A 1,084,605-nucleotide genomic window follows, 5' to 3' on the forward strand; every position below is an offset into this window, starting at 1 on the left:
CAATTGCCCAGTTATACTGATTAGTCTGAAAGAAACCTGTATTAGTCTGCCCTGGCTGCCAGAACAAAATCTCACAGGTTGGGTGGTTTAATCAAAGAAATGTATTTTCTTAAATTCAGGAGGTTGGGAGTACCAGATCATGGTCCAGAGTAATTGGTTTCTAGTGAGAGCTCTCTTCGTGGTTTATAGACAACCACCTTCTTGGTGTGCCGTCTCTTGGCCTTTCTGCTGACCAGGTGTGGGTGTGCACCTACAAGAAAGAGAGAAAGAGAGAGATAGAGGGATTGAAGAGAACCCTCTAGTGTCTCCTCCTCTTATAAGGACATGGATCCCATCAGTTCAAGATCCTCACCCATGACCTCATCTAACCATCACATTCTAACTATGTGCTGATTATCTAATTAATGAAACTTTCGCATATGCTAATACAGTAGTATTCATAAACCCACATCAGCATTTACTGGTAATTAATCTAAACTAAGGTTTTTTGAATAGTTCAATGAAAAGAAAATAAACTGATTTCTGACAGATCATATGACAGGATTGAAAAAAAATATCCTTCTGCATATTTTGGGTTCCACATCAGATATGTTTGAGTAAAATTGAGAGAGAATTGGAATTACATCAGACTAAAAGGCTTCATAACAGCAAAAGAAAAAATCAACAAAATGAAAAGGCAACCTACAGAATGGGAGAGGGTGTTTGTAAGCCATCTATCTGACAATACTCAAAATATATTAAGGATTTCATACAACTCAATAGTAAAAAAAACAAAAACTAAAACAACACAAATGATTGAAAAATTAGACCTGAATAGACATTTTTCCAAAAAAGACATATGAATGGCCGAAAGGTACATGAGAAGGTACTTAATGTCACCAATGATTAGGCAAATGCAAATCAAAACCACCATGAGATATCACCTCATACCTGTTAGGATGGCTATTACCAAAAAGACAAGTGATAGCAAATGTTGGTAGGGGTGTGGAGAAAAGGAATCCCTTGTGCACTACTGGTGAGAATGTAAATTGGTAGAGTCACTGTGGAAATTTGTATGGATGTTCCTCAGAAAATTAAAAATGGAAATACCGTATGACCAGCAATTCCACTCTAGGTACAGATGCAAGGGAAAGAAAATCAGGGTCTCAAAGAGATATCTGTATTCCCATGTTTATTGTAGCATTATATACCAAGATATGGAACAGCCAAGATATGGAAACAACCAAAGTATCCACTGATGGACAAATGGGTAAAGAAATAGGTATGTATGTGTGTGTATAATGTGTTTATATAATGGAGCATTATTCAGTCATAAAAAAAGAAGGAAATCCTGCCATTTGTGACAATATGGATGAATCTGGAGAATATTATACTGAGTAAAATCAGCCAGACACCGAAAAGCAAATATTGCATTATCTCACTTCTATGTGGAATCTAGAAAAGTCAAGCTCATAGAACTGGACAAGAGAATGGCGGTTGGCAGGGGCTAAAGAGTAAGGAAATGGGGAGATATTGGTCAAAGGGCATAAACTTTCAGCGATAAGTTAAATAAGTTCTGAAGATCTAATGTGGAGCACATTGACTATAGTTAGTATTACGCATTTGAAATTTCCTACGAGGGTAGATCTTAAGCGTTCTCATCAAATCACAAAGAAAAGTAACTGTGAGTTGGTGGATGGATTGATTAACTTGATTGTAATGATCATCTCACAATATGTAGAGACTAAATCATCATGTTGTTCACCTTAAACAATTTTTATTTGTCAATACCTCAGAAAGTTGGAGTAAAAAAATAAGACAAAGAAGGTAGTTTCATAAGTATCATTACTTTTGAATTTTTTAAATAAATGTCAGTCCTGCATGACTGCTATTTAGGAAGCTATCAAAAATATCTACTCTTGTTCCATATTTTTTATGTGAAAGTATATACATTCTTAGTTGTTTTGTACATTGCTCATTGTTCAGAATTGTAGTCAATGTGTTCTTATTTTGCTTTTAAAATGATGGGCAATGAAAATGACCATTTGCAGTTTCCATGTCTTGTGGAAAACATAGTATTTGCAAATATAAATCACATCTGATATGGAGAAAATGTCAACTCAATTGCTGCTTGATAATCAAGATAAACTGGCTTTAGTGAACTTGCCACCAATATTCTGAAATATCTGTTTATGCATGCACTTTCCTTTTTTCAGCAAATTTAGACCACTTACTATTTACAGAACTTCTGGTGATATTTTGATTTTTGAATATGATGTGGATGCATGAAATTTCAGGCTGAAATTTGTACTATTAACAGCAAATCATTATTTACATAGTAACCTTGTATGACCACATTTTAAATTTTTGCAGTCTTTTAACCTGATGGCAGCTTTTATTCAACAAGTGACCTCTATTATTCAACAGGGGATCTAGCAAATAATGGGATACATGTCAGTACCGGTGTGGTATTCTTAGAGCAGACTTGCATTTATCTAATTTTTAAAATAAAAAATAAGTTATCATTAAAGCATAACCTTGGGTCTGAGGTTTCTTCCTAACTTCTGACTTTGGACGAGTAACTTGTCTTCTTTAGGTTTCAGACGCAAAATAATGGAGTTTACCCAAATGATTTATAATATCCTTTTTAGATAAGACATTCTAGGATCATCAGGTGAAATTAGAAAGTAATTTTCTTCAGGCAACAATCATTTTAATCAGAGTCAGATTAAAAAAAAGTCTATTTAGTCTCATTAGTGACAGAAAAGGGATTTTTAATTCACCCCTCTTTCAGAAAAATTCATAAACACAATCACTTACGGCACGCATATACTGGATCTAATAAAAACGTCAGTCTAAAACAAACAAAAAAGGGTAAGAGCCGGTCGGCAACACACTCGCGAGGCCTCTGTCCTGGCTCCTCCGGTGTGCGCGGGACCTGGGAGGCGCGAGGCCCGGGGCTCCACCGTCCGCGGCCTCGGGGAGGGGCCCGGGTGCTGGGGAGACTGCTCTTGTTTGGCAGCTGCAGATAGATATTTTTATGTAAGTGTATTTTTACATGGGATCCTGCCTAAATGCGGTGGGAAGAAAGGGCGGGCGGTCTTGGTCCCGAGGAGGCGCCGCCACGACCGCCGGGAACTGCGCTTAGAGCAGGGCGGGTCAGGCACCCCCACTCGCCGCACCGGGTCCTCGTCCCGCAGCCCCTGTCGCGGTGGGACCGGCTCTCCGCCCAGCACCCAGCCAGCGGCGGCCGTCGCCGTCCCCGCAACTCCGCGCGACTCCCGGGCCACCAGGGCAGCGAGCCCACCCGCTGTGCACGCACCCCCCCCCCCCCCCCTTGCCCCTCTGCGCAGGCTCCTGCCCCACAGGCCGCCCCCATCCGGCCCCCAGGTCCCGCCCCCAGGCCCCTCCCCGAGGCCCAGCCCCCAGATGCCCCCAGATCCCCCCAGGTTCCGCCCCCAGGCCCAGCCCCCAGATGCCCCCAGATCCCCCCCCAGGTCCCGCCCCCAGGCCCAGTCCCCAGATCCCCCCCAGGTCCCGCCCCCAGGCCCAGCCCCCAGATGCCCCCAGATCCCCCCCCAGGTCCCGCCCCCCAGGTCCCGCCCCCAGGCCCAGCCCCCAGATGCCCCCAGATCCGCCCCCAGGTCCCGCCCCCCAGGTCCCGCCCCCAGGTCCCGCCCCCAGATACCCTCCAGGTCCCGCGTGCACAGCACTGGGGTGGGAGGGAAGGGGGTCCCGCGTCCCTGCAGGGGAGGGTCCAGCCCGCCGCCAGCCTCTAGCCCGGGGCGGAGACCAGGGGTCCTCCCGCGGCCCGTGCGCCTTCTCACCTGCAGAAACCGAAACACGTCGCTAAAGGATTCCTGTTGGTTTAAGCCACGAAATCTTGGGACAAGTAGCTCTACGGAAAAAGACGACTAATACAACCGATTTTATTTTCTAAAGTGATGAAACTTTCAAAGCAGACAGTTCCCCACCCCACCAACACCGCTGCTACTTACTAAATGTCGACTGGTTTGAATCAGAGCTATTTTCATTTCCCAAGCACAGGTGAGGGTTTCCTCCATGCCCCGTGACCAGATAAAATTCTTGCTCTAATACTGGGTCCCAAAAGGGGGCATAAACACAAGCGCAACATAATAAGACAACTAACGTCATGATATAAACGTCTTATATTTTTGTCAAATGTCAGTGGAAACACATTTTATAAAAATCCTATTTTTATGTAAATTGTAATTGGCGCAAAAAGTATTCTAATACACACGGTACATTTCTTCTATTATTTTGGAGAGGGGGGCCGTCCTCACTGAGCCTCAACCAGTAACCACCTGAGATCACACAGAACATAGTGGGATCCCCTTTATAGCAGAGGAGGTGCAGGAATAGGGCCATTCCCATGGGATTGACCAGGTTTATCATATTGCTCACCCCAGAGGGGACTGGTCAGATGGACTGATGGAATGGCTTGGTAGAGGACCAGTTGGAGTGTCAGCTCCGAGGTGGTAGGTCCCAAGGATGGGTGCCGTTTTCCTAGGACATGGTCCAGACTTCCAGGCAAAGGCTTTTATGTAGTGCTGTGTTCCTGGGAAGAAGAAAACATGGGTCAGGAATCAAGGAGTGAAAACGGGAGACTTGGCTTACAAATTTCGCTTTCTGTCCCTGTAATGCTGGGCTCTTCAGGTTTCAAAGACCTGGTCCCAAAGAGGGAACACTTCCACCAGGAGCCACAGCCAGTTGGAACGGTCTCCAGGCTCTTTGGGGACGAGGGGAAATGTATTAATTTCCTCACTTTGCCATGACAAATTACCGAATACTGAGTGGCTTTAAAACAACTGAAAGGTAGCCTCTCACAATTCTGGAGTCTAGATGGGTGTGATCGTGGTGTCAGTAAGGCCTTGCTCCTCTAAAGGCTCTAGGGAAGAATCTCCCCTTGCCTCTCCCAGCTTCTGATGGCTCCACGCAATCCTCAGCTTGTACCTCACTGACTTCTGCCTCTGTCTTCTCGTGGCCTTACTCCTTGTGCATGTCTGGATGTCCTTTCCTCTTATAAGGGTGACAGCCATTGGATTTAGAACCCACCCTAACCCAGTCTGACCTCACCTTAATTAAATGCTTGCAAAGGCTCTATTTCCAAATAAAGTCACATTCTGAACTTCCAGATAGATGTGAATGCTTGGGGGATACTGTTCACCCACTACAAGGAGTCACTATTTTGGCAGCAGCTACTGACTTTGATCATTAGGAGAGTTAGCAGGTGTGACATAGACTGAAACCAGGAGTAAAATCATAAATGTTAGAAAATCCCTAAATATGTAAGCTGTAGTTTTGTTACTATTTTGTTAATGGTGATATTTTCTTGATTATATTTACCTCCATTTTTTCTATTAAGATATAACTTACACTCAGTAAATTAATTTTGGGGGTACAGATCTATGAGTTTTCACACAGTCATTGGAAAAATTTGTTAGCTCAAAGGAAAATCTAACTTCCAGGATTACATAGGAGCACAATTCTGTCCTAAATCATCTTGTTGACCCATATGGTGTTTACTCTGGCGGCACATAATATTTCAAGGAAGGAGGCTCATATTTCATATTGGTGAAGACTGCAAAAGCCATTTTCCAAATTAGAGGGAATTGGTGTTAAAAACTGCATCCAGACATGGGGTCAGGCCTCCAGATAATATGGCCTACAAGATAAGGGATAGCATTACAAGTTACCCTCCTACATTATCAGAACGATGAGTTTGGGTGTCATAAATACACTCCCCTTTGCTCACAGACGGGAACTTTGTCAACAAGTTCCCTGACCCCAATATCTTCAAAATAATGTGCTTATACTCTGGTACTGGTCATATTAGTGAAGTGTCCACAGTCTTCAATGTGGCCTGGAGACAAACCCCTTCCAATGCAAAGCACTAGAACCAATTCACCTACAAGTTAGTCTTACAGGTAGATAGTTTTATAAGCCGCCCTTTGCTTAGCCATGGTCTAAGCAGTATGATTATTCATAGGGGCCAGATATAAGTAAGGTTTAAAGAATGAAGTTTATTTAAAACAATTTTGTAGGGAATCCCTGAGTGGCTCAGCAGTTCAGCACCTGCCTTTGGCCTAGGGCGTGATCCTGGAGTCCCGGGATCGAGTCCTATATCAGGCTCCCGGCATGGAGCTTCTCCCTCTGCCTGTGTCTCTGCCTCTCTCTCCCTTTCTTTCTCTCTCTCTCTCTCTCTCTCTCTCTCTGTCTATCATAAATAAATAAATAAAGTCTGAAAAAAAATTTGTAGAAAAAATTTGAGAGAATGTTACTAGAGAAGTCCTAGGCTTTCCCCCCCCCTCTTTCAACTCTGAACACCCAGAGTTTTATCTTTCAAGCCCAAAAGAAAAAAGAAACATAATAATACCAAAAAAAAAAGGTCATGTTTCAAAGTCCTGCTTACCTTGAAGTGGGAAATCTACCACCTATATGTCTAATTACCCTGAATGTTCTTACCCTTGCTCCCAACAATGCTGTAAGACATTAATGCAACACTGTACACAAATTCCTCATTACCCTCACTCAACCCTCATTACCCTCACTCAACCTAGACAGGTTATCATTGCAGTCAGGGATTTTGCTAGTTTCCAGGAACACAACATAAGTATATGGAACATATTGCTAAGACTCTTAAATGCAGAGATGCCTGCGTGGCTCAGTGGTGAGCATCTTGCCTTTGGCTCAGGTCATGATCTCCAGGTCCTAGGATCCAGCCCTGCACTGGTTCCCTGCAGAAAGCCTGCTTCTCCCTCTGCCTAAGTCTCTGCCTCTCTCTGTGTCTCTCATGAATAGATAAATAAAATCTTTTAAAAAAAACTTAAATGCATATATTTAAATATTAATTAACATGTTTAATTTATTAAAATTTAGTATTTACCTGAAGACAGCAAGAAACTTTTTCAAGAAAGGGAAAATAGAACTTTGTCCTGGATCCTAAGGAAATGGGAGTATTGGCTCAGACAACCCAATCAGGAGGAGTTGATCAAGTTGAGGAAAAACAAAGAGAAATGATAACAAATGACAGGAAAAATTGTGACCCTGTCATGCAAAATCTGATGAGAATCTTACACAGAACATCATACTTTATGGCAAAAATTTTGAAGTATTGAAATCCAGTGCAGTGATATTTAAAGGATGTATCCGAATTCAAAAGGGAAGACACCAAACTGTGATTATTTGTTCACAATACAATTGACTACTTAGAAAGTCCAAAGGAAAGATCCACAAGCAGCTATTAGAACTAATTAGAGAATTTAGGCAGGCTGCTGCTTCATGCTGTTACTGTGTGATCCGTGGCTGTTGGTAACATTCTCTTTTCTAATTTGGATCCTCCCTTGGTTCACTGTCTTCCCTCCTCAGCACATTACCTGATCACTAAAAGCTCAATTTTCCCCTATAGAGTTCTATTTGGATAGCACCATTACTCTAACTTTCTGTACATCGCGTAACCATTTCTGAGATTTATGAATCCATTTTTCTCTTACATAAAAGTGAAATTACCATGCCCCAAATTATAAAGATATGTGCGTCATTACTTGACTTTCCCAACAGTTTCTTCCTTGTCTCTTGTGCCAAATAGCATTTGTTAATGGGGGTTCTCATTAGAAACCATTGCTCTGCAAAATTCTGTGTTTCACTGCAAATGGAGAAGGAAACACATTAAGTCAAGATTCAGTTTGACAGAACTGAAGCAGGTATCCACTTCCCATTGGGCAGTGCTATCCCACTCCCAGAAGAATCTGTTCTAAATCTCACAGGTTTAGGGAGCATCTGCCTTCGGCTCAGGGCGTGATCCCTGGGTCCTAGGATCTAGTCCCACATCAGGCTCCCCGCAGGGAGCCTGCTTCTCTTTCTGCCTATGTCTCTGCTCCTCTCTCTCTGTCTCTCACAAGTAAATAAAATCTTTTTAAAACTCAATCTATCCCATGGATTTATCTGAATGTTTCAATTGGGTGAATGGAGAATGAGTTTCAAAATAATCCATATGGAGAATGTTCTTACATAAAAAAATCACATCCAGTATCCACCATCCAGAGACGCCCAGCCTTGTTTCAGGGGTCCCAAACTGTGCTGTGCATGAGGTTCTGAATCCCTTGTTCTTTAAGGTTTAGTGAACCATGACAGAGAGAACATAATTAGATCTTCATACAATAAATTCTCAAATATACTGTATTAATTTCCTAGGGCTGTCACCACCAATACTACAGACTGGGTGACTTAAACAACAGGTATGTATTTCCTCATAGTTCTGGAAGCTGGAAGTCCGAGATCAAGATGTCAGCAGGGTTATGTTCTTCTGAGACCTCTCTCCCTGGTTTGTAGATGTTCATCTTCTCCCTGTGTCTTCACGTGGTGTGTTCCCTCTGTGTATGTCTGTGTTCTAATCCTCTCTTCTTATAAGGGCACCACTCATATTGAATTAGGACCCACCTTAATAGCCTCATTTTAACTTCAATTAACTCTTTAAAGATCCTATGTCCAAATGCAGCCACATTCTGATGTCCTGGGTTTAGGACTTCAGCATATGAATTTGCAGGGTTAGGGGGTGTAGAAAAATTCAGTCCATACCAAACATCAAGCAAGCATCCCCCAAAGGTCTTGTATTGTACATGACCTTGTCATAGACTGTCATCATGTTGACTGATTCCTACACATTCTGTACACTTCATTTTCCAATCTGCTGGATGTTTCTAGGTGTGTTTTGCTCATGATCTCTGGAAGAGAATGAACAGTGATTGCTTATTAGACCAATCCCGAACCTATTCCCAAGGTACGATGAATATATCATAAATATTTTGCATTGAAGATGGTCCTCAATGACCATTCAGCACTGTCCATCCAGAATAGCTAAATTGAATTTGTTTTCAAGTTTCAAAGTTTGGTGTTTTGGAGACATTTTAATTCAGATGAATCACCATAAGAATTTGGTATGTTTTTATATCAATATTTACTTATCCTGACAAGAAATTAAAGCAATGAAATGAAAGTGGTCTTAATGCTGATTTGCCACATCCCCAGGGTGATGCAGTATTGGCTGATACCACCTGCACACACAGGAACTTCAAAATTATGGAACTCAGAACATAGCTGGCTATCCTACCACATCTTTCCACAAAGAGAGAGAGAGAGACCCTGGTGTTAGAATGTAAATAGTCTCTACGGAGAAGAGGAGAAAGTCTCTAACTTGGAATGTAAGCAAATGGCTCTGGGACAATACATCATCTATAACTTCTGAATCATGTTTTCCACTCAACCACCCTTTATGCCAGGTTGCCAGTAACTTTTGTTCAGAAAGTCTTGGTTGTGCAGAAATATGTAAAGATTCTTGGAGAATTGCTTCCCAGTGGCAATGTTTCCCCGTGTTACCTCAGCCACAGACAGTGATTGGAAAAATCTTAAGTTCCCAAAGGAGCATCACCACCTTAGCGAAACCATAGCATGATTCCAGCACTGTTGCTGCCACTTCTACTTTGCACCCAGTGTATTCAGTTTACTTTAGTTTTTTTTCCCCTCAGAAGGAAGAGTTTCAAGCTCTAATCTACTGTTACAACACAAGAAATAGAGGAAACATGGCCACTCTCTTAGTCAGCTTGGGCTACTATAGCAAATTACTATAGTTTAGAGACCTTAAAAATAACTTTATTTTTCCCACTTCTTTAGTCTGGAAATCCAGGATTCAAGGTGCTAGCATGTTTGTGTTCCTTGTAAGTATCCTCTTCCTGATTTATAGATGACTGTCGTCTCACTGTGTCGTCACATGGCAGAAAGAGAGCTAGCTAGATCTCTGGCTTCTCCTTAGGAGGACACTAATCCCATTCAGAGGGGTAAAATCCGAAACTTGCCCCCATGCATGGAAGGTTGGGAAAAAACAAAGAAACAGGCAGACCACTCCAGCTTGGTGGGTGGTAGGTTTAACAAGCAAAGGAACTTACATATGATGCCTGGCTCAAGGGCTGCAAGAGGAATAGATCTCCACACTTGCCCATCAGAATCTTATAAGCTTATATAGAAGCCTTAGCTGTGCTTGGTTGTGTATTTAGTCCATATGGGTCACAATAACATGTTTTCTTCAGGCTGCATCCTTGAAATAGCTCTTAGTGTGGGAACAGTGGGCAGAGCTTACAATGCAAAGCAGTCGAGAAGATGAGGAGCCCAGTCCAGCTCATGGGCTAACCAGTGGCCACCTCATCTCAGTGACCTCCCCCTTTCCATGACCTAAGTCATATTCTTTATCTCACCTTTGGCTGCCACAGTGGCTTTCTTGCCACTTTTTTGTGGCAAGATTTTATTTATTTATTTGAGAGAGAGAGAGCACAAGAACGCATGCATGGGGGAAGGAGCGAAGCAGATTCCCGGCTGAGCAGGGAGCCCAACACGGGCTCCCTCCCAGGGCCCTGAGATCATGAACTGAGCCGAAGTCAGAGGCTTACCCAACTGAGCCCCCCAGGCACCCCTTGCTATTCTTTATATTTGCTATGAGCCCTCTTCTTAAGCCTTTACTATTACTGTGCCCTTGCTTCTAGGAAGATACACATGTCCTGATACAAAGTTTTTACTCTCACTGTAGTCAAATCTGCATTCAAATGTCACCCGCTAAAAGTGTCTCCTGAATACTCCTTCAAAAGCAGTACTCTTTTCATCTTTAGCACCGTTTCCTTCCATATTTTTCCTCAAACACCTTATCACTTACAAACTGGTCATATCATACCAAAAAGTGGATTTCTGTGTTAACTGTCCTCTCCCTCCAATATATCCATTCTGTGAAGAAACTAATATTGATGTATCCTCAGTTTCTAAAACATGGCCTGTCACTGAACTGGCATTTAGTAACTATCTGATGAGCTGGTGAATGAATGAATGAATGAATGGTCCAAAAAAATAAAATTGGAGAGTGATGGCTGAGAGACAACATAGCCTACTGAGTGTCACTGCCAGCAATTGGTGGGTGGTAGCCAAGTTGAACAAAACCAGAATTAGTAGAAGAGAGCTTTCTTTAGAAACTCAGAGGTGAATGCACTAAAAATAGATGAAGGAACTATGGTGTTTGGTATATTAGGCAAACAGAATCAAAATTTAAAATCTAGGCTGAAATGCTTTTTAATGAATTAAGGAAATTCCAATGAAATTTTATTCAGAAATACAAAGTTTCTAAGTAAGATTTAATGACCTCCCATAAATTTTGCTAAAGGCTTTAAAAGATTTTAGCTTTAAATAAAGTGGATTGAATTATGGGGTACCCATCACTTGGACATCCAAGTCTTGATTTAGGCTCAGGTCACGATCTCAGGGTTGGGGGATGGAGCTTCCCATTGGGCTCCACAGCAAGTGCAGAACCTGCTCAGATTCTCCCTCTCCCTCTCCTTCTTCCCTGCCCTTGACTCGTACTCTTTCTAAATGAGTAAATGAATAAATAAATAAATGAAATCTTTAAAATATATAATCGACTGAATTAAATGACTATTAGCAGAATTTGGTCGAATATTCCTGTTATAGAACAATAAGCTACTGTGGATCTTTTTTATTTATTTAAAAGCTACTGTGGATCTTTTTATTTATTTATTTATTTTAAGATTTTATTTATTTATTTGAAAGAGAGAGTGTTTGCATGAGCAGAGGGAGGGGCAGAGGGAGAGGGAAAAGCAGACTCCCCATTGATCAGGGAGCCTGATGCAGGGCTAGATGCCAGGACCCCAAGATCATGACCTGAGCTGAAAGCAAACACTTAACTGACTTAGCCACCCAGGTGTCCCTGTAGAATTATTTATTAAAGTTGATAAAGCTTAAGGTTTTTTTAAAGATCTTATTTGTTTATTTGGTAGAGAGAGACAGAGCACAAGCAGAGGGAGAAGGAGAAGCAGGCTCCCCACTGATCAGGGAACCCAATGCAGGACTTGATTCCAGGAACCTGGAATCACCACCTGAGCCAAAGGACTGATACTTAACTGACTGACCCATTCAGGAACCCCAAAACTTAAGTTTTTTTTCCAACAATTTAGTATATTGATAGTTAAACAATACTGATAAACAAAAGTAATTTATGCTTAATGAAGAAGCATCAAATACACTGAAAAGACTGAGAATTATAAAATTTAATGTATACATGTCAACCTGAAAAGCCTCTTAAAATTGATATAAATGAATGAATTTTAAAAATAACATTAAAACTAATTTAACAATAATGATATAGGAAGGTTTTATTGTATTAAGCTGAAAATTACAAAGGAGTACACAGAATTATGAAAGGGTGACAATTAATGAGAAGCAAAATCACCAGCAAGCTTGAATTTTAGGCGTCAGACAGGGATGACAGTGCTGAGAGTCACCAGGAAGATGACTCTACACAGGGCTCAGGGTCATGTCAGAGGTCTGATGGGCACCAGAGACTGTAATTGGTGCTTAATTTCATGTTCAACGATACTAAGTTAGCTTTCCATGAAGTGGTGAATTAGATTAGCTAGAGTCACTGACACTCATCTCTGAATAGGCTAGTGGCCGCTTCCAATAGTTAGGAATCTAATCTTCCCTTGAAGGCACTGGAAGGACAATTTCACTACAGATCGAATGGGACCGGAAGCAGTTGGTTCCATGAACACTTATAGTCTAAGGACTGAGAACAGTCATGACAGCCCTCTTGTAGGGGATCCCTGGGCAGGATCTGTGGCCTCTCAAGCAAGAAACTAATTCATGCCATTGTTTTAACCTAAGGAAAGAACTTCGTGTTTCTCTACACTGACTTTCACTTTGTTAATTTTAGAATACTGTGTTCATGATCTGCAATATGTTTTTAGACGTCCTGCTTTACCTTCTGGTTCTCTGACTTTTTTCCCTTGCATGGCCAACCCGATATTATGCTTTCTGTGGCTTCATTTAAATTTGTCAGCTTCAAGTATCAAACAAGGCAAGGCCACTTACAAATCATTAAGAGGCCTCTTTTCAGGTTGGCTTCTATACACTAAACAACCCTACAAATCCATTTCACAGCAAAATCATCCTGCTCGGTATTTTTCATACTTTTTTTTGTCTGGAAGTGCTTTGCGAAACATTTTATTATATATATATGTCCTGTAAAGAGAAAGGTAGAAAGCCCCTAAGGAAGCTTCCTCATCTCTGCTGGTGCAAGGACTCTGTGACAAAAGGAGATAGGTATCATGATTTTGTGTGTGCGTGTATGTGTTTGTGTGTGTGTGCACGTGTGTGTAGCATGGAAGAGGAGGCACTCGAGTAATCTATATAGATAAGCTCTTGCTGGGATATGACTAAAAGGTCAGAGGTCAGGGTCATTCAGTATGGGGCAGGAAGCAGTTCCTCATGAGATACCTGAGGCGATCATGGCATCTTAATGCATTCACATTTATATTATCACTCTGGGTTCTCAAAAGATTTAATTGTGTTTCCCATGCTCTGCTTAATAAAAAGAAAATATGGCTTTCCAAAATTTTGCATAACATAGATGAAGTTTGGAATGTCTTTCAGAATCTTGACGTATATTGCAAACTAACCACTAAAAATGTTATAATATGCAGTTCATTTGCATTTCTCCACCTTAATACCTACATTGACTAGTAAGTGAAGAGGACTTAGGAAATTTGATAGGGGAATATCGGCTTTGCAAAGTTGTTTTGATTTTTATGTATATCATAATAAAATTCATTTTATGATTATATTTTCATATTTTATATATTTTACATATTTATATATTGGTATCATAAAGATTATATAACCATATACATAATCAATTTTAAGATTACATCAATAGACAGCTTATTCATAAGTTAAGAAGAATAAAGTAACAAACGTGCACCTATCCACCATTCAGTTTACGAATTGAAACCTGAGAAAAAGCCATAGGAGCTCCATGGGTAAACCAGTAGGTCCCACCTGGGATTCTTTTATTACTGGCGATAACACGATGACTTTCCTAGGGCACCATTCAGTTTAAGGATGCCACTTTCCCTAAAATCAATTTACATAAATGCTTTTTTCCCCTAAAATTTATATCCCCTGCAACATGACTGTGATATAAGAAGGGATTTTCTTTCTCTGAACCCTTTCCAAATTTCCTCCTTCACCAATCTTACAACAAAAGGTATATATCACTCATTCAATATTTTTATCATTATGAAAATTTCCCCCTATATCTCAGCAAATTCTTTCTCTTGAAGTTTTTTTTTAATCTTGTATTAATATAAACATTCTAGCATTCTTTTACTTACCTTTGGCATGATAGATCTCTTTCCATGCTTTAATTTTGGTCTATTTGTGTCTTTGCATTTAGCCTCCAGTAGTCTAAACACCTAATGTGGTTTTTATTATTATATTCTGAAAATTTCCAATAATATCTTAAGGAGACACTGAGTTACATTATTTTTCCTCAAAAAGAATTGAGTTTTATGTTGGCAGACAGTAAAGTACCAAAGGAATACATTGATCTGTCAAGTCTTGTTTTAGGCTTTCTTTGAAGAAAGCTATTACAGTTTTGTTTTGTTTTGGTTCCCTGTATATCTAGGTTGTAGCATTAACCCTAAAGTGTGGCTAGCTTTTTGAATTAGTTTGCTAGAGCTGCCACACAAAATCCCACAGACTGGGCAGCCTAAGCCCAGAATTTTTTTTCCTTACAGTTTTAGAGGCTGGAAGTCCAAGATCATGGTCTCAGAAGGGTAGGTTTCTCTCCTTGGTTTGCAGATGGCCATCTTCTCACTGTGTCCTCACACAGCCGTTGTTCTGTGTGCATACATGCCTGGTGACCTTTTCTCTTCCTATAAGGACCCTAGTCCTATTGGATTAGGGCCCCATCCATATGACTGCATTTAACCACAAAGATTTCTTTAAAGGATCTATCTTTAAATACAGTCACACTGAGGGTTAGAATTTCAACATATAAATTTTGATGGAACACAGCTTAATCTACACAGTCTTGCCAGATAGCTTTTCTGAGACCTCAACTCAGTCTTTGACTTGTTCATAAAGGTTCTCCACCGTGGTTGGACCTGACCACCAAACTCTCCATAGCACTGAGTACATTCCAGAATTGCTCAGCTCCCTGCTTCCCAGTAGTTGTTCTCTGCCTTGTTTCTTGTTTCCATCTTTGTGGAGACTCTAGGGAAATCTCTAGGTAAACTGGATTTCCCTCTCCATGGCTCTTTCTCCTCTAGTACCTTCTACCCTAAGTCACAGTCACCTTAGTAACCCCAAACCCTAATCTCTTCCTTCTCAGTCGAATAAAACTACTGCTCTTTCTTGCATTCTATATAAATATATCACATCCCAGAATATGTTCCCAAGAGAAAGCCCACATAAGCATAGGCATCCTTTGTGTGCCTCCTCTTTCTCAAGGATAGTAGCCTTACATTGGATGCTGTCCAAAGGCTCCAACTTGTGTTTCCTATATTTTGTACATGGCATGATAGATTTCATAGATATTTTAAAAACTTTTTCAGTTGTATGTCTCAAGTTTTGATATGTATCATTTATGTGAAAACAACTTTCTTAGATTTATTTTGAAATAATATAGATTAAGTTCCTAACAGAATGACTTTTCTATTTCTTTTTAGTTATTTATTATTGTTATTATTTTTTTAGAGATGGGGGGGAGGGGAGGGGCAGAGGGAGAAAGAGAATCTTAAGCATGCTCCATGCCCAGCCTGCAGTTCAATGTGGGGCTCAAGGCCACAGCCCTGAGATCATGACCTTAGCTGAAATCAAGAGTCGGATGCTTAACCGACTGAGTCACTCAGGAGTCCTTAGTTATTCATTTCTGATTTAATTCCACTGTTGTCTGAGAATTTACTCTCAATGACTCTAATCATTTCAAACTTGCTATGGCGTGCTTTATAATCCAGCATATGGTTGGCTTTGTCAAATGCTACCTGTGCACTCAATATTTTGTGTGTAACAGATTATGTGAAACTTATTCTTAAAATTAACTTCAGTCATATTTTTTAAATCTATAATTCCAAGTGGATTATTTCTCATAGATTCCAATTTTCAGGTGAATTTCTCTAGCCACTTAAGTTTTTACCCTATGCCCTCCTACATTCTTATACTCTCTTGAACATATGATTATTACTTTAAATTTGTAAAGCATATGCTAATTCCAATGTCTGAATTACCTGTGGGTCTATTTCTATTATATATTTATTGGTTAGCTATTGGTCATTTGTTCTTATCCCCACGTAACAAATTTTATGTTGGGCCCTGTACATTAACAAATTGTGGAAGTTTGCCTGAAGAGGTTCACTTTTTCCTGTTAGGTACATAGATGACTAGGTAGGTCACATTTAATCTAATCAAAGACTTAGCTGAATTGAACTGAAGCAATAGTATTGACAAATGTCCATCTATCTCTTTTTCCCCAGCTCTTAGGGAACAAGCTTCTAGGGATTTTAACTGAGAACCTGATGGGTTACCCAAGGCCGCTATCTCAGGAAAGTCTTGAATGCAAATGCTTTTCTTCTCTGTAAAGCAAGACTATTAAAATTATATTCTGATTTTCAGAGGCCTTTTACTTAGCATTTTAGCCCTGTGTAGCTTCAGAAATTAGCAAAATTTTGAAAGGAAAACCAGCCATGTGTGTCAGCTTCAATTCTCTGCTCCTCCCTTCTCACTGGGATCTTGCTCAGTTTCAATTTGAAGCCCTATGAGACCAACAAAACCTCTACTGGCATCTGTGTCTCAAACAGTGGCCCTCTGCCCAGGAAAAAGAGTCAAAACTCAGCCTCTTTCACTGCATCGAAAATTGGCAAAGATTCTCGGGGAAAGAGGAGATATACAATGTCAGTTCAAAGCCCACATCCTTTTCTGCCTGGAATCTTGGCTCCTCTAGTCCTTTTTGCTTCAGCAGATTTCTGATATTTTTGAGGAATATTTTTGTTCTTTGTTCAAGAATTCTATTTATTTTTAGCAGAAGCATGGGGCTGCCACAAACTATCCCATTCTACCCAGAAATAAGAGTCTGGTTTATTTTTCAATTGAGATATTTATAATGTCAAATAATTTGAGAAAATAATCTCCACTAAACCTTTATCTATCATGGGAGAAATTTTGTAATAATGGCCAAAATGTATAACATGGAAAATTGGCTGTATAAAGAATGATCTAACCTTAGAGTAGGAACATATAGTCATGAAAGATGGAATGGAAAAATTACAGAAATATAATTTTAACTGAATAAGAGGATGTTTACTTGTGGATTACATTTAAAGCAAACTGTTTTGGTCCTGGTGCTGAGATTATAATTTTTAAATAATTCTGCATTTTCTAATTTATAATTGAGAATTTATTACTTTTACAATAGCAAAACTAAATGTTCATCCATATATTTATACAAACATAATCAATTATTTGGAAAGTTCCTTAAGAAGTCCTCATTCCTGACCCTATTGAAAATATGAAAATAAAATGAATGTGAATGCAAGAAACACAAAATATAGCTAGTCATGTACATGTTCCATGTGCATGGAAAAAATCAGATATAAGAATTATTGGATAACATTATTATCAACAGATAAACCAAATTGATAAATTGTACAGAACAGCCATACAAGGTAAACAGCACACTTTATAAAACAGTATGCTTTACAAAGCCGTAAAGAAATACACCATCATGAAATACAACAGAAAGGAAAGCCACTTGACGTGGTGTGGATGATATGCATCTGTGAACTCCCAAAAACTCAGTGAAAACAGTAATCACAACCAGTGTACAAAATGAAGATCAGTGTAAACTCCTGTCACTAGTCTGTAAGATATAATTATTTGCATATGAAAGTAATTCGTTGATGCTGCTTAGGAAAAAATGAATACGAAAAGTATTCATCAGCAATGTGGTATTGCCTCTGTGTCTTGATGAGCAAGTAAGATATGTGCAATCAGATCACACGAGTTCCTCGGTATAGCAGGAAAGTCAAAACAGCAGAAGTAAGAGGGCATTTTAATGTCATAACTAATATTAACCGTAAATTGTGAATTGCTCACTATGTGCCAGGCATGATGCCTTTTTTTTAAACCACCGATTGATTCACTATTTCTCACAACAATTTGAGAGGAAAGACTTTGCTTATTTTATAGGTAAGAAATGGGAAATTTAAGAATTTTGTTGAGAAAATTGATGTCAGAAAATGTGCTCTATACACCTTGAGAGTAACATTAAACTGAATGCAAAGGAGTTATTCACCTTTGGAGATAGTATAAAAAGTCATTCAGTCACATAGGGAGAACTCAAAGCTTTGAACTGACTTCATTTATCAGTAATGATACAAGTCTCATCTTATACCATTCACTGATATATCTTCTAGCATATGTGATTTGAGCATACTCATGTACTCATTTCAATAAAAAAATAAATTTCATAGAATATATATTGTGAGGGAAATAAAGTGACACAGCTCTAGTGAGCGGAGGGGAGCGATTACAGAAAATGTTAAGTGTCAGAGATTGTGTTCGGCTGCACGTAATAGAAACCAGCTACTAAGGCTTGACAAATAAAGGCTTATTTTTATCCCAAATAAGCTCAGGAAGCACAAGTCCCAAGCTGTTGGTTGTGTGGTTCTAGGAAACTTTCAGCATCCTGGGCTTTTTCTATCTTAGGCTCAGCCTCCTTTTATGTGTGGCTCTTCTCATGGAGAGTTCCTAGTTGTAATGTGGCAGGTCCAAGTCCAGCCTGCAGTGTGCATTTCAGAGTAGAGGAAGAAGGAAGGAAGCAGTAGTCGAGAGCACCCCATTCACAAAAGCAAACCATTCTCTAAAACCTTCATCAGACCCTTATGTTTGTCTGACAGATTACACATAGCAGCAAGAGAGGCTGGGTAGTGTTTTACAGCTGGTCACGTGCTGCTTGGAACAAAATTTGGGTCATGTACAACAGGAAGAGAGGGGAGGATAGACACTGGAATGGCAATCAGTGGTGATTTGGCCCTTAATCAAAACATTTCAGCTTAATCAGAAGAGTGAATTGAGGAAGTAGTGGATAAATGAATCTAAAAAGCAAAAAATCAAAGTTCTACAGTAAAACAACACAATAGGATGGTGATGTGGACAAATATTTAGAATTAAGGGAAGAAGCTCAATCTGAGTTTGTAAGACTGAGGAAATAATCAGCATTAATTTGTAGATTCATCCTATGTGTGCAGACGGATTTTGAGACCTGTGCATGTGATTATTATTTTTTACAAGCTACCTGATTCTAAAGAGTTGGTGATAGGAGCAAAGTTTTGTTAATAAATCGTTTTTCTTCTTGGAGCCACAGTATAAGTGATCATAACATATGCTATTGATTTTCTTAAGTGAATCATTTATGTACTTCATTCTTAAAGCTACTGACACCCAATGCCCCACTTTTATAACAAATATCATGTAATGCCCACTTTGCTATCCTAAGACGTTTAACTGGTTTTTAAGGACCTATACTATACCTAACCTAAATGTAAAGAAGAAATAAAAGGAAAATTAGTTGAAATAAAATATTATGTTTTCTTTGTGTAAATGCTTAGACACAACTGGGTTGGATAAAGCTAACCTTGCCCCTGTATGTAGCATCACTCTGATGGTAATGACTATAATCATAGACTGACACAGGAATGTTTTTTTCATGAACTGTTGCTCTGAATTTTGTGAACTCAAAATCGGTCAATTTCTGATCAAAACAATGTTAAACCTTTCTGAAATTTATATCATGGGCATTTCCACACAAAAATACTTATTGTAAACATGCAAAATGTTGTAAAGTTGAAGGCTTACATACTTCTGAAGAGGTTCTTAACACCTGTGGATGACTGTGGCACCCTTTAAAGTCATGAAGGATACAGGCAATTCTTCCTTCTGGAGGATGGTCTCATAATGCAGAATGTTTAGAATGCGTGGCTCACGGCCACCAAATGTTAATGACAATAAAAATATGCCCTTTCACACATTTCTAAAACACTTTCTAAGGAGGCTGTAATGATTCCATTAAGAATCATTAACCTAGATGCCTGGTGTAAAAACTTGAAGTTTTGTTGATGAATTTAATACTAAATCAGCTCTATCTGAAAACATACCTAGAAAGACTGGATGCATTTGATAAGAACTCCCCTGTTCCATTCTTTGGATCTCATTTTATGCAGTTGTTTCTTCCTATTTCTGTCTATAGGCCTCAAGCTGGTCAATCTGGAAAGTCAGTTTCTTCATTCACTAGAATAAGCTCATTAAATCTATAAACATTGCCAATGATAGCATAAAATGTATTCCTCCTTGCTGCTAATATTTGTTATCAAGATTCTGTGCCCAGCTCCATCATTCAATGTCTTCTTCCTGCATATGCAATTTGTCAATGCCTGTCGACTTAGACTTCTGGATCCACTGTCCATTAATGATCAATAATGCTTGACCTTCTCGTGCCTGACCAGTCTACATCGGACTTCGATGTTTTGGTACAGCTTGTGACTTTTGATACAGGTAGGGGCCTTCAGCGGACACCTCATGGTCTATGAATCTTTCATTCATTCTGACTCCTGCTTCCATTATATCTACAAGAACTCTAGCTTTCACCAAACACACTCTCTATATCCCTCTCATTGGTCTGCTTCAGTGTTTAGAGTCTTCCCCTCATGATGCTACCTCTGTCCTGGCATAAAAAACAAAATCCCTTGAAGAGGCAAAAAACAATGAGAAAACATTGAAGAAAAGGAATTGAACAAAAAATCATCAATGCCCTAAAGCATATAAGCAATTGGAAAGAAATAACTGTATTTGGTGGTTGTTGCTTCCTAATTGTGCTTCCTTTTATCTCTTATCCCATGACCCTGAATTATGAACAAGGACAGGGATCTGTCTTATTGTTTGCTATTGAGTCTCCAAATTTTGCCCAGTGTCTGAACCACAACAGACATTCAAACATCTGCTGATAAATGAAATGAATGAATAATATCATCACGAGTAGCAGTACCAAAAAGTAGTCTGTATGAGAGTGTGAAGCTGCAAATCAAGCTGTGAAATGATCCAGACATCGATCTTAACTAGAGTGGTTAAATCAAATCAGTTAACTATTTTGAAAGCCTTTAAAACCAGAATACCTTTGTCCGGTAACAAATGTGTATCTTTCATGATCAGCAATAAGCAGTGTTTACTAGCCCTACAAATATGTATATATAACGTATATAATGACGCTACTTCTAAAATTCTAAAGAAATTTCCATTTGTTTATCAATGGGTAATTCACTTAAAAAATACAGGAATATTATCTTTCTATTGAAGCCTCAACAACAAATTATAGTGCTATATTTAAATTGCTTTGACTCAAACATTGCAGTCTCATAAGATTAGCATATTTTAGACTATAAAATACAATATGTGCCTTTATAAAAATATTTTGAATTATTGGGTTTCATGCTTAGCAATTAATTAAGTAAAAGTTCCATATGAAAACATATTTGTATCAAATTTTGAAAAGTGATTTGAAAAATCAAGAGATATAGGTATGATTTCTGTATCTTATAGCTCTTTTGATACATAAACAGAAAAAAAACACAATAAATATCTCATTTAGTGTTGGGTGCTGTAATTTGAAAATAATAAACTAGTAATTTTCTGGTCTCCTAGTGAATTAGGGGATTTGGAACGTTCCTTTTACAGGAACTTTCAGAAGCAAGAGGCAAAAGATGGCAGCAGTGAGTCGTTTGAAGATCTAACACTACACATGATTGTTTTACTTTATATTTCAGTATTATCTAATTGTGCATTTAATAATATCTTCAGTTACAAATTATTTTAGATGAATAGAAATCATAATGTTCCAATGAAGTTGGGCACAGAGCAAGTCAAAGTAGTTCAGGGCATCACTGCCGTTCCTAAATACCCACCTCACCCATGCTCTACAGAAGTTTATAGGGACTGCCTATGGGTTATTTCCAAGGATTACAGCTAGTAAATAGGATTTTCCATTGCTCATTTCAAAAATAACTCTAAATAACTTTAGAAAATTATTTTCTTAGTTCTATATAGGCATAAAATATATTTCCCATGGATAATAGCAATGCACATACTTTAAATTTAATCCAAAGTGTTACTAACCTCCCCTCAACACTTCCCTCCCATGACTTCCTGAATTACAGGATATGAAGAGGAAGAGGAGTACAGGTAAACAAACAAACGAACGAAAACACCTTTTTTCCCCCAAAAAAGTCTGACCAGGCAAAGGTGAGACCAGAGCATTTTTTAAAATACAGTGTGGCCTAGTGGATATAGTGCTGCTAATTTGTCTTATACCAAGTACTCCACAGTAATTGAACGGCCTGAGGACTAAAATAAAAAAATAAAGTGCTGAAAAAGGGCCCTGCAGTGTCTTCTCTCACAGAGATCGGGAGTATTTAATACGGAGCCGGAGCCGGAGCCGGAGCCGGCTTAACGCTTGAAGCCAGGCCAGAGCACTGCTTTTGGAGGTGAGACCAAGACTGTAGATGCATCTCCGGCCCTGGGGTAGGAGGATTAAAAAGGAACATTTGCACTGTTGTCAAAAGTCCTTGTCTTAATAAGCTACTCCTTGCATTTATTTCTACCTATTTAACCTAAAACTTTTTTCCTTTGCGTTTACCTCAAATTATAGTTTAACATACTTCAAAGTATAACAGAGAATAGCTCCGGATAAATATGCAAGTCATTTGACTTTCTTGGATAATCTCTTCTGACACAAAAGAGGGAGAATCCTAAGCCCCCCAAATCCCTCTGATTACAATTTTATGTGTTCTTTCATGCTTAGCTGCGTGTCAGAAACCAGTTCTGGGGCGGCGGGGGCGGGGGGGGGGGGAGCGGACAGCACCGTGTCCGCTCCTCTGGGGTGTAACAGGGCAGGGATGGGGAGCTGGGGCATAACCAGGAGCATTTGCCCCTGGCCCCGGGCAGGCCGGGCTCCTCCGAATGCCGGGGGAGAGCCCGTCAGGATTCCTGAAACGGGGGCTGGGTGGGCGCAGGTGAAGGCCCAGGGGACTTCCTGGGCACCTGGCAAGGGTCTTGTTTTCTGACGAGTCTTCCACGGCTCACTACGGGGATTCCACTCGCGTTCTCTCACAGCAGGGGAGGCACAAAGGCTCTCCGGGGAGTCCATGAGCGGTTAAACCATGTGGAGACACAGAAAGCCGGTGTGAAAGTGAAGACGGCCACGCAGGACGTGCGGGGAAAGTGTGCAGAGGAACAGGTGGAGGTTTCCATTTTAGCCTGAGAACGGGGGAGGAGAAGCGAGAGCGGGTGCCCAAGTGCTGAAGCAGGAGACACAGCGGGGGCAAGGGGAGGAGCTCGCGCCCTCTACTCAAGTTCCAGACCGGACCAAGGTCCTTCCCGCAGGAAGTTCGTAGACCTTCCCGATTCTGTTTAGGAAGAAAGTCTTTCCATCTGTGGAAAATGTGTTCTAAGTGCTGGAGGGGGCGAGACTGGACTGGCGCTGTGGGGAGGTGCGCAGACGGGCGCCCTGCCTTGTCTGCTCTAGAACAGGGGGTCCCCCACATCCAGCTGCACCCGGGAGCCGGCGCAGGCCCCGCGCCCCGAGGCCCCCGCGCACAGCGCAGCTAGTCTAGAACCCGTCGGCCCGGGCCTCTGTGTGCAGGCTGCCATCTGCCCTCCGCAGTAAGCTGCCCATGCACGGGGACGCGGGAACCAGGCCAACCCGGGGCTCAGGCCTGCCCCGGGTCCCCTCCGGCTTTCGCCCGCTTGCGAGCCTCCGCCCAGGCCGAGGCCAGGCAGTGCGTTCGCGAGGATGCTCGGCCCTCTCCCAGCCCGCGGCCTCCGCCCCTCTCCCCTGCTGCTGCTGCTGCTGCTGCTCCTGCTGCCGCGAAAACCAGGAGAAGTGGAATGCGCACGGCGAAGCGCAGCGCGGCCGCGGCGGCACTGGGCATGCTCCGCGCCCAGGGCAGGTTTGGGCGGCGCGGCGGACGCTTCCTCACTAGCCGGGCGCCCGAGCCGGCCGCCGAGGCATAGGTGGAGGCTGAGGCTGCCGCGCGCCGCGGGAGGAGCCTCGCCCTCGGCGGCGGCGGCGGCGGCGGCACAGGTGGCGCGGGGCGCAGCACGGGAGCGCTCGGCGCCGGGCGCCGCGGCGGCCCCAGGCTCGCGCCCGCGGCGGCAGGCGGCCGAGCGGAGCGGCGGGCGCGGCGGGCGCGGCGGCGGCGGCGGCGGCGGCGGCGGCGGCGCCCGGAGCCCCGAGGAGCCTGGAGGAGCCACAGCGCGCGGAGCCCGCGGAGCGCGCGGAGCCGGGCAGGGGGCGCTGCGCTCGCCGCGCTCGGAGGGGCCGCCGGGCCGGGCGCCGCGCACTCGCGTCGGGAGCCGCCTCTCCCCCGCGGCGCTCGCCCCTGCGCCCCGCCAGCATCGCCCGTCCCGCGGCCGCGCTCAGACAACAAAAGCGGAAGATGCTGCAGTTGGGCAAGGTCAGGACCTTGCCTTGAAGCCGGGCGGCGGCGCGCTCGCCTTTTCCCGGACTGAGGAGCTGTCGCCGGTGGCGGGTGCATGTTCTCCAGGAAGCAGTCGGGCGCCGCGCCGTTCGGTGAGTTGCTCTCGCTGGGCTGCCGGGGCCGGGCGCATCCTCCTCCTCGGCGCCGGGCGGGGGGGGGGGGGGTTGGTCCCGTGCTCCGGGCCGGCGGCTGCCGCGCGGTCCCGCCAGCCGGGGGAGGATCACGATCGCGCCCGGTCCGCGCTCGGGAGACGGCTCTGCCTGGCGCGGGGGCCGGGGCTAGTGCCTTTCTCGCAGCGGTTAGCGAGGGCTCCGGCGAGCTCCCCTCCCCGCCGCCCCTCTCCCCGGAGGAGCCGTATGTAGGGCAGCACCGACAATACTGCTCCCCGCCACCTTCAAGAACATACCCGTTGCCTTCATGACGTCCCTGGTACACGGAGAGGACGGGGTGGGGGCGGGGAGGACTTCGCTCTAGTCTTTTGCCCTTATGTTCAATGTCATTACGATGTTTGGCTAGAACAAAATGGAAATACTTAGTCATATGCGTCCATGGCCGTTTCTTCGGTCTCCTGCGGCTCGCCAGACCCAGAGCCCCTTTGGTCTATATTTAGCGGTTTCAGAGGAAGCCTTTTCCGCCGGATTCACAGGTTTCGGGGGCTTCTGCGCCCTGACAATAGCTAGCGAGGCTCTGGGAAGCGCCGCCTGAAACCCAGGTCTGGAACGCTGTGCATGAGTGTGGGAGATTGCGACGCGATATTTGGGTGATCGGTAATTAATGGCTGAAAGCAAAGCTGCTTTTCCTTTTCACCGACCTTCCTCCTATTCTGGTGTGTAATGTGTTTGCATCGATTGCTGCTCAGCTGGTTGGAGCCACTACGTTCAGAATTAAGTCACTAGAGAGGTGATGCAGCTTCCCAGGTCGTGTGGTAGGGAAACAGTCTTAGGGATTTTGGGTGTGTGTGTGTGTGTGTGTGTGTGTGTGTGTCCAACAAAGAACAGCTACTTCCAGAATGCCTAAAGTTGTGTTGAGATGTACATGGAGGGAAGCGAAGGGTGTGGAAACACAGAAAAAGAGGAGCAGGTTGTGATTCCAAGCTGTTTTGTTCCCCTTGTGTGCTTGGGTTGATCTGATCTGATTTGCTTTGGCCCTGAAAGGTGTTGTTAACATGCATGCCTAATGTCATCAAGCAAATATGTTGGTGGAGAAAAGGGATATGTTACAAGCATACTGTTGGGCCTGACATGCATAGATTTTCACTTTTCGGAACTATATGACCAATATTTAAGATGCTTGCAATTTTCTGCACCGACCTCGATGAAAATAGGGAGCTGGTCACACTACCCAGGAGTTGTCTCATTGTGCATCTTTCCATCAGCTCGGCTGCGTCCGGTGGTAGACCAGTTCCTCTCTTGGCAGTTAGTAATTCACCTCCAGGATTAAAAGGCTTTCAGGCTGCACCACTTCTAAAATCCCACGGAGGAGTGTTTGATAAGACTCAAGTTGAATTACAGGGATGAACCTGGGCATGACATGGGGAGCTCGGTCCCTGAGAAGTATGACACGTAGGGGCGGGCATCCTCCAGTGTGGACTGGATGCTTTAAACTGCCCTAAATGCTCTTTGCCACATGCAGAATCCATCTTTAATGTTTTGGGGAAAATGTTAAGTGGCATCCTTACTGCCCTGTGGGTCACAGGATCTCAGGACTTGGATGAAGATGCTTGCATGTGGAGTTAGATGGTGAGATTTGGGAGGCCTGTAATTACACAACTAGCAAGTCTCAGTGTTGCAGGAAGGCTAGCAAGCTCCATACGGCTTGAGTTAACTGAACAGTGTGATTGATTAGCTCTACCTATATTGTGTTAGTTTCAGCTTATTCACATCTAGAAAACTTTCCAAGAGCACTTTGAACACACTGTTGTGCTCGCTGCCTTGTTTTAATATAAAATTTCTTTCAAAAAGAAGCAATAAATGGGGTAGACGTTCATTTTTCTTTATTCCTTTTGAGTCTACTGTTGAGTTTTAAACGTGATACTTAAAGGACTAGTAGACACTGTTCTGTGCTTATGTGTGTATGCAGAGAGCAGCTGATGAGCATGAGCAGCACTATATGTGTTGTATATGTGAGTTTTATGTCATATTGTGGATTGAAAATGATAGTACCTGATTGAATGGCAATTGTAGTAAGTACATGAGGTTGTTGCCCTAATAAAATTGTCATAGTCTTGCAGAAAGGAGTTATTTAATTTGGTGAATGTTTGTGTAGTTGTACAACCTAATCATTATAGATGTCACTAATGTTTTCATTGTTTGTAATAAAAGTCATGCACTGTCAAATTACAATATTTCCATCAACTTCACATCTTCCACAGTAGAATACAAGCCAAGTCTTTCTCCCAGTGAAATGGTTCATCAGGGAGGAAATGAAATTCAAATGAAATTAGTTGGAAAATGCAATTTATAGTTTTGATAAATAATTTCTAAGGATAATGTCACTTTCATAATGACCTTTAAAATTAAAAATGAAGTTACCATATTCTCAAATATAACATTACTTTTGACATATAATTATAAAGGTAGTGCTCTCCTGAGCATAAGCTTTGTCATAAGTGTTATGTGAATGTAGGTGAAAAGTTAATTTGAGTGGGAGCAGTTCATGATACTTGTTGCTGGCTTCAAGTTTATCTGATTATATGCCAGAGCAACAGCTTTTTGTATTAATGTAAAATGTTAAATGTGTCATAGATAAATAGTTTCTATCCCATTGTCTGCCAATCTAGCCTACTGATTAATAAACTGCCTGGTTGGGTTTAATGAATCTAATTATGTTCAAAAACAGTACCTCAATTGAACACCAATAAAAAATAAATTTATTATTAAAAAAAACAGTACCTCTTAACACAGGAAAGTCACAGAAGTATTTTATCCTACTGTGCTTTTAGTTCATTAAAAATGTGAAGACTCATAACAAAAATGTGTAGTTATGACACTTCCAGTTGTTTATCTTTTGATCACTGAGCTGTTAAGTATGATCTCAAGCTCCATATCTTGGATAACTGTTTTGTAGGAAATGTCTTAGCTATATTAGGATATTGAAATTATATTCTGTATCAATTAGTTTTTGACAAATTACAAACAGTGCTTCCTAGAAGCTTTTCATCTTAGAAACATATTCACATGTATCCCTTGGTGAGGTTCCTGAAAGTTATCTGTAAAATGAATTACATCTATTGAAACTTATTATTTCATTAATTGTCATTTCCTGTCAGAAATATATTTCTAGAGAAAAAAGTTGGGTTCTGACCCACAATGAATATATATATATATATATATATATATATATATATATATATATATGTGTGTGTTTGTGTGTGTGTGTGTGTGGTATATATATATGTGTGTGTGTGTTGTGTGTGTGTGTGTGTGGTATATATATATGTGTGTGTGTGTGTGTTTGTATATCCATATCCTATCCTATATATTATATATAAAATACGTATGTAAAATGAGATATGTTTATATCATAGCACGATACTATTTGGGATTCTGCTTTGTGTAGGTGCAGACAGAGATATGGAGAGAGTGCTGGCTTTGGGTGGATCCCAGCTCTGTCTCTTCTTTAGCTGTGACGTTGGCCATTTATGTGTTACTTAGACCTTAGTTTTTTGTTGGTTGGTTGGTTGGTTGGTTGGTTTTTAGCAGTAAAATGGGTACAAAAGGATAGAATATCTGAGGAGATTTATTTCAGGATTAATTGAAAGTGTAAGTGGCTTGTAAATTATAAACATTTGCGTAGACACAAGAGATCTGTATCTGCATGTTAAGACGGGTACTTATCATTTATTTATTTATTTATTTTTATAAACTTATTTTTATTGGTGTTCAATTTGCCAACATATAGAATAGCACCCGGTGCTCATCCCATCAAGTGCCCCCCTCAGTGTCCGTCACCCAGTCACCCCCAGACTTCCCACCTCCCCTTCCACCACCTCTAGTTCGTTTCCCACAGATAGGAGTCTCTCATGTTCTGCCTCCCTTTCTGATATTTCCCACTCATTTTTTCTCCTTTCCCCTTTATTCCCTTTCACTATTTTTTATATTCCCCAAATTAATGAGACCATATAATGTTTGTCCTTCTCTGATTGACTTATTTCACTCAGCATAATACCCTCCAGTTCCATCCACGTTGAGGCAAATGGTGGGTATTTGTCGTTTCTAATGGCTGAGTAATATTCCATTGTATACATAGACCACATCTTCTTTATCCATTCATCTTTCGATGGACACCGAGGCTCCTTCCACAGTTTGGCTATTGTGGACATTGCTGCTATAAACGTCGGGGTGCAGGTGTCCTGGCGTTTCATTGCAAGATGGGTACTTATGCTTCATTTGTGTATTATTAAATATGTTATATAGGCCTCTCTCTAACAAAGGCTATTAAATGTATATATTCTCTCCCTACTCCTGTTGTAATGTTACTTTATTGTGCAGATTTGCATATGAGGTATATTAAGTTTTCTAGTCTACAACATACCAGTCCTTTACATATTAAAATATATATTAGTTAAGCTAAAAGAGAAGTAAATTATATCTCCCGGCACCATTATTTTTAAAAAAGATGCCAATCAAAGAGTCAGAAATTATAAAATTTTGATATTCTCTATTAGTGTTGTGTTCTATTCACCTGGTTAATATCAAGTTTTCTACAAGATTCATACAAAGAATATTATAGATAGTTGAAGAAACACGGCCTCCCTTTCTGTGAGGTCACATATTAAACCTGTGCTCTGTTTGGAACCACAGGGCATGAATCCCAGCATAACAGCAATGTAACAAAAAGGAAAGAAACCTTAAAAGGTTGAATTTATTCTTTAAAAAGAAGACCCACTCCCTCCATTAAAAATCAACTTTTTGAAGTGAAAGTGTGTGTACTGGTACCTTTTTGACAATAAATTGTAATTTTCACTTGTTATCTTACTCTGGGTACCTTCAGTAAAGAGCTCAGCTCCTGTGGGTTTGATTATGCCCAGCTCCTACAAGGAAAAACCATGATCTTTAGCAACATAATTTTTATAATAATAATGTTTGGATATATCTTAAAATTTGTTATGGAATGTGACCTGTGTAACAAGAGACTAATTTATCTTAAGTCAAAAAAACATTTTGACAATAAATACAGTTATTTATATTCAAATTTATGTGTTGTTGTGGGAACTCTAATTGTAAGTTACCAGAGTAAAATACGTGTTATAATAAGACCTTCCTGTTTTTTGGCTCAACGTAAGCAGTGATCCAAGTATGTTTGGTTAAATGTAAGTCTCAAAATTTCCACAAGTTTTGTATGATACAGATATATTACTAAGTGAGATGCTTAATTTCTAGCATTAGATGATGAAGAATAGTATAATTTAATTCTGTCATCGCAGGACCTTGGCCTTCCTCTCTTCCTGCAGGACAGAGCTGATCTGAGCCCTAGAGCCTAGCCTCGTCTCTCTGTAGGCAGAAAGATCTCTAGAGGAAGAAGCAAGGAACTAGCCAAGGTGCTTCCTTTATTTTTCAGAAACAGAGAAAGTGAAGGGTTGGAGGGAGGCCAGAATATCACATGAATTAAGTTCCCTTTACCTGGAAAAAAATATCAGAAGTAGGCAAGAAGTGTGCCTCATTGACATGGTTTATAAAGAATTCTGGTTGTAGAATTCTTAATATAATAGCTTCCATAGTATTTTGCTTAGAAGTTGAGCTCTTTAAATATTTTATGGTATTTTGACACTGTATCAGAAATTATCAGGGGAGTGTCTAATGCCTTGGCTGATTTATAGAGAGTACGGTCCATGAAATTCAGCTGATTTATGTATTGCCAACTTTAAAATAACTCATTCTCAGTGTTTCCTCCCTACTCTCCATGTTAGACTTTGACTGCCAATAATTGGATGGCCTTGTAAGTGGTAGGAATTGGGTATAAAAGGGACAGTGTCAAAATCTGACTTCCCAAACTATATATAAATAATGATCCATGCGAACTGTTATCTATAAGGTACTTTCTATCCCAGTGTAGATAATTTGAGTTTGGTTGGCATTTAATGTTTTAACTTTTAATAGGAGCAATAATGGACTCTGTCAAGAAAGAAGAAAAAAGTGAATTTCTAAGTTTTATTTGAATCCGAGCATGACTACTCAGCCTTAAAAAAGCTCACTTTTTAAAATAAATTTTATTCTTCTTTCTCAAATATTTTGTTTGGACTTTCAAACATTAGAGTAACCTAGCAGTCATTACTTTCAGTAATGCAATAATTTAATTTCCAAGAAGAGCAACTTTTTTGGCAGCAAACCAACTCTCCCAAATACAAAAAAGCCAAAATTCAGTCTCTTGTCTCTAACACCGCCCTCATTGGTGCTGATTCTGGTGTGGATTTTTTGTTTTGTTTTGAGTCACTGTATAAGGAGGTAGAGATTTCCAGAAAAGCAGAAAGGTGAAATGGGCATCATCTGAAAAGTCTCAGAGACAGTAGAAATCATGTCATGTTTACCCAGGTCATGGAAGGTGTCGCAGGAAGCCTGGGGCTTGTAGTGTGTGGATCAGACTGTTTGGCTTGAGTTGGGTTCCAAAAGAGTAATAATGTTAAATCCACCATAAATGCATAAATATATTATGACACCTCTATCCAAAGGAACATGATAACAGTTAGGAATTATCTCTTCCAAGAAACTGGGGAGTGTTTTTAACACTAAGGGTTAAGAAGAAAAGCAAGGCAGTGAATTATATTGAATATGATACCCAGCACACATACCCGTATATGCACCTATACAAACACAACATAGCGCTTATGACAGGGTTTCAAGTGTTTTGCTCTTTGTATATTATCTGCCCACCAAATATATAATAGTTTGTTATGTATTACATCATTACACAGAAAAAAGAAAAGCATGCCTTTAAATTTTGAGAAGAATATTATATTTTTGCTTTGGGATAAATTTCATTAATTAGTTGCTTGACTGAAATCAACAACATGCATCCTTTATTGAGTGTCTATTACATATATCCTCTTCAGTGCTACAGCTAGATTTTCTCCATTCTTAAATTCAAGAGATGTATTGAGTAGTTTTAGCAAGTTGGTGTCTTCTTGAGAATGTGCAGCATATTAATGAAATATTTTTCTCTTTTCTGAATATTGTTTTCTTTTATTGTTTTCAAAAGTAATGCATGATCATAAAAAATTGAAAATGCAGGAGTGATGAAAGGAAGTTAAAGTTCATGCATGATGTGAAGCCACAGAAATGACTCTGTTTTTAGTAGAAATGCTGATCCATATACATTTTTAAATTTAGAAGAGTCCTCATATTCTGTCTTGTTACTGTTTAACATGTAAGGCGGCCTTTTTCATATAATTTGTATTCATTTTTAGTGTCTGTTTTCCATACCTTTATGTAACATCATTTACTTAAATAACTTCCTATTTTGGGACATTGGTGGCATTTTCATTTTTTAGTAGTATATATAGTACTGTGATTAAAGCTAAATAGTTTTCATCAGGCTGTTTTCTGTAGATGACTTCATAGAACTGAGTGTTTTCAAGGCTGTTGATATATGTTGTCAATTTGTCCTGCAGAAAGGTTATATAATTTACATTTCCTTTGGCAAGAGAGAAGAGTGCCAGTTTTCCCATGATTTTAGCAACTGAGTATTATAATTAAAGACAAAACAAACAAACAAACAAAAACAACCCCCCAAAACAACAAAACAAAAACCCAGGCGACACATTCCAATTAGGGGGAAAATTGTGTTTTCCTGTGATTTAATTTTCTTTGCTGTGACTATGGCTGAGGTTAAATATTACATAAGTTTATGATGCATTTGTAATTCTACTGTAAATTGTCTTTTTGTATCTTTTGCATATTTCTCAACTGGTTTATGCTCCATTTCATATTAATTTATATTATTTTTCTAAAGTAGTTATATTACGCTTTGCCATATTTTATCAGTTTATTCCTCATTTTATTCTTACTTTTAAAGAATAATTCTAAAACTTAATAGTTAAATCTATTCCCTTTTTCTCTTTAAGGGAGCATTCTCTTGGTCGCTGATTTTGTGGGTTTCAGTAGTAACTATGGCAATGGAGCAAATGGTGGAGGGAGTATTTAATAGTCGTATCCTGACTTGACTGGGTTCATATCTCAACTTTTCTTTTTTTTTTTTTTTTAGCAAGTGGTTATGTTACTGTTGAGTGCCAGTGTTGATAGAGGGGAGATAATCCCTGTGTTTTCAGGTTGTTTTGAAGGCAGATTAAGAGACTGTGGACCTCGGGGTATCCAGGTAGCTCAGTCAGTTAAGCCTCCAACTCTTGGTTTCAGCTCAGACCGTGATCTCAGGATCGTGAGACTGAGCCCTGTGTCAGGCTCCATGCTTCATGCAGCGTCAGCTTGATATTCTTTCCCTCTCCCTCCACTTCCACCCCTTCCCCCACTTGCATGGGTGTGCGCTTGCCCTCTCTCGCATAAATAAAACCTTAAAAAAAAAAAGAAACTATGGACCTCATATACGTAGCAGAGAACCTAGTATATTTGTGAACCTCCAACATCTTAGCAATCTCTACTGTTAAATAATAAATATAACATATTTTTTCTCTAATTCTGGCCTTTGCTTTCTCCCCATGAAGCATAATTACACACCTGTAACTGTCTCAGGACGTATGTGCGACAGGTCAGGTGTTTGCCGCAGCTGGGGCTCACAGGTGGAAGCTCTGCATATGTGCCATAGTCATCCTCTGTGTGGCTGCTGAAGCAGTGTTTCAGAATGTTTGGGAAAAGCAAGTTAGGATGCCATTCTTAAGCAAATATATGATTTTCTACCTCACAGATCTGATATATATATATATATTTTTTTTTTCTAAAGATTTATTTTAAAGAGAGAGCAAGTGGGGGGTGTGGTCAGAGGGAGAGGAGAGACAATTCTCAGGCAGACTCTGCGCTGAGCATGGAGCTCCATGGGGACTGGATCCCAGGACCCTGAGATCACGACCTGAGTCGAAGTCAAGTCAGATGGCTAACCGACTGAGCCCCCCAGCTGTCCCCATACATGTATTACTGTATCATATTCTGTGTGTACCCACTGGGTACATGTACCTTTTCTCTCTGGTCACCTAGGACTGTGTATCTCTCCACCCCCACTCCATACTGGTCATCTGTCTTTTTATCATTGATTCTCAAATCCTAGGACCAATAATTGGCACATAGTAAATACTCCATTAATCATGATGGGCTATGTGTAGTCTTGTTCTCATTGTCAAAAGTGTGGTTCATGAACTAGGATTGGTTTGGTTGCTTTTTGTGGATTTTGGGTACTGGGCACTTCTGAAGGGAATACTGAATTAGGATTCTGGATTCTGGGATCCACATAATGAAATTGTTTGCTTTCTCCTGTGACCTTGCATTTGTCCCTATTTTGTCATTTGCTCATTAGGATCAACATTTACAGTATTTTCATGATTGTGATATGATAATAAATGTAAAAATGCTTTGGGAAGCATTATCATGACAAGCAGTTCAGAATAAAATGTATTCCCTGAAATTTGTGATGTACTTCAAAAGCAGGGTTTTGGTTTTCTTTTTTTGATGAGCTGGAGTCAAAAGATTTTCTTGTCTGTAAAACTAAATGTCTGACCTCCATTATTAATATGATTATGAAATGCTCATTCCCCTACTGATTGTAAAGATACTGCTATATTCCATGCCATTGGGTATCACTTAGAGGATACCATCACTGGAAGTAATTCCTGTTATTTCTTTATATCACTTCAAAAATTGTATCATATCAAATTGGCTCCAAAAAAAGTTCTATTTTTTTCTTTTTGCAAAGATATGTGCTGCTTAAAAGAGTAGTAAAAACGAAGCCCTATTGTTCCTCATGGATTGAAGTCTGTAGAAATGTCCCCAGAATATTATTTTTTCTCATAGTGGGCTGCTGAGTCTGGCGCCTGGAAGGCTTTATCAGAACAGTTTTAGAAGTGTGAACTGTAGCTGGCTTCCATTTTTTGAACATATTTCCTTAAATACTTTGAAGAAGATTTCAGAGAATTCTTATCACTCTAACTGTAGGCTTCCAATAGGATGAAGTCGTGTGTAAAGTTATGAAAAAAACTTTAATTTGTCCCCTATTCTCAAAACTTTTGAAGGAAGTTCAGAAGGCAAGTTCATATCCTCTCAGTGGGTATGTTATTTAGTGAGTAGTGAAGTTTTAGGTACTCAAGTGGATATGCTAATCATGGTTTTGCTTGTGCTTGTAGCACTTTCAGAGACAGCCCCCTTTTTTTTTTTTATTTAGCTGGAAGATTGTGTGATGAATTATATAGTGATTCTGTGTTTCTCATTGCAACAGTTGAGCGGTTCCTGGGGTGCTGGTAGCTTGTACATGTGAATCCCCCAAAACAAAGAGAGTGTAAGAGGTTATGGGGCAAAAGGAAATTGACCTTTGGGGAATATGGATGGTAGAGACAGAAGACTGTGTTCTGGTGACCTCTGATAGAGGGCTGAGGGGCTTGTAACACCCGAGAAGTGTGGAAATTTTAAGAAGTGAGAGGGAACAGGAAGCTTAAACTAGTTTTGGCAACACAATTTTTTGATGTGCTGGTCAATTTTTCATTGATCAGTCCATTCAGTCAACAAACTAGGCTGAGGATGAATTTTGAAGAAGCAATATAAAGAGTAGCAAATGACAGGATATTCCAGAACCAGATCATCTGCCCCCCCTCTGAGTGGTTGAGCCATTTTCTCTAGTTGAAGAGTAGCTGTATCTGTCCTGTCCAAACTTGGATTTCAAGCTCAGGGTGCCATGCTACTTTACTTCAAGTCACTTATATGAAATCCTTCCTTTCCTTCCATGTGCCAACTCTGTTAAAATACATTCTATGATTGTGACTAAGACTCAAGATCTTCCAGTACTAAACATAAACACTTTACAGGTACACAGTTAAATCATATGAGTTTATGTGGTTTCCTAGTGGCTTGTCAGAATATGCATTTTTTGAGATTTATTTATTCATGAGACACACAGAGAGAGGCAGAGACACAGGCAGAGGGAGAAGCAGGCTCCCTTCGGGGAGCCCAATGCAGGACTTGATCCCGGGACCCCGGGGTCACGCCCTGAGCTGAAGGCAGGTGCTCAACCACTGAGCCACCCAGGCATCTCAGAATATGCATTTTCTGCCAGTGGTTACCCCTCCAGGATGGCAGGTGATAGAGCTGCAGGTGGGAGAGAGATGGGTGACAGCCTGATGAAGTTCTGTCTTGAGTTGAACAGGGTGTAGGAGGAGATACAAGCAAAGCTATTCCTTTGAGCTTTATAGCATCTTAGTCATTACAAGTGCTTCCCCATATTTTATCTTTTGAAAGTGAGGATGAGAGTTTTGAAAACAATTGAACAGATTTTTGAACCAATAGTAGATGTTGTCATTTTTGCTTGTTCTCTGAAGCTCCTTGGCTGATATTCCTCGGAGTTTGAATATACATGTTGTTCCTTGTAAGTATTCATCATTTGAGCTAAATGAATGTGGCGGATACAGCATTTGTTGACTATAGAAATTTTAAAAATTATTTATTTATTTATCTATCTTTTAGCTCTGACCCAAAGAAGATGCTTTTGAACTCAGAGTTATTTTCAGTTTCTCTCTCTGTCCTTTGTGCTTACACAGCTTGTGTTTGGTGCCCTTGTTTTTTCTTCTTACTTTCTAGAAGGAATCGCTTTGTGGACTGGGAGGGATTATTCTGTTTCCTATTTGTTGTACCTTATTAGTTTTCAATATGCATGCCCACGATTTACATTAAAAAGCTGCCTGTGTACTGTAGGAGTAATGTCAGATTTTCTGCTTGGTAGTTTTCCTGTAGACAGAGCATTGTTACCTGTGTGTTTACCGCTCATGTATCTTTGAAGATGGATATCATTAGGCATTTGGGAAAAGGTAGAACTGCTTGTACACCTGTTATAAGGCAGGACGGTGCAGGCAGGTGGGTTGTCCTGCTGTATGCCTGTGGTGCCCAACACTTTGCAGTGATCCTGGCAGCATGTGGAAAAGTTTGCCATCAAACTTTTGATGTGAAACTTCATCATGTGAAGAAGCTAAGCGGCACGTGCATAATAAGCTAAAAAATACAGATACAGTGTGAGGTTTCAGGTGTTGTGATATGCAGATGTACGGTAGTGTGATGTCGGAATTTGCGGAGCTGTTTGTGCTTTACCAGGGGAAGATGGTAGAACATTTTGACAGCTGGTCTTGTAGGGTACTGTGAGGCACTGAGTAGGTAATCAGGTGCCGTGCTCAGTGGCACAAATATTCCTAAATCCAAATGTAAGAACATGCCATGATCCCCTCAGTCACGGAAATGAGGGAATGCCTGGTGGCTTGTGTGTTGTGCTGTTGGAAGTACTTCACTAAATGAAAACACTGCATGGGAGTCTTAGCTCAGGCTGCCATAACAGAATACCAGGGACATTTATTTATTTCTCACAGTTCTGGGGGCTGGGGTGTCCAAGATCAAGATGCCTGCTGATTCAGTTCCTGCGAGAGCTCTCTTCCTGGCTTGCAGATGACCGCGGTCTTTCTGTGTTTTCACATGGCATTTACTTGTGCATGTATCTTTCTCTCTTCCTCTTCTTTTTTATTTTATTTTCAAATATTTTATTTATTTATTTGAGAGAGCGAGCACACGAGCAGAGGGGAGAGACAGAGAGAGAAGCAAAATCCCTGCTGAGCAGGGAGCCCAACGCAGGGGCTCTATCCAAGGACGCTGAGATCATGACCGTGAGTCAAAGGTAGATGCTTAACTACCTGAGTAACCCAGTGTCCTCTCTCTTCCTCTTCTAAGATCTCTAATCCCCTCATGAGGACTTCATCTCATGACCTAATCTAACCCTAATTACCTCCAAAGCCCCCACTCCAAATACCATCATGTTAAAGGAGGTAGGGCTTCAACACATGCAACTTATGGGGATCCAAACCTTACATCCATAACAGAGACCACAGGTTAAAACCAGCAAGGTCCCAATGCCCAGGAAGGCCCACTCTGGTGGCAGATTTGGGGTGTTTGGTATTGCAGTGGTCCTTAAGGGAATGGGAATCACTGATTATAATCTGGGTCATTATTTAAGGTATTTAAAATTACTTTTTAGTTTACTTTAAACGATTTGCTTTGATTTATAAAAGAGAATGTGACACACAAAGCAATATGATAGAATACCTAGGTACAGATTTCCATATTTATTAACATCTGGTATTCCAAAATTCTTTTTTATAATAGTTAAAAAAAATTACATGGATGCTCCTCATCTTGATTGAACCTTTCACTTCTTAAAACCCTCACTCTTAAAAATACTGATCCGAGCCCCCATCACCTCTCACCAAGATTTCTGTAGCAGGCTCCTAGCCAGCCAGCCTGCCTTTCCTGAGCTTCTTTGAAGTTTATCTCCACAGCAGCCAGAGAGCTCTCTCTGTATCCACTCATATCTTTCCTTTATTTAGGACCCTGACAATGACACAAAGAAAAAAATTCAACTCCTCCCTGTCTTATCTCAACTGCACCCTCTCCCACCGATTTATTAGGTGGCAGCCACTTTGGCCATCTTGTCTCTTGTACACATCTCCCTAAAGTTGATCCTCTCTTGGTTTTTCACCTAATAATTACTCCTTGTTCTATTTTCCTCACAACATGTGAAAGAACTGGAAATCATCTAATTTATTTATTGCTTTGCAAGCTTATTTTCCTGTCTTCCCCCAATAGAATGCAACCCCTTTGAAGGCTGGTCATTAAAAAGACTTTAAAATACCTGTTCTGATGTAGAAAAAGTAGGAATGCACAAGAATGAATGCCTACCTGGCTTCAAGTAAATATCTTATACAGGATAATTTTTAATATGTACTAACCATTGAATCATATCACAGATATATGTTGAAATGGGAAGATAGAAAACAGATCATCTATCACTGAATGAATGTCAGAGACCAATATGATGATTAGTTAGGAAGAGCTGATGCGTTGCCACATGCAGATCTAATATAATGCTTTTACCTACCAGGTCAGCTGTCATGTATTTCCCGGCATTCTCAAGTATTGCAGGCTGTTTTTCAAGGGGAGATTATCTTATAGTAAATAGAATATAAATATGCCAGGAATTTTGTGGCAGGAGGACATTAAACTTACTTTTAGAACAAAAAATTAGAACTGTACAAAGTTTACTTTTTCATGGAACAATATGCATCATCTTAAAGAAAGCAGGGAATATGAAACACTGGGAGATATTGATTTAGAGAACTTTCAGGATATTCGTTTGTCAAGACATTATCTTAAGAGAAAGTATTGATGAATGTTGGCAAATATAGGAAATATGATCATATGTGATTTTCAGAAGTAGGTTTGTTTTGTCAAAGTGAATTTATATTATGTTCTCTGTTATATTTAAATTGAAGATACCATCTATGTTTTGGAATATTGTCAACTGAAAGGAAAATAAATTATTTTAAATTAGAGCAGTATTATCTAGATGTTACTCTTGGCATAAGTCCTTGAATGATATATGTTGGAAATTTTGTGACTTGTTTATAAAGAATGCATGTTAATGTGTCAGGGATATGAATTTTTTTTAAACTGCTACATATTAAAATATCAGAAGCCAATTTATGTGACTTCTAGGTGATATTTTCATAATGGCATATTTACTTTCATTTCATCTCATACAGTAAATATCTGTAACTTGGAATTAATATTAACAGAAAAATAAGTTTTTGCTTATAAACTTTTACATCTCACATTTGGACTCTGCTATCACAAAATCCCCTTTGGGATTTAAATTAGCTATGCCTTTAGTCAAATGACATCTTTGAAAAATATAAAGCCTCCGTGTAGAAAATTAGCTTAAAGCTATTAAACTAGGGGAGCCTGGGAGGCTCAGTTGGTTGGGTGTCTGCCTTCAGCTCAGGTCATGATCTCGGGTTCTCGGGGATCCAGCCCTGCATCCGGATCCCTGCTCAGCAGGGAGTCTGCTTCTCCCTCTGCCTCTGCCACTCCCCTACTTGTGTTCTCTCTCTCTCTCTCTCAAATAAATAAATAAAATCTTTAAAAAAGTTATTTAACTAGTGTCACTAGATTGAGGAGGTTTCCTTTTAACTATCAGGAGTATTTTAAGTTATTTTTTTTTTTTTGATGTTTAACTTGTTGCTACACTTAAGCAAAAATGTGGATTAAAATGTTTCTCTCCTGTTGTATTGGCTACATATATGTGCACCTTTAGGTTTTGAATCTGTCTGTAAATCGTGTCTGACAATAAGTGACACAGTTTAGTTTTGGAGAGCAGTTTGGGAGTTTGTAACGGAATAGGTGTCATCTGCCTTCTTGCCCAGATGCTGGTCTCCTCAGGAGCTGAGTGGAAGCGGCATTCTGGTTCCTTCTCACTGTTTAACTGTTGACATTCAGCATGCTAACAATTTCAGCTTTTGGTTTTGAGTCTTATTCAAGGAGAGAAATGGTACCTTCATCTAATTGTTTACCAAGGGCAGTACATGCCTTGGGAAGGTTTTTATTTATGAGTCATTCTGGGAAATCCAGGCCTCCATTGCTGTATCCTTGAGAGTGTTAGGTAGAACCATGTGAAATTGCTGACATGCAACTTCCTTTAACCTACAAAAATGTCAGTTTAAACCTAATCATTAATCTCATTAATCGAGCTAATTAGTAATCACAAAATAACATGTATACTTTTTTCCAATGCAGTTCACCATTTAGTAGTTTAATAACAAATATGAGATTCAAATTCTCTTGTGCTTTCAAGTACAAAGGGAGATGTGCCAACTCTTGGGTCATGGGGGAAACCACTGATTGGATTAAGGTTGGCCGAGCTGGAAAGAATTAACTTAAATCCCTGAGAAACCCAGAGACCTGTCAGCTGGTGTGTTGGCCCTGGGGAGTGGGATGCAGGCTGTCACTTTCTGCCATAGACAGTTACTGTTATCTTCATCAATGATTCTATCTCCTTTGTTTTGTATTGTTGTTGCTGTTTTTTGTTGTTGTTTTGTTTTGTTTACCCTAGCTCTAAGCTTGTAATTTTGGTTTTTAAGCTATATAGAATTTATTTATTTATTATTTATTTATTTAAAGGACAATATAAATTAATGTTCTAATGTTTTCATGAGACTCTTTTCTAAGTTTTAATTGATTTTTTGTTCTTGCACTTTAAAATGTCATATGATCATTCTAAATGATGTTAGAATTCATATAAAAATGCCATTGATTTATATAATTGAAACTCCTGAGTCTTGTCCAAATGTTTACTTCAAACTGGATAGGCTGGTAATACTAAATTGAGGGCATTAAAATATAATTTAGTTTCCAAGAATGTAAGTAAGCAATTTATAAAAATTGTCAATTAAAAAAATCCATCTTATATGATAGGTTGAAAATGGCACTTGACTTTTGTGACTTCTTCCCTAAAACCTATAGTCTCAGTCTAATCCTAGGAAAAATATCAGGGAAATCCCAAGTGAGGGACATTGTACAAAATATCTAGTTCAGTATTCCTTAGAACTTTCAAGGTCGTCAAAAACAGGAAAAATCTGAGATCCAGTCGGAGCCAAGAGGAGCCCAAGGAGACATTAAGACTAAATTTGGTATGATGTCTTAGATAGGATCCTGGAATAGTAAAAGGACATTAGGGAAAAATTAGGTAAATCTGAATAAAGTATGGCCTTTAGTTAATGATAATATATCAGTACTGGTTCATTAGTTGTAACAAATATACTAATGTAAGATGTTCATAAAAGGGGAAACCAGGTGTGGGATCTATGGTAATTCTCTCTACCATCTTTGCAATCTTTCTGTAATCCTAAAATGATCCTAAAATATAATGGTTGCTTTTCAAATCTCATTTTTAACACTGTAAGTTTTTAAAATGCCTGCTCAAAGATTCCAGTAAGGAATTCAGTAAAGGAAACGATGTTTTTATTTGATTTTAATAGGCTTGGATGATGTCCTAATATTTTGAAATTGTTCTTCAAATTGACTTATTAATTATTCACTAGCAAATCAGCATAAAATATTTTTTATAATCTATGTTGTGGATTTATGGTAAGGTGAGGGAAGGGAGGGAATTTCTCAAAATTACATTAAAAAACAAGAAAAAAGAAAACTGATGACTTACAGTTATAAGATACAGATAATACAAAATTGGCAAAACTTCTCGCTTAACCTATTTTGTTTAGTTTATGTCTTTTATAGAAGCAAAGGGCATTGTTATCATTTGTTTAGAACATAATTTAACAAATGAAGATATTTTAACAAGTATTTTAGTATGGAATATTTACTTCTTTCCTTTACAAAACCAGAAACATGTAATTAGTATTCATTTTGTGAATTGTCTTACTGATAACTTTAATGCCTTGTCCCTGGCCCTCTTATACAACCTATATAATACCCGGGAAATACCTATGAATCCAGAGTTAGAGTTGCCAGATTAGCAAGTAAAAATACAGGATGCCTAGTAAAATATGAATTGCAGATAATCAATAGTTCTCCTTTTTTTTTTTTTTTTTTTTTTTTTTTTAGTATAAGCATCTCCTAAATATTGCATGGTACACACTTATACTAAAAAAAAAAAAAAAAATAGTTTTTTCTACAATTCAGATTCCACTAGACCCCACATGCAGAATCTGCTGGGTATGATAACATTTGCAATTCTCTTTAATAATATTAACAATAAGAATTCTAATAGTTGAGCCTTTAGTATATGTTTCAGACTCTAACCCTTTCCTTGTGATAGAAGACCTTCTTTTGGGTTTACTAATTCTTCAATGTCACTGTCTTTTTTTTTTTTTTTTTTTTTTGAGAGAGCAAGAGAGAGAGAGCTTGTACCCACAAGTTGAGTGGAGGGGCATAGGGAGAGGGAGAGAGAGAGAACCCTAAGCGGGCTCCATGCTCAGCGTAGAGCCTGACATGGGACTGGATCTCCAGATCCTCAATCATGACCTGAGCTGAACTCAACAGTTGGATGCTTAACTGACTGAGCCACCCAGGCATCCTTCTGTGTTACTATCTTAAATCCACTTTCTAGTGCTAAGACTTTTAGTCTTAACCTCAACCCAAAGTGAGCTCTTACAGAATTTTTGTTTTTCATTTACTATGGAATGTTTCATATTTTGTTTTTTATGGTAATCACCAGCTATGGTCTTGTCACATCATAATCTTGAAGAGAGAATCTCTCATAATCCTCTGCACACCTCATACAAATGAGCATAATGTGTTGAAATTTTTATGATTGAATAAGAAGTTTGTGTATTCATTGGGATAAATTCAGTTATGCTGCTTAAACAAATAGCACCCCCATTTCAGCAGCTTAAAAAGAGTGAGAGTTGGCACATCTTTAGCATGGGGTTGGCAAAAGGTGGGAACAGAGGCTCGGGCAATTCTAGGCGTTTGGGGAGCCAGGCCAATGGACCTGGCACGGTAGTGAATTCCTCATGGTCATTGAGGTGGGGAAAGAAGAGTGAAAAGTTGAGTCATGTGTCACTCAGTCCTGCATCATCAGGCACGGTGAGTTACGTGGACATGCTCAACTTTAAATGCTGAAGGAGGGATCCCTGGGTGGTGCAGCGGTTTAGCACCTGCCTTTGGCCCAGGGCGTGATCCTGGAGACCCGGGATCGAACCCCACGTCAGGCTCCCAGTGCATGGAGCCTGCTTCTCCCTCTGCCTGTGTCTCTGCCCCTCTCTCTCTCTCTGTGTGACTATCATAAATAAATAAAAATTTAAAAAAAAAAAAAATAAATGCTGAAGGAAGCCAGTCTTACCACATGTCTTGGGGTCAGGGAGAGCCAAGATACTGGTGAGCAGCCTTAAATACAGAATAGAAAAAGAATATTGGTGGAGTCTTTGAAGGAGAGTTGGACAGCTTAGAAATATTATAACTTTAGGAGGTATTTGTGAGCCTATAGCTTTTATTAATAAAACAAAATTTTCTTTGGAATTCTTGTAAATAAAACAAAAATTGAGGAATTTGAATAAAAGTAAGAAAAAAATAAATGTCAAAGCCTCATGAAGGGCCCAGAACAGGGCATGAGTCATGATTGGGAGTCAATATTATGATAATGTGCTCCAGTGAAATGGTAGCACACTCCAGAGTGGCCTTGCTTTTTCAAGATTTCCATGAAAATGAACTTTTCTGGAAATGCTATTCCCAGGTGTTAAGAGAAGGCAGATCGGACTTTTCCTGTATATACGGACATGCACATGCGTGTATGTGTGCACATATGTACCTATATGTGTATGTATGCATATATAGTTTTTAAAAAATAAACTCGCAGACCTGATTTTTACGTTTCATTTTGGTGGGAACGTCAGAGACACTTGGCAGTTCTAATGCCTCTCATTCTCATCTCAGGTTGTTTTCTGCTTTGCACCCGCCCTGTCGTCTCCGGGCCCTCCTGTCCTGGCTGGCGCGTCTGTGTGTCCCGGGGACCCCAGGGACCCAGGAGCGGGCGGTGCTGCTTCCCTGTGGTGCCCCCTCTGCGCGCCCCGTCGCCGTGGAAACCGCAGGCTGCAGGCGCCGGTGACTGGGGGGCGGCCGGGGGTGCGGGGCCGGGCTGCGGGGCGGGGCGGGGGTGGTGGTGGCTGTGGGACTGCTGCGGGGTGCAGGGCGCGGCTGCGGGGGGGGGATGCTGGGGGGATGCTGCGGGACTGCTGCGGGGGGGCTGCTGCGGGGGGGTGCGGGGCGGCTGCGGGCTGGCAGCTGCCAGGGGGTGTGGGCTGCTGCGGGGGCATGGGGGCTGCTGCGGGGGTGCGTGCGGGGCTGCTGAGGGGGGATGCGGAGCCGCTGCTTGGGGGGCGAGGGGTGTGGGGCTGTCTCGGGCGGGCGGCTGCGGGGGTTGCGGGCTGCTGCAGGGGGAGGGGATGTGGGGCTGCTGCGGGGGGTTCGGGGCTGCTGGGGGTGCCGCTGGGGGGTGCAGGGCAGCAGGAGCTGGCAGAGACAAAGAGCGAGGCGGCCTTGAGCTCTGGAAGAAGCTTCCAGTGTAATTGCGGAGACAGGACCGACAATGTTCTTAATTTGAGACAGCCGGGCTCGTGGCCGAGCGCCCAGGGCGCGTCTGTGCTCCCACCTCGTGGAGCCCTGTGTGGGGGCCACGGAGATTTGAGGGGGACTGAGGAGGGCTCCAGGGCAGGGCAGCAGCTCCCGCGGAGCACCCCGTGGTTTGGGAGGATGTGGCCACCGACCTTCCCGGGCAGCGCTGGCCAGGCTGCGGCTCGGGGCCCTGGGGTCAGTGTCGCCACGTCTGCAGGTGTCTGCAGGTGTCTGCAGGTGTCGACGCCGCGGCGCGGGGTGGGCTTCCGGGCCCACGGTACCGCGTGAGATGCGGGCGGTAGAACAGTGCCAACGGCGGCCGCTTCTGTCTTCTCTGAGCATTGCTCTGCCCTGAAGATGGGAGGTAAGCAGAAGCACTAATACCGTCTGTGTCTTGGGTGGCAATGAATCCTGCCTTACTTGGACCTGACCTTTTCTCAGGGAGCTCATCCCAGAGACAAATGGGCGACCTTTTACAAGAAACACACGTAGTGGTGAGGAGACAGAACACAGAAGCCAGAGAGGGAATTCTTGATGGAAGAGAACTGAGGAAAATATGTAATATAATTTTTATAACGCTCTTACACCATGTTTATTAATATACACTGATGTAGTTTTTCAAGTATAAAATGCAAAACAATTCAGAAAAAATATAATTGCATTTTCAAGTGTCTCTTATTGCTTCCAAAATTTGTTCCTTTGTGTGTGCCTCTGTGTGTGTATAAAATCGTTAAGCTATTCTGTAAGGCACTCTTAAAAGAAGAAAGCTTGGATAGAAGTTAATTTTCTTTTCTTATATGCAAGATTCATTTATTTGATTCCACCATTCAGAAAGACTCAAGTTTACGTGCTGCTCTTTGGTGCTTACATATCTTTAGTTATTAGGTGGATTTATATGTAGTTTTACTCGAATTTGATGTTTGTAATTTGTAATTGTATATTTTTTCTTGCCTTTTGTTATAGCATTTTCCCCCCAAATGCATTAGTCTTTCTCATTTGATTCTCTTGTCTTTGTCTTAAAGATCAATGATACTTTTAAGAGAATATAATGATAATAATAATGATGAAGATCATTATTATTGAAAGTGAGAATTTTTTTCCCAAACCTTTTATTTTCCAGCTATAGATTGAGCAGTAATACGAAATAAAAGCTTCTCAATAATAGATACTTTAAATATTGGAGATTAGCTACAAATGTATTCAAATATTGGTGATACAGTTTAAAAGCTATTTCTTCCTCTTTTGAAATCTGCTTCTTATACAAATTAAATACGATTTATTTCTTATATGCATGATTTATAATGATAATTCAACATTATTTTCAAATGTTAACATTGAGACATCATAATAAATTGCAGAAAATGTAACTGGATGCCAATTAAAACAGCAAATAGCGAAATTCAAAGTGTGTAGCTAGTGTAGCACATGCATTTAATGCATTTATTAGAAAAGAAGAGTAATTGATAATTAATGAGCTAAGTGTTCATCTTAAAGGCAACAGAATAAAATGAAAGAAAGCAGATAAAAGCCAGCTATTGTAGAAGTTTGTACTACAGTCATTCCTAAGTATGCTTTAATGTTAAGAATTTGTTTTATCAGTTACGCACCACTTCTGTATTTACAACAGAGGGGATTTAATATAGGAGAATAGTTACAAATTTGAAAGAAAAGCTAAGAGTCAAGCAAGGAGGCAGAGAAACAACTCAGAGATTAGCTTCAAGGAGATGACTCCCATTAGCCCAGATCAGTGGTTCTCAACCAGGGCCTGTGTGGTCCCTCTCTCCCCTACCAGAAGACAGGTAGCAGTCTTTGGAGACTGGGTGGGAGGTGCTAGTGGAATCTAGTATAGAGAGTCCAGGAATGCTGCTAAACATTCTCTGATGCACAAGCCAGCCCACATAACAAAGAACAATCTATCTGGTCCCAAAAAGTCAGTAGTACTCAGATGGAGAACCAGTGGTCTTGAGAGAGAGGAGAAGGCAGTACCACCGGAATCCAAGGCCTGGATTTCCCAGGGGGAGACGATGATCCAGCAGGATGTAGAGCCATGGGGGTGGGGAGAGGGGGAAATGCAGTCACTTTCAGAAAGGCTACTGGAGGCCAAGAGGAAGGAAGAGTGATATTCTGTATCTTCCCTCCTTCCTTCCATCCAGCCTCTTGGCAGGGCCTCCCTGTTGTGAAACTTAGCTGGAAGCCTTCTGTTACAGGTGCACAGAACACTGGCTGCAGGGCAGCCCGGTGATGCTGAATGGAATCAGGAAGGTAGAGGGGTGATTCTGAGGGGAGGCACCAGCCAGGAATTATTGTAATCCCCAATATCAACAGATGGAGGAGAGGCTTGGGATTATTTTAATCAATCTTAAAGAAGTACCACATTCCAAAACTAGGTTGTAATTAATAATTTGTAGTACGCTAAGAATTTGTGAATATTCTTAATCTAATACTGAAATCCTAGATTGATGGTATCATCTAGGTTGTAATTAATAATTTGTAATTAAATTACAAATTATTGTAATTAATGTTGTAAATTACAATTATTGTAAATTAATGTAATTAATTAAAAATTTGCTAAGAATTTGTGAATATTCTTAATCTAACTAATACTGAAATCCTAGATTGATGGTATCATTTTAATCACAAAAACCAAAAGCATATTTGCTCTCACCATTTCTTAGACCGCAGATATCGCAATAAGACAAGAAAAGACAACAGCATGGGAAAAGAAGAGGAAACATTTAAAAATTATTTGCAGATAATACAAATGTTTACATACAAAATCCAAAGGAATCCGAGAATTAACTATCAAAACTACTAAGAGATTTCAGCAAGGTTTCTGGGTAAAAAATATCAGCATGTTAAATATAGCTTATTTCTTTCATGCTTGATTTATAGTGATGATTCAGATTACCTTTAAAAGCTAACATTGAGACATCATAATAAACCTTAGAAAATGTTTGTACCTCAGTGCCAATTAAAATGGCAGAAGTGCCCGGTAAACCAGTGGAGCTTTGAACACTTGTTCAATCCATAGCATTATTAAATGCTCATTGAATGCATGGTGTGTTTTTAAGCTAACCTTTTAACCAAATCAGGCTTTTGGACTATTTCTCTTGGTTTTACTTTCTATGCAAAGTTATCTTTCTATTTTGTTTAAGTATTTATATGCATTTTAATATATATATATGTGTGTATGTATGTACATACACATGCACACATGGTTTGTTGAAGGAGTATGATTATATTGATTTCAGCTCTATGACTAAACGTTAACCTTTTAAATGGAATTCTTCCCTATGAAATGCATTTGTAATCCATGTTACCTTGTTGAAAGATTATGTATGCAATCTATAATTTCATAAATCCATATAATTATACATGTGACATAGTCTTCCTATTCTTTCAGGGGAATGGCAATAGTAAACTCTTGTCTATCTTGTTTTCTATTTCTTTATATATGAATAGTACCTGGTTAAATATTTTATATAATGTTATTCATGATATGGCTGTTATTAAAAAATGGAGAGTTTCTATACTTTAAGATTTGGTCTGTTTGGGGATCCCTGGGTGGCTCAGTGGTTTGGCGCCTGCCTTTGGCCCAGGGCGCGATCCTGGAGCCCCGGACCGAGTCCCGAGTCGGGCTCCCAGCATGGAGCCTGCTTCTCCCTCTGCCTGTGTCTCTGCCTCTCTCTCTCTCTCTCTCTCTCTCTCTGTGTGTCTATCATGAATAAATAAATAAAATATTTTTAAAAAATTTGGTCTGTTTAATTTTTGATCAAGTATGCCCCTTTAAGACTGTTGTGGAAGCAAAAACATACCTGATGGAGAGCCGGCATTTGGCTTTGATGATCTTGATTGCTTTCTTGCTAATGTTCATGTATCAGAAACTATGTGTTAGTGATCCTAGTAAAACCCAGAGTCTATTCAGTTCACTAATCCGAAGTGCTGAGGTGCTTTTGCAGCAGTTTTTCTTTGCGAAGCTTTGAGGATTTTTGATTGAGTTATGTATTCCTAGAGTAACAGACAAAAGAAGCAGTGCCCTTGCACAAATTCAGTAGTGAATTAGGGGGTTAGGAAGTGAAAATTGAGGCTTCAGGGGAAAGGGGATATTTGTGAAGACTGAGAACTGGATACAACAATAGGCTAATAGCTAGTGTCTATCGAATGTTTGAAACTCAGTAGAACATAATTTTCTATGAGAATGATTTAACAGTGTAGAAACTTGTTCCTTAATGGGTAAGGACTTAGCGGCTCTATAGGAAAATTATTTCCAAGTTACTGAAATGAAAGATAAAGTCATGGATAGTGTAAGAGGTTAACAGTATTTTGTTTTCCACTTATGCAAACCTCTTTGGGATTGGATAATTTATAATTTTTTCAAATTTGTTTGAAAGTATCTACTTAAAACATCAATGCATATGTATTTTTTCATGTCTAACTTAAAAGGTATCTGGGTTATACTTTCCTTTGAAAATTAATGATGGGGTTTACCTTGGTTTAGTACAGGTTATCTGGGTGAGGAGTCATGATGCTAATTTCACTGACTCAATGACATTGATATTAATGCCATGTTTCTGTGCATTGCTGAGGTTATGATAAGTTTATCACAAACTGGTCATAAAAATGAGAGAATTTTAACATTAAAGGTTGTTGTATTAACTTAGAAATAGGATAAGGCTTCAGTGTATGGTTAATGAATTCCAAAGTTTGTTTCCCTTCCTATCCACTTAAAGCAAGTCTATATCAGTGCTCAACATTGTATTCACCACTGACTAGTAGAGCTTGAAAATCTATGTCAGTCATGATATGACTGTCGTGAAAATGGATAATTTATACCTTTGTACACAAAGTGACAGGTTAACCAAACTTGTGGTACTTTTCCCACAAGGAGGGAAAAAATACCAAAGTTCTCTTTGGGACCCAGATATTGTCAGCAAAAATGAAAATGCAAGAAGTCTGTTTTTTTATTTTTAGAAGAAAATACCACTGTCAGAGGAAATGAGAAATGTGGGATCTTTTATGTCATTCTTAAATGTTGGCTATGAAATTGTTTCCCTGCAAAGAGAAGAGTCTTGTGTCGTCACAAAATGATGGGGAGTGCAGAGGAAGGGTAGGATATAAGATAACCAACCTGGATAACAGTATGCACCTTGGATGTTAGCAAAAATGAAGCTAATAGCTTATAAAAAAACACGTGAGATATAGAAAAAATAATTTTGTATACATCATAATTTAACACAATTAATGCATTAAATTCCTGTTTAATAATTTAATCTGAACAACAAATTTAACACTAGTTAAGACTATCAAATTTAAGACTAGTTACTATTACCTGAATATGAAATTTAACCTGAATATCAAATTTAAGACCAGTTACTTTTACCATATTTTTTCCTACATATAACACACACAGTCTTAAAAATAACATAACACATTTATATTCTTAAATCTAAATTAGTGAAATATTCTCTAGAAATATACAAGTGAGTAGCTTTAAAAAAGAAAGAATAGTTTTTTTTACATTTGTTTTTATTTAAGTTCAATTTGCCTACATATAGTATAACACCCAGTGCTCATCCCGTCAAGTGCCCCCCTCAGTGCCCGTCTTCCAGTCACCCCAAACCCCTGCCCACCTCCCCTTCCATTACCCCTTGTGTGTTTCCCAGTTAGGAGTCTCTCATGGTTTGTCTTCCTCTCTGATTTTTCCCACTCAGTTCCCCTCCTTTCCCTTATGGTCCCTTTCACTATTTCTTATATTCTCCATATGAGTGACACCATATGATGATTGTCCTTCTCCATTTCACTTATTTCACTCAGCATAACCTCCAGTTCCATCCACGTTGAAGCAAATGGTGGGTATCCGTCCTTTTTTTTTTTTTTTCAAAGACAGATGTTTTTTTTTTTTTTAAGATTTTTAAAATTCATGAGAGAGAGAGAGAGAGAGATAGGCAGAGACATGGGCAGAGGGAGAAGAAGGCTTTATGGAAGGAGCCTGATATGGGACTCGATCCTGGGACTCCAGGATCACGCCCTGGGCTGAAGGCAGGCACTAAACCACTGAGCACCCAGGCGCCCTTATCCGTTCTTTCTGATGGCTGAGTATTATTCCATTGTATATATAGACCACATCTTCTTTATCCATTCATCTGTCGATGGACACCGAGGCTCCTTCCACAGTTTGGCTATTGTGGACATTGCTGCTATAAATATTGGGGTGCAGGTGTCCCGGCGTTTCACTGCATCTGTATCTTTGGGGTAAATCCCCGGCAGTGCAATTGCTGGGTCGTAGGGCAGGTCTATTTTTAACTCCTTGAGGAACCTCACACAGTTTTCCAGAGTGGCTGAACCAGTTCACATTCCCACCTATAGGGCAAGAGGGTTCCCCTTTCTCCACATCCTCTCCAACATTTGTGGTTTTCTGTCTTGTTAATTTTCCCCATTCTCACTGGTGTGAGGTGGTATCTCATTGTGGTTTTGACTTGTATTTCCCTGATGGAAAGGATGCGGAGCATTTTCTCATGTGCTTGTTGGCCATGTCTATGTCTTCCTCTGTGAGATTTCTGTTCATTTCTTCTGTTCATTTCATGATTGGATTTTTTGTTTCTTGGGTGTTGACTTTGACAATTTAAAAAAGAAAGAGTATCTTAAATCTATGTTAGTTTTCCTGTCTCCTACACTTCCTGGAGGCAGTAATGGTAGATGTTCTATATGGGCACTCTACTGTCTGTACTTCTTCCCTTGCTACCAGTGGGGGCATCTCACGTGCTGTTTATATTCCAAGGGTGGAACAAGTTTGTTGAAGGTAAGTCCTCCACAGAAGGCTGCTGTCAAACTGCTCATGTTCTCCTTCTCCTCACCTTCTTCTTGAGCAGATGTCACAGGGTTAGCCCCTCTTACAGGTCCTTGCCCAGTTGCTGGAAGTTGTGGAGTGGCTTGTGAGGCCTCCAATCCAGGCTGACAGGTCATCTCTGGCAGCAGTGAAGCAGGGGCTATATTTTTAATTCAGTCCAGTTTTTCTTAATTAGTTCACAATAGAGAAGTGACTTATTTGCAACCTGTTTATGTTGATTTTAACTTTATGATAAAGTGGTAAATTCATATGTAGTCAGTAAAATCTCCTGTAACCCAATTTGCCTTGAAAGATAAATAGATAGGCACTAGTGAGAGGAAGCCTCAGCCCTCACCCAGGGTACATCTTTGTCTATGCCTTGGCAGTGGGAGCAGATACACTGTAGTTCAACTCCTGCTGGCTGCTCATTTGTTTGGTTTAGAAAAGATGGCCACTTTTTAGAGTGAGTGTTTCTATCTTAAAGTGTCAATTCAGGGCATTTCAGGTGGTACCATGACACTGATTAAGTTTTAATAGTTGTACATGAGTGTCCTCAGCTTCAGACACTGTTAACATCTTAAAACTACCTTTTGCTTTTTTGTTGTTGTTGTTACTGCCTAGGGGTTTTGGACAGATATGCGAGACTGTTGATTCGAATAACTATTTGGGAATGAATAGGTTTCTGCAGGAAATATCCAGAGATTATCAAATCAGACTGTACTGCTTCCCACCCTCCCCCAAAATGTTTGATAATTTCTCCTTCCCAATAATAGAATGGTAATTTTCCAGCGAAAACTCTTACTTAGCATAATTGTCTCCTATTTTTAGCTAATCTTAGTGCTCAAAATGAATTGTGAAGACTTGCTTCATTTTAAATTATTAAGATGTTAACAAGAAAGAACCACATTGTCTGTGAAGATCATGTAGACACACAAGTAAAGCCTCTAGAGGGTGCCAGAAAGTCTGTCTTTGGTACAGTTTATAAGATAAACTGCCAGTTAAATATCTAAAGATTGCACCATCTTTCCCTTTTTTTGTTAAAAAAAATACAGCTAGTTGTAAATCTGATAGTTCTGAAAGAAATGAAACAGTAAACAGAAAGAAGGGAATCCATGAAATGAGACCATAGTGAATGCGTTTTGTGTAGGTTTTCTTCAAAGTGATAAAGGGAATGAGCTACTTGGAGATTTTGCATGTAAATGTCACAGTCATGAAACCAACACTACAGTCAAATGACTAACTTAGTCTAGTCCTAATTACTTTACAGTGTCACATCCACTTTCCTTGTGGGATTGAGAATAAAGGCTGTTATTTGGCCATAAAACTTTAGAGATATTTATTTGACATTGACAAGTTTAGTTAATTATTTCAAGTTACTGTGGGCTTAACTCTCTTTGTATATTACACACACTGTTAATATTTTTGATGCAGAGTGAAGAACATTTTTAATGTTAAAATATTTCTTTCCCCCAGGTTTTCAAATATTCTTTTTCTTCTTGGCAAGAACACTTTGAATGTGGTGTTGAATGTTCAGTTTCTGGCTACCCAACATTTTCATTTTAATATTGGCTACAAAGAATCTGTGGGTACTTGCACATCCCATTCAAGTTTTTTGGGCCTCACATGCCTTTTCTCTAAAATAGTGCTGTTGGCTGCCTCTAACATTAAGTGATATTCAATCTTTATTGTGTTATTACAAATGTAGGACTTTTGATATGCCAGGCATTATTTGTAGTCATTTACATAATTAACTTCTTGAATCCTCTCAATAGGCACTATTTTTATCCATTGTACAGATGAAGAACGTGAGGCACGGGCCATAGAAACACAAGAGGTTTTGTTTCAGTTTGAGCTGCTATGACAAACCACCATGGACTCTCACAGTTCTGGAGGCTGGGAGGTCGAAGGTCCGGGCGCCAGCCGATCCAGTGCGTGAGAAGAGCCAGTTCCCTGGCTCACAGATGGCTGACTTTTGCTGTGTCCTCACCTGGCAGAAGGTGAGGGAGCTCTCTGGGGTTTCTTTATAAGCCTCCTCTAGGAGGGCTCCACCTTTATGGCCTAGTCACCTCCCAAAGGCCCCACCTCCAAATAACATTACTTTGAGGGTGCAGGTTTCAATATATGCATTTTGTGGGGGGACACAGACTTTCAGGGCATTGTTGGTGATTTAGATAGAAACCTCTTTCTTGAGTCTCCTTCGAGGGTTAATTTCCCACTAATTGATGTTAGAAGTTCTGTCTTGATCAGCCAATAGTAAATCCTACCTGTGTACCTGACTTGGAATTTGTGGGCTTCCCTCTTAGCACCAAGTGCCGTTTCTGGGCAGCTCTGGAGTGTGGCCTGGGGCCAGCTCTGCATGACTGCATTGAGTCAGCACGGCGGTGTGCAGCAACAGGCAGGGAACAGCATCCTCTGCTCCTCCACAGACATGGAGGTGACAGATTTTTCTTGCTTTGCCTTGTGAAGCAAGCACTTCACACATTTTTAGCACTTCCTTTTTTACAGGGAATTGAGCTATGGGAACTTTTTGTTTATCATCAAGTTTATTTAAGTCAGGGACCTTTGCAAAAGCCCGTTCCTGGTTAGCAGCTCTGGGGCTCCAGCATTGTTGTGTGCATACGTGGGTCATGAGCAGCGCTCTCTTTCCATCTTCGTGGAGAGAAATGGGCACCAAGGAGGGGCAGCTTTCCTGTGAGGGGGTGTCCCTGCCTCAGTGCCGTTGTTGCCGTGAGCTGGGTAGCTAGCTCTTCGTTGGGTGGGCTGTCCTGGGCCCTGCAGGACCTTAGCAACAGCCTAACCTCTACCTGCTAGATGCAGTAGCACCCCACCCCGCATCTGTGACCAACGGTACTACCTCTGGGGATTGCTGAATGTCTTCAGGGGTGGACGCTCCACCCAAGAGGAGAGCCAAGGTGCCAATTAATGGGGCTCCCATGGGCCCATCCCCGCAGGAGCCCATGCTCTCCCCCTGGCCCTCGCCAGCAGGCTTGCAGAGTGGCTGCAGCAGATTCCAGAGTTCTGTTGGCTTTTCCCGTCACAGCCCCCCACCCCATTGGCCAGGTGGTGTTTGTGGGCCATCAGGGCCTCCCCAGTGTCCTCATACCGCTGCCATCTTGAGGTTCACATCCCGAAAATGGTTACCTGTTCTGCCAGAGAATCAAACCAGTTTCCTGCTTCCTTATTATTATTGTTTTTTCTCATTTTGTTCCTCATACCCCCACACCCGTGTTAAGGCCCTAGAAGAGGGAACATGCTTGTATTTGGCCCAAATTGCTTTGTCACTTCAGCTGCCGGTATACCTGGGGCAAGATACTTTATAAAAATACTTTTTTATTGTGGCAAAATATATGTAATATAAAATCTTTCTTTTTAAGAAAAGATTCTATGTATTTAATTGTCAGAGAGTGTGCACAAGCCAGGGGAGTAGCAGAGGGAGAGGCAGGCTCCTCACTGAACAGGGAGCCTCACGTGGGGCTCGGTCCCAGGACTCTGGGATCATGACCTGCACCGAAGGCAGTCGCCCAATCGACTGAGCCACCCAGGCGCCCCTAAAATCTACCTTTTCAACTCTTTTTAAGTGTATATGTAGTTCAGTGGCATCATGTCTATTCACAATGTTGTAGGATTATCGTAACTATCCATTTCTGGAACTTTTCATCCTTCCAAGTGGAAGCCGTGTACCCATTAAACTAACATAACTCTCTCTGCCCTCCCCCTACTTCCCTCTCCCTGCCAACCACAGGCAGTCATCATTCAACTTTTGGTCTCCAGTTTGGCTATTCTGGATACCTCATGTAAGTGGAATCATACACTGTCCTATTGCATCTGACTTATTTCATTTCACATGATGCTTTACAGGTTCATCCATGTTGTGGCATGCATCAGAAATCCAGGCCTTAGTGTAGGTGAATAATATCCCGTTGTGCATACAGATCACATTTTGTTTATGCCTTCATGTGTGGATGGACACTTGAGTTGTTCTCAGCTTTTGGCTGTTAGGAATAATGCTAATGAACATGGATATCTCTTCTTGAGTCCTTGCTTTTAATTACTTTGGATATATACCAGGGGTGGAATTGCTGGATCACAAAACAATTTTAACTTTTTGAGGAACTGCTGTACTGCTTAACGTCATAGCTGTACCATTTTACAATCACGTCAGTATTGTATGAGAATTACAATTCTCACCAGCACTTATTTCTCGTGTTTTAAAATTATAGCCATCTTAATGGATATGAAGTGGTATCTCATTGTGGTTTTGATTTGCATTTCCCTAATAACTAATGATGTTGACCATCTTTTCATGTGCTTATTGGCCATTTGTATATCTTCTTTTAGAGAAATGTTTGTTCAAGTCTTTTCCCATCTTTGGATTTTGTTGTCATTTTTATTAGATTGAGTACTTTTAAGAACAGATAAATTCCATGATCTTTTTCTGAGTATATAGTCATTTACCATTAGAGGCCATTAGTTTGCTTCATTTAGTTTATGTGGATTTCATCTTGTATTGGAAGGTATCATAACACTCAGACTGGTAGCTCTGTCCCATTGTTAGTGTTTCCCACCTGAGGCTGTTCTGAGGTGGGAATCCCCACCAAAACCAGATCATGGTGGGACATGCGAGGGCCTGACAAGCAGCCCAGTTTGAGGTCTTAGTGGTGGCCAACGTGATCATAAAGCAGCACTGCAGAGAGAGTGGCTACAGGCCAGGGACACCTGCTGCTCATACTTCACTTCTTACTATGGCTGCAGTTGGCATCTGGACTTCGTTTAAGAGTGAGGAGTGTATGCCTACATTCCCACACCCCTTGAACCCAGTTATCTGTGATGGTGTACACAACAGCATGGTAAATCTTGGTATGAATCATACTTTCCATTTTATAGTGAAAACTGAACTAAAATAGGAGTCACCCTCATCATTTCTCATAAATGTGAGGGTGGCAGGGTTTTCAAATGTAGGAACCCATAAAACTGAGAATCCTGTGAGAATGGAGGCAGCCCTTACGCTATTGATGAGAAGAAAAGGATAATGATGGCAAAGAGACTCATGAGAGGTCACATGTGATTGTGAGTCTCAGAACCAGTCCCCACGTTGGGACTGTGTGTGTGCTGCTCCTTCTTCTACCTGGCTGGTTTTTCTGGGTTGATTATAGATGGCACTGAGGCCCTGTGTATGGCAGCCAGTCCATGGTGGTTGGGCAAAGAATCTGATTAGGGTAGATCATGAAATGAGAAATTTTAGATGTCTAGCACTGTGTAGATTCAACCTCTGTTTTTAATATTTTCTTAACTTTATAAAGGGTAGGTTATCTTCTGTAGCCACAATATAAGTTGGCATTTTAATGGGTATATTGATTGATCTGTGAAAGTTCATGTCTTAAGATCATAGCTCTGCTGCTGACTTGCTGGGGCATTTGGGGGTCTGTGCCTGACTCTTTGAGACCTGTGCAGGTACTATTGTTGAGTGAATGAATATATGAGGAGTCTTTCTGTTTGTCACTAAGTGGGAAGGTGATTGGTCTTTCAAGTTACCCTCAGCTCTAATACATAGTAATTCTAAAAGTAATGATTGTTCATCTATCTAGACAGTAACCTTCATGTTTCTGCCAGTGTGACAGAGCATCCTGTTAATGGAACGGAATTGGCATCTCCATGAAGGAGAGAGAGAAGATCTTCTTTTATTTTTTAAAGATTTATTTGAGAGAGCAAGAGCATGAGCAAGGGGAGGGATGGAAGGAGACAGAGAGAGAGAATGCAGATTCCTCAGTGAGTGCAGAGTTTAACACAGACAGGGCTTGATCTCATGACCCTGAGATTATGACTGGAGCCAAAACTAAGAGTTGGATGCTCAAACAACTGAGCCACCCAGGCACCCTGGAGAGATTGAAAATCTTAAACAACTCATTAAAGTTCTGATTGGCTGATTATAATAATCTGAGATGTTCTTCTTCATCTTGAATGTTTTCTCTGATTTTGTATTTTCTTTCCCCAAATAAAAACAAAAACAGCAATTAATTCTTGCCTCAAATAATTATTGGACTTTTTCCTGAAATCAGTACTAAGTCTGAGCAAAGGGCAGTTTTCCTGGCTAGAATCAACATGATATAAAATTAGCACTACAGTCTCTAGCAAGTTCATTCTTCTCCAGAATAACTCAATTTGTTGAAACTATCCCTGGCCTTGCAATATATTTTACATGAGCCAACCAGCTGGATATTCTAGGCAAAGTCATTATGCCTTGGCAGTCCAGAAGGCATTAAAATGAGAGCTTGAATCTGAATCATGTGATATTACATACTAACTTGTGATATTAAAACGAAGCTGGATAGAGAAAATATAATGCCATATCATCCATTTGTCACAATGATAGATGGCGCTTGCAGATATCCAGAAAAATTGTTACAGCTTATCTACTGCTCCTGATAAGGTGTCAGGGAGGCAGAGACTCGGAGTGAGTTCATGATGACTGGAATCATGTATTGATTGGGACCACACAGAATAGCACGCAGTTATTGATCATCCTAAAGATTTTAAGAGAGACCTAACGGCACGTGATTTCTCTCTCTCCCTGTGCATTTTTCATGAGTGGTAGTATAACTTGCAATTAGGCCAACACAGGAAATACTATTCCATTTTGGCAAAAGCTTTTCTATTTGTCCACAGGGAAAACACAGTAGAATGTCCACAGTAAACGTGTATTTAGCACTTGGGATGTGCCAAGTACTGTGCTGGACACTTATATACAACACCTCCTTAAATTTTCCCAATGGGTCTCTGAGATGGTTTTGTTTTTTAATTTCATGTGTCATAGAGGTCAGCTAGGGCCTCCTGATTCTCATCTCTGATTACCTTTGGTCCATAGCCCCATTTATACAGCCTTTGAGACATAGGCATCTTCCACTGTACAGTTTCTGTAGATTCCTAATAGGTCACTGGCTCAGGCATCCCTGTAAGCCAAGCCCGGTGTCCTGTGCTGTATCCCTTACAGCTGTTAGTTTTCTGTTGCTCTTGTAGCAAATTACTGTAACTTTAGTGGCTTAATGCAACACAAATCCATTCTCCTATAGTTCCAGAGGTTAGAAGTCCGACGTGGGTCTCACTGGGCTAAAACGAAGGTGTCAGCAGGGCTTTGTTTCTTTCTGGAGGCTCTAGGGGAGAATCCGTTCCTTGCTTCTCCTGGCTTTTCAAGGCCGCCCACATTCCTTGGCTCACGGCCTTTGCTCCAGCCTCAGAGCCAGCGACAGCAGGCTGAGTCCTCACGACACAAACCTTCCTCTTCCTTTGCTGCTGTGTTGTTCCTTTTTCAGCACCCGTGTGATCACTTTGAGGTGATCCTGGATAATTGCTTTATTTCAAGGTCAGCTGATTAGCAAACTTAATTCTGTCTTTAACCTTAACTCTTCTTTGCATGCGACATAGAATATTCGCAGGTTCCAGGATGTATACGTTTCTGAGGGATATGGTTCTATCTCTCACAGTGATTTAACCTGTTAGTGAAAATTGGACTCCTTTGCTGATCTCTATTAATAAGCCATCTATCTTAAGTATATCAGGAGTTTATTCAGTTTGTTGAAGGCTAAAGAAGTTGATGATTATACTCCTTCTTTAACTCTTTCTCTCTTTTCCCTTTCTGGTTTTATTGATAAATTTCCCTCCTTTTTCAAACCTGATAGTTCTTCCCATCTCAGCTCCTGGAAATCTCTTTCTCCTAGTAGCCGATGAGCTACCTCAAAAAAATCAATCAATAAAAAAGGAAGTTCAGAACAATAGAGAATCTGTCTTGACAAAAACATTATGAATATGTTTTTTGCCATCTCATATTCACCCATTTTTCAGATTAACAACAACAACTGGGACTGGAAAGATTAGTGATGCACCGTAGACCATTGGTTCTCATCTGGGGATGATTTTGCCCCCAGGGAATACTTGGTACTGACTGGAGACATTTTGCTTGTCACAACTAGGGGAAGTGGGTGGTCTGATTTGTAGAGTCAAGGGATGCTACTAGATCTTTCAACCCACAGGAGAGCCACTCAACAGAGAGTTATCTGATCCATAATGTTAGCAGTCCTGTGGTCGAGAAACTCTGCTGGAGACTATATGGCTACATGGTGGATCTGGGTAAGGCCCCTCCAGTGCCAGTCAGTCCCAGGTCTGACAGGTAGCTGTGGTTCCAGAGAAGAAAGAGGACACTGTGTAAACTTTTAACTTTTCTTAGTTGTAAGATTATTGTATTTATTTGAAATGAATTGTGTTCAGGAGATTTGTAAATATCCAGAATGCAATGTTTTGCCCATGTTTGGTGTGACTTCCAGATTTCTTGGTAGTACAATGATTATTTCTATGAAATAGCTGCAATACATGTTTCTTAGAAGAGCAGCATAATTTGTCTGCCTTTAAGATTAAATGACTATTTGCCTCTCTGAATTAAACCTTTTTTCCTTGAATTGGAGGTCAATGAAGGCCCTCACTGGTGGTCTCCCTGAGTCAGCTCTTGGAGCCATACCTCTCATTTGGGAGGAGTGTCTTTCTGGAAATGATGAAGACAAATGAAGTCAAGGAATAATTAGGAAGCGGGAATGCTGACCTGAACAGTGCAATAAAAAATAGCCAATATTCATGATCCATTTATAGTGAACCAGAGGGAAGGCCCAAAGCATGGAAAGAACTGAGGATTGTTTTAGTTGGGTCATAGAGTAAACCTTAGGTAAGTAGATATTAGCTGTAGGTGTACTTCTGCTGATTTCAAATACCTTTCATACCTATTCTGAAGAGAATGTTGAAGGGAAGTCTAGAATTTAGAGGTGTAAGACCATCCCTTTGTCTCAGACAAGCATAAATCTCACTATCCTTAATTGTGTATTAACTTTTATATAATATACTACACTTCAAAAATGCGATTATGATATTCTCATACTTAGTTCAGACAGAAGTGGTGCTTTGATAGAAGCAAAGTGTGGATGAGATTATGATTTTATGCTGATTATGTATTTACAGCACATTAGTATTTACCTAGCAATTGGTGAGTGCTTAGATTTTGTTATTTTTCTAAAAATCATCACTAAAAAGAAAAAGCCTTTCTTTCCTCCTGCTTTGCCCATGTAACACATACACAAGCACCTATTGTCCTAATAATTGAATTTACTGCTGGAAGTTATTAATGATTTCATTGTCTTAGTAGCATCCTTCCATGTCATGTTCTTACCAATCAAAAATAATTGGTTTGGAAGCTAGGGAAGCTATTGTGTGGGGGATCCTGTTGTGTGATATATCTGGCCCCATAATCTGATTTATTCCCATTGAGTAAAATCCTTTGAGATCTATAATACACAAGTTGTGAAAGAGAATGTTTTCCAAGATATATTATTAATGCTAGGAAACAGCAGTTGTTTAGCAATCAGGAGTTTTATTGAATGTCTCTTTGCATAACAATGTGCTGAGTACTTTAGAGAACATGTGTGAACATCAGTATATGATTTGTTCTCTTTAAGAGAATGTTTTCAACTCTAGGAAGACATTTAAACATGAACATTTTCATATAAGTTTAAGGGTTAAATTAAATATGAGAAAATAGTTGTGATCAGGTCTCATTGCTGGGCACTCGGAGTCTCCCAGTCACATCTGAGCTGTCCCACAGAGTCTCAAAGTCCTACTAGTTTTTATGCTTTATTTTAGCCCTAATCTTCTATTGAATGGATACAGAGGACCTTTTACTTTTATCTTACACATATTAACTCTATGTCATTTGTATTTCATTTTGTTATTCTATACTGCCCTTGCTTGTATCACCTTATATTTATTCAAAAATGAATTGCCAGTAAGTAGAAAGGAGTTTGAGAATCATCACAAAGTAAAAAGTGAAAGAGTTGGTTACATGTCAAAGGAAATAGGTTGAAGTATAAACAAGATACAGAGTTCTAATGATCATGATAAAATGAAGAATCCTTTTTGAGGGAAGGATGGGGAGTGAGAAAGAAGAGGAGGTAGCAGTAACATGATTATTATATTTTTAGTGACTCTTCAAAATGTCAGCTTTTTAGGATTAAAAGGTAGCATGCCAGAACTTCTCTTTTGTGCCAGTTTTTTAAAGATTTATTTATTGAGAAAGAGTGACAGGTGGGGGAAGGAGCAGAGGAAGATGGAGAAGCAGGCTCTCCATAGAGCAGGGAGCCTCATGTGGGGCTTGATCCCAGGACCCAGGTCAACCAGACTCCCCACTGAGCAGGGGGGCCAGTGTGGCCGGATCCCAGGACCTGAGATCATGACCTGAGCTGAAGTTAGATGCTTAACTGACTGAGCCACCCAGGCGCCCCTCTTCTGTACTAATGTTCAGAAATTTCTTCAGTTTTCTAATGCCCTACTTTACCAATGTGCTTTTGGGGTGAGCTCTTTGAAGAGATGGAATATAAGTGTATTTCAAAACTATAGTGCCTTCAAAGTAGGAAAAGGTCACATTAGTGAATACTTGCTCAGATTCCATTATTTGACAGGAAACTTCTTCGGAATGTAACCAACTGTCCTTAAAATACCATAGCAGGTATGAATTACCATAGCAAATATTAAATACCTTCATCTTTACTAGTTTTTATTGACTAAAATAGAACAGTCTTTGAGAAAAGTTTTATGACAATTGGTCCATAGTTTTATGTTATAAATGTGGGTATTGGGTTATATCAGCAGTTAGAAAAAAATCTTAATTTTTATTTTCTGTTTAATCCCATTTCACCTAATTATAGAAAGTGATAAATGCTATGAAAAAGTAAAGCATGACAAAAGGGATTGGGTATTAAAAGATAGGGTGCATTGCCTGAAATTCTAAATGGGGTAGTCAAGGCAGGCTGCATTAAGAAGGTATCATTTGATTTTAAGTTTCAGGAATGTGGGGAGATTGGCCTTGTGGATATCAGGGGGCATGGAAATCAGGGAGACAGTTCATGAGGTCCCGAGGTGTAAGAATGCCTAATATACTCAAAGAATAAGAAGGAGGCCAACTGTGGCTACAGACAGAAAGGATAAATCATAGGAAGTGTAGTTATGATATCAAATGGCAAAAGGAGGATAAATCCAGCAATTTTATAAACCACCATGAGTATGCTTTGGCTTCCACACTGCTGAGGTTTGAGAAGAGAAGTAACATGATTCAACTCACATTTAAAAAGAATTTTCTTTTTTTTTTAAGTATTTTTTGTATATATATATATTTTTTATTGGAGTTCAATATAAAAAGAATTCTCTGATTGCCCTGCAATCTTGTCTGTGGGATTCAGACAAGAGATGTTGATTTGGACAATGATGTAGAAATGGTGAGAGAAGTGATCATATTTGGGATATCTTCTGAAGGTCAGAGGATTTGGGGATCAATTGGACAAGGATATAAAAAACAGAAGGATAGAAGATGCCACAGTAACTGGAAGGATAGGTAGAGTTGCCATCCCGTGAGAGGGGAGAAGGTGAAATTGGCAGGCGGGAATGTCAGTAGATCACTATTGTTATGTTATTGTGTTGTGTTATGACATGTTGTGTGGCAGCAATTTATCAGACATCTAGGTGGAGGTATCCAGAAGGGAGTAGATAATAGGTGTCTGTTGTGGAGCATGAAAGTCTAAGAAGGAACCTAACATAAAGCATGAAAGCATATAGTTGGTAATTATATTTTTTAGATACAGATGTGGACTGCATGTGTCTTGAGAGAGAGAGAGAGAGAGAGAGAGAGAGGTTTTCTGTTTAAGTAGTTTTCTGTGGTTTAGAGCTTACAGGGTGGTAACACTAAGAAAGTTCCAGTACCTTTTAGAATACTGTCTTTTAACAGTGCTAGTTAGATTGTGATTTGCAATAGAGAGATTTCTGAAGAATCTTTATTCTTTAGCAACAAAAAGAATCCTCATGCTTTTTTGAGAGAAAAATTCTACTGTAGTAGTAAAATATAAATGGAAATTTAGGCAGACTCATTGCCATGCCCTATACTTAAATACTTATAGAGATGTCATGTTTTCTGTGAGATCTTGGATTAGTGGGGATTTGCCACTCTTCCTCAAGAACCATGCATTTAAATGCCACATCATAGTAACTGAGGTCACTACTTGAACTAAAATAAATTAAAACTTCTAATTGGTTTCTAAATTACTTGGTTTAACCTCTTTATAAATGTATTATAAAATAAATTATAGCACTTGTTAAAAATAAATAAATAACCAAGCAACCTCTGACTTCCATAGGATGCTATTGTTAAGAGCAGTCAAGTTATGTATATGCTTTTTTGCTTTTTCCTGTTTTGTAACTAGAACACATCTTATGTGCCTTATGGAATTTTAGATGCAATTGCTAGAAATCCAATTAAGATGCTAGAACAGTAAAATTTACAGATGAGCTTAAAAGTACTTAGCTCTAATAGGGAATTAGTTATAAACCTCTGTGTTAATCATTACTGATCATGTATCTTTTGAAATGTTACCAAGTATGGTATTAAAACCATAGAATTCACAATTGAGCTCTAAAAGTTACTAACAAGGGAGTTATCCAACAAATGTGATTACAGAATTGACTAGCTGTTGAAATATTAGTAAACCTGCAAAAAATAGTTTCACAGCAGGAAGTACGAGTGTTCTTTTGCTTAGAACCTGTAATACTTCATACCAGAAGAATTGAACATGAGTTTAAAATAGTTGTATAGCCAGTAAGTCTTGGTTACAAACCAATTGTATTTTAAAAAGTCTTTGTGTATTGTTACAAATACACCATCTATACATTTATGTTCACTAAGGATTCAAAAGCATCACCACACTCTATAATACTTAATGAAATCCTTTGCTAGTTAATTCCACTGTGAGTGAGCAAGTACAATAGGGTAAGAACACTCTTAAAAAAAAAAAAAAAAAAAAAAAAGGTTATAGAGCCAGAATTGGTAGTGGGAGGTAGCATTTTTTTTTTTTTCATTCTCGGTACGTCTGCAATTTCTATTTTCATGAGAAATTGAAGTGGAAATGGTAAGATGCTGATACAATCATTGTTGCTCTGGCATTTCCCGGCAGATTAGAAACCCAGGACATACAAAGCAGAGCCGAGGTTTTGAACTTCAAATTTACTGTCTGATGAAATTGTTGGGTTTTTACATCTTTTATTGTAGCATAATCTGATTGTACCATAAATATTTTTAGAGACTTCACTTGGTTGATTGTGATTTATATGATGAACTAATGTATGATTGATATTTGTGTAAACAATTTAAACTAGATTTTTTCCTCCTTACTGTGATGGTTCCTTGTATATATGGCAAATAAAGGACTTGGGGAAGATCTATTTCTGGTAATCTCTACACTGTGCTTACAGTGTGGTAAGAGTAGGTATTGAGGACAGGGTGCTTAATACAAAATACATACACTGCCTGCCCTCATAGTACTTAGTAGGAGGAGGCAGATGTGCTGCTGAGAAAAAAGCTGAGTGGGGAAAGAAGCAGGATGAACATAATCATCAAGGGTAAGGCAGGGTTGGAGATTTCTAGAAAGAGCATGTGCTAAGACTTTAAGAGGAAGCTTGGACTCTATCCTGAATTGGAAGAAGGCCAGTGAGGAGCAAGAAGGTGACCAGCAGAGCCCTCCAGGGTAGTGTAGAGAGCCAGGAGGGCCAGGTCATGCCACACCCCCCTAAGAGCCAGGAATTTACTCTTCCTACAGTATCTTCATAATCTGGGTCTGGTGGTGGAAGCAACAATGTTTTAATTATTATTGGCATTGTTAGTATATCTTGTTTTCTGTTTTTCCAGACTTCTTGCTGTCTGGAGGTCTGTGTGTAGAACTTGGCTGGTGTGGGGTTAGTGTGAATGGCAGTACCAGGCACGATGTGTTAAGTGTGGCACCTGTGGCACAGAAATGAAGTGTGTCAGTCATTTGCAGGAATGAGAAGTCAACAGTAAAGGAAGAGGAAGATTCCATATAGGGAAGGAGCTCAGGCTGTGTCTTCGCAGACGGTCTTGGAAGAGGTGCTACTGCAGTGGTTCCGAGTCTGAGCCTAGGGTCACATTGGATTCCCAGCCTGCTAGCTTTGCAACCTTGGAGGCATCCTTCACTGTGAAACATCACAGAGCCTATTTTATTAGGTTTTTCTAATAAATGAGATAATACATGTAAAGCACTTAACCCCGGGGTGGCATACCTAAGCTTACTGAAATTATTAGCTCTCATTGTTGCTCCTATTACTTTTATTATTTGATTAAATTGGTAACAAGGGTGGACAGGCACAGAATAATTAATGTCTTGGAGATAAGAATATGCATTCATGATAAATAGATCAGTAAGTGGGATACAGGATTCATGTAGAGCAATATTAGTAGATAAGACTAGAAAAATAGGATGAATAGAGGGTTTTTTTTTTTCCATTTAAGACAGAGAGTATTTTATTCAAACCCATCAGAGAAATGGACAGCTTGGGTCTGTAACAAAGCGTTGTGTTTTAAAGCACAGATCAGTAATTGTATATGAGAGTATACTCTGCTACATACAAATTAACTGATCAGAGCACAAATTTTCAATGTTCAAAACAGAATAAGTTGCCCTGTAAAAGCAGCACCTTTGTGACATTTTTAACTTTAGCATTCCTCTCCTTCTTCACCTTCTCCTTCAACAGAACCCACACCAGCCTCCTTATAATCCTTCTCCAGGGCAGCCAGGTCCTCATGGGCATCAGAAAACTCTCCTTCCTCCATGCCCTCACCCACATACCAGTGAACAAAGGCATGCTTGGTGTACATCAGGTCAAACTTGCGGTCCAGGTGAGCCCAGGCCTTAGTGATGCCTGTCTGCGTGCACACAGTTCGCTGTACTTTGGCCAGGTCTCCACCAGGTACCGCAGTGGGGGACTGGTAATTAATGCCCACTTTGAAGCCAATACACTTGGACGGTACACTTGATCTTGATGGTGGCAATGGCAGCATTGACATCTTTGGGAACCGTGTCACCACAGTATGGCAGGCAGCAAGCCATGTATTTACCATGGTGAGGGTCATACTTCTCCATCTGGTTGGCTGGCTCAAAGCATGTGTTGGTGATCTCAGCTACAGAAAGCTGTTCATGGTAGACTTTCTCAGCAGAGATGACAGCAGCATGTGTGGCCAGAGGGAAATGGATGTGGGGATAGGGTACAAGCTTGGTCTGGAATTCTGTGAGATCAACATCAAATCTGAGGGAAGCAGTGATGGAGGACACAATTGGACCTATCAACCTATTTAGATTAGTGTAGGTTGGGCATTCAGTATTGAGGTTGCTATGACAGATGTCATAGATGGCCTCATTTTCTATCATGAAGGCACAGTCAGTGCTCCAGGGTGGTATAGGGAGTGAGGATGGAGTTGTAGGGCTCAGATGCAGCTCTGGAAACCCAGAGGGGGGAGGTTTGGGTAAATGAAGAACTCCAGCTTGGACTTCTTGCCATACTCGAGAGATGTTCTATCAGCAGGGAGGTGAACCCAGAACCAGTTCCCCCTCCAAAGCTGTGGAAAACCAAGAAGCCCTGAAGACCTGTGCAGTGGTCAGTGTTTCCGAATTCAGTCCAAGACAAGGTCAGTGATCTCCTTGCCAGTGATGTAGTGCCCTCGGGCATAGTTATTGGCAGCATCTTCCTTGCCTGTGATGAGCTGCTCAGGGTGGAAGAGCTGGCAGTAGGTGCCAGTGCGAAGTTCATTGATGACTGTGGGTTCCAGGTCAGACACTGCCCTGGGTACATGCTCGCCAGCACCCATCTCACTGAAGGGGGTGTTGAAGGAGTCATCTCCTCCCCCAGTGGTCTTGTCACTTGGTATCTGGCCACCGGGCTGAATGCCGTGTTCCAGGCAACAGAGCTCCCAGCAGGCATTGCTGATCTAGACATCAGCCTGGCCAATGTGGATAGAGGTACATTCACACATAGTTGCTGCTTTGCTGCTGCTGAGCAGATGGTGGAGAGGAGGAAGAGAGGTTGTTGCTTCTCATAGCGCAACTGTTAGGGGGTCAATTAAGAGAACCTAAATATTGATATTTTATTGCTTATATCACAACCTGACATGTGCAAATAGCAATTCTGGGTTTACTCACTCAACAAACACTTCAAGTTCTCAATGCCACCCAACCCCCTGCCCTCTGTCCCCACTTCCATCAGCTGGGCATTTAACTGTCTGCAAAATTGTGGGGAATCCTTTGTGTGTATCTTTAATGACATCCTCATAAGGAGGGATTCAGTAGAACCAATTATGCCACCTGCTTATATTGTTATTAGAGTTGAGAGTCATTCTCAAAAATGTCTACAAAGGTGTTTGAGGGATGCATTGGTAGCTAAGATGATTAAAGTACACATGGAGGGGCACCCAGGTGGCTCAGCGGTTGAGTGTTTGCCTTCAGCTCAGGTCGTGTTCCCGGGGTCCTGGGATCGAGTTCCACAACGGGCTCTGGGCAGGGAGCCTGCTTCTCCCTCTGCCTATGTCTCTGTCTCTCTCTGTGTCTCTCATGAATAAATAAATAAAATCTTAAAACACACACACACATACATGGAAACAAGCGTGAGAAACAAGCATGAGCAGGTCTAGTATTAAGCTGAGTTAGAGCCACATTGTCTGTGATTTCACTCCATCACAGTTCTTTGGAGGGAATAAGTCCAGCCACCAGCCATATGCTGTAAGGGGTCCTGGCTTGCTGTGGGCCCCTAACACCAGTGCTCCCAAAGAACCCACAGTGTACATTTCCAGCAGGAAAGCTCTCTCTCCCTTTCAGCACTGTGCTGACTGTGAGCAAGGCCCTGTCAGCCTCTGTGGCTCATGGTTGGTAGATTTGTGTTGAAATCATAATACTGCATGTTTCTCCTTTTCCTGTGTGCTCATGTTCTATCTCAAAACACAGAAGAGAGCAGACAGGCATAATTTCTCTTAGATAGTATTTTTTTCTATAACAGCATAGGTAGTGATTAAATATGCACATTGGTAGCTAGCTCAAATTTATTAAATATGACACTAAGTAGGTTAACCCATACTTAATGTATATTAGCTCTTCTACCGATCGACCCTAAAGATCAAAGATACCCTTATGAGTCAAGAGCTTTTCACATTACTCTGGGTCCAGATGACAAGATTTGCATTATTCATTACAATATAAGTGTAAACTCGTTGGCAGAGGGTAGTCAGATTATTCTGCTTACCACCCTCCCTGGAAATGTGTGTACTAGGAAAAGCATCTTCACCATGGTCTACAAGGACACAGCCCCTGTGACAACTGTTTCCCAGCCACACTTGGCATTTCCTTGTTTCTCACGCAGACCAGGTGTGCCTCAGTGCCTTTGAGTGTGCCACATGTTTGCCCACAAACAACTTTGACAGAGTCAAATACCTGGATATGGCTGGCTTGTCTTATCATCTTGGGCTCTGTGCCATCAGAATGCTCATTTCTGTATCTATTTCCTGTACAAAATTTCATCATACGAGAGTAGAGAACATTGACAGGAAAACTGATGCTTTTGATATTTAGAACGAGCTTTGTATTTAGAAATTTAGCCCCAATGTCAATAGTATTGGGGAGGTGGTTATAAGTATAATTCTCAAATGGAGGATGTGAAATTTTAAAAATCCATATTCTCAGATCAACTAATTGGACATCAGTGTATCTTGACTCAAAGACTAACTTCAGCTCTATAAGCAGATTGGGAATTTGATAAATTTGAGAATAAATAGTCTTACCTGATATGAAAGGGATTTCCATAATCATGTTTTCTTTCAATTTGACCCTTTAAAATGCTGTGATTTTGGTTTTGTGCCTTGTTACTGGCGTAACTTAACCATACTGCAGTCCAGGCATTCCTTCTATGTTTACACGTAGCTCAGCTTCAGCCGCATTATCAGTAAATGCATCATATCCCATGCCGCAGACGTGGTAAAGGGAGATGTATTTTGGGGGGACCTCTTTCAATCTGAGACTATATTTGACTCACCCAGTAATTCAATCTGCAGGTCTTCTATGTTCTATCCCTACTATGCTTTGCAGTTTTTTCTCCTATTGCATGGTCCTCCCCTCTCTTTTCTGTGTAGTTACCTGCTCTTCCAGTTTCTCTTTGGCCTCCTTCCTGAGATTGAGATTGCTGCTAGCTCTCATCCAGAGCCCGGTGTGGGGGATATAGAGAAACATGGCCTTTCTCAAAACCTCAATAACTGTACAGAGAAGGTAATAAAGGCTAGTTCCTCAGGGTGACACTCAAATCCCAATTACCTGTCCAGCCTCCTCCCCAACAGCATCCCTTGTTACCTCCTTTCCACCGCCATACATGACCAGCTGCTGCTGTTATCATTCCTTGTGTGCTTATTTTCCAGAATGGGGCTCACTTTTTACTTATTTGTCACAGCAGGAGCTACATGTGGCTTTGTATTCTTCTTAGGCTTTCTGGGTCTGAATACCTCATAATATTACAAGCTCCCAGGGGTTGAGATCCGTGTTTTATCCTTTCTGTCTCTCCTGGTTCATAGCATGGTGGCCGACACATAGTTATTGTGGGGTAGATCTCTGTGAGTTGAAGATTTTGTGTGCTGCCAAACCAGTGAATGCTGTATTCACTCACTGTTTTCTAAAGATAATTTCTTGCAACCAAACTCTATCAGTTCATCACTTAGCTAAAGCATTGAAGAGTCAAGTTTGATTCTCCTTCACTATCTTTTCTCTCTCAGGAGGTGATGGCTGAAGGCAGTGGTTTTCTGACTTTGGCTCATGCCCCTATCATCTGGGGGCTTGCTAGAATTCAGATTGCTGGGTCCCAGACCCACAGTTTTCTGACTCAGTTGGTCTGGGCTGAGGCCCAAGGATGTACATGTCTATCATGTTACCAGGTGATGAGTTATCTCTGTGCTGAAGCTATTGAGTCAGAGAACGCTCTCTCTGGAAAACCTCAGCATTGGAGTTTAACATTAACATTGAGTAGTGTATATTCCATAGACATATTTGCCTTTAGATTTTGCCTTCCCACCTAATGAGAGAAGGTGCTCCCCTTCTGCCTCTCCACTGGCCTTCACTTCCTTGGCAGGGAAAATGCTAAAATGCTTTACTCTGCTGGATGCATATATTGAACTGTGTTTTGTTTGTGTATGCGAGGTTGCCCAAAAGAATTTCTGGTGAGCACAGTTTGTCTAAGTGCCTCCCAGGTAGTAGCTCTTCTAATCTTGTCTTATATTACCCATACAGGGAGGTTAGGCAATTGGTGTGAACTCATACTTAGTAAAGGTGGGTGAACCAGGGCTTGAACCCTCTGGTCTCTCTCTAAGTAAAAAACAAAAGACAAAAAACAAAACAAAACAAAGCAAAACAAAACAAAACAAAAAACTGCTGGTTGTCTTTGTTTCAACCTGTGGTTTGATGCCTTCTGCACAAATCCTTTTGGCATCTCCAGTTAGTCCCTGGTTTAAGACTGCCTTCTGGGCATCAGAGGATTTTTACGCTTGAATGGGAAAACCTTAGTAACCATCACTCTTTAAGGGCTTGTATCTTAATCAGATTTATTTTGGTCTGTGAGTGCAGCTGCACATTACAATTATGGTATATTTTTATCACTTAACTTTATAAAAAATGACAGCACACAGCAATGGTCCAGTTCAGAAGGAAATAATGGGTCCTATCCTCTTATCATATGATCTTGCACTTCTGATTTTATAGTTTTACATTCATCATCATATTTGGTTTTAAGCATAAAAGCAACAACAAAAAACCATGAAACATCCTGATTTCATGGAGAAGGAACTGAAGGAACTCCCTCCTCAGGGAGGTCAAAGAAATTCTTCCAGACCAAATTGCAAGACTGGGATCCAGGCTCAGCTTTGGGTTTTTAATTCTTAGTTCAGTGTCGATTTTACTACATATTAGGAATTTATATTAAATTAAATCTATGTGAAATTTTGTAAACTTTAGGTGAGATTTGGCAAGTATTGAGTACAGCATTTAGGTTAGATTTTTGAGTGTTCATTTATTCAGTGAGTGTTTACTGAGCCTCCTCTTTGAGCCAGGCATTCTTCTAGGTGCATAGAATTTATTAGCAAACAAAACACAGAGACAGTTTTGTTACTGTGGTGTTTACACCATGCTGGTGGGAGACAACAATAAGCAGTGAACATAAATCAGTAAATTATATTGTATGTTAGAAGCTGACAAGTGCTATGGAAAACAGAAGAAAAGAGCAAAGCAAGGAAGAAAGGAGAGCTGGAAGAGGATGTCATAGAAATTTTAGTAGTTGAGTAGTTAAGCAGAGGGGCAGTTAAGCGAGAAGTAGAGGTGGTGAGGGAGTTACCCATGGACCTGGCTGGGAGAAGACTGGTCCAGGTGCAGAGAGCTGTTGGGGAACAAAGGGCCACAAATAGTGGGTTTTTGGAATGGCAGGAAGAACGACGTAGCCATGGGGATGATAACAGGGGAATACTTTAGAGAACTGATGCTCACCCAGATTTCCTAGGGTCCCATATGCCGTTGAAGGTGTTGAGCTAAGGACTGGCCTGATCTGACTTAGACTTCATCTACTCATCAATTGAAAATAGACTGTAGGGAAGCTACGATACAGACTGTTTCATCAATCTGAGTGAGTGAAGTTAGAGGCTCACACTAGGGAGAGAGAACAGTGGAGGTGTGAGAGGGGACCAAGTGCTAGATATAGCTGGGAGGTTGAGGCAACTGGATTACCTGATGGATTGGGTGTGAGGTGGGAGAGAAAAAGCTGAGTCAAGAGTGATTCCCAAGACTTGACCTGCACAGCAGTGAAGGATGGAGTTGACATCAAATGAGAAGCAGAAGAATGTGGATGGAGTAGGTTTGAGGGGCAGATAAGCTTAAGAGATCAATTTTGAGTTCCCTGTGGGTGCCTTTTGGCATCCAGATGTTAGTGTTGAGAAGACAGGAGGAAATAGGTGCAGGGTCTTGGCTGGATATGGTGACTTGAGATTCATCAGCATCTGGAAGCATCTGTTGCTATTTAAAGCCACCAGGATGAGATTCCCAAGGAGGTGGGTATAATAGAGAAGAGGGTGTAAGACCACTGAGCTCTGGTGCAGGTGTTATTAGGGGGTCAGGGAGAGGAGGTAATGAATGTCAATGAAGTAGGAGGAATACCAGCAGAGTGTGATGTCCATGAAGTCAGACAAGATTAGTCAAGACTTTGGTGGTAAAGAAACCTGAAAATGCTGTAGGTAGCTAAAGAAGGCAGTCCTGAGAATTGCCATGAGTTTAGCAAGGGGATGGTCTTTGGGAAATCCTACCAAAGCAGTTTTAGTGGAGTGACAGGAGCAAGAACTGCATGAGGTATCTCTTATAAAATGGAGGACTCTGGGAAAGGTTGGAGAGCAAGGGGATCCTTTAAGAAGTTGACTTAGTTTCTCACTTTTGAGATGTTTTGATTAAGTTTCCTAGGTTGGAAAGTGATTTATGTTCAGTAGGGAAACAAGTTCAAAAAGGAGACGGTTCAAGAAGAAAAAAAAGACATTGCAAGTAAGACAGAGGAACAGATGAGACAAAGACACTCAGAAAGAAAAGAAAGGAGAGACATGGTGATGACTCTCAGGTCATGAGGACTTTCATCGGTGAGAGTGTACAAGTTTAGGGCAGGCACAGTATCAAATCAGTTTTTTGTTCATTTCCAGCTGCCTTTTTTTCTTTCTGATGAGTAATTAATTGGGTCTTCTGAGAACAAGTAATCACAGTACATGTTGTGTAGCCCCCCATCACATTTCCTACCTACCTGTGGTTCAGAGAAACCCCCCAGCTATTTCCAGAGAGGGTCAGTGCAATTCCAAGATCTAGGAAAGATGGTTTTCAAACTCTATTCCAGCAAAAGTTTTGAAGGCTTTAAAATCTAAATGTACAATATCTTTTCACTAAGTGTACATTTTTTACTTTGATGGTGTTTGTGTCACCCCAGGGCTTTAGAGCTTCTCCTGTAGCCTCTCTGAGCTGTGATATCATTGCAGGCTTTTTCAGGACAAGGGGCTCTTGTCATTTTCTTTGCATGATGCTGTGTATGTGGAAATGCCCTATGTTTACTCAAGTGTCTCACATGGTCTTCTCAGTAACCTGTTGATTTTTTTTATTGTTCTTTATTGCCATTAGACCATCACTTAGTGTCAAGGAAGAAAAATAGTGGTTCAGAATTCTACAGATTAAGTGTTGTCTATTACTGTTCAGTGACAATTCTATTATTTTTTTCTAAGTCGAAGAATGCACTTTTCTTTTTAATGCCTTTTGGACCTTTAGAATCATAATCACCTTTGATTATAATGAATGGCTTTACTGGGAGCATATTGAGGTTAGTTGCTGGGTGACATTCTTGGGCTGAGCCCAGGGCCATTGCCCTTGGTCAGCACCGTGAAATATGTAGTTAGTAACTGAAAGCTAATGAATCAAAAAGGTAAAGGAAAGGGGGAACAGACAATGAATAAACGTTGGCTGTAGTTAAGGGAGAGAGCAAGGTCAAGGTATGCAAGCTAATTCTTACTGTGGAGAGGGAGAACAGACGATGGTGGTGGGGGGTGGGGGGGAGGAAGCTTATGGCTGACTTGAGGTGGGAGAAAACATGCTATGGCTGTGACTAGAAATCATACTCACTCAAAATATTTACTTGTAAAAAAATATATATATTTACTTGTCCTCTCTGGAAATCGTGGAATGCATTCACGGGCCCTCTGGCCTAACCAGTTATGTACCACTGATTAAAATGTAAATAGCTTGTTCTGGTTAGGCTTTTGGGTATCAAGACTTAGATTTTTGAGATTACTTTATGATCAGCACCCTATGAAACATACTGTGTTTACCAAAATCACAAATGGAGTTGTCCACTGCCAAAAGGAAGACTTGGCAGCAACACGTAGGCCAAGCAAACTCCAAGAAATATAAACACGATTGCTGGTTGATTCACTACTACAAGCAGAATACAGCACTTCTGTGAGAAGGTCCTGGTTCGACTCTGTTGAATGACTTTGAAAGTGGGATCAGCACACAAGGCTCTGTGTTGATTAACAAAGCAGCAGAAAGCCAACTGCTCCTGTTGACTGTGGATGGATGAAACCAATTACCATCAGGCCCCAGAGTACAGTTAGGAAATCCCTTTAAGAAATAACTAAAGCTGGGGAAACAGAGCACCATTTCTTTCAATCATGTAAATACTTTTCTTCTCCTGAAAGGTAGAGTTTAAGCCACGATCTTCTTTTTGTTTTTGTTTTTGTTTTTTTAAAGATTTAATTTATTTACTCATGAGAAACAGAGAGAGAGAGAGAGAGAGAGAGAGAGAGAGGCAGAGACACAGGTAGAGGGAGAGGCAGGCTCCCTGAGGGGAGCCTGATGCGGGACTTGATCCCAGGACCCCTGGATCATGACCTGAGCCAAAGGCAGATGCTCAACCACTGAGCCACCCAGGTGCGCAAAGCCAAGATCTTCTTGATAACATTTAAATATTGTAATAAATCTGCTCCATGATAAACCATGTGTACAGATATTTTTTATATTTTATCCTTAAAGATGGACATTGTATTAGTGAGGGTTCTTCTGAGAAATAAAAAATACACACACACATACAGACACACAGAATTGACCCTTGAACAACATGGGGGTTAGAAGCACTGACCACCTTGCAGTCAGAGATTCCTATAGTGTGATGATGTGGATGGTACTTTATTTTCCTAAACAGTATTATCAAACACACTGTACTGATGCTATTAATTTGAATTTTATTTATTTTTTTAAGATTTTATTTATTTATTCATGAGAGAGACACAGAGAGAGAGAGGCAGAGACACAGGCAGAGGGAGAAGCAGGCTCCATGCAGGGAGCCTGACTTGGGACTGGATCCTGGGTCTCCTGGATGAGGCCCTGGGCTGAAGGTGGCGCTAAACCGCTGAGCCACCCGGGCTGCCCTTACCATTCATTTTTGACCAAAAGAAATCCTAGTAGAAAAATCAGAAATATGTTGTAAGTTGTCAGCTTGAGGAAAAAGAAAACACAAGCACAATGACATTTTTAACATTTCAAAGAACTATTTATCAAATTTTTGCCTCCTGCTGTGCAGAAAGCAAGTTGCTGTCTTTAAGGAACAATCAGAAATAAACAATGGGGAAAAAGTTACTGAAGGTTTTAAATGAAAAGCATAACTATGCCAACATATTCAAAGATACCTTCCCAAGAATTACTTGTGCATTACACTGTCAGGTGATATAAAACAACTTTCAATAATAATATTAATTACATTAAAAGTGAACCACTGTGAAGAGTTCCATTATTAAATGCTTATCTTTAGTATATTTTAAGACAGCAAGGAGAATTTAAAATTCTTCCAGTGATAAGGACCTTTCCATACTTCTACACATAATTTTCACAGATTTTTCTACTAAAAATCACAGTCATTTTTAATGACTGACATATACTTTATTAAAAAAAATCACACAACATTCTCCAAGTAGAAATGGTAAAAGAAATAGTTGCTTTTTACATAAACCTATTTCCAGTTTAGTTTTTAGCATTTTATTGAGCATGTTCACATACTTGCCACTGTATTTTAAATTATACTTCTCTCTCTCTCTCTGTGTTACTATCATAAATAACTAAAAATTAAAAAAAAATTATACTTCTGTTGGCCATTCATTCATTCATTCATTAAACAAATCATTATGGCTTATGGCTATAATGTTGCTAGGCTGTATTTTAGGTACTGGGGAATGTGTCAGTGTACAAAATGAAGTTTAGTTTTTCAGAAGGCTTTATGTTTTAGATGTCCTCATTTAATTTAGTTGATCATCTGTTTATGCTTACATAAATATAGACTAAATGCAATTTTTAGGGATCTAAATGTTGAATATAAACACCCCTTAAATTTTTTCTTAGCTTTCATATTCTATTAAACTTATTCATATTTAAATTTTCCATAGTTTCAAGTCATAGGTTGTCTTGGTTACTATATTAGTTTGTATTCCTATCACAGGGCTGCTGTAACAATTATGTAGGTAGGGTGGTTTAAATAACAAATGTACTATCTCACACTTCTGGAGGCTAGAAGTCTGAGATCCAGGTGTTCTACTGATGGCTATGAGGGAGAATCTGTTCCTTACCTCTAACTGCTGTGGTTGCTGGCAATCTTTGGCTTTCCTTTGCTTATACTGTATCACCCCTTATTTGCCTTTGCTGTCACATGATGTTCTCTGTGTATGCATGTCTTTTTTTTTTTTTTTTTTTTTAAAAAAAAGGCCTTTTCTATTGGCCTGCCTTTTTGGAGGACACCAGTCACATTGCATTAGAGCCTCACCTTATTCCAGTATGACCTCATCCTAACTAATTACATCTGCAATGACCCTACTTCCATGTAAGATCACATTCTGAGGTCCTGGGAAGGCGACGCATGATTTCATCTTTAGCAGTCACCATGGAGTGGGTTGAGAGCTTTTTTTTTTTTAATATAATTTTTTAAAGATTTTATTTATTCATGAGACACACAGAAAGAGAGAGAGAAAGAGAGAGAGAGAGGCAGAGACCTGGGCAGAGGGAAAAGTAGGCTCCATGCAGGGAACCCGATGTGGGACTTGATCCTGGGTCTTCAGGATCAGGCCCTGGGCTGAAAGCGGCGCTAAACCACTGAGCCACCCGGGCTGCCCAAGAGCTTTTTATTTATCAAACAAATATTTATTATGTACCTACTAAATTGTAGCATTGTTCTGTGGATAAGTGATGCAGAAGTTATTATTTTTTTAAAAGACATGTTAAGGCTCTGATTTTATAAAGCTGACTGGCAGGTCGTACTTAGAGTAGTGGTAAGACCAGTGTCAACATCCCTGGTTATTTCATGTCGTAGAAGTTGGAACAGAAAACTGGTTTCCATCTTGGAGCTGTTCTCCTAACACAGCAGTGACTCCCTTGTCAATTCTTAGCCATCAAGCCATCAGAGTCAGGTCTTACCCAGTTCTGGGCATATCCAAACTCCAGTTTGCCAAAGATGATAGTTCTCTGGGCACTCAAGTCAGATATGGGATAGCTTCCTTATTTCACCTGCCTGCTCTTACTTACAGTAAGGCTGTAACATGCATATTGGACTTAGATACTTCCCGTGCAGCTTGAGTGAGACACTAGTAAGACTTACCATATGTGAGGTTTGGTGGTGAAAAAGTAATTTCCCAGGTGAATATAATGATTAATAAGAAGATGGACTTAGTTCTTGAGATTTTTTTTTATTTTATTTTTTTGAGATTTTTTTTAAACCATCAATGCATCAAAAAGCTGGCAACAGGATAAACATGAGATCTTTAAAATAGCTGAGATTAAAGTAAACAACAGGTGCTCCATGAATCCATCAGTTCTACATTTAAAAACAAAGTGATATAGACATTCTGGATTATGCTACTTTATGCTAAAACAGATTACCAATTTTCAGAATGAGTGAAATAATTATAGCTGGGAGATTGCTGTCATTTTAATGGGAATCTGCAAATGCAAATCCTAATTTGCTTCAGAAGTTGCATTATTAGACTTCAGAATCTGGCAAAGAATGTTGTGTGTGTATGTGTGTGTTCCAGTCTATCCATTCCTTAGGAGGATTCATAATGCATTCAAGATAGATGGCTTTATAAATTTTAAAAAATCTTTGGGGAACTGTTACACATCCTTCATAAAAATATGTATTAAAATATGTATTAAAAATATCACCTAGGTTTTATTTGGATAAATGTGGGTTTTCTTTGGTTAAATAGGAAGTCTTATTTTTCCCCTCTCCGTTTATGTAGAAATATGGAAAGTTAGAGCCAAGAGGAGAAGGGCAGTATAACAGCAATGTCCTCATTAAGCTCTAAGCAAATGAAGATCTCAATAATTTGACCTTGATGAGAACTAGAACTCAAACAGAATTCTCTAGATTCTAAATCTAGATGAGGCAGCACTATATGAACCACTTTGGGATATAGATCTATCATAACTCGAAGATAGATCAGACTACTCTTCAGATTCTCTGTGTTAGCTCAAATAATATATTCCTTTATTTTCCCTTCAAAAACCTGGTTCTATTAAAACCAAGTAAACAACCCTTGAAAAAATTTACTTTGGAGATTTCATTGGTCCACATATCGTCACAGTTCATCTCTTAGGACCATAAATGATAATTTAGCATTTTTAAGGGGCATTTAGAAGATGGACTACTTAGAACTAGTAAAATGAGAGCCCAAATTTTGTAGCTTACATTGGAATCAAGATCAGGTAGTTATTTTCTGGGCTATTATCCTCAATAGCATAATGGTGAGATAGATATTTTTTGCTAAACTTTGTTGTCAGTCTTGATTATATGTTGTTGGGATCAGTATTATGGACACAGAGAAGCTTCACTTACTTATTTTTTCCTTCTGCAATACTGAAGCAGGCTGGCTGGATAGCTTGACAGTCTCAACGTGGCAATATTTGTTCTAATAGATGAAGTGTAATTTGTCCATGAGGACATTTAGCAAGGGTAAGTGGCATCTTCAGGAAGTTGTTCATCTGCAATCAGGGATGTCAGTGCTTCTGCTCATGCTATTGCCTGCCTGGACTTCCACCCCACCAATCATTCTCTAAAGAGAAAATAAAATGAATTGCTATAATTTTTCTCTGGAGAAAAAGAGAGAATGTATCGGGAACTGCTCATGAAACAATGCCCTGTGATAGGTAGTTAAGTTTTCTTGTTTCTTTTTCATCGCCATATTTTCAGATTATTTTGTGAGACAAGAAATGCAACCTTTTTGTGACTCTCAGATTCAGTGATGAATCTGCAGGAGTGATGACATTCCCTACTGGGCATTTGAGAAAACGAGAGAGTCTTTGCTTGCTCTTGATCATAAAACAACATTAAGATCTGACTGTAATCCTTGGTTTCAGAGTGAGCCAAGTTAATTTTTCTCCCATACAGTGGTGCTCCACATTTTGAAAAGAGCTACCTGCCTACCCTCGGTGTCTCTAAAGTAGTACTGTCCAGTAGAAATAAAATGGGAGCCACATGGGCTATTTAAAATTTTCCAGGAGCTGTGTTTAAAAATGCAAATAGAAACAGTTAAAATTAATTCTAGATTTGAGTTAAACCAACACAGCTAACATAGTACTTCAACGTATTAAATATAAACAACTATTAAAGAGATACTTCAAAATATTTTTTTTTACTAAGTTTTTGCAGTCAGGGTTTTTTTTTATACTTACAGAACATATGAATTCAGACTAGCTTCATTTTTTCTTAAAGATCTTATTTATTTATTAGAGATAGAGAACAAGCAAGGGGAGAGGCAGGCAGTGGGAGAGAAAGAAGCAGGCTCCCAGCTGAGCAGGGAGCCATATGTGGGGCTCCATCCCAGGACCCTGGGATCACAACCTGAACCGAAGGCAGACTGAGTGAGCCACCCAGGTGCCCCTGGACTAGCTTCATTTAAGTGCTGAATACTTATATGTCACTAGCTAATGGCTGCTGTGTAATGGATAGTACATTTTGAACATTTTGAACATTTAGTACATTCCTAGGGCCTTTGAATAATTTTGATAGTTTTAGAGGTTTGAGTGTGTCCTCTGCCATGATCTAACTGATCTACTTGTTATTATTATTATTATTATTATTCATATTATTAATGGTATTCCTATATTATAGGTATGGTTTCTCTAGGCTAGGCTAGAGACTCACTTGGTCTGGCCTGGTTCAGAGCCTATGGTGGTGCATGCAGAATCACATGGGAATCTTTTTAATCTCCAGAGTCTGGTTGTGAGCATCTGGAGTGGATCCCAAGAGTCTGCATTTCTAACCAGCTACCAGGTGTCCTGATGTAGCAAGTTCAGAGACTACCCTTTAAGTAGCAAGAGCTCTGAGTGTTTGGAGGAACCTGTTATTATAGGTTAATCCAACTTACACACTTATTGCTAAAATTTGTAAGGAGATCTTCTTTGTGTATATTGCTACCAATCTTCTTAATGCCATTCTTTTTTACTTGGTTTGCTAGTAATTAGTATAGAATTTTGCCTTTGTACCAGTACATTTTACTAGATTCAGTCCATTAAACTAGGTTTAGGAGGTCTCTGTGGATCCTGGTTCTTCAACTGATACATTCAGAATCACCTCCTCCTTTTATATAATCCCAGCTCCTGATACCATTTACTCAGTATCAGCCTTCATGTGTGTATTTTTTTTTATTTTTTTAAATATATATATATATTTATTTATTTTTATTTATTTATGATAGACCTAGAGAAAGAGAGAGGCAGAGACACAGGCAGAGGGAGAAGCAGGCTCTACGCCGGGAGCCCGATGTGGGACTCGATCCCGGGACTCCAGGATCACGCCCTGGGCCAAAGGCAGGTGCGAAACCGCTGAGCCACCCAGAGATCCCCCCTTCATGTGTTTAAAAACAACAACAACAACAATAAAGTCAGGGTCTGCATTGAAATTGATTTCATGAATTGATGTTTTTCAAATTATAAGAATTTGGGGCAGTAAATAGTTTACCAAATTAGATATCTCTATCTGCTTAACAAGATAAGCCAATGTGGAATTCTGAAAATTCCTTGATGGTATTCAGAAATATTGTGTCTATGGTGTTTCTTCAATAAATGATGCTGAGAAAACTGGATAGTCATATGCAAAACAATGAAACTGGACCACTGTCTTACAGTATACACAAAAATTGACTCAAAGTGTATTGAAGACTTGAATGTAAGCTGGAAACAATAAAACTCTTAGAAGAAAACACAGGTGGTAATAAGCTCCCTGATATCAGTCATAGCAATGATTTTTTTTTTAATTTGACTCCAAAAGCAAAGGCAACAAAAACAAAAATAAACACATGGGAAACACTAAAAATGCTTCTGGCAGCAAAGAAATTGGTGAACAAAATGAAAAGACAACCTACTGAATGGGAGAAAATATTTGCAAATTACATATCTGATGAGGGTTTAATATCCAAAATATGTAAAGAACTCCTATAAATCAACAGCAAAAAAGCCTCAAGAAGTACAATTTAACAATGTACAGAAGATCTGAATCGACATTTTTCCAAAGAAGAATACAAATGGCTGGCAGGTACATGAGAAGATGCTCAGCATCACTAATCTTTGGGGAAAGGCAAATCAAAACTACAGTGATATCTCATCTCACACGTTCAAACAGCTAGTATCAAAAAGATACAAAATAACGAGTCCCTTCAAGGATGTGCAGAAGATGGAACCCTGTGCACTGATGGTGGGAGTATAAATTGGTATAGCCACTGTGGAAAATGTTATGGAAGTTTTTTAAAAAATTAAAAAGATAACTACCATATGATCTAGTAATTCACTACTGGGTATTTACCCAAAGGAAATAAAAACACTGATTTGAAAAGATACATGCACCCCTACATTTATTGCAGCATTATCTATAATAACCAAGATAGGAACAACCTAAGTGTCTGTTGATGGATGCATGGATAAAGAAAATGTGGTATCTATAGATCATGGAACATTATTGAGCCATAAAATTGAAAATTTGATATTTGTGACAGTATGAGTGAACCTTCATCATGCTAAGTGAAACAGCGGAAGACAAATACTGTATAATCTCACTTATATATGGAATCTAAAAAAAAAAAAAAAACCCACCCCCAAAGCCAAGCTTGTAGGTACTGAGAACAGATTGATGGTTGCCAGAAGTGGGGGGGATTGGAGGTGGGTAAAATGAGTGAAGGGGGTCACAAAGTATAAGCTTCAAGTTATAAGATAAGTAGGTCATGGGATGTAAAAAAAAGAAGAAGAAGAAGGAGAAGGAGAAGGAGAAAGAGAAGGAGAGAAGGAAGAAGAAGAAAGAAGAAGAAGAAGAAGGAGGAGGAGGAGGAGGAGGAGGAGGAGGAGGAGGAAAGAAGAAGAAAAGAAGAAGAAGAAGAAGGAGGAGGAGGAGGAGGAGGAGGAGGAATATTGTGTCTATTGCAGAGGAGTATTTACTATTTAAACAGTCTTCATAGATTAAAAGAGAGCAGACCTTGCCTCTAGAGGGGAAGATTCATAAAGGAATGCGACACCGTGATAGATTGACACCTTGGTCCCGCTGGAATCAGAGGGTCTTTAGATTAGCCAGTGGTGTAAACTCTTCACTGTAAGGCTCACTTCTGAATAAAACATCTCCAAGTCATAGAATGTCAAAGTTTGAAGGTCCATTAAATGCCCTTCTAGTCCAATCCCTAACTTTATACATGAGGAAACTAGACCTACAGAAGGTATGTAATTTGTCCAGGGAAAGCAGGCCAGTTTTAAGTCAAGCCATAATGTATAATGTCACCTCTGCTGAAATATCACCACCCCAAGGAGGCCTCTCCTGCCAGAGTCTCGACTCAACTTGCCCTGCTTCATTTCCTTTTTTTTTTTTTTTTCATTTCCTTTTTTAACCACTGGGATTTGACTTTGCTATTTGTTCTGCCTATCTGAACCTCTAGAATGGAAGCTCCAAGAGAACAGGCATTTGTTGGTATTAGCTCTTCTGTCCTGGAGTGAGCCACAGTGTGTGATCAGTAAATATTTTACTGATCTAATCAATTCAGTGCTTAAAGTTAGTGATCTATATTCCAAGTTTAATTAGTTCTTTCACTGAAGTAGCTTGTAAGGCTGGTGGGTGGGGGTGTATCAGTAGTTTCTTGTTGTTATTTTGTCTGGGATTAATTAATGCCAGTCTGGGAGTCAGATGTCTTGTAAGGCTGTTGGTCATGTTGAATCTGATAAGGACCTGACCTGAGAATAGAGGGGTTTCTAAAACAAACCAGCAAGAAAGGAGAGGGTAAAAGTCATGTGTCAGAAGGGTATTTTGCATTTTCTTTCATTATTGTTTGTTGTGAGGCTCTGAAATGATTCCATGAGCATTTGTAAAAACTTGGGTGATTTCTGGAGGTTTCTCAGCTCTAAAATTGAGTGGGTGACATTGGCCTTGAAGGTTTGTAGTGAGAATTCAACGAAATCATGTATTTCATGCATTCAGGTTGATGCTTAAAATAAGGTTGATTTTATTAATGCCATTAACATATCCTAATATCTTAATTTAAATATTAATATCTTAATTTAAGTATTTAATATTTAAATAGTTCTCTATGATGGTGAAAACATTTTTAAAGTTTATCAGTGGCTGCCTATTGGGATATGTACATACATTTAAAAAGTGAAGTTTCTGAATCACTTTTATCCATAGCACATGGACAAACAGATTTTGGGTGTTTTTGTTTTAAAGTTGAATATATTTTTTGCTGACGTTATTTCCCATTGTGCCCAATTCTTACTGAAAATTAACCTCAAAATAAATACTACTTCTGAAGACTCCTTACCCAAAACGACATGGCTTCCAACGCACAGACGCCCATGATTCTTAAATAAGATGGAGTGACACAGAATTACTTCAGTGGGTCCAGTTTACGCATTTGAATCCACATGTTCGCACGTCTTTAAAACTGAGTCCAAGTTAGAGAATCATCTGACCACTTAATGTTTGTTTCATTGAAAAATATCAAGCATGTAGAACATATTTCTTGTTTTGATTATTTAACTAAGTAGGCCTCACATTTCTCTGGATGCAGAAATAAAATCATCCAGTAACCTGAGACCATTACTGTCAAGGGACACATCTCCTTTCATAATGCATTATAAAAATGATCTTCAACACATGGTAGTAAACATGAATATTTCATAAAGAAACATTATGATTTTTAAGCAACTTTGTTGAGAGATTTTTGTATTGATTCAGTTGGTGTTTAGGAAAGACATGCATTGTATATCTGTGAGTTGTTGGTTTTTTTTCTTAGGTTGTTTAGAGTTTTTTGTCTCAGCAGAATACTAACATGTAGTTATGATTTTTTCCTACTAATTGAAAATATTGGAGTAACTTTTATATATTTTTAAGAATAATATCAGGGGGGCACTTGATGGTATGAGCACTGGGTGTTATTCTATATGTTGGCAAATTGAACACCAATAAACAATAAATTTATTTAAAAAAAAGAATAAAAATACCAGATTTTTCAGTGATTAATTTTCCTGGTAGAGATTATTTAAAGTGGAGTACTTGACTATACTATTCAGAGAATGATAACTTATATTTAAAATTCCTTTCTTTCCCAAATGTTTATCAACCGAAGATGTGGTATATATACACAATGAAATATTACTCAGCCATCAAAAAGAATGAAATCTTGCCATTTGCAATGACACGGATGGAGCTAGAATGTATTATGCGAAGCAAAACAAGTTAGAGATAAATACCATATGATTTCACTCATATGTAGAATTTAAGAAACAAATGAACAGGTAAACATAGGGGAAGGGAGAAAAAAAAGAGAGGAAGGAACACCATAAGAGACTCACCTACAGATAATAAACTGGGTGGCTGGAGGGGAGGTGGGCAGAGGATGGGCTAGATGGGTGATGGGGATTAAGGAGAACACTTGTGATGAGCACTGGGTGTTATATGTAAGTGACGAATAACTAAATTCTACTCCTGAAACCAGTATTACACTATACATTAATCAGAATTTAAATAAAAACTTGAAACAAACATAAATAAGTAAAATCCTTCTCTTTGTGGCAGTTTTATTTTTATTTTATTATTTTTTAAAGATTTATTTATTTACTCATAAGAGATAGAGAGAGAGAGGCAGAGACACAGGCAGAGGGAGAAGCAGGTTCCCTGTGGGGAGCCCGACGTGGGACTCGATCCCGGATTCTGGGATCATACCCTGGGCCGAAGGCAGATGCTCAGCCGCTGAGCACCCAGGCGTCCCTTTGTGGCAGTTTTAAAACTTATCCATCAATTTAATTATCTTTCCCTTGAATAAAGACTGGCATTAGTGCCTCAAGTCTAACAAATACATTGCAGCAGACTCGTCACTACCTGGGTTAGGTCATAAAGAGCTTATTAGTACCTTGCATAGGCTCTTTGTGTGTCTCTCTCTTTCTCCCTGGAGACACCCACCTCTGAGGCCCCGAGCCTTCATTGTTAGAAATCTGACTACCCTGAAGACAGCATCTTGGAGAGACCTCATGAACAGGCCACATAGAGAGGTGCCCAAGAAATCCAAATGTCCCAGCTCCCAGCTGTCCCTGTCTTCCCATCCCAGGCATCAGATTTGTGAGAGGCCTCTAGACACAGTCACTCAAGATCTGACTGCAACCCTGGAAAGAAGCTGAATAAGTCCTACCTCGTTGAGCCCAAGTAACCCTGGGAGCCATGATAGATAGTAATAATTTTAAAAAAATCACTGATTTATATCACCTAGTCTGGAATAGTTTGTTACACAGAAATAGATGACTCTGGAATACTATTTTCTGAAAGGTTCTCATGATGAACCTTAGTTTGGTGACCACAAGGCAAGAAATCCAAAAGTAGAATGCGGTCCAACTTTCACACTTCCATGGCTTCTAACAAACCACATTGACTCTTGGAAAGACTTCACTTCTCCAGGTGATTAGATACTATATCACCATGGTATCAGTTCTTCTTTTATACTTTTTTATGTAAATATTCTGGACTGAATTAAATCAATCATTTTATTTTTAAAACAATTTTTAAAAAGATTTTATGTATTTATTCATTAGAGACACAGAGAGAGGCAGAGACAAAGGCAGAGGGAGAAGCAGGCTCCTCTCAGGGAGCTCAATGCGGGACTTGATCCCAGGACCCCAGGATCATTCCCTGAGCCAAAGGCTGATGATGCTCAACTGCTGAGCCACTCAGGTGCCCCCAAATCAATAATTTTAATATTGTATCATTCTACTACTTTCTTTTTTTTAAAAAAAATTTTATGTATTTGAGAGAAAGCATGAGAGAGAGAGTGTGTACACAAGCACGGAGGAGGGACAAAGGGAGAGGGAGAAGCAGACTTGCTGCTGAGCAGGGAGCCCAAGTTGGGGCTCAATCCCAGGACCCTGGGATCATGACGTGAGCTGAAGGCAGACGCTTAACTGACTGAGCCACCCAGGTGCCCCTCATTCTACTACCTTATTTCTATGATATTAATTGAATTGTAATGTTTAACTTTGCATTAGAGTAAGATTTTCTTATTTTTAAATTTTAATTTTAAGATGTACTATTAGGTGGTAATGTGAAAGAAAAGATGCTGAGAAACATTTTTAAAATGAAGATTTGAAGACATAATCCCATGTCAAAGACAATAAAATGTGAGAAAATATATCTCATAAGTGGATGCAATATAATATTTAATATTGATACTCTCATTCTAGCAAAGAATATGAAAGATAAAATTTCAAGATAAGCTCAGGAAATGGGGCATGATTTGGGTCAGTCTGTTCCAGGACCTGACTTTTATTCTACAACATCGGACTTAAGTAGTCATTTACTCTCAACTTTCTGAGGCAGCTGAATCATAGTGCCCGAAATCCATAGCTCTCTCTGTCAAATGTCCACATGTATCAGAGTCTTTGCTGGAGGAGCTAATGAATCATTAAGACGTTCCTGTAGAGGGCCTGGTGGTGGTGGCCCGGGCTGAAGGCAGTGGGGTCACAGACGGTGGCCATTGTAATGCAAAAGAGGAATGGGCCTGGAAATAGGAATAAGAGCAAAAGTATATACATTTGACTGTTTTCAGAATTGATCTCTTCTCAGAATATGACCGGAAATGCATTTGACTGTTTTCAGAATTGATCTCTTCTCAGAGAGAAGAAGATAGAAGAGAATATGACCGGAAATGCCAGTAACCAACTGGAGTTTGAGAATAATCATGACAAGAAATTGTGCACCTTACTTTTCACACTAGAACATATTCTTGATTGAGTCTTTTAGCTGAAAAAAAAAAAAGATTCAAGAAAAGATGAAGAATTCTTTGAGAAAAACAAACAAAAACTTCCTACTACTTCTCCAAAGGGTCTGATTGGTCCCCAGAGATCCCTGTACTAAAAAAAAGCTGAGGAAACACGGGCAGATCCAGTTATGTAAAACCCAACATCTAGGTCAGTGGCATAACTATTCAGCTATGCGCTGAGATTCCAGATTGCCACCTTCTGGAGTCACGGTCTTCCCTGCCTTCCCATCTGCCGGTTAAAACAAAAACTAAATAACCTAATTTGCTAAAAATTCCATAAAAGCAGTAAGGTCATGAGCTGGTATCAGTTTTGTTCCTCAAATATTGATCACTGGAAAAAAAATGTCCTTACTGCATATTTACAATTTAAAGAGCATTTTAGAAGGAAGCCAGCCTTAGAAGGTCAACCTGTTGTTTGGCCCCATTTATGTGGTATTTAGGGGAGGATAGAGCTGTGACAAAGAACAGATCAGTGGGCTCCAGTGGGTAAGGATGAGGGAGAAGGGGAGTTACTGGGTGTTGGGTATGCTGTTTGTCTTTATTGTGTGTGGTGGTGGCCACAAACTTATCCATGTGTTAGGATTTATAGAGCTGTATGCAAAAAGTTAATTTTACTGCCTGTTGATTCTTAAAAAATGTGAAACCTAAAAGGGAGAAGTAGGACCAATGGCAAACGACATGCAAAACCTTTGTCTACGGAGGGCGCAGGGAGCCTTGGGGGAAACCCACAGCAGTGAATCTCCAGACCTCTCTGGACTTAGCAAACCAGCGTGCTCTGTGTACATGCGTGTAGAGTACGGACGTGATTACACACATGTGCCCATGTGCTCCTGGCTGAGCCACAGCGGATAAAGATGGCCCGTGACTCATGAAAGGAAACTGGTACAGTGTCCTCTCGAGAAACATCCGCCAACCTTTCTGACTGGTCCGTGCTCCACGAATAGAAGCGGTTCCGAGGGGTTTTGTAAGGATGACTGTGTGGCAGGAGGGGCGCCGAATCCTGTGCCCCACGATCTTAGGAGACTTCGCCGATTCCGAGGGACCCTGCCAGGAGGCAGCGCCGCAGCACTTTCGCAGCCGCTTTGGCGTTTGCTTCCACGGGAGCACTTCAGGCATCCTCGCTGGTTTGTCCTGGGCGTTGGATGGACTTGATTCAATTTAAATGAGCCCCTGTTAGATGTTCTGTCAGAACGACTGGCTGGAAATGAACCATCTTAAGCAGGTGAACTGACGTATCCTCCCGTGGCGCCCTGGTGTGTTCATCTGCGTTCCCACTCTGAGCCGCCCTTCGCTGTGCTCAGGTGCGCCGCGGCGGGCGGGCGGTCGCCGAGCGAGGTGGCCTGACGGGGACCTGACGGGGACCTGATGGAGACCTCATGGGGCCTGACGGGGACCTGATGGGGGGGGCTGACGAGGGCCTGACGGGGACCTGATGGGGGGCTGACAGGGACCTCATGAGGACCTGATGGGGGGGCTGACAGGGACCTCATGAGGACCTGATGGGGGGGGGCTGACAGGGACCTCATGAGGACCTGATGGGGGGGCTGACAGGGACCTCATGAGGACCTGATGGGGGGGCTGACAGGGACCTCATGAGGACCTGATGGGGGGGGGGCTGACAGGGACCTCATGAGGACCTGATGCGGGGGGGGCTGACAGGGACCTCATGAGGACCTGATGGGGGGGGCTGACAGGGACCTCACGGGGACCTCACGGGGACCTCACGGGGCCTGACGGGGCCTCACGGGGACCTCACGGGGCCTGACGGGGACCTCACGGGGGCCTGACGGGGACCTCACGGGGCCTGAAGGGGGGCTCACTAGGACCTCACGGGGGCCAGACGGGGCCTGCGGCGCGGCCCGCACGCCCCGTTCGCTTGCTCTCCGCCGCGCTCATCCGCGCGTGGCCCCGCGCCCCACCGGGGAGCTCACCTGGAAAGCGGGCAGGTGAAAGGCCTGTGAGGTGCGGAGCCTCGGCCGGCCCTGCCGCCCCGCCCGCATCTGTCGTTCTGATGTCGGGCGGGGGAGCCCGGGGGCTGTTCCGCGTGGTGACAACGGGTCGCTCCCGGCGCCCGGCCCGCAGCCCCGCAGCCCCGCAGCCCCGCAGGCTCCACGCAGGCTCCGCGCAGGCTCCGCAGCTCGTGCAGCCGCGTCAGCCAGGCCCGGCGGGGACGTGTGGCCCGGTTTCCGGGGGTGACGCCGCACAGCCGGCGGCTCGGGCCTCGCGCGTCCCGGGGCGGCAGGTGGAGCGCGCGGCAGGGCCCGGCTCCGGAAGGCGGAAGGCGGTGGTGCCGCGGCGCGTCGCTGAGGCGCGTCTGGGCCTCGGCGCGGGCCCTGGGCCGGTGCCGGCTGGGGCGGTCCGGCGTCGCTGTACCCCAGGCCTCCCTGCCCTCGGTCTTCCCTCCTCGCCCGCCCGCCCCCCCGGCCCCCTCAGCCTGGCGTGTAGGAGCCTCGCGCCGCGAGACCTTCTGTGGCCGCGGCCCGCGCTGAGCGGGGCCGACGCAGGGCAGACGCCGGACTCGCGCCCCCTTGGTCCCTCGTCGGCGGCTTCGGGGCTGGGGCGCCGCCGCCATGGTGGGCCGTGGTGGGGACCGTGGCCGCGAATGTCCGTTGCCACCCGCTGTCGCGTCTTGGGCAGACCGAGGCCAGGAGCGGGATTCGGGGATCGCATGCGTGTGTTTGGATTTTTTTTGAAGCCACGAGACTGGCAGCGTTGCCGTGCACGTGTCGCTTCCCGCCTCGGCTGCGGAGGCCTCGGCCGGCCCGTCCTGCGCAGCCCCCGCGGCTTCAGCGCGTTCCTGTTCCGTCCGCTGTAGTAGGTCCCGAGTGGCGGGGACTGCGCCGCGGCGGGTGTCGGTTCGGGGTTCGCCGCCGCGCTGCTCGGCCCCGCATGGGAGCTGCTGCCTCCCGGGTACCAGCTTCCCTCAGTTACGCATTTGGGCGACAGCTGCTCCCGACCCGGGGCTTGTCCCTTCAGTTTCTCGACGGTGTATCTCAGAGGGAAACATTCATATTTTAATGATGTTCTGTTTTTTTCGATTTTTCTCCTCACTGACTCATTCATACCTTTTGTGTCATTTGTGTGAGATCTTTGCCCGACTCAGGGCTATGAAGACTTTCTCTCATATTTTCTTCTAGGACTTTTACGCTGTAAGTTTTACAGTGGATGTCTGATCCCTTTAAGTCCATGTTTTGTATATGATGTGAGATTCTTCTTATGCTTATGTTTAATATGTCTGGTTTCAGGATTATCCGTTGTTGAGAAGATTTTCCTGTGGCCACTGAATGATGCCTGCACAGTTGTCAAAAAGCAACGGACCCACATATATGAGTGGACGTATTTCTGAATTCTCTTCTACTCACTCATCCTCTGTTTCACTTCCTAGGTCCGAAAGACAGGGTCTCGATTACTCTAGCTTCACCCCAGGTGTTGAATGAGGTAGTGTAAGTCCTCCAACTTTACTCTTCTTTTTCAAAAAAATGTTTTTAGTAATCTTAGTCCTACCCTTTACCATGCAAAATTTAGCGTTAACCTGTCAATTTCTACAGCCATGCTGTAGAACGTTTAATGCTGAAATTGCATTACATTTATTTATTTATTTTTATTTTTTGAATTTAAAGATTAATTTGGAGATGTGTAATTTGTGTCTTCCAATCCTTGAAAAAAACTATACCTTTTAAAAAATTTCCCATGTTATTACTTTATAATTTTTACTGCATAAATGTTAAAACTATTTTTATGACATTTATCCCCACATATTTAATATGTTTTGCTATTATGAATGGAATTTTAAATTTCAATTTGCAATTGTTAATTGCAAATAAACATATATATATATTTTTTTTCTGTATTAAGCAGAGTCCTGCTCTTTTTATAAGGCAACTTACTAGTTCTAGTAAGTTTTATGGAGTTTCTTTGGGAATCAGTACATAACCAGTTGTGCTGTCTGTGAATTATTACTGTTTCATTTCTGTCTTTTGGAACAATGTATCCTTTATTTATTTTCCTTCTTTATTTTACTAGCTAGACTGTCCAGCACTATGTTAAATAAAAGTGGCAAGACTGTACATTCTTACTGTACATTCACTCTTAGGAGAAATCATCAAGTGGTTAATTATTAAGACCGATTTTAGCTGTAAGCTATTTCTAGATCATCTTTGTCAGATTGAGATTGTTCCCCTCTATTACTAGTCTGCAGAAGGTTTTTATTAATGATGTTGAATTTGGTCAAATGCTTTTTCATCATCTGCTTCGTGCAGATGGTAGGATAGAGGGTTATCTCTTCTCCTCCTCCTCAAGAGAGACACTTTTTGTTTCTACTACTGCCACCTGTCACCCTCCCATCCAACCTGGAGCGAAAGCATTTGCTCACCTTCCTGCAGTGCTTTTGCTTCCTGTGTTTTTCACAGGAGTGACGCTGAGGGCTGCGTTGTATGCCTATTGACTGAATTTTTAACTGTGGTGCTAAGGACATTTATGGAGTGACTTCCCATTGACAGAAGCAGTATTTATGTATAACTCATTTCCATTTGAGTCTGGATGGATCCCGAGGGACCTGGTGACAAGAGCATCTATCTAAAAATATTTTTAATTTAAAAAAATTGTATCAATATTTATAAATAGATTTTACGAAATTCCAGAGATAAGTTTTCTAGAATTCTCTGTCTCTATATAATTGTGACATTATACATACCTTGTAAGACTATTAAAACTGACAGTGAAATGTATTTACCATCTGAGCACCCCCCCTTTCCCCTGTGTAGGGGGGCAGCATAACTTCTTCCTTGAAGTAACATAGCTGCTTTCCCTTCTTTATCTGTTCTGAACCCTCCACCAAGCTAACCTGACACATTTTATACTTCCCTGATGCAGCAGCTATAAATATCTTTCCTGCACTTCTCTATCAACAAAATCAGTGTTTTAAAAATTCATCATTTGAAGAATTATTTAAACCATTTAGTCCTACGTGCTGTACTTAGAGATAATAATTATAACTTCCAATTAATTATCTAAAGCAGGCAGACAGTCAAACAATACAAACAAAAAAACTCACTAATGCCTTTCTGTCAATGTGTCAAATAGAAGGACTCTGCATTTAGCTTGTTCTGCTGAGTATCCAGGTTGGAACAAAAATGCTTGATGGCTCAGTAATTTTCTTTTTGATGATACCAAAATTTATTTAAATTGCTAGTACTATTTTTATTATTTTGCTATTGATGTTATTGTGAAAAATGCTTAAGAGTACAAAACTGGCTTTATTCCATTTTGTTTAACTTTACGCTCATGTGTATCCATACTCATAAAGATAACTGTGATGAGGATGCTGGTGACAGAGTGTAGCAATATAATCTTTGGAATTTAGTGTTTAGAAGTGCCTCACATGGTGTATTACATTTTCCATATAAGCATTTCCCTGGATGTCATTCCTAATTTCTACCAAAGATTTTATTTTTGAAGTAGCGTCATATAGTATGGCACTGAAGTGGTACCAAGTAGCCTTAGAAACCTTTTTATCCTTTATCATGAATTATGCCTTCATCCAGATTTATCACTGGTACGAAAGTGCTCTTCTACCTTACAAAATTTTTATCATGTAAATATATAACTTTAATTTGGTTAATGAAGATGAATCGTATGACAGAAAAAAAAAGTGCAGTGGTTTTACAATGGCTGATATTTACACTTTCATTTTTATTCTCCTCAGATATGGAAGTATCCTCGTGATTAATAATTTGGGTAGGCTACTTGTGTTTCCATAACCATGGCTGAAATGCTTTAGAAATAAGCTAAAAAATAAATAATGAGATACTTTCTTTGAAAATATTTGAGAACAAAGTTAAGTCAATAGAATTCCTGACTGGCTATAGTAATCTTCCTAATGTAACTCACCCTGAACTAAAAAATTCAGTAATTGGGGAAAATTGCATGCTTCATTAGTGGTTTTCCTTAATTTGATCTTTTCATCTTCCTTTTGGAGGACACTAAGCACCAGAGTTTGAAATCTTCACCATGTGTGGCTCTTTGATCCTTCTCTTATTAGTTAGTGTTTTACTTCTGAACATAATCCCCATTAATTTAGTTAAATATATATTTGAATTGTTGATATAAGTATTAAAATTATGCTCAGGATATGGATTCAAGGAAATTAAAATTAAATATAATTATCAGTAGTTAGAATAATTGAATTATTTTAACAGTAATATTGTATGTATCATTATTTGTTGTTTTATAACAAAATGTAAAACTTAGAAGCTTACAGCAGTATACATTCATCATCTTCTAGTTTCTATGGGTAAGAAATTGGGCATGGCTCAGATGGGCCCTCTGTTTCATAGTCTTTCACAAGGCCCGAATCATGATCTGTGGTCTCATCTGAAGGGTTGAGTGGGGAAGAATACAACACATCCATTCTCAATCAGTAGGTCTTCATAGCATGGAGTTCCTTGCCAGTATCAAACTGAGGTTTTCATATCCTCATTGGCTTTTGGCCAGTGACTTCCCTTAGTTTCTTGCCATGTTGGCCTCTTCAGTATGGCAGCTTGCTTCATCACTGTGTGCAAGCAAAGAAACAATAGAGAGTCTACTAGCAATACAAGTTCACAATCTTTAGCCTACTCATGGAAATGACATCCTATCCATGTTGCCAGGTTTTTTTTTTAATTAATTAATTAATGAGAGGTAGAGCATGAACAGGGGAAAGGGCAGAGGAAGAGGGAGAAGCAGATTCCCTGTTGAGCAGGGCTTAATCCCAGGACCCTGGATCATGACCCAAGCTGAAGGCAGATGCTTAACTGCTGAGCCACCCAGGCACCTCATGTTGCTGGTTGTTACTTAAGAGGGAAGTTATTCATAGGGAAGGAATGAATACTAGGGTGTGGAGCCCATCATAGAGGCCACATACTAGTTGAAATTAATCATTTGTTACACAAACCAGGTATTGTATGAATCTTTTGTTAGATTATAATTTTTTATCCTAAAATAAGTTGCTTTGAAGAATATGAAAATCATACACTATTTATCTTTTTTTATCACATCACCAGAATTTGTTCTCAGCCAAATTTCTTTTTATTTCAAATTGTATCATAATTTATGACCTCCTCCCCAAACATGGTGTTAGAAATACAGACCTAGACTGTTATTAGGAACTTAATGGAAGAGGTATCACATAGAGGTCAAGGTATGATTTTATTCATAATCTCTTTCTACCGATTGCTACACATCTCTGAGACTCATTCCTTCTCTTTCAAATGGAGATTGCAGTGCCATCCTATTTGCTAGTTTTGGAGGTTTACATAAAATGATAAATTTAAAGCATTTAATATAGTACTGGTATGCATTAGGTACTACATGAGTGGGCTTTATCAGTAATATGTATATCATTACTTAAAGAATGAGAAATCCTTCCTACTGAGGAAAAACTATTAGTTCACTCTTAGTAAACTTGAGTTGTTGTTTTCTTATTGGGGGTTACTTGGCTTGTTTAAAGTTGTATTTAAGTGAAAATAGAATTTAACTGACTCTTTGCTACTGAATTGGGATCTATAAAGGAGCCATGATTTATGGAAAAGCTTCCATAGATCAATCACTGTGATTAAATTAATATTGTTAAATGTCCACATTATCCAAAGTGATGTACAGTTTCAGTGCAGTCTCTATAAAAATCCCAGTAGCATTTTTGCAAACACAGGGAAAAAAATCTTGAAATTTGTGTAGGACCACAAAAGATTCTGAACAGCCAAAGCAATCTTGAGAAAGAAGACAAAAGAAGGAGGTATCACATTACCTGATTTCAAACTTTATTACAAAACTATAGTAATCAGAACAGTATGGAACTGTCATAGAAACAAATAGAGCAATGGAACAAAATAGCCCAGAAATAAACTGACACTTAGAAAGTCAACTGTCTCTGACAAAAGTGTCAGGAATACACAATGGGCAAAGGGTAGTCTCTTCAATAACAGGTGATGGGAAAATTGAATCTCTGTATGAAAAAGAATGAAATTTAACCTTGTCTTATACCCTATGAAAAGATCAATTCAAATGGATTAAAGACTTGAATTTAAAACCTGAAACTGGGGATCCCTGGGTGGCTCAGTGGTTTGGTGCTTGCCTTCGGCCCATGGCATGATCCTGGAGTCCTGGGATGGAGTCCCGTGTCGGGCTCCCCGCATGGAGCCTGCTCCTCCTCTGCCTGTGTCTCTGCCTCTCTCTCTTTCTCTCTCTCTCTGTGTCTCTCATGAATAAATAAATAAAATCTTTAAAAAAAAAAAACTGTAAAACTCCTAGGAGAAAACATAGGGAAGAAGCTTTTTTTTTTTTTTTAAGATTTTATTTATTTATTCATGAGAGACAGAGAGAAACAGAGACATAGGCAGAGGGAGAAGCAGGCTCCATGCAGGGAGCCCGATGTGGGACTCGATCCTGGGACTCTGGAATCATGCCCTGAGCCGAAGGCAGGCGCTCAGCCGCTGAGCCACCCAGGTGTCCCAGGAAAGAAGCTTTTTGATGTTGATTTGGCAATAACTTATTGCATGTGACACCAAAAACACATGCAACAAAAGTAAAAATAAACATGTGGGACAGTGTCACTATCTAAAAGGTTTCTGCCCAACAAAGGAAACCATTAACGAATGAATTTTAGGCCTTTAGTTTATATGTTACATGTTTTTAAAAAAATCAATAGAAAATAATAGAGACAGTATTTTGACAACTAGCCAAAATTATATTACCCAGAAAAAAATTCATAGGAATTAAAGGTACAAGTAGAAATTTTTATTTTTGTAACCTGTGGGGGAATAAACATTGTTAGAGACTATCACAGACATTAGTATTTTGCTCAATAAATGGTGGTTAACTGTAAATCCCTCTGAAAGCTTAATTTACCATGGAGGATAATTTCTGTTACTGTGATAGTCCTGAGGCTGTCAGTTATTGCCAAATAGCTTGTGAATGAACTGAACCTGGCATTTAGTGCAAGTTCAGAGAGTGAACATCTTTTAAAACCCACTTCATACAATGCCTGAAGTTTTGAGTATTGACTTGATTGATAGAAATCCAACAACTATCTTAGTGAATGCCCCATTCACAGAACGCTTTATATCAGAGGAGTACATTGATTTACAGGCCATATAGAAAAAAATACAAATAGGAGCAGTTCTGTAAATTGAGAAAGTAAATTCCATATCTAGAGTAGAAGACCAAGAGAATTTTATTTGAATATCTGAAACCCTTTATGAGCACATCTTATTTGGGATTGGTGTCCTTATATTAATTTACCACAGTGTTTGTAAGTATAGGCTGTGCTGTCAATTTTGAGAGAGAAGTGAATGTCATATATATAATATTTTGCAAATACAAAAGTTGTTTAATTTCTTTAACTTTTTTTTTTTATTTGGGGGGAGGAAGGTCATAGGGAGAGGAAGAGAGAGAATCTTAATTAAGCACACAGTGCTCAGTCTCCCGACCTGTGAGATCACAACCTCAGGTGAAATAAGAAGTCAGATGTTTTTTTTTTTTTAATTTTTATTTATTTATGATAGTCACACAGAGAGAGAGAGAGAGAGAGAGAGAGAGAGAGGCAGAGACATAGGCAGAGGGAGAAGCAGGCTCCATGCAGGGAGCTCGACATGGGATTCGATCCTGGGTCTCCAGGATCGCGCCCTGGGCCAAAGACAGGCACTAAACCGCTGTGCCACCCAGGGATCCCCAAGAAGTCAGATGCTTAACTGACTGAGCCCACCAGGCTCCCCAATGCATTTTAATTTCTACCTGTAGACTTGTTCCATTCCACTATTTTCCCTCTGGTTGGGCCATAAGATTTATAGTTCCAGGGAAGGAGATACTAGATGTCACCCAGCATGGAGAGTCTGTTTTGATTTTCGAGTTGGCTTTCTTGACCTTCTAGCATGACAGAGCCATGAATGCCATGGCATGCATAGATATAAAAGGGTTTTCCATGTTTTTAATCCCCTGTGACATATCAATAACCAGGACAGACAGATTAGACTATAGAGTTTCATATCTGTGTCTAGATCAGATGAGAAGGTGGGAGCTCACAATCCTGCCTCTGTGGGTGTAGGAAAGAGGTGAGGCAAAAATAGGGGGAGCGAGCAGCCAGACATGTGGCCCTGTGTCTCCTCTTCCTACCATAAGTTCTGAAAGAGAACACATATTAGAAAAATGAAGGAGAAAGCCAAAGGCTGAGGCCTACTGAGGCTTCTTTATTTAGCAATAAAAGAAGCACTGCATGCTACCCAGAACAGTCTCGTCAAAGTAAATTGTGAGGATTTTTTCAGAGTGCAGCCTTATTTATAGCTCTCCCATGCCACTGTGAGATCCCCAGAGCAGGGCGCAAGTCCGAAACTGCCACGACAGAGCCCAGGAGTCTGTTGAGACTCTTCCTAGACAGTTTGCTGAAGACGATGCCAAGGCCAGGCAAAAGGGGCTGGACAATCCAGGAGGCAGCAGAGATTGTTCTGTTCTGGATCCAGACCTCAAGAGGATTAGACACCTGTTGACTCACTTGAGTCTGCAGGGAAGCTGATTTGACCCTTCCTATGAAGACTGAGAAGACACTGTGAGGTGTCCCCAGGCTCCAGCTTCTGGAGCAAGCCTTGACAGGATGCCGAGGGAGAGCACCAGCAGTCCTGCAGCCCTCCAGCTGTGGAACAGTCCAGAACAGGGACTGCCAGAGCATTCCAAGAGTCCATGTCCCTGTCATTGCACTCGGCTCACATACCAATTGGGCAGCACCTTGAGGAGGAAGAGAGGAAGGCCAGACCCTGAAAATTCTGAGCATTGATTCATAGGCATACGGGTAAAGACTGCATTCAGCTGTTTAAATTATTTAATCTGGCTAGAGTTACCTCATTACCATAAAATTTAATTTTCCACCAACTGATGGCTCCAGCTTGGGATAATAAAGCTAGTTGTAGGGAAATAGGAGATATATATATATATATATATCTCCTATTATATATATATATATATATATATATATATATTTTTTTTTTTTTTTTTTGCTGGCATGTGTGGGCACATCTGAGACCTCATTCTAATATTTTTCTTTGTCGTTTTTATAGTTAAATTATTCAAAATATATTTATTGTATTGTGATAAAAACTGTGGCCAGTAGGTTACATGGATACACCCAAAGTCCCTAAGAAACAAGGAGAATCCTTGGAATTTTTTTAAGGATTTATTTATTTATTTGAGAGAGAGAGTGTGCGTGCATGAGCAGGGGGGACAGACAGGAGGTAGGGAGAGTGAGAAAGAGGGAGAGAGAAACAGACTCCCTGCTGAGTACAGAGCCCAAAGCAGGACCTGAGATCATGACCTGAGCTGAAATCAAGAGTTGGGCACTTAACCAGCTGAGCCACCAAGACACCCTTCCTTTTGAATTCTTTGCTTCACCTCTCCCCACGCCTCAGTACATCTTCAGGAAGACTTTAATGGAGAAGAACACAGTAAACATTTATTAGTTGCTGCCTCACAGCTACAGAACTCTGAACACTCCTGGTTGGTGAGCAGAAGTATCAGGAAAGGAAAGTACTTGAGGTTTTGCAGTTATTTTTCTTCCATTAAGAAAATAGAGACAGATTTTGGTTTCTTTTAAAATCTATATTCCTTTTTTTCCTCTCTCTCCTATTCACAAAGCCTGGTTTAGCACTTTGAATTAAATATTTATTGAACTCCTATTGTACAGACATTGAAGTAGGATCTCAGAGAAATGCGCAGCCCTTCCCCACAAGGAACCGATAGTCTATGAGGAAAGAAAAAAACTTATTAAGCTTATTTATAAGCCTCTGAAAAGGTTCTAAAAAGAAAAATAGGTCTTGGAAGCAAATTGTATCTCCTTCCCTCTGCTTATATCCTCATCTACAGTTACCTGCTTTATCAAGTACCTGGCACCTTCATTTGTAAGTTGACTCATAGTTGAGGCTTAGTTTCAGTTGGCTCATATGAGCTTTCTTTTTCTAATGCCTGTGACACACACACATGCACACACATTCTTTGGTACATTCTTATTTTCTTAGACTTGCTTATTCCAGTACAACCTGTTGCCAGTACCTTATTGCTACTTCAACCTAACAGACTTAGAGGTTAGGAATGCAGACACTGCAGCCAGTTGGCTTGCTTCAGATGAGATTCCCGCCCTGTGCCCCCTTTCTGGCTGTGGGAATTAAACACTGGCTCATGGACTCATACATAGTTGAAGGAATTAATACATTTAGTTAGTGAATTAATGAATTCATAGGCATCCCTGTATTAATGCTGAAGCCCTTGCCATAATGTCTAGACCCATCATAAACAATACATTTCCTTATTTTCATCTATCCATTCTTCCCTCCCTCCTGCCTTTTCATCATTAATTGATTTCCATGTTTAATTAGCCAGCATGTGTTTAAGAACCATGATCACCCAGCAAACTCATGATGTTCTTATCCTCTGGAAGGAAATGTAATGTATGGTTTTGATACCGGATGAAGGAGAAGTGGAAAAAAGAAAGTCCCATAATATATACCTTCCCTTAATCAAATTTTGAAACTCTCCCGAAATTTTTTTTTAATGAAGTTTTAGTTTAGTCTGTTGTCCTCAATTTCTGAGTTCAGATTATGTGCTTCTTTCCAACATTAATATTCTTATTTTGTAGTAGTATTTTTAAGCATAAAGAACATCTTTCCTCTGCTGTGCTACATAAGGCCCTAGTCCTGTTTGAGCTGAATCATAGTATCCTCTGAAGTGAACGTGCCCACATCCCCAAGGTCAGGGCGAGTGCCTTCGATAGCCTCTGCCTTCCAGCAGGTCCTGTGGAATCCCCTAACGTTTCCGTGGAGACCTAGCAGTCTCCACTCCTGGTCTCTTTCAGATAGAGAAGCTGTCTGATTTTAATAACCACACACAATTTTCATGCTCCAAGTCCAGCTTGATTCTGAATTTCCATCATAGCTACAGGTCAAAGCTGCCCCCACCCTGACCAGTGGGATGGAGTTGTGTTGGTGAATCAGCAGCCTAGCTGGCTGTCTGCTGTCCTCACTTTGTGCTCTCGGCTTCTGCTGAGCCACTTAGGGGCAGAGTGGTTGTACTAATTCAGCCAGCTGTGGGGCTCTAATATGGCAGGTCCCAAATGCTAGTTGTGCATGAACCCCTGATCCCTGTAGCTTTCATGGGTGACACACTCATAAACTCCTGAAATTCTCTCCTGTCTTTAAGCTGGTCCTGTGCACAGAAGACCCCTGACCATATCTTGTTTCTGTAATCTCCTTGCCTCAGCGCTCTACCCTATGGGGCAAGGATGCCACCGAAAGGCTCAGGCTAACTTTTGTTTTCTCCAGGTAGCTGATGGGAACTTCACACTTACTTTTCTTAGCAAAGAAAGGATGACCAGACTTAATCTCTCCTTGCCCTCTTTCCTTACCCTGCCCATGATGGCTGCCCCATGCTGTATATGTTTTCAGATTTCTTCAGACATGTGCCAGCCCCCAGGTCCAGGGACACTAGACAGGCCCTCAGAGCACTCTGTATGTGAGTACCAGGGTGGACTCAGGGTCTTGCAGCTCAACTGGCCAACAGGTGCAATGAGAAGCTATCCCTCTTCCTCCCAGACACTCCCTTGTATCTCAATGGCTATCTTGGAGACCCCATCAGTGGCCTGGGGGGTCGGAGAGGAGACTTCTTCTCTGCTCTCCCAAAGTTAGGACCAGACACCTCACCTCTTAGCTAGTCTTGGAGGAGGCTGATGGCAGCTCTTTTCAGCTGCTCTCCTTAGAAGACCTGCTTTTGCTGAAATGCCCAGGGAGCATTATAGTATACATGTATGTATACTATATAATTATATATACATATATGTATATATAATTATATATACATACATACATAATTATATGTATGTATACATAGTATACATACATATAGTTACAGTATTACAATACTGTGTAAGTATTAACAGATTGCTGGCACAAGCCCTGTTACCTGAATGGCATATTTGATTTGGTTTTAATTAATATTTAATGTTAATTTTGATTCATAGGTACAGAAACTTCACATTTTTTATGGTTTTGAATTAAATTTCTTTTTCATTTTCATTTTGTTCATGGCAGTGTTCATGTCATTTCTACATCTGGCTGTATGTCACTCCTTAATGATGTCTGCCCTGTCTTAATGAACGTTCGTTTTGTAGGGATTTGGGTTTTTATATATAACTTGCAGGCATAATTCCTTTAGCAAGTAGGATCTTGGCATCCACAAAATTCTCATTAATGAAAATCCTACAAAATGAGAGAAGAGCTTAAAAGTAAGTTCTCAAATAGTATTTACTTGTTATAATCTAAATCTGCTGTTAAATCTGCCCTGGTCAATTATAGCTTAGCTCTAGTTGATCTCAATAATGGAAATACCAACTCACTTACCTTGTTTAGAAATCTTAAATCTCAATCTCCATTGTAATCTTACAACCAAAATTATAGTAATATTGCTACTATACTTTCATTTGATATTTTATTTTATTTTGATCAAGTAGAGAAAACTCTATATTTGGGCTGCATTGCAGAGTCCTCTTTAGAATGAGACCTGGGGATTTCTAGCAAGATCCTTGACATTTGCCCATTAAAACTGCATCTTGGATATGATTCAAAGTAGCTTAGCCTCAACCAGCAATAGCTCATCATTTGCTGTGTAGCTTCCTCTTTCCACCTGGCCAGGTGCCATTCATTTTGCTTTTTCACATGTACGATGTAGTTCTCCATCCCATGAGCCTAGGTGCTGTCACTACTGCTTGCAAACTTTAAGATAAATTTTAGAAGGATCTGCCTGTCATAGAACTATTTACATTAGCCATCCATTATAGTGTTACTACATCTATCAGCAATATCTCACCATGTGGACTTGAACTACCGTTGTCTACCATGTCTTTTTTATTTACTTTAAAGATTTTATTTATTTATTAATGAGAGACACAGAGGCAGAGACACAGGCAGAGGGAGAAGCAGGCTCCATGCAGGGAGCCTGATGTGGGACTTGATCCCGGGACTCCAGGATCAAGCCCTGAGCCGAAGGCAGGCGCCCAACCGCTGAGCTACCCAGCGTCCCTACCACGTCTTTTAATTAAATGCATGTCCACTGGGAACTCAAGTGTTCTGCAATGTCAAGATGTCTTTGCTCCTATGTATGAAATTTCTGGTTGTTCTCTGTAGATACACAGAAATGCATTCTGTTTCAACGTATAGACACATTTTACACATTTTACTCACATTTTAAAATTTGCATTGGCATAATTTTATTTTATTTTATTTTTTTCATTGGCACAATTTTAAATGTTTTAGATAGCACCTAATTGAACTTTGAAATATTTGACTTTCATCAGTGTTAAAATGGCATATGCTGGGATTGTAGATACACAAGATAAATAAAATACATAGGTGATGCGAATATATGTCAGGTACATAGCAAGCATAAATTTTAAAAAATCTAAAAATTATAAAAATAGCACAAATAGCCATTTTGTCATAGCTGTAATAGATTATACTTCTCAAATAATTATTCAAATTATTATGGGATTTACCTGGAGCAGTGAATAAGTGTGCCCATCAGTGACATGCAGGAAAGCGTGCAAATTACAGCTTCATTTGAAAGCCTTCTTAACATTTTGATTAAAACACTTATTTAAATGTTTGCTTTAAAACACATGTGGACTGTTCTACAAAGTGGATGCTGACATAAGATGAGGTTTATGTACCACCAAAAATATCAGTTGCTAGGGAAGTATTTGAAAATGCATGCCAGTTCATACAAGACCCAATTAATAGTAGAAATAGTTGAATAGACTTCCATAACAAGTGGTAGTGGATGAGAGTTATTCAGGCTATTAAAATGATAAATTAAAGAAGATACTTCAGATTGTAATGACATTCCAGGGTTTGGGTGGCTAAGGCAGAGCTATGCTATTTCATTTTATTCTAGAAGAATGTAGTACAAATGAGATTTTGGATTTCAGGAGTAAGACTTTTTGTCAACCTTGACTTCTCTTTGGATATGGAGAAAGCAAAAGGCAAAAAGGGCTCCACAAAGTGGGGGGGAGGGGGACTATCTGGCTGGCCAATCCCAACCTGTATTGGAAGAAGCCAAAGAGAAACAGCAGGCGTATGGTGAACCAAAGTTACCAGGAACCTCAGCAAGTGGGACCAAACGGAAGAGATCTATAAAAGAAGGCAAAGCTTCCTGTTCAGAAAAGACGGAACAAGAGAGTACAAGAGTAAGAATTCGAAAGAAATCCCAGTTCCTCCATTACCTTTGAAACTACCACCAGCCAACTTGCTTCACCAAGACATCCTGTGGGCCTGGTGCCAAGAACTCCAGCTGAGCACCAAAGGCCAGAAATTAGATGTATATAAGCGAACCTGCGAATATGCTTACCCAGATCAAAAGAAGAACTTTCCTGTCACCTCAGAGGAGCCCAAGATTCTCACCCAGACACAAAGAAGGTTGATGATGGACAAGGGGGAAATGTCTCTGGAAAGTCCTGGAACAAAGATACCTTCTGATGGAACCTACCCTCCTGAAGTGGCTGCCCCTCCTGAGGGGTCTGATGCTCTCCTGGAGGTGGTCAATACTGTTGTTGTGACCACTTTGGCCCCAGATTCCATGTTTGCCTCCTGGTCCAGAATTGCAGCCAGGGCTGGGAAGATGGAGACAGTGGCATCGCCACAGGAGGCCCATGGTGCCAAGTGGTGTGTGGTCCATGGGAGAAGTATGCCTGCAGGCACAGAAGGTTGGGTTCACCTGCAATTTCATGCAGGACAAACCTGGGTGCCTGAAAAGCGGGGGAGAGTATGCGCCCTCTTCTTGCTCCCCGCTTGTAACTTTCCACCCCCACAGCTGGAGGACAATATGCTGTGTCCCAAATGTGTTCGCAGGAATAAGGTGTTAATGAAAAGCCTCCAATGAGCTTTCAATAGCAGGAAAAGGGACACAGCTGTGATTATAATCAATGGTACAAAGAGAACTACAGTCAACTCCGTGGTGACACTGATGGCCGGACTGTAGGCTGCTCACACCCTCCATGCTGCCTGCTTACAGGGACACAGGCTAGTGCATTACAGATGTTACCCTCCAACCTCCACTGGGGCCTGTGGCTTCATGGGTTGAGATGCAGGAGCTCTTAGATTTTAAATTGGAAGAGCATTTCAGAAATTACCATTTCTTCTATTTAATAAGAAGAAAAAGTCATTCATGCTACCAAACGTTTACCCTTCTGAAATAGAAGTGACCTTAACTTCTTTTAAAGTGGGAACCTGAGCCTCGCCTAGCAGAGGGTTTGGGGGTGGGGGGTGGAGTGGAAAGTACAGGTGTGCTTCCACACTGGATTTCTCTGCAATTCCAACTCCTCCAGAGACCGCTACACCTTCTTAGGTTCGTGACTTCAGGCTGTTGAGTATTTTAAACCAAAGGGAAAGCTGTTATTCTTTCCCACTCCCAAAAACATACTCTTAATATAGAAAACATTTTTTGATGTTTTCTTAATAACCTGAGACCTCTATGGTGTCTCTGGGATAATAATATGGAACACTTTGCGGGTATTATTTTTACTTGTAACTATCATGTGTGTTTCTACTGCTTAAAAATATTTAAGGGTACTTCTGAATCATAAATTCATAATGTATTGGATTTTAAATTGTATATAAAATCATCTATTGTATATAGGAGGCCATATGCATTGTGGGCAAATTCTTAATATTCTTAACTCAGAATTAAGCTAAAAATCATGGTTTTCTTTGGCATGATTCTTTTTTTAAAACCACTCAAATGAAGTATGAGTAACATTAAAAAAAAGCTATACGTTTAATGTATATAATTTGATGAGTTTGATTCATTTATAATTTTTTGTGTCCTTCCTAAATTTATAGTCCTGCAGTTCTTAGAAAAGATTTTTTTTTCACTCGTGTTCTTATGGCAGTTTCCAACATTGTTTTATTGTTGTGGATTTGGAGATTATGAAAAATTTTTCCCCCTCTCTAATGTACTGGAAGGAGTAGTAGAGTTAGAAAGTTTGTAACCATTAGGATATGGACAGATTTGGGCAGGAATCCTCAATAAATGTTAAAAATGTTAAAAAAAATAAATTCTGAAAAAGCCCAATTGTAGGGTTTTATTAAAGCCCATATCTGAGTGTGTATGTACTTTTAAGTGTTTTGTTTTGTTTTGTTTTTGTGTGTGTGTGTGTTTTGCTTTGTTTTGTTTTGTTTTGCGGTGGGGAGATGACAGATCAGGTTGCTTTGGCCCTATAAAGCAGGAAAAAAATTCCACTCAGAATTGAGTGATCATAGCAATTTATTGTTTGACTTATTTGAAAAGTCTGCAGGTATTGTGGGCTTCAAGCATGGTTTGATCAGGGTTCTATGACTTGTCTATGTGATTGCCTTCACTTTTCCTCTTTAAGAGGAAGCTTGATTCCAGGCATCTTCCATTATCATAAAACAAAGATTGCAACAATTCTGAATGTCACATTTCCAAGTACATCTACTGCAGAAAGGAACCTTCTTTTTCTTGTCACCAAACAGAAATACTCAGGTTTGCCTTTATTTGTCTATCTTAGGTTTTGCCCACATGTGTATTGTTCACTGAGGTCAATGAAATGACCTGCTTGGATTAGCTGAGACCTGGGTTGCTGACCATTTACTACCCTAGGTTTTGTCACAGTGTGGTGTTTAAGTCAATTCAACACAAAAGCCATGGCCCCTGAAAAATGGACTAGGAAAGGAATAAATGATGGAGAGATCCCTACAGTGTCTGCTCAGTGGGGGAATGTGAACTAGGAACCTAGAAAAATAAATAGGGGCCCTGTCATGTCAGCCTCAGCATAGTTTCCGGGCTTGTAGTTATGGGAGGACAGAAGGGATTTGGTCTATTTCCAAATTGACCTCTAAACTAAAGAACACATTTTTTACAGAATTAAGAAACATTCTAATAGTCCTAAGACTTGAAATAGAGCTGGAATTGCAAGGATTGCAAACATGGAGTAATGATAATGACCTGCAGTTCTAATTAATGTAATTAATTTGATTCCTGCCCCTCAGGTGCTGTCTCATCCTTATTCAGATGCCGGTGATCTCAGGGAAGACATCTTGATCCACTCCATTTAAGAAAGCAGCATCTCACCCAGCAATTCCAATTCACTTTCTCTGCTTGGTTTCTCCAACACAGCTGGACATTTCTAAAGTACTAGTTTATTTCAGTGTGTAGTGTTCATTTCTCTCTTGTAGAATATACGCTCCACAAGGGCAGGGACATTAGACTGTTTTGAACATTTGATTGTAGTAATGCTTTCATTGTCTAATAAATGCCTCAAGTAGAGATACATTACCACGTATCCTTTTATTACATTACAATAGCACTTTAAGTTTATAGGGATAGCCATTTTACTAAAGATTTTTAAGGAAGATAATGGAACAGAAAAGCATGCACATATCTTTCTGAGGATGTCACTGTCTGATGCTGTTCCTAATCTAAGACACTGCCAATTTCTTCTCTTCATCCAAGGGCAGTGTGTTAGTTGACTCTGGCTGCTGTAACAAAATACCGCAAACTGGAGGGCTTAAACAACAGAAATTTATTTTTTTGAGTTCTGGAGGCTGGAAGATCAAGGTTCTGGTCAAATCAGTTCCTGGTGAGGACTTTCTTCCTGACTAGCAGATGGCCACCTTCTTGCTTTGTCCGCACATAGTATTTCTTCAGTGCATGGGAGCGGAGAGAGAGAGGAGGCACGCACATGCAAGCTACCTGTCTGATGTCTCTTCCATTAAGGACACTGATCCTTTCAGTCAGGGCCCCATCCTTAGGACCTCATTTAACCTTACCTACCTCTTTCTTTCCTCCAAATACAGCTACCCTGGGTTAGGGGTCAACATATGAATTTGGAGTGGAGAGTTGGGAGATACAAACAGTCCATAACAGGCAGTTTACCTGTAGATCCAGTGTCTAGAAAGAAGTTGGGCTATCAAGCCTTAATTTTTAAAAAAAGATTTTATTTACTTATTCATAAGAGACACACAGAGAGAGAGAGAGAGAGAGAGAGAGAGGCAGAGACATAGGCAGAGGGAGAGGCAGGGTCGCTGGGGGGAGCCTGATGCGGGACTCAATCCCAGGACCCTGGGATCACAACCTGAGCCAAAGGCAGATGCTCAACCACTGAACCACCCAGGTGCCCCTCAAGCCTTAAACTCTATGTGATTTTACTAATCAGATCCTCTCATTATTGAAATGGGAGAGTTCATGAATACTTATTCCCCTTTATCTTTAAATGCCAAAATGAAAATAGATCAGAAGCTTAATTGACTTTTTAGCACTTAAGCAATGCATAATATAAACCTAGGACTCGACCCTGTCTAATGCAAATTGAAATTGGGTGGATCTAGCTTTTAAATGCACAAAATGGAAGCATTTGCTACTTTACGTATTGACTTATGTGAAGAGAACTTCTGATAGCCTATTACATTTATTTGTCATTAATCATCTTATTTCATGACAGCCTTTTAGAAAAATCTAGTTTAGGATCAGTCCATTGTGCTACATATGTGCACTCATATGTGCAATCAAGAGGGCAATGAAATAACCAAATCCTATCAGCAATTCTGCTGACCCATTAAACTGAGCGCTGGAGATGGTGTTTAAGTTCCCCAAGCAGTATTTAACTATCTTCTCTGTAGTTAATACTGTCTACCCAGATCTCAATTAAGCAGCTTTGTTGTGTGGTGGAGAGAGCATGGCATTTGGAATTGGAAGGCCAAGGTCAGATTTTAGCTCCTCTGTAAACTATGTGAGGAAGTGGTTCAGTTTCCTCCATGCCTCAGATCCCAGTTGGTTCCTAGGAAACCCAACAAGTATTTGTTGGCTGAATGTAAAATCCTCATATATTTCTAGTAATGTCTTTTAAATGTAAACTTTTCATTTTTAGGATGCTTTCTTATGGCTTAATGTATAATCAGTACATCTAACTCAACATAAACTATGGTAAAGTTCATATGATCCATACAAAATATGTTATGGATACAAATAGAAGAGCCATTTTCACCACTGCATGTCACAAAGTATGTCTTTCTTTAAAAATAGATCCTTAAGTACTGATTCCAGGTGTTGGCTAATTTATCCTAGGATTTTAGGCTCACATTTAAAGTAGTATGACGACATTTAATTAGCTGATTTAAGAGGTTCATCGCTTTTCATTTTAATCAATAGCATACCTGCATACATACATACACCCACATGCACACACCAGTAATTTGGTCGCTCTCCAAATTACAATCATGCCTTATAATAAGCGTTAGAAACGAAGTTGTTTTTTGAGTTAATGGTTTTTCTGACACAACACAATTGATGTAATTGCAAATTATATTTTATAGTAGATGAAAAAATGCTCATTTTAATTTAGAAATCAACATTTGTTAAAAGTAGTAATCCACATTTAAAAATTTAACGCAATGCACATTTAATTTTCAAAACATTGCTCCAGGCAGTGGCTTGACATTTCTTATAATTTATCAGATTGCTTTTCAAAATTAAGCTAAAAATTAATTTACTATAGTAAATCCTTGAAAACACTATGAGTATCATCCCAAATGCCAACCGTCCTTAATAAACGCCTTTCTTCTTTTTCATCATCAGTGTCATACTTATTCTTAATTGCTTTTTAAGCTTATGTCATAATCTTAGCAGTTTAACTCAAATTAACATGATGGCTCAGATGGCAGCTTTAGCAAATGCTCAGAAAATGTACATAATACCATTTAAAACTACTGTGCTAGATACTAGATTTGGATTTTCTGTATAAAATATAATGTATTATATGCAAATATATTTCACATAGTAAAAAATATGAAGTTCCACTTGAGTGCATATGGTGTTACATTCAGTTCTTACATTTAGGATGCCAAGTTTTTCTGGGCACGTGATTTTCTCAATATTTAAAAAGTAGGGTACTGTAAGTCTCCATGCTTTTTGCTTCAGGGACTGATTCTTTGATTCATTGACTGGATCATTAATGCCAGTGTTTATAGCTGGTATTGTTTCTTAAGTTCTACTGTACCATTGAGAACTCATGCAAGTTCTCCCTTCCGTATGACAGTGACTTCCCTCATACCCTGAGCTCTTCAACCGTTATGGATTGTACCATGTATTTGACAAAATATGCCATTAATTGTTTATAGTTGTTTTTTTTGGTTGTCCCCGACTAAATTGTGAGCCTTTAGTGAGCTGTGACCCGTTCCTGTATGTTGGTATAGAACAGAGCTTTACTTTATCCTTGTGTACACCTGGTGATAAGTCAGTATTTGGTGGTGATGATGGAATGTTACTTGCAGTTGGAGGCCTGATTCTACCCTGACTTAGTACTTTTGCCTCTTTTCCCTGGCATTAGATAGGCATTTCTACCATGGCTTATTTCTTTATCATTTGTTAGATTCATGCTTTCAGGATATCCAAAGAGGTTGAGTCAGTTCAGAGTTAGGTAATGACATTAGGAATGTGTTTCTTGATTTTTGAAATAACCTTCCCAGTATAGAGTCTAAGAAAAGATGACTATGTTTGAATCTTGCCAGTTTATTGTGACACACATATACTTTCAGAATTTAGACTGTCCTGAAGATTCATCTTTTATGTTTGATTGTGTGACTTTACATCACTTTGAAAGTGATATGATTCCATGGAATGCTAGAATAAGTGGAGAGCCCATTTAGAATTCAGTTGTATTAAGAGGCTTAAAATAAGGTTGCCATAGTTAAAAATCTGATCATGGAAATATCCAGATTTTCCATCATATCACAGAAAGTTTGTGCTGTCGCAGTTTGCATAAACATTCAAATATTAGCTCAGTTCTCAACCTGTATCACTCCCAGGGAGTTAAGTTCTAGGAATCTTCCTTCCATGAAAACCACAGATTGAAGTGTTCCCAAGCAGTCTCAGTGGTGATAATTCTGACACCTTTCCCTTCTTAGTGGATGGACTTGGGCCATTATGGCTCGAGTTAATTCCCTCTGAATCATTTTGGATGTTTTATTGGTAGTCGTCAGTACTCTCCTTTCCACTTTCAATGTCTTTTGTAGTAAATACACATAATGAAGTTTGAAACCGCTGAGCTTCTGGTCATGTAAACATTGTAATGAAAGTACCCTTTGTATTTCAGTACAGATCAGTTCTGCTGAAATCTTTATAAACTGTAGTCCAATGGATCCATGTTCCAGTGGGATGGAGTAAATAACTGAAGAAGGATGAAATCATTTTAAGAGATCTTGGTATCAGATTTGGCATGTGTAGTTGATTGTTCAAGGGCTAGCTAGTCTGATGAGTGCAAGTTCTCAGTGCCTTACCTGTGATTTGGAGATGCATGAGACTCTGAAAACCAAAGGTTCTTTTATATGTTCATGGAAAAATCATTAGGGACCACATCTCACCTGGACTGATGCACAGTTAAATATAGTCCCTGTTCATCCCACTTAATGTGAATGCTCACATTTTGGCTTAGAAATATCAACAGGCTTGGTTATGAGTACTACTCCAGACCTTGCTGGGAGTGGTATGTAAAAATGGTCAATGCAGCATGTTTCTAAATTCAAGAGCAAATGAACATGGAAACACTTACAATTCCAAGGATACAGATAACCAACTGGGGAGCCTGTAAAATATGATAGTTAATAATTGGCTCTGCTAAGGAAATGATGGGGTTGTGATCAGGCTTGCGAAATGTTGCTGTGTTTTGGGAAGTGCAGAGATGTTGGTTCCTGTTGCTGACTTTGCTGTGAAGGGTGGTGGTTTATATTTTCCTTAGTGTGAGTGCCTGTGATAGAGGGATGAAAGAAAGCAGGTGAGGCCAAAGTGGTGGACAGGCCAGCCAGGAGGGGGAAACAGTAAGGAAGAATGTCTAGTTGTAGCGGAAATCAACTTCTGGTAGCTCTGGAAAGCGCCACAGAACAGTTGGCATGAAACTTATTTGAAGGCCCAGAGCCTCAGAAAGGTCCTGAGGGGATCCGGTTCTAAATTAAAGAATTCCCAGTGAAAGTTAGGGTTAGTTTAAGCAGTGATTGATCTTAGTACTTACTGTGCTGCATTGTGACTGCTGTTTCTATCTCTGCGCCCCGCTGGACCGTAAACTCTGATGAGCATCGCAGTTTTCCATCTCTGTGTTTGGGGGAGGGGTGCTCAGCTCCTGGCACAGGACCTGCCAGGTGGCGGGTGTTCAGTAAATGCTTGGGAATAAGTGAATCAAGCATGTTTTGCTATGCTCCAATAACTGTAAGTCTGCACATTTTGTTTTAAATGTATGATGTTTAATGTGGTGCCATAGAGTAGGAAAAGGAAGAAGAGTGGCCACATGTTTCTAGAATCCCTTTGGACAGAGGAGTGGGATTGATTTTCAGACTGCGGTGCTTATGCTGTCCCATCTCAATGTTAATATAGCGTGGTACCCTATATCTGATGAGAATATCTGTTGTGAGGAACAACTATTACTAATGGAATATTTCCTGTTTTTCTTTTGTACCAAAGTGGAATGTAAGGGAGAGAACCATTGTAGAAAGCAGCATATAACCTACTCAGACACAATCATGAATAATACAAGTTAATTTATAGGCTTAGCAGTTCTAATAATAATGGCTGTGTTAATATATATTTGATAGAAAAAACATGGCATGCGTTTCCTTCTGGTTAAGTAAGCCCATGGGAACGTGCAGACGATGCTCATATGCCTTTGTTCCTGGGTCTTGATGCATGCAATTTGTAGACTGAGTCTCAAGGGGAAACATTTGGCTTTGCACACACAAATCTATAATGATCACATGGCTAACAATTCTAAAGCTATATTAAAGAATATGTCTGCATTTTCCTGCATTTCCAATCAATTCTCTGTGTTGATCATGGTTCTGAATTGGATGTTGTATATCCTCATTCCGTGGGACTTGGTAACCTCAGTACCATATCTGTTGAAGTAATTCTGGGGACCATTGATGGCAGTTTTTTTTAGCACTTCTTTGTTTTCTGGTGCTGCAAGATGCTCCAGGCTCATCTTGTACTGTCCCTGCCACCGTTCTGGGGATCAGCCATGTTTCCAGAGAGCCCTGGTTCCTTTTATTGGAGAATGGGGTGTACTCCTTGCTCCTGGGGTATCCATGTGTTAGACCCTTTCTGGTGACTGGGCAAGGAGTACTTGTGTGGGTACTGAGTATATACACCTATCTATAAATGTTTCCATACGTAGCCATCTGTATCTATATGAAACTACATACTACAACTCTACTCCCTTTTAGCACATGGATCATTCTACTTCCTCCCTGTGTAACTTCCGACTCTAAATATGAGAAATCCTCCCACCCATCTGCCATCCATTTACTTTAGTGTTCAATTACAGTTTACATTTACAGGAGGAGCAGAATTGTTAACCTGTAGCCCTGTGGAAAACAAACTAGATTACAGTGCTTCAAGACAATTGGTTTTCCTTTAGTCCCACAGTCTGCACTCACTTCCAAAGTTACCTAGGTCACTCTGTCTTTGCCCCCCCTACTGCCTTCAGCGAGATGATTCCATGTTTGTAACACTGGCAGATTTCTTTGTCACATTCTGCATTCCACTCTTAGATTCCCCCATCTCCTAAATGAGTTTTAAACTTTGCATACACTAAGTATCCCTCTTGTGCTGTAAAGTTCTGTGGGTTTTGAAAAATGCATATTATCACGTCTCCACCATTACAGTTCAATGGAGAAACAGCTTTAAAATATCCCCTGGGTTGCACTGGTCATCTTTGTTTTCCTTCCTCAAAACCCTTGGCAACCACTGATTCATTTACCATCCCTATAGTTTTCCTTTTTTTTGAATATCAAATACAGATCTTCCTCAATTTGTGATGGGGTCACATCCCGATAAAAAAAATCATAAAAATTCAAGATATTCTAAGTTGAAAATGCATTTAATACGCCTCATGTACCCAACACCACAACTTAGCCTATCCTACTTTAAACATGCACAGAATACTTACATTACCCTTCCGTTGGGCAAGACCATTGAACATAAAGCCTATGTTATAATCAAGTTTTGACTATCTCATGTAATTTACTGAATGCTCCACTAAAAGTGAAAAGGAGAATGTTTGATTGGGTACAGATGGTTATCAACGTATTAGGTGTTGACCTTTGTGATCACCTGACTGGCTCACTGCCACTGCCCAGCATCATGTTAGCTTGGGAAAAGATCGGAATGCAAACTTCAAAGGTTTCTACTGAATCCGTACTGCTTTTGCATCATTGTAAGTTGAACCATCATAAGTTGGGATTGTCAGTATTTAGAGTCATACAGTCTGTAGCCTTTTCAGACTGGCTTTTTTCCTATAATAATAGGCATTTAAGATTCATCCATGTCTTTTCATGTCATGGTAGCTCATTTCTTTTTATTGCAGAATAATAGTTCATTCTGTGGATACCCCCAGTTTATTTATTTTTTCACCTACTGCAGGAAACTTTGCTTGCTTCCATTTTGGGTAGCAGTGAATGAGGCTGCTGTAAACATTCACATGGGGGTTCCCCCAGCTTTACTGAGATATAGCTCACATGTAACCTCCTATAAATTTAACATATACAGTGTGATGGTTAGACATGTTTTCAAGTACTTTGCATAGGTAACTAGGAGTGTAATTGCTGGATAGTATATGAAGACTGTATTTAGCTGACAAATTGTCTTCCACAGTGGCAGAACTGTTTCACATTCCCATCACCAATGAGAGTTAGGTTGTTCTGTATCTTTAACAGCAATTGGATTATCAAGGTTATTTATTAAATTTTTTAGCTGTTCTAATAGAAGTATAGCAACATTTAATTCTTGTTTTAATTTGTGGTGTATTTTTAAAAAGGAGCAATGGCTTTTACTTGAAATAGCATCTATCTAGAAGTCCCTGAGTCAAAGTCTTGGCCAGTCTTAACCCAGAAAGTATGAAGATTTTGAAAAAGTGGAGAACTCATAAGAATCCTCGGCATAAAAATTAGCAGTTAAAATATAGTACACTTTTCCAATCAGATTGGAGCAGAAAAAAATGTGTAAGAAAAGAAAAAAAACAACCAACAGCAATATAGCAGGATCAGATATGGGGAAGAGTAGACACTGACTGTAAAACATTGAATCCTAGGAGGACTGGTATAACATTGTATGAGTCCTGAGATCTCTGTTTGAAACAGTAGCAGAAACAGGTTGTAGAATGGGAAATAAACTTCCTTCCTCTCATATTGGAAGACACTGGACAATGACAGCCAGCAACATACTGGAAAATGAGCTATGGGAATCACATGGAACAGAAAGGGTTATTTCCATAATGTTTCATTAGCCTTTAGTTGGGTGGCTCTTTCTCTCACTCCTCAACCATTGAGCAGAAGCCCTGCTGAGCCCACCTCTGAAGTATCACTCAGCACCCAGTCAGCAGCTGGATGATGGCAATAGCTTATTTACTCAGTCTTGTACTTTGTAGGTCTTTTTCCCCATTGAAACCAAAATGCCCTTTCAAAAACACAGAGTTAAATTGCTCAGTGGCTCTTCGTTCTGTGAATGTTGAGATATCTTAATTAAATCTTGTGTCAAATGCATAGCCTTCTCTCTTTTTTTTAAGATTTTATTTATTCATGAGAGAGAGAGAGAGAGAGAGAGAGAGAGGCAGAGACACAGGCAGAGGCATGATGTCGGACTCGATCCTGGGACTCCAGGATCACGCCCCGGGCCGAAGGCAGGCGCTAAACCGCTGAGCCACCCAGGGATCCCCTACAGAGCCTTCTTTATAAACCTTTCGTATATCAGAATTCCATCTTCTTTCCCTTTATGTTCTAAAAATCTTGAAATGTGTCCAGGTCCCTCATATTTGGTGCTTCAGGGCAAATCAGGGCCACTACACTGTAAGTCTTTGAGAGCAAAGATTGTGTTTGTTATGCAGTTGCCCGTATCAAGGACTCAAAGCTTGCTAGTTGAATGAATATATATTTGATAAAGTGATATTCATTATAATACAATTAATAAGTAGAATTATCCGAATAAGTAATAATACATAAGTTAGGATAGAGCCATATAGGGGACTGCTATGTACTATTAAAATCATGTTTGGGTTGTATCCAACCTGGTAAAGTATATGCACTTTAACAAATAATAAATAAAGCTATTTATATAGTATTCCAGGATCAGAGAGATATGGATGCAGAGATGAGTTTGGAAAAAAAAGTGTTAAAACATCAACATATTCACATCTCCTGAATGTCAGAATTATTTTCCTTTTTGGGCTTTTTCTGTATTTTCCAAATATTCTATAATTAATTATGGAGTTGCTTATTTTTTCAAAGTTTGTTATAAAATATATTTTCATTATTTAGAACACTATGTTCAGCTCAAAATAACTGATTATTGTTTAGTAATTTGGTATCATAGGATTGCTTTTAACTTTGACAATAGGGAAGTGCTAGTTTAGAATAAAAGTGAAACTTCTAAATATACAATATGGTTAAGGGTATATAAGCAGATGTGAAAACCATAAAGCCAAAAAATAATTGCTGCCTATGGAGATACCCAATTATATACCTGGAATGTGCCAGCGGTTCTCATTTCAAGCACTTTTAGATACAATGTCCCCCCAGAAGCCTTGCAAAAATGGAAACTCTAATTGCTGAATTATCATAGGTGCAGCTAGCACTGAATGTAGACATCTCTGTACCTGCTCAAATTACATTGTTCACAACTGAGCAGAGGCCCAGGTTTTGTTATTAAATACAGAGCCAAAAACAGATGTGAGATTTAAAAGATCTGAAAGCAACTGTATCATCGATTCAATGCTTTGTACTTAGTAAACGCAGTTATCTTTGTTCCTCACCCTAGGTGAGTACGAGTTTGCTCATTATTACATTTGTTCTGTATTGGCTCAGAAAATAAAACCACTGTGCAAACTTACCAAGAGCTCCGTGCTTAACTGGTACCTATCAGCTACCAAGACATTTTGCCAGTATGCTGTTTAACTCTGGGAACAACAACAATGGAAGAATGTGTTCATTGCAGAAGATAAAATAGTAAAAGATAATTATGTAAGAACACCCTTGGAAGGGTCTAAACCAAAAATTATTCCTGTAGGAAATTAGCTTCTTAAATACTTCTTTCTTTTAGCACTGGTAGATACAAAGGACACCTCATGAAAAAGTCAGGAAACACTCTATGTTCTTCCTCATTAGTTAATTAGAATGTTACTGCTAGTCGACAGGACATTTTCTGAAAGTCGGAAGGTGCAAAAAGGGAATTCCAAAATGTGTTTTATGATTCATAAATACTGTAGAGGCTCTCCTACTTTATCTTTGAGCTTTAAATATAATACTCAGGTTTAAATAAGAACGATCAGGCTTCCTCTCAGCTGAGAGTATTATGACAACGCTACTCTGCCTGTTTATCTTACTTTATTTCATTTTTGTCACTTGTTTCATATATTGAAGAAGAGTCAGAGGAAAATACTGTTTTAAAAGCTTCTTTAGCTGACTGAAAGGCATGCCATTGTTTCCCACTGTAACCTGGATACACAGCAGAGTGTCTGGTATACAGTAGGACCGTAACGAGTGTCTGCTTCATGGACAAATCAGTCAAGGAAATTATGCTGGTTAGTTCTGCTAATTAGATCATGATGCTCAATAGTGCCCTTGGTATGTGTTCTGTGATTTCATGAATACAGTTCTTAGGATGTCATACCTAGACTGAGTTTTGAAGTGTATGTCTCCAGGTGTTTTATGTTATTAAGAATCACACAGATAGTATCCGATATTAGGAGCTCAGATGTCTTCATGCCATACTGTTATTGAATCATCTTGGCCTTCAGCTCCTGTCAAGAATTCCATATATGCTAGTAAGTGGCTACATAGGGAAAGCCCAAAATAGTACTCTGTAATGTAATTATTTAAAGATTTTAGTTCCATTCAACATTTACTCAACATCTATTATGTATCAGGCTTTTCTCATATGCTTTGTCATTAAGTCATCTCAATAGCCCATGAAGTTGATATTATTAATCAAATTTTGGGGAACATATTACTGAGGATAAGAATTCAGTTGACTCACTAAGTAGCTGAGTGTACCACCAATCCAACAAGATTCTTTAATCAAAATCTACCACTCCGGGCTGTCCCTTTTAGAAATAATTTAAGATGGAGTTTGGGGTAGTAAAAAAAAATCTATGCGGTGTTTTGATATGAGTCTGAATCTCTGTTTTGCTGTTCATTCTATAACTTTGCATAAATTACATAAACTTTCTCAGCCTCGTTTTTTGCATCTGCAAACCATACCTTGACCCACATAATTTAAGTGTCACGTAAGTAGCTTCTGTTGCTATTTAAGCTGTTAGGACATTGTTTCATGATAAAGTATCATTAGCACTTAAACAACATTGAAAAGCCTCTTCTCTGTCCAAGTTGAGATTTGGACAGCAAAGGGGGGGATGTTTTATAGTAGCGATACAGTAACACCTCATGTCTTCTCCCATTAAATTCTATATAGGTGTCCATAATTTGCCTGAAAGAAAATAAGTGCATTGAAAATAATTAACTTAATAGGGGGACTAAAAATTTATAAAAATAAGTACTTGATGATTAAATGTCTTGAAAACACATACATACTTCAAAGGGGGGCAACAGTAAAAGTGTACAGGTTAAGCTATGAAATTCGGTCACAAGACAAAGACATAGATACCAGTAAAGAATCCACATCTTTACTACAAGAGGTAAAACATGAACAGAGCAGGGCACCTTGCTGGCTCAGTCAGAGGAGCATGCGACTCTTGATCTTGGGGTTGTGAGTTCTAGTCCCACATTGAGTGTAGAGACATTACTTAAATAAATAAACCTTAATAAAACTAAAAAAAAAAAAAAAAGAATAAAGCCTGTGGTAAACAAAACCAATATGAGATTAAAAACATCACCTGTGAAATAAAACTACTGTAGAAATTAAAGATAGAAGGGTGCCCAGGTGGCTCAGTCGGTTAAGCATCTGCCTGTGGCTCAGGTCATGACCCTGGGCCCTAGAATGGATATACTGGTTTCCAAAGTGACAGAACATATGCCACATACTAACTTGCTAAATATTTCCAAGGTGAAAAGGGTAATTGAGTTTTCAGTTGGAGAGACATTATAGAGTCCTAAGAAAAAAAGTAAAAGCACAAACCAGTGCAAAGAGGATTACTCATAAAATTTACAAACACTAGGAGAATATTAGTATATGGCATAAATTAAAAAGTGTGCAGTGTGCATAAGGCAACTATTTTGATTGTTTTTCCTACTAAATGAAAGGTATGATTTTATATATATATATATATGTATATATATGTATATATGTTATATGTATATATATGTATTATGTATTTCACTAAGTAATGTATATGTATATGAGTAAGAGTATCTATAAGATGACTATACGTATGTACATATACACAAATATATACATTCCAATATTATTTTACTGAAATAATAGTGTTATAAAAATGAAGAATTTACCTAAATGTTTCTCCACAGATTCAGGACCATTTTATTCTTTTTTTTTTTTTTTTTTTTTTTAAGATTTTAGCTATTTATTTTTGAGAGAGAGAGCACAACAAGCAGGCAGGGAATAGCAGAGGAAGGAGAAGCAGGCTCCATGCAGAGCAGGGAGCCAGATGCGGGACCTATCCCAGCACCCTGGGATCATGACCCAAGCTGAAGGCAGATGCTTAAGCAAGCGAGCCACCCAGGCGCCCCAGGACTACTTTTAATCTTGAGCAGAAAGCTGTGGTATGACTGTGGAAATAGAGGAAAGGTACCAGTTGGTGATCTGGCCTGCTTTTACAAAGACACCATTGATTATAAAGCATCTGGGCGAACAAGTGAAATTCTTAACAAAACCAAGCCATAATTTAGCAATATTGTAAGTGTTATTGCTCAACAGTAAGTCAGTCTCATCATGAGGACAAAAAAAAGGTGAACATTCAACATGCTACCCTCACGGACTGAATGTTTGTGTCCTCCCCAAATGCCTGCGTTGGAACCCTGTTTCCCCAGGGTGTTGGTATTTGGACGTGGGGCCTTTGGGCAGTGCTTATGATGAGGTGGGGTCTTGGGGCAGAGCCCTCCTGAAAGTGGTTGGTGCCTTCGTAAGAGTCGTGAAAGCTCTTGTTGCTCCTTGCTCTCTATGTGTGAGGAAACAGCAGAACATAAAAGCCAGGAAGCAGACTTCTTCTGGACACTGGATCTGCTGGCTCCTACATCTGGGACTTCTACGTTCTAGAACTGAGACGTAAATGTTTCTTTAAACCGTTGTGTCTGATATTTTGCTACAGCAGACCAGACTGACTATGACAGTCACTGGAAGGGATTTCCTAATGGCATAAAACAAGCATGCGATTTCTGCATGATCAACCAAGAAATCATGTGGTGACTCAGTAGAGGTATTGTCTGTGAAGGAAGGACAACTCGTTCACAGTGACAAACATATGAAGTAATTGGTAATAAGCCTTAATCCAGTGGGACATGTGATCTACCTGAAGAAAACTAAGAAATTTCACTTGAAAATATGTGTATTCTTTTATTTTATTTTATTTTATTTTATTTTATTTTATTTTGTTTTATTTTATTATTTTATTTTATTTATTTTTTTGCTTTTCCGGTGATCATACCATTTGTTCTTGTACCCAGATATACTGTACTCCTGTGCTTTGGAGAAAAGCTATAATGGTGGCTCAGGAAATATTTCTTGACTGCATGAATAAAGGTTCTGAGGCAAGACCCATCTCTCCTGTGGATAACATTTCTGTTCCAAACTATGTTCATTCATCTCTGAATTCCTTGGAACACATTTACTTGTAGCACACACTAAGTTAATTCAAGAACTAGTTACTGTAGTTGCTATTAAAGTATTCTCATTAATAATAATGATAAAATTATAAGTACCTCTGTTTAGGAAAGTGAAACAAAATGGAGATGTCACATATTTAAATCTTAAAACATGAATTGCATTGAAACCTAGGCTTGCTTTTTAGGGACGAATTGCATCTTTATTATTAATATAATCACCTTGAAATGTGCAATAATAGTTTGAATGTGTATAGTGCTAAGTTCCTTAGGGAACAGTGATAAAAGTAAAATGCATGAGGGGAAGCTAACAAACTCAAATTTGAATGCTGCTATTAATATTTTAGGAGAAAGTTTGTTTTCAGTGGTTTAATAATACATCAGTTTAAAAAAAAAACTTTTTTGAGGGTGAGCTTATTTTTCTGTGGCAATGCATTTCTAAAATAAAAGCAAGTTTGAAGAGATGTTGTCTGACTTTCCAGAAATATCTACCATAAATTGAAGACTAGTCCTGTTGGCTTTTATTTAAGAAAGGTATGTTTTTAATTATTTTCTTCTTAAAATTTTTAAAAAATTTTAATCCCAATGTAGCTGACATATATTGTTACACTACTTTCAGATGTACAGTATAGTGATGTACAGCAGTTTCATATATTACTCAGTGCTTATCATGATAAGTGTATAGTTTTTAAAATATTTATTTATTCTTTTCGTGAGTGAGATGTGAGCAAGGCAGAGGCAGAGAGAGAGAATCCTGAAGCAGACTTCACCCTGAGCGTGGAGTCTGATGGGGGGCTCGATCCTAGGACCCTGAGACCATGAACTGAGCCAAAACCGAGTCAGACCCTCCCAACTGTGCCAGCCAGGTGCCCTGTGATAAGTGTACTCTTAATCCCCTTCAGCAATTTCACTCATCACCCCCCCACTCACCTCCCTTCTGGCATCCATCTGATTGTTCTCTATAGTTAAGAGTCTATTTTTTGGTTTGTCTCTCTCTCTTTTTTCTCTTTTGTTTTTTGGTTTCTTAAATTCCACATATGGGCAAGATTATTATGGTATTTGTCTTTCTCTGACTGGCTTATTTCACTTAGCATTATACTCTCAAGCTCCATCTATGTTGCTGGAAACAGCAAGTTTCATTTTTTATGGCTGAATAATGGTCTTATATATATTATATATGTATATAATATTTACCACATCTTCTTTATCCATTCATCTATTGATGGACACTTGGGCTACTTCCATTGTTTGGCTATCATTGATAATCCTGCAGTAAACAAAGGGGTGCATCTATTTCTTCTAATTAGTGCTTTCATATTCTTTGGGTAAATACCCAGTAGAGCAATTACTGGATCATAGGGTAGTTCTATCTTTAGTTTTTTGAGAAACCTCCATTTTGTCTTCCACAGTGACTACACAAGTTTGTATTCCTACCAGCAATGCAAGAGAGTTCCTTTTCCTCCACATCCTTGCCATTGCTTGTTGTTTCTTGAGTTTTTGATTTTAGGTAATTCTGACAGGTATGACATGGTATTTCATTGTGGTTTTGATTTGTATTTCCCTGATGATAAGGGGTGTTGAACATCTTTTTATGTGTCTGTTAGCTATCTGTATGTCTTCTTAGGAGACATGTCTGCTCATGCTTTTTGCCCATTTTAATAGGATTATTTGTATTTTGAGTGTTGAGTTATATAAGTTCTTTGTATATTTTGGATACTAACCCCTTATAGAATATGTGATTTGTAAATATCTTCTCCCATTCAGTAGGTTGTCTTCTAGTTTTCTTGATTGTTTCCTTTGCTGTGCAGAAGCTTTTTATTTTGATGTAGTCTCAGCAGTTTATTTTATTTTTTAAAAGATTTTATTGGGGGATCCCTGGGTGGCTCAGTGGTTTGGCGCCTGCCTTTGGCCCAGGGCGTGATCCTTGAGTCCCGGGATCGAGTCCTGCATCAGGCTCCCAGCGTGGAGCCTGCTTCTCCCTCCTCCTGTGTCTCTGCCTCTCTCTCTCTCTCTCTCTCTCTCTCTATGTCTATCATAAATAAATAAATCTTTAAAAAAATAAAAATAAAAATAAAAGATTTTATTTATTTATTTTTAAAAAGAATTTATTTGTTTGTTTGTTTGTTTGTTTGTTTGTTTGTTTGAATGGGGAGGGGCAGAAGGGGAGGGAGAGAGAATCCTAAGTTGATTCCACACTGAGTGCAGAGCCTGACAGGGGACTGGATCTCATGACCTTGAGATCAGGATCTGAGCTGAAACCAAGAGTCAGATGCTTAACCAAATGAGCCACCCAAGCCCCCCACCCAATAGTTTATTATTGCTTTTGATTCCCTTGCCTCAGGAATCCTATCTAGAAAGATGTTGCTAACTGCCAATGTCAGAGAAATTCATGCCTGTTCTCTCTTCTAGGATTTTATGGTTTTAGGTTTCACCTTTAGGACTTTAATACATTTTGAGATGTGTGTGTGTGTGTGTGTGTATGTGTGTTTTGTAAAAAAGTAGTCCAGTTTCATTCTTTTGCATGTAGCTGTCCAGTATTCCCTACACCATTTATTGAAGAAGCTGTCTTTCTCCCATTGCATATTCTTGCCTCCTTTGTCAAAGAGTATCATGTAACATGTAACATGTAACTGATCATGTAACTGTGAGGTTATTTCTGGGCACTCTATTCTGTTCCATTGATCTATGTGTCTATTTATGTGCCAGTACCACACTGTTTTGATGACTACAGTTTTGTAATCTAGCTTGATGTGCAAAATTGTGATGCTTCCAGCTTTGCTTTTCTTTTTCAATATTGTTTTGACTATTAAGGGTCTTTTGTGGTTCTATAAAAATTTTTGAGGTGGTGTTTTTTTCTAGTTCTGTGAAAAATGCTATTGGTATTTTGATAGGGATTGCCTTAAATCTGTAGATTGTTTTGGGTACTATAGACATTTTAATAATGTTTGTTCTTCAAATCCATGGACATTAACTTACTTAACACTCAGCAAGGAAAAAAATACTGGAAAAGCAAGAATCAACCTCAGATATTTCAGATTTTTGAGATAGCATTCTTATCTATGACTGAAACTGCCTGTTACCTCCTTCAAATTCTGCAGGTTAAAATAACAATCATTTATGTCAGGTATGAATATATCTGCCTATGACTCATACTATATTTTATATATTGCATTGCATGTTTTAATGTGAAACCTTTTAAAGCAAAACTTTTCTGCTGAATAGTTACTGCCAAAAGATGTTTACAACCATATAAATCCTCTATATTGGTAGAAAACGTAATTAAAATAGGCGGTATGAGTTTACACATACACACGCACACACACACAGACTAGTGGTTTTCTCAGGAATAGAAGGATTCTAACATACAAGAAAATAGTTCTCAGGAAAATAACATTTAAAATATTTAAAGAGGGCAGCCCGGTGGCCCAGTGGTTTAGCGCCGCCTTCAGCCCAGGGCATGATCCTAGAGACCTGGGACCAAGTCCCACATCAGGCTCCCTGCATGGAGCCTGCTTCTCCCTCTGCCTGTGTCTCCCTCTCCCTCTCTCTCTCTCTCTCTCTCTCTCTGTCTCATGAATAAATAAATAAAATATTTTTTAAAAATATTTAAAGAAGTAAGTTGATAATCTGCGTTATTTTCAGGAAGCTCTAGTGGGGAATGCAGTTCTCTGCCTTTTCAGCTCATCTGATTTTTGGAGACGGATACAATGTAACCCATATCCAATATTGTGTATGAAACAAGAGTCAGGAAGAGTCTGGTTTTTCAGACTGGGCATCTAGAAGAATGGAATTTGCCATTCGTATGAAAGGAGAGACTGAGAGAAGCAGGTGGATGGGGAAAATCAGATCTGGGGCCTTGTGAAGATAGATTTTGATGAGTCCTTCTGAAGAGTGTATGTTTAGAGTGCGGATCGGGGTCCCCTACACCAATAAAACAAGAAATCACAAAATTGTTATCTAATTCTCTATCTCTGGAAATGTTTATCAGTAACTCATTGTGTGGAAAAAATATATCGATTGCATAAAATAATTTTGAACTATCCAAAGCATTTAAAGTTTTTTTTTTCTTAAAATGCATCATGGGTTAATCATGATATGTATTAAAGAGTTCTGCAAATGTGGACTTCTTTTTTGCTCCCTAAATAAATGTAGCTTGTGCATTTTTTCCCCTGAGTTAGTTTATCATTTCAAGTCTTGCTTGGCAAGAGTTTACTGGCTGTGAATGGGATCTGGCCAGGAAGCTTTCCTTAGGGAATGAGGAAATGGAAGCACAAAAGAAGCATTGTGTACTGCTAGAATATTCTTCTTTGAAGAGGACATTGCTGTTTTATTGGTGGAAGTAACCATGGAATTTGATAATTAAAAGAAAGAATAAGTAAAATTCCAGGCAACAAGAAGTGAGAATTTTATAAAAAGCCATGTCAAGCATGAATAATATCTTGAATACTCAATTCATTGGCTTTGATATGCTTCCTCTTAGACCCCTGCTGTAATTATATTTAAATTTCTGAAAGCTTTCACGCTTGTACAAAAATACCCAGGGAAGAAGTGTCTCAGGACTTTTTTTCTCTTATAGTCGCATACCATGTGATAATAAAATATTCATGTTTTCATTGAGTTAACCAATATTTTTTAATTATTTGAAAATGGAAAGCAAAATACATGCTAGGACTAATTTGATAGTACCAGGTTTGTGCTAATAATCATTATGATGGATTTTTTAATGGATACATGTTTGGTCAATTAAAAAATATATGCATATATGTTTTAAAGAAAATTGAATCTTGGTAATTAAATTAATTGGCATTGTCCTACAATTTTTGAGGGTAGAACAGTGCAATAATTATTATCAGTTCTTCCTAACTCTGCAATTAGAGCATTGAGTTTGGCAGGAGTTCTCTCATTTAAATTGATTATCATTGGAGAATAAAAACTTTGAGACCACATGGTCCAGAGAAAACTGATGGTGAGAAATTCTGGTTTCATTCCCAGGTTTAGAATTGCTCCATCATATGACTTGGGGAGCAAGTCAATTAATTCTATTTGTAGAACATTAAATGCAGTCACCCACTTTCTTGGCATGCAGTTCACATATCTGATTCCATTTGACCAGAGTGAAACAAGCATGACTTCATTTTGCTTCTCTAGAGTATCCAATCAGATATACTAACAATTTTTCTTTCATCATCAATTATAAAATAGGGAATGATGAAGAAGTTGAAATTCTGAAGGATGAGATTGACAGTATATAAGAAATTACGGACCAGAAAGTTTAGCAGTAATGAATTGATAGGACAATTTGGAGTTACAAGGCAAGAGAGTCTCAGGGCTTGAGAGGCTTTTTCATGAACCATTTTTGTGGCAAAATTATATTGGAGATTATGATCTGTTTAGGGTTACTGGGCCCCAAGAAGTTGTGTTTCTTTAATATTTGTTGAACACATTATCAAATATATTCTAGCCATTACAATTGTACCTGTTACCCAGTGAATTAATGAGCATCTGATATAATTGTAGTTACTCTTGATTACAGTTCAACATTATGACATAAATGGCTGTATTCTGTGCCCCCTCCTAGTCATTTCCTGTTTTGCTCTGCTTGATGCATAGTTCAGATCATGTTCCTTTTTTTTGTCCTAGCTCAGATAACATTGGACTTAAAATCAACATTTTCTTGTTGCTGGTGCTGTGCCATCTTCCTCTTGGTTATTCCGTTGACAGCTTGAATCTCCAAGTCATTCCCTGATTCTTATCTGCAAGACACCCCTGGGGTGCCATTATAGAATAACCACAACTACGTGGCTTAAAACAATGAAAATTTGTTACCTTAGAGTTCTGCAGTCTGGAAGTCTGTAATCAAGGTTTTGGCAAAAGCTTCCTCTGAAGTTCTCAAGAAGGATCCTTTCTTATCTCTCCCAGCTTCTGGTAGCTCCAAGTGTTCCTTGGCTTGTAGATGCATCACTCTAGACTCTGCCTCTGTCATCACCTGGTGTTCTTGCATATGCCAGTGTGTTCACATCCTCTTTCCTCTTATAAGGACACCAGTCATACTGGATTAGGAGCCCCCACTACTCTAGTGTGACCTTATCTTAGCTAATTATATCTGCAAATATCCTATTTGTAAATACAGCCACATTCACAAGTACAGGGAGGGATAGGTTCTCAACATATTTTTTGGGGGGTGGGGGTGAGGTCACAGTTCAACCCAGAACAGTTGCCTACTTGGGCTGTTGGCTCTGCCACATGGTTTTCATTCTGTCCACTGATCAAGGATCCGAATCTATTTTCTGACACCAATTTATTCTCATAAGACTACCAGGGAACTTTCTTTTATTAGTGATATTTGTGCATTTCCTGTGTCAACTCTATGCATCACTTGAGAAGCAAAGATCAAGACTGACATATTCAAAGAAAAATGTCTATTTATGTCTATATTCATCAAAAAAAAACAGGACCATCATTATTTATAGAAAACCTTGTATATATCAGGTACTCTGTGAGCATTAACTTATTCAGCCCTTATAACAGCATGCAGAATAGTTATATCCATCCACTTTACAGAGGAGACATGGGTCTCAATTCACATAGTAATAGACCATATCAGATCTGACTCAAAAAAATGGTGCTTATTCTGCGACTGTGTGAAATTGCCATTCAAACCAGAGAGTTTCAGGACTGCATATTAAAATGTTCTTTAAACAGGCCAGTGATAAGCATATGGTGAGCTCTAAGTGAGTGAAACGTAATCTGGGTGGGGGAGAATGGGAAGGCTGACAACTCAGTAACAGTGTAACTTGAGTTGGTTAACCTGAGAAAGATGTATTTTAAAAATTTAATTTTATATTATTAAGCAGTACCAGACCCCAATACCCACACCAGAAATGGAAAACAGTAAATGAAATTAGAGTTCAGCTTTACTTTTAAGCATTCGAGCAAAAATCCTAAATAAAATTCTATCACGTAAGTCTAAAATAATCATACAAAAATGAGTTTTATTTCAGATATGCAAGGATGGCTTAACATTAAAAAACTAATTAATGAAATCTAGTATATTAATATTAATCCCAAGAAAAGCCTATAGACATCTCCACAGATGTCCAAAATATACTTGAAAAAGTACCCAGGCATAGTTAAAAGAGAATTCTCTTATAGCTTTCAATTTTGGAATGAATACATTATAGGAATAAAAGGCACAACCTAGGGAGTATAGTCAATGACATGGTAAAAGCATCATATGAGGACAGATGGTAGCTTCATCTGTGATGGGTATAGCATACCATATAGAGATGTTGAATCCCTATGTGTACACCTGAAACCAGTATAACATTTGTGTCACCTATGCTTAAATAAAAAAAAATTAAAAATAAACATAAATTTCTAAAAAAAAAAATCTCTTAGCAGAACATAGAAGAGACAGACATGCTTTTAATTTCTCAAGGAGTTACCACTCAGAAATATCATATTTAGGAGTGTAATATTATAAACACTTCCATTAAAATTTGTAATTTTATGTCTTATTTGACCTCTAATATTCAAAATTATACTTAAGATATTAGGCTATCCTAAACCTAGGGGATAAAAGATGGGGGAAAACAAGAGACAGGCTATTATTTGTAGACTTCACAGTTATACACCCAAAATACCCACAGGAATAATTAACAAGCTGTTACAATTCTTAAAGTGAGTCCATTAAGATATCCAGATCCAATCTCAAAACACAAAAGTCCATAGTTTTCCTATTTACCAGCCATAAATTATAAGAAAATATAAAAGGAAATGCAATCCCATCTACAAAAACAATGAAATGATACATAAAGTAAAATTCTAAAAAAACATGCAAAATATTTTGGGAGAAAAATACTGAATTTTATACAAGCTCAAAATGGTCAGAGGAAAAAGACCTGTATTGAGCTCATGAATGTTCTCATGGCTCACTATGAATGGCTCACTATTGAAGCCTTTCATATTAAGGAGAGAATGCCTCCCAATATGCGTATTTAATGCTCCTGCATTCAAAAACTTAACGATTTTTCAGAAGTAGCAAAAAACGATTCAGAAAATCACATGTAAATATGAATAAACAATGCAAGACAATTAACGTTTATTATAATAACAATATGACAAAGCATACACAAGCAGTATGCTGGTTTTTTTTTAATATGAATTACCTTAAGTTCTTAAGGTAAACAATAGTATAAGAGTTCAGCTTTACTTTTAAGCATTGGAGCAAAAATCCTAAATTCAATCACATGAGTCTAAAATAATCATACAAAAATGAGTTTTATTTCAGATATGCAAGGATGGCTTAACATTAAAAAAATAATGAAATCTAGTATATTAATATTAATCACAAGAAAAGCCTATAGACATCTCCACAGATGTCCAAAATATACTTGAAAAAGTACCAAGGCATAATTAAAAGAGAATTCTCTTACAGCTTTCAATTTTGGAATGAATACGTATAAACAATAGTATAAGGGCAAGAAATAGACTCCTGCATGTATAAGAATTTCATATTTGGGAGGGATAGATAGAAGAGACTTCAGTTAGTGCTGTTAGTCTGAATGTTATATCACTGACTATCTATATGAAAAAATGAAGTAAAATTAAATTTCTGTCTGCACACTATAAACAAATTCTAAGTTGAGTAAGAGTCTACATGTTTTAAGAAAATAAAAATTAGGTAAAGTTATTGGAATATTTATTAACTTTGAATATTTAATGTATTTATGGGCAACAAAATAAAGTTTGAGAAATTTAGCAATACTGTTCCTTCAGCCTTCTGGAGAAAAAGAGTCTTATAGCTATGCTTAAAAATCAAGGAGTAGGGATGCCTGGTTGTCTCAGTTGTTAAGGGTCTGGCCTTTGGTTCAGGGTGTGATCCTGGAGTTCTGGGATCAAGTTCCATATCGGGCTCCTGCGAGGAGTCTGCCTCTCCCTTTGCTTGTGTCTCTTCCTTCGCCTTCCCTTTGTGTCTCTCATGAATAAGTCAATAAATCTTTTTAAAAAGTCAAGGGACATGAAAATTAAAGCAACAGTGAGATACCACTACACATCAATTAGAATGGCCAAAATAGGGGATCCCTGGGTGGCGCAGTGGTTTGGCGCCTGCCTTTGGCCCAGGGTGCGATCCTGGAGACCCGGGATCGAATCCCACATCGGGCTCCCAGTGCATGGAGCCTGCTTCTCCCTCTGCCTATGTCTCCGCCTCTCTCTCTCTCTCTCTCTGTGACTATCATAAATAAATAAAAAAATTAAAAAAAAAAAAAAAAGAATGGCCAAAATAGAGAATATGTTAACATTCCAATTGTGATGAAGATATAGAACAGGTACTCTTCTTTTACTGCTGATGGGAATGCAAAATGGTCCAGCCACTTTCGCAGATGGTTTGGTGGTTTCTTACAAAACTCATCATGCTCTTATCTTAACTATACGATCCAACAACTGTGCTCCTTAATGTTTACACGAAGGACTGGAAAATTTATGTCCACACAAAAACCTGCACATAGTTGTTTTTAGCAGTTTCATTCATAATTGCCCAAACTTGGAAGTATCCAAGATGTCCGTCAATAGGTGAATGGATAAACTCTGGTCCATCCAGACAATGGAACATTATTCTTCACTAAAAAGAAATGAGCTGTTGAGACATAAAAAGACATGGAGTTAAGTGTAAGTGCATATTGCTAAGTGGAAGAAGTCAATCTGAAGAGGCAACATACTGTATGATTCCAACTATATGATGTTATGGAAAAGGCAGACTATAGAGACAGTAAAAAAAAATCATGATGAGGGAGGAATGAATAAGGGAACATTGAGGACTCAAAGAGCAATGAAAATACTCTGTAGGATATCATAATAATGAGTATATATAATTACATATTTGTCCAAATCCAATGAATGTATAACCCCAGGAGTGAACTGTAAGGTCAACTATGGACTTTGGGTGATTATGGTGTGTCAATCTAGATTCAACCATTGTAACAAATGTACTACTTTGGTGGTCTACATTGATAATGGGAAGATATGCTTGTATAGGGCAGGGAATATATGGGAAATCTCTACTGGTTTTTTTTTTACTGTGAAATTAAAACTGCTCTAGCAAAGTAAATTTTTAATAAAAAAGCTAATGGGAATACATACTTAATAAAAGCAAAGAATATGAATATGTAACAAACGCCCATGAATGAATTTTCAAAAGTTACATATACTAATCAAACATCATAAACTATGAAGAGGAAAGGAAAAACAAATGGACAGTACACACAAGAAGAGATGTTAAACCTTGCTTACATTCAAAAAGTACAAATTAGTAGGATATACAGTTTTCCAGGCATTGAATTGGCATTAATAAATGTTGGATAACGTAGAGATTAGCTATAACTGTGGAAACACTGGGACTCAAAGTACAGAATAGCCTTTTGGAAGGGCACTCGGGCAATGTTATTTTAAATTTGGCATTTTCAGGGGTGCCTGGATGGTGCAGTTTGTTGAGCATGGGACTTCTCATTTTGGATCAGGTTGTGATCTCGGGGTTGTGAGATGAAGCCCTGTGTTGGGCTTTTCATGCAGTACGGAGTTTGCTTAGGACTCTGTCTCCCTCTCTGCCCCTTCCCTCCCTACTCTGTCTTTCTAAAATAAATGTATCTTTTAAAAAAGTAAATTTGATATTTGTGTTGCTCATCCTGCAACATTTTCCTAGATCAGTGGTTTTAAAAGTGTATCTCCATTCTGGTAGCATCATTATCGCCTAGGACTATGTTAGAAATGTAAAGTTTCAGGCTTTTAGCAGGTCTTCCAGGTGATCCAGATGCTAAAATTTGACAATCACTGTTATGATGATTATTAGGGAAATAATGGAAGGGATGATAGAAGCATGTGATGGAACACTATGCTACAATTAAGAATATATGGGATAGATCTATATGTCTTGCCACACCAAGATATATTATTGTCAACAAGCAGGCTACAGAGCAGTGCATGGAGATCAGCCATTAAGTGGTTCATATAAGACTTCAGGCTTACCTGAAATGATTCCATTTGTTACAGAGGAGAAAGTATTACATATGACATATGCACATTAAAATGAACAAGTACAAAAGGCCTTATTGAGAATGACTAGCCAGTGCAGACCAAATAGAACCTTATTGCCAAATGATCTATGTCTGGCATGATTTCCAAATTGGAGTATGCCCATGCTATAAAGTGCATGTTGGGCTTTTGGAGAATATATTAGCTATACTGCTAAAATGTGCAGTTTTTACACTCCAAAACCAGAAAAAAAAGAATTTTATTATTTTTAATTTTGGACTGACACAGGGGTTTTTGCTTGTTCTATACATCAGATGGACATATGAAATTAGTAGTGCACATATAAACTGAAGGAGTTGGAATTCTATAATGCAGTGATGTGCCTCAGTGATTGTTCATTGCCTCCGATTTATTCAGTTTGAATGGTGTTAAAAACATGTTCTTTTAATACTGTTGAAACTTGATGGTACTTTGTAATGGCTACTTAAGTTAAAAAAATATTTCAGATAAATAAACAGGTTGAACTATCACTAATGGAAAAAGTTGCCAACTTCAAATTTATGGAATAAAAAGGTTTCAGATTTTCCTCAATTTCCTATAATGACAGATGACTCTCCACTATATGCTATGTATTTAAAAACATATTTGAAAAGAAAACATATTTTAAAAAGCTGCCTTTAAAAGTGAAGAGCAAGTTAACTGCTTTTAGAAATGAATTATGCCACAAAAGAACATTTTGAATTTTTTTAAAGACTTTATTTAATTGAGACACAGATAGAGAGAGAGAGAGAGAGAGAGAGAGAGAGAGAGAGACATAGGCAAAGGGAGAAGCAGGCTCCATGCGGGGAGCCTGACATGGGACTCAATCCTGGGCCTCCAGGATCACACCCCAGGCCGAAGGTGATGCTAAACCACTGGGCCACCAGGGCTGCCCCATTTGAATGTTTTAAAGAGCTTGAAATATGTGATTAATTATTATGTGATTTTGTTGCTAAAATCATGTAAGCCATTGTGTATTTTTTCCATATTTGCTTACTTAACAAATCTTGAAAAAAATCAATGTTCTAAACACTTTTGATTACTCAAACAATCTTATTGGAATTTGGACCCATATGCTTCAAAATATTAACATGAAACAACTGGACAATTGATGACAATAGTGGAAATAAAAATACTACCTCAAGTTCAGCAAAATATTCCTTAATAATAATTAACTTTCATTAATTACAAATGTAATTTATCAAGCATATGCAAAAGGTAGTGTTCATCTTTGACTGCTGTTCCTCCTTTTTTGCTGTTTACCTCTCTATCTGCTACCCTCTTTGAAGCTAAGCCCTATAACTCTGTATTTAGTGTTCCAAATGCTGCCTTTTACTCTCCTTACCTATCTTACTCACGTATCTATCCTTTTGGATGACTTTATGAGTTGTAGAAAGGGCAAGATGAACAAAATCTAATTCCCTCCAAGGACTGGTGACTAGGGAGAAACCAGTTAATGCAAAACAGTAAACAAGTGATGGGTAGAGCCTGGGACTGGCTTATCTGACCAGCCAGAAGGAGAAAGGAATTAAGGAAAGTTTTCAGCGGACGTAATATTGGCCAGGAAGAAACAGAAGACATTCTAGGAACGAGCAAAGGCAGGGAAATGTAAAACAATATAGTTTTGAGGGAAAATTACTACATTTTGCTTTGCTATGTTAGAAATCTTGTCAGCAGCTGATGAAGCCTCTTGGTGTTAGGAAATTTTTTATTACTAGATTATGAATTTATGGTTCTCAGCCCTGGCTATACATCAAAATTGTCTGGGACCCAACCCCAAGACTACTAAATCAGTACTTCAGGTTGGGAGCTCAGGCATTGGACTTTTTTTTTTTTTTTTTTTACAAGATTAGTTAATTTTGAGGAGCTGAAAAATTTGTGTATAAAACGTCTATATTTAATATTCTTTTGATGTTGCAGGCCCTTTCTATGGTGATGTTTATTTCAGTAGGTATCTGCTCCATGGAAAGCAAATACTCTTACAGATTTTGAGCAAAGTACTAAGGGTTTTAGCATTGTCTTTAGCATAAAGTTATGAGGCTAATTTAATGTGGATGAATAACATCAATAACCAGATCATGAAAATTCTGAATACCATGCTGTTATTTAAAAATTAAATTGGTTAAAAAGGTAGATGCTCACTGAAAAAAAACAACTACAGTTAAAAATTAGATGTGTTCCATGGAACATTCTCCTTGATAGATCACACGTTAGGCCAGAAAACAAGTCTCAATACATTATAAAATGTTGAGCATTTTCATAACATTCTAACTCTAATGTTATGAAACTAGTAATCAGTTACATGAAGAAAACTGGAAAAACCACAAATACATGGATATTAAATACCGTGCTACTGAACAACAACTGAATTATTGAAGAAATCAAATGAGAAATTAAAAACAAAATACCCAGAGAAAATTGAAAACAGAAATCCAACATGATGGAATCTGTGGGATGCCACAGAATTGGTTCTTGGATGTTCTTAGCAATACAGGCCTACCTCCAAACTAAGAAAAATCTCAAAAATCCTAACTTTACACCTGAGGAAACTAATAAAAGAACAAAAATGACGCTTAAAGTTAGTAGAAGGAAGGAAATAATAAAGATTAGAATGGAAATAAATGAACCAAGACTATAAAAAGACAATAGAAAAGATCAGCGAGACTCAGAACTGTTTTTTTCAAAAGAAAAACAAAATTGACACAATCTTAGCTAGATTCACCAAAGAAAAAAGAGAGAAGATTCAAATAGATAAAATCAGGAAAGAAGGAGAAGTTACAACTGATACCACAGAATATACAAAGGATTTTAAAAGACTAATAGGAACAATTATATGCCAACAATTGGAAAATCTAGAAGAAATGGATAAATTCCTAAATATGAACAATCTGTAGAAGAATGAATCATGAAGAAATAGAAAGTATGAATAGGCTGATTACTACTAAGGAGATTGAATCAGTAATCAAAAACCTACCAACAAACAAAAGTCCAGAACCAGATGGCTTCATTGGTGAATTCTACCAAACATTCAAAGAAGATTTAGCACCTGTACTCAGGCTATTCCAAAAAGTTGAAGAGGAGGGAAACTTAACTAATTTTATGAGTCCAGTTTTAACCCTGATACTGAAACAACAAAAACACCACACACAAAGAAGGAAAATTATAGGCCAATATCCTTGATTAACATAGATATAAAAATCTTCAACAAAATACTAGCAAACTGAATTCAGCAATATATTAAAAGGATTGTATACACCACGATTAAGTGGGATTTATATCAGGGATGGAAGGATGGTTTATTTCTGCACATCAATGTGTAATACAGAACATTAACAAAATGAAGAACAAAAATCATATGATCATCTCAATAGATACAGAAAAAGCATTTAACAATATTTGAAATCCATTTATGATAAAAACTCTCAACAAAATAGATACAGAGGGAAGGTACCCTCAACATAATAAAAACCATATATGAAAAACCCACAGCTAATATTGTACTCAAGGGTGAAAAGTTGAAAGCGTTTCCTCTATGATCAAGAATAAGACAAGGATGCCCACTCTCTTCACTTTTTTTCTGTTGTAAGTCCTAGGCACAACAATTAGGCAAGAAAAAGAAGTAAAAAACATTCACTTTGGAAAGGAAGAGGTAAAACCATCCCTATTTACAGAAGGCATGTTACTGTGTATAGAAAACCCTGAAGACTATCAAAAGACTGTTAGAACTGATAAATGAATTCAATAAAGTTGTAGGATACAAAATTAATATGTAAAAATTTGTTGTGTTCCTATAAATCAATAACAAAATATCATATAGAGAAATCGAAGAAACAATACCATATACAAATGCATCAAAGGAATAAAGTACCTAGGATAAATTTAACCAAGAAGGTAAAAGACTTATACACTGAAAACTAAGAGACATTGATGAAAGTAATTGAAGAAGATACAAATAAATGGAAAGATACTCCTAGCTCATGGATTGGAAAATTAATACTGTTAAGACGTCTTTACTACCCAAAGCAATCTACAGATTCAAAGAAATCCCTATCAAACTTCCAATGGCATTTTTCACAGAATAGAACAAATATATCTAAAGTTTGCAAAAAGCCAAAAAGATGCCAAATAGAAAAAGCAATCTTGAGAAAGAAGAACAAAATTAGAGGAACCATGCTCTCAGATTTCTTTTTTCTTTTTTCAGATTTCAAATTAGGCTACAAAGCTGTAGTAATCAAAAGGAGTATGGTATTGCATTGATACAGACACATTGATCAGTGGAACAGAATAAAAAGGCTAGAAATAAGCCCACAAATAGGTGCTTGATTAGTTGTGATAAAGAAGCCAAAAATATTCAATGAGAGAGAACAATCTCTTCAATAAATGGTGCTGAGAAAATTGGACAGCTGCAAGGAAAAGAATGAAACTGATCATGATCTTATACCACCTACAAAAATTAACTTAAAATTTGTTTTTCCAGTGCACGGGCATGAAATAATTTTCCATTTCTTTGTGTTACCTTCATTTTTTTTCATCAGTGTTTTATAGTCAATTAATATTTGACAAAGCATGAAAGAATATCCAATGGGGAAAAGACAATCTCTTAAAAATGGTGTTGGGAAAACTGGACAGCAACATGCAAAAGAATTAAGCTGGACCACGTTCTTTTTTTTTTTTTTTTTTAAAGATTTTATTTATTCATGAAAGATGGAGAGAGAGAGAGGCAGAGACCTAGGCAGAGGGAGAAGCAGGCTCCATGCAGGAAACCCAATGTGGGACTCGATCCTGGGATTCCAGGATCACGCCCCGAGCCAAAGGCAAATGCTCAACCGCTGAGCCACCCAGGTGTCCGTGGACCACATTCTTATTCCAAACACAAAAATAAATTCAAAATGGATTAAAGACCTAATGTGAAACTTGAAATCATAAAAATCCTAGAGGAGAACACAGTATAGTAACCTCTTTGACATCACTGTAGAAACTTCTTTTTACATAGATCTCCTGAGTCAAAGGAAACAAAAGTAAAGATAAACTTTTGGGACTTCATCAAAATAAAAGTCTGCACAGTGGAGGAAACAATCAATAAAACTAAAAACTACCCTATGGAATGGGAGAAGATATTTGCAAGTGATATATCTGATAAAGGGTTAGTATCCAAAATCTATAAAGAACTTCTCAGACTCAACAGCCAAAAAATGAATAATCCAGTTAAAAATAAGACATGAATAGACATTTTTCCAGAGAAGATATCCAGATGGGTAACAGAGACATGAAAAGATACTCACATCATTCATCCTCTGAAATAAAAATCAAAACTACAATGAACTATCACCTCACACCTGTCAGAATGGCTAAAATGAACAACACAAGAAACAACAAGTGTTGGTGAGCATGTGGAAGAGGGAAACCTTCTTGCAGTGTTGGTGGGAATGCAAGCTGGTGCAGCCACTTTAGAACACAGTATGGAGGCTCCTCAATTACTTAATTCTACACCCGAAACTAATACACACTGTATATTGACTAACTGGAATATAATTGAAAATTTAAAGAAAAATGAAAAAATAAAACCGCCTAAAAATAGAACCGTTGTATGCACCAGCAATCTCACTCCTGGGTATCTATTAAGAAAAATGAAAATGCTAATTCAAAAAGATTTATGCACCTCTATGGTAATTGCAACATTATTTATAATAGCTAAGACATGGAAACCACGTGAGTGTTCATGGATGGATGAATAGATAAAGAAGAGGTGGTATATATACAGTGGAATATTACTCAGCCATCAGAAAGAATGAAATATTGCCATTTGCAACAACATAGTTGGATCTAAAGGGTATTTTGCTAAGTGAAATCAAGTCAGAGAAAGACAAATAATGCATGATTTCACTTATATTTGGAATCTAAAAAACAAAGAAAACCCAGACTCGGATAAGAAGAATAGATTGTTGACACCCAGAACAGAGGTGAACAGGGAAATGGGGGGTGAGTAAAGCAGAGTACGAAGTCCAAGCCTCTAGTTATAATATAAGCCAAGGGGATGTAATGTATAGCATGGGAAATACAATCAATAATAATGTATTAACTTTGTGCAGTGACCGATGGTAACTAGACTTACTGAAGGGATCATTTCACAATGTATACTAAGGTCGAATCATTATGTTGTACACTTAGAACTAATCTAATAATGTTTGTCAACTATACTTCAATTAAAAATAATTAGATGTGGCCATCAGGTAATGACTGCAGCTTTGGGATCTTCTGAAGAATACTTTTAAATATGGCTTGAACAAGAGAAATATCACTGGATTTTCATATCTTCTTCAAAAGCAGTGAACCTGAAGTTGTACAGATGAGCATCTACTGTGTATTTCTTGGGAAATCAGTCATTAATCAGGGCCCTGTAAATACATATTAATTCTTTATAGTTCAGTGTAAAAATACATTAGGAGGAATGGGAAGTGGCAATATTCCCCCAACGAAATACAATTGCATTTTAGGATTTACTTTAAATTTTTTTTTTTTTTTTACTGAAACTCAAAAGATTGCCGCATAAAATAATCTTCCTCAAAATAATCTTTCCTAACTCATCTTAAAACTAGAGTCTTTATTGTTCAGGTGTGCAGATGTACTCACACATGTGCACACACTCTGAGCGCCTTTATTAAGTGATGGGAATTTGTGCTAAATCCAATAATTGCTAATATAAACAGTCAAAAATTTTAAATGGAGTTTCCATAATCCTTTCTGTTAATTAAAAATCTTAAAAGGCCCCAAATCCAACCTACTAAGAAATAAAAAGTAAACTTCACAAATGGTCTGCATAATTAGATCGATTACAGATGAGATTAGAAATGTCATAACTGGGGAGCCTTTTTCTTGGTGTGGCTGTAGTGGCTAAATGGTGGCATATAAATGAATCCCTCGAAAAGTGGCTGAAATGAATGAGGAAATAGTGTTTAATAAATCATGAATTGTGGTTATTAGTATTGTTCCACTTATTTTACTTATGATACATGTTCATCCTCCAGTCTTTTTCTGAGTTGGTATTATATAGCTGGAAACATTTAGCATGTCTTCCTTATGGACAGACCTTTTAATCTAGGTGTACATATGCATAACAATTTTGCTTTGTTCAATTTAGCCAGAACAGTGTATAAAGATATATTGTCTAAGTTAAGAAAAATTAATAGTATTAATAAAGACTTGCATTTCTAAAAAATTTCAAGGTCTTTAATAACTTGCCTATTGTTCCATAGTCCAAAAGTTCTGTATCAGGTCCATAGGATTATTCCATCCATAGCAATCCATAATTTGATATCTGATTTCAGCTCTGGAGAACATCTATGTTTTTGCTCTGATATGACTTTATTGTTTAATCTGTTTTGCATCTTTGTGGCAGCCAAGTATTAAGAGGGTCAAGATTCTTTTCCTCTGGCATTTTCATGATCTGACTTCTGGCACCTGACTATGTTCTAATACTTAAAATAAGAATTAGAGAAAATGACACTCTTGTACAATGATAAACTAAATATGTGGGGAAAACCCTAAAAATATCCCTGAAAGTCCCAAGCTCAGCATATTAGTTAGCACACTGTGAGAACTTTGGACAATTAAAGATAAATGTTCAGGCATGCAAATTATCAAGGAAAATATGCCTGACTTAGAAGGAGAGAGATTTTGAGGAAGAGTTCTTCATTTTTTACTTTAGTCCAAAATAAACTAAGTTTCCTTAATGGTACTAGGATTGTATTATTTTCATTTATTAAGCACCTAAAAATTGTTATTTTTACATGATTTTTTACACATTTTCCATTTCTGTTATTTTTCCATTGTCTTTGACTTCTGTGAATGTTTGTTTGATGTTCTGTATGTTTCTGAGTGTGTCACCTCTTTTGAGTGTTTCTTTTATTTCCAGTTAGTTAACATACGGTGTTATATTCATTTCAGGTGTATGATACAGTGATTCAGTACTTCCATACATCACCCGGTGCTCATTGTGACAAGTGTGCTCCCTAAACCCCATCACCCATTTCCCCTAACCCCCCACCCATTTCCCCTCTGGTGACTGTCACTTCTCTATAGTTAAGAATCTATTCCTTGGTTTGCCTCCACTCTGGTTTTGTTTTGTTTTTGTTCTTTTTATGCCTCCACTCCATTTTGCTTCTTCTGTGTATAAGTGAAATCATATGGTATTTGTCTTTCTCTGACTGACTGACTTTACTTAGCATTATGCTCTTTAGCTCCATCCGTGTCATTGTAAATGGCAAGATTTCATTCTCTTTATGGCTGAGTAATATTCCATTGTAGCTATGTAAATCATATCTTCCTTATCCACTCATCAGTCAATGAGCACTTGGGCTGTTTCCATAATTTGGCTATTGCAGATAATGTTGCTATAAACATGGGGTGCACATATCCCTTTGAATTAGCATTTTTGTATCCTTTGGTTAAATACCCAGTAGTGCCATTGCTGGATTATCAGGTAGCTCTATTTTTAATTTTTTGAGGAACCTCCATACTGTTTTCCAGAGTGGCTGCACCAGTTTGCATTCTGACCAATAGTGCAAAAGAGTTTCCCTCTTCTTCTATATCCTCACCAACACCTGTTTTTTCTGGTGTTGTTGATTTTAGCCATTCTGACAGGTGTGAGGTGATAGTTCATTGTAGTTTTGATTTGTACTTCCCAGATGATGAATGATGTGAGCATCTTTTTATGTGTTTGTTGCCCATCTGGATGTCTTCTTGGAAAGATGTCTATTCATGCCTTCTTCCCATTGTTGACTTTTGTCATCATTCTGTTATAGGTTGTGTCATTTTCACCAAGGCAACAATCAGTGTTATAGGGCAGCCCTGGGTGGCTCAGCGGTTTAGCACTGCCTTTAGCCCAGGGCGTGATCCTGGAGACCCAGGATAGAATCCCACGTCAGGCTTCCGGCATGGAGCCTGCTTCTCCCTCTGCCTATGTCTCTGCCTCTCTTTCTCTCTCTGTGTCTCTCATGAATAAATAAATAAAATCTTAAAAAAAAAAAAAAACAATCAGTGTTATAGTATCAAGTCTGTATTTGTCCACTGATCCCAAAAGAAAGTCTACATGTTTCAAAGCTGTGGTCATCAAGACAGTGTGGTACTGGCACAAAAACAGACACATAGATCAGTGGAACAGAATAGAGAATCCAGAAGTGGACCCTGAACTTTATGGGCAACTAATATTCGATAAAGGAGGAAAGACTATCCATTGGAAGAAAGACAGTCTCTTCAATAAATGGTGCTGGGAAAATTGGACATCCACATGCAGAAGAATGAAACTAGACCACTCTCTTTCACCATACACAAAGATAAACTCAAAATGGATGAAAGATCTAAATGTGAGACAAGATTCCATCAAAATCCTAGAGAAGAACACAGGCAACACCCTTTTTGAACTCGGCCATAGTAACTTCTTGCAAGATACATCCACGAAGGCAAAAGAAACAAAAGCAAAAATGAACTATTGGGACTTCATCAAGATAAGAAGCTTTTGCACAGCAAAGGATACAGTCAACAAAACTCAAAGACAACCTACAGAATGGGAGAAGATATTTGCAAATGACATATCAGATAAAGGGCTAGTTTCCAAGATCTATAAAGAACTTATTAAACTCAACACCAAAGAAACAAACAATCCAATCATGAAATGGGCAAAAGACATGAACAGAAATCTCACAGAAGAAGACATAGACATGGCCAACATGCACATGAGAAAATGCTCTGCATCACTTGCCATCAGGGAAATACAAATCTCAATGATTTTTGTAAGCTGTTTTTGTTTTTGTTTTTGTTTCTGTTTTGTTTTGTTTTGTTTTACAGCAGCTTTATGGATGTGGTATGTAGTCCATCTAGTGAACAGGGTTGTGATGCCCTGCTAAGGGGCTTTGCATGCCTCCCTCCTTGTTCTTCCAGCTTCTCTGCTGAAGTAGTCACTCCTCCAGGGTGCTATGGAGAAGTCCCAGGAAGTCCTGGGACTGAGTTACAATACTGGTTCTCAGGGCCTTCCCTCCCCCTGGTGGCCCTGGGAAGGAAACTAGGGATCCCCTGAGCAGTACAACAGGATAGTGTTGTTGTTTTTTTTTTTCCCAGAAATAGAGCAGAAGATATAATTCCAGGTGGCAAATGAGAAGAGCTGCCAAGATGAACTAATAGTGAATATTTGGCAGTTACTAGTGGAGATCATGACCTGGTCAGCAGTACACTTAATATGTGTACGCAGTGGGGGAGAAACTTCTTTGCCTGGCTTTCTCTGGCCACAGGGAGGCATATCAACTAGAGAAATCCTACTTCTCTCACCTACCTCTTTTATCTCCCTTTGGTTGATTGGGGAGCCTGGGAGAAGGAACTGAGAATGTATGGTCCTACATCTCTCTCTTTGGGATCTGCCTCTCTATTGCTTTGCTTCATAATTCATTAAGTTGGCCCAGAGCAGCCTCATTTGGTCTGGCTGTGTGTGTGCTTCAGGATTAGCATTCCTCCTGGCCTACAGCTATGAACTGCATTCTCCAAAGTCCACTAAACAAGCACTAAGTGAATTTTTTACATCCATTTTCCAGAATCTTGCTTGAATCCATTCCTTGGTTCTAAATGTAAGCACTAAACAGCAGCATGATTTACTCAGCCATCTAAAATACTAATATCATCAGTGTTGGGGAATTGGGTATAAGCAGAAGAAGGATTAGGATATAGAAATATACTCCTAATATCATAATGGAATATGGTAACAAAATATGTGAAGATACTGAGCTTTTCATGGTGAACCTGGATAGTCCAGAAATGAAAAGGGTTAAATTAGGCCCATGTAAATGATTCTTTTTGAAATGTCACGGGTGATATGTAACCATTCTTAAAATAGTCCAGCAGTAGGTAATAAATTATGAAATTTTACATGAAAAACATATACGTATGCTTGATTTTATGTCTCCATGTGGAGATAGGGTATGCCTGATAGAGAGTTTAGATGACTCTGCCATAGTCCCTTATTTACCTCATGAGTGGATGAGTTAGGTTTTGTCTTCCCTACCATTTTTTAAAAGATTTTATTTATTTTTTCATGAGAGACACAATGAGAGAGAGAGAGAGAGAGAGAGAGAGAGGCAGAGACACAGGCAGAGGGAGAAGCAGGCTCCATGCTGGGAGCCTGATGCTGGACTTGATCCCAGGACCTGGGATTACGCTCTAAGCTGAAGGCAGACGCTCAACCGCTGAGCCACCCAGGCATCCCATTTCACTGCCATTTCTTAAAAAGGATATTCTAAATATAGTAAGTTTACAAATTTTTTTTCAGAATTACTGATATCCTAATGTGGCATCCACAATGCCTGTGCCAGTCCCTTTACTTCATCTCATCATGTAGGCATTTTACCATCATACATCATCACAAGAAAACTCACGAGTGCAGTACAATAGGTATTTTGAGAGAGAGAGAGAGATTGCAAGCACAGTCATATAACGTGTATTACAGTAGATCATTGTAATTGTTCTATTTTATTATTCTTGTTAATTTCTTCTGTGCCTAACTTATAAATTGTTATTGTAGCTTGTCTGTATAGGAAAAAAAACATAGCATGTATAGGGAGGGTGTGGTACTGTCATGGTTTCAGACGTCCACTGGGGTCTTGGAACATAACCCTCATGGATAAGGGGGAACCACTGTAGTACATTCTACTGAATAATAAGCATTTAAAAATAGAGATGTGAGTACCAATTCTATGCTGTATGGTCATGTGTGATCATTGTGATGCATTGTGCCTGTCATTCAGTGTGGAGAAATTCAGAGGGAAAAAATTGCGATTTTTTTTTTTAAAGAACAGATGAGAAATCCATTGTAAACCTGTGGAAATTATCTATTGTGTAAATTATCTGTTAAATAGATTTCAGAGAAAAGCAGATTTTGGCTCTTCTATGGCTTTCTTCATTTCAAAACCCATCTTAACATAGATGATGTTCAGAAAGCACCCTGCAATTCTATCAAATATTCCTCAAATTGTAAAAAATACTGCAAAAAGAGAAAGTGCAATAAAAAGCAAAGCTGCAACCTTGGAGAAGAGGGATTCTCAGCAGCAGATTATAAACTCCTTGAGGGCTGCACTGGTGTCCTTCATTTCTCTGCAGTACTTGGTGGTGGCTTTGGTTAAACCACCAGTACTTAGGAATTTATCATGAAGTAGGGAATTTGTAGCTTAGAATGGTTTCGTGGAAAAGGGCAGCCTGGAACTGTAAAGGCCTAGATTTCTTATACTCAGATGGTCTGGAGTTCAACAGTGGTTCTACTCAGCTCCCTGCCCTGTAAATGGGGTTAGTGTTCTTTGTCTTGCCTGCTTGCTGGGGAAGTTGAGATAATGTTCACAAGACACCTAGTGACTGTGATAACAGATATGTATTGATGTACTTCTCTTCTTCCACTCCTGTATTGAAAACAGTTATCAGTGTATTTAGTAAAAAAACAACAACAACAACAACAACAACAACAACAGCAAACACACGAAGTAGTTGGTTCGCCATGAGATTAAGGAGGTTATAACATTTAACTTTGAAGGAAATGGTGAGCCCTTTATTGGTTAAATTCTTGTAGAAATCCACAGCCCCAGTAACCTTATTGTCCTTGATCTCCACCTAGTGGGAAGTGACTGGCCACCTTGCGTCATTGGTGACACCAATGTCTCGTCTTCTTGAAGTGCTGGCTTTGGTGAAGTTACAGGGAAGGAAGGCACCATCTGTTTCAAACATCTCTGGCTTCAGCTTTTTGTACCCCCTTCACTGCTCCATAGAAAAGCCCATGCTGGCCTCTCCCACCTTCCTCGTTCCTTCTCTCGTTGGATACATTGGTAGATTGTGTGTATAACTGGAGGAGGTGTGCTAGGTGGGGTCTTCTCTGAACTTGGGGATGGGGATCCATGGGTCTACTTACATTCTACCTTCACAGGCTTGCTAGCTGTGAGCTATCGTGGAGAGGTGAGGAGAGGTGCTATTTCACAGAGTGGTCATCATAGCCTCAGCACCGCCCAGGTCAGAGGGCAGAGGGAGGATGCATACTGGCTTTTGGGGGCAGAGCAGTGTGAGCAGAGGCAATCCCTCCTGTCTTCTGTAGGCAGAGGGTAACCTAAGGGGAGACTGGGAGGGTATTCCTTTCTGAAATCATGACAATCACTGGCACAGTTGGGGAATATCAGTTTCCTTCTCTAGGCTTGCTGAAGGGGACTATGAGGAAGAAGCATGGTGGATGGCTGGCATTGCATTGAAGTTTTGGTTTCTAGGGTATATGAAAGATAGGTCTAGCTTGTGCCTGGGAGCTCCTAATTATGCTACAGGGGGTAGATGAGGTGGGAGCTCTCAGCTCCCCAGGAGACCCTGTGGTGTGGTTTTCCCAGGCATGTGACTTGAAGATCTAGAGGATGTCTTCTGGAAGACTTGGCCCTGACCCCAAGGGTCTACTGATGCTGAAGGGAGCTGCTCTGGTCTGAGCACCTCTCATCTGGCATAGGAGAGCTTTGTCTTTCCCAGAGCTTAATGAATGGGGGCCCCTTACAGGAAGGAGATGTCATACTCAATAGGGAAAGTCACATGAAGACCTCTCCCCTTTTCTTTATCCGTTCTTTCCCAAATCCTAGAAGAGGAAAAGAGAAATGAGATAGGTTATAGGGTGTAGCCTCTACCCTTTATATACTCCCTTGAGAATGATGTTGGAGCCTTAAAATCAACATGTATTAAGTCCTATTAAGTGAAAACAGAGTGTTTTATTAACCAAAAATCACTAAAAATTTAATGAATTTAGACTAAGTTATTTTTAAGGAAATCAGCTACCCAGCCGGAATGGGAAGATTGACAAATCACAGCAGGTAGAAGTTACTAGAAAAAATGAAACCATTAGATATTGAAGCAGCAACAAGTGGTGATTCCTCATATAATGGAAGATATTTTGAGTCCAGGAGAAGCTGTGATAATAGCTGACCTCTATCTAAGTGACTTTTCAGGTCTACCAACTCATAACTGATGTTGTAACCCATATTATTGTGGGCTGATGCCAGCTGCTTCCTAGTTGCTGATTTTCTACAAGGCTGCCCATGATTCTCCCCCAAGGGTTTGTTTGTGCCTGTTGTGTTACCATGAGTAGGTAATTTAGCTAAACAGCATATAAACCAGTGGAACGGGAGGGCAACGTGAAAGCTGTTGTTATCATGATATGCTGGAAAGTGAGAATAAAAGGATATTCCATTAATGCTGGAAGGTGAGAATAAAAAGATAACTGTTGGATTAGAGTGTGTGAGAGGACAATACAAAGTATGGTTAAAAAAAATCCTAGAAGTCTAGAATTGGTCTGCACTCAATCTCTTTCACAGCTTTGATGTTTAATTCCCCTCACCTCTTAAAATTAACTAAAATGTGAGCTCATAGAGGATGTAGCAAGCATCAGGGATCATATGTGAAGATGATGTTGCCTTCTTTTTTATTAAAAAGTTATTTATTTTAGAGGGAGAGAGAGCAAAGGGAGAGAGAGGGAGAGAATCTTCAGCAGACTCCCGCATTGAGTGCAGAGCCTGATGCGGGGCTCCATCTCGAGCCCTGAGATCATGACCTTAGCCAAAGTCAAGAGTCAGATGCTTAATTGATTCAGCCACCCTGGTGCGCCAATCAATAATGTTGGCTTTTGATCCGAGGTCCAGACTCCAAAAGGGCCTTTCCTTGAAAAGATGGGAGGTTGAGTGTGTATCATATTGTAGGCTTAAAAGAGAATTAATGAGTGTATCAAAACCAGTCAATTTTTTTTGCTTTAACTGATTTTTTAGCTTTTTTTCTAGTAAACTTTCTTATTTTAGAACACTTTTAGATTTACAGAACTGTGAGAAAACAGTACAGAGTTTGCATATGGTCCACACTCAATTTTCCCTGTTATTAACATCTTACATTCCTATATTTCATTTGTCACAGTCAATGAACCAATATTGGTACAATATTGCTAACTAAAGTCCATGATTTATTCAGATTTCTTCAGTTTTTCCTAATGTGTTTTTATTCTGGGATCCCATCCAGGATACCATATTACATATAGTAGTTCTGTTTCCCCGTCTCCTCTTGGCAGTACAGTTTCTTTGACTTTCCTTACTTTTGATGACCTTTGTTGACTTTGACAGTAGGGAGTGCTTGTCAGGTATTTTTTAGAATATCCCTCCGTTGGGGTTTATCTGAAGTTTTTATCATGATTCGACTGAAGCTATTGGGTTTGGAAGGAAGACCACAGATAAAGTGCCATTTCCATTAGGGTTACTTCCTGTCAACATGATTTATCCCTATTGATATTGACTTTGATTCCCTGGCTGGAGTTGCTGCTCAGAATCACTGGAGAATTTACTGACCATTCACAGTCTTGGGCCTGGAGATTTTTTTTTTAAAGGTTTGTTTATTTGAGAGAGAGAGAGAGAGAGAACATGAGAAAGTGAGAGGGCACAGGGGGAGGGGCAGGGACAGGGAGAGAGAGACTCCCCACTGAGTGCAGAGCCTAATGTGGGGCTCGATCTCACAACCCTGAGATCATGACCTGAGCTAAAACCAAGAGTCAGACGCTTCACCAACTGAGCCACCCAGGCACTTCTGGGCCTGGAGATTTTGATCCCAAAATTAAAAGAGACATTTGACATTTGATTGGTTAAAATCATACAGGGAGTGGCATAGGTAGTAAACACCATTAAGGCCTTTGAACTTTGAAATTCTTTTATTCTAGGACTTCCTTAAAACCAAATATCGGGTGCTGAAACCTACATTATGGGGTGGACCAGTAGTTTTCAATTTTTTAGGTATATCAGAATAAGAATCATATGGAAGAGCTAATAAAGAGTACATGAGGGCCTAGGATCATTGAAAGAGAGCCAGGGCCTGTTTTTTACTGAGATTTTCAGGTGAATTCTGACACAACTGCCATTTGAGAACTAGAATAAAAATGTTGGACATAGGATGCTTTTGCTATAGAGGATGCCTGTTGTTCTTTTTTCTTACCAAGGATCCAGTTCTGTATTTCAGGCATAGTCCATAATATGTGTTAGAGAAGCCTACTCTTCCTCAGTTTTATGATTGTTCCTGTCTCAGATTCAGTGGTGAAGCTTTGACTCAACCCTGGCCTGAACCACCTCCATTTTCCTGGCCTCAGAACTTGATCCAAGGCTCAAAAGTGAACCAAGTTAATCTTATTAACTGAAGAGAAGCAAATGAATGGGAAATATGAATATAACCATGACATCTAACAAATGCAGTGTTTTGAACATTGATGAATGAAACGCCAAGATCAACTTGACTTAAGAAGTGTTTTGTAATCAAGTCAATGAACTGATTATCTAGTTATGGGCAAAATGCCATCTTTGGCTTAATGATAGATGGCTATTGTTAAAGTAGTTGTGTACAAAGACCCTGTTTATTGAAGAGAAAGGTGATTCATGTATAGCTGAGAGGCATATTCATATGCCAAGAGGTGTTTCTTGACATTTTGCTCATGTGACGGTCAATTATGGTAATTTATTTAAACAATTCATTGAGTATATTAAAACAAAGTAATTGAAAGTAAAGATGTGTTTATACAATTAACTTTTTGGAGCAAAATTATGCCACACCTGTATATGTCATGAGTATTACATATTTATTGAGACTTACTTAATGAAGGGGAATGCTCCTTAACAAATAATCATCCCTAGATTATCCTTTTTGACAATGTAGATTTTATATACTGTTTTTGTTGGAAGCACCAATAGCTAGTAATATAACTTACCTAATTTTTTTTATTATGGAACGCCTTCTAGTTCTCAATTATTCAATCATTTTGATCATTATCATTAAGGACTTATAACCAGAAGGTTAAAAATAAAATATTTCTATCATCTGGTATTCAAGATTATGCCCCCCTCCCTTTTTAAAGGAACATGCAATTTTTTTTTCTACATGAGTACCTTGAGAACATCTTCCTGGGATAAAACATTATGTTATAGCTACAATCAGGGATATTTTGTGGGGAAATCCCAGATCAGTCTCTCATCAGCTGTTAGTGAGGTTGTGTGTTAACCAATCTTTCTAAGTCACAATCTTCCCATCTATGCAGTGATTGGGATTTTTGATATTACATTTCTGATTCTGTGGATAAAAATAATATATGAATAAGCCTGTCATATAGTACATGAGCAAATTTTGCTAGCTGTTTTAGAGTCTCATAGACTGCATCTTTTACTTTTCTTCATCTCTGTTTCTACAGAAACATTTGCATGCTCAGCAGAGGCTTATGATTAGGAATTAAATTAACAGAAAATATTCTCTAAAATACATTGTCAGTAGAATAGAAGGTGACAATTTTGAGTCTCAGTGTTTTCAACAGCCTTTTTTCTTGCTAACTGGCTGATTAGGGGCTGATTGGGGGAAGTCTTCCCTCTGTGCGTTGCCCTGCATCTTCATGACCACAGCAAAACCAAGATTTGGGTGCCTTTCCCACTACCCTGCTATATTTGTTTCCTAAGGTTGCTGTGTAAAAATGATCACAAACTGAGTGTCTTAAAGTGATAGAAATTTATTGTCTCTCAGTTCTGTAGGCTAGAAGTCCTAAAGGAACATGTCAGAAGGGCTAGGCATTCTCCCTCCAAAGGCTCTAGGGGAGACTCCTTCCTTGACCCTTTTACCTTCAGTTGGGTGCTGGTAATCCTTGGCATTTTTGGCTTGTGGCAGCATACCACAATCTCTACCTCCATCATCATATGGCTTTCTTCTCTCTATGTGTGTCTGTGTCCAAATTTTCCTTTTATTAAGGAATCTGTCATTTGATTAGCTCATACCCCAATCCAATATGACCTCACTGAAACTTGATTATATATGCGGAGACCTGGAGTGCCTGGGTGGCTCCAGTCAATTAAGTGTCCAACTCTTGATTTCAGCTCAGATCATGATCTCAGGGTCATGACGTCAAGCCCGGCATCCGGCTCCATTCTCAATGGGGAGTCTGTTTGAAATTCTCTCTCCCTCTCCCTTTGCTCCTTTCCCTGCTCTCTCTCTCTCTCTCTCTTGCTCTCTGTCTTTCTCTTTCAAAATAAATACATCTCTAAAAGAAGCCCCTTTTTATACATGTCACATCCACAGGTGCCAGGATGACATGACTTTTGGAGGATGCTACTCAAGACAGTACATCAAGGATTCAGACACATGCTCCATCTCTCATCCCTTCTGGAAACCAGGGCTTCTCATGTGAGAACAACCTATAGCCCTCCATGACATTCTGTAGAAATGGAAAAGGTTGAGCTCTACTTTTCAGATCAACTTCTTGGGTAAATTATCACAAACTGTTAATCTTCCATGGGGAAATGTTCTCCATGAGAGAGTGATATCAAATAGGAAGAGAATTGGGGAAAATGTAATGAAGGGACACTAATCACAGGTGTTGAGCGTTAACTGGTATGATGATTATCTATGCCCTCCTGTGCTTATCTCACCTCATCTCAGGATAGTGCTTGGTGTTCTCTAAACTTTACAGATAGGAAATGAATGCTTAATTTACATGACTTCTCTAAGGTCCTACTGCTAATACATAGCATAGTAGAATTTTATGTCCAATTTTCTCCAGCACAGATGTCTAAGTTCCTTCCTGTTTGACACAGATTTAGGATATATCTTTTTTTCTCTTTTAATTGCCCACTGAATTTCTATTATCTTTTCTTATATGAAATCAAAATGGTGGAATAATTCCTCAAAATGACATTTTTTTTCCAACTTTTAAAGTGGTTTTTGGTACTCACAGGTGTCTGCTTCATCCTCTTTATTTTGTGGTCCTTGATTTTAACTCTTCTACCAGCCAAAGCCAGACAAGTTAAGCATCTGCCTTCAGCTCAGGTCATGGTCCTGGGGTCCTAGGATCAAGTCCCGTGTTAGACTCCCTGCTCAGTTAGGGGTCTGCTTCTCACTCTCTCTCTGCCCTCCCGGTGCTCATGCTCTGTCTCTCCCTCTCACTCACTTTCTCAAATAAATAAATAAATAAATAAATAAATAAATAAATAAAATCTTTTTAAACAGTTAAAAAAAAAAAAAGAAATGAGGTAGTGACTGTATTTCCAGCTAAAGAGTGTTGTAGTCAGAAAAGCACCAGTGTTTGAAGTTAGTTGTTAGGGACAGTCTCTTCTATATTCAGAAAAAAGATCATAAGGTAACAAAATAGAGTAGCACTCTAAAGCTGAAAAACTATATTCCTTCAATCAAGACTGAGATATGTATTATTTCCACTTTGTAAATGACAATATAAGTGACTACTCTTTAGTATGGCCAGCATATAAGCCAGTGATTTGGGCAAAAGCTGACATTGTTTTGTTCTCTATCTACAAATGAGCAAAAATATTTAAATTGAAATATATTCCAATGAACTGTTCTATATATTTATTGAATAATAAATGACACAGTATCATTAAGGTTTATTCAGTTGTTTTTTCTTTTTAAAATCAATACTTAAATGTCCTACTGCTCAATAGTTTTGATGACCAGTTTCAATCCCACAGATTAATGTACTATCTTTTCTTGCTTGACAACATATTCGGTACTTTATCTCCTCTAACAAATTGCTTACAACGGGAAATGCAAAACTGAAAAGATAATGCCTATGGATGAATCCTATTGTTCATTCTCTTAGTATTAAAAAAAAAGAATTTAATGGCTTCTGCATAATGATTTCCTTTTAAAATTGATTGGGTATAAATTTGCATGTTTCTCCTCTGGTCCTTTATTGATCCTCATATGTGAAAACTAGCAAAACAAAATTGTTAGAGCTCTGACCTTAAATAGTATCTAGGGTTAAGACTAAGCTTGGAATAACTAATCCTGCATTGCAATAGTCTTTAAATAACTTGGCTACATTATTCATTAAATAAAAATGAACTGGTGTTATTAGTAGGGCACAAAATAGGAAACCTAAAAAGAACTGAATTTTATTGCTTGAAGAAATCTTCATATTTGTGTGGACTTACAGACATATTTAAATTTACATGTGGATGCCTATTACATTCTAAAATGGGTGTGTGAACTCTAGCAGATTATTGAGAGAAGGGGGGTGGTGTTCAGTGGCCGCCATTGCTATTTGAAGTTGATTTTATGGTGGGCAGTCACTGTTGAGCACAGAAGCTCCCTCTGTGATACTGTCAACCCAACTTGGTACTAATGCCAGGGAGCCTGATGGAGGAGGATGCCTAGGGTCATCTTATATTCAGCTCTTTGAGGCAAGGGTGCATCTTCCTTAACTGGTCCACTACATAATTTATTTCAGTTTCTGTAACCACGGTAAATTTGAGTTATGATAAATCATTCTGAGACTAATTAAAGAGATAGAAGATGAATTCATTATATATATATTTTGCCCCCTTGAACCATATTCTAATAAAATATTTTAAAATTCTGCTGCAGATTTCTAGATGCTCCAATTCCTGATTTAACAGAACTTTGCTGTTATCTGTTGGGCTTTGTGGGACATTTCATTTAAACAAAGGCTTTAGAGGCCAAAAGATCAGAAAACTATATCTGTTCTTCTGAAATTAAAAGGAATTTACCACTTTTTAAATGAAAAGGAGTATGGTGTGTTTAATCTATATTTTACTCTTTAAGGCAAATTTCTTTGCCATATAGTTTTATATACCTCTTTGAGAATTTTATGTAAGTTTGAGACTTCTTAGTAAGATTTACAAAGGCATAGGAATGCAACTTTTCAGAGACAATTTAAAATATTCAAGGTTTATTGTAAGCCCTTGAACCCCAAGTTAAGAACTCTTATCTAAATTTTATGTTGTTGTTGTTATTATTAATTCTACCACAAGAAAACTGAGACAGAAAGCTCTACCACTTGAATTTATATTCTTCACCAAAATGAATTCAATAGACATATAATCTTAACTCTAAAAACTACTGTAGAAATAATTAGGAGAATGTAAGTATTTATAGACATATAATTTTAAGTCTAAAAACTACTGTAGAAATAATTAGGGGAATGTAAGTATTTATAGAATATTGGAAAATTAAAGGCAGACATCAAAGAGTCAAAGATTGAATAAAGATTAAAACTTCAAATTTCTAAACAGCAAAATCATTGTGAAATGAACTAGGATAGGAAAAAAATAAATACATAAATATGCTAGTTAGAAAGTTCATCTTTCTCCTATATAAGGATTAATCTACAAGAAAACAACTGTCATGATGGTAGGAAAATGAGGAAAGACCATGAACGTGCAAATTATAAAATGAGAAATAACAATGATCAAAAAAATGTTCGTTTTCCCTGCTAATTAAAACATAATGTAGCTGTTTGTTCTTTAGATCAGCAGACTTAACCAAAAAACTTGGAACCCAGCATGGCATTCTGATATACCTACTGAGCCCAACCTGCAATCGAACAACTTGCCTAGAATGAAATTTTTCAGTATGTTTCAAAAGCCCTGAAATAGTACATGGCTTGAGGCAGTAATCTCATCTCAAAGAATTTAAGAAAGTAGATAAAAAACAAAGATTCCTCTTTTGATAGTGGAAAATTGGAGACAAATACGCAATAAAGCAGATGGAGTAGGTAATGATAATACATCAGCTAATTAGATATGATTGAGTCATTACAGTGACACTGCTTAAAATGATTACTAATATAGAAGGGGATCAGGACAAGATCCTGATTGAAGACTGTATATTACAAAGTAACTACAGAATTTTGTATGTAGTTGTAAACAGTATCATATATATCAACATATTAATATATTAATATTGGTTTTCTTTAAATGGTGTAATTTTCAGTATTTTAACTCTGCTCCTTTCAAAATTACCTTGTTTATTTGTATTTTCTCTTTTCTGTTGTCCTGCACTAATGGGAGTATTTTTAAAGTTTAATTTTAAATTTAATTTGAGATCTAAAATATAATGCTGAAGATGTGGAGGTATGAAAAATGTAGTTACTTCCAAGATGATCAGAAGTTCAGACCCGGGCAGCCTGGGTGGCTCAGCAGTTTAGCGCTGCCTTCAGCCCAGAGCCTGATCCTGGAGGCCCAGGATCGAGTCCCACGTTGGGCTCCCTGCATGGAGCCTGCTTCTCCCTCTGCCTGTGTCTCTGCCTCTCTCTCTCTCTCTCTCTCTGTGTCTCTCATCAATCAATAAATAAAATCTTTTTTTAAAAAAAGTTGACTCTTTTCCTTTTTATATTGTAATGCTTTTAATTACATATATAGGTGAAATACATATACTCATATATTTTTTCATATATGTGATTCCATATAATTACATATGTATTATTTTGATATATAGTGATTTTATGAATATATTAGTATGGATATTTGAAAAGAATCCAGCTCATAGACATTTCTTGAAAGAACAGGTTCTTGTTTTGTTTTATGAGGAGAGAGCTGGGTCTCCCATTACCCAAGAGGAGGAATATGACTTTTTCAGGAAACAAATGAAACTAGTCGCTTCTCTGCTCCTTTTTTAGTACTTGCCATGTTCTTTCTCTCTTATTCTTTCTCTCTCTTTCTGTCCCCACCGCCCCATCTTTCTCTGTATCTCTCTGCCTTTCTGATCTACACGATGGGAAATTCAAGCACTCAGTACTCTCAATCTGTACAATCTTAGAGCTGTGGTCATTGGAGAAAGGTTGGGTAACCCCCTGGGCACCACATCCATAATCTCGGGTCAGGCTGTGTCTGGCAGCATGGGTCAGATGCCTGTGGCCAGATGGTTGACTCTAGGGAAGGGATGCAGCATGAAATGGGAAGAGCGTGTCAACCCCCTCCTCTCCGCTATGGATCACAGCATACACAGGAGTAGTTCCTTGATTATTGGGAAAAAATCAACCAAATTAAAAATGGGTATCCACCATAATGAGCGATCTTATTATTATTTATTTACGTTTTTGGGGAACACCTGACAAACTAGATCTGAATCTTCACTAGGATTTCAAGATCTTTATATGTTCTAATGATGTTTTATTTCTCATAGTATCAGTTCAGTACTGAGCATTCAGATTAAGATTAGAATAATAAATTGCAATCAGATTCCACAAATACTAGTTCTGTGTTTTGAAAAATATGGAGACCAGGCTTCAGTACCTCTGTGTCCCCCTGAGTCTGGATGCTAGTGAGAATCTCCGAAGCTCCAGGCAGCCTGTTTCTTCCTGCCTAACAAAAGACTGTAGCTTCTCCACTCCAAAGACTTCGGCAACTCTGAAAGGCGAAGGTGTTCTGAACAATTTAACCTGTGGTGGTAGTTTACTTGAACAGTTCTTGCAGTCTGATTACATTCTGTAACATTTTAGCTATTTAGAATTTCATAATTTTCCCCAGAGTTCTAGCAGAATATCATCCTAAAAATATACAGAAAGTTATTAAACCTGGAATTAGACTGCCAACATATTTTCAAATCGAATGTTTAATTTCATAATTGGGAAATGATACATCTGCCTGGAGAAAATCAGTGGGGTTGGAAAACAAATTATGTGTCGACAGTGTTGGTACAGAGAAATGATACATATTTATGAGTGGCCAAATCATCTTATTACTGGAATTTGAAAATATAATTATCAGTCATTTATGAGGTAATGATTTCAACTGAATGCCTTATCCTGGGGCATGTATTTTACTTGTGTGTGAATTGACACATATATACCATTCATGTGCAGTATATCTAGGTACCATCTCATTTAATATTTAAATTTTTATTAATAGAATTCAGATTCTAGGGAATTAAGTATCTAGTTCAGTGTTACAGCAAATAGTATATGAAGTGATTAGCACAATTTCCATTTTAAGTTTTAGAAGAATGCTCTGCCTCACAGTATTTTAATATTTATGTGTATCATTCACTTTAAGTACATTGTGTGATTAGTTCAAAGACCATATTAAACTGAGATCCTTCAAGGATTTAGTTTTGCAATCGTAAATTTGAAAGGACTGCCTTCTGTTGATATGTTGTTACTGTGGTTCATTGCAAATATAAGTGTGTTATCCATGTCATTTTGTTTCAGTTTTATTGAGAGCAGATGACATCAGCCTGCAGAAAGATAATCTGTAGGCATCACCACTGCCCCTACAAAGTTGCTGTGAAGGCAGTCTCACTGCAGTTTCTGTGTCTGAGTTTTTAAAGGGAGGTGCAGGGCAAATGATTCCTTCAGTGGCCCAAGCTTGGATCCCTGAAGGAATTCCAGAATTTATAAATCTGATTTTTTGGTATATTGCTTAGAATTGTACATTTTTACCAAGGTCCCCTGTGACTCTGCTGCATATGGACATTCGAAACCTACTGACTTTATGCAGAGGGGAAATGCATTCATTATATAATATATGAAAGTGAAAGCATAGAAAATGCTCTTTCTTCCCCTTTAAGAGAAATTGACTTTATTATATTAACTGAGTGAGCGCTTTCCTGCAGAAGCACAAACCTGGACAGAGAAAGGACCAAGGCAGGATCCCAAAGAGAAGGGAATCAGGGCCTTTAGGGATAGTCTGTTTCTCTTGGGAGCATCTCAGTGATTCATCTCTGGCACTGGTTTGTCCTCAGAAATGATTGCAGATAGTTTTTGTCAATCAACTGGAGAGAGCGTGTGTTTGCAAGCTGCAGGGTGGTGCATGGTGCCGAGAACTCTAAATGCCTCATCAAGCAACCAGGATTTTGGATCTGGCTTAGTCATGCATTGCTTATATGAACTTTGGAAAGTCTTAGGACCCCAGATCCTTGGCTCTTTACTAACATTCTGATTGAAGGGGGCTCTTTGGGTTCTGGGTGGCCCTTACTGCCCATAAGTTAGTATAGTACATGCATAATATAGTATAGTTGTTGTCCGAAGGACAGTGGATTAATTGAGAGACCACAGAAATCCTAGTTCATTTAGTTTTGTGGAGCTTTATGCAAGAACTCTGTCATGCTTCATACTGTAATTAGGAAAAAAATTGGTGCGACAGATCATGTCATCCTCCATTTTGGGTTATTAGTAGAAATGAAGGAACCTGTCATCTCCACATAGAATTTTTTGTATTTTAGTTAAGAATTTAGTGAAACATTATTGTAATGTTCTTTTAATTGACCAATAAAACTATGGGTTTTTATGCATAGTATCTGTATTTGTTGCATACTTTTTCTCTTTTCTTAATTAGACAAATGTAATCCAAAGAATGCACAATGAAGTAGATGGGGGTATAGCCACAAAGACTGTGTCAATAGAACAGAGTATGGTTTATCGGATGTTTGCCAAGTATGCTTGCTTCACTCTGCCTTTGTCACGCCTACTGAGTGATCATCAGTGCCTGGTCAGTGGAGGACTCGTGCAGACTCAGGGAGAATTGTACTTTATGGCAGGCTGCCTTGATTTGCATCCTCTAGGAATCCATTTTCAGTATTACGTAAAGAGAGGCTAAAAACGTCTTGGAGGTTTACCAAAGACAGTAAGATAAAAACAGGCATTCATCTGACTCACTCTGCAGTGGGGACATAATTCTTATTTGTAGCTCACTTCTAAATCATCTCTTGAGTGTAGATATACTCAGTAGTCTTTTGTCTTAGAGGTGCTCAGGCACAAGCTCTGCGTTATTGGAAGTGGAATTGGAGAAATTCATTGGGTGTATGTGAACAGTGACCTAGACACAGCACACACACACACACACACACACACACACACACTCTCACACACCTGCAGTCTTACGGTATCATGGTTGAACAGACATTGTGTAGCCATTGGTTTTCCTGCCATCAAAGTAGTTTTTTTTTTTTTTTTCATCAAAGTAGTTTTGAAATATTCTGGTATCAGGGCTGCCATGCACAGCTGCACAGGATGTTCACTGTACAACTCTAGGGGATGCTGTTTATCTACGTCTGTCCTTCTCAGGTATGCTTATGATCTTGTTGCAGTGCTGATTCCATTCTGCTTCACATGATAGCTGGTGCTGCAGGAGTACTGACTACCTGAAGCACCCAGACAACAATGTGGCAATAACCGCCAGAGTTGTATGATGGGGCAGCTCTGGGGCTGAGCTAGGCTTGCAGTGAGACACTGCACTCCTGGTCACAGCTGCATGCTATAGAGATCGGTGAGTTTCTTGGTTCTTCTGACTGCTGGTGCATGTTACTGTGAACACTTCTGACTAACAAACACTGCCCTAAAATACAGGGTAGTTTTGAGATTTTATGTTACCATACTTTAAAAAGCAAGGAGAGGAGAAGTAGAATTTATAGTATATCAGTCCATGAGTGACAGGACTAAATAGCTTTCCTTTATGACTTTAGGTCTGAACTGAGGGTCAATTAAATGGCCCCCAGGCTTCCCAGTCTGATCATCCAGGGGCTCTGAGCCACTACTACCAGTATCAGCCTAACTTGTATTATCCATATGTAATGCTTTCCAGTACTCCTCCCTTTGAGATGTGCATTTGCTCAGCCAGCCAATGACATATTGAATACACAAGTATTTATAAATAATTTATTACTGGAAATGTGATTTAGTTATTCAAATAAGTGTCATGGAAAAATAAAAATCATTTATAAGTTAGGTTCTCATGGTAGGGGTGAAATAGTTAAAACGCCTGACATATATGTTGTGGAATTTCCCGAAATTGAATATTGTAGTGCTGGCTTCATGGTAGGTCTTTTTGAAAATCCAAGCCTTTGTTTCAGTCTTCTGTGATGACTCTAGTTATTAAGAAGTCATATAAAATCCACCAGGTATAATGGATCTATTCAGATATAGTGAATAGATAACACTTTACTATTTGAGCAATTGTTTTTAATTGAAATATTTAATAACTTACTATTAATAGATTATTCAGATCATAATCTGACCCTAGTTTCAACTCATTTTGAAAAAAACCCATGTCCTTCAAATGGGCTTCTTGGGGTCGATTCCTGGCATATCCCATCTTTCACCTTTTCTGCATCTCATGTGAACCCCCAATACACACAGATGACTGCAAGAGGCTTATAACTGGGCTCTGCCATAATCCTACACCTTTTTCCATAGCATAGAGTTTTCAAATGATTAGAATCTGACCTTGAGGGTCATTACCCAATACATCAGATCCTCTAATACATGGCCAGGTTCTTTATGATACTTGCAAAACACAAGCTCCTAATTGTGGACCCCAGCCCCTTTGTGGCCTGGACCTTCCTTTCTTTCTGGTCACATCTTCTAAGACTCTTTTCTTTGAGCCTTCATTCCACTTTTCTGATCACTTTGGCAGCTTGGAACTCTGCTGTATGGATGACTGCCCCAGAGCAGCATGCATGCTCCCCACGACTAGAGCTCCCTGCCCTCCACCCTCCCTCAGCCTGACTTCGGCCTTCCTGCAAGACTCAGCGTCGTGTTCCCCAGACATGCTCTTGACTTTGCCATCCTGCCGGGCCCTGTCAGGACATTTGTCTCACTGCAGCGGCCGTCTCTTTATTCAGTGGCCCCCACTTAGGGACCTTAGAACTCCAAGATCTCTTGACTTTGCTTCTCTGCATGCTATTATTCCCTGTGCTCAGTGCATACAGTAGGGACTTCATGAATACCTGCTGCATGAGTATATGGAAGGAAGGAAGGAAGGGAGGGAGGGAGGGAGGGAGGGAGGAAGAAAGAAAGGAGAGATGGAAAAAAGAAGGATGGGCAGACGGACAGACAGATGGATGCGCAGGCCCTACCTGAAGAGAGATTTGGTGACTCACTTCTCGAGGGTGGATCTTACAATATTCACAGTGACCAAAAGAATCTTGACAAGCTTCCAGTCTTAGTTTGTGCCAGTTAGATGATATTCCTTAGTTTTTATCAGGATATATTTTCCTCAGTATGAATAGAACTTTTATTCATTTGAGTTGGATCTGCAATATTGGCTACTAGATTGTAAGCATTTTATGTACAAACTGCTCTTCTTGTTGACTTCTTGACCCTCGGTGCCAGGACAGTGTCTGGCCCTGGGAAAATAAATTTGTCATAGCACAGTCGACCAATGGTATTGCTACAACCAGGGGAGGTAACTAGCTGACTGAATGAAATGTGTCAGATAGGATCATTGATTGCAAGTCAGAGAACGACTGATTTGCTGTGAGGAGAAAGAGGCATTTGTTGGAACTCTGTGAGATGCTCCTAAGAGGAAAGGGAACATCCAAAAGCCAGTGTTTAGGAACGTCTGGATCCAGTGACTTTGGAGTGTCCCCTGTGACTAAAATTCAACTGTTCTCTATCCTTGTTTCTACCCCAAGAGGAGCCCATTAGATTAGAGACATTCCCACAGTTGGCCAGAAAAGCATGTAGTATGTCAGGTTCCTAAGGCTGCTATAACAAATTGCCACAGAATTCATGGCTGAAAACAACACATAATTCTGGAGGTCAGGAGTCTAGAATGGTGGTGTGGATAGAGCCGCATTGCTTCTAGAGGCTCCCAGAGGATAATCCATTTCCTTGCTCTTTCTATGTCTAGAAGCTGCCCGCATCCCATGCCTTGTGGCTCCCTTCCATCCTCAAAGCCAACAGTCACACCATTCCATCTTTTTCTATTGTCACATCTCTTCTTTGACTCTTACCTTCCTGCCTCCCTCTTCCACTAATAAGGATCCTTGTGATTACATTGGCCTCACCAAGGTAATGCAGGGTAGTCTGCCCAAATCAAGGGCAGCTAAGTAGCAACCTGACATCTGTCTGCATGGATCCCTTTTGTCTCATAACGTAACATACAGATTCTGGGGAACTGGTATGTGGTCCACTCTGGGGGCCGTTATTGGATGGGAACCCAGGGAATTTCACGCAGCCTGCGATGGATAACTCCCTCCAGGAAAGTCAAGGTTCTATTAACAGAAGCAGAAAGAAGGGCTAACAAAACAAAGACAACAGATTTTCCCTGTACATGTTGAAGATCATTGTGTTCGTTTATTTTTAGTACTGAAAAGTACATCCTAAAGTTGTTTCTCCTTGCAGTGAGGATGCTTGAAGTTAGGTAAGTGAATTTGCCATTATGAAATGTTTGAAATAGCATTCAGGTAAGTCATTGCCCTCTTCTTTATTACTCACTTTGGAAGCTTTTGTAATGCCAATTGGCCAAGTTTGGCAGACAATTAAAGCTGAGTCAGCATTTCTTCTGTTTCTTCTACAAAAAAACTTGCCCTAGCCATTAGACCTATAGATTGTTGGGACATTAATAAGCCAAATAACTTGTACAGAATGGCCACCATCCTACAATGAGATGGCCTAAAGGATTTGTAATCAGTTTACTTGTTTTCAGAGGATGGCATTGGTTTGGGTATTAGGGCTAAATGTAAAAGCTCTGGAAAGTGTATTTCTTTCATTTCTGTTGCCTCTTATGAGCCTTTACTAACAGCCAGTGGAAAGAACTACTTTCTGTACCCTAGGTTAAGAACAGTTGTCCAGGCATGATTCAGTTGATGAATTCTCTTCCTTTTGCAAGTTCAAGTGTGTGAATTCAGATTCACAGATAAGCAGGAGAAAACAGCACAGGACAATGTTTAGAGTTGACTGGCCCAACAGAAGATGTCCACCTTAATGGAGTTGCTCCCGGTCATTCTAAGATGGCTGAACTTGTAATTTCTGATACCCTACGTGAAACTCATAAGGTCATTGCAAAGTACATGAATAAAAGCAAGCAAAGGAGAAATATATTTGAACACTGTCATGTATCTCAAAGTATGGTGTCATTTGGAAATAGTCATGCACCTTTCTTTTGTCTTTAATTTGCTTTTTGAAATAATTCTTTTTTGGATCATTTCGTGTCTTGGATAAACAAGTGTTTCAAATTACATTTAGGAGGCTTGTATAGTGCCAGGTACTTCCTTTTGGTTCATTGTGCAAGAGGGTAAGATTGGGAGCTCGCTCTAGACATTACAGTATGTATCTAATAGCCTAAACTTATGGTTTCATTCTCTGCTCTATTACAGTCCCAGGGTCTGACCTTGAAGATGTTACTTAATTCCTATATGCCTCATTACTCTCCCATTTATAAAATGTATCTGCAAAGAGTCCTTGTTCTCCCTTGGGCTGCTTCCTCAAAGGCTGCTCCTATGCTTCTCTGCTTTTTGCTGTGTGCCAAGAAGGAACATGTAGAATGGATGTCATTATTCCAGGGGGCTGTAGAATTGATCAAGTGAAATTGCGATTTCACCTAGCTATGCCAGCAAGTACAAGTATGCTTTTTTTTTTTTCATTTTTAAAGGTACAGTTTATCTTCCACATAATAAAATTAAACATAAAGAAGTCACATGTGCATACAGATAACACCATTTTTCCTATTATGAGATGACCAGTGCTCTCTTTGTGACTCAGGCCCTCAATTTTTCAGTTTCTACATTTTTCTAACCATGGTAGAGTCCAGTTTTCCAAATTTGCCTATTATGTTAAATCCTGTGGTCAATTTAAAATTTAAATTGGAGGATTTCTTGGTGACCAGTATAAACTACACTCTTTTAAGGGGAGGGGGTTACAAAATTGTAAATGTTGGAGACCTTGATTTTAGATCCTATACATATTTAAATGGCAACTTGATTAGGTCTTATTGAGCCAAAGCAGCTTCTTGGATTCAGACGAGGCTCATCCTCTATTCTGAGGTTGTTTGTTCCTAAATCATTATATCATGACTCTTATAACTTGAATTTAATGATGTATCTGTGCAGTATGATACAAATTTAAATATATAAAATTAAAATTCCATACTTTATTTTCAGTTTTCTCTAGTTACATACACAGTGATTAAAGCATGACTAGATATTATATAATCTTAAAAATAAAATTTGCAAGTTAATTTTTAATTAATGGTCTTCACCCTGTTTCGTTCAGTTCATTCAGTATATCAATGGATTTTAATCCTGTGTTCAAAGTTCAGAGACATTTTTTTAAACAGGTAATTGAGAGACATTTTTTTCTCAATTGTGCAAATTAGATGTGTGGTACACAAAAATTAGATAATGATTTTCCAATAAGATGATGTGTAGATTTGTTATTCTAAATTGAAATTCAGTCACTTGTATAATTTAAATTTAGCATCGTGCTTAGAGTACTTACTGTTTCATAAAAGCAGTCTATCAGACTGCATTGCCTCATGCAGATGCCATGAACAGACAAAGTCACAAGGCAACAGAGGCAGAACCCATGCGAAACAAAGGTTCTTTCAAAACCCGGCATCGTTTTCTTTGGTGGAATTACCGACATCAACAAGTCTCAGTGGCCACTTGTTTCTTAATTAAGTTAATAAATGACTAATTGATCTGGTAAGTAAATTATTCCAAAGCTCATACAACGTAAAGACCAGCTAAATAACCACATACTAGACAGAATAGGTTAAGAATGATCAATTCATTTACTACTCATTCATTCATTCATGCATTTACTCATTCAACAAATAAGTATGGAGACACTGGCCAGTAAAACATTTAATCAAGAGATTGAGGCCAATCAGTAAAGAGAAATTACTTTAAATAGGGAATCTTTTTATTAAAAAAAAAAAACACAACTATTTGTGGCTGTATTCATTTGGTTTCAATTTAATTGTACCAATGTTCACCAGCCTTATAGAACCTGGGTTATTGCTTTAAATATGGGTCTGCTCGTCAGAGTGCCAAAAAAAAAAAAAATGTGTGGAGCCCTTCCCAACCCTACTGTCTCCTCCTTGCATCCTCCATGATTTCCTCTTTCCATTTCTTTAAAGTAAGGAAGGAATCTAAAACATTTGTGAAGCATTTTGAAGAAAAAAATCGCCTATGTGTTTATAGTTTTTCCCTAGCTCTTTATAATAATCTCATTCATAATTAATTCCATAGCTTTTTAAAATGGGTTACCATAAAGGAGTTTCACCAAAGCATTTATAAAGAAACAAAAACTTATTATTGATGTGATTATATTTGTGTAGTTTACATATGTTTAATTTAATAAAGTAATTACAAGTCAATCTGGAATGGATGGATTTGGAGATAACATAGCTAGCCTCTGATGAGGGCAGGAGGGCCCCAGTCATAAGCTGGGCCTGGGAGTGGACAAGTGACCATAGATGCATGGGAGCCAGTCAGGTAGGGTTATAAATGGAGCCACTTAAAAAAGCTTCCAGAATGTTATTCTGTACATTACTCAGTGCTCTTACCACCATAAGAATAGTCATATCTGTTACCACACATGGTTATTACAATCTTCTTGACTGTATTCTCTATGCTGTACTTTTCATCTCTGTGATTTATTTATTTTGTAACCGGAAGTTTGTACCTCTTAATCCTCTTTATCTATTTCACTGATCCCTGCCCCCACCACCTCCCGTCTGGCGATCACCAGTTTGTTCTCTGTATTTGAGAGTCTGTTTTTTTTTTGTTGTATCTTTTTTCTTTGTTTGTTCATTTGTTTTGTTTCTTAAATTTCACATATGAGTGAAATCATATGGCATTTGTGTTTCTATGACTGATTTATTTCGTTTAGCATTATGCCCTCTAGGTCCATCCATGTTGTTATAAATGGCAAGATCTCACTCTTTTTATTTTTAAAGATTTTATTCATTTTTCATGAGAGACACAGAGAGAGGCAGAGACACAGGCAGAGGGCAATGCAGGCTCCCTTCAGGGAGTGGGATTCGGGACTTGATCCTGGGACGCCAGGATTACGCCCTGAGCCAAAGGCAGACCGCTCAACCACTGAGCCACCCAGCCATCCCACATGATATATATTCTTAAACAGTGTTTAGATAATAGAGATTTTTATTAAATACCATGTTGATTTATCTTTAACTATTACTTTCTTAAGACCGTTGAACATTTGTATAAAAAAAGATTCGATCTCAGGTCTTTTTATTGTGCTTTTAATAATCCCTATAGATTGTAAAGGGTTTTTATGGTTTTGTTTTGTTTTTGAATATTTTACTTATTTATTCAGGGAGTGAGCAGGGGACGAGGTGCAGAGCAAGAGGGAGAGATAGGATCTCAAAGGCCATGCACTGAGCACAGAGCCCAATATGTGCCTCCCTCTCAGGATCCTGAGATCATGACCTGAGCTGAAACCAACAGTTGGATGCTTAACTGACTGAGCCACTCAGGCTCCCAACTAATGTTTTTACATTAGATAGATCTTTAAAGTCTATTTTTTTAAAATTTTTTTTAAACTTTTATTCATTTATGATAGGCACACAGTGAGAGAGAGAGAGAGGCAGAGACACAGGCAGAGGGAGAAGCAGGCTCCATGCACCGGGAGCCTGACGTGGGATTCGATCCTGGATATCCAGGGCCGCGCCCTGGGCCAAAGGCAGGCGCCAAACCGCTGCGCCACCCAGGGATCCCACATTAGATAGATCTTTAAACCTTTTTCCCCCTTTTAGAAAAATAACATCCTTAATTAATTGAAGTTTTATCTTTTAGAGATCATGAAAATTCGTCAACAAAATAGAGACATAAAAAAGTAGATTATAATCCAGTTTACTTTTAGACCTCTCCCACAAGAAAGATAATAACAAACCAAAATATCAACACATAAAAAGTGCAAGCTTCCTACCTGATTCGCAGAAATTTTATTTTTCTTTTTGTAGGAGTTATGATTATTTTCTTTCAATTTATTTATATATTTGAACTCTTATAATTGACTAATTTTATAACTAAATATTAAAATGTTTTACTTCTCATTAAGGAACAACTTGTGTATTAGAGAGTGGTGCCTACTGATTGTGAGAGATGTAAATATTTAGAAAAAAGGAGAAAGAAGAAAGTGGGAGGTGGGAAGCCTTAATGTTAGAAACTTTTTATCAAACTTAGAATAATTTAATTGCGAAAGAAATTATTTTAAAAAATAAAGTAGAAAGATGGTACAAATGAACTTTAAAATGATAAATATTGTTTTTAGATTAGGAATATGATATTATAAACAGACCTATTTACTCATATCTGAGACTTAAAATATGTTATGATTGTATAGAATAACTGGAAACCGAGGAGTTTCTCTTCAAACAGCTTTGCTGAAAATTGCCTTTAAGGGAAGTATAACACTCACTTGACAAGTTATAGAGTGAAGATGACTTGTGTTTCTCTGTGGCTGGAATTAGCTTTTTGTTTGATGGACTCTGTAGTTTAAAATGTCATTTTATGGACGGAGGAGTTGAAGAGATATTTTTTCAAGGAAGACATACAAATGGCCAACAGGTACATGAAAAGGTGCCAACATCACTAGTCATCAGGGAAGTGCAGTCAAAACCTCACATCTCTTAGAATGGCCATCATCAAAAAGACAAGACATAACAAGTATTGGCAAAGGTGTGGAGAAAAAGGAACTGCTGTGTACTGTTGGTGGGAGTGTAAATTGGTGCAGCCACTATGGAAAACATTATGGAAAATTTTCAAAATATTAAAAATAGAACTACTATATGACCCAGCAATTCCACTTCTGAGTATATATTGAAAGAAGATGAAAATAGGATCTTGAAGAGAGATCACTCCCACATTATTTGCAGCATAAGATATGGATACTAAGTAGCTAAGATATGGAAACAGCCTATGTGTCCATCAATGGACACTTGGATGAATGGATAGAGAAAATGTGGGGAGTATGTGTGTGTATGTAAAATATTATTCAACCATGAGAAAGAAGGCAATCCTGCCATTTGTGACAACATGGATAAACCTCGAAGGCATCGTGTTAAGTGAAATAGGTCAAATACAATACAATATTATCACCTATATGTGGAATCGAAAAATGCTTAACTCACAGAAACTAGTACATGGAAAAGAAATTGGCAAAAAAGCAGAGTTAGGGATTGATAGTCACCTTTTCATAATATCCAGTCATTCATCTGTTTAAAATTATTTATTGATCACATGCCAAAATATTTGAACTCCCAACATGTATTTAATAAATATATATTCCAAAAAAATGAGAGATTCTTTGCTATGTAACCTTTACAAGTACAGTGAAACCTCTTTACACATAGGATTTAGATTTACTTTCTAAGCAAGGCTTTACCTTTTTCTTGATGTATGTGTTATAGTAAGCTAATTATATCACTTAAAATTTCAAAATTTCTCATGTATGCATAAAAATGTCAACATATTTTAGTAAGTATCAAAAATTATTATGGCTCCATTCAATTTTTGTTTTATGTATTTTTTCCTTTAAGACTTGTAGAGAGATTTATTTAAAATATTTCTAAGTCAGTGGTAGCAACTGAAGTTGTGTAGGTGTAGTTGAAACTGTTCTAGAATCAAATTTAAAACACTGATGGACAGTTTCCCTGCTTCGATGGATTAAACATGTTTTCTAAGGAGTGCAGATACTTCTTACAGTGCAAGATTTTGTTTTTGACTCTCCATTGATAGTTACTCTGGGGAAAAAATGTGTGGTAGAGGTCTAGTATCTTGCAAAATTGTCAAGTGGCAGATATGTATTTGGAATCAATATGAAGGGCAAATTGCCATAATTTGAATGGATACTTTGAAGTACTATGAAGTGAGAACATGTTGCCGGCCAGTGTGTGGCTGGCATTTGGGGACTTTCTGTTTAATAGATTGTGACAATCAGCGTTGGTAGTTCACAATAGTAAAATTGTTGTGGACTGGCTTTAGAGCATGATTTTTTTGGTACCAGATTTTTATCATGTCAATCTGTGATTAAGTAGGAGAACATGAAATGGAAAACTGTGTATTTGTTTAAAGTATTGTTAGGGAGAGTGTTTGAGGAGGCACACTGTTTTTCACTTGCTGGCTTAGACGCTGTTGTTCAGCATCTTGCAAAGACACAATGTCGGAGATGGTGGCGAATCTTTAGAGGCTATGTGAAGGGGGATGTCGGTGCCTGGGGCATTTGGCAGTGACAGTGTGTTCTGGGCAGTCACTGTGTGTGACCAGCTCTATATCGGGAGTGGTGCTAAGCATGCTTCTTTGAAGTTTCAGCCAGAAGAAGTCAGTCTACCGCTGAGCCTCTTTATTATTGAATGTTTTAGAACTTTTCCTCTATTCAGGGAGAGCCAACGTTAAAGGTATTGTGCCTGTTTCAATTTCTCTTCAGTTTACTGTTACCGTGATGGATCTGTAATTATAGAACCTTGGACTTCATTTCTCTGGCCTAAGGAGAAATGTCCCTCCAGCTTAGCAGACCCATGAAATTGGCTGGTGAGACGTCCTTGTCATGTTTGAGGGAGCGAGGATGGGTTATTGATTTCAGAAGTGGGTCAGTTTTTTACTGAAGTTGTGCCCTGAAACTTTAGCTTTTTAAAAATCATAATCATTAATTTCACTCAGATACATTCCCGCTGTACAAGTAGACAAAGGTGGATTGGTAGAAATATGTATGGGTTGGCTACTTTAATATTATATGCTACCCACAGTCATTAATTTGAATATTTCTAATTTCATCATTCCACACATGTATTTCTTCTTCTCTGCAGTCTTTTAAAACAATTCTACAATATCGGTCCCTTCCTCCGCACTGTTAGCTTAGCAATGTGAACCTTCCTCAAGCAGCGCATTTATCATGATGAGCTATAATGATCATACATCTTCTGGGATTTTAAAAATCTTTTAATGTTTTTGGAATTGGGATGTTTTTCAATATGACTGTTGATCCCCTTTTTCTTTAAGCCATTTGGGATGGATTTTTTGTCACTTGCAAATGAAAGCCTTACTAAGTCCCAACAGCATAGCAGCTAGCTGCAATCCACCCACACCTCCACTGTTTCCAGGCTCGCCTCTGATGCTCCCTGAATGCCAGCCCCAGTGCTGTCTTCCCTGCCCCTGTCATCTCACTTTATAGATTTATTCTGATCCTTTCCTCTCTACCAGTAACCATCTGCCTTTCCAGTGTCATCCTGTCAAGCCACTTCTTCTCTCAGCTTTTCCCTCCATTCAGGTTTGGGCACGCTGATCATGGTTGCAGAATCCGTGAGATCCCAGCATTAACATCTTACATGTGGGGATCTGACCTTACCTCCAGGTGGCCTAAGTACCTGCCTTTGGCCAGGTTATAAGTGTGGCTGGAGCCCGGAGGGGCAACAAGATCGATAAATTGTTGACATAACGTTACATTTAATGTCATAATGTCATAATTGAAAATGCCTGAGATGATGCTTTAGGAGACAGGACCATGAGACACCAAGAGAAGACCCCGTCCTGTCCTCACTGACCTTGTTTTGCTACAACTTGGCTGCTTATATATATGTCCCATGCATGAGTGCTGCAGTTCCTTCTTACTCTATAGTCTCCACAGAAGCTTCCTTTTGACTTTCAGACACAGTTTATATCACTAAGAATAATACTCAGGTGGCCTTAAGTCTGTGGTGATAGTTAAGTTGGTCCCATCCTCCTCAGTGATTAATGGCTCACGCAACGGCACAAAGTAAATTTCCTGAGCCTCCATGCTATGTTCCACTCCCACCGTTCCCACTTCTCTGAACACACAGGTAGAAGTCAGCCCCTTGTGTTCCACATGTGAATGTCACTCTGATCCCATGTCTCTCCCCTCTGTCATCATATCTTCCACGACAGCAACAAGGGACCTCGTGTCTCTGATTCTGTGATTAACATCCCATGCCTCACCCCCAAACTATCAGGTAGAATTGGACATTTCTCTACCTCCTGGCTTTGCCTGTAGTTGCATATTCTGAATATGTCTCGATACTTCTTCCTTGCAGGGTGCTTTCCATAAATATTGCCAGATTCTGTTTGTAAGTTGTGAGTTGCAAGCATCGAGTCCCAGAGGCCTCAGATCCTGCTTGATTGATGGCTCTACCTAAGAAGCCAGCAACCCAGGCTATCCCTTCTTTGGCATTCGACTGAGGCCAAGCCATACACTAGTACTAATAAGGTTTCAGAAAAGCAGCTTTCTTGAGTGGAAATTAAAAGGGTGTCATTTCAAATATCATTTAGAGAAATGCTCTAATGCAAAGCCCATTTTACTTATGTTACATGCTCTACTAAGCAACCATTATTAATTTTACACTAATACTTCAACAAATGTTTATTAACTGGCTGGTATATAGTCGATAGTGAGCCAGATGTGGGGAATTGGACATAGACCAAGAGAGATTGAGTTTTTGGTCTAATTATATTGAGTTTTGACAGCTATTAATTATTATACTGTGTATATTATTAGGATAAGCTCTAATTTTAAATTTCTCTTTAAAAAGAAGAAGCAAGGATGGATATATGTTTATGTGTCAGGAATGCATCTGAGAGAGGACACTGCTGTGCCTCCTTCTCTGCCTATTGTGTTGGGTTTTGATATTCATGACATCTTAGTTGCAAATACAGAATTGCAGTTTTAGTGACCAGAATGATTATACAAATGAGGTATCTTTCATGTTACTAATTTATATGAATCTACACAATCTCTGCAACCTAATATTAGTAATATGCTTATGTTTCTGTTTATTCTTGAGTTGTACATGATCATAATCTTACACATATTGCCTGTGGGGTGGAAGGTTATAAAAATCCCACGTGTTCAATTATATTCAATTTTAAAATATCAAGTTGGATACATAAATGTGTGTGTGACAAATGATAGTAATATTTGGAGTATTATAATGGCCAGTTTTGTTACTCCCTTGGGTGTAACCATAATAGAAAATTGTGAAAATTATGCCTAATGATGAGGTAAATCCAAAATTCTATTGCACTAATATACTTGTGTTTTAGAACATAGGATCAAGAACAGGGAGCATCACTGTCTTGAAGAGAGTGGACACATGAAGGAAGGAAATAATTTACTTTTATTTTGTTTTATTTTTTTAAAGATTTTATTTATTCATGAGAGACACATAGAAGTAGAGACGTAGCCAGAGGGAGAAGCAGGCTCCCTGCAGGGAGCCTGATGCAGGATTCAATCCCAGGACCCTAGATCATAACCGAAGGCAAAGGCAGATGCTCAACCACTGAGCAAGCCAGGCACCCCTGGAAATAACTTTAGATGTTGCCACACACATGTGGGGTTTGTTAGTTTGGTGTGAGATTCAAGGAAGTTAATGTCTGAGAGTCTTAAGTTGAAGCCATTGGCTAAAGCTAAACAAAGATGAGAAAAGTTCTAGAAGTTTCTAGCAACTCTAAAGTAAAAGATAAAAAGGGACCTGCCTAATGAAAAAGAAAAAGGGCGGGGGGAGAAATGTGATATATAGTGTTTAGAAGTCATCAATCTTCCATTGCCCAATTCATATCAGAGTGTAGCTTCTGACTTGAGCTGGTTTCAGCTGCTGAGATGTTAACAGCAAAGAAGAGTCACAGATAGATGTGTTTTGGGTTGTAAGTTTGCATGTTAGGTCACCTTCCATTGCCCGAAATATATTTTACCCACAGTGTCAACATTGTGACTAATGGCTAGTCACTCAAACCAAACCCTGGAATCATCTAGATTCTTCTCTCCTGGCCTCACTACCACATGCAGCCTATCAGTAATCCTGACAGTTCTCCCTTCGAAATATGTTTATATTCTGACCCCTTCTCCTGACTTACTGCCAAGGATTAAAACTACAGAAGAAAGATTACATCAAAGATTGACCATTGGGTATAGATCAGTAGAACTTTCTGCAATGATGACGTTCTTCTACATTTTTATTTTCTAGTACAATAGCCACTGGCCACATGTGGCTATTGAACACTTGAAATGTGAATAATGCAACTAATAAACTGGCTTTGTAATGTTATTGAGATTTTAATAGCCATATGTTGCTAGAAGATACCATATCAGACAGTGCAAGTCTAGCTAATGAAATATTTATTGAGTCCCACAATATGTAAGGGATTTGGAGATTCTGGAATTTTAAGTAGGTGGGACCTGGGAGAAGGAAGAAACAGGTCTCTGACAACATAGCGTGAGGGCCTGGGAGTGACAGAATGAGAAGACAGTTGAAAAGATTAAGAGGTCATGGGTTACAGATTGGGGGTGGGCAGTTCAACAGAAGCAAAGACCTCATCACAGCCAAAGGAGCTATCCCTGAATCAGAGAGGAGGAAATCAAGTAATGGTGGTCTAAGAATGCTAGATGGATCATTGAATTGGTTAATTGTGAGACACCAGAATCCATCAGTTAATTTTTTGAAGATGGCCATATCCGATGTCAATCTGTTGGTCTGCAAACTGGTCTCTATACTCAAGAGATTAGGGAGAGACTGAAAGACGATCACTCTAGATTGGTAGGCAGCAGGTTGAAGAGGCAAGTGAATTTATTTACAAGGCTCATCTTGGGTGGCTACAGGACAGGTAGATTTCTGCAGCCACTGGCCAGAATCTTTAAAGATTATGTAGGCCTTAACTGGATTCAGTCCCATACCTCGTGTGGATAACCTCAACACTACATTTCTACCTCAGGGATATATTCTTAGAACAGCTTCTGGGCATGGGGAAGGCAAGCAGACACACATCCCATACACAGAGGGGCAGTAGGGAGCCTCCAATTGCCTAGGTCCAACTCAAGGGTTAACTCATTGTCATGTCTTCATGATGACCTCTTCCAATAAAGTCATCAGTTGCTAGACAGAAGTGGCTAAAGAAAGAACAAATTTTGGGGTGCCTGGGTGGCTCAGCAGTTGAACATCTGCCTTCGGTTCAGGTCGTGATCCTGGGGTCCGGGATCGAGTCCTGCATTGGGCTCCCTGTGAGGAGCCTGCTTCTCCCTCTGCCTGTGTCTCTGTCTCTTTCTCTATGTCTCTCATGAATAAATTAATTAATTAATTAATTTAAAAAATAACAAGTTTCCATTATAAAATATACAATAAGAATTTTACTCTCTTTTGGGTGATGGAAGTCAATAAAATATAGCTTTGAATGCAGTCCTTGAATTAAGAGCAAGAGAGTTTGGCCTTTTAAAGTATACATAAGATTTTAACAGGTTACCAAGTATAATGTAAATTTATAGTGACTCATGTTTGGGAAATAAAAGTTTAGAGTATTTATTTGGATTTCATGAAATCTTATTACATAAGGGACATACGTTAAAGTTGAGAAGGACACTCTGTATATGAGGGCTACCTGCTTTTGCTCGTATTATCATCCAGCCAACTTTTCTGAATTTCTTATTATATCATCTTTGAAAGAAAGCATTTTTTTTTTTGCAGACCTACTTCACATAAATTGGGTACAACCATCTTCTAAGCTTTGATTTATCCAGGTTGCTTATTTGAAGCAGCGCATGCCTTTCTCTGACACTTGTAGTTTATCTTGGGTGAAGGTATTGACAGAGAGCTGTACATGATGGTGCCGCCCTGCTACCATCAATTCCCAGGCTCCCCCATACTCATCTCATGGGGGAAATAAGAGAAAGAAGCTGAGACCGATCCAGTCCTGCTTGTATTAGTCTTCCCCCACTACCATAAGATGCCACTGACAGAAGGGCTTAAACAGCAGAAGTGTATTTTCTCAGAGTTCTGGAGGCCAGAAGTCCAAGGTCAAAGTGCTGGCATGATATATGTTTGGTGAGAACACTCTTTCTGGCTTCTAGCTTCTCTCTATGTCCTCATAGATGGAGAGAAAGAGCTCCAGTCTTATACTCTTTTTGTAAAGACAACAATCCCACCTTTATAAACCCCACCCTCATGACTGCATTTAACCTTAAATACCCCCCCCCCCCAAAGGCCCCATGTCCAAATACAGTCACTTTGGGGATTAGGGCTTCAGCATGTGGATTTGGGACAGGGGTGGGATCATGGGTGGGGGTATGAGTGAACTCAGTTGAATCTGTAACACGGCTCATGCATGTGAGGGTGTAATACAGCATGACTTGTTTTGTATTTTCTGGACATAGAACTTCTTATTACCAAGTCTAAATTTCAGCTTAGATATTTGCAGATTAAGCATTCTGCTAGTGATAGAAAGACTTCTTACATAGTAGTTGTATAAAGGGAATGAAGAAGTGTTGTTATGTAGGATCAGTAAATCTGTTGGAAAATGTCCACTGTTCTCATTGCCAAAGAGAAACAAAATCAAAGGGATGAATTTTTCTATGTCACATTGGTAAAAGCAGGAGAGAGTAGTTAAGGCCAGTGTTGTTAACATTGTGGGGAAGGGACGTTCTCACAGCACTGCTGGTGGGCAGATAAGTTGAACCAGCCTGGCAGCAGGAAAATTTGTTTTGACTCTCAAAAGTCTGAAACATGTTCCAGCTCCTCATTCCATCAGTACCACATGTAGGAATTTATCTACTGAAAATGTCACATGTGTGAAAATGTCATAAAAATTAAAAAGATATGTAAATTATGATACATTATGAATACTATTCATTGCATTTTTAGTATACGTGCTGCCTAAGTGAGCACATCATTACGTTTATAAACCGTAGAATAATTTTTCCTAACATAAGAAATAGTTCATTATATGTTGCTGGACAAAAATTTTAAAAAACGCTATATTAGTAGTACTCTATTATATGTAAATCTCATTATACAGAGTGAGTTAAATCAGAAAAAAAAATTCTGTCAAAGAAACATACAAAAATACCAAAGTAAATATACTTATCTCAGATGCCAGAATTACTGAGGATTGCTCTTCCTTTGTTTTTTTTTTTTTTTTTTTTTTGTTTTTCTCTTGTCTCCTTACATTTTCTGGATTTCCTGGATTTAGTACAGATTAATTACTAATTTAGTGGATTAGTTCTAATTAAAACTAAAGTTCTTGGCCATTTACTGCAAAGTCAGAAGGCTTAAAGCTTTTTACACTTAACCATTAGGCAGCCCACGGCTTGGTCTTCATAGGGTCCTCCTCCTCTTGTGCTGTGAGCTAAGAGGATCGGCAGTTGAGGTTGGACAGTCTTAACCATTCATACACGGGGATGGTCAATGGTTGAATTAAGTCTGGATGTGAAAAGTTATGAGCCGTGGAAATTATTCCAAGTCATTTCCATTCAGGCATAGAGGTTGCCTTGGGTTGCAGTAGCTCTGTATGGTGGCTAAACCTTGAAGCTTTCTCTTTTGTTCTGTTATTGCTGCTCTAAGGAGAAATGGGGGTACATAAACAGACTTGGTTATTCCTTATAGTGTGTAGATCCAAGTTGTCTAGTGCCCAAGGATATGCCTTGATTCATTGCCTATTAAATCCCATATTTTACTGTGACAGGTTACTCTCATACTTTTAAGAGTAACATTTTATATATATAAAAAATTGATGTATAGACTAGTATTTATGAGACAGCCAGCAGAACAGGTTATGGAAAATAGGCCGCCACATTAAAGGACTCTAAAACAGGAATAAAAAGGGAGAAAATCTGAGTTCTAGGCCTGGTTATATAAATAACTTTGGGACCTTGGACAAGTTCTTTGTCAAAAAACAGGTTGGCAATAATACTAGTCCAGAACTGGATTCACATGGCCCCAATAAAATTTAGAAAACACAAAAGTGAAGATTTAAAACCTATAAGACGGGATGCCTGGGTGGCTCAGTGTTTGAGTGTCTGCCTTTGGCTGAGGTCATAATCCTGGAATTCTGGGATCTAGTCCTGCATCGGGCTCCCTGAAGGGAACCTGCTTCTCCCTCTGTCTGTGTCTCTGCCTCTCTCATGAATAAATAAATAAAATCTTAAAACATGCAAGACTTCTCCTTTCTCAGCTTCAGGCCCTTTGGAAGCCTCTGACATAGATAGAGTGATCTCCGCTGTACCTCTCCACTCCAGGGTCACAGAGAGGGGTGACTTTGCACACAAGAACTGCCATTTCCTTTCTTCTTGCTTTCTCCCCTTTTACCCATCTCTCAAACTTCCCTAATGAGAAAGGTTTGGTTTTCGGGCTATGTCACCTGGGGACAACATTTGTTGATCTGTTTATCCAAATCCTTATAATTATGAGGCTTGATCAGATAAGATGCTACATATGATAGCAAGATGAACACAAAACTATTTTCCTCTTGTCTTCCCAACCCCACCACTGTAATTATTTAAATCACTTCATTTCACCTAAAATACCTTCTGCTTTTTTAGCCAGGGTTGCATTTTGCTACACTAGGTTAAATTTGATATTTATCCTTTGCTCACATTCTGCTTATTAATATTATTTTCCCGAATCCTCCTATATATTCTGTTTGTAATGGATTTATCTTTCCAATACTATTCTAATTCTCATTGGTAATATTATTTTTAAAATTACTTAAAAATGAAAACAAAACTAAGTTGGAATGTCCAATGATAACATTAGATGACCAATCTTTTTATATATTTTAAGGACAGTTCTATAACAGAACCCTTTTTAGTGACCATAGCCCTAAATTATTAACTACTCACAATGCTAAGGTTCCTATGGAATTTATGTTTCCTACTGAAAAACCCAGTCTGCCTAGTTACACTATAATAGGAAATACATTTTAACATTCACATAATACTAGTTCTTGGAGGGACATGTAATAGGATAGCTTTAGGCAAGAAAGCAACCTTTATTTACTCCTAGGCTTTTATTTGAATATTGATTTTGTAGGGCTCTGGTAAAAATTGTCCTAGTTAATTATTTCCTCTGCTGATAAGCATTGCTAGGTAATATATGTAATAAATACTTTGGTCTTACTTGTTTGGGAAAGATAGTAAGAAAGAAACAACTGGGATGCTGTTGCTAAGCTGTCCATGTACATCCATTTATGAATTGGGTTCAAATAAAATGGTAGTTCAACTGTTTTTGTTGTTGTTGTTGTTGTTGTTAGACTCAGTATTTCATTTCTTTATTCTTTCTTGTTACCTTCCTTGCCTTTTGCTTCTTAGTATCTCTTCTTCCACTTACCTCAAATACAAAAACACCAAGTTGTGAGTGTGTCCTGGAATTTGTTTGGGGTGATACAGGAGAAATCATTCCATTTACCTGTATTATTTCCTGTTTGATGATGATGCTTTCTTTGTAGTCGTGTGCTCTCTTTGTAGTTTATAGTTTTCATTTTTCCAAAGAGTGCTGTTTAGTTGCCTGATAGTTGTGTCTGTATGCAGTGGCAACCTCCCATCATATTAAGCATGTCCTTTTGCATTGCAGGAGCTATGCCTGTTCCAGACCAGCCTTCTTCCACCTCAGAGAAGACCAGCTCCTTGAGCCCTGGCCTGACCACCTCCAACGGAGATGGCTCCGAGACGGAAACCACTTCTGCTATCCTCGCCTCGGTCAAAGAACAGGTAGCGACATCCCACTTTTGTGACATACTTAGGGGAACATATTAGAAACAGTTCCTTCAGATGAACAACGAGGACTGTTATGTTGGAAGAAAATCATGATTTTCACTTATCATAAAAATATTTTGACATGATTATAGTTGCTTTTGAATTTATGTTTTTATTCATGATTTAGGCTATTTTCCTTGAAAAAAAAATATTCCTTGGTAGGAGGAAACACTTTATAGGCAAAATTCCCTGTTGGTGAAGTCTTGGTAGATTTGGTGATGGACCAATACAGCGTAAAACTGTTATGTGCCTGAGGCCAAATAATTGGCCTTTAGAAAATATAAAGTCAAAAAAATATATATAAAGTCTAACCAACAATCAAAATATATCCGTAAGTATAAAAAATTAGTATAATGACAGCAGATGAATCCTGTGTTGGGTCAAGGCAAATTGGTCTCTCTGGTGTTTCTGGGCTGGATCAGGAAGAAAGTATCTTAGAATTTGCCCTGTAAAATGAATTAAAGTCTGCATGATTCTTCCTCCAGCATTACTTTGCTTTATAAATGGCTAATAAAATCTGAAGTCTTAGATTAAAAAAAAATTACTCCTTCAAAGTCATGTTTCTTATAAATAAAAGGTGATAAATAATCAAAGAAAGCTGGAAAATCAAGATTTTTTTCACTTCTTTTAGCATGTGGCAGGATATAAATCATAATTTTTTTAAATACTGAAAGCGTCCTGTGTTTGGGTATGATTCAAGGAGTGCTGAGTGAGCAACAGTAGTGGCGAAGCTCTCAGTAGAGTAGCTGAGAGAAGGTCCACTGAAGTAAGGGATTGGTGATGCTGTCAGTCAGACGTGCGTCACCAGGGAGGGAAGTGTGCTGCTAAGTAGTTACACAAAGGAAAGTTGAATAGATTAATTGGATCATCTGGGCTGTGAAAATGGTCAGTAAGCAAGGAATTGGGTTGAAGCACAGGCTGTATTACTAGATTAGTTTGCTTCCAAAGCCCTCTCATGAGATTGCTGATTATTTTTAAGGAGTAATAGAAGAAGGGAGCAAAGGTTCATATCAGTTCCCACACTCAGGATACTGCTTTGTTAAAGTTGGTTTATGTCATGGTATCTTATTCATATATCTAGAAGTCTTGCTGAACCACTAACTTTAGAGTATTGACAAAATACAAAGTAGGAGGAATAAATTTAACAAGGAAATGACAAGACCTGTCTGATGAAAACTATAACATTTTATTAAAAGACATGAAGTAATTAAGAATAAATGACAGGGTATATCCTGTGTAGAAAAGCCTAGTTATCATCATAATATTACTTTTCCTCAAATTAAGATATAAACTTAAGGCTATTGTAGTAATATCTTGTCACTGATTGTTTCTTTGGCAAACTGAATCAAACTATTTTAAAGATCATATGGGAATCATAAATGTATGAGAGTTACAAGGAAATTTTAATAGATTTTTATCTTACTAAACATTTTCATCACTGTCATGCCCAGTTGGTTCAAACTGGAAAGAATATTTTCTCTATAGGATGTAACTGAAGGGGGTAGCCCTGGTGGCCCAGCTGTTTAGCCCCTGCCTTCAGCCCAGGGCGTGATCCTGAAGACCCCGGGATTGTGTCCTGCGTCGGGCTTCCTGCATGGAACCTGCTTCTCCCTCTGCCTGTGTTTCTGCCTCTCTCTCTCTCTCTGTGTCTCTCATGAATAAATAAATAAAATCTTTTAAAAAAAAGTTTAAAAAAAATTTTTAAAAAGGATGTAACTGAGGGCTCAGAATCTCAAGGACATATTCAATCCAAAATAGTAGAAAAAATTGGATAAGAGAAAATGTGTGCCAAAAATATGACAAAGTATTGATATAATTAATATATTAGTGCTTCCTAATGTTAATGAGATAAAAAAATAAAATAACAGAATAGAAAACTAGGCAAAAAACATGAACAGCAGTTCATAGAAGAAAAATGCAAAAAGTTAATGACTATATGGAAATGCTTTCTACTCTACTAATCAGGGATATAAAAATCAAGATGAAAATATTTTCTTTAATCTACCAAATAGACAAACATTAAAAAATAGTATATTCTGTAATCTAGCTAAGGGTTAACGTTTGAGGAAATTCACATTTTTGTCACTCCATATGGGAATGTGCAATCCTGTAATCTTTGTTTAAAATGATATGTTGCTATGAAGTGGCATTTACAGTGTTCAATAGCCTTTGATTAGTCATACTTAGACATATGTAGTATAGAAATGGGTGATCTAGAACATAAGATTTTATGTATATTGGTGTTTATTGCAAAATTATCTGGGATAGTAAAAAAGTGGAGCAGTACTGATTGATGAAGAATTTAAAAAAGACCTATCTTCTATGTAAAATATTTTATACAAAAGCTATATCCTTCTTATGTAGTTATTAATTAAAATGAGTTGGAGTTATATATTACACCTTAGAAAAACTCCATGAGGATTTTAGAAATGAAATGTTTTAGCATTATATTATACTGTTTTTAAAAAATAATAATAAATATTTTGTGTTGTTTATAATATTTATGAACATCTGGAAAAGTGTAGGAGGAAATAAATCAAACTATAAACATTGGTTACTATATATGTTTACAATTAGTTGGAAGTAGGAATAGGCAGAAGATATAGAGGATAGGGAAGACAATCCAAATTGGGAGAAAGAACTGGGAGACTGGAATAGATATTCGTTGGATTTGGATAATAGGAAATGCCATTTGAGCTGAGATAGTGATGTCTGTAGTTGAGAGAGTGGATAAGCTGCTGACAGCAAAAATATATTATGGAAATAAAATGGCCTCTCCAAATCCTTGATGAGAATTTCATTAAAAAAACTTACTGTGAAGAGTTTTTTTCTAATAGTCAAAACAAGCCCATTGTCCATTTTTGTATGCAAAGATGAGATTCTTTGTGACCAGTAACTAATGTGAGCAGGCATGAAAGTCTGTCCTGGAAGCTGAGTAGAACAGCTTGAAGCACCTGCATCAGAGGCTCAGGCATCAGCTCCTATGGGCAGCAGCTGCCCATGTGAAGGCAAAATCCACAAGCAGCAAGGTCCCTGGACTTCCTTGGGGTAGCCTACTATAAGCAAACAATTTTTTTTTTGTCCTAAACTATTAAGGTTTCTGTGGTCTAGACTGTTATCTGTGGAGCTAAAGCTAAGTTAAATATATTGGGAAAAAATTAGCTGAGATGAAGGAAAAGCGACTTTAAAAGTTTATATCCTTTATGATTTTTAATAGTTACGTACATAACGTATTTGTAAATTTTTCACTTGAATATTGCTTTCCTGATCCTTCTTAGGTGCTAATATAAAATAGCTTTTTTACTAAAAATTATTTTTACTAAGTTAGAGGACCTCAGGGAAGAAATTTTATAGCATCACTCTTATGTGCTACTTTAAGCTTGTCTCCTTGAACATCAGCTCTGTGGGAAAGAAGTCATTCTTTTTTTTTTTAAGATTTTATTTATTTATTCATGAGATAGAGAGAGGGAGAGAGAGAGGCAGAGACACAGGCAGAGGGAGAAGCAGGCTCCACGCAGGGAGCCCAGGTCTCCAGGATCACTCCCGGGCCGAAGGCAGATGCCAAACCACTGAGCCACCCAGGGATCCCCGAGAAGTCATTCTTTATCATAGGAGGCATTAATTCTAAGCTAACTGGCAAACAATTGGTTGCATAATTTATTTACTCATTCATTAAATGTATTGAGCACTTTGTATATGCAAAGTACAATAAAGGGTAATAAAGTACATGCATAAAGAAAACTCATTTTGACAGTTTATTGGAAAAAAAGTGTTATTGAAATTGAGAACATAAGTTTTTAGGCAGGCAGTTAACATTGCACAGAAATAAATTCTGGTTTATAACCATAGAATGAACTTAAGTCATGACAAGCCCTAAGTCAACATGTCCGCATGACATGTATGGAGTGTTGAGATTTTGTAAACGAGTCCTAGAATCCTTCAACCCAGCAGGCATGGATTGCTCGATGAAAAGGTGTTCACTGACTTGTTTTTCTTTGTTCAAATTTCCCATCCTGATTGCTTTTTAACTGGTGGATTTTACACTTTTATATCAACAGAAATAGGACCAGGATTTATGTTATTACTCTATATGTAATTTTCTGTATCTCAGACATACCTGTTTCATTTCCAAGTAACCAGGTTTCACTATGGGGCATTAAGAAAGAGGAACCTAATTCCTATTTCCTCTCCTGTAAGTGAGTGTCCTTTACCAGAAGAGGAGTGGAGGATAGAGGTTGGGCATGTGATGACTCTGGTCATGTGATTTGGATAAATAACTAAGAGGGGTGATTGAAAACTATTCATTACAAATGGCAGCCCATAAAGTGTGGTGGCTTAAAGGAATGGAAACAGTGAAGGGATTTTATTTTAAGAATGGAAGGTATCCCTATGATGATAGCATTGACTCATAGAAAGAGAAATTTATGATGCTTGAGAGAAAGGGAATAATCTCAGAGGAAAAAATCGCTGGGTAGATGAGAGTGCATGGGGTCCATCTACCAGTAGAGAGAATGGCTTTTGGAACAGAGTTCAACCCTGAGGATGGGAAAGAATCGAGATATATGGTTTCAGGTCCTCCAGTGGCTTGGTGTTGGAAACTGTGGTAGGTCTTACCCTCTCATTAGATGGGCACAGTCAGCTTGTTTGAGCTGGACTTATGAGGACCAGTGGTGAGCTGGGCTGAGCAGAGGTGAAGGAGGGAGGCATTGGAGGTAAGGGACGCAAGACAGTGGTTATAATGATGGATCCTGGAATGGACATGGAATGGAAGCAGGTAAAAGAAAACTTGGTATGGGCAATATATTTGCAGTGAGTCTGTATGTGAGTATGAGTCAAGTGGTATCTTGAGAGTTGTGTGCTTAAATCCAGAATTTAAAAGTAATTATTGTTCATGTTGAGACCTAGGTTATGAATCTGGGAGATGAGATCAAAACGAGGAAAGAGAGAGAACCCTCGTTGACTCTGTGAAAGGTGGTGATGAGTGATGATGATTCCAGAACAGTGGTGAGGAACAGTGACAGTACTCCAGTCACCCTCAGTAGAGAGAGGACTGATATTGCTACATCTTGTGAGAAACCTGCTGATGGTGGCTTGTGGTTATATGGGTGTAGTCATCCCCATCTTCACCTGTGTGTTTTCACTGTTTTAACTGTGACAGTGTTGGTCTATACTATTAGACAAGAATTTACATTCTCTCACATAACATAACCTTTGTCTTTGTATTTTGTCTTAAGTCAACAAGGTGCTACTTTGCTCTTAAGAAAACCATGACTTTCCTAAAATATATATTTATTTCACAATAAGATTTCTTTCCCTTCAGTTGACCATTTGATCATCACACATTTCCAAAGTTGGCATCTTAAACAATCTTCTAATATTGGCTAGAAAAATTATGGGTTATTTTTAAAAACCTTTATGGCTCATATTGTTCACTGGTATTTGTAAATTATTATGACTTAGATTAATGTGTCTCTGTGTCATACATGCAAAGTAACTTCTCCACATAAATGTCTCTTCACTCTAAGTTACCCTGCTCCCAAAGTCACTACTCTGAAGCTTATCATGGTCCAAATAGAAGGAAAAATAGTGTCACCAGGACTGATTTATATATTTTATATATATATATATATATATATATATATATATATATATATTTTTTTTTTTTTTTTTAAGTGTCACAGCAGAAGGGAATGCAATTCCAAAGTGTAAGCCCTCAAGCAGCAGCATATGGTTTTGGGGGTTAATAATTCTACCAGAAAAGTATTTTAATAATGAATAGGTTAAATAGAAGTTTCTATGTATATAACAGCATTGCAAATGTTTTACTTCATTGTATTTTCAGTAGTGTTTATCAAATACCAGCTATGTGCATAGAACTGTGTTTCCTCTGGGTGGTAGATACACAGATTTGAAGTTTGCCTTCAACTATTTAGCAATGAAGTTAAAAAACTTATATAAAAGATATAAAATATTTTAAAGACTGTAGATGAAATTTCATGAAAACTCTCTAGTCATTTTACTTAAAAGCTCCAGGTGCTATATATTGATAAAAAACATTCTTCAGGTTAACAGTATTTATATCCCTGGACACTCTGTTGCTCCAATAACTTCTCTTGTTCTTTATATTTCACAAGAATTATAGTCATGTTCTTGATTTCAGAGGAAATTTTTAGTACATTATTTAAACTATCAATGATTTCTGGGTAGTAAAATAGAAGTTTTCTTGTTTTCAACCACTATTGTTATTATACTTAATAGAGGAAAATAAGAGTAAAGAGATATCTGAGCTCCCGCTATGGACAAAAACTAGTGCACAGAGTACTTTACATGTTATGTCTTATGAAGGCACTAGGAAAGAAAGCATTTTGAAAACTTCATCTTATATAAAATCTAAAGAAATCATGATATTTTACATCAACTCATGGTGAGGATTGCATACATTTATTTTTATTTAGCTTCTACATTTGTAATTGTTAGATTCCACTAGCTCTGTGTAAAATGAATATGATTGGGAAGGAGCACATTATAAAATACTCCTTTAACTGGTCTTCTTCCAGTGTCACATGTCATTGTCAAGTCTTTCAGCATTATTAGTGTTACTGTAATATGCAATAATAGCTTCTGATAACGCAATGTGGAAAATGACCTATAACTATTAATCACTTTCCAAACTGTATCTTGGAAAAGCATTTCATGAAAGTAATGACAAAATTATCAGCCATGAAAAAGAGGAAATTAAAACACCTTTAGGAAAGGTCGAGAAGATAGGAAAGGATTATCTGCAAAGACTATAGTGAACTTTATATTCATTTAGTCAGAGAAAAAAAGAATTATATATGCCATAGCACCACAAGTTGAGCTCTTTCCGTATATTAAAATTAAAATAACTGCTTGATTGATAACTTTTTATTGTATTTCTTGTTTCAAGTTAGATGTAGCTGGAAAATGAAAAGAAAAGCATATTTTTCTCGTTTTCATGTTAGAACATGAACTATGGTGGGAATTGTGATGGCCTTGTTTTCAAGAGGTGGACTGAGATATGAGGGTACAAGCTAGGATTCTGTAGAACTGGCTCCTGGTAGAAGGTGTGGTTTGGAACAAGGAAGGACAGATCTCGGAGTCAGCAGCCTTATGGATATCCTGGATACAGACAGGGTGCAGATAGACGGACCAAACTGTGTGTTTAGATTTGCAACAAGGCAAAGAAAGACACCAAGTAGTGTAAATAGAACTGGGCAGCTCCATGTAGGAAGGAAGGGGACTGGTCAGGTGGTAGCAGAATGATGGAACCTGCTGGATTTGAAGCTGGTCTGTTTCTTGTGGATTCTGGATCTTTTTCACCACAAAAATGATGGTTGAAGCTAGAGATACAGGAGCAACAAAGGTCCTAAACTACTTGTGGAAAACCTTGAAATTAGTACTAGGAGTTCTAGTCATGAGTGAATAATCCTAGAAGTGTGGATGAATCATCTCCCTCACTCCCTCCCCCTACCCACCATGCTCCTTTATGTGTATTCTGTTCTTGCCGTAAGTTATTTTGAATTTTTTCCTAAAACTTTATTTTCCCTTAAAATTTGACTTTGTAACCCTTCTCAAGTCACATTTATATTTACCTGCCTTTTTAATCACCCCAAACTCTATTCCAAGAATTAATTCTCTGGAATGCTGTCTGCTCTGATCCCTCTGAAGCTATTAGGAGTTGGGTGTTTTAGGGACTGGAGGCTATGATGGGAAAAATGGACTTAGTTTTTATATGTTAAATTAGAAGGTAAGCGTTTAATATGTGGGTTTTTTTTTTTTAATATGTGGGTTTTTTTTACTGTGACATTAGAGTGAATTTCTAACGCCTCTTTTATATTTAGCATTAGAATTTATTGCTAAATATTCATATATGAAATCATTTTTCTTTTAAATATGTAAAATATTAAATATACATGATATTAAAATATTCTTTAAAATATGGCATTTAAAAAATTTCAGTGGATTTTCCACTAAAAAGTAATTCATGCATACTGTGAAAAAGTTAAAAGCTCAGTAAGGAATGAAGATAAAAATTTTATTTGAAAATAATATTATAGCTAGTGGTTGTTGCAAATATTTGGGAAGAGTTTGTTCTAAGATTTTTATGTGAATATATAATTATCTGTACAAAATTTTTCTTTTCCTTTGTATATAAATATTTTATACTTCTTTGGACACTTAATATTACATCAGGAGCATTTTTTCATATCACTATTATATTAAAACTTTTTCTAATGGCTATATAAATGGATACATTGTGAGTTATTTAGTATTATAATTTTATTGAACTTTCCCATCTTTTTGATCTCTTAGGTTGATTCAATTTTCTCAGATGAAACAAAAATGACATGTCATACTGCCTTGTACATAAATCATTAGGTCTACTTTGACAGAAGTTGCCTGGAGCACAGTTTTGAAAAAGAGTTTAAAGACCTTTACAAACTCTCTGGGAAAATATATCATAATTAATTACTCATAAGATATACAGGCAGGATATAGGAAGCAGGAGCTCCAGGGATATAATAATCAGTGCCCTGTACAGGGTTTGCACAGAGTAGGAAATTGACAAGTAGAATATTCTAGAGGGAATAAATAGGGGAAACATGTATAGTATTCAGAACAACTGTACCAAATATGCTAAAGATAGTGAAGAGAAACATATGAAATATGATAGGACAAGGAAACATTATTAAATAGTACCTCAAAATAACAAAAATGTTTTTAAAAAGATTAGATATTATATTTCTTTAAAATATACATATTTTTATAAAATATACATGACATTTCTGTAAACTATATAACACTTATTTCATCAGATATATAATTAAGTAATAACATTTTCTCTAGTAATTATTTTGTTCAATATCTTCTGTTTATGACCAAAGAAACTCAAACTTCAAAAAATATGTACCTAAAGCCATGTAGGAAATTGCCATGGAATTTAAATGAGAAAATTAGTTTGTTTTATTCTGAATCCAGTACCCTTTTCACTCAGTTACATTCTCTCATAATTTAGGTATGATAGTGGGCTTCAATATATGCTCTAATAGTTTTCCCAAGAGGAACATTTCTCTATGACCAAGGTTTGCTGAGGCCAAGTTAAATGATGCACTGGCCTGTCTAGCTTTTACTTAACTAGAAAAAGAGAGGCAGAAAACTTCACATCATTTGATCTGCAATTTAACTTTGAAATCTAAAGGAATCATTAAAGACACTCTAAATAAAAAGAATTCCAGGAACTTACACACCTCATTGTTAGCTAATGTCTTCAGAGAAAATGTAGTAAGAAGAGGTGCTGTGAGCTGACTGCCACAGCATTGTTTTCATTGGATGTTCCTGTTTTCACGATCAGTGGTGTGGCTGGAAGTCCTCTCCAGCGTGCATCAACGACACAGGTAAATATGCCCGCAGCAGCCCATAGATCATGTTCAAGTGCCCTTACTCACTGCAGTCATTAAAGTAATGTGCAAGTTCATGCCCTGGGCTCTAAATGAACTGGCTCTATGGCCTGCTGCTGTAAAAAAAAAAAAAAAAAAAAAAAAAAAAGTGATGATCGGCATCCTCCTCTTTGACTAATGACGAGCTCTGACTTCCATTCTGCTCAGGGTCTCCAGAAGTAGCTGGACCACTTGCCTAATTACTAGAAGACAGAAAGACTCAATATTAACAAGACCAAAGTAAACAAACAAAAGTCACTTTGCACAGGTAATCCTCAGCATCTGGTCGCCAATTCACCATGTTGATAGATTTAGGTATTGGGGAGGGGAGTGCATTTTACAGTTTATACATCCTGGAAGATCTGCTAGGTGAAGAAGTTATGTTCAAAACTGAAACTAAGAATTTTATAAAATTCAGTTCAAGATTCTTTCATAATTGTAGGCAAGTCTGTTGTATTTTCGGAAGTAGAACTCTAAGGTGTTGACCAAGGGTGTTTAACCGTTTGAGTTGATTCAAAGTTTTGAAAGGATAGTTCCACCCTCATATCTACCACCTCTACCCAGACAAGAGATCAGCTTCATAAAGACACTCTTAATAAATGATACCACATCTTACAAATACTTGTCAGAGACCTGCAATTACCTGCTATAGACCTCCTGTCGGAAGTCAGAGGCAATATATTCTTAAAATTAATAATTTAGAATGTAAATTCTTTCTATTTTGGGAACTCTGCCTGTATCAGGATCAGCATTTCAGCCCTCCCTGGGAATGCCTTCCAGAAACATGGCTTTAATAATACTGCAGTGATATGATGACTCTGCCTTTATGGAGACCGAAGATAAGAAATTACCTGCTGGGAGCTTTTTGGAATTTCGTGGAAACCTGATATTGGAAACCTGTCTCACACTGTTGTTACTTGATTTAATGTAAATGAAATATTTTAGTACTACATGCATACTCCTACTATGACGAAAATAATAATAATAGTAGTAATATTATTAAAAAGTGCAATTATTTTTCCTAAGAAATGCTAATTAATTCATTTATGGAATAGGTTTGTGGCTGGATCTCCCTTCCTTACTGCTGCATTGCCGGCCCTCAGAGCAGTGCTAGATGTAGAGGACGAATTCAGAGTATTTGTGTTGAGGGTACGAGTTCACTAATGAACTTACTGTGTTTTTATGTTCCATTTTAGTTGAAAAGCGAATGATTTGCTTAATTGTAATAACAGACTTTAGTTGTGTGGCACAAAGGTCTCACCTCTGTTGTTGCATTGATCATATTCTTTGACCTTTATTTTAATGGCCATGTTGGATCTGCGTCTTCCCCTTTGAGCTACTTGCATATCATTTCAGAATTAGCCCATTTACTTTGATGAATCCCTGGGTTCCCAAATTGCAGTTTCCTCTCTAAACAGCCCAAATTGAAACTCATTTAATCAAGTGGAATGAGATATATTCAGTTTAAGATGAGGAATATTAACTTAAACCTATCCTTCATTAATAAAATATATAGGCTAATGTCTTTTTTTCCTTGAACTAGACTATGTTCCTTATTTTAGCCCAAAGGAAAGCAAAACAAAACATTCCATGTTAGTACATGAACCTGCAACTTCAAACATAAAAAAACACACAAATACCAGTTTCTTTTGTTTATATGCAGTTATCCCAAATTTATCATTTTAAAAAAAATATTTCTTCCAGTGATTTTTCCCCATTTCTTTCAATGATTTTTAATTGTCCTTTGAAAATATACTTTTCTCCAGAGTTTACAGCAGTTCAACCATGTGCTTATCATTACTTGCTTATCTTGGATTTCCTTTGTGTTTGGGAGATTTTTTTCACGTATTTGTACTTGGTGATTACAAGTGGATTTGCTTTGTGTTTGGGAGATTTTTTCACATTTTTGTACTTGGTGATTTGTACTTTTAATGTTGTAATGTTAAAAATCAAATTATTATGGATTTTGAAGTAAAATCCATAGTTGCTGTAGTTGCTGTTCATTTGTACATTTGTTTAATGGTGGGTGCCATATGTGTTTTATATTTGTGGTGGTGTTTTTGCTATAGTTAGCTTTTTTATATATTAGCAGAAGATAGATCTTGAGCATATTTACATGGAAGTTTCTGGACACACAACTTACTTCTCCATAAGTGCATAAAAGAATAATTCCAGCCTTACTAACATGTTACAGGAAATAGAGTCTTCATATAAAAATGTTATAAAGATTTCTGTTGGATAATTCTAAGTGCTTTTGTAGCAAATCCTTTATTATGTCCCTAGGTCATTTGAGAGTTTATTTAGCAGCATTTTCTTACGAGAAAGCTTTACAAAGTGAAGATAGTGTCTTAAAACAGCCTGTTAATGAAAGCTACTCCACTAAAACAGTATCTAAATACACTTTCATGTCAATGCAGGAAGTGAACAGGTGTTTTGTTAGAAATGTGGACGTAGTGTAAACATTTCTCCATGATGAATTGTAATGGGTGAATTTTAGCAATATATTTACCCTGATATTCACTGTGGCAGGTTGTATTGTAGAGAAGTGGCCACAGTGTTATTTCCAATTTCTTGTGACCTTCTTTCTTCTGATGTGAGTGTGACACTTCCCTGTTAATAAGTGGATTCTGTAATTCTCCCTTCCTTACTTGGGCTTGAGCCTGGGGAGGAAATGACATCATATGACTTTTGAGGCTTGGGTATGACAGACAGTTTTATCTTCTTATCTGGTTTCTTCCATACTCATTCTTAGAAACCAGCCACATAAAGTGAAGGTGGTAATGTGGAGAGACGCTCAGTCTCTGGGCACATAGCACCATCTGAACTCCCAGCTGACACCAGCATCAACTTGCCAGTTGAGCCATTGATGGTCCTCAGACAAGTAGCCCCAAATGATGCCGTATGGAGCAAAGGCAGTTGGTTCCCACTGATGTTTGGAGATTGATGACCAAGATAAATGACTGTTGTAGTTTTTTTTTTTTTAAGATTTATTTATTTATTCATGAGAGACACACAGAGAGAGAGAGAGAGAGAGAAAGAGAGAGAGAGAGAGAGGCAGAGACATAGGCAGAGGGAGAAGCAGGCTCCATGCAGGGAGCCTGATGTGGGACTCGATCCTGGGACTCCAGGACCACACCCTGGGCCAAAGGCAGGCACCAAACTGCTGAGCCACCAAGGGATCCCCCCTGTTGTAGTTTTAAGCCAGTAAGTTTTCAGGTGTTTTGCTACACAGCAGTAGTAACTGACTCACTTGTTTCACATGCTTATAAAAACTCAGTTGTCTTAGACCATTCCTATCTTAATCTTCTAAGTCATGTGATTCTATACATGCTGAAGTTACTCTAAAAATCAGCTTGTTGGGCAGCCCCGGTGGCTCAGCGGTTTGGCGCTGTCTTCAGCCCAGGGTGGGATCCTGGAGACCGGGGATCGAGTCCCATGTTGGGCTCCCTGCTATGGAGCCTGCTTCTCCCTCTGCCTGTGTCTCTGCCTCTTTCTCTCTCTCTCCCTCTATGTCTCTATGTCTCTCATGAATGAATAAATAAAATCTTTTAAAAGAAACTAAAATTATTAAAAAATAAAAATAAAAATCAGCTTGTTGAAATAGAATTCATGTGCTGTACAGTTCAACCATATCAGTGGTTTTCAGTATATTCAGAGTTGTGCAGCCATACCCACAACCTAATTTTGAAATATTTTGTCCCTTCAGAAAGAAATACTGTGCCCATAAAGAGTCATTTTGCATTTCCCCCAAACCTCACAGCCCTGGAAGACAACTAATCTACTTTCTGTCTCTATAGATTTTTCCATTCTGGCCATTTCACATAAACAAAATCATAAATAAATGTAGTGTCTTTTGTGAATAACTTCTTTCACTTACCATGTTTCAAGGTTCATCCTTGTTGCAGTATACATCATTATTTCATTCCTTTTTATTTCCAGGTGATATCCCATTGTATGGATGTGTCTCATTTCATTTATCTGTTCCTCTATTGGTGACCTTTGAGGTTGTTTCTGCTTTTTGGTTATTGGGAATAATGTTGCTATGACTAGTTGTATCTATTTTTGTGTTTTTATTTCACTTGGGTAAATACCTAGGGATGGAAATGCTAGGTCATATAATAACTCTAGGTTTACCATTCTAAGGAGCCGCCAAATTGTTTTTCAAAGAGCCTGCACCTGTTAGGGTTCCAATTTCTTCACATCCTTGTTCTTGTATGTCCTTTGTATTGCAGTTACCCTCATGGACTGTGGCAGCTTTTTTAAATGAACTGCTAAGCCAGAGCCTAATAACACATGCCAAACCATTCTATAGCAGATCGAGAATAAATTTTAGGGATGCCCGGGTGGCTCAGAGGTTTAGCGCCTGCCTTCGGCCCAGGGCGTGATCCTGGAGTCCTGGGATTGAGTCCCACATCAGGCTCCCTACATGGAGCCTGCTTCTCCCTCTGCCTATGTCTCTGTCTCTCTCCTTCTCTCTGTGTGTCTCTCATGAATAAATAAATAGAATCTTTTAAAAAAGATAATAAATTTTAAATACTATATTTTAAAATATTTAGCAGTGTATTTTTGGAATAGATAAAATAAGCTCCTCAACATAAGTTGTTGTAAGCCCCAGCATTCCCGGGACAGCATACCAATGCCTGTGAAGAGTCTAGAAGCTAAGTTATGTGTCAGGTGAAAGAGCTGTTGATGTTTGGTTTTTGGACTGTTGTGATAGGGTAGAATGGGAAGGAGGATGGGAAGAGCTGCCTTGAAATATTTGTTATGGAGAAGGAGAAAACCTCTATTAGTTAGGTATTACTCAACTGAGAAGAGAATTAGGATAAAGGATCAAAATTTGGGGGTGGCAAGTTTCAGTTTTGCATCAGACATGATTCTTCGTTTCAAAATTAGGCAACTTTAAACTGAAAAGGAATAACTCAGTGCCTTAACTAACTTGAAATATTGGGAAGGTCCAAAGAGTTAGACTTAAGGTTTATATCGCTAAGGTTAATGACCAGTTTTATTGCAAATCTACCTTGAGGATAGATTCAAAATGTGGAAATTTTTAAACGTGCAAGAATTGTTCTCAATTGACACTGACAAATGACAAATTTTGAAAAGTACCAGAAAGTACGAGTAAGTACTTTTTTCTGTCTCTTCAGGAAATTCAGTAACAATGATCAGTTGCAGACTTTTTGACCAGTGGGTGGCAGCACAGAAATATACCAGTGCTGCCTGTAAATGGAGTGGTATCTGATGGCTGCAGCCTTGGATGGGGTTGGGTGGGCCTTTTGCTGCCAGCTCCATTCATTGCCTTTCCATAGGATGCCCAAAATATATTATTATTTTTCTGACTAGTATATGAAACTAAGATATGACAATCCCAGGATACTAGGGTATGAAAAAGTTGGAAAGGCTATGTACTGTTAACATTGCCTAACAACAATAAAACAAAAGTAAAAATCAGAGCTGCCCAAAAATTCAAAGAAAGAAAGAGGAATCTTTAGTTATTAGAATTAAGGAGAATGTAAATGAATATCTGTTAGGGACTCACATTGGATAAAAAGTTTGACTAAATGAACTCAGGTCTCCTCCAAATGTTAAAGATCTTTGAAGTTTGTCATTCAACTTGTTAGCAAAAAAAATCTAATATTAATATTCCATCACTAAAGATAAATATTACAAATTATTTTTAATATTGGAATGTTTAAATATATGCAGATTTTTATACCTGCTAAGAATCTTTTTTTAGTTATCTGAGATTGTTAATAATTTCTAAATATTTGGTGTCTGTCAACAAACTATTATTATATAGCATTAGAAACTAATGCCTTCATGAGTCCAGTTAAAGACTTGAGCTAAGATATTTGATGAACCTTTGATAATTTGCCTTTGAAGAGGCAATAGGCATTACTGGGCTGAAAATATTTCTTCCAGGTGTAAGGACAAATTAACTTTTCAGTACTTCTGCAATGGAACAGGGTAAACTAGTAGTGACTCCTGAAGGTAAAGGGTGTCATTTTGTTTTAAGGATTTATTCATCAGTGGGTATGGAATTTGGGCCAATATTTAATATGGTGGAAAAAGTGATATGTTTGGCATCAGTACATTTGATTCAAATTCCTCCAGCATTTTCTTACTGAAAATCCTTGGTTAAGATATGTAACATCTTTTCAAAACTAAGTTTGATCATCTAGGAAAATGAAGAGGGTTACAGCTCAGAGTTATGATGGAATGTATGCAAATTATAACACAAATTATACAGACATGTTAGTTAATAAATTTATTATGATCCCATGGAAATCTGTGCTCCTTAATTAGTTTATAGCAACCTGATTAATTAGTTTATATCAACCAGTTCTTTGACACTTAACCATATATGCAATCTCAAACTTTGAATGAATTCATGAAACCCAAAGGTAAATCTGAGGGTTTCTATGGTTATTTATGAACTTTTCAGAGAAGAAGAGGATACTTGGCTGAGGAACAACAGGAACAAATAAACTTTTAGAGTTTTACTTATTGTCAGATTATTACATGTGATGTTATATAAATATGATGAAGAGAGTGTGAGAGGTGTTTTGAAGCTCCTGATTATACTTATGTTAAATTTCAACTTTTAGAAGAATATATAATCATTTTTTCTGTCATTTTTTTTCATTAAACTCTTTATAAAGCAATTCAGAAGAAACAAATGAGTCTAGAACCCTTGATAATCAGGTAGGTTGTATTTCTGTGCTTTAAAATCTGAAACCACAGGTATGTAGGCATGCCCCAGTACAGGCCAATGTCTGATATTAAGGAGTCTGGGTAAAATCAAAGAAAGCAAGTGTCTTTCTCATCTTGGTCTTCTCCTGGGTCAATTGTTGTAATTGAGAGAAGAGAGAGGTCTTTCCTACAGAAGCAGGAGCTCAGAGCCAATGATGACTGGAAGAACAGTAGGCCCCAGGGTTTGCATAAATCTTGGACTAGTTGGGATTCTCACAAAATTAGATAGGAGACTCCAGGTAATCCTAATTAAAATTCAAAGACATTAGCCACTATTTGAATTATATTATGGAAAGTGCTTCTGTGTCTCTTTGATGTATCCTTCTTTTGTATACTATAGGAAGGACCTTCCATAATGCTCGAATACTGAAGCTACTCTTTGTGCAGTGGTTACAATTTTAAAAATGACATTATTTAGTCAATTAAAAATATGACTTAACAATAGTAATAAATTTCATTCTTAACCACCACAGTTGAATTGATTGTATAAAATCCATTTCAGGAGTTCTGATGTTTATAGCTATTGGACTATTTTATGTAAGTGAAATAAACCCACCCATTTTATTCAAATTTTTGGAATATTTAAGAAAATGTTAATAGTTTAATGAAACTTACTTTATGCATTTTCCAAACATCTCTATTTGATAACAAAATTCCTACTATCATGGCTCCAGTACTTTCTAATTTCATAACTGTTGGTGATTTAACTTTAGTTTGAATGAATGAATGGATAGTTAAGTAAATAACGATGGCTGAGAATTGTATGTAGAGAGAAAATACAATCAAATTTAATATATTTAGTCAAAAATTGCAAGCTCATGATGTGAATATTTCAGTAGCAATAATACCTCACATTTAATTATAAGATACCTAACCCAGGTAAATTATCTTCTTTATTCACAATAATGTGATTTGTCTGGGTATTTGCTTGAATTTTACTTTATTATACTAGTACGCAAAGGAATGAGTGAGAAATTGCATTTTCACCTTGTTAACTTCCCTCATTTATGATTTCATTATTTAAACTAATTAGCTATGTGCACGACTAAATTGCTATTCTTTTTGTTGCTAGGATTTACATTTTTTAAGCATTATGACTTTGTAATGATGCAGTGTCACTTCAGGCCTGGTATAAAGGAATCTAGAAGTGTATGAAAAAAGATGAGACACCTTGGGGGTGCCTGCCAGGCTCACCCTAGGACCTCACTCTGTGTACAATCCTAGATACCCAGTGTTTGTGCTGTCCACAGAGGATTGACTTAAATGTGGACACGTCAGTACATTTCTCTGGGTCTTTTTTGTCTCAGCAATATATACTGAGTAGTCTGATGGTCTAACATATGAATTTTGAATAATTGGTGGCTTTGTTTATTGACCTGTGAAGAAAGCCAAAATGCTTGGTTCAATTTCTTGAAAAATTCAGTGAGATATTCCAGGATCATCCTAATAAATCACTTTTTTTTTTGTCCATTGTTTTTTTGCTTAAACTTGTTCAAATTGAGCTGCCACATACAACCAAATGAATCTGGCAAAATCATGTATTTGGGAATGGATGGGTAGACTTTTTTTTTTGCCGATTTTAAGATGGGTAGACTTTGTAAAGGCAGGCTTAAGGTTTTTTGTTTTTGTTTTTCTCTCTCATGACACATATAACATGGTTTTAAAAGACTATCAATGTATTGAAACACTCCAGAATGTTGACCTCCAAGAACTGAATTCCCAGTAAAAAGCAGGATAGATAAATCTGCTGTCCACATGCAGCTGTGATTTATACAACCCTCTGTAGTTCGCTAAAGGACCTTTTCCTTAGGTGAAAAGACATGATTAACCAACAGGAGACTTCTTGAATTGGCAGTTTGTCAGTTATTTGTGAATACTTGTAAAAAAGTCAACACAAGGAGCCAGTGAAGTTTTACTCACAGGAAACCATTACAGTATGCCTTGGTTTTTGCTTATTTTTCCCTTTTTAAAGTAGATTGCCATATGGAGAAGAGTAGTGATGATCTGAAGATGTAATGCTTCGTGATGTCAATAAAGCTTTTGACAGTCTCTTGTGATATTCTTGCGTAAAATGTCTGGGCATGACAGTACAACGCACATCTGTACTGGTCATCTTAATAAATTGTTGCCCAGAGAGGACTGGATATTAAATTGGGCCCTTTCTTTTTAAAAAAAGAAAAAGAAATCAGTCTTCCTGGGCTAATGGCAGTAGAGGGAAATTCAATCTAAGACAGAAATTCTGTCTCCCAAAAGATTATGGTATTTTATTTTTTACATAGCTACTATTGTTGCTCCTAATCATGATAATTATAATATTAATAGCTAAGACTTACCTGCCATGATTGATATTAGTGAGTTTTTATTCTTTATCTTCCTGAATCCTACAATTTACATGTGAGGAAGATGATATTATCAGCATGTTAAGATGAAGATGAGACCGTGCAACTTGTTCAGGGTCTATTATATTTCAGAGAGGGAATCAAACTAAATTGGCTTGCCTTTGAAGCAGGTTCATTTCCATACTGCCCTATAAATGTACATAAATGAAATAAGTGATCAAGACAACAAATGTTCTGCTTTGTGACTTGCCTGAGTGAGGTATTAGAGAAGAGAGAGAGAGAGAAATTCAGGCAAGGATCTTAGAAAAATTCAGAGATTTTCATTAAAAAAAGTAATTATTCCTAGGAAGATAAAAACACTTAAAGACTTGGGGACACCTTTGTCTTTTGTCTGGAAGATTGATTCCAGTCAGTTTTTGCTGGGGTTTCCTTTTCTCATATTCTATCAATTTTAGCACCACAAAGAATACTCCTCCAGTCAAGTCCATTCACTTTGTTTTCGGATATAATCACAAGAAAAATCTTTCAGATTCTCCTTTAAAAATAAACTAACCCATCACTCACAGCAAACATGACCTCCACACATAAGGAAATTAAACACAGAGGGTAATTTACAATTAAGCTAATATTTAACTTGCTGTCAGAGCTACAGCCGTGTTACAGACGGACGTATTTGAGTGGGTGTAGCTTGGGATGCCTACAGTGTCCTGGAGTCTCCCCTGCCCTCTGGGAGAACAGGTCAAGATGGCAAGTTTCAGTGTCACTGATTGAGTTTATTAAACCACTTATTTCAGTTGTAAAATCCATCCAAATTTTCTTGTAATCTGTACCCTAAGAAAAATGCAGAATTGTACTTCTCTGTTAAATTGTATTTCTCCCCATGGAAATGGAGCTAATTTCTAAATACTCCAGTGATACTGAGATTGTTGGTATAGAAGTCTCATCTTACTAATGGAAGTGGTAGGAGAACTGCTTTGTGTGTGTGAGCATTTGTATTACTTATGCCTTGAGATGTGAGATATTTCCCCCAAAGAATAAATAATTTGAAAGCCAACTTTTCTAGTAAACAGCAGTAATAATAATAACAACAACAAATGGTATTGGTGAAATTGCTCATTCTCATTCATTTCTCTCATCCAAATATGAGAAAATAAAATACTAACTATGTTTACTGTTTCTGTCTGGTCATAGCTACTATTATTTTTCATAGGAAGATACAAATATCTGAAGTTCTCATTTGTCTCTTCTATCCAATTAGTAACACTATGTACAAACCATTTTTGTAACAAATGGGATTATCACTTTACGATTCCTAGTACATATAGAAGAATTTGTTATCCAGAAATTACCCTACTTTTATATACTGCTGTTCACTACCATTTCCTCAGTTTCCCCATATAATTAATTAAAATTAATCTTATACAAACTTATATAAGTTTCTTATACAAACTTTCCTTCTCAAACTAATATTTTTGGGTTTTTTTTACAACCTATTTTAAGCCATTGAGTATAATAATTATGGGAAGTTCCCAAATTCCACTTTCCAGAATGAATGACTATTTGGTGTTATTTTATTCCTCTTGCTGTATATAAAAGCAATCCTTAGATCCAATAGTTATAAAAAATATTATTTAAGTTATACCCATTTACTCAACATCATTGGAAAATGAGTTTCAAATAAATAAGAGAATTTACATTTATTAGAGTTTGACCTTATTCACACTATAGTATTTTTATTTAAATTATCGTGATAAAGTTTTTTAAAAAGATTTAATTTATTTATTCATGAGAAACACAGAGAGAGAGGCAGAGCCATAGAAAGAGGGAGGAGCAGGCTCCCCACAGGAGCCCGATGTGGGACTTGGTCCTGGGCCCCAGGATCACACCCTAAGCCAAAGGCAGACACTCAACTACTGAGCCACCCAGGCGTCCCAAGTTTGTTTGTTTGTTTTAAGAGAGGGGTGGGAAGAGCAGAGAGAGAGGCAGAGAGAATATCCCAAGCAGGCTCCACGCTGAGTGTGGAGCCTGATGTGGGGCTCGGTCTCATGATCCTGAGATTATGACCTGAACTGAAATCAGTGGTCAGACACTTTAACTGACTGAGCCACCTAGGTAACCATATAAAGTTGTTTTTATTTAGCAAACTAAGATCAAACACTGAAAACTTTTCAATGTGTTGTTATTGGAGCACTAAATTTATTGATTTTCATCCATAATTATAGAGGCAGGGCTATGAAACTATGGAGAGATGGGTCTGTATCTCAAGAAAATCTCTGAGAGTTGCTTTTCTTTAAAAAATTATCTACTATTTTGCCACTAAAAATAGATTTATATAGGGGATCCCTGGGTGGCTCAGCAGTTTAGTGCCTGCCTTTGGCCCAGGGCGTGATCCTGGGGTCCCGGGATCGAGTCCCACATCAGGCTCCCAGCATGGAGCCTGCTTCTCCCTCTGCCTGTGTCTCTGCCTCTCTCTCTGTGTGTGTCTCTCATGAATAAATAAATAAAATCTTTAAAAAAATAGATTTATATAGTAAAAACATTTATGTGAGCTCTAGGTCCCTGAAACTTTCTGAAGAGGTTAATTGCAGAATAAAAGATCGAAGCAGTGTCCTCTCAGGTGATTTAATAAAAATGAAAGTTTCTCTGCATGTAGTTCTTTATAGTTTACTGACTACTTCTGCAAACATTGATTTGAGCTTGCACCACATGATGTGGTTGGCAGGGGACAGTTAGCTAATCTCACTCTATAGGTAAAGAAACTGGAGAGGCACAGGGCTTAAGTGTCTTCTCCAACGGTGTAGGAAATATAAACTCTAAATCCAAGATGAGAAGTCAGTGTTTGAATTTCTAGTAATAATAATACTAACTAAAAATCATGGAGGGCTTACCCAAAGCCAGGTAGGTACCTGTGCCACACACATTATCTTAGTCCTTTCCACAAGGAAGCATCTACAATGATAATGCCCATCTGACACATGAATAAACTGAGGTTTAATGAGATAAGTTAACTGGCCTAATGCCATGTGGCTAGTAGGTGGCAAAGTATGAATGCTTAAGATATAAAGGTTATCCATAACTGAATGTGTTGTAAAATATATGTTACATTAATTAAGCTCTCTGCTTCAGTTTCTATTAGAGTTAATAATACTGCCCACCTTATAGGGCTGTGAGAGTTTTGAAGTTAATATATGAAAAGACCTTGAAACAGTACATGATATGTAATAAACAGAAAATGAATATTACCTATTTTTTAAAGACTTTATTTGAGAGGGAGGAAGAGTGAGCACACAAGCAGAGGGGAAAGGTAGAGGGAGGGGGAGAGGGACAAGCAGACTCCCTGCTGAGCATGGAGCCTAATGCTGAGCTCCATACTGGGACCCCGGGATCATGACCTGAGCCAAAGGCAGATGCTTGGCAGGTAGACACTGACCTGGGATGAAACCAAGAGTCAGAGGCTTAAGCGGCTGAGCCACCCAGGCGCCCTGGTATTAGCTATTATTTTTGTGTGATATTAGCCTAAGAATATCTGTTCTTTTTTTAAGGCAATAGTGAAGCCTGAACAACTTAAATGTTATTGCTTGGTATTAAACCAATTGAAATCGACAGATACCTTTCCATATGTAAGCTGCATGTAGTAAAAGTATCCTACAAGTTAAAATTAGGACTTTGCCAATGAAACTAAAGCCAGTGTCATCAAATTAGGACTAGTCATTAGTAAGAAGAATGTGAATCCCAATGATACGTCTTTAGAGAACTAAGTAAGAAAGACATTGGAAGATAAAGAGTAACGTCTATACAGATAATGTGGGACAACAGGTGATCGAACCTTATTTTCCGTCAGATGTTTATTTAAAATTAAGAGACAAGGAGTTAGATTGCATTGTATTTTGTTTTTCTATGACAAAGAATCAAAGTAATTGAGGAAAACTTTAATGGTAATACCTAGCTCAAACCTAACCTTCGCCTATCCACTGATGGAGCTACTGTGGTGGTCTTGTCCAGAACTTCACCTCTAGTTACTGAAGGAGGGAGCAGGCTAAGGCATTTAGTGAAAAGATTAGACACACAGAGTTGAAGTTTTATGATTGATCTTCATCAGTTCCTCTTTCCCAGTTCTACCCTCGAGGAATTCTATTTATTTATTTATTTTTAAATATTTTATTTATTCATGAGAGAGAGAGAGGCAGAGACACAGGCAGAGGGAGAAGCAGGCTCCATGCAGGGAGCCTGACATGGGACTCGATCCCAGGTCTCCAGGATCATCACGCACTGGGCCACTAGGGCTACCCAAGGAATTCTATTTATAAGTCAATGAAGAAGAAGGTATAGATACCTTTCATTTTGTTTTTATTATATGTGAGATCACTTCACAGAAAAACTATTTTAGGCTTTTTCACAACTACTTAACCATCAACTCCATTTAAAAAATAACTTCCAAAAAAAATAATAATAACTTCCAAGAAGTATTTAGCTTTTGACATAGTCCTGGATTCATATCCCAAAGCTGGGGAATAAATTCTTTAGAACTATTGAAGACTCTACCCAGTTTATATTAGACTTAACTCCTATAATCTCTTCAGATTTATTGGACTAGGATTTTGAGAACATCAATTGAAGAGCTTTGTCAGAAATACATTAAATGAGATCATTTATATAACATAGGAAAAAGGATAGCTAGTTAAATCTCCAATAGGGTCTTGAGAAAATATATTAATATTTTTTTTCATTCAACAACATATAGATTCATCCAGTCAACAAACATGTATTGAGCTATTAGATGCCAGAACTGGAAGGATGAATGAAAAATTGTGCCTCCTTCAAGAAGTTTAGATAGTGGAGCAGGAAAGAATGTAATGACTGACAACACTGTGGGGTAAGAAACTCTGAGAAATGTGTTATATGACAGCATAGACAGGGGAATGTTAAGCCTAGCCTGGGAAGGTGGGGAGGAGAAGGTGTTGTCATGGACTCTGGGTCTTATAAGATGTAGTAGAAGCAAAAAAGTAAATGTAGACCAGGAACGAAGTAGCCCAGGTACGTCCCTAAGTTGTTTCCCCTCTCATCACCATACAGATCATAATGATTGGGGTTTCTTTTATATGGATGTGCTGAAATTAAAGAAATAATCCTAACAATATTGAGAGAAGGTTTATTACTTTTACCCGTAAGTGAACCTGTTACAACAATAAAGCCATACACGTCCCTGATGGATAATGCCCCCTTGAAGAATAATCGGTTGACTATGAAAGTTTCCCTAAATAACCCTCTCTTCTTGTCATTGTCTAGTCTTTAGGGTCACAGTGTCTGGTCTCCAGAATAGAGGCAGTGAAGCCAGCTCACCGACTGGCCATCTAAAGATAAAATCTGTAGCCTCTGGAGAGAAAGCTGTCCCTCTGAAGTTGCCAGCAGGAATGGTGGGGAGTTTGCTCTTGGCGTCAGGGATAGGTGATGCCACCATGGGACTGCACGGTGTCACAGCGGGCATGGGGACCAGGGAGATACAATTACCCAGGGATAGAGGGCTTGGGATCACCACTCATCCGTTTTTGTATCTTCGTTTTCTGTGTCATCTTCTCTATTGCTCCAACTTGAAAAAATTGGACTGCCTCCCTGGTAATAGTGAAAGGAAGTTAATTCAAACTGAAGGAGTTTTGATTTTGTTTTGTAGACAGTGAAAAATCACACTTAGAAGTGGTGATGTTGGTGATAGTGGCAGTCAATTGGATTTAAAGCAGGGAGATGCTGTATAATCAGATTATCCTTTAGGAAAACAGTGACCCCAGCAGCTTTGTTTGAGAATCATATCAAGAGGTTAAGAGCTTTCCCAAAGCTCCAGGAGAGAGAAAACAATAGCCTAACTCAAGGAGGTAGCCCAAGGGGATGGAAAGAAACATGAGAGCGCTGAAGGGATCAGGATTTGGTCACTGGTTGGTTGTGGACAGCAATAGGCAGAAGTTAGGGCATCCTTCTAGATTAAACCTTCATGTGATTTAGGAAGTGGAGACAAAGCAGAGCAGTTTGAGATCCAAATTAATTGTTCCTGGATCTGTAAAGTCTCCCTGAGGAAAAATCATCTCTCCTTTGCCTACACCCTCCTGGGACCCTTTGTACTATCTGACTGGTATTAGAGTAATCTGCGTCTCTTGCTCCTAACTAAAGTGAAAGATCCCTATGGTTTTAGCTTAATCCCTAAAATGAAAATGTTTTTATATTCCATATATCACAGAATACATAGCACTCTTGGATCTTGAGTGAAACACTACAGGCATTTTCATAAATAACCTCTTGGTAGATAATCTACCAATATGATTTTTTTGGTATCTCCACTTATTTTTATTGAAACGAGCATATTTTCTATTTTTAAAATATACTAGATGACAGTTTCACTATAGGATGTTTTAACTAACAGGACATGAATTAAAATATTAAAATATTGTTCTTTACAAAAATCTTTCTATATTAAAAAGAGCTCATCTTATTCTTACAATATTATTTGCATTCTTTTTACAGAATCTGAATCCTCTGTCTACCATCTCAAACATGATGGAAGCAGCTCTATGCTATGCTTTTTGCTTTTAACTTTGTACATTGTTTTTGCAGTTCACTGTTATGTTTTTAGTGAGCAGGAAAAAATAAATTAAAATCTCTCAGAAAGTGCTTGACATTACTGTGTACAATAATTTTAGAATGCAGTATTAGTTCATCATCTTATTTTAGATGCAACATTAGTTCATCATCTTATTTATTTGACGTTTTGACAAGTATCTTAGCAGATTTGAGAAAAGAGAGGATTTTACATGATTAAATTATACTAAGAAACACACACAGTATGTCACATTGTAGTTGAGAATTTTCCCAGAATTGGTCATCATTGAATAAGAGATAATTCACAGATCTGTATAACTGGGCCTGGGAGTTCTCTCTAGCTGCTAATGTCCTTAAAGAGTAATGTCTATAAAAGCACTTTGAACTTATAAAGTCTCTGCCAGACTCTGCAGATCATCCAATTTCAACCACCTTCTCCCTTCCCCGCTTCTGCTATAAAAACAAAAAAGCTGAATTTTACCTTTCAGCCTCTTCTATAGCCAGGTGTGCCATGGGGCACAGGTCTGCAAACGAAAAGCAAAAACCTATTAAGTTTTTTGAGACACTTCTTGCTTTCCTGAAAATGGCTGATGCCCAGCCCTTCCCCATTTTCGCCACCTCAAATATGGACCAATGCCTCGAACTACAGTAGCAGCTTATGGTCCTCAGTTGGCCAGCAACACGCACAAGATGAGGAAGCATCAAGAAAGATGGAGCCTGGGTCTTGAGCATCCTTGAACCACACTACAGAAGTCCTGGACCAAACACCTCCAGACTCACCATGCAAGAAAAATCAACCTCTAGCCATTAGACATCATTACTCAGATTATACAGATGGACACATCCTAGCAAATACAACAGTATGTAAAGAAGAGTCATGTGAGTGTTGTAATTATTAGAAATACTCAAATCTCTGGAATGTCTGAAGAGAGCCACAATTAAACCCTTGCAGCAGGATGTAATTTTTTCTTAAAGCCTTTCACTGTGGGAGACTTTTCTGCCTCCTTTGGTAATGTTTAATGGCTTTCTTTCCTTAATAAGCTGAGGCACATTTTATATTGTTCTAAAAATGAAATACAACTGATTATGTTCCTCTTGCTGTTTTTACATTTTACCACTGATGAATCGACATAGCTATTCCTTAGGTTAAACAAAAAAATCATTTTTTAAACATTTTTAATCCTGTTAATGTATTTCCTCTAGACATACATGAGTTATTATTTAGTGTCATAATTAATGTCCTACTAGCAAAATACAGAAGTCTAGAGTTAGAAAGCTCTTAGGAATATTTATTTCCCCTCCTTAATAGTTTATTGATTTTAAAGTACCTACACTTGTCTATTTCCCTTTTCTTGGAGAGTCAAGGCCAAAGTGGTCATAGGTGAATCATCTAATCACATAATGACTCATTTTCAATAAAAAATTAATTCATATTATAGAGATGTTGAGGATCCAAGAGTATTAGCTCTGAATTTAGAAATATTATATTATATTAAAACTCTAACTCACTTTTATTCATGTAGAACTGTTAATATAAAATATACACAATAAATTGTGATGTAGAAAAGGGGGAAAATTATTTTCTTTAATTATTTTGTACCAATATTTGCAACTTCCACACTTAGCAAAAGCATCAGGTGAGTTTTGTAATAAGCTTTGAAGTTTACAAAGTTCTTTCACATAAACTGAGCCATTGTCCTTACATTAGTCTTATATCCATTTTACAAATCAAAAACTGTGACTCAAACATATTAAATGATTTGCTCAAAAATAAATCACAGAACTCATAACTGACAGACTGAAATTCAGACTCCAATATCTGTACCTTTTTTTTTTAACAATGTTATCAGCTATGCTGTGTTTTATATTAGATCTTAGGCATTAGGTATTTGAAAATTTGTGTTCTTTTACCAACCTCTCTTTCTTCCACCTCCAAGCCTTTGGTCACTTTTACACTCTTTGATTCTATGAGTTAGAATTTTGTTTTTTTTTTTTAATTTTTATTTATTTATGATAGTCACACACAGAGAGAGAGAGAGAGGTAGAGACATAGGCAGAGGGAGAAGCAGGCTCCATGCACTAGGAGCCCGACGTGGGATTCGATCCCGGGTCTCCACGATTGCGCCCTGGGCCAAAGGCAGGCGCTAAACCACTGTGCCACCCAGGGATCCCATGAATTTTGGGTTTTTAAAACAATTCCACATATAAGTGATACCATGCAGTATTTGTCTGCCTTTGGCTTATTTCATGTAGTGTAATGCCCTGTAGATCCATGATGTTGTAAATGGCAGGATTTCCTTATTTCTTATGACTGAATAATATTCCATTGTGTGCACGTCCATGGATAGACACTTTCAACCCTGTAGTTCCACCCTTTAGCATATGCCTTCAACAAAGATAAGCTTCAAGTTGTTTTTCCACAGTGGAGATGAACTTGCTGATCTGGCCAGTTCTCTTGCCAAAGCTCCCTGGTCACAGCAGCTTATATCAAAGCATGGTGGCTACCACAGGGATGAGGCTCTGGGGCCTCTCCTACAAGTGGATGTAGATATGTTGAGAACATCTGCTACAACCTGTGCTGTAGGTCCACCGTCACCTGCTCTCACTTGCAGCTCCTGGAGTGCAACATCTGAGAACCAGTTCTGCAATCAGCCCTCACAAGTTTGGCTGGGAGGTGGTCATATTTTCATTTCTTAATCCCTGTCCTGCACAGGCCCAGGACTTTGTCACTCCAGTCAGCTCACAGGGTGGGGACCTTCAGCCAGCGAGAGCACAACTTGTGCCCTCCAGTGAGGTCCTGGGATGCGGATTCCGTGGCTCGGGCTCCTCACTGCACAGAGACAGGCTTGTAGAGAGCACCAGGCACCAAACCCATGAGCTGTCTTTTTACTCTTAAGGTGTAGAAATGGAGGCTCCAGGAGATTAATGAAAGTCAAACAGTGAGAGTTATCTACAATGATGGCATTTGAAGACCCTCACGGCTTTTTTTAAAAAAAGATTTTATTTATTCATTCACAATAGACAGAGAGAGAGAGGCAGAGACACAGGCAGAGGGAGAAGCAGGCTCCATGCCGGGAGCCTGACGCGGGATTGATCCGGGGACTCCAGGATCACGCCCTGGGCCAAAGGCAGGCACCAAACCGCTGAGCCACCCAGGGATCCCCCCTCATGGCTTTTATGAAGCTTTTCCTCTATTTCTTTTCTTTCTTCTTCTTTCTTTTCATTAGGGAGGTCCCTTTTTCAATTTATAGATTGTGATCCTAAGTTGTTGCCAGTTTAAAATAATGGCTTATAAATGAGATTCCATAATAGAACGAGTGGAAAGAGGACATTAAAATCTCTATTTAGGGCAGCCCAGGTGGCTCAGTGGTTTAGCGCTGCCTTCAGTCCAGGTCGTGATCCTGGAGACCCAGGGTGGAGTCCCACGTCGGGCTCCCTGCATGGAGCCTGCTTCTCCCTCTGCCTGTGTCTCTGCCTGTGTCTCTCATGAATAAATAAATAAAATCTTTAAAAAAAATACCTCTATTTATATTTAGGTTTAATCTTAAAAATAATTGAAGTTCCACCATTTAGTATATTCAGTGGCAGTCACCTGTCCTTTGTTCCTGGTCTGGGGCAGTTGCCCACATTTGAGGCAGACATAAAGGACGGAGAAAGGGATATCCTGCAGAGACTGGAATGGTAAAAATACATTTTCTAGATTCCTTTTCATTTAGACTTTGAATTTGTTTGAGATTTTTACCAGCTGGATTGCTTACTTAAGATTAAGAAGGCAGAAATGAGATAGGGGCCGTACTTCTACCTTTGTGTGGAGATGGGGAGATTTTCTGTAGGACATCGTTAGGTTTATGCACATCAAGAGGGGGTTGAGTCTAGCAGATCTGCTCTGTTTCTGAAGTCCTGAGTTGTCACAGGTGACAGGGATGGGGTGTCTACTTTTCACCTTCTTATTATAGTGGCATCCCTGGTGAGCAAGGTCAGAAATAAAAAGGAACTAGTTAGCAATCCATGCAACAACCGGATGAATCACAAAAGCGTTGTGGTACATGAAAGAAGATGCACATACAAGGCTACATAATACATGATTCCACTTATAAGACATTCTTAAAAAGACAAAACTATGGAAAAAAATCATATTATTGGATATCTGAAGGTCGGGAGGGACAGATGACAAAGGGGCCGGAAGATATGCTTTGGAGGAATAAAAATATTCTATATCTTGATTGTGGTGGTGTTTATACAGTTCTAGGTATTTGTCAAAAATTCTTAAATTTTATTCCTAAGAATGGTGAATTTTGTCAAAAATTTTTAAATTTTATACTAAGAAGGGTGAATTTTACTTAATGTAAATTTTACTTCAATAAACTTGACTTTTAAAAAATGTTTGGAGGGACACCAGGGTGGCTCAGTGGTTGAGCATGTCTACCTTTGACTCAGGTTGTGATCCCGGGGGTCCTGGGAACAAGTCCTGCATCAGGCTCCCTGGGAGGAGTCAGTTTCTCTCTCTGCCTATGGCTCTGCCTCTCTCTCTGTCTCTCATGAATAAATAAAATAAAATAAATAAAATAAAATAAATAAATAAAAATATTTGGAAAACACAGATCTTGAGAAATCCTTCTCATCCCTTTTCCCTGGCCTACCCATGTTCTATCACCATGAATCAAGTCACAGTAAGGGACATGGTTTTAGCATTTCATTTTTATTTTGTTTTTGATCACACACATGATTTCAGTTTTGGTGGGTCAGAAGTCCAGCCACAGCTTAGCGAGGTCCTCTCCTCAGGATTATACATGACTGCAATCAGAGTATGGGCTAAGCTAGGCTCTCATCTGAAGGTTCAACTGAGGAAGAACTTGCTTTTATATTCAGTCAGGTTATTAGCAGAATTCATTTCCATGTACCTGTGAGCCTTAGAGCCCAGGGTATTTACTGGTGAGGCTAGAGGCTGCTCTCAGCTCTTAGAGCCCACGCATGGTTCCTTGAGATTTCACACATTCCCTAGCCATGTGGGGCTCACTGGTTACCATAGAGGATCAGTTCTGAGCATGGTAGAAGTGGTTGGGAAGTAGGGGAAAGTGGGAGTGGTAGCTGGTTCAGGAGCAGGGAAGTGCTAAGCATGGGAGGATGAAGGATGGAGAGGGTAAAGTTTCAAGTTTGACACCACATTTCAGTATTTTCCTGGAGAGATGTCTACCCTCTCCAGAGACAAGCTCAGCTCAGATTTTTTTTATGGATGATATTTTAAGAGAATCAAAATGTACCCAGATTAAAAAAAAAAAGTAAAGATTAGAAGTTTCACATTTCTTCTTCTAGCTCACAACTCAGATATGCCCTGGTTAGATTTTCAGATGTCTCATCCCAGATATTACTGTATCTATATGGCTACATATACACATATTTTTATACAAATGGGATCTCGCTACATATGGTTTTGCATCTTATTGAGTAATTTTCTCATCTGCCTTTTGTTTTTTTCCATTTTATATTGCTTCATCTTTTCTTTTTCTAATAATTATTCTTCTTCTAATAGAGTCTGGCCCATGGTTAGCTCAAGAATGGCTCTGGGTGGTGGAAGTAATGTTGGCTAATATACTGCTCAGATACATTCTCCGTACACAATCTGTAGCATCTTTGGATGGGAGGCAAAGGAACCAACCATCGTGGCAGAGGGTTAGTGTGGTATTTGCTTCTCGCAGGCATTGATTGGCTATTTGGGGCTGATTTATTCCTATACCATTGACAAATGTAATCTCTCCAAGTGCTCACAGCTATTTTCTCTCTCCTCCACTTTGGCTTCATCTCCAGACAATTTCTCTAGTTTAATTGCAGAAAATGGATCATTCAGTGATACACTGAGGATTCTCTCACTTAATTCCAGAGAAATCTGCCTTTTACAGATATACAGAGCTCTGGAGAGAAACACGTTGACTTTGTGTATCTTCGGTTGCAGTTCATTAGGCTTGCATTTTTATGAAATTTTCCATTTTTATTATATGTGGTTGTATTGTTTTCCTTCCTTTTCAGCAGGTTTCACAGAAAAGGGGCCAAGTAAATAAATATACTTTTCTTTAAAGACTTTATTGTTTTTATTTGAGATAGGGAGAGAGAGAGAGAGAGAGAGAGAGAGAGAGAGAGAGAGAGAGCAAACATGAGCAGGGAGAGGGGCAAAGGGAGAGGGAGAAGCAGGCTGTCTGCTAAGCAGGGAGCCCAATGCAGGGCTTGATCCCAGGACCCTAGGATCATGACCTGAGTGGAAAGCAGACACTTTACTGACTGACCCACGCAGGCGCCCCTAAATATATTATTCTTAGGCAGCTTTTCCATTTTCCTAACTCTGAGCCTCAATTTAAACCATGACAGCAATATCATAGGCTGGACAGGTCACCAAAGGAACGAGCTGAATATATTTTCATTTCAGTGTGAGCGTTAAGTGCATTTGGGTTAAAGGTTAGGATGCATCCCTTAGAGCTGATATCAGCGGACTCCTCTAGAAGCGACACATTCAGTTCCAAACTTAAGTGACCTCCACTAATGTTGGCTGTCATCTGAGAATTGGAATTTGAGCTGCGTTGCTGATGCTCAGGGCCAAGATCCAGGGTCTCTGTGTGACTGAGGTACCTTCAACTCCCTACCGTGTGAGAACACAGAGGCACTTACTCCTGTCTTCCTTTGGGCATGGGTTCAAGTTCACCATCTGCTACTGTCTGTCATCTGTCTCTTGACCGAAGTGAAAAATGGTATGTGTCACTTTAGTTCTCACTTTAGTAGAGTAGGTATCTGTACTCTGAGAAGACTTCTTAATTAATCTTCATGAAGTGAATGTCAGACAAGGCCATGTATGGAATTATTCTGAAGTGTGAACTGTTTTCACACCTTTGTAGGTGGTCCTTTGAGGTCAAGCCCGAACAAGATTTATAGGAGGAGTGCTATTGAAGCTTCCTGGATAATTAATTTCAAAGGAGTTTGACTACATCTAGTCTTCTAGTCTTTACTATTAAAACACCATGTTCAAATTTCTCATTCCAAAGTCATTTCCTTTCTTCTTTTATATCTTCCTAACAAAAGATGCAAAAATTGTAGAGTTGTGGCCTAGGGATGCCTTGAGATGAAGAGTCCAGTACATGTACTAAGATACTATTTATTGTCTTTTAAGATTCCATGACAGCCCCTCACACAAGATATGATTCTTTTAATTTTCTCCCTTCAGGATAATATTCCTTTGCTGCTTCTGAACTATTTCAGTCACTAACTGGTTCTGAACAAAGACACTTGGCTCTGATGATCAACATATATTTTGCATATCTCTTCCAAATTCTTATTCTTTGACAAAAAATACAAGATATCCAGATAAATAATTGAATCCAACCTTTTAAAAAATTACCTGTATCAGACCTGAATGACTGAATGTCATATTTATTTATTTACTCAATACTTCCGTGAAATTATCTGTCTGCTCCCTGAGGGTAGAGATGATGTTTTATTCCACTCTATATCATTGCGACAATTAGAGCAATACCTTGAGTATAGCATTTGCTCTATAAACATTAGCATGAGAGTTAATATATTATTTCAAAATACATTTGATGTTGGTAGGAGGTGTCACTCTACAGTGACAACACAGATTTGCCTGTGTAGCCTATGAGTGCCTCTGGGTTATACTATGACTCTACAAAAATGCATTTAAGGGCAAGATGGTAGTGTGTGGCTCTCAGTAAATAGCACGATTCAAGTACCTCTTGGACTTCTGATTTTAAAGACCCTGTTTTCCCAATGGAAAAATGCACCGAATAAGTCAAACCTCTATGGTTGCCATCTCCTGAATCAAAATTACCAAAACTGTAGCCTAGATATATACTTTGTTTGGACCGTGTTAAGATTTTTTTTAAAAGTTAGTTGCCAACAACATATTTTTTCTATTTCTTTAGAAAATTTGTAAGGTTGAAACTACATTCTTCTTGGGAAGGATGTACTAGAACTTTGTAGTTCTTACCACGTTGGATGGAGCTTGCAAATTTTGTGTAACTTCAGCTCCAGCCAACCCCCTGCACTCACGTGCATTTGCCTACCTGATCCTGCAGAGATTTGCTGTTGTGTAAACTCTATCCTAGAGTTTCCCTGTACAGCTTTCTCTTATTGCCATGTTTTGGGGGGCAACATTGAAGCATCTGTGTGTCAGGGAGCTGGTTGCTAAAGTCAACATGATCAGGTACCCAGGCTCTTCTCCAAGTTAAGAAGGGCACTTGGCTCTCTGGCCCAGTGTGGGGTCCTGAAGTCAGGACTGGTTTGCATCTAGAGTTGAGAGTCAGGAGACATGGAAGAAACATCCCAGGAAAAGAGGGATCAGTACTTCTGAGTAGAGAACATCTGAGTTAACCACCTCATTGTTATGGAAGATGTTGAATGGAACACCACCATATAAAGAGATCGTATTTACATCTAGGCAAAAGAGCCAGACAAAGCCTTCCCCTCAGATATTTATTCCCAGAAGCCAAAATAACAGTCCCTGACCTTTGGAGATCCATTGGGAGATGGTGACATCCTCTCTTTGTCTTTGCAATTGTGGGCAGAAGGAGGAAGAGAAGAGGGCAATTTGAGTGAATTGGTAGCACTAGATGTTGTGGAAGGAGAGCAGTACTTGGTCAAGGAGAATGACTAGTCTTAACATGGCAGTCTGTTGGCATTAAACACAAGAAACAAGCACTCTTTGAATACTTGCTTCGTGCATTCCCTGTAGCTCTTGGGCTGTGAATGGGTGAAGCTGGCATGTATATGTGGGCTTGATACTGATTTTAAATACTGTTTATCAAAACGGAAATCAAGTAGGGACTATAGTCAGATATCAGGGGATTGATAGCTGTATTAGTTATCCCTTACCATAGTAACCCTATGTAACAGCAACTGCAAAACCTCAGTGATACACAACAAGAAGCATATATTGTCTAACTGCATGGGGGTGGCTCAGTTCTGCTGATTTGGACTATACTTATGTACATGCTGGATGCAGCTGGATGTCACCCAGGTCAACTTAGCACCGTGGTTCTACTTACTGTGCTTTATTCTTCCATAGGCTAGTCCTTGCTTATAGCAATCTGAGACTCGAGAGAAGACAAATCCAACAGTGGAAGTGCTTTTTAATCCTTTGTTTGTGTCATGTTTGCCAAGCCCAGAGATCCAGTGGGAGAGCCCTGCAAAATTAATTCTCATTAAACTCTTGCAGAGTTAAGCCATTAAAATTTTTAGGGTGTTTTTAATGCAGCATATCCCAATATAACCCTTTAATGATAAGATAATTAAATATTTTCTCAGCATTATTTTTGCATCATGGATGAAAAATTATACAGATGACAAGTACTTATGGTCATATATTTCTCCAGGATCTATAACGGAAATTCTATACTCATACCTTAGAGGGCTTATATACTTTAAAGAGGGCCATAATATTCCCTTCTCTCTTACAATTTCATTCTTATATACATGCATTTTTTATGAGCTTTAATACAGTGATTATATTACAGTAAATAAAGTGGGTAGAATTGTGTCCTCATATGTTGCATATATAATCACATGTGTATAAAACTTAGCAATAATAAATCTGTCTATCCTAATATACTTTCAACAGTTGAGGTCAAGGTTAAATATTATAAATATCAAATATACAGAAATTCTTTGAGATGTTTATATAATCACTTTGTACAAGGTGTCTACTAACTGATTTTAATATTATCATTAGGCTATCAATAAAGTTTAGTTTGGATTTATCTGTACTTTACAGACTTTGATCTTGAGCATTCAGCATCAGTTCCTGTGTGTCTCCAAGGGACTAGTTGAAATGCGGCCATTGTGTCTTCTATCCAGTGATGATGGAATTCTTTACACGGAAGTTCCCTAGTTTGTTGGTGTAATCCTGGGGGCTCTCTTAGTAGATTTCCCAATGGGCACTTAGGTCCCATTAAAGGAATGGAAACTCAGAAAATCTTCTGTACCTTTGCATAAATCTTGACCTGTGGCCCATGATCTTTTTAAAAGCCCCCTTTCACACTTTTAACAATTCTGTTAGACACCACAGAAAATTATTCAGTGCAGAATGGTCTCAGGTCATCACAGAATATTTAACCAAAATGAACATCTGTTTCGTAAAACAACTGCCATTTGGTAATGTATGACATCAGTGAAACAAAGATCTTTTTACAGGAATGCTGAATTTGCAGATTCTATTTTCACCAACCTCTTAAGTAATCTCTAAACAGAATAAGTTTACAATACAGTCCTCATCCTCTCATTTCAAGTATCTCATTTCTTTTAAATAGACCTTTCTCTCTCTCTTTAGCTCAGTTATTCAACTGGACTCTTATTTCAGGGTCTTCTTTTCTTTTTTTAATGGTACTGTACATTTTCTAGGAATTTTTGAGATTGGAGAAGTATTCAACTCAACCAGTACCTTTGTTGACTTTTGGCCCCAGTGAATGGATAGATAACAGAAAAAAGAATGTCAGCCCAAGAGGATGCCACAAAATGCAACTGTAGAGTGCATACTAACACCTCACAAATGTGCATCGCTGTGTGGTGGATTTTCACCGTGAGTTGTCTTCCCATAACAGTTAATAAACCAAATAGAGGTTTAGCTTTTTAGGTCATTCATTCCCTGAATGTCAGGGAACATCATTTTAATAATTAAATCTTTGTATCAAAACTTAATTTTCAGTACATATTGATGTTAAACATTCAAGCACACACATTTTAAAACCCAACAGATTAGTGATTTGGATTTGGACAAAGGCTCCAGGATTGGTAAAATGGAGTTTTTAGGGGATCCCTGGGTGGCTCGGTGGTTTAGCGCCTGCCTTTGGGCTAGGGCGTGGTCCTGGAGTCTCGGGATCGAGTCCCGCGTCGGGCTCCTGGCATGGAGCCTGCTTCTCCCTCTGCCTGTGTCTGTTCCCCACCCCTCACCATGTCTATCATGAATATATAAATTAAAAAAATCTTTTTAAAAAATGGAGTTTTTACAAAGCACTAACTCCCTCTGCTATAAAAGAATGAGGCTGTACCAAAAAGGGAAACCACTCTGTAGGAATTTGATTAAATTTACAGTCTGGTGTATTATACTCATTCCATGCTCACCCGTGTAATTTCTAACTTTGCAAAGAACTAATTAAAATTTTGCTTAAGCAAATATTTTCGTTTTGGAAAGAAACTTGTGGACTATACATATGTCCATGTGGTAAGAATTTAAAGAGATAGCAATAATAGGAAAAGAAAGTGGTCCAAAGTATTTTTTGGAGACTCCTCTTTTGATTTTTGTTCTTTAAATATTCCTTTCATCTGGCCCTTTTCTGTCCCTCTCATTGTATCTTTGAGGATTGGTACCCTTCCCCCTGTTTTCACTTACATTGCTGAAAATTTGCAGAAGCTTGGCCCAATGCTTCTTCAATGATTTAGACTTTTTCACGTAACTGCTCATGCCCCAAGAACATTCTAAACTTAGCACGCCTGTAACTAATCTCATTTCTCCCTTGCCCCCCAACCCCCCTTGTTGTACTCATTCTAAGTCCTTAGATGACTCAGACATCATCCCAATTCTCAAGCAAAAGGCCCAGGGCCGTGACACACTTGTTTGTTCATTGCACACAGCCAGTTAGTTACTGATTCTTCTTTCTTACTTCTTTAACATCGGGCCCCCTCCATCCCTAACTCTACTTAGTTCATGCTTCTGAGACTCCTTACTCTCTCCACTTTGTTTTTCATTGGGCTCTTGGCCTCCACTTTGATTTGTTCCAACCTATCCATAGAATGACAGTGATGTTTCTGAAACGTAAACCTGACCATATTGTCTTGATGCTTAACATGATTGAGTGTAGCAAGCTGTTCCACAGATACTTATTTGACAAATATTGACATAATTAGTGGCAACTTCTAAAAGATTGCTCCCTTTTTAAATGAATAATTATATACTTTTAAAGAATTCATGGGTCAAAGAAGAAATCTCAAGAGAAATTTTAAAATATTTTTAACTAAATGAAAATGAAGTACTGTACTTTATGGGATGCAGTAAAAGCAGTGCTTAGAGGGAAATTTATGGCATTGAATGTATATATTATGCCATATATGTCTGGCATAACATATATATATGTATACATATATATATGTATATTATGCATGTAATGATAGAAAATCAATAATCTAAGTTTCTGGCTTAGGAAAATATGAAAAAAAGAGCAAAATAAATTAAGCAAAAGAAAATAATAAGAAGAATTAGAACAGAAATCAATGAAATTAAAAACAGGAAATCGGGATCCTTGGGTGGCACAGCAGTTTGGCGCCTGCCTTTGGCCCAGGGCGCGATCCTGGAGACCCGGGATCGAATCCCACGTTGGGCTCCTGGTGCGTGGAGCCTGCTTCTCCCTCTGCCTATGTCTTTGCCTCTCTCTCTCTCTCTCTCTGTGTGACTATCATAAAAAATAATAATAATAAAATTTAAAAAAATAAAAACAGGAAATCGATAGAGAAAATCAGTGAACCAAAAACTAGTTCTTTGAACGACCAATAAAATTGATAAGCTTCTAGTCAGGCTAAGACAAAAAGAGGACACAAATTACTAATAACAGAAATAAAAGAAAGGACATCACTATAGATTCTGTGGAAATTGAAAGGTTTATAAAGGAATACTATGAATAACTTGATGCCTGCAAATTTTATAACCTGGCTGAAATATTACATAATCTGCCACAAGTCTCACAAGAAGAGAAAGGTGATCTGAATAGGCATATATCTGTTAAAGAGTTCAATCAATAACTTAGAACGTTTCAAAACAGAAAGTCCCAGGCCTCATGAGGGTTCACTGGTGAATTCAACCAAACACTTAAGGGAGACTTTATAGTAATTCTCTATAGTCTCTTCCAGAGGATAGAAGCAGATGAAATACTTTGTAATTCTTCTGTCAATCCAGCATTACCCAAATGCCATAATCAGACAAAGACATTCCAAGAAAACTACAGACCAGTATCCCTCATGAGCATAAATGCAAAAATCCTCAAAAAACTATTAGCAAAGAGAATCCTAAAAAGTGTATAAAGAATTATACACCATGACCAAGTATGCAAAGCTGGTTCAATATTTAAAAATTCATTAATGTAATTCATCATGTCAACAGGCTAAAAAAGAAAAGTTGCATGATAATATATGCAGAAAGGTGTGTGACAAAATCCAAAGCCTATTCATAGTAAGAACTGTCAGTAAATTAGGAATAGAAAAGAACTTTCTCAAATTGATAAAGACTATCTGCAAAAAAATCTACAGCTCACATCATACTTAATGGTGAGAAACTTGAAGCTTCCTTGTTCCTTATGGAAGGGGTGTCCTACTTGCCATGCATTTTCAATATCATATTGGAAGTTCTTGTTAATGCAATAAGTTAAGAAAAGGAATACAGATGGGGAGGAAAAGACAAAACTCTCTTTATTCAGGGATGACACAATCATCTATGCAGAAAATCCAGAGGAGTCTACAAAAACATTCTGAAACTAATGAGTGACTATAGGAAGTTTACAGTGTACAAAACTTAATATACAAAAGTCAGTTGCTTTCCTATCGACTAACAAACATGTGAACTTTGATATGGAAAACACAATACCATTTACATTAGCGCCTGGGAAAAAATACTCAGGTATACACCTAAGAAAATATGTACAAGATCTCTTAAAGAAAAACTACAACTGATGAACAAAATCAGAGGAGAATTAAATAAGTGGAGGGAAATTTCATGTCTAAGGACAGGAAAACTCGATATTAAAATATCAGTTCTTCCCAAATTGATGTATAGATTCAGTGCAATCCCCATCAAAATCCCAACAAGTTATTTTATGGATATCAGTAAACTGCTTCTAAAATTTTTATGGAGAGGCAAAAGATGGGAATAGCCAACACAATATTAAAGAACAAACTTAGACTGGCAGTACTTGACTTCAAGACTTACAATAAAAGTCAGTAATCAAGACGGTGTGGTATTGGTGAAAAAATAGACAGATCTATGGAACAAAATAGAGAGTCCATAAATACACCGTCATAATATAGGCAGTTGATCTTTGGCAAAGGAGTAAAAGCATCACAGTGGAGCAAAGACAGTCTCTTCAACAAATGGTGCTGGAACAATTGAACATCCACATGGAAAAAGAAGTATCTAGACACAAACCTTACACTCTTTATAAAAGTAACTTATAGTGTATTATAGACCTAAATATAAAATGCAAAACTATAATGCTAGAGGATAATATAAGAGAAATTCTAGATGACCTTGGGAATACAATGGCTTTCTAGAAACAAAACCAAAGATGTGATCCATGAAAGAAATAATTGATCAAGTGGACTTCATTAAAACTTAAAACTTTTGCTCTGCAAAAGACAATATCAAAAGAATTTGAAGACAAACTATAGACTGGGAGAAAATATTTACAAAAGACACATCTGATAAAGGATTGCTGTCCAAAATACATAAAGAACTCTTAAAACTTAACAATAAGAGAACAATCCAATTAAAAAAAATGCACCAAAGACCTTAACACACCTGTTTTTCATACAAAGAAGATATGTAGATGGCAAGTAGGCATTTGAAAAGATACTCCGCATCATATGCCATGAGAAAAATGCAAATTAAAATAATGAGATACTGCTACCCTCCAGTTAGAATGCCCCAGTTTTGGAATTCTGACAAAGCTGACAAGTCAGGATGTGAAACAACAGGAACTCTCAGACACTGGTTGGAATGCAAAATTTGGAATACATTTTGGTGTTTGCCTGCAAAATGAAACATACTCTTACCATAGGATCCAGCAGTCACACTCCCTGGTACTTATCCAAAGGAGTTGAAAACTTAAATCCTCCCCAAAAGGCTACATAAGTTATGAGTGAACTATGTAACATTCTGGAAAAAGTAAAACTATATAGACAGTAAAAAGATGAGGGGTTGTCTGGGCAGAGGTCAGAGAGAGTTAACTGATTAGAGCACAGAGGCTGTTTAGGGTAGTGAAAGTACTCTGTATAATAATGTTATAATGGATACTATAAGTTTTTCCAAACCTTTTAGAATGTACAACACCAAGATTGAACTAAAAAGTTCCATTTTGGCGAGTCATGTTGATAATGAAGGAGACTGTGCATGTATGGGGGGCAAAGGGTTTCTGGTAAATCTGTGTACTTCTCTATTTTGTTGTAAGCCTAAAGCTACTCTCAAAAAATAAAGTCTTAAATTAAAAATAAAAGAATAATTAGCTAGCTAGCTAGCAAGATACAATTATGTGCATGCATATTTTGTGTATACACACACACACAGTTAACTATAAACCATAAATTGTAATATATTTTAATCACATAATAGCACAGAATAATCCTGTGGCAAAAGATAAAAGATGGGAAATGTATCTATTGATATAAATTATGCTTGAATAATGATAACAATTACAGTTTAGAATAAATGATAGAATATATGTATAAATTCTCTAAAACTTTAGTTTTCCAAAAGTAAATAATCTGCATGATAGATTATATTTGACAGTTCTTATTTTAAACTTTATTGTGATACTAGCTCTGTTGTTTTTGTGGTGCTTTAAATAAATTTATGTATGGCTCAGTAGGATAAGAAAAAGAAATTTGTTCATATTAAAATCCTGTCCCTTATTTGTTTCCAGTGCTCTGTGGAGAGAGAGATGTAAGCCCAAGACAAAAAGGGAGTGTGTAATTTTGTTTAAAATAATGCATTACTTTAATATGAGAAATACAATTATTTCTCCTCACCATCAAGTAGATTTCATGGAGGGTTAGGTTGTGGAGCATTGCTTGGGAGGTTTTAAACTGTTTCTTAAACATGCTCTGGTGGTTTCTTTCTTCTCAGCATTTACCTTTGTTTAAACCCTTGTTTCTGATCATCAGCAACCCCTAGCTTACTTCACCTTTTACACTCTTGTCCCCAGCGCTCATTATCAATTTCTACATAGCAACCAGGGGTGTTTAAAAATAAAATCGGACCTGCTTTCAACTCTGCAGTGGATTTCCATTGCCTTAGAATAAAAGCCGAGCTCTTAACCATGGCTTTTCCATGTTCCAGATATATAGCTTCCCTTCTCTAGGAAAAGAGAAGTCTCCTTCCAGACTCAGGATGTCAGAAGAGCTCTGTTTGGTATGCTTGCCTTTTTTTTCATGGATGATTCCCACCTATCACGCTTCAGTTTAAATTGCCTGTGCTGGGACAGGCCTTCCATGGAAGGCCAGCGAGCAATCCACACTCCCCACCCCTAAATTTCTCCACCCTACTTGAAAGTACAGAGATTAAAAGCACATACTTTGGCTTCAAATTACCTGTGTTAAAACCCCAAATTACCACTTTAAAGTTGTATCATGTCAAGAAATTCTGTAATCCCTTTGCCCCTCAGTTTCCTCACTTGAAATTAGGGGATCATATCAGAGATGACTTACCTGATAAGGTGGAAGTTTTGAATGGGTTGATAAACCGTCATACATTGAGGACAGTGCCGGGCACCTAGAAGTCCTTGTGTTAGTGATTATTACGTACATTTTTAGTATCTTATAAAATAGAAAAGAATTTTTAATGCATTTTAAGTGCTTATTTTTTATTCCCTTTCCCTAATAGCAAGACCATATCTGCCTTTTTTCCACTACTATGTTCCCAGCTATTCCTGGCACATAGGAGAATATCGGCAAGTATTTATCAAAGAACTGTGAATTGGGATCAGACTCTCAGAAATTAAATTATACCATATTCCTGAGATTCAACTTTTTTTTTTCTTTTTCTTTTCCTTTTTTTCTAATTTTTTTTTTTTTTTTTGTAATGGTAGGCAGTGGCATGGCAGCTGCTAATGGTTAGAACTGGGTGAGACTTAGCCACTTCCTGACAACCTCTATAGAACAGCCTAAAGTGAAAGCAGTTCTCAGAACCAATACTGCTATGCCTGCAGACGTTCATGAGGCAAACACTGATCCTCAAGCAGATACAATATTCTGAGATCAGATACTACCTTTTCACGCAGGACTGATCTTTAGCTATTATGCACTGATACAACTGCATTGGTTGTTAAATACTAGTCCTTCCTGCTGGTTGGTGTATAATTCCTGTGCAGATTCCCAGAGTGCCTCTGACCTTCTTTGGGATCTGCAGGAGCTCAAACTGAATGCCCTCCGCCAAAAGGAAAGGTTACAAACTGGCTGTCAATACTACTAATTTTACCCATGAAACTCATTCTGATTCAAATTATGGAAAATAGCTGCTGGTAATCAGATATAAGGATAGTTCAAACTCTGGCAGTAGCCTCCCTCTAGAGGGAGTGGAGCTGACCAATCCTGGAGCGTGCGATCATCATCAGGGGACTATATTTGCAGTGTGGCTTATACTAGAAATCTGCAAACTGCAGCCCATGGGCCAAACGTAGCTACTCTCTGTTTTCCTGTGCCTTGTGGGTGGAGAATTACATTTTTAAGCGGTGGAGAAAAAAAAAAACCAAAAGAAGAATAATACTCTGTGACATGAAAATTTTGTAAAATTCAAAGTTTAGCATTTATCAATAAAGCTTTGTTGGAACACAGAATGTTCATGTTTGTGTACCATGTATCACAGCTTTGGCATTGCCATGGTGGAGATGGAGACCTTATGGCCCAGAAACCCAAAAATACTTTTATGGAGTTTGTTGATCCAGGCTTAACCTAACAAATGGGCTATACTTGCTCAATAGTTTAATATAAACTATAGTGATCTATAAAAAGTATAAAACTACTAGGAGCACTTGGGTGGCTCAGTTTGTTAAGCATCTGTCTCTTGATTTTGGCTCAGGTCATGATCTCAGGGTCCTGGGATCCAGCCCTGTGTTGGGCTCCCAGCTGAGTGGGGAGTCTGCTGGTCTCCCCTTCCTCTGCTCCACCCCCTGCTTGCGAGGCTGTCTCTCTCAAATAAATAAAACTTTAAAAAAGTATAAAAATATGTATTAAAAATATGGGAAAAGGTTGAATACTTCAGCCATTACAGGTAATATGAACTGTTTTTGGAAGATTGTTCAGTGACGCTGGACAATACTCAAGTACTAAATGTTTAAAAACAATGTAAAACTATATAATAACCCAATTTTAATATCTGATACATGTATATATAATATTACATGGGTTTATTATGAGAAAGAAATGGAGAAGATTAAGCGCTTATAGATAACAGTATTTTACTTCTCTGTATTTATTGCCTAAATAAGTCTATATTTATTCTAAATAAGTTTGCATCAGTTTTAAAATAACAAGACTGCAAAATAATATAGAACTTCAGACTGATGCCAAAGCTAAGTAAAAGGAAGTTTGCATAGTCATCTTCATTAGTGATATAAACATGAATGTGCCATAGTTAGAGAATGAAAATATTCCAATGGGAAAGCATTGCTAAGACAGTGTCTCTGAATCACTTGCCACCTACCCATTCCATTAGAAAAGAAGAAAAGAGAAGTGGTGGGTTCTCTATTCCTAGGTCTTAGTGATTTATAGAGAATAATTCTACTCTTTGAGCATCTAAGGAAGGAGAAGTCGTAAACTAATACTCAGGACACAGGGCTATCAAGATGAAAAAAAATTTTTCCCTCATTGCGTGCCACTGAACAATAGCTTGGGTAGATTATGATAGGGTATTAATTTCCTCTAAGGCCAGTTGCTAGACATTTGTCTTGAACAATAAGTAATGTGACAGGATTTGACAGACTTGACATTTTTAATAACATATTACTTAAGCCAACTGTGTGCGATCCCTCTTCTTCTGGGCTGCCTTTTCCTGATCTGACCATTTTATGATTATAATGTCCTATTGTCCCTGATTGAAACCAGTGATTTTCTATCAACTTTCTATCTACTCAACCTCATCTAACATATTTCTGTTTCTTCTAACTGTTCCACAACCTGATAACATTCATGGAAGGCCATGCCTTTGTAGGTAATGTCTTTCAAAATGACGTGCTGTATAGAGTATTTTTTGGATGACTACTCTACTAGATGTATTTAGGATGGTAAGAAGAGTTGTGATGTTCTTAGTCCTATTGAGTGTTTAGTTTCCACTGGACAAAAAATCCTTGAAATATACTCATTTTCCTATCTAGCAAGCAGCTATTGGGAAAAACAGTATTCAGGATACTGTTGAACAAATGGGAGGGGGAAAGGAGACAGAGATACAAAATTAGCGTAATCCTTACAGAAATATCTTATATTTCCTGTTAGATATACAGTCAGTCCTCATTACTTGCAGATTCCATATTTATGAATCTGTCTACTTGCAGAAGTTTATTGGTAACTCCCAAGTCAGTGTTCTTGTGTCTTTTGCAGTCATTCATGGAATTTGCGCACGGTGGGAGATAATTTTTGTTTCCTGACATGCGCGTTCCCAGCTGGGGTCAAACAAGGCAACACTTCTCTTTCCTGTTCTACTGTAAATAAGGGTAGGGTCCTTTTAGCAATCTAGTTAGTGCCTTTTTTTTCCACGTGTGTATGTGTGTGTGTGAGAGAGAGAGACAGAGAGAGAGAGAGAGAGAGAGAGCAGAGAGAGATTTGGCTGTTTAAAATGCCCCCCAGGCATACTGTTGAAGTGCTGATGTTCCTCAGAGCAAGAAGGCTATGATGTGCCTTATGGAGAAAACACATGTGTTAGAAAAGCTTCAGTCAGGCATGAGTTATGATGCTGTTGGCTGTTGAGTTCAAAGTTAATGAATTGACCATCCATATTAAATAAAGTGTTTTTAAACAGAAACGCACATAAAGTCATATATTGATAGGTTGATGAGGTGTGGCCAGAGGCGCACAGGTACCCCATATTTTCCTTCCCTAGGAGTAATGCTTCCTGTTTCACTAATTTAGCAATTATGTTGACTTTGTAGAACATAGCTAAGAGCATCTACTGCATCACATTTAGGCTGGTATTTAAGTTTAGAGAAAATTCTTAGAGTAATTGTTGATAATAACAATAGTCATTCATTCCACAGATGTTTACTGGGAATTTCTGGTGCTAAAGGTTCAGCAGTGATCAAAAGACACAAATATTCCTCCCCTCAGTGAACTTACATTGCAGTTTACACTTAATGATTTGTTAAGGCCTGTGCCACTCACTTCGTGTATTTCCCTTTAAGAATATTATGGACTGGGTATTTTAAGCCCCATCTTAAAGAAATGAAGCTGTAATTCAAATAATTTTAAATAACTTGTCTGAGATAAAATAGAGTATCTCCTTGAACAGGGTTTCAAACCCAAGCCGACTTGATCTACAGTCTTTTTACTTAAATACTGTGCTATTGTCATTATTTATTTTTAAATTAACTAGCAATGTATAATGAGAATATAGTCATAGAAAATCCACATGGCTATTGAATATTTATGTTTCACATGTTAAATGCTACAGAATAGCAGTTCTTCAGATTTAGTAATTTGGGTGAATATTACACCCTGCTACTAATTTTGTTTTGCTTTGTTAGATTCTCTGTCATCTTGTTTTTCTTTGGAAACTGGAGTTAACTTTTAAAAATGTTCTTGGTATCTGGATTCTTGTGAGTTTACATGTAGCATTATGTGAAAATGAGGAAGCCAGACATTTTTAGTATTAAACTTTGAAGAGGAAGAGTTTTTACTAAAGTTACAGGGCAAGATGAAGAAAGGATTTTATCAAGCATCTCACAGTTACATTCTGAAAATCTTGTTTCAACATCTGCCTAGTTTTCCCAATTTCACTAATAGCATTTGTCACCTCTGCTTCATTGTCTTTTGTCCCCGATGTCTCCCAGCCCCCCTTGAACCATTCCATATCCTTGGGACCACCCTTAGTCCTTATGGCCTTTTGCCAACGTTTGGTGTTGGCTACCTGGTAAGACAGGGTAGACAGATTTCAACAGAGCTCATGTGCATGACAGCAATCTCATTGTGCCCCCAGCTGGCTTCATTTTAGCACACTACACTTTACCAATTTCTTCCAGTTCGGATTTTACATTTTTTATTTGTTTATTAGAGAGAGAGAGAATGAGAGAGAGAGAGAGAGAGAGAGAAAGAGAGATAGCATAGGCAGGGGAAGGGGCAAAGGGAAAGGGAGAGAAAATCTCAAGCAAACTCCCTACAGAATGCAGAGCCCACCATGGGGCTCCATCTTATGACCCTGAGATCATGACCTGAGACGAAATCAAGAGTTGGACGCTTAACCAAGTAAGCCACGCAGACACACCTCAGGTTTTATGTTTTTAGGATGGTTTAGGGGGCAGCCTGGGTGGCTCGGCGGTTTATCGCTGCCTTTGGCCCAGGGCGTGATACTGGAGACCCAGGATCGAGTCCCACATCAGGCTCCCTGCATGGAGCCTGCTTCTCCCTCTGCCTGTGTCTCTGCGTGTCTCTCTCTCTCTCTCTCTCTGTGAATCTCATGGATAAATAAATAAAATCTTAAAAAAAAAGATGGTTTAGGAATTATATTTCCTTATTTTAAAAATAACCAGGATTTTGGTGGAAATTTTAGAAAGAAGATAAAGTAAGAGGGGAAAAGTTAAAATCTCTAGCAGTTACATGCTCAGTGTTAACCAAGATTAAAATTCAAAAAATATATTGCAGCCATGTTTCCAAATTATTAAATATTTGTCTGCTAAAACCTGTAGAGCAGAAAAATATATAGATGGTGCTTTTTGAAATATTAGGTTGAGTGAAGGTTTTTTGAACCAGAGTTTTACCATGTACTTTTGTTAAATTTTACTATTAGCTACATAAACTTTAGATTGTGGAGAAGCACTTTAAAGAAAATGTTAATGCAGAGTGTGTAAAAAGGGCATTGAGCACACTTAAAAAATACATTGCATGTTTGGGAACCAACATATTTCTTACCTTTTTTATTGTATACTCAAAGTTTCCTTCAAAAACAATAAAATTTGTATCTGAACTTGTATCTTTAAGAGGAAAGCCACTTTTCAAAACATTGATGCTTCAGTTGAGAGTTCATGTGTTTGGGGAGGCTGTACTTTTGAGAATTCATGCTAAATACCACATTCTGTGATGTGTTAGCTACAGATTTCTTTCCTGATATTTACGTTCTGCACACTTCTTTGTCCTTATCTCGTGGAGACCTCCAGTCCCATGAATCATAAAAAAAATATGGTCAGAATTCTTACATATTGTTAACTAAAGAGTGAGTACTTTTTCTTTCCAATGTATTTTCAGGTCAGTAAGCTGTGATTGTTCTGTGTGCAGTTATTAATTTCATATTAAGCCACAGTGCATGGAGCAGTGTCTTATATCACGATTATAAATAATCAAGCTCAGTATTTCAGAAAGGGAGTACAGAATTGAGGGCACTGATTTCTTAAGGCAGAGACCCTCTTGCTTGAGTGGGTTATTTGTGCTTCTGTACTATGTTTCATTGCTCAGTGTTACTATAAAAATGAAGCAGCACAGGAGGACCATGCAGTTTTCCATAAATGTGCTTCCTTATTCATTTGTAACATTGTTTGACAGATTTTTTTAAAATTTTGGTTGTACTTTTAAGCTGCTCTGTTGCTGCACAAATATTTGTCAACAGTTAAGCAATTTGGAGTTGACACATCAGATTCCATTCTCTTCCAGCTCACTCCTGGCACTGGTTTTTATTCCCCCATCAAAGTGCAATTTTCTTTGACTTTGTCATTTTCATTTAAGTCATTTTACAATTGAGGCAATTTGAAAATTGCCCAACTTGGAATGATAATCTTTTAAAACTTATACTCAGGTTATAAGTTTCCCCCTGATGTGTAAGTGGTGCTAAGTATTTTCACAATTTTGTGTGGGAAGGAAGAAAAATGGCGATTTGTTCACATTACATTGTTCATTTGCTACCCTAGACTCAAGCCAGGGATTGTCACAGTGCTGTGACAAAGTACCTTCACTGTACTACAGTATACACTGTTGGGAAGAGGTGACAGTCATCCTCATAGTAAGTTGGAGGAAATAAATTTCCTTCCTTTAGCTTTCTACATAATTTGATGTAAGTGTTCCTTTATTTCATTATGATCACAAACTCCTACAGCTTCTCCCTGTCGAATGTTACGATATCACCATAGTAAAAAATGTAGAAATGGTGTTTCCGAATAACATACCTGTTACGCTATTTTGGTAATACAGTGATTATTAGCTACATGAAATTGTAGCACATTATATGTGGGGAGAAAAATAAATCTCACTGTTTTCTACAATGACATTCATAAATTAATACTTACTTGAAAGCAACATTAAGATACGAATGGGAGTGGAGTATAGTTCTGATTTTAGGTGTTGATAGTTATTTAGATGGTAGAAAAAACTTTAATATATATTTTATAATAAACTAAAAACTTCGTAAAATGTCACATAATTTTTTTAAAAAGATTTTATTCAATTTTTATTCATTTTTAAGATTTTATTCTTTTTTAAAAAAGATTTTATTCATTTAAGGCAGGGGAGGAAGTGGGACAAACAGACTCCCCACTGAGTGAGGACCTTCCTAGGGGCTCTGATCACATGACCTGAGCTGAAATCAAGAGTCCGGAGTTCAACTGACTGAGCTGCCCAGGCGCCCAGATATCATGTAATTTTAAGACAACTCAATCCTCAAATATCCAGGGAGAGAGATTTCTGCTGACTCTCACCTTCACAGAACCCTCCATTGGTTTTCATTCCACCATATTATTCACCCTGTAACATCTTTAGCCTAGACATTGTCATCCCCACTCTGGGTCCAGGATTAAGATGAGTAGGCACATGCCTGGGTCTCAGCCGGAGTAGGTACCGCCCCTCCCGGAGCGGAGCTCAGCGGTCCTCAGTCGTGGGTGGGTGGTGGGTGCGGGCTGCTCTGCTTGACAACTGCGCAGCCCTGCCCCGCGGGTGTCACTAACGGATGGACATGCAAGAAAACGGGGGTTTGGAGAATAGACGCCTCCGGAAGGAACTATGGTGTAAATACCGTTAGTTCCAGTCCCTTGGCAGCTCCAGGCAGCATCTCGTTTTGTGCTCCTCACTGCCTCCATCATCAGGAGTGCCCCGGCCGCGGTTAGCGGCCCCCACCCTGTCTGCCTCCACTGTCGCCGCCTGCCCTTGGGGTCTTTCTGCCTCACCTCCGCTGCCCTCCCGCGGCCGTCCTGGGTCACCTCCGCTCCCCTCCCGCGGCCGACCTGGGTCACCTCCGCTGCCCTCCCACGGCCGTCCTGGGTCACCTCCGCTCCCCTCCCGCGGCCGTCCTGGGTCACCTCCGCTGCCCTCCCGCGGCCGACCTGGGTCACCTCCGCGGCCGTCCTGGGTCACCTCCGCTCCCCTCCCGCGGCCGTCCTGGGTCACCTCCGCTGCCCTCCCGCGGCCGACCTGGGTCACCTCCGCTCCCCTCCCGCGGCCGTCCTGGGTCACCTCCGCTGCCCTCCCGCGGCCGACCTGGGTCACCTCCGCTCCCCTCCCGCGGCCGTCCTGGGTCACCTCCGCGGCCGTCCTGGGTCACCTCCGCTCCCCTCCCGCGGCCGACCTGGGTCACCTCCGCTGCCCTCCCGCGGCCGACCTGGGTCACCTCCGCTCCCCTCCCGCGGCCGTCCTGGGTCACCTCCGCGGCCGTCCTGGGTCACCTCCGCTCCCCTCCCGCGGCCGTCCAGGGTCACCTCCGCTGCCCTCCCGCGGCCGTCCTGGGTCACCTCCGCTCCCCTCCCGCGGCCGTCCTGGGTCACCTCCGCTCCCCTCCCGGGGCCGTCCTGGGTCACCTCCGCTCCCCTCCCGCGGCCGTCCTGGGTCACCTCCGCTCCCCTCCCGCGGCCGTCCAGGGTCACCTCCGCTCCCCTCCCGCGGCCGTCCTGGGTCACCTCCGCTCCCCTCCCGGGGCCGTCCTGGGTCACCTCCACTCCCCTCCCGCGGCCGTCCTGGGTCACCTCCGCTGCCCTCCCGCGGCCGACCTGGGTCACCTCCGCTCCCCTCCCGCGGCCGTCCTGGGTCACCTCCGCTGCCCTCCCGCGGCCGACCTGGGTCACCTCCGCTCCCCTCCCGCGGCCGTCCTGGGTCACCTCCGCTGCCCTCCCGCGGCCGACCTGGGTCACCTCCGCTCACCTCCCGCGGCCGTCCTGGGTCACCTCCGCTGCCCTCCCGCGGCCGACCTGGGTCACCTCCGCTCCCCTCCCGCGGCCGTCCTGGGTCACCTCCGCGGCCGTCCTGGGTCACCTCCGCTCCCCTCCCGCGGCCGACCTGGGTCACCTCCGCTGCCCTCCCGCGGCCGACCTGGGTCACCTCCGCTCCCCTCCCGCGGCCGTCCAGGGTCACCTCCGCTGCCCTCCCGCGGCCGTCCTGGGTCACCTCCGCTCCCCTCCCGCGGCCGTCCAGGGTCACCTCCGCTCCCCTCCCGCGGCCGTCCTGGGTCACCTCCGCTCCCCTCCCGGGGCCGTCCTGGGTCACCTCCACTCCCCTCCCGCGGCCGTCCTGGGTCACCTCCGCTGCCCTCCCGCGGCCGTCCTGGGTCACCTCCGCTGCCCTCCCGCGGCCGTCCTGGGTCACCTCCGCTCCCCTCCCGGGGCCGTCCTGGGTCACCTCCACTCCCCTCCCGCGGCCGTCCTGGGTCACCTCCGCTGCCCTCCCGCGGCCGACCTGGGTCACCTCCGCTCCCCTCCCGGGGCCGTCCTGGGTCACCTCCACTCCCCTCCCGCGGCCGTCCTGGGTCACCTCCGCTGCCCTCCCGCGGCCGACCTGGGTCACCTCCGCTCCCCTCCCGGGGCCGTCCTGGGTCACCTCCACTCCCCTCCCGCGGCCGTCCTGGGTCACCTCCGCTGCCCTCCCGCGGCCGACCTGGGTCACCTCCGCTCCCCTCCCGCGGCCGTCCTGGGTCACCTCCGCGGCCGTCCTGGGTCACCTCCGCTCCCCTCCCGGGGCCGTCCTGGGTCACCTCCGCTGCCCTCCCGCGGCCGTCCAGGGTCACCTCCGCTCCCCTCCCGCGGCCGTCCTGGGTCACCTCCGCTCCCCTCCCGCGGCCGTCCAGGGTCACCTCCGCTCCCCTCCCGCGGCCGTCCTGGGTCACCTCCGCGGCCGTCCTGGGTCACCTCCGCTCCCCTCCCGCGGCCGTCCAGGGTCACCTCCGCGGCCGTCCTGGGTCACCTCCGCTCCCCTCCCGGGGCCGTCCTGGGTCACCTCCGCTGCCCTCCCGCGGCCGTCCAGGGTCACCTCCGCTCCCCTCCCGCGGCCGTCCTGGGTCACCTCCGCTCCCCTCCCGCGGCCGTCCAGGGTCACCTCCGCTCCCCTCCCGCGGCCGTCCTGGGTCACCTCCGCGGCCGTCCTGGGTCACCTCCGCTCCCCTCCCGCGGCCGTCCAGGGTCACCTCCGCGGCCGTCCTGGGTCACCTCCGCTCCCCTCCCGGGGCCGTCCTGGGTCACCTCCGCTGCCCTCCCGCGGCCGTCCAGGGTCACCTCCGCTCCCCTCCCGCGGCCGTCCTGGGTCACCTCCGCTCCCCTCCCGCGGCCGTCCAGGGTCACCTCCGCGGCCGTCCTGGGTCACCTCCGCTGCCCTCCCGGGGCCGCCCTGCCTTGACGCCCCCCCATGCACTCTGAGCTTCGGGGGCTATGCTGTTCCCCGCTGGCGGCTCCTCACGGGTCCTGCCTTCCTCAGTTACCACAATGGCCCTGCCATTCACTGCTTGTTTGGGGGGGGGGCCTCAATATTCCTGTTTGAAAAATAGCGATGCTTACATCGGAAAGGCACAGGGTTATTCTTGAGACAGGTTTAAATAATGCGTGCAAGAATTACGAAAATTAGAAAATGAAATAATTTTAGCAAAGTCGTCTAGTGTCTCTGAACCTCATTGCTAACATAGCTGAACATTCAAACCTGATGACCACAGAAGACTTAGGCTTATTTTCCATCTCTGTCTTCAGAATCTTGGAGAGTATCCTCACCTCACTGTGGCAGGGACACTTTTCACTGCTCTTCTTAAAGTGTGTAGCTTATGCTTCGTTTGTTTCTTGAAAATGAATTCATTATTTATTGAACATCCCCTGCATGCTTGTGCACACCCCACAAATCACTGGGGATGCTGAGATGAGTAGCCAGGCCTTGTTCTGCTGGGGAATTGGGAGGGTTGTGGCAGTAGAAGTGTCAGGGAGGAGGTTCAGATACCCGTGGGAGCAGAGACGACGGGCTTCCCTCCCAGCCTGGAAGATTGGGTTAGAATTTCCCAGAATGATGAAATGATAATACCTGGCAGTAGAGTAAAAACTGCCTCCCTAAGATGGCCCTCAAACCACAGCACGTGCTGCCTGACCACAGCCCTTCTCCTATTTCATTCTCACGCTCTCCCAGGCACACTGGGCCACAGACCCGCTGGTGTGCCTGCCAGTCCCCAAGCTTGCAGGCCTCATTCCTCCTCAGGGTCTTTGCTTTGCTCTCTTCTCTGCCCGAGCGCTCCTGCACAGACGTCCATGTGGCTCACCTACTTGTCTCCTTCATGTCTTCCATCCAAAGCCACTTTCTCCCTCTGGTCTTCCCCACCTGCTCTGCCTAAAATAACTTTCCTGGCTAACCCGGTTTTCATTGTCTTCATGGGACATTTTCCTTCCCACACACTATATATGTCAGTTCTTTAAAATTATCTATCTTCACTAGAATATGTGCTTTGTGCCCCCCACCCCCAACCCTGATGAGAGTAAACAGAATGAAGTATAACACACTCTTAGCTCCTCAGAAGAGGGACCTGCAGTATTTACAGTATATGACCTAGCACTGTGTGGACAGCGTTCCACACATTATCTTGTTTAATCCTTAGAGCTGAGCCGTGAGCTTGGTCTAGTTACCTCCTGCATCTTGCAGTAGAAACCGTGGCTCTCGGAGGCACTGAGGCTTGCCCACGCCTCTGCTGGGGAGTGGTAGAAGTAAGTTTTGAATCTCAGTAGTCTGCTGCTAGAGCTGTATGCTGAATCTCTACCCTTGCATCTAGACAGGAAAGAGAAGATGGCACATTTAGGGCACTGCTACAGCTCACCATGTTTGGGGTGGTGACTGGGTAGGCCGTGCCAGGAACTGAGGCTGGAGAAACAGCAGGAGGCCCTTTATTGCCCTCATGATGGAGCCTGGTGTTTATATGTGACAGTTATTGAAGGATGCTAAGTGAGAGGGTGATGCGATCACAGTTGTGTTTTAGGAAGATCACTCTGGCTACAGAATAAAGAATAAATCGGAAGGAATCCATGTTGTATTTGTAAGCCAGTTGGGAGGTTATCAGAGTAGGCCAGGCAAAAAAAAAAAAAAAAAAAAGATAAAAAACTGAAGCAGGTGAATAGCAGTGGAAATGGAGTGAGAGGTTGGAAGACAAAATGGATTACAACATGTAAAGAAGGTGTGGATGGCAGGCAAGAGAGAGTCTTGGATGGCACATTCTAGGATGAATGGGAGATGGAAGGCACCACTTTCTTACCTTCTATACTAAGTCTTCTGCTTTGCTCATATTAAACAAAAATCAAAAAGAGTGTTGTTATATGTTATATAATATTAAATATTTTATATATATAAATATATTTTATATATGTATATAAACATATTTTTTCCAATAACAAACTATGTGGTGAAATCTATGAGTATGCTAATATTTTGGAATGTATCACTCTCCCATAATACGCTAGCTATAGCTGTCTCTTGAGGAGGAGCGAGAGATTCGAGCTCCATGAATCCTGTCTGGAGCTCACAAATGCTCCTGAGAGAGCACTTTGAATATGGTGCCCATAAAAATAAATATCATTTATTCATTAGTGATGGTATCATCATTACTATTATACATTTAATAGCACACCCTCCTCCTCTGCCACCTGTCTGTGAATAACTCAACTCTCCCAAATACTGTTTTCCTAACTCTGTTTGGAAAAGAAAGACCTGTGAATATAAAGGCATGCTGTTGACAATAACCAGTGCAGTGGCCTGCTGTTGGCAGGTTCTTTTGCATTGCCTGGCAAAGTTACCCATGGTGTCATATTATATATATTATATTTTACAGAAGACTTTCCCAGAGTGCAGTCCTTCAGATAATTTAAAAAATGGTTTTAATTAAACTTATTTACATATGGAAATAATATTAAAGGGACTTCTTTTTAGGAAGGGTGACGATTTAAGGATAAACACTTCTGATCTTCATTGCCTCATCTCATCTTCAAACAAGGGGAAATACCCTGAGTGAAGGTTTGATGTGTAGGGATTACTTGAGATAATGTTTACAGTGTTTCTTGGAACAGAAATCAATAATATTGCAAGTGTTCCTCAAATAGCAGTTAGTAGTAATAGGACTGTTATTCATTAAAATGATTATTGTATTATTTATTGATGTAATTTAACCTAGAGAAACCTTTCAGGCTCTACATACAAAGCTAGCTGTCTTTAGAGTTTCTATATTAGGAAGTAAAAGGTTGAATTTAAGAACGTGATCTTTGTTTAGTCAATTAAGGCATAGTTAGAAGAATTTGTTTGAATAATCTAAAATTCAGAGTCTGTGTTGTGGCTGCTAGGAGGCCATTATGATCCTTATTTGATAGTTTACATGTGATCAAACATGACCTGGCACTCGAGTAACCAGAAAGCTCAAATAATTATAAATCTATTGTAAGAAAGTTAGGAGGGATGAGATTGTGAGCTATCCATGTGTTTATTAGGATAGCTGCCTTTTTTATTTCATTTTTTATGAAACTGAACCAGTTGGGGCTGACTATGCATTCCTCCAGTCACTTTCGTTCTGACTTTATGCACACATTTCATCAACTCCCTTTGTTTGAATATATGACTCCAGGATCAATGAAGAAAAATGTCTGAGGGGTCAGCGTGGTATTGATATTCCTATATACTATCCTCTGGTTTTTGTAATAATCTGCTTTTCTAAAAATAATCCACTTATGTGAAACCATGTGGAATTGCTGAACTAGACTGGTTTAGACCCACAGAATGGCACTTTTACTAGGTTCCATCACTAATAAGATGAAGGCAGTGAGTTACACACATTAGTCTAATGATGGTTTTAGGAAAGTTAGTCATCAGTTACCAGGGAAGAAGGAGGAAAGAGTAGGTCATTCTCTGTTCGTACTTGAACTGTGGATAGTAGCACATATTTGAAGAAAGGAAGTTCAAGGGGTTTCAAAAATGTGGAAAATCTTCCTGTCTGTAAGGTAGTTAAATAAGGAGACGATTCACATAAAACTCTCGAAAAGCACAGGTAAGGTGAGCACACAGTTAATAGAGGAACAGCCGATAGGTCGTGTTAAGAGTACTATAGTAAAAAAAGTACTGTGGTACCGTCACACTCTGCAACACCAAGCCTTCTTATAGCGCAACTTGATTGTATTTTGTTGTGACTTTTATAATAGCCTCACACATTGTTCCTTCCTTTTTGTCTTTATGTAGTTTCTAGTTGCCTACTCTGGGTTCTTCTCTGGTCTCCATTCTGTCCTTTGGTTCCAGCATCTCACTTCGCAAAATCAAAACTGTGAATGTATAAAAAAGTTGTTAGCCACTCCTTCTGTTTTCCTTGGTCAGAACAGTAATCATGAACTGTGGTTTTGGAAGTCACCTCGAAATTTATCATTAAAAAGGATCTTTCTGGAGGGAAGATAGTTCTACCTGTGGAAGCATTAAAGTTCTGTTGACATCTCGCACCGACTCTAAGGTAACAACTGTTCTCTGAAAGTGGGATTGCCAAGAAAAGCCCATCGCTCTCTGGGATGTATTCCTTAGGTGCCAAACACAGTTGTGTTCAGTGTGAAACAATCAAAGAAACAAAAACAAAGGCAATGTTCTTTGCCTGTTCTTTTCCCCAGAGGAGGCACAGCTGCAGAGACCCTTTCAGCAGAGTGTCTTTCTCTTCCTTGAAATCATGCAGTCCTAGCACTTTGACTGTCATAACATGTTAGACCCCCAAGAGCTCAGGGTTTATTTCCCCCAAAAAACCCTTCACAATACCGCTGAGGAAATGGAGACAGACATGAGAAGTAGGCACTGAGGCTTTCACTTAGAGTCACTCCGAGTCTGTAGCTCAGTCATTGTGATGGAAATACGCCATCATGCTGCCAGGAGCACGGTATGCTGTTTCTTCACAGGGTCTCAGCAGAGGTTTCTAGTTTTCCCTCCGTGATTTCAAGCTTTTCGAAGGAGAGAGATGGGAAACTCACTGCAGCTGGTCAGGGTGATCTGTCTCCACCGATTTAGCCATGACACTTCCATTTCCTGGCACATATTTACCTTCAATGAAAAATTCAAGACATACATTCACTCTGTCTTTGAGTACTCTATAAAGAACAGCCCTGTAGGAAAGAAAGAAAGAAAGAATAGTAATTATTGGCAAAGTATCACGTAAATGCAAAGGCAGTCTTCAATAATTTGAGGACCACTAACTTGGGTTGTGCTATATGGAACCATTAAAAAGATAAACATGGGTTTTGGGGGAAAAATCATTGTCTTCATCCTGGATTGTAAATATTCTATTGATGATTTTATGATGGATTATAAATCAAAATATAAATAGGTGACTAAGGAGAAAGTGGATCTCAGGAGTACACGAAGCCTGTTTATGTTCTGCTGCTTGATAAATAGTTTGTACAATGCTTGTAATATTTAAAATTGTTTCAGTGAATTTTTTGTCATCACTTTAGAGTTCACATTTTGACCTGAAAACTCGATATGCTATTTAATACACTGCACTTATTTTTTATCTTTTTAAAGATTTTATTTATTTGTTTGTTAGAGCAAAAGGGGTGGGAGAGGGAGAAGCAGGCTCCCTATGGAGCAGGGAGCCTGATGTGAGGCTCAATCCCAGGACCCTAGAACCTGAGCTGAATTTCCACAATGTGTCTGTAGATTTCTAAGTGATATACAGAGAAGGTTAAGTAAGGTATATTAGAAACTAGTTAGATGACTATAAGCACATGACAAATTAGCATTGCAAACTAACCCATAAGGAAATTCAGGTGATATTGTAAATCAAAGCACGATTGGCCAGCAAATCAATGATGTGGGAATGTATTTTAAATTGTGTATTCTGGTTTGAGAAATTTACTAGAACTCTTTATTTAATTATTATGTTTTCCACACATTACTTTGTAAATTTTAATTCCCCCACTCTCTTTTCCTCCTCATTTATAGGTGTTTATTTATGTGATATTTCAAGTTGGCACGGTTGTTTTGGTGGTTATTTTTAAATCCCATTCTGAACGTCAGACTATTTGCCAACATATTGAGCTTCTTAGTCTGGTTATTTGTTGCATTTCTATCCAAGAACAAGGACCCTTTTTATTACTTGCAGCTTACACAGTTCTGATGCCTTTTAGTTCAGTAATTTCAGTGGTGTCACTGAGTACCATAAATGTCCCCCTATGTTTATTATGAAATGTGTTAGGACTAACATACACCAAATTCATTGACCTTAATATAGGAAAAGGATTATCGAGAAAGAAATTAAAGGAGGACGAAAATCCTTCCAGTACACCTTCCATGGGATCTTTTTTGAACACTTTCACCAGCCAGAATAGATGTTCACACATCTTTATGGGTATATCCAGATGTCATTGGTATAATATGCAAGCGGTTCTGAGTAATTCATGTTTGGATCATCTGTGGAATATTGTGTGTTGTGGGGCAAGGGCAGCCCTGACACCTGGGCCTGTCTCTGTCATCTTTCCTCCATCTGTTGGTTCTCATAAATACTGTCCCCAGCCCAGTAGAAGCGCCCAGGGCTTCAGGTGCAGAGAGTAACTTTCATATGAAGGTCTGACTGTCTAGGAAGGATATACAAAACTGCCATACGCTAAACCAGAGTGCAGCCTCTGCATGTCTGCTCCACAGAAATCAGAATTCAGATGCCACATGACTTTGTGCTATGACTTAGTGGCAAGAAGTCACAGCTAGGCCCATGTGCTGTTCCCAGGTACCTGGGGGAGAACAAGCAGCGTACTTACCTGCACAGAAGGATAGCAAGCTGGTTCAGTCATTTCAGATGAAGACAGCTTGTCTGTTTCCTACTAAATTGTGATAATTACTTCAAACAGTGGCCATGGGAAGGCTGCTGAGAAAAATTAACCCCTTCCTGATAGGTCAGTAGATTTTCATAACAGGTAATTAGTACCCTTGCAGGTAGCTGGCAAGATCTGCCTTTCTGATGAGTGTAAGCTGACTTATTTTAAGGAATTATGCATCAAATTATAACATGTATCTATGTGGAATGGTCACTGGTAATTACCTTATGATAAATGACTCTATAATTATGATTACTGTGTAGTAATGAAAAATATTGGCTTGTGCAAATAAATTAGTCTTATGCTTCCTGATGCATTTATTCTTCCTTCATTAACTTTCCCTGTTGGAAATGGAAAGGGAATGTTTTGTTTCCTGAAGAGCCAAGATTGCTTAGAGAGTCCTTTAGCAGGTGCAGGTAGAAGCATGGTGGAACGGGTGGCCAGATCAGGTTTGTTTAAGAAGCCAAACTGGTACCGTATGATCTGACTTCTGCGTGGAATCTTAAAAAGCCAAATACATAGATATGGAGGCTGCGGTGGTGGTTGCCAGGGGCTGTGGGTTGGGGGAAAATTGGAGATGTTGATCCAAAGGCACAAACTTCCAACTCTAAGATGAGTAAGTTCTGGCGATCTATTGCACGGCATAGTAATTATAGTTAATAATACTGTACTGTATACTTGAAAGGTGCTCAGAGAGTAGATGTGAAGTGTTCTCATCACAAAAAGGAAATGGTAATTATGTGACGTGATGCAGATGTGAGCTAATGCTGTGAAGGTAATCATTTTACAATACATCAATGCATGGTACACCTTAAACTTACACAATGTTATGAGTCAGTTAAATCTCAGTCAAGTTAGGGGGAGTGGGAAAGAAGCCAAGCCAAGAAAGTAAAAGGTCACCCGAAAAGGCAGGACTCCTGTGTTAGTGCTTTTGATGCAAGCTTTTGACTAAAAAAAAAAAAAAAAAAAAAACTAAAGCACAGTTTTTATTAAGATCTGAAGTCTGAAAAAAAAAAAAAAAAAAAAAGATCTGAAGTCTGCAATCACTCAGATTCATTCATTTGAATACTTCTTGAGTGGCAGCTGTGAATATGTCTCTATTCTCATTTTACTTCATCTGCAGACTCGCATCTCTACTGTCGAAGACTCCATCCTTCCCAAAATACTTCCCTTGTTGTGTACAAGTTATTCTTTTTCTCTGGGTTTCCTCTTACCCCTTGGGCTCTTCTGTTTTCTTGCCTGGCTTATTCTTCCTTACCCAATGTTTAAATGTGGAATGAATTGCACATGGCTCAGATGGAGTCTTTCTTTGTACCTCATCCTGCCCTTCGGAGATGAGCTTATTTGTGTCCATCATGGACATTTCTCAATGGCATAAGCAGCCCAGCCTTTCCTACTTCCTTTAAATCTTTACTGTTGCACAGGCACCTCAAACTGAACGAGTCCAAAACTGAATGAATGTGTGGTTTTCTCTCTAAAACCTGGTCCTCCTTGAGTATTGGCCTTGTTGGTGAATGGTATCTCTCCCTCCCCAATTGCAAAAGCTAAAACATTGGGAGTCATTCTTGGAACCTTTTCTTTCCTCACTTCACATGGCCAATTATGAGCAAGGCTGTTGGTGTTAGCTCATGGCATCTCTTGCATATGCCCATGCTTACCACCTCCATAGCCACCACAGTCATCCATGCTATCTTGACCTGGGATTTGACATCCCTCCCTGCTGGACATCCTGCCATCCACTCTTGCTCTTGTGCTCATTTTCCTGGTAGGAGCTTCAGTGCTTTTGTTGTTTGAAGTGCATGTTGTACCTATTTTTAACCTGGTCTTCCTATTGTTTCAAGACAGGTCTTTTAACCTGAGCGCTATTGACCACATAGAAGCTAGACGACTCTGTTGTGGTACTGTCCTGTGCACTGTAGATGTTGGCGCCATCCCTGGTCTCTACCCACTAGATGTCAGTAGCGCCCCACCCCTACCCTTGTGACAACCCAAAATGTGTTAGGGCACCAAATGCCCTAAGGGCAAGGAGGGGTGGGGTGGGAGGAGTTGATGTAAAATCACTCTAGTTGAAAAAAGAATGCTCTAGGGATAAAGAGCAAAAAAGCCTAAACACAACCCTATGTTCTTGCAAATGTAATCCCAGCTTTGGCATCTCAAATTTATTTCATCCTACCCCTTCACGTTTCTCACTCTAACCTCCTCACCTTTGCTTGGGACACCATGGTCTTTAAGTCTCAGAATGTTTCCCTAGGCTGTCTCCTTTGTGTGGATCACTCTTCTCACTCTTCCACCCCCTTTCCCTTTGCCTTAGTAAATCCCATGTTTCCTTCATATCACACTTCAAACACTTCTTGCCCCTGGAAAATAAACTTTCTCTAATCTCCAGAATAAGTCATGTACAGGCTTACCTCATTTTATTGCACTTCACTTCCTTGTGTTTCGTAGGTAATTGTGTCTAGCAAGTCTGTTGATGCCGTTTTTCCAACAGCATTTGCTCACTTCATGTCTCTGCATCACATTTGGTAATCCTTGTGATATTTCACACCTATTCATTATTATCACATTGATTATGGTGATCTGTGATCAACCATTAGAAATGTACTGAAAGCTCACATAGTTTTAGCAATAAACTATTTTTTATTTAAGGTACATTTTTTTTAAAAGATGTAATGGTATTGCACAGTTAGTAGACTATAGTATAAACATAACTTTTATGGGAAACAAAAAGTCATTTGTCTCACTTTATTGTAATATTTGCTTTATTGCGTTGGTCTGGAACTGAACCCATGATATCTCCAAGGGATGCCTGTGCTTGGATTATACTCTTTTATGAATCCTGTAATTGTACTTAAGAACATTCATCACAATGTAATTAAATTGTTAATATATAGCTGTTGAATTTTTATTTCCCTCAGTAGAATGTGAGATCCATGAGGGCAGGACCCGGTCTTTCCTGTTTCACCAGGGCCCAGAACATCCTGTGTTATAAATACATAGGTAGAATTCAACAAATCATTATCAAGTGTGGGAGACTGAATAGCCATCCCTCTCCACAAGGGTATCCACATCCTCAGAACCATGAATATTATTTTTATATAGCAAAAGCACCTTTCTGGATGTGATTAAGGCTCTTGAGATAGGAGATTATCCTAGATAATCTGGAGTATCACAGAGTGTTTTGATGAGGGGGAAACGGGGGAGATGGCAGTGCTGGTGGAAAAAATACACTACACTGCTGGCCGTAGACAAAGGAAGGGCCATGTGCCAAGGGATGAAGATGACCTTTAGAAACAAGACAGGCAAGGAGATAGAGCTTCCTCTAGAGCCTTGAGGAACGAGCCCTGCTGATACTTTAACATTAGCTCACTATAACTGATTTTGGGCTTCCAACCTCCCACACTTAGAGTATGTTAAATCACTGTTGTAATTTATCACAGCAGCAATAGCAGATAATACATCAAGCAAGGCAAAAGTTCTAGCCATGACGTGATCTATAGAGAGAAGATAGTTTTTGGCATCAGGGACTTAATAATCTAAAAGTAAAAAAACATGCATAATTATAGGAAAAGATAAATGGGTCATAATTAAAGTACAAAGAATGTGCTGTTCTGGTGCAAAGGAAGGAATAGCAATATCCGATTAGAAAGATCAAAAAAGGCTTATTAGAATCTTTGCAGTTTAAAGGGGGCATAGAAGGACACATGGTGTTTGGATGCAGAGATGATTTGAGGGAAATTCAAGCAATAGAAACAGCTTGCATGAGGGAAGGATGACAGAAAGTATAAAGTGCATTTGGGAAAAAGCCTAGTTTACTGTGAGTGTTGAATGCACTGAAATTAATTGAAATTAACACAGTGATCTGAGTTTGGTAAGGTGGGATGGGACATATGACAAGAGGTCTTGACTGGCTGCTATGTTATTCACACTGTTCAGTAGCCCGTGAAGCATCACCATAGTTTTTGACCCGGGAATGAGATGATAGAGCTCTGCTTTGAAAGCGAACCTCTATGTATTGTTATAATGTGTAGTTGGTTATGTGTAGTTGGTTGGGGGCAGAAAAACAAAGTAGATATTTTATTGATCTTTAGGTTACAGATAACTAGACCATGAATAAGGGTGGTAGCAGAGGGAGAAAAAAATCAAAGGAACATCTTAGAGATATTTTGGAAGTAGGAGCCACAACAGTGTAATGGAAGGATAGAGTTTAAGGAGATAGTATGTGAGGGTCTTGAACAGATCTGGGTACACAAAGTAGAGAGGCTGATGAGTGTAGAGAAAGAAAGAGATCATCAGATTATCCTGTTTGTAGCCAATAAAACAATTATTTCAAAGCCTAGACCTAATGCTAATGTAGGGTTGTTGTTAAAGTTGTTAGCACCCGAGAGAGTGAGATCCCACCTGGATAGGAAGTCCTTGTCTTCATTACAGACTTTTTACAGAGACACCTGCTAATAATATAATCCAGGATAATGGACCTAAAGATGGTATGAAAATGCAACTGCAATTAATTATGGTTCTTTAATTGTGAAAAGAACACGAAGCAGTATTAGTTTAATTTCCGTGTTTCTGGCTTTGTAGGGCTTAGCAAAACCCAGGCCCATACTAAGTACTCAATAAATACCATCTAAATTGTTTGAAAAAATAATTTGTCTATAGTGGAAACAGTGTTTGGGCAGCCTCTTTGTGTAGTTCTATTCGGATGCTTAATTCCAGTCTTCAAGGGTATGGGGGTGACTCATGAGTAGCCAGTCGAGAACCTTGTCTCCCTGACTATAGTGTTTAGTTCCTGGATGGGCATCATTCCAGGAAAGGCCAATCAGAGCCCTCTGTGCAGAGCTCCTCCATGTAGTGTGGTATAAGGGTGATAAACAACCAAAGTCCATCTCCTACAGATGAAATACATAGTTAGTGTATTCTGCAAAATTTGTGTGTTGAAACCCAGTCCCCAATCTGATAATATTTGGAGGTTGAGCCTTTGGGAGGTAAGGAGGCCATGAGATGGAGCCCTCATGATTGGGGTTAGTGGCCCCAAACAGTCTCCACAGGGATGCCTTGCCCCTTCCAGCGTGTGAGAACCCAGTGAGGTGTCAGCCATGAAATAGGACAAGGGCTCTCACCAGAGCCTGGCCTTGCCAGCACCATGATCTTGGACCTCTCGGACTCCAGAACCATGAGAAATGAATTTGTGTTGTTGATAAGCCACCCAGTCTCTTCTTCTGGGATCTCAAAGTTTTAGAATGATGTAATCCCAGAATGACCAGTGAACATCTTGCCACTGTGTGGAATATAAGTGGAATATATGTATCTATCAGTGTGACCAAGCATAACGCAGTCAAGAAAAGAAATGGTAGGGAGGAATTGTGGGGAAAGAGGATCACACCCACATTACTTCTTTGCTCTTGCAGCCCACCCTGCCAGTAACTCATGTGCTCTGGACTTCCCATTTATGTGAACCAGTAAATTTTACTTTCCTCTTTCAATTAAGCTATAACTTAGGATGCCTGGGAGGCTCAGCAGTTGAGCATCTGCCTTTGGTTCAGGGCATGATCCCGGGATCCAGGATTTTTAAGCCCTGTTTCGGGCTCCTTGCAGGAAGCCCACTTCTCCCTCTGCCTGTGTCTCTGCCACTCTCTGTGTTCTAATGAATGAATAGATAAATAAAATCTTAAAGAAAAAAAAAAGCTATAACTTGCCACAAGCTTTTAAAATAGTGTTTGTTACTTTTTACCTTAACTCTTGGCATAATCTGTACAGTTTGCATTATTTTAGCTAGATTCCTTTGTGGGACAATTGCTAAGAACATGAAAGCTCATGTAAACATAATCCACTTGCTCATATCAGTGGTCAGTGGTGCTAGAGGGTTTTGCCTTAATAATATTTAAATTCCTAACCGAGACTGATGATTGTTAGAGCATTAACAAATCCTCCTTATTTCATTTGAAATCTTTCAAAGCCTACACCGTGTGCATTGTGGCTTCCTGAGTTGTCCAGATGAAGGATTGCTGGTTGGGGAGTTTTATTTTAACTCAGCTCAGTAGAGTTCCATAAGCTCTTGCCAATTCTATTATTGTAAAATACAGTTGTGAGGTTCTGAAGTCACCATGCAGAAAACCCAGTCTCCTCCTGATAGATAATGGATTTGTTAAGCTGCAACTATTTGATTAAGTAAGTGAATGCACATTCCTACCAGAATAGGAGGGGACTCCAAGTTGGCCTACAGAGGATTGATGGGGTACATCATTTTCTAAAATATCTATCCAGATTGTTTTCCTGATAGTAAAGGGAATTCTGACACTACAGATTGCCCCAGTAATGTATAAGTGCTTATTGTCAGAGTTCTGACATGGTATTTGTTACTCTCCATGAGTCTGTGGTAGAGTGGATGTTTTTCCTGCTATGACGAAGAAATCTTTCCCCTCTTTTTAGTTTACTGCCTATTTCTTAGATGTTGGACCAGAGCAGTATTTTGAAAGGGTTAGAAAATAAGGACAAAAATCCATTTTGAAAATCAGTAAGACCCCTGCAGTGTTCTGCTCAAAACTTCCTGGTTCAAATTAACTTGACCTTTGCCCCCAATCTGGACTTGTTGTTAGAAAGGTCATTAATGTCATTGGACAAGAACCTGTGAAATTTAGGTATTTTGCAAGGAAACTACATCTGTGATCAAAATAGAATTTACTTTATGTTCTCTTTCACGTTTTTGAACAACAGCAACAGAAGGAAAAAAACATACAAACTTGAATACATGGATTTGCATAAGACCATATGTACATTTTTTAATTGCCCACGTTTCTTAAATACATTATTATACAACAGAGTTTTAAATATTTCTACTGAAAACCATTTCTTTTCTTCTTAATATGTCTTCATATTGCTTCCAGGGAATGTCAATCACTATGTAGTCTGTCTCATGTTGCTTTACTGAAAATCCACTACAAACCAAAAAGTAAGCATGGTATCAGTCAGACAAGCTGGTAGAGAAATGAAGATTGGTTTACAATGGATGCAAATAATTGAGCACTAAGGTTTGAATTATCTTTTGGAGAAAAAGAGCTAATTTTGAGAAAGTGAAATATCTGGTAAGCTTAATATCATTTATTAGTTATATGCTAATTTACACAAAAGAGAACCAGATTCAGTATTAATCTGAGCAGCACATTTCATAAGATATGTTTTGGGATTAAGAATCAGAAGTCACAAAAGAGCAGAATAGTAGAAAATCAATAGAAAACTTATTAGTTGAAAACCTTGACAACATAAAATACAATTTATCTGTACCAATGAAGACTGGCTCAAGAGTCTTCTCATGCTGAGATGAAAGTTCTATGAAGGAATGATAAAATATGGCAGAGATTCATTTGGGATTAAACGTTTTTTCAAGTATTAAAAAACAGCTAGCTCGGAGAGACTGGAGAGACTTGAAAGATGTAGATCTCATTTTCTTTCACTTCTGTGAGCATCCCAGGACTATTTAGACCGTTTAGTGTTCTAATTGCTATCCTAAAACTTTACAGATTTACGTCACTTGTAAATACTCATCCATTCTTAGTTTGTGAGCTCCTCACTGCTGATCTAATCACAGCATTTCTTCCCACTCTCCTCCTGAACTCCTCTGTCCCTTAAATTGGACTCTAAACCCTCAGGATTGATGTTGCTGAGGATGTGCAAAACATTTATTTCACCTCCATACTTTATGACTCTCTAAGAATTCCTCACTTCTTTTCTCAGTAACTGTGACCCATTTAAGAGGCTCACAGCAACGGTGACAAATCGTGATGTACACTTCCTTGCCACATCTTATAAAGCCTAATCCTATAGAAAGCAAGCTGCTGTATAAAGCTGCTGTTATATCTGAAAGGGAATAGAGAAAAAAAGGGAAATCATATGGAAGCTGTTGGAAAATGTTATGTATATGTAGGATTTTCACTCCTTTAAAAGAAATTCATATTTAGTGGATTTATGAATATGTCGTTCACAGGGAGAAGTTTTTTTTCTTTTTATTTATTTATTTTTTAAATTTCATTTTATTGGAGTTCAATTTGCCAACATATAGCATAACACCTAGTGCTCATCCCATCAAGTGCCCTCCTCAGTGCCCATCACCCAGTCACCCCCACCCCCCGCCCACCTCCCTTTCCACTACCTCTTGTTTGTTTCCCAGAGTTAGGAGTCTCTCATGTTCTGTCTCCCTCTCTGATATTTCCCACTCATTTTCTCTCCTTTCCCCTTTATTCAGGGAGAAGTTTTCATTGTTGCTACATCAATAATTGTTTAAAAACCAATCTTAATAAAAATCTCTTCAGGGTCACCTCTGATTTGGACTGGCATATGCAAAATGTTAAGGGAGAAAGGAAGAAAAGAAATATAAAGAGTTAAAAATGGGAGAGGGTGTGGTTACACAGGGAATGAGATGAGAGGAAGATGGGGCTCTGGAGGAATAAGAAAGGGCATCTCTAGTTGGGCTCTGACCACTGGTTTCCCTCCCTTCCGTTCATCCCACTCCTGTGGATCCAGTGTGTACTTGCCTGGTGAACACAGGCTCTATTTAGATAAGTCTATCTTGGTCATGCCAGTGAATGCTTCCAAAATGGGATAACAGAATTAAAGCAGAGGCCGGGGTGGGTACTGTGAAAAGTTTCTATCCTGCTACACTTCATTTTACCTGATTGGTTTATTTCCCATCTCAAGTAGGAGTATAGCAGAGCAAGTGCTCCTCCTCCTCCTCCTTTTTTTAGTAAATGCTATATTTCCTTCAGTTCTCTGTACAGAATAGTTCCTTCTGCAGTCTTACTTTGAATATTTGAATCAACTCAAAAATTGTACTTTCCTTATAAAGAACTTGATGAAACTTGACCTATGTTGTATCAGATAGATCCTTTCTAAAAACTCACTATGATCTTAGAAACTAATGGATTGTTTCATTAAGAAAAACAAGCTCTAGATATTATTTCACTTTAAAATCGACTGATGAATATATTTGGTACCAAAAGACACTCAGAGTCAACACCTAGACTAACCCAATTGTATAGTTGTTTGGGACTGAAAGAGTCACTTACTCATTTTAATATACAGATGACTTTTTGTGGTGATTGGATGCTTATATCTATTTCCAAAACCTCTGTGAATGAATGTGGAGTCACTTTTTTAATGGGGATGAATATGCTCAGATCTAGTCAATATGGTTTAAATTGAATTGCTCTTCCTCAGATCTTGAACTTACTTAGTCCTAATTATGATCTGGGGGCCATACATGAATCAAAAACCTCACTCTTGAGCCAATGCCTGGGGCACTTCACTTTTCCTTTCTGTGGTTCTGAGTTAGGGTCTGTGTTGATCAATGATAGAGCCTCCAACTAACATCAAATTATATGTGTATGTGTATTTTATATATTTTATAGATATGTATTATATATTTTCAGTTTTGTGTCTCATTATCTCTCTATCTGAAGTTATGAATAATGTTCTGCCTAAAGTATCACTTCACTTTTAATGTAAACATCAGCTAAATTCCTAATATTGAATAAGTAAATCAGCATGCTAATATCAAGTGGAATTCTTGATGCTTTTGGCTCAAGGCTATTACAAAAGTTCCAGAACAATAAAACCCAGCCTTCAGAATAAGATTTTAAAATATGAGAAAAAGAAGATTAGACTGAATTTCCAAATGTAAAGCAACAGCATTCCAAGTTAATTTTAACTCATAAAACGAAAGCATCTGCATAATAATTTACTGCTATTTGAAATAAGTCTTTGCTCAACATTGAAGCAGCTTTAAAAAAAAGGGGGGGGGGGAGACTGCAAAGTCACAAACATGCATTTGTAATACAGTGGCATTTATATCTGTATCTCTCTGTAAATAGTGAGAGCTATATCTATAAATAGAGAGATAAATATAGATAACTACAGGCAGTAAAGATCAACAGCAACTATCTTCTGCTCTCCTGCTGCTTCCTACCTCGGTGGGAAAATCAGATTGATCCTACCTATGGGCTGTGTAAATTCCAGACTTTCTGGAAAATTGGGAAGAAGTGAGGTGTTCCCAAAACAGAAGTCCTAGGTTTCCTGATTGTATAACCTATGATTATTGAAGTAATCAACTAAAACGTTAGAGAAAATTCAGCTTTCTTTGCATCCCAGATTTGTGGATTTATCAGTTTTATAGAAATCTGATTCTCTCAAATTGAAGAGAAGAAGAATTCATTCACTTTACATTACAAAAGAGTAGTTAAGACTTTCAGTGCTTTCCTCCTTTTGTAATGCAATAGCTGGCCCAGCAATAGTCTCTGTCTCTGCTGCTTAGATGCAAAAGAGAACAATTTCAATAATGAGCCACAATTAGCTCTATTTTATGATTGCATTACAGTGCACTTTTATTTTTACTCAAACATATTCCTCCAACTTAATCTGGGAAAAACTCTGTTTATTTTGTAATCTCTGACTATTGAAATAAATCCATCTCTGAAAATTCTTTATAAAACTTCCTCTCTGAAGGGTAGGGTGATCTTTCTCGGCAAAAGTAGTTCTTTTGTCCATTTCTTTAAAAAAGTTTGTCCTTTTCTTAAAGTACTTGTTCCATTCTATGCCTCTAAGGGACACCTTACCCTCTGGGCTGATAAAAGCCCATTGATTTCTAGAATGTTCTTCAAAGACAGCTGTAGACCGGGGTGCATAGGTAAGCCAGTATAGTGAGGATCAGATTTCAGTCTCTACCTCTCCCTCCATTTGCTTTTTTGGCAGTGCACAAACTGTGCAGCTGGACCTGGAGGCTATAATTTTATCTCGGATTGCAATTTGTGTACATGCCTGTGTCTCCCAAAACTTTAGGTTTGAGACCTACCTCTCATCTTTCATCTCCATCCTTCTATAGTACAAATTCAGTGTTTGAAGTAAATTTAATAATCATATGATCACTGCATACAGGTTTGGAGACGAGCTCAGATCTTTGGAGATTGTTTATATTTCTTTGCTCATGATACATGAGATTTTTAAGTAGTGATTATCTAAAAGAATATGCTACATTTTGTTTTCGTCTGACAAATTTCAGCTGTTACATCTTCAGCATGACATCCTATTTGTGAAACACTGGGGGTAACTGGTCCATTTGGAAGGACAGAGCAAAGGGATTCTACCAAGATCAGGCAGTGAGGTTGAGAGGTTGACTGCCAAGAGTCCTCTGGTCACTTAGCTGGTCCTTGAATACTCTTTTTACTCGGTTCTCAATTTCATATCAGTATTAAGATGGAGAAAAGAAAAAATTGATACTTTTTATTTAACATATGTATACTTATAAAAATCTTCCGTTATCGAATGTTAAAACTATCCAGGTAATAGCCATGTGATATCACATATAGCATTAAAATGTAAAACCGAATTACAACACCGGAAATGAAAGAAACCCCTTGGGACGCCTGGGTGGCTCAGGGGTTGAGCGCCTGCCTTGGGCCCAGGGCGTGATCCTGGAGTCCAGGGCTCAAGTCCCACATTGGGCTCCCTGCACGGAGCCTGCTTCTCCCCCTGCCTGTGTCTCTGCCTCTCTCTGTGTGTCTCTCATGAATAAATATAAAAGTCTTTTAAAAAGTAAAAAAGAAAGAAAGCCCTTATATCATTTAGTCTACTTTCCCCTCAAGTGAAATACCAAAAGATATCAACATTGTGTTTGTGAAAATGTAATAAGAATTACACACAGATCTCAGGAAATCTGTGTTTATTAAGTGACTGTCTTTATGCTATGCAGAGTAATCTCTATCAACGTATACAGTCATCTAGCTGTCATTATCCCAAGTCCAACAATGAAGTAACTTGGAATAGCTTGCTGACCATCTCATAGCAGCTGAGTGGTAAAGCTGAGATTCACAGGCTAAGGTCCCAGCCAGTCCACATACTCGTTATCATCTCTGTGAGCTACAGAATTTCACTATTGAGCCCTAGACTAAATTGCAATAGGCACGGTCAGATATGTAAACTCAAGGATGACATTAGTTATTCAGAGGAAATCTGGTTAAGGTTCTTAATTTCCAGTTCACCCTCACACTTATCATCTAAAGAGTCTTAGGAGATGTCAAACAGAAACATTTCAGTGATTTCTCATCCATGGGAACCATTCCTTTAACTGGGGTTTTTCCTTCAAAGCAAAGATTTCACAATGCAATTAATTTGCTTCCCACCCACAATTACATATTTAATCCTACAGTGAAGAACGACTTCATACTTCATTCCCTGAACAAGATCTTTGGAGCAGTTCATTCGGTGGAGAATGGGAAACCAAGTTGTCATTTCCAGTTTTGCCTGATAAGTGTCCATAGGGAGAAATAGCAAGTCAAGTGAATTAGAGCTGATAATTTGGTTGAGAATGATCTCAGCCATCTGAGACCAGGGAAATGGGCAAATGTTTTTCAGTGATAATTTTTTTAATTCATTCATGAGTTTATGTTATGAAATTTAAGGGATGTTATCCATTTTTATTTTTTAAATGTTTCCCTGACACAGTCAGTCCTGAGAATTCTTTTTTTTTAATTTTTCTCAAAGTATGACAAAGAAGTGATCATTTTTTCAAACACTGTTTTGATAATGATACATACATAAGTATTTGATAGACATATGACATTTCAAATAAAGATATTAATGTTAACAACCAATCTCTATTATTAAGGAAGAGCATTTTCATTAGCAGCTTCAACTGAGGCCAGATTTCAATGAATTTCAAGACTAAACATTTTTAATTAACTACTCTGTCTCTTTGAAATATGTTGGCAGCTAATGGAATTTGAAGAAGGAATGGCATCTGGTCTTGAGATGGTTTTTACCTTCTTGGCTCACTAAGAAATGCTTCTCTGGAGTGCTGCCAATCAAATCGTTTCTACCATCATTAAAATTAATTCCACAAACTAATATAATTCAAGGACATAATAACATTAAGTTATTTAATGTTATTAGCCATGAGTGTAGTGATAAAATAAAGAAAGAGTACTTTTACATATTATTGTTCTACATATCTAATATCTTATAATTATATTCTTATTCCTTGTTGGTCAAATTCTGACTCCTTTTTGGATTATTTTATTAGAAATAATCTTTGACTTATACAGATTCTTTGAATTGAGTATACATGTTTTAAGACATTGTACAACTTTAAAATTTGGCTTTTTTATTCTCCCACTTCTTTTTTTTTAATATTTTTTTTATTTATTCATGAAAGACACAGAGAGAGGCAGAGACATAGGGAGAGGGAGTAGCAGGCTCCCTGCAGGGAGCCCAATGTGGGACTCGATCCCAGGACCTCAGGATCACAACCTGAGCCAAAGACAGATGCTCAACTGCTGAGGCATCCCAGTTCTCCATTTCTAAATGTGACACTAGAATGTAATATTTGGGGATGATAATTAATTAAGAGGAATTTTTATCTTGTCTTAATTGAAAATACATTTTATGCATATACATATGTAATGTTAATCTGTGGTTTTAGGAGCACATCATATTTCAATGTTTTTTCTGATTGTCCTTGTAAAGAAAATGACTATTTTATTTTCCAGGGATATCTTCTGGTCATATTTTCACCCTACCTGTTAAGCAACTTATTTGTTAATTTCACTCTGTTTTCCATTGCATATATTGACAGGCTGTCCATATTAAAATATCAGTTGCAAATAGGAATGGAACTGCAAGTTCAAGTTGGATATTTTCACTTTACTGGGAAAATGTGATTCTCTTTTCATTATAGATTAATCCACAGAGTCTTAGGGTAGTGGAGAACACTAGAATAGCCTATTTTTTAACCTTATATATATTTCAAATCAATTATGTAGACACATTTTCTACAATGTCTGATATTTCATGATCAGAAAGTCCAAGTGCATGGAAGACCATGTTCAAGGACTTGGGGAGTAATGTGTTTGAGTCTTGCCTTAATTGAGAACCAGATTTGAGGCATTTCTTTAAGATGAAAATCTTAAAAATAGCTAAGTACCATTTGGTGCCTTCTTCACTCCTATAATTCCCTTTAACTCATGCCTTAATAAAATCTTGACATAATGCTCTTGAGTCTTCCTTCTCAAATGAGTCCAGACTGGAAATATTTTGGCTCATTTATTTGTTTGGTGATGGCTTTTATCTAAGCAATTGTCTAATAATCATGTTTAGGGTTGTAGAATGAATTAAAATAAAAGCCTTAATTTGCTTTTCTTGTTATCTACATCAGTTAGAAGGAGTTACTTTTTGCTCTGAACTTATTTCTGTCTCCAAAAGGTAATAAGAAGAAAAAGTATGGTTTTCTTTTCACCCTCTGAACTATAAATCTAAAATTCTATCTTATTTGGGTTTCTAATCAGAAGGAAGTAATTGCTTTCTAAAGAGGGGGAAACAGCTCTCTTTCCAGTTTTAGTATCCATAATGAATGACTTTCTTAATGGCCCAGCAAAGAAAAGTTTGCCGGCAAATTTAGATATATACTTTTATAAAACCCTCCTGTTTGTATAGTTTTCAAAACACGTAAAAATATTTTGAAGTGGGAAAGTTGGACCCGTGGTCCAAGATGGCCACACGGGAAGACCCTGAACTCCCCTCCACCATGGATATGCTAAATTTACAGCTACATATGGAATAGTTCCTGCTGAAAAATAGTTGAAAACTAGCTGAACAGCTTCCACAATAAGGGATAAAAAAGACCACATGAAGACAGGAGAAAAAGGGATGTGGTCTTGCCAAAACCCCCACCCCTATGCAGTGACACACAATAGAGAGGGATCTCATGAATCCTGAACTTCTCCTTAAAGAATGAAGGGTTTATACCCTACATCAGCCAGGTACCCCAGCTCTTGAGATATGCATGGGAGAGTTGAGGCCCCCAAAACATGTGTTTTTGGAAACCAATGGGGCTTACGTCCATGGGTTTTGGGGGTCTGTGGGGATCAGTGGTACTCCTTTTTAAGGGTGTTCATATGGACTCACTTTTCCCAGGACCCAGCACAAAGGCAGCAGTTTGAGAGGTGACTGGATTATATCTAAAGGATTTTCATTTACTAATCTGAAAACAGCTATGTGAGGGGCTTTCTTCAGAGAAAGAGGTGCTGGTGAGTGTCAGTTTTGCATTCTTCCTTCACCTTTCTAGCACATATGGGTGGGCATGGACAGAGACTTGCTGTCCCTCTCCCAACACTTTTCTACATGGCCAGAGCTGAGGAAGTACCCACCTCTAGTGTGCATCATGAGCCTTGCTAGGACAGGCTTCAGGTTTCCCACACATCCAGATGCTACTGAGGTACTCTAAAGAAATGTGGGCAGGGAGATGCCATGTTTGTGCTCTACCTTGGCCTCACCACGTTCACTGGTACCTCCCAGAAAGAGGTTTATACACTTGTCCAAAGCCCTGATTCTTGTTACTGTCTCCCAGGCTACACACGCAGATCTGGTCTGGCAGTCAGAAGCATCTGCAATTGAGGTTCCATAGGACTGGTTTTATTTACATACCTTAAAAGCTCCCACCTGAGGATCTGGCTTCCAGTCAGCCTGAAATTAGGTGCTGACTGAGGCCACTCACTTTGGAACGCTGACAGGTCCTTGCATACCCACAACAATTGAGCCCTATCAAACATAAATCAAACTACTTAGAGAGTCACAAAGATTGAAGAGAAAACCAAGAGCTAGGCCAAGGTAGAACAATAAGGTTCATCTCCTACACAAGGCCATTTCTTCAAGACTGGGAGAGGGAGCTATTTCACCTAATACACAAAGCAAACACAGAGTCAGACAAAATGAAGAAACAAAGGAATAGGTTTCAAATGAAAGAATAAGACAAAACTTATAAAAAGACCTTAATGAAACAGAGATAAGTAATCTACCTTTCAAAAAGTTCAAAGTAATGGTCAAAAGGTACTCACTGAACTCAAGAGAAGAATGGATTAAAAAATAGGGATAACTTCAGCAAGGAGATAAAAACTGTAAGAAAGTACCAAACAGAAGTCACAGAGATGAAAAGTGCAATAGCTACACAGAAAAAGAGACTAGCAGGGTTAAACAGCAGATTAGATAAAGCAGAAGAGTAGATCTGTGACCTGGAAGGCAGGGCAGTGGAACTCACCCAAGCAGAACAGCAAGAAGATAAAAATGATCATAAAAAGTGAAGATAGTTTAAGAGACCAAGAACAGACCAGCAGAGTAACGTTCTCATTCTAGGGGTTGCAGAAGAAGAGAGAGAGAAGGGAACCAGCAACTTATTTGAAGAAATATTGGTTTAAAACATTCTCATTCTGGGGAAGGAAACAGACATCCAGGTTTAGGAAGCACAAGTGAGTTCCAAATAAGATGAACCCAAACAGATCCACACTAAGATACTTTATAATTGTATGTATTATAATTAAAATGTCAAAATTTAAGTATGAAGATAAATTCTTGAAAAAAGCAAGAAGAGGAAAAACAACTTGTTATGTATAAGGGAAGCCCACTAAGAAGACTGGCAACTGATTTTTCAGCAGGAACTTTGCAGGCTAAAAAGGAGTGGCATGACATAGTCAAAATTCTGAAGGTAAAAAAGAAAAACAAAACAAAAACAAACTTCCAAACAAGAATACTCTACCTGGCAAAGCTGTTATTCAGAATTGAAGGAGAGTTAAAGAGTTTTCCATACGAGCAGAACCAAAAGCAGTTCATCACCCACTAAACTGGTCTTACAGGAAATGTTAAAAGGACTTTTTTTTTAAGCAGAAAAGAAAAGGTACTAACTGATAAACATGTAAAAATAAAAATCTCACTAGTAAAGCTGAATGTATAGTAGAGGTAGTAGATCAACCACTTATAAAGTTGGTATAAAGGTTAAACAGGAAAAGTAGTAAAATTGGCTACAATATTAGTTAAGTAATACACAAAAGTAATAGTGGCAAAATATGACATTAAAAGCAAACATGCTGGGAAGGGAGTAAAAAAAGTAGAGGTTTCAGAATTTATTCAAGTTTAAGCTGTTATCAGCTTAAACTCTTCTGTTTTAGATACATATTATAGGCTGTTATATGTAAACCTCATGGTAACCACAAAGCAGAAACTTATCACAAAAGGTGATGGGAAATGAAGCTAAGCATTATAGTAATGAAGGTCTTTAGGGACATCTGGGTGGCTCAGTGGTTGAGCTCTGCCTTTGGCTCAGGTCGTGATCCCAAGGTCCTGGGATCAAGTCCTGCATCGGGCTCCCCATAGGGAGCCTGCTTCTCCCTCTGCCTGTGCCTCTGCCTCTCTCTCTCTCTCTCTCTGTGTTTCTCATGAGTAAATAAATAAAATACTTTTAAAAATAAAGAAAGAAAAAAAAAATAAAGAAGATCATCAATCCACAAGGGAAGAGAGGAAGAGAAAAAGAAAAGAACAGAGAATCATTTATGTAGAACTAAACAAACAGGCAGAAAACACAAAATGGAAATAAGCACATACCTATTAATAACTACTTTAAATATAAGTAGACTATATTCTCCAGTCAAAAGACAGAGTGACCTAATGGATAGAAAATCAAGATCCATCTATATGTTGCCTACAAGTAACATAGTTCAGATCTAAGTATACACAAAGACTGAAGGTGAAGGGATGAAAAATGTTATTCCATGCAAATGGAAGCATACAGAAAGCCGGTATAGCTATTTGTGTGTGAAATAAAGTAGACTTTTGAACAAAGACTATAATAAAAGACAAAGACATTACGTAATCATAAAGGGGTCAATGCAAGAAGATAAGACATTTGTAAATATTTATGCATGCAACATAGGAATACCTAAATCTATAACACAAATTTTAACACAGTTAAAGAGAAATAGACAACAATACTATAATAATAGTAGGTGAATTTAACACCCAATTTACATCACTGGCTAAATCAGGCAGAAAATCAATAGGGAATATCTCCCTTAAGTGACACATTAAATGAGATGGACTTAAGAGATACATACAGAACATTCCATCCAAAAACAGTAGAATATGCATTCTTCTCAAGTGCACATGTAACATTCCAGGATAGATCATATGTTAGGCCACAAAACAAGTCTAAATACATTTAAGAAGATTGAAATGTTTTCAAGCCTCTTTTTCTTTTAACAAAATAGTGTGAAACTAGAAATTAATTACTAGAAGAAAACTGGAAACAGTCACAAATATGTGGAGATTAAACAATACACCATTGAACAACCAATGTGTCATGAAGGGATCAATGAGAAATTTAAAAATACCTTAAGAAAAAGGAAAATGGAAATACATTAATCTAAAATCTATAGGACACAGAGAAAAGCAGTTCTAAGAGGGAAGTTCATAGCTATACAGACCTACTTCAAGAATCAAGAAAAATCCCAAATGAACAATCTAGCTTTATACTTAAATGAACTACTAGTAAAAGAAAAACAAATGAAGCCCATAGTTAATAGAAGGAATGACAGAATAAATATCAGAATGGAAATAATAAAATAGAAATGAAAAAATAGTAGAAAAGACAATGAAATGAAGAGCCGGTTCTCTGAAAGTATAAAAAAATTGACAAACCTTTACTGCAACCCACCATTAAAAAAAAGAAAAAAGAAGAAGAAGAAGAAGACTCAAATAAGATATGAGTGGAGAATTTACAACTGATACTACAGAAATACAAATGATCATAAGAGGCTACTGTAAACAATTATATGCCAACAAACTGGATAACAGAAATAAATGGATAGATTCTGGAAACATAAAATCTTCCACAACTGAATCATGAAGAAATAGAAAATCTGAATAGTGCAAATACTAGGAAGGAGATTGATCTCTAATCAAAAATTTCCCAACAAACAAAAAATCTAGCACCAGGAGGCTTCACTGGTGAATCCCAGCAAATATTCAAAAAAACTTTATACCATCCTTCTCAAACCCTTCCAAAAAAATTAAAGAGTAGGTAATGCTCCCATACTCATTTTATGAGTCCAGCCTGATACCAAATGTAGAGGACACCGTTTGTGTACACATAAAAAAAATCACAAGCCAGTATACCTGATAACCATAGATGTAAAAATCCTAAACAAAATATTAGCAAACCAAATTCGACAATACTTCAAAAAGGATCATACACTGTGATCAAGTGAAATTTATAGCAGCAATCCAAGGATGGTTTGACATCAGCATCTATCAGTAATCTGCCACATTAACAAAATGAAGGATTAAAAAAAGTGATCATTTCAATAGATGCAGAAAAAAATATGTGACAAAATTTACCATCCATATATGATGAAAAGACATTCACCAAAGTGAGTATTGAAGGATCTCAGCATGACAAAGGCCATGCATAAGAACGCCACAGTGAACATCATAATCACTGGTGGTCAGGAACATAAAATCAAGAACAAGACAAGGATGCCACTGTTGACACTTTTTCAACACAGTATTGGAAGTCTTAGCCATGGCAATTAGACAAGAAACAAATAAAAGTCATCCAACTTGGAAAAAGAAAAAAGAAGTAGTAAAACTGCCAGTATTTGCAGATGGCATGATACTACATAGTCTGGAATACTTCTCAGATATAAAAAGGATGAAATCTCACTATTTGCAACAACATGGATGGACCTTGAGGGCATAATGCTAAATGAAATAGACAGGGAATGACAAATAACCATGTGATTTCACTTGTATGTGGAATCTAAAATTACAAAACAAATGACTAAATGAAACAAACAAAACTCATAGATAAAACAGTTTGTGGTTACATGATGATGGATGATAATTAGACTTCCGATGTTCACTTTGTAGTGTATACAAGTATTAAATTATGTCTAAGATGTCTCCCAAGTAATGCTTAGGATTTGTGTGGCTAATTAAAGATTTTCCTTGCCTTTTTCTAGTACTCTTTTCAGATCTGTTCATTTCTTACTCCTTGCTATAATTATAATCAATTTTTTAAAAACTATTGATTTCCTAATAACTTTTTAATTAAATTTTCTTTGGTTTAGGGGGGGAAATCCCAAGATGAGAATACTTGTATTTCTATCCCTAAGAGTTTGTATTTCAGATAAAATAGACTGATTTCTACGTTTACCTCTTGTTTATATATATGTATATATATATATATAAAATAAATTAACATATATATTATATATATAAAATAAATTAACATATATATTATATATATAAAATAAAATAACTTATATATATTATATATTTATATATAATATATATATAATAAAATATGTATATATGGTAAAAGTTGTCATTGTCAGCAAATAAAAGTTATTTAAATAATTCTTCAACCGTGATTATACATGTGATTCTGGAATTCTGCTTCTGGCCATAAAGAAGTAATTGGTAGAAGAGACGCTTATGGCATGAACACCTGTAACACTGAACAAGTATATGAGGCTGCAGTTTTCAGGCTTTGCACAGCATGCTCTGCAGGACTTGATTCTTGAAAGAAAAGAAGCATATGAGGTGAGATGCCTATTTGTCCCAGCTTTCTGCTGGTAGTTAGTAATAAATTTACCCATGCATCTACGATGTGGCCCAGTGATTCTATTCCTAGATATTTACCCAAGAGAAATGGAAACATATGTCTAAAAAGATAGTGACACTAATATGTCATAGTAACTTTATAATAATAGCCCCTGGTTGAAAATAAGAAAAATACCTCTGATAGATAAACACATAGTGGTAAAGCCATAGAATGGAGTATTGCCCATCAAATAAACATTAACATTCCTTTGAAACATAAAATGACATGAATGAATCTCAAAAAGTCATTTTGCTCAGCCAAAGATCATGGACCCAATTTATTTATAATTCCATTGTATAAAGTTTGAAAGGAAGCATAATTATACTGTAGTGACAGAAATTAGATAGTAGTTGAGGGTTGTATGCAAAGGAGCATGAGGTACTTCTAGAGATGATAGAAATGTTCTCTATCTTGATTCAAGTGTGAATTACGTAGTTGTATAAATTTAACAACTGATCGAATTGTATACTTACAATATGTGCATTTCATTTTAGGGAAATTTTATCTCAAATTTTCAAAGACAAATCTAGTTCAGTAAATTCAGTATGACCTGGAAAAAACAAGGAAATCATAAAAAATAACTTTGAACTCCCTTTCTCTGCATTTTTGTCTTACTCTTTTTGATTTTATTTCTCCGATTTAAATTTTGCCAGCCTTACAAGCCCACTTCAGATGGCCTCTCTGGGAATTACCTGAGATCTTGATGTGTGCATTCATGTAATTCAGAAATTATTGTCCCTTACAGCTGTTTGTGTGAGTGATATATTTGCAATTTATAAATGTACACTACTTAAGGCACATAATATACCTGTTCATTCAAGAAAAATAATTAAACCAAACATTGTACTCAGAGCTGTAGAAATTAAGAAGAAAAGATACTGTCTCAGTCTTTAAGGCTGTTTTCGTTTTGAATGAAATCTATTCAGTGAATGAATCTATTACTAGAATTTAATCCTCAATGTTTGTTTGACAAATATGGAAGTATTACCTATGATACTTAAAAAAATGTTCCTAGGCATTAAGAATAACAAAGGGGGCGACTGGGTGGCTCAGTGTTTGAGTGTCAGCCATCCGCTATAGGTCATGATTCTGGGGTCCTGGGATGGAGTCCCATATCAAGCTTCCCGTGGGAAGCCTGCTTCTCCCTCTGCTTATCTCCCTGCCTCTCATGTGTCTCTCATGTGTCTCTCATGAATAAATGAATAAAATAATTTTTTAAAAAAGAATAACAAAGAACTTACACATCTCAACACCCAAACTCCCAATTTGATTGAAAAGTGGGCAGGCGACCTGAATAGACATTTTTCCAAGGAAGACATACAGATGGCCAACATGCACATGAAAAGATGCTCAACATCACTAATCATCAGGGGAATGCAAATTAAAGCCACAATTAGATATTACCTCACTACCTATCAGAATGGCTAAAATCATAAAGACAAGAAACAAGTATTGGCAAGGATGTGGAGAAAAAGGAACCCTTGTGCTTTGTTTGTAAGAATGTAAATTGGTGCAGCCACTGTGAAAAACAGTGGAAGTTCTTAAAAAAATGAAAACTAGAAATCTCACGTGATCTAATAATTACACTACTAGGTATCTACTGAAAGAAAATAAAAACACTAATTCAAAAAGATATATGCACCTCTGTGTTTATTGCAGCATTATTTATGGTATTTACAATAGCTATGATATGGAGGCAACTCAAGTGTCCATCAATAGATAAATATATATCACATCTTTATACATTCATCTATTGATGAATTATAATGGAATTTTAATGGAGGATTATACAGCTGTAAAAGGTATGAGATCTTGTCATTTGCAACAACATGGAAGGACCTAGAGAGACTAAGTGAAATATGTCAGATAGCAAAAGACAAATACCATATGATTTACTTGCAAGTGGAATCTAAAAAACAAAACAAATGCATAAACAAACCAAAAGCAGAATCAGACCTATAAATACAGAGAACAAATTGGTGGTTGCTAGATAAAGAAGGAGTTAGGGATAGGTAAGATAGGTGACAGAGATGCAGGCTTCCACCTAGGAAATAAAAGGTTCATCAAGAGTAAAGTCAATGATATTGTAATAGGGTTATATGGTGACAGACTCTAGCTATGCTTGTGGTGAGCATAGTATAGAGATGTTGAATCACTATGTTGTACATCTGAATCTAATGTAACATTCTGTGTCAACTATACTCAAAAATTTTCTAAAAAGAATAACAATGATATCTAATAAAATATGACTCATGACTTTAAGGCTCTCAGAGATAATGTGCAAGTCAAACAACTAAATAAATAACTTATAAAATCTAGACAAGTATCAATTGCTACATAAGATTAAAAGCAGCAGAATGGGAGATTGTCCTGGTCCGGGTAGATGGGTGGGGGGCACCTTGTTTGAGCCCTTACAACCTTAATGCCCTTACAGTACTGCTGAGATTCCTTTGGAAATGATGAGCACTGGTGTTAATACTATATGTTGGCAAATTGAATTTAAATAAAAGAAAATAAAAAGTGTAAAAAAAATGATAACTGCAGATGGTTCAAGCTAATACCTGTGAGAAAAGTGTTTCTGGCTAGAGGACATATGGAAAGATCCCCAAGGAAAACAAAGTGTGATACATAAGAAATGGAAAATTTAGTTCAGTTCTAGTAAGGCTAAACCGTGGGGTGAGAGCTAAAATTGGAACAAAATACTGAGTCAAAATCAATGAGAATAAACAAACATTACAGAAAGAGACATATAGAAAAGTCCTAAAACTTCAAGCCCCTGCAGAAGAAATGATGGTCATAACCAAAACTTCATTTGGCCTTCACATGCCTTAAGCTTGATATCTTGGAGGGGCTACTACACCCATTTGGGGAGAATCTCCTGAACAGGCATCACAAGTCCTTTTTCTCTTTTTCCCTGATCTGGTTCTTGTTCTAGTCCTGGAGGGATTTACTAGCTGGTGCTCTGGGGTAATATACATGCTAACACTCGAAAGCTATAATGCACTAGCAAATTGGAGAATCGTACCTGGATATCTGTAGTCCACACCTAAGCTGCTTCTATGGGAATTAAGGATCCATTCTAATAGCATGTACTATATTAAGAATATTTGCAAAAAATAGCCTACTCTTTATGCTGAAATGAATTTTTAAAACATTTTATTAAAATGTTAAATGATTCCTAAATGCTCATCATTTCATATCTAATTATTATAAATCGCTAAGGTTTTTTTGCTTATCCTTATAAAGTAAATAAAATGTGACTTGTTTTTATTACACAAGACCTTTTATAAAATTTCAATTTTTATACTTGTTTTTGAAACACAGCATCCAATAATGCCAAATGTCAGGAAATATATTCATATGGCACAGTGTAAGATTTTAATTCACTAATTTGTCACTTCCTCCCGTCAGCAATCAGCCATCATTCATGGAGAGTTTACAAGCTAAGTGCATGAAGCCAGAGGGCTTAAGTGACTTCAAGACTTTGACTGTAATGTTTTTAGGAACTTGACCCAGATGAAGGATGTCAGGTTTTTTCAGTTTAGTGAATTTCCCACTGAATACATCAATACAGAATAGAATAGGGAGAGAGGAAATAAGGACTCTCCAATAATGGATTTTTTTTGTTGTTGATTGTCAGTAAGTTGACTTGACTCCTAATCCAGTCTAGAATGGCAAATGAATTCAGGATGTTTCATCACCGTCAAGCTACTGTAATATCCATGATGTTCAGACAAGCTTTTCTTTTTTATTTAAGATTTTATTTATTTATGAGAGACACAGAGAGACAGAGAGACAGAGAGAGAGAGAGAGAGAGAGAGAGAGAGAGGCAGAGACACAGGCAGAGGGAGAAGCAGGCTCCGTGCAGGGAGCCCGAGGTGGGACTTGATCCCGAGTCTCCAGGATCACGCCCAGGGCTGAAGGCGGGGCGAAAACGGCTGAGCCACCTGGGCTGCCCAGACAAGCTTTACCTAATGCATATTTATTTATTTCTTCTTTTTTGCTATTGATCTTGACCTTCACTTTGGCCATTATATTGTCATCTGTGGAAGGTTTGTTAGACCAATTTCATGTAGTGAAGACTTGTGTCAGTGTGAACACCCATAGCCAGACATACAAGATATTTTCAGTAAATATGTGTCATTTTCACTTGATGAAAAGAGTATAGTAAGTTTCATAATCTTTATAAAACTTGAGGAAAAAAAAACTTGAAGAGGAATGTTACTACAATTTGTGGCTATAGACCAGAAAATAAGGGATGGATAATGATTTTTTGAAAAAATAAAATTTTACTTTGATAAAAATAAACAACATTCTCCTGGATGATAATTCTGAGAAGATGATTTTCAACTACTTTAAAGAGAATTCTAAATATCTTTATAACACGTGTCATGGAGTTAATAAGAAACAACCCAGGTTTTTATGTCACTTAAAATATAAAGCATTAAATTTATGAGTATTTGAATTTTATGTGCAAGAAGCTTATCAGAGGACTTTTAAAAAATATTTTAACTAGTATGCGAATGAAAATAAAGGCATTTAAAATGTACTTGTGAAAAAATATACTAATCTGATAAATGGCTTTTTGTATTGTCAGCCTTTAGACTGTCACCGTGTGTGAATAAATGTCAGAATCACAAACACTATTTTAATTATTGCCAAAATCAGAGACAATTTAAAATTAAAACACACCATAATTTTATGTACCACTAAGAGAGGCAGGATGAAAGGAAGAAAGAAGGAAGGAAGAAGAAAAAGAAGGAAAGAGGGAAGTGGGATACGAGGGAGAGGGGAAGGAAAGTAGAAGAGAGAAAGAAAAGAAAGAAAGAAAAAGGAAAGAAAAAGAAAGAAAATAGACTAGGGCACAGAACTTTTTTGTTACTTTTCAAAATTTTATATCTATTGGAAAAATTCTCTTAGACTCATCTAGATACACATTTTTCATTATGTTGTGCAGTATTAAAAAAATGGAAGTTATTATTGCATATTCTTTAAAAAAAAGTCCAAGTTCAGTAAGTTGGTTAAATATTCCCAAAACTTTTCCACAATCTTTCTCCTCTGACTCACTTCTGATGCTGTGTCATCAGCATCTCTGCTTTGTGCATACTACTATCCTCAGTGACATAGAAGTAGTGAGGGCTCAGAATCTTTCTAAGAAGCATTTTTACAGTGCCCCTGTGATAGTCTTCTGAGCTGTTGTGACACATTCTGCAAGTTTTGTTTTCTTGATCTCACCAGAATATGTCACTGGAAGGTTTTCAGACAACAGCCAGAACTGCTGTTTCTTCCTCAAAATCCTTTAAGAGTGCATTTGAGTGAAACAGGGGGGCCACTTGCCAACATATGCAGGACTTGAGAATAGCACCATGACCACCATCTACGGAAAAGGGATTGTCAAGAAGCTACTGGCTATAAGATGCATTCTGATTTTGAAGATGTTAAAATGTGGAAAAGTGTGCATCTCAGAATTATTGGAATGAACTACTCATTTTTCTTTTTGTCACTATGATTATATATTTAAATTCGGAGATGGTCATAGTTCATCTTAGGAGGCTCTACTTTAACATTCTTCAGTAGGAGAGAGGTGGAAGGCTTTTCCATCTGTAGGTTTCCACAGTTCATAGGTCAATAGGAGTACAAATTATCTTTTGAAATGGGGAGCTGGTGACTTCATTGGCCATTAGAGCACAATGTAGGTTTGGAAAAACCTCTGTGGTGACTGAGACAGGGAATCCAGAAAACAAAACGACTTTAACAAGTACCCTGAAGACCAAAAATGGGATTATGTAGTGGCTCTCATCCACATTAGTATGGAAGATTTCTGTGGCAGTGCTCAGCAGAGTATAGAAGCAGAGATGATGTAGGGTTGACTAATCAAAGGTGGTGGTTTTAGCCAGCAAGGGTTGAAGGAAAGTCTGAAGTCCCACACTGCTCTTACTTTCTTGAATGTTTTATATACAGCAAACCGTAACATTCCAAACAGAATTATGGGAATAGTGGAGACATAAAACTACTTATTGATTATATTTCTGTGTAACATGTATATGGATTAACACTGAACAAGCATACATAAATATAGATTAAAAAGATCCAGATTCATCTTGCTTGAGGTGTTCGTCTTTTTTGACCATAATACTCTTCTGCCAATTTATAGATGTTTGTTTTTTCTGTAATTATACCTGTGTTTTAACATCCTGAAAAAGATTTGGAATGAAATGATTCAGAGACATTATAAAACTAAAATGATTTTTAAAAATTAAATCAAAGAGGAACCTGCTACAGGTACTAAACTTTCAATGCTGCTACAAAAAATAAGCAAAGATCATCGACTCAGTACCTCACATATTGAAAACCAAATGAATGTGTGTCATCATTGAAAGGAAGAAAAACACCAAAAAAACAGAAACTTAGAAACCTTGGAGCCACATTAGCAGCCATTTCAATGACTGAAACCACAAGTGTGTATAATGTTTACCTCCTGGGTAAACATACATGAAATGTATGTAAGCTACTTAGGGTTGCTTCTAGTTCATTTGGATTGATCCCATTTGATTCCTAAGCCCTCAATGAAAATAATCAATGGATATAGCAAAGCTTTCTGCCATTTGAATTGTGATTTATTTTAATAAAAAAATTTGTGACCTTGAGCTGAACGATGCATGTCTTTCTTAGAAGTGCCTATTAGTATAATTTATTATGAAATGCTTTTAAGTGAATTTGGAAGGATTGATCATGACAGATAAGAGGTATAAACCCTTCCTCACACTTCTTTTGTTTACAAGTATGAATTGTGCTTGAATAGTACGGCAAACAGAATTCTACTGGGTGATATGTAGCTGTTTTCTCAATTGAACAGGTAGTTCTATTTTGCAAGATGTAGGGGCGAATTATGGCATTCTTTCATAATCAAAAGTCCAGTAAGTGTCTGAATATAAGTGCCTAGTGTTTCATTAACATGTTAGACATTACCCACCTGAACACAAAAATGAAAACAAAAACAAAATAGCAGAAGCTGTCTTATCAGAGCCATCCTCACTGAAGTGGAAATTAAGATAGGTAGGTCTAATGCAGAATCTAGTTAAAACTGTTCAGGAAAAAAAAGATTGCTCAGGAATTGCCAACCAAAATGTTTTTAAATAACATAAAATGATAAATTTTGGATATTAAGAAACAAAATCTAGATGGATTTTCGTGACTTTCCTAAACAACCTAGGATAATCAGCTGGTAAACAATTGGGATTTATCTTTTTTCAACAGGATAGGAAGGTAATATACATAAACTAATGAATGCTCTCCTGTACACTAGTAATAACAAAATACAGATGGAATGAAAAACGTTCCCAGTCACAAATATCAGAGGTATATGAAGAGATAAAATATATTTTATCCATGATTTGGGCAATAGTTGAGAGCTTAGTCATCAAAAGTCATGGGTTCTGGAGCCAAGAGCATATGGTATAAATATCAGCTTTGCCACTCATCAGCTATATGATATGAAGTGACTTAATTTAAGGACACATTGCTGTGCCTTCATTCCCTATTTGTGAAATGGAGATAATAACAATAATGCCATTGACCTAAGGTCATGCTGAGAATGAAATTCATTAATATTTGTAAAGCATTCAAGTAGGTGCCTACAATGTAGTAAGTACTCTCTAAATATTAGTTATGGTAACTATCTAAAACTTTAAGGAAGAACATAAATAACTGGATAAAGAATAACTCTAATACTGAATAAGAAGACTTAGTATTCAACACCATCAGTTCTCCCTAAATAACTATGTTGATTTAATCTAAATCTGAGCCCAATTTCCATAAAAGTTTACACAAAAGAAGTGATGCACTGTAGTTATACAGGGTATATATATTAGAATCAGGTGACCTGGGTTCCTTATTTAATGATTCCAATTTTCATTCTCCTAATCTATAAAGCAAATGTAGTAATAAAATATACCTCATATAATTAAATGTGATTATTTGTGTCAGTAAAACCTTTGTCATAGTACCTGACCCATAAAAAGCAAGCTGTATGTAATAGTGAGCTATTGTTGCCAATATATTTGGGGAAAAAGTTTTACTGAAAAAATAATTGCACACGAGTAGCAAAGTGGTCTTTTTCTTTAATAAGAGGAAGCTGGGAAAGGTGTGATAACTCAGGGAGATTATTCTCCTAGACATGAAAATTTGTTAGCCTTCCACAGCAATTAGAACTGTGTGGCACAGATTCAACAATGAAAAGGTGAATGGAGCTGAAGATAAAAAACAGAAGACAGTAACATTGCTTTATATCAATACTCCTTTAAGCATTTTACATGTAAATTAACCCCCAAAAGATAGTGTTTGCCCCCGGAGTTACGGAGGCACTGGTGGGCTAAGTGACCTGCCTAAGGTGTATTGAGTGTCAGAGTGGAATTGGACCTGCACATCTGGTTCTGGAATCCACACTCTTCTCTAAGGCACTAGGAGATTTTACGATTTAGTAGAGTTGAAATTTTCAGTCATTGGAGAATATTTGAAGAGTTCAATAATTAGTGCTAGGATATACATATATATATATATATATATATATATATATATATATATTTGTTAGAATGTATATATGTATATATTTGTAGACTATAACTATATACATATAATGTAGCTATATATACTATTATATATGTACAATGTGACTATATATAGAACATAGCTATAGTTATATATAGCTTTATATATATAGTTATATTCTAGGAACATAAATTCCAGATCAATAAATTATTTGAGTATGCTTAAATACATCTAAATAAACTTGGGGGGTGATAATCATGGGGTAGACTTTTCAAAGTGTGGCAAGGTGTTAATTGAACCCAGATGGATCTGTAGATTCCCCTTCTTTGAGAAATGGATGGGTCAGTGGCTTCATAGGCATCAATTAGCAAGAGTTGATAACCTTGGAAAAATGACTTTTGAGGAAGATATCTGAGCAACCATCCCTAAAAAGTGACAGCTGAGACATGGAGATTAACAGGGCAGGTCAAACAACCTCACTTTGGTGGCCTATATTTAGAGAGAGAACCCAGGCAGAATTTAATCCCATTCCGTTCAGTTCATCTCAGTAATATGCACACCTGCTGTGTGCACTGTGCAGTGTTTTAAATACAATAGTGGAAAAAATTGGTGTTTTCTCTGTCCTCATGGGGCCAGTTTACAGTCAACTGATAGCGACCAAAAGTTGTATAAGACAGTATAATACAGCGTGCTGTTAGGAGAGAAGTCCAGGGTGCTATAGGGTAAGAAGGGTGCTTAATCTAGATTTTGTGCTTGTAGAAGGCTTCCCAGAGAAAACAATAGCTAGGATAAGATTAAGGGTTAAGTAAGAGGGATGCCTGGGTGGCATAGTTGGTTAAACATCTGACTCTTAATTTTGGCTCAGGTCCTGATCTCAGAATCCTGAAGTCCAGCCCTGTGTCGACCTCTGTACTCAGCATGAAGAGTGCTTGAGATTCTCTCTTCCTCTCCCTCTGTCCCTCCCACTCATGCTGTCTCTCTCTCTCTAAAATAAATAAATAATCTTTTTTAAAAAACCAAGAACATCTGCTCCTTTTCCTAGTTCTGTTTGTGAAAAGAACTCTATTTTCTCCAAGTATTGAAAATAGAGACCTGGATTTCTAAGGAAATAGGAAAATAAACAACTAGATATGTAGGCTGAGAATCAGGAGGAAGATCTTGACTGGACATGTGGAACTGAGGTATCAAGTAAGCAACTAGTGATGGGAAACATGAAAAAAGATTGTCAAGGGATAGAATGTAGAGTTAGCACAGGTCCTACTGCAGCGCCCTGCATATTACCAACAGTTAATGGGAGTTAAAACAAAAATTCAACTGAGAAAATTTTAAAGATCTTATTGGGCAGCATTCATGAATTGGGCAGTATCCTCCCTAAAACACACAAAGTAGCTCTGATGAGCTGAACAAAATGGAAGACTTTTATAGACAGTAGGAAGGGGGACAGGGAAGTTACTAGCACAGAGTGGATTGTTTCGGGCTAGGTGACCTTGCTTTGGGCAACCATGCGGGTTTGTCATGTGGTGACCAGGACATTCCAGACTGACTGATTAAGCTTATCTTCCTGGGAGAGGCTGACACTTTAAGTAAGTTAGGTATTGAGTCTCAGTTTGGTGATGTGGGCTTAGCACAAGTGACTCCATTTCAAATCTGCTGTTTCTTTTTCTTTTTTCAAAAAAGAAAAAAATCCATTTTTTTAGCACAAGTGACTCCATTTCAAATCTGCTGTTTCTGCTTTTCTTTTTTCAAATCTGCTGTATGGGATGGGGAAACCCAGACAGTGATGTGAGAAAGGGGAGAAATCATATTAGGAGAACACTGGAAGAGTGGGTGTCATGTAAAGCAGTGGAAGAGGACCTCACTTGTACAGGGCAGGTGACGTGAGATCGTCACAGACAAACAGCTGGCTGGTATGAAGGCTTTGTCAGCAGAGTGGTTTACAAGAGAGCCAGACTGCAGTGGCCAGAGTGACCAGTGGGCTGAGTGACTAGGGAAGTAGAAAGACAGTAGGCAGAGTTGGGGTTGGACTCCACACAGCATGCCTTCTCAGAATAGTAATCTGTTCAGTTGGACTATTTTTCCAGCAGAAATCATGTTGTTAGAACTCATACATGAAGTAGGCAGATAGCCTAATTGGATTTTTTGCCAGACTAGTAATAAAAGGAAAATTGACAACGGAGCTGGGGGTACTTGAGAAAGGCCAGCTGAGTTTTTTAATACAGCCTATGATCCAGCTAAGGAAGGACAAGTGTGAATAGCACTAGAGTTTGCTGGGTAAGCAGAAATGATGGTGGGACAGGGAGAGTAGTTATGGATCAAATGCCCCCTGAGTACAAGGATAATTTTATTAGACAGAATACTGGCAGTCCTGGAAGAGTAGAAGGCTGAAAGAGAACAGAAGACAGATAAAAGAGAAGGCTTTTTGTGAGAATCCTCTTGAGACTTTGTGGCCTGCACGAAGTCTGCTGCCTCATTGTCTTAGAAATATGAGGCTTATCTAGAGAGAGGAGGAAAGTACCGAGTGTATGTGAGGACTGGGGATTCCCCAAGTGTCAGCAGTTTTGTGAGCACTGAGATTCAGCACCCCAGAGCGGTTTGCACCTTTTGCATTTGGGGGTCGTGACTGCAGTTAGAGGCCAGGCAGCCTCAGGAGATTCATTGTTCTCAGATGTCCTCAGGGTGGCGGCATCAGAAGGCTGGGTCTTTGACATACCCAGGAAGCATGAGGTAGGGAAGAGGATTCTTCCTTAGAATAGGAACAAAAAGGCACCTTGAACAAAAATATCTTAAAATACTGTATAAACAATATTGGGTCCTAAGGAGTGGAATACTAGGAATTCCTTTTTTTTTTTTAATACTATTTATTTATTTATGAGAAACGCAGAGAGGAGAGAGAGAGAGAAGCAGAGACACAGGCAGAGGGAGAAGCAGGCTCCATGCAGGGAGCCTGACGTGGGGTTCGATCCTGGGTCTTCAGGATCATGCCCTGGACTGAAGGCGGCACTAAACCCCTGAGCCACCCGGGCTGCCTCGAATACTAGGACTTTCCATGTGTTTTTTGGTAGAATGTTAATTGAAGATAATTTGAAAGTATGAATCAGAATTTTTAAGTTAACATATGAGTAGAGCCATTGATGGGATCCTATTCTAAAGAAATGTTCAGACAAGAGTGCGGTGCTACATACCGAAGATGGTACATTTCCTCTAACTGTCACAGTGAGATGGTGAAGGGCTCTAGCTCTAGACACTGACCCTTTTGAACTTTGATCTCAGCCTTGCTATGATTCTTGATGACTTTGAGCAATTTCTTTAAACCTCATTTCAATGATCTGTCAAATGGATGTACTGATAATGATTATCTAGAAAGTTGTGAGGAGGGCTGTGATGATTCATGTAAAACTGAACACAGAAGCTTTACATAACATAGTAAGTGCTCAGTCCACTTTAATCATGCTAAAAAAGCTGAGAGGAGAGGAAATGAGAAAAACTAGGTAAGGACAAGAGGGGAGGAGAGTAAGATTCATCACAGCCAACTGGTGAAATAAAATACAGTCTATCTCTACAATGGGATACTGTGCAGCCCTTAAGAGTTGCGTTCTTGGGATGCCTGGGTGGCTCAGTGGTTGAGCATCTGTCTGCCTTCAGCTCAGGCCATGACCCCGGAGTTCCCGCATGGAGTCCCAAGTCGGGCTCCTGCGGGGAGCCTGCTTCTCCTCCCTCTGCCTGTGTCTCTGCCTCTCTCTATGTCTCTCATGAATAAATAAAAATAAAGTCTTTAAAAAAATGGCTTTAAGAGTTGCATTCTGTATTTATGCATACTGACTAGAACAACTATGGAAGATAGATTCTTTCCCCCATGATTTCAGTTTATTCATCATATAAATGCTGCTTTTATTTTGAAATTGCCTACCAACAGCAGTAATTTTTTGTATTTGTTTTTCTTTTTAAATTAAATTACTGAAGCATAGTTTACACACAGTAAAATGATATATTTTTATGCTGTTTCTTTACTTTTTTTAAAATTGAAGTATAATTGACATATAGCATTATGTTAGTTTCAGGTGTGCAGTGTAACGATTTGATGTTTATATATATTGCAAAATGATCACCACAATAAGCCTTGTTAACATCTATCACCACACATAGTTACAATTTCTTTTCTTGTAATGAGAACTTTGAGATCTTCTTTCTTAGCAACTTTCAAATATACAATACAGTTCTCTAAACTATAGTCACCATGCTGTACATTATTTCCCCATAACTTAATTTATTTTGTAGCTGGAAATTTTTACCTTTTACTCCCATTCTGCCCACCACCACACCCCTGTCTCTGACAAGAACCTGTCTGTCCTCTGTATCTCTGCACTTGTATTTTTGAGATTCCACATCTAAGTGAGATCATACTATTATCGTCTTTCTCTGTCTGACATATTTCATTTAGCATAATGCCCTCAGGTTCCACTTCTGTTGTTGCAAATGGCAAGACTTCATTCTTTAATAGTTGAATTATATTTCATTGTGTACGTGTATTTGAATATATATTCCAATATTATATATGAAATACCATTTACATATTCCATTATGCCCACATTCAGATTATATATGTATACATATATGACATGGGATATATATATGTCGTGTATATACACACAAACATTCAACACACGCAGACACATATACACAAACCTATCACATTTTATCCATTCATCCACCAGTGGGCATTTAGGTTGTTATCATGGCTTGGCTATTGTAAATAATACTGCAATGAAAATGGAGGGGGTGCTCTATATTTTCTACTTAGTGTTTTCATATTCTCCAGATAAATATATGGAAGTAGGTTTGCTGGATCATACAGTGGTTCTACTCTTAATTTTTTGAGCAGTCCCCATACTGTTTTCTATCGTAGTGGCACCAATTTATATTCCAGCAAATAGTGTAAAAGGGTCCCCTTTTCTCTACATCCTTGCCAATGCTTATCTCTTGTCTTGTTACTAGCCATTTGAACAGGTGTGAGGTGATAGCTCATGTGGTTTTGATTTACATTTCCCTGATGATTAATGAACACCTTTTTCATTAGTCGAACATTTTTTCATGTACCTGTTCTTTGAATATTTTCTTCTTTGGAAAAGTCTGTTCAGATCTTCTGCCTATTTTTAAATGGGCTATTGAATCTGCTATTGAACTGGATGAGTTCCTTATGTATTTTAGATATTAATCTCTTGTTAGAGTCCCATTTTGCTTAAAGGCTATAATGATTATTGGCATATTCTAATATCTAAATAATGGTTAATGTATGGATTGATTTATCATGAATAATTAACAAAATTATTTTAACATCTTTTCTGTTAAAAAGTGCTTTGACAGTGAACAACATTTCTAGTATAATAGTTTTGTGTTATATAGCTTGTTTTGTATTCCTTTAGGTCATTAATATAATAAATATGTGGAAGGAATCATTATAACTTAAAATTTTTATATCAGAAAAAATGAATAGTTTGCTACTTGATGATTTGAAAACACATCTTCTAGGTCCCCATCAAACAGAATTACTTCTCTTATGTTGTATTAAAAAATGTATCCTTTCAAATGTGTTTAATATTTATTCAGTTTGATTCATAGATGATGAGCACCAATTGTCTAATTTTATGCATGAAGGAGCAAAGTCATTGATCGTGTGATGGACAAACATGATTGATTGCCTCTGTCATTATGCTTTTGTAAAACCAGATTAAAAAAAATACATTGCTGGGTATCATTCACACAATTTAATTTTTACTGTAGTTAGAAATAACAATTACAATTGTTTGCCTAAAACAGTTCTAGCTACTGAAAGCAAGAAAACAGATCAGTTTATTGCCATAAATATAGATCGGGTGACAGTATGGTCCCTGTGTTCTGTGTCTGGCATGAGGGCTCCTATCAGGCTTCCACTCTCTGTTATCTATGCTGTTTTCACTTTTTTTTATTGATCCATTTATTGATTCAGCTATTAATGTAACTTTCCCACTGTGGCCAAAAGTAATGAAGTCAGCCTCTAGACTAAATGATTTTATTGTACTTCGTGCACTGAATGTTTAGGAAATGAAACCAAGGGCTTGCTTCCAGTCATTGGCCTACCTGGTGTATTTGACAACTGGAATGCATCATTTTTTAACATTCCCTTCTCTATGCAAAAAGTTATTTTCAATAATAATTATGAAATTCAAATGGATATAATGACCTGAAGAAGAAATGAAAATGAGATTTTCTTTGTACTTTATATGTATGTTTAGGTCGATAAAAATAAATATTACAGTTGAAAAAGGAAACAAGCAATAGCTCAGTATTTTTTAGCACATTAGAACAATTTTAGTAAAAAATTAGAGGGGCACCTCAGTGGCTCCCTCAGTTAACTGATTCTTGATCTCAGCTTAAGTCTTGATCTCAGCTCAAGTCTTGACCTTAGGGCCGTGAGTTCAAGCCTTGAGTTCAGCTCCATGCTGGGTGGGGAGCCTACTTTAAAAATAATAAAAATTAAAAGGTGTTCCATTAAAAAAATTACTTTTTGGTGTGCGACAGTAATGAGCAACATTACAGTTTAATAAGAAGTTACAATTACGTAAGAATAACAATTTAAGGAGCAGCGGGGTGGCGTAGTGGGTTAAGTGGCTGATTTCTGGTTTTATCTCAGGTTGTGATCTCAGGGTGGTGAGATCGAACTCAGTGTGCAGTCTGACTGAGCTGTTCTCCCTCTCCCTCTACCCCTCCCTCTTGTGGTCTCTCTCTCAAATAAATACATTTTTTAAAAAATTCAAACATTTTCTATCGTACAGTGGTTATTGAAAACAAAATAACACACGTATGAACTGAAATTTTCACACACGCACGAAACATTACAACTTGTGGTTTGCAATCTGTTATGCTCTTTTAAATTTGAATTACAAATAAAATACAAAGGGCTTCCGAATGTAACTCAAGAGCTGTTACCTTGCAGTATGGTAACTGTACCATCCTGACTGAATCTAAAGGCAGGATTCTGTGGCACCATAAGGTGTTGGAGACACAGCCTTCACCCAATGCAAGTTCAAATAATCTGGACCACTACAAACTTCCACCTGAAATGAAAGCATGTAGCTGAGCCCGCAGGTTCTAAGGCTTGACTGTATGGCAGGAAGTACATATGTTACAGATGATTAAGATTTTACTGTGACCACAACAGTTATTTAGAACTTAGACCAATAGAAAATTTAGGGGTTGAGTATTTTATGTGTGATGTTGTGTAGAGTTGCTGGCACATGGTGTAAAAGAAAGGGAGACTGAATTTCAGTTTTCATTAAGTTCTCATGGACAAATTGACCCTAACTGCCTGTGCCCACATGTTCTGCTCCAAGTGCCCAACCATGTGCGCCCTGCTTCCTCTTCCTTTAAAACTTGGCAGTGGCAGCTGGACTCCTGTCACCTCTTGGCCTGCAATTCCCAGCTGCTTTTCCTTGCTCACTGTACCTGATTCCACCACCTGCCCTGTGTAGACCAGTTTTGTTCTACCTCAGGGCCTTTGCACTGCTCCTTCCTCCTCCTGGAAAGCACATCCCTCAGAAGCCCACAAAGCTGGTTCCTTCACCTCTTTCAACTCCTTGCTCCTTGTCACCTTCCCAAGGACACCTACTTGGACCATCCTGCTTACATTTGCAACCCCACTGTCTCTTACATGCTACTATTCTTGTTAAAATACATGATTGGCAGCTTCCAAGAGAATATATAATTTGCTGATTTATTACAATGATTATTATTTATTTTCTGCCTCCTACTACTAGAATCCCAGTTCCACGAGGACACGGGGGTTTGTATGTTTTCATCACTGACGTAGTCCAAACAACTGGACCGTATCTGTCACATAATACATGCTGAGTCAGTATTTGTTGAGTGACTACCATGTTTTACTGTGTGGAGCTGGGGGATAATGCTGCTTCCAAAACTTTGTGTCCTTTTTTCACTTTTAAGAAACAATTTCCCTGATTTTCCATGTCAAGCCTGACAGGTACAATTTAATATTCACTGAGAACAACAAACCACAGTTATCACACTGAGCCTTATGGGAGAAAGATGTGATTATTTCTGCAGCATAAAGAAGAGGCTTTGGGGAATGCGATGTAATCAATGAACAGCATTATCACTTTTAAACATATAAATAGTTTAATATTACCTAAATGGGTTCTTTCAATAACCTTGTGAGCAAAGCAAGAATAAAGATTTCCTTTTGCTCTTGTTTTGACAAGGAGACAGATGCTGAACGAGATTATGTGCATTTCTGTGGGAGGGACAGGGACATTGACAGAATGGACAACACGGTGCTATTTTCCTTGTTCCTAGACCAGCAGTTTCCAATATGTGCATTTAACTCTCACGTCAACAAACATTAGAACAAAATGTCCAAGAGAACTAAAATGCACCTGTCTGATAATTCTGTGCTATTAGGGAAAGAAAACCATTCTAGAATTTCACATGATTATGAGAGGTGAGGATAGCTCACCTTTGCCCAAATCCTGCCCTCGGGGGAGAGGGGGGGTCTTGAATACATGCATGACAACCTTTAGAACAGCCTCTCCCCAACACCTGGAACTCACCATCGTGAGTTCATAGGAAACTCCTGAATTTTCTTTTTAGTTTTTTTGTTGTTGTTGGAGGTGGTGGTGGTGACGTTCTTCTTGAATGAACGCTACACTCAGTAAAATGTGGCTCTGGCATTTATCCATCGCTGATCAGCAGAATTGATTGGGCCCATTATTCCTGTATCACACCATTGATTGGCAGAGGTGATTGGGCTCATTATTCCTTCAGAAGCTCTGTCCACGAGAATGACTTTGATAAACGGAAATGATTGTTTCTTACCCAATTGTGTCTTAGTTAGACAACCTTAAGAATGTAAATATTAAATAAAACAATAGTAACTGCTGGCAGAGCAGTGCCATATTATGTCCAAGGCCCTTTGCTCTGGTTTTCACGTGTCACATACCTGGTGTCACCTTCTGCACAGGTGTTTGAAGAGGAAGCCACAGCCCTTCCCAGCCTGGTGTGGGGGATGTGAGGCATGGGGAATTTGCAGGCCTTAAAGTAAGGGGGCTGAACCCAAATATGTGGGACTCCAAATCCTGACTCTTCACTGTTAAATTACCTGAGGAGGCTGCATTTCTTTCCTTGATAATGTAACACTGTGTCTATTTCTAGGTAACCGGTAATCAAGGGGAAGGGATTCGAACTCAGTCTGTCACAAGCCCAAGGATTGTTAATTGCTGAGGAGATGTTTGTGTCTTAGCAAAGCTGTCCACACCATGGCAATTCTATTCATTAAGTGAATCTTAAATAACTTTTAGTATAATTAGTGAGGAAAAGAGATGGTCTGTGACTCCGTATAACTTATGTGCATAATAAAGTCACCATTGACATTGAATTACTGATTTTTTTTCCTTCTGTTTCACAATTTGTCCCCAAAAGTAATGCTTAAAGGTTTTTTTTCTTATTGTATATTGCAGGAAGGGTTGCATCACTAAAGCAGGCAGATGATAGGAGGGAAGCATGTATTTTTCTTAATAAGATTTCTCAAGAGAATTTATCTTAAGGCTTGAGCTTTGTCCTTTCAGGACTCAACAGTGCCCAAGAGATTTTTCTGGGTTTCTCCTGCTTTTTGTATGTAAGAAATTCCCTCTGCAAGATTATATTGGGGCACGGACTTGTAACATTTTTCTCTTGTTGAGGTTCTACAGGATTCCAGCCAGACTGTCATCCTCAAAGCAGGCTGTGGGCTTTGCCTTTTGTTGAAGCCACACGTGTCTCAGGTAATAACTCATTCAAGACTCTCTTCTGCCCAAGGTCGCGAATCCGAGAAATCACCAAGGAGCCGACACCGATGCAAACACACGAGGTTTATTTACAAGCTGGAGCCTGGGTCCAAGTGCACCCGACACAGCAGAGCAGGGACTTGGACCCCGACACGAAGAGGCGCAGCAGCTTATAGGGGCCAGTGGCCCATGGGATACGCAGAAAGTTGCACAGTCATGCTGGTCCACTCGCAGGTGGCCAATTGAATTACATTTTACCCTAAAGTATCCATTTGAACTGGCCTATCACTGAGCCCGATTTCCGATTAGGGTGTGCCCTGGGCTTGACTAGGGCGGGGCAGTGCCCTAAGTAATAAGAAGGTCCGCACAAGGCGGTGCAGCCCAAAATAGAGTCAGTCCTGCTCTGCTTGTCCAGGGGTAGGGGATTTTGTTAAATTTCCTGGGTCCCACAACTCTTTTGAGAGAAGTCTGAACTCCTTACTAACTATGCTGAGAAAAGGAAAATGTGTTCTGTGAAAACTTAGACCTATTAAAGGCTCTGAGGAAAAAATAGATCCCGTAATTAAATTATTTGGAGAAATGGTATATATGATAGCCTTTTCTGGGAGATTCTTAAGGTGCATTATCCTATTAGAGGTTCCAGTGCAGATAAGTGTACCCTACATAGAATTTTCCATATTATTGTGCTGTGGATTTTTTTTTTTTTTTTTTTTTTTTTTTACATGTAACAGTGTAATATCGAATGGAACTGCTGGTAATAGAAATTTGAAGTAGAGACAGGATGCTGGAGTAGTGAGACTCTTACTGTTAGGGTATTCTTTCAGGCAATAAGACAGATGATATTTTTGAACACTTAAGGATTGTCTAGGCATTATGGTAATCTGTGCTTCTCAAATTTGATGGCCTACATGAATCACCTGTCCACCTTGGCATAGAGATTGATACCGTAGGTCTGTGATGGGGCTCAGGTTTCTACCAAACTCCTAGAGGAGGCCAAAGCTGTCAAAGACAGCAGTCTGAATGGCAAGATTCCGATGAGGGTTCTCACCTTAGCACTACTGATATTTTGGATAAGATAATATTCTGTTGTGCTTGGTGCCCTGTGTGTTGTAGGATGTTCAGTAGCATTACTGCCTTCTGACCATTTGATGACTGTGTGGCTACATAGCAGCTCCTCACTCCAGTTTTGGAAGCCAAAAATATCTCATAGACATTGCGAATGTCTCTTGGAGGCAGATTCACCTTTATTGCAAACCAGTAATTACAGTGGTTTCTATTGAGAGGTTCTGTCTCTTTGGTTTCTTGAGTATTCCTTCTCAGTTCTGGCCAAGACAGTAGGGTATTTAAATTATCATAGGTCAGGGAAATTTTTCCTTTTTCTTATAAAGCAATAGAGGAGACCCCTGGGTGGCTCAATGGTTGAGCACCTGCCTTTGGCTCAGGGCAGGATCCTGGGATTTTGGGATCGAGTTCTGCATCAGGCTCCTGTTTCTTCCTCTGCCTGTGTCTCTGCCTCTCTCTGTGTCTTTCCTGAATAAATAAATAAAACCTAAAATATAAAAAATAAACAAAGCAATAGGAAGCTATCCTTCTTCCAAAGTTGGAGCAGTCAGAACCCATGCTTCTATTCGATTATAGGGATGGTTAGTGTGCACTTGTTGACTTTTTCCTGGGAGCATATTTATGATTCAGAGGGACTTTCAAGAACCAGAGAATACAATGAGTGCCAGACAATTTAAGGGCTTGCGTAGAGCTAAGGAGAGAATTAAGATACCCAGTCTATTACTGGAGTAGCAGTGATTTCTTAGACTAATGCTAGTCCTTCTGGCTAATTTTTTTTTTAAGTGAAAGTAAAATTAAGGCATTAAAAAAAGATGAGCAAACATAAAATAAAATACATAAAATAAGTATTGCCAGCTTTCTGAGGAGCTCACTTTTCTAGTGCAGGAGCCCTGGGCAGAATGTTTGGGAACGGATCACTCAGTCTGGCGGCGTACACGTTATAGCTCCGCAGAGAAGAATGTGCTACAGCCAGGTCTGGATAGGAGCCATTAATCTCCCAGAGGGGCAGCTAGTAACAAGAAACCTGCACCCCTTCATCTGGCTCAGCTAATCTAAAGTTCTAAGAATGTTTTAACAAAACTTAAATAAATCTGAAACTAATTTCATTTGACCAAAAAAAAAAAAAACCCAAAAACAAAAAACAAAATTAAAAAAGAGATTATTATCTTTTCTCATTAAATTCAAAGACTTTGGAGAACAGTTCTTTACATTCATTACATTAGATTTTTACATTTGACTTGTTGTAAGGTATTACTTTTCTTGAGCAGATTAAGCCTATATCCAAGTTCCCAGTGGTCTTATCTATAAAGTGAGGCTGTAGGTGAGATGATCTGGAGGTCTCCCTCAGTTTCAAAGATATAACATATTTCAGTAATTCTGTAGTAGGTTTTGAATGAGGAAGGAGAGACTAAAGTGGATTTGAAAACTGAATCAAAAATAATAATTTAAAAAAACATAAATGTGTCACAGTTACTGTTTGGTGAACAGACTGGCCAGCTGGTTTTTGGGTATATCATTCTTTTATGTTGTTAAATATAAAAGTCATGATACTTTTCAGAATGAGGACTGAGACTTAGTGAGTTAGAAGTTGATACTGCAGAATGCTATGTGTGTGCCAACATCCTTCTCAATAACATTGTTCTCAGACTAAGGAGGTGGAATTGTAGACTAAGATATTTTGATAAACAAGCAATTCAAATAGGAGCAACTTGTTATATAAAATTTTTCAGGAAAGGTCATTGAGAAAAAAATTAAGTGTAAGGTATTGATTTGCATATTCTCAAGATGAAAATATTTCTAGAGTTTGAGCAAAAACCAACCTCCCAACTACTTTGGGGCATTTGTAATCATTTTTCCAAAGAAGCAATTACTAAGATGGTCTTTTAATAGATCTCTTTACTCATGACTTAAACGTTCTGTTAAAATGGTTCATTGACAAGAACTCTTTTTGTTTAATATACTTTCTATTAGTTATTTAAATAAAACTCAGCAGGCATTTAGAAATAGAATTAGGGGTGCCTGGGTGGCTTAATTGGTTGAGTGTCCTTGATTTCAACTTAGGTCATGATCTCATAGTCATGGGATCGAGCCCCATATCAGGCTCTGAGCTCAGTAGAGAATCTACTTCTCTTTCCCTCTTCCTTTGCCCCTCCCTTGGCTCACCCTCTCTCTAAAATAAATAAATCTTTTAAAAAAGAAATAAACAAAATTAGCTAAATGTTTTCCAAGGTCATGATTGCATTTCAAAAGTGTTATTTCTCTTTGAAAACTTCTCAGCCACTAAATGAAATGGCTTTCTTGCTATTCTGAAATTGCTACTTATTTGAGGTAGTAACTCCTTTTTCTGCTGGTCACCCTCTTACCCCCATGGTCTTCTGGATCGCCATATTATTTATCCCTATTCCAATCTACCTGTACCTTGGAACCCAGAAAAATAAATTCTAAATGCAGAGGAGCCCATGTGAAGAATTGCCTCCAACTTCCAAACGGAAGGTCATTGCTTGATATTTATGTGGTCTCCAGTGCTTTCTTCATGCTCCATTCAACACCAGCATGCACATCTTAAGCTTATTCTCTGCACATATTGAGAAATAGACCTGCTCCAAATGGTTGCACTCCAGCTGGTTGCCAAGATGACACACTTTATAATATTTCAGAAGTGTCTTCCAGACTTGAACATTGGACCTGATTTTCTTTGATTAACAGTGTTCCACTTTTTCAGGCAGTAGAGGTAGCTTGCCAAGTTGTACTCGAAGATGGGAAATAATCAAGAGGGAGTGGAAATACTCAAGGAAAGTTGCCTGCACTATCATCACGGCCTGTTATTGTTGCATGTTTGTCATTTGTACCACTTCTCCCATCCCTAGTCTATATTTGATTTTTAGTGAAAGGCTTATTTCTATAATTACTGAGGACTTCAAGTCTCTGCTATAACCAGGATTTGGATGGATATAGCAAAGCACTATACTCCATCACAAAATTCATCCCAGAACAGAAGGATGGGGAAGACAAAGCTGGTATTTTCTGTAGAAGAATCCTGGGGCAAGATTAGGTTTGAGATTGGCAGTAGTTACAACTATAATATATATATATGTATATATATATATATATATAATTAATATATATAATATTATATATATATTTTTAAAGTAGGCTCCATTTCCAACGTGGGACTTGAACTCCTGACCTTGAGATTAAGAGTCATGTATTCTACCAACTGAGTCAGCCAGGTTTCCCCGCTACAAAATATTATCTATCCAATTTATAAACACGTTAATTTTGTGTGTGTCTGTGTGAATGTGGTGTTTAGTTTTTATTGGAAGTATAATATACATGCTAAGTAGGTTAATTTCAAAGGATTATCTGTAGTGTTCATTGAAAAGGCAAGTTTTTCTCATTTTTCTTTCATCCACTAAAGTGACAATAGTCATGAATGAGTGGGGATTCAACTCCTAATGTTGGATGGGCTTCAGAACATGAGCAATTGAACCCATTCCTAGAAGACTACAAATTAATGTGAAAGCTTTGATTTATGATGTAAAGTAGAGGAAAGAGAAACTCAGATTCCATGCAGAAAGAAACTGGCATGGAGGAGCAGCGTGGGGCAGGGGCTGATCAGTTGGCGGAACCCAGAGAGGCTTCAGGCCCAGGCAGTGTGTCTGCAAGGCCAGACTGACAGGAGGCCTGAAATCAAGCAGTTTAAAACACAAAATAAAAAAACAAAAACAAAAACAAAAAAAGAAAGAAAAAACACACAAAGCAGCCAATCTACATTATGAGGAAAAAAAAAAAACAACCTGATCTTTTCTGTGAGAAATACAAGGGACTGAACTCCTACAGTACAATTATAAAAAAACAAACAATGAATGGTAGAAATAAGATGTACATATGGATTTTTGAGATGTGGCTGGGAAGTTGTGGCAATTCTGAAAAGAATCTGAATGAATTTGGAAAGCCATGGAAGTTAATAATAGAAATGTCTTATCCCTAACATGCCTTCAGAAATTATGGATTTCTAACCTTTCCAATCGCAGCTGATTTCCAAAAGCTCTCATGAAATTCCTTCAGGAAATAATGAACTCAATTCCTAGTGAGTTTTATTTCTCTCCTCTGTATCCTGCCTCCCTCGAGCTTCCTACCCCCAGCAACCCTCACGCTTGGGAGATGACTCTATGACTCAGTTCCTCACCCTTCTGTCCCATCGTCCAGCCTCTCAGCGATGGTGCTTTCGTCTCTCTAAAGATAACATTAACCACACTACCCCCTCCTCATGGATTTTAGTTCCATATTCTTGTGAGTCTTGCTTCATAACCCATTTTCCATCTCAAATTTCTAATGACTGTCTACCCCTTCTCCATATTATTTGCCTAGAAACATGCCCAAATCATTCCATCCACTTTAATTTTATAAGGGAAAAAAGTCTTTGCTTATTATTTTCCCTTTTCAAATGATCCCTTCCTTGCTATCACTGTTACAAGTCTTGAAAGGATGCTGGGTACTCTTCACCTCTAATTCATCATTTCCTATTGATCTTTTAACTTATTGGCTGTGTTGTCTGCCCACAATATGACATTAAAATTGCTGAAAAGGCTCATGAGCTCCAGGATCCCAAAATAATAGCCTTTTTGCTTCTTGACCTATTGACCTATTATTGAAAGCATCTGATACTGGGGGTTGCATACTTGGGAAACTGCTTTTCACCCTGGGTTTTCTAGCATCATTGATTTTATTCTCCCTTTCCCAACATTCCTCTCATTTCCATCATTAGCTCATTTTCTTCCAGTTTTTTCTTAAATATTAAAATGCCCTGTAATTCTGTGAACCTTCTTGTCACTTGTCACATGCTTTCAGGGCCATTTCATCTTATCTTCATCTTACTTAAAACGGTAAAATATTCAATTTCCTGATCTGTCTTTCAAACTTCAGCCTGAGATTGCATAAAAACAGCAGCCAATTGAGAACCCATAGGGATCCCTGGTTTTTCATCTCTCCTCTCTCCAGAGAAAGAGTTAGAGGAAGAACCGCACAGTGAGTACATAGGATTTGGAATGAGAAGAAACACAGGAGCCTGTCCATGCCCATTACATCTCCTGGGAATAAAAGGGAAAGATGCCTATCTGGTCTCAGTTCCCCAAAGTCCTGAAATGTGAATTCACAAGAGAATCAATTGTGAAGTTTATGAGTGCTTTCAAGAAGGGGAAGCAGCCAACCTGCTCTATGTCTGTGTGTGAGCCTGTGGTCCTGCTCCAATTCCACTGATGCTAAAGAGGCACATTGGAAATATATGGTGCTGTGTACACCCAGATTTTTCTTAAAAGGTAAAATTATCTCCTTCTAGTGAGTGTATGGTTTCTTTTTCTTTTTTTCTTTTTTTAAAGAATTTATTTATTCATAAGAGACACAGAGAGAGAGGCTGAGACATAGGCAGAGGAAGAAGCTGGCTCCTTGCAGGGAGCCTGATGCGGGACTCGATCCCAGGACTCCGGGATCACACCCTGGGCTGAAGGCAGATGCTCAACCACTGAGCTACCCAGGTGTCCCCATTACTCACTTTCAATGACAGCCTCATAAAGAAACACCTTTCTCTTCCCCTATGCGTGCTCAAGGAGAAAGATCAGGTATAAGATGGACTACAGGGGCGCCTGTGTGGCTCAGTTGGGTAAGTGTCCGACTCTTGACTTTGGCTCAGGTCATGATCTCAGGGTTGTGAGATCAAGCCCCAAGTCTGGCTCTGCACTGGGCATGGAGCCTGCTTGAGATTCTGTTTCCTTGTCACCCTCTGCCCCTTCCCCAACTTATGCTTGCATGCTCTCTCTTTCTCAAGTAAGTAAATAAGTAAATCTTAAAAAAAAAAAAAAAAAAAAAAAGAGAAGATGCACTACAGCTCTATCTACTGAAAGTCACAGAGCCTTAGAACCAGCACTCATTAAAGGACTGAAATTATTTGATTCCAAATGAAGATTTAAAAAAAAATGAACAGAACATTAATGGATGGAACTTAAGCTGAAAGACACCATTCTTAATAAGCTAACATAACTAGGTGGTTATACGCTCAGACTAAAATTCTTTAAGAAAGTCTGTAGCTAACAGGAAAGTGTTCGATAAGGAATTCCAGTGTTCGCCTTACATGCACGGGTTTGTGTCTGGACTTGCGGTTCTGTTCTGCTCTGTATTTCTCTGAGGTTAGTCTGTCCACTACTGTTAGTGGGATATTGAAGTCGTCAATTAGTATTGCTGACTCCTCTGTCAACCTTCAATCCTGTATTTTTCCTTTGCGGCTCTTAGGGATCCGTGGTTAGTGACATGTATTTTTGGAAATTTTCTATCTTCCTGGTGGATTGTCCCTTGGTCATTTGTTTCTGAGTATTCAGTCTACCATCTGGTGTAATTTCTTACTCTTAATAATGCTGTCTGCCTATTTCCTTCCATTGTGCTGTTTTTGTCAAATAGACTATATATGTCATATTAGCAATATTGCAATGATATACATATTGTTTTATGTAGCTACATAAAACTAAAAGAAGGGGGAAGAAAAAGGCATTCAAGGTTTCACAAGTACATAATTACCTTTAGTGGCACTCTTTATTTTTTTTCATTTTGATTTGAATTAATGTCCAGTGTCACCTATTTTCATCCTGAAGAATTTTCCTTAGTATTTCTTGCAAGGTGAGTGTGCTGGCAACAAATCTTTGCATTTTTGTTTATGTAAAAGTGTATTTCTTTCACTTTCAACTTTGAAAGATGGTTTTGCTCAATATGAGAAGTTACTTTTATTGGCATTTCCTTATAAATAGGGAGTCAGTTTTCTTTTGCTGTTTTTTTTTTTTTTTCTTTTGCTGTTTTTAAGGCTTCTACTGTCTTTCTCTTTTAACATTAGAACTGTGATGTGTCTGGGTGTGAATCTCTTTGGGTTTACCCTACTTGTTTATTGAACTTCTTGGATTTTTAGATTGTTTTCCATTGAATTTGAAAATTTTAAAATAATTATTTGTTTGATACTTTTTTCTATTTCATTTCATGTCTCCTGTCCTTCTGGTGCTCCCTTTACATGTATGGTGGAATGCATAATAAGGTTCCCCATTTCTCTGAGGCGCTGTTCATGTTTTTTTCATTCTTTCTTCTCCCAAATCTTGGATTGTGTCATTTTTATTGGTCTGTCTTCAAGTTTATTGCAGCTTGCTTCTACCAGCTCTCATCTACCACAGGGCACCTCTAGTGAATCTTTGATTTCAGCGATTGTACTTTTCAACCTAAGACTTTACATTTGGTTCTTTTTGATAATTTCTATCTATTGATATTCTGTGTTTGATAGGTCATTAGTCATACATTCCTTTTATTATTTTTTCAAGATTTTATTTATTTACTCATAAGAGGTACAGAGAGAGAGAGAGGCAGAGACACAGGCAGAGGGAGAAGCAGGCTCCATGCAGGGAGCCCGATGTGGGACTAGATCCCAGGTCTCCAGGATCACACCCTGGGCTGAAGGTGGCGCTAAACCGCTGGGCCACCGGGGCCGCTCTTCTTTTATTCTTTAAGCACGGTTTCCTTTAGTTCTTTGAACACATTTGTACCAGCTGCTTTGAAATCTTTGTCTGCAAAATCTACCATCTGGATTCCTTCAGCTGCAGTTTACCAATATCTGCTTTTTTTGTCCTTTGTATGGTTCACTGTTTCTTTATATGTCTCATAACTTTTCTGTTGAAAACTTGACATTTTAAGTAATATATTTCAGCAGTCCTGGATACTGCTCTCTCTCTCTCCACCCCCACACCTGGGTTTGGTGTTTCTTCTGTTTGTGTATTTCTTTAGTAACTTGGCTGGGCTATTTTGGTGAAGTTCGTTTTCCCTGTTTACATCTGATATTGCTCCTCAGAGGCAGCATCCTTAGGCATGTTGCACAGTTCATCCTCACATTTCAGTCGACTTTTCTTTGATCTCCCTAGACTTTGAGTTTTGCTCCAACCCCAGGAAATATCTTCATACCTGTCTCTTTCCTGGATTCTCTCTGGCAAACTTCTAGCTGGTCTGGAACTTTACTTATTGCAGTCATAGAACTGCCAACCTTCTCTTAATTGCTCACCACCAAGATCTTCATTGTTTTCAACAAACCCTTAGGCTTGAACTCTCCATGCTCTGTTTCAAATATAGTCAGTCCCTTTAGGGAGGACAGTCCCTTTAGGAAGCTCTCTTGTTCTTAAACCTGTCTCTCTGTTTGTGCAAAACATCTGCACTGAAGCTCTGAAGGTGGGAACCAGGAAAGTAGACCACTTCTGGAGTGATACTGCTACTCTCTGAGACGGGCCCTAAGCTGAGATGCTAATTCTTGGTCTTCTCAGCTTCCCTCTCCCAGGATGGAACCTCCTCCTTCCAAGAGAGCTGAGACAAGCCAGGCAGAGCCAAACATTGGCAGCTGGCTTCAGCTGGGATAGAGCTTCCACCTTACAAATTGAACTAGGTGGAGGAAGACTGCTCTAGACACCTCAGCCACATTTGCCTGAGATAGAGCTTCTGTAAGATAGAGGTGTAGGGATAAACAACACTGATATTTTCTCTTCCTAAGAAGAAACTATAGCTTTGGACTCGGAGGTGATGAGAGAGGAAGTCCTGTCTTTTTTCCTCAGGCATTCACAGTAGAGCTTCTATGAAACTTATCTGCAAGGAGAGGAGTGTGCTGTGGTTCAGATGCCCAGATTCTCTTTTAACCAAGATTTAGTTGATGATCTTGAGTGTTTCTCCATTTGTGATATGCCTTGAAGACAACTTCCAGAGATGTTAAATAGTTGTTGATTTTTTCAGATCATTCTTACCAGTTATGTTTGTTTCACTGAGGAATGGGCTCCTGGAGGTCTTCATTCCTCCATTCTTGGATGTGATTCTCTACCACAATCCATTTTAGAATCTCCGTTAACCTAAAAAGTTCCCTCATGTCTTTTTCTAGTTAATTCCTGTTCCTAACCTCAGTTTTAGGAAATTACTAATCTGCTTTCTGACTCTATAACTTTGCCTCTCCTAAACAGTTCATAAAAATGGCATCATACCATATGTTATCTTTTGCCTCTGGCTCTGTCATTTGTCGTAATACTTTTGAGAGTCATCCAAGTTTTAGCATATATCAGTAGTTCATTCCTTTTATTTGCTGACTAGTATTCCATTGTGTAAATATTCCACATTTTGTTTATCCATTTGCTGGTTAATGAACATTTATATTGTTTCCAGTTTGGGTTTATTATGATTAATGTTTCTATGAACATTTGCATGCACATCTTTGTGTAGACATAAATTTTCATTTTCCATGGGTATATTCATGGAAATGTAATTTCTGAGTATGGTGAGTTTATGTTTAATTTTTAAGAAACTACCAAACTGTTTTCCAAAATGACTGTATCATTTTACATTAGCAGTAGCAATGTATGAATGTTACAGTTTTTCTACATCTCAGGCAACATTGGTTATTATCTGTCTTTATCACAGCCATTCTGGGGAATGTGTAATGTTGCCTCATTTTAAAATTGTGATAATGAGGGCAGCCTCGGTGGCGCAGCGCTTTAGCGCTGCCTGCAGCCCAGGGCATGATCCTGGAGACCCTGGATCAAGTCCCACATCAGACTCTCTGTATGATGCCTGCTTCTCCCTCTGCCTGTGTCTCTGCCTCTCTCTCTGTCTCTATGAATAAATAAATAAAATCTTTTAAAAATAAAATAAATAAAAGAAAATTGTGATAATGAAATGGTTACTTCAATGCTCTTAAGTAACATCTTTTACATTTTTGAAAACTACAAGTAGATATCATCTGAAATATACGAAGAAGCTAAATTTGGTCTAAGGGGTATACTGGCATAATTATTTAATTTTGCCACTTTGATCTTAAGTGATATTACATATATTATTTAAATAACAATATAAACTAAAAATGCAGTACCATTCTCTTCGAGATCACATGAAGAAATATTTCAATTAAATTTTCTGTGATGTTTAGAGATAAGAGAGTATCTTTTTACCCTTACATAAAATTGATTATTAAGGACATATTTTGGCAATGACATTTTAGAAATACCAACTTTGTCTGATGAAGTATGTCTAATCCTTTTAGCTCATATTTTATTAAATTGCTCATATTCAGTCTTAAAACATATCATATTAGTAGATATTAATGTAACTTAAAATTTCACTGTCCTGTGTTGGTTATGCTTTTAATTTTTAAGTAACCTATTTTAGAATGAAGGATAGTTTTCTGTATCTTCAGTTGGTCTACATAAAATCTTATGTTTGAGACAAAGCATGAAGGTGAATGCATGAGGAAAGCCTACCTTCTAGGAAATTTATCTAGAAATAGAGACATGGAAATTACCTTTTCTCATTGAAATTTCTATTTGGGTGTTTTTTATAGGCTCATAAAACCTTTAGAACTTAAACAGACTTTCACCATCATCTTGTCCATTCCTTTTATTTTAGAAATGAGAAAACTGTGACTTGACATGAAATTTTAGTTGTAGGAAACCTTGAACCTCATAAAATTTCCTCTTGTATTAAAAATAAACGTTTAGGGGATCCCTGGGTGGCCCAGCGGTTTAGTGCCTGCCTTTGGCTCAAGGCGTAATCCTGGAGTCCCACGATCAAGTCCCACATTGAGCTCCCTGCATGGGGTCTGCTTCTCCCTCTCCCTGTGTCTCTGCCTCTCTCTCTCTCTCTCTGTGTGTGTGTGTCTCTCATGAGTAAATAGATAAAATCTTTAAAAAAAATAAATGTTTATGCTTCAGCATAAACATGGTGAACAGAGTCTTTATCCAAGGTAATATGTGGATATCTTTGTGGTAATCTAACAATGTGTTCCTTCATCTAGTTAGGATATTGTCAAGAACTTAATGATTCCATTGTAAATTATAGACTGGAATAATTTAAAATGAAGTATCTTACCTTCAATATATAATTAAAATAGTCAGGCCTGCGGCACCTGAGTGCTCAGTTGGCTAAGTCTGCCTTCGGCTCAGGTTGTGAACCCAGGGTCCTGGAATCAGGCCCCACATCAGGCTCCCTGCTCAGTGGGGATTTTGCTTCTCCCTCTCCCTCCCTCTCCTTGCTTGGGCTCTCTCTCTCTTGCTCACTCTCTTTCTTAAATAAATAAATAAATAATTTTTAAAAATAGTTAAGTTCTCTCCTTACCATATAATAACATCAACATCATAGTAATAAAATCCATGTATACTTGTTCTGGAAAATACAGACAAATCACTGCTGCAACGAATTCCAGAAAGATCTCCATGAATATATGTGACTTTGATATGTGATCAAAGTAGTATAACTTGGATGGAAACTTGGCTTACTATGAATAGAACACATAAAATTTCTGATGTTTTAAAGACTTAATTGTGAAAGAAAATCCCATAAAATTATAGAATAAAATGTTGGGGAATATTTTAATGATAGTGGGATAGGAAATGCTTTCTTGAACAACCTTTTTTCCTAAAAAAGCAAAAATAATTAGAGAAACAATTGACATTATAAGACTGTATCAGAATTAATACTTATTTTTTAAGACTGATTTATTTATTTTTGGATAGAAAGAGAGAGCAGGTGAATGGGGAGAGGCATACGGAGAGAATCTTTCAAGCATACTCCTTGCTGAATGAGGAGCCCAATTTGGAACTGGCTATGGGGCTCTATCCCACAACCCATGAGATCATGACCTGAGCCAAAACAAGAATTGGATGCTTAACCAACTGAGCCACTCAGGCACTCCCAGAATTAATATTTCTATTCAGTGAAGGACAATGTTGGAAAATTAAGAGATGTATGAAATAGGTGACTTAGAGAACACATGATTATTTACCAGAAGAGAATTAGTATCTAGAATATATAAGGAAACAATATAAATAAAATTCTAGATGGAAGAGTTTATTCTAGTAGAAAAATGGACAAAGCAAGTCTTCAGACAAGTTGCAGAGGTAGAAACTAGAAATCCTTGTTAATCATTTGTGTATATAACTTAAGAAAAAAGAAGCAAGGGGTCTGAACTAGATGAAATGTAGAATGTAGTCCTGATGTCACCAGTGTCCTGCACCCCACCTTGAAATACATTACCAAGAACATTCTCCTAGCTCACAAAGAGACATGCAGCAGGCACCTATCACAGAAGTATTTGGAGAGATTCCTGGGAATAGATTAGCCAAGTGTGAGACATAGAGAGCTTTGCATGAGCCCAGAGTAATGAATTAAATCTCTATACAAGCACAGGGACTCAGAAGCATAGTGTTCAGCATAGTGTTGGGTGAAAAAAAAGGGAAACCATTAAAATTAAAAGACAATATATATCTTTCTTAAAGATACATGTATAAGTAGATAACCACATGGAGAATGGATTAGAAGAACATATATTAAATATCCTTCTATGAGTTACTATGAGGAAACAAGGATTAAATTGAGAGGATGACAAGAGCAAACACACACAACAAACAAAAACAAACATACAAAAACGATTGACCTTTCATAGACCAACAGTAAGAGTATAATGGGGGGGGGGGGAATTGCACAGATGCATTTCTGTTTTTTTCTTCTATAAAAAAATGAGGTTAACTTTCGATTAAGTAGCTTTTTTCAACAATTAAGTTAACACATTGAATATTGTAGCCTGTTTGATTTGGAGACCAACTATATATTAAAACTTATAAAGTATATGTTAAAAGTTAAGTTATAAACAATGTATGCCTATAAATATGCCATTAAATGGATAATGCTATAAATGAGCAAAAACAGCTAATCAATACTGCTTTGGTACTTGGTCACCATGTTATGATCCCTCCTAATTGCTGCTAGTTTTTTGGGGTTTTTTTTAGCTGCTAGTTTTTATATGATAGGTTCAAACAGTTTTGTTTTAGAGGTGGAAATACTTATATTATTTCTAAATTAATACCATTATCACTTGTGATAATGTGATGTGAGTGCCTTGGAGAATTTTAACAAGATGAGGGAGGTTTCTGAACCACCTGGGGAGAACAGCTGCTAGATTGTGCACCCAGCAGATTCATCCCATTTCCTTCTGTGCCTTTATTGGCTTCAGGCTTGTTGACTCTCATATGAATTTTTCACTTTGAATTTTTCACTTTTCCAGGTTAGGCAGAGGTATAATGTTCAGTAATTCAAACCATGCTTGATATGCATTTTTCAAAAATTTTGACATCAAGTTTTCAAATCATAATTTTAGCATTTTCATTTATTCTGCTAACTAGCTCATTGGTAGCTATAGACTTACAGATACTGGGAAAGGAACTTTTTTAAAACAATTTTTATTTATTTATGATAGTCACAGAGAGAGAGAGAGAGAGAGAGAGGCAGAGACACAGGCAGAGGGAGAAGCAGGCTCCATGCACCGGAAGTCCGATGTGGGACTCGATCCCGGGTCTCCAGGATCGCGCCCTGGGCCAAAGGCAGGCGCCAAACCGCTGCACCACCCAGGGATCCTACTGGGAAAGGAACTTTGAGGTCACCTGTTCAAACTGCCAGCCTGGTCCATCCCCCTGAACTAGCATCATCCAGTCTCCAAATGAGCACTCTCCTGTGTAGAGGGGTTCTCCATCTGTCTGATTCTGGACGCTTGCAGTTGCTAAATAGTGATCCCCATCAGCTCTTGTTTCATCTTCTGGAGCCATGCAAAAAAGTAAAAGTCCAACCTGGAAATGACGGGTTCTCTGGACATTTCAAGATGGTGGCTGTATCCTCTCAAGTCTTCTTGAACATTGTAACCACTCTTTCCATTTGGGCCCTTTACCATCCCAGAGATGAAATTTGAACAATCATAATTTTATAAGAAGTACAAAAAGTGCAGCACCTGGGTGGCACAATCAGTTCAGTGTCTAATTCCTGATTTAGGCTCAGGTCATCCCAAGGTCAGGAGATCAAGCCCCACACTGGAGCATTGAGTCCCGTGGGGAGTCTGCTTGGGATTCTCTCTTTCCTAGTCCTTCTGCTCCACCCTCTAAAAAGAAGTACCTAAAGTGATGAAGAATAATGAGCCTCCTTAGCGTGGATATAACACATCTATTAAAGCAGCTTAAAGACTTAATAATATTTGGGGAGGGGTGGCTGGCCACATCTAGTCCTCTTTGAGAACCAGTATAGCATGTTGGTCGAGACCATGAGCTTTATGCCCAGAGAGTCAAGGATCTCACACTATGTCATTTTACATATTATTTGTGTTACCTTGGGCTGATTACTTAAGCCTTCCTGGTTTCAAGTGCCTCACCTTTTAATTGCAGATTCTGATATTGCTCTGTTCTGAGGGTTGAGCTAAGTGATACTCCTAAAGTGCTTAGCCTTTCGGCTGATGCAGATCAACTGCTCCATGAATATTTCCCATCAGTTGTGGTCTTCTCTTCAGGTTATGATATTAAGCTTCCATGTATTGATCCTGGACTGTAAAATATTTTTATCTAAAGCTATGCTTTTTTAGTTATCCTGATCAAATTTCATCTTTTAGGATTTAACTCATTGTTACAGCATGGTGAAAACTCATTGATTTCTTCTGTCATCCATGTAATACTCACCCCTGTAGAAACCTGAAATTAAATAAAGAAGTCAGTTGGTTCCTGTAAGTTAACTCTTTGTCATTTGAAATTGAAAATAGTATTTCCATGTTCTCATTAAGTATCTACCTATATCTATTGTTACCCAGAGTATACCTTTTTCATTTTGTAGGCAGGACTTCTTCTACAGCTTTCATCAAGTATTTGTTGATACTTTAATACCGGCCAAACATAATGTCATCTAATGGATCACATTCTAGTAGAGGAGGCTGGTGTTCAAACAAATTGTTAAAAGTCCTGTGATTCATACCTAATAAAAGGGTGTAGTAGAGAACATCTGTTCGATGGAACCACCAAACAGCTGCAGGTGCCTCTACCTGGATTAACTAGGGTCTGCTTTGCAGCATTGGTGACATCTGGATAGGTCTTGAGGAATAATTAAAATGATGAAAGTTAGAAAGGCATTCCAGGATCTACGAATAGTCCTCACAGATGCTTGACTAATGTCCAGAAGCATTGTTTTCACACAGTTCCCTAGTTTTTCCAGTGCTAATAAATCTATCAAAAATACAAAAGATCTGCCTTATGGGACTTGCTCTTCATGACCCATTTTTAGAGCCTAGTGATCGCCAGTAATTTTTCAAATGCTTTCCAGACACCTCTGCAAATTAACCCAAATTTTATTCACTGTCTCTCCACTACCTGGAAGCTAAAAATAGAAGAAAAAGGTTCCTAGCATAGCAGAAATACTGAAAGAGCCTGCAGCACATCAAATAAAGAGAAAAAAACAATTTGGCACAGTTTTTTTTAAAACTTAGGTGAAAGGACCAATGGGTCCTTCATTAGTGTGTGTGCATAAATGTTCTCATACTTCTAATTTCCTATTTCAGGAAAAACTTCCATACATAGTCTAGAGCAAATCAAGAGCACTCACCAGTATATTTTTGTAGGTGGTATACATGATGTCATAGCCTCCTATGTCTCAGGTACTGTTAATCTTACTGCCGTTGCTAGAAAGGAACATTAATTACACAGTGGCAGCCACAGAGACAAAGTCGGAAAGTCTAGCAAAACCAAAAACACATTCCAAGACCCAACCACTCAACAATTTGTTAAGCAACTTAAACACCCTGACTCTTCAATTTGTGTTGGTTGATGGAATATAATTTTGTAATTAGCAATGTGTACGTTCCTAATATGATAGTGTTTTATATAATCTCAAAGAATTATGTAAATGGCTTACCTGTAAGCTTACATTTTCGTTTTTACCTCATTACTAAATATCACACATGCTATGGTGTTCACTTTTAAGACAATGCAATTAAAAACTTTAAATGAGGTGATCAGGAGGCCACAAGCAATCAGCCTGAAATATGCAGTCAAGTGGAATAAGAGGTAAACACTGCTCAGTGTTTGGGGGAAGGTAGACAAGTTGGTATTGCCATATAGCATAGAACATGGGTGGAAGTGTCCCTTTGCTGTGCTTGTAATGGGAAGCTCCATAACCATTTTTAGATTTTAGTTGGGGTGCATTCTCATTATGAATAAACTCAAGGTTTATTTCATATTAGGTATCTGAGACACCACTACTTCGTATTCAGCCTTTTAAAGGGATAGGTAATATTCTATACTAATTAGCAGAATATTGAAAAAGCATTGCATCCTTTGGCTTCACATTGTTCTGTATTACAAGATTTTGACTTTTCACTCATACTTTTTTCTGACTTCGGACACCTGTGACCTGCATGAGGATGAGTCTAGCTGATTCCTAGGTAGTCAGCATGGTCGTATTCATCTCTTTCTTTACTATACTTGGACTATAAATCTGGGGCTAACTACTTCAAGGGGACTCGTTCCTAGTCCCCTAGTACTTTTATTTTTCCCTTGTATTCTCTGTTGCTGAAAGAAGCTGCATTACTTTTCATATTGCCCTCCTTAATTTGGCAGTGGTGGAATGTCAATGATTATGTCTGTATGCACACAAATGACAGTGTTTTACTCAGAATGTATTCAGCTGCATCCCTTATACTTCCCTGGAGTATGTATTTGGAGCAAAAAAATATGTTTTTAATTTTAAGTAAGGTTTAAAAAATTAATTTATAATCTGTATCTAAACTCTTAGCAAACATGCGATTAAAAATTTTTTGTTTGCTTTATTGAAGTGTAATTTACACATCATAAAACTGTCCGATTTTAAGAGTATAATTCCATGAGTTTTTAACTCATGCATTCAGTCATGTAACCACCACCACACACAGGCTGAATAGGAAATCTTGCCATCACTCTGAAAAGTTCCCTTGGTAATGAGTCCCCTCCGCCTTCACCCTCTCACCCCTGGCAACCATTGATCTGTTTTCTATCACTCTACTTGTGTCTTTCCTGGAATTTCATATACATGGACTCATATAGAGTATTTGGTCTTGTGTCTGATTTCTTTTAGTTGGCATAATACATCTATGTTACTGACTTGTATCAGTGCTGTATTCTTTTTCTTTTCTTTTTTTGATAGTATTTTATTGTATTTGTTTATCCAATCACCAGTTATGTCCATTTTTTGTGAATTATGAATAATGAAGATGTTATGAACATTTAAGTACAAGTTTTCATCCCCTTGGGTAGGTTCCTAGAGGTAGAGTGGCCGTGCCAATATGTTAAGTGTATCCTCCAAACTGATTTCTAAAGTGACTCTCCCTTCTTGTTTTCTCTCTGGCAGTCTGGGAGCTTCAATTGCTCCAAATCCTCACCAACACTTGGTTTTATCTAACTCTTCCTTTTTGAGCAATTCTAGAGATTTATTATGGTTTCTCACTGTGGTTTAAATTTGCATTTGTTTAGTGACTATGTTATGAATCTTTAAATATGCATATTTATCATCTGTATCTTTTATTTTTTAAAAGTACTCATTCAAATCATTTGCCCACTTTTTAAACCAACTTTCTTGTCTTAATATTTTTATTGAGTCATAAGAGTTCTTTATTTATTTTGGAGATAGGTCCTATATTAGATGTGTGTCCCACAAATATTTTTTTCCAGTCTGCAGCTCCCCTTTTCAATTTTCAAGTGTTTTCTGAAAAGCAAAAGTTTGTAATTTTAATGAATTTCAATATATGCATACTTTTATTGTATATTTCATGTGTATATGTCATTTTATTTTTTTTCTTTTTTAAAGACTTTTGTTTATTTATGAGAGGGAGAAAGAGAAAGAGCATGGAGGAACAGAGAGAGAGGAACAAGCAGACTACACACTGAGCATGGAGTCTGATGTGGGGCTCAATCTCAAGATCCTGAGATCATGACCTGAGCTGAAACTAAGTTTAATTGACTGAGCCACCCAGGCACCCCTGTATATGTCATTTTAAGGAATCTTTGTCTAACCCATAGTCACAAAGCTTTTCTCATATTTTCCTAGTTTTTTCAAAACTATAAAGTTTTGGTGTGTTTTTTTTTATTTTTTTATTTTTTTATTGGTGTTCAATTTACTAACATACAGAATAACACCCAGTGCCCGTCACCCATGGTGTTTTTTTTTTAATTTTTGGTTTTACATTAAGTCCATGATTCATTTCAAATTAACTTTTTTAAATGGTGTGAAATAAGGTAGAGATTTATTATTTTCCTTTTTTTATTTGTGAATATAGTTACTTAGTTGTTCTAGCACCATTTGTTGGAAACAGTATCCTTTCCCCAATTGAACCGGATTGATTCCTGTGTTGAGAATCAGTTGACCATATGTATGTGCTTTTCTAAGTTTTAGACTAACATGTTTTCCCCGATCATTCTAACAAGAAAGTTGGTAGAATGAATTTTTTGAGGACAAAGTCCCTTCCCTATAAAAACTAAAAGCAACATACACAGGACAAACTGATTCATAGCTGTTTTATAAAATGTCACTGATTCAATATTTTTATCTCCTTTTGTATTCTAACAATTTCAGCCATGTGGTTATTTCTCTGCATGCCAGTTACAATCCATTTTGCTAAAGTTTATTGTAATGTTATTTTTTTTTGTTTTTTTTTTCTATTATTGCTGATTTATTGTTTTTGTTTTACAGTTGGATGTTTCTAAAATATAAACCATAAGTTGTAGTATTTCATGCAGCTTCAAATATAACACCTGGAATATAGTAGACACTAAATAAGTATCTATTGAATTAATGCACAATTGGTAGATACAATTTTATTTTATTTTATTTTATTATTTTATCTTATTTATTTTATAAGTATTTTATTTATATATTCATGAGAGACACAGAGAGAGAGAGAGAGAGGCAGAGACATAGGCAGAGGGAGAAGCAGACTCCCTACAGGGAGCCCGATGGAGGACTCAATCCCAGGATTGGGGATCACACCATGAGCCTAAGGCTCAACTACTGAGCCACCCAAGTGCCCCCAAGAGATACAATTTAGTTACATCATCACATTTCACTTTGGAACTTTTTGGTAAAAATTTGAAACACTAAAAACTCAGGGGAGGCAAAAGATGTGTCATGAAATTCTTACCATTAATTTTCCTTAACTAGAAAAAATCATTATGTTTTTTTTCTAACATCCTATAACAAAAATCACAAAAAATACTTTAAAAATATTAATATTTTTTCTAAATATTGCTGTCCATTCAAGTCTCCTTTAAATTTGTTATTTGAAATTAAATCTGTTTAAGATTTTCACATCTGAAATTAAACCTCTTTAACAAAATACAACATATACAGTATATTTTGACTACTTATTATCCATGAATAAAATGATACCATTGTCATAGGATACCAAATATTAAAAGGAATTCTATGTTTTCTTAAGGAAATGAAAACAGCAGGATTATTCAATAGTTTTACTCTTCCCTAGAAAAACATTTCACATTTTTGCCTTTTCCTTCTCAATAAGCCAGCTGATGTGAACTATTTCTTTAGAATAAAGTAGATAATGAGGAACTGCCATTTGGTGAATGTTCAGTCTGGTAAAGACATTATCTTTTTTCTTAAGAATTAGTAACAAGGCATTCTAACATACCATTCCTATCTAATTGATCACAACATTATATTCCAAATATATATGCTTTTTGTTATTCCTTATTATATTTTCTTTCAGTCTCGTGAGCTCCAAGGGTTTTTTTTTTAAATTCATTCCTAATTTCAATTCCTATTATAAATCTCACCCATATTATCCCTGAGCACATGGGCACACACGTATGCATGCACACACACATGTGTACACAATTTTGCAGCAAGAGAACTAAGCCATCCACTTCTAAACTGATGGAAGTAAGGAATATATTTGCCCCTTCTCATCTTTTAAAACTCGGCTTAAATGCTAACTCCTAAAAAAACTTTGCTAGAATAAATTCCCTTGTTATACTGGATCACAGTGACTTAATGACTTTCTCCTTAAAGTTATTCAAATGTGTAATTTAAAAAGTATTTAATTGTTAATCTGCATCTTCCAATAAAATGTAAGCTTCCAGAAGGTAGGGACCATTTGTCTTTCTTGCTTTGTTATCCCCGTGATACAGAATTGTGCCAAACACATTTAGATGTTTAATAAGCATTAATGAAATTCAAAACAAAGACATGTAAACTTTCTGAATGTTAGCATCTTCGTCTGCAAAAGGGAAGAATGCTAGAGCCATTCTGAGGACCCAGGGGATCTTACCTAAAAGCCCTCAGCACTGTATCTACCATGTAGCAACTACTCAGTGCATGTAACTTCACATGCCCTTGTCACTGCTTTATAAGGAAATAAAAATAATCCAGTGCAAATTCATGAATGTATGCTTCCCCTAATTTGATATTTTCCCATATAAAATAAACAGCAGGCTGCCTAGAGATCCAAAGTCCCATTCACCATATGGAGGAAGAAATATTTTCTACTGGAAAATTTACAAAGACCAACAGGATAATTTAAGTTTTCTTATTCTCATTCATGGTGGGAACAGTTTACCAGGAAATATTCTCCTTATGATGCCAAAAATAAACCTGTCATTTTGTTAATGTTACTTTGAAGGATGTAATTGTAGTAGACCAAAAATATCAACAATGAGGAAAAAAAGGTTTTAAGAAGTGGAGATCTTACACGTTTTGGAGTAGAAAGCCTGTTTTAATTCTTCTGAAGCTAACATGAAAGATATCATTGTTATTATAAATATATTTATATAAATATATTATAAATATAAATAAAATCTTTTTTTAAAAGACTGTTGGATATTAAAGTATCTCTTTGAAAATTTTGAATTTGGTTTTATTTTTAAATGATGATGAATATTTCATTTTAAAAGGAGTATTTTTTGTTTGTAGACTATATGTGCAAGCCACAAAGCCTTTGGGATAAGGAACGGGAAGATGCTTAAAGGTGGTTATGGACCAAGCCAACTATGGCAGACAAAACTTCATACACATATATAGTCAACTCGAAATTTTTATGTAACAGATTTTTTTCCCACTGCCAAAAAATAGTTACCAGTAACTATCCACCAGTGTGTGTGTATGTATATGTATCTGTATCTGTATGTGTCTCTCTCTATATAAGAAAATTATTTTCTAAGAAGTGCAAACATGGTAGTCTGAAATCTGACATTTATTTTGTATAATTTCGTTTAAATTGATTTTTAAATGTTTGCATACAGTAGAATTAGTTTAGAAAGATACATGTGACTGCACATATATATGAATGTGTGTATGTATACACACATGCAAACATTCATCCATGGGGACTTGAATAAATGACAGTCAACCAGGGCCTAGAGCTGGCCTTGACCTCTGGCACGTGGCAGTGTCAAGTGGACCTATAGTATTGGCTAACACTCACGCTTTCTATAGCCATAAACAGCTACCTTGGGGCCATATTGGGATTAATATAGCTTGAGCCCCAAATGTAGGCTTTTGGCATCAGAAAATGCTAGCAGTTTGGTATCAGAGCCAGCAGGCTGCATGTCATCTGGTTCTAGGAAGAACAATTTCAAGATCCAGATACAGAAGGGCTGGGATGTCACAAGTTACAAACACAGGACTTGGGAACAGCTATGAAGGCAAGGACCCAGTGACCAATTGTTTTAAAATGTAAGTTTTATTATTATTCGGTTATGATGAGTTCAACAGATCAGGAGTTGCTTGTTATTCAGAAGATATTTTCTCACACTTTGGATAGTTTTTGAGGAGGAGGGTGGGTTCCACACCATGTAGGACCTTACAGGTAAAAGCCAGGAACTGTATGGAGCAGCTGGTACATGTGGGCAAGAGCCTTTGCTGGGGTTTCTGTGGTAAGGAACAGGGGAGTCAGGGTAAGCAGGTTTAGGATTGGCTAGCTTCTAGAATAATGTCAGGGGGCTTTGGGGTTTGGGGGCTGCCCCAAGTTGTCTGGTTTGTGGCTCTGGGGTGATTAAGGCAAAGGAGTTTCAAACCTGAATAAGAGAACCTAACAGATGAGTTGGTGGAGTAAGTGAACCCAGGATTAGTTAATTTTCATATGAAAGGCACACTCCAGTAAGAATCATTTAGTATCTCTAGGTTTTGGCTAGCCCTGGGAGAGGCCAGTCTTTTCAAGTTCTGAAATGCACCAAGGTGTCAAAGCATCAGAATTACGGAATCCAGTAATATACCCATGATACATACTACTAGCAAGAAGAATAACAATAATAACATAGACGCTAATATTTTCAAAGATTTTGACATTTATGAGATTTAAAAATATCTAGAAATGCAAAATACCACTGATTAAACTTTCTGTTGTTGACATTAAAGTGCATTTGATACATTATTTTAAACATTTCTTAAAAAATAAAATAAAATAAAATAAAATAAAATAAAATAAAATAAAACATTTCTTGAAAATGTATTTAAAAACAAATATAAAACTCAATCTTTGGCCTCAAGTTCAAATTAACATAAACCAAAAATGAGGTATGCCACCAAACAGAAGTGAAATGATTCACGCCTTGTCAGATAGTATAGAAATGTAAGATAGTTTAGAAGGATAGTATGGTGATAACTTCAAAATTCAAATATAAGATGAGTCATGTGATGTCTGTGCAATACCCAAATCAACACCAATTTGGATGTCCATTCCTTGAGTATCAACAGATGGCACCAGTAGTTAATGGAGAAGGATTATGACTAGCTAAGTGAAAGAATTAGAAGTTCCCAATTACTTGTACAGCATTAAGAAATGGGCATATTCTGAAAAGTGTCATTTTTATATACCTGCTTACACCTTCTGTTTGGAATGTTTATTTAAATATCTCTGCTGTCATGTAAATAAGTTCAGAAATAAAAATATGTTAATCGTGACCCACATCTGGAGTGCAAACAGATTCTGGTCAGCAGGGACTGGTACATGAGTTTAAGAAAGGCTAAATAATGAAGAGCCCACCAGGACCACAGATCACCTGTAGCTTCAGGCCACACATGAAGCAAGGCAAAGGAAGGAAATTACACTGAGAATATATCTTGAATTGTTTTCATTTTTCAGATTCTTAAGTTTGTAGTGCTTGTAAATATAAGCCATACCCGGAAAACTCCAGAAAGAAAATATTGGCTTTTTAAAAATGCTTGTCTATTAATTTTGCAAAATTCTTACTTGGATTCAAACATCTCCTGAAGTTACATATTTTACTAAGAAGAAATTAGAGGGAAGCCTAATATAGTTTGTAGTGAATCAGTAATATATTTACTAGAATTGATTTTACTTTTGGCAAACCTCCCTCCCCCCCCAAAAAAACAAACAACAAAACCAAAAAACAGTTGATTGGTAAAATAATATACTCATAAGATGAGGGTGCAAATGATTCCAAATATAAGTGGAGGCTTATCCAATTCCTGAACAGATGCTTGAGTGGTAGTCGTAATGCTCTTTTTAACTAGAACAGACTAGAATGATTTGATTATTAAGAAAACTAACCAGTTGTTCATTTTGCCACTGATCAAGATTTTTTTCTTGTTAACATCTCAGATGGTCAGAATATGGAAAAAGTGAGTGGCTTACGTAGTATTTCTACCAAGTTACATGTATTATCACTCAATTCCAAAATCTGTGAGTATAGAATATGGTGCATGCAGTACTGTGAAGATAATTCCAAGAAAAAATTTGCAGTATACTATTAGCAGGTGTTAAGGAGAAAAATGACTAAAAGCTTCTTTCTTTTTAAATCTAAACATGACCCGAACTAGCATGAGGCTGTGAATCCTGGTAGATGTGAGTGATTGCACATATCTTTGTGGGGACTTTAACGTGTTGATTCTGGGTGCTTCTCCTTGACCCCATAGTATATGTATAGTAGTAGTATCTTTGTATTCAAAAATTCTCAATTCAGAAACCTATCTAGATCTCAGAGTTTTGTATAAGGGATTGTTGAGCTGTAATTGGTGGAGAGCATGCTTTAACATTTTTCAAATGATATGAAATGAACATCAAAATCTAAGTATCTTGGGTAAGTCAGATATAAATGGGATAAAGAAAACCTGATAGGATGAAGAAGAGAGGGACAGGAAAGAAGATGGAGATATAGGGTAGGCTATTTAGGAGTCTAAATATATGCAAAACAAAGTAGAAAAAACTTAGCAGACTTAGAATTAGAAGGAGATAAATTAGCTCTCATTTTACAGTCTACATATACATTAGTTTTCCCATCCATAAAATGGGGACAGTAACACCTACTTTACCACTCTCAGTTGTTTCTAAGGTGCTAAGCATATAGATCCTTTACCTCTTTGGTTAGGTTTATTCCTAGGTATCTTATGCTTTTGGGTGCAATTGTAAATGGGATTGACTCCTTAATTTCTCTTTCTTCAGTCTCATTGTTAGTGTATAGAAATGCCATTGATTTCTGGGCATTGATTTTGTATCCTGCCACGCTACCAAACTGCTGTATGAGTTCTAGCAATCTTGGGGTGGAGGCTTTTGGGTTTTCCATGTAGAGTATCATGTCATCGGCGAAGAGGGAGAGTTTGACTTCTTCTTTGCCAATTTGAATGCCTTTAATGTCTTTTTGTTGTTTGATTGCTGAGGCTAGGACTTCCAGTACTATGTTGAACAGCAGTGGTGAGAGTGGACATCCCTGTCTTGTTCCTGATCTTAGGGGAAAGGCTCCCAGTGCTTCCCCATTGAGAATGATATTTGCTGTGGGCTTTTCGTAGATGGCTTTTAAGATGTTGAGGAATGTTCCTTCTATCCCTACACTCTGAAGAGTTTTGATCAGGAATGGATGCTGTATTTTGTCAAATGCTTTCTCTGCATCTAATGAGAGGATCATATGGTTCTTGGTTTTTCTCTTGCTGATATGATGAATCACATTGATTGTTTTACGATTGTTGAACCAGCCTTGTGTCCCGGGGATAAATCCTACTTGGTCATGGTGAATAATTTTCTTAATGTACTGTTGGATCCTATTGGCTAGTATCTTGTTGAGAATTTTTGCATCCATGTTCATCAGGGATATTGGTCTATAATTCTCCTTTTTGGTAGGGTCTTTGTCTGGTTTTGGAATTAAGGTGATGCTGGCCTCATAGAACGAATTTGGAAGTACTCCATCTCTTTCTATCTTTCCAAACAGCTTTAGGAGAATAGGTATGGTTTCTTCTTTAAACGTTTGATAGAATTCCCCTGGGAAGCCATCTGGCCCCGGACTCTTGTATCTTGGGAGGTTTTTGATGACTGCTTCAATTTCCTCCCTGGTTATTGGCCTGTTCAGGTTTTCTATTTCTTCCTGTTCCAGTTTTGGTAGTTTGTGGCTTTCCAGAAATGTGTCCATTTCTTCTACATTGCCTAATTTATTGGCGTATAGTTGTTCATAATATGTTTTTAAAATCGTTTGTATTTCCTTGGTGTTGTTAGTGATCTCTCCTTTCTCATTCATGATTTTATTAATTTGAGTCTTCTCTCTCATCTTTTTAATAAAGCTGGCTAATGGTTTATCTATCTTATTAATTCTTTCAAAGAACCAACTCCTGGTTTTGTTGATCTGTTCCACAGTTCTTCTGGTCTCGATTTCGTTGAGTTCTGCTCAAATCTTTATTAACTCTCTTCTTCTGCTGGATGTAGGATCTATTTGCTGTTTTTTTGTCTAGCTCCTTTATGTGTAAGGTTAGCTTTTGTATTTGAGTTCTTTCCAGTTTTTGAATGGATGCTTGTATTGCGATGTATTTCCCCCTTAGGACTGCTTTTGCTGTATCCCAAAGATTTTGAACAGTTGTATCTTCATTCTCATTAGTTTCCATGAATCTTTTTAATTCTTCCTTAATTTCCTGGTTGACCCTTTCATTTTCTGAAAGAAATTGAGGAAGACACAAAGAGATGGAAAAATATTCCATGCTCATGGATTAGGAGAATTAATATTGTGAAAATGTCAATGTTACCCAGGGCAATTTACATGTTTAATGCAATCCCTATCAAAATACCATGGACTTTCTTCAGAGAGTTAGAACAAATTATTTTAAGATTTCTGTGGAATCAGAAAAGACCCCGAATAGCCAGGGGAATTTTAAAAAAAGAAAACCATATCTGGGGGCATCAGAATGCCAGATTTCAGGTTGTACTACAAAGCTGTGGTCATCAAGACAGTGTGGTACTGGCACAAAAACAGACACATAGATCAATGGAACAGAATAGAGAACCCAGAAGTGGACCCTGAACTTTATGATCAACTAATATTCGATAAAGGAGGAAAGACTATCCATTGGAAGACAGACAGTCTCTTCAATAAATGGTGTGGGGAAAATTGGACATCCACATGCAGAAGAATGAAACTAGACCACTCTCTTTCACCATACACAAAGATAAACTCAAAATGGATGAAAGATCTAGATGTGACACAAGATTCCCTCAAAATCCTAGAGGAGAACACAGGCAACACCCTTTTTGAACTCAGCCACAGTAACTTCTTGCAAGATACATCCACGAAGGCAAAAGAAACAAAAGCAAAAATGAACTATTGGGACTTCATCAATATAAGAAGCTTTTGCACAGCAAAGGATACAGTCAACAAAACTAAAAGACAACCTACAGAATGGGAGAAGATATTTGCAAATGACGTATCAGGTAAAGGGCTAGTTTCCAAGATCTTATTAAACTCAACACCAAAGAAACAAACGGGACACCTGCACCCCGATGTTTATAGCAGCAATGTCCACAATAGCCAAATTGTGGAAGGAGCCTCAGTGTCCATCGAAGGGTGAATGGATAAAGAAGATGTGGTTTATGTATACAATGGAATATTCCTCAGCCATTAGAAACGACAAATACCCACCATTTGCTTCAACGTGGATGGAACTGGAGGGTATTATGCTGAGTGAAGTAAGTCAATCGGAGAAGGACAAACATTATATGTTCTCATTCATTTGGGGAATATAAATAATAGTGAAAGGGAATATAAGGGAAGGGAGAAGAAATGTGTGGGAAATATCAGAAAGGGAGACAGAACATAAAGACTCCTGACTCTGAGAAACAAACTAGGAGTGGTGGAAGGGGAGGAGGGTGGGGAGTGGGGGTGAATGGGTGACGGGCACTGAGGGGGACACTTGACGGGATGAGCACTGGGTGTTATTCTGTATGTTGGCAAATTGAACACCAATAAAAAATAAATTTATTATAAAAACAATAAGGTGCTAAGGGATAGAAACCTTTGTCTAGCATAATAAGTCAGTGGTTCTTTGCCTCACCTCCCTTTCTAGGAAATTTACAATGTCCATCAGCGTATTCATGGTCTGAGAATCATATAATGAAGACGTTTGTTTAACTTTGGGCCAATATATACCAGAATTATTTCCTCATACCACCTGTGGAAATACTATTCCCTAGCAGTTTGGAAAACGTGTCCTATTCCTCAGCACACACAAGAACTAAGGTCAGGTAATATTTTATTCATATTCATATTAATGTGCTCCTCGTCTTAAATAAAAACCAACCTTGCGTGACAGCTGCCCAGTAAATGTTAAGTGATCACATGAAACATATTCTCATCAAAGTATACATTTCAGTATACATGCTCAATAAACGATGAATGAATATTGGATGAGCTAAGAAATGACAACATAGACGGCAAAAGATGAATCAAGTTTAGGGACTGTGATGTAAAAACACCTTGTGGGTGTTACATGAGATGACAGTGAACTGCCACCAGGGATCCAGTTAGTGAGAAATGCCCAGGAATGTCTCTCAGGGTTGAGAAATAATGAAGATGGTGTCACTAGAGATAAAGGAAGGGTCATATTTGACAGACCCTCTTGAACTTGGAAATAAATGTATGAGGCAAATAAGCGAGAAGAATCAAAGCTAACATCACGGTTTTTAGCCTGGGTGACAAGAAGAATGTAATGTTATGTACCAAGATAGGAAAGATAGAAATAGGAGCACTTGTGTAAAGAAGAAGCATATTGCTATGGGCATGATTTTTAGTAAGCCCTTGGTTATCCATGGAGGTAGTATATGATAGGAATATATTCCTGGGATTTTATAGAAAATTTTGGGAACAGATAAAATAATAGAAAAAATTGTATGAAAAAAAAAAGAAAAAATTGTATGAAGAAGAATCAGTTCTTATAGGAAGGACCCAGAAGAATGCCTGTGTTTAAAGGAAGGCAAGAAGGGATAAGAAGATTAGCAAAAAGAAATAGCATAGAGGTAGGAATTAGGATAATTAAGATATTAATTTATATAATTAATATCAAGGCCGAGGTGTGTGAACTGTCTAGAAGGTTGAGTCATCAACAGTCAGATACTGCAGACATGAAATTAAGTGTCTAAGAAGACAGCCACACTTGGGAATCAGGAAACGACTGGTCTTATTCAACAAGGGGTTTCTGCAGAGTAGCAGTGGTAGAAATTTTGCAGTGGACTAAGACAGAGATGGATAAAAGGAATGAAAGGAGATATTTTGAGATGCTTGGCAAGAGTTTTAGTGGAAAGAGTTTTGACAAAAATTAAAGTTAATTGTGAAAAGTGAGCATTTTTATAGGGAGAGAAGGGTCCAATGGTGAGAATGCAATTAGAAATGAAAGAAAAGATAGAATGAGCTCAGTAAGCCAGGTCCTAGAGGAGGGCAGCAGAAATGTGAGCACAACCCAGAAAGAGGGAGGAAAAAGTCTTGGCTGTAGGAGGAAAGGAGGAGACTGTCTTAAGGCCCAGATGGAGGGGATCCCTGGGTGGCTCAGTGGTTTAGTGCTTGCCTTCGGCTCAGGTCGTGATCCTGGAGCCCCAGGATCGAGTCCCACATCAGGCTTCCTGCCTGGAGCCTGCTTCTCCCCCTGCCTGTATCTGCCTCCCTCTCTCTTTCTCTCTCTCTCTTCCTCTGTGTCTCTCATGAATAAATAAATAAATAAAATATTAAAAAAAAAAAACAACAAACAGACCCAGATGGATTTTGAAGTGCAGGTAAGTAAGAAATTACTGCTGAATTAATCATCTGTTGAAAGTAGAGGTGACTTTGGAGAGGGTAGAGGTTGGGGAGGCAGACCTCCAAGAGACTGGAGGTGCTCCTCAAACCCTACAAAAAAGTGTTCCACCTCAGGGTCTTTGGTAGGCTGGACTAGGTACCTAAGAAGTTCTTCCCGGAGATATCCACAAGGCTGTCTCCCTCCTCCAGGACATTGATACCTCTGCCTATCAATCCCATGGCATTCCATTATGGGAGAGGGGGTCAGTGGTCTCATGATTAGCTTGCACAGCTATTGTATTACCAGATATATTTATTTAAAATAAGTTTATGACCTAGGAGAAAGAAAACCAACTAGCAGTCAGAACATATGTTTTCCTGTTTCTGCCCTGTCCCCAACTCATGTGATTTTTAAAAATATTATTTGTTAATTTCTCTCGATCTCAGTTTTCCTTATTTACTCCAGTTTGGGATTTTAAAAATATATATCTGAAAAATATCTTCATCATTTCCAATTTCAATATTTAATATAAAAATTTATAATCTGTGTCACCTGAGTGGCTCAGTCAGTTAAGTGTTTGCCTTTGGCTTATGTCATGATCCTGGGGTCCTGGGATCCAGCCCTGCATAGGGCTCCCTGCTCAGTCCTGAGTCTACTTCTCTCTCTGCCTCTCCCGCTGCATGTGCTGTGCTCTCTCCTTCATATAAATAAGTAAAGTCTTCAAAAAAATTTTATAGTCATGCTAACATGCTTATTTGATGAGTGACTTCACATTACTTTTAAGAATACAGTATTTTAAATATTGATCTAATTAGGACTAGAACATATGTTATATTGAGTGCCTACGTGTTTTTTTTTAAGTGACTTAGGACAGATAAATATTGTCCTTCAGTGTTTAATAGCTGGTCTTATTCTTCCAGTTAAATAAATGTATATACAAACTATTTAATATGTTAAATATAACAAATATGCTGTGAGAAATAGATTTAATTTCTTCTACATGTGTTTAATGAATATAAACATTGTATATATTTGAATTCTTGTTCAGATCCTACTGTATTCTAGCAAATAGTTTAAATAGTGAGAGAAACACATACACATTTCCATTCTAATTGGTTGTGTATAGTTATATTCATTATATTCTCGCGATGACCCTATGAGCCAGGTATCATTATCCTCCCCCTAGAGATGAGGAAATGGAGAATAGAATTACAGAATTTTTCAAGGTGACACTGACCTGTTTGGCTCCCTCCTCTGAACTGTCAGCCTCACATTACTGTCACCCCACAAAATGATGAAACACAGATTTAGATACTTGTGTGCTGTGTCCAGCTGTACTTCATTGAATTCACTTCTCTTTGAATATTCCATGATGTAACAGTACCATAATCTCTCCAGTTTCTCTTGGTGAGCATTTGGGTTGTTTCTGAGTTTTTGCTATTATGAACAGTACTATCAGGAGCCGTGTTGTATATGTCTCTGGCTTTACATTTTTCCAAGAACTTTTCTTCATTCTATGTGCAAGAGTCAAAGTTCGTCTTAATAAGTTAATACCTAATTGTTTTCCAAAGTGGCTATATAAGTTGTATGCCTATCAGCAACAGAAGAGCTTCTTTTGATTCATATGTTCTGTATCCTTTGGGTTTCTTAATCTTGATAGACTGAAGTAGAAATAATTCATTAGATGAGGAAAAAGGGAAGCAATATTTGGTATAGAGGAAAGATAGAGCTTTAGCATGAACAGAATTTTCTGTTTGAGATCTTGGTCTTTCAGACTCACCGGAAGTCATAGCTTGTGCACAATTTTTAACCTTTCCGAATGTCATTATGTACTTTTGCAAATTAAAGATATTTTATTTAATCTGTTAAACATAGTCACTACATAATAGCAATCAGTATCAATTCACTAAAAATGTGAGTGGCATGCAAATAATCAGAAGGATAATCGTACACACAGTATGAAGGAATTTACCTTCAAAGTAATTACAGTGTCCTCTACAACAAACATAAGAAAAAAATACATCATTAAGCAAGAAATTAACTAAACTTTTTATTGATATAGTCAAACTTTTTCAATTGGCACGCCTTTTGTTTTTGCCTACATAAATTCCTGTGTATTTAAAGTATAGCCTGATGAGCTACTGTAGAGGCAATGATGAACAATACTCAAAGGAACTGATAAATCTAATAAAGTGAAAATGGGGGTTTTGTTGGTGAGTTAGAGATGGAGCAGCAAAAGTGTTGATAGCCTGAGTAGTTGGTGTTAAGTCAGACAGACACTAACTTTATGGAAACACAGGTTAAGGTCTAACCAAATCTTCTCATCTTCTCCAGGCTGTAGGTGTGGAAGAGGTGATGTGAACTAAGACTTTAGAGCTTGGTTCCCTGGGCTACTTACATATGGTTATCTCTGGGAAATGTGTGCATGCTAGTATCTAATTCAGTTCTGACACAATAAATTTCCTGAAGCAGAAAGATCAAATTTAATCCATAAAAATTAAATTTATGGTATTTTTGAATGCCCAAATTGGACCTCAAGTTTATCTAGCTACTTGGCTCCTAGCAATGCTTTTTCTCTCCTGGAATTTGTATACTATGGTGGTCCTGATGATGTTTCCTTATCATTTTAAAGGAAGCATCAGGGTTCAAACTAATTTTTTGTAGATGTCATTAAGCAATTTTAATAAGAAGGACTTTAAACGATTATTTTCATTTAAGATTCAATAAATGACATGGACATACACACATATGCAAATGTCTACACAGTTGTGTGAAAGAAGCAAGTTGATCCATGGTTTCATCTCTTATACAAGCTACTTTAAACAGGATTACTATGTGAATGCCATGTTGACATTTAAATAAAAAGTACTCCGAAACAAAATTGGATTTTGATTAAGAAAACTTGACATTGGCAAAAAGTTATTAAGAAATGTCACAAAGAAGCAGGTTGCTACCGCACTCCACATGTATCTCCTTGACAGAATCATTGAGTTCAGAGGGGAAAAGCTGTGCCCAGGAAACTGATGCCAGGATGGAAATTCTGTAACTGAAAATATGGGAATTAAAATAAGCTTTTGTTCATTGACCCTTAGAAAATGCTGAAAGTTTTTTTATATTTGTCTTTGTTTTTAGAAATAGGAAGAACCTTAGTCTTATTAAGCATTTTAACCTTTTTAAAGCCATGCTTTCTATGAATAGTTCCCCTTTACACTCAAATTAACTATATAGCATGTACCTTGAAGAAATAGTAATGTGAATAACTGGGATTCAGCCTATCTTGGCATAAATATGCTTTTTTTTAGGTCATTAGTAATTTAACTATATTTTAGGGATACTGAATTGTTTAATGTAATTTTTCAAAGATGGCTATTCTTTCCTGAAATTTTTGGTTTCTATACAGACAAGATTTCCAGTTCAGAAACACTGGTTAATAATATCCTGAAAGGTAAGATATATAGTCAAACAAAATGTTTTACTTTCAAGTGTTCATTTTATGAAAATCACATCACTTAATACCCAAGGTCAACACCATTTAAGGGATAGAATGCCCACTCTTTGGGCTTTGGAATTTCCTATCATGAGTGCTCTTATATACACATTGTTAGATCTAAAGCTCTTTATCTCCACCTTTTGTGACTTTCTCTTATAATCTAGGCTTGGAGAATGCCTAATATTGGGATCTATGTCAATAGGAATAAAAAGGCTATGTTTTTCTGTAAATGTCATATATTCCTTGATCACTTATTTATACTAAGAACACAACTAGGATTAAGATACGATTTGCCCTCAAAGAGCTCAGTTTGGAGAGGACTAGCAGCTAGAGACAAATGTTTATCATACAGTGAAGTGAGTGAGAGTCACAGTGGAACATCTGCCATGTGAGCCTGAGGCGATCCCTGTCCTTGGGAGGACCCAGGAAGGCTCCTTATGGTAGCTAACCTTTGAACTGGACAAGAGCTGAAGTTTTCCAAACTGGCAAGGAGAGTTCCTTGTTAAGGGGTTCCAGCTGAAGAACTGAATCCATAGAGGACTGCAAAGCAGGACTGGGTGTTCTTGTGAGTGATGTGTCATCACGGAGACATGCTAGGTACTCAGGGTCTGGGTGCTGAACAGGGCACAGGAAGAGAAGAGCTGGTTGAGATGTCTACCTCATCTGCTCTGGGTTTGAGAACACCTTTATCATTTCATCCTGATACACATTGTATAAAAGGGAGATGTTGTGGGATCATTGAGTGTGACCATCAGGAAAGAATTCTTGAGACATTTTATTAAGTTTATTTAAGTAGCACAAGGACAGCACCCATGGACAGAAGGAGCTGCATTTTTGCTGTATGAAGCTGGTGGTTATATGCTTAGTGCTCAAGCAGGGGAAGATATGGGGGGGGGGGGTGTATTAGATCATAAATATTTTCTTCAAATTTCTACTCCTAAAACTACTTTCATAAGATTTCTCTGGTGCTTATCATTCAGCCTGATACTGACTGTCGATGAGGTATAGAGGCAGTCGTGAGGCCTGTTAAGAACACAGCCACTAGCACATATTTGATGTTTATGGAAATAATGCAGGCTACAGGTTAGCCTTCTGGGCTAAAGGTGAACATTTTTCTGCTTCTCTCCCTCATGAGAGATACATCAATTCCATGGTTAAGTGTGGGCTAACAATATTAGTCCTAAATTTTGCTTATAATGAAACTTTGAAAGTAGTAGAATTGACTGATGTGATTGGTAGAGAGGATTCTCCTACCAACTCTAGAATCTCTAGATTTGTAGACTAACTCTTGGGTTCAAATTATAGTCTGCCTCTAATCTATTTGCCTGTCTCAGCAGACAGGAGCTTCCTTTAATGGCATGTAATAACGGTTTCTGAAAAAATGAATGCAGCTAAAACTCAACGAGGCAACAGTGTAGCCAGATCTATATTGTGTCATTCACATTAAAAATACGAATTCATCATACTTCTCTGAGATATATAGAATTCTCAATGATCAACATATTTTTTTGCTGATTGATTCAGGTAGCATTTATAATAGTAGTATTCCATGGCCCAAAAGTTATGGATCATTAGCTAGAATCCAAAGGGTTTGCTTTAATAAACAAAGGAAGGAAAGTACCTTACTGGGGGAATGGGTGCCCTGGGCCAAGAGTAAAAATCAGGGTAGCCCTCTGGCGTTAAGATTTAGTGGTTTATAAACCTGGGAAATATAACCTCTTTTGACATATTTCTCTTCTCTGCAATGGGAATGCTATTGGAATCCTAAGTGCTTTATGGAGTTGTGGTGAATATCACATTCGATGATCACCAACTTACCTTTTAAAGTACTTTGGAATGGTCAGCTATTCATATGAATAAAATTTTCAACCAATCTTCTTAACTAAACAGTTTGAAATCTTTAGTATTTTAAAATATACAAAATAAGATGAAGCTTTTGCATGTCATTTCCTTGAAACGTTTGTTCCTCCTAACCTAACCAAGGCATTGGGTTTTTGCTTCGGATCCATCCATGAAGGCTGTTACTTTCCCCCAGCTGGCTGGGCATTATTCAGTCCCCCTCCAGCGGAAATGGCCTAGCAACTTCAGTGCATGCATTTAGAGGTAACTCAGTGTATGGCGAGCTAATGTAGAACTTTGTGTCCAGAATTAGCCATAAAACTCTTTGTCATCAGCACTTCTATTGTTATCATAAATCAACATAACAAATACTAGGTCAAAAACCAAATTGCTGTCAAGTAAATCAGTTCTAAATTTCTCCTCATGTTTAAAGGAGGTCATTGTGTAGGTTAAAAGATTCTCAAAGTGATTTTGGTAGGAAGACATTATAATGATAAAAGGTTAGTAGAGTCTGGCCAAGGGTAGGAAATTTATTATGACTGTTTTGTGACGTCAAGATTCTAACCCTGGGGGTGAGGTTTCTCAGGTTCAGGCCTTGGAAGCTGTCGTCAAACTTAAGGACACCTGAGTCCAGGCCAGGCTTTATCTAGACACATCTTGCCAGGACTGGAACACAATCAGACCCACAGACAAGGCATTCCTTCCTTTCATTTCACTGGTCTTTGTGGAGCGTTATCAATCTCTGCTGGCTCAAAAGGTAAGTTTTGAAGACTATCATTCTTCCAAAAGTTCAAGAGATGGCATTCTCCTATTAGGATGTCATTGAGTGATTAATAATTCTTACTCAGGTAAGACTGACTGTCATAATGTCAGAGGGTCAACCAAAATCCACTGATTTGGAAGGAAATTCATCCTCTTAAAGAGCACACACTAGAAAAAAAATAGCTGTAACCTTAGGTCATTTGTTCATAATATTCAGAATATTCATCAAAAAGGAAAAACCCTTTATATTTCATGGGAAGTAAACAGAAACTAAATCATTATGACTTACTGGGGGAGACAATAAATATGCAGGCAAACACAATAACCAAAGATAAAAAATAAATATGTAATTTCAGGTCATGGTCTGTGGTATGAAGAAACTAAAATACATGGGACAGTGAAATCAAGAGTGAGCAGGGGACAGCTAGTCAAGAGTAGCTGAGGAGAGCCTTCTCTGGATAAACAACATCTGTGCTAAGGCTTGGAGGAAGAGCAGGAGGCAGCTAGGTGAGGGTCTGGGGAAAGAATGGTCCGCTAATGAAATGGCTTCACAGGTCTAAGGAAGAACAATGCCATATGTTTGGAGCTTGTAAGGGGGGGATAGTAGGAAGCAAAGAAATTGGGGAAGTAGACAAGTATCAAATCCAGGTCCTCTGTGAATGAAATGATCGTTGTGGTGATGATGATGATCATGAAAATTTCATGGGAAGACCATTTGAAAATTTTAAGCAAAGGAATGAAATGATGTGATTAAAAATTGGAAAAACTCTAGCTACTCTGGAAAATAAGATTCTGGAGGCAGTGGGGTAGGGGATGGGGCAAGAAGAGAAAGAGGGAAACCAAGAGAGATGCTGTTGCAGAAATGATGGACTGGGTAGCATCAGTAGGGATGATGTGAAGTGGAGGAGTGCAAGATATAGTGCAGGAGAAGATAACCAACAAAACCTCACTCGTATTTTCATGAGTACAGGGAAAAGAGACTAGTCCAGAGACCAGGGAAAAGAGATTGCTATATTTTTGTCTCCAGGGATTGGAATGATTATGGTCAAATTTACAGAGATGAGGAAAGGTTGGGAGTGAGGGGATGGAGATAATGGAAGAAATAAAAAAGCTCTCTTCTGGGTGTGTGAGCTTAGAGAAGCCTGGTAAATGAGTACTCAGTAAATATAGGAAGTAGGCAGTTGACTACATATGTCTAGAGCTCAGTGGCGAGGGCAGAGCTGGAGATGAAAGCATTGGGAATCATCAGCATATAGATGACATTTAATGCCTTAGGCCTGGGTGCGATAACACTGTATTAATTTTCTCTTTCCAGTCATGTTGTTTTCTGGGTTTTTATGAATCATAGTTTTTCAGAATTTAACGGCAACTTTTCAGAGCTCCCATTGCTCTGGGTAGGTTCACATTTTATTTAGCATAATACATTAAGCTGTAGCTTCTATTTCTAGGTTTGTTGCATATTCTTGATAAAATTCACAAATGCTATATTTTATGAGTATTTTTCCCTGAGTTCTTTTTTTATGGTTGTTAATGAGCTTGAGAATTTCTTATAATGCATGGTGTCAACTTTAAGCACATTTTTTGCATGGGACCTCATTACGTATAAATTTGCTTAGAAGGCATGCTCCTTTTCAAGTTGGAGGGGGTTTGATACCTGCTGTGTTCATAGACATTCAGCCCAAGTTTTGAGTTTCTTCCACTTGTGACATTGACAGTTTGACATTTTTAACAGGTTTAAGTTAAAGAAAACAGTATTTGAATAAATACAAAGGATATTATGGAGAAGTAGGTTCATAAGTAAAACTTTTGAGCACCTTTCTGTCCATAATTTTTCATGGAAGATTAATATTCAAATACTCCTAATTTGTGTCAATTGAATTGCAATCGATTTTAATATCTAATCAAAGAAACTTTAACTTCTAAGTGAATTTTATATGTTTCTTGGCTTTTAAAAAATGAAATAATTAAAATCGTATGATAACCAAAGCAATTATTATAATAGATTTTTTCCTTGACATATTTTTGTCTATATTATTTAAAATAGATGGTTTGGGCAGCCCCAGTGGCACAGCGGTTTAGCGCCGCCTGCAGCCCAGGGAGTGATCTGGAGACCCTGGATCGAGTCCCGCGTCGGGCTCCCTGCATGGAGCCTGCTTCTCCCTCTGCTTGTGTCTCTGCCTCTCTCTCTCTCTCTGCATCTCTATGAATAAATAAATAAAATCGTTAAGAAAAATAAATAAATAAATAAATAAAATCATTATTAAAAAAAATGGATGGTAGTATTATGTATGCCAGATATGGAAACCATATGGCACAAAGTATATCCGTACGGTTGCCTGGGGCCAACGTCACAGCATTGCATGTGTGAATTGGTTAGGGCTGCTATAGGAAAGGATCACAAACCGGGTGGCTTAAACAACAGAAATTTATTGTCTCTCAGTTCTGGAGGCTGAAAGTTGAAAATCAAGGTAGTGGTTCCTTTTGAGGCTGGGAGAGAGAACTTCTCTGCTTTCCCCTGTCTTCTGGTGTTTTGCCAGCAATCCTTGGTGTTCTCTGGTTTGAATCATCCTGATCTCTGCTTTGATCTTCAGTGATGTCCTCCTGCTGTGCATGTCTCTATAAAATTTCCCCTTTTTCTAAGGACAGCAGTCATTTTGGATTAGGGACTACCCTAGTGGCTTCTTTTTAACTTGGTTATATCTCTAAAGATTCTTTCTCTAGTCATGGTCACATTCATATGTGCTGGGAATTAGGGTGCCAGTGTACCTTGGGGGGGGATATATTTTAACCCATAAAAATATTTACCCCTATTTCCTTCCTAACATTCCTGATTTTCCTTGGACATTGTTCATAAGCAAATCCTGAAGATGTTTTGATTCTATCTGGATATATCCCTACACATGTAGCTCCATTTATGACATATTTAAGATGCTAGTTTGCATCTCTTGCCCTGACCACTTCTCTGAACTCCAGATTTGTATTTCTTCCTACCTTCTTGCCACCTCCAATTGGATGAATCATAGGTATCTCAAGCTTAAGATGTTCAAAACTATTGTTTTCTGTTCCCCTCCTCGTATGCTCTTACATCATTCTTTTCCCCCAAAGGAAATGATCTCTCCATTCCCCTTCTTTGTCTGAAGAGCTGAGTCACCCTTACATGTCCCTTTCTTTTTATTACCATCTAATATCTGTTCCATTGCTGTATAGAACTAAAGGCAAGGTGTCAGCAGGACTGCATTCCTTCCTGGAGATCCTGGGGGAGACTGCTTCCCAGTTTATTTAAATTGTTGGATAAATTCAGTTCCACATGGTTGTTTTAGAGTTGAGGTTTCCATTTCTTTGCTGCCTGGTAGGCACCAGTCAAGCTCAGCGTCCAGGGTCCACTTGTATTCCTTGGCTCCAGCTCTCTTCTTCTATCCTTGAAGCCAGCAATGGTACATTTGAATTTCTCTGACCTCCTTTTCTGCCTCATCTCTCAGACTCTATCCAGAGAAAATTCTGGGCTTTTAAGCGTTCATGTGATTAAGTTGAGCCAACCTGGATAATCCAGAATAGTCTTTATATTTTTGGGTCAACTCATGTAAACCTTAAGTCCATCTTCAACTTTCCTCCAAATTAGAAATTAGTTGAAGGTTTGATTGAATAATCAGGGCACAGGACTTGGAGGTGGGAGGCATCTAAACCCTGTCCCTACCATGTCACTATCTGTCACTGCCACCAAGTTCTGTTAGCTCCACTTAGGACACCTTTGCTCTTCCTCCTCCACCACTACCACCATATTCCCAGACCACTACTGTGTCTGCATTGTTACCATATTGTCCTCATTTGATACTCCACATGACTTGTATGGATCATGGTTTATCAGATCCAAACAGGATTATTTCTTTATAAATTGTGTTGTTCAAGGTAGTTTCACCTTAAATTTAGCATAATATATTCAATCTTTTCAGCATATTGTATTAAATCTTAAAAAAAAAAAAAAACCCTCTCAGATAAGGTCACTTACTCCAGTACCTTTCTTTAGAATCAAGTGCAAACCTTAAAGTCATCTTACAAGTCCCGGTTTATTGCTATGAAGGCCTGATCACTTCATCAGAAAATTTTATTTTATTCATAGCACTTGTCATTGTGAGAAGCAATTTTTTTAATTTATCGTGGATGTTAATAGTCTGTGACTCTTCATGAGAATGTAAGACCTAGCCCATTTTCTTCAGCATCCAATCTTCAGCTCCTAGAATAAATCAACATTGTGATCATTTTAAATGTTTCTATCCTCGTACAATTTAAATTGTTTTCTTATGTATACATTTATTCCATCATCGCATGTGCCTCTCTGTTCTGAGATTGTCACAATGCTTGGTACCTTCTTCTCTGAACAATGGGAAAAGCTCTTCCCAATGAGATCTTCCTCTAGACACCGTGAGGAATATATTAGACAAGGCCTCAATCCCCCAAAACTTGTAGCTTCAGTTTTATTGTATTTCTATAACCTTTCATAGAGCTACTATCTTATTCTAGTTTTATAAATAAAGGAATGTCATTTAAAACAAATTGAGTAACTTCCCTGGTGCTTAACTAGAACTCTGATTCCTTTCTGAATCATACCAGCATTGGAATTCATTCCAACTTTCTTGAAGCACAGGTAAATAAATTAATTGTTTAACATCTTCTTCCCAAAGTGAATACATATCATTTTCGTATTACTTGTTTAATGTTTCTCTTTGGCACTTTTACTGCCATCAGAAATTAAATTATATGGAGGAGCCTGAAACAACTGATCATGTGATGTCATGTGAAAGAAAACTTTTCCAGGGCAACAAAGAAGGGAGGTGAGAAAGAGGAGATGATGTGCTGGAGGGTTTAGGATCGGCACCTAAGCCCGCTCATTCCTTTCTCTTCTTCACTTAGGAACCTAAGAGGAAACAGAGATTCGTTTTTTTCTCCTTGGGACCCAAACCTGGCTGTGGCTCCTGCATTTTCCATTATACATTTCCTTATCCCTAGAGGAATGAATGTAGAACTCCAAGCTAAAAAACTAACAAACATGCTCATGAAAATCTCCCTGTCATCTCTCTACTGGGAGACATGGGATTATAAATGCCTCACTTCATTTCCCACTCCATGTGATAATACTGATATGACTGTTTTAATCAAGTACTTCCTAGGATTTGGTACATGAATGTTTCATTGGGGTCTAGGTAATATTAGAGCACTGCACCCTTCTGGAGAAGGTTAGCCCCAGGCTTTCTACGGGAGAGAAGAACAACTAAGATTTGGAAAGCCAGAGAATGTCAGAGCTGGGGTAGGGGAATAAAGACTGCCTTCCAAAGAAGTGAGGAGGCTTGTAAAACTGGGCCTAAGTACAGAGGAGGACTCAAAGCTTGAGCGCAGACTTATGTTCAGGCCCGTGTTCCACCATTCACCAGCCTGGTGCTGGCCACAGTCCCTCCCATTCTTGAATCTGCATTTAATTGCAGAGGTGAAAGTAGCTGTTGATAAAGGCAAAGAATTTTGCACAGTGTCTAGGTCATCGTTACTGTCCCACTCATGCTAACAACTAGAGCATTTGTAAATTCCCCAGGCCAGCGGGATGGCGGTGAAGACCTGGGGCACAAGTTCTGCAGCTGAATGCTGCATAAATGAATTACTGCTTTTACGTCAAAATCTGACTGAGCACAAATCACGTTTTAACAACTGACTTCAGTGGTAAAAGGAGAACCAGCCTATGAATGTGAATGCTCGCCAAACATGCAGTAGTAAATTTCTGTGTTTTCATTTCCACCCTCTATGTGAAATAGTAAATTAGCAAATAACTTTAAAGAAGTTTAAAGAACTTTAAAAGAAATAAAATCGCACTTTTGGAAGAAACAGGAACAGATACTTGATAAGATATTGAGCGGTTTTTATAATAATGATAGGCTATAAGCTAGGTGAGAGCAGGGGTATATCTATGTATCTACTGCCTCTCAGAATAGTGCTCAGAACAAAATAGCTATTTAATAACTATTCATTCAGTGAATGAATGACAAATGGATGAATGATAAGAGTGCTCAAATTCTTAATTTATTGGACTATGTAGTACACTTCTCTGCAGTATTATCTGCCATATGTTCAAACTGTATGTCTATGTTGCCTTTGACTTTTAGGGAGAATTGCCTTCTTGGGTTTTACATTTTACATTAAAATAGCATGATAATCAAGACAAATGCAGCTGCTCTGTAATTAGCCATTTACTCTGGACTCCTCTGGGGTGTCCAGTCCGTCCCAGCAGGTGTGTGGCAGGATAATTTTGGTTACTGAAGTCCACACAGGGTTTTTCAGGAGTCCTAGTGCTGCACAGGAAGTCCTGACAACAACACCAACAAAGGAGAGAAAAACTGAAGTGTACCATCTATTGCAACTCTAGTATTTAAAACTGTATGTGGGTAAGCTAATCATGTTTGTTTTGTGGTGTAGTTCGTGTTACATACATATGCTTAGACTCTATTTTGGAAACTAGACATGACAACTTTCATATTACAAAAGTAGGCAGCCTCCTTATTAATATACTAAATGCAGGTGAAAGTTTGTTCAGTAGATTTATGAAACTCTGGCATTTATGCTTATATGCCAATATAAGTATGCCTACAGTTCCTGGTAGGTTTTCAAGGTAAAGGCATAATAGGGTTAGCAATTTGTTGGATAGTTATTAAGATGCCTGTTGTGAAGTACCCTCTTTGAAATGCTTCTTTACTCCCTAATAGGGTAAAGAATACCCCAAGAAGCATCTTTATTTTTAAATTAACAAATGAGTAATTTATATCGTATTTATCAAAATATTTTAATAAGTCATCTCACTACTTTGTAATGTACTGGATTTCTCCCCTCATTGATCCTTAGGCTGCTGCTGGCATAGGAGAATTCTCGAAGGTTATACATTAATATTATTAGCTTGCAAAAGGAAAAGCAGTTTGCTAGACTGTTGATTTTGTTTTGTTATTGTTGTTAGTATTTAAAGAGAAAGAGATACTGTCTCTTGGCTTCTGTCTTTTTCAAACCTCAGTATTGTAACATTATTCCATCAGTGTCCCCACTGGCTCTGCACGTCCATCCAGACAAACACTGGATGAGATGCTCCCGTCTCTGTGGTCAGAGGGCAGTGCCCTCGTTTCTACCTGTGACTGCCAAGGAGGTGTTTGAATAGTGCTATCTAATGTCATCGTGTTTATTATGCATCCTGACACATGTCCACAGGGAACTTGGCTGAAAAGAAATATTCATTTGTGTGTCTTTGGATTCTCAACTCTTCCCAGACGACAGAAATCAGGGGGTTATTCTTGGTGTCAACAATGAAGAAAAATCTCTAATATATCTACCTATACTTTCCTAGTTGTGATAATATTAATATTAGAGTGGTGATGTAAGGTCTTGTTATGAGTCCTTTGCATTGTTAAAATTAAATTGTGATGGCATATTCTACGATAAGAAAATAGATCAAAATAAAATAAAATACTGTAAAGTAAATATTTTATAATAATAAAATGGATCAAAAAAGAAATTTTATCATTAATTTCCAGAGGAAGAGAAATTGAATCTCATGGTGCTTCCCTTTATTATTAAAGGAACTTAATTATTAGACCCTTAGAGGATAGTTTCTGCCTGCCTAAGCCTTAGGAACAAAGGAAAGCATGGAAGGGGTCACTTTTTGCCACTTGGCAAAACCTACTAGAAGGAAGGAAGTTAAACAGGTTCAGGTGAATGTTTTGAAACGTATCACTAAGTGCTTTCTTTAATGAGTAGGTACCTAAGTATATTTTAATATGTGCCTGAGCACTTTTTTGTAATTAGCTTGGTAACTTAACTTCCTAAATATGAACTTTGGTATAAATTAGCTTTCTGTTATTAAATTCACAATATCTTTCTGGTTTTAGATATTAATACCTAATTGAAAGGTTATTAAAATAAAAAATGATAATTTATGTAAAACCATTTTGTAGACTATAAGGCAATAGATGTTTATGTGGTTATCATTATGATATATTTTCTCATTAGGAGAGTATGAGTTATTAAAATCTTAATGAGTTGTGAGAAGTGAACAAATATTAACAATTAAATCTAATAAAATAATTTCAATAAACTTACAATGACTAAGAGTTTTCAAACAGACCAAATTAGAATTTGGAGATCTACATTTTATTTTTTTAATGAGCTATAGTAAATCTGTTCCAATTATTTATGGCTTACTATGATGCCTCTTCCTTTCAAGGACATTTTCTGCAGAAGAAAATAAGATTCATCTCTAGCAATATATCATTTTCTATAGTATTATAAGAAGGATTCTGTGCAAAAAGTTGAGGAGTCGATTCTCATAATGCCAATAGATCACAAACAGAAAAAAAAAAAGGTGAAAGTTATGCTATGGAAAAAAAAAAAAACAAAATATTTGTGATACTAGGGTCTCCTGTAGTGCTCAAATAGTATGTTGCTCAACATTATGTGCATGTGAGATGTATGCATGCGTGTTCTTCATGCATATATCAATACAGATACATATTCACATGTTCCTGATTCTTTCACGTCAGAGATGAGCTAATCTACAATATTTCTACATACCGTATTACCCTAGAGAAATGTCTTTGCTGCTTTACACAAATTGAATTGTAGTATTTGTTAGATTTAGAATTCTTTACGTTCTTTTCATTTACTTCAGCTGTTTATTTGTGAACTCTCAATGTCACCAGGAGACAGACGTTCATGGATGCCTTCACAGTGTTGTTCCTATTGCATTTTTATCACCAATACTCTCATTACCTTCGACTTCTGTGCTATTTCTGCTGAGTTAATTGCTGACATTTCCTTCCAGATCAAACCTTTCATTACCAACATCATTGTCTGGAAATGTTCTGCCCAATAATTTTGAAATACAATTTCCTGCGCTCGTCTTCATTTTAAAAGATATGCACATATATTGTTCCACATGTCGACATACTTTCTCAAGTCAGAAAAATAAAACACATAGTGTACTTAATAAATCTGCAGAAAATATTCAGTACTTTTATACATAGGTAGGGTTTTTTTTTTAAAGATTTTATCTATTTATTCTTGAGAGGCAGAGAGAGAGAGAGAGAGAGAGGCAGAGACACAGGCAGAGGGAGTTGCAGACTCCATGCAGGGAGCCTGATGCGGGATCCGATCCGGTACCCCAGGATCACACCCAGGGCCAAAGGCAGGCACTAAACTGCTGAGCCACCCAGGCTGCCCGGATTTTTTTTTTTAATAGTTTCAGAGTGCCTCAAACATTGCTTAGATTTTAGGTGGCAGCGAATGCTTTCACATGCTGATTTAAAACACACACACACACAACTATAGTGTGCCCACATACTGATTTATTTATTTTTAGAGAGAGAGTGAGAATGGGGATGAGGGCAAGGGGAGAGAAAGAATCCCAAGCAGACTCCATGCTGAGAGCAGACCCTGATGAGGGACTTGATCTCACAACCCTGAGATCATGACCTGAGCTGAAATCAAGAGCCAGGTGCTTACCTGACTGAGCCACCCAGGTGCCCCAAGCAGATAAAGAATTTTTAAATTTCTAGGGCAGCCTGGGTGGCTTAGCGGTTTAGCGCCACCTTCAGCCCGGGGTATGATCCTGGAGACCCGGGATTGAGTTCACATCTGGATCCCTGCATGGAGCCTGCTTCTCCCTCTTGCCTGTGTCTCTGCCTCTCTCCCTCTCTCTCTCATGAATAAATAAATAAAATCTTAAAAAAAAAAAGAATTTTTAAATTTCTGTATATAATAACCTTCATGACCTTTAAAATGATAGGCAAAACCATAGTTGGTGAAGGATTACTTAGTAGGTAGACTAAACTGGAAATAACTCTGGGATGCTGACTCCCCTAAGAATCTGGCTGATTTTTAGGAAACTGGTATTTCTCATCAGAACTTCCTTCCTTGGTGGGAAACCGGGGGGTTAGGTGGTCTGATTCTTCATTGCTGCACAAACCTTGTAAGAATATAATGGTGCTATGGCTTTTAAACAGAACTCCAGAAGATAAATTTAAAACCTTGTAAGGATAATAAGGATCTCTAGGGGATAAAAAAACAAATAAACAAATTATTTTTTTAAGATTTATTTATTCATTTCAGAGAGAGAGAGAGAGTGAATGGAGCAGGGCGAGGGGCAGAGAGAGAGGAAGAGAGAGGAGAGAGAGAAGCTGAGGAGCAGACTCCCTACCGAGCATAGAACCCTGTGCGGAGCTGGAACCCAGGACCCTGAGATCATGACCTGAGCTGAAATCAAGCGTGAGACACTTAACCGACAGAGCCACCCAGGTGCCTCAAGAACACGAGTTCCGAATTTAAAGGCTTACATTCAAATACAGGTTCTATTAAAATCTGTGTGATTTGGGACACATTACTTAATCTCTCTGAATCTCTCTTCTCATCTTTAAAATGAGACAACAACTTGCTCCATTTAACTGTCTATAAAAATAATGGCAAAATTCCACTCTATGCTTAAGCTGCCATTTTAGTACAACAAAAAAGCCAGCAGTTCCTTATCATATGAGCATATGGACAAAGGCAGTTTCAGGGGTGTTGAAAGTGAGTCCTCATTATCCATTGGTGATAAGAAGCCATCTCTTCTTATTCTCATTATTATTTTTTAATTTTCTGTGGATTGAGGGGAGCATATTTCTTGAGGCTAAATTTTGAACTTAGATCAAGAATGAGAAAACATAATGTAAACCTACAGAGCTAGGTGAGCCTCAGTTTTTCATCCAGTCCATCGGATGATATAAGAAGTTTTGAAAATGCCTGAGAATCACTTTATTCCAGATGGAACTGCCGTTATGAAGACCACAACCTTGGAATTTAGGAACTTTAAAGAACTGTAAGCAAACCTTATAGGCAACTTAGCAAACACTTATTTCAAAACATGAAGTATCAATTCTAGAACCAGGTGAAATTGTATCATACAGTCAAGGCCTCCATTTTTGGACACCAGGATTTGGGCATCACTCAGAAATATGGAGAGACATATTCAAAACATCTTGTAGAAAAGTCTAAGTAATTCTCAAAAGACAGTATATTATTTCAACAAATGATAAGATACTGATCCTATTGTGATTCACACCTGTTTAATAGACAATGTTACTATCTGCAAGCAAAGTCCTTTCAGCAAAGATCAGTTTGGATTTGCTTAGGGCGACTTCCTACCCTGCTCCACCCACTTCCAATCCCACCATAGGACAAAGACGGAATTTGGAGATTGTTCTTAGGCATTCATGAAGAAATGGAACATAAAATATACTACAATTCATTAAAGATTGCTGACCAAATATTGAAATGTTGCTCTCAGTTAAAAAAAAAAAAGTGCTGACAGGCCAACAAAAAGCACAAAGACGACACCAGCACCCTTGAGTTACAGGAATACTCATATGGAGCCTATATCTCCACATATAATTTCCATTTCCATGATAGCACCGCTGGCCTTTGTATCTTAAGGTTCCAAGATACAAGTTCAGTCTTAAATTAGAGGACGGGACGTTCCAGGCTAAAAGTAAGAAAGTGTGCTAATCCCCAGGGAGAATATATCCTACAGGGAATAATTATACCAAAATATTTATATAATTCTGGTTTGATCTATCAAAATGTATAGTTTCAGGAATTTTCTCATTTGTTTTCAATGTACCCCTTCAATTTTCTGAACCTTAGTTTATTTTATTTTTATTATTTTTTTTTTTTTTGCGAAGAATATTTTTTAAGTATTCTGTTTGGGTACTGTCTTAGCCTAACACATTGTGGGAAGAACTTAAAATGCTTAGTCATGCGCCTTTCTTGTTGATATTCCTTAGGCACCTCGGCCTAGGGCAATGACGTAATACCCACGTCCGCCCAAGAAACAGGGCCCACTCTGTTTTGACAGAGTATTATTCATGATCACCACTTACATAAATGTTAGAGAATATTGAATAAAGACGGAAGCTAATTATGCAAAAAATCGAAACCAGTACTCTTAATACTGGGAGATTAAGATACAATACTCCTAGCAGTCAGATAAATTGAGTTATTTCTTAGAAGATAGCTTTTTAAATATGTGCATGAGATATGGTAAAGAGTAAAACATGACAGATATTGTCTGTTCTGCCATAAAGAAACTCTTCTTTGTAATTTAAAATGTTGGATTCTGCCAAGAATGTGTGTGTGTGTGTGTGTGTGTGTGTGTGTGTCAGAGAAAAGAGACAAAATGCTTTAAAAATGGGAACTCTTGCATTTACAAATGAGAAATTTGTGTTTCTTCTTATCCCTATTACTTAGAAAGTGCATATATTCATAGGAAAAGTAACACATTGTGACATTTTAGGAGTATTCTATATAACAGATGTATTTCTACCTCTAATTAATTAATGTATTAAAAAATCATATTCTAAATTCATTCTATTGGAGTTGTTGCAGTTGTGCATTTGGTAACTGGGGATTCCTGTCTCCAAGCTTTGTTTATGCCAAAAATATAGATTCATATGGATTTCATGGATTCATAGTTGACAGCATTAGGAATGCCAAGGGGCTTGCTGAACCTTTACCTGATGGTCAACTGCACATCCTATTTGAGAAACCACGAGTGCTTTGAACATAGTGAAATTAATTTCATGGCAGGGTAGAGCGCCACCCCTGAAAATCCTCTGGTCTTCCTAATCCCTCATTGCATGAGCTCTAATTTAAGGCATAGAGTGAAGGAAGGCATGTGATTTGTTCAGTGTAAAAGGTCTAAATAAGAGGTTTATATCCCAGTAGGGTGAATAATCGCCACAATATTTTATTGAGGGGATTTAATATATATAGCCTACATTCCTAGTTACAGAGTTCAAATTTACACTGATTCGAGATCATGAGCTAGTGTGTGATGTCATGCATTTCCAGCCTTTTAGTACCCAGTGTCCTACTTCTGAGTGTGTCCCACACCAGGTAGCGATGGTTGAGCAGCAGCAGGCAGCGTGGGTTTTCAATTTTATCCAAGTAGCTGTCACTACCAGGGCCCTAGGCAAAAGTCCAGAATTGTTTGTTTGACTTGCTTCTTTTTTCTTTTCTCCTCTTTCCTCTAACATGGCCTGGAATACATTCTGGCCATGGGCAGCAGAGATAACTGCAGACTACAAATGAAAAAAGCTGAGCTGGCCCTAAAAATATTACTCCTTGCAACTATTTAATTGCAAAAGAATCTTTGTGCAAAAGCTTCACCATGCCCCTTGAAAGGCAAACTCAGTAATTTGGCTGTCAGTCATTTGTCATTTTATACCTTAGGGTCTGGAGGGATAATAAATAGAATTACAAGAGTTTTATACTGGAATGCTGATTCTGAGAAAATAAAAAACCAAAATTTCAGGAAAGAATCAAGATTTTTTTAAAAATCTCTTCTAAAGATTGTTTTATTAAAAGTATAAAACTATTCATATTACACTTACTTGGAAATCACTATAAAGTCTGTCACTTGTTTAGATTGTTAAAACTTTCCTATATTAATTAATGCTACTTATTCTTTTATCTTGCTCTCAGTGGTAGTAGGTAAAAGTGACCAGGACATTAAAATTCTTGGAGTATTTTAATGCAGTTTCTTTCTTTTTGGCCCAAGAAATTAGATCATTTGTGTAGAAGGGCACAACATAGTGAATTATTATAAACTGATGATGCCACACCAAATAGTGATTTCTTCTTCCTTATTTAGTTCTACTTTTATTTTGTAAGACTTAAAAAGTTTTAATTTTCATTTGAAATAAACTGATAAGAATATTCCTGGAAAACCTCTGAGGTTAAAATGGTATTTTTCTTTTTCTTTTTTTTGAATCTCAAGAACATTAGTAGGTAGATAATGTTCTGGGTTTCATTCATGCCTGTTATCTAGGATTGAAAATAATTGAGGACTTTATTTTTTCTGAATAATATGCATTCAGAAGAGTCCTTGTATCATGAGGTACAATTTGCTCAAGATCATGTGCGCAAGACTCAGCTGAACATGATGTTTGGTTATTGGTTTATTTTATTTTATTTTATTTTATTTTTTTATTATTTTATTTTATTTTATTTTTTATTATTTTATTTTATGTATTTTATTTTATTTTATTTTATTTATTTTATTTTATTATTTTATATTTATTTTCTGAGTAGTCTTTCATTGTGCATAGATACCATACTACATTTGTTCTTATTCCTGGGCATGTCAGGAGTATCTCGCTGGGGCTGATATGAATATTGCTGGTATGAGCATCATAGTGGATATCTTTTGGTGGACGTATGTGCACCTTTCTGTTGAGTATATACCTAGAAGTAGAATTTCTGAGACATAGATATGCACATGAAGAGCTGTAGCAGGGATTGAAATACATCAAATTACTTTTACCATTTTACAGTTTTACAGTCTCTGAAAGTTCTGATAACACCTGATATTTGTCAATATTTGGCATTTTGTCTCCTTTTTTTTAATTTTAATCATTCTAATAAGTATATATTGGCATCTCATGGAGGTCTTAAATTTGCCTATTCTTTTGGAGTCATAAAGTCAGTCATCTTTTCATCTGTTTATTGCCTATGTGGATAGCCCCTTCTGTGAAGTGCTTGTTTAGGTATTTTGACCTTCTTAATATCAGGTTGCCTATCATATACTGCATTTTGGACTTTTGTTGATCATACAAATATGTCGATATAGTTACATATACAGACACACCGAAAGAATGAGAATATTCTTTCTCACTGGTGCCCCTTCACTTTCTCAATGGTGTCTTGATAAGCAAGATTTCCCACTTTCACTTTGGCACAGTCTATACCTTTTTAATTCTTTTTATGGTGAGCACTTTTTGCATTCTGCTTAAGAAAGCCTTGGTTCCTTTAAGGCCATGCATGTGTTCTATATTTTACTCTCAAAGCTTTACTGTTTCATCTTTTATATCTCGACTGATGCTCTATATGGCACTAATTTTTGTATAATTTTTGAGATGGAGTGAAGGTTCATTTTTTCACCAGATAGATACCCAAGTGAAAGCACCATCTTCCCATTGTGTGGCAGTTCGATGGTTCTTACAAATTTGACATAAGTGTGGCTTGTTGTAATTCTCTCCTGATCCACTGTTTTGTTTGTTTCTTCTTATATGGATGCCCTGTGGTCTTAAGGACTGCTGCTTGTAATGTGCCCCTGATCTGTAGGTTCTGTCTCTAGATTTGTTTCCTTTCTTCAAGACCACTTGCTCTTCTTGGCCCTTTGCATTTTCATATAAATTTTAGAATCCACTGTCCATTATCCCAGCCACTCCCAGCCCAGAAAAACACAGCATGCCCAAGTTTGGATTAGAATATAATGTATTAAACCTATCAATTAATCCAAGGAAGTTGAAATCTTTACAGTGTTAAATCTGCCAACTATAGCATGGTGCATTTCTTTCTTTCCTATTTTATTTTATTATTTATTCATGAGAGACACAGAGAAAGGCAGAGACATAGGCAGAGGGAGAAGCAGGCTCCCTACAAGGAGCTGAACCACCCAGGTTGCCCCTAAGCCACCCAGGTGCCCCACCTGGTACATTTCTATCATACTATGATTTGTGTCAGCTTAAATTTCAGTAGCGTTGTGTAGTGGTTAGTGAGGAAGTCTTCTATCACCTTCACATGGATTTATTCTTAGGTATTGGAAGCTTTTCTTTGTTATCTATAAACATTGTTGTTTTAATTTCTTTATTGCTGATATACAGAAAGATAACTGATGTTTTTGTACATTGGCTTTTTGTTTTTGTTTTATTGCTGAAGATCTCCAGTGCAATGTTAAATGAAAGTGATAATAGCAGTGAATAACATTTCCTTTATCTCCAAGGAGAAGTTTTCAATATTTAACTCTGATTGTAATTTTTAGGTAGTTATTTTTCATATCAAACTGAAGGGATTGCCTAGTTTGCAAAGATTGCTTTTTTAAAAATTATGAATTACTGTTGAATTTTGTGAAAAACATGTATTTATGCTTCTTTAGGATTTAGTTTAAACTATTAATTATGGGGCACCCAGGTGACTCAGTGGTTGAACGTCTGCCTTTAGCTCAGGTCATGATCCTGGGGTCCTGGGATCGAGTCCTGCATCAGGCTCCCCAGAGGGAGCCTGCCCCTTCCTCTGCCTATATCTCTGCCTCTCTCTTTGTGTCTCTCATGAATAATTTTTTAAAATCTTTAAAAAAATAAACTATTAATTATGGATATGCCACAATGTTCAGTTTAATCTCTTTAGTTTCTGGAAACAATAAAATCAACCAAAAATGCAATAAATCAGTAATACAGTTCCATTTACAATAATACTAGGAATAGAATTGACCACAAACTCAAACAAAGATGCTACACATAGGTAAATATCACTTTTCAGATATCATACACTGTACAGATTTAATTTAAAAAAGAAGAAGAAGGAAGGATGGAAATATGGAAGGGTGGGAGAGAAGAACCAATGTCTGTGACTCAGAAACCTTCACTGAACACTGAGTTCTAAGGATATGAGGGGACACAGAGAAACAGGTAGCCCTGTGGAGAACAAGCTCCCACAAGAAAGAATCATGTCGAAATGGGAGATGTTTCAAGAACTGCATTTCTAACCTTCACTTCACTTATACTCAGCACCTCTCTGTCCTCCTCAATCTGTGATTAAACAAAAACTGAGCCAAGGTGAGGTTACTGTAACCACCAAGGAAGTTATAAACTGAAAAGTTTAAATATAAGACCATGGACTGACACTATCACAAAAAAGTAGGAAACGAAGAAATCAGAAACAGAAGAAAGTAACATCACAGGAATATAAAAAATGTAGAAAAAGTGTAACTGAAGAAAAATTAAATTACTCCCATGTAATATCTTTTTAATATCTTTTTTATAGCCTAAAGTAAGTTAGAATCATGAACAAAAATGAAATCAAAGAAATGATAAAACAAATCAGGAATGGAATAATAAAAACAGGCAACACTGATAGAAAAATAGGAAAAAATAAAGCCATCACTTAAAGGAAACCACATTCAAATCATGAGAAAGCTTAAATATTGCAGAAGTCAAGAGGACTGGTATGAGGAAACAAAACAGAAGAGAGAGAGAGAGGAAAAAAAAAGACAACAAAAGCAACCAAGAAGAAGATGATAGATATGGAAGAGAGAAAACCTGGAGCTAATGTGTGGTTCTTGCCACAGGAGAGCTCTTTTCTTAAGGGAGAGTAACATTGGCCTGCTTTTTAAATTCTCTTCTTCAGTTTTTAGTGTCTGAAGGAATCTGAATGATTTATTTGCCAAAATTGTATATGACTGAAGCAGAACCATGAGTTGTGCAACTCAGCATGTATCCTCATGGAAAATGAAGGGCAACTGTGCTTCTGGAGGCACCAGGAACAGCTAATTTTGGAAGAATGATGCCCCTAGAGGTTAAGGATATTTGTCTATGTTGCAGGCAACAGAAAGTCTTACCAAAAATGCACTGATAAAAAATACAGGCATCCACGAGCCACTCTTGCAAACTATTAGACAGTATTGAGTCAATCAAGACTTAGGTCAAGATGCATGAGGGGTGTAGACATACAAATATTTTAAAAGAGATTCGTGTGGAGAGGGCGTAGGATAAGAACTGCCCTTTATAAAAGTAGGTACTGCTTGAATTTTTAGTAAGAAGCTTATACTGTTTTAAAAATAATCAAAACCCAGTTTTTAGAAGTAACTTTGTTTAGTTCTTGTTTGAACTAACACCAAAACCTATCCTTTTGAAACGAGGGATCCCAGCGTTTCCTTTCAACAACACCAAGTATTATTCTAACAGTTATAATTGTATATTGTTTTGGAATTGAAGAAAGTACTTCTTCAATAGGATAACGTCTTGTTGATACAGGATCTCATTACATTGGGGTGCTGTCTCAGTTTTAAATAACTTGGCTTGGATCTTCTAATTATAAAATGTGAACTTAGGGTCCATTGAACACACAGTTAATAAAAAAGTGTTTAAAATATTGGAAATCATGGCTAGAGTTGAATCACAGAAAAGACTCCAAGGAGTTTTTGTGGTACTGTAATGGCTGGGAGTGGGTAGGAGTGGATATTAGCGTTATAAAATTGAGCTTTAAAGTTAGCATCCTGACAAGTTCTCTCTTCTGTAAGCCTTCGGGTTTGCTAGAGTTTGCCACATTTTATACTTCTTTTGAATTGCAATCTCATTTCAAAAATAAAATAATTTGAATAAACTTATGGTTTTCAAACTGTCCCTTTTGAAATAAAAACTAGACCAGCTTTGAATATGAACTCTAAGCAATCTTGAATCTATCTCTTGCCTTTGAATTCACCAAGGAAACAAAGTCTAGATTCAGTCTGGGACTAATTTTATGGTTCTGTGGGTTTTTCTTTCTCTCTTCTTTTCTCTTTCTTTTTCCTTTCTTTCTTTCTTTCTTTCTTTCTTTCTTTCTTTCTTTCTTTCTTTCTTTCTTTCTTTTCTTTCTTTCTTCTTTCTTCTTTTTCTCTCTTTTTTCTTCCTTTATTTTTTTTTAATGTTTGAGATTTAGATAGCTAAGGAGCCAGATACAGATTTAAGGCAAAGGAATGGAAGATCAGAAAACTAGAATTTGCTAGGCAGGCTAGTAGGAGGGTCCTTTTGTGATGAAATGTTGCATAAATAATGCCGATGGGGGTCTAAATTCACTGTTGCCATGGAGACCTTTGTGCCTGGCTGAACTCAATTCTTTTCTCTTTTACGACCGGCTACCACTAGGCTTGTGGTATTTCTGTTGCGTCTTGCTTTGCTTTCTCTTAAACTGTTTGGGAGTGAAAGAAGAAATTAAACTATGATAATTTGGCATCCTGACTTTTTGGAGACTGTTCTTCTACTCCATTCGTGATTTTTGAGCTCCTCTGGGGTTCCTTTTGACCCTGGTTCGGGGAGGGAAGAGCAGGTGGGAGAGTGCTGGAACCCCTGCTTGGCTGGCTGCTGGGAAGGAGGGAAAAGTAGCCCCTCATCTTTGTGACTAGTCCACTTGTTGTTGGCCTGGATTATACTTTTGAAGTATTTAAGGACCATTTGTTTCCAAAGGTAAAGGAGAAAAAAGTGAAAACTGAACGTTTGTTTTTTTAAATGTTTTCATTAATTGATGTTGTTTGTATGATGATTTTAGTTGAAGTTTTAAAACTGTTGAGAGTTATGTGTAGAAAACATAGGTAGAATTTATTTCTGGCCTCACGGTTGCCAGTTTCTTCAGTGTATTAATGTTGAAAACGTAAAAGCCAAATGACTGAATTAAACAGAATGCAGTTGTAAGGATCCATGTGCCATTTTTCTATCAGCTAACCATTGTAATTGTTTAATAATTGTTTTTAGTAAAACTTGGTGTGTCATAGATATATCTTTTAGATTTCTTGCAATTAATGATTAGCCATGTAAATACCCATTTATAATTGATAATTAAGTGATTAAATTTGACTTGGCAATTGTGAGCCGCTTTCTCCCACCTTTGGCACACAATTAAATGAAGAACCTCACTTGGAAAGAAATAAATCATTGAGAGTAAAAGCATAAAAATCACCCAGCCTGTGCACTATGTAAAGGAACTAAAAATTCATTATATTGGACTGCTAACCTGTTGCATTGCATTCCCTGTCTTACAGAGTATTCGGTTCTCAGTGATAAGCCTTATATTAGAACTGGAATACAATAATTGCATGTCTTGATCATTCTAAATGGTGTAAATGGGATGCACAAATTGCATAATTATAGAAAATTTTACCACACAGTGTTTCCAGATTGCTTTTATTCATGTAACTCATTGAGAGAATCATTGACCAAAATTTACAATGACTTCATAGATTTCACCTCTTCTGCCACTGGAGTTGGGAGTATATTTGTGTACATAACAGGTGAAAGAAATAAATTAATTTCTGAAAGCTGGGGGATTCAACAGGTGGCATTCTGTGGGAATTGTATGTTAGATTGCTATATATTTATGAGATAGGCATACATTGTAGATTTGTGAGTAAAGTGAAATGGAATGAGGATTCAAAATCTTTAGGTTTTTATCTTTAGTGTTTTCAAATGGATGGTAAGAGTCACAGAATGATTTCCAACTTAATTGTGGTAATCACAAGATAGAATTGCTACTTGATTAATACTATTTGAAATTTGAATGACTTTATAACTCAGATGCTGAGTTACAATGACCAAATTGGCATAAAGAAATTATTTATTTTTATTGGGAACATGTTATGGCACATGTTTTACTATTTTAGTTGACTCACATGGGTATGTTTCATTTTAGAGAAACTAACAAGGACTAGAAGACTTGAATATACTATGGGGGTACTTCTTAGTAAATATTTCATTTCAGTTAATTAAAGGTAAAAGTTTATTTTGATCATATTAAAGCTAAGAAATCTTTTCATTTTTATGTGATGTATGCAACCCTCAAGGGTATCCATTGAGAATAGCTACTGAAGAAAACTTTGACCTTTGAAAGTGTTTCCATGCCTTATTTAATAACACTGCCTAAATACAAAGGTAAATGACCATGAAGCTTCACTTTGGGCAAACAGTGTCTAGGCACTCACACTTTGTGGAAAATGGATGTAATGGATTCAAGAGACATTAAGTCTTCAAACTATAGGGGACAGAATATGAAAGTGACCCAAGTAGTTTTTAAACAAATAACAAGTTAACTAATTACATGGTGTGATTGCCCATTACCTTACATTGCTAAATATAAATAGTTTATATGAGAAGAAAATTTAAACTATTAAAAAATTTTTTTTAAATCCAGATGTTTATATGATGTGAATGCATCTGACAACATGCTAAATCAGGTCCTTCAGAGGCCATTCTGAAGCATAAGCAGAGATCAAACAAAATGTGATTTAAAAGAATTATGCATTTTGAGGATATTCAAAGGCCAAGTTGCAAAGTCTTTTCTGAGCTGTTTTACTTATAAATTTTATGCACATAATTAAGAAAAATAGTTTTGTGAAAAAATACACATACAGACAGACAATTCTAGGTTTGGCCTAACTCAGGATTTTATTGATAGGTAACAAAATTACAGCTAATCTATTTGATCAAAAATTCCAGTTAAAATGGTTTAGGAACAAAAATCTGTGTGTTTCTACAAGAAGCTATTAACATGTGAATTCTGATTTAGAGTTCTTTTGTATTTCTGATATCTTACAGTACCTCACACTTAGCAATTCCTTATTGAGGCCCCCTCTATCTACTGTCTGCTAAATATTGTACACCATGTACAAAATGGAAAGAAGTATTCCCTGGAGTCCATGAACTAAAAAATCTGGTGGGATTGCAGATGTGAGAACTCCTAATTGTACTGCAGTAAAACACCTACTTTAATGGAAGCATGGCTGAGGAGAGCGTGCAACAGCATTCCACTTTATACAGTATCTTAAAATATGGTTATTTGATCTTCCCAACCTGAGATGAAGAAAGATTAAGTGACCTGCACAGTAAAACTGTTAAAGAATGACTCCAAGGATAATTTCTAATTAGCAGCCACGGAAATCCTTTGACATCATAAATACTATCATGTCACTACTCTATGCAGAGTCAAAGTCAAAGGCCATGTAGTTGCTGAAGCCTCTTGGTGATGTGCTCCCTGTCACCCCATCTCTCCCACATTTCCTGAGTTTTCCCTCCTGCCCACTTTGCTCCAGCATAGAAAACTCTCTGCTTTGTGTAGAACGTGCTCCCAGTGCATGGCCCTTGCATTTGGTGTTTTTCTCTGCTGAAAACAGTGCATCCTTCCCCTCAGCCTGAATCCAGCCCAGCTGTACACATGCCCCCCCCTCCTCGTGTCTCTCCAGCAGAGGCCACCTTGTCAATGAGTCCGGTCTTGATGACCATATACAAGTTGCCTCCCCATCTTCTTTTCCTGCATTATTTTTCCTCCAATGCCTTTACCACAGGTGGTGCTCTAAGTAATCCACTGGTACAACTTATTCCATGTCCATTTTCTTCACCAGAATGTAGACTCTATGGAGGTAGGGGTTTTTATCTGAATTTTTTTTAATTGATGCATTCCCAGCACCTAGAGTCATGTTTGCCTTTCTTATTAAATGAAAAAATGAAGAACTGAATATAGATTTCCTGGTGCCAAATATACGGCATTCTACTTTGTTGTTGTTTTTGCAGATTTTAAAAATATAGTAGAAAAAAATCGAATTTATCACTGACAACCCATTATTGTAGCATAAGTGTGAGAGAAAGTGGCCAGATACAGGCAGTGGATTCGTAATTGCTCCTGTGCCAACACTCAGCCAAGTTACCTGTATCACAGAAGAGGGGTTGAGAATTTCCCTTCCAGTGTGTGGTCAATGGCAGCAGATGGATTCTTAGTGAGAAAGCCCAGTGTATTCTCTCCTCTTCCTTCCTCTGTCTGTGGAAGCTTGACTAGTACCTTCAGCTTTTGTAGCCATCCGTTGATGTGGCTGCTACTGTAATACTCCAGCTGTCTCTAAGGTTTGATTTATCTGCATATTTTCCAAAGTATTTTATAAGGAACACACAATTATACACAATCTCTAAAATATTATATATTTCTTTTTGTCTTCAATCAGTGGCCTAGATTATTTATATGATCATATTCAGTTAGCAGTTCTGTTAAATGAAGTTCTACTCAAAAATCAAAATAAATTTTTGGGATAAGAATTACCAATCAATATCATGTCCATAGCGGTATCTCACATAGTGACCATAATTAACGCTGGCTCATCTGGAAAGCATAACAACAGTGAGTATATGTTTGTCATTTGTGCATCCAATCACCTGCCTCTACCTCATCAAATTGCTGCTACATTTGACACATTTAATTAAACTTAGCACTTGTGGTTTTAAAAATAAACTTTGCAAGTTCTAATAATTTAATAAACAACTACAGTGTGGCTAATTACATAGTAACCTTCTCCAGTATGCAAATATGTTTCAAAGACGTGAGAATTACTTCCTGGAGGAGTAAGTGTTGAGTCAGTCTGTGGCTTCAATAGTACTGGCTTATTTAAAAAGAAGAAAACTAATTATAAGTGTTGGTCAATTGTCTCCTTGTTTCTGTATAAGGCAAATAGATGGTTAGAACCTTTCTGTATCCCTTAAGCCTCAGCTGTTTCCATGTCGGGTGTAACATTTGGCTACATATTCCTCCAATGAAAGTAATTCCAAATGTCATTATTTGTTGCCTGGCTTCCACATTATTCACACATCCCTTCTGTGTGAATTTCAGCTGTTTCAATTCATTTAATGTCCTCATGCTCTTCTGAACCAACTTCTGGTAATTTTCATCAGCATTAGTAGAATTTCTGTGAGAGATACTATACTCAGTGTTGAAATGGAATGGTAATTAAATGTGGGTGTTAAGACTGAGGCTTATCTACACCACATCACCATGTAGCACTTCTGCCAGAAATTAGAAACTATAAATATGGAGGTGAAGATGACAAAGAATTTATAGAAGGGCACTTTGAATGAGCTGTGGGGCTGTGTCTACATACATAGGCCATAGGGTTGTTGGCCATCGTGCTTCCTTGGTCCTGACATTAGTTGGTGGACTTTGGCATATTACAGCATATATTTGGCAAATGTAGTGTACGGATATTGGTCAAATGTCATGCATTTCCCTTTTAGGAACTTATTTAATCTCTAGGTATATGGGAATTAAATAGGAACTTTGAAGTCTTTCATTTAAAAATTTATAAAGTGACGCCTTGGTGGCTCAGTGGTTGAGCATCTGCCTTCGGCTCAGGTTGTGATCCCAGGGCCCTGGGATTGAGTTCCGCCTCGGGCTCCCTGCATGGAGCCTGCTTCTCCCTCTGCCTGTGTCTCTGCTTCTTTCTCTGTGTCTCTCATGAATAAATAAATAAAATCTTAAAAAATATGTATATAAATCTGGGCTGCTTGGGTAGCTCAGTCAGTTAAACATCTGACTCTTAATTTAGGCTCAAGTCATGATCTCAGGGTCATGAGGTTGAACTCATGGGGCTCTATGCTCAGCAGGGAGTCTGCTTGAGATGCTCTTCCCTTCTCTCTTCCTCTCCCCCTGTTCACAAGCTCTCTCTCAAATAAATAAATCTTTAAAAAAATAAAAATTTATAAATCCGGGGCACCAGGATGGCTCAGTTAGTTGAGTGTCCCACTGTTGGTTTTGGCTCAGATCATGATCTCAGGGTGCTGGGAGGGAGGCTGCATGGGGCTCTGCACTCAGCTGGGAGTCTCCTTGAGGATTCTCTCTCCCACTTCCTCTGACCCTTCCCCTACTTGTGTACGTTCTCTCTCTCTCAAATAAACAAATCTTGAGAAGTAAAAAATAAAAATTTATAAACCGACCCTTCCTTTTATTTGTTACTGCTTTGAAATAACAATTGATATATTTATTGTGCACAGCTAGTGTTTGCTTGTATCTCATTAAATCCTCACGAAGGCCCTGTACATTAGATATTTCCCTATACTATATAAGAAACATTAAGCGGATTATTTCATTATATGGTATATCTGAGGTCCAGAAAAAAAAAATACAAGATTTTGAAATCATTTCTGCTTAACCCTGCAACTCCCTGCCCTTTTGCCTTTTGTCCAATGGCACTGTTCGGTTTAAGCATCTCACTTAGATTGTGGAACCTATGTAGATTTTTGCCTGTTTGTAGATGCCCCCTGTCCTTGCATTGCATATCTCTCCTTGTTTTTGTTTACTATTTACCTCCATCCATGTGCTCCAGGCTGCTCTCTCTTTTACTATAAACTGTTGGACCCACCAAACTGCATGTTCCTATTTAGAATCCGGCAGGGCTAGGAGGTCAGGGATTGGTCATGCTGTGCTAGGTGCTCTACCAGAATAAGTTTGAACATGTGTTATAAATGCAGCTTCCTGACTCAGCGTCTCAGAGGCTGGATTGAACATATGCTTTTCTAAGAGGGTCCCTAGAGGACTATTGGGCCCAGGGACATTTGAGAACCACCTGTCTAATCTGACAGATGCACAAACTGGCTATGAATGAGGTGGGTGGGAGGACAAGTTCAAGGTTGAACTGAGAGTTTCTTTTTTCTTTCTTTTTTTTAAAAGATTTTACTTATTTATTCATGACAAACAGAGAGAGAGAGGCAGAGACACAGGCAGAGGGAGAAGCAGGCTCCATGCAGGGAGCCTAATGTGGGATTCGATCCCAGGTCTCTAGGATCACACCCCGGGCCAAAGGCAGTGCTAAACCGGTGGGCCACCGGGGCTGCCCTGAACTGAGAGTTTTCTGCACAGGACTGGGGGCAGGAGAAAGATCAGGACAGTCCCATCTGCCATAGTAGAAACTCTTGCAGGTTCAAAGCGATAAGAGATTGGAGGGGGTCACTGGTATCTGGTGGACCTCAATCTTGTATTTTTCCAGGCCTCCTCTCAGCCATGTGTATTTGTGCATACAACATAAGAGAAGGAGAGGGAGATAGGCAGACAGAGGGGAAAGCACCGTTAGCCTGATGTTGTGGTGTCCTCTCCATTCTGTGGTCTTCTTCTTCCTTCTCCCCTCACTACTTTCATTTGCAGCCTTTGCATGGCTTGGCTGATTGTGCAGCTTTGTGACTCTCTGTGATAAGTCTGTGGATACTAATATTTCTAAAGCATCTCCTAAGGATATTTTCAATTAAATGGCATAACATAGTTATTATTACAGTTCTATTTACTGGCCTTCTACCACTTGCCAGCTGCTGTCCTAAAGTCTAGGAAAAAGGAGTTACAAAGCCACTGCTTTCATGGAGCTGCCATTCTAGTAGGGACCAGAGGACAAATCAGTGACTGTTACTGCCTGCACTCCTCCTCCTTTCAAGAGAACTAAAGTGTGGGAATTGAGTTCCTTATAATGACGTAGAAGCTGTGCCCATCCTAATGAAACCTGATAAGTTTATCCCTGGCAGTGCTCCGTGAGACTTTTCTCTTTACTCTCATTTTTAAAAGGAAGCCAGGCCAACAACTTTCTTACCATCCATGTCTACAAGGAGACGTTGATATGTTGGGCTAACTTGAGAATATGTGTTTTCAGTGGAGACAAAATTTTAGTGTATTTAACCAGCTGTGATATAGGCCTCTCAGGTGTGGGGTAATGGGAAAAAACATGGGCCTGGAGGACAGAGGCTTAGTTCTATAAGCCGGCCCCAGTGCACTCCAGTTGTAGGATTCTGAGAAAATGTGGGCACACTCAGTTCAAAACTTTCCATCAGAATAGCGATCCTCTTATCCCTGTGGCACAGATGTGATGTAATGTCACTTACAAAGCGTGACTTCACATGGTGACTTCCCCTTCCATCTGTGGAACACCATGTTATTTACTGGCTCTGGGTTATGAGCGGGTATGTCTGTGCTGGAAGTGCTTATTCATGTTTTGGTGACGCGTTACTCATCGTGGAACAATGTGGATGTTCACAGCTTTGGAAGGCAGAACTCTCAAGGGCTTTCAAGGTAGGAGGTTACTCTGCTGCCCTGAGCCATGCCACCTTTGTGCAGAAAGTCCACCTCTAGTACTGCTTCACAGTGCTTGGTGCAGCCACCAGAGAGTCAGTCAGCCTGAATGCACTGCCAAAGCTTGTGTTAGGTGATTGCCACCCAGCTCCTTCTTTTGCTTTACTTTTTCTTTTCTCGCTTTCGGTTTTCAGCTTGTTTGGTTGTTTATTTATTTATTGGGATATATTTTGAGAAAGAACAACCCTGTGGAATCCATTCCAATTCCAGTATTAATTTTATTTCATTTTATTTTCTTCCCTGGTATGTCCCCAAAGGGCTTTGAAGCTGCTGCGTCTACTTCCTTAATCCCTCTGCACCTGATCTTCCTTACCTGCAAAATTAAAGGCTTCAACTCTGTGATCCCTTCCAAATGAATAGGATTTTATTATCTCTCCTACAGGGGCTTCCTGGTGCTGAGTCAGGGTACAACTTTTAGCTGTGGAGCAAAGAAGACTGGCTAAGGTGGGATCTCACCTGGAGCCCTAGCATGCCTCTGGTATGCCCTGTCTCTCACCCCGGGGTCTCTAACCTTTCCTAATTTCACTCCTCCAATTAGTAAGTCTCTTGAGCAAGAACAGCCATTATGTGTACATTTATTTGTACATGATATTAATGTACTACTGTACCAAAATGCAGATGTTAGACAAGAGGATAAAAATCTCATGTGAGAGCAGTAAGAACAGTCATTTAAAATAGAAGTTCACACCTGTACTTGCCCTGCCCCAAGGACTTGCCTCGGACTTGTATATGCCCACGTCAGAGAAGTGTTGCCATGACTGAGCTGCACAGCTCAACAGCGTCAGGAAAGTTATCAGATTCAAATTCAAAACAAAAAATAGGAACATTTGTTAAGTTTAGCCAACTATCCTTTTAAGACTCCCCTATCTTGATTATAACCACATTTGAGGTCAATAATAAAGACAATTGTACAGTCATGAATGATTGTTCCTAATTTGTAAATAAGCACATAATTACCTCCAGGCATTTTGCAGGTAGGGTGCCAATAAGACATTGTTGACATCACAGTGTGCTGCATCTAGGTACTGGAAAACAATCCAAGGTTATGTTGTTCTTCATATGCCAGTGACATGTATTAGGCATGTGCTTATAATATCCCTTTGGATACACTGTTTTGTGGATGGTTATCAACAGAAAAGGAGGCTGGTGGAAAAGCACTGAGCTATGTACTTTCTTTTCAAAACTATAATCAAAGAACTGAGCTAATGTCTTCAAAGCAAGCTTATAGAATCTGCAGGTTTCCAAGGCTATTAAAATATGCATACATTTGGTACAGAATCAGATTTCAAGTAAAGTCTAAAATCCTGAAAAAAATATGAGATAAAACACAAAGTTTAAAATTTGGGATACATGTCTAGCCTTGTCTTATAGGCTCAAAGATATCAAATGCAGAGATATATCATATAATGGAAGACGGTTTTGCAGCAGCTTAGGACAAAAGTACTAAAGGCTTAGTTGAATTCAGATTTCATATAAGGCAACTATTTGGCAAGGTTAAGAAAGCTAAAGTAGGGATCCCTGGGTGGCGCAGTGGTTTAGCGCCTGCCTTTGGCCCAGGGCGTGATCCTGGAGACCCGGGATCGAATCCCACGTCGGGCTCCCGGTGCATGGAGCCTGCCTCTCCCTGTGCCTATGTCTCTACCTCTCTCTCTGTGACTATCATAAATAAATAAAAAATTAAAAAAAAAAAAAGAAAGCTAAAGTAATCTTAGGTTATATTAGTGGAAGTTCAGTTTCATTGCTGTAAGTGGTGCTTTTTTAAATTTTTTTTTATAAGTGGTGCTTCTAAAGTACTTGACACTTTCAGACTGTGTGTGAAATAGCGTGTGGAATGGTGGGTGTTATGAATGAAGAGGGATGGAGATTGACAAACGAGAGACCATGCAGAGGTGTGGCCAGAATGGTGAGACCCCTAAAAACAGTGACGGGACCTCTGAACTGCTCCTGTTTAAATCAGAAGAAAAGATGTGCTTTTCAAATATTCAGATCTATGGTATCAATGAAAAAGTTAGTGTAATACTTTGGTGAATCAGAAGACAGAACTAGAACAGAGGTCAGAATCAGAATCAATCATTAGGTTCTTACAAGAAGGCATGTTATGGTTTTGACAACCCAGGCTGTCCTTCAGGGGGGTGGTGTGCATCTGAGTTTGAGCTGCTATCCCTGGTCGCTTTCAGGGAGCAACTATATGAGAGACAGACTCTTCAAGGATGACAGATGATGACGAGATGGCCTTCTAGATGCCATCCACATATGAAATCCTTAGTGACTTTTCAGACATTACATCTAGATTGATTAGAACCAAATGCAGTTTGGGTGTGTAAAAGTCTAGAGAACCTATAATGGTATGTATGGCACCTATGTTTCTGCATGCTAAGGTTTCTGGAGGTAGGAGGGAGAAGGTGAATTTTGAAAACATTGCCTAGGTGATTCATGGCAAGCTTAAGCTCAGCCGTCCATCCCTATAAGATCCCCTGTCTTGATTATAACCAGATTGGAGGTCAGTGATAACGGCGATCATACAGTCATGAATGATTGCTCATAATTTGTAAATAAGCACATAATTGAGACAGAACAAGAATAGGGAAGTTAGATTGTTCACTTAAGTATGTATTCTTCCTTGTGCATAAGACATAACTTAAATATATATAGAATGTCTATTCCCTTAACTTAGCAATCAGCTAACTACGGGCAACCTATATTCTTCTGTTTCTTCATCTGTGGAAGAGAAATAATAGTCTTTATAATAGTGGTATTTGTGTATTATTAGGAGTAGTATTTTCTAGATACCTCAGGAGTTTCACTGGAGTGGAAAGGGAAGGAGGAGGTTGCTTTGCTAGGAATACAATGGCCCAACTTTATCAAAATGGGAAGGTTTTTTATGTTGACTTTAGTAGGATACAATTCGTTTTTCTTGAATAAATACAAGTTCTACAGGTTTTATTAAATACATGTCTTATTGACTATTTAATTTCAAACTGGACTATTGCTTTTCCCACTTGAATACCAAGGGAAAAGTATCTGCGAGAAAATTGGCCTAATATGTACGAAACAGCTGCTGGCATCATAGCAGCTTGCTGCCCTGCTCTGCAGCCAGGGAGGCTGGTATTCATTAGCTTTGCCCTCTCTATCAGGTAAAAACTGCAGCTGATGGAAATTACAGTCCCCAGTTTCAGGGGACACAAGGATAATTTGGCTGCTCCTAAAAAGGCATAAACAAAATATTGGCTAAGCACAGACAGATGTTAAGGTTATACTCTGTACATGAATTCATGTACTTGAATTCACTTTAATGGAGTTGAGCTTATGGTGTAAGATCTTGCAGCTCATTATAACTAAGTTGTTATGGGCTGCTAATTTGCTAGAAGCTGCTGTATCATGAGCTAGCCCAACTGCCTTGATGGGTCTCCTGGTAGTTAATATGGATTAAATGTGAATCTTTTATTTTTTCCCCTGTGGTCTCACATAATGATATTAGCTTGTCTACAGTGTGACAAATTCAGTGTACCAGGAGCATCTGGTACACTATCCTTTATGACTGAAAATAAGCCTGCAAACTCTATAATGCACATCCATTAAGACACTTCTCCATATTGGGGAGATGTAGAAGGATGACGACCATGGAAGGGATTTATTGGTCACAGTTCATTTTGCTCCAGTGTATATAAACTATCTCAACAGTGGTACATTCATCAGTGCTACATTCCTACAAGTTTTTGCTTGATTACCAGGGTGCAAATATGGATATATTCCTTCTTAGACTGAACTTAATTTATTCCCAGCAAAGGAATTCAAAAAGGAAAAAAAAAATAAAGGGAAAAGAAACTAAATTTTCACAGCTTGAATATAGGTTTAAATTCAGTCCTTTGAAGTTGATCTGGGAATGGATCACACAGAAATGTTCAAGTCATGAAGCTACTTTAGTAAAGAGGGTATTTTTTTAAATTGAATGCGTAATGTTTTAAGAAATGAGAAGTGGAATCAGATCCTGTTGTACCATTTGGATTATGTTCATGGTTTAAATTTGTTACTACCTAAGCAGTGAGGAAATGTGAAACAAGAGAGGTGATATACATATTATGTAATTTATCAAGTATAGGGAAGGCCATTGGGCTAGATGTCGTGTGTTACTATCTCTGCTTTACCACTAGCTGAGTAACCTTGAATTATTCACTTAACCTCTCTCATTACTAGCTCCTTCCTCTTTACACAAAGGGGTTATATTTCCTATCCTATATTATTCATTGGGCCATTTGAAGAGAAAATAAATAGACTAACAATACGGTTGTTATTATACAAAGAGTAAAACCATTATACTATTGTATTAGGGTACAATTATAATAATAGCTCCCTCTTACCTGATGTCAGCCTTCTGGTAACCTCAAGTCAATGGTAGATGTGGCATTAGCAATTAAAAATGGTAGATGTGGCATTAGCAATTAAAAAACACTCTGGAGGCAATAAGGAATAGGAGCTCTGAAAGGTACACCAAAAAAAAAAAAAAAATCACCGGAAATGATTGTCAACAATATAAAATAAGCAGAAGAGAAATGAGACTATTTCTTTGGTTGTAGGAACCAATAGCTGTCTGTGGCCACCGTGCCAGAGGACTTTACTGTGTTGACCTAATTATGAAAAAACTCTGCAGGAGACAGGGACATTTAGGGACAGGCAAACTAACATCCTATCAGGGCAATGTCCTTGTAATGTAGCAGGAGATCCATGTTAACAAGAAAGACCTTACCATGTCAAAAACCAGTAAATGGTATTAATTATTTTCTTATCAAATGAGTTCAATAAAATTTCAAAGAGTGTCTTAGTTGGAGTATGGAAATAGATGAAGTGGTGCCTCACATTTAATGAATGAGGAAAATCAGGATCATTGTTGAATATTAACCTCTTACTGAAGTAAAAACTTCCAAGATAATTGGTCTGGTCCTATACTCCAGTCAAACTGCACTCTAATTACTTCCTGAAACACTTACATACACAGTCAATATTTGTCTAATTCTGTGCCTTAAATCATGCTGCTTCTTCCATTTATAATGCTTTTCCTTTACCTTTTCACATGCTCAAGTAGTAAACTCTCATTGTCCACCTCAGGTGCCACCTTATGCACATACCATTATCCTTGAATTCCTTCTCCCTACCCTCTCCCATCTTCCCTAAATCGATGTTGCCTTTGAAATTCATTCATATCTGCCTCATCACAATTTAGCATTTTACTTTGTATCTAGGTAGCGATGCACAGATTTCAACTCTCTTGCTAGACTTAAAGCCATCATCACCAAGATCTCTATTAGAGTTCTCAGAGAAACAAAAGCAATAGGATATATAGAGCTATATAGAGTGAGATTTATTATGAGGTCAGAATGAGGTGATTGTAGGAACTCAGAAGTCCCACAGTCTGCCATGTGCAAGCTGGAAGCCCATGAAAGCTGATGGTATAGTGGCAGTCCAAACTCAAAGCCCTGAGAATGAGAGCAGTCCATGGTGTAAGTTCTGGTGCAAGTCCAAAGGTCTAGACAAGTAGGAGTGCCAGTGTCTGAGGGCAAGAGAAGATAAATGTCCTAGCTCCTATAGAGAGAGCAAATTTGCCCTTCCTCTACCTCTTGTTCTATTTAAGCTCTCAATTGATTGGATGATGCCACAGCATTGGTAAAAGTGATCTTCTTAGTCTATAAGATTCAATGCCAAACTCATCCAGAATCACCTTTACAGATATCTCTATGGAATAATGTTTACCAGTGATCTGGGCATCCCTTAGCCCAGTTATGTTGACAAAGTTAACCATCACAGGATCCATACCCAAACTAATTTGGAATTTTCCTATCTTTGTTATCCAGCACCTTGCAGAATGCTTTGCCCATAAATATCAGCCTTCCTACTGTTACTTTATTCATTCATTCCATAAATAATTATTTGGCACCTACTGTGTGGGTGGCATTAGAGATTTGGATGAAAAAGGTAGCACTGTTTTTGCCTTGGAATTTAACATCATAAAAACAGTGACTCCAAAATAACTGGGGCTTGTGGTTTGCTGGCAGGCAAGTAAGTATTGACGGCTCAATCCCCATTTTTGGTTGCTGTTAGTGAGATGGCGGTATGTATTTTGCATTTCATTTATGTGCCACAGAAATCTGATATTGTAGTACTGACAAGATATTAACCAGCAGTGTCACTAGACTATTTGGGACAAATTTACATTTCCAGGATCTAATGAAAGAACTCTCTGGAACTTTGGGGCCATCGAAGAGACTTAAGATATCTCCTAGTCCTGAAATAGCAACAGGCACTCAGCTCAAAGAGCTACTGGTAAAATTTATTAGAGAATTTTATGTTAAGAAGATGGTAAATCATGGAAAAATTGATTATTCTACCATCCAAATGTTGGAGCATAATAGTATATGAAAATGCCAATTTTTAGAATCGAGAGTTTTGTTTAACATAAATTTTACAGTCTGGCAAGAGAACTTTGGGGGCTAAGTCAATAGAAAGCCATTATCTGGGATCCCTGGATGGCTCAGCGGGTTAGAGCCTGCCTTTGGCCCAGTGCGTGATCCTGGAGTCCCAGGATTGAGTCCCACATTGGGCTCCCTGCATGGAGACTGCTTCTGCTCTCTCTCTTCTCTCTCTCTCTCTCTCTCTCTCTCTGTGTGTGTGTCTCTCATGAATAGATAAAGTCTTTAAAATAAAATAAAATTATCAAATAAAAAAAAAAAGCCAGTATCTCCTGAAACTTTTCTCAGAATCAGAGAGTGTTCTTTCACGCTCTGAAAAGTACTACATTCTTTTCTTGGTGGCCAAGCAAAGGAATAATATCTTTGAATATGGGAGAAACTAGGTTGCAATTAGCATATAAATTGTTTAATTGTAATTAAGCACTAGTAAAATTCAGAACATAATGTGGTGAGAGGATTCAGTTTTTGTTAATTATTTTAGGCTATGTCTGTAATTTCAAATTAATAATACTATATTAACTTGGAAAAGTCTGTGTTTGTGTAAACAAAAAAATATGAATAGAGACCACCGGTTAGATTATCTCAACACATTCAATTCCTCAAATTAATATCAGGACTTAACAGAGATGTCATGATGCTTGTGGCAATAAATATTTCCTTTAATGTTATAGAATATTGAACCATTGAAAGGTTAAATGTTAGGAATTATTAATTTTTAGTCTTAGGAAATGAGTCACTGAAAGGTTCTAAGTACATAAAAACAGATCACATTTGTTAATTTTTTTAAGGATGACTTTTGGCTATATTATGGAGAACAAAATGAAAGCAGGAATGAATAAGAGCAGACACTCTAATTAGGAAAATGAGTTCAGGTCTCCAGGCAAGAGATATTGGTAGTTAGAATTGGAGTGGTGACAGTGGAGGTAATGGACAGATTGGAGAGGTGGAATTGGTGGTTACAACTCTGTCTCAACTCCAGTTGGGTTTTCCTCCCACACCAAGCAATTATCAGATACTACCTGGGTGTCCTACAATTCTGACACTGTCTATCTGGGGGTAGCATCAAATCCCACAAGGACTCAGTCCTACAGGATTGCCCCTCTCTCCTGCAACACACACACACACACACACACACACACACACACACACACTTCAGATGCCATTGGCAAGTCTGGGTTGTCACCTGTTCTTCTAACCAACATCCAGCTGTAGATTGGGTTCAATTATTTTCCTAGAGCTGCTCACAGATCTCAGAGAAGCTTTTACTTACTAGATTACTGGTTTATTATAAAAGGGTATAACTAAGGGACAGCCAGATTGAAGAAACACACAGGGTGAGGTATGGAGAAAAGGCTCAGAGCTTCCATGTTCTCTCTGAGTGCATTATTCTCCCCAAATCACCAACCTGGAAACTCTTTTACCCCATTATTTGGGGTTTTTATGGAAGTTTCATTACCTATGTATGATGATCAAATCATAGACGATTGATGATTAAACTCAATCTCCAGCCCCTATTCGCTTCCTGGAGACCTTGAGGTGTGGAATTGAAAGTTTCAACCCTCATATTACATTGTTGGTTCCCCTGGCGACCAACCCCCATCTTTTGGTGTGGTTCAAAAGTCATTTCATTAACATAGCAAAAACCATCACGTCATTCCTATCACTTAGGAAATGTCAAGGGTTTTAGGAGCTCTGTGACAGAAACGGGGTTGAAAAACACATATATATTTCTTATTATAAATTACAATATCACGTTGGTATGTAATGATTTCTTGTGTATATATGGAGAAGATAAAGTTTAGAATCATAAACACATTTGGGGATTAGGTAACGTGGGTAAATGATAGTACTATTGACTGAGACAAAAATAGCAGAGTGAGAACAAGTTTGCAGGTTGTCTATGATGTCAGTTTTAGACACGAACCTTTGTGTTTTCCAGAGTGGATGTCAGTGGCTGGTTGTATATACACCATTTTTGGTTATTGAAACTGTGGGGATTGATGAGATTATTTAGACAAAGTCTAAGAAAATAGAAATTTTTAAAAATCCCGATAAAAATAGTAGCTTAAGAGAATAGGAGACATCTATAGAAAATAAGGGCAGCCAGAGAGGTGGGAAGGAAAAGGAGAGGGGTGTATTGAAAACCACAAAAAGAATTTGATTCAGGAAGAAGGGGAGAAGCCAACAAAGTAAAATGCTAACAATGGGTAAATTAAAATACAGCATACGGTTAAGAGATCCTGTATTCCACTGGTATGAATATTTAGCTATTTAGATTTCCAAATGCTATTTAGAAGCATTGAGTGGGAAGGGATAAATATTGGCCTTTTGTCACTCAAACATTTCTGTTCTAAATAGAATTATTACTCTAAATCTCATTCTGTAGTTCAAGTTAGTTTTATAAAAGACATATGAGAGAGAGAATGTGAGAAATAGAGTAAGCACAATTCATGGGGAAAATATCATGGAAATTTTGCATTGGAAGTACCGCAAAAGTAATTTAACCTCATCTTTTGCATTTTATCAGATGCCTTAGTGAATTTGCTCTATGCATATACACCTTCTCATATTGACTCAAAGAGTATTTTTTGAGGTCATATATTAAGTCACCCATCCGTTCATCCATTCATCATTTATTGAATGTACTATATGTTAGGTGAGAGGAAGGTGATACTGGAAAGTCATGGCCCCTGCAATCAAGATATTGTATGTTTTAAGAGAGAAGACAAGCATGTAATTAAGTGGGTTCAATAAAGCATTGCTGTGCTATGGGAGTAGTGGTGAGTCCGAGAATGTACTAGTACAGAAGAGATGCTAATTAAATAAATCGGTGTTGAGATACAACACCATGAAACTGAAAGGCAAAAAGCATTTTTCCTAAACTTCAGCAACAGGGGAAGAGTAGGGAGGAGGAAATGGATATTTGGAGCAATGAGCACAGAGCCAGCACATGCAAAGTCCTTTGAGGAAATGCAAGTCATTGATCTTGGCAGAGCCTAGTGTTTTCGTACTTCTTTCACCCTTTGAACAGTGGAAGGCTGCCTTCTCCACTGTGGTGTAAACATAGGCAAGGATGTGGAGCATAACTTCTCACTATCATCATTACCCTCATTGGGTATATCTGAGTTTCACAATGGCTCTCTTAAAGTTAATGATCATTATTAGAAAGAAATACTTCAGTTGTAGTTTGAACTTGAACAGTACAGTGAATATAATTTTTCCAATGATTGGACATAAGAATTCCAATATTTCTAGGAAGGCAAGGAAAGCTAAAAAGAAACAGCATAAAATGGTAAGCTGTAGTCATTCCTCATTAATGAAGTTTGTGCTTTTATTTTGGCGTATTGTTACTGATTCTATAGCCTCCATTAAAACAGTGAGAACAAATAAGTCTACATTTTTGAGGCAATGGAGTTGTGCAGAGTTAGAGCTAGTCTCTGAGCTCTATTCCCATCTAATCTTTGAGGAAGCTACTTAACGTTTTTAAGGTTGAGATGTCTCAGACAATAAAATGCCTTATTGGATCAATGTGAGGAATGAATAATTAATGCATGTAAAGCACTTAACAGAGTATGATACATGCTAAGTAAATACTTAAAATATTGAGTGCTGTTTTTATGTGTTACTATCATAAATAGAATGGTTACTCCCAAGCAGATATAGGCATAAAAATCACTAGTAGAAACTATTCAAAATGTACATGTTAGGGCTTATTACGTATGAATTTTTATTCTGTAGCCTGAGTTATATACCAGGCATTTATAAAGTTCTAGGGGTCCCTGAGTGGCTCAGTTGGTAGATTAAGTGTCTGACTCTTGATTTCAGCTCAGGTTATGAGCTGGAGCCCCGTGTTGGGCTCTATGCTGAGTGTGGAACCTGCTTAAGATTCTCTCTCTCCCTCTCCCTCTGTCATCCCTTTCCCTCCCCCTGACACCCCTCCTCACTGCCCCCCACCCCCGGTCATGGGCACATGTTCACTCTCTTAAAAAAAAAAGGGGGCTGGATATTATCATGGTATAGTTAAGAGTCACCAAAATAATAGTATCACTAATTTTTTTTTATGAAACATAGTAGATTTTTACATAGTTTTAGCTACCAAGAACTATGGCCTTCTTTATTTCATGGAGCCCTGTCATTTAGATGAATTAAGTAAACTGCAGAAATATGCTTTACTTGGATAGCAAAGCATTTGGTGAAATAAAATGCCGGAACAAAGCAGACAGAATTCTATAGATTGAAAAAGTTGGTCAGAAAGAGGTGTTTCTTTATATTTTTATTTTATTGAAACCATTCTGGAAAGGTACCTGTGATTCTGCTTCAGGGTGCTGATTCCTGTCATCTGCTGTCTTGCTAGGTGACCCAGAATGACACTGTGGTTGTTTAAAAACATTAGTCTGTCAGTTTTGTAAACTTCCGTGGACAGCTCTTTGCCATAGTTTTTGACTCATCAGTGAGGTCTGTACAGCTTTACAGTTGACATTGATTTGTTCCATTCCATCCTGACATCATTGCTTTGTTCTTTCCAGATTTGTTGGACACTTTGCTATAGGCTTCCTATCATTACCCTGTCATTTGTGCCACCTTCCCTTCTATTTGGCTTCAGAAAGTGTTGCAGTGAGATGATATTAACATTGCCAGGAGTTTGTGGCTATGAAATCAACTCATTCGTGTGAAATGGGAATTAAAAGTGATGTGGGGAAAAAAGGTCACCTAAGATTATCTGATGATACAAATTCTTGATGCATGCAGAGATAGGGGACAGTGGGAAGTGAAAACTCATCTACACATTAGAAAACTGGTCTTTTATCCTTCTTGAAAAAGAACTCCAGGCATGCCTGGGTGGCTCAGTGGTTAAGTGTCTGCCTTTGGCTCAGGGGTGATCCTGGAATCCCTGGATCAAGTCCCACATTGGGCTCCCTGAATGGAGCCTGCTTCTCCCTCTGCCTGTGTCCCTGCCTCTCTCTCTGTGTCTCTCATGAATAAATAAATAAAACCTTTAAAAAAAAAAAAAGAAAAGAAAAAGAACTCCAGCCAGAGGACAGAGAAATACAGTCCTGGAAATTATTGTATCCTAGAGACCGAAGAGAGATAGCAGTGATCTTCCATTTTCTCAGTTTAGATAGAACGAGTATGATTGTGTTGGCATTGGTGCCTCTGAGAACCCAGTGCAGGATATGGTTATGCTTAGGGGAAAGTAGGAGGACCAACCTGTACAACTTATAATACTCTTGCTCAGGGCCTTCCACAGATGGTAGGTACAAAGGCCAGGGGCATTTTAGGCTCCCTCTTACTCTTGTTTGAACTCCTTTGCTCTGAGGTTTCTAATTTCTTTTAGAAAAGAACTGACACCTGAGTAAAGAAGGTAACTTTAATTTTTGTGTTAATATCTGCTCCCTTGCCAAAATGGCAATGAGACTTTTTTAAAGGGATAACCCTGTAGACCTAGAGAATGGGTAATTAAAGCATTGTATTTCAGCATGTTGGAGTGGCCATCAACTCAGAATTACTTCATGTACCGTTGAAGAAGGCAACAGTACTTCTGATTAAACTATAACATACTATCAAATGTAAGTCATCCCTATTTAAGAGAGTAAACCCAGAGGCATTAAAGTGTGAAAAATCTTAGAACTCATCAGTCTTAGAACTGACAAAATATGGTACATGGACAAAGTGATAAATAACTTATATATAAGAAGATGAGTTCTAAGCAGCAGGAGAAGATAAAAAGTATAAGCTAATTTATAAGTAAAGTCTTGCAAAGGTTTGTAGGAGTGGGAACATGGGGCATCAAATATAGCTATACGAACAGGAGATTGTTTGTGAATTTGTTTAATATCAGTTGACATCAGAACCCCTGACCCTACCATACACAGCTAGACAGATTGCTTCCCCCAACACTGGCAAAGACTAGAGGTGAATTACCTAGAGTTGATGAAGTTAGAGTCCTCTAACTCAGGGGCACAAGGAAGGGTATTAAAGTCGGTATTAAAAGTTACTTATTAATTTTGAGCCCTTCCACTTCACCTTGCCCCCAGCCTCCATGCCTACACAGTTTTCAGAACAGAGGTAGCCATGTGTTCATTTTTAGAGCTGGAGCTTGAGAGAGCCTTCTTTGGACGTTCTGCATGGACACCCCCACTGATTCTCCTGGAAGGGCAAAGCTAACCAGCTGTACTCACCAAGAGCCTGATCAGCTCTCTGAATTCCCACTCAAATAGAAGAAGTCTGCTGGAGAACTTGATATGTTTAAAAGCCTATAACATGAATGACAGACTCTAAAGCAAACTGAAAATCATTTTAAAATAGGAACTATGCAAAGAGAAGAAAACATAACACATCATGGAGAGAGAGAAAAAATGATTTCATATAAAATAATACTGGATGATAATTAATAGGAATACTCAGAGAACAAAAAAAGTAGGTCTTGGGAATTTAAAGTATAATAACATCAATGTACAAACCACTTTTTAGATACCTATATGATTAAATTGAGGAACCTTTCCAGAAAGTAAAAGTAAAACATAAAGAAAATGGGAAACTAGAAGAGAAATAGATTTAAAGAAGAAACCTAGACAACTGATACAGATTTTAACATCTGAAAAGTTTAAAAAAAAAAAAAAACCAGCAACAAGAAAAATCTTTTAAAAAGGGAGAAAAGCATGAAAATTTTTTCAATAGAATTATAGAATTGCCTAGAACTGAACAATGTAAGTTCCTGGATTGAAAGGTCCCACTAAAGGTCCTGAAAATGTCTAAAAATAGACTTATATCAAGACCATATCAATAGTATTTTAGAATGCTAGGGACCAAGAAAGGATACATTTTTTCTGGGAAGAAGTGAAAGCAGATTTCACACACAAAAAATAATAAAAATTCAGAATGTTTCACACTTTTCAACAGCAACACTGGAAGGCAGGAGATAATGATGCACTAGCTCAAAACTCTAAGGGAAAATTATTTCCAACCTAGAATTCTCTACTTCTATAACAGCCTTAGAACTAAGTTTAAGAGTAGAATAAAAACCTATCAGATATCCAAGGTCTCAAGAAAAAGCCTCCCACTCTCTCTTTCTCTCTGGGAAGGCATTTTTTACCAGAAAGGAAATAAAGTAGGAAAATGAAGAAAGCAGTAGGTCTAGAAAGAGGGAACCCACCATTAGAGAAGGACAAAGGAAATCCCCATCATGGAGATGAAGAGTGGGTCCCAGGGAGAGCTGTGTAAACAGGCCAGATTGGAGCAGGTTGGAAGGCACCAGAAGAGATTTCTTCAATGGACTGAATTGCTATAATCTTTCCTGTGTTTGGTTTATTGAAAGAAGTTTATATCAAGGGAATTTTTTGTTTGAATTCATGTTAAGTACATAGGCAGCCAAACAAACAAGAGTAACAGAAAAGACAAGCCATTCATTTAGAGAAAACAAAATGTTGTATATTGATGTTAAAGAAGTCGTGGTCTGAAGCATGTACCTTGTGATATGGTTCTACTGAACATGGAAGTTTAGCTGTATGGGGAACGAGAGGAAGATGGGAGAAGTGTCCATGCATGCTAGCAGATGGGGAAGTGGAGTGAAGCCCTCATCTTCCACTATGGGAAGTCAATTGATGTTGCCTCTAACTGAAAATTTAAGAAATAATAATATTAGAAAGTTAATGGAGATATGGATGTACAAATCAGAAAAAGGAGTTAAAAGTGCTTGCCTCTGAAGAAGAGAAAATGAGAAGGTAGGATTGCTGCTGTTTTTCAAATAAACTTGACAAGTATTTTGCCTATTTCAGTCTGTATATGTACAGATTGATTTAAAAACGGCAATGACAATTATTTTCACTTATCCAGCTAGGAATATAGATGGCAATTAGATTCTCTTTCTTTTAAATTTTTTTTTTAATTTTTATTTATTTGTGATAGTCACAGAGAGAGAGAGAGAGGCGGAGACACAGGCAGAGGGAGAAGCAGGCTCCATGCACCGGGATCCCGACGTGGGATTCAATCCTGGGTCTCCAGGATCGCGCCCTGGGCCAAAGGCAGGCGCTAAACCGCTGCGCCACCCAGGGATCCCCTAGATTCTCTTTCTATATATAATTTTTAATTTATGCATTATATAAAGCATAAATATATATTGTATATGTAATTATATATAACATTTATTATATATAAACATGTATAATTATATAGAATACATAAAGAAATATGTATTTTTATATATGATTTTATAATTTTATAAAATCAGAGAGGCACTTATAAAATCAGAGAGGAACTGATAAGGAAAAAAAAAGCAAAAGAAAGAAAATTTAAACTGAAGAAGCATCATCTAGATAAAACCTTTAACAGCTCTTTCAAGTAAGGATTGCACATTTTTATTACAATTGATGAGCCTACTGAATTCTAAAAATAACACTATGGTGAAGATATTTCATAGAACTGCTGATTTTTTTTGAAGCTCTATGGAGGTTTTCTCACATTTACTTGGGATCATGAAATACCTTCTTTGAAAAAAAATATTTTGTGATAAACAGTTTGGCCATTTCATTCCGGGAAGCTTGATACCAGGATCTTGGGTCATTTATTCATCAACATTTACCTAGTTCCAATTATATATCAGGTATTTTGCTCATAGATAAAATTATGACCTAGGACCTAGTCCCTTCCTTAAGGAATTCACAGTCTAGGAGGAACACAAATCCTTGAAGAGCTAATTGTAATAAAATACATAAAGTACGAAAACAAAAGAAAACAAAAGTAGAAACTGATTTTCACTGGATCGCAAGTAATAGCATTGTACATACTTGAGAAATGCAGATTAGAGCAACTGGCCACTAATGAAAGGTAGACCTTTTGCTCATTAGTAGGCTTTCCATTCTCATCTAGGTCGACCTAGCAGGCCTTCTTTGAAGCTTCCTTTAGAAAAACTCTGGAGCTTTCACTACCATGGTCAAACCTTTCAAATCCCATCACGTTTCTTCTACTCGCCTTCATGCCTACCACCATTCTGTTGCATACATAAGACTACACAGGACCGCTATTGTGTGTCTGGGTGGGTGCTGGTCCTCACTATTTTTTACTTCAACAGGAGAGGAGGTTGACCAAGAATTCTCGATGCCTGAGCATGTGTGGTCTACACAGTCTCAGGATATGTTCTGGGTCCATGTTCCCACTTCTTGTGGCTGGCATGGTAAATTTGAATCTTAAGTCATTGGATTATAGCAATCAGGTTTCCTCTGTAGAAAATGTCTTCCACTGCCCAGAAGCTCATCCATCTTCTCTATTCTCCACATCTGTCCCACCTCTTTTCCATCTTCCAGTATTAGTAAAATTAAGGCAAACTCATGTTTACTGAATTCACTATTCAGTCTAAATTTTTCCACTTCCTTAAACCCAGCTTGTATTGTCTCAACTGATGCTATGGCACGATGTTAAGTAAATTATTTATTGATGAAATTAATGAAACTATGAGTATGTGTTTTCTGATTTCAGTTTTTACACTAACTTAGCTAAGACCCCTCAAGAGGCTTTATATACCTTTATCCTTTTGAAAATACTTAATAAACTTCATTTAGTTAAGTTTAATTAATTATTAATTATTAATTTAGGCTTATTAGGAAAAAGTTATAAAAGTATAAGTTAATTTTTCTTACAATCCTAATATATTATGTGACTCAACCATGTGCTATTCTAGGAGTTAATATCCTTTAGATCTGGCTCTTAGTAAATTTTATTGAACTTTGGTATCATATATCTGCTACTTTTATAAAACTTTATCCCTAAAACAAGATAATTTACACATAATGGGAAGGTAATAGGTTTTCTAACACTGCTTTTTCTTTAAACTTCTGTTACCAAAGGAGGTCTCCTTTAATCCATACCCTATTGTTAATTCCCATGAAATCCCAATTTCTCTGGACAGTTTCTGAATACCATTTTTGGGTACAATTTTATTTAAGCATAATTGATATAAAAAGGTGCCTGTATTTAACATACATAATTTGATGAGTTTGAACATATGCATACACCCACGGTACCATCACCAAATTGAAGGTGATAAACATATCCATCACTTCCAAAAGTTTGTGTCCCTTTTACTTATTTATTCATTTTTTTTTTAGTGATAAGAACACTTACCATGAAATATACCATCGTAACAAATTTTTAGGTGCCCAACACTGAATTGTTAACTTTAGGCACCATGTTGCGTAGCAGACTGCTGGAACTTGTTCATATTGTATAACTGAAACACTATACCCATTGAACAATAGTTTTGTAATTGTACTTGATTGTTTATGATAGTGACAAGATTGTGTTCATTTTGAATGAACATGAACCTTTCTTAAATCGCCTCTGGTCTGCTGCTAAGTATCAGTGTTGTTCTGGGTGTGGTGAAAGCACGGACTCTGAAAGACTAGAAAGCCATAAAAATGCGGATATAAAATAATGAAAATGTATGTCCTGGGTTTGCTTCCTCATTAAGGAACCATTTGCTGTATATCCATTAAGTATCATTTTTCTCTGTTTCTTTTCTAAGGAATGTACCCCAGGTGGTGTGGACATGTGCATTTTTTATTTGTTTCATTCAGTTTTCCCTTGGCTTATCTGCATTGTCTGTTGCTCCTTCTCTGATCTGGAATGCCTTTCTCTGTCTTTTTTTTTCTCTCTCTCTAGCCTCTTAACTATCTATAATAAAGTGCTAAATTATAATACATGACATTCAATGCTAAAAACAAAACAAAACAAAAAAACAAAAAACACCAAACCACCTAGTATCTCCTTAGCTGGTTTATCTTCACTTCTGCATTCATCTGGTGTTTTGGTTAATCTAGCAATCAAGGACTTCATCTGCTTTCTGTTCAAGAGTTTCAAATGCTTGGCTCATGTTTTTGAAACTGGGAAACATAATAGTAGGAGACTGGTACAACAACTTTTCAGGGCTTGGAATGTTTGCAAATAAGTTTAGTTCTGGTGTGGCACAGTCAGAGACATTGAACAACAACTCCCTATTTCACCTTACTTCCTAGCCTCTGGCAACAACCACCATTCTGTTTTCTTCTTGTATAAGTTTGACTCTTGCACACACCTCATATAAATGGAGTCACGTGCTTTATGTTTATAACTGACTTCTTTGGCTTAGTAACTGACTTCTTGAACTTAGTATAATGTCTTCCATATCCATCCATGTTGTTGCAAATGGTGTAAATTTCTTCTTTTGTAGGTATCTACCATATTTTCTTTGTCTAGCTGTCTGTTGTACATTTAAGTGGTTTGCATGTGTTAGCAGTGAATAGTGCTGCAAAAACGGCGCATGGGTGACTCAGTTGGTTAAGTTTTCAACTCTTAATTTTCAAGTCATGGTCTCAGGGTTGTGGGATCGATTCCTGCATCAGGCTCCATCCTGGGTGTGGAGTCTGTTTGGGGTTCTCTCTCTCTCTCTCTCTCTCTCTGTACCCCCGCCACCTCTTCCTTTAAAAAAAAAAAAAAAGATAGTGCTGCAATCAATGTAAGAGTGCAAATATCTCTTCTGGATCCTGATTTTAGTTCATTTGGATATATACCCAGGAATGGGATTGCAAGATCATATGGTAGTTCTATTTTTAATAGTTTAAGGAACCTCCATACTGTTTGACATAGTGGCTGCACTATACATTCATACCAACAGCATATAAGCATTTGATTTCTCTATATCCTTGCCAATACTTGTTATCTTTTATTTTCTTAATAAAAGAAAACTTCACACCTGCCATTCTAACAGGTATGAAGTGATACCTCATTTTGGTTTTGATTTGTACTTCCTTGGTTAGTGATATTATGCACCTTTTTATATACTTGTTGGCCATTTGTATGTCTTGCTTGGAGAAATGTCAATTCAAGTACTTTGCCTTTTTTTTCTTTTTTTTTTTTCTTTTTATTTATTTATTCATGAGACATGAGAGAGAGAGAGAGAGAGAGGCAGAAGGAGAAGCAGGCTTCATGCAGAGAGCCCGACATGGGACTCGATCCCGGGTCTCCAAGATCAGGCCCTGGGCTGAAGGTGGCGTTAAACCACTGAGCCACCGGGGCTGCCCCTGCCATTTGTTTCCTACTGAGTTATATGCACTCCTTATGTATTTTGGAAATTAACCCTTTTAAATATTTTCTCCCATTCTGTTGGTTACCTTTCCATTCTGTTGACTGTTTTCTCTGCTAAAAGGAAAGGAAGCTTTTTACTTTGATGTAGTTCTGCTTGTCTGTTTTTGCTTTTGTTTGCTACTTTTGGTGTCATCACAGTTTAGAGCCTGATTTACATCACTACTTCTGCAGTGAAACTGCCCAGGAGAAGGCCATGCTAATGGTCTTTGTCCCACCATTATTCTTCTATTTATTTATTTATTTTGGCTTCTTTTGTTCTGTCTACACTCCATATCCAAGACCTTCAAAGATCTTTCTTCACTCTTATTTTTTTATTTTAAAAGATTTATTTGTTTATTTGAGAAAGAGAGAACACATGCGGAGAGGCAGGAGAGGGAGGGAGTGTCAAGGAGAATCCACACTGAGTATGGAGCCTGATGCGGGACTCAGTCTCATGACCCCAAGATCATGACCAGAGCTGAAACCAAGAGTTAGATTCCTAACCAACTGTGCCACCCAGGTGCCTCTTTCTTCACTCTTCTTATCTTTCCTTAACCTTACCTTCGCTGAATTGATTTAATACCACAAATTCACTTTCAACAAGTATTACAAATTTTGCTAAATATATCCACATGCTTTTATTTTTCCAATTGATTTCTTGTGTACCCACCTGGCCTTACTCTCAATATTTTTCTCATAAATGCTCTTCTACCTCAAAGTCTCTAAGAAACCCAGAGAGAATTATTCAATCCTGAGAGGTCTGTCATCCTAATGGCAAACTGAGTTAGAGCTGGAGAATGTCATCTTTCCAACCACACCACAGTTTAAGTATCCCCCATGGAGTGGAAGTTCATTCATTATTGTGATGAATGCCCTAGATGATACCATGGATGCCATTAGGCCATAGGAGTCTCTGAGTTTGACAACAGTTGCAGCTCTTCTAGTTCCCAATTCTAATATCAGTTTCCAATTCCAGGCATAAAATCCACACTAGACCCAACTAATGTCCTGAGAGTTCCCAACCCCAGTGATATGCTGTGGTGAGAACAGCCCTCCTGAGAAATGACTGTAATGTGAGCAAAAGGCAGAGGACATTTCAGAACTTGGTCTCTAGAGTTCAAAGAAATAAAAAAAAAATTTAAATAATGATTCTTAATATGAATATGAATGAAATTCATAGTTTATAGTTGTATCACATGACCTCTATATTAATGGACTGCTATGGCCTCAAACAAAATAATTGAAAATACAGGAAAGATTTACTCCATCTGATATTAATTAGCTTCTTCAGTGTTACCCTTTCTCTATGTCCAGATCTTTTGAATGTCATCCTTTTTCTCATTCTCTTTGCTGCTTTTGAAGGAAGAATTTCTTCTTGGCCAAGGCTAAGCTTTTTACCTTAATTAACATTTTTTTAAACTAAGAAAAACAACAACAGCAACAAAAGAACCTAGGAGACAGCAGTGTTATGATGTATACACAAGGTAATACGTGTAAAGCACTTAGCTCCCTGCAGACACATATATTTAACAGATATTTATTGAACACCTACTATGTACTAGGACTGCTGTAGACACTAGATACATTGGCGATACGGCAGGAAAAATTTCTGCCTTATATACGGTCCTAGAAATTAGGCACTCAATAGTAAGTGCTCAATAAAAAAAAGTTTCCAATTTTATTTTTGTTTTGTATTGTTATATTAATAAAGCAGGATTTTAGATGAAGACGAGAAACTTCCTTGCTCCTTGAGGACCTTGACATTTACTATGTATTCCTTAGCACAGCACAGGGGAAGATTCACTTAATTACTTTCTTGGTTCATATACAGGATGACAAAGCAAACATATATTGAATGGACATTTTAAAAAGTCAACATATTGATACCCATTTCCTTAATAAAGAAATGTCAGTTCAGTTTAAAAGTCATCATGTGAATAAAACAGACTAGTAACCCAGAAGTAGCTCTTTGTGAACAGTGAACAAACAACATAGAAGAAAACCTGTAAAAGCAAAAGTATTTGCCTGGTTAGTAGTAGTTCATTTAATATGAGTTTTTAAATATGGCAGAAAATATGCTTTTACAAATCAGTCACAGAGGAAAATTGTTAATTCTTAAAAACCTTCCCATTTTCAGCTAAGATAGAGTAACAGAGACTGGCATTACCTTCCCATCTGAAACAACAAACACACAGACAATATGAAGCTTTTGAGAGTCTGAACTTTAAGCAGTGAACAAAGGTGGTTCCTAAGAGACACAAAGGGTAAAGAAGATGAGCCTCTAATTTCCTCAGTTACAACAGCATAGAAAAGGGACCTGCAGAGTCCAGGGGACCCCTGAATTGGGGAGACAGTCCAGGAAGAATTTGTGGGGCAAAATAGAAGGTCAATCACTACTCAGAAGGAGAAACCTCAAGATCTATAGAGGGTCCTCTTCTGCTACTGAGTTCAGACCTGAGCAGCCTGTTTATATAAGGAAACCATCAGGGGGCAGGGAAAGAACCATCTGAAAGGATGGGAGGAAATAGTACCTGGTGCTCAACCAGGGCTAGGAATATGTGCCGACACCTACCAGCCAAACTGGGAAACTCATAATCCATTGGATGTTGAGTACTTAAAAAGAATCCATTTAGGTAAAGTAGAGTAATTAGCCCTGGACTAAATGCTCTTCTGTCTTCTCTAACAAATCTGAAATGCAAGACTCAAGTATATTAAATTGCATCCGGGTAACTGTGTCCCAGAACAGAGCTTAAAGTATCTATAGGAATATATGCCCAGAGCACAAGAAGGTAAAATTCAAAATGTTAAAAAAAAAAAAATTTGTGTTCAACCAAAGATCATCATACATGAAGATGAGCAGAAATAGGGCCTGCAATGAAAAGAAAAATCAGTCAATTGAAACATATGCGAGAATTAGCTAATCATGGCAACAGTTTCTATATGTGTATTCCCCATGTTCTTTTTTTTTATTCCCCATGTTCATAAAGTTAGAGACATGGAAGATATTAAAGAGACCCAAGTGAAACTTCTATGGGTGTTTAATTCATCAATGTCTGAGATAAAAATATACTCAGCAAAGTTATGGATAGATTAGACATTGCAGAGGAAAAGAATGATTACACCAATGGACACTATTCAAATGAAACAATGAGTGAGAAAAAGGTTTTTAAAAAGAAAAAAGAATCTATGAAGTGTGGGGCAGTTCCAAGTGGCCTAATATACATGTAATTGTAATCACTGAAGGAAGGATGTTAGTGGGGAAAGAGGAAAAAATTGTATTTTCCAGATTTAATGGAAACTAAATCCATAGACCAAGAAGCCTACTAAACCCCAAGTGTAAGAAACATTGAACCCCAAGTGTAAGAAACATGAGGAGAACTATAGCAAGGAATGTTATAATCAAGCTGTTCAGCGCCAGAGATAAAGAGAAAATCTTAAAAGGAGGCAGAGAAAAAAGACACTGTATAGACAAAGAAACAAATACATGAACACCATAGCTTTTTGTCAGAAACAATGCAAACGAGAGGACAAAATGTCTTTTGAAAATAAGGGCAAAATAGTGTTGTTAGTCTGTAAAGCTGAGAGAATTCATCACCAAAAAACATTAAAGGAAGTCTCTCAGACAGAAGAATGATGCCAGATGGAAATACAGATGCACACAAAGTGATACGCAGCACTGGAAATTGTGACTCTATGTTTGGAAGGCAACCACATGAGAAAGTGTCTCCTGTCACCAGGCTCCATGACTCTGATATGGAGGAAACATACGGTGAGGCCATGACCGTAAGCAAGCACACCCACGGGCAGTGTCTGTCCTAGCAGAAGCCTAAGGTTTGTGAATCCTGATTCAGTCTGTGCCTTATCTCATCGTATTGGGCTACTTAGAATGGGCGCAAATATGCAACTAATTAAAAATACTTCAGGTACTTACACGCAACGAATTTCCATCTACCTATGGGGAATTCCATATGATCTTTAAATATGTTTTTAAGGTGATACCAATACAGAGGTATAGCTTGGTTTTTCTGTTACACAGATTTGAGATAAAATATAAAGCCTGGAAATGAAAATCTTCTAGAACTTGCATATTTTTTGTGGAAAGGAACTGCCAAAAACAACAATAACAACAACAGCAACAACCAAAAAACAGTAGAACATGCTGGGAGAAGAAGTGATTAGGTGCACAAAATGCATTTGGGCAGAGGTCTTGGTATTTGTTCCTTACAAATAATCTTTGCTTCCCTTCAGAATATGTAAGAATAAAGATGTGAGCTCCCACAACATGCTTCCTGAGTTTTAGAACTCGAAAGGAAAAAGTTGAGCTTTCATTTGTAAAGTATTTCTTTTTTTGAAAAACATTTCCTTTATTTATTTGAGAGACAGAGAGAGAAAAAGAGAGAGAGAGTTCTTGTGTAGGAGCTGGGGTAGGAGTAGAGGGAGAGAACTCCACCCCAGGACCCCAGGATCATGGCCTGAGCCAAAGGCAGACATTTAACTGACTGAGCCACCCAGGCACCCCTTGTAAAATGTTTCTTACTTAGTTCCCCCAAAATAATGTTAACAGAAAAGAAATCTGCTCTTATGGAAAAGAGCAAGGAAATGTTTAATATATGTGGATGACACACCAGATTCTACTTTTTAAAGGTATCACTCAAGAGTGTCTCAGGCTAGCAAATAAAATAAACTCATCTTTTCTGGGAAGACAGATCTCTGCAATGTTGGGAGTTTTAATTCTCCAACACTGACCTGTATTTTCAGTATTTTCCACCATTTTTGTTTTCCCATACCCAAAATGTAAGTGTGCCGTTAATTCATTTTTTAAAGAGATTAAATGTGACAGTGTAACAACTTCTGGAAACTTAGTTAAAATACATGCTTTGCTATAATTATGTTTATTAAAAAATTAAGTGCATGAGAAAATAAAATACAAAGATTAAAATATGGTACAAAAATCATAAAATTGGAACAGCTAAGATGCTTGACATACTGATTGAATTATTTTTTATTAAATTGATCCTTAATAGTGGATTTCAGGCAGATTTGTAGAAGCATTCTTCATGGCATTAATTGTTTTTTTTTACGGCCATACAGCAAATATCTCGAAGCATATTCACATAATTAGGCTATAAAGGATCAGTATCATTCGCATTCTGTTGGAATTTCGAGCCTACAGAAGTGTAAGTTTAAGCGTTATTTCTCTTCAGTCTACCATATGTAATATTAGGATCGAATTAGTACAGAGAGGCAGCCAGAAGGCCAATATGGAATAATCACAGTATTCTGAATGATAGAAAAACGGTTTCTTTTAACATTTTACTGAATGTTACAATTTTATTTTAATATCTGTTGGATGCTGACCATCTGCCAAACAATAGCACAGACTAATTTTTCATGGTCAACGTCTTGCTGAATCCTCACACCAACTTTAGGAAAAAAGTATTGTCAACCCATTTTACAGATGGTGAAGCTGATATTTAGGAAGATTAAAGAACCCACCAAAGGCCCTGGGGCCAGCAAGTCCCAGAACTGTGATACATACTCACGTATGTCCTAACTGCAAATCCTTCTTTGATTTCCCAACAACATCCTCTGCTTCTCAAATTTGACATCTTGGCAAATTGCATTTTTTTCCCCTTAACCATCACATCATTTTGATATGAATTCCACTTTTCAAATAGATGATAGAATTAATCTTTTTTGGTGGTTTTATTTCAGGAATTACAGTTTGAGAGACTGACCCGAGAGCTGGAGGCAGAACGCCAGATCGTAGCCAGCCAACTGGAGCGATGCAAGCTTGGATCAGAGACGGGCAGCATGAGCAGCATCAGGTACTGGGCACACTGCCTCCTTACACTTCTGTGCTTTGAGCTGCCAGTGAAAGTAAATTGTGGTGTTTATCTTCTCCTTACAAACCTGGCAGTGGAATTGGAACATTCAGTGAGATATTGGAAGGGAGTTGTAACCAATCTGATTTAAGATGTTCAAAAGGTGTCCAAAGTGGCCTGATTTGTTCTTGAAACTCTTTAACAAAATTAACACTTGCCCCGAATGCAAATCATGTGTAATTTTATGCAAAGGAAGGCTTTGCATTTAGTCAGCTTGCTGGAAATCAGGAGATGCCATATGAGTCTCTCAGTTTGGTTCTTTTTTTCTAAATGATCCAGAGTTGCAGGTGTCTGAAATGAAAGAGCGAACATTTCAATGTAACCTGTATTGTTTGCTAATATACAATGCTAAGTTGCAAAATTGTACCTCAAGTGTCAGCCATGGATGCAATTCTCTTGTGTAAAAATATTTCTAATTCACAGATAGAATAATTATTCAATTAGGGGTTGGTTTGAGGTTCTGAAATGTTTAAAAACAAAACATAGTCATTTGACCACAAAATAAATTACCTACCCTAGCACCATGCTTTCATATTTAAAAATATGTGTGTATGTGTGTGTGAATATGAATATATAATGTGAGTGAAAGAAACAAAGTTCTATGACAACTTTCATTTCTCAGTAATGCATTGTAAAAAAAAAAAAAAAAAAAAAAGTAATGCATTGTACTTTCCTATTACCTTGTCATACATTATATTTTTGAGATTTTACATTTTTAGGGAGTTGTCTTAGTTAAGGAAACAATTGCTGTGGCAAGTCAACTCTGACATTATACTGACTTAATACAAAGCTGATTGTGTTTCATTCATGCAACAGAGGCAGTGGATGGTAGTCAGGGGCTGCTTCTCTGCTTTCCTTCCTACAGTTATTAAGGACCCAACTTCTCTCTTGAGAGCTCTACTACCCCCTGTGACCTCATTGTCAACTGCATCACTGTACCCACAATCCATTGGTGAGAACCAGTCACGTGTCCTCTTGCAGATGGAAGTAGGGTGGGGATTCCTAGACCTGGCATCTATAGCCACTCTGCTCAGAAACAGGAGCATGACTTTGGCGGTCCCTTAGCCACCTGGTGTGACAAAAGAATTAAAATGTACTTATATCTATTGCTCTAAAATATTTTATCATTGTAAGAGTAAATTTGTAGTCAGGATATTTCCAGTTTGAGTTCCTTGCCACCAGTCTTTTAATATTGTTCTCTTTTTTGACAATGGTAAATCTACATGGATATCATTGTATTCTTGTTAGAGTAGCTTACGTGGATGGAATATCATTTTCTATTGCAAAACTTCATTTTGGACATGTGGAAACATATCCACCTCCACTTACCTAGCTTATAAGTAGCTGCAAATAGGTACATTGTGATCCCTTAAACAGACTTGCCAAAAAAACAAATTAACCAAAGCAGAATGGGTAAGAAAAAAGAGAAGTGAGTTGTGTTTACTTGAAATTGTTTTCAGAAAGTTGACTGGTTGAAGATGGTGAGACGAAGGCAGGGAGAAAAACAATGTTTATGAATGTGCATTTGATTCAGTACATGCAGTTGTACATATTTGAAAAGGTTTTTGTTAAAGGTTGAGAAGCTAAGACTGTCAGGTTTCTAGGTCCATACACACCAATAAATTGACATCTATTTTGCTTTGAAATCCATTGTTTCACTATTGGTCAGATACCTTTTCAATTCATATTTCTATCATTCTGTGTATTTTTGCATACTGTACATGGTCCCCTGGTAGACACAGGTCTAGGGGACCATGTTGTATCCAGTGCCTTAATTACAAGCTTCTGCTTGGATCAGAAACAGGTAATCTGATTCATCCAGTGACTGATCTATAAGAAATAGGTCTTGCTCTTGAGGATGTGAAATAAGTGGCCCAGAACCTGTGACATCTGATAGTAGGCAGTAGGGGATGGTGGTTGTGTGGGTTCTGCGGATTATCTGTGGTGAGAGAAAGTAGTTCAACAGAGAGACCATGTTGTTCCTGAAAGTCAAACAAACAAGCCTGTTCACTTATCATTAGGACTGGCTGCATTTCAGAGGTTGTACCTATGAGACACCTGTGAATGAGGCATTTCAGAGGTTGTACCTTTTTTTTTTTTTAATCCTTAAAAACTTTCCCCCTTCCTCATTTGATTTGATTGAACTGATTTTTTTTTCCTTAGGCCCAAGGTATCTTGAATGGAACACATGTTAAAGTACCAAAGTAGACAGAAAAATTATCCCCTGACAACTTTTTGATTCTTTATACGATATCTTGTATCCCTAGCTCTCAGGCCGTGATACATAATCAATAATTCTGTGTAAAATACATATTAAATGATAGTGTTAAGTGCAGATGACACTACCTAATTATTTCTCCTTGCCAGATAGCTGTAAAATGTCAGTTTTCATTAAGCCTGATTGTTTTGTATATTGGAAATCTCTAATGTATGAATCTGCAGTTGAATAATACAAGCAATTTACTGATAATTCACTGGAGGAAAGTCTAATACATAGCTTCCACTGTTCTTTTTTTATCATAACCAAGTTGTTTGCTCAGCTTCAGAAAGGCACCTTTGGAAATTCAAGTCTTTATTAAGCGTGATAGACTAACCTAGTTAGCACATCAAAAAGGATATTTTTAAAAATCTTAAAAATAGAATATAAACAAGATTTGAGAAAGGAGAACAGGTAAAGAATTTGATGATTTAGATATTGTTTCATACTTCTTAAGGATACTAGGGAGGAGTAAGAGAGCTTCATAGAGGAAACAATATCAAGTATCTTTCTGACTTTTTATGAAAAATGACTAGTAAATATAGTTTGGGGTTTCTCTGCCTTTTATTGATGATAGGAAATTCTCCATCTGATTCCTAAGACCTTTTTCTTGGTCATCACATGGACAATTGAGACTTTTTGAAAAACTTGTATTAGTATGCATTTTTAACAGTCAGTTTCATAACAATCAAGGGATGAGTGAGAACACTGAGATGTTGGGGAAGGGGAAGCTGGAGCTAGCTGTTGCTGAAGCACATCAGCTCCTACTATATCCAGGCAGCCAGGCATAAGTAGCTGCAACTAGGAATATTGAGATCTCTTAAACTCTTCACAGACTTTTCTAAACGTCCACATGGATACTGAAGCTTCCAGAATTTAGATAAATGAGGGGTTAAGTATTATTATTTTTCTACAAGGGAATTATTGGCGCTTCTTCCTGAAACTACAGATCCACCATATACCTTATATCCTTCCTATCTTGGCTTTCCTCACTTTTTCTAGCCCAATCCTTTCGAAGCCATTGGAGCCTACTTCCTTTCTATGAGAGAGTTTGGTTGCATACCGTCTCTCTGATTTCCTCAGAACCAGCCAGACCTAAAAAAAAAAAAAAAAAAAAAAGAACCAGCCAGACCTGAGTCAGGAATATTATTTATACAGATGATGCCCTTTGTTTAGGGTATTGATCATATCCCCCTTGCTGGTAGCTCACTCTCGCCCCCTGGCCAGCTGGATTACTTGGCTCATGCCTGTTCCCCAGGCCAAGGCCTGTCAGTGATCTTGGTCTGGCAGCCCTGTGAGCCATCTATTCCCTCTGAGGCGAGGGGCCATGCATTGCTTTTCTGTTACCCATGGTCTGAGAACCTGCCTATGCCTATGCCCTTGTCACATTCTCCACAGACTGGTAACAACATTCTAGATCATCCTGCAATCTGCCCAAATCTATCCCTCCATGTGGGGTGAGATTGAGCTGCATAATACCTAGATCAGAATCATGTCCATGAAGGACTCTTTCCCACTTCCATAAACACACAGCTCTTTCCTGTCTCAGAGCTGTGACCATGCGATCTCTTCTATCTAGAATGTCTTCCTTCTTTCACTTGATTACCTCTGCCTGTGGATCCAGTTATCCAGCAGAGGGCTCACATCCTTCTGAATATCTTCTCGATCAGTCCAAATTGGACTAGGTGTCCCATACTTGGAGGTCATTAGAACTTATCGAAGCATTGGGGATGAGATTCTATTGATCCTTCTAGGAATTCCCTGCCACAGAAGGTTTAACCTTCACTCAAAGTATGTGTTGGGATTTTCTTGAGTGCTACTAAAAATTTAAGGACATCAAAGTCCCATGGGTAGCAAGAACACATATTCCTGATTCATGAATAGCAAGAACACAATGGGAGAGATATTTAGCTCAAATAAAAGAAACCTGACCCTTGGAAACCATGATGATGATCATCATGATGGTGATGGTGATGTATATAACGGTCTAGAGCTCAGAAACAAAGGAAGTCAAAAATCCAAAGCTAGAGAGATTTAACACTTAAGAAATTCTCCTTTGCTAACTTTAAAGTTGGAGGAGCTACGTGACTAGCAATGCACATGGCTTCAAGGTGCTGAGAATGATGCCTGCCTGACAGCTAGCAAGAAGAGGATCTCAGGACTATAACCAAAAGGAATTGAATTCAGCTAATAGACTGAATGAACTTGAAACAGATTATTCTGTAGAACCTCAACAGAGTAGCCAAGCAGAAACTCTGATAATAACCTTATAAGACCTTGAACAGAGAACCCAACCATGCCACACATGAATTTTACAAAACTTAAAAAACTATTAGCTAAAAAAATGGACGTTGTTTTAAGGTGCTCAGTTGGGAGTAATCGGTTATACAGTAATAGAAAAATGTATACAATACTTTTCAATTGGTTTTGCTAGATATATTACAATAAGCTGAACTGTGAATGTTTTTAGAAAAAATAAATCAATATTTCATTCAAAAGTTTAATGTGTATAACCCATTTTATTTTTATGCATATATGTATGTGTTTGGATTCGTATGTCAAAATAATGTATAGCTTTGATTCTAAGAAGTAGACATGTTTGAATGTGGAGTAGAGTCATTATTTATTGTGGAATAGAACTACCAAATAAAGCAATCATCTTAAGCCTCTCCATTTTTTTTTTATAACATAGATACCCAAGACTCTTATTGGAGTTATCTATATCATCTATATCTATATCTATATCTATATCTATATCTATATGGCTTGCTCCATATAAGATGCTCTTTCTTCCCTGTGAATGAATATTGAATTTCTTGCAAATGAGTTTCCATGAAAGCCTGCCATTTTTTGGAGAGTAAATGCAAAAGGAATTAATGTTGTACATGTTACCAAAGGTCATTCTCTTTATTAACTAACTTCTGTGAGCTGAAATGCCAACAGATCTATAAATGGAGTCTAAAAATCTTGTCCACACTTACAAAGAAGTCAGACTTATTTTAGAGAAAATACTGATTTCTGGTTAAAATAGTAAGAGGTGAAAAAAAAGTTAGTCAAGTACTCACATACTTTTTTGTCAGAATGAACTGTATTTATTTAAAAACATGATCACTGAACTTTCTTAGGAAATAAATCATGTATGAATATAATTATAAGTAAAATTATAAGTAAAACATGTTGTGCATTTTTTCATTAACCTGCAGGATATGATATTTAAACAAGTAGTTACATTTATTGTTTTAAGATAAGAAAGGAATACATTTACCAAAATATTTCATTTTGGAAACATAGCTCAGATAGTTAAATAATTACTTTGAAATTTTTTTCAAATGAATTTTTTATTATGTGGATATTTATACACATATACTCCCAAATGAAATCATTTAGCCAAAGGTAAAAGTCACTCAAAGCCATAGGATTTTAGATTCTTACCAATGATGGATACATGATTGCTAGCAAGGGGAAAAAATGATATCGAATCACTTTAAACTTTTTTTTCTAGAATTTTTTTATTAAATATCATTTTTATTAGTTTCCATATTAGGAAATAAGCATTTCTCACATGGCTGAAATACTACTCCTCAACAAAGTCTAGCCATTTATTTGAACAAGACATTTAATTTCTTGAGTTGGTAACCAGAATTAACATTGCAGGGGTCTTTTAGAATGTGTTCTTCATATAAAAACAGAAAAAAAAATACAAGGACTATAGATGTATTGTGGAGGTTTTTCTTTTTCATTGCCAATTTCTTTAAAAAAAAAAAAAAAAAAAAAAGTTTCTCTTTGTTTCCTTCCAAACTAAATTCCAGAGCAGAAATCTACCTCAGAAATTCTACCATTTTTTTCAAGTCCCTTTTTGAACCCTTGTTCTTTTCTTAATTCCTATACTACCATCTTCCCCCTTATTTATTTTTTCTCCCAATTTCCTAGCCTTGCCTTTTAATGCTAACATTATCCCTTTAGGGTTTCCTATTATAGTCTGTTTTTTGCTTACGTAAATTAAGAAGATTTTTCTAGACCACTTTCTGGGCCCTCAAGAATCATCTCTCCACATTTCCCAGCATCATCACATTTCTGCTCAGGTCTCTACTCCAGAAAAAGTGAGAACATTTATACTTGTAACTGGTTTAACAGGGAAGCACTTACCCCTCTTTTTCTCTTAGTTGGCAGGCCTTTGAGCCTTTCCCATCTTGCCTAGAGTCAAGTTCACTGTTTTGAGTCACCTCTAGATAGTACCCTAGCACCCTATGAATTCCTGATCCTGTAAGACTATTTACAGCATGCATTAAAGCTGCTACCTCCTCCTCGCCTGCATTGAGATTTTGCTGAGCCTTCTTAGCCTCTAGAATAGAAGTAGGTGCTATCCTTCCTCTTTCTTCCACTAGCCTCTAAGTAATTCCTACAGGGCAGGGACTAGAAGGATATGCCAAAGCCTTGGCCAGCATGTGCTAACAGGACTCTCAATACTGAATGAAGAAATGAATGAATGGATATGTAGTGTTTCTCTTACTGTTCTTATTTTCATTGCTCTTGTTTTGGAAAAAATCATCAGTCTTACTAATCTATATGGATTTCTATCTCTATATATTCCAGAATATATATCATTTCAAGTGGTTTATATTATTCTGACCTTACAGATCAGAATATCACGTTTGAATATGCATTCTAGTTAGCTTTCACATTAAAATAGTATGCCATATTCCAGGGACAGTTGGTTTGATGTACTTTCTGCAAAAAACTAATATTAACTTTACATCTAAAAAGAATATACCAGGAGTGCCTGGGTGGCTCAGTTGGTTAAGCATTTGCCTTCAGCTCAGGTCATGTTCCTGGGTTCCTGGGATGGAGCCCTGCATCTGGCTCCATGCTCAGTGGGGAGTCTGCTTCTCCATCTCCTCCTTCCCCTGCTTGTGTACTCGCTCTCTAGCTCTCTCGCTCAAATAAATAAATAAATAAATAAATAAATAAATAAATAAATAAAATTTTAAAACAAAAAACCCCCACAATATACCAAATTTTATTTAGAAGTTTTGCATTGTAAAAGATGTCTTGGGAAAACTAGCTCTAATTAACTTTAAAATTTAATGTTCTGATTGGTATGGTTTTGAAAATCTTTATAAATTTAGTCTAGAATATTCTTTGTATTTTCTGTCATCCTTAGCCTTTTTTTAACTCATGGATTTGAAGGGTGAAATTGGTAGTTTCAGAGTTTAGAGCTAAATTGTATCATTATATTTTAGATATTGCCTCAGCTTTCACTTTTTTTAAAAATCCACAATAGTAAGGATAATGCTTTCCTGTAATTTTGTGAAGGTTAAATGAGAAATATAAGTAAAGCACACATCACCTCACACACTGTTGCTAGCAAATCCTATAAATTTTTCCTTCTTGGTGAAGAAACAGATAATTTTTGGTTGAGTCTCATCCCTAATTTTTCTACAAAAGATGATAGGATGGTTCCTTTCACTATGGACTAAGGCAATGTGTCAGGGTAGCACATTTGTTTCCTTCATTTTACAGACTAGACAGCCACAGAGAATTGACATGATTGAATGGAAGAAACCTTTCACACGGCACACCTTAATATGCCTCTACACCTACTGCTGGATCTGGAGATGAGACTCTTGATATCGTGTGGTTGCAAAATGAAGAGCAATAATGTGTGTGACCGGAGATGTTCAATAAATTAAGATCTAGAAGCCAGTGACTCTGAATGGATGTTTTTCAGACAGCAAGCAGCAAGAGATTAATGATTGATCAAAATAGCCATTCTCCTTACTTTCTCTGGTTGTTTAAATGCGATGAGAGGTAGAAGTGCCTGTTGATGAGCCACTTGTGTATCCTTCTGCCTTTGCTCAGGTGCTGAGTGTTCAAGAGCTTTTACGAACTTTTTTGTATTTACCTTTGTCCATGCTCTTTTCAGAGGATTGGAAACCAGTGATATTTCAAGTGACAAGATAACAATGAGCATTCGATTCACTTAAGAAGAAAGAACTTCAGTGGTCACTGATGGGATGTCAGCAGCTTGCTGAACACCATGAGCATTGTGTGTGTAAATTATTATGGTGGAAAGGCATTGGAGAGATAGCAGAAAAAAATGTAGTGTTTGTGAGGAAATTGGTGGTCTTGACAGCAACACACTCAATAGGGAAGTCATTTGGGTCTTCTGAGCTTCTGTTTCCTCACCTGTAAAATAGGAAACATTGAGCTTGTTCTCTCTTGTGCTCCGCCATCTCATTGGCACCTCCCATTGTGAGCAGGAAGTCATGTCAGAATATTTTAAGATGGCAACATTATGCAAACTTGAATAACCAATCTAATTAAGTAATGAGGGTAGCAAGATGTGACCAAATAGATTTGATGCTTCAGTGAAAGGCAAATAGATGCCTATATATTCGTGTAAATGGTTTTCTTGTTATAAAAATCTCCAGTTAGGTCAAGGCATTGCTTTTATCCATGGGAAATCACAGTCTAAATGAAGTTGGTATGTATATAGTGTATAAACTGCTTTAGATACTCTCGATGTTTTCTAGTTTGGCTACAAAGTAGGGTGAAGATATGAAACTGAGAGATCATGGGGAGTGGGCCTTTTAAGAAATAATCATTGGTCTCATTAAAAGGATTCCTCTGAGGTAATTCTAAGGGCCTAACAGGTAAGTAAGAATGCCTTGTGCTTCAAATATGAATATGATGAGGCTCCTGGCATGTAACCCATAGTAAAATATGTTAATACTATGAAGAGAACAGGAAGTGACACTGGAGATAGTTTTACAGAGGAATAGTTGTGTGTGAAGGGTGTGAAATGTTGGCAGAAAAGAAAATGGAATAAAGGCACCGCTCAGAGGTAAAGTGCAAAGTGCAAAGGGGTGTAAACTTGGAATCCATGTGTTTGGAATATTGAGCCCATGGCATAGGCCATGGGTTGGCCATAGGATGAGGATGGAGACTGACATGACCATTCTGTGAGTGGTCATAGAGGTGAGGGTAGAGACTTTGGGTTTGTTGCATTGTCACTAGAACATGCAAGACAGCTTTATCCCAGGAAGTGATGGCATCATCTTTGGTTCTTCCAGCTGCATGGAGAAAGGACTGAAGTCCATCAAAGCCGGTGACAGCAGCATGAGGTAGAGATGACTTATCCAGGAGATAAGTCATAAAACTTAAACCAAGGCCATAGGCATTTATAGTGAGTTCAGAGTTGAGAGGGTCTGGGGACTCACTTGTGTCAAAGGACATGGAGTAGGATTGTGAAATTATTATTATTATTTTTAATGTAAACATTTGGTAGCCTAAGTCAACACTGAGCTTAGCTTCTATTGCAAACATTGCCCATTTTCAACAAGGAATCTTTGATTTTTTTTTTTACTTCGTGGAAGATGAATGTATTCTAATTCCCCTTTATCCAGGAGAAACTATCATAGAATTTTAAATTTAAGAGATTGCTGTGTTAGCAGCAGGCAGCAAAGATGTTGCCTGATTTGTTGACAGTAAAGCTGTATTCATAAGCCCCAGTCTTCTCAAACATCTGTGTATTTAGTACCTCAAGAGCTGAGGAAGTTTAAAAATTGTCACATATTGTTGCTTAGTCTTAGCACTTACTTGAGAATGTAACTCTCAGCAAGATTTTATTGAAAAGATCTGTCTAAGGAATTGACTTCCATTTTTACTCAAAATTTAGCAATTAACCTTTTCTCTCTAATGTGTGAATGATGGTATCCACCTGTTGAGACTCTGTCATTTTGGCATTCTTCATTTAGGGTAAAGAGTTTCATTCTGTCTTTTGAAACTCACATATTCCTGTCATATCATAAATGCCCAACAAACACTGAAGCTCTAATTTAGCAGGTGGCATAGGCTGGTGGCTCACACCATAGAGTTTGGAACCACTAAGTTTTGGATTTGGATCTCAACTCTGCATATTGCCACCTGTGTGACATTGGGAAATGTCCTCCAGAAGGTCCATTTATCTATATGTAAGGTGGGGAGAATAATACTTAGAAGTTTGTTGCAAGGATTAGATACAAAAATTTGTTTAAAGCAATAGCATAGTGCAGAAGTATTCAATATGTGAGGACTGATTCTCTTCTTAATAATTTATTAATTAGGGACGCCTGAATGGCTCAGCGGTTGAGCACCTCGCTTCAGCCCAGGGCGTGATCCTGGAGTCCTGGGATCGAGTCCCACATTGGGTTCCCAGCATGGAGCCTGCTTCTGTCTCTGCCTGTGTCTCTGCCTTTCTCTTTCTGTGTCTCTCATGAATAAATAAAATAAATAAAATCTTTAAAAATAGTAATAATAATAATTCATTAATTAATTTATATAAATACTGCAATTATGACTCCCTTGTCACACAAATAGGAAATGCCCTCGTTTTCCTAGAGAAATGTTGATTATTTATACCTTCTCTTCTTTTTCTTTTATTTAGAGGACAATTATGATGATATCGAATTACCTGAAAACAGTATCCTAACTATTGTCAATTTCTGCCAGGGAACACCATGGTAGTGATGTTCTTAAATGTGGGAGTGATGTGTATGTGATTATATGTGTATGTGTATGTGATTATATGGTCACGATGCACTGAAATATCATATGTTCAGCACACAGTCTCATCACTATTGGAAACTGTATTTGCCCTCAGGTGGCTAGTTGCTCAAGGTCACTATAATTTTGAGCACCTGTGTTCTGCTATTGATAAACTTTGGTTCATGCCTCTGTAACCTGGTGGAAGAAGAGAGGAGGTAAGAATAGAAAAGTCCTTGAAGTTACCTAAACACCAGAATTGTTAGCATTTTGTTAAAGCATCAAGGATTTTTAAGGGATTGTGGAAGCTAATGATGTCTCTCTGAGATATGTGTCTAAAAGCTGAAATCTACCTATCTGGTTTGCCAATTCAGAGCAGAATCGCACATGGCCATGTGGGTAGGTTGCTAAAGTCAACAAAACGAGGGTTAATGTATAGGGACATGAATTTGTGAGGTTGTATGTTAGGAAAGGAAGGAGTCTCATTCCATCCATCCATGCATTACATATAAATCATGGACCTAATATATAGCAAACAATTTAATAGACACTGAGAGTATAGCTCTGGATGAGGAAAGCAAATAGCCTGTTGTCAAATAGCCTACAATCTTCATGCTACCTTAAGGGTGTAGCTTTGCTTAGTAGAGATGATAACCAGATCATTCCTTGGTGAAAATTGCCCTCCTTGTTGTGTATAACAAAACATGTATCAAACTAACCTCTATGTGCAGTGATCTATCACTTAATACTAAGATAAAACAGCAAATGCAACACCCAAATTCAAGAGAGAGAATTAAATGTGCTCAATTCTATTTAAATTACTCTTTGGGTTGGGGATCCAAAGATGTATTTTAAGCTTAAACCTGACCATTTCAAACACTTATTATATTTGGATAATGAATTAGCATTCCAGAGGGAGAAAATTAATCAGAACTTAGTTTTGTGTGCAGCTCATGGAGTCAGAACAAAGGAATAATAAGCTGAGGAAGACAATAAAGCTCCATAGACTATTTGAAAGTTTTTAAATAAATATTAAAAATTTCAAAAAAGGGAATTTTAAGAAATAAGATATAAAAGAACTGGTAGTGTTTCTGTCAAGGGATTTGATTCGTCATTTTTCACAGAAGATTTAACTTGCATTATTATTCCCAGGAAGAATTCTTTCATTTTCAGTGAGAAAAATTGAAAAAAAACCCCAAAAAACTAAACTAAATAAAACTCTGAGATGCTAATTGAGCACAATGATAGGATACTTCCAAATAAAAGTATTCTAGTAAAATGGACTGATGGCCTATTTTTTAAAAGTTATCCTTTACTTTTTTTAAGGATTTATTTATTTATTTTAGAGAGAGAGAGAGTGCGAGCGCATGCATGCAACGAGGGGAGGAACAGAGGAAGAGAAAAAATTGTTGAGCGGACTCCCTGTTGAATGAGGAGCTCTGACTTGCTCCTAGGACCCTGGGATCATGACCTGAGCTGAAATCAAGAGTCAGGCACCCCAAAAGTTATCATCTTTTAACAGAACTTTAGTTAGAAAATGAATTTTTTGAGATTGTTATACAGATATAATTTTCAAAAACAAATCTTATATTTCAAGATAGTGGCATATACATGTATAATGAAATATATGATTTTACATACAATTGGAGACTATGTGATACTTTTATGCACATGATTTAAAAAATGCCACAACTGTCTGCTGAGGAAATAGAGACTGACCAATGGTTGGTGGAGACTCTTCTCACCCCTTCTTTTGTCACCTCTCTCACTATCTCAAAGAGAAACACTTGACTGCATTTTGTGTTTATTCATTCCCTTGGATTTCTTTATATTTTTCCACATGTATGCATCCAAATATGCAACCTATTATTTGGTTTGCTTGGTTTTTAATTCTTCCATAAGTATATTAAGTATTTTTTGCAACTTGCCTCTTTTCACTCAACCATTTGTTTTTCAGTTTTATCCATGTTGATATGAGTGCTTGTGGCTTATACACTGTTTTTACTGATGCTTCTTAATTCATCATGTGAATATGCCATAATTTATGTATCCTTTCTCTTGAGGAGAACATTTGCAGAGTTTGCAGGTTTAGCTTCTACAAATGTATGGCTTGGGACATAATTATATGGATTTCTAGTGTAGGGACACAAGTGTTTCTCCTGGGTGGTCCCAGAAAACAGTGGGTGGCTTGTAGGATTTGATCATCTTCAAATTCCTCTGTAATGCCAAAGAGCTTTGAGATGTAGCTGTGCCAATTTGCATTCCCATCAGCAACGAATTATCCATTGCTCCGTTTACTTAGCAAAACTTGCTATTTCCCAAGTTTTCCTGTGTGCCATTGTTGCAGATCTGGTGGGTTAGAAGTTTGCATCTTCCTGACTTCTGCACTGATAGATCTTTTTATACATTTATTAGATATCCATGTTTACTCTTCCATTAAATGTATATCCGTGTCTTTAGCACATTGTTCTATTGGTGATTTTCCTTTTTCTTAGTTATTTTATTTAATTTTTTGTTTCAAAGATTTTATTTATTTATGAGAGACAGAGATACAAGGTGAGGGAGGCAGAGACAGAGGGAGAAGCAGGCTGCCTGCAGAGCAGGGAGCTCAATGCAGGACTCAATTCCAGGACCGCAGACGTTTATCGGACTGAGCCACCCAGGCACTATTCTTAGTTATTTTAATTCTCAATATATTCAGATATTAATCTTCTGTTAGTTGAACGTGTTATAACCAAGCTCTCCTGGATTGTATTTTTTCACCTCTTTCTGGTGTCCTCTGGTGAACAGAAGGGCTTACTTAGTGTTGCTAGGTTGATCACTGTTTTCTTGAGAATTCATACTTTTTTGGAATCTTGCTTAAGGAATCTTACTTGCTAAAACAACATAAAAACAATTTCCTGTTTTATTTTGATAATTATAAAGTTATATGGTCTACTTCTCAGAAATCGTGGGAGAATTACAGCTTTATTATTTTTAGTCTTCCTGTCCGTGAATTTAATGTCAACCCATTTTATTTATCATCTTTCAATGACATTTATGCATGTCTTCTTAAAGGCCTCACACTGTTCTTTGTTTCCTTCATTCTTAGGCTCTTTGGAGTTATTGTCATTCTTAGAAATGTTATCTTTTTTATAGGGTGCATCTGCTAAGAGTTTCTTTCTTATATGGTAGTGCAGTTGATCGAATACTAAGAAAACTCACTAAATTCTTAAGTACCTCTATGATTTGTTTTTAGATTCTTTAAGGGTTTTTATATGAGTTATCTGTGAAGATAACTGTAATCTGTCTTCTTTTAAAATCTTTTAACTTTCACTTTGTTTTGCTTTTCTCTTTGTCTTGGTAAGAAGCAAGGGAGAGTAGGCAACCTTTTTTGTTTAATGGAATTCCTTTCATCTTTATCACTATAAGAATTGCTGCAGGGTTTTTAAAAAATAACTTTATTGAAATATAATCCATATACCATTCAGTTCACTCATTTGATGTGTAAGATTTAATGGCTTTAGTATATTTATGGACTTACAACCATTGCCACAATCAATTTTAGAATGTTTTCATCAACCCAAAAAGCTCCCCAGCTCTACTTATTTGCCTTTCTGGCCATGCCATATAAATGGAATCATGCAATATGAAATCTTTTATGACTGGCACTTTTAGTTAGCAGAATATTGTCAAAGTTCATCCATGCTGTACCATGCATCAGTACTTTGTTTTTTTTATTGCCCAATAAGAGTCAATTTTAAGGCTATAACACACTTTATTTATGCATTAATCAATTGTTAGATGTTTAGATTGCTTCTTATTTTGGGATATTATGAATGGTGCTGCTATGAGCATCATGTACAAGTTTTTATGTGCACCTATGTTTTTGAAATTTCTCTTGGGTATGTAACTATGAATGAAATTGCTGTGTTCTTCCATGTTTAATGTAATTTTTTAGTAGACTCATTTTATCTAAGGTCATTCCTTTTAATTCTTAATTTGCTAAGTGTTTCATTGTAAAGAACTTTTAATTTTACAGTTATCAATACTGCATTCCTTTTTGTTGCTAAGTATTATCCTTTTATATGACTACGTCACCATTTGTGTATTCTTTCACCTGTTGATGGACATTTGGATGTTTTCCAGTTTTTGCTATTTACAAATGAAGCTTCTATGAACAATACGTGTATACAAGTCTTTGTATGACATTTTCTTTCTTTTCATTTGGATAAATACACTTGGAATGTCTGGATTCTTTTTTTTTTTTTTTTTTGGAATGTCTGGATTCTATAGCAGGTGTATATTTTGCTTTTCAAGAGAATGCCAAACTATTTCCAAAGTAGTGGTACCATTTCTAATCCTATCAACAACATATGAAAATTCTATTAATCTATTTCAAATATACTAATTTAAGCTATATTATCACTTCTAGAAGTTCAGTTTGTTCTTATTCAGATTTGTCTTGGAATATTGGATGATCTCTTCTAAGTTTTAATTTCAAAGTCCCCTTTATATCTTAAAAAATAGTAAACATGCTTGTTTCTATATATTTTGTTTGTTTGTTTCTATATTTTGAATCTGACAATTCCATCGTTTTCATTCTTTGTGAATTTTATTCTGTTTCCAATGAATCGGGCTCACGGAACTTATTTTCTCTCGTGTTTGATTCTTCTGATTGTGGATTTATGTTCCTGGAAGCTCATGTGTAGAAATTATTTAAAGTCTGAGTTTAAAATGTGGTCTTCCGAGATCCCTGGGTGGCGCAGCGTTTTGGCGCCTGCCTTTGCCCGAGGGCGCGATCCTGGAGATCCGGGATCCAGTCCCACGTCGGGATCCCAGTGCATGGAGCCTGCTTCTCCCTCTGCCTGTGTCTCTGCCTCTCTCTCTCTCTCACTGTGTGCCTATCATAAGTAAATTAAAAAAATAAATAAAAATAAATAAATAAAATGTGGTCTTCCAAGGAAGATGTGTTGTTTCCTCTGCCAATTTTGGGAACCCCTATTGACTTAAGACCACCTCCGACTAAGTTATTGCACTGGGTTTGGAGAGAGCATCATACATAATAAAAACATGGCATTAAGGATGCTTTGTTTTTGTTTTGTAATGCTCATTGTTCTCCTTTATGTTTAGATGGAGCTGGTAAAGCCTGTGTGCCATACTTGTTTTCATTGCTTCATTCCAACTTGTGGCTTTAAATGGCGGTTGTTGACATCATCCGTCATTTTATCAGTGAACGAGTAAAACACAACAAAATAAAACAAAGCAAGATGGGACAATAGCAAATCCCAAACTATTTAGTTATTACAAACATGAATTGTACGAGTAATAGAGGGCTGGATTCAGGTTGTAAGTATTCAGTTAAAAGAAATATCTTCTGCCCTACACTCCACTGGACTGCTTTGTCTTCTTCACGTCAGAGAGTGCTTGTATGTGGAGAGCACTTACCTTGAATGGAAAGTACATCTTATCACCTTTCTCATCAACTCCTTTATATTTCAATATAAAGAAGCATTTTTGCAAGCCTGGAATGTGTGCAGACTTAATCTACATAGAAAACGAAAAGAGGACCCTGCCCATTTGGGACTTTCCCTAAGTAGTTTTCAAAGTCAGACCTGAAGAGAACTCAGTTGATTCTGACAGCAGTTGACTATATAGTCTCATTGGCAAAAGTTGATTCCACTTACTGGCTGTATCTGCTGGTAGCCACAGAGCACAGAGGAGGTATATACATATTTATGGAATTCTGCAGGTGCCAGACAATTATGGATCTTGCTTATCCTGAATTTTGATGTGAAAATCCAATGTTCATAAATGAGATTACTGGAATTCAGAATTGAAACACAGGGAGAGCCTGTGCCCCACCCCAAATGTTTTGCCTCTGTTTCCCATTGCTGTTGATTTTGCGAGACCCACATAAATCAGAGGTAGGATGATGCTTTCTTATATTCATTTTTAAAAAGATTTTATATATTTATTCATGAGAGACACACACACACAGAGGCAGAGATATAGGTAGAGGCAGAGACATAGGTAGAGCAGGCTCCCTGGAAGAGCCCGATGCGGGACTCCATCCTAGAACCCTGGGATCATAACCTGAGCTGAAGGCAGACGCTCAACCACTAAGCCACCCAGGTGCCCCGCTTTCTTATCTTCCTATATATAAGGCTTTGTGATAAGTCTGGAAGAGGCCTGGGATTTTGATTCACAAATATTTAAAGAGTAAAACTGGAAGGCATGTCTTTTGTAAGTTTATTGATAAATTGCCTCAGTTAAGAGTTGTATAGTGACTTTTTTATTTCTTTTGAAAGTATAATTATAAAAACTCGACGAAGGATTATGTACCTTCTTAAGGTTATTATTAAATACATAACCATTTCACTACCTTCCCATTATTTAAAGAAGGTAATGCACGCAAAAGCATTTTTAAATAGTAAAGGACAACGTAAATGAAAGTTGTTAGGGATAGTAATAAAACATTTTGCCTGGTTAGCGGCTATATGTCATCAACTTATGTTGGCAACTGTAACAATGAAATCATTTATCTTAAAACTAAATCAAATTAATGCTCAGAATTCTCATTCTGAGCATTTACTCAGAGAAGAAGCCAAAAATTCTGGAATAATAGTTAAAGGACATTTGAAATAATAAGTAGAGTTAATTATCCATCTATTTACTTGTCCCTCAGTTGAAGGTTGTTTTCACCGGGCAGTGAGTTTCTGCAGCACAATACAGGGCAAGGACTTAGAATTTGACACAATTCATTACTGGTTGGATTTACTGATTCTGAGACAGGAAAGTGTCTTCTTGGGTTTCCTCTGAAGCAGCCTTTGACAGCTCATGCTCTCTGCTTACAGTGCCATCGAAGCTACAACATGCATTCTTAACAGAGGAGCAAAAATGATTTTCTCTTGGGGAGGGCCAAAAAAAGGTAGATGTTGTAGTGGCTCATTGTCCTCCAAAGGTCAGAACATAAACAGTCATACAGTATATCTATGGTCTTAAAATTGCAGCGAATGGTTTGGAGGGACAGTTGGTGGAACTGTATAGACTTCATAGGGTATTGATTTTGGGGGGAAAAAAAGGACGGATATGGTTCATGATGATCTGGAGATTTGTCTCATATAAAACTCAACTGCTGAGTTCTGATATGTATTTAGGTTCGTGTACCCTGAGAAATGTTTACTGTAGTCAATTAATAGAAACAGCTGAGTGTAGGCAGCATCCAAACATTCCCTTATCCAAGGTAGGAAAACCATTCCCTGCTCCTTATTTGTAGCTCTTTGTAGAAAAGCATAAGCATGACTGTAATTTTCTACGGCTAGAAGCTAAGTTACACTTTTCCCCTGACCCCTAAATTCTTGGGATGAAGCTTCAGCCACTAAGTTTAATTTGGCAAATGTGTTCTATTCCTTGATGTCCTTTTATGGTGGTGGCCAAGGTTCGAGGAAATAAAAGACACATTAATGGTGATACTTTCCTGATAAGGCGTGACAACCTTGGGAAAGAACTTCTTCCCTGAATAACTTTCCTTTATGGTTATTTGCCATTATCCCTGATGACTGCAAACAATAGTCAAGTGTGGCCCGGGAGTGTTTTATGTTAGTGGTTCTCGGGCCTGGCTGCGCTATTAGAATCCCCTGAAAAGCTTTTAAAAACACTGATGCTCAGGCCCTGGCCTCAAGGAGTCTGACTTCACTGGTCTAGGAAGAAGTGTAGGGATCCATAGCTTAGGATGTGCTCCAACTGAATCCACATGCCGCCGGTGACATGGGCTCCTCCTCTTGTTCTAAAAGCAGCTTCACCCTGCATTGATGACAGGAACTGCTGTGCACACTGGGCTTCAGACCAGACCAGCAGCCTCCTGTTTTGTGATCAAGCCCTCCATATCTCTGTGAAAAGGCTGCCCCCTGGGTCTGCAAGAGACTCTCTGTAGCATTTGTTATTTTGAAATAATAGCAATAGCAACAACAACAATAATAATAATAGGAGCTGGTATCCACTCAACCCTTGCCTGTTCTGAGCACTTACTGTTAACTTATTTAATTCTCATACTAAACTATGAGGCAAGTATAAGGTATTATTTCCATTGCACGTAGCAGTACACCAGTAGGAAAGAACTATACATTGGGATTTAAACATGGGCATTATGACCACAGGTCTGGTTCATAATCGTTTTCTTCTCTTCTGAGATTCTCAGTGGCTCTTGCAAATAATTATAAAGCACTTACTTACAAAGAGCAAGGGGATTTGTAAGATACAAAGGTGAAGGAGAATGGCTGCAGCCCTAAGGGTAACCTATACTCCGCAGCCTAATGGTGAGGTATGTGTCCTGAAGAGCTAAGCAGGCAATTTAAAAGTGCTCTAAAGAGGGACTTTGGCCAAGGGAGAAATTTCTTGTACCTAAAATGAGATGCAGCTCTGCAGACATGGGAAGCAGTTCATTGTAAACTGGAGCCACGCTATATGGGGAGTAGATTTTGGGGAAATAGTAGGTCAAACATATGAAATTGCCATTAACCAACCACTTGACCTACAGCCATAGCAATTTCACATAGTTCAGTCTATGAGAGAGTGATCTCAGTAAAGAGAGGAGCGAGTCACAGAGCTGTGAAAGTCCCCACAGACATTACCTGGGTAGGATTGGCCGCAGAAGGACTGTGAATTCCACTGGCCACTGGCATCATCCATGGCTTGCCAAGTTTTTCGGCATTACAGGGAGGCAAGTCTTGCAACTGAATACTTGCTTGTCTAGACCTTGAATCTATACTGATGGTCCCCCAAACAGCAACAGCACAGAGTGACTCAGATGTCACTAAGCCACTTATAACTGACAAGTTAAAATTGGTGATCAGAAGAAGGTGGAGAGAGTGCTTCCTTAGGGCTAAGTGCCTGCTGCTTCTGGGACTGTAGGAAGGATTTAGAAAACTGAACCAGTAAGGGAGAACATGGGCTGGGCCCTGGGCCCAGATGCAGGCGAACTCTGTCCCAAAGTGCAGTCACCAGGAGCGGGTAAAGGGCTCAACCATGGGTGAGCCAAAGTAACAGCCAGCCAGAGTAACATCCATCGGACTAAAGTAGACATCTGCACTGAAGTATGCATCTAGGAAGCAACAATTAACGTTAATAACCATAATTTTAATTAATCTCAATAACTTTAGGATTTAAAAACGAGTGTCCATGCTACACATCATGTCTATATGAATTATTTATGACTTTTTGCTTCCATTTAGCTGACATTATAGACAGCCAGGTGAAAACCATGCTAGCTTCCTGGAAAACTATTGAGGATTGTTTATGAGAGCTTTGTCATTAAAGATAACATCTTGTGAATTTTTGGAGAGCTGTACAAAACAGAATGCACAGGCCTAAGTGTCCCCAGCCAGTCTGATTAGGAAAGACTTTTCACAAAAAGTAACTAACAAGATTCCAAGAAAGAGATTACTTACATTTCTCTTCATTAAGCATCTGTATCTCAAGTAGAATGTCACAGAGTAAAGATGGAATATATAGAATAATGTTGCTCAATTGCCACGTTACTGGTTTTCTTCACATCCACAAAGTGTTAGGGAAACAGCAGAAGCAGCACCATTACTAGTAGCGATTAATCTTTGAAATTAAGATCAGGAAAAAAAATATTATAATAAATCTCTTTGCCCTATTTATAGAGCATTCCTTCCTTTGATACACTAAGAATACTAATAAGGCTAGTGGCCTTTGGTGAAATGAGCAAACTATTAGGTTGATAAAAAGTGTTGAAAGGAGTTTAAGTTGGATGAGCATTGCTTGTCGATGGCAAATTACTACACAACAGGCATAATTTGTATGCTTTGCTGCGTGCCCTACAAACATCCAGTGCATTTTTATTCCTTTCCCTTACTATTATGTTAGATAAAAATCTTGACTTCTAAAAGATTCTAATATAATGGGAGACTAATTCTAATGCTTGTTAAATTCAAGGCTGTGGTCAGTCGGCTCATCCCAGGGAAGGAATCGGTGTCTGGACACGCTGCTGTTTGCTACATGGAATAAACCAGAACAGGAATGGGTAATCTGCTCTAAAATGGTTCTCATGTAGGAAGAGTTTCTTTGGATTCAGTTCAAATGGTAGATGGACTCTTAAGTTGCTTTAGAACATTCTAGGAACATTCTGATGAATATAGAGAATCTTAAATTGGCGATTAATGAGCTCAACAGTAGCACTTCTGATTCTACACTCTATAATATTATTTTCCAGGAGAATGTAATGAAGAAATATTTTTAAAGCTTATGAATACGTATTTTAAACAGTTTGCTTTTTCTTTATTTTTATATAAGATGTTAAGATACTTTTTCCATAATCCTGTTTACTAATGCTAATCCAATGCTTATAGTATATATCCCACCCTTATTCTTGCTCTTGGGAAGAGTACCTCCTTCTGAATCCCACCCTGTAGGGGAGTGTCCATTCCCCCAATCTAAGTGTGAATATCTTTATCACTTGGTCATTACTTTCCTTTTCCATGTCAAAACAGAATAAAAAGGAAATGACATTTTTAGGGTAACTATTTACTCTGTGTCTGTCTGTAGGATGCTAATGCCCTACTCAAAGGAATCATGAAATATCTGAGAATGAATAGATTTTCAACACCATGAGTTGTGCAGTGTATATTATATAAGTTCTATTCAACCCCATAATGTTTTTGGATTAAAATAAATTTTTAGTGCCAGTATTTGCTCTTAATTTTGTATGTAGTTATACCAAAAAGGACAATTTCAGCACTATTTTTAGATACTTATTAATCTAAGGACAAATTTTGTTTTACAATGCCTAAGTTTCATAAAAATTAGGAACTAACATCAGAGATAATTGGGTCATCCCTAAGTAGTGCTTTCTAGTTGTTAACCAGTCTTTCCCTCACCACCTCGAATTAACTAATGCCTAAAACAAAGCCAGAAAACCATTGGAACTTCATATCAATTAAAAAGGCAAATGATTTCTTCTGCCTCTATCCCAGTGGTCTGCAATTGAGACTGCATCAGAATGATCTGCAGAGCTCATTAAACACTGATTGCTCTACCCTCCCTTCAATTTCTGATTCAGTGGATCTCCGATCAGGTCCAAGAATTTGTATTTCTAAGTTTCCAGCTGATGCTAGTACTGTAGGTCTGGGAGCCACAGTTTGAGTACCCTCCTTGAAATTATTGAATGTGTTTTTGAAATAACAAGAGCTAATATTTATTATAAGAGCGTTTACTCTTGGTCAAGGGCTCTTTAAGCATTTTATATGTAGAATTGCATTTAATTCTTACAGCAGGGAAGCCCGGGTGGCTCAACGGTTTAGCGCCGCCTTCAGTCCAGGGCCTGATCCTGGAGACCTGGGATCGAGTCCCACGTCGGGCTCCCTGCATGGAGCCTGTTTCTCCCTCTGCCTGTGTCTCTGCCTCTCCCTCTCTCTGTGTGTGTGTGTGTGTCTCTCATGAATAAATAAATAAAAAGCTTAAAAAAAATGAAAGTTCAAGTTAAAAAAAATATATTACAGCAAGACCACCAGGAAGGTTCTGATTTAGCATCATTTTACATAAAGCTGGGGAAATGGAAGGTCACAGAGTGCAAGATGCTTTTCTAAGTCACCTAACCAGTAAGTAGCAAACCTGGCATTTGAACCTAGTAATGGAAGTCCAGAGCTCATGCTTGTAATACCTGGAGAAAAATGTCTTTTTAATTCAACCCTTTTATGTATTTTACTAATTGCATAATTTTCCCACTCCACATTTTTCATATTTCACCAGTTTCATTTCTCTGAGATGTATCACTCATGGAAATACCATTTTTATAATATTCTGTGAGATTACAAAGTAACACTTTCAGTTGTCTTTCAGTCTATAAATACTCAAGGATTAAACAAGAAAAAAAGCTTCTTCTCCCAAGATTACACATGTAGATAATGCTCATGTTATAATGGAGAATAAAGAAAGCAGAGCAAGAAATTTCACAGTCAGCATGATGCTACCTGTAGGGAAACAGACAAATGTGAGAAGAAAACGTACCATAATGCTGATGTACACACTAGAGAATGTTTTATGATATTTGGGGTACTTTGAAGCACATTTTATACCATGCAGTAGGCTGTTTCTTGGACAATGCACTATAGTTCAGTGAATCATTTTTATTAGAATTCCTTTTGCATTTTAAATTAGCACAAATTAATGTTCCATAAGCAGTAAACATGTTTGATGATGGTGATGATGATTATTATTATTATCTTCAGTAACAAAAGAGCACGAGAACAGGTTGTCACAGAAATCTTTGAGGAAAAGCTAACTTATGAGTTTCTTAGAATATTTAGCTCACAAGGCAATCCCTACACTTCAACTCATTTTATTCTGATAATGACCTTCTAAAGAGGGAGATACTGCTCCTGTGTTTGGACAAGGAGCCTGGGACTCAGATTTTAAAGGGGTGTTGTTAGAACTCATGGCAGGGAACCAGCCCTGGGATGTCTGCCTTCTATCCTATGAGATTCACTGTTACCCGAATCTGTCTAAAAGAATGGGATTCTAGTGCCTACAAAACCTGAGGAAACTGTGGATGCCCACAGTTATACGTGACCACCTTGGGATTTGCACTTTTTCTGTACTAATCGAATTAATTAAGGAAGGTGAAATGATTTGCAAACTAGAAACAATGGGAAAGGTGGTTTTTGTATTTCTGACATTTGAGAGAAAAGGGTAGATGTTGATTTGGAGCTGAGTGCTAAGGGAGAGGACTGTTAGGGTAAAATGATCCTGTAAAATTCACTGCTGTGCTGAAGCCAGTGTGCTGTGAATGCATTCGTTCTTGCTAACAGTATGAATTCGTGGAGTTCTCTATAATGATGTAATGATTTGTTGAGTTCTCATACTTCCCCTCTCTACAGTCTAGATTGCTAAACCCTGAGGTGCCAGGCCCAAGAAGATCATTCGCTGGGAGCTTGTTAGATTCATAGTCTCAAATCTGGGGTAATTTGAATACATATCAGAGATTGTGAGAAGCTGCCACTGATAACACTAATGCCTCCATGAAGCCAAAGTAGTAGAGCTGCCTTGGGTGAGGATATTGATGTTGGAAGGGGAGGCCTTTGCTCAGTAGAGGAAGTTCATGGTCACCAGAAAGAGGGGGAATTGTGCTGAGGATCAGGGCTTAGCTGGGGCTGTGCTGCTCTGTGCCTCCTGGCTCCAGGTGGACCTCTGCCCTGTGGTCAAGTCCAAAGAGTGCTCACTGCCTTAGGTCCTGCCAGCTTTTGCTCATGATTCCCAGTGGATCTGCTGGGGAAACATGTTCTCCCTGGGGCAGCTTTGGACTACTGAGTCCTACCCCAGGTGGAAGGAATCACTGAGGCCAAGTCCCATTGAGACCTACCCTAAGTATGCCTTATTTTATAAGGCCATTAACTAACGACGGAAATAGGAGCACCCCCTATCATGAGTTTCCTTTGAAAGATGCTTATCTTTGTAGGCATTAGAAGTCTTATATTAGATGCAAGACTTTGTGTAAATTCATTATTTTGAGAAAAGATAGGTGACCTCTTCTGCATGTGACTGTGAGCTCTTCTTGACTCCTCTTAGCTCCAAGTGTCTTTGTGAACTTGGATTTCCGCCTTTTCTCCTCTCAGCCTCCTGGGGCTGCCACTTCTTGTAAACACTAGTGGCTGGTGTTAAAGTTTCTACTAATTGCCTTATCGTTTCATAAAGAGGCATTAATTGCTAACATAATTTCCTCTTCTCTGAATTGCATACTCCTTTTATGCAAAATGACTACTTCAAATGCTTTTCCATCCCCCTTGTTTTTTTTTTTTTTTTTTTCCTTTCAGTGGAGAAAAAAAGTGAACCTTGGGTGGAGGGAGGAAATATTTTCCGTCAGCACCAGACTCTTGATAACCTAAAAATTCATTTTGTGAAATATTGCCTGAAATTTATTTCTTGAGCTAGACATCAATTTTCCTCAAGCCCCTTCTTGATTTTTTTTTACTATTGTGAGACTCTAGAAATTATTTGAAATGATAGAATGAAATATTTGTATACACAATTACTTTTTTTCCCATTTATTTCATCAGTTTCTTTTTTTCTTTTAAAGATATTTATTTATTTATTTATTTATTTATTTATTTATTTATTTATTCATAGACACACAGAGAGAGGGGCAGAGACACAGACAGAGGGAGAAGCAGGCTCCACGCAGGGAGCCCGATGCGGGACTCGATTGTGGGTCTCCAGGATCACACCCCAGGCTGCAGGCAGCACCAAACCGCTGCGCCACGGGGGCTGCCCTATTTCACCAGTTTCATACCATATCTTATATTGTTCTATTATCTGTAGACTGTTCACCTCAATTCACACATGCACAATATAACAACACACATGACATACCACACATATCACACCTCCACACCAGTAATCTCCATAGACTCTACAGATCAAGGGCTATGGCTGTTTTATTCATATATTTTTAGTACCTGTCAAGGTGGATTCTCTACAGTAGATGCTCAGTAGCTTAATAAAGGTTTATTTCTAGTTCAAAGGTCTTTAATTAAACCTTTTTGATTAAAAGTCTTTCAAAATTTTGAAATTGAAACTGTCTTATAGAATGTGATCTCAAAAACAGTTGGAAATTAAAAATCTTATTTTTCTAATAAATGCTGATCTTTCAGGTTGTGTTCCTTGGGAAGCTGACTCCAGGGTAAAGGGTAACATGCAAGAGGCATCCTGGGGGTGCTGTTGCGGTCAGCACTGCAACGGGGAAGGGATCAGAAGAGAAGGGGAAAGGCCTGGGCACAGGGAGAAACTGGCTGTGATACAGTCGTAACAAAGGCCCCAGTCAACCTAGAGGGAAGCTGTAGGGCTTACTTGGGCAAAAGGGCAGAACACTATATCCCTGTGGTCAACCCCATGGTTCTCCAAGAAGGGAGCTGGACTCTAGTTGAGCTGCTCCCTTGGGGGGCTAACAGCTGAGAGCTGCCTGGCAGCTGCATACCCAGCAGTTGGGGAAATAGAGTAGGCCCTTCCTTCATGAGGGGGATCTGGGCAGAGCATCACAGCACCCACCACAGTTCATTATGTTTTACAGTCACGTCACTGGACTTTATTTAGCAGACAAGCCAAATCAGTAACCAAAATCAGCCTTAAATGATATCATTGTAATCTTTGGTGAAAACAGAAGAATATAAATTTCTATGTGCACTATGTCAATTGTGTAAAATGTTCATAGAAAAAAAAAGACTGGAAAAGCATGTCTCAAATTGATAAATGTTGGGGTGACTGGCTGGCTCAGTCAGTAGAGCACATGACTGGTTATGAGTTTGAGCCTCACGTTGAGTGTGGAGATTACTTTTAAAAAACTGTTAAACAAACAAAAAAATTGTTAAACAAAATTATGAGTGCTGTCTTTAGGTGGTTTTTATTTTATTCTTTATTCTTTTCTGACTTATCCCAGTTTTGTGATTAATATTTACTACTATATGGTTAAAAAAAATCCACCATGGCAATGGCTCATCCTAACATTTTGGATTCACCCTGTAAATTATGGTCCCCTGTCATCCCCTGCTTCCTCATCCCTCCCTACATAGATTTAATTAGTTTATTTAGTCCCTTCTTGTTTCCTTGTTCCTGCACTTGACATGTTGCCATGGCCCAATTCCAATTTTCTGTGGCCACCTTGCTATTTTGGAGACACGTGTACCATGCACCCTAGCCTGACCCCCCCTGGATTAGACCTTTTCTATAAATGCAGAATGTGCAGTTCCAGCAAGGTGTCAACGTTTTCCATCACTTCTCCTCTGACTGCTGGAGTAAGCCAATAATGATGATTATGTCTGCAGGATGTTATTTTCATTGTTTGCAGGAGAGAATGCCGTGCCTTCTATTGTCCGTAGACCAATTTATTTTAAAGGTACTTCATTGTAAGCAGGGTGCTGAATGTGCGTGTTTGCAAGTTAACTTTATTTTTCACCCTAGGTTTAGGTAATTAGCAGTTGAGAACCCCAATCAGGAGTGCCTAATCTAGGAATGGTCACTGGCTTTTCAAATATGGGTATCAGGACCCGTACCAATGGGTTTTGCCAATGGAAAAGGGGTGCTGGAGACATGTCATGGATGAGATGAGCAAGGTCAAGATACAGCCACTACTGCTTTGTGACGGAGGTGTCATTCTGGAAAATCTTTCACTGTAGAACTTGGAATACAGTGAGATCTGAAGCCCTATAGATCCCACAACTCCCCAGCTCCTGAGATTCAGTTTCTTGAGCTCCCATGGAGAATGACTGTCCCTGCCATAGGATGCTGCATTGTCTTTCAGTGGACCTCTCTCTCGGAACTGACCCCAGGGCTTGAAAACCTAGAAGAGGACTCGCCCAAGCCACAAACATAGGCGGGGTGTGACTTTTGTGTTTGCTGGGCAATTGATGCTTGGACATGAGGCCAAATTTGGTCTAAAACTGAATTCTGTTAAACCACGTGATATATGTAGGGACAAGATTATTGATTCTAAACATCTGAGGATACTGATATTTATCAAATGAATCTTTCAGTCTTTCAATTGGTATATTCAGTATGTATTTAGATATTACGAGCCATTCTGGAATTCTCACCTCATGCTTCCTTCCAAGCTAGAATTATACCCACTGCTTTGATAAAGAAAACTTTGTGGTGGGCACTTAGGAAGTTAAAACTAACGGAATTATTGTATTCTAAGAGAATCTAGGATGCCCATTTAATAGAAACATTTTGGTATCTGAAACTAAGCTAACTACAGGGTGCAGTGCAGTTTAAAGTACAGCTTTAAAAAGGAGAATTATAGCAGATAGTATGTAATTTTCAAGATAAATTACTATTTCTAAATAATATAGGGATGATGGAGTTATCAGAACAAAAGGATTTTGATAATTATGTTCTAGATACCTAAGTGCATATTGTTCTGAGTAATTTCAAAGACAATAAACCAAAGCAAGATCTTTCAAATCCACAATTTTAGATTGTTTGAAAATTCCATTAATCCCTTTACAGCCTTTTTTTATGAAAATATTTCTAAATCTATTTGAAATTTTACTCTGAATAAAGCTTAGGCTATCTGCATAATCTTGGGTTAACTCAGAAGTCCCCATTCATATTCATGGTTTTGCTAAAGATCTAGTAAATCCATTGCATGCTTAGTATTTAGGAGACTACAAAACCAGCTTCCAAACTAAGCTTTATTTTATTATGCTCCCATGAGGATATTGCTTTTTATTGAATCATTTTTTTCTCTGTAAGTTTCACTTGAGCACCAAGGCAGAGTTAAAAATAGATCAGAGTTAGCTAGAATTATGTAGAACCATAGTGTGTATTTCTTATTTATGAACTATGGAAGAATTTCCCTTCTTTTTGGTCTCCTTTTTTGAATATCTACAAATAAAATACACTTCATTGAAAGAAGACTTTGGCTTTTACGGAGCATTTGATTTTTTTTAAAGATTTTTATTTATTTATTCATAAGAGACACAGACAGAGAGAGAGAGAGAGAAAGAGAGACAGAGACACAGGCAGGCTCCATACAGGGACTCCAAGGTGGGACTTGATCTTGGTCTCCAGGATCATGCCCTGAGCTAAAGGAGGCGCTAAACCACTGAGCCACCCAGGCTGCCCAGCATTTGATTTTTTTTAACAGAAATTAGATAGTCAGTTGACTACTATTCTCAAACATAACAATATTTCCTTTAAAAAGCAGTTTTTACACACCTAATAAAGCTAAGCATTGTTCCCTTATTGGGTGATGTGTACATAATTAACATTCCCACTTTCACTTGGGAAGGCCCAAGAATGAAAATGAATGGAAGTAAGTCAAGCCTTGATTTCTATCTGCTTTGGGATGGGGCAAAGCAACCCTCACTTCTCTGGATCTCACAGCCAGCAACTGCAGATATGGCCAGGCATCCTTATTTTCTGCATTGCCGCTTCCCATAAGCACTCATCTGCCCAGACTAGCACAGTGCGAGCCTGAGGCTTCTCTTCTCAAATATTTTCATCACTCCACTGATGTCAGCACAGGTCTGCTGCCTCCCTCTTGTCCGCGGGTCAGAAACCCAGTTGTGTCCCCAGAAGCCAAAGACATAAACTGCCAAACCCAGACAGCTCTGTTTGGTCCTAGCAGCCACTGCGACCACCTTGCTGCTGATAATAAGAAGTTTCCTAATGTCCCCACCAGTCTCAGGGTGGATCAGAATTAATACAAAGCAATGCCTGCCACACCTGTCATCTCCTATCGGGCAAGTGTGTCCCTACTCACTTCCTGTGTGGTTGTGGTTGAGACTGTGCCTCAGATTCTGGGTAGAAATGGCCATCTTGCCTGATGCAGGCTCGGGATGAGTTTGGCATCAGTGTGTAGCTGAACATTTGGGACAGAGGTCTTTGGGGACCCTGGCCCTTCTCAGAAGTCTCCATCACCAGCCATAGATCCTTCACCTCCTTTTTGATGGTTTCTGAGGGACCTTGATCTCCATGATAGTCTGGCTGTCCCACTCTCTCCAACATATTTTAATTACTTTGACTTTGTCTTTTTTCTTTTTTTTTTTTTAATTTTTTTTAATTTAAAGATTTTATTTATTTATTCATGAGAGACAGAGAGAGAGAGGCAGGCAGAGACATAGGCCGAGGGAGAAGCAGGCTCCATGCAGGGAGCCCAATGTGGGACTCGATCCGGGGACCGTGGGATCACGCCCTGAGCCAAAAGCAGATGTTCAACTGCTGAGCCACCCAGGCATCCCACTTAAAAAAAAAAAAAAAAAAAAAGATTTCATTTATTATTTATTGAGAAAGAGAGAGCATGAGGTAGAGAGAAGCAGAGGGGCAGAGGCAGAGGAAGAAGCAGACTCCCTGCTGAGGAGGGAGCCAAACAAGGGGCTTGATCCTAGGACCTTGGGATCATGACCTGAGCTGAAGGCAGATGGTTAACTGACTGAGCCACCCAGAAGCCCCTCAATTACTTCCACTTTCTAAAATCTCCAAACATGGACGACTAACTCCTGAATATATTTATTCAGAAATGTCATTTTTTAAGTGGACTATGGTGAATAACAACTCTCCATTTCATGGGTTGTGTTGTTTCACTTGATAAACCCAAAGTAAGGAAGGAAAAGCTGACAGGTCACTCTTTAAGAGCATGGCTCTGAGGCACCGAGAATAATCTACATAATCCAGAAAGCCTCTGCATACAGCCCCAGGCAGGCTCGGCTTAAATTTACCAAGATGCCTCCTTGATGGATGATGTTGTCATTTGACACTGACTACAATTGCAGGCGTAACAATACACTCATTCTTTCTGAGCCCTGGATGAGATGCCTGGGCTTAGAGACCAATTGTGAAAATGATAGTTATTGATAAATCCCCTGTGAGCTATTACACGTGTGCCTCTCTTTGTGTGTACGCCCATCCTGCATGGCTTTTCTTTCTTTTTTTTTTTTTTTAACCAAACCTGTTAATATTACTGGGTTTTGATATTATTCTAGCTTATTTACTTTTTAAGAGAAATCTGTTTACATCTATTTAGAAAAATGCATCTTGGTATCCAAGTCATACACTATTGCTGTTATCTACATGACACTCTAGGGTACCTGTTAGGAAGACATTCATAATGCAAATGTTTCTTGTGTGTTTCTATGTCCACTGTTCTTTAAGTGCAGAGGGAAGCATAAAGCACAAGATCACCCTTTCTTCTTTAAGAGAATACAGTGACATTTAATAGACAAGTGTATATAAAATGTTAAATATGGTGACATGGTAGCTTAGAAGAGTTTCATCAGTGACAGAGTTCTTGGTGAGAAACTCTAACCAATAGGACAAATTAGAATGTCCCACAGATGCATATTGGAATGTCATAGAAGGAGATGTTGGTGGACTGGCGATTAACTCCATCTGTGCTTCTATTGATCCTAAGTGAAATATCCAAGAAATAAAGGTGATCCTTAGAACCTGGAGATGTAGGGGATTTGCTGAAGTGAGACAAGTTCAGAGAGACATGGAGGTGGGTGGGAAGGAGGGCGAGAGCCAAGGGCAGGAGCCAAGGTCATACTTGCGGCATTCTTTTCAAGGTCTAATCAAGGCTGGGCAGATGTACCAGTGTGAGTTGTGGTCAGCCACACATGCCTTGCACAGGTCTGTCCTGCCACCAATACTGATGACAGACCTGGTGCAGCTGGCCGAGTCCTGCAGGTTTGTGGCTAAGAACATGGCCTCTGGCACCAGACTGCCTGAGCTCTAGGCCAGCCTCTGCCCTCTACAGACTCAATGACTTGAGCATAACAGTCTACCTCTTGGCACCTTAGTACTTGTCTGTCTTTTATTTTATTGCGGTAAAATATACATAACATAAAACTTGCCATCTTAAACATGTGAGACAGTACAGTTTTGGTTCAGTACATTCATGATGTTATCCAACCATCACCCTTACCCATTTCTAGAACATTCTTAGCTTGTAAGACTAAAGCTCTGTGCCCAGCAGGTTACAATTCCCCATTCCCCTCTCCCCCAGCCCATAGTAATCTCTATTCTACCTTCTATCTCTGTGAATTTGAGTCTTTAGGTACCTCATGTAAATGGAATCATATAGTATCTGTCCTTCTATGGCTGACTTACTTCACTTAGCATGATGTCCTCAAGGTTCATCCATGGTTGTAGATATATCAGAGTATCATTCATTTTTCAGCCTGAATAATATGCCATTGCATAAATAGACCACCTGTTGATGGATATTTGGGTTGTTTCCGCCTTTTGGCTACTGTGAATAATGTCACTGTGAACATGAGTCTACAAACATCAGCTGGAGTCTCTGCTTTCCTGTTGTTTTGTTTTTGTTTTTAATTTACTAGGAAGTGGAAATTGCTGGCTCAAGTGGTATTTCTTTTTCTTTAAAGATTTATTTTTTTGAGAGGAGAGAGAGAGAGAGAGAGAATGAGCAAGGAGAGGGACAGAAGGAGAGGGAAAGAGAAACACTAGCATGCTCTGCACCAAGTGCTGAGGCCGATGTGAGTTTTGATTCCATGACCCAAGCTGAAACCAAGAGAAGGTCACCCAGCTTACTGAGCCACCCAGGCACCCCTCAGATGGTATTTCTGTGTTTAACTTTGTACCTTAGTTTTCTTATGTATGAAACAGGGATAATCTTAGTTCCTGACGAGCAGGGCTGTTTTGAAAATTGAATGCTAGTGTATATGAAGTATTCAGCTCTGTCCAGAGAATTTAGAATACAGCAAGCTATAAGTAAGTGCTGGCCAGTTGATTTTACCTGAAGGTACAGCCTTGGGCTGCATGCATGGTGAGCATCTGCAGGGGAGGGGAGGTCTGAACATGAGCAAGTTTACCAACAAGGCAGCGTGCAGCTCCTGGTAGCTTTGGACCAACCTTTGGAAACATGTGGCTCCTGTCAGTACTGTTCTCCCTGTAGCTTTTGATATTTCTGGTCCCTCACAGCTGGGTGGTAGAATTTTGGATCACCTTTTCTCCAAAGCCCCGGGATCTTAAATCAAAATTTTTCAGTTAAACCTTTTGCTGAATTCTTTGGGAAAATCAAATAGGATTATATGCTTTTAATTTGAAAATGATACGCATCATACAAAGACAGTGTGTCCGTTTGTGCAGCCTGTAAATTTAACTCTGAAAGAGCACATGTGTTGGCAAGAGCCACCTAGTGAAGGGGGTTATCCAGAGAGGTAGTTTCCTGTTGGCAATTCAGCAGTTACTGAAACTGATCATCCAGTAACAAATTCATATTGGTAATTGTGCTTTAGGTGCTGTGACTGGGGCTGAGTTTGAGAAATCTCCTTTATTTTATTTATTTTTTTAAAGATTTTATTTATTCATGAGAGACAGAGAGAGAGAGGCAGAGACACAGGCAGAGGGAGAAGCAGGCTCCCTGCGGGGAGCCTGACGCAGGACTCGATCCTGGGTCCCCAGGATCAGGCCCTGGGCTGAAGGCGGCGCTAAACCACTGAGCCACCTGGGCTGCCTGAGAAATCTCCTTTAATACAAAATTCTATCTAGCCCCCTGGAGAGGGCTTTGTTGGAGAAAGACCCTTGCGCACAGGGTTCTCCGTATGTGCCAGGTCACTGTTGGCTCCCTCCCATTAAAGCTGCAAGGCCTGGAGTGTCCTTTCACTGGTCCTTCTAGACCCAGAACAACAATAAAAACACTGTTTGCTGATGCTTGAAATTCTGTGAGTCAGAGAACAAAAGCTCTTCATTCCACAATTTACAACAAGAATACTTTTCGTTTAATGTGTTAGTGTGATTGTGTTAAGTCAGGGTGTAATAAGTCAAGAAAACCATTACAATGGTTTGGTTTTGTGAGGAGGTGAAAAGGCAGGTGTTGTGATTGAGTTCCTGAACAAGAGGGGGGGTCAGGCACGGGGAGCGTGGGAAGGTGGAGATCAAGGGTGAGCTACGCGCCGCCGGGTGGGATGCCAGGGCAGGCAAGGAATTAGAGATCTCAGCACAAGGCTTTACAGCTTCTCCTGCCTGTCATCTTATCTTTATCTGAGATAGTTGCCAAAGGAGCTGGCCCTTCAAGGATTTAAAGTTTCTGCCCATCATGATTTCTGAGGATCACTTCTTAAACCTGGTTGAACTTGTATAACCAGGGAATTAATTTGCTGGAGAATCACTGTGACAATAACATAAAGAAACCAGGACTCAAGGGTGTGAGTGGAGGCCTGGGATGCCCCCAGATGGTACCTGGTGAGAAGGGAAATATGAAGTGCAGGCAACCTGTGCCCCTCCATTCACAACAAGGAGAGGTAATGTGTGCTGACTTTGTCCAACGACAATGGACCTGGAGCTGGAGTCTGTGAACTCAGCTATGAGAAGGAGGGAGGGAGGGGATTTGGATATGTGAAGAGGGAGCATTCCAGCCAGATGATGGAGAGAGAGAGAGAGAGAGAGACAGAGAGAGAGACAGAGGGAAGACGAAAGAGACCAGCAGACAGAAAGAAAGATAAAGATAGAGGGAAAGAGGAGAGAAAGGCCCACAGGGAGACAGAGAACAGGGTGGGGAGGGGGTGGAGAGAATGCAGATGCAGATGCAGATGCAAGAAGCCTTCCATACATTGGACCTTTAATGACACCAGTGAACGGACTGGTCCATTCTTCTCATTATATCCACTTGGTGGTGACCTGGGATTATCACTGGTTCCTCTCTCAAGCATGTGGACTCCAACCTGTGGCACTCTGCGCCTGAACCACGACATCTGTGAATAGCTGGGAAACACCCTTTTATAGGTTTGGAATTATCTTGAAATGCAATGTTAAAATATAAACAGAAGACTGAAATGTCCTGTTCTGGGCACTGAAATTTAGGATCATTAATTGTTGAAGAATTGATGGTTATGTAATTATAGTTCTGTACATGTACTATGCATTTGTGTCTCCTGGGAAATTATTTTTCAAAGGCATAGAAAAAACTCCAAAATAGAAACCATAAATAAGCCCCTTAAGAAATAATCTTACATGATTTGAAAATAACACTATTCAGATATTGTAGAATGATCTGATATAGAGCTGAAACAAGTCTTGGAGAAAACATGTTATCCTTCATAATTGTGTCATATATCGGTTTTGAACAGAGCCAATATTTGTGGATTAAGTGTGAAATTAGTACCAGTTGTAGAATTTTTTTAATCTACATATACATAGCAAGTGCCAGGGAGAAGCCAGATCACTGCATATCATCATGGCAAATAGCCCCACTGGAACTCTTTCATATCAGAAAGATTGGACAGTATACATTGAAAATGTCCAAGGTTTCCAAGAGAAACTTGACTTTAAAAGCAATTAAAATATATGTGTGTTTCTCCACAAAAATATATGTGAGTAGCTTACAGAGATAGTATTTATCATTCTGAATTCTTGTGTTGAGGAAATGCTCTCTGCACCTTTCTCATCCAAGAATGGTGCCTGTGTCTGCGGAGTAACAGGATTTAATTAGTCTGAATAATGCAGTCTGATACCTGCTCCGGCTCTGTCTGCCATCTTGTCATGAGTAGGTGATGATGAGAATGATCGGGAAATCCTGGCTTATGGTATCTTTGGACAGCAGGAGAGTCTCATTCACATGGAGAAGGAGTTGGCTGGCTGCAGTGAATCCTCATTGTGAGTGCTGATTTGATATTGTCTCCCTGCAGATAAAGCCTGGATAGAATGTTGAATTCTAAGATGGAAAAGACAGTTGATTGTAACCCGTGGCAGTGCTTCCAGAGGGTGATAGTAGCAAAACGGCAGACTGTAATGATGGGGTTATTATTGGAAACTTGGAGTTTTATAACTGGAAGGTAACTGACAGATTTCAGAAGAAAAATAATTCCTGGATATGAGGGGACTTGTCCAGATCCATGAGGTCAAGGCTATACAGGTGGGTTCCTAGAACTTTCTATCCAGGACCCTTTCCCTCAAACCACATAGTTCAGATATTGAATAATAAATTAATTCTCTCTCAGCCTGTCCTGCACATTTTACAGTCTTTATTCCAAAACACACAGAATCAAAAATCTGTTTGAGTGACAATATTAAAAGAGATTACTCTTTTTTTAACATTTACTTATCCGTCTAGCATTTAATATATTTTTTAATTTTCACAGTTTTGATGCCAGAATTACTAGCCAGCAGTCACACAGTGTCTCTGCTTGATTTGAGATGGATTTCTTCCTTCACTGTGCTTTAACATTGCCATGCGGAGCTCACCTCATACAGCTGGACAGACTACAGGTTACAGCAGCACCCTTTATACATGTAATCAGTTATAGGTAAAGGGCAAGAAAGGGGACTTTATAAATTATTCTTATTGGGAGTAGCTCCAGTATCACTTGTCGTTGTAATGGAATATGTAGCTTTCCGCATCATTTCCTAATGGATGTTTAACATTGGCTATGCACCATTCATTCAGTGAGATCCGTTGTTTGTTGCCCCTAACACTATGCCCTGCCTCAGAAGGAACGCAACATGATCTTTGTCTCAGTGGAACTACAAAAGGGGGTAAATCATGACCAACACTCAGTACATATCTACTGTATAATTTCTGCCATATACTGTCTCAACCAGAATATGAATAATGTGTGGCAGACTATTTTGATAGAAAATGCTAAGGAAGTTCATAGCAAGTATTAATTAAGTAGGTGTTGAATGGAGGTGCTTGGGTGGCTCAGTCAGTTAAGTGTCTGTCTTTGGCTCAGGTCATAATCCTGGGGTCCTGGGATGGAGCCCCACAATAGGCTCCCTGCTCACCTGGGAGTCAGCTTCTTGTTCACCCTCTGCCCTTACCCTCACTTGAACTCTCTCTCTTTCTCTGTCTCAAATAAATAATAAATAAAATATTTTAAAATATATTAAATCAATTATGTGTTGGATGGTGGGGCATCTGGGTGGCCACCACCATCCTCTGACTCGGTTTCATCTCTGGGTCATGGAATCGAGCCATGCATCCATCTCTGGGCTCAGTGTAGAGTCTGCTTGAGAGTCTCTCTCCCTCTGCCCTTCTGGCTCATGCTCTCTCTTCCTCTCACTCACTAAAATAAATAAATAAGTCTTAAAAAAAGAAGTACATGCTGAATGGTGATGGCAGAGGGGATAATGGTGACAGGCATGCATTGAGCATTTACTATGAGTTAAACACTATGCTAAATATCTTACCTGGATTATCTCATTCATCTTCAGAACAATCCTTACTCCTTTGTAAGAACAATGGGGAAGAAAAAAAAAAAAGAACAATGGGGAAGAAATAGAGGCTTAGCTAGATTAAATAAATTGCTCAATAATAATCAAGGAAGACTCAGAGAGAAGAGTCCTATGGTAGGCACCTTGATGTTAAGATAGGATTTATTTGACATTGGGATTGCTTGGGGGGGAGGTTGGAGGCAAAATAGAAAGTGCAATTGAAAGGTAATTAACACTAAAAAAGTGTATGACCATTTTAATTTTGAAAGAAAGCCTTTGGTTATGTCATTTTTCTGGAATGCACAATTTTCCTTTGACATAAATATTTATTGTATTTCAAAGTGGCAGTCAGTACATCCTCTGCTTGAACACTCAAAATAGCATAACTCTACTTCTCCATGAATTGAAATAGAAAATACAGAAAATTGGAAAACAATGAAAATTACATTAAGTAAACTATAAGCCAAATAGCACAAAGTTATAATTCCTCTTCCTTTATTTCCTTGGGTTTACATAATCACACTGCTCCTTTGTACATTGTTACCATCAATAGCATTTCTCCTAAACAGAAATCCTAGCTATATTAAGTATATTTATTGCACACTGCTAGGTGCTGAGCTCTGGCATATGGTAGATGAAATATCACAGCTTCCGCACCAAAGCTGCTAAGGATCAGCTGGAGATCAGGGCTGCCCATCTGACTCGGGAAAGCAGGAGGCACAGTGGTTGATGAGTTGGCATTGGATGAAGCCAGTCAAAACTAGAAGGGCCACAATTTAGGTCAGTTTACATGGCATCAGCCAGGACTGAAAGGAAATTAAGTAAGGCCTTGGAGAGTCCTCCGGGTGACAGGTTGCTGCAACTGAAACCAAGGGCCCATCCTACACTATAGGCTTCTCAGAAACACCTGTAAAAGGGATCCTGCTACTGTGAGCTTGATCACTTTCAGCCTAGTGCACCCCTCTCTCTGCCTCTGTGAATTTTGACATTCCTGGTTGATGAGAGAATTGTTAAATCCAGCATGATTTAGTTGTCCTGCAGAGGATTTATACTCATAGCAAGCTTCATGAAGTAACCTGGTCCTTCTCTTTAATTTCGGATAATCCTAGAATTCAGTAAGGGCAGGGTGATGATAATACTTGGAGCCAATACAATCCTTGTAGGCCAATCTAATTCTGATATAGATTGGCCTACAAAGTGGAATGCAATGGGATGCAAAGTGAGGACAGCCACCTAAATGTTCTCAGAAAAGGTAGTCCATGGTCACTCCTTACCCTGTCAGGTTAGTTTCCCCAAAAGAGGGGATTAAAGTTTATGCCTGCACCACACTCTCTCCCTTCCTTTCTTCCTTCCTGCCTTCCATTCATTCACCCATCCTTCCATCTAGAAAACACTTACTAAATACTCTAAATACTTTCTTTGTGACTCGTGGTGCTCATGTACTGGTGAGGGGAAACAATAAACCAGTAAGCAAGGAAATAAAATCATATAATTTCAAATCTGAAAGTACAGATGCAGAAGCCAAGGTGCCAGTGGTCTAGGACTATAGCACTCTAATATTTAGCAGCTGAGCATAAGGAGCCCACAAAAGAGAATGAAAAGTAAACCATACGAGCCTTTAAGTCATAAAACTGCTAAGAAGAGAGGATTTCAAGGAGGAAACTGTCAGGCATGTTCAATACCACTTTGAAGATGTGTAAGATAAAGCAAGACTAGTAACTGTTGGATGTGCTAACATGAAGGTCATTAGGACCTGGTCAAAATCAATTCAGTAAAATGAAGATCATGAAAGTCCAAGAATGGTACCCAAAGTAGTGGAACCTTTTAAAAAAGTTTTGCTATAGAAAGAAGCAGTAAGTGGTTGCCGTTAAGAACGGATTGTAATCAGGGCACCTGGGTGGCTCAGTCCTTTAAGTGTCTGCTCAGCTCAGGTCATGATCCTGGGGTCCTGGGATTGAGCCCTGCATTAGGCTCCTGGCTCAGTGGGGAGTTTCCTCTCCCTCTTTCTCTGCTCCCCCTACCCCCAATTTGTGCTCTCTCTATAGCTCACTCCCTCTTTCTCAAGTAAATAAAATCTTAAAAAAAAAAAAAAGAATGGACTAATCAGGTATGTGTTCTATAAAATTATGCTGAGCTGAATTCTGGCTCCCACTGTTTGCAAGCCGTGTTGCAATGGCCTGGTGGCCTAGCCTGACCGAGCCTCAGTTACTTCATCCATGCAATGATTTTAATAAGACCTATTAAAGAATGATGAATGGAGCTAAATATTTTCTTTTTTTTCTTTTAATTACATTTGCATGCGTGTTTGGAGGTAGAGAAGGGGGCACAGAACAACAACAACAAAAGCAAGAAGAAAAACCAGTAGATGTTTTGGAGGTGAAATTATATTACCTTAAAATTACTGAAGTAACACATAATTAGCATTACCCTATCCTAGAGAGAAGGAAGACTTTAGACCTCTTGAGAATTACCTTAACTTGATTTTATATGTGAATAATTTCCCTCAGTAAGGATGATATAAAGGCTTGACTTATTTATATTTCTTAAATTTATTAGTTAAGTATATATCTTAGAGTAGTTAAAGTAGGTGTAAAATTACAGAAGATCAAATTAAGCCAGTGATTTAAGGGCTGAGAGAATGATCTCATGATTTCAGTATATTTTGTGCTGGGAATTCAGCAGTGAGCGCCAGCCAGATCTCGTATGGAACATATACATGGTGTAAGTGTTGCATATTCAGAAACTACAACTTCCTGATATTTGGAATGTTGAAGTTCCTTTTGATATTGGAAGGTAATTATGGTAATGCACTTGCCCAAGAAATGTGTATTTCATATGAAAGATTCATTCTAGGTGGTAGGAACGATGTTAACGTGGCCCACTGCAATACTTATGACCGTTAACACCATTAGTTCCTGTGTGTATGGAAAGGGGCAATGCCATGAAGTAGATCATGTTTTAAATTCATATCTTTGGAGATAGGAATGGTAGAAGAAAATCCCTACTTTTCACATGGCAAAGTTAAGTTACGTGGTGTGATCGTTTGGTAGGAGGACAGATGATTAAAAGCAAGGCCCCCTGACGATCAGCATGGTATCTCCATCTCTGGTGAGGCATCTGCATAATTAGATTGATACCATGCAAGCAAGAAAATGTCAAACACAGCTCACAACATTGTGCAAGTAGTTAGTCTTCATTCTGAATGCTTCCTAATCACAGCCAAAACATCTCTGGCACAATTTACACAGTTTTTCAATGAGCAGAAAATGAGTATTTTAGCTCTAGCCATTCTTGCACGCCAAGGAGGAAGTGGTTCTGTGGCTGTAAAGATGATTTTTTAATAAGAGCTTTGTTGAGATTAAGTTCACATGCCATAAAATGTGCTTAAAAATGTATGTTTCGGTGAGTTTTAGTATATTCCCACAGTTGTGTAATTATCACCAGTAAAATTAGAACATTTTCATTAACTACCCCCAAAGAAATGCTGGACCTATTACTTAAGGCTCTTCATTCTCTTTTCCTCTCACCCTTGACACTCACCGAGCTACTTTGTGTCTCTATGTATTTGCCTCTCCTGGACCTTTCATAGAAATGGAATCATAGGATGTGTCATCTTTTGTAACCAGCTTCTTTAACTTAGCAAAATGTTTTCAAAGTTCATTTATTTTGTACACATATGAGTACTTCATTCCTGTTTATGACTGAATAATATTCCATTGGGTAGCTAGAATTTTTCTTGTTATCCATTCATCAGTTGATGGACATTTGGTTTGTTTCCACTTTTTGGCTATTCTGAGTATCCTCAAGTTTTATGTGGAGCTTTCATTTATCGTGGGGAGGGTGAGGAGTGAAACTGTTAGATCATATGCCAACTCTATATTTAATAATTCAAGGACCTGGCAAAGAGTTACCAAAGTGAAACCACCATTTTATATTCTAAGAAGCAACTAAGGAGGGTTCAAGTATTTCATCAGTCTTGCCAATGCTTGTTAGTATCTGCCTTTTTACTTTATTGCAGCCATTTTAGTAGGTATGAAGTATTTTATGGTGGTTTTGACTTGCGCTTCCTCAATGACTAGCAGTGTTGACGGACTCTCCATTTGCTTATTGGCCATTTATATATCTTTTCTGTAGAAATGTGGGATTTTGTTCTTAGCTTCATTTTCAAATCATCCATTGCTACTGTGTAGAAATGCAAATTATTTTTGTATATTGATCGCATGTTCTGCAACTTTCCTGAACTTAATTATCAGTTCTAAAAGTTGTTTTGTAGATTCTTAGGATTTTCTTTATACAAGGTTGTATCATCTGTGAACAGCAATAGTTTTACTTTTTCCTTTCTAATCTAAATACCTTTTATTTCTTTCTCTTGCCTAATTTCCCTGGCCATGATCTTCATTACCATGCTGAGTAGAAGCAGCAATCGTGGAAGTGTCCTGTTGCTAATTTTAGGGATGATTTTAGATGTGATTACTTCTAATGATATATATTGGTGGAGACTCTGAAAATTCAGTTACTCTTGCTCATTTTGTTTAATAATAATGAAATGATTGTACTTAATAAGTTAAGTAAATATTTTTTACTTGAATCAAACTATTAAGTTTTCTATAAACTAAACTAAAAGATTTCATTAGAGATTCTGTATTTTACAGCCTTTTGCTAAAAATTTAACCTTTGAATATTTAGATTTTCCATGTAATTTACACATGCACTTCTGCTGAAATTCAAACATGATTGTTATTTTAAAGCCCAAAGTGGTGCTGTGCTCATTAAAAGAAATATTTCATAATGCTATAAAAATTATGTAATTGCATAGTTGTGTTTTGTTTTATGTCCAGGATTACAAGATAAAAGAAAATCAAAGATATGGTATAGAATATCATATAACTCAGCCTAGTTTGTCCCTTGATAATAACGTCTTGAAACTTCTTAACCATCAGCTAAATAACTCCATACACTTCCATGTGCTACCTAGTGAAGTGGAGCCCCTACTGGTCAAGATGCATCATACACTGAATTTCCATTGGAGACTCTATTCCTCTCTTTTCTAATTTTTCACATTGCATTACTATGGTCTTGTCAGCAGAAAGAGGATAGTAGCTTCATTTTGTCTGCAGAGTTTCACATCATTAACCTTCTAGTGTCACTTTTATTATACAAGGAAAATAAATGGACTAATATTTGAGGAAAAGCACTGCAGTATTCCCCGTGCTGAGAAAACACACTGATTTCAGAGTGTGATGACCCTGATGCTTCTGCTCAGAAAAGCATCCTCCTTTCATTAGAGAATTGGTTTTGTTGGTGTGAATTAATGAGATGCATGATTTTGTTTGTTTGTTTGTTTGCCCTGCTTTTAAGGGAACTTGATTGATTTCATATTATGTGACACAAATATTAGTACACATTCTTTTCATTACTGCAGTGCAAAAAGTATTTGAATGCTATAGAATTTTCATCGCATGTGATTTTTTGAGGAGTGTGCATGTGCATTTGCAACTCATGCAGAAGGAAGGTCAGAGTCTAAGCAAATGGGTACTTTAGAGGTTTGTTTTAATATTTCCTGTGCATATGCCTAAAATGCCAACTTCTGTGCGTAACTGTCACTGTACATTTACGCAGCATTGCTTTTTGAGGTCACACTGTGACATTTAAAGATGAGGGATTTTTATATTATAGACAGTTGAAAGGACACAGTAAAATAAGCTTGACAGCTAATCATCCTTGAGATGTGTTATACAATTATATAGAGAGAAAACGATTTTTAAATATTTGTATTGTATTCATACTCTTAAACATGTTATTAACTCAAAATTCATCATGGGAATACAGCCAGCTGTCCGGGAAAGAGCATAAATAAGTTCTTAGCAGAACAAGACATATATCTATAACATAATTTTTAAAGGCTGAAATATCTTGCATGTATAGCCATGTAGTAGGTTTTATCTTCAATCTTTTCAGAGGTCTCAATCAAATCTATTATAGCTAAATACTAGTTCATTTCTTAAGTTATTTCTTTATTATCAATATATGCAAATGAAATTGCTGGCCCAATGACATATTTGTCTTTAGTGCGTTTGATACTTACATATACGTTCTGTTGTCTTACAATTTATTTGTTAATATATCACTTTCTCTCTTTTTTAGATTATTGAGTCATGTGTCTCTGGACCAAGGAAAATAGATGGTATAGACTTAATAAATGTCTGTCCAGTGAACAGTTCCATTTATAGTTAGGCACATTTGGAAATAAAGATATTCTCAACAAAAGTTTAAAAACTATAGAACTGGGGCACGTGGATGGCTCAATCAGTTAAGCGGCCTCTTGGTTTCAGCTCAGGTTGTGATCTCAGGGTCCTGGGATTGAGCCCTGGGTCAGGCTCCAGCCCCATGTCTGGCTCCGTGCTCAGTGGAGAGTCTGCTTGTGGATTCTCTCTCTCTGCCTCTCCCCCTGCTCATGCTCTCTCTCTTTTTCTCTCAAATAAGTAAATCTTAATAAATAAATAAATAAATAAATAAATAAATAAATAAATAAACTATAGAACTAAATTGCTAAAAAATCAAATCCAGAAAGATGTTTAAACCATCGATACCTATTTGGTGATCTTCCCTTACACATTTTTACTCATTTTCTGTCATTTCTCTAATAGAGATGGTTTCTGATTTAATTGTGAAAATTGTAACTTTGAAGTGAAATAGTGAGTTGCAGAAAAATTGAGTGCAGTTACGTATCTAAGATAGGAACCCAAGAATGTAAGTGCTAATCCTTTCTGCAACACACTGACCAAATGTTTTGCAGCCTATTTTCTGAAATAGATGTGAAAGATTTAGAAATAATCAGCACAGCCCATATTGTCAAGGATTTCACGGTTTGTTGTTAGTTGAGACCAGTTTGTAGAACACGCATGGTGTCAGGTCGTGAATCAGGTGCACACGTTGAGACCACTGGATCCTTACAGAGAGAAAGGGGATAGAAGGAGAGGACATTTTTGTGGACCATTCAGACCTGTAGCCATGGAAGAGATGAGGTGAGACATGCACACAGCTTGAGTGTAACCCAGTGGGCTAGATTCTCCTGATAGGCATCTGCATGTATCTTGTGTGCCCCCTCCTGGATGCCTGGCAATCAGGGTTCCTGTGCAGACCAGCAGTTCTGTGAAGAAAAGCAGCCATGAAAATGAAGCAGACCATGATAAGTGGATGAGTTATATAAGAAATAGTGAAAAGGACTATAAGGTAAAGGAGGGAAACTGAGGGGGAAAAATTAGAGAGGGAGACAAACCATGAGAGACTCCTAACTCTGGGAGACAAACAAAGGATTCCCCAAGGGGTGGTGGGCAGGAGGATGGGGTGACGGGGTGACAGTCACTGAGGGGGACACTTGATGGGATGAGCACTGGGTGTTATACTGTATGTTGGCAGATTGAATTTAAATTTAAAAAAAAAGAAAAAAAGAAGTGGATGTGCAACCTTTAGGGCATTCTGGAAAGGAGAATGTGAGAGAGTTTTGCAGTGCAAAGAAGAAATGAAGTCAAGAAGAGAAGAACTTGTATTTATGTGAAAGAGTAGCTTTATGTACTTGAGAAAACATGCGTTTTGGGGAGCATTTCTGTTTTTTCTCCCATTGCCTTGGGTGAAAGCTAACATAGTTAATGAACTGAACACCCATGTTGTCTCACACGTTCTCGTCATCATGCTACCAGAAGAAACCAAGAACTGGCAGAGATTTGTACTTCATCACCCTGTAAATCAGCTGGTAATCATGTCCCATGCCAAAACCTTTAACCAGGGTGCAGGGTGTAGGACCACCTGGAGAGGTGATGAAAGGCAAAGGAGAGCCGTACACCAGATCAGTAAAACTGAACCTTGAAGGATGAGTGAAGTGTGTCCAATACGGAAAGGAAGTGACTTTACGTCCATGTGATATTGACACAAACATGTGAAAGCCTGTATAGGAAGAGGTAAAGAAGCATGGGGATTTATGCCAGTGAACTCATGGCTGTCAAGGTCCAAAGACCTTTAATTTACCTTTACTCTTTGGGAAATTGATAGCAGAATTTTAGCCTTTAAAAACATAATAATGGAGATACTAGCTGCCTAGATTTGATTTAGGGAAATAATTCTAGCCAAAACGTATAGCGGCAGATTACGGGGAAGCAGGAATAAGGGCAGACTTTATAGAATTGGGGGTAGATTGCTGCATAACTCACAGGGCCCGATTCAAAATGAAAATGTGAGTATTGCTAAAAAAAATTATTGGGACTTTAAAGATGACAACAGCAGAGCAAGGGATTCTTCTAAATGCAGTATCCTGTGCACCTGCACAGGATCATGTGTCCTTGAAGCCAACCCTGGTTGGTGAAAAAGTGAGAGACGAGATAAATCCAGCATACTTCTGTGCTTATGTTTGAATGTAAGGCATCATTGTCTCGTTAAAAGGGAATTGAATTCAGAAAGAAAATCTGCTTCACAAGGATGTAAAATATATTTGCCTTGATGATTTCGAGCTGACTTCAAAAACATTCCTTGGTAATGTCCAGGGGCATTCAGAAGTATGAATATGAATGTCAGAAGTGAGGAGATATTTTAAAATTTAAAAGAGTTGAGTGTTAGCAACAGAGAGGTGATATATGAAACCCTCGTGAAAACCACATGGAATGAGAATAAATGTGACCAAGGGCAGAATCTTATGGGCCACCAGAGTTCTAAATAGGGGAGGAGATTTCTTAAGGTGTCTTTTTTTTTTTCTTCAGTATTCTAGCCTCTAGCTCAATTCTTAGTATGTAAAGGTGAAATTAATGGACAGAAGAAAAATGAAAGATGAAATTATTATTTGGGACCAAGATTCAGTTGTCCACTGCATTTCCAGAAATTAGATAATCCATCCATTAAATGTAAACAAATGGGCTTGTTCATCAACCCCTGAATTTGGAGGAAATTTAATGAAATGGGAAACCCTTGAAGCCAGGGATTTTATCTTAGCTCTCCACTCACATCCATCCTTGGTTCCATCACTCACCCTTGCCCGCCTACACTTCCTCGTTAAGACAACTTTGGCAGCGGTGTAGGATTCCTGCCATCTCTAATCTTCTCGCCAGGCATGGCTCTGGCTCAATTATTCTAATTTCCTGACACATCCTGGGTTAAAACTTTGGTTTTGATCTTTGCCTACTACAGATAGAAACCAAATAGAATGATATGTCCATGACTCATTAAATGTTAGATATTTTTTCTTTAAGAAAGTGAAATGACCTTTAGCATTTTCTGAGAAAACATGACAGAAAGGCTGAGAGTAATGACTCCTTTAAAGAATAACTCCAATCAGCTCTCAGCAAGACAACGTGAAATGCCACAGGGCTTTCACTGAGCAAGGCCTTATTATCATAAAGTTCAGATTCTTGGACATAGCACCATATTATCAAAGTTCCTTGTGTTGTCATGTAGAGAGTTTGCTACGTGTTCCTCTTTCATGATCCAATGATGAAAGCTGGAGACAGAATTTCTATTCAAATGCATTTTATGTGAGCCTATTTACTTTTTCTTTGAGTTCTGTTTCTTGCATAATTTTTAAGGCATATCACAAATATGTACAATATAAAGTCCTAGTAATAATTAATGAAAGAAAAGTACAAATGAAGAATACCCAATTACATAAACATAACCACAAGTAAAGTTGTCATAACTGACACCTAAACAAACACAATTCATCTCTTAGAACAGGTATTTAAACTCGTGCTTCATAAACTCAGGATCATAAGAGCCAAGGATCTTGCTAGATGCAGATTCGGAGTGAGTGGTCTGGGGATGGAACCCAAGATACAGCATTTTTAACTAGCTCTTTGGTGACTCCCATGTTCTCATCAAAGACTGCACTAAAGTAGCAAAGATTATGGTCTTAAGGCAAAATGCAGGATTTTTTATTATTATTCTTTTTTGTAACTTGTGAAGCATTGGTTCTTTTCCTAAAAATTATGATAAGCATTTCTGGTTTGATAGGAAGGGGAACCTTCTCTAGAGAAGGTGAAAAATGTAAACACACTCCCTAGTAATGCCTGTTTGGAATGATAGCTGTGTCTGAGCTGAAATTTAGATGTGTTTTTCCTAAATTAAGTGTAAAGGGATTATGAGATCTACTTTGGTGATTTTTTTCTTACTTCAGAGATTCTATATATGTCATACATTAAAAAAAAAAAACAATAGAACACTAATTCTTATGTTACAGGATAAACTGAGGCGTTTATAAAAATTTGAGTAAAAATCCATTCGCATAGGGCAGCACCAAACTGGAAGTGGTTAGTATCACTTCACTGACTTCAACCAGGAAGGAGGAAAAAAGGAAGGAAATCATCACTTGGCTGTAGCTTAAAGCTTTGTTGGTTGTTTGTGGTTGGTTGTCCTTAGCGTTTTGATTTCAGAACCTTGAGGCATTTGCAGGCATAGGTTTTGGCTGGCTTACATAAGCCGCCTTGGCATTCAAGTAGTCAAATGGCACCCAGTCTAATGGCTTCCTTGTTTAATTAACACCTATTTTTTACCCTTTATTTTATTTAGATATCTTTGTGTCCCCTTTTCTCTACTGTTCATTTTCTCCACCCTGTAATTATAAATATTCTCCTGCTTCCAAGCTCCTCTTACACCTTTTAAGCCTCATACTTTCATTATTTTTTTTCCCTTATTTACTTTCTTTTCTTTCTTTTCCCCAGAGTCTACTCTTCGATGGGAGGAACAAGGAAAAAGTAAAGCTGTTTTGAGCTAGATAAATGTTATAAAATATCCTATATTTTATAAGATGCCTTTTTAAATAGTTTTTTTTTATAGTTCCAAAATGTGTGTAATTTCTGGCATCCTCTGTCTGTTTTATGAGCACCTTTTATAAGTCTAAATGCCTGTATTTACAGAGAATTGTTCCCTTTAGCCAATAAAACTCAAATCTGTTCGCAGATGCAATGCCTTAAGGAAACCAACAGAATACCAGCTTTTCAGAGTTACTGGAAATGTGGTCTTTCTTATTAACACTTAGTTACTTGATCTTTATAGTGTTCTTTTGTATTTTAAAGCAGCCAATTGGTTTTTGTCTTTAAAAAAGTCAGAGAGGGGCGCCTGGGTGGCTCCTGATCCCAGGGTGCTGGGATCAAGCCCTCCATTGGGTTTCCTGCTCAGTGGGGAGTCTGCTTTTCTCTCTTCCTCTGTCCTTCCTCTGCTTGTGCTCTACCTCTCTTTCTCATGAATAAATAAAATCTTTTAAAAAAGGTAAAAGATATCACAGTTACCTATGTCAAAAGCCAATCTTGTAAATATCACATTAAAGTTACCCCCAACATGATATTTGTAGTGATTCTCTTCAATTCTAATACTATTACTTATTCTGTAGTTTCATGACAACTTGGAAACTGTGCTGCATCCTGGAGAAATTTTTTATTTTTTATTTTTTATTTTTTGCAACTCAAAGTTGTTTTTTTAAAATTTATGTGTGAATATTAAAACTTTTTCAAACGTAACATAAAAGACTTTTTTAATTTGATAATGTGTGGTGTTTGGGGCCATGTTAAAAAAAAAAAAAAAAGTTTTTTCCTTTGCATTATCATAGAGGAAGCAGAAGGGAAACAGCTACCTCTCCAGCTCTCCCATCTGTTTTCAGTCTGAAGTCCCAGGACCCTGGTGATTGTTAGCACACCAGACCATCAATGTAAGTGCAAGGAGAAAATTCGGGTCCCAGATCAGCCTAAATCTTTGTATTTAAATGCGTATGTGGAAGAGAGAACCTTAGCTACAAAATAGACACCTAGTTTTGTCCCTAAGAAAAGGAAAAATTTATAAGCATAGTTTTTCTGACCAGAGAAACCAGCTATTTCCAGTAGCAGAACTGTTTCCTTAGAATAACTCCTCAAAGACAGTAGAATATTATTTTACATAATTAAAATAATTCCAAATCCTAATAGGTCCTAAAATTGCGAACCTCAAGACAAAGAGATACAGTAAATAATATCACCTCCTCTGTAGCTAATGCTGACAAAATAAAATCCCCTGTGTTATATGTCCAAAGCATCCTGCCACTGAAGGCTTACCTAACCCTACTTGCTAGAGTTCAGCTCAGTCAGGTACCCAAGTATTGCTGAGCATTGCACCCGAGACCTCCCTGCCTGGCTGTGGACTGGGTCCTCCAGTGCTGGCCAGTGGACTTCTCTTGTCCTGAGTCCTCTGTTGCTGCTGATAATGCCCAGGAATGTGTCATCTGGGCAACTCCACGTTGTGGGCAGAGCCCTCACTATCAAGTTTCCACAGCATTGATTATTCTAAAGTCTTGGGACATCCCATGAGGAAAAGGCATACGTCTGCTCTCAGAATAGGGTTCTGGCTGGCTGGAAGGCCCTGCCAGGCTTCTCAGCAGCCTCATAGGGTTGGGGAGGGGGACTGTGTCTCTTTGCCACACCCCTAAACCTATGTAGCACCGCCTTTGTGCCAATAAGGAGGGAGGAATCCCTTCCCCCTCAAAAACTTAGTTTCTTTCCTGCCTCTAGTGGATGGAGGTAGGACATTGACTTCTCTGAGTGAATCCCCTGCCCACTCTACAAGGTACACTCTGGACGCTGTACCCTAATCAGGAGTGTCTCAGCCCCTTTGGGCTGCTGTAACAAAGCAACACAGACTGTGTGACTTATAGAACACAGAAATTCATTTCACAGTTCTGGAGGCTCAAAGTCCAAGATCAGAGCCATCACAGTTGGGTTCTGGCAAGAGACCTTTTCCTGGTTCACAGATGGCCAACTTCTTGTTTTATCATGGAGAGTGAGGAGGAGTGAGGACGTTTGGGGTCTCTTTATAAGAGCACTAATACCATTCAGGAGGACACCACTCTCATGATCTAATTCACCTCTCAGAGGCCCCACCTCCTTATACCATCACTTGGGGGTTAAGGTTTCAACATATGAACCTGAGAGAGAGATATAAACATTCAATCCATTGCAAAGACCATCACAATACTCAGAGGTATTTTCCATTTGGCTCATCTTTGTCTTAATTTCATGGGGCTCCAGCTATCTAATACAGTTCACGTGGACCAAACTCAGTCCAATTGCTCATCACAGGTTTTTGTTTAAGGAGAGGTCAGGAGAGGACCAGGCCACCTCTAGTAACACTCACTCTGTACCCCCCAACCAAGATTTTGTGAGAACTGTTTGGAGCAATTGTGGACATGTCAAACACACAGGCATAGAGTACTTTCATCCTATACATAAATATCACCCAACTAAAAATACACGCAGTCCATATTCCTAAATAACACAAAGTCCTGACTGAAGCACCTGCAAGATTCACACCTGTCTTCCATTTCCATGACCCAAACAGTTCTCCAAAGCGATGTCCCATTCAAAAAGGGAAGTTTACTGTGAAGTCAAATTCCATTTGTTGGTATAAAAACAGCACCATTCCAGGTTGGGATATTTTGAGACCTTTTCCCAACAGAACTTCCATCATGATTAGCTCAGGATGTTAGTCAGTCATAGTGGGAAAAGGACTGCATCTTCCACAGGTGTCCAGCATGTTTCCCAAATATGAATCAGCCGGTTGGGGATTCTGGAACAATTGTCAAGATATAGAATAAGCAGTTGTTTTTCAATTTGAAACAGAGTCATTTAGATGGAATCAAGCCCTTCATTTTCCAAGTACATTTTCCACAGACATTTAAGGCCTGATGAGTCTGTGCTGGGGATTTTAATAACAGCAGAAAATAAACATAGTTAAAATAAAAGTTGTTTTTACCCCATATGCACTCAAGTGTCTTGGTGGTGGAGAGTCAGATGATTAATGCACAACGAGGTGATGAATAATAAAATAAGGTGTACAATAAAGCATAGTGAGAAGAGCCAGAGAGTAGGTTGGAAATGGCTTTAGAAGACTATTGTGTGGGGCCACCTGGATGGCTCAGTTGGTTGGGCATCTGCCTTTATCTCAGGTCATAATCCCAGGGCCCTGGGTTCAAGCCCTGCATTAAGACTCCCTGCTCAGTGGTAAGCCTGCTTGTCTCTCTTTCCCTGCCTGCTGCTCTGCTCTCTTTCATTCTCTCTTTCTCTTTCTCAAATAAAGAAATAAAAATATTTTTTAAAAAGACTGTTGTGTGAATTGAGTGTTGAAAGGTCATAGTTCTCTGGCAGCACCATGTGGACTTCGTGGCATGTTGGTATCCATAAAGAGAATGGCTGGAAATGGAGACTCTATTCATCGTATATACATATATGTGTATCCACATGCTTTAATCATGTATTGAATTTTTTCTGAGCTATGGACACAAATGAAAGTTAGACCATTCTTCTGCAGGGATCTCTTTGGAGTGAGACTTTGGACACTTCTTTTCTACATGGCTTTGGCAAGCAAATAATCTAAGCATTGCTTACTTTTTTTTCTCGGAGTGGCTTTCTAAACCAATTGTCCCGTGTTGTATATGAAAGGGAGGCCATCGCCAAATACAGGCTGTTGATTTTCTCACCAGAGACTGATAGCAGGTTAACAGACTCCAGGCATCTGTGAAGAAAAGAATACCAAGTTCTGGGAGAGAATTTGGTCTCTGGAAATTTGAGTTGACACAGTTTGCTTGTGCTATGAGTGCAATATGTGGAGACAAGGGGTTATATCTAAAAGAAAAGTCAAATAAAACTGCCAGGTGGGCCACCTCTAGACTATGTACCTGAAGGACTTACACAGAGAGAAAGAAACTATCACAAACCCAGTAGTACTGAAAGTCATAAGACAGTGGATGTGCCAAATGGAGAAATGGAGGGACATAGACTAATTCTCTGCTAGGCACTGCTTCATGACTTTTGCCCATAATAGGAATATGTGAGTAATCTAGACCAAAGTGAGCCTAAGTCAAACTCAACGCAGGTCTGATCTTGATTTTTCAACAAAAGGTTTATTTAAATTACAATAAGTGTATAATACATAATACATGAGCCAGTGTTGGCTAACAACTTTTGGGGCCATTTCCTGCCACACATTTTACAACACCATTCAAAATACCATTACTCAAAAAGAAAAATAAACCACCAAAATACCATTACTCATAATTCATTTATATATAGTGGAATACATTCATACACTTATTCATCTATTGTTTAATCCATCCATCACTGTGTTAAGTAAAATCAAGATAGGTAAAATCTGCAATGAGAATGCAGTTTATTAGAAGAGGTAGATATGTCTGTGTAGCTATGTATCTCTTCATGTAGATATTTTTATATATGAATAAAAATAGGATTTTTATTAAACATGGAAAAATACATTTCTTACGATAATTGTGAGGTAATATCAAGGAAAGATGGAAGATGAAGCTCTTAATGCCAAACAAGTTTATTAGGGAGAACACCAGGAAAGTGACCCATCTTGAAATATGGTTAGGACTTTCATGGTCAAAAATGGAAACAAAGTCTATTCTATGCCAAGGGAACGCAATGACTGGAATACTGGAAATGTGGGAAGGTGCCACATGCAGGGCCTCACAGGTGCCTGCCTGCATTTGGGCGAGGTCAGATCATTCAGTGCTTAGAAGCCTGGATTTGATTCCTCAGTAGTTGCTGAAAGTTTCTGAACCATTTAAAGACATTATTATGTAGCAACATAATTGGCAACCGTATAAGGGAGTTTTAGAAGCAAAGGGGAACTATGTTGGGCCAGTACTCTACAAGGCAGTCCATGTACAATGTCCCAGTGAGGGACCAACTGCAGGGGTACAGATGAAAGATGATGAAGGGCCAAAGTAGGTCAGTGACTATGTGAAAATAAGGAACACAGCTTAGCTGTAAGATTTAATTTTTAGGTATTGTGGGGGAAATTGGGCAGGATTTGGCAACTGATTGGCTGTGAGGATTGTTTAGGAAGAAGAAAATGACTCAGAAATTGATTGCTGGTCTCAGTAACTAAAGCTGTGGTCATTTTATTCAGTGAAGTAGGGCACAGAGGAAGAGAAACACTTTTTGAATTGAAGATAATGGATTAAGTCTTGGCCAAATTAAAGGTGACATCAGTGAGGTGATATCTAACAAGCAGTTAAACAGAGCTACCATTTATGGAGTGTTTGCTTCAAGCTGGGCACTTTGTTAAGCCCTTGACATGCTTCGTATTATTTATAACATAATGTTTATCATTTTTTATCACCTTTGATATTTTGTTATTCACTTCTGGATCCTAGATAATAGAAAGGACTCTTATTGAGGTACTGTCTCTGAGCCATAGGACTTGCTAGCATTGGAGCCAAAGTCTGACCTTGCGGCCCACCCCCATTGGCCACTGCCCTATGCTCGCACCTAATATGTAGATTTGGAGCCTGGAGAGAAGTTAGGACCAACAATGTAGAATTGAAAGTTAGCCATTTATTCATAGCCTTTTTTGGGCCCCAGCCAGTGGCCACATGTGGTGCTCTGAGCTGCAGACACCCAAACACCACTGGTACCATCCTAAAAGTGTGAGTTGAAGTAACAGGAGTGAATCAAAGGAAGAGAAGAGGATAAATCAAAGCATCTTGGCAAGTTGGGCCAACAAAGACATCACTGAAGAAGGAAAACCTAATCCAGAAGCAGAGGAAACAAGAGAAAATGGTGAGCGTCTATCAGTACTCCAGAAAATAACTTGATGAAAGAAGATTCTGAGAGACCATTGAGTTTCTGTCTGGTGGTGTTTACCCTCTTGGACCCCAGCCGATAGTAACTTTTTGAGGGCTGGGAGATGCAAACGTAGAGACATGGTGGACTATCATACTTAAGAATTTGAGGTATGAGCAACAACAAAAAATACCGATACAGGGGGATGGCTTAAGGGAGAAGTCAAATTGAAAAGAGGATTTTGTTTTGTTTTCTGCCTCAGGTTTTTGTTTTATTTTGTTTTGATTTTGTTTTCTGTCTGTACAACCTGAGGGAGGGAGACAATATGGCAATGGAAGTGCCACCTGTTCTTACTAAGTCAAGAGTGTGGAGTAGATGGTCAGGCAACCGAAAAACTTGGTTCAAACAAAATCATAAATATGACATATGCAAACATTAAACATTTTATTTTAACATAAACTATGTAAATGTTCATAGTTTGTTTTGTTTTGTTTTGTTTTGTTTTTTGCTGAGGAGCCAGACCTTCACTTCTCATGTGGATCTGCTTTTTGCATTTCCTCACCACACATCCTTAGAAACTGCACCCCTGATACAGAATCTGCCCCTTCAGTTCTGCTTTCTTTAAAGAGAAGGACTTAGAGTTACTTGAATTCAGACACTTTCCTGACTTTTTGTTTTCATTCTTTCCATTTTCTGACATTCACTTTCTCACAAATAATTCAACAGGTCTTGATGATGCTCTTCCACAGCACTAGACCTAGTTTTCATTAGAACATCAACTCTCCTAAAGAATAGTTAATACTTTTTCTTCTCAAACTGTTCCAAAAAAAATAGACGAGGAAGGAAAACTTCCAAATTCATTCTATGAGGCCAGCGTTACCCTGAGAAATAAAGACACCATAAAAAAAGAGAGAGAGAATTACAGGCCAATATCTCTGAAAAATATAGATGCAAAAATCCTCAACAAAATACTAGCAAAGTGAATCCAACCATACGTTACAAAAGATCATTCACCACTATCACCTGGGATTTATTCCTAGGATGCAAGATGGTTCAATATTCCCAAATCAGTGGATGTAATACAATCGCATCAATAAGAGAAAGGACAAAAACCTTTGTTTTTATGATCATAAAAAATATAATCATTTCACTAGATGCAGAAAATGCACTTGAAAAAGTACAACATCAATTCATGATAAAAATATCAATAAAGTAAGTTTAGAAGGAACATATCTCAACATAATAAAGGCCATCTATGAAAAACCCACAATGTACATCATACTCAATGAAAAACTGAGAGCTTTTGCCATAAGGCCAAGAACAAGATAAGGATGTCCACTCTCACCACTTCTGTTCAACATAGTACTGGAAGTCTTAGCCATAGCAGTCACACAAGAAGAAGAACTAAAAGGCATCCAAATTGGTAAAGAAGAATTAAAACTTTTCATTATTTGCAGAGGACATGATAATATATATAGAAAACCTGAAAGACTCCACCAAAAAAACTAGTAGCACTTATAAATGGATTCAGTAAAGTTTTGGGATACAAAATCAATGTATAGAAATCTGTTGCATTTCTATACACTATAAGGCAGCAGAAAGAGAAATTAAGGAAACAATCCCATTTATGATTGCATCAAAAATAATAGAGTACCTAAGACTTAACCAAAGAGGTGAAAGATCTATTCTCTGAAAATTATTAAACACTGATGAAAGAAATTGAAGATGAAACAAAGAAATGGAAAAACATTCTATGTTAATGGATTAGAAGAACCAGTATTATTAAAATGTCTATACCACCCAAAGCAATCTACACATTTAATGCAACCCCTAACAAAATACCAACAGCGTTTTTCTCAGAACTGAAACAAAAAATCCTAAAGCTTGTATGGAACCACAAAAGACCCCAAATAGCCAAAGGAATCTTGAAGAAAAAAAATTGGAGGCATCACAATTCCAGACTTTAAGTTATGTTACAAAACTGTAGTAATCAAAACACTATGGTACTGGCACAAAAAATAGACATCTAGATCAATAGAACAGAATAATAAACCTAGAAATAAACCCACAATTATATGGTTAGTTAATCTTCAAGAAAGGAGACAAGAATATCCAATGGGAAAAAGATAGTTTCTTCAACAAATGGTGTGGGAAAAATTGGACAGCTGCATGTAAAAGAATGAAACTGGACCACTTTCTTACAACATACAAAAATATAAATTCAAAATGAATTAGAAACCTAAATGTGAGACCTGAAACCATAAAAATCCTAGAAGAGAGCAAAGATAGTGATGTCTCTGATATAGGATGTAGAAACATTTTTCTAGATATATCTTCTGAGACAAGGGAAACAAAGGCAAAAATAAACTATTGGGACTACATCAAAATAAAAAGCTTCTCCACAGCAAAGGAAACAATCAACAAAACTAAAAGGCAGCCTATGAAATGAGAGAAGATATCTGCATTGATATCTGCTCAAGGGTTAGTATCTAATATATTTAAAGAACTGATACAACTTAACACCCAATAAAACAAATAATCCAAGTAAAAAATGGGCAGAAGACTTGAATAGGCATTTTTCCAAAGAAGACATCCAGATGGCCAACAAACATATGAAAAAATCTCCAGCATCACTCATCATTAGGGAAATGCAAATCAAAACTACAATGAAATATCACCTGTTTAGAAGGGCTAAAGCAAAATACACAAGAAACAACAAGTGTTGGGTAAGTTGTAGAGAAATAGGAACCCTTACTGTTGGTGGAAATGCAAAGTTGTGCAGCCACTGTGGGAAATGGTATGGAGGTTCCTCAAAAAGTTAAAAATTGAAATACCCTATGATCCCATTATCATACTACTGAATATTTACCCCCAAAAATACAAAAACACTAATTCAAAGGGATATGTGCACCCAGTTTTTACGGCAGCATTATTTACAATAACCAAATTATGATAGCAAACTCAAGTGCTCATCAATAGATGAATGAATAAAGAAGGTGCAGTATATATATAAGCAATGGAATATTACTCAACCATAAAAAAGAATGAAATCTTGCTATTTGGAGTGACTTGGATGGAGCTAGAGAGCATAATGCTAAGGAAAACAGGTCAGTCAGAGAAAGACAAATACTATATAATTTCACTCATGTGAGATTTAAGAACCAAACAAATGAGCAAAGGGAAAAAAACAGAGAGGAAAGCAAACCAGGAAACAGACTCTGAACTATAAAGAACAAACTGATGCCTGCCAGAGGGGAGGGGCGGGGGAATGGGCAAAATAGGTGATGAGGTTTAAAAGTATGCTCATCATTATGAATATTGAGTAATGCATAGAATTATTGAATTACTGTATTGTATACTTAAACTAATAGGACACTGCATAGTAACTATACTGGAATTAAAATTTAAAATTAAAAATATAAATATAGAATGTAAAGAAAAAATAAAGAAGTTACTATATTGGCTCTGTTATGTGGACAATAAGATAGCCCACAGGATAGAAGTAGCAATGTGGCATTGGAAAGGAATCCAGAGCTGCTGTCTGGAGACCTCTAAGAAATTGCCCTCTTGCAGTTACATGGAGGCTGTACAGTGACGGCACCAGCAATGAAGATGACAGAGGAAGCCCAGTGCTTCATACTGAAGTTGCAGGTCCCGAACCTTGACCAGAGCAAGGACAATCAGAAGGAAATAATGCCAGCTGGTTTCAGCAGAAGAGGAACTATCATGCCACCAGTTTGTCACCAAAGATGGGCACGTTGATGAGCGAGATGAAAACGACAGAGAGAACGAGGAAATGGGACAGGAGGGTGGGTGATTTGAATTGATCTCATAAGAGTCACAGAAGGACGATCCCACAAATAGCTACAAAGTCATTGGGACTTTCTAGTCACCATCTTTGGCCCCATTAGACTCAATAATACTGAAAGAAAGCTCATTAGTCAGAAACAGTTGATAAATGACAAATTCAGGAAAATCTATTATGAATTATAGTTCCTAGTGATTTTCAAAGTTTGACCCAAACTGTGATGAAGATATTTCGAATAGCATCATTGCATGTGGTCCCCTCTTCTATCAAAAATAATTTAATGTGAACAAAGATTAGGGTTAGGGTAGGGAATTTAAAGGTTTTTTTTTTTTTTTAAGTTATCTGAATCATTCAGAGTAATCAAATCAATCATGGATTGATAGATAGTTGCCTCCTACCTTGTTGATAAATCCAGATTTTCTTCAGATCTTTGTCCTTCCATGTACTCATGGAAACAAGTAAACCACAGTGGGTTTATGGGTTTACTACAGTTAGGGTAATTCTATTCCCCCTCAGCATGTGACCCAATCCTGGTCTCTGAGACAGGAAGGAATTTTGGAAAGAGTTTTCCTTCCTAATTCAAAGATCACTAAAGGAAAGCCCTTCGTTGTCCAGACGCTGTGTATCTATATAAGATGCCTGGAACTGAGGTAGCCATCTGATAAAGAAGAGAATAGAGCCCTAAAAACCAAGTAAATATGCTCAACATAACATGCTAAAATTCCATCTTTTAGAGCCTGGGTCCTGAGTGGTTTTTGTGAGAATCATTCTGAAAATCTTTCTGCTTTAATAATACTAATCATATTTTTATTGGCTCTGTTATGATTACAACCATCTCAGTTAATAAACAGCAAACATACCTTTCACCAGTTTATAGGATGACTCAAAACCATCCCAGCCACCAGGTGGGAAACAGGCTAAGTGGCTCATGGTAGCAGAGTGGAGGGAGATGGGAGAGAAGGGGCTCATTGGACTACAGGGTAGAAAGAAGGCCAGATGTGGACTTCAAGGGTCTATTTGGAGAGGAAGCCCACTCAAGAGACCTGCTCAGGAGCAGGACACCTCAGCCAAGAAGGCCCACTGCAGGGGCACTGTCATGTTAATGCTGGGCTTGGGGGTGGATCTTAGTGGGGGATGAGAGGGGAGATGTTGCCCAGGTACTGCATCTCCACAGTGGCCATCTGATGATCCCTGAGGAACATCTCTCCCACAGGGGGAAGGGGATCAGCTTCCTTCCAACAGCCGTCCCCATGGGAAAGCACCAAGGCCGAGCCCCCCCACATTACTCTTCAGGTTAAACTCTACCCACTACATCGCTCACCCTCTCCCACCCTCATGAACTCTAAAGCCTGCAAGTTTGGGGTGTGAATGGAGAGAGATACAAGGCAAGGAAATCAGAGATGTCAAACATACCTCACTTTACCACAAGAGTCTCCACAACTGAGGTGGGTCTTCATTGGGGAAGGGACTTGATGAAAATTTTTTATATATATTTAGGGATTTAGATACTTTAAAGAGACTGGAGATTTTAATTGGTGAAATTATCTTGCCTTTATAATAACAGTGACCAAAATACTTTTAAAATTATTATTTGAGAAATCAACATAATAAGAAGAGGAAGAATAAGAAGCAGAAGAAGACAGAGGAGGAGGGAGGAGGGAGGAGGGAGGAGGGGGAGGAGGTGGAGGAAGAGGAGAAGGGAAGAGGCGATCTGCCAATGATTTTATCCAAGAAGTGGTTAAGGGGGTGGGGGTCGATGAAGAGTCAGATGTTCCATTTGCACTCTTTGTAGTTCTCTGAGTCACATGTACAAGTGACAAGTAGTACCCAAAATTTTGGTTCAGGTTCCAGAGAATGTCCATTATAAATATAATGGTTCTCTTTTCATTTGCATTCATATCTTTTATGCTTTGATAATTATTTTTTAGGATGAGGTAATAGTAAAGTCATTTAAATGGAAATACTGATTTAATTCAGGCAGAGTCTTTTCTCTGCGAGTGATTTCCATGTTGCATTACTCTCTGAATGGTAACCTGCTCCCAAGATCAGACACTGGAAAAGGAGCTATAGGAGAAAATACTTAGGTTTAGATATTTTTTTCCTGCCTCCTTTTCATTATAACATCCTTATTTGTTCTAAAAATAGTCGTTAAAAGGCAAATACAAGGCATTGTGGAGGGTGCAAGCACAGTTAAGCCAGTTTACAGAAACAAAAACAATGTCCAATCTAACTGCAAAAATACATTGAGATGGTGAATTCTCTCGAGCTTGCCTAGAGTTTGGGTGAATGCTTATAGTGTTTTCACCCTCATGACCAAAGCTGTCTTTTTGTGAGTTTAATAAACCTGCCCAGACCTGTTGCTTTTTTTTTTTTTAAGATTTTGTTTATTTATTCATGATAGAGAGAAGCACAGACATAGCCAGAGGGAGAAGCAGGGTCCCTCAGGCAGCCTAATGTGGGACTCAATCCCAGGACCCTGGGATCATGAGCTAAGCCAAAGGCAGACACTCAACCACTGAGCCCCCCAGGCATCCCAGACCTGTTGTTTTTGAATACAAACAGTATACAAACATATATACAAACATAAGTCATAGGTATCTCCTTACACCATTTGAATCCCTAATATGTTATTTTTTAAAAGATGCTGTTTATTTATTAGAGAGAGAGCGCACAAGCAGAGGGAAGGGGCAGAGAGAGAAGGGAAAGCAGACTCCCCGCTAGCAGGGAGCCCTGACAAGGGGGTCAAACTCAAGACCCTGCGATTATGACCTGAGCTGAAGGCAGATGCTTAACTGACTGACCCACCCAAGTGCCTCTGAATCCCTAATAAAGATGCATTTTTATTTGCTTATTTTTGAAAGCATATTACCACATGGTTGACAGCTTATGAAATTCACCCAAAATAAAAAGCAAAAGTTTAAAATAATAATATGAAAACCTCAAAGAAATCACCTGTAACATTTGGAGCCACCTAGGCAATTGAACTTTCAATTGATGCAGTATTCCCAAGCTAAGTATAATAGCCTAGAAGAATTAAAGAGCTTATAGTCTTTGTTTTTGTTGGAGTAGTATGTATCAAGAAACTAAAACCTACAATTCCTGTTAGACATGAAAATGTTTCTTACCTGATTCAGACACTTGATAGGACAGGAGTTACGTTAAGCTGCACTCTCCCTGCATGGCATATTCATTTGCAGGCTGTCTTAGCATAATTGCTGGAGGGACAGATGGCAATCTGAAGATGCTGAGGGGACAGATGCAAGCTGACCCCTAGGGAGTCATCAATACTCCCTGGCTGCAATTTTTAACCTTATTTCTACTGCCATATACAATTTCATTCATTGATACTATTTCTAATGTGAATGTAATAATCTAGATGGCAATTAAATTTTCATACCCTAACAATGGACATCCTGAAAACTTCCACTGAGCTCAGATTTGATATCAAAGTCCAAATCATATGCTTACATAGGCCTTTGCATTTCCAGTACCCCATTCATTTTATTTCCATGGTATGAAAAACTCCGTGTCAATTTCTGACCATAAAATCTCTACCTTTATTTCAAGGTTCTCTCCTTCATGATATTTTCTTTATCGCACTTTTTTGGGGTTTGAGGGCTTCCTTCTTCATCATTCCATGAATCTATAGTGGAGGTGAGCACAATGGAAGGGTTTCAGGAGTTGGCAGGTGTGGACGATTTAGTCAAGGCTCTACAGAGCCCCATGAGGATGATGATCTATTTGCTGGTGGGGGCTCAGAGTTTCTGGGCTTTTTGTGCTGACTGATGTGAATAGGGGTGGAAACACACAGAGGTTATCCTGAGGGTTTTCAAGATTGATGGTGGTAGTGAGGCAGGCAGTGCTGGTGTGGAGGGTATAGAAAGCAAGGATGGAGGTTCTTGTGTGTGTGTGTGTGTGTGTGTGTGTGTGTGTGTGTGTGTCTTATTGTATACACACATAATTTATTTATATGTCATATATTTATTATTTATAAGTAATTTGCAGACATGAATGGTCTTTGGCATTCACAATGGTGCCATTGCTTATATTCCCACAACTAGCACAGCTGACATTAAGTCCCTACACCTGTGTTCCATCTGCCAACTCAAAGCACCCATCAGCTAGAGCTAAACATGCATTATGGGTTTATAGTATTCCATTCTCCCTCCACCACTAGACTGAGTTTAGTAAAGTATTAGTTGGTTCAACACCAGAAAAAAAAATGGCAAGCACCAAAAAAAAAATGCCTGACCCATAGTAGCTGCATACTATTTGTTGAATTAGATTGAACCCATGAGTGTAATAGTGACTTCTAAATTATGCTATAAGGCCCTCTCAGGGTTTGGAGACAGGGCTTCAGTAGCTTCCACATTTGGCAAGGCTGGGTGGTCCTTAGTTAGGTAAGAGACTTGGCCGTCCCTTTCCATTGGCCAGGGATAGGAGCTCTTGTCAGGAGCACAGAAAGCACTAAAGTTTCATTCTCTCTGGGGCAGTAGGGGTTCTCTCTAGAGAGAATCAATCTTGGAAGCTCCCACCTTGTCCTTGGAGCTCATGAAACTCTGGGCCTTCTGCTCAGCTCTCAGGAATGGGTTGACGAAGGACTCAAAGAAACAAGTTTGTTAGGGGCAGGAGCTGTGTCTTTTCATGCTTTTCTCTAGTGTTTGCTGAGCTTGTGACTGTAGTGATTTTGCAAGTTGTTTAATGGAAGAGGATTTGTTTGAAGACATTGTTAATGTCTTCCTTAAGTGAGTGCTTAAGTCCCCCCCTTCTAGGAGTATCAAAATATGCTTGAGAGGCACAAAAAAGTAAACAACAACAACAATAACAACAAAACCCAACAACAAAAACAAGAAAATTCAAAAAAAGAGATGTAACGAGGCAGTTGTTGATTAATTGCAAATTAAGAGGCTCTGTTCAGTTCCACCTGCTGCCATTCTCACATCAGGGTTCCTTAGGGTTTGTCTCTTTTAAGTCATCATCATCATCATCACCATCACCATCTTTAATTTTCTCCCAGTAGCAAATTTTGACTGTTCCTGAGTACCAAAAAGAAACAAATCCTATTTATGAACTTCAGATAAATCATTATCTACTCTGAGATACATAACATCTCATACCTGACAGTTTGCTGTTCAAGACATGATTCAGAATATGTAGCTACTCGAATAATAAGCTCCAGTCAATATGTGTGATGACAGACTGGTGATAATTTCATAGAATATTCATTTTCCCTGCAACCATGAGATGTGAAATCAACTGAGATACTTACTTCATCTTGCTAAGCTTTATATTTGAGTCTTTGGCTTTTTGACCAGTTATTTTTGTTATTGTTGTTTGTTTGTGGTTACCTGTTTTTGAGTACCAGATACAAAATTCTCTAGAAGCTGAAATGGTCTGTGACAATGAATAGGAAAGAGAATTCTTATTCCTTTGCCAATACAGAAAATATCTTGGTTTATGTTGTAATGGGTTGTAGAGGATTTGTTTACCTTAATCCAGAAAGTGATTGTCTATTTTAATGACTGATGTACTATTATCTTGAGTCATAAATGAAATTTACTTCAATTTAGCTTCAATCAGTATTTAGGACCTTGCCATTTGTTAGAATTTGTGCTAGATGCTTCCAGGTATATTGTCTAGGTGCAGGATTTAGAATATGCTTTATTGCAGCCTACTTGCTATTTAGAAAAGGAACAAATGCTGGAAAAGGAGAGCCTCTTTATCAAAACAGGCTGGTATCTGAGAAGATAAATAAATCAATGGAATAAAGAAACAGCTCATATTACAGAAAAGATGAGGGAAGTTTGGATTGAAAGATAAAAATGTCTTCCATTGATCCTGCTTTCCATGGAATGAGGGGATTCTCACAGACTGTTGCTCTCTTTTTACATTAAACATAAAGAACAAAACAGAAAGATCACCTATCTCAAATTCTCCAATTTTAGGGCATCAAATGATGGAGGAACAAATTCACTGATAGTATAAGGGAATTATTACCCAAACCCAGAATATGGAAGATATTTCTTCTTCTGGAAAAAAACAAAAACAAAAACAAAAACTGAAAACCCTCCTTTTAAAAACAAATCAAATCAAAGACTGATTCAGGAAGGAAATGTTAAATAGAAGAGACTTTAGAGATATAACAAGCAAATTAAATATGCACATTTTTTGGATCCTGATTTGAACAAACCAACTGTAAAATCTTCAAGGTAAGAGAAATTTTAATATGGATTTTGTTGATGCAATGAAGGATTTTTACTAATTGGCCTGGAAATATCTGCTAATTAGAATAATGGCATATCCTTATCATGAAGGGACGTGCATTGCAGTTTTCATGGATGAAATAGAAGAACACCTTGGATTTATTTTAAAATACCTAAGCCAGGCAGCCCGGGTGGCTCAGTGGTTTAGTGCCTGCCTTCCGCCCAGTGTGTGATCCTGGAGACCCGTGATGGAGTCCCATCGGGCTCCCTACATGGAGCCTGCTTCTCCCTCTGCCTGTGTCACTGCCTCTCTCTGTCTCTCATGCATAAATAAATAAAATCTTTTTTAAAAATTAAGAAAAAATAAAATACCTAAGCCAAAAAAAGTGAGAGGGGGGAATAGATGAAACAGGGTGACAAAATATTGACAGTGATGGAGAACAGCATGATGGATATACTGAAGCCTTGTAAACTTCTCTTTAGATGCTTATGAAAGTTTGAAGTAAACCAGAAGCAAGTGAATAAACAGTAATCCTGCAGTAGCCCAGCCTTTCATCATGCATTCAGCCACCACTGAGCCTGCAGGGAAGTGGGCAATTAGATGGATAAGAGGGATACTGAGGCGGGGCAAGATGACGGAAGAGTAGGGTCCCCAAGTCACTTGTCCCCACCAGCTTACCTAGATAACTTTCAAATCATCCTGAAAACCTACGAATTCGGTCTGAGATTTAAAGAGAGAACAGCTGGAATGCAACAGTGAGAAGAGTTCACACTTCTATCAAGGTAGGAAGATGGGAAAAAAAAAAAAAGAAATAAAAAGCATCCAAGGGGGAGGGGCCCCCCAAAGAGCCGGGCTAAGGCCCCGCGGGGAAAGCCCAGGCCTGGAGAAGAGGGAGCTTCACCAACCTTCCCGGAGGGAAAGGCTCTCCCGGGGAGCTCGGGCAGGATCCCAGGAGGGCAGGGAAGCCCTCAGGCTCTCAGGGGCACTAACAGACACCTGCGCCCCGGGGAGAGCCCGCCACACCCTGCAGCCAAGCTCCCTAAAGGGCTGCAGGGAGCACCCAGTGGGGCCCCGGGAGCAGCTCGGAGGCGGCTGGGGCGGAGGGGGCTGCACGGCCGGGAGCGCAATTCCAGCGGTGCAGGCCCCGGAGCCCAGGGCGCCGGGGGACACAGCCCAGGATCTGGCGCTCCCCCCGGGACAGGCAGAGGCCGGGAAGACACAGGACAGCGAGGACGCTCCTGCCACTGGGCGCCGGGAGCTGTGCAGATCTGCGGTCCCCGCCCTCCGCCCCGCCCCCCGGCCCCCAGCATCCAGGCCGCTTCAGACTGGGAGCTGTGGTAGTTAACTGTGGGAGCTGACTCCAGGGCTGGAGAGCTGGCCGCTGCCACTGTTGTTGTTCCTCCTGGTGTCACCTGGTACCTGGGACTGAGCAGGGGCCTCACAGGACAAACAGCTCCCACTGAGCTGTGCACCTGGCAGGGGGCTGGGCAGCTCCCCTGGGTGCACACACCTGAGAATCTGCACAGCAGGCCCCTTCCCCAGAAGACCAGCCAGAAGGACAGGGGAAAAGGAAGTTACAACCAAGCAGCACTGGAAAGTCCCAGGGGAAGTCAAGGGATTTACATTATATAGAATCAGAGGATACTCCCCCTTGTTTTTTGTTTTCTGTTTGTCCACCTCCCCATTTTTTTTTCTTTTTTTCTTTTTTCTCCCTTTTTCTCCTTTTTCCAGTACAACTTGTTTTTGGCCACTCTGCACTGAGCAAAATGACTAGAAGGAAAAACTCACCACAAAAAAAAAAAAGAATCAAAAACAGTCCTCTCTCCCACAGAGTTACAAAATTTGGATTACAATTCAATGTCAGAAAGCCAATTCAGAAGCGCAATTATAAAGCTACTGGTGGTCTAGGAAAAAGCATAAAGGATTCAAGAGACTTCATGACTGCAGAATTTAGATCTAATCAGGCTGAAATTAAAAATCAATTAAATGAGATGCAATCCAAACTAGAGGTCCTAATGACGAGGGTTAACGAGGTAGAAGAATGAGTGAGTGACATAGAAGACAAGTGGATGGCAAGGAAGGAAACTGAGGCAAAGAGAGAAAAACAAAAGATCATGAAGATAGGTTAAGGGAAATAAATGACAGCCTCAGAAGGAAAAAATCTACGTTTAATTGGGGTTCCTGAGGGTGCCGAAAGGTCCAGAAAGTGTATTTGAACAAATCATAGCTGAGAACTTCCCTAATTTGGGAAGGGAAACAGGCATTCAGTTCCAGGAGATAGAGAGATCCCCCCCCTAAAATCAATAAAAACCGCTCAACACCTCGACATTTAATAGTGAAACTTGCAAATTCCAAAGATAAAGAGAAGATCCTTAAAGCAGCAAAAGACAAGAGATCACTAACCTGAAAATGAAAGGTTGGAGAACCATTTACTATTCAAATAGTCCTCAAAAGAAAGCAGGGGTAGCCATCCTTATATCAGATAAATTAAAGTTTATCCCAAAGATTGTAGTAAGAGATGAAGAGGGACACTATATCATACTTAAAGGATCTATCCAACAAGAGGACTTAACAATCCTCAATATATATGCCCCGAATGTGGGAGCTGCCAAGTATATCAATCAATTAATAACCAAAGTTAAGACATAGTTAGATAATAATACACTTATACTTGAATATAGCGCTTACTACAATCAACAGATCTTCTAAGCACAACATCTCCAAAGAAACAAGAACTTTAAATGATACACTGGACCAGATGGATTTCCCAAATATTTACAGAACTTTACATCCAAATGCAACTGAATACGCATTCTTCTCAAGTGCACATGGAACTTTCTCCAGAATAGACCACATACTGGGTCACAAATCAGGTCTCAACCAATACCAAAAGTTGGTATCGTCCTCTGCATATTTTCAGACCATAATGCTTTGAAACTAGAACCAAATCACAAGAAGTTTAGAAGGATTTCAAACACGTGGAGGTTAAGGACCATCCTTTTAAAAGATGAAAGGGTCAACCAGGAAATTAGGGAAGAATTAAAAAGGTTCATGGAAACTAATGAGAATGAAGATACAACCATTCAAAATCTTTGGGATGCAGCAAAAGCAGTCCTGAGGGGGAAATACATCGCAATAGAAGCATCCATCCAAAAACTGGAAAGAATTCAACTACAAAAGCTAACCTTGCACCTAAAGGAGCTAGAGAAAAAATAGCAAATAGATCCTACACCCAGCAGAAGAAGAAAATAAAGATTCAAGGAGAACTCAATGAAATAGAGACCAGAAGAACTGTGGAACAGATTAACAAAACCAGAAGTTGGTTCCTTGAAAGAATTAATAAGATAGATAAATCATTAGCCAGCCTTATTAAAAAGAAGACAGAAAAGACTCAAATTAATAAAATCATGAATGAGAACGGAGAGATCACCACCAAGGAAATACAGATTATTTAAAAAACTTATGAGCAGCTATACACCAATAAATTAGGCAATCTAGAAGAAATGGATGCATTTCTGGAAAACCACAAACTACCAAAAGTGGAACAGAAAGAAATGGAAAACTCGAACAGGCCAATAACCAGGGAGGAGATTGAAGCAGTCATCAAAAACCTCCCAAGACACAAAAGTCCGGGGCCAGATGGCTTCCCAGGGGAATTCTATCAAACGTTTAAAGAAGAAACCATACCTATTCTACTAAAGCTGCTTGGAAGTATAGAAAGAGATGGAGTACTTCCAAATTCGTTCTGTGAGGCCAGCATCACCTTAATTCCAAAACCAGACAAAGACCCCACCAAAAAGGAGAATTATAGACCAGTATCCCTGATGAGCATGAATGCAAAATTTCTCAACAAGATACTAGCCAATAGGATCCAACAGTACATTAAGAAGATGATTCACCATGACCAAGTGGGATTTACCCCTGGGATGCAAGGCTGGTTCAACACTCGTAAAGCAATCAATGTGATTAATCATATCAGCAAGAGAAAAAACGAGAACCATATGATCCTCTCAATAGATGCAGAGAAAGCATTTTACGAAATACAGCATCCATTCCTGATCAAAACTCTTCAGAGTGGAATAGAGGGAACATTCCTCAGCATCTTAAAAGCCATCTACGAAAGCCCACAGCAAATATTATTCTCAATGGGGAAACACTGGGAGTCTTTCCCCTAAGATCAGGAACAAGACAGGGATGTCCACTCTCACCACTGCTATTCAACATAGTACTGGAAGTCCTAGCCTCAGCAATCAGACAACAACAACAAAAAAATAAAAGGCATTCAAATTGGCACAGAAGAAGTCAAACTCTCCCTCTTCGCAGATGACATTATACTCTACATAGAAAACCCAAAAGCCTCCACCCCAAGATTGCTAGAACTCATACAGCAATTCAGCAGCGTGACAGGATACAAAATCAATACCCAGAAGTCAGTGGCATTTCTATACACTAACAATGAGACTGAAGAAAGAGAAATTAAGGAGTCAATCCCATTTACAATTGCACCCAAAAGCATAAGATACCTAGGAATAAACCTAACCAAAGAGGTAAAGGATCTATACCCTAAAAACTACAGAACACTTCTGAAAGAAATTGAGGAAGACACAACGAGATGGAAAAATATTCCATGCTCATGGATTGGAAGAATTAATATTGTGAAAATGTAAATGTTACCCAGGGCAACTTACACGTTTAATGCAATCCCTATCCAAATACCATGGACTTTCTTCAGAGAGTTGGAACAAATCATCTTAAGATTTGTGTGGAATCAGAAAAGACCCCGAATAGCCAGGGGAATATTAAAAAAGAAAACCGTAGCTGGGGGCATCACAATGCCAGATTTCAGGTTGTACTACAAAGCTGTGGTCATCAAGACAGTGTGGTACACACACATAGATCAATGGAACAGAATAGAGAATCCAGAAGTGGACCCTCAACTTTATGGCCAACTAATATTCGACAAAGGAGGAAAGACTATCCATTGGAAGAAAGACAGTCTCTTCAATAAATGGTGCTGAGAAAATTGGACATCCACATGCAGAAGAATGAAACTAGACCACTCTCTTGCACCATACACAAAGATAAACTCAAAATGGATGAAAGATCTAAATGTGAGACAAGAGTCCATCAAAATCCTAGAGGAGAACACAGGCAACACCCTTTTTGAACTCGGCCACAGTAACTTCTTGCAAGATACATCCACGAAGGCAAAAGAAACAAAAGCAAAAATGAACTATTGGGACTTCATCAAGGTAAGAAGCTTTTGCACAGCAAAGCTAAAAGTCAACAAAACTAAAAGACAACCTACAGAATGGGAGAAGATATTTGCAAATGACGTATCAGATAAAGGGCTAGTTTCCCAGATCTGTAAAGAACTTATTAAACTCAACACCAAAGAAACAAACAATCCAATCATGAAATGGGCAAAAGACATGAAGAGAAATCTCACAGAGGAAGACACAGACATGGCCAACACGCACAGAAGAAAATGCTCTGCATCACTTGCCATCAGGGAAATACAAATCAAAACCACAATGAGATCCCACCTCACACCAGTGAGAATGGGGAAAATTAACAAGGCAGGAAACCACAAATGTTGGAGAGGATGCGGAGAAAAGGGAACCCTCTTGCACTGTTGGTGGGAATGTGAACTGGTGCAGCCACTCTGGAAAGCTGTGTGGAGGTTCCTCAAACAGTTAAAGATAACTCTTTGACCAGAGTTAAAGAGTTAAAAATTGCCCTTCGACCCAGCAATTGCACTGCTGGGGATTTACCCCAAGATATAGGTGCAGTGCAACGCTGGGACACCTGCACCCCGATGTTTCTAGCAGCAATGTCCACAATAGCCAAACTGTGGAAGGAGCCTCGGTGTCCATCGAAAGATGAATGGATAAAGAAGATGTGGTCTATGTATACAATGGAATATTACTCAGCCATTAGAAAAGACAAATATCCACTATTTGCTTCGAGGTGGAGGAACTGGGAGGGTATTTTGCTGAGTGAAATAAGTCAATAGGAAAAGGACAAACATTATATGGTCTCATTCATTCGGGGAATGTAAAAATTAGTGAAATGTAATAAAGGGAAAGGAGAGAAAATGAGTGAAAATATCAGTGAAGGTGACAAAACATGAGAGACACCTAACTCTGGGAAATGAACAAGGAGTAGTGAAGGGGAAGTGGGCGGGGGTTGGGGTGACTGGGTTTTGGGCAATGAGGGAGGCACTTGGCAGGAGGAGCGCTGGGTGTTATGCTATATGTTGGCAAATTGAACTCCAATAAAAAAAATTAAAAAAAACTGTAAATAATCCAATTTAAAAATGAGTGAAAGGCATGAGGAGCATTTCAGTGAAGAGGATATACAGACAGCAAATGGACCATGGTATTGTTGACTGTGGGGTTTTTTAATCCTTATTTTTAAAGATCTAGACTGAAATAGTGAGGTAGGTAAAATAGTGTCATCCTTCTCTCACCCCCACAAAGATGTTTTAGTCCCTGAAAGCTGTAAACATTTTATGATACACAGCCTGGAGGAATCAAGATTGCTATCCACGGACTCTGAGATGGGGAGATTACCCTGGATTATCTGAGTGGGTCCAATATAATTCCAGGGATCCTTATAAGGGAGGCAAGAAGGTCAGTGTCAGAGCGACACAACATGAGAAAGACTTGAGCAGCCATTCCTGGCTACATTCAAGGAATGTGGGCAGCTTCTAGAAGTCAAAAAAGACAAGAAAATGGATTCTCCCATAGAGCCTCCAAAAAGGAATACAGCCCTGCATATACCTTGGGACCCATTTCGAGACTCTGACCTCTAGAACTATACAAAAATAAATGTGTTGTTTTAAATGGCAAAAAAAAAAAAAAAAAAAAGACAGGGATAATGATCCTCATCTGAAATGACGACAAGATCAGAGCTTTTATTCTGGAGACCATAGATGGGTTTCAGAATGATCTGTACTCCCTGTATGTACCAAATCATGTTTTGAAATTTTTTTCTAGGGAGATATTTCATAGATTTCACTAGATCCTTACAAATATTCATGACCCACAAAATTGGGGATACACAAGATTATAGGAGTTCTGAAGCCTGTGTCAGCTCTTATAAACCTGTCTATCTAAGAACAAGATATTTAATTGTGCTATTTTAAGAACTCCCTGCACAATAGAAAAGACTCTAGATTTCATGAAGTCTGCATTTTGATGTATTTAAAATTTTAGGATAAGGGAATGTTTAATGCTCATCAGGAGCATTAAAAAAAAAAATCACATGTAGGTCTTTAACACTGGTTGAACCATTAACACAATGGCCAAATCTATCAATGCAATTTTCTCTCTTTTAGATACCTTTCAATGTCATCCTGGAGTCTATGTAGTAAAACCTCCCTGTTAAAAGATCTGCTTAAAGAAAAACCCTTAAGAAGTGGGAAGCATTGTAGCAACATAAAAATCCCCCACCTATACACAAGGGAACGATGTAATCACTTTAAGTGCCAGCATCTTACTGGCTGTAAAGAAAGAAACGTGCTAGCAAAGTCTGAGATTTCCCTGAGCTGGAAGCTGAGATCATGTATGTGCTAGCTGCTTGGTGCATTTCTTTTATGCCATTGCATGTTATTGGTGTTCTATATTTTTTTAAATAAAATAATTTTGTTGTAAAATAATGGGTTTATCATAAAGCCTAGAGCAGTGTAGTGTGTAGCAGCAGCTTTGTTTAATTCAATTACAAAGTCGTGGCCTAACCAGCCATCATCCAGTGTTGTTAGCTTTAAGACCGTGATTCCCGTGCTCTGTAGGCTTCTAGCCGTTGCATTATTTGCCTGTTTCTTCCTGCTATTGTCAAGCCTGGTGAGGAGCCAGAGCAGAGCAAACTTGTACGTGCCCGTGTGCACGTGTGTGTGTCTGCAAGTGGGTATTGCCTGTTTGGTGTGGGGGGGGAGGTAGAGTATTAAAACTTTGTATTAGCTAATGCTGCGACAAAATTGCATAATAAACCAACCCCAGACCAATAGCCTATCACACCAAGTACTTATTTACACGCTCAGAGTTGTGCACATCACTCATGCAGCAGGGGTTGGCACCTCCTGGGTGGGTGGCCTTGATCATGCAGCACGCCAGCGGGGCTTCCCATAGGCCACAGAGAGGGCTTGGGTCAATTTGCTGTGCGGTCATTCCGGGCAGAGAAAGAAGGGGCCCGGACCACTCACGGTGGACAGCCAGGCCCTCCGATGCTCACGTAGCTTGCACTCCCTTCCAACTGGCTGCATCAGGTTGCCTGGCCAGGCCCCAAGTCTGTGGGGCACAGAAGCCCATTCAACCACAGTGGGGAGCAGGGGAGTGCAGAGTAGCTGAAAGATAATCCAACGTATCACAAAGCCATTTCCTTACAACACTACACAAGTGTGTTATTAATTTTCTTGCTCAATTTGTAGGTCCTTTCTGACTTAGAAACACTAGATTTATGGGTGAGTCTTGCATACAAATCAATCTTCATTGAATCCAGTGTGGGTCTCCTGTCTTTTGTTTTTTTAAAGATTTTATTTATTCATTCATGAGAGACACACAGAGAGGCAGAGACACAGGTAGAGGGAGAAGCAGGCTCCCTGCGGGGAACCCAAGGCAGGACTCCATCCCAGGACCTCCTGAGCCCAAGGCAGATTACTCCCAAAGTGGCCTTCACTGACTACCCAATCTCATATGGCCCCATTATGCTTGGAATACTCCACCCTTTTCCTTTGTAGCCTGTAACCATTTCTGTTTACATAGTTCTTTTGTGATCACACCCACCTTTCCCATTAGACCTAAAGTCATCTATGCAAAAGTGACATCTTTGTTCCCCATTGCCCTTGAAGCACCCAGCCTGGAATTCAGAAAGAGAGCTGTCACAGGAATGATTGAGAACAAAGTCCTGAAGCTAGGGAATCCTCTTTTCAAATGTACCGATTTTATAAGTTTAGAGACACACAAAACAGACCAGCGTGAGTGTGAACCTCAGCTAGAGTGGGGTTAGCTAGACCTGTGTCCTTCCCTACCAGACCTGAGCTCTTGGTACCTGAGCACATCACAGCACCCCTCATTCTGACCTCCTGTTTGAGGAGTAGTGGGGGGCTGCAGGCAGAGCTCCTGGCCCAGTGGGAAAGGCAGTCAAACCTGGGAACCCAAGAAGGAACCCCTGAGTGTGGAATGGGGACCATGCTCATCCCCTGTCCCCAGCATTGTAGGACCCCTGCCATTCCTCCTGCCTAGCGCATTCAAACAGTGAGTGCACTTAGGTGCCAGAGGAAAGCAGTATGATGAGAGGAATGTGGAATGAGTCGTGGATAACACCATTTCTATGGGAAAATGAATTCCGGATTTGAAGCTGGCCAGTAAAGGGCTTTGGGGAATTGAGTACATAAACAGAGGCTTTCATTCATGATGTGCTCCCTTTAGCGATCATAGTGAGGGAATTTCTGTGTCTTCCCCAGTGATGTGGTCCTCTCCTAAGTCTGTCAGGTAGGTATGCAGTATTGCATCCAAGTTCCTGACTTGGGGATCAGGACAGGAGGGGAGGGGAGAAAACACCTGACTGTGTTTTCTCAGGGGGTGCTGCAGAACCAGCAGCTGCTTGCCCCTGGGACAGGCCTGCTTTCTGCACCATGTGCCCAAAGAATAGCTCCTCCGATTGTCCTCATCCCAAGGAGAAATCTTACACATTGATCTGAATCAGTCCTAGGATAAAAACCAATGTGTTGTCAGTGTGACATTTCTTACCATGAACTATTTAATGACAGGGGCAGGGGTTGAGGGTTGGGGTAGGGTTGGTGGGGGGGTGCGGCGCACAGTATCTTCTATGTGTCTGACATAGAAGACAGCTACATCTGGCCTGGTGGTTCTGCATTCTCTTCATTCCCGATAGGCTTGAGGTTAACACATGTGTTTGCATGGTCCTGCCTCTTTTTTCATTCTTTACAGCAACAATAGATAAATAAATTTAAAACATAGCCTTCACAGAACATCCATAGTGCTTTTATCCAGGTAAGGAGGTGTAAATGGGCAGCATTCTGGGAAGTGCTTAATGTAGCTCTCTCCATGCAGAATAATCATGGTAAAGCATGTTGGGGAAGTAAGTTAATGAGGAAGAACCCCTGAGGCAGGATATGGGTGAGGAGAGGAGAAGAGTTATCACAGCATCATAGAAAATGGCTTGAAACACTACTGGCCTGTGGTGCCCTTGTTGGGGGAAGCATCTTTGGGCCACTGGGCCGTGGGAGCCATGGAGTAGGTATGGGAAATCAGGGAGCAAAGAAGGAGTTGGGGAATGGGCTCTGTGTGTGTCCCCTCAGTCACCTGTAAGGGACAGCAGAGTCAGGATGTGGGTAAGTGCCTGTTCCAAACTCACTTAAATCTCAGTTTCCGTAGTCCTTTGGATTAGTCTGTTGCTCTCAGAGCTGGACACTCTTCCTCTAAACTGCAGGTGCGTTTTGGAAACTATTTAAGGCTTTGGCATGTGAAGTGATCAACTTGAATAAATAATTATCTTAAAGGGATGGAAGAAATACTGTGAATATCAACCGTGCTCTTGAATGTCCCATAAGACGACTGTCCAGATTTTAAAGTGAAATAATTGGCATCTAGTCTACCACGATTAATATTTCAATCTGTTAAAATATTTTGATAAATAAAAGGTGATCATATGACTAAAAAAAAAAAGATTTCCAATTTCAAGTCAGAGTCAGTTAAATGAAGTTGTTAAAAAAGCATGGGGCCCACTCTTATTATAAATTATTGATCGGATAGCAACTGCAATTACTACAGTAGGTAAATTATTTTCTGAAGAGTGTCTGTTCCTTCAATCCAAAGGCAAATTAGTTTTGGGGGAATGAAAAAAATTTTAAAGAGCTATAAGAAAAGCAGAGAAGAGAAATTTGGCCCCTACTATATTTAGAGAGTGAAATTAGTAAAAAGTTACTCATATATAATCAATAATGAGATGGGACCTGAGACTAAATAAGGTGCTGAGACCAGTAGGTATAAAGAAGACATCTCTTCTGCTTCTTTGTTCAATATGATAAAAATTACTATTTATTGCCTCGATTGCTATCATAGGCATAGTATTAATTTTTCTGAATAAAACAGGAAACAGTACTCCATTTCTGAAATGGATCTTTTCTACTGCTATGTTAATGTTTGGGAAAATGAATCCATATCAGTGAGTCTCCCTGAAAGCTACCAAAGATAGGGAGCCATCCAAATAAGAAGTACGGACATAATGGAGTTGCTTCTGATCCTGGGATGTTCAGTCTTTGATTAAGCTTTTCTCATGACTGCTAGCTTTCAGGAATGAGTGTGGCTTCTTGGAAGAGCAACCAAAAGGTGGCAGCACCTCTATGAAAATTATTTATATTTTTATTTCATATCAACATTTTTCTTCAACTACCACTTTCATATAGTTGAGCCATGTTATATGGGCATTTATAGATCAGAACGCTCCCTTCATTTGCAAAAAAAAAGTAAATGCAGTAATAGCCATTGATAAAACAGAGCTTCAAAAAATGTTTGCTTCAAATGAAGACTTGTCCTTCTCTAACCAAAATGGTCCATCATTTGTGAATTATGTAGCAAAACATAATTCCCATTCCTTCTTCAAAGTCAGAAAATCTTCATGGAGTGACCTAATCATTAGCAATGACTGTGTTAATTATCCACTGGAAGGTTTAGAATCTTCCTTATCAGGATATTATGAAAACTAATATATCTTTAGAATCACAAATGGGTCTTTTATTCCTAAGGGATGGGCACTGAATGAACAATTCTTTAAATATTTTCCCTTAAGCACAAATTCTACCAGACTTTTTCATTAAAAAAAAACTGTGATATTGACACCCCCTCAATGTCAAGCTTAAAATTGTTTTTCAAAGGAATTCAGACATTCATAATTCTAAATTAACCCAGCTACAAATCTGTTTATCCTAGATTAACCTTTTTCAGATCCTTAACCTTTCTCATATACTGAAAACTGATAGACAAAATTAGCAAAGCCAAATACAAAATTTTTCTTAAAACAGCAGTTTGCTTTTCTGTAATAAGACATTATGTAAAACCTCATTGATTCACATAAAATAAAATCTGAGGATTAGCATTCTGTTTAATGGAATTTCATTACTCTTGAATGCTTATAGTAAACCTAAATTAAGCTAAGCAAGGCAACAGCCTGTCAAAGTCTTGCTTTGATATATAAGTTATAGATAGATGTTAGTGACTTTTAGACAATTGGATTGTCAGCTTTATTAAAGCAGCAATATTACACTTTCCTGTGTTTTGCGCAGATGTAGAGAGAGAAGATGCCATCCTCTATAAGATCACAATAAATTCTAACATCAGGGTGTCACTTTAAGGTATTAAATGACAGAAATGTATAGCTCCAAAGGGCCTTGAAGATCAGAGGTTTTCACTTCTGTTTAAAGATTAGAGATTTTCCCATATGTTTCCATATCAAATTTCTAGTGAAACCTTCAGAAGTCCAGTCTAAAACTCAGCCCAGAGAGGTAAAATTCCTGTAGTTTGCTAAGTGGGGACCTACTGTCTCACCCCTTCCCTCTGCATCCAGGTCACACTGAAACCTAAATGTGGGTCTCTGCAGACCTCAGCTCAGAGGCACTGACTAGCCTATCCCTTTGTTTTCCAAATGGCACATCAGGAGGCAAATGGTTCAAAGCCATGGACATCATTAATTAAAAACCCAGTCATTGTAAGAATAGTTGTGTGAATACAAGCGTATCTTTCATGTAATTGTACTATATTTTATGTTAATCCATTATCTTTTTTTAACAACAACAAAAAAAGGGCAAGTAGGAGAACATCTAGATATAGATACCTGAGAATCAATTCACAGAAGGTATATACTTAAGCATAGTTACATATACGTGTATGTATAATTACATAACCTTGCAAAGATGTGTAAAGCACACCTCCACCATCAGAGGAACTTTTCTAGCGCTGAGATTGTAAGTAATGAAGAATGGATGGCATTTTCTAAAGGAAGGAATACTAGTCTAGAAGCTAGTTGGAGGTAAATAGCCAAGTGGTATACCCAGTTTCCATTTCACACATAAAGATACTCAACAGCTTACTACATGATTCCTCACATTGCAAAGGTTATGATCATTTTTGACAGCTGTCCTTGTTCTTTTTGAAAATATTTTTGCTAAGCAAGTTCTCATGCATGAAATAGCAGTGTTTTGGTGACAGCAGAGTGTCTAGAGAGAACCAAATGTTCAATGGTAATTAGAAAGAGTGCATCACAAGTAGTTGCTGAGCTCCTGGATTCTGTCTCAAATATGTTATTTAAAACACTGGGTGACTGCTTGGAAATCAGACTTGTCGCTTTAGCATCTTTCCATTTTGGCATCAGCAACTGCTTCAAGGGTCCACCACTCTGTTGGAACCAGAGTGCTTGCAAAGAGGAGGGTGTTAATGTGAGGACGTTTCTAGAGAGCCTTGGGTCTTTCCAGAGCAGCCACTGGAGGAACAGCATCTGTTCCATCTAGGAAGAGGTTCTGCATTTCTGTCTTCTTGAGGAGCAGGACAGGGTGAAGATTGTGGACTCTGCAGCCAGACTGGGTTAGAATCCCAGATCTGCACCTCCCTCATTCTGTGAACCTGGTGAAGCTGTTAGATGTCTCTCTGTCTTAGCCTGCTCATCCACACACTGAGGCTGGTCTTAATAATGGTACCTACCTCCTAGTGTGTTGGAGAGGATTGAATGGCACAGTGTATGGAAAGCGCTCGGTAAGGTGCCTGATACACACTGTGTGCTATTTATCTACTTGCACTTATTATAATAAATGGTCCCTCCCATTGCACATTCCAAATCCTGCCATTTATATAAAAAATGGAGTCCTCGTAGTATCAGACTGGTGGGTTCTAGGTCGAAATCATTGTCATAATTGTGTAGTACTGTCAAACTTAAAAAGTTTTTAGGCTTTTAAAAAAACTCGCTTTTTCTGCCTTTTGAAAAATCAAGTAATTAATAATCACATTCATCTTACTTTTTTATTTCTTAATGGTCACAGTTTTCATCATAAGCAGTGTCTCTTTTTTTATGTGTTTTTTTGCATATTTTATTTCAAGGAGGGAATTTACTAGAAATTATTCAAGACTTGTGATTAATTGTGGTCATGTGTCCTGATATGTTTATTAATATTTAAGGATGTGAGGTTGCAGATTATCCAAACTATGAAATTTTTTTAAAAGATTTATTTATTTATTTATGATAGACATAGAGAAAGAGAGAGAGGCAGAGACACAGGAGGAGGGAGAAGCAGACTCCATGCGGGAGCCCGAGGTGGGACTCGATCCCAGGACTCCAGGATCACGCCCTGGGCCAAAGGCAGGCGCTAAACCGCTAAGCCACCCAGGGATCCCCTAAACTAGGAAATTTTTTAAAAAAATTCTGTGTGTGTGCATATGTGTGTGTGTCTCCATATATGTATGTGTTCTATTTTTGTTTGATTCTAAAGCTACCATTTGTTGTCAGGCACAAGGATTGGAATAGAAAATTCAAAATAAAAAGGCTTGAGTTATATAAGTATTCTTCACTAAATTTGTCTGGTATCTCATCGATCTTTTAGAACTTTTGGTTAGTACCTAGTCCATACTTGGCCCAAGAGTAAAGGTGCAATAAATGTATATTTAATTTCAAAAGCTAGGAAAGAAATGAAAGTGATGGAAGCTAAATCCATATTTTGTTTTAATGTTTATGTTTCATAAAGAGCACATAAAGGATAAAATTCCACATATTTCTCAAAATTATCACTTTTAATAGGTAAAGCACAATTGTGCATGATTTTCCCATTTTTTGTGAATATCTGGCCTCAAAAATGCATGTGCATCATTATTTTTTCATATGGGAATTTGGAAACTCTCATAGACTGGAGTTTTAAAAAATGCTGTTGCAAGTTCTATGTAGCAAAAAGTTAAATATTAGCACAATGAAGACAGGAAGGGAGACTCTAACCAGAGGTATAGGTTTTATTTTATATCTTGAGCTTCCTTGAACCACCACCAGCATGAATTCACATCAGGGATTTTATGCACCTTCAGTGTGGGCTGGGGTATCAGATACTGGGTTGGCTGGAGAGCACTTTCTAGAAAATCAATCTGAGCCATTACTGGAGCGGGTGGAGCCAGGAGGCATTGGCATAGACAGAGTAAACCAAGAGCGGGATTTGCAGAGACTGCCTTTTGTGTGTTCACTATGTTGTCGTTTCATACACAGCTGGGCCTGCTGATGATAAAAACGCTTTCCTAATAACAAATCTAGTATAAAAAACTATAGATGAAATGAATAACAATTGAATGTGTGTTAGGACACCTCCGTGAGCAAGCACAGAGAATAAATTTATGCGAATGTAAAAGTTGTGTGGGCAGCTGTGTGCCAATCACTGCATTATTACTCATTAACTTTGTTCTTCTTTGCATATTTGGTTACATTACCCGGAACGCATCTCCCAACACATTCTGTTTTCGTTTCACTCAACGGAAGTAAAACTGTGTGTTGAAAAGCTCCTCTATTCATATGTTTATCCCTATTCAATGATTTTCAGAGCACATTTATTGAATTTATAAAAGATGAGTTGACAGCATAAGAAATTCAAATGGATTGCCCAATCCAGTCATATTTTTATAGCCTATACATTTTATCTAGATAAATGGCCAAGAAGAAGAATCTGTAGAGTTTAAAGTAAAAAGGTACACAGGGGACTTAAATAGACACTCTACCCAAGAGGATGGAAGGATGGTAAATAATCACATGGGGGAACGTCCAACATCATTTACCATTGGGGGAGGAGGCAGTTGAAAACCATAATGAGATGCTACTGCACACTTACCAGAATGGCTAAAATTTAATAGCACTTTTTAAAAAAAATCTGGGAATACTAAGTTCTGGTGAGAATACAGAGGATCCTGAACTCTTAGACACTACAGAAAAGAATACAAAATGCTACAGACTCTGGAAAATGGCTTGTTAGTTTCTTATAAAGGTAAACATACACTTACCCTAAAACCCGTTAGCAAATTTCTGGGTATTTTCCCTAGAGAATTAAAAATGTATGTTTATACCAAAACTACATGTAAGTGTTAATACTAACTTTGTGAGAGTCAAAAGCTGGGGAAAACCCAGATGTCTCTAAGCGGGCAAATACTTAAACTTCAAGGAATGTAGTCCACACCACAGAATACTCCTAAGCAGTAAAAAAAAAAAAAAAAAAAAAAAACTGTTGATACGTGTAGTAATTTCAATGAATCCAAAGATACTACTGAGTTAAAGAAAGCCAGTTGGAAAAGGTTTTTAGGATGGTGGAGCTGTTCTGTATCCTGATTACATGGATCTACGTATCTGTTCAAATTCACAAAACTATACACCACAAGAAAAAAAATCTGAATTTTATTGTATAGTAATAAAAAACTATTTTGTAAGTAAGTTCCACCCCTGACGGGGGGCTTGAACTCATGACCTCAAGATCAAGAGTTGCATGTTCTACTGACTGAGCCAGCCAGGCACCCCTTCAAAAATATTTTTAAAACTCATGGTTAGCAATTTCTGTCTAAGCTGCTTAAGAAGCTAAAGTCAGGGATCCCTGGGTGGCTCAGCGGTTTAGCTCCTGCCTTCAGCCCAGGATGTGATCCTGGGGTCCCCAGATCGAGACCCATATCAGGCTCCCTGCATGGAACCTGCTTCTCTCTCTGCCTGTGTCTCTGCCTCTTTCTTTGTCTCTCATGAATAAATAAAATCTTAAAAAAATTTTTTTAAAAATTATATTTTTGGTTAACATGTTCTTTTTTTATTTAATTTCACTTAGCCAACATACAGTACATCATTAGTTTCAGATGTAGTGCTCAATAATTTATCAGTTGTAACATGTGCTTTATGGTCTTTGTGAAAGAGAAGTATCTACATCTCAAGCAGGGTTTTCTAGGTGATGGGAGTGAGGTGGTGCCATATGGTTGCAGGTGGCTCATGGATGAGCATTATCAGTTTAACAGTTATACATTTATCTCCATAGTTAAAGATGTAAGTAACATGTCAGATCCATAATTTCATGGATGGTGTGGCTTAAAAGTCGCTAAAATGTAAAAATGGCAGAATAATTGAAATCCAGTGTGTGTGTGTGTGTGTGTGTGTGTGTGTGTGTGTTCATTCAAAGAGAGCCAAGAAAATTGACTGAAATCTAAGAAATACTGAGCAGGTCTTTATTTTTTGATAACTAGCTTATTATTATTAGATCATTTGTAGTAAAAGAGAAGGCTATAAGGAAGTGGCCATATAATCAGGTTTTAAAGTTACAGGAAAATAGTACTTTGTTTCTGAAAAAAGAAGAAAATGTTATCCTGAGCACTTCTGTTGTTTAAAACCAATCGTGTCTGTGACAGCATGTGTTTTACATGCAAACTCTAAAGTGCCAAACAGGCAAGAAAAACCTACTTTTACATTTTACAAAATAAAAACTAATAATACAGGTAAGAAGGAATTTAAATAAATGTTTTGCCTCGGTTTTATCTATTTTAAATTATTTGTGATATAACCATTTGTATCTTCTATTCCGTGTTCGGTCATGGATATTTCAATAAAGAAAATAAACTCTTATTAACATACAAGTGAATAAAAGCATTTAACTGGTTTCATATTTTCACTGAACCAAGTAAAGAATTACTTTTATGGGAACATAAGTATGGACATTAAAATAATTGAGCAATTTTACATGTTATCCAAAGCTTCGGGTTATTACTATGTGTTTCAGTTGCTTCCAAATAAACCATGAGTCTTATAAACTATATTTAGAATTACTAATAACCAACAAGTAGGAAAAAATAGCTAACAAATTGTTGATTGTTTATGTTCAATTTTAAATTATTTGGTGCATAACTTTGGTAGGACTTTCTCAAATTAGAGATAACAAAAAGATACTTGCAAGGCGCCTGGGTGGTGCAGTGGGTTAAGCCTCAGACTTGTGATCTCAGCTCAGGTCTGTGATCTCAGAGTCCTGGGATCCAGCCTCAGTTGGGCTCCACACTCAGTGGGGAATCTGCTTGGGATTCGCCTCTCTCTCTCTCTCTCTCTCTCTCTCAAAAATAAATAAATCTTTAAAAGATAGTTTCACCTGGCAGTATTACTAGGAGACTATTTAGGTTTGGTATCACTGGGGAAGAACTGATGATGGTTGTTGAATTGCTGTTTTCTCAAGCATTCTCTCCTTTATCATGTCCCATCCTCTCTTTACCTCCTGGCTCCTCTGGCTTCTCATTTTCTCTCTTCTCTCTTTTCATCCTCTTTCCTTCTCTTCTGCCCCTCCCATGTTTCTTCCCTCCTTTTCCGTACCTTCTCTCTTTGCTTCCTAGACAAGGAATTTCCGTACCTTTTCTCTTTGCTTCCTAGACAAGGAATTTTGCTTCCTAGACAAGGAATTTGCTCCCATGTTTCTTCCCTCCTTTTCCGTACCTTCTCTCTTTGCTTCCTAGACAAGGAATACACACTTTTTTTTTCTTCAGTGTTTACTGACACAATTTCCTGCAAGGTTCTGCCAGCTTAACCCAATATTGTGTGAGTGCTTGCCCTCCGCCATGCTCATGAATGCTGGATATTATCGATCAAGGATACCTCATGCTTGGATAAACCTGCATTTCCCTGATCACTACCCAGACCAAGCATGTTTCCTTCTGTTTGTAAGGAATTTCTAATTCTTCTTCAGTGAGTTGCCTGTTGATATGTTTTGACCATTATTCTACTGGGCATATGTCTTTTGCTTCTTGATTGATTGGGTTTCTTTCTGCACTATTTTTATTAACTACTTAATAAGTACAATTACAATAAGTTAAGTACAATTACATACTTTGAGAAAAATTTTTAGTCTTTTGTATTTTATATTGTTTGTGGTATCCTTGGACTTAGCAAAATTTTAAGTTGATTTACTCTATAACTTCTGCCTTTGGCATTGTGCTTAGGAAGACCTAGCTCATAAGATTATAAAATAAAAGGAATGGGCTCATGTTTCTTCAACTACTTTCACAGTTATTTATTTTCTTATTTGGGGTTTTGTTTGTTTCAAATGTCAATCTATCTTGGATATATTTTCAATATCATATGAGAAAGGGATCCATGTTTCATTTTGTTTTTTTTTCCCAAAATGAGTATAAAAATGTTCCTAACATTCTGTTTACTAAGTAATATTATTTACTGAATGCTCACATGCTATGAGTTCTCTTGTTCACATGGTTGTGTCCCCATTAATATGTATGTCTACCTCTGTACTAGTAACAAGCTAAGCTACTTGAGTTGTCATTTGGAAGTATATTTTGATAAGTGATACAGCTTTTATTTCTTCTCCAAACCTGAATTTGCTGAGGTTTGCAGGTATTCTTTCAGATGAATTCAGACTTGGCTTTTCAAGTAAAGAAAGGGTCCAAATAGAGTTTTAGGAGATTGTATCGAACATACATATTCTGGTAAGAAGTGGCATTTAAAAAATATTATGTCTTTCCATTTAGGAATATAATTTGTTTTTTAATTGCATGAAATGTTTCCTTTTTGTTTTTTACTCCTTCATTGAAATTTTAGGATTTAACTATATATTTCTTACTCGTTCCTTTCTGTTACATCTATTTCTAGACATTTTATAATTTGATACTATGGTAAACTGCCCCCCCACACACACACACACCTAGTAATGTGCATTCAGTTGTGTTTTTGCCAACATACAGAAAATCTATTGATTTGGGATATATGTCATATAACCTACCATGAAGCTGACTTTTTCTCTTTTTGGAAAGATAGTTATTAAAGAGTTTTTTTAGCTGATATTTTCAACTTTCCTAGGTATATAATAAATTTATGTATAAACAGTGAAGATTTTGTATTTCGTATTTTTTTCTTGTTTAAAAACTTAATTCCAATATGGTTACTATATAGTGTTATATTTGTATTTTTCAATTACATCTCTTTTAGGAAGCGTTGGTAGACCCTCTATGAGAGGGTTAGATACCGCTGGTAAAGGTCAAGGTTGCTGACTGTGTGCACACTTTCGTTTACATAGTGCTTTTCATCTTATAAACTGCTCTATGTGGTTTGCTACTATTTGAACTAGAATCTTTGTTCTTGATAAGTAATTTTTATTTGTCTGGCTTTTATGAGTTCTTGCTTGCTCCATGCAATACATATGGAAACTCTTTATCATTCTCTATGCTCTGGAATAGTTAAAACAACAGAATATAATATGTAGAATTACAATGGATAAATAAAGTATCTGAGATAGGAAATTTCTCAGCAAACTGGGAGGTAATGGTTAAGAGCAAGCCTTCAGTCTGGAGGCAAATCAGGGCTTAAATCTCAAGTCTGCCATTGACTCCAATTTGACCTTGTACAGTTTACGTACTTACTCTCTGAGTATAGGTCTCTAACACAGAGATAACAATAATATATAATTTCTTGAACTGCTTTCATGTATCTCTTTGGTAACACATCCCCTAATACATGAATAGCCTGACCTGCTATTCCATATCCATCAGTTTTAATGTTCTGAATTACATTATAAGAATCTTGAGCATTTTATATTTATTTTGAGTCCCCTGAAACTTGTAACCTACAGAGGAGTACATTGTCTGATTAATTGAATTTCAGAACTGCCTTACTCTCTTTTTTTCCTCCTCACTAATTTCTCAGGTTATGATTCTTAATTTTGCTGGCACAGTACATTCTATTCATTTGCCAAACATCCTTAGACTCTGGGGAACTCTACTATACTAACCAAATCAGGAAGCTAATTTCTAAACCATAGCTCGCATTCTTTAAATGCCAACTAGAAATGGAGAGCATATTTGTCACCAAATTATTTCTCCTCCATCAAAGGTGATCATTTTACAGTGTCATGTAAGAAGAGTTAAATTGATAATCCAAGAATTGCTTTGTGAAGATGAAATTCAAAAACAAAGCCAAATCAAACATGGGCACAGGAAATAGTTGGTCTTAGGTGATGTCATCTTGGCATGTTAGGGATCCATGGACCACTGTCCCCAGGGTATAGATTCTGGCTTTCACAGTGAGTAAATGCCAGCTCCCTTGGGATACAGCACATTCATATGAAAGTCTGACCTTTCCTTATTTGTCAGCTCTCTGTTCCTAGATTCAGTCCTACATTAAATGCAACACACATTTCTAGCTTCTGCATAGGCTTCATACTCCGGCCTCAGGTATATGTAAGCTGAAAGACCCAGTGTCAACTCTGCATGACACCATCTGACAGATTTTGAAGGTTGTCAAGAGTGATGATGGGGCATGTTGCCACAGGGACACAATCCTGGTGGGAACTTCAAATACTGAGTGAGAGTTCACAAGTTAAACAGTAGAGGAAGTGAATGGAGAAGAACAAAGTCAAAGCCAAGGAGGTACAAAAGAACTTGGTGTGTCGGTGGAATATGGAGTGGACATTAGTTCAGCAATTAGGACATGCAGCGTGTGCTTGAGATGCAAAGGGAAAGTCTGTCTGGGGAGAGCCAGTTGGAGATGCCACCGTGTTGAAGCAAACTGATTCTGGTCTCTCATCCTATGTCCATTTGCAACTACCACTCTCAATTCCTCTGCCCTGAGTCACTTGTATTAACAATCTAGTTTTCCTTCCCCTAACTCAGCTATTTCCTTCCCCTAAGTCAGAAAGGTCCATTCTGGTACATTTCTTTCTTCTGAGACTGTTTCCTGCCTCTCTTACTGATCTTCCAGTGCACTCCTAGGACCTGACTTTCCTTTAACGTTTGTTGAGTACCTTCAATTTTCTGAATGAGAAATCACTCATTTGCCAGACATTTACTGAGATTTAACTCCATGCCACGAACATTCATTGCTGAACCCTAAGAGCAAGACCCCTACTCTTGAGGAGCATGATGGGGAACCACCGGCATCATGCATGAGTGAAGTAGGACAGGTATAAAGCAAAAGAGAGTGACGTTGAGCATGGAAAATCAAGGGTTACAAGCTCCATCTAATGGCACACAAATTCTCTTTTTAAAACACCAAATAGCACAATGAACGTCTTCCAGTTGGGTCCACTCCAACTTTAAATGCCATCTGCTCTCTGCCAACTGCCAAATATCTCTCTCCAGCTCAGATTCTCCCTTGAACTCCAAATAGCCCAGAGTTTTCTTTTGAACTCCACATTCCCTGAACTCCAACCTGCGAACTCTCATGGCTACTTGGATGTCTCCTAGACGCCTCAGCATTCTCAAAAGTGAACTTTTGATCTCTCCCATTGCAGACTGTTCTTCCTGCACCATCCTCTCCCAGTTAGAAAATGGCAATTCCATACTTCCAGCTGCTCAAAGATGAAAACTCAGGTGTTATTTTTGACTCTCACTTTTTATCACATCACGTATTTAATTTATTAGACCCGCTGGCTCTGACTTCAAAACTGATCTGGAATTCAGACCATTCTTTCTGCTTATTTACTGCCACCTTTGTGCCAGCCACCACTGTCCTCCATCTGTTTCCACCTTTGTCCCTGAGCAAACTCATTACACTAATAGCCAGAAGAGCCTATAAACATAAGTCAAACTATTTCACTCCCCTGGCCAGCACCTCTCTATGCTTTCTCATCTCAGAGAGCAGTCCATGACCTTAACAATGGTGTAAAGGATCCTCATACACAACCCTGCTCTCTCCCTCTGCCCATTACCATCTGACCTCCTCCATCACTCCTCCCTGGCTCTCCTCCATCCCCCCCTCTCCCTCCCTTACTTTGCTTCAGCACCTGGGTCTTCTTCAGATAATCCATCTTCCAGCCAGGCTCCAGCATCAGGACTTCACACTTGATAGAACTTTCTCCCCGACCCCTTAGTTTTCCACTCATCTTCTTCAAGTTCTTGTTTAAATGTCACCTTTTCAGTGAGACTTTTTTTTTTTTTTTATAACCTACCAACCTAAGATGATATTGGCCCACCCCGGGCTGTCTCTTCTCTGCCCCCCACTCCTGTTTCACTGTCCTCTCTGGCCCTTCTCTGTCTCTGTCTGCTGTAATGACATACCTGTTTATTGACAGTCTTTTTCCCACTGCAGGGTTAGCACCTTGAGGGCCAGGGTTTTGATCCTTATATTCACTGCTTCATTCACAGCACCTAGATCAGTGTCTGACACATAAAAGGCACTCGATTATTCTATGTTTAATGAATGAGTAAATGAATGCAGATGGGAAACTTTGTCTTCGTTGAATTGTAAATATTCTGGGGGAGTGTGCTCCGAATACTTTCTCATTCACATGTTGCGTGTGAGGGGGTGCATTTCACCAAAGGGTCTTCTTGCTCCTTATACTCCTATCCATAGAGACATAACATTGGTGGTAGAAACCCCAGACTGAGAAGCTGCCAGTGAGATGGGACCTACAACAGTATGCAGAGCAGGGGCTTTGGGAAACCACACAATGCTGATTCCTGCTGTATGGAGGACAGTGCCATAGAGGCCGGAGCATAACCAAGTTCATGAATGAGTCTAGGCTTCAGGGATGGGAAAGAGTCGACTCCATAATACCTTTTGAACTGGTACAAAGCCACATTCCTCAGACCCAGGGAACTGGAGGCAGGGAGTCAAGGCACTGCCCCCAGCCCTTGTGGCTGTGTGCTGCTCTTTACCCCTTTAGTCAAAAGACCCTGCAAAGGAATTCACAAATAAATGATATAATTAAAATCTTTCCAGACCGTGCATTCTGTGGCTTGCACAGGCTGCTTTACATCACTGATTCCAGCATCTGATTCTGGTCTCCCTTGGTCAGTTACTTGGCAGCTTGTCTGTGTATGACCACAGAAAGTAATACATTTTATCACCCAATCCTGTCCACACAAATGTGGCTGTTAAACAGAGAGAAGAGTCAAGCTTCCTATGTTGGAAGCACCCAGATAATTCATGTTTTATTCCATTTATTTTATTATTACTATCCTCTTAATTCTGGCTGGCAACCAGGATTAGGGTAAGATAGGTGAGGATCTACCCAAACTTGAGGTGCAAGGAGGCTAATGTCACAGTTAATCCAGGCAGATCCTATTTTAAGGCAGTATTTTTAAAAATCCAAATTAAGGTGGGGCTCCTGGTTGCTCAGTCAGTTAAGCATCTGACTCTTGATCTCGGCTCAGGGCTTGCTCTCAGAACCATGAGTTCAAGCCCCACATCAGGCTCCACACTGGATGTGGAGTCTATTAAAGGAAAAAAATCCAAATTAAGGCAACAGCCCATGATCAAAAACATATGGAGATTTTAAATAAAAACAGGCAGTTGCGTGTTTTACAGCCCTGCAATAGTGCACCTTTACGTTATTGTGTCCCCGGCAATCATGTCACTGCTGGTACGTTTATGAGAGTTGACAATGGCATGCAATTTTGGCAGCATGGGAACCTTGGAGTCATGCTTTTTCACTGTAAAACTTTTATTAACTTTTACCACTTGGTTCAGAATAAGAGTGTATCCTGATGAGTGGATACCAGGGGCACATTTCTCCTTTTGCCTCAGATTCTGGTATGACTCAGCACAGCACTGCTGCTTGACTTGTCTCTCCCTCTATTTCCCTCTCTATTAGTTGGAAAAAATAACAGCCCCAGTCTGTTGCCTGCCTTCCTTGGGTGTGTGGCTTCTGCCAGTGTGCACAGTGCACCTGACATCAACAGCTTCCCCTCCCACCAGCCTTCTAGCTGGCCTACAGCACACACATGCAGGGGCTATTCCACATCGTATTTTATATAATTAATCTATCTAACTCTACATACATATAGACACACACACACACACGCTTTTGAATCATAGAGAAGGCATATTTTATATTAGGCTTAGTTAACAGAAACATGTCTAAGTGGTTCCGTCAGAATGAAGAGCCATTACTTATCCAGCATTAGACATAATACACTGGGAGTCTAAAGGGAGTTATCTGAGCACCTGACTTACATCATGGGAGTAGCATGTGGGAGAAGAAAGCTCAATAATCAGCTCCTTGAAATGCTAGCAAGGAGATACAAACTTAATATGGTCTTTACTTTGCTGGTGGAAATCGTAAGCAATGAAGAGGTGATTGCCCTACCCAAGGTTGCTCAGAGCCTCACTGGTGAATTAAAATACCACATTTGTTTCCTGCTCTGGCATTTAGTGTAATAGAATATCCTCCAGTGTCTTTTAAATGCTGTCCCTGTTGAGTTTGTGATGACAACAGCGAGATTTGAAGTGAAGTAGATGTGGAATATAGGGTTTCCATCGGCATCTCCTAGCTGTGGATCTAACCATGCATGCCTTTCTTCATGTTCAGATTTCAGCTTAGCAGATCCACACTGTTCAGCAGTTCCATATTCACAATTAATCGCAGTAGTGATGATTGCCATTGCTTTCAGGGAGCTGGAATACTCAAAGGCCAGGGCAAATTTCACAGGACTATAGCATAAAAAGCGTGCTTATCATAGGCCAGTGGCAAGTTCAGCCTGTCAAGGGGGACACTGGCACAGACATTTGGGAAGTAATCAGGCAGCAGCAATGTGCCTGATTTAAGAAGATCTTAAAAGAAAAGCTGTTTTCTCTGGTTCAAATAAATGAACAGATGTGGCTGGTATGATGTGTTTTGACAAAGTGCTCCAAAGACACAGTGCATAAAAGGCTGAAGAGCAATGTTCCAGCAATTCCCATCTTCTAAGTGCCATGCTGCCAGATTTCACAGCTCTCACACAGGAAAGGAAAGCAGTCTGAGAAAGTGCAAGGGACATGGACGAGGCCAGAGTTGTAGGTGAAAAGCAGGCTCTTATATTCAGTCAGCTGTGTTCTGAGAAGTGCTTTGGTAAAATAGATATCAAATTCAGAGGTCCCCAAGCACAGCAAAGGCAGTGGGCCCGTGATAAAATGGATGCAGATTGATGAAAGAGGATGGGAGAAACTTAAAAGAAACCACAGTCTTCTAAGAAGGAAAAGAAAACAGAACCTGCACCTAGTGTGAAAGTCTAGGATGGGCAGGAAATGCAAAATAATTCTAGTAGACTTATTAAGGACAAACAAGTTCATTTTTACCGAAGTCATATTTGTTTTGTTGCCTGAGTTAGTCTGAGTCCATTCTACTACCTCAAACAGGTGATTGAATATAATGTCTCACTATTTGACATGCATCATATTTATTTGCTTGATGTAAATCCCCAGAAAATCAGATGGATAGCACAAGAGTACAGGTGCTACTTACCACTGGTTCTTTATCTCACTAGTGTTTTCTTTTTTGTTCCCGCCCAAATTTTCTAAGGAAAAGTGAAAGGGGTAACCTAATGAGGAGAATTTCCTCCTAGACCCTTGTCACCATAGTAGAAAGATAAACTTGGTATTGTCAAGATAGGTCATGTGTATTCAGATCATCAACATTTTTCCTTGGGTTGAGTCTACCTCCCGAATGTCTACACTAAGATTACCCTCTTCTACTTGTCAAATTGTTACACTAACAACACATGCCTTTCAAAGAACAGGTCCTGCAGGTGAGAGTGAAAAATGGTTCACAACAGTTAATTATCTTCATAATTGTGGTAGAAATCATGACCTGCTAATAAAACAATGAGATATAAAAGATCTGCTTGTAAAGCTGTGAGACCGAATCCACACAAAATTCATTCAACACAGTCTCATTCTTAACATTCAACTTACTCCAGTCAAGCCAGAAAAAAATCTCACTCAAGGCCAATTATCTCCTTAGCCAACTATTCTTAAATGTGACTCTCCCAATGTCCTTTGTTAGAATACCCTTACATAAAAAGAGGCAAGTTTCATTTCAGGCCATTCAGAGTTAACTAAGACCCATTCTGTTCCTGTACAATGTTATCATTTAGTTGGTAAGACAAGGCCAGCACAGAAATAACTAACAGTACAACTATTACTTCAACAGTACACAACTCTCTACTGTTATCTTTTTTTTTTCAAGTGTTAAAACCTTACTTTTATATAGCACTTTACGTCTCTGAAGTAAATCGGGTTTCCATTAATTTAATTCTAACAATGACCCTGTGAGTTTCATATAGATCTCTTGCTCTGCCCAGAAACAACGCCCTGTGGGCATATCCCTGTATAGGATAGGAAGTGGATGTTATTATTCACAGAGAAAGAAATTTGGGAGAAGCTGTGACTAGAAAGCTGGAAGTGTGGGGTTTTGAATATGTGAAGCTGAGTGAGAAAAATTAGAGATGGAGACAAACCGTGAGAGACTCCTAACTCTGGGAAACAAAGAGTTGCAGAAGGGGAGGTGAGCAGGGGAATGGAATGACTGAGTGATGGGCACTGAGGGGGGGCCCTTGATGGGATGAGCACTGGGTGTTATACTATATGGCAAATTGAATTTAAATTTTAAAAAATGTAAGAAAATGAATATGTGAAGGTGATATGGAATCAGCCTGGTTTGTATTTGTTTTTGTCTCCATCTGGCAATGAGATCTCTGGAGACTTTCCTTAGACATCTGAACCTTCCACTGGCTCGCCTGAGAAATAATCATAATACCTGCCTTGCATTATTGTTGAAAAGTTTGAGTACATTCGTGCATGTAACTCACATAGCATGTTGCCTGGCACCCAGTAAATTGTACAAGCAGTAACTCTCATTGGTAATTATAGCTGAGCATGGAATGGTCAAGTGGGAATTTAAAGATATCCTGAAACTCTGGAAAAGTCATTAATAATGTAAGACTATTGATAGAGTTACAAATCCTTAAGTAGATTTTCCAAGTTAATTAGTTTCCTGAATCATCTGGTTTGAGTCCATCCTGGTTGAGCAATATAAAGTCATCTATTTCTTTCCTTTATGTGAATATAGGACATAAGATGCCCAAAGCAATTCTGCATTTAAATATAGAAAGTGGAAGAAGAGAAAGGTTTCACTGTGCCAGTCTCTGCTTTTCCGTATCTGTTGACTCTGCACCATATTACAAATTCCACTACTCAGATTTCTGTGTCCCAGGTTCTCATTTTGTGTCGCTGGCATTGGGAAATCTTAACACATCAAAGTTTGGATGTTCCTTCTGTCTTGATTGAAGTTTACTCTTTATAGTGTGTTTCCTCTAAGTTCCTGAAAGTGAGACTCTAACCAAGCATTCCGCACACCCAAATGAGGCACGTAAGAAATGCCGTTGAACCCAAACTGGAGTTTGATATGCCATCAATTGTTTACTTTTAGGTAACTTTTAGGGCAGAGAGAAGGCAGTAAGAATAGGCATGCAGCTCCTTCAGTATCTGGAATTTAATTTCTGGCAATATGGTTTCTCCAGCAAGCTTTGACAAGTCATTTAGCCCCTTGTTCTTATGGAAACAAAAAACAAAAACAAAAAACAACTGTTGTCAATTCTAAGTTCTCACTTTCTGCCAATACACTGCCTGTATCCAGGCTGCATATGTGAGAGAGACAGAGCTCAGGGGGTAAACTTGTTTCTTTGCAGTGTGAAGGGAGAATGGTGGTAATACCTGAGACTTGTGTAATTTATAAACTCTACCTTAAAGACTTTCCATAGAACTCAGACTAGTGATTCAAAAAATTCTCTTTGTGGGGGATCCCTGGGTGGCTCAGCGGTTTGGCACCTGCCTTTGGCCCAGGGCGTGATCCTGGAGTCCTGGGATCAAGTCCCGTGTTGGGCTCCCGGCATGGAGCCTGCTTCTCCCTCTGCCTGTGTCTCTGCCTCTCTCTCTCTCTCTCTCTCTCTCTCCCTCTGTCTATCACGAATAAATAAATAATCTTTAAAAAAATTCTCTTTGTGGAGACAGCATAGCTTTGTTGATCACACCTCAGTATTGCTGGGCAAATGCAAAAATGGATGGCAGCAAGTTGGTACAGAAGTGTGGCTCTAGCAGGTGGAGCTGGTGAGAGACAGGTGTGCACAACCCAGGAATTGAGGACACTCCAAGGGTACTGTGGAAGGTAATTTGTAATAATGAGGACAAGACCTGGGAAACAGCCATAGGCAACTTGTTGAACTAGCAGAACTCAATCTCAGGGGCTCGGTTTGAACACATATAGTGACTTCAAGACCGAGAAATTGCCATTATCATGGTCTTCAAAGACATGTCATAAGGAAAAATTATTCTTCCATCCAATATTCACAGCAGTGCTTCAAACCACAGACATATGCCAGGGCACCTTCTGTGTTGGTGCCCTGTTTCTGATTCGCCGTCCAGGAAAACCTCTAGTTCCCACCTCTATTTTGAAAGCTACCCAGTGGCCAAGGCCAAGGTCAAGTACTTCCTTCTCCAAGGTGCTTTTCTGGTTCTCACATCTTCATCAGTTTCTGTCGTATTCTGCTTGGGCTACTATAACAAAGCACCATAGAGTGGGTGGCTTATAAACAAAAGAAATTTATTTCTTACAGTTCTAGAGGCTCTGAGATGAGGGTGTCAGAATGGTTTGATTCTGGTGACAGCCGTCGTCAGGGTTGCAGGGAAGGGGTTCAATATATGAATTTGAAGATGAACACAAGTTTTGAGTCCATAACATGCAAGCAAGTATTACCTTCTCTTCCTTCTGGGCTCTCCCAGTACCATTTTTGAAACTTGATTCTTGTTATAAAAAATATTTGCTTTGTTTTTAAAAGAATAAGTACTTTCACGTTCCTCCTGATAGATTGGAACATCTTTAGTAAATCTTACTCATTTGGGAGAGATGAGAGAGGAAGACATAATACCTTGCCCAGTGCACAGAGTAGGAGCTAATAATTGAATTCTTAAATAAATAAATAATAATTATCTAAACAAATAATCAATTGAGGTCTTAACCATACAAACCATGCTGTTTTTTTGTTGTTGTTATTGTTCTAATTTCACATGTAAAATTAGAAATTCCAATGTAAAAACCAGAATGTAAAACCCTACAGTTACAGAGATTTGGAGTTTTTCTATAGACAAATGACAGCATCAACCAATGATCTTATACCCATACTTTTGTGTTTCCTCACATCCAAGCAGTGTGTATGTGACTCTTTATGTTCTTCTTTGTTGCTTACCAAGGAAGAAAGGGCTCTTTGACTGCAGTCAGACTTGTCACATATGTATGCAGGATCTCAAAAATTTATGAGGGATCAGGGGTATGTTCACACCTGTCACTGCGCTAGGACCAACACAGCATGCCCACTGAAACAGCAGAGACACTTATGAAATACTTTGATTTCAGACCTTGTCCTGTTATTCACAATTCTCTTTGCTCACTTTCTCTTCACTTTGTGATTCAGTCATTGGTCTTCTCATGGTATGTTGACTGGGCAGATACCTACTGTGCCCTCTCCACTGTGCTCTAGGGCAGGTTTTTAATCGTCCTTGATATGAATGTCTTCCCTGGGACTGCCGATGAAGCCATCCACAGCCCTACCACCCCACATCCCGCCACTGACCCCCTCCACCTATGGTTGAGTGTGCCAGTGAACTCTTCTCAATGCAGTGAGAGCAAACTTGCGTGGGCTCCCTCCTTTGCTCTGGAAGCCACTGGCAGTGCTACTCCATCCAAAACTCGGTATCCCCTTCTCAAATGATAGGATGCCCTTGGGATGCCAGGTGTTGTTTGTATCTTTATTACTTGGCCTAAAGAAAGCTTATTACTTACAATAAACCATGTGGACATTCAATGCCAGAGTGAGCCAGAAGATGTTACAAGTCACATTTGCTTCTTATTGATTTTGCATTTGCTCTCTTCTCCCTCCCCTGACATTGGCTTGCTTCTGTTGGATGCCACAAAATCTTTGAGAATGTAACTGTCATCCCTTCCTAAATCCTATCCTCAAAAGATCTGGCTATAATATGAATCCCATTACCTTATATCTTGAGTTCTGGCAATCTGTTTTGTATTTTCTGCTGAAGCTTTTGACTTGCCACTAAATTTTCAGTATAGGTGACAGTGCTAAAACCTAAGCAGTAAAGGTCTCTTGTCTTTATTGAGACTAGGAAACATTTTGGCTTTATCCATTTCACTCTCTGTACTGAACTTGATGTCACATAATTGCTGGTCAGTCTAACACTTTCACATTGTACATGTTTCCAAATTAGAAAATAGACTATAATATAAAAATCAATAACAGCCCTAACTATCTGTAAGAAACTGTTAGAAAACTTAATGGTGTAAGATCTCAAATTCAGTAGAAGCAAAACTGTAGCATCCTTGGGAGTTATTTCAACCAAAAATGTTTGGAATCTAAATGCAGAAATTTATAAAAGCAATACACATGAACACTGAAAAGATGGAAGCTCTCCCAGAATACACTTATTGATTAATACAATTCCAGTTAAAGAAACAATTCAGTAGGGATGAGTCAAGAATACAGGAAGGAAAATTAAGGTTTATCTGGAAAAATGAATGGGTGAAACTAAAAATATTTAGGAAAAGAGTAATGAGAAGTAAAATTTCCCTTCATTTATAATGGCAAAAAGCTAAAATAATTAGAACTGTGTGGTACTAGTGCCAAGAATATTATACAAAGCAATGGCAAAACATGAGATAATTCTATTGAAAGATTAGCTGCTGGTTATCCCATCTATTGATAACTGCTGGTTATCCCATCTATTGTAGAGTAAGAATTAGCGTGTTAGTAAGGGTTCTGTTAAGTTCAGTGTTTTCCAACAATCATAAGGATTAAATGAGAATCTACCCTTAAAAATTAGGATAATTAAGTACTTATATAAAAGGAGAGCCTCACACAGTGACACTTTTTGCTTTGCACTTAATTTTAAAGGCAAGAAATTAAACAGGTTTTAGGGATTTTTTTTGGATGTTACAATATTTGCCTCTGAAAATAAATTAAAGGCTGATTTGTCTTACATATGGTAACAGGCAGGTTAAGTGCCTTTGCCAGCCTGTATTATGGACAAAACGTACCAGACATACAGACGTATTCACCTTAACAATTTTAATTTTTAAATAGTACAAAATTCCAGTATCTTGCAGCTTTACTCTGGAACCAATTCTATATTAAACCTAATTCTTATTCTTCTTGACAGTGATGTTTATTATTTTTGACATTGGTAACTCCTACTTGGAAATTAAGTCTTTACAATGACAGGAAGTTCCCATATCAATTTTTCTTAGAACGATTTTGGCACGATATTTAATGGACCAGTTTTTAGCCTTTATAGAATGAACTGCCTGAGCTTTTAAAAGTCACAGTCAATATGTGTCTGTCAGATAGAGAGGGACACACTAATTAGTAGCATGTGCTCTCGATTTGTTTAGCATTTACGTCAGTAAATACCTTTATCAAAAGCAATATTCTCTTCCTGGAATGTGTTATTTACAGACGTTGATAATATCACTAACTGTGTTTTAAAGACAGTAGGGAAGGACAGCATTCTAAGAATAATCAGTTTCTCCTTAAAGAAAAAAAAAGGAAGAAATTTTTTAATACAATAGACATTCTAATGTGTTTAATTTCATTTCTTAGACTAGAAAAATATATATTAAAATTTTATATGTATAAATTTTTATATAAAATGTTATAAAAAAGAAAAAAGAAAACTAAATCAAAGTTAGAAAGTGCATTAAAATAATTGATTTTGTACCAAGTGGTAGTTAAAATAAAAGGATAGTTACTGATCATTGAAGTAGACACCTCATAGTGTACTTTGTTTCTCCCCATAGTCCTAACAAGGGAATACAGTATAATAGTAGGAGGACAGGCTTCATCTTTAGACATCCTGGGATCAGGATGCCCTACCCTCCCACCCATTTATTAGCTGTACACATTTGGACAAGCTTTCAATTTTTGTCTATAAAATAAAAGGAATAAGCTTGGCTACTTTGTAATGCTACATGGAAGATGTGCATTAAATGTTAGGTGATTCTGTTGTTTTACTGTGCCTCATAAGATGAAGACACCATAGCTCTGATGGGTGATGGACCCTGCCAGTGGCCATGCATCTAGTCAGTGGTAAAGATTTAACTCAGATGTCTGAGGTCAAAATCCTTGTCATTTCCTCTCTGCATCTCACGTTTTCCAGGGTTCAGTGTTGCAGGAGAGTCAGGGTGCTTGAATTTGCAGTGAGTTAAACAACTAAAAGGCATAATTGGGAATAATCTACAGAGAGGTTGGATCTTGAAAGACAAGTATGGATATAAGGAAAGGGAAAACATAAGCCCTTTAACTATAACTTCTATATGTTTTTTTTATTAGACTTACATTGACTATGATGAATATTCATGAATGATTAGATAGATAACCCAGCAAACAAACTAGAATTCAATGTCAGACCTGGATTATTAAGGGAACTATGTATTTGGTAGTCTTGGCATCATGAGGCACAGTCTAGAAAATGATTAGTGTTGTGCAGGATGTTGAAAATTGGCTCACTACATAGGGAAAGATTAGTTTCATAGCAATATCAAGTCCTATAGTTTCATAATCTGGATAGTATATTGGTGACCATGAAGAAGATAAGTATTTCTCAAATAAGATACCAAAAGGCCAAACTATGAGTAGAGAATTTGATGTATTTGGCTTACATCAAAATAAAGGATTACTAGCTTCTGTAAGGACATCATAAGCAAAGGTGACAGCTGGGATAAGGTAAATTGCAACATGTAAAACTGATGGAAAGATTCACATCCAGAGTACCCAGAAAGAAATTTTGAACAGCCGCTATAAGGACAAAAAGTATACATACACAAAACAAGTTAAAAATGGACAAAGGATATGCTTAGACTGCTCACAATAGGAGGAAAATACATGCCAAAGACCTATAAAATAAGTTAGATCGTAGTAATTGTTGTGGTTGATTTTATGTGTCAACTTGACTGGCCATGGGGTAAGGGAACCCTCATACACCAAGAATCAGAAATACAAATTAAAACAAGAGGGATATACCACTTTTATAACTGTCAACATGGAGAATGTTCAAAAGTCAAATAATATCAAATCCTGTCAAGGATATGGGCAAAGAGGTAGTCACAGCCCTTGGAAACAGGTGCAGCCCTCTAGAGCCAGATTACAGAGAGCCCCAGCATCCAGTATATCCAGCTGTGGGCATATACAAGGGAGAACTTCCCCCACAGAACCATAAAGAGAGTCATGCCAGGCATTAATGCCAGCATTTGGTGTGGACTCAGTAGCTGGAAGCATTCTAGGCTCCATTATTTGAGTCATGGATAAAAGAAAATATAGTTGATGTACACCAGGGACTGTTAAGCAGCAGCCAGAAGTAATGCTCCCAAAACATAATGTTGTTTTTATAATGCTGTTTTAAGGATATTGTAGCATGCCTGTGTTTTTAAAATGGTATGTGCAAAAAATACCACCTTTTATCTAATAAAGAGAGAGAAGACGAATAGGATGATTATATGTTTAATATATTAGAGTGTGTGGGGTTTGGTGTGGCAGGGATGTATGTAGGGATAGGAGAAGGGAAAAAAATAAGATAGAATGAAACAAAAGAAGGACTTTGCAGAAAGCCTTCCTGGGTGTATGCCATGAACCAATGAGTTAAGTATACAGGTCAGTGCATCAGCAGTCCTGAGAAGGGGAAAAACCAAACACTGCCCTGGCTGTGGTCAAGGTCAACATCACCAGTGCTCAGTCGTGCGGATACCCATGATGTGATGTGATGAACTGGCCACTTTGCCTCCATGGCCTTCCTCCTCAAACTCATAGTCCCAGTCTTATTAGGAGAAAAAGTAAGACAAATCCTAATAATGGGACATTCTATAAAATGTTTGACTACCACTCAGAAACACTGTCAAAATCGTCAAAGACCAAAAAAAAAAAAAAAAAAAAAGAAGTCTGTGAAACTGCCTAAGAGAAGCTTAAGGAGATATGACAACTAACTGTAGAGTCCTGGTGGATAGGTTCCTGGGGTAGAAAAAAGGATATCACATAAAAACTAAAGAAATCTTGATAAATTATGGCTCTTAGTGGTAATATACCAATATTGGTTTAATAATTGTGATAAATATGACATACTAGCATAAAATGTTTATAAGAGGGGAAAAACTGAATATGGGGTATATAGGCACTCTCCATACTACTTTCCTAATTTTTCTGTAAAGCTAAAGTTATTCCAAAATACATAGTCTAATAAATTAGCGGGGGCAAGATTGGAGTAGGATAACATAGAATTATTATACACTGTACTAAGGAAGTAAGAATATATTTTGATTGTCCTTGGGAGGCTCTGAAGGGTTCAGTCGTAAAATATGAATTTTAGAAGGCCTCTGAAGGCTCATGTGCAGAAGGAGCAGTAGATCATGTAGGTGACTTTAGAAAGCTAGTTGAGATAAGGCTGAGTGCCTGAGCCAAGGCAATAGCAGGGAGAATGTGTAAGAGGCAGGAAGCAAGACCATAAAGCATTGGAATTAATAGCACTTAATCCCCGATTAAATGGGGTGGGTTGGTGGAAGGAGGGAAAAGTCTACCCTGGTGGTTTTCAAGTTGAAAATGGAATGTTGGGAGACGTTTACAAAAGAAAAGAAAATGGCCTAAGGAAGTGTTTACAACACTTAGGAAAATCATCTGATGAGGAAATTGTGTTTCGACTCTGCAAAGGTAGGAACATTTCACAGAACTGGACTATCCTGGGTAGCTGTGCATTTTCTGGTCTTCACCAGACGATGCTTAGAAGCTGCCTCTTGTCAGCCTCGGTGATGTGATCATTTCTGTCTGTAATGAGCAGTGCCAGTTGATTGATTGACTTCTCTGAAAATGCACCCAGGTTTCAATCCCCTGTTACTCGCATAAATGCAGTGGTTTTACACCTTTCTGTGCTGAGACTGAATTAAGAGGATCCTGGGTTCACTGTGCTTTTCTTCAATATTGATTTATCCAACTTCCAACAACAGGGCTGGCTGAGCTGATGTCGACTGGCCTTTCTGCATACTAGAGACTCTTAGAAATCATCAATAAAATATGACCAAAAAATTGATCTATAGCATATCTCCAAGGAAAGAAAGGGATATCTCCAAGCACCAGAAATGGAGAAATCAAGCCAGTGGAATTTAAAATCAAGGCTCTGAGTTTAAGATCCGAATATAAACTGAGAGGGAAGAGGACCAGATGCTACAGCCCCATTGCTATAGGCTGAATATGTGTGTCTCACCCTCCTGAATTCAGATGTTGAATGGCACTTAGAGGTGGGTCTTTGGGACATGATTAGGTCATGAGTGTGGAGCCTTATGAATGGGATTAGTGCCCTTATAAAAGAGACCCCAGAGAGCTCCCTCACCCCTTCTGCCAGGTGAGGCTACAATGAGGAGGTGACAGTCTTGCCAGCCAAGAAGATGGTTCTCACCAGAATCCAATCATGCTGGCACCCTGATCTCAGACTTCCCAGCCTTCAGAAGTGTGAGACAAAGTTTTCTGTTGTGTATAAGCCACCCAGTCTATACCACTTTATTATAGAAGTCCAAAGGTACCCACCCAGAGAGAAGGATGTAGTTTGAGCAGGGAGCTGGAACATCATCTCTGCACAGTGCCCAGAGCCTCAGCATCCAGCCTCATCTATAGAAAGAGCTAGCAACTCTCTGGCCACTGGTCAGAGGAGCCTGCCCATCCAGGGGACTTTGGGTGGGGAAAACACTCTCCCTTGAGAAACCCAGCCTCTAGACCCGTTTGAGGGTAGTGTCTGACTTTACACCCTGTGTGTCATGCAGAAACCTAAGCTGAAAAGATTAAACTGAAGAGCTTGTCCAGAGCCCTTAGGTCCCTGCACAGGCAGTATAACACTTCTCTGGAGGGCCCTTCCACAAAGCAGACCGTGCAAGATTCTCACAGGAAAAGAGGAGAAAGCGCTGTTAAACATGAGCTCAAAGTAAAAAATGTGAAGTGACAAGACAAATGAGTCATTGTGAAGGAATCAGGTATTTCAACAAACAGACTGACTAGCAACCGAGGAATTTGAGTTACTGAGCAAACTTAAAGAAACAAGATAAAAAAGTATAAAAAGTGAAAAGGACCAAATAGAATTTCTAGAAATGAGCAAGTATAGTCTCTAAAATGAAAGCCTCATAGGAGAGATCCCCGGTGGCTCGATGGTTGAGCTGAACGTCTGCCTTTGGCCCAGGGCGTGACCCCGGGGTCCTAGGATCGAGTCCCGCATTGGGCTCCCCGCATGGAGCCTGCTTCTCCCTCTGCCTATGTCTCTGCCTCTCTCTCTGTGTGTCTCTCATGAATAAATAAATAAAATCTTTAAGAAAAAGAAAGCCTCATAGGAATGTCTGATAAGCCCAGTATTGTCAATACACCCATTGGACATTTTAGAATAGTGGTCAAGGGCGTGACAGACATCTTGGAAACTGTCTGGACACTTACTGGAAAATTTGCTGGCTTTGGATGGGGTGCTGCTTCCTGTGGTTTACACCATGGAGCTAGCTGGTGAGATGGTTTCATTCTTTCCCCAGATTTTTATCATGAGTTTCTTTTGGTTGAAAAGTACCTTACAATCTCCTTATTCATTTATTTTTGTTGAATAGATCTGACATATAGCATTGTATAGGTTGAAAGTGTACTGGGTGTTACTTTGGTACATGTATAGATATTGTAACAAGATTGCCCACCTAGGGCTATTTATCACCGTACATTATTATAGTACAAAATTATTGTGTATATTAATTATACTGGGCACGAGGTCTCCATGGCTTGTTTACCACCTGTTACAAGTTTGTACACTTAATCACCATACTCTTATCCCCACCCCCCCAATTTCCCAGTAAAATCACCACCATTTTACTCTTTTTTTTACAGGTTTGCTTTTGATAGATTGCACATATAAATGCTATCATACAGTACTTGTCTTTCTCTGTCTTAGTTTTCTTACTTAGCATAATATGCTCAAGGTCCATCCATGCTGTCACACATGGAAGGATGTCTTCCTTTCTCATGCCTGACTAATATTCTATTCTGTGTGTGTACCACATCTTTTTTATCCATTCACCCATTGAGGGGCATCTGGGTTGTTGCCATATCTTGGCTAATGTGAAATAATGTGATAAACATAGGAATGCAGACACTTCGTTGGCATCCTGTTTTCATTTCCTCTGTGTACACAGCCAGGAGTGGGGTTGCTGGATCGTATGATAGATCTGTTTTTAATGTTGTGAGTAACCTCCATACTGCTTTCCATAGTTGGGTGAACTTACATTCCCCCCAACAAACTTTAAGGGTTCCGTTTTCACCACATGGTTGCCAGCTCCTGTCTAATCCTCCACCCCTTAAAAAAAAAGGGATTTTATTTATTTATTCATGAGAGACAGAGAGAGGCAGAGACACAGGCAGAGGGAGAAGCAGGCTCCCCACAGGAAGCCCAATGTGGGACTCAATCCCCGGACCCCGGATCATGACCTGAGACAAGGCAGATGCGCAACCACTGAGCCACCCAGGTGCCCTTAATCCGCCTTTTTAAACCCAAAGCATCATAAGTAGACTTACTGTCCATCTTAATGAATTTCCATTCCATGACTACACAGTGAAAAATCACTTTCCAACTCTCACCTTCTTCTCCATTGGCTAGAAGACCCGATTGACACTTAGGAACTCGGATTCCAAAGGATCCTATAACCGTCAGGTTGACATGACTCCCTCTTTTATGGACTGGGGTCCATCTTGATCCCTTGTACCTGGCACCCTGGAAATGTCACAGGATTAGTTTTCTTTTGTTACTAACTGTGCCGTGAGTCTTCTTTTCCCTGGTGCTTTTGCCATTTTTCGGTGTAGATTGGAATAATGATCCCAGCTTGGCATTTTACATGGAAACATTTTTTTTTTTAAGATTTTATTTATTTAGGGGATCCCTGGGTGGCGCAGCGGTTTTGCACCTGTCTTTGGCCCAGGGCGCGATCCTGGAGACCCGGGATCGAATCCCACGTCGGGCTCCCGGTGCATGGAGCCTGCTTCTCCCTCTGCCTATGTCTCTGCCTCTCTCTCTCTCTCTCTATCATAAATAAATAAATAAATTAATTAATTAATTAATTAATTAATTAAAAAAATTTTTTTAAAAAGATTTTATTTACTTATTTATGAGAGACACGAGAGAGGGAGGAAGGGAGAGAGAGAGACAGAGAGACAGAGAGACAGAGGGAAAAGCAGGATCCATGCAGGGAGCCTGATGTGGGACTCAATTCCCGGGTCTCCAGGATCAGGCCCTGGGCTGAAGGTGGTGCTAAACCGCTGAGTCAGCCAGGCTGCCCGGCAGAAACATTTTTAACCCTCTAATATGAATTAATAAAAAGAAGAAAAACCTAACAAATACTTTAATTAAAAGGGAAGAATAGCACAGTATGACTAAACAGTAACACTTTTTATCTTACTCTTTTTATAAACTAAATTTAAAGGCAGGTAGTACTTATTCACCTTTATGCTCCAAAAAAGTACAATGCATATGTTAGATGTTTAAAGACACTTATTAAAAGTTTGGAATACTTCTGCATACCTAAAAAAGGACCTTGAGCATATTATGCTAAGTAAGAAAACTATTAGTTGCACAATACAGCTAATTGGTCAGACTGTTTTAAGGGTTTCTACCCTTGATAATAAGATTAATCCCCAATAATTGCTGCTCAAACATTACCAGTATTTCTATAAGTAAAAAGATACTAGCAGGGGCCCAAACACATTTTGTTAAAAATCCATTAAAAAGTACTTGTTCAGTTAGTCTACCTACTTATTTTTATACATACATAACAGAGAAAACAAACTTATATTTCAAAATCCAGAGCATGTTAAAAAAATTTTTTAGGCTCATGAATATTTTGGGCCAAATCAGGCCTGAGCAATAGCTGCTCACTGCAGAGACATCACAAATGTCAGGACCTGGGACATGTACTAAGAAGAGTACCAACATGGAAGAAGGAGGGAGGGCTGTCTCAGGCCAGCTCATCCAAAAAAAGCCAAGCCAAGCAGAAATGACCAAGAAAGAGGAAAGTAGGAGATGAAGTAGGGGCGAGCAAGCCTGAGAGGCTAGTTCTCCTCACTCTCTTCTTGATGGAGTGCACAGCCTATGCTGGCTCCATGGACACTTCCTGCACATCTGGGCAATGGTGTGGTCACCAGCCTCCTGACTCAGCTTCCACCTGTGCTCTTGTGTGGCATCAGTGAGTCTCGTTATGAGCAGTACCATTCTTGGTCCTGGGCAGCAGGACGCTGTCCTGAGTTCTGTACTTTGGCTGTGTCCAGCCCCTGCTTCTAGACCACACTCAGGATATCTGGTACCCTGAAAAGATCCACATAGCACAGTTCTCTTTCATTGTTATTTCTGCTCCTATACATGCATGTGTGGAAACCTGGCCATGTGTAGAACATCATTTCCCCCAAAATGAGCTAGTCACAAAGAATCAATTATGTGGTAGGGGGAGGGCAAGGGGATGAGAAGGCATCACTAACTTTCGTACCGATGATTTTACAGAACTACCGCTAGCAGGGGCCTTGCAGGTGCTGTCGTCTCCTCAGAATCTCGAGAGTCCGAGGATAGGTATGCTCTTTAGCAAGTAATTTTTTATTGTCATTTTTAAAGCCTGACTTTTTTAAGTACTTCAAGTTAGGATGGAAAGAGGATAGCTAACAACATTTAAAACTTTGGAAAAGGCAAAGAGATAAGATTAAATTTTTTATTGTTCTTAGTATTTTTTTTACACTTGACTCTGTAGACTTTCCTCTACACGTGATGTGTCATAATCTAGTCTTGATTTGATTGTAGGATTTGGAAGACACTAGCTAGTATTGTTTTCCATATTTTCTTCATTTTTTCCCCAAAGACAGTAGATCCAAAGGAACTCAGTAAAGCAACAGATGAGTTTCAAGATATTGATAGAAGGTCCAGAACTCCACAGTAATCAGTACCTCTTCCGAATGAGCTACCTTCCAGCTGAATGGCTGTAGGAGAGAACAGTCTGTTTTGAAACATTGTTTTATGTTTTTAAATCAGAAAATTAAAGTTCCATAAAGTGGCCTTTTAGTTGTACTCCTCATCTGTTTCCATAAACTCTGCCGTGCAGGAAGCTTTTCCAGAAATGGCCATCTGCACCTGCAGATTGTCGTAGACTCCTGTTTCCAGCTGCTTTGTGCACGAGTAAGCCACCATGGACTGTGGCAGCACCCACATTTTTGTGACGAATTTCCAAGGAATAATAAAAAACTCCAGATGGATTTGGTCATCTTCTCGTATTTTTGGAGAGGCTAAACTGGACCAGCCTGCTAAATTTATTTAATCACCTTAATTGTTTTTAATATTTTTAGGGCCCAAACCATTTCAGAAGGAGAAACAGATGTTGCATGATGGCTATGAGTTTTTCAGGAGCTGCTGCAGAAATAATTAAGCATCAAGAACCGCACAAACATGATCTTCCATCAAGCCAGTTCGGAAAAAATAAAGATGACAGGAAACCTGTCTCACTTTTATCCACTTTGTTTCGAAATTGGGACACAGATCATGTGAGAATACCCAGGTGCAGAGCTGCTGCATTTATCATGTTTCAGATTTTTACCATTTGCTAAAACATGCATATTCATCTATAGTCATTGAGAGCAGCCTATTAACTGTGAAAGTAACAACGTGGACAGGAAGAGAATGCAAAAAAAAAAAAAAAAAAAAAACAGTCCAGTTTGGGTATTTCATATTACTTCAAGAAAAACTCTGAATGAGTGTACATAGTAAAAGACTGGGAAGTTTTGGAAAATATTTTTATACAATGGGAAAAGTTATGCATATTAATAACATTACTGTGAGCAGTAATTTTGTGAGACTATAAAATGCTTTCAGTTACTCTTAGCATAACTATTTAAGAAATATGTGGCTTTCAAAAGACAAAAAGCAGTTATGATGACCATGAAGTCTAAAGAAAAAGTCGGAGGAGGGGAAGAAGAGAGAAATATCCTGTCACCGCAGAGAAACAAGACATACGAGGAACGGTCCGGGGATGCCTGCCGGTGCTGCAGGTAAACGGGGAAGGAGCTTCCTCTTTCATGCTCTTCGGGCTGGTAGGGAATACGGCCCCAGTGACCCAATGCCCGTATCACAACCGTGCCAGAGTATTTGTAGCATTTTAGTTAAGAGGGTACGTGAGTCCATCCGAGCTCCTTTCCTCTCATGAGGAATGCTCACCAGCATTCAGCATTCACCCTATGCTACCCAGCAGTCAGGCCTGTCCCCTTACCTTCATCATCTAGCAGGATCATCCCCTTCTCATCACCTCCTTACCCAGCTGGCCCACTGCCCTGCCACGCCTCAGTCGTTGCCTTTTGGGGCACCTGTGGGGGCTCAGGGCGTGACCCCGGGGTCCTGGGGATCAATTCCTGCATCCGGCTCCCTGCAGGGAGCCTGCTTCTCCCTCTGCCGGTGTCTCTGCCTTGCTCTGTGTCTCTCCTGAATAAATAAATAACAAAAAAAAAAAAAAACGAATAGTTGCCCGTGCCCCATGACTGGCCTCCCAGCTTCAGCTTCTCAACGGTCCATTCTCAACACAAGTATCAATGTGATCTTTAAAAGCTTACATCAGATTGTTTCACTCCCTAGGTCAAGTACTTCCTGCTCTCAGGGCACTCAAAATAAACGTCAAAGCCCCTGTCATGACTGAGCTTACCTCCTGATGCTCAGCCATTCCTTAGGCTGGTGGCACACAGCCCTTGGGGTGTCATCTCCTCTGGGAGACATTGAAGATGCTCTTTCTTCTGCCCAGGACTCTTTCCCTATTTCATCACCTGTGCCCCCTTAACCTCTGCTTGGTGAAGACCTCCCAATACTTTATTTAGTATTACACTCATATCCCTGCTTCCTCTTTATCACCTTCCAACATACTATATATTTATATATGGTTATTTACTTATTTATTCCATCTAAGAGCTTCCTCTCAACTACAGAGTGGGAATTTTTGTCTGTTTGGTTAACTACTGAATTCCTTAAACATACCTAAAGAGGCCTAGGCACCTGTAGGGAATCAATAAATAGCTAGGGAAATAGCCGACGTATTTACAATTTAAATTTTTTAATCATACCATTTAGATGTAATCTCAAAAGTAAATCTTAGGTTTTTGTCACTACTAGCTAACAAAAGTTAAATCAACATAACTAATTAAAATTGCTTCTAAATGAACATATTTTGCCAGTCTCTATAGAGCTTGCCTCACTGATCATTTGAGAATGGAAAAGAAAGCCAGAAATCTGTCTCTCTCATTTACAAATAAAATCATTTTCTCAGCTGCCAAAGCTTAGCTCGACCTATGCCTCATAAACACTTGCCTCTCCTGCTAATTCATTAATAATAATAATGATAATAATAATAATAATAATAATAATAAGAAGAAGAAGAAGAAGAAGAAGAAGAAGAAGAAATAATAGAAATTGAAAAAAAAAGAAATTGAGTCAGTGTTTGCTTTTTGCATGACAAAGAAAAATGCTCCTGAAAATACATATATTTTATATTGAAAACACATCAGTTTTTGCTTTTTGGGGTATTGGTACAACTATGGCAGGGGGTTTGTGGTCTAACTGAACCCTGGCAAAGAGTCAGTCAAAAGTTGAGAAAGTGGAAAATGATACTGGGAAGTGCTTTCTTCTCTTACCATGCTAGGACTGTCACCACAAGTATTTCCTCAAAACACGTAACTGGAAATCAAGTTCCCGTTATGCACACATTCATAAGCCTGAAGTCTCTGGTGTAAATTTTTTATTAAAAACATGAGTGGCTCAGCGGTTTAGCGCCCGCCTTCAGCCCAGGGCGTGATCCTGGAGTCCTGGGATCGAGTCCCACTTCGGGCTCCCTGCATGGAGCCTGCTTCTCCCTCTGCCTGTGTCCCTGCCTCTCTCTCTCTCTGTATGTGTCTCTCATGAATAAATAAAAAAAAAATCTTAAAAAAAAAATGAGTGTTACAGGATGAACACTGGGTGCTATACTATATGTTGGCAAATAGAACTTCAATAAAAAATAATATATATATATATATAAACAAAAATAAAAACATGAGTGTTCTGCTGAGTGAAATGAGTCAATCAGAGACAGAAGATTATCATATGGTCTCACTCATATGTGGAATATAAGAAATAGTGAAAGGGACAATAAGGGAAGGAGGGAAACTGAGTGGGAAAAAATTAGAGAAGGAGACAAATCATGAGTGACTCTTGACTCTGGGAAACAAATGGTGGGTCATGGAAGGGGAGGAGGAGGGGGGGATAGGGTAACTGGGTGACGGGCACTAAGGAAGGCACGAAATGTGATGAGCACTGGGTTTTATACTATATGTTGGCAAATGAATTTAGACGTAAAAAAGAGAAAATACTAAAGTTGAAAAAAAAAACGCAAGTGAAAGAAAAAGAAAAATGGTCATACAAAAAGTCAAAACACCCAGAGAATAAATAATTAGTCTCCATGTGGATTTATGGGTATTTACTGCACAATTTAAGAGATGGATAGATAGATGGATGAGTAGATAGACAGATAGGTAGCTAGATTGTCTTACCTCAGTACACACTTCTAAATACATTTTCAGGTTTTGTGCATAATTACCATGAGAAATAGCACTAACAGTGTACCATATACCAAAAATAGGATTATTATTTGAATACATTTTCTAACTTGGCCAGAAGCAATATAATATAATTACAGTACACTTGAAATGAAATGTTGAAGCGGGAGCACTTAAATTGGCAAAGCTATTACGTTGGACTTGTGCGATTAATCTCTGAGAGGAATGGCAAACACATTTTTAATGAGTTTTAAATGTGGGACTAAGATTGATGGATAGTCCACATTTGGTATCAAGGCTGAGGGGTATGCAAATGCAGGGAAGGAGGGCATCCATGCACAGTCTGCCTGGGACAGAGGCAGGTTCTGGGTGGCTAGTTTTGTCGTCCTCTTGCTTGTTCCTTTACGCTATGGCTGTTGATTTGCTGTAGACCAAAGTTAGGAAATGTGTGGACTGGAATGGTAGCAGCTCATTTCTTTGTTGACATCTTTAATTATTTAAACAAAACACTGTACAACATAAGAGTCACTTTCCGAGACTACAATAAGAGTTTATTTCCCATTTATATTTGTGACTATTCTTCTTAATTTTTTTCAGGTTCAGTTTCTGTGTTGCTATTTTTCCTCATTGTAGTCTCTTTCAATCCAGTTTATTATTCTGAAGAAAAAAGGTCAGTAGACTATTTCTTCCACCCACGACAATCCTATAACTGAAGTCCAAGGTCATGAATGATGAACAGGTGTCCACTGCCACGGCAGGAGATGTACAGTGAGGAACAGGGACTCCAGGAGAGACCAGGCTAGGACTCAAGTTGAGAAGCAATGTTTGGTAGATACTAGTGCTTTTCAGTAGACCAAAGCCAAAGCCAATGCCAAGAAACCAAGCCATGCCTGAAAGATCGCTTGAGTCCTCTGCCTGTGAGGTCATTGAAAGTGAGGTATAAATAACCTGGACTTTAAAATTGCAACTGTGATCTCTCTAAACCTTAGCTCTTTGCTCTGGGCCAGGAATCAGGCCCTCTGGTTTGAGTGGGTACGTGCAACTTGCAGAAGTGAGTTTAGCTATCTTACTGGATTTTAGTGAAATCTTTTTCACTAAAGGGGCGTTTGTTCATCAGCAAGGTCAAATGCCAGTGATCTTTGGTGAAGACCTTGAAACCCCCTGCTATGATGTGAGTGTCTCCTCCTCCCCCAAATTCATATGTTGAAATTTTAACTCCCAGTGTGATGGGATGAGCAGGTGAGGCCTTTGAGAGGTGATTAGTTCACAAAGGTGGAGTCTTCATGACGGGATTAGTGCTCTTATGAGAGCTACAGAGGTCCCTCATCTGACTGTCGGCACCCTGACCACAGACTTCCAGCCTCCAGAACTGTGAGAATTAAATGTTTGTTGTTTATAAGCCACCCAGTCTGTGGTGTTTTGTTACAGCCACCCAAAGTCACCCCCTGGTGTGTCTCTCCTTCCTACTCTTAATTGCCTCTGTCACGTTTTGCTGGTTCAGTTCAGACCACAGGGCTCAATATAACCTGGGTATCAATTCCGTTCAATGTCATCAATTCAAAGAACAATGAAACAGTGATACTACTATCATTTTTTAATGTTAAAAAATGTTATTGTTTAGTTTTAAAGCTTTACCCAGAATTTACACAGGCGCTACACAGTATCTCCTGGAAGCAACGTGTTGGTCCTTATTTCTTCTTTCAACTCTAAAAATTATTTCCTGAAAAACAATTTTCCAAAACCTTGAGTGACATTTTTAAAAATGTCACCCTATCCTTTCTTTGTTTCTGAGGAGCTTTGGTTCATTAATCCATTCCAGCTTTGAAATTCATTGATTTTATAATGCTTGCTGTTCATTGGAGCTAGAACATTGGAACAAGATGAGTTAGGTCAGTCTTATTGAGGGGGCAGGTGTAACAGATACCCCAGTGACCTCGACCTGGTGTCTCTGGGCTTAGCCCATGCCAGGGAAAAGTCAGTCACAAACTTCTTGAAGCTAGACCAGCTAGAGATACCCCTAGTTGTAGTACCTGGGAGGTTTGTGAGAAATCTCTCACTTTGGGTCTTATTGGACCTGCTCCCCACCTGGCCTATTTCTCATTCCTTGGGTTGATTTTTACATTTAGCCTTGGTTTCCTGTAGAATGGCAAGGTTGGGGCTGAGGTTGGGGCTCTTGTGCCTGTGAACTCTGTGTAGATATCCAAGCACACAGAGGGGTCACCTTTGGGACCAGAACAGTAATCAATTAATGGGAACAGCATAGTGGAAAAACAACATAAGGTGCAGGTTTGGGGGTTTTATACACAAACAAACATCTCAATACTAAAATATGAGTGCAATCTCTTGTGTCAACATTCAAGTTGTTGCGATGTAAATCAAATTCAGAAATTGGTTGGACAATTAAGGAAAGTTAACAAATATTAGACATAAACTCAAAGCTTTGTTCTCTGCATATTTTCCCCCGAATTCCTTCCTTAGGTTGTCTGTTTTCTGTTCCTTCCTGGGGTTGTTGTTTCTGGGGGAGCCCTATGCTGTCAGTGAGGTGGGAGACCTTTAGGGTACCACGTGAGGAATGCCGTGGTCTCACCAATGTCGAGGCTTCCTCTGACCACATTTATAGCATAGACTGTTGGAGGCAGAATGTACCAGGAGCAGGACCATTAAATCTGTTGTCAAAGGGGCCCAAGAGCTCTGTCCATTCCAGTTGGGTGATCTTGTCAAAATGATGGATAAACATTGTTTGAGAACAGTTCGGCTTCATCAAAAGTCTAAGCATGAATTTTGCAACGTAAGAATAGTCACTTTGTCAGATTGCTTGAGGTGTGGACCATTGGACCTTTTGTTAGTACACAGACCACAAGGTCTGTGCAAGGCGAGGAAGGAATGCAGGGTCTGAATTCATCTGCAGGCCCGTGCAACGTGATACTGGCCTAAATGTACATGTACATATCTTTGTCTTTAATATATTGTAGTTGGTAAGGTGAACCAGTACCTTCCCCTCAACTGCTGCCTAGAGGAACTTACCTTTGTGGGGTTTTAGTACTTAAGATACTACTTCTAGAATTCTATATAAAGTGGGAAATTTAAGACTGACACACCTTTTATGGACATAATATTTAAATGACAATAGGACCCTGCTTGTCATATTTGAAGACAGAATCCTTGTTATCACCAGCAGCATTGTTTTACTAAATAGTTTAAACGTTGTAACTCTGTAACCTGTGTAGTGAAACAACAATAAAAACGAAACTTGAGATAGTGATGTTATCTGTGTCAAGTCCTCTGCTAAGCTTAGACCATGTAGTTTCATTTAATTTCCACCTTATTTATTTAAATCTTTGAGTTATATAGCATCATCATCTGTACTTTATAGATGAATAAAGTTAGATGGACCAGTTAGGGGGATTAGTCTCCTAGTCCCATATGGGTAAAGAGATAGATTTAGGAATCAGGGAGCCCCGAGTTTCCCATTGCGTATATGAATCACTCATCCCAAATGATCTCTCTGCAAAATTGAAGTTCCTAGAATTGTGTATTCTGGTAAATATTTTAACATAGTCTTATATCACATCTTTTACTTTATCTTCTCCACAGTGACAATCTCAAATCTGATCTCAGAGATTTGGGTGAAGATAAGATGAAAATAAGTAAAATTAGGAACAGAGGATCGGCATTAAACACACTGCTTTGCAGCAGGACTTCTAAGAAATTTCAATATGTTAAAGTACTTTATGAATCTCCAAGAGGAAAGCAGAACCTATCGTGTTTTCCAAATGCACATGGCCACACCAGGGAGCATGTCCTGCAGTACACTGTTTTTCCCCTTGGTCCCAGTCAGAGAAATAATGAACTAAAGAGGCAGGGTGTGCTTGGTCTCTGCTCCTCCCCAGTCTGTTCACCCGTTTCTGCTCGGATACTGGAAGTTTTCATTAGGGAGATTTCGCATTCACAGATCTGCCTGGAAATCCCACAGCCAGGATGCTTGTGTTGATGCACATTAGGACAGCTCATCCCTGCTCGTATTTTCTGGAATCACTGTGTTCCCAGTTTTCTTTTTCTTTTTCTTTTTTTTTTTTTTAAGATTTTTATTTATTTATTCATGAGAGACACACAGAGAAAGGCAGACACACAGAGAAAGGCAGACACACAGGCAGAGGGAGAAGCAGGCTCTCTGTGGGGAACCTGATGCGGGACTCAATCCCAGGACCCCAGGATCACACCTGAGCCAAAGGCAGATGCTCAACCGCTGAGCCACCCATGTACCCCGTTCCCAATTTTCTTGTATCACTCAGAGTCCAACAGCTATTTGGGATTTTGCTCCCATCCCTGTATGTGTAGATTCCATCTGTGCTTCCCTCTGTGCAACCACGTTGGGCTATGGGATAGCTCTGATAGGAGTTATCCAAAAGGTTTCCACAGAGACACTCTGCCATTCTCTCCAAAGCCCACAGTCACATGTTTGAGCTTTGAAGTCAGCAAATTCTCGGGGATTTTTTTTTTCGAGTTAAACACATTAGTGAAATCTGGAGAGAATGAAGGCCAAAAGTTGAAGGACTTAATGAGATGCTATTTATTAAGCCCTTAACGAATGTGTCAGATTGTTTGCCTTTTTACATGTATGAACTCATTTAACCTGAACAGCTCTTTGGGGACCATGCTTTTCCCACAAAGTGAAAACGTGCCCCACTAGTAAATTACAGAACTGGAACTGGGCTGAAGTCCAGGGGACAGATTCTAGAGCCCTGGCAAGTAACACTGTGCTGTTTTGTCTCTCACGAGTTAATGTGATTGTTGAGTTTGTAAGGGAGTTGGGAACGTAAGGGGTCACAGTCAGAGAGATAATCAGGGACTCCAGTGGGCAGCTGAAGTGGAATGAAAGCAGGCATGCCGGCAGTGGAGATGGACAAGGACCCATGTTTTGGGGTCTTAGAGTCAGCCAGAATAATGACAAGAATCTGGTAGGGATGCTATGAAGTCATATCCTGTGCGCGAATAGAAAAGCAGCCCAAGATGCCTACATTTTGGGAATAGTCAGGCACCACCCTTAGGAGATGCAGAGACAGTACCTCTTCTTTACCAGTGAGGAATCCGTGAGCATTCCATTTCTTAAGAAAACAGTGTGGAAAGAATGCCAACTGTGGAGTTAAGAGTCCTGGCACCACCACTGTCTCCGTGACCTTGAACAAATGTAGTCACCTCTTTTGATCTTAAAAATGTAGAGGATCCTACAGAGAGTGTCATGTTAATGTGATGACATGTCAATTGTCATGCAAATATAATGGTGGTGAATTAATGTTGTTTCTCCATTGTGTAGCTGATATATACAGCAATTCTGCCTCTAGAACACTTTGAGATTATTTGTATAAAATTGTTCCTAGACCTTTAACTTTGGATAATATTGTTGGAAAAGAATATTGCAATGACATTTTTTAAATAACAACATATTTGAAGCTGCCTTCCTAGGTACTGGGGTTGAAATGTACAGGTGTACAGCTAAGTGCATGAGGAGTGTTTTCTCTCTACTCCCATGTGATACAGCTCTCTGCTGAGTCAAATAGCACCTGTGTCTAGCCACTGGTGTAAGATTATAATCTGTGCAGATTAATTATAATTCCTGTTGCTATGAATAAAATACCCATAAAAACTTGAGGGTTTCACTAAAATGAGTCCTGGTTATATGGCCACCACACCCTATTTTGCATAGCAAGCATGCAGAGCAAACGGACTTTTACATATGGGTAAAAACAGCACTGTCTCCTTGATGCAGGGAGGAAAACCAAATACAATCCCTCCCTTGGGACACATCAAGAAGTTGCAGAACCCATTAAAATCTATTGCCCAGATGATTGAATTAGGTCCTAGATGAGTGATGGCCATCAGCATGCATTTGTCCAAGTGGATAAAGACAAATATGATTTGAAACCTTGTAGATGCTACTCTGGGCAAAGACTCATTCATAAGAGTAGATAAAAGTTCCGTTGCCTTTAATTGTATCAACTCAGTAGTATTTATTCCCTTGTAATATGAAAGATTCCATGTTTAATAAATAAATAGACAGCCATCTCATTGCCAATGGGGAAGAATTAGGTCAATAGAATGTAAGAGCCTAAGTAATCTTGTGTTGTTTCTCAGAGGTTCCTGAACAAGCTGTCTTGGTTTTAATTGAAGGCAAAATGTAAAAGTTCCTATTCTACGTCATCACTTTAATTCTGAAGAAACCAACCTTCCTTGGTGAGCATTGGTTAACCACTACTTAAAGTAAAAAGTCATCCCTTTTCATGCCCTTCTTTTCTCTCCTGCTAGAAATGTATGATCACTTCTTGCATGACAAAATGATTGATTTTTAAACCAACACATCAAAAACTGAAAGGCAAAAAGGAGGAAGGGGAGGAAATCAGTCCCACAGAACTTTCTAAGCTGTCTCAGAAAAGAGACTTTAAAGGTCACCTCCTGCCATTTAATTTGAAATTCCCAGTGGATGCTTGGAAATCTAAATCAAGATCAAGCTCATCGTGAGAAAATTAGGATGTACCAGCTCTATGGGAGTCATTGCGCATCACACAAATACATGGTGTTTGGATAAACTGTTTTCATGAACAGCAGGAGGACCATAGTTATAACATGTATACCCCACGATAAAGTAAACTAGAAAAAATTAGAAGAGGGTCCAGAAAACTGTTATTATCACTATTGCTGGCAAAACAAACAAGGTTTTTTGCATGGTGCTTCACGTTGGAAGAAAACAAATAATACTGATTTTTATCTCACAAACAAGGTTTTTTGCATAGTGCTTCACGTTGGAAGAAAACAAAGAATAATACTGATTTTTATCTCCATTCCCTTCTTCATCTCAGTAGAACAGCTTTAAAATCCACTTAAATTCATATTTTAGTCTGATACTTGGTGTTTATTACTACCAGTGTTTGAATAGTTCCTTTCTACCCTGTTTAGCCTAGACCTGAAACATGTTCAGTACTTCCAACCTCAATGTCATGATGCAAAATGAGAGTTAAATTATCTGCCAACATTCAGTTTCCTAATACAGATGGCCCCTGAATCACGATGGTTCAATTTACAATTTTCTGGTGGTGCGAAAGCAATATGCGTTCAGTTGAAACTATATTTTATATTTTGAATTTCTTTTTTGGATCTTTTCTTGGGCCCATGATATAGTCCGATCTCTCTTGTGATGCAGCCCCCAGTCAGCCATGCAGTCACAGAGATCAGTAATCTATATGCTGACAATCATCTGTCCCTGCACAGCCATTCTCTTTTTTCACTTTCAATAAATTACATGAAATAGTCACACTTTGTTATAAAAAAGAGCTTCCTGTTTGATGATTCTGCCCAGCTGTAGACTAATATAAGTGTTCTGAGCATGTTTAAGGTAGGAGAGGCTAACCCACAGTGTTCAGTAGGTTAAGTATATTAAAATGCAATTTCCAGTTATATCTTCTTCTTCAACTTCTTCAACTTACCATGGGTTTATCAGGGTGTCACCCCGTTGCAAATTGAGCAAGATCTGTACTCAGAAATTTTCCATTTGTAAGAGAGAATCCAAAAGATTACTCTTCTCAAAAAAAAAAAAAAAAAAAACACAGAAAAAGCCCATAAAACTTTCTGTTCCAGATATTGTTACATTGTATCTTGTGAATACATAGTGTGAAGAAATCAGAAGATTTTTGTAAACCAAGATAACATCACATATGAACATAAAGAAAATTGATTTAGAACACATAAAAGCAAAACAAATATTATGCTGATCACATTTTATTAGATTTTTATAAGTAGAATTGTAATGTCATCTAAGAAACATTACAGAGAATATGGGATAACCTATATGGGGAAGAACAGTAAATAACTTGCTACTAAATAGTTAATTGGGGGGGGCGCGCCTGGGTGGCTCAGTCAGTTAACTATCTGATTCTTGATTTCAGCTCAGGTCATGATCTCAGAGTCATAAGATGGAGACCACTGTCAGGCTTTGCACTGGGCATGAAGCCTGCTTAAGATTCTCTCGCTCTCCCTCTCCTGCTGCCTCTCCCCTCTACCCCATTCATGCCTGCTTACTCTCTCTAAAAATGATTTTTAAATAATCAATCAATTAATTAATTAAAAATGAATGAATAAACAGTTAATTTGGCCTATGGCTCATTTTCAGTGTGTGGAGCCTGTAAATTGTTAATGTTTTTTTTTAATTTTTATTTATTTATGATAGTCACACAGAGAGAGAGAGAGAGAGAGGCAGAGACATAGGCAGAGGGAGAAGCAGGATCCATGCACTGGGAGCCCAACGTGGGATTTGATCCCGAGTCTCCAGGATCGCGCCCTGGGCCAAAGGCAGGCGCCGAACCGCTGCGCCACCCAGGGATCCCAAATTGTTAATGTTGATAAGGTAAACTTCTATTTATGTAACAGTGCCCCAGAAGCACATGAGCCTCAATTTGCCATAAAACAATCCTATTTCTATTTATTAAAGCAAGTTGTATGTCATCCTATAGAAAATGACTTTCAAGCAGGGTAATATAAATCTAGCAGAAACCAATGCAGTTGGTCTTCAGAAGGAAGAAGACAAGTATACAAGGAAGAAAAAAAAAAAAGAATTGTGTTGTATCTTCACCTAATGAAAACAAAATGATTAAGCTACACTAGTGCAATTTTGAATTTTTTAAAAAGATTCTATTTATTTATTTGAGGGAGGGAGGGACAGAGAATGAGAGAGGGGGACAAAGAGAGCAGGAGTGGGAGGAGGGAAAGAGGGAGAGGGCTGAACGGGAATTCTAAGGCTGGGCTCCATCCAAGGAACCTGAGATCATGACCTGAGCCACCCCAGGTTCCCCTTGAATTTGTCTTTAATGAGGTGTTTCTCTTTGAGAGAAAGAGTAAATATACCATGGCTGGAAATACTGGATTATATATTCTTTCAGTGCTATACTAGAACCAGAATGCCTAGATGGAAAACTCTTCTACTTGTCATAAATAAGTCTTGTGCTCCCTGATATTCTGAGTCTAATCTTTTTGGTTCAAACTCCATATAATTTACAATAAGCAGTGACAAATTACCCAGTGATGAAAGTACTGCAGGACGACGGGAACGAAACTGCTGTCAGGTCTTGGTAAGCCTAGAAATGACATAGTTTCACCTTCTTCCAGTGTCCTTTCTCCAAGGAGAGCTCACGTTTTGCAAAACAACTGGGGTAGCCTATAGTGCTGAGGATGTTGATGCCATTCTTGATAAAACAGTTTTTAGTGTTAGAAATCATCCTTTGATATTATCTATCACAGACAATGGCACATTAATTTATGATGGTGTTGAAGGCTTATTAGTAGAATACTTGTGTCTATTGTAAATGAGAAGTGGCATTTTTAGGAGAGAGGCACAGTGCAGAGGGTACAAGTTTTGGTATCACTGGCGTCTTGATTTAAACTATAGCTTCCAGGGCATCTTGGTGGTTCAGTCAGTTAAGCTTCTGCCTTCAGCTCAGGTCATGATCCCAGGGTCCTGGGATTGAGCCCCACATCAGGCACCCTGCTCAGCAGGGAATCTGCTTATCCCTCAACCCCTCCCCTCCACTCATGCTCTCTGTCTCAAATAAATAAATAAAATCTTTTTTAAAAAATAAACTATAGCTTCCTTTGTTACTTTCTAGCTCTATAGCCTTTGGCAAGTCACTTCTGTTCCCTAGCCTGTGAAGTGGAAATGATGTCACCTGCTTTTCAGGGTAGTTGACAGAGTTCCAAATGCATATGTAAAAGCACCTGAAACAGGGACTTATCACTGCTGGCTGCTGATGAGTAGGATACAGTGATGCAAATTTTTCTCCAGGGATTTCTTTCTTCAACACAAAGTTGATCAATGTAATATACATATATTACGATGGAGTTCAAACATGTGCAGCTCAAACAAATCTATGCACATAGTCTGTGTGTTTCAAACTACAAAATTCTTCAGATTTTCATTTAAATGAGCTGTTTCAAAAGAAGTTTAGGTTTCTCCTTTGAGCTTTCTTTTTATCTTTCCTGAAACCAACTGATACTGCTGGACATTACTGGATACAGGTCAACATGCTTGTTGTTGCTAACATACTACAGAGATTGAAAAGATAGAAGGAATTGGACTGTGAATAATCTCATGTCATCATGAACATCTAGATATGAGTTGCTTTTAAAAAGAAAGGTATTGTTGTATCATGGTATTTATTACTGAAGCCCAGAATAAAGCCTTGAAGTTTCCTTAGATTTGAGCTGTAGAAAGTGTGTTTCCTGGGGGAAAGGAACAACCTAACGACAATTTCCCAGCTCCTCCCTGGGAAATACATACATAAATGTGTATATACATACATAAATATATGTATATACATACATACACAAATATATCTACATATTCATATATATATAAATATGAATTCCGGAGTAAATGTTAAAATTATATGACCTAAAAATAATTGCATTTCTGAAAAACTTGAGACTTCCTGGCATTTTTTAAAAGTTAGATTATATTAATTTTTTGTTTAGAGGATTGTTTTTTATAAAAATCATAACTTAAAAAAAGAAAAAGAAAAATCCTAACTTTTAAAAAAAATTGGGGATATATTTTTCCATAGCAACTCAATTTCCCTTTGTAGAGCATAAAATAAATGCATTTCTATTTACCAATATATTCTTTTCATTAATTCAGAGACTTGCAGTAAAACTGTATCAGCCATACTAGTTGAAAGACAAGGATTAAAAAAAAAGAGCAAATATTGAATTCTATTTGCTTTTTTTATTGACACTCTACAGCCTGGCCTTTCATCCTGTCTATGCCAGCATTGTGTGCATAGCCCAGAGGCATGCAATAGTTCTTATCCATGCAAACATGTAACATCACTAAAATAAGCTAATCCGTTAAAGTTTCTTCCTGAAGCATGCTTAGCCTTAGAATTTACAATTATGCCTGAAATTATCCTTGTAATCACCATGGAAAGTATTACTATTGGGACAAACAACAGAGGAGGGCAATCTTTGGAATGCTATGGTTGCCAGTTGTATTTATTTGCACATAAATAACTAAAGGATAATACTAAGTGGAAGGATATGCCATTACACTTATTTTTTTAATGAAAGAGTGTGTTGCTAACATGTATTATATAATCCGAATAAGTCTTAATCAATTTTCTGTTTCGAATTTAAAATAGGCATATTACGGGATTCAGGCAAACATATTAGATCTCTAATGTGAGAACTATAAAAATGAGTTGAAAATGCCTTTCATAAAAGATAATACACCATTAGAATTGAGAATTTTTGTCTGATACTATTGTAGTATTACCATCCCTAAGATAATTGTGATGGAAAATTTCCAAAGAATACACAGCCCGTATGTGTCTTTGACTTGCACAGTTGAGGGAGAAGAATACCCTATACTCAGATGTTTCTAAAGCTCTTGATTCTAGCAATAGCTCTGCAACAAAGGAGGGTGATGCTGGGAATATATAACACCTCTAGCCTTCAATTCTTATGTTAAATGTGGCTTTTGTATTAGATGAACAACAATGCCTTTTTTTTTATCAGGTTAAAAAGCTTATATACTTCAAAGCTATGGCTAATACGCTTAAGGTAGATTTCTAATCCAGAAATGGGTTGGTATCATGTGCACAAACCTAATCTGTATCATAAAAGAGACTCTGGTCCTAAAGTTAATATTTTGCCCTTTTTTTAAGTTTCTATAAACCCCAGAATTTTTGCAGCAATAGAATACTCCTTGTATTAATGACCACTTTTATACTTCCTTCTTATGTCTACCCTGTATGACTTTTTGTAGCAATGAGAATAGTCCATTAAGAGAGATGTTAGACATTTGAAGAAAAGAATAACGGATTATCAATATGCTTAATAAAGGAAGAATACTTATAATTAATTGTAGAAAAATACAAAAATCCTAATGGAAGCATGTGCAAAGGACAAGAACATGTAATCACCATGAAAAGAGTAAGTATTTACAAGAGAACTAAAAAGAGTCAAATTCGTAAAAATCAAAGAAACCTAAATTAAAAGAAGTATTATGGACTGAATGTTTGTGCTCCTCAAAACTCATCGATTGAAATCCTACTCCGGTGGGATGGTACCAAGAGGTAGAGCCTTTGGGAAATGATTAGGTCATGAAGAGGGAGTCGTCATAGATGGAAGCAGTGCCCTTATAAAAGGGACCTCAGAGCTCTCGCTCTCTATCAGGTAAGGCTAGGAGAGGACCAGGAGGAGAACCCTCACCAGAACCAGATCATGCTGGCACCCCAATTTTTTATTTCCAGTCTCCAAAACTGTGAAAAATAAATTTCTATTATCATACACCATCCACTTCTTGTCTCAAGAAATACCACTCTTACCTACAAAATTGAGAAATACATACTTTGAAATATGCAGTACTACCTTGGGTGCAGGCAAGAGAAAATTGTCCCAATTTTTCTTCTAAAAAAGTGGCACTATGTATACCACCCTTAAAAATGGTTATAACCATTTAATTCAGTTGCAGAAATCAAACTTGATTCAAAATTGATTTATATTTAAAGAATATATAAAGCCTTTCCTCTAATAAAAGGTGAATAGTTAAAAGATTGCAGTGCATGCATTGATTTGAGCATTATGCAACCATTGATTTTTAACGTGATGATATAGGAAAAAATGTTGACAATAATGTTAAGGAACAGTACTATATATGCCAACTATAATACACTCATGAAAAATAGGGTATCTCTACTTAGGTTGTGAATTAACATAATTTTATGTTTATATCTTTTACCTGTGAGATATGGCTAATTTTTATCTTTTTTATAAACTTATTCTTCCTAAAATGTCAATAACAACATACATGGATTTGATAATCTGAAGAAAGGACAAAGCCTGAACAAAATTCACTCTCTAATACTTATAAATGTTTGAACACATTTTTTTGCCCCTAAATGTGAAAGAACTTATCCATAAAATGGCTGCTTTGGAACATATTTCTAAGTCTGAATCAGTCTCTTTCCAGAAAGACATGTTTTGACATGAGGATTTGATAACACAAGGCCTGGTGAAGAAGCCCGCTGTGTACTGGGTGTTTAGTGGAGCAAACCAGAGGGTCTGCTGGCATCACTTCCCTGTACTAACATACTGGATGAATGGATGTGATAATTGACGATACGCCTCTCTCCAGCAGTGTCAGTTGTTTTTAAGAGCTTTAAATGTTGCCCATTGACACCACCACTGGAAGCATGACTGTTCTGTTCCAGAGCATGAAAGTACAGCCCAACATGTTAGTTCTAGAATATTTCAGGGCGAGAAACAAAATGACATCTTCTGTACATTTTATGATAGAACTTGCCAGTAGCACCTTTAACTGGTCCAGATGTATAGTGACCTAAGGAAAGAATCTTGCCAGTGGACTTCGTAATACATGTCACAGAAATGTAAGAAGCAACTCATTTCATAAAAATGGCATGTAGGTTGAGAGAGGTGTGGAAGCCAACATCTGCAGAAGGCAAGGAATAGGAGCATGTTGAGATGTACTGTTTGATATAGACAAACCAGCCCTTTGTTAAGTCCGAGAAGGGATTTTCTATCACTTAGTTTTTCTACTTCCATGAAATGAAGGACTCTTTCCAACTCTCTTGGAATAAAACTTTATGTCGTACTATCTAACAACTGTAAAAGTAATGAGTTCCTTGGAATGACATTATATTCAGTGGATCCAACAAAAGCTATCTTATGTTCAGTCAACATTTGCTGAGTGTCAATGTGCCAGATGGAGTGGTAGATATTGGGGATATGGCAATGAACAACATAGAAGCTATCATCACTCTCTTGATCAAAATAAAAAGCTTCTGCCCGGCAAAGGAAACAATCAAAAAAACTAAAAGGCAAACCTATGGAATGGGAGAAAATATTTGCAAATAACGAATCTGATAAAGGGTTAGTATCCTAAATATATAAAGAACTTATAAAACTCACCACCCAAAAAAATGAATAATTCAATTAAAAAATGGGCAGACAACACGAATAGCCATTTTTCCAAAGAAAATGGCCAACAGACACATGAAAAATGCCCAACATCACTGATCATCAGGGAAATACAAATTAGAACCACGATGAGATATCACCTCATGCCTATCAAAATGGCTAAAATCAACAACACAGCAGACAATAAGTATTACCAAGGATGTGCAAGGGGAACTCTCTTGCACCCTTGGCGGGAATGCAAGCTGGTGCAGCCACTCTGGAAAACAGCATGGATGTTCCTCAGAAAGTTAAAAATAGAACTACCCTACGACCCAGCAATTGCACTGCTAGGTATTTACCCCCCAAACTACAAAAATACGAATTCAAACGGATACATGCACCCCAGTGTGTATAGCAGCATTATCTACAATGGCCAAAGTATGGAAGTAGCCCAAATGTCCATCAACTGGTGAATGGATGTGGAAGAAATGGTGCATATATACTCAGCCATAAAAAAAGAATGAAATCTTGCCGTTTGCAACAACATGGATAGAGCTAGAGAGTATTATGCTAAGTGAAATAAGTCAGAGGGCAGCCCGGGTGGCTCAGCGGTTTAGCGCCGCCTTCAGCCCAGGGCCTGATCCTGGGGACCTGAGATCGAGTCCTACGTTGGGCTCCTTGCATGGAGCCTGCTTCTCCCTCTGCCGTGCTCTCTCTCTGTCTCTGTCATTAATAAATAAATAAAATCTTTAAAAAATATAAGTCAGAGAAAGACAAATACGATTTGATTTAACTCATATATAGAATTTGAGAAACAAAACACTAGCAAAGGGGAAAAAGAGAGAGGCAAACCATGAAACAGACTCTTAACTATGGAGAACAAACTGATGGATATGAGAGGGAGGTGGGCAGGGGGCATGGGGAATATAGATGATGGGGATGAAATAGATGATGGGGATGAAGGAGTGTACCTGTCGTGATGAGCACCGGGTGTTGTATGGAAGTGTTGAAGCAGTATATTGTACACCCGAAACTAATATTAGACTGTATGTTAACTAATTGGAATTTAAATAAAAACTTAAAAAAAGAAACTTACTCTTGAGGAAAATATGTTCTAGTAACAGTTACAGATAATAGGTAATCCAGCAATAAATAGTATAAATTATTATATGTAGTGTTATTAATGAAATAATGTAACTTCATATAGAACTAAGGAATATCTAAAGAGAATAATAATAACAACAGTACATCGGTTAGGATGCTTTCAGCTGCAAGTAACAGAGAAACCAACACAACAAATTAATTTAATATCTCACTCTCTTGAAGTGACCATCATGGCTGGTTGTGACTCAGTGGAGTCTTTAGGGACCAAGTGATTTCAGAGTCTGCCTTTCCGTATTCCCTGCTGTCTATCCTCCCAATGCACAACCCCCACCTCCACCCTGAAGTACTCAGATGGCTTCTAGCTACTACATGGCCACGTGCTCTCTACCCACATTAGATCAGAGAGACAAGCTTCCTGATGAGGGCTGATCCAAATCTTGTTGGCATCATGATGGCCAATAACAATGTGGTTTTGGCTGAATGCTATAGCCACATGTATTCAGTGACAAAGCCTAAGATGCTGAATTCTTCTGTGAATTCACTATTCATTTGAAACGGTTGATCAATTAGTTTGTTTTCAAAAACAGGGACAATGAAATGCTCATGACAAAAGCTTTGGTTTCTCTTGTAAGGAATCATAGTCTATCTGTAAATAACATAAAAATAAGCAAATGTATTTTTATGAGAGCATCAAAAACATTTATTTGACCTCACAATAGGCTATAGCAATGAATCGTTTGTGTTTTGATTAGAATTACTTTTCAATGAAAAGTTTAGATACCTAAACAATTGTGTTTTTCTTTTTTATTCTTTGGAATTTATTAGCATGAGAACCCAAGTTCTCTAGGATTAAAAATAATGTTTCAGACAAGATACAAGTGGGTGGACAAGCGTTTTTTACGTTTCAATGATGTGTTAGTATATGAAGTAATAACTTAAAAAAAACAGATTCTTTTCCTTGCATTTTTATAGTAGTACTTGTATCACTACCTAATTTTTTTACTTAACAAAAACAAAGCAAAATTAAACACACTAATAGAATGCAATAAAAGCAATAAAATCTGACCTCTTCTGAAGGGACTGAAATTCATAATATTGTCTTTTTTTTTCCTTGGTTCATGGCTAAAGATGAATCTGTTGCCTACTAATTTTTTAAAAATATGATTAAAATATTTAAAATATTAAATATTAATTTCAAATATTAAATTTTAAATATTTTAAAATTTTAAATATTAATATCTTTAATATTAAAAATATGATTTTAAAATAATTTTAACTAATCATTTAATAAACTCTACACATAAATCCATAAACTGACTATTGAAACTGATATTCCAGATCCTGTATCAGTCATTATTAGAGTTTTACATTATTGTTAGCTTTTATGAATCATTTGGTGTAAATAATTTTAACAGCAGTAACAAGTGAACAGCATGGCTAATTTCTGAATGTGCAGAGTTAGGAAAGGTCTACTATTTTGTGATTTCACACAGGGACTAATCCATCCCTTTTTTTTAAAGATTATTTTTATTAATTTACTTTAGAGAGAGTGCTTGGGGGGTGGGGAGAGGGAGGGAGAATCTCAAGCAGACACCCGCCGAGTGCAGAGCCTAAGGTGGGGCTCGATCTCACCATCCTGAGATCATGACCTGAATCAAGAGTCCGAAGCTTGGGACGCCTGGTGGCTCAGCGGCTGAGCATCCGCCTTCAGCCCGGGGCGTCGCCCGGGGTCCTGGGATCGAGCCCAGGTCGGGCTCCCTCTGCCTGTGTCTCAGCGTATCTCTGTGTCTCTCATGAATAAATCTTTAAAAAAAAAAAAAGTCAGAAGCTTGACCAACTGAGCCACTCAGGTGCCCGCCCTCACTTCTTCAGGCCGCGGAGAAGAGCCTGCCTCCTGCCCTGGCGTCGTCTGCAGGGAGACGGAGTGCGGTGCAGTCGTGTCCGTCAAGCGTCTAGGCGGCTCCCCTGGCTAGCACGAATCACCAGCGCACCGAACGGTCGGGGATGCGGCCACAAGCGGCGTTCTCTCGTTCTCCCGTCCTTTTAAACCGGATTCAGACGGAGAGCCCTCTCCCTGGGCCGTGCTCTGAAAGCGGCGCCCTTCCGAGGGGTCGGCAGCGCCCACAGGCTCCCGGGGCGTCGCCGAAACCCCCGCGGCGAGGAGGCGCAACCCGGGGCGGCCGGCGCCTGGCCTCAGCGACCCGGCCCAAGCCCCACTGCTTGGGGACCCTCTGGAATATTCGGGTAATAAGTGATTTTGAAAGTCACTTTAATTTTTTTTTAAACCCAGCCTCACTGGATACTTGCGACACTGACTCCCGTAGTCGAAACTTCATTTAAAACGACAGCTGCTAACTCTCCTCCGAGGCAAGGCGTCCCGCGGGAAGGGCTTTCTCCCGGCCCCTGGAAAGGGAGGTAGCGGCCCCGCAGAGGCCGTGCGTGCGTGCGTGTGCGTGCGTGTGCGTGCGCGTGCGTGCCTGTGCGTGTGCGTGCGCGTGCGTGCCTGTGCGTGTGCGTGCGCGTGCGTGCCTGCATGCGTCTGATTAAGGGAGGGAAAGCGGGAGGAAGGATCCAAAAGAGCCGAGGGGTGTTCCCAAGGCCCGCAGCGCCCCGCCGGGCGCCTGCACTCCCCTGCGGCAGGGGGCGCTCCGCTGCGCCCTCGCGCCTCGCGCCTCGCTGGAGTCCGCCCGTGCGCATGCTCGGCCCCTCACAACCCACGTCAACCCCCGGGAAGCCGCGTCTGCCGCGCAGCCAGCCCCGAAGGAGCCCGACTCCGCAAGCGGTCACCTCTGCTCTAGACCCCCGGTCCGCAGACGGGCGGCCGACCTCTTGCCCTCTTTAGCTTTCCCAGCTCAGAGCCGGCCCATGAGCCCCTTGCTGACCCGCGAAGAGTCTCGGCAGCCTCGAGGCAGGCAGAAGCACCCTCGGAGGACCGTGAGCCAGGCGAGCCGCTTCCTGTAGGCAACACCCCTCCCCCCGCCGTCGGCCCAAGGACCTGACCTGGCTGAGCTCAACCCTGTGGAGCGTGTGACATCCCGACCCCCGCCGCTCCGCGCCCCGCCGCGCCCCGTGGGCCCGAGGAGGACCGCAGTACTTGTCAGCATCATTAGCGACTGCAATCACAGCACTGGGGACATTCGAAACGTGCCCCCAAGTCTGCCCCTCGGTTGGGCATCGGATCCCTGCCATTTAATGTCCGCGTCCAGATGTCCCTTTAGGACATTAGCCCAAGTACTGCTGCCTTGGGCAGCCCCGGGGCTCCGCGGCTTAGCGCCGCCTTCAGCCCAGAGCGTGACCCGGGATCGAGTCCCCCGCCGGGCGCCCCCGCCGCCCCCCCTGCCTGCGTCTCTGCCGCTGTGTGTGTGTGTGTGTGTGTGTGCGCGCGCGCCTCGTGAATAAATAAGAAAACCTTTTAAAAAATAAATAAATACCGTTACATTTACATTTAATTATTGAACACGCATTTCAAACTGACATTTTATTTTAGATCATCGGTTTTCTTGTTTTTATTTATAGAATGGACTGCCTAACAAATAATCTAGAGTATTGTAGAGTACTCACTTTCTTGTTTCCAGTCCTGTCTTCAAGTCTGTCTTAGGCCACTCTGCGTGACCAGCCCTGTTTGATTACTTTGCCAAAATCTTCTCCCCAGACCTCAAGGGCCCCATAAGTAGGCCTTTACTAATATTGTGTGATTTTTTTTTAATTTTTATTTATTTATGATAGTCACACACACACAGAGAGAGAGGCAGAGACACAGGCAGAGGGAGAAGCAGGCTCCATGCACCGGGAGCCCGACGTGGGATTCGATCCCGGGTCTCCAGGATCGCGCCCTGGGCCAAAGGCAGGCGTTAAACTGCTGCGCCACCCAGGGATCCCCTATTGTGTGATTTTTTTCCTGTTCGTTCACTGAGGTTCAGTCCTATTATTTGGCCATCATCAGCATAGGGATCTTAGGAATGGATGAAGAAAAACAAACAGATCCTGTGTGGCAAAGCCAAGCTCCCTGTCCCTGCTCAGGCGCCAAAAAGAAGCCTCTTTGGGACTGCAGTGCTCTCACAGATGGAAGGGAAGGGAAGTCAGCCTGCTGCTTAGTTTCTGTAATGGATTCAGTTGTGTACCCCCCCCCCCCAAAAAAAATATGTTGAAGTCCTAACCCCCAGAAACTGTGTATCACCTTATCAGGAAATAGGATCTTTGCAGATGTCATCAAGTTAGGATGACATCATACTCCAATAGGGCAGAGCATAATCCAACATGCCTGATGTGTTCATGAGAAGAGGGACATTTGGACACACAGACACATGGGAGGCAGAGATTGGAGGGATGCTTCTCTAAGCCAGAGAATGCCAAGGATCACCAGCAACCAGCAGAAACTAGAGGAAGAAAAATAGGATCCCCTTCTCGAGTCTTCAGAGAGAAGCCAGTCCTTCTAACACCTTGACTAAGGACTTCTAGCCTCCAGAACTCTAGAAATACATTTCTATTGTTACAAGCTACCCAGTTTCTGATACTTTGTTACATGGAAGCTGGAAGCAGTTCCCTCTTAGCCCTATGGGGACCCTCACAACTCACTGGGAGTTGAATACGCTTCTGACCCTGAGTGCATCCCCACTGGGTAGTTCTTCACATAGTTGACACCACCCCCATCCCTGTCCCTGAGTCCCCGGGACCTCAGTGTAGATCAAGGCTTTGCGCATGCTTTGCTTTCCCCAGGTCCCAGATAATAAGAGCAACAGCCCTACAAGCTACCACATTCCCAGAGCTGGCCAATTACTTGTAACTGCTGTTCCTGATACATGGACTGGCCCCATCTTACACTTCCTTATTCCTCATTGCTCTCGGGACAGACCTTGGTGCCTTGGTGCAGCCAAATTTAGTATGTGCTGAGCATTTCATTGAGCAGGAGTTTAGAGAATCGCTTTGTCTATACGAGGATCCACAATTCTCTCCTGTTTTTTGCTTGAGTCATTTAAGGCAATTGTGGGGAAAAAATCCTATTTTTTTTGTGAACATTTTTCATTGTATATAGTTCTGAAGGAGAGACAATGTTTTGTGTATTCCTCACATCAATCCCAAAAGTTATCAGGTGATAATAGTTCTCCTATATTCCCCAGTAATTTATTTAGGACCCATATCACTTCCACAGTGCATTAAATCAGTTGTTGAGTTGTCTATTACCTCCTTGGAAGTGTGTTAATTCTCCTGAAGTCTGACATTAAGTCAATGTCGGGGTAGACCAGTTAGCTTTTTCTAGTTACGATTTCTGAGCTGAGTTAAGCAAAGCCAATATTCTGCACAGCAGTGAAGGAGAGTAATTAATCACTTTATTTATCCATATGTGTAAATGAAATCATGCCATTGTTAAGCAGCCAATAAACAGTTGGTGTCAGTGTGGAATAAATGAATTAAGTAGAAGGAAACTGATGTTTATACAATGCATACTTTTCATTATGCCCACCCAATAGGACTGATATTTATAATTGTCTCAGAAAAGAAATCCAAAACTCACAGGGTGTTTAAAAATCTTACTCGTGTTATTTCTTGCACTGTTGAGAAATAACAGATTGAATTTGAACCTGATTTTATGTGATTTCAAATGAAAAATGTTTCCTCTGGAGTAAAGTTTTCTCATTTAGAGTGTTGGTAAACATCATGTTTGGTTTAGTTTGTCTTAGAGTTAACAGCATACAACTTAAGTGAAGGTAAAGGCAAGTAACAAAATACAAATCAAAATAGAGAAGAAAATTCAGAAGAGAATTTTTAATTAGCAAGTCTTAATTATCTCCCTCCACCTGTTTATATAAAGATACATATACCTATATTTGGAGACTGAAGTCAAAGTCTGGACTTGTTTTAAAATGTAAGTGGCCTGCAGTGTACACCAGTACCCTAGTACTGGTGCATTTTTATTGGGTCACGTCCATGGCTTTTCCTCAGTTGTACTTTTGTGGGAAAATGTAGCTATAAACCAGTTTACTCCTTGGATATATATATATATTTCAGATGTATATTGTGATTGCAGTCCCATGAGCTGGAATGTAGTACCCTCACACTATCATGCTGATTCTTCTTTTAAACTTAAGGAATGAGTTAAGTTCAAAGCCAAGACACAACACACCAGATTTTACCCTATATGGACACTGAGAAAGCCTTCAGCAAAGAAAAACGTATTTCCCAAAACTACTCAGTGGACTCACAGTAGGGAAGTCTTTGAGTCTCTTCAAACTAACTCTTCCTTCTCCTACAGAGGATAGATGAATAATTTTTTATATTTTTAGTATGATATTCTTCTGCCTTATTTTATTTTGACTTTTTATGAATAATTTTTAGCTATCATATCATGTTTCCAATCAGTATTGACACAGTTGATTTTTTGTACTTATTTGTTCACTGTTAATTTTAATTGTGTTTTCATAATATTGAGCCTCTAAGCCAAATTTTCAACAAACTAATCATGTAACTCTTTTGTGTATGCACAAGGAATTCCAGTTTGTCAGTCTATCTGATATATACCTGTATCTTTATCTATATACTTAAAAAATGAATTAGAGAAAAAATGTCAGTGCCCAACTTTTTAATAACACACACACATTCTGTTTCTACATTGTAACAGAAGTACTGGTACCTGTATGAAATACATCTCTTTGGTAGACAAGTCCTACATTTTGCATGGTTGTTTTCTTGGAAGATATACTGAAGGATTCAATGAGTGTCTTTTCATGAATATAAAGAAAAATTGGGGCCCCTGGGTGGCTCAATTGTTTAAGCATCTGCCTTTGGCTCAGGTCATGATCTTAGGGTCCTGGGATCAAGCCCCGCATTAGGCCCCCTGCTCAGGGGGAGTCTGCTTCTCCCTCTCCCTCTGCCATTCCCAGTCCTGCTCACTTACTCTTTCTCTCTCTCTCTCCTTCTCTCAAATGAATAAATAAAAACATTTAAAAAAATAAATACAAAAAATAATAAATAAATAAATAAATACAAACAAAATAAAAGAAAGAAAAATTAGGCTATTGTTAAATAAAAGAATGGATTGATGGAGTTTTTACATTCCCATAAAATCTAGATTCAAATTTAAAATACTTGTATGTAATTGTAAGACCATAAGAGATTGAACACTTAATGGATCTATACCAAACGTTCACCTATAATAATTATTATAAAGAAGGGAACAATAGCCACTGAAAAATCTAGTTATTCTCTCTTGGTAAATTCAGCTGAATTTGATCAGAACAAAACAAAATAAGCCAATTATATATAAACATGCAGAGTTTTAATATTTGGGAGAATTGCTTTTATAATTCTCTTGAGGAAAATAGGGCTAACAAAAAGTAGATTTATTGTGTGATTTATAAAGGGCAGAATAGTTTTTCAACATTCTAATCGGTTTGAACTTAATCTATACATAATTTATTGTTATATTATTCATATATTCATGAAATTAGTAAGTTGATTTAAGAATTTCCAGTTTATATTTGACCATATAATTAAATCTTAATATTAAATTCAGATTTCTTTCAAAAAAATTTTTTTTAATTTTTATTTACTTATGGTAGTCACACAGAGAGAGAGAGAGAGAGAGAGAGAATCAGAGACACAGGCAGAGGGAGAAGCAGGCTCCATGCACTGGGAGCCCGACGTGGGATTCGATCCCGGGTCTCCAGGACCATGCCCTGGGCCAAAGGCAGGCGCTAAACTGCTGCGCCACCCAGGGATCCCTCAGATTTCTTTCAAAAGTTGTATGTGATTAATACTTGAACTTTTGCCAGACTAACTATAAACACTGTTTTTGAAAGGAATTCATAAAATTAATCAAGAATACTGAAATTGTTTGTCCTACAATATCACTTCTAGAAATCTGTTCAAAGACAATAATCACAATTTTATAAAGCTATTTATTACAGCTATATATATATATATATATATATAAAATGAATAACATTCATTAAAATAAACATATAACTGAGGCAGCCCAGGTGGCTCAGCGGTTTAGTGCCACCTTCAGCCCAGGGCCTGATCCTGGAGACCCGGGATCGAGTCCCACATCGGGCTCCCTGCATGGAGCCTGCTTCTCCCTCTGCCTGTGTCTCTGTCTCTGTCTCTCTCTCTCTCTCTGTGTCTCTCATGAATAAATAAATAAATAAAATCTTAAAAAAAAAAACACATATAACCGAAATAAATTGGAAATAAATTAAATGATCAAGATAAGGTAAATTTTAAATGTTATAGTATATCCACAGGGCTTGATATGTAACCATTATAAATTATTTCTTCAGGGAATAAAGACTGCAAGAAATGCTGACAAAAGTGGCAAGTAAAATAAAGCAGTATGATTTTAATTTTGAAAACTATAAAATAAAACAAATATATGGAAAATATAAAATTAAAAAATATACAAAATATAAAACAAAAACCAATAAAAAATAAAATATATAAAATAAAAAATAAATACATGCAATGAAATGTTCACAATGATTGCCTTTGACTTTATAGGACAAAAAGTGATTTTATTTTATTTTTTTTACCTTTACTGAACTTATAAATCTTTACCATACATGTGTAGTACTTTTATTTCTTTTTAAAAAACTAAGTAATCAAAAGAACCTGGATCAGAAGGTACCTAAAAAAATGTCATCCCTGACAAGTTTGGGATAAAACCAGATTAGAAAACCACATGGGCCTATTTGCTACTGCAATTTTTATGTCAGATATTTAAAGATGAAAAAAAGCATAAGGTAATTAGGGCCCAGAATTATGTTAATGGAAGCACATATTGGAGAAAATATCTTAATAGTCACATTAAGTGATGATTAAGGGAGAAGACAGTTTGAATTATGGACTTTCCTCCAGACAAGATAATGGAGCTGAGCTCTTGCCCAACAACATCCCTGAGGTCAGCTAGAGATGATTCTGATCCCCCATCAGAGATCTGAACAATTTTCCTTGTTTTAATTGTAAATATAATGAGCTCAGTAATAAAATGGCTCAATGAGTAGTTTTTACATTTGTATCAATTCTGTTCTACGCAACAGAAATTATACATTGCAAGCTTATCCATGGTTGTAAGAAAAATTCTAAAATGTCCCCAGTTTATTCATTATTAATGCTATGACAGATTTCAGTAACAAAACTAATTACCAGACATGATCCTAGTGTAATATTTTTTAAACTTTGCCTCCAAGCAAAATTATCATCCTTAAAAAAAGTCAATGTAATTATAATACGTTATGTTATCAGCTCTTGAGATGAACAAAAATATCCTTCTGAGTCCAAAACTCTGTGTTTCTGACAACTATTTAGATATTTTTAGATATTTATCTATTAGATATAGATATTTTCTATAAAGTTTATCTTTTCATGAAAAACAATTATGGACAAATATATATTCTCCCTTTACAAGATTATAAACACATTGTACTTGTTTGTATGTGGATGTGCTCTGTATGTAAAAGCTGAAATGTAGTTTGACAAGTTTGTAGATAATAGAGCTTCAAGAATAACTTTGTCCATACTATCCAGAAGTTAAATTTTAATTTTTGGAGGATATATCTGTGTATATGTTCCTAAGGTGTACTTTATCATTATTATACAACAATATACATATTGGCCCTCTAACATCGTTCTAACATTGAATATCAGTAGATGTATTTTATAACATTGGTATTGTGAGCATTTCCAAATACTAGTTGCAAATCAAAATACACTTTAGTGTTTCACTTTCTGATTACAAGGCTAGATTATTTCTCTGTTGTTCTCATTTGGGAATTCCCAAAAATTAGCATGTTCTTATCCAATAATAGTATAGAATTTGGAAAAACATTTATTTTCTTGCTCAGAGCTTTTCATAGGGGTTCCAATATTCTCAAGGTGTCTTTTTGATAGTTTCTAAAACCTGTACACTGGGTTGTAACATATCTCAGTTAAAGCCCTGTGGTGCCAGGTAACTAGGAAAGGAGAAATTGAGCTTGAGGAGAATAAAAATCTACACAATTTATTTTAAAGTTTGAGAGAAGTCACAGCGCTGATTGCAGAGAATTTTCCTGCAGCAAACAAAGCTTCTCCATCCACTAGAACAGTTGCAAAGTCACTATTTAGTATGCAATGAAATTAACGAAAGAATAAAAAAGAAGGGGAATATGTTAGATTGAGCAAATAGTCATCTAAACACTGTTTCTACTTGAACCTTAACAGTGGAATCTTTGAAGTGTTAGTTTGCTGAGAACAGTATGGTTTATGGCACCTGTCCCGGCATAAGTCTTGATAGATGCCCCCATTTAGTCTTTCTCTCTCAAAAAAATTCCCAGTTTGGACCATAAATTAAACTATTTATGGGGAATTATTCACTTTCACTTATATCTTCTTCCATGGAGCCTATGAACAAGATCTTAAGGGAATAAAAGGGGGAAAAATGTTTGACTTCTCCTTTTCGGCTAATGAGGGTGCCACAGAACTTCTGACTAACTCATGGACAGAACTCACAGACCCTCGCTGCAATTGGTACAGTCTGTGAGGATTCCCTACCCCAGCCATTCCCGAAGAGTCCTCTGTACAGTCTGCGACAGTCCCTATGAAATGATTTGATGCCAATTTGAGTATATTGGTCGGTGACTGGAATAAGCATCATATGGCTTCCCTTTGAGGTTCAACAGTTTAAAAATACGGAGCTGGCTGCAGAGACCCGAGAACCTGTGCCTTGCATCTCAGGCTTGGCTAGCAGAGGACTTGAGACTTCATTTGGGGCTGGTTGCTTTTTCTATCAGGTCAATTCCATGTGTGGAAAGGGCCTGTCTGCTCCAGTTGTAGATACACACCAACCGTACTGGTGTGACTTACATCTCAACATCAACATTAGGTATTTCATTCGAAACTATTTTAAGTCCTTGAATGTGTGTAATATTTAGGTGCAATCACTTTTTAGCAGTGATGTTCATTTCCTCTGGGGAAAGGAATCAACAATAAAGAGAAGAATTACGTGTAGATTAGACTTTCATAAAAGAGGCATATCCCTTAAGCAGGACCATGCGCTGTGTCTCTTATAAAGTTAAAATTGAATCATTTCTTTTGGGAAGAACTAAATCATGTTTTACTAGACACTGATTAAATCATCTGATCTCAACTGGGCAGTGTAGTCAGGACGTCAGAGATGCATCATTCATCTTGAATGTGAGACTTTCCAAACATTCTCCCTTTTGAAATGCTAGATCACTAAGATTAACTGTTGTGGTCATTCTTGGTAGTGACTTCTTCTCACATTCTTTAAACCATGTAACCCAGAATCCTTTATCAGGGGTGATTGTGAAGATAGGTACTACACATTTTTAGCTTAGGACCATATGTTTTTCTCAACAGCACGGGTAGTTCATATATGAGAACTTGGAAACTCCCGAACTCCTCCCGGACCCTCTCCCAGAAGCACACCCTGTCCCCCCGTGCCCACCCCGTATTCACTGGGGCACCACCTCGTATTTTCACTCCTGAACTCCCAGTCTCCAGAAGAGTACCTCATACCTTACGGACACCCATACCTATTTGTTGATTGATTGAATTAATTAATTAATTAATTAATTAATTAAATGGAAAAAACAACATAATTGAAAGTCCTTTTGCCATCGTACCGTCTCGATGAGAATCTGCCTTTACCAAACCGAGAGCCCGTTGAGAAGAGCCACCCAGTCTTGAACATCTGGTCCAGCTGGAGGCAGCTGGCTAGTTTCAGATCCTCTCAGTGTTCCGTCATGGCCCGTCCACAGGGTCTTCCTTTGTTGACACACAAGCCCTGGGGTCATGGACTTGAGGCCCTGCAGAACAACCTGTACTGAACCTGCAAGGAGCACACCAGTACTGGGTCTGACAAGGCCACGCTTGAGATGCTTTCGTGAAGATACTCATGGGACATTCTTGCCACCATCTTCTTTAATCAGGCCATTCTGTCACTCAGAAACCTCCAATGGCACCCAAGGTTTTCCAGAGCAAATGCCAAACATTGGCCCTTGGGGTCACTCACCAATTGGGTCCAATTATCATCTGGAACCATCTCCTACTAAACTCCTTCTTTTCCTTCTAGAAGGTACCTCCTTTACTCCAGGCTCACCAAGATATGGTCTTTGCTCCAGACCTATGCTTGGGTTCACACTCCTGTTTTATTTACCGTCAAACTCTCTTTCCCCCACTGCACCCAGTCCCAAAACCAAATCACCCTCCCACTATTCGTTTATCAAAATTGTCCTCAGCCTGTGTAGTCTGGTTCCCATGCTGTCTCTTCGGGTATTTCCGTGGTCTCCTCTGTCACACGCAGTCCTCTCCAACACTGTGCTTCTGATGACTTGGCACTCACAGCAAGCCTGTGCTCGCCACGGAGTCCAGTGCATCTTGAGGGCAGGACTGCTGGTTGTCCTCTCTCCAGTGCCTGGCACAGTGGTATGCACAGATGGGGCACACAGGTGAGGCCAGATGATCATGAATGTCTTAAGTCCACTTGATTTCTTTTGCAAAAAAATGAGAATTACTGTCATGAATACACAGGGCTCCTGAAACCGAGTTCAATAAGACAAAGCAGTTAATTGGCTCAGTATTCAAAGGGATAAAATACATAATAATTCAGGAAATTTTGCTCTTGCATACATTGACAAGGGCATTGTTGGGTTTTTAGAGTGCTTCAGTATTTCCAGTTGGCACGCCAGAACATTTCTTACAAAGTGGTGGGTTTGTTTCAAAATATTAGGAAAATACGTGGCTTCAAGCATGCATAGGTTTAGTATAGTAGGCCAACCCTTATTTTTAGATATCCATCATTTCCATTTGTAATTTAACATTTGAAGGCATGAGTAATGAGCTAAAATAAAATACAATGAAATTAATTGAGGTGCTGTAGGTATTTAATTTGTATTACATTTATCTTTCAATTTATAAGGAACTCAATACCAGGAAAACTAAAAGAGCTTAAAAGCAATCATTTGTGTCACTTTGAAAGTGCCCACAAAAAAATAATGGTTGAGATTTTGTCAAACTCCATTTTCTAAATAAAATAGCTTATGTTGTAACCTTTGATTTGCGATGAAGGGACAGAAGGTTTACAAATGTTTCATTCCTTTTTATAAACTCATCAAACGTAAGGAAAATTGAATGTACACTTTTGGAGAGGGATTGACCATTGCAGTCTTCTGAATTCTAAATAAAGGAAAAAAGGAGGTATAGGTAAAAAATATATATATATTTTAAAATAGTGTGCACACTGAGCCACAAAGTGTTGTTAGTAAGCATAATCTCTAAAATCTGTTATTTTCTCTCTTCCAATAACAAATTGCATTTGTCAGTTTTGACATTATACATCAGATTCAGGGCTTAGTCCTTCTAACTCAAGCTTTGCTCTCATAAACATGCCTGACTAGAGATTATTTGCTCTTCCTTGATTACTTCCAGGGTGGTGAGCTTCCTCTCTCTCTGGGAATAAAATTCAACTCATATAGCTCTAATTATAGAAAGATCTTTATAATGAGTGAATATCTCTGCTATTCACCTGTGGCCTTTTGGTCCTGTTCCTGCAAGTCGTCAGCAGCATTCGTTCCTGAAGGGTGGGCACTCTGTCTTGGAAGTGGTTGGTTCTCCTGCCTCACCAACACCCACAAGGAGCTCAAGAGAGAGAGCAGGTTTTCTCTCACCTGCACGGACCCGACCTTCACGTACTTGAAGGCACTCCACTCTCTCCTGCAGGCCTCTGTGTCCTACTCTGCTTCTCTCGACTCCCCTCCTGCTGTACACTCGTAACTGTCTGCTCACCCTCATCATTATGCACATACTAAAACCCCCCTTAGTAAGTAAGCACTCAGGAAGCCAGGAAATGTGAACATTTCACTCCCAGGGAATTTGAGAGCAAGACCTGCTCTCCCAAACAAATCTGGACCAGAAAAAAAAGTCCTATAAAAAAATTATTCTGTCCCTAAAATTATTTGAATTACAGGACTTGAGAAAATAAGGTTGATTGACATACTAGCTGAATGTATGATTGGAAACTAATATTCACACTCTAAATACTGTTAGATCTGTGATGTGGGGTTGCACAGTAACTCAACTATGAATACTCCTCAAGTAGAACAGGAGTTGGCAAATTGCATCCTGAGAGCCAAATCTGCCCTGCTGCCTGTTTTTGTAAATAAAGTTTTATGGAACACAGTCAGGCCTGTTGGTTCAGGTGTTGTCTAGAAGGGCTCCTGCACTAGAGTACCACAGGTGAGTAACTGCAGCAGAGACCTCATTGCCCACGAAGTCTAAAACAGCTGCCCTTTACAGAAAAAATTTGCCAACCCCTAAATTGAAGATCCACCAAAATAGACATTCCTCTCGTAACATCGGATAGTACAGATATTTCTGTAGTGAAATAAATATCTCATTTTAGATTAGTATTGGAGAAAGGCAAACTCTAGCATGTTATTAGTTATTGACTGTGTGTGTCTGTTACACCTGTACATGATATATTTTCTATAGTTATTCAGTTGGAGTAGATTATATACGTTCCTTAGGGAATTTGCTTTTTCCTTTCACACGCACAGACAACATTTTTGAACCAGGAATATGAAAATCATTATCTTCCCAATTGCTGATGCTGTAGGTAGCTGTTTTCTAGCATTTAATTATGAAAAAAATTAAACATATAAGGTGCCTGGGTGGCTCAGTAGGTTAAGTGTCCTACTTTTGATTTCAGCTCAGGTCATGATCTCAAGTCCTGAGATCAAGCCTGAGTCGGGCTCCATGCTGAGCTCCACACTGAGCATGGAACTTGCTTGAGATTTTCACTCTCTTTCAAAAAAAAGAAAAGAAAAAGAAGAAAGAAAAGTTGAATTTTACAGTGAACATCCATATGTCCACTACCTACCTCCTACTGCTAAGAGTTTGATATACTTGATTAATCACATGTGTTTATCTATGTGTCACATTATGTGTCAAATGCTATTTGTCATTTAACAAATATTACTTGTTGATTCATTTCAAAAAAATCACAGACATCAATGCACCTCCTTCCCAAATACTTCAGCATGTGTATCAATAACTAGAGTTTAATATTTATTTCTAGTTCCTATTTTTTTCCTTTTGAAGTATAACATGTACACAAGGAAATACACAAATTTTAAAGGCACCATTCAGCATGTTTAATAAAGGAACGAGATGGTAACCCAAACCTCTATCATGATACAGACATTGCCCATCGCCCCAGGAAGCTAATCATGCCTGTTCCCTGCAGACCTCACCCCTGCTCTCTCACAGACAACTACAGCTATTTGGGGTTTTTTTCTCCCATAAACTAGTTTTGCCTACTTGGGATTCCATATTAAATGGAACCAAGAGTATGTGTCATCTGCTGTCTTTTCTCATTGAACAGGAAGCTTTTGGATTAATCGTGCTGCTGAATATATGAATAGTGCTTTTCGTTCACTGTTTAGCAGCATCCCTTGTATAAATACAACACAGCTTACGTACCCACTCTCCTCTTGGTGAGCATTTGGGCTCTTTCCTGTTTGGGGCCATTATAAATAAAGCTGCCAAGAACATTCCTGTACAAGTCTTTTTGTATATGTATGTTTTGTATTTCTGGGGAAGAAAGGTATCTAAGATTGAAATCACTGGATCATTGAATAGGCGCGTGTTTAGTTTTATAAGAAGATGTCTGAGTCTCCAGGGCTGCATGCTCTTTCTGCTGAGCCAGCCAGGCAGCCCTCCCAGGATCTCCGTTTAGTTTAAATTGACCCCACCCTCATCCCTCCATTTCACACCACCACAGCAAGGGAAGAAGCATTTCTCTAGCTGAATTACATTCTGCAGAGCTTAGCTATAGTGTTGTCTAGAAATGTTTAGCTGACTTAAATAAGTTATTGATTTTTATTTTTCTTTCATCTTTAGCTCCTGTTAGACATTTGCTATGTCAATACTCCCGTGGGATTCGCCTCCATTTTCCTATTCAGTTCGCTCCCATCATTTCTTTCAAGATCAGGGTCAAATCACGTTTCTACCTAGATACCTTCCTTGGTGAAGTTCACTTTTTTTTTCTTTACAAAATATATGCCATCATAGGCCCAATGGTTGCCAGCTTATAATACTTTCTGTGGTACTTGCTATTAAGTTTTAGTTTTATACATCATTTCCATGGCAAACTGTATTTTTTCCCAAGGTAACAGGCCCTAAATATTTTACTTCTTTTTAAAGCTCACCTCCAAACTCATGGCTTGGAGCCTAGCTGGTGTGTATTCACTTTATTTCATTGAAGAATGAAATAAAATAGAAGATTAATTTACCCAGGATACAACAAAGCAGGTAGTAAACTAACCCTGTTTCTTTTACTTTTTTTTTTTTTTTCAAGATTATTTATTTTCGAGAGCATGCACAAGTGAGCTGGGGGAGGGACAGAGGGAGAGAAAGAATTTTGAAGCAGACTTTGTGCTGAAAGCAGAGAGCCCAATGCAGGGTTCTCTCCCAGGACCCCCAAATCATGGCCTGAACCCAAATCAAGAGCTGACCACTTAGCCGAGGGCACCATCCAGGCACCCCACCCTGTTTCTTTCTCTTCAAAACAAAATGCAGAAATATGTTACCCCTTTTAAATTTAAGAGTTAATCATTAGATTAGTTTCCTTTACTACTGTTGACTGACAAGAAGATTGCTGTGCTCTATATATTGTTAGGGTTTAACCTTTAACAAGCTAGCCTAAACTTTAGTGGCTCTAACATTAAATACCATCTTACCTACTACAGGTCAAGAATGGAGGCAGGGTTCATCTGGGTGGTTCTTCTGCTGCATGCAGCATTAACAGAGGTTATCTCCTGTACTATCTCGGCTCAGAAGGAAGGTTCAAGAAGTCTTTACTTCATGGCTAGCTCTGACTTCCACACAGCAGGGTTGTCACCAAGCAGTGAAACTTCTTATATAGAGGCAGACCTCCAAAAGGGAGCATTCTATCTGTGGGGATGTAGATGTCTTAAGACCCAGGCTAAAGAAGTTTGAAAGTTACAAAGAATCATTTTAATGATTTTGCTGCATTTTTTATGCTCTATGCAGATCATGGACAGTCCAGAATCAAGGGAAGGGATGTAAAGAGATCTCCCTTCTCAGTGGATGAAGTGCCTGAATTTGTGGCTGTGATCCCTCACATGCATTCCTGACATGTATATTTAGTTTAACTTGCTAGATTTGTTGAAGGATGATTAGCTGTTACATTGGCTCTGGAGGGTATTAGTCTTAGAGCTAGGGGCTCGCCCTCTCTGTAGACTTACAGTACTTTTTAGCCGAAGTCTCCTCTGAGAGCTCTTTGTCAGTTTTTACCTCAGCCTGCAGAGCGCAAGCTTGGGAGGCGTGAGCAATGCAATGTGTTCCACCAAAAGAGGGCTCAGGAAAAAAAGAAGAAATTTCATAAAAATCCTCTCCGAAATGACATAAGCTCAGTAAAGAAGAGCTAATACTCTTTTGTGTAATATAAAGTTGTTTCTACTCACCAATTCTCAATAGGTGGTGTATGTTTATTATCATTTTTTTCAAGTAATGATGATAACTTTCAAGGAGCCAGGCACATTAAACTGCTCAACCCCAGTGAAATAGGCAGCCCAAATTTATAGCATGACAGGATAGAGTTCTTGACTGAACCTCAGAAGGGGAGAAAATAAGTTTGACCCCATGCTTATTTTATTTTTCTAATTTTTATTTAAATTCTAGATAGTTAACATACAGTGCTATTTTAGCTTCAAGAGTACAGTATAGTATTTCAACATTCCCGTACATCACTGGGTGCTCATCACAAGTGCCCTCACTAGTTCCCATCACCTGTTTTCCCCACTGCCCCCCACCTCCCCTCTGATAACCATCAGTTTGTTCTCTGTAGTTAAGAGTCTGTTTCTTGATTTGTTTCTCTCTCTTCACTCTTTCCTCTACTTGTTTGTTTTTAAAATTCCATATATGAGTGAAATCATGTGGTATTTGTCTTTCTCTGACTTATTTTGCTTAGCATAATACTCTTTAGCTCCATCCATGTCATTACAAATGGCAAGATTTCTCCCTAAAATTTACATTTTCCTATGTTATTCCTAAGGTAAAATGTTGGCATTTCTGTTCTCCATTCTCTCCTCCTTTCACTTTTTAAAAAAGATTTTATTTATTTAAATGTTTCTTTATTTGAGAGAGCACACATGCATAATCAGGGGGAGGAAGAGGGAAAGAATCCCAAGCAGCCTCCATGCTGGCTGAATACTGGACTCAATATTACAACCCCAAGATCATGACCAAAACTGAAACCAAGAGTAGAATACCTAACCCACTGAGCCACCCAGGTGCCCCTCATCATGTCCCTTTTTAAATGCTTTTGGAAAAATCTATACAAAATGCCAAGGTCTAGTTTCTGTGTGGCATTTTCTGCGAGAGGAGCTCATTAGAATAATTTATCAGGGGCTCATATGCCTTAGAAATGGGTCCAATAGGAACTGAACCAACACCACCAACTCATTTCATTTACACCATTAAGCACATTAGGTGATGAAGATTTTGTCAGTTCCCCTCTTGCCAGACAAAACCAACAAATTAAAAGTGAAGGATGTCCTCACTGCCTATGAATTTCCTGAGCTTCTCCATCGAGGCTCCCTCTGGAGTCCTGATTTGCCCTATTGCCTTAAACCAACATGTGAGCATCAGAAGTAGACCAGGGACATGCTAATGACAACTGTCACTGATGAGTTCTGATTTATCTGTGTGTAATTGTCCCCAATTAGAAACCACTGGGAACACATCATAGGACGTTTATAAGTGAAAACAGTGTTTCATTTAACAGGAAGCTTGAGTGAATGAAATATGATCATGGGCTTAATTAAGAAGAGGAAAATTAGTTGCTCAAGTCTGTAGGATGAACAGAATTGAACAATTAAAAACAGATATTATTATATAGTGATGTAAGATGTAGTGCTATTTGAAAAAGAAAGATTTTCCATAGAAATGTCCATACCACATACTCATCCCTACCCCCCCCCAGAAGCATAATTTGGCCCACTGTGGCCTTTTTTGAATCAAGATACATACTGAACTTGGGGCACCTGGGTGGCTCAATCAGTTAAGCATCTGCTGTTGGCTCAAGGCATGATCCCAGGGTCCTGGAATTGAGCCCCACATTGGGCTCCCTGCCCAGTGGGGAGTCTGCTGCTCCCTCTGCTTGTGTTCTCTCCCTCACTCACTCTGTGTCTCAAATAAATAAATAAAATATTTTAAAAAAGATATATAGTGAACTTAAGAAAAAATGATAATATATAAATTTAGGCATATAAAAATATAATTAAAGCTTTATTGTTTGTATAAAAAAGATTTATCATCGTGCACCACTAAATAATACGTGCTTTGATAATTTTATATATAGGGTAATAGCTGATTAGTGATTGTTTTTATTCCAATTGAGGTTGTACAAAACAAAACACTCAGTAGATTACTTATTCCACTGATGTTTTATGATAGAAATATAATAAAAGAGTTCTAGTCCCTTATTGTCACAGTGCGATTTTAAAGAAGAGAAAATTCAGTGAAACAAATAAAAGGACACTTAGAATATGAAGTGGAAGTCCTGGCTTGAACTAACTGTGCTGATCTTCATTTATGAACAAATGTTTTATGAATGCCAGGCAAAGATCTTTATACTGTGGAATACAGAGATGAATTCTGTTTGGCTTCTTGTCCTCCAGGAGTCCACAGTCTAGCAAAGTATTAAAAACAAGTCATTGTAGGGACACCTGGGTGGCTCAGTGGTTGAACGTCTGCCTTGGCTCAGGGCGTTATCTGAGATGCTGGGATCGAGTCCCCCATCAGGCTTCCTGCATGGAGTCTGCTTCTCCCTCTGTCTGTGTCTCTGCCTCTCTCTGTGTGTCTCTCATGTACAAATAACTAAAATCTTTTTAAAAAAGTCATTGTAGTGTGTTTTGACGAGTAATAAGGCTGTTTTGGGGTCTCAGACGACACAGAGCCTCACTCAGCCTGGACATCTGAAGCAGGTGGCTGAGGCTGGGTCCTCAGGTGGGACAAGAGGATCCTCACAAACCAAGCAGGTGCTGCAAAGGAGCCTGGTTTCATCTCCTAGGCAATGGGAAAGCGCTGAAGGCTTCCGAATTAGGAGTTCCACGCCCAGCGTCCTGCTCCAGGACGCTGATTGCAGGGCCCAGCGGATACTTGACAGGAGCCAGAAGAGACTGCAGGCAGGGAGTAGAGCAGCTAGGGGTGGAGTGAGTTGGAGGGGAGGGAGGGAAGGGTTGGAGGATACCCTGTTTGTGTCTAGGACCTTCGCGTGTATTTCCATTTCACCCCCACCATAGCCATCTGTGGTAGCTCATGTTTAGAGTCAGCTGTATAATCTGCAACCATCAGTGCACAATGAAAACGCGGAGTTGTTGTTTAAAAAGCAGGGGGTGGGGATCCCTGGGTGGCGCAGCGGTTTGGCGCCTGCCTTTGGCCCAGGGCGCGATCCTGGAGACCCGGGATCGAATCCCATGTTGGGCTCCCGGTGCATGGAGCCTGCTTCTCCCTCTGCCTGTGTCTCTGCCCCCCCCCCCCGTGCCTATCATGAATAATAAATAAATAAATAAATAAATAAATAAATAAATAAATAAATAAATAAATAAAATAAAAAGCAGGGGGTGGAATGCCATTAAAGGTGCAACAGACACTAAAGCGTTTTCCTTTCTCCCACGTGCCCTGGCTCGCTCTCCTGCCTCTCGCGCTCGCTCTCCGCATCACGTCATCTCTAATTTACTATGTAATGCCATCCTAAGTAAAGAAAAATCAAAACTTTAAACTATTGGCACAAATTTTACCATGTATCTCGATACTGTGCGATGCCAGATTTAAATGCCAATACAGGAGCGCCTGAGTTGTGCGCAGAGTCGTGGACGTGATGCGGGTCGCCCTCAGAGCCCGCACCTGCGTGGAACTTCGTCCCGGCTGCGCGGCGGGGACCCTGCACGAATCCACCCTGCTGGGCGGATCCACCTTCTGCTTGCACCCGTCCTACCGGCGTGGCCTGACTGAAGAGTGAGGGAAGGCTAAAGAAAGCAGCAGTGCGGCTGCCTGGCTTTGCGCGGACCCCCAGGCCCAGGAAAGCGTGCGGGCGGCCGCCCCTGTTCTGGGTTCCTAGGGCCTCACCGCACCTGCCTTCCGAGCAAGCCCTGGCTCCGCGGGCCAGCGCGGTCTTCGCGGGCGGCGGCGCTCCCGGCCCTCGCGGCCACAGGCCCCCCGCCCGCCCCCCGCCTGGAGGCCTGCGCCCCCCCATCCCCATCCCGCCTGGAGGCCTGCAGGCCCCCCCCCCCGCCCGGAGCTCCCCCCGCCCCCGGCACGGCTGGGCCCAGGGGGGCACGGCGAGCGCCCCGGGTGGGGCAGCCGCTCGCTGCGGACTCGGCCTCCCGCATCCCGCCCGCTGGCAGAACACAGGCTCCGGGGGCCTCTGAGCTTGGGACAGGCCGTGACGTGAGGCCCGCCCTGCGCAGGTTATCCGGGCGCCCGGAGGGGACGGCGGTTGCCCAGGGACTGACCGCGCCCGGCCGCCTCGGGCTGTGCGGACCCCGTGGTGCCGCGAACCAAACGTCAGTCAGTGACCCTCTGAGGGAACAGCTGGGCCCCTGCGCTCCAGGTGGCGGCCGCCGCGGGCTGGCGCGGGGAGAAGGATGGCCCCGCGGCCACTGCTACAAGGGCAGGTGGAAATGTAAGGCCGAGGAGCAGGGAGGCCGGGCTCTGCGGACGGAAGGCTCCTCGGAGAAGCCTTCAGGAGCAGGGGGACGATCCTGGCTAAACTGACCCAGCGGGGCTCATGCGCAAGGCCGCCCGCTGGGAAAGGTGGGAAGGGAGACCCCAGCAGAGCGGGCGTCTCCGATCAAGCATGGGGATGCGGGGCAACTGACTTAGCAGGATTCCTGCGCAAACCGGACTCCGCAAGGGACCCGATGAGAGCCTGCAACCGCAGCTGGGCAGAAGGGGCGCTCACAGGAGCCTGACTGAAGTCTGACCACGGAGAGAATCTTCGTCCTGGGGAAGCCGCACCGGCCCCTCAGGCGCAGAGCTCCTTACAGCACCAGGAAAGAACACGAAAGCTCCAACTGTAGAAACCGTAAAGGGAGTGGGTGTCGAGGCACATTCATACCGGAGAATGGATAGGTAGATGCTAAGGGTCTCAGGAACGATGTGGGGGAAGATATTCTTAAATATCTTTAAATAATATTAGGAACATTAATAGATATTCTTTAAATATCTTTAAATAATATTAGGAACATTAATAGATATTTCGATTCATGGATTTTAAAATTGTTTTATACGTTTGGCAGGTGGCACAGTTGTTTAGTGAGATCTCACATTCAAAATGCTCAGTCTTTCTTAAAAAGGAGACTCAGGACAATTAAAGGCGCACCTTGTGTCGGTAAGACAGGGAGATGATGGGGATGCTGGTCCAGCTTTTCAGTTCCAGAAAGAAGGCAACTTTTAATGTATGATTTTTCCCTTACCACAACAAATAGGGAAAGCAACACACAGATGTAACCAAGGAAACCAATTTTCAGGAGTCGGGATGGTGGGTAGGGGGTTGTGGAAGCAGACTGGCACTGGGGTAGCTCCCCTGCGAATTAGCAGGAGGAGCAGGAGCCTGCCTGCCAGGTGCAAGCCTAACTTTAATGAATATGCTTCCAGAGAGCCAATGAGTTGTATCATGTGAGGTCTCTTGGACTCACGTAGAATGCATTAAGACTTGTATTTTGCTTCAGGACTGTAAGCCAAAGTACCATTTTTAATTTTCCCCAAAAGCATATGGCAATGGAAGTGAATACAGGGGCCTGATGAGCAGGGAGCTTAGATACAATGGATGAATTTTCATTCAGAAGCAGCCCAACTCCTTGCATCTGATTGGCAGTGGGCAGTATGATTGCTGTATTATGCTCCAGGGATAATGCCTTCATTCACAGAACAAAGCCCAGGGCAGAGTCACTAGAGTTCTGCCTACTGGGAATGAAGAACAAAAAGGGTAATCAGAAGTTCGCAGTGGTTTCTTCCCCTCCCCCCACCCCTGTTTCTTCCTTCTCTCTTTTGTTCCATCCTTCCATTTCCTTTACTCCACTCTTCCCAAGGTCCTTTTAATTCTAGTTTAATTATTATATGGGAATAAATGAATAGCATATTGCATGTAGAGAAAACAGGGAAAAGTGTACCAAACAGTACCCCACTATTTTTTAACCTTTTTATTTTGAAATGATTATAGATTCATGGGAAGTCACAAAATAAAATACAGAGACATATCTTACAATTCTCCCAGTTTCCATCAATGCAGCATCTCTGCTGTACCTGTGTACGACAATAGCACGACTGGGAAATTGCCATTGGTACACTCCCGGATCTCCCCAGTTTTACATGCACTCCTGTGTGTGTGTGTGTGTGTGTGTGTGTGTGTGTGTGTGTGTTTACTTTAGTTCAGTGGAGTCTTATCACATCAGAGCTTTGTGGGACTACCACCACAAGACGCAGGATGATTCCAGCACGCTACGGCCTCCTGCTTCCCCTTGGCCATCACATCAGAAGCCCTGGCAACCCCTGACTTCTCCAGGCCTGTAATTTTGTTATCTCAAGAATGTTATCTTTTTCACTCAGCGTGATTCCCTTGAGATCCCTCCAAACTGTCGTTTTGTACATCTATCAATAGTCCATTTCTTCTCATTGCTACATCCCTACTTCCCTCTCCTTGGTATGGATATATTAGCTTGTTTCACCATTCACCTGTTGCAGAACATTTGGTTGTTTCTAGTTTGGGGCATTTATGGATAAACTATCAACATTTGTGTACCCATTAAACATTGAACTGAAGTGAATTAACTTCAGTTAATCACAATGTTTAATGTTCAATTAAACATTGAAATGAAGTGAAGTTTTAAAAACTGCTACTGCTCATAAGGAAGTAAAGGTCTATAATACCAGGAGAGTTGTTCACAAACATTATAGGATTTCTGCCCTCTAAGGACACTGAAATTGAAACTTATTTTTAAAATCATCTGCTGCTACCCAAGGACAGAAAACAGAAGATTGAGACTTCTCTTTTCTGTGAAACAGGCATGGTTATTTGCATAAATTTCCATTAAATGTCTAAGAGGTGTTAGCTTCACTTATATTAATAAAATCATATCACTTTCCGTCAAATTCAGTACTCAGGGTTTGACTTTTCTGTAATAGACAACACACCCATGGAGCAAGAACAGGTGAAAGAATACCTGAAACGAACCAGTGCATTTATTTATTTATTTATTTTAGGATTTTATTTATTTATTTGACAGAGAGAGTGAGAGCACAAGCAAGGGGAGCACAGGCAGAGGGAGAGGGAGAAGCAGGCTCCTCGCTAAGCAGGGAGCCCGATGTGGGGCTCAATCCAAGGACCCCAAGATAATGACCTGAGCTGAAGGCAGACACTTAACCGACTGAGCCACCCAGGTCCCCCAAATCTGTGCATTTTAGAAAAACAGGAGTGAGGGACACTCCCCACACGATCTCACATATGATCCCAAGAAGCTAGGAAAACATAAAGTTGAGCCGTCTTTTGTCCAGAGACATCCCCACAGCTCAGGAGCTCCCTTCACTGAGAAGACCCTAACAACAGAGATCATTCTAGGGGAAAGACTGAAACTTGGAGCATCCGAGAACCTTCATATACGTACCACCTCCGTTGGCAAACAAACCCACTGCTCTTCTCTTTTCCTGCCTACGAAATCAGTTATTAATGATCAAATTGCAAAATGCACTCAAGATCCATGAGTGAAACCTTCAGATTCATCTAAGACCGAACCAGGAGTTGCAAGGAACACCCAAGGAGATTATTAACATAACAATGTATAATGCAGTAGTATACACTTAGTACACAAACTGCATAAACTATTCGGTTTCTGGTAGTCTGGAAGGCATTTCCAAATATTACAAGATCTCAGAGTCATTTAATTAACCATATCCCTAGTCATCTGCGATTACAATTTACTACATTCCAGTTTATGGAATGATCACAGACAAAAATATTACAATAACTTTATTGTATAAAATGGCTGGCATTCAGGGATTTTGCTTCAACTACTGCAAAATTCTGATGTGCTAGTATGAGCATTTAAAAAAATGCCTAGCTCAGGCGTGAGAAATCTCACAGAAAACTACAGAGGAAGATATATAACATGAGAATTTTCTAGTTTATAATTTACAAATTGTTCCTTCTTCTGGTATTGAATTTTATACACAGTGTGTCTCTTGTAATATAACTGCAATCAACTCCAAAACTAGAAAAGCATTCGAAGAAGAGAAACTTGAGAGTATGTCTTTCCCATGGTAAGAGCTTGACTTTGTGTAGATAGCACGTTGAGGGTGTTGAGCCGAGGGCTAATTATTTGTGGTTGCTAGAAACTGGAGTATGTATTTTGAAGGAATTAAAACAAAACAGAATTCATGTTAGTCCCCTGTTGTGTGGCTCTGGCTGGCCAGCGCACAAACCTGACATTGTCCTGATACCCTGTGATAAACACTGTGACCGTGTGTATCCAGGCTACGGCATGAGAGCCGCTACCACTCTGCCAATATCAGTTGTTTGGATAATTTGTCAGTCACCAGCTCCACCAAAATTAACTTAGGAATATGAATTTTCCCTGCCTCAAATAAAAAGAAACTAATAATAGTAATTTGGGTCTGATTTATTTTCTTCCAAGGTTTTGAAAATAACTAATGGACTTTATGGTTTTTGACTATGGCAAGAACAGTAGCAGGTGTCAGCAGAGGCTTCTGCGCAGGACTGATGGGAAAACCTATGGTTCAAAAGGGAATCATGTTTCTTTGGAAATCGCAGACCCCCTCTTTTTCTTCACAATGTTAGTGTAGAAAAACATAAAAGACGGACAATTTGAATCGTGCAAAGCTTATAGCATACGGGTGTGCTGGTATTTATTGGTCCCTAGCACGGACAACTAGAATTGCATATGGCACATCTATCGAACTTTCAGTTCTGAGTTGGCTGTGCTCTCTCAGCCTTCGGTTCTGCATGTGATAATGAGGGCTTACTTTGTTTTTTAATGCCTCCTATGCTCCTGCACTGTTCTGTGGTTTTACATACATAAGTTTTCATAATATCCCTATGGGAATTTCTAGTAAATCTCTAGTTTATAAACGGGGAAACTGAGGTTTAAATAGATTAAGTGGCATGCTCCAGGTCCTATGCACCTGTATGCAGTAGTGCCTTGGGCACACCTTTTCATGCAGTTCCCACACCCCTGTGGGACTGCAAAGTTCCAAGGAGCTGGCCCTGCGTCTCTTTGATCTGTATACGCAAAGCCACTGTGAGCGCTCACCAAGAATTTGTGGTGGCCCTATTTCCGTTTCTCCAGGACTCACTGTGACCAGCATCCTAGGCAGACACCACCGTGCCTGGGTATTGTCTTAATGCCCACTATTCTTATTTCCACAAGTCTGTTCCCCATTCTAACCCTCCCACAACAGCTGTAGTGGGCTTCAAAGGATAAAATAGAGTAAGCCATAACCTATAAGCCACAAAAACCATTTTAGCAATATATAATAGAATAAGAAGCAATTCCATATTTGCTCAAGACATGCCCAGGTTTTGATCACCTGATAAATAAACCACTTGATACAAACTAATTTATTCATTCTCAAAATGTCTCCACTTAGGCCCAGACAATTTTAGTACTTTGCCCAAAGTGTCCTAGACTGAAAGGAGCTGCACTGGATTCCAGGCTCAGGGAGTCTGGCTTGTGAGTCCACACACTTGGCCACTACACACAACAACGTCTTAGTTTGGGAGCTTTGTGGCCCCCTAACTATACATTGAAGCCCCATAAACATTTTTATAATGGCTGTAAAATCATATTTCTAACCAGAATAGGTAAAGCAGAAAGAGGATGTATGCTCTAATAATTAAAGAAAGAAACGTGCCAATGCATGGAGGAGAGATTAGAACATTCCCGTGGGAATATTCTACTGCTACGTATGGAGACCACAAGGCAGTAGACTGAAGGGAAATCTGTTCTGGGGGAAGCAGAGTTACTCACCAATCCTAATGAATACGGTCTGGGTGCAGTGCTTGAAGGTAGAAAGGCGCTGCCTATAGCACAGCTCCACAGGCGAGCACTTCTCAACATTTCTACTGAATATATTTCCATTATAATTGGGACTTTCGACTAAGGTTATTTTGTCTTGCAATCAGTGCCCCTTCTTGTGATGTGGCTGCATGCAAAACTGTATGCCAAAAAGTATTTTTTGGTAGAGTACAATTTTAGGTCATACAGACATCATAAATATAAGGCCCTTTGTTCTCATGGACAAAAATCAAACATTAGTTCTGAAGCCATTTGCTGCACGCTAGTTTCTCCAGCTTGTGTTTTAGGTACTTTGCTTAATTTGAAAGCAGACTGACAAAAAACTCATTGCTGCTTACCTTTATTTCATTTTGAATCATATTGTGAGCAGTAATACACCACATGATACAGCATAGGGATCGATGCTCTGAGCATCGGAGAGCTGGAAAAGAAAATAAGAAAAGATATTTGTGCGAGTTCATGACAGACAGAGTAGCTCTAGTAATGTTTTGCTTTGTGTCTTTTCTTTTCTTTTTTTTTTTAAAGATTTATTTATTTATTTATTTATGATAGTCAGAGAATGAGACAGGCAGAGACACAGGCAGAGGGAGAAGCAGGCTCCATGCAGGGAGCCCAATGTGGGACTCGATCCTGGGTCTCCAGGATCAGGCCCTGGACCGAAGGCAGCGCTAAACCGCTGAGCCACCCGGGCTGCCCTGCTTTGTGTCTTTTCCTGACATTAAACAAACTCTGAACTTTCATATATATATGAAAGTAGCCTGCAGGTAAGATAAGAAAGAAGACTATCATGCTGGAAATGAGGAGGGTGAAAATCACTTCCCAAGGGTCTCAAAGGATGTTCTTCAGTTTAAACTAGATTTTCCCCCCAACATCATGCCTGCAGAACTTGGAAGTTATTGGCTGCTTACTTGAAATGTTTAAGCTCATATCAAAACATAGGAAAAGTGATCCTGTCACTTTTTTTCACATGGAAAATGGAGACAAAAGTAATTATAGCTCTAAATCCATTATTTCCCTCCACTATTTGGACTTAGGCATTTCAGATTTTTTTGGCATTATTTGGATTTCAACTATGAGTGATTCTAACAATGATGGGGATATTGTGTAAAACTGAGTTACAAGGATTTACCTAAGCATTTAACTAAACATATTTCTGAATGTAAGAATCATGATGTTTTCCTATTCCCAGAATCTAAATTAATATTAACATTACCCCTCACTTTTCATGAAGTGAAATATTAAGGATAAAAGAGAAATTCCCTTTTTACCCTTTCTCAGGCATTTCTCTCTGTTCTTCCTCAGAGGCTACCACTGTCATGAATTTCGGTGCATTTTTAAATCTATGTTTATATGATTTTCCTCAATGGATAGATAGATAGTTGAAAAGCTAGTCTAAACCAAAGACTAACCTTTGTGTACATACATGTATTGATACACAATATTGTTTGGTCGGTGTTTTTTAAATTCACATAATCGGGATCATGTAATGCATATGTGAAATTTGCATTTTGAGAACCGCCACTCTATATTTTGCTTTTGAGAACCACCTATGTTGATACATTATGTATTTGGCTAATTTCTTTTAACTGCTGAATGGTGTTGATTCCATTTTTACATCCTATACGTAGGCAGTCATATTTGGCCATTCCCTATTACTGATCTCTCAGGTCATTGCCATTGTTTTGCTACTGCCAACAATAGGCATGAACACTCTTGTCCAGGTGTCCTGGGCAGAGGGGTGCAGGTTTCCCTGGAAGCTCTACCTACAAGCAGAATTACTGAGTGATGAGGCAACTGCATATAAAACATTACCAAGTATTGCCTCATTGCTCACCCAAGTGACTGATGTACTCTTTCCCGGGGCAGTGTATGAGAGTTCTTATTTCCCTACTTCCTCTCCAACACGTAATACGGTCAGACTTTCTAATTGTTTCACAGCCTGTGGCATATAAAGAATTGCCTTGTGTTTAGTTTATATTCTTTCAGTTGCTAATAGGTTTGAATCTCTTTTAATATGTTCAGTGACCACACACTCTTGATTTTTTTTCTTCAGTGCATCAGCTGTATGTATATTTATTGACCTCTCTTCTGTTTGACCTTTTAATCTTTATCTTAAAATGATTTGTAGGAGTTATTTTAATGTTCTGGAAGCTAACCCTGTGTAAGTTACATGCATCGCAAATGTCTTCTCCCAGGATGTGATTTGCTTTTTCAACTTGGTTTATGGTGTTATGTTACGTTTTTGTTTTTAATCATATAGGAGTTTAATTTTGCTGTTACCGAATGTGTGAATAGAATGGTGGTTTAGAATGCGGCCTCTAGAACAGGATACCCAGGGTCATAATCCTACCTCCAGTGCTACTAGATGTGGGGCCTCCAGCAAGTTCTTGAACATTTTTTACCTCAGTTTCATTATCTGTAAATTGGGAATACAGTACCTGTCTCAAAACTGCTGTCATGAAAGTTAAATGTAAATCAGAATACTGCCTGGTATAAAGCGAGAACTATGTAAGTGTTAGCTGTTAGAATTTGTGCTTTTAATACATTGTTTTAAAAATTCTTTCTTAGCACTACTGATTTATATATATGTTTAAAGGTTAAATGTAAGGTAGCCTTCGTTGTAATATGTATTTTTTGCATAAGAATTGGGTTCGGCGACTTGTACATAGTTATATTTAAATACTGACTAGTCTAAATTACATCTCTATTTTATTAAATTTAATTCTTTACAGGTTACTTCTATTTCAAGAAACAGCATTTTGGTAGTAAAGCAAACTTTATTTTCTTTTTTTTTTTTTTATTTATTTTTTTTTTGTTTATTTTTTTTTGTTTATTTATTTTTTTTTTTTACTGTTTATTTTTTTTTTTATTTTTTATTGGTGTTCAATTTACTAACATACAGAATAACACCCAGTGCCCGTCACCCATTCACTCCCACGCAAACTTTATTTTCCAAAATTTAACATGCTTAGAAATTCCAACTGCTTCAAAAATCACTTTTATATTATACTAAATTGAACAATAAAATTGGGAGAAAGTTCACCATGAGTAATTCCTAAACGGCTGAAATAATGTCTGAGACACAGGCATAATCTGTGTTTATCGGATGAATAGTTTGTTTGCTTTTTTAAAAAGCATCCACCCAAAAGCAGTTTTTAAGAGAAGGAATCAAGTGTATAAAATACACAATTGCATAGAATCTCTTGACAGAGCGAGTAAAGCATGCACTTAATGGAAATAAAATCCAAACCAGGTTTCTCTTGGGACTTCTATTTTCTATGATAGGTCATACTTTTTAATGCATTTTAACTGTGCTGAAGAAATCAGGAAACCTTTTAAATGATTAATGCTGTTTATCTGGCCAAAAGGAAGTTTCCTCTGCTTTGAGAGGATCGTTTCATATTCACTAGGAATGGTATTCTTTCAATTGTAATACAAAATGTCTCTTATTGTTTCTGTTACATCATAAAATGGAAACACTTTTGAAAGAAATGACCAAAAGGTAAATATTATATAAAACTGGCATGTGTAGTCTTACACATAAAATCACCCATTATTATTTTTTTTTAAATCACCCATTATTGTAGATGAGCAGATAGGTCTCACAGGATGAGTAAAAGCTGTCAGACCGCCTTATTTGTGTTAGAGTGACCCCAGACATTTTCTCCCAACGCTACACTGTGGAAATGGAAGACAGAGAAACAAGAAACACCTTGCAGCCTCAAATACTGCCACGTTTCTGTGTTACTCAGTGTGCCATTTAGTCTACAGAAACAAAGCCCCTCCAGCTCCAGAGTTCTCACACAACAGTGCTTTATTTCTCACTCATGCTGTGGCTTCTCTGGGCTGGCAGAAATCTTCTTCCCACCTACTCAGGGACCCATCTCAACAGGGACTAGGAGAGAAAGAGAGTGTGAGGATCTCATGCTGCCCTTCTGTGCTTGAGGCAGGAAGTGGCACTTGTCACTTCCCCTCACAGGCTTTTACGTGGCCCTCTCTGTACACCGTGGTGTAGGGTGTGCTCCTCGATGGCTGCAAGGAGAGCAGTAGCGAGTGCAGCCTCACCTTACTCTTACCGCTTCTGGTGGGAAGTCACTGGAGTGTGGTTCCCTTCATGACTTTTTATTGTGAGCTGGGAATATGAGCTTTGGAGTGGGACAAATTAGTTTGAATCACCGTTGAGCTCCTTATGATCCATGTGGTCGAGTTATTTAACAGCAATAACTCTTGATTGGCCATCTAATCAGAAGAGCATTGTGGTTGACGGGAATTAGCAGAGCCAAGGAAGACAGTAAGTACTTAGTAAGGGGCCTTACTGGTAAAAGGAATGCAGCGCCATAGAGATAGCAGTGAATCCGAGAGGGTGTAGCAAGAGGCCATTTTTATTATATCAGAAAAATATTGTATCATTTTCCTGGGGCTGCCATAACAAATTACCACAGCTGAGTGGCTTAAGACAAAAGAAATGCATTCTCTCACAGTTTCGGAAGCTGGAAGTTCAAAATCAAGGTATCAGAAGGGCTATGTTCCCTATGAAGGAGGGGGAAGAGGCAGGGAGATCATTCTTTACTTCTTCCGGGTTCTGATGGCTCCAGGAATTCTGTGATGGCTCCAGGCATCCTTTGGCTTGTAGATGCATAACTCCAATCTCTGCTTCCACTTTCATAAAAACTTCTCTTCTGTGTCTTTCTCCATTGCTATCTCTTAGAAGGACAGTTATCATGGGATTTAGGATGATCTCATCTGAAGATCTTTAACTTCATTACATCTGCAAAACTGCTTTTTTTCCAATAAGTAGCCATGTACAGTTTCTAGACATTTAAATGTGATCTTAGCTTTTGGGGGTGGGGGACACCATTCAGCTTACTACAAATATGAAAGCATCTTTTATTCCTATGTAGAATGCCACTTAGTAACTGAACATGCATGCAATTCTTAAAGCATTGACTTTAGGATTACATTTCTGTTTTAAGTGTGAAACTTTCTAGTTATATGTTACCACTATATAGCACATACCTTTTTGATACAAGAAAAAGTTGCATTGGATTAAATTTGTAAAGTTATCATTTCATGTATTATTTCTGCCTATAGTTTTCACCATTATGAAACCATTTTCCAGTTTACTAAAATGAATTGGTTGAGGAACAAGATACCCTGTAAAAGTCACATGTTTCTTGAAAGACTATCCTTGCATTCATGTATGTCAGCCATAGCTTTTTTGAACACTGATTTATACCAGAATTCCCTTTTCCTTGTCCCTCTGTAAATGCATTCAGAAGCCATCTCTGAGATACAGAGTAAAGGTCTAAAATCTAATTGCTGTTGTGCAACTGATGAGCTATTCACAGAAGCTGCTTGAGCAGAGTAAAGGTTTTAGTGAAATAAGTATAGAAAATCATTCTCAAAATGATACCTGTCAGTAATTAGCATCTAAATTTCATACCAATTATTGAAATATAAAAAAGGGGCATGTAGAAAGTATTTGCATTGATAATGAAAGAGTTATGCATATTCAGAAATTTTAAATTTATTTATCTATTTAATAAACCATTGAAAAGTAACCTATGTTGCCTCCATAGATGAATTCTGTACAATGTCTTTGGCATATCATGTATATGAACAACCTTTTCTACCTAGGTCATCTTATAAAATGTATTTTTGAAGTGAGAATTTGGAAACTGTATATTCAATCAGTGGTAAAGTGTTATACTTTTTAAATTACTTAATTTGAGCTAATAATCAGCTGAAAGGAACTGCTCATGTGATATGTCTGGAAGAGGGTATAGATTTATTGTATCTTTTTTATAATGAGAAAGGGGGTTATATCTTTCCTAGACTACCTTGTTACAAAGTCTGTATGAAACTAGTCACCCTCATATTTTAAAATAACTAAAATTGGGTAGAACTGCATCTACATAGAAGCTACTATAAGGGATGAGTATAATAGGTTGGGCTTTGCAAAAAAAAAAAAAAGGGAGCTATTCTCTGAAAATTACTGAACAATGTCCATTTATAACATGCTAGTACCTGTGATTCAAAAGATATACATCAAATGGATTAGAGTTAAGATTGCATCAGAACAGGATCTCTTTTCTCAGGAGAAGAAAAATAAAAGAAATGCCATGGAGCCACCATTACTACTCTAATGCACCTCTGGCTCTTATAGTTTAGGGTTCTTGTTTGCTAACCAGTGCATTATACCTGTATATTCTCTTTTTTTTTACAGTTCAGCAGAAGAGCAGTTTCACTGGCAATCACAAGGTATTGTGAAACTTAACATTTTTTTCTACATTTTGTCTTTTTTGATTAATTTTCTTGTGAACTTTAGAAAAAGACTGATAAAAATGAACATGATAGCACCTCGACACTAAAATTAAATGATGTTGTGATAGATCATGATTTCTTGAGAGTTAAATTCTCTCAATTCCTTAGAAATTTTTATCTTTTTCATGGATACATGGAATTGGCTCCCCTTGGCTTTTGATACTGGGTGACCAAGGATTACAATGTGAAATCTAATGAGAACTTCATGGAGGTAATGTCTTTGGTTAGGATACTTTTCATTATTAAAGAGTAGCCTAAAGTTTTAATCATAACAATATCATGTGTTTGTTCATCACTTGAAAATATTGTATTTCAGATGGTCAAAAAGACATCGAAGATGAACTTACAACAGGTCTTGAGCTGGTGGACTCCTGTATTAGATCACTTCAGGAATCAGGAATACTTGATCCACAGGATTATTCAACAGGTGAAAGTAAGTCAAATGACGATTATGCTTGAAGGCATTAAAATATAAGAGTATGCCTTATTCTCATATAATTAACATAATGAGTCATATCTACTAGAACTTCAGCCTGTGTCTATACTTTTATCCATGTTACTCCACTCTCCTCAATTTCTTCCCACATTATCCCACCCCAACTCAACAGTAGATTACAAGCTCTCTTAAATCAGTAATTGACGTCTAGATTTCTCACCAATTACTGACATAGTGGATTCTCACCAATATTCTGATATCCTTTTGGGGATCTATCTAGACTATCACATTGAACGAACTCACCATATATTTCTTTAATCAATACAGTGTCTGCTTTAAAATTAACTGTAAATCCATTACTCATATAAACCATTGCTTGTAGAGACCTCAAACAGTACTGCAATTATGTAACAAAATAGAAAAACTCAACATAATATATGTACTAACTACTTGGTATTATGCTATAGTACTATACGGTAACCTCTTACATTTCTATATGTAGCCATCTTGCATTGCATATTAACCTCAGCAGAATATTTAAAAATGTCCTCATCTCCTCCTAATTATATATTTTTCAACCAGAGTGGTTGAGGCTTAGGAATAAAAGTGCTATGAATTGAAACGAGCTTCACTTTAATAAATCATAAAATTCTCTTGACTTCGTTTAATAAAATCCCACAAAAAGCCAAAAATTAAATCATTAAAACAGATAGCACCCTGGTAATTTCTACTTCAGAAATCATTGGAGCATTTTATTTCTTAATTTAAAAAAATAAACTGTCCTTGCATACCCATGAAGGTTTGTTATTTGAAAGGAAGATATAAGAATAAGATAGCATTCTGATCTTGAAAGCATTAAACTTATACATTAGTTCACTTTCTCTACAATTTTTATTATACCTCTACTCTTAGGATAACATCATCATGAATATCTAGATTTATTTAAACCCTTAGGCATTCCCTCAATAAAACTCCTAAAATAAGATGCAGTATTTGTAGTATCATTGTCCTCTGTATTTTATATTTAAAAATATAGAATTATTACTTCTCTTTCCAAGTCAAGAATTGTATCTCCCTTAAAGGGGTAGTTGCAGTTAGAATTATATTTAATTAATATTTGAGACATATGTATTCATTTTGTTAGAGTAAAGAAAGCAGAGATAAAATAGTGTGTCTTGGGAGGGGGGTGATAATAGATATTACATTCTTCATATAATAATAGAGAGACATATTCTCTTGAGTTTAGCAGAGGGGATAACCTTCAATACCCAGAAGGTTCAGAAAAAAAGAAGGAGGAGTGAAATAAGAGGCAAAAAAGTTAAAATACTTAGCAGATGAATCAGGTATAACAACCTAGCACTATAGGTGGGCACATTGAATTCTTTGAAAAGAATAAAAATTCAAATTTGTAATAAACAAAGATATAATAATCTTTATATCTTATAAGGGACACACCTATATTAATTATAAATGTTGAAATTAAAGGAACAAAGTAGCAACAGCAAATACAACAAACAAAGTGAGATTGAGAAGAATTTGTGAGATGAAGTGGAATTTAATGAGAAGCACTGAGCTGGGTCAAGAGGAATTATCTAAGGGAAAATGTCTTTACTTACAAAGATACAATAAACCAATACTAACACAGTGAACATGCTGCACCAGACAAAATAGTGTCTGGGTATTAAAACAGAAATTATTAAGAATGAAAGGAAAAATTGATTTTTAAAAATACTATTGTGAACATTTCAATGCACATATCTCAGAATCATACAGAATACTAGAAGAAAAAGGCACATAAAATTGAAGTAAATAATTGACAAACCAATGTAATAAGTATATCTAAGAAGTGAAATCCATTGAATGATAACATATATTTGTTATATATGTCCAGGGAATATTTAACTGAATCAGCTTTTGGTCAGTAAAGAGAATCCTAAAAATTAAAAAGTGTAGAAAAGCCACATTCTTTAGTAATAATCCAGTAAAATTTAAAGTAAATAAAATAATAAAATATAAAAAAAGATAAAATATGTTTGCATTAAAATTAAGAAACATACATTTGGATCTACTGAATCAAAATAACAATAAAACAGAAAATTACATACTATTTAAAAAGCAAATAAAGTAGCAATATTTTATAATGAAAACATAGGGGTATGGGGAAAAACTGCACCCAGAGAAAATCTTAACTTTATTATAAACAAAGACGAGATAAAGGAATGTTGTACTTATTTTATGGAAATCTTAAAAAGAGCTAAATAAGCCAAAAGAAACTAGGAAGATGGGAATAATAAAAGTAATATGGAGATAAAGTAATACAAAACAAAATAGTAGAAGAGATAAAGTGATAGGAGTAAATCTATGAACTTTTAAATAACTTTAAATCACCTAACAGTCCTGAGCTTTCCTAAATGAGACACTCTGCTACACATGGGAGAAATGGAGTGAATTTTTAGCGTTCACTTTAGTTTTCCTATAATTCATGTTCAAAAATTATCTACAAAAGATGTTGTTACAGGAAGATTAAATACTCCAATAGGGTTTGTTTGTTTTTGTTTTTGTTTTTTAATGTATTTGGGAACTGCTGAATTTTTTCTTTCAGAAAGAGTAGTTACTTCACGTTATTATGTTCTGGATTGTCTTTTTGAAGACTCATAGGATTTTAATTGATTGTTTTTCTTGCATGCCCCCACTTCCTTCTTTGAGATAGGAAAAATAGTAAAGCAAAACAAACAATCAAACAAACAAAAACAGATGATAAAATCACGACCCGAAAGTTTTATGTCAAAGGATCTAAACCACAGTGAAATGAGGAATATTGTTATCCTTGCAATACATTTATTCTTAAAATGTTCAGTCATTTTGAGACTGAACTAATTGAGTAAGATTTAGGAATTAATTTAAAGATACTGAGTGGATAACCATCATTTTAGAGATCGATTATGGAGAATTTTAATTGTTTAGGGGGTCATAAAATAAAAGTCTCAATTCCTTTTGTATTTGTATCAGGATCCAGCTGGGAAAGAGATTCTACTCAAAAAGAGTTACACTGAAGAGAACTTAATTCTTGGACTATTTACAAAGGAGTGGGCACGATTGAGGGAATAAACAAATGTCTCCTGAGATACTCGGGTAGCAGCAACAGAGGGAAGCCCTTACCACCATCCCATCGGCCCTATAAGAAAAGTCCAGGGAATAGTACCGGCAGAGTCAAGAGGCAGGCAGGAGAAAAAGAATAAATAACCTAACCTATTTCTTCCTGCTTTCTGATGTCCTCACACCTACTATTGGCCAAATCCAATCATAGACCAAAGAGCAAGGGACCCCCATGAGACAGTCTACAAGGAGAAAAGGTCAGAGAATGACTGTGGGGAGCAAAGAGAATAATCAGCACAACATCCCATTAAGTCGTAGAACAGCATGCCAGGTTTATGTTCTTGTTTTGTAAACTAACACATAGATCTGTAGTGACTTTTTGACACATTTGATATAATTAGTGCAAGCCGATCTGATTTTGATAGTCCCTTGTTTTTGTGATTACTCATTGGATTCCTTACTGGAACAGACATGAAATAGCTAACGTTAAATTGGACCTGACACGCTGCCCTTGAGAGCCAGTCTCGTAGTCCTGGCTCAAAACAACACTATATACAGTCTAAAACCAGCTTGAAAATGTCCCCAAATGGCAACCAATCTCAATGCCAAAGCACACAGTATTTAATTTGCTGTGTTTAAAAGCTTTGTTATTTTTCCTTCCAAGGTCTGATTAAAATAAATTTGAATCCTAGTAAATCCATCCTCTTGACCCTAAGGCAAGCAATAGTTGCTCCCCTATTCTGACTATAGTGTCATATACTTATCAGTGTTTTCTAACACTTCGCATTTTTTAAAAAGTGCTATCCTAAACAGTATGTAAATCATGTGTACAACCTTTGCTACCCTGCCACTATTCCATGACTGCTGGCTGTGTAATTTCAATTCTAACAAATATGTGTCACAGAGTCCCTGGGAGAATTAATATGGCTTTACTGGGGCGGGGGGCGGGGCGGGGGGGAAGAAGTTACTGATAGAAGCTCGGGGCCATTAGCTTCTCACATAATGTACAGTTTGACCTGAACTGCGATGGACTGAGTACCTTATTTTTAATCCATGCATCTTTAGAGTTATAAACTCAGAAATAAGAGTTATTAAATCTTATTCCAAAAATTAACAAAAATATTTGCCAGTCAAAATAAAAAATAGAGCAGACAACTTGGGAGAAAATGACTTACATGTTTATAGACAATGTTAATTTGTTTAAATATCTGAAATAGTAATTACATCTATCTGTAAAATATTGACAAATTGAAATTCCACTGTGTTCTAGAAAATCCCAGCATTCAGGAGGAAAAAAAAAAAACTTAGGAGCTTAATATATTCTGAATGTTATGGTAAAAGAAAAAAAGAATGTTACTCTGAATTTTCAAATCAGAAAGTATTCAAAAAATCAAGAATCAGTCTTAAAGGTTACTGTTCTGAGCAGATAGAATCCAGATAGAATAATCATACGTAGCAGGACAGAGGTGAGTATATTATTTACTGTGTTTTTTTTTTTAATTTTTATTTATTTATGATAGTCACAGAGAGAGAAAGAGAGAGAGGCAGAGACACAGGCAGAGGGAGAAGCAGGCTCCATGCACTGGAAGCCCGATGTGGGATTCGATCCCGGGTCTCCAGGATCATGCCCTGGGCCAAAGGCAGGCGCCAAACCGCTGCGCCACCCAGGGATCCCAATTTACTGTTGATTAACACTGTCACTTTTATTTAATTGCTGTGATTATACTTGTTATATAGTAAGAAAATTGTTGAGGGATCAAGTTATTAAGATGCTGTAAAATATAACTCCAAATATTTTTATGCAGTAATAATAAGAAAGGTGAGAGACATCCCTATGATGCGAATGTTTTCATAATTCCTAGTAAGCATGGCACCAAAGGATACAGAAGTGGCTTAGGAATGTAAGGTTTTTATAGTAATTAAAATAATCAAAATGATAAATATATTGATCATGTGGCCTCATTGCTGATGTGCTCAGGGAAATGGTACTGGTCTGTTTTCTTTTCTGTTATTCTGGAAACTAGTCCATAGTTAGACCCAACAGAGAGCCTCTGGGTAGGGATACAAGGTAGGTCACCTGAACTCTGGAGTCATAAGACTTGGCCTTAAGTCCTGATGCTCTCCCCCCACCCCCCATTCTACCAGCAGTTGAGGACTGTCACCTGGACTCTGGAGACCCCAAGTCTTTTCCTAGAAATGCATGTATTCAAGTCAGTTGAGTTCATCCTTGGATTGCTCATTTCCTGTGAAATCACTTCATCATATGCCTTTGGTTTTTGAAATGCAAATGAGACAATCTCCTTTCCAGAAGTTTGTCATGATTCCAAGTCTAAAGTTGTCTTTAGATACAACATGCATGCATTTATTTCCTTTCAAAATTCATTCACTCTCACTTCCTCCACTACCTTTGGTGTTCTAGGGCCAATAGGAAGTTAACAGTAGCAGTAATGGAAGATGTGAGCAAAAGTCAAGGGAAATCACCCAGGTGGCACAAGGAACATAGTAATATCCTCCTAGAAGTTATGATTGATTTTCATTCCAGATGCTACATCTACCTGGTTTACAACTAATGTTCAATTTCTTTTTCTTTGATTTCCTTCTATCACATAGATGTTTAAAAGGCAGGTTGTATCTTTTCCAAAGAAGCAAACATAGGAAATGAAGGGATGGACAAAAGGATAAAGTACCAAGTGTTCCTTCTCCATCCCTGAAGCAAGAGAAACAATGATGCTAATTTCTCATTAAAAACATCATTCTCAGGGCACTTTAGTGTCTCAGTCAGTAAAGTGTTCAACTCTTGATTTCAGCTCAGGTCTTGATCTCAGAGTTGTAAGTTCAAGTTCTGCATTGGGCTCTGCACCATGTGTGGAGCTTACTTACATAAAACAAAACAAAACAAAACAAAAACCCCATCATCCTCAACTGTGTTAATAGGGTGTCCTGGGATCAGGCACAACGTTGAAAGCCTCCTGTGAATGTTTAATAAAAATATAAGTGGGTTTTGAAATTGTCAGGGCAACACAGGTGCCCAAGACAAAAAGGATTTAGCTGGTGAAAGTGATGAAGGTATCAGAACTCTCATGAATGTGAGAAAAAGTAGTGAGGCTGAAAGCTCCCAAGAGAAAGTCAGAGCAAGCACACTTTTCCTCAGGGGATAGTGGAAGGAAGGGCATCCTAGTAATACCTTGTGGAGACGTCTTCTGGGATTCCCCCAGAAGTGGAAACATTAGAACTACCCATGAACAAACAAGTCATTTCAACAGCAACTGATATAATCTACTCTTAATATGCTGGGTTTTTATTGCATCGCTACAGACACTGGTGGGCATTATAATCATTCATTTGTTAAATATATGTGTTAAATACCTATTAAAGGCAGCATAGAGAGTCCTGCCCTTGTGGAATTTACATGCTAGTCCGAAAAGGCTGAAATCAAGAAATCTGAATGCAAGATTAAGTAAATAATTGCTATAAGCATCAACAAAGTAAGAGGTGGAGTAGAATAGAGTTCTCAAAGTGTACTTGGGAATCCTGGAGGGTCCTGAGACCCTTTCAGGGGGCTTGCAAAGGCATCAATTTTCACAATAATCCTATGATGTTACTCGCCTTTTCATGCTAATCTTCACACATGAGAGTAAGAAAGTCTCACAGGAGCAAAAAGTCAGCGGAGCTTTCCAGAAGCTGCATGATGGCATCATTGCCAACTGTTTTTAAACATTTTTCAGTTTTAAAACAGTATTAGCATTCTATATCACCCATATAAATAAAAGCTCTCTTTGGTCCTCAGTGATTTTTTAAAAGCATGAAAGAGCTATGAAAACTCTAGTTTTGAGAGGATAATCAAAGGCGCCAGGAAGACCTCCATGTGAGAAGATACTGGGTCAGAGACCTGAACGAAATGTGCAGGCAAGCCATGCAGATTTCTAAGGAAAAGTCTGTGATCTGTGGCAAATGAAATGTTGGTTCTTTAAGTTAGTATAATCCTATAATAAATTAGTGTTTCCAGGATTTAGTTTTTAAATTTTGTTTTCTTCTAAACTGGTTTGTATTAATTTTCTATTTCTTTTCAAAATTATTGATATTAAGAAGTATGAATCTATTACCTTTAGACAATTAATTTATGAAGAAGTATGCATAATGCTTGTCCTCTCTGTGCTATATTAATTTTTTAAATGGTAAATAATCTGAAGATAAAACTTTACAAGCAAATAGTTGGAAATTGTAATGGGGTATATAAAAAATACCGTTCTGTGATTATAACATCTTGTAAAATCCCATGCATAATAAAATTCTTAAGCTACACATTTTACACTAAAGTTATGTATTTGAAGTTCATTTTGTGATAAATGTCATTTTGTTCATTTCCCTTTATTGTATACAGCCATAAAGAAACTGAGTTATTGCATAGTGTGAATGCTATAACGACCTTCTATGTGTCCATATACTATAGTCAAACTTGAAAAAGCCTAGTAATTAAGCCAGTAGCATTGGTTGAATCTAAATCAGTTTAAAAACTAAATGAGTACTTCTCTAATCCTGGGACCACTGGAGTTTTAATTTTCACTTGAAGCATTACACATTGAAAGCAGGTGACCAGACAAAATTGATATTCTGCAGAGAGACTTAGAAATGAAGTATAGAAACACACCTGCCCATAGAACAAACACATCACTCAGAGCTGCCTTGTATAACAATCCTCTTGAGCTTTTTCCCTCAGTTAATTTTAGGAATGGTGGTTGGACTTAGCCACTATTTTCAGCAAAATTCCTCACTGAAACGCCTACTTATGAGCTTTTAAATTTACTAATGAATATTAGAAGAAAATAACCAGTTTAACACTGCTAGTCAACTCTTATTTCAAGTAGGTTTAAACTAACAAATTTATCCAGAAACTATTAAGAAGAAATGGACACTGTAAATGAACATAGGTAGTAGTTCAGTTTAAAAGAAAGTTAAGGGGCAGCTTGGTGGCTCAGTGAATTAAGTAACTAACTCTTGGTTTCGGCTCAGATCCTGACCATATGGATTGTGATATTGAGCCCCATGTTGAGCTCCATGCTCAGTGGGGAGTCTGCTTGAAGATTCTTTCCTTCTACCCATTCCCCCACTTCCTGTTTCTCTCTCAAATAAATAAATATGTAAACAAAAGTTCATATTTTTACTCCTGCAGTTAGATATAACTAAAGTGCTTTGAGCTTATTAAAATCAATTTGGTAATCTTACAAGTAATAAACAACTTTTCTCATTGATTTTGTGATCTTTAACAGACCGTTTATATATGTATATATAATTTCCACCAACTACTTCCTTTATTCTAATGCATTATTTTTGATAAAAAAGATTTCCTGTTTATTTGATGTTGCTTTAAGAATTGACTCTCATTTAAAGCAAAATAATACTTAACTTTCAGATCATTTTTTTTAGAGAGACAACGCTAATGTGATGGTAGATAGAGAAAGGCAGAGAGGGAGGGAGAGAATCCCAAGTGGACTCCATGCCCAGTACAGAGCCCCACTCAGGGCTGGATCTCACGACCCTGTGATCATGACCTGAGCCAAAATCCACAATCAGATGCTTACCAACTGAGCCTCTCAGTTGCCCCAACCTTCAAATCATTCTTAACTTTCCACATAGCAAGAGCAGGGAAATGAATGCAGATTCTCTGTCAGTTATATAAATCTATGTGAATCTTGTTGGCATTATTTTTCATGGTCTACATAAAGATAAGTTTCTATATCATTTTGACAGAATCAATGTAACCTGAGAGTAAATATTTCTAAATTCCCTGACAAATGTAAATCTAAACAAAGCTGCCAGTCAGGTGTCCAGTCCTCAAAGTGTCTATCTCAGCTTGTGTGTTTATTATTCCTTTGATAATCCAGAATTAACAGCTTCAACAAAACATTCATGGAGTACCTGAGGCACTGCTTAATTCTAATAGTTTTTTTTTAGTGCATTCCTGTTAGGAGCACTTTTTTCTTTAATGGTAAAGATGATCCTTTGGAATTAAATCGATAACTTAATTACCCCTTAGAATCCCTATCTTATTCTTGCAGCTTCAGCTCCCACTATTGGTGACTTTAGTAGCTACCTCTGTCTTCACATTTCACTTACGTATAATCAAACTTTGATCTTGGAACTTATGTAAGACCTAGGAAGATTAAGTTCGTCAGGTGATGTTTGAGCCAGTATTAAAATCAAGCCCTTTCTAACTACTTAAATCCCCACCATGTCCTCCAACTCTGTAATTTAAAAATGAAGCCCATCCTTCCCCAAAATGTCAAGGGCACAGCACACACCAGTTTTTCTTCTTGGGAATGCCACATCACTGGGAGTTCCAGCTTTCCCATGCTCATTTGTGAATATTTGTTGTTTCCTACAATAAGTGCTCAAAGTGGACCAGATAGTAAATCACTCACAATAAATCACTTTAAAACTTGTAGGAAAGGAAGGCATATGCCTGATTATGACAGTGGAATACTGTGTGCTAGGTATTCTGGGGGACTTACCCTGCACTGTGGGAACCGCCCCAGCTCCCACTGCAGTGCTTGCAGTCAGCAGACAGTAGAGTCATTTGGGCTGGCCACTCCTACCCATTTAGTCACTAAGTCCCCATTAGCTTTTCTTTTAAAATGTCTCTTAACAAAAAAAATAAAAATAAAAAAATAAAATGTCTCTTAACTGTGCACCTTTTTCCCTCTTCCTAAAGTGGCCACCAGTTCAGATTTCCTCAATTACTGTGAATTTCCTTTCCCCGCACTACAGGAAATCCCTGGTCCTAGTCTCTCCAGTGTCCAAATAGAGTCCTGCCGCCTTCATTGTACATGTTCAGAATTCTGCTTCCATCCTATTACCCTCCCTCTGCAGAAACTGTTGCTGGGTAATACTGTACAAATCTCTGTTAAATAATTAAAATGCCTTGGAGTCTGGTCTGCTCAGAGGATTTAAAGCAGCATGGTGAGTACAAGGTGAATGTTCAGGCATCAAGGCAGGCTGCACAGAGGAGGTGAGATTTAAACAGCTCTTTAAGAATGAATTTTGACATTGACAGAGAAAGGAATTTCAGCCTGAAGGGACAGAGAGAACTTTTGCTTTCTCATCTCCTGGCTCTGATAACTAGATTCTGTTTGGTTTTGTTTTTCATTTCAAGCAGACCATTTTAATGATCTATGCCTTGAATGTGTCTCATTTGTAAAATGAAAGCTCACAAGGTGTTGAAAGAAAACATTAAGTGATATATGGGACCTTACTATAATAAGGTTTTCAGGACAAACAAATCCCAATCAAGGTTTTATTATGATCAAACCATGTGGCTATGTAATTAGATAATTAGATACTAATACTAAAAACTGACATTTGTAAAGCAGTTTATATTTTCCCAAGCACTTTCACATCCATTATCTCATTAGGTGCTCAAATTTGCTGAGATTAAAATTCGTAGAGACAGAGTAACCGAGTGTGGTTAAGAACACATGCTCTGAAGTCCGGCGCCTCGCTTGCACACAGCCCACTGTGTAGTCTCCATTGGTGCCATCCTCAGTCCCATTGACATAGGGAGGATGGTGGTACCTCCCTCACTGGGTCTTTGAGAAGATGTCATGAGCTAGCGGATGTCAGCTACTTTGGACAGTCCCTGGAACTTAGAAAGTATGCACTAAAAGTTCCCTGGGATTGCCTTCATGTCACTGACCTCATCGTGTCTGCTTTTGTAAACGTGGAGGTCTACTGAGTTCTAGTCCTGGATTATTGCCCCCCACCCCACCTCACCCTTTCGGCGTGCTTGTAACCTACAGAATGACTTAGGAATGCCACACGGTAGGCCTCTGGCCTTTTCTGAATTATTGCAAAGTATGTGGTTGAATTAAGGTTTACTGTTTTCTGGGACCGATATTTAGCGAAAGCATGCAAGAATTGGCAATTCCAGAAGAAATCTCTTTAAACTGGTGCAAACAGAATAAGTGGGTATCATCATGAAAACTCTAGAATTTCTAGCTCAGTTAATAAGAAACAGACGATCTATTTTGGTGTATACATTAATACGACCTTAAGTGAGTCTGAAATCTTATGTAGAAAATTAGCCTTTCAAAGTCTCCACCTGCTGAGATAGCCTGTCCCATTGATGGCAAACACCAAGCCTCCCCAGCCAATAGTGAGAGTCTCTAAGGAGAGGTTCATGGAAGAAGCACCCCAGTCTGAGGCATAAAGATTTCTCCTGCAAATAAATTAGCTTCTCATTAGGGGAGAATTTTTCAACTTTAAAGTATCAGTCTGTGTCTAGGACTTAATACTGCTTGGATGACAAATAGGATCTACTCCTGGTATAGAAGAGGAGGATCTGTGTCTCATCTTCATTTTCCAACCACTCAGCCTCTCTACACCTCTTTTTGCACCTCTGAGAAATCATGAAAAAGACTCAAGGACAATTATTTTCACAGGTTGCTATGTGGTCTCTAGTCAATTGATGAGTTTGAAGATACACTGAGGTATTAATGAGATGCTGGTGTTACACTCAAGATACCTTGCTTCAGGTATCTTTCTGGGACCAATGGCAGGTTGTATACCCCTCAACTCTAGTTTCCTTAGACTTACAGGTACCAGTACTCCTCCAGTACCTTCCTTAAACTCCCTTGGACCGAATCCTATTGGGCAGATCCCTGGGCTCAGCTTTGCAGACTATCCCATAATGGGGAAGGTCCAGAATGGGCAAAGAAGGCACAGTCATCACCCTGGTAGCATACACATCAGAGAGTAACTTGCTTTCTGTGACCTAATAGGACATTGTGATCCACTCTTGCTTATAGTTCAGGTTTCTTCTGGAACAATTAATTGCACTAAAGACAACATTCCATTTCCCTAGGTGGGATTTTAAAGCTCAGTGTCTTCCCTTCCCAGCCTAAGAAATCCTTTTACATCATCCTCATCCCCCAGCAGATATGCTTCATATCCTCACGACTGTGGTCTAATATTACCTCTAGCCCAAGTCTCTAGCCAAAACTTAATGGAAAGTCAAAAGTTCTGAAGGAAAAAAATGATCATAAGTTAAAGCCCAAGACTATAAATGCTTTCGAAACCTCTGGAAAATTTGTATTTTCTACCTCAATGCACAGTAATGTTAATAATCTAGTCAAGAGTTGGTTATATGTAAATTTTATTTCCATTATAAAGTAATTAAGGATTATCCTATAATTTTTTAACCTTTTTCATGTTCTCATGTAGCTTTGCTCTCTAAAATTGGGATGAATAAATGCTATTCATTTGAAAGCTAGTAAGCAATGGAAATCATTCTAAAGGCATGCGGTGTTTCGGCTGTTGTCCGGACTGTTTCGCCCTTGCCAGGTGATGTGTCAGTGCTGTAATATTATGATACATTGCTCATTGTTGCAATTACCTTTGTCAGAGTGCATCTAGGTTTCATGCTTGAGATGTGTGAACAAAGTAATGCGATAGAGAATCTCAGTTTGTTTTTGTTGAGTATTGATCAAATACATGACTGGTTCCATAAAAGATGAGCAGATCTGATTATTTCATGTTGTATATTTCAGGAACACATAAATCACATTTTTAATTGAAATTCCTTTGAAAAGGGACTTTATATTGCTACCTGAAGATCCTGCATGGAAAGCACTTGTAGGTTTCTGGTGATAATTCCAGGAAGCTACTCAGAATTTACAAAATTGTTTGGCTTGCTAATGACTGAGGCAAGAAAGTTCATCAGAGCAAAGTCATGCAGTCTTCTTAAAACACAGATAACCAGAACACATGGTTCTCTTGCTTTATAGATTACATCCAAATATTTACATGAAATGAAAGATTTTACTGGATTTAATTTCATTTTACGGACATTTCCAAAGGTCTGTGCCCTGTTGTATCTGTTTCAGCTTTCACTGCCCTGGGGGTGCACTCTCATGGGGGAAGGGGCATGGCCAGGGAAAGTCATTACCTCTGGGTAGAAAGGAGCCAAAAGAGGTCTCAGTGGGAAGCTGCCCATTGTCAGGTACATGGTGACCTTTGACTTTAAAAGGCCTTTACTCTTTCACCATACAAAGCTCACTGTCTTCCATTGAGCTGTGATCTTCAGTAAGGGGGTCACCAAGGGGAAAACTTCTGGCCACAGTTTGTTACTGCTCCCCCAGTACCTCCCTCTTCTTCCTCCTCTTTGCAGTCGGTACCAGTCTGCCCCTGCTCCCATCACCCGGGCTCCTCTTCTTCCACAGGTACTTGCATATCTCAGCCTGCCCCTTGCCTGGGCCTCTTGACTCTGTCTCTGTGCCTCGAAATTTCCACAGTAGCAGTGGGGACAATGTGTTCCTGGCATCCACAATGAAACTTTGACTGCACTCCCCATAGAGACATCGTATTTCGGGTGATTAGGCCTATAATACCATCAGTATGGATTAAACGATTTTTTGTAGGCTATTGCAAACTTCACCATCTGGTATATACTGTTTGCTTGAGACTCTGTTTTTCTAAATTACAAGAAACAGGATTACAATTGTACTTTTGTTATGCCCTTCATGATGAAATTGGGACTGGATGGGAACATTTTTATATCCTTGTTTGACTTTTTTCCAGATTTTAAAATACCCAGTCTTACCTATATTAGTTAATTGGCTTATTATTCAATATCCAGGGATGAGAAGGTGCATTTGCATTGTTCAGAAGTCTCACCAGGGAACTAGAGGGGAGATGGGGGAAATTCTTAAATGACAAGCATTATAGGAACCAATGCTTTTTAAGGAAGACATTATTTTTATACCAAAAAGAAAAGGCCTATTGCATGTTGAATCTGTGGTCTCATCTGAAAGAAAGCCACATTATAGTCTTGAAAAGAAAGAAGTGAGGAACTTGAAATTTGCCCACATTTATTAGAAATGATAGTATTTTCTAAAACAGCCAAAGAAGGAGATTAAGGATGGGATAATGATTATACCATAATCTATGTGTATATAATTATGCTCTTTCAAAAAAAAGTGACTTTGTGCTATGGTTAAGAGAGCATGAGAAAGCTTGGGTTCCCAAATCTTTCCCTCCCAGCTGCCTCTGCTTACGCCAAACGGCTCTCAAGCACACACAATGGAAAATAACAAGTGCATTTACACTCTTCCTACTTCTTTTAACTCCCAAAGTGAGTAGGAAATAAGATTAAAGAAATTTGCTTAAAAAGACAATGGGCAAACTCTTGCAAGGATCCCATCAAAACAGAATGGAAAGAAATCACAGTTTCTTATACAAAGTATAATAAAATAATAAGGCCAGAGACTGATCTCATTTCTCCATCACTTGTAATATCAGCCACCTCAGCAGCACCAATTTTTACACTGTATCTTCTCATTGTTCTCCTACTGTGCACTGCTCTGATGGCAAAGATAACCAGCCATCGGATATCATGGGAGATCAGGGTAAATTCTACTTGTTTGAAGACCTATTAATATTTTAAACACTGCCTGCCCTTCAGGCATGGAGGTATTACACCACTACACAATACAGTTTGCCACTGATTGGAAGGTTTCAAGTGCTTTAGCATCCTGATAATTAAGTAGGAGATATAATCATATTAGCACAATTAACATGAACCAAAAGGTAGGCTTTTAAATTATTTCAAATGTTTCTGATATTGTGTAATCCAAAAATAACTACGTGATTAACTAATTTGTCTCAAAAGAAATGTCTCTATGTAGGTCAGGATGAGATCATTTGAAAAAAAATCTACTCTTTTTGGGAACTTTTAAACCGCCAAAAAAAAAAAAAAATCTCATTTAAGAGCTGGAGTCAAATTATATGGTCATTTTAGTTCTCAGAATTCAAAGCATAGATGGCTGGAATCATGTGCGTGTGATAATTCTAGGCTACTCTCAATAAATAATACATGTCATTTCTGCTTCACTGAGGCTGTCACTTACTGCTCTAAATGACTTTCAATGCAGGGCCCAGCCTGCTCTCCCAGAGTGCACTTCAGCTCAATTCCAAACCTGAAGGGTCCTTCCAGTATCCGGCCAGCTACCATAGCAACCAGACCCTGGCCCTGGGTGAGACAGCCCCTTCGCAGCTCCCGGCCCGCGGCGCGCAAGCCCGAGGTGCAGGTGCGGGCCAGAGCTTCAGCCAGGTACGTGCGGGACGGGCATCCCTGCTGCGTCGGGCCCTGGGCTCCAAGGAACAGGTGGGAAGCAGGGCTGTGAGCCAGCGTGGTGTTCCCTCCTACCTTTTACATGCTTGCCCCAATGCTTAGGAGAGATGCTTCCGGGGCTGCAAGTGAGGGAAATGAATAATAAAATACGATTATCAAGTAACACTGAATTGTAGATATTTTCTTGAGGAATGTCTTGGAATCACTCACGCCATATCTACTTTGTCTATACTTATCTCTGGGAATGTGTGTCTAGTTACTATTTCTGTCTCTATAGGTGGTATAAATACGACATACATTCCGAGTTTCTTTTTTTTTTTTTTTTTTTTTTTTTAAATTTTTATTTATTTATGATAGTCACATAGAGAGAGAGAGAGAGAGAGAGAGAGAGAGAGAGAGGCAGAGACACAAGCAGAGGGAGAAGCAGGCTCCATGCACCGGGAGCCTGACGTGGGATTCGATCCCGGGTCTCCAGGATCACGCCCTGGGCCAAAGGCAGGCGCCAAACCGCTGCGCCACCCAGGGATCCCCACATTCCGAGTTTCTAAGTGCAACTGAAACAAAAATTTTTCTCCAAAAAAAAAAAAAAAGCACGAAATTATTCTTTGGGCTTTATCGTATAAAGGAACAAAGTATTAATGCATAATCAAGTATACAGAACTCTTGTGAAGATACGTGAGATTAGTTTAGGAGTAGTTACACTTGGTCAAGTGTGATTATGAAATGTGCCTGTAATTGTTTCTTTAAAGGGTGCACTTACTCCCATAGTCACAGCACAGATTTATCAGGGGCAGTTGAGATCAGCTCTTGGTAAAAAGAAGTAGCTAAAACCTGAATTTTTTTTTCAAGAAAGATGTAAATGTTGTAAATGTAAATGCTAATTTTGGGGTGCAGACTATATTTGATCAACCCACCAGAATTAATATATGGATTGGAGAACTGTCTTGTTTTAAGCTATTTTAAACTTACTTTAATCTCTGTGTGTTTTGCTCCTGGAACAAAGAACCCACAACCCCAAAAGCACCCATTTAGCTGATGACTAATTTCATACTTGCTGCATTCATGCACGGGACCTCTGCCAGGAACCCTTCTTGAGCCACTGGACCCATCATGGGCTCCTATAACAACCAGACCCTTCCATCTCTGTCACCAATTTATTGTTACTATGCATCCAAGAATCTTTCCAACTCAACTAAAAGCTATTTGAGGGCAGCACTGTTTTATCTTTTATCAGCAGCCCCTAGTCATCCCTGCAGCCCCCCAGAAATGTCTGCAGACAGGTAGGAGCCAAGGTGAGCTAGTATGGTACAGCACAGTCACCCTGAGATGCTTATTTTAGGAGACACGGATGCAAGTGAAGCAAAAACTGAAAAGTCTCAGTGCATTTCAATTATTGAGTTATTGCCTCAGCAATAGAACATGAGTAACTTTCTTCAGACAATTCTTGTTCATCAGTGGCTTTGTAGCTTTTACCTTCTTGTGATGGCAAGCTATAGAATATTTGAATAAAATAGAGTGGTAAATAAAACATTCCATGGAGAAGCATGGTCTGTTCCCGCATCGTGGTTCAGTGTGGACTCGGTTCAGGTAGTGCATCGATTTGGATGGAGAATGGAGGTGGGTGGGGCTTCAGAAGGATGGGCCCTAAGGTCACTGAGTGCAGGTAACATACACAGAGGCTAACCCTAGAACTCTACTGTTTCCAAGATCCAGGATCACCTTTCTTTAAAAGCACTGGTCCTTTCTACCTCCCTTAAGGAAACGTGAAAGGATATGTGATGGAATATCTAAAACTGGTTTTTAATTTATTAGAAAAAAATTGTACCCACAAATATACGTGCATTTATCATAAACATGAAAGATATGATGTTTAAAATGTTGAATGTTATCAGCATAGGAAATATTGTTGGATTTTTAAGAATTTATTTTATTACAAGATGAAATGGAAACTGTATGATTTCATTCTGTAGGTATAAATTTTTTTTTCCTCTCTCAAAAGCATCCTTTTCCTCAAAGGAAGAATTTTTCTTTCCATCTGTATTGACTCTCTCTGACCATGAGATACTGATTGTGGTAGGATATACATGATTTTTAATTCTTTGGAAGCACACAAGTGGATTATAGTCCATTTATCCTTATATCTGGCTCTACTTCTAGGTCCAAGAGGCCACATTAAGAAATAAGGAGTATTTTATATTCAAATTCACTTATGAAAGCTATGATTTTAGCTTTTACCAGTCTCCTAGAACTTTTACGACACATAGATAGTAAAACAATACAGTTCTACCTTTAAAAAAAAAAACAACCTTAAACTCACTTATTATTCATTTGGCTTTTTTTTTTTCGTAACTATCTGTAATTCGAGTTGAAAACACTGTATCAAATATTTTTTAAAAATCTGTATCCTCATAGCTGAGCATCAGGGAAACTAGAAATGTCAATATAAAATGAAAAATCAGTTAGCTTATCAACTCATCTGTGAGCATCTTACAAGCTCAATTCACACATAGGTATGTAATGACTAGCTGTTAAAGCAAAGCTTTCTTATAAAATTAGTAGCTACCATTTATTGAGCACGCAGAAGTAATCTGTTTTACATGCATCCTCTTATTTAGTCCCCACAACAGGGCTGTGATACCATCTACACCCTAAAGATGGGGAGACTCAATCTCATCACATTTAGAGACATTGTCACACACCATATAAAGGCAGCTATAGTGAATATGGGCACAAAATCTTGACTGAATTGAAGTCTAGTGATTCCAGCAGTGTTTCATAGGTTTCCTTTTATGATTGACCATTTTGACTAAATATATGAGAACCTTGAACCTATTAATAGATCTATAAATGTGGACAAGCATTCTGGCAGTTTATGTACTTCCGTGTTACACAAGTTCCACTTGGACCTAATTCTGTCATCCACTAATTAACATGGGAGTAGAAGAGTAGAAGCTCAGAATGACAGGATGGGGCCTTGCAGTAAAAGTCTTTTTTAAAGTTTAATCAGAAAATGTAATGCAGCTGTAAAGATATCAAAGCTATGTATTTGAAGGCATAAGAATTGTGGTTTGAAGACGTCTGTAAGTATGCATGTTCAAGGTGATGATGACTCAAGTTTGAGGCAGAAGTGACTGGCATTCTCATGTACCCTGGCAGGTGACTGGGTGGAGAAGTCCGAACATTCAAATCAGGGGGTTGTTCCAGTCCATATGATGAAGAGGACGGAGGCTGTTGGCAAATATCTGAATCCTATTTATTTTACTAAGTGGTGGATCTTGGTACCATGATTTACTTTTAGCTATCATATGCTGCAGAATGAAAGGCATGTTTTATTGAACACCCCATAGGACCTGTGACTTCCAAATAATGTCAGAGAAGGGTTGAACAAGTGAGCCGGTGTTTTTATTTTGCATTTAGCATTATACTTTGAAAGTAGGGAGGCCACATCCCATTCAGATAGCATCTCCTTTGTTTAGGTTATCTCGGGAACCCCTCTACTCCAGTGGTTTTGCTGAGCCCAGTGACACATTGTTTTCAATAGTCTAAGTGGTGTGAAAGGTCATTTCTTCAAGACTGGATTAATTTTTAGAATATCTTGCAGTTAGAAAGTGCCAAAAGTACTAGTGAAGTTCAAATTATTGACAACAGATGCCAGACCAAGTTAATAAGGTCAATAATCAATCAACACAAAAATATGTTTTTTTAGTCTAAAAAATATGTGTAATTCTAAAGTAAAGCAAATGGCTTCCTGTCTGGCTCATAAATCATGTCAGAATGCAATTTCAAAGGAGTATCACACATGTTCAAAGATTCTGATTTCAATTTAAAAAAAATTCTAGTTTATATAACATAATAAATGTTTGTGGAGTGATCATCACCAGGCTCTATATCAAGCCCTGGCAATACATGCAAAACCTACAATTGCCCCATCATATCAGTCTGCAGGTAAAAACTATGAGGCACAAGAGGTACAATAAAGTATTAATTCTCTGCTGCTACCCTAACTAAAATCTTGGAAAGTCATTCTCTTCAGACTCTAGGTTGAATTCATGGGGCTGGAAGACAGAGAAGATAAAACCCTTCCCATCAGACCCCCAAAGCCTTTCTGGAAAGTAGCGTGAGCCAATTTACGGTTGTTCATTCCTCACCTTGCAAGCTCTGTGCCCCAGCCTCAAACAGGCTGTTTAGAACCCCACCTTCTCTCCCCTCCTTCATCCTCCAAGTCAACCTTGGCTTGGTGTGACTCTCGTGAGGTACCCCAGTTAAAATAGAGCTGCTCTTCCAGTTACATTTGTGTATCTGTGTATTATTCTTCAATGCATCCAAGGTGCTTTGTTTGCCTATTGTATGCCACGAGCTGTCATATATGCTCGGGATTGAGAAGTAAAGAAAAGAGACAAGGTCCCTATCCTCAAGGCGCCTAAATTCTAGCAGCAGCCATGAGAACTCAGAAAGTCCACACAGGGAATAAGTAAACCATATAGTTTGTTAGAAAGTGATGACCTCTATGCAGAAGACATGATGCAGATCAGGACAAGCAGGATCAAAGTGCAGGATGCGGATGTGACCTCAGGCTTCATGCAGAAGGAAACAGTCGGGAAAGATTTGAAGGTATAGAGAGAACAGCTAGCTTGATGGCTGTCATGGGGACAGCAAATGCAGTGGCTCCCGGATGAGGTGGCCTGGAATGTTGACAGTACAGCAAGGAGGCCAGGGTGGCTAAAGTGGGGTGCAGGGGCTTTCAAAGGGGTGGGAAACCCAGTAGTTCACTGTGAGGATCTTGTCTTTTATATGAGGAGCCTGACTTACCCGTTGAGCATCATTCCGCCATAGCACATATAACACCCCATAGTGAGTTGCAGAAGAGTTTCTTCCCATCAGATTGCCTTGCTGCAAGAGTAGAAGCCATGCGCAGTGGATCTCCGTATCGCAAGTAACTGGCCCGGGGTTCATCAGGCCCCTCAAACCCAGCCTTATTCTTTATAATCCTCCTGCAGAGGTTGTGGGTAGAGAGCAGGTAGAGAAGCTGGCTCTCCTCCAGGCTTTGTCTGCTTCTGCTCACATAAAATTTCCTGTGGGTTATATGAAACACTGAATATAAAACTTTTGGAATAGAGGAATCACTCTAAAAATGTTAGTTGCTCCCCACATCCATACAGGAAGTGGTCTCACCAAGCATTTCTTCCCTCCAAGAAACAAAATATGCAAGAGATGTGAAAGTATGCACCTGTTGAAGGGCACTAGCAAAGCAGCACCGGAGCCTAAAGATTTTTAAACCACTCCTGTGTCTATCAGCAGAACTGAAGTAAGTGTGTGCACATTTATGATCCTAGAAAAATGCCTGCTTGCTACCGGAAATTAAGACTTGTATGACAGTTTCGTCAAATAAAACTGGACAATAGTGAATATCCTAGAAAAGCAGCAAGCTCTTTCAGAAGCAAAATTGCCATTTCTTGTTGATCTGGCCCACTTATTTAACGTGGCACTGACTTTTATGTCATTTAGACTATATCGTAATTATAAAAATACCATCTGCTCACTTGTGCCAGCGGGTGTGTGTTTGTTGAATATGGAGTATTGCTTATTGGTGCAGTCTTACGTCAGGTAAATGTGAAGGTCAGGGGGATGGAGAGCTCCATGGATGGTGATTCAGTGGACAGAGACCCACACGGTGCAAAGGTGGAGCAAATCCCCAATAAATACCTATGTATTGACCGTTGAATGAAAAGGGTCATAGGTACATATGACATCACTCCCGTTTGCTTAATTATAAGCAAAGTTGTTGTTTGGTAATACTTAGGGAGAGAAAAGTCTCCACTGGACGTGGAAAACACAAAATCACAGGGATGTATTTAGTGTAGGATAATGCTGTATGTAGCATTTAGAGGATAAATCACGCCATTTCGTATACTTTCTTTGGCATTTTTGTGGGAAACGGGCAATTCATTTGTTTCTAAGATAGTTTTCCAATGACCACCTATTGGAAATCCTTTTTCATTATTCTGCTTTAAAATCTTTCTTATCCATTTTCTGTTTCCAGCATAACTATATTTAATCTGGCTTCAGTAATTGAAACATCTCTCGTTGCAGGGAGTACAACAAGTATGTATGTGTTGTACTAGAGCATTTCCTCCTCTAAGCAAATATTTGACTTCTTAAAGTAAATACTGAATGAACCTCTTGCTGAAATAAAAGGTTTTTGTTTTATATTTTTGCCAAGATTCTTAGTTCTTTAGAAAATGTTGCCATCCAGAAATCCCTCCTTATATATTCTTTAAGATAAATTTATATAAGCCACGTCATTATTTTTTTCTTTTTCCATTGGTAGAGGCTGTTTTAAAAAGATGTATTTATTTGGTGGGCACTTGGGTGTGTGGAGGGGCAGAGGGGGAGGAAGGGAGAGAATCTCAAGCAGAATCTTTATTGAGCGAGGACTCCAAGGCAGGGCTCTGTCTCACAGTCCCAACATCATGACCCAGTCCAAAATCAAGAGTCGGACGGACACTCAAGTGTCTGAGCCACCCAGGCACCCGTCCATTAGTAGAGCCTTTTATTTTTTTTATTTGTTTTTTTTGGTAGAGCCTTTTAATGGCCATATGAAATACTTTTCTGAATACTTATGGATAATGACCCTAATCATACCTTTAGTATAGGGAGGACAGAGGATAGGAAAAATCATCACCCAGGATGCAAAAATCTGCACCACCCGGTTTGTACTAGTGTCTGGGAAACCCTGGGAAAATAGGTCCACAAGCTCCTCCTTCTCACTGCAGTGACAAGGATGAAAGGTTTGCAAGAGCACCTGCTCTCTTGCACCCTCTCTCTTGAATTGTGGGACCCTGATGCAAAGAGAAAGCAATGAGAGTGGTCTCCATTTTTATCTCAAAGATTATAGCTCTTATGGCCCTTTTCACTAAATTGTTCTCTTCTGAAGAAGGAATTCCTTCCAAACTCCTTGATTTTCCAATGAAGTTTACTTTGTTCTGGGCACTAGCTGTCACTGTCCATGCAAGGTCACCACCACCAGGTAAATCCAGCAGTGAAGACTCCAGGGACAGTGTGAACAGAAGCGGTCTCTTTATGTTTCGTGTTTGTTGTTACCAGAACCAGTGCTCCCCAGGGGAATTGCTAGACAAGGCTCTCGATGATTTTACTTGGTTATTTCCAAAATCAGACCTTTCTCACGGCACTAGGATTTTCTGCCTTGGAAATTATTTGGGAAGAGTGGCATTTCTTCTAAAGTTAATTTCAAGAGAGAAGATAACCAAAATTGGGAGAGCAAGGATAGTAGGATTCCAGTGAGTATAATTCATCCCAATGAATAAGTTCAAGGGCACAGAACTTATTTGGGAATATAGATTCTTTTTAATTGTGTTGTATAAGAGGAACATTTTGGACTATACCTAAATGAGACTGTTGGCATTACTGGAAGTCATGGTATCTTTTCTTTTCCAAGTCGCGAGGGTAAATGGCTTTATCCACCTGAGTGTACAGAGTTGCTCTAGGAAAGTTCTGCATGTTCTCAGATGTTTTAATCAACAGCATGTTGCTAATACCAGATTGTTCTGGTTTAGAAACATATTTAATCAAAGATGTCATCTTCAAGCCCTGTTCTGTTGTTTTGGTTTTGGGGATTTTTTAGCATTTAAAGACTATTCTGACCTCTTAACTCATCAGACAAATATTCTTCAGTCATTGCTTTTATTTTCTTATTTGCATTCTCTTGAACAGCCAAGCACCCCCTCCTCATCCAGTCAATATCGTCTCTCTGTGTGAGTTCTCTCCCACTGGCCTTTTGCCTCTGTCTTCCTCTGAAAGGCTCCTTCAGCTCTGCCTCTCACAACATTGTTTTTGCCCAGGACCTCCTTAGCCACCACAACCAGGAATATCTGTGTCATGAATTATTAGGCTCAGCAGACTGATGGTAATTCCAGGAAAATGACAGTGATGGATACGGCTGGTGGGGGAATGGACAGCTGATCCCAAGTCATCAGGCTCCCTCTGGGACTCCACAGGGAGTTCAACTGCCCATTCCGGACAGTGTCAGCCCGGCTGCCCAGCATTCTGGGCAAATACTCCTCCTGACCCAGAGTTAGGGACCTCGCTGACAATTCCAGGGAACTTGGCAGGTCTAAATGCATCTTCACGAGGACTGCCCATAAATCACGGACCTCTTTATAAAATGTGGTGTTTACCACAATGACACAGCTTACTCATGATTTGAAGTCAAGATTCCTTAGACAGCCCGGCTGTCAAGTCTTTTGTTAACTGGCTGCAGCATAGCAGGGTTTTGTTGTGTTTTTTTGGCACTGCCCAATCTCCAAAGAATGAGGATTAAATAGGTTTCTGAGTATGGAGAATTTTTTTCCCCATGTCATCTCCCAAGCCCATTCCTACTCCCTTTACAGAAGATAAAATATGAAGGGATGAGAAAGCAACTCTGCTCTATGTTGAGGCCAATGCCACGTTCTAGTGGCACCGTATTTTCAGGTGCTCAAACTTCTAGAAAAGAACAAGTCATAATTGTTAGCCTGGTATTATTCTGTACAAATAATGATAGATCTCCAGAATAATGTCAAGGTAAAATATTTCACCTAAAAGGATCGCAGAGAGGCCTTCAAGAACACACTCCTCATTTGTACATGAAATATAACAAGTGCTAGTTAATGGTTTATTGAGTTAGAGAATGCATTAATGCATGGATCTTGAATACTGTTGGTTAATGAGTATTGGGAATAATGTATATATTACCTAAACTCCCATTTTAATATTCTTTGTACTAGATTTTGAAAATACATTCTCCTCTCCTTTTTTTTAAAGATTTTATTTATTTATTTATTTATTTATTTATTTATTTATTTATTTATTTATGAGAGACACACAGAGAGAGGCAGAGACATAGGCAGAGAAAGAAGCAGGCTCCATGCAGGGAGCCCAATGCAGGACTTGATCCGAGGACCTGGGATCACACCCTGAGCTGAAGGCAGATGCTCAACCACTGAGCCACCTAGGAGCCCTTATATTCTCCCCTTAAACACTTTCATCAAATAGGTATGAAAAGCACTCCACAATTACACAAGAGGCTTCAATGTACACACACACACACACACATATATATACACAAACTCATGCAAACATACAATATACAGATCACAACTATAGTGTATTCTAAATCTGTCCCATCCAAAACTTAAAACTATTATGCAGATGAAATACCTAATTTATAAGAGCTTTGATAAGTTATGTGTATTGTTCATGTCTCATTTTTAAAAAAATATCTACATTTTTTTACATGAGATATAATGTTCATAAAGTATCCATTGGAACTGGAAGTAATGTTTCACTTTTCTCTTGATGATTTTCCATAATGGGAAGCAAGAAAGGAAAGACATTTAGTGTACACCAAACTCAGCCCATTGGAAACTATTTAACCAGAGTGTCTATTTGACAATGTTCTAGTTCCTTGTTAATGTCACATAGGTGTGTCTCTTATTTTGGAGGGGTAGGAAAAGCAAATAAAGTAGCCCTCTGGGCTGGTCTGTTCCAAAGAACTGAGAATGGAGACACCAACAGAAATTGTCCTTCTCCAAAGCTCATACTATGACCCAATATAGTATTGGGGAACAATCTGCTCTAAGTATATAGACATTTTTATATCATTTTAAGGGTCTCATCATCAATAAAAAGATTACTTCAATTTTTAATGCATTTGCAAATATCCTTAGAGAAGAAGGTTTAATAGTCATGAGGTTTTTGTTGATGTTACTGTTTTGGGATTTTTTTTTAAGTGAAGTTTTGGAACTCTACCTTTAAAATTGGATGTCTAGGGCAGCCCGGGTGGCTCAGCGGTTTAGCACTGCCTTCAGCCCAGGGCCTAATCCTGGAGATCCGGGATCGAGTCCCACGTTGGGCTCCCTGCATGGAGCCTGCTTCTCTCTCTCTCTCTCTCTCTGTTTCTCATGAATAAATAAATAAAATCTTTAAAAAAAATAAAATAAAATTGGATATACTTAAAAAAAGATCTTATTTATTTATTCATGAGAGACACGGGGAGAGAGGCAGAGACATAAACAGGAGAAGCAGGCTCCCTGCAGGGAGCCCAGTGAGGGACTGGATCCCTGGACCAGGATCAGGCCCGGAGCCAAACAAAGGTAGCTGTTCAACTGCTGAGCCACCTGGCATCCCTATGGTGTTAATATACTTTTAAGGTAAAATTGAGCTCCTATGACAGTTAAGTGGGTGACATATTATGTGTGTTAAAAATCTACTTATTTTTAACACAGTGACTTGGGTAGTAACAAACTTGGGTCTGAGGCATGGATTTTGTATCCTTAACTGGCTAAGAGTTGCTAAATAAAATTACATAATGAGACAAAACATAACCACAAGAGTGGAAACAAGCTCCCAAAAGACTACTGCTTTTGTCCAATTGATGCTGAAGAAACAGAATTCTCTGTGTAACCAAAGAACCGTTCTTGGGCCCTTATTAATTCCACAGCCATCCAAATGGAGCCTAACACCCCCAGGTTATTTATTGTAAACTGCAGAGGGGCTGATATAAAAGTCCAGTAAGGTAGGCCACCAGTTACATTTGCCTATTTAAGTTCAAATTAATTAAAATTAAATATGTGTTAAAATCCGATGTTAAGTACCCAGTAGGCTTCTGTGTCTAGTGGCAACCATATTGGGCAGAACATTTCCGACATGAACAATACTAATCCTAAAGAGCATATAAATATCTTTTATGTTTTAATTTTTTTCATGTAAAAAAGTGGCAAAACTTCACCAAGATCCTACAATATTTAAAAAACTTTTTTAATTGGCTGCTATAGCCTATCAAAATATCTGGAGCTATTATGGAAGTTCTCAAAACATCCACAGATTTAGGGGCCATTTAAGGAATCTTTTGAGACAATCATATTTAGCAATTAGCGCTCCTGAGACTAGACGTTCCAACAGATTGAGGGAAATCAAATGTGTGCAAAGCGTGATCAGGGTTTTCCTAGTTCCTGCATCATTCTAGTGTTTAAATCCTAGAGTTCTACGTAGTGTTATTTTAATTTATATCAGTATACTTGAGTATTCGTTTTATTAAAAATTATGAAACTTGGTAATGGCATCGTTAATGTCACATAGGGTTATTCTGAATGTTATATATCCAAGACAAAGCACAAAGTATCGGTTCCAAAGGCTTTGTTCCAATGCAGGGGACTCTCTGAAGAGCCTCTGTGGTTCTTTCTCCTCCTTATGCTCCTGTGGGAAAAGTTTAGAGAAAATGTCTGTTGTAGGCTTTTCTGCTACTTGTGAGCTGGGTTCTGCACAGTGGAATGTAGCTTAGGCCCCAGGAGATCTTCAGAAGACAAGTGAAGGAAGAAGGTCCCCGTCTACAGCTTTAGCGGTGGTTCTCCTATCAGCGGCATCCGCCTTCCCTGGGAGATTCTTAGAAATGTGGGCTCTCAGGCTCACTCCAGACCCCTGAATCAGAATCTCTTCTAGATCAGTGGCTTGTAAACTAGTAAGCACCATAATCACCTTTAGAACCTGTTAAAACAGGGGTCCCTGGGTGGCTCAGGTGTTGAGTGTCTGCCTTTGGCTTGGGTCATGATCCCAGGGTCCTGGGATCCAGTCCCGCAACAGGCTCCCCACAGGGAGCCTGCTTCTCCCTCTGTCTATGTCTCTGCCTCTCTCTGGGTCTCTCAAAACTAAATTTTAAAAATCTTTAAAACACACACACACACACACACACACACACACACACACGCAAAACCCTGTTAAAACAGCACCCTGGACCCCTGTCTCAGAATTTCTGATTCCATAAGGGTGGGCTGATGCTGATAGTGGGCAGGGACCACACTTGGAAAACCACTGCTTTAGGGAGAAGTTGCTCTTCTATTTGGATGCACACTGGAATCATCTGGAGAGCTTCCTAAAAAGCCTGATGCCTGAGTCCCACCTCCAGAGATCACGTGAATGGCTAGAGTATAGCATGCATACATAGTTTTTTTAAAAAGCTCCTCCGCTGATGGTTAATCTGCAGTCAGGTTCGAGAGCCCAGCCTATACATTTCATGCTCAGACCTTCTGCTGGGATGGAAGCAAAACTGGAAGCAAGCAGCACCCTTATGACTCTGGATGATGCCAGAATCTATCTCGGGGCTCAGGATGAGCACACCAGTTCTGCAGAGCTTCTCCACCATCCTCCACACATCCCCCTCACCCCTGTCCCCATTGCCAATGCCAAGGACTTGGGACCAGCTTAATTAACTATTCCTTTATTCTGCAAATATTCATGGTATCTCTACTAGGAATCAGGCCTTGTTCTAGTGGCTGGAGACCCCTTACTGAACAAAGGTGTGGTGTTTACATTTCATTTCACTTTCACTCTTACCATTACATTCAAAAGAATTGCTCCATGGTGTTAAAGGAGAACTAGGGCTGGACATTAAAGTGGTAAATATAGATTTTATTCAGGAAAAAAAATCCCTCCTTTAGTAGGGGAAAAGAGATCATGGTAATGAACTAGGTCCTATCCTTACTTCAATGAGGAAAAGTAGGATTTACAGGGTGGAGTCAGTGGGCAGAAAATTGCTAGGAGGAAACATCAGGCGGAAGGGGACTCTGACTGCCCCCTCACCCCATGCTGAGAAGGCACCTGGCAGCTAGCGGGGTATGAGGCACCGGGTCCCACATGCAGGGCCATCGGCCATGGAGCCTGGGGCCTTCTGGCTACACTGACTGCACGGGATCTTGCTAAGCCTGGGCAACACAGAGATGAACACAGAAGCTCCCAGAACCAGGGGCTATTGGAGAAGAGAGTTCAGAGGAGCCTGACTAGAGTTTGCTCAAGGAGAGCATGTCAGTGGACTGAAACAATATACACAAATATATAAAATACATACACCGCATATAAGTGCGTGCACGCAGAGACGTACACAGTGCCTTTTGACAAACCATTTGTCCCCTCTCATCCACTGCCCTTATAGAGGATTTTGATTTTGCCGCATTAACTCCCTCGAATCTTCCCATGAACCTGACCTCCAGATAACATTTGGGATGTGATGTGTGTGTGGATGGAGGTGCCCAGGCTGCTATTTGCCAGTTGCCATTCCAAAGCGGGTGGAGAGGCAGCACTGAAACTTTTAATGGATGGCATCTGTTCCGTCTCTCTGCCCCTTCCCTGCATCTTACCCACTTCCTCCTTCCCACTCAGTTCTCACCCCTAATTTCAAAACCTTCTTTCCCAGTTTCTTTCCCTGTGCACAGTCCTACCCCCTTTTCACACCAGGCTGCTCTCAAAAACCTTTCTGCTCCCCCGGGAAAGCCTGGAAGATCCCAGACCTCCTGCCCAGAAGTGGTTGACAATGTAGTGTTTTCATTCGCATGCAAATTTGTCTCTGGACAAGATTCAAGGAAAGTGCTTTCCCCTCCAACTGTCTCTCCAGCTCCACCCCAGCCCTTGTTGTCTTTTGTGTTCTTGTAAATAAATGAGAGGCAACTGGCTTTCAATTTGAAGACACAGCTGCAGGGGGCTCTTAAAAGCCAGCTAGAGAGAGAGAAAGAGAGAGAGAGAGAGATTCTGAAAGATTTGTGGCCCAGCGTTAAAATCTAGAAAAGGGAGGTTTTTTTAGTCTTTCATTTGCAATTGCTCTGACTCCTCTAGAAGCGCTTTTTTTTTTTTTTAATACTGAAAGATCAAGGGTTATTTATTTTGACTTCATATTTTCCCCCCTTTTAACTTCTCGGGCCCCCAAAAAGAAGCATCAATACGACAATAGCAACAGAATAAACTCTGAGAAGTATGCTTATTCTCGATGTTCTCCAGATAAGTATGCGACTTGACCAATTTTGGAGGTCGAGCCTGTGTCCAGTGGGATGACCGTGGGGGTGGAGGTGGAGGTGGGGGACTTGGTGCCTTGGTTTCTCATGAGGACGAACGGATCGTGATTGCATTCAAGTAGATCATGCTGGCCCGTCGGGCGGCCTTTTGCAGATCCGTAGGTGACTAATGCGATGCCTCTGCTGTTGCGGAGACGTCTTAGGTCTGGACGCACGACACTGTCCCACTCGCCAGACGTGATTCCCTCGCCCCGCCCCCCTGCCTGCCGGGCCCCTGCGGTCGAGGAGGCCCCCGCCCGCGAAGGCCGGGGCGCCCGGGGCCCCTGGCCGGGCCGGGCCGGGCCGGGCCGGGCCGGGCCGCGCGGAGGGCGGAGGGGCGGGGCGCCCTGGGCTGCCCGCTGGCTAAGCGCGCGTGTTCTCTCCTCTCCCGCGCACAGGGCACCTCGAGCCGCGCGGCGCACCTGGCGGGGCCCGAGCCCGCGCCGCCGCCGCCGCCGCCGCCGCGGGAGCCGTTCGCGCCCAGCCTGGGCAGCGCCTTCCACCTGCCCGACGCGCCGCCCGCCGCCGCCGCCGCCGCCGCCGCCGCGCTCTACTACTCCAGCTCCACGCTGCCCGCGCCGCCGCGCGGGGGCTCCCCGCTGGCCGCCCCGCAGGGGGGCTCGCCCACCAAGCTGCAGCGCGGCGGCTCGGCCCCCGAGGGCGCCGCCTACGCCGCGCCGCGGGGCTCCTCGCCCAAGCAGTCGCCCAGCCGCCTGGCCAAGTCCTACAGCACCAGCTCGCCCATCAACATCGTCGTGTCCTCGGCCGGCCTGTCCCCGATCCGCGTGACCTCGCCCCCCACCGTGCAGTCCACCATCTCCTCGTCTCCCATCCACCAGCTGAGCTCCACCATCGGCACGTACGCCACCCTGTCGCCCACCAAGCGCCTGGTGCACGCGTCCGAGCAGTACAGCAAGCACTCGCAGGAGCTGTACGCCACGGCCACCCTCCAGAGGCCGGGCAGCCTGGCAGGTAACCCGCCGCCCCGCCGCCCCGCCGCCCCGCCGCCCCGCCGCCGCCCCGCGCGGCTCCGCCCCGGGGCCCGGGCGCTGCGCGGGGGCGCGGACCGGGCGCACCCGCCTGGGCGTCCGCAGGGGTGGGGGCTCCGGGCGTCCCTGGCCTACGGTGCCTGGACGCAGACGCGCCCGCCCGTACTTCGCGGCAGGGCCTGCGGCCCCTCAAACCCGGGTCCCTCTGGCTCCCCCACCAACCCTGAGTCTCTGTCTCTCGGTTCCTCCTCCCCCCCTCTGTCTCCCAGATCTGAAGGCTAAGCCATCCCCAAATGAAGTCCAATCTCATAGAGAACCACACAGACCTGTTGATGATATCCAGAAAGCGAGCAGAGCAAATAAAAAACGCGAAATCTAGACGATCACCTATAGTTACCTACATTTCCCTGTAGAAAAACGTGAGATTTGCCCAAAGCGGCCATCATTCAGTTTACATAGATTCCCATAGTAGTGAAAAAGTAAACAACGATTCACTGCCTTGAGTCGTTACTACTTTGTTACGGCTCTAATTTATTCAAGTCTTCACATATTTTGTCTGAATTTAGTTACTGGGAAAGGTAAAGGACTGCCCCATACCTAGGTCGTTGTATTTACATAGAGTCTAACAATGGGGGGAAAGTGACTAGTAATGAAGTCCCTTGAATTTGCTACCTGCTTATCACAGGGACAGAGGGGGTGGGCTGGCCTGAATCTGTGATAAGAAACCTGCTTATCTCTGCCAGTTCAGAGGAGGTGACATTTCTGTGGTCGTTATGCCCATCAAAGACCAGGCTGAGCTGGTGATTCTCTGCTGGTAGCGCCATCTGTTCAGCTTAAACAAGACACTGTGATTGAAAGACTAATGTTTTGTCTCCTAAAGCACCTGACAACCAACGGGAGTTATTGTTGATTTTTTTCCCTCTTATGAAAGTATTTGGTAATTGTGTCACTCTAGTAACAGATGCTGTGCTCATATGTTTCCTTTCTTGACATAAATAGATGACTGTGAAGATAAATAGGATTTTTTTTTTTTTAAAAAAGGAACTTGTTGCATACAAGAGGCAGGTGTCCAAGGGCTTCTTTAATTCAGCGCAGTAATTGCCAGTGTGGATTGGCCTGGTATAACAGGATGCAGGCTGGAATTCCGCTGCCCGCAAATTATGCTAGCTGTGTTTACCGAAATGAAAATATTCTCTCTCACGCTCTGTAAGAGAATTTTGGAGGTAGATGATCATTAATGCCAACCCAGTGGCGGCACCAACATACCTATTAAGTAAGGACTCAGGATTAGCAGTCCGGATGGCAGAGGTGGCTAGGAGTCCCATATGGAAACTTTGTGTATTTAAGTTTGGAAACTTTGTCTTACACATTTGTAAAACAAGTTACTAGATCAGTCAAGGAGTGGGGAACCAGCCAGGGAGCCTGCAGGGGACTGAAAGCCTCCCTCTTTGCCCTCCTCAGCCGCCAGGGGGAGGAGCCTGAGTCCCAGAGAGCCCTGTGGCTTGCTAACAGCCCTTTGGTTTCCTGTGCAAACCTGGAGAGAGAAACCAAGAGCTTAACTTCCAGTTCTTTCTCCTCCTGATTATATATCCCAAACAGGTGCTTCTTCCACTTAATCATCTTGGAGAAGACGGGGAGGGAATACAGGTCTGCTGGAGAGTTTGGGGAGTGTGAATGGGGCAGAAGGAAAGCCTCAGTCCTCTTTATGTTACTGAATTTAGGAAGAGGTTTTAAATGTAAATATGTTGTGAAATCGCTTACTCTTTGTAAAATCTGGAATGAGTGTTTCTGAGGATTTGGTGTGGAGTGTGTGTGTGTGTGTGTGTGTGTGTTTGAGGGTAGGGATGTACTGAGCAATTCCCTGAATTGTCACACAATTCCAATGTGGACACAATGTGGACACATTGTGTGGACACAATGTGCCGTCTCTTCTTGCCTGTGCATTTCCATATATTTTTTTCAGATTTTCTGACCATATTTCATCATGCTACCTGGTAGGAAAAAAAAAAATCTGTGTGCCATTGATGAGTCTTAATTTTAGAGCTCAATGAACACTTTTAATGTTTGAATTATTTTGTTTAAAATGCATGCTTTTAAATACTCATTTAAAGATTTTCTCATGTAAATTGCTGCTGGTGGTTTTTGAGTTTAAAATTACTCTATAACTCTACATAAATACTTGAGTGGCATAAGATCATATTCCCCATTTAGAAATTAGAAAGCTATGGCCCGGAAAAGGTAGGGGGACAGACTCTAACATTTTCAAGAGATCAGGAATATTGGAGCTTTGGGACCCCCCCTCCCATATCTAATCTGTGTGCTTGATACCATTCCAGGCGTCGTAAAGTTTGGAGCCACCTGGTTTGCTAATTGAAAGCACAATTAAAGTCAAGACTGAAAAATAGCTTTTGGATTTTCAGGGTTGTGATTTTTGAGATTTGTCACTGGTAATGACGAAGTACAAATATGGGAGAAGGAGTGACTTTCACTATTGAATGAGTTAATTCATTCAGTAATTATTAAGCACCTCTTATGTTCCCGAAATGATTTAGACCCTGACAATAGAGCAGTGATCAATATCAACCAAAATCCCTAGCCTCATTTCAAAAGGAGAAGACAGAAAATCAGCAGGATAAATAGTTTGGTAGAGTGGCCAGGGAAAGCTCTAATTAGAAGGTGACTTTTGATTCAGTCCTGAAGGATGTAAGGGAGATGGCCCTATTAATATGTGGGGAACCATGTTCTGAAACAGAAAGAGTAGCAAGTTCCAAGGCTGGTAAGTGGGGGTATGTCTGGTATGTTTGTAGAACAGCAAGGGTGGATCACAGAGAAGGGGGGCAAAGAAATGACACGAGCAGCCAGATGGGGGTGAAAGAGAGAGTGTAAGTCTTGATGAGGACTTAAGATGGTTGGCTGTGCCAAATCCACGGGAGCCATTGAGGATTTGAACAGAGGAGTGACATAAGTTGACCTTGTTTGTAACAGGGTCTCTCTGGCTATTGGTGGAAGAATGCATTGGGATCAAGAGCAGGAGCCACAATGCCAGTCAGGAGGTTATTGCAGTAATCTAAACAAGAAAGGATCATGGCTGGGGCTAGGATGGTAGCCATGGAGGTTATGAAAAGTAGTGTAATTCTGAATGCAGATACATGGTAGAGCTGCGCAGATTGGCTCACAGACTATGTGGTGTCGGTGGAAGACAGAAGACTCAGGGAGACCCAACACCCAAAAGAACAGAGTCCCCATGGACTGAGGTAGGGCCAGCGGCAGAGGACTCTGGTTGGATTTGAGGCCGTGCTAGTAAATATTAAGATCGTGGTTTTGAACTTGTGGTATCTGTCTAACAGAATCAAAGTGCACATGAACTTAGTTGAATCCAAGGGTCGGAGTTCAGGGGGTAGCCCAGGCTAGAAATCAAAGCAGGTAGATGATATTTAAGCCCACGAATCTAGAAGAGATCGCCTGGGAAGTAAGGGTAGAGAGAAGAGGTCCCAAGGATTGTGTGCCGATTGCCCCACAGATGTACAGGTCTGGGAGCTGAGAAGATGCAGAAAAAGGGATAACCAGAAGTGTAAGTCAATGTCATTTCTTAGAAGCCAGAAGAAGAGCATGTCTCAAGGTTGAAGGTCAATATACTGTGTCTAATGCAATTAAGAAAACAAGGCATGTTCCACCAATGACATTGGTGAAACCGTTTGAGTGAAGAATGGTGGGGAAATCCTACTGAAGGCAGGGATTGGTCCATGGAACAAGGAGAGGAGGAAAACTGGAAACAAAAAATGTACAGGATGTTTCCAAGCAGTTTTTATTGCTCAGCTACAATCACTTCCAGAGATTGAAAGTTCTGTCTGAGGATTTCGAGCCATCAGCTGTAGTAGGCTGATTTTTTCCACATTTTCCACTAGATCTTCCCAGTGGCCAAACTTTATGAAGTGTGGCCAGAAATCTCAGAGTTCCAGCTCTCTGGGAAAACACCAGATTCAGATTCAACCTAGGAAAGTGTGATTTCTCAGGTATTACGTCCTCAGGATCCAGAGATCACTTAGAATGTTTTCTTTCTATGCCGCACCCCCCCCCCCTCCTCAGGATCTCTTTTCATCATAAAACAGTGCCCGAGTGGAAATCCAGCTCTGCCTTGTCCAAGGTCCCTAATGTTAGGTACATTACACACTTCTTGAAATGGCTCTCTCACCCGGCGGGGGGTGGGGGGTGTCACAATGGTATGTATCTATTTGTGTAATTTAGACATAAATAAGATAATGTATATAAAGTATGAGCACATTTCCTGGCCCAGGAAAAGTCCATTCATTTTATTTAATAATACCACCATGCTAACTTGGTAAGGAAGAAGTCATTCGTTCTTGCCTCAGACACAAAGCAGATTTAAAAAAAAAAAAAAAAAAAGATTTTATTTATTTATCCATGAGAGACACAGAGACAGAGAGAGAGAGAGAGAGGCAGAGACACAGGCAGAGGGAGAAGCAGGCACCGTAAGGGGAGCCTGATGTGGGACTCGATCCTGGGTCTCCAGGATCAGGCCCTGGGCTGAAGGCAGGTGCTAAACTACTGAGCCACCCAAGGGTCCCGCAGATCTTTTTTTTTTTTTTTTTAACATTTTTTTTAAGATTTTATTTTATTTAGTCATGAGAGACACAGAGAGAGGCAGGGACATAGGCAGAGGGAGAAGCAGGCTCCCTGAGGGGAGCCTGATGTGAGACTCAATCCCAGGACCCTGGGGTCACGCCCTGAGATGAGGGCAGACACTCAACTGCTGAGCCACCCAGGGGTCCCCAAAGCAGAACTTTTGAAACTGAAAACATGGTGGGTTCTATGTTGGACATACAGAGGTGAGTGAGAGGTCATCTTTGCCCTCAAGAGACCCGGATTTGGACCAGACAGATGAATGGACCATTTCAGTTCCCATGCTGGGACAAGGTAGATTTTGGTTCCGTGGGAACATCCTGCAGGGGCATCCCACGGTAGTGTCATGTGTACCATGGATGCTTCCTTGATGGTAGCCCCAGAGCTAAGGGGCATAGATGGAACCATGAAGAATGGTAGCTGGAATCAAGTCCAAGAGCAGACAAAGTGGGGAGTGTGATGGGTAAGACTGCCAGCAGTTCAGGGTTTCCTGCGCCAGACATGGATGGTAGAGGTGGGGAGAGTGGGGAGAGTGGGAGATGAGTAATAAGGGGCCTGTAACTTCCCTAGCAGACAGCCCACATGATCTGATTTGCACTTTAAAGACTCCATTCTGGGGACTGAGCAGAGGATACATTGACCAGAAAAAACAAGCAGGGAAACACCTGGGAAGGCACTGGAATCCCTGCTCCCATCCCCCCGGCTCCCCATACACACACACTTAGTTTGCAATGTGACTGTTGAAAAATTATCACAAATGATAGAGGAAGAAAGCTAAATGAACGGCATAACTAGATCCTACATTATTCTCTTGACAGATAGGTTGCTTTTTTTTTTGTAGTTTAAAAGTTAAATTTATTCATTTTGTGCATGATGAATAAAATTATGTTTTAAAAAGCCCCATACTGCAATGTAAAGCATTTGCTACATGCCAGGCATTGTGCCAGACACTTTGCAAATTGTATCTCGTGTAGTTTCCAGCAGCTTAAGGAGGTAGGTGTGATTTTTGCCACATTCTACAGATCTGGAAACTGAGGCTTCTCCATGAGAAGTTCCTTGCCCAGAGTTACTTGGCTGGAAGTGACAGGGATGTGATTTGAACCCAGATCACTTTGAGTCCCACTTCTCTATACTCTTAAATATACATGATATAAGGATAAGTCTGTATATTTTTTTTCTTACTGAAGAAAAACACCAAGAATGTAGAAATACAGTGCCAATTTTTAAAAAGATTTTATTTATTTATTCACGAGAAATACAGAGATAGAGGCAGAGACACAGGCAGAGGGAGAAGCAGGCTCCACGCAAAGAGCCCAATGTGAGACGCGATCCTGGGACTCTGGGATCTCAACCGCTGAGCCACCCAAGCATCCCTACAGTGCCAATTTTTAACTTATTTAAGTAGCTGGTGAGTTTGAAGCAAGCAAAAATATCTCAAAAATGTGTCAATATCCTACTGAATATGACTTCACCTGTACCTATTTTTTCTTCACTTCTGTAATGAAAACAGCATGATCCTTTCATTTCCTACTTCAGAGCAAAATTAATCCTATTAAAAGTAGAAATCTGAGTTGTAAATATGTATTAAAGTTCAATCAAACATCAGAAGCTTATTTTGAGGTAAAAATGAAATGAATTAAATGCAGATTCTTAACCAGTGATTATAATCAAAATTGGCTAATATGGACAAGAATTTGGTCAAGGCATGTCCATCTTTTACCTCTGCCAAGTGGACCTACAACTCAGTATTTGGAATGTGTCACATGCTATAAATCCCAAATTCCGCATATTTGGCGATTTCAATTCCATTCTTTGCGCTAATGCTCCCAGGCGCACTTGTTATAAGAAAGAAAGAAACCCCGCCTAAATACCATATAAATCCTTTCCAGTCTCCATTGTCAGGTTCTCAAAGGAAACATGAACTCTACTCAAGTAATGAGCCAGTTTGTTTAACACCTGCCACTTGGGAGGTCTATGCAACAGGATATCTGGCTGCCACTGCTCCTTTCAATTGCATTTCCCAGAGGCGATCCCTCCCTGCCCCGTGGACACTCAGTTTTTGTGAACCTTCTGGTCCCCCTTCAGTAAAACAGAAATTTCTAGTTTAGATTTATTAATTAGAATGCGATCAGCCTGTGATATCAACCAACACTTTAATCTCCTTTCAAAGGCGGTGAAGGCGGATTTTTCTCCCTGGGGGTCTCGTCCCCAGCTGCAGAAGTTCCACTGCATTCCCTGCTGGCTGTGGCCCTCGGGCCGATTCTTCCTCAGAAGTTCTTGCTCTCAGAGCTCAGGCGCCCAGTCCAGGCTATTTTATAGATCAGCACATAATAAATACAGTCTCTCCCGTGTGCTGCGTCTGGCATCCTGCACCCCAATGTCCGATCCCCGCACATTGACCTCCTCCCACTTCCACCAGCAAAGTGATCGTTCTGTCAGCCGTTTGGCCTCCAGCGTTCTGGAACCTCACTTTATAGGCAGGGACCTCACATCCAGGTGGCCGCATGGAAGCCCAGTCTCCAAGCTTGCCCTCCGAGAGGGTGGGGACTAACTGTCTTCAGCAGACCTCCTCTGAACCTGTCGCCTGCTGCCTCTCTCTTCCCAGGGTTCAGGATGCACAGAAGTGATGATCAGACATCCTTCGTGAAGTCGCTCTCAGACTCATATCTGATTCTGTCCACTTTATGTCCACACCAAACTTGCATCAGGGAGACAGTCATTTTAACATCCCATTACAGTAAGTTGGTGGCTGGATCTGGAACTAAGAGTTTGGGATATTAAGTGGCCCCGAAGACCTAGCTGGTGTCTTTTTTGCTGATCCACAGAAACTAATACCTCCCCTGCCCTTCCTACCACATGGCGACCTTGCTAGTTAAAATGGGGCAAACAGTTCTTTTTTGTACTTTTGTAGTAAAGTGGCAACTTATGTAGAAATCTATCAAAGCTTTTCCAATATCACTTACACTACATGATTTTGATCATGCTTTAACTGAACTAGGAAAATGTAAATTAAAAAATGAAAACGTATCTTAGTGATTCAAGATGGCCTACTCTGTCCACGCATTTGCCTCCCCTCTGTCCAGAGCCTTGGAAGAATAAAGTACAGAATTACAATGGGTAAGCCATAAAAGAGACAAGAACACAGAGGCCAGCGGGTGAGTCTCATCAAAAGCAAGCCGTAAATCTTCTAGAAAGCGAAGTAGATAGGAGTGATGAGCAATTAAAATGTAGAAGTTTCTCCCAACAATCTGCTCTGTCGGCATGGTGGAGGTGGACTGGCTGTCTTCAGTGAATTCTTGGACCCGCTCAATTGTCAGAATTGAGCTGGGGTTTAGAGAGAGACATGAGGCTAATGATAGAAGCTTCATGGGAAGTTGGTGCTTGACACACGTTAAGTCAACTTCTTCCTCCCTCCTATCAAGATGGCGACCCCGTAGCCAGTGCTTACTCCAGGGTGAAGAACAGGAGTGGTCTCCTGAAGAAACTGAGAAAGTTGTTCCCGAACAAACAGAGAAAGGTAGACTCGGGTTTGCCTGCTGGTGACCTAGACAAAGTTTATATCACACAGGCATGTGGGTGGTACGCTGGAAGGGGGGTCGGGCTGCCCTTCACCCTCTCATGCTCAAGAAGAATGCCAGCCCATAGGCCCCACCCTCCCCATCATAAAGCCTAACTCAGGGACGTTTAGTGGAAAATACTTCCATTTATGTTGTATTAGGAGAAACTACTGCCAGGTTTTTCTTTCTCAAATATGATAAATTAGTAGGGATTACTGAGGAATTGGGGAGAATTAGTGTCATGAAAGAAAATAGAAAAATGAACTGTATCTCAGAAAAAACATAATTTACAGAATAAAAGAGATTAAAGGAAACAAGGAAAAACTTTAAGATCAGTATTGAAAAGGATTTAAGAAGATCTTGTGTTTATTAAATAAGAAGTGGGTGATACATGAGAGGATCAAAGAACAAGAAAATCTTTATAGGCTGTAAAAATATCACTACCCATATAAAAAATCTGATAGAACGACTGGGAAATACTCAGAAGATAGCCGTATAGGGAAGGAGATAGAAACTCTGAGAATAATGCAATAATAATGCATACAAGACACGCCCAAGAGATCTAACACATTATTGGAGCCCCAGAAAGGGAATGGAGGGGAAGCAAGACCAAAGAAGCAATACGGCACAATTCCTCAGACCTGAGGGACCTGTACCTTTAAAGGAAATGCCTCCATGCCCAGAATAGGACATTTCCACATTCTGCATCATGAAATTTCAAAGCACCAACATAAAAGACTCTCAGACCACTGGAGAGAAATAAAACAGATGCCACCTGACTTGCAGTAGCAATCCTGGGGAGTAAACAACAATCAAGTGGTGTGCTCACAAAGTTCTGGGGAGAGTTCTTATTTACCTCAAATCTATACCTAGTCAAATTATCCATATAAAGGCAGAGTCAGATAGCAAGTCAGTCTTGCTAGTACTGACAAAATTGATTTCCTATGCCCCCTTTCCTAGAAAGTTACAGCACTTGGCAGATGCATCCCGGGTAAGGGCATAAAACAGGAGGAAAACATGGTACCCAGGAAACTGTGTATACCAACCGGTAAGATGGTGCAGAGAAGTCTCCGGGCAGGGGGGAAGATGACTGGGCAGTAAGCTAGCAAACAAGGAAAAGTGGGACCCAACACATAAATGTTGACAGTAGTGAATGTTGTCCTAAGTCCCAAAGACTCTGGCTAATTATAATATCTAAGGGATGAACAAGTAAAAGAATGAGTAAGAATAGTGAGTTTAATTGCAGATGAAGAAAAAAGAATTATTCCTGCATTGCTTTGAGTTCACAAATACAAAAGGCAGTGGATAAGAGCATGGTTGAGGCCAGATGTGGGTGCATCAGTTACTAGCTTGGTTCTATCAGATACTTGCTCAATTACCTTAGACAGTCAAGTTTAATTCAACAAGGATTTACTGAGTATCTGTTCTGTGCAGGTCTTCCTCTAGGTGATAGATACACACCTGTAAACAAGACAGGCCCAGGCCCCTGTCCTCTTGGAGGTATGGTCTAATGCGGGTAGGTTATTCTATAGTAAAAAGAGCCATAGGGAGAAAGAGTAAGGGAAGTAGGGATGTCAGAAGGTGGGGCAACCGAGAAGCTCCCCATGATAGGGTGTCTTGAGCAAACCCTTGAAGCAAGGAGGTAGGAAGTATGTGCATATCTGGGGAACATGGGCCCAGGCAGAGGAAATAGCCAGTGCAAGGGTTCTGAGGTGAAATCATTTTTGGCCCATTTGGGGAACAAAATGGACCTTCTCTGAGGTTGTGTATCCTATAGTGGGGATAATAATACTGTGACAATTGTACAAGTCATTACAAAGACCATATGAGACTGAGATCCTTCCTATCAATTGTTTATCAGCACGCCCACGCTCGAAGGGCTCAGTAAATTTTAACTGCAGTTACTGTGGAGAATCATGGCATCCAACCATGCTTTACTGGAATGTCAGGTGTAAATAAGATGGAAATGATAACCCCAGGGGTCTTGTTTGACTGGAAGGAGGGTGGGAGTGCCATTAGTTGTGAAGCAGCTTATAATACTACATAGTTGTGATATGAGCTATGAGAGAGGACCAAGGGCTGGAGCATCCCAAAGGGGAGGCACATCCAGATGGGAAGATCAGGAAACAATTCTTGGCGGAGGCAGCCTCTGAGGTTGGGTTTAACAAAACACAGCTGTGACAGGTGCCGATTGGAGAAGACACGTACAGCTTGGGAGGGTCAGCTTCCACGTTAGTTATGAATTAGCCGTCCCCCAGTGCTGTGAGTCCTAGTGGCTTTACGGTCAAGCTGGGGGCACTGAGGGTGTACTGGTTGCACATAGTCCAGCGTCTGCTCTCCTGAATTCACTCAGAGGAGGTATGACATTTGGGAGACACTGGGGAGCTAGTGACCATTTTCCTGAGTAAGGATTTTTTTATCCCACTTTAAGAAAAAAAAGGGGGGGGGTCACGAGACATTTTTTGGAAGCATAAAATCTCTGGAAGACCCTGCAAGCTTCTTTTCACTTGGGGTTCAGGATCCCAGAAGCCTGTGCACAACTATTTGAGATATTAGAGATTGGAAGCAGGGTGAGGGTGTGCGAGAAGTGTGAAGGGAAGTGGGTACAAATGGGACCAGTCCTGCCTTTTCCCCCGAAATGAACCAAGTCGCAGGCAAGTCCCTTTTCCCTCTTTGAGAAATAGCCCAGGTAATGTGCAGCCAGGTGTTTTGCTGGTCCCCAACACCGAGAATCCGTCCTGCTCCTCGGTGCTGGAGGTCAGCTGGTGGCAGGTGGACACAGTCTACCTGGAAACTGCTCTTACACCTAACATGACATAAGGGAAGGAAACGACGGAGGGCGAGGACACAGATGGAGACACACACGGCAATTAGGTGTGGAAGCCAGAAGGCAGATGCACCGTGTGCCGTGGTGCTGCCCGGGCCTCGGCCGCCCGACTCTGTCCTCCGCACCAGGTCCCCGCACGCAGCCCTGGGGACACCTGGCCGTGGGTCTCTGTCCCACCAGGCTGTGGGTCTCTCCTGCTCTTCAGGCTCTGCGCTACCCAACTTAACATCAACAGGGCATCTGAGGTACAATATTCCTGGGTCTGTTTGCACTGATTGCTCTTTTTAGGCCATAGGGGTAGTTAATCTGAGCAAACAGGCATCTGTGCTTGCCACTCACTTTCCACGTGAGCGTTGGCTCAAGAGAGCCTGTTAACTGAGATCTCTACCTTAAGTATGATGCCTTTAAATATTTATTTTCTTTTTATCTAAGCAACAGGGATTATGTGTGGGCCAGCTATTTTAGTAGATGTACAAATAACCTTAAATAACTAATAACTTAAAATCTCTCAAAATGCAGTCAATTTACAACCAAGGCTGCATCAAAATCCCTCCTGACGCTGTATCTAACCAAAGTGCATTTTGTAGTTTTTAAAAATTTTTTCATATATTTACTTCATATATATGTTATAATACATACAGTTTTTGCTTATTATATGTATTATAACTATGACGAAAATTACTATACACTTACATATGTATATATACATATGTATATAATTTTGCATTTCTTGTGGAATAACTAATGTGAAATATCCAAAATCTCTAAAGGCTAATCCCAAATGGGTCTTTATGTATTTATTGTGGCACCGTGAACTGCCAAAGAACTGATTTTGATATGAAGCAGAAAGTATCTTAAATTATCTTGCAATCCAGGCAGGCAGAGCATTTGAATAGAGGGCATATGGGCTTCCTGAGGGAAGCTAGTGAGACCCCTGTATATTTCAGAAATCCTCACCAAGCACCTTCTAATAGGTACTCAACAAATATATTTTTTAAGATTTTATTTAAAAATAGGGATCTCTGGGTGGATCAACGGTTTAGCACCTGCCTTCGGCTCAGGGGGTGATCCCGGAGTCCCGGGCAGGGAGCCTGCTTCTCCCTCTCCCTGTGTCCCTGCCTCTCTCTGTGTTTCTCATGAATGAATAAATAAAAATCCTCAAAAAAGAAAAAGATTTTATTTAAAAATAAAATCTATGCCCCACATGGGGCTCAAACTTGCTACCCCAAGTTCGAGAATCACATGCTCTACCGGCCAGGCACCCTTCAACAAATATTTTTGACTGACTACTGTAAAGCTAGTTATGGGTGCAAGTGTTACATCCCATTGATAACTGGAAATCATCCTTAACATAGAAAGAGGAACACAGAGAGATACCAGGTTCTCCCCAGAATGAGTGAACCATTCAAAACTTACCAACATGAGATGCCCGGGTGGCTCAGAGGTTGAGCGTCTGCCTCCAGCTCAGGGCCTGATCCCTGGATCCAGGACCAAGTCCCACATCAGGCTCCTTGCATGGGGCCTGCTTCTCCCTCTGCCTGTGTCTCTGACTCTCTCTCTGTGTCTTTCATGAATAAATAAATAAAATCTTAAAAAAAAAAAAAAACCTTACCAACAGTTACCAGAGAGATTTGGTTCAATGAATATTGAACCACCTGTAAGATCAAATGTCTACTTCCTCACTTCTGAGTTTCCCAGTTCTTGGGAAAGTGGCTTCCTGTGATTTTTAGGTTTTGGTTGCAGCATTAACAGAGGCAAGGACAGCAGTCCGTGGAATGCCACAGGCTCACCTATAGAGCTAGCTAGCAGCTCTTTGTGTGTAGCTCTAGAGAAGAGATCACAAAAACAGATAATGCCTATTCTGTGGTGCCTATTCTGTGGTATTCTGTATACTGAGGACCTGCCCAGAATCCTGTAGGTAGAGACTTGGCAGCAAAGAAAACCATTAATTATTTTGATTGAGTGGGTTTTACTGGTCCCTCAAATTTCTGCTTGCTACGTAAATATCTTCAAAAGACCTGATAGTGTTGAATTTTCCACCCGGGCTTCCTAGATGGTGCCTGGGCACACGAGTGTTATGCTATTACAGAGGTCCTATGGCCATTCTGAACCTCAAATGATGTCTGCATTTCCTGATGTTTCTGACTTGGGCCTTTGAGCTCTCATAGAATGGATTAATACTGCGATAAAGTAAAAACTCCCTTACAAGATAAGCTTCATTTTAATGACTGATGCAGAAAAGGAAAGTCTGTGTAAGTTTCTCTTTAGAATGAAGAAAATGTACACACACACGTACCCAGTCAGGTCTTGTGCTCAGCTGGTTAGAAGCATATAATACTACAGTCCCCTCCATGGCTGAGCCAATTAGTTGGCTATTGTTGACATGACCACAAAAGCCCCCTTCACCTTGACAGCCTTCTAGCAAATATGTAGTATTTGTTTTGCTCTACAAGAGTCAACACAGATCGATTTCTATACTGGAAAAGCATCACCTGAATCACTGTCAAGCTATACAAATTGGTAGTTTAGTAGTAACTTCTCTGATTAAAGAGAATGGTTGGATGAAAACTGGGATGGGGGAATCGTAACTATACATAGGTCCCATCAGAGGTGCTTTGTATGAGGGAATTAATGTTTTAATAAATGTAACTGGTATATAAATGATAGTTATGCATATGTAATGTAGTTACTAATTGGATTCTAAAACACAAATACAGTTATTAAGGCCTTTAAGCATAAAAGAATCAAGGAAAAATTTTAATCCTCCTCAAGGCTGTTTATTACACAACATAATGTCTCTTCTCAAACTCCTTTTTTATATGCTGAATATTATGTCGAGTAAAATGATGAAAGTTTTATAAAGTGTTGATACAAGGAATTTATAAAATGTAAATATAGAGCATGAGTAATCTATGAAGCAGTTTACTTGCCATTTTTCCCCCATAAATTATATCAAAAGTCAGTGGTATCTTCTGAAATTATCACCAGAGCCTCTCTGTGGGTGTTAGTAGGATATATAAAGGAGTAGGGAAGTGATATGGAGAGAATACATTTTAATTTTGCATTATAAAAGCTAAATAATTTCTAAAAAGGAATTTGTACAGCCTATCTATGATATAGCTAAGATAGTCTGATTTTTTTTAAAAAGGCCTGTGTTTGAGATGCAAACCATCTTTAGTTCAGGTATATTGTGAAATTATTTGAACCACCTAATGAAGGAAACTACTTAAGTCCACTTTTGTCTGATAAAGCCTTTCTCCTGTCTATACTTTGAGAATTTCATCTGTGCCCTTTGATGGGCACATACAACAAAAATGAAAACTCAGCTTCAGTTATGAGATTTCTGGTCCTTTGAGCCAAAGTTTGCCCAGCTTTGCATCTCAACAAAAAAAAGATGCGTCCGGAGCACCTTGTTCTGGCTTCTCTCCATGGAAGTATCCATAATTATCCATAGTAATTAGGTCCTGAAGCCAGACCACAGATGTACTGTTCGTGTATTGCACTGATGGGGTATTGAGAAGCAGCTGTCGAGAAATAAAATGACACTCTGTGAATTTTATCTGCCTTGTTGATAGAGAAGAGTATCTGTGTGAATATGAGATTGGCCATTAAAAACTCTGGTAAGTGACTAATTAATAAAGCACCAAATCATAGATTGTTCAGCATACTAGTTAATTAGGACAATAAGATAGTGGAGAGCCTGGCTCCTGGTTCATTCTACCCAGAACACGGCTGCCAAAAGCTCTCAGGGTGGAGAAATGGGGTTAGACGCAAATTTTAAGCAGGAGCCCCCTCCTGGGTAAAAATTAACATTCACAGATTAAACTTGTTTACAAGTTAATGTCAAAAGACTTTAATTACAAGTCTGATCACATTATGTTGCCCTTTTTACAGATATTACAATTCCTCCCTGCTAATTTCTTATCTGCCCAGTGTCAGCTGAGAAGGCTGGTGGTGTCCGGATTGAGTGTTTCAAGGAGTCATTCTATCAGCTTCTTCGGGACTCTCATTTGAATGGTTGTGGTTACACTGAAGTTCTTTTCAGAAAGATTCCTAAGTGTTCACAGAATATGTGATTATCACTTCAAGGCCCCCACCCTCACCTGAAGTGGAAAGTCAGGCAACCCTCAGCCCAAATGTCCCTTCCCAGAACTCACACTGGGTCCAACCCAAACACATTGTCTGGAGACCCACAGAACTGTGAGAAATGGGAAAAGCAGGAAGTGCCTTGCAGTCTAGGCATGTAAGCAGTCTGTGAACTTGGGGCGGGGGGGGGGGCGGGGGCGGTCTTCCCAAACAGGAGGTTAATTGCAGAGCAGTATTTAGCACACCTCAGACAAAACTGTCTTATACTCTTTCTATCCTCAAAGGTATTGCTGCCTCCCTGCAAAGTTCAGAAACTACACCTCCCTCCAAGAAACACCTCCCCCCCGCCACATTCAAGAATGGATATTTCCATTTCCAATGAATGTTTTAAATCTCTAGCCTTAGGGGTTCTGCTGAGGACCAAATCTTGACATGTACTCCTCAAGACCGCAAATCTACCAGGCCTGAACGTAACCATCCAGAGCTAGATACCTTCTTAGGGACATCTAAGGAGTGGTTGAGCTCTTCTGCTCCCTTGGGCCCATCCCCTCAGGCCCTAACACAGTAGTCTAGAGTGGCCTCCAGCATCAATACTATGAACAAGGCTTCTAGGTGAACACCATGTACGTGCTCCCATAGCGAAGAAGCACCGAGCTGAGCCCTTATATAGGTGTGTGCTTATGGCAATGCTGGGAACCTAGATACCTGCTTCCCCAGAATCCACCATGAAGCATAGCCATAGCAGCAAAAACAGTCTAGTCCACCCGTATCCAAAAAGTCTGCCCTACATAGGACAGATGGGTTTTTTTCCCCTAGGAGTTAGCCTACTCACAAAGGCTTTTACGTGCCTTTTAGCGTCTGGGCCTCAGCCACCTAAAGCTAAGATCAGCCACCTTGCAGCAGCCCACATTGGCCAAGACAGCCCATGGCAGTCAGTACGATGCCCCCATGTGCTGGCCAGCACAGCCACATGCTGAAGCCAGGTTCCGGTGCGCCCTCTGGGACCCCATTAGCATGGTCAACATCTGGCTACACCCTTAGCCTACACATTTGTTGAGGCACTCATGTCTGCTTAATACGGCAGGGAGAAATAAGGAATCAGTGTGTCTGTCTCCAGGGCTTCAGAAGGATGCTAAAGTTGAAGTCCTCTGGCAACCAAGGTATGTGCCCATAGCTAAATCAGTATGTCCTGGCTTCTCAGAGGAGGGTCTGCAGTCCAGCAACACCAGCATTGGCAGAAAACTTATGAAAAATGAGCAGAGCCTCAACACCCCCCACCCCTACTTACTGAGTCAGAACTGAAATTTTAATCAGGGGGCTCATGCTGATGGCATTTGGAGAAGCCCTCACATACATGGATTGTTCATTTGGAGCTACTCTTTACCTACCCTGAGATAAACCAAAAGCAGATAACAAGGACAGGTACCAAACCACCATTTACCTAGTGTGTTTCACTAGCAGTAGTGCCATCTTTGACAAGTGTGTTTCCACAGTGGATAGTACACCATTCACTTCACTGCAGACACAGAGGCCACACATGCTTTTAACTGCAAATAAGCAGAGAAAAGGTCCATCCTAAGAATGCAAAGCTCTCAGACTCCCCATTACTCATTGTACCCTGTTACCACTGTCTCATTACTTTCCACATGCCTGCCTGTCATGAAAGGAATTGAAAAAGAGAAGCCTGTTTTTCTAACAGCTTGGGAAGAAATGGTTAGAAAATCCAAGAATGAGGGACACCTGCTATTATAGGAGACAAAATCCCATGGGCACACTTATTGTTGCTTCCTGACCAAGTGATTTTCACTTTTAAATTATTCTCAGTGGAAAGTATTTGAGTCCCAATAGATTACAGTATTCATTTGGTAAAAGGTGTGGTGAGGTTTCATAATTACATTAAGTTGTATTGGAGAGCTCATCATAAAGTTACAGGAACAAATCCTGTGTTTTTTTTTTTTTAATTTTTTTATTTATTTATGATAGTCACAGAGAGAGAGAGAGAGGCAGAGACACAGGCAGAGGGAGAAGCAGGCTCCATGCACCGGGAGCCCGACGTGGGATTCGATCCCGGGTCTCCAGGATCGCGCCCTGGGCCAAAGGCAGGCGCCAAACCACTGCGCCACCCAGGGATCCCAAATCCTGTGTTTTGTACCTTGTCAGAGACTGCATGAGCATTCAAGTTATTTGTGATAGCGGTGAAGTTACCATAATATATAAAAATCTAGGACTTATGAAGTAGGTGAAACAGGAGGGCATTTTCTAAAGCTTTCCAAAATAGACTTTACATAGAACCATCTTATATCATCAGATGGCCCTCTTACATTGAAATTATTAGACTACAATGCAGATTTTGTCATTGGATTTATATGAATTAAGAGTCTCCCTTCTGGGATGCCTGGGTGGCTCAGCGGTTGAACGGCTGCCTTCAGCTCAGGGCATGATCCTGAGTCCCGGGATCGAGTCCCACATCAGGCTCCTTGCAAGGAGCCTGCTTATCCCCCTGCCTGTGTCTCTGCCTCTCTCTGTGTGTCTCTCATAAATAAATAAAATCTTAAGAAAAAAAAGAGTCTCCCTTCCAAACATCAGTCTGAACTATGGCTCATAGCCTGTATAGGAAATATGTTCATGTATTTTAACATTTACAACAACATGAGATAAGATGTCAAACTAATTCAGTGAATTAATGATCATTTGCAAATGGTATTTAGCACATGGACTCGACTCAAGATACTTAGGAAATCCTTTTGGGGTCCTTTAAAAACTGAAATTACCTTGTGAATAAGCATAGGAGCAGGAGGTAGATTTTGGAATTTTGATTTGAGTCAAAAGCAAAAACCAAGAATTAAACAAGTAAGTCTTTATTATGGCAAGGTATTCCTTAGCTCTAAGATGTAATATGTGTATCTTTCAGCAATTTGCTTAGCAATATTTATGATATAATATGGTTAACCAAAACTGTTTTTGTTTCTAAAAGTGTTTATTTGTTGATATCATTTTTCCCTTTTGAGTTTAATGACAAATATCAAGCCAGAAATTTTAAGAGGTTCAAAATCCACAGAATAACTCTTCCAAAGCCATAGACTGTCACAGAGCGCAGGCTCCCTACCTGCATGGGCCGTGCTGGCTGGCCACGGCGCTCAGTGATGTCAGCATATCACTGAGCCCTGAAATCAGGACTAAGCAAAGGAAAAAGTGCTGTGGGAATTTGCGAGGGGAAATTCTATGCCAGAAACCACAGTTCTCTTTGGAAGTTTTCTTCTGCCCTTCCAAGATGTAGTTCCACTACTAAACATCAGTGAAGGAACTAGATTCACAATTTTTAAGAAACCTGAATTCCTAGATTTTACTTTGGACTTCTCATCATAGCACGGGGAGTTCATAGCTCTTCTTGAGCACAGTTCTTTATCTCAGAAATGAAAACACTGTTTCTGTCACCTGTTCACACACACACTGAGTCAGCTTGCTCTGGCCCACTGACCTCTGTGTCATTTAGGTCTTCATTTTTCTCCTTCTGTTTCTTTGCTTCTGGGCATTTGAAGCTGGCTCCCAGATTTGAAGAGCAGATCAATGGCAGTGTGTGCTTAAGAACCTAATATTAATATATCCAAATGAAAACACACCAACATTTATTTCTTTGCAAAAGCAAGTGAATTCACAGTAAAGGGTCATCAATTATATAGTATAGAAATAAAAGAATGCAAATGATCCCAACAAAAACCTGTCTGGTAAAGTAATTGACATAATATACTAATAAATTCTATTATTTGAAGAAAACAAGAAATGACAGATTGAATGTTGCAACACATTAGATATTTGTCTCTTTCTTTTAAATATGCCTATCTCCTCTCTCCATATTTTTCCTAAAATAATGGTCTCTCAGTGTGATCTCAGTAAAATCCTGAGGTGAAGTGTTGCCCATTAAACACACATTACCTCTCCCTGCTCAGATGGACCAAGTCTGAATCTTTTAGTGTTGTGTCCAGCAATCAGCCTTTCAGAGAGTTCCTCAGATGATTCTTAAGAAAGCAAATGAAAATTTGAGAATTAACCATGTTCTGAGGAATAAAAGTCCAAAGGCTGAGTGTGTGTTGTGTGTGTGTGTGTATGTGTGTTTGAGCTAAATCTTCGGTTGTAGAGCTCTCATGAACTTCTTTTATGTGTGATCGTCCATTGAATATTCCAAATGCCTTTAATAAAAATGTGGTTGCTGGGATTGTGAAATTTTGAGTTAAAAAGAAAATCTGTTCAGTTCTTACATCCAGTTGGAGTCTGAACTCATAAAGAGCCCATACACGAACTGTGTTTCTTTTTAAAGACTATGGATTAAGTAGGTCGTCATAAAATCACTTCTATAAAGATCATGAATTGAATGAGGGCCTTTGCTCTTCTTGCCGCTGGTTCCCTCTGAGACAGTAGATCTTCCTCCAGTATGGCTCTTTGAAGTTTTCTGCTGAAATGCCAGATAAGCCAAAAGAGCTTTCTTGACCACCTTATCGAAACAGTATTTTCCTACCAACACTTTGCTCTCCCCTTAACCCTACTTCACTTTTCTTCAGTACCTTTATCTCTGTATGTGCTTGAATATGATGACTTCTTTTCAAGGCCAGGGACCTTGTTTGCCTTCAGCACCCTAGTGTCCTCAATTTCTTGAAGTTGCCCAGACAGCCAGTAAATACGTGTTGAATGAATTAATCTGTTGATTAGTAAGAATTAGCTGGTGCATATAAACAACACATATAAAACTCAGCATGTAGAAATTTATTTGCATATCACTCTAGAAATGATAAATTTATAAATGATAAATAAATTATATTATAAATGATAAATTTATAAATGATAAATGATAAATAAATTATATTTCTGGTCAGATGAAAACAGTGCCTGCTGGACTGACCCAAAGAAGGTGTGATGTGGAGGAATGAGACCAGCCCTCTCAGCGTTATGATCATTGCCCATGTCAAGGGCTCCTGCAGATCTGTTGCTGGCTTCCTCCTGGATTAGCAAATGTTTGTTAGCATTGATTTGTAGGTTTAATTTAAGGATTGGACCTCTTCTTGGACATTAAGTCCTCTTGGACTTAATTCATTGCTTCGATCTTTGCAATCATCCTTTAAAAATCAACACTAAGGTAGACTTTAAGATTCTTGCTCCTTGCCTAGGGCGCTTGGTCACTAATGTCTGATTCACAGCTCTAATCCAGATTTCCTCATGTGCAGTTAATGCTTGTAATAAAATATTTTCACATGGCCCTCAGATCTTGTCACCATTCAGAAGATCATCAGGTCCTCTTGTTGCTCGCTGTTGGGTGTTTTTAGAGACATAGAATCAAGGAATGGTGATAAAGTTACAACTCTAAATCTACCAGTGATGGATAACTTTATTTAACTCTACAACATTTGGATATGACTATTTCCTTGCTTTTACATTTGTAAGTCTTTGGCAATATTATCAAAGCCTCCAGAAGAAGGAAGAATTGACAGCAGGAACTCAAGGCAGAGCATACTTAAATATATTCCTGGAAAATATGAACATGAGATAATATTCAGTGTGATGTTGGCATTTGATAAATCAGATGCAATGAACCTAATTATGCAAAACAGTTATTTTGAATCTATCATTCATCTGAACGCCATCTAAATCAGAATTTATTTAATTACTAGCAAAGGGAAAGGTAAGGAACTTGTTTGCTCTATTCCTTCCCTTTCCTCAAAACATTCAGTAATTTTTATTAACGCTGAATTCATAGAATCCCCAGCACTGTCTCAATCATCCAGAAATGTTCCTTTTGTTAATTTAAATTTAAAACAGCCTGCATAAAAGATGCCAGTAAAACATGTATTTAACGGCCAGCAATTTCAGAACATTTGAATGGATTTTTCTTCAAAGATTCTAGATGAGAATATGAAAATCTTTGGGGTTACCTGAGCATTGAGGCCCTGAACGTTGAAAATTTGGGCTCTAAAGGAGCCACCAGGGAAAGCCTTGGACCAGCAGACAGAGTTGCCCACAAACACCACCCAAACTCTGTTGCCTAGACTGGAATGGAGAGCTCCAAATTCGGGCTATTTAGAGACAATAGACAGTTAAATCCCAGCACACCACGTGAATCTTAGCTTTGAAGATTTAGCTGAAGGATCTTTCCTCAAAGCAGCTGTTTTCCACTCACCATCATAGCTAACCATCTCTCCTGCTGCCCCACACCCTTCCTTGTCCTGCGGTGTCCTCCACCCCATCTGCCCCAGTGGAGGTGATTCTCCCGGCATGTGGGCGCCTATGATTCTGACCATACCTCCGGGGGAATATGGGCTCTTAATCAACATCTTCTCTTCTGTGTGTCATCAGCCCCTTGGCCCTCACAGATTGCTCTTTGCTCACAACTGCAGAGGTTCCCCGGTCCACAGCAGGGGCTCCCCGGTCCACAGCAGCACTTCAAAGCAACACCTCTCCCAATGCACTGCAGCCAAAGGACACAGATAAGGAGTTACAGATACTGCAAAGCGAGTGACACAGAGTCTCAACTTATAAATTAAACCAGTGAGGGCTGTTTGTACCTCTTTCAGAAGAAGGGAAACTAAATGCAGGTGCTTCAATCTGGAGGGTAGGAGGAGGAGGGTAGCCTGAAACCCAATTTCTTTAAAATCTGCTTCTCTTGGAGATTTAGGCTTATAGGTTGTAAATTGGTTCTAAGACCAAACATTTTGGTTCATTCATTGTCCAGGAAAAAACTGCTGATGAGAATCCCACTTCACTTTTCAGGAACACCATCAAGATGGCTTGCCAGCAGGGCTTTTCATTTGCTTATCATTTTAAATAATCATTCCTGCTGCAAAATTTTAAGGTGCGGGGACTGGGGGATAATAAGAGGTTTCTGGGTCTGACTTGTCTGTCTGATTCCTTTAGTGAGGAAGCCGGCCACGTTTGTTCGGCTGAGAGAACTGATGTCTTGCTGGCCCTGTGCGGGGTGAATTTATCTCAGAATCATGATCATCCTTACAGGGAGATCAGGTTTGGGAGCAGAGCGAGGCAGCTGGGTGATGCCGATAAGCCGATTAGCTCGACATATTGCTGCCATTTCATGTTACTCATTTGATTTTCTGCAGATTTCAACATGTCTGTGCAAAAAAACCAAATTCAAATATGGCTTTGATAAAACAAGTTCTGTTTGAATGTCGGTTGGGTCTTAATGTCGCCTGCTGATTTCTTCCAGCTGGGTCCCGGGCGTCATACAGCAGCCAGCATGGCCACCTGGGCCCCGAGCTGCGGGCCCTGCAGTCCCCAGAGCACCACATAGACCCCATCTACGAGGACCGCGTCTATCAGAAGCCCCCCATGAGGAGTCTCAGCCAGAGCCAGGGGGACCCTCTGCCGCCAGCACACAGCGGCACCTACCGCCAGAGCACAGGTGTGTATCCAGGACCGCCAGAGCAGGTGGGCGTGCGCGGACCTCATGAGAGGGCCGTGTATGTGCGTGTGTGAGAGTGTGTGTGTGTGTGTGTGAGTGTGGGCATCCATCCAGGTCCTCTGCTCACAAGCATCGTGGCCTGCTTCTGTCATCGGTGTCTGTGATGCTAATGAGAGAAGCCAAGTAGGACTTGTTTAGCCACCTGAGGATATTTTAAATGAAAGAACTTCAATGGGTGTCATAAGTTTCTTTGGTCTAACAGGCAAATTGAAAGAAGGAGTGCTAATTTTCTGTATGTCATCATTAACATATGTACTGAACATAAGTACTCCCTACAAAGCATTGTCTTTATACAGGACTTAAAAGGCATGTGCCTAATACGGGTGAGTGTTCTGTAATGATAGCCTACCTATTTGGCAAGCTTAGGGTTCACATATTTACTAAGAAAGAAGCATACCTTGCAGGGCAAACTGAGAATTTACTTCATAAACACTATGAGGTTGAATCATATGAAAACTATTATTTAAAGGTCGAATATCGACAGTTGCATATGACTCAATCAACCGTAGGGCTCTTCTGGATTAAATATATATTTTGAATTGAACACAGCCTCAGGCTGCAATGAAGAAAGGCAAGTGTTTTCCAGAATATGTTGCCATTTGCAAAATAACTGATCACATGTCCTGATTAAATGTGCTAGAGAGCATTCATCTAACTACAAAATTGATATAATTAAGATGTGGAGAACTACACTTATTATAAAGCCTCCCATTGCTAAGTAAACTTAGAAAATATCATGCTGCTGGTTTGCACACAGCAGAGCCCTGTCCTTCCATTCAAATCATCCATGCTACCCCCAAGCAGGGCTTGAGGCGTGGGAAAACTGAAGCCCTTGTCCAGAGCTTGGCACGCAAGGCCCTGCATCTCAGATCGTGGTAACTTCCAGTTACCACAAAGTAGAACACAGCAATTTTGTTAACTGCATTATGATACTAAATTACACGTTTTGGAATCCAGGCAAGCTAAGGTGCTTTTATGGTTGATTATTGATATTTATGTTTCAGGATTTCACTGCATCATAAGAAAGACACAAAATACTCTTTCTTTTATTTTTGACATCATAAATGCCATCTGATGTTAATAATACATATCTTGGTTTAGATGCAAAAGAATACCCATTTATTCTTCTGTCAGAATTCTCTCATCACCCTGCTAGAACCATTCCAGTCTGAGGCTGAGCTATTTTAATGTTGGTTGGTCACATAGTATTAACCGAGGTAATTTTATTTCCACGAACCCCTCATAAGAAACCACGATAATCTCTGTGATGTTCAGTATGTGATTTGCATAAACACTGACAACAAAAGGGATTATGTTGATTCTCTGTCCTGTATTCATAGGCTCTTAGAATTATCTTTTACTAATAAACTTCTGGGGGTTTCATAAAAATTTATCTACAATAAGAAAAAAATACTTCATTCTTCTATGGCAGGTTAAAAACTATGGAAGATATTCACAATTAAGAAAACAAATTAAAACAAAACAAAACAAAACTGCTGTTTTCTCTTAAGCCAGGGGTCTGCAAACTCTAGCTATGGTTCAAATCCAGCTGGCCACCTATTTTAATACTGCTCATGAGCTAAATATAATTATTACATTTTTAAACGGTTTTTGATTAAAAGATGGATAATATTTTCTGATATGTAGAAGTGCTATGAAATCCAAATTTCAGTCTATAAATAAAGTTACTGGAATCCAGCTACGCCCATTTGTCCCCGTATCGTTTGTAGCTGCTTCCGTGCTGTAGCAGCTGACTGGAGTAGTGGCAGAGACCATCTGGTTGGTAAAGCTGAGAATGTTTGCTTTCTGGCTCTTTCTGGAAACGTTTGTGGACCCCTGCTCTAAGCCGTCAGTGGAGCGCCATGCTGCATGAAGGAACGAGGGTTTCAGCCCTTCCTGTGAGAGAAAGCAGCAGTGTCCTCTAAATGCATCAAGGAGGAAAGCCTGTTTGCCTGGGTTTTCTCACTAACAGTGTCAGAGAGCTGCTGAGGTTGTGACCTCCAGACGCCCCAGCCTGCCTTTTTTGAACTTGAGGCACTTTTGAGGAAATCTGCTGATTTATGCAACAATATGGAAATTCCCAGGAACGCCTGGATGGTCTCTTGGGATGAGAGGTGGGGAGAAGCCACCTCTCTCCAGCCCCTAAGTAAAGCCACAGGTTCTCTGCCCCCTACACCTGCTCAGGTCACTCAGTGACCTACGCTGACTAAACGTAACATAAAATAACATTCTAAGCTGCTTTCCCATATCCAGGAGGTTATTTTTTGCATTGGTGTGGTACACACCCCACACTGGAGACCTCTGATGCAGAACTTTTAGAGATTTCCAGGGTCAGAGCAAATACGCCAATTTCTTGAGAGAAGAGGACAAGCTCTTATCGGGCCTGTTAGACGTGAAGTATTCAAGGGCCACTGACTTCTGGCTCATATGTGTGACTGAGGTGGCTTGAACAACCAGTCTCATGTCTCAGCCATTGAGTGGCAGGGCACTGGCTAGAGTTCCTCCAGTTTGGCCCCTCAGGCACTTCCAGATGATACTTCACGGAGGGTCTGCGAGGAGGATTGAAGGTCAGTTGCTCTTGTTCAAGGAGTCAACACTCAGGATGAAGACAAATGTACTTGCCTAAAACATTAAGGGAATTACTGGATAGTGCTGTACAGTCAAGCAGGTGAGACAGGAAGATAAAAGCATGTAGCGTGTCATAACTTTCAGGGATTGTTCTAAATTCTTTCAGTTTATTCTCAAATCTCAGAACCACTCCATAGAGGATCTGGTGATATGATGCTCACTCAGAATGCTGAGGCCCAGAGATGTTAAGTCACCTTCTCAAGGTTACACAGGTTGTATGGAACCAGTCTTGTAACCTTCACACCCAGGAGCTTTGCCCTGGGACCTGGACTCAAAACAGTCATCTTGGTTGAGACCCTATTTGTAAAAGCCATCATTTAAAAAGAAAAGACACACTCATCCATTTCCAACATGGGTTTTGTATCCTGTTAATCAGGTAGTATCTGTTGAAGACTTGCCATGTGCTAGATTGCACAGAATCTTCTGTCTACTTCTTGTCCTCAAGTGTGCTCCATTTCCTTTCACAATAGGACACAAACATACAGAAATTAACTGCTGGTGGAAGGCAATACCTTAAAGGTCAGAAAATTCCAGATACAACTGAAGACAGTGTATTAATAAAAACACTAAACAACACATGGTATCTTTTGCATTCCCAGATAACCTGTAACTCCTGATTATGTTAGACGAGATCCCTGGTAGCCCCCCAGCCCGGCTCAAGGCCAGCCGCCTTCCTCTGTTTCTCGGAAGGGAGCAGAGGCTTGGCAAGTGCGTGTTTGTCACGCGCGTCCCCCCTTGGCCATTCAGTGCTGCAGCCGTGCTCCCTGCTGGCTCTGGGCCCTGGACCCTGCTCTGGGGCCACTCTCCCCTCCCTGCCCGGTGTGGCCCTGCGCTGACCCCATCCCTGCCCCTCCCTGCCCCAAACGCCACGAAGGCTTCCTGTGTTCTAGACTCTTCTGGAACCGAGAGATACAAAGGGAGATGACAGAGAAGATCAGGAAGCAGCCGTAGACATTGACGCTGAAACCCCTCAGAGCTTTGGAAATTTCCTCACCTGAGGCAGCAGGTGGGGCGGGAGGTCCTTCGCTTCCTGAGCTTGCCTCTTGGCCCCCGCCTGCCCCCTCTTGTCTCCTCGGCTGCCTTAGCCACCCGGCCCCAGGTCTTCCTGGGCAACTGCCCTCAACCTCAGACACCAGCTCCCGTGAGGACCGCAGCCCACCTTTGGGTGCAGAGCGGCCCCTGGCTCGTACCGCGGCCTGACCCGCGCGGACTCGGTCCGTGTGTGCCCGCGGTGGGGACGCAGGGTGCCCCGAGCCCACGTCCCCCCGCCCTGCTGCGGGCCGTGGGGGGCGCACCCACGAGGCGCCCCGCCCCGCAGGAGCCCGTAGGCCTGTTCCGCGGAGCCGCTGCGTGGCCAGGGCCGCGCGGGGCGCGTGTCAGAGGCGGGCCTGTGCCCCCACGCCGACCCCCGGCCCCGCCGCCGGCCCCCGCCGCTCGGGCACTCGGCAGCAGCCTTCCCGGGCTAGGGGCGCCCAGGAGCAGGGCGGGGACGGGGGCGGGAGGCCGCGCGCGCCTGCCCCCGGGCCCCGGCACCGTCCCCTCGTCCCCTCGTCCCCTCGCGGGCGCCGCGCAGCAGCCACCCCTGCCCCTGCAGCGGCCGGTGAGGACCGGGCACCCTCCGCGTGGCCTCCCGTGGGCGAGGGCCGGAACTGCGTGACCCGCGGGGCCGCGAGGCCAGTGCCCGCCTGCTCCTGCCGGACAGCAGCCCCGCGTCTGAGGCTTCCCTCCCCGCATGATGGAAATTTGCAGAGGCGCACCTTTAAGTTAGGTGTCGGTCTGAATAAAGCACACCTCTCATCTGGGATAAGGCTTGTCGAAACCAGAGCTTAGGTAACAAGAGGCACAGCCAGTCAAGGCATCCACCGTCTTCACGGATTCGCTATGATAAAGTCTATTAAGCAGAAACCAAGTAACACGAACTTTTACTTCAAACCCAAGCGTACCAATAACTGTCAGCTTAGGAGTCCTATGATTAACGCAGATGCTGGACTGACGCTTCACCCCCACCACCCTCCAAACACATCTTTCTAAACTAATAGGAGTGGCCAGTGTCTGCTGTACAGAAAGTCACATGAAAGGATCCCTGGGTGGCGCAGCGGGTTAGCGCCTGCCATTGGCCCAGGGCGCAATCCTGGAGACCCGGGATCGAATCCCACATCAGGCTCCTGGTGCATAGAGCCTGCTTCTCCCTCTGCCTGTGTCTCTGCCTCTCTGTCTATCTGTGTGTGTGACTATCATAAATAAAAAAAAAAAAAAGAAAGTCACATGAAGTCACTTTTGGAAAAATGTGTTTCTAGGCGACGGTAGAAAAGAAGCCTCCGTGATGAACGTGAGGAACGTGTCAGCTTGTAATAAAGAATGAATTATCATAGGTATGTTGCAAGGAAAAAATCTGCTAAATATCTTTGAGGCTGGCAAATACCACAACATAAAAAAGAGAAAAGAATGTGACAAAAATATTTGCATGTGTGGAGAAACTATTTTTAAGAAACTGAATTCTCTGCAGTAATGGCCAGTGCTTAATAAAGTTATAGAGGCATTTCATAGAACCTTCATGTTCATAAAATTTTATTACTGGTATTCAATAACATAAATAATATTTTCAATTAAAATCATCATTGGAGTCCACAAAAAAGTGGAATATTAGCATTTATTACTTCTTAAATGCTCTTACTTCAAACTGTAAAAGTGATTGCTTCCATTAGAGCAAGTCGAATTAGATCTTCAATAACCTCTTGGTTATATTTTTAAACTTTTTTAAAAAGTCTAGAAAGTCAGGGGCATATCATTACCCAATTGGAAATGTTTAATGAACCCAATGATAAATATCATCTTAAAACCAAGAAGAGCTTCCAGATGCTTCCCTGTATCAAGTCACCTAAAGTGGCGTAAATAGAAAGTGGAATTGAGCTCAGCTAAAGGAAAGCAGGGTGTTTGCCAGTAGAAACAGGTCATTGCCAAATCCAGAAACACTAACATCCACACCAATAATAATTCTATTACTACTAAGGATCCTGCATTAATTCCTCTCCCCACAAAGGTGATAATAGATGAAGTTAATAGATTATGTTAATGATGAGCATTGAGTAATGTATAGAAGTGTCAAATCACTGTTTTGTACACCTGAACTCAAGCAGCTGTATGTGAACTATAGTAGAATTAAAATGAAAAAAAAAAAAAAAAAAAAGATTACGTTAAATTTACCCTGGAATTTTTTCCCAGTGAGTGTAGCATGGATCAGCCTGTGCAGAGTGCAGAAAATTGGAAGATCTTTACAATAATAATGCTGCTGGGAATATAGTGGGTTGAGTGCCAAAGGCTCCTCATCCCTAAAATAACAGAGTCAAAACCTCTTTAAGAGAATTCATGGCCACATTCTTGGACCTGTTGTTACCTAAGCCATCTTTCTTTTTTTTTTTTTTAAGATTTTATTTATTTATTCATGAGAATACACAGAGAGGAGTGAGAGAGAGAGAGAGAGGCAGAGACACAGGCAGAGGGAGAAGCAGGCTCCACGCAGGGAGCCCGACGTGGGACTCCATCTCGGGTCTCCAGGATCAGGCCCTGGGCCAAAGGTGGCGCTAACCCACTGAGCCATCCGGGCTGCCCCCATCTTTACTTTCTGAGCTTGCAGAGGAGATACTATTTAATTAGCTTATTGTGTGCTTATTTGGTATTTATAGAACAAGCATAGTTTATGTTTTCATATTTCCCTATATACAAATATACAGAAAAGCAAAGATAAGTGTTTTTTTCTTTTTTGTGGAACTCTACTTTATATCCCGCCTCCATGTTTCCTCATGAGGCAGATTCCTAGATTTTATTCTGTTCTCTTTTTCTGATGTCAGTAAAGAATGGACGTAACCATCCATCGTCATCAAAATAGAATGTCTGATTAAAAGGGTCCTCTTCCCCTCCTTCAAAAAAATATAACACATAAAACATCTTACCACCACCACCCTTTGTACAGTAGACCTTTATTTGTGTAGCTGTAAAGAAAACAGATAATTTTGTGAACAGCGCAGATGTCAGGTGAAGTATCAAGTCAGCTGCTGAAGAGGCTGCTTTTAAAATCTCCCCAAAGAGACCAGCAGCATGGTTCGTTGAGCTCCAGGAGCTTATTGAGTGGAGAAGGGGCTGTTTGCAGAGCAGGTGAGGAGAGAGGGGAGTGTTTAAAGAGTTGACGAAGCGCCTTCCACCTTAATGTTTGCCATGGGAAGGTTCCATTGAATAGAGCCATCCTGCAAGGCAGGTGATGTGGCCAAGTGAGCTCTAAAGCTCAAATAAGAGAAAATGTATAAGGACACATAAATTCAGGAAACGTGGTATTAAGAGAAACTCTTCACTAGTGCACCACCAGTATCCACTTATCCATACTAAAGGACAGCTATGGTTTGCATGAGCCATACTGAGGTCTTGACAGGCCAGGTACAGAGAGAGAATTTAATGTATAACATTGTCATTTTTCTATGTCACACTTAAGAAAATATAAGGCGTTGCATTGTTCCATAACCGATGGCTAATTGGAGATCTGTTAGATTCTCACACATTTTCTTAAAGACGATCACATGACCTACACTTGACTATAGTTTCGTTTTCTCCCCATTTGTATTGCTATTTTACATTATTGTCATTGCACTGATCAGCCTTGTTCCTTTTTTTTTTTTTTTTTTTTATCACTTGCCAGGACCAATTTGAATTCTAATTCTATTTTTGAAATTCTCATCAGACATCCTATTTATTGTGACCTCAAAGTCTAAACTGTAGATTCAGGAATGGTGCTTCTGAAAGACCATTTAGCAAGTGCCACAAATGCAATTGTGATTTTTCTAATGAGACCTTTTTGGAAGTTGTTCACCCATCTTGGATTTCAGAATCCACCTTCTTTTTTCTTAATATAGTGATATCAATGATCAAACTAAGATTCACAACATTTTAAAATTAAGGTAACTGCAGGTTGGTATCCCTATTCTTCAATTTTTCTAGAAATGCACATTTTCTAGACATGAACATTTTTCTATGTAAAGAATTTTTCTCGATATTTTCTGCATATCCAAGTAAATTCAATTTAATGACAAGTGGTGTAAATTAGCACATCAATTTTTAACAACTTTTTCAATATAATATTCATACTATAAACCCATCCATCCTCTGTGCCTTTAGCACACATTTTCTTAATTTTAACCCTCTCATAAGTTTCCCCACCATGTCAGTAAAATGCATTAACATGCATTTTGTAGTTTTAAACCTTGGTCCAGTTTATAGTGTTGGTTATGAGTATAAACCCTGGAAGCAGGCACAAGGGCTTGAATCCTTTCTCTAACTAGGTACTGGGAAAACTCAAGCAAGTTACATAATCTTTCCATGCCTCAGTTTCCCACCTGTGAAGCGTGAATGACACGTTCACTCTTCTATAGGGTCATTGGAGGGGAAAAAAAGCCCTTGCAGGAGCTCTAAAATCAGATACTCAGTGGCTAGGGTGTCCACCCCAGTGCAGTGTGGACAGTCCCTTTTTCTAACGCTCGCTGATTTCAACATATTAATGGTAAAAATAGCAATAGTTCATTTGTTCAACAGTTTCTGCATATGACATGTTTAGTGCCTTTAAAGCAGATAATGATCCCATGAGGCCATTTGGATCTCTTGGTGCCACAGTCAGGAAGCCAGAGGTTACAAAGCTCTGTAGCTCACTTGACTGATACCAAGAATTGTCCAGAAGGCCTGGGTGTGAATACGCTTCCAATACTCTTAACTTCAGAGTCCAAGCTCTGACTGCGTTCCATGATTCTGACCCCAAACAGGCCAAAGTGAAGCGGGAGTAGGAGCCTAACACTGTTCATAAACTCACCTCCACCTTTTCTTTCTCCTGCTGTGCTGAGCCAGTGCCTCCCTGTTTCTGCATGATAAGCTGCATTTCACACCCCGCTTCCCCATTTGAATCCAGTGTCCTTAGAGTCTTTGCTGCTGGGAGTGTCTTTTTAAAACAACTTTCATAATATTCTCTTTCAATTTAAAGAGTTTTCTCTTGAGAATTTCTTGGTAGGGCCAGTCAGGCTGTTTGCCTTACCTACACTATTTTTTTGTTTTTTCAACAAGTATAGTTTTTTTTTTTTTTTTTTTTTTTTTCAGACTTCAGTCTTATTTCTGGATCTCTTATTTCTGGATCTCTGGTCCTCTTTTCCATTAATCGTTGTACTTCTTGTATTCATAATAACACTTTTGTATAGAAAAGGATGTCTTTTCTGATATTAGTAACCAAGCTTAACTGTAGATATTACTTTCCTGAAAGGAAAAAAATGCATTTATCTGGAAAATGTTAGGTGTATTTAGTTTTCCCTTTTTTGCCCTGGATTTGCTGCCTAGCTTGTCACAACTCTTCTACAAAATGAAATTTGTTTACCACTGTGCATTTGTTCCTCCAAAAGCAAGGTTATGCCTGGCCTAAATTTTCAACCCCTGTCACCGTAATATAAAGCACACTGTTCATAAATTTTTAAGACATGAATTTTAATTACACATATGTGTAATATTTTGGAGAAGATGTGACTTCTCCAGAAATTGCAAAAAAGACATAAGACAAATTTTTCTCTTTCCAGACTTAATGTTCTTAGTCTCATCGGATCATTTGGGAACTTAATCCGTCGGGACAAGCCTCATCATTTCAAAGACTGCTTCTCAGAATATACATACCTTGTTTTGTTTTGTTTTGTTTAGAAAGTTTTTCTTGAATGTTTTTCTACTCTTTACCGTGCTACAGTGGCTATTCTACTAATTTCAATTATTGTAAGATTAAGTATTACAGTTCATTGGAAATGAGAAGCCCTGAACTCTTAATTAAAACTCGGTTCTCGGCACTGAAATGTTTTCCACCGGTTCACTTTACAACATTTTTGTCATTTGACACAATTTCCTTAACTTCTTTTAACAATTTGTTTGCTCACTGTGACACCGTTTTTTGGCATATGTCCCCTAATGTGAGAGAGGACCAAATAAGCTCTAATGTCACTAATAATAAGCACTCAGGAAGTCAGAGTTGAGGGCTGTGATTTATAATTGAAACCTTATTTCGTACAGAGCCCCCATGGTATAAATGGTCATACCCAGATGCTGGCTATATTTTGGATGTTTTGATCTGCAAAGCCAGAAAGTAATTGTACTGTCCAAGATTGGTCATGGCTAACAATTGTTGCAGCAATTCATAACTGGCCACATTCTTTTAACACGAAAAAAAATGCTATTTTCATTGTATATGTTCCTTAAACCTTAGATGCCAAATATTTTTGAGAGCCCGATAAAAGAACGCCATGAAATGAACTGAAAATTGGAATCCACAAAGGAAACAGAATTGAAATTCAGTTTGGAACTAGTTAAACTCACTTTAGTAACTGGTGCAAAAAACATCTTCTCAAAACCATTTAGACATTTTGAAAAGATGCAGATACTTCTGAAAAGCCAAGTTGGCTTGTTAGTTTGTGTTGCAGTTGGGCTGGTCTTCCCTTTTCCCACGTGCCTCCCCTTCACCGAATATGTTAATCTGACAGCTCTAGTTGAAGAAGAGGGATAAGAAGACCTTGGAGAGTAGCTTTCCAGGAGCCGGAGCAGCCCTGTGTGTAAGGGCCGGGACTAGTGGTGGAGATGGGAGGCCTGCCTCTGTCCACCTCCACCCCCATGCACACCGTTTTGTCTTTTACTCGGGAAAAGTAACTACTGTACAAAGTTTGTTTTACTCCCTTAATAAAATTACTGTAACATCATCTGAGTGAACGCTTCCTGAATTTTCGAAACCTGAACAATAAAGTACTAACTATCCGTGATCCCCCATAGACGATTCCCTACGGATCCTCTGGGCTTGGGTTTGACGTGGAATTGACTCCCTTGGGTATTGGTGAACCACACACAGCAGATGCCCTTCCCCCCACCCGGCCCCAGTGGCCGAAAGGCTTGTTTCTGAAAGAGCATGCTGGCTATCATTATGCTGGATTAACACCAAAAGGATTGGCTCAAATACGACGAATTATTTCTTTTATTCTTCCGAGCCCTCTTTTTTCTTCTTCTTCTTCTTCTTCTTCTTGTGTGTGTGGCCTTCCCCCTGCCTAGACCTGGTTCCCCGTTTCCGGGAGCGGGTGCCCGAGTTCTCACTGTGCGCCTCCTTCTGCCCTAGCGCCGTCGTCCCCCGGCGTGGACCCGGGGCCCCTGCAGCGCGCAGGCAGCCAGCACGGCCCGCAGAGCGCCAGCGCCGCCTTCCAGAGGGCGAGCTTCGCCGCGGGCCCGGCCTCCAGCTACGCCGACCCCTACCGGCAGCTGCAGTACTGTCCGTCCGTCGAGTCTCCCTACAGCAAATCCGGCCCTGCCCTCCCGCCCGAAGGCACCTTGGCCCGGTCCCCGTCCGTCGATAGCATCCAGAAAGATCCCAGGTGGGTGCACAGCCCTTCCTCCCTCTCCGCGGCGCGGGCCTCGCGCACGGCCCTTGGAGCGCCCGAGCTGGCGCGCGTGTCGCCGGCCGAGCCCAAGGGGTGGACCGGGGATCCCTGGCGCGGGGTGCGACGAGGGCCTCGACGCCGGGCCTCCGGTTCCTTCTGTGGCTCGGTAGCCAATGACGGTCCTCGGCCAGGGCATCTGCGGGCGCTTGCGCCGCCAGCCCCTTGGTGAGGTCTGGGACGGCCTCTGCCCCGCGGTGGAAGCGGAGGCTCTGGGGCCGCGTCCTCTGGCCCTAGCGGCGCGGTCGAGGCGCGTTCTTGTGTCCCGGGGACCGGGCAGCGTCACCCTGCAGGTGCGCTTCTCCATATCAGAGGGTAAAGCAGTAGTATGCCTTCCGGGTTATATCAAAAACTGAAGATTCTGAATATCCAGGTACCTTTACTTCTCTGGGTCTGAAAGGAAACATTAGGTTGAAGTTGTTTGGGTGTTGATAAAAACTCAGGCAGAGCACATCAAAAAAATTCTTATGTATCCTTTCGCTTCCTTTTTTCCAGCAGTGGGAGAAATTTAGTGGTGCTCTACTTCTGAAGTTAGAATTGGTTAAATGTTGTTTTATTCATAGCGGTTTGATTTATGCTGATAGAGTCGCATAAATATATATCTGCATCTGTGAATACTGTAGATATGTCAGATTTGGGGTATTTCTTTATAGCGGGGCTTGTCGCTTGGCTCTGGTGGTATACTTAAAATTCGTCTCAAGGAATTTTTTCTGCTAGAGCACACAAGTGCATATGTACTGTATGGAGGGGTTTCACAGATCCTTCTGTGAAAGGAAATCACTCCTACAAACATAAAAGGCAGAATGGGACCATTTTACGGTATTTTTCTTTGAGATAGCTACTTTAACACTATTCAGACTGCCTTGGAGGGCCCATGTTAAATATTATATTTGGTGGAACTTCCATTAGAAAAAAAAATCGTAACAAATTTTACAGAATTTTACAAAAAATTGTAACTCGCTGTTAACCATTACAAATAAGAAGTATACCTACATTTACATTGTGCAGTGTTTGCTTATCCAGGTTTTCAGTTTCAAAGGTCCTGAAATCTGCCCCACACGCTTAAGTACTTTTGGTTTGTGTAGCTAAAATGTTCTTCAGATAACAACTCAGCACTCTCTATTTTTAAATAATTGTTCTTAAAAATTAATTAATTAATTAATAATTGTTCTTGATGTGCTACTGAAAATGTATAGAAATAGAAGAATAGTAAACTCAGGAAGTGCTAAATAGAAAAATACATAGTGGAATTGGCTTTGCCTTATTTGACATTGTATATTTCAGTGAGGATAAACGTTTTATCTCCAATGGAAAGGTTTTACGTTTCATATTAGGGGAATTTGATTAGTAAGAAACCACATTTATTTATTTGTTTCCCTAGCTACAGCTTAGCCTCTTTATTTTATAATGCATATTAAATGCATTTTATTTTATCAAATGCTGTATCCTTTTCATTTCATGTTACTGTCATTTTTATAGCCTTTTCTTTCTTCTTTCACTATTCACTATACTGTCATGGCTCTTTTACCTTTTTAAGTTATGGATTATATCACTTATATTTACTGTGCGCCCACTCTAAAACCAAACAAGGAAACACTAATAAGAAATGTTATCATAAATAAGAGAAAATTGGCTGCTAATTTTTTGTATGTGTAAAATGTATCTGCAAGTCATTGCATTATATGAATTACAGATTCAGTTATTTTCAGGGATGCTAGTCATTAGTCTTAAATATGTGTTAAATTTGAAAAGAAAATCATACCACCATCCTAAGATATACCAACAAAACAGAGCCATATCCAGAACCAGAACTATATTGTTGTGAGCTAATTGATACAAAAGGAAGTAATCGTCTAGCATCATGCAAAATGGATGGAGTTTAAAAATACAATAATGCCTTATGAGTTCTCCTAAATTAAAGGAATATGTCAAAGTGTCAGGTTTAATTGACAGACATCTCAAATCTAAAATTCAAGTTCAAAATCTAATGCTTCTTTTATACCAAGATTTTTGCATCTCCCTTTTAATAATGAATTTTGATTGTTATCAGGTGACTGTTACTAGAACTAATAGGTTTAATCTCGGGATTCAAAATTGTTTATTTTGGCATTATGGCTTATGGTTTAAACTTTTTCGGTCCTTATACTTCTTTCAAGCTTAAGTTTTTAAAGAGAATTTGTTGAAGTTTTATTTATCATTAAATACCAGATCATGTAAGTCTCTACTATTCCCAACATATGTTTATAGCACATTATAATTCTCAAAGCACTTTTACTTACATCTTTGATGTAATTCTCCTTTGAGGAAGGAAACTGATAGGTTTAGTGGCTTAAATAAATGGAGAATTGGAGTGTTAAATGACCTTGAAGATTGCGTTGCTGGCAGGTGGGTATGTGGGCTAGAGTCCATACTCTTAGGACATGGCAGCATGGAGTGGCATGAACACTTTTTATTTTTTTCTAAAAAAGAAAAAGAAAAGGAAGGAATAGACTCACATCCTTTAAGATTTTCTTTTCAGAGGGTGAACGAGTGGTAGTATGTGTGTTTGTGTGTAGGAGTTTGGAATAATGAAGGAAATGATAGAAATTGTCTGACTCAGTCTCCTTGCTCAGCTAATTGCTTATTGAATGTGTGGTCTTTGTCTTAGTTTTCATTTCTTTGGCTTTCTTCTCTAATACCTGTCTTATGCATCTTACTGCAGACCGGTGTGCTTTCTCAGTGGAAGAATTTTAATATTACTTAATGAGAAGTCTTCCAGAAAGTAGTGTATTTTTTTTAAATAAAGATTTTATTTATTTATCCATGAGAGACACACAGAGAGAGAGGCAGTGACACAGGCAGAGGGAGAAGCAGGCTCCACTCAGGGAGCCCGACGTGGGACTCGATCCCAGGACTCCAGGATCAGGCCCTGGGCCGAAGGCGGCGCTAAACCGCTGAGCTACCCGGGCTGCCCAAAAGTAGTGTATTTTAACAGAAGAATTTGATATCAGGATCGTTCCAATACATTATACTTGAAACCAGAGATTTAGTTAGCTCTTAATTCCTTTAAGCCATAGGATGTAAAACATTGGTTCGAAGGCTTGGATTTTTCTACCTTGCTTGGCCCAGTCATATATGGGGGCGAAACTTTGGTCTTTTTGCTATGTGGCTGCCTCCGTGCTGTGCTCCAAAAAAGAATGCACGAAAACCTTTTTCTATAGAGATATGATACAATCTAATTTCCTTTTTAAAGTCAGCAACCACTGAGGAAATTTACATTCACATATCTATGAATATAGACGTATATTCATATACATATATATATAAATTTTGCACATTTGCCAAGAAGTTTTTATTTTTTAATTGCGTGTTATTTTCCATAAAATGTGAATCTCTTCTTTTGAAAATGTGAACCTCTTAAGGATAGTTGACACAGCTAATATATTTTCAGTGCTAAACCAAAAACTGAATTTTATATATGATTGGTTTTAGACTTATAGGTCAAGTAAAAATCTTAACATCAAATTGTATGAAAGAGGTTTCAGTAATGTTTGGGGTGATAAGTCATAGCATCCTTCTTTTGATTCTGATTGATGAAATAACTAGAAAAACATAAAGCAAGATCTATATACTTGGGTATACAAAAGTACTATAGGGAACATCTGGGCGGCTCAGTCAGTTGAGCATCTGACCACTGATTTCCGCTCAGGCCATGATCTCCCCCATGTGAGGCTTTGCACTCACACAGAGTCTGTTTAGGATTCTTTCTCTCCCTCTCCCTCTGCCCCTCTTCCCTCTTACATACACAATCTCTCTAAGTAAATAAATAAGTAAAATCTTTAAAAAAATAAAAATAAAAAGATACAAGTACTATAAATGTTCTTGTCTATAAAAGGAAAGTTATGGGTTAGACATTTACCGATAGAACTCAATGCGTAGGTTGTAACAAAAATTAGCATCTTTAAATCATATTTGATTAATCTCTTTTCGAGATACTGTAATTCTTGATATACACTATTTCCAGCGATTTTGCAAACATGCAAAAAGAATCCAACTTATGATAAACATGGTTTCAAGTTAAACTCTTCTTCTTTTTGTTATTCAACATAACAGAAAATAAATACAGAAGGACATCTTTAATTCAGAACTGGGGCGCCGATTTGCAACTGCCTTTCCATTGGTTCTATCAGACTTGTAATTGTTTCATTTCAAGTCACAATATTTGAACGATAATATAAAAATATATATTTTCTAAGGAATCACCTAGGGCATTTCTACTATATTTCATCTATTCTAAGATACTACTCATGTTATTTTACTATTGGATATTGTATTAGAAGTAAATATTATTAAGTAATGCTGCTCATAAATATCTAATCAGTGTGTAAGCCTAGGTTAAGAATGTTTTCCAAATACTGTCTTTCATTGGTCACTACAAAACCAAGCATAGAGCATACAGTGAATGAATACTCAGGACACAAAATGTACTGCAACAATGCTTTATAAAAGGTGAAGATTTGAGGGGTGCCTGAGTGGCTCAATGGTTGAGCATCTGCCTTTGGCCCAGGGTGTGATCCCAGGGTCCTGGGATCGAGTCCCGCATTGGGCTCCCTGCAGGGAACCTGCTTCTCCCTCTGCCTGTGTTTCTGCCTCTCTCTCTGTACCTCTCATGAATAAATAAGTAAAATCTTTTTTTAAAAAAAGATGAAGATTTGAAAACTATTTTTAAAAATCTTTGTTAGGGCAGCCCCGGTGGCGCAGCGGTTTAGCACCGCCTGCGACCCAGGGCGTGATCCTGGAGACCCGGGATCGAGTTCCACGTCGGGCTTCCTGCATGGAGCCTGCTTCTCCCTCTGCCTGTGTCTTTGCCTCTCTCTCTCTGTGTCTCTATGAATAAATAAATAAATAAATCTTAAAAAAAAATAAAAATCTTTGTTAAAGTTTAAAGCATTGTTATGTAACTTAAGTAGCATAGCTGAAGTGTTCATAGTAAAACAGTTATATGGTGCTTTCCATTGCCCAGTTCTCTCCAGTGGTGGAATCTCTGGAGAGCTTGGTTTTCACTTGGTTCGAATGCTCACTAATCATTTATTTAACTGGGGGAAAAATATAGCAATCACAATTTAAAGACCATCAGAGTGTAAAGAGCACTTGGAAGCCATTTACACAGTTAGGTTAAAAGCAAGCCTAACAATTGACTTGAATGCCTCTAGCCACAGGCCACTCACCTCATAAAAGCATTTTATTAATATTTTGAGTAATTCAAGCCTTGCAAATTAATTTATATTGATATGAAATCTGTGCCTCGTATCAGCTCATTCCCTGGTCTGGTCCCTGACCTTTGAAATCACATGAGAATGTGCTGAGCCCTCTTCCCAAGGACAGCCCTTGAAGACAGTTCCAGGGCCCAAGCTGCTGTCCCTGTGCTAGCTGCATCCCTTCCCTGAACAGTCATTACCAGGGCCCTCCTCTGGAGTCATGCAGTGGCCAGTGGCCAGTGGCCTTCCTAGGCGTTTTCTGTATCACCAGAAGTGCAGGAAGAGAGCAAGTGTTCCCTTGGGGCAACCGAGGTTCCTAGTACATTTTCTGGAGAGTGAGATGAGAATGATGTTGGTGACAGTGATGATGGTAACGATGATATTAAAAATAATTAAGTAATATATTTTATACTCAGAATTAAACATTTTTAAAAATATTTATTTGTTTTTATTTAAATTCCTGTTAGTTAACATGCAGTATTAGTTTCAGGTGTACAATATAGTGATTCAGTAACATACAACACCCACTGCTCATCATGATAAGTGCCCTCCTTCGTCCCCATCACTGATTCCATCCATCCCCCTGCTCCCCTCCCCCTCTGGTAACCATCTCTTTGTTCTGTATAGTTTAGAGTCTGTTTCTTGGTTTGCCTCGCTCTCTTTGTTTTTTCCCTTTGCTCATTTGTTATGTTTCTTAAGTTCCACCTATGAGTGAAATCATATGGTATTTGTCTTTTTCTGATTTGTTTTGCTTAGCATAATACTCTCTTGCTCTATCCATATCCTTGCAAATGGCAGGATTTCATTTTTTATGACTGCATTATATTCCATTGTATATAAATACCACATCTTTTCTATCCATTCTATCCATTGATGGACACTTGGGCCGCTTCCCTAATTTTGTTTGTTGTAGATAATGCTGCTGTAAACATCAGGGTGCATGTATCTTTTTGAATTTGTATTTTTGTATTCTTTGGATAAATACCTGGTAGTGCTATTACTAGATCATAGAGTAGTTCTGTTTTTTTACTTTTTGAGGAAGCTCCATACTGTTTTCTAGAGTGGCTACACCAGTTTACACCACCAACAGTGCAAGACAGTTCCCCTCACTCCACATCCTCACCACCACTTGTTGTTTCTTGTATTGTTGATTTCAGCCATTCTGACAGGTGTGAGGTGGTCTCATTGCAGTTTTAATTAGCATTTCCCTGATGATCAGTGATGTTGAGCATCTTTTCATGTGCCTATTGGTCATCTGGATGTCTTCTTTGGAAAATTGTTTATTCATGTCTTCTGCCCATTTTTAACTAGATTATTCATTTTTAGGGTGTTGAGTTTTATAAGTTCTTTATATATTTTGGGTACTAGTCCTTTATCAGATATGTCATTTACAAATATCTTCTACCCTTCCATAGGCTGTCTTTCAGTTTTCTTGATCATTTTCTTTGCTGTGCAGAAGCTTTTTATTTTAATATAGTCCCAATTGTTTCCTTTTGCTTTTATTTATCTTGCCTTAGGAGATATATCTAGAAAGAAGTTGCCATGGCCCAAGTCAAAGAAGTTACTGCTTGTGTTCTTTTCTAGGATTTTTATGGTTGCAGGTCTCACATTGATATCTTTAACTCATTTTGAATTTATTTTTGTGTCTGGCATAAGAAAGTGGTCCAGTTTTATACTGCATGCTGTTGTCCAGTTTTCTCAACACTGTTTGTGGAAGAGACTGTCTTTTTCCCATTGTATATGCTTCCTGCTTTATTGAAGATTAATTGACCATATAATACCATTAAACTTTTTAAATACTCATTATTTAATTTAATCCTCCCTAAGTCTCTATGAAATGAATCTTAATAGTACCCATTTCACATATGAGGAAACTAAGGCTCAGAGAGCTAGAAATTGAATCCATGTCTGCCCAAATTTGAATCTTATGTTCATAACTACTATGAATATTGATGCTAGTATTAGCTTTACAATGAAATAAAATGTAGTCTTTTCACATGTGCATTCTGCAAAGCTATGAATTGGTTATCCTTACCTTGAATTTTTAATTTTCTTTTGACTTTAAGTGAAGGGCTTTACTTTCACTTCTTGTTGGGTGATTCCATTATTCAATACTACAGAAATCTGTGGGTCACAATTATGTTACCCAGTGTGATTACTATAAGGCACTGCTCCATGTCCCTTGGAAATATGAAAGACATACATGTATGTCCTCAGCAAAGTTTTATCAAGACATGGCCGGAGCTGGCCCAGGGACAGATCCTTGTAGCTGTCATTCCTTGGACTCTTATCTCCAGGTCCATCTGAGAGGCACTTGTGTTCTAGGTGATTTTGCAGAGGAGTATTTTAGGATGAGCTCTGTATATATGGGGACAGTATGAAAAAGCTTCATTTTTTTAAGGAGCTTTCAAAGCTATGTGAGAGAGAAAGGTATATCCAGAAATGACTGCAGTGCCCTGGGTAAATGAGACAGACATGATCAAAAAATCATGGAGGAGAAAGTGAAATTGAGTGTTTGGTACAAACCTTGAGCAAGAGGTGGCATTTACATAAATATGGCAGGAAGTTTTTGAGACAGAGAAAACAGGTGGAAAGGAAAGGGAGCTGGATATGGAGGGGTAGGGCCTATTTGAAGCTCTCATGAGGCCTGAGTGGGTTGAGGTATAGGATTTCCTGAGGGAAGCTGTCTCCATGTATTCCCATCTGCCCCTCCCCCGCAATCAGAATGGAGCATTAGCTTGCACCCCAAATGTAGATTTGTTCCTCAGAAAGTTCAAATACAGTGTGTGAATTTCCTGTGGCTGCCATGACAAATTCTCACACATTGAGGGGCTGGCACCAACAGAATTCATCTCTGACAGTCCTGAGGCCAGACATCCAAAATCAAGGTGTTGGTGTGGGCTCCCAGGCTCCTGGGGACAGTCCAGCAGCCTGTGGCCCCGGCTGTCCCATTGATGGTGGTAGCATCCCTCCAGCTTGCGCCCCAGTCCTTACACATGGTCTTCTCTCTCTCCCGGCCTCCTCTCCATTTCCTGTGAGGACACTAGTCATTGTATTTAGGGCCCATACCATCTTTTTTTTTTTTTTTTAAAGATTTTATTTATTTATTCATGAGAGGGAGAGAGAGAGAGAGGGAGAGAGAGGCAGAGACACAGGCAGAGGGAGAAGCAGGCTCCATGCACCGGGAGCCCGACGTGGGATTTGATCCCGGGTCTCCAGGATCGCGCCCTGGGCCAAAGGCAGGCGCTAAACCGCTGCGCCACCCAGGGATCCCTGGCCCATACCATCTTAATCACATCGGCCAAAACCCTATTTTCAGATAAAGTCACATTCTGAGCTTCCAAATAGACATGAATTCTGGGGGGACACTCTTCAATGAACTACACATGCTTTAGTGTACATTTATACTATTTACTCTATAAACTAGTTGTACATCAAAGATAGAACTTAAGACAGGCTATGTTAAAACAAAAATGTTTAGATTTGTTTATAATTTTAAACATAGACCTGTTCTTCAGGAAGACGATATGATTGAATATGTAAGATCTGTTATTGTTCACATGGCTGGTGTTCATTGCTGCAGGTACAGAGAGATGGGTGAGCTTAGCTATTTTCTTGGTTTTGGGGCATGCTTGAATTATTAGTGCTACCTTGTTCATATTGTGAGAGATAGTTTAAAGGCAGGTAATATAACCCAAAACTTCACATGGGCAGCACATACCCAACAGCAGCAAGGGGCCCTGGGTGAGGTGCTGTAATAAGCAAGGGTGTCTCCGTCAGCCCTGCCACGGTGTTAACTCCCAACAAAAGACGCATCATGATCTGAACTCTAGAGCTAGTGAGAGGGCCAATCCATAGAGTTAATATGGAAGCTCTTCATTTCTTTATTTTGTTTAGTTAAATAAAGGTGTAGAAATTTAGATGTCCTCCCCTTTCAAGCCCAGTGGATGATCTTATGCAGCCGTACAGTACAGACTGTCAACCCAAACGGGATAGCGGAGGAGGTCTGGGTCAAGGTCAGCCCACACAGGGAAAGGGATCTGCAGCAAATTGCAATTCTGGGAGTGATGCTTATCTGCTCTGCCCTCAGCATCCTTGTACGTAAAACAGAAATAATAAAAGCACCTCCTTCTTAAAGTTGTGAGATGAAACATGTTAAGACTCCAACGTCTTGGGAATATTTCTTTACGGTGGGGAGGGAAGGGCCCATTGTCAGCTGTGCCAGTATGGCTGCCTCCCTGCTGCAGACCCCACTTCATCCCCCCACCTCCTGCCCCTCTACCCCACATCCCCGTCATCAGGACACCCAAGGATGGAGTCAGAGCTATGGGAAACATGGGTGAAGGCAGAGAGGCCAGGGCTGTCTGGTTGGAAGGACAGAAAGGCCCAGGATCTGGGAAGGGTTCCAGCCCAGAGCAAGGAGTCAGGGTAATTGAGAGCCCGGCCCTCATGGCAGGAAACAGAATTGGAAAATGGAAAGGAAGATTTCACTGCAAAAGGATTTTTTGGTTTGTTTTACAAAAGCCTCCTTTCCGGGATTCCTTTTATCAGTTTAAAGGAAAGCAATGTTCTCATACAATACTTGTCTGTGCCAGTATTGATTTTCCCATAGCCCAGAATACTCACTTTGCCTCCTGTCTTAAAAATCACTTGTAGGAGTAAGCAACTGCATTTTTAAAATAGCAACTCGTTTCTAATACTACACCCTTACCTCATTTATACTGAAGCACATTCTGGCCAGGGCCCTCCATGACAATTCCATGGGAAAGAGGGATGACACATAGTCAGCTGTGACTGATGAGCATCTGTGCCCAGAGTACTAACGAGTTCATCATTAGCACATCCTCCGTCAGTTGCGGTGGTGGAAATCTCTGTTTTGTGCTTTTCTGGTATACACACTTTACTCTTGGAAACCAACCTCTTCTTTCCTGTCATTCCAAGTGCTTTTGGTAAAACGGACTCTGCCCCAAGTTGGAGGATGAGCATGCAGCCCACATCTGCTGCAAGAGCTGACAGCTTGTAGGGCCCCTATCCACTAGCCAGGCCTCCAGGTGTGTGGACGAGTCTGAGAGACCCCTCTCTCTAAAGTGGGATGTGTGCATTCTGGACTCTCCTACCCCATTTGGGTCAAAAAGCCAAATCCAAACTAGCTAGAGCCAGCAAACAGGAACAGAAGCCGTTACACACCCTCTTCTCTGAGAAGTTTCCTGCTCACTGTCCAGTCTCTATGGAGTTGGCTATAATGGTAGAAGCTCTGACCAGGAAAAGAAACCAGTAAATTCAGAGCAATGGAATCAGCTAGGTTGGTCAGTCATTTCTCAAGGACTGTTGACTTCCAGGGGGAATCTTGACATCCCAGTTATGCTACATAGATTATGTGTCTGAGTATAGATAGATTGTGTGTATGTCTATAGATACAAATACATATAATTTATGTGTGTATATATACACACACACACGTGCACACAGTACATGTATATGTACACAAATTGGCTGTTTATTGGCTCTGCACACGTTTATCCGAGATAAGGCCTACAAAATTTACATAAGTATACATGATTATTAATGTGACAAAAGACACACAATAACACTGATTTCCTTTATTGTCTACCTGTAGGTCTGCTCTCTCAGTCCTGTGGTTTGCTTTTAATTTTCTTTTACCACTTTTTTTAAAGTCATTCTAAAAATATTCCATTCTTTAAATCCATGTTGACAGAGTGTTAAAAATGAAAAAATATAAATTCTCAAAACCAGAGAAACTTAAGATTTGTTTCCCTTGCAGAAATATGAATCCATCAGAGTAGCTCTGAGAACCTTGAAAAATACATTCTGGTTCTTTGTTTATGTATTTAATCGGCATCCACATGGCTGTGCTCATTCCACTTTTGGAATTATGCACCATTTGAAGTGCTCTATGCGTCTCAGAGAATTCGACTAGTTCTTAATTAAAAGAACTCTTTTTTTATCTTTGACTTATACTGTTGTAACGATTCAGAACCTATTTCACTTTTAGCATATCTCAATTAATCAATCCTCGAAGGCTTCCTTGTCGATTCCACTGCAAACAAAATCTGAAATCCCCTTTGGTCATTCCACGTACAAACCAGTTTTAATAATTTACTTGATGTCATAAGTCACCTTTCTTCACCATCTGACTTTAAACATTTAATTGAGAACAAAAAGGGAGCATTCAAAACTTTTATTGTCTTACAAGGCAGGTGGTAGTTGTCTGTCAGTTTGTAACTAATGGGAATTAATTTTTGTTGCTTCTTGAGATATTTTGCAGCTAATAGCACTCATTAATTTGGAGGCGCTGACATCTATAGAGATGAAATTAGCATTTTATAGTAAGAAAGATACATTTTGAGCTGAAATTTCCATTGCTCATGATACATACAGCTCAACGAATCTAATAACCTAAATTCTTTCATGTACTGATGATTGTGTTCAACCGTGTTAACTGGGTTGCTGAACCAAGTATGTTCTAGAGTCGAGGTAATTCTATTATGAAGAGTAGGAGGATAAAGAGGAAGAAAAACAGAAAGAGAAGGAGGAGAAGAAAGACACTGAGTGGGAAATTCAGAAGTAAATGTTCTTGCTATACAGAATATTTTATGTACTAAAGTGCATCTCATTGACAGAGATGAAACTTGTATCCTCACTTAAAATTTCATACTAAAACATGGCCCATGGGCCACCAGTTTGGGGGTCCTATTTAGACATGAACCCAGCATACCAAGAAAACTAACTGCATTTGATCACTGGGCCATTTTCAGAGAAGCCCCTAAAGTGAGGGCGTGTCTACCCTTAGCTGCTCTATACTGCAGGATGCTACAGTGAGACCCCAGGATGTGTCCTGTAGACTTTGAAACCTGGCGCAGTGATTCCCAACATTTTTGGAACTCCTACACTAGTTACATTTCAAAAGACATGTGGGGTGCCACTCTTTGACTTTGCGAATAGTCTCCTCCAGCCACTGCTTAATACATGGGAAAAGCAAACATGGCATAACCTTAGAACATAGGATGGTGTTTGCAATCAAATAAAAGGGACCTTATAGAAAAAGCATAGTTGGTGTGTAAATAGATGCTTGAAAATCGGTGGCTTAGAAGCCACAATGAGAAAGAAATTGCTTCTCTGAACATGTGAGTAGTATAAAATTAGCTCAAGGTACTCACATTCCTCTCAGTGAATGTAATGGAGAAATCCTGGCTCTTTACCTATATGTACTACTTTGAGTATATTTGCTCAATCAGTGAATGACTAGAATTATAGTGTTTCTTCTGAATATTTTCAAATATTTCAAAGAAGCAATAATATTCTACAATCTTAATCATTTCTGAGAAATCTCCATATAACTAGCACAGTCTCTGGAATTAACAGAAATAAGGTTGTGGTAACCAGTCTCCAGTCACCTTCATCTCCTGGTTGTTCACACCTTTGTGTGGTCTCTCCCACATGAATCAGAGCCCTCCTGTGTGACCAGCAGAATACTGCAGGAGTGACAGTGTGTGACTTCTGGAGGTAGGGAAGCCAGTTCAATATCCTGAGGCATTTAAGCAGCACTGTGGAGAGGCCCACATGGGGGGTAGGGGGGGCACCAACCTGCCCTCCATATGAGTGAGCCACCTTCCAGGCAGTGCTGATCATGCCTTTGGGTCTTCCAGCTTAGAACCCACACACTGTGGAGCAGGGACCCACCACCCCAGCTGTTCCCTGTCTTGAATTCCTGACAAAGAAGCAGTGAGATAATAAATGATTCTTGTTTTCAGCCATTGAATTGTGGGATGATTTGTTATGCCTAATGGAACTGGTCATCTTACCAAAGTTAGCTTTCCTCCCAGGGTCTCCTCTGAAACTCCCTCTCTTCCTTTCTTGTTTCAAAAAAACAAGCCAGGGGCACTTGGGTGCCTCAGTTGGTTAAGCATCTGCCTTCGGCTCAGGTCACTATCCCAGGGTCCTGGGACTGAACCCCATGACAAGCTCCCTGCTCAGCGGGAAGCCTGCTTCTCCCTCTGCCCCTCTGCCCACTCATGCTCACTTTCAGATAAACAAAATCTTGAAAAAAGAAAAAAAAGGGAACAAAAGAAAAGAAAAGGCAAAAAAAGGGGGGAAATAACCCAAACATCCATTGACAGATGAATGGATACACAAAATGTTCTATCTACACATGCAGCAGACTATGATTCAGCCTTAAAAAAAAAAAGAAATTCTGCACATAGTACAGTAAATGCTAAATTAAATAAGCCAGTCACAGACAGACACTACATAATTCCACTTATAGGAGGTACTCAGAGTAGTCAAAATAATAGAGACAGAAATTAAAATAATGGTTACCAGGGACTAGGAGGAAGGGGAAATGGGGAGTCAGTGTTCAATGAATACGAAGTTTTGGTTTTGAGTGATAAAAAACATTCTGGAGGTGGACAGTCGTGATGGTTGCGCAGCAATATGAATGTACTTAATGCCACTAAACTGTATACTTAATTTTTTTATAAATTTATTTTTTATTGGTGTTCTAAACTGTATACTTAAAATGGTAAGTTATATGTACACTTTACTACAATAAAAAGAACAAAAAGAAAAGGAAAAAAAGGAAAGAGCCAGCTAAAGGCCATCCAGGCACTACTTCTGATGTACAGAAACTAAGACCATTTAGAGTTGGCAACAGGTGCGGGCCACAGGGAGGAAGACTGAACAGGAGTGGCCCCATGGATCTTGAGCATGATTGCTTTCAAAACAGTACCTTCCGGGGCACCTGCTGGCTCAGTTGGTTGAGTGGCCAACTCTTGATTTTGGCTCAGGTCATGATTAGTGTCCCGGGACCACTTGAGCTCCGTGACTGGGCTCCCTGATCAACAGGGAGTCTGCTTAAGGTGCTCTCTCTCCCTCTGCCCCTCCTCCTGCTTGCATGCATTCTTTCTTTCTCTAAAATAAATTAAATAATCTTTTTAAAAAACATAAAAACCAAAACAAAACTCAATGCCATCTGCTGCTTTATGGGCTCTCAAGCCCACTTTTAAGGGGAACACATACAGCATCCTATCCCACTTATTACTTGCCAAATACATTACCTACACAAGGTATTTAATCTCTTCTCCACATTTTCTTATGATTAAATAAAATTAATATTACCTAATATATTGGTTATCAGACTTGGTTAAAATAATGAATGTGAAGTAGCTCTTTCAATTAGCTGACACAATATTATTCCATAGAATAAAAATAATTGTTAATATTATTTGAGAAATAGTGCCTTATGATGATCAGTTGTAAATATTTTCATTCACTTATTCTTCCATTCAACAAATATTTATTGAGTGCCAACAGCCAGACAGACAGCAGAAACTTGGGTAGGAGATGAGATGGGAGTATCAACTAGGAAATAAGTAGGAAATTATCTTATTTAAAATCCTATAAACTTAAAACTAAATCAAATTTAAATGAAAACTATCTGCTACGTTTTATTAAAAATTGCCCTAGTCACTGATTCTGTGAGCCACCACATAATTCAATTGTAATAACCGCAGGCACTCCTACGGTGCTTCTTGCTTTCAGAGCCCAAGTTCTATTTCATGACTTCTACTGGGGTTAATTTCCCCTCGCACTGAAAATGTAGGCAGTAACTCATACCTCAGAGGCCCTAAATCAGGAAGCTTTCAACCAGCATAAAGGAAGCAGACGGGGAAGAAGCATCCTGTTTCTCCCAGGAACCAATAGTATTCCTGGCCCTCTCTCTCTTTGACAAAGAAGTCTGCTATATTTCAAGCCAGGTTATTTTGTATTAGAAAAGAACTCATTAAGATAAGTGGCAATTAACATTGACACTGCAATAAAAGTGCTTCTGACATTAAAGAAGAAAATATAAAACACGGGCTTTTTTAGATAAACTGAAATGTTTCTTTTTTTTTTTTAAACTGAAATGTTTCTGCAGGGGGGAAAACAATGTATTTGCTGTGCTTTGTTTTCAAGATTACTAGAACATTAACAGATTTAAATTTGCTATAAATCAGCTTGAAAATAACAGGCAATGTTGCTAATTCATCAGGAGGGACAGGAGATCTGGGCCGTGTCTGCTCAGCAGGACCACGCACGCGCGTGCACACACACACACACATGCACACACATGCACACACATGCACACACATGCACATGCACACACACGCTGGACCAGCTCTGTTAAGTAACTGCCAGCCATGAATGACTATAAATTTGCACAATCATCCATTAGAAAGGAGTTCCTGTTCAAGGATCCTGCACTGTTGCTTTACCAGAAGTGGAGGGAGCCTGCCCCCTGTGGTGGGCCCTCGTGCGCCAGCCTGTCCCCCGCGGGGCCACCCCTGGGGCCGCGCAGCAGCAGCAACCTCGCCCTCTGAGAGCTGGCGGATTGCGGCCCATAAAATGTGCTCTGGCTACGTCAGTCAATAGGAGCTTGTTGGAAGTTTCCAGGGGGTCGCAGCAGCCTCAGCCAAGCAGGTCTCATTGAGAAGCAGGTCACGGTCGTGGATACAAAAGCCGCTTTGGGGGCCATAGAGGAACCCTGAGCAGGGCGCCGTGGAGTGTCTGTGGCCTCAGGGAGCTTTGCGGCCTGGGGCCTTGCCCCCCTCCACCGCTCTCCTCCTTTCCTGGCCTCTGCCTGCCAGGGCGGCCCAGGCCCCTCCTCTCCGGCCTCTCCTCTGCCCTAGGGCCGGTTCCTCTCCACACTGCTCTCCAACTGTGTGTTGTTCTGCAGCCCCTCCAGTTCTAACTTGCTCAGGAGAGTGGTCTTGGGCTGAAGTGAGTGCCCTCCCAAATTCCAGTGTTGAAGTCCCAGCCCCCCAGGACCTCTGCATGTAAAATTGGAGAGAAGTTCACCTAAGAGGTAATTAAGTTAAGATGAGACCATCAGGATGGGGTCCTAATCCAGTATGATTGGTGTCCTCCTAAGAGAAAGGACCACATGAGGACAGAGTTTGAGGTCAGCCACCTGTGAGCCAAGGACAGACAAGCCTTGGGAGACACCAAACCTCCCGGCACCTAGATCTTGGATTTCTAGTTTCCAGAACTGTGAGAAAATAAATGTTCAGCCTGTGGTATTTTGTTATGGCAGCACAAGCAGACTAATGCAGGAGGCTGTGTTTAGAGCCACATAAACATGACACCACCCCTCTAGGCAGAGCTGCTTTGGCTCAGCGGGAACCCTAATGACATTCGTCTGTGGTGAGGTTCTACAATGATCTACACGTGTGTGTCCTCAGAGTGGGGCCCCAGGGGCTGTGATAGCTGCTCTCAGCCCGGGGTTTGGCTGCCCAGTCATCCTGCCCATGTAGGTGTACCTTTTCTGAAGGTGAGTTTTGTATAGTGTTTAAACTATAACTTGTGAGTCAACAAACATGTATTTATCTCCTCTAAATTTGAAAGGGTTTGTGTGCATTACAGAAAATGAGATTCCCAAAGCAAAGAGTAGTTTTACTAGTTATACACGTAAATCATTAGACAGATGAATAAATCAGTGCAATATAATAAATGACTGGTGCTTTGATAAATTGGACATGCTCGCTTGTGGAAATGGAGTCATTTCTACAAATTGAGAATCATTGTCTTTTCTATTCCATTTCTTTAGTTTTCAAATCATGGAAATAAAGTATCCAGTCTACCACATTTTGAATTTTATATTAAAAATCATTCATATTTTAAAAATTGCAAACACTAGAATAACCTTAGAACTTAGACTTTCTAGCACCTTCTGTAGAGCTTTGCCATCCAAAGTGAAGTCCAGGGTCTGGGAGCTGGTTAGAAGTGCATGTACCGCAGAGGAATCTGCATTTTAATAAGACACCAAGATAATTTCTATGCACGTTAAGACCTGCATCACTAATCTATAGTGAGAAACTTCTCGCACATCTAGTTTATTGCGGAAGTTAGAAATAGAGCTATGACATTAAACTGCTAATCAATCATATTTGACCTTGCAGATGTGCTTTTTATTATAACATTAGTGGTGTAAGATCATTTGACTTTTGCAGGCTTTAGAATTTTTTCCTTTTTGGTCAAAAGTCTGAATTTAGGAACACAGGTGGTCAATACAGTTGATATTGTGATGAGCAAAATGTAAACTCACTTTTCACAATGTTGCAGTATAGATTTATGAAAATATGGTCTAGTTCTTAAAGTTCCCCACCAGTATTGATCCCCCCTTATTCTTCATTTTTTTTACAAGAATTGTATTACATCTTTATTGTTCTGCAACTTTCTTTTATTCACATAATATGTCTTGGTGATCCTTTCTGTCAAAATGTATAGGCTGACTTTATTCGCTTAATCACCACGTCTAAAGTGTGAAATATAACACGACTTATGTCATCATTGTCTCATGGATTGTTTTGCGGGGCTATCTTCAGGGTGCTATTTTCTTTTGTCATTTATTATCCAAGTATTGGAATTTATGAAATGCTGCCGCTCCCTTTAAAATGTCAAAATTTTCAATTTGTCTCTCAAAGATAACCAGCATCCTTTCCCCTTTCCCAACCATAGCCAGATCCCCGTCATGTCTCTTTCTCTTCCTCCTGAACCTGTCTCAGCTAGCAGAGGTCCTCTGAACAGATCGTGCCAGAACTGCTCAGACTGGCTCAGAGCCTTATTCTTTCCTCTCTCTTTGCCCTTGACCTCCATCACAACTAACACAGTACTCGGCCACATCTGGTCACGGACTCCCTTCAGTGGATAACATCCCCTTCCAGCCTACGACCCCTCAACAAGATGTAGGCACTTCATGCTCTGTCATGAGCCTGTGAGAGCTTTGATGGTGCCTTTGTGAGTGCTCCATACAAACCGAGTGGGCACTCCTCAGTATGCTCAGCCTTGCTCACCTCGCCGGCATGGGAACTGATGCAGGATCATTCTCTATGGCCAAAGAGCATCTCCAGGGATGCCTCAGTGTCACGTAGCAGTGTGCATGTCTTGGAAATGCAGAATCCCAGACCTATTGACCAGAGTCTTCACTTTAACAAGGTACCGCAGTGATGCATGTCACATTAAAGTTTTAGGAGCCTTGATCAGAAGGCTCCTAAATATCGTCCAGCCACTTTCTGCCTTACTTAATATTTCTTACATCTAGGTGCAGAGGTTACATCCCCACTGAAGAATCTGGGGCTTAGCTGTTAGGGAGCATGGGGTCCTGGAGTGTGGGGCCATACAGCTAATCGGATCCCTTGGGGTGGAGGAAAGAGAAAGGAAGACTCACCTGGAAGGAGGCAGTAGTTCCATCTCTCTTGTCATGGTGCTTTCTGAGCTTTGGAATAGTGGTTATATCCCCACATTCTGGGTCACTGGCTTTCAGGCTGATAGGGACTGGCCTTGGAGTGAGTTCACTGAGCATTCCAAGGCAATCAATTTCAAGACACTCACTTTTGCCAACATCTATCTGCTCTTCACCCATTCTGCCTTCTATTCTCTATCTCACAGTTTCTCATCACCTTCTTTACAAATAAAGGCCAACCTACCACTCATTCAGAGCCTCACAGCTCATGTATGTGAACAGAGTTTCTCCACATTTGCATCTCTAAAGTAGAAAGATTGGTACTGACCTGTCTCATTCTAGCAAAAAAATACTCATTTGTAGATTCATCAACTAATTTTTAAAAACCCCCATCCAACTCATTAAGGGATTCATTTTCAAAAAATTATGTTTAATGTTTAATAACAACCTATCAAATTTTGTATGCATTAATAATCCTATGCCTTGATCAGTTGTGTACTAAAAACACCCATGATGGCTGAAAGCAAAAGAAGAAATTAATAGTCAGATCTTCATGGTCATAGGAAATAAGAGGCATAAGAATACATGTGTAGTGTGGGTGTGTTTATATGTTGTTTCATTGAAATATCAAGGCACTGTCTTTTAATCTCTGATAGATGGTTATTTTAAAGCGAAAAACCATGGAGGTTCCTTCAACAACAGAGAGCGCTTCATAATCTAAGTTTTATTGGGTCAAGCTCTGAGTCTTTCATTAGGTCTACAAAGGAAAATAAAACTTCTGAAGACTTCCATTAGGCTTGACCTTTGAACCAGTTTCTCAGAAGAAAGAAAATGCATAGTGTCGGCTCTTGTGAAACACCAGTTCAGGCAAAGAGTGTTAGTTCTTGTGTTTCAGACTTTGAGTTCCATTTAAGGCTTTCACTCTTTAGAAAAAAGGATAATGTGTTAGGTTGAAAGCTGGAAAAATTAAACTTGGCCTCGAGTTTTCTGAGAAATCAGTCCCCATTTCGTAGCAAATTTCAGAAGCAAACTATTTTAGCCACAAAACAAACGGTTTCTTTCAATTAATACACAGCAATGAGGATGTCTGGAGTTCTTTTTCAACAATGGGCCAACTATACTTCTCCCATCCTGTCACCCTCTCTGCGGGCACAGCAGTGGCAGGCTGCCCTCAGGCTGAGAAGTGTGGGGCATTTCATCTTTTCAAGAAAGCCAGAATTCTCCCCTGCCAGTAACCTGATGTGCCCCTAACCCTGTTAGGATAGACACCATTTGGGTTTTCTCATCATTAGGAGAAAAAGAGAAGCAGAGGGAAATATTCTCAAATACTTCCTAGACTGTTAATGCCAGCTGAGAGAGTGCTTTCTTGACATGATCATTGTAGTTGACGGGAGAAGTCTCTTCGGTAAGTTTCAACAACAAAAGAGCATGTGATCACTTTTTAATATATGTTCCTCAAGGTTTTCCATACTCCATTCAAGTAGCAGAGAATGACAAGCAGGCTGTGACTTGGAAAAGGCTCTATCCCCTGTGGAGAGTGAATATTGCATGTTGGTATTACCCTGGAGGATTTCAACCTAATGCGGAGGATTACCTGCAGAATGGTTCAAGCATTAGTCTTTATTGTTCTTCTAGATCATTTTCATATTAAGCATATCAGCATAAGAAACGGGTCCCCTGGCCTCGTCCAGAGTCCCTCCTGCCCCTAGTGGAAGGTTTAGCTTCCTCCAGGCCCCGTATCAGTCTTGTCGATCATCAGAGAATATCGAAGGCAGTGCTGCTTCTATTCTAAGGACCCAGCATCATGTTGGTCCACCTGTCACCTAGGACCTGGCCTTTTCTGCATTGCCAGTTTCCATCTTATCCCCTATTTCCAGTAATCAGATGATGGCATGCTTCCCTGGGCCTGAGCCGCACCTGGAGAACACAACACCACAACTCAGCACCCCTAAGGCAAGGTGCTCACTCTGCCAGGGTGGCATTCCTTTCAAGGGGCTGGAATCCTGTCCTTGGCTAGGACCTTGATCCTTGCTGGTCAGGATTCTTTGCTGCCATGACCCACTAGCCTGCTTCTATCCCCAATGCCAGGCCCCTCTCCTGAGTGCTGAGTTTGCACTTATGGATAATTGTTCCAGGCACCTCAAAAGCATCATATTTCACCTGTAAGACCCCGAAATCTGTTCTACTTCCTTGAATCTGTACCCTATATAGCCTTCCTCTTCCTAAGCTAAAGACCTCAGCGCAGTCTTCATATCCCCCTCCTCCTCCTTACAAATGACAACACTGGCTGTGTCCTTGAGGTCTGAAATCTCTCTAGGCTTTCTGGTCTACCCCCCAGCTGCCTTCCCCTCAACACAGACCCTTGTCATCACTTACTGAGAAAGACATGCTGCCTCTCACGTGGTCCCACTGATCCCATCTCACTCAGCTCAAGGCACTTTCCTCTTTGCCACCAGAAACATCATCTTCAGAACTAACCTGATCATGGCATTCCCCTTCTTGGGAGCTTCCACTCGTGCTTTGTCACTACAGAGTTAATCCACCTTCTAAAATAAAGCTATGTCCCACCAGTTTTTAACCCTGTCCCTCACCCTGGTTCTCTGTCCTGTCCACCTTGCAGTCCAACATTACCACCATTATGTGAGGTGATGTGCCCTTTCACATGCTTGTCTCTCAACTGAAATGCTCCTTCCTTTTTTTTTACCCCCTTACTTCTGGAAGATTCAAATCATCCTTCCAATTTCAAGTATAATCGCTTTTGCCTCTCTCTGTGCTCCCCCTGGAGGGTCTGCCAAAATCTGCAGATGTGTCTAAAGGAAGAGAGAAAGGAAACAGAAAGAGAAAACCCAGAGCCTATAGGATTTGAGAAATCTTGAGGTGCAAAAAGATGTTGTTCCAAAGGAACAGAGACTTGGCACATACCCTGTTTTTTACACAAACATACATAAAGTTTGATTCTGGAGACAAGAGACCAATATGCTTGAGATTTATCTTTTAGGTAAAAAATCCAGGAAAAGTATTAAGAACAGTCAGCATACTGGAAATATGGACCATTAAAAGCCATCAGATGTTTACTGAGATCGTGTGGTGACAAGCTAAAATAATTTAGTTTTTTTTTAAGATTTTATTTATTTATTCATGAGAGACAGAGTGAGAGAGACAGGCAGAGAGACAGGCAGAGGGAGAAGCAGGCTTCATGCCAGGAGCCTGACGTGGGACTTGATCCCGGGATTCCAGGATGACACCCTGAGCCGAAGGCAGGCACTAAACTGCTGAGCCACACAGGGATCCCAAAATTTAGGTTTTTAATGAAGTTACTCGATTTAAACATGAGGAGATGTTCATAGGTATGCCATATGTTTATTTCAAAAAAGCCCTTGAAAAAGTATCAAGTAGAGATTACCTAGTATGATCATTCAAGAGTCTACATTATATTCTTTAAACTACCACTGTCTCCTCTAAGAACTGATTTCTTGCCACTGTCTGGGTCCATTTACTAATGGACTACTTTAGAGCTTCTTTTTCATCTCAATTTCATTAACCTTTTGTTTGGCAACATTCGTAATTTTTAACGATAGAACAATATGGAGAAATTATGATTCTCTTCTCTAAATTCACCATAGTTTGCCAGGCATGGGAAGTTTGAAAGGACTCCAGAGAACCACATCCTCAAAGTCAAAGCTGCCAAGAGAGACCTTGGTGAAACAATTATTTCTAGTACAGAAGAAAAACTGAATGGTTATCTTAAAATATTTGAATCTAAAGAGCATTGTCTCTATTGTCTCACATTGTTTAAAACTCCCCTAAAGATAAGGACAAAGTAAACATAAAGGATGAAGTATTTGGATGAACCATGTGAAAGGAAGGTATCAACCATGGACCTTATTAATGGCTCTCAGTACATTGCCAGCATGTGATGTTTTCTTTCTGGAGGGTGAGTTCAAAAGTGGGAAGGACAGATTTGTTCTCAGTCCTCCCAGAATGGTGCCCCATACAGGGAAGGATTACAACAGTTACTTGTTGCCTGCTTCTTTCTGATGGCAGAGTGACTAGTTTGCCTTCATGTGACTCATTGACTTTTGAGATGCTTTGAATTGAAGAGTCAGTGTGTGAAAAAGAAATCAGTGCTAAAATGGTGTCTCATTTATCTGTGAAATAAACTACCACTGATACAAATTGCTGACTTCTGATCACCCCTGCCCACAAAACTAAAGACAGTGTTACTTTCTGCCCTCTGGTTTCTAACTGTACAAGTATCTCCTCTAGCAGAACACTCTGTAGCCTTCTCTTAGTGCAGAAGAGTAGGTACATACACAGGGTAGGTACACAGAGGAGGTTTTTGAAAATATTTAGCTCAGTTAAAAAAAAAATATGTACATGTGCTTTGTGACCAGCCAAAGGAGAGTCTTCATACTTTGATAGAGATTTATTTTGACTTTGAATATAAATTTTGTTTTATTCCATGCACATTTTAAGTCTCTTGCTTGTAGTAAAATACCTTTTTATTCTATAGCTGTCAAAATGAAAAGAGCTTACATCGGAAGTGCATTCAAGAGGCCACTCAAAATACATATCATTGAGCAATCCCATAAAATATTGAAAACGTTAATCACCCCAATGTAACTCTGCTGCTTTTATATATACACAGATGACACTTCAATGAAACTCTCCTGTGGGATAATGCATTTATGTCTGTCGCCAATCTTTTTGGAGGCAATTCACAAGTGCTTATTATATAATATTATTATGCAACTATGCCTTCATTATGTCAAGAGATTCTCTGCAGCAAATACTGTGATAACATTTAAATTACAGAGATGAGTAAGATATATCCACATCCTCAAGAAACTTCGGGATGTCTGTGGGAAATGACAGATCTACCGTTTCAGCCCTGTAATACATGCTGTGAAAATGCTAAGCACGGATGCTATGGGAGTTTGAGCAGGAGTATTAATGAGCATGGGAGGTGGGGAAGATGTTCTGGAGCTAAATGCATAAGGAAGGACGATTCCTAAGTTAGGCTCATAATGAGTTTCACTCAGAAAGTAAGATGCACATAGGGAGGAAGTTAACCAGTATGGGAGATGCAGACATGTGAAGGGGACTGGAGGTGGGGGGAGGCAGGACAGGACACCATCAGGGGGTGCAGTGTGTGAGACTGTGCATGCTCAGAAGGGCTTGGGGCTGGAGGAGGAAAGATTAGATTTCTTGGGTCTCCCGTCTTCAAGATCAGATGTGGGAGGGCAGTGCTGTGAGCCAACCTCCATGTTTAAAATCCCTTGGCCAATGACCACAATGCTTGTGTGTGTGTATGTGTGTGTGTGTGTGTGTGTGTGTGTGTGTGTGTATTTCTGCACCATCTCTGAAGCAAAGCAGTCTGTTACCTCGGATTTCCATCATTTCTTTTTCCACTGTATTCCTTTCCAGGTTTTACGAACTTCTTACAATACCAACTTCATATTTTTATTACATCATTATCAAAATGTCTTGTGTCGAAACGGCCATAATTTTGGATCTCTTTTGCAGTGATTACAGGACTTTCCTAATGGCAGTAAGCGCTGGCATGATGGAAAAGGTTGTAATGTTAGCAGTAAATCACAGCTGCTTGTCCCTGGCTTGACGACTGTTGCGTAAGCCTTTGAAGATGTGTCCCATCGTCGCTGTCCCCTGGGCAAAGCAGGGAGGGGAACCGGGTGACAGGCCAGCCAGCATCCATGGTATGAGCACGGTAGGCCTTCTGCAGAGTGCAGTACTGACTTGATGTAACAGTCTTTATTATCCTACATGACATCTGTGAGTGACAAAAACAGAGGAGTAAATACCTTTTCCATGCAGTAACATATGTTGTAGAAAATCACAATTTTCAAAATATTATCCATTTTTAGATCAATTTTTCTGATAGCTCAATCCATTACCATTTTAGTGTTATGTGACACATATTTGAAAGATAATGAAACTGATTTTTAGGATGATTGTTGACCCCTGCATTTATTTGAGGAAAAAAAGGGATCGTAGATGTGAATTTTCACAGGGAAGATATAATTTACTGCATGAGACTTAGAGGCATCTTCATTTCATCAAACTGAAAGATAGATTGCTTGAAACTATGTTAAATTCTGTTTCTTTCATCTTCAGAACTGATGCCACTTGACAGAATTTTCAAAGATCAAAGAGTGCCTTTTTTTTTAGTTTCACTTCGAGATACTTTTCCATTTCATTTCTCGGGCTGATTAAACGTTCAGTGTTGTGTACTATTTTTTCCACCCACAGAGGTTTTTTTAGTGTCATAACTCAGTCACTAGTTTAGCTGAGGGTGACAGTATTTAGCTAAACAACAACAACAACAACAAAAACCTAGCAAGGAACAAACAAAAACTGAAGTGACTCTTCTTACGTGAGCAGAAGTGAAATATATTAATATTCCCCCTAAAAACTCTTTTCCTGCCAAACCTGTCAACTGAATTTACAAAACTAAATGAAAAAGATGCGTAAAATGTTCTGTTTGAACATGAATGTGGCTTCCTTTTGAAATTTGCTTCTCCTGTAATTGGACCATGCCAGTTGAATGTGATTTAGCATGCCCGAGACTGAGAAGCCTGAATAGCCACTCGGTGCAGAGCAGTGCGAGCCATTTCAGATTCGAGTAGTGCTCGAAAGGATCGGGTCAGTGTGTGTATGTGGGGGGGGGGGGGGGGGTTGGCCGGGGGGGGAGCGGGCATCAGACCTGACAGCTCTGTGGAAATAAGAAACACACTACCATGTCGCAGTGAAATATGATTTACAAAAATATTCTCGATCATCAATTGAAGAAGAGCCAAATGATTAGAAGTTAAATATAACTGTGGACTTAATCTGTGATTCGTCACACAAAAATAATTTGCAAATAGCTTGGCAGGATTACTTTTAAATAGCATATCCATTGAAATTACATTTTAATGTACAAATATTAATTTTGCATACTCTTAAAATTATGGTTTTCAGGATGCCTGGATGGCTCAGTGGTCAAACATCTGCCTTTGGCTCAGGCCGTGACCGCGGGGTCCAGGGATCAAGTCCCACATTGGGCCCCCTGCGGGGAACCTGGTTATCCCTCTGCCTGTGTCTCTGCCTCTCTCTGTGCCTCTCATGAATAAATAAATAATTTTTTAAAAAGTATGGTTGATCATAAAGAAATCGATGTAAGTATTTAACTTTCTTTATTTGACAGATACTTATCAAGCATCAGCCATGGACCTGGCATTGTTCCAGGTATTGGAAAATAGACACAGTTTCTCTTCTTTTGGAGCTTACTTTGTAGTCTGGGGAAAGTGATATTAAAGAAATACAAGAAGAGAGAATGTTCTGAAGGAAATAAACCAAGATAAGGAGGTTGAGAATGAAGAGGTTTACTACTTTACACAAGGTGGTAGGGGAAAGGCATTCCATGGAAGTGACATTTGAATAGAGGCCCAGGAAAGAGGTGGTGTCATCCAGCAGGTATCTGGGAGAGGAGTCTTTGAGCTGAAGGGATGCGGGGGTGCAAGAGTCCAGAGGCACAATCTGGTTGGATAGAGTTTATTGATGGTGGAACCTGTAGGATTTGCCGATGAATTGCATTTGGGGTTTTAGAAAAAGAGAGAAGGCAAGGACAATTGGAGTGGTTTTTGTCCTGAGTGGCTGAGAAGAGCAGGATTCTATTTGCTGAGATGAGAAATTCTAGGAGATGTAGGGTAAGAGGCAGGGGCAGTGGATAGGTGGAAGCAGTTTGGGGCTGGTCCATTTTGAGATACTAGTTTATATCCAAGTAGAGATGGGAAATTAGAGTTGGGGTAGGTTGGACAGGAAGAGAAAACTTGGGGAGTCAACAGCATGTGAATCCCAAGAGACTAGAGACACTGCTAGCAAACAAGAGAAGATGCCCAGGAGCCAGCTCTCAGCTTGTAAAAGCTTTGAGGAGATGAGAATCCAACCAAGAAAACCAAGAAAACCAAGAAGGTGCCCAGAGTAAAGGAGGAGACCCAGGAGTATGCTGTGTTCTGGAAGGCAAGAGAAGAAAGTAACGAAGGGAAGAGGAAGTAATCTTGAGTGCCATGTGTTGCAGGCAGGACCAGTAGGATGAGGACTGAGAATCAACCATTTGATCTTGCAGCATGAGGTGCAGGGAGATGAAGTGCTAAACTCTTACTTCTTAGATTCACCAAAATATAGGTAAGGCACACAAACATCAAGGTAAAATTCAGAGACAGTAGAGTGTGCAGTTACGAGTGAGTATGTGAGCTACCTTGGCGTAGACCTCAGGTCACCTGGGTCCGGGCTGGCATGACCTTGGACTAGTTATTTAATCTATTTGTGATTCAGTTTGGTCAAATATAAAATGAGGGTATTAACAGCCCTTACTTCTTTATTCTCAAGTATAGGATTTCTGCGAGGAATAATTAAGTTATATAAATAATGCAAAATACTTAAAACAATGCCTGGCATTATCTACGTGTTTGCTATAATTATCAATACTATTATCATTATGGGCATTTCTAGGGATTCTGCCTAAAGGAGGGCAAAGAAAATGAAACAATACCCACAGGGGGGCATGGGTCAAGAGTGTGTATGTTTGTATTCTTGCTGTGTTTTATTTCAGACAAGAGGTTTTACAGCATGTTTTAATGCTGGTGGGAATGGCCCCCAAAGAAGGATTAAAAATTAGTGGTGCAGGGGAGAGAGGGGATAATTGTAGGTATGGTTCTTGCATATGGTAGAAGGGATGGATTTAGTGGAATCAAAGGAAACTGGGACACTTTATCCATTTTAGTGGAAGGAAAGGCAGAGTAGATGAGTACAGACGTAGTTGGGTTGGAAAATCTGCTGAAGAGAGGGAGACTGCTTTTGTTCTGTCACTGAGAAAAAAAGCCAGGTTTTCAGCTAAGCATGAGAAGGAAGTCTAGAAGCTTCCTAGACAGGAAGCTGAGTGATCAAGGAGCACAGACTGGAGAATAGAGGGAGAAAAGAAGAAAAGTTCAAAAGCTATGTATTTTTTTTTTTTTTTTTGCTCAGCTACAAAAATCTGTCGTTCCCTGAATTTTCTGTTTCCTATAAATATATATCTTCATATATATTAAAAGTACTTTAAAACATTTTTTAAAGATTTTATTTATTTATTTGATAAAGAGATCATGAGAGAGAGAGAGAGAGAGCGTAAAAGCAGGAGGGAGGAGGAGAAGGAGAAGCAGACTCTCTACTGAGCAGGGAGCCCGACTCAGGCCTGAATCCCAGAACCCTCGGATCGTGACCCAAGCCAAAGGGAAAACGCTTAACTGACTGAGCCACTCAGACGCCCCTGTATATTAAAAATACTTTTAAATGAAAATAGTATTAATTAGAATTTCTCAGTTACTTGCCTAAGTTGTGCTAACAAGGAGAATTCTAAAATAAAAGCTGCCTTGATACCCATTTTTGTGATGAAAGTGAAATGAAAAAAAAAAAATCAACAGTATATAATTATTTATAAATTAGTATTTTAGAATCATGGAGTATAAAATAATTTAAGGTCTCCACTAATCTCTAAATTGTACCATCTTTAAACTAGTAAAATGATAGCAAAAAAACTATACTCCTCTATTAAAGAGATTGCTATATGGGATCATCCCTTTATCTGTTCTACTTTTTAATAGCTCAGTGTGGTATAAAGAGGACCATAATTTTGAAAACATTTAACTGATGCATTCCATTCCCGGTGAACACTCAGCTAACTAGGGATGCCTGTTTTTTACTTAGAGTTCTCATTGTGATTGCAACTGACGAGAAAAACTGGGAAATTAGAATTAATAATTATTTGTGTCTATTAATACAAATATTTAACTAGATGTCATGTATTTTAATGTTTTCATTTTCATTCAAATTTCCATTAAACAGTCGATCACATTTAGTATTGTATGATCCATGCAGTATTTTGGACGTACTTATACTAAAAATTAACCCATCGTTTATCTGAAATTCACATTTATCTGAGTGCCCTGTCCTGCGTTTTATCTGGCAACCCTTCGAGCCACTCTGGTTGCCTCCTCCCACAGGACAGCCAAGCCATTTGTTTCTTCTGGGGGAGAAGGGACCCAGAACGAGGAGATCATTTCAAACCATCCTTTCAAAATGATGAGTGGATTTGGGTATGCCAGCAAGATTCTTTGCTTTTAAAAAGCCAGGCTGTGATGCAGGAGGGGTGAGAAGACTCCTGGGGTCACCAAACCACAGTTTGGAGATGGACCGGAGAGCAGGCAGGAATCCAAAGAGAAACCAAAAGCGGATTTCCTGAATTTTCAAAAGAAGTTTAAAGATCAAGCAGAAATCTGAGAGGGGACAAGACTGGGGTTTGCTTGCTGTTTGCTTAGACCCATGAAGAGTGCCCAGGAGGCTCCACTGCCTCGAGATGCAGCCAGGGTGAGTAGGAGTGAGACATGAAGCCTCCAGGAAGGGGTTGGTGGCCGCTCCCATGTGAAATCCTGGCAGGACCCAAGCCCTTGGGTAGGAAAGTGTCATGGTAGCAAGGGGCCTCCGCTTCCCTTCGGCCTGCAGGACATCCAGATGTTTCCACCACATTCCTGCGACGGGGCCCAGAGTATCAGAGCTTGGAAGAGGGTATCAGGACCAGGATGGCAGAGAGGGCTGTGAACCTTGTTGCTGGAGCCTTGTACTGCCCCGACCTGAGTCGTGTGGAGCTCGGAGCCTGCCGAGGCCAGTGAGACAGTAGCCCTGCTTCCTGCCCGTGATGCAGGGCAGGAGATGCTCTGAACAACAGGGGCACTTCCCTCTTGGGAGCAGAGTTGACTCTAACAGGAAAACCACTAGACTGAAAAGATAGAAGAAAGTTTGAGGCCCAGCAAATAGAAGCACTGGGACAAATGGGAGTTTGTTTAGAGGACAAAAGCCCTCACATGTGTGCAGCAAGGTCAGGAGTATGTGGACTTCCACCTGCTGTGGTAGCACGTGATCGGGACAAAGGAGCTGAGAGCCAAGGGCACTATCAGGGCACCATAACTCTCCACCAAGGAGGTGGTGGGAAGCTGATTGTATTGGTATTTGACAATGGAGAAGACGTTGTTCTGGAAGGATAAAGTGCCAGGCAGAAATTCACTTATCAGAAACTCCAAGTCTGAAAAAGGCGAGTCGTTCAGGGTAGTGTGGGAGGATTTGAGTATGTGTGTGTGTGTGTGTGTGTGTGTGAGAGAGAGAGAGAGAGAGAGAGAGAGAAAGATAGGGTAAGAGGGGCCTGGGAGGGACCCTGCTGGGACCAGTCGTGGGGAAAAGTCAGAGAGAGAGAAAGCTGAAGTCTGGGCCCTGCACATCCGAGAGCGGGGGGCTCTGCTCGTGAAGTAAAGGCTGACTCCGCAGGTGTCATGAGCGCAGATTGACAGAATCAGAACTGAGTTGTAGGAAGATTACAGTGATTAGAACACGTAGGACGGAGTGAAGGGATGGATCCATGAGCTGTCACAAAAGATGACTTTGGGGTTTTGAACCTTAGAAAACAATGTTATAAATAGAAGCAATGAAGGCAGAAGGAGAAATTAAGTTTGAGGGGAAGATAAGGATTCACTTTTGATGTGTCAAATATGATGTAGCGATTCAGTAAATCAACGAGGATGTTTTGAACACCTACTAGGCACCAGGTGTGGCTCAGTGCTGGAGTTAGAGTGAGCAAGGTACTGACAGCATCCGGACTGCACCGGAGCAGGAACCCCATCAGGAGTCCGTCCAGCCACTCGCCAGCACAGGACGTCACCCATTGGAAGGGCTCAAATGTTTGTTAATGAAGAGAGATACGAATAGACTGGCACAACCAAATGGAAAGGTCTAAGCAATTACACGTGTTGCCTGGATTTGCATCAGTTTTAATTACTTATGATTACCGTTGCCTTGAATGAAGCTACATTTATTTTTCTAAATAAAAGTGAGACCAACACATATTTTTTTTAATTTAAATTCAATTAGCTGACATACCAACATGTATTTTTAAAAGTAACCTAGACTTCACGTTGCATGTAGTGAAGAATTTCAAGTTTGTAATTAAAGGATCCTGGGGAGAAGAGAGCCTATATTCCCTAAATCAGAATTAGCAAACTACAAACTACAGGTCAAGTCCAGACCACAACCTGTTTTTTAAATAAAGTTTTATTGTAACACAGCCATGCTCACTTGTTTATGCATTATCCCTGGTTACTCTTGCACCACAACAAAGAAAGGAGTAATTGGGAGAGACTGTCTAAGAAATCGACTGTCTGACACTTTAAAGAAAGTTTGCTGACCCCTGCTCCTAAACTGGTATGTGATAAGTTACAAGTAGGTTTGTACACTCAGTGGATTGACAGCTTTCTTAAAAAGAGAAAATGTGATTGTAATCTAAGCAGAGGGTAATGGTGCTTAGACATACAATTTAAAACACTAATTACACATCTGTACAGTAATTAAAACAAAGCCTTTAATAGGCAGCATGATGAATCCAGTGTAATGAATGTACTTAAAAGGAATACTCTTTTTTATTCTGAAAAATCTTCTATAATTCACATTTTATTTTAATTCACATTTTTGTGTGAATCTTTTATAATTCACACAAACTACTGATGTCTTCTATGGAATCATGATTTTTTTCCCTTGAAAATTGTTTGGTGAGCACTAGTTAAAATGAGCATAAAATGTTCCCATTAAACAATGAATTAATATAATGCAAATTATTGTCAGTAAGAGCATATTTAAAAAAATACTAGTTGATAGTGCTCAACTAGTTGAGCTTCCCTCAGCCCCTTGGCGCTCTCTCTCTCTCTCTCTCTCTCTCTTTTTTTTTTTTTTTTGGACAACACATCTGTTACAAGAGTGGATCTCACATGGTCTGTCTCACGCTGGAGATAAGAGTGCTTCCCTTCCAGCAGGTTGCCCCCACGATTTGGCCTCTGCTTTGTGTTCCATGCCCACGAACACACATATACATGCACCAACACACAGAAGCACAGCCACATGTGTGCACACACAGGCACACGTGCACACATCCCTTTGCTGTTTGGGTGTGATTGGGGGCGTACCCCTCTGATCTCTCACTTCATTACTTAAAAGCAGAGAAAGGTGGATACGGAAATAATTACTCTAGCTGTGAGGACTAATTTGACCCTGGAGTCCTCCTGATAGAGGACTCTGGAGGTGGTTCAGAAAAGAAGCTTTGAGATCACACTTGGAGCAAAGCAGCCTCATTTAACTGGCCAGGTCTTCAGGTGACAGTGGTCAGGTCGCTGTGCATCTCCCAGCACCCTGGTCAAACTTCTTCCAGGCTGCAGAGGGGAGCCCACGCTCAGACCACGAGCCTTCTCGTAGAGTGACACACAAAAAGGAAACAGAGTCCCCTGTGAAGGTGGCAGTCTGCAGTTTCAAGGCAGGATATGGGAGTTGTCACTCAGGACAGAGGACTGAATGGTATGAACTGAAGGTTGCACTTGGCTCTCTGTGCCTTTCGTGTGGCACAATGCAAGCCAAAACCTTTGAGGTATTTTGGCATTTTCGACTCAACAACATGGTAAAAGACCAAAGCATGGAGCGGTCCTGTGTGTACATGTTCATATAAAAGCACACCCCATCCATTTTAAAACTAGACGTGCCTTGCCTCCTGGGGCCCGAGTTGAACCTGTGCATTCTGAAAAGATAGCAGATCAAGAAAGCTAAATTCTCTCTGTTTCCAAGGCAACTGAATGACAAATAGCTTGATTCTTAATCCAATGGATGATATGATGATTCTGGTACATTTTCAATTAAAACATGACTATAGGAGAACAGACATCCCCAAGCCCGTCCCATGCTGGCCCAAGGAGCCTATTCTCCTAATAGTCTTCCTAGAAGATGCCCAACAGCATTGACAGAACATTGATTCAGCCACTGATCTGCTGCAGAAAATGAGGGCAGAAAAAATGTGGAGAGACTATGAGGACGACCGGCCCCGTGCGCTCACGCTGATTTTCGGGCCTGGTCCCAGCGTCCCGGGGCCTCACCTCATCAGCTGACGTTCTCTGGAGGAAATGCGCCGCTGGAGGACAGAGGGACTAGGGGGCCGGGGGGGCTTCAGATGAGACGTTTCCCCGAGCCCTGAAGGCAGAGGGGACCTTGACGGCCGCGGGGCCTGCTCCGAGGAGGGCTGCCTCAGCCCCGTGGCGCTGGCGCGGCCGCCCCGGCAGGACGGGAGCCCGAGGCCGGGAGCCCGAGGCCGGTGCCGAGCTTCGGGAGGCCTCCGTTCTAGGAAGTGCGGGTGTTTTTTGCAGGCGGGGGGGGGGGGGTACCCGTCACATCTGGGGGTAGGAGTGGAGCAGGGAGGGTAGAAGGAGGAGGAGATGAGGCGAAGAGGCATCTCCTAACCCACAGGCGCCGAGCCCCCGAGAGCAGCTGGGTCCAGCCGGAGTCCTGGGCGGTGGGGCTGGCGGCGGCCCTGCCCGCGCCACAGTGTCGCCTCCCGGGCGCCCCGGCCGCTCCTTCTACGGCGGACAGGAGGCTCCTCTTTCGGTCACGGCGGTGCGCGTGCTCATCCCCCGGCGACCATCACCGCCTTCCCGTCACACCCAAGACCAGGTCTGACGTCTCCACAGGTGCCCGCCAGGCTGCCCGTCGCCTGCCTGCCTGGCTCTCGTGTCGCCCGTGTCATCCGCTCCTGCCTCCTGCGCACCGTGGGCCAGCCCTGGCGGCCCTCTCGGCGCCCTGCCTGGCCAGCGGGGGTCCCCCAGAGGCCTTCCCAGGGACACAGGCCCCCGCCTTAGACACACGCCCTCGCTCTCGCTTGGCCGGCCCTACTTGTCTCTCCTGTGTGCACAGAGAACCTGTCCTTGTCCCTCATCACCGCCTGGCCTTCGGAATTGGATTCTTTTTGAAACGAAGCCTGGCACCTTTAATCTTTCCTTCTTGACGCCATACCTTGTGCATCGGGTGTGTGCTTCCTGCTGGGGTGGGACGGTCTGCAGCATCTCTATTCCTAAAGTCTGTGGCCAGCTCATGGCAGGTACTGAGGAACATTTGTGGCAGAAGGGACAGTGGCAGAGAGGCCACTGAGCACGAGGGAGATGCAAACATCACAAACAAGTGGTTCAATAGGATGTGGTAAAGGAGCAGCCGCGGCCACGAGGGCACATGGAACCCTCCCCGAGGGAGAACATGCAGGTGGGTGACACGGGGGCACACGTAAGAAGCTAACACAGTATTAGCCCGAAAACTGAGCCAGCACCCTTTATACTGCATGCAAGGAGGGGCCAGAGGAGAGAGAAGGGGCCAAGCACAGGTGTCAGGAGGCAGGAGTGGGGAGATGGATGCTGTGATCGCATTCTGGCTTTGCCCCTCCCTTGCTGCATGATCCTGGGGCACCCACTCAAATGCTGTGTGTGCTGGGTTCCTCATCCATCAGGTAGGGATGATGATGATAGTACCTGGCCCATCGAGCAGTTATGACGATGAAAGTTAGTGTTTGAAATGTGCTCAGAGCTGTGCCTTGTCTGCGTTAAGAGCTGCTGTTAAATCATCAGCACTGAGAAGGAGCAAAGGCAGGGAGGGAGGTGACCAGGGCCAGCAAACATAGGCACCAGACATGCTTGTAGGTCTGCTGACTGGTGGCTGAGTGCACGGGATGCTGAAACTCATTCATTCATTTGTTCATTCATTCACTTGGCAAACACATGGCCCCAGCATACTGCAAGGAAGTAGGGCTACAGGGGTTCCGAAACTCATTCTTGCCCTCACAGTGTGGGCTGGTGGGGAAAGCATAGAGATGCTCAGCAGATGGAGAGAATGGCTGGTTGCATGAGACATGTTGAAAAAGAGGACGTGATTTCTGACCTCTATGGACAGGAGGAGACAAATTCACCTGCCAAGAACAGAATTGACTAAAGTCATGGGGGGAGGGGCAGGATTGGAAGAAGAGGGGGTGATGTGTCTATTGACAAGGTATGGAGAGTAGTTTGAGAGCTGAGACTCCTGCCTCTCCCTTGCAAGGAACCCTCCCTCCCACCACTACTCCTTGCCACTCTGCTCATTGTAAGTTAATAACCCTTTCAAAAGCCTAATTTTATATTTGCAGTTTCATATTTTTTGTAGAGGGACCCAGAATTATTATGTAAGTTTAGATCCACAACATCCTAGATTTACCTGGGGATGGGACTGTACTCCTGAGCAGCTTCAGGGACAAGAGAAGGAAGCCAAGCCTGGGTGGCAAGGAAGTGGTGGTGCGTAGGGGGCGTCTGGCCGTATTTATGTGTGCACATGCTTCATGGGAAGAAGGCCAATTTAAAAAAATTCTAAAATTGTGTGTTCAGCATTTCACAAACTATTTTAATAAAGTATTAATCCTCAGTGACCAGCAGGTCAGGTACCATTATCCTCATTTTAGAAAGAACAGTGAGGGGGTACTTGGGTGGTTTAGTGGTTGAGCATCTGCCTTGGGCTCAGGTTGTGATCCCGGGGTCCTGGGATTGAGCCCCGCATCGGGCTCCCCTCTGGGAGCCTGCTTCTCCCTCTGCCTGGGTCTCTGCCTCTTGCTGTAGGTCTCTCATGAATAAATAAAACCTTGTAAAAAATACTGAAAGAAAGAAAAGAAAGAAAGAAAGAAAGAAAGAAAGAAAGAAAGAAAGAAAGAAAGAAAGAAAGAAAGAAAGAACAGTGAGATAGAAGATCTCCTGAGTAGCTAACCTAAGATTGCTGTAACAAGTAGAAAGAGAATGTGATGTTCTGCACCGGATCCAGGAGAGGGGCGGGCGCCATTGTGCTTCTCTGCAGACTGCCCTGCTTCAGGTAGAGGCCTAGAACCCCGAGGAGGAAGGCGGTGGTGTGGTCGTTGTGAGCAGGACGCGCCCTGTTCAGTGCCAGCTCAGGAGCAGGGGAAATCTCAAGAATGGAGTCTAAACCTTCAAGGATTCCAAGAAGAATTTCTGTTCAAATCCTCTAGCTCTTTAGATGCTAGAATGATGTCTAGAAGTAGAGGAAATAGTTTAAATGATACCTATCACTCAAGAGATTCTTCATTTAGACTGGATTCTGAATATAAGGTAACATCTTAATTTGGGATATATGAACACAGTCTCTTTAAAAATCCCTGGGGCCACTTGGTTTTTAGATTTTAGAAAAGTTGGGATCCCTGGGTGGCGCAGCAGTTTGGAGCCTGCCTTTGGCCCAAGGCGCGATCCTGGAGACCCGGGATCGAATCCCACGTCGGGCTCCCGGTGCATGGAGCCTGCTTCTCCCTCTGCCTGTGTCTCTGCGCCTCTCTCTCTCTCTCTCTGTGACTATCATAAATAAATAAAAATTTAAAAAAAAAAGATTTTAGAAAAGTAGTAACTGTAGTTAATAAGACCCTGAACTGGATCTGAGGATTCATTTAATAAAACACATGAATATATCTACAGGAAAATGAATGACTCTTCACACCAAGAAACAAAAACTCAGTATTTTCTATCTTTGTGGACTTCAAAATTATGAAGGCAGCATTGTGGTCTGATGTAAAATCACTATGTACTGTATTTCAAAGACCTGGAAACTTATTTTAAAAACATAATATTAGTTTAAATATAAATTTGACTCAATCAGTGTGGATGACTTGGTCAAAGGATCAAAAACCATATCCTTTCTTTAACATTATATGTATTCATCTGACTTCTCTGCATGTACACAAAGCAGCGGTGGAATAATGATTGTTAAGTGTTTTTCTTTAGTGTGGCTTTTAAATATTTTGCTTTTTTTTTTTTTTTTTTTTTTTTTTTTTTTTTTTGCTTTTAGTGGTGAGTGATTATTAAATTGACAAACTGTCTTTTGTGGAAAAAAAAAAAAAGAGAGAGAGAGAGAGAATGTGAAGCCATTTTGGTCCTGTTGCCATCTTCACCCTCCTGATGGAAACTAAGAGGCACCAGGAGAAATGCTTTGTCTTGAAGTATGTTCCTGAGTAAGAAGGAGTGGCAGTCATTGTGGTGTGACCAGCAGATAAATACTAATGGCTAACATCCATTGAAGGTTTACTCTGTGCCTGGCACACCTTTCAGCGATTTGCATCTATTACATCACTCATTCCTCCCAACAACCCATCAGAATGAGTCATTTTGTCATCCACATTTTCTAGAAGGAGGAAACTACAGATGGATGACTTATGCAGGGCCACAGAGTTATTTTTGGACAAGTTCTGGAGTTCATAGAGGCCATCTGCTTCCAGAGCCACACCCATCGCCACCATGCTGGGCTGTCCCTCCTGGGGAAATTGTACCAACAAGATTGAATAATTAGGAATTGCCTTTATTAGGAATTGACTGAGGTTAAGAGTTACAATGGACCGTCTCCAACCTATTATGGTTCAGCTCAAAATTTTTCGACTTTTTGATGCTGTGAAAGCAATACCCATTCAGATTTTGAATTTGGATCTTTTCCCAGGCTAGCACTATGCAGGACGATCCTCTCGTGATGCTGGGCAGCAAGCCACAGCTTCTAGTCAGCCATGAGATCACGAAGAACAGCAGCCCCTATGCTGACAACCTGCTGTCCCCACACAACCATTCTGGTTTTTTTCAGGTTCAGTTCAGTGTTCAGTAAATTATACGAGATAGTCAACACTTTTTTTTGTAAAATAGGCTTTCTGTTAGAGGATTTTGCACAACCAGTGTAAGGCTAATATAAGTGTTCTGACAACTTTAAGGTAGGCTGGGCTAAGCTGTGGTGTCCAGTCAGTTAGGTATATTAAACACTTTGTCAGCTTTCAATTTACACTGGGTTTATCGTGACATAACCCCATCATGAGAAGATCTGTCATCCTTTTACCCACACCAGTCACAACTTATATCCCTAATGCCAAACTGAAGTTCAGGTCAGCTGTATTTTTGAAAACCTGCTAAATACCAGGTACTACCCTAAGCATTGCATGGAAAAGAAAGGAAGTTTCTGGAACATTCCCTTGGCTTCAGGATGTTCACAATCTTGAAGAGAAAAGCTGCAAATGAAACACGGTAACACATACTACCAGCTGAAGATTGAGTAATTAAGATAGTATGTTCAACCAGGGCTCGGAGCACCTGGGGGGCTCAGTGGTTAAGCATCTGCCTTTGGCCTAGGGTGTGATCCCAGGGTCCTGGGATCGAGTCCCACATTGGGTTCACTGTGGAGAGCCTGCTTCTCCCTCTGCCTATGTCTCTCATGAATAAATAAATAAAAATCTTAAGAAACAAAACAAAACAAACAAAACCAGGGCTCAAAGTAGCCATCCCTGCAAGGCAAACACTCAAAGAGAACTCCTTGGAGCACAAAAGATGAGGTACAGGGGTTTCTGGAGAGAAGGGGCATCTGGAGTGGCCTTCCTGACTCCTTTCTACATTGTCGAAATCTGCCAACTGACTCCTCATGAAGCAGGTGGCATAAGCTGGGCATTTTCATCTCCTTCATTTGCCCACATTTTTCACCCTGCTGCTATCAATAGTTCAAAGCAGCTTCACAGAGCTGGGATGCCGAGGCCACATTTGTGCTGGCGTGGTGACCCTTTAACATGGTTTCTTCTCCACTGTCAGTAGGAAGCAAGTGGAGAATCAGTGGAGCACCTGGGGAGTCTTTGCTTTCCTCTGCTGCCTTTCTCTCATTTATCCTGAAGCTGGTGAGCTGCTTGTTCTCACATTTAATATGTATAGGATTTATTGTGCGCCTCCAGCATTGCCCTGAAGAAGGCTGTGCACCACCATTCCTTTCTCTCCCCCCATGAAAGTAAGTAGCACAAGGGGTGGACTGTGGGGTGCGCAAAAACAATGTCTTTGAAACAAGCACACATACCTCCAGGATTTCAACCAAGGGGAGCCCCAGGGGAAGAACAGCCATCTCCAGGTAAGTGGTGTTCCCTCTGATTAGGGGTGACAGTCATATCCATGTGCAAGGAAGGCACCCCTTACCCTGAGAAATACAACCCCACCCCTTTACCCTCCCAGGTGAGAGGAGACAGGCCAGTCTTTGGGGAAAGTGTTTTCTCAAAACGACGGAGAACAGCTACCAACTAGTTACAAAGCAAAAGCCAGGCACACAAACCTCAGAAAGTTAAATGTAGTGTCGATTTCTGATTCAACAAGAATCAAATTTCCTATATGAGACCCAGCTACAAGTGCACTAAAGATCCGGCTCCCACACGCCTACTTCGGATATTCCCTGGCCTCCTCTGATTTGATCAGTTTTGCCCAAGGATGCGTTCAGTCGTTCAATGTTGAAGCCAAGACCGAATAGAACATAACAGGTCAGTAAAGGATGAGCGTGTTCCAGGGAGAAGTGTCATTTCCATAGAGAGATGATAGGAAAATCTAGGACAGTTGAGTTTCCAAAGCAGAATCCGTGCCTTTTTCCTAGGGGTTGAGAGAGCAGAAGAGGATGAGCCTTCCACTGGACATGCATGTGATTTTAATATAAAAAATGCAGCATTTTAGGACTGAAACTAAAGTGTTTTAACCCACTCCCTGTCCTTCTGCAAACTGCCCTGTATTGTAGTGCTCAGCAAAGTGTTAAGGGTTTAGATGTATCATGATTTCTTCTGTCTCAGTGAAACTTCAAGGAATAAAAGTGCTTTATATTTTTTGAAGTGTTGAAGAAGAGCAGAAAGAAGGAAAGGTCATAAAGTTTGAGGAATTCCTTTAAAAAAAAGCCACTGTGATTGTTTGTGTTAAATTTTTAAAACGATACAAACCCTCCATGGTCCACAGTCCCCATGTAGTCTGGGAACCACAGGCTTGGGAATCTATCATGTGTACTCCCAGTTTGGGAATCTATTGTATTTCTTCCCAGTTTGGGCCACTCCAGTTGAGAGGACCAAAGCAGTTTCTGTTTGCTGGACCCTAGATAAAGGAACAGGTATGGGAGGACCGTGTACTAAGAATGGAGTTCCTGTTGGGTTATTTTCTTCTCCTGCCCCACCAACATCTTCTGTGCTCTCTGACCTCACGGGGAGACTGTGCTGCTCCTGACCCCCTGCCTGAGAACAGCGTTCCCTCCTGCTCTCCATCTTCAGGGCGGCCCCCTTGTGGGGATGGGACAAGAGTTGGGCCTCTCAGAAGTGGAGTTGCCCGGCAGAGAGTGGCGTGGTACTAAAGCTGCCAGATGAAATTCCGGACGTCCAGTTAAATTTGAATTTCAGGTGAACAATGGACACGACATGCTTCCTTGGCTCATTTGGAATTGGGAGTCCAAAAAACTCAAGTTCTGCCTCAATTCTGCTACTTGAAGCTTGTGACTTCACCTTGCCAAGCCTCATTTTCTTCATCTGCAAAATGGGGGTGACGGTATCGAGGTCTTAGCTTGTTGAGATTAATATTTGAGATCAAATATTTGAGAAGAGTTTGGAATATACTTGCAAATGATAGGGATGCTATCCCTATCATGCTACCCATGATGATACATGGGTGATAGGGAAGCTTTCCTAAGTTGAGCAGTGAAATGGTACATTTAGACAAAACAATGCAGAAAAGTCCAAACCCTAAGAATTGGCAGGTAAACAAAATACAGTTGACCCTTGAACACCATGGATTTGAGCTGTGTGGGTCTACTTAAAGGCAGATTTTATTTCAATAAATACAACATGTAACTATAAAGTATTTTCCTTAGATCTTCTCAAGAACATTTTCTCTGTCTTACTTTATTGTGAGAATACGGTATATGATACATATAACATACAAAATGTGTCTTAATTGATTGTTTATGTGATTGGTAAGGCTTCCCGTCAATAGTAAGGTATTAGTAGTTAAGTTTCTGGTTAAGTCAGAAATTGTGCATGGATTCTCAACTGCGGAGAGGTTGGCAACCCTAGCCCCAACTAGGGTTCAGAGTTCAATTATAGATAATAAGGGAAGAAAAGAGACAAGTAGAAAGACAATCTGGAGAGTTGACTGGGAGCTGGCTTACATGCATCACTATCATTTTGTCCACTAATAGAACAACTCACTGAAAAGATTCTCCTCAAGTCATATCCAGGGTGAGCATTTATACATTTGTACCACAAGAATTTCTGTGCACTGATGATAGCAAGGTGACCCAATTAAATGCATTCATCAAGTGTGTTCTAGTAAGTGACCAAACACCAGGCACAGTTCTAAAGGGTTAACCAAATACAACTAATTTTAATTCTCAGAAAACACTGTGAAGTATATCATTAGCTCGATTTCACAGCTAAGAACACTGAGGCATGATGCATCTATGACGTCCTGAGCATCATCCAGACTATATCGTGAAGCTGGGGTTCAAAGTTATAGCCCGTGCCTTGAAGTGTATCTTCTGTACTGACTGTGCCGATAACGCATAATCAATGGCAAAGTTCCTCTTAGGAAACATGTTTGTAGGTACAGTTGCCAGAAACCTGGCAACCTGGATCATAGAATTAATGGGACTAGCTCAATGAGAAACATAACTAAATGAGAGATAATCCAATTATTTAGACATTTTTTTAAAGCAAAGCATGAAGAATTTAGGAGAAAAGGAATTTTACTTTCCAGATGTACACACTAATTTCCAAGCTTCAGCATCTAATTGTGGAACAAAAGACAACCATCCATTTCCTGATGATTTCATTATTGTTTAAAATTTGTTATACTTGTAGGTAAGGCATGAGTTTTGACGACTAGGTGGGGTTACAGCAGCCTAGTTCCTTATGGAAAATTTGCTAGCTCTGAAATGCAGTGTCATTTGGAGAAAGGGAAGAGAGGGAGCCTTGTAAGGCTGCACTCACTGCTCTTATACTTTATTAGCTAACTTGTCCAGTATGTAGGGTGCTAATTGGTATCCTAACATTAGGACAATGGAGTTTTCATTTACTTTCAGTTATTGCTGTGAATTTTGAGGTGAGAATAACTGAAGATGTGATCCTTGGCACATTTGTTAGATGGTGGCAGGAAGAATAAATTTCTGCATCCTGGGATAAAATCCAAACTCATGCCTTCTTTGGCCTATCATTTCCTTGCCCCTGCGCCTCCCACTCAAATCTTCTGGGACAGGGGTTCTGAAACTCAGTCTCCCACCCTCCCCTCACATGCTTCACAGTTACAGTAGATGCCGGAGCTTCTGTCTATATGGGGTCCATGTATCCGTATTTACCATATAGATATTGCAATTGAAAAGCACCTAAACATTTAATTTAACATATTCATTAAGAATTACTTTTAAAGTCATAATAACAAACCCATTACATACTGATACAAATATTTCATTTAAAATAATTACTTTGATGGTGGCTACACTTGTGAGCATTACATAAAGTATCGACTTACCCAGTCGCTGTGTGGTACACCTGAGACAAACGGAACATTGTGTGTCAAATACTTCAATTAAAATAGTAATTTCAATTACTTCAATTAAAATAGTAAAAGTAAAATAACGCTTTTTCCAAATATGCTCTTTTATAATTTTGCAAATCTCTAGTGTCTAGCTCAATGGAAGACAACAGCATTCTCATATCTGCTTCCTCGTTCAGCCAGTTGAAAGATATTTTGTTCAAAGTGTATGAAGAAATTCTGGCCTCACCCAGATATGTAGTTGGAAGAGGAGGAGGAGTATTTTCACAGCTCTCTGGATGATTGTAGATATTCTTTTGTACTACACAAAACTCTAAGTTGTAGTTTCTTGAAGCCTAGTCAAAATAAACAACTTCAAAATACAGCAGTGAACTTTCTGAGCAAGGTCTGTCGCTTACAATCTGTTGCTCTGTCTTGACTAGATTTTGAATGCTTTGAATAAACCTTGTACCCTCCGGGGGTCTCGCCGTATACTGTGCTGAGTTATATAGATCTTCCACATGTTGATACATTTTGCTCCATGCTCTATTTTTATATTCACTCAATATATTTGTTAGTATTTGTTAGTATTACCAACGATCTCATCGGAAAGTCTTCAAGCACCAGGGGATTATTAAATGTGAGTTTTCCTGTCTTCTCATGTTTTTCACGAAAGTGGAAACTTTATCACTGGCAGCAAATACTGTAAATCCCCAAGCCTAAATGACCATAGTTTGTCAGTCTTTCAAGTAAAATTAGTGCCCCGTGAAATAGGCAGGTAGTCCATTTCACAACTCAACACACGCGCAAGTGCTCTTCCAGGAGAGCCCTGGAAGACCAAGTGTTTTATGTGTAATTTCCATTTGATCACCTAGAATATTAAAAGGATATGCAATCAAGGGCCAACCTTTAATAAAATTAATAATTTTTACAGCTATGTCAAGGACATTCTTAATTGGAAGTGGCTTTTTTTTTTTTTTAAGTGTGAGTGTGTGATGGTGAAGAATATATCGGCTAAGAGAGCAGTTTGATCTCACGATCTTGATGCCTTCTAAGATTCCAGCAGTTTTACCTGTCACTGCTTCCACAGCTTCAGTGCAAATGTCAACAAAGTGAAAGTGCATCTAGCATCTCCGTATCATTATGAAAATCAGCTTAACTGTGTAGATGTCTGGGAGAAGTCCAGCGATCCAGACTTTAGGAACTGCTGCTCTAGATTAGCCCTGGTCTGTGCTGTTCTCTGACTGCTTTGGGCATGAGGGGAATTTCATAGAACAACTCACAACACTGCCCTAGGACATTTATTTTTCCCAAACACCACATATTTCTTTGAGTTGGTGTTTACCTCTGCTTAGTGCCTAAAGAAAATGGCAGTTATGTTTTGTGTTCAGTTTGCATAATTCCTCTTTGAATAACAAGGAAATGTTAGAACTGTTGGTGACTTTCTCACTGAGCTGCTTGCTACAGATTAAGAATAAATACAAACTTCGAAATGTCTTCAGAATTTAATTTTTACTTGTGCACAGCGTGATCTACAATTTTAATGTCTTGGAGCAATAGCAATGCTTTCTTTGCATTATAAAAGAAATAGTACAAAATGTGCAGCCAAGCATGTCGGATTTGTTTATGAGTCATTTTATTTTAAATAACACATCTGATAAATTAGATAAAAGTAAGGTCCTTTGGGACTTTTTGTAAACATGGTCTCGTCTAAAAATAAAGTGAATTATTTTATTCAAGTTTCTATTTCCATGAAGTGTGCCCTAATGAATATGTTAAACTCTACAGTGTAGCCCACGGGAATTGTGTGAGAGCCACCTGTGTGACCATGTCCCCACCTGGAAGGGTGTCAGGACAGGCCCTCCAAAGGACATGAGCAGAGTGGTTATGAACTTGGGTTTTAGAATCTCAGAGATTTGGGTTTGTGCTGCTGTTTATTGTGTGGGTGACCTTAGACTAAGTACTTAATTTTTTAAGGCTTAGTTTTCACAGCTTTAAAATGGGGTAACATCTGTATGAACCCCTAACTCTAGGTGACTCCATAGCTGCGTAAGCATTCAGTGACTATAGGTGTGTAAGGGGTTTGGGCTCCTTGGCCAGTACTTAGTGTATTATTTTGCTCGGGCCACCAAAGCTCAGGACCAGAAACTGAGCGGCATGTCCCGTGAAAATACGCCGTCTCATAGTTCCAGAGGCAGGAAGTCTGCGGTCAAGGTGTTGGCAAGTTCATACCCTTCCTGAGGTACTCAGGGAGGATCTGTGGCAGGGCTCTTGGGTAGTTTGGGTAGCTCCTTGGCTTGTGGCAGCAAACCCCAGACTGCACGCGGCAGTCTCCCCCTCGTGGATACCCATGCACAACTGCCCATTATTAGAAGGGCCCCCAGCCAGTCATAGTGGGTGAGGGGCCCAACCTGTTCCAGGATGCCCTCATCTTGACTCTGTGTTTGCAATGTTTCTGTTTCCCGGAAGGGCACATTCTGAAGAACCAGGGGTTGGGACTTCAACATCTGTATTTTGGAGGGATACAGCTCAACCCGTAACATTTAGCAAACCCTCAACAAACGTAGGATTCTTTTCTATTGTCATTCTGTTGTCATGTTGCAGTGCAGACAACTCTTAAATGGTGAGTAGGAGAAGTTGGAACTAATTCTCAGGTTTCTGGTTTGGACAGCTGGGTAGATAGGTCATGCTTGCCATGAGCCAAGATAGGAATTGAAAAGAAAGAGCAGGGTCTGTGGTGGCTGTGGGGAGTAGGAGTCAGAGTGTGCTTTTTTTTTTTTTTAACTTAGGGAAAGTTCGTATATCTGGTTGGTGTATCAAGTAAAAATTGTAAACTGAAGCCTTGGGGGAAAACATGGAATTAAGACATGGTTTTGCCAGTCATTGGAAAGCAAATATTTTATCTGTATATTCCATATACATGCTTTCACTCATCCCACAGACATTCACCACCTGCCTATTTTGTGCCAGGTATTCAGGAAATTTTTGTTCCAAGTTATCAGATATTTAGGAGGTTTGGAAAGCTGACAAGTCATAAAACTAGAATTTTTTTTTGGGAAAAAATGAACAGACTAGTCTGACAGTAGCTACAGGGGAATTCAATGTGGAGAGATAGGTTGGAGCCACATAGAGGAGGATTAGGGTTTTTGTCCTTTCTTTTTTCTTTCTTTCTTCTTTTTTTTTTTTTTTTTTTTTTAGTTAAATATCTATTTTTCCTAAGGGCAGTGGAAAACAATTGAGGGCTTTGAGCAAAAAACTGGCATGTGCCAGGCTATGTTTTAGGAAGACTAATCTGGGAATAATTGTGTAATGGACTGGAAGTGGTGGACACTGGCACAGGGAACTCAGAGGATGATGAGCTTCCCCCCAAAAGAGCGGTAAAACCTGGGGCCAGTGACTAGGAGAAAACTCACGGAGGAAATTGTGTTCTTATGTAGAGACAACATGACTGTGAGAGGACAGTCACCATCTACTACAAGATTTGTAACCTAGGTCAATGGGAAAATGTGGTTTTACTGGAAAAAAATATAAAGAGAAATTCAGAGGGGAAATGATTTGTGGGAAAAAATGGCTCTTGGGGTTACATGGCTTGTGTCAAGTTGCCAGCAGGTGCCAACGGAGGAAATCTCGATATGGTGGTGAACCTGGGTCAGGAGCGGTGACATAGTTGCAGGAGAGCACTTTTCACCAACCAGGTAACATTTCCATTCCCTGCAGATGGCTAATACCCAATTACTTTATCTTAGCTTCTCTGCAGGTATCCTGCTTCTTTCTCCCCAGTAGCTTACTCTGTCAAGACTAATGTAGGTGAAATATTAATTCTCTAGGACTCTGCTAAAATCAACAGTTTAATTAAACTTCACACAACCAGCTGCCATCCCATGTCCCTTGTTAGAAGCCTAGTGTATCCTGCTTTGCTATATTAAGTTAAAGAAACAACTAAAGTTACTTTCTGTTAAAACCATAAGGATCCTGGGATCCCTGGGTGGCGCAGTGGTTTAGCGCCTGCCTTTGGCCCAGGGCGCGATCCTGGAGACCCGGGATCGAATCCCATATCGGGCTCCTGGTGCATGGAGCCTGCTTCTCCCTCTGCCTATGTCTCTGCGCCTCTCTCTCTCTCTCTCTCTCTCTCTCTCTGTGTGACTATCATAAATAAATAAAAATTTAAAAAAAAAACATAAGGATCCTTTAAAAGAAAAAAACCCGATTTTGATTCATCTCTTAATATAAAAGGGATCTGAGCATGAGACTCAGACCAAAGCACCAGGTCACCTTCAGAGATCATGTAGAAGGACTGATAATGGGGAAAAACAGGGGTTCTCAATGAAATATATCCTTTTATACAATCATTTTATAGTTTTTTAAAGGCCTTATCAGAAGTTAATGATAGTTACATTCAGGATTATTTACTCATATGATACCATGAAATTAGAGGTATTTATTCATATGAGGTCAATTATATATGGATAAAACATTCTCAGTATAAAAGTCATAGATAGGATACCTCTATTTTTAACTCTTTGAGGAACCTCCACACAGTTTTCCAGAGTGGCTGCACCAGTTCACATTCCCACCAACAGTGTAAGAGGGTTCCCCTTTCTCCGCATCCTCTCCAACATTTGTGGTTTCCTGCCTTGTTAATTTTCCCCATTCTCACTGGTGTGAGGTGGTATCTCATTGTGGTTTTGATCTGTATTTCCCTGATGGCAAGTGATGTGGAGCATTTTTTCATGTATCTGTTGGCCATTTGTAGGTCTTCTTTGGAGAAATGTCTGTTTATGTCTTCTGCCCATTTCTTGATTGGATTATTTGTTTGTTGGGTGTTGAGTTTGGTAAGTTCTTTATAGATTTTGGGCTAGTATCTGATACAGCATTTGCAAATATCTTCTCTCATTCTGTAGGTTGCCTTTTTGTTCTGTTAATGATGTACTATATGTTGGCAAATTGAATTTAAATTTTAAAAGTGATGGTATTTAAAGGAATAAAAACATGGGGGAAGTAGAAATGGTGAAAAGCAATCATTTTTATTGTTAAAATGGAAAATGAGTACAGAATGCAGTCTCTCATCGTGTGAGCGGCAAATCTTAAGTGCTGAGAGGACACAACTATGTGTGTGTTCAGTGTAGCTCTTTTTGTGGAATGAGCCCCCTGCTACATAGCTCACATGTAGTTCTCAACAAAATTCAAAACCTACTTTCTTCTCATTTAGCTTAAAATACAGTTTAAGAGACATAGAGTGCCCAGCCAGCTCAGTGGGTAAAGCATGCAACTCTGCAACTCTTGATCTCAGGGTTGTGAGTTCAAGCCCCATATTGGGTGTGGAGCTTACTTAGAAAACAAAACATATATGTAAAATTTAAGAGATGGGATGCAAATTTAAATTATATATGTAGTGACAATGGGGGAAAATTACTACAAATTAATATTATGAATGTAAAAATGGAGATACTCTCTAGGAGCATGCCGTAGATAGACATCCCTCAGTTTATGTGTCCAAAGTAGTAGCTTCTTTCCTTCTGAAAAATAATGTCCCTACATACTCTCTCCATTTGGTTTTCAGGGTGATTTGAAGGTTATCTAGGTAATTTGGTGGGGACAGGTGACTTGGGGACCCTACTCTTCTGCCATCTTGCCCCTTTCTCTCCATTTGGTTTTAATGGGAGTGGCCATTTTCTGAGGCCACACGGTCACAGTGATTTTCCAGTGGTGACCAGTCGTAGTATCGCACACTCTGGAGACCACACCAGGGCTCAGCACCCACCAAGACAGAGACCCTGAGAGCTCTCTCCTGACCCTTTTGAGCTTGGAACCAAAGAGGATGGTCTACATTGCCCTCTGGTGGTGAAGAATAAGAAGCCAGAGCTAAGAGTGGCCTTGGCGGAGATGAGAAGCAGAGACAAGACCAAGAAAGAGGAGTCCTAGGGCTCCTTCTGAGCCTGCTCTTCCATAGGTTATAGACACCCATGGGCTCCAATAGAGCTGCTGTTCTTTGCTTGTTGCTTTTTCTTCTTGTATTGCTGTTATTTGCATCCAAAGGATTTTGACTAATAGAAAGAATGCCTCAGAAATTTGATCTGTGGGAGAATGTCTCTGTACTCGTGATGCAGAGTTTGGTTTTGATGGTGAGGAAATTGCCCTATGAATTACTTCCCCAGGCCTCAACTTTTTTCTTGTAGCCAAATTTACTATGATGATATGCATGCTCATTACAAAGTGCAGAATGTTTTCATTTGTGCTACTAGATAGTTGCTCTTTCATTGAGAGATAACACCAGAGCCTGAAGTCAGGATGACCATTTGAGTGACGATATAAAAGTTGTAATGTATTTTGTGCCTGTCATGGACATGTGATGATCCCTTGCAGGGTCGTGTCAGGTACTGTGTTCGTGCTCTGGATGCCAAGAAGAAGAAAGGGTCTGCCTTGAGGCACCCAGAGCCATGGAAACAAATGGCAGGAGGAGGATCAGCTGAGGCCTATGCTGGTGATGTGCAGACATTGGTGGGGACACAGCTCAGGGGGAGGGCAGGCTACAGAAGCTTGCAGCCAAGGGGGAAGAAACTGGAGCTGAGGCTGGTGGATTGTCTGTAGCTACACAAGGGAAGCATTAAGCACAAAGGCATGTGGTGACTTGCGGGGCCATAGAGCAGGAAGAATGTGGTGTAAGAAGCAGAACGGACAATTTGAAGGGGGAAAGAAAAGCCTCCGGTATAGAGGATAAAGAAGTTGAATTAAAGCTATATCTTAACAACTGTTTTATGACTTTTAATTTATATTCTAATTCTAAATATGAAAGTAGACTATTACTAAAAGAATATACATCTTAGTAAACATTTTCTGAAAAAATAGCACAACCACAATTTTTTAGTTAAATTGTGTCTTGTTAACTCCTCCCAGTAACTGAATGTGGAGTATGTGATCTGACATTTTATCATGGATTTGACATAGAATCGTAAAGGTCACTGAGAGGCGGGGAGAACTTCCGGTGTCATTCTTCCCCACTTCATTGCTTTACCCCGAAAGAGAGGGAGACACAGAGAGATGGTATGTGTTCTTCCCATGTTCAAGTTCCCATGGAGGCTAGTCTAGACTAGTGATTTTTAAACTGCAGATTTCGACCAATTAGGTAAAGGTCATGAAATTCAGCTTTGTAAAACAGTGAGTGTTGAGAGAGAGAGCTTATAGCAGAATGAGGATGGCAGATTATATCACGTGTAGGAAGAATTAATTTTTATGGCCTGTTTGTTCATTTATATATCCAATAACTATCTAGTAAAGATAGATGACCATAGGTATATGCATGCACATGCATGTGTCTCTGGCTGCCAAGTAAAATGTATTATTTTACCATAGGTTGCAAGAAAAAAGGGTTGGGAAAAAATGGTGGCCAGAGTCCCAGTGGAACTGTGGTCAGCTGACCACTCAGCTGCTGGGCAAACATCAGGCCTCTCAGGAGTCCAGGCTGATGTTCAGCCCGCGGTGAGCCCTGACCACCATCAAGCTGGCATCTCTTCACTCCGCCAGCCCTGATTTACCTCCAGCCTTCCCCCCTTCTGCTTACTTGGTGGACCCTGTCCTTTCTTCTCCTCCTTTCCCCAGGCAACCTTGTGTATTCCTTGATGTTCTCTCATCTCTAGCTGTGTCCTGAGTTTGGACCCCTAATTGCAGAACCTGAGACAAAGACTTGGGTGCAGGTGGTGTATTTAGGAGCTGATCCCGGAAAGCAGGGAGAGTGAGACAAGGAAGGAGGGAAGAACAGCCTAAGGGTCCACCATCAAGGTCACTGCCAAAAGCATGGTGTGAAGCCTTGATCTGCTGGTCATTCTCAGCAGCATGAGCAGTACCTGCCCTAGTGGTCGGGGGCAGGGTTGGGGGGTGGCCTGTGTTTACCACCAGATTCCAGTGGCTGCAGGTTGCCTGGGGAAACTTTAACTTATAACTTTAACTTATAAGTGGCATGGTTTTGGGGAAGGCCCTAGGCACAGAGCTTCAGGATCATGGAGCTACTCACATGCTCATCTAAGCTCACAGGGATTTGTCCCCTACAGCAGAGGATGAAATCAGAGGTGGCCTTGAGGCACCAAAAACTTTCTGCTGTGCACTCTTTAGCACCCATAATGTCTCCCACACAATTAGGATTTCTGTGCTTTCCACCTAGTAAAATAAGAATGGCCAGAGTGCAATCAGGATCCTGAATCCTAACTCAGCCTGTTCCACCCACTACCCCTTACTGCCACCGCCACAGATTCGAGCTTACAGATTTTGGGGTATATTTTTCTTTCATTATACTAATTTATCTGATATTCCCTTGAGTGCCCTTGTTTTGTCTTGTGGAAAACTGTATTTACAAGTGAAAATTATTTGGTTTCTACCTGGGAAAACTATTCTTTCTATCTCATTTCAATTATTTATTTTTCTTTGAAGAATGCTGAACATAAAGGGTCATTTACATTCCCGGCTTCTCATAGCTGATCACTTCAGGATTCCAGTAGTAAAGGCAGCCTGGAAATTATGGATGCTGCTGGCAAGCAGGGTAGAGCGCCAGGAGTCCCAGTCCTTCATACCAAAGAGGCCTGTGTTCTGATGGGCTTTCCCAGAGCACTCATACATCAGGCTTGTCTCCTGAAATGAGGACTCAAACACAAGTGTTTTCATAACTGTCGGAAGATTTTAGTGCCTTAGAGTCTGTCTCTGCTTTTGATGAGGTTTTAACGTTTTCCTCTTCCCTTGGTGGAATGTAGAGGTACAAAATCCTAATTATAGACTTTTCAGATTTGTAAACAAATCTATGACATGCACAATTGTCCAGAGCTTACTTTTTTAGACATAGATTGGTTTACTTGTCTGTGTATAATGCAGAAGCAGGGGAGTCGTGTTGTCCCTGCTAACCTTCTCTCTTGTAACAAGCTGATATCTTACGCTGATTTCTGTGGTGGATGTAAAAATAAGCATTTTGCCATCCACTTGGATCCTGGATCATCAAAATAAGGGTTCTCTTTTGGAGGGACCAGCCTCTCTTCTCATTGTATTCGTCCTACACCATGTAGATGACAGCTTAGGAGCTTGAAAGCAGGTGTTACATCTGTCCCACCCAGGGGCCATCCCTGCCTTGCTGTCCCTGGCAGGCGGCATCCTGCTGGAGGGCAGCGTCTGTGTCTTAGTGGTGCTCCAGAACCCAGCACAAGGCCTGGCAAGGAAGAGGGATGCTTCCACCCTCAGCAGCAGGTGAAATTACAGCATCCCCGACATTCCCAAGTAACCCTTCTACCTTACAGCATAGACGCCGCTATCGTTTTACATTTGCTTTCATTGTGAAATGGCATATAATCAACCATTCACTACAGTAGTGTCCAAACTGCCATATCCACACTTCCATAGTCCCTTTAAGAAGCTACTTAACCCTCAGTCCCTTCCTGACTTCCAGGCTGTCTTATTTCCATAATGAACATCAATTAGCTTAGCTCTATGGCACCTTAAATAGTAGGCTATCTCCATTCATTTGTCCAGTGCTTATGGCAGGCAGAAGAACTAGGTTTGTCAAAAGATCTGTATACCACCAAGCCCACTGCGTAGGTTCATGATAAAGTCAATAAGTATCTGATGACTACCGGCCTATATAATAATTAACACATGTATGCTCACACAACACACGAAGAAAGACTGATTTACATCACAAGGATTTTAATTAGAATTTTATTAACATAATTGACATGGTGTTAAAATTAATTAGCAATTGTTTTTCCCAAGTCATCTTTAAAGAAATTACTTGAAGGCACACTAGAAAATATTTTATGAGCTGTTTCTGTACAAAAAGAAGAACATGAATGTAGATGATTTTCAATATATCAATGTCATTTAGTGTTGTTGTTTCTTTTGGAATCCTGATCTCATAGGACTTTAAATAGAGAGCAGGCGGTCTGCATGCCACATCATCTTAAAATATTGGTATAATATTTTATACAAAAAGAGAAATAACCTGCAGCCAGGGATCTGCCTACAGTAGCGTAATAATTTAGAATGCACTGAATTATTTGTCATACCTGAATGATGTCTGACATGGTCCAGAAATCAGTATAGCGTATTTTTTCTCTAATTCCTAATGAAAAAACACATTGTAAATTTTAATACACATCAGAATATAAATTATTTTCTGTTACAAAATAAAAATAAAAACGACAGCCTGGGAAAATGGGTAATTTGCATTTATTGTATCAACTGACTGATGTGGAGTTTTTATTCCAATATAACACTTCTTTTTATTTTCAGAACTGGTCCAGTGACTCAATTTAAAATTGAGGAAAATCGAGTCATCTTCTTATGCTAGAAAATGAAACATATTCACTTTCTTAAAAAATGAAATGCACTTTCAATGTAACGCTCAAAATCAGCTAAGTCACTTTTGTCGTGTTAATATGACTTTTTAGACCGTTCCTTATGGCATCTTCATGCACACTGACAGTTAAGAAGAACACCATCTTACACAGACCTAGGCATGTCATTCCCACATGTGTCTACCCAGATACTGCTTTGTGCATTTTAAACATTTACATTTTCAGCATCTCTGTATATCAGGCTTCTTCAAAGAAACAGAAACAGCATGATGTATGGATAAAGAGAGAAGAACTTTTTAAAATTTTTTATTTTATTTTATTTTTTTAGGAACTGGTTCATGCATTTGTGAAGTATTGGCAAAACCAAAATCTTCAGGATCAGCCTGGAGATTTTGTAGGTTGAAGGCCCAGAAATGAATTGCAATCTGAGTCCAAGGCAGACTGCTGGCAAAAGTCCCTCTTCCCAAAAAGTCAGTCTTTTTAATCAGGCCTTCGACTGATTAGATGAGCTCCAGCCACATTATGAAGAACAATCTGCTTGCTTTACTCAGCATCCACTGACTTAAATATTAATCTCACCTAAAAAAATACTTTCACAGAAACATCTAGAATAATGTTTGAATAATGTCTGAATATCATGACTTAGCCAAGTTGGCACATGAAATAAACCATACAGCATATTACATTGATGTGGATATAGTTGTAGATATAGATCTACCTGAAACTTACTTTTTCGACTCAACATTTTTATTGAGATTTATCCACATGGATGCTTGTGTGCATGTTTCATGCATTTTTTTCTGCTCTGTAGCATTTCATTGCAGGCATAGATCATAGTGCATTAGTTTGTTCTTTGACAGATTTTTAGGTGTGTCTATGCTTTTCTTGGTGGACATTTAGCAAGGAATGACCGTCCTTGCATGTGTGTCTGTGGATAAATGTGGGGCATTAAAATTGCCATACCAGAAGGGTCTGCATCTTCAAATTTAAGAGTTATCTTTTATTTGTTGTCTAAAATGGTTGTGCCAATTTTCACTCTTGCTATCAGTTTACAGAAGTTCTTGTTTCACCCTGTATGTGCCAACACTTGCTATTGTCATCCTTTTACATCTTTGCCACCTTAATGGGTGTGAAACTGTTCAAATTTAATCTTTATCGTCTTTAGTTTCATTGAATCTTCAAAATAAGACTAATACAATTACCTACTTGGTTAGAGTTGTAAATTCTTAATAAGGTAATATATATAAAGTACTTAAATAAGGTTGGTCCAAGAAATGAAAGCCATTATTAATATACAGAGAAGATATTTATACATTCTTTTTTAAAATCTTTTTTTTAAAAGATTTTATTTATTTACTCATGAGAGACACAGAGAGGCAGAGACAAGGCAAAGGGAGAAGCAGGCTCCCTGCGGGGAGCCCAATGTGGGACTCGATCCCAGGACCCCAGGATCACGCCCTGAGCCAAAGGCAGATGCTCAACCACTGAACCACCCAGGCGTCCCTATTTATACATTCTTGATGTTATCTAGATTCTAACATATTCTCCCAATCCATGACATCTTTTTATGATTTTTTACTTTTAAATTTTAATCAAATTTTGTTCTTCATTATTTTAAAGAAATAATACCCTATGCTAAATTCATAATATCATTCTGCTTTGTTTTCTTAGAATATTTAAGATTTAATCCTTCAGATTTGTTCTGTAAGGTATCTCAAAATTATTGTTAGGTATGGTGTGAGGTAGCGATCTAACTTTATTTTTTTTCATATAAATATCACTTGCTAGAAAAGTACTTATTTATTCAGCATCTTGCCTCTTTAGTTTGTGATATTACTTTTGCCTTTATGGTGTGGCATCATTATTTATCTATAACCACCTGCACTATCCTATACACACTTACATTAAGGTGTGTATCTTTAATCTTTTTAAAAATCACTTTGTGTTTAATGTATATAGTAAGTCCATCACCCCATCCCCAGAAATACACCCCCTGCTTTCAATCTTCAGCTACCTTCTTCACTCCTGTGGGGACCAGGAAAGGCCCCAGGGCTCATAGAAGCTGAGGAGGACTCAGGTTGGAATGGGAGGAAGGAGACAGAGCAAGAAGTGGGGGCTCTCTTTTATTTAGTTTTCCTGCTGTCATGCCAGCTTGCTGCAGAGTGGCCACTTGCCTGCTCTCTGAAAGAAAGAGGGGAAACCCCATGCTTTTGGAATCCCTAAACTTAAGTGGGTTAAGTGGGCAGAAAAATACAGAGTAGGACCTCACACTAGCGGCCATAAACTCCTGGTATTCTTTTCAAGTTTCTTCCAGAACTCTTCTCCCTGGTGCAGAGGGAGTTTTAGTCTCCACCCTCCCACCTTGATGGCAGCTGGGATTCCTTCCACTCCTGTGGCTCCTGGTAACTTCTCTAAACCAGGCTTATTTATGTTTGATTTGCAAAGCTAAGTTTTTCTATAAAATTCCAAGGTCCTTTTTTTTTTCTTTTCTTTTTTTTCTTTTCCCTGTCAGGGCTTTTCTTCCAACAAATACATTTTGGCTGTCAACACTGGTTATGAGCATACATTACATAGTGGATATGAAGTGTGCTCTACTTAATGCTCTAAGTACCTACCTTCCAATATTTCCAGAAAGTCAGGGATGACCAATGCAAATTACCCTAAAATCAAATAATGATGACATTCATAAGAATACACTGCAAGGGGAGAAGCATACTGGAAGAATATTGGAAACCATGCAGATTTCGTTTAATAAAGGAATCAGACTAAAAGTATTACACATTAATGTAATTAATGTATGTAAATTAATGTAAAAAGTAAAAATAATTATGCATTATGTGGCTTTCCACTTCTCATTCTTGCAAGCTAATTCTCAAATAGCATCTTCTGATTTAATCTACATAGACCAACAGCTACTATACCCCTCAGTAGCTGTGTTTAGGCCCAATTTATTTTTTTTCTTCCAGCCACATGCATTAGCGATAAAAAGAAGTACCAGTGTGAATAGTAATTCCTTTTTCAAAGTAATATTGTAAAAAGTTCAGAGGAGATAGACAAGTGAAGTCTGGACCTGCAAAACCACTTACCAAATGGAAGGCATCCCTCTCTGATTGGGCAGGGGGGACTAAGGAAGATGTACGTGTGTAGGTGTTTAAGGAGCATATGGTACCCGTGTGCTTTGCCTTCCTCTGCTCTTGTTCGGGAAGACTTTTAGACTGGGGCCTGTCAAAGAGAACCAGAGATGGACTGTAGTTAAAGCGGTAAAAGCAGCTTTTATCCAGAAACCATTGCAATAGGGGAAGAAGGGCCTGAGTGTAGAACGGCTCAATTCTGAAGACAGCCTAGACTGGTCGGGATTCCAGGCAAGGAGTGGAGCTGAGGGCTGGGGACAGAAGGTCACTGTGAGCAGGAACTGGGGGAGGGGGTTTCCTGCCGAGCCAACTTGGCGGGATTCTTGCTGAGGGCAGCCAGGGCGCTCCAATCTCACCTTGGAGGGGGTGGAGATGAGGAATTTGATCAGATATCAAGAGGATGGTGTTCTCTCCAAACTCACAGCAGGCTTCTGGCCAAAACTGGACTCAGCCAGGACAAGGGCCAAGGTCAAGGCCTACCTGAGAAAGGACTCAGAGAAGATGGACTTAAGTTCTGTCAAAGAGAGTCTTTGCAGATGCTTGTGACACCACAACAGCCCAGTTCTAGCTTCTGCTGTCACCCCACCCCACCTCTAGGAGCCTCTGAGAGAGGCAGAGTTCCCACCAAGCAAGGTCCCACAGTACCTGTTAGCTGGAGTAGCTGGAGCCTGAGAGTGAGACCTGCCCTGTGCGACATCACAGCGGATGGCACAGCCCTGTGGCCCACACCCTGCCCCCATCGCCCACACCAGCCCCTCTGACCCACAGCACCCCCCTGCCCTACTCGACACCTTGTGGCCCATGCCTACACCCCTCTTGGCCTACTCCACCCCCACCCCCAACCTGCACCATGCCCTCTGGCCCACATCACTGCAGCCTACACTCCACCCCCACAGCCCACACTAGCCCCCCTGACCCAAAGCCCCTCACCCACTCCTGCACAGCCCCTCTGACCCACAGCAACCCCCTGCCCTACTCCCCACTATGTGACCCATGCCTACACCCTCCTTGGCCTACACTATCCCTCACTCCCACCCCCAGCCTGCTCCACGCCCTCTGGCCTGTACCCCCATGGCCCACACCAGCCCCCCTAACTCACAGCTCTCCCACCCCACTCTCCACCTTGTGGCCCATGCCCACACACCCCTTGTCCTATACCACCCCCACCCCGATCCTGCACCACCCCCTCTGGCCTGCACCCCCTTGGTGCACATATCCAGTGCTGCTGGTAAAGGCTCTGCACTGCCTCTTACTACCATCAAACAGTACGAGGGACAAGCCATGTAGCATGTGCTCTCTGAGAGGCCAAAGAATTCCCAGACCACCAGAGTGCCAGATGTGTCTCTGACCAGCATTGGCCACAGAGAGGAGGAGGAGGAGAAGGGGCCTAGGACCGACTACCACACTTTGCTCTGCCGGGGAAGCCTGTGGGGTTTTCTGAGCAGAGTGACCACCTCCATGTTAAAGGAACAGTTTTATGGTGAAGCATCCTAGGGGCCTGCATTCCCGAAACCTCATTGCAAACCATTCAGTCAAAAAACACAATTTCATATTAATCAGAGGAGGTAAACAGGTGCATGAGGCCAATATTGTGTAATTGCCAGGTTAGTCTGAAGAATTCATTTTCCTTCATTTTTAGAAATCAACTCAGTACTGAATTTTTTTAGATGTGATTTAATTCTTTTATTTCACTTTTTTTTTTTTGGAAATTACTGAATAACCTAAGATGTATTTCTTTAGATTGGCCTCTTTATTTTGAGTTCCATATTTATTGGTGCCCTTCTCCCTTTTTTCTCCTGTGTTTACAGTGGCAGGAGGCAGATATTCCTTTTGGTTTACTAACACTATTTATGCAAAAGGCAATACCAGGAGTTTCTATATTTGTACACTAGATACAGACAAGCTATTACAGTTCAAATACAGGAAGGAACAAAATCCATATTGTATCTTACTAAAAAGACAGGATTTTTCCAGAAGTTAACTAATGTATTATGCAGTCTGGTTAAAAATTGCTCAGAATTTCTCAAGTAGACGTGGTTAAAAATAAGGGCTGTGGTAAAAGAGCAAATACCGATTGTAAAGGTAACAGCATTTGGGGAAGATTTTAAGGCTAACTTTTAAGGACTAAATCAGGTGAGCTTGTTGGTTGTCTCTAGGGCCTTAATTGATCACTCTTTGATTTTTTTTAAGATTTTATTTATTTATTCATGAGAGAGAGAGAGAGAAAGAGAGAGAGAGAGAGAGGCAAAAACACAGGCAGAGGGAGAAGCAGGTTCCATGCAGGGAGCCTGATGTGGGACTCGATCCCAGGACTCCAGGATCACGCCCTGGACCAAAGGGAGGTGCCAAACTGCAGAGCCACCCAGGGATCCCTGGTCACTCTTTGATCTTGAAAAAATCTGAGGAAGAGGGAGTGTCATATTGGGTCAAGATTTAACATGGTTTTCTGAGTTATGAGTAACAGTTCCCTGAAAAGATATATGTGGATGGCACAGTAGAGAAGACATTAATTGTTGTTAGTTGAGGGTGTAGGTAAACCTGTCTAACAAAGATGAAAAAGTAATAATTTGTAAGTATTAAATTTACTCATGTTTCATTGTTCTATAAATATTAAATACAAGACTTGCATTTACTTCTGAAAGCCTAATTTTTATCACAATTAATTGATGCAAAAAAGAGACATAAATCACATCCACCTGGGTGACCTAAGTAAATGTGCGTTCCTAGCACCTGGGAAACATGCAACAGTTACACCCTAACAGTGTGCGTGTCCCAGTGCTGACCTCCAGTGGCTGCCATCCCTCCTCCATAAACAGAGGCCACAGCAATCATCTAAATGGCGACTTGAAGCCTACCAGAACCACTTTTTAAAAGGTGCTTTTAAAAGGATGCTTTCCGGGCAGCCCAGGTGGCTCAGCGGTTTAGTGCCAACTTTGGCCTAGTTCCTGATCCTGGAGGCCTGGGATTGAGTCCCACGTCGGGCTCCCTGCATGGAACCTGCTTCTCCCTCTGCCTGTGGCTTTGTCTCTCTCTCTTTCTGTGTCTCTCATGAATAAATAAATAATTTTTTTTTAAAGGATGCTTTCCAAAGGGACACATGATTCTCTAGAAGGTACCAACGCTAAGATCAGATATTTCTTTCTAGTGGGAGAATGGGAGAATGTATCAATCCTCAACCTTTTTGAGTCTCCCTGTTAAGTATGCCTTCTTTGGTCCTTTAAAAACCAGTATTTTTAGAGCTGTGAAATTATATATAATACTATATTGTGTAATATAGTATAATATTATATATGGTGGATAATTCTACAATACTATAATGGTGGATAATAATAGTATATTGTATAATATTATAGTGGTGGACACATTTGTCCAAACCCACAGACTATACATAACCAAGAGTGAACCCTATGTAAACTATGGACTTAGGGTGATTATGGTGCCTCAGTGCAGATTCATCATTGGTGACAAATGCACCACTCTGGTGGGTGTGTTCCAAATGGCTATGCATGTGTAGAGTCAGGGAGTATATAAGAAATTTCTGTACCTTTCACTCAATTCTGCTACTAACCTAAACTGTTCTAAAAAGGTAAGTCTAGGGGTGCCTGGGTGGTTCAGTCGATAAAGCATCTGCCTTTGGAAGATCATGATTCTGGGGTCCTGGGATGGAGCCCCGAGTCGAGCTCTCTGCTCAGCAGGGCGTCTGCTTCTCCCCTGCTCTGCCTCCTGCTTGTGCACTTGCTCGCTCGCTCTTTCTCTCTCTGTCTCTCACTCATTCAGTCTCTCTCTCAAATAAATAAAATCTTTAAAAAATAAATTATTAAGTCTAAATAATCAGTATTTGTTTAGCATCTGCCTTATTCCAGTCACTCCTCTGGGTGCTGGGATAGAAAGGTTAGAATCTTCAGGCAAGAGGCTTGGCTTGCCTCCTTTTGTACTCACAAGAATGTGGACTGATGATGATCATGAGCACTGAGCTCCCTAGTGCATAACCCTCCCACACACATCGAGGGCCCAGCTGACAACCAACCACACCAACTTACCAGTCATGACAGTAAACCACCTTGAGAGAGGATTAGCCAATCCAGCTGAGTCTCCCCCACATTATAGGGCCTGGTGCAGAAGGGAGCTGTCCCTGCTGAGCCCTGCCCATTTAGGATTTGTGAGCAAAAATAAATAAATAAATCGTAATTATTGTTTTAAGCTGATCAGTTTTGGAGCAGTTTGTGAAGCTAAATGTGTATCTGGAAAATTCATATTTGGAAGCTTTAACACCCAGTACCTCAGAATGTGACTGTATTTGGACGTAGGGTCCTTAAAAGAGTGATTACGTTTAAATGAAGTCTTAGGTGGGTCCTAATCCAGTACAACTAGTGTCCTTATAAGAGAATATTTGGACACAAGAGAGGCACTAGGGCTGTGCACATGCAGAAGAATGGCCACATGAAGACATGGCAAGAAGAGGACCATCTGCAAACCAAGGGGAGGGGCCTCAGAAGAAACCAACCTTACTGTCACCTTGCTCTTGGGCCTCCAGCCCCCAGAACCATGAGAAAACTGTTGCGTGAGCCACCCAGCCTGTAGCATTTTGTTATGGCAGCCCTTAGCAGCTAATAGACATGATTGGAAAACAGATCCAGCCTCCCAGTGTTGACTTTATTCTTACAGTCCTTCATGTTTTTGCTATTGGCCATTTTTTTCCTGTAGCTTCATAGGATGCCTCATCCTAGGATTGTCTGGTTTTGGTAGCACTGACATCTTTCATGGGAATAACAGTGTCAGGCAGTTAAAAGAACATTTTATATAAGCTGATGGATGTCACGAACTTCTCCTAACACACGGCTTACCCAGGCCTCTCTCAGTCTGCGGTGTAAACATACATGACCTTTCCTTTTACCCACTCACTTATCGTCTCTGGAATTTACTGGGCTTGTGTAATTATTTCTGAAAGGTGAAGAAAACATTTCCCCCAAGGAGAAAAAAGCCGCTATTACAAGGCCAAAAAGATAAAGTGTTGGATGCAGTTGTAGGGTTTTTTTTTGGGGGGAGGAGACGGTTGCAATCCACCAGCTACATCTCCACTAATTCTGATTTATCTTGATGATTTTGTGTGCAATGAATATGTTACCTACTCTTTCAAAGAAATTAATCCTTTTTTTTCTTCCTTCGCCATCACTTTTTGGGCAATGCCAAGCTGGTGGACCTGCTCTCACCTGAGTCAAGAGTGAGCCTTTCTCTACCCACTGCTATCCACATCTTTTCCCTGTTTGTTTATTGTATCCAAGGAGCTGAAGACATACAATTGAAGGGGTTAAGGGATGGGAGGAAGTGACTGGGCTGGTTAACTTCACAGATTGAAATTTTCAGGGAAGAATGGAGCAAGAAGAGGCTCAAAGGACACAACTGAGAGCATTTGACAATAGCAATGGACAGTGTGAGAGGTGTGTGCAAGTACACACGTTATTGCTAGGGGCTGAATTGTGCCTCCCCAAAATTCATGTGTTGAAGCCCTAACCTCCTCCAAGTGACTGTATTTGGAGATGAAGCCTTTAAACTAGTGATAAGGTTAAATGAGGTCATTAGAGTGGAGTCCCAGTCTGATAAAACAGATGTTCTTTAAAGGAGGAAGAGATGTCAGAGCTCCTCCTTCTCTGCCATGTCAGGTCACCATAGGAAGGTGGCCATCTGCAAGCCGAGAAGAGAGTTCTCCCCAAAACCCAACAAAGCTGGTGCCTGATCTTGGACTTCTAGTTTCCAGAGCCGTGATAGACGGTCATGGTGGATTGTTCTGGCTGCTTTCTTGAAAGTGGACTCAGGGGGCAAGATTCAATGAAGGGAGATGAGTAGAAGGCTGTTGCAGTAATCTGGGATAGAGGTGACGGTGGCTTGGGGCAGTGTGGTATGGGGTGGGAGTCATGAGTGGTCAGATTACAGATGTATTTTTCAGGTGGAGGCAGAAGATGTCATTGACAGGTCAGGGTAGGCCCTCAACCCAGGCCACTGCAAAACTGGAGTGGTCATTCATTGACATAGGGCAAGAGGAACAGTTCTGGAGATGATGTCACAGCCACAGTTGGGTCACATTAAGTTTGACACGTCACATAGACATCTGAGCAGGAAACCACAGGGGCTCAGGTAGCCAATTCAGGAAGACAGCACAGCACAAAACCAATAGGCATTTGTAGGTGGAGTCAAGCAACTATCGATTCTTGTATGCCTGAGACAGTCCGATGCATGCCTTATTCCCCAGTGTAATCATCGACAGCCCCCCACTCCGGTCTCAGAAGTGTCTCAGGTTTGAACAGAAAGTATATCATCACCTTAGTCTGCACCCTACTATGACTGAAGCTGTGGGATGGGACGGGGGCCCATGGGCATGGGTGAAGGTGAGGAAGGCAGAGACCAGGATGAGCCTGGGGCTGCCTTCATTTGGAAGATGAGCAATGAGAGAGAAGTGGCCTAGGAAACAGAAGGAGCCTATGAGTAGGACAGCAGCAGAGGGCAGGCCCCCAGAGGCCACATAGGGAGACCCATGGAGAAGGTAGACCAGTGTAGGGATAGCCCCAGCACAACCCTTGGTTTCTTCTCTGTATGTCTTCATTCAGTTCCCTGGGCTGTCATGTGGACTCAAGGCTTTCATCACTGTCCACATCACAGTGATTGGTGTGTGTTTATCCCAGACTTCCTCAGTGGCCTCCCTACTTCAGCCATGCTCCTGTCCCCATCCCCTCTCATGACAGCAGCCATAACTTTTCTTCTATGTCCTCTCCTCATCAAAGTCCCCCTGGACACTAGCTTCCACACTAGCACTCCTTTCCCTCATCACATTGTCCTGCTCATTCCCTTTAGCTTTTAGGACAACCAAGCATACTTTTGTCCTTCCTGTTACTTGCTTCCCCATAAAATTCAAGCTCCGTGGAGGAAGGGCCTCTTTATTTGTTTCATGCCTGGCACATCTAGGTGCTCCATGAACGAGCACCTAGAATTTGTTGAATGCATGGATGCCAGAACAGGAACTAGGCCTGTGAGCACTCCAAGGCAGGAGGGAGATGATGATAGTTCGGAGGACATTTGAGAGGGAAAGCTCATAAGTAATGTTAAGAGGTTGTGTAGAATGACCACTGAGAAGAAGCAGTGGCTTCACATGCCGCCCATGACCACTAGATGATATGTCTGTCTGGGCTTCGAGACTCCTGAGCTCACAGGAGGCATGGTGTGGGATGTGGGGCCTTTTTGAGAAGACGCTAGAGTAGAATAAAGGCATTGGAGTGGAAGTGAAGTTGGTTAGAAAGAGAGGTGGACAGAGATGTGATGATAGTGGCTGAGAGGGAGAAGAGTTTCAGTGGAGTTGGTAGTCTCAGAAAGAGGGTGCTCCTGGGAGCCAGGGTCCCTCAAGTCAGCAGCACAAAAACAGAGGGACAGCCTGTTTGCACCTAAAGCAACACGTAGAAGCTGCTCTGTGTTGTTTCTGGGACCAAAGATGTTCTGCAGTTCTTTTGTTTTGTTTTGGTCTTTTGTTTTTGTTTTTTTGTTTTTGTTTTTTTGATTAACAAATGAGAGGAAAAGTTTTCTCTTCTAAGTCAATTACTTACTCTTCCTTAAAGAAGGGATTTAAAATTCGGGGAAAAAAACCAGTAATTTCCATTCTTAATAAAATTGCTAGTTTTAAAGGCTTACATTTTCTTAAATAATGCCAGAGAACCAGAATTTCTTTTGAGCTGGGCTTAGATTGTGCTTTTAGGATTATTTTTTAAATCTTTGTTCTCATTCGTAGAAAGGAAAACAAAAGGCAAGGGCACTTTCAAGTTGTTCTTATATGAAAGAGGATTTTCATCCCTGCTTTTCTCTTCCTCTTCAAAAACATAGTCTATTAATATCCTAGGGCTGTTGTAACAAATTGCCTTAAAGTAACACATTTTTCCCTCTCTCACATTGTGGAGGCCAGAGATCTGAAACCAGGATGTCAGAGGGGCCATGGTCCCTTGGAGGGCTCCAGGGAAGGATCCTTCCTGCCTCCTCCGGCTCCCAGGGGCCATAAGCTTGAGGCTGCCTCACTCGGAGCTCTGCCCTCATCTTCATGTGCCTTCTCTGCTATGTGTCTTTCTATCCAAATTCCCTTTCCCTCCTCTTAGAAGGACACTAGTCCGTGGATTGAGGGCTCGAGATCATCCAAGATGATTTCATCTTGAGACCTTTAGTTTAATTACACCTGCAAACACCCTCTTTCAAATAAAGTCACATTTACAGGTACTGGAGGTTAGGACTTGGAAATATATGTTAGGGGCCACTTTGCAGCCTGCTGCAAATAATTTTGTAATTTGGGATGGGACTTATTTTGAGGGTATATCGTTATTTTGTGTTCTGGAAAGCCACTTCACTTAAAATAATTATTTAAATAAATAAAGTTGTTTGAGTTTCAGAGAAACAACAGAGACCATTCTTTAATTGTATTTTTTTAGATCATGCACAAGTAATGGATGACTTGGGAATTAAAATCAGATATTCAGCAATCTACAAATTGTATGTTTCTCTTGCTGACATTAAATCGACTAGAAAACACAATTAGTAAAATGTCTTTTGAAGAAATACATTTTGTTCACCGCATTCCCTCATGGATCAGCACAAAATAGAATCCTGATTAATTTGAAGTCATGTCACACTTTAATTCTAGTTGTTTCAAACGATTGTTTCTCTTGAATATAGAGATGTAGGAGTTTATGAATAAGTGGGGAACAGAGAAAAATTTAAGATACGGGCTGTAAGGTAGGGAAACGATGTTTATGAAGCATCTAACTTGATTGAAACCCTGGAATCTCATTGGAGATTAATAGAGCAACCTAGACAGAGGGATTGGGTATTAGGTGACTTATAGTTGAAGGCACTGAGAAACAGGACACATACATTAAAAAAAAAACAAAAACAAAAACAAAACAAAACAAAAAAACAGCACACAGCTAAGAACCAGTGGGGGCAGGATTTGAACCTGGTGCCTTTGTCCCATTCCTGTCTCAGTACGTTCATCTCACTGGCTTGCAGTATGAAAATAGAGCAAGAGTCAGAAGCCTAGCTCTTGTTCTCATTTCACCACGAGACCTCTGTTGATCCAGGGCACCGGTCAAGAGCTTGTGCTGCACTAAGAGCCAGGGTTTAGGGGCATGCAACTGTTGATCTCAGGGTCGTTAGTTTGCGCTCCATATTGGCCATAGAGATTATGTAAAAATAAAAATAAGAGCCAAGATTTGAATCTTTCCTTTGCTGCTTGCTAGCTTTGTGTCTTTGGGTCACTTACTTGTGCCTTTGTGCCTCAGTGTCCCCATCTGTAAAGTGGAGATGATATTAGCATCTACCTCATAGTGTTGTGTGAGGACTAAGTGGAAGGATTTATACATCAAGCACTTGCAGCAGTGCTTATGAAGCCCAGCTGAGACCTGCTCCTACCCTTGTCTCACCCTGTGTCCATTTACATAGCTAACTTCTCTGCTGTCCTCTAGCCCTGTGCCATAATGAGATTGTGAATGGTGCTGACATGCCTCACAAAGACCAGTGCTGGTTAAACCCAAAGTGGGTTTTTTTTTCCAGTAGAAAGATTTTTGAAGTGTGCATTAGTTACAGTGACAAAGAAATATTGTTGTTGTTTAGATTTTCTGTACATCTGTGGTTCTAGCTTTGCCTCATTCTATGTCCTTGAACTGCACCCCTTTGTTAAACAAAAATAATCTTTGCTTGGGGGAAAATATTATTTCCATCAGAGGCTTAGGAGCAAAAATGAGCTATAACATTTATTCAAGGAGAAAATAATCATTATTAGACTTTATTATTTGAGTTTATAATCTATTTCCAGATATATCATATATTATTTAATCTGTGCAGCAAGAGCTTGTTAAATAAACCTTGTTCCAGGAAAATTCGTCACATGCTTTATTATTGTCTTTTTTTTATCAGCCAGCTTTTTGTGGAAATTATTTTATTTCTTTCCTCGTGTTTGTTTTCTAATTACTCTCCAAAATATGTTTGCAATTTGATATTGAACATTTTTTTTTCTACCTTGGGCTTGTCTAACATTTTTACTGATGAAAGCTGTTTATTTCACTATGTGTTCACCGGAAATGGGGATTTAATAAGGTGGTAGTTTCACAAGAAAAAGTTATTATCTACAGCTAAAGCAGAAATACAGTCAACAAAAATTTTATATATACATATATATATATATTTTTTTTTTTAAAGTAGGCTCCACACCCAGTGTGGAACCCAATGTGGGGCTTCACCTCACGGCCCTGAGATCATGACCTGAGCCAAAATTAAGAGTTGGACACTTGCTTAATCGATTCAGCCACCCAGGCTCCCTAACAAAAATTTTAAAAGGGCCCAAAGCAGATGTACATTCTCACATGTTGACACACATTAACCCAAAGGCTTTAAGAACAAGGCTTTGATTAATGTATGTCCTGTGAAAATTAAATAAGATTCCAAAAAATCTGTAAACTATTGTCTAGCAGATAAGTAAAACCATCAGTCATTATACCACAAAGGTAACCTTGGCTCATCCCCTAGCTAACATGAGAACTAGTAATGAGGATTATTGTTTCCTAAATATGTTCTGGAAAGAAGTATGATGGCAGTGGGAAAAGGAGGGAGGATAAGCAGGAGTGGTGAAGGTAAAACATGGTAAAAATTAAAAGCGGAAAACTTAAGTATTCCCCCAGAAAATCTATGTTTTCATTCAAGTTATGTTTTTCTCATGCTAAATTTTAAAGTCTTAATACCCAAAAGGGCAAAACCTCTCTTTAGGGAAACTCGCTGTGTATCTGGATGAGGGAAAACCTATTTTGCTAGTGGAAAATATACACAGAGAGCTAAACCATGCAGCTTCATGTCAACCAAAAAACAAATGAGAACTTCTCAAATGTAATAGATTCAAGGTTGTGCAATAATACCGCTTACCTATGCCCAAAAGTGGCAGTTATTCAGAGTTCAGTAGCTGTTGCAAGGAAGACAGGAGTAACTCATTTTACTGAGGTGCTTATTAAGGCGAATGTCTCCCACTACAGCTCTCTGTACCTTCCCATCGCACCGCGGGAATTAGGTGAAAAGCAATTTCATTGAATGAAAAGCCCAATTTTCCACTGAGCTTATGGCTCTTAATAAAATAAAAAGCAGTTATTTTTAACAAAGACATTTGAGCTTCCTTGGCTAAAGAGAGGGACTCCTCTTGGAAGAACAGCTCTCCCCGGGATCAAGGGGACAGTTTTGCACCTGGAGCAAGGTAACTGTCAGTCATACACCTGCTGTGTATATCACCTGTGTGCTCCCCTGATCACCAGAGTGCAGTTAGGGCCACAGCCAGATCACTACCTGAGTTGACAGGTGTCCATATTAATCATTATATCAATTTAAAAATGATGCTTTAATGAATGCATGGGTCGGCAAACCTTCTGTAAAGGGTTATGTGGTAAATGTTTTAGGCTTTGTGGGCAAAGAGCAATTTGTGAATATTATGTAGCTACTACAAAATTATAATTAAGGAAGTCTAAAATACAGTAATCCAATGTTAGTAATGTTTGTAATATGGGCCTTTCAGGAAGAATGGGGATATTTGGGAGAGGTAACATTTTAGCCAATTTGGGTTCAAAGTTAATATTCCCTATCATCAAATCTATTGTAAATGTTTGTTTATAAGAACCATTTTTACCTTATAAGCCATACAAAAGTGGGAAGTAGCCCAGATTTGGTCATGGGGCTGACCCTGCTGTAATGTATTATTGATTTTATATGTACATGTGTATAATTCTGGTATTCTTCTCTGAAGCATAAAGGTAGATTCTTTGAATAAATATGTTTTAGTAAGGTAGCTCTTTGAGTCTGAATGATTAAAATGAATTTCTGTGATATTTTTATGAGGTGCATTCTATCTCATAGATAGAGTTCAGGAGTCCATGGCTTGACTGGATTAGCACATTTTTGTTTTCCAGCTGGGGACCACCCATGAGTGAATAGTAAAATCAATTGGGAGCATTTTGAGCAGCATCTAAAAGAATGAGCAGGTTAGAACAGAATAGAATAGAATGATTATAATTCCCATAGTAAGGAAAGTTTGGTTTGCTATTTTGGAAAATGATTGCCAGATGTGGGGGGGGGGATGGGCAGAGCCTAAGATCTATTTTTATAAAATGTTGTAAGATACAGGCAAAACCCTGACAAGTATGTACCCTTTCCAAAATAACATATTTAAAAAAGCAAAATAAAATTTCCTAGATGCTGACAGAGGGACATTATTAAAAACCTCCAGCTATTGAATGGTAAAGAATGACATCATAAGTGATGAGTATAAAATATTGTGAGTGCCTGTGGCATAGATGGTAAGTGATCAGATGAAGAAATGACATATTTCTGTCAGGGAAATAGTCTTGCATTTGCTTTGAGTACTTTCTGAACTAATACACAAATTTTAGCACAAAAATAATCTAAACTCTTCCTCTCTTTCTTTGTCAGCAATTGATATTTTAAAAATTATGACCACTTTATTAGCAAAAGGAGAATTATTTTTGTAATACTTAGGTTTGCATTCTGAAAACAACTTAGGCGTTGGTTGTATTTACACAATTTCTCTCTCACCCTTAAGTAAAAGTTGTTTTCTTCTTATGTTGAGTGGGTGGTCCATATCTCAGACGGAAATTTTTTTTTTCTATCTCTATATTCCAAGCTTTCATTCACTTCTCATTCAGCCAGTTCCTGGTAAAGACGCATCTGGTAATTGGACCGAAATTTGCACGTGTCATGAGATACTCAAAGTGACAGCATGACCTTTCCCCATGGATAATCTAAGCCAACCATTCCCTCTTCATTTGAATATAAAGTATTTTAGAAGGGCAGTGGGCCCACCTGAGAAATGAGAGATGATTGTCCAGATGGAAGCGGACAATATTATCAGTATCACTGTTATCCTCATCATCTTCATGTGTCTCTGAAAAGTAGGGCATATGTATGGACAATAGGAAAGGTGGTGGTGGGGGGGAATGTTGAGTAAAGCAAGAATTTAAATAAAACAATAAAGAAAGCCATTTCCCCCACCCAAATTTTAGTCTTTAAAACTGATTATTACTCAAATTGTCGAACAATTCATCTTTTTTATATGCAAAATTTTGTGGTGAGTATACAAGATTATCGAGCTCTCCTATATTAATATATACACATATGTATATAGATATACTTGTGTATACGTATGTGCATATGTATATATATGTATATAATTGTGTGTACATATGTGTATAAATATGTGAATTTTGTTATATACGTATAAAATTCTTTAAATTGCAGATTGTGATGCCTTAATGGGTAGTAAAATACTTTTGTTGGTCAAGAACAGTGTTTTGAAAATAATTTAATGAAATAGAACAAAGTGGAATCGAACAGAACAGAAAAAAAAAACATCAAAAGGCATCAACATTAGTAAGGACACCTTTCTTTTTCCCTTAATTATATATACATTTATGTGTTGCTTGCATCTGTACAAACTGAATTGCAGTAGAAGTATTTCATGTTGTGGCTCATTGCTAAAAATTTTGGAAAAATGATGCTAAAGTCATAGTGACAGCAATGATTCACATGTTCCCTCTATTCTTGTAGATATTTTATATATTATTGCCAAGTGTCAGAGCATCATAATTAGTGGATTACTTCCTGGAAATGCATCAATACAATTTACTTGAGATAAATATTTTTATGTTTGGTTCCACATGGCATTCACGCAAATTACTATTTGGTTAGCTTTTTCTATCTGCTGGTTACTGTAGTTTTCTTATTTGCTATTTTAAGCTTTCTTGCAGTAACAAGGCTGAGAATTGGATTGCTATAATCCAATAATGCCAACCAAGGAAAGGCTAGAAGTATAATATTAAACACTGATTTAGGGAGAAAAGAACTTGATCCCTCTCTGATATGGCTTCAAATGGCACCATGTGTTGAAACAGGGATCCTGTATTTTTTATGAGCATTACATAATCTATTGTCTCCCTGTTAAATAAAAATCCAGCCAGCCAGAAATCTGACACTACAAAAACATGAGAATTCTCACAGTTCAAAAGTTACAATGGCTGGATGTTTTTGTTTTTTTTTTTTTGTTTTTTTTTTTGTTTTTTTTTTTGCCATATAGTTTTCCTTTGAATGTATATAAAGAAAGGGCTTATAAAAATACAGTAATGTACCTGACAAGTTGCAAAGTTATTATGTGTGATAGTTCACTAATTGTTATTAGCTGATGTATATGAACTATGTATAAATGCATTACTTACTGTATAGGTCTCTGAATCTATCTTGCTAGAACTTTAGAAATAATGTAGTGGCAAAAATCCTACCATATTTGGATGTTTTGTTGTGAGCAAAATAAAAATAAAAATAAAAAGAACCCTATATTAGAGAAGTTCTGCTACTGGGAACAAATTCAAGTAAATTCCAGCATTAATGGAAAGTAGCCTCAAAATTGAGCATATAGATACAAATTTTATTTAAGGTCATCATGAAGAATTTGTGGCTTGGAATTCAGAAGGGGAGAAATACGATGTTTGTGAATGTCCATGTTTTCCAAACCCAGCAACTTTTGAAAAATAATTGTTATGATATTAATATTCCCTAGATTAACATAATCATGCAGTTCAAGGCTCTGTGTTCTGTAATTTACAATCACTAGTATAATTTTTGTATTCTGTAGATCATAAGTAGACATCTAACTTTTTGAACATTTCTGCCTTTTGGTTTATATGCTATGTGAATGTAAATATTGATGATGACCTGCATATTCTGGGTGGGGGGGGGCTTACTCCTATAAAATTCATTCTGTAGGCTACCAAAGTGCAAGTCTAGAGAGGAACTCTGGCAGCAATTTCAAAAAGAGGCACCTTTTTTGTAAGTATTTACATTTATGCCAAATGTATATTGTGAACTTCACATACATGTTCATTGTTGAGATCAGAGTACCAGTTTCTTTGTCTTAAACATACAAATTGATGTTAGTTTATTTGACCCTCTTCCAATACTAGGAGCTAAATATGTGCTGTGATCCAGTTAAAAATGAGATATGGATACAATGTAAGTTTAGGTTGAAATTCTTTTTTTTTTTTTTTAATTTATTTTTTTTATTTATGATAGGCACACAGTGAGAGAGAGAGAGAGAGGCAGAGACATAGGCAGAGGGAGAAGCAGGCTCCATGCACCGGGAGCCCGATGTGGGATTCGATCCCGGGTCTCCAGGATCGCGCCCTGGGCCAAAGGCAGGCGCTAAACCGCTGCGCCACCCAGGGATCCCTAGGTTGAAATTCTTAAGTGAAGAAACAGTATGCCCTTTTCAAATGGAAGACTATCTGTTTTGGTCAAGATCAGTAAATCAGAAAAGACACTTTTCCAACATTTCCACCATTATAGCACAGACTAGATTTCAATTTTTTTTTTCAGATTTAAGGGCCCCAAGTGTTATAAAGTTGTTTTCTTATGTGTCTCAAGGCTTAGGAACAAGGAAAGATGAGAGAATCAGCATAACTTGTTGAGATGGGCATTGTTCTAAGCCCTTTCCCTGCCATGCCTCCTTCACTGCTCTGCATCCCTGTAGGCTAGATGCTGACATGTCCCCATTTTTCAGGTGAGCAAACTAAGTCCCTCTACCTTGCTCATGATCTCACAGCCATTAAGTAGAGGACCTGAGCTCAACCCAGCAGGTTGCCTTCAGAGGCACTCTTAGTTGTGATGTATTTTTTAATGAAACGGTTTAGTAAAAGAAAGAAAAGGAACAGAGTGAGCATTAATGCCATGATCGAGATGAAGACAAGTCAATTTTGTTAACTAATATCTCAAACCTCTTCACACACCTATGAGAATACTACTGGAAAAGCTTTTCAACACCAACAAAGTGCGAAAGGGTCAGTATGTACATGATTCACTGTTACAGAAATCCTATTTCAAAAAAAGAAACTAATCCATAATTTTGAAGAAATAAGTACAAATCTAAGTATCTATTCACAAGACACATGAGCTCTGAATGGTTGAAAACTGATTCTAGGGAAAAGTGCATATTGTGACAATATGAATGAGCCGTCATTATATAATTTTTATTCTGCGTACTATAAATAGTGTGATAATACTTTACATTCATCGTTAGTTTCAAGTTATACCTGTGGAGACAGAGAATTAGTTAGGGGCCTTACTGAAATGACTCTAAGCTGAGAAGTTTTTTGCTTTAAGTTTCTGATATACATCTGAAAAAGAAAATATGGAAATCTTTGAGGTAGGAGACACATGTCCTGTGTCTCATGGAATACCTGGACTTTCCAGAAAGACTAATGTCAGGCATGTCTAAAAACTCCCACTTCATGCAGCATCCCTGGGTCCCACCTCCTGCCATTGGTAGGAGCACATCACGAACGGTTTTGTCTTGGGTTTCGCTGCCATTGGTTTAATCTATCTGCTTCCTTTTTGGTTATCTTAATTTACATCCTTCTGCTCAACAGCGGCCATTTCTTCTCCCTTGTACGATGCTGTAACTTCCCTTTCCAAGTTACAAACTCAGAGCAAGCAAATGCCTCGTTCTTTCCTCCAAATAACAAGTAGATATAGTGAAAGGTTGGCTTGGTTAAAATGGTAAACCAAAAACACTGATAAACCTTTTTTGGTGAAGTCGTCATAATATTTTGTACAAAATATAATGAGCTGCTAGAACTGAAGATTTTCCTTTAAAACAGAGGACTTTGTTGTTATTTGGGCAGATTTACAACACTTGCAAAAGGGATTTAGTCCCATTAAATCACACTGTAAGTATTTTCCATTTCGGTGCCAGACCAATCAGATGGCTCTCTCACTGTTAACTGGTCTCCCACAAGGGAGCTTTGGAGGAGGATCCTAGTTGCTTAAGGTCTTTCAAGTTAGTAAAAATCTCTAAAAGGTCGCATTTATCTGTGTCCCAACTAATAACTAATGACATCTAGTGGTGGTAGGATTTGAGGCACCCAAATGGCCATTTCCTGGTGATACAGATCCCAAATAAACTATAGAGATGCTCTCACACTTCAGACTAGACATTTATGGACTAATGAGGTCAAACCCCAGCACCACATGGCACAATCGACCCATCATCCAGCCCTCGGTAATTATGGAGGGTGAGTTCCCTGCTGCTCATGCCCTTGATGGGCAGTGCGGGTGTGGGAGCTTCCATCAGGTCACTTCTGTAGGAGGCATGCCCATTCCAACGTTCTCATTCATCAAAGTAGACTTCAGATCTCCTGCGTGCATTTGTGGCAATTCATGGGTAGGAGGCATTTGTCTCTCTTTGCAATGTTCCCTGGAAGAGTTTCGACATGGGAAGCCAACCCATAATGGCAGCTTCTTTATTAAAATATGTGCAGTGGAAATTATGCTAATTAAGCTGGAGTGTAATTATAGACTAGAAAGATTCTTTGCAGTCTGAATTGAATTGTTGTAGATAAATGTGCATTAACTTAATAGTGTGCAGCTAATTATGAAAAGTAAAGGAGAGGAAGAGAGGTGATCAGTTACGCAATGTTTTAGAGATGCTCCTGTCCCGGGCGAACTCTTCCATTAAAGCCCAAGTAACCCTGTGATGGGAATTCCTCTACCATGTGTCTCGGATTTTCAATACCACAATTAAAATAGCCACCGGTGACTAATTAACCCATTTAACTCTATTTGTCTGTGGCATTTATTACAGCGGAGTTAAATGTGGTGACACTCTGCAGCTTTATGTCCTATTCCAAGTATATTTGTGGAGTTAATTCTTTATTCTTTATTTATGCTTTTGTGTGCATTTATGATAATTATGAAAATGAGGCAAGGATCCATTGTCCCAATGTGATTTGCCATGCTCAACTAAAGCTGCATTCTGGGAAATAAATTCTTTTTACTTAGAATTAAAATAAGCTCAAGTGGTAGTCATGTGCCTTTTTTTATTCTCAAGCTATCAACTCAAACAGTCTGAGAGATATGGCCATGATGCTGTGGTTACATGAAGAAAAAGTTGATCATTTTAACCCTCTCAGCTACAGACTTCTAAAGGCTATCAGTAAGGGGGCCTGCATCTATTCCTCAGTGCCACCTGAATCAGCTAAATGAGAGGTGCCTTTCTGAAACACAGAGAATCCATACAGTGTTGCTGGGTGACTTTTCAACGCATTTCAGAAACTTTGATGTTCATGTTCTTCCAAGTAGAATGGCTTGACACACACTTGAAGCAAAGAGTTTGGAAAAATAAAGACCCAGCAAAACACTAAGAATTAAAAGGCCCTTGACAGAGGGTATGACTGTCCAGTAGAAGCAGGGGGCTTGTGTTGTATGATATCACACCTCACTGTTTCTTCTGTGTTTTCAAGAAACTTTAAAAATCCCTTTAATTGCTTTTTTTTTAAGCTAGAAAATCAAGAAGCGTGGAGATTCACATCAAGCTTTTTCTGATTTCTTAAATTTCTATTTTCTCCTTTTCTCATTTACATTATGGCTGTGTTCTTACATGTGGATTGTTTGAGATACTACTAATCAATAACCCTGAAGTTTAACTGGAACTCCTAAATCTTTTCTGACATATCTCTCCTTTAGAACATTTATAGCTATTTCTTTTTTGACTTAATAAAGTCTTGCTTCTAATATGTTGTTACATGTCTTTTGCCAAAATAGCATTGGTATCAGAAAGCTTCCTAAAGCTCATTAGCTTAGGGGCACCCGGGTAGCACAGTTTGTTGGGCTTCTGCTTTCAGCTCAGGTCATAATCCCAGGTACTGGGATGGAGTCCCGCATCAGGTTCCCTGCTCAGTGGGGAGCCTGCTTCTCCCCTGCTCATGCTCTCTCCTGCTCTCATTCTCAAATAAATAAAACCTTTTAAAAAAATAAAAGCTCATTATTTACTTGATACACTTTGAGGAGAGCATGAAGTTGTTCTTGCCTGTGAGATGAGACACTGTTGCAGAATGCTTCCAACCCCGGTTTCTGTGGATTTGGTGAGGGTTGGAACTCCAGAGCGACCTGGTTATGTGGCTTTACCCAATGTTTAATGTTAAGCCTCAGTTCTCTCACCTCTGCACTAAGTGGAAAGGTCATTAACTTCCTCAAAGGAATGCAGCAGGGGTCAGCAAACTATAGCCCAGGGCTAAATCCGGCCCACCAACTGCTTTTGTGAATAAAGTTTTTTTGGAACATAACCGTACCCACTTTTTTTACATTTGTTCTGTGGCTGCTTTTGAGCTACAATGGTAGAATTGAGTAGTTCCAACAGACGCTATGTAGCCAGCAAAGCCTAAAATATATTTATTTTCTTTTAACAGAAAAGGTTTGCTGATCCCTACATTAGACTGTTAAATTTGTGTGTTTATATATAAAACACACATGTATAGAATATAGGACCTGTATATGTGTGTGCATATACCTGTGTAGTATATATATAAAGGTGTTAGGATAATGCTGACACACTGCAAGCATTCAATATCTATTGACAACTTTAAATATGATTTTGTTAAATCCAGTTTTACTTTATTGTTAGAAAGTTATTTGTGAAGAGGATATTAGATGAGATGGTGGTAAGCCTTCAAATTAATCACAACTAAAATGTTTTTCTTTAAAAGTATTTTCTAAAGTAAAGACTTTGTTTATAATTTAAGCATATGTTAATTATAAGAATATATATCATGGCACTCTTTTAAATGTGTTAGTTTCCAAGAGCTGCCATAAAAAAATGATCATCAATTTAGTGGCTTAAAACAAATTTATTTTCTCACAGTTCTTGAGGCTAGAATATCAAGATCAGGGTGGCAACTGAGCCAGGCTTTTTCCAAAGGCTCTAGGAGAGGATCCTTCCTTGTTTCTTCTTAGCTTCTGGTGGTTGCAATCCTTGGCATTTCTTTCTTGGATTGTAGACACTCACATCACTTTCTTTCCTACCTTTGAGGTCACAAAGTGTCTCTCTTTGTCCATCTTCACATGGTCTTCTCTCTGTATCTCTGTGTCCAGATTTCTCTCTTTTTATAAGGATATCAGTCATTGGGTTAGAGCTTACCCAAATCCAGTAGGCCCTCATAATTGTATGACATCTGCAAAGACTTTATTTCAAAATAAGGTCACATTTGCAGGTTCTGGGGGTTAAGACATCAATGTATCTTACCAACACATCTTGTCAAAAAATATATTTGGGGGGACCCAAAATATTAGAATATCAAGTATTATCAACCCATAATATTAAGTAAGTATCCTTTGGAAAATATTTATCCTTCAATTTTACAATATATCTTAGATCAAAACACATGTTTGCAGTAAGTATTTCAGCCAGTCAGTTATTTTAACCACCAGAACTAAGAATAAAAAAGACTGATCAAAATGCTATTGGCAGCACAGTTTTTAAAGGAGCATGTGTGTGTATTATTTCAAAGTAAATGTGAGGTTTCAGGTGACATGCCACCAAAGCAAAGTGATTTCAGGCAGATGGAGAGACAAACCCTGCCGAGGGCAAGGGGACCTTACCCCCTCCAAATGAGCTAGCCCAGGCACACATGGGACACTGTATCCAGCAGTTGGCAGGCCCTGAAAAAGGCATATGCACAAACTGAAGTGTGTTTAGAGGAGCGGCGGGATACTCACAAACAAGCCAGGTGAGGAATCCCTGGTATTTGACGAAAGCAGATGTGAAGAGTGTGGGCTGGGCATGAGGACAGAAGTGCACAGTAATTACAAGGGTCTGAATCTGAGGCTCATATTGGAAAACACATAGAAATATTTTAAAAGCAACTCATGATGCCCCCATCAATAATACCATTGACGTGTTCATTTATTCTCCCAGGCTTTTAAAATTCTCTGTTTTCCTGTCCATTCTTCCTCTCTGTTGTCTCTCACATTCTTCCTCTCTGTTGTCTCTCATCACACCTGCCCGTCTTCGCACACAATGCACTTACACTCACATTGTGATATTTCCTATAGAGATTTGTTCCTTGGTTTTTATTTTCACTATCTTTTTATGAATGCCTTTTCATGTTCTTAATTTTGTTGTTTAAACATAATTTTTAGTGACTTTAAATATTCTGCTCTCTAGATATAGCATTCTTTTTTTTAAGATTTTATTTATTTATTCGCGAGAGAGAAAGAGAGAGACAGAGAGAGGCAGAGACACAGGCAGAGGGAGAAGCAGGCTCCCTACAGGGAGCCCGATGTGGGACTCAATCCCAGGACCCCAGGATCACATCCTAAGCTAAAGGCAGAAGCACAACCACTGAGCCATCCAGGCGTCCCTGATGACTCAATTTTAAAGACTACATGAGAAATCATAGAAAAGAGATTTTGGATATCTTGTAAGGTTTCTGAAGTCAGGGACACAGCCAGATGGGTTAAGATGCAGCTGTGGGGGTCAATATAAAAAAGAAAATTGACAGGAGAGTCCTCCTCAAACAGAAGGGAGCCTGCTGGAAAAGGTAGTCTCTGATCATCCACATGTTTCAGATTCTACAATCTGGGTTCACATATCAGGTGAAGGTTGTACTGCTTGGCCATCAAGGATTCTGAAATGTTAGGTTTTTGTAGGAGCCACCAGAAATTCCTCCTGGAGCATGGCAGGCCATATGCCAATAGATTAAATGACTCTGACAGGAAAGCCTTTTTTCCGGGAACAGTTTGTCTAAAAACCTATGTTGTTGAAAGGAGCAGAGGAGGAATCAAAAACCAGCCTCTGGACGTAACACACACCTGTGAAACTGGGTGGTTCTCACACATGCACTTGGTTTAAGTAGCTTACACACGAGATACCTTCTGACACGCCTGATTTCTTGGTTAACCTAGGCCTTTGACATAAGATTTTTTTATGTTAAATAGTTGCCTACCATTGCTGGTCTGGGTAGGCACTGAGTTGTTTTGTGGTATGTCATCCTAGTATTTCAACCTCAAGTGGACTTTCAGGAGGGAAAATTGTGAGCCCATTCACTTACCAATAAGGCTACAAAATCCAGTACATTCCATGCTTTCCCTTTCTTTCCCATTTGCCAGCACTAGCTGTGGGTTGGAAAGGCTAAAGCCCACACGAGGCTCCCACCTTTCTGTATCTACCTCAGGGCCTCAGGAGCCCAGAGGATTTGTCCTTAGGGCATCCTCTTGTCCAGAGATAGGGACACAGAGGGCCCTGGGTTTGTTCAGTGGGACCCTGAGAGGCTGCTTTAATATCTGAGATGGAAGCTGAATAAAAATGCTAAGTGATTCTGTCCTTGGGAGAGTTAACTGCCTTTTCCGCTGGTGGATTTTATAACTAGGTATTTGTCAGTCTCGTTGCAAACCACCCAGGAGGACACCGGGTAGCTTGCCAGATCCTCAGCACAGTGTCAGCATGCAACAAATAACAACGTCTCCTGTCAGCAGGTTCTGGCAGAGGGAACTCCCGGAATATAAAGAAGCTCAGGCCCACCCCCTTCTGCTACTTTGGGACAAAACCAAGAGACCTGGACTGGATACATAAAAGGACAGGAGAGAATGCACACCCATGACCCCGTTTCTTATTTATTTATTTATTTATTTATTTATTTATTTATTTATTTAAGAGAGAGAGACCGAGAACACACACAAATGGGGGAGAGGCAGAGCAGGGAACCTGATGTGGGACTCGATCCCAGGGCCCCAGGATCCTGACCTGAGCCAAAGGCAAGTGCTTAACCGACTGAGTCACCCAGGTGACCCCTCATTACCCTGTTTCTAATGTGTAATGGTCACTTTGCTCTATATTTAGAGCCTTCATTTTAAGGAATTTTTAAATTTTTTTTTTTTTTTTTTTTGTCAGAGAGAAGGAAACCACCTTGAATCCCTTCTGGGCCAAGGTGCAGTATAAGTACATTCATATGAGTGCATGTGTAACTGTGGGTGTGTGTCACACTGAAAATGTCCATCCCTGCCTTCATCAACTTGCATACAGAGCAAGACCCATCTCTCTTAGATGTGTCAGCCAGTGATTGTTTAAATGTTTAGGGTCCTGGTCTGGGCCAGTTGTAATTAGAAGAATGTCAGAATTGATTTAAGAACCTTTTACAGATTAATTCTTTGCCTACTAACTCCTCCGTTACACTTTTAGGTAACACGAGATTTAATGTTACTTCCTTAATGGTCTCCAGTAACATAATAATCTTTATTTGTCACCTTTCTTTTTTTCAGATAATTGACTGCCCTCTTTTTACATAAAAATCCAAATTCCATGACATTTGACAATATTTTTATATTTCAAAAAAATTGTTATATCTATTCTCATAGGGTTTTCATTTGAGACCTTGTGTTTTTTAAGCCCCTTTTTCTGTGTGTATATAAAATGTGTCATCGTCTTATACATTATGGTGGTAAACTTGTTATTTAATAGCATCTTATGGACCAGACCTTCTAAAGAGGTCTGACTACCACTAGGAAGTATCACTTTGTACTTTTAACCCCTGCTTGAGGGAGTCTGTTTAAAACACACTTGTATTCCTGCTCTGTTTCTCTCATTCTGATCTTTGTTTTCTACCCTTCGCTCCTAACTACCACACTTCGAACAGTAAATATTAGACATGAACGTATCTCTCAAGGAAGGACCATCTCAACTTATAATGAAACAGCCCAATGTAGCAAAGCACCATAGAGCAGCACAGATGACGGAGGTAGTATTTGCAATATCTCTATTTTAGGGTAATTTCCAAGTGGCTTAAAAGAGTGTGTGTTTTGTATTATTTTATGAAACATTTAATTAGACATGGCCACCAGAGGAGACAGAGGAGAGGCTCAGGAAAATGAAGTTTATTATATTCACAGGTCCTAGGGACAAGATACCTGGCACACCATGCGGGGGGTCATGTGGGAGAAACCAGAGTGGTCAGGGGAAGAGGGGCAGAACTTAGGCCTTTGTTAGAAAACAAAATTCAACCAACTCAATTCAAAGATTAAACTGACCTTATTAAACAATTCATGAATTGGGCAGCATCGCCCCTAGACAATAGGAGGGAGCTCCCAGGAGCTACAAAATGGAAGGATTTTATAGGCAGAAATAGAGCGTGATAATTAGCAAAGTAAACCCAAATGATTGTGTCAGGTGAGGTCAGCTTCCCTATGGGGAAGTTCAGGGGGTCTTCTAAGGGGGATTGCCTCATCTTGCCTTGGAGGATAGAGAGGGCCCATGTGACAGGTAACTTCATTGGTGCTGACCAGAAATTCCTCTCACCTGTTAAGACTGCATTTCTGGAAGAAGTCAAAACTTCATTTAGGTTAGATACAAGCCCCAGGTTGGTGACTCCATTTTGGAGCTGTGGGATTTTTTGGTAACAGCTTTACTGAGATTTCTTTGAGAAGGTTTAAGCAGGATGGGGTAAACGGTTTAGCATTGGTTTGTTTGAACAATTCCAGTGGGTTCTAAGCCTCTGGCTGCCTGGTACCTGGCCCTAGGATGATGATGTAGAGAAATACTGCCTTAAAATTAGTATCTTGGGGTGGCCAGCCCAGATGGAGGAGGTATGGCCCTGGATTGGTTAGTTTGCATATCAAAGCCATGCTCTAGGCTTGGCCCTTTGCTGTCTCTAAGCTTCCCAGGAAGGAGCAGTCTCTCCCCAACCAGAAAGGTTGTTTGAGATGTCAGAGCAAAATAATATACAGAAGAATTTTTGAATATGCAGTACAATGTATTTACCCTTTTAAAAATATTAGTGGAAAAGCATCAGAGATGAGCTCCTGGCTAGGCTCATAGTCAATGCAGATGATCTGGAGCCATTCAACACTGTCCTGGGGGTTCTTAACAACAGACTGTCTCAAAATGGCTCTTTGGAGACCTTTTGTTCCTGTCTGGTGGGAAAGAATGTAACAAAATCACTACGTTATTTGGACACCTTGTGTTCTCAATGGTTTCAAAATTCTTATTGTGTGGGTTTTTTCATTAATTAGTGTGAGGGGTGTCCTTTGTTAAAACAAATGCAGAGGCCTTAAGACAATGTGGAAGAGCTACTCCTACATGCTGTAATTCCCTATTCCCCTACAACCACCACCTCAAAATCTACTGGTTTCAAACACAGCATATCATAACATCTTGGTTCTCTAGGTGCATTGGGCTTAGCTGGGTAATCCTCACTTCGGTGTCCTCATAGGATGTGTTAGGGGTTGGCAGGACTGCAGTCACGTAATGGCCTTACAGAACTGGACACTGTAGGGAAGAAAAAAAATATTCCCTCTACCCTTCTGAGTTATTGGCTGACACGCCCCTCCCACTCCATAATAAAAGATAGATTAACCAGAGAAAAACAAGTTTATTGACATATAAACTCATGTATACATGGGAGATACTCAGGAAAACTAATTCCCCAAGATGGCCCAGGCCCCAGGCTCACCTACCATCTTCAGCTGAAGACAAGGAGAGAGGAGGGGTGGGGGGAGAAGAGCTTGGCAAGCTTCAGGAGGGTCCAGGAAAAGTGCTAACCAAGGGAAAGGTTTGTGATGTGGCTGTAAGTCCCTGTGTTCTCTGTTGGTCAGTTTCTTGTAATTCAGAGTCATCCTCTCTCCCTGGGACAGAGAGGGAGGCTTACAAAGAGGAACTTCTCTAATAAATGTACATTTCCCTCACAAAAGAGTAGCTTCTACTGTTTTCAGAGCTTCTTCTGCATCTGCAGTTAATCCAAAATAATCAGCCCAAGTAATCCTTAGGCTGAGGAGGCCTCTTCTGGAGTGGTGCGTTCTGCTGCCCTGGGGCTCTGAGATGGCGCCCTCTGTTCAGGCAGGCCCTTGGTGCTGGCTGCCAACTGGACACTAGGAGTGAACCTCCCATGAGACCGAGGGAGAAGCTGCAAAGTTTCTTGTTCCCTGGCCTCAGAGCCGTATCCTGTTAGGGCAGGCAAATCGCTCAACCCAGGCAGATTCGTGGGGACGGACCCCACCACTCAGTGTGGGAAATAGGCATGGGGACTCTGGCGGGAAGGAGCTCGCAACTTCTTTGCCTTCCACTCTGCCAAATGGAGCACCATTCAAGAGCTTAGACAGACGATTCTTAGTTTCTCTTATTTCTTTCTTTTATATATATGTCTATTAATGTGTCTGTGTCTATGTAGAAGTGTGTGGGTAGGTGTACATATGTGTATATATGTGTATGCATATGCATATACTCATTCACACCGAGAAGGGAGATTTTCACAAGTTGTCTCATGCGGTTGTGGGCGTTAGCAAGTCATCCGTCTGTAGGACAGGCTAGTCGGCTGGAATCTTAGGCAGCAATTGATGCCACAGCTCTGACACAGAATTTCTTTTGGAAAGCTCCCATTTACCCTTATGGGGTTTCAACTGATTGGGTGAGGCCCATTTATGTTTGGAAGGTAATCTCCTTTCCGTGAAGTCAACTGGTTTGTTCGTGTGGACCACATCTACACAATACCTTCAGGGCAGCACCTAGATTAGTTGATTAAATAGCTGGGTACTGTGGCCTCGCAGGCTGACATCTAAAACTAACCATCATGACATGATACTGTACATAGAAAACCCAAAAGACTCCACCCCAAGATTGCTAGAATTCATACAGCAATTCGGCAGTTGGCAGGATACAAAGTCAATGCTCAGAAATCAGTGGCATTTCTATACACTAACAATGAGACTGAAGAAAGAGAAATTGAGGAGTCAGTCCCATTTACAGTTGCACCCAAAAGCATAAGATATCTAGGAATAAACCTAACCAAAGAGGTAAAGGATCTATACCCTAAAAACTACAAAACACTTCTGAAAGAAATTGAGGAAGACACAAGGAGATGGAAAAATATTCCATGCTCATGGATTGGAAGAATTAATATTAAAATGTCAATGCTACCCAGGGAAATTTACACATTTAATGCAATCCCTATCAAAATACCATGGACTTTCTTCAGAGTTGGAACAAATCATCTTAAGATTTGTTAAGATTTGTGTGGAATCAGAAAAGACCCCGAATAGCCAGGGGAATATTAAAAAAGAAAACCATATCTGGGGGCATCACAATGCCAGATTTCAGGTTGTACTACAAAGCTGTGATCATCAAGACAGTGTGGTACTGGCACAAAAACAGACACATAGATCAATGGAACAGAATAGAGAACCCAGAAATGGGCCCTTAACTCAATGGTCAGCTAATATTCGACAAAGGAGGAAAGACTATCCACTGGAAAAAAGACAGTCTCTTTAATAAATGGTGCTGGGAAAATTGGACAGCCATGTGCAGAAGAATGAAACTAGACCATTCTCTTACACCATACACAAAGATGAACTAAAAATGGATGAAAGATCTAAATGTGAGACAAGAATCCATCAAAATCCTAGAGGAGAACACAGGCAACACCCTTTTTGAACTTGGCCACAGCAACTTCTTGCAAGATATATCTATGAAGGCAAGGGAAACAAAAGCAAAAATGAACTATTGGGACTCCATCAAGATAAAAAGCTTCTACACAGCAAAAGAAACAGTCAACAAAACTAAAAGACAACCTACAGAATGGGAGAAGATATTTGCAAATGACGTATCAGATAAAGGGCTAGTTTCCAAGATCTATAAAGAACTTATTAAACTCAACAGCAAAGAAACAAACAATCCAATCATGAAATGGGCAAAAGACATGAAGAGAAATCTCACAGAGGAAGACATAGACATGGCCAACATGCACATGAGAAAATGCTCCACATCACTGGCCATGAGGGAAATACAAATCAAAACCACAATGAGATACCACCTCACACCAGTGAGAATGGGGAATATTAACAAGACAAGAAACCACAAATATTGGAGAGGATGTGGAGAAAGGGGTACCCTCTTGCACTGTTGGTGGGAATGTGAATTGGTGCAGCCACTCTGGAAAGCTGTGTGGAGGTTCCTCAAAGAGTTAAAAATAGACCTGCCCTACAACTCAGCAATTGCACTGCTGGGGATTTACCCCAAAGATACAGATGCAGTGAAATGCCGGGACACCTGCACCCCGATTTTTCTAGCAGCAATGTCCACAATAGCCAAACTGTGGAGGGAGCCTCAGTGTCCATAGAAAGACGAATGGATAAAGAAGATGTGGTCTATGTATACGATGGAATATTCCTCAGCCATCAGAAAGGACAAATACCCACCATTTGCTTCGACGTGGATGGACCTGGAGGGTATTATGCTGAGTGAAATAAGTCAATTGGAGAAGGACAAACATTATATGGTCTCATTCATTTGGGGAATATAAAAAAATAGTGAAAGGGAGTAAAGGGGAAAGGAGAGAAAATGAGTGGGAAATATCAGAAAGGGAGACAGAACATGAAAGACTCCTAACTCTGGGGAAGGAACTAGGGGTGGTGGAAGGGGAGGCGGGTGGGGGGTGGGGGTAACTGGGTGACGGGCACTGAGGGGGGCACTTGACGGGATGAGCCCTGGGGGATATGCTATATGCTATATGTTGGCAAATTGATCTCCAATAAAACAATAATAAATTTAAGAAAATAAAAGTAACCATCACAGTGTCTATAGAAAGGACTCGCTGGTTCATACAGTGGTGATACATGAAGAGCAGGAGAGAGACCCAGAATGTTCCCATTGGCCGATCCTTTGTATGCAGCATGAAATCGGAAGCATCAAAAGGGTAAATGAAAAGATTATAGAGAATGTACAGAATGTTTCTGTTTAAATACACTTCGGTCAAAACTTTACAAAATATCAAAACAGGAATTCTTTCAAATTCGATCTAAAATTCTTGGGGTTTTTAATTATGTTTTTAATTTTCCAAACTTTGGAACCATGACTGCCCTTTCTCCTCTTCCTTCTTCCTACATTCTCTACCTCAGATGCAGTGACCTGCTCCAAAGCTGAAAAAACAACGTAATGGTCTTTGTAAACTCTTCAGTTAAAAGGTGTGTGTGTGTGTGTGTGTGTGTGTGCGCGCGCGCGCGCGCGCGCGCGCGCGCGGGCGCCGCGGGCATCCGCATATGCAAGTGAAAAGGGCAAAGTGAAACCACGATTGGGTCACTTTTGTAACATAAGAAATTAGTGATTACCAGATTCCCTTGCCCTGGAGGAGGAAGCGGAACGTGCAAGCCTTTTTTCAGCTTCTTGAAAGGTTTCCTGTGACCTTGAGCGCTTTGCCTCCCCCGATGCCTGAGCAGTCGCTGGTTGCGCAGGGTGGACAAGTGAGTGGCTAGAGGGCTGCGGGTGACCAGATGGCAGCCACCGTCTTCGTGGGGTAGGGGGAGGAGGGGCCTGCAGCCCCTCTGCTTGGCGCGAACTCGCCACCAGCCGCACCTGCCGGCTTCCCCGTGGGAAGGGGCTGCGCTGCTCTGACGTCTGGGGCGGACAGGGGAGCCGGCTTCCCGCCGCCACCGCTCCTGGGCCCGCGCTCAGAGGGTCTGACTTCCAGGGGAGCCTGGGTGCTCTCAGAGGGTGACTCCGGGGGAGCCTGGGTGCGATGCAGGCGCAGTCGGAGCATATTCGCCGCAGGAATCTAAGCACTCCGAATGCTACACCAGCTCCATTCCTCGAGAGAAGAGCGAGCGGCTGGCAGGGCGACAGGAGAGTGACGAAGCCGGTGAAACACACGAGGAGAGTCATGAACGCAGGGATCCCCAGCGACCCCGGCATGGAGCAGGCCCCGTTCTGGCAGGCGGCGGGGAGCGCGGGGAGGCCCAGAGGCCGGAGAGGCCCGAGAGGCCCGGGAGGTCCCCCCGCCAGGCCGCCCCGCGGCTCAGGAGCTCCCACCCGGGCCCACGTGGCCCCCGCGGCCCTGCGGGGTGACGCACCCCCCCACCCACGCACCCACCGAGGTGCCCGCAGCACGCACAACAGGAGCGGACCCGCACCCACGCCCTCCACTCCGGCCTCCACGCCCGCCTCCAGACCAGAACTGCCTGGAGTTCTGTGAGGGGCACCTCCTCTGCCTGTGGCCGCAGGAGCGGCAGGAGGGCGGCAGAGGCCCACGTGGTGCGGCCAGGGGGAGCCTGCGGCCTTTGCCCCAGCAGAAATAGTCCCACACCAGCAGTTTTCAAGGCGGGGTTTTACCCCTTACCCCCCTGGGGATATTCAGCAACATCTGGAGCCATCTTTGTGGTCCCAACTGGAAGAGGCTGCTGCTGCTGTCCCGTGGTTGGAAGCCAGAGATGCTGCTGAACATCTTAATTTGGGAGGGACGCCCCCCACCCCCGTGTTTCCAACCAAGAGTCAGCCAAAATGTCCATGGCCCCGCGGTTGAGGGTTGAGAAGCCCTGCCTTACTTGTGTCTTTCCCCTCTATTTGTTTGTTTGTTAGTTTGTTCATAGAGACACACAGGGAGAGTCAGAGACACAGCTGCCACAATAAGGGAGAAACAGGCTCCACGCAGGGAGCCCAACATGGGACTCGATCCCGGATCTCTGGGATCACGCCCTGGACCAAAGGCGGTGCTAAACCGCTGAGCCATCCGGGCTTCCCAGTGTGTCTTTCCCCTCTTAACTCCATCCTCAGCCTCCCAGATGGAAGCTTCTAGGGCCAGTGATCTTACATTATTCACGATGCTTCGGTGACACTCAGTAAATACTCAGTGAACAAGTGAGTGAATGAGTGGGGTGGGGGAGGGATGTAGGCAGGAGAGCAAAGGACTACCAAGGTAGCACTTGATTGACACTTGCATATACAGTATGTACTTTCTATCATTGCTATTGTTTTTATCTTTGAGATATTTTTATCTGGGAATGGTTTCATTTGTTCACTGAGTAGCTGACAGTAAATAAGTCCGTGTGCTGGCCACCAGGAGCATTAAAATGAGTTAAGAATGGCATGACTCGGGATCCCTGGGTGGTGCAGCGGTTTAGCGCCTGCCTTTGGCCCAGGGCGCGATCCTGGAGACCCGGGATCGAATCCCACGTCGGGCTCCGGTGCATGGAGCCTGCTTCTCCCTCTGCCTGTGTCTCTGCCTCTCTCTCTCTCTCCCTCCCTCTCTGTCGATCATGAATAAAAAAAAAAAAAAAAAAAAAAAGAATGGCATGACTCCTGCTCACGGGAGCTTAGTTCCCTAGCGGAGAAAACCATCATTAACTAATTAAACAGGTAAGTCTAAAATTTCAGTGTGACAAGCACTACAGATTCTGTTTGCTTGCCACAGAAGCAGCCTGGGAAATGCCCATAGTGCCAAGACCTAGACAGCACTTTCCCCAGAGTGGTGTGCCCCACAGGTGACACCTGAAGTGTCTGTGTTAACATACCACTATCACCTATGGATATTGTCAACTACTTCATCAAGAAAGAGCTTTTATGAGTCCTAATTCTCAAGCAGAAGAGCATTTCCCAGCAGATGGGAAATGGCCCACATTAGTGACAGAGGAAGCGACAGCGCCGGATCCATGTAGGGACCCACACACAGTGCAGAGGGCGGAGGCAGGGGCCAGCAGATGGGGCGTCGTCCTGGAGCACAGCTCTGTGAGTGACGGAGTGCAAGGAGAGAGTTTCTAGGAGGTCGGCAAGATGTTCTAGTTTGATTTAGAAGCATTGCAGCAGTGGTGGTGTGCAGGATAAACTGGGGGTGGTGGCTTCTCCAGCCTAGAGAGAGCCCATTAGGAAATATCACAGTTTTCAAAGCAAGAGCTAATGAGTCTGTGGAGCGTGGCTCCAGCAATGGGACTGCCTTGGAAACTGAATTATAGTTGCCATGTCTGACTGCATCCAGCATGGAGAGAGAGACAGAGACAGAGAGAGAAGCTTAAATACCATTCTTTTATTTGCAGTGTTATTTTTTTCCCAACAACTGTTGAAGAAGCAGTCCCTTATAAATATTTGTGTTCTCCCAAGATAACAGTGCCTGTCCTTCCCTCCATCAGCATCCTACTAGATTGAGTAACCTTTATGTTCACGGCCACTTTATGGATTTTGCATTTCAGAGAAAATGAGACAAGATTGAATTTTTCTTTATGTTTTAATTTAGTGACTTTAGTTCCAAGAGTCTTTCCCCCAAAAATATTTGATACCTCCACAGCTGTGCAACAAACACAAAAGATGCCAGGATCCAGAGATGCTTCTTTGTCACACGCTTGCCTGCCTAAAGTTCTGGTGGGGTCGTGTGTGAAAGCAGCGAACACAAATTCTCCTTTCTGGAAACGATGTTCTGAAGTGGCAAGAGGCCCAACTGTAGCAGAAAGCATCCTGGGAGTCCTTGCTGTGGTTGGGATGGCACCTTCCCCAGAAATAAGCTTCATTTCAGCCCCTACCCCCATTGTAATTCAGGCCTATTCCCCCTCTTCTATTTAACCATCAAGGAAATATTAAGTCACACAATAAGCAGAACTGGAAGTCTCAGATACTGCAGAGACTCAGAGCACAAATAGGTCAAGGCCTATTTAGAAGAACTCACAGATGACATATCCGTAGGAGGGGATGAAGGGAAAGGGTTTAAAACCTATCCGCAAACCTGTAGGTCTGGCATCATCCAGCATAAGGAATTTATCAGACTCAACAATCAAAAAACAAATAATCCAGTCAAGAAATGGGCAGAATACAAATTTCAAATGACAGCAGTCACCCAAGCCACTTGACTTTGTAGAATGAAGACACTCCGCTGAGTTGGCAGTGCTTCTCACCTAAAACAGTGCCTGCTGCAGTTTATCTCTGGACTGTCAAACTGTGCGTAATATTTTAACCAATCATAATTATTTTCGAATTTGCAAAGGGGATACCCTGCTTTTCCTAACTCAGGAAATATTTTATAGATCTTACATGCTGCTACTTGAAATTAAAAACAAAACAGAACAAAACAAAACTAGGCCAGATCTTCTGCTTTCTTATTTTTGTATCTACCTGCATAGACTGAATCTGAATGCTCTCACAGCTTGAAGAGATATGCATTTCCTATGACCTTAGTGGAAGAAAGCCTACCTTGAGACCTTACCCCTGAGCACAGTTTACACCTCTGATACTTACTCAGAAGTCAAATACTCCCTGGAGAGCACCAGAAAGTCCAAGTGTGCTCACTTCTGTTATGGCAAAGAGGATGGTATTCTTTGCACTATGTATGATTAAATCCCTCCTTCGTGCCCACACAGAATTCACCTTCCTTTACCATCCCTGAGAACCGCAGCCATGGATGGCCTTTGCTTCATTCAACTAGCACAGGGTATGGACTCACTGACACCCAAGGTGACTCTCTGGCTTCCTTTCAACAAACTGAGCAAGTCTCTTAAGTTCCCTGAGCCTCAATCTCCTCATCTATAAAGTAGAATCATGAGCCCTGCCTCACTGAGTCATGGGGAAGAAGACTTAACTGACCACAAATATGTAATGAACAATGGCTAAGGGGTATCATTCAGCATATTAAAGTTGGGTGATTTATGCAAATTTTAAAAATCCAGTCAATATTTTAGCTTATTAGATTTATACAGGCATCATTTTCTGAATCCACTCAGTGGATGGTGTTTTGCTGATCATCATGGGGGATTTTGATGGAAAAATACTAAATAGTTTTGGGACAAAGTAATATATTACACCAATATATACAAGTAAAAGAATATACTGAGGATATGAAAAGGTGTTTTATATCAGACTTTGTTTAAAGAAAATATCTTTTTCATTCCAACCAGCAGATTTTGATTGGCATAGCAAATCCCTGTAGAAAACTTTAAGCAGGAAAACACTAAGGTTAGTAGAATAATACAAATTAGGAAACTGTTTTCTCTCTGGAAGGTGTTATTTATTGAACTTCAAGCAGCATAAACCTTTACAGACATAAACCTCAAGACGGCCAATTGTATTTGACATCATAGTCATTAATTAAACGAATCCCATGTGACGTTCAAAAGCCTGAGAAGTGCAGAACATAACCAGTTTGGAAGGAATTTGGAGGAATGGGCTGAGTGTGGGACCAAGTAAAATTTAGAGACCAGGTCATGAAAGAAAGGAAAAGGACTATTTAAGAACTGGTTGAGAGCATTGGTCTTTCCCTGAAAGACCTTTCCTTTTCTGTTCCATCTCCTAATTCTGGGTCCTGGAATCCTTGGAATGAGATTGCCTGAAGGTGTAAATGTACAAAGCATAAGAGAGATGTTTGCTTAAAACATAATATCATTGCTTTACAAAAGTTGGTGACATAAAATGTCTCTGTGTTACTGATAATTTTAAAATTATACGAGTCTCAGTTTAAAGAAAGAAAGTAATTGTCTTTGAAACATAACATCATAGACATGGTGTCAGTCCTAAATTAAATGAATTTTACCTTCTTCTAATGAAATTTCTGACAGGCATGCATTCTAACTTCTAGTTGGTTGTAAAAATAATAATGAAAAATGTTGGTTAGTGCAGCATCTTGGTTAGGGTGAGTTTCAAAGAGAATCTACCTAAATTCTAACTGTGGCTCCATCACTTGATTGTCTCTGGAATCTTGGGCAAGTTGCTAAAGCTTTCTGTGTCACAGCTGCTGCATCTATAAAATAGGGGCTCTAATGGTACCTCCCTGAGGGGAATGTGGTGAGTAGGAAGTGGGTAGGGCACCCAGAGCAGTTGGGGGCACACAGGACTCACTCAGTAAATAGGAGCTCTTAGTATGTTGACGTATATACTTGTACAAACAGAAGTCATGTCAGCGCTTATCGTAAAAGCATGTGATGTAAAGAGATCATCTCCCTGATTATTAAATCTATAATTGTCTCTAGCGGTAGTGGATAAAGTATTATCTCTATGATCTCTGGTCATTTCAGTGCAAGTAAATCTAGAGTGCCTGTTATGTTCATCTGAGAGCAGAATCTTCAGTTTACTGAACTTGTTGGACTTTTGTGGCTCTCATGTTTCTCATGTGACCTCTTTTCCTGAAGTCCAAGTCCACAGAGCCCAACAAAACCTGGAGAAAAGTCTGGAAATGGGTATGAAGGAGGTCCCTCAAAATCAAGTTCAAGAATGAAAACCTTAAGAGTAATTTCAGACCCTGAAGGGCATGCTGGATATTATGTTTTCAGTAATGTCATTGCCACCAAAGCAGTACTTTTGTCGTGAGCATCACATCCCATTGCACTGTACTCTTGCTAAGGCTAAACAGAGAGAGAAAGAGAGAAGGCAAGTTTAAATGTTGGTATCTTCCCCAAATTCTGTTGTAAGCATTTTTTTAAACAGATAAGGAACCATTAAGGCATGCTGTGATTTAGGTCTTTTAAAAGCCTTAAAGTAATACATTTCAAAACAGTTACAAAAGGAGAAACTATTACAAATGAGTAAGAACATTTTCCCAAAAGACAAGTGTTGATGTTCATTGAACTTACCTACTCTGTTGCTTTGTTGAAATTCTGAACTTAAATCTTCCAAGATAAAACTTTAGGCCATAGTGATGGGAAGGACCCACACCATGTCTGAGGTGCCCCGGGATGACATGGCAAACTCAAAGGGGCTCCTCAAAATAGTTGGAGTTTTCCAGAGAAATAAACCATGTGTCGGACACCAAGAGAAGCATGAGCTTGCATTAGTTCAGTTTCAAGATTCAATTGTGTCACATTCCTTTTGATGATGTCATAATCCTGCAGACCTGGATTTTCAAACATTTCTCTCATAAGATGCAAGCCCCATGTGAACATCAGCTTCGAGAGGAATTGAAGGCTGCAGTGTCTGATTTGAGGTTGGAGAAGCGCCCCAAAGGTGCTAGCTGGTGAGGACATAGACAGTTCTGAAGTGTTCGGATTTAGCTACTTAATAAATGGAGAGCTGTAAGGCATTTCTTTTGGCCCAGAGGCACCATGAACAATATATGGAGGACTTTATGAGCCAATATGGTTTGGGAACCCCCACAGTTATTATATAAAGTGAGGCTCCACCCAGTTTTTGTATCCAGTCCTTCCCACAAAGAAATAATAAGTGCTCAACAATTAGATATTAAATTAGTATTTTTAAAGACTCAAGTAATTTGTTTCCTTGTGGCTTCATTTTGCAGCTGTGGATAGAACTTAGAATGTTCTTCTAGTGCATAAAGAAATGCTTAATGAAGAAATCATAATTCTTAATTAGTAAAAAAGATAAAAGAAATGTTGTGTGCTTTTATTATTCACATAAATAAAACTCTACTTATCTGCCTCTTGCTCTTTTTCCAGTAATCAAACATACTCCATCAGCCCTTTCGGCCATCCTGCCTGTTTTAAATTATAAAAGTCTATGGTAGCAATAACAGAAAATATCTTTAAACTCATTGCAAACTTTTCAATTAATTTTCAAATTAATCACAGCCATTCTACAGAGAGTTAGGCAGACACAGAGGTAATAAAAGCCAAGTCTAAGACTTTATCAATGGTTAGAAATTAAAGGTAATGGGACACTGTTATCTGGAAATGAATACTGTCTTTTTTTTTTATGATGGTACTTTAAAAAGAAGCTAATGCATTCAGTTACACAGATATGGAATCTTCCAGGATAACGATATACAGATAGCCTGTCTATACCCTTTACCCATGATCTGCAGGGACCACTAATAAATATCCATTATTGGTTATCTTATTCAAATAAGGGGTAAATGCATACATATACATATATGTATATATATATATCTATATCCTCCATATTTTATATTTAGAAAAATCCAGAACAAAAAAAATAAGGTGAAATATGATAAAACGTGGGGTGCTTGGGTGGCTCAGTCAGTTAAGCATCTGCCTTTGGCTCAAGGTCCCAGGATCGAGCCCCGCATTGGGCTCCTTGCTCAACGGGAAGCCTGCTTCTCCTTCTCCCTCTGCCTGCCACTCCCACTGCTGTATTCTCTCTCTGTCAAATACATAAAATCTTTAAAAGAAAAAAAAAAAAAGGAAATGCCTGCACATGGAATTCCTTTGCATTTAATGTCTAGTTAGGAGAAATACTTCTGAATGGCCACTTGAACACTGCCTTTCTCGTTTTCTAGTATGAAGACTATACCAAATGTTCATAACTTCTTTATGCTTCCTTGAAGGGCAAATTGAAATAGTCCTACCTAGGTATGTTGGGGTTGTTTTTGACATAGACACTAGTGACTGTTCAGAGTTGTTTGCCTTTTTTCCCTTCTTGAGCAGCTAAACAGCAACGATATCCAAAAGCTTTCTTCCCATTTTTGATGCATTTCAGTAGCAACAACAACAGAATACTGCCAAGAGATGTAACCCACGAAGTCATTCATCAGTACTTACATTCGAATGTCAGACTTGCTGTCTTTAAGATTTTAAAATAACCAGCCAAGTATACAGAAGAAAAAAATAGAGGTAGACAGAATGTGACCTAATGGGAACAAAGCAACTGGCTCCATCTCTTTTCTTCTCACTTGTGGTTCTGATATCACGTGGACAGGGTTTAACGATACCACTTTAACCCCCATAAAGCCACTTCTCCAGAGGCAGAAAGGAATGTTGACCTCTGGTACCTTCCCTTCCCTTTCTGAGACCCGCTGGGTCTCCTAACTGGGCAGCCCAGACCTGGTGGCCAAGAAAGAGCTGGTGCCCCAGCTCCTGGCAACCAGGACCTGGCTGGGCATCCACAACTGGTCTTGGTGTGCTTTGGAGCATGAACAATTTCACAAAACATCAGCATCACACAAGACTGCTCTGACAAGAATGGATTGAGACAAAATCAAAACCCCCTCCGTAGTCCTGTCTGAACACAGACAAAACATGAACACTGTCCAAATCACAAAACTGATGGAAACAACCACATGTCCAGGCTGAGATGGACGCCTGCTCAGTTTGAGCCTTGCTTTAGTCTCCCCTCCCATATCCTTAAGAATCTGGAAGATACTGAGTCACATCCTGCCAGCAGCCAATCCAGAACCAGGCTCTGACCCCAAAGTGCCTAACACAAGCACAGATTCCCTAAGTCTGCTCTAACAGCATCTTATTGAAATACCCTGCAGTTCCAGGGTGGTGGTTCTTTCTTGTTGTTAGGAACAGTAAGACCAATTTTGTTCAACCCCAGGTATTATCTTGATAATCTTGGTTGGACTGCGTTGATAAAGTTTTTAAAGTTTACCTTTCCTGAGACACCTACCTGGCTCAATCAGTAGGCATGCGACTCTTGATCTTGTGACTATGAGTTTGAGCCCCACATTGGGTGCAGAGATTACTTTTTAAAAAGCAAATAAATTTTTAAAATTAACAAAGGAAGTTTACCCTTCCTGAACGCCATCCCCTTATACCACATGACTCTATGTTTATCAGGAAGCATAAGACCATTAGAGTAAGTGTTTATTTCCTTCTTAAATAGCATGCTTTCTCTATTAGGTAGTTCTATTCCCACAATATTGCCCACTACAATTCAGAGGCAAAAAATCAAGGTTTAGAACTAGAGTCTGTGTGCTTTGTAGAGCAGTCCGATGGAGGAGATATCTTAGCTAAATGTCACTTTGAGTAGGCTTCAAACCTTCATAATTGACCACCAGGTTCCATGCACCTTGATCAAGTCACTAAATAGTCTGACCTGTGTTTCCGAGTCTATGCAATAAGCATGGGAAATTCTAGTTAAAGTCCCCTCCAGTTCTAAAATGTAAAGAAGAGCAAATACAAATGCCTATGTAAACATTCTGGAAATTATAAGACATTATTATGATTTTTCATGATGGTATAATTATTTAATAAAAGTAATAATAATTTATGTCATCCAGGACACCTGGGTGGCTCAGTGGTTGAGCACCTGCCTTTGGCTCAGGGTGTGACCCCAGAGTCCCGGGATCAAGTCCTGCATCAGGCTCCCTGCATGGAGCCTGTTTCTCCCTCTGCCTGTGTCTCTGCCTCTCTCTCTCTCTGTGTCTCTCATGAATAAAAAAATAAAATCTTAAAAAAAAGATTCTGTCATCCTTTGAAGTGATTTGAATCTAGCACTATTTGGATAGTGGAAAAAGCCAACTAGATGGACTTTAAATGCAACTCTGGCCTTTTCTTTTCCCTAGCTAAAAGGAAAGGAGGAACCCTAGGCAGGCTCCACACCCAGCGCAGAGCACAGGGTGGGGTTTGATCTCACAACCCTGAGATCATGATTTGAGCCAAAATCAAGAATTGGACACTTAAATGACTGAGCCTCCCACACGCCCCAGTTCTGGCATTTTTCTGAATAATAAGTTTTATTTGGTTAATGGTCATTGCTTATTTAGAATGTGTCTTCTCTGCTAAAGTATAAGCAGTTTGAGCTCAAGACTCAATACTCATGTCCCCAGGACCTGGAACTTCTCTTGATTCATAAAAAGCCTTCTCAAATACCCCTGGAAGGAGACAATGTATGGGTGCTATTTTCAGATGATTTGTTACTTCATTTAAAGAACATATTCAAACATCTTTTTCACTTGATACCTCTTGTGGACCAAATTTTGTTAGATTCTATTAAGATTTTCTTTAAAGGAAGTATATCTGTTCATAGTTATCTGAAATAAATTGAGTTGTCAATCTTTGGAGAACTAAAATGAGGTGACAAAAATGAAATTGTATGTGTGAAACATGCTACCAATATTTGCAGGACCAAAATCAACCACAGATACCAACCCTGGATTCTGCTTAGTCATTAACCCTCAGGTATGTACTGACAGCATTCTTTCTAAAGACGCCGAGACTGGTGCAATGGGACAGTTTCTCTCTTCCGGAAACCCAAGCCTAGCATGCAGTCTTTGGAGATGGTGTTCTTACTTTTAGAATGTTATAAAAGCCATGTAATTATGTCTTTTATCAAAAGCTCAGAAGTTTTCATGAAAAGAACCATTAAAAGGTCTTTTTTAAAGATTTTTTTTCGGGCAGCCCGGGTGGCTTAGTGGTTTAGCGCTGCTTTCAGCCCAGGGTGTGATCCTGGAGACCCAGGATTGAGTCCCACGTCGGGCTCCCTGCATGGAGCCTGCTTCTCCTTCTGCCTGTGTCTCTGCCTCTCTCTCTCTCTTCTCTCTCTCTCTCTCTCTGTTTCTAATGAATAATAAATAAATAAGATCTAAAAAAAAAGATTTTTTTTTCACAGAGAACTGTTGGATGATATCATTACCTAATTTATAAGAAAGCATGCTCCATTCTATAATTTATACACAGATATCTCTAGGCCATTTTAAATTATATTTAATATTAAGTTTCCTTTAATACATATGATAAAACTTTTTTTAATAAAATAATTTTTTATTGGTGTTCAATTTACCAACATACAGAATAACACCAAGTGCTCATCCCGTCAAGTGTCCCCCTCAGTGCCCATCACCCATTCACCCCCACCCCCCACCCTCCTCCCCTTCCACCACCCCTAGTTCCTTTCCCAGAATTAGGAGTCTTCATGTTCTGTCTCCCTTTCTGATATTTCCCACACATTTCTTCTCCCTTCCCTTATATTCCCTTTCACTATTATTTATATTCCCCAAATGAATGAGAACATATAACGATTGTCCTTCTCCAATTGACTTATTTCACTCAGCATAATACCCTCCAGTTCCATCCACGTTGAAGCAAATGGTAGGTATTTCTCATTTCTAATGGCTGAGTAATATTTTATTGTATACAGAGACGACATCTTCTTTATCCATTCATCTTTCGATGGACACCGAGGCTCCTTCCACAGTTTGGCTATTGTGGACATTGCTGCTATAAACATCGGGGTGCAGGTGTCCCGGGGTTTCATTGCATCTGCATCTTTGGGGTAAATCCCCAGCAGTGCAATTGCTGGGTCGTAGGGCAGGTCTATTTTTAACTCTTTGAGGAACCTCCACACAGTTTTCCAGAGTGGCTGCACCAGTTCACATTCCCACCAACAGTGTAAGAGGGTTCCCCTTTCTCCGCATCCTCTCCAACATTTGTGGTTTCCTGCCTCGTTAATATTCCCCATTCTCACTGGGGTGAGGTGGTATCTCAATGTGGTTTTGATTTGTATTTCCCTGATGGCAAGTGATGCAGAGCATTTTCTCATGTGCATGTTGGCCATGTCTATGTCTTCCTCTGTGAGATTTCTGTTCATGTCTTTTGCCCATTTCATGATTGGATTGTTTGTTTCTTTGCTGTTGAGTTTAATAAGTTCTTTACAGATCTGGGAAACTAGCCCTTTATCTGATATGTCATTTGCAAATGTCTTCTCCCATTCTGTAGGTTGTCTTTTAGTTTTGTTGACTGTATCCTTTGCTGTGCAAAAGCTTCTTATCTTGATGAAGTCCCAATAGTTCATTTTTGCTTTTGTTTCTTTTGCCTTCGTGGATGTATCTTGCAAGAAGTTACTGAGGCTGAGTTCAAAAAGGGTGTTGCCTGTGTTCTCCTCTAGAATTTTGATGGACTCTTGTGTCACATTTAGATCTTTCATCCCTTTTGAGTTTATCTTTGTGTATGGTGCAAGAGAGTGGTCTAGTTTCATTCTTCTGCATGTGGATGTCCAATTTTCTCAGCACCATTTATTGAAGAGACTGTCTTTCTTCCAATGGATACTCTTTCCTCCTTTATCGAATATTAGTTGACCATAAAGTTCAGGGTCCACTTCTGGGTTCTCTATTCTGTTCCACTGATCTATGTGTCTGTTTTTGTGCCAGTACCACACTGTCTTGATGACCACAGCTTTGTAGTACAACCTGAAATCTGGCATTGTGATGCCCCCAGATATGGTTTTCCTTTTTAAAATTCCCCTGGCTATTTGGGGTCTTTTCTGCTTCCACACAAATCTTAAAATAATTTGTTCTAACTCTCTGAAGAAAGTCCATGGTATTTTGATAGGGATTGCATTAAACGTGTAAATTGCCCTGGGTAACATTGACATTTTCACAATATTAATTCTTCCAATCCATGAGCATGGAATATTTTTCCATCTCTTTGTGTCTTCCTCAATTTCTTTCAGAAGTGTTCTGTAGTTTTTAGGGTATAGATCCTTTGCCTCTTTGGTTAGGTTTATTCCTAGGTACCTTATGCTTTTGGGTGCAATTGTAAATGGGATTGACTCCTTAATTTCTTCAGTCTCATTGTTAGTGTATAGAAATGCCATTGATTTCTGGGCATTGATTTTGAATCCTGCCACGCTACCAATATGCTGTATGAGTTCTAGCAATCTTGGGGTGGAGGCTTTTGGGTTTTCTATGTAGGGTATCATGTCATCAGCAAAGAGGGAGAGTTTGACTTCTTTGCCAATTTGAATGCCTTTAATGTCTTTTTGTTGGCTGATTGCTGAGGCTAGGACTTCCAGTACTATGTTGAACAGCAGTGGTGAGAGTGGACATCTCTGTCTTGTTCCTGATCTTAGGGGAAAGGCTCCCAGTGCTTCCCCATTGAGAATGATATTTGCTGTGGGATTTTCGTAGATGGCTTTTAAGATGTCGAGGAAAGTTCCCTCTATCCCTACACTCTGAAGAGTTTTGATCAGGAATGGATGCTGTATTTTGTCAAATGCTTTCTCTGCATCTAATGAGAGGATCATATGTATGGTTCTTGGTTTTTCTCTTGCTGATATGATGAATCACATTGATTGTTTCACGGGTGTTGAACCAGCCTTGTGTCCCAGGGATAAATCCTACTTGGTCAGGGTGAATAATTTTCTTAATGTACTGTTGGATCCTATTGGCCAGTATCTTGTTGAGAATTTTTGCATCCATGTTCATCAGGGATATTGGTCTGTAATTCTCCTTTTTGGTGGGGTCTTTGTCTGGTTTTGGAATTAAGGTGATGCTGGCCTCATAGAACGAATTTGGAAGTACTCCATCTCTTTCTATCTTTCCAAACAGCTTTAGGAGAATAGGTATGGTTTCTTTTTTAAACGTTTGATAGAATTCCCCTGGGAAGCCATCTGGCCCTGGACTTTTGTGTCTTGGGAGGTTTTTGATGACCGCTTCAATTTCATCCCTGGTTATTGGCCTGTTCAGGTTTTCTGTTTCTTCCTGTTCCAGTTTTGGTAGTTTGTGGCTTTCCAGGAATGCGTCCATTTCTTCTAGATTGCCTAATTTATTGGCGTATGGCTGTTCATAATATGTTCTTAAAATCGTTTGTATTTCCTTGGTGTTGGTAGTGATTTCTCCTTTCTCATTCATGATTTTATTAATTTGAGTCTTCTCTCTCTTCTTTTTAATAAGGCTGGCTAATGGTTTATCTATCTTATTAATTCAAAGAACCAACTCCTGGTTCTGTTGATCTGTTCCACAGTTCTTCTGGTCTCGATTTCCTTGAGTTCTGCTCGAATCTTTATTAACTCTCTTCTTCTCCTGGGTGTAGGATCTATTTGCTGTTTTTTCTCTAGCTCTTTTATGTATAAGGTTAGCTTTTGTATTTGAGTTCATTGCAGTTTTTGAATGGATGCTTGTATTGCGATGTATTTCCCCCTTAGGACTGCTTTTGCTGCATCCCAAAGATTTTGAATGGTTGTATTTTCATTCTCATTAGTTTCCATGAATCTTTTTAATTTTTCCTTAATTTTCTGGTTGACCCTTTCATCTTTTAGCAGGATGGTCCTTAACCTCCACGTGTTTGAGGTCCTTCCAAACTTCTTGTTGTGATTTAGTTCTAATTTCAAGGCATTATGGTCTGAGAATATGCAGGGGACGATCCCAATCTTTTGGTATCGGTTCAGACCCAATCTGTGACCCAGTATGTGGTCTATTCTGGATAAAGTTCCCTGTGCACTTGAGAAGAATGTGTATTCAGTTGAGTTTGGATGTAAAGTTCTGTAGATATCTGTGAAATCCATCTGGTCCAGTGTATCATTTAAAGCTCTCGTTTCTTTGGAGATGTTGTGCTTAGAAGACCTATCGAGGGTAGAAAGAGGTAGATTGAAGTTACCAAGTATAAGTGTATTTCTTCACTTCGATTATTAATTGGTTTAAATATTTGGCAGCTCCCACATTCAGGGCATATATATTGAGGATTGTTAAGTCCTCTTGTTGGATAGATCCTTAAGTATGAGATAGTGTCCCTCTTCATCTCTCACTACAGTCTTCGGGGTAAATTTTAGTTTATCTGATATAAGGATGGCTACCCCTGCTTTCTTTTGAGGACCATTTGAATCGTAAATGGTTCTCCAACCTTTTATTTTCAGGCTGTAGGTGTCCTTCTGTCTAAAATGCGTCTCTTGTAGACAGCAAATAGATGGGTCCTGCTTTTTTATCCAGTCTGAAACCCTGCGCCGTTTGATGTGGTCATTAAGCCCGTTCATGTTCAGAGTTACTATTGACAGATATGAGTTTAGTGTCATCATGATATCTATTCAGTCCTTGTGTTTGTGGATTGTTCCACTGAACTTCTTTTTATTTTTTATTTATTTTTTTTTATTATTTTTTTTTAATTTTTATTTATTTATGATAGTCACAGAGAGAGAGAGAGAGAGAGGCAGAGACACAGGCAGAGGGAGAAGCAGGCTCCATGCACCGGGAGCCCGACGTGGGATTCGATCCCGGGTCTCCAGGATCGCGCCCTGGGCCAAAGGCAGGCACTAAACCGCTGCGCCACCCAGGGATCCCCTGAACTTCTTTTTAAAGGGGAATTTTAAGAGTCCCCCTTAAAATTTCTTGCAGAGCTGGTTTGGAGGTCACATATTCTTTCAGTTCCTGCCTGTCTTGGAAGCTCTTTATCTCCCCTTCCATTTTGAATGAGAGCCTTGCTGGATAAAGTATTCTTGGTTGAATGTTCTTCTCATTTAGGACCCTGAATATATCCTGCCAGCCCTTTCTGGCCTGCTAGGTGTCTGTGGAGAGGTCTGCTGTTACCCTAATACTCCTCCCCATAAAAGTCAGGGATTTCTTGTCTCTTGCTGCTTTAAGGATCTTCTCTTTATCTTTGGAATTTGCAAGCTTAACAATTAAATGTTGAGGTGTTGAGCGGTTTTTTATTGATTTTAGGCGGGGGGGGGGGGGGTGGGTCTCTCTATTTCCTGGATCTGAATGCCTGTTTCCCTTCCCAGATTAGGAAAGTTTTCAGCTGGGATTTGTTTAAATACATATTCTGGCCCTCTGTCTCTTTCGGCGCCCTCGGGAACCCCAATTAAACGTAGGTTTTTCTTCCTCAGGCTGTCGTTTGTTTCCCTTAATCTATCTTCATGGTCTTTTAATTGTTTGTCTCTTTTTTCCTCAGTTTCCCTCTTTGCCATCAACTTGTCTTCTATGTCACTCACTCGTTCTTCCACCTCGTTAACCCTCGTCGTTAGGACTTCTAGTTTGGATTGCATCTCATTCAATTGATTTTTAATTTCTGCCTGATTGGATCTAAATTCTGCAGTCATGAAGTCTCTTGAGTCCTTTATGCTTTTTTCTAGAGCCACCAGTAGCTGTATAATAGTGCTTCTGAATTGGCTTTCTGGCATTGAATTGTAATCCAGATTTTGTAACTCTGTGGGAGAGAGGACTGTTTCTGATTCTTTCTTTTGAGGTGAGGTTTTCCTTCTAGTCATTTTGCTCAGTGCAGAGTGGCAAAAACAAGTTGTATTGGGAAAAGGAGAATAAGAGAGAGAGAGAATGAAAGAAAAGAGAAAAAGAAAAAAGAAGAAAAAAGGAAAAAAGAGAAGAAAAAGAGAAAGAAAAAGAAAGAAAGGTGAAAAAAAGGGGTGGGGGAAGCAATGAGAAATAAAAAAACAAAAAAACAAAAAAACACGGGGGAGTATCTTCTGATTCTGTATACTTTAGGTCCCTTGACTTCCCCTGGAACTTGTCCGTCTAGCTGGTCTTCTGGGGGAGGGGCCTGTTGTGCTGATTTTCAGGTGTTAGCACTTGGGGGAGCTGCTCTGCCCCTGCCTGGTGCAGGGCTCAGTGGGGGTAGTTTACCCCGTGAGGCCCCAGGAGGAACAACCGCAGTGGCGGGGTCAGCTCTGCAGCCCTGGAGTCAGCCCCTGCAGTAGCTCCAGAGCTCTCCGTCTGCAGGGCCTGGAGGCTCGGGGCAGGGCCGCTGATCTGCTCAGCTCGGGGCAGGAGCGTCCTTGCTGTCCTGGGCCCTCCCGGCCTCTGCCTTTCCCGGGGGGAGGCCGGATCCTGGGCTGTGTCCCGGCGCCCTGTGCTCCGGGGCCTGCGCTGTTGCATTCGCGCTCCCGCACCGCAGCCCCCTCCGCAGAGCCGCCCCCGAGCCCCCCGAGCTGCTCCCGCCCCGCAGCCCCCTCCGCGGAGCCGCTGCCCGAGCCCCCCGAGCTGCTCCGGCCCCACAGCCCCCTCCGCGGAGCCTCCCCCGAGCCCCTCTGAGCTGCTCCCACCCCGCAGCCCCCTCCGCGGAGCCGCCCCGAGCCCCTCCGAGCTGCTCCGGGTCCCCTGTGCGCGCTGCAGCCCTTAGGGAGCTCGGCGCACTCTCCCGGGGCGCAGGTGTCTGTTAGTGTCCCCGGGAGCCCGAGGGCATCCCCGCTCTCCTGGGTCCTGCTCCACCTCCCCGCGAGCCCCTTTCCCCCGGGAAGGTCGGTGCAGCTCCTGCGTCTCCGGGACGGGGCTCTCCTGTCCTGGGGACACTCGCCCCGGCCTCAGCCCGGCTCCTCGCGGGGCCCCTCCCCCTTGGAGGCCTTTTGTTTCTTTATTTCTTTTTCCCCGTCTTCCTACCTTGATAGAAGCGCGAACTCTTCTCACTGTAGCATTCCAGCTGGTCTCTCTTTAAGTCTCAGGCCGAATTCGTAGATTTTCAGGATGATTTGAAGGTTATCTAAGTAATTTGGTGGGGACAGGTGACTTGGGGACCCTACTCTTCCGCCATCTTGCCCCTCCTCCCATGATAAAACTTTTTGAGGATGATCAAGGCCTTTGTAGCGTTTTCCCAAATTCCTAATCTAATCATGAGGCAAAATCCTGATCTCTGCCGATATTAACAAAGTAAAAACTGTTGCTCTGGCATCCTAGAATCATGTGCTCCCCACCTGGATCATAAGTGTCAAATCCTTCCCTTTGTTCCCACTGGAGCTTCACAGGTCCAAGGTGATTTTTCTAAGCAGCATCATGGCCTCTTAATTTCAAAATGGGTACATAGGCATAGAATATAAACATTTTCCATAAAGTCATTATGGCTTACAAGGAAAAGTTTATGGGTACTAATTTGTCCTTTGTTCCCTTGGGCTACTACCACCAAACACAGTCTGTTAGAATTTCCAGGACAACTAAAGTATGAAGTTGGTTTTTCATTGTGGAACATTGAAAAAGTCTAGTTGTACTAATAGATAAAAAAAAAATGAAATTTAAAATTTGATACTGAATAGGTATCACGGTATAATTGATAATATTCTTTGCAATCTAATGGAATATTTAGGCCCTTAATAGAAGCAGAAATTCGCTGGTACTTAAAATATATGAGATTTAAAATAATAAATAATAGCAAAATAAATAAATTTTGCTAATTGTTTTTTGTTGCTTTTCATCCTTGGTCCCTGACAACTGAACTCTGAGACAAAGCCCATTCCTTGGCTGAGGTTTATTTAAGGCACCCAGGACCTATAATAGTTGGGAAATGAGCAGTTTTCTCATTATTTTACTGTTTCTGTGTCTCCACTTCAGCAGCCAGCAGAAAACTTACTAGTTGAAATTGGTCATCCTTATTCTGAAATAATACCTGCCAGTTCCCCAAAGTGGGTCCTAGCCTGGCCAGTCCACCTGATTGTCCCCAGGCAAGGTGTGATGGATGAGGCGACAGGAGTCACCAGTTAATGTGAGCACTGGTGGAAAAAAGGCAGATCAGAGCCATCCACTGGGCATCTCTTGCCCTCACATTCTCTATGCCACCCATCCGGACACACTGCTGTCTCTGCCTCCAGCATGCATCCAGACTCCCTCCACTGCACCATCACCCTCGCCAGGATCCCTGCAGAAGCCACTGTCCTGCCCCCTCGAGTCTGTTCTCAACCCTGCAGCCAGAGGGACCTTTTATGAACTCCTCTTCATCAGGGTATAATTTATATACAATAAACTTGCCATTTTTTTAGGCCTGTAGTTTCTGAGTGTTGACAGATGTATACAGCTGTGTGACCACTGTCAAAGTGATCCTCTAAAAATGTGAATCATCACAATGTTCAGTGGTGCCCATGTCTCTCAGAACAGAAGCCAAAAGCCTGCCATGACTGACAAATCCTGTGATATCTGGGCCCATACTGCTTCTCTCAGCATGGCTCCAGGACCCACTCCACTTCATTCACTGGCCTTCTCACCTCTTGTCTGACATGCCATGCATATTCTTGCCTCAGGGTCTTTTCACCGTTCTCCCTTTCTGGAACAGTCCTTTCACCTACCACCACATCCAAGTCCATAGTCCAGGTCTATGCTCCAGGGTCACCTTCTCAGAGAGGTATTCCACAGCTACAGTATTTACACTAATAACCCCCAGCATAGTGTGTGGGTTGTAGGGCAGGCACAAGCACAGGTATACTGCTATTGCCTATGTCTGCTTCATTTTTCCTGTTACACTTGTATTAGTTTCCTGTGGCTGCTGTAACAAAATACAACAAACAAGGTAGCTTAAAACAACAGAAATTTATTCTCTAACAGTTAAGGAGATCAGAAGTCAAGTCCAGGTGTCTGCAGAGTTGGCTTCTTCCAGAAGCTCTGAAGGAGAAAATGTTCATGTCTCCTTGCTTCCCATGGCTACAGTCAACCCTTGGCACCTGCTGGCTTGTAGCCACATCACTCCAGTCCCTACCTCTGTCTGCATATCACTTTCTTCTCCCTTTGTCTTTATATATCTTATAAGGACCCTGTCATTGGATTTAGGGCCCATTCTCAATCCAGTAAGATATCACCTTGATCCTTAATTACATCTATAAAGACCGTAAAGTTACATTCTGGGGTTCCAAGTGGACATAAATTTTTGAGGGAACATGATTCAACCCAGTACACACTTAACACTATCTGACAAATAATATATCTTGCTCTTTTAATAATGAATTGCCAATCACAATTAGAAGGTAGTTCTCCAAGGGCAGGAACTTTTGCTGTGTTCAGTACTGAATCTCCAATGACTAGATACGTAATGTCCACTCAGAGAACATTGGCTATAGAAGTGAGTAGTTTATAGCTGAATCCTTGGACAAAGCAGGAAGCCAGGCAGCCTGCAGGAATATGGGGAGAAGTGAAGGCTGCTTGGCCTTCCTGAAATAAGCTGCAGGTCAGAGAGGTGTCAGTTTCAAATAGATAACCAAGAGGTGATTGGTAAGTCAGAGTAAATCGGTAGATGAGTGGACTTGAGAATCAGCAATCACAGGGAGGACTCCCAGAGGCAGGAATTGGAGGTGGTCCCTCTTGGGATAATCCAACAGCTCTCTTCACCTTCCTGGAGTCTCTCCAGAGGAGTGGTCTCTTCTCAGCTTAAAAAAGCCATATCTGCATCTGTTTCCTGCAGCTGCTATAACAAAGTAACACAAAGTAGATGATTTACAGTGACACACATTCATCCTCTTGCAGTCCTGGAGGCCCGAAGTCTGAAATCAGGTTCACTGGTCTACAATCAGCGTGTTAGTTGGGCCACGCTGCCTCCAGAGGTCCTAGGGGAAGATCCTTGTCCTTGCCTTTTCCAGCTCCTAGAATTACTGCGTTCCTTACATATCTTGGCTCATGGCTCCTTCCTCTACCTTCAAAGACAGCAATGTAACATCTTATTTCAGTGATGTGCTGCCTTTTTATTCTATGCAAAGTCCATGCTGCCAAATAAGGTAGTGTTCACAGGTTCCAGGGATTAAAACCTGGACCTGGGACACCTGGGTGGCTCAGTGGTGGAGCATCTGCCTTTGGCTCAGGACATAATCCTGAGGTCCTGGGATAGAGTCCCGAATTGGGCTCCCTGCATGGAGCCTGCTTTTCCCTCTGCCTTTGTCCCTGCCTCTCTCTGTGTCTCTCATGAATAAATAAATAAAATTTAAAAAAAAAAGAAAGAAAAACCCTGGATACCTTTGGGGCCTTTTTCAGCCTACCAACGCATCCTAACCAGAGAGCAGCCATAGATATTGGGACAAGTCCCAGATTCTCCTTCTCAGTGCAGGAAGTGGTTGGATTCTATTCTTTGACTTAACTAACAAGAATAACCCTGTCCCCTCAATTTCTCTGTTGATGGCAGGGCTACTCATAAGGAAAGAATCAAATTGAAACAAGCAAGTATGGTGACCTTTAAGCTCATAACGTTTTAATTCTCTCTTTTTTTGTACTTGATTTTTCATTTGTCTTATCATATCGTCATAGATGATTTGTGTGAGTTGCCTCAATATTTTGTGAAAAGAGAGGATGTAATTTGTCATGCAGATTTTAAATAAAAAGAGGATCATCTCCAGGAGGGAGGAGCTGGCTGGGTGGTCGCTGAGGGCATCTGGTCCCTTTGAGCTGCATGCATCTACAAGCTGCACTGTGGCTGCTCCATCAGGAGACAAGTCGAGAAATCATGGTTGAATGAATTAATGTTTATGATGCAGTTTTGGGAATTATGTTTTCCCCAAATGTAAAGTGTGGAGAGAGCCGTTTCTTCCTAAAAACTGAAACGATTGAGCTTGTTTTCTAAACAGTCATAATTCCAATGCTGCTGCTTATATAAAAGCAAAGATATGGTGTTTAAATGTGATAAATCACGTAGGGCAGCTTTTGACTTTGGCTCGGAAATATCCAGGAATGAGGATGAAGACATCAATGCTTCCATGTGTTTCTCATTGGATAAGATCTCATTCATCAGGAATTAAAATATCTCCATTTTGTCATAAAATTTTCTCCCCATCCAGTGTTCTTACGTGCACCACCTCCACACCCCAACCTTATCAACAAAACCAAATCAGAAACAAAACAGCTCACCCCTTGGCTCTGGATGCAAAAGTTAAAGCCAATATGGTCTTTAGTTCAAAAGTTTACGACTTTATAAATGGTGGTGATTTCCATATCTTTAAGTGATGTCCATACAGCCCTGACCCAGTGGAAGTTATCAAGGCTGTAGTCAAAGTGAGCCATGTCCCTCCAACATAAAAAATCAAAGTGAGCAATGACATGAAGCTTCGTTAAAAATCAGATCTTAAATTCTCAGACTCTGGTTGTCCTGGGGCTCTTTACAACGCGGAAGTAAACTCAATAAAATGTTGTGACAGCGCCATCAACCCTGTGGTTTCTGTGCCAGCATAACGTAGGAACGGATCTCAAACTGTTTGCTATTTAGCTCTGAGCTGAGCGCTAGCAATTTTAACAACTCAGATAGTCCATATAAGAATGAGGATTTTGTCACAATATTGTTGGTCTGTGTGACAAGTTTTAATGGAGAAAAGGTTACATTTGCATATTCTCCAGTTCCATTAACATTTCTAAAGTGAAGCCCAGTAACAAAGGAGAGAGTTATGAGTTCACTCTGGCAGAAAGTGGTAGATGGTTCTTATTTCTTGTTTTTATCTTCTTCATCTAGTTATATTTACTACTGGACATTTCTCAACGGTCCACACTGCGTACCTGACATTGCTCTAAGGGGTTCATATATATTATTTCTGATCATCCTACCAATTACTCTAAGGTAGGAATTATTCTCTCATTATGAGAGATGGACTCAATGAACATTTACTCAAAACAAAGAACATGCCAGCCAGGAGAGATTCAACAGCAAACCAGACAGAGAGAGGAGGAGCCCAAGGCTGCAGAAATAGTTCATGGTGGAGCAGGATTGGAACCAACTCTGACTGCATCCAAAGAACTTTAGCCCACCAGGTGCTCTGCTGCTAGAGGGAGATGAAGGGCAAAAAAATGGGCACATTTTCATTAACAGTTTTTACTACAAGCTAAAGGAGTGTCTGTCTTTACACTTATGTTCTTTCAAGTAAGTATCACATCCAATATCAATAAACACATCAGTAAAGGGTTATTTTTTTAATTAAATGGCATTATATAAATTTTTAAAATACAGACATATATCATTGAGAGCAATCATAGGGTAACAATCTCTAGAATATACCCAGCTCTTAATACTTCACCAACCGCTTTCACATTTATTATTTCATGTATCATTTAAGAGCATATCCCATGAAACAGGTGGTATTGTTTGCCGTATTAGATCCATGGAAACCAAGATCAGCAAACACTGACGGGCTATCCTGTGTTTATTTACAGACTAGAAGGGAGACAGCCAGATGTTCAAGTTCTAAACACTTTTCCAATTAATTCTGACACCAAATCCTGTGTCCATTCTACTAAAATAATCAAGGAATAAAAGATTTTTAACATGCTTACTCAACACAAGTGATCAGATACAGTTCATGTTTAGCCTAATATTTCTCAACCCAGCTCTAATGACAGTTTGGGGACAGACAGCTCTTTGTTGTAGAGGAGGGGTTCCTATGCCTTGTAGGATGTTGAGCAGTACTCCTGGCCTCTACCCACTGGATGCCATGAGCATCTTCCAATTGTGACAACCAAAAATGTCTTGGGCACTGCCAAATGTCCCCTGTGGACACTGTTTTAAACATATTTATTTTTAAGACATTGTCTAAAAAAATCTCTCCTTTAGACATTATTTCAAGGCAATGATTACAGCAGGCAACATCGTTATATGGTTAAATTTCTCTATTTGAAAGCAGACAGCTAGAGTTTTATTCTGGCTCTACCACTTAAGTTCGTACCATCTGTAAGTCAAATTTCCTCCTCTGTGAAATGAAAATAAACCACATAAGGCTACTTAAGGATTAAAGAGTTAAAGTGTGTGAACAGGGAACCATGGCAACTGACTTTTAGTGTGCTCACATTATTACTTAAGGTTGTTTTTCTGGCTGTTCTGTAAGCCTAAATAAATCTAAATTTCTTTAGATTTCTTTTTCATAATACTGACTATAAAGTAGAACCAGAATTTTTGTATTGAATGAAAGGCCTTCATGATCTCATCTCAAACTTAGTTTCCAGTCCTGTCTCCACCATCCCCGCCCTTCTCAGCCAGCACTCCTCCCCACAGCCTGTTTCTTAGCCCAACTCCAGCCAGGCTGAGCATATACCTTTCCCAAATCTGCCAACCCCTCTGTGACGTCATGTCTCTACCCATGCTTTTCCTTCATTGGTATTTGTCTTTTCCAGAACTTTTTTGTCTTGTGAACCATTCCTTCTCCTTAAGGACTAAGACCTTATGTGAAGAAACTATATCATGTACCAAATTCTGGCCCAAATGAGATGGACATTTTATTTCTTCTGGGCCTCTAGTTCTTTCTCTGGAGTCTATCTCCATGGGCAAGAAAAAATCCAGACAATCTCATCTAAGTGAAACCAAACCATTTTAGAAAAAGATATAAATCATTCCTCCAAACTTTTGCTGTGTGTGGGGGGAGGGGCAGGGGGATGCTCCTTCAGCATCTCTCTTGTGAAATTGAGGAGAGCATTTGAAAACATTAGTCTCCTGTTGAACAGCACCTGCTGCCTTGGCTGAGGCTGGGGAATTCCAGTTAGAAGAAACCAGAAGCAAACTCCCTTGGATGCACAATCCATTCCAGCCCGATTCCTGGAAAGCTGGTTTAGGCTGGGAGACATCAAGTTATTTTAAACACTAACTCACGGTTGTCTTCAGTTTTACCTGGCTTTCTAACCTCTCTCCCCCCTTTCTCCCAGGACCCCACTTTCACATGTTCTTACTGAACCAGTTGAAGTTCAGGACACAGCAGCTCCAGGAATTTCTTCACACTATGGGAAAAATCATTTGTTCCAATGGAGTTTACAACAGAGAGAGTATGGGGGAGAGGGGTGGGAGAACAATTAATAGTAATAAAAGCAATGGAAGAAAATTTCAGACAGTTATAAGTATTGTGGATAAAATAGGGCAGTGGGTAAGATGACTCGAGGGGTCAGGCTTGTTTGACTAGAAACTTCCAGGAGATGCCCTCCAAGACTTCATACGTGATACATACATGAACTGAGACCTGATAAAGACAAGAGGGCACCATGCAAAGACCTGAGGGAGAAGCCTCCTCAAAAGTACCAGGACCTTGAGATAAGAAGAGGAGTACCATTTTCAATAGGAAGGATGCAGTTCACAGAGGTTGGCGCAGGAAGCTCAGAAAGAGACAAGAGTCCTCTGTATAGGGCCTCCCAAGCCCAGTGGAGGAGTTGGCTGTTTTCCTAAGTGCAATGGGAAGCTATTGGAGGCTTTAAACCACAGAGTTATGAGATTGATGCATAGAAAAGACTGGTCATGACAGCAGCATGCAGAATGATTCTGTGTGTGTGTGTGTGTGTGTGTGTGTGTGTAGGTGTAGATGTTTCAGAGGAGGAGAGAGCATTCCAGAATGACCAATTTGCCAGAGAAACAACCTCAGTAGAACTGAGGAAACACTCTTCCTGACAAGATGCTTTCTTCACTCATTCCTTCATGCCTTCATTCTTTCCTAGCACATTTATGTAGTGTTCATTATGTACCAGAGGTATTGTACACTCTAGTTAACAAACATGACCGGAAGAGTTGTGGCTCTGGCCTCACAGAACCACAACTACCACAGTATGGAGAGGGAGATAGTGATGTGTCACAGTCCACAACACAATGAGGCACTACCACTAGGCATTGCATGGATGAAACTCACAGAGGGCTTTGCTGAGGAAATCACAAAAAACCGGAAGCCCTGCATTTGAGTGAGAGGCCACTGGGCCAGGACCATTCCAGGTAGCAGGAGCAGAGGTGGGAGAGAGCACTGCCCAGCTGTCAGCCAGTGTGGCCAGGGCAGGGAACCCAGGGAGGCAGTGGGACATGTCTCCCAGGATGGCAAGGGGGAAGATGGCAGATCCAGCAAAGCCTAGCTGGCCATGGAGATATCCTGGTCTTTATGCCAAAGAGAGTAGGAACCACTGAAGGGTTTTAAGCAGGGAAGTGGCACAATTAGGTTTGTGTTTGTGCCCATTTAGATGCCTTAGGGAGGAAGAAGGGTGAGCGGAAGGAAGGTGACTGGCTTGGTAAGCTGAATAAGAGGTGAGAAATAGGTCTGGGAAAAGAATAGTAGGGTACAGGGGATGTCTGGGATTCTAGAGGTTTCAAGGGGAGGCTGACGACAGTCTTTCTTTTTACCAAGAGTGAAGAGCTTAGACCCCTCCTGGAATTATGATTCCTTAGAAAGTGCATCTGTTCTGAGTTTGGGCTGTATGTGTACATGCACGCATGCATGTGCATGTGTATACATCCACCCACACAAATGAACTCATGTGTCTGCATGTGTGCAGAGTCCCTAAGACTGTTCCCCTAGAGCTCTTATTCAAGAGATACTATTAATATATGCCATTTAAGCCTAGTAGAGCAGTTACCATCTGGTTAATAAAATAGGCTGAAATGAATTCTTTACTAATCACTTTCCAATAGCACAGGCTCACCTGAATTCATCTTAGGCATCCAGTGTCTATATGACATTGCTAATGTTAATTTATAGATATTCTATAGATTTTTATTTCATTTGAACAAAGAATAGAGCTTTAGTTGGCTCCTATTATAAGCAGAGGGACTGTGATATCTTGATGTTGCAGAGGTGGGTTTTTTTTTTTAAGATTTTATTTATTTATTCATGAGAGACGAGGGGGAGGGGCGGGCAGAGACACAGGCAGAGGGAGAAGCAGGCTCCATGCAGGGAGCCCGACGTGGGACTCAATCCCGGGTCTCCAGGATCAAGTCCTGAGCTGAAGGCGGCACTAAACCACTGAGCCACTCGGGCTGCCCCTGCAGAGGTGGTTTAGAATCATGCAAAAGAAGGAAATTAAACAAAAAAGAAAAAAGCTTTCTGTGTTTCAATCCATAATTGTTTTTCACTTTGATCACATAGCCAAAAAATTTCAATAGTTTGCCCACTCAGTAATCACAGATATTTTGACATAGATGTATTACTGTACCTTATGTCCTTTTTGAGGATATGTGTGGCTGTCTCAAATGTTATGTAAGTGTATTAAATACTAAATGCACATTAAATCGAATGCTTTATCTTTCCAATAAAAACTGAGCCAATTCAAAAAGGAGTCTTATTGCATATTGTCTTCAGAGCCCGTAAAGGGCGTGCTAACACATTTCAAGGTTTGCTTGACAAGCTCTACTAGTTGTGATAAAGGGAAGATAAAGAGAACAGGTTAAAATCTATGAGGACACTTTTAACCTTTGTCTGTTCCTCCTCTGCCCCATTTTTCATGACTCTTCTTCTCAGATGACAGCACTGACCCGGCATCAACAGGATGTATGCTTTCGAGTTGTTTTTCCAGGAGTAGAGTGGTTATTGTAAAGCCATCTCATTTCTCTTCCACCCTATCCGTTGGATAAATAGTACCCTTTTGTGGCATGTGGGGTCAGGTTTTTATCTGTGGTCTCAGAGGTTGCTGTTTTATTTCTCTGTTAAAAATTGGTTCCCTGCTACAGGAATAGAATCCACACAGTTGGCCCTGTTAGCTGCATGTTCTAGCTGGTTGAGCTGATTGATTTCATAAAACAATACTCATTTGCATAACAGTACAATCAATCTTGTGTTTTAGGATAGACTTAAATGTCTCAGAGCATATTTGTTAAAATTAATTAAACAGCCAGCTTTTTGGAGTAGCTCAAATATGTAAAGGGGAATACAAGAGAAGAACATACAGTGCAAAAAAATGATTATTCAAGTTGTATGAATAAACCTAACTCTTTAACTTCCTTTATAAAGTCTTCTTGTGGCTCTACCCTAGCCCCCAGAAAATCATTCCGGGAATCTGTTTCTTTTTAAGGAAGATATTATGATAACAGTAGCAACAGTACTAATTATAAAAATTATAAAGATGGCGTTGAGTGCTATCACAACGATTTGGATTGGACCCATTCGGTTATATTTTCTCTGGTCTGATAATTTAGCTAAACACTGTACCTGAATCAGACCACTGAAATAATATATTTGAAACACAACAACAACAACAAAAAGAAACCCAACATGACCTTATAAATTTAAGCCCAAATCAAAAATGTATATATTAATAAAATCATGTGACACCTTAAGTCATTTTTTAGTAATCTTCATAAACATGTCACTTCAGTTGACATATTTAAGATTTTACATATATATATGTTCTGCATATGATACATATGTGTATGCACATATACACTTCCAAGCCATCCTTTCCAGTTCTTTGCAGTGGATATGTGTGTAAGAAGAGCAGAACCATCATTTGTAAAGTATACTCTTAAGTGCATTTCGTAAATGGGTTAACTGTGTGTTAACACTGTGGTAGGATTTCTCTCTCATGTTCTCCTGCCTTCCTCTTGTTCAGAGAATTTGGATGGAGAGACCCGGAACTGCCTGAAGTGATTCAGATGCTCCAACACCAGTTTCCCTCCGTCCAGTCTAATGCTGCAGCCTACTTACAACACCTCTGTTTTGGAGACAATAAAATTAAAGCTGAGGTAAGCACTACTTGGATTCTGAAATGCCCGCTTGGCAGATTCATCATGCATGATCAGGGTCTATAGAGCAGTGTTGAAAGGAGAAAGAAATACAAAAACTCAAGGTATGTTTCCAAAGTTTCGATCCATATTTAAGACTGAAATGGCACTTTCTCTCTAATTAGTTGGCATGCGTATGCATACAGTCTTCTTCTTTAATTGTTGAATGCTAAGAGTACATGACCAAAGGTACCTGCTCATATTAAGAGGGGCAAGATGGTCAAATGCTACACTTTTCATGTGATTTGCCTTCCTCCCAGTTTTATCTCTGGAGTTATCTCTGCCTCATTGTCTTTGAGAAATACAAAGCATCTTCCTTTACAAGATTACTACAATCAATCTATGGTATTATCTGTCCTTCCTGGAAATCTCACGAATAGGATGAGAACTTTAGGCAATAAACAAACTTTATGTTAGAATCAAGAGGTTTGAGCCATTTACAAAATTACTAGTGAATAATATGGATATACACAGTCCATGAAAGAGCATATTGTCTGTGTCCATTATGTAAACAATTGTTAGTGTGCTTTGTGTGCTTGGAATATTTTGTATATACATTTTGTTGTGTGATATTTCTGGAAAAGCACAGTGGTCAGCACAGCTAACTCTGATTTCTTTAGACAGGGGACAAGAATTTGAGCATAATCTGCTGAGTAATCACATTTTTTAAAAAGATGTGACAAGCTATAAAGAGTCCTCTCCATAGCATGGAAGCAATTTTGAGGATGAGTTGAAATTAGTTTAAGAGTGGAAATAAGAAATTTGGATATATAATTGCAATTTATTATAGATGTTGCTTGCTTGCACTGGGATAGATATAGCCTAACAGCTTTTTCATTTCTTTCTGTCTTCCACTGGACTCAGAGGACTTAGAAAAGTCACATGTCTTTGTGGATGGAATATAGGGCAGTGCTTTTCAACCAGGTATGATTTTGCCTCCCACGAGACAGCTGACAACAACTGGTCCTCACAATTGGAGAGGGCTGTGGTGTTGCCATCAGCATGTCTCTGGGAGGGTTAGGGCTGCTGCATGTCACTCTAAAATGCGCATGCATGGGGCAGCACCCATAACAAAGAATCATCCAGTCCCAAAGGTCAACAGTGCCAACACAGATTAAAAAAAAAGATATTATTCACCTAAGATAAGTTTAAAAGGTCAGAAAATACTAATAAAATTATATAAGATGATCTAAAAATAAAGGTATGTGGCTTCTGTCCCAAATGGAAATTATCTCAATCCTTCTATATGTTTAGTAGAAAACAAAATGGCCCCTTCAACATGCAGGACAGATTTCTGATTAGGGGATTACATACCATCATTTTTGCAAGATTACAACTTTGAGAGCTTCTTTAAAGGCCAGGGAAGCATTTGATTCCATTGTTTGCATAAGGTCGGATCTGGAGGATTGTGATACCCCCACAAAAGTAGGAACAACACTCTGCTGTCAAGACTGATGACACCATGCATACACCTAGAAAGTATGAAAAGTTGGATACTCCTAATGAGGCTTATTGGAATGGGCAGGGTGGCTCCTGAGCACAACTGAAAAACACTTGAATGTAAGAAGGGAAGTCAGCTTGGGTTTTTATGGTGATTATGGGGTGGAGCTGGGGGAGTGTTCTCATGTCTGGATGGGGCTGGTGTGATTTGAACTTCCTGCTAGCGCCAAAGAAAGAGGCATCAAGCTTCCTTACCACCTTGCTCAGATGTGGGCAAAATGGGAGGGGGAGGCAGAGGTTTGAAAGCTGTCAGAAGCCAAACATCCAAAAACAGAGTCTGAATCATTATTATAACAAGTCATATAGTTGGTCAGACAGTACAGACGGTGTGGCCTGGGGAGGCATGAAATCAGTGCTCCAACTGGCTCTGTCTACATGATCCTTGGACTGGCCTTGAATCCTCTCAGTAGTGATGACACCCAGCAACTGTCTGTAGACTTGGGTGTGGCCACATCAGAAGCACCTCATGTCCCAGGGCAGACAAGAGGAGGTGAAGGGCCAGGGTAGCGGGTGGGGGTGACCCTCACAGAGTCAGTGTCAGACATATGCCACTCCCGGTGCTGCTTCCCCGCTCACCAGCTGTGCTTCCCTGAACAAGCTGACTGTCCTCTCAATCCTCAAAATAGAGATGCCCAAAGCTCTATGGTGGAGTCTTTGTGGGGACTAAATGATTTAATATATGCAGACTGCTTAGTGGTGACGTATTCATTCACTCATTCCTGTTCTTTTCTGGTCATGAACACAGAACATTCAAATTACTTTATATCTTTTTCACATTCATTCTAAGTTACTTTTTTTTTTTTTACTTTATTTAACATGCAAGTTCTTTTATTTTATGTATATGTGTGTGCGTGCACATGTGCTTATTTTTCTCATTTTGCCACAAGTGTCCTCAAGGCTGCCTGTGTCCCCTCTCACTGCCTGGAGATCCTTCCAGCAGCCAGCACTTAGAGCAGTGGCCTATCTTATGGATGTCAGTCCTCCACTGCACCCCCTCAAAGGCTGCAGACACAGCAGGGAGCTCATGGTAATGTTGTCCTGATCCCTGGGAGGCTGAGCCAAGAAAGACGGGAGGAGCGATATAGGCCTGAGGGCACCGCCTGATGCCACGTTGACAAAGTGAGACCAAGTTGGCAAAGGCAAGCCGAAGGGGCAGTGACAGTCCACACGCCTAAATAAAACACCAAGTGACCACCTGGAGTTCCCCGTTGTCATTCCTCAGTCACATGGGGAGCACCTGTGCGTACACACGTAACCTCTGATAGGGACTTGGCACATTGTGTTTGGCGCTTTCATCCTAACTGTGGACCCAAACCATTAGTAATGGTTCTCCCTTTGTGACGGATGGCTGCCTGCCATGTTTTCATACACAGGTATTGATTTTTGTAATTACCTGTTGTTCAAATACTAATCCTGCAGGCACTCGCCTTTCCAGTGTACTCCGGCTCCTAGCCTTTTGATTGCACTTTATTGAATTGATTTAGCTCTTCGGTCTACATTTCATTATTGGTATTGACTTTGCTCACACAATGGATAGACCATTGAACAAAAGGCAGAATTAAATCTCCACTATGTGGAGGGTCATAAATCATGCCTTTCTCATTCCTTATTACGGTGCTTTGTACGGTTTTCACGTAATGAAGCTGAGAAATTCAGTTGTGTTACAAATGAGGCCTGATCTCATAGGTACAGGGTTGAGAGTTCCCTTCCATCAATCTAAGTGGATGAAGGCCCCGTCCCTAACTTCCCCTCCTGGTCTGGTGAAGGCAGGTTTGCGGCAGCCTCCCAGGAGCCGGTGCAGTCCAGGGGAGAGATCTAGGGGCGGGGGCCGTTGGCAGCCACCAGTGCCTGCAGTAGAGTCTCGGACACCAGGTGCCCGGACCCACATCAGAACAGTCAGTTACCAATGAGACAGAGAGTGTTCCACACAGAGCTCAGAACCTGACTGAGAGGAGATCACAACAAAACCCCTAAAGAGGCAGGCGAAGGAGAAAGGGTAAGGATAGGGTCTGGGCCGTTGCCACAAACACGCTGAGTTTGTACAGCTCATTCCCATGGAACCGAAGAGTGTCTGATAGTTCAGTGTCCTTCTGCTTTAGGTCAGAGATGTCAGTGGTGCCATCTCCTAGATTGTTGGAAACACCACAATAAATTGAGCTTTACATAATCCGCAGAGTTGTTAGACATGAAAAAATTTGGAGGGAAAAAAAACACTAAAAAACCCCCCAAAACCAAACTTGCTCATTGGTATGTACCACCAGCATCATGTAGGAAGTGCCTATGGGATGATAATTTTAATATTTTTCAGAAATCTTTTCTCCATTCTTTCTGGGAATTCCACAGTTTTAATATTTTTAAATATTAATATTTTTGGATATTGACTTGGGGATAATATGAAGTGCCTCTCGCGGGTTGTAACGATTTGAGTTTATTTATGTTCTTCTGCTCTGTCCTGTTTGTGCCCATGCACCACATTAGGATAGGCACACAGGTGGGCACCCCATACTCACATGCGAACAATCATACACAAAAAGGAGCGCAATCTGTATGCTATATAGTAGCATCCAAAATCATATGTCTCCTAGAAATTTAAAAAAGTATTATCACAGTTTCAAGTTTGATGAAGGATAATCTTAAATTCAAAAATTTTAGCTATTTGGGATGCTTGGGTGGCTCAGCGGTTGAGCGTCTGCCTTCGTCTCAGGGCATGATCCCAGGATCCGGGATTGAGTCCCGCATCAGGCTCCCTGCAAGGATCCTGCCTCTCCCTCTGCCTGTGTCTCTGCCTGTCTCTCTCTGTGTCTCTCATGAATAAATATATCTTTTTAAAATTTAGCTATTTTAATTTACTTTATAATAAACTAAGAAATTACACTGATTAGAAGTTTGAAATTAATTTAATAAAAATTTAAATTTTAAAATAATTCTAAAATATATTTTCTTTCAAACATAGGACCATTCCTTTAAATAATAGGCCTTTAAACAAAACTGGGACTGCATTGTAGGACGTTGTCATTAACTGTGTTCATTTCTCTGTGATGGAAGTGGCCGCTGACTGCTGCTGCTGACGACTTTTAGGGTTTTGACCTGATCACTTCTTCCTATAGGAGAAGTTTATTAAACTGGCTTTGGCTATCAAATTTGCAGCCCACGTGTTTGAAAATCTTACACACTAAACTTGGATTTCATTGTTAAGCACAATTGCTCCAGGAAACCACTATTGATTTTACTCTTCTAACTCTCAGCAAACCTCTGAGGAATTGCCTTAGCATCATGACTCCCATGAAGCATTTTTTGTTGTTGTTTTTCAAGAAATGGTATGTTCCATTCTAGTGGGAAAAAAGAGTTCACCAAATCTTGGTATGAGTTAGTAGGAGAATTGAATACTAATAATATCTAGATCCTACTTTTTAATTGTATTTATTTATTTGAGAAAGAGGGAACATGGGGGAGGAGGATTGCAGAAGGAGAGGAAGAAGCAAGCTTCCTGCTCAGGGTGGGCTCAATCCCAGAACCCTGAGATCATGACCTGAGCCAAAGGCAGACAGTTAACTCCTACTGAGCCGCCCACATGCCCCTAGATCCTATTTTTAAGGAATCTGCAACCTATGGGACAGACAGGATAAACCAGGTAGTATGACATCATGTGTTAAGCACAATGGATACACAAATCTCCAGCCTCTGAGCTTGTTAACAAAATGCTCAAAACCCAGCTGGTGGAGTCACAGAAAGCGCCCTGCTTCCTACAGTGATTACGCTGAATTTTAAATTAAAAGCTATCAGAAAATATACCCTAAGCCACATCCACTTAGAATTAATAGAAGAGGGCTTGGATTTAAGGAGATCAGTCCTTTGGAGTGTGTGTGTGTGTGTGCGTGTGCACGTGGGTGTCATGTGCATGTCCGTATAGTCTCATCATCTTTGAACTGTTTGCACTAATCTGTTTTTCCAAATTGGCACTACTTTTCTTGAGGGGCGATAATATAAAGATTGGCTTCTTTTCTTTCCTCTTCTTTTCATTTACTTTTTTTTTCCTAGAGTGAGGGTTGGGGGGGTGGGAAGAGTTCCAAGCAGACTCCACGCTGAGTGCGGGGCTCAATCCCATGACCCTGAGATCGTGACCTGAGCCAAAACCAAGGGTGGGACGGCCAACTGACTGCATCACCCAGGCACCTCAGAATTTGGTTTCTGTATATATGCATACGATCTCCCTCCCCAATAATTTTTATTTTATTCAGAGTGATTAAGAACAGTCCATATGTTTTAAAAAATTGACTTGTTCCTGTCTACTACACTTACAGAGCTTCATAATTTCTATTTTATCTTGGTTCTTTCTACCTCATATAGTTTGAGAGAAGGTGCTATCCATCTTTTCAATTGATTACCTTTGAGCCATTTCTTCTGTTTTCTTCATCATAAATTGTTCTACATTTTTAAAGAAAGAGCCTCTCTTAGTTGCTAGATGTGAGTAGACAGGATACCACTGAGTTTACAGCATGGGCTCTAGAGGTGGGCTGCCTGCCCTTGAACCCTGGCTCTTCTGCTTGCTAGCTCTGGGATCTTAGGCAAGTTTCTTTACCTCTCTGAGCCTCAGACTCCCGGGCTATCAAATGACATGGAGAATCCACATCACCACAGAGAGAAAGCACATAGGGTACCAGCCAGAGTAAGTGCTTAAGGCATGTGGGTTATTGTTAGTATATGTAGAAAATATAAATTAATGAAATATCTTCCAAATTGTTAAATGTAAAACCAGTCTCATAGTGGTAGAGATAGAATGGTTTATGTATTCTGCCTTATTTGTATTTTTATCATTCACATTTTGAAATCTACTGTTGTCAACTATAGAAATTGAAAGCACATGCTGTGTGTGGGTCTATGCCAAGCCACTGTTTAAATAAGTGGATTCAACCACAGGTATTTAGGAAATTAGAATCAGAAAACCACTTTTGTATGCCAACAAAAAAGAACACATAAACAGGTCCAAATGCTTAATACACTGTTGTTTATATAAAGGTGGAATTTATGAGGACATTCATTCAACAGATATTCACTGGTCAGCCGTTAAGTCTCAGGTTCTGTTCTTGGCCCTGACATTGTAGCAGTGAACACAGTAGATGTAGGTGAGCAGTGGGGAGGCAAGAGTAAACAGGAACAGAAATCTATGATATGTCAGATGGTGTCATGAAGAAAACACAGCATAGGAATGAGGATAGAGAGTGATGGGTATGTGGAGGTAGGGGTCATTGCTATCTTATAGAAGGTGGTTGAGAAGGTCATCTCTGAGAAACAGCATTGGAGCAGTGCCCAAAGCCTGGGAGGGAGCAAGAGAGAGAGAGAACCATGGAGTTCATTCTCTGAACAGGATTGTCCCATGTGCAAAGCAAACATACCCAAGGCAGGTGCTTGTTTGTACAGCAGGTATGCATTAGTTTCTTGTGGCTGCTCTAACAAAGTACCACTAACAGGATGACTTAAAACAACAGAAATATATTCTCTCATAATTCTGGAGGCCAGAAGTCAATAATCAAGGTATGGGCATGGCCAGGCTCCCTCTGAGATTCTGGGTAGGACGAATACTCCCTTGCTTTTTCCAGCTTCTGGTGATGGCCCCCAATCTTTGCAGTTCCTTGGCTTCTAGCTGCATGCCTCTAGTCTCTGCCTCTGATGTCACAGGACCCTCTCCTCTATATGCAAATCTGCCTGTGTCTCTTGCTGCCCCCCCATAAGGACAGCAGCCATATTGGATTATGGCTCACCCTAATGATCTCATCTCAACTAGGTTACATCTTCTAAGGCCCTATTTCCAGATAAGTCCCATTCATGGGTTTGGGGAGGTAGGATTAACCTATCTTTGGGGAGCCACAATTCAACCCATAACCAAGAGTAACCAGGAATGTGGTTGGAACCTAGAGAGAGAGGTAGAAGATGAATCAGAGAGCTCAATGTCTACAGTTGGGTTGAGTAGACCTTTGAAAGTCAAAGGATTTATCATCAATGAGGAGAAATCTCGACCTGCTTTTTTGGCCAAATGGTTGAGAAAGTAGCACATTTCAAGAAAGAATGCTTAGATATTTTGGTATACAATAAATGGTCACCAGAAAGGTAGCTGTGATATGAAAGATCAGGAGAAGGTGAATGGATAAGTGAGATGGATAGGATTGCCCCAGAGCTTCTAAAGAGCAGTCAAAAAAAGGAGGAAAGTAGACCTAAGGTAGCCTCGTGTAGTGATCTCAAAGTGATTAAGAAAGTGTGATAAAAAACCAAGTGGCTTTGAGTTCTGAAGGAAATCTGGGAAGTTTCTGAGAGGACATGCAAGCATTTGGAATGATGCTGGTGTAAGGGAGAAAGACTTAGAAATGGGAAAACTTTGGTGAATGGGAGGGCTGGTGGGGCTGGACAATGACGTTCTAGGACAACACTGTGAAAAGCAGCCAGGAGCCAGGATGCAGAAGAGAGAGATGAGGAGGCTCTCCTTGGAGCTGGGTGATGGAAAGTAGTAGTGTCCTGTGCACACAGCTTGCAGGAAAGAGCTGGGTGATGGGTGACAAGTCTACATAAAGAGAAGGAAGGAGGCAGTGACTGTAACACATGGAACTCTAAGACCTGTTTGCAAAGTGCTTTGTGATCTTGTTATGTTTAAATACCGTCATGGCAGAAGGAAGAAGAATGCACAGTGCTAATGGCTGCGTGTACTGTGGGGGGGGGGGTGGATTGGCTCTGGGTCCCAGAGAGGCGCTGACCATGAGGAAGTGAAGTGTCCTCAGGGGTGCTAGGTCTCGTGAACACAGCAGAGGCAGTACATGATCCACGCGAGCATCGCCACAGCTGAGACTAGAACCGAGTGAATCAGGACAGCCCTGTGTATATGTTCCTCACTTTCATGAAGACTGGTCTTTCACACATGAAACGTGATCGAAGAGGTAGAAGCAGGAGTTACCGGGCCAGAGCTTCCCTTGGGAAGGACCATGCGTCATCCTTGGCAGAGGGTCCGAAGTTGGCAGTATTGCTAATGGGCTGGGACAGGATCACAGCTACGGAGGGTGGACGGACTGCACGGAGCAGACATGGGCCTGGTGCCTTGTCCCATGCTGTAGGAGCTAAGACAGAATCACGATCTTTTGGAATATGTGGGGAGAAGCAGAGGCAAAGGCATCCGGACACACTAAATGGTGGTGATGCAGGGCCTTCTTTACTTCAAGGGAAATGGCACCTGATGACACGGCCAAGATGTCTGGCTTGGTGGCACTCTGTGACTCCTTGTCACATACCTTTCTCTCTTCCATGTTTCATGCTTCTATCCCTCTGCCCTGCTGGCCCCATCTCTTGCCCCTTTTGGTTTCTCTCTCTCCTCCTAAATCCGTGGCTGTCATGGCATCTGTCAACTATCCGGAGATTTGTCTTGGCCTTGATGACTTTCTCCAAGTGTTGAGGAGACTGAAGTCTTGTCTGACAAAGGTCTCCCCCCAGGGTCGGGGGATCAGACATCAGCATGACAGTTCTGTGACATACCACGTAGGTGCTTCCTCCTGGCCCCAGAGGTCCCTGAAGGGACACATCAGTGAGTAGAGCTCCCAGTTAAGAAATAAGTTGATCATTACCAGAATCCAGTTCAGAGAGCCCAGTTCTTGACAGGAGATGCCAGCACTAGGGACCTCACTGGTTTAATGGCCACTTCCATTGAGAAGTTTAACAAGACACCTAGGACAGAGAAGAAAAGCATGTTGGGAAAAGACTAGGCATAGGACAGAAGCAGCCCAGAGTTTGTAGATAGCAGCAATAAAAGGAAGACTCACATCTCATTCCCAGGCTGGTTATCCACTCAGCTTCCAAGCCGGTGACTTACCTGGTGCCACCAGAGCATGGGGGAGAGAGACCACAGAGGTTCAGTCAGATCTAATGAGCAAGGAACCATATTTCCTCAAGTTTAAGATCCCTTTGAGGAAGACCAACTGTGGCAGGAGAGAAGAGACAGCACGGGGGAAAGCAAGGCATGGGCATCAGAGGGTACAAAGGGAGCTAGAGCCACCTGCTGTACCAGTTCTGTAGCTGTGGGCCACACAGGCAGAGACCATTGTTCAGAGACAGTCTTGAGGCCCGCCTTTGTGTGAAGAAACCTCTCTTCTCCCTCTCCCGACCCTCCAAGAGCAAAAGAGAAGGAGCAAGCAGGCAGGCGGAAGGTAGGAAGCCAACCAGGAAGCCAGAACTGGGTCCAGCTGGGATGTTGGGGGAGAGGTGGGAGAAGGGGCCAAGATGGAGGAATAGGGACAGGCTTCATTCTTTTAACTGGAATGAGACTGTTTTCATAACAAAAAGTGAATGAAAGTTGAGAAATCAGACTGATGGGTTGAAAAGTAACCAGCCTACAGCGTGTGTCCTGATTAAAAGCACCAGGTACAGAAGGTTCTCTTTGCAAAACAGTGATGAGTCAGAGAACAGGTTCCAAAATTGGGTCATGACTCGGGAGCAGTGATACATCGGGTGTTTTTTCTAATCTCTGAAGGTTCCTAAAATTCGCTTTGGGTTATTTTAACTTGATTTCTTCTTTGGGCCATGCTGTCCTTCTAATTTTTGTCCTTTCATCAGACCACCCCCTGAAATGGTTCATATCCTTTCCAATAATTAATGAAAAAGTCAAATGATCATCTAAATGTCAGGCCATTCCTCTATGGATCACAGGTAGGGGACCGGGATCTACCCTGGGGCTGCTCACCATGCCTTTTTTCTTGACACATTTCTGAATGGGATCTCCTGTGTCCTATTTTAGAGACGAAGATCTGTAACTGAAAAGCCAATCCTTCAGGGGTGGGTCCAGCTGTATCCAACCTCAACCTCAGCTGACCTTTACCTCTACCATAGCTTCCTTTTCTTCTCTCCTAGGAGAGGTCCAGAAAAACCCCAAACTCTGTCCTCCTGCTGACACTTGGCTCCTAAGGGCTGCCAGTTTGCCACCATTAGTCTTGTTTTCTGAGTGAGAAATCTCTCAATTGTTGAACCAAGGAGGGGGCCTCTTATTGATCTGTCGCCCTTCTGATTTTTCCCTTCTAGTCTCCAGGGTTTCCTGGCACACAGATTAGGAGAACATTTTGTCAGAATACTGATAGGAACAACACAAGAACCCTCCATGTCATGTCTGGGCACACAGGGATCATCAAACACACACTTCTCCCTCTCCAGAATTCATGGCCACTCGTGTGCTTTCCTGTCTGCCTGCAACCTCTGTAGCATTAATCCACTGCAGATAATTGTTCATGCACTTGCTGTATTTGAGCCTCTGGCCACTTTTCCAACTTCACCAAGGCTTCACCAATGGATTTTTCCATTTCATTCCAAATCCAATGTTTCGGATCTCCTCACTCCGGTGGCACTTGCAAATGTGTTAATGGCCCACTTTCTGCACACTTGCATGCACCATCTTGGAAATGTTTAATGCTGCTGGGGCCAGATGACAAGAACTTGAATCCCCCCCACTTGAATTAGAGCCACAGTTGACTTAAGTGTAGGCAAATTTCTAGTCACCCACATTGCAGTCATTCAAAATCAGATTCTTCTTGGAAGAAATGTGTCTTTACACCCAAACTGTCCCATAGATATTTGCCACATCTCTTCCCTGTTAGGTGCACTCTATCATTACAAATGGTTTTTAAAGGTTTCAAGAAAAGCTGTAGGTGATATTTATATGCCAACTATTCCTTTTTGGTAGCTCCAGTGCACTTTTTAACCAAACCTCTAATATATTTGAGAGAAAAAACATCTACTTTATTAAGAGCCCTTCAAAATTCAAATTGTTCCTGCATTTACAATCCTTTTTAATTAATTTGCCTCTTGAATAAAAAGTAAAACATTAAGTAGGCATTAAGTCTTTTGTTATTCGTATTTAATCTTATGTATGGAAAGATTTCTGCATCTCCTTTGTGTCTATACAAGCCAGCTTCAAGTTCCAAAAATTGCTTGAAAGAAGTGGTCCTACAGTTGTCGAGACTGTATTTTCCCTGCCAACCGTGGTATATAAGAAGACCAGGCTCCCCAGGACAGCTCACAAAAGCTTCATTAACCCATAATGTCTTTGGACTATAGCAGTGGATGAATAATACTGTAATATTCAGTCTCTTTGGATTCATGGGGAAAAGCAAAAAATGTCCCAGTCAGAAGGCTGGGACTCACCTCTAGCATTTTACTGTGTAGAAGCCAGTGTTCTCCACACAGCCCTTGTGGGTTCTGGGGTTAGCGTGGAGACCATCACTGCTGCAAACCACAAGTGATGAGATGTGCTGTCTGTGGCTGGGTTCCAAAGAGGACAAGGGCAGATAAGAGGGAGCAGGAGGACAATGACAGAGCCATTTTTGGAAGGGGTAGGTGATCTTGGAGAGACTCCATTGTGTGGACTGAACAAAGGGGGCCTAATAAGGATGAAGGCCAGAAACTGGAGACGGGAAAATAAAATGATATGAGGAGTAGGAGTTCCTAACCGCTCTACCCACAAATCCCAGGGACACTCCCGAAACCTCTCTCCCCAGGGACGCTCCCCAGACCTCAGAGACAGCCTGCCACTCCCTTCCTTTAATTCCACTTTCCCTGCTGTCCTTTCTGTCGCCACCACCTGTAACTTTTGAGCCAGCTTCTCTCTTTAAAGATCCACTAGGGAAAAAGTGGGTTATCTTCCCAGCTGTCCTCTATTCTTTTATGTAAGGCAAATACATTCAATTTTGATGTTTTACATATATTTTTTTACTGCCTTCACAAGTGATAAGAATCATTTCAGGAATCAAATATTTACCTCATAAATATCACCCTCCTGTTTTTCATTTACATCCTGAAGACACAAATAATGTCGCACTGGCAAATGGTAAAATGGTGGCTTGTACGTTTGAGCAGAAAGCGTCCCTCAGATTGCCTCCTTGAGTTCTCCTTTGGAGATGGAACTGCCTGGGACTCCCCGGGGAGAAGTAGGATAGCACAGGGAAGGAGGGGTGAGAACTGGGCCCCCATTTGCAGGCTGGAGGAACCCCCACCCTGTTCTAAGAGATACTGAAATTGATCACAGGAGAAAGAATTCTATCAACAGAGACTCTGAAACTTCATCAAAGTTCTCTTAATAGAGGGTGAATCTGAATTCACATTCACTGGGTATTTCTTCTTTCTGCTGATACTGGTATTCCAGAGTCTCCCCTGACCCCACAACATGTACAACTAGTTATTTCCAGTGGTCCCCTAGGAGGCCTCTCTGTTCAGAAACACACCTATCAGTTCTGGCAGGCAAAGCACTATTTCTTTCCTCTTTTGCTGAGTGCTGCACAGAGAAGGTGCCTCGTGCCCTTGGAGGCAATGAAGGTGCCTCTAAGCAGGCCATCACTTTTCCGGTGACTACCTCCTGGCTCAGCCTGCCAAGCACACCTGGTACTCTCTATCACTGAATTTCACCAAACTGCCTCCCTTTCCAGGCACTGTTGCCCTTTCTAATGGGTACCATCATCCCCTTGCATCAATCATCACCCTTATGGTGCATGTGATGGATCTTTCAAAGCCTAAAAGTGTCCAAAGTGGTGAGAACGTCTTTGTACCATTGCTGATTTAATGTTTGTGTTTTTTTCATATGGACCAAAATAAATAAACAAACAAACAAACAAACAAACAAATAAAAATAAAGCAGAGACCACTTATTTTACTTATAGTCTCCATGTTTTATATGATCCAGGTAAGACTCCAAGGGAGACTGATCTAAGAGTTAAAAACCGTGCTCTGCCTAGAATTGTACCTCTTCCTAACCCAGTAAGGCTTTGCTACTGGATCCAGCTGCCTGGTTCTCCCTTCTCTCAGTTCCTCCTACAAACACATTTCTGGAACCTAGCCCCCTCAGCTTGTTTGGCATGCCCAAAAAGGTCTCAGAAACAACAGTTGTACCATATAGGCTCACATCTCTTGTCATGTACTTTGATTTACAGAGAAACTTAGTTATACAAAGCAGAATATATCTCATCTTCAGTAGGTAGTGATTGTTGCTAAGCTCCCCAGCCTCTCAGTTTCTTATGGGGAAAATACAGCACTATTGATATTGGCCATAAGTAGGAGGATATTATCACCATCAGCAGATAAGTGTCAAAGTGGGTTTGATACACTCCAGACTTGGTTAACATGGTTTTGGGTGAATATATGGAAACTGAAAGGGAAGGAGATGATTCTGTAATGCCATCTTGGTGGCCAGATGATTCTTAGTGTGAGACCATACAACCTTGTATCTATAAAGGAAAAGAACTATTTCAGTGGAGTATGTCCATTATCCCCTTAATTGTGAGTGGTTAGCAACATTATCCCGTATAGAAATTATAATTCAAAGAGAAAGGGTTGCTTCCATTGGCCTTTTGCCAAACAAGCAGGGATATCTGAGGCTTGTTTAACAAGGAAATAAAATCTGACATATAAAAAATATGAAAACTAAACTTGGCATGCCAATATCTATATTGCAGACAGGTGGGTCAGAGATGTTATGGGTGAACTTGCCTGTTGGTAGAATGTTCTCTTTAAGCAGTAATCTGTGTTGCTTTACTCTTACCTGTTGTTATTAGGCATGACCAGAGGGCCATGGAAATGGGACTCTAGAAGTTTGAGGGCAAAAGAACTGGGCAGTTTTTCCAAAGAATATAGGCAGAAATTCAGATAAAAATTATTGCCAGGGATATTGAGACAGAGTGAGTCAAAGACCAGTAGTCTTCAATGAATTTTAGTGATATCAGAGTTTGAGTGGAATAAGAATTAGTTACTGGTGGTAGATACGCAGCTGCATGTCTTTGCATCTAATCTAAGGCCATGTCTCTGGCTTGGGTAAAGACTGTGGTATATGTGACTACCACACATGGGTAGAATTTATTTATATTATCTCCAACCCCATCATTACTCCTAAAGAATGGCCATATCGAGAACTGACGCCAACTTGATTGATCTGTGACCATGTCTTAAATCAAATGGGAGCAAATATCTTTTAAATGAAACAATGGCTGGTAGGGTGATTTGGGGAGACCTCTCTAAAAGGATATTCATATTTCTTAATTTTGTAACTAGTTGAAGATGTCCAAGAGAAAGTTAAGGCACTCTAGCCTGACTTACCATAAAAGGAGCATGTGGATCCTGTGGTTAAACTGGCCTAAGCAGCCATGAGAAAATGAAGAATCACAAACTATGGAAAAAATAGACAAAAATGAGGCAGGGCAGTCTAGGCCAGATTGGATTAGGGAGGTGTTTTGTATGGTCATTAAAGAAAGAAATGGAAAAATAGTTGGTCATAGGACACTGAATATAGGTTATATTACTATCTTCTTGCCACAGTAAAAATTACTACAGACTTACTGTCTTACTACAACAGAACTTTATGATCTTATACTTTAGGAGATCAGAAATCTGAAATCAGTTTCATTGGGCTGAAGTCAAGAGTGAGCAGAGCTGTGCTATAGAGCACCATATGGACAACCAGTTTCCTTCCTCCTCCAGCTTCTAGAGGCCACCTATATTCCTTAGCTCTGTGGCTCCCTCCACCACCTTTTTAAGGTCGTTCCAACATCTGCTTCCATCGTCACATGCCCTTTCTCTGACTCTGACCCTCCTGCCTCCCTCTTATAAGGACTGTTGGGATTACATTCCCCCACACAGATAATCCAGAATAATCTTGCATCTAAAATTCCTTAATTTAATTATAGCAGCTGAATTCCTTCTCCTCTGTGGGGGCTTTATATGTAATATATTCACAGGTTTCAGGGATTTTCACATCTTTGGGTGAGGGAAATTATGTAGCCTACCCCAGAAGTCCTTGTCCACTGATAAGATAAATTTAAATGTCTTAGAAGAAAAAAATCAGAGTAACTGCTCTTCCCTCTCTTATAACGTCCTAGAAAACTTCAGGTATTTATACTTAACTTCACTGTTCTGAAAAAGACCCTGATGGAGGCTAAGAAAGAAATGAGACACAATAATCTTGGAAAAAGACTTGGATTCAACTCTTGTAGTGGCAGAAAGAGCAGATGTGAGTGGAAGGAATCATAGTGTGAGGAGGGGTGAAGGGGGCCTCGTGAACAGGTGACCCCACTGCAGGGAGGAGAAGTTACTCTTATCACATTCCCAGCAGAAGAGCTGAGCCTTGTTTGATAGGGGAGAAGCTGGGAAGCCATATTTTCTGAGCTTAATCAATGTAATTTTGCATGGTCATTATACTAAAGAAGTGGAGATCGTTTGAAAAGAGAATGGAAAGATATTGTTCAAAAACAAAAGATAACTTTTCATATCACTGGCCCAGGCATACCACATGTGCAGACTACAGTGAGTTCATGCTCCCATAACAAATGAGGGCAACAGCTATAGTAAAAATGATGCCATTAAGCCAGTTGTGATTGTGTAGAATAATGAGAGCCCCTCGACCAGTCAAGAGTCAGCATTCTCAAAACTAAACCAAGAAATATTTCTTGGATAGGTTCTGGCAATTTCTGCATTAACAGTGGAGGCAGTAGAGACTGGTACTCTGGCTCCAGTACCTCCTTCTATGAAAGACTTATGTGACCAAAGCAGTCAACTTTTCTAGGTTGGCTTTATAGATTATCAAGGTCTAAACAGAATGGCTTTCCCACTGGCATTGACAGTATCCAATATAGTTCAAGCTAATAAGAAGCTCAATAGGCACTAGAGTCAGTGCTGTCATTGATCTGGAATCTTTTTTCCAATCCCAATTTCTGAGAAAAAGCCAATCTCAATCTGCCTTTACCTGAAAGACCATTTAATCTATTTTAACAGTTCTGACACAAGGGTATGTTAATTCTCTTACCCCTGACCAGAATTCCTATGAAGGGACTCAAACTTACTGAAATAAAAGATATTCTAAGCCACAACTTTGATGATTAATGATTACTGGGCCTATAAAAGAATAGGGTGACAGAATTGAAACTGGCATGACTCATGACAAAGTGAGACTGGCTTGTAAATTCTGTAGAATTATAAAGGATAACCTAACATGGAAAATTTGAAGAATCAGGGATCTTTCCCAAATGATGAAAAATATTCCACAGATATTCCCCTGAAATGAATAAGGAATGTAATACTTGGTAAGAACTCCTTGAGTCCTGAAGAAGTCTTACCTTATATTTGGAATATCATTAAGTCGCATTAAAAAAAAAAAAAAGAAAGGAATTGAAAAGAAAAGAAAAAAAGGTAGAAAAATAAAAACAAGTCAAGTTGAAGATGATCCCAAAGAGTAAAAAGCTTTAGATCTTCACTGGATCAGAGTATTGAGTATAACTATGAATGCCTAAGATCCACAAGTTCCTTTACCCAAACTCTGACAAATACTCAAAGAGGTTAAAGTTCATGGCAGAAGCCAGTAGAGGCAGAGAAAAATAGCCTTAAGGCTGAACATTACTGAGTCTCCACCATTAGATATTTACTTTTTGAAAGGCCACCACTGGCTTGCTAATAGAGATTGCTTGCATCTCTGAGAGTTATTTGAGACCTAAAATCCCTGTTAGACCTTGGAGAATGTCAGAAAACATGGACATAAGATATAGTCTGTCCAAAAACTCTGATTAAGAGCAGGGATTTGCTTAAGAACACTCTTAAGTTTGGTTATACCAGAAGTGTCCACCAGATGCATGAACAGGATTCCTCAGAACTGAGATTTTCCTGATTTATCTCTTGGGGAACTTCATCCTCTATGGAAGAAATTCCAATCTAGGATTCCTTATCAGAGCAAGTCCAGCAGGAACAGGACTTATAGACAAGAGCACTAAACAATGGAGAAGGAACACCTTTGGAAGAATGCTTCTTCCAACCTCATTTATAGAAGAGTGCATATTAATAGATCAAAAGTCAAAACTACATCCACCAGAGCATATCTTCCTAGTTAGCCAGATAATATTTTTTTTGAATGATCATTTGAAAAAGTGCTAGTGCTAGTGAGTCATTTGTTACTCATATAGACAGGGTCGACCATCCAGTATGCCACTTCCACGTTGGGAAGACTTTATTTCTTTGGCTTTATCACATGAGTCCATTTCATCTTGACAACCACTTGGTCTCGAAAGCAAGTGTGCTAATCATATGTTGGGAAAGTGCAACTCTTATGAAAATCTCCTTTCAAAATTTTCAAAGGAAATCATAATTTCCTCATTTTCTCATTCAGATTTTCCATTTCCCCACCCCTTCAAACATGGATATCTGTATTAATAGATACCACACATTTTTTATATTATCTTTAAGAACTTCCAAAGCTAATGTTTCTCACCTTTTTGCTAGTCTCCACGATCTAGATTTAATTTTTCCACAAGAAGAAATGAATCAATAGATGATTTGTTTTGCAATTTAGATTTTTTTCATTTTAGTGTCCTAAACCCTGAAGAGTGACAGCAGAATGTGAAGATTTTGAATTACGAATAATCTTTCTTATTGTTCTTTTATCTGTCTGTCTACCATTGAGCCCAAGTTCATCTGATGGAAATTGGGTATTCAACCATGGGGTACTACACTATTTCACATGATTTTATATCTTTTTTTGCATTAAGGAAAACAAGCCATCTGCATATCTATAATTAGCTAATATATTCAGCATTGGCTCCTATAAACAAGATGCAGGTGTAAGTATTGCTGAAGCATTTTGTTCATAATGTTGGCTTTTACTTGTGGGAAAAATTACTCTCACTTCATGAAATAAAAAGATAAAGTTATAAGAAAAACATTTTTAAATGTGTAAAATGTTTGCTGGACTAGTGTCCTATTTATAGCTGTATAATATTCTAAGCTCTCAGATCTCTTCTTTGGCACCAGAAATCTTTGTTCTTAAGTATTAATTTGCCTGGCACATGACAATTGTCCTGAAGGATGGACTTTCAAAGTTGGCTTTATTTCAAAATGTTAAGTTTATGGGCAAAACCACATTCTGTCAAAAAATAATATGGCATGCCTGCTGTGTGCCAGGTACTCCTTTTGGCCTTAGACATTCAGCATTGAGCAAATTGGGCAAGATCCCTGCTCTCACAGTGCTTATATCCCTCTAGGTAGGAGTGGGGGCAGAAATTAGCAGGTAAGTATGTGAAATATATCAGGTCGTAAATGGGAGCAAAGGAGGAATGCTGAGAAGGATGCGTAGACCAACAGCAGAGGGGATGGAGCACAGGCATTCAGGCTACTTTTGATGGTTAATCAGGTTGAGTGGACATCGGAGAGTGGAAAGAAAGCCACTGTATGGAGTTCAGGAGAACACATCTGGCCACTTGGGAACTTCCAGAAGCCCAGAGGAACAGAAATCAAAAGTGGATAAGAGACAATGATGAGCAATGGAAGCAGAGAGAAGACAGGGACTGGTCACAAAGGACCAAAGGGCAACGTTAATGATCTTCTGAATGTGACGAGACCATTAGGAGATTTTGAGCAGGAGGGAAATGGTGCTTTAAAATGTAGGTTTAAAAATAAATTAAATAAATAAATAAATAAATAAATAAATAAATAATTAATTCTGCCTACTGTATGTGCAGAATTTTAAGACAAAACAAATTTTTCCCCAAGTCCCCTGCCTCTACTAGCCTATTAAAAATGAAAATACAATCATCATCTTCCTTTCAGTATGGTAAAAAAATTTATGCAAAAATACACATAGTTCACTTGAAAATTATTAAGTAATTAAAAATGCAAACGAAAGCATGTATGTATTCAGTATTTTTAATGCATAATTAGAAAATTGTAAGACAAAATATGGAAACTTGAATTTTTTTTTTAATATTTTTTATTTATTTATTTATGATAGTCACACACAGAGAGAGAGAGAGAGAGAGAGAGAGAGAGAGGCAGAGGGAGAAGCAGGCTCCATGCACCGGGAGCCTGACGTGGGATTCGATCCCGGGTCTCCAGGATCGCGCCCTGGGCCAAAGGCAGGCGCCAAACCGCTGCGCCACCCAGGGATCCCTAAACTTGAATTTTTTAAATCTGGGATTTCATATGTTGAAGATTTTTTTAAGATCTATTTATTTATTTTAGAGAGGATGCAGAGGGGCAGAGGGAAAGGGAGGGAAATCCTCAAGCAGATTCCCTGCTGAGGGCAGAGCCTAATGCAGGGCTCGATCCCAGGACCCCGAGATCATGATCTGAGCCAAAACCAAGAGGCAAATGCTTAACCGACTAGCCCACCCAGGTGCTCCATTTGGAGATTTCTTTTAAAAGAATTTAAGTGAGAAATTCTCCTGAGAGTGACAGTCTGAAAATAGTGTAAAATCAGAGTATTTTATTATTTGTAGTTGGGATTCCAGTCATCTAGTCTGGTTTACTCCAGGACTGAAGATCTTTGAACCGAAATTTTTAATGTAAAGAAATAACAATCTTCTCAATATTTGTGGCTCTTTATTGGAAGGTGTAGGTCCTTAACCCACAAGTCTTGGTGAGTTATAAAAAAAATAAGTTTATTATTACTACACAGTCTAAGTTGGAATAAAATAGTTGAAAGAATTGAATGAATCACATTTTTGTGGGATAAGGAAGAGGAGACATTCTGAATTACTTTCTCTTTTGAATATATACATCTACAGTATACTTACTTATACATACACATTGTTTTATCATTCATATATTTATCTATGCATGCTTTTATTATATATGGTTACATATGTATAACATTATAGTATATGTACATATAAAATTATAGACGTACAGTTAGTACTACTCACTTACTAAAATCACCAGAGGAGAGTTTCTGAGGTAAGTGCCCACCTGATACCTAGAATATCTAAGGTTCCTTCTCCATTAAAGATGACACAAATGTTTAGGATGCACTGCAGCTGCACTTGATGGGATTTCGTAGAACATAATTTTTTAAAATTCAAAGGTCATAAATGCACTAAAAATAAGTGTCTTTTTTTATTATACCAAGATCCAAGTGTCATATAAATGTTCTGCTTGGGCTGATGGACAAAATGAAGAGTGAATAACATTTAATCAGCTGAACAGTATCATTGAATAACTCATATTTCAAGATGCCATGTTGCGGACGGATTTCCTTGGTAACAGCTTTCTTTGTGTTCAGTAGAAACATGTGAGAAAATAAGGTTGACATGTTACAGCTTGGGGATTCTCAAAAGAGCTGGTCACAGTGGTTGCATCTGACAGCCGTGTGGGGGGGAGCTGCAGGGAGCTCTGAGTAGTGAAACTTAGAGTTTTCCCTTTTTCTCAGCTTCTGGGATCCCCTGCAGCCTCCACCCATTGATTCTGTGTGGTGAGCTGACTGGAGAATCACGAGATGGACTTCACCAGTCACCTAGCTGGGGCTCAGAGCACAGAGCTATCGGAATAAGAAAAGCAAAGTAAATTGAAACAAATGATCGAGAGTTCTGGAAAGCCTCATATGCATGCTAAACTATTTATAAATTCCCCAATGCCAGAAAAATGGTTGAGAATGTTTCATATATAGGATGCACTACTATACTACCCAAATGTCTTCTTTTTTTACTGTCTCTCAATTCTCTTGCCTCATTGCCACAACTCCCCATGTAATTCTTTTGCTCAGAAACTATGACTGGATCCTCATGTCCTGTCACCCTAGATGTTTTCTTGTTATGTGTTCAGTGATAGCCCCTGTATGATCTCTTCCTGGCATGCCACAGCACTCCCTGTCTCCCGCCTCTGAGAGATGCACTGTGCAAGACAGACACAGTGCCTGTGTGCCTCCCATGCCTGCAGAGCCCTCACCGATGTGGGCTGCAGGAATTATGGACTGTTGGCCAAAGAAGCTTTTTGCAAACATTCTCTTAAATTCTGTGCTTTTTTTCTTTAAAATCCTATAATCTTGGGTGGCTCCAACAGGTAAGCTACTGAGTCTTGATTTTTGTTCAGGTCATGATCACAGAGTCGTGAGACCGGGCGCCTTGGGGGGCTCTGTACTCAGTGGGGAGTCTACTTGAGATTTCCTCTCTCCCTCTTCCTCTGCCCCCTGCCCTCCACTCATGCACACACGTGCACAATAAATAAATAAATAAATAAATAAATAAATAAATAAATAAATAAATAAATAAAAATAATAATAAATAGAATCCCATAAACCTTATATTCTATTCCATAAAGTATCTAACTCTGATTGTAAAAATAAAAATGCCTCCACCCACATGCCACTAGTCTTTGGGTAAATATGAGGGCAAAGACGATGTCCCACCATCTAGTACACTGTTGCCTAGTCTTCTCCCCCAACGCTGCCATTCGTGTACCCTACTTTATAAAGCATGAACCTCTTGCATCTCAAACATTTTAGAGTTTAATCATGTTCTAATTATATGGTTCACCAGTTTTCAAACCTCTTAAAATCAGTTCGGCTCATATCTGTTCCACAACCAATTAACTCACTCCACTTCCCATGGACACTGGTTTCATGACCTTTCTGTGGGCTTCGTGGCACCTTATTTGTTCCTGTGAGTTTCTCCCTTATTAGCCTATGAGATCCTCAAGGAACGCACAACAGTGCTTCTTCCTAAATATCAGCTGAGCTGAACGAAAGTGAAATTCTTTCCTCAACCACTTTTTAATACAGTAAATATTGGCTGTCACTACCTCAGAAGAGTCCATGAGCAGAAATATCTTCAGAACATATAGATGACTTCATAACCTAAAATAGAAAAGACATTTGCATGACAAGGAAACACTTGAGCAAATTCTATATTCTGTATCATTTTATATGTATAGTGAAAGTCTTACATGATACAGTTTAAAGTTACAAAAATGTACATATTTAACTTAAAAATAAATGCATAGGAAAGTTTTCTCTACTTATCTATTACTCCTTTTGGAGGAATATATTATGTTTGCTTGAATACTCATTATTTGTTATAACTATAGGCTATCTAAGATACAAAATAATTTTTCTCTTATTCCTATGTCTATATTTAGCATAATTTTATATTTTAGAAAGGTGTTATTTTCCATTTTGCAATAACAAAAGAATAGCAATTTCTTAAACGTTTGCTTTTATAATGCCGGTGAAATAGAAATTTAAATTAGGGGTTGTGTCTTTCATAAACGCTTTGCTATCTGTCAATCAAACAAAAACTATGTGATGATTATCAACACACTTGTTTATTAAAATTAAAGGCCAACAATCTTAGTCAATCATGATGCTTTCTGTTATACTTTCCTTTCTACCTGCAAAATAGAGCTAGAATTTGACCATTTCTTAGCACTCAGACTCCCGTCACTCCCATCCAAAGCTACCATGTTGCTTGCACCTGGACCATCTACACCCTGCATGGTGTCCCTGTTACGCAGTAGCCTTTGGGCTGCCAACAGTCTGCTCTCCACATGGCACATACAGTGTCTTTAACAAGTGTGTTCAGTCACTCCTCTTAGTCTCGTCTTCCCCAGGGTCAACCAATGCCCTAACAGTGGCTAAGAGCCCCTGGCCCCAGCCCTGCTCTGCCCCGCAATCACTCTCATCTCCTCTCTCTCTTTCACTGTACTTTAGCCACCCTGGCTGCTTACACTTCTTGGGACCTGCTGTCACTCCTTCATGGTCTTCAGTCTCTGCTCGAATGTCCCCTGAATGTCTGCTCGAATGGTACCCTGACCCCGCCTTCACACCATTCTGCACACTCTGTTCATCTCTCCTGCTGTTTCTTCGTTATGGTTCTTATCACTTGGGAGGATCCCAGTTTTTGAGGAGCTTAAACTTTATACATCCCAGTGGATCATCTTTAAGGATCCAAATTATAAATGGAAATTTGCTAGGTCCTTCTCCAGATAAAGTTGCCTCCATTCTTCACTAATGAAATGGCCCCATTGGCTGGTTTCTTTACTTAACTTCCAATTCCTCTCCAGGTACGTGGGCTCCTTTGAAGAAGGGGCTTTGTTTATCTCATCAACCTCTGGGCCCAGCTCCTGACAGACTAAGCATTCCATAAACATTATCAAATGAGAGGCTGTCTCATCAGTACAGCAATGAAAGTTTTGGGGGTAATATACATGAGTTTCTTATATTCAGATTCTTAGATATTTTAATGATTTCCAAGCAGCAAAGTCATATACCTGCCTCATAAGGTTTGCATTTTCAGAATTTGTGTGTGTTTATCTAAAATTCTCTTTGAGATGCTGAACAATATATAGATTTAGCTTTGTCATTCACAAATATGTTGATTGAGTTCCATTTGGCACATACTAAAGGAGACTTATTGCAGGCATTCTCTGTGATTGCCACTGCTCTGTGAAGTTGTATTCTGTAACTACAAGGACAGCCCAAACATTATGCCAGATAGTAAAAACCTGAGACTTAATTGGAACATGGTGAGTGTGTCTGAGTGGGGTCTTCAGAAAAGTAACTTGTGGACTCGCTTGAAATTCTTTCTTGTTAAAAAAAAAAAAAGAAAAGTGGGGGCCTTTCCTGGGTGCTCTTGAAAAGGAATGTGGGAGCTTGCCTTTGGTACTCAGCAGTTATGAGAACTGAGTTGAATTGATGCAGAGTGTCAGCCTTGGCCTGCAGATCACAGTTCGGAGACTCTTTGGCCTCCGTGCTGGCTTCATGGGTGGGCAGCAAGATTTTCAATACAAGATCCTGATGTTCATCCGTGTAGACTGACTGTATTTCATTCTGAGACAGGAAGATGTTTAGAAAAGTTCACTGTTCGTGATCACGTAGCAAAAGGAGAGATGGAAAAGGCCAAGGACTCTGGGAAATGTAATGTTTGGTGATTTTCAGGTTTTTTTTTTTTAAGTGTCCTGTAAAATTCATCACTGTGTGCGATCATGATTCACATTCAGACTAAAATAAAGGTCTTTCCCCTTCTTTCCTTTAAAGAAGGAAAATGAGAAGTGGAAATGTTGAATTACCATAAAATAGATTGTTTCAGAGATTTTCGTGAGAAATGGTTTTCTTTAAGCAGATTTATGGACAGGAACCTATTACCAATCAATAACTAATACAGTATCAGCCACTTCTCCAAAGTTGAGGATAGTAAAAAAAGAAAAAAATGTCCAGAATTATCCTTCAAGATGTTCATTTTGTTGTAGGGATAGGCAGTTGCCTTGGTGATGGTCCTCAGTGCCAGCAACAAGGTTTGGATATCTGAACAGGGTGATGAAGATTCTAGGAATATGGAGATTACACTGGGAAGAATAAGGAGAATCAAACAACAGTAATAACATATTCATAGACTATTTCATCTTTTCCAGATGTTCAAAAACAAAATAGCTTTCTGCTAGGCACAGATAGAGATGAGGCCAAAACCCCTGCACACCCTACATCATGGTAAATGAGTAGCACTTGGGAAGTCTACATAAGTCTAGAACCTTCTCAGTCATTTAATTTGTTACCCATTAGATCTTTTGTGACTGGTTGCATCATTGCTACAAGTTGCATTTTTAAATATGTTCATTAGAAGCTCATTTTTTAAATCAAAACATGGTCTTTCTCTCTTTTTTGCTTAATTCTCTCTGTATTTGAAAAAATATTTTCTTTTTTTCCTAATAACTAGTATCACCTCAAAATTATTTTTAAATGCTTCCTTTTGTCAATTAACTTACCACAACAAGAAAAACCACTGCACTTCTGTTCTTTTTAAAAATACAGATTAATTAACTACTGTATTTGCCTTGGAAATATATCTAGCAAAGTATGTTATAGGTACAATATTGATGCATCACACTCTCATATTTTTTAAATGATTACAGAATGACTACAGTTCACTCTAGAATAAATATATTCCTTATTTAAACTCATTAGTTATACACTAGATGAGATTAATGATCTATTAGATAATAAACAGTCGACACACTAAATAAAATTTATGAAGCTATAACTCTGAATTGTATACCTTTCACTGACTCAATCATCTGTTATATGTCATTATATTATTAAGTTAATTCATATATTGACCGGTAATAAGTTAATTGAGAATATCCTTTAACAAATTAATACAATGGGTAGTTCCTTGACAGATAATATTTGTTGAGCTCTTTGTTAAGTAATTCACATTTGAAGTTTCATTTACTCCTGAAAACAACCCCATTAGAGAGGCTCACATTTTGTTCATGTTTTACAGACATTTACGTAACTTGCCTCAGGGGACGCAGGTTTACCAGGAGAATGATTTGAACCTTGTTGCTCCAGCCTCCAAGCCAGCACCCGCTCCAAACACTGCAATATGCTTGCTCTCTAACACATAATTTAAAAGAAACATAATCCATCTTGGTTCACCTATTGAATGGAGAAAGTAGATCATTTTGCACAATCACAGAGATATATTTTCTCTCAAAATTATCAAAAATAACTTCTACCTTAAGACTAAAAAAGCCCTTGGCCTTCATCAGTTGTATTTCTGTGTTGCTCAAAGGCAGCTACGTGTATACGCATCAGTTCAAACTCTATGGAAACACTGACTGGCTAACTAGCTTTACAGGCAAGGGGTGGAATTCAATGAGGTAAAATATGTATTTTACAAACTGATAACTTTGCAGTTTCTACACTACAATTGAAAAGTGAGTTTCAATTACCTCTGGTTCAGCGTCTGGCTTCAGATTCACAAACTATGTATCTTCTGGTAGCTTTTTAAGCAGAGAAAATTCTTTAATTTTTAAGCACTAATAGGAAATATAAAACAATAGCTATTTTTTACTGTTTAAACCAACACCACTAAACAACAACTGTTAATTAAAAATTTATTAAAATCACTAAGTCCAAAGTGCCTCTTTAAAAAAAAAAAAAAAAAAGGAAGGCAGCTCCGGTGGCGCAGCGGTTTAGCGCCGCCTGCGGCCTGGGGTGTGATCCTGGAGACCCGGGATCAAGTCCCACATCAGGCTGATCAAGTCCCACATCGGGCTCCCTGCATGGAGTCTGCTTCTCCCTCTGCCTGTGTCTCTGCCTCTCTCTCTCTCTGAATAAATAAATAAAATTTTAAAAAATAAAGATTTTATTTTTTTATTCATGAGAGGCACAAAGAGAGAGGCAGAGAGACACAGGCAGAGGGAGAAGCAGGCTCCCTGTGGGGAGACCGATGCATGACTCGATCCCAGGACCCCGGGATCACGCCCTGGGCCAAAGGCAGAGCTCAACCACTGAGCCACCCAGGCGCCCCTGATGTACCTCTTCTTAGCTTTCTGTAAACCATTTCGCAGACATTGCAAGTTGATTGCTTATACATATCTAAAGTGAGAGGAGGTACTGTGTATTATGAATCCTGTGGTCCATTATTTAAGTTTACTTGGAGTTTGAAGTCCAGCTTAGTTTCTATTAGCACTAAACCCGAAGCCCAAGGATATATCCACTTTGGTTAAAACCAAGTAGATCCTTGAGAAGTATGGAAACCCAGGTCCTTAGCTGTTTGAGGATCTTATTTCATCACCAGTAGGTTTAAAAAAAGGCTACTCTAGCCTCTTCCTTCGCCCTCGCCCCAGTTCCAAATTCCTCCCAGGTTCAGAGGCTGAGTAGATGAGCAGTCTCTTCTTACCAAGAACACCTGTAGCCAATGCCCTCAGGGTCTCACTATCCTCAAAGCAACTTTTCCTAGTGTTTCTCTAAATGAAAATAGGCATCCCCAAGAGGAATTCTATTCCCTAATAAAGTACTCTGTAACCCACCATCCATCCATCATCATCAATCATTTTATGAAGAGCGCCATGAGCTCGCAAACACTGCTAAAATTGGATATGTTCTAAATTATTCATTGATGTTGATATCAATTTAATGATAATAGCTAATTCATTGGTAAATATATTTTATTCTAAACAAATGCAGATACTGTTAAGAGTAACAAGTTCACTATGTGGCAAGGCCTCATTTTTTGCAATGGATGATATCTTGCATTACCTGCATTTTTCTTATATTTAATTTAATTCCCCATCCGTTCATTTCCTGATTTAAAATGCTTATATATATTTACTGCCTTGTAATGAGAATTCAAGGAAGTAAAGCATTGCATCTTACTCTTTTTTTTTTAAAAGATTTTATTTATTCATGATAGACACACACAGAGAGAGAAAGGCAGAGACACAGGCAGAGAGAGAGAAGCAGGCTCCATGCAGGGAGCCCGATGTGGGACTCGATCCCAGGACTCCAGGATCGAGTCCCACATCGGGACTGAGTCAAAGGCAGGCCCTGAACCGCTGAGCTACCCAGGGATCCCCTGCATCTTACTCTTGAATGACTTTTAGATACTTTCAGTTCCAGAGTTTAAATTGTAAAAACATTTGCAAACAGTGGGTTACTGTGTGGCAAAGGCGTGGACAATTTTCACTTTCCCCTGATACAAACTGGGTGAGCTGCACTGACTCCATGCACATGGATCCCAGACTTCGTCCCTGAGAGACTGTGTCAGATTGGACAATGCCCGCTCTCTAAACAACCTGAAAGGGCCGGCAGAAGGACATAGTTTTGTTTTGTTTGATTGATTGATCTTTTTATTTCTTCTGCTGTGGGGTTCATCAGCCTCCATCTTCCTTACATCCTGTAAACTACTCTCTCAGTCTAGATACCTGAAGTTTACAGCAAAGCATACAAATAAACGTGAGCTATTGACATAGGAACGACTGACCAAAGTGGACTATCTATCAAAGTATCATTTAGTAATCGAATTTAAGGCTGTCTACTCAAGTTATGTCTGAAAAGGTCTTTCTGGTCATTCCTTGAGTCTATCAAGTTCAGGAAGGTAGCAGATAGGAAACTTGTTCATTCCAGATCTAATGCAAGTTTTTGTTTTCCGTATATTTATTTCAACATTGATGGTTTTTATTCAGTCATTGATATTAATATAAGTAAATGAATCACAAGTCAGTTTTAAAAGAGAGAGAAACACATTGAAATACCACTATAAACTATGAGAATGGCCAAAATCCAAAAAACTGACAACACCCAATTCTGACAAGGATGTGGAGCAGTAAGAATTCTCATTCATTTCTGGTAAGAATGCAAAATGGTACAACCACCTTGGAAGACTGTTTGACAGTTTCTTACAAAAACATTCTTGTACTATACAATCCAGCAATTGTGCTCCTTGGTTTTTACCAAAAGGATCTGAAAACTTAGAAGCGACATGCTGTCCTTTAGTAGGTGAATGGATATCTAAAGTGTACTATGTCCACACAATGAAATATTATTCAACACTAAAAAGAAATGAGCTATCACACCATCAAAGACATGAGGAAATCTTAAATGCATGAATAGGTAGATCACAGAGCACTTTCGGGCAGTGGAATTATCCTGTATGATACTATAATGGTGGATAACGTGTCATTATATGATTTTCAAGACCCAGAGAATGCACAACATGGAGAATGACCCATAACGTAAACTGTGGCCTTGGGGTCATTATGATGTATCAGCGGAGGTTCATCATTTGTAAACAATGTACTGCTCAGTACATTCGATAATGGAGAGGCTGTGTATGTGTGGTGGGCGCAGATGGAACCTGGGAATTCACTGCACTTTTTGTGCATTTTTGCTGTGAATGGAAAAGTCTTCTAAAAATAAGGTCTATTTTGGGCGGCACCTGGATAGCTCCAGTCAGTTAAGCATCTGTCCTCAGCTTGGGTCATGATCTCAGGGTCTTGGGATCGAGGCCTGCATCGGGCTCCCTGCTCAGCAGGGCGTCTGCTTCTCCCTCTCCGTCTCTTCCTCACTCGTGCTTGCTCTCACAATCTCTCTCCCTCTCTTGCTCTCTCTCAAATAAAATCTTTTTTAAAAATAAAAATAAGGCCTATTTTAAAGTGGTAAAAATAATGGGGAAAAGGAAATGAACATGACAACCAACCACACTATTCTTCCATTTGTCTGATAAATATTTACTAACTTACTACCATACAGCAGATGTTGTTCTTGTGCATTTCATTTTGTTCTATCTTACATATATTAGATATATTATATTACATCTTATTAGTCCTGTTGTCATAAATATCAAACATACACTTTTGAAGAATTCTGTGTGAAAATGATGAAGGGAGAAAGGGAAGAGGGTGAACTGGCCTGGAATGATAGCATGTGGACTAGAACAAGGGCCTCCTGCTGGGTGTGCAATGCCCCATGGAGAGCAGAAATGGAAAAGAGATTGCTGGCCAGTTAGTGGGAGCGGAAGTAAAGGTGTAATTTCAAAGAAAAGAGTTTCCCCTGATCATTTCTCAAAGAGAAGTTGTACTTTATTAATGTTTAGCAGGAGTTCATTTGGAGTCTTCTCAGAGTTTAGGGTTGGCTATAAGAAGATACAATAAGAGTTGGGTGGAAGGAGAAGTTACTGGGAGCAGGATCCAGGAGCAAAGCAAAGCAGGGGTAAAGTGCAGAGGACAGCAGCACCCCGATCCATCCACAGCAATCCACAGCACCCAGAAGTCCTGCCATGGGTAGAGACCCTGCAAGAGAACCGAAGTCCACTTCTCGCCTTCCCTCCTCATCCTTTTAGGTGGTGTAGGCAGAAGCAGGAGGCAGAGCCAAGGGCCTGACTATCACATTTCATGTCTGTGAACTCAATTCTGACTGTTTGGCTTTAGGATTCCCAGATTCTTACAAATTCAACCCAAGAAAACAAAAGTGTTTTATATATATATGACCCAGTGATGCCCCCCAAAATAAGAGCAAATGAAAAAGCTTGTCATCTTAATTGTGTTTCTCTAAATGGATTAAAATGAATCTTAAGATTTCATTATAAATTTAGATATATGGCATTAATTAGGGGTCACTGAAAACATTGTGCTCATATTGTAGCATTAAGAATTGATTCTGTATTTGTTTTGAATTCATTTTTTTCTTTTAATGCTTTGAAATAATATTTTAATAGCTTAATCCATTAAGTTGTATGAATGGGAAATAAGTTATAAATTAGGAATACTAATTATAATATACAATATGGCTAAATATATAGATACAGGTAAGATGATAGATTTGCTACACATCTGCTTTTAATATATAACCAATTAGTTAACTGTACAAACGGCTTTATTGCCTCTGTTTTATTTTTGTTTTTTTAAAGATTTTATTCATTTATTCATGAGAGGCACAGAGAGAGGCAGAGACATTGGCAGAAGGAAAAGCAGGCTCTCTGTGGGGAGCCTGATTCGGGACTCGAATCCAGGACCCCGGGATCATGACCTGAGCAGAAGGCAGACACTCAACCACTGAGCCATCCAGGTGTCCTTATTGCCTCTTTTTTTTAATGGTTTCATCATTATTAAGAACATTAAACCCAGATATTTTTAAAGTAAAGCATACACATGCAAATACATACACTTGGAGAAAACAAAATTCATAGTTTAAATTTCTGTACAAATGGAAAATCATTTCTGAAGCATTCTTATAATGCAGATGTGGTTATAACCCAGATATGTGTATGGGATACATATATAGTGAATGCAAACTTCATCTCTCTTGAGTTGGGTGCCAAGCAAGAAGCACTGATAAAACTGCATGTTGGGGAAAAGTTGCTTTCTACTTCTTTCTCACTTTTTTAGTGGACTCAACAACACCCATGGCCACTCTCCCTGGGTGCACTCACCACTGTAGCCTGTGCAGGCACCTCAGAGAAGCCAGTGCCCTCCTCAGCAGCCCTGTCCCAGGTGTCTGTCCTTCCCTTTCCATCCTGTTCTCATGGGTCCCGTTCTCTTAGGATCCTGTTCTCATTCATGTTCTCCAAATTAGGGATTTTGAGGCCAGGAGTTCTATGCAAATTTCAGCTTTTTCTGTTTTCATTTTGTTGGTGGATGAAAGTAATTCCTACAGGCATGTTCTGAATTCTCAGATGGCCCATCTCACGTGAATGATGCAGGGCCTCTGTAAGCTGTAAGCCGGCGTAGGAAGAGCTTCAGTAGCCACCTGGAGACATTGCTAGCTGAGCCCAGAAAGGGGTTTTTCTCCTTAAATATATTCTCTTAAAAGATTACTCAGTTTTCAAGAGCCAAGTTCTAATGAATCTGAGAAACACTACTGTCACAGGTAGTACAGTCTTCCCCCTCGTTCACTCAACAAATTTTTGTTCAGGATCTGCTATGTGACTGGCACTGGCCTTGGGGAAGGGATAGAGATCTATCAGTGAACAAAAACAGACCTGCCCTCCAATAACACACATTCCAGCAGACAGTCAATGACAATAAACACAATAAAAAGCTAGGACATGATGAGGGATATGAAGAATTCTGTAATGGATTCAGGTAAAAGAAGAATACTGGATTCAGGGAGGGGATATGGTTCAGTAGTGTGGTTGGAGGAGCTTCACAGAGAAAGTCGAATTTTCAGACCTTGAAATGGTGAGAATTGAGCTATGTGTCTAGCACATCTGTGAGATGAGTTTTTTGTGATAAGAAAATTAAGCAGAAGGGTACCTGGGTGGCTCAGTGGTGAGTGTTTGCTTTGGCTCAGGTTGTGATCCCAGGGTCCTGGGATCGAGTTCATCGGGCTCCCCATGGGGAGCTTGCTTCTCCCTCTGCCTGTGTCTCTGCTTCTCTCCCTGTGTCTTATGAATAAATAAATAAAATCTTCAAAAAAAGAAAAGAAAAGAAAAGAAAAGAAAGAAAAGAAAAGAAAAGAAAAGAAAAGAAAAGAAAACTAAGCAGGGAAAATGCCAAATTATAACCATTCAAAACAGACCATAATTTCCCAATCCCCGAGGGACTTTGAAGTTAAAAGAAAGAAGACAGTATTACTGAATGAGTCCTGTTATTTTTCCCATATCAATGTAGAAGTGTTCACATACAGCTTTGCTGATGAGAACTCCATGAAATGGTCTGCATGTTAAGCAGCCTATTTGTTTTCCATTTTAATTTACAAATTGGTCTAAAAAATAAGGACAGCAAGGAGAAGGCCCATCTAGAGACATCTTGCAAGGTTTTTTTTCCATTTATTTATTTAAAAAAATCAAAACTATCTTAGGTAGAAGGAACATCAAAATTAACATGATTTTGTCATTAATCAAATACCTGAGTTAAGCATAACATGCATTGGTCTTAGTGTTTTCACTAGCTCTTTTTGTGACTTCTTATCTTTTAGGGCTTCTTAGATGAAAATCCTAATTCTTCAGGCTTTTCATTCTGGTTTCTTTAAAACGTTGGGAGAATGTTCTGATTAAGCATAACTTTAATATTTTGTATATCAATCCGACAGCCCTTTAAGACAGTGGTTAAATTTAATAAGTCTCAAGAGCGAGAAACTTCTTTTGCTCCTCCATCTGCTTCATGCTGTGAGTATGTGCCATATTTTTAGAGAGAAATGTCCATGACATCCATTACGAAGTTAAAATCACCTTTCGAAAATCTATAACTTGAAAAGAGGTTATGTTTGGAATTTTATCAGTAGGATATTAAAGCAAGAAAAGGCAATAGAATCTAAGAACACCTGTTTGTTCTCTTTTTCCTTTGTGTGCTTTAATTCAGCTCAGTGAAATTAATTGTAGCAACTGCTTCATATGAAAAACCTGTTTGGTCTAAATAGTGAAAGCTTACTCTCTAAAGCAAAAGATGTTCCCTGTGCTCTTACAGATAAGGAGACAAGGAGGCATCCAGCTCCTGGTGGACCTGCTGGATCATCGGATGACAGAAGTCCACCGTAGTGCCTGTGGAGCCTTGAGAAACTTGGTGTATGGGAAGGCCAACGATGATAACAAAATTGCCCTGAAAAACTGCGGTGGCATCCCAGCGCTGGTGAGGTTACTCCGCAAGACCACCGACCTGGAGATCCGGGAGCTGGTCACAGGTTAGAATTCTTATTAACAGCACACTGCCTCTCAAGATAAAGTTTCCATTGTCCGGCACGGTAGCAAAAGTGCTAACCAAGGATGGTGGTGCAGGGCCTCTCAGAGGGCTAATACCCCAGGCAATCCCAATATACATGTGCTAAATGAGTGACTAAAAGGATATCTAATTAAAACATGTGGATTGACCAAATGAGATCATTACAATCCAGTAAACAGGGGCACCTAGGTGGTCACTTAGTGAAGCATCTGCCTTCAGCTCAGGTCATGATCTCAGGGTCTGAGATTGAGCCCCAAGTCGGGCTCTCTGCTTAGCAGGGAGCCTGGTTCTCCCTCTCCCTCTGCCTGCTGCTCCCCCCTGCTTGTACTCTCTCTCTCTCTGTCAAATAATCTTTTAAAAAAATAAAAAATAGAATCCAGTAAACATAACCCTTCTAAAATTCTATGACCATATTTCAGTTTTGTCACTTGATTTAGAAGTAGTTCAGCATCTTACAGTACCCACAGGTGATCATTAAAATGGCATTTAATAAGAATTGATAAAAGGACAAAGTATGTGAGTTGTTATTAATAAGGTGTATATTCTGATTTATCATGTGGTTAAGAGATCTTATTGCACTCAACAGTTAGCTTCTTGAAAAAAAATATTTGTGCCTGCTGAAAATCCCTAGGTTATAGGATTACATATCAGGAAATTTCTCTTACATATATTTATGTGTTTGTATATTGTATATTTACACATATTATACTGCATATTTACATACATCATATGTTTGTATTATATTTACCTATTTACATAAAGGGAATTTCCGAAACATGAGCATGAGAGCAAGCCTTTCTGTGAACACTGTACTTTTGGATTTTGTAAAGTGGAGATCACTAGAGAAGCACCTCATAGAGCCATGAGGATTTGATGAATGAGAACATTTAAGCATATAGCAGTACCTTTCTGGGAATATATATGATCATTGGAATAATATGTAAACATTAGCTTTCACTTTTGTCCCCAACCTTCTAACTGTGCAGTTTTACTTGTTGGAGTGCTAACAACATAAGTGACCTTGATATGGGCTTTCAGAGTACTCTTCTTGATTATACACATCGTTGTTCTAGATAATATTTGGTTTTAGTTCATCAAAGTTCCCCTCAAGTGTTTGGCAAATGGATTGCAAGGTTGACTCTCAAAAAAGAATCTCAATTCTCAATAATGCCACCAATCTTGTTTTAATTCCATAACTTGTATCTATGCTCATGAGATATATGTGAACTTGTTATTTTAAGAAAACACATGACTCAAGTTGAGAGTCATAAATATTTGTTTAGGCCGAGATCAAGACTCCCAGCTTCAGCACATTTTCTTAAATTTACACCCTTTAAGATTATTGTCACATCTCTTTCCCACTCTTAGCTAAATTAGAACCAGACCCCATTTACTTTCCCTTTGTTTTCTTTTCTTTGTGCTTCTCTAAGCAAAGAATTGTCTTTGTGGAAAAAAATAGTTAAGGTTTACAGTGTTATTAAGGTGATGTTTCACACCAAACTAATATGGATCGGTTAAGGCAAAACTATTATTATGCACATATTATGATGTGTAGGATAGTTTGGGGGATGAGTTAAATAATTGAAAATATACCCCATCCATTCTTTCAAATTAAGAGGAAGGGCTCAATATGTGTGATGGAAAATAAACATCATGGTGCTTCTGTGCATTAGGCCTTGCCAATGGATGCATGAGGCCAGCGGAACTAAAGGAACACCTACTGCTATGCACGTTATGCATCTATTTCATGATTTTAAAATAATTAGATTTTGCTAAAATTTGGATTTGCCCCAACACAAAACCCTCAGTGATGGTTTATCTTGTTGCCAAGAAAATCCAGCCACATGCAAAAGGCTGAGGTGATTGATGGCTTAAACCAGAAGGAAGTGGCAGCAGTACCTCTGTCCCCTGACGTCGTCCACTGCTGCATGCCTCTGCTTATTCTGATATTCAAAGCAACTATGCAACACTGCTTCTGACAGATGCTGCATGTTGCCCATTTAATGCACCTGGGCAATACCAAAAGTTTCTCTGCAAGCTTCATTTGGAAACAGATGAAAGTCGAATTTTCTCTTAAAAGATTACTCAGAGGCAAGTAACCTCTTCAGAATATAGAGAAGTTTCCGTAATTGGCAAATCTTTGGCTATGGGAAAGATGGCATACTTGATATAGAGAGTACACATGCCCCTTCTTCTGCTCCTTTGGAGAAGAACAAAGGTTTGTACCCATTGCGAGGTGATGACTTGGTGTTTCTTCATCAGTGTGTGCTGGTGGCCAAGACTCATTCCCTTGCCCCCTCTGGAAGAAATGCTGACTTGTCATGACTCCATCCAAGCAACTGGGGCCAAATGGCTCCAGGATGATAGTGGTTGCTAATTTAGTAGATGTTTTCTGCCCTTCCAGAATCATGGTCTTGTGTGTGGCTGCACTTCAGGCATGATGTTTACTTTTTACAAAGAAACACATGTTGTTAAAACATTTCGATAGGTTGAGGCTCATGGTTTCTGGAGTTGCCTTGGTAGGTACTACTGAGACACAGTAAGCACCTTAGCCAAGCTACTACTCTAGAAAGAGAAATCAGAAGCAACCATGTGCTAGAACATTCTGGCATGGAAGGAATTGCTGCTGCAGGCCACCCTATAATAATAAACTCCCATGCTGGCAGAAATCTGAGTGTGCCTGGAAACCGACAAGGTCCTGTTAACTTCTGTTTAGACATAGCATGGATGATGCAGATCGAGCCACTGCCTGAGCAAAAGTAAAATGAAAGCAAATGAATTCACCTCACAGAGCCTTAGAGGGTCATGTTCATCTTCAGCACCAGCCCAGCACTCATCTGCCAGAGTGAGCTATGAAAGTTTAGATTCTGTAGGCTCCTGGGGAGCTTTGGGAATCCAGTATTTTAGTGCACCTACCTGATTCAACCTCAAGGACATCAAATCCCCCATTTGTCTTCTCTGTCATTTTCTTCCCACTCCTTCTCTGAGACTCTTGTCTCCCCCCACGTCTGGTAAATGCTTTGCTACACTAAGCTCATGCTCTCCGTTCATCCTTCATCATTCATATTGTAAATGCTTTGGGATTTCTGCAGGTGTCAGGTGTGTGCTAAGCCTTGGACATCTTCACGCACAGAGTTGACGTTCAGTGGACCCACACCAGCACTGCCACGATGTTAACACCAGAGCCCACTGTGATGGTTGGGGGCTCTGTTTGGAATTGTCCCATCCATGCATTGCTGGCTGCTAAATATTAAAAGGGATGCTGTGGGACACCCCAGTGACTCAGCAGTTGAGCATCTGCCTTAGGCTCAGGGCCTGATCCTGGGGTCCTGGGATCGAGTCCCACATCGGGCTCCCCGCAGGGAGCCTGCTTCTCCCTCTGCCTGAGTCTCTGCCTCTCTCTCTGTGTCTCTCATAAATACATACATACATACATGCAAACATACATACATACATACATAAGATGTTGCTGACAAATTGGTCCACATTTTAGAAACTTAATTAGATGAGCACCAAGACTTATGATGGCTCTGAAGAATGGACCCGTAAGAGTAAAAAGCCTCTCTTTACCACTGTTGTCACATTGTCACAAGGACCCTCTTCAAAGGCTTTTGGAATTAGGTTAGGTATTTCTGCATAAATTAATAAAACAATGATTTAAGTGAAACAACTATTGTAATTCTGCAGCAGACCTAATACAGATTGCGAGTTATTACTTCAGCCAGGAGTAGTAGAGCCTTGCCAGCACAAAGGAGCTTTTACTCTTGCATTCTCCTTCCTAAATATTAGCAAATACATGAAAACCAATGTGGGTTAAAAATATATATATATAGGGGAAGGGAGGGTGAAGTTTTGTTAGCAGATGTTGAAAAGAACGTTAGTGATTTTTAAAAAATAATAAAGCATGTTTCTAAACGAGATTTTAGATTGGACCTGGGCTATATAACCAGAAGGATGTAAAACACGAGATTATAAACTATAAAAGACTAAAAGAAAGAAATGTTCTTACGCAGCTTTAAATTATTTACTGAGTATTCCTTGGCAAACTGTTTGAACAATAATAAAATGTTAAAATTGAGCTATTTACATGCATTTACATTCAACACATAAGCATGCATGCTTTAAAAAAAAACTGCCTGTTTGCACTGCAGTATCTGTTCACAGCAGAATATATTTTACTTCTGCCTGTTAGGCTTTGCAATAAATAATTTTCTTCCTATGCAATAATTACTATGAGATGATGATCAGAATTTTATTTAAATCCAGTTGAAGCTATTATATGCTCGCCATTACTTGAAATATCCTAAGCAAATAAACTTTGGTTACAAATGCTGCATGTCCTTTGGGCTTGACTAATATAATTTTTCTCTCTCTAAATATGGAAATAATCAACCTAAATTTTGAAATGCCCAACTAAAGATTTCAGAATGTTTTACAAATCATAATAAACCACTTTTTATTAAACCATAAAGCTTAATAAATTACTTTTATTTCTGTTGAAAGCAAGTGTCCTTAAGAGTTCTGGTTCTCTAAGAACAGAGTGTATTCTTGCATCTTATGCTTCTAATACTGAGTCTTTCCTTTCAATTAAAGAGATGGGCCTCAGTTTAACTATTTACTTGCTAGCATGAGGTCAGTCGATTTAATGCCTAGTCTCTTATAAACTGAGTTACATACCCCCCTAAATTTTTAGGATGAAGCCCTAACCCATAGCCCCTCAAAGTATGACTCAGATATAGTTAGTTATGTTAGAATACTAGAGTAGGGTGGGCCCTTAAGCTGATATAGCTGGTGTCCTTATGAAAAGAAGAAATTTAGGCAAAGACTCACACAGGGAAAAAGCCACATGAACACGAAGACAGAGATGTGGTCATGCTTCCTCGAGGCAAGGAGTGCCACAGATTGCCCCAAAAACACCAGAAGCCAGGAAAGAAGCTAGGAGCCAATTCTTCTCATAGCCTTGGATGGAACCAACCCAGATGACATCATGATCTTTGACTTCTAACATCCAGAACTGTGACAGTAAACTTCTGTGGTTTTGGCCATTCAATCTTGTTATGGCAATGCTAGGAAACTAATACAGACCCAGATCCAAGGAATCCTTCATCTTTTTCCAGATGTGAGCAAACATATTTGTTGGTCAAGGAAATAAAGCAATGCAAATAAATGTAGAACCATGAGGGCTTAATAGTGCTGTTTAATCAGTCATCCAGATTTCTTACTACATCTTTTTAAAGTATTTACTTGTGAAGAATTGGAAGTGGCAAAGATGATAATTAAATGCAGCTTAATATTTTCAAAGTAATGGCTCTATATGGTCAAAAGATGAAATTGTATAAAGATGCTTATAATGAAAACAACAGTCCCCTTCCTCATCTGTCCTCTTATATTAAACACTCCCAAGTCCCTCAGAGGCTTTCAGCCTCAGCTTTTGCTTTATTTAGTTTTCTCATGGCTATGCCATGTCTTTAAATGATATACTTATTTCACTCTATGTAAATCAATTATCATAGGCTTTAAATTGACTTTGTACTGTGATGGAGAAGGATTTTTCATTTTTCACCACTCATGCCTTCTCCTTTCCAAAATGGTGGGATCATTATCCTTGACTCTTCAGCAAATTTGATCAGTGACTTCAAGTTAAGCTTCTATCTTTTCCATCTAATAAAATCATTATCTCATCACCCATTTTATAAGATATTAGTGCTCTATGTCTTCAGCTTTCTTCTTAGCCTCTGTCATCATACTTGACTTTTACATTGTCAAGGTTGAATATATTTGCAGTCTATTCTATAACCATAGTCAGTCTTCCAAGGATTTCTATAGCTTGATTCAAAAGTTGAAAGCCAGAGGTTAGCCTTTGCATTATGAATGGGAAGAGCAGACCCATGTGGTACCTAGCCATCACATTTCTTTCCCAATGGGTCCAAAGTGATGATTCTTGTCAAAAGAGTACATTTCCTGCATCATATCTAATGGATTCCTCATCATCTACAATGCCCACCTGCTCAACTTTGTGATTTTAATCATCATTAATTCCCTGTTTTTCTGGAGATCTCATGAAAAGAATCCTCTATTTGGGGGGCAGAACCAGATGATTGCTCCCTAGAACAGCTGCATTGCTCTCCAGAGTTGGGATGTCTGTCTCCTAGATCCCAGGCCCTCCTCTTTGGTCTATTCTCTTGTAAGTTCTAAATATTAATTAATTAATTAATTAATTAATTAATTAATGTGCTTTGGACATGAAATTCCGAAAATGTCAGTATTGAATCCTAATACATTATTGATTCATTAGACATGGATAGATCAAAATTATTTTTCTCAGGAATATTTTCTATAATTTTATCCCTGATACATAAAAGTCTGATGATATATCTAGATTGCACTTTTCTTAAATTCATTGGTATTGGACATTTCCAGTTTAAAGAATCATGACCCTCAGTGCCAGAAAACTTTTTTTTTTAAAGTTCATTCATTTCCTCTATCCTTTTTTTTTTTTTTTTTTAGAATTGTTGGTAGTCAGATTTTGAATCTCTTGGACTTTTCATACATAATTTGAAGATTATCATGAGAGATTTCTCCACTATCCAACATTTCTCTCAACATATTGATAAGGTTTTTTTTTTTTGCAGGGATTTAAGGAGATTAACTATTAATATTAATAGCATCATTATTTTAATTCTACGAACTCTTTTGTGCTGTTTTTATAACCTCTATTCTTATTTCATGAATGTAAGGTATTCTTGAATTTCTCTAAGGATATTTAGAACAAAGGTTCGTTTTCTGTTTATCATGAATCATTTCACCTTTCTCTGGTGTCATATTTTTCTATTTTTATGACAGTTTTTCATATTGATTTTGCATGCTTACTTTAAATGTGGAGAGACCTTCAGTTCTCTGCTCATTTTTTGTGTGTGTTACTTTAATGAAGGTTTAAAGGTTTATACACAGTGTAGTTTCAAGCAATTGAGCACATGGCTATTTCCATATGCTTCTACACATCAGTTTATGAAACCATATATTTTAAGGAAAGATATTACTTGAATGATGGTTTATACACAGTGAATTTTCAAATTATGGAAACAGCCCAAGTGCCTATCAACTAATGATAAATGGATAAAGAAGAAGTGGGGGAGATATAGATATGTACATCCATGTAAAATTAGCCATAAAAAAGGATGAAATCTCTGCTCATTAAGACAGAAAGAGTAGAGAATTTGAGCTCTGTGCACATCGGTGAAGCTTCCTAACTGTGAATTTGGCTTCAGGTGAGCAGGTAGGCATAAGGTGTTGTGATAGGGAACCCTTTAAGTATTTTGATGAGGAAGGCTTTTCTCTAAGGCTCAGATATCCACATTAGCTTTTCCATTCTCCCCCAGTGCAGTCAGTCTCTTTAGAGAATATTCTCCTGAGTTGTTTATGTGTCTGGTCTATAAATTTTCTGTCTGTTGAGTGTTCTTTCCATCTGGGTAGGAGTGAGCAGTGAGAGGGCAGGGTGTTCTCTCCATGCAGGCAAGAGTGGAGAATGAAAGGGCGGGCAACTGCTTCTCTTCAATCACCCTTGGTAGCCTCCCTTCTCATTTCTACATCTCCTTTGCCTGCCTGCTCTGAGCATGAATCTTCCCTAGGTTCCACTAGGATGGTCAGCCACCTCATTGGATCATTGGGATGGAGTCCCCTCAATGTTTATTGTGGGCTATCCTGGCTTCCACTACAACTTCGCCAGGCAACTCACCTCCATCTGTTTTGCATATTATAGAAATAGGATAAAATGTCTCATCTGCTGGATTACTCCTTCCATTCTCTTCTTTATTCCATTATGTTCCCACTAATAATATCTTGCCTGCATGAGTTCTGAACAGTTCCATAGATAACACAAAGTGTAAATAGTATTAGGTATTGTCTCTATAGCTGATAGAACCAAGTTGGAGACATTTCCTTTAGGTCTGTTACCAAGTGAGTTTATTATTTCCAAAGAAGTCTAGGGTGTAACATTAACTAAACACCCTTCATGGGAAGACACTGAAACCAAGGGGAAGATGTCATACCCTACTGACATCTTCCAGTCTGTTTTCTCTTATCCCATTTGCTCTAATCACCTACAGGCATGGCTCATCTCTTCAAAGCAGGAACTAAGCATTTTGTCAAGGTAGCCTTCCCTCTGTCTTCCTGAGCTTTTTGATGGTCACCTGGGTCTCTTGGTAGGCACTTTATATGTTATAGTAAGAGGTGCTGAGATGAGTCAGGATAGCACATCATTTAAATCAAATTCAGGGTCACTGTGTTCCCAAAATGTAAAATTATATCCCAGATTTATTTTGTATCCCAAATAATGTCCAGCCATGTTGTCCAACATAGCATATCAGAGCTTCTGCCATAAGATTAGAGTGCATCACAAAGATAAAAATGAATAGAGATATTCCAATAATGAAACGTCAGCAATGTAGAGATGCCTCAAATTTTAATATAAACCCCACCAAATATCAAATTCCCAAGGAGAAATTAAAAATCAAAGTTTCAATCCACTTTTCTGTTGAAGTCCAAAGACATTAAAGTTCAAAGGAACTAAAGCCTAAAAATCAATATATCTTGCCATTGTGTATTAAAGTTCAAAGTCCATATGTACAAAACTCATCCTCCCCAATGTCTCTCTTCTGCACAGCCTCTACCAGAAGGATTCTCTGGCCCTCTTTAGATTGCCTAGGGCCACTTCATGCTAGAATTGTTGACATATACTCAGGGCCTCAAAGATATGTTGTTCCAATGTCAATCCTTACTCATCTCACTGTCCAAGGGTGTGAACCCTGGCCCATGCCCATCACCTGTAGACAAGAACCCATCCTAAACCCTAAGAGCAGATATCCCAGGCACTGGTGTGTACCCCTAGACCAGCCCCAACCAAGGCCGTGGCAGCCAGTCAGTGAAGCTATATTGGTTGCATATTTCTGCTACAACATATTTCCAAATATCTAGCGACTTAAAACAGTGCAAGTTTATTACCTTCCAATTCCAGAGGTTAGAAGTCCAACATAAGTGTCAGTGGGCTAAAATCTGGATGCCAACAGGACTGCGATCCTTTCTGGAGATTCTAAAGTGTGGTCCTTGCCTTTTCCAGCTACTAGAGCTGAAGACCCACATCCACCGTCTGCAAAGGCAGCAGCATGGCATCTCTGATAAATCTTCCAGAGGCACATTTCCCTCTGCTTGCCACCAGGAGTGGTTCTCCGCTTTTAAGGACCTAAGCGATTAGTTGGGCCCACCTGGCTAATCCAAGACACTCTTTAGGATAATTTGTACATCTTAAATTAATCATATCTTCAACAAAAGGTCACACATTCACAGGTTCTGGAGATTAGGACATGGATATTTTTAGAGGACCGTTATTCTGCCAACCGCTATAGTTGAGGGAAGATGAGTAATAGGAGGTGTTTGGGGATGAGATCCGTCAGGAGAGGCCAGTCTGGTGATGCCGGGGTTCCAGAGTCCGCCGTCAGTGAACTTAAAATGAGTCCGGAGACAAAGACCCAGCGAAAGGTGAAGTCCGCTATCAAGCGTTTAGCAGCGGAGGCGAAGATGCGTCCATGCAGGGAATCGGAAGGCTCGCTGGCGTCTTGCAACATTTCCGTGCCGCGAGGGGCAGCAACGGCCTCGGGCCTGGGTCCCCGCCGGGGAGCGGGGAGCGGGGAGCGGGGAGCGGGCACCGCGGGGGCGACGGGGACGGGGCTTCGCGCAAGCCGAGCCGAGCCGGGTGGGGCGCGGGGCGAGAGGCTGACGCAGGTCAGGGGGCGGCCGATGGGCGCGTCTGGGCCGCTGCTCGGGAGAGTGACCGGGGCGGGCAGCCGTCGCCCCCCCCCCGCCGCGCCCGGCCCAGGCCTGCGCCCCGCGGGCCTCCTTGCCCGGGACCCTCGGAGGACCTGGCCTCCCCGGAGGCGCAGTTGCAGCCCCGCCAGGGCGACTCGCCGCGAACCCCGCGCCGGGGCCACCGAGGGGCCTTGCCTCCCTTGCTGCACATCCGACCCCGCCGTTGCCCATGACCCCTCGCCCCGGGGTCTGGGCCGTGCGGGTGCGGAGCCACGGGGGTGCTCGCCGTCCCAGGCCGGCCGCGCACCACCGGTCAGCGGACACCCCGCGGTCCCGTGGCCGGGGGCTCCTTGCTCTTCCTGCGGAACCCTGAGGTCACCTGCCCCTGCAGCAGCCTGCAGGGCCCCCTCAGCAGGAATCGGGCCCCCGGAGCGCCTCGGCTCCGTGCCACTCGGCTCCCCTTGAGTGTCCATTTTCCAGGCCCCGGATCCCCATCTTCGTCACCTCCTGCCGCTGCTCTGACGCGATGGGCCTCTGTGATCCGGCTCCCTGGCTCCTCTGCTGCGACTTGCAGGAAGGCTGGTTGAGCTTCCGCCGGTTGAACCTGCTTCTGCATTTGGACTCTGCCTTGTACTGTGTCCGGGGGAGCAGTTTGCAGGGCTTGAGTCCTGCCCTCCTTTCCTTTTCCTCTTCTTTCAAAACTGAGAGCATTGCTCTGGCAGCAATCTGCCTTTCTAACAGTCCTCCGGATTCCAAAACAGGAGTTGGCAAACTTTTCCCTTCAAAGACCAGAGGATAACTATTTTAGCTTGCAGGCTACGGGGTCTCTGTTACACCTGCTTCATCCTACCTGTATTGGACGAAAACAGCTATTGTAGTACCTAAAAATGGGATGTGGCTAGGTTTCAATAAAACTTTATATATAAAAACAAATGGCTAGCCCTCAGGCCTTGGTTTATAGAACCCTCTATTCCACCCTCTTCCACACCACATTCTGAACAAAAATGGAGAGGGAAGCCATATTATCATCTCATTACCCTTAGAGGTCACTTTGGAGGCCAGCCCTAGGGCTGTTTGCCAAGCAGGTTTGCTGATAGTGAAGCCCAGGGCTAGGCAGACGTATCCACCATCCACAGGTAGCAGTTGGGTCGGGGAAGGCTTCCTCTTCCTTTATCAGCCCCACAGGACTCTTTCCTACAGAGACCAGAGCAACCAGAATTTCCTGTGGCCACTCATTCCCAAGGAGGGTGGGGGCTGGCGGGGTGGGGGTGGGGGGGAACAGGCAAAAGCTATGCATGCCTGCAGACTATTTGGAGAAGTCCCTCCTCCTCACAGGGGAAGGACAAGTGAGGGTCCAGGCTCCATGAATCATGCTCCTTCCACAGGAAGGGAACAGCAGGCCTGAAGAAGAATCATTCAGCAGCGTCCCAGTGAAGGGGAGAGGAGATGGGTGTTAGGGCTGGTCTACGACTTGACCCCAGCTCATTTCCTACCCAGCTACATATGGAACATTCTTTACAGAGATATCTTCTCTTATCTCCTCTAAATGGTCATTTTAACAATTTTAGGATTATCTCTCTATAGCAGATAGCCCAGTTGTATCCAAAAGCAGACAGCAAAACTTACAACCTTCCACACAGCACCAGTTCTGATTCCCAGTTTCCTCCCCAGCGAGGCCAGTTCTAACCTAATTTAGAAAATTCACACCATTAACTTCCTGCTCACCCCTTTCATAATTCAATACAGAGATTGAAGCCACTCTGTAGGCTGTAAGTCTAATTCACTTATTTATTAAACACATGTTTGTTGAGCATCTACTGTGTAACAGTGAGGTGTCAGTGTTTGGGATACAGGTGCTTGGTGAATACCCACGTACCTTCTAGCCATAAGCCATCCCTGGGGTATGGCACTCTTCCTGATGGCCAGGAGGCTGTTGCCTGTATTCCAGGGAGCCAGGTGGAGGAAGGGAGAAAGAAAGGACATGGTTGGGAGAGGTCCTGGATTTCCACTCATTTACATGGAAAAAAGTGGACCATATCAAAACTTTGATTGTGATTTTAATATCCATTAACACAACCATTGTGGAACATTTCGAGCTTAAAACTCAGAGCCCTGCCCTCGTAGGGCTTATGTTGTGGTGGGCAACACCGACACCCTATAAGTTCAGGGAGTGGCAAGTACTATGATGAAAAATGGAGTAGGCTAAGGTGATGAGAAAGGGATGGGAATTTATTACTTAGCATGAAGCTCAGCTTAAAGAGGTGAAAAGCCCCAGTTGATGGGTTGTGTTAGTTTAGATGGAAGTTTCTTTCTCTCCCATTAAGGAAATCTCAAGATTAAGTGTTCCAGGGTGAAAGCCCAGCTGTTATCCAGTCTTCAGAAACCCATCCTCCATCCAATCATAGGTTGTCCTCTACGTTGTTGATCTTTCATTAATGGCCAAGATGGTGGCACCTGCGTTCCAATGAGCAAGCCATTTTGATATAAAGTGTTTTGAAAGGGGTTCTAGTTTATGTTATAGGAATATATAGACTTGTTAGCTGTATAAATCAGGGTCATAACCCTTCTTTATTTAACATGCCACAGAGTAGGATACCAGTGGAAGTTTGCGGAGCTGATAATATTATGTTATTTCTTCTGTTTTACATTCTCGTTGCTCTGCAATGTGCCTAACCTGAAAATCAAAGTATTCCCTGCATTCCTCTATTTCAGGTAGGGATAAACAAACATCCCTGAACACCCACCACTTCCCAGGAATCGTGCTAGGCGCCCTGGATCCGCCCAGAGGAGCCCTGAGGCCGGAGCTAGCTTGCTCAGTGTCACAGCTGGCACGCGGTATCTTCCCTAGTCCTCTGTTCCCAAAACCTATTCTCTTTATACAAATGATCTCCCAATACCTCCAATCAAACAAAGATTTCCGAGCTCCAAATCACTATGCTAATGGCCTGAGAATCCATATTTTAGCAAGCCCCTCTGGCAGTGGTCATGATCATGCATGTTTGAGGAACATCACTCACTACTCTCTCCAGGCCAACGATTACCACAGTGAGCAGCAGAGTGGGGGGTGGGGGGGAGGTTTACAAAGAACAGGTATATTTGCTTTGAGAGATGCCAAAATAATTTGTTGCTAAGAGTAGCTAAATTATCCAAAGAAAATGGCTGGCTCATTTGTCATTTTTGCAAATTAGAATGAATCCGAGGTTACCTGTTATTTCAGCATGCGTGCTCCCGTGGGAGGGAAGAAGGGAAGTGACAGTCCCCGGCCTCACAGCCAGCAGTGAGCAGCTGTTCCTGAGGGTGCTGTGGCCTGGGGCGGGGCTTGCAACTCTGCGAGTCTCTCCTTCCCTGCAAACCCCGCGGGGGTGTCGCTAGAACCTCTGCACACCCAGCCCTGCAGGCTGTTTGTCCCTGGACTGCCTTCATGGCTCACCTCTGATCACTTGGGCCGCCGATGAGAAATGTACCTGCGCGTCCCTCCAGTTGGGTCTCAGCGCAGGCCAAACCTGTGAAGGTTCAAAGGCAAGTATTGCCAGGGGCGTTTTTGTTTTGTTTAGTTTATTTGCCCAGACGGAAATGTACAGCGCGTTTTACTTGTTAGGTCTGACAATGCATAACTGATTTGTGGCTCTACTTTGCAACTCACGAGTTACAAGTTAATTAGAAACACTTTTCCCTAATTATATTTGAGAGTTTGCTCTATTTGCTCTACAATTATCACAAAAATTACATTAACCGGTGTTAATGAACGCAACACAGAAATCCCCACTGGAACCTGGAGGTAAGGGGAGAATTAAAGAATGTGCACATCCCCTGCCCACCACCTGGCTTCTTTTCCAACAGATGTTTTTGTTATTCCCGACGAAATGTTCAAGAACTTCCTTCCCGGTTGTCCCTTGGAGGATGCGACCAGCCCGGCAGGGGAGAAGCTGCAGTTCTGTTCCGCGTGTGCTGACCTACTTGCCCGCAGTGGCCTGCTCCTCGGCCGGGCCGCCCGCCGTCACCGGGGGCACACTGGCCTTCCCGGGAGCCACGTGCCATCCTGGCGGTGCCCTCCCGGAGGAGAGCCCAGAGGAAGCACCCGCATGCAAGGACTTCCTCGCTCAGGGACCGGTACCATAGAGACCAATGCCAGAGCAATAAGGAAGTTGACCTTAGCAGCCGGCCTTCCTGTCCATCTGCTCTCTTTCCTATGTTCGCCACTATATATCTGAGCGACACTATGTGCAGGGTGGAGTGGATGTTAGAAAACGGTGTCGGCGTGAGCTCTGTCCCCAAGGAGCTGTCAATCAAGTATGAGAGAGGGTACTCGGGGATAACTGTGCTACCAAGGCCCAGAAAAGCTTAAAAGAGGAAAGAGAATTCTGAATCAAGGAGATCAAGAAAGGCTTAATGAAGAAATTAATGTTTGTAGTGGGTTTTAAAGACGGACATGAGTTTGCCTTTCTGATAATGATAGCAAGAGAATAAAAGATACCCCGTACTTCCAGACTCGCTCCCCATTTCATAAGAATGAATTCATTGTGATTGTGTCAGTCCTGTGCGTGGGGGGTGGGGGTGGTCAGCATGTGCAGGCTTGCACACACACTCCTGCACAAAGTGGGTGCCTTCTGCATATCTGCTGTTGCTAACCTTCCTTGAATGCTGCCTGCTTTAGACAGTTCTGGGCTTCTCTCTCCATCCATACTTACCTTTTAATCTGATACCTTTGCGAAGCCAGGCACTGTTGTGGAGGAGGCAATCACGGGGATGGTGCTTTATAATTCTCTACATAACTTGCTTTGCTTCACACAAATATTACTGGATGTACTCCCAGGGTCACATGCTATTAATTCACCATAGAGAGCAAGAATTAACTTACTGTACCAATCACAGTTGTCCGACTGAAAAGTTGGGAGGTTTTCTCAACTGATTTTAAAAACATAGAAACTCAAGCAGGAAAGTATTCAGCACTTCCATAACAAATATACTTAGTACTTAAAATAATGATGCACGTTAGCTAAGAGAGCCACTTGCCAGACACTCCATTTGGCTTTGAGTCATGTTAGAGCTTTTTTTTTTTTTTTTTTTTGAGAGAGAGAGAATGGATTTCAGTTCATAAACTCAATTCCATTTTCAAGTGGTACACCTGCTCTGTTCACAGTATATACTTTCTGGAGCCTATCTTTGCACTTTTTTAATTAAAAAATGAACATGTACTGTAATCTGGTTTCCAGATACATTCAATAGTTAACCACATTTGACATTCATTAAGTATCAGCAATAAGAAGACTATTTCCATTCTTCAGATTTTATGTTGTTTTATTTTCTAGGTAAAAAGACATTGTCCTCCATATTTATTCTTCACTTGAAATTTTTCCCTCAAAAGTTAGTGAGAGGCAGTTATATGCTCAGAAATCTAAGGCAGGGAAATATTGATTGTAAAGCAGTCAGAAAATACTTTTATCAATAAAAAGAAGTCTTCGATATTAACTGGAGTGGCTTTTGTTTTATTTCAGTTTTATTTGCTTTTTAAGTGATTTTATAGGCTGGATAGAGCAGAAGTTTAATTTTTTCAATTTTGTTATGTTTTATTGAAGTATAAAATAACATAGTGTTATTTTAGTATCAGGTGTCTAAATATGATTCAACATTTCTATGCTTTACTCAGTGCTCATCAGAATACATGTACTTTTGATCCCCATCACCTGTTTGACCCATCCTCACCCACCTCCCCTCTGGCAACCACCAGTTTGTTCTCTGTATTTAAGAGTCTGAGTTTTGTCTCTTTTTTCTTTTATTTCATTTCTTAAATTCCACATATGAGTGAAATCATATTTTATTTGACTTTGTCTGACCTGTTTCACTTAGTGTTATAACCTCTAGATCCATCCATGATATTGCACATGGCAAGATTTCATTCTTTTGTGTGGTTGAGTAATAATAACTCCAGTGTGTACGTGTATGCATTGCATTTTCTTTATTCACCCATCCATGGATGGACACTTGCGTTCCTTCCCTATCTTGGCTATTATAAATAATGAGGGGTGAATATATCCTTTTGAATTGGGGTTTTTGTATTCTTTGGGTAAATAGCCAGTAGTGGAATTACTGGATTTTATGGTAATCCTATTTTTATTTTTTTTTTAATTTTTAAGGAACCTCTATACTGTTTTTGACATTCGCTGCACCAATTCGCATTCCCACCAACAGTACATAAGGGTTCCCCTTTCTCTGCACCCTTGACATCACTTGTTATTTCTTCTCTTTTGGTTCTAGCCATTCTGACATGTTGAGGTAATCTCATGCCCAATCATTAGCATTTCCCTAATGATTAATGATGTTGAGCATATTTTTATTTTTATTTTGACCATTTGTATATCTTTTTTGGAAAAATATCCATTCAGGTCTTTGGTCCATTTTTCAATCAGATTATTTGTGTTTTAGGTGTTGAGCTGTATAAGCTCTTTATATATTTTGGCTATTAACCCCCTCATCAGATATATCATTTGCAAATATCTTCTCCCATTCAGTAGGTTGCTGGTTGTTTTGTTGATGGTTTCCTCTGCTGTGCAAAAGCTTTTTATTTGATATATCCCAATAGTTTACATTTGCTTTTGTTTCCCTTACCTAAGGAAACATATCTAGAAAAATGTTTATATGGCTAATATTAGAGAAACTACTGCCTATGTTTTCTTTGGGGAGTTTTCTGGTTTTAGATCTCCATTTAGGCCTCTAATCCATTTTGATTTTATTTTTGTGTATGGTTTAAGAAAGTGGCCCAATTTCATTCTTTTGCATGTAGCTGTCCAGTTATCCCTACACCATTTGTTGAAGAGACCGTCTTTACTGCCCTATATATTTTTGCCTCTTTTGTCATACATTAGTTCACCGTATAACCATGGATTCAATTCTGGGCTCTTGATTTTGTTCCAGTATCATACTGTTTAGATTACTACAGCTTTGTAGTCTACCTTGAATCTAGTAGTGGGATACCTTCAGCTTTGTTCTTCTTTCTCAAGATTGCCTTGTTTTTTTTTTTCAGATCTTTTATGGTTTCATACAAATTTTAGGACTATTTGTTCTAGTTCTCTGAAAAATGCTGTTGGTCCTTTGACAGAGATTGCATTAAACCTGTCAACTGCTTGGGGTGGCATAGACATTTTAACAATATTGGTTCTTCCAACCCATGAGCATGGAATATCTTTACACTTGTTTGTGTCATCTTCAGTTGCTGTCATCAGTCATCAGTGTTTCATAGTTACTGGAGTACAGGTCTTTTACCTCTTTGGTTAAGTTTATTCCTAGGTATTTTATTCTTTTGGGCACAATTGTACATTGGAGTGTTTTCTTAATTTCTCTTCTGTTACATCATTATTAGCGTATAGAAATGCAACAGATTTCTATATTTTAATTTTGTAACCTGAGACTTCACTGAATTCATTTCTCAATTCTTGTAGTTTTTTGATGGAGTCTTTAGGGTTTTCTTTTTGCGGGTGGGTTCTATATATGGTATCATATCACCTAGAAATGGTGAAAATTTTACTTCTTCTTTACCAATCCAGATGTCTTTTTTCTCTTTTTCTTATTTGATTGCTGTAGCTAGGACTTCCAGTACTGTGTTGAATAAAAGTGGTGAGAGTGGACTTCCTTGTCTTGTTCCTAATCTTAGAGGAAAGCTCTCAGTTTTTCACCACTGAGTATGATGTTAGCTACAGGTTTTTCATACGTGATTTTTACTATATTGAGGTAAGTCCTTTGTAAACCTCCTTTGTTGAGAGTTTTTATTACGAATGGATGTTGTACTTTGTCAGATGCTTTTTCTGCATCTATTGAGATGATGCATGATTTTTATCCTTTTTCTTGTTGATATGATGTATCACTTTGATTGAATTGTGATTATTGAACCACCCTTGCATCCCTGGAATAAATACCACTTGATTAAAGATTTTTTAACATATTGTTAGATTCAGTTTACTAATATTTTGTTGAGGATTTTTGCATCTGTCTTTTTAAGTGATTTCATAGTCTGGATGAAGCAGATGTTTAATTTTATATGAGTTCCAAGCTTGCTCACAGCAATGAAAGAAAAGAGACTTAAAAGAGAGAGAGAGAAAAAAAAACTAAATGCATTTGCTTTTCTTTGGCACTGGAGCCTCAACATTGGGGTATCTTTCTCAGACAGGGTGTGTGTAGAAGCTTTCCTTTTTGCTGCTGACCTTGGAGGTGTTTTACGATACATGTAATCGCACTCAACAGCCTCTCACATGTACCTTCCATTAAGAACATTTATAGGCAGGACAGAGTCAATTTGCTTTACCTTCTATGCTACTTTCAGTAGATTTCCTAATGTTTTGTTAAATTAACAGGAAGTAGAAATTTGTATTTAACACATAGCTGTTGTTATAAGATGAACATGGATCATTTAGGATTTTCAAGCAGTTTATCAATTTAATAATTTTCTGCAAAACTGCCCTTGCTATTAACTTAGTTATTGAAGTGTGCAAACACAGATGTGAAATTTTATTGTCATGTATAATCTTCACATTGAGCACAACTAAGTATTTATAACTTGGACCTAATGAAAATGGGATTCCAAAGAAAGAAATGATCATGTGATCTCAGGATGGGAAACTCTCCCACAAGCAAACAAGTCTGATTAAGTAAGCCATGCAGTCAGTGAAAGGAAAGGGATTGCTCTCTACAGTTTGCTGATGAACCTCCAAACACCAGGGTCTTATTAAAAGTCTTTTTACCTCCAGGGAGTCCTCTCACCATCCCTAGGTAGCTTTGCTAAATGTAACACTATCTGAGTTGCTATGGAAACAGCTATATCTATGCAAATTGCTTTTTAAAAAATCATTAGGCCACAGAAAGTCTGCCTGACATATGAAATTTGCAAGGACTCCTGCCCACAGCTACTCTTGGCATTGTAGCTCCTCTCTAACTATCCCCAATTTCTTTTGCTGTGCTTGTTTGATGCAAATACTACTGAATCCTTGAGAGAGATCACCATCAGTAAGAGTTGAAGGTGGTGAGTTGAGGGCTATCCCTTGCAGTCAAGAGTTTTGAGGGTTGTGGGTTGTGGAAGAATAAAGATACGTAGACATGGATGGGGGAAGAGAGGGGCTGAAGATGAATCTATTTAAATGCCAGCTATCTCCCATTCATCTTTCTCCTCCAGTAAATAAAAGGCACTGGCACGCATGTGCATGCAGGCATTCCTGTGGAATGCAGGTGTGTCCACACATTCACACATTCACACACATGCTGGTATGCTTACACACAAACATCATGCAGGTAACCTCTGGCTTTGTATATAGGATACGCTTACACCCCTCACACAGCCTTGTCCGCTGCTCTGCCAGGCACAGTTCTGCATTAGAGGGACTGCTGTCCCCAGCTTCCTTTGTGTATCTGTTTTATACACAGGCCTTGGCAGGAACCTCCGTAGCTCAGACATGGCTCTGCAGTTTTCCTCTCTCTGGTCACCACTGCTTCCCTGAGCGTAGCATGTCCTGCTCTATTAGTTGTCACAGGGTCACCTGCTGCTCCCTGGGCAAAGCGCCTCCACAGGTATCTGCCTTGAGCCTCCAGGAGGCTACAACTAGGAGGTAGTATGTGACCCAGACAAGAAGCATGGCCTGTTGCCCCTTGCATTATGGTTTGTTCTGGAATCCCTCAACAGCACTTCTTATGCCCAAGCATCGCAGAAATAGCCTTTTCATCTTTACCTCTGTTCCTTTCTGGCTGCTGGGCTGGGGACAGGTTAAAGTAATGGCTCCCCTTCTGGTCCTGAGTCCACACTCCCCATCACTACACTCTGTTCATGGTACCTGGTTTTCACTCAAACCAATTCTCTCCTAGAGGGCTTCTTTACCCTGCCTGCCAGTCACTGCCTAGCCCTCCTGACCTGCCCAGATACACCCTGGCCCCCACAGCGCACAGGGCTCGAGTTCCCCCCAGGACCCTCTGGGCTCACATACCAACAGATTCTCCAGCCCCCTGACCCCAGGCTGTTGGGAGGGCTCAGTGCTGTCTGAACTCAGCTGTGGATGGAGTTATCAGCTCAGATTCAAGCCAGCAATCCTGCCATACTTGAGTCTTTTATGACAGTTGCCAGCTTATGTCATTACAAGTATGCCTGTTTCATTTTGGTTCCCTGAGGAGCCAACTCACATTTCCATGTTTGCTGTGGAGTGGCGGGACCAGGAAAGTCTTGCCCAACTGAGCTCTTGGGTAGAGGGAGAAGGGAGTAGAGCCACTGGAATCAGTCCAGCTCCTTGCAGGCACCATGGCTCAGACTTTACAACACGGAGGCACACAAGCACCATGCATGTTGCAGGATGTCAAATATATAAGTGAGTTCTTAGCCAATCACAATTATCTTTTTTTTTCTTTTTAATGCTTTAACAATGAACCTATAATTCTACCTTCAAAGTAAATGTGTTACCTGTTAAGCCCATATTTTCCTACTTCCTTTGGTAGTTACAAAATTAGCACCCTGGGCTCAGCCTTCCTTCCATTGAGGTGAGTGTTCTAAATGTTTTCCTCAAAGAGCAGAGCCCTTAGTTCATTATCCCCAGGATGTGAAAAATGTGTCACGGTCATTACCCTCAGGTGGTGATAAGAAAGGAAGCATTAAAAGGCTAACATCATATGTCCCAAACCAAAAGTTCTTGCTTGTTCTTTGTTTAAACAGAATCAATTTAGGATACAAAACATGCTTTCTCCAAGTGTGCTCATGTGTGAATAAAGTTAGAGGTTATCCAGGCTTACTTATGCTAGGAATACTTTAAGTTTTTAATGAAAAGCTGTAAATTAGATGACATGTCCCCAGACCTCAAATTTACTTTTAGGAGTCAAGGTCAGAGTATAATTTTTAACAACCACATCTCCTATAATAAAAAATCTCTGGGGCACCGGGGTGGCTCAGTCAGTTTAGGCATCTGCCTTTGGCTCGGATCATGATCTTGGGGTCCTGGGATTAAGCCTCACATCTGGCTTTCTGCTCATCAGGGAGTTGGCTTCTCCCTCTCTTTCTGTCTGCTGCTCTGTCTTGTGTTTCTGTGATCACACACTCTCTCTCTCTATCAAATAAGTAAATAAAATCTTAAAAAAAAATCCCTTGTGGAAAGAATTGGAGGTACCGTAGATTGTCAATGTTACATAGGTAAGTACATGTATTTAAATGCATAGTCCATGTTTTAAATGATAGCCTTATCTTAGGAAATATACTGCTCTGCTTTTATCTCTAAAAAGAAATATTTACATGATTTATCTTGAAATGTTTATGTGCAGGAAAATGTGGTCCTCTGAAACTGAGAAAAATTAAGCATGAAAAATTGATTACTACCAAATATACCAATGCCATAATGAATAAATAATATTTAAAAATATCTCTATGAAAAAAATTTATATAAGAATTTCTGAGCTATGAACTATTATAGTTGTATAGTCTCAAAGGGATAAGTAAGGCATAGGTCTTTCTTTCTTAAGAGATATATCTTTCTAGCAGATAAATTTAAATATAAGATTTACAGTATATTGTAGATATACTTGTATACCAAATTGATAATCATTATATTGTTTTCCAGGTTGAAATGATTAAATATGACTCCCCTGGTTATAATTAATTTTAATGACAAAAGTTTATATACTATAAACTTCTAATTTACATACATTTCTAAAATAATAAAAATCTGCTAGGCTCTACTGACTTCTTTCATCTCTGATATTCTAGGTTTCCTCATTTGCTCTTCCCTTCATTTTGTTGGTACCATCTTTCATCATGAGGTATATTAATCATACTCCCCCCTCCAGTATTGATATGACAGGTTTTCCATTCATGTTATATAACAGATATTTGCTATCAACTCTTTCCATCATGAATATTAACCCGTAAGTTCCTTAAGGGAAGGGACAGTGTCATAGTCATCTTTGTATCAATGATGCTCAACCCAGAACGTAGAGTCCGGTAAATTTCTCCTGGATTAAGATGTTGGGAACTCTGTTCCAGTTTCAAGGGAAACTAAGTATGTTTCGAGCTACATATCTAGTACCTAGGCCTCAATCATACTCAGATATACAGCTAGCGACCACTGTTGTGGTCCTCTTTCTGCTTACTGAGAGAGAGATTACAACAGTGATTTCATAGTGAGAGCTTGTGTGAGTTGTCCTGGGTGACAATATGTTAATACCACTGTGGAGAATACCAGACCACTACTGCAAGGATCAGAATGGGCAATGAGAGATCACTTTTCCTTCTCAAACAGTATAAACCCATCTTGAATTCTAGGCCAACTTTTTGTCTTTTTCAACTCTTTCTTTTCTACTTTATCACCTTCACCTCCATCACCACCACCACCTGTGACTTCTCTACCACCTTTACCTACATCACTACAACCACCTCCACCATTCCTACCACCACCAGTACCACCTCTACCATCATCACCTCCCCCACGATCCCTGTCACTACCTCCACCACTATCACCACCACCACCACACCTCTACCACTACCATCATCACCTCCACCACCATCACCACCACCACCTTCACTACCACCATACCAGTAGCTACCAGGAATTGATGTGTTACCTTATATACATTTATCTGATATAAACAACTTAATGGGACACCTGAGTGGCTCAGTGGTGAACGGTTTGCCTTTGGCTCAGGTCATGATCCCAGGGTCCTGGTATTGAGTCCCACATCAGGCTCCCCAGTGGAAGCCTGCTTCTCCCTCTGCCTGTGTCTCTGTCTCTCTCTCTGTCTCTCTCTGTCTCTCTCTCTGTGTCTCTCATGAATAGATAACAAATAAAAGTCTTTTTAAAAAACAACTTAACATAGTTTTTAAATTAATTGTTACATGTTTTCCTATAATAGAGTATGAGGATACTTTTCATCTAATGATATGCTTTCATCATCACAAATCATAATCCAACTGAAGAAGTAATTGACAATACTGTCTATTTATTGCCATAAAGAACAACTCAATATCAAAGATCACAAAGATTGTTTTTGCAAGATATTTTTCAGAATTTTAATGGATGATATAAGGATTTCTACCTAATAATTAATTTCATGTCATTTAATGAGGGCTTATATAGATCTAATAGCTCTAAACAAGACCAGAAGAATAATTACTTCAGATTCTTACTTCCCCTAAATTTTTTTTTTTTTTTTTACTTTCTAGGAGTTAAGAGGGAGAAGCTATTATAATCACTTGCAGTGCATTTATTTTGTAAATACATTTGTACATTTGTTTGATAATTTTTTCTATTAAATTCTGGAGTTTCAAATAAATAGTGCCTAAGGTTTTTGTGTAGACCAAGAATTTTTTGCTGTTTTTTTAAAATAACAATGTGAGCCCTGACCACAGTTTCTTGGATATCACCATGGTGTAGATATAGAATTTATAGGAAACTGAAAATGAAATATCTTTTTTTTTTAAGATTTTATTTATTTATTCAGAGAGAGAGAGAGAGAGGCAGAGACACAGGCAGAGGGAGAAGCAGGCTCCATTCAGGGAGCCTGACGTGGGACTCGATCCAGAGTCTCCAGGATCACGCCGCGGGCTGCAGGCGGCGCTAAACCGCTGCGCCACCTGGGCTGCCCTAAAAATGAAATATCTTTCATTTAATTGAATATCAGTTTTCCTAATTAAACACTTAGAAAACAAAAGCATAAGGATTGCCCTTCAGTCCAAGGCACAGAATATCTATGAGCCACTTGGAACCCTAGCTTCAACTTACATAGTCCTCATTGAAAATCAAAGTGTTTTGGGATTTGTTGAGGTTAGCTAAGGGATATAATACTGATCCATCTTTACAGATGTTACATCTGTTTATAACATTCACTCACAAGATTATGTACCTAGACCTCATTAGCCCAGACCGCAGAAGAAGGCTTGTATTTTAATGTTCTTATCCTTACTCTTAGTAAAAGTTTATATAACAAACTTATTTGAAAAACATATCAGCAAATTCTACCGCCTTGGTCTCTGATTATGTAATTTGCCCTTGATGGTGTCATTTGTTCTTAAATCTGTTAGTTATGGGGAGAAACAGATGGTTGTTGAGAAGGACATGAATCCCTACTGTGGGGTGGGGACATTAATATGACAGCAGTGACATGATGGATTGGAATAAATAGCCTGGTTTGGGATAAACAGAGGTGATGAAAACAGGTTATTGTGGTATTTCAAGCTAGGAATAATGCTTCAGAATCATGACAACAGAGTCTAAGTAGGATGGTATGAATCTTCAACTCCCATTATTGCAAGCTGAGGTAAGGAAACATGGCTTTCACAGTAGTATGGTTGGAGAGAGGGGTAGAAATTACTAGATAGTTTAGTAGGAGCTCATTCCTTCAGTGAGTTTATCCTGCTCTTCAACCCTATCCTTGTTACTACCCTCAAATGATAAACACAATGTGAAAGTTATACTTACTGAAATGGATGGATAGAGCCTTAGAGCTTTGTGCTCTCAGACTCTGGCAGCAGGGAACAGAGTTTGCCTTTGAAACTGTGTAAATGTTAGTATCCATTCAACAATGTATATGTCTGTTAGCTACAGGTTTCCAAAGGCTTTATATACAATTTACTTATTATTGTTTAAATTTGCTCCTACTAGGAGACAAGGTTTAAAAGTAGGAAATAGCAAAGAGAAATGTCACCTGGATTTTAAAAGGCAAGATTAGTGATAGGAAACAAATTAATTAAAGGACACCATTAAAAGTGAAATATTGGTGTCAGTAGACAAAGAGTCACAAAAAATGAAAACTAGGAATAGAAAAAAGAAGTGATGCTTGTAGGCATCAATACTGATTCTGATAACTTCTGAATTCTTCAGGATCTTCCTAACTCTGCAACTTTTAGTAGCTTTATCTCCGTATTTATTCCCATGCATGACTCAACTGGGAAATAAAATAACAAAAAAAGTGAACTGGCATTTCAGAAAACATGCAAGCAGCTAATATGCTCATAAAAGATGTTTAATTAAAAGGAATGCCAATGGGAAGGAGGCACCATGTTTGACATTAAATCTCCAAAGATGAAAATGGTTGCTGGCGTGCAGCATTGGCTGGGGACCACAGCACAGTCCTGTTGGTGAAAGTGTCATGTGTATAGTCTTCCTGGAGAACATTTTGGCAATATGCTTCAGTATTAAAATGTGCAGATGCTTTACCCAGCAATTCAAGTTTTAGAAATTTATACTGAGGAACTATTTTAAAAAGACCTTCAGAGCAAATGAATTAATATGTGGAAAACATTTAAAACATTCTCTGGCACCCAGTAAGAGCTAATGTTAGCAAAACAAATTAGAAACAACCTAAATGCCTATCAGTACAAGATTGGATAAAAGAGTCCATCAAATAGAACACAACCACACATTAAAAATTAAGATTTATTGGCAGCCCGGGTGGCTCAGTGGTTTAGCGCCACCTCCAGCCCAGGGTGTGATCCTGGAGACCCGGAATCAAGTCCCACGTTGGGCTCCCTGCATGGAGCCTGCTTCTCCCACTGCCTGGGTCTCTGCCACTCTCTCTCTCTCTCTCTGTGTTTCTCATGAATAAATAAATAAAATATTTTAAAAAAATAAAAATAAAAAAATAAAAATTAAGATGTGGCTAGATATTTGTTGATATCAAAATATATCCATGGCATATGTTGAATGCAAAAAGCAAATAAAACCACAAGTGTACTGTGGTTCTATTTCTGTAAAATGACACATAAGTGTATGGCAAGTATAGAGAGATGTACAAAAGCATATTCTTTGGATGGATTTTCCCCCCCCCTTTTTTTTTTTTAACTTTTTTGTTCCTTTTAGATAAGTTGAAGATTTTAAGGTTATCATGTGTTAATCTTATAATCAGAAAAAATAATGCTCTTATCTTAGAAACTCTTAAAATATATATGAGAACATACACTTTTGGGGAACTTAAAATTTGATAAAAATTAACTATATAGTATAAAAGAGAATTTATCTTATACTGTGTATCCATACAGAGAAACTGTTAATGTCAAAAATTAGATGCATTGTAAAATGGGCTTTGAAATGAAACCTAGAAATTCCAAACTTCTGGCATAATGACTGAATAAAAATCGCCTTCAATTCTCAAGAAACAATGTAGTTTTTATACTAACCTAAGGGTTAGTCAACAGATAAATGCATTACATGTGTTTCACATATTCAACAATATCTCTAAAAGTCATTTTATCAATTTTGTAATTTTACCTGAAGGAGCAATGCTGAATGTCACATAGCATTTAAATAAGCAAGATTGTCACTTCTCCTAAATTGTTTTCTGAAAATCCTATTACACTTTACATTGCAATCATAATAGAGGCCTTGCCATTATGCATGCTTTGCCACGCTCTGGTTATGTTGCTGCTGCTTTGATTCAGGAAATACCTAAAATAAGTGATTTTTATCCCCTCATGTCATTTGTTCTGCTTATGGGCACTGAATACATGCTGTAATGATCAACTGGATAACTCGTTTTCATTTGTCCTCAATCAACCCATTGATGGGCCTAAACAGATGCTTTTAAATGAGAACCTCAGTGAGGCATTTCATGAATGTGCATAAGAAAAGGAGAACTTGACCTTTTACATTACCTGTGATACACAAAAATAAAACTTCAGCAACTAACGGAAGATATCAGCTCAGACTCTAAGAGGAGCAGTGTTTCTCACGGTTAACAGTTTATGCAGCTAAATTTTTACAGTGTTTTTCTTCTTTATGCCAACATGCCTTCACCACCAGCTTCTAAATGTAAGTACACTTAGGACCAGCCCTGGGCTTTTGGTTCTTTATTGGAACTCTGTTTCTGTGACTACAAATCATCTTGCAGCTCTAAATACCATTCAAATGCAGAGGGCTCTAAATTTCTATCTCCCTGCCGTGCCCCAGACTCAGCTGATCCTCTTGCCATCAGCATTGGCTATCTAATTGGCATCTCAAAGTCAACATATCCCAAACTGCAACCCTCAGTTTCTCTCCCGGCCTCTTGTTCCTCCAGGCCTCTACACCTCTGTTGTCCCACTTCTGTTTCCCCCTACCCCTCCTTCCAGTCCATCTAGCCGGGCCAGACATTCTGTGTCACTCTTGACCACTTCCCCTTCTGCAGACCTTATCATCTCTGCCCCAGAATTCTTCTCACCTGTCAGCTCATTTTTTCCCTCGTTTCACCCTGTTCTCTGCCCAAAGCCTCCAGAATGGTATCTTTAAAAACAGTCACCCTAAAAACAAACAAACAAACAAAAACAAAACAAAACAAAACAAAACAAAAAACAGAAACGATCACCCATTCTGGGGTGATGGAAAGACCTTGGAACTAGGTAGAGGAGATGGTTGCACATTCTAGCAAATGTACTAATTGTCACTGATTTGTACACTTTAAAATGGTTTGTTGTATGTTATGTAAATTTCTTCTGCTTTTAGAAGCTACCCTTGTAACTGGGTGATTAGTTGGGAGTGTATCACCTACTTTGATTTTGAGTGCTGTGGCTGCACCAGGAAGGAATGAAACATAATATAACCTGTTAGAAGAGTTACCTGCTGACTGTTACCCCACTGCACCTGTGGATAAGACAGAAATTTCTGAGCATGGCATCTGAGGTCCCGTTTAGAGGTGTCCCCTCCTCACCCACTTTAATCGGGGTCCGGCAGGACATGTAAGTCACACTCAGCTTGGATTCTGAAGAGAGTCTAATGAAGGGCCTTTTTTCCAAGATGTGGGCCGAGCAAAGGGACTGAGCCAACCGTGGTCAGGAAGCCAGCGATTGTTACGAGGGGAAGCAGTGAAAAGGAAGCAGTATTTCCTGAAGTCTGGAGCCATGGGGATGGGGTGCTGTAGCCACAAAAGGTTTCAGTCCTATGGGCATAACTGAGGACTGGGAGCATTGGGAACAAAAACATCCCAGCACTCTCTCCTCATGCTCTCCCACCAGTTCTGCCATTGGCTGAACCCAGTGGCAATTCGGAGGGCTTCAGTGCCTTGGAGATTCAGTGCAAGGGCGCAGTTGGGTTTGGGGGTAGGGCTTGTTTTGGTTTTATAAGAACAATGGGAAGGGCCATGGGTGGCTCATTCCGAAGCTTCTGACTTCAGCTCAAGTCATAATCCAGGATCCTGGGTTCGAGCCTGCATTGGGCTCCCTGCTCAGCGGGGAACCTGCTTCTCCCTCTCCCTCTGCCTCTCCCCCTGCTTGAGAATGCTCGCTCACTCTCTCTATATCAAATAAATAAATAAAATCTTTTTTAAAAAAGAGCAATGAACATCAGTTTTCCTAAGACACCTAGAAACAAAAGCATAAGGGGTTCCCCTGAGACTAAAGCATAGGGAGTCTACAATCCACTCTCGAAGTCTTAACTTCACCTTTGCTGAGAATCCAGCTAAGCATGGAAGGAGCGATCAGAGTGTCCATTCCACCACCCCACGTGTTGTCTGGCCATGCTGACCTTCCTTGTACTTCCAAAGTAGGATGTTCTCTCTGTCTGATTTACCTTTTATGAGAGCTTTTGCTGACCTGGTCTCAGCAACCCCATGAAAGTTCCTTTGAGACCTGATACCCTCCCCTCCCCACCCCTCACTATCTTCCTAGCTGTGCAGAAGAGCTTTACCAAAAATCACCAGATGTCTGTGGAATTGAATTCTTGGGTGGCTTACTCTCTCTAAGGCTTGAAACTGTCCTGCTAGACAAAGAATAATCTGTTTACTGAATGGATGAATAATCAAATAAATGAACAACTAAAGGATTGAGGGAAGTAGTTGGGTTATGATGACATCAAAGTACAAGATCTCAAGCCAGGAACTCATTAATCAGTTTCCTGTTGTCAAGGCAGGTAGTTATTCTGTGTTCTTCAGAAAGAAGTCATAGTGGAAAAAGGTGACTTTGATGAACTCAGTTAAATTCTCCATTGCTGAGATATAATAACTTCCACTGGTTCTTTACCTTGCTAGTCTTACAAAAAGATGCTGGTGCCAGGGCCTGTGTAGACCATTTATATCAGAATCCCCAGAGATGGGACCTGGACATAGATATTTTTCTTAATTTTCCCATAGTGGATAGAAAAACTGCTATTCTGATGTGAACTATGATTGTCCAAGTTGTATTTCCTTTTGACTGTTGAGAAATGCATTTTTTTACTCAATTTACTTTCTGATGGGCATCTATTATACAGCTGATCCCATGGACATTAAGCTTGTCCTCATATCTGCAAGTCTTTGCTCTCTCTCTTTTTGGATACCTGGATTCCTCACTCCCATTCCATGGCCTAATTATTCTCATACTTCAAGGGTCAACCAAAGACCTTCCCCTTTTCCAAGTAGACTTCTGAGATCCCTTCCCTTGATCTTTTGTTGCCTGAATTCTCATGGCACATCATCTGTGACAGTTGGTGGATTTTATCATATACAGCTCAACAGTGTAAGATTCACTTTTCCCTGGGCAAGTGTGTGTTTTCTCTACCCAGGTAAACACTGCTTTATTCACAGTGTGTTACCCATAGTGCATAGCAGTCCTTTTTTCCATAGGCATTCGCAAAATATCTGCTGAAAAATTAAAACCATAGAAATGGCACAAGGAAATGGAAGTTTCCCCAAATCTCTAATTTGGGTAGTAGATTGGCTTGGGGAATATGATGAGGAAGGAAATATGTTTGGAGGAAAATATGCAGTAGCAAGTGTTCAAATTTGGAGTTCTAGAAATAAGACTCAGAAGTACTAATTTGAGAATGGTCAGCAGAGATAATAGTTGAGTCTTAATGTTCTTATCCACTGTCATCATATTTTCCATGAAAAATAACCTCTGAATAGAGTGTCTCTAAAAGGCAATATAATTTGGACTATGAGAGTCTATGTTTACATCCCAGCTCTTTCTCTCTTGTTTGTTACCTGTCCTTGGGAGATTTTTGTAACCTCTTAAATCTTTAGTTATGAATCTGTAAAATGAAATCAATAGCAATACCTCTTTCCCAGGGTTGGGGTAAAGAATTAATAAAACAATGCATGACATGGTAATGGTTCAGTAAATGAGGGCTTGTGATTACCATTGGTATCATTACAATGGAGCAGCAATATGAAACAGTTTTGATTTAATGGACAATAAGATCCCATTTTAAAATTAGCATGGTGGATAGGGAAAGGATTTGTTTTAAAATTACTCTTCATCTCAATCTGGCTTTTGTTCAGTATTTTCTCCATGGAAGGTTATCGTTGCATATTTTTAGTAGGGGTCAACAGAATTAAGGTTTGCAAGAAAAATTATTTGTAAAAGTTGTTTCAAGATGGAATATTCTTCATTCTATGAAGTCAAATGACTTCTTAAAATTTCTCAAGCTACATGACCTGAGGCTAAAGAGAAACCGGCAAAGATGAAAAGCAGAACATTCTCTTGTATTCATGTGTGTTGTGCTTCAAAGGGCTGCAAACCATATCTCCTCTCTTCAATTTCAAGTAGCAGATGTACGTGCCTGACATTTGTCCAATTGTTCCTTCCTGTGCATCACGGCCAGACTACTGACCTTCATTTTCACCTACATGTGTAATGCCATTAGATGAGCGACTCAACTGCTTGGTGTCTCAGTTTCCTTGTCTGTAAAATGGAATTTCTTGAAGGTTTACATGAGTTAATACACACAAGATGATATCAAAAATCCTGATGGATAAGAAGAACTCAAAAATGTCAGGTATATATCCCGTATTTCTTCTTGTTCTTTTTTTCATTATGCTCCTATTTTGGATGCCTACCTCAATCACACTCTGAAAATGTGAGATCCCTATATAGGAACATCATCATGACTCAATAATGTCATTCATTCCATATTCTTTCATTCACTAGGCACCTATGGATAACCCACTGGGAGCTAAACTCTTTTTAATCCTGATTATGTGAGAGCTGAATTAAACTTTCAACCCAATTCCCAACTTCTGCTCTTCTCACTTTGCCACCATGTCTTCATTAAGGCAGCATCTTTGGAAAAACCATAGGAGCCAAGGCTGCACTTTAAAATGGCCCCACTATAGAAGAATGTCCCCAGGTATCTTCTTTGCAGAGATTCTTAGCTAAGGATGCTCTCACAAGTTTGAGTCTTCATGTTGACTCTTGGCAGGAGGAGTAAGGAGGATGTGCTTGCTACCGTAGTATAACAAAGAAAACCTCAAGGAGATAGCCATCATTATATTTGTGCAAGGTTCTATAATTTCACATTTGCCTATTCACTGTAAGCCCAGCAAGTTCAGAATGGCAGCCTGGGGTCCTGCCAAGACGTATGTGGAACTTTCCAACTTCTGGGTTATAGTACTTAATACAGAGGCAAACAGCTTAACATCCACTGTCATCCACACAGATAAAATCATGACTTTATGGTCAGTGGATGCCCTGCGGTTTCAGGAATTTGCCAAACTCTGTTTACCAAAGATGAAGTTAGCTTATCTACTCATTTTCAGTAATTCACGTGCTTGGCCAACTGACAGCTTCTCCAGAGACCACCAGGAAAACCTATAGATCAAGCAAAACTAAGTTTATTGGATTTACTGCAGTAAAGCAGAGTACTACCTTGCAGGAGTCAAAGGGAAATTGGGCGAGATATTGATAAGGCCATGGGTCCTTGGCTTGGTGTTTTTAAGGTGGGTATTCCATGGTGGAAAACAATTGGGATTGGACGGAGTTTATAACATAATAGCTTAGGACTGGTGGCACAGGGAAGCCAGGGTTGTGAAAAGAGTTTTGATAAGCTATTACTTTTGACAAGCAAGCTAATTAGTTCACAGTCTAAACTTCCAGAGACAGGTATTTTCTGGAGCAAGTGGTTGGATTAGTCTGTCCCTATATCGTTTAACCCAGGGCCAGAAATTATGGTGCTTTCACTCCCACTTTCTAAACAATCATTATATCATGGGGCTGATTGTCTCTGGATCTCTCTTTCCCTCCCCCTCTCTCACCTCTTTTCTCCCTTCCTTCCTCCCTCCATCCCTCAATCATTTTTGAAAGAGGCAAACGCAAGTTACTGTATTTAATACATGTGATTTGGAGTATATAAAACTACTAAGAAACACAACCAAAGTATAAGAATTCATCTTTATTGCGACACAGAAAAATATGACAGTTGTCAGATAAAAGGACATAATCTTTAACTGCAGTCACTTTTAGAAAAAGAGACCCAGGGCCAATTTCCAGAGATTATAAAACTCAGCGTAGGTGCTTTGGTGACATTTTTTTCAAGGTCTGGCTTACTCAAGGTCATTGAGGAGGGCTATAGTTTCAAGAAATTCCAATTTTATATTCCTAACTCTTAATCTCTTAGGAACTGAAAAATAAAACATTCTGTGGTTCATTTACAAAATACTGTGTTCAAACGTGAACCTGTGACTTTCACAGATGGTTACTATCAGATATTGACATCTTGTAGGGGGTGGAAAATACGCATCTTTTTTACCTCTGCCCCTCTTAGGTTCTCCAGCTGGGGTCTTATGATTTAGACAGGCAAAAGACAGATTAATGAGAGAAAAACAGAAGTTTTTTAACATGCATATGGTGCATACATGTGGGAGCATCCAGTGGTGGGTAGCTCAAAGAGGTGGTTAGAACTTGTGCTTGTATACCATCTTTGGCTAAACAAAGGAAAAGGGGCTTTCTGCTTCTGGGAGGGGGAGATAAGTTATGAGAAGGTGACTAAGAAAAATATGGTCAAACAAGGTTGTTTGCTAAGATTTGTTTTGTAGATTTAAATTGGTGCTTTCTTCATTGGCAAGAGTCCTCCTCTTCCTGATACAAAAGAGAGAGACCTCTTGACAAATGGAAATTTCCTTTACAAATGTAAATTTACTCTACCAAATGACAAATTGTGCTGACTGGAGAACTTTTTCCACCTGGTGGTTGGTGCTCAGTGGCCTTTCACTCAAAATTATCCAAATGTCAAGGATCTGTATTTAGGGGTGGCATATTTTGGTGCCCTTCACCTCCAAATTATTTTCAACTATAGTTTACTTAAAAATAAAGTACCGTGGGAAGAGCTTCTTCCTCCTTAGATAGGAGCTACACTGCCTGGTCCCAGCTGGAGGTGAGTCTCATTTCTGAAGACTTGAATCTGGCTTGATATTCCTTTATTGTAAACATTTACTGTGACTCAAAAAAGTTTAGATCTACAGAATTCAACTTGAAATAAAAAGAGATATCATAGACACACATAAGTTTTGATTCTTCAAAAAAAGTCATCACCTTTTGTCTATAAAACTACCTCCTTTTCATTAAAATTAGTTCCAGGTCTGAAAACCGTGAAGATCATTTCTTAAGTTACTAATAAAAAGTTTAAGTGGATATGGGCCTGTTGGCTATACTAATCTTATACAGCTTGTTTGACACTTTTTACGTACACTGCTGGTGCTAAAATGTGAACATCAGAATGTTGTTGGGATCAGTTTTGGCTTTGGAACAAGACAGTACCTCAACATCCCTGGCTATATCAATAACCAAGTTGTTTTAGGAGTTCAGGAATTAAAACCTCTCATCAGGGCCCAGGTAGATTTAATCAGCTCAAGCCAGAATTTGCCTTGTTTGTAAAAGCAAAGATCTGATTTCCTTGCTCATGTGAAGAACAGCTCACTCTTCATCCATTCTGGAGTTAACCAAATGCTGTACCTAATTTGAAAATAAGCAAGGATAATTCTGCTTGATTCTCAGCATTTTATGTGTATGAGATGCTTTTAGAAAGAATTCTGTATTGGGGATAGAAGCCGTCAGCAGCAATAGTAGGGTGACTCTTTATGGTTATTGAGTCTGACAACCCAGTTCTGAGCGCTCACCCTACACATTTATCAGCCCCTGCAGCCCTCTCTCATCTCATCAGCACCTCTGTGAGACTCTCAACTCAGAATGATTTGGTGAGTTGAATTCTAAAAGGATTAACCTTCACCTAAGCCCCTGGGTCACTGTAGTTTCTTCTCCTGGAATAATAAAGAGGGGAACTCAGAGGTCATTGGTTCTGGTCAGCCCCTCCTGGAACTCCTGAAAGAAAATCTGAGGAGTTTTGGCCTAAGAAATTACCCTTTTTTTTAATTTTAAAAATTATTTCTTAATGGTCTAAACCTAGGTTCACTATAAATTGGGTGGTGGGAATCACTTATCATAAAAAAAATGGATTACTCTTTGGGAGAAGTTTACAAACATAAGATGAAGCTTCCAATCTTAACAAAGAAATTTTTTGCCCACCTATATCCTGGAAATACTTATATTCCACTGATAAACTCCATTAAGGCTCTGTCACACTATCCAGCATCCAATTCTAATTTCCTGAAACAATAATATATACATTTACTTTTGAAATTTCCTATGATGCATGACCTAAGTGTTAAAAGTAAATTCTTCTCTTTAGCACTGTTATAATCACCTTTATTAACGTGTGTTTAAAAACATTCTGCTAGGGGTGCCTGGGTGGCTTAGTTGGTTAAGCATCCAACTCTTGATTTCGGCTCAGGTCATGATCTCAGGGTCCTGGGATTGAGCCCTGTGTTGGGCTCTGGGCTCAATTAGGGGGGTCTGCTTGAGGATTCTCTCCCCCTCTCCTTTTGCCCCTCCCCCAGCTCTCTCTCTTTCTAAAGTAAATAAATAAATAAATCTTTTTTTTTAAAAAAACCCACTTTTCTGTATGCATTACAGAATGACTATCATATCAGTTCCTGAAATTACTCTTCTCAAAGTAGCATTCACATAGCACATTTTTAAAAAATAATTTTTATCGTTTTAGAGATACATTGACATAAAGCACTGTGTAAGTTTAAGATGCATAAAGTATTTGATACATTTGAATATTGTAATAGAATTACTACGTTAGTGTTAACTCACACATCGGTCATGTCACATAACTATCATTTCATTTCTGTAGTGGGAACAAATAAGATCTAGTTTCTTAGTGACTTTCAAGTTTATAATACCGTATTGCTGTGTATGATCACCAAGCTGTATATCAGATCCTCAGAACTTATTTATCTACTCGTTGTCTTCCTGTACCCTTAAACATCATTTTCATTCTCCTACCTCCCAGCCCTGATGATTACCATTCTATTCTGTTTTTATAAGTGTGGCTTTTTAGACTCCATATGTGATATCGTGCCATATTTGTCTTTCCCTGGCTTATCTCACTTAGCATAATGTCCTCAAAGTCCATCCATGTTATTGAAAATGGCAGGATTTCCTTCTTTCTTGTGGTCACCTAATATTCCATATGTACATATGTCACATCTTCTTTATCCATTCATCCATTGACAGAGGCTTAGGTTGTTTCTGTATCTTGGCTATTATGAATAATGCTGCGATAAACACAGAAGGATGGGTATCTTTCCTATATCCTATTTTCATTTCTTTTAAATATGTGCCCAGAAGTGGGATTGCTGGGTACTGCGATATTTCTATTTTTAATTCTATGAGGACCCCCCATACTGTCTTGCATAATGACCCCACCAATTTACATTCTCTCCAGCAGTGTGTAAGGGTTCCCTCTTCACATCTTCACCAGCACCTGTCTCTTGTCTTTTTGATACTAGCCATTGTTTTTTTTTTTTTAAGATTTTATTTATTTATTCATGAGAGACAGAGAGAGAGAGAGGCAGAGACACAGGCAGAGGGTGAAGCAGGCTTCATGCAGGGAGCCTGACTTGGGACTCGATCCTGGGTCTCCAGGATCACATCCCGGGCCGCAGGCGGCGCTAAACCGCTGCGCCACCAGAGCTGCCCGATACTAGCCATTGTAATAGGTGTGAGGTGAGATCTCACTGTGGTTTTGGTTTGATTAGTGATGTTAAGAATCTTTTCATGTACCTGCTGGTCATGTGGATATCTTCTTTGAAAAATATTTATTCTGCTCCTCTGCCCATATTTATTCAAGTTGTTCATTTATTTTTTGTTACAGAGTTGTATGAATTTCTTACATACTTTGAAATAACCCCTGGTTTGGTGTATGGTTTGCAAATGTTTTCACCCATTTCCTAGGTGGCTTTTATTTTTTTCTTTTCTTTTTTGGCAATGCAGAAGTTTTTAGTTTGATGTAGTCCCATTAATTGCTTTTTACTTTAAACTACCCATTATTATAGCAACACTTTGTAAAGTTTATCATTGACTCAAGGTCAATGGTTTTATTTTTTAGAGCATTAAATGAGGGTGGTGTGCAAATCTTGTTGAGGCTATCCCGTATACCATCTGAGAGAACTTTCAAGACAGTCCTAATTCACAACCATACCTTGAGGATCATGACTTCTCAGGGACAGTTGAAAGTGTTTATATGATACACCCAAATGCTCAGATGCATGCACACACACACACAGCTACCTGCATGCACACATGCATGCCACACATGCATACACACATGCACACACACACACACACACATGCACATGGCACAGAACAAGTATAGGGTGTCATGGGCTTCCAGATTTTGACCAGCCACCCTCCACCCACCCAGACTCAAAGTGTGAACGAGTGTGGATGGAGGAGGTAAATAAATCCATTTGCTACCATTTTTCCCTCTTCTCTCCCTCCCCAGATGCACAAATTTTCACTCTCAGAATAAGATCAATGATAGATTCATTTAAAAATAAATCTTCATAAATACATTAAGTTAATTTTTAATTAGTTGATGAATTAAAAATAAAAATTTTAAAGCATTTATTTTAAATGAATTCAGTACAGTTTGTCTTTGATTTGAGCCTCACCCATGTTCAGGGATTATGTTTAAGGTCTAAAGAATAAAGGCAAATGAAGGGTCATAAGAAAGACTTGCATAGCCACAGGCAATGTTTGATTTTATCATGATTTAAGACATAAGATTATTAAAATACATTTTTTGTCAGTCTGAGTTTTTTTAAGATATCCTTTACTTCTTTTTAGGAACCCCCCCCCCACACACACACACACAATTACCCTCTATTAAAATAAAGTATCCAATGAAAGTAATTAAGATTTTATTATGAAATTTTAATAAACCAATTACTTCTCATGAATATGGATAATCTCAAGGAAAAGAGCCACACTGTGCCTGAAATAAAAATAAACTATATTTTAAATATATTTAGTATACATAATTAGTTATTTAAATGTCTTCTCAACTAGACTTACTGTCAGAATTATATTTGGGACAGTAATAATTTTATACTGTAAAGGAAAGCTATTGAATACATATAATTAAGGAAAGATGCTATTAAACAATTTTATTAGAGATTTTAATCTCAAAGATATTAGCATATTTTCATCAGGTAAATTGAAATTTGCTAGTGACCATCAACCAAAAATACTAAAACATCTTTATGTTACTTTCAGATAAGGATAAATGAAATAGCTTGCATGGATACTAACTACCACTATGAATTCAGTTTATTCCACTGTTCTTTCACAAATTGAAATTTTAGTACTACCTTGGCTAATTTAGAATTATCATGGAGTTAATAGAAGATAATTACCCATATTGAAACATTAGAGATAAACCTTCTAATGCTAAATTAACTAATGTTTTTTACTGATATAAATTTTTCTCTACTAGCTAGAAGTAGAATTTCTGTAGGATCAAGGGTTATAATCTCATTGAAATAACATTTTGGGGGATCCCTGGGTGGCGCAGCGGTCTGGCGCCTGCCTTTGGCCCAGGGCGCGATCCTGGAGACCCGGGATCGAATCCCACGTCGGGCTCCCGGTGCATGGAGCCTGCTTCTCCTCTGCCTGTGTCTCTGCCTCATTCTCTCTCTCTCTGTGACTATCACAAATAAATAAAAATTAAAAAAAAAATAAAAAAAAAGAAATAACATTTTGTATTCTCATTTGGATTTATTATTTGTAACATCTGCTATTTTATTTCTTTAAATCATGACTTCATTTTGCCGTACTGTGATACTTAAGGAGTGTACAATGCTTGGAGTACATGTCATCTTATAAGCGTCTATCATCCAGTTATTAATTCTTGTATTTACTTAGCACCTGTTTGGTGAGCATCTTATATGTGTCAGAGTATATTCTATGTGCTGTGTGTGTTCTGTAAGCTACACTCAGGCCCTTTGCTTTCATATCATTGCTGGAATCTTGTTGTGGGGAAGAATGGTGAGCAAAGGATAGAAGATCAGATAATGAGGAAGCATGGGAATGGGCATTAGTGATGAGGTCTCTGTTGAAAATTAAAATAGGAGGTCTGACAGCAAATGTCTGGGAAGGTAGTTTAGAATGATCCAGAAAAGATTCTCTGAGGTTTTGCATATTCAAGGTGCCATGTGAGCAGAAAGAAGGATCAGCCTTGGAAAGGTCTGGAGAAGAATGTTCCAGTAAGTCTAAGAGATCTGAGCTACAAATGAGCTTGTGCATTCAAGGAGAAGAAATATAACCATGTTGGCTACAGCAGAATAACTACAAACTACAACAATGGAAGGACCCTGGGGATAGAGACTTCTTGTTTTGTTCAGTAATGTATCCTCAGCATCAAACAGAACCTAGGTCCTTAATATGCATGGAGTGAATAAGTGAATGAGTAATTAAAGACGAATTTAGAGATTTAGGGGAACACCTGACCATGAAGCTATAATAAGAGGTTTAATTTTATCTGAAACATAGCAATATTTTAAGAGGTTGCGTGGTGCTGAATGTTGGCCCCCCAAATGTGTCCATGTCTTAATTCTCAGAGCCTTGTGAATATTAGATAGTAAAAGGGAATTTGCAGATGGGATTAAGTTAAGGATCTTGAGATGGGGAGATTATCTTGAGTTACCCAAGTGGGCTCAGTGAGATCACAAATATCCTTATAACAGGGAGACAGGAAGGTTAGAGTCCAAGAAGGGGATATGATAATGGATGCTGAGGTCAGAGTGAAACAGGCCTCAAGCCAAGGAGCACAGGCAAGCCTTTAGAAGTCAAAAAAAAAGCAGGGGTGTTTCAGTGGCTTAGATGGTTAAGTGTCTGCCTTCAGCTCAGGTCATGATCTCAGGGTCCTGGGATGAAGCCCCAGGGTGGGCTTCTTGCTCAGTGGGGAGCCTGCTTCTCCCTCTCCCTTTTCTCTTCAATCATGCTTGCTCTCTCAATCTCTCTCTTTTTCTCTCTTGCTCTCTCTCAAATAAATACAATCTTAAAAAAAAAAAAAAAAAGGTTAAAAAAGCCAAGGCTCTCTTAGAGCCTCCAGAAGGAGGGCCACCCTGCTGCTCTATTTTAAAGGGGAGGTGGAGAATGAGTCCAGAGACAAAGAGAAAGTAGAGGGAAGAGAAGAGACCCCATACAATGCCTGAGTGTCAAGAGTCCAGGAGCGGCAAATCTAAGTTGGTTCTGGCTCAGAGCCCCTCATGGGGCTACATGATCTGAAGGTTTATCTGGGGCTGGAGGTTCCACTCCCAAGGTGGTCTTCCCATGACTGTTGGCTCGAGGCCTCAGTTCTTTGCTACATGGGCCTCTTTGTGGCAGCACATGAAGGTCTTCCCAGCATGACAGCAGGCTTCCCTTCCAACAAGCAATCCAAATCAGAGTTAGGAGGAAGCTCCAAACTATGACCTAGTCACAGAAGCCACCCACTGTCACCTCCACCGTATTTTGTTGGGCAAAGCAAGTAAGTCTCTAAGTCCAGTACTTAATCACAGAGAGAAGGATTGGACTCCACCATCAGAAGGGGATGTCAAAAGAGAGAATAACAAAAATGTTAAACCAGCACAGAAGAAAGAGGAAGGAGTGAAGAGATATTTGAGCAGAACAACCATTTCTCTTTTCTTTATAGAGAATGCCTAGATGTGTCTTTTTCTCACTAACTTCTCTCTCGTTTGCCAGAACTAATGTACTAATGTGTGTGTGTGTGTGTCTGTCTGTCTGTGAGAGAGAGAGAGAGTGAGCAAATGTGTATGAGTCTGTGTGTGTGTATAGATGTGCGTATGCATATATGAGGGTGTGTGCATGTGTCTGTGTGAATGTGTGTCTGTCTGTAGCAAGACAGCTGTAGAGTTGCTGGCTGTTACCCACTTTGACTCCTGCCAGACATACCAGCCTCCTCCCCAATGGCCCCAGAGACTTCTGGTTCAGCACTCAAGCTTGTCTCCATGTCCAGATCATCTAACCCAAACTCAAGAGTTTTGAAGGCTCCCTGCATCTGGTTGACAGAACTCCTGCCAAAAGACGTTTTGCCACATGACCTCCCCTTGACCAAGTCCTCCTCCAAGCAGAGGTGATAGAAGCTGCCTCTGCTCAGAGGTTCACTGTAGGTCCCATGGGTGGGCAAGCACGTGGGAGCTGCAGATGGGAATTACCATAGAAGGTTCGGAGACGGGGTCAAGTGCTGTGTTAAGCTCCCTGGAATGTGAAACACAGATGGAGCCAGCCTGGAAAGGCACAATGAATGGGGGCTAGGAGACTTCTGTCCCTGCTTGGTTCTGAATGAGGTTATACTGATTAATGAATTAATGAGGAAGGTAATGGAGAGAAGAGCCCAATAAAGAGTTATCTTGGACCATCTCCTTTCCATCTGTTCACTTTCTGTCAGGTATTAGATTAGGCCTTTACATTTCCTTTGATTTTCCCCTCTTCAGACCTTTTTTCTGATGTTTAGAAAACAACAGGGGCGCCTCAGTCAGTGAAGGGTCTGGTCTGGCTCTTAATTTCCGCTCAGGCCATGATCTCGGGGTCATGGAATGGACACTTGCCTCGGGCTCCGCACTCAGCAGAAATTCTGCTGGAGATTCTCTCCCACTCCCTCTGCCCAAACCCCACGACACTCGCTCACTCACTCCCTCTAATTTAAAAAAAGGAAAGAGTAAAAATTGCTTTATTATCACAGGATGCCTTTAGATTCTTTTAAATTCATTGCATGCAAAAATGCAAAAGTCTCTTTTTTATTATTTAGCTTTTAGAAGAAATGTATTTTACAACAAAACATACCACCTGTATTTTAGAGCATTCACATGCCTCAATTTTCATGGATTGGTATTTTCAAATCAGGATTTTGGAATGAAAAAATTTAAATTTTCTATCTGTATGTGTGCATCATATGCATAGAAGAATAGACATAAACCCTTGAATGTGATACTTCATAAAGTTATCCTCAAATACTAGGGTAGATATTAATTTCATTTTAATGTGCTTTTTAAGTTTGAAAATCTATTTTATTAGAAAAAAGAATTTTTGCTAGGATTACAAATGAACGTATTTTGATTATCTAAAATGTAATAAAACATTTCTTAATAGAATGAATACTCAACTTTAAATATTATTTAAAACAGGATAAATGTACATGATAATAGTGCTATATTTCAAATTCATCCAAATCAGAATATATTTTTGGGCACTTTCTGTGTACCACTGAGCCTTTTCTGTGTATTGTGTACCCAATTTACAATACTAATGGCAAGACAAACTTGCTCACAGAAGTTTATAAAAAATGGTCTATATGCTAAAGTAGGGTGGGAAAAATTTTTCTGTAAAGAACCAGATAGTAAATTGCTCAACCTTTGTGGCCCAGTCTGTCACAAAATTCAACTCTTCCCTTGTAGGCCATAGACAAGTATGCAAATACATAGAGCCGTGTTCCAAAAAAACCTTTACTTATAAAAACAAGTAGGCAGGATTTTCCCTCAAGCCAAACCCCTGTATTAAAGGATTGATTTATACATAGTGAGCATCAAAAACATTTTTTCCTTTGTATTTACTTCAATAAAATTCCCAGCAAATGCTATTTCAAAAGACAGCTGTGAAAGGAGTTTGTCTCTGCAGTCACATTTTTATAGAGCCGATTTAAAACTCCCTTTAGTTATTAGGAATCCAACATTATCAACTTTCAGATTAATATTACTAATGCCTTTGATAAGTTCAACATATGCCATGAAAGATACTAATACATTTCAGAAATATCTGTGTTTTATTTGTTCTATTCATAACACAATAGATGAAACACAATCTTGTCTTAAAATTTATTGAAATCTTATTACATAAGTAAGATGGAACTTACGTTTCTAAAGACAACTATGATATTCTTTTTCAGTATCTGCTGTGACGATGTCTATTTAGATTAGTCTTGAGAGAAAACACAATCTTTCTTTCATAAAAAAGTAGAATATAATTCTTTCTTTTACTTTTATGTGTTCTGCTTTGAACAATAATAAAAAATACTTTAAAAGCATTTTCAAGTATTATAACTGACATGCAATATTAATGACTTTTTCTAACTTAATCCCATTTTAAGGTTTCACTTAAAAATATCTAAAACGCTAAAGAATCCTACCCAACCTAAAACCTTTGCTTTTGCTTTGCCTGCATTAATGACTGTTGTAGTCTATCCACTGCAGACATAACCTCCACTTTCTCCTGCTCCCTGTCATTAGTTACGTAAGGAAGACCAATCCCTGTGTCCTCCACGAGCACTGCTTCCTGAGAAAAATTGACAACGCTGTCACAAGGGACAGTAAATTAAATTCCTTGTTGAGCCCGTTGTCATCAGACTTGATGCTGGATTTTCATAAGGTCCTGTGTAATGGTGTATGGTTCTAAATGGAGGCCAAGTCAATCAGACAGTCCATATATGCACATTGAGGTCTCGGGTAAAACCAAAATGTCCTGCTGGTTTGTCACTCAAATTAACTTCCACAGCTCTTTCATCTTGGTTAGATTTTGGATCCTTGGGCCCATTATATTAATAGTGAACAGAAGTCTGCTTGGTATCCTTAATTCAAACCAGATCTCAGCCTTGTTACTCGTCATAATGGCACAAAGACAATCATAACACAAGTCCTCTGCCCACTTGTCAGATTTTCACAGCACCCCTTTAGGGATTCTCACAGGTGTTCTAAAAGTAAGGGTATGCTCTAGGACATGTGCTCACACTCTTAGTCCATCCTGCCCGTGCTATTAATTTGATGAGGGGAAGCACTTTGGAGGTGGAAAAAAAGAGTGATCATCCCAAAGCTCTGTTTCTGTGTGTCTTGCAGGAGTCCTTTGGAACCTCTCATCTTGCGACGCACTCAAAATGCCAATCATCCAGGACACTCTGGCAGTGTTGACCAATGCCGTGATTATTCCCCACTCAGGCTGGGAAAATTCACCTCTTCAGGATGATCGGAAAATACAGCTGCATTCCTCACAGGTGCTGCGAAATGCCACTGGATGCCTAAGGTGAGTCTCATCCGGGATGGCTCCTCCTGCAATCATACACTTTCTGTTTCTATAAATTCAGTTGCACCTTTACTGAGGATCAGAGCGTCCCAGAAAGATGAGCATTGGTAAAGGAGGATAAGAAGCTAGCAAAAACCACTTCTAATGAGGTAGCAAGGAGGGGTAGGCATCTTTTACTATAAGTTTCTTACTTCCTTAACATTTTTTGTGTCTTGGGTGAAAAATAAACATTTTCATTCCAACCCAAAATAATTAGTATGTTAAAGACAATAGTTTCCAATAATTTTCCATGTTATATTATATCATGCATACAGAATACCCAGGCAGGCCAGTTGGTTGGGGGAGGGTCTATGATATACACAGAGGGATCTAGTTAACTGTCATCGCTAGTTTTCTTTTTTATTCTTAAAAAATTGACTGTGTGACTGCCAGTTACTACAATTGCTTAGAGATAACTTTTTAATAAAACTTGTTGTATGAAATGTTCTTTTTAAATAATAAAAGCAAATATGTTCTAATTTTCTCTCAATTAATTTTTACAAAAATCATCCCCCAGAAATATATTAAGAAGTCTTAGAATCATCTTTATTTTTGTTTAATTTTTGCTCTTAGAAAAGAAGGTAATAATCAAGATACAGTTTTTCCAAATTCTGGAAACTCTGCTCCCAAGGATGCTGTATTTTGTACCAAAGTTGGAAATTTCTGCTGGATAAAATTAATGATGAGATGAGGGCAAAAGGGTGACTCAGAATACCCAGTCAAATAATCTATATTTCAAACATAAAATGTACGAGATTGTTTTAGCTGGGCTGCCTCCAAGCTGTCATTTCTCCTATAGTTGATTGGTTTCTAGGTGCAAAAACCAGTCCCTACTGAGAAGGAACAAAATCACCTTGCTGACATTAATAATAATTATCTCATGAATATTTATAACAGTGCTCCCAACCTCCAGTAGAGAGGGGTGGTGTGTTTGTGTAAATGTGCGTGCATAGAGGAAGATAAAGTGAGTCTGCCTCCATAAATATCGACATGCATTCACAGAGAGGAATAGGAAATCCTCTAATGATTTTGCTTTTCCTCAAGGTCACAAAATAATGATCTTTGGACATTATTTCTCTGGCAAAGCTTTACCATAAGGCAAATTTACAGTTCTCCAAAACTCCCTGTTGAGACATTCATTTTATAACCTCTCACATTCTGTTATCCTTCAGAAATCTCCTGTCCCACCAGAAGAAATATAACTCTTTCCAAAGCTAAAATTGTAGGTACTTCTGACTTTTTATACCTAATTTTTCCAGTTTAGTTATTTGCAACTATTATAGGTATTTTTTCCCTTCTGAGCATCTTCGACTTATAAAGAATCAAAAAAATAAAATAATATAAAATGAAAAAAAAGGAAAGAAAAGGAACTATTGCTCCTAATCATGGAAAAGTCCCCTCAGAATTAATCGTAGAAAAAAAAAAAAGAATCAATTGTAGAAGTATGGTCAGTAAAGACCTGGTTAACGCTATCAGTTAAAATTCTCTCTGAGTGATACAGTAATGTAATTATACATTCAAGTTGTTGGACTTCTGGATGTAGGCCACTGCTGTTAAGAGCATACATTCAGCACCATTTAATGCGAAGTCAGATGAAGAAGCTAGACTGCTTAGGCTGATGGGTCCCTATAGTAGGTTCTGGGATGTGACCTAGAGCAAAGATAGGTCAATCAGGATGACTCTCCATCCCTCTCTATTCATACACACAGCGGCCTGGCCTAGTGCTTCAGCTGCTGAAAATGACCAGGAGCAACCACATCATAGGGAGCCAGAAAGGGAGATATCTGATTTGCAAAGAGTTTCACATAATCAGATTGGGTTTCTTTAGTCAAGATGCAACTGAGTTGGGGTTTTATATCTTCGTTCTGAATTACCATGTGACTGGCAAAGCAAAATCCATCAGTATGTAGTGAATACTTAACTCATCCCCTTAATTCATTGAACCCCTTGCCCTTCTACAGAAAGAAAGAATAATTTCTCCTCTTATTTGAATGTGTTTGTCAATCATTCCACAGTGAGGAACAGGTCTAACTAAGGAAGAAAATAGTGTAGGGAAGAGGCTAAAATGCATTTATCAAATCCTAGGTGGATACAAAGTTTCCAGAAATTTCTAAGAATATTTGCCACTTAATTTACAACCAGTGTTGGCAATGCACCAGAATAGTAACAATTGTTATTATCCTGATGGAAGGGTCTAGATTTTAATTTTTGAGGTTAGATACATTCTTGATTTTTCTGAGAAACCCTAGCTTTTTATTTACATTAAAGAAATTACTTCTTGTGCTATTCCGTCCTTTCAGCAGTCTTACCATGAGTATTTGTAGAGTGTCTGCTGTGTGCCTGGGAGGGACCTAGAGGCAGAAATAAACAAGGCCCAGCAAAATTCCTCCTGAAAATGCAGAAAAGATGTGAATATACTCCTTAAAATGTAAATTAATAACCAGATTGTCTCAATTTATAAACTGGATCTGGGCTTGTACCTTTGCAAGGAACATTTTCTTCTATCAAAATATTTAGAAAGAATTTGGTGCTTCCACACTTCTTAAAGAAAAAAAGTCACAGCAGTTCTTGTCTTTTTCATGTACTAAACATATATTGTATATAAAGTGATACAGTGAATTTATACACAAAAGGATATAGTAAGTTTGTATACCAATTTCATACTTTGATCTGACCTATTAATTTATAGCTTTGATTTTGCAAGTTGCTTGAATTGTATAAAATGCCAAATTTATACGTTCTAATTCTTTTCCAATGCCTCATGACCGCCACTATCATATTCCATGAAATTTGGCTAGAATGATTTAGGACCTTGTTTAGCTGGTAACAGAAAACCACTGCATTTGGCCTACAGAATGTACCTGCCTGGGTACGGGTGTGTAAGGAATTCAACAGACAACTCAGAAAGAATTGTGACTAAGTTGGTGTAAACCACATTAAGTGTCACAACTCACACACAATTCAGTTCATTTTATGTGATTTCTAGATATTTCACTGTGAAGGCAAAGAAAATCAGTAGCCTTCAAAAAATAATATAAAATATGTGCACTATTTCTTATTCTCTTCCTTTTCAGATCTTATTCCTTATTAGGGAAGTATTTTTAAAACTAAAGCATTATTGTTGAGGACAATCCTGTTATATCAAAATTCTTTTTAATTATTTACTTTCATGTATGTCAACTTCTAGAAATCCTCCACAGCCTTTAAGGATCAGGAATTACATATAATTCAATCCTTGTCATAATTATACATTTTAATCAATTTATTTTGAGAGTGTGATTTTCTCATTACCATTCATTATCAAATAACACTTTGAATTAAAAAAATTACAAGTAGCAACGTACATGAGTCACTAAATATATTTTTTTACTAAATATTTTTGATATGTGAGATGTCAGTTAAATTTAATTCAGTTATCTTTCCTTGGGCGATATTTCCCTGATATTGAGTTGGAATGGAAGCTCTCCTTTCTCAAGATTTCTAGAAATATTGAACAGTGGAGCTGTGTGTGTGTGTGTGTGTGTGTGTGTGTGTGTGTGTGTTGGGGGAGTTGTGGGTATGTTGGTTCATTCCAAAGTTTGACCTGGCCACATGATATTTATTAAGTAAATTTATGCATTTGTCAATAGAGACAAGATTTTCAATTTTTCAAATAAGATAAATTGAATATCCCTGTCTTTCAAGGACCATAAATTTCTGCTTCAAGTACATCATTTATTCTTGTATGTACTGTGTGTTCAGTAGCTCATGTCTAGTAGGTTGGGAAGTCATTACTTGCACTCACCACTCCCACTATTCCACACGGAGAGGAAACACAAGGTCCTGTGAGGTGACAGGAACAGATCTATGCTCAGAGCAACACAACCAACTGAGCACCCAACTGCCAGATGGACTCACTCTCTCTTGTGTTGGCTGCTTTAATATGCTTCTTGACAGCTCCTAAGTGGCATCCTCTCAGCCAACATCCATCCATCTTGCCTGTAGTTGGCAACTGTCTTCCCCCTCCTCCATCTTTTCCTACTTCTCATTCTTCTCTCCTAAAGCCTCAAGTATGGAGTGGGAGGCCACCTGGAGAATTAGTCATGGAGCCCCACGTCAGCCCCTTCTCTCCACCTCCACCTTAAATCTTAATTTAGGCAATTAGTCAGAGCAATGGATGCTTTTTTTTTTTTTAAGATAAGACTATATTTTAAGACATACCCTAGATAATAAACTTGACATTATTTTTCCAGTGCTCAGATTTCTCCATTCTCTTACCGATCATTTAATTCTCTTTTACTGATGGCTCTACTCCTTTTCCTGGGTAGTATTTCCTACACCGGGTGGCTTGCAGCTCCAGTGGGAGCTTCTGGTAGGTGAAAGTAAATTAATCTGATCACTAATGGAGAACAACATTATTCTTAATTTTTGTCCGTAGCAGGATTCAAACTTGCTTGTGTCATTTCAGGGTGGGAAGCTGAGCTTAAGAATTTCAGCAATTAGTATTCTGAAAGAGATCACCTTTTCATATTTCAGTAGGAAAAAAATGTATTATAAATGCAAATTGTACCACTCGTAAATGTTCAGAAGCTTATCAGAGGGAAATTTAAGTTAGACAAAAAAAGCATAAGCCTTCCTAAGCTAAGATCTGGAACGCTAACACTGTCCGACCTTTAGATAATTCCTTAGAGTCTTAATAAACTCTGTTCAGTTTTTCAGACCTTATCTTTGGCAGTGATGCCGTACCAATATCGATGGTGGTACCTACCCCACCACCAGCCCAGCATGGGGCACACCCACGGGAAATGTTCTGAAGAGATGAGTCTCTTGCCTTTTCCTTTGCTAAAAAAGCATGGTAAATCTTCACGGAAAGGTGTCATATCATGTTGACATAGCAAAAATTTAAGCACATATGAAATAAAAAATGAAAAGTTAATGCCCTTAGTCCTTTTCCATTTAAAATTCATTTGGGGGTAGGAAATGGAAATTTTCAAAAGCGAATCTGTTTCTGAAGTATCTGTCACTGAGGAAAGATGATAGAAATGAAAAAAAAAATCAGATTTTGTTGGAGGAGCGAGTTGATAAGAATGATGGTGGCTAGATTGTTGTATTCCAGGCAGCAGTGGCAGGTGGGGCCAGCAGGCATTACAGCTGCCAGCAATTAGCGCAAGTCATTTCCGCAAGCTTCCTTCTGCCCATGCCCACCCTGGACACACACTCATACTCCCCTTCTTCCTCATCTCTGCCTCTTTTCTAATGTCTGTCTTTTGCTCCAATGCTGTACAATTTAAGCTTCAATTTTTAATAACAGCCATCTTAAAATATGGCCTAAAAAATGTGGCCAAATGTTATTTGTAAGGCTTAGGCTATAAGGTGCATGAAGTTACTGGGTTAGTTCTTTTTCTTTCACTTTAGGATTAAGGAGTCCTCCAGAAGACTACTCTCCTTTGGCCTAAACCAGGCAAGTCAGACCATGGAAGAGATTGAGTTCTGTACTCATGATTGTTCCATCATACAATGTATAATCACACTTTTCCTAGCTCTGGCCAAAATAATCACCTTCAACCAAAATGTGTGTTGGCCAACCACAGCCTGATGGCTAAACAGTGAAGGTCAGACTGGCTCAGCCTGTAGACAAGCTCGTTTTGCCTGAGATGATTGTAATGGGTTAAATGAATGCCCCTCCACCCTGCCAAAAAAAAATCTATGTCCACCAGGAACCTCACAATGTGACCCTATTTAGAAATAGGGTCTTTGCAGATACATTATTTAAACCAAGAAGAGGTCATACTGGCTTAGGTTGGGCCTGAATCCAATGGATGGTGTCTTTATAAGAAGAGGACCTACCTCAAGTATGAGTGCACTTACATATGGAAGCCTAACAAACAAGAGCAACACAACTCAAGAGAAGGCCATGTGAAGACAGGGGCAGAGATTGGAGTGATGTGGGGGTAAGCCAAGGAATGCATGGGCATTGCAGAAAGCCACCAGAAGCTAGAAAAATGCAAAGAAGGATTCCTCCCCGGAGCCTTCAGTGGGAACATGGCCCTGCTGAGACCTTGATTTTGGAATTCTAATCTCTCAAACTGTGGGAGAATGAGTTTCTGTTGTTTTAAGCTCCCCCCAGTTTGTGGTACCTTATTCGGGCAGCACTGGGAACTGCCTGCAGTCGCCCCAGAAAGTAATCCAGAGGGGGCCTCCAAAGGCAGAAAGCTGCCATAAAACATAGTGGGGAGCAAGGGGGACTGTAAATAACCCAGAGAAGCTGCCCATACCCAAAGAGTGTTCATGCACAGGAACAAACCACCCGGATAGGGAGCTGTTGTTGCTCTAGGCCATAGCTCAGGTGCAAGGCCAAACATCCCTTGCAGAGGATCGGGGTCTGCAAGCCCAGGTGTGGCTGTCTCAGCCAAAGAAGGTCCACATGAAGTCTCTCGACTGGGTAGCTGTTAAATAAGCATCTCCCCACATGTGAATCTGGTTTCTGTGTTTTCTGCTTCTATTTATGAACCCACCACCCATTTCCTCCAGTTTTTACCTTCTGAATGTTCTGCGGATCTATTTAATACTATGGACAGCCAGAAGTCATTCTAGATTCTCAAGCAGGGCACATGACCTGATAGAAGGATCACCTAAGGAAGTTGCCTCCCGCAGCTGAGTGCAGAATGAATGCTTTCTGGGTTTCGCATGAAACCTGACTGTGTTTCCCATTTAAAGTATCACAAATCAACATCCTAAAGATCCCTGTCATGGCCATGATCATCATTTCAGAGTGAACTACAGGTGAAGCCTTGCTGAGTATCCTTTTTTACCATTTAATCTGCATGCTCAATAAGACGACTCTGATCCATTACTGTATGGCTGTGTTCCATTTAGTCATGCGTGCTTAGAACTCTATCTCCAGCCAAAATATCTGCATAAGGCTGGCTTTGCTAACCTCCACAGCTCATTTCCTAGAGCCCCTGAGTCATTTATTTATTTTTATTATTCTATTCCCACTTCAACATCTTGTCCTGAAGGACAACAATATACAACCCTAATTTTTCTATCTATCTCGTATACACGAAAATGTTATTAAGCCCATCAAAGGAGCTGCACTGCGCCTTTGCTTATGAGTATAATTAAACTCAGACCCTCAATTAGTCATTTTAACCCATATAATGGATGAGCATTTGGTCCCATGGAGCCACTAATTCTGGAGTGACCTTGAGAAAACCCTTTCACAGAGTAATACCTAGTGATCATTACACTCTGGCTGGAAAGCTCCAAGGACATTTATTTTATCTGGTTTGTCTGTTACATTAGCCACAGGTAAAAGGAGGAATTATTATTACTTTTATGTTTGATTGCTTGCCAATATTATTCGACCACTAAAAAGAATCTATTTTGCTGCCATGACTTATTCACTCCATAACTGAAAGCCTGTAGCTCCCACCTCCTTCGCCCATTTTGCCCATCTCCCCCATACCCTCCTCTGGCAGCCATCAGTGTGTTCCTTGTATTGATGGGCTGGGGATTTCTGCTCTTTTGGTTTGCTTGTTTGTTAGGCTTCCACATGTAAGTGCACTTATATGGCATTTGTCTTTCACTGTCTGACCTACTTCATGATAGAACATATAGTCAAAAAAAAAAAAATCTGTTCTAAAAAGTTTTTTTAAAAGTCTTGTATAATGAGTTCTGGATTTATCCCAGGCTTGTGTTGCAGCTGAACTGAGCACTCTTTATCCAGTGACTTAAAATGGGAATGACCTACTCTATGTGGATGCTGTGAACAGAGAACCCACTCACACTTGGTTTTCCCACGCCTAGTACTAAAGCAGATGATATTCCTCACCTGGGCAGCTCTCTTTTTCAGATCACTGTGCCTTTTATGGATGCAAAGTGAATGGTTTTCTTGAGTCCTAACTCAGCAATGAAGGGCCCCTTTGAAAGAAAGGAGCAGAATTGGGGGTGGGGTAGCAGAAGGAGCAAGGGGGTTAGGGCCCCATCAGAGAAGACAGTTGGACTGCCTTTCTCAGCAGCTCCTTTGGTGACAAGGGCTTCAGTCTCCCATGGAGCACCTCAAGCTTCTAGCTCACTCTGTGCCACCCAATCAGGGCAGGTTATACTCTATTAGTTTATAATAATAAGTTTATATTCTATTAATAGGTTACAAAGTTTATACTGGATGAGTTTGCTAAGGCTATCATAGCAAAGTACCACAAATTGGATGGCTTAAACAGCAGAAATGTATTTTCTCACAATTCTGGAAGTTAGAAGTCTAAGATCAAGATGTCAGCAGGACTGGTTCTCAAAGGATCTGTCTCCTTGGTTTGCAGATGACCATCTTCTCGCTGTGTCCTCCTATGGTCTTCCCTTTGTGTCTGTGTGTCCTGATCTCTTCTTATAAATCTCCAAGCTGTGATCTCCAAGTGAGGCATCGCCCTTGGATACCACAGACTCTAGGGTTTGGCCTTTGGCCTTGCCTGGTCAGAAACTGGACCTTACAGCTACAATAGCATCAGGAGGAAATTAGCTTTGGTTTAACATCTGTTAAGAGCCCATTATAATGCTATGCCCCCTTAATGTGCGTGCTGTTTTATACAATTGTCGCTATAATGTAGTGAGGTAGGATTCCTTATCCCATTTTATAGATCAAGAAGCTGATGCTCATAAGGATAAGAGTAGCTTGACCCAAGTCATACAGCTAATTAGGAAAGGAAAGATGTTATAAATCCAAGGTTGTGTGATGCCTCAGCTGGATTCCTCCCACTCTACCATGTTCCATTAGGCAGAGACAAGGAGCAGCACAAGAACACCAACGGATATTTACACTGAGGCTAGGATGCTGGCTCAGCCCAGATCCTAAGAGAAGCAGACGTGAAGACAGAATTTGCAGTCCATGCGAGGTATCTAATTAGGAGCAGTACTAGAGAGGATGATGGGAGGGAACCAGAGAACCTGGAAGAGCCTTCACACCATGATGCAGCAGGTCTGACCCCAAGTGAAGGGGAGTAGAAAAGAAGGAAGGAATGTTGGTTGGGTGGGTGAAATTGTCTTAAGATCTCAGGGAGTTTGACAAGATCACTGGAGAGTTCTTAAGCCCAAGTCATTCTTCCAAGGAGTCCCCCATCACCCTGGACCAGGCTTGCCCTATCACTGCTGCTGAGCTGGGTCACTTGCTGGAAGCACCCCTGGGGAGTGAAGCTTGAGCATGAAGGCAAACACAGTGACACATCTTAGGGCACAGAAGCTGGAACATCAGTCAGTGATGTTCCTGCAGTGAGAGATTTAAGTGGGTGCATTTTTATGGACATTACATAAGCCTAATCCTTTACCAGTGCTTTCATTTTCTATAGGCTAGCCACTAGGAGTCACTTGACAATCGGAAAGATGCTTGGGGATACAGAATCCAAACTAGAGGAGTTAGTTACATTGACTAAAAGTTTCATTCTCTCAATCTATTCTTTTGAGTCCTTACTCTGTGCTTGGCCCTATTGTAGGCATGCGGGCTGTGATGAAGAGCAGATAGACACAGTCTGTGGGGTTTGCCATTGAAAGAACGCATAATGTCATTAAGACAACCAGATTGAATCTAAGTCCCATTAGGCTGCCCCAGAACTGGAAAAATTAGAGTGTGTCTCTCCTAAATAATGCCTCAGAAGGCCATATTCTTTTTTTTTAATTTTTTATTTTATTTTTTTTATTTCTTGGCTAATCTACCTCTCTCTTACTAACACAATTTTTCTTTACATAAAAAGCTGCTTACCGTTAATTGATTGACTGCAACATCTTGTAGTCTTAAAGCTTTCTCTCTTTTCAGGGTTTTGCATTCTCATATCTTTTCTATTAGGAAAAGTCTGAAAAAACTTCAGTTTTTAATTCTATCAGAAGACATTTTTAAAGAAGAAGAAGAAGGAGGAGGAGGAGGAGGAGGAGGAGAGGAAGAAGAAGAAGAGGAGGAGGAAGAAGGAGGAGAAATTTCTATCCTCTAGAGGACTAACTATAATTTTCCAAAGTCCTCTCTGGCATTTATGTCCCATGGAACAGTAATAGGGATCATTTCTCCCCAAACATTGTCTGGTTTCCCTAAGCTAGAAGAAGTGAGAGTATAATGATTTCACCTTAAATATAAACTTTTAATATAAGACGCCCTATCATGCTCTTCCTTCTAAAAGTTTCCATGACTTATTTCTGCAAAATTTGATCGACTTAATTATGAAAATTTGCAGGATCTAACTAAAACTTGTTTTGAATTATTTATTCTACAATTTGATTGCAAATATGGGCTTCTTTTAAAGGACAAGCAAATATTAAATTTTATATTTTCAGTATGAGTAGTCATTCTTCCTATTAGAATATGAATATTCAAATCTTTCCATTAGTATGAAAAAATCACTTCCTTTAAAAAAAGATTAAATAAAAAATCTAGTTAATCCCCAATCGGTAGACAATGGTGTTTAATATTTATCCCTATAACATATTGGGTTGTAGGGTGTTAACTCTCTGATAAATAAAAAGCAAATTGCAAGAGATGGATCATTCTTCAAATACTTCATAACTTCCTGATATTAAAAATATAATTTTTCCTACTGCTGCCCTCCCAAATTATATTACATTGCATCAGAAGTAGCTTCCCTGGAGGAGAAGCAAAGAAACAAGTCTATTATCCATAAATTGAAGAAGAACGAGCTCACCAAACAGTTTCACTTACGTGCTAATCCTCCCCAGTATTTTAACACATCTATTTTCATACCATCTCTCCTTTCCCTTTTCAAAGTGGCACTTATTTTAAAATAAAGCCAGCATTTGTCAGAATTGTGACAAAACAACCAGAGAGATGAGGACAACTCGTAAGAGAACAAGCAAGCACAAGTGGAGACTAGCCTACACCCAGTAGTGTTAATGAAGATCTCCAGCTTGCAGTTGCAATTCCTCTTGGAGGAAAAAGAAACAAAACCAATGAGAGCCATGAGTAGCGTTTTCAAAGCACCAATGCAGAGATCATGCCCCCCCATCCTATGAACTCCAGAGTGAAGAGCTGGATGTACAACTCTCCTCTCCACAGCAAGGTTCTAAAGTCTTTTGCTGCTTTCATTCTCTTCTTCTTGAGTCTAGATGTTCCTTAATAGACCAAGGATATTGGAAGTTAGTCTCACTTGTCCTTTAGTTGACCAAGGGACTCTTTGAAATAAAAGAGCAGAAAGTGTTTGAATCGCCACCCTGTTCTCCTGGCCCCCCTTTCCTGGGTTAGTGACATCCTCCTGTCCCAGAGCCAGAGTTTGGAGCTATCCATGAGTGTTTGCTTCGGGGCATTTGATAGGCAGCCCAGTCCCTGGGTTCCCCTCTATCGCCCTTCCCCTTGGAGCTATGACACGGAGGGGTGACAAGTGGGGCCTCTGACTCAGAAAACTGTAGCAGGGTAGAGGAATCACAGTAAGCAGAGGTGCAGGTGGGGTGAATAGAAGTACCACTTGGTCCTCTGCACTAAACCAGGAAGCTCCTGGTTGCCTCTCTATGGTGGGATCTTCACCATCTGCTAGCAAGTTGCTCGTTCTGGAAACAGAATTGGGGAAGCTACTAATTGTAAAACTTGCTCTTCATTCTTACTGGAAAGTCCTTGTTCTGAGCTGGCAGAAGGTTCTGGAAGTACTCACTGAGATGTTTTCCTTAGGCAAAGAGCCAGAGGGAAGGCAGCCCTACCTAGATTTCATGCTTTGGTCTACATTGTGTTGCCTCTGAAAGATCTAAGCAGAAGAAGCAGTTGGTCGTAACAACACGCGCTAACAGATTGACAGCCTTCAACACTTGAGTTTTAGGGGACTGTGCATTTTTTTGTCCGTGTCATAGATTCTTTGTCAGTTTTTCAGTCTGCTAAGTAAAAGGACAGACATGCCAGGACTTCAGATTAACCCAGCGTCCTTCACTGTTGTCCTGGAGAGGTACAAATACATCATTATTCCCCATTAACAAGCACTCAACCAGCAAGGAAGATGCTGTGCCGTGGATGCGCTGACTGGAGCTAATGAATCCCAACAACTAATTACACTTCTCTTAAGGTAACTTATTACCAGAAAATAGCTGTGTTAGCACAAAGATTTTATGTGAGAGTGGCAATACTCAGGAAGAGGCCAGCTGATTAATCGTCCCCCGTAATTCTCCATAATAGTCCTGTCTGGACTTTTGTGTCCAGACCATTGTTCTTCCCAGGGTTACATTTGCCCTGACCTTATTTTGGACCAACAATGTAATTGGTAATTGCAGGCTAATTTATATAAACAAACGAGGGTCCTGCTAAATGAAAGCATTGTCACTGTGATTGGTACTTACTGCTCCAGGAGCTCTCTATTTTGTACAAGTTTGGGTCAAGTGTTTGGAGCCAATGGCGCTTACTGCAAAAAAATGATTATTTCAAGCAAGAAAAAACATCATGTCCTTTTAAGGCCTGCCAGGAAGAATGGTTTATGGTCTGTTGCAGGGAATGAGTGCTCACATGTTTTGGAGAAAACTGGCTTTGTCCTTTGCTAGAATCTTGACAGGACCTGAAGGGTCCTTCTCTTTAGTATCTTTGAAAGCAGTACTGATAAGTCTCTTCCTAGAACATAAAGAAACCTTACTTATTTCTCCTCTGCAGGCAGCATTGTCATCCTGACTAGCAAACATGATTAAATGTCATTTGCCCTTGACCCCTGTCACTCCTAAGCAGCTGAAATAGATTAAGAGGGCAATGCTTCCCAAATCAGATGGAGCTGAATGTCCTCAGCCAGGACCAGCAGTAATAACTCACAGAGGAGCTGGTGCTGGGGTTTATTACCATTTTTTCAGGGCTCATTCCTATTTGAGGGGAGATAATTCAAACAGATTATCCTATTGTTTCCTTTCAAGAACCCAGCCGGTAACCCCTGCAGCCGGTAACCCCTTAGAGGGACACCTTCAGAAGAGGCCCTCAGGGACAATAGCTCAGAAAGGCCAAGCTGTGGGTCTGAGGTCACAGGGCCACCAGTACAACAACCCAGTTGGAGAAAGAAATCCCTAACCTCTCACCTTCCAGGGCCTATAAGCTTCCTCTTTTCTTTAGAAACTTTTTACACTCTGAAGGCTTTAATTCAAGTGAAGCCAGAGGCCAAGAAGCACAATAAATCATGAAGATGGGGTTAACCTGACCCACAGGTCAATGTGACTGGCAGCAAAAATATGTCCCTACCCAAGGGGCCCCTTCTGTTTGATGTTAACATAAGCCTCCTCCTCCCCAGCATTTTCTTCCCTATTCTTTTTTTCTTTCATTTAAAAAAATTTTAGACAAAATTCACATAACATAAAATCCATCATTTTTAAATTTTTTTAAAAGATTTTATTTATTTATTTGAGAGAGAGAGAGAGAGGAAGAGCACAGAGAGAGGGAGAAGAAGACTCTCTGCTGAGTGGGACCCTGATGAGGTGCTTGATCTCAGGACCTCAGGATCATGACCCAAGCCAAAGGCAAACATTTAACTGACTGGGCCACCCAGGTGCCCCTAAGATCCACCATTTAAAAGTGAATGATTCAGCGGCATTTAGTACATTCATTACATTGTACAACCACTTCTATCTAGTTCCAAAATTCTTTCATTTCCCCAAAAGGAAATTCTGTATCTATTAAGCAGTGACACCCCATCTTCCCTCTTTCAGGCCCTGGCAACCACCAATCTGCATTGTGTCTTTATGAATTTACTTGTTCAGCCTATTACACTGAAATAGAGTCATGCACTCTAGGGCCTTTAGTGACTGGCTTCTCTGACTTAGCATGGGGCCTTCAAAGTTCATCTGTGATGTAGATTCCTTTTTTATTTATTTTTTATTTTTTTAAAAAGATTTTATTTATTTATTCATGAAAGGCACAGAAAGAGAAAGGCAGAGATGTAGGCAGAGGGAGAAGCAGGCTCCAGGCAGGGAGCCTGATATAGGACTCGATCCTGAGACCGCAGATCACGCCCTGAGCCAGCAGCAGGTGCTCAACTGCTGAGCCACTCAGGCATCCCTGTACTACATTTTTTTTTATGCATTCATCCATCGATGGACATTTGGGCTGTGTCCACCCTTTGTCTGCTGTGGCCAATGCTGCTGTTAACATGTATGTACATGTGATGGTCTGAGTCCCTGTCTTCAGTTCTCTGGGGGGCACCCTTAGGAACAGAGCTGCTGAATCATATGGTTCATCTATACAGAACTTTTTGAGGAACAAACTATTTTCCACAGCCACACTCACGTTTTGCACATCTCTCTCTATTATGTTTACTGGCCTAGATTATTCTCTATCTTTCTTTTTAAATTTGAATTCAAGTTAGTTAACATAGAGTGCAGCACTGGTTTCAGGAACAGAATACAGTGATTCATCACTCACATACAACACCCAGTGATCATCACACCAAGTGCCTTCCTAAATGCCCATCACCCATCTAGCCCAATCCTCCACCTACCTCCCCTCCAGCAACCCTCACTTTGTTCCCTATAGTTAACAGTCTCTTTATGCTTTGCCTCCCTCTCTGTTTTTATCTTATTTTTCCTTCCTTTCCCCTATGTGCATCTGTTTTGCTTCTTAAATTCCAAATATGAGTGAGGCACCTGGATGACTTCATCTGTTAAGTGTCCGACTCTTGGTTTCATCTCAGTTCATGATCTCAGGGTCCATGCTCAGCATGGAGTCTGCTTGAGATACTCTGCCTCTCCCTCTGCCCCTCCCCACTTCTCTTACACAAATGAATAAAATCTTCAAAATATAGTCATAAAAAATCACACATATGAGTGAAATTATATGGTATTGGTCTTTCTCTGACTTATTTCGCTTAGCATAATATACTGTAGTTCCATCCACATCATTGCAAATGGCAAGATTTCGTTTTTTAATGGCTGAGTAATATTCCATTGTATGTGTGCGTGTGTGTGTGTGTGTGTGTGTGTGTGTGTGTGTGTATCACATCTTATCCATTCATCAGTGGACATTTGGACTTTTTCCATTATTTGGCTATTGTTGATAATTCTGTTATAAACATGTGCCCCTTCAAATTAGTATTTTTAAATCCTTTGGGCAAACACTTAGTAGTACAATTACTGGATCTTGGGATAGCTCTATTTTTAACTTTTTGAGGAACCTCCATACAGTTTTCCAGAGTGGCTGAACCAGCTTGCAGTCTTACCAGCAGTGCGAGAGTGTTCCCCTTTCTCTGCATCCTCACCAACAGCTGTTGTTTCATGAGTTGTTAATTTTAGCCATTCTGATCAGCATGAGGTGGTATCTCATTGTGGTTTTGATTTGTGTTTCCCTGACAATGAGTGATGTTGAGCATCTTTTCATGTGTCTGTTAGCTATCTGGATATCTTCTTTGGAAAAGTGCCTATTCATGTCTTTTCCTATTACTTAACTGGATTATTTGGTTTTTGGGAGCTGAGTTTGATAAGTTCTTTATAGATTTTGGATACTAGCCCTTTATTTGATATGTCACTTGCAAATATCTTCTTTCATTCTGTAGGCTGCCTTTTAGTTTTGTTGATTGCTTCCCTTCACTGTGCAGAAGCTTTTTATCTTGATAAGGACCCAATAGTTTATTTTTGGTTTTGTTTCCCTTGTGGCTTAGATTATTTTCTTTTTCTCATAGTATTTGCCTTTTCTTTTGCCTTTTTGTTTCATAGAAGTTTTCTCTCCAGCTGCTAGATTTTTAAGGCCATTTGTCTTTATATCCCTCTGTATGAGTCCTTAGAAGAAAGGTACTATGTGGATGTTATAGTTTTGCTTTAAAACTCTAAGGACTGATGTCAACTCATTGCAGCTTGTGGGCAAAGTTGGCCAGGTCCTCCAAGTCTCCAGCCATGTGCTGGGCCCCTTGGCCCTTATTGAGTTTGCAGTACTGGGCTTCTTTCCATTGCTCTATATACTGGGCTCTTTGCTACCTCAGGACCTTCACATGTGACTTCCAGCACCTAGAGGACTTTATCCTCTCCCCTTTACCTTAAGATCTCAGCTTAGAAATATCCTGTCCAGAGAGACTTCCTCAACACCTTCTCCTCTCATATAAAGTAGACCTTCCCTGATGCCTTTACAAATCCAACCTTCTGATGATTTGCAGTGACTTTCTTGTCTGTGTGCTTGTGTGTTTAAGGCCAGAGAGCTACCTTCTTATCTACATGAGGATTAGGTATTTATCAGCCTGGCCTACTAAGCCCTAGAACAACAAGATGGACCCCCAAGAAATAGCTCTTGAATGAGTGAGTGAATGAGAGAACCGGTGAGTCACCCTTTCCTTGCTACTTTTCTGTGTTCCTCAAAACTGTCCTGTGCTAATTTTCAACAAAGCAAGGATCTTTTTCATTTCTCTCAGTTACTAATCTTCCCAGTCACACAGATAACATTACTTTGCATGATCACCAGTGTCACCATGAGATCAATCTCCTGGTTACAGTCATATAACTGTTTGTTTTCCGGTGTGGGTGTTTGTGACATTTCTGCTAAATAAAACAGCTGCATCCATTAGTGTTATCGTCAACAGCAGAATATCTTTTTTCTTGGACAGTCTTCAGCAGCCCATGTAGTGGGTTCTATCCTTGAAGTTTACTCATATTACCCTTGGTTCTCATGATACCGAATCCATCATCCACCTCATTTGAAAGAAGCTGCTGGACTCTTGATTTTTCAGCACAGTTAAATAATAAATGTGGATAAAAACTCTTTAATACTGCCAATCATCACCTGATTCTCATGACAGCTTTATAAATGAGAGGTAATTACGTGATCCATATTTTAAATAAGAAGAAAAGAGAAGAAAAGAAGAAAAATCAGGGTTCCAATTTTTTAAAGATTTTATTTATTTTTATTCATGAGGGTTATAGAGAGACAGAGGGAGTATCAGGCTTCCTAAAGGGAGCCTGATGTGGGACTTGATCCCAGAACCCCTGGGATCATGACCTGAGCTAAAGGAAGATGCTCAAACACTCAGCCACCCAGGTTACAACTTTAAATAAGAAGAACCTGAAACTTGGAGACATTGATCAATTTGTCCCAGAGCCCATGGTGGGAAGCTGTGAACCCAGATGCAGTACTGGACCCTTGGAATCTAGATGGAATTCTGCGTGATGGTGTCATGTGCCTTGGAGTTGGCCTGTTGGCACTAAACCCTACAGGCAGGCCACCCAGCATATAAGTAACAAGGACAGCCATAACCATTGTGCCATCTCCCCCTCGGTCCATGCTAAATCAACACTTTGGCAAAATGGGTGACATGTCTCTTTTTTTTTTTTTTTTTTTTCATGTCTCTTATTCCACACAAACATACAGTGAATTTCTCGTGTCTGCCCAGGACTCTGTGAGGTACCAGAGAAGCAAACATGAATAAGACATGTTACATATGGCCTAAAAGGATAGAAAGTATTCCGAGCCATGGTGCATTAATGCACGTCCTTAGTGCCTTCTTTTCTTTAGCCCAAAAGGATGAGCCCCAGGGTTTCCACATCTCTGTTTGTTAGCTGCAAGAACCCTTCTTACTCTCATTCACTCAGGACGCAAGGAGGGTAACAAGTGGGTCCTGAAAGGAAGCAACAGCCAGCACATCTGACTGGGAACAACAGGGCTCCCATTCGCAGCCTAGACCTAAACGAGGGGTGATGGAACCTCTGGCAATGTCCATGACCTTCCCAGCTGTTTGCAAGGCTCCCTGAGCCTCACTGATGCCTCCTTGAGGGCTTATGTTAGGACATGAGGGCCCAATAAACATAATTCTTATTTCTCCCAAGTTCAGAATCAAGTGAAAATAAGACAGAGAAAACTCGTGATGGAAGCCAGTCTCTTTACCTCTGAAGAATGCTGAGTGGAAAGCCTGCCTTCTCATCCGCAGCCAAGAGGCAGGCTATGGTTTTACTGATGGCACTGTCTTGCCACTGTAGACCTTGGGACTGACCCCATGGAAAAGTCGAGATCTGAAGAGCTAACAAACATATCCGCCATCCCTGCCTCTCAGTCCTTGGGTGGTTTGTGGGTGGATTAACTCCACCGAGTGAGAAATCTCGACGAAGGGATGGCAGAGCTTTGTCACCTGCAAGTAAGACAATTCACTCTCTCTGCCAGGGGCTGTTATGGGTTAACTTTTGGATCTCCCCCACCCCAGTTCATATATTGAAGCCTGAACTCCCAGGACTTCAGAATGTGACCTTATTTGGAAGTAGGTCGTTACTGATGTACAGCATGTACAACAGATGTACATTAGATGAGGTCATTAGGGTGGCTCTCATCCAAGATGACTGGTGTCCCTATTAAAAGGGGAAACTTGGACCCAGAGACACACAAAGCAGGATGCCATGTGTAGGTAAAGGCAGAGATGAGAGTGATGCTTCTACAAGCTGAAGAACATCAAAGAGGGTTGGAAAACTGCAAGAAACCAAGGGAAGTGGGGAACAGATTCTCACAACCTCAGAAGAAACCAACCCTGCTGAAACCTTGATCTTGGACTTTGCTCTCCAGAACTATGAGAGAATCAATTTCTTTTGCTCAAGCAAAAGCAGTTTGTGGTGCTTTGTCACTAAAGCAGCCTGAGCAGACTAATATAGGGGAGAAAGCACATGGAAAGGGGAGAGGAAATGCTGGGTAGTTTCATAGAAAAAGGAAGCCAGGAAAAGAGGTTCCCTTCTTCCAAAAACTAATATTATAGTCCTCCTGTGCACTGCGCTAGGATCTTCCTGTGCTTTGTTCTTATTTTCTTTTGTTAAAATAGTTCCCTCTGTCCTTTGCTCAGGTATCTGTGCTAAGTGAGCAGATGTCTGGGGGAAAGGGTGACTATAGGTCTGGCTCCTACATACTGCACAGACTTTGCCTCAGCAAATCCTTCCAAAACATTAGCCCAATTTACAGGTGGAGAAACCAAGGGTCAGAAATGCTAATGCATTGCCCAAGGCCAGGCTGATCAGAACAGAGTTGAAATGGGACACCAAAGCTTTTCTACTCCTCTAGATGCCTTTTGGAGTATAAAATATCTCCATTCTTAAGGGAATGCTGATATTCATAAACATTATATTACACAAATCAAGCCCTGCTAAGGTAGGGGTGTGGCGATATCTCTGGTGTGTTCTTCTCCCTGTTCCTGTCCTTTTCCCAGGCTCTTCAAGAATCTCCATTGTTTTCAACTGCAGAGTCTCTTGCTTGAAATTCCTTTAACGTGCTGGAGATGAGAATGTCATCTGATCTGTCTGTAAACTCTCTGGGGAGTAGGGCTGGAGAAGGAGCAGGCAAGAGAGGCTGTTCTATTGCTACCTTTGAATTGTATTTCCTTCCGTGGGAAGAGTCCATTAGTCTTGGTGTCACTTAGTCCTTTAGTCACCTCACATTCTAGCAAGTTCTCATCTATCTGACAAGCAAAGGAATCAGTCACAGGCAGCCATGCATATTGATTTGGTCACAGACTAAGATTGGCCCTGGATGAATATGTGGGACCATCGTGGGCTGCCTGCTGCCAACCTGGGCTCCTGAGTGCAGATTCAACTGGCCATGGGCATCCGTCCTGGTCCTCTTCCCCCTAATTTGAGTTTGCCTTCACTTTGTCAGTTTGCTTGGCTGCCCATTCGCCCCACAGCTTACCTTCTTGCCAGCCATCTGCCTGTCCTTTAGCTCCTCCCCAAAGCAGCATGAATCCCTGTGACCTGAGCACAGAATGCCAGCGGGCAGTGAGCAAGTGATATAGGTGGGTGAGAACATGCAAGTGAAACTTGAATGAGCACAAAACACAGGGATTTAACTTGCTTAGGGGGACAAGGGAAGCCTTCCTCTAAAAACATGTGGAAAGATGAGTAGGAGTTAACCAAGTGAAAAGGGGAAGCATGTCCCAGGCATGTTATATGCTCAGGACTTGGAATTTGAGTGAAATGGAAAGTCTTGTGGTGGAGGATTAGTGGTCTAATGCACATTTTGGAAGAATCACAGGCGCTTTCTTGGGAGATGGGGGATGAGGGTGGAAGTACAGGACTCAATTAAGAGACAAAACATAGTGGTACTAGAACTGTTGGTTGCCATGTTGGGTGATTAGAGATGTTTTGGTGTCAGAGCAGCCTGGGTGTGCCAACTGAGTGGATGTTAGTGCATGGCAAATACTGAGTCCAGGGTGAGTGACAACATATTTGCCCAGCAAGTCAATCAAAGCATCTCAGCACACAACAAAATAGCCTTTAAAGGAAACCCCAAAACAGCTTCCATTTAGCACTACTTTTCTTTTCTTCCATTTTGCTCTTATCTCTTTTTTTGTCTTTTAAATTTCCTCCTATTCACTTCTCTTGATCACTATGACCACAAATATACTTTGTGAAGGTCCCTGTCCCCCTCATCATCATACCCATTTTGTTCATCCCCAGGAGAATTCAGAAACTCCATATGAGAAAAATCCAGCATTGAAACCAAGCCAAAAAAAGCCAACCAACACCTACCTGGGTGGCTCAGTGGTTGAGCATCTGCCTTGGGCTTGGGTTGTGATCCCCAGGTGCCAAGATCAAGTCCCACATCAGGCTCCCCACAGGGAGCCTGCTTCTCCCTCTGCCTGTGTCTCTGCCTCTCTCTCTCTCTCTCTCTCTCTCTGTGTGTGTCTCTCATCATAAATAAAATATATTTTTTAAGATCTTTAAAAATTTATTCATGAGAGACGCAGAGAGAGAGAGAGAGAGAGAGAGAGAGAGAGAGGCAGAGACGCAGGCAGAAGGAGGAGCAGGCTTCATGCGGGGAGCCTGATGTGGGACTCGATCCCAGGACTCCAGGATCAGGCCTTGGGCCGAGGCGACACTAAACCGCTGAGCCACCTGGGCTGCTCAATAAATTAAATCTTAAAAACAAACAAACAAACAAACAAAAACACCCAGCTCATTTAGAGGCTGGCTGGCTGTAACTGCTTAACTCACATATTCATCTTACTGTACTGAGAGTGGCCGGTGCTAATGGTTCTAGGCACCTGTACGTGGTCCCATAGGTATCTCTGTGTGGTGAAAGCAGGAACCATGTTCTAAGGGTGCAACAGTTCAGAATTTCTTTGGCATTGGAGTAAACTAATGCCGTATGTTTGATTTTTAGCACATTCTGTAAAAAAAAAAAGAAAAAAAATCCATGGTAAGTATTTGTGATTAAAACTGAAATAGTACATTGTATCTCTAGGGAGAATTTTAGGGAAATAATAAATTATTGGAAATACTGGATTTGATCTGTGGATCTACTGGTATAATAGCAGTTTGCATACTATATAAAGATGCTCTTTCTGCTTCCATTTTGTACAAAAATTGACTCATTCTACTACATCTTTTCCAAAACTATGTTTTCTTTACTGATGAACAGACCTCCAAATTTTCCATATTAGCACATATAAAAGGATTGATAATAAGAGTAATTGCAGTAAGAGGAGCTTCAGAAAAACCTGGCCTCTCTAGACTATATATTCTAGATTATTTTCATGGTGCATTGATACCTTGACATTTCCCTCCAAGAAGTGATTTTATATGGTCTGTTCCGGAGTTTCAAGAACTATTTTCGTTCACAATGAGCAGTGAAGCCAGCACAACACATGCACCCTGGGCCAGAGGTGGAGACACAAGCTTTCTCTTTTGTTTTCTACTTATTCTGGAGGTGTCCACCAAGCTGCATATGTGCACAGTTTTTAAACTCAACTTTAACACCTGCTCAACATCAAAGAGAGTAACACCAGTCCCGTAACAGGTGAGAAGGCTTTTACCACAGCACTCTTTCAGTGTGACTAGGATAAACAATGAAACTACACTTTCCCTGGCCAACTTGTGACCTGGTTTTACTGATGCTGTGAGGCTCCTCGAAGTGCCCTTGTCAGATGACCTTCCTATGCAGCATTATAATCCCTACATTTTTTAAACATTACTCCCTTCACAGCTAAAGCAGTAAAAGGAAATCATGCACCCAGTGGTGCCATTATCCTACACTCAAGTTAAGCGCGAGCCATCTGGTAGTAGTAAACCAAGAACAGTCACTCTTAGGTTACCTGGAGTCGGGGAGGATCTCATTGCATTCAACATTCCTGCAACAAGAAGCAGCTAAAAGTCCTAATGACTGCATTTCATCCTGTTACTCAGAGCATCTTCGTTTGTCTGAAGGTTTTGAAATACGTTAGCAGAAATATTAAAAATGAGCTTTGATGGCAAAATACTACAGTAAGGCTTTTGGTCTTATGTGCACGTGCAGATGTAGCTTTTCCATTGCCGCCATCACAAGGGCAGCAAACCCAGTGGGCTGGAACAGCGCAGGTGTCTTATGGTGGCATGCATCAGAGGTGCAGGGGGGCATGGTCTCACAAGTTCAAAATCAGGGTCTCAGTCAGCAGGTTTTTCTCAGGAAGCTCTGGGAGGAATCTGCTACCTGGATCATCCAGATGGTTGGCCAAATCCAATTTCTTGCAGTTTTTGAAGTGAGGACCACATTTCCTTGTTGGCTGTTGACTCTTGGCTGGTGGTGGTTTGGTCGTTCTCAGCTTCTGGTGGCCACCACATTCCCTGATTTGCAGCCCCTTCCCTAGTCCTGCAGAGCTGGCAACGTCAGGGTATCAGGCCCTCTCCCCTCACCTTCCCTCATCTCTCTGCTCCCTCTCCAGCCACATGTCTTGGACTGACTGACTTTTCTGCTTTCAAGAATCCTGAGATGACACGCGACCCGGCAGGATAATCCAGGATCATTTCCCTACCGTTAAAGTCCGGGATTAGTACTTTACTGCTATCCACAGAGCCTGTTCACAGCAGTGCCGAGATGAGCATTTGACTGAACCACCACAGCGCAGGCATTTGAAGGGATATCTTTCAAATTCTCCCTTCCACAACGAAGAAGGAAAAGTTTAGTCCTGACAACAGTGGAGGCAGACATCCCAGGTGTCAGCAGCCTTGGTTTTAAAATGCAAAGACTCTTGGAACAGCTTTGACTTTTCCAATTATTCCTAAATTGCAATTCAGACCAATGCCTAAGCTTCTTTCTTACAGAAGCTGGCACCCACTTTCTTTCAGTAAGCCTTCCAGAAATGTCCTCCAAAATGTAAAAATATATTTCAATAATTAGGAATAAATGTATACTTTTCTCCCTTTCAGAAAGTAACAAAGCCAGTTGATCTTAGTTTACTGAGTTCTCTCTATATTTTCTTCTTATAGAAGTTTATATGGATTCTTATGGTTTCTCCCCCTGGTCACCCAGCACCCCTACACTAAACATTTCCCTTTCGAAACAAGGAGAGAAGAGAGTTGTCCACAGACACCCTCTGCAGCTTTAATTCCTCTTTGGCCAAACAATAATCTCTGGCCAAAGTAATCAGAGTCTGGATTTTGTTTTTGTTTTTGTTTTTATCACTTATCACATTCTTTGGTCCAAGTAAAAAACTACTAAGTGAGCCGTCAAAACTTCTAAGTTCCCAGGACATCAGTTAGGAGAGATGGGAGCATTTTTAAGAGGTTAAAAGAAAAGCGGTTTTTATTTTTAAAACTTTTCTTCCCCTTTGCACACAGAGATTGAGCTGTTTTGACCCAGGGACTATTTTTATTAGCATTGTGGCCACAAACTTAAGGACACTTTTTCTAAAGAAGAAATTTAAGAAGTTCCCCCCCCCCCCCAAAAAAAAGCAGAGGGATTGTTACCCTAGGTGGCCAGGGCAGTGGAATGACAGGAATTTCCTCTTCCCCCTTTCTTATCCTGTGGCTGCATGCATTCTCATCACTCACTCTAGGGTCCTGGGCAAGGACCATGAGAGATCATCAGCTTAGAGAAATGCTGCTGAGGTCAGCCCAACCCTGAATACCCAGAATAAAAGGCTATGTGGCAGGAGCTCAGGAATTGCAAGAGCTTGACTAGGGTAGAAATAGGGGGAGGGGTTGAGACCCGAGAGTAAATACCGTTCTTTCTTCTGAAGATACTCTCAGGTTTGGGTTGTTATTATTGGTACAGAACAAAGTATCAGTGAGTGAGCAAAGCAATCATGAAAATAAGAAATGCACCTTGACGACGACTCATCATCTAGACAAGTGAACTTTTAGAAATCACATTGAGTCAATCCTAGCTTTAATATGTCTTTGAAGCATGCTTTGTTAAAATTTCCTGCCAGTAAATAAATTGAAAGATTACATGAGTGCATATGGGGAATTGGGTGATGAATTAAAATGAAAGTTTGAAGGGTTATTCTAATAATAGCTATTAATAATCCAGAACATAAGGCCAAATCTTGAAAGTCTTCAAACCCACAATCTGACATTTAAAAGGCAAGTAGCCAATTACCTATAATCCCTTATTAGTCCGGTTTGTTCTCCTACTTCTTAGAAGACAGAGGTCTCAAATTACAAGGAATTGGATGGCATCAGGATTGCTCAGTATTTATGTAGCCACAGTGCTCATTTTCCTGGAAGCCACCCATTGGTGAAGTGAATGTTGCGTTTCTAGTTTTCAATGTTTCCTAGCAGATTAATTGATTGCGTGTATTTTTAAAGCTCAGGTTTGGTGACTTATATTCAATTGTGTCTGGATTGATGAGGAATAATTTGGCCTAGCAAAAAAAGGGGAAGAAAATGCTGCGTTTTTACTCATTTTTTAACTTAACTTGCATTTTGACCAGACTTTCTCTTTGCTGTTGCACTTGTAATTGGGCCATGGCTGGCAAATGCTTTTTGTTCTGTGGGAATGCCTGCTGTGGTGGTGGGACATACACTCGATGGAGAACCGCCCCAGATGGCAAGCAGAGGTACCGGGACTGAACTTAAATGCAGGCTCGCAACGTGAGATGCTCCCTGGTTCTGAGTCATCACAAAGGGCCTGCCAGAATGTGCCAGAGTGAAATATTTGAGGCATCAGTGGAATGTGGGATAAGTGGGCATTGGCTCCAACGATCGGCCCCATGGCAGTGCTCCAAGCTTGACATGTGGTCTGGTAACTACAAACTCAAGGCACGGTGCGTACAGCTCACCCCCAAGTACTACAAGTTAGGGAAAAACAGCTAGATGTTCATGGAGCTCAAAGGACTGCAGGCACAATTAGGTTCACAGTTAACGGTGTTAGCCACACAGCACTCTTTTTTTTTTTCTCTGTAATTTCCTTATAATTTAGCCCGATGGGAAACTTTCAGCAGACATTTCATAGAGCAGTTAACTCTGTGGTGTCCATCAATTTTAATTGGAATCATGAAGCTAAAACCCTAGGTAGTACTTGACAGCCATAGGGCATCTTTTAACCTAGGCATTTCTGGTTCCGCTCTTGGCTGCTTTAGAACAATGTGCCCTGATGCATGGCTAGCTCCAGAAGGCAGATCTAGAGATCTAGACATTCTTAAAAGAGCAGTGTTGAATAGTCAACCAAAGAGGAGACCATCTGTTTCTCTCTACTGGTTTACATTTATGAGGGTGGGAGGGGTGTCAACGCGTAGGGGCCACTTTTCTGAGGACAGCTTGGGAGCCATATTCACTGCTGCCCGGTAGGTAGTTGGTCTTTAGGTCACTGAAGCGTTCTGTCCCTGCAGCTCAACAAAGCAATTACCAAGCCATCACTGTCCTGATTTAGAAAGAAATTGCCTTCCTTGAGAGAAGACAGTAAGGTGCATAGCAGGAATCCAAAAGTGAGACTGTGCTAATCTTTAAAAAAAATAAAAAATTAAAAGGAAAATTTGTTTCTTTGGCAATTGTTCTGACTTGGCCGTGATAAAGTGCCAGCTTAAGAAACACATATGTATAAAGAGAAGTCAAGAGCTTTTCAAGTAAATTCAGCCTTCTGTTATTTGCACCCAGTAAAAATGTACAGAGGTGCGGCTCATCCTAATACAGGTGTCCCTCGGTTTTCAAAAGTTTGCTCTGCCACTTTGCTTTTACAAACAAACAAACAAACAAACAAACAAACAAGAAAGCCTAAGATTCTGCGATCTGGGAATGCTCAAAAATGTTTCCATATGAATTAATGGTAATTGCGTCTGCTTTACACATGTCAGCTCATGAAAGGTTTCACAGGAGCTCCCTACTTTTGCGAAGCAGAGGAAACCTGCACTTTTCATTCGGTACTTATGGTTGGCATTTCAGATAATGTTCCAGGAATTCACTTAGAATAATGAGTCTCCACTACAGACTTCACTCAAGCAGAGCTAGGACATCGCCCATTTCTCTCCCTTAAAATCCAGCATGCTCATTATCGCCCCAGAATAGAACACCAACCACGACACTCTCTGTTCAGTGGAAGCTGTGAGACTCAGGTTTTCGGGAGCCTCTTCTAGAGTGAGACGACTGACAGACGTAGAAGGTATCAACCAAGCAGGAGAGCAGTCTGATGCAAGCTGACGCCCACATATCTGGTAGCTCTCTTGTGGCTAATCAGATTGGGGATAAGGCAAAACAAATTAAAGCAATGTACTTTTGCCTCAAAAAGTGCATCATCATCACATCACACAGTGTTTCTTGTGCTTTAGCCTGCTCTGAAGTAGCTGGAACATCACCTGGCCTTGTGTAGTTGAGGGCAGAGGCTTTTTATGCCACCACCTCACCCTGGTTCCTACACACATGCCCCCAAGGAAGAATTTTGATTTTCCTAAATAGGTGGCACTTTGGTCTTGATCAAAACAATTCAATTATTTGGTCATCTAGAAATATCTTCCTGAAACTTGCATGAGTCCACTGCAGATAAGCAGTTTTGCAGGGAAAGGGTGGTGTGAAACAGGTACACGGGGTGTCAAGAAGATTTTAATTTACCCTTGAGTAAAACAAGCGGAAGGCTCTGTACTCGTTTCCTACTGCTGCTATAACAAATTACCACAAACTTAGTGACTTGGGACAACACAGATTTATTATCCTACAGTTTCTGTGAGTTAGAAGTCTCACACAGTTCTTACCAGTTTAAAATCAAGGTGTCAGCAGGATTGTGTTGGGAGAAGACTTTTCCAATCTTCTATAGGTTGTAGCTAGAATCCAATCCCTTGGGGCTGGAGGACCGAGGTCTCTGTTTCCTTGCTGTCTGCCGCTGAGAGCTAGCAGCCTCTCTCTCAACCTTGCATGTGGCCCTCTCAATATCCGAACCAGCGATGAGGAGTTGATCCCCATGCCTGAGATGTCTCTGACCTTCCCTTCTACTGCATCTCACTGACTCCACCCAGAGAATGCTCCCTGCTTCTAATGTTCATTGGGTCCACAGGGCAATCACCCTATTATAAAGTCCATAACCTTAATTCCCTCTGCAAAGTCCTTTTTTCCGTGTAAAGTAACGTATTCACAAGTTCCAGGCGTTAGGACATTAACATCTTGTGTGGCTATTAATACCAAAGAAATGGATTATCTGTTCCTAACAACACTGATGGGACAGGCATAGGATAATAATTATAGACATGCCAGTTCAAGGAGGGGAGAAACGAAAAATAAAATAGAGCACTTGTTCAAAGCAGCTTGGAAATCAGCCTAGCAAACTCCAGTATGTTTCAAAGCCAGGGACTTATCTACTGTCATCGTCGGCTCTGCACTCTGGGCGAGATGTCAGAGAAAGCCATTGGAAAAGCCTCTCGAAAGATTTGAATTCACCAGGCAAGTGAGGGGAATCTTGCTTTGGTTCCCTATTGGTTATTGGTCAAATGTCACACACATTTACCTGCACGTTCCTACAGAGCCACAGTAGGCAGGAAAACCTCTGGTGGTCTGCTTCCTGGCACTCAGAGCAGCCTGGCTGGGCTGCTCAGCAGCTGGATGTCAAAAAGGACTCTTGGTTTCAGCTCAGGTCATGATCTCAGGATCATGAGATCAAGCCCTGTGTCAGGCTCCACAGTGAGCATGGAGTCTCCTTGAGAGTCTCCCTCTCCCTCTGCCCGTACACCACCCACCACTCACTCTCTCTCTCTCTCTTAAAAAAGAAAAAAAGGGTAAAATCAAGCAAAGAGCATGATTAACTACTATGTCAAAAAAGCAAAACCATATTTACACCATTTGTTTGTATGAGTAGAAAATAATCTTGAATGGTAAACATCCCATAGCCACAATGAGCCCCTTGGACAGAGAAAGGAGAGGGGAAGAAAAGAGTGAGAGTGTTCACTGTTACTCATATATTTTTCCCATTGTTTGGATACTTTACAAATGGTTTCAGGTTTTTTGGAAATTAGTGATGAAGATGTAAACGATGAGGTTATCATTGTCCCTGTGAAACCTTCCACTCTTTCCTATCTTCATCCCTTGTCTTCTCTGGATGCTTGCCATCCATGCAGTGCAGCAGACCACCCCCCACCCCACCCCCGCCTCAACGCATGTCTCTCTCCCTCTTGGATGGGAGTCTCTGGGTGAGAAGCAGCTGGAGGAGTTAACAGTTAACTGTGAAAAATCCATGCCAGGCCCTGAGTAGTGGGCTGTGTCACCACACGATCTGGTGACATTAGACATCCCCATCGGCACATTTCAGATGTCTAGACCAAGGCAAGGCATGTGCCTTCATACCGTACAAGACCATGGCAGGTGCACAAGATAACCCATCTTTGTTGAAGTTTTTTAATACTAAGAAGGGAATAAGCTCTCCATTTCTGCAGAGAAGCTACAGATTAAGAGGATGAGCCCTAATGGTTTCTATGGTGGTGGCTCCTCTGAGTGAAGAAGAGGGAGACAGACCGACTTGGCAGGGCTCACACTGCCCCATGGACTCTGTAGCTACTGACCTAGAGTGAGAGGATCTGGCTGGACAGCTGTCACTATGTTGACCCAGCTTGGGGCAGAAGAGCCCTTCCTCCCCAACCCTGCATGCTTGGATTTCCCACATGGAGGAAGAGATTCAGGGTTTTTTGGTCAATGATTTTGGAACTTACAGGCAAGCTTTCCCAAGGCTTTTTGTAGGGAAAGAACAAGGCATAGTTGCTGTTTACCCATGGTGACAAATGCATCTGAATCCTGAAGCCCAAGCTCTGGATTTAGGAGAGCAGTGTTCAGACCAAGGGCACTGCTGATTTTAATTAGAGGTTCTTAAACTTTTTAGGGGTCCCAGCCTCAGAATACTATGAAAGTTCTATTCCTTTATCACAGAAAAAACATGCACATAACATATATATATGAAATTTTGAGCATAATATCGGGTTCAGAGACTCCTCCTGAATCCCACAAATAGGCTTCAGATGAGAATCTAAGTCACGCATTGGAAAACTATGGCCCATGAGCCAAATCCCACCCATGACCTGTTTTTGTATGGCTGCAGATAATACTGGGCTTTACATTTTTTAAAAGGTTGTTAAGGAAGAGGAGAAAGTACAGAGACCTGTGGGGTTCCCAAATTTGGAATATATACTCTCTGGTTCCTTACAAAAAAACTTCTCTACTTTTGATTTAGATTGGTGGATAGATGGATCTCTTTAAAATGGAATGTTTTTAACTAAAGCAAAAGCAAACCTACTTTGCAGGAGAGTGGCTTGAGTATGATCAGTACCATTTCCCATTCCCAAGCTTATTCAGATCAGGTAATTTATGGTAAGTTACAAATTTTATTGGAAATCACATGGTCAGGAAGTTGAGATGATGCACATTTGTGTTTTGCTTAGATTTCCCTCACAAACTTAGTGTAGCTGCAAGATTTTCACAGGTTCCATATTGGGAGCCTATGGCAATCAGTCTAAATATATCATTGCTGGAAGGGAGAAGGGTGGAAGGATGGGATAACTTGGGTGATGGGCATTAAGGAAGGCACGTGATGGAATGAGCACTGGGTGTTACATGAATGTGCCATTCAGTTGATGAATCACTAAATTACCTTTGAAACTAATAATACACTATAGGTTAATTAATTGACTTTAAATATAAATAAATAAATAAATAAATAAATAAATAAATAAATAAATCATTGTTGTATGTGGGGCCATGATGCCCCCACCCATTAAGAAGAAGAAGCTGAGTATCTTTAAGATTTTATGTAACATGTAGCTCAATTATGATGTAAATGACAATTACGTGGTCATTTAGTAAGTATTTCAATTTCCTGCTGTTAGATTTCCTACTAAGGGAGTGGTTCTCACACTCTGGTGTGTACAGCATCACCCAGGGAGCTAAGAAGACACAGTGAGTAGAATAAGGGCCTGGGCCTCTCCATTTTGATCAAGTTGCAGAAATGATTTAGATGCAGTGGAGATTTGAAAACATCTGGGCTACACAGAGTTCTGGTGTTAGGAAATATACCTACAAATTAGACCCTCAAGGAGCCCAGCTAACTAGAGTGGGCTTCTCAGCCTCCACACATGGCATTGTTGCGGAGGCCTGTCCTGAACACTGTAAGATGTTTAGCAGCAGCTCTGGCTGCCTCCACTCCACCCAGCAGCTCTGGCTGCCTCCATACTGGATACCAGTATCACCCCCTTCCTCTGCAGCTGTGAGAAGCGGAGTGTTCCCAGACACTGAGACATTGGCATATGTTCCCTGGTAGCAGCATGGTTCCAGGTAAGAGCCACTGGTCCAGGAGAAGGCAGGCTTGCAGTCACGCACCATTGCATTTAATTATTACTCACTGAGTTCCTACTAAGTGCCATCCAGCGTGGAACCAGGATAATGACAGCAAAATAAGATGGTGGTACCCACCCCTCCCCACATCATGGAGGGCCCAGACTCAAACATCAGGTGTTACAGGTGCCCTAAAAGCTTGTCCCTGGAGCAACAAAAGAGGGAGTGAAGGGGACAAGGCAGAGGTCTGAGCTAGCCTCAGCAGTGTGATTGCTCAGAGACAGTGGGCCTAGACGCAGAAGCAACAGCATTGCAGGGTGAGGGGTCAGCACAGCCTCAGATCCACAGACAGACTCTCCTTATCTGTGGTTGAGTATATGGAGGCTCGAGACCCTGGGAGTCCCTGGTATCCCCAGACCCAGGTCCAGCACTCCTGTCTACTCTGTGCTGTCAACCATTATGGTTTCTGCCTCTCCCTCTGCCTGCCCTGCTGCGTTGGCATCAAAGCCTACAGAGTGTGTGGCTTTGTATTTCAGCTTTGGCTTGGGACCACCTGTATTTCTTGGAACAGTCTAAGCTCTGCTGTCTGAAGACTCTGGCAATCCCAGCCCCACTCCTCACACTGGTGTATAGTCTCAGAAACTCAGCTCAGGTCCCCAGAGACCCAACATCTGGGCTCTGCTGGTGAGATGAGACAAAGCAGCCCAGTGAGCCCCAGCTCACAGATGTGCAGGAAGGACCCAGGGCTCAAGGTGATGAGGGTGGACCTGGTAGGAGATGACCCCAGGGAGGGGTAGACTATAAAGGCCAAGGAGCAGGGGGTGTAGAGAGGAAAGGAGGTAACAGGGAGCACAAAAAGAGAAACTGAGCCTACCAGCCTGGAGTGAAGGTGGCTATGGCTCAGGAATACCCGATTGGCTCCAGGCGGCAAAACTGTGAATGCCCTTCAGTTATTCAGCATGTATGAACAATAATATCAACCAGAAGAAAGCTTTGATCTCAAACTTGTTTAGTGTGAAGTATGATATTACTTTGAGATATCATACACTATGTTCAGTTGGGATTTTTTTTTCTCCTTTCTTCCCAAATTGAGAGTGACCTGAATAATCCAGGAAGGGGGTTATAGTGACAGAGCACAAGCTATAGTATAAGAAACCTGATTCTTGATCTAACAGATATCTGATACTATCCAGTGAGTATGGAGCACAGAGATAAATCAGTCACATGAATTCCAGTCCAATGGAAGAACCGAATGCACATGTAATAACCAACTTGCACTGAGGGTTGTATCATGCTGGGGATACAAACAAGGACATGACTTCTACCCTTCGGAAGGTTCCAGTGCAGCATGGAACTAATCCAAAGTCAGTGGTGAACAGTAAGAGATTCAAAGAGCAAAGGCAATACTGAGAAGAGAGAGGCCAATTTCAAATTGTTAATTGCTGAAAACCTCATCCATTGGTTTTCTCTACAGTTTCACTCTCCATATCCTGGCCATGTGAAGTAGAGACACATGAAATGAGGTCTTTCTTGTGAAATGCTGCATTCATTCCTTTGCATGTGCAGTACAAGAACCACTTAGGATCCTAGGAGAGCTCTGTATATTGAATTTGTTTTAAATAAGCTCAGTGAGTGATGGAAGCTCAGAGAAACAGGATGTCAAACAGCACTGAAGATAGGGAAAATAAAGCAGTTTAACGAGTTACACTGGAACAAAAGAGACTGTAAGAGATTTTATACCTTTTAATTGTAAGAAATAAAAATAAATTACTTCATTTTTTATCAATTAGATAAAAAGATCGTAGATCTTAACCTAAGCAGAAATTACCAAATAACATGTAAACTGACAATTCAATCAAGATTATTAGATGATTTCTAAAGAATAGCTATTCCTTATTTTGTCTTTGGAAATATGACCTCTTCAAAGTATAGAGGCAAGATTTAAAACATACAGGCAGACATTGCCATCCAGCATTCTTCTGGCCAAAGCGATATGATTGGAATTTTTGAGAAGCCTATTACTCTAACTGCCTCAAAGCTCGACCTGGTGAAAATCGTTTCAAGGAGGAATGGTCTAAAAATGCTCCCTCACAAAGGCAGTCCTTCCAGTTTAGAATAAGACCGGCACAGCTCTCATAGCTACTTCCTGCAGAAAGCTGGTTCTTCCTCCCTCCCAAGATCCTGTCAGAAATGAGGGTCAGTCACCCCAAGGGGGAGTCATAGCACTTTATATAAAAATACCCGTCAATATTTGCCCAGTTATATTATCTAAGGAACTGAGAAATTTTGTTTATATTTTAAGATCGGCAAATGCCAAAATACTAATTTGAATCGAATAACCTTTCCCAATCTTACATTAAAATGCAGAGAGATCCTATGTAAACACATCCTACAGAACCTTCTAGATAATCGAAGAGAACATTTAGGTTCTGTAACATTTTAGTGTTAGGCCTACTTTAATTCCTAAAAAATAGTGGTGTGTCTGTATTGCACATCAAGCCTGAAGGCCTTGCTTTCCTCTCGTTCAGAGACCTGGTTCTGTTCCAGCTGCTCTACTCACTGCCTTGGTGGCCATGGGCAGCCTCTGCGCCTCAATGTCCTCATCTGTAAAATAGAATGAAATGTAACCTTGGAGGACATTTTGAAAATGAAATGGGACTACCTGTGCCAATTGCAGTGTGGGCGGGAGACTCGGTCTATCCAGTGTCTCCCGCAGCCTCTGCCCAGGGCCACAGATTCTTGGGTTTGCCATGTGGTAGCGCCTAGCAGTCAGCCCAGAGTGCTGCCCTCCCCGACCGAACCCTCTCCCTAGAGCCAGAATCAGAGTGGTAGTTCTCAACTTCAGCAACATCGATTATGAAGTTACCCAACTCCGCCCAAGAGCCCAAAATGGGACTGAGCAATCTCCTCCAGATGATTCTGCTACTAGCCAAGCATGAGAGCCATTGTCCTACCGAGATCATTCTCGAGAGATCACTCTTCCTCATGGTCTCTAAAATCCTTCAGCCCCTTATACCTTCTCTTCACTCACTTCCAGCATCCCTCCAACAGGCTGTATCTTCCATGAGTTGCTGTACAAGTTCTTTACCTGAACCAAATCCTAACCCTTGGTAGGAGAGAAAAAACATACTCTCAAGTGATGGGGTCACTAAAGGAACCCCAAAGATTCACCCTTGACTAGGCTTGTCTTATGTCTTCTGTAGGGGTAGAAGGTCTCTGCTTCCCAGCTCCATGTCGCCTGAGGAGAGGCATCCCCTGCCGTTGGCTTAAGTTCAGCATGCGCTGGTACAAGAAGGAGCTTGAGCCACTCCTGCCCATAAAAGGTGCCATGGGCACCCCAATGACTACATTTTCACAGAAACCCTTCCCTATGTTCTGAGAATAAATTTCCAGAAGTTTACTTCTGGTGGGACCAAGATAGGCATATTTTTGAGGCAGGTGGAATTAGATCACTAAAATATTTCAGTAAGTTGGAAGCTCTGTCTCTGAAAAACATTCTTTCAAATTTCTCGAAGCTTCTGGTTCCCTCTTCAACTGTCAAGGAAGCAAACCTCGAAGACTTTCTGGGAGTCTCCATCCCCGGCGGACCTCCACAGATCACACGTTTGGAAATCTCTATCTCTGTTTCGCAAGTTGTATGGCAAATACCTGTGGCCCAGCTGGTTCTGGGATGCATTTGGTGAAGCCATCCCTACTTGGTCAAACTGTGTTCTTGGTAAACGTTCTGGAAGCAGGCTCAGAAGAAGGTTTTTGTGGGGACCACCACGGAGGTAGCTGATGCACCACTGTTTTGCTTTGCAGGAATGTTAGTTCAGCCGGAGAGGAGGCTCGCAGGAGGATGCGGGAATGTGACGGGCTCACAGATGCTCTGCTCTACGTGATCCAGTCCGCGCTGGGGAGCAGTGAGATCGATAGCAAGGTTGGTTGTGTTTGCATAGATTAAACATCTCAGTGAATAAAGATGCCCAGGGGACTAAGCAATGGCTAACAGCAGCAGAGAGCTAATGCTTTGCTTAATACCTTCACTCTGCAATCTCTCTTGTCTCCCCATAGGAATCCAACATTTTCTAGATGCATTTCTAATCCTAGCCTAGAACTAGACACCTAAGTCTCGATTAATAATAAAAATGTGGATTGTTTTAAGTTACTCAGACCAGATGAGTGTATAAACTTTTACATACCACATTACCCACAAGTTTCCAGCCTTAGTTTATAAAATATGCTTTCAAAAGAAAGAGAAATATTAAAACTACCTGAGCTTTGAATAATTCTATATTCTTGCACATTAATTTTTTTCAAATGTTAATTGTAGCAAATGCCATTTTAAAAATGTCTTATGGGGATCCCTGGGTGGCTCAGTGGTTTGGCACCTGCCTTTGGCCCAGGGTGCGATACTGGAGACCCGGGATCGAATCCCACGTCAGGCTCCCGGTGCATGGAGCCTGCTTCTCCCTCTGCCTGTGTCTCTGCCTCTCTCTCTCTCTCTCTCTGCCTCTCATGAATAAATAAAATCTTTAAAAAAAATGTCTTATGAAGACTGAAGAACCTCTGTCCAAATCTGAATAAACAGGACTGGCCATACGTTAATCCTCAGAGTCCAGTCAGTGTCTGAGTTCACAAACCAGAATAGAATTGGGTGAGCTTTGCCAGTGGTGGAGGTATTTTGTTTTGCCTTAATTTGTTTCTTGATTAGTTTTGATTCAGTCTAAATGTAAAGTTGTCAAGTAATAATATCCCGATATAAACACAGACTTTACTGATGCTTTTTAAGTGACCCATGTGATAAACATGAGATCTTAATGAGAATTTCTCCAAAGCCACATGACTGACATTTTGGGCCAAGTTATTCTGTGCTGGGGGGACGTCCTGTGCATTGTAGATGTCGGGCAGCATCCCTGGGCTCTCCCCACTACATACCAATAGCATCTCCCTTCCCGGTTGTGACAAACAAAAATGTCCCCAAACATTGCCCAGTGTCGCCCAAGGGAGCAAAATTGGTCCTGGTTGTAAACCACGGCCATGTGCCCGGATCTCATCACAGCCCTTGGACTCTGAATGTCCATCTCTGGTCTCAGATTTGTGTTCCTTTAAAAGTTTATCGGGTGATTTGATGTGTGTCCTATACTGAGAACCCACCATAGTAGATTAGAGAGACAGCTCTGAGGAATCCGATGAAATGTTATTTAGTTGTAAAATCAGATGAAGAACAAGTAAGACTGCTTTTTTCCTCTTAGCTATCAGCTGGCATGGAGAATGACGTAACAGTTCTCCACCTTGACTACACAGTGGAACAGCTAAGAAACTGAGACAATTGCTCATACCCAAGCCCTTCTCCCCATAGTTGTAGATGTGTGATACCTTCTGGAACTACAGCCCTCTTGAGTACTAGTTTGCTGCGGCTATAAACGTGGTTTATCATCTCATCACCACCACTGAGTTACACAGGCATCATTAGTTTACTCTGCAAGTGTTACCAATTTCGAAGGCACTATGATGTGCTAAAGATTTAATCAACCCCTCATGTAAACACCCTTAATGGCCATTTTAGAACTTTTAATATCATTGATAGGAAAATAAGTCCCTACAACAATGATCAGTCAAGATGTCTTGAGTATTTATAGATGTCTGTTAATACAACGGATGATCGATTTTTAAAAGAGCTGCTGGAGGTAATTCACGGAGCCTGTGGTGCGAGGATCTCAGCATTCAGAACAGTAAGGACTACAACATCCGGGCACTAAGCCTCCTACTATAATGGATACAAAAAGAGCTTTATACTGTCTGGGCCTTACAGTTGAAAAGAAAATAAGAGTCCACAGCCTCTTGCCTTGGCCAAGTGCCCATGTCAACACTGGTAGGAAGGTAGCCATTAGCAGGATAGCCCCAAAACAAAGTGCTGTGAGGCCCCACACTTTCTTCCTGATGTGGCCGGTGGCTAGATTCCTGAAACCCCTAGGTGGTCCCCCCTGGGGGGGGGGGGATGTCCACATTTTATTCAGAAGAGGAACCTGGAATCAATGTAAGTGTTGAGGGCAGCAATCAGAAGACGTGGCTATTTCTGATGAAGCAGCAAGGGCACCACGCTTGGGTAGATGTGCCACCTCAACCTCCTGCTCACTAAGGACTATACCTGAATACCCCAACTTCAGGACTGGGAGGACGGTCAGAGCTTCTGAAAGGATCAGACGCCAAGGGTTACTTAGCAGTGCTTGGCCGGCCAGAATGTGCCATGACCTTTAATGTATTATTGTCCCACAGTGTCCCACGTGGCCCTCTGCGTGGTCACCTCTGAGCTCTCCCAAGGACAAGATAGAGGGGGAATGGGTCCACATTCTCTTTAAGACCAGCAAAGTTAGTGAATAAAAGAGCCTGGAATCCATGCAAGCTCTCAGCTCAGCTCCTGTAATTGGGACAGTTTGTTGAATGGGTAACATATGGTAGAGCAGCCTACAGACAACTTCCAAATTAGCCCTTTCTAATAGAAAATAAAGAGTCAAAATGACCCTGGTGGCCAAGAGGAACTGCTAAAAGCGCCGTTGACAGCAATGGATGTCAAAAGCAGAGCCACCAGCTGCCACATGCCTCCTGGTGGCGTCCCAAAGAAGAGCAGTAGCTGCCTTTTTTTTTTTTCCTACCCTCTTTCCCACTTCCTTCAAGGGAAGGGCCTGAATGGGTGACCCTCCCACACCACGCTGAGCTAGAGAGATGAGGTCAGTCCCTGGACCCTGGGCCACCCCTCCTTCCCTCTGCACCCCCTCCTCCGCCAACCCTGCTCTATCCCCCCACCCCTACCTTCTCCCAGAACATCCCCCAGCCACAGGTAGATTATAAAGCATTTCTGGAAACTGCTGTGGATGTGTTCCCCAGCAGTCATTTGTTAAACAGAGGCACGGAGATGCCCCCAGGGAAGATGAACAGCAGGATGAGAAAGAAGTTGATTCTCCCAGGCCTTTGATGTAAGAAAAATCAGTTTGAGCTGATTTAAAAATCGTTCTGACTTATGCCATAACATTTCCCTTTCAGGGAGAGACTTTCTCTCTTTCATGCATCGTCCTGTGTTTACCTGCTTTCATGCCTGTTCCTTTTTTGATGCAGAGAGGATGCTTGAAATAGAAAATCAAGTTGACTCAAAGCCTGTGGGATTAGCAGCCATGAAACCTTGAAAAGCTGACAAGAAAGGTCTGGAATGGCAAAGGCTCCAGAGATAGACCCAGAAAACCATTTTTCCTGGTTGATTGTCATGCCCCCAGTTAAGGACACGTGCGCAGGTTTTCCCAGATTCCCACTTGGGAGGGGAATGGTGGGGCCCTGCCCCTCGCAGGTCTGGCCCAGGACCAGAGAGAAGTGGCCCGGTCTGCTGGGCATCCCCACCAGCTTCAGGTCTCATCCCCTTCGTCTGTGAAATGGAACCATGTTCCCTGGCTCAAATGCTGGTGCACACAGCAGGTGCCTGGGCAGCCAGGGCCAAAGTGGCAGGCTTTTAAAAATAAAACTTAGCACAGGTTTTCCCCATCATCGTTTTGGGTGTTTTTTTTTTTAATGGAGTGTTATTTTTCCTCTTCCCACTGTTCATCAAATGCAAAGCAAAGGTCAAAAGGTTGATCTGAAATTCATGTATGAAACCTGGTCTCAATGTGATGATATTCCAGAGGAAGAGTCATGGGAGGAAGTGGAAGCACACAGAGATTAAGCACTTTGCCCAAGGTCATATATAGCTCACGAAATGGCAAAGCAGGACCGAAACCTAGACTGGCTGGCTCGGGGTCTGATGCTCTGGACTGGCAGGCCGTGCCGTCTGCACTACTGCTCACTGTGAAGGCTCACACGGTGCTCACTGTGGACCAGACACTGCTCAGTACACACGCGCGGGGTTGGTTTCCCATTGCTGCCATAACAAATTGCCACAAACACGGTAACTTAAAACCACACAGATTTATCCTGTTACTGTTTTACAGGTCAGGAGTCCCAAACGGGTCTTGTTGGGCTAAAATCAGTGTGTCTCCAGGGCTGCATTCCTCCTGGAAGCTCAGGAGAGAATTGGTTGGAGGTGCCCACAAAACTTTAGCTTGTGGCACCTTCTTCCGTCTTCTAAGCCAGCAGTGAGAGGTCACACCACTTCTCGTGCCACCCTCTCTCACTTCTAGGACCCTCAGGGGTACGTGGGCCCACTAGGGTAACCCAGTGGGTTACCTGACTAAAGGTCTGCAGCCTCCATTCCCCCTGGCCACATAACCTAACTGAGCCGAGTCACAGCTTACAGAGATTAATACATGAGTGCTGTCATGACCATCTTCCAGAGGAAGCAGTTGAGTTGCGGAGATGTTGGGGGTACTGTCTGAGTCACACAACCAACAGACACACACCAAGGACTCTCCAGGTATCCAGCTGCACACAGTGTGTCCTGAAGCACTGTTTCACCCCCACGCTACGAAAACAGAAGCACCAGCCATCAAATCAAGTCAACAGAATGGAAACTATGTCCCCAAGTGATCCCGGCACTCGGGCTGCCTGGGACACCCCCCCCCAACTTTATATGTATCTCTCACCTCATTTTACTCCCAGTAAGTGGCCCGATGGGTGGGAAATACCAGTGTTTCCTTCCCAGAGCTGATGGAAATGTGAGTAGCCACACTCTTGGTGACTGTGAGCCCCAGTCCCCAGGTGGGGGTGGTGTGCGCATGAGCCACACTTGGAACCTCTTGTGGTTGTGGACTCTCTTCCCACAAGTGAACTTCTGTTGACAATGACAGTGTTTATACAAGTAACTACTGTGGATAAGGAAAGATATTAAGACCATCTCGGGTTTCTCTCAATTCTTTCCACCGCGGCTGTCAAGGGAGCCTTAAGGAACCAGCAGCCAAAGGTATCCAGAAGGAATCAGGTGTGGGAATTACTGCTTTCCTGAGTGAAGGAGTGCCGGTTGGTTTTTATTCATTCCTCTTTGTTTCCTTTCCCCTTTTTTGTTTTTTTGTTTTGTTTTGGTTTGGTTTGGTTTTTGTTTTTGTTTTTGTTTTATTTTGTTTTGTTTTGTTTTTTGTTTTTGGTTCTCCAGACCGTTGAAAACTGTGTGTGCATTTTAAGGAACCTGTCGTACCGGCTGGCAGCAGAAACGTCTCAGGGACAGCACATGGGCACAGATGAGCTAGACGGGCTGCTCTGCGGTGAGGCCAATGGCAAAGACGCGGAGAGTTCTGGGTGCTGGGGCAAGAAGAAAAAGAAAAAGAAATCCCAAGATCAGGTAATACAGGCAACTTGCAGCTGCACGCACTTAGCCCGTCCCTAATTACAACGTTCACATTTCTTCTGCATATATAGCTGTGGGGCTCTGCACTTGCAATGTGTGACACAATCACGAACACATCTGCAGAATTTTCCTGTGGGGCTTTCACAGCTCAGAGCTTCAAACGGCTCCCCCCAGGTCCTGCAGGCCAGCCCAGATAGGACTTTTGAAAAAGAGTCTCGTGAGTCCCAGGCAGGCTCTGAGGTCCCAGCTTGTAGAGTCTGTCCTGGCCAATGACTCTTCTGTGTGTTCATCTGCACATTGATGGAGGTCCTTGCCAGGGACAGGCGGGGTGCCTTGCAGGTGGTGCAGATGCACCATAGGTGTGGTATAGGAAGGGAAGCAGAACAGAAGTGCACGAAAACCCAACACATAGTTTACTGCATGTTTTGAAACCTTTTGGTATGTACTTTTGCCTTTATTAGAAATAGGGGGCTGGTGGCTCAGGTTCACAGTGCTCCAACAGGATGCATTAGGAGCTTAGCCTGCATGAACCATTCTGATAAATTCAGAAAGCTGTCCAGCTGGAGAGGTCTCTTCAGAATAGATGGACTTTACCTCAAGCAACTGTACGGAGGCTGCCTGCAGTGAGGTAAAGGCCAATAGGCAGCCACTCTTGGCCTTGGTGGAATTAAGACAGCCTCCACCCCTCACCCATTGCCCCCCACATAAGGTAGTAGTGCAAGTGGTAGTTGCTGGCCTGAAACCCCTGCTACTGAGGTTGTCCCATCTCACTGTGGTCTGGGCGGTGTGGTCATGTGTCCAGTCTTCCTTGGACACTGTGGTCATATCCCAACGCTAGGGTCATACAGACCCAAGATCTGACTATCTTCAAGAGTGAACAACTAAGCAAGCAGGGCGGAACATACAATTCTCTCTTAGCAGGTTTTAATTCAAGATAAATATGAAAAAGTATCTGTTCACATCATTTTAAAAAGTATTTTCAAAAACATTCTGTTTCAAGTAAGGATTATAGAAGCTCTTTTGTTTGAAGTAAGGATTCCGGGGAATGCACTCTTAATAATTCCTGAAGTTTACTTGACTGTATCGATGTTAGTATTTTTTAGATTCTGGTTCTCTTGCTGTCTGAGGCCCCTGAGGTCTACTCCAGGCGCATCTGCAACTTCTAGATATGTATGTTCCAGCATCAACATACCTATAATATAAAAGATACATGCAGCTTACCCTTTTGATGGTGACCTTCCACTTGGCGAACTTCCCAACCCTGAATTCTCTCCTGTAGTGGATCAGTGCTGTGTCCAATGTCTCCTCAAATTTCAGTAGCCTTTATGAGGATTGAGCCATACTTCTTAATTCAGCCACTTAAAAACCTCCTATCAGGTGAATGCAGTGGTTAACTAGCAGGCTATATGCCAGGCATTATGCCAAATAATGTCAGATACCTCAGATTTCCTACCCGGTACTACCCAGACCATGATGATTTCTGAACTTTTTTTAATATCAAATAAACGAAACATGGCCTAACAAAGGTATAATGGGTCCTTCTCATGGTTTCCCGCTGCAGTACTGTATACCTAGGGCTCTGTCCTTTCACTGCTTTATCCCAGAAAGTGCACGAGCATAATAAAGATTGAAAACAGCATTGGTGCTTCCCAGTCTGTCCAGTTATCATAATCTCCTGGTCTCATCCACCACTTATAGACTCAGAACCTCCGGGATGGGCCCAGGCAACTTTAGAAGGCAGATTTGGAAAATTGTATTAACATGTTAGCCTTGGTTTAAAAAAATGAATTAAAAAACACAAAACTTTGAACTGAGCTTGAATTCACTCTGATTTCAAGGTTTTCTTTCCAGTCTGTTGTTTGGATTCAGAAGTACATCCTTCTGATGACCCCTGCACCTGTCACTGGTATCCCATCAGTAAGAGTTGGCCCCAAACCCTGAACCTTTTTTCCAACTCTGCCAAGGTGTGTTTACATGGCTTGAAGTCTTTCAAGTAACAGGTGAGATTAGATATTGATTGGGTCCAGAGAAGTCAGAGAATATTCATGGACTTCACCCCAAAATACAGCCCTCCTTTCAAGCTATTAGCTAACTCCTTAGAACCTTATGATGAGCAACTTCCCACCTTAGAATGTTGTATTTTTGAACCATGGTTTATGACATCAATGAGCTATTTTCTAAGCTGAGTAAGATGCAGAGATTAATTCAATTTTGTCATCTTTTTGCCAAAAGTCTAAGTGAAAATTTATAAGGGTCATTTGTACCATCCTTTTCTTAACGATATTCTTTAAGGAAGCAAAAAGGATTTCTTTAAGAAAGTTTTGCTGAAACAACCATGTTAAAATACAATAGAACATTGTTATTCATAAAGAAACTTCAAAGTCGTGGTTTCAGTCAATGATGTTTTGTAAAAGACCTTTGTGCTCTAATACAAACATATTTTATGAAAAATTTTTATGTAAACAGATAGTAATTATGGTTGTTTGAAAGTCATTTCATATGTCTTGTCAAGTTCAGTATATGTGAAAACAGTCAAGAGTAAAAACCATCTTGTATGGAAAACCAATAAGAGGCACAGCTGAAAGGTCTGGAGATGGGGAGGTGAGCATCTCACATCCTCTTGCCCCCCCCCCCCCCCCCCCCCCCCGTGCGTGGTCCCCAGGAGAGAACTGAATCTAGATGGTGCCACCTGCTGGGGAGGATGGGCATTTGCGCCAGCCTGGGGTCTCCGCAGGGAGAATGTGCTTCACACTGAGGAATGTGCTTTGCACTTGGGGAAAACAGGTGGCCATTCCAAATAATCTAAAGGAATTAAAAGCCAGCTGTCTAAAGTGAGAGGAGGAACCAAGGCCCTAATTCATCACGGTTAACAGGTTGCAGCAAGGTGAGAAATGGAAATGTGCACAGGCCTGGCTAGGACAAAGCATCCCTGTCTTTGCTAACACCAGAACAGCAGGTTACCTTCAGAGACTGCAGACTGATTTAACTCACCTGGAAGCTTCCAGAAAGTTCTAGGTTTACAGTTTTATTTATTTTTTTTTTATAAATTTTTATTTATTTATGATAGTCACACAGAGAGAGAGAGAGAGGCAGAGACACAGGCAGAGGGAGAAGCAGGCTCCATGCACCGGGAGCTCGACGTGGGATTAGATCCCAGGTCTTCAGGATCGCGCCCTGGGCCAAAGGCTGGCACCAAACCGCTGCGCCACCCAGGGATCCCGGTTTACAGTTTTAAAGATGGTCAGGTATCCATTCCCTGGAGTCTCTGTTGCTAATAAAGTCAAGTTTTCAAAGAACATATAGTAATTAGAATATATAATACCAGGTGAAGTGAAGAAAAAGAAGAGAAAAACAGGAGTATATATAGAGAGCTGTAGATATAATATAGATAAAACCTGGCCAATTTTGCAAAATGTGTATCACATGCAAATATAAAATATATTTTTTTAATATTTTTATTTGTGTATATATGTATGTGTGTGTTTCTAGAGAAAGTACAGTAACGTCAAAGACAGAGGATAGTGATTCTTTTTATACAGGCATTACATTTGTAATTTTTTCAAATACCATTTAGAAAATAATATTTTAGAAAGCACGAGCTGATTAAGTCAGCTTGCTTATAACCGGTATTCATTTTCTTCTCTTAAATTTAAGATGTCCAGAGAAAGGGATGCAAGGAGCTGTGTAAAATGAAAGGTTGTCTAATCCACAACAGATATTTCCTAAGAGAGGAGCCAGAGATTTTAGCAAGAAGCCAAAGTGATACAAATAGTAATTGGTTTAATGATTGCCTCTGGAGCTTGCTGTATCTCAGGAATTTATGTTGATTCTTACCTTTGCCACTGTTATTCTATACCTTAGGAAAATGCTGTGATATTGTAAAAGTCAGATTTAATTACAATAAAAATCTTAGAGAAACTTTATCCTTTAGATTCTTAATCGGATTAATTCGGGAAAATATGTGATACAAAGATATGCTTCATTCATGCTCTTCTTTTAAGAAATGGTTGCTATTGGGGCACCTAGGTGGCTCAGTTGGTTAAGCATCTGATTCTTGATCTCAGCTCAGTTCGTGATCTCAGGATTGTGAGATTGAGCCCTGCATCGGGCTCCACACTCAGTGTGGTGTCTGCTCATCCCTCTCTGTCCCCCCCCCACTTGCACATTTGTGTGCTCTCTCTCTCTCAAACAAATAAAAACTTTAAAAAAATAAGAGAAAGAAATAGTTGCTATCGAATCGTACTGGAACCATCAGACTATGAGTTAAATAGTTTTTAACATTTCTGGGCATCATATCCCGATCCAAAATGGCTTTGAAAATTTATTAATTTCTGTGCCACATTACAAGAAATTCCTGGTTTCTCTAGCCCTTTTCAGGTAGAACCTTACCCCCGCCCCCACCAAACAGCCTGCACGTCATGTGCCAAGAGGCACATCTCACCTCTCAGGGGCTCCACCACTATCTTCAAGGGCTCTGTGCCAGTCGCTAGGCACAGCAGGGTAGGGGCCACAGACCAAAGATTGGGGTCCAGGGAAGTGCAAGTAGATGAAATTGCTGTATTTACTTTTCCACCTTTTGTAGAAATCAGCATCTTTTGTTTTTCAATTTGGGATATGGCCAAGGTTCCTTGGGATGATATCCTGGGATTCCTGGTACTCAGAAGTGGATTTGAGAGCAAGAGTACTGCTGGCTGCTGGCCAGAGCAGACCTGAGCCTTCAAGACTCACTCAGTGTGAACTTGACAGTAGAGAGAAACTGCTGAGAGAATAAAACAAAAACAAAAACAAGCAAGATACCCTAGAATCAGAACTTCTCTTTTTCTGCTTGAATATCACTTGTGAATTTTTTAGTTCATGTGGGTATCTGTGTATTCTCGTGGGTGAGGACATACACCTATCAGAATTCAGAGATGATTCTGATTTGGTATTTTCGTGTGGAGACTGCTTGTCTCCTGATAATCTTTGTTTCACAGTTTAGTGAGTTGTGGTCAACTTGAGAGTAAGTACTGTTGCTCTTTCCACCACTTCCTGACATCATAGATGCCAAATGCATGGGACAGCACGAGGTTTCCTTGAGGATATCACCATGCTATTTCATACACAGAAGCAATAGTAACGGGATTCTTCAAAAAAAACCCGTAATGCCCTTTTATTTTTTCCATGATAATGGACATGTCTTGGCAGAACCTCCAAGGGCTTCCCCTGCACACTCTCCTGGCCCATCCTTTGTCACACCGGCCAGCCTCTGAGCTTTGGGTCCTGCTCTTCCTCCGTCTGGCCTTCTCTTCCATTTCTTTTACTACTGGGAAAATTATCCATTAAGATCAAATAAAACATCACCTCCATCCTTTCAAGACTTCTTCCAAGGAAAAAGTTCTTCATCCTCCAATCTACTTCCACCTGGTTTTATCTGAACTTGCCCTCTAGTGCCGATCTGGCACAGTAGTGGACTTCCATCAAGAGGGAATCTGCTGCGGGGAAGGACAGAGGATCTGGTTTATGTCACTGACATCTAGCCCAACACCCAGAACCAGCGAGGCTGAGTGACACTCAGTTTGGGGTTCATGGCAGCCTCTACCCCTTGCTAGGGAGGTTTTTCCAGTAGATGTTCTAGTAGGTGACTTGTCCCGGCCTCGTCCATTTCTTTCTTGATGAGACTGCCTCCAGGAGCCACTGTGAGCCTAGAGTATTCTGTAGACCTCTTTCTGGTTTCTGTTCAAACCTTCATCCAGCTTCTCATGGCAGTGCTGCATTTTATTATGTGAGTCAGCATTCTGCATCTGCAAGGACCACCCTACCTAACAAGCACTCTGTATCACGATAATCATCTGAGAACTAGGACTCATGTCAACAAGTGCATACAGGTGTGTCTCACAGTACCTCTGGAGAAGCAGTACTTTTGATCATGCCAAACTAAAAAATGCCTTGTTCTGAAGGTGTTAACACAAGACACACATAAATGGTATTAGAGGTCACAAAATCCTGTCACCTGAAAGGTTTCCTGTGACTTTTCAGGACTTTATATCTGCTATCACTTCACCACGAGCATCACACATTGCCCACTGCAATGAATGGCTGCTTTTGGCCCAGAAATGAGACTCTGACACTAAATGGTGATCAATATCTCAAAGTGCACAAATGAATTTTCTTGCTAGTTTAAAAGACACTGGAGATTTTAATTTTAAAGAAGTTTCTCCTTATTTTGGACAAAATGGATGTTGATTATAAGCAAATATAAACATGCATGTAGATACATGTACATATAACATGTAAATTATATATGAGTAAAATAGCAATAAGCTACAAAATGAAAGAAATACACACACCTCCACCATCCCCCTACTAGACAGAAATGATTGCAACTTATAGCAGGCATATATCCTTTCAAATCTTCTCTCTCCATATTTATGCACAGCTTTGTTTAACCCTTCAAAAATACAGTTTTTCTACATTGATGTTAGAATCAGTTAGGGCGCATGTCAGACAGCCAAACTCCTAGAGCCTCTAAGTGTCCTGAGAGTAGATAAGTGTCCTTCCCACTAATGTGAAGGTCGATGCTTCTGGCAGCCCTGATCTGTAGTCTTTAGAGGCTCTGAGATCTATCGTGTTCTCCTCTTTGGGATAATTCCTCCTTCTCATGGTCCATGATGTCTTTTCCTGTCCATCGTCCAGGAGCAGAAAAGGTGCAAAGAAGACAGGGTAGGGGAGCATGTCCTTCTTTCTGGGGCCCACTTAAAAGTCATACACATCACTGTTGCTCACCCCCCACCCTTTGGTTTATATCAGATCAAGTTAAAACCCAAAGTGCGAGGGAGGCAGGAAGCTTACTATATTTGTGAGACAACAACAAATTTCAAACTCTCTGCAAACAGTGAAGCCCCTGATTACCTGCACTCGATGACCGTGCCCACTGCCCACCTTGGCACAGCATGGACAAGGAGAACAGGTGTGGGCACGACACCCACCTGTCTCAGTCTGAGTACTGTTGTACAATAGTTTATCCTCTGACTCAGCATGACCTTTTTCATTGCCAGCACATGATTCCCAGCAAGGATGGGGAAGGACAGCCAGGAATTCCACGGTAGGGGTGTACCATGATGTGCGATCCAGTCCCTGATGGTCAAAAAATTTGGTTGCTTCCAAATTTTAACTAATGTAAACTGTAATACACTTATGTAGTTGAATCTCACCTATACCCTTAATTGCCTTTCAAAGATAAATCCTTAAAAGTGAAATATCGAGACCAAATGAATCTGGATACATAAGCCAAAATTTGTCTTAATCACGCTGGATGGCAGTGATAGCTGAAGTACACTTGGATTTGATTTATCATCACTGATGTATCTGCCCTTCTTGACATTCTTGATGCTTTTAAGTTCTCATTTCTTAATATCACAGGTTGCGTTTCTTCCAGTTTTTATTTTATTAGTAAGCATACTTTTCTTTTGCTGCTTAATACCATTTCTTTACCAGCCATCTGGTTATTTGAGCTGCTGCTCATTCCTCATGGCTGGCTCCGGCTCGGTCTCACTGTGCCTTCACCTCACCATATGCTGGGAGCTTGGTGACTCAACATATGATATTTCATGTCCTCAAAGCAACAAGTCACACAAACCTGCAAAATCACAGCTGTCCATTTTCATGCAGTGACTCTCCTTTATCACTGCCCATGATTGAATGAGATTCTCCTCCTACTTTGGCACCTCAGAGAAAATATATCCCATCACCTAAAAACGCTATTCTTCTGTAAAGTCTTTCAGCAACTTTACAGACTTAAAACTCTGATTTAGGCTTCCCATTTACTTTCCATATTGACATTTAACCATTCAGTGCTCCATACCATTAATAAATACTCTCTGTTTTGATCCCTGGGTGGCTCTGTCAGTTAGGTGTCCAGCTCTTGATTTCAGCTCAGGTCATGGTCTGAGGGTCACGGGATTGAGCCCCACATTGTGCTCTGCATTCAGTGAGGAGTCTGCTTGGGATTCTCTCTCTTTCCCTCTCCATCTACCCCTCTTCCTCCTCTCTCTCTAAAAAAAAATAATAAATCTCAAAAAAATGCTCTGAGTTTTATACTACTAGATCAGGGTTTCTCAGCCTTGCCACTCTTGACATTTCAAGCCAGATAATTCTCCCTTGTGGGGGCTGTCCTGTGCGTTGTAGGATTTTATCAGCATTCCTGGCCATTACCCAGTAGGTGCCAATAGTTCTCCCTCCCCCAGTTGTGACAATCAGCAATGTCTCCAACATTGACAGTTGTCCCCTTGGATGATAAAATCCCTTTAGTCAAGAATCACTGTATTAGACTGGCTTTGAGACATGTATCACCAAAGATAGAAAAAAAAATAAGACTGCATTCAGGATAATCTGAGGGGGGATGGCATGTTAAGGACAAAGCCCCTTTAAAAGGAAGGTAATGGAAAAAATAAATAAAAGGTGGACAATGGAGAGATTCTTGGACCAGGTTCCCCAAGATGTGGATGAGAAGATAAGAGCAGAGAGAGTTCTAGAGGGGTGTTAGTGGTGTTCTGGTTGGTTCCATCACAATGAGTAGGAGAAAGAGCAGGCAAGCCTGGTGATGTGGACCAGCCCTGTGGGGCACAGCACGGTGGGCTCTTCATGCCACTCCCTGAAGTAGACAGCATCACCAGTCTCCCTCCCACCTCTTTCTGAGAGATGTGTGTCGCTTGGCTCCACACCAACAGAAATGAATCAGCAAGGCTATCCCTGAATCTCTTTAAATCCTATACTTTAAGTATATTCTCCCCCTTTAACACAGGTTTCTAATCTCTCAAATGCAAAACCCTTCATATCTTCTTCAAGGAGAGCCTAGAGACAATGTGTGCCACATAAATGCAGCTCATTGGGCTCCAGCTCTGTCCCCTCTTTGCACACACTTAGCCCCACTGTCATCAACATCTTCTAAACAGCACCCATCTTCTAAACAGGGGACTTGACATACCTGAGCTACCCTCTTCTTCAAAATTCCCAAGAGTCAACACAAGAGTCATCTCACCCCTGGCTTTTTATAGCTGCTCAGAGTGTCTTCATCACTTCTATTCCCTGCCTCCCTTTCCCTCATCCTCAAAAAAGATGGAAGTGATCATGAAACTCTGTAAAGGGAGAATCTGTTAGTAATTCCGCTGTTCAACCCAAGCCAAGCCAAGATGGCAGATAGGGGATGGACTTGCAGGTCCATTGTTGCTTTTTTAAAGGATGTAGTACAGGCTGGAGCCTGCTTAAACCAAGCCCTGTGTGAGAGAATGTTCCTGACACCTCCCATCTTCCAGTCATCTCCTCTTCTGACATGGTGCCAAGTGGGACTTCAGCTGAGAGGGAAGGGTGGGATTTTAAAGTTGAATGTCTCCCTGTTGCTGCAGATCCATGCCCTTTATGATGCAGTTTCCTTGGCCTGTTGTTTATTTCAGCACAATCCCTTAAAAACAAGCAGCCTGCACATGGGCAATGACAACGGTGCCACCTCATTGGGAGAGAAATATGGGCAACAGAATTGCATTGCTCCGGAGAAGAAACCTTTTCTTTTTGTGTTCCAAAGATACAGATGAGCCGGAGAAGCTCTTCTCCGTGGATTTGCATGGCTGTGACAAATGTGAAAGAGGAGCGCAGTCTCTCAGTGCCTCTGGGCTGTAGATCCTTCCCCTGCATCCGGGGAGCACCCCTTCTCCGCATCTCTGTGGCACCCAGCCAGGCGAGGCGGAAGTGGAGGCTGGGCAGGTGTAAGCCCGGTGGAGAGGAAGAGCTGAAAGTCTCTTGTTAATTCTCCTCATTAGCAGGGGCTTTGTGGATGCAGTAATTCGAGCACTCATGAGCCACCATCCCTGAAGGAAGACCATGTTCACTAAGTCTCTTGATTGATGGGCATTTTTACTTTCTGGTTTGGGGACTTTGTGTTTTTGTCCCTACCTTGCATCTTTCTCTTCATATAAGGAGCAAATGGCTTCCACTTTTCCATCCTGAAGCCAACTAAGAAATCTTTTAAGTAGAATTTAAACAGTACGGGGAAGCAAAGTATTAAAGACAAGTCCAAAGAAAATACTTTTTTCTTGTTTATTTTTAAGTCACACATTGAACACAGTCCCACACATGTGTGACTCTCTTCCCAAGCAGACAGACATTTCTTACCAGTGGCTGGCATCTCTCTCCTCCCCTGACTGACCATAGCAGAAAGCATCGTGTCCAGATTTCAGCAGTTCCTAGGCTTCTAACATGGAGGCTTGTTATCTTCCTTTCCAAAAAGCTTTGAGAACTACCTTCTTGAACAGAGAATACCTATTTTCAATTCAATACAATTTTAGAAAGGGAATGATACAAACTGTTGACTGATTTGTGTTATTAGTGTTAGTCTTACAGTTATACATTTAAGACCAGTAAAGAAAAGTGCTAATAGTATGTTATTGAGTGTGGCACTGTTTAGGGTGATAAAATCAATTGATTTGCTCTATGATTTACTGTCAACATAATCCTGCCACACTGTCTCCTTGCTTTGCTGACAGCCTGCCCCGAGAGAGCTCCATGGCAGAAAGGTCGTAGAGTAGCTACAGGATCCTGCTACACTGAATTTACTTAATGCTTACTGTGATTACTGCTTAGTCTGCTCAGGCTACCATAACAAAACACCGTAGACTGGGGGATTTCAGCAACAGGCATTTATTTTTCATGGTTCTAGAGGCTGGAAATCCAAAAACAAGGTGACAGCAGATTCAGTGTCTGTTGAGAGCCTGTTCTTGTTTCACAGATGATCTCTTCTTGCTGTGTCCTTATAGGATTGAAAAGAGAAAGTTCTGGTCCCTTCATTTCAGATTTTAAGAGATGTGTCTTGTATTTAAAATTATAAATGGGGTATGTCCACTTTGCTGATAAAGTTGCATATCCCATGACTTTTCATGGATCCTCACTCTAGAATAAGCTTAGCACTAAAAGTTTACATGTGCAGAATTTTCATCACCTAGGTCAGATACTGGTGTCACCTTCACCCTGTGATCCTGTTATTGTTGATTTTCCAGGTGACATAATGTTGAGCATGTCAGCACACTCTTCAAGAAGACTCCTGGTCTTTTTATAGGTGGCGAAAATATATTTTTAATGGACAATTGGTAATTCTTTCTCTATCAACTCAGTAAAAGGTTGAAATAGCGTACCCAGATAAAGGGCAGATACATTGACTGGCTTTGAAATAACTCTTTTTATTCAGTATTGACATACTAGGGTGCCATCAGTGTTCTGAAATAGCAGAGAATCCCCTTTGAACTCCATTTCTAGTTGCCATCAAAGATTATCTGTATTCACATCAGTTTTCAGTTTTCCTTTTATTTCCTTCAGATTCTCTCTGTAGCCATTAAGGAAGGATTGTAATAAAAGGTATTTAAGAGCTACATAGATCACATGTCAGAGCAGAAGAAAATTGTCTACTGATTTAGCCATTTATCCTATTTTATTGGGGAGAAGTTAGGAGAGGAGAACAAGATGAAACCCAGCAAATGATAGCACAGCTGCTTCTTGTTCCTCTTAGAGTCTGGCTCTCACATTTTGTAATGAGCATGCAAATATTATTTCTGTGCACCTCCCGCTGTTGTGTTAGCTCTCCCAACGTGAGAGGGAAATGCCATCCCTATTGAGCTCTAAGTTTCATAGTTTGATATTTCTGAATATTATCACATCTTTTTTTTTTTTTTTTTTTTTTTTAAATTTTTATTTATTTATGATAGTCACAGAGAGAGAGAGAGAGGCAGAGACACAGGCAGAGGGAGAAGCAGGCTCCATGCACCGGGAGCCCGACGTGGGATTCGATCCCGGGTCTCCAGGATCGCGCCCTGGGCCAAAGACAGGCGCCAAACCACTGCGCCACCCAGGGATCCCTTATCACATCTTTATATGAAAACAATAGCTTAAGACTTCTAAGGAGATGACAAAATAAACAATGGAAAAAACCCACATGAAATAATTTCCCATTTCCTGTTGCAGCAGCAGAAAGATTCAGCACCCCAAGCTGATCTCCCTAGACAAGCCACTATTACCCCTGCTCCATCACTGAAGTCAGCAAATCTACAGAACAACTAGTCTCTCCCTGGTGCTATCTTCCTGTCCAGTGTAGTGAGCTCATCTCAGAGAATGAGCCAGGAGCAATGTGACAAGACTGTTCACTTCCCACTTTGTTATTTTTCATATTTAAAAGAGACATGCTTGCTGGTTTCATTAGTAGGCTTGCACAGGTGCAGTCATTTCAGAACGGTTTAGAAGTAGCTTTGATTAACAGAACAAGCAGATTCCCCGACCTTGAGTGTCCTTGTCACAGAGTTAAAATTGAGTGACATTCTCAGTGAAAATAACCTTTCGTGGGATGTCCAACATCCATCCATGGGAAATTCATCTCTGAGCTTTAGCCTTCACTTAAACTAAGTTGTGTCATAATTGAGAAAAAGAAGATATGGGTCTTTAATTTTTTTCTTGGAAAATAATGAAATTCTTGAAGTGACTTGTGATAGTAAGTAATGTTACATTTTTACCATTAGCATTTCCATTTTTATGTTACAAGGATATGAAGTAAGCCTATATTCCAGTAAAAATTTCAAAACTAAGAAACACAGACTTTGAATTATGGCTGTGATTTTTGTATTTATACATACATATATACACAAGTGCACATATATGTAGATACATGAGTATCTGCAGGAAAGTTTAGTAAATGTCGTATAGACTATATCTTAAGCCACCATTAATAAACACAAATAAGCAGTTAAATAACACTCCCACCCTGAAATTACAAAGGATTATTTTGTTTTACTATTATTTTTCTCAGAAGTGAATGTGGGAGTATTTTTTTCTAAACATAGAGTTTACTTCATTTCTACCCTCATTATATTTACTGGCTTCATTTTTCCCAAAAGACAAAGGCTGTATCTGACCAAACATCAGAATCACTCTTATGATTTTTAATATTTTTAAAATGATAAGAGTAACAGAAAATTTGAAATGTAGAAAAATGTGAGAGACATAAGCATTTTTGTTAATAAGTTTTTATTATCACACATGTTGTCCTGGGGCATTTTGAGTTATATTAAGCATAAACTCCATACTACTTTGCATCTTTGTTCATTTCACTTTTATTGTAATCATTTCTCCACATTGCTACATGGTCTTCATAGCTATCATTTTTAATGGTCTACTGATATTCCCTTATGCAATAGCAATAGTTTTTAAATTATTTCCATTAATTTTTAATTATACATTCTCCTGTTCTTCATTAGACTCAATTCAAAGCAAACTGAACTGTCAGAATTGCTGTAAGATCTAAATTTGCCTTTAGCTAGGTCAATGCATCTAATAAACCATAGCAATTTTCTCTTGTCTGTACATTCCTGAGATCTGTTTGATGCCTATAATGCCATGATATAATTCAAAAGCAAACAAATATTTTTTATAAGTTGCCTAAGAATTTATCAGTTGGCATAAGAAGTGAGGGTGTTTGATGTTACTCTGTACAGTGTTATGCCAGTAGCATGCTAACTGTAAGACATGCTGCCTTGACCTTTAACCTTCTTCCACTCTGCCCATCAAAATTAATTTATTTTTTCTTCCTTTTTATAGCAATATGTTGGCACTGTTCTTAGAGAGCTTATGCATGCAGCTGGCAATTAGATTCACTTATGTACCTGCTCCACCACCTTCCACTTTCCATCATAAGCTCTTGGTGGGCAGGAGTAGCTATCCTATTTTTGCCCTACTACGGCATTATCCTACCTGTAATAGATGGTCACCAAGTTTTTAAACATTCTGCTCCGGTTTTGGCTACAGTGTTTACAAAAGGTGAAGTTGGGAAGTGTAATGATATTAAAGATGTTTACTCTCTTATTTTTCTTTCACCAGTGGGATGGAGTAGGACCTCTTCCAGACTGTGCAGAACCACCAAAAGGGATCCAGATGCTGTGGCACCCATCAATAGTCAAACCCTACCTCACACTGCTCTCTGAGTGCTCAAACGCAGACACGCTGGAAGGGGCGGCAGGCGCCCTGCAGAACTTGGCTGCAGGGAGCTGGAAGGTATGACTAGTTCATTACAATAAAGAGGAGATCTGGAATTATGAGCACATCCTTAGAAAGGAATAGAAGTCCAGTTTTGAGATCTGCAATTACAATGCAGTTTGTGAAAATGTTAGGGAAAGACCAGTTACATTGAACTTGTGGACACAGAAAAATATTCCTTTAAAAATTCTCAAGGGCTCAGGGGTCCTTGAAGATCTCTACAAAATATAGATGAACAGATGTAAGTATAGTCATTGAAAATGCTGTGATATGCTTTCCACTCTATTTGTGTAGCTGAGTTATTTTGTTTTCAGGGGAGATATAACATGTTGATGCTTTTCAAAGCTCTATTGTTGACTGTTAGGAGAGTTAATACTCAAGCACCTTGTATCAAAACCCCTGTGAATCCCTCTAATGTTGTAGTTGGTCCTGTCTCCAAAGGAAAAGAACCATTTTTAACCTATGGGCTTACAGAGAAGAATAGTATTCTTGGGTCTTTTTGGCCAGAATGTTAAAAGTAAAAAAAAAATGTACGATTCAGAAGGAGATTAGGAAGGCTTTTTCCTCTGAGTTCTTGTAAACACATACTATCCTTGATTGGTTTTCATGGAAAATTTCCACGACCCTCATTTTGGGTCGAAAAGGATTGACCATAGCAAAGAATTCTTGAGTTTGATCACCAACTATTACATGAGCTAATTTGTCTTATTAAAAAGAAAAAGAAGAAGAAGAAGAAGAAGAAGAAGAAGAAGAAGAAGAAGAAGAGAAAAAGTGTAACCACCTAGAATGAGGGCATATGGGGAAAATATCCAGAGAGGAATTTGGACCTCCGCTATCTATTTTTCATTCATTTAATATCAAAGCCTGGGGGTTGGGATGCACATAAATCACTATCTAGCATTCACTTTCTTCAAAACAATGTTAATAAGACACATGGCTACGAAGAGTTCTCAGCTTGGTCCCACAGGCACTGCACACACTGTCCTCAGCATTGTCATGCAGCTACCTCCTCCCTTCTTGTACGAGCTTCCAGCATCTGCCTTCGTGTCACCTCTCACTCTGTCATTCTGTTTCCACTGCTGAAGTCCCAGCTACAGCACTACCTTCTTTCTTGGTGGGACCTCCCAGCTCTTGGGGCCCAGTTCTTGACAACACTTCCCAGAAGCTGGCTGCTGATGTATGGGCAGGCTCATCCCTTCTTTTGAGAGTCTTAGAAATTAACATCATCGTCCCTTTCTCCTCTATCCATAGGTGTCCCTAGTGTTGTACTGAAAGAATTCATAGTGGGCTAGGCTTGAAGTGAAGTTATCTCTTGCTTTCAACTAGAGAAAAGCTTCAAAAGCAGAGTCACATGAGACAGAATTCCAGAGTAGGGCCTTGCAAGCAAGGAAGGAGATAATAATGGAAATCACTTCCTTGAACTAACCCTTAGATCTTACCTCCCTCTAAATTTAAGAGGCTTTGCTTCAAATCACAATTCAAACCTAGGCTCTACCTTTTCTAAGCTCTGTGACCCTGAGCAAATTATAGCACTGTATTGTCTCAGATGTGTCATGTTTAGACAAAAAAGATTGTGGCTGCTTCTTGTCTCACAGCGTGCAGACCAGTCATGGCACTAGATGCAAAGATGAGAGCAGGATGCCATAGGCCAATGGATTGTCATTACATATGGCCAGAAGGTTTGTCAGCCTTACTTATAAGGAGCATTTGCTATCCTAATAACTCTAGAAGAGTGGGATGATCCTCAGGTAGGGCAAGGGACTGCTAAAGAACATTTGTGTATAGTTATAAATATATATATGTATATATATATTTACATGAGAATTTTTTAATCAAAATAAAATACACAAGCATATGTAATAGTTAATCACATTATCATCATTTATAAACATGCCATATTAAATGGAAGAAAATATATGGGAAGGGAAAATAAACAATCCATAGGGATGATTTAAGAAGGTTATCATTAAGCCAAACACTGATAAATTGTTATCATTTTCAAGAGATTAAAAATAATTTGTACAAAAACCAGAAAATTCCTTCCTTTTAAAATAAAAGGGTTTTACTTTAAAAATCTTAAATGATTAAAAAGATTGATTTAAGACACACAACACCATTAAGTCTTATGGGGGACAGTGCCATCATCTGAAATCTAGAGTATTAAGCATGCATTTTTATAGCACCTGTTGAAATTTAGTGGCATTTGTTTTAGTGTCCTTAACTTTTTATGACCCAAAACAAAGGCAGAAATGTGAAGGTAAATACCAGAATTTTACATGGAGACAGGTTTTTATAGACCTCATCATCTGAAACTATAACTTCTCTTTATAGGAAGATCATGCATACTCTTTTTCTGCAACAAATTGGCTAGTAAACTAGATCTTCATATGGTCTTAAATACTTTTTAAACTTTAAGAGACTCATTACTTGGTTAATGAGCATCAGAAAAACAGAACAGTATTATGGCAGAAGCAAAGGGATAATTTTTTTCAAAGCCAACATGGACTTCAGTTACTTTTTTCTCATTTACAGTACAATTATTTTGTTTGTCACAAAATATTAAAACAATTGGATATAGTAGTTTAAAGACTTCCAAAATGTGCATGGATGCTCTTTCAACTCCCATTTATGGGTTATTTATTTTGTAATTGAACTTTGTGAAAACCTAGGGTTTGAACAATAGAAATATATCTGTACTTATTATTAAGTCAAATATTTCAGGTATCTTTGCACAGTCCATTTTTCCCTAAAATGTGGCCTTTTTCTTTTTTTTTATGTGGCCTTTTTCAAAGGAGCTATTCTTTGCCCATTTACTTTGAAAATAAGATAGAATAAAGAGACATTTGTATATCAAGCTGTTAATATTTAATGAAGTAACATGATAGCAACATAGATGTAGTGAAGGAAGAAACAGAATCTCCAGCCATGTGGCCAAAATGAATAAAAAATAAGAGAACTAGGAAATTTGAGATTTGTCCCAAGAGTCAGGGCCAACAGTCTTGGGAAGAAGGATAATGAATTTAGCATAGCTTAGCAGTTGGAGCATAATGTAAAAGTGAACCAGGGCATCAGTGGAGTGCAACCAATAAAAGTAGAAATCATTGTTTGATAGTGTCTTTTTTCTAGTTAGTGATGTGATGTAAAGTATAAGGTTTAAGTTTTTTAAAAAACCAAAGTTTTGAAAGATTATGGTGAAAATGAGCTCTAAGCATGATCCCTAGTAGGTTAGGAATTGAGTCAGAATAAACACAGAAGTCATATGAGGACCTCGCCCAGTTGGACATGATGGACATGATGAGCCTGAGGCAGGACAAGGATGGGCCCAACCTAAGGAGGAAGAAATGGAGAAGATCCAGGCCATAACCAAGTCATTGACTCTAATAACACGTGACTGACTTATTGATTTTTTCCTCCAAAGACCCCAGTAAATAGTAAGGATAGCAAGGACTGCACCTATACTGTAAATGCCATATGCATCCAAATGGACTATAGAATAAACATGGTTTTGGGTAGTTTGGCATTACTTTCATCATTGTCATTGAATGACCTAATTTTCCAAGCCGTAAGTTATAGAATTCCATTCTGAAGCTGTAGAAATAGCTAAACTTGAGGGACTCTCACTTCCAGCCAAGATGGTTCAGGTTTACAATCCCTTTAAGGAAGAATAACAACTAACATAACCTAGAGAGATAGAAGAAACAATGGTTTTTAAGACACCAAGCATGAGTCAGTAAAGGACTGTGATCTCTGAGAGACAAGAAACAAGCAAGATGAGCCCTCTGAATGCCCCAGCTCACTGCCTTGAGTGAGACTGCCCACCATGGCACCAGGACTGGAACTCCCAGAGGAGCTCAGCAAACTCTGAGCTAAGGAGATGGGGGAGGGAATCTGGGGAGACAAAGGTGACTGGAGTTCATAGGATGGAGTACCAGAGAGGAGAAAATCACACATGGAGAGAGCCCTAGAAATCTGCAGAGCATCCCCAACAAATATTCCTAGGGAACTATCAGAGTGCATGCATGTGAGGGAAACACCCAAGTCTGAGAAAAGAATCTCCTGCAATTAGAGAGAAACTTGGTGCTCACATAGGGATGGGTACAGTGTGCTTCCCGAGTACCAGACAGGAAAACCTTATAATTCATGGACCACTGAATGAGAGCTCAGGAGGATCTTGCCTCCTAGAACTAGACATACAATTAGCCCTGGACTAAATATGATACAGTCTTTCCTATCAATCTTAGAAGATCCAAAAATAGCAATAGTTTCTAAGTAAATTAACTGAAGCCTAGAACAAAGCTTTAAAAAATCTAAAGGAATACAAAAAACATGCAGTACCCAACAGATTAAAATTAAGAATGTTTGACATCTACTTGAAAATAACTTTACCCAGGGGATCCCTGGGTGGCTTAGCAGTTTAGCGCCGCCTTCAGCCCAGGGCCTGATCCTGGAGACCCAGGGTCGAGTCCTGCATCGGGCTCCCTGTGTGGAGCCTGCTTCTCCCTCTGCCTGTGTCTCTGCCTCTCTCTCTTTGTATGTGTGTGTCTCTCATGAATAAATAAATAAAATCTTTAAAAAAAGAAAAAAGAAAAAGAAAAAGAAAATAACTTTATAAGCCAATAAAGAAGCAAATGTAATTCATAATAAGGAGCAAAATTAATCATTCAAAATCAACTCAGAACTGACACAGATGTTAACATTAGCAGACAAGCAGTTGCTATCACTGTATTTCACGTGTTCAAAAAGTTAATTAGAACATGGAAAATAAATAAGATTCAAGTAAAACTTCCAGAGTTATACAATGTCTGAAATGAAAAACACATGAGATGAGATTAAATTAGGCAGGTTGGACATTGCAGAAGAAAAGATTAATGAACTGAATAGAAACTACCCAAAACAAAACACAAAGAAAAAAAAATCACAAATTATCAGTGCACCTCAAGTCGTCTGATATGTATGTAATTTTAATTCCCAAAAGAAAAGAGAAAGATGAACAGAAAAAAAAAATCTTTGGAGTCTTAATAGTTGAAAATTTCCCAAATTTATGAAGACCATAAACTCACAAGTCCAAGTAGCTCAAGGAAAACCGAATAAAAGCAGCATAAAGAAACTGTACATCATAGTCAAATTGCTCAAAATCAGTAGTAAAGAGAACATCTTAAAATCAGCTGGAGAATAACATTGTATGTCAACTGTTCAAAAAAAAAAATATATATATAAGCAGTGAGAGGAAAAAAGACTTGTACATACAAGGAGAAGAGTAACAGCTGATTTCTCATCAGCAACAATGTCAGTGCGAAGACAGCCAGGCAACATACTGAATCTTCTGGGCCCCATTACATATAAAATTGATTCTGGTTTGGTATCAAGCAGGCACATCCTGTTCTTAAAGGAACCCCTGAGGCACATTATACCCACAGAAGTTACAAAACAAGCAGTAAAAAAATATCCCCATTTGAACTCAGTTTAAGATGTGAGATAACCTGGGAACTGCATTATTAATTACCCGAGCAGTTGGGTCAGAAGGGATTCAAACATAAAAACTTCATATTAACTGTTCTAGCATGATGAGAGCTATGGAGCTCTGTATTCTCTTCTTCTAGTCCTGAGGACAAGCAAGTATTCATAGGCTCTGCATCAAGTTCTAAACCCACACACAGGGACAACAGGATTAAGGGATTAGTTTGGCTTTAGAAAAGACTAGTCAAGGAACATGTGATCACTTCAAGCTCTAAAAGCATTTTTGTAGAAGTGGTTAGAACTTGCTGGCTCAATCGAAAATAAATAAATATATTAGCAAATCTCTGTCCCTTTACAATGAGAATTGCTAGGAGCTTTGATCCTTTTTATATTTCATTTTATATTTCTCTATTTCAACGGAGAATGCTGTTCTTAAATAATAAACGTGGATTCTAGAAATAAACCTTGTCTTTCATCAGCTAAACATGTTTTAATCTCCAGGTATGAGCAGCAAATTGGAAGACAGTTGACATAAGAAGCTGAGTTTGATGTGGTATCTTCCCCATGGTGCCTTCCAGTACAAAACACGAAAACAAAAAGTTCAAAAACCATAATAGATGCTGTGATAGAAATATATACACAAGGAGACACACAAACACACACACACACACATGCACACACACAAGTCATGAGGGTGTCTCTAGAGTCATTTTGGTAAAGAGGCCTGGAATAAGGAAGCACACTTCTAAAATCATAGCTAACACTTTTGGACTATGAGTCAGTGATGAGACATTAGCATATCTCATTATTTAGAGGAATGCTAGTGGCTGTAACAGAGGCTCAAATATGCAAGGACTACAACAAGATTGAAGACAGAAGTTATTTTCTCTGATGTAACAGGTAAGGGCATGAGTGTGAGGAGGGAAGCTCCCTCCATGAATTAATTCACCTATGCTCAAAGCTGTTCTACCATCTTCAATATGTTACTTTCAGGCTACTCCTGTGGTCATCATCTACCAGCAGGAAGCAGAAAGAGGACACAGATCTGCAACCAGAAATGTTCTCTTACAGTCAAGGTCACACTTTATATGTTCCTCTCCTATAATCTGGGCTCAGCTCCTAGCCTCCAGCAGACAAATGCTATCCGTGCACTCAGACTGACGATGGTGACTGAATTTTAAGACATAAAATAGACTGAGTCCAGATTCAAGAAAAGTAAAAGTCTTCATTGTAAAAGGACAGAGATTTGCTAATATATTTAATTTATGTTATAAAATAAAACACTTAATGTTGTAGTAAAAACCAATGGCACCCCAGTTACCTTACTAGCCAGGGCTTCAACAAAAGCTATGCCGTATATTTGCAAGACTGAAAGGGTTTATATCAACATGGTCCCTCTGGACTGTGCGTAATATCCCCAGAATGATGTGCTTTCTATCTCCAAAGGAAAAATACGAGATGTAACTCCCTGTCCCTATGAGCCACTGTGTTTATAAAGAAAAAAAGGAGAGATGTATTAAAAGAAAGGCTTTCTGATTTGGGGTCTAATAAGTGAGAATGAAAGACAATTAAATTACTTCTATTTTCTTATATTGAATAAAGAATCACTGAGTCCTCCCTGCCTGTACTTCTCAGTCATCATCTTATTGTTCAAAAAGAAGTATGATCTGAGCTCCCATTCTTGTGCAGGGGATTCAGAAGTGGAGCCTTCTCCAGGATGTTTACACAGCCCTGTCACTAGAGAACATGCAGGAGTCTCGGAATAAGATCTGTGGCATCCTTCCTCTCAGACACCACGCATGTGATCTAACAGGGTCACATTTTATTGCCCAGAAGGCATTTCCCAATGCCATTTGTACACCGTGAAGACACATTTGATAACATACTTGATAACATTCACCAAAAAAAAAAACCTTCTTGTGTTCAGAAAAGTTCATTCTTGGGATTTCAAGAGGTATGTTTTTCCATTGAGAATTACTGATCCTTGAGATGGTTTGAGAGTTAGGAGGACAAGTATACTTGTTGCTGTCGATTGAATGAATGCTTCCTCTACATCACTTTTATGTGAGCTTGACCTTCTTTATTTGTTCTTACAACAAAAGCATATCTAAATGCTTTCTGCCCCAGGAAGTTGTCTTGCTTGGACATTAATATTTCCAGCATTGCATAAACACTTGCAATAAAATTCAGTCTTTGCACTAACCTGACTTACATTTTAAAAATAAAAACACTTTAGATATGCAATAGCTGCCATTACCTTCATTAAAATTTCATTTATTAAACTAATTTATTGGTTTAATGACACAAAGGAGTTCTTCTCTAGTCCTCCTTATTACAGATAGAACTTTTTAAAATGGATTTTGAAAACAAAAATATAAAATCCTGCAACAAGATCTGAATTTAAACAGTAGACACCTAAGTCCTATGTCCAACCACAACACAACAAAGCATTTAAATGGCCTTGTGGTAAAATTGCCCAGTTGCTTCATATATCCCGTTGTAATCACCAACCGCACTCCTAGATGAACACAGTAGTTGAGATACAGGTCCACGCTAGAGAGAAGAATGTGAGGCATGCAGCAAAAGCCATGCCCTATCTCCATGTTTCTGAATATTTTGAACATTCTTGTTATAGTAAAATGAGACTGAATAAATAAATAGAAAAATTGGTACTTTCTTCCCTCTTGCCATGAGAATGAGACACCGCGGTAGATAACATGATATCATAAACAAATTCAAAAACAAATTTCAAAATCTTGTGTAACCTGTGTGAAATTCATTACATTTTACAGCTGTGGGATTGTGGTCCTTGACACTACAGGATGCTAAAATGCTTCTGAAAGGTGAAATTATGTTTGGTAGAGTTTGGTTTGGAAATGTGACTTTTCTTTACCGTATCAAAAGAAAAAATGGGGAATTTGGTAAGGGAATTCAATGGGAAAACAGTCATGCAACAGAAGACCACTTAATTGCAGACTATACTTCTAAAGCAGGAGAACTTGTAAGATATTAATAAAAATATTAATATTTAATATGAATAGTGATATTAATAAAAAAATTCAGGAGTCTGGCAATCATGAGTTCAGCCTCTTAATACAAAAATTTAGTACTGAAAGGAGAACACTATCCCTAGTTATTTAGAAAATTATTGGGATTTCAAGAGGGAGAAGTTAGCTACATTACAGTATTAATCTCCTTTTTGAACACAAATCACCCTTAACCAAATCAGTTTAAGCAGAGCAGAAATTTCTGGTAAAATTGTAGCCATCCATCCTGTTTATGGCTGGGCTGGGAATTTAAAAAGTAAAGTTCCAGGGGAACCTGGGTGGCTCATTCAGTTAAGAGTCTGACTCTTGGCTTCCACTCAGGTCATGATCTCAGAATCATGAGATTGAGCCCCTCCTCGGGCTGGGCACTCAACGGGGAGTCGGCTTGAGATTCTCTCTCTTCCTCCCCCTCTGCCCCTCTCCCTAGATGTTCTCTCTGTCATTCAAACAAATAAATAAATAAAATATTTAAAAAGCAAAGCTCCTGATAATCCACATGGGATCAATGTAGCCTGAGTTGAAAGGTTTAGAAGGTGTTGACTTCACCTTATTACCAAACTCTCCATATGAACAACAAGGAACATTATTGGACAAAAGCTTGTGTAACTTTATTTTGTGTAATTCAATTTGGGTTCATCTCTGAGCTCTCCTTTTGTCCAATGCAGAAAGGGAAAAAAGAAAAAAGAACATCTAGATCTTTCTAGGTAAACTCAATAATATGCAGCTATTTATTTCTCAGTCTCTTCAGGCTTAACACTTGGCCATATTGTTTTTCAGCCTCCATCCTCTCCTGCCCCCTGCAGTTGATGCTAAACTTGGGGTGGGGGTCATGTTGTACAGGCATATCCCTGCAGGGAACAGGGATTGGGTGTCCATTTCTCAGTGTGGAGTTATCTGTTGTCTTAAGCCACCTCTTACCCAGGACAAACTTCCTTGTCCTGCTAGGTAGGGTCTCAGATGGGATATGACAATTCGTGAATGGACTGTCTTTGATCTAAGGTGCTCTCCTGGCCCACACCTGCCCCTCCAACTATTAAGCCCTTATGGGATGCAGCCACATCCTCTCCTTAACCCTGGCAGGCACAGTCCACACCGTTCACAGTGAAATGCCTGGGTGGGTCAGTCGATTGAGCATCTGACTCTTGATGTCCGCTCAAGTGATGATCTCAGGGTTGTGAAAAAGAGTCCTGTGTCAGGCTCTGTGCTCAGCATGGAGTCAGCTTGAGATTGTCTCTCTCACTTTTCTCACTTTCCTTCTGCCCTTCCCCCTGCTCACACTCTCTAAATAAATAAATAGATAGATGATAGATAGATAGATGATAGATAGATAGATAGATAGATAGATAGATAGATAGATAGAATCTAAAACAACAAAAACCTCTCAGCATTCACTGCTTTTTCACTGCTTTGTGCTCTGTCCCATCCTGACAATAGCAGTTGTCATTGGGCCAAATAATGGTGGGGCCTTTCTCCAGAAAGAGCTATGAGCAAGAAGGAGGAGGAGGAGGAAAACATTTAGTGGTTTGAATTGCTGTCCCATCACATGCGTAGAAGCGATCCTTTCCTGACACAAACAAGGCCTTTCTCTTTGTAATTCCAATTATATACAACTTATTGTATCAGGTCTGTTAAATTGGGGAAAGCTGTTTCTCAAGACGAGGTTGAAATGTATAGTAGCTCCATTAACAGCACTCAAAAGGTCTTTAACTCAGGAGTTTCAAGGAGTGCAAAACAGGTTATTCCAAGTCCAAAGTAATAACATCAGTTATTAAACCAAGGTTAATTGGTGCATTTGTAAGGATTATATCAACTACGAGTGCAGATGTATATAACTTACACTGCCTTCTGAGAGGCAGATGGGAATGATGGTCAAGTACACCAACTCTGGGGCAGTGCTCCCTAGGTTCAAGACCTGGATGAGTATCTGCAGGCTGTGATGCCTTGCTGTGATTTCCTTTCCTCATCTGTAGAATGGAAGGAACTGTAGTGCATACCACATGGGGCTGAGATGGGGATTAAGTGAGTTAACATATATAAAGACATTAGAGCAGTACCTGACAGTTGGTTTAAGTGTTAGGTTTGTTTTTGCTGAAATATTTTGAAGGCTTGTAACTCCCCTGAGATCATCACTGGGAAAGCATGTCACCGGGAACAATTGGAGACATGTCTGTGCTCTTTTCTCCTGGACCAGCACCTCCTCCTCCTCCTCCTCCATCTTCTCTTTGTCATTCTCCTCCTCTTCTTCCTTCTCCTCTCCCTTCTTCTCTTTTTGAATCATGAAACATCCTCTCTTCAGCTCATAGACCATTTTTCTTAAAGGCATCCTCCTGGTCCACACCCTTCCCTCTGTTGTGGCATGCTCAGCACACAATGCTCTCATTCCACTTACAGAAAGTTGAGGTCTCATCCAAAGATTTCCACCTCAACCACAATGAGTTATGATACACTTTACATTTTTTCTCTCTTGTTCAGCTATTTTTATGCCAGTGATACTCTCCTACTTTTGTTTCTTTTACAAAACTGTGGGCAACCCATACATCTTTCTGCCACCACAGAGGCTGCCATGCTTTCTAAAGCAGCTCACTTCCCTTCTGGAAAACCTGTATATGAGCTGTATATGAGCTTTCTGTGTTGAGTGCACCTATGAAACATTCCCCATTTCCTGAATACCTTTCTTTCTTTCAGCTCCTGTACTCTTACTTGTTCTTGCTTGGTCTCATGTAGTTTACACACATAGGTTACACATGATCTACTCCAAGACTATATAGAAACCATCAGTGTCACATAGCTTTGCATGTCAAAAAAACTTGTGGAAACTTGCAACATGTCCTGAGTGAAATGTAAATAATTTATTCTGAGTTGTCTTTTATTGAGCCAATATTGAGTATTTTCCATATGCGGTTGACTCTTGAACAATATGAGTTTGAACTGTGCAAGACCCACTTAGTCACAGATTGTTTTTCAATAACTACAGCAGTATTGTAAATGTGTTTTCTCTTCCTTATGATTTCTTGAATAACATTCCCTTTTCTTTAGCTTACTTTATAATAAGAATACAGTATAAATGCATAGAACATACAAAATATGTGTTGATCTACTCTTTACATTATTGGTAAGGTTTTAGGTCAACAGCAAGCTATTAGTAGTGAAATTTTGGGGGAGTCAGAGGTCTTATGCAGATTTTTGACCACACAGGTGGTCAATGCCCCAATCTCTGTGTTGTTCAAGGCTCAATTGTACCTGCAAGCCACAGAATTAAAGGTTTCAAAATAAAAGTTACTGTCTGTGTTATCAGTAATGTAAAATCAAATCCATTATCTGATTATCTTTTTCCACTTAGGGATAACCTACCATGGTTGGCCATGTTCTCATACCAAAAAGGCATACCTGGACACATACACATTTTCAGCCATGTGCAGCCACTTTTTGTTACTCTAACATCACTTTCCAGAAAGCTAAAGCATTGTCACTCTTTTTCCAAACACCAAATTACCTTTCCATCCAACATGGGTAGGGTATAATAGCTGAACTTCTAAGAGGAAATTCAGATCCTTCCTTTCTTGGCTCATTTCAGATATGGCCAGGTTCCCCTCTGTTGGGAGGGTGGAGTGGAGGGCAAGGCAGTGTCTGGGGGCCTGAGCACAGAGGATTAGGTGGCAGAGAGGTGATAGCAAAGAAGGGAGTATTGTCAGCATCATAAAGAGAAGCAGTTGTGGAATAACAGGCCCAGGCATAAGTGACCCTGTGGGCAGATTATTTAAAATCCTTGTATCTAGATTTCCGCATCTGCACAATAAGGTTACTAATGCCAAACCTCCTAGGGAACCGAAGAGATCACTAATATACAAGTCAACATCCCAGGCCTGGAATGAGTTGCTACTGAAAAAGAGGTCATCTTAGGGCTTATGCTTCAGGGCTTATGGTCTCTTACAAGGTCCAGAATATCTCCACAGCCTTAAAGTTTATGTTTGATGTTCATCTTACAATATGTAAACATTAATCCTACATCTGATTCCCATTATCTTCTTTTATCTAGCTTCCCTTCTTAGTTTTAGGAAAGGAAACCAACAATGAGTGGGCTGCATAAGCACAGGTGTCTAGTCTTTTTGGGGCACTGGAGACAAGGAGGTTCACAGGTAGTGGAAGAGGTAGATGAGAATCATATCTCAGCATGTCAAACTGCAAGTGAAATTTCCGATGACACTAAAGAAGGTTTTGTACTGTCTCCATGAAGGTCCTTCTTCCCTCAGAGGGGATATCCCATCCAGACACCCAAATTCCAATAAGCAGCTTCCAAACTTAGAGGTTTTTCCATGTCTAAGACTTTCTGACTGTGGATTTCTTTACTGCCTGAGAGCAGCACTGTGAAATAGTTCATTGCAATCATGAGGTGTTTTAGGAAGTTCTCTCTGTTTCCCCACCCTTCAGGCTTCCTAGAGCTTGAGACAGGGAGGGGGCAGGAGAAAAACAGACAGTATGAGTTGATGGTGATAAACTATGTGAATGTGACTTCTGATGCAGGACAGGATGAAGTTGTGTGTGTTTTTTAATCTCATATTTCATGCAGGGCTGGGCTGAGGATGTGGCAGGCATGGCGTATGCCCTACGTTCACTGCCAGAGGGGGCTCCCTGCCTGCCACAGGTGAGAGCCAGCTCTGGGGTGCCTGCCCCAATGGGGAAGGGGGATGGAGGGGCCTGGCGGGGGAGGGGTGGGGATTTTGCGGCACCTTCGGTGGTCCCCTGGAGGACTCTGTCACAGAATCCAGAACTTTGTGTCATGAATGTCATTTTCTTAGATTGTAAATAAAATTGCAACAGAATAAGAACCTTATAATGTTTGATTTTTACAGTGCGTACTCTTCTCTGGAACACCAAGCACTAGTATAAAGTATACATACGTAAATGTCTGGAAAATCTGGGCCTACCTACATTCCATTAAATGAATCTGAATGCTTTATCATCCTGATGTTGCAAGTACATTTCATCAGCAAGATGCAGTGTGTTCCACTAAAGCCAAGAGCCACCAATCTAAAACCAATTGTATGTCTTTATAAATTGGATGTTGAATTGTGGCCCTAGACATAATATATTTTGATCTAAGTGTGTTTCCTTGAAATTCTCTTACAATTTTTACTCTTGATTTAAAAATTTTAAATATCACATTTACCACTCCCTACCCCTACCTTTTCCTTATTCATGTCTTTCTTATTTAGCCAATAACATATTGGCAGTATGTTCGCCAACTCACCTCCCTGCCCCACCTCCAAATGCTAGAACCTAAAAAAAATTACCTACTTTCCATCTTTTAACATTCTCTACCTTTCCTAGACTTTTTTTTAATTCCATTTCATACCAAACACCAGCCCTTCCTGTCCTACCACCTCCTCATCCTAAAACATCAAGCACTCACATCCTACAAATGCTTTGCCAAGTCAAGGACTGCAAATGCTGGTAGCAGAGAGATGAAGCACGGTTAACCGATTAACCCAGAAACCTCTATCATATCTTGAAGGCAGAAAATAAAGTTTAGACATTTCAGCATGTGCCTAACACATTCGACCCATTCTACGAGTAGGTCTTGATCATTCAACTTTTTGGCTCCTGTAAACAACAGTCTGAAAACGCACACGTGCTATCTGCTTATAGGGTTTTCCACCTCAGCTTCTAAGATCTTTGCCTTCCCTCTTGTTGCAGTGGTCAGTATATATCCGAGCTGCTGTCCGCAAAGAGAAAGGCCTGCCCATCCTTGTGGAGCTGCTTCGAATAGACAACGACCGTGTGGTGTGCGCGGTGGCCACGGCGCTCCGGAACATGGCCTTGGACGTCAGAAACAAGGAGCTCATCGGTATGTTCTCCCCAGTTCACAGCATCTCAGACTATAAGTGGAAAATATTTCCTGGTGGGGTGCATGTGGTTGAATCCATGGGTGGAACATCTGTACCTGCAGAAATGGTGTGCGTCTTAGAGGCGCTTAGCTGCCCCTGCTAGTTTAAATCCAATACACTGGTTTATCTTTTAGAAGTTAAAGGAAAATGTGAGATCTGTTGACATTCCTAATCCTTGCCACTTAAAAACAACCACCGCGCTCAGCACTGGATGCCATTGTTCCAAGCCTCTGAATGTCTGTCGGGTTGTTCGTTTGCTTTCTACATGGTGAGCTGGAATTCTCATGGATACGCGCCGCATCTCTCCCCTGTCTGTTTTAAGATTCATTTTGGATTAAGCCACATGGCTCTTTAATCCTATTTTTAAAAGACTTATCTCCTTCTAATTCGGTATTTAAAAAATAGGAAGGCTCTTTTATTAATGAAGTATTCAGGAGGTCACATATTCATCTATTTATTCAGCAAATATTTACCCATGACCTGCTTTGTTCCAGGCCTGTCCCAGCCCTGGAGGTGATAGCAGTAAGCAAAAGAGATGGAAAGTCTTGCCCTTGAGGGGTTTACATTCGGGAGAGGTGCAAAGAAAAAAATATACACATGAACCCAATGGGGTGTTAGAAACCTTCCACAAGGCAAAGGAAACTAATTATGAGGTTGCAATATTTTTTCATTGAGTTGAAATTTACCTACCATTACATTCACCACTTCAGAGTGCCCCATTTCGGTGTTATGTAGCATTTTCACAATGTCCTACAACCACCATACCTATCAAGTTCCAAAACATTTTCATCCAAGCCCCTGGCAGCCACAATCTCCTTTCTGCCTCTACAGACATCCCAATTCCGGATATTTTATGTAAATAGAATCATATAATATGTGAGCTTTTGTGTCTGGCTTCTTTCACTCAGCCTAGGGAATGTGATTTTAAGTGGGAGGTCAAAGATAGGAGTTGTGGGAAGGTGAGTGACATTTGAGCAAAGACCTGAAAGAGGTGGGAGTGGGTCATGTGGATATCTTGGGGGAAGAGCAAACAAAATGAAGGAGCAGCTTCTCCAGGTAGCCTCCCATGGGGGAGCTAGGAGCTGTGTAATAGCTTCAGGGTCTTCAGGGGGTCTCGTGTGTGTGATGCAGAGTGAGTGGTAGGAGCCCAAGTCAGAGAGAGGCTTCCTGGCTCCTCTCTCTGCAGGTTGGAAGATCCCAGGCCAAGCCCAGGGATGCCTGGAGAAGTGGTCAACCAAGGGACCCGCCCAGGGAGAGGCACAGGCCTCTGGAATTAAAGAGATGATTTTAGTAGGGTCTATGGTGAGTGCAGCATGAAGCCTGGCAAGCCTGCTTGAAGGTAACAGGTGTCAGTGGAGTTTGGGTAGCAAGGAGCTGGACCACCCACCATGCTTGAGGTTCACATTATGCAGCCTCTGAGCTGGGGAAAGGGAGAAAGCCAAGGAGGTGAGCATGACAAAGGGGCAAGATTCCATTCCTGCGGCAGTTGGAGTATCACGCCTGAGTCCAAATTTCATACACAGATTTCACATAGATACGTGGGTCTCTTTCTGCTATCCTCCTTCCTGAGCATGGCATTCTAAGTCCTTTGTGATCTGGAAAGGAGCCACTTTTTTTCTTTGATTTCATAATACCCATCATATCCTCCAATAAAAACAAAAATGTTTGCAGACCTTCATCCATTTATTTATTTATGGGGACTTCAACCAGACTTCAAATCTGCGTCTAATTAATGCAATCATTTCTTAAGCTCACAGTGTATTATAAGGCATGAAAAAAAAAAACCCTCACAATTGGATATTTATACTTAGTTTGAATTTAACTTGAAAGTTCTTCGTGGATTTTGTATATTTAAACTAGGCCATTAACTCCAAAGGTTTCCTTCTCCACATCCACTTTTTCTTTCCTCACATAGTCGTTTCAGACGGGACAGAACCAGGGCTTCCAATAAAATTCTGTTGCTCCTGTGTAAAATAGAGAGGAAAAAAATCAATAGCTAATCAGTCTACTGCCTGGATACTAACTACTAGGTATTGTGTGTTTGCGTGTTTTATTTCTTTTGCAGGATTAAAATATAACAAAATAGGGAACTATTGATTGCTTTTCTAGCTTGCAGGCATCTCTTCTTTCTCAGCAGCCAGTTATCTAGTACTCTCTCTGAGGCAGGAACATTTGGAGCTCCATATTGCCCATGTTAAATTAAGCCTTTACTATCAAATGTCACCAGACAGGAAAGGGAGCCAGCCGTCCAAAAATAGAAGTGAAAATATCCAAGTCACTGACTTTATGGAATCAATAACTTTTTTCTTGAATGAGAAAAGCAGAATCTAACAAAACAAAACGACAACACACCTTTCTGTTCTATGTAGGAGAAAGGGAATGTGACCTCTGCTAGTTCCTTTGTTTTAGATACTGTATCAAGCAGTGATTTTTATAGGAAATGCTGTACAGACCTTGGCATATTGAAAAGGAAACTGCAGTGCTTTTGAACAAATGGCAGCGACAATGGCAAAGAGTGGAATTTGGACCTCTGTTTTCTATCACTTCTCATCTCAAGCTTTGGTGACCTCCTGTGGTTTCAGGGTGTGAAAGATCACCTGTATTCTGATGACTCCCAGGTGGATGACTCCTGTGCGAATCCCACACCTCTGGGTCTAGCTCTCCGCCCAGCATCTCTGCTGGGCCTCCATCGGGCATCCCACGTAGGCCTCCGGACCTGAGTTTCTTAACTTTGCCTCCTACCCCGTTCCCTGCACAGTCTTCCCCGGACAGCAAATGGCACTGTGTCCTTGCCACTGTCCAGGATAGGCACCTTGCAGTGCCCTTTGACTCTTCAGTCCCTGTATCCAGTCTGCCAGCAAATCTGATCACCCTCTGCATTCACCCAGAACTGACACTTCTCATCTTCATTGCTTTTTCCCCAAACTCCCATCATCACTCAGCTACCTCATTACTACCATGTCACCTACCCAGTCTCTCTGCCCCTGCCATCGCCCCCGACCGTCCACTCTCAACACAGCAGCCAGAGTGGTCCTGTTAAGACCCTATGCAGAGCGGGTCACTTCTCCAGTTGGCCCAGTGTGAGTGAAATCTTTGCCAGGCAGATATGGTTGTACATGATCCAACTCTCTGGTTTCCTCTCCACACTTACCTTCTCCCCTCTCACTGTCACTAACAAGCTGAGGTCACTGGTTCATGTGAGCCATGATTTGCCTCAGGGCCTTTGAACTGGCCTCTGCCTCTGCCTGCAGTCCTCTTTCTCCAAGTGCCCATGCACCTGTATTCTCATCTCACTCAGGCTTTACATTCCAGTAGAACCTTGTCTGGCCACCATTCTTAAACTCCACCTCCTTCTTCATTTTGCTTCTCTCCACAGCACCAGTCACCTCCTAATATATAGCATAATGCTTCTTTATCTTGCTTTTTGCCCACCTCCCTACCACTGGAATGTATGCCCACCAAGGGCAGCAAGTTCTGTCTTTTCAGTTTATTGGGGTAGCCCATGTACCTAGAAGAGCACCTGGATCCATAATAGGGACTTCATAAATTTTCACTGAATCAATGACAGAAGTACATTTTTCCCCTGTCTGGCCATCATTTTAGATGAACCCCAATTAGCAAAACATTAAGTAAGCAAATTAAGGTAAACTTAAAGAAAAGCACTTTATATTAATAAAGAAAATCGCCTTTAAAAACTAGTTCATTTTCCTCCTAAAATTTACTAGGTTTCTGCAGACACTCACAATTTCAGAAGAAACTCTGTTTTTTCCCATCACTGGTTTGGGATTTCAGTTTAAATTGCAACTCTTTGTAGATGGTTCTTTTAGCTAAGGGAGGGGAGGGGCTGCTGTCACATTCCAGTTAAGGAATAATGTTCATCTTCCAGGATTCCACTATTGGGAAAGCTCCCAAGAAACTGTTGAACAAAGATCCTCCTACACCCTCAGGTCTCATGAAGATCATCTAGAAGGAACACCCTCTTCCCATGAGTTTCCATGGTTCTGTGTCTGTGACTGCCATTGGGCAATAAGTATTATCTACTTCTCTCTCTCTCCATCTATAGATGGACCTTCCTGTTCTTCTCAATGATTTGGTTCAACCATCCAAATTTGTGCACATGCGTACATTTCTTTGCTGCCTTCCAAAATGTTAATTATCCTCCTGACTGAAATGTTATTTCATCATTCAGGAAGGTTTTTTATCAATAATGGTAATAATTAGCTTCAATAAACAGAGCAAACAATATTATTATCCTTTCAATAACAAAATGCCATGCATTTCAGCACGTTTTCAATCCTGATAAAGATGGCAGGTATTTTTTTTTTTATTTATGATAGTCACAGAGAGAGAGAGAGAGAGAGAGAGAGAGGCAGAGACACAGGCAGAGGGAGAAGCAGGCTCCATTCACCGGGAGCCCGACGTGGGATTCGATCCCGGGTCTCCAGGATCGCGCCCTGGGCCAAAGGCAGGCGCCAAACCGCTGCGCCACCCAGGGATCCCTCGGCAGGTATTTATTTTAGCCAAATCCCTACCTTCTCTGCCAACCAGCAAACAAAACTCAAAAAATAAAAAATAAAAAGAAACTTAAAGCACATATCTAGACATCTAGACAAGAGAGATGTTGATCACCCGGCAAACAGTGGTCATTAACCCATTGCTATCCATCCATGGAAAATAATCATTAAAAAGAGTCATTTCATCAAATGAACCGTTTTGTTTTGCTGCATCTGCAGAAGGCCCAGAAAATCAAGACTACATCAAAACTGTTTCCAGGGGTAACATTGGCACTGCAAGTAAGTTTCCCAACAGGCAAGATGATGTACTCTGTGAATGCCTCGGTGCCATATTTGAAGCCCTGCCCATGCCACCCCAAACTGCCTCTTATGTCTAGTGGATTTTTCATGAATTCTTCAGCCATGCCATTTGTCATACCACTATTCCCACTTACATGCTTATGGACCTCCCACCCACCATTCAAAGCTCAACTTGGTGTGGCCTTCCCAATGAAGGCTACTTCTTGAACTCAGAGTAGAGGTAGCTCGTAGGTGGCTGATAAGAGACAATTTGTCTGAGATTTCCATCGTGTAATCCTATGTTTGCAATGTCTGTTAGGTTTTCATATGTATGCTCTGCATCTTCCCCTAACGAGATAATAGGCAGGGATTAGGTACCATATTTATTTTTATGCCCTACAGTGACTCACACCTTGTTGTGCCTGTAACAGGCACTCAATACATATTTGCTGAACTAACTCACTGGTGGGTGAAAAACACTGGTATTTATCCTGAAGAATGATCTGGAGGAGGTTTGGGGAATCCCAGATAGAGAAGAAGGGGTAGGGGAAATGTCTGTTTCAGCTTCTTCCACGGCTTCTAGGGAATAGAAAGACAGCGTAGATGGCCCCTGGAATCCAGGACTCTTGTCAGGCTCAAACTCATCCTGCTGCCTCCTGGGAAGAGGCCTGAGATTGGGTAGGAAATAGTAACGTTTTCTGTGTGTGCCTTGATCATTGCCAGAAGTTCATGTTGGCGAGTGGCTGCACCCCTTCGGGTAGTATTGGCAGAGATAATGGAGCACCCTCCCTACGCTTCCCGGGTAGGTGGTGGCTGCTTGCCACACTTTCTGGCAGGCGAGCTAGGGCTGGCATCTGGAAGCATCCTTCCTGCTCCCCTGCATCCCTCCCTGGACTGAAGAGAAGGACTTTCCACTGCCTTCAATCTAGCCCTTCCCTGGTTTACCTCATCCTCTCTGCTTTGCTTGACTCTTTTCCTCTATTATCATTTGGATGGTTGGGTCACCACATCCAGAATGATCCACAAGAATGTTGCTGTGACTGATGGCCCCACACATTCCGCTCATTCAACCAACCTTCTACTCACCGCATCAGCTAGCTGAGCTTCCATCTAAGCAACACTCTGTCAATTGGTTCCAAGTTCCAAAGGAGCACCAGGCAAAATTTGACTCTCTCTGAGCTCAGGAGGGGGCCATTTCCTGAAAGAACTCTGCTGGCTCTAACCACCAGGAGAGGTGGAGAAAGGAGCCCCAATGTCCAGGTGTACCCTAATGGTGCACATCGCACACTTTCCCACACTGATGAAATTGTGAATAAAATAAGGGTAGTTTCTTGCCTGGGAGTTCATTATTAGTTAAGCAGTAAATCCATTCATTGCTGTTTCTCTCCCCTTTTGGGGTTTTCTGATTATCCTTTTCATTCATTCAGGGAAAGGGGTTGGGGGCATTCCCTTCCTAGCTTTTTTTTCCTTCTTGCCACAAGGTTTTAAATATTTGGGCGAGAGATTTTATCTGACCACTGTAAAGACTGTTTATGGACAGTGGTTGCTGGTTATATTTAAAGGACAACATAAAAACTTCCTTTTAAGTGAAAATAAAGGCTGAATAAAGAAGAAGATCATCAATTCTGTCGATAGAATGACCTCCTCCAAGCTGGATGGTTACCTAGGGATCCATGTATATTTTCTTTTGGAGAACTAGAGGGAAAGGGGGGAAATATCTTCATTATATCTTTGCTGTCCTGAATGTTGGATAGCTTTGTAAACATTTTCTTTTATTTAGTGATCTCGCAGTTGAATTTCTTGAAATGACTATCCACGGAATTGTAGACCTGCCAGTATTGATCTTGATCCAAACTTTGGGTTACATTTTTATTCAATTCTCTAATCATGACACCATGTTCTCAGGCAAATAAAGAGATACCTAAGCAAGGTCTCCATCTCCAAGAAGAAGCATTCCAAATATTACTCAGGAAGTCATTTCTCAAAGTTTGTCTGAATTCTTTTGGCCCAGGATTGAAACACATATTGGTCATCATCCCCTATGTACTGAAAATATCACTTTGCACGCACAGTGCTTCCTAGCAAAACCGGAGAACAGAGGCCTCTAAAGCTATATGGCCCACTCATCAGGTAAAGTCGGGGGCAAGGAGGCACCCAGGTGGTTCCGTGGGTTAAGCATCCGACTCTTGATTTCAGCTCAGGTCATGATCTCAGGGTTGCAAAGTCAGGCTCCACACTGAGCTTGGGGTCTGTTGAAGATTCTCTCTCTCCTTCCCCTTTTGCTCCTCCCCTCCCCTCTCTATCTTAAAAAAAAAAATTAAAATATGTGAGTGTTTCAGTTTCTCATCTCCTGTAGATGGCTTTCATAGGGGACAACATTCTGAAATATAGGCCTCCTGTGCTGGAGGACAGCCCTTTCACAGCACTGAAGGTATCTCCTTTGCCCGTGTTCTTGACCTTGGGGAATCCCACCTTTGTCCAGAGAAACACCAGAAGCTCTGGAGACTTCAGTGCAACTGGGAGGCCATGTGTTTTTTTCATTCCTGGGAATGTGTAAGGATCACTTTATTAAGTAGGCTTGAGGACATATTAGAGACATACCTTGTCTACTTTTCAAAATGTGTTTCTTCAGACCCTGGCAGATGTTGTTTTAATTAAAACACATGCAATTTCAATTAGTATTTTAAAAAGAAGCCTGGTTTCCCAGACGAGGTGATTTATCAGAGCACTCTTTGCTGGCTCTCTTTAATAACTTGATTTCACAAGCCAAACTCTAGGCAGCAGAAAAGCTGTGTGCTTTAGCCAAAACTTGGTATCTTCAGATTAGGTGTCTGTTAGAACCCCCAAACCCAAGAGCCTAATCTCATGAATGCTGCCTTCCTTTCCTGCGGAGCTATGAGTTCTTCGTTAATTAGCTTCAGACACCTGTTGGGGAATTTTGGCGGCTGGGTCTGGCAGATAAGAATTGCTTGGAAGGGGACTTGTAAATAAATCGAAGAGCTGATAATTATTTTATTAAACAAGCCTTAATGATTCGCCCTTTGGAAATACTCCATGTGGGGAAAAGGCAAAAGTGACTGAAATTTCCAGTTGATCCAAATTTCAGGACCTCTGATTAAAGACCTCAAAGAAAAGAGGAAATAAAATCCACCTAACTTTATTCTGACTGGTCAGGCATTCATCTTATGCCTAGCCAAACAGTTCAGAAGAAAATGCTTTCAAGAAGAGAATACATGAGAAATGAAATGGATCTCCTCAATACCGCAAATCTTAAGAATCTAAAAGGATTTTTAGCAGGAAAATGTTTTTAAATTGTATTTCTTCTGTACGTAGACTCCCAAATTCTCCCCCTTACCCCCTCCAAAAAAAGTTTTAATCGTGTAGGAAGAAATCATTATTTTTACTCTCTAATACTAAAAATAGTGGATTAGAAAATAGTTATAGAATTTAAAGATGAATACTCTTTTAGCCATTTGGGCTATGTTTGGTTGTATTTATTGCACTGGGTGTTGAGGAATTACAGAGCAGGGAAGGACATCCACGATTGGGGGTTCTGCTAAAGAAAAGGCGTGTAGGCTGGCATCGTATATTGAATGTGTCAGTGGATCTGTCCTTGAGGGCACCTAAGGCAATAAAAGGAAGAGAAGGCAGTCATTGTAAAGATGGGTCAGCAATCTCAGGAAGAAGGACATAGCAAGCCCCAGGCAAGAGGCTGGGGACCCAGGAGGTGGATGGAGGTGCAGCCCCACCTCTGGGAAGCCTGCAGCCAGAAGGTGGGGTGCTGGTCTGTGAAATGGCAAAAGCAGAAAGAGCAGAGTTTGCTCCTTGAGAAGAAGCAAACTTGAGAAGAAAAATCTCATCTCTTCATCCTGTCAGACTAGAATCAAAGAGATACTTGGTACTAGGTGAGGGGAAGCAGAGAATCATTCCCAGCGGTTCCTCACCAAAATATCCTGAGTGGTTTCAAGAAACTTATTTGAAATTCAGAGATTTCTTCTCTTACAACCAAGAAGTTCATGAAAGTTCATTTATTATCTATCAGAAAAGACTGGTTTTTTTTTTTCAGATTTAAAATGAAATTTCCCTACTCAGTTTTGTGCATGATAGTATCTTTAAACAATGTCACATAAAATAAATGGCCTTGGAGAAGAATGATAAAGGACAAGTGGCTTGTCTCCCAAAGCACATAATATGCTTTGAGTACCAAATGTTATCATCCTTCATCTTGAATGTAGGCAACTGAACTTGACACAGTAGCAGCCAGGCTGGTGCAGGCATACAGTAATGTGCAATGTGTTGCTTTTAATTAGGAGTCACTAGTATTTCAACAATATCAGCCCAAGAGGGTATGTACAAGACAGATCAAAAGATAAAAAATCCCCACGGTCTGTACTTAGAGACTTGAACAGTTTAATTTACTCATCAAAAAGGAAAGTTGTAGCCATGAAATGGAGAGTGGTAGGGTTAAACTTTTTAAATGAATGTTAACTAACTCCACAGACCACATAGTGTCTGTGTGAGAGTCTGATCCATTTCAGGAGTGACCTTGTTATTCTTAAAATGTTAGAATACAGTGTGTGAGAGAGATGACCTGTAGGCTTCTCTCACCAGCAGATGGTTATGGAGGGCCACCGTATGCTGGGACCAGTGGGAATGCTGTGGTGAGCAAGGCTTCAGCTTGCCCCTTTGGACCAGAGTTCCCATCAGAGTGCACCATGAATGGGTGATACATATGCTGAAATAGTGATTTCTCTGCCCTGAGGAAAGTCCAGGGAGCACCTGCATCTGCCCACTCTCCTGGATCTATGAGCTCCAGCGGGGCATAGCTGTTGTCCAACAGAGCTCTTACCCCCCAACACAGTGCAGATGTTCTATCTTCTGTGCATGCCATGCATGCCCAGGAAACAATCAGGAAGTTCTGCCCAAGACACGCCTCCCACCTTTACCCCAGCACAAGACATCTTCACTGTGTCACTCTCTCTGTGGTTCAAAAGGCTGGGCTTTCAAATCATCATCATCCCAAGCCCTAGTCTTTTACTTGTCTTCCTGTTTCCAATGATAGAAATGGATAGAAACTTTGGGGATTTTTGTCTTCCTTTTATTTATCCCTGTAGATGCACCATGAGGCCTTCTTGGTACTTCTTCAGAGTATTTCTTGAATTCTCTGTGTGATTTCTGTGCATCTCACCTTTGAGTTCCGCCTGTAGCATGGCAGGTCCCGTAGCTTACTACTTGTGCTCCCACCCCCACATCACTGTTGACTTTGAGCTCTGGGCAAGCCCCCAACTAAGGCCTATTCAGTGTCCATGATGTGAATGAAGCAAAATGAACTCTGCTACCTGATTTTTTTTTCAATAAAACAGTTTTTATTAAGCCCCCTCCTCCAGAAGTCTTCATTTATTCTACTGTGGGCATGTCTCTCTTTTGACCTTGCTTGACCTTTCCAGCAGCATTTGATATATTAATATGTCATGGTTTCTAGGATAAAACTTTCCTGGTTTTCCTTTTCTTCTTTTCCCTTTGCTTCTTTCTCCTCCTCCTCCTCTCTACATCTAGGCTCTCTCTTGGGTCAATCTTCTCTAAAGCCCATCATATAAATTCTTTATTTCTGATACTATATTTTCCAACTCTAGAATCCTCATTTGGCTCTTTCTTGTACTTTCCATTTCTCTGTTGAATTTATCCATTTTTTTCATGTATTTTGTCCATGTTTCCCCTAGATAGTTTAATATAAACATCACAGATAAAGTCCTTGTCTGCTTATTCTACCCTCTGGGTTATTTGTAGATTTCTCTATACTGCGATCTTTTCTCCTAATTTTGAATCACATTTTCCCACTTCGTTGCACATCTATGATTTGTTTCTTATGCCAGACACTGTGTGTCAAAGTATTAGCATAGACTGAGGTAGATAATACATACCTCCAAAAAAAGAACACCCCGTTTCTTTTTCTATCAGTAGCTAAGGTGGAGGGCTGAGTTAATCCAGTACATATTTTAACAATATCTGGGCTTTAAATTCAGCTTAGTTGCAGCTTTTGGGTAAATTCTGTTTTCACCACTGAGTTCAAGTGTTTCAAGATGTGATCAGTATTTGACCTATGGTTGGGCTAGGAAGCTGAGCACCTATGGATCCCAGAGAGTTCTCTCTGTGTTACAGCTCCGACATAAGTTTTCTGAATCAAAGGATCTCTCTCTCTACCCTCACCCATGCCTCCTTCTCCCTTTCCCTCTTTCGTCTGTAAAGTTCAGCTGCCAGCTTGTTTGGATCATCATGTTACCTACATTTTTCAGATAATTTTACTCTCACTTTCTCTAACCCTGTACTTACTGTTCCTGAGTTCACAGCTTTCTTTCCAGTTGAGCACGCTCCCTACGGTTCCCATTCTTACCTTTCTCTCTCCAACTCCATCACTTCAGCTGTTCTACACACACACACACACACACACACACACACACACACACACACACACACCACTCTTTCATTTCCTCCACTCCTTACCCATCTTCCAAGACAAAGGGAGAACGCCACCCTTTGCAAAACTTCCCTAAGAACTCTATGTTTAATTTGTTGCCCTACTGGAACCTTTTCATGGATATCTGTGGAACAGCCCCCCACTGCAAATTTAGTACATGAGGAATGTGTGTACAGGATCCATAGTAATGCATAATGTGTCCAGTGAAGTTGGGTTATCTCATTGGCCAGGCTGATAGCTTTTTAGAAACAAGAACATCTTTCTCTGTTTTCCCTTTTTATGTTTGTTTTGAAAGCCCTGACAATGCCTGGCATTGTGTTAATGGGATGACAACCACAGGTAGGTGTTACATTGTTACTGTTCTGTGACAATAGGAACTCTAGGGGAGTGTGGACAGTATCTTCCTTATTTGCTGCTAGCACCTGCAGAATAGAGCTATTTTGGCATCTAGTAGATACCAAGTTTTATTTGAATCAATAATGGATTGAAGTCATATATTGTGGTTTCATAAACCAAATTCCCATGGCCATGTGTAGATTTATCTCATTATTCAAAATTGCTTGTAGTTTTAACCTATACTACAGCGTCTTTGACAATTCAGACCTACCTACTCTCACCATGCTTCCTCACCTTGAACATACCACCACCACTGTACCCCTGAAAATAGAGCTACATGCCTTATTTTTATTATGCAAACTGACACAGATGAGAAGCACATTTATTAGATTGTGGTTCTTAATCTCAGTTGTATGTTGGAATTTTCTAAACCCATCCCCAGAGATGTTCAGGTATTATCACTTATTGTGAGGCTTCCTGGGGGATTGTAATAGATAGCCAAGGTTGAGAATCACTCCTCTAGAGTCCAGCAAGACCCATTGTAAATAAAGCAGTCTGCTGACCTCCTGCAAAGCTATCTTCTTTCAATTTTGAAATATTTTATAATGGCAAGTCTAACTCCAAGACATCCCATTTCTTTGACTGGAACACAGAATTTTTCTCCAGCACTTATTCTCCAGCACTTATTCTGTTTCACACTTTTCCTTACAGAATTATATGTCATGGATAATGGCTTTGAAATAGCCAATTTCAGATAATATCACCAGTAATGGCATTAATACCTAGAGTCAAAACAAAGCATAGGAACATACAGTAGGTATTATGACTCCCTTGCTTCCATATAATTTTTTATAACACACTTAGATGAACGTATCCTGAGCTTCTCCAGCTTGGCAAAGCTTTCTAACTTATCTTTTCGCTTAATAAAGCTCTTTATGTTTAAAGACCAATGTAATCAAGAGGAAGATTGTAAACAGCTTGTTGAAAATTTCACATGCTAGGTAGCACTGACAACAGAGATCAGTACTTAGAGGACCATGGGAAGTGTCTAGGATCTTCTGATGGGGGAAGTGCCTGGGTGGCTCAGTTGGTTAAGCCTCTGACTCTTGGTTTCAGCTCAGGTCATGATCTCAGGGTCGTGAGTCGAGCCCCACATAGGGCTCCACACTAGGTATGGAGTCTGCTTGAGATTCTCTCTCTCCCTCTGCCTGTCCTCCCCTGCACACCCCTTGTCTCATGCTCTCTTAAAAAAAATATTGTGACAGGTCGGGGTTTTCCCTTGATGTCACCCTCGCTCACTCAAGGTGTCGGAGCTCCCCACCTTGCAGGCAGCCTAATGCTTCCAGCATAATTAGCTGAAGGGGTGGAGGTGCTGCACTGCTCCCCAGAACCACTTGCCCTTGCTCCAGTCTTAGCTAATTTTTGGAACCTGAAACCTTGATCCCTCAAGCAGCATCCAGATGTTCCCTCTACTATGCAGGTCCATGGCTTCTTTGAGACTGTGTCTGTTTCGGTGTGTACATTGAGAAAGAAAAAGAAAAAATGCCCTCAGGGTACATGTTAGCAAGCAAAGAGAAGAGAAATAAACAGAAAAACTACAAATTAATATTTTGAGATGTAACCCTGTCTCACAACCATCCTTCAGAAATGCTAGAGTATTAGTATTACCTTTTTGAGAGTGATGTTTCTTGAACTAAAACTGCCTATCTCTTCCCAAATATACTGTTCTTGGCTGCTACCTTACACCTTATGCCTGGATGATTTTTTAAATGTCTTCTCTTTGATAGACAGAGGTGATGCCAAGCAGTGTGTGTTGAATCTGGTGTGACAGGATTTCTCAGATGCCCCTCCATCTAGTCCCCTTCCCCACCCCTGACTTGCAGTCTGTGTGGCATGCAGGGTTCTCTGGGATTTGGTATGGAGGCTGCATCAGCTAACAGAAAAATTTACGGGTCCCCTTGAACATCAAACTTTTGACCTTGCTTTTTTAGCAGGATGTTAATCTACCCAACTGAGGAGTGGCAGGTGGTGGGGAGACCCAAGAAGTAATTCCATTAGCCACACTGAACATTCCTCAGTTGACCTGATTCTCAACATCCTAGTGTGAATATCACCTCCCTCTGTGACACATCACGTATCCAAAGGAGAGAGATGTTGGAATTGTATTCCATTGTCACCAGCTCTCACTCTTGGTCCAAACTGGGAGACCAGAGATGGTGAATAAAAAGAGATAGGATAAAAAAAAAAGAGGTTAGGGTGAGTGATGAATATTGGCAAGGATATCTGTTAATGAGGAGAGATGGTTTTGTTTCTAAAGTATTATTATAGGGGAAAATACATAATTTGCACATCCCTACTTCCATGAGGCAGAGAGAAAGAGCTAGCTGAAAACATATGAATTACAAAGTAGAGGGCCTCCCCTGGATCAGTGTTTTTTTTGTTTTGTTTTGTTTTGTTTTTTTAAATCTTTTTTTTTTTTTTTAATTTATGATAGTCACACAGAGAGAGAGAGAGAGAGAGGCAGAGACATAGGCAGAGGGAGAAGCAGGCTCCATGCACCGGGAGCCCGACGTAGGATTCGATCCTGGGTCTCCAGGATCACGCCCTGGGCCAAAGGCAGGCGCTAAACCACTGCACCACCCAGGGATCCCATGGATCAGTGTTTTAAATGGTTAGCATGTGACTGTGCTACCCAATTGGACAGGAACCATGCATAAGTAATAAACAAGGAATACCAAGCACTCAGTAATTAAGTTCAATGTGCAACAAAGTCCATCTTAAATGAGTGAGTGAGCTCACATGTGTCAACATGATTGCATCCACAGTCATTGGGAGTGTAAGTGAAGGGACTCACTGAATCATACTTTGCCATCTTCCCACCTTGGCTTCAGACAGCATCTCAGCAACCCTGCTTTTCAGGTTCCCATTGGCTCCAAAAGCAACACCAGCTGAGCCTGCTGGGCCCAAGGCAGGGTCAGAGTGGAGGTTGGGGGTTGTTGGAATGGGAGCCATACCTGGAGAGCGGTGCTGGGATAAAGAGGAAACCACAGACAAGAGACGATATTAATGACAGTAACAAGCACGAGCAGTGCCCCACTGGTAGCCTGTGCCCACCTGCTCCCCACAGCCTGGAGCAAACCAGATGTGGCATACATTGACAGCAACCCCCTAGAATTCCAGCCTAACTAGACTCACAAATAAGGTGGTTAGTCTAACAAGGAACGAGGGGATTGAAATGTATCGAGACTTCACTATAAATTTGATGAATTCATTAGTTTTCTCTCAATATTCTGCTGAACTTTTTGAAACAAACATTGCATTTCTGTGTTGCTTTGGTAAGAGATTTTAACTCACAGACTGGACAAAACCAGGTGGGACCCAAGCCCAGGTTGGCATTCGGTCAGCTGCAGGGCAGCTGCCATCCTGTCCTCTGGGAGGGTGGAGTAATGTTCCAGGAATCTCCCACTTGATGTGAGGGAGAGAAGAGGAAGTAGGGAAGGAGGGAAAGGTATGTGGAATCGACCTGCCCATCATGGAGTCACATCTTCTGGTGATTTCCATGTTTCTTGTCATGGCCATGTCTTCTCATCTTTCCATGGCTCTCTGTCCATTGATGGTGGGAGCCAGCCTCCATGTTGTTTGGAAATCTCCAGGCCCAGGGTCTTTCACAGATTATATTTGTTATAGTCTTGCTCAGTCTTTTTTTTTTTTTTTTTTTTTTAAGTTCAGAGACCTGTGAGACTCTTTGTTTGAAACAGAGAAAAAAAGAGGGTTCAAATATATGCATAAGATTAGCCCCATAACCGGGCTGAAGCAAGCTGGTATGTTTATTTGGAGGATGGAATGAAATAGGCCTTGTCTTCCTCTTAGGTTTCCTATAAAAGCCTGGGGAAGGACCGCAATCCTCTTTTCCTTGATGTTCCCTGCAGTTCTCTCTCTCTTTCTCTCTCTCTTCACAATTTTTACTTAATTCTTAAATTTAGGAATTAAAAAAAAAATTGTAAAACTTAACAACCCACCTTCATTCTCTCAAATATAACTATCATGACCCCAAAGAAACCAGTATAATACCGTTAGGGACAGCCTGACAGTCCTTGATTCCATTAGGTTAGTAAAGGATGTTTATTTTGTTATTGAATTGCTTAAGGAAAAATTTAAGAATTTTTTTTTTTTTTTTTTTTTTTTTTTTTTAAATTTATTTATGATAGTCACAGAGAGAGAGAGAGAGAGAGGGGCAGAGACACAGGCAGAGGGAGAAGCAGGCTCCATGCACCGGGAGCCCGATGTGGGATTCGATCCCGGGTCTCCAGGATCGCGCCCTAGGCCGAAGGCAGGCGCCAAACCGCTGCGCCACCTAGGGATCCCAAGAATTTTTTTAATAAGAGCTATTCACTGGTACTCATTTGTTTACCTTTCTTGAGGAATAAAGGACTGTATCTCTTAACTGTGGTTCCCTGAAGTTCTGAAGTCATTGTATTGTTTCCTAACGCCACTGGCACTTCCAGGCTTTGCTTTCCCCCACCTTGCCTGGTGGTCTCCTGGACAGGAGGTTTGACCACCAAGGCCTGGAGAAGATCGGTTTATTGATAGAATCAATGATTTTTAAACATTGCTAGAATTATGGACAGTTAGGGGTCTGTTATTTATTCTTGCTTATTTGTTTTACTTTTATTTCTTGAGTCTTATTATTCTGCACGGTCATATTTTACTACTGAAATTTTCATCTTTCAACCTTTTTCTAAAAGGTTTTTGGACAAATGTTTGCCTCTCTCACACTTTTCAATTTAAATTGTTGCCAAGGATGTAGTTTTCTGTGTGACATTTAAAAAATAAAATTGACACATCCCTCTTTTAAATATATCTAAATACCATAGTGGTTTAATATCCACCATTATCTTTTTTATTTTTTAAAAGATTTATTTATTCATGAGAGACACAGACAGGCAGAGATACAGGCAGAGGGAGAAGAAGGCTCCCTGCAGGGAGACCGATGTGGGACTTGGTCTCAGGACCCTGGGATCACAACCTGAGGCAAAGGCAGATGTTCAACCGCTGAGCCACTCAGGTGCCCCCCATTATCTTTTTTTAATAATATATAAGCAGGTTCTTCATTAACATTAGAAATGGTATATCATTCCTTTACTTTTTAAACATGTCACCATCCCACATTTCTCAAGAATTTTACTCTCATGTATTTTATACTTAAAAGCCTCTCACTGATCATTCTTCCTGCAAACAAGATATATACAAATTAAAATGTATCTTTAAAAGTCTCTTTATGGTATTAAGTTTTAAGTTAAAATTATCTTATGGATTAAGTTGTTACTCTAGCTATTAGCAGGATATAATTGACCAAAAGAATATATATAATAAATCTTGATTAAAATTTTTAATATAAAAAGTAAAATCATATTGGAAATCTATTCCTTAGATGGATGAACCATTTTATCCCAATCAATTTGTAGAGCCAAAAATGAAGATTACTTCTTGCTTGAATGAACAGGATTCAGTATTAATCATTTCTCAATTTTTAAAATAGATTTAAATACCAAGAAACATCCCTCACATAAATAAGTTGGAGAGAATAGAAGATCTTTCCTTATAGCAATATCACTTGATTCTTTGACTTTCTTACACATTTTATTTCAAAAATCTCATTGGGATTTATCAGAAGTTATCTTTAATCATCTATCAAATGATAGCTTGATTAGGTTCTCGTTCAATATTGAAGAAGGTAAAGAATTGGAAGCTACCTCATTGGGAAAAAAGATGAACTTCCCATAATTAGAGCTGCTTTCTTCTCAACCGAGACCTTGGCAAGCACCCTTGATTTGGACTCTGAAAATGTTGGCCACTCTTTAGTAGGGAGGGGTTTGACTTGGTTTTGTTCACTGAGAGAAGGGAGGCTACAAATGTGCATGTATATGTCCTTTCAAGCAGATCGATTTTGTTGTCAGAGTGCATAGGGAAGCCAAGAGACTGCATATGGGTTGCCTGAAAACTCCAAACCCTGCATCCCCTTGGAAAGTCTTCATGAAACCACAGGGTGCAAAGGGCCCAGTGTGGAGACCACTGTCCCAAGGTGGCCGACTCTGACAGAGTTCTAGCTCTGCCCTTCACATTGTTCCCGCGTGACCAGGGGTTGATGTGAGAAGGATGTGCTTCTTGATGGATTAGCTGTGTTTCCACAAGCCGTTTCTACATGGACCAGTTTTGAGCCACAGTTCCCCAGAGGGAGCTTACCACATTGAGAAAAGCAGCCAACTGTGTGGTAAGAAACACCAGGCAAGATTTAAGGATTACATTTGAAGCTAATTAAGACTACAGTACAAATTTTATGCTAGACCATAATTTCTTATCTACATATAAAGTATCATTATTGGGACAATGAGCGGAGTATTTAAAACTTCCTGGGGACTAATTGATATAAAGAAATCCAGATTCAGACTGGAAGCTTCAGAATTCTGCTCTCATGCCATAAAAATCTAATGTGATTTTTTAATACAGTTGCCTAGGAATTGAAATAAGAAATAGCTGGATATTTCAAGAGGTCAGCATAATTTGCTCCTTGTGTATTGGCTTTCAAGTGTAGAATTAATTTATCTCTGTATTCATTCATTTCACCAATATCTATTGAATGCCTACCTACTATGTGCTGATTACAATAGAGCATCAAAGTTTCCGCTTTGTTGGCATTGTGGTCCAGGGGTGGAAATGGTTTCAAAACGGAGCAAACAATATTTACTTTGTGCTTCAGCTGTAAATAAACTAGTCTAAGGGATTGGAGTGTGAGGAAGGAAGGAGAATGTTGAATGTGGTAGTCAGGGATGCCTCTACAAGGAGACATATCCAAGTAAGTCCTGAGTAATGGACTAAAGCCAGACATGAAGCCACCTGGAAAGAGAGCTTCCTGGGCAAAAGGAACAGCAACAGCAAAAAGCCTGCTGCAGGAGGGAGCTTGGTATGCAGCAGAAACAGTGGTAAGGTCAGCGTTGTTGCAACCAGCAAATGAGACAGGAAAGGTCAGAGACGGGTGGTGAGGGAGGGAGCCCTTTAAGTCTGAATAAAGAATCTGAAGGATTAGGTGAGGGAGAGCGTGGTGGGATTTTACACTACCTACAGTCCTCTCTGGCTGCTGGTTGGAGACTGGACTGTAGAACTCAGGAGGCCAGTGAGGGTTTGATTCCCATAGCCTGGAAAGATCATGCTGGACTGCACCAGAGCTATAGCAGAGGGGTGGGGAAAGCATTTTGAAGGTAGAGCCAGTAGGATTTGTTGATGGATGGAGTACAAACTAGGAATAATAATAAATAGGAAAATGGCAGAGGAGATGGACTGATTTTGGACTGCAAGTTTGAAATATCTGTTAGACATGAAAGGGAAGATGCCTCGTAGGGAGTTGGAAATATACATTTGATGCTCGGGACTGATATATTAATTGGTGCATCATCAGTGATTAAAAAAAAGATATTTAAAGTCATGGTCCAATTATTTTAATACTCTAAATACAGAAACAGCTACAGGAAGTCTAATCTTAAAATAAAATGCCTAGCCACAGGTAGACAAGCATTTCTTGGCTCATTAACCAAAGATAGGTTTCTTACATAATTTCATTCTTCTTTTTTCCCCCTTTGAATAGAGCAGATGAGAGATAATGTTCCTTCTTTGCATGAGTGCGACTGCAAAATATGAAACCACATATGTTGAAATAATTTTAGAATTATCTATAGGTCATATTGTGAAGCACTTTTAAGTTTGTCTTCCTCGTTGAAGTAGAGTAAATAGCTTCTTCCTACCTGACAGTACAGGCAATCGTGCCTGTTCATCTCCCCAGTGAAAAATACAGGGCTGGGATTGGGGGTGGGGAGAGGGTCAACCAGTGCAGACTGATGAGCACTCTGGATTTTCATTGGCTGGTCTAGACTCTCTTCTTGGGTATTATTTGTTTTACTTTTATTTCCTGAGGCTCATTATTCTACACGGTCATATTTTACTACTGAAATTTTCATCTTTCAAGTCATTTGTGCATGTGGAGTCCTCGCCTGTTACAGTGCTTCTGGGAATTGACGAGTCCCTGTGAACAGGACAGCGTACCCACTTATCCTGTCTTTCAGTTTTCCACGTGGCAGAAATTGTTTCCAGGGGTCTACACATTATTTATCCCAGGAATATATTATAAAGGAAATGCTGCTAGTATATTTATAAATGCAGCAGGGGTAACTACCTCCCCTTGACACTGCTCGCACAAATGCTGTGGTAGTCAACTTATCTTTCATTTTTCAGCAGTGCGCAGGTCCTGGCAGGAAACTTTGTCAAACATTTAGAGGTGACAGTAGCCTACAGTGAGGCGAATGCTTCCAGGAGATACCAATCTAAATGATAAAGGACCATTAGAGATACCTTGTAGTCAAACTCACCTTATTTGGCAGGAAGAAATATTTTGCTTCCTTCTTTTTCAATTTTAGGGAAGGCTCCACAAAATTACAATTTCACTTCTCTTGCTGTATGTGGATATAGATACAGACATAGGTGTAGATACATATATTGGATGCAAAGAACTTCAGTGATCCTTTTTCTTATAACTTGAGTACTTATTTCCTCCATTCATTGGAATTTTGGTTGGCTATTGTTAAATGATTTTGTTAATCTTACACATACCTGGATCTTTGTATGCCACCAAAGTTTTTATAAGCAATGTGATTTTGGCCCAAGACATTTTTAAGGATGTACATGACTCATGTGCCATGGAAAATCGTGGCGGTTCTGCCTTCATTTCCCAGCAGATTGTTCATGTTTTTCCACTCACAACCAAGACCCAGCTCTGTGGTATTGGTAATCCACGCAACCCACCCCAGTAAACAATCAATATACCTCTGCAAGCTTCCTGCTTCATTTCATTTCCTTGCTACTTTATGAGTGAAGAACCTTTCTGGTTCTGATAACCTAGGTGTCAGCCTTGGGAAAGCTGTTCTGTAGTCAGGGACATGAGCTGGAAGAGGGATGTTGGCAAAGGCATGTAGTTTTCTAGAATGCAGATTAAAGGACAGGCATAGGGGATCCCTGGGTGGCACAGCAGTTTGGCGCCTGCCTTTGGCCCAGGGCGCGATCCTGGAGACCCAGGATCGAATCCCACGTCGGGCTCCGGGTGCATGGAGCCTGCTTCTCCCTCTGCCTGTGTCTCTGCCTCTCTCTCTCTCTCTGTGACTATCATAAATAAATAAAAATTAAAAAAATATAAAGGACAGGCATAATTACATAAATAGACATGTGTCACAGCAACATAACACAAGGCAGGGATTCCACAAAGAGATGAAGTGAAAAATGCTCAGCATGAAATTACCTTCAGAAATCTTCAGAATGATACATGTCCTGACCTGACCCCCAAAGCCCTTGGACTTGAATCTCTGGCATGAAGCCTGAGGGAGCATCTCTGTTTTCAGAGCTCTGCAGGCAATTCTGATTCACAGTCAAGGTTGCACATCATATATATTGTATTGTGCTAATTCTTATGAGGCCAGCCCTTTCTTCTTATGAACATGTACTGCCCTTTTCACTCTTACTGGACTGCTTCTTACTGAGTTCTGAATTATTATTTACGGAAATTATTAGCACCTTCAACAGACTCAAGTCCAGTGCCATGAAGATTGTGCAATGAAGCCATGAATTTATATTACACAGTAATTTGGAGGGGAAATGACGTCATTCTGAACTAAGTTATGTGAACTATACCAGGTTGCATGATACACTAGACATAGTAATAAAACTACATTTTTTTCCTGGATTTATTTAAATTCATTTAATTCTACATCTCGGTTGTCAATATTTCTTTAGGAATCGTCTAAGTTAATTCACTCAGTGAACACTTACTCCTAGGTGCCATGGCAGTTGCTAGGTGCCATGGCAGTTAGTTAGTTAGTTAGTTAGTTAGTTAGTTAGTTAGTTCAGTGACAGATGTTTATTTAGCTTCCCGAAAGAAGATTCACTGGTAGTGCTGAGATGTGAAGGACTTGTTCTCAGAAATGAAACCCATCATTCGCACATCTAATTTTCGTTCAAACATGTGCCTAGCAAAGGCCCAATAGCGGGAGACACCCATGTCTCCCTTCCATTGTCCATCGTCCAGCATGAAACTCATCAGTCCTTGTGCATGGGTGCACCTAAGATCCCACAGCCCACTTTCCTCTGTGACCAGGAAACCTGCTCAAACCCAACAGCATGGCAGGTTGACCTGCCCTGTCTTCACCAGATGTAGATGTCCTCCCACGAACCACCTGTCTGGACATGTGGCTTGTGGCCCTCGCCACTGTGGTTCCTGTCACACCTCCCTGTCCACAACAATCTTACATGGAGGCCAGTAGCAACAGTTCAGTTTATCCTTTGCCCTTCCCTACATGTGTCTTCTCTCCCTAACACCAAAGACCACTTAGCACAGTGTCCACCAAGCACAGTTTACCTTGAAAACAACCCAGTGCCAGCTACTTGGATCCATGCATGCCCAGCTCTGGCTTCCGGTGGTGGAGGGGAAAACTTCTGTCTGCCAACTTAGGTCTCAGTGACATAGTGATGGTGGTGAGTTCACTGATAATAGACAAGTTAACAGGAGAAAACACAAAAATTTATTCATGTGCATGTGGAATATTCCGTAATCTGTGTAACTCCCTGAACAGCTGAGAGAAATGGTCTATATCCCAGCTTAATAAGGAAATTGGGGGAGGATAGGGCTTCTAGGGAACACAAATGGAGGGTACAGTGGCTTCCATACAGCTTATTTATGCAATTCCTTATCCCAGTGCTAAAAGCCAGGTTTCTTCTTGGCTAGAAGCTTCCCAGGAAGGGGATTTATAGCATCTTCCTTCTCAGAAAACTCTGCCTATAGTCAGATAAAGGAAGCTCAGAATATACATCTGCCGTATTTCACGTGCGTCCAGTTTAAAGTGATCTTTATGTCATCCTGTTGGGTCCCTTCCAGATATCAATAGTATTCTTTAGACTTACTTATGGCTACAGTTCCAATGAGCTTAATCCCATTTTCTCAGACCCTTTTTACACCTTTCTTTCCTCAATCAAGGCTGTAAAAGAAATGATTTAGGTCTTGCCAGACCTCAAGCAAGCATTTGTGTGACAAGTAGAAAATAGGACCCTTCACACTACGGAGCTTCAGCCAGGCAAAGAGCTGCTGTGAAGCCCATGCGTTGTTCTGAGGCAGCGTGTCAAGGCTCACGTCTGCTGTTAAACAGTAGAGACTGTACCAGGAGTAAGAAATGAGAAATAAACAGGCAATGTTAGAGGAGGCAAATGTAACTACTCTTCATATACATGTACACACAGAAGTGTCTGGGACTACTTGGGCAGCAAATGGCTCTTTGTAAGAATAGGATTATAAAACTGGCGACCCCACCAGAAACCATGAGTCACCTAGAAAGTGTTAGATTAGGTTAACTATACCGTCTAGCAAGCCTTCAGCTTTAACACAGAAAAGACTCTCAAGCTTCACGTAACAGCTGTGCCAGGCAAAAGGCAGGTGTGTTCTTTGAGGACAAGGTGGAGGTGATGCTTGGGGTGGGAGGCAAATTTAGGGATAGGCTGCAGGGCTGGGGGCTGATGGGCGATGCTGTTGGGTCCGAATCACAAGGTGTGGTTTGCAGGGAATCAGGGAAGGCAAGAGAAAGTGTGTCTCTTACCCACTCCCTTGTTATCTCTGATATTCCTTTTATTTTATTTGCTTTAATTATTACTACCTTTTTTTAGAGACAGAGAAAGAAAGAAAGCACATGAGTGGGGAGACGGGCAAAGAGAGTAAGAGAGAGAGAGAATCCCAAGCAGACTCCACTCTGAATGAGGAGCCCAGTGCAGGGCTTGATCTCATGACACTGAGATCATGACCTGCACTGATATCAGGAGTAGGACCCTCAACCACCCAGGCATCCCACTGATATTCCTTTCAGTATCTTTTTCTTTTGCTTATCTTTTGTTTCTGGCTCAGTGATAGGTGGTGAAGCCCTTGGTCAGAGTACATACCCGTGTTTTTGTTTCTTCATGGAGATGAGCACTGGGTTGGCCCCACGGGGCTGTCTTGAGAAATAAATGAAGACATAAGGAGCACTTAGCACAAATCTGGGAACCTGGTGGCCTTCACTGTTAGCGATGCCTTCTGTGCCTCACTGCGATTGTAGCAGGACTAACTCGTTCTAGTTCTAGAAGCAGTTTCTTACTGGCTTATGCTCCTTCATACATTTCTCTTGGTTCAGTGCAGGTGCCCAAGTAAAGGTTGTTGAGTCCCTCTGTTCTGTGAGAAAGATTGGAAGGATTTACAGTGTGAAGGTATTGCCCACTTATTGTGATGAGGCCTCTCTTCTAAAGCACATTTTTCAATTTATTGTAGCACAAATCTTTGTTTACACAGATGCTTAATTTTTCCCAATAAAAAATGTACTCTTTTCACCAAGACTTTATATCAGAGCATTGTATCTCTATTCTTCCAAGCAGCCCCCTGATAAATAATGGAACAGTGAGGGGAAGTGTTGACAATAATGAGCTCTCTGCAAATGACACAAAGAGCTAGAATCCCAAATACCTATAATTATATTCTCCTACACATGTGCAGACTTTGATAAAGAGGGAGCCTATTCTGTTATTCCTTAATTTTAAGAGGAAGAAACTGCCAAGAACTCTAGGCTTTAATTACCAAAACAAATTCACTTGAAACAAATACAGGCATGTGAACACAAACCAGAAGAACAAATACATCTTGTGACCTGGTACATGGACCCTTGTCAAGGGGTTCGGTCCTCCTAGGTAACCGTGTCTGTCTTTGATATGCCACTAATGCCACGCTGTCTAAATGGTGCGCCAGAAAAGATCCATCTCATGGTGTCTTCAGTGAACCATGAAACATCTCAGGTAAAAAGTACATTTTTAGGCAAATCCTTTGAGATGAAGATCTTGAGGAAGGACCTGAGTGCATTATCCAGTGTGGTTGAATTCTTTATTTGGTATCAAAAATGCTTTGCTTTATAACAAAGAGCTCAGACTTCTCCCACATTGCAGTTCATCTATTTTACTCATGGCACGATTTTTTTTAAACAATAAATTTATTTTTTATTGGTGTTCAATTTGCCAACATACAGAATAATACCCAGTGCTCATCCCGTCAAGTGCCCCCCTCAGTGCCCATCACCCATTCATCCCTACCCCCCGCCCTCCTCCCCTTCCACCACCCCTAGTTCGTTTCCCAGAGTTAGGAGTCTTTATGTTCTGTCTCCCTTTCTGATATTTCCTACCCATTTCTTCTCCCTTCCCTTCTATTCCCTTTCACTATTATTTATATTCCCCAAATGAATGAGACCATATAATGTTTGTCCTTCTCCGATTGACTTGTTTCACTCAGCATAATACCCTCCAGTTCCATCCACGTTGAAGCAAATGGTGGATATTTGTCATTTCTAATGGCTGAGTAATATTCTATTGTATACAGAGACGACATCTTCTTTATCTATTCATCTTTCGATGGACACCGAGGCTCTTTCCACAGTTTGGCTATTGTGGACATTGCTGCTAGAAACATTGGGGTGCAGGTGTCCCGGCGTTTCATTGCATCTGCATCTTTGGGGTAAATCCCCAACAGTGCAATTGCTGGGTCGTAGGGCAGGTCTATTTTTAACTCTTTGAAGAACCTCCACACAGTTTTCCAGAGTGGCTGCACCAGTTCACATTCCCACCAACAGTGTAAGAGGGTTCCCTTTTCTCCGCATCCTCTCCAACATTTGTGGTTTCCTGCCTTGTTAATTTTCCCCATTCTCACTGGTGTGAGGTGGGATCTCATTGTGGTTTGGATTTGTATTTCCCTGATGGCAAGTGATGCAGAGCATTTTCTCATGTGCGTGTTGGCCATGTCTATGTCTTCGTCTGTAAGATTTCTCTTCATGTCTTTTGCCCATTTCATGATTGGATTGTTTGTTTCTTTGCTGTTGAGTTTAAGAAGTTCTTTTTAGATCTTGGAAACTAGCCCTTTATCTGATACGTCATTTGCAAATATCTTCTCCCATTCTGTAGGTTGTCTTTGAGTTTTGTTGACTGTATCCTTTGCTGTGCAAAAGCTTCTTATCTTGATGAAGTCCCAATAGTTCATTTTTGCTTTTGTTTCTTTTGCCTTCGTGGATGTATCTTGCAAGAAGTTACTGTGGCCGAGTTCAAAAAGGGTGTTGCCTATGTTCTCCTCTAGGATTTTGAGGGAATCTTGTCTCACATTTAGATCTTTCATCCATTTTGAGTTTATCTTTGTGTATGGTGAAAGAGAGTGGTCTAGTTTCATTCTTCTGCATGTGGATGTCTAATTTTCCCAGCACCATTTATTGAAGAGACTGCCTTCCTTCCAGTGGAGAGTCTGTCCTTGTTTATCGAATATTAGTTGACCATAAAGTTGAGGGTCCACTTCTGGGTTCTCTATTCTGTTCCATTGATCTATGTGTCATGGCACGATTTTTAAGCTTTTTTTTCCCCTCTGGAACTTCTCTGATAAGCTTACCTCCACTTAAAAAAACATCAAAGCCTAGAAAGAAATTATTAGAAAAGACGAAAGAAAAGCACCTTTAGTTTAAGCTTCAAATGAAACCAAACTGATTAGTCATCCAAGATCAGGTGACCTGGCAGTAAGCTTACAGCAAATCATGTCTGTCATTGTCTTCTTATTCTAATTTCTCCTTAAAACGGTGAGCAAACTGCCTACATGCAGCCATATCTCTAAAAGAGGCTGATGAAACCTGAAACTAAACTAGCTGTTGCCCTATTTGAGTCTTGTTTATTCTAAATAAGATGATAAAAATCAACACAAGAGAAAAGACAGTGTCAGCATAGACCAAAAATAATGCCTACTTAATTAAAATATACCAACTGTAAGTGTTATACAATAATTTTTATGGCATATCTAATCAAGGGCAAGCATGAAAGCCTTGTTGCCTCAAATGCCCTTACCTACTTGTACTTCTAGAGAGAAAAAAAATGGTCCTTGGTGGTGTTTCATGCTGGCTCCCTAGATATCATTGACACAGCCTGTTGCTAAAACACAGCTGAGTTTACTGCACACCACATGAGGGATGACATAGACTCAGTGGAGCTTTGCCAGTGTCTGAGAGAGATGAGGTGTCATCAGATTTTGTTGGAAATCTGAAGTTTGATGTAGGGTGGGTCTCCCAATGCCTAGACTTTCTGACTGGAACAAACAGGAATTCAAAGAGTGGTAGAGTACAAGGCCTCTGTTGATGCTCGCAGTTGAAGACTTTCTGGGTCTTTCCACAAGTTTCTGTATTGAGCAGTCAAGTTATTTGCCTAGACAAGATTCTCTTGGAATGCTAAGTGCTGTTCCTGAGGACAGTGAGATGGTAAGGTGATGTTAAGGAAGACAGCAGACTGTACTTGTGCCATTGTCCAAGTTGTATGTAGGTAAAGGGTTGGGGGGAATTTGGGGGAGGGGGTTTTGGTTCTCCAGTGGACTGAAAGGAGGCCTGTGTCTTGAGAACTGCTATTTCCTTATGGATAGACAGCCAGATGACGTGGAGAACTAATAGAGGCATAGATAATGCAAAGCTATGACGATCCAAGTTCATTTGCATTTAACTTTAACAGCATTTGGGCTCCAGGCTCCCCACCTCTCCATCCACACTCTCAAATTGGTGTGAGAAGTGTGACAGGGGGTCTCTGCTCTCAGGGAGTGAGTCACTTAGCTGGAGATCCAGCACCAGCCCATTTCAAACCACACCTATACATTCACAGATATAAGGGTGCACACTTCCAAGTGTCGTTGGAGTTAACAGAAGGTAAACAATATGGGGTGACAGTGCTTATGAAATTCACAACTTTACGTTCTGAAGAAACAATGAATCCAAATTGAGTATTTTTTAAAGATTTTATTTATTTATTTATTCATGAGAGACAGAGAGAGAGAGAGGCAGAGACACAGACAGAGGGGGAAGTAGGCTGCCCTGCAGGGAGCCCCATGTGGGACTCCATCCCGGGACTCCAGGACCAGGACCACGCCCCAAGCCGAAGGTAGGCGCTCAACCTCTGAACCACCCAGGCATCCCAAAATTGAGTATTTTTAAGTAAAATTTATTTTGAAGTTTATTCTCACTTTTGGGGGGAATCATAGGTCTCATCATGTTATTCCTATTTGCTTGTGAAATAAGCCCAAGATCAACAAAATCTCAGACTATCAATAAATATCTGTAAAATGAGCAAACAGTTGGTATTCATGCTTTGAATTTATGGAGAATAGACATTACAGGATCTATACCTTTAAAAGATCTATTTCTTAAAAAGCAGGGGGAAATGTCTCAGTTTTCATGGAAAGAATCTCTGGCAATTCGACTTCCCAATTATTAGAATATTTTCATATATTCTGGAAACTTATTTATTAGTGTCAAATGTCTATAGTTTTCTGTCACTTCTTTTCTTCTGGAATTACGCATGTCAAAAGAAGTTCCAAATGCACGGATTGAATCAGTGGCTCTTAATGTGCTTAAAGCTCCTGCCAGTCAGGGTTCTCTTCAAGTCATTGTAACTCTCTACCGACATTAGTAAAACTAAACTAGAGAGCCACGCCTCCATTGTTCACATGCTGATTGCCCTGGCCAAATTGCAGTATGGCTGATTGCTAGGCTGCCATCCAGAATTCTCTTAAATTTCAATTAGCTTGTACATCTCTCTGCATGTTCTACTCTCCATGGGTGCCCATTGGTGCTCTTGGTCATTGGGTAGACATTGTGCTGCATCCTAGAGATGACAGCTTCTCTTAGTAAAGAGCCTCCTTGAGACCCTTGAGAAGGAAAGCCACCAGCCAATCTAGACAATTTATTTAAGAATGCACACATTCATGTCCTCCTTGATGCCCAGGCATGAATGTGTGCATTCTTAAATAAACGTGATATGATGAGCACTGGGTGTTATATTATGTGTTGGCAAACTGAATTGAAAGAAAAATTTAAAAAAATGTTCACATTCTCATGCTGGTGGTGGCAAGGGAAAAAGGAGAGGTGTGGAAATAAACAGATACCACGCAAATGGAAAACTACAAAGCATACTGTTCTGAGCTTCCTATAGCAAGGGAGTCAGCCGCCATCACTTACTCATATTTGGTAGAGAGTCAAAGGCAGGCAGCAGAATGGAAAGGTTCACAGTAGAGAAAAGGGAAGGATTCAGATGTGACCTCACCGCCTGTTGGCATGTGGGGGTTGGAGGACTTAACAAGAAGCGCTTAGTTAAGTGTGCATGCATATTTGGCTTTCTCTAATTAGTCCAAAACCTGATCCCTAAAGTATGGAAGCTACCAGTCATTAATCAAGTACTGGCCATTGGGGGCCAATTATTATAAAAGTTATGGTTCGTCTTCCTAGACTGTCACTGGAGATAGCAATCTTGCTCCCTGCAAGTCTGACTTGTAGCAGGCTGGCTTCCTGGGTTTACCAAAGTTAAGGGGCTGGTTTCCTGGGCAGGCTGCCGCAGGTTGTGGATCAAAGTTCTATTTTTGCACACGATCTGGCCATTGTCTGTTCATACATTAAGTGTCTCCATGGTAATATATGTGGAAGTTATAATGTAACAGAGCACAGCTTCTAAAATATACCTTATTGTAAATTAGTTTTTAGTTAGAGTATAATAAAATTGTAATAAAAGGAAACATAGCCAGGTTATTTGGAATCAGTTATCTACTCTGGGTTTCTCTCCCTCAGATATCAACTATATAGGCCAGTCTGTGGCAGTGGGCACTGATTGTAAAGGAAAGCACCATGAAAATACAAGAACCCAGGAGTTAGCTGATGGCAAAGATTAACCCAACTCAGTATCTTCTTGGATCTGTTTTTCGTTGGGTCCCAAGCTAGTGGATACCTATGCATGTGTTTTCCTGTGAGGGAGTGTTTATGAGTTCTTGGTCTGAAGGTCTAGGGGCCAGGAGACATGGGTCGAGAAAGAACATGGCTTCAAAGAAGGAACCGTATCAGAAATCGTTAGGGAAGAAAAAGGAAAGAGCACTGAGTTAAAATTTCACGAACTAAATCACATATACAGAATTCTCTAGTGTAAACCATTTAAATAGCAAATTGCTAGGAAGAGATCACTGAAGTGCTACTTTATTCAACTTGATAGACTCTTTCTGTGAACACTTGTTGGGTCCTGCCATGAGGCTAGAAGTAGCTCCATTTTGATCTGTTAACAGCAATTTGTAACCTTACGACAAAACCAGTATGTATCTTCACTAAGACAATACATTGCTCGTGCCTTACAAATTTAGTATTTAACCGGAATGACTGACTCCTACAGGATATCAATGATGAGCTATTTCCTCCTTAAACAAAAGGCACTTTTTATGTTACTTTTGCACAGTAGTATTGAAACCAGTTATTTATTGAATACGTATGAGGCACAAGGGAACTGGATTAGGCATCTGGAGGATGGAAAGTATTTCTGGACTGGAAAGAATATGGGGAAGGCTTGTAGATAAGGGATAGACACATATATCTGCAATGCATTGGTGGATGAATAATATCCCTCATGAGTGATATCAACTCAAGGGCTCTCCGGGGTCTCTCTGGGAAGGGTGCTATTTCCTGGCCGCTGATGAGCACAGGAGTTATCATAACACCCTTGACAACTCTTACATTTTCATTTGTCAGGTTGAAAGTTAGTACACCACCCATGCCAATGCATGTTTAGACATTCATTTTCTTCCGCGTGCTTATTCCCACCATTGCATGCTGCGGACAAGTGAGAGAGGAAATTTGACAAGCAATTTGTGTTATGTCAGTTACCAAATCACATCCCTCATCTGCCCCTCTAATCACACAGAAGCCTCCCAAAGCCCATGAGGCATGAAGTTCCAGGGGCTTAAGAGGTTACTGAGGCAAAGTAAGAAGCCCAAAATAGACATGAAGGGACTTGAGCAAAAAGAATCCTCCTTTCAGCTACTTAATACAACTGTCCCAGGACTTTCAGAAAGTGACTTACTTCCACCTGTTTCTAGCAGTTACCTAGTGTAAATGTTTGTGTCTCCCCAGAAATCATATGGTGAAGTCCTAACCCCCAGGGTGATAGTATTTGGAGGTGGAGCCTATGGTGATTAAGATGATTAAGTTTAGAGGTCATAAGGTTGGGTTGAGACCATCGTAATTGGATTAATGCCGTTTTATAAGAAGAGGGTACATATGCACTAAGAAACAGCCATGTGAGCACCCTCAGAGAAAGTGCTGTCTACAGGCACGGAATACCAGGAAACTAATCTGCTATAATCCGATCTTGAACTTTCCATCATTCAGTCTGCAAGAAACAAATGCTTATTGTCTATTGTTTGAGCCTCCCAGTCTGTGGGACTTGGTTACAGCAGCCCAAGATGACTAAGACACCTTGCTCTGAATCTTAGAGGAACGGCTCTAAGCAGCCAGGAAATAGCACCCTTCCCTACCCTCTCCCCTGGGGATGTTTGGCAACGTCTGGAGAAAGTCTTTCTTGGTATAGTGAGTTTGCTGGTAGCATCTAGTGAGTAGAGGGATGCTGCTAACATCCCATAGTGTACAGGACACCCGACAGCCCCCTTAACGAAGCAAGATACAGGCAAAACATCAATGGTGTCAAAGTTGAGGAAACCCGCTCCTGATACTACACACCCATCTGCCTAGAAGCCCTGGAAACCTGAACATTCCCATGTCTCCTTAATAGCATATTATTTCCTATATGTCTCTGATAATTCCAAAAACCGCCCCAACTAGGAAACCCATCAAAGCATGACTCTTGGTAAGCCAGATGACAGTAGTTGGAAAAAGCACAGGTCGGCCCTTCCAAATGATCGTACTGAGTCCCCTCCATACATGCTTGAGTCTCCACACCTTCCTGTCCCTGCTGGCTCACCACAAAAACTGTAGGGCAGGCGAGTCCCAGCAGCTCACAAAAGTGAGATGTGCATCCTGGAGCAGATGCTTGCACCATGAGAGAGTGGACCCTGTGGCCAGTTCTCTCCAAACTATTTCTCTCACTCTCCATAGATCCTTTTGGTTTCCCAGGCAACTAAATGTGTTCCTGAGAAATACATGCATGCAAGATTTTTAAGAGGAAAATAAAACAAACAACCACTTTCATTTGGGGTATAGAGTGTGCTTCAGCCTGACTGGTGTTTGTGATGGTTTGGGTTGGGTGGGGTTGGGTGAGGTTCTGGTGGGTTTGTTCATGGCTACTTTCCAGGATGTAGGGGTTGCATGATGCTTCCTTTAGGGCAGTGTATATGGAATGCCTGCCTTGAGCCAGGCTTGTCCCAGGTGCTAGGAGCTTGGTGATAAGCACCTGTATCCCCTTGCCTCCTGGAGGTGACTGAGGTGAACAGACCTTGGCGCTCTGCTAGAGATAGACCGGGATTTAGGGTGGGGTAGGGCAGCTAAAGCAGCTGCAGGAGAAAGAGAAACGGGAATGCCTTTCTAAGTCACATAATGGCCGAGCTGAGCCTGGAGAAGTTGGAGTTAACCCGACACAGGAGCGAGCAACACGGGAAGCAATAGCAAAGGGAGTTAAACCCCAGCACTGAACTCCTGTGTGATACTTGCAACACTACAAGCAGGGCTGCCTTGAGGGGGGGGGGTAGGGAGGCTCCAGGGACTGCAGGGGCCCCCCCGGAGGACGCAGCTTCGTCAGGGAGGCGAGCGGAGCCACGTGTGGGCGGAGGAGGGTCCCAGGTCACTTCGGCTGCGACGAAAACAGAATTTACTTGCACGTATGAAGACACATTCAGACCCATACCACTGTGTCACACAATGAAATCGGTTGATTTTTCGGTTTTTACTGACCGCCCAGAGAATAGTCACGGTGGTCCTGAATGTTTTCTGGTCCCTCCGCTGGCGCACATCTGCTCTGCCTATATTCTCTCTCCCTCAGGGAGGCCGCAGACCCCTTGGCGGGTAGTTGCCAGATTACAAACCCGGAGCCCAGCACAATGGAAAAAGACATGGAAAGAAACAAAAAGCACTTTTCTGCTGTTGGTGTTGGGGGCAGGGACTGTGTTAGGTGACTTCCTTCCTGCGTCCCTTCAGCCCCACGGCCCAGCCCCCTCCATGGCCTCATCTTCCAGGACTGGCACCGGTGTGGCCTGGTTTCTGTGTCGCGTGCAGGCCCCGGGTGCTGGTCACCTCTGAGCTCCAAGATGAGATCCTGTGCAGTCACCACTTCCTGAGAGAATCCCGGCCTTCTCTGCAGAGGTATCAACAGTAATGACACCTACCTAAGCAACCCTCCTAAAAGTCAGGAAGTGTTGAAAGGAATAACTCTTTTGACAATATTTTAAACTTTCTTTTCTGTTCCTGATAATGTTGGAGATTATCCCCAGGAAGACACCTGGACTTTGTGTTGCTGTTCAAGACGCTCTAGAGAAATTGGTCTTGAGCTTGCCACCGGGTCGGTGCTGGGTGTGTGTGTGTAGTGGACTCTGGCGAATGCAAAGTGAGTTGTCTTTTTAGCGGGCCGGGGTGAAGCAGAATCCAGTGGTATGACAGCGATGTTTGCAGCTGATGTTAGGGGCTGATACATCATCATTTTTATTTAACTAATGTTTATTTACTTTTGTTATTTTTTCATAGACACTAATCTTAGAGACCTAGGAGATAGGGATGTCACTCAGGGAGACGCCCGAATATGTTCAGTGCGGAATGACAAATTCCATGGAGCTACCCTGACTGATGATGTGTGAATACTTTTCAAACAAAACAAAAGATAGTTAACTATTATTTGTGGTCTCGTCAAAGTAGCTATTCTATAAACTTGGGCCAAACACATATGTTGAGCAGCGTATCAGTTAGCTAGGGCTGCGCAACAAAGCACCGCTAGCCGGGTGGATTGAATAATGTATATTTCTTGTCTCCTGGTTCTGGAGGCTAGATGATTTTGGCAGGTTTCTTCTGAGTCTGTGAGGGAGACTGTTCCATGTGTGCCCCAGCATCTGGTGGTCTCCCGGAAATCTGGGGCTTTCCTTGGCTTGTAGAAGCACCACCTCATCTCTGCCTTCATCTTCACATGGGAATCTGTGTGTATCTCCAATTTCTCCTTTGTATTAGGGACACCAGTTATGTTGGATTAGAGTCCTACCCTGCTGCAGTATGATCTCCCCTTAATTTATAACATCTGCAATTTCCGAACAAGTCCACATTCTGAAGCTGTGGTACCCAAAACTTCAACATATGAATGGGGGATCGGCACAGTTCCACCTATAAGTAGCAGCATCCCTGTATTCACCCCCATTCCACACCAAGTAAACCATCAATTGCTTTTCACCATAGGATGAGGTGAGCCACTAAATCTCTCTGGTTAAAACCAGCAAGGATGACAGGCCCCAGTCTCTGACTAAAGAGAAGAAAGAAAACACTCATCAAGAAAAAGGAAGGGGAGAGGAGGAGAAGGAAGGTGTCGTGAGGTGTACGGGGACCCCCAACACAAATCCCTAGAACGTGTGAATGTGACCTTATTTGGGAAAAAAAAAAAAAAAAGCCTTTGTAGATGTCACTGAGTTAAGGATTTTGAGATAAGTTCCTCCTACATTAGCCCCCTGGGCCCTACATCCAAAGATAAGCATCCTTTTAAGAGACAGAGCAGACACACAGAGAAGATGGAGGCAGACACTGGAGTGGTGCAGCCCCAAGCTAGGAAAGGCCACAAGCCACCAGAAGCTTGAGGAGGCAGGAAGGATTCTCTCTGAGAGCCGTCAGGGGGGTGCGGCCCTGCTGACACCTTGATTTCAGACTTCTGTCCTCAAAACTGTGGGAAAATTAATTTCTGATTTCTAAAACCACCCCCATTTGTGGTGATTTGTTAAAGCAGAAATTAATGGAAAAGGAAAAAAAACAAGCAAGCACGAGGAAGCCCGGGTGTCACTGATGGTGGCCGAGGTGGGCACCACCCTGAAGTCCCCAAACCTCTGCAACTGTGCTCTGGCTTGACTTCCTAGAGGAAGAGCAGAACCACCAGAGGATTCTGTGCCCCTTCCTTGAACATCACTATTTATTCCAGTCCCCACCCATCACTCAGCTCCTGTGCCTGACCTTTGCAATCCGTCACTGGAAGGAAAGGAGTTGCTGTGAGAACTCTGTCGTTTAATGGAATTGTGTTAGGCCAAACAACCACCACTGATCTTCATGCTTTTCGGCAAGGTAACAGCCCATACATGCTTAGAAGCATACTGGAAGTTTCTAAGGACTTGAAAATAGGGTAGCAGAGACTGCTCATAGCGGATTACAAAATGTACGTAGAAAGCATTTCTATAATAGGAAGACACCTCGTTTGTGCTTGATGCTTGGTTTAGATTTGCATGGTTTGTATTGTTTTGGTTTTATTTGGTGGTGCTAACCATGATCCTTAATAATAATACTGAAACTCTTTGTAGACCAGTGTGTAGGCTCTTGGGTAATCCTCTTGGATCATGCCGAAGTAGGCTCATCAGGATGCTGGGGCAGGAAGCTGCAGTGTCTTCATGTCTCCATTTGAGAAGGTGACACTATCAAGAAGTCATTCCTACCAAGTGAATGGACCCACGTTAGCAAACCTCACTGCAGTGAGAGCAGACAGCTAGGAGAATCATCACCATATTTCCTGCCAGGCAGATGCTGCTGTCCAAGGTACAACCTGCAAGAAGATGCAGGGAGGGAGCCTGCCAACCTGTTGCTCTCAAACAGGCAGGACAGCCTCTCTCTCCCCTGCCTGCGCTCCATAGCGCATGAGACGATTAGGCAGTTATAGTTTCCAAAAACTGTGTGACAGTTTAGACAAGAAAACTCAAACACCAGCCACTTTGCTGGGCTTTAGGTCAACTGACCTGCCTCAACTCTGGCTGTGATAGTTTCCTACTTGTTTAAACGGTTGTACAATCTCTTCCATTTGTCACATCTTTCTCCTTTGCAACAAATGAAATCCCATGACAATAAAGAAATTACCAAAGGACTATCTAGCTTTTTTTTCTTTTCCTAGGATTTTGCAACATTAAATGTTGCTTGTTATAAATATGTCATCAGCTGGGTTCAGATCTAATATTAAGTTATTTTGATTGAGTGAGAGTCAGAAACAAAATTTGGTCCATTTTTGGTTTTCTAGGCTCATTTTTTGCTTCTGTCTTTATATACATTTTTTTCTTTTTAAATTCTTTATCTTCATATCTCATTCCCATTTATCATGTTGTAAATAATCCATATAATTATAATAGTTATTGTATTTTTTTAGTATAGCACAAACACACTCATTGAAGTTTTAAATTCATCGAAATATAAATCCTTTAAGATTTAGTAGTACACACACAAACCATAAGCCTATAATATAAACATGGGTGTTCTGAACACATTAGAAATGCCAACGATCCATATATGAAATGTTCACCGTGGTTAATTAATTAAAGGAAAACAGGTAATATTATGTTGCCCAAGATATTTTTAGAATTAATCAGAGAAATGTTTTCACTACCCAGGGAATTTAGAGAAATAGCTAAAACACATTATTTTTATTAAAACAATTTGTCAGTATATTTGGGTTCTGATGTTCTTTCTGTTGAACTTGGAATTATGTGTAAAATAAAAATACAAAAGATGCTACATTTCTTTACTCTGAAAAAAAAAAAACACGGCAGAAACTAGAAATTAAGCTCTGACCTAGACATCAAGTTTTGTAAATTAATACTATTAAAAATCAGTCTCAGGACAAATGAGAAGTTTTCTTAAAGAAAAGAAATGTTCTTTTGTTAGTAAAGACTGCTCTGAATTTTCGTCTCTAGTAAAGAACATTGTCTCCTAAGCATAAGGGAGACAGGAATTTTATAAGATCTGGAACATGTTCAGACCTGGGCATATAATTTAGGGCCCATGATGTGTGTTAAAGCGATAGATTGATTGATGAGTCAGACAGCCTCAAGCTGCTTTGAGTTACTTGTCATCTGAGTCTTATTTCAGCTACAAAGGTAGATCATCTAAGCAAAGTCAGACCCTGGGGAACCTGTCACCCAAAGCCAGATAAGATCCATTGGCATCCAAACTTCAGCTCAGTAATTTAAATTGGAATTTGAATTGCCTAGTGGAAATCAGTACTTGGCTTGGCTGGTTGGTACTAGGAAGAAAAGCAACTTGGGAAACAAAATTAAGTGAATTTCAATCAATGAACCTCCTCTATTTGAGAACCTATACTGGGAATTCCTCCAGAAGCAGCATCTTGGTTAACAGAGAAGGTGAACAGTAGTCAAAGAATTCTATATCCTTGTTCTGTGACATTTATCTCTCTGGTTTATGAAGTACTCTGTGAACAAAGTATGGATGTTGGTGGGGCGGGGCATGAAATCAGAACAAGACAGTTGCAGTTAGGAATAAGGTGTATTTAGGACAAGCCGCTCCTATCAGCCATTACTTAAAATACACTACTGTGCATTGTCTCTGGCCATCTCTTTTATGTAATCAGAGCAATTCTTTCAGTTCTGATTTTATAACATTAAATCAAGTTGTTATGAAACTGGGATTTCTTTGGTGCTGAAGATCTGTGGATACTCAGTGATAAGTAAGCAGAGTAACACCAAGAGCAATGTTGGTCACCGTATTTGGCAGAGCCAACCTGGGGGCATCCCTCAGAAACCCAGTTCTCCGAGAAGGGAATGGGTGGCATGCACAAAATTATTTCCTTATTCAGATACATTTGGGAAACTCTCTGTTAAACTAAGTTCACCTAGTGGCTTTATTTTGTCTAACGGATTGGCAGAGACTTTACTTTGCTAATATACATTGAAAATCTCTGAGTTGAATGTCAAGCACAGCATTTCCCACAAAACGCTACAGAGAAACCCTTTCTAGAACACAGCATCCTGTAGCACTAGTATTCCTGGGATCTGTCATAGAGGACGTTAATAGCAGCAGGATGGGTGTGAAGCCAATTCTTGTCCATCCAAGCACTATTGTTGCATCTTCTTACATTGTATAGTCAAACGTAAATTGTTTAGTGATATGTCAGTAAACATGTTATTAGATATCACTCAGTCCTCCATTTATATTATTGCTGGAAAGATCAGTTACATATGTAAGCTAACGAGACACAACTCCAATGAATGTCATAGAATGACTGACTGAATAAATGAGTTTCAGGGTAGGTGTCATACAGGTGGTGAAGATTATACCTCTGTATGCATGTGTGGTAGGTATAGCATAACATGGAGATGTTGAATCCCTATGTTGTGCATCTGAAACTCATGTAATGTGTATCAACTATACTCCAGTTTTAAAACATTTTTAAGAAGAAGGATTATATCTGTGGAAAGAGCTCAGACGCAGGAGGGAGGAGGGCCGGTCTGAGAGGGGAGCTTTTAGCCAGGAAACTCACAGAGAGGTACCAAAGCCAGAAGACAGCTCTGCAGCTTTACACACATTGTCTAACCTCTTGGGACTGCCTTCGTCTTCTATGTAAACTGGAAGTGCACCTGCCTTTGTTATACCCCCAGGGAGATGCAAAACAGAAATTGAAAGAGTAGATGTGATTTTTCTTAAGAAAGTTAAGCTACTTTATAATGTAATCTGTGAGCAGTAGTGTGTGAAGAAAACCTGTAGCTGATTCTCTCTCTTTAGGACCTTCATTCATTTTTATTTTGGCTGAGGGGTCAATGAATTTGAGAAGGCAAGAACAAGGGAATGCAGTGTTGTAATTTGTCATTACCTGCATTCATCAGTGTATTACTGTTATCTAATGTGCTAGTGTCAGGTAGGAGGACTACTGTCTTCATTTTCTGTTCCTAAAAACAAATTTTGCTTATGAAAATGTGATCTCATCTTGTCTCTCACTCTATTGTCTTCTAAAATTTTAATCCTAGGAGAATTCTTGGGTCTTTGTTGGATAACAATCTTGACCTAAAACTAAAAAGGCCTCCAGAGTATCTCCCCTGAGGCTAGGATCAGTGAGTTTAAAGTTTTCACCTTTACCTTTTTCTGCTAAAATTAGACAGTGAATTGAGATAAACTTTTTTTTAGCTATCATACTGAATATTTAATCAAATCACTTAAATCCTGTTATAATGTGTCAAATCAGTTACTTGATTCATTTTCAATATTTCTCAAAAACCAGTTTCTTTCTAGTTCAAAAGATGCTTCAGCAAACTTCCTGTTAATTAACTGCCATTTTTATTTTTAGAGCAATTCTTATACAAATTAAATATGCTTATCTTAGCCACCTCCTTGTCCATATTTCTACTCATTACCCTACTTCTCAAGAAGTATAAGAATTTCTCAAAATCTAATTCAGTGAAATCCTCTGGATAAGGTCCCAAGGTACTAAAAAGTACAATTCCTTTTGTCTTCCAAACAGATGGAATAGGTTATTTATTTGGAGGTAATAATTCTTAAGAGAACTGCACACCATACACTAAGACCTATAAAATTCTACTTTGTTTAATATTATTTCCATTCGGAGGGTTGAGTTATCATTTGAATCATTTTCCCAGACCAGTTGCTTACCAATTCTGGCATATGAAATAGGTCCTTATATGTGTTGTAAGTCTGTGCTTGTTTCTTAAAATCATAGTTATTAGAAAAAAGAAGAAGGAATTTTTGCATTTCTTCCAGAATTTGTCTCAGCCTCTGCCCACAGCAACCACTGATTGCTTGGCCCTAGCTGATCCCATTTTACGATGACTTTTTTTCTCTCTCTCTTCCTCTATTTGGATAAATCTTTAATCAATTAAAGCAACTGGCAGATCCATAAAACAAGGTTCATTATGGTTCACATTTTAGAAACATCAAGACATCTCATTAAATATTTATTCCAACCTAGAAGGAGCAAAGGGACAGAGGTGGAAATGAGAAGGTCCCATTCTGGGAAAAAGGGACTGACATGATCAGACCAGAGGGCTGATGTTGCACAACTATTTTCCAGTCTGTGAAAGGAAAATGTAGGAGCAGAAGCATCAAGAGGAATGAATTTTTACGTACAAAATGTTACAAGGCATCCAGACTTAATAAGAACCAGCTTTCCACATTTAGAATAAAAAGGTACAATTTTACCATGGTTTATAAGGTTATGGCTGGTCATTTCAAGCTCGACAGTGGTGTTCTCACAAGATAATCATATCATCTGACGCATGTTGGTATTGGCATGTCAGAGAGAAGTTGATTCGGCAAGTAGGCAACTGATAGCAAATGACTCAGAGTCATTATTTGGGACTAGGATGAGAAGGGCCATCCTGTATTTCTTTTTCTTTTCTCTCTCTCTCTCTCTTTTTGTTTCCCCGGGTTGATTTTTTTATTTTGTCCTGTTCTCCCGATTCTCTGCTGTGACAAGCACACAGCAAGTGCAGGGTCATGGTGGAGGCAGATTGAGTTACCCATGCACCTTCACGGTGCCTCCTGATCCAGAAGCTCTGCTCCTAAGATGCAGGTGTTACTCAGCTGTTTTCTTATTTGTGACCATCTGTTTGATGATTTACTTTATTTGACCATTTGTACAGACATGGGTGTAGCAAGCAGTGTGGATTCATTCACAAAGACATCTTTACACGTTTATCCAAACTAGACCTGTATGATAATAAATCTTGAGAGTTAACTTTTGTTTTGTTTTACAGCACCTGGGTTTGTAATCTTGGTTACTTCATATAGCAGAAAATTTTTTATTCCCTTTCCTCTCAGCTACTGGGATCAGTAACCCAAGACTGTCAGAGTCACTTTTGCCAGTCTTCACCTCCACAACTATAACTCAGAATATTCTGTCTCTCTGAGCTATAACTTCTCAATGCTCTGGCCATGCTGCCTGTGGATGGGGTTCCTTTTTTTTTATTATTTTTTTTATTTTTTTTTAATTTTTTTTTATTTATTTATGATAGTCACACACACACATTGAGAGAGAGAGAGAGAGAGGCAGAGACACAGGCAGAGAGAGAAGCAGGCTCCATGCACCGGGAGCCTGATGTGGGATTCGATCCCGGGTCTCCAGGATCGCGCCCTGGGCCAAAGGCAGGCGCCAAACCGCTGCGCCACCCAGGGATCCCTGGATGGGGTTCCTTAAGCCATACAGCACAAGACAAGCCTGAGACGATGTTGTAGACTTTAATTCCGCCTACAAAATGCACGTTTTTTTTTAATGGGCTTGTCATACCTAATTAAATTATATTTGCCTTTAAATGTGACATCTATGGCATGGTTATGGGTACAGATCTGATTTTTTTCATTTATGTTCTACTAGAAAGGAGGACAGATTCTAGTTCAATCTGTGAAAACCTAGGGTCAAAGAAAGTAAATGGATTAGTCAAGGCATTTTTCTTATATTATTTCACCACAGTTTTAAGTTGTATAGACAAGACCAATCAACATTTGTAGTTATGTTTACAGAATTATTAACCTTCTGTTAGTAACTGTAAATTATGTTTACAGGATTTATAACTTTCACAGATAATTTATTATCTTACTATTTTAAGAATTTATAATGTATTTTTCTGAATTCTGAAGGATTAATTAGAATAAGATTTCATTTAAAGAATGTTTCATCTAGTTTTTATAAGCATAATCTGTTAAATCAAGCATTTGGGACAGAGGAAGTAGAGAGAAGGAAGCTTTTGTAACATGCCCAATTCAAAATAGAACATTAATCGCAATTAAATTTGTTTCATTTAGCCTAAGTAATTAATCCTCATTCTCTTGATCTTGAGTGTTACAGTTAGCAGTATTTCAAAGTGAATGAGTTCTGGAAATCCTGATTGAATCTCTTAGCAGTGTGAGAGTTACCCCTCCATGGTGATGATATCACCTCTACAGGGTACCTGTAGCCTATTTATTTATTGTATCAAATGTTAAGATACCTGTTGGAGTTCTTTAATCAGTATTTTGATGTTTCTTCCAACAGACCCAATTACATATCTGTAGCTCTGTCAGGGGTATCTGGGCAAGCATGAGAGAAAATCACAACACCTCTCTTGATGATAAGGCTGAATGACTCTGATTACTCATCACAATCAGTAATAATAAAATTGAGATGAGTTTAGTTTTTATAAGGAGTTGGTGACTAGCATGAAGGGAATTATCCATGATGGACAGTAAGGGTACTGAAGATTTCCAGGATCTCATTATCTATCCCTTAAAGATTATATTAGGATTACCACCAACTAAAAATCTCTTTTTTTTATTTTTAATTTTTATTTAAATTCAGTTATCCAACATACAGTACATTACTTTCAGATGCAGCATTCAGTAATTCATCAGTTATGTATAATACGCAGTGCTCATCACATCATGTGCCGTCCTTAATGCCCATCAGCCAGTTATCCCATCCCCCACCTCCCCTCCTGGGACCCTTAATTTGTTTCCCAGAGTTAAGAGTCTCTTCTGGTTTCTTTTCCTCTCTTATTTTTACCCATTCAGTTTACTCTTCTTCCCTTATGATCCCTTGCAATATTTCCTATATTCCACATATGAGTGAGGCCATATGATTATTGTCTTTCTCTGATTGACTTAGTTAGCTCAGCATAATACCCTCCAGTTTGATCAATGTTGATGTAAATGGTAAATCTTCATCCTTTCGGATGGCTGAGTAATATTCCATTTTGAAAAGTCTCTTTTAACCTAGAAATGGACTCTTTCCTTCAAAAGCCTGTTGACTATTAATGTTCCATTCTTTAACATAAAAGCAAACATGCTTTTAACCAAAATGGAAAATTCATGAGTGCTGGGGCATAATCATATTACTTGCCATGATTAAGTGGAGGTGGAGTTTCCCTCATTTTCATTTGCCAGGTCTTTTTGTATTGGAAGCTTGATAAATAGGCCATCTCTCACACCAGTATTAAACTGAATGAAAACATGCAGAATGCCAATTCTAGCATCTTTATTGCATGAGGTGAGGAAGAAAACTCTATGTTATTACCCAGCAACAGTCTGGGAAAGCCCTAAGATGGTTTTAGATGTAAAAGACATTTTTAAAAGATTTATTAGTTTGACTGTGGGTTGTAGATATGGGGAAGGCAGTTTCAAAAAAGAGTTCTCAGGGGATGCAAGATATAAGTCCTTAGTGTGTAAATACAAGAAATAACTGCAGCTTGGTTAAGAACTTTCCCATGTGAACAATCGTTCACATTTTTTCAAGAGCCAAGCAATACTATCTTGAACGTTTCACCTCTTGGTCTATAAGCCACATAAACCACAGTTTTAAAATATAGGGGGGGTTTGTATGTTTTCTCCTCTTTTATAATAAACTATTTATATCAGATACCCTTATAGTTACACAGTGACAGATTCTTATGATACATTAGCTCCAAAAATTCCCTAAAGAGAAAGAAAAGGTGCTAGCCACATTCCAGAAGGAGCTATGGCTATTTACAGAGCATTGTAAAAAGACTAATAATCTCCCTTTTGCAAAGGGGACAAAGCCCTTTTCACTTTTACCTACAGACATACAATCACCTGGAGATCATCACCTCACTTCGATAACTTCACCCACTGATCAAAAGTAATTTCAGACTGGGGAAAGGATTCTGACAAGCTGGCAAAGTAGGAAGCACCAGGTGTCTGGTTCTTCACATTCCCAGAGTGTATCTGATGTAACTCTGGAGTCTAATGAAGGCCTGCAACTTTCAAGGGAAAGCTTGGAGGGTAAATAGTGATCAATTTTAGTCAATTTTAGCTCTTAGCACAGTAGCAGCTGCCCATCCCTCACCTAGATCAACTTGGCTGGCAGCTATATATGTGTTCCTGAGCAGTTTGCATGCAGCTGATGGGAACCAGGGTGGGCAGCAAGGACCCTGTCCTCTAAACATCAGGGATCTGCATTATGATCACTGCTACTTCTGATCACAGAGGTGCAGACACAGAGGTAGACAGCCATTTTTTTGCACACCTCTCATTGCTGCAAGCCCCTTCCCCTCTGGCTGAGGTGACTTCCTGGGGATTTAGAGTTGGCTCCCTTCCTTCTTCTTTGGTTCCTTTTTCTCCCCTTTTGGGAACCAGACTTTAAAAACTAGGACATTCAAAAGCAAATGCATATGCAAAGGAAATTAACAGTCCCCCACATGCCCAGAAAAGGTACAAGTTCAGAAAAGATCTGAGAGGACCTTAAATTTGTACCTCAGGTTGATCCTCTGCACAGAAACAGCCTATAACAAATAAAAATAGAACAAAAACAAGCAGCAAACCCGGGGAAGGGGAAGAATCCGATTTCCAGTATTACATGAGTAGATGAGATTCTATTCCAGTTTCTACATTTACACACACACACACACACACATACACAATCATAAAGCATACAAAGAAACAGAAGTGTGGTTCATTCAAAGGAAAAAATTTAAAACAACAAAACTGTCTGAGAAGACCAGATGGCAGACCTACTAGACAAAAACTTTAGAACAACTATCTTAAAGATGTTCAAAGAATTAAGAGGTGATGTGAAGAAAGGCAAGCATATGATGAATGAATTAAATGGAAATATCATTAAAGGATAGAAAACCTAAAAGGAATTAAAATAAGAAATTCTAGAGTTGAAAATGACAATCACTGAAATGAAAAATTCACTGGAGGGATCCAAAGGCAGATTTGAGTAGGCAGTAGAACCCATGAACTTGAAGACAGGATAGCTGAATTCATCAAGACCTAGGGACAGAGAGAAAAAAAATTGAAGAAAAGTGAACAGAGTCTGAGAGATCTGTGAGTCACCATCAGGCAGACCAACATGCACAGTGTGGAAGTCCCAGAGGGAAAGGAGAGAAAGGGTCAGAGAGATTATTTGAAGAAATAATGCCTGAATGCTTTCCAAATTTGATGAAAGATGTGAATCTAAACATCCAAGAAACTCAACCAGCTCTGAGTAGGATAAACTGAAAGGACCCACACTGAGATACATAATCAAACTGTCCAAAGGTGCCATGGGGCACCTGGGTGGCTCAGTGGTTGAGTGTCTGCCTTTGGCCCAGGTTGTGGTCCTGGGGTTCTGGGACCAAGTCCCACATCAGGCTCCCTGTGGGAGCCTGATCCTCCCTCTGTGTGTGTCTCTATCTCTCTCTCTCTCTGTGTCTCTCATGAATAAATAAATAAAATCTTTAAAAAAAAAAATTTTAACTGTCCAAAGGCAAGGACAGAGAGAATCTTGAAAATAGCAAAAGAGAAAATGACTCATTACTCCTCAAAAAAGGTTATAAGCAGATTTCTCATCAGATACTTTGGAGATTGAAGCTGTATTTTCAAAGTGCTGAAAGAAAAAAAAAAAACTTGCCAATCTGGAATCCTGTATTCCAAAATGCAGAAGAAAGAAAGATATTCCCAGGTAAATAAAAGCCCAGGGAGTTTATCCTAGAACTTCCCTGCAACCAAAGGTAGTCCTACAGTTTGGAATAAAGTAAGTAGAACTATATGAAGAAATTTAGATCTCAGTAATGGTAAATACATGGGTAATTATAAAAGCTAGTATTATTGTCACTGGCAGTTTGTAAATCTTGTTTTCTATGTTTTCTACATGATTCAAGAGACTGATACATTAAAAAAAACAATTATTTTGTTTTTAGACATATGACATTTACAAAGATGGAATTTTGTGACATCCATAACTGAAAAGGGTGGGGATGGAGCTATAAATAAAGCAGAGTTTTTATGTTATTGAAGTAAAATGGTATAAATTTAAATTAGAATTTTATAACTTTAGGATATTAAATGTAATCCCCATGGTAACCATAGCAAAAATAGTTACAGAATATATATGAAAGCAAATGAGAAGAAAATTAAAACATTTCACTACAAAAAAATCAAATAAACACAAAAGAGACAGGAATGCAGGAAATGAGGGTCCAAAAAACACTACAAGGTGGGCATCTGGGTAGCTCAGTCAGTTAAGTGTCTGCCTTCAGCTCAGGTCATGATCTCAGGGTTGTGGGATGGAGCCCCATGTCAGGCTCTCTGCTCAGTGGGGAGTCTGCTTCTCCCTCTCGCTCTGCCCTGCTCATGAGTGCTCTCTTTCTCTCTCTCAAATAAATAAAACAATCTTTTTTATAAAAAAAAAAAAAGAACTACAAAACAAGTAGAAAACTAAGACAAGTAACCCCTCTTTATCAGTGATTTTTTAAAAATACAAATTGATTACACTCTCCAGTCAAAAAACAAAGAATGGATTAAAAAACATGATCGGGGCACTGGGTGGCTCAGTGATTGATTGTCTGCCTTTGGCTTGGGTCGTGATCCTGGGATCCTGGGATCAAGTCCCACATTGGGCTCCCCATAGGGAGCCAGTTTCTCCCTCTGCCTATGTCTCTGCCTCTCTCTGTGTGTCTCTCATAAGTAAATAATAAAATCTTTTTTAAAAATTAAAAACGCGATCCAACTATATGCCATCTACAAGAGACTCACTCTAGATCCAGATATTACGGGTGAGAGACAGTCTGCATTGTGTGAATACAGATCTTGATCCTTGGATTCCCCATAAGAAGATTTATGTGGGCATCTGTGCTCAGAATAAAGATAGCCAGAGGAAAGTAGCAAGCACAAAGCAATTTATTAAAATGGAAGTTCACTCTCAAAGTGGGAGAGCTGGACAAGTTCTATGAGATGGAAATGGCCTGTAGGTTGTTTTGGGATTGGATGTTATTGAGTCTCTCTGAGCTGTGACGTATAGTGGAGTAGGCTCCAATGGAAGCTATTTCAATCCTTTGGGAAACTCCTCCCACAGGTTGGGAGGATAAGTTTTTGACACTATAAGGTCTGTACATGTCATGGCACCCTTCTCCATGGGTCAGGGCTGTTTCCCACAATGCGAATGCATTACAATGAGTTTAGGAGTTACCCTGTGGCAGAAGTGGAAGAGGAGAGCATATGATCTGCACCTGTGGCTCTTTGGTCCATCAGCTCCGAGGTCTTGGAAGGCACAAGGTCAGGATGTTGTGCCCTCAGGCTTCAAAAGAGTAGCTTATTTATCACTGTCCTTGCCTCCAGGTTTTGTCTCTATCATTCCCCTTCAAGGACTTAGGACTCTGCCTTGGGGTGTTCCTTCCACCGCTCTACTTAACTCAAAGACAGAAACAAATGGAAAGTGAAAGCATAGTTGCACACCAGTGTTCACAGCAGCATTATTCACAATTGTTAAAATGAGGGAGCAACTCAAGTGGCTACCAACAAATGAATGGAGAAGCAAAAAGGGCTAGGCATATGCATGAGTGGAATATTATTCAGCCTTGAAAAGAAAGTTTGATATATGCTACAATATGGATGAAGCTCAAGGATGTTATACTAAGTAAAATATGTCAGTCACATAAAGATATATACTATATGATTCCACTTATATGAGATACTTAGAGTAGTCAAAATCTTAATGATAGAAAGTATAATGTTCATTGATAGGAGGATGGGAGGATAGGTAGTAATAGTTTAATGATACAGAGTTTCAATTTTGCAAGATAAAACAATTCTGGAGATGGATGGTGGTGATAGTTGCACAATACAAATTTACTTAATATCACCGAATTGCATACTTAAAAGTGGATAAGATGGTACATTTTAGGATATGTGTATTATATCACAGTAAAAAAAAAAAAATTGAGGGCAGCCCAGGTGGCTCAGCGGTTTAGGGCCGCCTTTAGCCCAGGGTGTGATCCTGGAGACCCGGGATCGAGTCCCATGTCAGGCTCCCTACGTGGAGCCTGCTTCTCCCTCTGCCTCTGTCTGTGTCTGTGTGCCTCTCTCTCTCTCTCTCTCTCTCTCTCTCTGTCTCTCATGAATAAATAAATAAAATATTTTTAAAAATTGAAACAGAAAGTGTAAATTTAGAGCATCTCAGCAAAAACTCACAGGCCAACTTTAGAAACTCCAGAAACAAAGAAGCCAAAGAGCTTAGACCTCAGAGACAAAGCAGCCATGATGTTTCTGACCCAACACTGCTCTCCATTTTAGCCTTTTTAAAAATTATCTTTTCTCTAAAGTTGATTTGAGAGATTTAAGCTTACGAAGACCTTTGAGTCATCACAAAGACCAGCTATACAGAGGACTCCATCTCGTGATCAAAAAGAGATACATAATCAGAAGGGACTCAAGTGACGGCTCTGTCGTCTGCTACCTTACAGAGCACAGGTGGTCAGACCACAAACCACTACTCAATATTGCTACCACCAGTGGGGAAACTAAGTGGTGGCACACAAATCAATTCCAGAAATAGGCTTAGTCCTGAGACAGAAATAGAAACAGAGTCATAAGCAAGCAAGCAAATAACACAGAAGCTGAAGAAGTCAATGAGAGCAGAGCCCTGTTGCACCATCCCGAAATTTCCACCAGCCCTTGTCTGCATCAGAGCTCTGCTAAAAGTGTCCTTCTTGGGCAGCACAGTTGGTTGGGTCTCCTGAGGTCATCTGCACCTTCATGGACCCAACACTTTAAACAGAAGACTTCAGAAAGGAGATTAGAAAGAGAAAATAATTTTAATTCGCAATTTTCTAGAGGTTCTGAACTTAGAACACAGGCTCAACCAAGGGTAGCAGAGTAAGGTTACAGTTAGTCTATCATTGAATCATTGGTGGAAACATGGTGTATTGTTCACACAATTACAGTAACTCCACTAGTCATCCCATACCAGTACTGCCTATCAAAAATAAAGTTATTTTCATCAGAAGCTAAGTAACATAGAAGAAAGGACCCAAGTATTCATTTCTACTGGGAACTTGAACAAAACAGAGTCATCTGTTTGTTGGCAGTGGTGCTAATGGCAGCAGAGTTGTTGTTTTGTTTCAATCTGAGGGAGCAACATGTTTTTCTTTTTTAACATGTGATTCTGTGACAGTGGACGATGGGGAGCATATTTCTTTCAAATGGAGGCAGGCTGAGGCATTTGCTTTGCTTTCACAAATCTAGGTGTCTTTTGAACCTGATGAGCATCTTCTTTCCTTGATGGGATTTGGCTGTGCTATTCTCCCATATAAAACTAACTAACTTTGCATGGCTTTTTTTTTTTTTTTTTTTGTGGGTGAAGAAATACAATAGAAATCCAACTTGTCCATAATCATTGAACTCTAAAATTCACTTGATTGTCACTACTCACCTCATTGCCCCATCTGGAGACTCCTGAATCCTCTTTCCTCCATCACCCCCAATGCTTCACTTGTCAGTTCCATCTTAGAGTTCTCCATCGTGACTGCCATCCTGTCCCTGACCCAGGTCACAAGTCCTCTTTTTTGTCCTGAAAATTACAGTTGCTTGTTAACAAGCATGAATCATTCTATGACTTTCAGTGTGTACCATACCATTCACTTATTTTTAATCCAATTAAATCCAGAGAAAGGGGGAGTGGTTCAGTCTGCAGTGGGTGCTGGTGCCACTGGCCTTTCTATGGACCTCAGCAGTTCATCCTAAGACAGGAAGCTCTTCTGTCTCCTGCCAGACTTAATCCCAAGGTTAGGCCTGTCTGCTTATGATCTTCTTTGCACCCACACAGCATCCCAACATACCACAGGGGTGCCACTGGGCTCCAGGTGCTCTTAATGTCCTGAGGCCCCAGCAGAACATTCCTCCTCCATGTTCCTAAAGAGATGGCATCCATCTGGGGGGCCAGCCACTCTCCTCCTTAGCCCAAGAAGAATCTCGCCTCTGTTTCTCTCTGAAATCAAACCAAACCAAAACCAAAACCAATTTGATCCCCTTCATGGTGTTAGGCTGTGATAATTGCAGTTTGACTCACCTTGCAACTTTTTCTCATCACCACTGTGGCACAAAAAGGGAATTCATTCCTAAAAAGGATTAACTCCTTTCACCTCTGAAGAAATCTCAGACCTTAGAGACCCAAAAGCTTGAATGGGGTGGGGGTGGGGGTGGGAGGAGGGGGTGTCAAGATCCCTCTTATTGGTAGCAAGAATGGCTTTTTCACTCTTTCTGTTGTTTAGAAACATGGGGAACAAAGGAAATATGTGACATAGAACAATTATGGGCACAAGCCACCTTGAGTTGCGGTGCTTACAATTTCAGTAGAAGTTCAGAGACAGATTTATTGTCAAGAAAAAGAATGAGTGTTTCTCCAACCTTTAGTGTTTCTATTCCAAAACCTTTCTTCTTCTTCTTCTTCTTCTTCTTCTTCTTCTTCTTCTTCTTCTTCTTCTTCTTTTTGAGAGAAAGAGAGAGGGCATGTGATGGAGGGGGGGCAGAGGGAGAGGGAGAGAGAGAATCTTAAGCAGACTCCATGCCTCCTGTGGAGCCCGATGTGGAGCTGGATCTCATGGCCTGAGCTGAAATCAGGAGTCAGACACTTAAAAGACTGAGTCACTCAGGTGCCCCCGAAACTTTCCTTCTGGAGGCTCCAGAATTCTCTTTGTGAAATACCAGGTTGATCTTGGGGCTCCCCTGACCTAAAGAACAAATCCTGAATGTTCACTTCCTATATCAGGCCTTCCCTGGCAAGCCCAGTGCAACCTAATGTCTTCTTTCCTGGACTTGTTATTAGCCTCACAAGGTCACTTGTGGCTGTAATTATTGTGTTCCTAGATTTTTTTTCCCACCCAGTTAGCCTCAAGGTTTATGAACACAAGGAAAAAAGCTATTCTTGCTACCCAAATTTTACATGAAGATAGGGTCCCAGTTCCAGTATGAGAAGACAGCTTTTCTCAGCAGCAGAATGGAAGGCTAAAACAATCGTATGCCCTTAAAAGAATTAACAAACTTCATCCAGACGTCTTCTCTATGGAATAATTTTACTTGATTTTTTTCTCCACATGGATGGTCAAAAATATAAATTAAAATGTATCCTTCCAAATAGGTTAATAAATAGACTAAATGAAAAATCTCCACTTGTCCAGTAAAATGTCAGCGAACCCTACTGGAAATAATTAGAAATAAAATCATGCCAAAGGGTTTCCTTGACAAGTTGTGGTTGGTTATATATGGTAGTGACTCCTGTCATTTTATACACTGTGGAGTCAATGAAAAACAACAGTGTTTGTACAGCACCCTGGGGCAAGTCAGAGAGGCTGTGCTGGGGTGGGGGTGGGGAGCTGTCCATGCTCCCTGAATGTGACGGGGACATCTTGTATTTCATTCAGGACTCATGGATTCAGAAACCATGTAGGATGAATCCACACCTTCGAATTTATCTGATAGAATTTTTAAAATGTCAGTAACAACAAAAACTGAAAAATACTGCAGCTGAAATGTCCAAGGTCACAAACCAGTCCTCCATACTCAGTCAGGAGTGTGAATGCCCCTGGATGCACAATGATTGAAATAGTTGTGTTTCCTTCCTCTATCACTTCCCTTAGGAAGAAAAAATTTTAGGACCCCATCCATCCATCTTCTCACATCTGTGTAACTCAGGTTGGGCTTAAAATGGTCTGTGCAGGTTAATGAACCAATGACTTGCGTGCCAGCATGCTGAGCTCAGCAAAAGTAGACTCTTAGCCAGAGCTGAGTGTGATTTAATGATAAATAGATACAGCGAGTTGCTCCGAGGACTGCCCATGCACAAAGGATCTTCTCCAAACTATTTTAAGTATTGTCTTTAGAAAAAAAATAGACTACATTTGGAGGTTTTCAGGCAAATCATTTTTGTCAGATACTTCTCAGCTATCAAGTGAACAAAGACACCTTCCTATTTCAGTAATTTAGACATTAGCATTTTTTTTTGTTCAAGCTAAAATAAGCCACCTAAATATAGGATAAGAGCAGATACCAAAATTACAAGGTCTATGTTTTATTTATTAATGCCAAGAATGGAGATATCGCTACCTTCAACCATGACTTTCCTTTCCTTACCCCTGGGCACCGCACACCAGAAGATTAAATAGCCCAAGAGTCTATATTTTAGAGACATGTGTGGAGGCAAAGTATTTCAAATGGCTTTCAGGAGCTAGCTAAGCAGTCTGATTGGGGGAGGGGAGACAAGGAAGGGGTTTAGCTTTGGACAAATACCAATGCCATCTGAAAAACTTTAAGAATCAGCCAACTTTGCTATAGGCATTCATTTACTTAGTTTCAGAAGTAAATTAATGGAACAGAATTGGAAGCTGCAGGTGGGATTAATTTATGTCTTGCGGGGTTATTGGTAATGCCCAAAATGCTTTGTAAACTAAAAGTACTCCATAAAGATGCCATTATAAGTACCTTTATCATTGGGAGTAGCAAGATTAATAATGGCGAAGCAAGTCAAGGAAGCAAAGTTGGATTTTATTTTCCTTGTTTTTCACGCAAGGAGGATGTGTCAAATTAGTAAGTGTTATATGGTAGAGCCATACAATATATCCCATCAGAGAGACAGGTGGATCATTGAGCTAGCCTAGTTCAAAGGACACCTAGCTATATATTACTTGTAAAGCCTCTCTCCCTTGCTTGAAATGTTTCTCTTTGTTTTAAAAGGGCCAGAACTCAGAAGTTATGTATATGATAATGATCTCCACATATTTGTGGTTTGATCCTTGTTAAATAGTTCAGATCCCAACATGGTTCCTATCAAGGTATTTTTGAAGTTCTGTCAGAATTACCAAATGTTTTCTTAGCTTCTGTGACTGTTGAGCAGGGACCCACTGACAGCTGACACCTACTGAGTTCCTGCATCCTCCGTGATCCTCGTGTGTGACATGTTTTCCACACATTTACCCATTTCATCTTTGCAACAGCCTTGTGACATAGGTACCATTATTGTTCTTGATTTACAGGTTTTAAAAAGCTGAGGCTCATAGGCATGAACTAACTTGCCCAGAAATTCCATCCCACATCTAACATGAAGGTTTGCACACTCACCACGAAGAAAACCTGTTCTCTGTGTGTGTTCACAGTGACCCAACAGCAGAGAATATGTGATGGGAAATGGACAATATTGCATTAATGTGGCCTCTTGTGTTCTCTTTTTCTCCCCTGTCCCTACCTTCCTCTTTACCTCTTCATCCATTTTGGCCTCATTTCAACTCTTTGCTTGACTTTTTTTCCCGAAGGCAAATATGCCATGCGAGACCTCGTCCACAGGCTTCCAGGTGGCAACAACAGCAACAATGCAGCAAGTAAAGCCATGTCGGATGACACGGTGACAGCCGTCTGCTGCACTCTGCATGAAGTGATCACTAAGAACATGGAGAACGCCAAGGCCTTACGGGATGCCGGTGGCATTGAGAAGTTGGTTGGCATCTCCAAAAGCAAAGGAGATAAGTAAGTCGGACAATGACTTCGTATCATGGTAGAAATGGTGCTGGTAGAACTGGTTCTAAGTGTGCCCAACATCCATTGGTTATGGGTAACACTATTGAATGTCACTGAAAAGCATTTGTCTCTTAAAATCAAGAGAAGAGAAATAACAAATGGCTTTCAGTCTTCCTACCCCATGATGAAAGCTGATCTTCCTGATAATTTCAATATGATTAATAACTCATGACTTGGTGACTACTATGATATGGTAAGATAGACTTGACAATCCAGCATGCACACACTAGTGTATTCCTTCGACACAGAATAAACAGCCAGCTTAACCTGAGTGTATGAAGGTGTTTTGTGGCTTCTCTTCCTTTGTGATTGCAGGTCCAAGTGTGGATGACAGATCCACATCCTTCTGCCCTTTGCCTCTTCAGCTGTGCATAGAGAGTCATGCAGGGAGAGTAGAGGAGCAAATGGAATGGGGGAATCAGAGAAAACTCAGTGCTGACCCACCAGCCTCTCACGTTAACTCTACAATTTGACAAATTATTTAATTCAACAAGTCACAAGTCACTGTGCCTATGCTTTCCAGTCTAAAACAGGAAGAGGCTGTCATAATACCCTAGAAGAAGTGATAATCAAGTCTTAAAGGATGAATAGAAATTTTCCAGGCAGAGAGGATGATGGTGAGGAAGGACTTTTATGCAAGTGGAATAAAGAAAGATAAGGCCTTGTGTCCAAGCAACTGCACTGCCAAGAATGGAAATGTCCCCAGTTTGATTTAAGAATCAATGGTATCTTACTGCATGTAACCAAAACATATCTTTAGCAGCCAGAGCGTCTTTATATCAGCAAGCTGTCAATATTACAGAAGCATTCACAGACCTTAATTAAATTTTGCCTCCTGGAAATCCCTCAATGTAATCAATGAGATTAAGAGGGTAAACCTTTTGTTATCAGAGGTCTACTTCTTGACTTTTCATTCCCTGTCTCCCCCATTTCTTTACATCTAAATGCCAAATAATTTTTCTTCCATTGTTAAAGGCAGTGAGGGATATACTTTGGGACTTTTTGGAAATTCATTATTTTATTTGATTCAAGATATTACCATTGTATTATAAAAGAAGTCTCAGGTTTCTATTTAAGCACCCTGAGACTTCCAAATAGGTTCAATCAACAATTTAGTATTGAGATACTAAATTTATTAGTATTTGAATACTTTTCTAGTATCAAGTAGAGAAGCACCATTGGACTCATGTAATAATGGTGCAAGATAGATGGTTGGTTTGAATTATACCTTATCATATTAGACTTAAGATAAATTTCTGTTCTACATGGTTTTCTTTTTCATATACCTTCAGTAGAACTTTGGAATCTCTAATTGGAATGCTTACCTGTTTTGAGCATTAAGAGCTTAATATGTGAGAGCTTTTTTTAAGCAAATACACACACACAATGAAACTATTGTCCACAAACACTCTGATATATTTGTACATATTCATGAGACATTCAAAAATTATTCTCTTTGAATTATAAGACTAGAGAGTTTGAGGGGTGGTCTGGTCTTCCACCTGTGTAAGCATCAGTAAACATCACTTACATGGGCCTTCAAGAGAAGAGATGCTTTTATCAGTTTTATGGTCAAAGAAAATTACTTGGTGAAACTAATTTAAAAATCATTTGAGGAAACCATCCATGAAAGAGTATATATCCACATTGCCAATCTAGAAAATGGTCCTGTTGGGTCTTGTCCAATCTGGATTATCGTTAATGGGAAGTTTCTTTCACAATGGATGATCTCATAACTGCCCTTTTACTTGACTGGAAGTTTCTTTATAGAATAGTGATGTGTTTCATCTCATTGTTTCTTGATCTTTATTTTCCAGTTAATAGTGGAGATTTAAACCAGGTTTAATGAGAAGTGTTGCACTGGGTGGGGTGGGGCATCTTCCCTGTTTTCCTGCATATTTTGTCCATTCTTTCATGTGGCTTACCTCTTTTTTTAAAGATTTATGTATTATTTTAGAGAAAGAGAGAGAGTAGGGGGAGAAGCAGAGGGAGAGAATCCCAAGCAGACTCCACACTCAGCACGGAGCCCAACATGGGACTCAATCCCACAACCCTGAAATCATGACCTGAGCCAAAATCCAGAGTCAGCACTCAACAGGCTGCACCACCCAGGCTCCCCTTACCTCTTGCTTATATAATGACTAATTTGGGGATCAAAATCATGTTTGTATAACTTTAGATTTTCATTGCTGCTTCTCAACACCCTTAAAAAGAATCCAGAATTGCTCTGAATCTTAACACTAAACTCATTATTTCACTCAATTCTGTTACGACATGAGGCACTGAGATTTCCAAGGCCTTCTGGACACATTTCAACAAAAAAGAAATTCTGTATTGAAGAGAGAGTTTTTGAAATCGGGAATTAGTTAATAATTGAAAAAGGGAAGGATGGCAGTTTACTCTAGCTAATATATAAAATCTTTGCAAATCTGTCCTCCCTGAAATACCCTTAAAAAATTATTACCAGAAATAAGTTTAATTAAAACCTGATTTTTAAAATTTCAGATAGCATGATAAAACACAGGTGGAAAAATGTGCCTTTCTGTGAGTCTTCATTTTTATGCATTTATGTATTTCATTCCTAAATATACACAAATTTAAATATGCCAAGCAATTAACAAGTCAGACTGGTGAGTTGTCAATCACAGTGTGTTTGAACTGTACAACTCATTGTATCTTGCTAATACAACCACCAGGACTGGAGTTCCGAGGTCCTACAGATTGGAATAGCTATGCTGAACACCTGCAACAAATTGTACCAACTGACATCCTCGGTCACCCCTGATTCCACAACTTTGGTAAAGATCAGACATTGTGTAACCAATTGTGACTCTTACAGGAGTCTTATACTTACTACTTTCAAGTCTTGATAAATTATTCTTTTCACATCATTTTAAACACAGTTATGAAATTCTATCACGTTCTTTTCAAAAGCACATTTTTTTTCTGATTTTAACAATTATATAGGAAATAGTGTGTTGAGTATTTTGTCATAAGACAGAAAAGCTGTTAACAGTCTCAACTGTTACTTGTCAGTAAGAACTGTATGTTGTGGCTTAGGCTATAGTCACTTGTCACATTAGAAACAATTGTTCAAGTCCTTCAATTGATAGTTACAGCTTTTCAAGTAGAAGTTGCTATGGTACCAGTCCAAGTGATGGATCAAAATTAAAGTCTAAAAAGAGCAATGTTTCGTTGACCTTCACATGTTATTATGACACTGTAATATATTGGCGTTTTAATTGAGAGGTTAAAATCTGCTATGTATTACACATTCATAGTCTTTTTTTATTTTGTAATTAAGCAAGTAGTAGAAACAAAAAATTACAGTTTCCAAGGAGTTTTTGCATACTAAATATGTTTCAACCACCTTACCACTACCTGAATATTCCACCTATGATCATCAGAGTTGCTTGACTACTGCCATGGACAAATACCTAGATAACAATGATAAAATACAGGAAAACATAACACTTAACCTTTGTTCAGCATTGATTGTATAAGATTAACATGTACCTGTGGCTGCATCCATAAAAAGATCTAAAATTCTCTGTCTTTAAATCAAAGGAATTTAATATTGCATTTAGAGCATAACACTAGCATAAATTATTCAATCATTTAGGGATCATTAGTAAAGAAAAATACATGTGTTACTTAAATATAGTTGATCTTTCATAGAGAAAAAATGAGGAATTTATAAGAACTTTACTTTTTTTCGTTTAAAAATACATAATATAACACAGTATTTTCAAAGACAGAGTTGAATTCCATCTCAGCAATAAAAATAGCAAGAATGATTGTTACTGTTACCAGTAAGCAAATGGATGAAGGAACTTTAAACTTACTTGGTCTAAATTGCAAACTTGTAGACTCAGGAATGCAGCAGACATGTAATTGGCCATGTATTAACATCCCATAATTCCATTACAACATGCATGTCCTCACAACAATCCACTTACTCTGGCTCTCAAATCCAACCTCAACCTCATCCCATCTCACCATCTGCTCACTTTCTATTTCAGAAGCCATTTTATATCAGACATGTTTGGTCTCAATTCAGATTTTCTCTTCTGGGAGTCTTTGGGCCGCTATACCACTGGTCAGCTTCAGGAGTGGACTTCACTTTGGAGTTTTCATGAATGGTTATGTCCCGCCCGACTCCGGGAATCATCACACACATAGACCAGGAGTCACGAATCTATGGCCCAGGGACCAAATCCCACCCATCTCCTGTCTTTGTAAATAACATTTGATTGGAACACAGCCACATCCACTCGCTGATGTATTATTTATGATGCCTCTCATGCTACACACAGTTGCAGAGCTGAGTAGCTGTGATTGAGACCATATGGCCCCCCAAAGTAGAGACTGTTTATTATCTAACCCTTTAGAAAAAACCATGCAGCCCCTGAGACAACCACAGTGTCACTGAAACACTAGAGTTGTGTAGCCACTTGTAGAACCAGCCATTAGAATAAATAATCTACAGGTAATTAATAGTTTCCCTCACCACTGGCCAAAAATAACCTCCAAGAAATTGATCCAATCAAATCAACACTAATTTATTGACCTCATTTCTTTTGAGACACAGATTGGCACTGACCCAAAAGTCAAAATATTTAGCTATTGTTGCATAGCAATTTTAAAGCCATGACGCAAGAAAATGGTAGGAACCACAAGTCGGAAGATTTATGTGATTTTAGTTTCTCACTGTGGTCCACAGGAAAGAAATTTAATTGTATGCAGGGCTTTACTTATAGATACTTATGCATTTCTCTATACAAATGTAAGAGTATGTGCACACATCTTCCTCTGCTGCCAATCATCTGGGTGTGACCCCAGCAAATGGAGACCAACTCCCCATCATCACGCAAGCACATAGAGCCAACATTGTATATTCCCTCCTGCATCAGTTGAGAAAATGAATATATCTTTTCTTCTTACTACACAGGTGTTACACAATACTGCCATGAAAACTCCTGAATCTGGCCCTTACTGACCACTATATTTCTCTTCTTTCTTTTCTTCTTTCTTTTTTTTTTTTTGTATACGTTTTATTTGAGTTCAATTTGCCAACATATAGCATAACACTCATCCTTTCAAGTGCTCATCCTTTCAAGTGTCCCCCTCAGTGCACCCAGTCACCCCATCTCCCCACCCACCTCCCCTTCCACCACCCCTTGTTCATTTCCCAGAGTTAGGAGTCTCTCATGTTCTGTCTCCCTCACTGATTTTTTCCATTTATTTTTTCTCCTTTCCCCTCTATTCCCTTTCACTATTTTTTTATTCCCCAAATGAATGAGACCATATAATGTTTGTCCTTCTCCGATTGACTTACTTCACTCAGCATAATACCTTCCAGTTCATCGAAAGATGAACAGATAAAGATGATGTGGTCTATATATACAATGGAATATTACTTAGCCATTATGACAAATACCCACCATTTGCTTCAATGTGGATGGAACTGGAGGGTATTTATCTTCTTTCTATTCCATGTTGTAGCCAAACACTAAGTCTGCATTCAGACTCAAGGCTCTGCTCTTCCTTTTGCATTTTGAAAATTCTTTGCCAAATTGAATGCATTCCTGTCTCTTGCTTTCATGGGTGCGTTGATGAGAGTAAAGGTGGAGGCCAGTAGATTGTCCCCTCGCACTCCACAGGCTGAGAGAAAAGAAAGAGCCAGAGGTCATAAGGATGTTTATTCCTGTAAATGCTATGTCCTGATGAGTCAGTGTCACTCTGAAGCCCAGCTATCCCACTCACCACCTTATGTATCTTGTCTTTTCTTTATCAGACACTCTCCAAAAGTGGTCAAGGCCGCATCTCAGGTCCTAAACAGCATGTGGCAGTACAGAGATCTGAGGAGTCTCTACAAAAAGGTAAGTTCTGCTTTACCTTCTTGGTTCATGGTTCACACAGGCCCTGAACCCAAAGACCCATTATTTGGTCATAACAGGGTGCATCATAGATATGGAAAGTACTTTCCCAACAATCTGAGGAATTGAAACACAACTAAAGCAAGACAGTCAATGAAGAAGCAGAAGAGAAGGTCACCTAGTGTCCCAAACATACACAAAGATCCATGAATCTTCTGGATTGGATAGACCCATATTCATAGGGTCTTACCCTATATTGTCTTACAGAAAAGAAAATAAGCTTGTTTTCCTGAGTTTCCATATCGTACAATGGACTAAAAATTAATAAACTGAGGGATTTCACAAAAAAAAAAAACAGTAGGTATAGATAGGCATTAACAATAAAGGTGGAGAGAAGAAAAACTATATACATATAAAAAACAATTCAAGAAGCCAAGAAGTATCACAGCCCAAGAACAAGGAGGAGAAGACCCAACAGCCTGCCCTATGTGCCTAGCCCTGACCCTCACTTAGTCACTGTTCGGAGGATGATGGCTGCCCATCAGGAGGAAGGAGCCGGGCATTTGTCAGGTACACTCTCAAGAGGCAGGAGGGAGTTTATAGCCTACATTCCACATAGGTGTTCATTCCCAAAATGGTTTAAAAATAAAATCGTCAGAGGAAAATGTCACATCAGATACTTTGATTCTATACCTCATTTCCAAGTGATGCTAAATAAAGGCTGTTTAACTTTTCCTTTTTGGTTAGAAGGGGAGAAACTTTTAACAATGTATCTCAGAAGTTGTTTTTATTGTTATTGGACCAGCAAATGTGGATAGTTTAAATGATGATCCCTCGATGGATTGGAGGGAACAGGTAGGCATAAAGCGTGTCACTAGTCCATGGGGAGCACAGCGTAGGCTTTGGTGTTCGTAGGGATTCAGAAAGTCTAAGCAGGACTAGGGGTGCAGGCCTGGGCTTCCTCACCAACTGCCCAGAGGACCTCCTTGCAGCTTCCTGGCCACCTGCATGGAGGGGGAGAGGGAGCCAAAGTCATTGTTGTCATCACCCCAGCCTGCCAGCCTTAGGTTGGGCATGAGGGGCCACAGCAAGAGGTTCACATCACAAAGAGCAAGACCCATCTTGCCAGAGGGAAAAATCTGTCTTTTTTTCTAAGCCGGTGGGGAAAAGTAAATATTTAATAACTCGTTCTACTAAGTTATAGTCTGTTTCTAGACTTCCCCCTAGGCCTTTCTCTTTCCTTTATGCTCTCATTACTTTGCACTTTGAGTTTACAGAATTTAGCCTATATATTTCTCTTTCAAGATTTTCCTATTTGCTAAGAGCGAGTATGTTAAAGTTGAAACAGAGATGGCAAAATACAGTGTTCAGGGCATGTTGTAAATGGATTATATTCTTCTCTAAATATTTTGCATGTTAGGATAAACCCTTCTCTCAAATGTTTTGAGTTACATTTTGTTTTGCTTGAAATTCACATCTCAGCATCCCTACTTATTTCCTTCATGGACCCCTCCACGAGCCAAATGAATTCTCTCCCAGGGCAGGATCCTTCGGCTCCACAGGCAGCTGGACATGAAGAGCACTCTATAAATTAGAAGGGAGCTGGTCGTTCTGAATCAGTGGCTCCAGAAGCTCGATGAAATATTACTGCCTCAAATAAACTCCACATTCCCTTGGATCCCGAACATCTCGTTGCTGAAATACACCTTCCCCTGCATATATGAATTGAAGGGAAACTGCTTTTAGAGACTCTACAAGTTATTTGTTGAATGGTAGTATGAGTTTTCCATCTTAATTTTTTTCTAAGTTGGTAGTAGAGTTCAGAAAGTGTAATTGTCTTTTTGTTTTCATTGACGGAAAAAAATGTGTTGACAGGAATTTAATGGAGCCAAAAATCAAGAGCTAAAGATGGTTTAAAATGTGTTTCATGTAAGGACATTCAAGGAGGATGAGCTGGAGAAACCAATGCTGATGTTTTCAATTGGCCCCTGGTGATGTTTTTAGTTGACCCATGATTTTAAAAGGTTGAGAAAGAGCCGTTCTTAATAATTTCCAAATTATGCAGTTGCAAAATTAAATGAGGACCTTTATGCTCAATATCATAATAGCAAAGCTCAAAATTCACAAAGGCTTTTCTTATTGAAAAATCCTTTGGTGAGAAGACCAAATTCATTCATCCTTATGAATTGTTTTTAATCAGTGAGGGAATAGATTTCCTTTCTGTTCTTCTGCGACAATTTACATATCACTGAAAAAGTGTCTGATCCATATCGTTTAATTATCCATGCTTCAAATCTGTTTATTAAACATCTATTCTAGGCTTAAAGAAAGAAGAATTTCAGAGAAAGCATAAGACATAGGAAGCAGCTAGGGACTCCTGGGTGGCTCAGTCGGTGAAGCATCTGCCTTCCACACAAGTCATGATCTCAGGGTCCTGGGATGGAGTCCTGCATCGGGGTCCCTGCTCAGCGGGGAGATTGTGGCTTCCTCTCCCTCTCCCTCTGTGCTCGCCCTCCTCTCTCTTTCCTTCTCTCTCTCTCTTTCTCCATCTCAAATAAATAAATAAAATATTTTTAAAAATATACGGGAAGCAGCTAATGTGGGTAAAAATGAAATATGAAATAATTACTGACAACTTCCTTAGTCTCAGAAAGATGTACTATAGGGATCCCTGGGTGGCGCAGCGGTTTGGCGCCTGCCTTTGGCCCAGGGCGCGACCTGGAGACCCAGGATCGAATCCCACATCGGGCTCCCGGTGCATGGAGCCTGCTTCTCCCTCTGCCTGTGTCTCTGCCTCTCTCTCTCTCTGATGACTATCATAAAATAAATAAAATTAAAAAAAAAAAGAACTTTTAAAAAAAAAAGAAAGATGTACTATAGATTTACTGAATGAATTAGGAGTGGGAAAATTATAGAGCAAAATCTCAAAAAATTCATGAAGTTTGCATAAATTAGGAGGTAAGACTTAAGGGCATTATGCATAGAGGAAAACATGAGTAGGGAGAGAGAAATTGAAATGAAAATGGTATATCTGTGGGACAGAATTAAAGGTCCATCTGTCACTGGCTAATTTCCTCCCAGGACTCAGGCACAGAGGCCAGAATCTCATTTCATTAGCTCAATGACTTTATTTTACTTAGAGAGACACATTTAATAAATCAGAATATTCTTCCGGCTGGGTGTGTTGACCAATACAAAATTACATTTGATTCCTGAGACATGGTGAGCCAAAACATATTTGTGTTATCTGAACCTTCAACTTCAGTGACGCCTGGATTTCTGAATTTTTTTCCCCAGAAAAGAAAATAAATAATCACTGATGAATATTCTCACATGCATCAGGCACCACCTTGTTATTTTTTTAACTAGTCCTTAATTTGGATAACTACAAATAGAACTTCAGAATTTCTTTATCAGTTGCATCATCCCAGAGACTGTTTTATAGAGGAAAAGACAACAACTCTTGGGAACAGATTTGATTTGGGGATGGAAGAAAAGCTGGAGGTCAACAGTTCTTGACTTTTGGGAACATTTGTTCCTTAAGAAAATAAGGACACTGACATAATGGTGTGCTTATGTCTGACCATGGGGAGGACCTTTGGGACAGCTGGTTTTGGAAGAAAGGAGACAACATTCCAGGGAAAGGGAAACATAGAATTACAAGATTACAGAACTCATTGATTACAGACCCTCATATAATGCCTTAATAGTCTGTACAACATTGCCCAGAACTGGTTACATTGGTTAGGGTACAGACTATACTGCTCTCACAGAAAGACTCAAAAATGTAGAAACTCAAACTAAGAAAGTATCTCCTTCCCCCTCATGGAACTGTACCTGATTAGACAGTGGGCCCAGGGCCAGCAGGGGATCCCGGGAAGCATCTTGTTGCTTTGCTTTGCCTTGTTGTCCTCATTTTTGTAGGCAAAGTTCCCTAGCTCATCCATCTCTTATTCCAGCCCACTAGAAGGAAGAGAGAGAGGGGAAGTCAGGGCAAGTGATGTCCTCATAAGCAATACTAAAAGTGCTGAGCTCCTGCTCACATCCCAGGACCAGGAACTCAGTTCCATGGCCACACCCAGCTGCAAAGCAGGATGGGAAAAGTGGGCCACCAGGGTCCTTGCTAAACTTTATGGCAGGAAGAAGGAAGGGAGTTCTTTTACTGAAGGAAGAAAGGCAGTATCAGCTCCACTAGTCATTTCCTTGTGTTCAGATACACTTAATATCAATTACATTCACCATCTAATGAGGCATATTATTCCATTTCAGGGTGGCTGTGGTTATTCAGAACTTCCTGCTTGCATTAAGTAAAAATCTCTTTATCAGCAACTTCTGCCTTTCAGTGCCATTTGGAAAAGTCTGATTTTTCTTGTCTGTGATAGCCTTCTTGCATTTGAAGCTAACCATTCCATCTCCACAAGGTCATGCCCATTCAGGCCAGACATGCTCAGGTCTAATATATGAGCATTTCCACAACCTTCATCAGGACTCTCACCTTTCTCTACCTGCATGCAAGTTTGTCAGGATCCTTTCTGCAAAGTAGCACCCCAAGATGAGTATATTCCTCCAAGTTTAGTTAAAGCAGAAGAAAGAGAGTGAAACTATGCTTCCCCAGCGCCTGGCAGTCGAGTCTTAATAAGGCTTGAGAGCAAGTTGGTGCCTGGGAGGCTCATCCCCCTCTCTGGTAAAGTACAAGGAGCTTGGGACTTAGAATCAATGGCCAGAGGTTCAAGCTGCAGCATGACGAGGCAAGCTCCCTGAGACCTCCCTCCTTATCACGTAGGAACTGATAGCCCTGTGGCCTTCCTGCTGGTGGGCAGTGGATAGACCTTTGCTCTCTGTGTCTCACTCTTGGTGCTTATGGATGTGTTGGGGTTGTCTTACATCCATTAGTGCTGAAACTTCAATAGCCATTACTAATGTGGGCTCTCCAGAACAGTGAGTAACCTCTTAAAATACTCTGTGGCAGCTCTCATACTCAGCAGAATGCTCTCTCTCAGCATCTGGACATGTCCCCAGAGCCCTAGGGATTCAGGAGGCCGGGGATTCCTTGGTGTCAAAGACCTTTCACATCCTTTCCTGGAGATGGCAGGCATGTCCCCATCAGTCTTATCCCTGTCCCTTGCTTTTCTCAGCCATGGAGTAAATGCCATGACACATGCCCAGTAGGATCACTGATTGTGCCCAATGAGACAGTCATCATCAAAGAGCTTTGTAAACTGGAAAGTCATATACTAACAGGAGCTCCTGCTATTAATTCTAAAACATTGTGCATGCCATTTGGTTGACAGACGCTCTCTGCCATCCTGTCCACAGGCAGCTGGATGTTTGGGTACAAGGGTTTTATTTTGTCATCATCATCACCATCATCATTACTCACTTCCACATTTTCACAGCTCTCTCCCCCCCTTCATTTCTCCACCCTCTCTCCCCACTGTCCCCTGGATAACTCTCCAGTGCCCCTGCTTGCACTTCAGGGATATGAGTAAACCAGATTACATAGGGCTTTACAGGAAGGCCATGAATGACAATGCAGTTTATCACTCTTTTAGAAAAGAATTGAAAGCTATTGTTTCATTTAGTGCTAATCTGTGTGTGTGCAGGTCAACTGTGCCAAAGACTAATGTTAGCAAGGATCGTGGAGACATCTAGAACTGAGATAAGCAGACAGTAGTACAGGCCCTGACCTAGTCAATGGCATGCCATGTTTCCCTGATAAGAGGCCCTGCTGTGATCCTGTATGTTTCTAGTCTGAAAATAATGTATAAAATTGCATCACTTGCAGAAATAGTCTTCTGGTGCCTCCTATGACATCACCATCCTTCTTGGGCACGTCTTCCTGTTCACTCTCAAACAGTGATGTCCCCCAGGTTCTGTGTCTAGATCTGGCTTATCTGACATACAGTCTCTTCCTGGTGTCTGTCCCATACTCTTCCCTTGGCTTCAGTTACCACCCACTTGTAGGGTTCTCCCAAATCTGTTTCTCTATGTTATGTATCTGGCCACCTGCCAGATAACCTGTCACATTTCCACAGTACCTCAGACAAAACCAGCTCTCAAACTGGCCTACTTTCCTGGGTTCAGCTCCTCTTCCTGTATCCTCCCTCACCTAAACCAGGAACCATCCCTTGCTCTCACCTTTCCTTCAGGTGTCTACATCCAACCCACCAGCAAGCCCCACACTTCTGCCTCCATCTACTTATTCTATGGTCATGGCCGGGAAGCTGGCTTCTTCCATCTGGATTATTGTCACAGACCCCTAACTGGGTGCTCCCCCTGCGGGCTACAGGCCATTCTCCAAACGGCAGGCAGGGGAATTTTCTCAAAAGCAAATTTGACTAAATGACTTTTGGGGACAATAACAACCAGCAGTTCCCTTTGCCTCAGGATGGAGTCCAGACATTGTAGTACAGTCCATGAGATCTTTCTGGAGCAGCTCATCCCCAGCCTTCTGCCTGCATTTAGCCACCAGCTGGACTCAACTTCTGTGTCCCCCATTCAATTTCCCTCCCTCTCCCCACACCCTCCAAAGCCTCTCCACAGTCTGTGCCCCACCACTACTGTACCCTGCACCCTACTTGCCCACCTAATCATCTTCATTTTTCCTACATTTTTTTTATCACCTCCGCTGAAAATCATCTTTCTGACCTCTTCTCAAGGACTGCATTAAGGTCATTCCTTAGTAATCTAAAACAATTGGAGGGGAGATTTGTTTAATTGAACAAAAAAGTTTTAATTCAAACTTAGAAAGAATTATTTTTAAGCATTATGAATAGTTCAAGCTTTCAGCTAAAAATGTTGGAGAAGAAAGTGCTATAATATTTAATATCCAGATAAGATTTTTTTATACTTTTATAGAAAACAATTTTCTTCCTTGGTTCAAATATTAATTGTGGGAGGATTTGAATTATGACCTTATATTACAACTCCTTTCTTTTTTTAAAAGATTTTATTTATTTATTCATGAGATACAGAGAGAGAGAGAGAGAGAGAGAGGCAGAGACACAGGCAGAGGGAAAAGCAGGCTCCCCGCAGGGAGCCCGATGTGGGACTCGATCCCGGTACCCTGGGATCACAACCTTAGCCAAAGGCAGATCCTCAACCACTTAGCCACCCGGCCATCCCTGCAAGTCATTTCTTAATAAAAATTGCAAGGAAACTTGCCTCCAACTCTAGTACAATTAAAATATTAACTCCTAATGGGCAAAATTCTGAATTACATGCAAAATGAGCAAGTATCACCTGGAAGAGGCTGCTTTACTCTGTGCTAGAAAATAAGAATGAAGAAAATGAAATAAATCATATCTCTCCCTCTGGCAAAAACAAAATAGATGGCTGAACTTTTAAAAATTGAAGTTCTTAGTTTACTTGAACTATTTTGATTACTCTGTTCTCCAAACTTCTAATTCCCCTCTTGGCTGCCAATGTCTAAAAGTTTTGACTGTAACACTCAGCTTAATGACATGGAAAATTGGAATTTATCTCATTCCTAGTCAGTAGAGATCATTGCTTTATTGGTCTTCATGAGGCGTTAGGTCTAAGACCAATTTGGTGGATCTTCCTGAACACAAAATTTAGTAACAGCATTTGGTTTTAAAATATATGTGGCTTGTTTTGCTCTCAAGTGTTATTTACTTAGCTGTCGCTTAAAACGTTAGCTTGTTTACCGCTGGGACTCAGATTTGGATGAGACTTAGCACATTGTTTTTAGGCTTTGGATCCAAATCTTTCTTCACTTATAGTTAAATAGTACTATATAGGAGCTCCTGAGTGGCTCAGTGGTTGAGCGTCTGCCTTCGGCTCAGGGCATGATCCTGGGGTCCTGGGATCGAGTCCCACGCTGGGCTCCCTGTGTGGAGCCTGCTTCTGCCTCTGCCTGTGTCTCTGCCCCTTTCTCTGTCTTTCCTGAATAAAAATAAAATCTTTAAAAATAAATTAATAAATAACTAAAGAATCCTATATTAACATTTAATCATTAAAAATGCAAATGAGTTTCGTGTTTGCTCTCATGTTGGGGCAAAATAACCTCTTAATAAGAAATTCCAGCTAGCAAGCCTGAATGCTTTACTGGCTGGAGGCGAATTCCCGCCTTGGTTGTGATTGGCGCCTCGGTCATGTTGCCAGCCATGTGGTTCCCTGCCACCTGCCATGACACGTGTCTTGTGTGGGTCTTGTTCCTAGACCCCCAGCTCAGCACAGCAGGCCTTTGTTATCCTCCAGTGTCCGTCTGCACCTCCAGACCCACGTGCCAGTCCCTGGGTCTCAATGGGACTCAGCTGGTAAGGCCGCCCCATAAAGACTACCGCAGAGGTTTCTGAGAAAAGCATCAGTAGCCACTTGGGGTCATGCCAGGCCATCCTATTTGATGCCAGGGGACCCTCCTCAGGTAATTACTCAATGAGAAATCCTGATCTTCAAGTACATTAGACCTGCTCTGTCCTCTGAGGCAGAGACGTGTCCTGAGATGAAGCAGAGGTAGCAGGAAGGTTCAGGGCACCACAGCGAAAATGCCTCTGAGTATTGGTACTGAAAGAAGGAGCTCAGGGAGGAGGGGCTTATGCCTGTTCTCCCATTCCCCTGGACTTCCTGCTCTTCCTGCTGAGAAAACATACTGGGCTCTTAAAACAGACCCTGTAAAGTTACCATGGAAAGGGATAGGGTGGTCCCTGTTGGCAAGTAGGGAGGTCACAATTTTTTCACTGTGTAGCTCATGGTACTGAGGCTTATTATTTCACTCTAGAAACTCAAAGCGTTCCAGAGAGAACCAGCATCGACTCAACTCTTCCATGAGTGGATTAAAATCCTTGGCTCATAAATTCATGAGTCAAATCAAAGCCAGATTAAATGTCAGGATCAAACTCATACTGATAATCTTCTGGGTTAGAAACCAGACTAATTCTTCTCCACTAATATTCATTGCCTAGTGTTTTTACAACTGTGCTCCTAAAGTGGCCCCCACCCAAAACAACAGGATCTTTCACAATGAGCTGGTGTCTCAAAAAATGCCAAGCTGCTTGTGCTTGAGACCGAGTCAGGTCATGTTTCTCTGGATAGAGATATTGTATTCATTCTTGCCATTTGGATGAGAGAAACAAAACATAAAACTAATCTTTAAACATCCTTCCTTTTATTGTCAGGAAGATCGACTCTCAGGTTGTGCACACCATTCAGCCAGTGACTAATGAGCTTGGGTAGGAGTGAAGTCATGCCCTTCATGGCCTGTCTCACACAGGGCTCTCTCCTCTTACTGCTACTATATTCATTTCACTGGGTCTTGCCACCACTGCACTCACAACACAAGAAATCAATAAGTAATTATGGATAGGTGAGGGATGCCTGCAGATTTCCTCCAATGTCCAAACCATAGAAGATGAGAGAGAGTGGACACGGCCCTCGTATTGTTTTTCACTGCTTTCGGAAGCCACTATGCACACAGAAACCTGCAGCCTTGATGCCTACAAACGGACGTTCTTGCTTTGCTAGTGTCTAAGATGGTGATGGAAAAGCAGTAAATCCTCTGTAGACATAAACTACTGAATGTAGGGCTGTCATTTTATCAAGGAAATTGCTTGCCAGGAATTTATTAATCTTTCTACTGTGCTGGAAAATTCTTCACCAAGAGATGACTGGAAGGAAGAACGTAAGGACATTCGGACAGATTCTAAAACAACCCAAGTCCAGTGTCCTCAAGACTTATCATGGTAATTGCTCAGGTTCTTTCTTTTCTAAATCACTTGATGTCAAGTTGGAGTTAAAAACAAAAAGGCGGAGGTTAAATTCAGCCGTGATACTGTCTCCTCCATAAATCCAGGCATTTGCTTGTTGACATTCATATCGACAAATAAGATCTTCTTTCATGAGGTCCCCTGACCTTTTGGAGACACTTCTCAGACACTCATCATATGATATCTGTCCAAAAACAAAGGCACAAATGGGAACAGAAGCAAAAATCAATTGTGCAGAAGTGGAAATCGATGCACGTGGCACTTGCTAAACAAGAAGTGACTAAGTTATAGGTGTTCCTGGGATGGATCTCCACAGCGGGAAATCCCGCAGAGCAAGGCCCAAACTGAATGTTTCCTCTGTGCCTCCTCCCTTTCACAAGGCTTTCTCCATAACATTTTAAATCAAAACCTACAGAAATACCCTGGAGACCAAAGGCAGGGCAAAAGGATTGAATCAGGAGCTAGAAAACTTTGAAAGTTTAATGTAAGTCCACAACCATTCTTGTTTCTAACTCTAAGCAATTAACTGAAATTTATTCCCCCTTTTTCAGTGGATGCCAGTAGTTGGGACAATGTTATGAGAGCCTTAATTGCTTGAGCAGGAAGGCTGTGGTCAGTTTCTTCCCCTCTTCCTCTCTCCCCCAACTTAGCTGTTCCTGTCCTGACCCTACCCACCCACCAGGCTCTGGGAGGGAAGGAGGAAGAGAAGAGAGCAGAGTCAAGCCTGCCCAGCGCTACTGTAGCCTGGCATTAGTCCCCTCTGCTTTCAGGAGATGTCCATGTTCTAGTTCCTTCTCTCATGGGAGCAGTGGAGTGGCTTGCTCAAAAGTACCACCTCCCAACGGAGAACCCCTGGCCTGGACTTGGCCTCCTCCAGCTAACCATTCAGATTCAGATTTCTCCATCAGACTCAGGCTTCCCCTGCTCCACTGCACATAAGCCATGGTGGATGCAGATTTTGTGCCCCTGTAGCATAGGTAGTTTTGGAAGTCTGGTTTAAGAAGAAGAGTACACTTTGTGGATATACAGTTCTGCGCAGGCCTTGGAAGGGGTCCAGGCTGTGGATAGGTCTGAAACCTCAGCTATTTGAGCTCCATGGTAGGTCAGTCCACCCCTGCCACTGAGTCTGTGTGGCCCCTTCCAGTGGCACTGAAAACACCAGTCCTGCAACCCCCACCTCTGGAGAGATGGTCACGCTAAATAGGTAGTTCACTCTCCATGCTTCAGGAGAGGGGCCACCTCCAAGGAAGCTCTCCCCACTTGCAAGCTCTTCCACCCTCTAGTGACTTCTCAGCCTGATCTTGTAGAATCTGGAGATGAGACATGTGTTACTCCCACAGACTCTATTTTGTCTTTTGACTCACAAAGGAGCCTAACAGTCCCGGTCCAATGTCACACCTCCCAGATCAGGGATTCTAGCTCCTTCTATCAGTATTCACTGTCTCTGTGCACTCTCCAGCGTTGGCCAGCACTCTGTCCACATTCCAAGCAGCTGGAAAGGAAAAGAGCTTAAATACTCCCAGGTCTTCATCACATGGCCAGATCTCCCTGCGGGGGAGCTAAGAATGAGCCTAGCTGAAAAACAGAGTTGTTATTGCAGAGTGGAAAAATAAAAGGCCACCGAGATGCTTACGCCTACAATATTCACATGATGTGGGTACCAGCACCAATGGCCTTTGTGATCCCAGTTTTTATTAAAAACCACATTCTTGAAAGATCCCCCAGTGCTTTCATTTAATTGAAAATGCTCCTACAGTAACTTTCAGTTGGTTTCAATTATGAAAACTGTCCCAAGTCCATGAGTGTCCTTAGTCCATGCAGAGAGACCAGTTCAGTGGGGAGTGAGGAAGAACTCTAAGTTTTCAGACTCTTTTTGTCACTTGAGAAGTAGCAGGTGCATTAGCAGCACCCCAGGGAAGAAGTGAGGAGGTCGCAGGATGGGGATACCCTCGGATGTTTCCCGTTGTTGTTCCTTGATCTGCTATAGTATAGGGCGCCTTGCAGGCTGTCCACAGTCCCCTGCGATAAGGCTAAAACATGCAGCATCAGAAATATAACTACACACCAATTGTTTTTTCCCTCTGTGCCAGTCTGTACTGTAACACCCTCCTTGTCTCTTCCTCCTTGTGTAATAACATATTATTCCTCTTGGAGCTATTTTCCTTTTTTTAAAGTTTATTTTATTTAAATTCAATTATTAACATATAGTGTATTATTAGTTTCTGAGGCAGAGTTCAGTGATTCATCAGTTGCATATAACACCCAGTGCTCATCACATCATGTGCCCTCCTTAGTACCCATCCCCAGTTACCCCATCCCCCCCCACCTCCCCCTTCAGCGACCCTCTGCAACAGTGTGGATGGAACTAGAGGGTATTATGCTGAGCGAAGTAAGTCTATCAGAGAAAGACAGTTATGATACAGTTTCACTTGTATGTGGAGTTTAAGAAACAAAACAGGATCATTGGGGAAGTGAAGGAAAAATAAAATAAGATGAAATCAGAGAGGGAGACAAACCATAAGAAACTCAACTATAGGAGACAAACTGGAGCCATCTTCTTAATCCTATTAGTTACTTCATTCATTCCATACATGTTTATTGAGCACCTACTCTACCCTAAGTGACATTTTAGGTACTGGGAATATAGAAGTGAATATCTACATATTGGATTACCTTTTCTACATACATAGTGGCATTTTAACTATTATTTCTTGGTTGTTTTATTTTATGCTTCTTTCTTTGGTTCTATTCTAAAATATAAAAATGTTATGTATTTGGTTTTCTTACTCATTATCCAAGTCCTTTGTCAAGTCTTCTTTGAGTGAGAACCTTCTTATGCTGATTTTCCTCTTGTTTCTTCTGCCTCTCCGACCAGTCATTCCTCCTCTACAGGGACATGTTCTCTTTGTACTTCTGTCTTAAAATGAGAAATGTCCTCTCCTGACTATCCTCCTCCATTTCTGCCTTGCACTTTCTGTCCTCACATTCCCCACGCTTCACAGCCACATTTCTGGGAAGTTTGGAGTTCTCACTTTGCATTTTATGTTTCAACCCCTGCAGTCTGACATGATGCCCGTCCTCATGCCTCTGTTGAAATTGCTCCTAATTGCAGTATTTAACTAGTTCCATTGTCTATATTAATCAAGGAAGGCTTCCAGCTGTAATAAGCAGACCTAAACATCCAATGATCCAATGTGATAGAGGTTTATTTTCTGCTTATGCAACCATTCTGAACAGGTGTTCATGTGGGCAAATAAGCTCTTCTCTTTGTACATTCAGGAGCCTAGAGTCCCCCCACCTGCTATAAGGCCTGCCACCATACCTAGCAATGGCCCATCTCCATCCCCTCACCCTCCATGGGCTAGACCTCCATCACACGGTGGAGCTGCAAGGGAAGCTGGGACATGGGGTCTAGATGTATGTCCAGGAATAAAAGGAAATGGATTTGGAAGAGCAGTTAGCAGACTCAGCTACATCCTCCTCCTTATGTGATCTCCAGGCTTCTCTGTCACCACTCATTCCTGCCTGGTTTTCCTCTGACCTTGCAAGGCACTCCACCTCAGTCTTTTTTGCAGACTTCTGATCTTCCTTGAGGCATCTTTGCTTTTCACCCTGTACCTTCTATTGTAGATGATCTCGTCTGCCCCCATGCCCTTAAAATACATTTGAATGCCAATGGCATCCACATCTATTTCTCTATATGGTCTTCCCTTCCAAACTCAAAGTTTATACTACCATGTGACATCTCCACTCCAGTAGATCACAAGCTCTGACAGTGCAGACACCTGACAAGCAGCTCTCCAGATCTCCCCCAAATCTGTTGTTCTCCCATCATCACTCATCTCAGCAAAAGCAGTTAATAGCACTTGCCCACTTGGTTGTTCTTTTCAGAAATCCACGAGGTATCCGAGTGTACCTCTTTCTCCCCTATCTCCACTGTGTTTTGCATTGAGCCCTGTGGAGTCTATTTTCTAACTATCTCTCAAATTTAGCTACCTCTTCCATCTTTACTTCCATCATCATCTGTCACAAGTCCTGGTCCAATCGCTGCCAGATTGGTTTTGTGGAACCTACCTTACCATCTTCAATCTATTTTTCATTAAACATTCCAAATACACTTTTATAAGCCCAAATCTAATCTTGTCAGCATCCTGATTAAATCTCTCCAGTAGCTTCCAGTATCTCTCTCACCCATTTCTCCAAGCTTACCACACACTAGATGGGCAGTTTCATTCTTCAGCAAGGAATGCCTTCTCCCCTTCCTCCCAAGACTGGGTATTTCCGTCTCAGTTCACTTGCTCAAGGAAATCTCCCTCTCTCCAACCCTCCAAGGCTGGTAAAGAGCCCTTATAATAACATACTTCTTCTTCATGGCTTTTTCTAGCACAGTGCCAGGTACTTATCCATGTTTATGAAATAAATTCAACAACATCACTACCCCAGAGTTGAAGCTTAACAGAGGACACATGCGATGACCTTGCTTCCAGGTCTGTAATTTGCAGAACTTTCAAGTAGGGTGGGAGGTAGAGACCTCAAGGTTAGAACCTGGGGTGAGCTTTGAACTTACTTACCACTGATGAGTATATATATGTGAGATACTTGGCTTTTCACATGTCGGAATGGGGCATACTAGAAGTGAAACATTTGGATTTGTTAAATCTAAAGACTGGACTTTCTTCTATTCACCCCAAGTTTAACTTTGCTGGTACTAATGAACATGAAGGGCGTTGTTAAAAGATCGTCCACCTCAGGTCTTATTTTTAAGACCTCAGAAGTGACACCAGGGAAACAAAAGGACCAGAATGACCTTATTCCATTTCCTGAGCATTTTTTCTACATTCCATTGGTACCAACAAGTGGTAGGCTTTCTTTGACCAAATTACATACATTTCTTTCCAACTAGTTGAATCTTCCCAATGATATTGATTTGTTAGAATTAGGCCCGTGGCACTAAATTGAATCTCTGAAACGGATTTACTTGGTATTTGTTTTTAAAAGATGGGACAGGTATCCCCCACCATCTGAAAGTAAAGTGGTCCCATGAAACCTCCTGTAGATAAAACAGGGCAAAGCAATGATCATTTCATAAAAGCCAAAATCCTCACCAGAGTTCTTTCAGTTAGTGAAAACAGGTACTAAGGTAGGAATCCCATAAGAGAATAGCGGCATAAAGTGAACTTTCGGATAGTGGGGAAAACCTGCACGACAGAAGATTCTTATCCGTATTTACTGTACCTTTAAGCATCCAAATCAATTTAATTAAATTCCATTAGGAGCACCAGAGCTGAAACAAACTAATATGAAAGCAACTGGTATGTCAAGAGGTATTTATTTCTGTATTAAACTGCAAATACTCCCTTTTGGCCCTTAAGATTTAGTTTCAATATTTAACTTTACTAGCTTTTGTTGTAGAATCGTTGATAGAATTAGTTTTAATGAATCTTTAACAAACACTTTACCTTAAAAAGAGACGAAGCTTGATTTTATTACAGCAAAGGGAGCTAAGGTTTCACTGTCATGCAAAATCTGGCTTGGGCTTCAGCCACACAGACTCTGGATACTCTACTTTCATTTTTTTTTCCCTGTATAATACCTTTTATTGCAAGAAGAAGTGTGCATGCATAAGGATCACTAATTTGGACTCTCTTCTTTCTCTGCTTCATGCGTGATCACATTAATATGGTTTGCCCACTTAAAAATGCCTAGAAAACTGGCACAAATTTTGAGCAATCAAGCTTTTCAAAGGTGAGCTGTAATATCTTAGCTGGTTGCCTTTTGCAGGGGATGAAAACAAATCTTGTTTTGACTTTCGTCTGAAACGTAGGTCCATGATGAAGTCCTGATAGTGACTGTGAGTAACAAGCTGTAAGTGTTCTAGTTTGAAATAGTGGATGAGCTTGGGCTGCCGAAAGCCCGAAGGATTTCCACTACACTTCCCTTCTATCTCAAGTCACTCACAGCAAATTAGAATTGACAAACTTATGGACTGAGAGCCTTCAAGGACAGCTAACGCAAAAAACTTGTATTTGTTACTCCAGAATCAAATAGCCTCTGTGTGCCTACTGAGAAATCTTTGTCTAAGGGCTGAGAAAATCTCACCAGATTAAGGAGGTTCCAGGGCTGTTTTCAAAAGGGAGGAAAAAACACCAGTGACCATATATGTGCGGGGTAATGGTTGTCCTCGTAGATATTTTGGGTTCCAACTGAGATCTGTCTCAGTGCAAATCTCCATTTTCAAGGTTAATTATTTATTGAAGCTTTTGTCCCGAGTCAGAGATGTCACTTAGCATTAGAAAAGATGTGTTAACTCTGAATGCTCAGTATAGAAGATAAACCTTCCAGAACACACTTTGGAAATGGAACCGTAAATGGGAACATCGCACTTAACGTATTATTAAAGGCGTGTTCATGAACCCCATCGCCCTCTGCCCGTTGCTGTCTAGTCCCCAAAGGGTGCCCTCTTCTAAAGATCAGAGACCACAGTGGAACTTAGGGGAAGTTCCATTTCCTTCCATCTCATCTCTGAAACACATGACTGAGGATTTAACTCCTTTATCTCCCTCTAATAACATCCTCTCAACAGCTCCTGAGATGTTTAAGTTTCCACCATCTCCGTAAGCCCTAGTATCCACACATGGATCGACCTGTCTCCCTCATCCTTGCCCTCCTCCTCCATCCTCCAGTGTCTTTCTGTCCTTATGCATCACTTCTCTGATGCAGCGTGGGGGCCTGGGGGTTGGGGTCTCAGCTGGGAGACAGTGTGTTCCCTGGCAGTTCAGGCGGGGCAGCCTGGGGGTGCAGTAAATCTGTGAACACTCCCCTCTGATTCGGCTTCAGCTTCATTGCATCTTATCAGACTGCTCTCCACACATCCTGTGGGTGTGCCCCACATCCTGCCTTCTCTCTGGGGCAGCGACTCAGGGCACCAGTCTTCCCTGCCCAGAATGTCCCCATAGGTGACCCACATAGAAACCAGCCCTTTGTTCTGGGGAGCACATTCTGGTAGTCGGCATGGAATTCTGTATCCAATTTTACAAGGAATCGGAGCAAAGCTGATGGAAAACATGAGGTGTTGCTCCTTCTCCCATTTTTTTTCCGGCCCTCTGAAGGATTTTTGTTTGGGGAGAACGGAGTGTCAGTGGTCTTGAGAGGTGCTAGTGTTCTCTGAGCTGCAGGATGCAGGGAGCAGTTAGAGATGGGCAGGGAGGGGTGTAGTCCGTGCTCTGAGAGCTGCGAGAGGAATCAGCGCCGATCCAGGCCAGATGTGGCAGGTATAATGGTGCTTCAAATTATCTACAAGGCTGGTTAAAAAGGAGGCAGTTTTATATACATCGCACTAAAGCAGCAGCAGCTGAGGAAAACATTACTATTTAAAGTGGAGCTGGCAAGCCTTAGGCCATTTTTTTTTAAAATACCATTTTACCTAAACTAACACAGCCTTCAGCCCAGCAGTAAGCATGTCATAAAAGACAGATATACCGGCAGCAGAAGATGATACTGATGAGGTTGCTCGAAGCTAAAATAAAATAATAATAAAAAACAACAGCCATAAAGTTCTGATAACCTGCATTTGTTACAGGACAATAGAGTATAAGAACTACAGAGGCTAGCTACAAAGCCTATGACATTGTCATTTTAACAATAATTAATGCAGTCATCTTAAATCATTGGACCCATTAGCATTCATTAGGCACCTCTATGTTGCAGGCACTGTGCCAGGGACCAGGGCTTCAGAAATAAGTAAGGCCCAGCCCTGCTTCACACTGGGGAGACAGGACTACCATGGTATGTAATGTGGTATCAAATCAGTTTGTTCATAGTGGGAGGAAAAATCGAGAGTAGCAATGCTAAAGCTCCCTAAACCTTGGAGACATGATTCTTTGAGCAGTAGTGATTTAATGAACATGTATTGCCTGCTTCCTGTCTTCCTGAAGTCATGATTCTTTGAGCAGTGGTGACTTAATGATCATGTACTGCCTACCTAGCACACAAGTGGGCAGGATAAGTAAGATTCAACAAGAGGCAATAGGGAAAATGCAGTGCCAGGTTGTGGAGCTGCTGGATCAAAGGTGTGGACGTGTGACACTGAATCACATAGCCAGTGGCTGCTGGGTAAGCAAGTATTATTAGGGCTCAGTGTGTGTGTGGCAGGTGGAGGCACCTCTCTGCTCTGAGGTTGGGACCTATTTTTGTTCCTGTAGAGGTCAACCTTGAGAATCGCCTTATCTGACATTCCCCAGTGGAGTTGGACACTTCAGAGCCTCCTTGGATTTAACACTTGAAAATGTATTCTGTATCCTTGTTCATCACTACAGCCTATGCATAGAAACTCCAAGGCAGCAGCGGTTCATGGCCATAGTCTTCATTCACATCACTCCAGGGTTTCTGAAAACAGAAACTCAGAACAACTTGGACAGAATCTCAGGGCCGGAGGCCCAAGCACTGGGGCTTTTAAAACTCCCCAAGCTGATTGGGTATTTTTGTCTTTAATTTATGGAAAAGAAATCAAGGTGGAGCTCACTAGTAATTGTCAAATGAACAAAACGAGAAGGGCTGACTCCTGGCAGCCTTCTCATTTCAGCTCTCTGTCCACAGAGAGGCCCAAGGTGAAGGTCGTTTTCAGCCTGGACCCCTCTAGCTCGTCTCTGCGCATAGACCTAACAGACTCACCTGCCGAGCAGTGCTGACTGTCCTGTGCACTTGCCAGAGTAAGAAGCTATGGGGCAAGTGTGTGTGACACTAACCTCCTGTAGACAAATGCGGAAGCCACACTGTCCCTTCATCTGAAATCTGTTAGTGGGAATCTCTCCAGCAGCACAGTCTTCTTGGATACGTTTCCACCTCCAATGCTGTACACAACTCAGAGACCTTCCAGTACTTAAGGGGAAGATGTGGAGGGATGAAACAGAGTGGCCACCAGGTGGACATACAGTGAAGACCAAAGGGTTTCGAGCCTGTGAAGAAGAACTTTACCTTGATTCTCATGACTCTGGAACATTGAACGTAGCAATACAGATGATAGTAGCTTTGGGGAGTGATACAGTCTCACATAAAAACAGGCTGGGCACTTTAACACAGAGCTGAAATTGGCGGAAGGACAGTAAAAAGGAGAAGATAAAGAAAATCAGATTATTCCTGGTGGCAATTTAAAGTTCAATGACTTTGAACTCCTCTTCTCTTTTGGATTTCTATCTCTATCTACTTGGAACAATTTAACAACCTCCAGTTTTAAGTTTAATGTATTAAAAATAAAAACCAATTTGAGGCGCAGATATCATATCACATTTTTGACAGCGTGGCTGGGTCTTGAGCTGAAGGGCACCAACTTCTCAGTCATTCTGCTGGAGGTGAAAGATAGACATTAAAAGGGTCCCTGATCATCAATATTAAGGATTAATGGCCCTCTCCTAGGTGCTGTGACTATTTTTCATTCTGTTTTTTCTTCCCTGAGATTTCTTATCGAACCCCTAGAAGGCAAAGGGATGAAGTGAAGGGGGACAGTGGTTAGGCATCTGATGGAATAAAATTCAGGAAAAAGCTTCTGGTCTACAGTGAGTTAAAATTTTAAGAAGAAAAAATAGTGATCAAAGAGGCAAATGATGTAAAAAATATGTGTCCAAGTCGTCTTTATTTATGGAAACCACTTTCAGGCCTTCCTGAGTGACACTGGGAAGTAAATGAATAATGAACTGATTGCAAGCTGGCTAGATAACAAGTATGTACACAGCCAGTTGGATAAAAGGAATGTTAGCTTAGCAATAACTTCCCAAAGAAAATACATCTTTCTTCGTTAGAAAGCAAAGCGGTTTTTTTAGTTGAATGCCAAAAGAAAATTCAAACGGTGAAAGATGCGGAAGATCATGGATTTATCCTCAAGGTGATTGATTAATTACTCAACATAACTAGCATCTGATACACTGCTTTCCGTACACTGGGGAGTTCCTACGACAGAGTTAAAGCTCTGGGGTCCCTCCTAGGCATTGTTGAACATGGCAGCATGGGAGTTCTGTGTTTCAATCATGGCCCCCCTCACTCTGCATCAATGAATGAGAAGGAAGATGGACATGAGCAGTAACCAGGTCACCTCTCCTTGCTCCTGCCATGGCTCAGGAAATTGCTCTAATCAAGAACCTTACTTCGATTTCCACTTGGCCCTGCTCCCTAAGCTCCCCCCTCCCCCCTCCATTAAAGTTGCTGTGCCCACATGCATGTAATCATGGGCCATGTGCAGAGGTGTCAGACCCAACTTCTCTGGCATTCTGGATGCCTCTAAACACATGCTTCATCATCCTCAAGTATGTGCTGATCCCATCGCCTGCAGACAGGTTGTCTGCAAGGTCACACTCCGCCATGCCTTTGTATGCCAGGGATTGGGGCTTATGAGGGATTTGAAAGCTTTTTTTGGTGCATCCTTATAAGGGTTTCTTCCTTCATAAGCAGTTTTAGTATTACATCCACTTTCCTGACATTTCGAGAGATGTAAGTAAACCTACATGGTCCCAGTGTAATCTAAGCATCATGGAATCTGAACTGCTGATCAGAACATATCTCTAGTCATCTTCATGAGAGATGCTGACTAATCCATTGCTGTCTCACCAAGTAAAACCAAACCAAACGAAACCCCGAGTCATGCCACATTTATGTCTGATGTCTCCTTTGGTCTTAGAACATATGAAATATTAGCTGATGTTCTTACTGTGAAATATTTTACCCTTAATGACATATGGAATGTCATGACTTATTCATGACCAAAGGAGCCAAGCTTTTGATTAAAGCAGTTCCCTGAGCCATTGCTTGGAACCACAGAGTACATCTTCTAAATTCTAAGATCCACTTCTGTTGGTCATGTTTAAGAATTTTTTGCGGTCAACAAAGCATTCCCTTCAAAAGAAAGGAATAACTGTTTGAATACTTTTTCAAATCATTCCCACACATGAATAATGGATGCACACACACTTTTGAAATGGTTCCCATCCTGCCCTTTTCTAAAACTGCTTCTTCCCCATCGTTGCTACCATCCACCGGAGGATTTAAGGGAAGCGCACAGAATTCCTGTGGAGACATTGTCCCCTCCTGTCTTGACACCTACCCCTTAGCATGACACTCTCCCACCTTTTCCTGAGGAGGATTTATGCCTTACGCCCTCATCACCTCAGTCAAGACTCTTGGGTCATCTGTTTTACTGGACTCTTATCATTTAAAGGTTCGGAACAGCCAGTAATCTGCCCCTATATCCCACCTTTCTTCTACCTGCCTCCCATTCATTTCCCTCTTTAACTCATGGTCTGCAATCAGCAAAATCCCCTGTATGCATTGCCCACCCCTTCTTCTCTCTCTGACTGGGCTACCCCTGAACATGTGCTCCCCACATCCGACTCCCTGCTGCCCTCTCAAGTGGGAGCTCTTTCATTTCCCATCTCCCACCCCTGGCGTCTGTGAAGTCCCCTCACCCCAACAGCCTATGATGCTTTTAGGATCTGCAGCCCACCAACTAGTTTTCATTCTCCATCTCCTCCCCAACATCTTCCCTTTCCTCTTTCCCTGGCTTGGATTCAATGGACTTTATGGCATTTCATTTGTAGTCCCTGTCTCCTTCCAGGCTACCTTCCTGACCATTCCATCTACTCTACACCTGCTACAGGGCAGCTGAACTTGGCTGGAGAAAAACAAGCAACATGCTGAGCTGTTGTCTCTTTTTAAATTCATTGCCACCTGCCTCAAGTCACTTCTCAGCATCTTGGCCGTTCGACCACCTGGACCACCTAGCTATGGTCAACTTGCACCCCCAAGAACCTTTTCATATCTTCCATTCTCTGTCCTCCCCCTCCCTTCCCCTCCTCCCTCCTATTCTCTAAGCTTCAGCTCTTCCTCCCACTCAGCAGATGACCTCATTTCTCACCCCACCTGAGAACCTGAAAGAAAGCACCAGCGAATGTCCTCATCCTCCTGCCTCCAAATCTCCCACATTTCTGCTAAGGTTGTAGCCACACAGCCTGCCGGTCCTCTCTCTTGTTCCATGGCCCGTGAGCCCATTGTTCCAGAATCTTCTTAGTACTTCTCCCTGAAATTCCTTCCTGCAACTATTTGCTTCCTCTGTGTCATCACCAGCTCTCTGCTCCCCTCTGTTGAGTCACTCCCAATGGCAAATGAAACACTATCCCAGGTGATCTATGAAAACATCTCCTGGTCATTCAATCTCTCCAAGCCCAATTTCTCCACTTTCTGTAATAATAAAACTGTCAGAGGTGGTCTTTGCTCACTCTTTATTATTCTCATTATCTCTGGAGCCCGCCCAAGTTAGTCCTGTGCCAGCCTGGCCAAAGAAAGTACTTTTGTCCCCATCATGATGGCCTCCATGTTCCCCAAGCTGGTAGTCAGTTCCTGGTCCTGCCTAGTTATCCAGTTAGTGTCTTTCTCCTTTATACATCTGCTTTCCTGGTCCTGCCTGACCTCACATCTTCCTGGCCCTCCTCCCAGCTTTCTCTGTCCCTTCTGAGGCTCCTGTGAATCTTCTTTTCACACCCTCTAAATATTAGAGTGTCCCAGGGCTCAGCCCTGTGTCTCCTATTTGCCTTTATTTGGAATCATGTTTCTATCTGTTCTCCTTCTTCTAAATAACATTTCTATGCTGAGCTCCAAAATTGTATCTCCAGCTCTGACATTGCCCCTGAAATCCCAATTTGCAGATTCTGCTTTATTCTGTAGCTTCTCTTTCATGTCCAATAGGGATCTGTACCCAACTTGTCCCAAATGGCACTATTAGTTTCACCACCGAAAGCTACTTCTCTCCCAGTATTCTTTATCTCAGTGAGTGGCACCTCCAGTTCCTGGTTCACACCTGAAGCACTGGGGTAAAGCTTGATTCCTCTCTCCTTCATTCAGTAGCCACATCAGCAGCATATCGTCCAACACAGATGCCAAATCTGGCTATTGCCCATCATCAGCCCCCATCTAAGCCAGGGTTGTGTCTCCCTCCTCCAGTGGATTAGCTTCTTTCCTGGTATCCCTGCTTCCATTCTTCTCTCTCCAAACTGTTCTAGGCACTCAGAAGGCTTCCAGATTTCCTAGTGCCCACTGATCACTCCTCAGCCACAGGGTCTTCCAGTGGCTCTCCTATGTTCCTAGCCCACATCCACCTGCCTTCATATCTACTCTTCCTTGGCTCAGAAACTGCAGTCTATGTCTTCAGTATCTGGGTCTTTATCATCCTCCAGGTCCCTGCTGTAATGCTATTTCCAGGGTGACACACATTCCATAACCACATCCCATAAACTAACACCAGTATTCCCCACCTATATTCCTTGATCCCCCTAACCTCGCTGTATGTTTCCCTTCAAGTACTTACAAGTATGCCACATTTCAGTATCACTAGTTCTTTACTTGCTTAGTGTTTGACTTTAGGTGGCCTATTAACTGTCTAAGGCTCAGTAAAATGGGATACTAATCATATCCAGCTCATCAGATTATTGAGAAGATATTGCCTCATGGTCAGTTCTCAATTAAGTGATAAGTAATAGTTTTTAAAATAGCATACTTCTAACCTTTGCTTTATCCTACCAGCCAAACAGAAGAGGAATAAGAATTAGATACACAAAGACACAAATACTGAAATGAGTAAGAATTTTGTTCTATATGTTGGCAAATTGAACACCAATAAAAAATAAATTTATAAAAAATTTAAAAAAGAAGCAAAACAATAGTCATAAAATATGCATAAGGTATAAAGAACAATAAAACATTTTTTTTTAGATATGGGTGCTCAAAAAAAATCCAAAAAAACAAAAATAAAATATTTTTGTTCTTCATTAAATTCCATCTATTCATTTCTGTAATGATTCTTTATAGAATGTTGAGTCCCTTAAATATCTAAATATAATCAGAAAAAGAAAAAGCCAAAAGAGTTGAAATGGTTGCCTCTGTGTTGCAGGAAGCGGGGGTGGGGGTGGGGGTTCTGAGGCAGATGTCTGTTTTATTTGTGCTAGTGTCAGTGCCATTTGACATATGACTTTGATACAAATAAACTTGAATTAAAAGAGAAAATACTGTGGTATGTTAACAGAAGTTCTGGGGAGCCTTGGGACTATTGGCAATTTTTTCCCTTCTTTATGCTTTCTAAATTCACAAAATATCCACAATGTATTTATTTGGTTTTTATGATAAAAAATGGCACATGTGCCTTTTTGCTTATTAACTAGCTATTAGGAGGCTTAATGGAGGATTAATTGGTACCATACATTTCGAATAGACTCTAAAGTGAAAAATACAGTTCCTGGATTAAACCAGAGAACATAGCATACCTATGTGGGTCTGAATGCACAGTGTTGGTCATGCTGAATGTCCTTGGAAATAAAAAGAGTAAATCCTTTTGGAAGACTTCGAGGCAGTTGAGAACTGGGCCAAGTGGAGCTGCAACCAGGTAGGTAAAGAAGAGTCATCTGACATCCTGAGTCATCTGACCTTCTGAGCATCGTATTTTTGTTTAAATAAAAAGACCATTTATTCAACATCTGTAAAAGAAAGCCAGCCTTAAAAGCAGGCCCTCCTCCCTGTGTCAGGTTGTTTGGAGGGAGCAGGTGGGTCCCAGTTCACGCTCCTCTCTGCTAACCTTGATAATGGAGCAGGGCTCCATGATCTCTCTTGACAAACTATAGAAATGTTTTTTGCAAAATCAAAAGTTGGGAATGTCGAAATGTCAGGGGATGCCTTCCCCACTTAATGGGAGCTTGCTGTCTATTGCAGGACGGATGGTCACAGTATCACTTTGTAGCCTCATCGTCAACCATCGAGAGGGATCGGCAAAGGCCCTATTCCTCTTCCCGCACGCCCTCCATCTCCCCTGTGCGAGTGTCTCCCAACAACCGCTCAGGTAAGAGACGCCCAGAGCCAGCCAAGCCTGACTGCCCTTGGCGTCAGGGCCCTCCTTTAAGCCCCTTTGCTCACCCCTATAGAAGGAGAGTGTCTCAGTTGGCACATTTGCTAGAAATATCAAACAAGTCTGTTTTCTTTTATAGCAGTGGTGACTTTGTGTTGTGTTTACACAGACTTAGAACAAATCTAACAGATTTTTTAAAATCTTGAACAGGTGTTCTATGCATGAAATGCATGTCATGGACCTGCATTCGGTGAACAACAAAAATAAAAGTTGTCAGATGCTTGCAAATTAGGTTTTTCTGTGGACGTGTTTCTAAGTTAAAATAGTTTGAGTTGCATTGTATTGATTATAACTGAAATAGCAGAGTAAGGGAGAAAGGGCATGCTGTTTCCTGCTTGAAAATGACACACATTTGAAATATCCCATTAAGGGTTTCATTATTACTCCATATCTGATTAGCTTTTTATTATTACCTTTAAACCAGCTGATAAATCAATAATAAAGTCTTATTACAACCACTCAGAACTATTAAGTCACTCGACTTTTTCCCTAATTTTATCACGTTTCTATTGTTTTAGTTTTCAACTGACTATTCTTATTTACTTGTAAAAATACTTTATTTTTATACCCCCTTTCAGTCACATTATAATAATTCTTAAGATTAAGGGGAAAATTAAAGGCAAATATGAGCATATCATTTAATTATGTAAGTGGTCTTCATTGTGTTTATTCTAAAAACTTACACTTATTCTAAGTATAAGTTTTAAAATATTTCTTTTGATTTCTGCATTTTGGCTTTTGTTGTCAGAAGGAAGGATGGTTAAATAATTGTGTGTGTATGTGTATGCACATACACCTGTGCACTTGCGCGCGCACACACACACAACACACACATACGCCCCTATCTAGATTTTTATTTAAGAAGAGTTTCTCCTTGCTCTTCACTGCCCTCTGTCTGCCAGAGAACTGCATCTCAGAGGGCGTGGTAGGAGAACACTCCTCTGCCCTTGAGATGGTTGGCCATCAAACCCGACACCACACTTTACTGTCAGATTGATGAGGAAAATCAGACAAGAATGGGAAATATCTGACTGAAATAAATTACTCTCTCCCAGTCCCATGGAAACTTCTATTTCTAGTGTGGTGTAATTGCTTGTAATGTTTGGTCCTCCACCAGATGAGACTCAGACACCTCTGTGGGACAGAGAAACTTCCAACTTTGGAAGCACAGGGGTGGCCTTTTGTGTGTTTTACCTCCCTACATCTTAAAAAGTTAAAGAATAGTGAGTCTGGGAAGCACGAGGATGGTGTCTTTTTAAAGCCCTAATTATTGCGAACACAGTAATGTTAGATGAAATGACACAGTAGTAGGTTGGAAGGTGCCCAGAAGGAGAAGTGGCAGAGAGTCAAGGCACTCTCCCAGCCACTCAGCGAGGGCACTGCCTGCTATTTCCTAGTGAGGCACATCAAAGACACCTAGTAAACACTTGTTGGCGTGATTTGATTTTTCCAAAAGTATAATCTTAGTTTACCGGAGCCTCGGACCCACTGTGTGTGAGGTCTTGAGAGATAATTACACACTTTAAAAAAAAATAAAAATAAAAAAAGATAATTACACACTTGATATAGCTTAATAAATCCCACCATCTGCATGCTACTAGATGCTAATTTTGAAAGCTGTGGTCAAGAGGTTACAAAATATTGTCCCTTCGTGGTTGACCAGCAGTTACTAGCTTTTGGGATGCCTGGGCAGCTCAGTGGTTGAGCATCTGCCTTTGGCTCAGGGCATGATCCCGGGGTCCTGGAACTGAGTCCCATATCAGACTTCCCACAGGGAGCCTGCTTCTCCCTCTGCCTATGTCTCTGCTTCTCTTTCTGTCTCTCTCATAAATAAATAAAATCCTTTAAAAATAAAGACTAGCTTTTATGCAGAAGGTTCTAAAAGCAAAGGAGCAAGAGCAGGGAAAGGACTCTCCCAGGTGAGGATGACAGAGAAGAGAGGAGAGAGTGGGGTAGAAGGTAAAGGAGGTGAGTGAGCCCCAGTGGCCAATGTTTTGAGAACACACAACAACTAGACACACAGCCAAGTCCAGTTATGTGGAGCAAATGCCGTTTTCTTCCTTGTCTTCACAATAGACTTACACCCAGATATTCTGATACAACTGGTTCTGGGTGAGGCTCAAGTATCAGTATTTTTGAAAGCATTCCAAGGATTTAATTCTAATAGGCAGCCAGGATTGGGAACTCTTATGGTTTCAAGAGCTGAGCAATGAGCCTGGATTTTGTTTGAGTAGGTTTGAGAAGTGGGTAGAGTGTCTCTCAGAAAAGGATGGGCAAAGGCTCCCTCTGTTTCTCTCACCAGCATTTGGCTGCGACATCTACTAAGCCCTCTGCCTCTGATTCTGTTTATTTGCATGTCCACTTCCTGACCTCTGCGAGTTGAGAGAGCAACATGATTCATGATTCTGTTCCCCAATGTCTAGCATAGTGATTTGCCCATAGAAGATACTGAACTTGATGAAATGCATCAAGTGGCCCAGACAATGAAAAAAGAGGGACATTCGTGGAATAGGCAGGCCCAGTGGGCTGGAGCTGAGGGATCCTGCAGAGGGTGTGAATGGTAAGCTCAAAGGTATAATGTGAGGTTTGGCTGGGGAGGAGCTTGGATACTAGCAAGGGCTTTATTTAAAAAAAAAAAAAAAATCAGAGTTCCCTTAGCCTTACTAATCACCAGGTATGCTTGTTAAATATGAATTCTTAGGCTCATTCACTGAAGATTCATATTCAGAAGGCCTGGGGCAGGCAGGAATGGGGGCCCTGGTATCCCTGAATTCTCAGATGAGTCTTATGTTTAAACACGTTTATTAAAAACCCAGTAGTGCAATTGCTGGGTCATAGGGTAACTCTATTTTTAACTTCTTGAGGAACCTCCACACTATTTTTTTTTCTTTGCTGAGTGGAGTACCTGTTTTATTTTTGATGCAAGGGAATCTCGGGACAGTGGCAGATTCCTGGCTGAGGGGGTGGGTGTCGGGGATGGAGCTAGAACTCCACCTTGCAGGTGGGGAAGGCCTCGTCCTGCATGGACACAGTGCTATTGCTGCCCAGCCAGTGATGCCCAGTGATGCTTGGTGCCGAGCATGCTTCTCCTAGTACCACTCGTGCATTGCCACTGAATCGAAGGTGGAGATCAGGGCCACATGGAGGTCACGGTCCCACTGCTGCTTGCCGCCAGCAGTGCATCCAGGACGGCCCGCATGCCCTCTTCCTTGCGCCCGTCCTGGCCACTGATGACACAATAGAGTGCACGCACCCGCCGGAAGAATTCCTCGTCCACTAGCCGGGCACTGCTCCCGCTGGGCAGATAGGCCAGGTCAAGGTAGACAGGGGAGCCGGGAGGGGCTGCTGACCCCCTGGCCGGCTGCCGGCTGACCCAGGTAGGCCCCAGTCTTGGGGACTGAACATTATCAGTGGAGTTTGGGTGTTCACTGAGTTTGGGTGTCCACCAAAAATCTGCCAGTTGCTCAAGCCCCTGGGCTTCAAGTGCACCTTCATCAATGACTTTGACAGCTACCTGACTGAAATCGGGGATTTCTGTGCCTGTGCCAACATCCGCCGGGTGCCCTTTGCCTTCAAATGATGGAGGATGGTGCCCGAGCCCCAGGCCTAGTGCCACCAGCCCTGGCTCAGCGCGAGCGGCCCACTGATAGCCACTCCGCAGCGTTCGGGTTCCCTGCCTCACCCTGTGTACCTGTCCCTGTGTCCTGAGGGTGGCAAATGCTGCCCGTGGGAACCCCCTTGAATGGCCTTCTGCCGAGAAGGGGTTACCGAGTGTCCATTAAAGTTTGAGCTGTTCTGAAAAAAATAAAAAATAAAAAATAAAGTTTGAGCTGTTCTGAATGCAAAAAAAAAAAAAAAAAAAAATCCAGTCAACAGCATAAGATGGTTCCCCTTTCTCTGCATCCTCGCCAACATTTGTTGTTTCCTGTCTTGTTAATTTTAAGAAGGGCACGTGATGTGATGAACACTGGGTGTTATACACAACTGATAAATTATTGAATAAAATATCTGAAACCAATGATGGCTATATGTAGCCAATATGTTGGCTAATGGAATTTACATTAACATTTAAAAAAATACTATCAGACAAAATAAAGTGGAAGATGAGAGAAGGACAAGGATATGTACTACATGGATAGTATGCTCATACAGTATATCTATATAAATATAGTATAAATATAAATATATATATATATAGTGTATGAACATACTACATTATGCTGTTCAAAGAAAACAAATAAATATTTTTTAAAAACAGGCTCATGAAGCACCATCCTCAGCATGGGGGTGCTGGGGACAGCTTCAGGGCAGAAGAGGGCCATGCCTGGGCCCTACTGACATAGAGGTGATTGACTAGGCGCTGGACTTGAGCATCATCACTGAGGAGCATGGAGATCAGTGTGAGGACAGCCAGCTGCCCCCTTGCCAGCACACACACATAGAACTCCACTCCATTGGCAGGACAAAGTAGTTGTTACCAACCCATTTGATCTTTGAAGAAATCTAACCCTCTTTCTGTTTGCTTCCTTATCGCCAAGTTCAGTTCTAACTCTAGTCTGAGAGCAGTTTTAAAAAAAAATCATGAAATTCCCATGGGATCCTTTAATTACAACCCATCATTTTAGAAATGGAGGCTCAAAGAGATGCTGGGGCTCCCTCCCCCGGTCCAACAGGCAGCAAGTGGCTGGAGTGCCAGGTGTAGGTGAGAGATTGCTGGGGGCGTTCGTCAGGGATGTCTCATCGGGAAATGAGCTCTCTGCACACCCTGCCCAGTCCACCCCATGGGCTGATCTTTGCTGGTTGGGTTATTTCAGCCCCACAAATCATCCTACGTATTCATCTGGCTTCCTTTAGAATAGTTCCTGAGTCACTGAGTATTTAAGTAAGACTGCATTTATTTTAATCAGCGATTCTCCAAAATCAGTAATGGCTCCTCTGAAACACATAGAATTATTAAAAAAAAAAAAAAAAAAAAAAAGGAGAAAAGAAGGAGGAGGAGAAAGGAGGGGGAGAGTGGGAGGGAGGAGGGAAGGGAAAGAAAGGGGAAGAGAGAGAGAAATAAAGAAAACAAGTCTGATCTCATTCTTAAAACTGTCCTGTATACTGTTGGTGGGTCAGGTCCCAGTCAGGATGTCTTTCTAAGAAAGATGGCCCCAGCAAATAGTCTTTCATTACCAACACCAAGGCTGAGTACCCCCTTAACTACAAAGCAACAAAGGACAGGGAGTATGGGAAGGCGTAAAGGCAAGAGCCAAAAGAACAAAAAATCAGTAGGTCCATGCACACGTACTGGTACAGGTTGAGCCATGTGTCTTCATGACCTTAGCTGTTTGTGTGAAAAGCTATCCGTGCTGTGGAATGAGACACAGAAAGTCTTCCTTTTGTTTTCTTTATGTAGCAAGTGCCCCAGCTTCACCCCGGGAAATGATCAGCCTCAAAGAAAGAAAAACAGACTATGAATCCACTGGCAGCAATGCTACTTACCACGGAACTAAAGGAGAACACGCTTCCAGGAAAGACGCCATGACAGGTGAGCGCAGCTTTATGCGTTTTCTCCTCAGAGCTGCTGACGTGATCTGGGACAGGGCTGAGGGTTGGTACTTGAGATGTCAAGCCACACTCAGCAGCTCAGCAGGACTTAGCAGCTAGCAGGTCACTTGAGAGCTTGACAGCAAGGATTCTCTGGAATTGGGGACAAGGAGATTAAGCCAGAGGAATAAAACCTGAGCATCTTATACTTAAAAATAATTAAAAGAAAATGTTCTCTATGCATATTTTAGTCTTTCACCTCTTGTATTTTATTCTTTTATTCTTTCACCTACCCCTTTCCTTCTTGCTCGCCCAGATCATAATATTCCCCTCAAATTAGAGAGAGGAGTCACAATAGATTTCTTCTCAGCAGCCATCATCCAGAGTGGAGAGGACTCAAGATGGTGGGTGCGCTATAGCCAAGCTTTGACATTATAAATAGAAGGAAGGGGAAGTGGATAAGAAAAGAAAGGGAAGAGAGAGGAGGGGAATAAAAAAAGAGGATTTCAGGGAAACCCACAGAACTCCTGCTGAGACATTTTCTCTTCTTGACGTGAAACCCATCTCTTATCATGAGGAACTCCCATGAAGATTCATTAGAACCAATAATCACAATTACTGTACAGACATTACGGTACTGTACTATACTGATGTTTTATGCCCTCCACCCCTCACTACCCAAATCATACCCATTGTCTCTCCCTTCTCATCAACTGGGACTCTGACAAGGCCAAAATTGGTGCCTATCGCCACCCATCCAACATGCACTGCCTGGCCTTTCTCATAACCAGCCTTGCCCTTAAGTCCCCATTCTATTCTGTATTCTGAACTCTCCTTGTTTCCATCTATCATCCCCTCCAGCTCTCCACACACTTCCCCTTGCCCTAGTTTTTCATTTCCTCAAAGAAGCAGGACTTGGGGGTATTGGTATAGAGAGGGTTATGCCTTGAACACAGAACTGCCAGAGCCATTAAGGTCTCTAATAGGGATTCCACAGCCTTCTTTGCCGTGTGGAAGTGGAGATGGGTCCATCATGAAAATAGGCCACAAGGAATAGGGTTTTAAGAGAACATAGCCAGATGAGACCATTCATAAAACTGGGGTGTGGAGGGCATAATCCTAAACAGACACTGAGACCTTCTTACCAAGAAGATCTTAAACGTGTAATTTTCTGAGATATTGTTTAGATATAGACCTGCAGGGAAGCAGAATAGACAAATTGGATGATTTATTAAGATGACTTCGAGACTGAGGCCATTTAAGATAAATGTTTCTTATGGTAAATGCATTTACCCCCGAGGCAGTGTTTTCCATGGTAACTCTGCATAACTGCAAAAGAGAAAAACACAGTAAACAGATGCTCCTGTTGCACACCCCCAGGGTCAGCACTCTGCCTCCATGTACACACTTACCAGGGAATGTCTCAGCCTCATGCCTGCACTCATTACACAGGATATCCTTATTATTCTTATTCACTGCTTTTATTGTCTTAAATGTTGCCCCAGTTGTGGATGAGCATGAACAGTGGAAGCCATGAATCCGAATACCAAGTCTCTAGAGTCAACACATTCAGCAGAGAGTCTAATGTGTACCGATTACTCTGGAGTAGTGACACCAAATTCACCTGGCCCATTCGTTTTGGAATTATGATTGCCCTAGGTAGCCACATTGCAGCACTCTGAGATGACAAGTTGAGATTATAATTACAAGAACAATTTTGAAGTTGACCGCATTGTTATTTACCTTTTCTCTCTTGCCCAGTAGAATCTTTCAAAAGGCTTTTAAATGTGGGTGTACTTATATTGAAATAGTTCCAGTGGTACATAATCATATTCTGCATACATAATAAAAGGAAAAATAAAATCTAACATGTTTCTAGATGTTTAATGGCAGAGATCTTGATAATTCCATTATTGAGATATATGTCATTTTTTTAACTTATTGGCTTAAACATCTTTGCTATAACTTACTTTAAGAACCCATTCAAAACTACACTAGCAATCATCTAGCAAGCCTGGAAGAACATTGACTCTATGTTTATACAGGAAGGTTCCTTTTAAGCCAACAAGTACTATGTAAAAGTTAGTTATTATCTACAGTAAAGTTGGTAGTAATGGTGGAAGTAGTAGTGGAGGTGAAAGTTGATGGTAGAGGAGGTAGTGGTGGAGGTGATGGTAGTGGAGATAATGGTGCTCGTGGTGGAGGTAGTGAGGTTGCAGGTGATGGTGGAAGTAGTTGCAGAGTAATGGAGGTAATGGTGGTGATAGTGGTGATGGTGGAGGTGTAATGGTGGTGATGGAGAAGTGGTGATGGTGGAAGTGGAGGAGGTGATGGTGGAGGTAGAGGTGGTGATGGAGAAGGTGGTGATGAAGGAATTGGAGGTGATGATAGTGGAAGAGGTAATGAAGGAGATAGTGATGGTGGAGTTGGAGGTGATGATGGTAGAGATGGAGGAAGTGCTGGTGGAGGTGCTGATGGAGAAGGTAGTGATGGCAGAGGCAGGGATGGAGGAGGTATTTACTCACTACCTTCCGCAGTGGGATGAATAAGTCCCCAGCCAAGCCAGGTGGGAGCACACGCCTCATACAGGAATGGAAGGCTGAATGGCCAACTCCTGCTCTATGGCACTTTTGCACGGGCCCATCATTTCAGCGTCTACCTGCAGATCAAGTTTCTTGTGACCTCCACATCACTAGCAGTACTTTTTCGCATTCACAAGTATCCAGGGGGCGCTTGTAGTATAGCACATTGAAAAATACCTGAGAACTGCATATCCGCCTTGTTTTTAAAACATCAGAGGATGCCCTACCATTTCCCCCAAAGAAAACCCTCCCTGTGCCATGGGGAGACCATGGGAAGCCTCACCCTCTAAACGTAACAGGGGACAGCTTCAAGTGAGAACAGGTCCTTGCCTGGGTTTGCATCTCCACTGGGCCCTAGAAGTGCATCCATCTAGCCTCTCGTGCCAGGCTTCCCCACCACCCCTGACCCACCTTTTCTGAACTCATTACCGAGCTAAGAAGGAGTCTTACAATGTCCTCTCCCTTGGTGTTCTTTTGCCAACCTGGAGTCCCCAGAAAGCCAGAGTCCGCTGTTCCTCCGGACACGCAGGATGGTGATCGCTACTTCTCGCGGTCATGACTCCCCAGGAACGTTACGTGTTCCGAAGCGTGCAGCGCGGGAGGGCCCTGTGAGCCCAGCAGCTACATGGCCTGACTTTAAAATTCACCCTGGGGATTCGGCCCTCGAGTCTGAGCTTCCCAAGTGCTTTCCCATCAACCGGCCGGTGGAGCCTGTTTTTGTCAAATCTTCCCTATGCCTTTTGAAAGCCGAGCCCATCTGCAGTATGTTGATTCAGTTGGCAATTGGGGCCAAGACAAAAGAAGAAAGGCATCTCCCTATGAGGAGACTCTTAGGGCAGACATACAAGGGCAGAGCATCCAGGAAGACCTCTGCTTCGTGTGTCTGCAAAGCCTCAAGTTCAGTCTCAGCTGCACAGCCTCCTTTAAGCAGGTGAAGTGGACCAAAGAGCAGGAGGCAACAACTTCCAGTAGAAACATCTTTAGCTTAGAAGCCACAAACGTGACAGGGAAGGGACCAAAGGCTATATAACAGCGCATGTTCCAATGCATTTTGTTCCAAATAACAGAAAAATAAAAAGACAAAATTTCACCCTGAAGTGACATTTTCCATCAGCAAACCATAGTTCTGAGGGCATACATTCTCAGGATTCCTCTTCATTCATTCCCTCAGTAAATAAAACACTCACTCTGTGAGCATACACCCAGGCCAGGCGCTGTCCTGGACGCCCACCACTGACAAAGGTGACAGGACAGACCAATTTCTGGCCTCACAGCACTTCTGCTGTCATAGGTGAAGGAAAGTGCTACACTATGTGGACAGTAGAACAAGCTCACCAACATGATGTTGAGTATGATGGAGAAGATAAGCAGGCTCATGAGATACAGGGTGCCCGGTGAGCGGGGTTGCTCTCAGGTGGTCGAGGAAGAGACTGACCGCCAATTAGGAGAGGCAGTCCAGACCGGGGGATGTGAGTTCCAGGGGGAAAGATCAGCAATACAACATCCCTGCAGCAGAACAAAATGCATGCTTGAGCATGGAAAGAGGGCCAGTTTGGCTGGGGCTCCCTTGACAAGAGAAGACACGAGGGAGACACCATAGAAAATCAGTCAGGGCCCTGATCCTGCATCTTTTACTGTGGCAGGGCACTGCAGTGACATAATCCAGTCTGTCTGGCAAGATGGTTCAGCTCTTGGGAACAAGAAGAGTGGAGGAGCTGGCGTGGCAGGGTGGAAGCCAGGCTGTCAAGGAAGATTCTATAGCAGGGGTCCAGGCAAAAGTAGAGATGGGAGCGACATACACCAAACCAGAGAATATGTCGGGGTGGTCTTTCAAATTCAGAATGGGCTCCCAGCTCTCACTTCCTAAGCACAATGTTCCAAGAGGACTCTTACTGCACAGCTCTTGTGTGCTTTAATTAATAGGCATGAGTGGAGAGAAAGATATTACTGACTTTGAGCCTAAAGTAGCTGTATCTATAAGAGAGACTATGGCATGTCATCCTATTTTATTATTCTTTAGATACTAGAAGCAAAAACCAAGGCTTTCTTCATTTCTAGAGCATTTTATAACCCATTGACACTTGATGATTTTTTCAGAGCTTTCTTGAATTATGACCTTGTAGTGGCTAAGAGGGGAGTGGTGCCCTTTCTCTGGGCCTGTGGCATGACCCCCAGAGGTTCTAGGTAAGGAAGTGGGCAGACCCTGCCCATGCCTTTAGAAGCTGCTGGCAACTAGAAGAGACCTCCCTTCCTTTCAACTAGACCACAGGCCAGTCACAAGAGAGGGTGAGGGGTTCCTGTCCCTGTGTCTATCTGTGTTCCAAAGCTGCAACCACCCAGACAGGCAGGACAGAGGTGGATGATCCTTCGTGCCCATCCTCCGGGCCTTTGAGAAATGACCTGTCTGCATGATGATTAAGCACTCTGTGAGCCCAGATTAGAGGTTTTATTCTTGTCTTTCTCCAGCTCAACACTAAGCTGCTTCTACAGAGGCCTGCGTGCCTCGGTGCAGGAAACACGCTTTTATCACCCACTAGTTCTCACCAGAGAGGAAGGCAGGAATCCTGGCAAGATGCCCATCTGTGTGCTGCCCCTGCCCTGACCCCATCTACAGTCTGAATATTATTGCAAGAGACTCTCATGCTGTGGGGATTTGATAGAATAACTGACTGTTCTTTCTTGCATCTGCATGTGAAGTAAAGTATCCAGGGCCAAAGGGTTCTTCCACTTGGCATGGCGCTAGGAATGGGCCCCGAGAAACCAAGCTTTGTTAGGGCACCATTATTCCTCACTTGAAATTTTGCGTTCTTGGCTGATATTTTTTTTTTTTGTTTCCCTTTGGCTTTCAGCTCAAAATACTGGAATTTCAACTTTGTATAGGAATTCCTATGGTGCACCCGCTGAAGACATCAAACATAACCAGGTAAAGGAGACACGCACATTTGTATTCATTTTCCCCCTCAACTCGCATGAAATATCCTGGAATTGTTAAAAAAAAAAAAGTGAATTAGTTCTACATAACATGCATAAAAGACTGAGAAAAGAAAATAACATTCCCTGCTGCTCTTCACTCACATTTAGCACAGCGAACATGGGGTGGCGGCAGAAATCAGAACAGCCTCCAATTTGAAAACAATCTTTGATTTCACTACAACTCCCTTTGTTTGGTAGTAGCAAGCAAGCTGTCTACTACGATCTGAAACGAAAAGCCTCGAATACACAAGTGGAAGATTCTGGTTACTAGACAGTATTGTGTGATTAGCAGACAGGGATTTGGTAGTTCCTGTAACCCAGCCAGTTCTCACTTAGAAGAAAGCATTCATTATGTTACCAATAAAATAGAGACACCAAGTTCAAGAATGAACAACTAAATAGGGAGCTACTCAGTCTAGTTGGGGGCCTGGCAACATCAGCACCACATGGGAGCTTGTTGGAAGAGATTCTTCTCAGACCCCTGCCTCTGATCCATCTGATGCAACAAATGCATCAGAATTGCATTTTATCAAGATGTTTAGGTGATTCATGTGTGTGTTCAAGTCTGAGGAATGCTGAGCAGTAGCTCCTTTGAGAACTGGTCTAAGTTTGTGTGTGTTTGTCTCCTTCCACAAACATTCTCTGAAGGCTCGTTTTCTCCGTGGTTCTGTGGGAACTGTAAAAGCAAAAGGCACAGCCTCTGTTCCTTCATTGATTGATAACTTCAGAAATCTGTCCCCTATAGTGGTCACTACAGAAAAGTGGGCTTTCCTCATAACTGTTGGCTACGAATACCTATTGCCAGGCTGGCTTCTGCTGGTGCTCTGGATTCCTGCCATAAGTCAGGAAGGTTGGGCTGAAAGATAAATCTAAAAGCTATTTGTGTGATTGCAATAACCAGATGACAGTAAGCATGGAAGGAAGATGTGCTGGTTTTGAACATTTCTCAGTACCTGTCGGAACAGCATCTTTAAAAAAGAAAGGGGCCCCCTCCTAGCAGATAGAATATCTTGTGCAGGACCATTTCAAAGAGAAGGAGGAAGACACAGAAAGTGTCTCTTCGACCTTAAATTATCTGTCTCTCTAATCTCCCATCAACAGGAGGAACAGTTATGGGTAGAGGAATTATCCGTTTGCTCTGCATGTTCCAGTCCATGCACAGCCACTTTGGAAGACAACTCATGACGTTTGCAATGAATGCCCAGGCCCAACCACCTGCCTGACACATTGCTAACATTTACTTCACCTCCCTCAGTTCTGGACTTTGCTAAAAGCAAAAAGGTCCATGAATAAATAAATAGATGCGTGAGTGCTAGACAGATGATCAGCAGGGGTGGCCACCAGTTATTTTGAGCCTCAATACTCCTAGAAGAAACAGCCATTAGTGTGAGATATAAGGTTTGTGGTCCTCAGTTTTTATGTCTCCAATCAACTGGTTGCAAACATCATTTTAAGAGTTAACTACTTAAACTCTCCAAAAATCCTACCCAGCTTGTACTAGTCTATCTTCTACTTACAAACAAAAAAATATTTAACTGTATGTATCTAGGAACAGAATTTTTGCTCTATAAACTATAAACTATCTCTAGTTTATCTCTATAAACTGAAGATAAAGAGGTTTGGTGTTTTGATGACGACCATCAGATTATTACTGATAACATCAAAACAGCATCTTGAGGTCTCGGTTTGCGTCCTCAGTTTCACTGCAAAGTGGATGGAGCAGGTGAAATTGTCCCCAGAGATGAGGAAATTAAGATTCAAGGAGGATAAGGGTTTGCTTTTGGTCACCTAGTTCAGGAAAGGCTAAGACTCCAACCTGACTCATCTGCCTTCTTGTCGCACTTGCCCTCCCCTATATTAGTGGCTCTCAAATTTGAGCATGAATCAGAATGTACTAGACAACTGTTAAACACAGATTACTGGCCCCTAAACTCAGAGTTTCTGACTCAGTGGATAATTTGCATTTCTAACAAGCTTCCAGGTAATGTTGATGCTGCCACTCTCAGGACCAGACTTTGAAAACCATGAATCCTTACCACATGACCTCTGTCATTGTATATTAACACCCCAAGTCTTCAGCTTTTGCCATATGGTGAAGTTTGAAGATCTGTAATGGGCAGCTACTTCCCTTGTGGTAGAAATCAGTCCAGTTCGTAGGCAAACCCAGTGAGAAATAAATAAAAATTTCCGTTATGCTAACAGTGAGTGGGTAAAGAAGTGGTCCCATCCTTCACAATTTAAACTAAATGTTCTCCTATTGAGGAAAAAGTTAAACAAAGATGACTATATGGGAGCAGGAGCCACAAGACAGAGTGCCAAGAACATGGACCCCAGTATTCCCATGTCAGCTGGCTGATTGTACCTCCCCTACCCCAAAAAAGATGCTGCCTTAAGGCAAAAGCAAGCAACAGCTCCAGGCAACTTGGATGCACTAGGGCACCTCTAAATCACAAGAGACACTCAAATTCAGAATACAACACTGCTATATATAAACATTCTTCTACTTCCTTCATAGAAGTCTGCTTTATGCAAACAGTGCAACATTTTAAAAATGCATTTAATTTTAGCTTCTTTATGAGGAGGGCTTATATTTGGGAGCATTTTATCTGCTAATTTTGAATACCTGTCAGATAATCCCTTAGAGTAAATTATAAAATACAGCCGACATTCGTCCACTGGGAGTGTAAATCCATAGTCGACCTCTGCTCCACCATGCCAGTGAGCAAATTTAGTCCCTCCAAACACAGCATTGCCACCCGTCACCCATCCCGGAGAGTTCATTTATACCTAGTCTCAGAACTATAGGACTAAACCTTAGAAAGAATTTCATGAGACTTCCTGATCAATGTAGATGAATTGAAGAAAGCAGTTCCTCAAGGTAAAAGACTAAAATAAACTTGTGCCCAACCTAAAGACATCCACCAACCAGAGAGAACATGATGACAATAAGAAATTTGAAACAGGTTGTACAAAAGCCTGAGAGAAGCAGCCTTTGTGGAGGAGAGCCACGAGCCTGTCAGTGATTTCCCCTGCAGAGCTCTCCATCCCCGGCCACTAAGACCAATACAAAGAAGGGAGTTTTTCTAGGGTTCCTTTGTGCACTGGGTTCAAATTCCTCTCTCACAACACCACTAGCTGTGACATCTTGGACAGGTTTCTTAACTCCTCTGAGCTTCAGTGTCTTCATCTATAAAGGAGGAATTGTATGGACGGATGGACAGACAATGGATGGACAGACAGATGGACGGATGGGTGGATGGGTAGATGGACAGGAAGACAGAGAAAAGATGGAGGAAAGGAAGGAGAGATAGATGATAGAGACATATACATACATATATCCATGTTTCTGACTACTTCAAGGTCAAGCAAGGAGGGATTTGTTAAATGTTGGATATAGTGCCCACTGACATAGAAACACAGTCAACTCTAGCTCCATCCCCCCGTGATTTTTCTAAACCACTCAGCTCCAACGCTTTGTACGCTCAATGCTGAGGTACCAATACAGTGTTGGAGTGCAAAAGTTCAGCATAGCGCCTAGCTCTTCAAAGAACAGCACAGGGCATGCCAGCCTAGCCAAGTAATTTCATATACCTGGTACTGTTTAATTACAGATGCCGAAGAGTAGTTCCAAATGTCCCTCTCAGGCCCAGGCTCTTAGGCTAACAGATATTTCGCAAGTAGCCCAAAACCTCACTCATCAGCCACCACTCACTGGAAGTGTGGGACATAGTAGATGGCAGCTATGATGAAGTTCACTGCTCCTTTGAAAAATAGGTCAATTACTAGTGTAAATCAATTACATATAAAAGAGGGAGCTTCACTTACTTGAGAGAAGAATTATGGGCAGGTCATTAGAAGCATCGTTTACACACAACGTGCTAATTACAAATCATTATCTATTAACTAGGACCAATTTCTATAGGACATTTCCATGCTGAGCCTTAGTTAAATTAATAGGGAATTACTGAATCTGCTAGGAGGCAATCAAACCGTGATTCTTTAAGAGTGTTCTATCATTCACACCAGACCTTTTCCTTAATTATTGCCATGAGCAGAGCTTTATGCATGACTGTATGCACTAACTGGGGAGGTTCTGCTCACTTTAAGGGCACAGTGCTTTAAAAAAGGGACCCAGAGGAAGTCGGAAGGAGAGGAGATAGCCAACTCCCCACCATGCAAATGCTAATCATCAGCCCGTGAACACCCTCTGTCTTACTGTCCTTAACACCAAGGAACGGATTGTTGACTTTAAGTATCTCAGAGGCTCATGTGATCCCTTAGTCTTTCAAGGTCCCCTCCATCAGACAGTAATGTGCAAAGAACAAGAGGGCAAACTAGGAGCATTGAGATAGGCTAAGGGGACACCAGAAAATACTGAAGACTCCTCCCCACTAACTAAAAATTTCATAATCCCACAGCATTCTCAAGTTCAATCAATTCTTAATTAAACCAAGTTGGGAAATGTGTTGGTCCTTCTGAGTATGTGGTATTTGGAGTGGATTCCCTCTTTTCATTATATGCTTCTCTCTGTATCCTTTTGAGGCTATGGTCCCTGATCACTTAGGCAGGTGTGATGGAATGGCCCCACCGGTGGGAGGCCTCCATCCTCCAGAGAGGTATTGATCATAGCCCCATGCGCTGGCAGGAAGATACCCGAGTGACCATTAGACCTTGAATATCTCCACTGTCTCTTTGTCTGGGATTGCAACACCTAGGTGTGCTAGAACAAATCTAGGAAAGAGAAAATCAACTGCTCCTGTGCTATAGCTTCTAGTTTATACCTCTTTCATTTAAAAAGGGTTATCTAGTAAAAAGTCCAGTGGTTGTGTCAGTTCGGCAATTCCTTGAAGAGTTAAACATCGAGTTAACAAAGACTCCAGCAGTGCCACTTCTAGGTACATACCCCCAAAAAGTGAAAGCAGGGATGCAAGCAGGTACTGGTGCACCCACATTCATTGCAGCACTATTCACAACAGCCAAAAGGGGCAAACAACCCAAGTGGCCATCACCAGATGAGTGGATAAACCAAATGGTAGCAGTATACCGCTACAATGGAATATTGTTCCATTGTACAATGGAATATTGTAAAAAGGGATGAAATCCTGTCCCATGGTGCAACACGGATGGCCTGTGGGGACATTAGGCTAAGTGAAAGAAGCCGGACAGAAAAGGACAAATACTATGTGATTCCACTTACATGAGGCGTCCTGAATAGTGAAAATCAGGAAGACAGAAAGTAGAATGACAGCTGCCAGGGACTGAGACGAGGAGGGAAATGGTGAGTTATGCTCAATGGGTATCGAGTTTCTGTTTGAGGTGATGTAAAAGTCCTGGACGTGGATACCTGGATACCGGTGAGGGCTGCACCATGCCATAAATAGACCTAATGGCCCCGGACTGTACATTTAAGGTGGTTAAAATGGCAAAGTATATGCCACATATGTGTCTTACCATAATCGTAACTTTGAGTAAAGGTCATGTAGAAGGCCAGTGTGTGAGACCCAGGAACCACCCTTTGGAAAGGGCCAAGGCACAGCCTTCCAGGGAGGCTGGTGTGCCTTGGCCTCGGGGAGGCTGCCCCCAGGGAAGGCAATCCAGCCCAGGTGGGTCTTCTTTTCTGTGCAGGTTCCGGCACAGCCAGTCCCACAGGAGCCCAGCAGGAAAGATTACGAGACCTACCAGCCGTTTCAGAACTCCACGAGAAACTACGACGAGTCCTTCTTCGAGGACCAGGTCCACCACCGCCCTCCCGCCAGTGAGTACACCATGCACCTGGGACTCAAGTCCACCGGCAACTATGTCGACTTCTACTCAGCTGCCCGTCCCTACAGTGAACTGAACTATGAAACGAGCCACTACCCCGCCTCCCCCGACTCCTGGGTGTGAGGCGCAGCGGCCCCAGGCGCTCCGGGATCAGTGCATGTGCATGCATACCACGAGACATTGCTTTTTTTTTTTTCCTCCCCTGCAAATTTAGTTCGTTAAAGCCTGTTCCATAGGAAGGCTGTGATAACCAGTAAGGAAATATTAAGAGCTATTTTAGAAAGCTAAATGAACCGAAAGTTAACTTGGAAGTCAGTAGAAAGCTGAAGTGATCCTGCATAGGACATTGGACGACACCTGTCTAGTTGGAGCTGTAGAGGCTCAGAAGTGCCCGATGTGGAATGTGGCCCGGGTGGCGGCGGAGGAGACGGCGGGTGGGGGCCTGAGGGTCACCGCTAAGCACAAGGGGCGGCGTAGCTGACACGCTTTAGAGGGACGGCTTCTCACGCTTTGTTTACTCTCTTCATCTGTTGTGATTCTAGGCTTCAAGTTGCATTGGGGTTCCTCTGTACAGCAAGATGTTTCTTGCCTTTTGTTAATGCATTGTTGTAAAGTATTTGATGTACATTACAGATTAAAGAAGAAAAGCGCATTGTGTATATTACACCATGCGGCAGTGTTTCCTCATCTATGGTTCTAAATATTGCTTCAATTTCAATCTTTTGAAAGATGTATGGATTTCCAGTTTTTCTTTTCTTTTCTTTCTCCCAGTACGTTTTAACAAAAAAAAAAAATGGGAAAAAAAGGAATATTTAGCAGTATTGTTCGTTCTGATATGTGAATTTGTCTGTGGCGACTAAGCAAGGCATTCAGCAGTTTCTGACAATTAACATACATCATTCCACACTCCTTGTCAACAAAGTGCTTTTTCACTGCCTAAAATTTTAGATGTAGATATTTGAAATAGATTTTTTCATTTATACCAGTTTTCTTTATGATGATACAGTGTTAAAAGAAAATAAATTACAATTGATCTGTCATCCATATTTGCTAAGAATGTCTATTTCCAAGGACCTATCTTACAAAATACACATTCTTGCTTGTGTGTCTGTGCGTGTGTGGGTGTGTGTATGTCCACGTATGTATAAAAATGACCTGCGTGAGATTTTATTTTGATACAAGCTATTTCATCTGCTGTTCATCTTGTACAAGCTTTGTTTCTGGTTTTTGGTATAAATGTACATCACTTTGTCCCTCTTGTACTCCATCTATTCTTCTGACCATCTAGTGACTCAGGATATTAGGCCAGTTGAAGTGAAGTTACAGGATTCTCACACATTCACACATTCTTAGATACCACCTCTTTCTACAGGTCCATTTCCTTCCACGTTTTATGCCCTCAGAACACAATAAACCATGGCCAACTCAATAATTTCACTTTGGGGCCAACTACTTGAAGTATCAACAGAAAATGTAAACTGCTCGCCTTATTACCCCCAAACTTTTTGTTCATGTGGCAGGGAGCAGTGGACCATTATGGATTAGGTTATTAAAATTGAACTTGAAGCTAATGTTAGAATAGTGGTTAACAGAGCTAAGAAATAAAGCTAACCATTTAAAAGAACACGGGCTGTGGGTAAATTAGCTTTGCTCTTTAGATGCAAGTGACTGAGGCCAATAGGTGCCTAGTAAATGTTAACTGTTCTTGGAAAAAATAAAAATTAAATAACAAAAGAAATTGGCTGCCATCTTCCTTTAAAACTTGTTCCCCTTCACTCTACATAGTTTAATCCACCTCAAAGTCCAAAATCAGTGGCTCCTTCTCCAAATTTAACAACAATCAAAAGATTTAATTTTTTGTTGTTGTTCATGCGTATTTTTTTCAAATGAAAAACTAATTTCCAGAATAGAGCAGGGGACAGAAATGGACATATGAATTGTCCTACAAATTACCTGCAAGCTGGACCTTGTTGCACTGTTTACCCCAGGACTCTACCTCTGTGGATTCCCTCACAGGAATGTTCCAGCCCCTGTGGACAGGGAGAAATAATCTAGCGCTGAGAACAGTGTTTCTGCTTGATCCATGTCATAGAATGAATTAGTGAAGTTCGTCGAGGCAAAGGTTATAGCATAGATGTGGCTTATGCATAACCTAGTAGCTGCCTTAACTTTTCTGGAAACACTAGGACTCATTCCTGGCTGGAATTGTGCACGGGGGAATTACTGCATGTGCTAAAAAACCCTCCAAGCAGGAGCTTCATCATTTTGCACGGGGGAATTACTGCATGTGCTAAAAAACCCTCCAAGCAGGAGCTTCATCATTCCTTTATGCTTTTGAGGCCATGCATTCCCCGCCTTCGGGACCTTGGGAAGACCAAAGATGCCTCTGCTACCCGTGATTCTTTGATGGAATGTTGTGCCATGCTGGGACCAACCAATTCAGCCAGGAGCCTCTGGCTTCAGTGGCAGAAGTAGGAAAAGAAATTAAACATGTTTGTTGTTATTCACATCAATCCTTTTCTCCTTTTCATATATACACACACACATACAAGTAAATAAGGCGAGTGAGAAATGATTGATAGAAGATGATCGATACGAGATAGGTAGATAAATGGATAATAGACAGATAGATGAGATTTTACATAAACCATGAAATGACCTAAAGCCCCCACAGGGTCCCTTGGCAATAAAAGCTGATGAGCTGGTGATTTATTATTCATAACAAGGGCTATATTGGATTAAAAGAAAAAACAAAAAAAAATACAAAACCTGTGGCATGAAATCTTTGTCTTTGCTTTCGTTGTACTGAAGTGATCAAGCCTGACACCTCGTTCCCACCTCTGGCCCCTACAAATAGTTGTCTATTGGGTCTACAGGAGCCTCCAGATCTTGGATTATCTACTAAGATGGGAATGGTGTTTTTCAGAGCAAAGGAGGGAAAAAAAAGAAACTAGAAATTTTTTCCTCTCAAACTCTGTAGTGCATTGATTAAGTTGTAAAATCTGGACATTACGCATGAAAAAGACCCATTTTTTTTTCACGTGGGAGTTTTGATCACCAGGGACTGATTAAAGGAATACTTGAAAATATACCACCTTGGATGATATTAATATTTAAAAATAAGATATTTTAATATTGATTCAGGTTTCATACTACACATTAATGCCTTAATCCAAATTATCCATTGTGAGTTAGACAATAAAATATCAAACAGTTTTATAAGAATTAGGGTGACACAGAGGTCACATCACACTTAGTGCTAACTAGGTTAAGGCTAACCACTGATGACCAGTTTCATATTATCAAGACTCACACATTATGGAAAACTGCTGTTAAAAAAAAAAAAGCAGTATTTCAATTCAGTAGCAAAATAAATTTCTGGTTTGCTTGTTCCATTTACCTCAGCTCTCCTTTAGGACCTGAGAGTGTTCCCCATCCTTGAGAATTATGCCCCTGAGAAGTGAGGTTTGGCTCTCTGAAGACACTGAGTATTTTGTCTGGCTTTGAGAGCCAATTTCCTTCCCCCCTGTGATTTCTGTCTCTTCAGAGGGACAGTGGCACATTTCAGGTCAGGATCTTCATTATAGTGCACCGGTCTTCATTCCTTGAAGAGAGCTTACTGGAAAGCCTTATGCACATCACCTCCTCTCAAAGCAACATACTGTTTTGTAACCTATAAACAGGAAGAAGGGTCTGGAATGTGGGAACAATCCTTGGCCTTACAAAGTTGAGAGACCAAGACCTCCAGTTACCTTCAAACAACAACTACAAAACGCCCAAGCAATGAGCCCACGTTTCTCTCAAACCAGGGAACTAATACAAATACCCAGTTTGGGACTAGCAAGGCCAGCAATGCCTCAGTGTCTTCATCAGTTCAATAATAAACCACTGGGTTGCACCTTCTGTCTGTCAGCCACAGAGGATGAAGTAGTTTAAAAAGCAAGCAAACAGAAAGAACTTTGTGAGCACACTAGGAAATGGTGAAGTGGGGTTTTAAGTCAAGAGTTTGATCCTCCGTTAAGACAACAGAATTCTTGACATGAACTCCAACAATGACTACATTAGCATCACACATCTAAAATTTTCATAATATTTCATTGTTTAGTTCCTCAATAAAATGAAGACAAAAACTTTGATGAAGCACCTGGTACTCTGTACTAGAATGTGCATGCGTAAAAGAGACGTCACCTCAGGTGGCGCTGACAACCGTCGTGAGAGGTGATAGAAAATACACCTGGTGCACTAGAGCAGCTTCTCCACCAATGCACTACTGATGTTTGGGGCTGAATAATTCTTTGGTTGGGGGAAACAATGAGATGCAGTGTAGGATACTTGTCAGCATCAGAATCACCTGGAGCACATCACCTGAACAATTTGTTCAAACATTCAGTTTATGGTTGGATAGGGCTGGGACTGGCCGAGAAGTCTCTTTTCTAATAAGTTCCCAAGTGATGTTGATGTTACACGTCTGGGGACTATACTTTGAGAACGCCTGGTCTAGAAAGAGATCGCTTCTGCAACTATTAGAATAATCTAGAACCTTGTTACTCAAGGTATAATCTAGGGACTGGCACCATTGTATCAGAAATGTCCCACTCCACCCTTTCTGCATCAGAATCCCCATTTTCATAAAATCCCTGGGTGATGCATAAGAACATTGAAGTTTAAGAACAATGATCCAGGAAAACATAATCTAAGCTAGAAGAATGGCAGATAAACAAAACTAAGATGAAATGTTGCAAATATAAAATGCACAGCACTTGATGTCCACTTGATGAGTGATGGAGGAAACCAACGAATCCTCTAAGATGTAACTTGAGCAACCAGAAGCCCAGCAATGGATAACCCACTGGTAAGAAGGACGAAAGAGCTTTCTAGCAAGGAAAATCCACTCCATTTTGGACATGTTAGAGATGCTGATGGTAGATCCAGGGAGAACGTTGCAGCAGGCAGTGGAAATGCAACCAGGACTCTGAACTAGAGGCACAGAATTAGACATTATCTATTTGGGGTTGAGAGGTGGAAAGTGGCATAGAGCATCCACAGAAAGGGGGATACAGAGCTAAAGCATCCTGGGGATGGTGAAGGCTCATGGGCAACCAGCGTGATGCAGAAGGACACAATAGCACATTGGAGGTGGTGTTTGGGGAGAATAAGATCAGTCCACTGCTGTGAAAATCAGGGAGAATGTCATATGAAGAGAGCGGAAAGTGAGCCTAGAGGATGGTGAGCACAGAGGATGACAAGGAAGAAGACAACTGAGAAGAAGTCTTTGAGTGTGGTAATTCAGAGACCATACAGGGCCTTGGAGGATTGCTCCAATAGCAGATTAGGAAGAGTGTATAGCAGGGGAGGAGAGCAGAGGCCTGAGAAGCTTAACAATGAGCTATCGATTATTATTCCATCACAAATGGAATGAAGGATTATTTTAGGGCAGCAAAGGAAATTTGTAAAGCAAGGGCCCATGCTCATACAAATGGGTTAAAAACAAGCCCTTCTATGTGTAGCATTTTATTGCTTTCACAGTGTTTTAATGGTTGTTCTGCTTGTCCTCCAGACAACCACGTAGGTTCCTGCCCTGTTTTTGAGATGAGGGGAGTAAGATGCAATGATACCACATAGCTAGCAAATTTTGCTGCTGGACATAAAATTGAGGCTTTTCAACTGTAGACCATAATACCAGGATGATTCTTTTAGGGAAGGTGATCTTCCAGCAGTGGCTTCAGATAGGATTACAAGTCTATAAAGCAAAGGGGCCATGGAGAGAGGAAAGCCTCATCCCCTGGGATCCACCCTTTACCCAGCACCGTGGAACCAGTCTAACATTGCAGGCAGTAGGACTCTGAGGTCCCAGAGGAAGGGTGTTTGTCTACTGATCTCCGAGTCTGTTTGTTCACCACACATCCCACATGACCAGTGCCTACCATGTCAGTTACCGCTACCATTGATTTCACATCAAGACGTTCATCCTTAATACCCCACCCACCTCCACCAGGCTATTTATTCTCATGCCTCATATGCCCAGCCTACCCCAAGCCTGAACTTCACAGAGCCAACCACGCTTTTTCTTTCAGAAATTCTAGATTGGGAGCACGTTGTCTCCATGACCACAGCCTTACTTAGTGACCAGCTCAGCAGAGACGCCTGGTGTGCCATTTCCAAATGGCCACAACATGTCTTCATGCTCTCATACTGAAGAGCAGACAGCTACGAGAAGAGATAACCACACAGTCCAGTCACAGAGGGGAGAAGAGCGAACTGGCCTTAATAGGTTTAAACCCTAATCATTGGCCATGTGAAAAGTGAATTTGAGCTACACAAGCTAACTTGTCATCGGTGGAAAAATTATCACAATACCACTATGTGTATATACAAGTAACTCTTAATTGTGAAGGGCAGAGTTGAAAATCACCCACATAACAACTGAACTAGACTCATCCTGTTTGTCTATTACTCTGTAACAGATCACTCCAAAAGCTAGTGGTTTTTTAAAAAAGAAAGAGAGAAGGATTTATTTTGTTCAAGAATTTGCAGTCTGGACCGGGCTCCGTGAAGATAGCTCAGCTCCATCCCACTTAGAATCAGCCACAGAGGCGTGAAGGCTGGACTGGAACCACTTAAAGGCTCAGTCACTCAAGTATCTGGCACTTGTGCTGAGAAGACTCAAGTAGCTGGGGGCAGGAGGAGCTGCAGCGCCTCAGTCATGTGGTGAACTATCTCCATATGCCTGTGTAGCACAGATGGTTCACTGGGCCAAACTTTTATATCATCTCAACATTCCCAAAGTCCATATCCCAAGAGAAAGAACCAGGCTCAAAAGTCAAAATGCATTCTATTAGTCAATACAGTAGCAAAATATTGCTCAGTTCCAGAAGGTGGGGTAGGAAATAGACTATATCCCTTGATAGGGGAGAGGGGCAAGATTCTGGAAGAGCATGCAGGGTGGGAAACATTGTTGTTGCCTTTTTGAGACAAACTCTCACAAAACTGATAACATTTTACTTAATAGGTTCAGATTCTTTCAAAGTATTTTCAGTATTTCTCAATGACAAAAGCCCTGAGTTTTACAAAAACTAATAATATATCTCACAAAAATGGGATAAAATGGCCATGTAATTTTGTTAGAATTATTGTTTGCATCTCGGGCTTATGGTTCCTTCAGCTGAATGAGAACAAAGAATTATGTGGTGCCTCTTATTCCTGGCAGCCATCTTGTGACTGTGAGGGGCCTAGAAAAAGCTGAAGTTAAGGCTGAGGAAGGTAGAATAAATAGAAAGAACCTGGCTTTCTTCTCAGAAACACATGAGAATCACCAAATTCCCCAGAATATTCCACAACAGGCAGTCATTAAGTATTCATATTCATATTCTAGAGACTTTCTCCTGCCCTCACCTGGGAAGTAACCAAAGGCTGGATTGATGAAAGTAATCTCGAGGTAGAGTTAAATATTCACATTGTCGTTTCCTTAGAATAAAAGCATACTTTTCCTAAAATTTAGTAAAATAGAATTAGTAATTTAAAAAAAAACACCCAAATACCAATTTTGGTAAGCACAAAGGCATTCCACAGACACTTCTAGCCATTGTCCTAATATATCTTATTTTTCAACCACTAGTAAAATATGCTACAGATTCTATTATCGAATCTGTATTTGACATCCTAGCATTGCCTCAGTACACTATTAATATCAGATGATTTGGGGTTTTTAAGCAATTATGTTCTTCATGTGTTCATGATCTACAACAAAGAGCAAATGGAGGATGATTAAAGGCTCGGAGAAGTGAGGACGAGCCCAGGTCCCGTGTACTGAGCAGCGATGCAGCTTTCCCCCGAGTTGGGTTGTCTTTGGGAAAGCACAATTTGAGAATGGGAGTATCTCCGAGTCACGTGGCCCTTTACCACCTCCTCTCCTGCTAGCACACACGCCCTACGTTACCAATGCGGTGTAATTACCACCTTCTTGGTTTCCAGCACCCCAGCCCCACACCTTCTGAGATGAGCTCAGGAGCACTGGTCCTTGGGACCCTGTGAAGATAAAGAGCATCCAGAGCATATGCAGCGAATGAAATGCTGCTACAAATGAATGACTTCAACTACTAATTGCCAGGTGCCCGAGGACAGGTGCTCTCATGGGTCCACCACTAACCACGTCCCTGGTCCATACACTCAGGGAAGAATGCCAGCCAGATATCCTGTTCACTCAGAACCCAAGATTCTGAAGGGCAGCTTTATCTGTTTTCCCAAGAATTCTTAAGCTTAAAGAGAAATAGCTGGTGATAGCAGGACTGACACCAGTGTGTGCTAATGGCGTTGACAGGGTGCTGCCAAGACCTAGGAGAAACAGCCAGAAACTGTGTTATGAAATGGACATAAGTGAAAGGGAAACTGTTTTTAAGTGGTTCTGCTTTGTTTTAGACTATTCCAGAGATGTTGAAAAAGTCAGAATGGAGATGGGCAGTCCTTTTAGGTGAAAGTTCACTGGGAGTTCAAAGTCACCAGCCCAGTTACTAAGTAATCTGAGCAATTTTATGCCATTGACTTTGACTCTAGTAAAGTTAGAAAGATAGAGCTGACAAGAGTAAGTAGGAGAGAAGACCAGATTTTGTAAATATAATTTAGTAGGACTGTAGCAAGAAATCTTCCCATCTTGTTAATACGTATACATACGTAGCACTTGGTGAGGGTTGCCAGATTCAGTATATAAAAATACAGGGTATCCAGTTAAAATTGAATTTCAGTAAAACAGCCAATAATTTTTTTGTATGTCCCATGCAATATTTGGAACATACTTACACTGAACAATTTTTTCACTGTTATCTGAAATTCAAATTTAATTTTAGCCATGATTTTTCCAGGGAGTAATGCTTTATAGAAAAAGTAAAAATAAATTCAAGTATTCATTACTTGACTACTCTCAATCATCATAGATGTGGCAAAAATACACATACATAATAGTAAGTAAATGGGACCAGGACTTGGAAGCCCTGTTTGTGTAGACTAGCTTACTTCTGGGCCCCCTTCCCTGTCAGTACACTGGGTGCAGTACTATCTGTTCTGCTTCCATTTTGCAGTTTTTGTGAAGATCAGATGGGGCTGATGACCAAGGGCATACTGGTAAACATCTAACAATGGGGCCACAGGGGCGCCTGGGCGGCGGGGCCACTAGGCGCTGACTCTTGACTACAGCGCAGGTCATGATCTCAGGGCCACGAGACCAAGCCCCGTGGGGAGCTCCCCACTCCGTGTGGAGTCTGCTTGAGATTCTCTCCCTCTCCCTCAGCTCCTGCCCCCATATGTGCTCTCTCCCTCTCTCTCTCTCTTGAATAAATAAATAAACTTACAGAAAGCCCATGGAGTCTTGAAAGGAAGAAAGAAAGAAACCAACAAAGACCTCCTTGATCTAGAGCACTGGTCAGTCCCTGCACGGTAAGGGCAGACACCACCACCGATTGTTGCCACCGATGCAAAATCAAGAGGGGTGCTCAGTAACAGAGCAACATAGTATCTCCGGGTACAGTAAACTGTGTTATGAAATGGACATTAGTGGAAGGAAAACCTCCAAGAGCACAGGTAATAAAATGTAGTAAAATAATCCGACTGTGTAGGGTACTGACGATTTATCACCTTTACATTTTACCTTTATTACCTTTATTTTTTAAAGTAATTCATTTAACCCTAAGTTTATGTAATGTGATACTTAATAGTGGCTGCATTTAAGGACCAGCTTGCACATTCCCGGAAATTTAGCCATCTGGCCTTACGAGCTCCGCAGGCCGGCTGCTGCGATACGGAAAAGGCCGCCGAAGGTGCGTCATTCACAGTGGCCACGTGCGAGGCACGAGGCCACACTCCTTAGGAGACCAACCAACCAGGCGGCCGGTGTGTGGGGATGGGGCGCGCTCTCGGGGAGCAGCCCGAAGGGTGCGGAGGGCAGTCCTGCCATCCCCACGCCGGGGCCGGGGCCGGGCCGGGGCCGCCGCGGCAATGGGACAGATGCCCTGCCCTTGAAGGGGAAATGGACCTGAGGGTGACGGCTGGGAGCCCTTGGGGTGCGGACAGAGCGGTCGGCAGCGGGGTAGGCTCCGTGGAGGGCAGCGGAAGGGAACCGCTTCAAGCAGCAGCGTGGAAGAGAAGCCGGAAGAGACTCCGCTTGGAGGGATCGGCAAAGGGGAGGGCAGACCGTGCCCAGCACCCCTCCCTGCCCAGCCCCCCACCCAGGCCAGCAGCAGGTGGAACAAGGCCAGGTCCCGTGCCTGGGCCCACCCATTCTGCAGGGCTTCTAAGCCTCGGATTCTGGAACAGTCCAGGGAAAAGATAGCAGCCATGAAAATGACATACCACATTACTTATTTGAGAAAAAGAAAGAAAAAGAGCACCATTCACACCCTTGAGTGTGTTGTGGCAGGTGTTTGTGTTACCAGCAATGATGCTACACAGTTACTTCTGGCTGCTTCAGGGAAATAAATTACTTTGCTGTATTTATTTCCTATGGCTGCTATCACAAACTATTACACATTTAATGGTTTAAAACAAAAGATATTTATTGGTTCTGGAGGTCAGAAGTCCAAGATGGGTGGGAAGAGTTGTGTTCCTGTGGCAGGGGTGGTGGGGGTGAGGGTGGAGCTTACAGGAGAATCCATTTCCTTGCTCTTTCCAACAACTACAAGCCACCTGTATTCTTTGGCATCATTTTTCCCCCAAAGATTCTATTTGTTTATTCATGAGAGATACAGAGAGAGAGGCAGAAACATAGGTAAAGGGAGAAGCAGACTCTATGTGGGGAGCCAGAACTCAATCCAGGACCCCAGGATCACGTCCTGAGCTGAAGGCAGACACTCAACCACTGAGCCACTCAGGTGCCCTGGCACCATTTTTAAAGCCCACAGAATGGCATCTTCAATCAAATCTTTTCTCTCTCTCTCATTCTCTCTCTGTCTCTCTCTCTCTCTCCCACCTCCTTCTTTTCCCTTACAAGCACCCTTCCAATGACATTGATAATCTCCCCAGCTCTAGCTCCTTAATTTATATCAGCAAAGTCCATTTCGCCATGTAAGGCAACATTCACCCATTCTGAGACTAGCATGCGGACATCTCCACGGGGGGGCGGGAAGGGGCCTTTGTTCAGTCCATCACATTGAGCTTTTGCTCTAATATCATCACAGACTTGATGTAAAAAACAGTCTTAAAATACCTTCTTGTTGTATTGATATTAGATTTCTAGAATAGGACCCTAAAATAATCTAGTTTATATTAAACTTGTGGAGAGGGGTATAAAATTTATTTCCTATGGCAGTGTACTTTGAGAATCTGTGAACAGGTGCCAATTCTCGTATGTATTTCTGGTTAAAAAAAGGAAAGATTTTTTGCTAAATTTATTTACATTAATTAATTTTTTTGCATCTTGAAGTGGGGGTGCAGGATAGATTAAAGGCAAATGTAACACAAGGAACAGGAGGTAGAAAGAAAGGAAAGCCCTTGCGTGAGTATAGCAAAAGGTCCAACATTTGAACCTTCCCTGTGTTATTGAGGTATAATTGACAAAATTGTAAGATATTCAAAGTGCACAATATCAAGATGTGATATATGTGTCTCTTATGAAAGGATCCTCCCATAGACTTGATTAACATGGATTGTATGAAATTCTTCTCAGAACTGTAACTGTAACTATAACGAGTCTCACATTTTTAAGTATCTTATGAAATCAGCTTATTTGTAATCTGGTCTACTGACTCCAGAGGCATGGGCAGAAGCCGAGGCATAAATGTCCTAAGGGGATCCTTAAAGCCTGGTTGGTTCTCTAAGTGAAGATGGCAAGAAGCGGCTGTCACAGAACCCTGAAGTGACCCCCCACTCCTCCCCACTCCTGCAGGCCTGTGCTTTCTGGCCTGAGTGATGGTTCTGAGACCTCACTCTGGCTTTGCCTTATCACCCTACCATCTCAGGTCTAAGTGCTTCTTTGAAAGACAGTGGCTTTCAGAAAGACAGATGTGTCAACAAAGAAGGGGATGGGATGCACTTGGTTCACCAGCACAATGTGAAAGACGTTGTTTTACCCTGAAATCTGCCCCCATTCATATACTGAAGCCATATACCCCAGTATCTCAGAATATATCCTTATCTGGAGATCAGATTATTAGAAATGTAAGTAAAATGAAGTCATTGAGATGGACCCCAATTCACCTTGTTTCTTAAGACTGGTGTCCTTAAAATGAGAAGAAACGTGGCGGATAATGTGAGGACCCAGGGAGAAGATGGTCATCTGCAAGCCAAGGAGAGAAGTCACAGAAGAAACCCACTCTGCCGACACCTCCAAATCTGAGCCTTCAGAACTCGAGAAAATAAATTTCTGCTATTTAAGCCTCCAGTCTATGCTAATTTGCTCTGGCAGCCTGAGCTACCTACTATAGGAATCAAAGCGTCACACCAATGAAGCCAATGAGCCTATGAAAAAGTCTAAAACTGAACATGCCCTCAAGCAACAGATCTTAATCTTGATGGGGTACTGGCTGTGAGAACGGTCTTTGAAAGCAGTGCTGACAACTCATCCTGAGGCCACTCAGCAGGCAACAGAGGAACATCCCAGCTTCCTAGACTGGGCTTCACAATGTTTCCCCAAACGTTACAGCATCTCCTGAATCAGCCCGTGTCCCTGCTGAGAGCACAAGCCAGAAAGGTCACCCAGACCTGGGTGAGAACTGAGCAACTGGTATCCCCATCTCTCCCTTTCTCCTTCTGCTCCTTGCTGTGCAAACCCTCCCATTAGCCCCCAGCCCTTTGCAAGGAGCATGCCTCTCCTGGGGACCCCGGGAGCCTGGCAAGATTCTCTCCAGTCCCAATTGGGGTGCAGAAACTCAACAAATACAGATAAATGTGATGAAGAATGTGATTATGTCAATTTGGGACCAAAGAGCTTTAATTTTTTGTACTGAGTTGAATCCCCAAAGTCACGTTTCCCTGAAAGTTCAGAATGTGACCTTATTTGAAAATAAGGTCTTTGAAGATCTAATCAAAGTCAGGATAATGATGAGGTCATACAGAATTAGGGTGGGCCCCCAAACCCAAAGAGAATCCCTTTAAAAGACAAGCCCAGAGATGAACACCATGTGGAGACAACCGCAGAGATGGGAGGGACATAAGCCAAGCCATGGAGCATCAAGGGTCGCCAGCAGCCCCCGGAAGCTAAGAAGAGACATGAAATAAAGAAAAAAATGGAACCAACCTTGCCCTCACAATGATTTCTGACTCTAGCCCCCAGAACTGTGAGAGGACACGTCTATTGTTTGAAGGCACTCAGTTTGTGGTCATTTCTAACAGCAGTCCCGGGAAGCTGACATACTTTGTTTGGGAAAGATCACATCAAATTGGAATGGAGAGCCTGACCTCACTCTTGACCCTTCACTGCGGACTCTCTCTTCAGGCTTAGCCTCCTGTCCTCTTGGGTGTTACGCCTGGACAGATCCATAAGAAGACCTGGGGCTCACATACTCCTTTGGAACAGCGGGAAATTTCAATCTCCTGCACTGGGGAGATTTTCTGCAGTCCCACCCCTTAGCCACTTATTATAAAGGCTCGAACCCACTCCCTCTACTCTGCCTGAGTCAACCTGCACCTCTGAGGACTGAGGACGCCAGCCCTTCTTGGAAGTCCTCTGAGTGAGGAATAAGACTCTCAATTTCCTTGGTGCCATCAACCCCAATATCCAAGCCAAATTTGGGGTGGGGGTCCTTGGTGCCTTTGCAGGGGACTATACAACACTAAGTGAGGGGCGAGGCTCTTCTGGAAAAGACATGATCACTAGGACCGACACGTGCTGAAACCAGTAGGATCCTAAAGCTCTTTCTCCAGCACCTGTGCCATCAGCCTTCGAGGGCAAGTCAGCCAGCAGACCTACCTGCCTCCTCAGAGTTCATGAGAATTCCAGGCGTCATTAAGTCAAGCTGACACCAAAAAGAGCTGAAAGAGGGACTCTGACAACCTTGCCCGATGACGGCACCATAGATCTGGCATTGTATCAGTTTTGACAAGGTTAACTCAATTAGCAAGCAAATGATGGCAGCAATGTGACATTTAAAAAAAAAAAAAAAAAGAAAAATGTAGGGTGAATCTACATTGTGACTGAGCAAATCTCAGCATTTCTTGTTCCAACTTGGGCTTGCCATGAGACCCAGACTTGGCATTCTCCTCTTCGGGCCAGATGCTAGGTTAAGTTTGAAGATATTTCAGGTGTTCAGTATTGATTGGGCTTTGGCACCTGGAGGAGGAACTAAAGAAGCAGCATCTGTGGTTTCAAAGGTACCATCGCTAAGCTAAGAGTCACCAAAAATAACTAGTAAACTTTTCAGATCTATGCATCCTCAGTCCTTGACATATCAAAGTTGGCTGCCCTGGGCTCTGAGCAGAGATGATTACGGTGGCTCCATAGCTCCCTTGCATGGAAGAAAGGAGTGGCTGCCAGGTTGAGTCTTTACATTAAGCAATAATAATAAATCTATAAAGATGTTTCTCTCAAGGACTGCATCTGTCACAGGTGTCTTGTTACACACAACAGAAAACCTGACCCAGGCTTCAGAAAACAACATGGAATTAATTTACTTATGTAAATGAAAGGTCCAGAAGTGAGCCAACTCCAGGCATGGTTGGATTCAGGGACCAGATACAGTCATCATGAGCCTGTTTTTCTGGATCTCTCAGCTGTCACCCCCCTGTCCTGGCTGTCATATCAGGCTCAGATGGAATAAAATAAGGAAGTTTGTCTTCATCCACATGCAGAAGAATGAAACTAGACCACTCTCTTGCACCATACACAAAGATAAACTCAAAATGGATGAAAGATCTAAATGTGAGACAAGATTCCATCAAAATCCTAGAGGAGAACACAGGCAACACCCTTTTTGAACTCGGCCACAGTAACTTTTTGCAAGATACATCCACGAAGGCAAAAGAAACAAAAGCAAAAATGAACTATTGGGACTTCATCAAGATAAGCAGCTTTTGCACAGCAAAGGATACAGTCAACAAAACTAAAAGACAACCTACAGAATGGGAGAAGATATTTGCAAATGACGTATCAGATAAAGGGCTAGTTTCCCAGATCTGTAAAGAACTTCTTAAACTCAACAGCAAAGAAACAAACAATCCAATCATGAAATGGGCAAAAGACATGAAGAGAAATCTCACAGACGAAGACATAGACATGGCCAACATGCACATGAGAAAATGCTCTGCATCACTTGCCATCAGGGAAATACAAATCAAAACCACAATGAGATCCCACCTCACACCAGTGAGAATGGGGAAAATTAACAAGGCAGGAAACCACAAATGTTGGAGAGGATGTGGAGAAAAGGGAACCCTCTTACACTCTTGGTGGGAATGTGAACTGGTGCAGCCACTCTGGAAAACTGTGTGGAGGTTCCTCAAACAGTTAAAAATAGACCTGCCCTACGACCCAGCAATTACACTGTTGGGGATTTACCCCAAAGATACAGATGCAATGAAACGCCGGGACACCTGCACCCCGATGTTTATAGCAGCAATGTCCACAGTAGCCAAACTGTGGAAGGAGCCTCGGTGTCCATCGAAAGATGAATGGATAAAGAAGATGTGGTTTATGTATACAATGGAATATTACTCAGCCATTAGAAATAACAAATACCCACCATTTGCTTCAATGTGGATGGAACTGGAGGATATTATGCTGAGCGAAGTAAGTCAATCGGAGAAGGACAAACATTATATGGTCTCATTCATTTGGGGAATATAAATAATAGTGAAAGCGAATATAAGGGAAGGGAGAAGAAATGTGTGGGAAATATCAGAAAGGGAGACAGAACATAAAGACTGCTAACTCTGGGAAACGAACTAGGGGTAGTGGAAAGGGAGGTGGGCGGGGGGTGGGGGTGAATGGGTGATGGGCACTGAGGGGGGCACTTGAAGGGATGAGCACTGGGTGTTATTCTGTATGTTGGCAAATTGAACACCAGTAAAAAATAAATTCATTAAAAAAATAAATAAATAAAACCCAATTTAAATGAAAGGCTGAAAAAAAAAAAAGGAAGTTTGTCTTCTCAGCTTTAAATCCATTAAGCAAGAATAACTCTGAGAAGCCACAGAAAAAAGTCTTCGAGCATTTATCTCATTAGTCATTATGGGGTCACATGCTCATTCCTGAATGAGTTTATTGTAGATGGAAGAATGGAAAGATCTGGAGACACAAACTGTTTAAAATGATCATGAACCAAGCACCACACTAAAGGCTTTGTTGTTTGTGCAGTTCTGTTACCACAGGGAAGAGCAGGTGCCAAGAGGCAGCCCTGACCAGCACTGTTCACTGGGCAAGTTCTTAAACACCATGTCAGTTTATACCTTAAGCCCAGAAAAATACCACGCACATTGCCCTGGAGCACAGATGCTGAAAGCTGGTAATGGATTTATACTGGTTTATACAAGCAGTTCATTTATAGATAAAATGTCTTTATACACACAAAAGTAATTTGGTTTTTATTAATAGTAATATAATGCTATAATACATTATATAACAATATATTAATTTTAACCACCTATTAACTTGGCTTTTTATAAAATTTTGATATTAAAAATAGGTTAACATATATAAAAATATTTGATCATACAGCCAAGGAAAGAGCATCTAAGAGAGCTTAAATAACTCCTTTAAGTTCACACAGTTACTTGTGAGGTTTGCCAAGTTATGCCAGCCTTTGGACTCTCATTCGTGAGTTGTAGTGGGGCTTGGGAGCCATCTAGCCCAAAGCAGAATCAAATTTACAGTGTCCCTGACAAATGTTCACCTAGATGTTCCCACCCTTAGAGGGAAGCACACCAAATCATGTCAGTCCAAACTAACACAAAAAGGTACCAGAAAGTTCCCTCTCGTGTTACCTTGCATCTACTCCACCTACAAATTCTTTTCTCTAGGTCTCTAGGACACTGAGCCCAATAAATTCAGCCCAAGTTTTCTTTCAGCTTTGTCAAGAGTCACAGCATGCCCTTGGTGATCCTGAGTTTGAATCAACTAAAATTCCAGGTTGTTTTTTATTTTGGGGGATTTGGGTGGTTTTATTTTTGCATATATGTGTTGCTATTCTCAGGCCCCTCTCTCCTCACATTGGATCTATGCATTTGATCTTTCCACTTGCACTTGGATTTCATCTTATTTGTTTCAAGCCTACCTCTGTATCTTTATATCTTTATTCAGCATTCAAGCACCTGTCACTGACCTTGCATGGCTTCATTCAGGACCTGTATTCAGTGAGAGAGAGCCTGTTCGGAGATATGGAAGTCTAAGCAACTTTTTAGAACCAAACAATTTTATCAGCAGGAAATATTGCTCAACTTGCTGTTTACAGCATGAAGGAGCCATGCTCCCCAGCTTGTAATTGTCTCCCAGATTTTTATTCACCACAATGGATACACTATAGAGGTATCAGCATCTCAATCTCAATGCTGTCACAATGCTCTGTCCTTTACGAGATAGCCTTCTAAACTTGGCATTGTCTCACTAATAAGTGAACCTGGGAAGGCCACTTTCTTGTCAGGACCTTGGTACCCCCTATGGGCAAAATAAAAGTACTGTACTAGACAGACATCTAAGGTCCCTACCCATGAATTTATTCTGATACCTACAGTTTTGCTTATCTCACAACCAAAGCCTCAACAGTGTTCGCTTCTTGCTATAATGCCTTGGTTCTGTATTTAGACACGATTTGGAAGACACCATCAATTTCCTGAAAGCATAGACAACGCTAGTTCAGTGTCTCACCTGTCATGTTCACAGCCCGTCCATTTATTTGCTTATTGATTTTTTTCATTCTCTCTCGCCTCCATTCAAAGCTTTGCATAACAAACGTAGCTTCTGGCCTGTCCATAAAAATCTCACCGAGTAATTCCTGGGGATGAGTGAAGTGTACCATTTAGACATTTGAATAGATACCTCTACTCTAAGCAGTTCACACCAGAAACTCCAAGTGCTATGCTTTCGATTGTAGGCCAGAAATAGGTTATTTTCTGCTTAAAAGAGAAAAAATCAATGGTACTTTATTAAAATAGCATTTCCTATCTTCCATGACCACATCTTGTCTAGTTGACTGCTGGGAGCTGCTTTCCCCACTCTCATCCTGGCTCAGTTCACACACTTGCGCGTCTGTCAGGATTTCCATGATAAGCCACCACTACCCACACTGCCTTAAAAGGATGAGCATTTATCCATAAAAATGGCCCTCATCTCTGCACCATGCCAAGTGTGCTCATCTTTCAAAAGAATGAATTACAAGTGTAGTGGGCACATGTTCTGAATGTAAAGGAATGAGAAGTTATAAAATTAATGAAACCAGATGCTGTTTCAAATCTCCTATTAGAGAAAGCCATTTGTCAACTGAATCAGTCCTATACCTTGATTATAACTGTCCATCTAAGGAAGTGTTGATGAAGCCTGGAAACTTGTTCAGAAAATATATGATTTGTATAGTGCTGACACAGTCATTAAAATATCCAATAACAATCACTGACTAACAAGAGGTTTTATTTCAAACAGAAAAATTAATACAGTTGACAAGAGCTTGAGATAAGACCTGGAATAAGTAATGCCTTCTCTTTTTTCTGGTCTTCGGCATTAGTCCATGAAACACAGGGAATTTCAGTAAGGGCTCTGATCTACTTGTCAGAGGCTATTTAAACTTAGCCTTCCTTTGTTTGATAAAGCAATACCCAATTTTTCGTGTACATCTTTGGTGATAATCCACTGCTGGATCAAATAATAATACAATCAAGACCATGAGTTTTGCAAATAAGCATAGCTGACCCTGGCTGTTGCAGGAGAAATAGGAGATGTTTGCAGGACTGTTGGGAGGGCTCGTGAAATAGAATTGTGGGTAAGATTTGGGATGCAATGCCTAAAACCCAGCCACTGAGCTTCCTGGCAAGGAACCCGTGCCTCTGCTGCTGACTCTGGGCACAGAGGACATGGCCCTGATGGCGCAGTCCACCCACACATCTTCTGCACCAACGAGGGGCCTTGCCAACCAGATGTGCAACCCCCTGCTCGGGGAGGATGGAATCTGCCCAAAGCCTCCCTCCTTAGGTCACACACTTCCCAACTGAAACATCCCATGGCAGAGGCTGTTGGACTGAATTCAGGTCACATCTCCACTACACTGCTGCCTCAAAGATCACTCAGGGTTCTAGTGTTTGGGTCTCTGCCTTAAGAAGGCTTGGACTTAGATTAAGTCCAAGGAAGGCTGTCTTAATAATGCTACCCTCCAGAAAACATAACAAATGCCCACGTACCCATGAGCATTTATCAGTGAACCTGGAGAAGCTCTGAGAAAGATATCCAGTGATTAGATCTCTATAGCCAACCAGATCCTCCTGCTGCTTGCATCTCTTCCATGTGTCTCCCAAGGCCTCCCAGCCAGATGCAGTGGGTCCACTGCAAATACCCAGAGCCAATAAGGAGTAACAGGGGCTGGATTTACCACCCCCCTCCTAACCTTAAAATCCTAGAAGACTGGACTGCACAGGATAATGGTCCCCAAGAAGAAGGAGGCAAAGGGAGCCCAGCGATCACATCAGCACACTGACAGTGGGCAGAGAGAAAAACAAGGCCTGGCTAAGTCAAGGAGAGCTCAAAGTCTAGGCCTGAATTCATAGGACAGATACAGGAGAGAATACAGTTGCACGGAGTTAGATGGATAGTGTCCTCCCCCACTGATCCTGGAAAGTCCTAGCCCTGTCCACCCTTCCTAGACTCCTCTTAGACCAATCCCCTTATTTTCAGTCTTCAGACATGTTAGGGAACAGCTATTAGGCTAAAGACATACTTTAAGAAAAAGATCATCCCTCAAGTTATTTCTTCAAATGTACTTATGAATTCAGGTTAAAATGGTCTTCTCATCAGCCCTTCTGCACTAAGCATTATGCTGAGTGGGGAGACTGAAATAACATCCTTCACCCTTAAGGAAACTAGCCTAGTAAGGAGTATAGCTCTGACTCACAGTCTACAAGGCAAGTGTTGGGTGGTCATATTTTCAGAAGATAACCTTCACTCCATAACCTAGGAACATATTCTTTCTCTAGCATTTTCTGATAACTGCAGGCATCTTAACTACCAGCAGCACCAACCTGCTAATCCACTCTGGGAATTTTCAGTAACCACTCTGTACTCATCTGTACAATTTAATTGCTTTATATACATATGAACATTGACACATGCCACCAAATATGTTCCTTTCTGGTGCAGTAGATATTTGTTGGGTTCTGGTCACCAGCAAACACCCACTTCACTCTGCTTCTGGTAATAATAACACAATTTTCCTGTGAGGCACCACTTCCTCCCCTACCCTCTGACGGTGTGCACTGGGTACAGTTGGCCCAGGTCCTGGTCCTAGAATTCAGATTTGACCTACCAGAGTATCATATTTCCCTGGTCATTGTGATTGGCTCAGAAATGATTACATCATTCAGTCAGAACCAATGAAAATGTAAGAAGACTTTCCTTGAGTGCTCTTTAGCAGTAAAGAAGGTAAGAGTCAGTTGGAAGCAAGAATCACCACACAGAGTCCTGAGGATGAAGCCAAAGTGGTAGAAGTCAGAGCCAGGCATGAAGAGCAACCTCACTCTTCAGGCCATGTTAGAATGCCTTGGCCAAGACTCATCTTGAGTTGTTTTTGTTTTTGTTTTTGTTTTTAATTTTTTTAAGACTTTTTATTTATTCATTCATGAGAGACACAGAGAGGGAGAGAGGCAGAGACACAGGCAGAGGGAAAAGCAGGCTCCATGCAGGGAGCCCGATGTGGGACTCGATCCCAGGACTCCAGGATCATGCCCTGGGCCAAAGGCAGGCGCTAAATCGCTGAGTCACCCAGGGATCCCCTTATCTTGAGTTTTTTAATAAATGCCCCAATAAAACCCCTTTTCTGGCTTAACTTTGAGTTGACTTTTTTTTTTTATCATTTTTTATTGAGAGCCCAGCCCCACCTGAAATAGGTCTGCTTTTCAGGTTTTCAATACATGAATGTATAATTGCCCTTTTTCTGCCAAAGTTTCTGCCAAAGTGTTTTCCAAAACTTGCTATTAAAATCCTCCTGACACACCAGATGAGTAACTTCTCTGCTTCATTTTGTGCTGATTCTCCCCAAAATGCTTTATCACCTGCTCATCACTGAGGAAGACAGCTCATTTTTAAAGATCTTTTCTTTTAAATGTGGTCTCAGATTGTCCCTGGTTCTTTAAACAATATGATGAGAGGTACTGAATAATGTTAGACAAGTTATTTGGGGTACTTTGTTTTTACATATGCCAATGAACATCATGAATTTCAAAAGTTCATTTGGTAACTAGACATATCCTTCACATGACCACTATTACATGCTAGGAAACTTGTGTTCTAAAGAATCCTAGTTGGAGGCACCTGAGTGGCTCAGGCAGTTAAGAATCTGACTCTTGATTTTGGCTCAGGTCAAGATCTCACCATCTTGAAATTGAGCCCCAAGTCAGGCTCCATGCTCAACATGGGGTCTGCTTGGGATTCCCACATTCCCTCTCCCTCTGTCCCTCCCCTTGCTCATCTTCATCTCTCTCTCTCTCTCTCTCTCTCAAAATAAATATATAAAATCTTTTTAAAAGAATCCTAGTTAAGGTATTATATTTCCAGCCATTCCAGAAAGAATAGCGGAATAAGGTACATCAACTAGAACTGGGTTACAAAATGTGTGGTAACTGGAAGGAACTTGACAACATTGCTCTCGAAGAAATATCTTCAAAGCTTCATGGAAGATGCTGGAGGAGAGTTGAGGGAAAGAGAAAGCCCAGATGAGGCTCTGCATCAGGTGGCTTTGGAGAGCCTGGGAGCTGCATAATAACATAGCACACCTGATGAAGTGGGAACTAAGGTAAATAAAGAGTCAGAAAGAACAGGAAAGGGAAGGTGGGAAGACACTTCACATTATGCTTAGAAAAATCTTGAGAATAACAGATGAAAGAAGATTTCCTTGTTCTATAAATATTTATTGGTAATAGGACCAGCATCTTTCTTTTTGGACTTAAATGACTTTTAAAAAAAACATTTGTTAACAAAGGTCCTTCTCATCCCACTGGAAACTCTGATAAATGAATTGGCACACTCAAATAATTGGTGTGGAAAGAAATTTATCCAGCAACAAGTTTTTGTACAATTTTAAGAGCTTGCCCTTAAATTGAACCAAAGCAGTTATACTGTTTACTAAGAAATGGGAGAAATGGAATGGATAACTGAGAAGTCAACTTACAGATAGTGATACAACTTGCTACTTCTTTTTCAAGATATTGTAGGACTTATTTTGTCTGTTGGAATTCTAACTTATTTCAGTTGTGCTTATAACATTAAATATGCTTCTTGAACAGATGAGATTCTTAAAGATAAAAATCAATAAATGCGTTTTCTCTGGGACTGCAATGGAGATGTGGTTTGTGCTACTTGTCATGCCTGCTGCCGAGCTCACAATGGGGCATTCATCAGGCTGCCATGATCCCTGTATCCTCTCCTATCTTGTCTCATTACTCATCCAGATTTGAGAGTTCATGCTATCATGTACAGGCTGTATATTCCCTTGAAATATTGAAGGTATATAATCATTACTCAGGCTTAGGTTCTCTTAAAATTATTAAGAACAGAAGACACATACAGAAGTGGAAGGCAGAAGGGGAGAGTTATGGAAAATATAATTGGCCTCTACAAGCTAAAAAAAAAGAAGGAAATGGATTCTTGACAAAAGCTTCCAGGAAGAATGCAAACCTACTGATGCATTTTGTCCCTGTAAGGCTCACTACCATGCTTCTGACCTCCAGATCTGTAAGATCAGGAATTTGTGGTGTTTTCAGCCACTGGGTTTGTAGTGAGCTGTTACAGCAACAAATAGGAAACTAATACAGACTTCATCCCACCTGGGCCCACTAGACCTCCTCTTGTGCATGCCTAACTTACATAGTTATTTATTTATTTATTTATTTATTTATTTATTTATTTATTTATTTATTTATTTATTTTAGAGAGAGAGAAAGAAAGAGAATGCAAGGTAAGGAGGGGAAGAGGGAGAGGAGAGGTAGAGATTCTACAAGCAGACTCCCCAGCTGAGTGCAGAGCCTGAGGCAGGGCCTCAGATCTCAGGACCCTGAGATCATGACCTGAGCTGAAATCAAGAGTTGGCCGCTTAACCTACTGTGCCACACAGGTGCCCCTTGTGCATGTCTATTTTGAATAATAATTTACCTAGGGGACATTAAAGCATACTGAGTAAAAAATAAATAAAAAAATTTAAAAAATAAAGCATACTGAGTAACAGTGGGAAATAGTTTTCTACCTTATTTTGAATTTCACTTAACTCACTCTGTTCAGGTCAAATACGTTGGAATGGGTAAGTTTTCTCAAAGTGACAGAACTATCTTTAAAATAAGACAGACTCTCAATTCAGTTAGTCCTCTATGTATGCAAAAATAGTGAATTATAAAGATGAAGGTCAACATTTACAGTTCTTTAAAAATATCCAATGAGAGCAAAGACCTTATAACAATTAGTGACATTTGTATAAGGCTCCTTTCTTACTGGAAAGGTATCTTCTCGAAGTGTTTGTATAAACCAGTATGTCTAGCATATAATTTTGTTATTCTCATCTTGCCAGGGCTAAAAATGAGCTAACTAGCAGAAAAAGAGAATCTTGGGAGGGGGCCAATCATTCCTTTCCCTGATAAATTGTCAATCATCTTATTGATCAATGTATCCATATAGATTCATTGACAATTTCCAGTAGAGGCTGAAGAAGTAGAATGAAGTAAAATGCCTGTTCCCTCAAACTCTCAAGGCGTTTGCATATAATGTACTCAGATCTCCCTTGACACAGTAAAAATGGGGGTGAAAGAAAGGCTCCAGGGCATTAACACCTGGAAAAAACTGGTTTAGGGTCTTTCAATAAAAGACAAGTGCTAAGGAATAGAATCATATCAGAGTGAATTGATTCTTCATAAAGTTGTGTGAAAAAAAAGTACCATACTGAGCACTGATTGACAATAGTTCTATGATAAGATGAAATGTATTAAGATATGTTAAGGTAAACTATACTGGAGTGCTTTTATTTGTTTAAATTTTCCCTACACTGTGCACCATTCTTTAAAAATATGTATTGATGGGGCACCTGGGTGGCTCAGTCAGTTAAGCATCTGCCTTTGGCTTGGGTCATGATCCTGGGATCCTGCAATCGAGTCCTGAGTCAGGCTCCCTGCTCAGCAAGGAGTCAGCTTCTCCATCTCCCTCTGCCCAACTCCCTACCCCTCCCATTCATGCTCTCTTGCTCTCTCTCTCTTTCTGTCAAATAAATAAAATCTTTAAAAATTAATTAATTAATTAATTAATTTAAAAAATGTTTATTGGTGATCAGAAATCAAAACGGCTGCCTGCCCAATTTGTTCTTGTAGAAGGTAATTTTAATTATATCCCAAGTCTAAGAAGGTGGCCTTTCTTCAGGCATAGAACTAAAGACCTACTGATGTGTGGCACACTACATCTTGATACAGTGGCCCTACATGATAGGCAGACAGGGCCTATAATGATAGAGAATGTTAACCAAATCTGAGGACTAGTACAATGAAAGGAAATATTTCCATTGTTCTTGAGGAACTCACAAGAGGAAAAGAAACAGAGTTGTTGGCAGTGTAGAGAAGCATGTCAGCTCCACAGGGTTTCATCTAGGATATGAAGTGAAAGTTCTGGAACAATCCTGCTCCTCCCTCTAGCTCCCTGACAACTCCTTTCCTGGTGTTGCTGTGGATTCTTCTTCCTCCACTCACTTCCTAAATGTTGCTCGTCCTCAAACCTCTCCTCTTCTTTTCTGTGCCCTCCCTTCATATAAATCAATAATCCCAACCACCAGCTGTTTGTTGAGTACCCATATCTCCACATGTCCAATCAAGACCCTGAGGTCTTGGCTCAAATGTAGGACTGTCTTCATAACTTCTTCCCCGAATTTCTTGCACATACATGTTGGTTTGTGTCCATCCAACCCTGTGTAAAACTCCCCTTCACTACATCCCCCAGCTCAGAGAATGGCCCTACCACCAAGGCAGCACTGCAAGTCATTCTAAACCCTTTCTCTTCGCTCCTGCCCACATCAGTTACTTATTAATTGTCTTGATATTTCTCAGTCCTACACTTTCTTGTTCTTCCACTGTCTCTGCTTTAATCAAGTCCTTATTCTCACTTGGATTACTGAAACAACATCTTCCTTGGCTTCCTTTTCTCTAGAATGATTCCTTTTCACAACCTATATCCTATAATTTGGCCAGATCTATCCCTCTATAACATAAATCCACTCATATTGCTCCCCTGCTTCAATTCCTTTCTGAGAATGTTCAGCATAAATTTTTAATTTCAAGCAGGGATTGCCTCTTAGTAGCTCCTGCAACATCCTACCATACCTGTCATCCCACCCATCCCAGTCAATGGCCATTACACAAAGTCTCCATGACCTGCTGTCCTTTGCATCTGGAATGCACATCACCATTCAACTCCCACGTGTCCCTCAAGGTTCAGACTAATTACCATCACCTTTAGGAATAATTTTCTGATGCTATGATCTGATTTAGACCCCTCTCCTCATCTATTACACATACTGTGTGCCTCTATTATGTCCTCTTCCCTCCTCACTCTATATGGTAATCGTTGGTTTGCTTTACTGTTCCCAAAAGAGAAGTCAATTTGAGGTCCAACCTGGGCACGTTAATGCCGTGAGCTCCTGGCACAATGCCTGGTGCATAATGGGTGCTCTATTAACGTGGTGATACAAAAAGGTGCTGTGTGGGATCCCTGAGTGGCGCAGCAGTTTGGCGCCTGCCTTTGGCCCAGGGCGCGATCCTGGAGACCCGGGATCGAATCCCACATGGGGCTTCCGGTGCATGGAGCCTGCTTCTCCCTCTGCCTATGTCTCTGCCTCTCTCTCTTTCTCTCTCTGTGACTATCATAAATAAATAAAAATTAAAAAAAAAAGGTGCTGTGTAATTCTCAGGCAAGGAAGTTACTGAGATAACAGACTGGTTATGCAAAAACAATGAAGTGAGTCTCAGCTCAGAAATTCTCACACTTGGAAAAGACTTGGACCTATCAAAGGAAACAACCAGCGAAGAATTTTAGTCTTATTGAATTGGAACTGAAGTGTTTAAGATTCAGGTAACAGGTGCATCATCTGACAGAGAAATTGGCCAGGTCTGTGCTTCTCTAAAATAGGAAAGATTTTAAGAAAGGTAACAGTCTGAAGAAAAATGATGATTTAATACTTTGGTTAATTTCTTTTTGCTTATTCTCCATTTTACTTATACCATCGATCAGAAATCACATGTGGAGGTGATACCAATAAAAATGACTTACATTCTATGAACCGGGGTTTTATAAGAGTCTATAAAGTGATAAATCAATTTTATATGAAGTCTTCTCAAAGAAGCCCCAAATACTGCTGTCTCTTTTTGAAGGCTGCAAACCTCTCCTTTGAAGACACAGCACATCTCCTATTAAAAACCACTGAAAAGTTCCATTTTTACATTGTTTCTTGATTTACAAGGTCTTGTCATTAGTAAGATCTTTATTTCTTCTGCCATAAGCAGTTACCCCAGAATATCTCAATGTACCCAAGTAAGAAGAGACCCAAAAAACCCTAACACACTCTGGATACTAATACAGGTCCTGTTTCTCAATTAGTAAAGAAAGAGTCACAAATCTTCCACCCTTTGGAGGCATCTTCCAAACTCCCATAACCACTGGGATGTCAAAGCCATTTCTTTTATGCAGTTGGTAACTTCACACATCAGAAAAGAAGAGTTCAGACATTAAAACAACATTAAGATCACTTTGGTTGTAAGATTCCCACAGGCTCAGCAAATCTGGGCCTAATTACTGCCACCTTAAATGTGAAAGGAGGATATTCTGAAGTTGCTTACAGGAAGGTCTTGTACAATTAAAAAAATGAAAATCAACAGTGAGAGACAGTGGACAAACTTAATTAAAAAATAGCTCCTGGTGAGATAAGCAACATGTCCTCAGAATTGCTGACACAAAAACACTGAACTACCTGAAGTGGCCTGGGAATTAGGCTGAATCAAGACTCTTTAGCAATCTCTTCTTCCTCTATCATTGCAGAAGAGTTATATACTTCTCTTAACAAATAAAAAGAGGAACAAAAGAAAGAATGTGAGCCAATGAAAATGAGTTTGTGATAGGAGTGGTGGCCAGGAAAAGGATCTATGAGGAAAATGTGTGACCTCTTTTTTCTTTTCCTTTTTTTAAAAAATATTTTATTTATTTTTTCATGAGAGATACACAGAGAGTGGCAGAGAAACAAGCAGAGGGAGAAGCAGACTCCTTGCAGGGAGCCTGAAGGAGGACCCGATCCCAGGACCCCAGGATCACGACCTGAGCCAAAGGCAGACACTCAACCACTGAGCCACCCAGGTGCCCCTGTGTGACCCCTTTCAAGGCAGACAGGAAGAGACCACAACTGAGTTCTTCCTAAACCCACAGGCTTCTTCAGTCTCCCTCAATCCCACAGAGACCTGGCTTCTTTCTTTCCTTCCTGTTTCTGACCTTTGCTTTTGTACCCACCAACACCTTCATTCCTTCTTCACTCCCTTCCTTCTTCCATCACTGTTGGTGCTACAAGGTTGGGAGCTGGAGTGCAGAGGTAAGTAAGGTGGATCTCCCCATGTGAATGTTGCCTTGAGAGGAATAGCAAAGATTGAGTCAACAGTGTCACACAAGCCATTCTTAGTACATTTCAAGCACATTGCGCTTTGAGTTGGAATTAAGTTAGAAGTAGAAAAACAGTTCAAAGAATGTTTGATTACTGTGTGAAATCCTCTTGGGTCTCCATTTTCAGATACCTCTGTGTGTCTCTCATTTAATCAGGTTTAGGGTGCACTTACAGGATTGGTTGAACACACAATTCCTGTGCAGCCTGGGCTAAAGAAGTTGTGGGCCTCTCTCTTTAGCCCCTGGGCCTCCTTGAGACCTCCCCTGTCTCCTGTATGTGGGGCTCAGAGCTACTGCAAATAATCATGCAAGAGTCCACGTTGTGACTCGCCCAAAGGAGCCAACACTTCCTATCTCTTTTTCCCTTCTAGAACCTAGAAGGTCGGTGACTGTAAAAGGCCCATCCCTTCATGTCCTACCCACACCAGACCACTAAGTAGATAGAGATGGATGACCTAGTCCACAATCCCAATGTTCAAGAACCGTTATAGTTTTTCTGCATCCAACCTGATTTCAATTCAAAGTGCCCCTCAATCCCTCATAGATGGCGGTGGCAGGGGCCTCAGTCTCCAGGCCGTAAAGCATGGCTGCTCTCTGGTGCATCCTAGGGACAGTGGAATCGGAGGCAGGAGTTGGGGTGGAGGAGGAGAAGAGTGCTCCAGATCTAGTCCCACCTCCCTGGGGTGACAACTGCATGCAGGCTCATGCTTACAGGGTGATCATCAATGTAAGCAGAGCCTACAAACATAGACTGCAGCCCCTATAAACACATCAGTCTGGTGTCCCAGACTTGAGGTATGGTCCAGGGCAGCTTTCACCCCAGTTGAAGAAGGGCCACTAAGGGGAAGGCGGCAACTCAGGTGGAGAAGAAATCTGAGCCTCTAGGCCCGAGAGGTCTTGCAGGTGCCGTGAACTGCAGCTCCTCTGGCTGGCGTGCGCAGGGTCAGGACTAACTCACCAAGTGCTGCGTGTCTACTGAGTCCAGCTGGCCAACTCCAGCATCCTGCTCTAAAGGAAGGGGTCCCAGCCATCGGGACATCGGGCTATGGATGGGCTGCTGCCCCCTGGCATTCTGAGTAAGGGTTTGGCGCTCCAGCCAGCACCCCAGAGCACAGAAGCTAGAGAGGGGAGTTATTTTTTATTTCACTGAGGAAGCAATGTTACAACCTTTGTGACAAAAAAGGTTGCTTCAGAGAGGGGTTAAGAACAAAGACTTTGGAAGCAGAAAGACTGTGCTTATCTCCTGTCTTCCACCCACATTACAATGACATCGAATTGTTTCCTGCATTACTTTAGATCTTGAAGCCTCAGTCTCTCCATCTACAAAATGGGAATAAGAGTATTTACCTCTTAGATGCAGTATGGAATAATTAATGAAAAAGCCCTAGCATCTAACTGGTAGTACACACATGATACATAAATTACAATTATTCTCTTGTTTTTAAGGGTTTTTTTATTTATTTGAGAGAGAGAGAGCATGCACACATATGGGGGAAGGGGCAGAGGGAGAGGGAGAAGCAGACTCCCCCTGAGCAGAGCTCGACTCAGGGCTCAATCCCAGGACCTCAGGATCATGACCTAAGCTGAAGGCAGATGCTTAACCCACTGAACCACCCAGGCACCCCTACAATTATTCTTAATAATTAAAAATATTTAAGGTTCCAAAAAGATGGATACTACAACTTTTATATTCTTTTTAAATTAACTTTGAGGTGTAACTTATATACAGTAAAGTTGTACTCATCTAACAGGACAGTTGAGTACTTTCAACAAATATATTCACTCATGTAATCACTACTCCAAATCGAAATATAAAATATCACACCCCTAAGAACCCATCCTGCTCTTCTGCAGTCCAGCCATCGGTCATCAACCCTTAACCCCAGGCAACCACCCATCTGCTTTCTGGGATGGTGGATTAGTCGGCCTATTCTAGAATTTCAAGAAATGACATTGTACAGTGTGTACTTTGTGTCTTCTGCTCAGCCTATTATCTCTGACACATATTGTCGCCTGTGTCAGAAGAAGCTTTATTTGGTAGGAATATTTTGTTGTGTGAGAAACAAGGATGGGCGAGTAGGGAGACACCAAAACAGAGGGCAGTAAAGCGCTCTTCCCGGTTAGAGCTCAGTGTATGGAGCCTGAGTGAGGGAAGGGAGTAGCTCTTGGCTGTGACTGGAAACTAGAAAGTGGTATTCCCCGGGGTCACTAGCACTGCGTAAGCTTACCAGCTTGTGGCCAGTTGGCTAGGAAGCTGCAAGGTCATGCTGACATGAAGAAAGTTTAAGTTCTGTTGAAGGGCAGAGTCAGCATTTTGGGGAAATCAGTTTAAGTTTTGTCGATGTGGGTACAAGTGGTTGGCTTAGGGGTACCCTAGAACCATGGCCTCCGCTTTGATTTTTCTTTAACACACACCTGAGGACGTCACTCGTGTTCTCTCTGGGTGGTATTTCATCCGCGGGATACCCCACAATTTCTTACCCATCTACCTGTTGATGGACATTTGGCATGATTCCCGTTTGGGGCCATTATGAATTAAACATTTATGAGCATTGTGTACTAGAGGGTTTGGGGAGGGGGTGGAGGAAGGTGAGCATATTTTCTCTTCTTTGGGGTAAACACTTAGGAATGGAATTTCAGGGTTCTATCGTCAGTACGTGTGTAACTTTATAAGAAACTGCCAAATTATTTTCTAAAGAGGTCACTAGTGCATCCACCCACCAGGCATATCTGAGAGCTCCAACTGTCCCATATCCTCACCAACACTTGATATTGTCCGCTTTCAAATATCAGGCTTTTTAGGGAGTGACTAGTCCTATCTCACTGTGATTTTAATTTGCTTTTCACTGAAGAATAATGATATTGAGCAGCTTTACACATATTTACAATATCTTTTTTTTCTCTTAAGAGATAAATGGAATATTTGACCATAATTTTATTGGGTTGTTTATCTTTTTGTTAGTGAGTTATAAGAGTGCTTTACAAATTCTGGATACAAATCCTTTGCTATGTATATACAAACAAATACGTTCACCAACTTTGTAGTTTGTCTTTTCATTTTTTAATAGTGTCTCTTGAAGAGCATTTTTTTTTTACTTTGATGAAATTTAACAGTATTTTAATTTTGTGAGTAGTGTTTTTTGTGTCCTAAGAAACCTTTGTCTACCAAGAGGCTATGCAGATTTTCTCCTAGGCTGCTTCTCAGGGCTTTATAGTTTTAGATATTTTATTTAGGGTTTTGATTCATTTGAAGTAGTTGTTTTTGTTTTTGTTTTTTGTTTGTTTTAGAGGGGTTTTTTCCTTGTTTGTTCATTTGTTTTATGATGGAACTTAAATATTAAAGCTCAGCTTTTCAGTTGTTCCAGTATCTTTTGTTAAAAAGACTGTGCTTCTTCACTGAATGCTGACATTAAAGATTTTCCACTTCTAACCATGATGGAGTAATAGGGAATGAAGTTACTCTTAAATAATTGAAAAACTGGACAACATAAATGAAACAACAGACAATAGACAGTTCAGGATAAGGACTATAAGAGAAGAACCCTACAAGCTTACTGCTTAGAAAGCTTCCAGTCTGCAGTAAGGGGGAAACCAAAAAAATCCAGCAGTCGCCCTGAGTTGACAAGGCCAGGGGTCCAGACTGGGAAGTCAATGCAGCTAGAATTTACACAGCAAAATACCTAAGTCACAAAGTAGAGGTATTTATCCTCAACTCCCAATCATTATCAGCTGAGAGCTGCCGCCACAGCACCTGTTACCAGAATTTCGGACCTGAGCAGGGAAGCCAAGAAGTAGCCACAGGCAGAAACACACGTGCTCCCGTGAAACACACGGGCATCTCTGGCATGTTTTGGAATGGTAAGGATAGAGGCCCTATGGGCAGGAAGCTAGCAGTTTCTGTGTCAGGGGCTCTTGGGCCACCTCTGCAGGGAAATCAGCCCAACTAGCATGCCCTGATGAATGAAAACCTCAGGAAAGATCAAAGCCCTGCCCCCTCCGCTTGGCAAGGGCTGAATGGTGGAACCCAAGTACAATTTTCTCTAGGAACTTGGTAGGTCAAGGCACAGGCAGTGGGAGCCTGATCCATAACAAAAAAAAAGGCAGAACTGGCTGTTGAAAACCTGTGCAGGGATCCCTGGGTGGCGCAGCGGTTTGGCGCCTGCCTTTGGCCCGGGGCATGATCCTGGAGACCCGGGATCGAATCCCACGTCGGGCTCCCGGTGCATGGAGCCTGCTTCTCCCTCTGCCTATGTGTCTGCCTCTCTCTCTCTCTCTCTGTGTGACTATCATGAAAAAAAAAAAAAAAAAAAAAAAACCTGTGCAGACCCATAAGAGGCATCTTAATGGACTTGCTCCCAGAAATAAGTGGGAGTTTTGGAGAGAGCAACTGAGGTTCTTCTACTACCTAAGCCAGGGTAGGGGAGCCATTTAGTAGGGGAGCTCTCTGAGTGGATCCCGAGGTCCTTGGCCCAGCACGTAGTGGCGCATCACCATTGGGGCCCTGATACCTCTCATTTGTCTGGTACCAGATGCTTCATACTGATTAACATCCTTGGAGCGCTGTCACTTGAAAAGGACCTCCAGGAAGGTAGGCTTTCCCACCTTCTAATTAGTTAATAATTACCACAGCCTTCAAGTTACAACAAGGAACAACTGTCACAAGGTGGCGCCTCCACCTGGAAGTAATGTCTTGGTGAGGGTTTCACTCCTGGCTCCTGAAAGGAAGCATTTCATTACTCAAAGAGCTTCTAGTCATAACCCAGCAGATTAATTCCAAAAGCTTATTCTCAAAAACCTTACTCTGTTGGATCCTGTGTTAGGCTGAAAAGGGCTCATTAAAAATGGAAATTCTGGCTGAAATTCAGTGAAGGCTGAACAATGGTAAAAGTCAAGAGGCCTACCCCTTTTCCTCAGGTAAGACCTGTTTTAGTCTCTCTGCACACAGGAATTGGCTCTGCATGGTTCTTAAGGAACCTTCAAGCAGAACATGCCAGTAGTGCTCTAAGTGATAGTTCAATGAGAACCCTGCTTCTCATATGAAAGCAAACCCCATCCACATATTCTTCTGCCATCCTCTTTGGTTTGGGCACTATAGTTGGCCACAGAACCTCCAGATGCTACCAAACTAGGTGACTTTACACTCATGAACTTGAGATAGTCACCAAGACTCTGTAAAATCCCATGACAGCATGGTTCAGAATCATGTATACTGTTATCCAAGCCTTAGGTTGGCCTAAAAGTTCCAGATGGTCCTAATGTAACACTATTACACACATCCACATGCCAGTGATGTCCAGAGTCTAGGGAGGATGCAGAACATGCAGTTGGCCACGTCCTGGTGCTGGGTTACCAGAGAGTAAGGGAAAGGAGTAAGGTGGCTGATGCAAGTCCCCAAGGTCACCTCCTCCTTTTTCCTTCCAGTTTGACTGTCCTAACCACCTCTGATGTATCTCCATCAGACATTTCTGTGCAGCCCTAGGGAAACATTCTCCTGTTCTGAGCCAAATTCATGGTTTAAAAAAAAAAAAGATTTCTTTAAATTTAGCCTGAAGTCTAACTTCATGTCATGATTTCTTTGTGGCCTGAAATTAAAGAATCAATATGTTCAATACACGTTCAATTGCCCTAATTGGTAGATACAGATCTTATCTTCAATTCATACAGCGCGATCTCCTCTGGCAGAGCTCAACGTCAGCTTTTATAGTTCACTGTGCAATTTGCAGAAGATTGCATTAGCTAACGATTGCTTTGCCTTGGCTGAGGCCTTTATCATGTCTGTCCTGGATCCTTTCAAACCCTCCAGGATGCTCACTCAGCACACATGCTGGCCTGTTCCTAACTGCCCTCTCCTCCCTGAAACAGACGAGTCCGAGTGGCCACCCTGGTTATGATCCTTCAGTGACTCCACTCAAACTTTGGGAGAAAGCCAAAGTGCCTTATAAGGGTCCTCCTCCCCTTGTCGACACCTCTCCCACCCTCCTGTCCTACCTGTGCCCCTCCTTGCCATCTGGAACAAAGACTAACTGCTGCCTCGACATTGCATACCACTGGGCTCTGATCTCCCTATGCTCTAGCCTCTGCCTAGATTTTCTTGAATTTGGAGTCTCGGATTTGCCATCATCTCCTGGGATTGATTGGTCCTCCACACGGTACCTGCCAACATTCACGCAGTGACACCCGGATGATACTTGACTGGCATCACATAATGAATGGGTTGACGTGAAAGGAAGGGTCGGTGGGACCAGGCCCTGCCCTGGTCCCTCCTTGCCCCACCCAGCCCCTGCAAAGGGGAGGACGTCAGTGTCTTGATGCCCCTGCAAGCCGGTGTTGGCACACTCACTGGGAAGCCCCCACTCCACTAGGTGCTCCTTGTGTTCTCGTTGCTCCTCCCCACCATTAAATGGAGCACACAAAATAGAACTGTCTAATGATCCATTACAGGCAAGCCAAGAGGATCCCTCTGTGCACGCCATGGAGGCAGGGACTGTGGCCTTTGTGGGTAGCACAGCGACCCTAGCATGGTGTCTAGTGCATCATTGACTCTCAGTAAGTGCGTGTGGGCCACTTTGCCGGCATAAACAAATGCTAATGAGGAGCCTCCTACCATCCCCTTGCACTCACGCAACTGCATGTGTATGTGACAGGAGGGACAATTTAGCAAAGCAAACCTTGAGGCCATTGCTTTTCTTGTTGGCTACAAACTGATTATTTCCCTTGCTGGTGTACTGGAGCACGAGGAAGTCAAACGGTCGACCCAGAAGGCACACATGGCATCCCTTTACATTGTAAATAAGAGTTATCCCCTCCACAAAAGAGTTGATTTTGTTCCTCCTTTTTTATATTAAACAGACTCAATTTCTCCGAATTTGAAGAGCCTTCTACAAATTGCCAGAGCTGGTTGAGATTATTTCCTGGACTACTGGGCACCTAAGCAATTCCAAACCCTCCCTAGGACATCTACTTCCATTGGGCTGTTTCTGGAAACCTGCCACCAACGTTTCATGAGAATGTCAAAATCTAAATACAGCATCCTCATAATTACACAGAAATAGCATCGCGATATATTGTCATGGCATGTTCTGTCTCATTTGTACTGCCAAAAATATTTTTTGAATCCTAGGTACCACTGAATAGACATCTTACTACATGGCCCTCGTTTTACCATGAAGTGATTTTCCCTGAGAGCTTTAATTTAAGAGTTAATATCAAGTACATTTATGTAGCTCCATGGGGCCTAAGAACATATGAACAACAAAACCGAGAAAAAGAGTTTGTCAAAAACAGAATGTTTTCAGAAGAGACATATGCTTCTTTTTCTTTTCTTTTTTTTTTTTTAAACTTACCTTGAACTGAATGCTATTTCAAGAGCTAAAATTACAGACTTGCTTTGCTGCAGGCCACGGCAGCAAATCCAAACAAAAGCTTTCCTGGCAGCCCCAAAGCAAACCCCTGACCCCAAGTGCCCATCACTTCTGTGGGTTGTCATTATCACTCTTTTCTTCATAAAGAAGTAAATTTAGAAAAGGACAAAAACATTCAAGTGAAGCTGTCAGTCTTTTTAATTCTTTATTTTTCTGAATAGAATATTTTTCTTGGTCTATTAAAAAATACATGGCCACTCATTCGGAATCCCTTCGTTAATATAAAGCATTAAGTCTAATCCATTTTGCCTTTTTGAAGAACTGTCTCCTGTTCATTTAAAAGCCTGCTTTCATGATAAGGTTAACACCTACACCTCTCAGTTCTATTTCATTTTGCGCAAACTCCTGACTTCAGTTACACAAGGCATTTTTATTATGTCACCACAATTTATTTTTGAGCAGAGCTCATACCATAACCAAGAGATTAATACATGTGACAGCACTTGAAGCTCTAAAGAAGGATACAGGGACGCCTGGATGGCTCAGTGTTTGAGCATCGGCCTTTGGCTCAGGGCGTGATTCCAGGATCCTGGGATTGAGTCCCACATCGGCGTCCCCACAGGGATCCTGCTTCTCTCTCTGCCTGTGTCTCTGCCTCTCTCTGTGTCTCTCATGAATAAATAAATAAATAAATAAAATCTTTAAAAAAATAAATAAAATAAATAAAGGATACAAGCACTAGCTCCCTTTATCATCCCTTGAGCACTTAATGCATAATAAGAACTCAATAAAACATCAGCAGCATGAACTTAAATGTGGACAAATAGGAAAGAAAAAAAGGAAACTATTCCATGAGGATTATGGTAAATCCAAAATACAGAACCTCCCATGGTGCCAGCATTGCTGACCCTAAGGGTTGGTTGTGGGCTGAAGTGGGCTTCTGACGCTGACATGTGTGGCCACAGAACCAGATATGACTGTTATCCCACTCAGAGTCACCTGACCACAAGCAGTATTCAGTGCTCACAGTCCTCAAAAATAAAATTAACCACACAAGACGTTAGTGAACAATGAGATTTTACTGAAGATTCCCCAGAGAGTCTGAGGGTATCAATCACATCGCACACTGCCAGGAGTGCTGTCTCTGGCTCCCCACTCCAGTGGCTCCTGCTGGCGTCCTGAAGCAACACTGTCCTTGAAGAGGTCAAAGGCAGTCACACTTGAGATGCTTATCAAACAAGTGTCTTCCAAAATGGGGTCTGAGAAAAAAAGGAAAAAGGTATGGTAAGAAAACAAGAACAGAAAGGACAAATTCTATCACAGAGCTATGGCACAGAAGACAGAACAACATGGTAAACCTTGCCAACGTGATAGCAATGTAAATGGGCACATTACTCAGCCATTAGAACCGACAAATACCCACCATTTGCTTCGACGTGGATGGAAATGGAGGGTATTATGCTAAGTGAAATAAGTCAATCGGAGAAGGACAAACATTATATAGTCTCATTCATTTGGGGAATATAAAAAATAGTGAAAGGGAATAAAGGGGAAAGGAGAAAAAATGAGTGGGAAATATCAGAAAGGGAGACAGAACATGAGAGACTCCTAACTCTGGAAAACAAACAAGGGGTGGTGGAAAGGGAGGTGGGCGGGGGGTGGGGGTGACTGGGTGACGGGCACTGACAGGGGCACTTGACAGGATGAGCACTGGGTGATATGCTATATGTTGGCAAATTGAACTCCAATTAAATAAATAAATAAATAAATAAATAAATAAATAGGCACAGAATGTAGCAAAGGGATGCAGGCAGCACATGAAAGAGACCCAGAAATACCCATGCCCCTAGCATCATTCCAGAGAGGACAATCCAAGAACGTATTTCAGCAGGAGAACATGATGTGCCCAGGAAGCATTATCAACACTGAGAAGGGAGCTTGGGCGGAATGAAAATTACAAAGACATGTTCCTTCTGTTAAGTGATGGTGCATCTGCACAATGCAATATTCTTCTTTTTTTAATTTATCTTTTTTTTATTTATTAAGTTTTTAATTTTAATTCCAGTACAGCGCACATGCAGTTTTATATTAGTTTCAGGCATATAATATAGTGAGTCAGCAATTCTATATATCATCAGTTAAAAATAAAACTGCCCTATAATCCAGTTATTGTACTACTGGATATTTACCCAAAAAATACAAAACACTAATTCAAAGGGATGCCAGCAACCCTATGTTTATTGCAGCATTATTTACAATAGCTAAATTATGGAAGCAGCTCAAGTGTCCATCAACAGATGAATAAAGAAGATGTATACACACAATATACAATGGAATATATATACACAATCTATATACAAATATGCAATATATATATATATATACAATGGAATATATAGATATACAATGGAATATTATTTAGCTGTAAAGAGATAGTCTTCTTTGATTTAAAAATGTAATTAAGATGGCCACTTCAAAATACAGAAGATGTTTATAAAAATATTAAGTGAAAAAAGAAATAAGTGGCCATGAGGACAGTTCCATTAAATATATGTGCTTGGACAAAGGTTTAGAAGTGATTTTGGAATTTTTTTAAAGTGAGAGCAGAGAGGAGAGTCAGAGGGAGAGGGAAAGAGAGTCTCAAGCAAGTTCCACACCCAGCATAGAGCCCAACATGGGTCTCAATCTCACAATCCTGAGATCATGACCTGAGCCAAAATTGAGAGTCAGATGCTTAGCTGACTGAGCCACCAGGCTACCCTGCACCAGGGTTTTGAACACATGCCCTAAGCTGTTTCCCCTGGAGAGCATAAAGTCATTGCAAAGATGTAAATCAAGGTTATTGGGTTTTTCATTTTGAGTTTTTTGAGCAGCTCTTTGAAATTTGAAGCTTCTGATTCCATCAACATGGAAATACATTATTTCATGCGTTGGGTAAAATGTTTGTTCAAGTCCAAACAACAACTAACCATCTGCTTATTTGTATATTTTTTCTTCCTGGGGTAATCTATCAAGATTTGTTTGAATCAGTAAAAACAGTTCTATTTGGCATTCAGAGGACACCATACAATGCCAGTTTCTCCCAATCTTGGTTAAAATTTGTTTCCTTAAGACCACTAGGAAAGCTCTGGGGTTAGTGTGTTGGAATGTGCTTATGAGAGCTCCAGAGGTCCCACTTTTAAAAGCCTTGAGCAGTCACCCAAAAAAGCATGTTGAAACTACTGATGCCTTACATATTTGATGAGAAGCATGTGTATTTATAAGAGCTAAGGGGGGCTGGCTGTGTTCATACAGAGATCAGAATTGGAGAGCTCCCTACACTGCTTCTCCCAAGAGCCTTTAGTGAAGGACTTGCACCTCTCTTTGGGGTGAGTGTCTCTAAGGATATACCCAGGAACAATAGACACCTGTCCTTCTGTGTTCCTTCTCCATTCCATTTTTATCTATATAATGATTCATTGTTAGCATTTCAGTATAATTTCAGTCATTACATGTTCATGTTCTCAGGTGTTTTGTCTGATTACAATGGGCCAATACTAACAGTTCTTAATTAGTCCTCACCTCTTTTAGCCAAGAATAGGCTTGACTCTCATCTTGCTTCATCTTATTTCTACCATGCCTGCCATTCATTCAGGAAATCATAACTTGTAATAAACCCTTTGTCTCTCAGAGAAATTTAAAAATAGTTGAGATCTCACTTTTATTGGTTCACATTGGATACTTCTTTAAGACCACTTTTACAATGCCAGGTACGTATCCTGACACAGCAGTATCATTCTAGAATAATTTTTTTTGAGAGGCAAAATGGAATCTGAGTCTGAAACTGTCTTCACTGTTATTTTGCCTTAGATTGGTGAGTTCATTGATCTTCAGGGAAGTTCAAATAGAGGATTTGTGCTTAGAACTTCAAAGACGCCAATGTGAAAGCATGTCATTAGAACATATGTGAACATCTTGTGCCTATGTTATTTCTTGTGCCTGTTTGTTGAATATCACCATGTTAAGTTTGAGATAACTCTTACATGTGAAAAATGTTTTCCTTTGTTTTTAAAAAAGATTTTATTTATTTATTCATGAGAGACACACAGAAAGAGGCAGAGACATAGGCAGCGGAGAAGCAGGCTCCTTGCAGGGAGCCTGATGTGGGACTTGATCCCCAGACCTGGTATCACATCCTGAGCCAAAGTCAGATGCTCAACCGCTGAGCCACTCAGGTGTCCCTGTTTTCCTTTAAGTATCAAATTAAACCTTTATGTCAAAACTTGTTTGAGATCCATAACTAAATAGAAAAAATCCTTTTTCAGTATGGTCAAATATTTTTGTTCGTTTTTAGCTCCAAAAATTGATTAAATAAGTCTTCTAAACAAAAGCAAAATAAAACTTAACCTGACAGTCATTTCATTGTCACCATTCAAAAATTCTAAAAGCAAAACAGGCAGTGCATGTACTTTGCCTTTTTTTTTTTCTGAAAGCAACTATAAATCACTGCAAGCCTTGCCTAAATCCAATTTTCAATAAATAACATAGCAAGGTTTGGATTGTTTTAATTACTCGCCTCTCTACTGGCAAACCTATCATTGGCAGTAAGAGATAACCATGCTGTGTTTTTGGAAATTCAATCTATGGCATGAACTGTGCAAAATTCCTCATTTCAAAACTGGTGTAATTGTTAACCTCCAGAATTACAAATTATCATGAGCCTGGGTAGACAATCTCACACTTCTTCCATTGCTGGGGGAGATGGGAAAACCATGCGCTCAGGTGACCACTGATAGGATAGCACCTGGCAAATCCCTGGCATCATGTCAGCAATAATAACTTGTTATATCAGAAAAAATAAACCCAAGTGGCTAAAAAAATGTACAGAGTGGAAAATATGTCTTTGTCTATATATTTCTGAACATTTATTATTTTCCCATATAATTCTAATGAGAAAAAAAATTTTTACTCTTAGAATATAGATAATGAGAAATGTACATGTGATTACTTTCCTAAGGTTGCTGTAAGAAAATATTACAAACTGAGTAGTTTAAACAACATAAATTTATGTCCAGAGTCCTGGAGACCTGAAGTCCAAGATCAAAATGTCATCAGGGTTGGTATCTTATAAGGGCTCTAAAGAAGAATCTATTCCATTCCTTGCCCAGAGCTTCCGGTGGTTTTCTAATAAGCTTTTATGGTCTTTGACATATAGAAGCATCACCCTGATCTCTGCCCTCATTTTCACGGAGCATTTGTTCTCCCTATATACATGTTTACCTCCATATTTCTTCTCTTTATTAAGGATGCCACATATTGGACTAGGCCCCATCATAATGATTCATTTTAACTTGATTGCCTCTGTAAAGACCCTGTCTCCAAATAAAGATACATGCTGAAGAGCTGGAGGTTAAGTCCTCAACATATGAATTTTGGAGGGACACAATTCAACCCATAACATTAGGTGTTTACAAGAGATAAAGCTGGAGGTTGGGTTTTGCCATTCAGCCAGGACTGGGACTTGCCAGTACATTTACTTCTTAGATGAAATTACTGCTTTATGAAGAAAAGGTGGTAGAAGCACATTCAGCCCTGTGAAAAGTCACCATATTTTGCATTAGTGAGGGTAAAGAACTTCCTCCAGCTGATGTGAGATCAGCCTCTTAGTTAAGCTAAACTTGGTAAGAAATTAAATATTGTCCAGCACATTTCCTATCAGAAACTCTCAAGTTGCTATAGATAGTCTAGGGAGGATGTGATTATTAGGCACATACCATGTCCTTCCAGTGTAGCATGGGATGGCACATTTGTTGGCATAGATGTTCTATAATTTGTTACACTTTTGTGTGAGTGCAATGGATTGAAGAGTATCCACAAAGTGACATGTTCAAATCCTAACCCCAGGTACCTGTGATGTGACCGTATTCAGAAATAGAGTCTTTGCTGATGTAATTAAGAGTCTCAGGATGAGATCATCCTGAATTTATGGTGCACCATAAATTCAATGACTGGCATCTTGTATGATGAAGGAGATTTGACACACAGGCCTACCAAAGAAACCAGTATTTGAGAGACCAAAATCCTGGAATGAAGGAAAGTAGAGACAACTAAGCACAATCGTCTGAGTCACTTTCCCCTCAAAATACTCTCTGAGTGTAAAATGTGCAGGCCAAACAATCTGAGGAAACCAGGATGACAAAAAAAAAAAAAAAAGGCTTGCAAAAGGATAAGAAGTTAAGTAGGGCTATTGGATGGTAATCAGGGAAGTTAATATCAGACATGAATCCCTGCCCAAGTAGAAGGGTCCTGGGAAATATCGCAGAGTTTCAGTTGGGACCCCTGAAAGACTATACCCTAGAAGTAAGGGCAAAATAGAAATAGACTAGATCTTATGAAAGCTGAACATTACACTGTAATCAATTCAGCACCCAATCGGATGGAAGTGATATGCTCTTACCCTCATTGTATATCAAAAACCTTTCTCCACTATAAGGTAACATCATTCAGAGTCTCTAACGGTTTCTCACAATGTGTATGAATGTATGTGAATTTCCAGCATTCAATAAAAAATTAGAAGGTATACCAAGAGATAGGGTATGTCAAGAGGCAGGACAAAGGGTCTTTCCCCCCGCCCAAAAAAAAATGCCCACAGGTGATCCAAGTTAAGGGTAGTTAAGAGACCTGAATTTTAACTGTTAGGATTCAAGAAGACAGATGGCCATATGGAGAATTTCACCAGAGGACTGAAATCTATTCAAATAATCAGATAGACATTCTAGAAACAAAAACTGAAATTAACAATAACAGGCGTGTTTCAACAACAGACACAGCTAGAAAGAGTATTCATGATTTGAAGACATGCCGTTTAAAATGTCCATCCTGGGATCCCTGGGTGGCGCAGCGGTTTGGCGCCTGCCTTTGGCCCAGGGCGCGATCCTGGAGACCCGGGATCGAATCCCACATTGGGCTCCCGGTGCATGGAGCCTGCTTCTCCCTCTGCCTGTGTCTCTGCCTCTCTCTCTCTCTCTGTAACTATCATAAATAAATAAAAATTAAAAAAAATTTTAAAAAATAAAATGTCCATCCTGAAGCCCAGAGGGAGAAAAAACAGGAAACATAAAAAAGAATAGTGAGAGTCGTGGGATATGGTGAGAAGTCCTGTCATGTGTTTATCTGGAATCTCAGAAATGAAGGAGAGAAAGAATGGGACAGAAGTAACATCTGACAGAGTAAAAGCTGAAAAAAAATTATCTTCCAAAAAGGAAGAAGATGGACAAGAGGTAAAGAGAAACATTTTATAAGGAAAAACAGATCAATCCATGAGGAGGAGAAAGCAAATAATATGCACCTGATAACAAAGGCATATAAACCATATAAAGCAAAAATTGACAGAACTGAAAGGAAAAATAGACATATGTACAATCACAGGGAGAGATTTTAACAACTTCTTTCAGTAAGTGATAGCACACGGGGTGGGGGGGAAAGATATGAAGATAGAAGCATGATTAACAAATATGAAATAATTGTCATAAAACCACACTACTAATGTACTTTTTGGTAAATGCATGAGAAATATTTACCAAAAATGTTCATATGCTGTGCTATAAAGAACATCTCAACAAAATTTAAACCATCAAAATTATATAATATATAGTCTCTGAACTCAGCAAAATTTAACTAAAATTTACTAAAAAAAATAACTAGAAAGTCCCAAAGTTTAAAAAATAAAGCAATATATGTAAATAATCCATGGCCATCACTTTGTATTGTTTCTGCTTTCTATTGTGTATTCCTAAGCTATGGAGCTACAGGCAAACTCTAAGCTAAGAAAAAACATTAAGTCGTTTATTCACATCTTGCCAATTACAAATATTCAAAAATCCTGTGAAAGCACAAATAACATTTACTAAGCCATAGTTTGGGAATCTCTCTTTTCCTTTAGCAAAGTTAAAAAATAAAAGTGATAGTACAACCTTTGCAGGATCACAGTAGAAGTCTTCTGGAAATAGATCTTTAATTTCTTCAACAACAACAAAAATTCTACATTTTCAAGGACACCCTGAAAGGAATACTAATAAACTGGCAGCTAGAATAGATGATCTCACCTCTAAGATTCTGGTTATTCCTAAATCCTAATTTGGCCTATTTCATATTTTTTCTGGTAATGATCAAGTATAAAATAGCCCTAAGCCCCATGCTAAAACTAGGTGACAACATGAGGTTAAATTTCTCTTTTTTTAAAGTTTTTATTTAAATTCCAATTAGTCAACATACAATGTAATATTAGTTTCAGGTGTACAGTATAGTGATTCCACACTTCCATACATCACTCTATGCTCATCACAAGTGCACTCCTTCATCCCTATCGAGGTTAAATTTCTTCAAGAGCAGAATTGGAGTGAGTTTATTCTTCACATCTGAATATAGGAAAGGGATTAGACTTGTTCTAATTTTAATTTTAAGGGCAAAACTAAGCAAAAGTGGCAAAAATGGGAAGATTTCAAGTCAAAATTAGTTTCCCTTAATTTTAATGTAATATTAAATATAATTACATTAATTTAATGCAAAAATATAGTAACAAGATACATTAATATAATTATATCATAATAATATTGTGAATGATTAATATTAACATATTATATCAGTATTATTGGCATAATATTAAAGCACACAGAGATTGCAATCGGTAAGCCTTCTGACTGGACTCCAGGGTTTCTGAACAGTGGACAACCTGAACTGGGAACAAATTGGTATCTGGTTAAAATGCCAGCAATGTCTTTCCTATGCTTCTAAAAGTAAAGATAGAATTTATCCATAGGAAGAGCTCCCAGTGTGATTTCTATAAGTAATTTTAAGGCAAGTACTTATTTGTCATCCTTGTGCTAGCCTTCAAATTTGGGATGTATTCCAAATGCAATGCTTCAAACAGAGATGTTAACTTTTCTGCTTATTAATGTGAAAAGCTACTTTCATTGTAGACATCTTTATGAGATTCTTATAATGGAAATGAGAGGAAAGATAGGGAGTGGTTACTGTGGCCTCTGACACTCAGGGAGAACAAGAGATGATGAAGTGAACTTTAAGCAGGAGAGGTGGGCCCAGCAAAAAGGCAGCACATGGGGATCAATGAAGGGCACAGCTGGTAAGGAAGGGCCTGAGGAACTGTAGGAGAAGTGAGCCATGGCATCCAATTTGAAATTGTCTTTCCAGTATTCTAATTCCCTTATGTCATTCTCAAATCTTCAGTAAATTTTTTTAAACATAACTGTCTGGGTAGTACCAAGTCTTGGGGATTAAGGAAAGGTCAGTGTCCAAATGTGAGATGGAGTGAATCCAAGAGAGCTGCAGGCTGGGACAGGAGCACCAAGACGGTACATGGAAAATGGTGGAAGAGGTCAGAAGGAGACATGTGGAGTAGGAAGTGAGATGGAAAGAATGTGCATACTCTCAGGGCTTCTCAGAAGTATTTGACGAAGGGACAAGACTCTTGCAGTCAGCCAGAATGAAGTCCTAGATTCTGGATATTTGATGAGTACAGAAGGGAGGCTCCCTGAGAGGCTAAAGACCTTGGGAACACTGGGTTCCTCTTTTTTTTTTTTTAAGATATATTTACTTATTTGAAAGAGAGAGAGAGAGAAACAAAGAAAGGGAGAGAAAAATCACTGAGCGCAGAGCCTGACACAGGGCTTGATTTCAGGACTACGAGATCATGACCTAAATTGAAACCAAGAGTCGGACACTCAACGACTGAGCCACCGAGGCACCTCTAGGGCCTCTCTTATGCTAAATAACATTTCCGTGTGTTGGGGGAAAAACCTTCTAACTATATAATAATGGACAGACTGCTTCAGCAATAGAAAGGTTCCTGTCACGGCGACCAAGCAGAGGCTGATGGCTACAGGGCGAGGTTTCCCACATAAGCTGTTAGATCCTAAATGCTCAACATGAATCGAACTCTAAGCTTTTATACCTCAGCATAGAAAAGCATTTCTGATATATGAAAAGGTGGTCAACTGTGTGCACTGAGAATTTCTATGAGAGTTATTTAGCTCTCATGACTTGGAGCAATCAGTCCAAGACTACTCCACTTGGTATGAAGACCAACTAATGGGAGGTGTATCAAGACAAAGGCCAAGACCGCAGAGCAGCTGGTATTCTCTGAGGAAGTCCAGCACTTTTGTGTCCAAGGAATGCTGCCTCCAGAGATGAGTTAATTAGAAGGATATGTCACAGCTTTTGGAAACAGGGGGTCTTGAACATGGAGGAAAGAGAAGATTCATAAGGTCTGGGAGAACAATCTTACTTTTCCTAATATAGAGCCCTACTTATTTTAGGACACACTCAATTTCAGAGACATTAATTTAAAAAATAAATAAATACATGAGCCAGGCATCCTTAAATTACAACTTTCAATGACCTAGCCTATATTTTGGAGAAAATAAACAGGTAAAATTAAAAACTAATTGAGTTGATATTAATGGAATAAAAACTAGCCCTGATTTTCTAAAATTTCTCATCAGAAGAGCAGGACTCTTTAGATTTTAGTTTTTTGCTTGGTACTGCTTTTGATTGCTCTTCAAGATTTTCCAGCTAGGATCCACAGAGCCCCTGATTTCAACCTAGTGTTACAGTGGAGGATTGTTATTTTTTGTGAAATAAATTGCCAATCTGCCTTGAATTACTCCGAGAATGGTTGATTTAGCTACTCAGAACTTGTAAAATTGAGGACCATACCCCAAAAGAGAATTTTATCAGGCCTATATTTTAGGTAAAAAAGAAATTTCTTTTTTGCTACTGGCCATTAGTACACTAATGATGACTGTTCATTCCCTTGAAAATAAAAAAGATCCTCGGCGATTTTCCCTGGGTGGTATGCCCACAGCCAAACAAATTTTGAGGATAACTATTTGCCCATGTCTTTTTCAGCCTCTACAATGAATTACATCATCTGACCTCCAAACCAGGAAGTCCTAAATTAATTTCTCTCTCCACATCCTCCACCTCCTATTCCAGTAATTAGGTTCCATGGCAAAATTGTGAAATAAATGAATTTTGTTTCCACGGGCCTTTTCTCCCTCTGTTTTCAAATCTTCCTTCTTGTCAGCCTTGACTTTCACCTTCATTTTCTAGGATTCCAGATGTCCCAGAGTCATGTGCATTTTCCCTGCTCACTTTTCTATTCAATTCTCTTCAACCTCAACAACCTGTCTTAAGGAGCCCTAGGCTCATCTCCTGCCAGATGCTTCCAGCAAAGGTATCAATGATTCTGATGACTTACAGTGACATCATGTGCTTCCTCTGCCAGGAAATGTTTCCGTTTAACAGAAGAGACTAATGGAGTTCTCAGCCCTGCATATTAGAATCACTGAAAGCACTTCAAGAATTATCAAATGCCTACACCCATCCACAGAAATTCTGACTTAATAGTTCCAGGGTGGGACCCAGATACCAGTATTTTAAAAATCCTCTCCACACGACTCAAATGTCAAGCTGGAGGTTGGAAATCACTGCCTATCCCAAGATGGGCAGAACTGGAATATTGCAGGGCCTGTGGTACATAGACAAGAGGAAGCTTCCAGCTTACATGTTGACACATGGCTACTGCAGCCAAAATATTGTTTATTGATAGAAGTAATTACCTAAATGTCTCATCTAATGTGGGAAAATCAAACAGTGGTGCAGAAATTCTCTTTTTCTTACCAACTGCCCCAACCAAGATCTTTGAGTTGGCAAAGTATGATCAGTCCAAGGTCATGCAACCTCTTAAGATTTCTGTCACCTCTGAGACTCTGGCCATTCCTTCTCTCATCCTCAGAGAAGCACAGAACTTCTTATCTTCTGAGGTCCAAAAGAAGCAAATTACAAATGTTTTTGTTTATCTCTCTCTTTCCAGAAGTAGGTATAAAGACAAGGACCTGTTCAGAGAAAGAGAAACCAGTAGGTCTCAACTGGTATCCCTAAAAAGTGGTGTATTAATAACAGGACATGAAATGTGGTAGAGAAACAGAAATTTAATTTTCTGGGCATCTCCGATTCCAGTAGGCATCTACAAACACATGTAAGTAAACTCTAGACTACCTACTTTCAGGGACCTGTCATCTTTACTAATAATTTAGATTATTTCTTGTATAGGAGATACCCATAAATTTTTCTTTTCATGTGTCTATGTCAGCCCTACTATCACAACATGTAAATGTAAAATGTGCTAAAGCTGAATTCTTTTACATATGATCTGAAGAAATTTTATGCTCTGGATTTTCCTCCTAATAATATTATTTCAGTCCCATACTAATGTCCTTTTATTTTTTTTTAAGATTTCTATTTATTTATTCATGAGAAACAGAGAGAGAGAGAGGCAGAGACACAGGCAGAGGGAGAAGCAAGCTCCATGCGGGGAGCCCGATGTGGGACAAGATCCCAGGACTCTGGGATCACTCCCTGAGCCGAAGGCAGACGCTCAACCACTGAGCCACTCAAACGTCCCTTGATGCCCTTTTAAATAGAAATTATACACCATCCTGGATCAGTATGAGGAGGCAGTTAGTGACATGACACACTACTGTCCTGAAAAGTTTTATGGCAAGTGAACTTGCTCAGTGGCCGCAACTGGGAAAACATGATGTGTGTTAAGTGATCATGTATTAAGTCCATTTATCCAAGAACCTTCATCAGTAAATATTAAGAACAGAAATAGCTCCACAAAAAAAAAAAAACCCACAAAGGAGATTTTAAAGGGGAAAAAAAAAAGCCATGGAATTTCAAAAACTGAACAAACAAAAGCCAGTTAATGACTGATTACTGTCCCTAGCATTCTCCTCAACCAAGAAGGCAGCCAAGTACCAAATTGGAACTAAAATTCTGAAGCTATCAATTCCTTCAGCCAAATCAGATGGGTGAGACATTTTGGCAGAGATATTTCAAACATCTTACTAATTAATGTCTTCCCAGACCTAGCCATGTTCTTTGATGCCTACTCAGGATGTATATTTTTGGAATCCCAAGCAGCTTCCTGAAAGACCTAGTATCTCCTTGGCCAAGAAGAGCCCCTTCAAACATGTCCACAAATTCTTTAGGGCTCCTACTGGAGAGGCAGTTCCAAACTCTAAGGACTTAAGAGTTCTGGGGAAAAGGAGAGAGGGTGAAAACTAGGGTAACTCATTCCCACATTTGATCACTGCACCCTATGTACATGGGCTTTTGCTTTAAAAATATGATCTTTAACATGTAGATTGGAGAGGAAATCAGAAATCCAAATAAATGCTGAGAACATTCATTAAAGTAGCTAGCAGACAAATAAGACAGATGATCAGGAATTTCTGGTTCTCTCATTTAAATCTACCAATTTGTGCTGAAATGCATCCTTTTGAGCAATCTTCCACTCTTTCCACAGTCTGAAACCGTTTGGCTCATTTTCAAATGTTTTATGAATTTCTGAAAGAGCCATTTTCTAAAGAACCTTTTATATGTTATTGCTCTACTATATCTTATTATGGCCACACTGTTGACTCGTACTAGAAACTGTCACAAAAATATATGTTTGTATCTTCTCTTAAAATTTGTGAAGTTGAGCTGAGTGAATTTGGGGAAACTTAACTGTTAAGAATATTGGCTTTAAAAAATAATATCGATAATAGCAATAAATTGTCTATCTTGTGAGCCTAATTAAAGTCAACAGAATGAAAAACAAGACCCTTACAACATCTCATAGCTTAAGGCCTGCAAAACTTGTCAAAATATGATATGTGTTGTGATGCAGGCATTGGCTTTGTGAGTATATTTATTGTTCAATCTGTCCCACTTTTCTTCCATCCTCCCTGAAGTTAAGGAAAGGGGAGAAACACACTTAAATTACAGCTTTCACAGTTTGCATTGGATATATGCTTTTCTTGTGCTGTCCTTGTGGACTCTCAGGGTCTCCCTAGTTGAAGAGAATAAGGCATTGGGACAGATACTCAATCACTTCATGCCACGTGGACAAACACAGACACTGAACAGAAAAATAGGTGCCAAAGGCCTATGGACAAACTACTTACATCGCTCTGGTCATTTTTACATGTTGGCTTTAGTTCTTTGTTTACTTGACCCTATGCCTTATCTCCTTTCATCCAGGTCCTTCTCCTCACAAAGCACTTAAGTTGTTAAAGGTTTGTAGAGGTGTTTCAGCATGGAGTAGTGAGGGAGCAAGCTAAATTAACGAGCTTTGAGGAGGATAAAGCAACCAAGTTCAAAAGGAAGGGAAAACAGTGGAGTCTATTTGAACACCAAGAAGAGAAACACCAAGCTTGGCCATTATTCTACCAATCCTCTTCCTCTTTGTTTCAATGAAATATCATCAAAGAGACTTACGAACTTTCAGATTCCTGACATAAACTGATTAATCCAAGAGCTTCTGATTGCTCATTCTTATAATGTTTCCCTTCTAATTACCAATCTCTTCTTTGTCTTCAACTTGAATTTTCTTCTTTTCTATCACCTGAACTGAATATGTCATTCATTAAAATGCTTTTGTAAGCTTGAAAGTCAATCACGTGTGAAGGTGTGGGGGCTCTGAATAAAGTAGGTATTCCTAGAGTTTCTGAATAATAAGCCTTGACACTGGAGTTTGGAAAGTACTTTTACACCCAGTAAAACCCTATGAAATAGACAAGGGAACCACTGGAGAAACTGAGTCCCAGGGAGGTTTGTGGCTGCCTGTTGTTTATTACCTGTTCCTTCTGCCCTTTCTGTTGTGCCAGTCTCCCAACATAATACATGGAATTGTCTGAATATTTGTCACCTGCTGTTTATTAATATCCTGCTGAAGGCCCAAGATCAGAGACAAAGTAGACCTATATATTACTACATCAGATATCTTTATTTTGCTTTTTTTGAACCTAAGAGATCTTTTCATTCCTTGGTAATGGATAAGAATTTTTAATTAAGATAAAAAATTAATTTAAACTTGTATCAAATTCAAGAAACAGAAACATGGCTAGAGTCAGTCATCTATAAAATAATACATTTCATCAGTGTTTCATTTACAGCCTTTTAAAAGTCAATGTCCTCACAAAAATGCACAGTGAGCTCACTCCACATATTCTCCCAGCGAGACTTCTAACAATTCCCATTGTCATTGGTCAAAAGCACAGAGTCCACCTGTACTAGGTGTGCTCTACGTTCACCAAAAAACAAAGTTTCCTCTAGAACATTAAAGTTTAGGAGAAAGAAATAACTCTAGTGTGCTTCCACACAGGTCATCAGCTACCTTTCACTAGGCCTTCCCAGTGATGCAGAAGCACAAAGTCTGCTTATCAACCCATAGGTGTGGGCAAATAGATTCATGTCCAAGTCAGGACCCAAAGGGACCACATCAGGATAAGACCACAGACTGGGCCTAACAGGATGAGCTGTCATATAGCTAAATGTAAATTCCAACTCTGCAAAAGAGCAATTGCTCAAATACAGGACAAGAAGACATAAATTCACAGGAGTAAATGGAAAAAAAAATCCAGACTTTCAAGTCAACAGTGAAATAACAGTAAGAGGCAGCCTCTTGTGAGCCAACACAGCATTAGCCTGTCTAGACAGAAGTCATATGTCTCGAACATGGAAAGTGAGCATTCTTTCCCAATATGAATTGTCCAAACTATACTCGAGGACTGAGTTCACTTTTTGTTATACCTCTAACGGAAAGAACCAAGCTATTGAGGCCATTTGAACTGTGCCTGGCATGTTGGAGATGAAATAAATACTTGTCGAATGACTGATACATGAGGAGTAAACATGAGGAACTATAGAAGGAATTGGGCTTGCCCATTCTGCATATAGGACTTGGGGAAATTCATACAGGAATGGTGTTCTGGGTCTTCTGAGAAGCTGATGTCAACACAGATGTAACATACAAGGATCTTTTTTGACCCACTTCAATATGTGTTTTTTCCAGCACCACCAAGCAATTAACTCAATTCTGACATTATCCACCTAGCAATAGCATCAGATCTCATAGGTTAAGGGTTCAGATCTACAAGACTGCCCCTCTCTACTACCTCAAACACCAATTACAACTCTGTCTATGGTTTGGATGTTTCTATGACCTGCCTTGGGTTCAAGTAATTTACTAGAATGGCTCACAGAACTCAGGAAACCAGTTAACTTACTAGAGTATTGGTTCATTATAAAAGAATATAACTCAAGAACAGCCAAGTAGAAAAGATCCATGCAAGGTATCGGAAAAGGCAAGGAAATCCCATGCCATCTCCAGGTACACCATTCTCCCTGAATATTCACATGTTTACAAACCCAGAAATGCTACCCTTTTTGGGTTTTTATGGAGGTTTGATTACATAGACATGACTAATTAAATCATTGGCCAATGGTGATTGAACTCAGTTTCTAGCCCCTCTTCCCTCTCAGGAGGTCCCAGGTGGTAGTGCAATTTCCAGCCCTCTAATCATGTCTCATCATCCATCCCCTATAGTTAGGTTACCTAGGAGCCTTCCAGAGTCACCTCGTAACATAACAAAACACACCTTTACTGCTGTTATCACTTTGGAAATTCTAAGGATTATAGGAGCTCTTGCCGGGAAGGGTACTTGATCAAATACACATTTCTCATAAATTACAATATCACACCCACCTTGGGGAAAAATCCTTCAGCTTTGCCTTCCTTGCCAATTTTCCCCTGTGTAGCAGACATCTCCACCTGGATGTCTCCAAGGTCAGAGCAGCACTTCTCAAATGCTGCTCTCATTAAATCCTTATAGCAGAAGCAGAGTGACTTTATAGCCCCAGGTAGTCTGAGTCCAGAACACAAAAAGTCCCAAGTCTAAAATAAAAATTTTTGTAGTCTAGTATTTTATGTTAACATCTCATGCTCCTAAGATATTTGTTACTCTAATAGAATAACAATGTATTTTTCCCAAACTTTGATCAAAATGAACTCCCCAGAAATGTGACAGATTTATCTGTAACTTCGTATGTCTCTGCACAGTGCTAAGGGTTAGGGGGCCTAGTTTGAAAAGCATGGAAATTGGGAAATGCATTTCTCTCTCTCCTTTTTACCCCATTCCAATTTCTCCATGACAGTTTCCCATCGCTGTCTCTTCCCTTTCCAGCTCACTTCTTTTTTTATATTATTAAGTAGGCTCCATGCTCAGTGTGGAGCCCAACACAGGGTTTGAACTTATAACCCTTAGATCAAGACTTAAGCCAAGATTAAGAGTTCAATGCTTAACCAACTGGACCACCCAGAGCCCCTCCAGTCCCAGCCCATTTCTGAGTCTCTGCCTCCTGCCTAGAGGATTGTCCCTCTGCCCAATCCTCCTCATAACTATCTCTGAACTGTATGTATTCTAAATACTTTCCAATACAACAATCTTCTCGAGTCCCATTACTCTGCTCCTAGGTAACAGAATTTTTTTTTTAAAGATTTATTTATTTATTCATGATAGACATAGAGAGAGAGAAAGAGGCAGAGACACAGGAGGAGGGAGAAGCAGGCTCCATGCACCGGGAGCCTGACGTGGGACTCGATCCCGGGTCTCCAGGATCGCGCCCTGGGCCAAAGGCAGGCGCCAAACCGCTGCGCCACCCAGGGATCCCCAGAATTTTGTTTTTTGATTCACTTCACTATCCAAGTAATTAGGCTAAACACTTGTATTTATTAACTTGTTTAAAAATCACCAGAGACTCCCAGTAACTATTGCATAAGTCCAAAGATTTTTGGCCTGACCCCTTCATATCAGGTGCAAGATCTCCTTTCAAAATTTACTTTTCTTTACTCTGAAATATTCATATTGGGCATCACTATGAACACACAGTGTGTGCTAGAGGCTATATGCTATGCATGAATCACAGAACAAAATGGAGCTTACAACAGAATAAGTGCCATGAAATATGCACACAGATCACTCTAATTTAATATGAAAATTATCAGTGCTTTAGGGGAAAGACAAACATCATACCAAAGGGGCTCCAAGAGGGAGGTCTTATTCCTGGCTGTGAGGACAATGGTGAACTCTGTGAGGGATATTGAATTTTTAAAAATATTTTATTTATTTATTCATCAGAGACACAGAGAGGGAGAGAGAGGCAGAGACACAGGCAGAGGGAGAAGCAGGCTCCATGCAGGGAGCCTGACATGGGACTCGATCCTGGGTCTCCAGGATAACACCCTGGGCCGAAGGCAGTGCCAAACTGCTGAGCCACCTGGGCTGCCCATGGATATCGAATTTTGAATATGCTTTGAAGGTGACTAAGATGCAGGCAGACAAAGATTTGGAAAGAGGACCAGTAACATTAAAATATAAAAGCATGCATGCAGAGTAGTGAATTCTACAGTTCTGCTGGGCTGAAATAGCACAAAGCATGGTGGTAAGGAACAAGTTCAGAGAAGCAGATTTGGGCCAAATCCTAAAGACCCCCACATTTGTTTTCTCATGGAAGGAGGCCATCCAGACAGCACTTTTTTCCTTGCCAGCACAGGGGCTTTGTCCAGACCATGCCTGGAATACCCTCTCACTCTCCCTGGCTTATTGTTAGAATCTAAACACTTTCCAAGTCACTTTGCTCTGCAGAGTCTTTGCTAGCTGCTCCAATGCATGCTCCACATTCAATGGCATGTGGTCAACCAGCCTGGCCTGCTGGAGCAAGTTGTTCAATCTCTGACCCTCAATTTCTCCATCTGCAAAATGTAACAATACCTCTCATCTAGGATGTGAGCTTTACATGATATTCTTGTGCTCAATTAAAATAAATAAAAAGTATTCTTGTCAGAAGTGATATTAAAAATATTTGACAAGCAGATTAGCACAGGCACCAATCAATAAGAATAAACACCAGCCATAAACACCTGAACTGCCATAGCAGTGCATCCCAGATGAAGGCCAGCCCAAGCTGTTAATATTACCATCTTCACATCATTAGGAGTACATACCAATCCATCTCTTTTCTTCATTTCTGTAAGTTCCCATTAAGAGTCCCTGTAGCCTAGCAGTTAAATTACTATCATGTAAGGAAATTTTGAGGTGTATGAGAGGTCATTTCTTATACAGTTTTGTATTTTCTAAAATTTTACTTATGATGTTTGGAAATATTTAGCAATCAGCTTGAGCCGAGAGAGATTCTATTCCCACAAAGGCCCTCAATTTGTCTATATTTACCCACATCAAGTCCACGATATTTGCCAAAAAAAATTAAAAATGAACATAGAAGTGTTTTTTAAAACAAAAAACACACATCTCTTTGAGCTAGCTTTGCCACTCTGGACATTACCTGTTAGAAATGAAAGAGTCAATGATTAGGAATATAGGCAAAGAGATGATGTTACAGCCTTGTCCAAAATGGCAAATGACCAATATATCCTTCCAAACCTGGATGACTGAGTGCACTGTGGAGCCTCCACCCATGGGCTACTATGCAACTGCTATGAATGAGGTCAACAGCATTCATTATTTTCATGTCTTTGTCTGCTCAGGATGCTCTAACACCATACTGTAGACTGGGTGGCTTAAGGCAACAAACATTCATTTCTTACCATTCTGGAGGCTAGAGGTCTAAGGCCAGAGTGTCAGGTCTGAGATCAAAGTCAGGTTTTTAGTGAAGATACTCTTTCTAGTTCAAAGATGGTGGCCTTCTCACATGGTGGAAAGAGAAACCTATGATTCCTTCATTTCCTTATAAGGGCATTAATCCCATCATGGCAGCTCTACCTTCATGACTCCATCGAAACCTGATTATCTCCCAAAGGCGTCATCTCCAAATACCATCATATTTAGGCTTAGAGTTTCAAAATATGATTTTTAATAGACATATCATTCAGTCCATAGAAGATGCCTATGCTCTGGCCAAGTGAAAAGAGTGAATTAACGAATACCCTATTTAGTGTGATGCGGTAAACATAAAAAGAATATGCAAACATGTTTGTATGTGAGCAAAGAAAAGAATATGGGAAAAAATGCATCTAATAGTTAATTATCGATCAAGGGTAGAGCTAGAAGGAGGGTTGGGTCATTTTCAACTTGACTTTAGACTCTTTTGCAGTGTTTGAGTTTTCGCTAGGAATCTATATTACCTTAGAAGTTCCAATAACTAAGGAAAAAAAGAAACATAAAACTGTAATTCACAACTGTGCTGCTCATGCCTGACTAACATACAAGTCCAATATATATACCACACTGGAGAAGGGGTCTCTTAAGAATGTACTTCTTAAAGAGCAGTGGCTAAATAATATGTGTACTCCAAGTACCATGATGGGGGTTCAGGGAAGCCTGATCTTCCTGCCTTCACCAGAAGGCCCATCATGATTCCAGTCCTGAGGTGACACCCCCTCACCATGATGGACTTAGCAAGCAGACTGCAGAGCCTGGAGGTACGGCTGCACATCTCAAAGAGAAGTATCCTCTAAAAGTTGAAAGAGAGCCAGTGATGAGGACTGTCAAAGTAATTACAACCTTCCAATAAAAGGAACTTAGGTAATTGCAGTGGGTGAACCATTCTATTTAGATTCACAACTGACTCATGATTGGAAATGGTTGGCCACATAATTACAAAGTTTGGGTTCCTGAATGATTAATTAGATGCAGTGGCTTCATTTTATGTAAGTCCTACTTAAAGCCACATTGCCCAAAATAGAGCCCCTTTGAAATGAATCACACTGTACACTAGAGACTGGAAAAATAGATTACATTGAAAATGAATCCAAAAATCCATTTTTTTCCTTCTGACTGAACTTGCCAAACTGTTAAAACTTGTATCAATATAGGACTTTAGAAGTGCTATTAGTCTAAACTCAAAATAGAGGTTACAAATCATGTTATAAAAAAATCCATTTAATTAATTGAATTAGTTTCAAGAGTGAGGAAAGAATTCTAACAGTTTATAGATCGACAAAACTTGAAAGGACTTTCAGAGGACATCTGTAGAATCCTCTTGTCCCAATGACAACTTGACCTTCCTGTTCTTCCCAGAGACACAGGTAGCTAACATTCTCCTTCTTTTGTCTTCTTTTTTGGATTTAAAGTTGTGATAGTATACACACAACACAAAATTTACCATCTTAACCATGTTTTTAAGATAAAGGGAGTGTGTGCAAGTGGGGGCGAGGGGAAGGGCAGAAGGAGAAAGAAAGAATCTTAAACAGGCTTCATACTCTGGGCAGAGCCCCACTCAGGGCTCAATCTCACCACCCTGAGATCATGACCTGAGCCAAAATCAAGAGGCCTTCATCTTAACCATGTTTAAGTGAACAATTTGGTAGCATTAATTATATTTACATTGTTATGCAATCAATCTCCAGAACTTTTTCATCCTGGTAAACTGAAAGTTCATACCAATGAAACAATAGTTCCACATTTATCCTGGCAACCATCATTTTACTTTGTCTCTAAGAATTTGACTGGTATAAGTACTTAATGAATAGAATTAGATAATATTTGTTCTTTTGTGACTAGGCAATTGCACTTAACATAATGTCTTCAGGCTCATCCATGTTGTACTTTTTAAAGCTGAAAAATATTCCATTGTAAGTATAGATCACATTTTATTTACCTGTTCACTTAGACAGATGGACACGTGGGTTCCTTCCACTCTTTGGCCATTGTGAATAAAAATGCTACTCTGAACATGGGTTTACAAATATGTCTTTGAGACGCTGCCTCCCAATCTTTTGGATATATGTCCAGAAGTGGAATGGCTAGATCATTCTATTTTTAATTTTTTGGGGGAACTGTCATACTGTTTTCCATACTTTCCTCTTTCTTTTTAATAAAAATAAATTTAGGGCAGCCCCGGTGGTGCAGCGGTTTGGCGCTGTCTGCAGCCCAGCGTGTGATCCTGGAGACCCGGGGTCGAGTCCCACATCAGGCTCCTTGCATGGAGCCTGCTTCTCCCTCTGCCTGTGTCTCTGCCTCTCTCTGTGTGTGTCTCTCATGAATAAATAAATAAAAATCTTTAAATAAATAAATAAATAAATAAATAAATAAATAAATAAATAAATAAATAAAATTTGGGTTTTATTCTGGCAATGAAGGTTATACATGCTCATGGAAAAAGCTATCAAAAGTGGAAAGTGAGGGGAAAGGAGATAAAATAAGTGAAAATATCAGTGAGGATGACAGCACATGAGAGACTCCTAACTCTGAGAAATGAACAAGGGGTAGTTTGAAAGGGAGGGGGGTGGGGGGTGGGATGACTGGGTCACTGAAGGGGCGATATGCTATATGTTGGCAAATTGAACTCCAATAAAAAAAAAGTGGAACGTGAATATGACCAATAATACCACAACCCAGCAAAAACTAATGTTGATAATGTTGATGCACTAGCATTGCTTTCAAGGTCTTATAATTTTTCCTAGTTTATTACCTTATTCTTCATAGTCAAAATATTTTAAAAGCAAAATAAATACCATAACTAGCAATGACCAAATACCATAATGACCACTTATGAATGGGTACTCACTGAGCTTCCCTCCCTAATAGTACTGTGTGTCAATTGAGAATCTTTACTTGGCAGCCTCCACTGGTTTTGGGATATTCAAATAAAACACAAATTGATTCTAAAGTAGAACTAGAAATACGGAAAAAGGTGCCAAATTCCATTATGTCAATGTACTGATTTAAGTGACCTCAACTGGGGCTGAACATGGATGTTCTTCAGAGTTTTCCTGTGATTCTCATGTGCAGCCAGACCATGTTCCATGAGGAACACGGTAGGTGGACTATCCATACTCCCAGCTAAGGCCAGCCCATGCTGGGCTCTGGATCCAGTCCCTCCTTCTGCTCTAGGATGTGGCTCCAGCTGTTTTCTCTGCCCACATCAATTTTTTTCCTTTTACTGGATCATTCCCATCAGCATGACTCAAACATGCTGCTATTTCTTCCTCCTCCCCTCAAACATCTTTTCCTTGTCTTATCAACTCTTATATCTCTAGATCCTGTCTTATGTCTCTGCTTCTTTTTGTAAGAAAACACATTAAAAGAATTCTCTACTCTTATCTCCACTTCCTCCCTCATTGCAATAAAGCTTTCTTCACCACCTCTCCAGAGAAGTTGGCCTCATCCAGTGAGTTCCAAGATGCCAATCCAATGGTCTTTCTCAGTCCTTAATTTACTTGATCTCTTGGCACTAAGTTCTCTCTCCCTCCTTCCTCAGACACTTCCTCCACTTGGAGGCAAGGTGACCATTCTCTTTTGGTTGTCCTCTCTCACAGACCCTTTCTTCTCAGTTTATTATGTGTGTTCCTCCACCTGTCCCCAGCACTGGTCCAGCCATAAAGGTGCCATTTTGCTCCTCAGACATGTCATCATCAATGCTGGCTCCTGGTCTTTGCACCATCATTTTCCTCTGCCCCAAACCCCTTCCCCACAAGCACCCTCCCCACTTTCTGTAGGTCTTCCCTCAACTTTCCCTGATCAGAGAATCTTCCCTTTCCACTCTCCGAGGACTTTCTATAGCCCTCACCTGGGTCTATTCTCCCTCTAGCACTTACCTACTTATTTGCTGATTTTCTCCTGTCATCCCTTCTAGAAAGTGAACTCTAGGTAAGCCTTTGCTTTGTTCACTGTTTGCTGTATCCCTTGTGTTTATAAAGTACCTGAACATAATATGCACCTAACAGTTGTTTTCTATATACACTTTGTAGGGAAAGTTTTGCCAGTGCAGTACAGTATTCATTGTTTTAAAAATTACTTCTTAGTTACCCTTCTATTTTGAATTTTTTAAAGAGGAAAATATAAAATTTGTCAACAGTTTTGGTTCAATTGTTAGGATAAAGTCACAAAATACTTTTCTTTATTCTCATTTTTTACTCCAAGATTTTTGCCCTTTTAAATAGATTTACATCAAATGACTACTCTCTAGTACTCCTTATTCTGATGTAGCAAGACTTTATATATTTCAGAAATATTCATATTACAAATGCTATTTATAAATTGCATTTTTACTTAATATTATATCGTAGTCATCTTCCTGAGTCAGTAGACACAATTTTGCAACATCATTTTAGTGCCTGAAAGGCTGCACAGTATGAATAGACCTTAATAGTGATGACAATGACAGTAGCAAAAATTTATAGAGCACTTATAATATGTCAAATATTTTCTTAAGCATTCAACATGCATTGCTTCATTCAATCCTCCAACTGTAAGGTGTGATGAATCATATCTGTTGTATTTGTGAAGAGACCAAGATTTAGAAAGTCATGTCCTGGGATTCAAACCCAGGCCTATCCACTCTTGATGTCCGCTCTCACATACCTCACTCTGCTGCCCACACATTTACTCCTGTCTTGGTTTCCCTGAAGAATTTCTAGAAACAGAATTTCTGCGTCCAAGGCTAAACACATTTGGACTTTTGAAACATATAAATTTTCCTCAAAAAGTGTGTTGTGAGTTTATATTGCTGGTTTTCCATAACTTAACCATCTTTGGTTACTTCATTATTGCTTTAATATGTATTAATTTTACTGAAATTGTTATAGTTCTTTTATAAATTGCTTGTTTGCAAACTTGGCCTGGTTTCTTGCGGGAGGGGGGGACTTGTTTTTCTATTGAGGTATATATTTTTCTTATATTCATAGAAACTCTTTATGTTTGAACTGTTAGGCCCTTATTAGTACTTTTCCTAGTTTGTTTTTCTTTTTATGCATAGGCTTTATCATTGAACTAAAGATTGTCATTTTGATATAGACAAATCTTCTCCTTGATGGTTTCTAGTTTTGAGCCCCTGAAGTTTTTTTCCAATCATTTTAGTCTTATATTTTGCATTAAAATGTTCAATTCTTCTGAATTATGCATTTGCATGTATGTGTAAAAATTGTGAGGTAAGGATCCAAATTTGTTTATTTCTAAAGTGCTAGCCATCATTCTCAATTAAAATTTATACAGTGTATTTGAAATATTTGAAATGTCATTTTTCATGTATATTTGAGGTTTTTTTCCAGAGACACCACTTCACTGATCAATTTTTTTTTACATCAGCAATGTACTCTTAAATGTGTAATAAAATAATTTAAAATCTGGTAAGACTAGTTTTATCCCCTCTCACACTTCCTTCCTTTAAAAAATCATGACTATGTACTCATGTATATTCTTTTTTCAAACTTTATTCAATTTTTTATTTTAATTCCAGTTTAGTTAACATACAGTGTTATATTACTTTCAGGCATACAATATACATTACTCTGGCTCATCCTGATAAGTGTAGTCTTAATCCCCATCATCTATTTCATCCATCCCCACCCACCTCCCCTCTAGTAACCATCAATTAATTCTCTATAGTTAAGAATCTATTTCTTGATTTCTCTCTCTTTAATTTCTCCTCTGTTCATTCGTTTTGCTTCTTAAATTCTGCATAAGAGTGAAATAATATGGTCTTTGTCTTTCTCTGACTGATTTGTTTCACTTAACATTATAATCGCTAGTTCCATCCATATTATTGCAAGTAGCAAGACTTCATTATTTGTGGCTGAATAATATTCCATTGAGTATATATACCACTTCTTCTTTATCCATTCATCTATTGATAGACACTGGGCTGCTTCCCTAACTTAACTATTGTAGATAATGCTACTATAAATGCAAGGGTGCATACATCCCTTTAAACTGATGTTTTTGTATTTTGGGGGGAAATACCCAGTAGTGTGATTACTGGATTATAGGGTAGTTCTATTTTTAACTTTTTGAAGGACCTCCATAGTGTTTTTTTCACAATATATATTCTTTTAAAAAATATAGGCGAAAATGACTTTAAGATTGGAATTTATGGAATAATTTAGATAAAAATGTTATCTTTCCAATTTATGATCTTTGCAGCTAAGGAAAATATATCTATCATTATTTCCTCAAGTCCTTGTTTACAATCTTTTAAAAAGTGTTTTGGGGACACCTGCGTGGCGCAGTTGGTTAAACATCTGACTTTTGGTTTCAGCTCAAGTCATGATCTCAGTGTTGTGAGATCGAGCCCCACATTGGGCTCCACACTGGATGTGGAGCCTGCTTGGAGTTCTCTCTCTCCCTCTCCCCCTCCTTCCCCTCTCTGTCTCTCTAAAAATAAATAAATAAATAAAAATAAAAAGTGTTTTAATTTTCTTCATGCAAATACTGTATGACTTGTTGATTTTATTCCTAAGAATTGTATCAGTGCTATTGTAAATGAGACCTTTTATTTCTATTACATTTTCTACATATTTATCGATAGAGAAAAAAAAAAACCCTCAATAAAACACGTGTTTGAGTGAGGATGTGAAACTATGAGAACTTGTATATACAGTGATTCAAACATGAATTTAGCACAATTGGCCTCTGCATAGAAAAAGTGAAGATGTGGAATTCTCTCCAATTCATGGTACATAGTCTAGACTCCTAGGGTCTATAGGAGCACTCACATATGTAAAAAGAGAACATATACATGAATGTTTATGACAGCAAATAATGGGGTATGTATAGCTGTATTCATGCACTGGAATAATACATAGCAATGAGAGGCGTGTGCTAGAAGTCCCTGAACACACTCAAGTGAACCCCACAAACATGATACTCACCCAAACAAGCAAGCCAAAAAGGAACCCTTTCAATAAGATGTGACCTTGAGAATGCATCAAATAAACAGTAATGGAATTTAGGAATACATACATAAATAACAAAACTGTCAAAAGCTACATAAAATGATACATATCAAATTCACAATGAGGATTACCTCTGAAGAAAGGATGTGACTGGTGGGGAATACACAAGCTTCAACTGCATCAGCACCCTTATATTTCTTAAGCCAGGTACAGAGGTGTTTATATGGTTTTCTTATACTGTTATGTGTGTCTGAGCTATGTTATACTAATTTACAAGTCAAGATGCTATTGCTTTTGTACCCTCATTTTGTAACCAGACAGCTTAATTGATTTTCCTCTTGTTTCTAAGAGCTTTTCACTGGATTTTGTTGGATTTTCCAGGTAGATAATATCATCTGATAATACAACTGCCATTGTCTTACCAGGGTATGAAACACTGATTTAAATCTGACGTATGATGCACACACACGTGATTGATGTATGTATATAATATGATATGCACACATGTGGGTGGTATGTTGTAGTATGACCTATCTGTGACTAATGTGTATAATGTGATGTGCACATGCATTTGAATGACATTGTGGTATGATGTGTACATGTGATTACCATGTGTGTAATATGATTGTACATGCATGTCATTGGTGTGCATATGATGCGTGTTCACACCTGTAATCAGTTTGTTTGTAATATGATGTGCACATGCATGTGATTGATGTGTTTTTGTGGTGTATACTCATTTATGACATAAACATACATGTGTTTGGCACAGGTATTGTATATGTGCTCACATGAGTGTGATGTGGTATGTGCATGAGTGCAGTTGGTATGTTTGATATGTTATACACATGCATGTGATTGGTGTGTGTGTAACGTTGGTGTATTATTTATTGTTTCACATCTCATGTCTTACAATAAAGGCATCCTGTCAGCTATTTTTTTAATTTAATTTTTTATATTTTTTTCCTGTCAGCAATTTTAATGAGAATTTGGGACCTGGTATACATGTTAAATATTATCATTTTTTCACACATAATATAAATTAATCTATTAAAAGTGTATAGTATATTAATAGATCTTCTCATATTAACCATACTTATATTCCTGAATCCTGATCTCTGGGTATTCTTTCTCTAAATACACTGCTGTGTTTTATCTCCCCACATCATAGCAAGTGTTGTTTGCTCCTACATTTCAGAGTAAATCCAGGGTACTCTCTTTGTTGGTGATAGGGATGAACTGATGGCCAGGAAAGAAGAGAGAAGCTTTGTTCTTTCTGCTCTAGGACAATTTATACAGCCTATGAGTTGTCAGTTCCTTAAAGACATGAAAGGACTCTCCATGGAAAGCATGTATTTTGAGGTGAATGTTGAGGGTGGTCCTTCTCCAACAGTTTCTTAATTTTCTCCTTTCTGTGATTGTCTTTTCATCCTTAGGAATGACATTTAAAGGTGACGTTGTCTTACAGTGTAACTATAGTTACAACACCCCACAGTCATGCTGCAGATAAAACCATTCCTGTGTAAACTGAAGGCATATTCAACCTCCACCTTATGATGTATGTTTTAATTGTGGACACGGTTTTTTCCCCAACTTCCCTTTTGTAAAATAAAACACCTTCTTCAGTCTTACTGTTATGATTACCCAAAGATAGCAGAGTGGGGATGAATTGCCAGTCTTTTATCTGAGTTATGACAGCCTCAGTATGGTTAACAACATATTTTCAGCTGGTCACAGAACCTTAGGATGACCAGCTACTTTCTTTACTAAGAAAGGAAAACTAATGAAGAGGTTTCAGGGGAAATATGATAAGGTACAAATAGTCTTCTTGACAGTAGAATTCTAAGAGGGTGGTGGTAAGAAACCTCACAATTTTTAAAAATAAATTTCAGATGTACAGCTTTATAATTCAACATCTGTGTGCACTACAAAGTGATCACCACCTCTAGTTACCATCCATCACCCCACCGTTGACTCCCTTCACTCACTTCCCAATGCTCTTCCCCTTTGGTAACCACTAATCTGTTCTCTGTATCTACTATTTTGTTTTTGTTTTATTTTTTTCTTTGTTTTGTGGGTTTTTTTAATATTTCGCATATAAGTGAAATCATTTCTGTTTATCTTTCTCCACCTGACTTCACTTAGCATAATACTCTCACTCTTTTTTATACCTGAATAGTATTCCATTATGTAAATATACCACATCTTCTTTGTCTATTCACAATCATATTTCTTTTTTATTGTTGACAAGTTCCTGCCATGAGGTAGACTGTAGAGTTGAAATGAGATCATTGGTTGGAAAAGTTTCAGGCAGAGGAATAGAGAAAATCCAATTATCTCAACCACCGTGACAGGGTCAAAGCTAACCTGTGGAAAATTCTTAACAACGAGTTTCTGTGCAATAGCAGAAAAACATTGATGTAAATAATTCTTAACTTTTTAAAGTGGCCTCATATTGTTTTACAACATAGCCTTTGTTAACAGTAATTATGATGGCTATTATTATTTTGTAAATTTCCCAGTTAATATTTACTAAAAATCTTTATCTTGTTGTTTTAGTAATTCCAAGAAATGATAATAAGACCCAAGCTTCATGTAATTGGAGGTTCATTATCACTTTTCAACATGTATTTCTGACTGTGAACCTCTTTAAGCCTGAATGAATATTGGATGTGCTCAGAATTACATTAAGATAATCAGCTTCTCCTTCTCCCTTTGTTTTAATTCAAATTTGGGAGTTCAACTTTCATGGGCCTGGTGCTGTGGGGCAACACACTGACTTTCCTGCTAGTAAGCAAAGGCCAAGTATGGCAGAGGAACCAGGTTTGCTGTGGTCTTTAAAACAAATCATCTCTGTTCCCACTCTAGGGGAACTGTCCCATTGTACCTTCCAGGGGAGACACTGGAATGATGGGTGAGAACAGTAGCTCTTCAGGCCACTACCCTAGAGATTCTTAGTTCTTCCACTTACTTCACTGATGCTTAGCAAATTAATCTTTAAACTTCAGTTTGCCCATCATAAAGATATCCCCACCATGGAAAGGTTCTGAGGATTTAAAAAAATATATGCCATTTCTAAAGGACTTAGCATGGTATTCGGTATTTTGAATGGTACTTAGGCAATATTTCGAAAGCCTTGACTAATGACTCCTAACAACATTTTCTGTTCTTTGCCTGAATTCCAGGAACAGTGTATTTCAAACAAGGTCCAAGGTCTACAAGAATTTTATGTTCTTAATATATTTACCATCTTTTAAAAAGTAATGTTATCATTATCTGGAGGAAGATGATGATGTAGGACTGGATGCTTTTATGCTGTGCATCTGTTCTTGTGTTGATATCTGTGCAAGGTGAAGACCAAATCTCTAAGCAGCAGACCACACAGATTCACAGTAGTTTGAAAAGAGAAACATGGGGAGTGAACAGGATCAGGTTCACCTTCTTGGGACAATTTACTGGCAATGAGCATAGTGATAAGAATGCAATGATGACTTTTTTCATTACATGGTATTTTTACTTTTCATCATCCTATTTGGGGCCACTTTTTTATTAATTGACTTACCAAGATAATGCATCATTGATATAAAATAAGATTATAATTTAAAAAAACATTTAAACAATCATTTTTGATACTAATATTGCATTTGCTTAATTCTTGGCACCAGATATTCTTACATGTGCTTTGAATAATAATTTATTTACATATATACTTCACATCCTTTAATTCGAACTAAAACCATAAGAGGTAAGCCTTACTATCTCATCCTCATTTTACAGATGAGGACAGCAAGGAACAGAGAAGTTTAGCAACTTGCCCAAGGCCTCATAAGTCCTGAATGGCAACCTCAAACTTTCACACCCATGATTTTAATCACCATGCAACCAAACTTCCACAATGATGTCACTCAAATGATGGTCCATCTTGGGGAAAGTCATCAGACAAGTTAATAAGAAAGAACCATAAACCCATTCTTAAGTCCCTTTTAAGCAATTTATTATTTTATTTTATTTTATTTTATTTTATTTTATTTGAAAGAGAGAGAGCAGAGTAAGAGAGAAAGAGCAAGAGCAGGGGAGCGAGGTGAGGGACAGAGGGAAAGGAAAAAGCAGGCTCCCCTCTGAGAGGGAGCCAGACATTGGGCTCAATCTCACCACCCTGGGATCATGACCTGAGCCAAGTGCAGATGCTTAACCAGCTAAGCCACCCAGGTGCCCCCTCCTTGTAAGCAATTTAGTTTCAGGAAAACATCTCCTATCAAAGAAAATTAAATTAAATATGAATGTTATTGGCTTCACAGTTTAGTTCATATATAATTCATAAATATGCTACTTTATAATCCTTAAAAATGATATTTGGTTTATGTGTATGTTTAAATAGCTTTATGATAAAAATAGTTTAAGCTAAACTTAGGGGGGCAAAATAGGTCCATCTACCCCAAATTTGAGAAAATGGTGTTATTTTCCCGTCTAGCTCACTCACCTAAGCACTTACAATATTCCTTCTGCTCCAGGACCTAGTAAAATTCTATTTCTTCCCACAAATCTTGGCCCTAAAATAATGTGGAAGAACACGCGAGCCATGCTCCAGTGTGGAAGCCCAGAGCTTTGGACTCCAGGTGTCCCCCACTTCCTCAGTAGTTTTCTTTGCCTTTTGATTCACTCCCTTGCACGTGAACGTATCTCTCTCCTCAACAAAGTGCTCATCACAGTGAGGACAAGAACAATGCTCTCCTCAGTGGGTCAGTCCCTCTGGGAAGACACACAGGGTTCAAGAAGTAGCAGGGCCCCAAGGAATGCCTGCTAGTTAAAAAGAACCCAAAGACCAAGACTACTCTGCATCATTCATTCATCTATTCGTGTTTTTCACAGCCTTCTGGGGGGTTAGGGCGAGTTCTGCAACCTCACTGCAGCATCTCCACCAAGACCCAGCCGCTCTGAGCTGAGGCCTGCAGAGATGAGAGCTTGCTGCAGGGTGAAGCAGCACACTTCTAGCAGTCACCCTGGATGGTTGGGAAATCCCTCCTGAGGCTGTCCTGAAGAATCTGCCATTTTGCCCCATTCTATCCAATTCTGCTCTCTGGCACTGACTGCCTCAAATCTGCTCTGTCCAACAATTCAGGGAGGTATACATCACAGGTGGGTGTTTTTGTTCCAGTAATCTCTACACCCAACGTGGGACTCAAACTTGAAAGCCCAAGATCAAATCACATGCTCTTTCAACTGAGCCAGCCAGGTGCCCCATCACAGGTGTTGTTAGTCTCCATTTCCCTGAGGAAACTGAGGCCCAGGCACTTTAGTGAGGATGGAAGCAAAAATGGTTTCACATACTTCAATGTGAACTGGTCCATCTGGATCAGAAGCTACTAGAAGACAGGAACAATGTCTCAAATCTGGTTGCACCCTCCTTACTACTTGGCTTAGTCCACAGTAGATTTATAGTAAACTTCAATGTATAATTCACTTCAGTGAGTGAATAATCACATAAATTAATTATTCTGGAATCATAAATATAAGTTAAATCTCAGATACTGTACCCTACAGTTATCTTAGAATGCAGCAATTAGTGTGCGCTGCTTCGTGGACCAAAGCCACAAGGTGATTCATGAAGCTCTTTGGAGATGATACAGGACTCTGGCAAGAATCTTGCCAAAAACGGAAGACTACAATATGCTTTGAAAGAGGCAGCAATTGATATGTTGGCTCATGAGGCATACGATATGGGAACAGCATGAACCACTGCTTTGCTTTGTGTTGGCAATTTTCCTAATTCTCTAAATAAATGCAGCAAGAGCTGTAAAAGACAAGGGTGAGATTTGTCCTACTCAGGCTCCATGCATGAACACCACCACTCCCCAGTGCCCCAGTTCCTGAGAAGTCAAGTGGGCAAATACTAAAATGGTAGAGAGGATGACTTTTGTAACCTATTCTGGTGGAGGAAAGGGAAAGCTTAGGAGAGTAAAAGCACATTGGACTGGGTGAGGGGCCGTCTTTTACAGTCCAGTACAGGTGGTGACAATGGCACAGTGCAATAGTCAAAGCAGTGCCAGCAGCAGCAAAGGCCAAGTGCCCAGGCAGGATCAGGACTTAGCCAAGGCTGATAGCAATAAGTAAAAAACCAAGACTTGGCCATGACCACAAAGGTTTGAAGGCTCCCCAGAGCAGAACAGAAAGGGCCTCAAGGAGAAGGACTTGGAAACATTTGCTGGAAGGTTAGAGGCTAACGCTCCAGCTTGGGTGGACAGCATTCTGTGGACCACTCCCCTGGGGACCCCTATCACCTTGACCTATGACTTAGTCACCCAGATCAGGGTCCATACCAGATGCATGGGTAGGCAAAGTGGGCAGACTGGGTTCCATGGCTAGGCTGGCCATTTGCAACCACTGACAAGTCTTCATAGTTGGAACCCTTGAGACTAAAATGAGAACACTGAGAGGATCCCAACTTCAATGTACTTTTGAAGGTAGGCAGCCCTTTGTTCCAAGGTATCTACCCTCACACATCTCTTGGCTAAGCACAGAGCTTATCCCCTTATCACTGTGAAGCCCTCGATGCCTTACAATAAGTCCAAGTCCTCTTTTTAGGTATGGACATATTTGTGAACTTAATGTCAGCAGGTGTTACTGCTTCTTCAGAAGAGTTCCTTTCTCTCTGTGGATTCAGACTTCTCCGAGATAACCATCACTGGTCCTGCAGGGCGATGTGTGCCAGTGTGTGCCAGGAGTCTCCCTGGGTGAGAGAGGACTGCCAGAGATACTAGAATGGATGAACCAGCCAGAGCTTCACCTAAAGCTGAAGGAGAGTCTCTAGTAAGGAAAAACATGGACTTGGCTGAGAACAGTTCAGCCTGATGTTCTGTTTGTGGGGTCATTTTAGGTTAAATAATACACTTGAGGAAATGCTGATGATGGATTATATCATTTAATTGATATTTCTTTAGGGAAACCAGAGGTAAAAATGCTCTAAGAGCTTTTGGGGATTTGGCAACTCCTTTGAAGGGAGCAGAAGTTGTCACTATCACTGTGGTATGCGTGTGTGTGGTAGCCAGGCACCTGCAACTTCAGTAGAAACTGACTAAAGGTCACAATGGATGAGAACCTATGGAAATGAGTAAAGCAGCAGTAGCCAGAGCTACTCCGCTCCAAAGGAGGCAAACTGTAGTAGAGCCAGTGTAGACCACAGTTGGAGCAGATGGCACGATTCTCCTAAGCTGGTTGGCAGCTGACAACCACCAGACATGGGGAAACATCTAAGAAATTTCTAAGGCCTCTCAGATATTCTTGGAGAGAAGAATGGAATTTCCTGTAACTGAGCAGGATAGGGGTTCAAGTGATTCTAATTTGGAAAATTCATGTGGTCTGGTGAGACCCACGTGTGGAGGAAAACCTGAATCTGCAGCATCCAACAGACTGCTTGCCAGAGAGAAGAGACCTAGCAAGTGTTTGAACCACTGAATGGACCTCACTTCCTGGCTGGTGACCCCAGAACTAGCCATGACATAAGCCCTAGACCTTGAGGCTTCCTGAACCAGCTGTATGACTGAGCAGATTTTGTCACTCTGGCTCATGCAAGGTGGCACTAATTCAGGATCATCAAAAAGAGGGGATCAATGCTTTATTCATTAGGTTGCCTTTGCTCAATACAAGCTGCCCATCTCTTAGGAGTGAGGGCACAACCCGTAGCCCCCTCTGCATAATCATACAATAAAGAGCATTTAATTTCTTCCCTCTCCAGTTCTACATTCAACTTCTTCGATTCCTTAGCAGCTGACTTCATTTGAAATAGTTTCAGAAATGTCTAAAAGTCATTTTGAGTGCAATTATCTCTCTGTAAGATGAAGGAAAGGACATTTTCTTTGATTTATTTTTCTTCTCTCCTCCAGTTTTCCAGTGCACTATCACACAGACAGTGGAGATTTGCTAACTTATTAACGCACATCTGAAGTGTGACAAATCAAAGGCACAGGTGAACAAAAAGACCAGTTAACCAATTGCTTGGTTTCTCTTTTGCCTCATTTAATTCATCAATTGCTCCTCCCACTACTAACCCACCAGGCCAGTAGGTATGGCCTGTACAGCGAGATGGCATGGGACAAGTCGATGTCGCAAAGAGAAAAGATAGCTTTCATTGGAATTAATACCTTTTTCTTACCCTGAACTTCTTTTAAAGTGCCTTCTTCTGGTTTTCTTTGCTTAAGAATAAAACGTGCAATTGAACTGAAACAGAGCACCACTAACAATCACATCTGAGAATCCTGGACTCCTGTTGAATCCCAGCTGATGGCCGCCTACTGCTCTTACCTCTTTTATTCAATGGTAAACCCAACTCTCAAGTTTCTTTCTGCAAAAACTCCCTTTATCTTGCTTTTTAAAAGAGTCTCATTAGCACATTTTGTCTTTCTTTAAGAATGTTACTGAGTGTTAACCATAGCAAAAGGAACTCTGTAATCAGCCACAATCTTTGAATATTCTCCCTTAGTTTGTAGAAGGAATGAGATAATCAAAACAATACTTGATCCCCAAGAAGAAAACAACAACCAACCTGAGCAGAGTTGGAGAAATGAGTCTGGTGGAGAAGTTTCCCTGAATCATAAACAAATCAATGATCCTCCATTAAAGAAGAGAAGATTTGAATGTTCTCCAGTATCGTTAGGAAAGAAATCATTACATACACAGACATGGGCCCTCTTCTTGTTTTTTGATGAGCCACTTAAATGCACAGAAACAGCAGGGAAATGTTCTCTGTGAAAGCACCGTGGACGTGCAGCAGATCTCTCTGGGCCCAAGATAAGATGGAATCTTGGCAACAGCCACTCTTTGCAAGACTTCCTCCTCTGCCTCTACTTCCATGCAATCCATTGTCCCTTGAAGAATTTTACCACCTGTGGCCTCAGAGAAAACCCTCCACATGTCAGGAACACATTTCAGTGCATTTCTGGAATGAGGAGATGTCCCTAAGCAAGGCCTAGGCTGTGGGCAAGGAGTCTGGAACACCCCGGTCTTTTCCTCCCAGGGAAATCTGCTGCATGGCCACGGTCACCCCCAATTCACCAGAACTCATTTATGGTGGCTAATTCAGGAACCGGAAGCCTGATGCCATGGGAAAGTCATTTCTTTCCTTCTTTAAGAATTTATGTATGTGAAAGATGGACACGTTTCAGTTCTTACAGCAGGTATGTTTTATTTAACATGTGAGGAGAAGCCCGATCTATTATAACCTAGTATTTAAAAGCACTCTACTCTCTTGTTTATATAAGAAGTAAATTTGCTGCAAAACAAAATTTTAAAAAATTTCATAACATTAGAAGTAGAGATTTCCCCTCAACCATCTCCTCCTAATCTCAATCCCCAGAGAGAAGCATTGCTAAGTAGGTCATGGGCTTTCGATGAAAAGGTTGAAACTGCATTAAATTAAGGCTGTCCCCCATCTTTGGGTCACTGGAAAGTAAAGAAAGATATCAATAGGCGATTATTAATTTGCCAGCATTCTTGTCTTGCTTTCACCTCCACATTCAATGAAAAGGTCACACTTAGAACCATGGGATAGGTTCACATTCCAGGCACCTGGCTTGGTAGTGGTGTCACCCAAATCTTACGCACACTCTGGATGAACTCATTCACCCTCCGGCTTGGGTTTCTGTAGGCTACAGTTCCCAGGCCAACTTTGCCTGCCTACCCGGTAGACAGACATACCTCTCTGGAGGAGCCACGGGCTGCTTAGACACCCCTTGGGACTGACATAATGCTTAGTCCCACTCTCGTTAATGGTTCACCGTGCCTCTGTCTGCCCATGTTACGGAGCCAGAACACGTAAAGCACCTGGGCTTTACCCTTCATGACCCACCTCTCAGCCCATTCATCATCAAGCCCTCTGCATTTTCCTCTCTAAGCCTCTTTCAAGTCCACGCTGCCTCCCACTGAATTGCTTCACAGCCTCGTCTCTTCTCACCCAGATCGCCAAGATTCTGCCAATTTTATCTGCAAAGCACAGCTCAAATCAGCTGTCTTCCCCACATTTCCAATGCCACCGCCTCTTCCTTGCCAGGACAACTGAGCCAGCTTCCCAGCAGATTTCCCTGCTTCCAGGCATGCTTTTTAGCCAGGACGACTCCTGCTCATCCTTTGGTCCCCTTGTAAATGTCGCTGCCTAAGGAGGCCTTCCCTTGGCCATGCCTTGAGTGGAGCCCCTCCCCTCCATACGTGACTATGACGTCATGGAATTCCACCCAGAGCACTCAACGCAATTTGTAAATATACATTTATTTTGGTGTCTATTTGTTGAAACTGGACTCTCTTGTCATAAGCTATTTTGGTCACTACTATCCCCAGCACCTAGGCTGTCACCTGGCACACGGTAGGCATTCAAAAAGTATTTGTTGAATGAATGAATGACTAGTGTTCCCTGACTGGTCTCCCTCTCTCACCCTTCTGTTATTCTGATCTTAAGCTGGAGAGGTTTTTCCAGGTTGCAAATATCATCTCATCATCTAAGGCTTAAAATTTTAGCATGGGAATTACAAGAATCAGTTCAAACTCCTTTATGCTACCTGTCTTTCTCCCAGACACAGCTCATGCCACACCGGTACTCTCTGCACTGACCCACCCTATACCACTGCCATTTCCCAAATGGGCCACACCCCTGTGATTCTGTGTCTCCTTTTCCTTCCTTAATGGTCCCACTCACTGTGTCCTGGCCTAAAAAGCTTCCCTCGGTTCTTCAAACACTGACTTGGGGCTACTTCTACTAATATCAATTTTAGGCTTTTTAAAAAAAGTTAAGCAGCTATGTTTCCCCCACTGGCTTGTGTATTTCTTGAGGACAAGCACCAAACTATTCACTTTTATACTCCCAGTACTCTTCATTGTATTTTGAAAACAGTGGGCACTCATCAAAATTTTATTAACGGGGCAATAGTCACAATGACTAACATCTGGTAAAGCAAAGACAGCAACAGCCAGGACAGACCTATCAGATGGATACTAGCTACAAACATAGGTCATCCACTTGGGCATGTGCTGGCCCGGTGTTGGTGGGTCTGATGAGCCAGTGAAGGAATGAACGGTGAGTAAACCCTGAAGACCCTCTTTTCTGTGCCTATCCCTCCGCTTCCTCTGAGGACAAGAAGCAGCAGAGTCCCAGTCTCTGTCCAGGCCCTCCACAGTAGCTGTTCTCGAATGCGCCCACCAGCCTGGCCATCAGCACCAGGCTCCAGACAGCCTTGTCTGCGTGTCTGTTTGAGTTGTAACCACAGCACTTGGCGCCATTTGTCTTGAGAGGGGTTCCCTTGAAACACATTCATGCCCCACGTTGAGTTAACACAGTTCAGCTCCAGAGTGATTTATTGTTCAGGGAGTAATTATCAGAACCTCTTGTCAACTCTGCTCCATTTCACGGAGGGGGAGAAAAGATGTATTTTGAACAAAATAAGCCCATGACACAGCACTTGTAGGAATTAGCTGATGAATGAGAGATAGAAGGCACAATGCTGGCCCTAGTGGGGATGTCATTCTCACCAGATGAACTCAAGCCAACCTGCTTCTAAATAAATAAGCATGTCGGGCTGCCTCCACGGTTCCCCACGCTCTGCTCCCCTGAGCAGGCATCCTGTCAGTGGAGGTCTGAGTAGCTTTTTACCTTTCTCTTTTTCTTCATTTTGCTCATCTCAGCCAACAAGCCTGCCGTAAATATGCTACTCTGTGCCCATCTCCAGGAAGGGGTGAGTTCTAATCCCTAGCCTAACTCTCTCTAGCCCTGGGAATCCCTGGAATACTTGAAGTTCCCATTCCAGAATGAGGAGTAGGTGTACATAGGCTGGCAAACAGCAGTCAGTAAATATACATTGTGTCAGACGGTGACAAGTGATATATTTGGGTTTTGATACATGTCACATCAGAGACACCAACATAAATTTGAAGTAGGATTCTGTAATAAACCCATGAGATTGCTAATAACCCAGAGAACACGGGGTCCAGTGAGCTGCATTGTGGTGCAGTCCAGTGAGTTAACATCTCTGTGTCTGACCGTGTACAATCCAATTTGATGCCTGAATTGGATTTGATCCACTTTGCAGGAAGGACAGGAAAATAAATCAGAAATTGGGAGTAGAGAAATAATACTTTGTCAGATCTGCTTAGACGATGGGCATTTTGCATCTAATGTTATCTTCATAACAATCCAGAGAAATCCGCACAGAAGCCAGGCATCTGCACCCCCAGTTTACAGATGGACAACATGAGATCCGAGAGGTCAGGGAATACACACACACACAGAACATCCAGGCAGAGCAGACGCTGGGCTGCAGATCCCCAGTGTGCTGCCCCAGTTCTTTCCACTGAATCATGTTGCTTCTTAGTAAAATAGGGTACAGGGTCTAAAAAGTGGTAAACAGAATAATAGCAAGTAACAGTCAGAACATCTCTGTGCTCGGCACTGTCTCAGGACTTTACATGCATCCACTCCCCTAAGCCTTGCAGCAAATTTTTACAGTAGAATCTACCTTATCCTCATTCTACAGATGAGCAAACTGAAGCACCAAAAGGTAATGCAACTAAGTGCTGGTAACAGGTACAGCTGGACTTTGGAACTAGGCAGGTTGCCTCCCCAGCCTGGGCTCTGCCTATCACATTATAGAAACTTCAACACAAATTGGTGCTACATATCCCGGCTAGAAGCTCAATCATCCTCCTTATTGCGGAACTCCCCAGCACCAGTTCCCAGGATGAACCCTGGGAACTGACCTCATCACTGACCTCCAACCCCAGGCTGTTGAAACTGCCTGCCTTGGCCTGCAAGAGAAGAACCGAGGGGGACCTGCACATCTTGATTCTGGATGAGCACGAGGCTGACCTTTTGTGAAGGACGCTGTAATCAGATGGAAGAAAAGAGGCCGTTCTTTGGAGAAAAGCCATTACCACTTACGAATAATATTTTCAATTTCTTTTGCTTCTGCCTAGCTGAGGAATCATAGGCTATCTATTCTAATTTTATTTTTAATGTTTGTGTGATGGGTTAGCGGAGATATTCCTCCCCCGACCTCCCCAGCATGGCATTATTTCTTCAATCTCTTCTATTTCCCTGAGGGAGCCCTGGGTTGAGCTGTGTGCTTGTTATCCAGAATGTATTAATAGCCACCTCTGTCCGACAGCATGCTGTTGTTCCTCCAACGTGAATATGAGGAGAGCAGGGAACACAGTATTCTTTTGGGTTAAAAAAGTAAATAAAAAGACAGTGTGTGGGAAGTGTGGAGAATCGGTTAAGGAAGGGAGAGCGTAGTGCATGTTATATGGAACAAGAACATGCTGGTCTCCTTGCAAAGCAAATAAGGCTGCTGCAGAGCATGGACTCCCCCTCTGCCCATCAGAGGGACAAGTGCCTCAGAAACTTCTTTTCAAGCACTCATTTCAGGATAGGAGGCGAAGTCTAGAAATATGGATTCTCTTCTGTGTAATTTTGTGGTAATCATGGTTTCTAAAATAGAATCAGGACACAGGGCTGTGGGCAATTTCCAAGTACCAAGAGTAGTCTGAGAGACAGTGGGGATTCTCACAGGCTGGGCCCCCCAGGCATTTCTGTGGTTCATGGAGATGGCGAAGTGGGCTGCAGGGGCCAGTCCTGGAGGGTAGGTCCCAGCGTAGGGGTCTGCTGCCTGAATCAGATGCAGTGAGGTAATGAATGAGTGGACAGCGGCAGTGGCTGTACGGAGCACCTCATGACTGCACCTCTGGCATGGTGTGAGCCTAGATGGAGAGCCTCTGGGGTGGCCGGGCTGCCAGGGTCAGAGGTCACACCTCACAGCCTGGCTGTTGTGCTGTGCTGCTCAGCGCAGAAAGTAAGGTAGAAAACACTGAGCTGCTTATAACTATTACTATTACTGTTAGTTATTGTTATTGTTATTATTCTTATGAATGAGAATTTCCAAGGTATTTTTAAAGATTCTCTCAACTCACATTTCTGTCTTTAATGAATAGACAGCTAAAATACCCCCAACCCTTCATCCGAACCCAAACCCCACAGATACCAATATTTCCTGAATTCCCGTTTCCTCCTGCCCTGGCCACTGGGAGAGGAGAGAGGGGAATTGATACAAACACACAGAGAACTGCCTCCAGAAGTGACCACAGATGTCCCCACGAAATCACCATCTATACCCCACGGATAACCCTTTTAACTGGAGTGACTTGAGAAAGAGCAAAGCTTTCCTGGGCTGTTGTATATCCATCATGCATGGCCCAGAACACAGCGAGTGAAATCTCCAACTTAGCTCATTCCTGAAAAGCCTCAGAGCTTTTAACTGGCACAAGATTTTGTTTTCTAAGAAGGTTGCCAATGAGTTCGCTAATGCATCCTTTGCAATTGGTGTACCTAATGAGAGCTCATTATCTCTCCAGGCTGCTGGTAGTGTGGTTTCCCAAACCAACTACAAACCGGAAGGACCATGATGCTGACTCAACTGTGGACTCCTGAGCCCCACCTCCTCGACCTGTGGAAGCAGGTCCTCTTGGAACGGGGCTCAACTATTATGTGAGTTCTCCAGGTGATTCCTTGTATCATCGGATTGGGGACCATTGACAAGAGGGGGAATCTTATGCTAAGGGAGTAGGACATTCCCCAGGTAGGCTACATCAAAGAATGTGGCACCAGGACGAGTTGGTAGAAAGAGCCAATGGGGGTTCCAGTAAGTGACAGAACAATTATCGAAGAGGTCTGGGGGCACCAGAATAAGGAATAAAGTGGTTCAGAATCAGATGACACCTCCCCCATGATCCTGCCTCTGAGCAGTATGGCCACTACAGACAGCCTTGCCATGCTGGCCAATATGGACAGGAATCTTTTTCTCCCAGCAACCCTGTCCCTGCTGTAGGCCAAACCTAAAACAATGCTGATCCATAAGTAAGGCCTTCTGACTCTCCCTTCCTGGATCCTCCTCACAAGGGTCCTGTCCCAACCATCCTGCCTTCGTTTACTGGGCAGATAAAGTCAGAGCAGAACCCAACCCATCTTCAGTGACAAAATGTATAAGCACGAGCATTGCTTTAGTGCACAATTGTTTGAGAACCTTCCACTGGATCAACCTTTCTTCTCACTTTTAGTTGTACGAACAGCTGGGTATTTAGCCTTCAGTACACTGACAAGCCAAATTATCACAGGAGAAATAGCATTGACCACAGTGGCTCTGGCAAGACAAGCCCAGAGATGCCAGAAGCAGCTTCAGCCAAACTTACTTCTGCTTTTCAGGCTCCACGACAAAGCCCTCAGGGACAGCTCCCCAGGCCCAGGACTTTTCAGCCAGGACAGCTCCCATGCATTCCTGCATTCTGAAAAAACCCTCCATCTCCTGCTGTTTCAGGGCAATAGCAGTAGGCATTTGCCCCATGTCTCCCAGGAGCCAGGCTCTCTGCCCAACAGTTTATATATATTATTGTTCATCTTAATCACAACCCTGCAATATATGTATTATTTCCTAGCTCAGAAAAGTGGATTTCAGAGAAATCCAAAGTGCCTCATCCCAAATCACACAGCCAATAGTGGGCTTTTGGTGTTCCAATATTCCAAGAAGCCATGGTATTTTAATAACTGGGATTTGAGTGCATTTGTTGTTATAAAAATCATTTTAATATTTTAAAAAATATGAACTCTGAATCACTTATGTTTTCTGCTCAAGATCAATAACTCAATTACTCAACAAAAAAATAAAATAAAATAAAATAAAACACCTATATCCAAACTGCAAGTCTAAGCAGCAGTCTGCCAAAGCAAGCCAGAGTAAACAACCATGCTGTGATATCACAAAGCTTCTCTTTCAAGAATGAATCATACTCTAGTTTTAACTTTTTCCAAACAAGTGGGATACAGAGATGATAGCATGAAAGTTGATAAGTTACCCTGCATTGGATTCATCATGTATATTAAATGAAAGCAAAGAGACAAAGACCAAAGAGCATGTTCTCTTAGAAATAACAGCAAAAGCATATAGAGCTCCTGTGTTAGTGAGCTTGGGCTCCCATGACAAAAAACCCCAGACAGTTGTTACAAAAACAGAAATTTAGAGGCATCTGGGTGGCTCAGTGGTTGAGCGTCTGCCTTGGGCTCATATCGTGATCCTGGGGTCCTGGGATCAAGTCCCACATTGGGTTCCCTGATGCAGGGAAGCAGGCTCTGCCTCTCTCTCTGTGTCTCTCATGAATAAATAATTAAAATCTTTTAAAAAAACAGAAATATATTTTTCACAGTTCTGAAGGCTGAAGCTCAAGCTCAGAGCATTGGCAGGTTTGGTTCTTGTGAGGCCTCTCTCTTTGGTGCACAGATGGACATCTTAGCACTATGTCCTCACATGGTCTTTTCTCTGTGCAAGCAACCCTGAGGCCTCTTTGTCTTCTTATAAGGCTGCCCATCCTATTGGATTAGAGCCTCATCCTATGTCCTTCATTATCTCTCGAAAAGCCCTCCATCACCTCCTGGAAAGCCCTATTCCAACTACAGTCATGCTGGGACTTTGGGCTTCAAAGTACAAATTTTGAGGGTGACAGGATTCAGTTCATAAGAGCACCTTATCAACTAGAGTCAGTTCCTGAAAAGAAAATGTTCCAACCAATCTCCGGTGGCACTTTTCTTATGTAACACAAAAACCCATCTCCCGGTGTCAAACCTTCTTCATTTTTGGGCACTTCACTCCAGATTCTGGGCATTTGTGTTTCCATTTTTATGCAGACCTGCTTGCAGGCCACTTTTCCTACTTAACATTATATAATAAATGTTTTCCCACAAGTTAGTTGCTAACATTTTAATCTCAATGTTTTCATGTTTTGCACACAGTGTGGTGCATTAAGCATTAAATGCCCTCAGTGAGAAGACGACAATGCTACTCTGGAGGTGGGCCTGAGAAGGTCTGAGGGGAAAGGCAGTGGCTGGCAGCCCCTCCTCCCCAAGTCCAGCCTGGGGAACAAGATGGAGGGGAACTCGGGAGAGGCATGGGTTCTCCCAGCAAAAGATAGATTTCTTTATGAAGCAGTATTTCTCATCAGACACACTTGGATTTTGAACTTCTCATTAGTCACTTCCTAGCAAATGATCCTGATGAATAACCTCTGCTCTGAGTCCTGGATTCTCACTCTGTGACGGGAGAATGCCGACCTCAAAGGGGTCAGGATTAAATGTCATAACATGTAAGGTGTCTAGCATTCTGTAGATGCTCCGGAGATCTTTGATGAATGGCTGAGGAGAAGGGGATCATTAGAATCCCCTCTTCAAACACACTGGACGCATGGGCTTGGCATATGAGCTAGACCCAAATTCCAGTGTCTACCCTGTCCCCTACTTCCTGTGGGCTCAACCTGGCTCACCAGTTACCTGGTAAGAGACCTTAGGCAAATCTTCACCACTCTGCACCTCAGTTTGTGATAATAATACCTGATAATGGGGTTGTTGTGAAAATTAACATATGTATCTAAAGTGCTAGGACATGATACTTCTTTTTTTTATAAATTTATTTTTTATTGGTGTTCAATTTGCCAACATATAGAATAACACCCAGTGCTCATCCCATCAAGTGTGCCCACCTCAGTGCCCGTCACCCAGTCACCCCCACCCCCCGCCCACCTCCCCTTCCACCACCCCTAGTTCGTTTCCCAGAGTTAGGAATCTTTCATGTGCTGTCTCCCTTTCTGATATTTCCCACTTATTTTTTCTCCTTTCCCCTTTATTCCCTTTCACTATTTTTTAACATTCCCCAAATGAATGAGACCATATAATGTTTAAGACATGATACTTCTTGATAATTGGAAGATAGTCAACGGTATTTCCTGTAGCATTTAATTTATCCAGACAGGATACTGGAAAACAGATCTCCGCTTTGTTCTGGTTGTGTGACACTGAGAAAGTTACTTAACATCCCTGAGCTTCAGTTTTCTCACAAATAAAGTGAAGTGATAATAATGATTATTATAGGATATATTATAGGATATATAATAATAATAATAATCTTATGTAATGGATGCTTTAAAAACTAAATAGAAATTCCAAAATCCTGATATAGTGCCTGGCACGTAGAAAGTTTCTACAAATCACCATGAATGAAAGAGAAAAGAAAGAAGACTTGACAAGTCCCAATCCACTGTTAAACACCATGGAAGCAACTCTGTAGACAAGTAAAGTGTTATTTTAGGAATCAACAATTCAAGGGTCCCTTCACCAAAACAGAGTGTTTGGGCTCTCTTTCCTAAGTGTTCATCGTTAGCTCTCTCACAACATACTGTGGGCTCCCACATCTGACAATCTGAATCTTCAAGTCCTTTCCATTGTTCAAGATGGAAGTCCTCTCCTCACAAAAACAGACAAGGAAGAAGAGCAATTACCCTGGAAACCCTTCCATGTGGACAAGAGGAGCCAGCTCAGATATTAAAACCTCAGTTCCATTTTCACATCTCTGATTCCTCCAACACAAACTGGTGCCAGATTGATCTTCCTAAAGCCCAACCCCACACAAGGCACTCTCCAGCTTAAAAACATATGGTTTTCTCATTGTGGAGCAAATTATGTCAAGAAAAAAAATCTTCAAACTCAGTATTCAGAACCCTTCACTCCAGAACCTGGTCCCTATCCCTCTGGTATTACCTCCCACCAATCTCCAAAGTTATCACCATGTGCTGAGACATCCCCATTGCTTACTGAGCCTGGATCACTTGAGTTCACACCTCTACATCTTTGATTACACTGTTTTCTTCACCTCATCCATCTCCTTCTATTAAAATTCTGTCCAGTCTTCAGGAGCTATCTACTCTTAGTAGACCTCGCTGACTCCTTCCTATCTCTTGTGCTTTCTCCTTTATTTTACTCCAATCACCTCTTAATTGTTCCTTTCATTTGATGCTTAACTATAAGAGTTGTTTTTCTGTCAATTCTTATCCCATGTGCATACCCCTATAGAATTATAACATCCTTTATACTTGCCAAGATCCAGAAGCCAGAACAAAGGATTTTTTAAGTGGTTTGGAATTTTTAAAATCCAGTTCAAATATTTATTCAGCAATCATTTTCTGCACATTTGCCAGATGGCAAGAACTTTTTTCTTTTTTTTTTTACTACTCTTGACAAAATTTCAAGATGACATTAATAAGATCAATGTAGGGACTTGACTGAGGCCAAAGAAGCCAATTGCCCAAATGCAGGATGTAGGGAGCCTATAATTCTAACTAGGATCTAGTCCATTGGAGGAGCCCTAAGGGAGCAAGTAGAACATGTAGTCCATCTTGCTGCAGTGGCAAAACAGCTCATACTATCTGGGGCAATGCTCATGGAAATGGTCACCAGATCCAAAGACATGATCACAAAATGGCATCAGATCATTTGTGTGTGAGAGAGAATTTGTTCCCCAATAAATCTGAATCTATTTTTTTCCTTACAAATATTAGGAATATTAATGTTGCTTAGATTTTTCTCTGGTAGAACTCATCCAGGAAATCTCAGAATTCTAAGAACTTTAGTGAAGATCTTCAGAAAAGTGAGAATTTGGCTGAGTTATTTTCTTTTAGCCTGGATATGAAAGCTGGACCCTTCTCAACAAAACCAGATCCACAAAATATGCAACGGATGAGTCACAAGCTCTACCCTGAAACTAATAATATATTATATATTAACTAACTTGAATTTAAAAAAAAAAAAACAGATCCACAGAACCCACAAACCAGAACAAACCACACTGTGAAGACTTCCTAAACTAGCTACAGAAAGGAGTACACTTGTATTAGAGCAGCAGTTTATGATGGGTAATAATAGGCCAAAATTACAACTAAATGTGAAAACATTTTATATTAGAAAAACTAAGAAAGCACTTTCCTTCATGAAAGATGGCCTCTCCTATAGCTTGGTAGTTACATCATCCAAGAGCAAAATGCATGTGAGGGGTGGGGGGTAAGCATGTATTTCTGTGGAAATTAAATATTTTTTAGAATTGTTTTTTAATCTATTGGTGTGTAAACTATTTCACTTTGCATATTTGCATTAACATTCCGATTAATTGACCCTTTGTTATTATGAAATGTCCCTCTTTAACTCTGGTAATACCTTTTGTCATGATGTCTTATTATCTGACATTAATATAGTTACCCCAGTGTTCTTATGCTGTTTACATGCTGCATCTTTTAATGTCCACTACTTCAATCTATCTATATCTTTACATTTAAAACATGTATTTCATGTTGGGGTGGAGTTTTGCTTTTTTCTCTCTCTTCCAATGTCTATCCCTCTTTTGTTTTAAATTTATTTATTTATTTTAGAAAGGGTCCATGATCCAGGAGAGGGGCAGAGAGAGAGGGAGAAACAGTAAGCAGACTACTGAGTATGGAGCCTGACATGGGGCTCAAGCCCAGGAGCCCAAGATCATAACCTGAGGTGGAATCAAGAATCAGACACTTAGCCAAATGAGCCACCCACATGTGCCTAATCTATCTCTCTTAATACTTAGTACATTTACATTTAGTGTACTCTTTGATATGTTGGGATTCAGGTCTACCATTTTACTATTTGCTTTGTGTTTTCCATCTGTTTTTGGTTTCTCTGTTATTTCCTTCTTATTTTTGTTAGGATTAATTGGATACTTATTAGAACTCTGTATTTTTATGATCGCAGATGACATCCCTGGTTACCTGCCACCCTCATTGTCTCTGGTTTCCTGATTCTTACAATTCTCTAGCCCTGGCCATAAAGTACATCAGATGCCCAGAATTTGGGAATTTACATTTTATATGACCTAGTAATCTAATTCATCTAATCTATTCCGCTTGTCAAATAGAAAAATATCCTAACGCCTGCTAGGTTCCATGCAGATGCTACAACATAGGATGCTTTCATCTGGTCCCTCTCATTTAGCAAGTTTAAGGCATTAAAATTTCCTTCCAGGAGATTGCAGTTGTCCCCTACCTTTAATGATAACACCCTTTCTCATGGATTCAAGTTTGGTCACTAGCCAACCTTATTCCATCCTCTAGGCCTAGTAAAGTGATTGCTTTTTCCTACCTAGGGACATCTGGAAGAGGTGACCTTTCCTCTTTCTGACTCAGTATCAGTCATTTGGCTTCTGAGTCAGTTTTGTGTCTTTCTCTCTCATAGGAACCAGATGTCCACTTCAGCTTACCTGGAAGCCCTGGTTGGTGTGTCTGCCTTATCTTCTGGTCTAAGTTTACTTAAAATGTCCCACAGAATCACATAGTTTCAAGTCATTGTCTTGGATCCTCCTCCTCTCCATCCCTTTTCCATTTAGTTCATTCTTTATCCTGTGACTTTCCTTCTTTGTTTTTTCCCTTGAATTTTTCACAACAAGTATACTTTAGTTCTCAAAACTGTGACTCTGGCATTACCTATTTCATTCCCACTAGGGACCCCTTTCAATTAGTCATAAAAAAGGTAAAATCAGTGAGAAAATAAGGCCCTAATACAATCTTAAATGGGCTTCTTCTGTACTTCTCAGAGGGTGTCCTTCATTTTCTTTGCAGGCAGGTGAGTGTGTGTACATTTGTCTAAGCAGAAGGGTGATTCTTGACCAGGGGAATAAAAGTGACAAGGAGGGTACGGGAGCCACATGTGGGGTTCAGTCTCTCCCTGTGGTGGTGATGGCAAATTTATCAAGAAAGGTGAAATAGTTATCTCAATAGCACAGCTTACAGAGTCCAGGTTTTGCATGCAGCAAAATGTAAAGCCAACACAGCTGGCTGCAGGGCTAAGCTCCCTTAAAATGGACCTCTGTCTGTGCTCTTCATCTTGGATTCTCGGCCCCATCTACACTTTAACTAAAGTTAAAGTAACTAACCTAAGGAGCTTAAGAAAAAAATACCCACTGGCACATCCTCAACCCAATTAATTCAGGATCTTAAGGCTGGGCTCAGATGGTACATATTTTGTAAAGCTCTCCAGGTGATTTTAACATGCAGCCAGGGCTGGCAACCAGGAAAGTCACTAATCTGGGTTCTCAGCAGAGACTATAGCACTCCAGAGTCCATCTTCCTGATTTTCTTCCTACCATTTATCCCAACTCTCTTTGAGAACTTCCTTCCACTCAAGGAGCACAGGAATAGAATATCTACCGTTGTGGTTTTCAATGGGAACAATCTCCTCCCCGCCCCCAGGAGAAATTTGACAATGTCTGGAAGCATTTTGGATTGTCACCCCTGAGGATGCAGTGAGTAAAAACAGAGATGCTGCTAAACATCCTACAATGAACAGGACAACACCACACACACACAATGAAGAATTATCCAAGGCCAAATGTCAATAGTGCCCAGGTTGAGAAACCTTGGTCTACAGGGAAAGGACGATGGGCTTCAGTGGCATTAGGCCAGTAGCTTCTTACCCTGGACACAGTTAGGGAGCAGAGGGGATTCTGTACAACCTTGGACTCCAGTGCAATGCACCAGTTGCTTACTATAACACTGGACCTCATCTGCAAATCACATTCCAGGTTGGCTGGTTGATCTGCTCTTATCAAAATAAGCCAGATATGAGTAAGGTCTAAAAGCATGAAAAACAAATCCAAGAGAGACCAGGGATGATGAGAGAGAGAGAGAGAGAGAGAGAGAGAGTAAATGTCATTGGCAAAGTCCATAAACTCAGCAGGTACACTGTAGCTGTGCAAGACCATTGGCCCATGAAAAATTAATTCTAGTTTTCATTCAGTAGTAACTGGCATTAAAAAATAAAAAAGACAAGTAATTTTGAACAGCGCCATCCTAGCCAATGCCAACTAGTTGTCTATCTGGGGTAAGGCACTGCCAATCACTGAGTCTGTGAAGCAGAAAAACAGTAATTTCAGAGAGCTTGCAAACAGCAGCCTACTTTCAGTTCTTTTTTCCATTTAAAAGCATTTGAGAATCAGCTAGATGGAAAGCACTCCTCTGAAAATTTGAAGATAGAAGGTTTATTGGTTCTCCTCAGACCAAAAGAGGGAAAATAAGGTAGTGGCCACAAAGAAAATGAAGTGTGCGCTTCTCCCTCTTCACATGTAATGAAGGAAATAGTGAGAGAGTCAACCTCAGCTGAAGAGTAGGAATGAGCCGTACATCACTCCATTTGCAGGCTGTGAGTAATGGGTGCCAGAGTCAGAGAAGACTGATTCTTCAACAAATACAAATACCTGCCTTTTAGAGAAACATTGATATCTGTTCACTTAGGCCAAAGTTATTGCTCTGAAAACAGGGCCTTTAATTCATAATAACCACGAACATCCAGTTCCCACAGGGAGCTGGGAAATGGTGGGTGAAAGAAATTCTAGTTCTATTTTGAGGCCAGACCTTCCTGGTTTGACAAGTGTTAACAGGAGCTGGTGAATGTTTTATGAGGAGCATGGTCGTTAATGTGTCACCTCTTGAGATAGAGTGGAAGCCCCTTCCTATAAAGAAAATTTTAGAGCAGAGTCAAAAACTATGTCATGCTCTTTTTATCTCTGCGATGGAACACATCCAAAGAAGAACAATGCGTTAGAGGTGTCTAAACTTTGTGTTGTTTTTTCTCCTGTGTCAGACTGCTTGGTGTCACTTCCTAAAGTTTTTGTTTTTATTCCATCTTATCAGAGATCACTTTCTCTTGAGACTACAAGAAAGGGTAATTGAATATCAGCTTGGTGGTGAAATATACGTGAATCTCTACATTTATAACCATCCTGGAGCTAAAATCAGGGGATGTAACTGATCACTTCATTCTCTTGGTCCTGGGCTCCACTGCACCTATTATGAGTTTCCTCTAGATCAGGAGAAGCAGGACCTAGAATTCCTGGATTCTTAATCTAAAATTCAGACTGAACATTTTCCTCTTGTTCTCCCTTGGCCAAGAGGGCAAGTAACCCGGGCTGGTACTGAGGCAGGGTTCCACCAATCCAACATAAAATTTAACATGAGATTAAGAGTTCTTGAGGTGTTTTCTGGAATAGGCTTTCTACTCAATGGCCTTAGAACAAATGAAATCAACCTTGTCCATATAAAGATCAAATCTGGGTTAGGCATAGATAACATTTTAAAGAAATTATTTCTTCCATGGATGGTTGGGAGGTGGATGAAGAGATGTATGGGTGAGTGGAAAAGAAGTAAATGGATGGGCCGGTGGATACATGAAGGAATGGGGACATCGCTAATTAGATAGATGATGATGGATAAAGACACAAAGATGAGACAATTATATGGTTACGTTGTTAAGGGAACATAGATAAGAGTTTAATTCTGTCTGGCAGAAGGCAACACAGATGCAGAAGACTTCAAGATAAAGCCCTTAAATGTTGTCAGGAGATCTCTTAGAAGCAAAAAAAGGTTTGAACCAATATGAGAAAAGACAGGATTTAAGCTGCAGTCAGAGTGATGAGTGGTCCAAGGTGGCACAGGGTAAGAGTAACAAGAAATGAGGCTTTGTACAGGAGGGATGATTTGCCACCTACTTCCATCGCTGCTTGAATGAGTTCTGTGGGTTTTTATACCTCAGCACAACCATACTGTCATTGTAATGCTATCCCATTAGCTTTGCATTTCCTTCTGTTGGGAAGAAAGCTTTTCCTGTATTATGTTCAAGTATTCGGGGGCCTGGGCCTGGGAAGTAACTGACAACAGACAGACTACCAGATAAACGTTGTGCATAAGGAACAGCCAGGGATAAGGGCTCTGTGAACAGCCAGGGGTAAGGGTTTATAGGTCCACTTAGTAGGATGTAGGTGTGGCAAGGGCGCTGACTGCCTCAGTGGGAAAGTCCAAGAAGTTCTTCTGATCCTGGCCCTTTTACACAATGTTCTTGAAATCTTACAATGCTAAAGATCAGTTGCCTCCCCGACTATAGACTCCCTGGCAGGCAGGAGGAGGAGGTTTGGCAGCTGAATTCCCAAGAAGCTTTTATTTAGTCAGATAAGGGACATTCAGATAAGATTTCTTTCTGCATCTGCTATAACCCAGATGTTTCAGTTTAAAATAATCTTTATGCCTCTTCTCCCTTTATTTCTATATCTCCTCTCTGGCTCATTTACCATTTCAAAGTCATACTCAGGACCTTGGATTTTGTTCAATGATAAGGAGAGCTTCTGAAGGTTTTGGGGCAGGGTGACTTGTGGAGAGCTGGAACTGAACTTCCAAAAGCAAACCTCAGCCTCAAGAGCAGTGCAAGCAACAGCAAAACAGATGGCTCCGGAGAGTGAGACACCTATCCATGCCCATTGCTCAAGGGCCCGCAAGAGTGTGCAAGAGGAGGTTGGCCACCATTCTGGGGAGGCAGGGCAGGAACGTGGCCCACAGTGGACTCTCTTCTGCCACTTAGGGGCAGCACTGTGCCTAGCACAGGATTTGATGCCTGTAGACTTAGGTTCCTGTCCTGGCACCATCTTTCCCTGGTTGTGCAAGCTACTTATCTTCTTCAAGTCTTAGTTTTGCCATCAATTAAAGGGAATCATATTTATTTCATTAGATTACTGTAAAGATTAAAATGGGAAAAAATTACAAAGTACAGAGCAGAGTGCCTGTCACATGATGGATATCCAAGAGAGATACAGTTTAGGGTTTTTTTTAAGATTTTATTTATTTTTTTAAATTTATTTGAGAAAGAGAGAGCGCACGCACATGTGAGCAGGGGGAGGGGCAGAGGGAGAGAGAGAATCTCAAGCAGACTCCCTGCTGAGCCTCCAGCATGACATGGGTCTCGATCTCACGACCCTTAGATCATAACCTGGGCCAAAATCAAGGGCTAACCTCTTCACCAACTGAAGTATCCCAAGAGAAACAATAGTTTTCATCAGCACAAGGCCACTACCTTCCTCACCATACCCCATTTGAGAAATGTCCTTCCTTCCTAACTCCATATTTTTTTATGTAGCTATGAACCAGATGGAAAACCCCTCCCTCTGTCTAGACCCTAGAATTGAAACTAAAGAGTGTGAGAACTAGAACCATCTGTGGCTCACAGCTTCCCACATACATTGACATGATTTCACCATTCCACACTCTCACTAGGACTTTATCAGGAAATTCTTGCCCAAAGACCAGTTTGTGTTACTTCCTTGTTTGTTTCAGGAACTTCCTGAAAATCCACGTGCCCAAACAATAGACTACACAGCCAGCCTTCATCAGGGTGGGAAGCCTTTTCTCAGAAAAACAGACCATTCGGGGGCACCCAGGTAGCTCAGTCGGTTAAGCATCTGACTTGAGTATGGATCTGGTCATGATCTTAGGGTCATGAGGTGGAGCCCCATGTCAAGCTCCACACCAAGCACAGTATCTCTGGAGATTCTCTCCCTCTCCCTCTGCTCTCTCCCCCCCACCCACTCATACAAGAGCTTTCTCTCTCTCTCCCTAAAAATAAAATCTTTAAAAGAAAAAAAGAAAAACAAATCACTCATCATGCTTATTGAACGTCCCTTACTCCCCTAACCTGGTTCAAAGCTCCTGCTACACTGTACCCACAGTGCCTGAACAATGATATCACTAATTTTGCCAATTAGCATCTCCCTTTCTGGCATTGAAAGACCTACCTTGAACTAACTAAAAATTTTACAAATGTCCTGCTCTTGGCCTCCACCCCTCTCAAAATATCTCTAGCCCTATTGATGCAAGGGCTGCAGTGACACACAGGGCTCTGACTCATCACCAGGCTGATGTGGTGCTGCTTTCATAGAATTGGCACCCTCCCACCATACAGAAATGGCTACTGAGAGCAACCTGGCTTCTCCACCCACCAAGGGAAGTTACTGAAGGACCCTGTACCATCTGACCTTTCCTTTTCAACGGGGATGGTTATGGGATGCCTCCCATGCTTGGTTTATAACCAAAGATCTTAAGTAACCATGTCTGTCTCAAAATCATCCCTAGCACATTTTGTTAGCACATCTGCACTATTTGGGGGATTTCATATTGGGGACATGTAGCATCTGTTGCCTTGGCTGGGTGTTGGGCTTGGAGCCAGGACAAGGGGGAAGCCTCAGGCTTGGACCTGAGTGAAGAGCCAGGACATAGGTACCTCCCATTTTTCAGCTTTGGGGCAGGAAGTTTCCTCTGAGGGCCCACTTTTCCTGTTCACATATTTATACCACCTCTTGGTGAACCCACCCTGTGCAGTCCTCTTGGGTGACATACTCCATCTGGGCAGACGGGAAAGCCATACACAGCCTGGGACCCCCTACCCCTCTACTCAGAGAACACTGGGGAGAGTTTAAGTTCAGATCTTTGAGTCCTGAGGATTTTGTTATCAGAGTTGTGTTATGCCACATAACTTAACTCCATTTGTTTCTGTTTGCCACCTAAGAGAGATCCAGGAGAGAATGAGAGTCCTCTGGAATGTTCCTGTAGCAAACAGCAAACCTACCATCAGCAGATGGGTGACTGCAAATGATCCCAGGTGCTCCCCAAAACCAGACCACAGGGGTTTTATTTTACACCGTGCACTTGTTAGAAATCACCAAGTAAGAAGAGACTGAGGTGGCAATATTTATTTTCTCAATATTTCAACTCTCAGAAAAATGTTTTTAAAAAGGGAACCCCACTCTAGATAGATCACCCCTTCCATTCTGCCAGAAACCTCAGGGAAGTTAAGTGGAGAACAACAATCAAGACCCAGGGTTGAAAATCTAAACACGTCTGCCAGGAGCAAGTGACACAAATCCCCAACAACCGGAATGTCTTTCCATATTTGTCTCGCTTTACCTGCACTCACCAGCTTTCCCTGCCCACACAGTTAATCATGACATGACATTGAATGCACAACCCAGTGATCCTGTTTAACAGCTCCTGAAAGGACAGCCCAGCCAGGAGGTGCACAGATTTCTCTCTGCAGACCACATGGCTTTGAGCAGCTTAGAGATGGTGGTGTCTGCCCAGCCCTTGTGTGCTGACAGCTTCCCTGGTCACAGGCTTGCTCTCAGATGAAAGGAGAATGACAGCATTGCTCACATTTTCAGCTAAAACACTAAAAGGAGTTCTGACTCAGAACAGAGTCGCCCTTTCACCCTGATCATGCTCCACTCTGCCCCATGTGAGAGTTGATGTCTTTCTGACTCAAGCATTTGGAAATAGGAAACAAGGGTCTGGGGCAGTTCTCAGTAAGCTGACACCAACATTAGAAGCACAGGTTGGCCAGGCATCCAGCATGGGTGAGTGGGGATTCAGAATCCCCTGAAGATTGTGCTGCTCGGCATCCCCAGGCAGGTTGCGCCCAGTTGCCCTATACTATGCTGCTTCCGTGCCCACGCTCCCCTCCATCTAGGATGAAATATTTATTGAGCAATGCTTTGAGTACGAGAGGGGTTTTGACCTCCTGTTGAGCTGGGCTTCAAGCTTGAGAGACAAGACAAACATGTTTGAAATATTTAATAATGATACCAAAGGCCAAAGCAAGTGATTCTGAAATAATAGCAGCTGTAGAGTTCAGAGGAGAGAAAGATCAATAAGGGCCGACATGATTAGGAGAGGCTTTCTAGAAGGTATCGGAACTGGGAGATAAGCTTTGTAGAGACCCAACGCAGCGGAGGTGTCTGGAATGACTCCTGAAAATGAGAGGGGGTTTTGAAGGTGGCTCAGAAGAACATTGATCAGGTTACCTGGAGGCAGGGGAGAATGTGTGGGGGCATAACAGCAAGAGGAATGCTGTGGAAACAGGCCAACAGCCACCACAAGAACCCCATTATTGAAACAGGCCCATGATTTCTCTCCAGCAGAACTTCTCACAAGGCATTCTACCCCAAAGCTATCACTGGCTTATTCCCTCCAAAGACCTGGAAAAACTATAGAGAATCATTTAGGGTGAATTTAAACACTCATCTTACTGAAGAGAACAAGTGAAAGTACTCAAAATACTCCCAAGGCATGTTCTGCCCAAAACAGAGTTATCTTAATAGTACAGATTTGCTCTAAGGTGCTCAACATGGAAGAAAGGTCGCAATTCTTTATTTTTCCTAAATCAAATTACATATGGTAAAACAGCATGGAGGGCACAGAATAGACCCACAGATGTGTGTTCACTTAATTTATGACAGAGGTGACACTACAGAGTCATGAGGAAAAGACAATCCTTTTCATAAATAGTGCTGGGTCAATTGAATAGTCATATTTTCAAAAAAGTGAATCTTACCCTCACATCATACACAAAATCAATTCCAGGTGGTTAAATGCAAGGATGATCACATAAGAGAATATCCACCTGAATTTGAAACTGGCAAAGATTTGATAAAATAACACAAGAGCACACAGACCGTCAAGGAAAAATTTGATAAACTGGAATAGTTTAAAACTAAGAACTTTTGTTCATGAAAAGTCACCATGAAGAGAGTGAATAGGAGCCCAAAGAGAGGGAGATAATTCTTTCATTGCATATATCTGATAAAGAAGTTGTTTCCAGAATATGTAAAGTACTCTTTCAAATAAATAAAAACAAGACAGGCAAACCAACAGAACAACAAGAAAAATATGTGAACAGGCAACTCATTCATTAAGAAGGTAACCAAATGTCCAATAAACATATGAAGAGTCACTCAAACTCATTAGTGATCAGGGAAATGCTCATTGAAAGTACAATGACATCCTTTTACACTCCTCCAGCATGGCTAATATGGAAAAGGTGCAATGCCATGAATTGGCAAGACCATGGAACAACTGGAATTCTCATGCAGTGCTGGTAGGTGAGTAAATTTATAAACTACCTAGGAAAACTATTTGACAGGATCTACCAGGGTTGATCATATACAAACCCCATGACCCACCAATTTCATTCCTAGTATTTACCCAAAAGAAGTGAAAATATGTTCATACAAAAATTTATACTCAAATGTTTATAGGAGCCTCATTCATAATAGCTAAAAACTAGAAATAATCAAATGTCTGTCAACAGGAGAAAAATGAGCAAATTGTACTATATTGATATAATGGAATGCTACTCGGCAATAAACAAACTACTGATATGCATAAGGAAAAAATACAGATATGATGATGTAGGTTACATTGTAATGGCAAAGAGAATCCTGAAAATAATCTAAATATGTATATTTTTAAAAAGGAATATTTAAACAAATTCTGGTACATCCATTCAAAGCAATACCACACAATCATTAAAAGAATGGCTATACAATTGGATGTGTTGATAAGGAAAGAGCACCAAAATGAAGTAACTGGAAAGTTCAAGTATAGAACAACATGTATAGCATTTTTCTTTGTTGTTAAAAATATGCGTTGTATATGTGGAAACTTTCCAGAAGAATACCCAAGAAATAGGTAACTATGGTTAGCTCTGGGGAAGGGTCTGGGGCTGGAGTAGGGTAACCAACTGGCCACTGAGGTCAACCTAGTCTAGAGTGAAAGGCTCACTCACTTCCCATTGCACACCTTTTGTACTGATTAGATTTTTAAGTAGGCTCCACACCCAGTGTGGAGCCCAATGCGGGGCTCTAACCACAACTCTGAGACCAAGACCTGATCCCAGAATTAAGAGTCAGATGCTCAACAGCTAGGCCATTCAGGAACCTCTGCTTGAATTTTTTTTTTAATCATGAGCACAATATTTTCTTAGTTTACAAGACTTGATTAAATGAAATGTGAAATGCTCCATAATTACTTTTTTAAAAAGGACACCGTGGTGACCCTGGTCAAGTTTAATAATTTGCATTACAAGATGGTGAATAATGGATCACAAAGATATTCAACTCCTAACTCCTCAATCTATAGATATTACCTTCTATGGAAAAGTGACTTTGCAGACGTGTTTAAGTTAAGGATCTGGAGATGAGGTTAGTACCCAGGTTTGCAGGATGGGTTCTAAATTTAACCTCATGTATCCCATGAGATTTCTCCCCAAGGAGAAGGCAGGCAATATAATGGCAGAGCATGGATGGAGTAAGGCCTTCAAATGGAGGAAGAGGCTGCAAGTAGATGGAAGAGAGGCGGCCACTAGAAGCAGGCAAAGAAATAGGTTCTCCCCTAGAGCCTCCGGGGGGAGTGTGTTCCTGCCAATCCTTTGATTGCAGCACACTGAAAGCACTGCAGACTTCTGACCTCTAAAAGTGTAAAAGGATAAATTTGTGTCATTTAAGCCACTCAGTTTATGGGAATTTGTCACAACATTCATAGGAAACTAATACATAAGATTTTACACCAGTCAGACTGACTAGTATCAAAATGACAAGAAAGAACAAGTGATGGTGAAGATGTGGAGAAAAGGTAAGTAACCCTTGTGCCCTGTGGGTGGGAATGCAAACTGATGTAGCCACTATGGAAAATAGTATGGAGGTTCCTCAAGGAATCCTACTGCTGAATACAATTTCTCTGTTCGGGAAACAATCCAACACAAGTTCATAAATCAATACACACTATGACTCAAGATCAAGCTTCGGCCAACGTCTTTAGATCATTAATAAATGTGGGTCTTAATGAGGCCATTTTTTAATATCAGCTAAAATCACCTCTGTGTTCAGGCTGAGATCTCCTTGGTTTATTACCTTTTTCACTCTGAGTTAATGAAAAATAAGTGGCAAAATTTTCAAATATGTGTGAATTAAGCAGTTGTACCTTCCCAAGATTACTCTTAATTTAATAGAATAAGTCAATTTGAGGAGTACTAAGAATTGCCTGGTTTGTGATTCCAGCCATCATTGGTCATTTCCCTTAATATACGGCCATCCAGAGGTGCAATACCTGCACATATATTTATTCAAACATCAGCTTAGCTGCAATGGGGCAGGGGGTAACAGGAGTACATATGTGCTCTAGGATTGCCCTCCCAATTTAGTTTGTAGACTCTCCCTTTCAAGTATCATGTTTAAACCTCTCTTTTTTAAAAGTTGAATCCAGGGCACCTGGGTGGCTCAGCAGTTGATCACCTGCCTTTGGCTCAGGTCGTGATTCTGGGGTCTTGGGATCAAGTCTCGTATCAGGCTCCTCGCAGGGAGCCTGCTTCTCCCTCTGCCTGTGTCTCTGCATCTCTCTGTGTCTCTCACAAATAAATAAATAAAATCTTAAAAAAAAAAAAGTTGAATCTAGAAAAGGGAGAGGCTTAAAAATCCAGGCTTTCCAGTGGTGAATTCTGTTTTCTCAAGTGACTCATGCTTTAGACCTCCCTTTCCCTCTCCCTTGAGACCTCTCCCTTTCCCTTTCCGCTCCACCACCCTCTCCCTCTCTCATAGGTATTTTCGAGTTTGAAAATTTACCCCTAAGGAATGATGACTTGTGAGTTTGCAGGGCATTCCCTTCTGGAAAGGCTCTGATTTTCATAAAAGCAAAGCAGGGAGGTCTATACCAAATGGGGTTAAAGAAGGAGATTTGCCAAGAAATTCACTCCAGCGATAATGCCCTTGTGGCATCCACCAGGAGGATCAGAACATGCGTGTGTCAACGGTGTTTGTGCAAGAGTTTTAATTTCAGCGCAGCTTCCGCACTTGGTACAAAGCTCCTTCTCCCCTATCCTTTCATCTTCCCGAGTCTTTATTGTTCTCGCCTGCAGCTCAAGACATCAAGACTCACGGTGAATCCCCGCACAGGGACACAAAACATAATCTGCATTTTCAGATGCCAATCTCTGACTGCAGACAGGGCAGTATAAGATATCACACACACACACACACACACACACACACACACGAAACAAAACAACAACAGAACTTGTATTCTGACCTGCTGCCTATTTGCAACATGGAGGACTATTTTTAAAATAGTGCCCTAAACTAGAGGCTGGGAAGGAAGAGGAGGAGGAGGAGGAACTGGACTGAAAGAAAACTGTTTAGGAAGAAAGCCATTGTGGATGTTGACTCCTTTCTTGGGTACAATTCAAGTGACATTGCAAAGGGGGCTCTCATGTGGAGGGGTGAGGTCCCCGACACTCCAATCGTTGACCCCAGACACCCTCCCGCTACAGGCTGCCAGAGGAATCATCACCCACCCAGCCAGCTCTTCCCAGCCACCCCACCCTTCCCAGCCACCCACAGGCACATATGCTGATTTTTCCCTATCACAGACTCATAGAAGACATTTCAATGCCTCTTCAAGACTACATTTTTAAATTCCCATTTTCCCCCAAAGTTTTCCTTTTCCTTTGCCATTCCAGCCCAAACTTCTTTATTTACTCAAGTTCATCTAATGATGATGCCTATTATTTATTAGGCTTAGTACACGCTAGTTTCCAGGCTAAAACATCATCTCTTTCCTTTCCACCATCACTGAGGGAGGCATAATTATCTTCTCTTTGCATCTGAGAAAGTGAGATTCAGAGGCTTAAATTTACCCAAAGTCAGATTGTGAGTGAAGGGCCAGCTCTTGTTCTCTGCTGAAAATCTGAGCCTCTAACACTCTTGCCTCCCAACAGATCAGGAGTGGCACAGAGCAGCTTTTATGGAAGAGTTTATAGAGTTGTGGTTTCAACTGATTTTTCAAATTTTTACAACTTCACTTCTGAATTCACACTAAACTTCACACAAATTGTAAAGCTATATAGTCGAATCCAAGATAGGAGAAAGGGAGGAAGGGGGTAAGAAGGGGAGGAAGGACGGGAGGAAGAGAAGGAGGGAGAGAAGAGGGAGGGAGGTAAAAAAGAAAGAGGGAAGGAAAGAAGGAAGGGAAGTTTGAATAATTGTTATTTTACTCCCTAGGAAATTCTACCAAGGGCCTGAATTTCTACTCACCTTCCCCTATAAATGGATCACTAATTTGATGATAATTCCTCCAAATAAACAGGATAAAAGGAAAATCATCCTGTTGTAGGTTTTCCCTTTTTTGTTGTTGTTGTTTATTTGTTTGTTTGTTTGTTTTTAGGTTTTCCCATCTGTAAAGCAGAGGCTGTCAAATTGACACAGGATCTATTTTTTTATGATTGATTGAGCCTGGGGCAAAGGGACTACGGTGAAGGAGAACATTAAATCAAGCCAGTGGCCAGCCTCTGGCCACATTTGATAGCAGCCAGGATGTCACCTAAGTGGCCGAAGATTCCAGAATGAGTAGAGGAGAACTATCTGATTCTGGCCCCTGATCTCCACAGGCCAGAGCCAAAAAGATAAAATAACTACCTAACACGAAAAGTTCCTGATTTACTGCCTTTTTTTTTCATACTCACAGAATGGAAAAAAAAATGCCTAGGAGAAATTGCTTTTTATTGGCTTTAGGAAGTGGGTTTATAACATATAACTCTGCAATAGTAAGCAAAGTACTAAGATATGAGCCCCAGAAAAGCTCCAATGAGCCAAGTGAAAGCTATGAATCAAAGAGAGTCAAGGGGTGATTTGTCATGTGGATTTCGGCAATCTCCTTCTGTTTGCCCCAGCCCACTTCCCCCGCTCACTCAAGCCACAGGGAATGTTATTCAGGGTGCTGAGAGGCAGGAGGAGGAGGAAGAGAAGCTGAGGAAGTTCTCAAGGCCTGTTTTGAAAGATAGTGATAAATTGAGAGCAGAATATAATTGCTAACATAGTAAAAACACTTTCTGGTTTACAAAATGGCTTCACATGAAGTATAAATTCATTTGATGTAGTATTTATGATTTCTGAAACATGAAGCTGCTGTAGCCCTCCCCAGAGCTCCTGTTATATATACCTTCGAAGGCAGGCTTCTCCCAGGACCCCCTGAGCCAAGGATTCAGGCGCAGGTGATCCACTGAGGTGTGCTGCCACAGAAACCCAGCCAACCAGGGAGGAGAAGCCAAGAAAAGATGCAATTGCAGCAAAAGCCCCCAATTCAGCCTGATTCCAAGGAGATCTTTGAACTGCACGTTATGCCTCAGGATTATCCCACCTTTCAGCAAAGCAGATTGGCTCTTATACTAGAGGCCGTCTTGGGGCATGGGGGCTAGGGTACAACTTAAACATCCAAGTATTTCCATCTTTGTTTATGGACAAGAGAGCTCGAGTGCCCAGAGGAAGGGGCAGAGGGTAATTGTCTGAAGGTAAATTACCTACTGAAGAACTCTTACCCATCCTTTAAAATCCTATTCAGGTGCTAGTGATACATTCTCTGATAACTGATAACCCAAATAGGGGACCTTTTCTTTTACACTCCTCCATTACCCGGCATATTGTTCTAGAGTAGCACTTGTCATTACAATTTAATGACTCTTTCCCCAAGAGCCAACAGGGATCCCTGTTAGTAAATTTGATCTCAGGGAGCAGATATTAATGCATCTCCCCAAGACCCTAATTATCCCCAGGGAGGCAATGGGGAAAAGCTAACCCACTAGCTGTGACTTACTAATGCAGTGCTAAATGACTCCAGCTATAGAAAGTTTGTTTGCCAAGCCATTCTTTGAAGATATAGAAGGGAACCATATGAACGAGGTTCTAAAAAAAAAAACACACACACACACACAAAAACAAACTTGATAGTGAAAACATTCTTCAGACAATAAAACATTGTGTTTCAAGAATCTTATAGAGTTTCTCAAAAAACCTGAGATTTTTCTTATTTTCATAGGTAACTATGTAGTGATCACAACCATTATGGGGACACTCTAGGATTATTGGGGTTTTCCAAAGAACATAAAATGCCAGAGATTAAAGCAATGTCATGGTCAAGAAGATTCTCTCACTTTGACTCCACATTTAGGTATACATTCCACTAATGTTCAAAGTAGAAACACATTTAGCAAATAATTCAGGTCTTTGAAGAAATTCTCTTTTCACTTTCATCAGGCAAGCTCGTGGATAGGTTTTACAAGGCACATTAGAAAAAAAAAAAAGATCAATTCTACTGCTGAGAGAGAATCTGGGTCAATTTTATAGATTCACTCCCACATGAAATCCACATAAGTACAAAATTTGGGTGACATTGGTTAAAAGAAAAATCATACCGAGTATCAAAATATGTTAAATTGCTATATGTTTACAGTCCCATAAATGGCAAATATCTTAGGTCTTACCCAAATCAATTTCTAAGGAATCTAACAAATGTTTCCATGAGATTCTAGCAGTACTTTAAAAAATCTTACACAACAGTGTTCTTAGGAAAAGGGAGTGAAGACTGGCAGCCAAAATTTCCATTTTTGCTCATCAAGATTTCAATCAATTTTACTTGAACAAGCTGTTTCGTTCAATTCACACAGATTAACCTTAGACCAGTCACTGAAAACTTAGTGGTTCTGGGATACAGGTTTTAATTGTCTTCATAATATACTTGGAAGGTCGCTGGGGAAATTAAACGCAAAAGGTTTCCTGTACAATTCCAACAAAATAAGGAATCTGGGTAGCATGAACCTCAGGAATCTCAATCTCAAACTGACCTTCTTTGTATCTTCTCTTTCCTCTCTCGTTTTTTCCTTCTTCTTTTGCCAATATTACGTAGATGTTGGCTATATCCTTATCTCTCTCTAAGGCTCCAACATAAAAACAAAATTTCAGTTAAAATTCATACTTTTAATCCTCCTTCAATGCATAGCAAGGATGGGACTCGGGTACAAAATTTATAGGGGTACCAAAAAACTCAGTAATGAAAATAAATACGGTCTTTTTTTTTTCTAATTTTTTTAAGACCCTATCTATTTATTCATGAGAGACAGAGACAGAGAGATAGAGAGAGAGGCAGAGACACAAGCAGAGGGAGAAGCAGGCTCCATGCAGGGAGCCCAACGTGGGACTCGATCCAGGGTCTCCAGGATCACGCCCTGGGCTGAAGGCGGCGCTAAACCGCTGAGCCACCCGGGCTGTCCGATAAATACTGTCTTAATGCAATCTTTTTTAAAAAATAAAAAGAATATTTAAAAAGAATTCATAATGAATAAGGTATTAAAATTTTAACAACTCAGTCACATTAGTCCTCCCTAGCCCCACCATGATAGAGACTCTGTGGTGTTCATAAGTAGTTATTGCTGCTTCTGGAACATGGTGGGATTGTAGTCCCTGGCTCCTTTGTGGACATGGGTAGAGCCATGCTCTCTGATCAATAGGTTCTAAACAAAGTGATGATTGCCAGCTTTGGGCAGAAGCATGTGATTGCCAGTTCAAGAGTCTTCTGAGCGCTCTTTTCTGTCACTCAACAATTGGCAACTTTCCAGACCATAACACTGTACGGACCAGGTCCGTGAATGACTATGTTAAGCAAAGTGCCCCTACAAACTCCCAATAGACATAGCATGAGTGAGAAATAAATATGATCTCAAGATTTTGAAGAGTGTTTGTTATAGCAGCTAATTGAGCCTCTTTTAACTGATACAGACTAAAAACAAGGCTCTCACCATGAGAATCCTCAGTTTTTCAGGTGAGGAAAACAATGCTGTCCTTAAAATCGTCTTACAGCTAAAACTCCCTCTTGCCTTGAAAAATCAAACTGCTTCTTTTCTTCCTTCCAACTCTCCTATAGATTTTATTAGTAGAGCCAATTGCTTTATAGATGGACAGATAGAGATGTGAAAAACTGTTCCATCTCTTACAACCTCTGATTATAAAGTTGAATTGTCAGATGTGTAAAATAAGCTAGAAATACCCCTGCAAAGTAGTTATGGAATCAAATGAGATAATGCATGAACATCCCTGGAACACAGCAGATAATTAGTGCAGTTTAATCTAACTGTGCTCAAATCCTACCTGAGATGTTTGCTAAAATACAGACCTCCACATTGCCCCAGTTCACGAGACCTAGGACTCAGGAGTCTGCATCTTAGCCATGCCCCCTGGGTTTTGCGATGGACCTCACCTTGAACAGCCCTGGTATCTTCCTTTACCCCATGGTCACAACTACGAATGATCCTAAAAGGAGAATCACTATCAAATTAGTCTGTAACAATTTTAAAAAGTGGAGGAAAAAACAATGTGGCTTTGGAAGAAAAGACTTCTGCCAGACTTTATTTCTTACTAATTATAGTGTGTCTAAAGTAAAGGTAGATTAAAAATTCCTGAGATCAAGGACACCTGGGTGGCTCAGTTGGTTAAACATCTGAGTCTTGATCTCAGGATCATGAGTTCACGCCTCCACGTTGGGCTCCACACTGGGTGTGGAGCCTACTTAAATAAAAAATAATATAAAAAATGAAACTCCTGAGGTCAGCAAAGTGTGTGGTTTAATTGGGTAAAAATTCTCATTGTCGGTAAGAAACCCGTAAAATATGCCCACACAACTAAAAGGTTGGCACTGAACTCTTTCGAGCATCACACTGGTACAAAAGTACCACTTTTCCACATTCAGTCAAGGAGAATGAATATTCTGGTGAACCTGAGCCACAAAGGGGCATCCCAGGATCTACAGACTTTCCTTAGGAAGTATCACTCAAACCTTATTCTAACATGGGTATTCAAATTCCTGCCTTCATTCAAACAAAAACATCTTGAATATATAAAGAGTATAAGAACTGACATTTACATGAATTTGCCACAATAATCAGTACACAATGGGGCACAGGGCAGTACACCGGGAAGAGAGTGCTGGGGCAGGAGTCAGTTGGAGATCGGAAATGCGGAATGAGAGATGCCAACTTAAGTGACAGAGAAGTACTAGTGAAGAGCAAAAGAAAGCCTTATGTCAACAGGTTAGAGTCATCACATTCATTGGCCATTTTGGTCAAGATTAACTGCTGGAAGATTCTTTCCATGATCCCAGATGCCCTACCTATACTTTGCCTTATGATTGGTAACTTAGGAGTAAGAGCTCAGGGACAGCTAGGGGGTTTTCTCAGGTTTAAGCCTTAGAAGAACTACCTACTCAAAAGGAAGAAGAGGTACCAGGATCTGTGCGCACTACCCTGAAAGCCTAGTATGTGGGTGTCTTGTAATTATTCATGTAGGAAACCATGGTCATCCTCTCAATTCTCCTTCCTCTGAGCATCAACCTACCAGCCTACATACCCAATCATCTGTAGAGATCCCACAAGGAGTCCCCAAAGCAAAATAAGAAATAGGAAAAACCTTTCTTCTCAACCCTTGGAATGTAGATCATGCTGTTCAGCATTGCATATCCACCTGGGTGTTTGCTATAATATTGTTTGCTTACTATAAGAGCAACAGTGTATGACTGGAGACCTATTGAGACGCACAAAAATGAAAAGTTCCTCCCAGGAGGGTCTGTCGAGGAATTAAACTCATATTGTTTACATTGTAGTATGTGGAGACCAGCTTAGCATGCTAACGTGTGTTTTCTGTGCAGCTCAAGTGAGTCCAGGCACCTCTAGGGTTCAGAGGGGTCTATCAGGATCCCCAGGCATGAGAGATTGGAAAAAGAACTCAGGCTCATGGAAAAGAGGACCAGGGCACAAAAACTAGAATTACAGGTCAACAGGAAAAGTGTCTGTGATCTTGTGTGAAAATGGTTTCTGTAACTCCAAGCATCTCTTAACCGAGGTCCCTGTGGATTCACACCAGAGTCCTGGTTGGAGGACTGAAACAAAGGGCAGGTGAAATATTTTGTGAGCAATTTTGTCAAAATCTCCATACAATCAATGAGAGCATAAAGGGGTATCTCTTAAAGAATTCCACCAATGAAGGATGCTGCAAACAAGGAAAAGAGACAGATGGCCCACTCAAAGAAGATACTTTCTCTGTATTAAACAATAAGAGATTAATGTCTAGGATAAAGAAAGTTCTTTAAATTAGGAAAAAAAGATCATAGGTGGTTTGCAAAAGGGGAGGCACTGATAACCACAAGCACATGGAGAGATGCTAAAAGCCACAAAGTGATGGTGGAAAACCATCATTAGAATGGAAAAAAAAAAAAAAAAAAGGAATGGAATGGAATGGAATGGAATGGAATGGAATGGAATGGAATGGAATGGAAGACCATCCTTGATGCTGGAGAGGATGTGGGGAGACAGGAACATTCATGTGTCACCACTGGGCGTGGGCAGCTCTTAGAAACTAGTAACGTGTAAGACTCTGTGCAAATCAGCCTTTAGGGGTCTGGGGCTCAGGATCCACTCCCAACTGTCCATCCAGAGAAATCATCACACAAGTCACAGGGGCCACATACAAGGAAGTCCATTAAGGTCATGTCTATGGCCACACAGAAAGAGAGGTAATCAAAGTGTTTCTCACTGGGGAAGTGGCTAACATATGGACAAGCTATGGAATATGTATACAGCAGAAAGAAGCATTCTTTTCTCTTTTTTTCCCCCATCTTCATCATATTTAATTCTCACAACACTCTTGTGAGGTAGGTATTATTGGCCCATCTTACAGATGAGGAAACTGAGGCTCACACACATCCAGAGGTATATAGTCAATAGGAAAGGTCTGCAATCCCAAGACCAGGGTCTCCCCTCACCAACCACCCCCCACCCAGGATAATCAGAATTCTTCTCCAGTGGCCAGAGGGCAGATCCCATGGGGACATGAACACACACACACACACGCACACACGACAAGCACCCAGAAAAGCCACCGCTAAGTCAGCCTCTCCATGATGTCCCTGTAGCTCTGGTTCACGAGCATGTGGAGGGCACCGCTGAATGAACGGAGAGCACAGAGGCAGACCTTGGATAGACGGGCTCTACATGACGACAGAGGAAAGAGTGTGAGCTGGAACAGTGACACTCTCCGAGTCAGCTAACACACGCACACACACACAGCACTACACATTCTGTGTGGACACATCTTAATGTGGGTCCCTGCGTGCAGAGCCTGAGACAGATGCACGTGGTGCTCTGAAGGAGGCTCTTGGGAGAAGGGGGGTAGGAAGCAGGATCCAGTAGGGGAAGGAGCCGGAGGATCCTGGTGGGGGGATTCTAGGGCTCCAGGCACACCCTTAGGCAAGGGGCTGGCCTTTTGTACCCTTTTCCAGACAGTCTTTGGTGGGCCCCCACACCCCCGGGATGGGAACTCTCAGCCTGGAAGTTCCCCTCCTGAGAGCGGCTCTCACCACTCCGAGCCTGGGCAGCTGGAGCTGTCAGCCGCCAGCACTCAGCACGGGAAGGGGGCAGGCACCCCACCTGGGAAGGGGTCCAGGTGGGTGCCATTAGCATCCTGCAGATGCAAACACGAAGACATTAGAATAAGTACCTACAGTGGGCGGGGAAGGAGAGGGGGCTGGCAAAGAAAGCAGCCTTTCCAAGTGACAATGAGAGCCTGCCGGGAATGGGAATGTGATTAACTCAACCTCGGAACCGAAAGCCCCTCTTTGTGATGAGAGAAAAGGCACACGCAGGGCCGGCTGCCGCTCCACGCACGCCCTTAGAATCTGTTATAAAAGACCCCGGAAGGATGGACACTCTGCCACCTGCTGGCAGGCAGACAATGCAGGCTGCGGAGAGGCGGTGGCTCCGGCGGCTTTGGCGGTGAACAAAGAATCAGAAGATTTCAAATCCCCTCTCTGTGAAGTAGAATATCTGCAGCCATGAAACAAATGATCAGAGAGGTGACTAGAACAACAGAAGCAGAGAAGATTCAAAACTTCCCTCTGTGTCATCGACAGGGAAAAGGCAGAGCAAGATGAAACCCTGGACTTTGCCGGGCAGGAGGGAGAGCAAGTGGGGAAGAGCAAACCCCAAATTGCCAGGCAGGGCCAGTGAAGATGTGAGAGCTCTCGTGCAAAAATAGATTGCTCTGCAGGAGGAAGAATTCGAACAGAAAGGACTGGGGTGTGGGGGCGGGGTGGAGGCAGTGTGGGTGTCTTGGTGGGGGCTGTGTCTGGCCCAGGTGGAACAGAGCACTCAACAAGCCTGGGAGCACGTGTGAGTGCACACACACCCATGCACACGCATGCACACACGGAATGCCCAGCTCCTCCTTTCCAACTTAAGCTAGTCTCTTCTGCCCAAGAGAACTATTCAGGGACCCCCCCCCTTGTCCCACAGAGACCTTCAGCTTCTGCCCGCAGCTGTTCATTCCCCGGGGGCTTAGCCACAGACCAAGGGGCTGGGCCCAGGCCCTAATCTTCAAAAACACACCAGACAGGCTTCTGTGCCTCCTCCCAACCCTCAATCCATCATGAGGATTCTTCCCATCCTTTGCCCAATCTCACCCCCACCCCATGCAAATTAACCTCTGCAAACCTCTCCTGGTACCCTTGCTGGTACTCTCAGCTGGGGTCCTGCCCATCTACCCACACGGCTTGGGTCAGTGGGTCTCAGAGGGTCCCCTGGTCAGCAGCAGCCACAGCCACAGCCACAGCAGCAGCACCTGGGAGCTTCTTCGAAGTGCTGATTCTCAGGCTGCACCCCGGGCTTAGGGAGTCAGAATCCTTAGGGTTCAACCCAAGAACCTAAGCAAGTCCCGGGGGCCCCCGATGCAGCCACAGCTCAGGAGTCGCTGCCCGGGGGGCCATGCCTTCCACAGGGCTGGAGGGAGCCCCGGGAAGACAGCCTGTGCCCCCGGGGAGTCACGATCCATGTCTGGGGTCTGGTCCCAGACCAGACACGCAGGGCCAAGGGCACAGCGCTGGGGCACTGTCCTCCCAAGAAGGGGGGCCGCGGGCCAGGACACGGGGTCTGCAGCAGCCAGGGGGCTGGCGCTCCAGAGCAGGAACAGCACCCTGGGCCCCTGCCGCTGGAGGCAAGGGGCGCAGCTGCCCGTGTCCTCCCAGGCGGTGCCGAGCTGCAGACTCTCAGAGAGGAGGGCAAGCCAAGGAGGGGAAGGTGAGGCTCTGCACCTGCTTTTGAGATCAAATTCCCTCCTGCCCCGCAATGGGTTTGCAGCCTGGCTACAGAGAGGGCTCACCTGAGAATTGGGGAAAGCTACTCCCCACGTGTTCTCTACCACGTGGGTGCTTCCTATAGCACAGAAATGGGAGCAGAGCTGACTTAAACACACAAGATGCTGAGATATCCTCATTCCCTGGTCTCCCTGACTCCCATGGAATGTGAAGGAGTCAAGGGCCCTCGAATGTGGCCGAGAGATGTCGCAGGGAGCTGAGTTGAGAACTGGCATGCGTGGCAGGAAGGCACCTGTGCTGAGATCAGCACCTGTGGGCAGCCCAAGCCGGGAACTGGATGAGGGCATGGCTGAGTTTCTAGAAGCTGAGCTGAGAGCTAGATGTGGACACAGCCAGCAGCAGGGGCTGCCCAGCTCAGCTGAGTCCATCACAGAGGCCTGCAGCAGGTCAGAAGTCACTCCCAGACCAGACAGTTCATCTCCTGAACGTGCTTGCTAGAACATAGACCTCCCCAGGGAGAAAAGATCAGGGTGGAGGGAGTAGGGATCCTGAATTAACGAGGTATTCCCTCCAAAAGATATCAAGTTTTAAACAAGGACTGACAGGGTTGCCTGGAATCAGCAAGATTAAGGTCTCTGTCATTAGCAGAAATGAGGGCTTGTGAGCTAAATTAAGCTCAATTATAAAACAATAAAGAAAGTTACATTCCTGCACACCGGAGTTTTATGATTGTGAAATTTGTACCCACCATATGAGAACTGTAATTGCAATTCAAGGCATGATGTGATATATGCCATATCAATTGTAGAAGCGAAGTGTTTTATGATGTCAAAGAAAGAAGAAAGCATGCCTAGTGGAGTTTTAGAACCTGTTTGTAACTCAGCTCCCACCCCCACTGTTTATAGATTGCCTGACATCTAACCCCAACCTCCAATAACTGTATTAGTTATGATACTTTCTGCTGCAAGTGACAAAAGCCATAACTCAAACCAGCTGAAGAGAAGAAAAAGGAATTTATTTGCTCACAAAACTGAAGAATTCTGAGGGAGTCTTACTTCAGGTTTGGTTTGATCCAGGTTCAAATAATTTCACTGAGATGGAACTTCTCTGTGGATTTCTCAGCTCTGCTTTGCTGATTTTCAGTCCTCACCCAGGCCCCACGTGCTCAGAAGATGGCTGCCACAGTTCCAGTGCCATCATCTCATCACCTGTGTACCACCAAGAAAAGGAAGTATGCCTCCCTGATAACAAAAGGCTGGAAATTGAATCTCCTTAGCCACCATGGGCAGGATTTGTGTCATGTGACCAGTAGGAAGCCAGCCATTCTGATCAGAAGGATAGAATGTGCCAGTTGGCTTACACATGGAGTCGTTATGTAAACCTGACCCGACATACAGCATTGGAAAATGACAAGGCAGTGGTTGCAGGGGGCAAAGAGAGGATGCTCAGGACCAAAACAACAAACGTCCAGGATTCTGTCTCAGGTTATGGCACACAGTTTTTGGTCACCATTTGTGCCAATACAGATAGATTATCCTGAGGCCGGGAAACATTCCATTTGGCAAAGGTCTTTGCAGAGTATGAGCTTGATGAGCTCTTTAGATTAATTAATGTCAGTGGCTACAAGTAATATAAACCAATATCTATCTGTCCACCTGGGCTGCTATAACAAAATATCATAAGCCACCTGACTTAGAAAAAACAAACTTTTATTTCTCACAGTTCTGGAGGCTAGACATCTGAGATCATGGCACCAGTCAGATGGTTTCTGGCGAGGCCTTCCTCTACCCTTGAGTTTGCATAAGGCACCTTCCTACTGTGTCCTCAATAGCCTTTTCTCTGTGCGCCCAAGAACAAATACACATCTCTGCCATCTCTTCCTTTTCTTACAAGGATATCAGTTTTATCAGATTAGTCCCCACCCTTATGACCTAATTTAACTTTAATTACCTCTATGACAGCCAAATGTAGCCACTTAGGGGGTTAAGCCTTCAATATACGAATTTGGGGGGATATAATTCAGTCCATAACACCATTCTAGTAACACACATAGATCAAGTATCTCCTGGTGAAAATCTAAACTCCAAGGAAAAAAAATAATTTTATTGGCTCAGCTAGGTCACATTTCTTTTTTTTTTTTGCAAGAGAGAGAGACAGAGAGAGAGAGAGAGAGACAGAGACACAGGCAGTAATCATGACCTGAGCCGAAGGTAGACGCTCAACCACTGAGCCACTCAAATGCCCCTCTTCCAGTACATTTATAGCAGCCAGAGCGTACTTTCCATTGTCAAATTCCAAACACACTCAACCATGAATAAACATGTAAATCCTGCGAGAGAAGTCCTCGGAGGTTAATAGGATTTGTTTTTTATCGTGTGCAATGGACTGAATGTTTGTGTACCCCCAAATTCATATGGTGAATGTGATGGTATTTGGATGTGGGACCTTTAGGAGGTAATTAGGTTTAGGTGAAGTCATGAGGATGGGGCTCTCATAATGTCAGTGTAGTACTTATAAGAATAGGAAGAGACCAGAATGTTCTCTCTGCCATGTGAGGACACATCAAGAAGGTGGCAGTCTACAAGCCAGGAGGAAGGCTTGCCCTGGAACCAATCATGCTGGCACCTCGATCTTGGACTCCCAGCCTCCAAAACTGTGAGAAATAAATGTCTATTGTATAAGCCTCCCAGCCTATGGTATTTTGTTATAGCAGCCTGAGCAGACTAAGACATCTTGACCTAAAAAGTTGTGAGAAGAATCATGCAAGGAGTGAAGATAAACAAGCAAGGTTTTTCCTAATATGAATATTTGCCAGATCCACTGGGGATATAAATCTATTCATATATACTTGGGAAAGTTTTCTCAGACACAACTTGTATTCAAAGGTTATTTACATCATCAAAATGTATGTAGATTTTCAAATCAGTGAGGACTGCAGCGGTACTAATATAAACAGGGAACAGGTGCAGGAGGCTGTGAACGATAACCAGAGGCAAGTGACTGTGCACATGAGTGGCAAATGGAGGGAGTATAAAAGGAAACCCATCGCACAGACTGGAACCCATCATGTGTCAGTTTTGTTGCCTCTAACCTTAATGTCCTGAAGAAGTCCTGTCCATCATTGTGAGGCTAAACACATGCTAGCCCAGAGCAACTTTATGCCAAAGAGCCAACAACACATCAGTGACAACACATGTAAGCTATGCATGGCTGTCCCTTCACACGCCCCAGGCAAGTCTTCCAGGAGAATCTCTCTTGCAGTTCACCCTGACCAGAAACATATAGGGAAGGGAATGCTGACACATTGCAGATGATCTCACCATGGCTGCTGCGTAATAAGCCACCCTAAAACTTACTCATATAAAACAACTGTTCGGGGGCACCTGGGTGGTTCAGTGGTTGAGTGTCTAACTTTGACTCAGGTAGTGATCCCAGGGTCCTGGGATCGACTTTGGCATCAGGCTCCCCATAGGGAGCCTGTTTCTCCCTCTGCCTATGTCTCTGCTTCTCTCTGTGTCTCTCATGAGTAAATAAATACAATCTTAAAAAAAACAAACAAACAACCATTTGTTATGTCTTTAGTGAGTCAGAAAGTCGTGTATTTCATGTATGTCATGTGTTTAGTGGGTCAGGAATTCCGACGAGGCACAGTGGCTACAACCCATCTCTGTTCCACAATGTCTGGGGTCTCAAAGCCTGGGGGTTGGAGCAATCTGAAGCCCTGTTCATCCAAATAGCTAGTGGGAGGTGCCGGCGGGAGGCTTAGGGCCCAGATCCTCTCTTCTCCAGGGTTAGCCTTCCTCAGAGAATGGTGAGTGACTTCTATAGGCAAACACCTGAAAGAATGCCAGGTGGAAGCCGCAACAATTTTATGACTGAGCCTCACAAGTCATACAGCATCATGTCCACCATTTTCTCTTCACAGGAGTTGTCTGGAGCCAAGCCCCGCCCCCCGCCCCCCAGGCTTATCAGAAAGAAACCCAGATGCTGCCTCTCAGTGAGCAGACAATTGCATTGTAATAACAGGCTGTGGGGTGACATATATGCATACATACAGCTATTAAAAAACCCAACCTGCCACAAAGATGTTGGCCAATTGTGACTGTAATCATCCTACATTCTACGGAAAACCATCCCACCGATTTTAATGAATTTGAACATCAATTTTATTTGACAATGTAGGATAAAAAATTGGGAACAGCTGTTACTGAAGGCTTATCATGCTCTAGAACATTCTAACACAAAACAATCCAAAACTTCCAGATGCCATGAAGGATCAAAAAGTAAAGAGTAGGTCAGGAGGGGCAAGATGGCGGAAGAGTAGGGTCCCCAAATCACCTGTCTCCACCAAACTACCTAGAAAACCTTCAAATTATCCTGAAAATCTATGAATTCGGCCTGAGATTTAAAGAGAGACCAGCTGGAATGCTACAGTGAGAAGAGTTCGCGCATCTATCCAGGTAGGAAGACGGGGAAAAAGAAATAAAGACACAAAGGCCTCCAAGGGGGAGGGGCCCGCGAGGAGCCGGGCTGAGGCCGGGGCGAGTGTCCCCAGGACAGGAGAGCCCCGTCCCGGAGGAGCAGGAGCTGCACCGACCTTCCCGGGGGAAAGGGGCTCGCAGGGAGTTGGAGCAGGACCCAGGAGGGCGGGGATGCCCTCGGGCTCCCGGGGACACTAACAGACACCTGCGCCCCGGGAGTGTGCGCCGAGCTCCCTAAGGGCTGCAGCGCGGGCGGCGGGAGCCGGAGCAGCTCGGGGGGCTCGGGGGCGGCTCCGCGGAGGGGGCTGCGGGGCGGGAGCAGCTCGGATGGGCTCGGGGGCGGCTCCGCGGAGGGGGCTGCGCGGCCCCGGGAGCAGCTCGGCCAGACTCGGGCAGAGGAAGAGGCTCCGTGTGGAGGGGGCTGCGCGGTTCCAGGAGCAGCTCGGAGGGGCTCGGGCGGCAGCTCCGCGGAGGGGGTTGCGCGGACCGGGAGCGCGAATCCACCAGCGCAGGCTCCGGAGCACAGGGCGCCGGGACACAGCCCAGGATCCCGCCTCCCCCGGGACAGGCAGAGGCCGGGAGGGCCCAGGACAGCGAGGACGCTCCTGCCCCAGCTGAGCAGATCAGCGGCCCCGCCCCGGAGCCTCCAGGCCCTGCAGACGGAGAGCTCCGGAGTTCCTGCCGGAGCTGAATCCAGGTTCCCAGAGCTGCCCCGCCACTGGGGCTGTTCCTCCTGCGGCCTCACGGGGTGAACAACCCCCACTGAGCCCTGCACCAGGCAGGGGCACAGCAGCTCCCCCAACTGCTGACACCTGAAAATCAGCACAACAGGCCCCTCCCCCAGAACACCAGCTAGACTGACAACTTCCAGGAGAAGCCAAGGGACTTAAAGAACACAGAATCAGCAGATACTCCCCGGTGGTTCTTTTTTTTTTTTTTTTTTTTTGGTTTTTTTTTTTGTTTTGTTTTGTTTTGTTTTGTTTTGTTTGTTTTGTTTTGCTTTTTGATTTGTTTCCTTCCCCCACCCCCCTTTTTTTTCTCCTTTCTTTTTCTTTCTCTTTTTCTTTTTTTTTTCTTTCGTTTTTTTTTCTCTTCCCCTTTTTTTTCTCTTTCTCTTTTCTTTCCTTCTTTCTCTCCTCTCTTTTTCTCTTTTTCCCAATACAACTTGCTTTTGGCCACTCTGCACTGAGCAAAATGACTAGAAGGAAAACCTCACCTCAAAAGAAAGAATCAGAAACAGTCCTCTCTCCCACAGAGTTACAAAATCTGGATTACAATTCAATGTCAGAAAGCCAATTCAGAAGCACTATTATACAGCTACTGGTGGCTCTAGAAAAAAGTATAAAGGACTCAAGAGACTTCATGACTGCAGAATTTAGAGCTAATCAGGCAGAAATTAAAAATCAATTGAATGAGATGCAATCCAAACTAGAAGTCCTAACGACGAGGGTTAACGAGGTGGAAGAACGAGTGAGTGACCTAGAAGACAAGTTGATAGCAAAGAGGGAAACTGAGGAAAAAAGAGACAAACAATTAAAAGACCATGAAGATAGATTAAGGGAAATAAACGACAGCCTGAGGAAGAAAAACCTACGTTTAATTGGGGTTCCCGAGGGCGCCGAAAGGGACAGAGGGCCAGAATATGTATTTGAACAAATTCTAGCTGAAAACTTTCCTAATCTGGGAAGGGAAACAGGCATTCAGATCCAGGAAATAGAGAGATCCCCCCCTAAAATCAATAAAAACCGTTCAACACCTCGACATTTAATTGTGAAGCTTGCAAATTCCAAAGATAAAGAGAAGATCCTTAAAGCAGCAAGAGACAAGAAATCCCTGACTTTTATGGGGAGGAGTATTAGGGTAACAGCAGACCTCTCCACAGAGACCTGGCAGGCCAGAAAGGGCTGGCAGGATATATTCAGGGTCCTAAATGAGAAGAACATGCAACCAAGAATACTTTATCCAGCAAGGCTCTCATTCAAAATGGAAGGAGAGATAAAGAGCTTCCAAGACAGGCAGCAACTAAAAGAATATGTGACCTCCAAACCAGCTCTGCAAGAAATTTTAAGGGGGACTCTTAAAATTCCCCTTTAAGAAGAAGTTCAGTGGAACAGTCCACAAAAACAAAGACTGAATAGATATCATGATGACACTAAACTCATATCTCTCAATAGTAACTCTGAATGTGAACGGGCTTAATGACCCCATCAAAAGGCGCAGGGTTTCAGACTGGATAAAAAAGCAGGACCCATCTATTTGCTGTCTACAAGAGACTCATTTTAGACAGAAGGACACCTACAGCCTGAAAATAAAAGGTTGGAGAACCATTTACCATTCGAATGGTCCTCAAAAGAAAGCAGGGGTAGCCATCCTTATATCAGATAAACTAAAATTTACCCCAAAGACTGTAGTGAGAGATGAAGAGGGACACTATATCATACTTAAAGGATCTATTCAACAAGAGGACTTAACAATCCTCAATATATATGCTCCGAATGTGGGAGCTGCCAAATATATAAATCAATTATTAACCAAAGTGAAGAAATACTTAGATAATAATACACTTATACTTGGTGACTTCAATCTAGCTCTTTCTATACTCGATAGGTCTTCTAAGCACAACATCACCAAAGAAACGAGAGCTTTAAATGATACACTGGACCAGATGGATTTCACAGATATCTACAGAACTTTACATCCAAACTCAACTGAATACACATTCTTCTCAAGCGCACATGGAACTTTCTCCAGAATAGACCACATATTGGGACACAAATCGGGTCTGAACCGATACCAAAAGATTGGGATTGTCCCCTGCATATTCTCGGACCATAATGCCTTGAAATTAGAACTAAATCACAACAAGAAGTTTGGAAGGACCTCAAACACGTGGAGGTTAAGGACCATCCTGCTAAAAGATAAAAGGGTCAACCAGGAAATTAAGGAAGAATTAAAAAGATTCATGGAAACTAATGAGAATGAAGATACAACCGTTCAAAATCTTTGGGATGCAGCAAAAGCAGTCCTAAGGGGGAAATACATCGCAATACAAGCATCCATTCAAAAACTGGAAAGAACTCAAATACAAAAGCTAACCTTACACATAAAGGAGCTAGAGAAAAAACAGCAAATAGATCCTACACCCAAGAGAAGAAGGGAGTTAATAAAGATTCGAGCAGAACTCAACGAAATCGAGACCAGAAGAACTGTGGAACAGATCAACAGAACCAGGAGTTGGTTCTTTGAAAGAATTAATAAGATAGATAAACCATTAGCCAGCCTTATTAAAAAGAAGAGAGAGAAGACTCAAATTGATAAAATCATGAATGAGAAAGGAGAGATCACTACCAACACCAAGGAAATACAAACGATTTTAAAAACATATTATGAACAGCTATACGCCAATAAATTAGGCAATCTAGAAGAAATGGACGCATTCCTGGAAAGCCACAAACTACCAAAACTGGAACAGGAAGAAATAGAAAACCTGAACAGGCCAATAACCAGGGAGGAAATTGAAGCAGTCATCAAAAACCTCCCAAGACACAAGAGTCCAGGGCCAGATGGCTTCCCAGGGGAATTTTATCAAACATTTAAAGAAGAAATCATACCTATTCTCCTAAAGCTGTTTGGAAAGATAGAAAGAGATGGAGTACTTCCAAATTCGTTCTATGAAGCCAGCATCACCTTAATTCCAAAACCAGACAAAGACCCCACCAAAAAGGAGAATTACAGACCAATATCCCTGATGAACATGGATGCAAAAATTCTCAACAAGATACTGGCCAATAGGATCCAACAGTACATTAAGAAAATTATTCACCATGACCAAGTAGGATTTATCCCTGGGACACAAGGCTGGTTCAACACCCGTAAAACAATCAATGTGATTCATCATATCAGCAAGAGAAAAACCAAGAACCATATGATCCTCTCATTGGATGCAGAGAAAGCATTTGACAAAATACAGCATCCATTCCTGATCAAAACTCTTCAGAGTGTAGGAATAGAGGGAACATTCCTCGACATCTTAAAAGCCATCTATGAAAAGCCCACAGCAAATATCATTCTCAATGGGGAAGCACTAGGAGCCTTTCCCCTAAGATCAGGAACAAGACAGGGATGTCCACTCTCACCACTGCTGTTCAACATAGTACTGGAAGTCCTAGCCTCAGCAATCAGACAACAAAAAGACATTAAAGGCATTCAAATTGGCAAAGAAGAAGTCAAACTCTCCCTCTTCGCCGATGACATGATACTCTACATAGAAAACCCAAAAGTCTCCACCCCAAGATTGCTAGAACTCATACAACAATTCGGTAGCGTGGCAGGATACAAAATCAATGCCCAGAAGTCAGTGGCATTTCTATACACTAACAATGAGACTGAAGAAAGAGAAATTAAGGAGTCAATCCCATTTACAATTGCACCCAAAAGCATAAGATACCTAGGAATAAACCTAACCAAAGATGTAAAGGATCTATACCCTCAAAACTATAGAACACTTCTGAAAGAAATTGAGGAAGACACAAAGAGATGGAAAAATATTCCATGCTCATGGATTGGCAGAATTAATATTGTGAAAATGTCAATGTTACCCAGGGCAATATACACGTTTAATGCAATCCCTATCAAAATACCATGGACTTTCTTCAGAGAGTTAGAACAAATTATTTTAAGATTTGTGTGGAATCAGAAAAGACCCCGAATAGCCAGGGGAATTTTAAAAAAGAAAACCATATCTGGGGGCATCACAATGCCAGATTTCAGGTTGTACTACAAAGCTGTGGTCATCAAGACAGTGTGGTACTGGCACAAAAACAGACACATAGATCAGTGGAACAGAATAGAGAATCCAGAAGTGGACCCTGAACTTTATGGGCAACTAATATTCGATAAAGGAGGAAAGACTATCCATTGGAAGAAAGACAGTCTCTTCAATAAATGGTGCTGGAAAAATTGGACATCCACATGCAGAAGAATGAAACTAGACCACTCTCTTTCACCATACACAAAGATAAACTCAAAATGGATGAAAGATCTAAATGTGAGACAAGATTCCATCAAAATCCTAGAGAAGAACACAGGCAACACCCTTTTTGAACTCGGCCATAGTAACTTCTTGCAAGATACATCCACGAAGACAAAAGAAACAAAAGCAAAAATGAACTATTGGGACTTCATCAAGATAAGAAGCTTTTGCACAGCAAAGGATACAGTCAACAAAACTCAAAGACAACCTACAGAATGGGAGAAGATATTTGCAAATGACATATCAGATAAAGGGCTAGTTTCCAAGATCTATAAAGAACTTATTAAACTCAACACCAAAGAAACAAACAATCCAATCATGAAATGGGCAAAAGACATGAACAGAAATCTCACAGAGGAAGACATAGACATGGCCAACATGCATATGAGAAAATGCTCTGCATCACTTGCCATCAGGGAAATACAAATCAAAACTACAATGAGATACCACCTCACACCAGTGAGAATGGGGAAAATTAACAAGGCAGGAAACAACAAATGTTGGAGAGGATGCGGAGAAAAGGGAACCCTCTTACACTGTTGGTGGGAATGTGAACTGGTGCAGCCACTCTGGAAAACTGTGTGGAGGTTCCTCAAACAGTTAAAAATATACCTGCCCTATGACCCAGCAATTGCACTGTTGGGGATTTACCCCAAAGATACAAATGCAATGAAACGCTGGGACACCTGCACCCCGATGTTTATAGCAGCAATGGCCACGATAGCCAAACTGTGGAAGGAGCCTCGGTGTCCAACGAAAGATGAATGGATAAAGAAGATGTGGTTTATGTATACAATGGAATATTACTCAGCTATTAGAAATGACAAATACCCACCATTTGCTTCAACGTGGATGGAACTGGAGGGTATTATGCTGAGTGAAGTAAGTCAGTCGGAGAAGGACAAACATTATATGTTCTCATTCATTTGGGGAATATAAATAATAGTGAAAGGGAATATAAGGGAAGGGAGAAGAAATGTGTGGGAAATATCAGAAAGGGAGACAGAACGTAAAGACTGCTAACTCTGGGAAACGAACTAGGGGTGGTAGAAGGGGAGGAGGGCGGGGGGTGGGAGTGAATGGGTGACGGGCACTGGGTGTTATTCTGTATGTTAGTTAATTGAAAACCAATAAAAAAATAAATTAAAAAAAAAAAGTAAAGAGTATACCCTGCAGATTCATTAAGACACTTTTTATTGTCAGTGTCAAATACCCAACTCAAAATGGCTTTGAACACAAAAGAGACATTATAGACTCATAAAAATAGAAAGTTGAAAGAATATTTCTGATTTTGGGTAGAGTTTGAGGAAGAATTCTGACTGAGCCTGTATCTCCTGTCCCCAGGTTAACTCCATAATTTTCAGTGAGGCTTCTACCCCAAAACCTCCCATCCCAGTCTGCACTCACCTTAGGACTTACAAAGCCTGATAAAAAGAGCATTTTTCCTGACGATGCTGGCAAGTTCCCTAGGAACACGCAGATTAGTCATATGTTCATCACTGAACTAAAAACAATGGCGAGAGAAATGAAGGACTCTTACTGGAGTTCCCTGGGAATTTACAGCTTCACCCTCATGACATGGACAGAGCAGTGATTATCCTGTGGTTCAGGAAGCTTTCCCAGATGAGGTGATGTGGAGAAGACCAAAAATATCCCAAAGCAGAAAGATGTAATCATTGCTAACATTGCACTGGTCAATAGCTAATCACTTGTGTTCTCTAATTAAATTTTCATGTGGATATCTGTAGGATTCACTTTAAAATAAAAGTGCCAATCAATTTAGTTCTAAAAGGAACTCAAGAGAAAGGCTCCTTAAATAAATATATGAAACAGTATTTAGTTCTCCAAAGGAATTTTTACACTACATTAGTAGTAGCCTAGTCATAAAGGGAAAAAAAAAAAAATCACACCTCATACCCTCAGGCATTTTAGCTCAAGAACCTGGGCCAGGTGTCAGTTCCCCAGGGCTGCAGTAAAAGGGTACCACAGGCTGGGCAGCTTAAACAACAGGCATGTACTGTCTTCCAGTTCTGGGGGCCAGAAGTCTGAGATCAAGATGTTGGTAAGACTGGGTCCTTCTAAGGGTTGGGGGAAAGCATGTGTTCCGTGCAGCTCTCTGAGTCTCTGGTGGTTTGCTGACAATCTTTTATGCTCATTGGCTCGTACGTAGACACATCTCCCTTATCTCTGCCTTCATCTCCACATGGCATTCACCCCTGTGTATCTGTGTCCAAATTTCCTCTTCCTCTAAGGACACCAGTTATATTTTATTAGGATCCACCTTGATGACCTTATTTTAGCTTGATTACCTCTGAAAAACCCTATTTCTAAAAAAAAATCACATTCGGAGGCACCGGGCCTTAGTACTTCAAAATATCATTTTGAAAAGACTCCATTCAACCCATGGAAGCCTGATTATCCATTAGGTATTTTAAGAACACTTACAGTCCAGCTGATACTCCCTAAAATTCACGTCTTATGGTAGCATCTTAGCAAAGACCATTATTCTCTTTTGGAACACTTTGGCTATGGTTCAGCCTCTCCATGAAAGCAAAACCAATATGTCCTCCAATATTATCACAATATGATTATTGACTATTTCTTGGTTATCTGGATATTCTTGTATAAAATGTTATTTAACATTTCCCTCTCTCCATGAGAACAAGGAATGACCAAACACAGTTCCAAACTTGAAGATAAAGAGGTAAACATTACCTCTGTCAGAGACAAGCTAATACTAATCATTATGGTAAAAGTCATTTTTAAAAATTCTGTCATTAACAGCAAAATTGTCAGGCAACTTACTTGAGTATCATCAAACACTTGGAGAAAAATTCAGGATGTTGGAAAACTTTATCCACACTAGAGTCTTGAAGCAATAATTGGCTTGGAGGAAATAAATATGAAGCAAAGTTTACATATTGTTTTTTCAAGATTTTTAAAGTTACATTTTTCTGGTTTCAGCAAAAATAGAGATTTTTTTTCATAAATAGGAAAAGAAAGCCATAATCGGTCACCAGCTCCCCGATATAATTGGATCTTTATTGGCGCACTATCTTAAAAATGGAGGTTGAAGTCTCATCTATTAACTGTTAAATTTTGGACCTGTGTACACTTTCTTCTTTATTAAATTGTTAAATCTCTTGGTTAGTGATTGCATCTGTGAATTATTGATTAGCCCTAAATTAAGATGTACTGTTTTGGGAAAAAATCCAGAGTTCTAATCCATAGAGGCTGAAACTAGAATTTTCCATCTTAATTTTCCCAGTCATACCATAGGCATATTCCTCTTTACTTTAGTAAGAGAGTGGGTTCCAATTTTCAAACTATTAAAAGCTAGTCTCTCTCTCCATCAAAGTAACAAATGCTTTCCAAGGAAAAAGAAAGACTAACTACAATATTTACACATCATCAAAAAAAATAAAATACTAGATCCTTAGAATTCAATTTCAAAATATTGTTCTCTTAAAAAAAAGATGAAGAAGAGAAGAAGAAGAAGAAGAAGAAGAAGAAGAAGAAGAAGAAGAAGAAGAAGGAGAAGAAGAAGGAAGAAGAAGAAGAAGAAGAAGAAGAAGAAGAAGAAGAAGAAGAAGAAGAAGAAAGAAGGAGAAGAAGGAAGAAGAAGAAGAAGAAGAAGAAGAAGAAGAAGAAGAAGAAGAAGAAGAAGAAGAAGGAAGAAGAAGAAGAAGAAGAAGAAGAAGGAAGAAGAAGAAGAAGGAGGAGGAAGAAGAAGAAGAAGAAGGAGAAGAAGAAGAAGAAGAAGAAAAAGAAGGGAGAGGAAGAGGAGGAGGAGGAGGAAGAGGAAGAGGAGGAGGAAGAGGAAAAGAAACAAACCCTAAGAGTCTTTTAACTATAAAGAACACACTGAGGGCTGTTGGAGGGAGGGAGGTGGGGGATGGGCTTCAGGAGAGCACTTGTGATGAGCACTGGGTATTGTATGTAAGTAATGAATCATTGACTTCTACTGCAGAAACCAATATTGCACTGTATGTCAACTAAGTAACATTTAAATTAAAATATTTATATGTATATAAATGTTTTTCTCTATGGTCTTTTTATTTTATTTTTTTTTAAGGATTTCATTTATTTATTCATGAGAGACACAAAGAGAGAGAGGCAGAGACACAGGCCGGGGGAGAAGCAGGCTCCATGCAGGGAGCCCAACGTGGGACTCGATCCCGGGACTCCAGGATCAGGCCCTGGGCTGCAGGCGGCGCTAAACCGCTGAGCCAGCTGGGTACCCCCTCTCTATGGTCTTTTTAGTAGTCAAATCAGGATGGAGAAAAAAGACAAGTCATATTCAATTTTATTGGTCATTTTCTTAGGTGTGATAACTGTGTTGTGGTTACGTAAGATATTGCCCTTATTTTAAGAAGGTTTTTACTGTAGCATTTAGGGAGGAAGTGTCAGGATATCAGCAACTTACTTGCAAATGATTCAGCAAAACCATACACACACACACAAATATATACACAGGACTGTATATATACATATAGCATATTAGTCATTGTTGTGCTTAGAATTTATGTCTTATTGTACTATTCTTCACACTTTTCTGTATATTTGAAAAATTTTATAATGAAATGTTGCAAAGAAAAGAGGATAGCAAAGTTGGGGAAAGTGTTCTTCCTCCAGGAAATTTGTCAGTTAACACTGACCCTGTGCCTGCCACATATACGTTTCAACTCACTGTTCCCCCTCACCCACCACCACTCCAAAAGAACATAATTTTGTTTATTTTTGTTTTTTTAAGATTTTATTTATTTATTCATGAGAGACCCAGAGAGAGAGAGAGGCAGAAACACAGGCGTAGGGAGAAGCAGGCTCCCTGTGGGAAGCCCGATGAGGGACTCCATCCCAGGACCCCCGGATCACGCCCTGAGCCAAAGGCAGATGCTCAACCACTGAGCTGCCCAGGTGCCCCCATAAAAGAACATAATTAAGGCTCAAAATAAAATATTGTTGAAGAATGAAAATATTTACATTTTAAAGTTATTGGTCTTCTACTGGAGTGTTTTGAGGGTTAAATGAGCTCTTTTGGAGTAAGGTGCTTAGGACAGTACTTGGCACAATTAAGTGTGTGACAGTTTGCTGTTGTGATGGTTATTATCTAAAAATACAATGCCTACTGATCACCTGGTGCTGGCAATTAAGTCCCATGAGTGCCATCCTGCTAGGAAATTGCAGGCATCAGTAGGAAGAAAAGCTCCCTACTGGCTACGGTGGATAGGGGAGGTAAGAAGGCAGGACTGGGCTTTCCACATGCAGGGAGGTTAGAATTCAGAGATGTGGAAGAGATGCACGCATTCATGTGCATGCACTCAACACAGGCACACAATCAGTAATTCAAGAAAAGAAGGGAATGGGAGAGGAGTAGAGGGGAAAGAAGAAAGAAGGAAAAAAAAGAAAGACAAGACAAGATAAGGAACTCTTCTATTAAAATATGGGTCTCTAATTGGCCCTACCATGACCACAACATAAAGTGGCATGAATTACAGTCGCTATGGTACATCATACTTGTCATGGTTAAGCAAGGATACTTCAAGCCAGGAATTTACTCATTACAAATGTTTGTTAGCTTAGGTCATTACTAACATCCACCTTTTTTATATACAAAACTTCAAAATTTCTTTGCAAAACTTTAGGAAGTTAAAAGTTGCTATGTAAGCCATACAACATCAGTAGGTTAACAAAACAGGACCATTGTTACAATTAATATGCATGGTACAGTACAAAGTAGAGAGCGATTCTCCAAATATTGTCTCCTTTGAGCTTCAATGTCTTACAGGACAGTCAGAGTGTGAGCCCAGGTTGTGTGATCCTGCCTTCTGCAGGGAATTAAGGGAAAGTCAGTGTGTGCCTTTGGGGGGCTTCACTCTCTCAACTTCTAATTTGAACATCTGGAGCATGATTATAATCCAGTCAGGAGATGAATTCCATCTGTGAGCTGTATTAGCTGAATAACCTTGCATGAAACTTTTAGCATTTCTGAACCTCAATGTTCTCATCCTTATTTACCACCCAGATTATCAAGTTGATCAAAGAAGGTATATGAAAGCACTTTATGAATTTTAATGCACTGTATGAATGTTATTGGTATTGTTCTAAATGACTAATCTAAATGACCAAGTTCTAAAGAATTTACAGAGCAAAACTTAATAAAAACCAATTAAGAATTTCACTCTCTGGGATGCCTGGGTGGCTCTGTGGTTGAGCATCTGCCTTCAGCTCATGTCATGGTCCCGGGGTCCTGGGATGGCGCCCCACATCGGGCTCCCCACAGGGAGCCTGCTTCTTCCTCTGCCTGTGTCTTTGCCTCTCTCTCTGTGTCTCTCATGAATAAGTAAATAAAATCTTAAAAAAAAAAAAAGCAGTCATTGTTGTACACCACTGTGGTTGTGTGGTTATTTGTTAGCCAGCATGACTGTGGCAAGAAAGAACTTCTGTACAGGGCCTTCCAATGTGCAGCCAAAGGGGAGAATCACTGCTTGGTTCATCTAGAATATCCTAAACACAGCCTTGTCTGCCCTAAACACACTGGCTAATTCATACCCCACCACCACTGCATGTATACTCACTCTCCAGGCTCTATTTTTTTTTTTCCTTTTTTAAGTAGGCTCAACACTCAGCATGGAGCCTAACATGGGGCTCAAACTCATGACCTTGAGATCAAGACCTGAGCTGAGATCAAGAGTCAGACGCTTAACCGACTGAGCCACCCAGGTGCCCTCCCACTCTCCAGGTTCTTGATCTAAAAATCACTCTATCTGGAAATATCTTTCTGGATGACCTCCATCCCCTGCCTCCTGGAGCAACTTTAATGCTTCTCTCCTGTGCTCCCAGGGCACCAGATACTTTTCGGAGTCAGCACTTCTCCCCTTGCACTGTGTAGCAGATGGAGAAAGCTTTATTCTCAGGAGGTGGTAGGAGAATTGAGAGCCTGGCTTAGTCTAAAAAGAACTCTGTTAAGCCAAGGGGCTGGTAATAAAGACAGGCAAAAAAAAAAAACCGAAGGGGGGGTGGGTATTTTGTGAGAAAATGTTGGAAATGGCCGCAATCTATGTTTGTCACTCCGCAGAAGCATTTAGAAAAGAAATTGGGAGCAGGAGAGAAGAGGACATCTCATGATCTCTAATAACTATCCCAAACAGAGCATTTCACAGTTTACACAGGAGCTTCCGTGCACAAACTGCTCAATGAATATTTAAACATGGTAGGGCTACCTTATTACCTGTGTCTTTCTTGATTAATTGGGGGAAAAGTTCTACATGCTGATAAGTATTCTGTGCTTACATGCTACTAGATTTATTACTCTAGGCCAGTGCCACATCTAAATCAGATAATTTGAAATGACAGAATGTAAGATTACTTATAAAAGAAATTGTCAACTTTATTAAAGTACCGCCAACTCAGACCCACTGACAAAGTTTATTATTGTAAAGGACATTTCCTAAGATACCTTGCTTTTATTTCTAAATAAGATCGGTTTGCAATTACCTTATGAGTTACGTATTTAAATGTAGTTTCTAGAGTATCCGATAACTAAACCTCGAGTCTGAAATATATTTCTCATATTGAAATATTAATTGACATTACCTGTGAGGAAAATGCTTGCTCAATAAAAGAGATATGGGTGGAGTTCCAGTCTGAATGGTTACAAACTTTAAACTGAAGTTTACATAAGCAAAGTATGTTTGCCATCAGAGATCTTAACTTCCCAGAAATTTTTAAATTAATATCAAATACATAAATGGAAAATTATACTCTTTATATATTTTTATTAATGTCAGGGATCAAAGATTTGGATCATATTTACTCAAAATGGGTAAATATGTGTACTATGTTCTTCATAAAACCTGTTCTAGGGATGCCTGGGTGGCTCAGCAGTTTAGCACCTAACTTTGGCCCAGGGCATGATCCTGGAGTTCCAGGATCGAGTCCCACATCAGGCTCCCTGCATGGAGCCTGCTTCTCCCCCTCTGCCTGTGTCCCTGCCTCATTCTCATGAATAAAAAAAAAAAAAAAAAATCTTTAAAAAAGAAAAAAAAAAACCTGTTCTAAAATGCTCAGGTAAGTACTATTAATAATAGTCCAAATGGGAAACCACCCAAATGCCCAGCAAGTGTGGAACAGATGAATACAGCTATTCTAGGATATTTGGCTATTCTATTCATTGGGAATCCACTACAATATATTATTTGACATAAATTAGTAACACTGCAATAAAAATAATGAAGTTCACACCATGGAATATTATGCAGCATTGAAAACAACTCTTCTACAACTACATTCTACAGCATGGATGAGCCTCCCAAACATATTACTGAGCAAGATAAGCCAGCCACAGCAGATTTCATTACACAAAGTATGAATGTAGGCAAAGCTAATGTGTGCCATAGAAGTCAGGCCAGTGATTACTCTTCCAGGGAGTAATTTCTGAGATAGAACACAGGAGGGTTTCCTAAGTGCCAGAAGCTTTCTGCTTCTTGCTCAGAACCCCAAATACAGGAGGGTGCCCCATCGTTGATAGTTTATTGTGCAAAATTTTTCTGTATACAGGATATACTTTGAGAAAAAATTTTTCTTTCTTTATTTGGAGTGATAAAATAATAATACCTAGAGAAAAGGAAGGCAGAGTTCACCAGAGAAGATATTCACAGTCTACCATCATTGAAGTTCCTTAGAATCTGATAAAAAAACAAATTCAAAATCAAATATAGTAAACGATTGCTAGGATAGCTGGAAGACCAACACACTTTAAAACATTGAAATATGATAATGGGGACCCCCCCCCATGTGGCTTTGCCAGCCATTACAGAGATCAAAATGCACAGACAGACCTGAAGAAACCAAATGTACAGGGTCCTGGAAACCACCGGGAATATGGTAATGTACTTGAGGCCCAGGTAGGAATTCTGCATTTGCAAATTATATAACCCCGGGAAAATCATAATTTCTCCATTCCTCCATGCATCAAATGAGCTAAGAATACCCATCACACAGGCTAGTTCTAAAGATCAAATGAGGGGTGTCTGGGTGGTTCAGTGGTCGAGCATCTGACTCTTGATTTCGACTCAGATCATGATCTTTGGTTCATGGGATCAAGCCCCACATGGGGCTCCACACTGAAAGCATGGAGCCTCTCCCTCTGCCCCTCCCACTCATGTGCTCTCTCTCAATCTCTCAATCTCTCTCTCTCTCTCTCTCTCTGAAAGAAAAAAAAGAGAAATCAAATGAGAGAAAATGTGGGAAGATGTTTGTCAACTGCTAGGTCCTACACAAATGGAAGTTAACAGCTTTGAGTGGTTTTTTCAGCATTTTGTACAAATAAGCCTTAAAAGTAATGCCACTCCTGGCCACAATGAGGCTATAGTCTGAATATAGGGGTGCATCTTTGCACTTCAAGTCACAATTATTCATCCAGCGCAATGCGGTGCCAGAAACTGGAACTCTGGTTCATTATTCATTTATTAAACTTTTATCTAAAGCACAAGACCCAAGAATTCAAAACAACACCATTTTAATTCAGAATTATCCTTCATAATCCTTCAAAAAATAAGAAATTGCCTCATTATCTAGCTTTATAAGACCAATTTTATCACTTTGTGATCAGCTATTGCTGACACTTTTCATTTTTATGAGGTCTTCCTTCCAATGCATGTGGCACCTAAGCCTAATTTGGTCTAATTTTGGATCAACAAATATAAACTTCACATAGCATTTCACTTATTTCTGAAATAGTTATCACTCTGGTTTTAAATTCCTTCCTTTATCACATTATTGTTTATTGAATTATTGATCTTACATGGAAAATTAAAATATTAGCTTTCAAGTCCTTTACATTAAAATGTCATTTGTTAATTTGCATTAAATAGCTGGCATTATGGGCCTACCGAGAATTAACTTTGCTTCTAGCTGTTACTAATTATTAACATTTTTTATCCTTGGCCTTCAACTATTTGTTTGGATACCCTACTTTCATAGCTGTTCCAAGTCGTAAGTCATCAGGGAGGAAGCAATTAAGCCACCAGATTGCCCTAATGGCATTCATCCTGGGAGACCATTCATATTATGAGCTAGAATTTGTGTTTTAACGACTGATAAAGATCAATCTGTTGAAATACTGACAATTAAAGTACAAAGACTTCTCAATTTTATGTATAAAAATCCAGTCTTCTCCTTGACTTTGGACTTCTGGCAATGAGGGGAGCTAGCCTGAGAAGGATGCCATTTCTCCCTCAAACACAGAGAAATCCTGGGTAGATATTACAAAATATGTTGTTGAAGTATACTGTCAAGTTCAAACATAAGGAAAATTTTGGTTGGTGGTCAGAAACTAAATAGGAGCTTGCAGAGACATGATGCTGTGTGATGTGGGTCTGAAACATGGACTCCTAACACCTGAGGGTCAGGGTTCTGGCCTGGAGATCTTCTCCCTCAAAAAGTTATTCTGTTATCAGAAGTGGGGTAGTGAAAAGGATTATAAGGGAAGGGAGGGGAACTGAGTGGGAAAAATTAGAAAGGGAGACAATCCACGAGAGACTCCTAACTCTGGGAAACAAACAAAGGGTTGCAGAAGGGGAGGTCAGTGGGGGAATGGGGGGATGGGCACTGAGGAGGGCACTTGATAGGATGAGCACTGGGTGTTATACTGTATGTTGGCAAATTGAATTTAAATTTAAAAAATTAAGATTAAAAATTAAAAAACGAAGTGGGGTAGAAGTAGTTATATATTGTTGTGTAATACATTTCTCAAAAGCCTCCTAGTTTAAAACAACATTTATTATCTCACAGTTTCTGTAGGTCAGGCATCAGAGAGTGACTTAGCCAGGACCTCTAACTCTAAGTCCTCACAAAGCTGTAATTGACGTGTCAAGTGGAGGGTAGATGTGCTTCCAAGCTCACTCATGTGGCTGTTGGCAGGATTCAGTTCCTCATACACTCTTGGCTTGTGGGCTTCAGTTTATAGTTGGATATTGGCCAGTGGCCTCTATTTTCTCTTCATCACTGGGTCTCCCTTTAGGGCAGCTTGAAACATGGCTATCTACTTCCAACACAGCAAGCAAGCAAGAGAGGGAGGGACGAGAAGCAAGATGGAAGCCAAAATCTTTATAAACCAATCTCAGAAATGGCATCTCATCATTTTTGCTGCATTATGTTTGTTAGATCCAGCTCATGTTCAGAGGGTAGAATTATACAAGAACATTAATACCAGGAGACAGAGATGATTGGGAGCCATCTTAGAAACTGCTTAGCATAGTTATTGGTCTGAACCAATATGTTCTTGCCCAGAAGTGGAATTATTAGAACCTAGAATTTTGGAGGAGATCCTTGCAGACTTAAGACCCTGAGATCGAAGGAAGAAGTGCTACCCAACTGATATTGGTATCTTGGGGTGAGGATGGCAGTGGTGGTATAAAAAGAAGCTAGAAAATAGAACCATTGCCATCACTAGGGTGATGAACCATTGCCAAAATGATGCTTCAGGAACAGTGAACAAACAGGAAGCCTTTTCTCTCTCTTTCTGCCTTCTATTCTCACTGTAAGGTCCCTCTAGCAAAAGCTGAAAGATAGCCAGATGGCATAGGGGAAATGCAGCTTGCAAATCCCATCCCTAATGTCAGAAACAGAGTACAGAAGCAGGGGATTAAAGCTGAGAGCCCATATCTGGATAACCAGCACAAATGGCAATAAAGAATATCTTCCTACTGGCCTAAGAAAATGGCAAGGCTTGTGACACCAGTGTGGCTCAATCAATTAAATGTCGAATTCTTGATCTTGGCTCAGGTCATGATCTCAGGGTTGTGAGACTGAGCCCTGCATCTGGCTGAGCATGGGCTCCACACTCAGCATGAATCTGCTTGAGATTCTCTCCCTCTGCCCTTTCCTCTGCTTGAGCTCTCTCTCTCTCTCTCTCTGAAAGAATGAAAGAAAGGAGAGAAGAAAGAAAGAAAAAGAAAGAAGAAAGAAAAGAAGAAAAGAAAGAAAGAAAGAAAGAAAGAAAGAAAGAAAGAAAGAAAGAAAGAAAGAAAGAAAAAGGAAGGAGGAAAGAAAGAAAATTTTTAAAAAAGAAAATGACAAAGCTTAGCTCTACCCTAGGGGTCTGGGTGAAAAATAATATTATAGTATCCAATGAGAAATCAAAATAGCTTATATATGGCATAGATATGGGATCTAAATTTACACTAAGTAATATAGGAATCTTAACAAAAAACAAAAATCTTAGACAAATGAACCCCATGATTACCAGCAGGAACAAATGTACAATACTCAGCAGGGGCTCTTCTCTAATGCAGGGAACTTGGGCCTCCCAAGGAAAGAAAGAAACCCCCATTAAAGATGAGCTCATTGTCAAAAATAAGTAACAGAAGAAGACCTGGTTCACCATAATTGGTGACTCAGCAATCATGAAAGCAGAAGAAAAGGAAGAAAAAAAACCCAGAAATTACAATCAAGGGCTTGAGATATTAGGAAAATCTTAAAAAGATCATAAAGTGCATCTGTTAAATAAGATAAAAGAGAAGACAGATTAAAGATAAAAGAAAATAATTGTAATGAAAAACACAAGAAAATATGGAGGGAGAGAGGCAGATTTTTCTAACAAGTAAAAAGGGAAAAAAATATGACCACTAAAATTAAAAAGTCAGTAGTCAGGCTAATTAGATAAAACTTAAGATAGAAGTTACCAAGTGAAAGCTCTACATCTGAACAAATTATCCAGAATGCAGTGCAGAGAGATAAAGCGGTCCTTTAAAGCAATGGAGATGGCATGGATCTCTAGTTAAAAATGGCAGCTTTAACATAAACATTTATTACTCCTGCTTCCTGAAAATTCCATTCAAATCTAAGCTAATACTGGCAAAACCCGAATGCAGGCTGGTTCACACTGCAAAGCCTCTGGTACCTGTGAGAGCAGGCGTGGATGTGTGTAGAACTCAGTGTAGAACTGGCTGGAACACTGAATCAGAAAAGGTTGGATCCAGTTCCCCTCTCATTCCTCAGCAGAAAACTCTCTGAAAAAATTGAACCAGACAGACTCTGGACTCAGCAAAGCCCAGCTCAACCTTGGGCAAGGACCATGCTTAATACAAGAGGGAGTAGGTGAAATTCTGCATACTGCAAGAAGGGCCCCTGGCTCTCACATGCATTTGAGTTTGAGAGCATTGGCAGCTGAAGTCTGTCCCTCAGGATGTGTCCTTTGAGAAACTGAGCAGCCTCAGAGAAAGCATCTATTCTTTTTTATATAAAATACTTTTCTCCAACATCCAGTAATTTTTGGCTGGGTTCATACTTAAGACTGAAGATTTAAGAGTTAATGGGAAAACAATCCAAATTTAGAAATTTTGAAGTACAACTGAAAATGGTAAATAAAGAATGAGCCTCTCTAATAATAATAATAAAAGTTAATTGGAAGCTCTGCATATCAAAAAGAAGAGATGAGAGGGGGTGAAAGCAGAGGAAAGAAGGGAAGAGTAGGGAAGACTAGAGAAGAGGAAAAAGAAGAGGAAATCAATGAAGAGAAGCAGAAGAAATAGAAAAAGAAGAAGCAAAGCCAAAAAAAAAAAAAAAAACCATAACTAATATCCTCGGAATTATAAGAGGAAACAGCCCATATATTAAACAAGAACAGGACACAATCGAAAAGAAAACAACCAGGGAACAAAAATCATTTCTTGGAAAATGAAAATATGACAGTATAAAGAAAAACTTCCATGACAAGGTTGAAACATACTGGAAGGAAGAGGAACACATCAAAGAAGTTGCTTAAAAAAAAAAAAAAAAAAGAGCTGATTCCCTCCAGTTTGGATATTGTATTGTAGCCATACAGAGGCAAATTTCAAAAAGAAAGAAATAATAGAGTTGGAAATGGTTATGTTTGGAAGCTGGAATCTACTGTGAGGCAGGGACTTTTCCTGATGTTGTCACAAGTCTTGTAGAACGGTTTGGCTTTAAATACTGTACATGTATTACTTTAACAAAAATGAATTTTAAAAAATGAATTTTAAACTACATAGATATGTGCATGTGTGTGTGCATGCATATGTATATAAAAGCATCATTAGGAATCATGTAGAATAAAATGAGAAAGTCCAACATAGGTCTAGAAAATAGTTTCAGAAGAAGAAATAGAGAAAATGGGGCAGATATAACATATTAAAAGATACTGGCTAAGAACTTGGCATTTTTAGAGAAATACACGCCATTCAGATTTTAAAAGCTCTCCAAGTCTCCAACAAGATAAAATCAAGAGCACATATTGTAGATCACTTTCCCTGTGTTCTGCATTTTGCTTGATCTTGAGCTTATCTCGCCTGGGCCTTCCATCTTCTCTGGGTTAGGGAAATGTCCCTACAGAGTGATTTAGCCTCTGCTTTGCTGAGCATCCCAAAGGTTCTCTGCCCTGGCATCTGTTTTAAACTAATCTCTTGGCTTGGGATTCCTCAACCACATGATGAGGGTATGTTTGGATGCTGCATCAGGTCACTTTATGGAAAAGATTTACTTTTGCATAAGAGGCCTATAATTTTTTTCCATTCCCCACTCAGACTCCCAGGCTGTGTTTCAAAGATGACTGAATGAGTAACTATGGAAAATATTGTTAAAATTCATGGAAAGATCAAGTAAGAGGAATCTTGAGACCATTGGCTCACCAGATTTAGATTATTGTTGAACTGGTCCAGCAGAAGCCTGCACATACAGAAACCTTAACATAATACGATATATGATATAATATACCGAAGGAGGAAAGGAAAAGGATGGAAAAGACACACCAAGCTAAAAATAAGGAAAAGGAAGTCAGCATGGCAATGATAATATCAGAAAAGTAACCTTAAGGTAGACTTGTGTCCTGAAGGCATTGATCCCCCAAGAACCCCGGGAGATGGGAATGGTCTCCATTTATAATCCGGCCAGTGTTTGCAGACTGTGGCTGCCCCTCTGGTTCCCAGCTGGGTCTCTCGTCCCTCCCCCCTTTGTCCGCAACACTGACACCCATTTCTGCCTGCACCACTCCTTTGAATCCCCAGACCGATGACTCAGTGCTATTAAATAAAAGTCATTCTTCCTTGTCTTGTCTGGCCTGGAGGCAGGGTTTGGCCATCACCTTCCTCTGTCCTTAGAACCCCTCCCAGGGGCCTTCTGCACTCAGAGGAGGAACCCTATATAAACCCAGGGCTCAGTGAGCACTGAATTCTGGGGTCTCCCAAACCAGGATGTCTGTCCAGGGGCTCACCAATAAAACCCTCTTCTTGGATGTTTTAGCAAGTATAATACTGACTACATCGTTTCTGCCTTCCGACCAAGCTCCCACACCCTCCTCCCCAGTCCTACCTTCCTCCTAAGGACACAAAAAATGGACCTGGGAGTTCCCCAAACTGCTTCTCCATGCACCCACATCCAAGTCATGCAATCAAACCCTTACAATCTACCTAGTTATAGGTCTCACAAATAATATATAATATATAATACAAATAAACAGATAATATTAAAAAGAGAATATTTTATGAAAATATGAAAGTCCAACAGAGTGAGAATTATAAATCAAATGCACATATCTATGAAATTCATGCACACATGCACATATCTATGAAATTCATTTTTTAAAATTCATTTTTGTTGAAGTAATACATGTACAGTATTTAAAGCCAAATGGTTCTACAAGACTTGTGACAACATATGGAAAAGTCCCTGCCTCACAGTAGATTCCAGCTTCCAAACAAAACCATTTCCAACTCTATCATTTCTTTCTTTTTTGAAATTTGCCTCTGTATGGCTACAATACAATATCCAAACTGGAGGGTATTAGCTCTTTTATTTTTTAAGCAACTTCTTTGATGTGTTCCTCTTCCTTCTAGTATCTTTCAACTTTGTCATGGAAATTTTTCTTTCTACTGCCATTATTTTCATTTTCCAAGAAATCCTCATACCAAAATAAGTTGCTGATGTCTTCAAGAATCAATATGCAAAAAAACAAAACAAAAAGAATCAATATGCAAGAGACATGAAACTAAAGGAAATATGGGAGAAAAATTAGTCTGCATGAAGAATCACGTTCTAATCAACAAAAAAGCGATTGAAGAACTTTTGACAACATGATCCACAGATTTAACATCATAAAAATGTAAACCTAGCATGTTATAAACTCAATATCATTCACACATAAACGATAAACTGATTTTTATTAGGTAGCAGCCAAGGGCTAAAACACGTCGGAGCTCTATATTGAAAAGACCAGCCCGTGGGCATCTTGCCGTGGTGGGCGTGTACATTGAGTGGCTCCTCTGCCAACTTCTATCCTTCCCTTAGCCTATTTGCCCCTGGCCCCCGGTGGCATTAGCATCACAGTCTCCAAACCAACTGCACAGGCTGCCCTGCGGAGAGCCAGCCCAGAAGAGAGATTGCCCTAATAATGCTGAGCCGGTTTCCCTCGGGGATTATTCCATCCTTTCATCACTGAAATGTTGAAAAACTCTCACACTGGCTTTTGGATAAATGTTTAAAACTTCTCAGCCTTTAGAAAAATACAATCAAAATAGCAAACCAGGATCTTCTTTACTGAAAGCTGGCGGAGTACCCTTGACCCCTCCCTCTGCCTCAGGCCACCCGCAGATATGGTCACTGGTTCCATCATGCCCCTGGACTCGGCCCCCCACCTCATTCCTGCTGCCCTTGCCTCATTTCTGGTTCCCCTCACCTTCATCCCTGGCTCTGCAAGGCTTTCTCCTGGCTCTCCCCATTGATGGGAGCCCCGTTAATGAGCACTTAGCACTATTACCAAATTCATGGGCAGCATAGTGGCTACCAGCACGGACTCCAAAATGGAACGTAGTCATGTGGGTTAAATGAACAAATATTTGCAAAGTGATTAAAGCAGGGCTGGTCACAAAGCTAGTACATGTTACCTATCACTGATTCTTGGGGGAAAAAAAAGGATCTTTTTTATTTATTTATTTGACAGAGGGAGAGAGCACAAGCAGGGGGAGTGGGAGAGGAAGAAGCAGACAAGCATGACCTGGGTCTTGATCCCAGGACCCCCAAGATCATGACCTGAGCCAATGGAGACGCTTACCTGACTGAGCCACCCAGGCATCCCTGCTATCACTGATTATGATGGTGCAATTGGGAAACAACATCAACTCTCGGGTCAAGGTTAATCTCCCTGGCATGGCACCCAAACCTTGGCCATCTGCCCTCCCTTCTGGCCCTAACCCCTCAGATTCCCACACGAGTACATCTTCAGCCTCAGTGAACTGCTCAGCCAAGGGCCTTGTCCTTAAAAAACAGGTTAGGTCCCAAAAAGCATATATTCCTAAAGCCCTCCGTCTCCAGGAGCTGGGTAGCCCTGAGCTGATGGCTGTCAATGTTGCCTGCTAAAGGCCAGCAGAGCAAGACATTGTTTACTGGATTCAACTTTGTCTGCTTGATAAAAATTCAAGAGTGGACAGTTCACACTTGGGGCACCCGAGGCCCGCTGAGAGCATCTAGCTCTTTCTCACCTCAGACCCTCCTGAGGGTCGTGTCCTGGCCCAAACTGCTGTTTCCCCTCATTCAGATCATCCACACACAGACAATGTTCCTATGGTTTACTGTTTATGCCGTGTTCACGTTCATTATTTACATTATGTTACTGCTATCCCATTCAAGCAAGGAGTACCTTTTCTAGAAGCTTTCCTAATTCCTCCACTCACTCGCTTACATGCTCCAGTCAGTGAGATCCTGCATTAGATCCTGGGGACAGGGAGGGGAAGGAGACAGTCCTTGTCTTCAAAGGGTTTCCAAGCTGACTGGGCTGCCCCGTCCCTTCGGGGGGCTGGAAGCAGAATGTAGGGGTCTGTCTGTCCCACCAGACTGTCAGGGCTCACAGGCATTGCCACAGGCCCTACCTGATTTGACCGACACGCATCTAGTGATCCTGTTCACCTTTATCTGGCATCAACACTACAGTCCCTATGTTTTATGTGCAGGTTTTATTTAGCCCTCGTGACAGCCCTATGCAATAGGTACTGTTATGATGCTCACTTCGTAGACAAGGCAACTGAGTCTCATAGAGGTTAGTCAACCTACCCTGGAAGACAGAGAATATAGATCCAGGGTTTGAATTAAGTCTTTCCAGGCCCAGAGGTAACAGCTCATATCTAGACCAGGGTGTCTCAATCTTAGCACTACTGGCGTTTTGAGCTGGATGCTGCTTTGCTGCGGGCGCCGCCCCAGGGCACCGTGGGATGTTTCACAGCCTCCTGTTCGTGGGCCACCAGATGCCAGTGGTACCGCCACCCAATCATGGCAAAAATGTCTCCAGACATTTCCCAAAATGTGATGAAGGTAGAGGGGGGACATCCCTAGATTGAGGACCCCTGCTCCGGAGTATTTTCCTATATCCCCAAGCTCTATGCTACAGCCGTCTCCTGGAATCCATGGAAGAGCCATCAGGAAGCAGGCTCAGAGTCCAGACCATGGCTCTACAGTCTACACAGGACTCCGAGTCTCTCTACACCTTCATCCTGAAGGCCTTAAAATGAAAGTGGATGATTCTACGAACTCTGAAATCACGTGATGCTCTTGCAACATGGGAATAACTTTGAGTGTGGAGATCCAAAAGTGGTGTGTGTCTGGGAGGCATGAATTGCAGCTGCCTCCTCCACCATGCCCCTGGTTTGATGAACTCATCAAAATGGTCCCATAATGGGAACCCCTGGAACAAATGGTCAGTGAAGCAGCTTGCTCATCCTCTCATTTGTAATCCAGTGAATTGGCCAGCTACTCCATAGCACTCTATCAATTTACTCAATATATTGCAACACCCAGAGGAATAGAGAGCAATAAACAGTATTATAGCACTCAATTATACTCAGAGAAGGCAGGGGATAACTAGAGAATTCTAAAACAGAACCATTCTCCTTTGCCTGAAAAGATGGGCTATCTCATTTTTTAACAACTGAATTCTTAAAAAATAAAAAAGTAGCTTGTTTTCTAAAATAAAATCTGTGTTAAATTTAGCTCGTTTTCAACAGAACTTTGCAGTTCTCAAAAAATGTAGGGTCCAGTTATGTGATGTCTAGTATTTGCACAGCGCTTATTAATGTGTGACCATGGTTTGTTATCTACATCTTATTTTCCCAGCACAGTGAGTTGTAGGGCTATCTGAGCTATTATCATTCTTTGATGAAGAGCCTGAGGCCCAGAGAGTATAAGCTAACTGGCCTCAGGTCACATGATAAAACAGCTCAAGGGAACAGCCACTTCATGACCCCCTAGAGAGGCATCCATCGCTTGGCAAAGAGCATCCCTTGACCTGAAAGGGGGTCTTCTCCATGTGCTCCATGATGCCCAAGTTTGAATTCATTTGATGCCTGATTTTGAGACTGCTACTCAATAGAGATAGGGTTGGGTGTTGAGGAAGTGATAGGTTCCAGCTGAATTTGAAAAATGGGACCTAACAGAACACCTTAGAAGAAAGATAGATGGGGAAGATAGGCAAAACACAGTTGTCCAGACAAAATCAGAATTAAAAAAAAAAAAATCCAGCTACAACAAATATCCTCATTTATCAAATCTAGACCAAAATTAAAACATCAACAATGTGAAAGTTTGCAAATAGAGCCACAGTAAGGCCCCAGCAGACTTACAGATGCAGGGTCCTGGGGAGGATTCTCAAGAAGAAGTAGCTGGGGGACAGCTGATAATTCACCATTCTCCCATCCCTATGAAGGGTCCCACCCTCTGTGCAAAGCTTTGGCAGGGAATGTGGCCCATGGTGTTCATTTTGCCCTCATGGACATAGGAAACCACGTATTACAGTGAAAAGAGCATAGGACTACAAATCAAGAGACCTGCTCCTTGATGTACTTTGCCATTGACCAGTGTGATGACCCCCAGCGAGCCATTAACCTCTTGGGGTGCATGATCCTCACTTGTGAAATGACTGTATTGAACTAGTTGGCCTTTAAGGTCACTTTTTGCCTTAAACGTCAATAAACCAGGCAGAGAAATGAGCTAGATCCTTGAAGTTTAACTGAGATCCCTACAATCTCTACCTTTTCTTTTCTCCCCCCTTCTGTCCAAGCAGTGCCTTTATTTTCCCCCCATTAAAACAGGATACGATCCAATTCTGTTATTTATACCTTGGCATTACACCTTTCACAGCAACCCGGTACCCCCCATATTTACGTAACAAGGCTTTGAGTCTACTCTCGTCCAGATGAATGGAGTTTCAGCAGAAGCTAGAGTGGAGATATGATGTGCAACAAGAACATCCTTCCAGCACTTGTTAAGCCATGTCCCTAGATAACCTGGCTGGAGTCACTTCAGAAAGTCTGTGGTTGGATCAAAAGAGGAAATAAGGAAGATTGCCCTCCCTCCCCACCTCCCTGCCCTCCTCTTAATCCTGCTTCCTTCCCAAAGAGAGGCCTCAGATGATAGGACATGTGGGTGGAGTTCTGGACTCATGAAGAATCTTGTTGCCCTTGGACCCTGATCCCTCAAAGTACATCATCCCTGGGGTTCGCCCATCTGGGAGACTCTGTACTTTTCCACACATGCAGGAGCTAGATGTATGTAGAACATTCTCTCACAAACAAGTAAACTTGCTGCAAGGTAAATCTAATGCACTATACTTACAAGATCTTCAGGCTTCATAAGAACTAGGAATGAACAGGAAGCAGTCCATTAGTTTAATCACATTAGTTTTGGTGAGTTTGGGGCTACTTACTTTGCTGGCACTCCGATTTCTCCAGGGGACATGCACTCCCACACCCCCAAACACACTCGGGGGATTTACCTCCATGTAGCAGATGTTTCCTTCTCCTGGAAATCTGCTCCATGAGATGATCCAGGTTCTGTCTGCAAGTCCCACCCTTCACCTGCCTGGATCTCCAGAACTCTACTCTCACGTCCTTCCTGTCCACCCTCTCACCTGGAGGGCTCCTCATCACCACCTAAGTTGGAGGCTTCCCCAGCAGCAGTAAATGTGGGCTTTGATTACTAGAGAAGAACAAGAAAACAGTGAAGCTCAAGAGAGGGAAAGGAAGACCCCAAACATTTAGAGACTCAGTGTTTCATCTTCTCTGATCCCTCCAAGGTCACTCCACTTCTCCGTTTATGTCTTTCATTTTTCTTCTAAATACAGTGGTTAAGTCAAGAAATAGGCAGAAGACATGAACAGACATTTCTCCAAATAAGACATACACCTGGCCAACAAGCACACAAGAAAATGCTCCGCATTACTTGCCATCAGGGAAATACAGATCAAAACCACAATGAGATCCCACTTCACACCAGTGAGAATGGTGAAAATTAACAAGACAAGAAACAACAAATGTTGGAGAGGATGTGGAGAAAGGGGAACCCTCTTGCACTGTTGGTGGGAATGTGAACTGGTACAGCCACTCTGGAAAACTGTGTGGAGGTTCCTCAAAGAGTTAAAAGTAGAGCTGCCCTACGACCCAGCAATTGCACTGCTGGGGATTTACCTCAAAGATACAGATGCAGTGAAACGCCAGGACACTTGCACCCCAGTGTTCACGGCAGCAATGTCCACTATAGCCAAACTGTGGAAGGAGCCTCGGTGTCTATCAACAGATGAATAGATAAAGATATGCATATATATATACACAATGGAATATTACTCAGCTATCAGAAAGAATGAATATCTACCATTTACGAGGATGAATACCTACCATCAATGTGGATGGAACTAGAGGGTATTATGCTGAGAGGTCAGTTTTAGAAAGACAATTATCATAGGGTTTCACTGATATGTGGGATATAAGAAACAGTGAAAAGGACCATAACGGAAGGAGGGAAAGTGAGTGGGGAAAAATTAGAGAGGGAAACAAACCATGAGAGACTCAACTCTGGGAAACAAACAAAGGGTTGTAGAAGTGGAGGTGGATGTGAAGATGGGGTAACTGGGTGATGGGCACCTAGGAGGGCACCATGATGAGATGAGCACTGGGTGCTATACTATACTACACATTATACTGTATAATATATATATACACTATATGTTTATGAATATATACTATATATTTAAATTGAATTTAAATAACATTTAAAAAGTTAAAATGAATACAGTGGTTAAAAGTAAACTGAGGAAATCTCTAAAACAGAAACACATGAATAGGTGATAACAGTATGAAACTGGGACTCGAACTCTAGCATCTGATGGTTCCTGTGAGCACCGTCCTTAACCGGTATCCCTTTAGACCCAGTGGCTCAGCCACACCATGACATTTAAAGCCCTTCACATTGTGTATGTTTCAAATGTCCACTTGCACAAGTAGGAAAGAAGTGGGATACAGGGTTGAGGCCCAGATCAAGATAGATTGATCTGCAGGAACACCAGAAAGTCAGGAAAAAAAGAGAAGCAAGCTGAAATTCCAGGAGGAGGTATTCTTCACCAAAGAGTCAAGCAACTGAGTGTAGGCTCCCTTGTTCTGCATCATTTTGAGAACTGTGGTGACTAATACGTCTAAGGATGCTGCAGGTTGTGTGCACAGAAATCTTATCAAGAAATGGCAAACAAGACTTCCTCCTGCTAGAAGTTGAATGTCCAGAGTACCCTCTCTTACAGCAGGAGAGAAGAGAAAGAGAGAGGAAGAGAACGTGAATATTCAAGAAACGCAGACACCCCCCACCCCCCGCACTGGGATGCTGTAAAATACTGCAAAAGTATTGACTCTGTGTATTAATCAAGTGGAGGAGTGGCCACATGCAATTTCCCAAATACGGGGTAGTTATGGTTACTGCACTCTGGAAAGCAGGAGTGAAGGGGAAGTGTCACTTCAGATAACTGCACTGTAAGGAAAACAACAACTTAATAAAGTGGCAGCAGCTCCCTCACAGTTTAAAAACAGATGGGTTTTGCTACCCGGGAAGGAAGAATTTTTAGTCACGCTGCAATTTGGAGAGTCTGTCATCGTCTTTACTGAATCGTTAAAACTCTGAGAAGCTTAAGGAATGATAAAATTTCACTTCAGAAACTTGGGTGCTGTATGTCTCATGTGGCCGGCAGTATAAAACCATCATCACTTTCAAATCATGATACAGAGAACAGACATTTATATATTTGCAAACTTTGAATAGGATTTTGGCTGAAGTATTTATAGAATCTTTTTATGTTTTTTGTGATCCAATATCTAGGATGCTAACAAGCTGGCTAACATTCCAAAGCTAGACCCATGAATCATACATGTGAGTGCGTGCATGGGTGTGTGTGTGTGTGTATTCCCAGTGTGAAATGTACAGATCCCTTTCTGCTACAGATAGGTTGAGCAACTCTTTCCAGTATGTCCAGAAATTTCCCAGTATTAGCACTGGAAATTTCCATTTTCATTACCCTAGCCATAGGAACCTTAGGCTCAACCATTTCAGGTGCTATGATGAGTGGTAGTAGAGTCTTTTTTCCTTTTCTTTTTCCAACTTTATTGAGATATAATTGACATAAGTATTGATTTGATACATTTATCCATGGCAAGGTGGTGACCACCACTGTGTTGTCATATGATTGCTAGTTATTTTTTGCAGAACATCTAAGATCTACTCTCTTAGCAACTTTCAAATATATAAATACGGTGTTCCTATCTATACTCACGATGCTGCACATTAGAGCTTCAGGACTCAGTCATCTTCTAACTGGAAGTTTGTACTTTCCGGCCAACATCTCCCCAATTCCCTCACCCTTGGTAGCCACCATGTCTACTTTCTGTTTCTAGGAGTTTTTTTGTTTTTTTTTTTTAATTCTGTATGTAAGTGGTGCCACACAGTAATTGTCTTTCTCTGGCTTATTTCACTTAGCATAATGCCCTCTAGGACCACCCACATTACCCTCAAAAAATTAAAAATAGATCCAGCAACCCCACTTCTGGATATACCCCCAAAGGAAGTGAAGACAGAATCTTGAAGAGGTATCCACGCCTCCATGTTTATCACAGCATAATTCACAATAGAGCCTTTTTTCTTGATAGAAGTCTCTGGCACCTTAAGGAAGTCACAAAAACCCATTTGTTCCCAGATCCTGACATAAGAACCTTGCTTCCTTTCCATTTGGGACTGGAAACGAAATCACTGAAAAGAGAATATACATAGTCGGTAAATCTGGCCCACAAACAAACTTGGAATTAACAAGACTTCTGAATGTTCTTACATCACAGGCCCTGTAGGATGTTTAAGAGGAGTGACCATGACATTTTTTTAATGGTGGAAGCAGCCCTGATTAGTTCAGGAGACCTAGGTTCTTGTCCTGTTGCTGCTCTGACTGACTTTGTAATCTTGAGAAAGTAACTTCCCCTATGTGGTTGAATAGCCAACCGGTTGATTAGCCAACTGGTAGGTTGGGCAGGGTTCTTTTCCCAAGGCTCCAGCTCTCCGTATTATCCCTCCCAGCTGCATGCTGTTAACTCCACTTCTCTCTAATAACCTTCATAAGCTCGTGTGTCTCAGATACTGGGCAACATGAGGCAATAATATAGAGCTTCAATAGGACATTGTTCTTCAGGCTACCAGTAGGTTTCCACAGGAACCATAAGGTTACTGAACAACAGTTTTCAAGAACATTTACTCCCTGATAGGATTAACATCTCTCCCCAAACTCTGAAACCCTTTTAGAATTTCTACCATGTGAAAGCAAGTTACAAAATGACAATACACCTTTATGTCTAATTACTAATGAAAAGAGAAGTATACTGCATCATTTAATCAAACCAGCAGATAAGATGCCTTTATGGGATAGAAGAAACTATGCTGCAGTTTTAACTTATCTCCTTTAAATAGAGAGATGTCACATATTTTTATCAAAATGTTGTGTGCTTCTTCCCAATAACACGTGATTCTCATTTTTTTGGTTGCTGTTCCCATAATGACATTTATTTAAAATGCAAGATCTTTTCATACCCACATAGCCTCAATAAGATAAGACAATATTGTATCCATCATGGACTCATTATGAAAGTCGCAGAGCTTAACACAACAAAGCTTTGTCCCAGACTGCAAAGAACAAATTCATCTCCTTCGCCTTCACCTTTTAACCCTGTAAGTCACTATCAACAAGCCCAATTCTTTATATGTTCACACTTTTTTTGTTACAGAGGAGTAGGTCAGTAAAAATTAATTAAAAGAGTTGCTTGAGCAGAAAAAAGAAATTTACCGAGCAATTTCCCACTTCTTGGTGAAAAGCTCATCCCAGGCAATAGTGTCTCCTGAGCAAGTGGCTTTATTTCTGATTTAACAGTAGGATATTTCTTAGCTTCCTCATCCCATCTGCATCCATTTCACAATGACTGAACAAATGCAATTAGTTTGCAGTGAGCCAAGTAATGGCTTTCTTAAAGGACTGGGAACACTTTCTTAGACTAATATGTACGGACGCCTGCCGCAGCTTCTTCCAGACAGGCTCCCATCAGCACCAACCACGTGTATTTTTCTAGTGCGCCAAAGAGGACGTTTTTTACAAGAAAACAATACAAGGGCATTGAACACCTAGATGAGAATGTGGATGGGGAGAGAAGGGCCTCACTGCCATTTCTAGCTTGTGACCTCTACTTGGAAAGAAAAGAAACTGACACTCTTGGCATACCTACTTGATACTGGGTATTACACTAATGCTTTTACACATTACACAGCATTCTAGAATTTCAGTTCCATCACAGCAGAGACATCATCTGTTTTGCTCACCGCTGTATCCCTAGTACACACGGGAGGCATGCAAAAAATATTTGTTTGGGGAAGCAACCTGAAGACCCCTAGGAGTCATCTCCATCCTTGGATCTAATAGGATCCACGGCATTTTGTCGCTGCTGGGTGGTCCTAGAAACCAACTGGCTTCTCAGGAGTCATCATACCTGAGAATCCCCTGAAAACTTGAAGAAAGACTTTCAGAGTTAAGGAAATGTGGAAACATGTTCATGGGTCCATTTTACTCAATGCAGGGTCCATACGTGGATAGGACATGAAGGACCACTTATGGATAAAAGTATTTGAATGAGACTATTACTCTCCTCTAGGATTGTCCCTCTATCTTAACTGATTAAGTTACCTGACACTAATCTCTAGAGCACCTGCTCATCCAGTATTCTTCAGCCATAGTTATTCAATATTTATCTTCAATAATAAATACTTGAGAGTCTACTATGGTCATATAAACACTGTGCTAGGGAGAGTGGAAATTTCAAGCTGAAGCAGACACACAGCTACATTTGATCAGCTGGCCAGCACTAAGACTACTGTATTCCAAGGGCACCTGGCTGACTCAGTCAACTGAGCCTCTGACTCTTGATCTTGGGTCAGGTCCTGATCTCAGGGTCCTGGGATAGAGCCGTACGGCGGGCTCCCTGCTCAGCAAGGAGTCTGCCTCTCTCTCACTCCCTTCTCTCCTTATCCTACTCTCTCTCTCTCTTAAATAAATTAATAAATCCTAAAAAAGAAGACCCCTGCATTTCAGCCCCCTGATAATGATATTTCAACCAATGTAAGAAACATCGATTATAAGACACTTTCTGATTTCAGAAGCGATATTTTTAACTCTTCCTGCATTTAGTTCTGCTCTGTTTTGTCTTCTATCACTACACTGCCACTGACACACACAGAGGAACAAGATAGGAAATCTGAAAGTTCTTGATGGTTCAGGGTAGAAGTGGTGCTCTTCTCACTGGAGAGGATGATGTAGTGTGAACCCCATTAAACTCTCCATCCCAAGCCTCAGTATCCCATTACCACAATCTACTATATCACTTTCTTTTGAATACAGAGTTTGCACACACACATAGTTGAATTTAAATGGGAATTGACAGTAAAAATACATTTTTAATGACAAAGTGAAGTGATATGAAAATTGGAAAAAAACAGATTCTTATGCTTGTATACTTCTTGATAGAGCTATATTTAAATTCAATTGCTACACATTTTAAAAAATCTAATCTTTTCATAATCAGTGCAAAACTATTTGGAAGGCTCAATTCTACATGCTTCAAGTGCTTTTCCAACTAGTTACTATAACATTTATATCTTCAGATTTATTTCAAAGCCTGAAACCAATATTGCTTATGTTTCTGTAGCCAAGAGGAACTTGCCCAAACAACTTACTTTTTAAAAAGAAATTAAAAGTAATTATAAAAAATCATTTTTATCTTCTTTGGTTTGAGGGCCAGAGGAAAGAAATTTACCACTACTAAATAGATTTTTCCATACAATTAAATCAAGATTTGCTGATTACAAATGACTTCTAATACTGAATCTTGGAAAATTTCTAAGGTGTGGAAACTTGATCAGCAAAGAAACCATAGTTTCCTGGAAGGCTTTCTCTTTTGTAAACTTATCATAGCAAAGACACTCAAATAAGAAAGCAAACTGCTTAAGTATGAACCCCCTGAACCATCCGCCTCCCAAAGGGAAGGGGTGGGTACTGGGTTTCCTAACTTGGCAAGTAACAGGCTGGTAATAAATGTGTATTCATTGAATGGATAGACGGACAGATGGATGGATGGATGATATCCATAACCATGTAAGAAGCAGCTATGACAAGCAAAGGGCTCCGGACCCATAGTACATTAAGTAATAGCTATAGGAAAAACAGTGTGGAGATCCACTTAATAGGACACATTATCTGAGAACAAGTTAGATAAAACAGAGATCGTTGTTTGTTTCCAGTAGAGATCACGAATTTATTGTAATCTGTAAAGCTAGAGAGATTGTGCATATCTACATAGAGCAGGGAGGCAAACTCAAGCAGAATCTAGATGGGCTTTCTAAAGTGGGTTATTTGAAGAGCCATAGAGCCCAGGTACAGCTCTGTTGGCTTCCCATTGTGGACTCTGCAAGACCTAAATAGAGCTCATGCAGGTTACTTAAAAAGTTGAATGACTTCCTAAAAAATTGAAGGACTTCATGAATCATTTCTTGGAGATTGCACAATTTATAGCAGAATACAGGAGCAGTAGACTTCAACCCCTTGCATTTTCAATCTATATCCAGAGCTGATTCTCTTAAGCATAATGCTTTCCTGAGTGTCTGGCAGGAAGGCCAGAACCAAGACTTATGGATGTGTGTCCTAAAAATCACTGCTACAGTGGCCCAAGGTAAACAAAACAGTCATTTGCCCCAACACTTGCCTCATCACATTTTCTAATCTAAGTGAAAGGGCAGATTCTGATATTGAACAAATTTGTACACTATCAATGAAGCCTTTCTCACTGGCCCCAGTGAAGGGCAAGAGGAAAAGGCAGGCCAGGGAGCATCTTGCTTGGACACATGCTCTGCCCCAGCAGCAGAGGCTCAGTGGCTGCAGAACTGCTGAGCTGGCTTTTACTTTGCCTCAGGTGTCACTGGCAACATTGTCAGTTGAGCAAGGATTGCTGAATCTTTATTCTTGGCAATGAGGTGAGAAATAACAAGTGCACAGCTGGATTTTCTGATCACAGGCAGTGCTTGCTGAGGCCGAGACTTGGGGAGGGTGGGAGTCATCTTTTCATGTGCTGAGTAGGCAAGCTGGACGTCAAAATCTATAAAATCGAAGAGGAAATCTTATATTTTGTCTGTTTCCAGTTTTCAGATATTCTTTTTTTAAAAATAGCAATTTTATTTTAGGTGATTAGATGAAACAAGTAAGAACACCCTCCCCACCCTCCACAAAAAAATGAAAATCATTGGATTTAAATAATTTAAATACAAATTCTGTCTTCTCTTTACAGCTTGTCTACTAATATCTTGCAAGCAGAGATCTTGCCTCCTATCTCTTTTATGCCCCACAGTACCATTTTGACACCATACATATGGCAGGAAGTGAATAAATACTTTTGGAAGGGGTGAAAGAATCCACACTTAACACAACTTCACCCTCCATCAAGCAAAAGTATGCAGGCCTGAAAGGAGGCATAAATACGAAGTGTAGAATGAAAACTTTGCAACTAAAATATTTAGAAGGAAATACCCCTAGTAGAGGCAGCAAGGACTTTTGAGCAAGAGCAGCTGGTTTCAAGTCCTGGCTCTACCACCTTCTCTCTGTGTGACCATCAGGAAATTATCATATTTCTGGAGCTTGATCACTGACTTTGTAGGGTTTTATGATGCTGTGAAAAGCCTAACTTAGATTAATGTCACCCCTCTGTTCTAAGACCTCCCTCCACCGGCTTCCTGTATCATGCCAAGCAAAAGCCAATGTCCTTATGAGAATATTCTCCCCACCTTGGCCTCAACCTTTACTTTCTAGAGGAGCAGAACTAAGATGGATCTTATATATTTTGTTGATTTATTTGTTGACAATACGTATTGCTCATTTAGTGTCTGTCTTCCTCCTACAATGTAAACTCAGTGAGGACTAGGAATTCAGACTTTATTTACAGCACTTTGAATGGTCCCTGGAACTCCATAAATATTTGTTAAATGAATGGATGAGTTTCTAGCACAATATCTGGCACCTGGGAGCTGCACACTAAATGGAGATTTTCACCATTATTCTTATTACCGAGGATCTTCAGGATAAGCTAAGCTATATATTGTGTGCTTTACATTACACACAAAAATCAGCCTTTCTAGTAAAAGCCATAAACATGTACAGTAAAAAGTTTTCATATAATAGTTTTAAGACCTCATTTCCTGGATGGGATTTCTCTTTCTTTCTTTCTTTCTTTCTTTCTTTCTTTCTTTCTTTCTTTCTTTCTTTCTTCCTTCTTTCTTTCTTCTTTCTTTCTTTCTTTCTTTCTTTCTTTCTTTCCTTCCTTTTTTTAAACTTAGTTCTAATTATACCCCAATGTTCTCACCAATGGAATTATAAAGGAGAAAATGGGGGAAATAAAACATTGGACGAAAATAGAGATTGAGAGAGAGCAATAAAAGGAATCGGAGACACGGCCAAAGAGTAAAGAGGGACTAAAGAAAGAAGCCTAACATGGGAGGCTGTATGTGTCTAGGTAGGAAGAGCATCCCTGGATGCCTGTTATTATATAAGAAAATGGGGTAAAGGACATAGAGAATGAAGAGCCATTACAGAAGGAAGAGCTGTTGGAGAAGAGCTGTCAAAGAAGGGGGAAGAAACACATTTTTGCAATGCCGAAGCCAACTTTGTAACTTTGAGATGCCAATTTGAGCACTTAAGAAACACTTTTTTCCTTGCAGATATTTCTCCTAGTTGCCAACAAGTTGTGGAAATTATATTGATTCCATTCACATAGTTCATAAGAGGCGTACTCTCTCAGATATTTGGATTTCAAAGATTTCTTCAGAGTTGCTAACATTAAAAAAATGTTCATTTCATAATTACATATCTGGAAAATGGAAAATAATAAAAGAAAAAGCTTCTATGACAATTAGAGACCTTTGTAAGGTAGTGATATTTTTAATTAGCAAAGAAAAATAAATACTATATATCATAAACAAAAACTAGTATGAAGATATAAAAGAATGCAACATTTATGATAGCAAAAAGAGAAGAAAATATTTACGCATAAATCTTACAAAAGAATGAAACTCACATGAAGAAAACTAGAAAACACTTCTAATAGATGCAAAAAAATAGCCTTGAACAAATGGGAAGACATTCTTCATTCTTAGGAAGATTTGACATCAAAAAGTTGTCACTAAACTAATGTGTAAAGTTAATGTGATTTAAATATGAAAAATTATCAGATTTTTTCCTCTGAGGAGGCAGGTTAATAATAGAATAATGGACAAGCAAGCTGAACACTCTTCAAAAGAAAAAGAATGGGGGAGGGGAGGGTGGCTGGACCTACCAGATATTCAAACACAGTATGAAGCTTCTATGATTTAAAAGGCTTTCTAGGGGCACCTGGGTGGCGCAGTTAGTTGAGTGACCAACTCTTGATTTTACCTCAGGTCATGACCTTGGGGTCTTGGGATTGAGGCCCGAATCTGACTCTGTGCTCAGAGAAGTCTGCTTGTCTCTCTCCCTCTGCTCCCCACCCATTACTTGCTCTCTCTCAAATAAATAAATAAATAAATAAATAAATAAATAAATAAATGGCTTTCTACTGGTACTTGAATAAACATACATGACATGGGATATAAAATCCAGCAACGTGAAATAAGTCAATTGGAGAAGGACAATTATCACATGGTCTCAGTCATATGTGTTATATAAGAAATAGTGTGAATTCCCCTGTAATCTCAGAGTGAATAAAACTTTCTTAATTATGATTTAAAATCTAGAAGCAGTAAGTCAAGAGATTGATTACTCTGATTACAGAAGGCAAAAAAATTAAGCATAAGCAAGGTGAACAGACAAATGACACACACAAAAATACATTAGAGAGTCAATAAATCTAATGTATAAAGAGGTTCTAAAAATAAGAGGAAGAAAGGCCAACAACTCTATCAAAAAGTCTAGATTTAGACATAAATAGATAGTTTATGGGGAAAAAATGTGACTGACTCTTAAACAAATAAAAGGATGTTCAAAGTTATTCATAATAAGAGGACTGCAAATTGAAAGTATACTGAAATACCATTGGATTGAAACACATCAGATATGGTTACATCTGTATGTTCACAATGACATATACAGGCACAAAAAGTCTTTGTTATTCCTCCATGGAGGATGCCTGAGAAGCAATTCATTTCTGTGAAAATAAGCAGGTGAAGAGAAAGAAGCATTTACCTTGCCTTTCCTAAATGGACTGTAGTTCAGTATAATCAAAGAGGTGATAAAGGGAGTTTTCACTTTATAGAACTGTTCCAGCTAATACGTGAAGAATGATGGAATTGAAAGAACACTCATTTGTAACCCCTAATGAATTAATGGATTGGCAAAATTCCCAAATTTGACAATACGTATTGCTCCTTTACCCTACCTATCTCACTTCTAGGATCTAACCCAGTGATACACTGGCAAAAATGTGAAAACCTGTATCCAAAAGGGCTGTTCATTACAAAACTATTTGTGAGGTTGCACAAAACTTGGGGAAACTCAATTGTCCATCAGTTAGATGCAAGGTGAATTGACCAGATATCTCTACAAAGTTCTAGGATACTTTGTAGTATTACAAAAGAATAAAAAGAATGGAGAGGATTTTCATTATGAAGTGATCTCTAGGGTGTATGGTCAAATGGAAAAAGCAAGGTGGAGAATTATAAATGTAACAGGCTAAGAAAAAAGGGGAATATGAATATACACAGAAATTTGCTTAAAATAAACAAAAATTAATGGTTGCCTATAGAAAAAAGAAGGAATTGAGGGGATAGAGATTAAAGCTAGACTTCTTTGAATAACTCTTATTCAGTAGATTTAATCTTAAGAGCATAGTTATAAAACAAAATTAACTTAAAAAAAGTAATACCTGGGATCCCTGGGTGGCTCAGCGGTTTAGCGCCGCCTTCGCCCAGGGCCTGATCCTGGAGACCCAGGATGGAATCCCACGTCAGGCTCCCTGCATGGAGCCTGCTTCTCCCTCTGCCTGTGTCTCTGCCTCTCTCTCTCTCTCTCTCCCTCTCTCTCTCTCTCTCTCTCTCTCTCATGAATAAATAAATAAAATATTTTTTAAAAATTCCTAAGAATTAAAAATTAAGTGAACCAAATGAACTTAAATGATATTGAATAGATGGTATAACCACACAAAGGAACTATTTCAAATACTGCTAAAACACATGCCTGACTGTACATCTCCAGTGACAATTATCCAAGGCAAAAATAAGTTCAAACAAGTCTTAAATTGTTTTCAGTAAATAAGTTGCTCCTGCAATATGTTGATATTGTGATTTGAAATTTGTATGTGTGTATTATGGGATAATGCAAATGATTAATTGCATTGGTGTTACTGAGATCCTGAATTTTAGGGTAGAAGAAAAAATACAGTGTAAGATTGATGAGGCTAAGTTAAAACACTATAGCCCTAAATTTTGAATTCGAAGTTGCAGCATGAACTCTGTTATCTTAAACAGCAAATAAACAAGCAAAAATATATCCTATCTCTGTGTACTGCAAGTCCCAGAACCAGTGACCAGCCCAACAGCGATGAGAAGCCCTAGGACCTAGATTTTGGTCTTGACATCAATTTTCCCATTTAAGGGAATAAGTGCTCCTTGGAAAATAGGCTTTTATAGTTCTGGGGCAAAAATGTATGAGATGAGTCTGAATATCTTATCATACCAGAAAGCAAGGAAGCTCTCAAAGATTGCTAGGGTTCTATCAAAATAACTTGGGGTCCAAGTGGAAACAACCCAAATGTCCATCAACCAATGGATGGGTAAATAAAATGTGTATCCCCACAGAATGGAATATAATTTAGCAATGAAAGGAAACAAAGTATAGATACCCATTACAGCCTGAATGAACTTTGAAAACATTTTGTTTAGTAAAAGAATCCAGGCACAAAAGACCACATATTGTATCATCCTATTTATATGGACTGTCCAGAACAGGGTTATCCATGGAGGCAGAAAGTCAAACCATGGTTAACCAGATCTGAGGGTGTGAGGGAGGAGGACCCAGGTGGAGGGAAACCAGGAGTTACTCCTAATGGATACGGGACTTCTTTTTAGGGTGACAAAAAATATTCTAAACTTGATTGTAATGATGGCTGTGCAACTCTGAATATAGTAAAAACCATTGAATTATAACCTTTAAATGAGTAAATTGTATGGCATGTGAATTATACATCTCAACAAAACTATTTTAAAAATCCAGGGACCAACTTGGTTGAAGACCATCAAATTCAATTTTCAATAAGGAAAATCAATTCATTGGATTAAAACATCTAAAATATGGTTAAACCCATAATTTCATAATGATACTAAAAAAAAAACTCTTGATAGTTTTTGAAAAAAAAAAAAAAAAAAGCCCAGGAACTCATTATTATTAAAATCAGTAAGTAAAGAGAAAAAATTCAAGCATTTAGCCTGCTCTTCCTCAATGAACTATCCCTCAGGGTTATTAAATCTGTGATAAGGGGTAACTTTTACTTTATAGAAATAACGCAGCTAATAAATGAAGAGTAAGAATGAGACCATCATCACTTTGCAATCTCTAATAAAATAATGGATTTAGTTAATTGAGGATTGTTTCGCATAGCCCTCAGGCTAAGACTGGTTTTGTATTTTTAAAGAGTTGGAAAAGAGAAAAAAGAATGTGCTCCTTCATAGAGTCCAACACAAGAGAGAGCCAGGTTCTCCTTGCTTACTTCTGGTGTAAGGAAGCTCACTCCAGCACCCCAGCAGCAACCTTGCCAAATAAACCAAATCGGAATCTGATCCTCCATCCTCCTACCACTTCATAGGAAGGACAACCTGGGAATTTAATGAT

The 1,084,605-nt window shown here is 40.2% G+C and overlaps 1 protein-coding gene, 3 long non-coding RNA genes and 1 pseudogene across 18 annotated transcripts; 3 read left to right on the top strand and 2 right to left on the bottom strand.

Annotated features, from left to right (window-relative positions):
• The first annotated feature begins 24,272 nt into the window (after window positions 1-24,272).
• Window positions 24,273-937,764, top strand: CTNND2 (catenin delta 2). 5 transcript variants are annotated; one of them, XM_077879565.1, is made up of 23 exons: window positions 24,273-24,508; window positions 175,901-176,037; window positions 359,818-359,930; window positions 515,832-515,866; window positions 516,246-516,362; window positions 531,386-531,564; window positions 545,858-546,431; window positions 568,767-568,961; window positions 579,811-580,063; window positions 692,278-692,410; window positions 725,387-725,600; window positions 768,341-768,524; window positions 802,722-802,839; window positions 807,973-808,158; window positions 822,049-822,222; window positions 835,276-835,350; window positions 836,403-836,553; window positions 889,080-889,290; window positions 895,139-895,223; window positions 919,685-919,811; window positions 925,276-925,407; window positions 930,838-930,911; window positions 936,587-937,764. In XM_077879565.1, exons 1-23 carry the CDS (start codon window positions 24,472-24,474, stop codon window positions 936,845-936,847), a joined length of 3,765 nt encoding a protein of 1,254 aa, XP_077735691.1. In that variant the 5' UTR covers window positions 24,273-24,471; the 3' UTR covers window positions 936,848-937,764. The 5 variants fall into 5 exon arrangements, with proteins under 5 accessions (XP_077735691.1, XP_077735694.1, XP_077735692.1 ...); XM_077879566.1 differs by lacking the exon at window positions 24,273-24,508 and adding an exon at window positions 24,655-24,845; XM_077879568.1 differs by lacking the exon at window positions 835,276-835,350 and having other exon boundaries at window positions 24,274-24,508.
• On the top strand, window positions 89,916-106,449 carry LOC144302312 (uncharacterized). The gene is made up of 3 exons (XR_013369162.1): window positions 89,916-90,242; window positions 90,339-90,531; window positions 106,164-106,449. It is a non-coding gene; the product is annotated as an uncharacterized LOC144302312 (long non-coding RNA).
• Window positions 103,240-105,300, top strand: LOC144302146 (developmental pluripotency-associated protein 4 pseudogene; annotated as a pseudogene).
• LOC144302309 (uncharacterized) lies at window positions 618,627-670,735 on the bottom strand. 3 transcript variants are annotated; one of them, XR_013369161.1, is made up of 7 exons: window positions 670,493-670,735; window positions 647,909-648,040; window positions 635,656-635,779; window positions 635,255-635,390; window positions 634,784-634,828; window positions 631,878-632,157; window positions 618,627-618,930 (listed from the first exon to the last, which is right to left on the bottom strand). It is a non-coding gene; the product is annotated as an uncharacterized LOC144302309 (long non-coding RNA). The 3 variants fall into 3 exon arrangements; XR_013369160.1 differs by lacking the exon at window positions 635,656-635,779 and adding an exon at window positions 648,176-648,257; XR_013369159.1 differs by lacking the exon at window positions 635,656-635,779 and having other exon boundaries at window positions 670,493-670,734.
• On the bottom strand, window positions 838,258-896,288 carry LOC144302308 (uncharacterized). 9 transcript variants are annotated; one of them, XR_013369152.1, is made up of 12 exons: window positions 895,111-895,270; window positions 894,786-895,005; window positions 885,615-885,763; window positions 885,209-885,346; window positions 860,216-860,483; window positions 858,651-858,775; window positions 856,615-856,698; window positions 851,721-851,940; window positions 851,052-851,224; window positions 842,332-845,009; window positions 841,565-841,734; window positions 838,258-838,557 (listed from the first exon to the last, which is right to left on the bottom strand). It is a non-coding gene; the product is annotated as an uncharacterized LOC144302308 (long non-coding RNA). The 9 variants fall into 9 exon arrangements; XR_013369157.1 differs by lacking the exon at window positions 895,111-895,270 and adding an exon at window positions 895,914-896,288 and having other exon boundaries at window positions 851,052-851,940; XR_013369156.1 differs by having other exon boundaries at window positions 851,052-851,940; window positions 860,216-860,478.
• Window positions 937,765-1,084,605: the final 146,841 nt, after the last annotated feature.

This window comes from Canis aureus, chromosome 31, assembly GCF_053574225.1.
Source record: "Canis aureus isolate CA01 chromosome 31, VMU_Caureus_v.1.0, whole genome shotgun sequence".
Taxonomy (NCBI): Eukaryota; Metazoa; Chordata; class Mammalia; order Carnivora; family Canidae; genus Canis; species Canis aureus.

Bases quoted from the DNA above. Each gene is read 5' to 3' on its own strand.
- CTNND2 (XM_077879565.1), top strand. From the start codon at position 24,472: ATGTTCTCCAGGAAGCAGTCGGGCGCCGCGCCGTTCG. The intron at 768,525-802,721 runs GTGAGTCTCATC...TTTGCTTTGCAG, and splicing joins AATGCCACTGGATGCCTAAG to GAATGTTAGTTCAGCCGGAG. The intron at 802,840-807,972 runs GTTGGTTGTGTT...TTGGTTCTCCAG, and splicing joins GCAGTGAGATCGATAGCAAG to ACCGTTGAAAACTGTGTGTG.